This window comes from Vulpes vulpes, chromosome 9 (genome assembly GCF_048418805.1).
Source record: "Vulpes vulpes isolate BD-2025 chromosome 9, VulVul3, whole genome shotgun sequence".
In the NCBI taxonomy this organism is placed as follows: Eukaryota; Metazoa; Chordata; class Mammalia; order Carnivora; family Canidae; genus Vulpes; species Vulpes vulpes.
Genome location: NC_132788.1, coordinates 63356301 through 64509733, shown reverse-complemented (window position 1 = coordinate 64509733; position 1153433 = coordinate 63356301). Strand labels below are relative to the sequence as shown.

At 37.1% G+C, this 1153433-nt stretch overlaps 1 protein-coding gene, 1 long non-coding RNA gene and 5 pseudogenes across 10 annotated transcripts; 3 read left to right on the top strand and 4 right to left on the bottom strand.

Moving 5' to 3' along the window:
- Positions 1–48982: 48982 nt before the first annotated feature.
- Positions 48983–67095, bottom strand: LOC140593906 (uncharacterized). Its single transcript, XR_011994330.1, has 2 exons — positions 66790–67095; positions 48983–50029 (listed from the first exon to the last, which is right to left on the bottom strand). It is a non-coding gene; the product is annotated as an uncharacterized lncRNA (long non-coding RNA).
- A 196251-nt stretch (positions 67096–263346) lies between these two features.
- GRM7 (glutamate metabotropic receptor 7) lies at positions 263347–1086936 on the top strand. 9 transcript variants are annotated; one of them, XR_011994329.1, is made up of 13 exons: positions 263347–264103; positions 525902–526118; positions 674460–674601; positions 680144–680298; positions 765256–765396; positions 815465–815665; positions 825956–826095; positions 930929–931864; positions 1031057–1031303; positions 1036951–1037042; positions 1041576–1041726; positions 1041833–1041954; positions 1044816–1044913. XR_011994329.1 is itself a non-coding variant. In XM_072720355.1 (11 exons), the coding sequence occupies exons 1-10, from the start codon at positions 263585–263587 to the stop codon at positions 1037019–1037021; spliced, it is 2769 nt and encodes a 922-aa protein (XP_072576456.1). In that variant the 5' UTR covers positions 263456–263584; the 3' UTR covers positions 1037022–1037042; positions 1085745–1086936. The 9 variants fall into 9 exon arrangements, 7 of the variants coding, with proteins under 7 accessions (XP_072576456.1, XP_072576458.1, XP_072576457.1 ...); XR_011994328.1 differs by lacking the exon at positions 1044816–1044913 and adding an exon at positions 1085745–1086936 and having other exon boundaries at positions 263456–264103; XM_072720355.1 differs by lacking the exons at positions 1041576–1041726; positions 1041833–1041954; positions 1044816–1044913 and adding an exon at positions 1085745–1086936 and having other exon boundaries at positions 263456–264103.
- LOC112913222 (POU domain, class 5, transcription factor 1 pseudogene) lies at positions 587527–588021 on the bottom strand (annotated as a pseudogene).
- LOC112908824 (small ribosomal subunit protein eS1-like) lies at positions 601122–601912 on the bottom strand (annotated as a pseudogene).
- Positions 654677–656048, bottom strand: LOC140593905 (large ribosomal subunit protein uL4 pseudogene; annotated as a pseudogene).
- Positions 822991–823409, top strand: LOC112933702 (large ribosomal subunit protein eL30 pseudogene; annotated as a pseudogene).
- Positions 1086937–1095008: 8072 nt separating the features above from the next.
- On the top strand, positions 1095009–1096556 carry LOC112933733 (RNA-splicing ligase RtcB homolog pseudogene; annotated as a pseudogene).
- Positions 1096557–1153433: the final 56877 nt, after the last annotated feature.

Below are 1153433 nucleotides of genomic sequence, written 5' to 3'. Positions count from 1 at the left end.
AGCATATAAGAATAAGCAGATTTTTCCTAGCCTTGCCACAGACCCAAATCCTAACAAGTTGGAGTCAATTTGAGGATACTGCTTAGGGACAAAGAATGTACAACACTTGGATTGAGGACCGCCGGGGTGGTTCAGCGATTCAGCACAGGCTTCAGCCCAGGGGCTGACCCTGGAGACCTGGGATCGAGTCCCACGTTGGGCTTCCTGCATGGAGCCTGCTTCTCCCTCTGCCTGTGTCTCTGCCTCTCTCTTTCTGTATCTCTCATGAATAAATAAATAAAATCTTAAAAAAAAAAAACCACTTGGATTGAAAATACAGAGTGTTTTAAAAAATTATTAAAGGGAAGCTTGTTTTGTTTGTTTTTAATTGGGCAGGGTCATTATGAGCCTGGAAAGTCAAATGCATGACATATCTCAGGATTTTGTAGGCAGATTCATGTTAAGATTTGTGATTCAGAAAGACTCATTCATCAACAAAACGTTGGTTGTATTGGAGGGGAACAATAATAGGAGTGGTTAATATTTGATGTGTTTCCATTTAGACAATATCAAAACACTAAGCATCAAAGCTCTATAATACAGATCTCATTTTGTCTAGCATATTATAGTTCATAATGGATCTTTCTGTGCATTTCCTTATTTCATTCTTATAATATTATAAGGTGGGAAAGATAGCTTGCTCTCCTTTAAAGTAAATACTGAGACTTGAAAATAAGAATTGAACTAGTTATTGAACTAGTTAATGGTGGAGACAAATTGCTAAATTGCAAATCTAGCTCCATTTTTCCTATTCTCTGCTTTTATGTCATGCAAAATTAACATTTGTTGTTATATCCATGATAATTACTGCCTCCCCACCTTCCACTGCCTTAAATAAAAATGATTTCTGTGTTTATATAAAATTATAGAATCAGTAATATACACATGTGCACTGTTCAAAATATGTAAAAAACATGCACAGTGGAATGAAAGTCTCTTCCAAGGTCACTTGATTCCCCTCTCACAACAAGTTGCTAATATCTTGCAAATTCCTCCAGAAATATTCTGTGTGTTTACAATCATATTTATGTGTCTTTTCCACACACACAAAGTATCTTGTTTTCACTTAACAGCACTTGGGAGGGCATTCCATAATATTACATCCTTTTAAATGACAGAGTAATTTGCCATAGTACAGATGTAGCATGATTTATGTAGCCAATCCCTTGTAATCACATTTAGAGTTTTGCTGGCCTTTTGCTAATATAATCAATGATGAAATGAATGTTTATTCACACTGCCATTTGTGTACATGAACTAGTCTATCTGCAGGTGAAAATTATTTTTAAAACGCAAGTTCTGCAATCCTTTTTAGTTAATGGCTTTCAGCTAAGTGAGTTAGTAGTTCGTTTTTATGCTGTGTTTTAGTAGCAATAAATACATGGCTGGTAGAACCTTTTTAGCTCAAAATTGCTATTTTTCCTGTCTTCTGTATGAAACCAATAAACTCTTGTGTTCAGTTTGAAGCATAAGACTGACAGCAAGCATCACATAGTTATTATGGCCATCCTAGCCTCCTTATACAACAGGTTGAAAGTATATTACTTCGTGCTTCTCAAACTTCAATGTATAAAGAAATTATTTAGAGATGTTGTTAAAGTGCAGGCAGTGCATCAGTGGAGCTGGTATGGGGCCTGAGTCCCATATTTCTAACAAGCTATAGTGTCGATTAGACCACAGGGTACTGAGCAAAAAGGATCTATGGTGAACTGTGGGTGTTGGAAGGATTTGGTGGGACAGTGGGCCAGAAACAAAAAGCTGGGTTTTATATTTAACTTTCCTACCCATTTGAACTATAGTTTTTCCAACTGGCCAGTGAAGTCTCTACCCATCTGTTAAATCGGTATAAAAATTCCAGTGTGCTCAACATGTATCAGAGAGTTGAATTGAGACTTAACTATGAATACACACACATTTGATTTGTGACGTGCTGGAGAGTTAAACAAACGTGCAGAGACAATAATAGTGATTTTGTATGGCACCTTCTGAAAAAAGATTATATATGTTAAATCTTAACATGAAAAAAATGTAACTGCAAACAAAAGTATGAAAGTAGAGTTCAATCCTATGGATATTATTGCATAGAAAAAAAAAACTAGAGGAAAGGAATTACTATTAGCAATTATCTGTGGGAGAAAGAATTATAGTTACAGATTTTCCTCATATTTATGATAGTTATAGTTTTATGGATTCTATAAATGAGTATTATGACTTTTATAATAAAGAAAATCAATTAAAAGTTAAATAGAAAATGTGATCATTCTTCTTTGGGATTTGAGGTACATTGTTTGGGATTATAGATTTGGGATGCATTGTTGTTGCAAGTCATCATAACAAAAAGCTCATTAATGATGAGCTAATATTTATTGAATTTTAACTATGTACCCAACATTGAGTGTAGACCTTAAGTATGTGAACTCTTTAGTATAGCTCTGTAAGTTAGCCCCATGATAGCATCCCTATACTTCAGAAAGAGGTCTTTTTAATGTGCAAATAAATTCTCATTTCTCCCCTGTGTGAAACACTCCATCATCTCTCACCTTTTCATCTTCTGTAAAGTCTGGTGGAAAGCTAGCCTCAGCCTGTCACCTACCACATTCCTTCTTAACAGTTCTGGTCCAGCTACAGTGTCCTTTGTTTCTGTTCCTAAAATCCCATTACCTTCATTCTCATCTTGGAGCCCTTGAACCAGCTACTGCATCTGCCAGGATACTTTACCTCCCCAGCATGTACAATTTAGATACCTGTTCACTTGTGGCATTGTCAAAAATAGTTTGATGGGGTTCAGAATATGCTATCCCAGAATATGGCTCCTTGGCATATTGAATATTTGAAGCTGAAGGAATCTGAGAAATAGTAGTACCAGTGAGGACTCTCTGGCTTCCCCTTTCTCTCCTGAAGCAGGTCATAAGATCACATGTGAGAGGTGTCTTTCTTATACCTGGAGAAAAGAAGCATTATCTCCAAATACTTGGCACAGTAATGCCAAGGAGAAAAAAAAAAAAAGTAATGCCAAGGAGAATCTGAACTAGGAGGCCTTGCTAAGTTTTCCCCAGTTTACTATCCTTAGCTTATACCCTTTTGCCTTATCACATCTTTGCATGACTTTTCCATTCTTCATGAAACACGGTATAAAAATGCTCAGGTTTAACTGTCTTTTTAGGTCTTCATTTCCTTTTGAAGGCTCTTGTGTCATGCAGAACTCACATTAAATACATCTGTATGCTCATCTCTTGCTAATCTGTTTTTTTTGTTGTTGCCTTATGTGGTTTTTTTTTTTTTTTTTTTTTTTTTTTTTTTTTTTTTTTTGCCAGTCCTGTTTACAAGGTTCCATCCTTGGTTCCCAGAGAACCTTAGAATAGGAAAAAGAATCTCTTCTTTCCTTCATGGCCTTACTTTTGAAGATAACATTCCACTCTCCTTAGTGCTCTTATAGCGTGTGTGTGTGCATGCGTGCGTGCTTATCTAAGTTATAGGAGTTAGAACCATTTAAAATGGAGTGATTTGTTTGCTTTGATATCTTTACACTCCATAAAAATGCGAACTTCTGGAGATCTTTATTTGCCTAATAAAGTCTGGATTTGCTGGACTCAGAACCTGTGCTGGCCTTTGCTTATCATGGCTTCCAGTCAGTGTAGGACCCAGCTTACCATACATGTATGCATTTGGTGCAGTCCTTGGGAAAGCTCAAATGTGCTGTGTTTACAATGGAGGTGTATTGTCAGGATCAAGAAGGTAGGGTAATAGAGAATAACTTACTTGATCGTCTCAAATGTTGTATCTCAACGTTACTGGGGTGTAGAGAAATAAAGGTGGTGGAGAGAAGAGCATATAGTCTGAACATTTGTAATACCTCCTTGCATTCACCTTGCCATGTTGGTGTCAGGAATATATGTGCTCTGCATACTTCTGGATAAAAACAATTTTAAAAATTGCTTATTCTTAACATTTGAAATACTTTCAGGCAGAATTAGTCAGTAAATCCAGTTGCCTTTAAATTTGGAATATCCTCCTCTTACCCTTTGGTGTGTTCTGAGTACTATACAGCATGAAAATGGATAGCTGAATATAATAAAAATTCTACTTAGGTTGTTTGGGGAAAGAGTTGACAAAACTCCAGTGAAAAAACTATCGTAATTGTGACTCTTGTATTCAGAAAACACATTGCTCGTTGGGTTTTCTGGGACCTCTGGGATGCTCTAGAATAGAAATAATTCCTTCTAAACCTTATGGTGTACACACTAGGGATACTGCTGAAATTTTAATATAAAAAGAGCTTTGTAGATGTATTTAGGAGGTGATTCTTATATGTATAGGTCTTGAAGTGAGTTGACCAGGGGAAGAATTTTTTACCTATATTTAAATCTGTGGTTTGTAGTAGAATAGAGAAAAGAAACTTTAAGGTAAAAAAAGGAGAGGAAAATTGATGGCTATAGGACTATTTCCCTGAAACTCAGAAATCTCCAAACAAAAAGTTTCAAGCAGTGGAAGGTACCTTTGCCTTTCTTTTGGTGTCTTCTGCAGTGTGCATCACTTCAAATTTCATTCAAAAATGAGTTTCAACCAGCCTGTTTCCTTTAATTAGCAGCATAAGAAAGATGAAGAGTGCTAACATTAATTTAACAAGAATCGATAGACCAGCTCTCCAAAGTATACCAGATAGTGGACTCCCATATTTCAGAGCTGAATGATAAATTTAGTATCTATCACAATATCAAAGTTTCCCTTGGCTTAGTAAATTGCCTTAAGAATTATGGGTTATTATTTTAAAGATTTTATTTATTTATTCATGAGAGACAGAAACATAGAGGGAGAAGCAGGTTCCCTGCAGGGAGCCTGATGTGTAATTCAATTCCAGGACCTCAGGATCATTGCCTGAGCTGAAGGCAGATGCTCAACCACTGAGCCACCCAGGTGCCTCAGCATTATGGATTTTTTTTTTTTATCATGATGGGATGTATCTTCTAGACAGTTCTTAAAGCCTTCACAATCCATAAGACACAATAAAATTCTCAGGTTTTTTTTTTTCTGCAAATCCTCCATTAAATTCAATAAACCTTTCTCATAGTCTTTAAACATCTAATAAGACATTGGTGGTTGTAATTGCCTTGAAGATAAGTCATTTGTATTAACCCACTTCAATTTGCTGCTGGTACAGTTTCTGTTGAAGAGTATACAAATTAGAATGCAAGATAATCATCTCCTAACCTATTCAGCAAAATAAAGTTTTAAACCTTAATGAAAGTTGTAGATAGACTCAGTCTTTACAGCTTTTTTCAAAACAAGGCTTTTAAAGAATGTATTTACTACATGTGTCAAACAGATAATAATCTTGCCTCCCTATTACTGTTTTTACGACATTAAATGAAATAATAAGTATATAGGTTGGGATTGTCTTCAGTGGCAAGCAATTAGAAAACCAGATAAATTGTGGTTTAAACACATAGAACTTACTTTTTTCATACAACAAGAAGTCTAGTAGGCTGACTGCTGTAGGTGCTCAGTGGTGCCATCAGAGACCCAGCTCTTATCTCTGTCTACTCTGCTGTCCAAAAGACTGTGGCTTTTGAGTTCACATTCTCAACATGGATGCTTCACTTCCTGATGCTGTATGTGTCTTTCAGATAGAAAGAATGGTGAAGAGTGGAGGACAAAAGCAGTGATGCCAGCTGAGTTTATCCCTTTCAAAAATTTTGCTAGATGCTTCACTAGTTGAGTTCCAATAACTTCTCATAGCAAGAAGTATGCTACTTAGTTTTCTCTTGCTGTAAGGTAGTTTTATGTCTCTAAATAGAAAAGTAAAAAGGAGGGGGTTGAAAATGGCTTTCAGATGTCAAATCAGCCTAATGCCCGGCTCAGTTTTCACTAATGTGTCAAATGCCTATTATGACAGGCGTGTTGACAATGATGTTTGTAACTCTACTGTATAATTGATACTAGCAGTGTCTTAATTCAGATCCCATGTCTAATAAAATATAAATGATTTTAAATAAGAATGTAAGTAAACAATATAATAATGTATGCTGAATATTTACTGTGCAATATGCATTTTTTCTAAGTATTTTATATGCATTAACTGAATAAATCTTCACTATAACCTATGATATAGGTAAGGTAATTCCAATATCTCCATTTTGTGGATCAATGGGCTGAGGCTTTCAGAGGATATGACAAGTGCAGAGCTTGGATTTTACATGGAGACAGTCTGGATCTGAAGTCCTTACTCTTAACCACTACACTAAACTGTATTATAAGACCATATCCTGTGACTTAAAAATTCATAGAATTTTTAATAATGTGAGAAATAAATTACTGAAACTTACCATATCAGTGGAAATACTGGGCTCTGAGAAGAAATTGTGGTAGACAGTGTCACTGAGCTTTTTCAATTACACATGGTTTGAATATGTAAGTGTGGGTCCTTAGGTATAGTTAGTTCCCTATCCTTTTTCTCTCCAGTATGCAGCTTCCTCACTTAAACCAGCTTAGCTGTGGATGGTCACACCCATTCCCAGAATGATTAATCACTGTTTCAAGTTTACTTACAACCTAAAAAAGATCTATTTTTATCAAGTGGTAATTATGAGATTATTTCATCAAGCACCTAATTAGAATAATTAAGTCTTTAGGTAAAAGAAAAAAATGTTTGGCAAGATCCTTTCATTTGAGATACATGTGTTTTACATTGTGTCCTACCAAAAGGGCATGAAATCAGGCTGCTTCAGTATTAATGGTGCTAAGTTTGATCATATGAATTAAGGTGGGCCAATATTTTTTTTCTAATTTTTATTTTTTAGAATGCAGGTGCACAGGAGTGGGGAGGGGCAAGGGGAGAGGGAGAGAGAAAATCTTAAGCAGGCTCCAAGCCCAGTGAAGAGCCCAATGGGAGATCATGACCTGAGCTGCAATCAAGAGTCAGATGCTTAAAGGGCTGAGCCACCCAGGCTCAGCCCACACCAGATTTTTCTATTTCAAACTGTATTTTTTTACCTTTGTAATGAATAAGTACCCTGGAAGAGGGTGAGAGATTTCTTTGGTACTGGACTGCTGGCTCTCTAACAACTTTTCATCTAATCTTTTTAGCATCTGTAGGTTGTCTTTTCCTTGATCAGTGATTCCTTGGGCACTGTAGAATGGTGATTTTCTAATTCTTTCTTTCCATCTACAGTTATTGACTGGAAATTCCTATGAAGAAGCACTTTTTCTCATCAACCTGGCATAAAATACAGTTCTTTCTTTAAAAAAACAGGCTGAATGTTTATTTTCCTTTAATTAGAAGTTTTCAAAGTAAAATATTGATGTAATAATCACCTCCAGTGATCTGAAGAGTCTTAGTTTGCTTTTTGCTTTTGCTGTTTTTCCCCTCCTAAGACATTATTATGGGCCTATGCGATTTTATTTATTAAATATGTTCCAATCAATTAAATTTCCAGGAAATACAAGAAAGAATGAACACAATAAAAGACACAGAATGAGACAATTCCAGCTATAGAATGTTCTTCACAACACTGTCTTGGTCTGTCCAGAAAGTCAATATAATAAAAGAAGCAAACAAATATAACAGTTACCATAATAAAAACCAGAGGGACATAAAGAAATTCAGTGCATGAGTTTGAGAGTTGTAATTCAAATGGGTAAAATTTGAATGTGCACTATATATTAGGTATTAGAGAAAATTGTTGCTAATTATTTTTGTGATGTGGTGATGGTATTTTGGTTATGTAAGAGAACAACTTTAAGAGAGGCATGCTAAAGAACTTGAAGATGAAGGAGCCTGTTGCCTTCAGATTAGATAGAATTAATTATGTAAAAGAAAAGTTTATAAACATATAATTGCACTATTAAAAAGCAAATAAGGCAAAATGTTAAATGTTGAATTTATTTGTAGAACATATTGGTCAGCATTATATTATTAGTGCAAACTTTCTGCGTGAGAAACTTTATAAAAAAGTTTTAGGGGGAAAATAAATGGCCATGACTCCTTTGGAAATGTAGAATATCATTTTAATCTTGAATTCTAGAGCAGTGTTTTCCAAAATATTTGTTCTGCCTAGAAGGATTGGCTCAGTATTTAGGCAGAGATCTGGGCCTCTTTTCTTCACTTTAAATAGGGCACTCTATTTCATTCTGGTACATATTTTGGGAGTCTGCCTTAAATTTTATTTGAACAAAGTCTTCAGGTGACCTTCAAAAAATTGTAACATCTTAGGAAAGAGGTCTCAACATCAATCACAAGTTCCTTCATGAAATTTGTCCAAAAGTGCCCAAGATTTTGCAAAATTTGGCAATTTCATTAAAGCAATGTTTTTTATACCTGATTAAAAATCTATTAACAGGATTTGGCAGGGCCAGATGGGAAATATTTTAGTCTCTGTAATTGTACAGTTTTGGTCACAGTTACCCAGCTCTGCCTTCTTTTGGGTGGAACAGCTACAGAAAGTATGTCAATGATGGCTGTGGTTGTGTTCTCATAAAACTTTATTTACAAAAACATTGGGAAGTTCTAATTAAATCTGGAAAAATAGTCTGCATTTCAATCATATCAAATGTATTAGTTCTATTATGAAAAATATAAGGAGGTGTTTTTTGATGTGATATAGTGACCTCTCTCTCCTCAGGACCTATGCACATTATTAAAGTAAAAACAGACTGATAGGAGTTAAAGCAGTAAAAACAGATTGCAACAGGGGAAGAGAGACTTAGGATAGAATTCATCTCTACCTGGGTGGCTCAGGGGTTGGGCGCCTGCCTTTAGCTCAGGTCCTGATCCTGGGTCCGGGATCAAGTGCCGCATCAGGCTCCCCTCGAGGAGCCTGCTTCTCTGTCTACCTGTGTTTCTGCCTCTCTCTCTCAGTCTGTCTCTCATGAATAAATAAAGAAATATTTAAAAAAAAATTCGTCTCAATTCTGAATTTAATGTGGAAAAGTGAGAATTTACAAACATGAAGCAGGTTTGGGATCAGTGGTTGAAAAATTAGTAAGTAGAAATGTGGGAAAGGGAGGATTCTGGAAAAACCATTTTAACAGGATTCTGACTGAAGCCATGTGAGGGTGAGCAGACATTACCTGAAGGATGGTGGATAATGAGGAGTTTTATTAGGTACCAAGGTGGGGTTCTAACTAAACTTAGTTGGATCTTTGTTAAAACTGGGCTCTTGAGGACATACCCAAAGGCTGGTGCTAGTCAGGCTTAGAAGAGCCTATCGAGATTTTAGTCAAGGAGAGTGTTTGTCAGTATACTGTTTTCTTTCTGTGGAAATTTCTCTCCTCCTCCTCCTCCTCCTCTCTTCTTCTTCTTCTTCTTCATTATTATTATTATTATTTTGGAGAGAGAGTGGTTTGAGCACCTGAGCTGGGGGAATGGAGAAAGGGCAGAAGAGGGGACAGAGAATACTAACCAGGCTCCATGCTCAGCACAGAGCCTGACACATATAGGTTGATCTCATGACTCTGAGATTATGATCTGAGCCAAAATCAAGAATTGAACACTTAACTGACTGAGCTACCCAGGTGTCCCTTAATTATTTCTTATTTTTAATTTCTCTCTTTAAGCATTATGTTCTCAGCAAATATTCCTTAAGGTCACATTCTGAACTGCAAGATGCATTTCTTATTTATAATAATTATGTATTTATATGATTAGATTGTTAATTGTTAAAGTTGTTGACTAATGATCATCTTAGGATATGAGTCATTGAGGACAGGAAAAATTTCTGTTTTATTGTGGTGGCATTGATTTGTTTTTGCCTTCTCTCTCACTATTTTATCCCTAATCTAGCAAGGTACCTGATATTTAGTAAGCACTTATGTATTCGTTGAATGGATTAATCAGTTACCATTCAGACTTAGTTGTTATTATAATATCAATATGAAGAATAAGACAAGTTCAAAAAATATGGTTAATGAACACATTAATTTATAAGCTGGGATGTTATTTTTCTTTTCTAATCCATTGCTTTTAAGTGCTGGTAAAACCAGATCATAAGAAATAAGATATAAAGAATATTATTAGCTTCTTAAGCATTTAGCTTTATGTCTTTGGGAATGTTCTAATTTCTCACCATTTTTGAAAGTAGTTTATAAGCACAAGTAGTGAAATAGCCAGATGAATTTTTGTGACTGACATGTAACTTAACTCATTTGAGTCCCCTTTTTTGAGAACTTTTTTGAGAATCTAAATTCTACAGAGCAGTCTATCAGGCCCCCTAATACCTTGTTCCAGTATTTCTAGTTATTAACTGTTTATTTTGTTATTCTACTACTTTTGTGAAAATGATTTATTTTGGATTTTGGATCTCATTTTTGTTTTTTTCTGTTAGTTTCTATATTCTTAATTTTTTAAGGAATTTATTGCCTTAATTACTTTACACTTTCTACATTAATTATACTGTTCCTTTTTACTGTGAATATTTTTCAACCAAAACATAAATTGATTTCATATTATTATTTTATATTTCCCACAGTCTCCCATGTAATATATGCTATGTAGGGAACACTTAATGAAAATATTTTGGATATTGAGATGCTTTGGGAGGGAGATCTAGATGACAAAGAGAATTTTTAATTGCTCCCATCTACAATATGTATAATAAATGTGCCTCACTGATACGGGCCACCCTACAATGAAATCGTAATTTGGTCAGAGGTTTCCATTTAGTTTAACTTACATAAATATCTATCAACTGATTTTTATATTTTTAAATAAAGTTAACTAAGATTTTGTGTTGGTAAATTCTAGGGCAGTGAACATACAAAAAAGTAGCATTCTACAGTTTATCTGCTTAAGATTTGGTGTTCCCAGATGAGGGATGATTAAGATATTTCCTCAGAATAAAGTTTGTATTTGTTTCAAAACAAGATACCTATCAAAATGAAGGAAAAAGGTCAACCTCATTAAACTGAACTCAGTTCAAATGAGCTAAATTTCATTTTCTACCACACTTATTTTTTAGTGAACAGAAAAATGAAAATGTATTTCTTGCTGTATCCTAATGGGGCATGAAAAAGAAAGGGAGACAAAAATCCAGAGCAGTTTATTTTCATATTCCTTCACTGAGATGAGGTGATCCATCTCCGATTTAAGCTACTTTACTGATTGGGGTTGGGTTTGGTGCTAGAGCCAGGGAACAGGGGGAGGGGAGTGTTGGTTGTAGATAGGTGCTTTTGTTGAGTTTTCTGAAATGACTTGATTGAATTCTGGTTTTAGAAGAGCATTTTGTATTTGTTGACTCAGATTCTGTAACTAAGAAAAAAATATGGCAATAATTTGAGGTGATTTTCTGAATAATTCAAGCCAAAGCACCAGCTAGTGAGAATAGTATAGTATTAAGGTAATTGCTAACTCTTCGATCCTTGTTTTTCAAGAGAAACTTTCATAAGGTATGTGTGTGTGTGTGAGAGAGTTCATTACCATAAATCTGTATGTTATTCTGTGGGTTTTAGTTTTCTCTCTTAAAACAGATGTCATTGCGGGTAGCCCGGGTGGCTCAGCGGTTTAGCGCCGCCTTCAGCCCAGGGCATGATCTGGAGACCTGGGATGGAGTCTCACGTCGGGCTCCCGGCATGGAGCCTGCTCTCCCTCTGCCTGTGTCTCTGCCTCTCTCTCTAAAATAAAATAAAATAAAATAAAATAAAATAAAATAAAATAAAATAAAATAATAAAATAAAATAAAATAAAATAAAATAAAATAAAATAAAATAAATAAAATAAAATAAAATAAAATAAAATATAAAATAAAATAAAATAAAATATAAAATAAAATAAAATAAAAAAATAAAATAAATAAAATAAATAAATAAAAAATAAATAAAATAAAATAAATAAAATAAATAAAATAAAATAAATAAAATAAATAAAATAAAATAAAATAAAATATAAAATAAAAATAAAATAAATAAAATAAAATAAAATAAAATAGATGTCATTGCAAATTGCTTTAAGGAATGGTAAACAAAGGCTTGAACTTGGGATTTATAAGGTTTAATTTTAGGATATGGTGATAAAAATGGCCTAGTAAGGGGCACCTGGGTGGCTCATTCAGTTGAATGGTTGAGCATCTACCCTCAGCTTAGGTCATGATCTTGGGGTGCTGGGATTGAGCCCTGGGTCAGGCTCCCTGCTCAGCAGAGTTGGAGGGACCTCAGGGATGGTGTTAGCTTCTCCCTCTGCCCCTCCCCCTGCTCCTGTGTGTGTTCACTCTCTGTCACTTTCTCTCTGAAATAAATAAAATCTTGAAAACAGTGGCCTAGTAAGAGTTTAGTATATGAAATCTGAGGTAGAGGGAGATAAACTTGAACAAATAAAGTAAACTTGTTCAGTTAGAGCTCTCTGACACCAACACAGACCCTAAAGTCAACACGATTCTGTCTCCACTCTTCCAGGTCTCTAGGCAATTCAACCCCAAAACAAACTTTTCCCAAACTCCATGTAATATCATTAGTTATGCTAAATGAGACAATTCCCAACTGCTGTATTTAATCCTTAAGTAAGCTATAAATATGGTTTTATAGTTTCAGATTTTGAGTGGTACTCTTTCTTGACAGAAGTTTCCCTATTTTATCAGTGCCTTCTCTCATTCCTCCTTTGTCCTTTGAATTTTCATCTTAACCATTCCTTTTAATCACTGAACTTCTCAAAAGACTGTTGTGTAGTTGATGCCTTTGTTTTCTTAGAGTTTATTTCCTTCTCTTTTATGGAGTGGAGGGAGCTGCCTAAGTCAATCTAAAAGTTTAATTCTTGATGGTTTGCATTAAAAATCTTCTAAACCAACTTGGATCTACTCTTCACCAACTTTAAAGCTCACTATATCCTTTAGTCAAGCTAAACTAGGCTCATCTTTTCTGTTTTAAGATTCCATACAGACTAGCCTGTTTGTTTTCTACCAGCATTCTTTGTATCTAGAATGCTCTCTACCTGATTTAAATCCAGTCCATCTTATTTACTCCTTTCCTTGAGGCTGCCTCTGACTCCCCAGATCCCAATAACTGTTACTTTCTAAGAAGTAGAACACTGTTGTTTTTTTGTTTTTGTTTTGTTTTGTTTTGGAGCCTCCTATATTCCCATCCTGGGCTATTGGTACTCTCCATTTTTAATTTTTGAAACTGAGGGACAAAGGTGGAATGCTTATTTTTGAACACTCTCTGCTTCTTTCCTTTTTCTTCTTCCATGGAATAAAAATGGTATCAAAACATCAAGGAATAAAATCACATTTTTTAAGAAGGAAAATATATTGGGAGATATTTTTAAAACATTATTCCTGTTATTTAATTTTAGATTTGTGTATTGTTAATGATTTTATGTTCCAAGAAAAGTTTACATTCATTATCTTTGTTGTTTATCACTAGAAACCATAAATAATGATTTGTGCTTCTTCATACTCATCCATGTCACTATGGTACCTTGGATGAAGAAGGAGCTCAGCTAATGTGGGTTGAGATTAGGGTGCTAATAATGATTGTAAAGTAATGACATCTGACTTTTTGGGTCAAAAATCTGAAATATAGTGTCTGTGTAACTATATGCTGTGTGAGGAAATAAAATCCCATTTTCCTTATCTTTATAATGGGAATAACAACTATTCACAAAATTTCATATCAAAGAAATGAAATAAATATATGAAAGTTCTTTTAAGCTACACTTTGACATTCAAAGTATATATAACAATGTAAATGAAATAAAGCAAATATTAAGGAACTACACTAATGAATCATATTAATATTTTTAATGATTTTTATTTGGGCAATCACATAGTGCTTTTCAGTTTACAAAGCAGTTGTTTCAAAGGAAAATGGTGGTTTTATTTTGTATCCACTCCATAATATGGTTTCCATTTGAATTTTGCATTTTTTAGCAGTTTTCAGAAAGCTAAACTGGTATGTTTTGTATTGCCATAGCCTGGGAAAACTGGACCTATGTCGAGTGACCAAAAGGAAAAAGATATTGGGATAAGAATAAAATACCAGTGCCTCCTTTTTTATTTGTTCATTGAAGCTTTTTTTTTTTTTTTTTTTTTAATTCCACAAGCCATTTTTCAGATGTCACGAAAATTTAAACTGCTACTCGGTATAGAGCTTAAGATAATTGGCCTTTGGGAAATTCAGAATAGTGTAGTATACCTTAGATGGATCCAAAAATAGGTTTCAAAACATTGGTTGAAAAATTGACTTTGAATCCAGGGCTGTGGTTGCATGTGTCTTTTAATAGCTTATTTAAAAAATTTCCTTTGAAATAATGTTTCTTAATCTTTCACACTGCAAATGTTCTTGTTGTGGTGTTGGTGATGATGATTATTTTGGTATCTGCCTATGATCCAGATTTGTTAGAATTAATAGATTTGTTAGTTACGGTTCTTCTGAGAAACAGAACCAATGTAGTGTTCACATGACCAAACAGTTAACTCAGTTCTAACACTACTGGGAGAAGTGTCAGATCCCACAGGTTAAGGGCTCAGTTCCACAAAACAGTCCCACTCAGACATAGTTTAGGAATCAATTGCAAGTCTAGGCTGTTACTAGAGCTTCTAATTGACCAGATTTAGGTCTGGGATTCCAGTGACCTCCTCCTTGGTGTCATTTAATTTGCTAGAGCAGTTCACAGAACTCACGGGAACATTTTACCTACTAGGTTGCTGGTTTATTATAAAAGGATATAACTCAGGAGTAGACATAAGGAAAAGATGCATAGAGCAAGAAATGTGGAAAGAGATGTAGAGCTTCCATGCTCTTTGAGTGTGTCCCTCTCCTCAAATTTGCATGAGTAAACCAGACCGGAGGCTCTCCAAACTTCCAGTCTTTGGGGTTTTAATGGAGCTTCATTACATAAGCATGATTGAATAAATCATAGCCATTTGTGATTGATTCAACCTCCAGTCCCTCTCCTTGCCAAGGAGCTCAGGAAGGTGAGACTCAAAGTTCTAGTTTTCCACTCACATGGTTTGTTTCCCTGGCAACCTTAAGTGTTTTCTAAAGTCACCTTATTAACATAAGCTCAGGTGTGATTGAAAGAGGTTTGTTAGTATCAAGACACTTTAATCACTCTTATCATGCAGAAATTCCAAGGGTTTTAGGAGTTTTGTGCCAGAAACTGGGGTAAATATAAAATATATTTCTTATAAATAACAGTATCACAATGGTTATCCTATATGTAAAGAGGCTTATGCTGAGGAATTGGCTCATGTGATTATGGAGGCTGGAAAGTCTAGATTCTTACAGTCTGGGCCAATAGGCTGGAGACCAATGAGTGCTAATGCTTCAGTTCCAAACTGAAAACTGTCAGGTTGGAGGCCTGGGAGAGCTAATATTCCCATTTGAGTCTGTAGACAGGCTGCTGTAGAACCAGTAAGAGCCATGTTGCAGGTGAAGTTTGAAGACAGTCTTCTGAGAATTGTCTCTATCCTAGGGCAAGCAGGTCTTTTTGTTCTTTTCAGGACTTCAGCTGATTGGACAAAGCTCTCCTACATTATGTTGGGTGAGGGGCTTTATTCCATGTTCACCAACTTAAATGTTAACCTCCTCTAAAAGCACCTTCACAGAAATACCCAGAATGATATTGGACAAAATATCTGGGTACCACATAGTCCAGCCAAGTAGACACATAAAATTAACCATCATAGTAACTAATATATGATTTCACAGGTACATGTTACATGTCTGTCAGAAAGCAATGAAATATTTTATTTTCCAGCACCACAATTCATAAGGTCAGTTCCAGATGACACAAAATCATGTTTTGAATGACTGTCTGGTCTTTGGAAGGGTAGATTTGTTTTGAAGAGACAGTGATGGCAATTTTGTCTATATTGCATTTTACAGTTTGCAAGGCATTTTTGCATACATTAGCACTTTTGATCAATCGGCACCATTCTTTTCAGAGCTTTGGCTGCAGATCCTGCCACCAAGTTATTTACAATGTCTAATACAAGCAAAGTGAAGCCAAGGGTCAAATAATTATGCAGTGAATCTGATCAATACTATAAGCCAGTATGAGCAATTTAGCCAAATGCAATCCTGTCTTTAATTGAAACTCCTTTTGTCTGAATTATGTGGACAAATGCTTCATTTTAATGTGCTGTTGTGCTGTTTTGCAGAAGACTGTGATATCCACTTTGTAAGAGCTTCTTATTCACCTTGGAATTTCCAACATCTAGAATCATTACTGGAACATAGTAGTTAAATAAAAGTATTTTTGATGATAGTGAATCAATCCATAATCAAATCAAACTCTCCTTAAATAAGCTCTAGACCTAAAATAATACTAGTTCAAGGTGTGTGGGAGCACCTGTTCTCTTATTAAATTGCTAAGTAGTGAATCCTTTGCCTCCCATTTGATTTCTTTTATAATTTTTTTCCATTTTGGGTTTGAAACATCTACTTTTCTTTTAAAGATTTTATTTATTTTTTCATGAGAGACACAGAAAGAGAGGCAGAAACATAGGCAGGGGAAGTAGCAGACTTCCTGCAGGGAGCCTGATGTAGGACTCAATCCCAGGACCCCAGGATCACGGCCTGAGCCAAAGGCAGACGCTCATCTACTGAACCACACAGGTGCCCCTGAAATAGCTGCTATTTTAGAATGAGCCATGATCTCTCAGTGTCCCCTTAAGTGGCTTCTTTTTATTCAGTGTCTCTCTGACCAACCCACCTCACCTCTCTTCCTGTCTTGTAGCATATGTACTGATATATATATACCTTATGTTTTTGCTTTAGTCCTTCCCAGTAACCTGTCTCTAGCATTCCTGTGTTTGATTCATTCTACACGCTGCTTTCATGAATATCTTTCTGAAGCACAAGAATTATCATTACTTTCCTACTCAAAATACTTAACAGATTAAAAAAATAATAATAGTACTTCATTATGAAGTAGGGACAAATTCGTAGAAATAGAGTAATACTTCTGTTACCAGTAGTGGACACACAGAACACATTTCATAAGATGACCAGGCCCTAAACTTTTGACCTTACTTAGATCAATAAGTTGTATCTGGCTAGAGGTATTCCAGAAACCAAGTTAATACTGATCTAGAAATAAAGGGTTAACTCACCTCTACAATGAAGTGTATAAGAATTATGGGTCAAGAATAAAGAATGGCATCATGTTGTTGTATGAGCAGATACACTAAATGATCTACCATAATACGGTAGTGATGATCCAACATACTAAAGTATACTGTTGATTCAAATGTGAATCTGAAACTGTTTGAGTTTCACCTGCTTTGCCATATCCTAACTGTAGTTTCTTGAGTTAATATAAATCTTAAATGATTTTAATTGAACTTTGGATTATACTTCAGAAATGTAATCAGATATTGTCCAAAACCAAAACTAATTTAATGAAGAATTTAAAGTCACCAAAATCAGTATTACTTCTCAATGGAATTCTTAATTTTGCTCTATTCTCCACCTTTTAATAGAACCATGAAATAAGAATTTCACTTGTATCAGCTACTCTTTATCCTATAGTATTTATCCTTCTAAATTCTTCCTACTTATAGTATTTGCTACCTGTTATGATCACTAAGGAATATTCATTTTAGCTGGAGAATCCCTGTGTTCTCTAAGCCCACTCCTGTCCAGCCTCACTAAAAATTCTCTGTGTCCACTGGGTAAAAAGCCAAGAGCTGATCATTTTGTGCCTTTGCTGCGAGGTGAGAAAATGCAAGTTCAAGAACAGCATTGCCTGGTCTTAAACTACCTATAGCATAAATAAGAGCCTGGAATATCTGCTCAACTCCACTGGAGTCATTCTTACATTAAAACTAGATTTTCACAATTCCAGCTGTCTCACTTAGCTCCGTTGTATAGCAATTAAAAAGTTAACGATCTTATTTGTCACAAAATATAGCATGAAATGTAAATAAGCCAAACACCAGATCAAGGCAGAAATAAGAATATGACATGTCAACCGAAAGAAAAAAAATGTTTTTTTCAAGAGATGCTACAGTTGTCTTCCAAGTTTATTATTGCCATTGATCACACTTATGAAAATAACAGTTATAACACAAGTAAGAAGGTTACAATATAATGTAAAGAATTCTTTCCATATACTATTTGACAACTTTATTTCCACTACAAACTGGTCTTATGGTACACATAAGTTATCCTGCAGCAGGATACCACTGGTGGGTTATGTTACTATATGTTATTTGTTATAAGAATAACAGTAATGTTGCAGACTATTTATTGAAATATCTAAACTTAACTGGAAAAAAATGACTTCTGCTAGGCCAGCTCTATTTTCCATACTCATCTTGACCATTACTTCTTACTATTAGGTTTTTGGGAAGATTATTCTCCAGCTGACAGGATTTCAGAACTGTAATTTGGAGGAATAAAACTAGATGACAAATGACTACATTTAAATGTTGTAGCACATAGTCCATTCTCTTCATTTCACATGGTAAACATTCTCTTTCAATAAAAAGGATTCTTCTGGGCCTGAAATGTTTCTTTGTTCCTGTTATATTAGACCTCTTAAGAGTATAACACTATTTAAAATTTAAAATGTAAATGCTACTTGATGATGCTGAAGACCATTACTGAGTTTTGAGTTTTTGTTACATCTACTTTTGTGTATTTATTTATCTAATTTTCATAACAGCCAGAGGAGCAGAGACTTAGAGACTTACCTATAATCACAGTGAGCAATGTATGAGCATGATGTGTCTAAATTTAGAGATCCTTCATTGAACCCCCGTCCCCCCTCCCTTCTTCTTTCCTTCCTTCCCTCCCTTCCTTTCCCTCCCTTCCTCTTCCTTCCTTCCTTCCTTCCTTCCTTCCTTCCTTCCTTCCTTCCTTCCTTCCTCTTGGTATAATTGGCATGGAACATTATATTAGTTTTAGGAATACAACATAATGATTTTATATTTTATATATATTGAAACATGGTTACTGTAATAAGTCTAGTTAACATCTGTCATTGTACAATTTTTTTTTATCTTGAGATGAGAACTTTTAGGATTTACTCTTTTTGTGACTTTAATATATGCAATACAATGTCAGCAAATATAGTTGCCATGCTCTATGTTACATCCTCATAGCTTATTTGTTTTATAACTGAAAGTTCATACCTCTTGATTCTACCCATTTGGCATAACCTCCACCCTCTGCTTCTGGTAACCATCAATCTATTTATATCTGTGACGTGGTTGTTATTGTTGTTGTTTTGGATCCCACATTTAAGTGAGATTACATGGTATTTTTTTTCTCTTTCTGACTTATTTCATTTTGCATAATCCCCTCAGGATCCACCCATGTAGATGCAAATGGCAAGATTTCATTCATTTATGGATGAATAACATTCCGTTGTGTGTGTATGTGTGTGTGTGCATGTGTGCACACGTGCACATATGTAAACCACATTTCCTTTATCCATTCATTCATCAATGTTTACTTAGGTTGCTCCCATGGTTTGGCTATTGTAAACAATGCGGCAATGAATTTGAGAGTGCATATATTTTTCTTAGTGTTTTTGTTTTCTTCAGATAATACTCAGAAGTGGAACTGCTGGATGATATGGTAATTCTATTTTTAATTTTTTGAGGACCCTACAACTGTTTTCCACGGTGGCTGAATCAATTTATTCTTTGACCAGCAGTGCACAGGGTTTCCTTTTCTTCACAGCTTTGCTAACACTTTCTTTTTTTTTGGTCTGTTTGGTATACTATATAATAGTATATAATAGTATATAATACTATATTAGTAATATAGTATATAATACTGTATTATAGTATATTATATATATTATGTATATTATATAGCTGTACTATAGGTATGGACATAATAGCTCATCATTGTTTTGGTTTGCATTTTGCTGATAATTACTGATGTTGAGCATCTTTTCATGTACCTGTTGGTCATCTGTATATCTTTGGAGAAATATCTGTGCAGATCTGCTTATTTTGAGTTGGATTGTTTGTATTTTGCCATTGAGTTGTAGGAGTTCTTTACGTATTTAGAATATTAACTTCTTGTCAGATCAATGATATTTAAATATTTTCTCCCACTCAGTAGGTTGCCTTTTCATTTTGAGGATGGTTTCCTTTGCTGTGCAGAAGCTTTTTAGTTTGGTGTAGTCCCACTTGTTTCTTTTTGCTTTTATTGCCTTTGGTTTTGGCGTCAAATCCAAAAAATCTTTGCCAAAACAGATGTCAAGGACCTTAGCTTACTGCCTATTTTTTTTTCTAGAAATTTTATGGATTCAAGTCTTACTTTCAAGTGTTTAATCTATTTTGACTTAACGTTTTAAATAATTTCCATTCTTTTTTGGTTTGTCCAAGTGAGTGAGACTATCCTCTGCATAGGTCTATTTATCAGAAGTTGTGAAGCCTACCATTTTGTTATGCACTTGAGAGAGAGGACTTTAAAAGTGGGTTAGCTATAGGTAGCGTTACTTGGAAACTGCTCATTAGCAAATGTAAATTAGTGGTTGTACATCTGGGTGAGTAGAGTAAGCCACCACATGCCACTAAGACTTCTTTCAGTGATGGCATGCCATATAACTGCTTCATGCCATGGTACATTCATATATATAAAGTAACATGATTATGGAAGCCAGTAAGGAGCCAACCAAACCTACACGACATGCATGTAAGAGCAACTGTACATTAACATTTTATGTCAGTCATATTTAAGGACAATTTTACATTTAGTTCTGATCGTCATCTGCCTCTTCTTTCTATGAAAATACAATTTTGATGCTCAGTAACACTTTACTATCTAGTCTGATTTTGTACATTCTCTATTTTCTACATTCAACATACTTGTTTTCTGGATCAGTATCTGCAGCTTACAAAAACATATTGTTACATATAATTAAAGATCACTAATTATGTAAAACAATACTGTATGTGTAATAAAGCTCTGCATGTGTGACAGAAATCTAGAAGCTTAAAGTCTATAAAAGTGCCTTGAGAAAGATGTACTATTACCATTTGCATTTTTAAACTGTAGGTGTCATGCAGATTCTTACTGATATTTTGAGTAGTTTGGAAAAAGCATGTAGAAATGAGGACACACAAAAATAAAATTGAAGCCAAAGAAGAAAAGAAACACATACTGGATAAGAGAAATTCTGTTTCATTTTGATGAAGTGTTTTCGAAGTCCTAGGGAGACTTTTTCTTCTAACCTCCTATGTTATATTTATCTCCTGGGTTTCTGAGGTAACCAAGAAGAAAAAGAAGATAGAGAAGAGAACAGAGAGATGTATTTTCTTTTCTCCTTGAAGTCTGTTTCTTGGTTACATATAAATGCAGCACAATAGCCAAAAGAATCATCACATTTTAAGGGGAAGTAGATTTTAAAAGAAAAGATAGATTCTTTCCCAAGCTCTATTTCTGTCTCATCAATAGTAAAGTAGGTTTCTAAAAGGAGATTTTTTAAAAACATAAGATAGTAATAATAATAACAACAGTTATTAGTAGTAGTAGTAATAGTGGTAGTAGTATTTTTAGAGAGGGAGAGAGAGGTGGTCAGAGGCAGAGAGAGAGAGGGAGAAAGAATCCTAAGGAGGCTCTCCACCCAACATGGAGCCCAACTCCATGCTCAGTCTAACAACACTGAGATTGTGACCTGAGCCAAAATCCTGAATCAGATGCTTGACTGTTGGGGCCGCTGTTGGGGCCACTCAGGCACTCCTAAATAGGAAGTTATTAATACATTGCTTTGGATACTTTTGTGAATGTGTACTATTGTTATATTTTGAGACCTCAATATTTTTTTTGAGACCTCAATATTTAAAGTGTGTCTGTGTTTCATTAGTTCTTTGCTTGAGAACATATAAATTAAAATAACCATTTGACATTATATAATTAAAAGAAGTTCATTTTCATGGCAAAAATGACTTTCATTTTTGTGATTTGAGTTCTCTCACAGGTCATTTCACATTTTAAGTAATGCTTACTTAATGTACTACTGCTGTATTTATGGACCCCTTCACTATTTGTTCATCAGCCATTCAGCAGTCATTTGGTAAATCACTTCCAGGAACCTGACATTTTGTTCAATGCTGGGAATATAATATAATATTTTCCTTCCTCTAAAAACTTCTGGCTTTATAGAAGGTGCTTATTGGAATTAGGAAAGTGAAGATCTTCTCTTTGAATACACCAAGGATTATATATATGTGTGGAGAGTGACTCCTTCCTTTAATAATCAAATCTAGACCCAACTTGGTCTTTCTAAAGCCCGTTCTCCCTGGCTTATTTGGGATTAATGTTAATGCTCTGATTTTTGTGGGCCACAGTAGAGAATATTCAAATCTTATACTCAGGTACTCTCATTTTTTTTTAGTATAAATTTTATCTCAAATTTGATCTCCAACACAATTTATCATCAAGTTGTTGAAATGAGGTTGGCAAAGAAGAAGAAATTCAGCTAGTTTCTCAGTCCTCCATTTTTAATTCCCAGAGTTAAAATTTGGCATAGTTTTATACAAGATTTTAGATTTTTTTCTTTTTGTGTCTCTGTTATTCTGTGTTTCTTGAAATAAATTTTTATTAAAAATTGGAAACTTGGCAAGCCTTCATCAAGAAAGCTTTTATCAAGTTGGAAAATTATTTTTTGGAAAAATAAATGTTACAGGCACACAAAAAAGTTCAGCCAACTAAGCCAACTAAGCTTTGCATTGAAGTGCAAAACACCTGTGTGTATGTGTGTATATGTATGTAAATAAAACTAAAACTCTTTGATAGAGGAGTAAATATAAACTTAGCAGTTTAAGAGAAAGTGTTCTAGTTTATGAGTTTAATGTAGTTGGTTCTGCTATGTTGCCATAACTCCAGTTTGGTGTACTATGGTGGTTTGAAAAATTTAAAGTTCTTAATATTGTTTAAACATCTGCTCTTGAGGAAATATATCCTTTCCTTTTTCAGATATAATACATATAAAATACCCCATCTGGGCTGAATGCCAGGGAGGCACCATGCTTAAGTAATAAGCCCAATTATCTCACTAATAAACAGCAACTAGAAATTGAACTCTTGTTGGCAGATATACAGGATACTTAAACACTAAATGGGATTAATTAAACCCTAAAAGGACTTACATTACAAACAAATATAATAATAAATCATCATATAAATATTAAGTATGGCAATTATCTCATTTTCTCCTCTTTTTTTAGTTAATGGAGTTTATGCTTTTGAACTATCATGAAAAAAGGTTTTAAAAAATAGTAGAGAGGTTACCTTCAAGGATCTGCTGAGATCTAAATTTTCAGTTCCAAACCAATGAAAGATGAATGTGATGATAAATATTTCACTCCCAATGCCAAAGGATATGAATGTAATAATGTGACAAGTAAAGTTTTGGGAGGACATAGTAGAGGCAATTGAGATGGTTGAAGTCAAGCACATACAAAAGTGGATTTATGATCAGTATAACATAGTTTACTTAGAAAAGTATAGTTGACTTTCCTATAATTTCCTTTCTAATCATTTCAGAGCAAATAATTTTTTTAATAAATTAATTTTTTATTGGTGTTCAATTTACCAACATACAGAATAACACCCAGTGCTCATCCCGTCAAGTGCCCCCCTCAGTGCCCGTCACTCATTCACCCCCACCCGCCGCCAACTTCCCCTTCCACCACCCCTAGTTTGTTTCCCAGAGTTAGGAGTCTTTATGTTCTGTCTCCCTTTCTGATATTTCCCACACATTTCTTCTCCCTTCCCTTATATTCCCTTTCACTATTATTTATATTCCCCAAATGAATGAGAACATACACTGTTTGTCCTTCTCCGATTGACTTACTTCACTCAGCATAATACCCTCCAGTTCCATCCATGTTGAAGCAAATGGTGGGTATTTGTTGTTTCTAATGGCTGAGTAATATTCCATTGTATACATAAACCACATCTTCTTTATCCATTCATCTTTCAGTGGACACTGAGGCTCCTTCCACAGTTTGGCTATTGTGGCCATTGCTGCTAGAAACATCGGGGTGCAGGTGTCCCGGCGTTTCATTGCATCTGAATCTTTGAGGTAAATCCCCAGCAGTGCAATTGCTGGGTCGTAGGGCAGGTCTATTTTTAACTCTTTGAGGAACCTCCACACAGTTTTCCAGAGTGGCTGCACCAGTTCACATTCCCACCAACAGTGTAAGAGGGTTCCCTTTTCTCGGCATCCTCTCCAACATTTGTTGTTTCCTGCCTTGTTAATTTTCCCCATTCTCACTGGTGTGAGGTGGTATCTCATTGTGATTTTGATTTGTATTTCCCTGATGGCAAGTGATGCAGAGCATTTTCTCATGTGCATGTTGGCCATGTCTATGTCTTCCTCTGTGAGATTTCTCTTCATGTCTTTTGCCCATTTCATGATTGGATTGTTTGTTTCTTAGGTGTTGAGTTTAAGAAGTTCTTTATAGATCTTGGAAACTAGCCCTTTATCTGATACGTCATTTGCAAATATCTTCTCCCATTCTGTAGGGTGTCTTTTAGTTTTGTTGACTGTATCCTTTGCTGTGCAAAAGCTTCTTATCTTGATGAAATCCCAATAGTTCATTTTTGCTTTTGTTTCTTTTGCCTTCGTGGATGTATCTTGCAAGAAGTTACTGTGGCCGAGTTCAAAAAGGGTGTTGCCTGTGTTCTCCTCTAGGATTTTGATGGAATCTTGTCTCACATTTAGATCTTTCATCCATTTTGAGTTTATCTTTGTGTATGGTGAAAGAGAGTGGTCTAGTTTCATTCTTCTGCATGTGGATGTCCAATTTTCCCAGCACCATTTATTGAAGAGACTGTCTTTCTTCCAATGGATAGTCTTTCCTCCTTTATCGAATATTAGTTGACCATAAAGTTCAGGGTCCACTTCTGGGTTCTCTATTCTGTTCCATTGATCTATGTGTCTGTTTTTGTGCCAGTACCACACTGTCTTGGTGACCACAGCTTTGTAGTACAACCTGAAATCTGGCATTGTGATGCCCCCAGCTATGGTTTTCTTTTTTAAAATTCCCCTGGCTATTCGGGGTCTTTTCTGATTCCACACAAATCTTAAAATAATCTGTTCTAACTCTCTGAAGAAAGTCCTAGGTATTTTAATAGGGATTGCATTAAACGTGTAAATTGCCCTGGGTAACATTGACATTTTCACAATATTAATTCTGCCAATCCATGAGCATGGAATATTTTTCCATCTCTTTGTGTCTTCCTTAATTTCTTTCAGAAGTGTTCTCTAGTTTTTAGGGTAGAGATCCTTTACCTCCTTGGTTAGGTTTATTCCTAGGTATCTTATGCTTTTGGGTGCAATTGTAAATGGGATTGACTCCTTAATTTCTCTTTCTTCAGTCTCATTGTTAGTGAATAGAAATGCCACTGATTTCTGGGCATTGATTTTGTATCCTGCCACGCTACCAAATTGCTGTATGAGTTCTAGCAATCTTGGGGTGGAGGCTTTTGGGTTTTCTATGTAGAGTATCATGTCATCAGCGAAGAGGGAGAGTTTGACTTCTTCTTTGCCAATTTGAATGCCTTTAATGTCTTTTTGTTGTCTGCTGAGGCTAGGACTTCCAGTACTATGTTGAATAGCAGTGGTGAGAGTGGACATCCCTGTCTTGTCCCTGATCTTAGGGGAAAGGCTCCCAGTGCTTCCCCATTGAGAATGATATTTGCTGTGGGCTTTTCGTAGATGGCTTTTAAGATGTTGAGGAATGTTCCCTCTATCCCTACACTCTGAAGAGTTTTGATCAGGAATGGATGCTGTATTTTGTCAAATGCTTTCTCTGCATCTAATGAGAGGATCATATGGTTCTTGGTTTTTCTCTTGCTGATATGATGAATCACATTGATGGTTTTACGAGTGTTGAACCAGCCTTGTGTCCTGGGGATAAATCCTACTTGGTCATGGTGAATAATTTTCTTAATGTACCTTTGGATCCTATTGGCTAGTATCTTGTTGAGAATTTTTGCATCCATGTTCATCAGGGATATTGGTCTGTAATTCTCCTTTTTAGTGGGGTCTTTGTCTGGTTTTGGAATTAAGGTGATGGTGGCCTCATAGAACGAATTTGGAAGTACTCCATCTCTTTCTATCTTTCCAAACAGCTTTAGTAGAATAGGTATGATTTCTTCTTTAAACGTTTGATAGAATTCCCCTGGGAAGCCATCTGGCCCTGGACTCTTGTGTCTTGGGAGGTTTTTGATGACTGCTTCAATTTCCTCCCTGGTTATTGGCCTGTTCAGGTTTTCTATTTCTTCCTGTTCCAGTTTTGGTAGTTTGTGGCTTTCCAGGAATGCGTCCATTTCTTCTAGATTGCCTAATTTATTGGCGTATAGCTGTTCATAATATGTTTTTAAAATCGTTTGTATTTCCTTGGTGTTGGTAGTGATCTCTCCTTTCTCATTCATGATTTTATTAATTTGAGTCTTTCTCTCTTCTTTTTAATAAGGTTGGCTAATGGTTTATCTATCTTATTAATTCTTTCAAAGAACCAACTCCTGGTTCTGTTGATCTGTTCCACAGTTCTTCTGGTCTCGATTTAGTTGAGTTCTGCTCGAATTTTAATTAACTCTCTTCTTCTGTTGGGTGTAGGATCTATCTGCTGTTTTTTCTCTAGCTCCTTTATGTGTAAGTTTAGCTTTTGTATTTGAGTTCTTTCCAGTTTTTGAATGGATGCTTGTATTACGATGTATTTCCCCCTTAGGACTGCTTTTGCTCCATCCCAAAGATTTTGAATGGTTGTATCTTCATTCTCATTAGTTTCCATGAATCTTTTTAATTATTCCTTAATTTCCTGGTTGACCCTTTCATCTTTTAGCAGGATAGTCCTTAACCTCCACGTGTTTGAGGTCCTTCCAAACTTCTTGTTGTGATTTAGTTCTAATTTCAAGGCATTATGGTCTGAGAATATGCAGGGGACAATCCCAATCTTTTGGTTATCGGTTCAGACCCGATTTGTGACCCAGAATGTGGTCTATTCTGGAGAAAGTTCCATGTGCATTTGAGAAGAATGTGTATTCAGTTGAATTTGGATATAAAGTTCTATAGATATCTGTGAAAATCATCTGGTCCAGTGTATCATTTAAAGCTCTCGTTTCTTTGGAGATGTTATGCTTAAAAGACCTATCGAGGGTAGAAAGAGATAGATTGAAGTCACCAAGTATAAGTGTATTATTATCAAAGTATTTCTTCAGTTTGGTTATTAATTGGTTTAAATATTTGGCAGCTCCCACATTCGGGGCATATATATTGAGGATTGTTAAGTCCTCTTGTCGGATAGATCCTTTAAGTATGAGATAGTGTCCCTCTTCATCTCTCAGTACAGTCTTCGGGGTAAATTTTAGTTTATCTGATATAAGGATGGCTACCCCTGCTTTCTTTTGAGGATCATTTGAATGGTAAATGGTTCTCCAAACTTTTATTTTCAGGCTGTAAGTGTCCTTCTGTCTAAAATGAGTCTCTTGTAGATAGCAAATAGATGGGTCCTGCTATTTTATCCAGTCTGAAACCCTGCGCCTTTTGATGGGGTCTTTAAGCCCGTTCACATTCAGAGTTACTATTGACAGATATGAGTTTAGTGTCATCATGATATCTATTGAGTCCTTGTTTTTGTGGATTGTTCCACTGGACTTCTTCTTAAAGGGGAATTTTAAGAGTCCCCCTTAAAATTTCTTGCAGAGCTGGTTTGGAGGTCACATATTCTTCAGTTCCTGCCTGTCTTTCTCTCTCCTTCCATTTTGAATGAGAGCCTTGCTGGATAAAGTATTCTTGGTTGCATGTTCTTCTCATTTAGGACCCTGAATATATCCTGCCAGCCCTTTCTGGCCTGCCAGGTCTCTGTGGAGAGGTCTGCTGTTACCCTAATATTCCTCCCCATAAAAGTCAGGGATTTCTTGTCTTTTGCTGCCTTAAGGATCTTCTCTTTATTTTTGGAATTTGCAAGCTTAACTATTAAATGTTGAGGTGTTGAATGGTTTTTATTGATTTTGGGGGGGGGAATCTCTCTATTTCCTGAATATGAATGCCTGTTTCCCTTCCCAGATTATGAAAGTGTTCAGCTATGATTTGTTCAACAATACATATTCTGGCCCTCTGGCCCTTTCGGCGCCCTCGGGAACCCCAATTAAACGTAGGTTTTTCTTCCTCGGGCTGTCGTTTATTTCCCTTAATCTGTCTTCATGGTCTTTTAATTGTCTGTCTCTTTTTTCCTCAGTTTCCCTTTTTGTCATCAACTTGTCTTCTATGTCACCCACTCGTTCTTCCACCTCGTTAATCCTTGTGATTAGGACTTCTAGTTTGGATTGCATCTCATTCAATTGATTTTTAATTTCTGCCTGATTGGATCCAAATTCTGCAGTCATGAAGTCTCATGAGTCCTTTATGCTTTTTTCTGGAGCCACCAGTAGCTGTATAATAGTGCTTCTGAATTGGCTTTCTGACATTGAATTGTAATCCAGATTTTGTAACTCTGTGGGAGAGAGGACTGTTTCTGATTCTTTCTTTTGAGGTGAGGTTTTCCTTCTAGTCATTTTGCTCAGTGCAGAGTGGCCAAAAACAAGTTGTATTGGGAAAAGGAGAAAGAGAGAAAGAAGGAAAGAAAAGAGAAAAAGAAAAAAGACACAAGGAAGAAAAAAGGAAAAAAGAGAAGAAAAAGAGAAAGAAAAAGAAAGAAAGGGGAAAAAAGGGTGGGGGAAGCAATCAGAAATCAAAACAAAACAAAACAAAACAAAAACAAAACACGGGGGAGTATCTTCCGATTCTGTATACTTTAAGTCCCTTGACTTCCCCTGGAACTGGTCCGTGTTGCTGGTCTTCTGGGGGAGGGGCCTGCTGTGCTGGTTCTCAGGTGTTAGCACTTGGGGGAGCTGCTCTGCCCCTGCCTGGTGCAGGGCTCAGTGGGGGTTGTTCACCCCGTGAGGCCCCAGGAGGAACAACCGCAGTGGCGGGGCCAGCTCTGCAGCCCTGGAGTCAGCTCCCGCAGTAACTCCGGGGTTCTCTGTCTGCAGGGCCTGGAGGCTCCGGGGCGTGGCCGCTGATCTGCTCAGCCCCGGGCAGAAGCGTCCTCGCTGTCCTGGGCCCTCCCGGCCTTGCCTGTCCCGGGGGCGGGGGGAGGCCGGATCCTGGGCTGTGTCCTGGTGCCCTGTGCTCCGGGGCCTGCGCTGTTGGATTTGCGCTCCCGCCCCGCAGCCCCCTCCGCGGAGCCGCCGCCCGAGCCCCTCCGAGCTGCTCCGGGTCCCTCCGTGGGCGCTGCAGCCCTTAGGGAGCTCGGCGCATCTCCTGGGGCGCAGGTGCCTGTTAGTGTCCCAGGGAGCCCGAGGGCATCCCCGCCCTCCTGGGTCCAGCTCCAACTCCCTGCGGGCCCCTTTCCGCGGGGAAGGTTGGTGCAGCTCCTGCTCCTCCGGGACGGGGCTCTCCTGTCCTGGGGACACTCGCCCCGGCCTCAGCCCGGCTCCTCGCGGGGCCCCTCCCCCTTGGAGGCCTTTTGTTTCTTTATTTCTTTTTCTCCGTCTTCCTACCTGATAGAAGCGCGAACTCTTCTCACTGTAGCGTTCCAGCTGTTCTCTCTTTAAATCTCAGGCTGAATTCGTAGATTTTTAGGATGATTTGAAGGTTATCTAGGTAATTTGGTGGGGACAGGTGATTTGGGGACCCTACTCTTCTGCTATCTTGCCCCTCCCCTCCAGAGCAAATAATTACAAAGGTGAAAAGTTGTAATTTTTTAAAAAGATTTTATTTTATTTTTTATTTTTTCATGAGAGACAGAGAGAGGCAGAGACACAGGCAGAGAGAGAAGCAGGCTCCATGCAGGGAGCCGGGTGTGGGACTAGATCCCGGGACTCCAGGATCTCGCCTGGGCTCTGTGAGGTCTCTGTTAAAAACACTAATGCCATTCATGAGAACTCCAACCTCATGATTTAAGCAGTTCCCATATGCCCCACCTCCCAGTACCATCACATTGGGCATTAGGATTTCAACATAAGAATTTTGGGAGGACACAGTCAGACCATAGTAGTGGCCAAGGAAATATAGGAAATTTTCAGGGCAGAATTGTGCTATATTTAGTCATGATACCATATTTTGCATCTTCATTGATGAATTGACAAAATCCTCAAAATTCTAATAACCTTAAATCTAAAGACAAGGAAGTATTGCCCTCCCTCTTATTATATAGAATGTTGGGGGGCTCATATTAACTGATGATGGGGAGGGAAATGTAAACATCAATATCAACAAGTAGATCTGAATATTTCTGAAAAAGTATAAGTTCTTAAACTGGTTACAGCTTTGATGTTGATGATGGTGGGCGGGGGTGGGAGCAACATTCAGTTAGATCAAATGTCAGAGGTTATCTAAGTCATCCGAATATATGAGACAGCTAGTCTTCCCACAAAGAATATCCAAGATGCCAGTGTGGCTCTTATCTCTTCCCTATGCCCTATACACACTACATACTATGGAAGAGTGGAGTGTCTGCAATACTCATCTATTAAATTATAACTCAGAAAAGACAAGTAAGTGCCAGGTAAATTATAAATGTAATAAATTAATCTCCACTGTATCAGAATAGGTATAAACTCTGGACAAAGTTGTACATGTTGGGTAAGAAAAAATGAAATATCATGAAGACTAAGCCAACATGCCAGAGGAGAAGGAGAGTAAAAGCAGAACATAGTATGCAAAGATTTGTAAGGTTTTCAATCTGGAATAAAATATAACTCAAGTACTTAAATAACTTCCATGTGAAAGATTTACACAAGGATATAATTTAAACAGGAAATATTTTCAGTAAAATGACTTTCACAAATGAGGTGACATAGTAACTAACACAGTGGTTATTGTGTTTCTCTTCTAAGCATTCATATGTGTTGACTTTATTCTCATGACAGCCCTACAAGGTAGGCTGTATTCTCATTTTACAGATGAAAAAACTGAGTAACAGGTAGTTTTAGCATGAGGCACAGAGCTTTACAGGGAGTAAGTGGTGGAGCTGGAATTTTAATTTAAACAGTCTGGCTCCAGAGTCTGTGCTCTTAGATATAATGCCCATTAACAAAATTACACAGACAAAAAAGATACATTGAAGATGTCAGAAAATAAAAATGTTGAGTAAGAGGAACTAAGACACAAAGTTGAAACAGCAAGTAGGAGCCAATCACCCTGAAGCTTAAGAATAAAAGGTAGAGACAATTAACGTAACTACAATAGTTTTGGTCATCTCTTCCTACATAATGAACCACCCTGCAAAGCATAATAGTTTAAAGTCATAATCATTTTAAAGCATGCGGTTCTGTTAAAGAGTAGTTCAGAGATGGCTCTGTGATTTTTGGCTTGTCTCAGTTCTGCCTTGGTGTCAGCTGGGAAAGTTCAGTGGGGGATGGAAGATACTGAGTGGCCTTATTTACATGAGTTGGACCTTGATGGCTTCTTCATGACCCCTCTCTCTCTTCATATTGTTTTCCATAACTCAGCAACTAGATACTAACAGAGTGAAGCTTAAAGCTGAGGCAAAGAATTAAATCCTGTCACTTATATTCTGTTGCTCAGAGTTAGCAGGGGGTAAGTCAGATTCAAGAGGAGAAAAAGCAGACACTGCCTCTTGATTGAAGGAGTGGAAAAGTGGCATTGAAAAATTGATGCAGAATGACTGGTATTGTTCATCAGTCTTTGAAATAACTCAGCAGATAGTTAATAGCTAGCACTCAGTAAATGTTAGCTCTTATTTTCCAAACTCTGTGAAACATGGCATTTATGAATTCATTGGATCCTCACTAGAACCTTAACAGGTTGATAATGTAATGTCTATTTCCATTTTGCACTTTTTTTAAAAAAATTATAAGGAACACGAAACTTGTAAGTGATGGTGGAGATGTAAAACCAAAGCCTTCTAACACCAGAGTCTCCACTGTTAATCTGTCCTATTGCTGCACTTCATAAGACATTCTTCCTGAAATATAGAAAGAACTGAATCTATGCATTGAAAAAACACACTAATTCTAGGATAATTCATTAGTACAGTGGCTAGTGAGACATAATCTAGTAAAATGAATTAGCCTAAAAGTTGAAGAGGGAGTTATTTAGTTTTCCAGGCAACAAAAGCAGACCTATAAGGAGAAACATCAGGTTGGCCTAAGGAATTTGCGAAAGAATATCCCATGCCAGCAGACAATGGAATAGGTCAATAATATTTTTTTTAAAGATTTATTTATTTATTTATGACAGACAGAGAGAGAGAGAGAGAGAGGCAGAGACACAAGAGGAGGGAGAAGCAGGCTCCATGCAAGGAGGGACTCGATCCCGGGACTCCAGAATCGCGCCCTGGGCCAAAGGCAGGTGCTAAACCGCTGAGCTACCCAGGGATTCCCTAAGGTCAATAATATTATAGGCAATTCAAAGTGCAATGAAAAAAACCCCCATTATATCAGTTTAAATAAAGTATAAGTGGCCAATTAGCCATGAAAAAATACTTAACATCACTAATCACTAGAGAGATAAAAATCAAAACCACAGTGACATTTTTATCTTACCCCTATTACAATGGCCACTATAAAAGAACAGGCAATAAGTAGTGGTGAGGATGCAGAGAAGTTGGAACCCCTGTGCATTGCTGGTGGGACTGCAAAATGATGCAGGCATTAATTAAGGAAAATAGTAAGAAGTTCCTAAACAAGTTAAAATATAATTATCATATAATCCAACAATCCCACTTCTAGGTATATATGCCAAAGAATTAAAAAAAAAAACAACAACACTCTTGAAGAGATCTTGGCATATCAGTATTACAGCAGCATTATTCATAATAGCCAAAAGGTAGAAACAACCCAAACACCCATTAACAGATGGATAAATAAAGAAAATATATCAGTATCAGAATAATTTTTGCAGCAATTTATGATGGCAAATATTAAAAAGAAAGGATAAGCTATATTAACTAATCTTTTATAGCAACCATTTATATATAGAAATATATATAATAAGCATTACTTTTAGGTGTGAAATATAAGAAGCAGGAGTTGGTACTATAAGAGGAAGTCGTTGTCGTTTGGGGTCACAGGGATCTCTCCGAGCCTATATGCTAATACTGATTTGTTTTGTTTTGTTTTTCAACTGTTGTGACATAGGTTGTCTTATTTCAGGAAAGTTACCTCTTGGGTGTACATAGAGATCCAGAAGTGACTTGTGAAAGAAAAAAACAAGTATTTTTCATTATTTGCCAAATTCTTTAAGTTTTATTTACATTAGTTCATCTACTTTATACAGTAGTCCTCAGGCAAATAATAATATTCCCAGTAATTATGTAATTTGTTAATGGAATATTACACTATTTTCTCAAGTTTTTGTTTTTTAAATGTAAGCTTTTTTTTTATTTTAAAGATCTTATTTATTTACTTGAAAGAGAGAGAGAGAGAGGGCAAGTGGTGAGGAGGGGCAGAGGGAGAAAGCAACAGAAGCAGACTCCCTGCTGAGTAAGGAAGGAGCCTGATGCTGGGCTCAATCCAAAACCTAGAGATCATGGCCTGAGCTGAAGGCACACACTTAACTGACTGAGCCACCCAGGTGCCATGTAAATGTGAACTTTTAAAAATACCAAGAGACAGCTTATATATCTCCCCAAATTTTCCCGTACTTTAAAATTTGTTTTTTTTTTTTTTTTTTTTTTTTTTTTACTTTTCAAACTTTATTTTTTCTGAATTTGATAAGTTTTATGGCATGGGGAAAGAATTGAAATGTTCTTGTGTCTGTATGTGTACATTTTTTTTTTTCCAGAATGGACAACCAATTGTTCTTTATGTATTGAATAACTGTTCTTCCTCACTGGTTGAAAAGTTAACTTACATTTTGTAAGATTAAAATATTTGGATGAATAGATGGATATCTAGATTCAGTGTCTCAATATGCAGCAGATACTTAATAGATATTTAAGCCTTTTTAAAAAACTGAACTTCATGTCTGTGGGTCTACACAATCTCATCCTTAATTATTATAGCTTTATGGGATTTTTTTGGTTACTTTATTGGGGATAATTGCTTTTTGATATTCTTTATTATTCTGGTATGTGCATTTTTGAGATGTCAACTTTAAATTGGCCTTATTTCCCTCAAATAATTCCTTTGGGAGTTTGATCAAAAGATTGTTAAATTCTTAAATATATATGAGGAGAAATTACATTCCTACAGTATTAACACTCCCACTTAGGGATTATGGTATATCTAACAAAAAGGACTTATTCTTTGCTTTATATTAGTTTGAATATTTTGAGGTGAATTTTAATTCTTTGTATTTTGAAGTTCTGTGTACTATTTGGATCATACTTTGTTTCTAATGCATCACTTTGCATTTTTTATTGCTGCTCTCTATAAAAAATACTGCTTTAGTGAATGCTTTTCAAAATATCTTATTAAATTCTTACCAATATTAATGCTTTCTTCAATTATTCTCAGGAATTTAATGGACCTAATCTGAAAATACTTATACGTTCTTACATTATTTACCCAATTTCTTACTCTTTGGCATTATAGTTGCTAGACATGACAAATAATGTTGAATAATAATAATTTGATCTTTGTCTTGTCTACTACCTTTAGTGTAATGTTTTCCCTTTGAACTTTATATATTCTATTGGTTTTGCATTAATAATTTTAATTACAGTTTTACCTAGCCAAACTAGTAATAAATACTAAATTTTATAAATTATTTTACTCTTTTAAAAAAGTCTCAGATTTTTTTTTCTCCTTTAATTTGATTGGCCTTATTGACTTCTTAATGTGAATTTGTCTTCACATTCCTGGAACAAACATTTCTTTTGCATGGCATATTATTCTTTAGTGTTCAATTTATTTACTATATTTATATGTGATTTTTATTCATACTCCTAGATTAAACCAATGCTACTTGGTTATATGATTTCCTTTAGGTATATATGCATTTAGAATTGTTATCTTGTTGATAATTTGACATATCTATCATTACAAAATATCCCTCTTTCTGATAATATTCTTTGTCTTGATATCTATTTTGTTTGATTACACACAGCCCCTTAATTGCATGGTGTATCTTTTGTACAATACAGTTCTCTGTGTTATTAAGATGCCTTTCTTAGAGACAATACACAGTTCTTTCTTCTTCTTTTATCTAGTTGGATACTCTGTCTTTTCTTTGGAACTACTTAAATGTAACCATTGATGTGGTTGGTTTAAAGTCTCACACTATACAATAATAAACTCTGATGGATTGTTGACATAAATTTAAGAGCTAAAAGTAGAAAATTTCTGGTAGTAAACATAGGAGCAAATCTTAGTGACCTTGAATTTGGCAAAGATTTCTTAAGATAGGACATAAATAGTAAGAAGAATAATAGACTATAAATTAGTAAGTTGAGCTTCAATAGAATGAAAAACTTGTTATTCAGGTCATTGTTAAAAAAATGAAAAGGTTGTTGGCAAATTGAACTCCAATTTAAAATAAATAAATAAATAAAAATAAAAATAAAATAAATAAAAAAATGAAAAGGCAAGCCATGGACTGAGAGAAACAAATTATAACAGATATTTTTAAAACAAATATCTGGCAAAGTACTTATATTTAGATTATAGAAAATCTCTTAAACTTCAATACAAGTCAATTAAAAATGGGTGAAACATATGAATACACATTTCATCCAAGATAATATGTGAATGGTACATAAGCAAATGAAAATATGCTCAACATTGTTAAGAAATTACTAATTAAAATCCAATGAGGAACTGCTGTAACCCTCTTAGAATGTCTAGAACTTTAAGAAGCCAACCAAACTAAGTGTTGGGCAAGATATAGGGCAAGTAGAATTCTCTTGGACTGCTGGTGGAGACAGTAAACCTTAAAAACATACTGGAATCAGTTTGACTTTTTTTTTTTCTTTTTAAGAGAGAGAGACAGAGTGAGCAGGGGCAGGTTGGGGAGAGGCAGAGGGAGAGAATTTCAAGTGGGCTGCATGCCCAACACAGAGTCTGATGCAGGCTCAGTGTCATGACTCACATCATAACTGAGCCAAAATCAAGAGTCCATTGCATAACCAACTGAGCTGTCTAGGTACCCCTTAGTTTGACAGTTTTTTAAGTTAAATTTACCTCTGCTTTATGATTTAGCCATTACATTTTTAGATATTTATCTAAGAGTAAAGAAAATATGTATTCATGTAAAAACATTCATGAACACAAGTGTTCATAATAGCTTTATTTATAGTAACACAAATTGGAAACAACCCAAATGTCAATCAATAGACAGATGAATAAACCTATTATGATATATTCATGTAATGAAATACTAATCAGCAATTATAAATCATGGTGAAGTAATGCACACAATAACATAGAAGAGTACATATCATACAACTACATGCTCCAAACTACTAAATTTTAGGGTGTTTTGTTACATAGTAGCTAGATGTCAGTTGCATCTCTGGAAAAAATTTCTTTATGTAAATGGGCATGAGGAAAATTGTACACCTGTATATACTGCTTGATTTTGGATTTTTGTAACAAATGAAGTAACATGAATGTCCTCCAAAAATTATAAGATTGAAAAAATACTTTCTAAATTTATTTTATTTACTTTTTTATTATAAAACCCTACAGGAATACCTGTCAGTAGTGTGGTTAAAACATATTAGAGTTTAGGTTCTGAAATTTGGGAATCACATTTCATCGGGTTTACCTTGAGCCCTTGATATAATGATGCCAGTGATAAGATAAATACAGCAAGCTAGCATAATCAAAGTAATGTTAAATTGTAAATAGAAACAAAACTATTGTGTTACTCTATTTCAGAGATGCTAATGATAATACAGCCAATTAAAGTGCTGTATTAATAGAAGATAATTCAGTAATTAAAACCCTTCTCGGATTAAAAAGTCTAGTATGAAAACTATGCTTGTCATTGGGGGAACTGAACACTGAGAATTTTCATTAAATTTATTTTAAATGAAGCAAGAAACTTGCCTGAAAAAGTTCTTACATGTGAACACATATAAAATAATAGTTTCAATTTTAAAGCACAAATATAGTTTTTCATTTGTTATTCTATATATAAGAAAACCTTATGCAAGCTTCAATCACTGTTTTTCTATATAAATAATGAATACAAGATAGAAGTACAGTCTCTCAGCTTTTGTCCAAAGATAAAAGGTTTATGGGTCCTGGTTCTAAATTAAGCTTGTCAGGATACTTGGGCATCACATAGTATGTAATGCTTACAAATGTATTTTAAGTCATTAAAATCCATTAATTTGCTGTGATATAGTAATAATATAAGTACCTTTTAACAGGGAAAAAAATGAGCTTCAGGCAAATTTACTTTCTCAATGTTATGTAGCAAGTAGGATTTACTCAAAGAAGTAATTTAATTTAGACCCAGGTATATTGATTGCTCCAGAATTCTGTCTTTGCCAGCAAGCTGAGTATGTATTCATTCTTTTTATGCTCATTTTGATCACTTAATCAAAAAAATGTATTAGGTTTTTAATAGAAACAGTATTCATTTTTAGCCTAAATGGTAAATACAGGACAGAATAAGGATCCCGGATGTCAAGAAGACCCACATCTCAATGGAGATAGAGGATACAAACATAAGCAGTCAAATAACATGGTACAGAGTAGAAGAAGATGGCCAGATGTTTGGTAAATCTATCATTTCTTCCTGGATATGGAGCTAAGTGATGTTTCCATAGCCCCTTGCATCCATCTGGGGCTATGTAACCAGTTCAGTGTTAGAATATGATCATGAGTAGCGTGCACCACTTATGCCTAGAGAGTTTAAGAGAAGGCATACATTTACCTCTATTTTTCTTCCTCTTTTTCTCCCTCTCTGCTTCCCATCTGCCAACTGCATGTCATTTCCTAAAAAAAATTGGCAGGTACATGTTGAAGATGATGGAGTTTCTAACATCTCCACTATCTACCTTGGGCTGTTACATGAGCCAGGAATAAAACCATTTTTGCGTTAAGCAATTGAAGTGTGGGGGTGATTTGTTATTTTGGCCTATTCTGACCAATTCTTAAACACATTTACTTCATGCACTTAACAAATATTTACTACATATCTACTAGGTGACAGGGACTATGCTAAAAACCCAGGGGGACAAGTGAAAACAAGACAGAATTCTACATTCACAGAGCATGCATTTTAGTGTCAGAGACACAATTTAAACATGTTTATATAATGGAAATGGTATTGATTATGACTTGAACTATGAAATAAGTAAACTAGATTATGTGACTGAGAGTAAATGAGGGCTATTTCAGGGGGAAGTGGTCAGGACCTACTTATAGAAGGAGGTAGTAATGAAGCTAGACTTAAAGGATTATTTAAAAAAAAACAGTAAGGTAAGGAATCTGGGGAAAAGACTTCTAGTAGAGGAAATGTAGGACACAGACAACTGTGTCTGGAAGAACTTGGCAGGTTCTGAAAATTGAGAAACTTGCATGAATTGAGAATAAGAAGAGAAGGCTTATTGATTTGAGACTGGTGAGGCAGGCACTGGCTTCTTCACGTAGGATACTGTCTTCATGTAGGATTTTGAGGGGGCATTTATTCACTTTTATCTTAATTCTAGGTGCCATTGAAATACATGGAAGAGTTGTACTCAGGAGCATGCATGGGTTAGGGTAATTTACTTGAGTTAACATGGAAAGTGTACAGATATGTTAAATGCTAATACATGTTAGTGATGGTGGTGGTAGCTGTTGTTATCTCTTAAGTTATAACATTGGGTACTATGGAAATACAAATGGAGTATGGAAGTTAAAAGGAAACTAGAGAGACCAGTTAAGTTAGTCTGGTGTCGCAGGTGATGACAGAAGCTTGATGTAAGGTGATGGAAGAGATGGTGGATCGCAGAGACACCATCTGCAAAGAGATGGATTGCAGATAGAGCATGGCAGTGAATGTGGGAGCAAGGGAAAGGGAGAAATGAGGAAATGTTTTCTAGACTTCTGTTGTTATTGTCAAGAGGTGATGCTATCCTTTTTTTGGAGAGGGAGTCATAGATTCTATTTTAGATGTTTTTTAACTTGTGCCAGTGTGACGTCCAAATGGAGAGGTCAGAAAGACAGGGGAATATTTCAGTCTGTAGCTCAGAAGGGCAATCTGGGATGGAGATCTGTATTTGAAAAGTCTTAGTGAAAGCATAAGCTTAAAGCCCTGAGACAAATTGAAATCACTAAGAAAAGACTATGGACAGTAAAGAAATGTAAGCCAAGAACTAGTTCTAAAGGAAGTCACGATTCAGAGGTCTTGAATAAAAGGAAAAGGAAATACTGAAACTCTGTCCTTCAGTTTGTGCCTACACAAGATCTAATTACTGTTAAGTGTCTGAAGCAAGCTAAGCAGCTCCATGGCTTTTGAATATACCATTCCATCTGTCCACGGTTCTTCGCCCATCCATGCCTCTTCCTTCTCAGTCATTCCCTGTGGGTTTACAAATCTCTTTCTCACCTTTCTTTTGTTTCTCAATATCTTCTTCTTTCTTGCTAAGGTTGCCTGTCTGGTATTCTCTGTTCTCCAGACAAGATCCCAGAGGTAACCAGTATATTTATTTAGTCAAGATAATTACCATTATTCTGATTCCCAGGGAGAGCTTTTTGTGGCAGTCCACCTTGTCAGTCACCTAACTAGTGTGTGAACAGTAACTATGTAATAATCAGTTCTTGTTTCTGCATTGAGTAGCCGAGTATTTTCTTTAAAGATTTTATTTATTTATTTGAGTGTGGGGAGGAGCAGAGGGAGAGGCACAAGTAGATTCCATGCTGAGTGCAGAGCCCCTATACAGGCTCAATCCTAGGACCGTGAGATCATGACCTGAACTGAAATCAAGAGCCACATGCTCAACTGACTGAACCCCCAGAGACCCCTCAATATCTTTTGCTTAAACAAATTGATTCTTTAGCTACAGAAACTTTGAAAATGGCATTTATGTGACAAGTCTAGGAAAATAAATATTTAGTGAATTGAAATAAGTTCATCCCACCATTTCATTTGTACCGAGTTATGTCTTTCAGACTTTTCCTCACTTTCTCTTTTCATCTATATCACCATTCTGAGAAGTGATTAGTGATTATTTTCAGAAGATTTGCAGGAATTTAAAAAGAAGTGATAGGTAAAATGTGAGTGTCCAGTATGGGAACTGATTAGAAAAATGTTGAAATTTGGCCATTTTTGCCAAACTTCCCCAGTTCCTCAGATATTTCTGTTGGAAATCCTGGGCTTAGCTAAAATGGTGAAAGGAAGGCAGGAGTGTATAATTTTGTGGTTACAGAGGTAAAATAAATGCGGTCCCATTTGTGAAGTGTGAGAATTTGCCCTCACTTTTATTTTTAACTATATAATTTTCATTTAATTTTGTTTATTTTTATTTTTATTATATTCTTACCACTTTGAACTGCCGTTTGGGGGACTTTCATATGAAATGTTTGGAACAAAAAGATTTTAGTTAGAGATGGTAATGACTTTGTTTTCCTTATCCTGGAGGGATTATTACTTAAAATATTATCTTATATTTGGACCATCATGTTTATAAAGCCAATGACCATTGTTATAGAACTTTGACATTTGGATACAGGTTTTATTTTTAAATGCTATTTTATGGAAAGAATAAGAAACATATTATTGCATTGCTGATTAGAGTTTGTGGTCTTCCTTCTGAAAACTATTTTACTAACTCCTCCTTTGAAAAATCATTTTATAGGACTCCTGGTGGCTCAGCAGTTGAGCATCTGCCTTCAGCTCAGGACTTGATCCCAGAGTTCTGGGATCAAGTCCTGCATCGGGCTCCTGCATGGAGCTTTGCTTCTCCTCCCTTTGCCTATGTCTCTACCTCTCTCTGTGTCTCTCATGAATAAATAAATAAAATCTTAAAAAAAAAAGGAAAATCATCTTACCAGTTAGCTCAAAACCAAGTCTTAGCCTTGTTGCCAATAAGTAATACACTCTATAAGAATTTTTAAAATACTTTTTTAACCTGACGAAAGTGTTATATTAAGTATAAAAAGTTGTTCTAAATCAGTTTTTATCCTTGCGATATTGAGATGAACACTATAGTCCTCCCAGCAAAGAGTATTGCCTGTCTTGGCAAATATGTTCTATTTTTCTGGTAGTGTATGAATATTTATTCATGAATATTTGATAGTTACAGTGTATTTAGAATACTTATTAAATATTCATATATTATCCATTCATCATATGATAAATGTACTACAGGTACATGTTAAAATCAATACAAATTTCAACTGAAATAAACTACCTGCAGGTCTCATCCAGAAGCTTTCGTTTTATAGATTGCCAATTTAAGAGGAAAAATCTCAGACTGCTTGTGGATTCATGAATGTCATAAATTTCACTGTGAAGAACTATTCAAGCCTCTGCCTGTGGAGTTAATGGTTGGCCTACTCCTCAGCTCCTGCAGTGCTAACTCCTCCAGCCCCCAGGCTACTGTGTTCACAGAGTGGGTCTTTATGGAACATGTAAGTAGACCTTGAGCTCTTGCTGTGGGCAGCCTTGTAACACAAAGGCTTTTCCTCAGACCCAACAAAAGACACTGGTATGAGGAAAGGTGTTAAGAGGTAGGAGATCTTGGAGTTGATAGGGTAGTACAGCTCTTTGGATGATGGTCATGGGGTTTTCTTGTTTTTATTGTTTGCCTTTTCTTATATAATAACTGAATTCCTTATTTTCTTTTAGGAACCACTCTTCCACCCATGCATCATGTGGTTTGTTTGGCAGCCCCTGCTCCTATGGCTCATAAGTAGAAATGTGACTCAGGCCTGGCCAATCAGCTCACGAAACTACGATGTCCATGGTGATTAGTCTTGGGTATTCAATCAGAGCAATATCATTGAAAATCTAGAGAATAGTTGTCTTTTTTTTTCTTTCTTTCTTTCTCTTTCTTTCTTTCTTTCTTTCTTTCTTTCTTTCTTTCTTTCTTCTTTCTTTCTTTCTTTTTCTTCTTTCTTTTTTTTTTTTTTTTTTGGCTCTATGCCCACCATGGGGCCCAATGCAGGGCTTGAAATCATGACTCTTGAAATCATGACACTGAGACCAAGATCTGAGCTAAGATCAAGAGTCAGATGCTAACCAACTGAACCACCCAGGTGCCCCTAGTTTGTTTGCTTTTTAAATTTTAATTACAAAAAAAAAATTATTTCTGTATCTCTCCATTCAGTCTTGGCTGTCACAATCAGAAAGTGTGAGGACACTTTTTTCCTTGCTCTCTAGTGAAAACCTTAGCAGCAGACAGTAACTGCTCCTTGTCTGTCAGATGCATTTTAATTTTTATTTTTTTCTAGAATTATTAGGAGACACTCTGAATGTCTTCACGAATATCACTAGCTGTAAGGATCCCTTAAATCTAGGAGGCAGTGGGCACTTTCTTTGTTACTGCAGGGGTTGTAAGTATGTGAAAGGATGAAGATAACACAGAGAAAAACAGATTCAAGAAAGAGACAGAGATGAAGTTCTGTGACATAGTTGGAATCCATAGATCCAAAGTACCTGAAATTGCTCCTGTTCCCTATCATTTCTGTTTTGTGTATGTGCTCTATTACCTGCAATTGAAGCAGAATTGTTTTGTTGCCTCTTCTTGAAACAAGATTAGAAATAGAACAGTGTTTTCTCTTCAGTTTTAGATTATTATTTTACTATTTCAGAACACTTTCAAATTTACAAAATTTGCAATAATAAAAATAGTATGAAGAAAAATCATGCAGTTTACCCAGATACACCTACGTTAATACTAGCTAATTTGCTTTGTCATCTGTTCTCTCTCCCTCTTTCTCTAATATATATGCATGTGTATATATGTAAATAATTCTACATATAACTTTATATGTGTAAATAATTACTTTAGAGCTATTTTAGGGTAACTTACATATATAGTTGTGGTCTTTACCCCTAGATATATCAGTATATATTTCCTAAGAATAGTGATATCCTCTTACCACATCACAGTACAGTTATCAACCTTGCAAATTTGAATGGATATAATTTCTTAAATTACAGTGCATTTTCCAATCTTTAAATTTTTTTAAAAAACTTATTTATGATAGTCACAGAGAGAGAGAGAGAGAGAGGCAGAGACACAGGCAGAGGGAGAAGCAGGCTCCATGCACCGGGAGGCCGACGTGGGATTTGATCCCGGGTCTCCAGGATCGCGCCCTGGGCCAAAGGCAGGTGCTAAACCGCTGCGCCACCTAGGGATCCTGCATTTTCCAATTTTTAAAAAAGATTTTATTCATTTTTTTTTTTTAGAAAGAGTGAGTGGGAGGAAGGGCAAAGGGAGTGGAGGAGAGAATCTCAAGTCAACTCAGCACTGAGTACAGAACTTGGTGCAGGGCTTGATCTCAGAACCCTGAGATCATGATCCGAGCTGAAATCAAGAGTCCAATGCTTAACCAACTGAGCACCCCAGGCACCCCTGTATATTTTTCAATTTTGTCAGTTACTCAGTAGTATCCTTTATGGAATCCACCCCCTACCCTCTCTTGCCAAGAGCCAGTCCAGAATCAGGTATTACATTTCTTTGCCTTGTTTCCTTAGCCTCCCTCAGTCTGAAACATTTCCATGCCCTTTGTTTTTTTTTATAACACTGACATTTTGAACAGCACAGTTCCCTTTCTTCTCTTGTAACAGAACATTTTTTGTTGTTGTTTTTTGTTTGTTTCTCATGGTTAGATTGAGTTTTCATTCTCAGCTGGAATACCACATCAGGGATGCTGTGTCCTTCTCAGGTACACAGTATCCATCTGAGACTCATTTTTGATGATAATTTTGATCACACAGTCATGGTGTTTCCTGGTTTTTCCAATATGTAGTTACTGTTTTTTACCTTGGCTTGCAATTGCAAGTCAGTCTGTGAGGAGACACTTTAAGACAATGAAGCTATCCTGCTCCTCATTAACATTTCCCAGTAAACTTAACATCTTGATCTTTTCCAGATCTAATTTTTATCATGATGAGTGCATACTGACAATTTTGTAATTCTAGGCCTACATTCATGTTTACTAATCAGATTTCTGGAAGTAAATAATTTATTTCACTTAAACTTTTTTTTTTTTTTTGGACATCATTGTAGATTAACATGCAGTTGTAAGAAATAATACAAAGAGAGCCCATATATCCTTTATCCAGGCTCTCCATTGGTAACATCATTCAATATAATATAACAAATAGGATGCTTACATTATACAGTCAAGATACAGAATACTTCCATCACTTCAAGGACCCCTGATGTTGTCTTTGTATAGGCACACCCATTCTGCTCACATTTCCTTACTGTACTTAATTCTTAGAAATCATGAATCTGCTCTCCATTTTTAGAATTTGCTCATTTCTAGAATGTTGTGTAAATAAAATCATGCAGTTTGTAACTTTTTTGGATTGACATAGTCCTTAAACCTAATTTATGTGGTGAAGTAGTATTCCACGGCATGAATGCACCATGGACATTTGGGTTGTTACCAGCATTTTTATTATGAAGAAAGCTACTATGAATATGCATGTACAGGTATCTGTGTGAACATGTCTTTATTTTAATGAGATAAATGCTCAGAAATACAATTATTGGATCATATGGTAGTCGCATGTTTATTTTTCTAATAAATGGCCAAACTCTTTTAAAACATCCCCACCAATGTGTGAGTTCTAGCCTTTGATATAGTCACTATTTTTAGTGAGCTATGCTCACAGGTGTGGAGGGGCAACTCATTATAGTTTTAATTTGCATTTCCTCTATGTACATTTAGAATTATATCAGGCAGAGTTTTAATTTTGCTTCAACCATGAAATGTAACTAGAAACTCAGTAGGAAAAGGAAATTTTTTTTATTTAACCCTTGTTTTTGCTTACGGTGTTCTTTCATCCTTTCTGATGTCCCAAGCTTTCTCCTTTATTTCTTTTCTGTTTGGAGAATTGTTTCTTTTCTGTTTGGGGCTATTTTTGTAGAGTATGTTGGCTGGCAACAAATTCGCTCAATTTTCTTTCATCTGAGAATGTCTTGGTTTCCCCTTCCATCCTGAAGGATATTTTTACTGAGTATAAGATTCTGGATTGAGTGTCCTTTTCTCTTAGCATTTGAAAAATATTGTCCCACTTCCCGCTGGCGTCCATGTTTTCTGATGAGAAATTCAAGTCATTTAAATTTTTTTCCTCCTAGAGTATGATGGTTTTTTTCTAGGTGATTTCAAGTGTTTTTTTCTTTGTCTTTAATTTTCAGAAGTTTAATTATGACGTGTGTTGTGTGTATTTATTAGATTCATCCTCTTTGGGCTTTGCTCAGCTTTTTGAATCTATAGTTTTATGTCTCTTACTAAATTTAGGAATTTCTCAGCCATTATTTCTTAAAATATTTTTTCAATGTCAACCTCTTTTTGTTATCCTTCTGGAACCCTGATGACATGAATATTAGATCTTTTGTTATAGTCTCAATGTCCCTGAGACACTGTTCATTTTTTTTCAATCTACTTTTTTCTCTGTTGTTCAGATTGGGTTGTTTTATCCCCCAGTTTGTTCATCCTTTCTTATCAATGTCTTTTACATTCTGCTCTGAGCCCATTCACTGAGCTTTTCATTTCAGTTATTAAGATATTCTAATATTTTTACTTGTTTTTCCTTAATATCACTTTTTATTTGCTGAGATTTTCTATTTCTTTGCTGTTTTTCTATTTATTTCAGGTGTGTCTGTTGCACATTGAAGCATTTTATCACAGCTACTTTAAATGCACTGTCAGATAATTCTCTGTCATCTTGGTGTTTGCATCTATCAATTTTTTATTTTTTGGCAATGAGCTTTAGATTTTTCTGTTTCTTGGTATGATGAATGACTTTTTTTTAAGCTGGGATATTTTTATATTATGTTATGAGTCTCTGGATCTTATTTACACCTTCTGCTTCCATTGGCTTTTTTGACACAGCTTCACTGAGAGAAAGGGGAGAGGGCACTGTTTCATTACTGTCATGTTGAGGTAGTAGTCTAGGTTTCTAATTTCAGGTTTCTCAGTTTCTGTTGATACATGAAAAGTGTGCTTATTATTACTGCTTAGGTGCAAGTTCGAGTTGGGCAGCCCCTATGGTCTCCACTCACTTTGTGTTGAAGGTCACTCTGTTAGTGCTGGGTGGTTATCAGCATGCAGTAGAGAATTTGCTGATTGGCCTTTGGGTGTGTGTGTGTGTGTGTGTGTGTGTGTATATATATATATATATATATATATATATATATATATATATATATATTCCATTTCATAGAATAAGGAGGGAATAAATGGATAGTAGGGCAGGATTTGTTCAGAGTGCAGTGTTTGCTATTAAGTTCCAAGAGAGCAGAGGAATTTTTGTTTACATTTCTGCTAGGTTTTTACCTCCTAGTGAAGTTCCTAACATACAGTAGAAACTCAGTAAATGTTTTTGGAGAAGTTATTTGTCTTAGAAATATCTAAGGACAGAGACATGCAATTCCTATTTGGTTTTTTTATTTGACCCCCAGTGACCCCCAGCTATCAGTATTGGCTTGTGGACCTCAAATACTTCTAAAATGTTATAAACTTAAATTTGGTTATACTGATATTGCCTCTAAGGGGTAAGTTATATGATTAAATTGATTATTACAATTTAAAATGAAGGATTATTATTGAAACACAAACCTATTTTTTTTTTTTGTTCTAAGGATATTTTAATAGTTCTCTCCAAAAGACATGAAGATACACACTATGTGATGATCTGCACTACTGGGTAACTTAACAGCAGTTTTGGGCAGAACCTTTTTGGCTGTGGGTCTTATTACCTTGTTGCTGGTGCCTTCCTGACTTTACAAAGTAGTGGGAGCAATTGGATATGTATGATAAGACATGCTGTGTTTAAACCAAATTCTAACCTTGGATAAACCACCCTTGGAGACTTTTCATACAATAATATAGGAAGTACTTAAGAAATAGTTAATTTTTTCCCACAGTGAATCTTGCTAGTAATAGTAAGGGAAGTGCTACTAAAAAGAACAGCACACTGAAAAATGATTCAAACAAATGTGCTATTAAAAACGTGCAATTAAAATAAATTAAAGTGGTGAGTAAAGATGTGATGGTTTATTTCTTATAATCCATCTATGAACATCCATACTTTGGAACCCATAAAAAGGATAAATGAGTTTTCTTTCTATTTTATTAAACCTGTAAGTCATTGGAAAATACACAGACCCACACTTTTTTGCTTGTATCCCATTCATCTATGAGAGAGGCTAAAAGTAATGGCTCAAAAATATTTCCATCTTTGTCAGAGTCATATAAGGTTATTTATCGATTGCTTGTTTCTAACAAATGGTGATGAGCCAACAACTCTGAAGCATTCCACGTTCTATCTCCACACCACTCTCCTTTTTATAACTCACAGAAGCAGATCCATTCTACTTTTGTGTTTTCTATCATTAGTTTGTAACCTTAATACCACCCATTTAGCTCTCAACAAGGTATGTAAGGGATTTTTTTTAAGAAAGAAAAGTGAACAGTTTATATTCTGAAATCATGTTTAATAATTTAGAACCACACATGGGTTTCTGTTCTTAGAAACTGCAACCAAATCCCATATCAGTAGATTTGATTATTGAAAGCACAGGATAAAAGTCACATTGCAATGTATAAAAATGCTGATGAAGAGCAACTAAATGCTGTGTGGCACAGCTTTGATTTACACATGAACTTGGGTGGCTTGTTTTTGATCATTACCTGTGAATTATTGATACCCTTAGATCAATGAAATGGTTTCCTTTCAGCTTGTCTCAATTTGCATTTCTTTCAAAGAATGGTATTTTATTGGTTGCACCTTTGTTTGACCTCCCTGAAGCCTAATGGTTCAAAATCCACATGAGAAGTTTCCATTGCATCTTTATATTTTAGATAAATAAAAATACCTCCTTGGAAGGTTAGGCTTTCCCTTCAATGCAGTGGTATTGTCCATTTGTATTAGATTCTTGTAAACACCTGGTTTTTTAAAATAAGAATGTGCCTTTATCCTGTAACTGTCTTTCCTGATTTCCTTGACTATTTGACATTAGGGCTATTCAGGTAAAAGCATTTTTTTCCTTTTTTTCCCCTTCTTCCCTCCCTCCCCCTCTCTCTCCCTCCTTGCTTCCCTTCTTTCCTTCCTTCTCTCTTTCTTTAACTCTTATATGACAGAGTTGTCAAGTGATAATTAAAACCAACATTATTTCACCTAATATCAAAACCTTGGTGTCATTTTTGAGTATACGCTCCCCTTACTCTTCATGTGCAATCAGTTATCAAATTGTGTTGATAGTTTTCCTATGATATTTCATCAACCTGTTTCCCCTATTCTAATTGTTGCTACCATAATTAAACACTTGTAATAATCACCTATTTTCACTGCCTCCAATCTTGACTGTCTATAATCCAAAGCATTCTTTACTTATAAATGTCAGGGGTTCAGCTGCAGAAGTTGAATGTAAAATGGTACAGTTTTCCAGGAAGAAAGTACACGTGTTTTGATCTGATTTTCAGAGGGAATCTATGATTTAAAGAAATGAAGAAAAGTTAAGGATTCCTGTTATAAACTGTCATCTGGAGTATAACTTTAAAATTTTTAATGTTCTATTCAAGTCTGTATGAATGTCCAGAGGGGACAGTTCATTTGTGCAAAAGGATATTTTTTTCCTAGATCAATTACACACTAGTTACCACTCTTGGAGATATTTTAACATTATATCTCAACAGTTGTTTTCTTTAAAATTTTTGTTGTTTGTCTATGCAGAATCTTCAGTGAAACCAAATGCCAATCATTAACGTACTGGTTGAATCCATAATGCTATATCTACAAAATAGAAGACTATGTAACGATATAAAGCAAATCTACTTGGCTTAACATAGTAAAATGGCCAACATGGAATTGTTTAAAAAAAAAAAAAAACTGTGGAAAGGATTTAGAGTAGATACACAGTTTTGTTGAGGAAATAATTATATATATAATGTTAAAAAACAAAATTCCACTTAGTAAATTTTAAAGGTCTTACTGGTTTTATTCAATGATTCAGGAATTGACAGGATCCCATCTAACAGAACAGAGCTTTGAGAAGCTGTACAAAGTGAAGTAGTTTCTTTATCGTGGTTTATGTATACAATGGAATATTACTCAGCCATTAGAAACGACAAATACCCAGCATTTGCTTCAACGTGGATGGAACTGGAGGGTATTATGCTGAGTGAAATAAGTCAATCGGAGAAGGACAAACAGTGTATGTTCTCATTCATTTGGGGAATATAAATAATAGTGAAAGGGAATATAAAGGAAGGGAAAAGAAATGTTGGGAAATATCAGAAAGGGAGACAGAACATAAAGACTCCTAACTCGGGGAAACGAACTAGGGGTGGTGGAGGGGGAGGAGGGCGGGTGTTGGAGGGGAATGGGTGACGGGCACTGAGGTGGACACTTGACGGGATGAGCACTGGGTGTTTTTCTGTATGTTGGTAAATTGAACACCAATAAAAATTAATTAAAAAAAAAAACAAAGTGAAGTAGTTTCATGGGCAAATGGGAACAGGGACAAGGGAGTTACACTGGCAAAAGTGGATTGGTTGGAGCAAGGTAACTTTCCTTTAAGAGACAGCAGGGGTCTATCGGGCAGATTACCTCACCAGTGCTGAGTAGTTACTGATAAACAGGTTTAAGAATTTATTTCTAGAAGACAAAGCTGTAATTAAATCTTAGTTTGGTGACTTGGTCGTAGCATAAGTGGCTCTATTTTGGGCTATTTGTCTTGTTTTTAACAATGTATACATACATATCTTTGAATAGCAAATGCCTGGAAGGCTGTACCTCAAACTTTTAGTTTTCCTTTAGAAGTAAATGTAAAAAACAAACAGAGGTGCCTGGGTGGCTCAATCGATTAAGTGTCTGCTCCTGGCTCCAGTCATGATCTTGGGGTCCTGGGATCAAGCTGGTGTGTTGGTGTTGGGCTCCCAGCTCAGTGGGGAGTCTGCTCCTTCATCTCCCTCTGCCCCTCCTCCCTGCTCCTGTGTGCATTCTCTCTCAAATAAAATCCTGAAAAAAAGAAGTAAATGTAAAAAACAAATCTAAAAAATTATGCATTAATTACTGATTGCAGTCTTCAGTAAGAGTTTAAGAGTATACAACACTTTAACATGCAAAATTGAAATTTGAAAAATGTTATCTATAAGTAAAATATATAAACAAGTCTAAAATTAATATGCAGGCTCCTCACAATTGGCCCCAGCCAATATTTCTACCATTATTGCTCACTTTGTTAGGTTGAGTGTGAGATAAAATGATCTCCAAGGTTATTTGCAACTTGCTTTTATGGCTTACTAGTTCTGTTTTGACCAATGTGCTCTTGCCTTTTCCTGTATGTACTTCATGTGAATATGTGGTGATGTCTCTGAACACCTCTACTTACAAGGGTGAGTCTCAGTTTCCTTTAAACACCAGAATGTGTCCTGTATCTTCCATCATATTTTGCAGGTCCCAACACTTCTACCTATCAATACTGAGTGGAGTTTTTTGACCTTTAGGGATTGTTGTCGCATAGTCACAGTTTTTGCAACCTTTAATATTACATTATTTATTTAGATTGGCCTTTATTTTCATTAATGAGGATAACTTTGTACAATTAGCAGTGAAACCACTGACATGATGAATCAGTTTTGTATTTACTCTAGTGGGCATTAGTAAAAAATAACTTTAAATATTTCACATACTTTTTCTCAAAAAATATAAATATTTCACATACTAAAAGTAATTTTTAAAAAAGATTTTATTTATTCATTTTGAGAAAGAGTGAGAAATTAAGAGAGTACAAACCAGGGGGAAGAGCAGAGACAAAGGGAGAAGCAGTCTCCCCACTGTGGAGGGAGCCTAACACTAACACCAGGCTTGATCCGAGGACTTTGAGAACATGACCAGAGCTGAAAGCAGATGCTTACCCAAACACTTAACAGACTGAGCCACCCAGAAGCCTAACTAGTTGTTTCCTAATCTGATAACATATTAATGATTCTGATACCAATTCAAATGTGTTAATTTTTTCCCAACACCAGGAAATTCTGTGACACTAGCTGGGAGTCCTGTAATTCACCTCAGTTCTGACACTTTGTACTTGAAAATAGCATGGTATCCCAAATGTTAAGGGCTAAGACCTCCCTCCTGCCATTCAGATGCCAAACCCAAGTCCAGGTTGTCACCTATGCTTCTGACCCACTGGCTATATAGATCAGAGGTTTCAATGACAATTTCCTTGTATTCAGTTTGTTAGAGAGGCTCACAGAACTCAAGAAAACATTTCCTTACTGTATCACCAGTTCATTGCAAAAGAATAAAATTGAGAACAACCAGAAGGAAGAAGTACACTGGGTAAGGTATGGGAAGTAGCAGGAGCTTCCATGCTCTCTGGGCATACAATTATCTCTGAATTTTCTTGTGTTCACCAATCCAGAACACTGTTCTAAACCCTGTTCTTCAAGTTTTTATGGAACCTTCATTGCATAGGCACTATTGATTAAATCATTTCTCATTGAGGATTTACTCAACCTCCAGCCCCTCTTGTACTTCATGGAGGCCAAGGTAACCCTCTGACCTTCTAATTGGGTCTCCTGAAAACAGCTCTTACATACTTTCCAAAAGTCATCCTACTACCATAAACTCAGGTGAGGTTGAACAAGAGGCTTGTTATGAGTATCAAGACACCTTTGATGCTCTTATCGCTTAGGAAATACCAAGGGTTCTAGGAGCTCTATGTCAGAAACTGGGACAAAGACCAAATATATATTTCTTATTATAAATCACAGTATCACACATAGCCTTTTGCACAGATGAGCTGTCCACTTTGGACACTCATATAGCCATGTATAAAATAACTTTAACCATCTTTTTAAAAAAATATCCTTTATCCTTTGTTAGTTTCTAAGAGCTGAAGGCCAATGGCATGTTAAAAAAAAATACTTCATATAAGTCTACAGATAACTTTTCAACACTTCATCTTTATATGCCTCGGTTCTTCATCAGGCCATAATAGTATTTCCTACCTGATAAAATTGTTAAGGGATTATATGAGAGAATGGTATTTAAAATGAGCTTAGAATAGTGCTTTGCATATATTAGTGTTATTTGATTTAATCCTCACTGAGTCACTGGGGACTCATCTTGAGAGTTTAGTGAAATCATTTAAATACAGCCCTTAAAGCAGTGCCTAGCACTCGGTAAGTATTCAGATATTATAGAGATGGTGGTGATTATGTGACGATGATGATTACTACTAAATCTAGAAAGGCAGTGTTGAATGTTTGGACAAGGAAGCATGACTCAGAGCTGGAAACCAACCCACTTTAGCTCATCAAACCATAAGCCTTTGGGTAGAGTTGTGCCTCGCCTAAGAAAAAGGAACTAATTTTATTTTTCAATCCATATAGAGCCTCTTGTACTTTTGTCTACCCAAAGAAAACCTTTTCCATTAAATTTATAAGAAATTGGCATCTAAGTTAGCAGTAACCTTAGAAGCACAGTATTTGTAGCCCATGTAAACATGTTTGAAGAATAACTTAGGGAAATATTCCTTTTTTCTTTCTTTTTCCCCCCTCTTTAAATCTTCCCCTGCCACATTTCACAAAAGTATCTAGGCATCTTTTATGCATTTCTGTCTCAGGGACTATAGATTTTCCTACAGAATTTTCCTATAAGAAATTTTCCCCACTGGATTTTGGTTTCTAAAGGCTGAGCATCCTAAGTGTCTGTGTTGAAGACTGGGGTTTTAGACCCTGTCAAAAAGGGACATGAACCTAATAATCTAGAAGGATGGTTTAATATTTAATAATCTGAGCTCCCAGATTCATTATTCATCATATAGCCACTCTGGAGGAAATGTGAATGGATTTTTACTAATCTTCATTCAAGAATGAGATTTAAAAAGTTCTGGAAACAGTATGAGCTCCACTGAGAATAATGCAGAGCAAACACACACTAAATAGTAAACTAGAAGTAATCTGAAAAAGTAAATTGTGCTCATTTTGAAGTGAAAATTCTAAACCTAGTGATGGGCAGTAGAACAACAAATGAAACATCATCTGGTCACTGTAGACTCCCTGATGAAGCATAAACCTTAGCTTTGTTGCAAGGATGAGAGCAAAAATATCCTCCCTTAATGGGAGCAGCAGACCAGTGGTGGTTAATCACCTCTTCCAAGTGTAAAATCACTGGTGATAAAATCACCTCATCATCCTTATGGAGGTGAGGATCATTTACACAAACTTAAAGTTACCCTTGACAAACAGGCTCTTTGTTGATTTCATTAAGTGCCAGACTTTGCTCACCCAGCTTGCCTCTGGATACACACATTTCATTTCCATGAGTATTCTGGGAGTATAGTTCATGTCATTTGCCAACGTCTGGGCCAACATCCACATAATAAAATGCAAACACCATGGAACGTGGACTGACAAACAATCCATCCAGTCTTTAATGAGTAACATTAGCACGCTCTTAAAAACACTAATAACAAGTTTAATTACTGTTCATTTTAGTATGGATGGCAGCTATCCAAAATCCAACTTCTTTATTCATTTTAATAAAAGCATAAAACAATACATTTTTTTTTAAAAATTGCAATTGCAAGTTATTTCCAGAACTTAGACTTATTTTAACATGACATTAACTCAGAAAATAAACGTTTACTTTTTCCCCCCAGATTATAGATTTTTAGAGAACCTTCCTCTCCTACTCTTTCAATATGATATTGTTTTCAAGTTAAATTTCATTGTTTTATTTTAGAAGTGTTTAAGTGTTCTGGACTCAGTTCCAGCATGTGTGTGTTGGATTGGTGTGAGGAATTCCCAAATAGTTCTCAGATACCAGTTAAATTTGACTCAACTCAAATGTTATCTACCTGGAAATAGTATCAGATCCCCTAGGTTAAGAGTTCAATTCTACAAGACTTCCCTCCAGCCCCTAATTAAGACGCCAGTTATAAGCCCATGTTGAATCCTTATTGTCACCTGTGCTTCTGGCCGACCACCTATATATATTGTAGATTTCTAGGACCCCCTTCTTGGATTCAATTAAATTTGTTAGAGTGGCTCAGAGAAATCAGAGAAACATTTTACTTACTAGATCATGAGTTTGTTATAAAAAGATATAATTCAAGAATAGCCAGATGGAAGAGTTGCAGCAGATCCACAGCATGGATAAAGGCAAGGATCTTTAATGCCCTCTCCAAGTATGCCACTGTCCCCAAATTTCCATGTGTTCACTAATCCAGAAGTTCTCCAAACCCTGCCCTTTGGATTTTAATGGAGGCTTCATTACATACCCATGACTGATTAAATCATTGGCCACTGATGATTGATTCAACCTCAAGCCCCTTTCTCCTCCCTAGAGGCTGGGGGTGGGATTGAATATTCCAACCCTTTAATCACTTGGTTGGTTCCACTGCAACTAGGCCTCATCCTTAGGTGCTTTCCCAAAGGTACTTCATTAATATTACAAAAGACACATTTATCACTCTTAACACTTAGGAGATTCCAAGGGTCTAGGAAGCTATGACCCAGCCAGAAAACCAAATATATATGATAAATATATTTTGGTTATCTAAATTATCAAATATATATTCTTCTTAAAAATCACAGTATTGCAGTGATGTTATGCCTTTTAGAGTTTGTTCCCAAAAGATAAAATATAGTTTAAAAAGCATTTTTAACTTTGTAAAAGTTATTGAAATACATAAAAAGTGCCTGATCTATAAAGTGATTGTGCTAAGTTTTAAGCTTTTGCAATAATATTTCAACTGCCTTTCTGTACATTTTACCTTTCCAGCATTTAGAGTAAATTCTCTGCTCCCTGGTTCTGCAGATCACATACACTGTATTATTTGGGACTTGGATTTGGAACTTGAATTGTTTTTCTGGTGCAGATTCTGGCAGAAGTGGCTCAGTTGGTTCTGGAACTAGCAGCTATGGTGAGGTTTCCTGATTTGAGGAGCTGCTTCCTCACCGTTGCAGGGTCAGTCCCTGAGGTGGCAGCCAGGAATGGCCAGAACCTCATTCTAGAATCTATCACTTCGTCTCTCTGTGATTATAAGCTTTTTCTTCTTCAGGTATAAAGGAAAGATTCTATTCTCTACAGGTGAACCTTGAATAAAACTATGTTCATGTCTACTTCATACATTGCAATCATTTTGGTGATTAAATGGAATCATCAATTACAGGAATTAAATGGAATACTTCCATATTAAAAAAAAAGGAATACTTCCATATAGATTGCATAGCCAAATATTTGGCACAAAGTAGGTAATAAATGTTATCTTCTCTTCCCTCCTGCCTGTGATTCTTAGGGAAATTCAGTGCGAACCTGCTTGATAGAGAAATTAAATCACCTCAATATACTTTTTAGTTGTGTGGTGGCTATGTATAGCTCAATACAGAAAGCTGTAGAGACCATGTTTTATAATGGTTGGGGCAAAGAATAGTAAACAATATTTAGAGTCAAATGATCTAGGTTCAGCTCTCAGAACTACGTATAATTTGGCCTTGTGCACAGTTTTCTAGGATTTCTTTTTTTTTTTCATCAATAATGGGAGGTAGACTGGGTCATCTCTAATGGTCCCCAAGTCTTTACAATTCTGAGACTCCTATTCCAGCTTCTTTTGCTTCTAATTTTTCACTAATGATTTGAAACACCAGGAAGATTTTCTTCTTTAGAAGATTCATTGTTTTAGGGGTGTGATATCAAATGATGAAAATATTTTCTTTTTAAAGTCTTGCCTATTGCTTGTAGTCATAAAAGGCGAATGAAGCTATACAAGGAAGAAAAGTGGAGGTGAGTGAGGTTGGTACATTGACTGTGTTTTGAGGGGTAATAGAACAAAGTCCTGTTGGCTTAGTTTGTCAGACTAATGGGGTTTTTCATGGTGGCATCTGGTTATTATTCTAAAATATGAACCTTGAGGCCTATTTAGTTTTGTTTTGGGATCTTTGTTTAGTTTTGTTTTTTACAATTAGTAACCTTGATTATAATGCTACAAGTTACAAAATTTAGAAAAGATACTCTGAGGGACTGAAAATATAGAAGATAATAGAATCCTTTAAATATGTAGGAGATAGATACAATCTTAGAAGAGAAAAGCAGATTTCACTAAAATGCAGTGGAAAAGGATAGTCAAGTGAACTTATTATAAATGCACCTAACTAAAAGGGAAGAAAAATCATTGGAGGAAAGGAAATTATCTCCTGGTCTTACAACTATTTAAGGTCTTGGTGGATGTTAGGAAAGATGTAGAATATTATGTATGATATTCATTCTCTCTCCAAGATGCTTTAAAAATACATAAGAAAATCAAGACTGTCTTTAGATATTAAAATTGAGCTTAAAAAATGACATGAATTCAGATGTAGATTGACATTATTGACTAGATATTTTTTCTTTCAAAACAAATTATAGCAGTATTGGTGTTTGAATCTGGCCCATTGGTTGTAAGAAAAAAGAATTCAGTTGGATTATTTCAGGGAACAAATAATTTTGTTATATGGTTTTGATAATATGGACTTTGATTTGAACTGGACAATTAGGCATAGAGGTCAATATTTTTCTGCCTCTCTCTTTCTCTGTGTTGCACCACTCTATTCCCCATTCCAACCTATGGAACTTGTCTGCTCACTCTAACTTTCTGCATCTTCATTGTCCAGCTTGTCTGCATGCATATTTTACTTCCTCTAGATTATCTTTCCTTTCTAGAGCACCTTCCCCCCACCCAATTTATGTTTTTATATCTCATTTGTTAAAGTGAGAACTCTTGCCTTTTCTTGGGGAAAGGAAAGCACTTTACTCTTCTTTCCTCAGATCAGCTCCTTAACTTGGCAATCATGTGACTAATATGATTTAGGAAATGGAGACCGGGGCTGTGGCGCATTTACCAGTCATAGTCTCATTTTTGTGTTTTATCTACTTCTCTGTAGTTTCAGTTCTGAGGCAAAGAAAGAAATCTTGATTTTCAATTTCAAGTTATATTTGGTTTCACTAGACTGAAAGCATTAATTTTTTCCTTTCCATGTCTGTGTATATTCATCTGGTTCAAGATGCATGGGGCAGTGGTTCTCATCTGGGAGTGATTTTGATGGGGGATGTTTGATGATGTCTTAAACATTTTGGATTATCAGGACTAGAGAAGGAGATCTACTGACTGGCTTCTAGTTGGTAAAGTCCAGGGATGCCACTAAGCATCATATGATGTATAAGATGAAACCCACATTAAACAAAACAAAACAAAACAAAACAAAAACTGGTCCAAAATGTCAGTAGTGCAAGAGGTTAAAAAATCCTATCATAGGGGAAGTGAAAAGTTTGAGGTTAATTACTGCCTTTATGTTTAAACTCTCTTTGATTACCTTTTCTATCTAATCTCTCAGTTACATTCTTCCAGATTACCATGATGAGATATGATCGGCAAAGATTTTTTCATTTGTTTTTTATTATTTAAAAAAAATTAAATTTCAGTATAGTTAACATTTAGTATTATATTAGTTTCAAGTGTACAATATAGTTATTCAACAGTTCTATACATTACTCAGTGCTCAGCATGATAGGTGTACTCTTAATCCCCTTCATCTATTTCACCCATCCTTCCACCCACCTCCCTTCTGGTAACCATAAGTTTGTTCTCTGTAGTTAAGGATCTGTTTTTTAGTTTGTCCCTTTTTTCTTGGTTCATTTGTTTTCTTTATTAATTTCCACATGTGAATGAAATTACATGATATTAGTCCTTCTATAACTAGCTTATTTCACATAGCATTATTCTCTCTAGTTCCACCCATGGCTCAGTAATATTAAATTTTATATGTATACCACATCTTTATCCATTCCTCTGTTGAAGGACAGTTGGGCTGCTTCCATAATTAGGCGATTGTAAATAATGCTGCAGTACACATAGAGGTGAATACATCCTTTCAAATTACTGTTTTCATATTATTTGGGTAAATACCCCATAATGGAATTACTGAATCATATGGTAATGCTATTTTTAATTTTTTGAGGAACCTCCATGCTGTTTTCCACCGTGGTTATATCAGTTTGCATTCCCACCATCAAAGCACAAGGGTTCTTTTTTCTCCATATACTTGCCAACACTTGTTTCTTGTTTTCTTGATTTTAGGCATGCTGACAGATGTGAAGTGATATCTCACTGTGGTTTTGATTTGCATTTCTCTGATGATGAGTGATTTGAGCACCTTTTCATGTGTTTGTTGGTCATCTGTATGTCTGCTTTGGGGAAATGTGTGTTCATGTCATCGGTCCATTTCTTAGATTGTTTGGGTTTTTGGTTTTGAGTTGTATAAATTCTTTGTATATTTTGGATAATGACTCTTTATTGAATGTCTCTTGCAAATATCTAATACCATTCAGTAGGTTGTCTTTTGGTTTTGTTGATTGTTTGCTTTACTGTACAGACATTTTAAAAAAAATTTTGATGTAGTCCCAGTAGTTTGTTTTTGCTTTTGTTTCCCCTGCCTCAGGAGACATTTAAAAAAAATGTTGCTATGTCCAATGTCAGAGAAAGTACTGCCTGTATTCTCTTCTAGGGTTTTTATGGTTTCAGGCCTCACATTTAAATCCTTAATCCATTTTGACTTTATTTTTGTGTATGGTGTAAGACAATGGTCCAGGTTTATTCTTTTGCATGTATTGTCTAGTTTCCCCAACACCATTTGTTGAAGAGACTTTTTCTCATTGCAAAGATTAACTGACCATATAATCCTGGGCTTATTTCTGGGTTCTCTCTTCTCTTCCATTGATCTCTGTGTCCATTTTTGTACCAGTACCATATTGTTTACTGTGGCTTTGTAGTATATCTCAAAATATGTGATCATGATACCTCCAGTATTGCTTTTCTTTTTCAATATTGCTCTGGCTATTCAGACTTTTAAGTGGTTCCATACAAATTGTAGGATTATTTGTTGTAGTTCTTTGAAAAATACTTTGATATTTTAAATCTGTAGATTGCTTTGAGTAGAATGGCCACTTTAACAATATTTGTTCTTCCAGTGCCTGAACATGAATATCTTCCCATTTGTTTGTATTGTCTTCAATTCCTTTCTTTGGTGTATTGTAGTTTTCAGAGTATAGGTCTTTGACTTCCTTGGTTAAGTTTATTCCTAGGTATTTTATTATTTTTGGTGCAGTTGTAAATGAGTTTTCCTAATTTCTTTTTCTGTTACTTCATTATTAGTGTATAGAAATGTACCAGATTCTTTATATTGATTTTGTATCTTGTGACTTTATTGAACTAACTTATCAATTCTAGAATTTTTTTGGAGAAGTCTTTAGGGTTCTGATATATTGTATCATGTCATCTGCAAATATTGAAATTTTTACTTCTTCCTTACCAATTTGGATGCCTTTTATTTATTTTTCTTGTTTGCTCTGTCTACGACCTCTAGTCTTATGTCGAATAAAAGTGGTGAAAGTGGATACCCGTGTCTTGTTCCTGACCTTAGGGGAAAAGCCGTTTTTCCCCATTGAGTTTAAATATTAGCTGTGGGTTTTTCATATATGGCCCTTATTATGTGGAAGTGTATTCCTTCTAAACCCACTTTGTTGAGGGTTTTATCAGGAGTATATGTTGAACTTTGCAAATGTTTTTTCTGCATCTATTGAAATGATTATATGGTTTTTATCTTTTCTCTTGTTCATGTAATTTATCACATTGGCTGATTTCTAGTATTGAAACATCTTTGCATTCCAGGAATGAATCCCACTTGATCATGGTGAGTGATTTTTTAAAATGTATTGTTGGCCTTGGTTTGCTGGTATTTTGTTGAGGATTTTTGCATTTATGTTTTTTAGAGATACTGGCCAGTAGTTCTCTTTTCTTGTAGTGTTTTTATTTGCTTTTGGTATCATGGTAATACTGGCCTCATAGAATGGGTATAGTAGCTTTCTTTCCTCTTTTTCTTAGAATGGTTTGAGAAAAATAAAAGAAAAATAAATATTAACTGGCCATTAAATGCTTGGTATAATTCACTTGCGAAGCCATGTGTCCCTGGACTTTTGTTTGTTGGGAGTTTCTTGAATACTGATTCAGTTTCACTGCTAGTAATGGGTATGTTCACATTTTCTGTTTCTTCCTGATTCTATTTTGGGAGGTTATATGTTTCTGGGAACTTATTCATTTATTCTAGGTTGTCCAATTTGTTGCCATGAAATTTTTCATAATATTCTGTTGTATAATCCTTTGTGTTTCTATGGTGTTGGTTGTTACTTCTCTTTCATTTCTCTCTCTCTCTCTCTCTTTCTCTCTCTCTGAGTTCTTTTTCTTTCTCTATGAGTCTAGCTAAGTTTTATTAATTTTTTTGATTTTTCAAAGAACCAGCTCCTGGTTTCATTGTTCTGTTTTTGTTTTAGTTTCGATTTTGTTTATTTCTGCCCTAAAGTTTATTATTTTCTTCCTTCTACTGGCTTTGGATTTTGTTTGTTCTTTTTTTTTCTAGATTCCTTATATGTAAGTTTAGGCTATTCATTTGAAATTTTTCTTGCTTCTTGAAGTAGGCCTTTATTACTCTAAACTTCCCTCTTAGAACAGTTTTTGCTGCGTCTCAAAGATTTTGGATCATTGTGTTTTCATTTTTTCCATGTATTTCTTAATTTCCTATTTAATTTATTGGTTAGCCCATTCATTTTTCAATAGCATGTTGTATAGCCTCCATGTGTGGCTCTTTCCAGACTTTTTCCTGTGGTTAATTTTTAGTTTCATAGTTTTGTGGTTAGAAAAGATACATTGTGTGACTTTGATCTTTTTGAGTTTGTTGAGACTTGTTTTGTGTCCTAATATGTGATTTATTCTGGAGAATTTTCTGTGTGCACTTGAAAGGAATGAATATTCTACTGTTTTAGGACAGAATATTCTGAATATATATCTGTTAAATCCATCTGGTCCAATATGTCATTCAAAAGCATTGTTTTGTTGTTGTTGTTGTTGATTTTCTCTTTGGATGATTTGTTCATTGATGTAAGTTGGGTGTTAAAGCCTCCTAATATTGTATCACTATCAATTAGTTCCTTTATGTTTGCTATTAGTTGCTTTATGTATTTAGATACATAAACAATTACAATTGTCATATCTCCTTGTTGGATTGTTTCATTTGATTATATACTGTCTTTCTTTGTCTCTTGTTATGTCTTTGTTTTTTTAAGAGAATTTATTTATTTATTTATTTATTTATTTATTTATTTATGAGAGACAGAGATAGTGACAGAGATGGTGAGAGAGCACACATAGGGAGGAGAGATAGTGAGAGAGAGCACAAGGGGGAAGGAGAGAGCCTTGATGCAGAGCTCCATCCCAGGACCCTGTGATCATGACCTGAGATGAAAGTAGACACTTAACCAACTGAGCCACCCAGGTGCCCTAGTCTTTGCTTTATAGTCTGCTTTATCTAGGGGTGCCTGAGTGACTCAGTCAATTAAATGTTTGTCTCTTGATTTCAGGTCAAGTCATGATCTCAGAGTCATGCAATCAAGGCCTGCATCATGCTCTGAGTACAGCAGGGAGTCTGCTTGAGATTCTCCCCTTCTCCATCTGTCCTTCTCCCCATATGCACTCTCTTTCTCTAAAATAAATAAATCAGTCTTTAAAGTATGTTTTGAGAAGTCCATTGAGAGAAGAATGGATAAGGAAGATATGGTATATATATGCAAACACAGTATGGAATATTACTAAGCCATCAAAAAGAAATCTTGCCATTTTCAATGACATGGATAGAACTAGAGGGTATTATGCTAAGCAAAATAAGTCAATCAGAGAAAGATTCATATATATAATTTAAGAAATGAAACAGAAGATCATAGGGGAAGGGAGGGAAAAATAAAATAAGACCAAATCAGATAGGGAGACAAACCATGAGACTCTTAACTCTAGAAATAAAACTGAAGGTTGCTGGAGATGGGTAACTGGGTGATGGGCATTAAGGAGGGCACATGATGTAACGAACACTGGGTGTTATATGCAACTGATGAATCGCTGACCTCTACCTCTGAAACCAATAATATACTGTGTGTTAATTAATTGAATTTAAATAAGATAAAGTTAAGCAAGCAAACCAAACCAAACCAAAAAGTCTGTTTTGTCCAATGTAAGTATTGCTACCCTGGCTTTCTTTTCACTTCGATTTGCATGATGAATGCTTTTCCCTCCTTCACTTTCAATCTACATGTGTCTTTAGGTCTGAAATGAGTCTCTTATATGGGAAGCTCTTTATTTCATCTTCTATTCTGGATGCTAGCCCTACTGGATAAAGTATTCTTGGCCATAGATTTTTTTTGTTTGAGCACTGAATATATCATGCTACTCTCTTCTGGCCTGCAGAGGTTCTGCTAAAAAAGTAATTAATAACCTTATGGGATTTCTTTTGTATTTAGCTATTTTTTTTTTCTCTTGCTACTTCTAAAGTTCTCTCATTACCTCATCTCTGTCATTTTAATTAGTATGTGTCTTGGTTCAGATCTCCTTGGGTTGATTCTGTTGAAGTCTCTGTGTACCTGCTGGATCAGGACCTTTTTTTCCCTTCCCCACATTCAGGAAGTTTTCAGCTATTATTTTTTCACATAAATTTTTTGTCCCCCTTTCTCTCTCTCTTCTCTTTATGGGATCCTTATAATGCAAACGTTATTACTCTCAATGGAGTCACTGAGCGCCCTAAGTCTATGATCATTTTTTATTATGTTTTCTCTCTCCTGTGAACTTGATTGCTTTCTATTACTCTGATGTCCTTCTGCTTCCTCTAGTCTACTACCATCTAGTCCATTTTTAATTTCAGTTAGTGAGTTCTTCATCTCTGGTTGGTTCTTTTAAATGTTTTCTATCTTTTTTTAAGGGTCTCACTGAGGTCCTCCACTCTTTTTGCAAGTCCAAGTGTATCTTTATGATCATTACTTTAAATTGTCGATCAGACATATTACTTACTTGAGTTTCATTTAGGTATCTTGCTCTAATTTTGTCTTGTTCTTTTATTTGGATTATATTCCTCTGTCTCCTATTTTTTTCTGATTTCTGTGTTTGTTTCTGTTTGTTAGGAAAGTCAGCTACATCTCCTGCTGTTAAAAGTAGTGGCCTTGGGACGCCTGGGTGGCTCAGCAGTTGAGCCTTTGCCTTTGGCTCAGGGCATGATCCCGGGGTCTGGGATCAAGTCCCATGTCGGGCTTCCTGCATGGAGCCTGCTTCTTCCTCTGCCTATGTCTCTACCTCTCTCTCTGTCTCTCATGAATAAATAAATAAAATCTTTTTTAAAAAAAGTAATGGCCTTATGAAGAAGATATCCTTTATTGCCTTGCAGTGCCATGTGCCTGTTCACCAGAATCTAGTGTTTCCAGAGTGTCTCCTGTGTGTGTTGCATGCATCTTATTGTGGCTGGGTGACTTTTGCCTTCAACCTTATCATTTGGAATGGCTCTTTTTGCCTGTTATTATCAGGGTTTGGTCCCTGTGTTGTTTAGTGGACCAGTCTGGGGCTACCTTGGTTTTGAGGTGAGTCAGATCAGCTATAGTAGTGCTTAACTACAGGGCACTTACCCTGTATTGTCTTCTGAGAGGCTTTTGTTGGTGGGCAAAGCCTGCAGACCAAATGTCTGACCCCAGTGCACTCCTGGGGCCATAGTCAGAGTGGTATGAGTCGTTATCTTCCCCTCTCTCCAGAATAGGAGTCACTTTGGAATCATGCTGGCTCCTGTTGAGGGTGCTTGCATGCTGCCATTATTCTGGCATTGCTTTGGAGGGGCTCTGAGCAAGGGTATATTGGGGCAGGGGCAGGTTCACAGCAGAATATGGGAGTGGGGCATATAGTGCCAGTAAGGTCTGTATTTGTCTGCTGTGGGAAGGGACCTGCAGCTGCTGGGGACTGAGGCAAGCAGGGATGGAAGGGGCAAATCTGCAGAAGTGCTCAGGAAGGGCACATAGTGTTAACAAAGTTTGCACAGATCTGCTATGACAGGGGACCTGGAGCAGAGGCCTGGCTGGAGAGGGCATGTCCACAGGTGAATGCAGGGGACAGGATCAGCTGTGAGCAAGTTAGGTAGCTAGTGTTGGTGCTGTGCTGGATCCCCCAGCTGTCATGTGTCCATGCAGGGGAGAGAAATGGTGCCTGCCAGACCTTTTGCTTCTGGAGAAGTCTGCCAAGGATCCTTGCCCCTTTACGGCTTGCACTTAGGTTAGTAAACAAATTTCCCTTCCCAGCAGTTTTCAAACTGCTGCTTCTATGCTGTATCTCTGTGAGGTGTTTGTTGTGCTGCCTCCTTAAGAGCAGGGACCCAGTTTCCTTTCACTCTCCTGGGTCTAACAGAGCCCAGCCTCTGATTTTTAAGATTCCAGGTGGTAAGCTCTGTTGATTGCATCAACTCTCGAAATATGACCTCTCTGGTTTTCAAAGCCACATGTTATGGGGATTCGTGTTTCACATGTGGGCTCTCTAGTGTGATGCTATCTTTTTTTTTTTTCCCCTCTGCTCCTGTGGTGTCCCTCTCTCCTGTTGATAGTTATGCACATTGATTTAACTCCCAACTGTCTCCACCCTCTCTACCTTCATCATTGTAGCCTGCATTCATTGTCTCTACATTCAGCTGTGGAGAGACTGTTCTACCAGTCTTCAGGTCTTTTTCTGGGTTGGTTATACTGACGTGGATACTGATATAGATATCTGGTTGTATCTATGGAGCCAGGTGAGCTTAGGGTCCTCCTCCTCTGCCATCTTCCCTGGAAGTCAAGACTATTTTCGAGCGAGGCTCCACAGAGCATAGATATTTGCCAGTCTATGGATTCAAGTTCCTTAGTCCAGCAAGGACTAATAAGTATGACCCAGCAAGGTACCAGCTATGATGTGTAAAACATAGACATGTTAGTATTCATCTCTAAAAAAGGCATAGCAAGTTTTATAAAGGGGTATGGTTAGGCAGGTATCATAAGACATCCTTAGAAAATCAATAAAATATTAACTACCTTAATATTTAATAACTTTTTATTGATGACAAAAACACAAGTGGGTTTTCTGACATATATTTTAAGGCAATGTGATTGAAGAATAATTTTTCAGATAATTAGTTTGCGTATCTATGAAAACTCTTAAATTTCATTAGCTCTGAGAAGAAGGAAAAAAATACATAATAGATTAATTTGTGAGTTTCTACTTCCTTGGGTACCCTAGGTGTCCATGATCCTTATCCTAGGAACTCTTAGTAAGCTTTTTTCTAGAAACAAGTTTCAGAACAGGCATGCAGAAGCAAAGCAGAGCAAACATCTTAGATGCTGATATTCAGTAAAAGAGGAGCAGGGGACCTATTTTCCAGGGAGTGAGAAGGTGTTTCCCACACAAATCCTTTTAAGACTTGAACAGAGCTATTGTGTGTCACTTCCAGACAGCTTGTTGAGTACTTGCCCTTGAGAATATAGTGATTAAAATGGATGATGAGCTAGAATGAAAACACTCTTCTGTTTGTTACTGTGTGTTGGGAAACACTTGCTGGTTCTAGCCCTGGTTTCTCTTATAATATGATTAGACAGAAAGCAGCCACTTTACTGAGGAGTCAGTGGTAGTGATCATCTCACTATAAATACAAAGCTCCTGAAGTATGTGGAAGAGCCCTGAATGTGAATTGGGAAAGAATCACCTTAGAGTTTTTAAAAGAAAATTTCTCACAATTTACTCATCTATTAGGTTTTTATTCAGTGATTCATGAATCAGGCAGCATCTAGTAGATGGAAAGAAGCTCTGAAGATACGTACAAAGTGAAAGATTTTTATAAACCAAAGTGAGCAAGATCAAGGAAGTTATACTGGGCTTTTGCTAATTGGTTAAAGCAGGGCTCCATTTCTTATAAGGAGCAAAGGGAAATCCTAGAGCCATATTAGGGTAGGGAACTTGTGCTCAGCAGGCAAGCACTGATTAGTTAACCTAGGCCTTTCTTTTCTGGGAGAGCCCAGGAGAATAATTTAGTTATGTTTTGATTTCCCGAAGAGTAGCTTAGCATGAGAGACTTCATCTTGGGCCTACTCAGTTTACTTTAAGAGAGAGTCCTTGGTCTCTCATAATAGTCTTGGGCTATGCAAATAGGCCACTCGCTCTGAAGCATTTTGAACCTTAATCTTGCTATCTTCATACTGAAAGCAAACCTGCTTTTCAACATTTTGGCAGGACTTTTAAGACCTTCTGTCACAGCTTCACTGCTTCCAATTACAAAAACTGGTAGCAGTAAAGCTATGAAGGCTATTATGCTGTGAATACTGTTTAGTTCTAGAATATTATTGTGCATCAGTTTTCTCATTTGTAGATTGGAGAAGGTTGTATCTGCCTCACAGAGTTCTTGAGAAGTAAATGAGTTGATGCCTGCAAAGCACTTGTAATAGCATCTTTCATAAATATTATCTATCATTATTAATGCTTTTAGCACAGTGCTTGACACCTGGCAATCATTCAATCAGCGGTACTATTTTTATACAAAGTCAGACATTATTATTGCTAGAAACAAAGAAAAATAAGGATTTATGGCAAAGGAGAACTTTTTTTTTTTTTTTTTTTTTTTTTTTTGCAAAGGAGAACTTAATAAATGAGTGTGAAGTTCTGCTATTGCCTAAGCCAGTATACATTTTGGGATAATGGTTAGGCTGGATAGGGAGCCATCAGTCAAGCAGGAAGAATGAGGCAAAGGAAGAAACCTTTTTAGTAGACATCTGAATGATTTGATGAATCTGATGGTGTTTTGGCTGGAGATGTAATTTGACAATAATTGAGCACTTTCCAAATACCATTTGTAAGGTAAACTTACCTTATTGCTGTTAATTGGCAGCATAAATTTCCTCTCTGTGGATGTTCTGCACATTTGTGGATCTCATTGCAGGATAAAACCAAATCAACAGAATCCTTCCATCTCATTCATTTCTAATGCAGCCTCTATAGAACAAAATAGAAAGCTGATATTTCTCTCTCCGTGTATATTCAGCCTACAGTCAGTGATTCTAGCTCTCATTGCTGGGTATTCTTAATATTATCATGAAACCTAGAGTATTCCCCCAGTAAGGGCTTAAATCTTCCCCCTTTAAAATAAACTGCTTCTGGTCATTCTTGGATTAGATACTGATAGACCCAAAACAATAATTCAAGTTATTCTTCCCTATTTTAGATCTAAAGCTAATTGTACCTGCAGATCTTGGAGTTATTCTTTAAATAAAACTTACCCTCAACATATCTGAATCTGTCTATCATGAATTCTAGATCTTTTAACTCATAGTCTCCAGAAAAATATAGTTTATCTACTTCCCAGGGTGGTGGTGGTGGGGGGGCAGATAGCCTTCATTCATTCAACTAAAATTGACTGATGACCAACAGTATGAAAGTCTTTTCTGTGTGTTTATGTGCAACCATAAACAAAAAGATAAGATCCCTGGTCTTAGGTAATTTGTATATTAAGGCAGAGGAAATAAGTGATAGTTAAGAAATTAAATAATTTTACTTTATTCAACAATAAGTTTCCATAAAAAGAGGATTTAAAATAAAATAAAGAGAATTTCCTAGAGAATTATATCATATTGAATGGGGCAAGAATTCCTCACTGAGGAAGTTGCCTTGGAATGACCAAACAAAACAAAACAAAACAAAACAAAAACAAACTAGATATTTAAAAATCTAGGGCAGGAGAGAGAGGAAAATAAAGGAAATAGCTAGGGTTAAGGTAGGAGCCAAGCTGGTGTGCTCAAAAAATAAAGAGAATTTCAATAAATGTGGACTAAGTGGATCAAGGGGTAAAAGACAAGAATGAAATTAAAGATGTGAGTTGGGGGACAGATTGTATGGGTCCTTATACTGCATAGTTAAGGATTTACATTTTATTCTAAATCTTAATGTTTTAGAATATTGGTTTTATTCATAAAAGGACTTGATCAGAAAAACAGTTTTTAAAATATTAAATTGGCTGCTTTCTGGACAATGGATTGTAGGAAAGCAAGAATAGAGGTTGGAAACTAATAAGTTATCCAATGAACAAAAATGAAACAGAAGAGGTTATACTTTTCACACTGAGGTTGAAATAGTGGACATTGAAATAGATCAATTTGGGGTACCCAGGGGGCTTAGTCAGTTGGGTGACTGACTATTGATTTTGGCTTGGGTCCTGATCTCAGGGTCATGGGATCAGCCCTACATCAGGCTTCGTGCTCAGGAGTCTACTTGGGATTCTCTCCCTCTCTCTCTCTGCTCCTCCCCACCTCATAATCACATGCTCTCTTTTTCTCTCTCTCTCTCTTTTTTTTTTTTTTTAATTTATTTATTTATTTATTTATTTATGATAGTCACAGAGAGAGAGAGAGGCAGAGACACAGGCAGAGGGAGAAGCAGGCTCCATGCACCGGGAGCCCGACGTGGGATTTGATCCCGGGTCTCCAGGATCGCGCCCTGGGCCAAAGGCAGGCGCCAAACCGCTGCGCCACCCAGGGATCCCATTCTCTCTCTCTCTCAAATAAATAAATGAATCTTTAAAAAAAATAGGTCAATTCAGATAAGTTATTTAGCTGCCAGGACTCAATAATGCATTTCTTTATCTTAGAGCTGGGGTTGGTAGTAATTGAAAGAGAAAAAAAATAGATGCTCCATTGTTGGTGGATTTGAGTAGCTGGGTGTTCATTATTGTCCTTACCTGAAATAATGAAGACTCAGGGTGAGAGACGGTCTTGAAGCTGGAGTAAGAAAAGAATGGATATTTCTGTTTTAAAAATTTTTACTTCTAGAATTCATGTTTTAGGTGTGTCCTTAGGAACTTGAGCCTTTATTTTTATTATGTCAGTTTCAGTTGTAGTTTAGCAATGTGTGTAGAAAAAATATATTCATTGGGAAAATATGTATCCTATTTATATTACCCTTCCTAATTTTAGTTTTATTCATTGTCTTTCAGCTATTTTGTAACTCTTTGTAAGTTGTAGGTGGCTGAGAGATTTATACATTCCTCTCTATCCAGTAGTGATATTAACTGATTCCTTCTCTCCTTCAGAAAAAAAAAAACAGTTTTGTCCCCATTTGCAATTCATCTTGACATTGCTTTACTCCATATGAATTTTTGCTCTTTTGACTCAGTCATAACATGTGCTTGGTTTTCTTATATTATGTGAATAAAATAAAATCTTTAACGCATGTTCATTTCTGTATCCCTATGAGAGTCATGGTTTTATGTTTTCCTGAAAATTATGTATTAACACATCTCATCAATGGTGCATACAGCTCTCATGGTCAAATGAACATGCCTTTTTCACATGAACTGCTTTCAGGTTGTGTCTCCCAAATCCTGTGTTTAATAATGTGATCTTTAACACATTTCATTTCATATAACGCTAATTTCTCTGACAAATTCTGGACTTTCATATGCAAAGCTAGAATAATTTTCACTAGTACAATGACAAATTCAAAAGTCAAATGATTTATATTATGCCTCAGCACCAAGAACATTACATCTTCCAGGTGGAAGGGAGAATGGTTTTAGCCGTTCTTTTTTTCTTTTTTTTTTTTTTAAGATTCTATTTATTTACTCATGAGAGACACAGGCAGAGACATAGGCAGAAGGAGAAGTAGGATCCTTGCAGGAAAACTGATGTGGACCTCGATTCCCAGACCCCACTCAACCAAAGACAGGCACTCAACTGCTGAGCCCCCCAGGCATCCCTTTAATCATTCTGATCATCAAACTTTGTCTTTCCACAAGCCTTTTCATAAAATTTCAGATATTGGTGCATAACAGAATTAGTTTGCCAATAATGAAAACTATCACTTGAGTGTTTCCAAGCAAATTCACATGTTGCTTCTGTTCTCAGAAGTATATACTTTAGTGACTAATGTTCTGAGAGATTGTAACTCATTTTTTAGAAGAATTCTACCTTAAGCTATAATCTTAAACTATCTTTTAAAAATGATGAGCTTCTGACTCATAAATTGGAATGGTTCAGTTTTTTCATCTTGTCAAGTAAGAAAAAAACAGACTTCACTGACAAAAAAAATATTGCATTATTGGCACAATAAAGTTTAAATATTTAGAAACATGTGATTCATAACTAAAAAAGGTAAGATCTAATATGATTTTCAGACCAGTATCTGGGCAGTTTTTCCACTTATATAACATTAATTGATTTTATGGTATCCTTTAGTTATTATATTTAAAATATTAAATCATGACCAATAAATAAGAGACACTTAATTTACAAAGACTAAATTAATCAATGATTTATTTTATAATACCTTTTTAAAAATATTATGCCAAGCCTGGCAAATTTTAACAGGTGTTTTAATATCTTATAAATAAATTTTTGAATGTGACTATTTGAGAGGAACTATAGATGAAAACAGAATTTTATTATAAAGTGGAAATCTTAATCATAGATTTAATGATAATATATCTAATGTACTTTTGGCATCTATGAGAACCATATACCAAATATCGTGTGAAATGAATCAGTGGTTGCCAATTTTGTTCTGACCTTGTAAAAGTGCAAACTCAAATATTTCACAAAACTTATTCTTAGCATTAGGATGAATGGTGATTGAAAGAAAGGATTAGATGCTCCCTAGTTTGGGGATTTGAGTAGCTGGATCAGCACTATTGTTCTTACCTGAGATACGAAGGACTCGGGGGAGAGAAAAGGTCTTGGGGCTGGGATAAGAATGACTATTTATTTAATTACTTATTTATTTTTAGAGCTCACATGTTGTTTTAGGTGTGTTCTTAGGTGCATGCACTACAGGGTGACTATAGTCTCTCTTGAACTTGAGCCTTTCTATTTGTCAGGCTCGGGTTGTAGTTGTTTGTTTAGCAACATATGTAGTAAAAAAAAAAAAAGAATCATTCATTGCAAAACTATGCATCTTCCTTAAGTTACCAACTGCAAAATACATACTTTAAAAAATCTTAAATATGATTTTTCAGAATGGGTTGACATTTTTGGCTATATATATTTTAAAGATTTTATTTATTTATTCATGAGAGACACAGAGAGGCAGAGACAGGCAGAATGGAGCAGGCTCCATTCAGGGAGCCCAACACGGGACTTGATCCTGGAACTCCAGGATCATGCCCTGAGCCAAAGACAGATGCTCAACCACTGAGCCACCCAGGCATCCCTCGCTATATTTTAAACAATTACAAAACAAAGGATTTCATTTGTCATTGTGATATTATACACTAGACCTGGGGAGATGTGGAGGCTATCCTGGCAAGGCCTCTCATTTCTTCTTCTTATCTGTAAAAGATAAAGTAATAAGTTTCTGGAAACTTGGAGCTCTCTCTTTCCATTATGTTAGACTATGCTTTGTATTGACTTTATATTTCCTTCAATGAAACACCAATCAATAAATAGGTATTTTTCATACTTCTATAAGCTCTCTACTTGAAGGAGAGATCTCTTATAATATGTTTATTTTGGCTCCAGAACCTACATTGTTCTTATGATTATAGGTAGATACCACAGAAGTGTCTGCCTTAAAGAGGAGTCTTTATATGTCTTATGGATTACAGTTCCAAGCTCAAAGGGAAAGAGGTAGGTCCCCATTCCTAACATTTCTCAAGGTCCCGTGGTGATAAAGAATCATACCTCTCTTAACACATTTTGTATCCTAGGAGGCAGATTTTTCTTTATTCTGCATGAGAAATATTTTAAAAAGAAGCAAGCATCATTTCTAATCACAGAGAGATTTTTCAAAGGAATTCTTCAAAACTTACATGTTCTTTTCCTTTGGGACAGTATATAAGAACTATATTTTGGAAATATGCATCCACATCAAATCATGTAGTTCTTCCTTAAGGAAAAAAAAAGTCATGTTTGGTCAATCCTGTTTTCTTTCCAGAGGAAAAATTAAATCATTACTTGTAATGTCCAGAGAACCTTAGTACCATAATGAGTATTTTATGGAAAATTTCTTATAGTTGAAGATTGAACTAAAGTCTGGTTTATGATTCAATTTCAATAATCTCTAACATATTTATTTTTAACCTGTCCCATAAATGGGGATGATATAAATTGACTGAAATAATATAAGAAAGATTTTATATTTGAAGGATTTGGGAAAAGGGAGGAATATAAAGTTCTGTTTGTAGAAATGATTAAATCTATACCAATCTTGATATAGATCTTTTCTCTTCTACTCAGCAGTCAAATTCCAGGAGAGGCTATAGGTGGGGACAAGGAAGAAAGAGAAAAGCATAGTTTCCCTGGAGGCTACTAGGATTCCTAGAGCCTCTTGCCCCTTTGGAAGTAAAGTAGCTTACATATAGCCTAAACTTTTGAGACTGTATGGAAAGAAACTGGTACAAGATTTCTGCAAAATAAACCGCTTGTTGCTATTGTTGGAACAAAATACATGCCTAATCTGTATTATTATATATCTCTTATCTTCATATGTCTTTTACTAGGAAAGGTATTTAATTTCAGCTTGCCTGGTTCCTAGCAAATGGCTGTGGGTCAATTACTAATCTATTTAATATTTTTAAAACAATATTTTCCATTAAATCAATATTTTCCATTGGCATTATTTAGGGCATAAATGGTTTGAAAATTAGAATTAAAATAATACTTAGTGATGTTTCATAAATGTAAAGAAAAAGTCAGTGATTTTGTCTGTTAAGTAAATTTAGAAAATACTTAATGAGTGTATTCAAAAGTAATTTTAATCTTCACAGAAATGAAGTGACCCAGGGTTGATTTTAGCAATGAGAAAATTAGACAATGAGCTGTACCAATCCAGATGGTATTGAGCAAATGATTGAATACCAGTGTTTTCTTCAAGACTGGTATAGATTTTATCATTTTGTGTTAGCATATGAGACAGAGACCAACAAAATCAAAGAATAATTACCAAAAGTATATATACCTCGTCTTTAAATTTTAGCTGGACTGAGAAAAACTGTTTCCCTTGATAATGAATGCCCAAATAGGAACTCTAGAAGATATTGGAATGATCCATTGTATTATAGGCACAGTTATTTTTCAGAGTAACTTAAATCCATAAATCTTTGCTTATCAAACCCAGATTTTTTGAATCTTATAACCTAATATTTTACTAATTTTTGGAGGAAGGGAACTAGAAAGTTTCTTGTATCAAAATCCTTTCCAGCTTAACTGATTTTAAAACAAAATCATACATTTTCAAAGTATTGTTTTAATCTTTGAAAAAGACTGTCAGTAGCACTTTGCTATTATCTGAAGAAGAAAAAATCAATATGATTTTTGGCATCATTTTCAGTTTTGAATTTTAAAAAACTGACAACATTCTGAAACAAATTATTTTTTCTGTATTTTTTAAAAAATATGTATTTAATAATTAAACATTTTTGGTTGGAAATTGTAATTCTATAAATGGACATCATTTGATCATATTTTTCTATTTGGGTTTAGGAAAATTAACCTCTTCTAAATTTTCATGTCTATGATAGTAGCAGTTAATATTAAAATACTCCTTTAACTGTGCTGGTATATTATAATTCTGAAGTATGAGAGGAAAGTAAAGTTAAATACATATATATATGTTATATATCCTATATAAGTATGTGTATATATATATGCTATATATAAATATATAAACTTATACAAATATATAAAATATATATAATGCCCATTTTTATTGATAGTACATATTTATTTCAAAAGTGATAATAATGATATAATAAGCAATAATACAAAATAGGTTGTCAGACAAAAGTGTGGTAGCCATGAGCAATCTAAAAATGATTTTTTGGTATATAATATTGCTTAAAGTATTAGAAATGGTATGAATTGGAATGTGGAATTTTGTAGGTACTCCCTGGTGATGATAGAACCCTTATAACTTAGTAAGTTTTTTTAAATGATCATTTTAAAATACATATGTGCACCCTAAGTATCAGTTTTCTATTTTATCACTATTTAAGAAAGCCTTTCCACTAGTTTTCCTTTGGGTTGTCATTTTCCAAGGGTAGAAACTGTGACAAATTATCCAATTCAACACAACTGAAGCTATTGCACTGTTCTCTATTCAGTCTCAGGCACAATTCATCTATAAAGTGTTCTCACTGTGTGTTTCATGTAGAGAAAGAAACTTCTGTGTTGGAAACATGCTGCAGTTATTTTCCATTTCTTCTTGTTTCTGCAGCGATAAAAGGAGAAGGAGAGTTAAACATTTATTTACTTGTCAGAGTGGACAAAATTCTTCAAAAAGAAAAATTATATGCTACCTTAACCACTTTAGCAATTTTAGCAATCTAAAAGGAAAAAAAAAAAAGATTGATTTCTGTTTAGCCACTTTAGTTTTGTATTCTGTAGCAGTTTTTTCTTTTTTTTTTTACTTTTGTTTTTTGGTTTGTTTCTTTGTTTTTGTTTTTTCCTAGACATTTCCCTCCCTCAAAATTAAAGGGTTATTTTAAAACCATTTTATAGTGTTTCTTGAAAAACTAAAGTTCTCTAAGAGACAGCCTATTCTGTACTTGAAACACACAACTACTGGCTATGTCTGGAGGTATTGAGGTGATAGATACATTTTATTGAGGTGCTTTTAGTAACTTGATGTTCTTAAGCCTGTAAGATGCTGCTACAAAGAACATGCAAATGGATAATTCACTCAATAAGCTGCAAAGAGGAGAGGTGTATTGTTTTTGGCATTTATAGGTATAATAACATTGTGTTAACTTTTTAAAGATCTGGTAATCATACATTGTTTGGAGAATGATACACTAATTCTAGACGTGGAAAAAAGAAAAGGCACATTGCCTCCCTTTCAAAGTATTCACTTTTCTGTTGTGGAGAATAACTAATTCAAAAAAATCCCCACAAAATTTGTACATGAGGTATGATACCTTCCATAGCTAGCAATAGTGTGAGACTTTCTAGAGAAAGATTCTTCTAGTTCATTGAGGTTCCTAGGACCTATCAAAAAGCATCCTGCAGACAATTTGCATCTTTAGATATTTTCGACATTCTATGGTATGTGGGTTCCTGGTATTATCAAATGTCAGGCCTTATTAATCAGAACGTTTCTTGCAGACTGACATCTGCCAACACAACAGGTCTATAACTGGGTCAGCATTGTTCTGATTAAATTATCCTATTTTCCTTTTCCAGCATGGAATGTGAAGACTCACGTTTATGGGAGTATCTGAATTCTAGATCAATATTACTGAAAATGGCATTTCCAAACTGATTCTGAAATATAATTGGCCATTGGTTTCTTACATAGAATTTCAGATGCAAAAAGATATTAATTATATGTGCCAGTTTTCTTTTTTGAGGCAAAGAATAACAAATCATTTAATGTTCACATAATAATGTTAATCCACTCTGTCAGGAGTAGGCAATCTATGATCTGTGAGCCAAATCAAGACTGCAGCCTATTTTCCTATAACTTGTAAACTCAGAATTATTACAAAAAAAAAAAGAACATGTGGCAGAGATATAATGCACCAAGTATTTATTATCTTGCCATTCAAGAAAAAGTTCAGCAGACCCTTGTTGTACATGAATTTATAAAAAATATATTTTAAAAAGTATATACACAAACATACAAGTGTTCCTCTTTTGTAAATCTCTAATTTTCAGCTCACACATTTTTGCCGTAGGCTTGCATCTTATTACCTCTTTCTTGTTTTTGAGCTCTCCTTTTTGAGTTCATATACATAATCACACTCTTCTAGGGTATAAATTAAGAGGTATTTAAAAGGACATATGGTATGAGCACTAGAGAGGAATGTGTTGTTGGCTTATATGTATGATCACATGAATTTAAGTACAATAATATATTCCCTTTATTTTTTTAGTTCTCTGTGTTTCTTACTGATCTTTGTGATTTATTTCATTTTGTTTAGACAGCAAATATTAATAGACTATGTGTACAGTGAATAAGAGATAGTCTGTGACCTCATATGTTTATAGTTTGTGAAAAAGACAGAAAATGAGATGGGCATTATAGTATAGAATCATTACTACTTCATACTACTGGATAACATAGGTCATAGTAGTGAGACAAAATTAAATGATAAATATTATGGAAGTGCCTTGGGAGACTTGTGCTCTGCATCTTGGAGACCTACTTAAAATTGTCCAAATGTAGGAGAATTTAGAGAGGGGAAGCAGCTTATATAAGATTCCAGGGGTAATAGAGAGATGGTCCATTCTAGAGCAAAAATGATATAATGTATGATTGGAAAGCTGGCCATTGATAACCAAATTTATAGCTTCATGGAGCCCTAAGCAGAGATGCTGTGATTATCATCTCAATATTTTCAAGAAAAATTGAGTAACTTTCTGGTAGTTGTAGCCTGTTACTGCTTGAGAGAGAGAGAGAGAGAGAGAGAGAGAGAGGCAAAACATATATTTTCATGACAGCAAATCTTTAGACCTTTTGAAAAGCCCCTTTAACCAGAAAGCAATTGTTCGATTTGAAAGTAAAAGCTTGCTAGCAGTGTCATTTTGAACTTAAAAGCAATGTCAGTTTTCTTTTCTCAAGCGTGAACGGTCAGTCATGTAGGCCTTATGAGCAGTAACAAGGCACTTCAGACTGCAGTACCTAAGGACCAGAGTGGAATTTTGTTTCTTTCTTTTTTTTTTTTTAGTAGGTATAATTTTATTAACTTGAAAATTAACTCAACACATACTAGCCACAAATGACTAAATTAAATTAAATTGAAAACTCAGCTGCTTCATTTCATCAGCCACATTTCAAATGCTCAATAGCTTTATACATGTGGCTGGTAGCTACTGTAAGACATTTCCATCATCACAGGAAGTTCTATTAGAAGGACTGACAATTAGATTAATCACTGTAAAGTCATAGATATTAAGTTCTCTAAAGGGTAGTTGTCATATACTCATTTTTTTTTTTTTAGTAATTACACTTTTAAGGATAAATCTTTGAACTTGACTCTTCTTGTCTTAGCTACATATTAACTTTTCTGAAGTTTTCTTCAAATGGAATCCCTATCCTGCAAAGCACTTGCAATCCTATTTACTTTTTAATATTTAGATTTTGAATTTTTTTATCACAGTTAACATGAATACAGAAAAGTACATGTAGCTCAGTAAATCATCTTGAAATGAACACACTCATGAACCCTCACCAAAGTCAAGATGTTACAACATCATTTATTGTAATTTAACTTACTGAGTAATTAATGCATTTGAAATAATAGATTTTTAGGAATAGATTTTTCTTTCTATTTTTAGGTGATTAAAAGTTTCGTAGAGAAAATTTTGAGTTCTTTAATAAATAGACAACTTATAAATTATCACTTTACATTTTCTTCTTTTTCTTCTTCATGATATTCATGATTTTGGCCTCTCATTAATTAAATTAACTCTCCCATCTCAGCCATATTTGTAGATATGTCAAATTTGAGGGGGAAATAGCCAAGGGACAAATAATAAAAAATGAAGTAACCATATTTTGCTACTTGATGCTTTGACTGCCATTTTTTTATTGGCATCCCATATTCTGAAAATCTGAACTACACGCCTAAGTGATAAACTAGACGTTTATCATATATACTAGAAACTAGACATTTCTGTATATCCCACACCCAATTTCTTCTATTAACACTTCACATTAGTGTAACACATTTGTCACAATTAATAAGCCAATACTGAAATGTTATTATTACATACTTCATCCAGATTTCTTTAGTTTTTATCTAATGTCCTTCTGTCCCAGGATCCTGTTGAGGATAACATATTACATTAAATTGTCATGTCTCCTTGAGATCCTCTTGGCTGTGGTGAGTTTCAGACTTTCGTAGTCTTTGATGACCTTGACAGTTTTGGAGAGTACTGGTCAGAAATTCTGTAGAATATCCCTCAAATGCAGTTTATATGATATTTTTTATTTATTTTTATTGAGATACAATTGACATATAACATTGTATTAGTTTTAGAACATAACAATTTAACATATATATTTATTCTGAAATGATTACCACAGTAAGTTTAGTTAACATCTATCACCACACATACAGACTTTTTTCTTGTGATGAGAGGTTTTAAGATCTACTTTTTAAAGCAACTTTCAAATACACAAATATTGTTAACTATAGTCACCATGCATCCGACATACTTCTTACACCTGAAAGTTTTTTTTTTTTAATTTTTTTTTTATTTTTTTTTTAATTTATTTAATCCGACATACTTCTTACACCTGAAAGTTTTTTTTTTTAATTTTTTTTTTTAATTTATTTATGATAGTCACAGAGAGAGAGAGAGGCAGAGACACAGGCAGAGGGAGAAGCAGGCTCCATGCACCGGGAGCCTGATGTGGGATTCGATCCTGGGTCTCCAGGATCGCGCCCTGGGCCAAAGGCAGGCGCCAAACCGCTGCGCCACCCAGGGATCCCCCACCTGAAAGTTTGTAAGTTTGACCACCTTCACCCATTTCACCCACCTCCCCACCAATCAATTCTCTGTATCTGTGAGTTCATTTCTTTGTTTTTGTTTTGTTTTGTTTTGTTTTTAGACTCTTTTTTTTGTTTTGGCTATTGCAAATAATGTGAACACAGGGAGTATATATACCTTTCCTTTAATTTTTATAAAAAGATTTTATGGGATCCCTGGGTGGCGCAGTGGTTTGGCGCCTGCCTTTGGCCCAGGGCGCGATCCTGGAGACTCAGGATCGAATCCCACGTCAGGCTCCCGGTGCATGGAGCCTGCTTCTCCCTCTGCCTGTGTCTCTGCCTCTCTCTCTCTCTGTGCCTATCATAAATAAATAAAATAAAATAAAATAAAAGATTTTATTTATTTATTCATGAGAGACACAGAGACAGAGAGAGGCAGAGACACAGGCAGAGGTAGAAGTAGGCTCTATGCAGGGACCCCGATGTGGGACTCGATCCTGGGACTTAAGGATCACGCCCTCAGCCCAGGGCAGATGCTCAACCGCTGAGCCACCCAGGCGTCCCAGATACATTTCTGAGATAGTGATTTTATTTCTTTTAGATAAATACCCAGAAGTAGAATTGCTAGATCATATTGAAGTTCTATTTTAAGTCTTTTAGAAACCTTCATACTGTTTTCCATAGTGCCTGCACCAATATATATACCCAGCAGTACTGCACAAGGCTTCACTTTTCTCCACATCCTCACCTGGATTATTATTATTTTTTCTTTCTTTAATTTCTACATCATTGCTATTTAACAATACATGGTCAACATGGCTTTGAATATATTTTTGAGTTTGGATGTAATAAAATTTATAAATAGATACATTTTGTGTTATCTGTAAAAGTTTTTCATAAAATTGACACACAGGACTCAGAATTTAAAACCTCTCTGTCTGCAGACTCAGGTACATAAGTATTCTATTGCAGATCTTCAGTTAACTAGGCATTAAAGACAGGTCATTGACTAGATGGCCTAGATCTACTCCATTTAGCTTTTTCATGAATCAGTTATGTGTTTTGTTTTGTATCTTATGAAAGGCAAGCTGCTGTGTTCCTTGTGAGGATGTCATAATGAGTGATAATCTTTGTTCGATAAGAAAAAATATACTTTTATTTCTAAGAAACTATATCTGAGTCAGTTTGAGAATTAAGTCAGTTTTCGTTATTAGGTGTTCAAGACCTAATAGGTGTTCAAGAGCAGCACTAGTTTAATAATTTCAAGTCAAAATTAATTACAACTGACTCCTACAGGTATTCATCACAGTTTAACTTAGTGTAGACAAAGGATCTTTAATTGGGTATTCATAGACTCTTAGGATGAGCTTTAAAATATTTAAACTTCCTGAAATAGTATGTAAAACTTTATGGTTGTATATATATTGGGATGGCTTGTATCTTTCATCATGTGGATTAATATTATTATCTTTTCAATTTGCTCATTATATTTGATCTCTGCTACATACTGTCCTTATTTAGGGCCTCAGCATCTTTTATACAAACTATTCTGTTGGGTAATAATTTGTTCCACTAAAGCCATATCATATGACTATTAAGCTCTAGCACCTTTCAAAAATAAAAGATGGAGATGAACAGAAGCATTTTATTTGCTTACCTTGTCAATTCTTTCTAGTAGGTCACATCTGAACTCTTTAGCAGGTGAAAAATGGTTAACTATCATCTGTTCCAGCTGGCAAAATTAATGTCTTGCCTGTCCTTACTTTGAACTCAGAGTCTTCCTGCTCATTGGAATGTTCTTGCTTTTCCCTGTTCACCTAGGTGACTCTATTTATACTATATAATCTAATTAAGGCCATTCTTTTTCCTCCTTTAGGAAACCTTTGCATGTTGCATATATTACTTTTCTTTTTTGCCTAATACCTGGGCATATAATCATTGTAATTATCACAACATAGGTGTGTAACTTCAGTGAATGTGTGTGTGTGTGCCTGTGTGTGATGTTTCACTTGATGGTGATCTTGTCAAAAATAGGGCTTATTTTATCTATTCATAGCATCAAGCACAGAGCCTAGGGCACCAAGAGTCCTCAATAAATACATGGCAAGTAAGTGAATGAATGACTAAAATGAAGAATTTTCAGGTCTGCTTGTTAATTAAAACTGATTTATTTTAATGAGAACTTATCAGCACACACACACATTAAAGACTTGATTATTTTAATTACAATAAGATGAGTTCTAATAATAAAATTAAATAATTTAAAAAAGATATTTAAGTAATAATAACTAGTTCACAGAAAACCTCTTTTATCATTTTGGTAAATTTCCTAGGATACTTGCTCCAGTATTGTTTTTGGTTTTGTTTTTTTTTTTTTTAATTAAAATGGGGAAGAAAAGGAAAGGAAACTGAAGAGGTGGGAAAAAAAGAATTAAAACTACAAAAAATTACAAAAATAGTTGAATATAGTATTTAATGTTTTCTGTTGTACTATTTTCTCTTTTTAAGTGTGGTATGGACTGCATAGTATTCCTTCACATGTATGTATCAAATTTATTTAACAGCATCCCGTTTTTGGACATTAAGAAGTTTCCATTTTTATCCAACTACATGTAATGTGGCCTTGTATCCCCTTCCTGTGTTTGGAGTCATTTCCTTGCTAAGTTGATTTCCAGGAATGGAAGTTTCTTATCACATTCTCAAGGCTCTATTTGCTGTCATCAGCAGCATATTGCCCTCTCTTCCACCACAATTCTAACAATTTATTACATTCTAGAGTAGCCATCTTCTAAGAGTGAAGCTTCAGCACCCTTCCTAGACTACTTGGGCCTTCTTGTCATTGTGAGGAGTTTTCAATAACTTGACCATCTATCGATATACTCCTGAAGGGGATCCAGTTAGCTGGCATTTCTGACATCCAACCAGGAAACAGCTATATTTGAAATGATGAAGCTCATGGCTGAGACAGATGCTCTTTGGAAATGACTCAAGTTCTTTGAGAACTCGAGCAGTGGCAGTCATATATAGTAGACAAGTTTATGTGTAAATTAATATGTGGTTATCTTTCCCATACACTCAAAGTCTTATTTATTTTGACTATGTTATACAGATGCTGCTATCCACAGGGTGCGGAAAGGATGCTATGTAATATGTCAGCCTCGACACCTTAATGGAAATAACTTATTTGTTCCCCATGTTATACATATTGGGCCACATTTCTCCATAATATGAGTTACTTCCTTCCAGAGAATTTCCCACTTGGGAGAATCATTAACTCTTTCAGGGTACCAGCACAGCAAATCACCTCTTTAGTGAACTAAATATCTAAATTCAAAAAGGAAAGTGAAAATTCTGTATTCCATCTCTCCCATCCTTTGTAAGGATTATCTCAGAAGGTGTTATTAAGGGTATGAATTCTAAGGAGGAAATTCCTGAATTCAAATACTTAATCAACAAGGTATAAAACTTTTCTATGACTCAGTTTCTTCATAGGTAAATAGTATGTAATAAATTTTATTGTGAGGATAAAATGAGTTTATACGTATTAGGTACTTAGAACTTAAACTAATAAAATAAGTGTTAGCTATTATATTATTATTATTATTATTGTCATTTTTATTTTGATGAGATTCAGAAGAAATTATATATCTGTCTTCCATGCTTTTGAGTCTTGAGTTCCTCTAAAATCTGCTACTCTCTCAAATAGTAACTAATTCAGTTAATAAATAAGAATTATGGCCATTGTATTTTTTTAAGGTGAAAATGCCATTGAGTACCTAGGAACATAAAGTTTTAGATGTTTCATCTAAAATAGTAAATTGTTTAAGCAAGAAAATAGCTGCCTTGCTCAGGTCCTGATTAGCTTATTGGCATTTGGCTTTGTGAATGCAAATGCTGACCTAAGATTTAGGAAAACTGTATTCAAGATCACCTGTGTCTCTTAGTAGGGTGACTTTGGAATACTTGATGCCTCTATTTTTCAGGTTCTTATCTGTATTATAGGACTCAGGAATCTCTGAGGAGATGCTCATTAGAGTTAATATTCTGTTATTGATTCTGAAAGGAATCATGCCTTAAAAAATGGGGAATGGGTTCTGCTCTCAGCTCCTCAGGTAAACAGAGCATTATGATATAATAAATTGTCAGGAAAATTATTCTAATTGTATTTGCCTTTGAAGAGATATGCCACTGAAGCATTTTGGATGGGGTATGGATTGTCTGGACAATACCTCAAACCCATCACTGGCTAAATTAAGTTCCTGAAGTATATTAAGCTAATAACACAAAATTTTATCAGGAATGATTTAGCCACACAGAGAATTGGCAGATGCAATCAGTATCAGTAAGTTTTGTTTGATAAATAGTGTTTCTAAAGGAATCACCCAGTCAGGGTTGCCTTTGTTCCTGAAAAGTCAGTCTCTCTATAGCTTTGGGAAACTCACTTCTTGGTATAGCCAAACTTTTTTATATTCAGTGTGTCTGCCTTCATTTGAGAAGAGCTTACACCATGACTTCTCATGTCCATTTCTATGACTTTATAATATTTTGCACTTTCTGAGTCTTGGAACAAGTGTTGTGTCAACAAAGCCATTTCTTCATCCAGAAAAAAAAGGAGTTGCCCAGCTATTGCTGGTGAGCAGTGCCTCTGCTTTCAGTTTTTCAGTATCCTGGCATGCCTACATTTACCTTAGGAACTAAGACATGCAGCTTTAATCTCAGAGATCACTCTTAACCTTGCATCTCTTCATTCACTATTGCTTATGAGTGAAGACTAAAAGTTACTTTTTATCTGAACCTCTTGTTTAAAGTAAATAGTATCGTGATGTTCCATTGACACATGGAGTACAAAGGAACCATGTCTGACTCAGCAATTAGGGTTTAGAGTCAGCACTTAGGGTGAAATCCATGTCTAGTAAAAAATTGCTCTTAGGAATCCATTAATCCATTAAGTTAGACATAAAGTGCAGTGTTTTAAATAGATTTGTGTACAGCTCTTTGCATTAAAATATGTATATGGAAAAATGTATATCCGTAAACTAGAATCACACTTTGCACAGACTGTAAGATGGTTGGACTAAGAGAGGTTCCCAGGAGTTGATACCCATTATAGACACAGTTAATTTGTGTCTACCTGTTCATGACTCTTGGTTATATTCAGTACATGGAAGAATAATCAGACTTACTCAAACTCCTTAAATTCTGGTTTCTCTTCTTCTCTCTGTCTCTTCAAATGTATAAATGTAGAATATTATACGCCAAATGCCCAAATGGTGTGGCTTTTCTATAAACTCTGTTTCTGTTAGGTCTGTATTCACAGAGGGGTAAGATAGTTGAAAGATGTTTCAATAATAAGTTGCGGTAGAGAATTAGTTTAAATTACTTTTTGACACATCAGAGAACATTTACTGAATACCTATGTTATGGACTGAATGTATCCTCCCTCCAAATTTATATTTTCAATCAGCCAGTTCTAGCTGTGATTCAAGAAAACTCCCAAATATATGAGCAAAGAAACATTACAGACTTAATTGTGGATACACACACACACACACACACACACACATATATATATATATATATATATATATATATATATATTTTTTTTTTTTTTTACAGGAGAACATCACTGATGGCTTTTAATGTTTTGGTATAAGAAGTTTCTCTCCAAATTATTTGAGGAGGAGGTTCTAGAGACTAGATACCATGGAGAAAAGTGTTTCCACATACAACAGGTATTAGCAAACGCCATAGACATAATTCATTTCCCACATAATTTGGACTAAATTGGATTCTTCCCAAATCAGAGAGCAAAACTCTAAATAACATCTCTCTCCCCACTCACATGGGAGTTATTTATATTTAAAAAAATTAAATACAGTAGATAAGCTTATTAGAAGGTTTTCCTTTTATTCTTTCATTTATATATGTATTTTATTATTCTTTTATTCATTCATTTATTTGGTTTATATAGTCTGCATATTTTATCACTTTGAGACCACAAACATTATATCATGTCTGCTAAATAGAACCAACACTGCTGGTCATCTTTAAATTACAAGAAAAAAAAGCACCTTTTCCAACCCAATATTTTACAAAACCACTAAGCAAGCCATGGGAAATGGTCATAGAGGCTGCACCCTGGAGGTATAGCTGGATGCTGGGACTTGCTGAGGGAAGAGAAAGAAAAAGGTGATTTGATGTAGGAGGAGCTTGATTGTCTTTGTGTCATACTTACATGGTAGAGCCTAATAGCAGAGCTAAAGTGAATTAATCAGAACTACAGGTATCAACTTATAAATTTATTTATTTGTTAAAGATTTTATTTATTTATTCATGAGAGACACACAGAGAGAAAGGCAGAGACACCGGCAAAGGGAGAAGCAGGCTCCATGCAGGGAGCCCAACGTGGGACTGGATCCCTGGACCTGGAGATTACACCCTGAGCTGAAGGCAGATGTTCAACCACTGAGCCACCCAGGCATCTGACATTATAAATTTAAAATGTATTGTCAAAAGAAAAAAAAAAACATGTGGTATGGCAAAACATTTTATTGAGTACTTATTCTATGCTGGGCATATTGTTAAGTTTGGTTTATATAAAGTTTAAAGAAGTAAGCAAAATGTTACTATATATTATTTAGGGAAAATCTTTGTAAAAAAATAAGATACACATGGGAATGATAAGCACAAAATTCAGGAGAGTGGGCACCTGGGGTAAGGATGATGGGGCTAGGGAAGAGTTGTGAGATTGGGCAGTAATTCACAGAAAACTTTAGCTATATCTGTAAAGATCTAGTCATTTAAAAAAAGTTTGAAGCAAAAAATAAAGCTATGATGTATTGAATATATGAATATACATTACTTTTTTTCCCTAGATAACTTTTGATATATTTGGAATATTCCAAATGTTTAGAAATTTAAAAATTGTCATTGCAGTTATTTTTGCAATATATTAACTTAGCAGCTCTATGAAATATATGACAATGACAGAGTAAATTATGCTATACTTAATATCTCAAATGGTAACAATGCATAATTTAAAATTTTCATGCAGAATTTACCTCCATAAACTCTGTAGTAGCCACATAGTTAAGTTCAGGACTTTTATATTGATCAGCATTACTTTGAATGTAATCAAAGATTAATGGTAGAGGAAAAACGCATCTCTGGGAATGCTAAGTAAAAGGACTCAGATCCTGTATGGATTCACTGCTTATTTACATTGTTATATATTTACAGTAAAAAAGAAATTAAGCTACACAATAGAAGCATTAAGAAATATGCTTAAAACTTCCTTTTCAATAAAAAGCACTACAAACAAACTTAGTTAAGTCACACATTGATCTTAAAATCAATAAAGCTGAAGACATTCTCTCCATTTTTTGAATTTAGTTAAGACAAGCCTGCTTCATATGAATTTCCAGATTTAAAATGGAATAAAGGGAATTAATGGAGAATATGTACAAAACATTTAATAGGTATATACAAATTTTATTTTTCTGCTTTTTTTTTGTAGTTACACATAGGTACCATCTTAGGAAAAAAAGAGGCAAATATTTAGAATGGAAAACATATTTTTCAAATGAGAGAACTCACAACTTTATGATCAAATAAGTATTCATTCAAGCAGTAGTTCATTTATGGAACATCTGCAACGTGCCAGGTATAGATCAAAATGCTGAAAAAGGAGCAGTGAACATAATAGAAAAGACCCTGCCCTTATAGAGTTTATATTATAAAGGGAAAGGGAGGAGCTTACTTTCTTATAATCTAGTATCATATAGTAGGATTACCTCCTAAAAGGTAATTATGAATCTTTTTTGGCTTTAGGAAGAAAAGAAGGGTCCATTGAATGGATTCTTTGATAACCTCAATGGAAGTTGAAATTTTTAGAAAGAAAACACTAACTGGCTTTTCATTTTATATAAATAGAAATGTTTATAGTAATTTTACTGGGAACAGCAGCCTCAAATGTTTCTTTTTTTTTAAGTGTTTCAAATGCAGAAGAAAAATAAAGGGGGATCCCTGGGTGGCTCAGCGGTTTAGTGCCTGCCTTTGGCCCAGGGCGTGATCCTGGAGTCCCGGGATAGAGTCCCACATTGGGCTCCCGGCATGGAGCCTGCTTCTCCCTCCTCTTGTGTCTCTGCTTCTCTCTCTCTCTCTCTCTCTCTCTCTCTCTCTCTCTCTATGTCTATCATAAATAAATAAATCTTTAAAAAAAAGAAGAAAAATAAAAGGTGGAGTCTGCTTTTCAGCTTTGCTAAGAGTGACTGTTTAACTGTTTTCTTTGCCAAGTCTTTTGAGCTTATTACTTAATTGATGGTTTTCTTATTTTCTTCTAAAAAAGCAAATTATTAGTATCTTTATTCAGTAAAGAATCCAAATAAAATTTAAAACACTCTTTTGTTTAATGGACTCTTTACTTTTTTATTAAAACGTTCTGTGTCAGGCATGGCCTTGGGATCTGTGTATTCAGAAATACATACCTTCTTCTCTAGAGAGTACAGGATCTCACAGAGTCAACTGCCAATACCAATTGTCATGTAATAGGGTAGGTGTTCTTACAGAATATAAACAGTTCTGAATAGGATTTTTCTACCTATGATTAGAGAAGTTGGAAGATTTTTAAAAATATTTTTGGGGGGCAGAGATGGGAAGGGAAGGCTTAAAAAATAACCAAGTTTTTGCCAAATGATGAAATATGAGGCAGGCATCTCAAGTAGCTATTAACCTAATGATTTCTGTTAATTACCCAATACATTTTTTGTCTTTATGTTAACTTCTGCGTGCCATTCATTCTCTTGGTCACTTGTTTATCCATTGATATGGATCATCAAAATTATTGTATTTATTAAACACCCTGTGTTGGCACTTTGCTAAGCAATGGTAAAAAGAATGAGCAAGACAGATGCCATACTTACCTTCATTTTATATGTCAGCCCCAATGGCTAGAGTTATAGACATGCAACTGTTTCAATCCAGAGGTTATTAAATTGCAGAATAGTTGAGTTATTATAGTTGGATGGGTAACATGATTTGGTTTTGAACAAAAGTACAAGTCCTATTCTAAAGTGATTGGGAGCACTGGGGGTTATACAAGTCATTGGATCACAGTATATATAAAACCGGTTAGGAAAGCAAAGCAGAATTCTTTATGTACTTGTTTCCACATCATCTAAAAAAATTCCCTTTAACTACAATTTTGGAAGAACATAACAACACTATACAGAACACTTTTAGATATGGTATCTTGTTTGATCCTGACAGCATCCCTATGAATCATGAATATAGATTCCATTACCTTCCTAAAATACAGCAGTAGTATTGGCAAAAATTGGTATTCATTCCAGCAACTGTGATAAACCTTAAGAAAGCTCTGGAATTCTTAGATGCTTCCCAGACCCATTTTTATTTTTTATTTATTTATTTTTTATTTATTTATGATAGGCACACAGTGAGAGAGAGAGAGGCAGAGACACAGGCAGAGGGAGAAGCAGGCTCCATGCACCGGGAGCCCGACGTGGGATTCGATCCCGGATCTCCAGGATCGTGCCCTGGGCCAAAGGCAGGCGCCAAACCGCTGCGCCACCCAGGGATCCCCCAGACCCATTTTTAAATAATTGTTTCTCTGATATATGTTTTTATTATTTCAAAACGACCTTTTCTTATTCAGCTTTCCCTTAACTAGAAGGCAAAGGTTTCCTTTCTTTCTTTCTCTTTCTTTCTTTCTTTCTTTCTTTCTTTCTTTTCTTTCTTTCTCTTTCTTTCTTCTTCTTTTTTCCAGTAAAACAGGTAAAACAGTGGGATAATGGTGCTACCAACATAGAAAGGTTTATACTCCCCAAATAAAGTTGATTTAGGATGCCTGGGTGGCTCAGTCTTTTGTGTTCCATTCTTGATTTTGGCTCAGGTTGTGATCTCAGGGTCCTGGGATTGAGTCCTGCATTGGGCTCTGTCTGCACTCAGTGGGGAATCTGCTTGAGGATTCTCTCTCTGCCTCTCCGCCTGCTCATGTGCGCACGTGCATGCTCTCTCAAATAAATTTTAAAAACAGCAAAATAAGGTAGATTTAGGCAATATAAGTGTATTTTTTTTGTCCTGGAAACAGAACTTCAATAAATTAGATGTAGTCACAAATGTAAAATTATATTTCTAAACATTGATATTTCACGTCATTATATGCTGTGAACAAGTGCTAAAAATGAAAACAAATTTGGGATTTCAAAGATACACAAAAATATAATCAATCAGTGGTCTGAATTCATCCTTCTGGTGAATCTCTTCCTTTTTTAGGATATTTGCTTTTTCTAAATGCGTGGACTTAAGGGATGTCAATGCAAAACCTAAGTGAAGAATTTAGAGCAACTTAGTTTCACTAGTGGAATAGATGGGGAGTAGAGATTAAGGAGGCAAGGAGCCTTTGACAAAGTTAGGCAGAGCTGGGGAGGGGCTTAATGTAGCTTAAGGGACATGGACTTTCAAGAGAAGTCTGAAGTCTGATGAGTGGAACAAGAATATTGTAAAGAACTGTGATGAAGGGTTAGCAATTATTTATTAAACCTGTGTTCCTGCAAGACCCATTGCTTGATCTTATGAACTCAGTGGTGTTCTTGTGATTTCTTGAGGTTTGGAAAAACACAATTGCAAAAGAAGGTAAGATGAGCTTAAAAGGAGGTAGAAAAGAGACCCTGAGAGGTGGGTAGAAATTTGAGATTTAGGACTATTATTGTTAGTGCCAGACTGTGGGCAACCTTTTTGAGCAAAAATAAACTTTAGCTTTTTCAGAAAAACTACTATAAATTAAAAAATAACTGATCATAAATTCAGAACCAAGCATAAGTCTTATCAGAACGACCATAAAATGAAGAGAAGGGAGAGCAATGATGCTAATCTTGTTGACTTCAAAATGCCACAGAGCTGGCAAACAGCGATAGTGCTGTGTGTCAGTATTTTAGAAAACCATCTTAATTGTCTTGCCAGCATAATCTCAGGATTTTCACTTTAAGGCAGCGTTCTTTAACAGAAGATCACACAAAGCATTTATTCCTTTGTGAATGAAGAACAGTTTATTTAATTCAAGTAGCTTTTGTTGAGCATGTACTAAGTGAAAAAAACAGTATCTAGTCTGGAAATCCTAGAGTTCTCCACCCCATAACCACTAGAGGCTGCTGATGTTTCAGCACACTGACTGAGGCAATAAATCTTCAGCAGCAAAAGGATTCAGACCAAAATGAATTGGTAAAAGATTTCTGGGACTAAGTTTTTTTGTTGTTGTTGTTGACATATGATTTGTACCCAATGAAATGCACAGTTGAGTACTCTCTTCTCTATGAGTTTTTTTTTTTTTTCCTGAATTCCTTGAGATCATATTACCCCTGGTCTTCCTCCTGCATCTCTGACTGTTCTGTCTCCAGTATGAGTACCTATCACTTCCCTAAATGTTGTTGCTCCTATATCATCTGCCTGATCATTTCTTCTCTTTTCAGGTTACACATTCTCTTTGTATTATGTTGTTTACAGTAAGCATTTGTATGCTCATTTATCACCACATCCATGTCTCTAGACTCTTGTCTCCCATCTGCCTCATTCCTATGTATCCAACAAGCAATGGAACATCTTCACTTAGTGTTTCCATCAGAACTTTGAATTTTTCAGGTATACAACTGAACTTACTGCCTTTCACTGCAAATATGCTATTAATTGTGTTTTCATTATTTGCGCTAGTACGAACTATTCAAAACAATTCAAGCAATTGAGCACCTTTGTGTGACTAGAGATATGCCTAGAGATTGGGTGACCCTGCTTTTGAGGAACTAATAGATTAGCCATTTATTCAAGACAAACCTGAACATCATTCTGGAGTTTTATTTCATCCTCACTGTACCCATCCAAAATCCCCCCAAAAATGCTACACCCCCCCACATCATCAGGAGCCCTTCATTCTTCCTCTGGAACCTCTCAATTCTGTGCCTTTCTTCAACCACTACCTTGGCAAAATCTTTCTACTTTGTTTCCAGGATTCCGGTGCAGAAGGTAGTGTTATAATAGATTCAGACTCTGTACCTCGGGCATACATACAGGTAAGGAAAATATGAAATCTGATTGGCAGATCTTAGACTTTACTCATCAACTACTTATTGCTTTTCTTTAGGCATAAAGTAAATATATTAAAGTAGTAGAACATAAATATAATTAATAAAGTAGATAATTCATTATGAGGAAATCTACTAAATAATGCCTATTTATAATCCATGGATTTTCCTTTTATTAGTTAAGTCTATGCTAATCTTCTCAATAGATTGTTATTTGAATATTCACTTCTGGTTCACCTTGGATTCCACCTCAGGTTTAGACTCTCTTGATACTGTTATTTTCCTGAGTTTAGGCTACTGTGACAGAGATATTCTCTAGGCTGCTTTTTCCAGTTGCTCTCATCTTACCTCTGTGTTTCTCTCATGGTGCCTGCCTGCCCACAGGCCCAAATAGCTGCACTTGAAAATGTTCACTCTACTTAGTTTAAACTAAAGGGATTGCTTGCTTGCTTTATTTATTTATTTATTTATTTATTTATTTTTATTTATTTATTTATTTATTTTTGCTTTTCAAGCTTATTGCATCACAAAAATCTTAGTTAACTGGAAATTTTGAAGACACCTAGTTAAATTTCCCAATCAGTACTGGAAATGCTCTGAGCTCTGAGTTGCTATCTTTCTGCTCACATGGCAAAAGAGGCAAAAATAGCTGAATGATACAGCTGAGAAACATGTGTACATCACCTAGCTATAAAAGGCATTCAAAATAAGCCTTATGCTTTCTCTGGTGTTCTCTTTCCCACTTTGTTCATTTCCACTGTTTCTCATCTCATATCCCTGTGGACAGTGATATGCTTAGAACATCCCTCCATGCATTTTCACGAAGGGATAGGATTTTCACTCTTTCCCTTTGAAGAGAAGGCATTTGTCTGCTCCCTGAATTCTACCCCTTACATTTTTTCCCTCTTGGAAGAGGAATGGATAATACTGGTGAGAAACATTCAGTAGTCTCTCTGAAGACACTTTCATTGGTTTCTTCTATCTCTTCTTGCCTTCCCTTTTCTTGGCACCAAAGTACCTAACAGTAGACTCAGTTCAGCCTCAAGGCCTTTCTTGCTAATAAAGACAGGCCAGAGTCTTCTAGTAGCCTTTAGATCCACTCCTCCACAAAGGAATACCAGGATTCTGGGTTTGAGGGTAAAGAAAAAAGGACCAAGCCAAATTTGGGTCATGCTTCAAGGTACATTCTAAAATACAGCTTTACAGGCAGTGAAGTTCCTGTTTTGGCAATGGGGCACTCCTCCCTATTACTCCTTGTTTCACTTAGGTTGGGATTTCAGGGAAGGCTAAATATTGTTTCTTCCTCCAGATTCTGAACCAATTAGGCCTGTAGGCAGCTAAGCAAATAGGAGAGAGAGACATAGAGAAAGAGAGAAATCAGTCAATCAAGGTTAAGATCCATACATGCAATATTGCATCAAACACATTAACCATTCCTAACTGGGAGCCGTGGATATGACATATCCTCAGTGGTTTATATTTATTTAATATGCATTTAGCTGGGCCATAACTCTATGATAAACACTGTGCTAAGCATCAGAATTTCAACAATGAATACAGGAATACATTCCTAGTTTCATGGGACCTACCTATTTACAATCTAAATGGGAGGATAAAATGAGTAATTTAGAATGAGCTTTATAATCAGCCAGACCTGAAATCAAATTCTGACTGCATAAAGTATTAACTGTGATAAAATACATTTGGTTGGTTATTTTCTTAACTCTTTATTATAATGGGTAGCCCTGGGCATTTTATCATTTCCTATTATGGAGTCAGAATGAATTAGTAGGAAGAAGATTGGATTAGGAGTCAAAAGACTTGAATGCTGGGGCATTTGGCTGGCTCAGTCAGTAGAGCGTGAAATTCTCAATCTTGCGGTAATGGGTTCAGGCCATACTTTGGATATAGAGATTACTTAAAAATAGAATCTTTAAAGAGAAAAAAAAAATTTCAGTGCCAGTTCAGGCCCATGAACTACTTGTCTTTTGCCTCTGCCAAAAGTCATTAATTTTTCTGAAGCTCTCTTTCCTTGTCTGCATTTTGGACAAATTCATAGTGTTTTGGTGAAGATTATAGGAGATCGTGAAATTAAGAACCAAACTTTGGCACATCTTAGCTGTGTAGCGATTGTCAGCTCCAGCCTGTTGCACTGGTTAAGTGTCTCCATTCTTATACAACTAGCCCTAGACTCCTTTGGACTTTTCCAGAGGTGATGATTTGAAGTTTTATATTTTTTGATTTTTTAAATTTTTATGTCTTTATAAGAGTTGCCATTAGGGAAGAAAATAGAGCCCTTCTTCCAGAGGGAAATAGATCTTGTGACATCTTCTACTTATATCCATATGCCTGACAATGTTTTCACATATATAGCTTCTACAGTTGGAAAATAAAAGCTTTCTCTAGACTGTTGAGGTACTTTAACTGTAACTTATATTTAAACTAAATATACCAGGTCTTTACAGAATGTGGGAAGTATAATTTCATAACCAAACTATTTGATATTCTAAATAAAAGAAGATATTTCTAACATGCAAATTGCTGACATTTGCCAATATATTTGCAAAATACCAGTGTAGCCAGAGGGAATTTGTCTATAAATGTTCCACATGATGTTCAAGTAATGAATTCCTTGTATTAAGCCAGTCTAAAACATAGTTACTTCCCAGTTATGATCCCAAGGTTTTGCCTGTTTTAACAAATATTTTTTAATCCCCAATGTGGAAAGAGAAATTATTCATGATACTCACCCAATTTATAATTCAAAAAGCCTATTGAGAAGCCTATACTTTCAGATATAATAGAACTTTATTTTAAGGTATTTCATAGATTAAGTTATAAAGATTTATAGTTGTTCAGATCATCCCTAACACACTTTTAAAATTATAGTTTTTGAAAATATTTTATATTCCAGACCTTGTTGTAGGGTCTGTAACATAATTTAGTTTTTCCTAATCATATGTGTATAAAATTGCAAACTTTTTCTGCTCTCCTTATCATCTAGTTAGGTATGAACAATAATGGACTCCTAAGGTAAGTCAGTCCGAGAGGTCAGTTTAAGTGTAGAATTTCAATTTACCAAAACTATAGATAGTTTATAATAGTCTCTTCTCTCTAATTAACAGTTGCTCATTGATTTATTCTACGAGTTCTCAGTGCCCACTATGTGCGAGGAAGAGAAAGAAAGCATAGACTTGAGACACAGGTACGCAATATTATTTTGATCTTCAGCACTTACCGTTCTTTTTTTCTTTCTTAAGATTTTATTTTTTCATGAGAGACAGAGAGAGAGAGAGAGAGGCAGAGGGAGTAGCAGGTTCCATACAGGGAGCCCAATGTGGGACTCGATCCCAGGACACCAGTATCACACCCTGAGCCAAAGGCAGACGCTTAACCTATGAGCCACTGAGGCATCCCAGCAGCACTTAACCATTCTTGCTCAAACCACTGGATGAACAGATATGTTCCAACAATGAATCACATAGTGTTAGTAAAAATAAAGAGACTCTACCTCTTGCTGTTTTAAATCACATTTTTGTTAATTTTAGAGGGTTACTTTAAGAAAATTTATTTCTTATACTGAGGAATATGTACAGTTCCACTTGTTTCATCCTTTCCTCAACATCTTATTCATCTGTCAGATTCAAGCAAAAGTAAATTTATTCTGAAACTTCAAAGTCTCCTGGAATGACCCCACTTTTATCTGTTTGTACTACCTCTTTTTCAGGCGGTCTTTCTCTCTTTTTCTTTTACCTGTCCACTATGCATTTATCCACTTACCACCTATTTGTACATAAATACTTGCAATATATAAGTAGATTTATTTAGATGTCTCTGACTTAAAATAGTTCAGCTATGATTTTTTGATTTTGTGGTAGTGTGAAAGTAAATACATTTTGTAGAACCTGTACAAATTTGAAATTGGAAATTTGAATTTTTACCTTTTCCCAGGCTAGTGATAAACAATAGGATCCTCTCTTGTGATGCTGGACAGTGGCAGTGAGCAGCAGATTAGTCAGCCCCAGGATCACAAGGATGAACAATGGATGTACTTAAAACTGTTTTATACCCCCCAAAATATTGTTTTCATTTTCACTACAGCATTCAATAAATTATATGAGATACTCAAGATTTTACTATAAAATAGGCTTTATGTTAGATGATGTTGCCCAACCAGAGGCTAATATAAGCATTTTGAGCATGTTTAAGGCAGTATAGACTGAGCTGTAATGTGTGGTAGGTTAGGTGTATTAAATGCATTTTCAGCTTAAGGCATTTCCAACTTAGGATGGGTTTATTGGGATATAACCCTGTTGTAAGTCAAGGGAGATCTGTATTTTTATGTTTGCATAAGCAAGATCTGAAATGATATGAGCAATATTAGTAATTTTTTAAGTAGAGGGATTATTTTACTTTTTTGTATTTTTTACTTTCTTGTATTTTACTTTTTGGAATTTTGTGATTATGGTTTTTTTCCTTATTTTTGCAAAAAATTAAGTTTTTAAAACACTACATTAAAATAAAGTTATATTTAAAAATGTAATGATTCCATACTTCATAAACACTTCAAATGTTAAAAAATCAACTTAAAATAATTATGAAAACTTTTTTGAATTAATGAAATATATATAATGTGCATTACAGATATAAGAAAACATTTCCCAAGACCTGAATGGATTATAAACTACAATTACATATAGGTAGCTTGTGTAAAGTTAGGTAAGTAAATAGAAAAGGTAGAGTGTAACTCACTCCAAGTAATACTATGGTTTTAAAATTTCTGGGTTGAGATACTATATGTTATAATGAGCAAGTATGTACCTAGTAGATCAAAATGAAGTTTTAATAAGTTATCTACTAGGCTAGTACTCTATTAATGAGCAAGGCTTTTGCTTAGGAGAGAAATCCTAAATAATTTCAGAAATCATTTTCCCCACTCAGATAACACTGATTTGTATAAATATCAAAGTAGTTATTATCACGTAGAAAGGAATGTCTGCATATTTGTTCTTAACAATCCCTACCATTTATTGAGCATTTACATTAGGCACAGTGCTTGACATATCATAAGAACTTTCTCATGTAATCTGTTCAGCAACTGTCCCCATTTTAACTGGAAGAAACAAGTTTTAAGAGTTATAAGCAATTGATTCAAGTTTATACAAACTTGAAAATTGAACAAGAGCAGTCCTGAAGGGTGTTTGCCCTCGCTCTAATCTATTCCTATTTCCAAAAAAAATATGATACTCTCCTAAGACTGTGTGTTGGCTAAACTTTATATGTCAACATGGCTAAGCTGTGGGGCCTAGTGGTTTGGTCAAATGAGAGTCTAAATATGTCAAGATGTTTTATAGATGTGATCAGTTGTCTTTAAGTAAACAGATTACCCTTTAGAATGTGAGTGGGCTTCATTCAGTCAAAGACCATGGGAACAAAAACTGAGGTTTCCAGAGAAGGAATTCTGCTTTAAGATTGTAATAAAAATCCTCACTTAATATCCAGCCTGCCAGCCAGCCCTACGAGCTTCAAACTCAACATTATATAGTATCAACCTTTGTATGAGTTTCTAGCCTGCTGGCCTGCCCTATGAATTTTAGACTTGTTATCTCCACCATGTATGAGCCAGTTTCTGTTGGTTCTGTTTCTCTGGAGAACCCTGTTAGAGTATACACAATATCTTTTTATTAAGCTTAGCTTAGCTTAACTTCCTCGAGGTATCATTTTATTAATTGGTCAAAAATAACTAATATGGGGACGTCTGGGTGGTTTAGTGGTTGAGCATCCACCTTCGGCTCAGATTGTGATCCTAGGGTCCTGGGATGGAGTTCTCCATCGGGCTTCCCGTGGGGAGCCTGCTTCTCTCTCTGCCTGTGGGGAGCCTGCTTCTCTCTCTGCCTGTCTCTCTGCCTCTCTCCCTGTGTGTCTCTCATGAATAAATAAATAATCTTTTTAAAAATAACTAATATATTTTCTTTGTGGTTGGCATATTTGTACTAAGTGCTAGGTCTTATTTTTTTTTGTCAAAAGTAGGTATAGTTAACTCTAATGAATGGTTATAAGTGGGAAAGAAGTATAGGAAACATTACTGTCCCTCATTCAAAATATAAATATTTTGCTTATTTTGGGTGTATACCTGAAGCTAGCTTCTGAACAGTTTTTCACATCTATTTTGTTGCTAATTTAATTGTGTTATATATTATTTAAGTTGGAAATTTTTGTGTGCTGGGACCCATAGAAATATTTCTTACCACCCCCATACCTATAGGACACTATACCACACTTTGAGCTATACAGTTGCAGAATACGCTAATCCATTTATAATCTAGTTCAGCATTTTGCAAACTTTACTATTTGAATACTATGTTACTTTTTTGCCATAATTTTTGCCACCTAAGCTCTCATTTACTTAATATTTTAATATTATTTCACATTTTATGCAAATAAACTTATTTAAACAGTAAACTTTAGATCACTATCATAAATGAAAATCTAATATTTTCCTTAAGTAAAATGTAAGGATGAAAAATGAGTATGAACATAACAAAACAATATACAAGTATACCTTGTTTTGTTGTGCTTTCTAGAATATAGTGTTTTTTACAAATTGAAGTTTTGTGACAACACTGTATTGAGCAAGTATATTGGTACCATTTTTTTAACAGCATTTACTCATTCTGTATCTCCATGTCACATTATGGTAATTCTTGCAATATTTCATACTTTTTCATTATTATTATTATATGTTACACTGTTTTGAGTTCAGTGATATGACTCTCTGAAAGCTCATGTGATTAGCATTTTGGCAGTATTTTTAAATTAAGGTATGTACATTGATTTTATTTATTTATTTATGTATTTATTTATTTATTTATTTATTTATTTATTTATTTATTCATTCATTCATTCATTCATGACAGACATAGAGAGAGAGAGAGAGACAGAGACACAGGCAGAGGGAGAAGCAGGCTCCACGCAGGGAGCCTGACGCGGGACTCTATCCCGGGTCTTCAGGATCAGGCCCTGCGCTGAAGGCAATGCTAAACCGCTGAGCCACTGGGGCTGCCCCCGTACATTGATTTTTTTGACATAATGCTATTGCATACTTAATAGACTACCATATAGTGTATACATAACTTTCATATGCATTAGGAAACCAGAATATTTATTTGCCTGACTTTTTTGTAATATTCACTTTATTGCAGTAGTCTAGAACCCAATCTGCAGTAACTCTGAGGTATACCTAGTGGATTATGGTTGTCCCTTAAATACTGAGTCTGAGGCCTGTATTCTTCTGGTTAAAAAGAAGATTATGAAGTGTTAGAATCATACTAACTCTGAGCTGAATTTTTCTCACAATGGAACACAAGAATGAAGAATACCTTTGTTATTTAGTTGAAATTATTTAATGCTACCAACTAAAATTATCTCACACTTTAATAAAAAGAAGCCTAATCCACTTCTCTTCCCCGTTGTTGACTTTCACTTGAATGTACTTGGTAAATGGCTAGTCTGTCTCTGATATCTCCTCAAACAGACTTCATGAGAAATCACATTCTCATTTACTAAATACTTTAGTTGAGAGAACACTTACTCTTCCAGTGAAGTAACATCTATTCCTTTAGCCATTGGTCTTAGATCAGCCATCTCTATCTAGACCATAAAGTCTAATCTCTCATTCATAAAATATTTTTCTCTTCATTATCATCTTCATTTCCTATCTTAGGCTTTGTCATATGTCATGACACTGCTTTTACTGAATTCACATGCACATGTATCACAACATTCACAGTGTTAAGAGGACAAAGAAGAGCAAATTCTTGCAAAGAGAAATTCTTTTAGGAGGAAGAAGTCAAAGAAGTTTTATTTTGTTATTTTCCTGTAGCAGAGATACCATTTTTATTGTTTTTGTAGCATTATTTTCCATATTATTATTTTAAGAAGAAACAAAATAATAAATACAAAAAGGTAAAAAAATGTACTTAAGATAGGAGTAAAGATAACATGGACTAGCAGATGATGTGATTGTTGATATTTGTTAGTAGACATATCTTTGCTATGTTGAATGAATTGGGCAAGATTTAGTGTTCAGTCCTTGCTCCAGTGCCTAGTACAGAAAAGATGCTCAGTAAATTATTGGCGAATTACACATAACCCTAAAACACTCATCAAATGAGTTCGGTTTTATTTAATGAAGAATTTTACAATTTCCCTGTGTGAAATACTCTTAAAGTTATCTGTTAAAAACAAACAGAAAGTCTAAAGTAAATCATATATATTTGTTTACTGTAGAAAACATGGCCACAATGGGACAGGTAATTCACGGATATAAGACAAAAATTCAGTTTGGGATCATTATTGGTTAAGAGTTCTTATAGTCTTCTTGGGAAAAAGGAAAGAAAGAGGGATAGATCTTGATATTAGTGGATGCTAGGAAGTTGATAGAGATGAAGTTGCATGGCTATTTGAAGACAATTTCTGAAACAAATCTCTTAACAATTTGTTTATGGTTTCAAGTGCCCTTGTCAAAATATGTGATTTAAAAAATTAGAGTTGTGATGATTTTTAGGAGGAACACCAAAGGTACAATACTTGAAAGAAATAATTGATGGGCTGGACTTCATTAAAAAACAAAACCACCAAACTTCTGCTCTGCAAAAGACAATGTCAAGGAATAAGAAGCTACATATTGGGAGAAAATATTTCCAAAAGCCACAAATAGAAAGATGTCCTATCATATGTAATCAGGGAAATGTAAATGAAAACAACAATGAGATACTACTGTACACCTATTACAATGGCCATATCCAGAATACTAGACAACACAAAAGGCTGGTGAAGATGTGGAGCAACAGGAATTTTCATTCAGTTTTGGTAGGAATGCAAAATGCTACAGCCACTTTCAAAGACAGTTTGGAAGTTTTTTATAAAACTAAACACACTCTCATCATATGGTCCAGCACTGACACTCCTTGGTATTTACTTAAAAGAGTTAAAAGCTTATGTCCACACAAAAACCTGCACACAGATATTTATAGTAGCTTTACTCATAATTGCCAAAGCTTGAAGGCAACCAAGATGTTCTTCAGTAGGTGAATGAATATGTGAGCTGTAGTACAGGCAGACAATTGAATATTATTCAGTGCTAAAAAGAAACAAACTATCAAGTCATGAAAAAACATGGAAGAACCTAAAACGCATATTACAAAATGAAAAAAGCCGATCTGAAAAATCTACAAATAGTATGATATTCTGGAAAAGGTAAAAGTACAGAGACAGTAAAAAGATCAGTGGTTCCAGGGGTGAGGATGAGGAGAAGGATGAATAACTAGAGCACAGAGAATTTTAGGGCAGTGAAAATACTCTGTATGATCCTGTAATGATGGCACATGTCATTATATATTTCTCCAAACCCATGGAAAGTACACCACCCAAAGTGAACTGTAATGTGGACTTTGGGGTAGACAGTGATGTTCCTTGTAGGTTCACCAGTTCCAACAAATGTACTACCCCAGTAGGGGTTGTTAATAGTGGGGGATGCTGTGCATTTGTGGAGGCAGAATAATCTATGTTCTCAATTTTTCTGTGGACCTAAAACTGCCTAAGATTTATTTTTTCTTTAAAAAAATTAAGAGAGCTTTATAATTTGAGTTACAACCTAATATTTTTGTGTTGGTTTTACTCTAACTATTTCGGTCAAATAAAAACTTGGTTTATTAATCTATTTGCTACCTAGTGAATATAGCAGTACTGACTTGATACAAAGCCTCTTGTCATAGCGTAGAGGATGCTAATCACTTACACTGTGATCCCTTTGAGTCCTAAACAATTGTGATATCAGCATAAGGAGTTTTAGAAAGTACAATTGGTATCTGTGGCTAAAATAAGGTTTCTTATAACTCTTTTTGAGTTTAGGATATTCAGGGCCCCAGAGAACTCTCTGTAAAAATCTATGCAGTCACAGGTAGAGACTAGCTGTGCTTTAAGACACTCCCTAACAGAGACCTCTTTACTTCCCATGGAGTAGAGTGCTCTTCCACTTGGAGAGGAGATCTGCTGTTTTGGTTTTAGTTCATCACAGTTCTTATGTCATGAAACCCCTCTTGCACTACCAATGTGTCTTAGAAGTGCAATACAAAAAAAAAAAAAAAAAAGAAGTGCAATACAAACCCTGATCATAGTAATTTGCATACTATTAATCTGTGATGCAGACATATGGAGGAAAAGTAGTGTTCTTAATAGCAAGACTGGTTTCCATGAAGAATATCGATTTTCAAATCTGATTGATGTCAAAAGATTTTTCTAAAGGATTTCTAATATCTGTGTAACTTTTAAAGAATCTTAGTATGGCTTCACAAGTGGGAGGTCAGCATCAAATTTTGAGGGTTTTGATGTTTCTATGCAAGTAGCATAAGGCAAGTTTTTCAAGGTGGAAAACTAATTAGGAGAGGATAAAGTTCATAATGTAAGAGTTTATCATTGGTAATCATCACAGCCCAAGTTGAGAGTCTTGAAGTGAGTTTGACGAATGAGCTGTTTGCCCATATGAGCAATCTAATGTCCCAATAGGAAATCTGTTTACCCAGGTGAGCAACGTGTTTGTTCACATATATTGCTTTATAGGAATTTATAGAAGCAACCAGGGAAGATACCTATTGGTTTACAATCTTATCTTTCTAGGCAAGATTCCTTCAGAACAAATAGTTATGTTGGTGAAAGTGTTCTCATTTCTCAGTCATATTAGTTAAACTATGTGGATGCAGGTGGCCCCAATTCTCATAACTGTAATTTCGTATCTAACTCTCACTGTTCCTCATTCTGATAAAACATTTCTTGTGTTGGGAGATGACTCTTTCCTTTGTAAAAAGTTTCTTATCTTCTCTTTTGTAGTTACTTACGTGTCAAGCATAGGTACACTTAGATTGTGTCTTCTTAGAGGTTAGGGATAATGATTAATTTTTTTTTTTTGATTTCCACCTTTTAGATCAAAGTATAACCTAATCCATAGAAGATCCTTCAGAATTTTCCTTTTGCATTTAAACTTGGTTATTTGTTTGCTTCTTATCAGTCCCTGATCTTGTGGTTATCTCTTATTCTTTTGTGGTGAGTTCTTCTTTCTAGTCATTTTGCTCAGTGCAGAGTGGCTAAAAACAAGTTATACTTGTTAGAAGCGCAAATTCTTCTCTCTGTAGCATTCCAACTGTTCTCTCTTTAAATTTCAGGCTGAATTTGTAGGTTTTCAGGATGATTTGAAAGTTATCTAGGTAAGTTGGTAGGGACAGGTGACTTGGGGACCCTACTCTTCTGCCATCTTACCCCGCCCCCTCAATTCTTAAGCTAGTCTTCCTTTGATAAAACAAATGCTTCTTGAGCATCTATTTATATCAAATATTAACCTTGAATAACATTTGAAACATGAAAGCTTTAAAAATAAGGTATTAAAAAGGGTTTTTTTTTTACGTTTATTTATTTATTTTAGAGACAAAGAGGGAGAGCATGAGTAGGAGGGTCTGAGGGAGAGAGAATTTCAGGCAGACTCCATGATGAGCACAGAGCCTGATGCTGGGCTTGATCTCAGAATTATGAGATCATGACTTGAGCTGAAAAGAGATGGACACTTAACCAAATGCAGTATCCAGGTGCCCCAAGGAGCTTTAAGAAAAAAAAAAACAAATAAACTGATAGCTAGATCAACTCTCAGGGTTTCTGATTTACTTGATCTGGGGCATGGTCTAGGTTTCAGGATTTAAAAAAAAAAGTTCTCCAGATTACTTTGATTTTTAGCCAAGAGTAAGTACCATGTGATGAAAAACACACATGTGGGTTCAGGAAACTTAATGGAGGGAGACACATAACACAGATATTCATAATTAAAATTGTTGCATAAAATTGTGGTAAGTGAGATAGAAGAAAACTTTGTCATGTTATGAGAGTTTATAGCATAGCTACCTAATCTGTTTAGGAATGTCAGAAGAGGATGCCCTGGGACAGAGACATTTAGGGTAGGCTTGAAGGATGAATTGAAATTAACTGGATGATAAAGGAAGGAACACATGCTTTGAGAATGAAAAGGTCTCAATGAGTTAAAGGAGAGAACACATGTGAGTGAAATGAAGTGGAATAAGGAGATGATCGATGGTAGTATAATGCTTATAGTAAGTAAGCAGGGGCTAACTCATTTGGGGAGTTGTGGGGCAGTGAATGATTTTTGACTATATTTTAAGGGTAATGGGAAACTGAAGGTGGATACTTGATTAGAAATATATTTTATAAAGCTCCCATAATCAGCAGACTATAGACGTGATAAGTTTTGGTGAGGGGTGTTGGACCAGGAGGGGCTGTGGGAGCTAAGATCTAAGGATTGGAAGCTATTATAGAGCAAGTGGGAACTTCCAAATTTTGGCAGGAGTGGTGGAAGTGGTTATGGAGACAAATGGGAAGATCTGAGCTGTTCTTTGGTGATATAATCAGTAGGACTTCTCGATATCTTGGGTATGGCTATCCAGTAATAACTGGACTGATACTGTGAGCACCACTAATTCTAGCACTCTTATTCTATAATTATATCATTTTAGTTCATTCAAAAAATCTTGAGTTGGACATACTAAGGCATGACTTAGGTTCATTTAAAAGTTCTTGAGAATTCCAGATATTCCAGTCACTGGGTCAGTAAGTCAATAGAATTTTTTGGATGTATTCGGGGGGGAAAGGGAGCTTGAGAAGCTAAAACTCTTTATTAATATCTGATATAATTCTGAATTTTTCTTTTTAATGCAAGCCAGTGCCAAGAAAGTTGTCTCTTTTGCTACATTCATATATTCAAAGTGAGCTCACCATTGTGAGCATACTAGGTTGCTTAGATGCCCAAGTGGTCTATCACAAGAGATTTTAGATTAATAAAGATCATTTTGCTACAAATTAATCTCTTTAGTTGAACAATTTTATTTTTTTAAAGAAAGCATAATGAAAAGGTCATTCTCCCATTTGAAATAAATGCAAAATTTAATCTTTACCTTGCTACATTAATGCTCACAGGTTTGTAGTGAACAAAGATAATATTTACTAAAACAAATTAATATCTAGCATAGGAACAGTTTAGATTCACTGTTGACTCCCATGAAAAATTCATTATTTATATGTTTAAGTATGTTTACTTAATATTGGAACATTGTATACATTTCCTGAAGCAGATCTTAAAATAATATTTAGAAATCTAGTGAAGGTAAGTCAAAGCTATACTTTTGGTTAGTACTGACTGTTTTTACACATTTTTATGAATTTCTGCTGAAACATTTCATTAACTCTATTTGGCCCAAGATTTCTGTACCATGTAAAGATGCTCTATCTTCTAAGGCAAATTCTAATCAGATTTGCATTTGCCAACACAAAAATAGAATATATATGCGAGCAATAACTATAATGATGCATATGTGCCATTATATTTGTCAAAATCCACAGAATGTACGATATGAATGAGCTCTCATGTGAACTGTGGACTTTGGGTGATAATGATGTGTCACTGTTGGTTCCTCAGTCATAACAAATGTACCATTCTGGTGGGGGATAGTGGAGGAGGCTGTGAGAGTGGATATATGGAAAATGTCTGTACTCTGTACTTTCTGATTAATTTTGTCATGAACTTAAACTTCTCTAAGAGGTAAAATCTATTAAAAATGCAGGAAATTCAAACTCAAGTGCTCTATTGAAATTTTGCTAATGAGGTAGAAGTCGGAACTAAGAAACACATAATGGAATACAGGTATCCCAATCAAGAAGTTACAGGCCAACCTTGGCATTATGCTATGGTATTGAAGCCTGATATATATCTGTGTGAGAATGATATTCCTAGACTATCTCTAATTGCTTATTTTTGTCTTGGCACTGGATTTTTATTTAAAAATCCATAATTCCATAAAAAGGAATGAAATCTTGCCATTTGCAACATGGATGGAGTTAGAAAGTATAATGCTAAGCAAAATAAGCTTAAGACTTTAAGAGAGACAAATACCATATGATTTCACTTATATGGGGAATTTAAGAAACAAAATAAATGAACAAAGGAATAAGAGAGAGACAAACCAAGAAATAGACTTAACTATAGAGAACAAACTGATGGTTACCATGGGGGACGCAGATGAGGGGATGGCTGAAATAGGTGAAGAGGATTAAGAGTACATTTATTTTAATGAGCACTGAGTAAACATATAGAATTGTTGCATCACTGTATTGTACACCTAAAACTAACACTGTATGTTAGCTCTACTGGAATTAAAATTTAAAAAATAAATGCTCAGCCAAGATAAATCTATAATTCTTTTGACCCCTTCAATGATATACTATGCAATAGAACTATATTATGTTCTTGGAGAGGTTGACATGGTGTGTGTGTATGTGTGTGTGTGTGTGCATGTATGCGTGTGTGTGTGTGTAAGAGAGAGATTTTGTAAAGATTAAAAGAGAATGGACTCAGAATTTAGATAGTTTCATTTTAAATCATAGCTCTGCTATTTTCTGCCTGCTTCCTCAAGCAAAATTAGTTAACTTCACTTAGATGCTTTTCTTATAGATTGTGATAATATCACTACTTCTCAGGGTTGTGTTGAAAATTAAGTGATAACTGATTATATTTGACTTAGCATAGTGGGTGGTACAGAATCAGTGTCATTCACTGAATGACCTTTGATAAGCCCCTTCACTACTTGAGGCTTCCATTTCTTCATCTGAAAAGAAGGTCATTGTATGAAATTATGGTTTGATCCCTTACAGCTGTAAAATGTCATGATTCTTTTCAGTACTAACTGGAACTTCTGGGAAACAGTCCTGTAACCTACTTTCTCATTAATACCATTCAATAGGACTAAATATTCTACTAGGCTGGAAAAATCAAAACATCATTATTTTACAGGTAGGTTTTTGTTCCACTCCTGAGAGTCTGGCAGATATTGGAATACTGGGAATATAGAGAAGGCAATTTTTGTTACATTTCCTGTGGGGTAAGAAAGGGAGAGCTTATTTTACTCTCAGATAATTGTACAAGTGTAGCTTCCCAATTCTCAAATTAAGACATAGTCCAAGATATGGACTTCCAGATAAAATTCAGTAGGCTCAGTTAAATTTGTATTCCAGATAAACAATAAGTAATTTCTTAGTATAAATATTTTCCAAATAGTGTATGGGATATATATTAAAAATTACTACTTGCAGGGCAGCCCAGGTGGCTCAGCAGTTTAGCACCTGCCTTCGGCCCAGGGCCTGATCCTGAAGACCCGAGATCAAGTCCCACATCAGGCTCCCTGTGTGGAGCCTGCTTCTCCCTCTGCCTGTGTCTCTGCCTCACTCTCTCTCTTTCTCTCTGTGTGTCTCTCATGAATAAATAAAATCCTAAAAAAAAAACTTAAAGAAAATTACTATTTGCTTATCTGATACAAAAATATAATGGGGGAGCATCTGAGTGGTCCAGTTGGGTAAGCGTCAGACTCTTGATCTCAGCTCAGGTCTTGATCTCAGGGTCCTGAGTTCAAGCTCTGCATTGGGCTCCACACTGGGTGTAGAGCCTACTTAAAACCAAACCAAAACAAAACAAAACAACCTGGGACTTCTGTATTAGTTTTACTAAATCTGACAGCATTGTAACAACATAATTCACATGACTATTATATTAAATCTTTGCCAGAAGTAAAAAATTCACAACGACCCTCAAATCTGTCTCCTCCTCAGTATCCCTACTACTGCCCCATGGTTAAGACTGTGTTATGGACTGAATGTTTGTGCCCTACCCCCATTCGTATGTTGAAACAGTCCCCACTTTCCACCCCCCTCCCCCACTATCCCACTTCCCCTGCTGATTGTAATGGTATTTGGAGATGGGACCTTTCGGAGATCATTAGGGATAGATCAGGTCGTGAAGCTGGGCTCTTCATGACGAGATTAGTACTTTATAAGAAGAGACCATAGAGCTCTCTCTCTTTCCTGCTTGTGAAACTCCAAGAAAGAAGGTTATCTGCAAGACAGAGGATACTCACCATTAACTGAATCAACTGGTATACTGATCTTAGACTTCCAGCTTTCAAAACTTTGAAAAACAAATACCTGTTGTTGAAACCACATTGTTGTGATATTTTGTTACAGCAACTGAAACAGACTAAAACTCACTGTATCATCTCTGAGACTAAAATCAGTAATAGCTTCCTAGTCTTTTTACTTTCATTTTGTCTTCTGTTTTGTTTGATGGAAGTTTTTAATAAAAAACAGTGTGAGGATGAATATTTCAAACCTTAATAAAATCATATCATTTTACTCCTTTATATCCTTCAGTTCTTCCTCATTGTCTGCCAAATTCATTAACATAGCATAAAGGTGGTAAATGGTTATGGGAGACAGTCACCTTTCAGAGTTTTGTAATAGAGTCTTTGAAATAACAATGTTTTTATCTACGGTCTGCCATTTCCGATCCCTGGGAACTCTTAATTTTTTTGAGCTTCAGTTCCCTTATTTGTAAAATAAAAACAATAGTATTTCCTAACATATATTCCTGTTATCATGGTTGAATAGATGAAACATTATTGGTAGATTGGAAATACTGAATACAGGGCTCGACACCAAGTAAAGAGTTAAAAAATATTAGCGGGGATGTCATTTTCATGGTGCCCCTGCCTCTCCTCCTACCACATCACTGTCCTCTCCAAGTTCATCTGTCATCTTATATCTCTGCTCCTAGAACAGTACACTGCTGCTATGCTTCTCATCCTTTTCATATGCTGTTATTGCTATCTGACATGGCCTTTCTCCTAGAATTGTTTTCCAGACACTAAAATATCATATTTGGGAGATCTTTTCTTGACCTTCCATGAATATTAGTCTCTGTCTAGAAGTGCACTGCCTAAAATGTCTTACCTCTAAAATCATGAGAAAAAAATTATTAACTCTTCTAGAATGCTCATTCTGATAAGTCATCAGCAAGATATAGCATTCTGAGTTCTTAGATGCAGAGCAGAAGCAGATATTTGGGCGCATTATAACCATTGAAGAAGTTCTTTTCAGGAAGTGAGGAGTGAAGGAAGCAGGATAAGTAAGAAGTAAATCCAAGAAATTATGTGGACTCACATAAAGTCTGGACTTAGTCTGATGCCCTGGGAGTAAGGAGGTATTTTGGAACATAATTTGTACCTGAGTTATCTCACCATAAGGCAAGAGGCTCAGTTGTTGGTGCAGCCATCACAAACTGTCTGAATAGGTGAGGACCAGGATATGGGACTTGTGTAACCTCCCAAGGAGTGTCTTCCCTCCTTGGCAAAGGGTGATTTTCCAAAGAAGGTCATGGAATTATTTGCAGGTTATCTGGAGGATGAGTACACCAGCCTCAAAAGAGGATGTGGGCAAGGCACCAGATATCTACTAGAGTCTTTTAACTGGATAAAACTTAAGGCCCTCCAATCTAATAGCTTTATTTTACCACCAAGAAATGAAAATCTAGAATGACTAAATGGTTTGCTCAGCTCCAACTGTATATTAAATCTGAGCTGGGGCTAGAGTTTGGGTCCCCTATTTTTCAAAATCAGAGCTCTTTCCACTACACAAAAGAACATTTACTTCTATGGTGTTTTCTATTAATGAATGCATATCCATTTATGTATTGATGTATTTTTACTCAGACTCTGGGTTCCCAAGGCATACTAGCTGACCTGTTGAAAGGTATAGCTTTTGACCAAGGTAAGGAAACTAAACTACCTGCCTGAAATGAGTTAAGTTCACAATGCTCGTGGAGGATAGTTTCAACTTGTTATTATTCCAAGGTTAATACCAACCAGGTTAATGAGGTCAAAATTGCATTTGTTGGGTCAGAGAATGAAGTGGTGTTTAGATGAAAAGAAAATTGTTAAAACTGACAAAGAGAGCTAATGATAATGAGACGCTTAATGGTGTGATGGAGGAGAGAGACAGCTGTAACACTCTCTTAATGGAAGTTCAAATGATTTTTGCTGAACTTTCTCTTAATTCCTTTGCTCTTGCATAATGTATGATTTATCACAACTAAAACCCTGAGCACAGTGGATAAGCCAGGATTTTGAGATATGCCTTCAGACACTCTTTAATCAGTTTCAAGGTTTTGTTATTCTTGAGCTCCCTTTTCTCTTGAAAGTAAATTTAGGTAGTACTTAACAGCAAGTACTGAGGGAAGTTATATTAGTGGATGATATAGTGGAAAATGACAAATATTCATTGTTAGGCAAATTATTAGATTCACTGAAAAAATATTTTTATAAATTATTGCATTGCTGGAAGGAAATATCAAAAAACAAACAATATAATACTCTTTAAGATTTAATTGATCTGACAGTGTCTCTTTTCTTCATAAAATGGCACAACCTATAACTTATGCCCGTTCACCACCACCTCAATCTCATAAATTTATTCTTCTGACTGTGTCCTTTTCAGGAAACTAACCTCTTTTTTTTAAGATTTTTTATATATTTATTAGAGACAGAGAGAGAGACAGACAGACAGACAGAGACAGAGAGAGAGAGAGGGAGAAGGAGGTTCCATGCAGGGAGCCTGATGCAGGACTCCATCCTGGGTCTCCAGGATCACTCCCTGGGCTGAAGGTGGCGCTAAACCGCTAAGCCACCAAGGCTGCCCAGGAAACCAACCTCTTCATGCATTTAGAACTCCAGAATCAGAGATAGGTTGCTACTTAATAACTGTTTGACCTTGTGTTGCTTACCTTCTCTGACCCTCAATTTCCCTTTTTATACATCTATAGATAATGTGTATATAATCTGCAGCTCAGTATGTAGTAAGGACTTCGTGGGTTGTTTGCATACAATTCTTAGTGCATAGTAAATTTCCATTATTTTGAAAGAAAATAATTGTTAGTTTAGGGTTAAATGTGTAGTATAAAATAATACTAGTATTAGAAAAAAATGGGTAAATTCTGCTATAATCTTGAGGAGGGAAAAACTTTCTTATTATGGCTCAAAATGAAAAACAAGAGACTTTAAGTTACACTTAAAACAAAAACAAAACCTTTGCTTGGCAACAATCAGCATAATGAAAAAACAAACAAATGAAAAACTGTCAAACTTGAAAAAATACCAGTTTTAGTCAGGGAATACCTCTAGCCACATGTTTCATTTCCTTCTTCAGGCTTCGACCTACCACCCACATGCTTCCCTCTTTCTTGTTCCATCTGCCTGGAACAGTCCTGTGCATTGTATCCTTCTCTTTCGAGAAGTGAGTTATATCCACCCCCCTTTCTCCCATCCTAAACCTCATCAGAATATATCCCTCAATCCCAAAGGAAAAAGAAAACTCTAAATGGGAAGGTATGTATTTTATAAATAGCATATGCTTTGTCCTTGGCTCAGGAAATTTCCAAGAATATGGCCAATTTGTGTCAGAGTTATCAGGTGTTATGTGTTTTTCTTCTAATTCTGACCCGTATTTGCAGAGAAATAAAATAGAGGAAAAGGGAGACATGTTTAGTACTTCTCCTGGAAGTCCCAAGAATCTTTCTGTTTCCAGAAATGGAATGTCCTTAGATGAAAGCATGCTCAGAGAGCTCCCCAGATTGGATTCTAACAACCATTTCCTCAATCTGAGTTGTTCATTTGTTGTTGTCTTTCTACCTCAGAGGTAATAAGAATTGGGGACTTAGCTTAAATGCTGGTCAAGAAGCATTTGTAGGGTAGCCCCGGTGGCGCAGCGGTTTAGCGCCGCCTGCAGCCCAGGGTGTGATCCTGGAGACTCTGGATCGAGTCCCACGTCAGGCTCTCTGCATGGAGCCTGCTTCTCCCTCTGCATCTCTATGAACAAATAAATAAAATCTTAAAAAAAAGAAGCATTTGTAAAAAAAAAAAAAGCATTTGTATTACATCTCATTTTAGCTTTCCTTTTTTTAAAAGTCAATCTCCCCATTTAGCACCCACATTTTACATTCATACTCTACCATGATGGTCCCTTGGAGTAATTATGTGCTGACTGTTCCCAAGAAATCAGACTTGCCCTTTACCTGATCATATGGGATTTTGAATGCACAAACACCAAAGATGGCAGAGAATGAAGAATCTAGCTTCTAAAACATAATTAATATCCACCTGTTAAATCGCCATTTAGGTGCTTGGAGATAATAGGGAAAAAATGCTTAATAACCAACTCTATTGGTAAATATTTTTAGGCAAATAAAAATGTTGTTTTAGTATGTAGACAACTTGGTGAGGACATATTTTTTGTCTTATTTTCAGATTAAAAACATTAATTTTTTGATTTTACAAATCAAATAATTTTTTGCTATTATTTAGTTTCTGTTATGTGCTACAGGCACTCTTCTAAATAATGAGAATATGTCAGAGAACCAAACAGATTAAGCTCTCCTATTTCTGCAGAGTTCATAATACAGTGGGGAGAGTTACAGTATCTGTATTATATTAATATCATATAATATGTGAATGTAACATATACTAAGGATAAAAAAAGAGAAAGAAAGAAAGAAAAAAGTTAGAATAGTATGACACAGGGGAGTAGGACCAGATTGCAGTGTCTTTTTAAAAATATTTCTTTATTTATTTATTCATGAGAGAGAGAGAGAGAGGCACAGAGACAGGCAGAGAGAGCAGTAGGCTCCATGCAGGGAGCCTGATGTGGTACCCAATCCCGGGTCTCTAGGATCACGTCCTGGGCCAAAGGCAGCGCTCAACCACTGAGCCACCCGGAATTCCCAGATTGTAGTATTAAATATGGAAGTTGGAGAGATCTTAATAAAAATGAGAGATCTAAGAAAACACTTGAAGAAAGTAGAGGAGCAAGCCCTTTGTTTGTCTGGAGATTAAGCAGAGTCCATTAGGGAAGAATGTGCTAGCACATTTGGGCATGGCTGGAGAAGTGTGGGCAAGGAGGAGGAATTGAGAACAGACTGTAGAGTGAGAGCAAGGACAGTGGTTGTAAATCAGTTAGGTGCATTCTCCATGTCACATGGCAAGAAGGTAACAAAATGGGAATTCAAATCAAAATTTCCCTCTCTAAAGGCAGTTCTTTCTACAAGGTTGAATTGTATGTATAATGTTCTTCTGTGTCAAGGATTTTGCTGAGTCAAGCTTTGTAATATTTGAGATGGAAAAAGGATGGAAATACTCCTCACCAGACTGAACCTACTTCCACATTCCTTTTCTCTTATCTTCCTGCCACCCTCTCCTGTTTCTAGCTTGATTCAAAGACAGGGCTAATGAAATCTCTGGAGTTGCTTCTAAATGGATATAAAATTACACCATAAGTAAGATCTTGAGTTCAATTATCTTAGTCTTTTCAATTTCAATCTGTGCTTCGGATGCCTGTCAGAAACTTCCCCACCTTGCTCTCCGTGATTATATTTTATATTAAAGTATTGAACTTTATATCAATCCAAATGATTTTGTGGAGCCAAATCCATAGATTACTCCCAGTGAGAGAAAAGTAGTCTGGTACCAGGGTCACTTCCTTTGCTGTTATCCTTAGTATTATGAAATAATTTAAAGAAAAATTTAAATGAAGTTTGAAGGAAAGCATGGAACTTCAAGAGAATATCTCTAATTATGGCAGTAATTGTAATGAATCTTTGGCTGGATTCTAATGTAGGTTAGATGTGGGAGTATCCTAATAGGATATATTCAGTAGAGGAATGCCCAGAGCTCACTGGTGCTTAACATAGTATGTAGTTCTTAACTGCCTTTGTAACTCATGGGCCCATGGACCACAAATTAAGAAACAATCCTAGGAGATCAACCCTGGAGAGATCATAAATGTCTTGTGCAGTTTGTTTATTATCTCTTTGAAATTATGTGAAAATTGCATGCATGTGTATATTCATTATTTTGGGGAATAAGGTCTACAGATTTTATTAGTTTATTGACCTCAAATAAAGGAAGAATCACAGACCAAATAGTTTCCTACCACTTAATGCTTTGTAAAAAATAGTATTATAGATTTTTGTGGTAGTTTACAAAACATAGATATATTTATTTACCCCAGTGTTCAAAGATCCTGTTCAGACACCACATGCATAGTGTTTTGGAGTGGGGCAAATTATGAGTAGTATAAGAAAACCATATGACAACATGAATACTTAGAAGTTTTATGGAGACTGTAATGTTTCTATTACTATGATTAGGCTTCCTGAAATAGAAAATCAGACTCAAACTAGTTTAAGAAATAGAATTGGCTTAGATAACTGAAAACTACAGAGATAATATTGCATTTACGTGTAACTTTATCCAGAAGTTTTTTTTGTTATTAGGGCTTCAGCTTAACCACTCTTTCAGCTTTGCCACCTCACTGGGTCAGCTCTGTCTTCAAGTTGGCTTCTGTTTATGGAAGCAAGTGTACATAGCAGGTCTGTACATTGTGTTGTCTCAGCACAGTGAAAAGGAAGAGACCTCTTGATTGCAGCATTCCCTGGATAGCCCCAAGACTCTCACTCTCTTGGGCTAGCTCACTAGTTCACATGCCAACTACTGAACCCACTCATGATGAACAGAGGGCTACACACACACACACACACACACACACACACACATACACACGCACGCACACATGTGCACACTCCTTGGTTTAGGTTGCTCACAGACTATTCTGGAGATGCTGGGAGTAGAATAATTTTCCCTGGGGCCTCCTAGACACCAGAAGGGAATGCTGTGGGGTATGGGAAGGTGCTCACTAACTGAGGCTATGGGCACATGGAGGAGACAAAGCATCAATAGCAAGGACAAGGAAAAAAAAATCTGGTGACATGAGTAGTAGCATGGCTATTTTAAATGAAGAAATGGAAGCCCAGAGAATTAGAATAGTAGCCAGAAAGCATACAGCTGTTAAGTAGAGGACCTGGGGCTCAACCCCTGAACCTCTATCCTCAAATTTATTGCACTCTCTAATATATACTGTTACTTTTACAGTAACCTTCAAAGCATCTTTGGCTATAATCCTGTGAATAAACTGTGGGGTAATGTATGGCATAGACCAATGGCAGCTGCTAATTTTAGTTTCAGTTCCAAATACAGAGAGTTCAGGCAGTGGTGTGGATTTCACTTGCAGGGCACAGTAATACTCTGCACTTCTCGGAGGCTTTTCAGCTGAGACTGTCAAAGGTCTCCATAGAGATGAATCATCTCCTACTCAGTAATTGAGGAGCCAGAGGCAAAGGGTGGTGAATTAGCCAAGCCACCCCTCGAGCTACCCAGATGGCCTTGGTCTCCAATGAACGTTTTACCGTTGTTTTCTACTATAAATAAGTACATGCACTCAGGAGCCTGAGAGTCCAAAGACCAGGGGTGAACCAGGGAAACTGTGATTAACTTTTCTCTGGCTGGAGAGAGAAAATGGAAACATTCAGTAGCAAAGTATATCTTTGCTAACATGAAAGTGCCCATGACTTGAGCAGATTGAGTTCTGCTCCTGGCTCAAGAAGAATCTGACCTTAAGCATATTACTGTTCCCCTCACTTTAAGATGAGGTGTTTGGACTAGACCACCAGAGAGGCCCTTTTTAGCTTTAATAGCTTCTGTTCCTCATTGTGGATCTTTATTCCTATCTTAGCAATTGGAGTTTAGAACAAAATATCATTCAAAGGATAGTTCAGTGGCATTGGATCAGTGCTGTTCATACTTAATGTTGAAAGGGGTCAATCAGAAATCTTGTAAAAATGCAGAGTGCGATTGATTGATCGGGGTTCAGGGGAAGCCCAGGAGTCTGCATTCCTAACCAATTCTGGTTGATACCACTAGGGCCCATTCCTAGCCTATATTGTGCACACTAGGAGTAAGAATGGTTTAGAGTTCAGTATGCTTCCAGCAAATGAATCCAGAGAAAAGAACAGAAGATGAGGATGGGTACAGAAAAAGTGGGACTGTCAACACAAAATTACAGCATTTATGAGTTGAGACCTGTAGATTAAAAAACAAAACCATAGTTTGATAAAAGCATTAATCCAAACCAAAAGACTCTATAGAAATTAAATGAATTATTAATGTCTTCGCAGCTGCTTGTAGTGATAGCTTACAAGGAGAACCACATCTGCTTCTCTCTTTAATTGACACAACACTGTTTGAGAAATATGAGATAGGCTTTAAAGGCTTCCTGCACTGGGCAGATGAGGGCACTCCCCAGTGCAAAGATTTTATTTCTTAAGTGGTCTGGGATTGTACTGCCAGTTAAAGATGTATTAAAACTCCCACCAGGATCCCTAATTCCTGGTTCAGGATGGTTCCTATTATATGGCACTGCCCCACAAACTGAGTCCTCCCCTCTACGACCTACATTATTTTTTTTTGTTTGTGTTAATGGAATTGTTATATCCCTGCAACGAAATGCAAATAATTTTCTTTTAAGTAATAACCATCGTTTTCCTGAAACTATTTGTATGGGCACCCTTCATTTATCTTTCACTATAATTTCAGTAATGAGCATGAAAAGATCTGGAGAAAAATTTGTGTGAAAATACCCAACATAAGATCTAGCAGTGACTCATTTCACAAGCCATCTTTATTTTCTACTATTCTTATTCTCTGGGTCATTGATGATCTCACAATGAAGTTGCAACCTTTGCTTCATATGTTCCCTCTTGCATGTCTCAGTATTAATAATTAGAGCTTAAAATAAATGCATATCCTAGAATGAATGGTCTGTCCTTTATTCATTAGACCAAAGTATGATTCAGGACTCTCAATTTTTTCATCACCATTTTTATTCTGCACATCCTCTTTGTTCTCTGCAATGTTTTATCGACCCCTGTCAGGTTGAAAAGAAACAGATAAGACAGTCAGCCAATCAGGATCTGGGAAGCATGTGCTGTGTGAATGCCACCTGGTTCTGAAGGAGCAGTAAGCTGCAAGCCTGGGCATTGCTTTCTCCCTTGTTTCAGTAGATTGCAGAAGTACATTAAGTTACATATTGACTTAAAATATCACACTCACCCCCTTAATTTGAAAGGACACTGGGAGGAATATCATTTTTTGGCCACTTTCAGGTATCCTCGTTACTAATTCTATGTCAGTTTGATTCCAGGGGAATATTTTCGGTCTTTTAAAACTATTATATTTATGTCATAGGAAGATGGTTGGTAGTTCTCAAATACAACTGAACTCCTTAAGCATACATATAATATTTAGTCCTACCCCTAACAATAGCAGTTGTTATAATAATAGTTGTTAATATAAACGTAGTTGTTAATAATAATAAAATTATAGCAGCTAACATTTATTGAGATTTTATAATATCCAGTTATGTAGTTAAAAGTATTATCTCAGATAGTTTTCTTGATGAAAGTATAAAGCAGTTCATATTATTATTATTACCACCATTATTATTATTACTATCCCTTGTCTGTATATGAAAGATACATAGCCTCAAGGAGATTAACTCATCAAAATTCAGACACTTATTGGTTCTAAAGCCAATATTGAAATTGAGCGCCAGAATTCATGCTCTTAAATCCTATAGTTGGGCTTCCCTAGTTAAAGCCTAGTATTGCTTGTTCTATTAAATATTCTTCCTCATTGTAGGGACCTCCTGAGAGCAGAGGCCCTGACTGTTCTGTTCCTTGTAGTGATTCCAACACTTAGAATTGCACTTACTACATAGCAAGGACTTAATCTCTAAGTGGAGAGAGAGTGAAAGACACACACTCACACACACACACACACTCACACACACACACACACACACACACACACACACGCAGAGGTGGGGGGAGGGGGAAAAGAGAAGGAGGAGAAGAAGAAACCAAACAAGGAAATATATGAAGTATTGAAAGGCAGGTTTCATTGTTTTTTGATTGTATATCCCAGGAAGCCACTAAAGGAAGGGCAGAAAGAGGACATGATAATGATAATACTTGAGGAAAATAAAATCAACCTGGCAAACTAATTGTAATATTAAGTTTAATTCAAAATATTTTATAAAATATTCATTTAAAATCTGTCACCTAAATTGGGAAGATATTTCAGAATGCTTTATATTTTATATATATATATATATATATATTTATATATATACACACATACCAATTATATATATAATATATATATATACAATATATACATATATATAAATATACAATATACATATTATATACTATATATATATATATATATATAAAACCAAGGGATTTTTGATTAGTTGTTATTTTAAAAGGATAGATGAATAAGTTTATATTATTAGTAGTTTAATTTTTCTTTTAAAAATACAATTAAGATGAGAACTAAATAAAGTTATTTTATATGACATAAATGTACTTTTATTATTTTACTTCTGTTACTTTCTCTCTCTCTGTAAATTTGACAATACATATTATATTTCATTAAGGTATAATGACCTCACTTCCTGTTCCTCTTAATAACTAGTCTAGGAATAAAGATTTGGATTTATCCATCACCCAAAGCGAAGTGCAGTGAGACTGTCTGCAATGATCCAGGAGCTTGGAAAAAGGAAAGGAGAGGAAGGATGTATATATATATATATATATATATATATATATATGTATATATATATATATTTATATATATATATATAAGACTCTTCCCTTCTTTATACCATTAAAATGTAATCTTTTATGTTTCTAAATTCACCAGAGAGGATAATATTAGCTTAGCTTCTCTCCATATGGGAATGTGATATCCAGCTGTGTTTTCATGATGAACTTTCATCACAGCAAACATTCCAGATGCCCTAAAGGTTTAGATGTAATGGGATTTGATCTATATCAATTTTTCACAATGTATCCCATATTGAATTTTTAATCCCTCCCTCCTAAAAAACATTGGGATGTACTCCACCCTGTCTGACTCTCTTCTGAGCCACTGTTTTGATACAGTTATAGAAAGAAATTACTCATCATGTTTTCAATAATATAAATCTATCTGTTTTGATTACCATAATCAAGTGAAAGTTGTCAGCAGTAAGCATATAGGTAAATTAAAACCTTTAAAGACCTCCAAAAACTATAAGCATTGTTAATTCTGAGTTATGAGTCACATACAAAGTCAGCTTGAGATAATTTGATATTAAAAAACTAAAGAATTAGATGTAGCTGGAGAGTTTGAGCTCAAAAGATACTTAGTGCTGCTAACTCAGAATGGACAGAGTATAATCTATGTTTTTATTCAATTTAATCTTTCATTGTTCAACAAATATTCATTGTTCTGAGTGCTGGGAACCTAAGAGTGAACAGGAAAAACAAAAAACAACTCCTGCCCCCATAGAGCTTGTGTTAATATTAGACATTGTATAAGAAGAATGTGTGTATACATGTAATCAGTAGAGAAGTGTTTGTGCTCACTCATACACATGCATGCACACACAAGTCCAGTTGATGTAAAAATCTCCTTTGTATCTTCAGAAGATTTTTGAAGTACAATTCTTAGTAGGAATATGGTTTCCAAAACTAACTCTAGAAAATCTATTTTTTCCCTCATTATTTGTCAGCTAGGTCAAAGAGTGATAGGGTTATAAGAAAGGGAATGAAAAGGATATTTTGATGAAGCTGTACAAGTGAACATGATTTAGAGGAAATCTTATTTGGAGGCTTTATTGTTTTATTTTATTATTATTGATGCTCCAACAAATTGCCACAAATGTAGTGGCTTGAAAGAAGATAAATCTATTATCTTAACATTTCTGGAGGTCAGATATTCTAAAATCAAGGTGTTGGCAAGGTTGTGTTCCTTCTAAGGATGCTAGGGAAAATCTATTTGCCTTTCCAGCATATAGAAGCTACCTGCCTTCCTTGGCTTGTGATCCCTCCCTCATACTACACCTGTCCTGCTTCTGTCCTATCTTTTGTGACTCTGACCCTCCAGTATCCCACTTGTGATTACATTGGCCCCACCCAGAGAAGCTAGGCTAATCTCTCTATCTCAGAATCTTTAACATAACCATGTGTGCAAAGTCCCTTTTGCCATGTAAGATAACATACAGATTTGGGGGGTGAGCATGTAGACATCCTTTGGGACCCATTTATTCAACCTGGTACAGAGTCTGATGCATTCTATGAAATATGCAGGTTTTGACTTGAATATTTGTTTGTTAATGTGGTGCAAGTTTCTAGGGTCATGAATGCCACCTCTGAAGCCTCAGGCTCCCTGGAGCTATATATCCTCTTTTAAACAAAACCACCCTTTGTTTGCATTGCTGTAGATGACATGACAATTAGAGAACTTCCTTGTTTCATCATAAGCAAGAATGCCATTACATTCATCAGTTAAAAACAACAGATGCATGTCATCCTTTACATTTGCTATGAGGAATTGTATCCCTATATATACACAAACACATATACACAGATGCACACATTTTTTTTCTTAAATTATTTTTATTTTTCTATATAGTCCTTTCTAGTAATGCTCTCAAATGAAATTTGTTAGGTTGCTTAGCTCTGACCATCTTTTAGACTCAATTAAAATTGCTAGTAATAAAAAAAAATTGCTAGTAATATAGTAATTAATTATATTGTATGTTGTATGTCATATTACCTTATTACACAAATTCATGTTTTCTTCTTTTGTCTGAATTTATTGCCTCACTCATCTGGGAGAATAAAATGCAGAGTTACATAATGACAAAGTTAACTGCTTTTTGTAAAGAACTTTAAGATTCTTCATTGTGAACTTAATTATATAAACGGCCCTTTCTCTTGACAACTCTAAAATATGATGGAAATGAGTGGGAAAAGCTGATGCTATATGGTTTTTCCTATCCAGCTTACATATCATGTTTACAGACATTCAATTTTAAAGACTGAGAACAGTTTTCAGACTGGAAAAAGCAGTTTTCAAAATGTATTATGGACTTACTAAGATCAGGACGAGATGGTATAGAACCATTTCTTCCTGCTTCTCTCCTAATTTAGAGATTTTAGGGACAACTAAATACAATTATAAATCCTGACATAGCTCAAGAAGCAACCTCTGAAAGATGGTAAGAAGGTGAACTAAAATTAGGGACGCTAGGCCTGAAAGATAAACACAGCTACAGAGTATTATTCTGACTCCCCTATTCAGCAAAAGAAGGGAGCTTAGATTCAGCATTTCCTGACCCCAAAACTAGCAACAGAAAGTAGCTCAGGTAGCCCTCTCCCCTATCCAAACTGAACCAGAGCCCCATGGGAAACACAGAACCTGCAGGATTGGAAAGAGGATCAATTTGGAGGTCCACTAAGAATAAGCAACCAGAGAAACACTCCTTCTCACCACACCAGAGACTCTCTCCTTCACAAAGAGATGCTAAAGCTGCAGTTGCTCATTTGCAAGAGAAACATAACAAGCAGACTAATTTGAGGAGCATTCTTGTCAAAATGGGCCTGAGATACCATCTCTTCCAGTGACATCAGGAAAAGTGAGGGGCACATCTCACCACCTAATCCAGGAAGTACTCCCCAGATTCCTGCAGGCAGGACGTCCTGCTATAGCAACCTTCCAACTAGGATGTCCTCTGTAGGCCTAGGAATGCCGACCTGCCCAGGCAGACACCAGTACAGACAGAGAGGAAAGACATAGCTATAGAAGGTGTCCTGACCCACAAGGCCTCTTTTTTTCCTGTAGGCCTGAGACTCTTCTTTTCCACTCAGAGTAGCTGGAGGTGGGGAGCACCAATAGAGCGATCCAACCACAAAGGGGCATCTGGCCAGGGAACATATCCTTTGCTGGAGCTGGTAATCCTCTCCTCTATCAAGGGATACCTAGTGGTCCCACCTGAGTAAACCTCCTAAATTCTCCTCAGGCAGCACCAATAAGAGCCAGTGGGATCCTCAGGACATCAGACGAAAATAACAATAAAACCAAGATAACACCACAATGGCTGTGAAAATTAAACTATTTAGGAACTCCAGTCCACAAAATAGACTAGGATTAGTGTGTTACAGCTAGACAGGGTGACTGCCTACTCAAATGAAAGATTTAAACAGGAGCCAGAGTCTCCTAACCCAGTAGACAACATGTCTAGGATATAACCGAAGATCACCCATCATACTAGGAACCAAGAAAATGGAAACTTGAATGAGAAAAGACAAATGACAGACATCATCATTGAGATGAATCAGATGTTACACAGAAAAAACATTTGACAAAATTCAACACTCTATTCATGTTAAGGAGTCCAGCACGTAAGTGGTAGAGGGGAATTACCTCAACTTTATAAAGAGTTTTACCTTAAAATACCTACAGCTCACATTATATTTAATTGTGAAAGACTGAATGTTTCCCCCTTAAGATTGAGAACAAGGCAAACATTTTCTCTATCATCATTCTTGTTTTTAAAGATTTTATTTATTTAGCCATGAGAGACAGAGAGATAGGGAGAGACACAGACAGAGGGAGAAGTAGGCTCCTTGCTGGGAGCCCAATGTGGGACTTGATCTCAGGACCCAGGATCACAACCTGAGCCAAAGTAGACACTCAACCGCTGAACCATCCGGCGTCCCACTCTATCACCATTCTTATTCAATACACTACTGGAACTTCTAGCCATTATAGTAAGGTATACAGATAGAAAGGAATATATAATAATACCTCTATTTACAGATGACATTATTGTTTTGTGAAAATCCCAAATAACCTACAAAAAAAAAGGAGCCCCTCTATAAATAATAGTTCAGCAAGGTTTCAGGATACAGTGTCAACACAAAAACTAATCATTTTTGTATACTAACAATGAACATGCAGAAACTGGAATTTTTAAAAAGTAATACTATTTACAATCACCCAAAGGTAAGGAAATAGGTATACCCTAAAACAGGTTCAGGTTCTGTATGCCGGTTATTATGAAATATTTCTAAAAGAAATTAAAGAAGACCTAAACAAATAAATGGAGAAACACTAAGGATTGGAAGATTCAACATAGTAAAGATGACAGTTATCCCTCAGTTTAGATACAGGCTTAATACAATCCCAACAAGATTTTGTTGTTGTTTGGTTTTGTTTTTATAGGTATGGAGAAGCTTGTTCTAACATATATATGAGAAGGTATAGATCCCAGAATAGCTTAAATAATCTTAACAAAGAAGAAAATGGTACCTGATATATAGGGCTATTATGTTGTTACAGTAGGCAAAGCAATGTGCTATTGGCAGAGGGATTGATGTATAGATCAATAGAACAGAATAGAGATTCAAGAAATAGTTCCATACAAATTTGCCCAGCTGATTTTTGACACAAGTGCAAAAGCAAATCAATGGAGAATAGATAACCTTTTAAACAAATGATGTTAGTGTAATTAAACATCCATAGAGAAAATAATAAACCTCAACCTAAGTATTACATCTTATACAAAAGTTAACAAAAAATGGATTGCATACTTAAATAGAAAACATAAAATACAGACCTCTTTGGGGAAAAAATATAGGAGAAAATATTCAGGATTTGAGTCCAGGGAAAGACTTCATAGACTTGGTAACAGAATTACAGTCAATCAAAGGAAAAGTTCACACATTTGATCCCATAAAAATTAAAAGCTTTTGCTCTATGAAGGTTCATGTGAAGAGGATGAAAAGCTACAGACAGGAAGGACATATTTGTAAAACACATTTGGCAGAGGACTAGTATCTAGAATATATAAAGAACACTTACAACTCAACATTAAGAAACAACAGAACCACCACAACAAAACAATTCAATTAAAAAAGAAAATATCCAGACATTTCACTGAAGAGTACATGAAGGTAGAAAATAAGAATATGAAAAGATGGCCAACACCACTAGCCATGCAAACTGAAACTACAATGAAATATTACCAACCTAAAAAAATGACTAAATTTAAAGAAAAATGACAACAATAAGTGTTGGCAATAATGCAGAGGAATCATTATATTGCTAGTGGGAAGGCAAAATGGTACAGCCATTTTGGAAAACAGTTTATCAATTTGTTATAAAACCAAACATGTAACCATATAATCCAATAATTGTACTCTTGGTGTTTATCACAGAGAAATAAAAATTCATGTTCACACCAAAGCTTATATACACAGTTTAATTTGTAATAGCCCCAAATTGAAAACAGCTCAGATGTCCTTCAACACATGAGTGGTTTAAAAAAATGTGGTACATACATTCCATGCAATACTACTTAGCAATGAGCAAAAAACAGATATACTGATTTAAGTAACAACTTAGATGATTCTCTAGGGAATTACACTGAATGAAAAAGGCTAATTCCTGAAGGTTACAAGATCATATACTATGATTTTATTTATATTTAAGATTTTTGAAATGACAATTTTTTAAAATGAATTAAAAAGTGAGTTATATTAAAAGAGGGTCAAGAGAGAGGCTGGTGTTATACATGAACAATATTAGGGATCCTTGTGGTGATGAAACTCTTCATTGTCTTGACTTTGATTGTGGACAGACCTAAATTAGTGATAAAATTGTATAGAATTAAACATACATGACTATAAGTAACACTGGAGATCTGAATAAGATTGGTGAATTATATTAATGTGATAGTATACTGTAGTTTTGCAAAATGTATCATTAGGGAACATCAGGTGTAGTAGGCAGACAAATGCCTCCTGCCCTTATCTGTGTCCTAATCCCTGAAACCTGAATATGTCAAGAGGTTGAATGACAAAAGGGACTTTGTTTATGTGATTAAGGATGTAGGACAGGGAGATTTTGTAAATTATTTAAGTAGGCCCAATGTAATTACAGTAGTCCCTATAAGGGAAGGAGGGAGACAGAAGAGTCAGAGAAGGGGATATGAGGATGTAAGCAGAGAGTAGTGATGTAATTACTGTCTAAGAAATGTGGACAGCCTCTAGAAGCTAGAAAATTTAAGGAAGCAGTTTCTCCCCCAGTTTCCAGAAGGAATGCAATCTTACCATCACTTTGGATTTTTAGCCCAGTGAAACCAGTTTTAGACTTCTGACCTCCAGAATTATCAGGTAGTAAATCTGTTCTGCTTTAAGCCGTAAGTATGTGATCATTTGTTACAACAGCAGTAGGAAAATCATATACTGATTAAGTCCATATGTGCCCATGTTAGTTCTCTGTATTATTTCTTATAACTTCATGTAAATCTACAATTACCTGAGTGCAGTTTTCAATTAAAATATTATGAATCTCATCTGTCATATGAGCAATGCCAATTTGAGTTTTCTTGAAGCATGAAACCAAGAAAAAAAGATAATGAAGAGGCAGAAAAGAAATCTCTTCTCTTTAATAAGATTTATAATACCTAAGCGTTTTTTTTTAATCTGTATATTGGCAGTTGAATAGTTACCTTTCTACAATACTTCCTTGTTTCTTCCTTCTAGTATACTAGTATGGCAATAACATAAGGGTCATTGGTTTCAAATGCCTCTGTTCATAGGCCAGCATCACTCAAAGCTTCTGAACTCTTAGACAAATTCTAGGTTTTTCATTGTAAATTGGAAATGATAAGAGTATCTCCTTCAAAGGGAAATTCTAAACAAATATTTCTGGGAATGTGATGGTGGTATCCAGTTCTATGTATTTTTCTAAATTCTTCACCCAGACTCCTCAACTCTTCCCTCTCTAGCTCCTTATCCCCCAAAATGTGTCCACCTCTACTAGAAGGCTCTGAAATGGCTCTCAGTGATCCTATCTCCTGGTATTCATGTTTTTTTTTTTAAATCATCTGCTGCCTTAGAGCATGTGTGAGAGCTATTACATTTTATTGAATGGAATAGCAAAATAATAGGATGTCACTTCAAATGTTAAGTTACAAAACAAAACAAAACTAATGGCTTAAATCATGGGTGCCCTCTTCCTGGATTTTTTTCACCTGCTTGATGTCAAAAGTCTAAGTAAGCATTTATGGTAAGTATGAATATGTGAATAAATTCCTGATAAAACTGCTAGAAGCATTTTTCAAGAAACAGTTTATTAACTCAGATTAATCTATTTTTTGTTGGGTATTTATTCAGAATAACAAAATGAAATGAAATATTTTAGGCAAGGTTGATGATAAGGGTTTAGGAGTAAATAAGACTGCTATGCATTCACACATCTTCCCAGGATAAGTCTCTTTAAACTATATTCCTTCACATTCTCTACTTTTTTAATAAACTAAAGAAACCACAGATTTTTCAAGAGGATAAGTAAATAACTTATCTTTGTGTGTGGTAGTAGTGTCTATACTGGGTGTGGAGTATGGGAATTACCATTGGCTATCTTGTTTGTAAAATGCATGCTGAAGTTGAATATTAGATAAAAATATGCATTCTTTCCTCTTTTTTTGCTGTATAACAAGATTTGTCTCTGAAATACCTGTTCCATTTGTCCTACCTAGGGCCCCACAGATTTAAGTCTGAGAACTTGCACCATTCTAAGTTCATATTCTATTTCTTCCTGGAAAATTTTTTTAAAAAGTAAAATAAGGTTATTCACCCAAGATCCTTCTTTCTTCTTTGTTGTTGTTACTGTAGCACTGATACCACTCAGCAAGGTCTCCTTTGGAAATAATAATGCCTACCAGTGCAGCAAACACCGATGCTCTGACTGCAAATACAGAGATGAAGATTTTGAAATAGGCTTTAATGTTAATAATAATTTCAGTTAGCATTCAAATATGGTTCTATATGCCAATGGCAAGAAATATGCAAGAATTGAAAGACAGCCATTGGTTGGATCTCTTCCCTCATCTGTTTTCAGTGTTTCCCTAGAGCCCGGTCAAGTCTCCAGCCTCTGACCAATTCCATGCTTGGTATAGTGCATTTGTGGCCTTATGTTACTGGATGCCATCATGAAATTTTGTGGTTGAAAGAAGAGTGTCTAAGGGGAGACAGGCAATTTCTTAGTATTTATTACACTATCTAAAGGAGATATTTACAAACTGCTAATTAGCAAACTGAGCAATTGTTAAGTGAATTTAGTAATAAAAGATTTCTGTAAAATACCTCCAATGGCTGAGGATTGTAATTAGCATACTGTCTTTTCTGACCAAGGACCATTGGCCAAGTCAGATCTTAGGCATAGGGCAGTCTGAATCCTGAATCTGGAGAACAGAAGCTAAAACTTACCTTTCCTCCTTATTTGATGGTTGAATTTATAGGAGTGTGAAATATTTACACAACTGTATCAACTATTCACCACTCACTTGCAGGAACCATAAAGAAAGAAAGATAAAATTGACAATACTGGCCAAAATGACATTTGAAATTATCTACGAATTTTATTTACACCTTGTCACAAATAAAGAGAATGCTGCTTCAAACTCCCAAATCTGATAGCTGCCTGAATGTGTAGAGAACATTTTCTAAATTGCCTAATGAATTTACTTTCAGTGCACAGTCTGTATACAGGAAGATCTGAAGCCTTGTTTGAACAGCATTCTTTTTTTTTTTTTTTTTTTTTTTTTTTGAACAGCATTCTTATTAAAGGTGTTATATCACACAAATAAAGTAGTGTGCTAATTATATTATAAAATATACTGCAACTTGGGATGCCTGGGAGGCTCAGTGGTTGAGCATCTGCCTTCGGCCCAGGGTATGGTCCTGGAGTCCTGGGATCGAGTCCCGAATCGGCTCCCTGCATGGAGCCTGCTTTTCCCTCTGCCTATGTCTCTGCCTCTCTCTGTGTCTCTCATGAATGAATGAATGAATGAATGAATGAATGAATGAATACTGCAACGTAAAGTTAGTGAACTTTGTGTAGTCATTTTGTCAATAAAATTAAGCTAATGAAAATGAAAACAGATCAAATGCACGTTAATTGAAAGTTATTTATAAAAATAGTTTAGGTTTCCCCTCATTTAGTGTTACTATTCTCATCATATTTATCTTAATGATGAAACTATACATAAATTGTTTAGATAATTCTGTGAGCTCTTAGTGACATGTGTTATCAAGCTGTAAAAGAGGACACAGTGCTCTGTTACATATCTTATATTAAGTTTTAGTAACAATAATTACTTGCAAAAATCTTTAACAGCTTTATTAAAGGGTAATTGACAAGCAAACTGCATATATCTAGTGTACAATTTGATAATTTTGATCTATGTATAAGTCTGTGAAACCATCATCAAAATTAAGAGAGTGAACATGGTCATCATCCACAATAGTTTCTGCAGTCCTTCACCCTGCTTGGAAATAACTGTGTATCTTCTTTCTGTCCCTACTGTTTATATATTTTAGTGTTTCATCTAGATGAAATTATGAAGTATATTGTCTTCATTGTCTGGCTTCTTGCATTCTGCATAATAATTTTTAGAGTCATCGAGGTTGTTGCTTGTATCAACTCTGGTCCATTCATTTTTATTGTTGAATAATCTTTGTCTGGACATGTGCTTTCATTCATTTTGGGTGAATAAATAATAGTGGAATGGCAAAAAAAAAAAAGAAAATATTTCTCCATATAGACCAATGAACTGGTGAATGATAGCCAATCTTATAGCCTCTACAAAATATTTTATAAATTGATTTTTGTCACCATCTTAATGCCATGTTCGTATGATGTAATTATATTAGTGTCCTAATACCTCATTAGTATATAATATATGAGAGACTTTCTTTCATTATCACAAATCTACAACTTAATCTTAGAACCATCCATTTCTCCTTTTCCAGCCAGCCAGGACACAATTCAAGTCCCATTGAAATGAATGAATGGACAAACCACCATTCTAGGCTATTAGGGCAAGAGAAAAGAGAGGGAAAATTTATCCCAGATCTTTCTCAATTGTCTTCTTCTTCCAGCCTCGTTTTATAAGCTTGAATAAGGATGCCAACACAACATCTGGAGGCCAGAGAATTATGCTGAAATGTGTTATTCCCAGATTGCTTTGTGTTTTCAAAAGCATAGATACCCTATTTCCCATGTGTTTTCTTACATACTCCTCTTTATTTTTTAAAAAAGATTATTTATTTATTCATAGAGACACAGAGAGAGAGAGAGAGGCAGAGACACAGGCAGAGGGAGAAGCAGGCTCCATGCAGAAAGCCTGACATGGGACTTGATCCTGGGTCTCCAGGATCACGCCCTGGGCTACAGGCCGCGCTAAACTGCTGCGCCACCAGGGCTGCCCACATACTCCTCTTTAAACATAAAGCACCATCTTCACCATTTTCAAATGGACAGATTCTGTTTATCTATCATTAAAAGCAAAGCCACCTGCAATCCCCTCCCAAGGTGGTTGTAACTGTTTTCTAAATGTCTGTGTAATTTATGTGTGTGTGCTATATTGGTTAGATTTTATAAAGATAATATTGCATAACAAATTTCTCTAATAGTGAATTAAAACAATAATTATTTATTATTGCTTATGTATTTATGGGCCTATTGGATTTCAGCTGGTGGAGACAGCATTTTATTTTTTTTTTAAAGATTTTATTTATTTATCCATGAGAGACACACAAAGAGAGGCAGAGACATAGGCAGAGGGAGAAGCAGGCTCCCTGCAAGGAGCCCAATGCGGGACTCAATCCCAGACCCCGGGATCACTCCCTGAGCCAAAGGCAGATGCTCAACCACTGAGCCACCTAGGCGTCCTGAGACAGCATTTTTCTTACTGCAAATGTATAGATTAGCACATGTTGTTCTTGTCTTCCTCCTTCTGGGACTATTGGATTAACTATTACGTGTAATCCATGTGATGATAATTACTGAGTAGCCATCCAAGTATGGTTCTAAATGAGGCTCAAGAGGACAAGTAGAAACATTAAAGACCTCCTGAAGCCTATTCTCAGAATTGTCATGCTCTCATGTCTGCCCATACACTTAAGCAGATCACAGGCCAAGTGCAAAGTAAAGAACCCAAAGTTACATGGCTCCAAGGCTATGATGAGGCAATGGCAAGGCATGGATTCAGAAACAAGTGACATTTTGGGGCCATTAATATAACTTAACCACTGGCCTCTCTTAAGCAGTTTGATAATTATGATAGTTATTTGGATACTTATTTTTCTCTATGTTAGTACCTATTTCTATTTCTTATTTTATTTGCATAGTGTCTTCCACATAGTATGCTCTCAACACTAAAGAAATACACAAATCTACTGACTTTATTCTCTTTACACATAAGGTCATATAACCTATTCTTTCTACAAAGACGGAAGACCCTGAAGTTTTTGCAAAGTGTTGCTCTTCAATCTCACTTCTGGGAATCATTGTGTGGAATTCAGGAAAATTAAAATGTAAGTGAGTCTTGTAATAAATATTTATTTTCTGAATTAACGAAGTTACACCACAAAGCTTGTGAATTTTTAATGACTAATTTCTACCTCTTATGTATACTTTAGCTCAATTACTGTATATTAATGAATTTTGGTGGTGGAGAGGGGAGGACAGCTGCCAACATTGAACTCATTTAAAGTTACTGATTCATGGCCATACTCAGGACTTTATTCTCATTAACATTAACTGATCTGTTTCTGTTTATATACCTCTTACTTTTACCTCTCTTTCCCCCTTGATAGGTTGGTCAGAGTTGTATGTCAAAAGTGATATATAATTTTATCAGACTCATAGAGAGGTATCTGGGTGAAATATCCACTGAGAGAAACTTCAACTAATTTTCTGTGTATTCATCCAACAACAGAAGAAAAAAATTTAAAAAATACTTATGGAAGTTGAGGTCAGTATTACTTTTCTTGATTTTTTTCTGAAAGAACTCTACATTATCTTTCCCTGGCCTAATATTTTATTTTTGGCATGCTTATAATTGTTAACAAATTTGAGGAGCTATGCTAATACATTGGAAAGCTTTAGAAACAACAAAAAGAATGCTAAATTTAAGGAGAAAATTTATTCTTTGTATTGGATGGTTTGCAGCAATTGAATAACTTTTTAAATTAATAGGAGGAGATTAAAAATTAACTTCTGTCCATAAAGTATTTGTTAGTCTAATGGCCAAACAATGAGTATTTTATGAAGCTAAATAAAACATTAACAACACAGACTATCCTAAGCTGTGAATTTTGATTCTTTTTTCAATTTTAGTGTCATGGTGGCATATACTAATCAATAAAGACATAGATGTATAAGTGCTGGAAAACTGCATAGTGTATTATTCTTCAAATTCTTTCCTTTTTCACTCCTATAAACCTATTTCCACTAAGTATATTATTTACCCTGCATTACCATAAGATTAGACTCAATATTATTAGGACAAACTGATTACTGAACAAAAGTAAACTTCATAGAAATTACAGATACAGGGGATCCCAGGGTGGCTCAACGGTTTAGCACCTGCCTTCAGCAGTGATCCTGGAGTCCAGGGATCAAGTCCCGCATCAGGCTCCCTGCATGGAATCTGCTTCTCCCTCTGCCTGTGTCTCTGCCTCTCTCTCTGTGTGTCTCTCAAGAATAAATAAATAAAATCTTCTAAAAAAAATTACAGATACAGATCTTCAAATTAAATTCCACTGTCTACAAATACTATACGTGGTGAGTAATATAACCAAAGGGAAATTTCCACCTGATTGTACTGTCTTCCAAATCAAAAATATAAAAGGCTGGCTTGCTGGTTAAAATAATGTTCTCAGATAGAGTTCTGTACTATTTGAACAAATTCATTTCTGTGCCATAATATTCTTGATAAAATAACCAGGTTGGACTTTTGCTACTTGGTCTTCAGTTTCATCATTTTATGCACTCTTGTCTATCTAAAACCGTGGACACTGAAATGGCATGGATTGTGCCTTACTTATCTTTGTATTTCCACACATTCAGGAGCACCTGGCATTTAAGAGAAATCCAGATAATATCTGTATAAAGAATATGTTCTGTGGTCTCTTGTTACTTTCTTTTTTGCCTTTTGTGTATCATTTAAACCTTCTGACTATCTTAGCAGACACTCTTGGTTCTTACCTAAAACCTTGCTTTGCTCCCACCTTATTTTTGAAAGAATACTAGTTTGGTTCAATTCTGCCAGACCGTGTGACCAAGAAAATGGATAATCTTTCTCAAGTTTAAAGTGAATGAGAGGTGAAATCTGTTCTCTTTACCACTGATTGGTTTGGGAATAAACATGGACTACAAGCATGGCCAGTATGAGGTGAAACAGTATGAGGGGAGCAGTTGAACCGTGGGCAGTTGCCAAGAGAGGGTTGTGTGGGGAAGATTTTCTGTGGATAATAAGAGATATAAATGAAACATGCCTCTCTTTCCCCTGAGCATTGTGATGTAGACATGTTACATCTGGAACTGGGGCATCTGAAAGGCACTTACATGCTGAAGTTGGCAGAGTAGAAATTTCACAGAACTTGAATCACTTCCATTTTTAAGTTTTTTTAAGTATAATCAATTACAGAACTGATCTATGTGCAATTTCTATAAAATTCCTCATGACTAAACTAATTTAAGTTGAATTCTGTTTTTTTATAGTCTGATGTATAACCATGCGCCTTTCTGAACTCTTCATTCTTCAAGTTTATATGACATTGAGTTTGCTCCTTGTAATTCTTTAGTTGAAGCTTTTCTCTTTGTGTCTAATATTTTGTTTTTAGGCTTATCCCAAAGTTCCCTTCTTGGTCCCCATCTCTGCTGGATGTTCTTGGTGACTTCATCCCACCATTTTATTTACCAGCTCTATTTTGATAATTACTAAATCTTTTCTAAAGTTTTGACTTCTCAACTTAGCTTCAGAGCTCCAACGTCTTATAAGACAAATTTACTTGAAGTTTTGCAGATATTCTCACATTCCTGAGTTCATTTAAGAACTTCCGGGGATGCCTGGGTAGCTCAGCAGGTTAAATATCTAAATGTTGGTTTCAGCTTAGGTCATGATCTTGCAGTTGGGGGACTGACCACCACGTTGGGCTCTGCATTCGGTGTGAGGCATTTCTTCCTCTCCTTAGGCCCCTCCTCTCTTGCAGGTGCCTCTCTCTCTCTCTCAAATAAATAAATAAAATCTTAAAAAAGTAATAACTCACAATCTTTCCAACCTCATGCTGTTTCTGCTCTTGCCTTAGACAAGAGCTTCCTGAGTATGTTTGCTCAAAACTCGGTGGTCATTTTTGGTGACTTATTATTTCTCTCTTCACTCTCCTTAGGTAATGAGCCACCAAATGCTGATATTTCATCTGAACTGTTTTCTGAATCATTCTATTCATTTTCATTGTTACTATACTACCAAGTAAGTGTTGCAGATTTACACAGTATCTGGGATAGTTGTACAAAGCAATCTAATATGGGTTTAGTTTTCTTGCCTTTGAAATTCAACTCTTATTTTCTCTGATTGTTTTTATGATCTGTGAGGTATTCTGAAGTTTCTCTGTAATACAGAGTCTAGATTTGAATTACTTTTTGTTTTTCATGCTTGGAATGTGTTTTACACCCTGAATCATAAAATACATATCTTCACCTCCATATGATTCCTTAATATTTGCTCATCAGATTCTTCTTACCCTTCATTCTATTATTATCTTTTTGAACAAGATAGCACTTGACATTTTTTTCATTTCTACATACCACTGTATGAGTGTCCTTTTAACATTTTTCTCACAATAATATTTACTTAAGTGAAGTAACTTTATAAAAACCTACCACAAATGGAAATGTAATATCAAAAGCCAAATAAACAATAGCTGTACCAGGTAGTGCTCTAAGTATTTTTATAAGTTAATGCAGTGTATTCTCACAACAGATCTTTGTAACACTATTGTTGTGCCTCCTGTTTTATATTTAAAAAAAGGAAATGTGATACAGAGGGATGAAATGACTTGTCTTTGGTCATACAGCTCATAAGTAGTAGAATCAATATTTGGAAATAGGCTTCAGAATTTACTATTTTTAAGGACTGCATTCAGTGATAACACTTTTCACTATTCCAGTGTGTTCATCCTTCAGGGTTCTAAAATATTTCTTTATGAACTAAATAACTAATTTAGTAACTAGAATTCAGTTTTACTTAATTAAAAAATATAAATTGAATGCATAGCAATGAACTAATGAAGAGACTTGAAGATAAATTGTGTCAGTATAAATAAATAAAAATAAAAATCTGCATCTAAAATGAGGAAAAGAGATACTTCCAGTTAATACATCGTTTTGTCTTTAACAGTGTTTTAGGAAGTTTGTACTATGGTGTCATTAGCACCCAGGCACTCAGGAAAATAAGTATTTCTTGTCCTCCAGCTACATGATACAACTCAGTCAAGCAAGGAATACATTTTAGTATTTTTATATCTAAAATGTAAACATTACTGTGAAGTACAAATGAAGTGTATTTTTAAGCTTATTAAAAGTAATGATCATTACTGAATCTGTTATGTAATGTTAACATGATGCTACATCCTACTTTGAAAGTACAAAATCCTTTCCCTGCTTGGAGAAGGTGCATTTGGAGCCCTGGTTGGCCTTTATGTAATTTTTAGAAGATTGGGCACTTCTGCTTCTTCCATTCATGATAAGAGAGGTAGTAAGCTGACAGAAACAATTTCTTTTTATTTACTGGCCATTATGGTTATAAAATACTGCAGACACAAGCTTAACATAAATCAGTTTCCCTCAGATGAATGTGCCTTCAGAGAGGCTTTCTGCCAAGGTTCCTCACCTCGACCATATCTCTCTGGAGTACTCTTGCTCTGTCTTTGGCAGCCCTTCTGAATTTATTTTGCTTTTAATTCTGAATAATCCTCAATCAGAAGACAAACAGAGGCTTGAAACTTTAGAGTTTAAAGGGACTTTAGAGGTTATATCAGTTAGATCATTTGTCTCAGGACTCTTTCTGCTTCAAACGAGAGAATACATGACTCAAACTCACGTAAGTAAAAAGGGAATTTATGTTATGGTCTCTGGAAATTAATGATCTGAATATAAGGTAAGCATCAGGGAAGGCTTGATATAGTGGCTCAAAAATCTCATCAAGAACTGTATCACTTTCCATTTCTCCACTCTTTGTTTACAGTATGTACTTCATTCTCAAGTTTTTTCATGATTTCCTTCATAAGGAGTTGGAATGCATTGATTTACTTTAGTCAGAGCCCACCCTTTCACTTGGAGTGTAGAGCCAATACTCCCCAAACGATAGGGCTTCTCTACAAATGGAGATTCACAATGCTAAAAGAACTGGGAAAAAAATGGATGTTAGGAAGGAAGTCAAAAGATATATATACTATCAACCCTGTTATTTTATAGATGAGGAAGAGAGGTCTCTGAACCACAAAATGGGAAAAGAAAAACATTTATTAGACAAACTAAATTTCTGTGACCAGAAATAAACATTAATTTTATTAAGCCAGTGAGATGTCAGGGTTAACTCTCGACTGTGGGGAAATACAGATTTTGTCCATTTGGTCATCTTTTCAACATTAATTTTGAGTTTCAGTCATTAAGCTAGGTACTGGGGATGAACATACTCTCCAGGATGTCACTCATCCAGAACACATGCTTTGAATCTTAATCTCTGGTTTTTAGACTTCTGAGTGATCAAGGTTTTTCCCTCAGCAAAATAAGGACAATGAGCAATGTATATAATGATGAAACAAACCATTCACTGGTTAGTTGGATAGCACATGAAGATATAGCTCCAGCGCATTTCCTCCTGTGTTGGGTACATTACTTCTCATGTACTCCTTGAAGTAGTACAAAGAAGCTTGTTTGTTTATTTGTTTTTACAAATGAATAATAGACTGACATGCATTTTCAGATGTTAGGTTACCCTTTCAGGAGATACCTTGTTCAACTAATATCTGAAGCTGTCAGCTCTTTTGTATGGGACTCATTTATTCAATAATATTTATGGAGGGTCTGTTATATGTCAGGCAGTCATCTGGGCAATTGGAGATATATGTGAACAAAATGCAGGTAAATTCTGCCCTTTCTTATATTTACATAACATTATAATGATATGGTACAGAAAGAACATAGATAGGTAAAATATATTTATATCAAATGATATGAGTGCTGTAGAGATAAAGTCGGAAAGAGGGATAAGGTAGGTGGTATGTAATAGATTTTGCTGTGGTTAAGAATCTAACTGACTTAAGTTTTCAGATTACTTCCTGGTTTAGTTCTATGATTCTGTAATTTTGGGACCTAGCCTCCCTTGTTATGGGAATTTAGCACAATGAAATAAGACTTGAAGTGTTAATATGTGTCTAGGTAACCTTGCTTTTTAAGAAGATACCTTCATGACCTCGCTCCCCCTTCAAGTCTTTTTAAGATGTCATTATTTCAAGATGTGTATGGTGACCAGTTCATTTACAGTGGTATTACATTACTTGCCCTCATTCTCCTCAACCCTCTCCCCTGCTCCAATTTTATTCCATAGTGCTTATTACTTTCCAACATACTATATAACTTGTACGTTTATTACATTTCATGGGTATTTTCTCTCTCTCCATATAAGAATTTAAGTTCCACAAGATAGGGACAATAAATTCCTTTTTATTGCTGCATCTCCTATACCTAGAACATAATACGCACTCAATAAATACTTATGAAAGGAAGACCAGGAGAGACAGAGGCAGTGGAGTACAATAGTAGAAGTACATGTTTTGGAGATTCACATTATTGGTTCAGACATGCCCTTAGTTAGTCAATACAACCTCCTTAAGCTTTAGTTTATTGATACAATGTAATTTTTTCCTGAAAAAAATCATTATAGGAATGACACAAAATAAGTATGTAAAGCTTGTAACTTATTTCTTACCCTAAATAAATAATAGATGTGGCTGTTGCTGTTGATCATATTGTGCTAATGCAATTGTTTTATTATTTGACAGATATTTGTTGGATACCTAATAATGTTCTAGGCACAGTGCTAGGCAAATGCTGACATCAGCATATGGTGAGATCCTCTCTTCTAGCCCTATAGTTCTGGAGCTCTCCCTGTTCCAGAGTTCTGTTTCCAGTTGTGTTATCATCTAAAGCAATGAATCTAGGGCATCTGAGTGGCTTAGTCTGTTAAGCAGTCAACTCTTAGTGTTGGCTCAGGTCATGATCTCAGGGTTGTGAGATTGAGCCCAGCATCGGGCTCCAAGTTCAGTGACGAGTCTGTTTAATATTCTCTCTCACTCTCCCCTAGCCCCTCCCCCACATATTCATGTGCATGTGTGCATGTGTACACACACTCTCTCTAAAATAAATATAAAAAAATAAAGCAGCAAATCTTATATCTCGCTATGAATTTCAAGACCTCAGAGGATTTGCTAAATATGTAGATCTGTGAGATGGAGAAGCCCACCTGGTAATTCTAACAGATCAGGTCCAAAATGGAGAAGGGTAAAAGTGTGTTTTCAGCAGTTTAGGGATGGTCTGTTTTCAAACGTAGCTGATCTTTAAAACAAAATTTTAGGAAATCTAAACCTACCCTAAAACATACCTAATGATTGTTTTAAAATTGTTCCAGAAAGTTGTATTTTCAACCTGGCCATGAGCTTCTGGATTTTGATGCTTATTTGAAGCAAGGAATCAATCTTAAAGATTCGTGGAAATAGGGGAAGTCTTTAAGAAGATTTGAAGTAGGGAGAAGCAAGGTATAGAAGACTTTCTAAACCTTTCAAGTAATATTTGATAAAAGATCACCTTCTTCTATCTGGGAGTTAGTTAACTATCCATATCTTTTCCAATTTTAAGGGTTTTTGAACACAGGGGGAAAAAAAGAGAGAGAGGGGCAAACCAAGAAACAGACTCTTAACTATAGAGAACAAACTGATGGTTACCAGAAGGGAGGTGAGTGAGGGGATGGGTCAAATATATGATGGGGATTATGGAGTACCCTTGTGATGAGCACCTGGTGTTGTATGGAAGTACTGAATCACTATATTGTACACCTGAAACTAATATTACATTGTTTGTTAACTGGAGTTTATATAAAAACTTAAAAAAAAGAAAAGAATCTATGATACCTCTGAAAATAATTCTGCAAAGAATTTGAAAAAAAAAAAAAAAAACCTTCCTGTTATGCCAAGTGGGAATCTTTCATGCTTACTTAGGCAATTTGTCTCTAGGGCTGCAGACACTATGGGCCCTCCTGGAAGCTGCTAAGAGCCAGAGAACTGAAGGGTGTTTACTTTTCATATCTTGGACTTGGCACAGTGCAGCCTTGGGGCAAATACATCACAAGTCAACCTAAAAGTTTTGGCTTAACTTTGGTGTCTTCCAAAATTGTATTTCAAGAGACTCTACAAGATATTTCTACTCAATTAAAACTTTTATCAAAGGGGATACTTCTGGGTAGCTCAGTCGGTTAAGCATCTGCCTTCGGCTCAGGTGTGAACCTGGAGTATCAGGATCAAGCACCACATCAGTCTCCCTGCTCAACTGGGAGTATGCTTTGCCCTCTGTTCCCCACCCTAATTGCACTCTCTCTGTCACTGCTCTCTTTCTCTCAAATAAATAAATAAAATCTTTAAAAAAATTTATATCTAGGGAAACTACATGGAAGGAAATGTCAGCTGAGAATTCTTTTTTTAAATTATTTTAAGAATAAGTTCTCTATCATCTGTCTACCTATAGATACAGATATTTAGATGGGTTATTACGTGATGAGAGAAGTTAGTAATTGGGCATTCAGCTTTGTCATAGTAAGAAAAAGGCAATTTTTTGGTGGAGCAAGAACCTATGAGCAGAAAAACAAAATGAATATGGGAATTTTGTCTCCACAGAAGAAATGGGAACTTTATAAAGAAAGAATAAGATGATGCAGGTGATAAGGAAATTAGGGAAACTGACTTGTAATGTAATTACAGAACCAAGAGAAATCCCACTATTGAGAGAAGAATCTATGGAACAAAAATTTGGCTAACATTTAGAAGATTTTTTTTTAAAAATGCCAGAAAGATAAAAATCTAATTATCATCATTGTGTTAGAAGGATTTAATAATGATAAAGAAACTTGATGCCAGTTTGGAAAATGCCACATACTCTGGGACCTTATTACACTGTGGAGCTCCAATTATAATGTTGTGCTGTATATCCAGAGATGAAATTACAGGCCCACCATCTGTTTTACTGGTGATGGGATTCATTTGGAGATTTTAGTTTATGCCAATGCTGCATATTTGCAAGGCAAGAGCTGGTGGCTCCTGTCTGTTTCCATGACCCATGCCAAGTCATTTGCACTATCTGGTTTCACCAATAAGAGATAACGTATCATGTGATAAAGATGGTGGCTTTTTAGGAAGGGCGTAGCAATTGATGATACATGATAAGTCTTAAACCATAAAGGCGTTATATTTGAGAAGCATCTATGTCTAGATAGAAAACTGAAAACACTAACTTTTAGCATTTTATATGCTGTGTGGGTTTCCACCAGTAGTTCTCAACAGGGTACTTTTGTCCCATAGAGGATATTTGGCAATGTATGTAGATATTTTTATTTTTGCAGCTTAGAAGAAAGATATGCTACTGTATTATAGCATGTAGAGTCTATGGGTGCTGCTAAACATCTTACAAAACACAGGTCAGGCCCCACACAGCAAAGAATTATTTGGCCAAAAATACATGTAGTGTCAAGGTCAAGAACCCTAGTTTAGACTAACAGTTTTTCTGAGTCCTCCCCCCTTTCCTTATATGAGGATAGTTTCTTACAGAGTTAATCAAAGAATTAATGAGATGACGCATATACAAATGCCTGAGAAATGGTAGATATTTACTGAATTTTGGATATGAACATTTAAAACTAACTAAAAAGTGATTCTAAAACTTTATGAAGTAGGTTGGAATAGGATTCTGAGTGTAGACAATGGGCATCATGTTGTAAATGACACTGACCTACAGCATTTGGAGCAGAACTGTATGAGGTATTTATTTTATGTATTTTATGTCTCTGTATTATAATTATGTAATTACTTACTATTCTGTACCAGAATTTTTATAAGAACTGTGTAGTTTTTATAAAGAGAGGGCTGCTCCCATTACAGTTCAAAGTGGTTTTTTTAGTCTTATGTTTATGGACAATTTAATATAAATAGAATTATGACATTTTAGGGGTGGATACTTGACACTGTGCATTTCTCAAAACTCACAAAATTTTAGAGCTCAAACTCTGAACTCTACTATATGCAAACTTAAAACACTGATTAAGATATCAGAGTCACAAGATAGGATGCTGACTGTAAACAAAGACTGTGTATAATGAACATATACCCTTACTGAATAAGGTGGTGGGAAAGGTGCTACACTAAGTAACTTTGGAATTGAGAGACTAAGGACTAAAGACAATATAAACTGTACAGAAACACTGCATTCTAGTTGGTAAAGTTAGTTTCTACAGAGGCACAGGTTAATAATACTGAAATTGCTATACGTATATAGTCTGAACCACTAAGTAAATAGATGGGGAATGATTAGAGCCAATTTTTTCATTACTGTAGGGAAGGTTTTAGATAAGGAAGGGGAGAAGGCTGGAATGATCCATGGGGTAAGGAGTTAATGCTGAAGACATCCGCATGAACTCATGTTTAGTTTAGTATAGATATATGCATATTTGTGGGTTAGTAATGCACACATGTAATTTCTAGCTCTGTCCTCTGAGACGTCCTAGAAGCAACACCACCTCAGAAGCAGTGGACACACTGTACTCCCGGTTGTTGATTTCTAATACCATGTGCTCCACTAAAAGGAACCGGAGCTTCTTAGAGAAATAGTTGACTATTATAAAAAACAAAATGACAGGGATGTGTAAAGGGGACAGAGGAACCAAATGAAAGAGCTCTCAATAGCTTATCTTGCAACAATTAGAACAGTAAAGTATCATAATATTGGAGTATAAAGTAAATGTCCATGAGTCTGTACTGATAGAATTAAATAGCTACATGACTAAATGAATAAATACATACATACATAAATAAAAAGGGACAAACTTCCTGAGCAGAAGAATTCAAAATAACTTATGTATATTCCACCTTCCAAAAGGTAGAACATAACTACTTTCTCTGTGTGGGCTGTACATAAGGACTTTCTTCTGAAGAGTGTGGCAACAAAAGTGTAAGAAGTTGTACTTTTATAGCATGAAATCTGATAAACAGTTATTTCACTCAAATGAATCAAGGTCAATGTCAACAGTAATGTCATGTTGATGACATATACTCATGATATGATGAGAATGGCATTTTACTTCTGTGGTTTTTCTCTCTGTAACTTCAGTTCATTCTTGGAAAAAACAAATTAGGCAAATCTCAAAACTGGGACATTCTACAAAATACCTGATCAGTATTCCTCAAAACCGTCAAAATCATCAAAAACAAGGAAAATTTGAGAAAGAGAAACTGTCATAGCCTAAGGAGATATGATGACAAAATGTAATGTGGTTTCCTGGATGGGATCCTGGAACAGGAAAAAGGACATACGGTAAAAATCAGAAAAATCTGATTCAGGTATGGGCTTTAATTAATAGCCATAAATCACTTTTGGTATATTAATTATAAAAATGTATCATGTTAGTGTTAATGTAATATGATAATAGGGAATAGTGGAAATATATCCATTATTATAGATAATAAGAAGAGAAAGTGGGTGTGGGATATAGGGAGATTCTAAATTATCTTTGAAACTTTTGTTTTAGGGATCCCTGGGTGGCGCAGCGGTTTGGCGTCTGCCTTTGGCCCAGGGCGCGATCCTGGAGACCCGGGATCGGATCCCACATCAGGCTCCCGGTGCATGGAGCCTGCTTCTCCCTCTGCCTGTGTCTCTGCCTCTCTCTCTCTCTCTCTCTGTGACTATCATAAATAAATAAATAAATAAATAAATAAATAAATAAATAAATAAATAAAAAAACATGAAACTTTTGTTTTAAAATTATCTTTTGTAAATGTACAACTATTTTAAAGTTAAAAGTTATGTAAAGAAAACAAAACACCTATGTCTTAGGACATCTCTATAGACTCAGATTTAATTTGCTGGGGTGGAGCTTGAGTTTATCTATGTTTTAAAAGAGCCCAGGGTAGATTCTACTAAGCATCAAATGAGGATTAAAATCCATCAATTAAAAAAAATGTATCAAATCAGTACCGTGGCACAAATTTCCTTTCCAATAGATCCTAAAATTTGCCATTTCAGTTCAGAGGTCTGCCCTCTTCCCTAAAGATTCTTTCACAGTGATCAGCATCTCTTTTTTTGAGTCAGAGTTTGAGCATCCAAGCCTGAGCACTCTGAGAAAACTCCAATGATATTTCTAAATTTAGCAGTATGTCCTATGTCACTTAACAACAACAACAAAAAAATGTGGTCTCTAAATTAGAAAAAAACAAGATTTAAAATTTATTAACGGAGGTCATGGTCCAGAAGGATGAGTTAGTACCAGAATTATGGTGCCTCCAAAGTGGCAACTGAAATGACTACTTGTTTTCCTTTGAGTTACATGTGGAAAACTTGTTTTTTTCTGTGCATAAGTTTGGTTCCGAAGTCACAGCAGGTCAGTGTAACAGACATCAGTTAAAGGGATAGGATCATAAACCTTTGAGATTATCTAGTCTAGTGGTTTTCCTCTGGGCCACATATTTCTTGGGAGGCTTGCATGGTGTTTATGTAGGATAAGTTCCAACCGCTCCTCTGTATCAATCAGATCAGCTCTAGTATAACCAACTTTATTTTTTTCTGGTGTCTACACATAGTATTCCATTTTTAAAAAGATTTTTGATGCTAAGGAAAAATTAATCACCAAACTAGTGCAGGCACATGCAGGTAAGTTATCTAAAATCCAAAAGTGTCAAGGTTACATGGTTCTAGTACCCAGTTATGTCTACAATATGTATGTAATGTCTAACCTTGATCTCAATGTGAGTGACAGTGATGGCAGCTAATCCAAACTTTGTAAGGTCTGGTATCTATAGCTTTCTGATAACCAGGTGAGTTCAGTTCATAAGCTCAAAAATATTCAAGCACTGATAACAAATTATGTTATTTATGACAATCTCCCTTCCTTCTCAGGTATCAGATGATGTTTTTGGTCTTCCTTTTAAAGGGCAGGTTCCATTTTGTTTCTTTGGCTGTAGATACCTGTTTCAGTTGGATCTTGAACCCATTTGAAGTGAGAAATACCTTTATGTGACTCCTGCATATCTGACTTTGCTGATTCCCAGTAAAACATGGCTTACCATCTTCCTAGCAGTGCCTGGGAATTGTGAGCAAGTGCTGAGCTCAGGTTATGTTCTCCATAAGGAAGTCTTTTCAGCACCACTTTTTTTAAAGACATTTAGACTAGACTTAAGCCAATTGGCTGCAAAATTGTCAGACTGTATTGCAGGAAACTCCAGGCAAGTGGCATCCTAGAAATATAACGTATTCAGCACAATAAAGTTTGAAGCTAATCAACTCCAACAAGATGATTCAACTACTTTTAAGTGTCACCTTGTCTTAACTTTCAACAAACATACCATTGCACACAGAGCTTTGGCCTGTCTGGCGGGTATACTTCAAAAAGCTTTAATGCTTGAAAAACTCAACTGCACAAACACAGGTATGCTTTTATTATTACCAGTTTCTGAATATGGCCGCAAAAAGAAAATGCCACTGTTATTTTCTTTTAAAAGCCTGTAATAAGATAGAACTAGCAGATAGAGTATGGCCCTGAGGTGACTTAACTGTATAACTCTTTTAAAAGTTCTCAAGACTAAATTACGCTTAGTGTCTGACTCAGCATTTTACAAGCTAATATCAGAACATCTACTTAGACCTTATTAAAAACCCTTGAGAGAAGTGTAACCGTGTTTCTGGAAATTTTTTAAAGAATTTAAAGTGTTTGGAAAGAAAAATACTGGGTTGTGTAAGTACGTTTTGTTGAAAATCTCATTCAATTTTATTTGACATGAATTGTGTTTTAACTTAGAAGTAAAAATTAGTGATCTAGTGGAGAGAAATAGCATTTTATTGATTAGAAAACATGTACCCACATATGTAGGTTTTCTGGCTAACTCAACCTTATGTCCTTATGCATTACCTCTTTTACCTCTTTTTAACACAAATAATTTTGTAAAGACTCTGCATGCTTTCTGGTACAAAAGATATTAATTAATCACAGTTATTCCATTAATATGTTGAACACAGCTATCTGGATGTCTGAATTTGAATTCTAGTTCTGTAACTTGCTAACTCTCTGACTTTTGGTACATTGTTTACCTTCTCTGAGCATTAAAGTCCTCATATAAAAAAGGGGTAATAATTATACACATTTTACAAGTTTGAGAATCAGAATAAAATAATCCATGCAATCCTTACTGACTTGTATATAGTATAAAGGATAAAAGAAACATGTAGTAAATATTAGATATTATTGTTTGCTATTTTTATGGTGATAATTTAATACACAGCCCATTTCTATTTTTACCTGTCTGTCAAACTGTCAACTATTGCTTTTCTTTTATTTTCACCACTTCCCTCCCCACACCTCATATCCTTTCCCCAAATCCTTCTATCCTCTACTTTTAATCTTCTGTGGACTGGAAAACTAGATAAGAAAGTTTATAGAGTATAATAAGCTACCAAAAAGTTAATAGACTATAAAGTAATAGTTATACCTTTGGCTTTAGCATAGGAGTTTGGAGCAAGATTTGGCTCTGAGTCAATTTCAGAATTTGAGGATCTGTTATATGGAAGTAGAAATCTGATAGACATATGTAAATATATAGAAATATATTTCTAAAATAGAAATATAGAAATCTGATACATTGTTAAATATGGTTAAATTATACATATTCAACCTAATTCTATATGCTTTCTCATACACATAGCCTACATGTTTTATTTTAGTAATATAGAATAGCTCATCATTTTCTTTTAATATACAATAATTACTTAATTATTGTTTTAAGGCAACTATTATACATTTATATAACATTACATACACATAAATGTTTAGGAATGAACATTTTAGACTTTTGAGTCATATGACAAATGGAGTTTGTTTTTCATATAAAATCAATATTCCAACAACTTTTAAAATGGTCTGACAAAAGAAGGGGAAGACCTCACTAATTTCAGCATTCAAAGACATGGGTTATTTCCAGTTTTGTGCATTCCCATTTATTTATGTATTTATTTTATTTTTTTAAGAGAGAGTTACTGGGGTGCACAAAGTGGGGGGTTGTGTGGAAGGAGGAGGTGAGGGAGGGACCCACCGAGGGAGAGAGGAAAGAGAGCATCTTAAGCAAGTTCCTTGCTCAGCGTGGAGCCCAACACAGGACATGATCTCATTACCTTGATTTCATGACCCTGAGATCATAACCTAACCTGAAATCAGGAGTTGGTCACTTAACAGACTGAGCCACCTAGGCATCCATGTGTATTCACTTTTAGTTCTTAATTCTAAACACATATACTCTTATATCATTCTGATAAAAGAATAAATTTATAAAGATTAAGAATATCATGCTTCAATTGTTATGTCTGCAAAACTTTAACCTGGGCATAATAGATTTAAAAATAAAGAATTCTTATCAATCATGAACTCAATATTTAACCAGCAAAGAAACCAAGATGTTCCCTTCACAGTAGATGTATTAGTCAATTACAAAGAAAAAAGAAAAAAGAAAAAAAAAGTAAGAGTGGGAAAGATATATATTAATTTATAGAGGATGATGATGACAAGTATTTCAAATGAAAGCATTTTCAGAACTTTTTCCTTTCCAATCATCTCCTCCCTGATTATGCATATTTTAATCACATACTACAACCCATTATCCGATAAAGAACCAGAAAATCATTTTTCTTGAAGGTTATCAGCATCAAGCAGTGTTTAACCAAACTATGAAATAAATTAAGATTCTAGGAAGTGATTATAGTCAGCACATATATACACACATGAACTGCAACCCTAAAATTTTAAATTATTTAAAGATTTTTTTTAACCTAATAGAATTTTTCCATGACCCTTTTTCCCCACAGTAATCATAGTTTATTGTCACTGAGTTGGAAATGGATTTGACTTGAGTAATTGTGTTAATAACATTTTCTCTGGAATACTAAATATTCTAGAAGAATAAGGTCCTGAGCTAAAAATTCTCATATATGCATTAAATGGGAAGAGATTGGGTCATACTGTTGTTTTAGTGTTACAGGCATGTTGTTTATAAGAACAAACAATGGAGGAAGTCTCATTTTTCTTCAGATATTGAGGTTTTCTTAAATATTTTATGGCTATTAAACAAAAATGTATATGATAATTTTATACAAAAACTGTGAATGATTAAGAAGAGTTATTAAGTAAAGTTTGTTTCATATTATTGTTAATAAGCCCTAAATATTTTTACACGTTGTATCATCTATATATTGAATATCATTTATTCTTGATTTAAATGTTTGTACCTTTAACAGTTGATATTTAGATGGCTAATATGGATCATTGATAAGATCCGTAATTCTACAAATTATGAATGTCTTTACTATTAGTGCTAAAGATTTCAGGGTAGGTGCCTTGTCTGCCCTGACTCTTAAGGACCACAGAGAGTTTGGGACTGAGAAGTGCTTGTTTGTATTAGAAGTCTATGAAGCACATTTTTTCCTAGGCCTCTTCTTCCAGGTTCTACTTTGCCCTTTTCCTTCTTGACGTCCATCTGTCTGACTACGGCCAAACTACATTGTCATGACCATCTTGATTCCTAATTGGGTCTTCAGTTAGTAGTTTTACTTCTCTGTTTCTGACTCTGAGTTGTTACCAAGTTACCCACTCATCACTGTTCAAAAAGAAAAAGCTTCAGCTCCTCTCTTTAGCAAATTTCTTCTTTAAGCTATTGGCCATAAATCTGTTTTCTTCTTTGGATAATAAAAGACATAAAATTCACTTGTATCCCTGAAGTTCACATCAATGATTTGCCAGTCCAGCTGAAAACGACTCTCTGGTTCACCATGATAAATCCATTAAGCAGGCATATTTCAGGTCACAAGTTTCTGATAAAGTGAGTTCACAATGAAAATATAATTAGATCTGAATTGTTCAGATTCCTGAGCCGTCCATAAATATAAAGTGGCTGCTTTCCCAGCTCCCAGTCTTCTACCTTTCTATATTGGAATTGACAGCTGCTATACAATCCACAAATGAAATAACCAGGTTTTGGTAACACCTATTCTTTTGAACTTTGTTCTAAAAAAGACGGCATTAAGCATTATCATTGGCTTGGCACTTAAAAAAGCTAATTTGATTCTTTCTTCCAGGTTACTCTGCATCATCTTATCTCAGCCTTGACTTAGGGTTTACTAAAGGGATCACACTACAAGGTTCCTCTCCCCTTACATTTTATTTTAGAAATCATGGTTGTCAGTGGTGTCGTCAGCACACCTATGTCATGATTTCTTTCCATCTTAGGGACTTACTGCAGATTCTACTGGGTTTTACTCTGTTGTCACTATCAAGCCATTAGTTTTATTTTCCATCTAACTTAGCTGCCTACCACTTCGCTGCATTCTTCATGTTAAGGTCATTTTAGAATCATTTATTGTATGTATGGTTGTGCTCATGCCAAGATAGAAGCTTATCCAATGGCAGAAAGGGGAATGCAATACATGACTGAAACTTAGAGGATAATGAAGCTACTATTATTTGATCTTGTTCAATCAGGCTTAGAGACCAAATAGGTAGGTTGTGCCCAGTTGGTAGAAAATGCAAAAGTAAGAAATTATCAGAGGAAAATCTCACATCAAAAAGGTCCAGCATGACCCTAACAAGCAAATCACGGAGGCTGGATTTGGAGGGTAGACTTTTGTATTTGGATTGAGCAATGGCAACTTTGCTGGAGAAACTAGTCTCTCAGAATAAAGTGTCAAGATAGAATCATAGGCATGAAATAAAATAAAGTGTCATGTGGAAATTGATTGAAAAAACTCACCACAGTTGTTTTCTTCCATGTTTGCCCCATCAAGAAGTGGAGTCTATCTCTCTATCTCTTGAAGCTAGTCTAGTTTTGTGGTTTGGAACTTACTTTGGCCAACAGAATATGGCTGAAGTGACTGATGGAGCTGTTTTAAACCGAAGTATCAGGGATCCCTGGGTGGCGCAGCGGTTTGGCGCCTGCCTTTGGCCCAGGGCGCGATCCTGGAGACCCGGGATCGAATCCCACGTCGGGCTCCCGGTGTATGGAGCCTGCTTCTCCCTCCGCCTGTGTCTCTGCCTCTCTCTCTCTCTCTCTGTGACTATCATAAATAAATGAAAAATAAAAAAAAAATATGTATGAAATTAAAAATAAATAAATAAATAAATAAATAAACCAAAGTATCAAAAGGCCTTCCATGTTTCCTCTAAATTTCTTGGATCCCTGCATGCTCAGCTACATAAGTACACTGGAGAGTGAAAGACCATATGGAACAAGGGCAGCTGTGCCTGCTGAAATCATCATAGACCAGCTAGTTTTTAGCTGACCTGTAAGCTGATAACCTGCCCATCGGTGTAAATCTAATGAAAACTAGATGAAGCACCTATTCCAAATTACCAACTTACAAAATCATATGCTTAAAAAATGTTGCCTTTTCATATACTTAACAAATGTCCAGTAAACCACTAAATATGAAGGTGATTTGATACACATAAATAGCCAACCACTATGACTCCATTTACTGAAATGGGTTGTACAGAGTTTGGATTTCATGTTATAAGACAAGATGCATTCAGCCTCAATATAAGACTAAATTAATATTGATCAACAAAGATACTATTCCAGAAGTCCATTTCTTTTTGCATAACATGGGACTTATTATAATTTTGGTATGGGCTTTAGAGCCATAACTCTAGATTCTAACGTGTAGAAAAAAAGAGGTTATTACTGGAAGAAATATTTTGAAAAAATCAAGTCAATTAAACTACTTTCATTTATTAAACACTATGTATTAAAAAGGGAAGACAGCCCAAAAGAAGTGAAATAGAAAATTTTCTCCAAAATTGTTAAAATTAACTAAGGATTTTGCTAATTAAAAATTCTTAGAAAACAAAAGATAGCAAGTTTTAACAATGATGTGGAGAAATTGGGATGCTTTCATAGTGTTGGGAATGTAAAATAGTGCAACCATTATAGAAGACTGTATGGGGAGTCCTCAAAAAATTAAAAATAGAATTGTCATATGATCTAGCAATCCCACTTCTTGGATTATATCCAAAAGATCTGATACCAGGATCTTAAAGAGATATCTGCCCTACCAGTTCATTGCAGTATTATTCATAATAGCCAACATATGGAAACAACCTAAGTGTCTAGTGGCAGAGGAATGGATAAAGAAAATGTGACCTATATATATTGTGGAATATTATTTAGCCTTTAAAAAAGAAGGAAATATTGCCATATGCAATGACATGGATGAACTAGGAGGACATGCTGAATGAAATAAAGCCAGTTACAGAAAGAAAGGATAGCATGATTCCACTTATACTAGGTTTCTAAAATAGTCAAGCTGATAGAAACAGAATGGGATTGTGGTTGTCAGAGATTGAGGAGAAGGGGAAATGTGGAGTTACTATTCAATGGCTGTATAGTTTTATTTATGCAAGAAGAGTAAGTTCTAGAGATCTGCTGTACAATATTATGCCTACAGTTAACAGTACTGCATTGTGCACTTAAAAATTTGTCAGGAGGATAAAGTTATATATTAAGGGTTCTAACCACAATAAAAAAAATTCAAAGGAATATAATACAAACTATAGTATAATTTTCAGTTGAATTTTTTTCCAGATAAATTTAGATAGATGAGATTTAACAGAACTATTTAATCGTTAAATTTCAGAAGAGAAAAGATAGATTATGTAGTGCAGTTTTGTCATTTTTGTAGTTGCTAAAAAGGGTCTTGGATAGGTCCCATAAAAAGTAAGCAGCAGAAATTACTGCACAACATTCATTCATTTCTTCTCATCTGGTGCTTTGCCTATTTAATGAGTTATTTCAAAAGTTATACTAGTAGGGAAAAAAAAACAAAAACAAAACAAAAAAAAGTTATACTAGTAGAAAATATCTATCTTCAGGGCCAATGTAAAAACAGATACAGCTTTAATTTTATAAAAATTGTCTACCTTGAAAATTTTTGCATTTTTCCTTAAGCACCATTATTATTGGTATTCTGATGGCATATTCCATTGCTAAGACATTTTTTCCCCTACAATAAATTTAAGAGCCTGAGGATGTATTGCCTACTAATTGGTAAGAAAGCCACATTTAGATTAATCTTGGAAAGAAAGAACTAGGTAAAAATGTCATCAAACTTTTTATTTTCAACCTAAAGAGAAAGTTGATGGAGAAATTTAATAATGTTCTTACAAATCATAAAGAATTTCTACATTAGCACTGGTGATCAAATTTTGCTCATTTTTTGGTGGACATTAGCACAGTATTAGGCACAAAGAGCCTAAGAAAGGAAAATAAGTATGAGACTTATTTACTGTCCTCTGGTATTTTGTAAGTCAGTTACTGGCAGCATGAAGACAAACACAGGAAAACGTATGCTGCTGTCATCAGCAGTTCAGACTGATACAACAGAATACCATAGACAGCAAACATTTATTTCTTACTGTTTCAGACTCTAAGATGTCAGAGATCAGAGTGCCAGCAGATATGATATCTGGTGAAGGCTTGCCTCCTGGTTTGCAGATGGCTGTCTCTTCCTTGTGTCCTCATGATGAAGAGCAGAGAGAAGGGAAGCAAGCTCTCTTACCATCTTTTTAGGGCAAATCCCATCCATGAAGATTCCACTCTCATTACCTAATCATCTCCCAAAGACCCCACCTCCCAACTAAGGGAGGAGGGTTAGGATCTCAGCATGTGAATTTTGAGGATTCAAACATTCATTCCATAGCAGCTACTATATACAACTTTATGTATGGAACATTTATAGAGACAAAACAGTGCCCCAAGATAACATGGGATTGATATAACCTAGAGTGGCTTGTGAAATCTTTTTTTTTTTAAGATTTTTAATTTATTTATTCATGAGAGACACACAGAGCAGAGACATAGGCAGAGGGAGAAGCAGGCTTCCCTCAGGGAGCCTGATGTGAGACTTGATCCCAGGACCTCAGAATCACAACCTAAGCCAAAGGCAGACACTTCACCACTGAGCCACCCAGGTGCCTGGAAAATCCCGTTTAAAAATGTGAGATTTGAGCTTGAAGGAAGGATGGAGAGGAATACTAATTAAGGAATAAAGACCAGAATGCAATTCCAGGAGAAGGGAAAAATAAATACAAAAGTTTGGTCTGTCCCTGCTGAATATTCAGTGAGGTAATATGGAGATCTGTGTGATTAGAGCAGTATAAGGAGAAATAAAGTCAAATTAGCTAGAATAGACAAGATTAATGGGACTATTTCTATGCTAGCATGAAGAAATTAGAATATTATTCTGTAAGCAAACATGATCCAACCAAATGGGCACTATAAACCAAATTAATCTCGTCATTGGCAGACTACTATCTTCTCATCACCTCTGACATACCCCAAGCTTCACTGATATTTTAGTCTCTAACTGTGAAAGACTATGGCATATGATTTTTTCACTCTCATCAAACCTATTCAGTCTGAATATATTAACTCAATAGGAGGGTCACAGCTCCGAGGATAATTGGCTGAACCATTTCCCATAGTGGACCATGATACTTGCCAAGAAAGAGAGAACCCCTTATTTCTAAAAGGCCCCTGCTGGAATTCCCTTAATTTGGATAAGCTCTTAGCTTTGTCAGCCTAGGAAATCAGGAAACTCACTTTAGACTTTCCAGTATTTCATTGGCACTTCATATATTTCACTGACCTGTCAGTTCTTACTTCTTTAAACTCTAGTTTTGCTCTAAACTGTATCATTGCAGGACACTTGACTGGCTCAGTCCATTAAGCATCTACTTTAGGCTTGGGTCAGGATCCCAGAGTCCCAGGATCAAGCTAGCCCTGCAGAGGGATTCTGCTCCTCCCTATGACTCTTTGCCCCCCTTTCATGCTCACACTCTCTCTCTCTTTCTCAAATAAAAAACACACACACAACCCCCCCCCAAAAAAAACTGTAGCATTGTATTTGGTACAAAGGAGATAGTTACTAACCTCCCCCTATCTCACTATCTCTCCCTCAAATAAAACACACACAAAAAACTCCCAAAAACCTGTAGCATTGTATTTGGTACAAAGGGGATACTAACTGTTAATCAATGAGTAAACGCATGGACTCTTTTGATGGTGCTTTACTAAGAGTAGCTGATAGTAGTAGTAGCTGTGGTCTAATGTAAGCTTTTTGAGGCAGGCATGGTGTATCTACTTTTGCATTTTCCTGGGCACTTAACATACTGCTGCATAGATGGTAGGAACTTACCTGATACTTGTTGAACTGAATTGACTTAGTGACCACAGGATGTTAAATTGGAAAGAAAATAAGGTTCTGACCTTTCCCTTAATGAGCTTTAAGAATAATATGACACACAGGAGCATCATTATATATTTATCTAAGTAAAGTCCTATTATTAGAGAAGTACTGATGAAATTATCTGGTTTATCATGGATGCTTATTTCCTGACCTTCTTTGTCTTAGCTCTTTAAAAACACTCTGCATTAATTCATAAAGCTATAGAAACAACCTATGAGATAAAAATGCAGGTTTTATTGTAAAGACAAAGAAGCCAGTGTTTTTGTTGATCACTGGCTTTCCTCAGTCTCTTCACTGTGCTCTGCATTTCTTATTGCTCTCTCTAGACTCATGATTCAAATGTTCTACGTGATTTAGGCTACCCAGTGACTCTGAGTTTCTGAGACTGCTTAGGGGAAGCTGAGCCATCTTGTCATGTATTAACATTGTATCTCACAAACCATAAGTGCCAGCCAATAAATAACAACACCAAACTAGGTTCACTGGGCACTTGGTAGTTAATACTCACTCTTAATCTCAGAAAAATAGCCAAATTATACAAAGAAAGCCTTCCCTGATACTGCTGTGTGGCTACTGCAGTCGTATATAATTATCACACTACCTGTCTGGTGTCAGACTTTTTAGAAGCCACATTATAAGTATTATCTGATAATGAGGGCAGTATAGTGTCACAGTTAAAAATGGTAGTTCAAGAGTTAGGATCCCAGATGTCATTAAAACTGGACTTCAAAATATATTAGTTATGTGACCTTGAGTAGGTTGTTCAAATTTTCAGTTTTTTCATATCTATCACAGGTACAATAATAATTGTTGTAAAGACTAAATGAAGTGTTTGGTACATATTAAGTATTCAGTAAATTCCAGCTAGTACTGTTTTTATAACTTCAAATAGAATTATATAAATAGAATTATATAACTTAGAAGTCAAAGAAGACTAGGTTGGAATCCTGCTGCTACTTTTGAACCTTATGATCATTTTTGCATTGATGGCAAAGGCAAAGGTGAGCACAGGGCGATTTGTATAATATTACCAACTCTCTTTAGAGAAACATATTACATGGAGTTACCAGTGTGAATATTTTAGCTAGGCTGCCCAATATATGAGTGGTAGATATTTACATTTAGCATCTATTCATTTTGGTTGGTCATTGCCCTTATTGTACTGATTATTTAATAGAATGTACACCAAGACATAAAGTATCAAATTATTTGTTATTGTTGCTGTTTTTATATGGATATAAACAGAGATATTCAAGAAACTTCAGAGGAAGAATAAAGTTACTGTGAGGGTACCTATACATGAAGTTTCAGAAACTGGCAATTCTGTGAATCAGCTATTCTCATTTTTTCTTGGACCATATGTGGATCCTTTCCATGGAGTTCTTCCATCTGTTTTACACACTACCTATGTGTCACAGCTTCCTCAGAGTTTTTCTTTCGTGTGTGTGTGTGTGTGTGTGTGTGTGTGAGTGTGTGTGATAGAGAAAGAGAGAGAGAGAGAGTTTTGGGGGGCATTTTCTGCTCTATCTTCTCATTTTATGCCTTTCTGTTACTATTAATTGTTCCTATTTCTTTGTGTGTCCTAGTTCAAATCCCTGAGGAGATAGATGATCAGATTACCCACCTCATTTCTTCTAGATGCTGACTGATCTACAGAAAGCTCAACTTTTGCTAACTACGCACCTCAATTCTGTAGTTGAGGCACGGAGTGGACTGTGTCACAAGCTATAAAACATGGCTCAGATATGATGAGGGTAGGCATGTGCAGTTCCCCTTAAAATTTGTGTGACTGGAACAAGCATGATGACCCCTGTCAATTGGTGATAATGCCCATAGATGCCATAACTTACTTTTGTTTGACATTTCAGTAGTTTACTTATTGCAGCAGTTCTGAAGACCATGGTTTCTGATTCGTGTTGCAGCAAGGATATTAGAACCTAAAATAAATTAAATCATGTACAGTATAAATGATCAAGTGAGAGGAAACATCTAAGGAGGATTTGGGCCACTTCTTTTAAAACACTGTTATGTGTAATTAAATGAAACAGTCTAAGAATGAGCCTTTTAAGCTACAATGGTGCAGTGACTGTACTGTTTACGGTATGGTGAGTGAAATAGAATGAACATGCAAAAAATTATTAGGATGTGCCATTAGATACTACAGTTTTGACCTGTGTATGTTTATTTACTGATTATTAAAGGATATTTTCAACTGCCCAGAAAGATTTAGCTATAGGTTTTCAGCATCTCTGAAAGATTATTGTTCTTCAATCATAGAAAAGTAACACTGCTATAGTCATATGCTAATGCAGCACAGGATAGTTAAATACTTAGAAGTATTTAATAATGAATACTAATAAAATAAATATTGTTTAAACCATGGAAGAATGAGAATCAATTATTTCATTCCTGTATAGTTCCTTGGGCAAGGCATTTGAGTTTGTTAAGAAATTTACCTCAATCTTTTTTAGCTTTAAATAATCTTTAGTCACCAAAGTGGATTTTGGAGAACCATCACAATACCAGACTTCCCTGTTTGACTTTCTAATATTCAACAAAGCACCAAGCAAGCTCCATGTTTTTAACTTAATAAATGAATAAATAGCTCCATAAGGCAGATGGAAGAAAATAATAGGTTCTGTTCATTGTGTCAATTTATATAGGTCTTGGCCACCACTGATCTTGTTATAAAGATTTTTTTTTGCCTTTTTAGAATTTGATTTTCCCTTATTCTAACTACAATAGTAATTACTTCATAACATCAGTATTTAAGATGAGCTTCTGTGGTGTCAAAGACCGACTTAGGCTGTGTCGGACAGCCTTGGAAAAACAGCAGACTATGAGTAGACTTGCTTTACCCACTAGAGAATAGCTGATTGTAGGTGACACTTGGTTGGTTAGTAGTTTTTGTGCTTCACACACTGACCTACAAAAATAGGGGTTTTCTTACACATATTAATTTTGAGAAAAATTGAAACTAAAAAACAAAACCAAAAGTTTCAAGCTAGTCTTGTTTTTGCATCTTAAAAACAAAGTTTTAGATACTTTTCTTATTTCATCATAAATGACTTGGGTTATTTAATATGCACTTGGCATTTTGCCAATTTAACTTCTTAAAATATTATTTTAATACTGTTTGTGTTACTTAAACAAAAAATAATATGTAAATCATTCTTAACCTTGTAATCTACTCATTGAAATATGAGATATTTAGGTGTTTTCAAATGTTTTAAGCAAAGAAAACATCTGGATTGTGCCAGGAGGATCACATGAAATTGCTGTGCGTTAATAGTAGCAGGGCATAGCACGGATAGGTTTCAGCAGAGTTAAGAAGAGTAGAAGCATAAAATACGACTAAGAAACTTTTCCAGACATGATTTATTTGAGTTTTGAAACAGAGTGAAGACCTATGAATGGGGGAAAAAATGTGGTTTCTAAGTCTTTGTGCAGAAAATTTAGCATTATTTGCTGATGGATAGAGTGACCAAAGGACATATAAAGATTGCAGGTACTTCCAAGATACCAGGTTAAGAGAATCTCAAGCAATACCCATTAAGCATTTAGGGTAAATGTGTCATGTGTGTGTCTGTGCATGTTTGTCTGTGTGTATGTTTTATAAGATACGATAACTGATGAAAAGTATCACTATAGGTAAATGCTTAGTTCTGCCTTATCTGGACTCTGGTGTCTGGCAATCAAAAAGAGAAGGTTATGACCTGAGCTTGACTTTGAAGAAAATAGGATGTGCATACTTTGGGAAATGCTCCATAAGTCACCCCCCAATGAGTCACTCCTGTGTGATCCTATCCCTTGAGTGTGAGCAGACCTGTGACTCACTTGCTTCTAACACACACATACAAATATATTTTTCCACTGAGCAGAATGGAGTGAGATGTGAGGTGAGCATCCTCCCTTGCTGGATCTGAAGAAGTGGGCTATCATGTTGTCAGAGGAACTGTCACTGCCCCCTTGGAACTGAGAGTGGCGCCCAGCACATGGGCAGCAAGGATATGGCCACCTCGGCTCCACAGTTGCAAGGAACTGAATCCCACCACCAACAACATGAGCTTGGAAGAGGATCCAGAAAGAAGTACAGCCTAGCTGACACTGTTGTTGCCTTTTGAAACCCTGAGCAGAAATTGCAGCTCAGCTGTGTTTGGACTTCTAGCCCATGGAAACTGAGATAATGTGTTGCTTTAAACCACTAAATCTGTGAAAATCTGTAAAGTAGCCATAGAAACTAATACAGATGGATAAGAAAAAAAGGTGAATATATTCTAGATGTGTAGGGCCACATGCACTAAGATGCAGAGATCAAAATGAGGTTGATATATTATTTTATTTACTCATACATTGAACAAGTATTTCCTCAGTGCTGAATATGTGCTAGAGCCCTATCAGGGAATAAATAGGGAAACTGAAGTTCAGAGAGTTTCGGTGACTTGCCCAGGGCTACAAGGAGAGAAGTATAAGAATATAAGAATACTATTGGGAAAATAGTATTCATGTAGCGTGTTCATGTAGCATCACGACTAGTAGGGTCTTGAGCCCTTACTTTCCATCTCTGGGTATGCCTTGTTTTATTTCCTTTACGCTATAATTGAAATTTTGTATACAGGCTGCCTGAAAGCACTTGTTTTTCCCTAGTGTCTAGGGAAGCATTAGAATAATTAAAGAATAAATAACTGGGATTATCTCTGTGAAATATTTGGAGTTTTCTAAAACAAAAATACACTGTTTCTCTACTAAGTTTCCTAGAGGATAGAATAGAATATTGAAAATTGAGAAAATAAATAGATCCTGAAGAACAGTAGGAATAGGAGCTAAATCATTGTTTTGATCTTATATCTAAAAAGCTTAAATCCATAAAATATTAAGAACTTTGAACTTTGACTGAATTTGAAGCTGTTAAATTGTTTGCCTTTCTGGGAATTCTTAGAAACCTCTCTAAACTAGAGCTGTTGCTTCTTCAGCTTTGTGGACTTGTAATTTAAAAAAAAAAAAATGTTTTTGGCCTATTGTGCAAGAACAGGAAAAGTCCTTTGTGCAATTCAATATTTTGAACAAATGAAGAAATATTTGTAAGTAAAATAAAATCTAGGGGACCCAGATACCTTCTTAAGTGCTTGCTGAAATAGTAAATTTATCAATGCAGAGTTACCTAAGTAATAGGCATAAAAAAAAAAAGATGATTTAAAATAGGTAGTTGACTTGAATTTTTGTCATTTTTTTAAATTTATTTATGATAGTCACAGAGAGAGAGAGAGAGGCAGAGACACAGGCGGAGGGAGAAGCAGGCTCCATGCACCGGGAGCCTGATGTGGGATTCGATCCCGGGTCTCCAGGATCGCGCCCTGGGCCAAAGGCAGGCGCCAAACCGCTGCGCCACCCAGGGATCCCGAATTTTTGTCATTTTAATAGCATTTTTTTCTGGATAATAAAAGTAGTCACATCAGGTGCTGAGTTAGAAATAAAATGAAGTGAATTAAATTATCCATACTTGGGATGCCTGGCGGGCTCAGTTGGTTAAACATCCTACTCTTGGTTTTGGCTCAGGTCATGATCTCAGGGTCATGAGATGGAGCCCTACATGGGCTCCGTGCTGGGCTTGGAATCTGCTGGGTATTATCTCCCTCTGCTCTTCCCCCTACTCAGTGCTCTCTCAAATAAATAAATAAAATTTTAAAAAGAAATTGTCCATAGCTGTTGTTCATATCTTGGTAAAGGTGAATTTAGAAAAAAATCTGCCTCTTGTGTGTGCAAAGCCCTAGTTTCTCACAAATCCCTCCCTCCCTAACATCCTTGCTTCTTTCTCAAAATATTGTCTCGGTATAAGTGAATGGGGCAGATTATGTATCCTTATTTAAAATGTTGATTATTATAACCAGATTGTCCTACAGCAAGTTGCACTAGCAAATATTCAACCTAACAGTTTAGATATTTAGATATTTTTAGATAGCACTGAGTACATCAGTTTTTATATTTGTAAATAATTAACCAATTCATCTTTAATTTTAATAGTGCTATTTGCCATGTAGGAGTTTAATCCCTTTTCCTAAAAAATTCTGTTTTTTTAATTAAATTGAATTTTAATATTATTTAATTTTATTTGATTCTCTTATCACTTCTGGCTTTTATTTCATTCTTGAAGAAGTATGCTTTCTCCAAATAATATATATTTTTTCTTTCAGTATTTTATTTTATTTATTTATATATTTATTTTGAGAGAGAGAAAGTGCACCTGCTGGTGCGCATGATCCCTGGGGGAAGGGCAGAAGGAGAGGGAGAAAGAGAATCTTTTTAAAAAAGATTTATTTATTTATTTATTTTAGAGAGAGTGAGAGTGAGGGGCAGAAGGAGAGGGAGAGAGAAACTCAAGCTGACTCTCCACTGAGCATGAATCCCAAGGCAGGGCTCAATCTCATGACCCAAGATCACGACCTGAGCCAAAACCAGAGTGGATGCTTAACTGACTGAGCCACCCAGACTTCCCATATTTCAGTATTTTAAATTTTATTTTCCATCATAAATTCATCTGGAATTATATATGTGGAGGAGGGGGATGCAAGGTAGTCATCTAACATTTTTTCCCCACAAGATGACAATCTACTATAGATAATAACTCATACTACTGGATGGTCCATCTTCCACCTACTGATTCAGAATCACATATTTTCATTTAAGAATGTGTATGTATGTGGAAATTCATATATGTGTATGTCTATTCCAGACTCTTCTCTGTTGCCCTGATGTCTCATTTCCACTTCAGCACTGTACTGATGTTGTTGCAACTTTAGGATACATTTGCGAATGCGATAGGACAAAATCTCAGGCATTATTCTCTCACTTCAGAAGTATTATAACTAACTTCCTCCATTTATCTTTCCTTCCTGTTTCTGTTGCTCTATGTACCCCAGACCTCTTGGAGAAATCCATGTTTTCTATCTTGATAATCTGATTCTAAACTCAATATATTTGGAGATGTTTTGTAAGGTCTAGGAAACATGCAAATGTAAACAATGCACAGCTTATGAGTAGTAACATTTCTCAGATAATTCTTTTTTAATTCAGCTATAGAGAGAAAAATGCAACTTTCATGTTGTCTGTAACTATATTTGCCTCCTCCAACTTGATCTGAAAGTTATTAATAAAAATTTATTCAATATGTAAACCAAGGCATTTTGAAATTGTTTAGATTATTTAAACATAATCCCCTACTCTGTCTCAAAGACTGTTCTACTTCAAATATCCCTAGTTCTTTCCTAAAGATGATGTTTGGGTACAGGCGAGGGATTGCTTTTGTTTCGTCTTGCCACTCGCCTCTTGCCCTGGCTTCCAGAGTGATGTTCTTTGTCCATCCTGGAGCTGTCAGTCCTGTTGGCTTTTAGGTCTATAGTCAACATCTTTTCTCTGGTTGTAGATAGGGCCCTGTGATACTTTCTGGCTACCTCAGCAATGTGTGAGCTCTTGCTGGTGCTTACCCATGCCCTGATTGTCTGACTGTGAATCCCGCTTGGTCTCTAGCCTTGGGAGCAGAACCCCTAATGTGAACTCATCTGCTCAGCATCCCAGCCACATGTTCAACTGCTCCACATATACCTTAACCATATCAGATCGAAGGGCCACCCAAGAATAGTTTCTCTGCAGCCCTCTGCTTTTATGTGCCTGTCCTCCACATGGTTGTGAGAACAGCCTACAAATCAGTTTCCTTCCCTATTAATAGGTGGGTGAAAAACCAGAATCCCCATCACCCATAATTTCTTAAACTATTGAATGTGCTTCCCCAACTGGGACACCTGTATCTCCCCCTTTATGAACTCCTCTGCCCTGACTTTCTCTCCTTTTCATCATCTAAGTGGACAGGAGAAATTGTTTTCCTTGTATTTCCTTTCCATCTTCTTGATTCCATCTGTCTGATTCCACCTGACTTTAATGTGAAATAGAAGTATCTCCTTAAATGTTATTCAGATTGTATTCTATATAATGGCATCCTCTGGAGAAAATCTTTGAATATAGTGAGGATAGTACCTTCTTGATCTCTACACAATGGAGGGATTTTTGCAGTGAGTCCAACAAGGTCAGTCATGTGAAGTGAAAACAAGAGAGACAATAATTCAGCAAATCTCTTATGAAGACAGTAACATGTTTTTCAAGGCTGTTATCCTTCTGAATTTTGACTGTCAGTGATAGTGTTTCCTTTTGGCATTTTTTCTGTAGTAAATTGTGTCAGGCAGACTACTTAGAAAAGACTGGCAATAAGATGAAAACCAGGGCATGTGGGTGGCTCAGTCTAAGTGGTGGTCTCTGGCTCAGGTCCTGACCTCAGAGTCCTGAGATCTAGCCCCACATGGGGCTTCCTATTCACAGAGACTGCTTCTCCTTCTCCTCCCCACCTATGTTCTGTCTCTCTGTCTCTCTCTCAGATAGATAGATAAATGAATAAATAAAATCTTTTTTAAAAAGATGAAAACCGGGTATGATAAAAAGTGTAAGAGAAATTAAAACAATTTTTAAACATCACCCTCATTATTCATACAGAATATGTAAGACAGTATCAATATGAGAAGGAAAATATTGATCTCAAAGTCATTGTCACCCAAGCCTCAGGTTTTATATATAGAAGAGAGTATAACATTACCTTTTCTAACTGTTCATTAGATTTTGAGATGAGCCTGCAAAGCACCATGTAAACTATAAAAAGCCTGTAATCGTATTTCTCATCATCTCCCCCTCCCTTTTGCATTTCATCTCAGAGACTGTTTTTTAAACTCAAATTAAAGGCAACAACAGTTCAATTAAAATCAATTCATGTTTGTGCAGCCTCTAGAAGTTACAGTGTAGCAGGAGAAAAAGATAAATTAACAGTTTTTGGAAAGTTAACAGACGTGCTTATATTTTAGCTTAGTTACATTCACAAGACTTATCTCCATTTTACAGATGAGGAAACTGAGGTTCAGGGGAGTCTGGAAGTCGTTCCAGATCACGAACTAGCAAGCAACAAAGAGCTGAAATCCAGCCATGACAAGCTACAAAGGTATTCATTCCTCTTTCCAAGGCACTTTTTACTATCAAGAGAATATGTTTCAAAAAATTAAAAAAAGGTGACTTTGTGCTTGTTAAAGAGCTATGTGAGTAAGTCAGAGGTCTGTGTGGGATAAATGTCATGCTGCTCTGTGATTCGATGTCAGTAGGTTTTTGGCAATTTCAATTCCTTTGGGTTTTGCCCTTATAATTTCAAGGTGAGATGTAAGAGTAGGCCAGTAAGTAAGTCAGACTGTGTTTTACAAGAATAAGTATCTATCGTTCTTTTAGCCCTGTTTTACTGCTGCCAGATGCCCCATCTTATCTCTTTCCTCTCAAATATACACAATGCCAGTGTTTCAATTTAATCATGTCCATGTTCTCACTTTATTTTTCATTTAACCTTGGATTAGATCTAAGTTATTTCCAGAGAAAAGGTGGCCCACATTTTAGGAATACCTAGATAGATTTAGGAATGATATATGGTACACTCAACCATGTTTAATATTCAGCTTTACTTGCCAGTTAATTCCCCTGTCATTTCCAAACACTTTGGGTGACTGGGACTATGCAATTTGTGTGTTCGTTTCACATTTTATATTGATCCTTCTGACCTTCTGTATCATGCTTCATGTTTTTATTTCATCTTATCAGACCCAGTCTTATCATCAGACGTTTCATTTTCCTCTATAACTAAGATTTACTGTGTCCACAGGTTCTCAAATTCTAGAGGCTATTTCATTTTAATTTTGTGTCATTTTTTGAAATTAGCTCCATAATATATATGTAGCTTCAACCTGCCTCAAATTGAAGTTTATTATTAATTTCCTCTTGAAATTGGGGCCAGCTTATCTGATACCAGGTAAATGGTTACTTGAACAGTAAATTGGAATGTCTTATTTGTGTCCTAAAAAGCAAAACCTTTGTTGTAAAAAAAAAAAAAATTGCAGGTACCAAAGGTCATAATGGTATTAGCTGGTGTTGTGGTCCTTATATGCAATAGATATTCTATGTTTACCTGCATTAATTTTTAACAGGTTGTTTTTTTGTTTGTTTTGTATTGTTTTCTGTTTTGTTTTTTAATAGATAAGCCTTCTCATTGACCTCTGAGCTACCCTAAACCAGATCATGGCTGTTCCAACATTTAGGAGTTGCTGAAATGAGACTACTTATAAATTTAATAGATATACTTATAGGTCTATTTTTAAAGTTCTGGTGTAAATAATTTCCAGTGAAGTTTCTGCATTTTAACTAGCTGAAGGAACCCTGAGAGTACCCTGCTTTAAAAACAATGGCAGACTTTAAAAATAGATAAGTCAGGAGGAGAGATAATCATGTTCAGAATGGACCTTTGTTCCTATAACCTCAAAGTCTCATTTCTAGGAATTTAACTGAAAGGAATAATCAGACATACACTTAAGGATTTATTAAGGATATTTCTGTGGTCTTTTTTTTATAGTAGCAAAAGGGTGAAACACAAAATACCCAATAATAAGAAACTAATAAAATATGGATTTTTCATAATAAGCTCCACAGTCTTTAAAAATTATGAGTTTGATGACAAGTAGTGACATGGGAAAAGTTGCACAAAGTGAAGTTAAAAAATAAAAGAACAGTAACATATGAAAAACTATTAAAATTATCTACAGATAGGATACCAGTAAAAATACTATTTTTATACAGAGATAAAGAGATTAAAAGGTTCACCCCAAAATTATAGTAGTGCAGAGGACATGTTGGTAGAATTAGGGCAATTTTTGTTGACTTTTTATAAAATTATGAGAAAAAGAATTTTTAAGTTTTTTTTTAACATGAGAAGCATACTATGCACTTTCCAAAAATAGGATGATTCTATCCTCCAGAATAGTCTTAATTCTTGGTTTAAAATTTTTTTTAAAAAGGCAGAAAACATGGGATCCCCGGGTGGCGCAGTGGTTTGGCGCCTGCCTTTGGCCCAGGGCGCGATCCTGGAGACCCAGGATCAAATCCCACGTCGGGTTCCCTGCATGGAGCCTGCTTCTCTCTCTGCCTGTGTCTCTGCCTCTCTCTCTCTCTGTGACTATCATAAATAAATAAAAATTAAAAAAAAAAAAGGCAGAAAACAAAGGCTAAGAGAACACCAAAAGGTTGTTATATTATACCATTCTTGTCTACTCAAAATAATACTTGTTTCATCTTCTGTGAGATGCCCTTACCACACACACACACACACACACACACACACACACACACATTTTCTCTCTGTCTCACTCTTGTCTCACTCTCTCTCTCTCTCTCAGGTCTGAATCTCTCTTTGCCTAAGTTGAATCCTGTAGTGCTCACCACAAGAGTCATTTGGTGAAAGAAGGGAAAAATTTGAGATTTTAAAAAAATCATTATTTGGGCTCGAGGATAAGTAGTGATGGCATTCAACCATTAGTACATTTAAGATGGCTCCACTAAATGACGCCTGAGTGGCTCAGTAGTTGAATGTCTGCCTTTAGCTTAGGGTGTGGTCCTGGAGTCCCGGGATCAAATCTTGCATCACGCTCCCTGCATGGAACCTGCTTCTCCCTCTGCCTGTGTCTCTGCCTCTGTCTCTCTCTGTGTCTCTCATGAATAAATAAATAAAATCTTTAAAAAATTTTTTTTAAAAAGATGACTCCACTAGGCAGGTCCTCCCCTGTTCCTTGGTAGCATTAATAAACAGTGAAGTGGCATCGTTTGTGAACTCAGAATTCTTCCAGAAACCTTGGATGATTTATTCTTAATTGAATTTGTTGTATAGAGTGAAATTTATATATTTAGGAAAATATGCACCATTCCTGATGCAACTTCCTTGAGAAACTTTGTTAGTTGCCAGTGGTTAATATTGTTCAGATCCAGTCTTCGACCCCTTTGGAGCCCCCTAGTCCTTCCACTGTGCCCACTGGTGCTCACTGTCAATTGTTGATAAACTTGCCTATTTAGTTAGTCACATTTACTCTTACTGAAACCTGATGTCCCTGGGTCTCCCTGCTTTTTCTGTATTCCTCTACAGTGGCCTTCATTTTTCAAAGAACAGGACCTAGGAGTGGGATGGATAGGCTCCTTTCCTCTAATTGCAGCTGGACCGTCTCAAAGCCACTGTTCCTTCTCCCTTTTTGTTTGTTTGGTTGGTTAAGGGCATGTAACCTGTCTACAGTACCTGCTTCACCTGCACAATGTTTCATCAAAGGCTTTAGCAATTGTCCCTCATACTTTTCTTCCCCTTCCCCTTTCCAGTACAGATTTCATGGCCCTCAGAATACACATTTGTTTGCACACACCTGCAATTCCCTTGAACCTTTCTTTCTCTATTGTATTCTCTTAGCAAGATGCCAACCCTCACTGCATCTAGATTTCTACTTATACTGCGTGTACATCTGAGGAGTGAACAACTTGGGTGACTGATACCATTTAAATTTCTATCCATAGACCTCAACTAGGTCCTTAGCTGTCTTGTCATATTTTTTTGGTGATCTGTTCTTTCAGAGGACACACTTATATTTTCTCTTTTTCCGACTCATTTTTATAGAGAAACGGCATTTTATTTCATCTTCTGTGTCACTGCCTCCTCTTCTTCCACACCGTCCCTTTACCAAATCTGGCCCTGCACCTGCCTCCCCTCCCATTATAATGAATGGATTTCTCTATGCTCCAAGTACAGCCAACATTAACACATTGCCCCGGTCCACTGTGCTTGTTCACAGAAAGCTGCAGACTCTCATTCTCTACTCCTTTTTCATTGCCATCAACATGCAATCACAAAAAAACCTCTTATATTTAAAAATAAATCCCATTTAGACCCCACAACTTCTTCCAACTATTATCCCATTTCCCTGTTTTGACTGATAAAAAAACAAAAAAAATCTTGAAAATATTGTCTGTACCTGCTGTCTCTACTCATTTCTCCCCTTCTTTATTTCTCAGTCTCCTCCAGAAATGTTTTGGGATTCCCCATGCTACTGAAACCACTTTTGACAAGGCTAACAAATTTCCTTATTGCTGCAATTACTTCATTTTTAATTTTAGTGCTACTCCATTTTGTAGAAGTTATATATTGCCAAATAGGATGTTTCATTTAAATTTTACCCAGATTAGGGATGCCTGGGTGGCTCAGCAGTTGAGTGTCTGCCTTTGGTCCAGGGTGTGATCCTGGAGTCCTGGGATCAAGTCCCATCTCAGGCTCCCTGCATGAAGCCTGGTTCTCTCTCTGCCTGTGTCTCTGCCTCTCTCTCTCTCTCTCTCTCTCTCTCTCTCTCTCTCTCCTCTCTCTCTCATGAATAAATAAATGGAATCATTAAAAAAAAATTTTACTTTTACTGGTTATGCCATTTGACCTGATGAATCGACACATGGCCCAAGGCAAAGGCCAGAAGAGTTTTTCATATCAGAATAAGCACAGGAAATTTAGTTCTGTTTTGCACAGTGAGTTCTTAATATGGGAGCCTGTAGTTCTTGCCACATGGAGATCATGGGAACAGGAAGTTTGAGAGGCAAAATCCAAGAGTTAGCAAGAAGCAGTGAAAGAAGAGAGCAGTTAGGGGGCAGTGGGATGACAAAATAGAGACAGAAAAGTCTGATGGTGTTTTTTCTCTGAATCTAGTTTCCCTTTGTTCTTTCAGTAGTCTAGTACATTAACCAGTAAATACTCATTTTTATAAAAGCCAGTTCCAGTTGGGTTCATGTTTTTTGTACAAATAGAATACCCTGACTAATGCAAGCTTCTTTATAAGGACCTATATTATAACATTACAACTTTTTATAGTACAACATTAAATATGAAAATCATGATGTAACATCCTATATTGAACACTATTATAAGTGGCCTAGAAGAGACAATTAAAAATGTATACTTATACATAAAAAGAAGGAAACATATCAAACAATGAAAAATAGCTATCTTTGTGTGGTGGGGTTAAAGGGAATAATTTTTTTGAATTTATTTTTTATTTTCTGTCTTGTTTTATATATATATATATGTATATATATATATATATATATGTTTTTTTAAAGATTTTATTTGTCTATTCATGAGAGACACAGAGAGAGAGGCAGAGACAGGCAGAGAGAGAAGCAGGCTCCATGCAGGGAGTCCGATGTGGGACTCGATCCAAGGACCCCAGAACCATGCCCTGAGCCAAAGACAGACACTTAATCACTGAGCCACCCAGGTCCCTTGTTTTATATTTTAAAGACTATTTTAAAATTGAAAAATGAAATCATTAGTAGAAAAAATATGAAACTTTTTAATTTATAGTGTTGCTTTTAATAAAGAGATATCCTACAGCAATGATACAGAAGAGAATTACCTGGAAGTCACAGATCCCTGGGCTCCATCCCTAGCCTGCTCTGTTACAGACCCTGGAAATGGGGCCCGAGGATTCACATTTCTTCCCAGTTTCTAGAATGAGAATATCTGGACCTAGAACAAAGATTGTATAAGGTGAAGGCTGGGAGTATCAAGGTGGACATTTGACAGACCTAGATTTGAACTTTGGTTCTGCCATTAGTAACTAAGAGTAACTTTGAAGAAGTTATTTGTTCCCTCTAAGCCTTGACTTTTTTTATCTCTAAAATGAGGCTAATTATTTTGATTATGAGCATAGATAAATCAATATTTATATGTCATGTAACACAATAATCACTATGTAAGCATTCAAAAAAATAAAGTATTATTTAAAAACAAAAATGAAGGCAGCCCGGGTGGCTCAGTGGTTTAGCGCTGCCTTCAGCCCAGGGCCTGATCCTGGAGACCTGGTTTCGAGTCCCACGTCGGGCTCCCTGCATGGAGCCTGCTTCTCCCTCTACCTGTGTCTCTGCCTCTGTGTGTGCATGTGTGTGTGTGTGTGTGTGTGTCAGGAATAAATAAATAAATAAATAAATAAATAAATAAATAAATAATCTTTAAAAATGAATAAATAATTTTAAAAAACAAAAATGAAATATATAAATAAAAATTTTAAACACAATAAAAAATAATAAGCCCCATTAGCACTATTATTATTATCCTCTTATTAGCCTAGCATGATGATAATGCAAGTCAATAGAAAAAAAATAATTCAATTACCTGAAGTCATTTTATATAAAATTTTCAGGTTCATTCTGGGTGAAAATATTCTGTCATCTACTCTCCAGGGCAGACTCCCAAATGGCATCATTTTCTGTCAAAAATCACCTCCTCATTTAAAAAAAAAATTAGTAGAAAGGGAATTGAATTTCAAGAGTCAGTGCTGATGTACTAGTCTCAGAAACAAAAGCAAACAAACAAAAATCACCTCTGGTGTTCTTTGAAAGTAAAAAAAAAAAAAAAGCAGGAGGACATTACTAAAGTTGAATTATTAGGGACATTTACTTGCATCCCAGAGCTACAAGGACATTTCTAGATGAAGCCAGGTAGTCCAATACACAATCTGAGTTCCAGCCAGCCCTTTAACTGGCAGGAAAATTAAAATAATAGGCAAACAAAGCCAAGTAAAGTCATCTTAAGGAAATCTAGGTTTTTGTATCCTGGAGATTTGACAGCTGACAAATCAAAATGCATTAATATCTGATATGAAAAAATTATTATTCATATTATAGCTATTTGAATATATGATACTTGAATATATTTCTTTTTTTTAAGATTTTATTTTATTTTATTTTTTGACAGAGAAATAGCATGAGCAGAGGGAAGGGGCAAAAGGAGAGTGAGAAGCAGAATCCCCATCCCCACTGATCAGGGAGCTGATGCAAGGCTCAATCCCAGGACCCTGAGATCATGACCTGAGTCTGAAGGCAGACACTTAACCGACTGAGCCACCCAGGCACCCTTTTGTTTCTTTTCTTTTTTTTTTTTTTAAACCCATACATTATTTGCTGTTCATCTCCTACTCTATGATTATTCCCTCTGGAAAAAATAACACAATTTTCAAAATTATTTTAAATATACTTTTAAACGGAGAAATGAGTTGCATGCTAATATATTTCTGACTGTTATTTCAAAGATAGATTTTTGGGAGATTAAATTAGAGTCAGGGATATTAATTAGGAGTCTATTACAGTATTTTAGCTGGACTAGTCTTTGTATGGGTGTGTTTGTAAATTTTCCTTTACTGAAACTATTTTATACAAGCCAAGTAAAATACATGGAGAGCAGAGGGCATCATGTAATTAAATGATTCATTTATGTTAATTAGCCATTCTTAGTTCATAAGGGCAGAGATAAGGGATATGTGTCAGTTTCATTTGGTTTGTTGCTTTGTTTTTTCCTACTGCTCTGCTTTCAGCCACTAAAGAAGTGCCTGGCTTAGAGTGGTATCCAGTAGATGTGTTGGGCATTTTACGTAGGGATATCAATAAGATAATGTATACAGTGACAGACTGAGGATACCTCTGTTTTGTTTTGTTTTAATTTTTATTTATTTATGATAGTCACAGAGAGAGAGAGAGAGAGAGAGAGGCAGAGACATAGGCAGAGGGAGAAGCAGGCTCCATGCACCGGGAGCCTGACATGGGATTCGATCCCGGGTCTCCAGGATCGCGCCCTGGGCCAAAGGCAGGCGCTAAACCGCTGTGCCACCCAGGGATCCCCCTCTGTTTTTTTTTTTTTAATCTGAAACGACTCTGAAAACAAAAGAGACTAAAAAGAACAAACTAACAGATACCTGAACATTTCAAATCACAAAATCATAGGTGATTAGAAAGAAGTGCCATGGGAAGAAAGGATCTGGTGAGATGCCAAAAAGCACTGAAGAAAACCACTCTTTAAAAAAATCATTAATTTATTTGAGAGAGAGAGAGAGCAGAGCGAGGGGTAGGGTCAAGAGAGAGAGAAGCAAACTCCCCACTGATCAGGGAGCTCTACTGATAAAGTGGGGCTCAATCTCAGGACCCTGGGATCATGACCTGAGCAAAAGGCAGATGCTTAACCAGTTGAGCCACCCAGGTACCTCTTGAAGAAAATCACTCTTGCAGCAGAATGCTGCAAAAATTAAGAAGATATCAAATTCCCAAAGCTTGTGCAGACCAAGGGGCCTGAGCAGCAGTAGTTTGTAACAAAAGATCAAAATGCACAGTCTGCTACAAAGACTCATCTAATTAAAAGTAAATAATATTGCAAAAGGAACCAGCATATTTATGTAAAGGTAAAGGACAGAGGTTGGGGGGGCGGGGAGGGGGGAAGTAGGTGGTGGAGAGAAAAGGAGAAATGGATCCAGAAAACCAAAGGCAAAGAGGGAACATACTTCAGAAAAATGTTGCTATGGGGTGGGTAAATATTGCAAGCAAACTTATTGCCATGGACATAAATAATTTAAAGAAAATCCTAAACTTAAAAAAATGATGCATAGATATGATATCTAGTAAGAAATTATAATTATCTTCAACAGAAATAGGGGGAACTAAGTTGACAGAGCTCAGGAAATAAGTGAACAATAAAATTATCACATAAATGAAGACACTATCTGAAAGCAAAACAACATCAAGCGAACAAAACCTTGGGGACTATTTAAAACACAATAAAAATATAGAAGAGAAGACGGATTGAATAAAGTAAACACATAGACTAGAAACTGATAATGGATTTAATAGAGTTACTGAAAACAAGTAAAGGAATATCAATTTACGTTCAGCATCCTTGAATAAAATAACCTCCCACCAACCACCAACATGGAAACTGAAAACATTCTAAATACCATTTAAGAATACATTCTAGAAATTAAAATGTGAAAGCATATCAGGACTAAAGAAAAATCAGTAAGGTAGGTTGAAAATCAAAACACAACCTAGTAAAATTATGTTTTAAAAGTAAGTATATAATTCTTTGAGCATTCCAGCCAGAGGTCAGATAACTTACAAGGGGAAATACCAAGCTATCCTTAAAAATTCCCAACAGTATATATGTCATTAGAAAACAGTACTGGGATAAACGCACAATCATCCAGAAAATAAAATGTTAGCAAAATGTTTTATCTAGACAGGTTGTTGAAGTAGAAAGAGAAGAGTAAGGGACACCTGGGTGGCTCAGTCAGTTAAATGTCTGACTCTTAATCTCAGTTTAGGTCTTGATCTCAGGCTAATGAGTTCAAGCCCCATGTTGAGCACTATGCTGGGTGTGGAGCCTACCTTAAAAAAGGCAGAGGGGCAAGAGCAGGTACTTTTGATTATGCAAGTACTATGAGAATTTATTTCTTATAAATCCACAATGGCAAACAACAACAACAAAACAGAGGTGAACGTAAAATTCAATTAACTTTCAACTAAGGAAAGAACAACTCTTGGAATCACAATTTCAGTACATAATGTGAATAGAATGACAACAAAGAAATAATATAACTGGTTAAAGTTGGGAGGGGAATCAAACAGTTGTCTAAGAATATAAATTATTTCATGTATTATAATCAGAAGTTTAAAAATATCATTTAGCAGGTTCTCTTCCATCGACCACCTGAGTCTCACTGTAAGAAGCAACAAATTATCCTCTTCCTCTCTGCCATCTGCTTGACAACCAAAAAGCAGCACCATGAGTGAATGAATCTCCATACATGTTGGCCAGTCTGGTGTTCACATTAACAATGCCTGCTGGGAGCTCTATTTCCTAGAACACAGCATCCAGCCCGATGGTCAGATGTCAGAAGACAAGACTGTTGGGGAAGATAACTCTTTGAACACCTTCTTCGATAAGATAGGTGCTGGCAAGCATGTGTGCAGGGCAGTGTTTATAGACCTGGAACCACAGTCACTGATGAAGTTCACATTGGTACTTCCTGTCAGCTCTTCTAACCTTAGCAGCTTATCACAGGCAAGGAAGATACTGCCAGTAACTACACTCAGGGGCACTACACCATTGGCAAGGAGGTCATTGGCCTTGTCTTGGACCAAATTCAGAAACTGGCTGACCAGTGCATAGTTCTTCAGGGTTTCTTGGTTTTCCATAGCTTTGTAGGGACAGCTGGTTCCAGATTCACCTCCCTGCTGAGGGAACATCTCTTTGTCTATTATAGTAAGAAGTCCAAGCTGGAGTTCTCCCATTTACCCATTACCCTCTGGTTTCTACAGCTGTAGTTGACCCCTACAACTTCATCCTCAGTACCCATACCACCCTAGAACACTCTAATTGTGTCTCCATGGTAGACAACAAGGCTATCTATGACATCTGTTGTAGAAACTTCGATATTAAACACATAGCCTACATTAACCTGAATAGGTTGATAGTCAGATTGTATTCTCCATAACTGCTTCTGATGGAGTTCTGAATGCTGATCTGACAATTATAGAATTATAGATCTGACAATTATAGAACAACCTGGTGCCCTATTCTCCCATCCACTTCCCTTTGACTACATATGCTCCTGTCATCTCTGCTGAGAAAGCCTACCATGAACAGCTTTCACTGATGCCTGAGCTCACCTGGAACACAAGTTTGACCTGATATATACCAAGTGTGCCTTTGTTTAATAGTATGTGGGTGAGAGTATGGAGGAAGGAGAGTTTTCTGCGGCTGTGAGAATATGGCTTCTCTTGAGAAGGCTTATGAGGAGGTTCATGTGGATTCTGCTGAAAGAGAAGGTGAGGAAGAAGGAGAGAAAGACTAAAGTTAAAATGAATAACAGTGCTGCTTTTACAGGGAAGCTTATTCTGTTGTAAACATTGGAAAACTGTGCTCTGATCATTTAATTTGTGTGTAGCAGTGTATACTCTCATATACAATTACTGACCTGTGATTTAAAACATACTTTGTAACAGACTCAAGCTGTCCATTTCTCTGATGGGTTTGAAGTATTCCCTGTCTTAAAGAAATCATTTATAGCTAATAATTAGAACAGTTGGTGTTTGAGTATAGTTTAAGGTATAGAGTAAGCATTAGGACAACTAATGACTATAGCAATACCTACTAAACTGGTATTGGAGAAAAGGAATTGTAGATACCAGTCCATTATTGTTCCTAGTGTCTACAGAATAGAAGATCAAGTGTACAAAAAATGTTTTAGACATAAAATAAAACATTAAAATGACCCAAAAGAGAAAAGAAAGTTTCCAGAGCATAGTAAGCTACCCAAGTTATGCACAACAAAGTAAAGAAATATACAGAATACAGAAAAAATAAAGCAATAAAAGAGAAAACTTAAAATATGGTACTGGAATGAATATAAATAATATATTTTAATATAAATGGGATACACTTATTGAAAGAAAAGTATCTCAGACTGTATTAGAAAGCACAAGTAAAGTGGTACTGTATGTATGTGATAAATCCAAAGCAGAAAGATTAAAAATAAAAGGACTGTAACAGCATACTGAGCTCACACATAAAAGAAAACAAGACTTATGCTCTTATTATAGACAAATATAAGTAAGGGCAAAATGCATTGAATGTGAATAAAGGTATTGTGGGTTGAATCATGTCCTCCAGGAAGATATGTTAAGTCCTGACCCCTATACCTGTGAATGTGACTTTACTCACTGGAAGTAAGGTGTTTTGGGTGTAATCAAGTTAGGATGATGTCATAATCAATTAGGGTGTGCTCTAATCCAATGATTGGTGTCCCTGGAAGAAAGAATAGAGAGTAGATGAATATGTGAAGATGGAGGGCAGAGATTGGGTGATGCTGCCACAAACCAAGGAACACAAAATTTTGCCAGCGACCACCAGAATTTGGAACTAGGCAAGGATGAACCCTCTCCTAGAGTCTTCAGAGAAAGTGTGACGTTGTTGACACCTTGATTTTGGACTTCTAAACTCCCAAACTGAAAGGCAATATACTTATTTTGTTCTAAATGACCACATTTGTGGTACTTTGTTAGGCACCACAAAAATACACCAGGGAAACAATATTACAATTAATACAATTCATAAACAAAAAGTAGAGTAAATAAAATAAGGCTAAACACATCGGTCATAGGGAAGTCATTTACTCCTCTCAGGCCAGGAAAGATCAAGTATATGAAAGGTACCACAGAAGGCTAAAGGGCAAATTGAAGTAGATGGAGTAGATGTAATGTACCCTGAAAGAGAATGAACATAATTTCCCTGTGCCAATTAAATATTTACTAAAATAATAAATAACAAAATATAGAAATATTACAGACAACTATATCTAATCCCAATGCAACAAAACCAAAAATTAAGATCAAAATTATAAACCATGCCTGACTGACTACTAAAGTAAATGAGAGAGAGCAAAGGAAATAGAGAAGGAAAAAAATATAGCTGGCAAAGATATGATAGATGGAAATGAATGAACAGAAAAAGAGATCAGGTGAGGATGTTACCTGAATGTTGGTTTAGCAAAAAAATCGAAGTAAAAATTTCAGGATATATAAAAAAAGTGATAAAATAATGGAATATATGAGATTCAACTAAACCAGTGCTCAGAGAAAATCTTAAAACATTTACATTGTAAACAGGTGGAATGAAAATCAATGCTTTGAACATGCAATTCAAAGTATAGAATTAGTATATGCAAATGTATCTTCCTCCAAAGTCTATATTTGTCCTAATTGGAAAATATTATAATTTTCCAATGAACTTATGATCAAAAACAAGTATGGTGTCTATTAGAAATATAAATATGTCATTAAAGATTGGAAAGAAGAGGACACAGTATTATTATTTGCAAGGACTACAGTATGCCTTGAGAAGCGTAAGAAAATCAGCTGGGAACTTATACCAAGTGAGAGAATGCAGTAAAATGAGAACAAAATTAATATTAAAAAACTGTCTGTGTCCAAACAACTGTACTTTAAAGTGGCAGAAGAGATTCCATTTCTATTAGACACAAAGATAAAATACTATGGCTAAACTAAAAAATATACATATATTGAAGGCATATTTACTGAAGAAACTGTAAATGTTATTGATACCTAAAAGGAAACATGAATAGAGGGAAAGGCATACTGATTCCAGATAGGTAGACTTCGTGCAAGGAAGATTTCAGTTTGCCCTAAATTGGTCTATACATTTAAAGCAATTCCAATAAAAATACCAAAAAGCTATTTTTCTCTCTGGAATTAGAGAATCAGATTCTAAAGATCACATGGAAAAAATGTCATGAGGTAACAGAAAAGTTCTAAAAATGATGACTAGACATAGGTGAAAATCAACTCTCCAAATCACACTAGAGATATTATCTAACTGATGTAATGTCAAATGCATTATTGAAACAGAACAGAGTCCATATATAGAACCAAACAAATAGGGAATCTTTTATATATAAAAAATGGAGTGAATATTAAGGAAGAAAGGATAAATCAGTTGATAAACACCACGGAGAAAGTTGGATGAAATATAAAAAAGATAAAAATGAAACCATAAAAATACTTGATGAAACCATGGAAGTGCTACTGTTTTGGAGTGAGGTAGACTTTTCTTGGAATGGCTTAAGTCATAAAAACCATACTAAAGAATTGATCCATTCAACTATATAAACATTTTGCCTGGAAAAACACAAAGAAGCCCTATTAGCAGTGTTTAAAAAAAAAGAATACAAACTAAGAAAAAGATATTTCCAACAAATAGCATAAATATAACTAATTTTCATTTTTACTACATAAAGATCTTTGTATGTATCAGAAAATAAACCAATGGGGGAAAAATAGGCATAAGATAAAAAAAAATAGAGAAAAATGAAATATGGCTTTTAAATACTTAAAAACATGCTAAGCTCTACTTATAGAAATGTATATAAAATTATATTGAGATACCATTTTCCATTCATCCATAAGGGGCATAGAAAAAGAAACATTCTTTTTCATTGTTACAACAGTTTCAATTGTAAAGCTTCTGCAGGAGGTCAGCTTGATAATAAATTCAGTAATAGGTACCAAAGTTTAAAAAGTACTTATGTTTTGATTTAACAAATTCTAAGTATTTTTTCTTCAAGCACTCTAAAATTTAATAGGTACTACAGAAAGGCATATGTATGAGAATAGTCACTCAAACATTGGTTGCGACACTTAGAACTATTTTAAGTGTTGAATAATAAGATACAGAATTCAATCTTCTGCTATAGCTTGATTATATCACCATTGTGCACTGGTGTAGGCTTAGATTGTATTTAGAAGAATTCATACAAAAATGATAATAGTGTTTGTATATTGGGAAGGATACACGAAAATAAAGAAGAGGGAAAGATTCTTACTCTCACTGGATGCACATTTGTAACTTTTGATGTATACTGTGTGCATGTTATTAGCCATTCAAAAGAAGTAGAAAAAATAAAATGGGGTGGGTGGGGCAAGATGGCAGAGGAGTAGGGTCCCCAAGGGGTCACCTGTCCCCACCAACTCACCTAGATAACTTTCAAATCATCCTGAAAACCTACTAATTCTACCTGAGATTTAAAGAGAGAACAGCTGGAATGCTACAGAGAGAAGAGCATGTGCTTCTAGCAAGTGCAACTTGTTTTTAGCCACTCTGCACTGAGCAAAATGACTAGAAAGAAGAACTCACCACAGAAGAAAGAATCAGAAACAGCCCTCTCTGCCACAGAGTTACATAATTTGGATTACAATTCGATGTCAGAAAGCCAATTCAGAAGCACAATTATAAAGCTACTGGTGGCTCTGGAAAAAAGCATAAAGGATTCAAGAGACTTCATGACTGCAGAATTTAGATCCAATCAGGCTGAAATAAAAAATCAATTAAATGAGATGCAATCCAAACTGGAGGCCCTAACAATGAGAGCTAATGAGGTAGAAGAAAGAGGGAGTGACATAGAAGACAAATTGATGGCAAGGAAGTAAGCTGAAGAAAAAAAGAGAAAAACAATTAAAAGACCAGGAGGAAAGGTTAAGAGAAATACATGACAGCCTCGGAAGGAAAAATCTACGTTTAATTGGGGTTCCAAGGGACACTGAAAGGGACAGAGGACCAGAAAGCATATTTAAACAAATCATAATTTCCCTAATTTGGGGAGGGATACAGACATTCAGATCCAGGAGATAGAGATCCCCCCCCAAAAAAAAATCAATAAAAAGCATTCAACACCTCAACATTTATTTTTTTTTTTTAAGATTTTACTTGTTTATTCATGAGAGACACAGAGAGAGAGAGAGAGAGAGGCAGAGATACAGGCAGAGGGAGAAGCAGTCTCCATGTAGGGAGCCTGATGTGGGACTCAATCCCAGGTCTCCAGGATTACACCCTGAGGTGGAGGCAGCGCTAAACTGCTGAACCACCTGGACTGTCCCAACACCTTGACATTTAATAGTGAAACTTGCAGATTCCAAAGATAAAGAGAAAATCCTTAAAGCAGTAAGAGACAAGAGATGCCTAACTTATATGGGGAGAAATATTAGATTACCAGCAGACCTCTCTACGGAGACCTGGCAGGCCAGAAAAGGACTGGCAGGATATATTCAGGGTCCTAAATGAGAAGAACATGCAGCCAAGAATACTTTATCCAGCAAGGCTCTCATTCAGAATAGAAGGAGAGAGAAAGAGCTTCCAAGATAGGCAGAAACTGAAAGAATATGTGACCACCAAACCAGCTCTGCAAGAAATATTAAGAGGGACTCTGTAAAAGAAAGAGGATGCCTAAAGAAATAATCTACAAAAACAAGGACTGAGTAGGTATTTGATGACACTAAATTCATATCTTTCAGTAGTAACTCTGAACATGAATGGGCTTAATGATCCCATCAAAAGATGCAGGGTTTCAGACTGGTTAAAAAAGCAAGATCCATCTATTAGCTGTCTATGAGAGACTCATTTTAGACCTAAGGACACCTGAGCCTGAAAATGGAAGGTTGGAGAACCATTTATCAATCAAATGGTCCTCAAAAGAAAGCAGGGGTAGCAATCCTCATATCAGATAAATTAAAGTTTATCCCAAAGACTGTAGTAAGAGATGAAGAGTGACACTATATCATACTAGATCTGTCCAACAAGAAGACCTAACAATCATGAATATTTATGCCCCTAATGTGGGGGCTGCCAAGTATATCAATCAATTAATAACCAAAGTAAAGACATACTTAGATAATAATACACTAATACTGGGAGACTTCAACACGACACTTTCTGCAAATGACAGACATTCTAAGCACAAAATCTCCAAAGAAACAAGAGCTTTAAATGATACACTGGACCAGATAGATTTCACAGATATTTACAGAACTTTACATCCAAACACAACTGAATACACATTCTTCTCAAGTGCACATGGAACTTTCTCCAGAGTAGACCAAATACTGGGTCACAAATCAGGTCTTTTTTTTTTTTTTAATTAATTTTTATTGGTGTTCAATTTACCAACATACAGAAAAACACCCAGTGCTCATCCCGTCAAGTGTCCACCTCAGTGCCCGTCACCCATTCCCCTCCAACACCCGCCCTCCTCCCCTTCCAACACCCCTAGTTCGTTTCCCCGAGTTAGGAGTCTTTATGTTCTGTCTCCCTTCCTGATATTTCCCAACATTTCTTTTCCCTTCCTTTATATTCCCTTTCACTATTATTCATATTCCCCAAATGAATGAGAACATACACTGTTTGTCCCTCTCCGATTGACTTATTTCACTCAGCATAATACCCTCCAGTTCCATCCACGTTGAAGCAAATGGTGGGTATTTGTTGTTTCTAATTGCTGAGTAATATTCCATTGTATACATAAACCACATCTTCTTTATCCATTCATCTTTCAATGGACACCGAGGCTCCTTCCACAGTTTGGCTATTGTGGCCATTGCTGATAGAAACATCGGGGTGCAGGTGTCCCGACGTTTCATTGCATCTGAATCTTTGGGGTAAATCCCCAACAGTGCAATTGCTGGGTCATAGGGCAGGTCTATTTTTAACTCTTTGAGGAACCCCCACACAGTTTTCCAGAGGGGCTGCACCAGTTCACATTCCCACCAATAGTGTAAGAGGGTTCCCTTTTCTCCGCATCCTCTCCAACATTTGTGGTTTCCTGCCTTGTTAATTTTCCCCATTCTCACTGGTGTGAGGTGGTATCTCATTGTGGTTTTGATTTGTATTTCCCTGATGGCAAGTGATGCAGAGCATTTTCTCATGTGCATGTTGGCCATGTCCATGTCTTCCTCTGTGAGATTTCTCTTCATGTCTTTTGCCCATTTCATGATTGGATTGTTTGTTTCTTTGGTGTTGAGTTTAATAAGTTCTTTATAGATTTTGGAAACTAGCCCTTTATCTGATATGTCATTTGCAAATATCTTCTCCCATTCTGTAGGTTGTCTTTTAGTTTTGTTGACTGTATCCTTTGCTGTGCAAAAGCTTCTTATCTTGATGAAGTCCCAATAGTTCATTTTTGCTTTTGTTTCTTTTGCCTTTGTGGATGTATCTTGCAAGAAGTTACTGTGGCCAAGTTCAAAAAGGGTGTTGCCTGTGTTCTCCTCTAGGATTTTGATGGAATCTTGTCTCACATTTAGATCTCTCATCCATTTTGAGTTTATCTTTGTGTATGGTGAAAGAGAGTGGTCCAGTTTCATTCTTCTGCATGTGGATGTCCAATTTTCCCAGCACCATTTATTGAAGAGACTGTCTTTCTTCCAATGGATAGTCTTTCCTCCTTTATCGAATATTAGATGACCGTACATTTCAGGGTCCACTTCTGGGTTCTCTATTCTGTTCCATTGATCTATGTGTCTGTTTTTGTGCCAGTACCACACTGTCTTGATGACCACAGCTTTGTAGTACAACCTGAAATCTGGCATTGTGATGCCCCCAGCTATGGTTTTCTTTTTTAAAATTCCCCTGGCTATTCGGGGTCTTTTCTGATTCCACACAAATCTTAAAATAATTTGTTCTAACTCTCTGAAGAAAGTCCATGGTATTTTGATAGGGATTGCATTAAACGTATAAACCGAAACCAAAGGATTGTGATTGTCCCCTGCATATTTTCAGACCATAATGCTTTGAAACTTGAACTCAATCACAAGAAGAAATTCAAACACATGGAGATTAAATAGCATCCTGCTAAAAGACGAAAGGGTCAACCAGGAAATTAGAGAAGAATTAAAAAGATTCATGGAAACTAATGAGAATGGAGATACAACCATTCAAAATCTCTGGGATACAGCAAAAGCAGTCCTGAGAGGGAAATACATCACAATACAAGCATCCCTCAAAAAATTGGAAAAAAACTCAAAAACACAAGCTAACCTTGCACCAAAAGGAACTGGAGAAAGAACAGCAAATAAAATCTACACCAGGCAGAAGAGAGTTAATAAAGATTTGAGCAGAACTCAATGAAATAGAGACCAGAAGAACTGTAGAACAGATAAACAAAACCAGGAGTTGGTTCTTTGAAAGAATTAATAAGATAGATAAACCATCAGCCAGCCTTATTAAAAACAAAAGAAATGGGATCCCTGGGTGGCTCAGCAGTTTAGCGCCTGCCTTTGGCCCAGGGCATGATCCTAGAGTCCCAGGATCAAGTCCCGCATCAGGCTCCCTGCATGGAGCCTGCTTCTCCCTCTGCCTGTGTCTTTGCCTCTCTCTTTGTGTGTCTCTCATGAATAAATAAAATCTTAAAAATAAATAAATAAATAAATAAATAAATAAATAAATAAATAGCTAATTAATAAAATCACGAATGAAAATGGAGAGATCACCACCAATACCAAGGAAATACAAATGATTTTAAAGACATATTATGAGGAGCTATGCGCCAATAAATTAGGCAATCTAGAAGAAATGGATGCATTTCTGGAAAGCCACAAACTACCAAAAGTGGAACAGGAAGAAATAGAAAACCTGAACAGGCCAATAACCAGCGAGGAAATTGAAGCAGTCATCATAAACCTCCCAAGACACAAAAGTCCAGGGCCAGATGGCTTCCCAGGGGAATTCTATCAAACATTTAAAGAAGAAACAATACCTGTTCTACAAAAGCTGTTCTGAAAGATAGAAAGGGATGAAATACTTCCAAACTCATTCTATGAGCCAGCATCACCTTAATTCCAAAACCAGACAAAGACCCCACCAAAAAGGAGAATTATAGACCAATATCCCTGATGAACACAGATGTAAAAATTCTCAACAAGATACTAGCCAATAGGATCCAACAGTACTTTAAGATTATTCACCATGACCAAGTGGGATTTATCCCCAGGATGCAAGGCTGGTTCAACACTTGTAAAGCAATAAATGTGATAGATCATATCAACAAGAGAAAAAACAAGAACCATATGATCCTCTCAATAGATGCAGAGAAAGTATTTGACAAAATACAGCATCCATTCCTGATCAAAACTCCTCAGAATGTAGGGATAGAAGGAACATTCCTCAGCATCTTAAAAGCCATCTACGAAAAGCCCACAGCAAATATCATTCTCAATGGGGAAGCACTGGGAGCCTTTCCCCTAAGATCGGGAACACGACAGGGATGTCCATTCTCACCATTGCTATTCAACATAGTACTAGAAGTCCTAGCCTCAGCAGTCAGGCAACAAAAAAGAAATAAAAGACATTCAAATTGGCAAAGAAGAAGTCAAACTCTCCCTCTTCGCCGATGACATGATACTCTACATAGAAAACCCAAAAGCCTCCACCCCAAGATTGCTAGAACTCATACAGCAATTTGGTAGCATGGCAGGATACAAAATCAATGCCCAGAAATCAGTGGCATTTCTATAGACTAACAATGAAACTGAAGAAAGAGAAATTAAGGAGTCAATCCCATTTACAATTGCACCCAAAAGCATAAGATACCTAGGAATAAACCTAACCAAAGAGGTAAAAGATCTATACCCTAAACACTAGAGAACACTTCTGAAAGAAATTGAGGAAGACACAAAGAGATGGAAAAATATTCCATGCTCATGGATTGGCAGAATTAATATTGTGAAAATGTCAATGTTACTCAGGGCAATTTACACGTTTAATGCAATCCCTATCAAAATACCATGGACTTTTTTCAGAGTTGGAACAAATCATCTTAAGATTTGTGTGGAATCAGAAAAGACCCCAAATAACCAGGGGAATATTGAAAAAGAAAACCAGAGCTGGGGGCATCACAATGCCAGATTTCAGGTTGTACTACAAAGCTGTGGTCATCAAGACAGTGTGGTACTGGCACAAAAACAGACACATAGATCAATGGAACAGAATAGAGAACCTAGAAATGGGCCCTCAACTCTATGGCCAACTAATATTCGACAAAGCAAGATACATCTATGAAGGCAAGGAAACAAACGCAAAATGAATTATTGGGACTTGATCAAGATAAGAACCTTTTGCACAGCAAAGGATACAGTCAACAAAACTAAACGACAACCTAGAATGGGAGAAGATATTTGCAAATGACATAGCAGATAAAGGGCTAGTATCCAAAATCTATAAAGAACTTCTTAAACTCAACAGCAAAGAAACAAACAATCCAATCATGAAATGGGCAAAAGACATGAACAGAAATTTCTCAGAGAAAGACATAGACACAGCCAACAAGCACATGAGAAAATGCACCGCATCAGGGAAATACAAATCAAAATCACAATGAGATACCACCTCACACCAGTGAGAATGGTGAAAACTAACAAGACAGGAAACAACAAATGTTGGAGAGGATGCGGAGAAAGGGGAACCCTCTTTCACTGTTGGTGGGAATGTGAACTGGTGCAGACACCATGGAAAACTGTGTGGTGATTCCTCAAAGAGTTAACAAAGAGAGCTACCCTATGGCCAGCAATTGCACTGCTGGGGATTTACCCCAAAGATACAGATGCAGTGAGAAGGCAGGACACCCGCACCCCAATGTTTATAGCAGCAATGTCCACAATAGCCAAACTGTGGGAGGATCCTCGGTGTCCATTGACAAATGAATGGATAAAGAAGCTGTGGTCTATGTAAACAATGGAATATTACTCAGCCATTAGAAATGACAAATACCCACCATTTGCTTCGACGTGGATGGAACTGGAGGGTATTATGCTGAATGAAGTCAGTCAATTGGAGGACAAACATATGGTCTCATTCATTTGGAGAATAGAAAAATTGGTGAAAGGGAATAAAGGGGAAAGAAAAGAATATGAGTGGGAAATATCAGTGATGGCGACAGAACATGAGAGACTCCTATCTCTGGGAAACAAACAAGGGGTAGTGGAAGGGAAGGTGGGTGAGGGGTTGGGGTGACTGGGTGACAGGCACCGAGGGGGGCACTTGACGGGATGAGCACTGGGTTTTATGCTATATGTTGGCAAATTGAACTCCAATAAAAAAATACAAAAAAAAATATGTATATAATGGGAGTGAAAGTGTTGTAGGAGGTATTTCATAAGTATTTTTATACTGACTTATACTTGGTGTGAAGTTTTCCTTTAAAACTTTAATATTATACTATTTTGTGTATTAGAATAGTTCTGTTTAATTTTTGGAGGCGAATATACATACTGGATTGTTTGACTACACACAAGCTTCCAAATATTTACACTAAGTTAGAAGTTATCAGTTTTTTCCACCATTGATCTGGTGCCCCATTTATGCTTAGTAAGGTAGGAAAAAATTAGAAATTATTTTTCCCCAAACTAGAGTTATCAAATCACCATTTCCTGCAAGCTTATGTATTTAATATTTGACTTAGAGCTGTTGAATGCTGCCCATTTGCATAGGCCAGTTAATAGGTCCTCCAAATATTTAATTTGTATGTGAGATACATCTAACCCAGAGGCTCTCATCTGTCTTGATTTAATTTGATACTCTATTTCTTTATTTTAGAACAGTCTTAATATTTACTACAAAGATTTTAGTTTCCACTAAAATTCCATCATGGACCTTTTTATTCACTTTACAAATATTTATTTAAGTTGTGAGTGTATAAAATACGAGGGGTGTGTGTATAGAAGATAGTGGAACAGAAAATTACATGTAAACATCATATTCTGAAGTGCCTTAATAAGCCTCTGATATTTTGCTTGTAATGTGAAATATTTATTTACATTTGCATTCAACTTACATTAATTGGATGGCAAGCACCGGAATATAAAAATAAATGAGCCATGGTCACTGATAATCTAGAAGTGTAGAGATATATATGAATGATTAATTATAATACAATGTGGCAGATGAAGTACGGAAAGATATACATGAGCCAAGAGGAAAAACATATACCCCAAGGTGGAGAATGGAAAAGTAGAAATCTTGCTGGATTTGGTGACTCTGAGTCTGAAGCAAACAGTTGCCCTCAACAAGGGAAAATACAGAGAATATTGCCTAATGGGAAGCAGTAGTTTTGAATCCTAGAATCTAAAACATACTAACTGCATGACCACGGGAAAGTTATTTAATCTCTTTAAAATGGTGATCATAATAGTCCATTTCTGTCAGCATTGACTGACAATTAAATGAAATAATTAGAACAGTAGTACCTGGAGTATAGTAAGAATAGTATAGATATAAACTACTACTTTTTTAAATTATTAATTGGAGGAGAAAGGGAGGAGGAAGAAAAGAGCCTTGCAGACAAGAAGGAGAAGGAGAAGAAATAAAAGTGTACTGAGGCAGGGGAAGAAATAAAAGCTCTGTTACAGGATGAAGTTCAAGGGAAGAATGGCAAATGATGTTGCTGGAGGCAAAGGCAGAGACCGGAACACTGTGGCCTTGAATATGATCTTTAGGCACTTGGAAATCATGCTGATGTGAGGATAGATAGTCTTTGTAGGGGAATATTGTGGAGATGTGATCCATGGGTCTCATGGATTCCATCTTGGAACCAGGTTATTGGCAAAGAAGAAAGCATCTGTATAGCAGGGAGATCATAATTTAGGAAGTGAGGCATTATTCACAACCCCTTTTCCCATTTTTTGAAATCCAGAACCTCTCCTTTTAAACAGTTAAACCTTTCAATTTGCTAAAATGTCAGCTCAGTTGAACATTATGGAGAATAAGGAAGTATAAGAGTCTCTCCTGACAAATTATGCCTTTTCTCTGTTGATGTAAATGCTCCCTGAAATCACCCTTAAATTCTCCTCTATTCCTGAGGAACTGGTTGGGAACCGAAGCAGGTTATAATAATTTAATCTCTACATAAATTCATAAAATGGAAGTGACAGGACAAAGTTTCACCCTACTATATTCTGAATGTTCACATCTCATTTCTGGATGCCATTGAATCTTTATCCATTAAAAGAACATCAGATCCTTAAAAGTCTAGTAACTTTCTTCTTATTTGATTCGATGTGGCATTCTGAAGAGATTCAGGACATTTTCCATTTCTGCTTTTACACATTTGAATTCTGTGTAGATGCTTCCAAGGTCTTAGTTGCTGAATCTGCATTGTTGAGATGAAATCATGAGCCTTTTGATTTAATGTAAGAGCTTCATTATTCTCAGCTGTGTCATTTGGTGCCTGTATCTCTGCTGCCTGAAAATGCCATTAGGATTCATCTAAATAAACAAAGCTCTCCTAAAATTTACTTTCCATCTGAGAACAATAGGAAAAGTAGCAGGAAGAGTACAAAGAAGCTTAAAGAGGATGCACAATATAAGTGGGGGATTTGAATGAGAATAAAATATGTACATATTTTTTTGTCTCATGCCAACATTTTGAAAATTTATGATAAATTCAGAGAACAAAACCCCATTTCCTTCCCGTAGAAAAGTTAAGATTAAAGATGTTAGGATATTTTCTCTTTTAGGTCATGGTTATTTTGTATTTCACAAAGCTGAAATGGATGCTTAATCCTATGACATTCATGTTTATATTAATTATGTACTTTCTACAGATAGATTAAATTTAGTGTATCAGAGAAGGTGGAAAAAGTATCCTGTACAACCTTATCTGTGAAATCAGGCTTTGAAATAAACAATTACCTTTTCCAAAGCAAGACCTTACTACTAAAGTGCCAATTAAAGGGAAAAAAATGAGAGGTAGAGCCTGGGAGATCACCTAAGACTTATGTTTTCCAAAGTGGGGGACATATAGCACAGTGATAGGGTAATATAGTTTTGGACATAATACTACAATGGAATTAAATTACATGGAAACAAGTAATAAGGAACATGTTGCTGTTTCAGTTCTCTTTTTGGTGCTTCTGATTACTTCAGGGCTGTGTTGTGTTGAAGCTGAAGTTACCAGAGCTGATGTTTTGCCTCTTCTCTCAGTATGTTCAATAACGTCACCTTAAGACCTTGAAATTATCCATGGCATGAGTATTTACACCACAGAAATCATAAAATACTACAAGTCATCCTCCTTCAGTGGTTAGGCATTGACCAATACCTGTCTGATGAAAGGGATGACTGATCCTTCTTTAAAGACCAGGGCCTGAGGCTCAGAGCCCTCTGCACACACATAGACTCTCTTAACATAATTTTCCTTTCATTGTCTTTGATTTTAGAGTTGCCTTTAATTTATACCAGAATTATGCTGGCTTAAAGTAATGAGGTGTATGAAGTAATGAGGTGTATGAAGATATGAAGTATCTTTCTTTAAATATACTCATTTAAATCAATCCAATAAAAAGTATGAGACAGTTTTTAAAAATGGTAATAATATAGATGATATGTAAAGAAAACCAAATAAGAAAGCGGTACCGGTAAATCTAAATTTGGAGGCACACTGCTCTGGACAATTTTTCATTATTTATTACTGTACATTCAATGGCTTTTAGTTTCCAGTCATAATTTCTACCCTGATAAACTAACCTGGAGGAGTAGGGCCAGGGTATCAAGGAAATATGCTTGCTTTCTCTTTTATCTTTTGTTTTCTCTTTATCTTCACCCAATTCAAGGTTCTGTGAAAGCTAAAAGCTTTAAATGAGGATTTCTCTTTAGCTGAGCCTGGCCCTCTTTTGAACGGTCCTATTTGAATGTTTGAAGTGATTCTGTAGTTTTCTATCTAAAACATAAAAACTCTTGCCTCTTGGTTCTTCTGTTAGGTCTTGGATGTCTTCCCAGGACTTATGTTGTGAATATTGGTGAGGATTAATGGCTGAGGTGGGGGCGGGGAGAGACAAGTAGAAAACTTTGTGGCTTCAGAGACTTTATTTGTGGTTTGTTTTCCTATGTGTTTGAGAAGAAAGGGGAATAGATAATATGGAGGCCGGAAGAGACTGTGGCAAGTATATTATCACTGTAATGTTGACTTTGATGGCCTTCTTTTGGCCATTTTACTGATATCTAAGATATATAAACAAGACCAATTCCTTCCCATAACTCAAACCAACAGCTGATTTATACAGCTCTATATAGTCTCTTGCTGACATGAACATCAGTAGTCAGAAAGAAATGTGCTCTTTAATCCCTTTTCTGACTGTCATTCTCTTCAAAGACAGTATTTCCAGGAAGATATAAAGGTGAAAATGTAAGAAAATGTGGAAAACAGTTTTAAAATTTGTCATTGTTCAATATTTAGAAGTCAGGAATTAGTTATTTCTCCTTGCTAAGGAATTTTTTTTCTTCCGTGTTCAGTCTCCTAGACAAGCCCAGGATGGAGACAAAATATTTTAGAAGATTTTAAATACAGGATAAGATTAAACCATTGTTCAAATGGTTTTTTGAAAGCAATAAGGTTTGCTCAAACATTTGATCTTGATTTCCATTTGCTCCTTATATAAAAATAAATCCAGGTAGATAGAAGCTGAGTCACCACTCAGGCAAAAGACATTTTATGTTGTCTTTCAAATACGAATGCTATTATAGTGACAATTACACATGTAGAAAATGCCTACGTTGCCTTTTGTTCCTGTGTAGCAGACAGCTGTTATGTGCATGCGTGTGAATGTGTGTATATGTGCCTATGTGTATATAGTACAGCATCATAATGTCCATTTGTTTTTCCACTATACCATGTTCTGTGAACCTCTGTCTTTAAACAGAACAACTTCCATTTCAAAATAAATATTTTGTTAGGGATAGCTCTCTGGACTGGAGAGCCTGTGGGGAGTCTCTGGAGAGACCCATGGAGGAGGCTTCCATGGTAAATCCATCCTGTGCCTTTATTTACCAGCAAAATAAGATGCCAGTCTCAGCGAGAGAAACACCTGGGCCTGTAGAAGAAGGTTGATAGGTGGCAGGAGGCAGGCCTAAGCCTGTGGGTGCAAGACAGTAGTTTGGGTATGAGGACAACAGTGGGTAAAAGAGAGAATTGCTGGGAAGAAGACCTCTGCTCCTTATGGGGCAGCCCCTTTGTATACTAACACAAGTAGCATATACATAGATAAAAATGTAATTGAAAGACCTAGAGTTCTGTCAATAGCCAAGCTTCAGGGACTTACAGCTGAATGAATGAATGAATGAATGAAAGAAATATATATTTATATTATATATATATACAATCAAAATATTTTTTAAAGATTTTATTTATTCATGAGAGACAGAGAGAGAAAGAGAGAGAGAGAGGCAGAGACACAGGCAGAGGGAGGAGCAGGCTCCATGCTGGGAGTCTGATGCGGGACTCGATTCCAGGACTCCAGCATCACGCCCTGGGCTGAAGGCAGGCACTAAACCGCTGAGCCACCCAGGGATCCCTACAATCAAAATATTTTATAAATGAATGTAGAGAAGTTATAAGTGGGCATAATTTTCAGACACTCAATGTTTTTTCCTAAAGCATTATCCAAAAATTCATATGCTTGGATGAAAATGTTATTTAGGAAAGGGAGAATGGAAACTGAGCAAGAGGGAAGAAAAGAAGAGGAATTAACTGTTTCTAGGATCATAAAATGTTACATCTGACTTCACAAATAATTACATATTGCTGAAAGAATGCGAAGTCATAGGTTCTTCTTTTTATAGAACAGGACACTGGGACCCAGAGCAGGATTTGAATAAGGCCACACAGTTCTTCTAGGCCCTAGACTAGAATCCAGTTTCCCTGTATCCTCTCCTTGTGGACATTTTGCTATTCCTATATGTAAAAAAATACAATAAAAAAATACAAATTGACCACAACCAACAGCAGTTATATATATTACTTAGTCATCAACAAAATATATTTACCATGAGTATTTATCTGCTAAGGCATAAATTTACTTGATTTTATTTTACAAACCTTTGCACAAATGAATATCATTCAGAATGTATACTAAAATCTGTGTGTACTGACTCTACACATATTTTAGATATATTAAATGTTTCAATGAATTCATACACAAGGGTGGCCTTTCTGCCTTTTACTTCCCAGAGACTGTAGTTAGTGTGGTCTTGAAGGGATGTTTCCAACCTATGCAAATTTGGGCTCATATTCTCCTTCTGTTCATCTTAGAGAAGTGGACAGAAAAACACTAAAGATGAGATGGGTCTAAACAGAATCTTTATACAGCCACACACCACTTCATCATGTAACTACCTCTTTCCTAAGCTCAACTGTAATTTCCATGGGACACCATTTCTGACCAGGTGGATACCTTCAGGCAGGTTAGATGATTAGATGACCCTTCCCCATTCTACAGCATCATGGTCTAAGTCTGTATTGAACTAGACTCCAAATTCCTTGACTATACCCAACTAGCCAGTATAGCTCCAGACACAAGGTGAAACTCAGGTAGTGTTGGTAAAATGATTATATCTAAACAATATCCCCCAATATAAAGTTTCCCCATTCCCTGTCATCTTTTTGTCATCTTTGGAGAGACACTTGCACTTTCTAGCTTGATTTCTCAATATGTAGTCTTTAATTAAATGATATAATGCAAAGCTACTTGAGATCCAAATCTTTAAAATAAGTATTTTGAAATATAGTAACAAATATAAGGCCATGATAGTGCAGACACTTCATGGTTGCTGAAATGATCTGTAGCTGAATCTTTAGTTAAGCAAGACAAGAACTAACATGGTAAAATCCAAGATATATTGTCCCTGTGGAAGGAGGAGGAAAAGTGGCTGAGAAACATATATGAAGGGGGTGGGGTGAGGAGGTGTGCTTGACTAACAGAGTTAGAATTACATCCTTTGCTACTTACCTGGTTTTACTTCAGGGGTATTTTCAACCTAGAATTCCCATTCTAACCTCTGATTCTTCCATTCTCTGCACATTCACGTCCCACTACCTTCTCTTACTAGGTAGAAATCGGCTCCTTTGAGGTTTAGTCTAAGAACCACCTCCTGATTTATCCCTGGGTTTCTGAATTACTGCCTTCCAAATTAATCATTTCTTCTCTGATCCCACAACCCCTTGCTGTACCTCTATTTCAAGGTGTCTTAGTAGGGCATTCTTGATATTTTTGACTAGATAACTCTTTGGTTTTGTTTTTTTTTTTTTTTTTACTCTTTGGTTTTGAAGACCGCTCTTCATTATAGGATGTTGAGCAGCATCTCTGGCCTCTACTCTTTGGATGCAGTAGCACTTCCTTCCCTAGTAGTGGCAATCAAAAATGTCTCCAGACATTGTCAAACATCCCCAAGGTGGCAAAATCACCTTTATTTGAAAGTCATCAGTCTTTTAACTATTGTCACCCAATTTCTGAGAGGAGTCCCATACTTAAGCATATTGTTCCAGTTTTTACTTTGGAAAATATTCTTCTGTAACTCAGTATTTCTTAGATTTTATGAGCATTGTAGTCATCTTAGGGGCTTATTAAAACCCAAGTCACTGGCGTCCTCCTACTCTTCCTCTTGTTTCTGATTCAGGTAGGGTCCTTGTGTTGGGTCCCAAGATACTCCCTTTCTAACACATTTCTTAAAATGATGTGTATGCTCCTTTTCTGGGGACCACACTTTGAGAATCATTGTCAGTACCATTGCTCAGCACTTCTGCTTCAGATTTGCTGGTTAGATTCCCATTAAGCAGGACCATACTTTCTATGTGGTTTCTCTCTGCTCCAACCCTATCCTTTGCACATAGTAAGCCTACATTGAATTGAACAAATAAATCAATGAATCTGAAAGTACTTTGCCAAAGATTAAAAGGATCTAAGATATAAAATGTCATTAGTAAGGTAATGGGATATGCAAGAATTTGGGGTCAGGTGAAGACAGTTCTGTTTCCAGAAGTGTTTTGACAGAGTGCTAAATGAAATGCCTCCAGTGAATTTGAATTCATTGTGAGTCAGACAAAGGATTGCTGTAAATTATTCTGTTGTCATGGCATATCAAGGAAGTTGATGGATAAAGGGACATGCTAATGAGACTCTAAGTGACAATGTGAAATGAAATCAATGGTCTCTGAGAGACTTCTTTTGAACAGGAGTTGGGAAAGCATCTATTCTCATCATTGCCAATTATCAGGATCACTAAGCTTTTTAGGAGGTGCATTAACTTGCAAAGAATCTGTTCTTCTGGACCATATCTGCCCAGATATTAGGAGAAAAGTGATGAGAAACTGTTTTGAGGAGTGTAAAAAGGGAGAAGAGTTATTATGATTCATGATATATTTCACTTCTATGCATTCTATAGCCATGCTTACATTTTCCAAATATATTCACAACTAATACCTTCTGCAATCCCATATAACACCTTGAAGGTAAGTAAGACAAGCATTTTTTTCCAAGTTTAAAACGAGAGGTTGACACATAAACTTTGCTGAAATATAGAAACTCTTCTAGGTGAAAAAGAGAAACTGAGGCATAGGATCTTTAAGGGCAAAAATAAACTTATAAATGAAATACAGTGTTTAAAATAGAGCTGAGAAAATAAGTATCTCGAATCTTAGAAGGGGGTCCTTCAAAAAAGACTATACCATGCACATTGAGTACACCTGCATTTTTTCAGCTAAATCTTTTATTCCTTCTTTCATTTGTTCCTGCTTTCTTTTCCTCGGGAATGCCCTTGTTTAAAGCCTGGAATCCTTTTGTCCAATTGTTACAAGACTACATTTTTATTCTTCAGGTGTTACTCAAATGTTACTTCTTCCAAGAGGCCATTTCTCAGTACTCTCTTTTAAGTTATCCCCAACCCTCTCAGACATAGCACCCTGCTGATTTCATTCATAGAGCTCATCACAATCTGATACTGGCTTGTGAAATTGTTTCTCTATCTCTTATTGGTCTTCTCTCACTGGAATGTAAACTCCTTAAAGGTAGGGGCGTTGTTTGGCTTATCTATCCTTATATTGAAAGCACCTTAACACAGTGCTTCAAAATAACAGACACTTAGTGCATATTTGTTGACTGAATGGATTCATCGTTCTTTGAGTTCCTGTCATGGTCCATGTGCCAATAACAATAATAAACACAGTTTTTGCCTCAAAGAAACTAATACCCGATGCCTTGAGATCATTTGAAGCAGGGCCAATCTCTGTTTTCTCTTGGCTGCACATTATGAGTCTTTTATTACTGTTGCATTAATAGTCTTACAGTAGCTAAAAGATACCAATGATCAATAGATCATTTAATAAGAAGAAATAGAGCATAATTATTAACAGACTAGGTGTTGGAGCCAGATTTCATGGTTCCTTTCCTAAAAGATACCAATGATCAATAGATCATTTAATAAGAAGAAATAGAGCATAATTATTAACAGACTAGGTGTTGGAGCCAGATTTCATGGTTCCTTTCCTAAAAGATACCAATGATCAATAGATCATTTAATAAGAAGAAATAGAGCATAATTATTAACAGACTAGGTGTTGGAGCCAGATTTCATGGTTCCTTTCCTAAAAGATACCAATGATCAATAGATCATTTAATAAGAAGAAATAGAGCATAATTATTAACAGACTAGGTGTTGGACCCAGATTTCATGGTTCCTTTCCTGGTTTTGCCATTTACTGACTGTATGGCTTTGGGAAAGTTACTTAAACTCTCTGAGGTTCAGCTTCCTCATCTGAAATACAGATAAAAATATCACCTTTGTTCTAAGGACTTAGTAAGTTAGTAATGTGTAAAGTGCTTGAAGTAGTGTCTCATCAATACTAGGTATATTATTAATGTAAGTTATAATTATATATAGCCACAGGTGAGAATGCCACTCAAAATCAGATTCCATATAGATCAAGTTAGTGCAGTTCAAGAGATAACCCCCAAAAGCCATGATCACCAGTTGAGAATATTAAGGGACGCAGGGCAAAGTTATCTTAGACATATACATGTTAAGCTAATATATTTTACCTTTACCCTCAAACCCATTTAAATTTCACATGGAGAATATATTTCAATTTCTTTTTTTTTAAAGATTTTCTTTATTTATTCATTCATGAGGCACAGAGAGAGAGAGAGAGAGAGAGAGAGAGAGGGGCAGAGGGAGAAGCAGGCTCCATGCAGGGAGCCCGATGTGGAACTCGATCCGGGGACTCCAGGATCATGCTCTGGGCTGAAGGCAGGCCTAAACCGCTGAGCTACCCAGGGATTCCCCAATATATTTCAATTTCAAGGAAAACAGAATGAACTTAAGAAAATTAATAGCTCTCATAAGATATCATGTGATAAAGCATTAAAGCCACCTATGATAGTCTGTGCTGAAAAGGGTGACATATGGTTCCACACATTCTAAGCATGCTTTCATTTAAAGGGACTTAAAATGTTTCCATACAGATCCAACAGCAAAGGGAGGAATAAGTAAAGAGAAGAGCTACATCTCAAATAGGAGTTATAGGTATATCATAAGTGCTGCCTTAGCAGCAATAGCTTTTGGCTCAAAGGATTACATTAGAATCACTAGAATCACAACTGAACAGAGATGAAATCAAGTTAGAAACTCAATATGTGAGAAGAAAGCAACAAGATTGGTGAGTTTAAAGACTAATAACCCCACACAAGCCAGAAATGATTCCATGTAAACAACTCCCTTTTAAAACAATAGCAAAGATCTTTTTACATTATTTTATTAATGTATCATTTCTGTTGTGTGAAAATGTTTGACATCTCTAAAAATTAAGGATCTTAGGAAAAGGTAACAGCAGTAATAATTTAAGTTATACAATGCAATAACAGTGCACTTGAGATGTGTATGTTCATGTTAACCAGAAAGTAAATTTTCTGAAAACCTTAATTTTGCACATAAAGTATGTGTCTTTGGTTAAATGTCCCCAAAACCTTTTCCAGATTGTTTAAAGAAGTCATCATGCTATCACTTGAGCTATTTAATCTCGTTTATGTTCTCTTTATATAGCAGCCACTAGCTGTTTCCGCTTTCTCATTTCCAGACCTTTCACAATTATTGCCAAAAAGCATATCCATTTGACTGCTCTGTTGTAATTTTGCTAGTTCTTTTATTATACCGCTCAATCTTATTCCTACTCCTGTAGAATTCATACTGTTAATCTGTGTCTTTTAGATAGTCTGTTAACCTACAGATGACATTATTTTTTCAGCTTTATGTATAGACTTCACCATCCTACTTATTGACTCCCAAATGTCATCTTATCTAGCTCACTGAAAAATCCCATGCTGTCACTTCTACAATAATTTAATATATAAGTATCCTAATGAATGACACTTTTATTTTCCTTGTTTATTTATCAAAAACAAAAATATCAAATTATAAGTTCTTGGCATGAAAATATATCAGAGACCTAGTGTTAACAACAGTGACAACAGAAAGGCATTATGAGGAATATGATCCTGTTTTTTATTGAAGTAAAAGATGTATTTTATGCATAGAATAGCACTAAAGGGCTAGATAATCCATTCACTGATTATCTCTTGGGACTGAGGTTTCAGGAAGATTTCAATTTGTATCTATTTTATATCTGTACTTTTTCTTGATGGTCAACATCCACTAGCTTTATTATCAGAAAAAAAAACAATAAAGTCTTGTTTTCCTATTGACAAAACAAAGAAAAATAATCTATTTTACTGAAAGAAAGGAGATAGCTGTGAGATAAGCTTGATGGGTTTAATGGTAATAAATGTTTAGTACCAATTATGTGTAAGTCATAAGAGTAAAAGAATAGAAAAAAGTGAAAGATGAGCCTCAAACCTTAAGGTGCTTCACATTAACCTAGACATTGCAATAAATGATTCAAAAATCATGACACTCTATTTATTTTTTATTAAAAAATATTGAAGCCCTTTTTAATCAGTGTCAGGAATTCTTGCATGGAGATATCTTTAAACTATCAAACCCTTGTATTTTTGTAGCTAACATTTTAGTGGAAGAGACAGGCTACCAGCAAATGAACATCCTGCATGGCAGTAGTAAGTGTGAAGTAATACAATACAGGCTAAGCATAGAGAGAGTGACAGAGCGATGACATTTCAGATAGGGCATTAAGGAGCATCTTCTCTTAGGAAGAAAGATTTTAGCAGAGACAGACATAAGGTGTCTCTCTCAGAGGACAGCAGAGGGAACTACCAGTGCAAAGGCCCTGAGGTAGAACATGTGAACAGCATTTGAAGTAACTCAAGAACCAGAATGGATGAAATCAAGAGGCAATGTGATAGAAAATGAAATCAAAGAGTTGGGGTGAGGTGGGAAAAAAATCAATACAACCTTACAGGTCAGAGTAAAGATTTTTAACAACTTGTAAGAAGCAATTGAAAGGTTGAGGGAAATAAAGTGATATAATCTTATTTATAGTATAAAAGAATAATCTGGCTGTCCTATAAAGAATAGTGTTGGAAATTGAAAGGAAGAAACATGACCTCTTTCTTGAGAGATGATAGTTTAGGCCAGTGGCTGGCAAACTACAACCCATGACCAAATCCATTCCATTAACTGCTTTGTGATTTAGTCTGAGAGCTAATAAAAGTTACTGCATTTCTTAAAGATTTTATTTATTTATTTATTTATTTATTTATTTATTTATTTAAGAGAGAATGAGAGCATGCACAGGGGGAAGGGCAGTGGGAGAGGGAGAAGGACAAGCAGACTCCCCGCTGAGCAGGGAGCCTGGTTCAGGGCTCAGTTCCAGGACCTTAAGATCATGACCTGAGCTGAAGTAGACACCCAACTGACTGAGCCACCCAGGTACCTCTCTGCATTTTTAAGCGGTTATATAAGTACCAACATAAAATCCTTGGTTTTGCCTCTTGACTGCAAAGTTTAGGATATTTACTCTCCAACTTTTTAAGAAAAAAATTGCCCATTTCTGACATCAGTAACAATGTTCAGCCTTAGGCCCATGCAGTATAATCATTTATTATTTCTCCATGCAAATTTTTATTCTGGAAATAAGATGACAGATGGAATGAAGGACAGGCCATAGGGAAGAAATACATAGTTGAATTTGGGAGGTCAAAGTGACAAGATTTGCTTTTGACTCAGATGTACTATGTGAGAGGAGTCAAGATGATTCCAGGAGTTTTGGTTTGAGCAACTAGGTTGGATGATGATGTCCACTTTTGAGCTGGCAATAAATGGGAAGGAAGATGTTGCCAGGTAGAGGGAATTGAGAGTGTTGTTTTAGACATGTTAATTTCAGGGTTCCTATTAGAGGTCCTCATAGAGATGTCTAATGAATGCCAAGAAGGTGATGCAAGCAATATGTGCCATAGAATTTCAGAAGAGGGCTGGGGACATGGGGGCTGCTACATAGTGTATTTGGCATATGAAAAAGACTAGTAATTATAATGAAGATAGTAATAATTATTTTTAATAATAATAAGGCCTTAATCTGTTTGAAGCATTGTGTATAGTACATGGCAGCCATGAACATGAATCTGGCAGACCTCCAACTATGAGGAACATAACTGATCAAGGGCCCCAGCTGGTGAGCTCTGAAATCCATTGCGTGGGAGCACTGAAGCTGCACCTCCCATGAATGACTCCTAGTGAAGGACTGAGCACAGCAGGGATTCTAAAGCAGGTGGGACTCCTTTAATGACTAACTATAACTCCAGGACACCCCCTCAGCCTTGCTGAAACTTTGTGAGACCGTATGGCAGTTAAGGGCACTTCCACCCAACATTCCTTCTAGAGTCAGGCTGGCATCACAGTCCTATAGCTCCAGTTTTTGAGTCTTGTCCCTTTATCTGTCACATGGCCATTTCCCATATCAAATCCACGCAAGTTTAATCTTCTCTGATTTCTGTTTCAGATACCTGAACTAAACCCAGTCGCTGAAATATGCCATTGAACTTTGAGTGATATAGGCATCAGGGACACTGATCCCTGTGCAGTTGAAAATCTACATATAACTTTTGACTTCCACAAAACTAAGTTGTTAATGCCACCTGTTGTCCAGAAGACTCATCAATTATGTAAACAGTTAATGAATATTGTTTGTTATACATACTATATACTGTATTCTTATAATAGAGTAAGCTAAAGAAAAGAAAATGTTATTAAGAAAATCATAAGAGAAAATATATTTATAGAACTGTACTGTATTTATTTTAAAAATCCACATAAAGGTAGAACTGCACAGTTCAAATACATGCTGTTTGAGGATCAAGTATATTATCTCACTTAAATCTCCTCAAGCATTGTTCAAAAACTCTTTAAAATAAAATAAGTTCTTTTATTATTCTCATATTAGAGACCAGGTAAAGAGGTAAAGTGTTTTTTTTATAGTTTTCAGCCATTATGTTCACAAGTTATTTTTGTATGCCTGCTGTTGTCAAAACCCAGGGATGGAGGTGATTTTCCTATTCTAAAGCTTGTGGTTAACCAATATGTTATAGTAGTCTTCTCAGTTGGGAGCAGTTTTTCCGGGAGATATTTAACAGTGTCTGTAGACGTTCACACAAGTGGGTGGGGTGCTGCTTAGCATCTAGTTGGTGAAGGCCAGGAGTGATGCTAACCATCCTGTAATGCACAGGACAGCCGAATCAACAAAGGATTATCCAGCATCAAATAACAATAGTTCTGAGGCTGAGAAACTCTACATGACAACAATCAAAACTGCTACAGATGAAAAAGTAGTCAGATCCCCGAGATTTATATGAGTATTAGGACAAGCAGGGCAGTGAAGGGTAGAAAAGTAAAAATAAATAAATGAATAAGCTCATTCTTCGTATCTAAATAAAGAAGAAGTAGCAAAAATAACTTTAATTAATTAAATTGTAAATGTCTGCTGTGTGAAAAATCTCACACTCTGCATGGCCAAGGAGAACGGGAGCCAGAAAAAAATAATTGGTTTGGGCTAATTTTAAAATAAGTTGACTTTTGCTGAGCAAGTACCATTTGAGCATTGCCTAGAAAAACAAAAACAGTTTATATGTAACATATATATTTGCATACTTAGTTATGGGCCAGGCATTTATGCTAAGCATTTTATTTTATTTTTTTTAATTAATTTTTATTGGTGTTCAATTTACCAACATACAGAAAAACACCCAGTGCTCATCCCGTCAAGTGTTCACCTCAGTGCCCGTCACCCATTCCCCTCCAACACCCGCCCTCCTCCCCTTCCACCACCATTTTATAAGATATATATTATTATTGAGCTGACTTTAAAGATGAGAAAACTGAGACTTTTAAGTAATTGAACTACAGGTGGAACCTAGAGCCTGAACCTGGAACCCTGTGCTCTAAAACTTTTTTCTGAATAAGAGACATGATGTGGTTAATAAGAACACTCTTCAAATTTTAAGAGAGTTGATATTAATAAATCATAAGCAAGCTGTCATTTAACTGATGACTATCCATTAATTTGATTTCTCTTTTTACCACCATTTTCTTTTACTTTTTTTGGTATGTGATCCTTGGTAGCTCTAGTACTTGAATGCAAGGTTTTATTAAAAACAAACAAGCAAACAAAAAAGCAACAAGGAACAAACAACCCCTGTAGGTTTCTTTATTTTGACATGTATATGTGTTGTGTTGTATATACTAAATATGAATAATAATGTGTTGTGGTTTGAGCAGGTGGTGCTAACGTATGGTAAAAGCACATTATGTTGATTACTTTTTTGTATCACGTGGACAATACAGATTGGCAGTTATTCTCATTTGCATTTTGGATATCAGTTGGTTAGCAGCAGCTTCACATTTAATTTATACTTTTGTAGAGATAGGTATTTTATTGATTGGATCCATACTTAAGAGTTTCATAAAACCATCACTTTCTGCAGGAAAGAGTTTCCCTAGAGAATTTTAAAATTCTGCTTTTCAGAACAATAAACAATGGCTTTGTCATTTCTTGTTATAGCATTTATATAGTATTCCATTGTAGAGAGAACTTAATAATCATTAATAGAGATATTTGCTAAGATTTTTCTAGAGAACTGAGCTGCTTGATAAAAATCAATATCAAGTAGCGAGGGAAATATTTTGGTCATTTTTTTCTGGGTACATTTTCCCTATTACATTGGTACTTAATTCTCTTGCATGAGTTTTATTGGATGTTGGAAATATTTCTTGGAAAATACACTGGAAAAAAATATACAAACACACACCTGGAAAATACACTTGGAAAAAATATGTATATATTCATCCTGGAGAAGAAATGAAAGAAATGAAGACTGGCAGTTTGCACAGAGAACAGAAAACATTCTGAAGAAAGTTCTGTTATAGGCTATTTATTTAGAAATAGACTCGACTGATAAGGATACTACTAATCACAGTGGCTAAAATTTATTAAGCATTATCTATGCTAAACATTTCATCTTTAGTAAGTCTTTACATCACACGTCCTGAGAGGTTGCTTCTAAATTTCCCATTTTACAAATAAAGAAAGAAATATATAGTTAGGTTAAGTAACTTGTTCATTTAGTAAGTGGCAGAGCTTACTAACCCAGGTGATCTGCTTCCAGGTAGGAAAATCTTGGCCAAAAGAACTGCAAACAAGGTTGTCCTTGCTGCATCTCTCATTGAACCCCATACAATGACCATTCAGTAAATTAGCATTGAGCAGAATAACCCACTGCACCAACTATATGGAGTTAAGGACCCAGTAGACCGAGTGCTAACTTACAGTATTAAAAGTTTTGGAGAACAATTAAGTCTACCTCTTTGTGTTCATTGTAAAATTTAATGGACCACGTTATATAATCTCTGCCGCCCTTCTTTACAAGCTCAACAAATACTCCAAAGGAAAATGTCGTTAGGTTCAGTATTGTTCATGTCTTTTAGGTGCATTCTGAATGCACAGAACTAAAGCCATTTCTTGAAACAGAAGTATGAAATATGAGATATAAAGATCTTCTTTCATAGATGGGATGCTCTTCTATGCCTTCTATTTAGAAGCACAGAAATAAAAGTAGGTATCCATTCTGTGGGTCTCACATAATTGACCTGATATCAAAAGAATATATTAAATATGAGTTAGTAGGAGCAAGTTCAATAAGTATAATTTATTATACTTATAGTATATACTTATAGTATACTTATAGTATAAACTATTCCTGCATCTTCAGGATTAGTGCCACAGAACATGAATGAGGATGGCCATAGTAGAAGGTCAGGTTTATCATGTGAGAGAATCTTCCACATGCTGGACACCTGAATGTGTCTTATGGTGCATCTACATTTTCCTAAATTGAGCCATACAATAATTTAATATAGTGAGCTAATAAGGACATCAAAATAGTCTTATTATTTATAACATTTGGATAAGGAAAATTCCCCCTCAATGAAAAATAGTTAGAATCTTATCATTCAAAAACTGGTGAGTCAAATACCCTGGAAACTGATTTTACACTCCAAAATGGTGGAGTTGGTTGCACTGGTGAGAAGAAGTACTCATCTCTCTGCCTCACAGTTAGTCTTGATTTTTTGACATTGTCTGGACCACATCCCTCTTACAAAGGTAACACTCTCAGATTTCATCCAATTACAGCATGAGCTCCTGACTTGTTGCCCTGACTTGTTGCCTAGGAATTCTCTTATAAATACAAGGTTATTGTTTCTATCTACCTGATAAAGTACTAATGTAAATCTGTAAATGAAAATGTGTTTGAAATTGTGTATTTGTGCATGAGGTTCATATATGTAGGACTAGAACCCAACACTTGATATAGTCCAAACTGACTGCTTGAAGCTCCTTTTGAGGCTTGCACAAAGAAGCTTAAAGGCTAAAATCTTATAGGTAAAAAGTGAGCTACAGTGTAAGATTATTTTTTTTAAGATTAATGGTGCACACCATATTCAAAATCACATAAAATTGCTAACTAAGAAAGAAATCTTGTAGCAACATTCTTATATAGTTTAATTTATCAGAAACTTTTCTCTGTAGGATGTGTGTTTGTCAAAGTATACATGCTTCTATAAAAACTACATCATCCTTTAAAGGTAGCTAATTAAAAAGAAAGTAGAGCCTTAATTTGTTATTTTTTCCATCTTCAATATTATTGACATAAAGTTAGGATGCTCGTAAAAATTGCTTTCCATGTTTCTTATGACTAAAAACAGTTTTTCAGCAATTGGATTAATCCTCATTCTCTGAAATGTTTTCCAGAATTCTGAGATAAAAGGAAAAACATTCTTGTTATGTACACTTCTTGAGAGAGCAGTAGAGGCAAGATTGGAGTCCAAAATTATTCATTTCTGCTTCATATCTTTCTTGAAACATTTTCCATGACTGTGATGTGCAACAAATAGCTGGAGAATTTTTATCTCCACCCCCTCAAGTAACACAAATCATCTGCTCCCCTTTTTCATACAAATATGAAAGAGGGAAACTGTCCATGATGATTTGTGGAGAGTAGGTGTGTGTGAGATCTGCTATTTCCATGGTTAGTTCTGAAGCTGATGTCACGATTGCTTCCTACACAACAATATGGGAAACCACATTAGCAGCAGGAATCCCAGTTGGCAGAATTGCCAATTGTACCTGTTAAGTAGACAGTTTTTTGGGGGTGGAATCCTCAGGACACCTTACAGAAGTCAGTCATTGTTTTATTTAGAAATTAGAAGCTCCTAAAATGGGATTATATATTTCAAAGTCTTTGAGAAGTGAGTACAGTATGACACAACAGTAAGTGATTACTATTAATATTACAGTGTTTGTTATTACTTTCTTTTTTTAAATGCAATTTTATTTTATTTTTTTATTTTATTTTATTAATTTTTTTTATCCATGAGAGACACACACAGAGAGAGAGAGAGGCAGAGACACAGGCAGAGGGAGAAGCAGGCTCCATGCAGGGAGCCCAACATGGAACTCGATCCCAGGTCCCCAGGATCATGCCCTGGGCTGAAGGCAGCCCTAAAACTGCTGAGCCACCCGAGCTGCCCTTGTTATTACTTTCTTTCTAAAGCCTTTCCTCAGACACAGAAGTTTGTCAGAGAGCAAGAGTTTTGTTAATAACCTCAATGTTAATGAACTTCAGTATTAAAAATTTAACATTTCAGAAGTTGCCTGGAAGAAATTTGGGGTAGGAAATGACAATTTGAAGGTAGATTAGGACATGACGGTCTGGATTCTGAGGGAACCAAGGTAACTGTGAACATTCCTTGCCAGGAGACTATGTTACCAGTAAGGCATTAAGACTAAAATACTCATCTGAAATAGCTGGTACTATGTAGATGAATAATGGGTGTTAGTGTAATAGTAGCAGAGCCTGGCTTTGAAAAACTCCAGGGGCTTGTTCATTCATCTATTCATTTATTCCCCAAAGTACCATGGAATCGAAGATACTGCGAAGAAACAGTAATTTGGAAAGACCATCTTAAGAGATCCTTCATAAAATCAGAGTCCTGGTTTATAAGGTATGCATTGAAATCAGTGTCATTTGGTTCTTGTTCTCATAGCACTTCTGCACTGATGTCTTTTCTCCCTTTTTCTCCTATATCATAATGACATCAAAGTGGATTTTCCAAGGTATCAAGCTTCTCTATTCCTGTGGAGGCAGATTTTCTCTTCTTAGAAAGATGGCAGTTGTTCTTATCCAGTCAGTGTACCTGTTATAACAATAATTTGTTACTAATTTCACTTCCTATCTTATTATTCTAGTGGTTCCTTGGAGGCGTCCCCTGAAACTAAACATGGGCTGAACTTGGGAACTACTCAGGTTCCAAATATAATGGCTTCCAGACTTCACCTTGACTGAACAATTCTTTGCTCAAAGAGGAACTTACAAAGATGCCCAGTAAATGAAGTAAAGAAGAGGAGCTGTTCTTGCTGAGATTGGGAACCTTGTCTGCTCATTGCCTACTGCTTGTTCCACAGTAGCCACTGAGATGATTCCAAGGACCATCTAAGGTTCTGTCCTATCCAATGTGAAAAACACTGCTTGGGAAAATGTATTCCATTGTCTTCACCTCAATTTCTGGAGGACTATCATCATGTTATTTGAAGATATTCTCTTCCCCACTCTAAAAGTAATCTTGGATTCTAACTCAAAATCTATAACAAGCAATACAATATTGATCTCTATCTGTAGAACTGTATATTCCAGGGGTCTTTTGGTTACAAGTGGCAGAAAATCCAACTCACTGTGACCTAATGGGGTTCTGTTAGCCGACATTATTGAGAGGCCTAGGGTTAGGGCTGAGTTTAAGCACAGCTGCCCTCCAGAATGCTGATAAAATACAAATTTCCATCTCATTCTCTGTCTCTTTTCTTATCATTCACCTCATTTTACTGATACTGGCTTTATTTATGTGCAGGCTTTCTTCGTGCAGTAGCCCCCACATAGTCTTTAATGTACTTCTCTTTTCAAGTAATTCTAACACAGTTTTTGGGATTGTGATTCATTGTACCAGTTGTTGTTTTTAATGAATAAACTTTATTTTTTTTTAGAGCAGTTTAGGTTAACAGATAAGTTGAACAGGAAGTACAGAGTTCTCATACTATTTCTCCCTACATGAACAGTTTTCCTATTAACATCTTGCATTGGGGATCCTGGGTGGCTCAGCGGTTTAGCACCTGCCTTCAGCTCAGGGTATGATCCTGGGGTCCCGGGATCGAGTCCCACATGGGGCTCCCTGCATGGAGCCTACTTCTCCCTCTGCCTGTGTCTCTGCCTCTGTGTGTGTGTGTGTGTGTGTGTGTTTGTGTGTCATAAAATAAATAAATAAAATCTTTAAAAAAAACCCATCTTGCATTAATGTGGTAGATTTATTACAATTCATGAGTTAGTTTTGTTATATTATTTTTAAAGTCCATAGTTTGTTTATATTATAATTCGCTTTTTGTGTTATAGGGTTGCATGGGTTTTGACCAATGCACAGTGTCACATATGTGACATTACAGTATCATGTGGACTAGTTTCACTGCCCTAAAAATTCCCTGTGCTCCACTTATTTACCCTTCCTTCCCTCCTGTTAGACCTCTGGCAACCAGTGATAGCTTCACTTTTTACAGAATGCCGTATAGTTGGAATCATAGATTATTTAGTCTGTTCAGACTGGTTTATTTCACATAGCAATGTATATCTAAGGTTCTTCCATGTGTTTTTGTGGCTTGACTGCCCATTTCTTTTTATTGTTAAATTAGTATTCTATTGTATATACCAGTTTGTTTATCCATTCACCTATTGAAGGACATCTTGCCAAGTTTTGGCAGTTTTGAGTAAAGTTATTATAAACATTTGTGTGCAGTTCTGTGTAGACATAAGTTTTCATTTGGATAAATACCAAGGAGTGTAATTGCTAGATCATATTGTAAGACTATGTTTAGCTTTGTAAGGAGCTGCTAGACTATCTTCCCAAGTGGCCATACCTTTTTGCATTCCCACCCTCAATGAATGAGAGTTCCTGTTTATCCATGTACTAGTGAGTATTTGTTGTTTCAGTGTTTGAGATTTTAGCCATCCTAAAAAAAAAAAAAAAAAACCAATGTATAGTGGTATCATTGTTTTTAATTGTCAGTGCCCTAATGAGATTGAATCAATTTGAATTGGTCATCTCTGAACCAGTCTCTGCAGTCAGAGAGAGTCAGAATATGTTGATTATATAGGTTTATGTCCTTGGTCTATCAGTCAAGGGTTGATAGTGATTTGCACTTACCAAAATCACAAAGGAGAGATGATTTGCAGTTATCTAAGAAAGTGAATCAGATTCCACACTAATAATCACATCAGATAGTACACACACATATAAATCTCCTGACAAAAATATAATAATATTAGAAGAAATGTTCATGTTTAAATAATTATCAGATGAAATATACATAGTGAATTTCAAAGGTCAAGGAAAGAGGCGGTGTCCATTTGCAACAGAGATTGGGATAAGTGGTAGTTGGAGTATTGGGCTCAATTTCTACAATTTAAAGCAAAATAGAATAAAATACATGTATTTTCAACATTAATTCTTGGTTGTACATATTGATTCATGAGTATGTATAACTTCTTTCTGTGTGAAACATATCACATAGTGGAGAAGAAATAAACAATCCACCAGAGGTCTTTTATGATTTAAATTAAGCTATTATTCACTGTAATTACTAGTCTGAATGTTTTAAAGTTTCCTAAATAAGAAATATAGAGGTTGTTTACATGACGGTTCATTGAACAATTATGAATAATCAGCAATGACTGTGAGTTGATGATCATAGCCTATGTTTTACTTGAGAACATATTTTTTGGCAATGAATATATAATGGCTATTAATTCAGTCATAGAGCTTTTTACATATGTTGATTCAATAAGCGTTCTTTGAAAATGACTATATTGGCCAAATAACAGGTTTCCAGTCTAAATCCAATTGATGAGATGTAATCTTGCAGTATAGAAGGACTGAGCATGGGTTAAATGTACATAAGTATTGGCACAAGTTAGTGATGTGACTTCAAGAGAAAATAAGGGAGTTAGTGTAAACATTTCATAGTTTTATAATATTTGTCCAATGATTGATTTAATCCTGGGATTGATCATTAGCAAAAATGTGAGCCATATGGCAACTGACGTTTATAAATGTGCTTTTGTCTATTAGTTTTATTCATTGAAGACAACAATTTAATGATTCAACATTCTGTACATTTTTAATGCAGTGTTCTGAAGACTTCATTCAGTAATAAATAATTGTTGGAAAGATTCTACTATGTACTATGTAAGATCTTTGTAGTATCATGGAAAAACGGTGTTAGAAAATAATTTAAGTTGATAGACTGTTTTTATTTCATTCAAAGACTTGTGTTTATTTCATCCAAAGTTCTTGTAACATCAGCAGTTAGTGTTTTCAGGAAACGCATTGGCAAAAAAGAAAAAAAAAGAAAAAAAGAAAACAAAAGAAAAGAAAAGAAAAGAAAAGAATATATTTAAATGGGGAATATAGATTTTTATATACTCCATGAAAAACTATATTCAACTTAAATGGCCAAGAAATGATGAGATCTGCTAAAGAGATAAAAATCTTATGTATTTCTATAAATTTAGTCAATTCTTGTCTTTGGTTTTTGATCTATTGAGGTGATAGGATGTGGAAAAGAAGGTTACTGATATAGCCATTCATTCCACTAAAATCTGTCACTATCGCATAGGCCTATTCAGCCCACCTTTGTATTAGCAAAGAGACTAGCTATTTTTGCCTCTATAACAGCAGGTATAAGACCAAGGGCCATATTTCCTGACTATGAAATGGAGAACTAGGTTCTAAGTTCATTCATTTATTCAAGTGGTTTAAGATTAAATCTAACTGTAATTTATCATTTAACTATCAGCTTCTGATAATGTAGTACTTTACCATAACATTGTATTTCATTATTATTTTCCTGATCACAACTATTATTGTTGTCATTTTCATCATCATCAACATTTAATTTCCATAGCATTTTATAATTGCCAGGTGAGTGGCACACTGCCCAAGATAATCAAATCAAACATGATGCCCTATTTTGGTCACAGTTATTTTTGGTTTTGAATTTACAGGAGAAGAGAGAAAAAGAGAGTCTAGATTGAAATGAATGGATTTAAAGATGAAGTCCATCAAATAGACAAAACTACCAGAATAGTTATTTGTATCACTGTGTTTTACTGTAGGTACAACACTGGATTGAGGATAGGAAGATACGGCTCAATTATTAAGTGATTTTCCAAAACCCACATATTGATTCTGAGCCTTCATTTCCTCAGCTGCAAAACTGAGAGAGGAGAGTAGAACTTGAGGTCAATGCAAATACTTAGTTTGTATAGCCACTGTCTTTCAAAATATTTGGATTGTGTCAGTGGAATGTCACTTCACGTCTTGCTGACACCTTTGTCACTATTTCAGTTGCCAAAGGAGTTGCCATCTCTCTACCCAACTTATTCTGGGTTGTGTAGCAAACTGGCTTTGGTTTTCTGTTCAGAGTAAGATCAAACTTTATTCTTGGGTGCTTTATTTTAGAAGATTTCTCCTGTGGAAAAAGAAATGTAAAAAGACATATCATCAGAACTTTTTTTTTAATGCTTCCAATCTTGAATGTTTCTAGAAAAGAGTGCTCTTAAAACTTGCTGCTCGTATTTGCCCAGATTCATTTATTCAGTTTGGTCCAGAAAGGAGGGAGGTAGCTATTTTAAGAACAAATATAGGACTCAATATTTCATTTATTCAGAAGGGGGCACACTTGTGCTTTTAATAGCAGACATATTTAGATTTGCTAGTATATGAAATTTATACATAAACCTTTAGGAAATGAGAGAACCATTACTGTTACTGTCAGTTTCTTAAATATATATATATATGTATGTATATATGTGTATATATATGTATATATACACACACACCAATTTAACACTTTAAAAATTCTTAAATATGGATAGAATTCAACATGCAGATTTCTTTTGGGAAAAGAACTGGTTTTTAATAAATCTAGAGTCCTATTAAGTTGAAAACTTTGCAATTTGGTCTGATGATTATTCAAAGTAATTAGGTTTGTTTTTCATAAATGCCTCTGTGACCATGGAAATAACATGCTTTTGACAAACTCTGAGAAATTTTAGTTTAGTTTCTGAATTTTGGCAAACATATAGCTCTAAAAATATTTTCCCCACTGGTCTTTATTAATAGTGTGTCATATTTTATATGTGAAGATGACACAAGCTCACTTGGCTGAAGAAGACTTTATGCAATGAGGTATCTTTCTACAGTTGGGCTTGCTTTTTTGGACTCATAATCATCTTTTTTGACACAAGGTGGTCCTTGGGATGGTGTTTGCCTAAGATTAGGAGCTTCCTCTGAGGTTTTTGAAAATCATGTCTAGCACCCAAAACTTTGACCTCATGACTGGTACTCTCTACCTAATTTAAGCATTTGGTCAAGAGTCATAGAGCCCAAACACTTTAAATCATACAGGAATATCTGTGATACATAGAATACCAGAAGATAGGATATAATTAAATTTTGCTTTGAGATTTTGTTAAAAATTATGTTGCTTGTATCTTGATGACAATATATATGACAAAGGAAAGTCTATTTAAAATGTAAAGAGTTTTTACAAATTATAAAGAATATCTAAAATAGTTCACTACAAAAACTGAGCAAGAATAAAAATTGTTGTTAGACAATTTATAGTCAGAAGGATGAATGGGAAATTATTGTTATATATTTAATATCTATAGGAGAATTGAGTTAGTCTATATTGTAATCTAAAAACTACATGCCAAACAATGAGATTGAGTTTTGGAACTGTGTGAATATCTAAGATTATTTTAATATTAATAACCAGTGTTGATTTACATGTGATAAAGAGGTATATGTGTAAATATATAGACTTATACATAATACATATTATAAAGTAAAAATATTTCTCTTTAGTGTATGTCACAATCAAGACTTTTTAATTATGTGACCAAAAAGAGAGAGAGAAAGAAGAATGAGATTGCTTAGCTTTTGGTTCCTAGCTGAGTAGGAGTTGTGCATAAGTAATCTCTCTTTCTCAATTCCCAAGGCTGGTGTTTATTACCCCTCTCCTTCCTTCAACATTTTCTCAATCTTCTGTGTTCACAAATACTTCTCTCTAAGATTGATAATGTAGATTCAGGTGTAAATCGGAACTTACTTCCTAGATGGCAATCTGGCAGTATATATCACCAATTTGAATGAGTAAAACCCTTGACTACCATTCAACATCTCTCTCAAGGAAATAATTGAACATTTTAAAGAGGTAACTGCACACATGTTTATTTCTGTGGTTCTTAAAGTAGTGAACAGTTGGCAACCACATAAGTGCCCATCAAAGTGAATGACCTAAGCAAATTGTGGTGAAATCCTTCAAATAAATATTTTGTAACTATGAACTCCAAAATTATTTTAATAATGATTCCCTTGGTGGGAACATATATTCTTTATAATCTATTTTATAATATCTGATATTTGAAAATCATATTAACTTACATTCAGAAACTCACAAAATTGTTGCTTAAAACACAACTAGTCTTAAACTCAAATTACTTAAAGTTTCATTTAGTGAAAAACAAACCAAAAAAAAAAAAACAAACAAAGAAACAAACCAAAAAAAAAAAAAAACTTTGTAGTGATAGGAGAGATGAAGAGAATAGCAGTAAGACATATGAGGAGAAATGTAAGTAGGTAAGAATTTAAAGACCCTGATTCTAAACCTTTCTCTTCAATTTCCTCTAAACTCCCAAAAAAATGAGAAGGTTGAATTTTAATGATCTCTAGGTTCCCTTCTAAGTTTGACTTCTGATGACTCTACGTATAGAAATTAGTTTAGTTCATGCATATTCAACATCTGTAATGAGGTCTTTTATCTGTAAGGAAAGGAGTAAAGATTCTTTGTGGGTGAGCATTGGTGTCTTCCATAGCCATAAATTATAAGATACATCTCAATCTTTTAAGTTTCCTTCTTAAAGCATAGGCTTAAATATATCTTCTTTTCAGGGTTCTTGGGTGGCTCAATTGGCTAAGTAAGCATCTGCCTGGGGCTCAGGTCATCATTCCAGAGACCTGGGATTGAGTTTCAGGTCAGGTTCCCTGTGTAACAGGCACCCTGCTTCTCCCCCTCCCTCTGCTCCTCCCCCAGCTCGTGCTCTCTTTCTTGCTATCTCTATCACTATCTCTCTCTCTCTCTCAAATAAATAAATAAAATCTTTAAAAAAAAATATTTCCTCTTTTCCTACATAAAGTCATAAGTAACAGCCTCAACTGAGGTTAAGGAGGATTGGGAAAGTATCCATAGGTGGCATGATAGAATCTTCTGATACACCTTTTGAAAGAGTCCATTAATATGAAATATTGAAAGTCTTATGGTCAGCATGGACTAGATCAACAAGATTCTAGATACTGGCCTACTTTATCTTTTCTAACGAGACCACAAGGTCCTTAAAGAGAATGACAGTCCCATATGCAACAGGTTATCTGTCACCCTCACCCTCCAGTACTCAGCAAAGTAATTATTCAGTGAATGTTTATTGAATGAATAAATAAGTGAAAGATTGAATGTGTAAATTAGTGACTGATTCATTGAACCAATGGTCACATGCATAGATAGATGGATAAGGGGATGCTTTAAATTGGTGTGTAACAAACATATCTAATTCTGGTTATGGCATATACTGCTTGTATGTTGCAAATGAAGTCACTTTCTGCTCCTGAACTTCAGCTTCTTCAGATGCAATATAGATTGGTAGGACTACATAATTTCTAAGCTCTTTTTCAATTCTAAGATGGCAAGATTCTATAAATATATGTACACCAGGCAGTTTTTCTGATATATTTTCTCTCATTCCTCACAACTAGTCCATCGATCATTTCTGTTTTGTAAATGGGACCTGAACATTTCCTACTACTGCCACCATCTTGGCCTGCACCATCATCTTTCACCTGAACTCCTGCATTTCACCTGCATGGTTTCTCTGCTTTATTACATTTGCTTCCATAGAGTCTATTCTTTACATACATAGCCAACAGAGTAACAAGTTTTAGAAAATAACTTGGATCATGTTTTTCTCATGTTCAAAACCTTCCAATATTGACCATAGCAATTTTAGTAAAATCTATATCTTGCCCTGGTTTATAAGGTCCTAGATGATCTAGATCCTGTTTAATTCTCTTTTATATCACGCTCTTCTGTTGGTTATCATAGATCTTTCTGACCACTGGACATAGCAAACTAACTCCCACCTTTGGGTTTTATAATTGATCACTCTATTCTTCAAGTCACCTTTCTTAGAACTGTGCATTCCTCCTTCCTTTAATCACTTAGAACAGAACATAAATATTACCTAAATCTTGATCATCCTAGTGTTGTTTCTCTAAGACATCCTCATTTCTTCTGTGTCTCATTAAGCTGTTTTATTGCCTTCATGGTGCCATTTCCCTCTCCTAATGACCTAGTTTATTATTTAGGTGACGTGTGATCTTTCTCCACTTTCACTCACATGTAAGTTTGCTAAGTACAGGAATGTGTTCTCTTTTGTTCATTGCTCTATGCTTCTTGTGTACAGAATGTTGATAACATATAGTAGGTGCTCAAGAAATGTTTATTGCATATTAACGGATAATTTTTCCTCCAAATATAACCAGTCTTAAATGAGAGTTTTTGATGATGCAGTGATTCATATTCACCTCCCTAGGGTATTTGTATAACACCATTATGAAATTCTGGTGAGTGTGTTATCTGCCTCACAGGGATAGAGAATGTAAGAAGGATTAAAAATGAAATGTTTATGAAAGTTACTTTGTTAGAGGAAAAAAAAATAAACAACCTTCTAATAGTATTTATTATTGCTATCCTGATTTCACAGTGAGGAACCTAAAGCCCTAGTTGGTATACAACTACCCACGATCATAGATATGAGCTCTTCTGTTTTCTACAGAACACCACAGAGGCACTTTTACATAGTTTTTTGTTTTTTCTTTCTTCTTTTTATTTCTTTTGGGCTGAACATCCCTTACAAAAAGGTCACAAAGATCACAAAGATGTCTCCTGAAAATTAGGAAGAGCAAAATAAAGCTACTCTTGATGAGGAATGGCATATAAATCAGTAAAAACAGCCAAAGGGAATATAGGAATAAAAGAATCGGCAGAATTTGGCCTAGTGGCCCAGATGATACAGGAATAAACTGCTTGTGATGTTTAATGTGAAGCTATAGAAAAGATAATAGGTTTGTGAACAAATGTCCCAAACTCTCAGTTCAGGGTATTAGTTCCCAATTCAAGAAACTTTTCTACCTTGAGGATAACAATTTTTAACTCCGCTTTTGTGCAAAGCAACTGTCACTATTTCATATTTTCTTTTCCTGTTTCCTTAATAAAAGTGTTCAGTATTACTTGGTGGAATTCTTCCCCGTTGTTTGATATCATGACACTTTCTTCCAGGCAGTAAATGTGTTAGAATCATTGGTGCTAACCAGAAAAGTGTGTGATACCAGGAAGTATACTAGTATATTAAGTTACGTCCTGTATTCTTATATAATTCGCAAACCATGAAATCTGTTTCAGAGCTGTGAGATTTCATTTGTAGCACACTTAAGTCACATTTCATTGTCCATTAAAAACGTGCATTATTTTACGTGCTTTTACATCATACAACTAGTAAGTGAAGGAACTCATTTTCCAGACTGCATTATTCGCATTTTTAAATTATTCAGCATTTATAGTAGGACAAACTTTATTTTGCAGCTATCTCATCAATTTCCATATCCAAATGGATATACCAGCGTATTCTGAAATTGTGCAGCTCTGATTTACCAGTATGTGGCAATGTAACAACACCTTGAATGGGATTTACTGCTCATTGTAATGATGGACAGTCTGATGGAGCTGTCCAGAGCTGAACTTGCCACCAGATGGCCACTGAGGGAAGAAGGAAAAGAACAGGCTCATAGGCTTTGAATACTTGATTTTATGCGTATCCAATCCAAGTTTCTAATTAAAGAGTCATCATGTAGCTTCCTAAGGAACTTGCTCTCTTGATTCCAAGTACAAAAAGGTTCAGAGGGGTCTAGTTCCATTTTAAAAGTCTGCATGAAAAAATAAATGAAGTACCTTGAAATTGCCAGTGAGAGGTCACCCTGAAAACTACAGAATAAAAAGTGTAAGCTTTCCAGGAGGAAAATCTGTTTTCAAATAAGAAAATGGATATTACAACTTCTTAAATTCCATTCATTCAGAGAAGGTGAATCAACAAGGATAAAAGACCTTGAACAAGACTCTTTTTTCATGTCTATTTAAACAAGAATTTTATTCAATTTGTGATACTATTAAATAGCTTAATATTATATGGCATTTCTTGTTTCCACATATGTCAAGATGATTTTTTATATAATGTTTCATGGTTCATGCTGAGGTGGCTCTGAAATTGTGAACACTTTATAATAGTTTTGCCTAAAATATCAGTAAACTTATTCATTCTTAAATATTCAGATATTACATTAAAATAATAACCATACTATAATCCAAAAATCTAGAATGTAAATCTTCAATCTTGATTTTTATTCCAATTAAATAGGAGCTACAAATATGAGATTGTAACACTTTATTTTTTAGATAGTAGTTTTATTTAAGTTATTCACCTGTTGAATCCTTAAGGATTGGCACATTCAATAGATATATATTGGCACCTTCAAAGTTCTGGCCACTTGATTCCAGCCTCCGTTAAACCTACAGTCTACTGGAGGAAAAGTTAAGTAACCAAAGAGTTTAAATGCAGTCTAATAAAGTGCTCTAATGGCATCAGTGCAGCATATTATAATTACATATTGCAGGATCCTCTTATTTGAACTTGGAGCATCAGGGAGAGTTTCCAGGGAAAGTGACATAGAAGGTGATACCTGATATATTAGTAAGAGTCAGCCAAGCAAAGCAATGGAAAAGAATACTTTAGTTGCAGTGAGCATCGTATGTGAAGGTATGAAGGCAAAAGAGGATTGATAATGTTCTTTGAAGAAGCAACAGAGTTTAATGTGACTAGAAGTTATAATTCTTGAACAAATGAAATAAGAACTGGGCATTATAAGTAAGGCTGAAATGATAACTGATGTTGCATCATGGAGGTCCATTATCATTTTAAGCAATTTGACTTTCCTTTTAAGAGCAGTGGGATTCTTAGTAAGATTTTTTTTTTTTTAAAGAAAGCAAACTGGTTCAGATTCACATTGTAGAAACATTATAGTGTGAAGAAAAGATCATGGGCATATGAGCGCAGAGAAACTGGATACTGAAGGTCTTATTTAGAGTCTGCTTTAGAATTCCTGGCAAGAGACACTGTTGGCCTCAACTAGAATACCACTAAGGAAGGATGCAGAGAAGTAGATGGTATCATCAGATTTTTTGGAAGATTAAATTGAAAGGGCTTTGGAGTTGTTTGTAAGTGGAGGAGGGTGAGGGTGAGGGGGCAGGGAACCTAACTTAGATTTCTGGAATCTACAACAGTGGTTACTGGTTCCATTTCCAAAGATAGAAAACACAGGAGAAGCTTACAAGTGAAGGCCATGCGATTGCTTATGGGCATAAAGAGTTTTGTGTTTCTGTAGTATTCCAAATGAGATGGCCAGGAGAAATTTGGGTCTATGGATTTTGAAGCTCAGGAATGAGATCTGAACTTGAGATATAAATTTTAGACTTTTTAGCAAGTAGGTGGTAAGTGAACATATAGAAATAGATAATACTCAGGGAAGATATTTAAAAGGGTGATTCTCACTCAAATTTAATTCACTTCAGGTGAATTACCCAGGAGACCTGATGGAATTCAAGGTACCAACTCCGGAGTGTCTTACTGAGTAGGTTTCGGATGTAGTTTACAAATCTATGTTTCTGACAAGTAGAGTCCCATCCCTTGATTTTGATCAGATGATCCTCTGACCCCACTCTGAAATAAGGCCTTAGTAGGATTAGCACATAAGAGATGGGCAAAATACCAGGAATCCAGAAAGAAGACTGTGAAGAAGTAACCAGAGGCATTGAAGAGAAACCCAGGAGAAACAAATGACACAAATTCTATGGAAAGATAGTGGGTACAAGAGAAGAAATGGTCAACAGGGTCAAAAGTGTTGACAGATTAAGTAAAGATGAAGGCTGAAATACACCCACTAGATGTAACAAAAAGGAGGTCGTAACAAAGTTGGCAAGAACAGCTTCAGTAGAATGTGGGCTGAAGCCAGATTGCAGTGGGTTGAGGGCTGAATATAAGATGAGGATTCAGAGACATGAAGCAGAGACAAAGTCTTTTAAAAGAAGTTAGTCTTAGAAAAGGGAAGGAGGTTGATGCAGCAGAGCACAGGGTGGAGGCTGAATGATTTAGGAAAGAAACAACTTGAGTAAAAGTCTTATCTCACACCTGACATGATCCATTCCTAATTTCTTGGAATTTTTTTAACAGATTCATTGAAGTATAATTTACATTTTATAGAATTGATTTAAAGTATACATTTCATTGGCATTAGTAAAATTACAAGGTTGTGTAATCATTGCCATAATCTAGTATTAAATAATTCCATTGCCCCAAAGATATCCCTCATGCCCATTTAATCCCAAATCCCACATCAAGCTCAAGGCATTCATTAATGTACTTCTTGTCTCTATAGGTTTACATATTTCAGACATTCTGTATGAATTGTACAACATGTAGTCTTTTATGTCTGGTTTCTTTGACTTAGTATGTTGTTAATGATGTTCACTCATATTGTTGCATGCAATTAGTATTTCACTCCTTTTTATTGCTGGATTATATTCCATTTATGGATATACCAACTATTATATATACAATTTATATACATAAATTGATGGACATCTGGATTGTCTCTACATTTTGACCATCATTCTTGAATGGTGCTACTGTAAACTTTCACATGCAAGTCTTTTTTGAAAACCTATGTTTTCATTTCTCTCGGCTACTTATCTAGGAACGAGAATCCTGGATTGTATGTTAAGTTTATGTTGAACTTTCTAAGAAACTGCCAAACACTTTCCTGATGTGCCTCCACCATTTTATATCTCCACATTTCTATAAGCTGATATTTCATTTACATTTGTAACTGGATTCGTTTATTTAGCCTAGAAGGAAAAAGAGCTGTGTTCCTTTAAAATAGTGGGGAGCAAAGTAAGTTGCTGCTTAATGTTTTGTGCATGATGTTAATACTTTATTTAAACTATTGAAATATATCTGAGTATCAGTGGTGGTCTAGATTCCAAGGCACCAGTCTTAGAAATGACTTTTTTTTACTCCTTCCATCACATGCTCTGTCACTCTACCTCTGTCCTTTCCTGCAAACACATGACAGTGGACAGCTGGTTTAACTACACCCAAGCAAAACTAGATGGTATATTCTGGGATCTAGTGGGGCAGGAGGATGAAGTCCCTACATCCTGCCATCACAGCTTAAGCATCACCAGCAAGGGATTTTGGGAATGACACTGAATTTCATTTAAGTTCAATGTTTTCATCTTTACAATGAAGATTATAATAATACCTACCTTATAGGGACACTATAATGGATTAAATGAGGTTGTATACGTAAAGCACCTAACACGGCTCAACCCAGAGTTGGCATTCAAAAAATGCAGGTGTTTGTATTTCATAGTGATAAAAATGATCAAAAAGGTAGTCAAATACTACTATGCAGTTATATTCATGAAATTTATTTGTTTTATATGGTTCTCATTTGCTCATATCTTATGTTTCAAATGGAAATCTTAAATTTAGAACTGGATTGTTTTTACTTGATATGGATAAAAATCATAATAGTAACAACCATAATGCCCTTCATTATTTTAGAGTATTGATATATCAGGACATTTGCTAAAATCTTCCTTATGTAAAATTTAGTGCTGAAACGGTTTTATGAGGTAGGCAAAGATCCCAGATGGTCTGTGTTGGAGAAAAGATTTTCAGCTATATCTTTTCTCAATATATCTTGACTACTTGCTGTGTGCTGGCCCAGCCAGTGGGAATGACCATATCATTATAACTGGTCAATATTGAGAAGTACGAAGACCAGAAAAGTTTGTGAGATGTAGCTCAGGCTCATCTCATGCATGTTTTTTTGCTCTGACAAAGAGGCAAGACCAGAAATCACCTATATCCGATTATTATAATCAGCTATTTGGCAACATAAGATAACTCAATTCTCCTTCTCACCTCAGTTCAACACTTTCTACTTTGCTTTTCACCTTAATAAGCTGAATTATGCCCTAAAATAGCCAAAGTTAACTTTTAACAGTTTGTCTATGTAGACTGAATGCTTATTCTTTTTTTCTCTTAAAATTATTGCAGACTATATTTGTTTAGGACTTATTCTCCAATGGCAGTTACTAAGTTGCTCATTTTACTGGGCTGTTTTATAACTTGAAAGGGAAAGCTCTCCCTTAAGCAAAGAGCATGCCTCTAATATGGAAATCAGGTGTTGGGAGAGAAGAACTATTAATAAAACACTTTGGATAGCCTACCACAGTGTTCAGACACACAGTTCCTATGTGGAAAATATGAAAGCACCTCCCTGGCCAGATGTGATCGGCACTACTGAGGCACATCACATACCTTGGGAGGTGTGGATTGTCTTCAGTATTCAGTTGTCTTGTGAGGGAAATGTGTAAATTAAAGTCACAGCCGTCATGTTGACATGTATGCTAGGCAGCAAAATAGATGGCATTGATACAGATGGTGTCATTAGTTGTTGTTTTCAATGTGGGTCCACATTTGGAAAATAATTTTTCCTTCAGTTCATCAGTTTTAATGTCATCTATTCCATCTAATTTTTAAATCTGTAAATATATTCCAATATTTGAAGAGAAAATCAAAGTGACCCTTAATGATGGCAACTAAAACTAATTTGGAATGCCAGCAAAATTAGTCTTCAGTTTATATGTATCTAAATACTCAACTAGAGGTTCACAAATATACCCACCCATAATTTAGGCTAGAATTTATCAGTTAATAGAAGCCAATGTAAGAATAAATTTGTTTCTCTGATATGATTTTTTAAAAGTCTATGGATACAAATTTAAATATCAGGGGATTCCATATAAATATTTTCACTTGGGCTTTTTTGATAAAGATTTGGAAGTCCTTCTTTAAACCTGAGTAGGACTATGGACAAATGATACACACTTAAACTCTCCTAGTTGTCCAAGTGCCCTTGCATACTTTTGACTTTTAATTAGTATAAATTCATATTTAATCTACTAAAATATTTTAATCCATCTTTTCCCATAGAAATTTGAACCTAAATTTAAAATGCCCTTTCTTTTTTTATGCACTTCAAGCAAAGCTATAATTAATTTAAAGGTAGTTTGGGGACTAATTTAAAAGTGTGTAGATGGCATGGCAAACATTTATTTAATTTTCTGTGCTGCTATAGACATGATAATACCTAAGAAATATTAAATATTGTGTCACTAGCTGTGGTTTACATATATTACCTCATTTAATTCTCGCAACAAGCCCTAAAGTGGATGCTAAATGCTATTATTAGTTTAACAACAGCCTGAACCTTAGAGAAATAATGCACTTTGCCCAAGGTCACAAAGCTTGTAAGGAGTTGAGCTGAGAAAATCTTTTCTCTAAAAACCTTGTTCTTAACCACTCACTCTCTACTTTATCTTACTGTGACATTTATATCCTATACTATTTTCAAAGGTATCTTTAAATTTTTAAATATTTTAAATATAGATACTTAAAAACATGACTATATAAATATTTTTCCTCATACTAAACCACGTGCTCCAGATACTCTGCATCCTATGTCCCCTTTAGGTCACAGGAGGCCCTCTCTTTAGGAATCACTCATCAAAGGGGTCAGGGTTGTGTAGCGTTCTCCCTCAGTATTTTCCTTTTTTCCCCTATTGTAAATGAATTATGTATACACCCTGAAGTAATTAGCAAAGACGCTGTTGTTTAGCTGAATTTTAAACTAATTAATCTGACCTAATTCCTGTCAAAAATAATTAGGATGAAATATGTCCTCCCTAAGCAACTCTTTTAAGCTAAGTTGCTAAAGCACAGTATCTCCTGTGTATTCACTTTGCTAAAATTGAGACGGCTATTTATTCAATGGTTTTAGAGGAAATGCTAAAATGCTACTCATGAAATGCCACCTGAGCATCACCTCCTCAGTTTCTGTATGTAAATAATAAACAAGAAGCTGAACTAACAATGAAGATTGTGCCATGCGCAATATCAGTGACCTCTTAATATGTTATGTTTGCAGTTAAAACTTAAAAACTAATTCCTCCTTTTCCAAAAGCCTTTTGGATGAAGATGTGTGTCCCATTCCTCAGCCCATTCAACTTTCCAAATCTAAAAGCTATTCGATTGTCTTCTAACTCTCCCATTCCTCACCTGTCCATTTTTATTTTTTAACATCCTAAGTGTTCTAATGAAATGGGGAAATGTCTCATGTAGGAAGCAAGTCCTGAGCTGTATGTAGGAAGATAATTTAGGAAAAGTAAATAAGCAAGCTTTACTGACAGATGCAGTTTGTCAACATTTGAGATGATCTCTGGTTACAGTGACTGCAGGTTTGAATGTGATGATGGTGTTTGCTATTTACTGGTTGCCTGGAGCCTTAACTGCTGTCCTGTCATTCTATAGCAGCTTCTTCTGCATGCCCTCTAACCCAGCTCTCTGATACATTGAGGAGCTCTCAGGAGAAGAGAGCACTGTCGAACATATATATCATATCGCCAAGCAGTTCAGAGTTAATAATCTCCTTATTAAACCTATGAACCCTTCATGTTTTGTAGTCTTCCCTCCCCAACCCCCTTCCAAGTTAGTTTCTAGGCAACCAATATGCACTGAATTACATTAAGCTCTTTATTTCAAGGCTGCAGTTCAGGATTTTGCTGCATATTTGTTGGCTCGTTTATGGAGACTGCAGCATAAAATTCATTAATTCTATTTAATCTTCAGTACTTCAGTGATTTGGTTCTAAACCACATTGCCTGTACCTGTTCTTCATGTTTAAATCACCCCATGCTATGATTCTGTTTTATATGTTGGTGATGTCAGAGGTTCTGCAAGTTCTAATTTGGCACCCCAGAAGCAGAATTCCCAAAATTTCCAGTTCTTGGTGGTCATTCATAATTTTAGGTAGCCTAATAGGAATTTAAAATTTTCAAAATCTCCTGTCTTGAATGGCAAAAGTGTCTACTGACTTCTAATAACAAAGAACATACAGTTTAGGAAATGCCTGAAAATGTAGTAAGCTTTTACGAAAGAGAAGGTATTTGTTTTAACTCACTAAGATTTTGATGTGGAACAGAGGTTCTTGGAAATATTCCTTTGTTGGTGTGAATCAAGAAATCAAGGTTATACTTTCAAATTTCACCCAGAACTGTGTGAGAATGAAGATTAATCTCTCAGCATAACTGTTCTGTTTTGGATGTTGAATGTTTTGAGAGTCTCTCAAAAACTCTAAGCAAGGCTTCTGCATGTGTGTGTGTGCGCATGTGCACATGCATGTGCATGCACGTGAGCACATGGGCACCTACATTTACATCCTCACAATTGAGCAAAAATATAAATGCTTGTTTAGTCTGGTTTCTTAAAACACAAAGTAATCATCTGCATTTGTCACCCTAAAGGATGGCTTGAAGAGGAGAAAAGTCAAATTCAAACTCTGATCCAATCCTTTTCCCTTCATCTGCTTAGAGTCTAGCTAGTGGAATAGAAGGCTGGTTGAAAAAAATGAATTGAATAGTTTAACAGTAGGCTCTGCAAGTTGTCCACCTCAAGTTCATGATGAACAAACCTTCCAGAGAATCTTTTTTCCAAGATGGAGCTTTCGAGACAAGATGTACGTTGTCCAGTTCCCTTTGCATGTATAAGGTGCCATGTTACTGGATTTTCCTCAGAAAATGTGAGAAGTGATGTATGCCTTCTCAGGCTTGTGTCCCAAAAATTTCCTCCATAGTCTTCTGTGTATCTTTCTTATCCCCCTCTGCCAACTGGATATCAGTAGCTACTCAACCTGAGGCACAATTAAATATCTTGGCAGACTCTATCATCAGTGACCACATGTGAACACCACCTCTCTAGACCTTGCTAGTAAGGCTGTTACTAATCACTGAGAATCTGGGTGTATCTGTTCCAACAGCTATTATTACTTTAACTTATGAAAGTACCATGAGCCCTGAGATAGTAGGATCTTAGTCAATAGAACCACACTCTTCATTGCCTGTTATGTGCCATATACCACAGATGTCAAGGATGCAACAGTAACCATGTCGAGAATGGCCTGTAACCCCATTCAGTTGTTACTAGCAGACTATTCAAATTATTGCATTAAATCCATTGATTATATGCATGTAGAGAAATCGAATGGCTATAGAGCACATAAGATAGTAGATCTAACTGACTTAGCACTGACAACTTTATTTATTTATTTATTTATTTATTTATTTATTTATTTATTTATTATTTCCGAAGAGTGTGGACAAAGACACATCTAGATTTAATGTTATATTCAGGGAACTGAATCCAGAGTAAAGTAATAGACTTAGTAGTTTAAACTCTTTCTTAAAATAGTTTTTTTTTCTTTCCTCCAAGTTGTAAGGGCACTTAGAAAATATTTCACTTACTCCTTCCTTTCACAAATGAGGAGAAACATCTTTTCCAAACTAATAATACCATTTGCCTAATAAATGGGATATTTACTGTTTGCCATGAACTATGTTATTCTCTTTTTAACAATTTTTTTTAATTCTTAAACACTGTATCCATATAGATGAGTCTGCCTTAAAAGTATAGGTCAGTAATTTACCATAAAAAGGGCTCCCATGTAATGCCACTCAGGCCTTAAATTGACAACTGCCTGCTCCCCAGAATCACTAAACAGCCCACCCTGATGAGGGAGCAGAAGGCAAGCTAAGGGCAAAGCACAAGCTGACACCCCATAACCTACCACCCTCCCAGATGGGATATGTGTAACATTCCTCAGGCACTCCTGGCTGCCCTAAAACTAAGGGAAGGGGAAAAACAAATGGTTAATAGAGATCACAGTCCTGCCAGACAGGAGTCTCTATCATTTTACCAATGTCTTAGTGATTTATAAGGAAAAAGCATTCTCATCAATAGCCTAACTTTAAAAGTCCCATAACTCAATTTTCTGGCACAACATGAGCTTGACAATAGCAAGCCTTCAGGTATCCTGAGAGTCGTCTTTAGCAAGTGAAAGTTCTTTTAGACACCTCCCTTTGTTCTTACCTTCTCCAATTCCCAAGTATGTAATCAGCCACCCCTCACCATCCCAGTGCAGAAGCTCTTTCTGCCCATGAGTCCTGGCCTGTGTTTTAATAAAATCATCTTTTTGCACAAAAGACATCTCAAGAATTCTTTCTTGGCTGTGGGTTCCAGACCTTACCAACATTCCAAAACTACATCAATTCCCATTCCAATTCCAATTCCTTTCCTTCTCACCTCTTTACTACCTTTCCTTGTAAGGTCATGACTATTACTTTGCTTTTCTTTATAGTTTGAGCACAGTCACATGCATCTAGAAATGATGGTTTATTTAGTCTGTTTTTAAGTTCCGGTAACCTGAATCATAATACTGTGTATGCTTTTATGTCTGGTTCCTTTCATGCAACTCTACATTTGTGATATTCATTCATGTTCTTGTTTGTAACATTACTTGGGTCATTTTCATCCTATTGTATAAATATGCCACAATTTATCCTACTGTATAAATATCCTAAAATGTCTCCATTTTAGAAAGAATAGCGTTTGGTTGTTTGTTATGAATAGCACAGTACTCTTGTACCTGTTTTGTGGCACACATGTACATATATTTCCATCTTTTAATTCTCAAACTTTGTTTGGTGTGGTGTTGTATCAGGCAAGCATGCTTCTGTAGAATTTAAAGATACTGTCTTATGAAAAGAGGTGGGAAGGAAAGGCTGAGGTAAAATAATAGAACCAGATATACTGAGTTAGTTCCCTAATGGCAGTCTCACAGATTTTTTATTTCAGTGATGAATGAATTAAGATGAGTTCTACGGTGTTTATTGAAAAATGAATAGAGAAAATAGATGATCATTGTCTTCTTTAGAATGTCATTACTCATTGTCTGGTAACATGGGTGGGATGCGGGGCCAAACTCTTAAATTTGGCTTTTACCATTTTTATTGTATTATTTCTGTCCTTTTATCAAGCCAAATTTTTCACCCCACATCATGACATATGTTGATCCATTGGACTGAAATGTTCTTATTGTAAAATTCTGCATGACTGATTTTTTTGTCTTATTGTGATCATTCCAACTCAACTTAGGAGTCTTCTCAACTCAGAAGTCCCTTGTAACTCTCAGTTACATTACCCTTTATAATTGCTGTTAGAGTTCATCAATGTTGATGGTTATCCTGTTCATGATATCTTTTTCTTCTTCCTCTCTCTCTCTGCCCTCTCTTCCTTTTTCCTTTCCTTTCCTTCCCTACCCTTTCCTTTCTTGTGATGTCCTTTCCTTTCCTTCCCTCCTTTCCTTCCTTCCTTTTTCCCCCTCTCTTCCCTGCCTTTCTGAAATATAAGCACTAGACATCGCATCTCTTTTGCTGAGCAAGCCCAAGTGTCTGGGACAATACCTGATTCATAATAGGTGTTCAATAAATGTCTAATAAATAAATGGAAGGAAGTAAGGAATAGGGAGGGAGGGAGGGAGGCCAAGCAGTAAAGAGACCATGCACATTTATAAAAATTCTGTAATTCTGCATGACAGGTACAAACAAGAGGAGATTTGTGGGCTCAGATGTTATTAGGAGGCTATAAGCAACCTGAAATGTACCAAAAAATGAAGCACTAGAAAGACACAGTGAGCCCAATGCTTCCACACAGTGAGGCGGACTAAATGCAACAAGGGAAACCAAAGACACAGGACAGTGTGTGGCCATCATTCCAATTTTCTGTGTATATCTCTCTGCCAAGTTGTATATGTATGAATTCCTAATGGTCTGACTAATGTTCATCTCAAAGAAAGAATCTGAGTCTAAAGTGACCTTGAGGTTACTAGCCATGGAAACAGAGAAGAGAGAGTGTATCATTAGATGCTGTTGTCAAAGAACAAAAAGGGATAAAATAATAATAATAAAGAAAATAAAGGAAAAAAAGAACTCAGTAAGCAAGGGTTTGGTAGTCTCTCACATTCATTTGGAATAAATTGGCTGATATCCAAAGTTTAATGTGAGTAAGGCAATTGGGTAACCCTGGGAGAAAAAGTCTTGGAAGGCTTCACAAAATTGCTTGTCTTACAGTCTTGTGATAACAGACACAAAAGGTCAATATTTACACAAGTCCATAAGGACTGGCCTCTAAGAAATCACAGAGCAATAAAGCACATAACAGAGGTATAAATTCAAAGAATTTACCAAATTTTTAGCAATAAAGTAAATGTGTATTTGACACCATAAGGAAAAGAGAAGCACATGCTACTGGAAGTAGACTCAGCAAGAATGTAATATAATACTTGTGCTTCTGGACAGGGAAAATGTTTAAATATCTATAGTGTCATAGTGCCATATATTAACCCTTTAATTAAAAAAATGTTTTCTACTCATTTAGGCTATTTTCTTCCCACCCAAAGATGGCAACTGTAATTTTACCATGAGCAAAAGAAATAACTCATTTTACAGACAACTTGACAAGAATATGAAGTAAGAAAAGGAGGGCATATGAACTGTGTCCTATAGATAACAAATTCCTTCTCTAAAGTCATTGCTGAGAAAATAGTAGAATGGAACAACCCAGGAAGCTCAGGGAAATTACATAAGAGAGTAGTCAATAGATTGCAGAGGGGGAGAAATATGAACATTTCTAAGAAAAAAAATGACTTTGATGAGATGGCTATGACACCTAAATGGAGCAGAGAATCTGGGACATAGATCCCTGTCTCTCATTTGAGAGAGCTCAACAGGGGAATTCTATGCTGAGTAATTCTGCTTGGCAATGAACTTAATACAGCCCTATCCTTCCCCCAATTAAAAAAAAATGCAAAATTAGACCAAGTTTAGCCGAGCTAGATCATCTCCCTTCTAAAGCTGACTAAGCATTCCGTAGAATCTATATATCAAATTCCAAGAACTAGAATATAAAAAGTGGAGTTCATTTTGCTACCTTGCAAGAGGAGCTTTGGCTTCCCATTTCTCCTACTTGTGGTTCACATGGTGAGGAGTCCTACGTGGGTTGTTCCTTAGGACCAAAGAGACCCAAAAGAGTGATAATGGCATCCCAACTCTGACCTCTTTCTGCCCTTACTGTAAACTGCCAAGCGCTGTGGGCACTGAGGACTTTTATATTTTCCCACCAATCGCTAAGAACAAAGGTATGACTCACCTAGATGTCTCTCAAGGATCCAGAGTGTATGATCTGTTTCACTAAAGTAGTACAGGAAATCCCCAATGCTAAGAAAAGAAGGCAGTCTCAGTACAATCCTATGAAATTTTATTATTTTCTAGTCTGGGGATAGGTAAAATTGAATGAAAATTCTTGGTTCCAGCTTTACTTAGAGGTGGTTCAGGTCAGAGAATGATACAATTTCAGAGCTGAAAAAGATATTTCTGACCATCAAGATAAACTGCTTATCTTCCCAATGAGGATATTATAGATTAGGGAGGAGAAAGTGACTTATATACTTCATTCTTTCATGTCTTTAGGTAATAATTATTTACTGGGCACCAAGCACACATGTGCCAGGCACTTCATTAGTGGTTACACACATAAAATGGCGACTAAGACTCAATTTTTGCCCTCAGTAACTTGCAATAAACTGGGAAGTTAAGATGAGTAAACTGATGAATAGTAGCCATCACCACTGCTCACCACAGCACAAAAGATGACAAGATATGCAGGCTTTAAGAATGTATGCTGTGGATTGAGGCTATCTGAATTTACATATAACACTATTATTCACATGTTGTATGGACTTGGGCAATGGAGTTCACTTAATTATGCTTCAGTTTCCTTTTCCATGAAACGTTGATGTATTTATCCTATAGGATTGCTTGATGGTTAAATGAGAAAAAATATATATTATATATAATTATTATGTTATATAATTATATATTATATATGATGTTACATAATTATATATAATGCTTAGTAAAATATTTTATAATTAGTAACTGATCAATAAATGTATCAGTAATAATTGTTGAAGTAGCATAGTAGTATCATTATTATTAGAATCCAGACTTGGAAGTTAAAAAGAACTCTTCCCAGCAGTAGGATTTGTCAGTCATGATTACATGAAGGCTTAGGAAGAGTGTTCTGTCAAAAGACATTAAATTATTTTCTGGGGTTCTGGTTCTGGTTTCCTGGACTTTATTCCTGACTTTTTGGGGCTTTTTAAATGCCACATTTCTGCCTGGGCATAACTACACTACACATATAAATTTAGGGGTGCCTCTCATGTTCGTGATGATACTAGATTAGTATCTTGTATGCCCCAGTAAGTAACAGTGAAGTTCATGAAGAAGGAGTAGCTATTTCTAATTCACACAAACTTATTGTTTCAGTTGGAAGTGTGGCTTCCAAGAGTCTAAGTTCTTATCCAATAACCCAAATATGGTACACTATATGGAAACATTATGTATATCATAGAATGTATTATAAATGAAAGTTGGTAACATTTTCTGTCTTCCATTATAGGCTGTAAATGAAGTCTAAGATGTTATCCATTACCTACCTCTGAGTAACAAAGTGCTCCAAAACTCAGCTACTAAAACAAAAATAATTATTAAATCTACTATTTGGTCAGAGTTCAGCCAGGATGACTTGCTCTGCTCCATGAAGCATCGGCTAGGGTGGTTTGATTTGAGGCTGGGGATGCATTTACAAGATGGTTCACTCACTTGTCTGGTGAATTGGTGAGAGCTATTGTAGTGAACTCAACCAAAACTGGAGGCCTCATTTCCTACTGGCTGCTTATTTGGGCTTCCTCACAGTATGGCTGCCTCAGGACAGATTGCTTACCTAGTAGCTAGCGTAAGGCTTCTAAGTGAGTGTCACAAAAAAGAATCCAGGCAGTTAAAAATAAAAATCCAGGCAGAAACTGTAACTTTTTTGGTTTAGCTTCAGGAGTCAAATGACATTAGTTCTGGCACAGTTGCAAGCCCATGCAGATTTTGGGGAAAGAATATAGACCATCATTTCTATATAGGGAGAGTACCAAAATTACATAATGAGAAGGGCATGTGAGTGCAACCACATTGAAAATATACAGTCTTCAAAAAAAAAAAATGCTACTTCTGCTTTCCAGCATAGGGTCTGACACAATATTGGTACTTTAATAAATATTTGCTTATTGAATGAATAAATTCATTGAATGAAAATAAATTAAGAAACCCATGTGATTATCCTAGTTCCTGCTTTTTTCTGACTGACAGAGATTTTTGATATTAGACTTGGCTACCTGCTTGAAATTTATTTTTTTAATCTGGGCATTTACTTTTGTATGGCTTCAGTTGATATTGGAGTCTTAAACTCCTTTGGGGAATAAGGAAATGATTACAAAGAAAGATTGGTAGTGCCTTTGAAGAATAGTCATTTGAGTAAACGAGGTGGAATTTAATTGTAAAGATTTATCAAGTCATAAAAGAATATTATAAGAGAGGAATATAATTTTGAAGGAGGGAAATAATTGATGGTAAACCAATGTGGTTGAGATGAAGGACACAATTTGATGACAAGCTATTGGCAGCTTCTGGGAGAACAGCAGCCAAGAGAAGTATCAGCAGAACTATGTTTAATTAATGAACGGCGGCAGAAGAGGGTGCTCTAAAAAAGATTAGAGATAGCAATTGAGGCTGTGCCTCCTGGGAAATATTGGATGACTGAAGTACTTCTCTGTGTGATGTGATTAAAATAATCAACGAGAATGTTGAACATCGAATCATGAATTTAAAAGATTTAGTGCCCTATCTAAAGCTGTAGGAAACATCAAACAGTAATTTCTGATTAATCTTGGAGTATGGGGAAGACCACCGATACAACGGCTGTTTTCAGAAGATTTAGTGGAAATGTCTTATCCTTTGTCCATAACAACCTGGTATATTATTTGTCCATCAAGATTTTAGTTCTGTGTCCTTATTATGAAACATATTCAGAGCTGAAAATTGCAACTTGAACTCTGTCACTTAGTTTACCTTACAGGATAAGTTATAGGTTGTAGATTCCTCACCTGTATCATCTATAATTATTTCTATTTTTAATGAAAATAAAGCAAATAGTTTGTCCAATCTTCTTAATAAGTGGAAACCCTCAAACTTCGGAATAGGGGAAAAAAATGCTGCTGACCATGTCACTCTTGATTGTTTTGCATCAAGTGTTTCTTGAATTCTCCTATAATGATTGACATTTTACCAACTTTGATTGAAATTAAAGGAAAAGGAATCTGATTTTTTAATTACCATTTTATCATCCTTTTCTAAATTTTGTTATAGGAGAATAACACACACACACAGGGATTTGGATACCAGGTTTCTGAGTATCATGAATTAATATGAGAGCAGTATCATTCCCATATCTTTTGACTGAACCAATCTGCCAGAATCCTATATTGTAGGAATGACTAATAATTACATTGTTATTTTTTACCATTATTTCACTGTACTTCAATAAATACCTGTGTTGCTGAATGTGTTTGATGTAAAATGTGTTTTCAATATGTGACGAAATTTACATTTATTTACATATTAATGAATAGGATTTGGACATCATAAGGTTATCACTGGCTTTAAAAATCCTTAGAATATTCTTGATTTAGCTTCATATTAATGGATAGGATTTGGACATTATAATGTTATCACTGGCTTTTAAAAATCCTTAGAATATTCTTGATTTAGCTTCATTTTAATGAATAGGATTTGGACATCATAATGTTATCACTGGCCTTAAAAAATACTCAGAATATTCCTGATTAATTTCAGATTTGCTATGAGAGATTTAAAATATAGTATTTCTAAATTCAAGGGCTGAGTAAAGACATTATACTGTATATCGTGCTTTCATTGACATTGCTTGCTAAGTAGAAAGTTAATTTATGTTTTGTTGTATGTAAATACATTAGAATTTAAAAGTTAATATATATATTTTCTTTGGCATCATTCAAACTCTCAAATTACGGTATCTTAAGCAGGCTAGTCATGAATCTAGTGATGGAGATTCCAGATACGGTAAACCCTTACAACAGATAAAAAATGTTGCATACAAATACACTGGCTAAATCTTTAAAATGACATCAAATGTCACCACATAGTTTGTGAAGAAGATCTTATATGAGGGAGAAAAACATTCAGATGGGACTATGGCTACACAATGAGACACTGGCCCACCACTCTGAAGTAGTTTATCTTAGTGATTCTCACTAGCTCCTCACTTACCACATCCACCTTTGATTATAGTCCTAGTCATCACTTATAATTAGATTTTTATTTGTGCATTAATATGCTTTAACAGGTGTCTTCCTCACTACTCTGGGATCTTCTTATGGAATACTATGGATAAGTTGTGTTTCCCTTTGGATCCCTGGTTAGTATAGGATACTGCATGTAGTGGGCACTTCCATTAGGTTTTATTGAAAGATTAAAGTTACCATTTTGGGAAAGACATTTCTCATTTAATTTTAAAGAGCAGCACCAAGATCAGTCCCAAGCATAGTTTCAAGGCCTCAACTTAGGCTTAAATATATGTTAAGTCACCTGCATTGCCTTTTGTCTGGCAGCAGAGTCAGAGTTCAATTTAGGATCTGTGTTCATCTTTACATTTTCCCTCTACATGTCCCATAGAGATACTGTTCCTCTGGACAGCCTCAATATATCAAGGCATGCTATAACGTTTTTGATAGGGTCCTGAGGCATCTGGTAGAAAGCTATGACTAAAATCTAGCAATAAAATAAAATAAAATAATAAAATCTAGGAAATAGTTTCATCTTTCTGTTAGTGGCATGGCCCTCCAGGGCAAAGAGTAAACATTTGGCTGGACCAGGTTGTCAGTCAAAAAAAGGAGAATAAATCTCTGTTGATTTATATTTCTCTCGTTGGAGACTTCTGACTAATGTAAGTCTAGCTCCACCATTATTTGATTGTGCATTTCTTTTTTTATCCCCTGTTCATGTTCATAGCATCTGGCACTTAGTCCATGGAAGCCTTTCAACAGTATCCATTGACTTGAATTCAATCACTCTGTTTAGTCATATGGTGGCTGAGGATGGCAGAGGTAGGCTAAAAAACAAAACAAAACAAAACAAAAAACCAACCAAATAAACAAAAAGGAATAAAGGAATTAGAATTTCCCGCCATTCAACCATGAGAATTTAATGCTGACACTAGCACTTTTAGAGCTGTGTAATCTTGGTTTAGTTGCTTGAACTCTCAAAATCTTAGTTTCTTATTGTATTTGATAAAATGGTGCAATTTTTGTGAAGCTATTGGAATAGTACTAGTGTAGTGTGTGAATATACCTTCTCACCAAAAAAGAAAAGAATATTTATTAGCCAATACAAAATAAAACTTAACCCTGCAATATAATCCCCTAAACCTTCACAAACTGCCAAAACCAATAGAGTCATAGTACACTAAACTCCTCTATAACTTCAGCATAAAAAGAAGATCAGATCTGGTTTGAACTAAATCATGGAAGATTTGCCAATGACATAAAGAGAAGGATTCAAATCAGAGCCCTTTGTTTCCTATAATGTAGTCTTACTTATCCTGAACAGCATTATAGAAAGACACTAACATATTTGTACCTCTCAGTACTTATTTAAAGGATGCCTTAAAAATGTCTTTTTTTTTTTTTGCAATAGCCATAACACAAAGAAGGTGAGACTCTCACAAGCTTAACAAGAGAAATAGATCAGAAACTTTTTTTTTTTCTAAATAAAGATCTTATTTTCATGGTGTCTGGTCTCTCTGACCTAAATTGCAGTAATTCAGTATGTGTGAAATTACCTTTTCTAGGACAGGAAGATCACAGCAAAAAAAAAGAAAAAAAGGAAAAATGGTGGGAGAAAAGAGAATATACAATATAGGCAAGAGTTCAGGCTGTCTGACAAAGAGTCTGAGACTAACAAGAAACTAAATAGTTTTAAGAAAAACTCAGAAAATTTAACTACTAATAAGGACTAGCAATTATCTCCATTCCTCAGCCATGTTTAGGGGGGTGAGAAGATCTTTTAAGAACTAAAATGAAATGATGTTCAGGCCAAAGAATGGCATCTAATTGAGTTTTATATTTTTGTGGCTTATTTTATTAAACTTTTTTATCACTTTCAAGTTCATGGTGATGGCATAGCAGATTTATTTCTGTAATTAAATGGATTGTTATTTACCAGGAGAAATAAAGCTGGCATAAAAAGACACATGATCAGTAACATAGTTTAGACTTTATGAATTATTACTTAGGGGTGATGAATGGGATCATTATTTCTTTCTGAACAGGTTAGCGTACTGTGTCCCAGGTCTGAACACTGGAAGCAAATCAGAAAAGCCCAGTAACCAGCAACTCGTGATCAACCATGTTTCTTTATTTCACTGCCTCCTTTGCGTCAGAATAAGTCATGAAAATACCACAAAATAAAATCTTTTCATAATGCTGTGGTCAGCATTTGTTTATTTTTTAATTTTTTTTTATTTTTATTTTTTTTTGTGGTCAGCATTTGAACAACGTGAGTTACAGTCATAATAGTATTGCTGGCAGGTGTTATATTGTGGGTTGGATTTTGTAAACCAGGATTTGATATGTGGGAGCCTCCAATTTGGTGTTGGAGTCCCATATGTTAGGGGTATATGGTATATGAACAGACAGGTTCTAAATGAGTCAGCATGATACAAGCTGGGCAGTTTTACATGCTTGAGGAAACTTCTAGAAGAATATAATGACTTGATAAGTCTAACACTCAAGGACCTGGGGATCATTACATCTAGAAGGATCTCTAATTGGGCTAAAGAACATTATAAAGGTGTAATTCAGTCTTCATGGCCAGAAGCAGGGATAAAAACAGGGGTTCTGGTCCAGGATCTACAATAAATTTCTGAGTTTTTATAAGCCATGCTGGACCTTCGGAGTATATGTTTAAATGATACTACTCATGAAGTCTACCCAAATTGACCAAATTCAGTTTAAGAATGGAGGATAAAAGAATATTCAATTTTCAGTTTGAGAAGTTTACTAAACCTCTGGCAAGCTGTATATATCATAAGATCAAATATCTTTTTTGTAACAGTCATGGACTTGTAGGAGTCAGCCTTTTGAACTTACATACAAAGGAGAGAGAAAACAAGACAAGATTTATGGGTAATACAGTTTGGGCAGGGTGATATCAATCAAGGTGGATATGTTTATGCTGTGTTAACAAACACAGAGGCTCAAAACAGTAGTCTTTCTCAGGTCATATGTCCATCTCAGGTCAGCACGAGCCTCTGCTTTTCACCAGCTCCACTCAAGCTACGCAGGTACCCTGTGGGCCTAACTTCAGGTGCAATCTGACCATACTTCCAGAATGAGACAAAAAACAAGCAAACATGGAAATACTTGGTAAACAGCTATAGTGACTACCACAGCACCCATCTTTCCTTAATTAACATTGTTCCTCTGAAAATATGTATTTTACTATTATGCATTGCCCTCCTTCCCTCCCTTACTGTTTGAAGTTATACCAACAAACATCCCTGGGGTAGATGAAGACTGTAGTTTCAGAAATGCTGAGTTTTGGTGTTAGATATTAAAGAATATATGATTTGTCCTCTTGTTTTGCAGTTAAAATTGATGAAGAAAATATGACCGAGCTTTGTTAAATTACCTACTTAACTTATAAACTAAGTTAATGTCAAAGGTACACTCTGATTCTCAGTTGGCATCTCTTCTGTTACATTATGCAATATCCTTTGGGATACTATAACAATAACTGAAGTTGTTGAATTTCAATTGGGATTTCAATAATATTCTACATAGAAAGGAAAGCATTTTCATTTTTTAAATTATGCACTGCATATGTTTCTCTTCTAGCACCTCATACCTCCTTTGATAGAAGTACACGAGAGTAGAACATTTGTATTTTATTAGCTGTTAGATTACCAGTACCCATAAGGGTATCTGGCACGTGGGAGGTATTGAATTAATATTTGCCATTTTTTAAATCATCTGTTTATCTTTTGCATATCCACCTACCCAGCTATCCAGTGAGTTGAAGAGGAAATATTTCAATTTCATTGGTTTGTGTAGTTTCAGTGCTTAGCAAAATACGTAACGATCAGTAACATATAGTTAAATTTTATGCTGAATGGATAAATAAAATAAATGGTAATGTCATTAATTGTGCTAATTATGAGGACTACAGGGCAAATTTGAATTAGGGGAAGGGCTGAACTGCAATCTATTTTTTGAAAAAATCTGCTTTTAAGTTCACATAAAAGATAAGAGAGCTAACAATATCACTCAGAGGATTCTCTTTCTCAAAGTTATAGCTTACGTGTAGAAATTTACCTGCCCACTTGTGAATTAGAATGAAGATGTCATAGATTTTCCAGTAAATCTGCTTTTTAAAAGTTATTGTCCTTATCTTCATTCTGAAATAACTGCCATGTACCCCATTTTAAATGTTTTTTAAGAGTTTGGAATGTTGCACCAGATTGATCATTGTCTAGCAAATATGGCAAGTGGACTTGATTTGAATTTATCATATTATCCTAGTAATGTCTGTCTTTAAGCTGCTGACTTACACATGCTTAAATGTAGCATTCTTAAGAAGTTACTACAATTCCCTTTTAAAGGAAATTTTATTTTCAAATGATATAAATTGCTCATTTCTTCAGCAAAACATTCAGACCCTAAGTCAAATAGCTCAAGTATTAGGTTGATGCATATACAAAAGATTAAAATATAATTGCAGGTATCAAAGCACACACTCCTTTTGGATGCGTTTCCTCCACCCCACTTCATTTTATTTAAAGTTTTTGGACATCCAGCAGATTTTTTGTGAAAACTCTGATTGTGTTCTCTGACCAGCTGGTCCCTCTATAGGAATATGTTGGTTTAGTATTATGGTGTACTGAGATTTCTGTGTGTGTGGTGGGGTGGAGGGGCCCCAAGGAAGGGTGATTTAGTACTTTTTATTTCCCTATTGAAGAATGTTAAAAATCAAAAGAGCTGATATAAAAGGCACATGAGCTTGGCTTCTGCGGGATTGCCTGGAGCAAATAGCACTGTTAGCATCTATAAGCAGGATGTGACAAGCTCCTCACTCACCACCTTCAGAGAAGCAAAGCTCAGCATTTTGACATATCCTAGGAGCAACCAACTCTACATTTTATTAAAGAGAAATTGGTATTTTTACTGTTTCATGAAGACCCATGAAAAACAGTCTATATCAGACACCGCGTGACCAAACTTTAAGAAAGCATCCAAATTTCCTTCCAATTTCTTATTTTACCTCCCTTTTCTCCCACTCTTTCTCTGAGCCTTTTCAGTCAAGCTGGTTTCCACTTTCATTACCCTCCCATCTCTCTCCCAACACACACACACAAACACACACCTGTGTGCACATACAAATGCAAGCACATATCACACTCTACTTTTTCTTATCTGAAACAAATGATCTCTCTTGGCTTCTTTAGTAAGGATTTTGGTTCTCATTCTATTCAGTAATATAAAAGGTCTCTTTAGGAAGCAAGACTGCCTACAGCAAAGAATTTTTCTCCTGTCTCTCATATGGGAATTAGTCCACTGTTCTGTGTTCAACTTTTTCCTACAGTTGAATCAACATATTCATTCATTTAGTAAACAAATATTTCTTGAGTGACTACAGGTGCCAGACATTTTCCAAAAGACGAACTCAATATTTAATAATGACTCTCATATTCATGGTTTGTTTTACTAAAACCTTCCTGTCATTCTCAGTAAATATTTACTGTGTAGTAATGGTCACAGAGCGTTACTGTAGGTGGTATTTAGAAGAAGAGAGAATGTTTATGATGCTAAGAAAAGGCAGCCAGCTCTTGGACCTGTGCAAATGATAGAAGGAATTTTATTTTATTTATTTATGTATTTATTTATGTATTTATGTATTTATTTATTTTTAAAGATTTCATTTATTCATAGGAAAGAGAGAGAGAAGGAAAGAGAGAGAGAGAAAGCATGAGCGGGGGAGGGGAGGCAGAGGGAGAAGCAGGCTCACTGCTGAGCAGGGAGCCTAATGTGGGGCTTGATGCCAGGACCCTGAGATCATGACCTAAGCCAAAGGCAGATGCTTAACTTGCTGAGCCACCCGGGGGCCCCATAGAAGGAACTTCAGAAAAATGAAAACAAAGCCTAGGAAATGCACATCAAAACACAATGAAGTATATCACCTCACACTTCTCAAAATGGCCATTATCAAAAAGGCAAGGAATAACAAACTTTGGTGAGGATGTAGAGAAAGGAATCCTTCTACACTGTTAATGAGGTACAACCATTGTGGATAACAGTAAGTTACTCAAAAAATGAAAATGAAACTATCATATGAGTCAGTAATTCCACTTCTGGGTACTTACCCAAAGAAAAGAAAAACATTTATCCAAAAAGGATATATGTACCCCTATATTTACTGCAGCATTATTTACAATAGCCAAGATATAGAAGTAACCCAAGTACTCATCCATAGATGAGTGGTTAAAGAAGATGTTTGTGTGTGTGTGTATATATATATATATATATATATATTACTCAGCCATAATGAAGAAAGATATCTTACCATTTGTGACAACATGGGTAGACCTAGAAGGTATAATGCTAAGTGAAATAAATCAGTCATGGAAGGACAGATACATGACTTCACTTATATGTGGAATCTAAAAAACAAAGAAAAGAACAAACAAAATAAGCAGAAAGAGACCCATAAATATAGAGAATAGAGGGAAGGGAGATGGGAGGATAGGCAAAATGGGTGAAGGTGAGTGAGAAGTATGGGCTTCCAGTTATTAATTGAATAAACAATAGCTACAGCATAGAAATCTATTCAATGGCATTGTAATAGCATTGTATGGTGACAAAAGGTAGGTACACCTGTGGTGACTGAGCATAGATAACATACACAATTGTTGAAATTGCTGTGTTGTACATCTAAAACTGATGTAACATTGTGTCAATTATACATCATTTTAAAAGATTTATTTATTTATTTATTTATTTGGAAGAGAGAGAGAGAAGTCAAGGGAGGAGGAGAGGAGGGGAAAGAGAATCCCAAGTAGACTTCCTGTTGAGCACAGAGCCTGATGTGGGACTTGATCTCATGACCCTAAGATCACAACCTGAACTGAAAACAAGAGTTGGACACACAACCAACTGAGTCACCCAAGTACCTCAATTATACTTCAGTTTTTTAAAAAAATCCTAAATGGCCACTTTGCTACTGGATACTTACTTCTGGCTGGAAAGTAAAGTTTTACAGATCCAAGGGTAGATATCAAAGAGTAAGTGAGCTAAAGCATCAGACTAAATAGGAATGACAGGAGGTCAGAGTTGGAATGGAGCTAGAAATATAATGTCCAGTGTCCTTATTTCATGTTGGTGAGAACTAGAGAGTATACAAAGAGAAGACAGTATTCCAAATTTGGTTAGGTCTTTCCAGGTTTAGAACATGCAATCATGGCTTCTCTTTGATTATTTGAAGATCTATTAACAATGTTACCTATCACCCTTCCAGGTTGAGCACAACTATCAACTTGCTTTTTCAGTAAAGCCTTTTGTGATCTTTCCCAACTCTCACAAAACTTTTTGAATACGGTGGAATTTCAGTGATTTTTATTACATTATATTATATATTAGGTATTTATCAGCCTAGAACAAAAACACATCATCCTCCTTGGCTTTATAATTTTAAGCTGCTAAATGTCCAACACTTTATGTATTAAGCATTGTAATGTTGTACTTGTATACACATAACTACTGTTGATGTAAGCATTTACATTTCCATCTTATAAGTGAAAAAGGACTCTCAGAAAAGTTCAGGATCACATAGCAAGTAGAGTAGAGATGTCAGTACTCATACCTAAGTTCTTCTATTGCCAATGTTGGTTTACTTTGTCATAATCTATACTTGTTTATACAATAATGGTGAGATCACTGGGCATTAATCTTTCATATATATGCATTTATACATATATACACAGGCACAAGTATTCACAAGTATTATATACATATAAGTAATTATATACAAACAACTCAGTATTTATATGTAGAAAAATAATTTATTAATGTAAATAACTTGTATTAATTTGTTTCATCTTTCCACATACTCTTCAGTTTTAAACAGGGTATATGGGAGTCTTATCATTCTTTTTGGACATCCAGCATCTCTCCTTCCTTGCTAGATTTAGAGAGACCACCCAGGTGAGGAAGTAGAGCCTCCTTTCTACTGTTTGCAGCTAAAATGTCTAAACACAAGCTTTGCCAGCTTAATTTTCAGCCAGTGGGTGGCAGACTGATTTTAGGTGTCATTTCTAGTGTTACAGTCACTGGCCTGGATTGCCAATGTTCTAGAAGTCCTAGAAGACTCCTAACATTCTCGTAATAAATCATGTTCCATCTAAATTAACCAGAAAGGTTTCTGTGGTATGGACATCAGAACTCCCAGGTGTAGAATATAGTTGAAAGGTTTTGGAATTTTTTTGAGGTCTGAAAGTGACTTTTCTTTCTGAATCTTAGCTTTTAAACTATGGAAATTGGGATAGTAATAATTAGCTCACAAGGTAATAGAATTAAGTCGTGTGATAATTGTCAAGTTTGAAGTGCTATATCTGGTAACAGAAGTAGAGTTGCATATAGTCCTAGGATCTGGTAACAGAAGTAGATTTGCATACAATCTACAACCCAAGGAATTCTTGGCGAAAAAAAAATAGGAAAGTCTTCACAAAATTTCAGAGAAAATAAAAATTAAACACTGACTTTATTTTGTAAGAAATGGATTACAAATCTCTTTCTTACTGACAAAAATCTGCTTTTGGTAAATGATCTTCCTTGGGAGACAATATGCCATTCTTAAAGTAATTTTCTCTACTCCTAAAAGATCATTTTTTAGTGAATAGAATCCTAGAGTAGAAATCAGCATTAAGAAGCATTTATTGTACATAAGTTTGGTTAACAGATATTTTACATGTTATTTTAATCAATCCCTAAAACTAGTATAAACTTGCTGAAAATACCCATTTATGAGATCCAAAGAGGTAAAAATCTACCAGCTGAAGTTTTAAAATCTGACGCACAAGCCTACTGGAAGCCCTATCTTTTAATTTCTTTTTTTTTTAAGTCTTTTTTTTTTTTTAAAGATTTTATTTATTCATAAGACACAGAAAGAGAGAGACAGAGACACAGGCAGAGGGAGAAGCAGGCTCCAAGCAGGGAGCCCCATGCAGGACTCAAACCCAGGAATCCAGGATCATGCCCTGAGCCAAAGGCAGAAGCTCAACCACTGAGCCACCCAGGTATTCCTACCATTCCTTACAATAACAAAATACTCCTTCTTCCTCCCACCTCTTTCCCTGTGTGAGAGGCAAAGACCAAGCTTGCTGAATTCCTGAGAAATTAAAAAAAGAAAAAAGAAAGAAATGGGTGTTATTTCATTGATCTTTGAAATGCAGTGTAGGTTTAGTAGTTTGTTGTTGTTCCTATGTAGTAGTGCAATAAACTCAACATAAGTCAAATGGGAAAGGGGAAATTCATTTCAATTTTAAGTGACCCTCAGGTAGAAATGTTTTTGATACATGTAGTTTTCCTTCTTTACTATAACTTTTTACATTTTCTTGGCACTTCATTAGGCACATGTAAATGCCATTTTATTCCTAATAGTTAAGCAGATCACCTTTTTTTTTTTTTTTTTAAGCAGATCACCTTAAATTTCAACTCATCCAATATCTAGCTTTCTAAGCCTAGGCAAATCATTTAAACTTTCTGTGTGTTGATGTCCTCACCTATAAAATGAGGATTAATGTCAGCACAGACTTCATAGGGCTGTTGTAAGAATTAAATACTAGAAACTTTATATATAATGCAAAATGTCTGTAAAGCATGTAATGCTCAGATCATATTAACTTGTGTTTCTAAAAAGAAAATATTAACTGCTTTCAACAAATATAGTATGAAATATAAATATATTAAGTATGTAATTTGTATGTATATTAAATATATATACATAGTTGGTTAAATATTATATAAGAACATGTCTTATAAAAGGTAATATGTATATAAAGGTAAGATTTATATAAATATATATCTTATAAAAGGTAAGATATATATATATAAAGGTAAGATAAGATATATGTATATATATAAAGGTAAGATATAGATAGATAGAGAAATATACATAGCACCCATGACATCTTTCTAAGGTCTACAATAAATTTGCCTCTGTGAGTCACAAAGTTTGACTTTGGGGTAGGGCTGTCTGTGTGAGTACAGTCTCTTTCCATCACTATCAGATACAATTGACTCTTGTTAAGCCGATTCTAGGCCTCAACCACACGTACCAAATTGGAATTCCTCAAGATAAATCTTGGAATTTGCATTTTTCATAAGAACCAGGTGATTGCTATACACACTTTAGTTTGACATCTCGAGATTTTTTTCTTGTCCTTGCTTTGCCAGTTGCCTTAAGCAAGTCATATAACCAACGCCTCTGTGTCTTAGGATTTGATGGGAAAAAAACTTTGGTCGTGGAGACAGAGACTCAAAGCCAATTCAAAGTTGAATCTGTCAATTTTTCATTATATGCCTTTAAGAGCACTCTGACAAATTTAGTCTCCTTTTTATCATATGTAAAATGTAAATATTAATGCCTGTTCAGCCTCACATGCAGGTGTTATGTAGATAAAATTAGATAATAGGAGTAAAATTTGCAAACTCTAAGAGCTATAGAGATGAGAATGTTTTCCTTTTCTGTAAAATAGAAGATAAAGATTTCACAGATGTGAGGTGAGGGCAAATAAGATTATTCTGAAAGCATTTTGAATTTTTTCAAACTTACGTGTTTTTAAAAGGAGATTATGACTTGGATGAGTTACCTATAATCCTATTAGGTTGTATTATTTTACATTGGACAATGGCAATAATGTAGAAAGTGGCTCAGAATTCTCAAATGAAGAATATTATAAATATCCCTATGTTTCCCTTATAATTATGTTCATAATTACTAACTACATAATAGTATAAATAAATGGTAGTGGGTTTTTTCTTTTTTGGATATAATTGCCTGTTAATGGACTGCAGTTTTTATGTACTGAAATAAAGGACAACCTATATATTATTACAACAAATGATAGCTTGTGCTCATTGAATGATAAATCCCATTTGCACATTATTCTACCCCTATTACTGTCTAAGCTTGGTACAGGACCAGAGGATTATGGGTTCATTTATCAGAATGAGATCCAATCTAGCAACTAATTCTAATGATCTTTTGAACTAAAAAGGATTGTCCCTTCTATTGTTCTGATGATTAAGCCAGATTAGATAAATATTCCTCTAAATCTATTGTTTATACCAGGAACTGGACTCTTGATTCACAAAAATCCATTAGAAAGCACTGAAAATTGGAGGTGTTGTCCTTGCTATATGAATATAATCACCTGGACCTCTAATTCTATACCTTTTTTCTCATTAATAGTTTTTTACATGAAAACATATTGAAATGATATTTCAGATATATTAGGTTATTAAAACTTGTTTTATCTGTTTCTTTTTATTTATTTTTTATTGAAGTATAGGTGACAATACAATATTATATTGGTTTCAGGTGTACAACATCATGATTTGACAATTCTATGCATAATGAAATACCACGTTAAGTGTAGTAACAATCTGTCACCATATAATGTTATTACAATAATATTAACTATATTTCCTGTGCTCTGCTTTTCATCTCGATGACTTTCATTTTATAACAGAAGTTTGTGCATTTTAATCCTCTTTACCAGTTTCACCCATTTTCCACACCCTGACCTAGGACAACCACTAATTTGTCTCTGTATCTATGGGTCTGTTTTTGTGTTTTGTGTTTTTATTTTTTAGATTCCACATGGTATTTGTCTTTCTCTGTCTGATTTCACTTAGCATAATATCTTTTGCTGATTGATGCTAATGGTGAGGAATACCATGGCCACAAGGAAATTCAGGGTAAGGAAATCCCACCTCATTCTCAAAATGCATCTGAGATACTAACTGTGGTTGAGAAACTAAATGGCATTAGGACATGAAAGTTAATAGCATCACACTTGTCACTTATTTCATGCTTAAATTTTGTTTTATTTTGTTTTTCTCTCACTGAATTCTCTTTCTCTTCCCCTCCTCACTCTATTCTTTTTTTCTTTCCATTTCCCTTTTATATTCCACTACCTCCTTTCCATTCTCTATGCTTTCATTCATTAGAAATTAGGAGACAAATTCTTAAATGTGTTCTTAATACAAGCATATATTCCCTTGGCTGAGAAGACATAATGACTTTATATTACTGAATGATTAATAGCAACTCCTTTTCAGAGGGAAGATTTTTTAGGGTATTTAGCAAGTTAAAGGGGCTTTAAAACCAGCTTAGAATTAAGACAACTTCAGAAAAAACACAAACATATTCTTCTAGACACCTTTCTTGCAAACAGGGAATCTTTTTGAAGTTTATCTCTAAGTGACCATGAATGAGGTCTCTACCTCAAATACACTTGGGTTTATATTTTTTGACCCAAATTGTCATTATCTTTGCAGCATCCAAGGCACAAGTTCTAATGATATTGTGTACGTTATTTCATCTTATAAAATTAGAATGGCAGCCCATTTCTGGTGAATAGTGAAATTTTCCAGTTTCTAGTGGAAAACCACCCACAGAAACTGGGCTACTACTCCTTTCAACAAATGGAAGGGAATTTCTTTTTTTTTAAAAAAAAATTATTTATTTATTTATGATAGTCACAGAGAGAGAGAGAGAGAGGCAGAGACACAGGCAGAGGGAGAAGCAGGCTCCATGCACCGGGAGCCGACGTGGGATTCGATCCCGGGTCTCCAGGATCGCGCCCTGGGCCAAAGGCAGGCGCCAAACCGCTGTGCCACCCAGGGATCCCTGGAAGGGAATTTCTTAAACTTTTATCTCATCTCAGGGTTCATGACAGAACTAGGAATCAGAGATCAGAGTTTTGCCCAACACAGCCATCAAATGTTGCTCTACTCTCAGTGTCATATAGCCATGGCACCTAGATCTCTGCTTCTCCTGATTCCAGCCAATAGGAATAGGACTTGCTATAGTCAAGCCTAGGTGTGCAATACGCGTTGACTTCCTATTGGCACCCATACTCCAAGAGAGTTACCAATGCCGACTTTGCTTCTAATGTGGTGGATTTAGGTTTTTAATTTTGTTTTGTTATTAATTCTTGACATGAATATTACTCACCCCTTACGATTTTTGGAATAACAAGAATCCATGATACAATTTATTTGGAACCTTCTTTAGAGATACATATAGATTGTGGAACAGACAAAAGCAACACATGCAAAGGACAGGCATGCTTGCTGGGGCTCAGAATACTATTTGCTCAGTTTTTATTTAATGTATTACTAATTGTAATTTCAAGAATATATTCTTCACTGCATATCTGAAATGAAATTAGCTTGGCTGAACTCATTCTAAGAGTTTGAAAAAGTTTATCTTCTGTTGAATTAAAACTTAAGCAATGTGCTTGAAGGAAAAGGAGGGGAGAGGGCAGGTCTCCCAAAACGAAATGTCTCCATTAGTAAAAGTTTGAGCTACCTCACTCATCCTTTTAGTATGTTGTAATCTGACCTAACAAAAAATAAATAAATAATTTAGTGAAATATTACTAAACTCTCATGATTATTAACTGCAAATATAATTAATGAATACAAAGGTCTTTCGAAGCACATTCTATTTTATAATTATTTATAATTAGAATAAAGATAATAAAAACTTTGGATGGTTGAACTTTTATTAATTGTAAGATTTTATAGGCCTTGCAGTTATTAGATACTGTTTTATTTTTCTCAGAAACAGCTTGATACCTCTCATTTATTTTGTAAAATGCCAAATTTTACAGAAGGTTATGAAATCATCATGATTTGCCCCCCACCAGAATTTTATGTATTTCTCAGAAATGAATTCCACTTAAAACTTTCTGATTAACACAATTACTTCTGAGTGTTCTTGGAAGTAATTTAATAATTTCTGCTTCAGAAAAATGAGATTTGGAAAAATTTTAATAGTTAAAATCATTAAGTGTATGAAATAGGTTTGTTAGTGTACTTCAAAGGGTGTGGGAGATTGAACCACGGACTCAGAGTTTGTAACAGAGGAGGAAAAGAGTAATGGAAACAGGCATTATAACTACAGGTGTACACAGTTGTTAGAACCCATGGCCTGTGGCTATTATGGTCCACAATTAGGATAATAAGAAGGGATCTGGGAGGTAGACCAGGTGTGTGTCCCAAAGTAAATTTGTTCAATGGTATGTGCCCACACTCTTGGACCTCAAAAAATTCTTATTCCTATTGTATAAAACTATTATTGGCTGGAAAAATACATACTCTACAGTGCTTGTACAATTGTCATCTTTGCATTACTAGGAATTGATGGTAGGGACAGAGCAAAGCCAGACAGCTAGGGAAGTGTTTTATGATGGTAAAGATTTCAATAGTTTAGAAAGCAGCTGCCGTCACAGAATTCTTAAATCATCACAAAGAACTCATTACTTTCTGCCCTGTTGGACATTTGATATTTCAAAAATGAACAGTACTTATACTTTTGCAGTGACAACAAGGCCTCCCATGGCTATGATGTCCTGGCTACTGACCAACACTCCAACTTTGTCTAGTGTCACTTTATACCTTGCTTACTGTGTCATAGATACACTGTTTTTATGTTAGATTTTCTATGCTCCATACTCTTTCCAACTCCTAGTCTCACATTTTCCTTCCGAGAGAAGTGTCTTTCCTTCCTTCCTTCCTTCCTTCCTTCCTTCCTTCCTTCCTTCCTTCCTTCTTTTTTCTTCTCTCTTTTCCTGTTTTGTAATTAGTCACTTCTGGCTTTAAGGCTCTGCCTGACTTGTTGCTTATTTAGAGTATGACCTCCCTGCCCACCTCATCTAAATTAGGTTTCTCCATCTCATCTTCAGGTATATCTGCCTCAATGTCCCATTTTCATCAAAGATCTTTTTTTTTTTTTAATTTATTTATTTATGATAGTCACACAGAGAGAGAGAGAGAGGCAGAGACACAGGCAGAGGGAGAAGCAGGCTCCATGCAGGGAGCCCGACGTGGGATTCGATCCCGGATCTCCAGGATCGTGCCCTGGGCCAAAGGCAGGCGCCAAACCTCTGCGCCACCCAGGGATCCCTCAAAGATCTTTTAAAGTAAGAAATTATTATTATTTATTGTATACTTCTTTTTGTCCTTCTCTCCATTTGAATGTAAATTCAATAAGGACCAGAATGGTTCTCATTTCATTCAAGAATGAATTGGCACATAGTAGAATTAGAAAGCCTAACTTTGGGGTGGGTGGGGGGGGTGGTGGGGGCGTTGGTGGTGGTGGAAAAAAAGTTATGATTGGATTTAACAGCTTTAATGAGAAGCAAGTCAATACAACAAAGCTATACTTTTGTGCTATTCTAGTGACCTCACAAGAAACCATGACTACCTGAGAAATGTAATATTGGTGAAAAAGTAAACCTTTATTTTCACATTAGATCAGGGAATAAACTGTGTGTGGGAAGAAAATAAAACTCAACAAGAGAATATTCTATCTACTATTGTCTAGAAAGATTGATAAAAACATAAAAGAGTGAACGAGCAAATCCTTCTAGCAAAATTAACTTTGTTAGAAGAACTTTACTCTCTTTGGATTTTTCTGGAATTAATCTTGGATATTCACTTATGTTTGATAGGGTGGGCAAAATTAGGAATTTTGAGATTCTGTTATTATTGTTGACATAGTCAAGGTATGAAGATAAGTTTTACCCATGGGGGTAAAACAAGTCCACAGCAAAGTCTTGAAACTACACAGTGTCTGTGTTATTCTGGGCTGAATTTGTCCTATTTTTACCTGAGGTGATAAGCTTCATGGTCAAACCTTCATTGTAGAAATGGATACAAAGAAAGTAATCAGTTTAGGAATAAGGAGAAGTAATAGACTTCTCTAGCATACATTGTTTCTGAATTTGTTTCAAATTCACTGCTGCATTTCTCTGATGGCATTGTATGGGAGATTTGTTTTAGAAAACAATGGGCAATTTTAGAAAAAAAAAAAAAAGAAAGTAAAGTTGGAAACTTGAGCATTGAAGTTCCACTACTATCACTCTAGAATAGAATTTGCCATTTTTGCTTTCAGATAGTCAAGAAAAATTTATTTTTGGGGAAAAAATCAAATTGTTTTGTACCATAATGATAGAGCTATTGTCTTGCTAAACATTTGGTTCTTTAAAATGTACTTTAGTGTTCTTGTGAAGACAGACTCTGATTCATTAACAATATGTTATACATTTCATCAAAAACAGAACTTTTCAATAAAATGCCTCCCTGTAATATGGTGTTATTCTTATTAAATTTATTGGTCTGATTCATCAGCCATGAGTTTTAAAAAATGAGAAAACAAGGCTACAATTAATCTCATACATAAAATAATTCTCCACAGCTCTAGGGCTGCCATATGTTTTTAGGCTACTGATATTTACATATATCAGAATAATTAACTCTGGTACATGAATTCTTATGACTGTCTAAAAACATTTTGAGGGTGTATACTAAAGAGTTTCTATTTTCTAAAACTGCCCATGAATCATTTTAATAAGTAAAATAAAGATGAAAACTACACACTTTCATTCATTTCAATTTTCATTAGAATCAATGGAACAAATCTTGCTTTCTCTGCAAAAAGACCAACATGGTTTCTTCTCAGGCAATTTCATGTTCTATTTTTAGATTTGTGTGTACATATGTTTGAGTGTGTATATATGTGTATAAGTTAAAATGCATATATAGACTTCTCCTAGCATACATTATGTTTGGTTTGGATAGAAGTCTTCTATTTACCATGATTGATCTGATTGGTCAATTAATGATGAAAATAACTTAAAGGAGTCATTTAAAAATGCTTAACATGTTTAATGCACTGCTTTAATTGCCATTCGTTTTCCAATACTTTGAAGTAGGGTTACATTTTTGTTGTTTTTTGTTTTGCTTTTTTTTTTTTTTCTTATTTATTTATGATAGTCACAGAGAGAGAGAGAGAGAGAGAGGCAGAGACATAGGCAGATGGAGAAGCAGGCTCCATGCACCGGGAGCCCGACGTGGGATTCGATCCCAGGTCTCTAGGATCACGCCCTGGGCCAAAGGCAGGCGCTAAACCGCTGCGCCACCCAGGGATCCCTGTTTTGCTTTTTGAACATGAGTTTGCTGATTGAAGGACTATCTGTTCCTTATCTTTTATAAACTATAGCTGTAATGCATTGTCTTTAATTTCCTGGTTGTCTTTTTTAAGTGAAATGAGAACTCAAACATATTTGCAAAACAATACGAGACAAAAACCTTATAGATTTTACAATCTCCTTCCCAATCTTTTACATTTGTGTTTTTCTGTACATAATTCAGAGCTTTTCTTTTTTTTTTTTTTAACAACTTGCTTTAAGTATTTTGAAACCATTAAGTATAGTGTTCTAAAGAACTGTTCTCTTCCCATGCTCATATTCCATTAGTTGTATAAATATGAAAGAAGTAACAAAAAGTACACCTGGAAAAAAACAGATTTGGGAAAAAATACAAATTATTCTAAGTAAGCATGAAGCTTATCTGGTAGTAGCAGAATTCAGAGAATATTAGACCATAATTTAGTAGCCTTGAGCAGTGCTTGGGTGATGAGCATAAATTCTGAGTTTTGCAAAGGAAACTGGGATTCTTAGTTAATCCAGTAGGTTAGTTAAGTAGAGGCCAGTCAAAAGGGTTTCTGCATTTACACACTTTTTTTGTATAGTAATATCAATCACGCATATATTATATATTGATTTCCTTTTTTCTCATAGCTTAGTTGAATTCAAGCACTTTCTTGTGGACACATACATATTGGGAATATAAAGATGAATGAGGACTGGACCCTGAACGCAAAAAAAGATCATCCAAAGGAGGATGGAAACGTTCATCCATCTTTTCCACCAAGTGAAAAAACTAATAATGTATGGCTTTACCTATTAGAAATAGGCTCCCATGCAATTTATTTTTATATCAGCTTTTCCCCCAGTATTTTCTGGAATGTTTTACTGTATAATTTAGAGCAAATATTAAAGACATAAGAGCAACTAGATGAAAGGGTGTGCCCTCATCACTAATTGTTAGTCTATATTAGTTACAATTCTTTTAAATATTCTTCATACCACTGTGAGGGGGGTTAAATTTAAATCTTTTTCAATCTCCTGAGATTTCTGAATCATATATGTAGCTCTGAAAAACTGAGCAGGATAGCATCCAGTGCTTTAGCAGATGGCTTTTTACTTATGAACTTCTATATGCCATATGCCCTATTCATAACCTCTTTTAACTGATAATGAGTAGATACCATTATTTGGCCTGCCAGTACTTCTGAGCAATATTTGGCCAATGTTATTTTTTTTTCTGATTTTCCTTCATCTTTTTGAAATTTGTAGTAAACACAAAATGGAATAATTATTTGATAGTTAACATAGTACAATTTTTTAAGTCTTTGCAACTAGATTCAATTTTATTACATTTCAAAATTAGGAAAGTATTTTACCATTACAGATTTTTTTTAAAGATTTTATTTATTTATGTATTTACTAGAGAAAGAGAAAGAGTGTGAGAGGGAGGTGGGAGGAGGGAGAAAGAATCTCAAGCAGAATCCCTGCTGAGTGTAGGGCTCATTCAGGGCTCAACTCTAATCTCATGACCTGAGTGGAAGGCAGACCCTTACCCAACTGAGCCACCCAGGTGCCCCAAGAGAACATAAGACTTTAAAAGGAAATATAAATCACATTCGTTAGCATTCGCATTCTGCTTATACCTAGGATTTTTTATTTATCTTAATAAAATTGTGAGTCCATTGCCTGACATATACTTGGAACTCAGAAAAGTTTGTTACATGAATGTAACTAAAGTTACAATTGCTTATGTAAGATTTCTCTTGGTTTAAGTGGCTTTTTAAATAAGATGTTTTCCATTTTTAAAGAGACATAATAGAGAATTTTAGAAACAAAAAAGCTTTGTGTTTTTTTTTTAAAGATTTTATTTACTTGTTCATGAGAGACACAGAGAGAAAGAGACACAGGCAGAGAGAGAAGCAGGCTGCCCACAGGAGCCCGATAAGGGACCAATCCCTGGACCTGAGGATCATGCCCTGAGCCAAAGGCAGAGACACCCAACTGCTGAGCCACCCAGGCATCTCAGGAACAACAAAGTAATGTTAATAGGAACAGCAGCAATTATATAGTCCATCTTTTCCAATTTTCAGATGAAACTGACAGCCAAAGAAATTAAGTAATTTAACCAATGACAAGTTAAACTGATATCAAATTTTTAGATATATTACTAAGCCACATGGTTTATTTAGTTCAAAGTTTTGTTTCAGTCAAGATGTATGAAGTATGTATAGTGATGAAGGCACTCCATTTAAAGTCCTGAGCCTTAAAACCAAAACAAAAGAAAAAAAAAAAAACCCAAACAAACAAAAAAGGGAGTGAAATACAAAATTCCTACCCACAAAGAGTTTGTAAACTCTGGACTATTTATTTGGGAACTACAGAAATTTAATTCTCAGACTCAGGACTGGAGTCTGGGTTAGAGATATACTGATTTGAGAGTTGCTAACATCCAGTTGTTATAACTGAAGGCATGTGGTATATACAATCACACAAAAAAGGAAATAAAAGAAAAGAAGTAATTGAGCTAAGGGTAGAGTCCTAGTGAAGATTTATTTATAAGCTGATACAGAATCAAGGGAGGGAAAGCCACTTAGGAGGAGGAGAATCAGGAGATAATAATAATTCTTTGAAAATCAAGGGACTCAGAAAATCAAGGAGTGAGGGATGGGTGGTTTATATACATTGCAGGAAAGCTAATCAGGATGGAGACTTAAAGACAACATTGAAATCAGAAATTTGGAGTTCTCGAAGATTCTTGGAGAAGTGCTTCTACTACTGAGGGTATACAATGCAGGCCTGAAGGGCTATAATGCAGATTACAAAGAATTTTTAAAAGAAGAGAGGGAAAGGAAGATACAAGTCAAAGATCAACATTTTCTAGAATTTGTTCTGCTAGCTTTATAGGTTTGTTACTTTTTAAAAATATTTTATTTATTTATTTGAGAGCGAGAGAAAGTGAGAGCACAAGCCAGGGGGGAAGGGCAGAGGGAGAGAGAGAGAAGCAGACTGCCTGCTGAGGAGGGAGCCAGACTCAGGGCTCAATCCCAGGACCCTGGGATTATGACCAGAGCCCAAAGCAAACCCTTAACCAGCTGAGCCCACCTAAGTACCCTGCTTCATAGGTTTTCATAGTTATTACTTGAAAAATATAAAAGAGAAGGTTGGGGCAGAGTTTAGTTGTGAAATATCTTAAGGAAATAATTTAAAAAGTTAATTTTGCTGCAAGACTTTTCAGAAAATTTATTTGGCAGTGGATAATATCCACAAGAGGGTGTATTTGGTTATGTACTTTCTTAAATAAAAAAGAAAAAATAGGGATCCCTGGGTGGCGCAGTGGTTCGGGGCTTGCCTTTGGCCCAGGGCGCGATCCTGGAGACCCGGGATCGAATCCCACATCAGGCTCCCAGTGCATGGAGCCTGCTTCTCCCTCTACCTATGTCTCTGCCTCTCTCTCTCTCTCTGTGACTATCATAAATAAATAAAAAAAATTAAAAAAAAATAAAAAAGAAAAAATAATACTTTTTGATATTAGTATTCTACATTAGTCACTTGGGAAATTTTGTTTTGTTATGAAAAGAAAAAAACAAAATGTTTAACACTAAATGAGAGGGAAGGGAAGGAAAGAGCAGGACTTAGAACAAACTTTTCCTCAGTTTTATTGAGATATAGATGTGCAGCATTTAAGGTATACAGTGTTGATTTGATACATTTATATCTTGCAAAATGATGATCCATAGTGTGAACTAACACTTCCCTCACATCGCATAACTACCATTTCTTTATTGTGGTGAGAATATTCAAGTATGATAAACAGTTTTATTAACTATAATCAGCATGCTGTACATGAGATCCTCAAAATTTTTTTATTTTATTTTGGTTTTAAGATTTTATTTATTTATTTATTTATTTATCTATTTATTTATTTATTCATTCATTCATGACAGACATAGAGAAAGGCAGAGATATAGGCAGAGGGAGAAGCAGGCTCCCTATGGAGAGCCTGATGCAGGACTCGATACCAGGACCCCAGGATCACAACCTAAGCCAAAGGCAGACAGTCAACCACTGAGCCACCCAGGTGCCCGAACTTTTTCATTTTAAAACTGGAAGTTTGTACTCTGGTTATAATCTCCCCTACCCCCTACCTCTGGTAACCACCATTGTAGTCTCCGTTTCTATAAGTTGTTTGTTTGTTAGGTTGCACATATGAATGAGATAATACCATATTTGTCTTTCTGTGTCTGACTTACTGCATTTAGCATTATGTCCTTAAGGTCTATGCATGTTGTCACAAACTCTGGGATGTCCGTCTCTGTCATGACTGATTAATATTTGTATGTATCCACTGCACATCTTCTTTCTCCATTATCTGTGGAAGGACACTAGGCTATTTTATGTCTTGGCTATTTTGAATAATGCTACATTGAACATGAGAGTGTTGACATCTCTTCAAGATCCTGTTTTCATTTCTTTTATGTATATATACTGAGAAGTAGTATTGCTGGATCGTATGGTAGTTCTATTTTTAATTTTTTGAGGAGCTTTCATATATTTTCAATAGCAGCTACACAATTTATGTTCCTGCCAACAGTGCACAAGACTTCCCTTTTCTCCACATCCTCTCCAACACTTGTGATCTCTTGTCTTTTCAATATAAGCATTCTAATGTGCAAGGTGATATCTTGTGGTTTTGATTTGCAGTTTTCTGATGATTAGTGATGTTGAGTACATTTTCATGTGCTGTTGCCCATCTGTGTCTTCTTCAGAAAAATTTAAGATTGAAAACATATAAAGCACCTTTACTGACGATAATAATATAAAACTAGAAATCAATTATAAGGAGAAAACTGGAAAATTTGCAAATATTTGGAGATTAAACAACCTGCTACAGAACAACCAGTGGGTCAAAGAAGATACAAAAGAGAAACAAAGGAAAATCTTCAGATAAATGAAATTACAAAATACCAAAACATGGAATATAGCAAAATGCAACATATTATAACTTACAGTATGCAGTTCTAAGAAAGAAGTTTATGTATTGGGAGATACCCACAATAAGTAAAAGGAAAGATCTCAAATAAAAAACAACTTTACACCTTAAGGAACTAGAAAAAGAAGAGCAAACTATGCTCAAAGTGAAAAGAATAAAAGAAGTAATAAAGATAAAAATAGAAAGAAATGAAGAAGAGACTAAAGAAAGAGTAGAAAAGATCAATGAAACTAATAGCTGGCATTTTGAAAAGAAAAGAAAATACACAAACCTTTAGCTAGTCTTATGAAGAAAAAAAGAGAGAGGATTCAAATAAAGTTATAAATGAAAGAGGAGACATGAGAACTGATACCACACAAATACAAGGGAACGTGAAAAGCTACTGAGAACAATTATACACCAACAAATTGGGATAACTAGAAGAGATGGATAAATTCTTAATAAGTGCCTTTGCTTGTCTTATATCCTTGCTCATTTTCTGGTCCTATAAAAGCTTATTTGGAAATTTTAGTTTAAACATTGTTAGAAAAATCCTGTTATCAGTGAAAATATTGTTTTGTACTTTTTTCCTTTTTTTAAAAAAATCAGAAGTATTTTTTCTGTTTATGAGACATATTTTTTTTTCTATATCAAGTGGTTGCTCTAGGGAGTGACCTTCTATCACTTGTCTTTGTCTCTGGAACATCGTTTGCTCTGTGGCCTATCATTTTAGAGCTGTCCTTTTGAGGCAAGTCTTGAAAAAGCTTTCTTTTCACATTATTTGACAGAAATAAAATGGTACCCTCACCTAAAATGTCACCTGCACTAGATGGGCATTATGCTTGAGATTATAAGTATTAGAATAATTCTCAGAGACCTCTCTGTATTTATCTCTAAAATATTTCTACATGATGGTACCTAAAAGGATAGATGTGGTTATTTTATTAGGTCAAACTTGAATCCCTGATAGAGAGCAAAAAATTATAAAAATGGGGCCTAGGACAGATAAATTTTGCTTTGTCATTCAACATTAGTGCTGGAAAGGAAAATAAAGTTAATTGAATTCTGTGGTGAGTAAAATGAATTTAGAAGAATCCACCTCTGGTACCATTGTGGAGGAAGGAGGTGACCTAAATTAGCAGGGTTCTTGGTTCCTCAATTTTCTTCCCCCATGGCATTTGTTTGAGTATCTTTTTACATTGTGATCTTCTTTATAAGATGAAAAATTTGTTTGAAACCAATGATTTAATCTAAATATTATATACTGAAAAGGTAGAAAATTAGTTTCTAAGGGACTAAATGATTTTCCCAAGTCATAAGTCTAATAAAAGACATAATTGGAACTAGGACCATGGTTTCTTGAGTTTTAGTGCATTGTGCTTTTATTTCATTTTTTTATTAAGGATCTAAGAACCCAATTGGAATGCCATGAAGTATTGGACACGATGCCTTGAAAAAGAAAAAAAGAATAGAAAGAAAAAAGGAAAAGAATTACAAAGAAGATTGACATTCTTTCTCCATCTATTTGAGTATATTATAGATATTGAAAGTGACAAAAAATTTAAATAATAAAATTTTGTCCAAAATCCATAGGCTATTAATCCAGATCAAGTTTTCTCAACCTCAGCACTACTGAAATTTCAGGCTATATCATTTTTTATTTTTTGTTTTCCTGTGCATTGTAGGATGTTTCGTAGCATCCTTGGCCTCAACCAACTAGATACCAGAAGAGATCTCTCAGTTGTGACAATTGAAATTGTCTCTAGACAATGAAAAACATCCACTGGGGGGCAACATCACCTATAGGTGAGAACCACTGATGGAGATTATTTAGATCCAAATTGAGAGACTTAGTTGAAATATGTTACCATATGTTAATTATTGTGTATGGACATTTGTTCCACGATTTTAAACAGTACTGTCCAATATTTTGGAAATTCTAGGGAAAATAATTGGGGCAATAAGAAGTGAGGTAGATGTGGGTGTCAAGGCTAAATGTAAACAGCATGTGAGTTGACTATATGCTTGGTGAGTATGGTGAGTCAACAAAAATATTTAATAGAACTCAGTTACCACTAACATTTGTGTGGCCCCACCTGGCAAGGCAGTCAAACTTGAGAGCATGGTGATGGTGATGGGATTTCCTTAAATTTGCCATTTTGATGCATGGGAGTGTTTCAGAGTGGAAAATGGAAAAAGTCATGAAGAAAGGTCGGTCTTGAGGAATGGACTTTGATATTCTATGTAACTTCTGTCTAGAACTTACTCCTTTACTACCTAAAAACAAGATCTGTAAATTGGATTCCCAGAATTACAGTAAAAAAGGAGTTATATGTTGGTTTCTCTTCTTCTGCCTCCTGTTTGTATTTAGTGAGCAACTGTTATTTCCAGTTTAATTTTGCTTTTCTGTTATCTACATAGTTCTATTGAGTTTTTCAATCACAGCGGCTGATCACTTCCTGCCTGATCTAAAACATGACTCAGTTTTGCTCAACATTATTACTTTCATGATATTTTTTGTATTTGTTTTATGGACATTGGCATAGTGATCTCTCTATTACTTCTGGATTTTGACCTTTAACAATCCTGTAGGGTGGCTGGATCTGTGATTGTCTTATCTGCCAATGCAAGAAGGCTGGCCCCAAAAGGAGAGAATAAAGCCAACAAGCAGAGAGACGAAAAGGCAAACAAACCCTGAAAGATGAACAACCCCAAGACATTTTTAAGTACCTGGATCCAGCCACATCTGAAGCTAGTTTTTCCCTTTGGACATCCAACAATATGGCTTAACAAAATTACCTTTTTTTGCTTCATCTAGTTTGTGTGGTTTCCATCACTTAACAGTTGAAAGAGGTTATTTATTATAGTGAATATTCCCGATTAGCAAATGTGGGCAAGGAATTACAAATACAGAGACAGCAGAGTAGCAGCTGAAAAGATGAAAGATCAACGGCATAACAGCAAAGGGTAGAAAGCCCCCTGAACTTTAATGCAGGAATAATGAACACATAAAGAGTGAATGTGTGAGTTATCTTGCAAGCTTCTTCCTCAAGGACAAGCAAGGCATCAGAGAAAAATGACCTCATAACAGATTGAAATAGAGACGATAATGGAAGAAGAAAATGTCCAGAATCAAACCAGCAACTTTGTCCTTCTATTCACCTATTCTCTGTAAAATCTAGTGGTGGAGGACAAATAATTCAACTCACCTGTGTAAGAACTGTAAAATTTATTTATTCAACCAACATTTCCAAGTCAACAACCAAGACGGAGAGATTCTAACTTGATAAAGATTGAGTCTCTGGGCTACAGTCTTTATCAGAGATTTCCGGCTATGGAGGAAAAGAAGACAATTCAAGAAGTCATGCAAAGTATGATAGCTACTGCAGTATAGGCAAGCACAGAATGTATGGGAAATTCACTCTATGGTTTGTGGCTTCTTCGGTTGTATGTGACAGAAAACAATTCAAATCAGCTTAAGTAGGAAAAAAACTCTTGTGTGGGGGATGCATTCAGGTACAACAGAACTCAGGAGTTCAAACCATGACACTAGAACTCTGTCTCCTCTATGTCTCTCAGTTTTGTTTACTTCTGCATTGGCTTTACCCTCAAGAAATGTCTTTTCATGTTGTGGAAAGGACCATTTGTAGCTCTGGATTGACATCATTAGAAGTCATAAATTCAAATTACCTCAAATTAGAGGTAAAAGTTACCTCTCTTCCTCAAATGACTTTAGGTGACTCTGCTTTAGTCTAAGACCCATTTCTGGACCAATCGCTGTATCTAAGAGAATGTGTGGCAGCCTTGTCCATGTTCTGTTTCTGCAGTTGGGTGCTGGGGCCATGAGACTAAAAGACCCTCCAAGATAAGAAGTGAGAGAGTTATCTAAAGAAAAAGAAGCTGTAGAGTCAATATCATTTATTTTTGTTTTAATGTTACCATGTTAATTATCATCACTATTGTACATGTGCTTCAGTCTTAACACATCTTGGGTGGGACCTAGGAGATATTAGGTGACATCTGACCTAACTATTAAGCAGTATAATATTTATATTGGATTCGGGTGAAAAACAAAAGGACACATTAATGTAGAAGATGCAGTGTAATTAGGTAGGCATGTTTTGGCAAAATTCACTGATGTCTACATACGCACAAATACTATCTACAATTTACTATTGATCATGTGCTAGGAATTAACTAAGTAAGCTCTTTAATTTGATCATCTCATTCAATTCTTCCAAATTTTATTAGGTAAATATTCCTTTCCGTCTCAAATTGCAAATGAAGCTCAGTGAGGTTAAATTTACCCAACCAGTAAGTGGTATAGAATGAATTGAAACATGGGAAGCATGAAATAAGAACTTGAATATTTAATATGACTTTGTACTTAGGGTGACCATATATCTTAGTGCATGCCTCTTCATATAACTATTAATAGCCTCCCCTTCTACTCAAAAAAAAAAAAGTCCAGATTTGGACAGTAAATTATATGATCACCCTAATACTGCCTCCCCTATTGATATGTATGAACTCCCATATATTTTTATATACACATCTATTATTAAAAATGATTTTGGTAAACTTTTATTTTAGGAAAAGAGCTTCAGATTTTCAGAGAAGTTGCAATGATAGTACGGAGAGTTCTAATGGACCCCACATCCAGTTCCCCTATTATAAGCATCTTATGTAATTTTTCACAACTAATGACCAGTATTGACATATTTTTATTAACTAAAGTCCATCATTCATTTTTTCTTAGTTTTCACCTAATGTTTTTTGTTGTTCTTCTTGTTGTTGTTATTACAAGATTCCATCCACGATCCTGCATTATATTGAGTTACCATGTCTCCTTAGGGTCTTCTTAATTTTGACAGTTTCCCAGGATTTCCTTGTTGTTGTTGTTTTAAATATGTATTTATTTGAGAGAGGGGGTGGGCTGGGGAGGGGCAAAGGAGAGAGAATCTCCAGCAGACTCTCCTCTGAGCTGAGCTCAGAGTCTGATGCAGGGCTCTATCTCAGGAACCTGAGATCATGACCTGAGCTAAAATCAAAAGTAAGATGCTTAACCAACTGAGCCATCCAGGTACCCTGGGCTGTTCTTGTTTTTGATGACATTGACAATTTTGACAAGTACTCCTCAGGTATTTTGTAGACTATCTCTTAATTGGGATTTTTTAAAATATATTTTTCACACTATTAGAACGGGACTGTGAGTTTTGGGAAGGAAACCACAGGGGTTAAATGCCAATTTTATTACATCAAATCTAGGGTATCTACAATCCACATGGCTTATCACTATTGATGTTAACCTGGATTACCTGGTTGAGGTGGTGTTGGACATGTTTTTCTACTGTAAAGTTACTCTTTTAAAATTATTATTAAGCTTTTCAAGGTATTTGGAGAAAATGCACACATTTTAAGTGTATGAATCCATTATTTTTGACAGATATATGAACCCATGTAACCACTATCACATTCGAGGTGTGGAACATTTCCATTGACTCTAAAATTATCTTAACTTCGCTTAATTCAAGAATCCTTTCAGTTATAATTGAGCCAGAAATGTTCCAACTGTAGCAGACATATCACACAATTTTGAATTACTCTGGAAACAAATAGCTGGGTTGTTAACTATATTTGATTTTTACCAGGTTACTTTTTATAGACTGGCTATCTCTCCATGTATCTTTTCTGAATGGATAACTAGGACATGCAGATTTACCATTCCATGGTCTTAAAACTTTATTCCATAGTAGAAACATGAGCATGAACACATCTCATAAGAACAGAAGATTTAAAAAAAGGAAAAACCATAAGGAACCAACAGCTTCCTTTATAACTGCTTGAGTGTATGACAAGCTATGAAGTCTGATATGACTTTGACATCTCTAGCATAGAGAAGACTATTTTGGATAAAAATATGGGATACCACTTCCTGAAAAGTGAGGATGTCAGGCAAGAGAATCAGATGATATTTTATACTTAAAAAATTTCTAATGGTAAACAGGTCCACTCCACTCCACAAGTAGAAGTGAGACTGTCAGTGTTGGAAAGATAATTTTCTAAAACACTTTTATCAATGCCTTTTTGAAAGTGTTAGTTATAACATTAACCAGTGTTTAATTTATGGGAAAATAATTTTTTACAAACAACACAAATATAAGTATAAAAATTCATGAGGAAACATTATGCAAGTTTATATTTTACCAATAATTATAAAAATAATGGGATATACTTAGAGCTGAGAGAAATGTTAAAATTCAAAGAGTAAAAAGACTCCTCAGTTTATACATGCTAAGAATAGATAAGAGAAGAGCTGAATCTAGATCATAGTATCTGAATCTGTCCAGATCATAGGATTTTTTAACCTTTTATATAAACTTTATTGAGGTATAATTGAGATAAACAAAAATGCACACATATTTAACATATATGTTGATGAGTTTATGAACATATAGACTAGGTAAAATTTTATATAGGAAGCACCACCACAATCAACATTTCATTCACCCTGGAAATATCCCTTATTCCTCTGTATTCTGAATCTAGTCCCTGTTGCCAGACCGAGGCTGATCTATTACTATACATTGATTTTAACTCTTCTAGAAATCAATATAAAAGGTATATGGAATGCACTCTTTTTTAAAAAATCTTTCTTTTTTTTACTTGGTATAATATTTTTAAGATTTGTTTGTGTAATCTGTTTCAATGGTTTGTTTCTTTTTATAGCCAAATCGTATTCCATTGTATGGAAATTCCATAGTATATCTTTTCTTTTTAAGATTTTATTTATTTATTAATGAGAGACACAGAGGGAGAGGCAGACACAGGCAGAGGGAGAAGCAGGCTCCCCGCAGGGCGCCTGACGTGGGACTCAATTCCGGGTCTCCAGGATCACGCCCTGGGCTGAAGGTGGCGCCAAACCGCTGAGCCACCCGGGCTGCCACATAGTATATCTTTTGATGGTCATTTGGGTTGTTTCCATTTTATAATTTTTTTAGAAAACACCATCACAAATGTAAATTTCTGTGGACATACATTTTTCAGTTCCTTGGGTAGAAGTGGAGATGTGGGACTGCATATTGAACTAAGAAACTGAGAAAGACTTTTCTAAAGTAAGTTACACCATTTTACATCCTGACTAGCAGTGGATGAACCTAGATGAACCTACCTCTGTGTCTTTGCCAACACTCAAACATCCAGTCTTTTTAAATTTTAGCTATTTTAATAGGTAGTAGGATCTCATTATGGTTTTAATTTTGCTTTTCCCTGATAACTGATGCTGTTGAGCATCTTTTTGTATGCCTGCTGCTTTCTGTATATCTTCTTTGGTGAATATTTGTATTTCTTATCCTGTGTGTGCATATAATCTTCTTTGTGTATAAGTTATTTATCAAATACGTGTTTTGTGAAACATTTCTGCTCCCTTCTTTTCTGTTTTCTGAAAAAGTCTGTGTAAGATTGATATTTTTCCTTAAATTATTGGTTAAATTCACTAGGAAAGCCATACAAACCTTGGATTTTCATTGTGTGAAATAATTTTTACATATTATTTTATTAATCTTACACAGAGTTTTCGAGATATATTTTACTTGTAAATTCACTAATTTCAAGTATATAATTTAATCATTCCTGGTAACTATACCATCAACATAATTGTGCAGCCATCAACATAAATCAGTCTTAGAACATTTTCATTTCCCTTATAAGATCCTTCATATACATTTCCAGTTAATCTTCATTCCTACCACCTGCCCCAGGCAATCATGGGAAGGTTTTAATCATTAAGAAAATTTAAAAGACACAAGCTTTTTTAGGTTTGCTCCTTCTTTTTGAGTCAGTTTTGTTGTTTCTTAAAATGCATTTATCCATTAAACTATCAATTATTTTATATAAAATTTTCATGGCATTTCCCTATTCTTTTCATGAGTCTAGGATCTAGAGCAATCTTTTTATTTTTATATTAATCATTTCTTTCTTCTTTTTTTTTTTATCTGCCCACCTAGACACGTAATTTTTCTGATCTTTACAAGGAACAGCTGTGGTATTATTGATTTTTCTCTTTTTGCCCTTTTCTATTTAATTGATTTATGCTCTTTATTCTTTATTTCTTTCTACTTACTGTGGCCTTAATTTATTTTATTTTTCCAGTTTCTAATGCAAAATCTGATGGTTGAATTTAAAATATATATGTATTTTCTAATATAAGTATTTAAGTATTTAAATCTCTCCCAAGGGCCTGCTTTAGCTGCACTCAATAAATTTTGACAGGATGTTTTTGTTATCAGTTGTTTAAAAATATTTTCTAATCCACCTGGATATTTATGTTTTAATTATTATTTGGAAGTGTATGGTTATTTTTCAAATATTAGGGGATTTCAAGATATTTTGTCCGTTATTTTTAAGTTAAGGCTTATTAGAATGAATTCAATACTCTACATGTACTGTGACTTGTTTGTGGAACAATATATGGTCTATCTTGATTGATGCTTTGTGTTTCTTCAAGTCCATCTCTCCTTTCTCATACAGTGTGCACCTGCTGTTACCCACATGCAGTGAAGTTCAGATAATGTATTCTTCAGCTCTAGACATTCCATTCGGCTCATTTTATATTTTTTCTATCTGTCTCCTCATTGCTTTCATGTTTCTCTCAAATTCTTGAACATATTCACACTAGCTGTTCATATTTATTTCTATTGTTGTGTCACAAACTACCACAAATTCAGTGGCTTAAAACAGCACTCATTTATTTCACAGCTCTGTAGATATGGGTGAGCTCAGCTAGCTTCTTTCCTGAGGCTATCACAAATCTGAAGTCAGAGCATCAGTCAGTGGGGCTGGTTAGTCACCTAGAGGCCAGGGGGAAGAACCCACTTCCAGGCTTATTCAGGTTATTAAGAGAAATCAGTTCCTTGCAACTGTAGGGCTAATGTCTCTCTCTTCTTGTTGGTGATCATCTAGTGGCCAGATAGCTGCTAGGGCCACTCTCAAGTCTCTATGTGGCTTCCTCCGTTTCAGCAGCAGAGAACCTTCATCATATGAAGCCCTCTCACACTTACAGTCTCTGTGATTTAATCTTTTACAAGTGATCAGATAAAATTCTCTACCTTTAAAGGACTTGTGTGATTAAATTAGGTTCACCTGGATAATGTTGAAGGGCGCAAAAGTTCATTTAAATGGCTATGTTCGGGGATTGTGAAAATAGAGCTGTCATAAAAAAATAAAACACTCAGTTAATATTTACTGAAATATAGTATACCTTGGTAGATTGGGTTAAAGAGTACACTAATACCATAATAAAAGGGGTACTTGGGAACCAGAAAGGGGGACTCTTTTATAGGTTTTGCACAGAGTTTAAATGAGTCACTGCACATGTACTGCCCATTCTAACGCCTAACATTCTGCTTAATAAAACAGCATAAACCTCACACATTGGTCATAGTTGAGTCAAGAAATCCAGGAGATTCAACTGTAAGGTTCAAATGCACCATTGCTCATAGATAAGCAGTTGGGAATATAAGGATGTGATTCTTCCAAATAAACAAACTCTACTACTTTAGAATTACTACTAGCTATAGATAGGTAAAATAACACACCCTATATGTTCAACACACATGCAAAAACTTGTACTGTTGCTATATATTTTATCATGAGATGAACATTATATTGTTTTTTGAAGATAATTTAAAAACCCATTAGTTATACTCAGCCTTCTTAAATTTTAATTTTACTTTTCATTCAATAGGTCATTGGAAATCACTGTCATTTGGAGTTTGGTATCATATGGTCAAGGTCTGGATTCCCATCAAGAGCTAACTCTAAAATTAATACACTTTCATATGAGAGTTCAAAACTTTCTATAGATTATTCTTATGGGTATTTAAGAATCAGTAACGGTTTTTCTTTTAATTATGTGCTTACCTTTAAGCAGTAATGATTTAAATTAGCATCCTCAATTTTGAGAAACCCAACTAAATTGAATTATTAGCCAAAGCAGAAAATGGGATAAATTGGGTGACTAATCTAGACATTGCTGGATTTAGGGTTCCAAATGATCTCATCATGGTTCTACCTTTTTCCCTACATCTTTAATCTGCTTCCCTGCATGAACTGGTTTATTCTCAGAGAGAGAATTCTTTGTTCATATGCTAGGAAAAACTGAGAATCCCCACTTTCTATCTTCATGGATAAGAAGTTAAGAGGAACAGACTTGACTTCTTTAAATATTATTCATCAAATCTCCGGTTCTTTACCTATCTTTGAGTTCTTTGACCTCATCAGGGGAAGGGAGAGCTCACCTCTGTCAACTCTAGATGTGTGCCCACATCCTAGTTTGAGTAGGTAAGGCATTATGATTGATAGTTCCATCTTGATTCATAGAGGCTGAAAGGGGTTCTTGTCCAAAGAAATGGCTGTGGATGTTACCAAAGGAACAGCAGGAATCTCTCCCCCTACCAACGTAGGGGGTGTACAAAATTAGAATTTCTTAAAGGACGGGATCAGGAAATAGATGCTGGGTGGCATAAGACATCTACTACAAATAAATATGACAGGAAAGTATAACAGATGAAAGAGAAAACTTTCTCTTTCTCTCTCCATTAAAAAGTGTCCTCCACTCAGTAGTGCAATGCAGATGTAAGATTGTATTAAAGAAACAAACAAAGAAAACAACAAAAACAAAAAACACAACTGTGGATGGAAATTTAGATGAAGGATGGAAACTGAGCCAGAATATCTTAGCAGCAGCAGCAGCAGCAGCAGGAATAGCAGCAGGTAAGGGGAACAACTTTGTAAATTACAAATTCGGTTTAAATAGAGAGGGAATTAATTGGAAGTGGAGAAAGTGGAGAGACATTATTTTCTGCAGAAATACAATGGGCAGGGATCCCTGGGTGGCGCAGTGGTTTGGCGCCTGCCTTTGGCTCAGGGCGCGATCCTGGAGACCCGGGATCGAATCCCACGTTGGGCTCCTGGTGCATGGAGCCTGCTTCTCCCTCTGCCTGTGTCTCTGCCTCTCTCTCTCTCTCCCCCTCTCTGTGACTATCGTAAATGAATAATTGGAAAAAAAATTAAAAAAAAAAGAAATACAATGGGCAAAGGAAAATAATAAAGCAAATAAAACTAAGATGATTAAGAAAACACAGTGTTAAAAAGATAAAATTAGGACTGAGCCCTTAACTTGAGTTACACATTTTTTTTTTTTTTTATTAATCCTTGGGTGAGGACAGGTTAAGGACTACAAAAACCAAGCCTGTGAAAACACTTTATAATGTATGATCTTTGGGCCTAAAACTAGATTCTCTTCCCATTAAATATGGCGCTAGAATGATGACTGTTCCGGTTTTAAATCAACTAGTCTTACACAGAGATTTTTGGTTCATATAACCTCAAAAAAGCACATACTGTGTCACGTGTTAGGTTCCAGATCCTGTGCTCTGTAGCTAAAGATATAAAGATGAATTAGATACTGTAAGGCTTGGATGTCTGTAGATTTGGCAAGCTTAGCGTCACTTCCCTGTTTCTCTGGTAACAGATCACTCTTTCCACTCAGTTCAAGTGGTGCTAGTGCCTGGCTTCTGCCCTTCCTCAATCAGCCTATGAGAAGGACCCAAGAATTAACACTTAACTCAGGAAGAACCGATGGAAGCCTCCCTTTATAGTTGATCAAGAGTTTTAAGATTAGAGTATTTCAATCCTAGGCAGTTTTTGTAAGACACAATTATTTCAAAATCTACTAATTATCTTTGAAGTTCTAGAAACTGCACAGTGTGACTAAGAGGGCAGCAACTTATCCGATACTGTTTCTGCTCTGCCCACTTTATGTTTCAGTCATTGTCAAATAAAGGCAGTGGGAAATGGCAAGACCAGTTTTGATTCATTCAACACATGAGTGCTTCCTAGGTACAAAACACCATTCTAAACATTGCCCAGGAGAAAAATATAAATAATACCAGCCCTTACCCTCAAGGATCTTACAACTTGGCAAGGGAAATAAGACATGAACACAGATGACTGCAATAAAAAGAAGACAATGATTGCTGCCAGATGTTTGGGGAGAATGAGCAGAGCAAAGAGAGAGCATAGAGTAAGGCAACATTCCGTAGTCAGCCAAGAAATATTTATTGAGCAATCACAGGATGTGAAATGGACATGGCAAAGTACCACATGGACTAGGACATGGGCAGGTGAAAAATCAGGCGACATTACTTGTTACCCAGCTTTCTAAATATTTTTTTTTTGTCACCAAGTTCCTAATAAATATTCTTAAATTAAAAACTATATAAGGATATAATCTCTGAGATACAGCCTGGGGCACCAATGCCTCCAAACTAGGATTGTAGTACTTGTATTCCCAAGTATGCCTTCCTATTGCTTTGCTTCTCTCTCCCTTTCCAAATTAGCTGATGGTAACTTAAGATACCCATTTCAGGCCTTCCACCCTTTTTGAGCCGGTGTTTTACAACAGGTGAATTAGAAAGGATCCTTTTGGCTTCAAACAACAGAAGGAAAATAGTATAAAACTGAAAAAAATAATCCAGAGGCAATCTTGCTGGCATGTCTGGATCCAAGAGTCCAGATGTTTAAATCAGGCCCCTATCTCTCTCTACCCCCACCCCAATTTCTCCTTTCCCTTTCCCCTCTTATGTCTTTTATGATAGGATTCAAATGTCTCTCTGTTTATGTGGAAGCTCCTGGCACAGCTACACACTTATATCCTTACAGCTCCAGAATGCCAGGAAAGAGTGGGGGCCATAACAGTGTAAGATTGTAGCACAGTCCCATCTAGACTGATTGATACTCACATTGTACATAGATGCAGTATTAGTACATTAATTATAGCATGTTCTCTTGAAAAAGACTGTGCAATGTGTTCTTAGAAAATAAGAATAGTATATTTTCTAAAAGATATACATGAAGTATTTTGAGGAAGAGGTAGGTTTTTTTTTTTTTTTTTGGTTCTAACTCATTCACATATCGTCTGTTGGATAGTGGTAACCTTGTGTCACTGTCCTGCATTACCACAACAAAAGTCCAGGGATTGGTCCTGGATGGCTCTGGCTGGGCTCTATTCCCATCCTTTAACTCATCACTGTAGCCAGTCACCAGCCCTAACTTATAAGAAGTGGGTTCCATTCTCAAATCATAGGTAATGAAACATGGAGGAGGAGCTTATCCAAAAAGAATTTGATGGACTGTACTATCCCTAGAAGGAAGAGGAATAGATGATGGACAGGAAAAAAAAAAAAGAAAAGAAAAGAAAAGAAAAAGAAAAAGTCCTCTGTACTAGAATATGTTTGTAATGTTCTTTGGAGTTTAAAAAAAAAAAAAAGGTCTCTTACACGTAAAGAAATAGAGGATATTGGCCTAAAAGAGAGATCCATGGCCAAAGGGACATGGCTTGTTTTAAGAGGATTTGAGAGTTAACAGATGCCATGGAGAGCACCCAGTTCAATCTCATCATTTTACAGAGGGAAACTAAAATCCAGATAGGAAAACAGAAATGACAAGAGCATACAGGTAGTTGATGGCAGAGACAACCCACTATCTTCTGACTTTGTTTTATGTGAGTGTGTGTGTGTGTGTGTGTGTGGTTTTGTTGTTTGCTTGCTTTTTGTCCAAGGACATTTTTCTTTAGTACATTAACAACAACAACAACAAAAAGCCTTGTTTCTGGTTTTCGTCACTCTCAAATCTGTATAATACAGTTTTGCCGCACTCCAACAGAAAACCTCAGCAAGAGTTAACCAGCCTGAAACCACCCTGGTACCAAGGACAGAGACATTATCCTTCTTTTATATAAGAACTAGGGCCACCTGTTGCTTTAATAGCTCAAGTTTGGTCTCAGCCTGCTGGAGGGGACACCTTTGAAAATCAGCTTCCTAACTGCACTGCATCCTGATTTAGCTACCAAATCTCCAGCCAGAAAAAAAAAAAAAAGATAGAAAGGCATCTGGATCATTGGGGAGACTTCTACCTGCCTCTCTTTCTTCCTCCTACTGTCACCTCTTTCCTGCTGCTTCCTGCCCGCGAAAACCTGTCACCAGCCCAGAAGCATCGCTGGAAATGGGTAGGAGGGAGCCTTGCACCTGTCAGCGCCAGAGACAAAAGTGTGCTCTGCAGAGTTCTCGGGGTTACATCTCTGGCGACGAACGGGAGGAGAGAGAGGAGCCCGAGCTTTCAGCCGCAGGTTTGCTGGAGACCGCGGTCAGCCGGAGCCATCCGCCCTGGCCCCAGGACCCGGCGAGGACCGGGGGTGCGCTTACGTTCCTAGCGTTCTCGGCGTGTTTTCCTAGGAGCCAGTTCAGTGCCTCGCCGCGGACAAGTCTCCGGGTAAAGGCTCTTTAAGTCATGAATCAGGCTCCCGCGTCTACGCGTGCCTTTCTTCAGGAAGCCTGGCACAGACCTCTGAGCAGTAGAGAGCGGGGTCCCCGGGCATCCCTTCCTCACCGCGCCTCCCTCGCGCGCTCCGCTCTGGCAGCCAGGGCTCGCGACGTGAGGGTGGGGAGCAGGAGGCGTCCCGCCCTCCCCACCCGGCGGCCGCCCGGGCCTCCGGGTGCGCGTGGGCGCGGGCCCGGGCGCGCGCGCTGCAGGCTGCCCGCGTGGGAGCGGAGAGGGAGTTCATGCCTGGCCTGCGACCTGCAATCCCTCGATTCCCCGGGGACCGCGAAACTCCCAGTCGGAGGCACTCCCTGCTTAGCCGCCCACCCATTCCCCCCGTCCTCAGCACGCAACCCCTCCCTGCGTGATGATGCAAACCAGTGGGGAGGGCGGGCGCTGGCAAGGGTGGGGAGAGTCGGGGAGCTGGCGAGGGAGGGAGGGAGGGAGTGGGAGGAGGAGGAGAGGGAGCCGAGCGACCATTTAAAGCGATAGCAATCCTTGCCCTCTCCCCAGTGCTGGGCTGTTGGAGAGCGCGAGCGGCAAGCCGGGGAGCGCGAGCGCGGCGCGCCGGCCGGCGAACCCGGGAGCGCACGGAGCCCCGATCGGGCAGGCGCCGCGGGACCCCCGGTCCTCTCCCGCCGCCCCTCCCCGGGGGCCCCCACCCTCCGCGCCTGCAGGAGCCTCTGGGCTTCCCGGGAGGACCTCACCCCGAGGGGCCCGGACCCCGGCGAGCCCGCCACGGTCCCCTCCAGCGCCGCCGCCGCCGCCGCCGCCGCAGCCGCCGGAGCAGCATGGTCCAGCTGGGGAAGCTGCTCCGCGTCCTGACTTTGATGAAGTTCCCCTGCTGCGTGCTGGAGGTGCTCCTGTGCGCGCTGGCGGCGGCGGCGCGCGGCCAGGAGATGTACGCCCCGCACTCCATCCGGATCGAGGGGGACGTCACCCTCGGGGGGCTGTTCCCGGTGCACGCCAAGGGTCCTAGCGGGGTGCCCTGCGGCGACATCAAGAGGGAGAACGGGATCCACAGGCTGGAAGCGATGCTCTACGCCCTGGACCAGATCAACAGCGATCCCAACCTGCTGCCCAACGTGACGCTGGGCGCGCGGATCCTGGACACTTGTTCCAGGGACACTTACGCGCTCGAACAGTCGCTCACTTTCGTCCAGGCGCTCATCCAGAAGGACACCTCCGACGTGCGCTGCACCAACGGCGAGCCTCCGGTTTTCGTCAAGCCGGAGAAAGTAGTTGGAGTGATTGGGGCTTCGGGGAGTTCGGTCTCCATCATGGTAGCCAACATCCTGAGGCTCTTTCAGGTAGGGAGGCGCTCCCCCCCGGGCAGAGCGCGCCTCAGCTCCCCGAGCACTCGATCCTAAAAGCTGGCTGGGACTCCGGGGGTGCGGGGTCAGGTCAGCCTTCGCGCATTTCCACCCCGGAGATCCGGCGAATCCCTCCCACCCCACCCGAGGAGGTGCCTTCCCCGCTTGGTTCATTCCCCTTCCATCTCTCCCCTGTCCGCGCTCCACTCCATCCGGCTTGACATCCTGGATTTATGGCCCCATTTACAAGAAGCAATCTGCGAAAAACAAGGCGATGATTTAAATGGGTTTGCATTAGAGTGAAATATGGTCCAAAAAAAAACAGGCTTGTAAAAGTGCCAGGCTCCTGTGAGAGCCGGCTAGGCTCATGGAATATGAAAGATGAGAAGACGCCTCGAAACTGGGCATTTCTCAACTCCCCAGCTTCCCAGCCCCAAGCCGCCCCGCAAGCCGCAGCTCCCTTGGAAAATTTCGAGAAGAGCTTAGGGAGGCACAGCTTAAACCGAGGGCTAGGTCTTCGCCTTCGTGTGTGGATGTTAATTGCCCGTCTCCCTCGGGTTGGATCCCCCGACCTGTACAGCCTGTCTCCGCGAGGGCGCGGGGCGGAAGGCTCGGGGACGCTCCCCAAGTGGGGAGGTGCCACCCGCAGCCGTGACCCCCGGGGGATTTGCCCTGGGCACTTGTTTGCACCGTCTAAATTGCATTTGCAGTCCGGCCACTGGCAGGAGCTGGGCGATCAGCTTTCCACTCCTGCCACTTCAGAGCCCAGAGATGAGCTCATGCTAACTGCGAAACAAAATCGCTTTCGCTGCCTCCAGCCCCCGCCCATCCTTTCCCACGACCTCCCTAACACGGCCCCCCAGCCCCCAAACGCCGCTCCGCGGACGATTCCCGGAGCCTGGCGAGAAGGCGCCCGGAGGGAGGCACTGGGGTGCGCGGAGCGAAGCCGGCGGCCCCCCGGTTCCGGGCGCCAGAGGGCAACGGCGAAAACGGGAGGAAGGCGGATCCGGGGCGGCCGAGCGGGGGGTTCTACCGCAGTGCTCGCTCTCCGCCTGCTCCTGCGTTCCGTGCCCCGGGGCTCCTCTGCTGCATTGGGTACAAATGGGCGGATTTGGGATTTTAAGAAATTGAGTCACAGGGTCTGTGTGATCGTGGGTTCCCTTGTCCTTATTTCTCCCGTCTTTCTCGTTCTTCCTTGTTTTTCTCTTTTTCTCTCCCTCTCTTTCAATTTCTGCTTCTTTTCTCCCTGTCTCCCCCCACCCTCAAGTTTTCTGTTCATCTGTGTCTTGAGATGGTCTTTTCCTAATGCACAGCTCTCTCCTTTCCTGATCGTGCCCAAACTCGATTAATCCCTTCTTCAGATGTGCTAGCTAACCCTGGTGCCCTGATGCTCCCCACATCTAAAGAACTGGCTCCCTTCTGGTTGCTTTCCCTAAGGGGGTTGGGTTTCTGCAGGGGATTCCTTGCGAGATTCGGGCTGTCACCACCTCAGCCCCCAGGAGTGTGAAGTTTGTGTGTGCACCAAGAGAGGTGTCTGCTCAAGGCTGCAGCCCGGTATGGCCCCTCTGATCTTCTGAGCACCCCTAACCCTTCTTAAGTGTGCCATCCTGGGACTCGCTAGATATTTGCAAACCCGCAGATGCTTTGGGGGCACCCTTAATTCCGAGATGATGCTTTGGGAAGAGGCTGGATTAATGTAAGCAAAACCCAGAAGCGTTTCCTTCTTGTCTGTGCTTAAAGCGAGGCAACTTCAGAGGGCAGTGCTGCAGGAGAAAGTGGGAGCAGAGATGACCTGAGAACCACTGGGGTGACTCACAGCCCTGTGAGCCCTGAGCCCTGGGGGTTGAAGGCACATTTGGTGTTTCACATTTTTTAATTATTTTGGTGTGGGTTTCTCCTTCACTCAGCACACAGGCAGTGCTGCAGATGGGCCTGTTGGAAAAAAGAGTGAAATGCTAAAGTCAGGAGAGGGATCGCAGGCTTGGCTGAAGGACCGAGTTTGCTGGAAAAGATTCCAGGGGGAGCTGATTCTTCCTCTGGTGTGTGAACCTGAGGCTCTTGTGAGAAGAAATGGCTTATGCTTAGTTCCCCCGTTCCCTGGGCTGGGAAGGAAAGGAAGCGAATGCCAGTGTTAGCAGTGTGGGTTGGGACCAAAACCATTCAGAGAAAACACTGTCATTTTCCTCTAATTTGCAAATTGCAGCTATTCATGTTGGATTGAACAGCTGAGGGAAAAAGAGCCCCCAGTTCTCACCTGCATTTATGGAGAAGAGGCTGGTGGCAGGAGGAATGCACCAACTTGTAGCTTGTGCTGTGAGCTGGGTAAAACTGTTGGTGTGGGCATCCTGCTCAACCATTGCCCAGATAGATAGATAGATAGATAGATAGGGATTCCAACAGCCTCAGCCTTTTTTTTTTTTTTGCACGTGATGGTAGGAGCTCCTGGCATGCCAGTCTAATCCCCAGTTTCCAAGCCTCTATAAGCCTGCAAAATGAATAGAGAGAATAGTGGTACACAGACCCATTGTTCAAAGGCACAATCAATTTAGAGAGAAAGCGGGAAAGAACGGTAGGTGACTCTTCTCTGGGATTGCAGGGTTCAGCTCAATTAAGATTGTCCTATATAAAGAAGCTTCTCTAAATGATTGAATTCTGAGCTCTCCAGAGAATTGAGTTTTCTTTTCCCAGGCCCTGTAGGTTGCTGCGGGGACCATGCCAAAGCTATCATTTGAGATAAAAATTTATGGTGAGATAAGCTTCTAGGCTGGGTGAAGGAATACTTGGTGACTTAAATGGGGGAGTGCTCCACACTTTGATGGGGTGGGACAGCAAAGAGTAATGAAACAGTGATAAATGTAGCATATGCTGTTGTTGCCAGCACAAACTGAAATGAAGTTCTTTCCTGAGAATTAGGATCTGGGCAAGAATGACTCCTCAGATGTAAACAGTGTCTATGACTTTGAATTTTCATTTGCCTGCTGGTGTAGAAGACCAAAGCTATGAACTGAGCAAGTCCTCTCCACCACCCCCCCCTTCCTCTGTATCACACTGAATTGATTAGTAAGTGACATGTCAGAGGATAGGAATGATGTCCATTGGGTCTTTCAAATCTAGGAATTTGAGGCTAATGAAATTAGTGTGTGGCCAGGGCTCTGCCAACTAGAATTAAGTCACTGCAACCACCCTGCAATGCATTTTTAGCCTCAAAGAAGCATCAGGGAGAATTTCTGGAGATTTGTTTCTGAGCCTGTACAAAATAATACTCTCCTAATGCTAAGAAAGATTAAATGTAAATTAATTTTGACTATGAGTAACGTATTTAAAAAATAATCACAGAGTGGGGATGGCTTAAAGTGGAGAGCTTATATAATGTGGTGTCCAAAGGATAAATCTCCCCTGACCACTGTTTTATGAGCTATAAGTAAGATATATTAGAGTGGAAAGTAATGGTCATGTTTTTATTCAGGGCTTCTCTGTTACTGACTTGAGAGCAAACACTCTGAGCGTATAAATTACTCTTGCTACATCCTGACTCTGAATGAACAATATTTCATGGCCAGTGACGTGGTGTAAGCTATGGACTTGGAATTGAATGGTGTCTGTTTCAGTTGCTTTGTTTCTTCAAAAACAACTAGATGGAAAAAGTAGCCAACTTGACTCTTGTTGGGGCATATTGCAAATCTACACCTGTGGACCTTGTACCATCAGTGAAATACATTTGTAAATTTCTAAATGTTGTCCTTCTGCTCATTGAAGCTTGAATATAATCTCCAACTTTGGGGGCATTTTAGATATATGGACCTAGTTTTTTTTCCATCTTTCTTTTGCTCCTTCTCTTCTCTCCTTCTATTTTATGTAATTGGATAGAACTGGGCACCTAGAATGGTGTGGTATTACTATAGTGGGGCCTTTTTTAAAAAAACACTCTAACCTACTCTTTTCAAAATTTCATAAATACAGGTGTCAGTGCCATTTGGAATAGGCTCTATAACAATCTCTGCCTCCACATTTACTGTGTTTCAGGAAATTTACCTAACAGATGGTGAGTGGGCAATTTTTAAAGGGGCATTTTTGAAAAGAGCAGAGAGGGAAGGAATAGAGACAGGCACATACTATATTTGAAGATACCTCTACATGTATATTTTATGATACTTACCCATGATATAAAGATGTCTTTAGGGACTTTTCTCTTCAAATATAATAATGGATGCCTTTGCTTCAATTCCATAAGCATTGAGAGGATATTGAATCATAAATGCACCATTTCCTGTATATATGGGTTGTGTCATGGACTTAAAAGCCCATTGCTGAATGACACAAAGTACACGCCAATCTCAATCCTGCCATTAGTTAGCTCTGTTACCCTGCATAAGTCACTTAATTTTTCCAGGTCTCAATTACCTCATCTGATTTTTTTTTTTCTTTAAAAACAAATGTAGGGATCCCTGGGTGGCGCAACGGTTTGGCGCCTGCCTTTGGCCCAGGGCGCGATCCTGGAGACCCGGGATCGAGTCCCACATCAGGCTCCCGGTGCATGGAGCCTGCTTCTCCCTCCGCCTGTGTCTCTGCCTCTCTCTCTCTCTCTGTGACTATCATAAATGAATAAAAAATTAAAAAAATTAAAAAAAAATTAAAACAAATGTAGTTTCTAAGTCTTTAACCTTTTTGGGTCATAATTTGCTTGGAGAAAACCCACTGTTGTCCAAACTCCATTTCCAGCTGCCACTTTGAACTTTGAGTGAGTTTGAGGTACTTTTAAAGAATATTTTCACAGGTATCTTAGTTAATACCAGTGTAGCTGATTTCCCATATTCAGATTTTTTTCCCCTGGTTGTTTTGCCAGTGCGTTCCTTAGTCATGTATATCAAGGCTGGTATAGAGAAAACGACCTCCTGGGTTAGCTTACTACATGGTGATAAGACACCAGGCAGGGAGCTAAAACTGTGGAGTTTATAGTAGCAGACCTTAACTTTCATTATCCAGTGTTCTGTCCCATTTCATCTTGCAAAAACACCAGACCTTCCCTTGGAAAACTGCCAGATAATGACTTTTGCCTCCTCCCTGGCCCCAGGGATGAAATTCCTGACTGAACTCAAGCAAAGCAGGTGATGATTTCAGGTGTACACTTTTGACTTTGACTAGACCTATCAGAATCTTCCCCAGGACTTTTTGTCAGAGGAAAATGGGAAGATTGACTCTTCTCTCTGGAATTTCAAAGCTGGGGTGATATGACTCTGGGACTCCCAGTGGCCATCCAACATAAGACTTTCTGTAGAATAAACTCATACAGAGGCAAGCAAAGTTGAGTGATGGAGACAAAGCCAGAGAGCCCTGATGATATTCTGAAAGTCTCAAATCCAGCTATATCTGAATATAGCTGTGTCCCTGAATTTCCAGTACTTGTTCTTAATATAAAGTAATTAATAAAAATTTCTTCTGCTATTTTGCGTTTTGTTTCAAGCCACGTGCAATTAAAAGCCTCCTAGCAGATCAAGTGATTTCTTCTGTTAATGTAAGATTTGCTGATTGGTATTCATTAAGTAAAAAAATTAAACATGATACTTCTTTTACTTTAAATATAATCCTTCTAGCCTAGGTCTGGGATATTCAGAACTCTGCATTCTTCCCTACTCTTCCCAACATTTGCTGTATTAACTTTAAGCATTCATTATCACAGCCTGATGCGGTTGAGAGATAAGGTGAACACTTCTGACGTAGAGTGCAGCATAGAGGCCTCCTATTTGGAAGCTTTAGAACCATACTTGGTTCCCTTCATTAAAGCAAATCTTTTGTTGATGTCTCCAGGGCAGAGAAGCATTTTCCTGGCATAATGGAGTTCAAAGTACATTAAGCTCCCAGGTCACTCTACAGTAAGCATCAAGCCTAACTACTTATCTCCTTATACTTCAAGTAGGCAAAAAAGAACAGTCGGAGACACATTTTCCCAGCAACTAAATTGCATATGTGATTACTGTTTAGAGGACAGTTATGCAAACTATAGTCACTCTAATTAATTCATGGACCTTTTGCCATTCAGCACAGTAAATATATGTGTTTTATGCACTTAATAAAAGCAAACCCAAATCTTTCTATGGGTAAATATCTGAGAAAAACATTGCACCAGCCCTTACTATGATGGCATTTCTATGTTTGACAAGTAACCTCCTTTCAGTTATCCTTACGGCTACATGTTTGCTGGATCAAGTTATTAGATTATAAGGTCAAAAATAAAATAATATGAAGTTACAATAATACAGGATACATATCTCATTTTGTGAGAACAGAAGTCCTCATTTCTTTTCAATAACAGTAGTGACCACAGTAATAACGTGATCTTTGCTATGAGCCATTATGCCAAACACTATAAATATTTCATCTTATTTACTTCTTAAAGTAGTTCTGTAAAGGGCATGTTATCATCCCCACGTATAACTGAAGAAAGTGATTCTCATAGCCCCAAGTCACATAGCTGGTAAGTGGTAAAGTCTAGATTCATGCAGAGATTTGCCTGAGAGTACCCTGTGTCGTTAACCACTATGCATGCATGCTCAGTTATTGCACAAATGCAGAAATACTTAAAACAATTACAGATTCGCTCACCCTTGAAATTGTAGTTGTTTGAGGACATCAGAGTTGCTGATTCCTTAGCCACATCTATTTCCAGAAAGAAATAATATTTTATTTTAGTTCTGCAATGAGATTAATTCTGTAGGTGTATTGAAACTTGAGCACACAAATCCTCACCTCCAAGTAAAAGATGCTTGTTTTCTGTTATTCAACAGGTAGCCCCAAATGTAGGCAATAAATACATAGTAGGCTTTTCTCTCATATAAATAAGAAAATATGCTTCTTCTTGTCTTGATTCAGTATCCATCATTATGGATTATGATGGCTCTTCTTCCTGAACTTTATTTCATTCACTCCACATTTTCTACAAACCTCAAGTGGGGAAATCCATCATTCAAATATATGTGCAAAGTGAGAGGACTATATTAATACAATTGCCGAAAGTCAAGTTGATAGAGCACAGGAAATACATCCTAATAAATGCAACATTAATGTTTGTGTGGGCCGTGGAGTGAGGGGTAGGAGAATTTTCAGTTTAATGGATTATTTTGCCTCTTGCTATAAAAGTGCTGCAGCTAAATAGTTTTATAATTGGTCATTTACAGAACTCTCCATCTCTGGGTGTTGTGCTCTCTCCATTCTGCGGCTGCCAATTCTTTCTCTTGTTCCAGTTGGAAGATAGCAACGAAGCCACTTCAAAGGCTCAGCCTGCTTTTCTGCATTATTGTTTAGATGAAAATATTTCCATTTGTTAAAGTACTACTTAAACATTTTTGTCATGTTTTAAACTTGACTGTGTTCTGAATGTATTAGCACAGGCAGACAAAATGTGGGATGTTTTCCTGGAGAAAACATACTTTTATCAAAGGAATCATCAGAATTTTCATGTAGGGGTTAAGAATAAGATTCTCGAGTTAGGTCTGAATTTAAATTCATACTTGCCACTTATTGCCAGTCTCACCTTGATCAAACAGGTACCACACCTCTCATCGATTTTGTTATGTTTGAAATGGGAATGATACAAGTGTACTTGTCTGATAAAGTAATTATAAAGATTGCACAAAATATGCATGGAAATATTTTAGCACCGAGTTTAGCATGTGGTGAGTGTTCGATACATTTAAAAGATTTTATTTTATTAGCATTATGCTATTATTAAGTAACACTATTCTTAACGTCACTATTGCTAAATTTACTGTAAAATTACCATAATAATCCGTGCTGAACTTCACTCTTTCTGTTTTTGTTTAAATGGAAAATATTAGGAGCACCTGGGTGGCTCAGTAGGTGGAGCATCGGACTCGATTTCAGCTGGGGTCATGATCTCAGGGTCCTGGCACCTCTGGGTGGTAGGATCCAGCCCCATGTTAGGCTGTCTGCTCAGACTGGAGTCCTCTGGTCCTTCTCCCTCCCTCTCGGCTCCTCCCCCAGGCACTTGAGTTCAGCGTGCTTGAGCTCTCTCTAAAATAAATAAACAAAATCTTGTTGTAAAAAATGGAAACTGTCACACAGATTGAGAGAGAATGCTTTAATGATAGTATTCAGTGAAATGAGAATTTCTATGGCACTGATTAAGGTGAATCAGGAATGCCATGGACTTCGTGACATGAAGATACCAGACAGGCTCAGAGCAGTGGGTTTGAGGTTAGCCAGCCCCAAGTTTGAAGTCCACTGTGACCCTTTTCTAGCTGTAGGACATTGAGGAACTTAAACTTTTTGAACTTGACTACTTGTTTCCTCAGAAATGCTTATTAAATATCCTTCTTCTGCATTATTCTACGTGGTTGGACATATCAGTGATGAAAATAGGCGAAGCTTGCTCTCTCCCTTTCTCTCCCCACTCTGTCCTTCCTCCTCTAGCCTCTTCCCCTCCTCCTATCTTTACTATTCTCTCAGCTTATACTCTCTTGTGGAAACAGAAGGATGGTATTAATGAGTCCTAGAGTATGTTAGAAGTTGAGGAGCCCTATGAGATAAGGAAAAGAATGGGAAGCACGCTGAAGAGTGTTGGTTTGGCAGAGTGTTGGTTTGGGAGTGCTGAGGAGTGTACAGGTGGTTCTATTTTTAACTACAGTAGTCGAGGTGGATTTCATAAGGTGGCATTTGAGCAGAGACTTGAAGTGAGGGAATTGTCAGAATGGATTAGGGGGAGACCACTCCCTGCAAGCGGGAACAACCAGTGCCAGAACTCTAAGGCAGAAATATGCCTGGCAGGTTAGAGAAATATCAAGGATGCTACTATGGCTGAGTAAGTCAGGAAGAGAAAGGGGCGGGGCAGTGGGAGGACTTGAGGTCAGAGATAGGTTGCGGCAGATAGATAAGTCCTTGGAAGCCATCACATGCGTTTTGTCTTACCTTAAGTGTAGGCAGTGTGCTAGGATTCTAGCAGAGGTTGGGCATGATCTGTCTCTTGGTTTAAAAGAATTAAGTTTCAGGGCATCTGGGTGGCTCAGTGGTTGATCCCAGGGTCCTGGGATTGAGTTCTGCATCGGGCTCCCCAAAGGGGAGCCTGCTTTCCCTCTGCCTATGATCTGCCTCTCTCTGTGTGTCTCTCATGAATAAATAAATGAAATCTTTTTAAAAAGAATTAATTTTCTCTGTAGTATTGAGGATGAAGGAAAGAGAGGAATCAGGGATGATCTCAGAGAGTGATTGCAGGTGTCTCTGAGATGGTTGTTGATGGCTTGTGCAGCAGATGCTTCAAGAAGTGATACATTTGGAAGATTGTGACAGTATTTCCAGGTGAATTGAATGGGAGATGTGAAAGGAAGAAAGGAGATAAAGCGAATTCAAGATGTGGGGCCTGAGCAACTGAAAAGATGGGCTTACTATCATTTCAGATGGAAAAGGTTTGGAGTGGAGCACATCTGGGGAATTAAAGATCAGATTTGCAGGTATAGGGTTTGAGAATTTTTTTTGACATGGAGAGATGTTGAGCGCACAGTTGGAAATATAAGTCTGCAGTTATGAAGAAAGGTCTAAAGTAGTGATATATTTTTATAAAATGGAGATATTAAGAATAATTACATGCAAGTGTTCTTTTAAGGTGCAATGAGATAATACAATTAATGTTGTGTATTCCAAAAACATGTACTAACTACTAGCTAAAGACAATTATCTGAAATGAAAGTAAATCCTATAGTTTGTTTTCACAATAAAACTGAACAAAATGATGTCACAGTTATTTTAACAGTATTTGTGACAATTATGTTAAGTCAAGACACCATAACTACAAACATCCTGATACTGTAGTGGTAACTATATTTTGTAAGGTGTAAGTTAGCTGTGATAGAGTATCTCTTTAATTAAAAGTAATTTTGAAGTACCTAGTTCAGTGCAATTTTACATATAATATAAAACTCAGTTGAGAATTTGCATCACTGATACACATTTGTCCCTTGAACAATGTGGGGTTAAAGGCACCGACCCCTGCACAATAGTAAATCCACATATAGCTTTTGAGTTCCCCAAAACTTAACTAATAGTCTACCATTGACCTGAAGACTGATAACGTAGACATTTGGTTAACACATGTTTTATATGTCATATGGATTATATACTATACTCTTACAATAAAGTAAACTAAAGAAAATAAAATATAGTGAAAATCATAAGAAAGAAAAAAGATATTTACAGTACTATGCTGTGTTTACTGACAAACTCCACGTATAAGTGGACCCAGATATTCACACCTGTGTTGTTCAATGGTCAATTATACATGAGAGTTTCAGCAATGGCCCAGGTATTCAAGGAAAAATAATGGGCTTGTCTTATAATGTCCTTTTGGGTACCTACTTTGAACAATGTCACCAGGCATTTCACATCTTCCATTCACTTTGCAATCGAAAACATGGAAGGGAAATTTTTATCTTACAGATTTTGAGCTCCCTGTAGGCTTTTGGCAAATCCTTTAACAGCCTTTGTAACTTAACCAAAATTCTGTTCCTTATTCATTTGACTATCAGATACTGATCTAAGCATGTCCTTTTACTAAAAAATGCATAGCCATGTTGTCTCTACACATCTATAATTGTATTTTTAACACTGTCATTATGTAAGCTATATTTTAATTGTAATTATAACAAATTTTATATAAACACACATCCGTTTCTAGTGTTCAGAGGGAGAGCAGCATGTAGTAAATTTTATCAAAATATAGCATCTGAAGAACAGAACAGAGGGTAATTGTGTAATTCTGTATTCACTATAATTAAGTTCAGTGGAGTTGGCATAATAGAATTAAGATGAAAAAAAAAAAAACAAAACAAAACATTGAGGCACCATGGCTCCCTGTCATAACACACCCTTTTCACATCAGAGAACATACACTAAGCATCTTTCTCTACAGAAATGGAGAGACTAAGAATTTAAGAGATGAATGGGAGACACTAAAAGGGTGGGACTATGAAAAGCAACATGGAAACGACATATTGCTTGTAGATTTGGTAGATGGGGAAAATCTACTAGTGTGTATGTCTACTGAGACCACATTTTCTGGAACAATTAAACCCTATGTCAAATATGCAGTCTTACCTTCCTTGTAAATTGGGATGTACACTCAAATCTTTGTTTCCTGTTTTTTGAATGGTTGAGAAGATCTTCGCAAGAACTGTATCTCATGAGCAAAATACATTGTTTTGAAATGACTGACACTCTGTCAGCTGTCGCATTCCAGGCTTGCTTGCTGGCTCTTTGTCTTTGTCTTACTCAAGTTTGCAGTTTGGAAGTGAGTTATGGGAAAGATCATTGGAATTTTTATATCTTCAGGAGGCTGTATAGCATAATGGTTAAAATTGCAGGCACTGGATATAGTTCACATTCCTGCTTTCCACTTGCTAACTGTATAGACTTGGTCAGTTTACCTGATTACCTGCACCTCAGTATACCCATCTACTGACGGGTGATGTTAATACTCTATCCTCTTAGGACTGTTTCCGAGATTAAATGAAGTTATCCACGCCAAGCACTTAACACAATGCCTAGAGCACAGCAAAGTCTATTTATCACCATCATCATCACCGTCACCACCAGGCCAGGTACTATCTCTTCTATGCATTATTCCATTATCTCCTGATCCCCACCATTTCTGTCATGTTTCTGTACAAGTGTAGGGTTGTGACAGAGCATTTGTTTCCAATGGTATCTGACCCTTAGTCATCAAGGTGGCTGGACTTGGAGATAGCATTCACTGCTGCTCGTTGAAACAATTCCTGTTTTTGAAAAGGAAAGCTGGATGCTGAGGCCAAGAATTTTCTCTTTTCTTCATCCAGGAGACTGAGAGAAATTTTCAGGCCTAGAAGAGGAAACATGGAAAAGGCAAAATGTTTAATTTCACACTTCAGTAATGAATAATAAGTTAAACAGACTGAATTTGAACTCATTTCCCTTATGTACTAACTATGAGAATTTGGTGTTTTTGTAACTCCTGTGAGTTTACAGCTGATAAACATGTGACCTGCTGCATAGAGTTGTTGTAATAAACGAGTAAGGCATGTAAACACATTGTTTGGCATATAGTAATCACTTAATGCATTCTAATTTCCGTGGCTAAGATAGTACTATCACTATTATTACTGTTGAGTGGTTGAGCAAATCTAATGTCTTTCCTTTTCTCAAATTGCATATAATCATTTGAATAATCAGCTCATATTTATTAAGGATTGTTATAAAGCCTAATGATCACAGAGGTCCTTCAACTCTGCTTCTCGTCAGGGCCCACCATGGGAGGGAAGGTGGAATCAATACCACCACTACCGCCACCATTACTGCCATCATTGCCACTTAACTGACTGTAGTGAGCACTTCCTGTGTGCCAGGCACCAAACTTGGCCCTGTATATGCACTATATCATGTTTGCACATTGAGGTGGGGGACCTGATTATCATCCTCAATTTACAGGTAAAGACACTGAGGTGTCGAAAAAATAGGCATCTTTGCCCACAGCAAGAGATTGAGCCAGGATATTTAAACCTCTGTCTCTCTGACCTCAACAGCTCTTAAATATTATTTTACTATATCCTGGTAAGAAAATCTGCTGCCAGCCACATAGGGAAGAAAAGATTCTCAATTTGCATATTCCTGTATTCCCCATGCTCCCCTAGCCTTGGTACTAGTACAGAGAGAAAGAGACTGTATCAAAGACCAGTCAAAGGGAAATTACTCCCTTTTGCCTTTCTTGAATCAATTAACTAGTATTTTGTTTCCTTAAGGATCCCCATATGTTACTTTTGGCACTTACCTTGGCCTTTTAGTATTCTTACATTCAGTACATGACTCATCCACTCTATCACATGTTCATTTATATGAGGTTAAGTTTAGGATCTTATCCTGAAACATGGTTTTAGGCCTGTAGCATCTAACTGTGCTTTTCTTCTTATAGTACATCTGCACACATTTATTTGAGTTTTGTTGAATTGTGTTCATCAGTTGTGCATTAAAAGTTATATAAAGCTTTCTTGTAAAGAAAACCCTCTAAATAATTTCTAGCTGGTTATTTTTATGGGATTATTGTAGAAGTTATAGATCTTCAGGGCTTTGTTTTATTTCATTTTTAGATTAAGTACTTCATATTACCTCATTTTAACATATAACAATATATCTATATTGTCTCTATCAAACCTATGAGTCTTCACTGGCTTGTAACTTAGCTTGTTGCATGTGTGTTGTTGACTTTTCCATTTACAGTGACATTATGTGATCCTGTCAGGGGTAGGGCTGGGTGGGAAGAAACATCTCCAAGCCACAAATTGGTTTTCTAGAGAACTAACATAGAGCTTGAGAGTTCCTTTCATATTTCTGCAGAGCTCAAGAATTTTAAGCATGTTTTCTATAGTCTTAATGGGAAGAAAGTAAGCCGAATGGAAGGTCATTATGACCATTGGGACCAGTGGGATCAGAGTCAGTCACTGAGTTTTGTTTTGTTTTCATCTCTCCTCCATGAGTTTGTGTCTTGATAGCTTACTAGGTGCAAGGTACTTAGCTGACCATTGTAAGTGGGTTGTCATTTAATCCCCTGATAGTCACATAGTAAGGATGTGTATTATTATGTCCCCCCCTCCCCGTAATGCACACATGGAACAGAGCCTCAGAGGTAGTTATTTGCTCATTAAAATATGGTAGAAATAGAACTTTGGATTCAAGTCTGTTTGATTCCCAAATCAGTGGTTTTCACCACTAAATTAAAGTTATATGACCTTGTGAGCATGGACTAGATTGTTTCTAAAATTTTCTCAGCTCTAACTTTATATAATTGTTTGATTGCAAGCTTAATAGGGGATGAGAAGGGGGAGAGAGGAATTCCAACTCATGAATGGAATTTTCCTCATGTAGGTATGGGGTCTGTTTTATGATACCAATTCACTTATTAATTGATTCAACATATATATATCTTTAAAGATTTTATTTATTTATTCATGAGAGACACAGAGAGAGGCAGAAACATAGGTAGAGGGAGAAGCAGGCTCCCTGTGGGGAGCCCAATGCGGAACTCACTCCTCGGACATTGGAATCAAGACCTGAGTCAAAGGCAGACACTCAATCACTGGGCCACCTGGTGTCCCTTATTCAACATATATTGAATGCCTACTATGTACAAAGGTATTTGAGAATATACCTATTATAGTAGAGTGAGCACTCCTTCCATAGACTCTCTCATGACAGAGAAGTCTTGGACAGCTTTGCCTACTCTGGGGTGGTGGTTGGTGCTAGGACCCTAGTTTGCCCCACTGACAAAACCAAGACATGCTTATATTAGTTCACAGGCATCTTGATGTCATGATAGAGCAGGCACATGAATCTTACTATTTTTGCCTGGGATTAATGATATAAGGGCTTTGTATTTGGATATAGAAAGGCTTGTTAGTTATACAAATATATGGGTATCATGTATCATTAGCCTGAGGCTACCTGCCATCCCCTACTACAACTACTTTTTACAAACTCAATAAGTACCTTCTTATCTTTCCTATGGATAAGCTCTTCACAATGGCACTAGGGCCTATCATCCCCCAGTAAGTACTTCATTGGTTAAACCAATGGTTTTTCAAATACACTAACTAAATTACCCTGGAGGTTGGGGCACCTGGGTGGCTCAGTTGGTTAAGCACCTGACTCTTAATTTCAGCTCAGATCATGATCTCAGGGCCATGAGATCGAGTCTTGCGTAGGGCTCTGTGCTGAGCATTGAACCTGTTTGGTATTCTCTCTCTCTGTGTCTCTCTAAATAAATAAAAAATAAATAAATAAACTTTAAATTATCCTTGAAGTAGACTGATATTTTACTACTAAGAGCAGAAAATGTAATGCCTTTAGAATTCATAGGGAAAAGAATAGGACACTAGGTATACTTCCTCAATTTAGAATTATTCATTTATATCCATTTATACACACACACACACACATATACACACACATATAAAATTAGTCATATATGGGGAACAGTTTTAAATTGAGGAAATATATGTTTATATTTAAATTTTGTCTTCTGGGGATCCCTGGGTGGCGCAGCAGTTTGGCGCCTGCCTTTGGCCCAGGGCGCGATCCTGGAGACCCAGGATCGAATCCCATGTCGGGCTCTCGGTGCATGGAGCCTGCTTCTCCCTCTGCCTGTGTCTCTGCCTCTCTCTCTCTCTGTATGACTATCATAAATAAATAATAAAAAAAATTAAACATAAAAAAAATTTGTCTTCTGCTAAACAGTAACAAATGTATTATTAGCAGATACACACACAAAGCAGAGAAAGAGCCAATCGAATTTGATTCAGTAGCTTGCTTTTTTTCTATAGATTTGTGGTTGATTTTCTATCTGCAGATATATTTGTTGAAGAAAATATTTCTACCACTTTTCACTAAATTAAATTCATTTAACAATAATACAGCATGTCTCAAATGTTTTAGTACATTTTTAATCTATAATGCCATCAGACATATGAATTACAAACATATCCCAAATAATTAATTTTATGGTTTATGGCTTACATTTCCCTTATACTTATTTAGTTTTGTGAATTTAAAAATATAAATATTTAATTCTATTTATCTGTTTCTATTTCTCTGATTGAAGGTGGAAAATACTGACAGAAACACAAAAAGTTAAAATTAAAGAATGTATTATCCAAAAGGATGAATACTAAGAAAATGACAAAGAAAGTCAAAGAATTAAATTTCTAAATGATGTTTTTTTGTGAGTGTGTAGTATTTCTTCTTCTGAAGGAATTAATCTTGAAGCTCTACTAAGACTTTTCAGAAACCTGTTTAATGAGCAACTATTTTGTGTCTGAGACTGCACTATGCACTAGAGATTCTAGAATAATAATAATAATAACAATAATAAAAATACAAATCTTCAGACCTTCCTTGCAAGGAAGTCTGACAGTCCACTGGGAAAACATAGCCTCACATTAAAAATGACAGTGATTCTCAAACATTAATAAGTTGAAGAATCATGATAGACCTGCTAACCATGTCAATTCCTGATCCCCTTCTCCAATTGGTCAGGTGTGAGGTCCAGCAAACTCTTTTTGACAAGCACATCCAGGAAAGTCTGAGATGGATGTTTTCAGTTGCCCTTAACCTTTAGTGAGCATCAGATTTGCTGGGCTTTACCCCCAGACTTTTTGGATCAATAAGTTTATATTTCTAATCAGTCCCTAAGTGTTGCTGACATTGCAACAGTTAGAAGAACTACTTTACCACCTGTTCATGGAAAACATCTTCAAAATTCTGCAGTATAGGATCTTGTGTGCCATGGAAGAGACATGCACAGAGACCCATGGAGGCAAGGGGACTCTACCCTAATTGGTCAAAAGTTACAACAATAGCTAGAATTGATTGACTCAGAAAGTGCTGTAAGAATTTTACTTGCTCATATAATCCTTTCAATAAAGTATGTAGGTGCTACTTCAAGTCCCCAGAGGAAGTAATTAATTTGCATAAATCTTAAACCGGTAAGTAGCAGTGTAAGAGTTCAAATCTAGAAAGTCTGATTCTAGAACCCACATTCTTAACCATTCTGAGAGGAGTAAAGGTCATCAGTGGAGGCCTCCTTAGCCTCCACATGTAGATAGAAGGATGGGTGGACACAAATATGTTACTTATTTGGTGTGTGTGTTATGGGAAAGGGAGAGTGTCAGGGCTTCCAGACGAACCAGCCCTCCCCATATTCCTACCCTAAGCACATCTGATAATTCAGAGCGTAAAACAAGAGTATAACTATGGGATGCTGGAAAGTATTCTAGAAACTTGGGCTTAAAATTCTGTATCTTTTAGTAATGACTTTTGCCGAACTAACAGAAAGTAAGAATGACTTAACCTTACTTCTGGCATGTAACAAGAAGTTTGGAGATTGTCCCTCTAGTGTTAATTCTGTTGCTGAGAATGTCAGCAGGGGACTGGGTTCTGCCCATCTTTTAGCTCCCTCTAGGGATCCCCATTGTTGCAAGGTGACTATTGAATTTCTAACAGTGTTCTAACCATTCAGGCAGGAAGAAAGAAGAGGGAAAAAAGGGGGGGAAAAAGAGATAAAGGCAGATAAAAAGAGTGTGTTGTGTGTGTGTTGTGGGAGGGGAGGAGTATCAGGGTGACTGAAAGGCAGTGTCTAAATCAGAGAGCAAATTGTCTCCTACAGATCGTCAGCAGATTTCCATTTAGGTCTCAAGCAGTTACAGCTTTACCCTTAAGAATAATGAGGGCCCCTAAACCAGGGCTCTGATAGTAAGGAATAGGGAGAGCGTGATTACTGATTAGAAAACAAGCGGTCTGGGATCCCTGGGTGGTGCAGCGGTTTGGCGCCTGCCTTTGGCCCGGGGCGCGGTCCTGGAGACCTGGGACCGAATCCCACGTCGGGCTCCCGGTGCATGGAGCCTGCTTCTCCCTCTGCCTGTGTCTCTGCCTCTCTGTCTCTCTCTGTGTGACTATCATAAATTAAAAAAAAAAAAAAAGAAAACAAGCAGTCTGCACAGAGTTCCTCCCCACTATCTCAAACAAATATCCAGCAACTCTATTTTATTTCATATATTTTACTTTAAAGAATGGTGGGAAACTATACTTATCTGTAAATAACTCTTAGAAAGGGTACAGTTATATAATTATGCAACCCTCTAGAGACCTCCCTTCTTCTAAAACTCTTTGAAAATTGTTCAAGGTTGAGGACATTTTGGTCTTAATTTAGTAACTTGCAGTTGATTATCCTGGAATGACATCCTCTCTTTGCAGATGTCTGTCAGTCTTTAGAAAATTCTGGAAGAAGTGGACAGAGAAGTTTTACAGTACATATATAAGTGATACGGATCTCTTCAAAAGAAAATTCATTTAGGATCCAAAAAGCACTTAATGTCTGCTCTTTTTTTTCTTCTTTATATTTTCACAAATTTTCCTTTCCAAAGTGCCTTTGAACAAATCTATTAGATATCATGCATCCATTTCTCCTGATTGAATTCTTCATTACTAAACTTTCTTTGGCCTGCTATCTCTCACTCTTCTTTGTCAAAAGCATTTCTCTGGGTCCTCAATGCTTCTTCTTATCCCATATTTGGACTCACATCTCAAACTAAAGCAACAATCCGTTATGACTTCTCCATAGCATAAAGACCCTGCTTCTCTGAAAAAAAAAAAAAAAGAAAAGAAAAGAAAAGAAAAGAAAAAAAAAGAAAAGAAAAGAAAAGAAAAAAGTAGACATACTGGTTAACTGGGAAGGTAAACAGTATGTGGAATGTTTCTGAGAATTAAAAAGTAAGAAAAATGAAAGCACTGAAAGAAACTGAGAGTTGGTCTTGTTCAAATACTTTATCTTACAAATGAGAAAATTGAGGTCCAAGAGAAAAATGTTATTAAACTCTAAGTGATAAAAAAAAAAACCTCTAAGTGATAAACCATGAATCTCAGTAGTGTGTTTCATCGGAGGTTTATTACCCACTCACTTGGAAATTCAGTATGGACTTTTGTTCTTCCTAAGTCTTTTTTCTGCTCAGTGATTGAGGAAACCACCACATTCATCACATGGATTTACATTTGTCTCAAAAGGGAAAGGGGAGAGGAAGTTGCATGCTCAATTATTAATTCATTATCCTTCAGATGTAACCCCTTCATATAACTTTCGGCCACATTCTTTGGGAAAGAACTAGTAATATGGCCATATACCGTTGCAAGTGGGGGATGGACAATATTGTCCCCATGTTGGTTTTAGTGATGCCTCTATAATCTGGAGGAGCTAATTACAAGTTTCTAGTCTACAGCTGGTTATTTCTGTCACTGTGAGTGATCAGCCTAAGGCAGTGGATTAAGGTGTGTGTGTGTGTATATATATACATACACTTGAGTACGAGCTGACACTTGAGGGCTTGTATCAAAAAAGTACAGATCAAATTGCTTCTTTTTCCTAGTTCAAGATGACTACTCTCTATTTTCTTTGATCCTGCTCTTTCTCCCCCACTTCAGTACCAGATGAAAGCTGTGACCTTCACCCATTCACCCCCACCCCCCCGCCCTCCTCCCCTTCCACCACCCCTAGTTTGTTTCCCAGAGTTAGGAGCACTGGGTGTTATTCTGTATGTTGGCAAATTGAACACCAATAAAAAATAAATTTATTATTTAAAAAAAAAAGCTGTGAAAGAAATTATTCCAAAGTCTCCAATGCTTTAAAAGATAATAGAATCCCCAACCCCTAAAAGTTTTATTTACTCTGCAACTTTTACCAATTTCAAATGATAAATTTGTGGAAGGTAAATTGAGATTGACCAAAAAAAAGGGAGGGGGAGTAGTTTTTCTTTTATACATATACCCTGAGCCATGATGCAAAATGAATGGAAAATTAGAGAACTCTTCTTGTTGAAAATTAAAATAGTTTTGGTTGTTAAAGTAATACTCAGTGCAAAAACTGCAAAAATGAAAAAGATACAAAGAAAAAAAGTTAAAAAAAACCCTCAAATTCCCATTTCTGATAAATCATCTCCATAACATTTTTTTTTTTTATCTCCATAACATTTTTAAAGGTGTCTTTGAGACTTTTTTGTGAGGGAAGGTGCACAGAAACACGATGCTAATGTATTTTTACTTAATACTATATTATGATCTATATGTGATTATGAACTATATTATAATTCCATATCACCTAATACAAACCTGTATCACAATTTTTAATGGTTGAACAGTACTCCATGATTTATCTACCAGTCCTCCACTGCTTAACATTTTGATTATCTCTGTTTTGCTTCTCTAAACAATGAAAGAAGCATCCTTCTTCCCATTTCTTTGAGCAGTTGTACATTTATTTCCTTCGAATGGATTTCTGGAACTTGAATGGTTGATTGTCAACTTTAATGCATACCGACTTACACTACCCTACTTTTCTGCTAGCAGTTTTACATCTTGTGTGGTTTTCACACTCTCACCAATACTACTATTATCGCTATTTTAAGTTTTTGTCATTCTGATAAGTAAAATATGACAATTGTTTTAATTATATTTCTTTAATTGATAATAGTAAAGTTGAACATATGTTCATATTTTAATTGGCTGTCTTTCTTCTTGTGACTTTATGACCTTTACGCATGTTTCTTCATTTGATTTATAAAACCTTTGGATATATTAATGTGTTATTTGTTACATATTATATGATGCAGTTTGATTTCACTTACTAATTTTTATTTTATGTGTATAGAAATGTAATACTGTCAAGACTATTAAAAACCGGGGCAGCCTGGGTGGCTCAGCGGTTTAGCGCTTGCCTTTGGCCCAGGGCATGATCTTGGAGTCCCGGGATCGAGTCCCATGTCAGGCTCCCTACATGGAGCCTGCTTCTCCCTCTGCCTGTGTCTCTGCCTCTTTCTCTCTGGATCTCTCATGAATAAATAAATAAAATATTTTTTAAAAAAGACTATTAAAAACCCCTTTAACCAACACAGACATGTAGAAAATCATCAGTCACCCTCTTGAATCTTTTAATGAATTTATTTCCTTTTGGGCAGTAGAGGACTTATGGTAGGAAAGAATCTACCCCTCTGAAGAATCTTGCCTTACTTATAAAAATGGTATTTGAAGTTGTGTGCTTGCCATCAGATAAAACAGTATTAATTTTTGTTTATTTTATTTTTTTTTAAGATTTTATTTATTTATTTGACAGAGAGATAGAGCCAAAGAGTACAAGCAGGGAAATGGCAGAAGGAGAGGGAGAAGCAGGCTCTCTACTTATCAGGGAGCCCAATGTGAGGCTAGATCCCAGACCCTGAGATCATGACCTGAGACCAAGGCAGATGCTTAACTGACTAAGCCACCCAGGCACCCCAAGCTGTATTAATTTTTAGGGTGAAATGGTGATTATCAAGAACAGACTAAAATAGGGCTAGCATCAAGAAGTGAGGGGTTTTGGGATTGGGGGGCATCCTCTGTTCCCTCCAAAAACAACTAGGGGTTTAAACTCTGGGACTCTTGCTTGGGATGTCTTGGTCCAATCAACTTAGCTATTGTGTGCTGTCAGGTTGAGAAGTTGAAGCACTTATCCATGGCCCTTTCAGGAAATGAGCAGAGAGTATTGTCAAGCAGAGGTGGTCAAACCATGATCAGCAGACTTGGGCCCTCCCCAACCCCATAGTCCTTAAAGTCAGTGTGAGACAAAAATGTCAATATAAATCATATTGATAACATTATCAATGAGGTGACATTTAGTCCTTTAAATGACCTAACATGTTTTTGTAGTATAATATCCATTGGTAAATAGGCAAAGCTATCTGACAGATCTATTTGTTATAATGAATGAATCGGACACTTACATTTTGAAAAACTGAAATTGTATCCATTTGTCAAGAATAGTGGCTACTTGTTCTGTTTTATTCCCCCAGGTGGAACTAGATGACATTGGGAGCAGTAAGATGTTATTGTGTTTCACCCCTAGAGATGTCTAAAAGTTGAAGAAGGTGCCTTATTAGGTAGTTAGCTTTTTTGTCACCAAGAATAGTAAAGTAGATATGTATGATCAGCTAATTAAAGAAACTATAATCTCTAGAACTATCATATTCACTAGGGCATCCAAGCTACTCTAAAGAAATCCTAGCAATGAGTTAGGATAGTTTTGAATATTTGATTAGGTGTACTCTCCTAATGATACGATCCATCACTATTTTGACCATTGAAGCATGCCTTTCTTCTCTTGTAACCCAGTTATGTGGTCTTGGGGAAGTCACTAACCTGCTTGAACACAATTTTGTAATGTGATATATAATATTATATGATTTGAAGGACTAAAGAAAAATAAGCAATACTGTTTGTGAAATGACTAGTATATAGCCAGGCCCATAATATATCCTTGTTTAATTATAAATATTGTTGATTTTATTTTTAATTTTATTTCAAAACATTAATCTTTATATGTGGAATTCTAAAATTTGTTTTGAGAGTAGAGGACCTTGGCAACTCAGAAAGCTATTTGGATTCCTCCAATATTCCACATATATAGCTCACTTCTATTCCTAGAATATTTGTATTAATATTAATTTATTAATAGAATATACGATAACTCCAAGGTGATGAGAAACTAAGGTTTAATATATACCTGGAAGTATGGATGGATTTCCATGCCCGATGCTAATGTGAGAAAGGCATTATTTCCGTATCTTAAGGAGATGGTGTGAAGAACAATCAACCTGAGGAGACTCTAGGGTGGGAAATGAGAGACCTCATGCCCAGCTGTGTTCGCCTCACAGCTGCCCACAAGGGCTTTTAAGTCATACAGCAGGAATTCTCACCTTACAGCCTTGTAGTTAGAAGTAAATTATAACACATAATTGATACCTAATAAGTGTTATAATAAAACCATTTAATGATTCCTTTATGTTAAGCACTTTACAGTCATAACATCTTGAGGGACATATTGTAATGGTTAAGAGTACAGGCTTTTGAGCTAGATAATGCTGGGTTGAAATCTTACCCTCATTACTTCTTCTTTTTTCAGTTTTATTGAGGTATAATTGACAAACAAGAGTATAAGATATTTAAAGTATACATTGTGATGAGTTAGTACAGGTATACATTGTGAAAGGATTTTCTTCACTGAGTTAATTAGTGCATCCAACACCTCATTTATTTACCTTTTCTGTGTAAGAAACACTCATGTTCTACTCTCTTAGCAAATTTCAATTATATAATATAGTATCATCAACTATAATACAATATCTTCAACATCAGCATCAACCACCATGTTATAATACATTAAATTATCAGACTGTATTTATCTTATAGATAAGCGTCTACCCTTTTAGCCACCTCTCCCTATTTCACCAAAATCCCCCAGCCCCAGCAACCACTTTTCTATTCCTCTGTTTCTATGAATTTGACTTTCTTTCTTCCTTTCTTTCTTTCTTTCTTTCTTTCTTTCTTTCTTTCTTTCTTTCTTTCTTTTCTTTCTTTCTTTCTTTCTTTCTCTTTCCTTCTTCCCATTCTTTTCTTTCTTTTTCTCACATTTAAATTATTCTATGCAGTATTTCTCTTTATCTGGCTTATTTCACTTAGCACAATGTCATCCAGGTTTATTTATGTTGTCACGAATGATTTATGTTGTCACAAAAAAAGGATCTCATTTTTTAAAGGTTGAAATATATTCCATTATCTCTTAACTTAGTGACTTTTGATACATTTTTAAATTCTCTAGGCCTTTTTTTCTATAAAAAACCTATACTAAGTTATTTTCTGATATGTGGAATATTTGCTGAACCAGCACATATTTAGTTGAAATGATGAAAGTGACCCTTAGCACTGTATTGACACTTACTATTACTCTCCTTGTTAATTTTATAATAATAATAATAATAGATACTGCCATCCACTATTTTTCCTTCAGAGGAATTTGAAGCTCTGAAAAGATAACTTGCTCCAGATATGAACTCAGGTCTGAATCACTATAAAAATGAGTTCTTAACTACTCTGTGTGTATAATTCCATGTCTGAATTTGTTGGATGTTTTTTTTTAACTTCCAAGTGTTTGATCTGAAATTCCTTTCTTTATTTGGGGAATCTTCCACTTTCTGAGTCTTGGTGAGGAACAGAGCCTCCCACTATACAAGCTGAAAATACCAGATACATTGTTTACTCTCTTAACCACAGTCTCCTTTACAGCTGGAAAACAGTCAAGTGAGCTAGAGTTGGCCAATTACACCCATGTCCTAGATTTTGAGTTAGAAATAAATGATGTGAAGAATCAAGGACACCAGTGCCTGTGTCAGCCTCCTGTATCCTATTCCTGCCGGGTCAGCAAGGCAAGTGGGGACATATAATATTGCTTTGCATGATTATTTCAGTAGTATAGACTTGGCTTCTGATTGCTTAATCTGTTTCTAGTTACTGAGACCTAACCAATAACCTTTCAAAAATTTCCTTTTCTTCTCAAATCAGCCATATCTGGTTCCTGTTGCTTACAAATAAGAACTTTCATGATATGCAACGGTGACCCACTTTTCCAGTTGGTGGTAACATATTCCTGCTGGGGGCACAGGGTAGGAAAGTTCCCTGGACATCTGAAAGTGGGAAAAACAACCTAAGAAGGAAGAATTGAATCCTCTGCTTGTGCTATAATTTATCTGCCACTGCCTTTGTTGCACAGATCACACGCCTAAATACCATGTCCCTCACCTGTCACGCACAGGTGAAGTGAACCCAGTGCTGCCAATTCAGAGGTTCGTGGAGCTGAACCATGTACAGTCTAAGATGAAAAGACTTCACTCAATATCTTTGCCACTTGACACCACATTGGTCCTTTGTTTTGGAAGCAGCTTCTTCTGTGTGTGACAAGAATATGCTTAACCAAACCATAAATGGATAGAGGTAGAAGATGCCAAAACTAGCTACAGGGAAAAAAAAAAAAATCATAGGGACTTATGTTTTTGATATTCGATGATGGAACCAGGACCCAGCATAGAATATGAATCCTTGAAAGGACAGATATGCATTGCCCAGGGAATATTGAATGTCCATGCACAATGTGTCCTTGATTTGCTATGATGATGATGATGATGATGATGATGGCCTCAGTAACACTTATCCATGTTTCCTCGATGACAAGCACATCATTCTAATGACTTTTTACTCCCACTATATCCCTGTGAAGTAGGAGAAATTATTCAAGGTTCTTCAAAGTTCAAAAAAATTAGGAAATATATCCTAGATCACAATCGAGTAGTGGAACAACCAGAATTGAACACTAGCCTGTGACCTCAGCAATTATATGGCCTGAGACAGCATCATTTAGATGTAGCCACAGCAAAGAACCATGTACCAGCTTTTGAGATTCTAACTCAGAAGCTGTGGAATTAAGTGGAGAGCAGTTGAGGATGATTGAACTAAGATGTCTGTAGACAATAGAGAATATAAAGGAAGTTGTTTAAAGTGTATTTGCATATTGCACTGCACTCTCTGTACTGGGATTGCTCACCTTTAGAGTAACTCACTAACACACAGTCCTCTCTTGCATAATATTTGACCAAATTGAGGTAACTGTCTTTGTTCATTCCCATAAACACCAATTGAATGTCTGAAACATGCTCACCATCTTATGAATATATTCCTTTACTTATTCAGGGCTGAAGAAGAGCAAGAGAGAAAAAAGACACACAGGTAAATCTCCCAGCACATAAAATATGTTTTTTTTTTATATCCTTTATATTGTTAATCTCTCTTAGCCTTTACTAACTTTCATTAATTTGTATTTTTTTCATATACAAATCTTATTCACTGCATTTTTACACATGGTTTATTATTTATATTCTGTTTTAATAACACTAATAATTATAGACTATTGAGAAACTCATCAGGCCTTATATTTTCATTCCAAAATCAGAAAATAAGGTAGAAAATAAGGTAGAGAGTGAAAAATCTACATGTATCTTTTCATTGGTGGGATGAGGGACTAATCTAAATATCACTCCTCTAGCATTCCTTTTAAAGTGTGCATTCTTTCCTTGGTACATAATGAATGACTTACAGGACAAATAGCAGTCTTAAGGGCAAACTTTAAGCAAATGGAAAGCTTTTAGGTTATGGCAAAATCAGGCACATTTCTTTTCAGCAATGAAAGAATATTCTTCTTGTAATTTCAACTACCATTAAGTTCCATATTTCTACTTATAAATACAACTTCCCACAAAATTCTGGGACATTTCATTAGTACAGACTCCTGCTAAGTACTCCTATTTCATCTCTCTGCCCTTTTCCTCCATCTAGCTATATTGACTTTAAATCTACAGTAGAATCACATAGTAAGCAGTTTAAGAAATTGATATGGCATTTGATCTAAATCTCCCAAGTAAATTGTAGATGGAGATGCTATGAAAGTCACATGAGGGAAAAAACCTAGGAATATTCTTATGCTATCTAATACACTAAAATAACAGAAGCAAATCTTATTTCTAGCTAGTAAAATATCATCCCGTAAGTGGTGTTATATTATTGTAGAAATGAAATGTATACATCTATCCTCTCTATCCTGAAAATGCTGAGGACAAAGAAACAAAATTAATTGTTTTGGATTCAAGTTGTAGTTTTTAGTGCTACCCCTTTTAGTGAGTTTTTTGAAGCAAATGTAGTTCAGTTACCATCACTAAATATGCTATTATGTAAATTTACCACAAATAGTATATTGTATATTATTTTAAATCATTTCCATAAATCTATCTTTCATTGTTATTATCTCACTAATATATTATACACTATGTTTGTCTTATATGGTTTAAAAAGGGAATGTATGTTCAAGCTCATTCAAATATTTATTCGGTGTCTACTAAGTACCAGGCACTCTGCTAGGCAGTAGAGTTATTGCATTAGAGATGGAAAATGTCCTTGTCCTTCAGAACCGATATTGTTCTAAGAGAAATACTAGGTCAAACTAAGTGAAACAGTCTCTTTATTACAGAGCTTACTAAGAGTCTTGTGAAATATACCTTTCTGAGGAGATGTAGTGGGCAGCCAGTCACAAATTTGTTTGAAATGAACCCTTTCCTTCATGGACTTTCTCATAGGATTTGTGATTCACTGAACACACTTGAAGACATCCTAGTATTCTAGTTTTGATTATTTAATTACTTTCTGTTAAGCAACTCTAAACTGAATCTATAGCATTTCTCTGGATTTTTGGAGGATGCAGTGATGTATAATGATGAACACCGGCATGTAAGAGTCAGGTTTCGTTGGAAGGCACAGCAGTTTTAACTCAACAAAGACACACACACACACACACTCACACACGTATTGATATGTAAGATACATTTTTATATAGTCCATAATGTTTTCTGAAGAAGATAAAATCATTTTCAACTCAGAAGCTCACAAAAGTTGCTGAGCAGAATTTCAGGAAGTTATTTGATTTGAACTATAAGATAAAATCAGGCATTTTCACTGATCAGTTTGACCTTAATGGAACAACATTCCTTCTGGAGGGAATTGTGTGATCAAACATGTAGCTGTGGAGATTGCCAGATTGTAATATTCTAGGGCTTAGAAAGTATCCAAACATCTGCTTTCTCTATGCTCCGGAAAGTCAAATCTCAAGCAAAATGCAAGTGTAACAGAGGCCAGTACTGTTGGTTTTGCATAGTGCTTCGATTCTTTAGTGTGCAACAGTACGGCAAACTGTTTAAGATTATTGTTATCCAAGATGGTTCTTAGCCACAGGAGTGGAAAAGAGAAACTTCTCTTCCTGTGTTTCTGCCCTCTGCCCATGAGGCAGAGAAGCTGCCAACATTGCTGACCTTGTCACAGATATCTACAGGAGAGATGTCAAGGCTCACTCTAGTGAAAGGTAATTAGAAGTCCAAAGAACTGCAAAGATATGCTACAATTTTTTGTACGCCTTCAATACCTGTTACAATAGATATATCATCTCCGAGGTCCCCTTCCCTAGAAATGCCAGAATGGTTTTGTTTTGTTTTGTTTTCCCTCTATGGGGCAGAACTTTCGAGGTAAAACTGAAATAAGATTGGAGAACAGTCTTAAAATTCCAGTGCCTTGAACAGGGTCTAATACACAGCAAATTTTTCAGTAATCTCAACAACCATACTCATAATAATGACTATCAAATTAACTGCTGTTTTGTGCCAAAATACATTACTACATTTATTTTTTGTTTTCAGATTTACAACTTGGGTTCTATAATTTCCATTTTACAGATTAGGAAAGCAAGGCTTTGAGATGCAGTCCCTTGGCCAGTATTACACAGCTAGTAAAAGATAAATTTGCACCCTTTCTGTTGGATCCTATTGTTCTTCAAAGTATACCTAAGAACACCTGAATGAATTAATAAGTAAATCTTCATAGTCACACTGACCAGATCATTAAGGTCAGCAAAGTGGGAAAATGGCATAATAATAGTTGGATAGTTAACACCTGAACTTATTTGCATTGAATTTTCTAAATGATATTTAACTGATGGCTTCTTGAGCACCACCATTTAATAGAAAAGGGTATATTTTGGTGTTTGGGATAAGATTTCACACTGAGTAAAGGTCTGTTTATTTCTAGACCAATATGATATGAATAACAGATGACATTGAGGTGCCATCTAGATGTACTCCTGTGTAGTTCATCATGTCAGCCCAGCCAATAATTTTCAGATGTTCAGAGTTGATAATATATGCAGCCATAAAGCATATTTCTAATCAATGCAAATAATATTTTTCCTATGCTAAACCCAGAGTTAAATTATAACACACAGCATAAGATTAATGGGCCATTTTTTTCATCATCACTTTGTTAAATTACATAGTTTGGAAACCATTCAAAAGGATGTGAATTGGAGCTGTGCTGAGCAGTTGCTATGAGGTTTTGTCTGTAATGAAAGTATTCTCAACTTTGACCCCTACTTTCAGCTTCTCAGGAAAGAATGGAAAATTTCTTCTAGAAAAAGTCACATGCTTAGAAGCTGGCTCTTATAATATATAAAGAAGAGTATTATATCTTCTAAGCAAAGCCTATCTTGGTATATAAAATATTTTTTACCTACTATTTATAAAATGAATACTGCTTCTGAGGTGAGATCTTTTGCTATTTGACCCCTGGATCACTTTTGTGTATATATATTGCTTGAGACTAACTTTGAATCCAGTATATTTCCATAATGCAGTATATCTAACTGATATACATTATCTAAAATGCAAGCTCCTTGAGTGCAAGGACTGTATCTATATCACTGGTATAGTCATGATGCTGAGCTCAGTGTCTAGCGTTTAGGAAATGCCATTTTCAGTAAGTATGTGTACTGAATAATGTGTGGATCTAATAAGCAAAGTTTGGCTTCCCATTTTAGAGAAGCAGAGTATCTGCACTTGTATTCTGTGAACACAGAGTACAAGAATCTTGCAATGTTATTCTTTAGTTCTCTTTATGAGTTTCCTGAAAGGACATATCCTGTCCTTAGAATGCCCATCTCCTCCTGTTTTCCTGGAGGATAATTCTTCTTTTTAAAAGTACTTAGTCCCATTACTGAATATGATGGAATTTATTACCTCCCTATGAAGGAATTTATTTCTCCCTAACTGTACTCCTCCCCTGGTATATATACATACACACACACACGCACACACACACACACACAAACACACGAGCACCTATCATACTCTATTACAATAGTTATCATATTGCATCATACTTATTTACTTACATTTTGCTTGCTCAGAACAAATCCTTAAGTGTGGTGCATTTCTCTTTGCATACATTTATCACCAGCTAATTATCCTAATATGTAAAATGGTGGCTGAATTGTATCACATTGTAATGATAGTATATAGACAATAATCCTTCTTTGTTCTTCTGATTTCTGGCTAGGAATTTAGCTGGATACTGCTCTTAAAATTTCTGTACTTCATACTGTCCAACAGCATCTTAAGTCATTTTGTATGGGAAAGTAGTATTTCCTAGACTAGTGGCTCTCAAAGTATGATACCCAGACTAGCACATCAGCTTGTCTGGGGAATTTGTTAAATGCGAAATTCTTAGGTCTCCTCCAGACCTACAGAATCAGACAGTCTGGTAGTGGGGCCCAAGGTCTGTGTTTTAATAAGCCCTTCAAATGATGTTGATGCATTCTCAAGTTTGGGAACCCCTGGCTTAGATTCAGAACTTATGGTTTAGGCTTTGGACAGATCTGAGTCCTAAGCTCCACTAAGCCAGGGGAGTGACCATGAACTAGTTACTTCTGATACCTTCTTACTATTTTTATTCCTTACTTAGCTTATAGTGATTTAATTAAATTAAACTAATATATGCAATGCATTCAAGAGAGTGAACAAAACATAGTATTTATTCAGTGAATTCTAGCTGTTATCATTTATCATTAATCAGAATTTTTGGACTCATCTTGTAGACACTCTTCTAATAAGTGTAATCATTCAGTTTGAAAAATTAACAGCTTAGTAAAGCATATTAAATTTTTCTGACAAGGTCCCAGCAGGAAAAAAAAAATTATTTGAGCAGAATATAGAGAAGTGAGATAGTGCAACATCTTGGGTTTGGTAAAGGCTTGATGACTTTATCACGCCAAGGAGAGGAAGAGAAAGAGAGGCATTGCTAGAGAGAGAGGACTCCCTACAGAAGTTGTGTACCCTCATAGAAGCTGTACATTAGCTGGCAGTTGTAATCAATGCTCAGGAACTTGGCAGGATGGAAGCTAGAGGAATTAACATCTTGACCTCACTCTCCTCCTTCCCTACAATCTTCTTTGGTGCTTTTCACTGGTAAACTCAAAGAGAGGCTAGAGCAAGGACACTTATGAAGGCAAGTCATGCAAGCCATCCATATCACAGAGTTGGAGAGAAAAAGAATCTAGAAAGGCAAATGGTATATATTTGCCACAGGTGGTGACTAAGCTATAAAATCGCTTGCCATTTTAACATAACTACCATTGTAGAAGCATTGCAGAAAAAATGGTTGGTTCTGAACTGGAAGATCCAGGATACTTCATTGCAGAACTCATATTTGAGTTGGACTGTAAAGGAAGATCTGAACTTTAATGGAGAATGCAGAGTAAGAATTGGTGAAGAACCAAGGGAAAGGGAGAGATTCGTTGCAAGTAGAGAAAAAGCAGTGGTATAAAGACAAGGAAAAGCAAGATATGCTAGAAACAGCAAATACTCTGGAGCAGGGAATGGGTTGGCAATGGCTGGAAATTAAGATGAAGTCAATACTTGAGTAACATGAAAGTTCCTCTTTTAATCTCACTTTGTATCTTTTACTCCCTTCCCTAAGATTGGGGGAATGAAACTTGAGTGGGGGAGGGATCAATGGCAGGATAAAGAAAATAGAGAGGAATAAGAGTAGGAAATTCAGTAATACCTTAGTGCAGTACCTATAGCTTTCTCAAGAGCTGCTGTATCTAATGAGAAATGGAATTAAGAGGTGAGACTAGTAGTGAGTTCTTAGTACATATAAACTAATATGATGATGATGATGATGATGATGATGATGATGATAAGAATTATAGCTACCATCTATTGGACACTTGTTGTGTGCCTGATACTGTACCAATTCATTTACATATCTTTTCTCATGTAGTTTTCTTCTCTCTTAGCTCTCTTTCTATAGACAAGAGACCATTGCTGGCTCAATAATGAGGAAAGTATCAGAGGGAATATATAACAGAAAATTAATTCTTGGGGCACCTGGGTAGCTCAGTGGTTGAGTATCTGCCTTCTGCTTGGGTTCTGATCCCAGGATTCCTGATCCTGGGATCCTGGCATCGAGTTCCATATCAGGCTCCCTGGGAGGAGCCTGCTTCTCCCTCTGCCTAAGTCTCTGCCTCTCTCATGAATGAATGAATGAATAAATGAATAAATAAATAAATAAATAAATAAATAAATAAGATCTTTAAAAAAAAAAAAGAAAATTCTTAATGAACCTGAGAGCTTTACAACACAGAGTATGTAAAATGTCTGACAAAGACCTGTAGTTAAAGAACTCAATTAGAAAATCTTTGATAAAGTATTAACTTAATATATAGCCACAAACAGATTGGGGCTTTTTGGAGAGTATAGTAATTTAGTATTAGTGTGATTTCTTTTGAAAAGTCTATGACCAAGAAGGGGTGAGAAGCTCTGAAAGCTATTGGGGAAGGCAAGTCACTAAGACTGCACAGGGGAAATCAGTATGAGGCCAAGTTATTCATTGGCCTTCTAAGAATGAGTCCGTGGAAATATTTACAATGATCAGGTGCAAGAATAAAGGAAAACATTTGCTTCATAAATGGTGATTTATTTTAAACGTAGGCTAGAGCTAAAAATAATGACAATCTGATGTACTTTTGAGCATATCAGTAACCAAACTGAAACTAAAGAGCATAAACAGCAAGATATTCAGACTTTTAATCAACTCTCTTTGGAGTTGAGCAAAGAGAGCACCTGACACATTAAGGTGCTTTTATGCAGGGTGACACAGTTATCTAGTGGTGCATTCAGGACGTAAATCCATTGCTAAAATTATCGGTCTAGTATTCTTTGAGAAGTCAAATATTTGCTTGTCAAAAATAGCTTGAATTTACTTCCAGGAAAAATGTCTAAGAACAAAATAATTTGGGCAGTACAACATACTGATGTCACAGCTAATTTAAGAATCCAAAAGTAGAAGTAAAAGGTGTGCTCACTTCGGCAGCACATATACCAAAAGTAGAGGTAAAAGGTAAAGCAATTATTAGTTAAAAGAATGCACAAATTCAACTGGAAGAGGATATGGTCAGAGATGGCAGTTTGAAACAGTGAGTCACCAAAAGTAGAAGTTTAAATTATAAGCAGTTTCAGACCCTTCAAGAGAGATTTTATAGATTGAACAACAACAGCAACAAGTTAAGAATACAATATGAGGCTGACATGTGGACTGCAGCCTAGAAAGAAAGCATTACAGAAAAGCCACATCAGTCTAGACTTAATATTTCTGTATATTTGAACTGGTAGGAGAGCAATAAAGCAGTGGTTTTAAAAGCTTATAATTTAATTCAATCAGCTGATGAGTAATATAAGGTATTTTTGTATTTACATTAATTAATGTCCATAAATGCCACTTTAAAAAATGAACAAAATCCATAATCCTGATAGTACTACAAGGAATGGAAAGATAACCTTTACCCTGAGAAGACATGTTAAGGTTGAGGGGAGAGAAATTTCACATTTTTGGAAAAAGTATATTAACATTTATTGCCTGCTACAATTTTGAAATGTGATGATTAAAAAAAGAGAGAGAGAGAGAAGTAGACTATTGATTTGTAAAAGGTAATGTGTTGGCTGAAGAGAAGAGAAACTTGTAGAGACCTAAAATGTTCTTTAAGAGATATATTTCAATGTCATTTCAAAAAATAAACACATTTCCCATAACAGTGCAGTGAGGTTAATGTAATAATGCAGGTGAAAGCTTTTTGGCCCAAAGAAGTACCATCAGAGCAAGGTATTATGTTTAACGTACCACGACCCAGACCTACAAGTGCCAGAACTGTGGCTATTTTTACACGATCTAGTCCAACAGTCATAGTATTTCTGGCATTAGCACGGAAAAAGGATTATTCCACTTGTGTCTTTGTGATTGCCTCCTCCACTGAAACTGGATAATCTGTTCTCTCCTAAACTAGAAAGTAGATTTCTTTATTCAGTAAAACTCGTTATTCTCCAGGATGAGCTTCTCCAACTCTTGGAAGTCTAAAATTAATAATGTGAAGCACACTATATAATTGCTTTCATTTTTATTTAGGAGTGATTTAAGGTTATTTAAATTAATGTAATTAAGTATGAAGTTGCGTGGCAGATGCCTAAACAAATAAATAATCAACAGATTTTCTTTTAAGATCATACATATTATATGACAAAATCCACCTAAGAGCCAGAAATATGGATAAGTATAAAATCCAATTGTTTAAAGGGAATTTGTCTTCCTACCACTTTAGCAGAATACAGTTCATAGGACAGTTCTTGGGGTGGGGGTAGCTTCTGATTTTTGTTTTTTTTTTTACTGTAATTTGTCATATTTATGAGAACTTTTCAGAAGCCTTCAGTAATACAGCAAGATTAATGGGTTTTCAACTTTGTATCAACTGATATTTTTGTTATTTTAAATATTCTCTTTTGGCTCTTAATCTTTACTATATCCATTTTCTTATTCATTTAGAAATAAATTGTTCTCAAGACTGCAATCTCTTAACTTTCTATTTGTTGGACTTTCCCGTAGACTACATCAGCATCTTTGTCTAGTCTATACATTTCTAGCTTTCTAAATACTTTATAGGAACTTTTCCATCTTAAGAACTCTTTATAGGGGTGCCTGGCTGGCTCCCTTGGTAGAGCATGTGACTATTGATTTCAGGGGTTGTGAGTTTGATCCCAAGGTTGGGTGTGGAGATTATTTAATAAGTAAAAGTTTTTTTTTTTAAAAAAGAACTCTTTATGTTTGCCCCTTAGAGATGGAATTATGGGACTTTCCTTGGGTTTAAAGTAGGAAGAAAAAATAATTTTTGGATGAGAAAGTAAAGGCTTTGTTACAAAGTGAGTTAACATTATATCTATGTTTGAAATAACTTATGGACTTCAACCAGACCACGGAGCTCTTAATCTTAGTGTCTACCTCAAAACACTTACTTTTAATACACTGCACTGCTTTGTATCACTGCACGTCCAGGTAAATTGTTTTGTCTTCTAGCAAAAGGCATTAAATTTTGCGCATTTTTTAAATGACAGCTATCTAAAAATCAAGCTGAATATTTGTATGTGAGAACACAAAAGGAAAATTTCTAGGCCGGTCCAACATCTTGGTTACAGCATTTAGTCATTTACAGAGAAAATTTAAATCACAAGGTCAGAAGTTTTTAGGGTTTTTATAGTATATACCTCTAGTATATTTGAGTTGTAGAAAATCCAAGTTAAATTAGCTAAACTCTAGAAATAAATTTTACTGCCTTGAATGCTTGGGCATTATTGTTTTGTAAAATCTTGGTTATTATTATGGTATCCATTCTATTAGTTACAAAACTGAGTTTACTGAACACACACACACACACACACACACACACACACACACACACACCAGCATGTACCTACTCTAGAGCTTGGAATTTTAAGAGTAATAACTTTTTTGTGTGCTTCTGGATTAAATGGACTGTGTATTTAGTTGGCATGCTAATTAGAAACTCTGTAAACAGTTCAAACCAGCTTCTTAAAATTCTATCTTAAGGAAATGTTGTTAAATATTATCCCAAAGCAGTTCTGCTCTGACTTTTCAAATTGATTTTTATCCTTTGGAGGGGTAAGCAGTTGGGATTTTTTTGTTTCTTTGCTTACCTTTCATTGTAAAAAAAAAAAATTCTCTTAAAAGCTGAGTTCCTTTTGCTTCTTTGGCATGAATGCCACAGGAACAATGGTGATATTTCATCAGTCTTTTGTTGTTGTTTAAATTGAAAGGTTATAGGTTTCTACTATGTACTGCAATAATGCTGTTTTGGAATACTTTAGGTCTTGTGATATTTTCTGTTTGTTTTTAAGGCACTTAGACAAAATGGACTGTGTACATCAACTCATGTTACTCTATCATCAATGCATATGGCCCCCTACCTTCTAATATTTTATTATTTTTTTTTAGTCTTGACATTCTTCTACCGGGTTTGATTCCTTTCTTCATCCATACTTAGCACCACTTTGGTCTTTTAGTATGTAATTTCCCAACTTACCTTTCATACTTACATATGTATGTATGTATATGTGTGTATATATATATGAAAAAATACATTGAATTGTTTTGTTTCCTAATTTTTACAAAAGTAGTATTGACTGAAAATCACACTTTATGTTTTAATTTTCCCCATAGAGTTATAGTTTTAAAATTATCTATGTTGCTTTATATAAATTTATTGCTTATTGCTTCTAATACTTAACCATATGTCAGTACCATGTTTTGCTTCTCTATTACCCTTGTGATCCATACTTAGGTTGTTTTCAATATTTTATGTCCACAATAAGGCATTAATAACCTATTTTTACATGTCACCTTGAGGAACAGCTCAGTTTCTCTAGGGATTATACTCAGAAAAACAGAGACCAAGGTAGAAGCCACATATGTATCTTATGTGATAGATAGCTCCCCAGAAGAGCTGCATCATTTACTTCTCACCCGTAGTACTTGAAATTTCTTTCTCACTGTATTTTTGCCACTATGATATATTAATTTGCTTTTTAACTTTTGGAAATCTGACATGTAATTCTGCAGTTTTCTGACATTAATAAGATTGACTCTTCATATACATTCCTGCTATTCATATTTTTATTCTGTGAATTGCCTATTCATGACATTGCCCATTTTTCTGCTGACTGTCCCGTGTCTATCTAGATTTGTAGGAGTCTTTGTGTTTAAATATGAATCCATTATTGATTTTTAGGTGTTGTACATGCCTTCTATTCATCAATTATTTTTAACTCTGACTTTTATGTCCTTTATTGTACATAAACCTCTAATTTTAATTTAGTCAAATTCATCAGTTTTGCTTTGTACAATACACTTTCTTTAAAGACCAATTTTATTCCTTTCTCTGATTTCACAAAAATATTCTCTTATTTGTTTTATTTTATCTAGGTTGTATTTCTCACATTTCAATATTAAATCTTTTCTATTTTAGATTTACACATGGTATGGGATTATACAATATAGCAGTTAATACAGGGAGCTCTAGGACAGACTGTATGGGTTTACCTTCCAGCTCTGCCATGCACTTGTTATGTAGTCACTTTGTCTCTTGTGTTTCAATTCTCTCACCTGTAAAGTGAGGAAAACAGTTTATGCCACATGGGACTATTTGTAAAGATTAAGAGAGCTATGTAAGACTGAGCACAGTAGGTATGATATCATTAGGTTATGATCCAGTTCTCTCTCTTTATATAATGAGCCTGTTTCTCCAAAAGCTATAATTCAGCTTTATCTGCAGACTGATGGCATTTCTTTTGTGTGCCAACTTCCTATCTGTATATGGCTCTCTTTCTAGACAGCTGGTCTGGTTGAGTTTTCTGGTTTGCCACTTCTTGTAATAGCATTGCACTGTTTTCACCATCATGACGTCCCTGTGTATTTTAACATCTGGTAGGGCAAGATCTTCATTTTGGTCTTCTCTTCCAAAACTTCCTTAACTGTATGAAGAACTTTATTCTTCCAGATAAATGTTAGAACCACTTTTTTGTTTTGTCCCTAGAGGAAAGTATTGGATTTTTATTTTATTTTCATTGAATTTTTAGATTAACACAAGGAGATTGTTATTATTATTGTAAGTCATCTCACTGTTCTTTTACTTATGTGTCCTCTAATAGAGAGTTAAAGATTTCACTACGAAGATTTTCTGCATTATTTACTAGATGAAGCTGTATAAACTCTAGTTGCTGTTGCTGTGGCAAATGTATCTTATATGTTATCTGGTTATTAATGCTATTTGGGAATACAATTGACTTAGGCATATTGATTTTTTCCTAGCACTTTGTTGAGCACTTTTCTTAGATTTAATACCTTATTGCAGTTTCCTGTGTTTCCAAATAAATGATCAAAACAATCTATAAATATGACATTTTAATCTATATTCTTCTAGACCTTCTCTTTCTCTTTTTCTTGAGACACGCCTTGTTATTTTGGTCAGTTGTAATAGGTCATGTTAAGTGGAGGTGGTAATGTTAGAAATCTTTATCTCAATTCTCTCCTTAAGGGAAATGCTAACTTTTAAAAAAAAATATTAAGTATGATCATTTTTATTACTGTATACATGTGTCCTGACCTGTATTTTTCATATATACCCTTTATCAAGGAAAGATAGTTCTTATCTGGGTATATTTATATAAAATTTGCTTCACTTAATAGGTTTTGAACTTTATGGGGTACTTTTTAGTCCCTATATCTAATTAAATGATCATATGATTTTCTTTATTTAATTAATACAGTGAATTACATTGATTTTCTGATGTTTAACCATTCTAAATTCTCTAGGATAAAAACCAATTGATCATGTTGTATTTTCATACAAATTAGTTTTTGCTATGTTACTGATTTAGTGGCTTAAAATACCAATCACTTGGCAATTTAGGATTCATCTGGGTGGTTTTTTACTTCTGGTTTCATCTGGGCTCACTCACAGCTTTATTCAGTTGATGAATCAGTTGAGTGAGAGCTGATCAGAGAAAGCCTCATTCACATGTTTGATGGTTGGCTTGAGCAATGGAAGAATATGGTGTACTTATCTTCAAAATCTAGTAGGCTAGTCTGTGGCAGCTGAGAAGTCAGGCTCCTTCACTATTTTCTCACTGTTTAGAGCAAGATAATATGCAAATGCCCAGAGTCCTGTTGAAGTGGGTGATCCAGGGATGAGGCTGCAGGAAGGGGGTTATACCATCATTTTGAAGCATTTTATCACAATATTGGTAAAACATTTTAAAAGTGTGGAATAATATTACATTCAGGTTTTGGTTTTTATTTTATAAAGCAAATCTGACTCTTTTTTTTGTATTGCTTCTCCTTGTAACAATATTCTTATACCTCCAGTGTTATCTTTCTAGCTTGAGGTATTCATATGTGTTGAAGAGAATAGAAATGAATATTATATTTTAAATCACATTATCTTGGACAGGTGGTTCTCTGCATGTTGAGGATATTCAGAAGGCTCTGCTCTCATCATGGATTCTTGAACCTATATTTCACTTGAACCTATATTTCATTTTGAAGGGACATAACCATAGAGTATATCTCATTTGTACCTTACTAGAATTTTCTCCTAAGTTTTTAGCTACTGTAATCAGTACCTATAAAAGTACACTGAAGATGTGCACCCTTCTTGTACTGGGTTCTTTTTCTTTTTTTAATAAAATCCCTGGTGGCGTAGCGGTTTGGCGCCTGCCTTTGGCCCAGGGTGCGGTCCTGTAGACCCGAGATCGAATCCCACGTCGGGCTCCCTGCATGGGGCCTGCTTCTCCCTCTGCCTGTGTCTCTGCCTCTCTCTCTCTTTCTGTGTGACTATCATGAATAAATAAATAAAATTTTTTAAAAAAATAAATAAAACAAAAAGTAATAAATGCTTTGAAAAAAAAACAAAATAAGAAGGAAAAACTCATCATCACCCTAGTCTTCCACCCTCAAAGGAAAACTACTATAAAGTTAAGATACCACTTTAAAAATATTTACAAGATGAAAACAGTTCTCAAATGTACTTATTTCAAAGGGTATATTGAAGAAGCTAAGTAATAGTTTGATCTCTACTCCAAAAGTTACTAGCAAAAAGTAGAAACAGTGCTCTAACAAGATGGTCCAGAGAATTGCGTTTAGATTCAAAGAAGAAGTTTGGGTCATTGGGTCCAGTCTCATAGTTTCCATACAAGGAACCTTGGAAATTAAGAATCATTGAATAATCTATAATTACTTCTAAGTAATTCCAAAACACTATTTTCTATTACAAAGAATGAGAGGGAATAAGACCATTTTGGTTTTAAGAAATCATGGAAAAATGAAGATTTTCATTTCATAAAGTCCTGGTGGATAGAGAACAAGATGACTCATTAAATTAGGAAAATACAGGACATTATCCAGAAAATCATATCAATCTAATTCCAGTGAACCCTCTTCTGGGAAAACATATCTTTAACTTCATTTGTATTACATAGCATTTTATTTTAAAGTTTATTTTTGGGACACCTGGGTGGCACAGTGGTTGAGCGTCTGCCTTTGGCTCAGGGTGTGATCCCGGAGTCCCAGGATCGAGTCCTACATCAGGCTTCCTGCATGGAGCCTGCTTCTCCCTCTGCCTGTGACTGCCTCTCTCTCTCTCTCTCTCTCTCTTTCATGAATTAATAAAATAAAATCTTTAAAAAAAAGATTATTATTTTTTTTATTTTTGAGGGAGTGGAGTGCAGGAGAGCAGAGGGAGAAGGAGAGAGAGAGAATCCCAAGTAGGCTCCATGCCCAGCCAAGAGTTTGACATAAGGCTCAGACTCACAACCCTGAGATCATGACCTGAGTTGAAATCAGGAGATGGACACTTAACTGACTGAGGCAGCAGACACCCCATGTATTACATAGTATTTTAGTTAATGAAGTTGTTTTTGTCTTTTTAGGTCAGTTTCTTTTATCCATATTAGTTTGTTCTCTGTTTCTCCCTCCTTCCGTCTCTTTCTCCCTTTCCCTTTCTTCCTTTCTTTTGGTGAATTTGAAAGAATTTTACCTTATATATGCTGAAATATGCAACAGCAAAATCCCAAAATATATTTTCTAAAGAAAGAAATATATATAACTAAAATATATATAAACATATTTATAAACATATAAACATATATGTGTGTGTGTGTATAATACAACCAAAGAATCTTAGGGAAGTAGAAGGAAATTTTGTGTCCTTTTTTATCTTAAAGTAGGTTTGGAAAATAAATTCCACGTTCTTTTTCTAATGCAGGGATTCAAGATGAGCCTTTAATTTGTTTCTGAAAAACACAGTCAGCTTTCAGAATTCTTTTACAAGGTTATCTTTACCTTTAGACATTCATAATGGTAAAAAGAATATGATGCACTTAGGTGATGTCTTCCTTTTTCTCATGGGCTCAATGTACTTCAGTGTATGGTACTGACCTGTTTAATTCTCCATCAATCCTGAGAGAGAGCAAAAGAGCAGATGTTCTTTCCCTCATTTCACAGATGAGAAAACTGAGGTTCAAAGAGGTTAAATGATTTCACCAAGGTCATTCTTGAGGTGATGCCAGAGCCAGGAATAGCACCCCTGTTCTCTTCTCCTCTCTCATGTGATTCTCTGTCTGCTGGTCCACTCTGACTATAAGAATGCAATGTACCTGTCCTCACAGTCCCTGAGATGTCCTTTTGTTAGGACACTAAGACAATGACAACACTGACCAGACACAAAGAATGCTGTAAAAAAGGTAGTCTTTTTTGTTGACTCCATACCATAAAATTCCACAGCCCCACTGCATAAGAAACATGAGACATCCATTAAGATCAAGTTCCCATTAGTTCTAGCTAGCACTAGATTTTGCAGAAATTAAAGATACATCTTGTGGCCTGACTGCTAAAATGAGTGTCTCGGGAATCAGAGATGCATTGCTGCTCAGGTAAGTCAAGAATGCCCTTTGCTAATTGTTTCTCCTCCATTTCTTAGAGAATTTAAATTTCATAATCAGTATCATCTATTATACTTCAATACTATTCATCATTCATCCTGCACATATTTGCAGAAAAGAAAGTTGCCCAAGTCATTAAATCCTCCCATGATTCAAAATCTTACGACCTCAGGTGGCAGCCCAGCAGGTAGCTTACTAGATGCATTAAATCATCTCTGTTATGGACATTCAAGAACATGACCTTCGACTTATCAAGCTGACTCTTCATGACATGAAAATGGAACTAAGAAATTAAGGAAAACTTTTGAAAGGGTCTGGCTCTTGTAGTCACCTAATGAGGTCTTCATTTCTAGCTGCTAATCCTGCCCCTTGCTTGGTGGTTTCCCAAAAATCAATGGTAATGAAACTGCCCAACTCTTTGGAGATATTTTTCCCTCTGTTTTCTATTTCTCAAGAGTGCAATAAAGGAAACCACTGATTCAGCCCATTATCTTGTGTCAGTTACTATTCAGGCATAACTTAATTCTTCCTCTTTGAGCTTCATCAGGAAAAACCTAGGGCATTATTTTTCACCGCCTTTCAGAAAGGCAGATAGCATTATCCTGAGCTACCTTAAGTTCTCAAAACATTAGTTAAATGCATGGATGGGTTGTCAGTGTCATGCAGCTCACCAACAGCTAAACTAATTTTGTGATTTTACTGTAAATAACAAGGAAATTACTTTGGTCATGGAAATGTATGCCTAGCACATATGCTAATACTTTTCACTCTTATGTTCATTATCATATTTGTTAATCTATCATAAGATTCTTCTTTTTGGGGACACCTGGGTGGCTCAGTGGTTGAGCACTTGCCTTGGTCCCAGGGTGTGATTCTGGAGTCCTGGGATGGAGTCCCACATCAGGCTCTCAGGATGATGGAGCCTGTTTCTCTCTCTGCCTATGTCTCTGCCTCTCTCTATATATATATCTCTCATGAATAAATAAATGCAATCTTTTAAAAAAAAGATTCTTCTTTTTTGGGTCTAGATATGACTTTAGGATCCTTGTACAATATAACTTACCTGTACAATATAAACAATCCTACACTATTTGATTTGAGATGAGACACAAGAAGAATCCTATTTTCTATCAATAACACATACATGGTGAATAATAACTAATTTTTATGTAAAAATATAGATTTGCAGAATAACTGAAAAATAAATTTCAAGAAGTGACCTAGTATAGACTTTGGGGGAAAATATATTTGTACCTGATTATAGAAATATCATTCAGCCATTTAGCTTCCTCCTTCAAAAGTCATACCACTTTCGATTTTAAGTCAACATATGAAGCCAGAGTATATCAAAACAAACCATAAAGCTTGCAGAGCAGAGCCCTTCTAGGTATGATCTCCTTGTGACCTGATCCTCTGTGATTATATCTCTATAGAAGGATAATGCCAGCTTCCCTATGGGGAAGTTGGGATGGAGAAAGAGACAAGGAGGTACAGTGGATAATTCTAGACTGACATAGTCATCAAGAAGTAGTATGAAGAATAATTTTTGGTAGATACAATAAGTAGGCAATAAGAAATGGACATGGTTTGTACTGAATATACTCACCTCTGTTCCACTTGTTATTACCAACCAGTGTACCAATTTAGCAATGAATTAGTCAAGGTGAATAATGCTAGGTATTATAACAAACACTCCTTTAAGTCAAATGTCTTGACTCAGTAAATGTTGATTTGTCATGTCAGAGTCCAGTGTGGATCAGATAGTTCTTTCTTAGCAGATTGCCTTCAAGTAGTAAATCAAGAACCCACACCTTCTCCATCTTGTAATGTCGTTGTCTTAAGTACATGACCTCCTAAATTATAGCAGAGGGGAACAAGGACAGTAATGTATAAGTTTTCTTGACCAGAACTCGGAGTGCTAGACCCATATCATTTTAGCCAGAATGAAAAAACATGACTTCTATCCAGCTATAAGGGAGCTTGGAAAAGGTAATTATTCTTTGTGTGTCCAGGAACAGGAAAATAAAATGCATCTCACTGTTTAAGTCACAGTCGAAGACAAGTAATCTGTGGCAGAGGGCAATGTTTGCAGATGGTGATGCATGAAGGTTGAGGAAGATTGATTTCTTAATCATTGAGGAACCCTATCCCATCTAACTGAGTTCTGAATGGTAATAAATTAAATCATCCACTGAAAACTACCAATTTGGTTTGTGTAATAGATAGCAGAAATTATAGTCTTATCATTTATTTCATAAACCAACAAATATTTGCATCCATCAAGTACTGTATTGGCAACTGCAATCTACCTTTTTAATTTTTTTTTCTGAGCCCCAGATGATTTCTAGTAGTTGGTATCAGGATCTCAGTAATTCACTTGATGTGGACACTAGCCCCCTACAGCCCCCTTGTGAGAGCTTCTAACTATCCTTGACCAAAAAGAAAGATTACTGCTCTTCTTACTAGAAAATTCCTCCTAAATTCTAGCATTTTCCTGGCCACATTCTAATAATTCCTTCTTACTTCATATTTTTCGGCCTACCGAACATGTTTTCAAATTCTCCCTCAGTTTTCTTTTTGCCAAAGTATATACAACCACATTTCTATAGCCTTTTTATGTTATATGATTTTGGAATATCTCTTTAGATATTCTGAAATATAAATAAATAAAACAATTATCCTTAAAAATGATAGTGAAAATTCCTTATGGGATTTTGTGCCCTCATGCAACCAGTTTCAGAACTCTGTTCCCCTTTCTTTTTTTTTTTAAGATATATTTATTTATTCATGAGAGACACATGGAGAGGCAGAGACATAGGCAGAGGGAGAAGCAGGCTCCCTGCAAGGAGCCTGATGCAGGACTCAATCCCAGGACCCAGGATCACAACCTGAGCCAAAGGCAGATGCTCAACCACTGAGCCACCCAGGCATCCCTCTTTTCCCCTTTCTTAATCACTGTAATAATTTCTTATGTGTCCATCAGAAAATTTTTGTGGACACTGGCAAGTGTACATATATGTATATATGTTTCAAAGATTTTTAAGTCAGGCAAGTGTACATATATGTATACATGTTTCAAAGATTTTTAAATCAAAAAGAAGAGATTTTTTCAGAGTTAATGGAAACATCTTCTCTTTTAATTCTTGTTTCCACCTCTAATTCATTTTTTTTTAATTTTTGAAGATTGTCTTTAAGTTGGTTTAGGTTAGTACTAAACCTCCAAGGCAAAGAAAAAAAAAGGCATTTCTTAAAAGAGAGATTAGCTTAGACTTAGATCAATGGCTATGATGTGAGGGAGCATGTGACAATCATATATAAGACTTTTATGAAATGATTTGCATCATGGCAGCTACATGCAAGTACAACAGCTGGAAGCAAAAAAAAAATCTGATTATTAAAACAACTTTGTAGACTGATGACACTGGATTATTAAATAAGATCTCAATTTTAACCCAAAATTCCCCCATCCCCAGCTATGATCCAAAGAACACTAGTTTATAGTCATTCTACTTAGATAGCTATCTGATTGTTTAGTGTCTTCACCCCAAGATTGTTAAGCATTGTGAATATCATTTATGCTTCCATGAGACATTAGTTGCTATAAAGCAGACAAAAAATAAGAAAAAGGATTTTGGAGTAAAATAAATTTGTGAAATGCTGAATTCAATAAAATTAAACATGTTTTTTGACTGGAAGCCTTTTGACATGTAATGAGCTATAATGTGAATTTAATATTCAATTAATTAATATTAATATTAAGCAGGGTTTGGTGTGAAGTGTTTGTTCTTTGTTTTGTTTCTGTTTTTTTAGTATAGTTCACACACATTGTTACATTAGTTTCAGGTGCACAGCATGGTGATATGACAGGTTTATGCATTATGCTAGCCTCACCACAAGGGTAGCTACCATCTGTCTCCCTATATGGCTCTTAGAATACCATTGACTATACTCTTTTGCTGTGCCTTTTATTCCTGTGAGTTATTCATTCCATAACTTGAAGACTGTATCTCCCACTCTCCTTTACCCAGTTTGCCATATGAAGTGTTTTTAAACTTCACTTGGCTACTCAACTCTTTGTCGATGGAACATTTTAAAGGACTCTTGTTTCTAGCAACTTTGGAAAATGCTGTTCTAGTCTCAGTTATGCTGTTGAAATCTTAGCATTTGGAAGGAGGCCCACAGGCAAGCTCATCCAATTTCCAATATAGAAATCTACACTATATCTATGTACAGACTCATTTGGCTGTGGATGCATATTTTGATAACAAAATGCTCACTACCTCAAATCTGATGATTCTATAGTTGGAATGCTCTTCTGTTAGGAAGTTTTAGCTTTTGAAGTGCCTTTTACTATTAGAAAATTCTGACTTTTAATTTTTTTTCTTTTGGACCTGCGTCTGATCTCTGGATTAAAGCAATTTTTACTCAGGTAAAAAATATTTCTTTTTTGTGCATGAAAAAACAAACAAATGCTTACATTTGTCTATGAGTAGTGACCATAGATTAACTGAAAATGCATATAAAAATAATTTTGACTTGAAATTTATGCTGAAAGATATCATTACATAAATAAAATCAGTAAATTTTCTCTTATATTTAATGAAATTTCTGCAAGGTTATAATTATGCACAGTTGCTAGAATGAAAAAAAATACATATAGTTTTGAGCTATTATTTCAAACTGGCTTATAGAACAGTTCCCTGTCCTTCACCATATGTTCAATGTTAGCATCTCAATCGAACAGGATAATTCTGGTGAAAAGTCCTCTAAGGAGTTCATCAGTTTTCCAAAAGCCTTCTTTTAATCATTTGATACTCAAATAAATTTCTTTCTTTTTCTTGTATGGTGTCTCTTTCTCTTTTAAAATTGTTAGCCATATATCTTTGCCAGATCCGCTTTTAGCAATGGCTTTGAATGCTTATTCTAGAAAATCTCTGGAATTATTTACAAAGGCTTTATGGTATTCTATCTTAAAATTTAGGATTTCACTTTGAAGTTGATTTGAATTTTATTTCTTCTACTCTTCTCTATGATATTATGTTTATTTATGTATGTGTCAGTTACTTATTGAAATAAGATGGGTAGGTTACCAACTTAGAAAAGTTGGAAACGGGACACCTGGTTGGCTCAGCAGTTGAGCATCTGCCTTCGGCCCAGGGCGTGGTCCTGGGGTCCTCGGATGGAGTCCCACATCGGGCTTCTTGCGTGGAGCCTGCTTCTCCCTCTTCCTGTGTCTCTGCCTCTCTCTCTCTCTCTTTTATAAATATAAATAAAGTCTTTAAAAAAAAAGAAAGAAACAAAAGCTGGAATCTATGGACAACTTAAAACGTAGGATGTAGATAATGAATACATGAATGAAAAGAAACTCCTCCTATGTGAAAATAAGTAAAATGAATTCCCTAAATCTTAACTTCTCTGTTTCTGTATTTCTCCAATCTTTAGTTCTGGGGGCCATAATTGTCTAGTCAATATTGAATTATTGGCTATTTGCAGGCCACTTCATCATCCTCCCTATTTCTAGTTCCAAGTTTGATGAGCCTTTTGGTTTCATTCCTTGATTTGTGAAGTGGTGTTCCTAGTCAAGCTAAAGTGTTGGTCCATTCAGGATCTAAGAGTTTTGGTAGTATTGGTAGTAAGGGAAAAAATGAGTTGTTCTCAACCAATCACAGTTTTCTCCTCAACCCACCTCCTGATCAACTTTCTGTGATAGAAAAATAGATAACCAGAGTGAATGATTGAGTACCTAACTCTGACTAGCAGTTTACTTCTTAACCCCCAGGCTCTTGGTCATGACATTCTTTTGCTCAAAAATGATATCCAGGTATTCAAGATATTGCATATTTTAATCCCCCAAAACCCACTTCAAGTTTTGCTGTGCACTTTTTTCATACACTGAATATCCATTCACCTGACTGATTTCAGTTATCTGGAATACAAGCTCTTTTCCTTCTCTTGCATTCTAACGTATCCCTGTTTCCTCTGCCTAGAAAGTCCCTTCAGATTCTTTAGAGTCCTAAATTCTACTTGGCCTTTACTCTACTACATTTGCTACTTGGCCTTAAGAAAACAATCCTTTCCAGAATCAGTAAGTCAATCACTCATTAAACTGTTAATAGGTTCATAGTTTGTTTCAATGAAGTCCTCCTCCTCAATCCAAATAAAGTTGATTTTTATTAATAATAGCTATATTGCTCCCATAGAAATGTGTTTGAACTCACTTATTTGACTGTATGCTATCTAAAACAATAGTATCATTTTCTTCATCAGAATGCTTATTTTCACATGGTTTTATGTCCCAATGATGGTATCAGCTCCTTGAAGTCTTGAAGTACACATTATCCTATTTTTAATTCATTAGTATCCTGCCCTGTTTCACACTTAGCATTTAGTAAATTTGACTTTGACAATTTAGAGAATGAAGGGAACTTCCTCCAATTCTGCCCATCTCTATTCACAACAAATGTGAGCCCTCTCTTTCTTTCCACAGCATTACTCGTTTTTAGCAGTTCAGCAGATGTGTTTGACAGAAATGTAAGAAAAAGTCTGCATGTTCCAAGATCTAAGCCAATATGCACAGCCATATGAGGCTCTTATTCATCATCATGAATATTCTTAAACACATACAATGGAGAATTGCACTTTTATGATTTTGTGATGAATCACATGTAAAATAGCCATTAATATTTTACATACTCTTTAGAGTGCAGTTTATAGTTTTATTTTTTTATTCATCTGAATATAACAATCATTTCACAATTAAGAGAAGCCAAAATATTACAGTTGATTTTTCTCGTTCTGTTTTATTCTATATTGTATCTTAGAAATATTAGGGAGATTCCTTATATCCTATAAAGTTATGATCTTATATATAATATATATTTTATATATATCTTATATATCTATATATTTTTCTGTACATATGTGTATAATGTTTTAAGAATCACATGTATAAATATTGGATTTTACTATCACTGCATGACAGATATGAAGAAATGTGATTCATTAAAATATTTCCAATTTCATGATTTAAAAATAGGAAGTACTTTCTCAACGTTCATCACCTCATAAAGTTTCTTACTTTAACAGAAGTTACTTAGTTCTATGCATGCCAATGAACTTGAATGTTAAATTTACAAGTTCATGCTAATATGTTCTCTGCTAAATTTGGAAAATTTCTTTCTGTGTATTCATTGATATTTCATTATTCACCAAGGTAGTGTAAATGCTTGGGTGAGTTTGACCTAAAGGCATCCAAATTCGTGGAAATGGATGTGGAAAATGTACAATAGGAATAAATATCACAACTAATGGGTTCGATACTTCTATTTCATTCTTCACCCAAACATATTAAAAGTAGATTTTTTTTAACCTAAAACTCTGTTCTATATATAGTTCAGCCAGCAGCAGAATTATTCTAAAGCATCCTTTCAAAATATAACTCATCAGTTTCACTCTATATACATAATGACAAAGTCATTGATTGGTTTTTCTTTCTTCTAATTGGTAGTATAGACAGCAAACAGGAACCCAGTTTGAGAAGAGTTCTGGTTGTAGACCCAGAGTAAAATTTTTAATATGGCACTGCTGTTATTTATGTTATGATCAATTGAATTTATTGATTAAGTCATTTATTATTCATTCATTCAACACTTTTCCTGGATACTTATCACGTGTCAAATAGTGAAGCTGCAGTGTTGAGCAAAATAGACATAGCCCATGTAGTTATGGATCTTATATTTTGGAAAGCATGACTGGACTGAAGTTTCCCATAGGAAGAAAGGGTTCAGGCATTAAATAATGACACAGATATATGTGAAGTAAATAATAAGTATGATGCTGTGAAAGCGAGTAAATGGAAAACCAATATTTTCAAGAGGTTTGAGAAAGACTTCTTCCTGTGTCAGTGCCATTAGAACTGAGATTGGAGGCATGAATTAACTAAATGATGTCAGTGATGAGAAGTGTTGGAGAAGAGCAATGCAGAGAGATGAAGCTTTATTAATTAATTAATTTATTCATTCAGAACCTCCTATGTGTCTATACCATTCTCAGCTGTGAGATGTCCAAGGGAAAAAAAACACTTCAGTTTTGGGGGGAAGCAGGGAGGGATGCAAGATGAGGCTGATTCAAGGTAACCACTATAAGTAACCCGTAGGACTTTTCCTAATTCAGACATGGTTGTCCCCTTTTGACTAGGAAAGAGGGGTTTCAGATACTCCTAGTGACTATTCAGAAGAATGCCAGCTATGCCAGTCACTAGCTGTGTGACCTCAGGAAGGTTACTTACCACTTTAGGCCTTGGTTTTCTCATCTGTGAAATGATAAGGTTAATAGCACCAAACTTAAAGGTTTTGGTGAGGATTTCATAAGCCTTTAGGACTATGTCTCTATATAAATTTTAGCTAACATATGATATTTTCACCCATAGTCTGCTGAGGAGCGGGTTAAAGAAAAGAAACATAATTAAATAATGGTGAATTTTGACATTGGATTCAGTCAAAGTCATTGCAAGTGATAAACAGAATTTTCTATATAATGTCAAAATTCAGATAGGGACATGGGGAAAATGTTGAAAGACAAATATGATGTGAACTTATTAAAATATATGCATTATAAAATGACACCTATGAAAATTGGAAATCAATGAAGTTTTGTTAATTGCCATTTTTTGGAAAGGGAAGATGGATGTTTGTAATAAACTTAAATGAAAGATTTTTAAAAATGGTTCCTTGGGAACACGGAGGCACAAACAAATGCTCATGATTTTGTGGCTTGGGCTGAAGGATTTCTCAAATGTCCTTGAAAGTTCCCAAAGACAATCTTTCCACAGGAAAGTATTTCTCCTGTGAGTAAATAATGTTCTTGCCTAGAAATGAAATGCAGTAATATATTATATTGCAATGGAACTGATAGCAAGACTGGCAGCAGAAGTTTAGGGAAAAAAAATGTCACATTGCAATCTAGAGTTTGAGGCTCTGTGTCTAACCTTCCATAGCTTCTGAAGGGATACCTTTCATATTAAATCAAAGTAGACCAGAAAAGAATTTTGACTACTCTTTACTTAACCATCTATTTGAAATTATTATTGTATCAAAATGCCCTGCCTAAAATTTTGTATAGTTCAGCTGTGCAGTTGATAAACTAAGGTTTCTTTTTACCATAAAAAGCTCCTCTTAAAGGGTCCTATAGCAATGACATTTATAATCTCTGCTTGCTTTTGAAGAAAGCTTCATATTTTCCAAAGTGCTTTATATATGCGTCTCTGTGAGGCAGGTAGGACAAGTCCTGTCAACAGGATTTTTCAGAAGAAGAAACAGTTGCTGTAGAGGGAAGCTGCTGGTGCAAGGTCATTCAGTGAATTAAATGAGGGTTTCATCACAGCATTTCTCAAAGTTCATCAAGGAAGCCAGCAGGGGAAGCTTCAGCCTTCAGTCCATTCTTACACAGTATTTTCGTGTGAATGAAAATTTATGCAAGATGAAGTTCATTAAGGTACCTAGAACCCTCTTTATGTTACTTAGAGTCTCGTGAGGGATTTAGACTGGACATATTCTATCCTGATGAAGATAGCTTCAGTTATTCTCACAGCTGATCACATTAGAATTTGGATTCTAGCTCTGTTACTTACACAAAGGAAGTTACCTGATTATTCAGAGCCCGTTTCTCCTTCCATTAAGTGGCAATTTGAATGCGGTCTTATATGTTTATTAATTCATTCAGTTCACAAAGCACCTGCTCCATGTCAAGTACTCCGAATAGCCAAACTTCTCTAGAAGGCCAGAGAGCATCTTTCAGTGGATATCAGAGGTCAGGAGAGGTCAAGACGTGGATCAGGATCAGGTGATGAAGAGCTTCGACAGCAGAGACAACAGAAAGGACCGGTTCAAAGGTTAAAGAGATAAGCCTGAAGACATTTAGAGTGACAATATTGGTGACCCTGGATGCACCGCGCTTCCAGCCTGCTTCCACTCTTGAAAATGGGAATAATGATAAAGCATGTCTCACAGAGCTTATTCGGTAAGGATTAAATGAGGATTAAGTAAGCATGGAAATTGGCACAGGAAGAAAGTGAGAAACCATTATATATGGCAGTGTGTAGAGGTAAATCAATCTCCATGACCTCTTTCCACACCAAGTGGTCACGGCACTCTTTAATTTTCCAGCTGAGTCTGGATATGGGCTTGTAATTTTATTCAGCCAGCACATAAAGCAGCCCTTTTGATTGGTGGGAAATTCTTACCCTTCTGCTGTAAAATAACTTATATTTTAAATTTCGGTTCTAAAGGTATGTGGGTATCGGTAGAGGGAACCTTCAAGAAATATACTTCAGATTTTTTATTCAAAATTTATAAAAAACATTATTTCATTATTTGTCATTTTCCTTCTGGAAGCACTGCTCAGCTACTTTACTTTCTGCATCCAGGCAAAGGAGATTCTGAAGAAAACATTTTAAAACTTTGTTCAGATATATGATAATGGGGAGCCTCTCCCTACTTGATTGAGATTTTTGTTTTAGGGGTATAATATAGAGGAAGTCACTTTTGAGAAGATTCCAAATTATTTCATTCCTGATTTATCAGCGATAGGAAGTTAGAATTTTACTAAAACATCCCTCTTTCCTCTCTTTGCAACCTATCTTGTTCACAGAGGGCTTGTGCTTCTATGCCTTGAGCTTTTTACCTGGATAAGTTGCTAAAATCATAGGTGAAGCTTAGTTTCTGCTGCTTTAGTTGACCCAAATGAAATGGTGCTTAATCAGCAAATGTTTCTGTGCCTTTTTCAAAAAAAGGTTTACAACATACATGATCTTATTTCCTCATGTTGCTTGGAATTTATATATATATATATGTATATAGATACATATATAAATGTTTACATATACATAAATATATATATATATACTTATTTATTTATTTAGGGTAGTTTAGGTTCAGTAAAATTGAGTAGAAGGTATGCAGATTTCCCACATACCCATTGCCCCCACATAGGCACAGCCTCCTCAGTTAACCTCCTCCAGAGTGGTACATTTGTTGCCATCAATAAATCTACACTAATACAACATTAGCACCCAGGATCCACAGTTTACATTAGGGCTCATTGTTTGTGTTGTGTTGTGCATTCTGTAGATTCAGACAAATTTATAATGGCATGTATCCAAGTTCTTACAGAATAGCTTCACCTCCCAATAACTGTTATTTTTTTCTAGTATCTCCATAGTTTTACCTTTCCCATAATGTCATATAGTTGGAATCCTACAACATTTAGCCTTTTCAGATTGGCTTCTTTCATTTAATATTATGCATTTAAGTTCCCTCCAGGCCTTTTCATACCATATACTTTTTATAGAGGGGAGTGCAACATAGTGGTAAAGAGTCAGTTAGACAAAGCTATGTTCTATTCCTTGACTCTACCAATTAATATATAATACATAGAACTAAAAGCTGTAGAGCATGATTAATAAATGCAAGGCATAAGTTTCTTATTTGTTTTACTTTAAATGTATTCATACTTTTCATAATTTAGAAATTTGAGATTGTTTAACTATAATTAACGATATCACAATGATACCTTTTTATCAATCCCCAAATCAAGAAAAATAGACATGGATGAGTTTTCTCACAACTATGGAGGATCATGTGTTTACAGGTATTATGAAACCAGTTTACTATAGCCTCTTATGAGTTGTTGGCTTTATTCAGCAGCTTACTTTTATTGACTCTACTACCCATGATTGCCATCATTTGGGGCTGGGCCTACCTTTCCCTTTAGGTTTCCAGACCCAGTTGAGTTGTTCTTCATGTGCTGCTGATAGGTGAAAGCCCTATTCCTGAGGAGTGGTCTTTACACAAGTTTCTATTTCATTTTGCCTGAGTGATCAGACATGATCTCAGAATCCTACCTTCCCGAGGATACTATCAGTATGTTTCTATCCAAAAGATAAAGTCTGATCTAAAGGTACTTCTTAGCTGATGGCAGCTTTAGAAAAGCCTAAAGAGGCAGATAATTTTTAAATTATGGCTTAATTATGGCTTATAACTTCTAGAGACTGACATTCTCAGGTAAGCCAATGTGAAAATCACTTCCTCAGGTATTCATCACCTTCGCTTTGAGGAGTCTGTTCCTTCAGCAAGGGTATCAGCCCATGCTGTGTCCTTACTTTGGCTTATCTGTGTGGTTCAGTTCTAGCCCCCAGCAGGAACAAAGACTGCCGAGAGGCAGCTTGTTTGGCTTGGGAACCTGCCCAGTGTGAAAAGTTTGCAGGCAGAATCAGAAAGAGCAGCTGCAGGAGGAGAAATGGGGGTAGATGACAGCTAATGATTTAGAAAGCAATTTGCATGAGAGCCTTCTGCTTACCAGGAAGTGACATGTGCCCGGGTGATGGTTTACCATCCACTGCCAACCTGGTTTCTATACCCTGAGCCCTCATTCAGTCAATACCAGTGTCCTGAGGGGATGCCCAGCCAATAGGTTCTACTACTTACCTGAGTTAGCACAACCTGCCATCTAGAATTTCAAAGAGCTTTTCATTTATTAGAACATATGGATCCTTTTAATCCTGAGACTGAGGATGCTCAGTCCCACACAAACTGATTTAACAACAAAAGTTTAAGTATAAATCCAAGGCTATGTAGATAATATTCTTTGTGTGCCAGGCACAGCACTGTACAGTTTATGTACTGTATCTTATTTAATACCAGACCTCTGAAGTGGATGTTTAAGGTTCCTGCCAATGGCTCTGTATATAAGGAATAAGGCAAGAAAAGACCAAAGTTTTATTTATTAATAGTGACCTAGACCCAGGTTACCTCATTTTGGAATTCTAAATTGGGCCCATTCTTTCTCCCTCTTTTTTCTCCCCAAATCATACTAGATCACAGGACAACTCCAAGCTGACATACCTTACTTCCTAAATCATAGGCTGATATCCTGACACATTTGTCACTTTTCAGTGTGATAACTTTACTCATTGCCCAGTTAGCTGTTCTGGTTACTGACCAATAATATTAATAATTCCTATTCCAGGAGTAGGAAGAAAGGAGAAGGCATCAGATCTCCTCTTTCCTCTCAAACCTGTGGAAGGCCTAAGCATGGCAGGAGGATAAGCATATCTCTTTGTCATATGTTTTATTCCCTGTTTTATATAGAAGTTTGGAAAGGCTGAGTAACGTGTCCATGTCATGTAGTCCATGCTTTTTTTTAACCTCTGTTATTCCATATATCCTTCTCACCTATCAATTTGCCTTTTATACTGATGTCCTGAGAATTGGATCAACTCTTCAGGGTAGAAATGAACAATCATAAATAAGATAGAAATGCACTTATATTTTCATTAGCTAAGGTGGTCATTCATTTCCTCTAAGTGAGTTTTTCCATCTTTTTAATGACCTGAGTGACTAATGATGTGCTTCAATTGATTGAATAGACAAGAATTCTCCCAGTGTAATACTCCATAGAAGAATTATAGTCCTTTAAGCCCTATATATGCTCTTAGAATTTAGATTCTAAATCATATAGGTTTCTGTTTTTCATAAAGGAAAAGAACAGAGGATTCACTTATAAATTTAGCAACTTTTTTTCCCCAGTTACAAAGAGTGACTATTGTTGGGTTGTTGGACGTGGTAGATATAGCCATATCCTTCAGAAAATCCATTTTAGAAACTCTAGCATGCATATAGCTCAGAACTGCAGGAGACCAGAGGAAGACTAATATGCTAGAGAGTATATTACAAATCAATATTGAAGTAGAGCTTAGCACATAATTTACCTGGAAAGAAACTCAGAACATGGTTGCCAAGTTATTTAATATTCTGTTCAAAGACAATGGAAACGCTGTTGAAATATGGTATTTTGACTGTCATTGGAATGGTCAGGTTTCAAACAGCAGTGCATTAGTTGTGCTCAAATGGGTAAAGAATGTTGAATAATTAAGTGAAAAGGAAATAGGAGACTTGCATTCTAATCTTGTCTTGGTCACTGACAAAAATAATGTTGACTTTAAGTCCATCATACGTTGATTTACTACCTTAGTTTTTTTGGTTTTTTGTTTTGTTTTGTTTTGACCTGTCAGATGAGGGTGGGACTATAGTTCTTTAACAATCCTTGATGATCTTCAATTGTGTGAGTATAGAAGCATCTTGATTTAATACAGTTTGAGGATTTATGTGCCTAAACTCTGGCAAGAAGACAAATGTTCCTTTACTTCTAAAATGGCCTTGACATTGCATTAACATAGCAACTGAAATCTTTTGAGGGTTGTTCAAAGAATCACCAATTTAGAATTCATCTCCACTGTTGATTTTTATTGTCTGTTTAACTTTTACTAGATCTATAGCAGTTTTATTTTTTTCCTCTGCACCTGGACTGGCAGACTGGGTGATTGGAGAAGTACATAACACTTATTTTAGATACTTTGTTATCAGAGCCAACTCTGTGATCTTTGCTCTGTCTATGAATTATTTATTTAATTTGATGTGTTTGTCCCTGGATTCATAGAATTTCCTTTTGTCCTGATGTTTTTCCCCATTTATGGGGCTGTAAATACAGCTGACTAAACCTTTCTAATGGCTGAACACATACCAGGTCTTTTGTGTGAAGGATGCTAGTGATCTTCCTATTGAGAAGCCTGCTGCATTCTCACTTACTCACTTTTTTCCTGCTCACTCATGACAGTAGTGTCTGTGGAATAAAATAAAATGACATGTAATACTTAAATTGAAGTCAGAAAACCCTTATCTTTTCCTAAACTTTTAAAATTTGCTAACTTTATGGTAATATGTACCTCTCTTACTTTTTCCGAATCTCAGTTCACCTTCTGTGTGGGGATAATTATGCGTACCACACAATGTGGTAAACATAAAAGAAATTCTACCCATCTGCTAACATTTTGGGGAAAAATAATTGGATTGATTTTCACCAGCTTTGGAAGCACATGTTTCCAATGGTCTGTTTGAAAATATTGACTACATGGAATACAGAGGTGCACTCTGAAGGCACCTCAACAACTAAGATAAAGTGAGAAGCATTTTGACTTCTCATCAGAAGAGAGGTCATCTATGATATTAGCTTTAGCTATGATTTAAAATCTTCTAAGGAGCTTTTAAAAATCGTAAAGACCAGGCTGTAACTTACACTAATTAAATATGAATTTCTAGAGAATTGGGCAGATTTATTTCTGGGTGGGTATGTGAGGATGTTTTCAGATAAGTTTAGCATTGGAATTGGTAAATGGAATAGATTGCTCTTCCCAATGCAGGTGGGCCTCATCCAATCTATTGAGGGCCTGAATAGAATAAAAAGGCAGAGAAAGGGAGAATTTACTCTTTCTACCTGACAGCTGGAGCTGGAACATCAGTGCTCTCCCCTCTTCTGGTGACCTACACCATGGGCTATCCAGTTCTCAGGCTTTCTCGGTCTCCAGTTTACATTTAATATGCATTTATATTTAACATTTAATAAAAATGTAATGTTATATGGTAATATACATATGTATCTGTATATGCATGTATATCCCATTGGTATTATTTTTCTGGAGAGCCCCAATAACTCAAGGTGATTCCAATACACAGTGAAGATTAAGAACTACTATATATCTTAAAATACTGTGGCTAATGTATCACAAAAGTGGATGCTCTGTCAGGGTAGCTCTGCTTCTTACATGAGCAACTCTATGAGAATGAGTAGCAATGTGTATTTTTTTTACTCATGGCCAACCAGATATATGGAACTATTTTGGGAGGCTACCAGGCACTAAGTAAAGGAATTTACAGTATGTTAGCATTAAAACCATATTTCTGGGAATATTAGGGATTCCAGGCCTGTGCTATGGAAGTCTCCACACCTGGGTCATTGGGAGAAATGTAAGGAAAACCCCCAAATGATTGCAATTTTCAGCAAACTTTTGTTACCCTTTTGGGGGTCATGATATCAGAACTCATTGGCCCCTGGATCTTATTTCATAATATAAAGAGGGACCCACAATTATATCAAATTGATACCTGAGACTTCTTTTCATCTAGAATTGTAAAGGACAATTACGCTGAAGCCAGAAAAAGAGATATAAGTGGGGCAGACAGTGGAAAGAAAGAGAAAAGCAAAAGCAATCTATTTAGAGAAGACTTGCCCTTGGGGAAAGCCCTGGACATAAAATCATCAAAATTTCCTATTTCAGGATACATTGCGTGCTTTACTATATATAATCATTTCATGATTTGTTTTCGTATTTTAAGTTCCATTAAAGACATTCACTTTTGCTGGAAGTTTGTTCTGTGAGATCCCAGGCACTTAGAGCAGTCCCTCAATAAGTGTCTGTTGAATGAATGAATGAGTCAGTCAGTCAATATGACTTCAAATTCAGTACCCTTCCCAAATCAGTTATTTGCTTTATACAGTGTCTGAGAACACTATACTGTAATATTGTTAGTATCAAAGGGAAATATGATTTGATTTCAGAAGTTGAGATCATTGCTTCTATCACATCACCCAAGGTAGAAATACAGACAGCCAGGTACTGGTCATCCAGCCTTGGGTTGAGCACTTCTAGTGATTTAAATGCTCTATGTGGTGAGCTAAATCATCCTATATATGAACAGTGTAATTCTGATAAAGTACTTCCTTATATTCACCCCCCTGAAGTATCCCACCCTTTGGTCTTGGCTGATCTAATGGACCTACAGAGAAAAGTATTACAGTTTTGAATATCACATTGGCACTTCAGATATTTGTAGTCTATTATCACACCACTGAAGACTTCTCTTTAGGACAAACACTAGTATTTCTTTTTTTTAAATAATCCTGTGAAAGTATGTCTGGGCATTCCATCATCTCGTTTACTAATGTTTACACTTGCTTTTGTTTTCAAAAACTTCTTCAAAAAAGGTAGTGCTCAGAACTGGATCTAGTGTTCCTAATGTGGTCCATCTGACAAATGAGAAAAGTATACACACACATATACACACGAGGAAAACTACTTTTTTTATTTTAAAGATTTTATTAAAAAAAAAGATTTTATTTATTTATTTGAGAGAGAGAGTGGGAAAGAGCACAAGCAGAGGAGAAAAGCAGAGGGAGAGGGAGAAGCAAACTCCCTGCTGATCAGGGTTCCTGACTGAGGGCTCTATCCCAGGACCTTGGGATCATGACCTGAGCTACAGGCAGACACTTAACTGACTGAGTCACCCAAGTGCCCTGGAAAACTATATTTCCATTAAGTATAATTCTCATATCATTAAATATACATGTTTATTTCAAAAGTTAAAATACAGAATAGCATAAAATATGCAATATTGTATATAACAGAAGATAGAGATAGAGTAGTATAAAAAAGAGAACACTGGAATCATTTAAGATAACCCATTGCCCAAAGAAAAACTCTTACAAATTCTTTCAGATCCTTTCATCTATTTGCTTTTTCTCTACATTTCTGTGAACATCATACAAGCATACATACATACATTTTTACCAAAATAAAAATGGTACTTTAAACTCATCCTTTAAAATTTAACATACATATCGGATATTATTATATGGCTGTAGATTTAGTCCTACATCAAAGTTTGCAAATTCTTGGCTGATGGGTTAAATTCAGTCTACAAATATTTCATTTTCTCCCTGAGACTGCACAACATTTGAAAAACCTGGACATTTTGCAGCTTCTCTTGAAAATTGAACAATCTGCTGATACTGGGTGTACAGCTTTATGTGGATGTGATGAAATCTGAGTGGCAGGTGCTTGTTTTTCCCTGGGCAGGCGTTCTCCAGTGGGCATAGCCATCGGCATTGCCTATTTCATAGAAACTGGGACACCCCCTCTAGGATTGAGTTTGTGTTCCCCAAACATCATCTTTTTAATAGCTTTCAAACTATTTACAATGGATATGCCATATTTTGGTAGGCTTTAATGTTGGTTCCATGTTTCTCTCATTATAAATAGTGTTGCAGAACACATCTTTGTACAGTGTGTTTACCCAGTTGCTTGATAATCTTATGATGAACTCCTAGAGTAGATGAGTAATTGTTTCGCCAAAATAGACTTAGAGGTTTTAGAGCTTGTTTTAGTCCTTTAAACATCATCAGAACCACAAAAACAATGCATTTAAAAAAATTTTTTTAGGGTAGCCCTGGTGGCTCAGCGGTTTAGCGATGCGGTCAGCCCAGGGCGTGATCCTGGAGACCCGGGATCGAGTCCCACGTCGGGCTCCCTGCATAGAGCCTGGTTCCCTCTGCTTCTCTCTCTCTCTCTCTCTGTGTGTGTCTCTCATGAATGAATAAATAAATAAAATCTTTAAAAAATTTTTTTTAATTATAGTATAGTTAACAGTGTTATATTAGTTTCAGGTGTACAATATAGTGATTCAACAATTCTATACATCACTCAGTGCTCATTATGATAAGTGTACTCTTAATCCCCATCACCCATCACCCACCTGCCTCCTCTCTCATAACCACCAGTTTTTTCTCTCTTTCTCTATATATATGTATGCAAATATATATATTTTAAGTAGGCTTACAACATGGGCTTTGAACTCACAATCCTGAGGTCAATACCTAACCTGAGATCAGAGTTGGATGTTTAGCCAACTGAGGCATCCAGGGGCCCCTGTTCTCTATATTTAAGAGCCAAATAGCCTGCATTTTTCACTTAGCACTGTGTTAAGCAAAACCTTGATCACTCTATGTAAAAAAAATTTAAGAAATGGAAGTGTTGAAAAATATATAGTAATTACATTAATTTTATAATATATATATAATAAATTAATATTTTATTGTAGAAAAATTGTAAAATAGGGGTGCCTGAGTGGTTCAGTCAGTTAAGTCTCTGCCTTTGGCTCAGATCATGATCTCTAGGTCTTGGGATGTAGCCTTGCTTTGAGCTTCCTGCTCAATAGGGAGTCTGCTTCTCTCTCTCTCTCTCCCTCTGCTCTTCCCACTATTTGTTGTCTCTCTCTCTCACACTCAAATAAATAGATAAAATGATTAAAAAATAAATAAAATATTTCTCCACATATTTGGGACGGCTGGGTGGCTCAGTGGTTGTGTCTGCCTTTGGCTCAGGGCGTGATCCTATGGTCCTGGGATCAAGTCCTACATGAGGCTCCCCACTGGGAGCCTGCTTCTCCCTCTGCCTAGTCTCTGCCTCTCTGTGTGTGTCTCTCATGAATAAATGAAATCTTTGAAAAATTGTAACATATAGAAAAATATAAAGGAAAAAATAAACATACATATAGAACTTTCACATAATAGTTATCATCTTTTTCATTTTTACTTTTTCCACATATATGCATATATTTACATAGTCATATTTTATGCACATATTATTTAATAAAATTAAGATACACTGTTTATATAATTTTTATTTCTGTTATATTTTTACCTAACACTATACCATGATTATTTCCCATCTGATCTAATATTCCTTATTTAAGTAATTTGCAAATTGTTTAATATTTCAACATAAGGGATCACATATTTAAAAAATCCTCTATTGTCGAACGTTTAAATTATTTTCACATCATTCTTTTTATACATAATGTTCCAATTAATGCTATTGTGTACAGATTTCTGTGACTTCTATTTATACCCTCTGAATAAATTTCTATAAATGTAATCATTAGGTCAAAAATCCAACTTGCCCTCATACACGTTTTAAAAGAATCTAAATCAGGCTTTTACATTCACAATTACATCAACTATATTTATTTGTTGCACTTCTTTGTTTTATCCTATTGATAGATAATAGATAGATAGATGATAGATAATTTTAATTTAACACACTCCTCACTGATCTTGTGGCCTCACACCTGTACCACGTCTAGCCACATTTGCACAGTCTAGGTATTAACTAAGCATTTTGGCCAAAAATCAGTTCAATTTTTTTCAAAGATAGTTGCTCAGTATTCAAAGTATTCAAAGATATTCAAAGATGTTGCTCTGCTCAGGTACTGAAAATGCAATTCCAATGATTTGTTAACATTGATACGAGTAATCCCCACACTGTTTCTGGTGAGAGCTTAGTATTTGGGGCTGGATCCACAGGAATATCACAGCATTACTTGTACAGTGGAGTTGTATTGATATTTCATGTATAGCTCATGCATCTGAGGAAGCAACATCTGTGAAAGTATTTATATATGAAAATAATTATGTAAATGATAAATACTATTTATTACTAAGTATAATTAATAGTTGTCAAGCAGATACTTTTCTGCCAAAGTGCCATGTACCTTTCAAAATGAATGCTTGTAATGAATAATATTTAGATAAGGGGAAAAAAGAGTTTTCACAACTTTTTCATCATAGCCCAGATATTGCTAGGCAAACAACTTTATAGAATCAATAGAAGCATAGTTAAGCAGGTGATCATCTCCTCTTGGCCTCCAATTTATCACTAAATGGCTTTTTCATGGATAGCAGTCATTGAAAGGTTGTAATTGTAGCCTTCTGCTCTATTTATCATTAGAAAGTTTCCTTTTAAATGGGGCATACTGTGCTAATAAGTAGTGGATTTGTGAGCACTTGCTTGTCATTCACAATTATTGGGTTCCCCCATATTTGAACTGGCACCTAAAATGCCAGTTATAGTATTTGGAAGTGTTTTTTCTATCTGCTTTGCGGGTTAGAAGCCCTACTCAGGTGTGTCGGTAATGTGTTGCACCACTTGTCCCTGCTAGCAAATGAGAGAGCTGCACGGGATGCCCACAGCCTGCTTGGAAAGCTAAGAAAACATTAGAAAGAGCTGGTGGTATCTATACCACTGTCAATCTGTTCTGTTCTGTTCTGTGTGATATTGTTATTATAGCACATGCTGACTCGTCAATAAAAATCAAAGTAGTCCAGTAGGGAGGTGTGGGGAAAGAGGTCGTTTCAATTTTCTGAAGATGCTACATCTGGTTGGCAAGAGGGCTCATATTCATCTTGAGTAATACACAGAGCTTCCATTCTCTTTCTTGTCCCTATTCCTAATCTGTTTAGGTCTCTGTGCCTTCCTGACCGCCTCCCCCATCTTGCCAGCTGCTCCTCTCTGTACTTGCTTTGAAATATCTGCTGGAGACAGCACTGAGAGCACAGGGCCTGATCTCTGCAAAAATGAATCAGTCTTTTATGAGCTGCACAAAATAAAAAGAGAATCAGGAAATTAGTGAAAGGGTATATGAGCTAATGTTGAATAATTATACCACAGTACCCTGCTTGTAAAGATGATACAGCAGACTCCAAGCTGCTGCATTATCACTCAGCGGGTGTTCGTTTGTTCTTTCTTTCTTTCTTTCTTTTTCTTTCTTTCTTTCTTTCTTTCTTTCTTTCTTTCTTTCTTTCTTTCTCTTTCTTTCTTCTTTCTTTCTTTCTTTCTTTCTTTCTTTCTTTCTTTCTTTCTTCTTTTTTCTCTTTCTTTTTTTCTATCTTTCTTGGAAGAGAGATTGGTTGGATTCATATCTATCTATTCATGCTTAGGACTCACAGTGCATATTGTCCATAATTGTGAAATAAAGCTAAAGGAGAATACAGATGGAGTATTTGGCACCAAAAAGGTGGGTGGAACAAAAAACAGGCTTTACACCTGTCCCTGTTTACAAAGAGAGACTTGTTAAAAGGAACATCTAGAAGAAGATTGAAAAAAAATTATTAGCACCATAAGCAGCCATAAAGAAGGTAAAAGTTGCTGATCACACACATTGTTTAGGTGCTGTCAGTGATTTCAGGGTTGATGGAGGGTATATGAGTCCTAGATCTTTCTAGCATCAGATGGGGACAACTCTATCCCTCACAGCTAACCCACTCTTACCCCTTCTATAAGACAGGCCCCTATAAATGTGGAATATAATTTTCTCTAACCCATGTGTGGCTGTAGAATAAAATAAAGCTAATGTGCAGACAAACAAAGGGTAATGAAAGTCGTTGGAACTCTGCAGTGGGACAGAACTACATTAAAACTCCAATATTACCATTCATTTAGTTGTGTAGATAAACGAGTTCCTTAAATTCTCTGAACTGCACTTACCTGTAGAATGGAAATAGAGTCAGTGTTTGCTGAGTTATTTTACACATTAGAAATAATATATGTAAAATGCACAGTACTGACATGCAATAGACCCTAAAAGCAGCGACTATTACTCTAACCCAAGAAAAGTACTCTACCCAACTAAGACAGTCCAAAAGCAAAATAATATGTAATAAAAACTTACAAGAACTTATAAGTAAGCAAGGGTTAGCTGATTGTGTGACTGGATCCTGTGGCTAGGTCTCAGTACATGAATTTATATCCAAGGAGATTCTCAGCATGGAGTGTAGGCAACATATTTCCAATTCATGTCATCATAAGAACTAAACCTTTGTATTTCTTTGGTTTCTAAACGTTTGATTTTTCATCCTTAATAATGCATTAGAGTACTTCTGAGTTTAGCTCTTACTAAATTATAAATGCTATCATTTTATACCTAACATGCATGGTTTGCTCAGTGCAGGTAGAGAAAAAATAAACATTTTGGTCATACTGACTCTGACTTCCTGGGTTCTGGTCCTGGTATGCAGATGAAGGGGTGGAGTCAGCAAAGCTGAGGAGATGGTCATTTCTAACTGTACTAGGATTAGATCAAGTTGCTAATTTCCAACTGCATATCCTTTCAGATGGTCCCCTTTGTTTTAGTATAAGGATATTTCTTTCTCTGTATTTTTGAGAATACATTAGCTCAGTTGTCCCAAGTTAAAACTATGAAGTCTTTAAAGGACACTTAATGGTTCCTTCCCAGCTGGTCATCTCTCTCATCCTCAGGAGCAGCCTCAGATGCTAACTCCTATCAGTTACTGGGATGCCCCATATTTTGCCAATTTCATTGCCTTCACTACCACTGTTATTATAATCACTCCTAACAATTCAGCATCTATAATGAGCCAGACTTCACATCCATTGACATTGCTCACTGCTTTATATATATTAGCTCGGTTTGCTAGCTCATATCTTCCTCAAAAGGATATCAAATCCTTTATTCTTTAGGTAAAAAAATGATATTAGTGACTTAAATCAAGGCAAAACAGTATCATTCTAAGTATCCATTTTGAATGATCTGTAGTGGCTGCCAAAGCACTGATTTAAGAAAAATTTCAAGGGTGTAGCACTAGTGGGTTAAGAATACCATGAATGGGGGCAGCCCGGTGGCTCAGTGGTTTAGTGCTGCCTTCAGCCCAGGGTGTGATCCTGGAGACCTGGGATGGAGTCCCACGTCAGGCTCCCTGCATGGAGCCTGCTTTTCCCTCTGCCTGCATCTCTGCCTCTCTTTCTCTCTTTCTGTGTGTCTCTCATGAATAAATAAATAAAATCTTAAAAAAAAAAAAAGAATACCATGATTAATTAGCAATGTCTGCCTTGGAGAAAAGAAGAAATAATAGACATAGGATATGTGACACACAGGGCTGAAAGGTTGGTGATTTTCAGGCTCCATTTATTAATATTTATTATTTTCTCCTTTCTACCATACAACTTATATGAATTTGTAATTATTTATTGGAATATTTGTCTGTTTATTGTTTCCCTCACTGAACTCTAAACCCTATGAGCTCAAGAACTAAATCTCTCTCTCTCTTTTTTTTAAAGATTTATTTTGGAGACACAGAGAGTGAGAGAGAGAGTAGGGGGAGGCACAGAGGGAGAGAATCTCAAGCAGACTCCCTGTCAAGCCCAGAGCCTGATGGGGGCTCAATCCCACAACTCATGAGATCATGACCTGAGATGAAACCAAGAGTCATACACTCAACTGACTGAGTACTCAGGCACCCCCTCCAAATCTCTTTTTGACCAGACACCTTGTACCTAGCACACAGCTGGGATAGTAGACATTTAATATGTATTTGTTGAAACAATGAATGCACTAAATTTTGGAGATTCAAACTCATAAAACAGGAATCCTAGCTTCACAGAACTCATATCAAAGGAGAAAGCCAATTAAGTAAATAATTATGGTGTGATGTGATAAAAGAAATATAGATGTAAGGGAATATCACTGCCCCAGGGTCAGGGACACATGTTGGAGAAACATTCCAGAGGTGATGTTGAGATGGATTTTGAAGAGTAAGGAGTAAAAATGGACCTCAATAAATCTGTTAAGAAAAATTGAACACTTTGATTTGTGCTATCTGTTTGAATGATACATTCCACCATTCGAGGTTTTTTTTTTTTAATTAAATGCCAACTATATCAGCAAATACCTATTGTATGGCTCTGAAAGCATTTAAAAATAAAGATAATGAATATTTTACCTTCAGAGGACAAACAGTTATGCTTTTTCCTCAAGGCTATTCTTTTTTTCTTTTCTTAAGATTTTATTTATTTATTCATGAGAGACACAGAGACAGAGAGAGAGGCAGAGACACAGGCAGAGGGAGAAGCAGGTTCCATGCAGGGAGCCTGATATGGGACTCGATCCCAGGACCCCAGGATCATACCCTGGGATGAAGGGGGTGCTAAACCGCTGAGCCACCCAGGCTGCCCCCTCAATGATACCCTTGATATTAACTCTTTATTCTGCTTTTCCTGGCATATCCATGAATTAATATGATCCAGTGACCTTGATAGAAACTTTTGGTCCTTTTGCAAAGGGTCAGTGAGGATTATGTGACCACAAGTCTCGAGCGTCTTCTACAATTAGGGGGCATGGGGTTATAGTGGAATAATTTAGGGGAATGAAATTGAATTTGGATTTTTAAATTTAAATATATGACTTGGGGGTAATAAAGGAAAAATAATGACTAGTACAGCACAGGATATTTAATATAAAAGATGGCTTTAGGTATGCCACTAACTTTCTTACAGCTTCAGTGATAAATTGTTAGGTGTATTGATTGTAGCGAGAGGTAACACATCCCTTTGCTGGTTGAAGCCTTTTTCGAAATAAGCTGGAATTTTCTGACTTGATGATTTGTTTATTTCTTTATTTATTTTTACCTATAAGCAGAGGTGAAAGAAGGGAGGGATAAATTAGGAAAAACATGAAGCAAAACATTTCTTTAAATCACATTTAACATGATATGGAGCTTAACAAAATAGAGGAAGTAAGGCAGAAAGGCAAGAGTCACTTAAAAAAAATGCTTTTTATAATTATATTACAGCACTTAAGAGAGCTGTAGTGCTTTGCATGGGCCTCTAAAATTTCCCCAAAACATGCTCATTCACCTCCAGTCAATCAGGTGCAGAGAAGAGTTTCATTGTTGGGTTGGTAAATCAGGAGCATATCCAGGCTCTAATTGGATCCTAACACTATATGCAGCTCTGTATGAATCCATATGTCATATACAGATAGAAGCAGAAATAGTGTTTAAATCAAATGGATGCTGCTTACTTTAAGATGAAAGCTATCCAATGAATTTTAAATTAAAGTGGAAGAATTTATGCAAAGTCAGTGCTGTATTCAGCCCCTATTTTATTTGGAGTATAGGAGGCAACTGATGTAAAATGCATCTTGCAACTTGCTTCAGATCCAACTAAAATAGGAGCAGGGGGAAACAAAGTAACTGTAAGTCTTGGCTTACAAGATCAAACCAGAAGTGTTAGTCCTCTTCTTAAAATAATAATGATTAATTCTGTGCCTAATACCTATTTTGTAATCAAACAGGCTACACTTTAGCAAATGTGTCATTTCAGAAAAAAAAGTCAATAAACAAAAACATTGTTAGTCATCTCAAAGTCAGGTACAAAACTGCCAAAAAGGTAATATTATTCAGAAAAGATTAAGCCAAAATAGTAACTATTTTATTTATCAGCCAATATAAATGACAGGAAACATAGACTTACAAACCTTTTTTAGCTGAGGAAGTATATATAGAAAAAGCCAATAAGATCAAGGTGCAGAGTTAAATAAGCACAAGGTTGGGGCTAAATGGGTAAAGTAAAGAGTTTTCAGAGGTTAGCCAGTGCCAGTGAGTGGCTGGCAAACTCACTCTGACTATAGGGAGAACCGTTCCTCCTGTCTGCCAGTAGACACCAGGTACATTCTACAAAAGCCAGGATAGGGTTGCCCACCGATTATGTCCTAGCCTGGTTGCAATCTATTATTCATTCACTCGGATGCTAGGTATTAAAAAACTTACAGCATGGAACATAGAACATATTAGGCACTCAATAAATATCTGTTGAGTGAATAAATGAATGAATGAACCATAAGAAAGTCTGTTTACAAAGAGACACACAGTGACATTTGTTCACTCATTTCTTCTTATTTACCATTCAACAATTTTTTTTTTTTTAAATGCCATTTCTGTGTCAGGATCATGCTGAGGAAAGATACAACAGTAAGCAACAATAACAACTGTCTCCTGCCCTCCTGGAATTAAACGATATGGAAAAAGAAAATTACCTAGAGAATGAAGTATTACAATCCAAGTTTAGTTCATGTTAGAGACTGTGATACTTACCCTAAGGTTGATATGAAGAATGTTGAAGGGTTTCAAGGAAGTGTCTGTGAATATTCGTAGGTCTCTGTAGAGGGTATATGACTAATTTTATTTTTGTGTTGTTTGTTTGTTTGCTTGTTTTTGTCTGGTTATATCTTTGGAAGAAATTTGACTGATGGTATTGTGGAGAAGAGAGATGGGGGAGGAATGTGTAGAGGAGGAGATTATTAGGTTATTGCAATGCAGGTGAAAGATGATCTAGTCTAGATGGGGATCGTGGCTAGTCAAAAGTGAGATATACAAGATTCGAGAAATATTTAGGGTATATTAGAGCAATCAGACTTGGTGAAGTTTAATTTAGTGAAGAGTTTTCAAGGAGGACTCCTAGATTTTAGCCTTACACAATGTTTATATTGTGCCCCAAAGAAAAAGGATTATTGAAAGTTGACAAAACTTTTTAGGGTGGAAGAGTTGATATAATTGGTTTTATCTTAGACATGTTGAGTTTGATGTGTGCTTCAGACATTCCAAAGCTTTAAGATACTGAGTAAGTAAATGGGGAGATGATAGATAGATAGATAGATAGATAGATAGATAGATAGATAGATATAGATGAGATTGCTATGAAGACAAAAGCTGAGTCTTTGACATATAGATGGACATTAAAGTTCTGGCCATGAGTAAGACTACTCAAGGACAGAAAGAAAAGGCCTAGAGATGCATTTTAATGAGCTCCAACAGTTAATAACTGGGCTACTGAATTGGGCTCCCCAAGAAAGAACTTTAGAATAATTGGAAAAATAGAAGGAAAGCTGGAAGGAAGATAACTCTGGGGATGGCGTATTTCTTGAAGAAAGAAGATATCAGCAATACCACACACTGTTCTGATCCAGGAATAAGTCTAGAAACCAGATAGAGAAAATGGGAGAGTGAGTGGGAAGTAATTAAAGAGAGTCAATAAATAGAGAGAAGGCATGTTCTTTGTATGAGTTAGGCCTCTTTTGGCTTTACTTTTGATCAAAAGAGAAGCTCAAATATGAGGATACAGATGGTGTTTCAAACCCCAGGGCAAAGATGCATGCACATCTCAGGAACTTACAGAACCCCGGAATAGAAGCCTACTTGGAGACCAGGAAGTCCCCTCTCTCCTCACTAATCTGTCTACATATCTGCTTCATCTCTAGGATGAATTTCTTTTTCTTGTTCATGCACAAGCTAGAAAGTAAAACTGCCATCACTTACAAGTTTATCTCTCCTTTCAAAAGGACAATCAGGCTGCTAGAGGAAACTCTCAGCCTTACTGTCACATACCCCAGGGCTTCTTGTCATTGGCTGAGCTGGATCATCCCTTAAACCCCTGCCATTCTTGCCTCTAAGTAGAGTTACATTGAAAAGGGTTAATAGGCTAACCACCACTTTTCAGATTCTCAAGGCACATCAGCATTTTACATACCTTGAGAAGCTCAGTAATATGTAAGCTTATTCCCTATAGCTTACTGATCATTTCCCAAAAGTATTTCCCCTTGTACCCAGCTTTCCATCACCCACAACACACTAACCAATATACCTAGAACATACGTTAAGCATAGATTATTTGGAGAACTAGAACTTGATCCATATTATTCCTCCTATTAGATGGAGTATTTTAGGTAGGAGAATGGGAGACAAGTTGATAGACAATTCAGTGATCCTTTTTTCTTGATTCCATAAAATGAGTAAGATTGAGTAGTCTGCCCCTAAATACGCAGCTTCCACACTGTACTTTGTACTTATGCTTTATGCTGTGAGTAATTAAGTAAAAAGTCAACATTATTGAATGACGAGTAAGTTCACTGAGTAGCTGAGTTGGTAATTTTACTATTTTTTTGCAAAGGAAATCTATTTATTTACATTTACATTGCAGGAATTTGGCAATGCTCCAAGAAAAATGTGAAATTAACCTATCATCTCACACTCAAAGAGATCCATTGTTAGCAATTTAATATATACTGTTTGTGCCAGTTTTTAAAATTTATTACCTCTCAGTTCTAAATTCACTCTTTTTTATCTGCTCTGTGAAAATAGATGATAGGCCCTTTAAATAGTTTTTCCTTTGCCAACTGACGCGATTTTAGCCTTTACTAATAGATGGCACTGAAGAGACATTGCAGAAAAAGGTTTTGCTTTGTGATGCTGATGTTGTGTTTCCTTGGAAGTCTCCCGGTGGCTTCTCCAGCCTCCCGCATCTACGAGTCATGTCATTTTCCCAGTACCCAGCTCTGCAATGCAAGCAGTTTCCTCTAGCATTCCAGATTTCTCCAGCACCCAGCTCCTACAACACCAACGGCCTCCTGCGTGTTCAGCAACCACAGTGCACGCGACGTCTCCAGTAGCTGACTTCAGCAGTATCTGGCAGCCAGCAGCTTCCTCCAGCACCTCCTAAGGACAAGTTTTGTAGCCGTGTGCTTCTGGTGAGAAATCTCACGATGAATAGCTTTCCCTGGAACTACAGAAAGTGGATTTCCAGCAAGTTACAGAGGGCATATTTCCAGAAGGTTCCTCCATGAGGCCTCATAGCAACTTCACTATTATCCAGTAATCCATGGACATGCTGATGTAGTTTTCGAATATATGTAGGTAAAATTGGTGGGGTCCAGAGCAGATGGCCAAGAAAGAATTGTTGAGACATCTTCAGTGTAGAATGGTGGTTTTATTAAAGCTTGGGCCAGACCAGGGCCTAAAGAGCTGCTGCTCCTCCCTGCTGCTCCTGCTGCCCTAGATTGTGAGGGACAACTGATTACATACTTTGCAGGGATGGAGGAAGTAAAGAGAAGTTCCAAAAGGATTTTCATATGCTAAAGAAGACTCAGTGAATACCAGAGGCCTTGCTATTGTCAAAACCTCCAGCAAGACTTTACATTAAGACCATTAGGAGCTTCCTGGAGTAACATGTTCTACTTGCCTCAAGTATTTATCAATGGGCTGCAGGTTAGATGGCCATTTAATTTTATGTACATTTCCTGCCTTTGTTTCCCACATCAGTGCTGAATCTAACCTAGCCTGGACCTTAGTCCTGTGAGGAGGGAGGAGAGCTTCTTTCTCAGTGGGAGGGTCAGTGGCTATTCCTTCAATCTGCTATCTGTATATATTTGAGAGTTCTCTTTACTCATCACTAGCCATGCCCTTATTATGATAATTCTGTCACAATTAATACTTTATTATTATTATTATTATTATTATTATTATTATTATTATTATTAAACTTTCCCTGCTCAAATTACTATGTGGCTTTTTCTCTCCTGGTTGAACCCAGAATTAATGACTGGGTTACTATAATTTATTATATATATTATAATGAACCCAGAATAAGTTGCCCAATCTAATACTGGTATGCGTAGTATTTTAATTTTTAAAAGAATTGTGAACCTCTGTGTTCACAACATTCTTTGAGTTTCTACATAATGGTTGCATAGAGTAGTCTATATATAGTAGGAAATATTTGTAATTTTTTTCTTTCATCTATTTATTTAATATACACACAGATATATATACCCACACTGTTTTCGTTTTCAAAATTGTAAACAGTCCTCCAGTAAACATCTTTCGACACATCGTTTGCACATATCCATAATGATTTTATTACAATTAACTCTTGGTCATTTGGACATTTTAGTCAGAAGCAAATGATAACTACGTCACATAAAATGCTTTATATATTTCCAGGAGAATACTGAACATATTATTTAGTGCTATAATAAAACATGAGAAAAAAGTGTGGAAGTCATGGTTTTTATTGTCTTCGGCTAAGCATTTGTAGCAAGAATCTGAAAAATCTCTCATGTAGCACAAGAACTGATACTAGATATGAGATTGAGCCATTAAATATCAATTATCACAAATCACTTCTAGCTGCTTCTCTGATTAAATATTTTCCTGTGTTATACAATTGGGGAATGCACCTCATCAAATGATGAAGTAAATGATTCAGAGTATCTTGGTGATTCTTGGAGTGGTTTGAAAAAGCAAAGTGTTAACCTGCATAACCTTAAACAAAATGAACTTGACTGATTTGCAGTGTTTACAGAAAAGAAACCCTATAGCCTCAGCTGGAAACCCCAAATCTCTGGCTCCATTTTTTGTTTCTTTTGACATGACTATGTCCCAGGTATAAATAATTTTGAACACTGAGCTAAACATATCTAAGCTATTGAGGATCTTTCAGGTTAATTTTAATTAAGGGAATGATCATGACTGGCAACCTTTTTAAGTTCCCTCCCACCAGGAAGTATATGGAAGCAATGCCTTCTAGAACCAGACATGTTTCAGAGACTTAATTCAATGCTTGCTTTCAATTTGACACAGATGTTTTCTGAATGAGCAGACAGAAATACTGGTACGTGGTGAGCCATTCAATGGTTTGCAAGTGAGCTTGTACTAATCTCAGAACATGGAAGTGTAACATGTATTTATGTATAATCACAATGTAAACATTAAAATAGATAGACACATGGCATCATTGTTGTCATGGTCAACAAAACAACACAAGCACTGTATAGAGCACCTACTGTGTAGACGATATACCTTCCATCCATGAGTTAGTTTAGGTCATCCTCACGAAGCTCTTCATAAGTAAGTACCAATAATATCCCCATTTTACAGATGAAGATACTGAGGAAGTGAACAGTTAGAAATTTGCCTCTGATCACACAGTTATCCATCCATTCAGCCAGTGCACAAATTAGACTGTCTGACTCCAAGATCAGGTGAGTATGACACAAGCAGTATGCTTTACTGCTTCCCGTGTGTTTAGAGCTAAGAGAAATCAAATAGTAGACTTTAAAGAGAATCTTTTTCCCCTTTTATTCAATTCCTTTCAGCTTTCATTTCAATGGAGTCTCTGTTGGACTTAATGTTCATGTAGAATTATCAAGTTAAATGACTGCATTTTCCTCCTTAATTGACCATTTTAAACTGAATTGCTTGGATTTATCAGATGTTTTATAGTGCAATATGGTCTAGCATAGCTATTACCAACTTCTTTCCCACCATCACCACACCTGACAAATAAAATTCAAGTATGACATTCTATCATGTGCTTATCCAGAATTAATACACAAAGCTGTGTAAGTAAAAGTCTGTGTAGCTTATGCCAGGCCAGCTGCAACTCCATTCCTTTGTCTCCCACTTGTCCTAGAGTCTGTAGTTAAGGACCTATAGTCTAGAGAAATTGAAAGAGATGTGATGGCTTGACAAATATATCTTAAGCACCTATAATGTGTAAAGAGCTAGATCACTGTAGTAGGTTTGTCAAGGACTTAAAAATAATAAGACAGCCAAGGAAAGACAGGTGTTGACACCATGGCCAAAAATCCCTTCAATCACAAGGCACTGAAGAAAGGAGCAAGATGGGGAGAAGAACATGTCAGCAGGGAGTGCTGAGTGTGGTCCATTCATGAGTTTCTTAATTGGAATTCTGCTTTTCAAATGTGAGTTACTTCTGGGAAATTCTGTACCATGAAGGTTTTTCTCAGTGTTTTTTTAAAAAAAAAAGTCTGGCAGAAAAAGGAAGGGACTGGCGATCATAGGAGACAGTGCAGGTAACAAATCAGAAAATTGTGTCTCACAAATAGGGAGAGGTCAATCCAAGCTCTCAATCACAAAATATATTCACATCCCATAATATTATACAATTACTATCAGGACACTTGGTGTTTATTTATTAGTAGGTAACATGGCATAAAATCAAAAGAACTCAGTGTATAAACTAAACTCCCCCAGTCCATGTTTGAATTTATAATGAGAACAAATACTTCTAAGATTCTATACTTTCATTTATTTTTCCACAACAAGTCATACAAGATCACAAAAATCACAGGGTGCTCAAGGAAGCTCAATAAATATTTAACGTAAACCGTCATTCTAGAGATGAGGAAACTCCAGCTCAAATAAAAAAAGTGACTAGATCCATGTATAACCAAAAAAATCTGAAAAAAGAATTTTAATCAGAAATGTTTAGTTGTCCTACCTCCTCATTGTATGATTCATCTACATCACCATCAATCAAGAAATCTGATCCTTCAAATACAGAATACTTTGGCCTGGCTTCATAGAGTAAGTTAAAAAAAAAAAAAGTGGGCAAAGGAACAAATAGCAGCAATAATTAACTCTGGAATTTTTTAAAACCAGAGTTATTTGCATTGTTATTTTCAGCTCAAAGTGATAGATTGATACCACATTTAAATGGAAAACATTATCTATTCCATATTTATAAATCTTAAATTCTGCATGTGTCATGAAAAATGTAAGTTTTATGATACTGAGCTATATGAAATTAGTTTCTATCCTGTGTCAAAAAGCTCCATGGTAAGCAATTAATGCATCAAACACTGGTGATTGCTGCCCTAAGGGCTACATTGCCAGATGAAATTACAGATCTCAAATACCATCATTATCCTAGTATTTATTTTTTTGTTTGTGTCATCTAGGGAATATATAGTCTAAAATTGAGTGTTTACCTAATCAACAGGCTAAAAGTGTCGTCTGATTTCTGCCCTCTTCAAATCTAGAACACAGTGTCTAGTTGTGAATATTAAAACATTGCTCATACACCAGGGTATTAATGCCTACTGTTTCACTTCATGGCACACATAAAATGATAGTTATATGGCCAAACTAGGATAAACTGGAGGGAATCAAAATGGAGTTTGGTAAAAATTATATATCCTTCTTTAAATTAAACAATGGCAATAAAAATAAAATAACTATAATATAAATAAAAATTTAAAAAAATAAACAGCTACAATAGAATGCAAAGTATTTGGGTAGATATTAAATACTTAATTTACATAAAACCTTCAAATGTTTTTTACTAAGAAATTTGTGCTTACTTCCACAAATGTAGGATTTTCCATCAGATTTTACACTTTAAGTGATGACTGTAATTCTAATTAAGATGTTTTAATATTATCTTCCAATTTTTGATAATCACATTCAACAAGAAAATTTTAATCATTTTTACAACTATTCAAAGAAAATTTTTAAGAGTTCATTTTTTTTTTTTTTTTTTTGAAGAATCTAGTTTTTCTCAGAGCACCTGGGTGGCTCGGTTGGTTAAGCATTAGACTCTTGGTTTTTAGCTCAGATCATGATCTCAGGGTCCTGGGATTGGGCTCCACACTCAGTGCAAAGTCCGCTTGTCACTCTCCCTCACTCTCTGCTCCTTGCCCCTGCTCAGCTCTCTCTCAAATAAATACATAAAATCTTAAAAAAAAAATCTATTTTTTTCTATCACGTGCAAAAATTATTGAAATATCATCTTACAGTGTGTATAAGATTGAATTCAATCCAACTTGTTATTGCTTCTATGTCACAATAATTATGGTGAGAGGCCCTGCTGTGCTAAAGCCTTTGCATCTGGGAGGCAGTCATATCATTTTTATGTAAAGGCAGAGATATAGAGCAACTACCTAAAACCATGCTGACAAGTTCTCCCTGAACTTCCACCCTTGACATGATGTACCCATGCCCTGGCACATGAGTTCTTCCAGCAATCCTACACTTTTTTTTCACTATGAGCATTGGCATACTGTGCCACTGTTGCAGAAATTGTTGCCTAGTTGGTTGAATGTTGAACAAAAACTGTGGTGGAACCATAAGTGTGGATAATTCTCATTGTGCCTGCCATCTGTGATCACTCTGACCCTCTTTCAGACTCTGCCTCTCTAGGGACACCTTCTTAAGAGACCCCAGAGAGGCTACTCATGGCTGAATGTGAAGAGTTCCAGGATTTTGAGTAACCCAGGCTTTACCTGGCAGCCCCAAAGGTTAAAGGGATCATTGCCTCATGTCCCACTTACAAGCATTAGATTCACAACTATATACCTGAGCAGAATGGTTGGGCCCTCTGCTTAAGTATGTGACTTTAAATAGCTTTGAAAAACTTTCAAAGTAATACTCCAAATGGCAGATTTCTCTATTTTATCTTTTCTTTATCTAGACTAAACCTATAGCTGAAAAGTAGCTGAAAACAGACTTTTCATACTGAGAACACCCATTTATTCTTTGTCTACCACTTAAGACAATCACCAGGTAGGTAACATACTTTGAACAAAAAGTGGCAATTTGAGTTAGGTTGATGTTTTGCCTCAGCTGGGAAGGTTTATGGAAAGAAAGTGAGGAACGAGCAAAATAAACAAGCTCTTTCTGTTGGATTTAAACTCAAAGCATTTGACTTAACTCTATTATTAATGATTTTGAACCAATTTACACCCACATTTCAATATAACTTCAAAAAGGCTTTCTAAAGTCAATGAAGCCTTTTGTTTTTTAAAATATTTTATTTATTTATTCATGAGAGACACAGGCAGAGGGAGAGGGAGGCTCCCAGCAAGGAGGCCAATGTGGGACTCGATTCCTATCTTGGGATCACACCCTCAGGCTGAAGGCAGCCGCTCAACCACTGAGCTACCCAGGGGTCTCTCAATGGAGTCTTTTAAGTGGTTTTGACATAGATATAATGGCTTCTTACCTCTGTATATTCCATCCTTTTATTTCATTTGTTCATACTTGTATTCATCCATTAATATATTCATTCATATATTCACCAAGTATTTGTTTAGACTTTACCTGGTATTGATCTAGGTGCTGGACGAGAAAGGTAAAAAAACAAAAACAAAAACGCATTCTCATCACCTTGAAGGCTCTCCTAGCCTTGAAGGGAGTTGTAGTGGTTAACTAATAATTTTTATCCAATTGGACAGTACTACTATAGTCTTACGAACAGAATATTGGAAGAGAAAGATTTCATTCAGTTTCATTATATATTTGACTATTTACCTGTCCAAGATGGAAATCTACCGAATAAAGGTTGTGTTTTTATGGGTACTACCCTTGTCTTTTATCTTACCAGCGTTGCATGCGATGATTTGCACACAAGTAAGTATATTCCTATGTTTCTCATGCAAGAAACTGTATTTTTATTGAATATATTTTCAGCTATTTCTTGCAATCACTTCCTATGTTTCCCAGAAGGATGGATCTTGTTTTTGTAGAGTGGCAATACTACCACAATTTTTGCCAGTAAGAAAATGTGAAGATTAAAAGAAATAATGCATTTAAAGGCCTGATATTTAACAGCTTTCTGAAGTATAATTGGCATAAAATAAACATGATTAGAATGCACAATATGGTAAATTTTGATGCAAGTATACATTTGTGAAACCTGTCACCACATTATCCAACACTCATAAAATGTTGTTCATGCATTTTTTTTTGCTAGTATAGATTTGTTTGTATTGTCTAAAATGTTATAAGAATGGACTTATAAAGTCAGTATTTATCTGGCTTCTTTCACTCAGGATAATTGAGATTTATTCATGTTATTGCATGTACCAATAATTTATGTTTTTTAACTGCTAAGTAGTATTCCGTTGTTTGGATATACCATAATTTGTTTATCCATTGACTTATCAATGGGAATTTTTGTTATTTCCTGTTAATTCAGCTTTTAAAAATAAAGCTGCTATGAATATTTATGTACAAATTTTTGTAGGATTGTATATTTTCACTTCTCTAAGGTAGATATATAGCAGTGAAATGGTGGACCATATGGTAAAAGTATGTTTAATTTTTAAAGAAATGGACAAACTGCTTTCCAAAGTGGTTGTACCATGTTACATTTCCACCATCAATGTGAGTTATAATTCTTTTACATTCCCCCATGATTTTGTATAGTCAAATTTCTGCCATTCTAACGTGTGTAGTGATATCTCATTGTTCTGATTTGTATTTCCCTTGTGACTAATGATTTTGAGTAGGTTACTTTTTGTCATCCATACATCTTTGTTTCATAATGTATCTCTTCAGGTCTTTGTTCAATTGTTTTCTTGAGTTTTTGAGAATACTTCATATATCCTAAAGATAAATTCTTTATCAAATATATGCTTTGCAATTTTTTTTTGGGCTGAGGTTTATCTTTTCATTTTCTTAGCAAGACTTTAAAAAAAGCAAAAGTGGGGCAGCCCCGGTGGCACGGCAGTTTAGCACCGCCTGCAGCCCAGGCCGTGATCCTGGAGACCCTGGATCAAGTCCCACGTCGGGCTCTCTGTATGGTACCTGCTTCTCCTTCTGCCTGTGTCTCTGCCTCTCTCTCTCTCTCTCTCTGTGTCTCTATGAATAAATAAATAAATAATCTTTAAAAAAAATAGCAGGAGTGTTTTATTTTAAGTCCAAATTAGTATTTTTTTTCTTTGATGGATCATGTTTTTGGATAGTGTCCAAGAAATCTTTGCCTGACCCAAAGTCCCAAGATTTTCTTCAATGTTTTGATCTAAATGCTTTGTAGTTTTATGACTTGCAGTTACTTCTGCAGCCTATTGTGAGTGATTTTTTTTTTTTTTTTAATTTATGATAGTCGCACAGAGAGAAAGAGAGAAGCAGAGACACAGGCAGAGGGAGAAGCAGGCTCCATGCACCAGGAGCCCGACATGGGATTCGATCCTGGGTCTCCAGGATCTCGCCCTGGGCCAAAGGCAGGCGCTAAACCACTGCGCCACCCAGGGATCCCTGTGAGTGAATTTTTATGTGATGTTAGGTATGGATCAAAGTTCACCATTTTGCATATGGAAATACATTTTTTTCCAGCACAAATTTGAAAAGACTTTCCTTTTTCTGTTAAATTGCATATGTCAAAAAACTGTTGTGAGTTTTACAGAGAATTACAGACTCTGTAAAGTGGTTCATTTGGTTATCTTTATGTCAATACCACACTTCTCAGTTACTTTAGCTTTATAATAAGTATTGAAGTTGCTTTATAACAACCATTTAACTTTGTTCTTTAAGATTATTTTGCCTATCCTGAGTACTATTCATGTCCACTTGAATTTTGGAATCAGTTTGTTAATTTTGACAAGATCACCTGCTGTATTTTGCTTGGGATTGCACTGAATTTCCTGATCCCTTTGGGCCTTCTGTGGGCCAGAACCCTTACTGATTACATAAATAGTTAATACACATTTTATACGTTATATGCATTTATATGGTATTCTTAGAGTCAAGTAAGCTACGGAAAAGAAAATGTAATTAAGAAAATCATAGGGAAGAGAAAATACATTTAGAGTACTATGCTGTATTTATTTAGTGGGGCACCTGGATTGCTCAGTAATTGAGTTTCTGCCTTTGGCTCAGATCATGATCCCAGGGTCCTGGGATTGAGTCCTGACTCAGGCCCCCCCTGGGGAGCCTGCTTCTCCCTCTGCCTCTCTCTCTCTGTGTCTCTCATGAATGAATACACAAAAATCTTTAAAAAAAATCCATGTATAAGTGGACCCATACAGTTCATACCCATGCTGTTCAAGGGTCAGCTATATATGGCTTTTCTTTTTCAGTATTTTAATATATCAAATTCCATTGATTAATTTCCAAATGCTATACCAGCTTGTATTTTTTGAATAAACCTATTTGGCGATGATATATAATGCTTTTTATATATTGTTAGATTTTATTTTATGAAACTTGGCTTAGAATTTTTCATCTGTATTCGTGAGAGATACTGATGTGTAGTTTTATTTTCTTATAGTGCTCTTTTCCCCCCTCATTTTAATATCAGAGTAATGCTGGTTTCACAGAATAGGTTAGGAAGTATTACCTCTTCTTCAATTTCTTGGAATTTATTTAGAATTGGTATTGATTCGGGGATCCCTGGGTGGCGCAGTGGTTTAGTGCCTGCCTTTGGCCCAGGGCGCAATCCTGAAGACCCGGGATCGAATCCCACGTCGGGCTCCCTGCATGGAGCCTGCTTCTCCCTCTGCCTGTGTCTCTGCCTCTCTCTCTCTCTCTCTCTGTGACTATCATAAATAAATACAAATTAAAAAAATAGAATTGGTATTGATTCTGGATAAATACTTGGTAGAATTTGCCAATAAAGTCATCTCCCCTGTAGTTTTTATTGTGAGATTTTTTTTCTCTATTTGATTTCTTTAATAGATACTATCAGATTTTCTTTTTCTTAAGTGAGCTTCGGGAACTTATGTCTTTCTCCTAAGGTTTCAGCTTGCTGGCAAAAATACTTTTCCTAGTATTATTTTATTGCATAGTTAATATGTATAGAATCTGTCATTATGCTACCTCTCTCATTTCTGATCTTGGCAATTTATTTATTGTCTCTTTTTTTTTCCTGATTCATGTGACTAGAACTTTATCAATTTCATTTATTTTAAACAACTTTTGGTCTCATAGGTTTTATGTATTATTTTTTCTGTGTTATTGATTTCAGTCTGGTTTTTATTATTTCTTTCTAAAGCTGATGTTAGGTATAATTTTCTCTTTTCTAGCCTCTTAATGTAGTACTTGAAGTCATTGATTTGAGATTTTTTTTTTTTCCTGATAGAAGTATTTGCTACTATAAATTTCTTAAGTACTGCTTTAGTGGCCTTCCACAAATACTAGTGGGTTGTGTTTTCATTGATATTTAGTTCAGAACAGTTTTTAATTTCCCTTTTGATTTATTCTTTGACCTATGGGTTATTTAGAAGTCTTTAAGTTTATAAATATTTGGAGATTTTTTTCAGAGACCTTTCTCTTATTGATTTCTAATTTGTGGAATTTGTATCTTTTTAACTTTCTTGAGGCTTATTTTTGGCCCAGACTATGGCTTATGTTGATGAATGTTCCAAATGCACTTCAGTGTGAATGTGTCTTCCACTATTGTTGGATGAAGAAGTCTATGAATAAATGTTAATTAGCAAGTTAGTTGACAATGTTGTAAAAGTCTAATACATCCTTACTGATTTTTCCATCTACTTCTTTTTTTGACTATTTTGCTTCATGCATTTTGTAGCTCTGTCTGTTTGCATAGATATTTAGGACTATTATGTCCTTTTGATGAATTACCCCTTTATCATTATGAAATGATTTTTTTTTGTTCCAGTAATATTCCGTGCTCTAAAAATCACTTTGACTGGTCTTAACATAACCCCTCAACTTTCTTTTATAAGCAGTATCGATACCGTTAGGTTTAAGCCTATTATCTTGCTACATCCTTTCAATTATTCTAATCTGTTCTGAATCTTAGGTTTCAAATATTCTAGAGCTTTGTCCTGGGATGGATGAAGTTGTGTTCCATGAGACAGTTTCATTCTTTCTGGTCTTGCTTTTAGGCATCATTAGGAAGGACTGGATTCACATTTAGTGTCTACTTATTCCACACACCAAGGCTAGACTCTTTCAGGTCACCTGTCCAAGATCTCATGGATTATGAGATTATCTAGGCTGGGTAGTAGGAGAATTGGTACTCTTCCATGCCCTGGTGCACCAGGCGCTATTACCTCTAATCTCTTTGAAAAATTCTTTTCCTGCTTTCTGATGGTTTTTTCACATGCATGTACTAATCACTTAAGGAAGACCCTTTGGAGTTCCCTTATATGCAGCTCTCTCCTTTCTGGCAATCTGTTATGTCAACTCTAGTGGCCTTGATTTCTCCAGGCTCTCATTTCTGTGTCCTCAACTCAAGGAGTCAGCCAGGCTCTGCTTTATTTCCCCTCCCTGCCTTGTGGTCTGAAAATTCTCTTAATGCAGTAATCTGGGGCAATCATGGGGTTTGCCCCATTCGTTCTGTCTCTTAGGGATCTTCATTGCCTAATAGATACCTAGTTTGCTAAAAATTTGCTTCATATGTTCTACTTTTTCTTTTTTTTTTTTTTGGCTTTCAGATGGAAGAGTAAATGTCATCCTTGTATTACATCTTAACTGGAAATTGGGAGTTTGTAAGCATACCAAATTGAATTAATGGTACCAAATGACTTTCCTTCCTGTGTTACTCTACTACCAATATCCTCATGGAGAAAATGAAGTTTCACAGTTCCCTGTGGATTTCTCCAATGTAGTCATGATGCAAAATTCCAATGACAATGGATAATTGACTGCACAATACAACATCTGTTCTTAATGAAATAAAAAAGATTCACATTTCTATATTATATTAGTCAGGGTAATATGAGTTAGTACAACAACATATCTCTATTTGTTAGTAACTTGACATAAAAGAAGGTTTATTTCTTGTTCACATAATAATCCAATATGGTGTCTCAGATTTGCTGAGGGCTTTTCTCCATGAAATGAATTAGGGACCCACACTTATTCTGTGTCCTGACTCTGTCATTTCCTGGGGCCTCAAAGACTTTGAAATATAGCTTGAAGACAGAGGAGAAGAGGATATTGAAGGCTCAGTTTTTAATCATCCCAACCCAGAAGTGACATTCATTACCTCAGTCCTCATTTTGTTGGCAAGATCTGGATGCCGGAGATGCTGGGACATGGAATCCTGGCAGGCCAACATTTAGCAACAATTTTATGCAAAGGAATCATCTCTTGATAAACTTAAGAAACTTTGTGGCCTCTTGCCTCCTTTTAAAATGTGTGTTTTATTATTTTTTTTCATCTCCCAAACTCTGATGATGGGCAATAGCTTAACTATTTCTTTATTGTTTTATCTACTCATGCTGTCAAGGGAATCTTCTTTTGCACAACAAGGACAGTACACTGGGTTTCTTTTCATATTACATTTCTCACATTTGGATAAAAAAAAATCATGCATTACATTTATTGACTACTGAATAATTTCAAAACAGTGGTGTGTATATAAAGGAAAAGGCAATTAGTATCCAAGGCATTATGGACCACTATTGTTTTGTTCCCCATAACCAGTTAGGTTAGTACCTGTTGGAGTTTTTTGGGCTTTGTAGACTGCTTCTTTGATTCACATAAATATATCATAGGTTGAATAGGCTTACGTTATTAATTGGGATTAAATGAGATATTTTATATGAAGTGCTAACCATGGTCTAAGACACATACAGAAAGCAATCCATAATTGAGACTCTTATAATTATGAATTAAGGATAAAATGTTAAGCAAAATTTTAAGTGCTCTTGCTGTGGATGGTGGTAATATATAGAAAAATTTAAACTTATATTGTTTTCTGCAACTAATAATAAGGTTCCAGTGTGTGCTTGCTGTCTGATTTCTCAAGAGAATGGATTTTCCCCATCACCTTATCAGATAGATATTACCTGAATAAGGGCTGAATACCTTAAATTGGCTTTTAGAATTTCACCACCCTGTAAAAGGCAGCAAAGTATACTAACAAAGAACTTTGGTTCTAAAGTCAGTTTTTAAACCCTAGTTCCATTGTCTATCAACTGTATGACCTTGAACATCCTATGTTCTGAATTTGTGAATGTTAGCCAGTGGTGCTACCTTCATAGGGACATTACAGTGGGAATAAGATAAAAAAAAAAAAAAATATATATATATATATATATATATATATATATATATATATATATATATATATAAATCAATTAGACAACAAAAGGGCATATAGTTAGTGCCTAATAAATGTTATTATAATTACTATGATGATAAAGAAGGGATAATCTAATCCAGTAGGCATATTGGGTTTAGGGTCGGATAATTTAAATTTACATGCATGCTTTGTTGCTTACTCTTCTCGAACCTTGGTCTCCTGATCTATAAAATACGGCTAATAATATTGCCCTCACAGGGTTGGTAGAGTGATTATAAGGTATAGGAAAGTACATAGAACCCTGTTTAGAACCTGCGCAGTGCTAAATATCTGTGAAAATTCTTTTGTTTACATTATATGTGGCCTTAAGCACATTGATCTTCCTCTCACATAAATTATTCCTTCTTCTTGGCCTGTTATAGTTAGTATAAAAAAAACAAACAAACCTCAAGCAACTGTAAGGAATAGTGCTATTAATATTTATTAACATTATTATTTAAAAATAGAATGGCATCCTTTTCCTGAAGGATTTGGCCACTGGCATTATGGATGAAAACCATCACTGGATTTGTGTGGCAACATTTCTTTCTTTCTTTCTTTCTTTCTTTCTTTCTTTCTTTCTTTCTTTCTTTCTTCTTTCTTTCTTTCAGATTTTATTTATTCATGAGAGACAGAGAGAGAGAGAGAGAGAGAGAGAGAGAGAGAGAGAGAGGCAGAGACACAGGCAGAGGGAGAAGCAGGCTCCATGCAGGGAGCTCAACATGGGACTCGATCCTGGGTCTCCAGGATCATGCCCTGGGCCGAAGGCAGGTGCTAAACTGCTGAGCCACCCAGACTGCCCTTGTGTGGCAGCATTTCTTAAACACCTGGCATGGCGTGGGTTGCTTTCATTACAGAGTAGGGGAATGTTAATATCTATGATTTTATAAGCCCTAACACCCCAGGTTAATTAGTGAAGGCTAATATCATGTAGAAATTTCATCTCCTGCTAGAGGCTCTCTTACTACAAATGTTATAGAAAACATAAAAAATAAATTCAGAAACAGATAACTGTAGCTTGTGCCATTGAATATCATATTCCTAGACAGTTCAACTCTGAGGTCCACAGTCAAAAAAGGGTTTCAATCTATGAGTAATGCCTTCAATGGGCATTGGTGGGAGGAGGTGTGAACATTGCCTGTTCACCCTCCCTCTGTTCTGAGGTGATGCAGGTTAGATAATTAAGTCATTGGGGCACCTCAGTGGCTCAGTGGTTGAGCATTGCCTTTGGCTCAGATCATGATCCCAGGGTTCTGGGATCAAGTCCTGCATCGGGCTACCCTTGGGGTGCCTGCTTCTCCCTCTGCCTGTGTCTGCTTCTCTCTCTGTGTCTGTCATGAATAAATAAATAAAATCTTAAAATTAATGAATTAATTAATTAAAATTTTACAAAGATAATTAAGTCATTGAGGAGAAGCCCTGCTCTTTTGGATACTTTTCTTTGAGACTTGGACAAACTCAAGCACCAGAACATTTTTTAACAAAGAGGAAAATCTGAGAGCTTTCTCTGGTATCTCTCTTTTGCTCTTTATCCTCTTCTGTGTGGATGCCCTTCCTCGATCTGATATCACTTCCCCCAGCTAAGAACCCTTCAAGAGTAACGTCAAAGCCCCTCTCTTCTATGAAAAGTTACCTGTTTAGTACTGCTCATGTAGACCTCTCTTCTCTCTGAAGCCCTAGAAACAGTGTTCATATCTTTCAGTTGAGTAAAATTGTGGAATTTCTTTCATATTATTCAAATATTTTACTATGTCTTGTTCATAGAGCAAATTGGGGCAGGGAATGTTATTTGAAGGGAGGGGCTAATCCTTGAAGGCAGGCATCGATTATGTCTTAAATTACAATTTGCAAGCCAGTGGTACTGAACACACAGGCTAAATAAATATAAATTCAATTAAAATGACATCCAGTGATGGCTTTGCAAAGATGCTGTTGGGAATAACGTCAAGTTTGCATCAAATTGAATATCTAAAAATAGCTGGATGACTACTTAACCTTCCATTTGTAGGCATAGATATAGTACAAGGATTTGCCCACTAGAATTTTATTTTCCATGGTAGGTCATTTCAGATGCCTTAAGTGACCCTACAAGCATCTTTTTAAGATTACCTTAGGACCCTGGTATTTCATCTTAGGACTGCTACCATGTGCATTCCTAAAATTTTTCATAAAGCCCCACTCTTGCTTTCATTTCATGTGCTGTTTCCATTTAGTTAAAATTAATCTCTTGGCTGCAGAAATATCTCCCAGGCCTCAGAGCTTTCCATTCTCGATTAAGGTGTCTAACCTGCCAACTTGCTCAGGGCAGTGAGCTCTGAAGGTAGCTGTATGGCATTGGAACCCCAAAAGTGCTGCATGATATTACTTCATTTCAAAACAGGTGATCCCTGAGGGTTGCATCTAACATCTGGACAGAAGGCTCCCTTTGTACTTGCATTTCCAACACCAGTTGTAAAATGTAAGTATTATTCCTTGGTGTCCCATAAATAGCACATTTTCCAAGGGATTTTTTTTTTTTAAGATTTATTTATTTATTTTAGAGAGAGAGAAAGCACATGTGTTGTGAGTGGGGGAAGGGAAACAGAGAGGGAGAGAGAGGGAGAGAATCACAAGTAGACTCCCCACTAAGCAAGGAAGGAGTCCTACATGGGGCTGGATCCCACAAACCTGTGATCATGACCTGAGTTAGAATCAAGAGTTGGTGCTTAACCAGCTGAGCCACTCAGGCACCCCTCCATGGGATTTTTTTTTTATTCTGTTTTACCTCTGGGTAGGTTTTTGGGTTCCCCCCCCCCTGGTTTCTGTGTATGTCTCAAGTTAAAGCATTGTTTCTGCCCTATGTCATATTCACCATTGTTCACTCTCCATCTCTCACTTGCATACCATATCACAGTAAGTGGACACTTTTCCTCACATTCACCACTGATCCATCTCCTGTTGCCCTGTCCTTAGAGCATCTGATTTAACAGGAAAGGAGACTCATTCCCAGGTAGGTCCCAGCACAAGTGAGACTATCAATGATTCAATAAATAATGAGACTATCTACTTATTTAACATGTCAGGTATGTAGGAAACAGATCAAATAAGAGGGGCATATAATCTACCCACATGCAACTGACAATTTATTGAGGAAGAAAGATATTAAGCAAAGTGAAAGTTGTTAATGGTGGGACATAGAATGGGGAACAAGTGCTCACCCAATTTGGAAGTAAGTGATCAAGGATAACAGATGGACTTCTTAAAAAACTCAATCAAGGTATAATTTGTATCCAATACATTATTCTTATTTAAAGTATACTAAATAGTATGAGATTTGACATATATACACACACAGAAATTATCATCACAATCAAGATACCAAATAAGGGAGTGCCTGTGTGGTTCAGTTGGTTGAAGGTCTGCCTTCAGCTCAGGTCATGATCTTATGGTCCTGGGATCAAGCCCAGTGTTAGGCTCCCCGCTCAGCAGGGAGTCTGCTTCTGCCTCTCCCTCTGCCTCTTGCCCTGCTCCTGCTCTCTCTCTCTCTTTCTCTCTCTCTCAAATAAATAAAATCTTTAAACAAATACAAAATATGTTACCACCCTTCCATGTTTTCTTGTGCTCCTTTGCCATCTCTTCTCTTGTCTATGTATTACTCACTATATATTCGTTTACATTTTCTAGAATTTTATAAAACTGGCGTCATGCTCTTTTTTTCTTTGTTTTTCTTTGGCTGGCTTTGTTTATTGTCTGGTTTGTTTTATTCAGTGTAATGATATTGAGATCCATCCATGCGGTGACATGTATCTCTATTTACTCCTTTATTGCTGAATAGTGTTCCATTATAAGAATATAGCACAATTTGTTTATTTGTCACCTGCTGATGGGCATTTGTGTTCTTTCCAGTCTCATCTGTTATAACTAAAGCTGCTATGAATGCCTGTTTACAAGTCTTGTGTGGACATTGTACTTTCATTTCCTTTGCGTAAATATTTAGAAGTGTAATTGCTGGGTATAATATCAGAACTTTTGCCTGATGCAAGAAAACAGTACAAGAAGTTGGAGGACACATAGAAGTGGATTTTTGAAGGTGGAGAAATGGGACATCTGTTAGTCCCTGTCCAACTGAGTGACTGTATATTTCAAAGATACCTCAAATTTGGCAAATTTTGAAACTCAGTTCTTGATCTTATTTTTCATATGATCTCCTGTCAGTATCCCTTGCTTTAATAAATGATACCACCAACTGTAGAGTAAGGCAACACAGAAAGCCAGCCTTGACTTGACACCTGTTCCTCTTTTACCCCCTTTATTCTATTGGTCTTCAAGTCCTACAGTTTTCTTCATGAAAATCTTTACCATCTGTAGTGCTAGTGCTCTTGTAGGTCAGTGTGATCTGCCTTCTGTACCACTGGGACAACATCTTCACTGGTTCCCCATCCCTTGACTTGTATGCTTCATCCATATCTGCAGCTAAGACAAAATGGCCTTCAAAAATTGTGTACTCAATATAAACCTGAGTATATCACCCCACAGATTAAAACTTTCACTAGCTTGCCATGATTCCTGAGGAAAAGCCCCCAAACTTTTACCGTGATTTACGCAGTCTGCATATCCATGTTCCTGTTTAATGTACACTCTTAACATTATGACTCAGTATTATCTTCCTGTTCCATTTTGTTGTACCTATAATGAGCTTTTTTCAGGTCACATCAAATTTTTCAAATTCTTCCTTACCTCTGAACCTTTGTACTCTCAATGTCTCTGCCTTTCTGTCCATTTATTTGTTTAATTCTTACTTAACCAACTTAAATATTATTTCAACTGAAAAGCTCACATCTAGGCAAAATAACTTTTTTAGCCTGACACTCTATGCCAATCTTAAGCTATTATAATGTCCAAGATTCTGGTCCACCTCCCTAATTAAAGGTAGGGTGTAACTCATTATGATTGCATCCCTAATACTTAATACAGCACTACCTCTGGAATATATAGAGTACTAACACATTCTTTTTTTTTTTTTTTTTTTTTAAGAGAGAGAGAGCCAGCATGTGCAAGCAGGGTTGGGGCAAGGGCAGAGAGAGAAAGAGAGGGAGAGAGAGAATCTTAGACTCCATGCCCAGCGCTGAGCCTGACCTGACATAGGGTGTGATCTCACAACCATGGTATCATGATTTGAGCTGAAATCAAGAGTCAGACGCTTAACTGACTGAGCCACCCAGGCACTCCAAGTCCTCTAATACATCTGATAATTCAATAAATGGCTGTGACATTGATATGGACCTTTATGTAACAGATGCCTGACAAATATTTGAGAAGAAAAGTTGAGATAAATTAAATCCAAGAACTGTTTCCCAGTAACCAATATGGATGTCACCAATTTTATACATTAAAATCCATGATTTTTCTTATAAGAGAGGTTCTCTAGCTCTCATTCAAAATCTATTTTATACCTTATATAGTTATAGTAAATCAGGCATCAAGTTTCTTATATCAGAAGCAGAAAATCCGATGGCAAAGAGAATTAATTCAGATATGGGCACATATTCAGATATGGGCACAGTCTTCAGCAAAGAGTGAAGACTGACATGAGATTATAATTCAAAACCACAGAAGTCTTGGGCCATTTTGTCCAGAGTCCTATGATTTGATGACATCCTCTGACTAAAGTAGAAGCAAATTTTGTTGTTACCAATTAAAATACTGATCTGATGAAACTACTGATAATGATAGGAAACCTTGATTGTGTTTTATATGCCAGAATTGAAGCTAAGCCCTCTATTCATTATCTCATTAAGTTCTCATAATGACCCTATAAAAATAGATATTAATTGATTTTATAAAAGAGGGAAAGAAAGTTGAGAGAGGTTAAATATTTTGACCTTAGTGACATAGCTTTTAACTATGACTTCAGCTTGCTTAGTCTAAGTAATCAAGAAAGGATTAAATGATGTTCTTTTACCCCATTTAAAGAAACGACAAATTTTTTAAAAACTCCATCAAAAACAGAATTTTTTCCTTAAATTTCACATTCTTGAGGAGAGTGTTTAGGTCATCTAAAATAGTACTTATGGTGGAAACATTTATTTCCCAATTATGCCAAATAAATGAAGTTTTTTGTAAATGCTTTCCAATGATTATTTTATACTTCACAATTATCGATGAAACTATGAAAAGACTCTAGTGAACAGGGAATAGTGCTTCCTGAAAAGTTGCAAGAACATGATGCTAATACTAGACATGTATTACCCCATATGGGCTCATTAAGAGCATCGGTTATCATCTTTAATTGCAAAGAGCATATATCCCTCAAATGAGTTTATAGTCTTTTTTAATAAGAGGTACCAGAAGTGTAAATAGAATCTATCACCAGATCCATTTAAAATCCATTTATCTTTATGACTATATGTGTTATGGATCATCAGCCTTTGATCATACAGGCCCCTTCAACGTTCATCTTCCTTATGGTGAGTTTAAAATGCAGTGTCTGTAATAGGAAATTAAGTGATGAGTGATAGACTTCTACATTCCTGAATGCATTTTGCTTGAAGTAATTAATTCTCATGTTGCGTTAGGCAAATATATACTCACCAGACCAGCTCTCTCTTTTAAGGTGAGCTCCAGCTTCAGACTATGACTCAAGGTCAGTGTGTCCTTAGTACATTCCTCTGCTGTCCCCAACCTCTTCATAATGGCCGATTCCCAACCTTCCCTCGTTATGATATCTTGCACTCCTCGCATTCAAGAAGAACCTGAAGAATTGTCTGTGCTTCTGGTATAGACTTTCCTTTCTCCAAGCATGACTTCATTTTGAGCACCTTGGAAGCCCCATGGTGGGTTATACCCACAACCCTTTATATCTCTTAATCTGGCACAGTCTCAAAAAAACTCAAATTGTTTGAAGTACATGCCAACAGTCTGTGCTATTCTGGTTGTCATAATCTTCTATTAAATCTCATTTATATCTCTTCATTTCCTGAATATTTTTGCTTTCAGCCTTCTGTTGCTCTGTCACTATTCTTTCCCTTATTTTTGGAGACTTCAAAAGTCACATGAATAATCTGCCCCAAATCCCAGTTCTTGACCTCTGTGCATTTGTTGATCTTTTCCACCTGACACTAGTTGCTCATTCCTTTGGATGTATCCTAGAACTTATCTATAAGAGTGACATTTCCCAAATCTCAGTTGTTAGCATCTCACATTCTCACAGCTGCCTACTATCTTTCCAAATCACAAAAATAATCTCACTCTTACCATTTGTGTAACCCTTTCAGGTCTCCAGTAGCCCCATGCAAGCCAATTCCTCCTTCCCCAGCTACAGTCCTTGTCATAGTCACTTCCATGCTCATGCTTCAACTCTTGCCTCTTTTCCATCTGTTCCACTTCTGATAATTCCATTCTAACTCTCCACCTATTAGACCCCTGCACCTAAGCAGCAGGATATGGCTCGAGAAAAACGCATAGGTGTTCTAACTGGTCTCATACTAGTTCTCAATGGAAAGGAAAAATAGCTTAAAACCGCAAAGATAAAAACCGAGGAACATGAATATATTACACCTCCTTCAGTAGGAGTGATGCATTTAATGCAAACAAGAAGAGGTTAAATATGACAAGGATCAGTTAACACAAATAATTTGACTAGGGTTATTCAAATGAGTGATAGTATCAGGACAGGGATTCAAGCCCACAACTGAGTGGAATGCTTGCTTTTAACCACTGTGCCACACTGCAGTAAGAATTACATTACCAAGGTGGTAGAGGGGAATAGTTCAGGTTTCATCAAGAAGACTAACAACCCATAGGAGAACAGAGAGGATTTCTTCCAACAAAACAAAACAAAACCAAACAAAGCAAAACAAAACAAAGCAAAACAAAAACCCGGCAAACATCGTGATCATTTTACTTTTTAAATTTAAGCTGCTTACTTGTCTCTAGCTATTATCAATCATGCAGTGATTGTGAGGAAGTATTCTTCAAGGTTAAATGCAGGGGGAAAACTGGCTTCATCTTTGGAAAACCGCCAAAGGACCCATGTTCAGTTTATTCCTCTGTAGTATGTAATTGCAGTTTTTCTAAATAAGATTAAAAAGAGCCTTGATAGTCTATGGGAGCCCTTATTTTCTTCGGGGATGTTTTTCAGGTGGCCAGTGTTCTGTACAGTGGGTATAGCTGCTGCTTCAGCATAAACATAAAGCTTTGCAATTTTTCCAGGAGAGAAGTAAATTATTTGCCAAAATAAGGCCGTGGAGAAAACTCAGAAGTTGAAGGTTCCTAAGAACTTTTATTGACTGATATTCCCACTTTCTTGAGCCCTGCAACTCCAAATACCTACTCTATAATTGAAACAATATCCATGTAATAAACCTGCCGGAATCCAGATGCTTCTGGGGCTATACCATGCATGAGAATGTATGGGTAGACTGAATAAAAAATATACCCTGCTAGTGATTTACAGCAACATAGACTAGAGAATAAAGGTGGTGAACCTAACACTAACGTTGTTTATCTATACACCCATTTTAGCATTTCTGAAATCAGGGTAGAACTTAAAATTGATGTGGGTTGTATTTTAATTAAAAGCTTTTTTTCCTTATGTAAAAAGAATGATGTGGTTTATGTGATGGCATCCAGACTTCAGTGAAATAAACACTAATATTAAGGATATTCTTAGTATTAATTAGAGAATACAGGCTTTTTTTTTTTCATTTCTATCGTGCGTATCAGATTTTGCCAAGCTTAAGTTCTCTTGGAGTTTTCTCAATAAACATTTGTTTTTGACACTTCATTGCCTTTATTTTTGACTTCATTGCCTTTAGGCAACTGCCTTCATTTTACCACTTGGTTCCTTTCCTTACAAGGCCATCTACATTTGCTGCCCCCGTGTTGTCACCACTGATTTCCCAGACCCACCCCCATGTTCTTACATCATACTGAAGTGTACCTGCACTTTTCAAGGTCAGCCACAACATCTTAATAAACAAATTTAAAAGTCTCTTGATAGCTTTTGACACCATTAAGCACCCCCTTCCTTTTCAGACTCTCTTGCTTTCCAGGGTGACTTGCTCTACTTCAACATTTCTGATCCCTTCTTTACCTTCTTTTACATCCCTCCATAACCTAAACATACCTTAAGATTCAGTCTTCAACCCTCTGTTCTTCCCACCAAATTCCCCACCTTTCCGGGTATTCTCTATGTTAATAATCCTTAAAGATTTATTTCTATCACTTCTCTCTCCTAAGCCCAGATCTCTGATGACCATTTTCATGTGGTTTTTTTTTTTTTTTCTGCTGTTATATCATCTGCAAACCAAACTCATTAGAGTTCTTTTATACCAGCTGTCCCTTCAGACTTCTTGGTATCAGACAGCAATATCATCATCATTTTCCTTGTCTACTGTGTTCAGTACCTTGGTGTCAATTTTGATGTTTGCTTTTTCTTTTCTTTTACCCTATGTTGGATTATTCCCTGGATGCTGTGGATGCTATCTTCCAAATGTAGTTTATTTGGGCTTAATTTTCTCCACTAATTGCTGCCACTCTGGTCCAAATCTGTGCATCTGAGCAATTTATCACTGAGGGAAATCTGAGTACTGGAGAAGCAACATGGCACCCCCCACCCTTGACCTTTGCTAGCCAGTTTGTGCATCCATTTGGGCTCCAGCCTAAACTCCATGTTTAGCATATAGGAGTCAGTATGCCATTTGTCTCACTGAATTGAATTGTGTCATGACAACCAAAAAAGAGGCAAGGAAACCTGGACTCGGGGAGGACAGTGGTAGGGCAGACAGATACACCTCCAGAAGTTTGGAGGCTGGGCTGGTGTGAAAGGACCATGATTTTAGGTGCAGGTGAAAGCAGTAAAACAGCTGAAAATGGTCTTCAGACATCAATTTTGAGTCAGAGAAGGATTGGACTCTAAATTCTGCAAGAATTTCACCCCTTTCTTTTGCTTTCTCAATTGTGCTAATATCATTTCCTTTTTAACTTTCTAGATGCCAAACATGATACTTTAAAAATTTCAAGTGTTTCATTTTCAAGCCCTTTCAGGTTTGCAGACAACTTTAAAGAAATTTTAAGACAAATTTATGACAAGAACTCTATATTTGTAGTCAAAGATGTGAGATTTCACTGTCACTCACAAGCTAGATTTTATTTTATTTATATATTTTTTAGTAGGTTTCATGCCCAGCATGAAGCCCAGCATGGGGCCCAAACTTATAACCCCAAGATCAAGACCTGAGATGAAATCAAGAGTTGGACACCCAACCAACTGATCCACTCTGGCACCCCACAAGCTGAATTTTTAATGTTATTTCAGCTGAAACTCATTTAATTTTGCCCCAGCTTTTTTGAGGTATAATTGACAAGAACAAATTTTATGTATTTAGAAGTACAATATGATGTTGTAATATATATATATATATATATATATATATATATATATAGAGAGAGAGAGAGAGAGAGAGAGAGAGATTGCGGAATGATTATTACAACCAAGCTGATTAACATATCCATTACCTCACATAATTACCTTTTTTTTTTTTTTAATGGTGAGAATACTGAAGATGTACTCTCAGAACGTTTCAAGTAAAACGGTGCATTATTATTAGCTTGTGTCACCATGGCACACATTAAGTCTCTAGAATGTATTCATCTTATAAGTAAAAGTTTGTGCCCTTTAACTGACATCTCTCCATTTCTCCCATTTCTCAGCCTCTGGTAACCATTGTTCTATTCTTTCTCTCTCTCTCTCTCTCTCTCTCTCTCTCCTTTTTTATGGGTTTGATTATGTTAGATTTCAAATATAAGTAAAATCATGCAGTATTTGTCTTTTTATTCCTCACTAATTTCGTTAGGCCTAATGTCTTCCAGTTCCAACCTTGTTGTTGCATATAGCAGAACTTCTTTTTTTTAAAGGGTGAATAATGTTCTGTTATATGTATATATACCACATTTTCTCAACCTCCTTTAATTTATCTTAAAATGAAGATTATAAAGTCTATCATGCCTACTTTATAAGGTTTCTGTAAAGCTCTTCTCAGTTAATAAATGTAAAAACATTAATGTGATTTCTAATTTTATCTTTTCTAATTCAGAGCCCTGTCATATGAGAATTGTGAAGCAGAGAAAGTTTATTGTTCATTTCTTTACCTGTTTTTCAAGAACCATATGAAAACACATGATGTTGACATTTTCTTTAAATCAAAATCCTGGGACACCTGGGTGGCTCGGCAGTTAAGCGTCTGCCTTCAGCTCAGGGTGTGATCCTGGAGTCCCAGGATTGAGTCTCACGTCAGGCTCCCTGCATGGAGCCTGCTTCTCCCTCTGCCTATGTCTCTACCTCTCTCTCTCTCTCTCTCTCAATCTCTCTGAGTCTCTCATGAATAAATACATTTTAAAAATAAATAAATAAACCAAAATCCTTCCAATGATTCTAAACACCTCTTCTCCTCTCTCCCCAGAAATATTTCTAATCTCTGTTGGCCTCATAAATGCCCCAACTCAATTTTGAACATTGGTGACATTGCAAGAAGTGAGCTGATATATTAATTCACATTAAATGTCAGTGGATGAAAAAAAAAATGTCAGTAGATGACTGCCGACATGATCTCCCAAGATATATACCCATAAACATTTCTTTTTGTTTAAATGCGATATATTAAACAGTATGATGAATTATATACAATCTAAATGTCATTGGGATGCCTGGGAGGCTCAGCGATTGAGCATCTGCTTTTGGCTCAGGGCATGATCCTGGGTCTGGAGCATGAGTCCTGCATCAGGCTCCCTGTGAGGAGCCTGCTTCTCCCTCTATCTATGTCTCTGCCTCTCTTTCTGTGTATCTCATGAATTTAAAAAAAAAAATCTTAAAAAAAATGTCAAAAATGGGGGTACATTCCTAACTATTGAATAATATTCCATTATATAGAATTAATTCAGTTTTATAAAACTTGATGGTCCAAAAATGGGGACATTTCTAATTGTTGCATAGTATTCCATTGTGTGAAGTTAATTTAATTTTTATAAGACTCAGAGTTATAAAACTTGGAGAGGGAGACTGATCAAATGAATTCTTTATACTGTAATACCACCCAGTCATTAGAAATTATGAGACATAGTGGTGCCTGAGTGGCTCAGTCAGTTAAGCACCCAATTCTATGTTGAGGCTTTGGTCATAATCTCAGGACCATAAGATCAAGTTCCATGCCAGTGTCCTCCCTCAATGCAGAGTCTGCTTGAGATTCTCTCCCTCTTCCCTTTTGCTCTGCCTCTTCCCTTCTGCTCTGCCCTCTACTCACATGCACATGCACACTCTCTCTCTTTCTCAAATAAATAAATAAAACCTAAAAAAAGAAATTATTATGTATATGTATATTGACTTGGAAATATATTTGTGAATATTATTTTTTAAAGATTTATTTATTCATTCATGAGAGACACAGAAAGAGAGAGGCAGAGACATAGGCAGAGGGAGAAGCAGGCTCCTCATGGGGAGCCCAATGTGGGACTCCATTCTGGATTCCAGGATCATGCCCTGAGCTGAAGACACACTCAACCACTGAGCCACCCAGGCGTCCCTGTTTGTGAATATTATTATTAAAATCATAAAAATACTGTAACATTATGTAATATGATTTTGTTTTGTCTATGTAAATGTGCATGTGTTCATCTTAAAAGAATGCACAAACATTAATAATTGTTATTTAAAGTGGTAAAATTACTTTTATTTGTTATTTTTCTTCTCTGGATTTATAAATTTTCATATAGTGTTCATTTAAGGTTATAATATTTAAATAAGTTAAATGCCATATATTATCAGAAAGAAATGCTTCACAAATGAAGAGAGAGATTTCATACATGATGACAAGAGGCCACAGGAAATATTTAGAAGGAGAGATTTTATGTTTTTAAATGAATGAATGAGTTCATTCATTCAGCTGGTAAGTTTATTGAGCATCTGCCATATGCTGGGTCCTGTGCTAGGAACTGAAGCAATGTTGAGCAAATAGACCCTGTTCCTACTTTTGTGCATGCCATTGTTTAATGGAGGAGACCAACATAAATCACATTACTAGGCACAGTACAAACACAAACAGTAAGAGCTATGAGGGAAGTGTGAGAGATCTTCTACTGAGGGCTCTGAAATATGCTAGTGTGTTTTTAAAGAAAGCTCCATTGACAAGTGTCATTTTGGCTGGGATCAGAGGGATATGAGTAGCATTGACTGGTGGAGAGGAAGGACATCCCTAACTGTGGGAACCTCCTGTCCAAAGAGGGAGGACAGGAGGGAGCATGCCACTTGCCACTTGACAGGAAGTGGTCAGAGCCAATGTAGCTGAAGCACACAGAGGACTCGAATAAGTTGCTTAAGAACAACCCAGGTCTCCTTGTCATGATAACCGGGTTGTAGACAGCATCTTCTTACCGAGATAGTTTTGTTAGCTGTACCTTCTACTCTCACTTCCTCTCTGTACCTGATAGCTCACATACGTATTCTGAGGAGATTCCTTTGAAATTTAAAATCCTAGGCTGCTCTTACTCCTCCTCAGCCCAAATTCTGCCTACGTAGGAACAATCACTTTTCAGTGCATTCTGGGGGATAAGTGAGCTCTGTTCTGCTTGCGTCAGTCAAAGGTTCTGCTGATAATAAACAGGCAGGAGAAGGAAGTTTAGCAGCTCTTCAGAATATCCACAAATAGGTCACCCTCAAGTTGAGAAATACTGTCCATACTGAACAGAAATGGTGTTTTGATTATCCATGTTACCACACCCTGTGATTTACAGAGTTATCAGAAAGATTTTCAAACCTGGGAGGAGAATTATTTTATAGGGATGTTTTAAAGGGAATTTAAATATCATTGGTGGTTGTATTAAAAATGCGCTTTAGGTTCTCCCTCAAACCAGGTTCCTGTGATTGTAATAATAATTTACTCTGATTCCACCAGTACTGGTTAGATTCAGGGAATTTTTTGTATTTCTGGAATTTATGTATTTGGGTGGCATCATTTTAATCTCCTTCTCTACCAGACCACATAATTAGAGTAGGCAGGAGGTGAAAGAGTTGTGACAAAATAATCCTCTTTCATAATTGATTGTTTTCTTCTACCGATTAAAATAAAATAACCTTAAAAAGAAGGGAAAAATGTAAAGATGCAAGCTTGAATGAGTAACACAGAGCCCTTCTAAGCTGGGGATTTCCTGAGGTCTCCAGCTATAAATGAAAGGTGTACTATTTTTGAAGTTTACGTTTCTTGCAATGAATACATATTCTTAGAAAGCAGTCTCCCCCCCAAAAGAAAGAAAGCAGAATCAGATTTTGCAGACTAGTGAATGTTCTAAAGACTTCTCATTAGCTTTGAGTTGGGCAAGAGTTTGTACAACCATAGCCCTGTCTTCCTATCCTCACCCTGCAAAGACACTTTTAAAAACTGAACCTTCTGTTTAAGTTCAATAAATGTGATAAATAAGTGCATCTATTAGATAGTTCCAAGCTTTCCCATAATGAAAAAAATGGGTCAGAGTGAAGGGAGATGTTCTTTAAAGTTGGATATGGAAACTGTGGCAGTGGCTGGTCCGTAAAACAAGAGAGCTTCTGTAATTGCTAATAGGTGAAATAGATGGAGCCCAGATGCTCTACTGAGAGAAACAATTTTGGAGCAGAGGTGTGAAGGTGTAAAATTTGGCTTTGCCATTTATAATTTATGTGATCTTTTGCCACGAGGCTTAACCCCTTTTATCTTCAGGTGCTTCATAAGGAGGAATAATAATACTAGTTTACAGAATTACAATGAGGATTAAAGTTGATTAAGTGCTATTGGGCACATGTATGTGAAAGCACAGCAACTGGGGAATTTGACTCTCAGACAATATTATTAACCACAAGTGGCATTACTTTCGGTGGCTAAACTAGAATAAGACCTTACCAAGCTCTCTGTGAGTTCCTGTAATTAAGTGACCTTTTACACACAAAAGTCTTTTCACATCATTTACAGAAGTTGAAATGACTTTATGTTACCATACATTATAAATTATCATCTTGTTCAGTCTTCACGGAGAGGGTAGTAACATTTTGGGAGGAGTATTTTATCTTCATAATCAGTTGGAATGGATACTGTCAGGTACTGATGTAGAACAAATAGAAAAGAGAAACTCTTGTGTCCTATGTGAAATGTGGGATGTCCATGCATTATCTTGAAGCTTGGCTGAGGGGCCATGTGGGTATGGCCTGGAATCTTCATTCTCTCTTCATGCAGTGCTTCTCAAACCTGGCTGCACAACAGAATCCTCTGTTAATATCACATCAGGCCAATTAAATCAGTGTTTGAGTAGGGAAGGAGGGAAAGTAAGAAGATCTGGGCATTGGTATTCACTAAAAAAAAAAAAACAAAACACAAATTCATTGCAGTCAATTTGAGAATTTAATAGGTATTTGAGTTAAGGCCATTTCTTTAATCCTCTGTGAAACTTAGTCATTTGGGGCTGCTATCACAAAGCACTACAAACTGTTCGGGTTAGAATAACAGAAATGTATTGTCTCACATTCTGGAGGCCAGAAATCTGAAACTGAGATGCTGGCAAGCAGGGCCAAACTCCCTCTGAAGGGTCAAAGGACGAAACAGCTTCATGCTTCTCTCCTGGCTTCTGGTAGCCTTAGACATCACTTAGCGTTCAGATGGTCATCATCTGCTCCTTGTCCTTTAATTATCATCCTTCTGTACCTGTCTCTGTGTCTCAGAGTCATTTATTGTGATATTTTGTTTTATTATTATTTACTTTGTCCTCCCTTATTTTTCTTTTCCCTGTTGAAAGAAATAGCCAATACTTTGGGGTTCCTTTGGCTTAGGGGTGGTTTTGATTACAAAGTCAAGAAGTAGAAGCTGACTGAAGAGAGTTCTCCTCTCCTTTTGAGACGTAATAAAAAGTGCCCCATAATAAGAAGCTACACATACTTCACATTCACCAGGAAACAACTGCTGTTAATCTAACAAGATTAACAAGGGCCCAGATCATCTGATTTTCTGGACCACATCAGAAATTCAAATTGTATGTGAAATGTACCAAATATTAAATGTTGGCAACTAACTTGACCTCTGCTCAACTCCAACATCGATGATGTCATGTGGGTAGCTTGAAATTGGCCATGGTGGAAGTATTTACATCACTGAAATCAGCAAATACTATACATCAGAGTTTTTAATTTGTATGTCTCTGGTTTCTAGTGAGCCAATAATTAAAAGTTTTAAGAACACCCCTTTTATTGCTGTGGTTGATTTTCTTCTTTAATTTATTAAAGTTATAGCTTTAAAAGTTGGCCCCATAGGGTGGGGTAGGTAGTTATAATAATGTCAGAAGAATTATATATATCCCTGCCTGACTAAAGAACGTCATTATATATAACTATAGCCCCTTGGCAGTTCATAGAAATATTTGTATGTACATAATCTGTTTTCATTTTCAAAATAACAATAGGAAGTTGTCACCATTATCTCCCTTCTATAGATAAAAGCAGTAACAACTCAGAGAGGTTTATTAAACTTCCTGAGGTCACACAGTTAATGAATGGTTAGTGACCTCATGAATATATACTTGAGCCCTAGACTTCTAGCTCTATACCAGTGTTCTGTCCACTGCGGCTCACTTCATATTTAGGGGAGCAATGGGAATATCGTAGACTGTGAGACCTCTTTTTCTGACCTAACACAGTAGAACATGAATGAATAAATGAATGGCTTGGAGAAAAGCAAATTTATCAGTTCTTAGGAGTTCATGGGAAATCTGTGTAACATCACCATGGTTTCACCCTGAGCACTTGTTCTTTTGGAAAATTGATACTTCTAACCCATACTGAGCTCTTCAGAGATATAGGATAGTGGTGGTTGGTTGAGGGCATGGTAGGTCTTCATCCCCAAATATATTTGACACATTGTATCTTTCTAGGCTACAAGAATATTAGCAGGAAAAGTGAGTACTAGACAGGATTGGAATTGTCAGCTCTTGTTTCCTCAATGCCAACTTTAGAATGTGTAAAGCAGAAATGCAAATATCCTTTCCTACAGAGTCTAAGGAATTTCCTCCTGCCTGAGGTTAGAAGGAACACAACAGATACTCCTCTTACCTCTTCCCAAAACGGAGAAGAGAACTAGGCTGGAAGGTACTTCTTCTGGCAAAAATATAATTCTATATATATCTTTCAAAAGAGAAATTTCCTCTGTTCCACCTGGTTTTTAGCCAACAATGACTCAGGACATCTTTCAGCTCAGAAAGTCAGTGTCCTTTTCTGAAACCAGCTCCAAGACTTTTCCTTTTAATCTACAGGTTGTAACAAATGTCTAAATAAGTGCAGTTTAATTAGGGGATGTTAACTTAGCAAACTAGAGTTAGCTAGGCCTCCCAGCTAAATGACTGCCTTCAAACTGAATATTTTGTCTTCAAAGCTAATTGCTTGTGTTTAAAACAGACATCGAAAATAACAATAAGACACCATGTTAATTGGTCCTAATTTGGATGCATATGTAAAAAACATTTGCTTAAAACCATATGTATTGTCAAAAGAAAAGTAAAAAAATTTGATGGTATTTTAGCCTTTTTTTTTTAAATCATTTTGAAACAATTACAAGCTTACAGAAGTTTACAGGAAGAACTTTTCTTCCTATTCTTTTCAAATAAGCTTGAGGATGAGTTTGCCCACCTCATGCCCATCATCCCTGAGTATTTTAGTCTGCATTTCCTACAAACAAGGACATTTCTTTTACAAAACCTTAATACAACCATCAAAATCAAGAGATTGACAGTGGTACATTACTACTGTTCCCATTCAAATTTCACTGATTGCTTCAGAGGTATGTTTTATGGGGAAAAAATCTAGTTCAGGATCCTGCATTGCAAAATGTTTGGCTTGATACACTTTAGCCAGATGAATACCAGCTTTCATATACATATTTGCAGGTAATATATTTAGCCCCAAATTCTGTTTTTTTTTTCTTGCCACACATTTCAATTCATTCATTTTCTTCATTGAGACAGAGATAATATAGGCTAAGAAACAGCTTAAAGCAATGAGAGAAAAAGTCCCATTGAATAAAATAAAAGCAATAATAATTTTCTACAAGGTTCATCACAGATATTTTACTAAACTAAAAGTACAACTTAGAAATAAACATGACATTTAAAGGACAGTTTTTATTGCATTTTTAAGAGTAGAAATAATAATAATAATAAGTGATGTTTATTGAACATTATACGAATCTCTACAATGTATTATATCATTTAATCCCACACAACCTAACAAGTAGGCCTTATTATTATTACTGTCTCTGTTTTATAGTTGAAGTGTGTGAGTGTCTGTCTGCCATTATCTGTGGCTTATTTGTAAAGGGGAAATTTGTAGTATCAGCACAAACTTCTGAGAGATATGTAAGTTGTATTAGATAGTGTTTCCTCACCTCATGGATATCAGAAGACTCAGGGCCTTTCCCTTTTGAAATGTGTTGGCTTCCTAGGGCAGGAAGGCATTCAATTATAAAAAGGCCCCTGAGATTTTCTCTGAATTAGATTTTGAGTACACAGGTCTGTTTCTTTCTTTCTTTCTTTCTTTCTTTCTTTCTTTCTTTCTTTCTTTCTTTCTTTCTTTTCTTTCTTTCTTTCTTTCTTTCTTTCTTTCTTTCTTTCTTTCTTTCTTTCTTTCTTTCCTTTCTTTCTTTCTTTCTTTCTTTCTCTTTTTTAAAGATTTTATTTATTTATTCATGAGACAGAGAGAGAATGAGGCAGAGGGAGAAGCAGGCTCTATACAGGGAGCCCAATGCGGGACTAGATCTGGGAACTCCAGGACACACTCTGGGCCGAAGGCAGCGCTAAACCTCTTAGCCACCCAGGGATCCCCCACAGGTCTTTTCTTAAACTTCTGCAGTCCTCAGGTTTTTCATATTGAGAGTGTTCTGATTTTCTGTGTTCCTGAGTTTTTGGATAGAAAGTGGAAGATGAAGATGAAGAAGAAAAAAAAATATATCCTTGTTTCATTGTTGGGAGAAATATATGATAAAGTATATCTGGTGAAGTCTCTCACCTTTCCTTGCTTTTGGTCCAGTGCCTTCCCTGGGGTGCCTTGGGTATCATCTGTCCATGTGTGCTGGTTTGGATTTTCTGGCAAGTGGATGCTGAGATAAAGACAGTAGTTTAAACGGTTTATTACAGGGGATCCCTGGGTGGCTCAAGGGTTTAGTGCTGCCTTCCGCCCAGGGCCTGATCCTGGAGTCCCAGGGTCGAGTCCCATATCCGGCTCCCTGCATGGAGCCTGCTTCTCCCTCTACCTGTGCTTCTCTCTATGTGTGCGTGTGTGTTTCTCATGAATAAATAAATAAAATCTTTTAAAAAAAAATAAAGGTTTATACAGAGGAACCTATAAGAAGAAAAGAGAGGAAGCAGGAATGGGCAGAGAGACCCCTTATACTGTGGCTTAGATCTGAGAAAGTCTTTGCCAGGAGTGAGTAGCTCTAAAGCATAGGTGATTGCCTAAAAGCAAATATGTCCAGCAGAAATGGTTAGGACTTTGCATTACCACTTTGTTCAGTGCCTGGCTCCCAAAACTGTTTGACCTCAGATCAGAGGCTGAGGAGGATTCCAATGAAGCCAACAGCAAGGCTGTTAGCAATTCATACTCCTTCTGATTAGGCAGCAAGCCATTCCTTGAGGGGCAATCTCAGTGGCAAGCTTCTGTGTCTGCAGCAAAGAAATATGAAATATAATTAGGAGCCATTTCACGGGAAACCAGAACATGAAGGAGAGCCAGATAATATGGATGTCAGTTTGGGTTTCACTGTGTACTGGCTTTGTCAAGCTGAGCCTACTTTGATCTTCTGTAAAATGGGAACATAATGTATATCAACTATAAAGAGAGATAGGAAGGCAAAAATGAGATAATGCACATGCAGAGGCTATTGTGGGTTATATAAATGCTTTAAATTTGTATGTAGTTATTATTATTACCACAAACAGAATAAATAATTTATTCATTCATTAGTTGAATAGCTCTTAATTGTGGACTTACTATGCAGCATGCTCCTTTTTAGCATTGAGATTATAGTAGTGAAAAAGTCAGACAAAACTGTTCACAAAGAGCTTACATGCCCGCAGGAATAAAAATGGACAATAAAAAATAACAAATATATAATATCTCAGGTGGTAATAACTGCTTAGAAGGAAATAAAGCAAGTTACAGGAGGAGAAATGAGGGTAAGGATAACATACTACATATGATGGTAAAGGCAGACCTCAATGATATGGTGATATCTGAGCCAGATAGAAAGGGAGTGAAAGTGAGTCAGGAGTATTTGGGAAAGGAACCGTTTGGTAGAATAGCAGGTGCAGAGTCCCTGAGGTGGAAACGTGCTTAGAAGTTTCTAGGACAACAAGGCATCACATGTTGTTGGAGTGAGTGAACAAAGGGAATGTAAAAAAGGGAACAAAGTCAGTGAGGTAGACACTGTGGAGACTTATCAATGTCATAAAGACTTTGGTATTGATTGAGGAGACAGTAAGCTACTTTTGAGCAGAGTTGGCATGTATGTTGGGCTGTTGTGTTAAGAATGGAGTGTATGAGAAGTGCTGAATGGGAAGAACAGTTATATGGCCCTACGATAATCCACATGAAAGACGATAGCCAACTCTGTTAAGAGCCATAGCTATGTCAGGAAAGATGGAGACTGAGACCGGCCTATCAGATGTATCACAGTGAAGTTATGCTATAACCATGATGAAGTGTCTTTTGGAAGAGTAGAAGATAGAGGTGGAAACCTGATTGAACATGGTTTCTGGTTTTTGGTTTGTTTTCTTTTCAGAAGAGGGGAGGAAAAGAAATTGGGAATTGTGTAACAGAAGTTATTCAAGGATTTCTTCTGGAAAGGGGAGGTGGGAAAGAGGTCATGGCAGAGGGAGAGGTAGAAAAGATTGTGCTTTGGGGACATAATAGGGGATATAAGTGCATGCTTACATATTAGTGTATTTGATCTGTAGAGACAGATAACCATGATACCCAAGAAAATGGAGACAGTTTTAGTAGAGGAATTATCAAATAAGCAAGGGGGCAGGATTTAATGCACAAAGAATGGTTGCCATTAGGAGCGAAGGCAATTCATTTGCTGGAACACATAGTTGAGGGTATAAATGCCTGTTGATGAGTTGCTGCAATGGAACAATATGTGGAGAATCTCCAGATTTCTTCTGCCTTCTGAGTAAAAATTAATGAGTAGAGAATGGAGTGGTGGAATAAGTACTTGAGGTTTGAGAAGAGAGAGAATAATGGTCAGAATAAAATCTACCAGATGATCTCAGGTCCTTGCCTGAGTGATCTCAAGGCAACAGCTCTGATTATAGTTCCTTTCTGAAGAAAGATTCTGTTAGGTGATTTTAAAGGAGATGCATATGAATTTCAACTTGAGTTCCAATTCTCTCCTTTTCTAGCAGCGTGAGATTTGGAAAATGGCTTCACCTCTTTTGGCCTCTGACTATACCATGTAGGCCTCAGACCAAAAAAATCAGGGCTTTCATGTTTATTTGAACAGAACTCTCTTTATGACATTTTATATCAGACTCACTAAAGACACATGCTGATGTAGACATGTGTACTTACAAAACCAAAGTTTAAAAAAGGATTGTTTAATTCACATGTATGTGGTACTGTCTGATATTTTCTATTCTGTGTTAATCTATTTTGTCCTAATGTGTTGTTTGTGATATACTTTAATTTTCATTGGTTTGTATATTTGTTTTTAAATCTGGCTAATCTGACTGTGATATAGGTTTCATAAGCCACTAATGGATCATGATCCACAGTTTGAAAAGAATAGTTTTAAAAGACACTCCTGTAAGTGCCTCCCAATCTGAAATTATGAAATTCTGTGAACTCTTAAAGAGATCATGAGAGATAAAATCATCTCAGTCACAGCAAGCATATTAAAAACATGTGCTCAGAAAGTAAAACTGGACCCTAGGCTGATTTTATTTAAAAAAAATAGTTATTGAGATTTTTAAATGGGATAATTCTACAGTTTAAATTTCTACATCTAAATTAGAAAACAAACAAAAAATAGAAAAATTCATGTGCCTGTCCTTACTTACTTAGTCACTCCTGGAGTTCTGCAGTCTGTTTTTTCTCTCTCCACTTGAATCAAGTCACTCACTTAGGCCACAACTCTTCAGGCTATAGGCATATGAGTTTGTCACCCCTGCTGGAATTTAAGGACAATACCAACTGAGGCTTTTTCTTGACTACATTTCAAGAATTATAGATGTTTATTAGGCACTGAAAATATGCCTAGCATTTTGCTAGAAGTTATATAGAAAAAGAGGAGTTTTAAGTGAATTCCTTCAGGAAGATGATAATCCACTTTAGATACTTTAATGAGTGCATAAACTTCTCATAGATAAATAGGAAATCAGGTACCCTGTTGACTCTGATGCCAGAGAACAAAAATAAAACCAATACAACTGAGGAGGCCACACGTCATATAAATGAGGAAGCCGTACATCTCACTTTTCTAGGAACACTCTCACTTTGCACCTATTGTTCAAGTGTAATTGTTAGTAATAAGTCTCCTTTCACTCTTAAAAGTCTGGTTTGGATAACAATTTATATGGTCATTGTAATTATAGATTACTATTTTATTTAATTTTTCTAGAGTCAGAGGAGGCTGCCAGTTCTGAAATCAGCAGTCATTGATTTGTTCCCTCTGTTGGACAGAACATAAGAAGTCCCTCATGTTCACCACCAATTCTCCATTTCTGTTCTAATTGCTAAAAATCTGTGGTCCTAAGCTTATTAATTTACCAGTATTTTCTTTTTTTAAAGATTGTATTTATTTATTCATGAGAGACACAGAAAGAGAGAGAGAGAGAGAGAGAGAGAGAGGCAGAGACTCAGGCAGAGGGAGAAGCAGGCTCCATGCAGGGAGCCTGACGTGGGACTCGATCCCTTGTCTCCAGTATCAGGCCCTGGGCTGAAGGCGGTGCTAAACCGCTGAGCCACTCAGGCTGCCCTCTTCTAAGAGTTTTATAGTTTTAGCACTTACACCATTTAAAGCTTTTACTTTTTTTTTCTTTTTTCTTTTTTTAAAGATTTTATTTGTTTATTCATAAGAGACACACAGAAAGAGGCAGAGACACAGGCAGAGGGAGAAACAGGTTCCCTGCAGGGAGCCGGATGTGGGACCTGATCCCAGGACCCCAGGATCATGCACTGAGCCAAAGGTAGACACTCATTCACTGAGCTACGCAGGTGCCTTTTACCAGCATTTTCATCTTCATATCCCATGGATTCACTTTTCCTCCTACAGGAGTTCTGAAATAAAATCTCCTGTGCCCACCAACCTATACACAGTTGAGATTAGTTGCAGTATCATTTAAAAGGATATTGATAATAGCACAAATAAATTCCTTTTGTGGGATCACATAAGACTCTTTGGGATCAGTCCTCTACCTCATACTTCTTCTTTGTCCCTTTCAAAGGCAGATAACCTCACCCCTAGAATACAGCCAAGAGATAATCTAGCTCCGTGCAGAGGCTGAGGCTATGATATGAACTGATTGTGAGCAAATTTATAGTCACTAATTAGGCAGCTGCTACATGGCATGATTCCTGGACATTTATTCATTGATCTATCCAAGCAATGCAATACATTTCCTCCTCCCCTTGGTGGCCAGCCAGGAAGGAGTGGTAAAACCAACTGCTAGCCAAGCAGTAGGCTACAGGGATAGTTGGGGACTAGCTAGCATCATAAGCAAGCAAAGGAGACTAGAAGTTAATTACCAAAGCAAGAGGGCTTTCAGGTTGCAATGTATATTATTTTTTGTGTTGTGTTGAGATACATCTCCCATATCTATAATGGCAGATGCTGAATCGGTGTGTGTTTGTGTATATGTATAGTTTATATGGGATGAATGATCGAAATAGGTCTTTAAGATTATTCTATAATGAAAATTAGAACCCCCTAATTTGTTCTTCTCTTCAATGTCAGGGGTTGCTGAAGGTTGGAAATTAGATCTAGCAATACCAACCCACCATTAAATAGAGGGAATCAAACAAATCCACAAAGAGAAGTAAAAACAAGCAAGCAAACCAACAAATCAGCCATAAATATGTTTAAGATCCAATCCAATATTCATTCCTTATGTCGTAGATGAGTACTTTGGTAGATTTTACTAGCAGGGGCCAAGGTGTAGACTGAAGGAGATATTAAGTGCACTGAAATATATGAGTGTTGCCAAATGCTGGGCTCAAATACAACTTTGGTGAATTAAGGACTTAAAATTCTTGGAAAAGTGCCCTTTAATGTAGTCCTATCTGTATCCTACCAGATAGTATTTGGTAAATCGCTGAGTGATTCCAGGAAGATAAAATACTTTTCTTGAAAAAAGAATTGGGAAAACAAAGTTTTGCTTTCACCCTATGTTAATAAACTTACTAGATTTATTTGAAAAGCTGTAGGTGAGCAAGAATAGTGGGTTGAATGGTAGCTCCTCCCACAATATATTCATGTCATAACCCTCAGAACCCATGAATGCAAGCTTGATGGAAAACAAACAAACAAACAAACAAAAACTTTACAGACATAATTAAAGATCTTAAAATAAAATAACCCTAGATTACCTGGGTGGGCCTAGATCCAATAATGAAAAAGAAGCATCTTCTAAGAAAAATACAGAGATTCAACACAGACAGCAAAAGAGACATACAGAGAAGAGGAGAATCCAAGTGAAAATGGAGAAGAGATGCAGTGATATGTCCACAAGCCAAAGAACTTCTGGAGCCACCCCAAATATACTCAAGGAAAGATTCTCCCATAGAGACTTGGACAGATTACAGTTAAGCCAACATCTTGATTCTGGATTTTTGGTCTTAAGAACGATAAGAGAATAATTTTCTATTGTCTTAAATTAGCGAGTTTTGATTTTTTTTTTAAATAGCTATATCAGTCAGAAACATTTGTTTCAGGAAAGACAGTGAGAATTATCGTTTTCTCTCTTATTAGATCCAGTGATTAACTTGCTGTTGGGCACTGAACTCTATTGTTTTCCAGAATAATTTTCTACAAGCAGAGACTTTAGTCAGATGAGTGCTGGGTGTGATAAAAGTGCAAAATGTGGATGTTGTATCTATTGCTTCCCTTGATGAGGGTGAGTGGGAGTAAGGATAACTTATCTACATTATTTTTCTTAGAGGAGAGCACAGTAGCATGACAGAAAATGAAAAGACCTCTGAGAACAGTTTTCTTAAAAAAAAAAAAAAAGAAGAGTTTTTTCTTTATTAAAAATAATAGGACTTTGTTAACAAGTGGAAATTTAGTAACTCAAAGTTCATGTGTCTGTTAAGCATTTGTTAAGTATTGTTCTCCCAAGTTGGAAGGCAGACATCCAAACACTTCCAGAATAAACATTCATCCTTGATAGTGGCTTAAAATAAAGGAAGACCTAAAAAAAAAAGAGTTCACACATATCTTCTCACCCTGCTCAAGTTCTTTATAGGAAGAGCTGCTGGGAGGGTTTATACATGTTTCAGAGTTGCCTCTCTGCCAAGTATTAAGGAGATAAAACAGATTATTTCAATATAGCCATTGCATTCTTGAAAATGACTAATTGAATAGCAAGTATATATACTAAAATGTTTCCCAGGATAGGCAACCAAAAAGAGCCATCATTTGACTTAAAATTTTTAAATTAATTAATTAATTAATTAATTAAGTAGGTTCCATGCCCAATGAGGCTTAAAGTCATGGCCCTGAGATCAAGAGTCACACACTTTAATGACTGAGCCAACCAAGCATCCCAAAACATTTTAATAGGGAATTTTCTAATGTTTCCTATGAATGATAATAAGGGAATGAATCTAAACTTTAGCAGGGGAGATGTTTCTACAGCAGGGCATGTGAGTAGTCATGATCTTAAGTTACATTATGTTCAATAAGATGTTCAAGGGGAGAAGAACTGTCTGGACTACACTGAGAGCCAAGGTTTTTCTGCCAATGAGTAGAGGAAAACACCTGGTGTCTCTGATATTCACATGAGTCTTAGGCAAACATATCAATATCATGTTCTTCGCAAACTTTCTGATCCAACAGCCATATTTCCTGGTGTTGGGGAGGAAAAGTTTTTTTTTTTACCCTTCAAAATTCTTTTGGGTGCTCTTAAGAATTAATTTGACATAAGAAAGATTAACAGGAGAAAATAAAATTTAGACATGTACATATGGGGAATCTCTATAAACATGAGGGTCCAAAGGCAGTCAGGCAAAATTAGGTATATATGTCATTCTGGACTGAGGAGAAGGGAGTAGGGATCTGGGGCTTTAAAGAGAAGGGAGACAATTCACAGGAGTAATGGAGAGAATCAATGTTGTAAACAAATGTTTGCTGGGTTTTCCAGCAACAATGGGAAACAGAGGAATTTTAATAAAAAGACTTTAAATTCTTCCCTGTTGACCACACCTAGTTAGGAATATATTGTAGTTATCTATGGTAATATAGCTCTCTTTCAGGATCAAGTCCTCTATCTAGATAAATTCTTTTAGGTAGTTGGGGAAGGTCAGATTTTCTTCCTGAACCTGTTTCTTAAATATAATCAGCCTAAAATAATCCACAAGGCAAAGAGACACATTTTCAGGTGGCAAATACTGCTCTCCTACAGAGGACTAATGGTAAGCATGTTGATCCATGCAGATTTATCTACAAGGATGTTCAGCTATTCACTAATAGCTGAAAAGTCTAAACAACTTAACATCTGATAGAGTAACTAAATAATTGCCTGTCCAGATTACAGAATTATTAATCAATTTTTAAGAATTACAATTATTTATTGAAAGGGCAGATTGAAAAGTATTAATTACAGCATCATCTCACTTTTGTTAAAAATATATACATGCATGAAAAATAAACTAGACAGTTTTATACTAGACTAGGTGGGATATTGTGACTTATAATACATATATTTTTGGCCTTTGACCCAGTTCCTGGCACACATTTTTGAAAACTCTCGGAATTTCCTGTGATAAAGACCACGAAGGTATCTTCTGATATGTTAATGAGGGACTTTGGAAAAGCCTTTAGATAAGCTAAGGATGCTGACTGGTTGCTAGGTGAATCAACCACTTGATTAAAGAGTTGAAGTTTTGGGTACCCACCCTTCCCTCCAGGAGCGGACAGGGGCTGGAAGCAGAATCAGTCACCAATGACCATTGATTTAATCAATCATGCTTCTTTAATGAAACCTCCATAAAACCCCAATGGACAGTGTTCAGAGAGCTTTTGGGCTGGTGAGTACACAGGGGTTTAGGAGAATGGTGCACTTGGAGAGGGAATGGAACTCCAGTACTTTTTCCCATACCTTGCTCTATGTACCAGTTCCGTCTGCCTATTCCTGGTTATAGCCTTTTAAAATGAACCAGTTATCTAGTAAGTGAAATGTTTATGTGAGTTCTTTGAGCCTCTCTGGCAAATTAATTGAACTTAACTAGGGAAATCTCTGATTTATAGCCAGTTGGTCAGAAGTACAGGTAAACAATCTGGACTTGTAACTGGTGCTGAAGTGGGACAATCTTGTAGGACTGAGCCCCCAACCTGTGGAAGCTGGTTATCTCTGGGTAGATGGTGTCAGAACTAAGTTAAAAAGAAGGAAATCCAGTTGGTGTCTGGAGAATTGTTGGTATGGGGATACTCTTCCTTCCCTCTATATATATATATATATTGATGTGCATGTGGCTCTGTGAAAAGTAGCAAGTTCCACTTGGTAAAGACATGGGAATGATACATATAATTAATCATTATTATTGAACAACCCTGAATCTCAACATCTTTTATTTACCATCCAGCTTCTGGCATTTTGTAAATAATGCTCTGTAGGACCAAATGTTAAAAAGGAATATATTTTGCTAACCTTAACTTCATTTCATGTTTGTTCCCTTGTTTGTTTATTTAAGTTCTAATGAAGAAGAAACCTTGGGAAGGAAAAGCAAATAAAATCCTTTCCTGAATAATCATGTTATAATATTAATGTTGAATTCATTTATATGCATCACAGACCCATACCTAATCTGATTAAAACTATTCATCTTTTCTCCAGAAAAATGCACATACACAAAACTTCATATCCAATTTTGAGGAGAAGGTGCTATTCATGAACTATTTGAAGCCCATCACAAATCATTCTCCTTAGTTAGGGGTAGAAACTCCTAGACTGAATAATCTTTGGGATCCTTTCTAGTTGTGTCCAAGACTAAGACAAGTGTCAGTCTTTTATCTCTACCTGTTTATGGCACTGATCACCTTTTTATCTTTGCAACAAATCCTTATAATGAAGAAAAAAACTGAATTGCAATTCTTCCTATTTCATACTCTGGGAGCTTGAATATATACTCTACCTCCAGGGGATCAAACTAACTAGCTCATAAAAGAAAGAAATTCTTTATTTTTTTTTAAGATTTTATTTATTTATTTATGAGACACACACACACACACACACACACAGAGAGAGAGAGAGAGAGAGAGAGAGAGAGAGAGGCAGAGACAGTAGAGGGAGAAGCAGGCTCCATGCAGGGAGCCCGACTGGGGAACTTGATCCAGGGTCTCCAGGATCACACCCTGGGCCAAAGGCAGGCCCTAAACCACAGAGCCACCCAGGGATCCCCAAAGAAATTCTTCATATCTGAGAACTTCCACTGTTTGATTATGAAGATATGTATTAAATGAGTCATACATGTCTACATATCTATATCCACCTATCACATGTATATGTGACCACTTTCAGAGTTAATTAAACAAGCATACGTCCAATATACATGTAATGACATGTCTAAAATTCTCTTGGCCAACCATATCTAAATTTCTATTAGAGAGACAAGTTAGAGAAACTTACTCAGGAGGGCACTGGGTGAGCTTCCCTGCTGGAGAAAGAAAAAAGAATTTGCTTACTATCCTACAGAAGGAGTAGGAATACAAGAGGGGAAAAGTGTAAAGATAGAAGGCTGGGAAAGGCTACAGACTGGGGGGAAATGACCCCTGTCCATGATCCAGCTGATGTAAACTGATGAAATTAGTGAAGTTACAAAATGCTAGGTTAGGAGGAAATTCCTTTTCCCTGATACCTAGACTCAAAGGAGCTAACTTTTTATCTTTAGCTTGTCTTAAGACAGGCTAAAGAAGAACTAAATTAGAGAGAATGGGCACAGAGGTGAAAACAGGAAATCCCGGCAAGAATTTACAGAAATTTTTGTAGGGCCTGGAATGGAATTCAAAGTTCCATCAAAACTCCGAAGGGTGTTGAGAACTAACTGATTTCTGGATTGCATATTTTTGATATTTAAATTATAAATGTTTGATTCATTTATAATTCAGATGTGTTCTTTTAAGGGAAAAATATCTTGGCTTTGAGAACTCTAATATAGTTACATGTTCTATCTAAATTTAGGCATATTATGTAATACACCACAACTTCTGGGTTTTCTTTGCTGTGGGTGTTTTTCTCCAGTAGTTGAAGGTGAACAAGGCACTTGGAAGAAGGCAATGGAAGCTCTCCATCCTTGTTCAAAGTTAGTTAAATGAGGCTTCAGGAGTGTCCTTGGTTCTTTTTATAATAATTGTCTCTATTCAGAGGCTATTGTTGGCTAAGGCCTATCCTTCTTGAATGTAAAAATTGTATTGCAGAATAATTACTTATTGTCCATTCCCTTGGCGGGGAGGTGGGGGGTTCATTTCCCTCACAGATGAATTTCTAGCCACTGATCATCCTTACATTGACAACCCCTGATTCTGGGTTTTCTAGCTTGCAGGGAAGGACTGCCTTGGTTTCCACTGAAATCACATTTTGTTTTGTCAGAGGATGCTACAAGGAAGTCAGTGGGGAAAAATAGAATGTATAATATAAAAACAAACTACAAGATACTTATGACTTCTTTCTCTAATTTTACTGTTTAAATTCTCACACAATAAAGCCACCTTTGGTATAAAGTTCACTAAATTTTAACACATGTATAGATCTGTAGAAATATTACCATAATCAGGATACAGAACAGTTCCCTTATCTATCCCTCCCCTGCTCCCCCAAAAGTCCCCATGCTATTTATCCCTTTATGGTTAGATTCTCACCCAGCTGCTAACCAGGCAACCACTGATCTATTTGCCATCAGTGCAGTCTTGCTCGTTGAATATTATACATCTGGAATAATATAATATGAAACTCAGCATTTTTCACCTAACGTGCCTTTGAGATTCAGACAAATTGTTATGTTTATTTATAGCTCATTCTTTATTACTGCTGAGTAGTATTCCATTATAAGGATTTACCACAGTTCATTTATTCATTGACCCAATAAAGGGCATTTGGGTTGTTTCCAGTTAGGGAATATTACAAATAAAACCATTAGAAACACTCATGTCAGGATTTTGTTTTAAAGATTTTATTTATTTATGAATGAGAGACACAGATAGAGGCAGAGACACAAGCGGAGAGAGAAGCAGGCTCAGTGTAGTATTCCATCCAGAGACCCTGAGGTCATGAACTGAGCCAAAGGCAGACGCTCAACCACTGAACCAACAGGTGCCCCCATGTACAGGATTTTGTATGAATGTACATTTTTGTTTTTCTAGAGTAAATAGCCAAGAATGGAATCATTCATCTAAGGCTTTTGTGGAGAAAAAATGTAATGGTTGAAGATATTCACAAATTATCTGTAACAGGTCTCCACTTTTCTTCTAGAAATTCTACTTTTATTGATTTTTTATCTTTGTGCTCAATATGCAAAAATGAAAGATTGCGAAAACAAATGGAGAATTTAGGCACTATCACAAATCACTAAAAAGTCACACATATCTCTGATTATCCAAGAATATTTAGGGGGAGAATTGCCAATTTAATTACTGCAGAGGAGAATCAATAAATCAATGATAATGAATGTTAGATAGTTTATTCTCAAGACAATAGATAAACAGTTTTGTTCATTTTCAAGAAAAAATTAGGTCTGCTATTTCCAGCCTAGAGGAGAGAAGGAACTGTTATAAATCAACTAAAGAAAATTTCTGGGGGCAGCCCTGGTGGCTTAGTGGTTTAGTGCCGCCGTCAGCCCCGGGTGTGATCCTGGAGACCCAGATCGATTCCCATGTCAGGCTCCCTGCATGGAGCCTGCTTCTCCCTCTGCCTGTCTCTCTCTCTCTCTGAATAAATAAATAAAATCTTAAAAAAAAAAAAAAAAAGAAAATTTCTCAGGTTTCTGTGGTTAGGAATTTTTAGAGATTGGATAGAAGAAATGTTTACTCTACGTAAAGGTTTAAAGAAATTGATTTTTTTTCAAGAACAATGAAGGGATACATCAATGATGTGTGAATTGGATGTTTTCTGAGGGTCTTTTTATTGTTTATCATAATTCTCATACATAAAATGAACTCAAGTTTTATTAAAAAGACATAACGTTTCAGGGGCACCTAGATAGCTCAGTAGGTTAAGTGTCAGAATCTTAATTTTAGCTCAGGTCATGATTTCAGGATTGTGAGATCAAACTCCATGTTGGGCTGCATGCTGTGTGTGGAGCCTGCTTAAGATTCTCTCTCTCTCTCCCTCTGTCCCTCCCCCACCTTGAAAAGAAAAGAATAAAAAATAAAAAGACAAAATTTCATGTTTGACCACAGCATGACAAACTTATAAATTATTCTGGGATATTTCTGTTTTCTGGCTTGACATTATACAATGCAATTCATCTGCAAAATAAACATGTTGAAGAACCCAACTTTTACAAAAATTCCTATTTATATACTTATGTGCATTAAACTTTTCCCTGCAATCTTACCTTCCAATGACCTTTTCCTTCTTCCTTCTCTGCTCTTTTCTTCTCTTTCAGTTTTCTGAAAGCCAAAAAAATTGATAGATTTCACTGAAAAGACCATCTTATTTAACCTGTAAGGTAACCAAAATAAGCCTCGCATGCATTGTTTTCTTCTGTCATCATAAAACAAAGGCTTATGTTAGATATAGGACACTGATGAGTCATTTCCATGGAATAACCTGAAGTATAAATCAGAGCTTACCTGCTGAAAACTATTTCTCCTACTACTCTGCCACATTTTAAACATTCTTTGAATGCAGACAGTACCCTTAGTTAATCCCTACTAAAATATATATGAGTTCCCTGGAACATCATCTTAGAGACAGTGGGGCCTCATGGTTAAGAAAGAGAACTGTGACATCACGGGTGAAATGACTATAACTGTATTATTATTATTATCATCCTTATTCTCTCATCAATTAGTACCTATTTCATGACACAAGGCAGAGCACAGAAGAGTTTAAAAGGAACAATACTTCATCAGTGAAGTTAAAGCATCTTGCGTTGATAATCCTGCTAAAATGGATCCCCCAACTCTTTTGCAGGCTGATATATGACAACAGTCCTTAATAAGAAATACCAGATTTCATTCCATCAATGTTTACCGGATTCAGTACTCTCTTTTTTTCATTAATACTTGTTTGCCAGGTATTTCATAGTAATCTAGTAATCACAGTAGAGAGCTCCATATCTATGCAACAGCAGTTTATTTTTTCTTCTGTGAACATTGTAGAAGAATTTGTCATAACATGACTAGTATCTATATGTGTCTTTTGGTGGATCAACTGTTTCTGTGGATATTGCAGTCACACTGAATTCTACCTTAAACATTTATGGAGGGAAATTGTCAGACCACCCTTCTGATACACTGACATATCCCAGTGACTGCTATAAGGTCTGTATTTGCCAGAAAGTGAACTGCAAGGAAAGTAAGGTCATAGACTGTTGAGAAAGTATTCCAAGAGTATAATAATGCCATTTCCTCTTGGGACCTAGAAAGTAGGTTGCAGGCTTAATGCATTTCATTATGATAAGCATTCATGTACCAAAACAAAAGTTTGTATATATGCTTCAAGTGAAGAGGCAATCCATTTCAGTGCCTCTCCTCTTTCTTCAGCTTCAGACAGATTAAAAAGGGGCAGCAGCTGGTGAGGGCACGGCCTCACTGTGTTTCTGTCATTTATCACATTTGCAATGTGTTGTTTCCAAACCATTTTCACAAGCATCACGTTGTTTAACCCCCACAACACAGTTGAAGGTGTAACTTATGAATCCCATGATACAGATGAAGAAATTGAGGCTTGAAGAGCTTAAATGACTTGGCCAATGTAACATGGTTAATATTAGGTAGACCTTGGATGCGAATCTCTGTTTTCCAACTGAATTCTGTTTATCTTTCCACTATTGTACTGCTAGTGCTGAGCTGGTAAGAAAGGGATGCAGATAATGACAGAAGCAGTGTGGTCTCTAAGTAGCAAGGGTGTATTATGAATACTCAAAATCAGCTTGATTACAGAGGCAGTAAATGATAAGGCATATATAGTACCTTAATATTTTTTTCTAAAATAATGTGTAAGAAGATAGCCTGATAATGTTATCAAGACTCAAATTCATCTTTTCGGGAGCTTTCCAAACTCCCAGTAATTTCACTACAAGCAGTAATTTAGTTCCTGAAACTTATTCCTAATTTTTCTAACTTATTATGATCACCCTCTTGAGGTTCATACTTGGCTTCTGCCTTATATCCTAACTTGTTATTTTATGATCTTGGAATGAATCATGATGATTTTCTAAGCTATCTTTGCCTCTTCCCCTCTATGCCCTCTGCTTGTAATAGACTTGCCATTTTTCACTTGGCTAACTTCTGCTTGTTCATGAGAATGCCACTTTTCCAGGAAACCTGCCCTGACTTCACCCATATATGAGAGTAGTGGCTTTTCTTCTGAGTCCCACTGCCATTCTTTGCATATTTCCATCTTAGCATTCAGCAGAATTTAGTATATGCTACATAAGTGAATCAATGAATAAATGAATGATATATTTTTCCAAAATTTGATCTCAGTCTCTGTTATTCAGTTATTTCTTAACCCATTCAACAATAGTTCTGTCTACTGCACTTCTCTCATAAACTTTTTCTTTTCTAGTTCATGTCAAGTGTTTCCTGAACACTTATTTTGTAGCAGGAACAGATAGGAGTTCCAAGAGCAAAATGGAAAAAAGAAAAAAAAAGCAAACAATTTCCCTGCATTTAGGGTACTAACATTCTAGTATTGGAGAGGAGATAAAAAATAAACAAGGAGTAAACTTATTAGTGTAAAAAAAAAAAAAAAAAGAAAGAAAATGTATTTTCTTTTATGGCAAAGTGACTGGCACTATTTTAAATAAGATGGTCAGGGAATACTTCTTTAAGAAAGCGCCATTTATGTTGTGGCTTGGATGATAAGAGGAAACTGTCTTGCCTGGAAGGGGAAAGTGCAAAGGTTCTGAGTCAGAAGTGAGGTTGATGTCTTCAAGGGGCAGAATGAAAGGGAGCAGAACTCTTGAGATGAAGTTCAAGAGCTTTTCTTTATTTTTATTTTTTATTTTTTTTATTTTTTTATTTATTTATGATAGTCACAGAGAGAGAGAGAGAGGCAGAGACACAGGCGGAGGGAGAAGCAGGCTCCATGCACCGGGAGCCCGACGTGGGATTCGATTCCGGGTCTCCAGGATCGCGCCCTGGGCCAAAGGCAGGCGCCAAACCGCTGCGCCACCCAGGGATCCCCTCAAGAGCTTTTCAAAGCCAGATTGTGCTAGTTGCCTCTAGACCACTGTTTTCTGAGTGCAATGGGAAGCCAATAGAGGGATTTTGACGGGAAAGTGGAATGATCAAACTCCCATATTTAAAAAATCACAGTGGGTTCTCTATGAAGAATCAAGTATTGGGTCCCAATACTGGAAGTTTTCTGGAAACAGAGAAAGATCTGACAGTGGTCTGGATCAGTTTGGTAGTGATGGAAGCAGACTCATCTCCTTGACTTGTGCTTATCCCAAAAGAACAACATATCAATAAAGGATAAATGCAGGCCCACAGAGTGAAGCTCTCTCCCTGCATGAATTATCCTGGGAGTCAGTCCAGCATTTAGGGAAACTGTGTCAGCTCCAGCTTTTGCTGGTCATCATGGAATACTCTTTCAGGAATTAACACCTGGACCTCTTGGGTGGCCATCAGAAATTCCAGCAGGCACCAGATGGAACCAATATTCTCCAAGAATGCTGGTCAATCACTGAGGGAATAATCCTTCTAAAAACACTATATTTATTTTCCTACTGACTAAGTCTCATAATGGAAATTCTTACTGTTATTCTTGTAATGATTAACTCTAAAGGCTTAGAGAATCAACACTCAAAACCCTAGCTCAGGTGTACACTGTGAAATATGCTTACTTTTGCTTTTTTATTCCCATGCCAGAACTTCATGGTATTTTATATCATATTTCCCAATTTCACAAGGTAGCACTAGAGATTGAGATCTTAAAATTTAATATTTATTTGCAAATCTTCCAAACAACAGGTACTTCCACTGTGCCAAATTTTTCACTGGACCAAAAGTTCCAAATCATTTCTATTTTCTATTCTTTAATTACAAACCATCATGAAAGTTGGCAGTTTCTTTATTCCATACACACCAAAGGTAGGATTTTCCTTAGGTCCTGTAGGTAAATCTTCCTAAGGCAATGTTTTCTAAAAGCTCAAGTTGATTCTTGACATATTAATGGTATTGTCAGGAAAAACTCCTGCTCCCCTATTTTTTTTAATGATAAGTTAACAAAATCAATTTTCTTTAGGATGGGATTTTGAAAATCCTTCAGGATGCAAATATGCCTTCAGGTTCTCTAACTGAGCAGGAATGAGTAGAATGTACCACAGTTCTCAAATCAAATTGGCAAGAGACTCTTATTATGCAAAGCTTCTAGATATAGTGGTCTGTGAATTACACATCAAGAGATATCACTTGAAGGTGCTTCTATGTTCAAATAGAAACTTGAAAGGTTATTTTTGGTCCAAAAGACATAATATGCTTTAGTGCTTTCATTGATGTCAAATACTTTAATACATTGGCTAATACTATTAGCATTGTATAGGTGAACATAGATTAAAAAATCCATGATATCTGGAATGTTTAAAAGGCTGCTCTCAACTTAGAAACAAGAAAATTCAGATCCATTAGGGTTAGTTGAATTGCCTGTAGCAACATAGCTGGTTAGGAGAGAAATCTGATATTCTGTTTCTTATCCCATATTTTTAACTGTGATGTTCATAGCTACCATTTTTGAGTGGAAAACCTACTCTTTTTTTTTTTTTTACGATAGTCACGCAGAGAGAGAGAGAGAGAGAGAGGCAGAGACAAAGGCAGAGGGAGAAGCAGGCTCCATGCCAGGAGCCTGATGTGGGATTTGATCCCGGGTCTCCAGGATCGCGCCCTGGGCCAAAGGCAGGCGCCAAACCACTGCGCCACCCAGGGATCCCGGAAAACCTACTCTTATCTCAGATTTCCTTTCAACTCTTACAACCCATCTTCCTTTTTTCCAAATTCTCATTCTGGTGCATACAAGGATGAAAAACCATGATGGCAAATACATGAGACATCTGAATCTAGAACCAAAAAGTGTTTTAAGAGAAATTGTCCAAACCTAAGAAGTCAAAAATGGTTGTAGGTGAAGGAAAGTTCCAGCTTTTGGGTTCAAAAAGTTGATAATTCAGATGACCTGAGGGTTTTGCAGGTTAGAAGGAGTTGACCACTCGCTGAACATGAATTTATCAGTGTAACATAGCCATGAAAAGAGCTAATGTTATCTTTGGATGCATGGACAGAAATAGAGTTTCCAAAATAAAAGAGGAAGACCCACATATGCTAATTAGTCTTCTCCTGGAGCATTGGCTAAGCATTCAGAAATGTAGACAATTGCTTCCACTTATTTTCAGACCTTCTCTTCTCTTCCTTAAGTTCTTCAGATCCTGTGACTTTCAAGAGCACATGATGCCAACTGACTCTCCATATCCTCTTTGAGTTACCTTTATCCATTCCTCCATTTCTAAAAGGCCATGTCTAGTAGAGTTGCTTATTGTTCGTGTCAATCCAGGCCTTTCTGTGGACCTTCTGGATGTTAGATATAGGCAGCCTGCTCCAACTTCCCCTTTTATCTTGAACTACTTGAAAAGTGAAGACTAGTGGTAGTATTCTGAATCTGATCATTATTTTGCCAAAATTTCTGAAAGATACTGGTCCTCTGGACATATATTTTAATCCATAGCTTCCTTAACATTTAGAAGTTCCATGAGAAGAAAATAAAAACTTTAGAAGCAAGCAAATAAAACCTAATGGGAAACTTCATGGACTCTTTTGGAGGTTCAGAAAATCTCTTTACTTCTGAAGGTCCATTAATCCTGGATTAGGAATCTGTGATTAGGAATTACATATAAATAGAAAAGAAACCTTTTTTTTTTTCTTCATTTTTCTTACTTAGTGAAACACCAGGCATTCAAGGCATTTAAAAGTTACAACTATTATCCTTGTTAATAAAGTTATTAGTGGGGAACGTAGAAATGTTAATTAACATATGGTTTTCAAAAGAAAAATTGGTTTTCATAATTGTGCCATGTCCTGAGAAACTAGAAGAGGATTCAGAGGTAATAAAGCAGAAAGGTAGAGGTAGAGCCACAGGAAGAAAGACAAGTGAAAAGACAAGTATGGGAGGATAGAGGCACAACCACAGAGTGAGGGATAAAATAGTTTTGAAAATGGGCATTCACTGAGGAAGATTGCTCTTAGTATTATTCTTCTGCTCTATTATGCTGTGTGCACTTTGACATAATTTACTACTATTCCATAGACTCAATTCAACAAGTATTTATTGAGTCTCTACACGTGCCAGACTGGGTATTGATTATCTGGAGTCTGTAACCTGAAACTACTTGCAGTCAAGTGGAAGAGATGATATGCACATACAAATAACAATGCAGAATTGGACATGGGTCACAAAAAAACAGAAACAAATTGTGTTTGGGGGCTCATAAGTGGTAATGTCACCTTTTCATATTAATAAGACTACCAACAGGGACAGAATCTAATTTGAGTGGTTCAGAAACCTTTAATGAAGTACTATGTTCAGAGATGTGGCTAAGTTCCAAGGAACTAACAAGGGTTGTTGAAGTTACAGAGGCTGACAATCATGGGAAACAGTTCCCTTCAGCCCCAAAGAGGCCAGGAGAGGAAAGAGTTTACTGAGCCTGGTAAGGAGTAGAGGCATGAGTGAGAGCTGCCCCACAGGAGTTATAGTCATTGAGAAAAGTGACCACTACCAGAAAATATAGCTTTGAATAAAAAGAGAGTGAGGAAGAAATACCTCCAATTTTCTCTTTCTGAACCTCTTATCTCTTGCCATTGCTTCTTATTGGTCAAGCCAAACTCAAAGTCAACTGATGTGGGAGGCTGAGTAATGCAGTCAATGGGGTCAGCTTTCTGGGACACAGATCAGGAGAGGCAAGATAAAAGACAGAACTGAGGATGAGGAAGCAAATATAGATCCCTTGTTGGAGGTATCAAAAAGGAGCAGGTCACATAATGGTACAAGATTTGGAGCATAAATGATATGATTAATATCAGGGGAGGGCATTCCCAGGAGTGTGAACAGATTGAGAAGAGGCAAGGAAATGGAAAATCAAAGATGATAATTCAGATTGGCTAATAGAGGGCATGTATTAGACACGTGGTCTTGAGAGAGCTATAAAGGGAAGTGGTAGATGCCTAGTGGGATGGTTTGTTCTGTGGTGGGTAGTTGAATGGTTTTGATTTAAAAATTACTTTTAAGCATCTACCATAATGGTAAGCAAAACCATAATGGTTTTGATTTTAAAAGAATAGCATGCTGAAACAATTAACCTATCAGAAAGGATAGGTTGGATGTGATAGAACCTCTATGCAGAGAAACTACTCAGGAGCACATTGTAGTGTTCAAAGTAAGCAAAAATGCTGGCCTGAAAGGATGTTCGCCCTGGAGAGAAAACAGGAAATTCTGGTTCTACAGGGCTTAGCAGTGGAGTAATTATGAAAAGAAATATAAAAATAAAGGCTTTGAATAATCTCTGTCATAGTGGAGCACAATGAAGGAAGTGGGCAAGATATAGAACTGAAGGAGAAACTTGTTTTTAGTTACTTGTACTGGAGGGGGTGTGAAGGTTTGGGAATGGATTATGGGCTCAAGTTGTAGATTTGGGAGTCAACTGCATGAAGATGGTAGTTGCCTAAAAGTGAATAGAGTTACCAAGAACAGAAAATAGGTTTGTTAGTGGATATTTGGTGAATCAGATCTTAGTACATGTGATTCTATAAAGAGGTTAATACAAGATTTATAGAAATAGGGAAAGAAAGGTGGAAAATACTGGAACATTAGAGTCCGTGGAAAGAGGCATTTTTAAGGTAAAATATTTTAAAATATTTCAAATCAGGGCAAAGAAGAGATTGTTGGATCGTTTAATTATGTAAATTACTCTTGCGGACTCTGATGGTCAAGGAACAGAATGAGTGGAGACCATATGCAGGGAGGTGGTTGGGCAGGAATGTGATTTTTTGTTTCTCTAGAGTGAAGACCTGAGCATCTTTGCAAGGAAAGGGGAAACAATTTTCTCATATTTTTTACCTGGTTTTATATAAATGAAACAGTACTTGTCCTTTTTTTTTTTAAACAGTACTTGTCCTTAAACAAAATTTAGTAACAATATGCTAAGAGTCCGCAGGATGGATGAGCTATTCTTTTCTAAGAGTGACCCAATGAGTAATTAAATTGCTATAATGTCCCAATACTTAAAGCAGAAAGATAAAACCCCCTTTTTTTCCTGTTGAAAATCTTTAAAAGGAAAAATTTAAATAACACTACTGGTTCTTTTATCCTGAACTTGCTAATTCTTTAATCTAAAATATATTTTTTTCTTTTTTAAGGACAATTTACTATTTGCTAGTATGATTTCTTACATTTGTAGATTTTAGCCAGTGATAGTAACATAAAATAGTTTTGCTATTTTTTTACTAGTCATATTCCCATACGGTAGATGCTTAAAAGTAATTTTTATTGGTTTTCTGAAGTCTTCCATGGTAGAATTGTATTATCTGAATGCCTGGAGTAAGTTGAATTTTATACATTTATGTTTGGAAGGAGATTTTATTTGAGGATATAGTGTTGCTATTTCTGGTCCTTCCCACCCAGAGCACACTGGTTACACTCCCTGTCTCCTTGACACTTGTTGGGGTCATGTGACTTGTTTAGCTAATAAAAAGTAAGCAGAAGCAATGTTTCTGAGTCATTGTACAGATCTCTCCATGCTCTTTTCTTCCTTTGCTAAATTTATGTTGCATCCTAAAGGGATAGAGATTCATTCTTCTGGAATCCTGTGTGACCCCGATGAGCATAGTCTCCCTCAGCCAACCTACATTCTTCATGCGGTATGAGTGGAAGTAAAATTTATTGCTATAAGCAGAGGTCACCAAACTTTTTCTGAAAAGGAAAGGATAATAAATATTTTTGGCTTTGCAGGTGATATGGTCTCTGTCACAATGACTCACCTCTGCCATTGTAGTGCCAAAGCAGTCATAGATAATAAATGAATAAGTGAGCATGGCTGTGTTCAAATAAAATGTTATTTATAGAAGCAGGAAGCAGCTATAATTTATTGGGCCATAATTTATTGGCATCTCCTTTAAGCCACTGAGTTGTTGAGGTTGTTATGGCAGCATCACCCAGCCTATACTGTCTTATGTAGCTATTACTACACTTTACAAAGAGACTGTGAGAACTGAAGCATCAATGGCATCTCATGCTTCTCTGGGAGAACCTTTGTTAAAATGAGACCATGTAAAATCACTTGGGGTTCAGATCTTTAATCTGAGTTAGTCATATCAGGAATTAAAGAAATAAGGACCTGAAATCTAATTATGACAGCTATTTAAGGAAAAAAAAAAATGGGCCAAACATCTCCACTTTGAACACAGGGATTAAAAAAAAAAAAAAAAAAAGGAAAAAGGAAAAAGAAAAAAAGGCCACTTTGAGAGTCTATAATGGCGGTCTGAGAAATAGGATATCTCAGAAAGGGTCTGTGGGAAGAGGTTTTCTGCTTCCTTCATAGCACTTAACCCTAATACAAATGGAAATTGCATTTAAATTATCATTATCCAGGTTTAAAAAGAGACAAAATTAGACTTTTGAGATACTCATAATTTTCTATTTCTCAAGTTCAGTACTGGTTGCATAGACATGCTCTTTGTGAGGAGCACTTTGCAAAAATGTGTCCTGCTGTACATCTGCAACATGTGGCCTTCTCTCGATATATGTTCTACTTCAATAAAAAGATTTCAAAACTAATTGTTTAAAAAACTAGAGTGAGGGAAATCGGTTTGAAATGCTACATAATAAATGCACAATATGGTTTTAAGGGTGATTTGTAAAGTGTGATTGTTATGTCAGTAAACTTCAGCTTTCTATGAAACAGGAATGGCTCAGGCAATGCTGTCTTCGTGATTTGGCTCCTGATCTCCCTTATTTTCTAAATAATTGCTTCTCTTGGTAAACTTCATAACTATTGGATGTCTCTTTGGTGAGAAAACAGACCAAATTTTCTCCTCCCGTTAGCAGTGAGGGGCCACCTCAGACAAATTTATTACATCCCTCACATTTTCTGTCACAAAGGCAGAGGATATCTTCCTTCCCTTGAGCCTTTATGTCTTATCTCCCGTCATTCATGTGGCTGATTTCCTGTTCTGTGTAAACAGAAACCTGAGCCAAGGATTCCATATGGGAGCTGAGAGGATCTTATTCACCACAATCAAACTCGTGGCAAATAAATCTGGGGAAGAGGAGAGCAGAGAGGCAGTCTGGAAGGAAAAACTATCCACCCAATTCCCTGACCTACAAACACAGATGAAACCCTTCAGAATGAAAAATTACCATGTAGCGGCAACATAGTAAGAAGTTGTGATTAAAAACAAAAACAGATATGTTAATAACTTTAGAATCCTGCTTTTAGTTACTATTATCTGCTTACTGTATATGAGGGTAAAAAATCAAATATGGGTATATTTAATTCTTTACTCTATAGCTCTTGGGTTCTCTTGTTTCTCTTTTTATGGTTTCTCCTTTTAAAGTTGGTTTTATTAGCTAATTGGACATTTATATTTTCTTGGTCAAGTGTCATGACTGGGGTTGCCTTTCTACAGGGATAACTTACTTTATCTGCTTTTAATTGAAACTTTGGCTTAAAAACTTAATAGCTTAAGTGAATATGATTACGGTATTTGAAATAAAAGGTGTATTAATTTTATTTTCAAATTAAACTTCACAACCTAATATGTACTTTCAATAATAAGCAGTATTAAATTAATTATGTGCTATATGTACATAGTAGAGTGCCTTACATAATATTTTTCAAGACTTACCTCTCTTAAGTTCAAGTATTCTGTAACCGTATTTTCATTAACATAAATGCAGCTGCAATGATAATGATACAGGGCCAGACATTTTACAAAGTGTATTCTGAGGTTTCCAGGTATAAAAGGAAAAGCGTGGACTCGAAGTAGAGCCCTTTAGAATGAAGTTTAATTTCCTTCTCTCCACTTGTTTGCTCTGTGATTTGCAACATTTTAATTTCTACGAACCTTGATATCCATATCTCACCTTGCACTATCTGAATTAAATGGGTCAGTAGGCAGTTCATCGGGGGTCATATCTGTTGCCTTTTAAGGATACTCTCATTCAACTAAGATAATATTGAAAGATGATCATTTCAGTCAACAGCTTTAATGAACAGTCCTCAAATCTCCGTGGATTACAACCACAAGCATATGTCAAATGTATCAGCAGCCTTGGACAGACTGCTGATGCAATTCCCTGTTTCTTCTCTTTCTGGGTCTCAAGCTCAAGGGTTGGCCACTATTTAGGACAGTCATTCTCATGAAGTGAGAAAAGCAAGAGAGAGCCAATCTTTTGCTTCAGCATGGCTTTATGTACCCCTGCTCATATGCCATTGGCCAGAACAGGTCACATAATAGAGCATAACAATGGTGTAGGGATATGCACTTTGCCTACAAGAGTCCTTGAAGGCATACTTCAATATGTCTCTGGGGCTGAAATGGGGAAATTGTGATTAGAAATTGTGTAACATGCCTCAGTGCTACTACCAATTGGGGGATACTCTGTGCAGTAATTCTTCAGAAAGTCCTGAAGTCAGATGATGGTGATAACTGGTGATCTAGCTTTCCAACGTAACCCAAAATGAAGTAAAGAACAATAATATCTTTTAAACCAGACTATTGGACAATTTATATTCATGCAAAGCTTTATTAAAGCTATTATTTTTTGCATGTGAATATGCTCTATTTTAGGAGAAGATGCATATTAACTTTATGTATATGTAATTTATAGGTGAACTAGTGAATTATGAACTTATTTGTAGATCTGTTAAGACCAAATGAAAAGCATATCTATTTGTAAACTGGAATAAAGGCTCTTCCCCACATACAAAGAACAGCTTGTTTTAGAGTTTAAAATATAATAAGGTTAACTTTTAAATTGAGTTGAAAAAAAGAGTAAGTTACCGATAAATTGAGTTACTAGAGTGGTTTCACTTTTTAAAACTGAATTAAGGGCTTTGAAATTAATTTATTTTTGAACAAAATGTGCTCAGTGTAAGCTTTATTAATTTGTCTTTGGACTGACTCTTTTGAATGAAAAACAAACTTATTTTAAAATTTTATTTTTCACATTTGTAGCCCTGCATCAAACTTTTCTCTGCAATAAACATGAATTATATACCATTCGCAGGTGGAAGTCCCATCTGTACATTGATTGACATTGCATGGTCTGTGTCTACAGTATGCACTAAGTGCTCCAAACCAATTACCAACCTAAGACATTTAATTCACTTTAATCTTTAACTATATACTTTGTATTAATGGTGGAAATAATCTTAAATTATAGCATCAACATCTCATTTCAATGGAAATATTCCAGACAAATAGAGAGACTTCCTTATATATCTACTGTTTCAACTTAAAAAAAATCAGAAGTATAAAATGACAGATAATTTGATTTGAAGATTGACTCATTAAGAATGATGAAGAGAGGCTAATACCTTGAAAATGCAATGATTAAGAGCAGGGGCCCTGAGTCGGACACATCTGCCTTATTTCTAATCTCATTCCACAACTTCCCTGATGAGTGTTTGGGGAAATTAGATAGTCTTTAGTACACTTTATTTTTCCTCATCTGAAAAATGGGATAATGATAGGGTTGTACTGATTGTGACATTAGCACTAATGTGCCTAGCAGAAAGGGTTTACTTGATAAAGTATAGCTTTCCTATTAGGCACCATTCAAGAGATTACACGATATTCAAACATACAGTCTACTGACAAAGGATCACTCATACACACATGTAAGATGCCTAAGTATATTTTGAATACAAAAATGAAAGGATATTATTGCATATCTACTGTATGCTGAGCACTGTGCTAGCAACTGAGCATACAGAGATGTGCCAGAAAGGAATGGTTCCTAGCTTAGGAGTAAGAGGATAGTGCACTGCAATAAACTTATATGATAGTTGCAGTATAATGATTTAAAATTTTTATATGCTCCTCAAAGGATTATACTGTACAAAACTCATAGATATTGCTGGCGGAACCATGAGTTTTGTTCACTCTAAGACTGATATGTGGAGATGAGTCATTGAGCTAGTAAATGAGTCTAGATCTATGTCAAGCACATGCTCCAATTTTGTTTTATTTTGCAATTTTAGCTAAGTGCTGGGTGATTGCTGCTATAGTAGTAATTAATGCAGTGTAGTGCTATCCTAGTGATATAACTCAATGGTACATGTATCTATTCCGTGTAATAATTTACCCTTTAAATGTAACAGCTTAAAGCAACAATAACCATTTATTGGTTTTGTTATTTATTTATTTATTTTTAGATTAAAAAAAAAAAGTTTATTCATGAGAGACACACAGAGAGGCAGGGGGAGAAGCAGGCTCCCTGCGAGAAGCCCAATGCAGGACTCCATCCCAGGACCCTGGGATCACAACCTGAGCCAAAGGCTGATGTTCAACCACTGACCCACCCAAGGTAGCCCTGTTTTTATTATTACTTCATGTAGTGTCTGTGAGTCAGAAATAATTGGAGCTGCTTAACTGCCTCAGGGTCTGACATGGGATTTTAGTGAAGGTGTCAACTAGAGCTGAAGGTTCAACTAGAATTGGAGGATCCGCTTCCTAGATGGTGCATTCAAGCAGCTGGCAATTTAGCTTCAGCTGTAGGAGAGAGGACCCAGTTCGTTGCACATGGGCCACCACATAGGGAAGCTTGAGTGTCTTCACATGGTGGCAGCTGGCTTCCCCCAGAGTAAGTGATCCCAAGCAGCTTAAGGCAGAAGCCGCATAGACTTTTGTGATTTAATCTTAGAAGTCACACTCCATCATTTATGCAATATCTCATGGTAATATATGTTACCTCTATGCCATGAAGGAGGTGATTAAGTAGGTGAGTGAATAAAAGGATGTGAGAATAATTGGGGCACATCTTAGAAACTGACTACAAGAGTTAAATTAAAAACAGGAGTTACATGTTTATAGTGAACTGAGATAAACTGGAAGAATTTGAAGGTGTACAAATGAGGTTTGGTGAAAATATTTATTTTTATATATATTAGACAATTTTGGTTAGATTTATAAAAGTAATGGAACAGATATGAAATATTGAATTGCGTAAAATGTTTAAATAAAATCTATTTAAGTTATTAATGAGAATCTTGAAATTTCTTTGAGGACAAAATTGTTTGAGAACTAGTTTTATGCTTGAAATGGTTACATGCAATTTCTGATCGAGCCTTTTTTCTATAATGATCTCTTCAAATTTTTGATTGGCATCTTTAACAAGAAACTTCATTCATATAAGTAGATACTAAAAGAATTAAAACCATTTTATACCCATTTGAAATTTATATAAAATTATATTTGAGATTGTAACAGGTCTTTCTTTTTAATTTATTGTGATAATGTGAATGGATTTCAAATCTAATCAAAATTTTTCCATGTCAAGTGTTTCAAAGTAATGATGAAACCCTAATTTATGAAATGCACTGTGTTATTGGATTAGGAATCCGACAACAAGCTTGGATGCTTGTTAAAAAAGAAAAAAAAAAGACAAATACCTCGAAAAAAACATGTTGGCAACAGACAAAATCCAAGAGGGCTTAGATTTTAGGCGGCTGCCTGGAGTTGTGTACATCAGGAGTCCTGCTTGCCATCCCCATGCACAGTCCCCTCTATAGATGATCTTTGTCTATACAGCAGGATTTGTAAAAAGCTTGATAGTGTATTTTGTCCACATGGAAAGGCTCATTTTCAGTAGCCAGCCAGCTGATGAGATCGAAGCCCAGGTGGTACTTCATGTCCCTGACCAAGCATATCGTGGAGGGTGTTATATTGTTCACCATTTTCACTGCCAGTTAGAACCATGATGGGCTTTATGCTCTTACTCAGGGCTACCTTCTACAGATGCTTAGACTATCCTCACAGGTGGAAAGTGACCATCCCAGTGGCTCTGTCCAATTGGACATTGGTTGGCTCTAATTCCACCCCCAAGTACACAGGATCCCTATCTCTTGCCAAAACTATAACTCATTCATAGCACAGGGGTAATATATTTTAAGAGTCTGATAAATCATTTTAGATTACATATAAGATTACAGAATTCTGTAATCTAATCTTGGCATCTTTAAAGTTGAGAAAGCATCTCAAGCTTTTCAGTAATACTTACTGCATTTTATGAATGAATTTATATTTGTTAATAATGTACACCGATTTGAGTATGTGCAGATATACTAAGATGTGCATCTTGAAAACACTCCATGCACTGTTTATCTAACTTGGTTGATCATGAGACTCACCTGGGAAGGTTTGTTTGTATGATTTAAAAATAATGATGATTCGGCATTGTTGGTTATTACCCTTGCAATAGCAAGCATCAGTAATTGAATTAAATGTAAACATCCAGGATTATTTCAGCACCCAAATCCAGGAACACCAAAAATGGCATCAGAATATTCCTTGGCACTCAGTTTCTCTTTGCTGGCTCTATGTATGGGTAGCAGCAGGCTTACTTCCTATCTTCACGCTATGCTTAGCGTATAAAAGTTGCCTCTTTCCTAACAGCTCTCACAAAGGGTTTAGTATTGAGTCTCCTTTCCCTCTTGCTAAGCCAAGCAGTATGGTCAGCGGAGAGGACTGCTCTAACTGGCCAGAATTGTGTCACATGCCTACTTATGTAATGAAGGGTATAGAGCCAACTGCATTCAAACCACATTGCTGCGATATAGGAGAGGCCCAACTTCTCAAAAGAAAACTGAGATGCTATAATCAGAAGGAGAAATAGATCCTTGGCAGCACTTTTGCTCTCTCCACTCCCAAATACATTTCATCTGCTAACCTGAATTTCAAAAGAGTAGGGCTTTGAATTTTTATTTTGAAAGAGTTCCCTAGGAATTTAGGAACTACTGGTTTGTTGTGTGCCACAGCTTTTTTTCTAAATAGGATAACAGGAAACTAATTGGATCATTAATCCTTACTGAAATTCAGTAGATACCCTCAGCTTCAGAGTCATACCAATTAGATCACCAGGAAGTGTGTGAAGAATATCTCTATTTGTGAAGAACTGTAGTCTGAGAAATCCATAGTGTCATTCAGTGTGAATGGCCATGGATAAATTCCTGTTAATATCAATTCTTGATGAGTTCATGTGCTTCTTTCCATCAGATCATAGAGATTGCTTATCCAATTATCTTTATCTTTTTACTCTGGATGCAAGGAAGCTCAAAGGAAAAGGTATTGTTTTGCCATAGTCAGAATAGTAGTTTTGGTGGCTATTACATATTTTCTCCTTCCCTCATGACTATTTTCCAATGCTTGATTTTACAATAATAATATGAGCCATACTAAATCATATTGGGAGGAGAAGCTAGAAAAAAATCTTTAATTTTCATAATTAGAAAAATATTTTATGAAGTTATAATATTACATGTAACTGTGTGTGTGAATATATGTATATGTATGTGTGCTTGTATATATAGATCTGAAAGAGCGTAAGAGATACCGATTTTAATTTACAAACTGGAAGTTTTTTTAATGAATTAAGTTAAATAAGCACTACCGAGCACCTCCTGTGTGTTAGGATCTGAAGGAAATTAAAGATAAAAAAAGAGGTGACTCTCTTTCAAAGACTTGACAAATAATACTGTTAAGAATTTGAATAACTTCAAACAGCTCGAATAACTCTAATATCTCTAATATAAGGTCTGTTTGTTAAGAGTAACAAACTTTGACAGGCAACTTGACTGAGCTAATTCGACTATTATTTCTGGATAGACTGAATATACTGGTCAGAGGTACTTCTACTTGTGTCTCCAGCTTAAAGTAAATTTCTCAAATAATTAGTGACAGTGAGGCTTATGAAGATAAAGCACAGGTGACCTTCTCTCAACTTCTTGTTCTGCAATTTAACAGCTGCTGTGTGTCCCTCATCAACTTACTTTGGCACTTTATATTTCTGTTTCCCCATCAATCAAATGGAAATGAAGGCTGCATCTAACCTAGGTAGTGGTTACAAAGATTAAATGGCACAGTTTATATAAAGCAATAGAAACACCAATACAAATATTAGCTCTTGATATTAATGGTCTTGGAAATCTTCTCTGCAATCTTAACTTTCCTGTAGCAGATACTATATCCCCCCAAATAGAGATAATATCTGTCATATTGTCAACTAACAATGATTCGAGTGAGTCTATGAACAAGTATGTCTCAATACTGGAATAGTTCAAGATCTCTAAGCACAGATTATCTCATGCTCTCATTACTTTCCCAATTCCGAGTAGCACCTATGCCTAGATGTGGCCTCATGGCCTAAAATGAGAAGTTTTGAATTATCAACTTCTGTCTGAGTTTTCTCTGCCCTGAAAAATTTGGCTTGTATTTTCCTCTTACGAGAAATTTTGATATAATTATAAATTATTTTAAGTTATCTAATGCTCCACAAAAAGTTCAGATTCATTCATAGGTTATTTCTTTTTTGAAACAGAAAACACTAAATGTTTTTATGTATGGTAGTTGGCAATGGCTTCAAATTAAATCCAAACTGAAATTGCACATAGGTTTGACAGATTTTAATATTGGGATATAGGCTTTTACCCATTAACTGACTATTGACGTCAAGGACATTTGGTCCTTTGCTCAACTGTTCCTGCAGAACTAGAAATACAAGTGTTGTCCAGAACACTCTTCTCTTTCTGTCCCACATTGAAATGAAGGTAAGTCATAATTTTTTCCAAGGGAAAAGTCCAACATGTCACAAGGAAATGAAAGATGGTACAGACTTGCTTGCAAGATGGTACAATGTTCATCTGGATGATGTCTATAAATAACAATTAGAAGGCAATTTTTAAAAAGTAAATATAAAGTGCTCATCTATAGTTATTCCTTGGCCTTTTTATTGAGGTCACTTTCAATGGATGGATTCTCTCCTTGAGATGAGATGGATCTTTGATATGGAGGTATAAAGCTGATTGACTCTGAAACATCTGTGAAATATCTGGTGCATCTGTGGGAGTTGTCTTTCCCCTTGTCTGTTGTCTATATTGTTGAAGATTCAAGCTCATCCTTTATTTAAGGCCTCGTCATTAAGGAAATTATGTGGTTGATTTGGTCCCAAGCAAACACTCATAACTAATGGGGATTCTGGTGACGACTCACATCATCTTGGGAGCCCTGGGAACACTTACTACCCTATTAACAATTACTATATGGAGGATTTTGTTTCTCTCAAATACAAGTTAATATCTAAAATTTTAAATGAAGTACTTAGTTGTTTTTACATCGTTTTAGGGCTAGAGGTATACTTCAATGCTTGAGTAGGCTTACCTAAAATCTCCTCGATGGCCCAGTCTTCCCTTCCTCCTCTTCTCCCTCCTTCCCTCTCCACCCTCCTTCTTTCCTTCTTTCTTGCTTGCAGTGAGCTTAGAACCAAGGAATTATATTCAAATTGTGTTTGCACTGAATATTAATAGCATGAATTTAAGTAAAACACTTCACTTATCTGAAACTCAGCTTTTCTTATCTGAAAAATGCAGGTGATAATAATTACTATCTCAGAAAATTTGTGTGAGAATTGGATGAAATGATGAATGTGAAAGATCTGCAAAATTGTCTTTATTATTAGGATCTAGCAACTTTTTTAAAGAAATAATTTTAATTTTTTTTTTAATTCTTGTGTCATGAAGCCCTTTGTTTATCTCAAGGCAAATAGATTCTGCTTTATTCAGTTAAACCAGTTTCCTAATATTCTGTGCTCAGAAATAAACAACTGGTGCCTAAACCCCTCCTCATCCTTACTTCTGTTTTTTAAGTTTTATTATGTCATAGTGATAATGGTACCTATATCACTGTATATAATCACCATTTTGATAACATGTACTGAGCATTTACTGTGTGTTAAACATCAAACCACATTACATAATTAATTCTCCACAACCATGACACAGGAAATATAAACAAACTCACTTTAAAAATGAGGAAATTGGAGTTTGTAGAATTATCCAAGGTCATATAGGTGATAAGTGACAGAGAAGTTTCCATGTCCAGGTCTGTTTGCCTGACCTGTGCACACTGCCTGCGTTTAGTGGTTAGAAATGATTGTCATCTTTTTTGACACTCTGTGTTGAGTAGTCATAAGAGAAGGAGTTCTTAACCAATGATCCATGGCCATCTCCTAGATGGACTTTGGGAGCCTGAGGAAATCTCTGAAATTTAATGCAACATGTAGTTGGCAAACAATTTACAGATTCTCAGATTGGATTCCAAAATGCCAGTGCACAAGAAGGCACTCTAAATTACATCCAGCAACTTTGATTTTCCTCAAAGGGACCCTTTCTCTAGACTCAGCATTTAAAACAATTTGCTTTCCAGCTATACCTACAATCCCAGCTTGAGTCGAAGAGCAGAAATTTATTGGGAAAGACTGTGGATATTTGAGACCATAGAACTTCCAGAAAATGCAAAAGCACTTTCTGTGACATTGAACATTCAAGAAAATGGTTATAGAAGCAAAGTAGGGGAAGAAGCATCTCCCAGATCCTTCAAATTATATTATTGATACCTAGTTTAAGGAAAATGTGCAATGGGTAAGGCCAGGACTGTCAGCGTGCTTAGAAAGTCAAGTCAGATTTCTTAGCTTGGTATCCTGTTTCCCTTTGGGTTAACTCTACAGTTTGTAAGGCTTTAGCCTCCATAGACTTCATTCTCTTATGTGGGAAAGATGCTAGGCAAGAGTGGGTAATCACTATAATTAATTTGTAGGATTGTTATGTGAATTAAAGGAGATGATCTACAGACACGGCTAGAATGGTGCCTGGCACATATATTAACGTTATCAAGGAGAATAATAATTAAGAATACTATTAACATAGACATAATTGAAACCCTATACATAAAAGAGCTATTAATAAATGGAAGAAAATAGGGACACCTGGGTGGCTCAGGGGTTGAGCGCCTGCCTTCAGCCCAGGACATGATCCTGGGATCCTGGATAGAGTCCTGCATCGGACTCCCTGCATGGAGCCTCCTTCTCCCTCTGCCTGTGTCTCTGCCTCATTCTCTCTCTCTCTCTCTCTCTCTCTTTTGCTGTGTCTCTCATGAATAAATAAATAAATCTTTAAAAAAATTAAAAATGAAGAAAATAACCTTTATTACCGTTAGTTTATTGATAAGCCTTTGATGTTCTTAGTGCCAAGTTTTCTCTTTAAACGCATTTATAAGTTGTTTCATTAAATGCCTTAATTTTAAAATGAGTGTTTTATATTTCTTTGGTGGCATGTGACCACCATGTGGTGCTTTTTAGGGCCATTTTTAGTTTTTGTATGTTCCACCTCTCACCTCCCACCCCTAGTTTAATGTAGAGAACAAAGCCAGAGTAATTATCTCCTATTTTTCATTTACATAGTTATCACTCAATGCCAGTGGTTTTAGCAGGGCAAAATCTGCTTAATCTAAAATGGAATCCATTTAATAACACCAAGAACTTATTCCTATAATTGACTAACAAGTGAAAGCAAACCTAGAAACAGAAAAAAAGGCAGTTACCTCTGAGAGCCGTGTGTGTGATAATGGGAGTCTCTTTTCTTCATTCTTGAAGGATTAAAAAGAGATTTTAAAATGTTAAGTGAATTTGTAATAGAAACAGTAGGAAAGGTATCATTTTACATGTGAGCTTCTACAAAAGCCTTAGGAAATAGCATATCAGCCATTTTGGTGTACAAGGCTCATTTTTATTCTGTCCTTTGTCTTGCAAATGAAGATTCCTAGAAGAGAGCTTTCCTCTAAGATAAAGCTTTTGAATTAACCTTAGAAGGAGGTTAAACTGCTGAATCAGATTAACCCTGCCTCTGAGTTCTGTTGCTTGAGCTGCATTTTCTTTGCCTTCCACTAGAGCACCGAAGCACACTTGCTTTCCAACCTGGTGCTGCAGAGAAGCCTAGTTTCCCAAGAGGTCAAAAGCGCTGAGTGCACAGGAGAACACTGTACATGGATGAAGCTGGTCAAATAAAGATGATAGGAAGTAGAGTGGGTCATGGTCAGGGTAAGGTAAGCATGGCTTCTCTAGGGAGGAGGTGCCCCTCTCAGTGCTCAGTAACAATTCCTTGTTGCCTGATACCTGGATATTTTAAGATTATTTGAAAACCTGGGATTTTATCTGAAATCCCCTAATTAAAAAAAAAAAATCATTATCTATCAGATACAAATAAAGGCAGAAATAGTTTTGTTTTGTTTTTTAAGATTTTATTTATTTATTCAGGAGAGACACACACAGAGAGAGGCAGAGACACAGGCACAGGAAGAAGCAGACTCCATGCAGGGAGCCCGATGTGGGACTTGATCCCGGGGTCTCCAGGATCAAGTCCTGGGCTGAAGGCGGCGCTAAACCGCTGAGCCACCCGGGCCGCCCAGAAAATAGTTTTTAACAAAATTCCAAATACTGAGCTTCCAAATTGATCAATTCATGGTCATTCTTGTCCCTCTCGTCCCCTCTGCTTTGATTGTTTGAAGCATATTATTTCATCCAAAATAATTTCAGTGGATTTCTTTAAATGTCCTGGACTTAAAAAAATATGTAATCAAAACATCATAATCCCTAACGATCAGTGAATATATAGTCAGTGTTTAAGTTCTGATATTTTCATAATTTCTTGAATATTTTAAGTGCTTATCTATTTTTGTTTCTTCATCTCATGTAAAAGTTTTCCATTGAGAGCTAACTAAAAGTAATGCATTAGAATTGATCCCTGAGCCTTTTAAGTATTTTATTTGTTCATCTATTAATATGTCAGTTATTTATTTATGTATTTAATTTATTTTTGTTGTAAAGAATTTGTAGAAGAAACTTACTTGTTTCTTCTGTGTAGTTTTCCACAACTTGGATTTTGTTCTTTGTGGTGTTAACATGTATGTCCTTTCCTTGAATTCTCGGTATATTTATAAGTATATTTAAAAGTTTTAACAAATTCTGGTAGTTTGTTTTAAGAGTATGTACACATACTCTTTGTGTGCTTTTGAGTACTTTCCTTTGGATGTTATGATTTCTGGATGCCTGTCTTTTAGTAATGTTGCATCTCTTGGTAATCAATGCTTACATCTATTAATCAATCTACTAAGGGATTAAAATAAACAAAAACTAGATACTATCCTCACCAGTTTATGATGCTGCTCTAGAATTTCTTGCTTGTCTTGAACTTGGGGAGTATGTAGTTTGACTCAGTGTGATTAAATTTGCAAGATTAGCATATCTTTAAAACATTTAACATTAACTAAGGTTTTATTTACTATATTCTACCTCAAGTTATTTATCCTATATTTAGTGAATATTAATCTCTCTTCTTGCCTTAATTATAAACTCCTGAAGGAAAGGATCTGTACCGTGTTCAACCATTGTATCCCCAACATCCAGAAGTGATACTTGATAAATATTTGTGGGTAAATGGATGGTTATGATAGTGAATGAGTGATTCAATGAATAAATGGATTAATACATGCTGTTCCAGGCACTGCGCTTTCAATCTATTATAGAACATAGATAAGTAAATAATGTACCTATCATCTCTTTAATTGTTGTTGCATAATAAATTAACACAAAAACTTGGCATCTTAAAATGAAAAAAATTATTATCTCATGGTTTCTACGGGTAAGGGATTCAGGAGAAACTTAGCTGGCTTCTGGTTAGAATGTATCAGAGGCTGCAGTTCAGCTGTTGTTTGGGGCTGCATTCATCTGGAGGTTGGATGCGAGCCAGAGGATATGTTTCCAACATGGCTTCCTCATGGAGTAATTGGCAGATATTATCATTTCCCTGCAGCTGTTGGTTGGAAGGAGCCCTCTGTTCCTTGACATGTGGGCTTTTCCATTATAGCTGCTTGGGTGTCCTCCCAACATGGCAGCTGACTTCTCCCAGAATGAGTGATCTAAGAGAGAGCAAGAAGGAGGCCACAGTGCCTTTTATGCCTTAATCTCAGAAGTTATTCATTGTTACCTTTGCCTTTTTCTATTCATTAAAAACAAGTCACAAATTCCAGCCCTCACTCAATGATTAGGGTATACCTTTTGAAGAAAGTGCCAAAGGAGGGGCATCTGGGTGGCTCAGTGGTTGAGTGTCTGTCTTCAGCTTAGGTCATGATCCAGGGATCTTGAGATCAAGTCCTACATCAGGCTCCCTGCAGGGAGCCTCCTTCTCCCTCTGCCTATGTCTCTGCCTCTCTTTCTGTGTCTCTCATGAATAAATAAATAAATAAATAAATTAATTAATTAATTAATCTTTTAAAAAAGTACCAAAGGATGTTTGGACATTTTTAAGCCACCACAATTAAAGAGTACCATGATGTATAGGAAAGCTATAGCAGAGAGGTGTCCAAAGTGATCTAGAAGCATTGGGAGGCCACTGCAGGGGAATAAGCATAAAGTAAGGGTTTGGAAATCTGAGTTGAAATCCTGGCTAGCTTTATTACAAGATAAACAGGTAACTTTGAGCAAATTATTATTATTATTATTTTCCTTTGGGTCAACTTTTGATAACTGAAAAAAAGTTGGGAATTGAACTTCATTATTATTATAACAACAGTGAAATGAAGTAACATTTATGAGGTACATACTATAGCACTGAAATTCCAAGTGCTATACATGAAGGACTACCTCTTTCAGTCATCATGGTAACCATTACAGTTCTGTTTTAGAGATGAGGAAATGCAGCCTGGGGAGATTGAGTAACTTGGCCTATATCACCCACTGGTAGAGACAATTCAGACTGCAGTTTTGATTTCAGTTTATACCCTGGACTTTAACCTGCCTCTTAATTTATTGTTTGTAGCTCTGTAGCATCAGCATCATTTAGAAGCTTATTGGAAAAGCAAAATCTCAGGCCATATTCCAGACCTATTGAAGCAGTATCTGCATTTCTAACAAGAGCCCCAACTGATTCAGATGCAAGTTAAAATTTGAGACTCATTTTTTAAAAGGACTATGCTATTGATATCTCTAAGGAAACTTAAAGCCATAAAAATAACTTTAAATTCTATACATCTAATAACCACGTGGAAGATATCTACATAAAAGAAAATGAAACTTTTGACTTGATACTATATTGAGATTTCTGGTATTACCACATCACTCCTTTCCTGACAGTTTTCAATGAAATTAAGAACCATTCAGGGGCACCCGAGTGGCATAGTTGGTGAAGTATCTGATTTTTGGTTTTGGGTCAGGTCTGATCTCAGGGTTGTGAGTTGGGCTCCATGCTCAGTGGGGAGTCTGCCTGAGATTCTCTATCTCTTTCTCCCTCTGCCCCTTCCCACAATACACATGCACTCTCCCACTCTCTAAAATAAATAAATCTTAAAAAAAAAAAAGAACCATTCCGAGTTTATAAAGAGGGAGCAATTTGATACTGTACTTTTAATAATTATAATGATTAATAATACAGGGACTTGGGAAAATTTTCTCCATATCCAAGAGAGAATGAAATTTATTGAATCCATGGAGTATCAACTCCTATAAGCACCAAGTCTATTTTGCTAATCAATATTGAATGGAATCCATCATACAGGAATTGAGGAAAATTTCATCTCCTTTAGTGCTCAAAAGTAACTATCTGGAAGGTAATGATACTCTCACAGTCTGTCAGTAATAGTCATTTTCCCCCTAATCTGAAGTAGATGAGATGTGCTGTCTAGACAGGCTTTTCTAGTGATTCGCCACCTGCTACACATTATAACCACACAGGAAGTTCCTGAAACAATATTGATGCCTGGGCCTCTTCCCTAGTGATCCTGGCTTACTCAGTCTTCCATGAGGCTCCGTTATTAGAAGTTTTTAAAAAGCTGCCCACATAGATCTAATTTGAAATCTGATTTGAGAACCATTGACCTAGAGAATTCCTGTGAGCTCTAATCTGTCTTTGTACTTCTAGATTGTTCGGTTAGTGCTAGTAGAATGAGCATAAGTGGAGATAGAATGAAAAGTTACATAATAACATTTTATCTATTGTCCTACTAGAGTTACTGGTTAGGTCCTTAGGTTCCAATCACATATAAGTTTAATAAAAGTGAAGGGGAGTTTTCTGGAAGGATGTGAGTAAGTCCACCAAGGTGATGATGGTGCTGCTGTCCAACACAAATGTGAGCCACATACCTGATTTTATATTTTGAGCAGAATTTTTTATAAGTAGACACATAATACGGCAAGATTTTAATTTCAATAATATATTTAACAGATGAAAGGAAAAAAGAACACCTCCACTTTTTCCATATTTTTACTCCCTTCTCAGTACATTGGATATCAGATGTGTGCGGGTTTTTCACACGGTAAGTAATTTTCTAACACATTAAGTACCGGGAATTTAAAGTGTAGACCCCACAGGTTAAAGACCCCGTCCCACAAGACTGCTTCGCCCATGTACACACACTGAGGTGCCATTCAGAATCCACATTGTTGTCTATGCTTCTGATCTCTAGCTATATATCAGAGGCTACCAAACCCCCTCCTCAGGTTTGATAGTTTGTCAGAGTAGCTCACCAAACTCTGGGAAAAAATTTACTTATTAGATTACCAGTTGATTAAACAATGCTATAACTCAGGAACAGCTAGATGGAAAGGATGCATAGGGCAAGGTATGGGGAAAGAGTGTGGGACTTCCATGTCCTCTTCAGGCGTGCTACCTTCCCAACCTCCATGTGTTCGCTTGCTAACCTAGCAACTCTCTAAACCCTGTAGCTCAGGGATTTTTATGGAGGCTTCATTACATAGGCATGATTGATAAAAATCACGAGCCATTGGTGATTGAACCCAATCTGGAGCCCATCCCTCTGCCCAGGAGAGTGGGGAAAAGGGGAGGAAGGCTGAAATTTCCAACTCTCTAATTAGGTGGTTGGTTCCCCTGGCAACCAGCTCCCTTTGGAAGCTCTCCAGGGTCATGTTATTAACATAAACTCCATTGTAGTTAGCAGAGGCTTGTTATGAATAACAAAAGACACACCTTTCACTTTTATCATTCTTATTACTTAGAGGATACCAAGGTTTTTAGGAGCTCTAGGTCCGGAATGGGGATGAAGACCAGATACATGTTTCTTGTATCAATCAGAATATCACAACTGAATATATTCAAAATTTTATTTTCATATGTAATCAACATAATTAAGAAGATATTTGGTTTTTTTTAATACAAAGGCTATGAAATCAAGCATATATTTTATAGTTACAGTACAACTAAATTCAGACTAATAACCATTTCATGTTAGTTTATTTGGGAAATAATACCAGAGAGTTGGAATAAGGGAAAGAGTAGACATACAAAGAAGACAGCAAAGATGTGTTTCGATGTTGGCCACCCCTACAGGTGTCTGGTGTTTAACACTTTCTGAGGAGTCTTATTAAATCTATTTGAGAATTGTTCATCTGGGATGAAAGAAGAAAGTTTGATCCATCACTCTTTGGAGAAGGGTGGCCCCACAGCACTAAATGCCTCTCGTTTCTGTGTTGTCAATGCCTGTGGGCCACGCAGGTTCTAATGTAGGAAATGTTGGGGTCTGAAGGCCAAGAAAGAATTCTTGAGACATCTTTGGTGCAAAAATGTGGTTTTATTAAAGCACAGAGACAGGATCCGAGGGTAGAAAGAGCTGCACTGGGGTCATGAGGAGTGGCCCATTATATACTTTTAAGTTGAGAGGGGGTTAGGGATGGCACAAGCCTCCAAGGTATTTGGAAGCAAGGTTTCCAGCACCTTGAGGGGCTAGCTGTTGTTAGGAAAAGGTCATTTATTACTGTTTAGTAAAAACTCAGTCCTGAGACCCTTAGATGTATGTCAGTGGGTCACATGCTTGGGGGATGATTGCCAACATATATCCTGAGGGGGTAAAGATAAAGGAAGTTTCCAAAGCAATATTTATATATTAAAGTAGACTCACAGGATCCAGAAAGTCGGACAAAGATGGTCTTTTGCCCTTAGGAAAGTATTAGCATAGAGGCAGTTGAGTTCCTATAAGAATGTGATGATGCCTATTTCACAGATTTGTCAATGGGCTTTAAGTAGTAAGGAAATTTATTTTGTGTATTTATTTTTGCCTTTTTTTCCCACATTAGGTTCCATCAAGTTCTTGCTGTCAGGGCACTCCTGAGGTAGGTAGAGCCAAGAATACTCACTCTATCAGGGGCTGGAGTGGCGGTGGGGCTGAGAGGCTCTGAGTGGCACAAGAGATGTCCTTATACACTGATAATACCAGTTCCCCCAGGAAGTTCATAGTATTGCTTAAAAATAAATTTTTGTGAATTTAAAATTGTGGCAGTGTTGTATGATTTGCCACAACTTCTAATATATTATATTCCCATGTATCGTGATATTTTCTTTTTTTTAAAGATTTTATTTATTTATTTGAGAGAGAGAGAGAGGGTGGGGAGAGCATGAGTGGGGTAAAGGATAGAGGGAGAAGCAGACTCCCCACTGAACAGGAAGTCCAAGGTGGGGCTCCATCCCAGGACCCTGAGATCAAGACCTGAGCTGAATAGCAGATGCTTACCAGACTGAGCCACCCAGGCACCCCTACTGGGTTATTTTCAAGAGCATGCTGTAGCATGTATCATTGGGAATGTTTGTTTGTAGCCAAACCAAAGTGAGTTCGCTTTGCTTCATGGTGAGTCAGAAATTGCACAGGGTTGATTTGTCCCAGAAAAAAACCTAATTGTAGTAAATAAGGAGATAATGGGGAATGGCTTCCAAAGCCACCTGAGAGAGGGTGAATGGATTCCTTTTGTTTAGGTTTAGGATGAATATTTAGATCAGGAAGCCTTTGTCGGTATAGGTAGAGGAGGGCATTAGGTCACACATGTGCCTTTAGGAAATATGTCTATACATACATAGTATGTTATGTGAATGAGGCTGAGGCCCTTCCTTGGGCAGAGATTTTAGTATTATAAAGAGGTAAAGGTGATTGTAGGTCATTCTAGAGGGCAATCCACAGTCTATCTGCAGGGGTGTGAGTTAAGTTTAGCTCAAAGAGTCTGGGTGGTTTGAGCCAACAGGTGGTCTTGTGAGGGCAGTTGCCATCACCTGAGGTGTGGTTTCAGGCTTCGTTTACCTGGGTTAAGAGGAAAGCCAGAAAGAAAAGCTGAGGGAAAAAAATGTAAGAGAAAGGTTAGTGAGTACTAGCAGGTGAGTAGTAAAGGCCAGGTCTTGGGGTCTAGCTGTTGACACAAGGAACACTTTTAGTGAGGTCTATCTTATGAGTGCATCATATATCACATTTTACAGAGATGCTGTACATCTTTGCTACTCAAGGTGTGTTTTGTGGACCAGCAGCCTCCACATGCATTCATATACATTGCCTAACTGCCGCTGGAAACATAAGGGAGATAGAGAAGTCATCATCCGAAGGGCCATAACTGGAGGTTTTTAGAATGCAGAGTCCCAGGCCCACCTCAGAATCACTGAGAGTCTGTGTTTTAACAAGGTATTCAGCAATTCATCAGCACACTAGTTTTAAGAATAATGCATTGCACTAGGATATACTCAATTCTGTTTAAGACATGTGATTATTTCTCTGTATAAAATAGGAATATTTCTAAATAGTGAATTATGACCTTCAGTCAAATGCATCACAGGAGATCTCACTGTTGAGAACAGTGTTTCTCAAATTGTTTATCAAAGATTGGGCTTCATTGTTCAAGTAGTGGCACACCTCATACCTACTACAATTTCAATATCTGAAAGTAGGATCAGGACCCTGAATTTTAAAGAAGCTACCTATACAACAAGCATACCCATTAAGCTTGAAAACCACAGTTCAGAGGGGTGTGACTATAAAATCTGGTTATATAAATCTCTCTTTTATAGGTTGAATGGAAAACTATAAAAATCATCCCAATGATCTTGCGTATAAATATGGAATTTTAGTTTATTCATGCTTCATTTATGCACTGGTTTATTTATCTAATCATTTTTGAGCATCTACTATGTATGTGCAAGACTGTTTAGATGCTAGGAAATTTATAATAAAATAAGATACTATCTCTTGTCTAAAAATGTTCAGTGTGGTTGACAGAACATAGACTATCATTCAGCTTGATGAATGTCAAGTCACATAATGGGAAACATGTTCTGAGAGTCCAGAAGTGGACATCCTCAGCTATGATAGGGCCTTTTAGGAAGGAAGGAGACCAGATCTGTTTTTAAAATGCTGCATGTGAGGTATTTAGAGCAAATAATTTTAATAAACTGCAAGATTGTGTGTTTCCTAGACACAATTTTTTAAAGATTCATTGATAATATGAATATGAAAATAATGACCAAATCATTATTTTAAAGCTATCAACTAAATACATTTTCCCTTTCTTCCCAAATAACTCTATTGGCCTTAAGCTGATGCAATCTCTATTTCCCCTATATGTTCACAGGGGCATTAGGGCAATATATATAAATGCATGCATTATCCAACTGACTCAAGAATAAATTCCTATAAAATGCACTAGAGCAACTTCATCTTAATTGAGGAGAAGCCATTAATTTAACCTGACTTTTCCCCCGTGGGGTGGGAATAGGTGTAACCTGCTCATAATTGTCCACTTAGTGCATCAAAAAGAACACTAAGTGAATGAACTTTAAGTTATCCTAGACCTCTGAGTGATGGAAGTGCCTCCCTTACCTAGGAAAGGTCACTTATGTGATAATTGCTAGCGGATCAAGAACCTGAACATCCAGAAGCACTATGGGACACCACCCTCATGTGCCCCTCCCCCACAGCTGCACAGTTCCTTGGGAGGAAGAACATATCTGATGAATGAACTAAAGAGGTGAACCCTTGTTTTAAGACAAAGTATGTTTGAATTTCTGAAGTTTTCTTTTTCTTTTTCTTTTGTTTTTTTGTTTTTTGCTTGTTAACATGGTGGACAAATATTTGTGGAATGGCTACAATTCACCATAGATTGTTTCTGTAGCAATTAGCACCGCTTGGCATTTGGTATGACCTCGGCGTTGCCAGATGCATTACAATACGGGGGGTTTTCATAAGGGAATAAATGATATACAATGCTAACTACATAATTAGCCAAATGTAATATGACCTAAGAGAAAACTATAAAATTATATATGTATATACATACATACATACACAAGATGTCTGTGTGGAGATATATTTCTCCTTGCACTGTCCCATCTCAGTGAGCTTCTGTCTTTTCAGGTGTAGCAGAGTCCACATACTTCTAGGGACCCAATAAAATGTTTTAATTTATTTTAAAATCAGAAGAAAAAAACTAAACTTTTCAGTTATAGAAAATGTTTGAATATATATTAATACATTAATGTACATATCAATGCAGTTGTAAAATATAATTTTATATAATATAATAAAGAGATTTTAATTTAATTAATTAATTATTTTTTTAATGCAGGAAGAGACCCATGAAAGCAAAAGTGCCTTGAGCCCATGAATGTCATAATGCAACCATAGCAGCAGAAATGGGGGGTTTTCCCATCCTTACCCTACTAGGTGTCCTGGGGCTTCCTTTTCTTTTTTTGGCTTGTAAGCTTCCTTCTGAAGGATTGTGTGTTAGTTTCTTAGGACTACTGGACAAAGTATGCAACCATGGGTGGCTCAAAACAACAGAAACTTGTTCTCTCACTGTTCTGGTGGCTGGAAGTCCAAAATCAATGTGTGGGTAGTTGGTTCCTTCTGAGGGAGAACCTATTTCATGCCTCTCTCCCAGCTTCTTGTGACAACCAGTGATTCCTGCTGTCCCTTGGCTTGCATCTGCTTTGTTTCAATCCTCTGTCATCACATGGCATTCTCCCTATATGTCTTTGTCCAGATTTCCCTCTTAGAGGACCAGTCATGTTGGATTAAGACCCACTTTAATGACGCCATCTTAACCTGATTACATCTACAAAGATCCTATTTGCACATCAGGCCATATTCACGGGTTGTGGGGATTAGGAGTTCAACACATCTTTTTGGGGGACACAATTCAACCATAACAGATTGTTTACATGAGAGTATCAGAAGGGGACCAAACAAAATTTGGTGGTATCCCTCCTGAGGGCAGATGAGATGCTGAGTAAAGTCTTCATAGGTGCTGTTGATGATGGAGTCCCAACCTGTTCTCTGCTGGCAAGCTGTGTTAATTTAGCAAAGGGAACCCAAATTATGCTTTTATCCCATGGCTGTGGGCCCACTTCCTTGCTACACAAATTGCTTTAATAATCTTTTCTTTTCTTTTCTTTTTAAGATTTTATTTATTTATTCATGAGAGACACAGAGAGAAAGAGAGGCAGAGACATAAGCAGAGCGAGAGGCAGGCTCCAGGCAGGGAGCCCAACATGGGACTGGATTCCGGATCTCCAGGATAACGCCCTGGGCTGAAGGTGGTGCTAGACTGCTGAGCCACCTGGGCTGCCCAAATAACTTCTTTCAGTATCCTTTTAATTCTTTAATTATGGAGAAATCATATCACCTTCTTTGGTTTCTGTTAAGGGATGATTTCTCCTTAGATTTTCCTTTTGTCTTACTTGCAACAGGCCTATTTAATTCCAAGTCTAAAACTTTAGTAATGGAAAAACTAGTTTCCTCTCATTTAGGTCAAGAAGGTTTAAACATTAGACCCAAGAGGGAAGGGGACTATATCCTCCTCTGTGGCAAAGAAGCCAACTCCATCCCACTAAACCAAATGCAACCTCTGTGGTTCCAAGGTAAGGCAATCTGGCCATGTATATCCTGACATCAGCATCACACCACAGAGGAGAGAAAAATTAATATTTCTTAAGAGAGAAGATGGTGAACATGGAAAGCCTCAAAGAAGAAGTGGTGTTGGGACTAGGGCTTAACGGACAAATAGAAGATCACTGGATACAGAGAGATAGCCTTTGCGATAAGTGGGTGGGGCGAGCATTCCAGGTAGAGACCACAGCATGAACAGAGACCCCAACTGTGACAATAGGTGACATGTTCACAAAATAACTGTCCAGTGTGGCTACCGGCCTAAAGAGTGTGTGGTGGCAGAACAAGATTGAGCCTACAAAGAGCTGTTGGTTCGACATCATTTTACTGGGACTTTGTGTGGGGAGTTATTGAAAAGCTACCACTGCCTCTGCCCCAGAAATCTCACCACATGAAGGTGGCATTCTAGTGCAGGTGCTCCTGGGTAGAAGTAGGAATTGTTAGTTTTCCATGACAGCTAAAAGCAATTACCACAAACTTATGTGCTTTAGAACAGAATATATTTATTATCTTATGGTCTGCACATCAGAAGTTGAAATGAATCTTAGTGGGCTAAATCAAGGTATTGGCTGTTTGTTTGTTTGTTTGTTTGTTTCCAGGAGGCTCTAGGAAAAAGTCTGTTTTCTTACCTTTTCCAACTTCTAGAGGCTGGTCCATGGCTCTCCCTTTCCATCATCAAAGCCAGCAATGACCAATCCAGTCTTTCTCATGTTCCATTACTCTGACACTCTCTTCTGTCTTGCATTTCCACTTATGATGACCATTGTGATTACATTGTACCCACTAGGATCATCCAGGATAATCATCTCCCTTCCTCAAGATCAGCTGATTAATAATCTTAATTCCATTTACAATCTTTTCCCCTTGCCTTATAATAGATATATCTAGGTTCCAGAGGTTAGGGTATGGACACCTTTGGGAGAGGGTCCTACCACTAGGAGATGCTAAAATACAGACTTTGGTCCTGCTATGTGAAGAAGTTAAAGGGTAGTTAGTTCATTTTAGGATTTAATATATAGCAGAGTGGATGTCAGCATTTCTGTTTATATAGGGCTAGGGGTTAGATCTTAAGAAACGTCTTATGATATGACATTTCAGTATCTCCAGAACTCTCCTCTCAATCATCTCTGTAAAGCCTGGCATGCCAACTCCCCGAGTCATGCCCCTGGGCACATGACTTTGTTTCAAGAACAGAATTACTGGAACATTCCCCTGCCCTATTTTTCTCTTTCTTGTGTCTTTGCTGGTTTTTCTGTTTATGGCCTTCCTACATGTAGATTTTGCTCTGCCTGCCTCTTGTTCTAACACTGACCTCCTGTGCTCTTTTGGAAGCCTCATTGCCCAAAAATGTAGTTAAAGGGGATTAGCAAATGACCATGATGGAAGGAATGACATTTGTAGCATCTGCATTTAAAAGGCAGAACCTATTCTGGATGAGATCTATCATTTGGTTATAAGTCGTAGGAGTCTCCAGCAGCAGAATTATTGTACCAATGTATTTATATCCATTATATCTCATGACACATACCTTGCAAAGCCTTACATGGCTAAGAGAATGTAACTAGGTGACTACCTGTGACTATTTATCATCCCCCCACCCCCTGACAATGACTAAATTGTAGCTTCTCCACGCTGATCACTTGCTTTATACATTAAGCAAAAGGGGGCGAAGGTGGAGGGAGTGGATCCTGGCAGCGTCCTATCAGTCATATCAGAGAACATGATGGGCCCTGCCATAACCCGGTGAGTTTGGGAACATGACTCATGCAACCTCACCAGGACGAGCTGGATTGCACTGCAGGCAGCGGCCAAGGTTGTTATTTATCAGGACCACCTCCAAGTTGTCAGGAATTCTGTGGCCAGTAGGACCGGGAACAACAACTCAGTGCCGGACAGATCTATGCTGTTTAGCAGAAATACAATCATATGAATTGCTTTAGTCATTGCATTCAGAGGAGGATGACTGAATCCTGAATAGAATGTCTGTTTTAGGACCCTATTTTTTATTTCTGCTTATAGGAGACTCATGACATTGAAAGTTCAAGGGCTTCTTTCACATTGGGAGTTTTCTCTGCTGTTTTTGAAAATGAGGTTAAATTTACCTTTACTGAAGCACTTTGGAATATTTATCACCATGACACCTATATAAAAGAGAAATATCCTCCTGGCACTCAGGAGAAGGTGGGGGGAATGCTCATTTATGATAATGCGTGCCCAGAAATTATGCCCATGTAAGAATAATCGCTGATGATACCAACTCAATTTTTCTCTAGTCAGTTCTCTCTTGCCCTTTATTTAACTTGTTTTAACACCCAATGTACTAGTTGCTAAAGCACAATTGTTGAGTCATTACTCCCTAACTGTAGTTCTTTAGAAAATGTGGGATTTATTGTGACATTTTGGGATTGAATTCCAAAGCTTCCCAAATTAATGTATTTGACCCCAATCTACCTTTACAGCTGGATTTACTTTGGCACCGTTACCAAACTCTGGTGCTGGTCAGTTGACTCACCTTCCCCTGGACACCTATTATGCTCTTCAAAACTCATTGCCTTAGTTCATACCACAGGTTCTCTCAAAAATGCCTCCACCTTTCTCATGAAGCCATTCCTGACCTCCATCATCTATCTTGTGGTGAGCCCTTTATGTGAAGAAATCACAAAACTTAATATTCAGTCTTTCTCTTCCTGGGTATTGACATCCTGCCTTTAAACTTTTGTATTATCAGTTGATAACAAGGACCGAAAACTTGTTCCTCTGTAACCATTTATCTCGCAGACATTTTGAGGCATTCTATACAGTTATGAGAATATCTTAAACTTTTGGATGTCTGGACTCTTGAAAAATTACAATGGCTGGCAATACTGGGTCTGTATTTAAAGTGGCAACAATCAAATAGAATTGAGTGGTAGCCATTCTCCGTGCATACAGATATTTATTTCAGTTTGCTAGACACTATTCCCTTTTGATTTTATCTAGCCAACTTTATTCATTTTTGTCATTTCATTATTATTTCTCCCAGGACCATGACATAGCACACGCATTGACCTTTACCCTTTTTTTCCCCCCTCATATTTGTTTTGCCTCAGACTGCTCACTCTCTATGTGGGAGCTGGAATGATCTTTTAAAAAGGAAGATAAAACAAAACAAAAAGTACATAAGTGATTGTTCTCTTTCCATTAACCTACCTCCCCCAATTATTTTCCAGTGAATTTAGATAAATTGCATATTCCTATGATACTGTCCCTCACCTAAGACCCCTATCCCAGTTACTCATTATTCATCAACCACATTGCCCTTTTTTCTCTTCCTCGAATGAATATGTCAAGTTGGTCAGTCTGTATACATTTGTTTTTCTTCCAAATCTTTTTCCTACTTTTATTGAAATATAATTGACACACAGCACTGCATACATTTAAGGTGTGCAGTGTAATGACTTGACTAACATGTGTAATGTAATGATCACCACAATAGTTAACATCTGTCATCTCATATAGACACAAACAAAAACCATGTTTTTTTTCCTTGTGATGAGAACTTATAGGATTTAGTCTCTTTCATATTTCATATATACCATCCAGCCATGTTAACTATAGTCATCATGTTGTTGTACATTATATCCCTAGTACTTACTTATCTTGTAACTGGAAGTTTGTACCTTTGACCATCTTCATCGACCAACCCCACAGTCCCACCTTCTTCCTCTAGTAATCATTTATTTAATCTCCTTTTTCTGTGAGTTTTTATTTGTTTGTTTTTTAGATTTCACATATAAATGAGGTCATGCAGTATTTGTCTTTGGCTTATTTCACTTAACATTATACCCTCAAGGGCCATCTATATTGTAGCAAATGGCAGGATTTCCTTGTATTTTATGGCCGAATACTATTGCATTGTGTGTGTGCATGTGTATGTTTCTTTATCCATTCATCTTTTGATGGGCACAGGTTATTTCCATGTCTTGGCTATTGTAAATAAATCTACAGTAAATATAGGGGTCCAGATAACTCCTTGGGAAAGTAGTTTTGTTTCCTTTGGGTATATACCCAGAAGTAGAATTGCTAGGTTATATGGTAGTTTTTTATTGTTGATTTTTTGGGAACCTACATACTGCTTTCTACGGTTTCTGTGCCAGTTCATATTCCCACCAACAGTACACAAGAGTTCCTTTTTCTCCACATCCTCACCAATGCATATTATTCACTCTCATCCTATTGGTGATAGCCATTCTAAAAGGTGTGAGGTAATATCTCATGGTGGCTTTGATTGGCATTTCTGTAATGATAAGTAATGTTGAGGGTTTTCTTCCAAATCTTTAAATGGCTGGCTTCTTCTCATTATTTAGGTCCTAGGAATTATTTGATCACCCATATGAAGTCACCCTCAGTCTTCCTCCCACATCATATTTACCCTCTTATCCTATCTTATTTTCTTTGATTACTTATCTAACATAATCCTATTTCTGTATTTCAATTCTTATTTTCTCTACTTCCTAACGATAGAATATAAGCTCCAGGACATCAGAAATCGTGTCTACCTTTTTCATTACAGTTTTCCCAGTGCTTACCACAGTGTTGAGCAATTATAGGTGGACGCTTACTGAATATTTGTGCCTACCTGACCCCTGGTTTATGTCATAAGATAGATATTTGTGCTTTTATTGCCAAATGAGTTTTGTAAGCATCTTATAAGTGGACATCTGTCTGCTAATTTCTTGAAAAGTACAACGTAGTTAGCTCTTTACAGTTGTTTAGTAGACATTTGACAATATGTTAATTGATTGATTCAAGAACAGATTTAAAGGGCCAGGGTGCAAAAATGTGCTAATTATGTTAGTTTTAAAGTTTTCAGATAATAACAACTGTGCCTCAAAAATGGTCTATCTAGACTTCCACCTATGGTCAAGATTGAAGTAACAGGTACCATATTTATCCTCTTTTTCGAAACAACAATTTTTAAACAAAAACAAACTGAAACACTTAGGAAATAATGTCTTTTTTTCTTTTTTATTGAAGTATGATTACATACAGTGTTATATTAGTTTCAGGTGTGGTATATAATGATTCAACAATTCTCTACATTACACAGTGCTCATTACAAGTGTGTTCTTAATCCCCTTCAGGTATTTCACTGATCCCCTGATGATGGACCACCCTTCTGGCAACCACTAGTTTGTTCCATTTAAGAGAGTTTTAGAGTGCCTATTTAGACTATTAAGCATCCAACTCTTGATTTTGGCTCAGGTCATGATCTTAGGATTCTGGGATGGAATCCTGAGTTGGGCTCTGTGTTCTGTGGAGAGTCTGCTTGAGGATTTTCTCTTCCTCTATTCTGTCCCTCCCTCCAAATATGGTATTTGTCTTTTGTTGACTGACTTATTTCACTTACCATTATACTATCTGGGTCTATCCATGTGGGAATGTCTCATTCTCTTTATGGCTGAGTAATATATATAGTATATCACAGCTTCTCTATCCATTCCTCTACAGATGGATATCAATTGTGGTGCTTCCATAATTTGGCTATTGCAGATAATGCTGCAATAAACCTAGGGGTACATATATCTTTTCAGATTAGTGTTTTTGTTTTCTTTGGTTAAATACTGAGTAGTAGAATTACTGGATTGTAAGATATTTCTATTTTTAATTTTTTGAGGAACCTCAATACTGTTTTCCACAGTGACCACACCAGCTTGCATTGCCACCAGCAGTGCACAGAGTTTCCTTTTTCTCTACATTCTTGGAAATAGTATTTTTCACGGTTTTTATTTTAGCCATCTTGATGGATAGGGTGATATCTCTGTGGTTTTGATTTGCATTTCCATGATGATTAGTGATCTTGAGTATCTTTTCATGTTTCTGTTGGCCATCTGAATGTCTTTTTTTAAAGATTTTTTATTTTAGAGAAATAGAGAGAGAACATAAGTGGGGGAGGGGTAGAGGGAGAGAATCTCAAGCAGATTCCCTGCTGAGCATGGAGCCCAACTTGGAGCTCAATCCCATGACCCATGAGATCATGACCTGAGCCAAAACCAAGAGTCCAATGCTTAACTGACTGAGCCACCCAGGTGCCCCCTATATGTCTTTTTAAGACAGTGAAAATCAAGCAACTAAGGACAAAGATTCCTGAGGGATGGGAAACAAGTAAGGTGTGACACCTATGTTTATGTCAGTTTATTGCACAAATAAATGCATGGAAAGGTGCTCAACAGAATTAGCCATTTAGAGAACTGCAAATTAAAACCACCATAAAAATACCACTACACAATGATTAGAATCATTAAAATGAAAACAAAAATCTAACCATACCATGTATTTGCATTGATACAGAGAAACTGGAAGTGCCAGTGAGAATGTAAAATAATGTAATCATTTACAAAACAATTTGGCAGTTTCTTTAAAAATTGGACAGTCAGAAGAAATTGGAACTCTTGTACATTGCTTGCAGGAATGTAAAAATGGTACAGCCTCTGTGGAAAACAATATAGTTCTTCTTCAAAAATTGGAACATAGAATTACCATATAATCCATCAATTCCACTTCTGGGCATATACGCTGAAGAGCTGACAGCCAGGACTTGAACAGGTATTTGTATACCAATGTCAATAGCAGCAGTATTCAGAATAGTTTTTCATGATATGGGAAACATCCCAAATATCTACTGACAGATGAATGGGTGAACAAAATGTGGCATGTGAAATTCTGACATTTGCAGTTACAGCATGGATGAAACTTGAAACATTATGTTAAGTGAAATAAATGTGACACAAAAGGACAAATATTTTATTATTCTAGTTGTAGAATGAGGTACCTAGAATAGTCAAATTCATAGAGAAAGAAAGTAGAATGGTGGTTGCCCAGGGCTTGGGAATGGGGAAATAGTTTTAATGGGTACAGAATTTTAGTTGAGAAGATGAAAATGTTGGTAATGGATGATTGTGATAGTTGTAAAACAATATGAATGTGCTCAATGCCACTGAAATTAGAAGTAAATTTGATCTTATTTATATATTGCCAGAATAAAAAAAAAAAGTCAGAAATTTCCTTATAATGTGATCTGGCCATTCTACTCCTAGGTTCTTACCTAAGAAAAAAGCAAAACAAGCATCTATACAAAGACTTGTATGTGAATGTTCATAGCAGTTTTCTCATAATAGCCAAATACCAAGGACATTCTAAACATCCATTAGCAGGTAAGTGAATAAACAAATTGTGGTACATCTACACAACAAAATAATGATCAGTAATTAAAAAAAATGAACTAATAAGGCACACATCAAGTTTGATGAATATCAAAATAATTATGTGGAGTGAAGGAGGACAGGTGTACACTCTATGATGCCATTTATAGAAAACATTAGAAAATGCAATCTAATCTATAGTGACAGAAAGAAGAGTGGTGATGGCCTGCAGATCTGTGTGTGGGTGGGGGAAAGCAAGGGTGACAGCAAGACAAGGTGAGGTGGAGGCGTTTCAAAGAGCCACTAGAAGTTTTGGAGGAGGATATGTTCATTAACTTGATTGTAGTGACATTCTAATAAATATATACTTATGTTAAAACTCACAAAATTTAACACTTTAAATATGTGACGTTTGCTGAAGTTTGCTGTATTTTAATTATACCCAAATAAAAGGTGTTAAATTATCATAATATCTACATGCATAGGCTGACCCTCTGATCCAAAAGCTATTGTTATTTATGAAGGGCAGAAGCCAAGACCTGGCTCATATTCACAATAATTTAATCAGATGGATCCTGGAAACCATTGACTTTAAGAGATGGAATGCATTTGTTGTCTATGCATCTTAATGAAAATTAATGATAATGATTTAGAATTTAATGGATTCCTTGCAGGCTTATTGAAATGTAATAGAAAATGATATAGTATAATTTGAAATCAATTTAAATTATCCAAATGAATAATTAATATGTCTGTCATAAAATTGTCTAGCATCTATTATTTAGAAGCAAATGATTCAGAATCAAGTTCACCAAAAGCTTGAGGTCTTTTGAAGTGTAATGTTAAACTTCCTCCTTAACTGGCCTCTTTGGACAATTTTTGAAACAGATGAAAGAATATATTCTATGGTGTACTTATTGAAAAATATGTAGTAAGACGGACCTTATTTTGTATGACACTTGTATAAGGCATATTCATGAACACTATCACTTCTTTCTTAGGTAGAAAAAAATATGTAGTAAATTCCACTGTCCTTATTTTAGAGATTTTAAAATTTTATTATCTGCAAAATAAACTCAGGATAAAAAATGCAACCACTTCATCCCATGCCCCTGTCCTCCTTGTATACTCCAGTATGCTAGCTTTCTTTAGAAAATTCTACATAAATTTACCAAATTAACTCTCATAGCATTCTTTGAAATGCTAAATTCCTTCCCACCTAATACTCCTAGGATACTTTTCCCTTGTTTGGATGTTACTTTCATGTCTTCAGAGTGACTGTCTTTGAATTCCACTGAAATTTGTACCCTCTTTTATAATGTTACCCTGGATACTTTTTCTGTATAGACATTGCTGATATCTTGTGTTAATTACTGTGTTGATTTGTGAATATTAACACTTTAATATCTGACTTGCTTCATTTCCATCTCTCTATTGGACCAAATGCTCTGTTTCCATTGCATTCAGTAATTTATCCCTAGAATATAGAACAAGACCTAGCACACATAGGCTTCTAGTAACTCCATAGTGAAAATAAAGCAACTAATCAAACTGAAACATGAACTGGTGGTGCCCTGGCTAAGGAAACAGCTAAGTATACTACCATGATCTGCTAACCGGTGCCCTCTCCATTAACTCTCCCAGTCTCTAGCATTTGAAGGAAATGATAATCAATGCCTCTATGTCTAAGAGAAGGAATTGCAGATGAATATTACATTTGAAGCATCTGATCTCCTAAAATATGTAAAAGACATCTCACATAGCTGTCAGCCACTCTGGGAGTTAATTTGGTAAGCCAGCTTGTGAAACAATATGTTCTTATACTTTAAGTGATGATTTTGCTCTTAGAAATGTATGTAGGCCTTCTGCTGGAGAGGAATGTAGAATCTATACTTCATCCCCAAATGTATGACTGATTCAGGAGCTGTGGGAAAATGTGGCTTTTAGCCCAAACTGTGCTTATATGCTCTGGAATTTATCCTGTGAGTTATTCGGTTAGATGTGAACAGCATAGGTAGGCATTTCTATCATACTTTATTTCAATTTCATAAGGTTCTATAAGAGTTTCAGGGGATAATAGTTACAAATACTGTCATTCAATATTATGCATATATTATTATTATTATTCTCATGCTTCATAGTGTTTCCCCATAATTTTTCAAATCCATTTCCCAGGGGCATTTTTTAGAACAGGGGCTGGTAGATCTTTGGGGTTTCAAATTGTTTGCTCAGAGATACTGTTGAATGAGTTATGAGTAGGAAGTGACTTGTAAACCCATGTACAAATGATATAATGATGATACAACACAAATGATAAAAAAGATTCACTACACTCAGATCACAGATTTTTGGGGGTTTGGGGGGAGCACTTTGAAAGTCATCTAATTTTCATCCATTCTTTCATTTTGCAAAAGACAAAATTAGAGTCCAGTGATGTGTTCAAAGTAACAAAGTGAATCAGAGACAATCCTGAGACTAGAACCTAGACTCTGTTCTCGTTCCAGGGGAGTACCCTTTAATATACTCACTTCTTCAGTGGATTCCTTCTCAAGGGCTACCATAACAGATCACCACTAATTGGGTGGAAATTTATCCTCACAATTCCAGAGGCTAGAAGCCTGATATTAAGGTGTTAGCAGAGGCTGTTCCTTCTGGAGGGTCTGAGGGATGATCTGTTCCATGGCTTTCTCCTAGCATCTAGCAGTTGCTGGCAACCTTTGGCATTCATTGCCTTGTAGAAACCTCACTCCAGTCTCTGTCTGTGTCATCACATGGTCTTCTCTCACTGTGTTTCTGTATGTCTGTGTTTCTCCTAAAGACACCAGCCACTGGAGATAGGGTCCATTCTAATCCGCTAGGAACTTAACTAATCATATCTGCAAAGACTATATTTCCAAAAGGGTCCCATTCTGAGGTTCCATGTGCACATGGATTCTGGAGTATGCTATTCAACTCACAAAATACAGAAAGTAATCATGAATTGTTAAAAAAATTAAATGAATTTAAAATTTTCTCTGTTTATAGTGTTACTTAGTGATAAACATTAAAAAGCAATCATATTTATGAAAACGACTTTCAAAATATAGATGTAAAACTATAGTTCTTATCATCCTAAACATATATATTTTCAGATTTATTCTTTTTTGAAATGTACTTCTTTCATAGGCCAGTCATATATAAAAAGTTTCTGAAAGGCACTAGCCCCTAAAGCTGCAGGTGGGCTTCTCAGTGTCCCCCTTACCTTTTCCTTCTTCCTCAGGTCTCTTAGTGTTCTTTCTTAATGCCTAAGAAACCATGAGCACAGGAGGGGGACCAGCCATTCCAATTTTCCCAGAATGTCCTGGGTTTAACATTGATAGTCCCGCATCCTGGGGAACCCCTTTCTCCCCAGCAAACTGGGACAATTGGTCACCCTGGCAGGGATGTCTTGTGGGCAGATGACCTGAGGGAGTTAAAGTGATGAAGAGGACTAAATAGTATTCATTAGTGAATTTATTATATTTTTTAGAGTGCATTCTTCTGGGAATTGCTTTAGTTTACTTGTATGATAGAATAATGATTAAAATATTCAGGTGTGATTATCTGCAACCATGCCTCAGCATCATTATAGGACATGAGGTTTGAATCTGTTATCTAGCAGTCGCCTTCAATTTGATTAATACTTTGTTCCCCCTTAAGCTGAAGAGACATACAGCATGATACAAGAGCTAGCCAAGGGTAGGCTCAGGGGAGGATTTTCCTCTGGATTAGACCAAGTTTCTTGAGTGGTGTCATTCCATCATTGCTAGTTTGTTCCAAATTTGGGCTCATTACCCAAAGCACTTAGGGGTTATTTTGGAAAAAAAAAATCTTTCTGGTCCAATTGCCAGAGAAGTTTAATAGGTCTCTGGTGGGGCTTAGGAATTTGTTTTTTTTTTTGGGGGGGGGTTGGTGGGGGGGGGGGGGCTTAGGAATTTGTACTTAAGAACAGCCATTCCAGGTGATTCTGATAATGAACCAAGTTCAGGAAGAACAGTTAAATACTGAAATATTTGGCTTAGATTTGAATTATCAATAAAAGAACCAGCACCAAACCATTGACTGGACAAATAACTCTCACCACTAGAAGCATCACAGCATTGCTACTTGATTTGTAGCTACTCTAGAATAAAGCATAAAAATAATAATAAAACTCAAATCTTGTAACTTCCTTCTAGATTTTATTAGTCATGTAATTTGAGAACTCTCAGTCCATCACAAATATTGCTCTGTTCTAAGCATTGGCAAATATAAACCAGTAGCCAGGGACAGATGTTTGTGATGAAGAGCAATAAAAAGTCAAATGATCTGTGTACAGTAGCTGGGACCTCAAACAATTAGACGGTGCTTGTCTGAGTCCATTTCAGCCTGACAGTTGAAGTCTGTGTTGATTTCCCTAGCTCATGAAGGAAGGTGTTGGGATGGTGGCTAGGGGACAGTATGGCAGTATAGAGGGAGATCTCTTAGACATTCATAAAGGATAACAGCAGATAAAATAAAAGAAGCTAGAGATTACAGGTCTAAATGAGTCACCTGTACAGAGCACATGGCTTCATAGGTGGTTGATCTTTGCTAGGTTCTGAGGAGGTCTGTGGATATGGGGTTGGCCAGGACTAAAAGAGCAAGTGGAAGTATGAGTGTTAACATTGGTCAACCTTTTTGGGACTGAGCAGATGTACCCTCTGAGGGACTGTGGGTGTACCCTCAGGAGGTGGAAGGTTACTTGTTGAAAGAAGATTCTTCTTTGACCCGGGAGACATGTAGTGACTGAGACTCCAGAGTCCTGGACTACTGAAATGGCTGCAGAAAAAAATGGAAGCCAAAGGGCCTTGTTAGGGTTTCTTGCTTCTTATTAGGGACGAAGATGTTTCAGATACTTTAGCCAGTAACTTAGAAAGAATCCCACTGGAATAAAATGTAGTCACATTAAGGGTGGGGAAAGCATGAATGCCACAGAGGAAAAGACACAATAGAGAATGCTGTTTCAAAGCCCATACAGAGTTGCATAAAGATGGTGCCACTTATAAGAAACAACCTGAATGTCACATATCCTCTTAGAAATCATTTAAAAGAAGATATCAGGGGCCCCTGGATGGCTCAGTTGGTTAAGTGTCTGCCTTTGGCTCAGGTCATGATGGTAGGGCTTCCTGCTCAGCAGGGAACCTGCTTGTCTTTTTACCCCTCCCCCTACTCATGCTCTCTCTCTCTCTCTCTCTCTCTCTCTCTCTCTCTCTCACACACACACACACACACACACTCTCTCTCTCTCTCTGTCAAATAAATAAATAAAATCAGTAAAAAAAGAAAAAAGAGATTCCACATCATAAAAATGATCTGGCCTCCCATGAGCCTATAGAAATGTGAAAGTGAGAAAACATCAAGGATGTGGGGACATTCCAGAGACTAGTCTCAGAACCACCTTCACAGCCCTCTTGCCTTGAAGATATTCGTGGGTTGTTTTTGCCTAGGTAAAACACACGTGGCTTAAGCTTGCGTCAGTATTCTATGTTCGCTAACATTTTATTGAGCATGTACAATGTACCAGGCTCTGTTGCTATAGTTATGACTTTGTGGGGGAAGAAAAAGAATTTTTCCTCTGTCCTTCTAAGCTTTTAGCTGAAGCTTCTGTAATAAAAGATGTATTAATGAAAAAACACAGAGATGTTGTTAACACGCATCCTTCATGTGTACATGGGCCATCCACGAAAAGTAAGTGACTCTCAGAGAGGCAGCTTTAGAATTCAGGATTAAATACTATAATAGGGGGATCCCTGGGTGGCGCAGTGGTTTGGCGCCTGCCTTTGGCCCAGGGCGCGATCCTGGAGACCTGGGATCGAGTCCCATGTCAGGCTCCCTGCATGGAGCCTGCTTCTCCCTCTGCCTGTGTCACTGCCTCTCTCTCTCTCTCTCTCTCTGTGACTATCATAAATAAATAAAAATTAAAAAAAAAAGATTTAAAAAATACTATAATAGGGAAAAGGCAGGCCGTGGTGTAGGCCCCTCAGGGGAGAGAAAATGATTTTTAGGAAAGCTTGAATGAGCCCTTAAAAGAATAGGTGGAAAATTTGATAGTTTGTGACAAAGTTTGTCTGGGTGTGTGTTGTATGCATTTCTAGTCTCCTCTACTGTGATGAGTTGACCCTCTCTGGTTGATAAAATTTCTGGAGGGAGAATTTATGGCGATTGATTTTCTTTTGGAGGATTTGTCTTTTTAGGTAGGTAAGAGGAGTTCAGAGAATGCCTTTTCCCACATATGTTGTTTTTGTAGTGCCTAGAGCTTAAAATAATCAGTATACCAAAGTGGCATATGTGGGGGTGGTATGTTCTGAATTTCTACATTCATATATTGGGGTGGGATGTTCTGCTCCCTTAAGTGTGCATCATTTTGTTTATCCTTGACAACAAATATAGTATTTTTATTACTCCCATTTTACAGATAAGGAGACAGAGAGGTGAATTAAATTGTCTAAGGTCAGGGATCCAGAGGACAGAACTGGGACACGAATCCAGGTCTATCAAACTTCAATTGTGTAACCCACGCTTTTTTTTTTTACTAACAGAGGTTAGTATACTATGATTGTATAATAAATATTCCTGGAAAGGGCAGATAAAGAAGAGGCCGAGAACTGAGTTGTGGCCATTGGTTTGGAGTAAGGTTGAGAAGAAGAGGGAAGAGTAAGATGCATACTACAGCGTTATGACATTGCAGTGCAATTTCCATAGCTAATTTTATTTATGGGAGCGAATTTACTTTATTTGCTTTGTGGGGTGAGAATACCTTGTGTTGCTTGACCACTGCCTGAATGATAGTTTTGAACATCGGAAGAGCCCTGGAAATTATAATCTTCAGAATAATATCCAGATAACCAAGCTCAAAGATGATTATGGAATCTCTAACTTGTACATCTAATTGATCAAAAATATCATCTGGGAGACGGAAGAATGTGGAGTATAATCCAATTAGTGTTCAATGAAGAGCTAATTGAACTATAAAATAGACATTTTATTTGGTTGACTTTTTTTTCTTTAAAATCTTATATACTTTAATTTCACTGAATGACTAGAAAGGGTTCCCTATTTAATACAGAAATTACATTAAACTCCAATTTCTTTGTTATTGCCCCACAGTTTTTTTTTTTTTTTGGCAGTTTAAATCACTGTTCTTCTAAAGATCTAAGACCATCTTTATTGCTTTTGAGTATGCTCGATAGCAGTTAAAAAAAAAACTCAGTCACAAGTTTTGAGTAAGATTCAGACAAATCATGAACTGTCCTGTGTTTCAAATCGCTCCATCCACAGATGGTCTGGCCAAAATATTTCTCCAAATTTGTGAAATGAAGAGGGTGTGGCAAAATGAGTGATCCGTGGATGGGCAGCGTGTCTTGATTCTCAGGGGTCTCTATCCATGAAACAGTGTAACCATTATAACCTCTCTTACCTGTAATGCAGATGGCATGGTGGCGTGGGTAATCAGTAGAAGCGTGTCTTAGGTGTTGAAATGTTTATTGATGCTTCTAACGATGTTGCACTAAGTACCAAAGAAAACCTTTGGCCTTGGGTAAATACCTAGAAATATTGAAACAGCTGTTTGAGGTTTTTCCCAAAGCAGGAGGAAAGACAGCAGTGTTTTACGTGCAGTTTGCTAGCTGACTCAATGGACGGGATGCTAGTGGGCTTTCCATTACCTTCATTTAGAACAAAATTATCCTTATCAAGTGGGAAGAAATACACTCTATACAATACTAAGTTATGAAGGAATCTGGATACCATACTGTGTGGGTTTTAGAAACTGGGTTTGCCACTTAATAGCAGTGCATCTTTGGACAAATTATTTAACCTGCTCTTGTCTCATGTTTCCTCATCTTAAAAACAAGAATAATGAAACTATGTCCTAGGCTTGTTTTAGGGATTAAGTAGACTTGTTTTAAGGATTAAGTACGTTCATGTACAGAAAGGTTTAGAATAGTGCCTGGCACACAGAAAGTGCTACATAAGCACTGCTATTACTTTTCTCACCTTAGTTGGAGCTGAGGTGTCTTTCTGCAGAGACATGCAATATTTTCCCACACTTCTTGAGGAACTGAAAAGAACTTTAAATATACCATGTCTGACTGAATGAAGGAACCAACAAGAATGTGATATATTTAATATTGTGCTAAATGCCTTTAGGAACAGGGAAAATACAGTTGGTACAAATTTTTTAATTTCTTCAAGAAATAGAACCTGTTACTGAAGCAACAGCTGTACATTTAACTACAATGAGTTCATAAAATAAAAGGGAGAGTAGTCATAGAAACCACAAAGGGGAAATTAGACTCTAAGCAGATTTCCAAGACTCTAGTTATTATATAAGAAACTGAGACCTCATAAGCATGGAAATGTATTCTAAACATAAAGTATTCAAGCTCTGCTATATTAATTTAACCAAAGTCTAATTGCTTTCCATATTAAACAGATAGCCACTATTTTATTTTCACCTTGCCACTTTTTTCTTCTGCTGATGAATTATAATAAATAGTATAATTTCAGTCAATAAAAAAGACATTTAAACTAAGAAAAGTTTTCTTTTCATATATATAAACTCCTCTGTTGACTGAAGATGGGTTTATCCAAAGTGACTTCATCACAGCACCATCCTTGAATAGGAACGAGGTTGTCCCTGCCTAGTGCCCCCATAACATGGGGCACATATTACTATTTTTTTTTTAAATCTTAAACTCTTTTGGATCATATTTAGTTAAGATCTTTGCTTGGCACTTACACTCAACAACCACCCAAGAGGGAAGCTCTAATGTATTCATTAGCACATAGTCTTACAGACTGGTCTTAAGAATCTCTACCTCTGGGACACCTGGGTGGCTCAGTGGTCAAGTGTCTTCCTTCAGCTCAGTGTGTGATCCGAGGGTCCCAGGATCAAGTCCCATATCAGACTCCCTGCATGGAGCCTGCTTCTCCTCCCTCTGTGTATGTCTCTGCCTCTCTCTATCTCTCATGAATAAATAAATACAATCTTTAAAGAAAAAAAAAAGAATCTCTACCCCCAAATCCTTGCTACTCTGTAAACTATTGACAGACTTGCTCAATTCTCCTTTACGTAGCTTTTGGCACTAAACTTAAGCAGATTTTATCAACAGGTAAGAGAAAGCAGAAACAAAGCTCACTTAGCTGATGCCCAAGAAAATCCTTCACTTTGAGGGTCAGAAGGGAAAAGCTTTATAGAGTGAAGAGATAGGAAATACTCACCTATTACGAGACTGAAAGCACTCTCCCCAAAAGGCTGCCTACCTCTATTATTCACTGCAATTAATGATGGTGAGTTGACTAACTTGCTAATGCCTGGAGCCTGCCATCCAATCATAGGTTTGTTACAGGCATTATTCTATATAATTCTCTTATCTGTAAAAGGACACTGATTCAATTATTATTTTTATTTTATTGATAAAAAAGCCGAGACTTAGAGAATTTTAATAAGTTGTTCAAGGGTGCTGTAGACAGATCATAAGGTAACTAATAAAGACTCAACCCCCTTTTATGATACCAACCCCCATGTTCTTAACCTTTCTGCCAGTGATTCTTGAAATGCTGCCAGAAGGCAGCAACAGGATGTCTTGGGAATTAGTAATGCAAAATCTCAGGCTCTATCCCAGAGGTACTGAGAGTTAGAAACCCAGGATTGGCACAGCCCTCCCATCTTTGCCTCCACAGTACTCCCAGGAATTCTGATGCACGTTCCAGTTTGAGGACCACTGCTTTGTGCTGTTCTCCCCCATGTTCCAAAAAAGAAGTCTCTTAGTTAAATGTCCGAAAATGACCTCATAGACCCGGCTAATCTTGCTGGGTTTTTAATAAACCTGAGATTGTGGAATTTGTGTGGTTCCTTTGAAGAAAGAGTAAGTTGTCAAGAAAAATTTAGAAAAAACACAAACCTTCCAAATTTTTCAAATTACTGTCACCCTGTAGCATAATACTTATGATCCTAACTATGTAGGAAGGCAGATGACGTGGAGAAAATTGGCTTAGTCTTAAATGAGAAAGAGTTTTTTATGTTTTGTGACAGGTATTATATGGATTAAGAAATTACATTTATGTCTTTATTTCTCTAATGAAGTGCACTGAAGTAAAAAGTAACCTCCTTTATCCTGAACATTTGTGACAGTTTATTCCCTTTCAAGGGATTAGAGCAATGCATATGCTAATCAATCTATACTGGCATCATTTGCTTGCAAAGATGACAATATAGCAAATGCTTGTTACATGTATAATACTGAAGGTGCCATGATAGGAGAAAGCCATAATTTCCACCCAGGAAACGTCAATCAATACAAAGTTGAAATTCAGTTCAGGGAAAGTGTCATTCTTGTAACACTCCGGCAGAATAACTGAGAAAAAATTCTTTGCGAATTCCTAGATAAACTAGAATCTGTTCCACTGACAGTGGATTTGATTGGCTATTGCTACTCTGTCTTTCCTAAGTGTCTCTTGTGAATGTGTAAACTGATTCTTGCCTATTTTACTCAATGTTTTGGAATGTTTACGAGTAGGAAAGCATATCTGGCTTCTCTGGTCCTATCCGTGTCATTTTTAAAACAATGGTTTTGCCAAGTTCGGGAATGCCAGTCTTGCTTATCCACTGTATCCTCTGTATGAGGCACAGAGCAAGAGCTTAATAAATATCTGTTGGAGAGGTGGACAGTGCTGCCCCCACTAAGGTAATTCCTCAGCCCCACTGTCCTTGTGTTATTTTCATGAAGCCAGTATATCCTGTCTATGGCCATATTCCAAGATGGCCAGTTTATGAAATGTACTTACTTGAAGTTCAAGCTTGTGAATCATCTTATTTTAGCATTGGAAGGAAGCTCAGAAATGTCCTGATTCCAGCCTCTCTACAACATGGATGAATGCTGATGACTTTCAACACTTCTAACAAACCTCACTGCTCTGTGGTGGGAAATGTTTCATAACTTGACCTTCTATTCTCCTTCCCTAAAATCTTAACCTAATTTCTTAGTTCTGTTGTTTGAGGTCTCAAGTAAGACCCTGGTCCCTTGCTACTTAGAAGATTGCCCTGGGATCAGCAGTGTGGCCCTCACTGGGCAGGATGTGAACTATGCTTTCAGGCACATGTCAAACCTTTTAAAAATCTTGAAATTCATAAAATTTTCTCTACCAATCTCTAACCTGCTCTTAATCCTATCCAGAGTATTTTTCAAATTAGATATTAAAGTTTTCATCTCTAGAATATCTATTTGAATTTTCTTTGATCTTCCAGTCTCCACTTAGCATGTAATGTATTCTTCTGGCTACTTGAACATGTAGAATACATGTATAATACTTGTTTTAATGTACTTGTCTATTAATTTTATCATTTCTGCCATTCTTGTGTTGATTTTATTGGACTGATATTTCCCCTCACTAGGTCATATTTTCCTTCTTTTTGCATGTCTGATAATTTTTGTCCCATTTATTTTTGTTTTCACTGTTGGTATCAGGTTTGAAAAATCATTGCCAAGTTTGATGTCAAGAAACTTACCCCCTTTGTTTTCTCCTAGGACTTTTGTGATTTCAGTCTTAAGTTCAAGTCTTTAATCCATTTTGAGTTGATTCTTATGTATGATACATGATAGTGATACAGTTTCATTCTTTTGCATGTTTTCCCAATGTTACTTATTGAAAAATATGTTCTTTCCTTTCCCTATTGTGTATTCTTGGCTCCTTTTGGTAAAGTAATTAAATATATATATATTCATATATATACATAGGAATATACCATATATGTAAATATATATATTTGGTTTCTCTGGCCTCTGAACTATATTCTATAGATCTTTTTGTCTGATTTTATGCTGATATTATACTGTTTTGATTACAATGGCTTTAGAAGAGAGTTTGAAATCAGGAAGTATCATGCCTCCTACTTTATTCTTCTTTCTCAAGGTTGTTTTGGCTATTCAGGGTCTTTTTTTTTTTAAGTATTTATTCCACACAAATTTTAGGACGGTTGTTCTATTTATCTGAAAAATGCCTTTGGACTTTTGGTAGGAATTACATCCATAGATTGCTTTGGGTATTGTGGACATGCTAACAATACTAATTCTTCCAATCCTTGAGCACAGAATATCTTTCCATTTTATTTGTATCTTGCTCAATTTCTTTCATAAATTCTTATAGTTTTCAGTGTATAGGCCTTTTTCCTCTTTGGTTAAATATCTTGCTAGATATTTTATTCATTCATTCATTCATTCATTCATTCATGGATGCAGTTATAAATTGAGTTGTTCTCTCAATTTCTTTTCTGATAGTTTATTAATGTATACAAACACAACTAATTTTTATATATTGATTTTATACCTTGCAGCTTTATTGAATTCATTTATTAGTTTTATCAAATTAGAGATAGAGTCTTTAAGGTTTTCTGTTTATAATATAATGTCATCTGCAAAAAGAGACAGTTTTACTTCCTCCTTCTCAATTTGCATGCCTTTTTTTCCCCCTAGTTCTGGCTAGGAATTCCAGTATGATGTTGAATAAAAGTGGCAAGAATGGGCATCTTTGTCTTGTCTTGATCTTAGCTTTCAGCTTTACACCATTGAGCTTGATGTTAACTGTGGTTTGTCATCTATGACCTTTACCTGGTAGTTTTTTATTGGTTGTCAAAAATTGTGAATTTATTTGCTGAATACTGGATATTTTTATATTTTTACAAGTATTCTTATGCTTTGTTCTAGGATGCATTTCAGTTACTTGAAGCCAGTTTGATCTTTTCGCATTTTTCTTTTAAGCTTTGACATATGGGACCAGATTGGTGTTAAGTAAAGAGCTAATTTTTGCTTCACTGCTGGGGAAAACACACTTCTTAGTACTCTATCTGATGCCCATGAGTTGTGAGATTTTCCAATTTGGATAGTGGGAATGAAACTAGTTTTAGCTTTGCGAGACCTGCTATTATTCTCTCAAATACTTTCAAGTGGTTCTTCTTTTGGCTTCAGAAAATGACCTCATATTAATGAGATGAGTAGTCCTTAGCTATGTACTGCAGTTGGGAAGTGCTCTGAAGATCTTCAGAATTCTCTCTCTGGGTTTTCTCTTTTCTCTATGATACTCTGACCTGGGAACCCTAAGAGTCTTTGTCCCCCTACACTCTTAGCTTTGTCTCTTCACTTGATGAAGTCTCCTGGGCTCTGTCTACATTTCTCCCCTGTATCACAGCTTGGAAACTCTTTCCATCCAGTAAGCTGGGGCAATTGTTGGACTTAAACTCATGTTTTTCCTGTCTTTAAAAGTTCACTTTCATTACCAGACATCCAAATTCTTGGGGGAAAAAATAGTCCATGTAAATAAATACTCCAAAGACAAATATAAAAATGAATAAACAAACAAAAAACAAAGATTGCCTCTCATCTCACTGCCAGGAAAAAAACTACAACTAGCACTTTCCTTAAATCCGTATTTTGATATATTAAAAATACAAAATATTTCTGATGTCATTTAGGTTTTTGGTAAAAACTCAAGATACCTCTTGACATTTAATTGTCTCCTGGCAGTAAGATGGATCTTATCTGGTAAAGATCACCCACACTCATGAAGATCCTGATTCTTTCCATCTTTTCACTGAACTTTCATTGACATTTATTTTACTCAGCCCAATTTGCAGGTCATTTAAAAAATTATTATTATTATTATTATTATTACTATTACTTTTATTACTTCTTGTTAAACTTTTTGTGGTGGAATCAGTGGAAGCATTTCATTTCCATTCTGTTGATATTTATCATTGAAACATCATCACAAAGGCCTATTTTTCTTTTTCTTTCTTGTTTTTAATATAGAAACTCAATTGCATACAAATAGATGAAGTTTTCTAAAAGCTATTCTCAGATGTGAGTGTGACTACTGAAACAACGTGTTAGTGTGAGGAAAGGTGGTATGCTTCTGGTGTGTAGCCTCCCTTGTTCATAACTGTGAAGTGTTAGGAGTTTGAATAGCACAAGTTGTTGTGTTAGGTCTGTTAGCAGTGTCTGTAATAAACTGTACAAAATCTTCATAGTGTAGCATCAAAGAACATACAGTCTAATCAGATGTTTGGCAGTCAGGCTTCCACACAAAGTTCCTTCCATCCCATCCAACTTAGGACCTATTTCTGAATCTTCTGCTTGTCAGGACAATAGGCAAAGAGAATGGAAGAAGCATCAAATTTCAAGGTCCCACATTGCATGAAAGAGAGGCTGTGACTTCTCACTTTAACGCTATGAGGGAGAAAAAGGAATCAGTGAGCAGCTAGCCAGATTCAGCTACCTGGAGAGGGCCTTCTTGCACACCTTCTAGCCCACAGCTAAGAGTTTCTAACATGTTTATATTCTTTGGTCATAATTGTATGACTCCATCTTTTGTTCATCTCTCCACTTCATCCTGACACTACCATCAGAAGTCACTAGTACTTCTGATGCAGGTAGGCACAGACCTCTTGGGCTTCCCCTCAACTGTCTGGCACTGTTCTCTTCCAGTTTGGTAGCTGGACAAACCAGTGTGTTACCCTCCTATTCAGATTCTAAGGCTACTGTGAACCAGGAATGCTGAATTTCACCTCATGCTGTGAAAATGCTATAACATCAACACACACACACACACACACACACACACACACTGCATTTGTGCATATTGCTACTAGCAGGGTGACCATGCTTTGCTCATGGTTTTTGATCATTTTGTTCACAATTTTTCATAAACTTGCTTCTTGATGGGAAGATAGCTGGGAAAGCATTCTCTTCTCTAATGAGCCTCATATGTGTTTCTTAGGATAAAATCCTTATAACTGAAACAAATTAATCTAAGTGTTTGATGAAAAACTCCCTAAAAAAATTGAGTAAATTCCCTCTTTCTTCTTTTCCTTTCTGTTGCCCCTTATGAGTGATAGCACTGCAGGGTTATTTTGTTCTTGAGATACTAGAATTTGGGAGTACTGCCTTTGGCACTGTTAGTAGACATTTCTTAATCAGACTGTAAGGTGAGTTTAAATGAGTGAGGGTGAGCTGTTGGCAGTATTGGGGATCTTGGTGAGCTGGAGCTAGGCTCATTCCGAAGAACTTAACTAACACAGTGTCTATGCCTTCTGTACAAATATCAACGTGTCTTCAACATGGTAAACCACACAAAGTTGTTTGCAATTTGTTTGCCATTCGCAGTTGATATGGTAGGAAGGAGACTACCTTTTTTAGAATTTGTCCTTGCTTACTATCTTTTTCAGAATCCAGCAACAATCACATTGTTGCATTTCTGGTTCACAATTTTATCATTTTCAGGTTGTTTACACAAGGCACTCCTGTCCGAGGGACATAGACAGTGTATGTGGGTAACTAGGTGTTTTCCCTGAGGGGTTAATTTGGAGAGATAGAGTCAGGTAAATAACAGAAACTAGAAGCAGTCAGACAATAACGAGAGGGACAAAGGATACCTTCACAAGGGTCCTTTAAAAACTGTTATTTTGATTGATAAAACTTTAGTTTTTGGAAAGGAGAATCTGGTGTAAAGTCATTGCCAGAAGGTACTGCATTTTTGCCATGAACTGTGTTCAAAGTTCTGGGAAGTAGCAACTGTAGGGATAATTAAGTAGTTCTTATAAAGAAAGAGGAAGGCAGAAGGATAAGAAGAATGGAATTATTCATTAAATCAGTCCAAACCATTTGGGCAGGTCTAGGGAAAGAATTAAAAAGGTTTTTTTAATCTTAATTCCATAGTTGCAATTGCTGTGATATATACCAGGGGCTGGCAAAATTTAGTCTATGGAACAAATCTGGCCCACTACCCATTTTTGTAAATAAAGTTTTTTGGAAAACAATTCTTTTAAGTATTCCTTATGGTACTTTTGCTGTACATTGGCAGAATTGAGTAGTTGCAACACAGAGATTGTATGGCCTAAAAAAGTGACCATATTTATTTACTATCTAGCCCTTTACAGATAAATTTTGTCAATACCTGGTATACATAGTAAATGCATAAGCACTAGACAATTGTTTTTACCAAATCCCATGTGAATGGCTACAGATACCTTGGCACTGGGAAATCATGTCTGACTTTAAAGTTGAGCTTGAGGGCTCATTAAAATCATCCAGTTTAACACCTACTTCTCCTGCCAGTAGAAAACCAAGACCAAGAAAGGTGGAAGGTGAAGTGGCTTGCTCTTACTTGCACAGCAAGTAAGAAGCAGGGTCAAAATAAACCACCAGGCTGCTGTAATTCCAGCCAATACAATTTCTAGAAATTGATAAAGAAGGCTTACATTATAAATATTAATAGATAAGTGATCCCTTTTGATTAGTGTTTGACACAAATCACTCACAGTTTGAGAAGCTCCTGCATAGTGGAATGTATGTTCAGGTCTCCTGGATATTACCTAAAGACAATTCAATCCTTAGTAATAACAGAAAGACTTTACTATAATATAGACTTGTTTAATGAAGATCCTAGGAGAAACTTTTGGGTCAGAATTATCATAAAGCATGAGTGATCCTTCAAAGATTATTTTTATTGATTCAAAGATGATTTTGTTCTCAAAAATCTCTATATTTTGAAAATTTCTATGAAACCTCAAATTCCCAGTTCTATTAATGTCATTCAGACCAGGGTGCTTAATTATCTTTCTTTTCAGCTGCACTTTCTTGATGAGAAGTATTGGCAATGTGAAGATTTTGATGTTAAATAACTTCCTCCAACATGAACATAATTAATGATCTTTATTCGGAGTTCAACACTGCGGTGAAATGGAACACAGCCAAATTTATGCATTAAATTCTTGGATTATTAAAGTCCTCCATGAAAGTTTGATTTCCTATATTTTTAATTATCTCTGACTTACATTGTCAAGCATATGAGATAAGCAAAGTAACAGATTACATTCAAAGTTTTCTCTTCCTGATCCAAGCATAACTGAGTTATTGTCTTTTTATATGCCAGAGCACATAACTCAGAGTTTGGTTAGCATCTGATGTGAGAGAACTGAATAGATTTTTCATTCTTGTTTGTTGTGATTTTGTCTGCACTGAGGTGTACACGTACAATCAATACTTTGTCATTAAAATCAGTGTCTGAAGTTTCATTTTAAATAATAGTTAATTGAATTTTATGCTAAACTGATGTATGTATTTTTGTTTTGCTGACCAAAGGAAGTACAGGTTATCATGTTTAAAGAAAAAGAAAGGAAAAAAAAACATTGGGGAGAATACACTTAATTAGAATTAAATGAGGCTCATAGGTTTAGGAAGACAATCCTTACTCTCTCCATGTTTTATACAATATCTTTCTTTCCCTTAATGATTCTGTTCCTCAACTAGATTAAAGGAATATGCATCTATGGAATTTAAAGAGTGAATTGTCATAATGTTATTACTCAGGGATTAAATAAACTTTAAAATCTTAAAGCTTCTTATTCATCCATGCCCATTTGTTCTTCTCATCCTTGTTCATTAAACCAGTGTTTATTGACAGTTCACTATGCTCCCCTCTTTTAGGCACTTGAAATAACTGGTGAACCAAACTACCCACTTGTCTTGTTCTCCTGAGGTATATAGTATTATATAGTGAGAGAGGCAGCTATTAATAAAATAATCCCACAAAAGTAATGTAGAGTGGCTCTTTGATAAAAATGTTATGGAGAAAAAGATAATACTTCTATGGTTCTATGAAAAACTATACAAAGGAAACTGGTTATAAACTTGGGATCCAGGGTCCCTTCTTATTTTCAGAGTTTATTTGAGCTAAAAGCTGATAGGTAAATCTTAATTCAGGTGGGTGGAGGACAGAGGGATGATGCTCCAAGCAAAGCGAGCTGCCTGTACAAAGGTTGTGTGTGTTATGGAAGAGGAAGGATGACAGCTTGTTTACAAAATGAAGAACACCAACCTAATTCAGTATAAGAGGAAATGGACGTGGGAAGTAAAGATCACACCATACTGAAGAGTTTGGCTTCACCATAGGAACATAAGTGAAGAGTTCACCAGGGAGATTATGTGGCTGTCTTTGAGAATTGAAAATATCACTCCTGTTGCTAGGCTGGTAATGAATTGGAGCAGGGGTAAGAAGGAAAAATGCAAGGCTGTGCAGAGGTCCGTATTAAGTGACTTGTGTGATGGGATGTCTCTTCATGCTCCACACTTTCCTAACTATGGAATTTTCCAAGGAATCCACTGTTATAACCTTGCGTGAGATAGAAAATTTCTTTGTTAATGAAGGAGGAGGAATTTTTTTTTTAAGATTTTATTTATTTACTCATGAAAGACACAGAAACAGGCAGAGGGAGATGCAGGCTCCCCATAGGGAGCTCGATGCAGGACTCTATCCCAGGACCCTGGGACTATGCCCTGAGCCAAAGGCAGATACTCAACCACTGAGCCACCCACGTGCCTGAAGGAGGAGGAATATTAATATGCAAGTCTGCTCTGAATCAAAAGCCTTACGTACACCAAACTGTTCAACATCAACTTCACAAATATAAGAGAATCTTATTCTATACATGCAGAAATGAAGCTTTACAAAGTTCGAGTGACTCTTAAAGTCACCATAGCTTCTAAGCATCAGAACAAAATTTAAATCCATGATAGTTTCACCACTAAACCCATGTTTTATCCATATGATCACCTCATAATCCTCTTTTAATGTAAATATTTCAATAGGGATCAATGCCCAAGCAGATAATTTAATAAAATGTAATGAAGTGAAACTTCAGAAAGTAAATCCATGTTTCTTTTCAGAGGTAGAGCTGAGAACCTAAACACTAAATTAAATCCTGAACTATGCCAATGCAGGGGATAAATCCCAAACATTCATTTCAGTTGACTATCCAGGTGTGTAGAAAAATGTTTTTGTTTTGAATATTGCTTATGTAATATGGTCATCTACTAGGATTTGGAATTGTGTGTATTGAGAAACACCCATAATCTCTTATTGTGACAGTAGGATTCAAATTACAAATTCTCCTCCTTTCCATATAGTGTTTGATTGACCATGAATTAGATGCCAGTTGGAAGAAAATTTAGCCGATCTGAATTAGAATTCTGTTTCTTTTATATTTGATTAAATGTGTTCACATGTGAAAACTTTTCAGAAAAGTGTGGTACAAAGTATTAGAACTTTATTTTCCCCAATCAAAAAAATTCTCACGTATATGTACACACACACACACACACACACACACACACACACACCATGTGCGCGCATAGACATACACACATTTTTTTGGAGTTTGGAGATCGGTGCTTTAACTTAAGGTAAAAATCTGACATGTATTTGCAAATGAGGAAACATGGGTTTACACTGTAAGGTCCAGAATCAGAAGCTTTGTCTTGTACAGGAAAGCTTATAAAGGCTTCTTACAACTTCAAAAAAAAAAAAAAGAATTCTCAAACTCTTTTCTCATATAATCTTCCCTCTAACCCTATGAGATGGATTAGTTAATTGAAAACATGAACTTGAGATAGTTCATGTACTGTGACTGCAAGAATATAAATTTCTGCTCAGCAAGATGAGATTGTGGAGTTCCTAATGAATCGTAAGGGCAAATAATTGTGAAACTGAACCCAAGTGGCTGTGTGGCTTTCTATCTCTTGGGTATCCTTTCTCCACTCTGAAGAGCGTCTAGCTGCAGAACATATAAGCATTGAGTCTTGGGCAAGTTTTTTTGTTTTAACTGAAATAAGTTTTTCCTTTTAACATTTCCTTTGAAGTGTTTGAAAAAGTTCATCCAATCCCACTTAACTAAAAAGCGTCCAAAGGTATTAGGTAAATAAGAAGCTCTCTCCTTTTTGCTGTCCCTGTGCCTGTTATTTAAAAGATTGGTTTCAGTATCTTAGAGATTTAAATTAAGTCAGCAATTTAAAATGCCTTTTAAGGTGCAAGTGCATTTCTTGTATTCTGCAATAGCTTCTATTGATTTCAACCAGAACAATATTTTTAGAAGGATTCAGCGTAGATAATGAAAACAGGAAGAGAGGCTGACCTGTCAGATCAACTATAATCTCTACATCAATGGACAACTTTATTTAATAGTTTAGGAACTAAATAAATCTGATCTAATTAACTTGCTTAGCTGTAAAAGATATTTATGTAAATTAATTTTTAATTATTTGTGCCAGAAGGCAAGATAATACCAGCCTTCCCTTTCTTTATATAAGTACAGTCAGTTTTAACCTATAAATTAATAAATCATGTGAGCCAAGTCATCTCATTGCTTTAGAAATTCTCTTTTTTCTCATACTTTGCTCCAGGGGTCTACTTTTAGAGCTTCCAGATTACAAAGAAATAGCATGGGGATCCCTGGGTGGCGCAGCGGTTTGGCGCCTGCCTTTGGCCCAGGGCGCGATCCTGGAGACCCAGGATCGAATCCCACGTCAGGCTCCCGGTGCATGGAGCCTGCTTCTCCCTCTGCCTGTGTCTCTGCCTCTCTCTCTCTCTCTCTCTCTCTCTGTGACTATCATAAATAAATAAAAAAAAAATAGCATGATATTTGGGCCAAAAAATGTATTTATGAATTAATGATTGTCTTTGAGTTTCATTATCTTGATTTTTAATCTGGGAACTTCATTACCTAAGAGATACCACACCGGTCTAAACTGTTTATCCATCCTGCTCAGTTTTATGGTAACAATAATATCAAAAAAAGTTTTCCTGTACCTGTTTATTGGACTCTTTGAGAATTATCCAAATATAAGCATTTAAGAAAAATTGACTTGTAAATTTTTTCTATTTTTATTAGTTTAACTGAAATATAATTTAGATACAAAGTCACCAACATGCATGTACGATTCTGTAAGTTTTGAAAACTGAAATCACCACCACCAAAATCAAAATATTGAACTTTTCTACCATCCCCCAAATTTCTTTATGTTGTACTCCCTTTGAATTCAGGCTTCTTCCCCATCCACAGACCCTAGTAACCACTAGTTTGCTTTCTATTGCCTTCCAGCAAATTGTAGGTAATATTTCGTGTCCAGTTTCTTTCCTTCAGTTTAAAGCTTTGGACGTTCATTCTTGTTATTGCAAATATCAGAAGATTGTTTCTTCATATCACTGAATAGCTTAGATATACCACCATTTGTGCATTCCCTAGTTGATGGGTATTTGGGTTCTTTCTAGTTTGGGGCTATTAAGAATAAAGCTGTTATAAACACTTTTGAACACATCTTTCTGTGGACATATGTCTTGATTTCTCTTGGGTAAATACCTAGTTGTGTTTTGCTGGATTTTATATTAAGTGTATGTTTAATTTTATAAGAAACTGCTAAACTACTTTTCCAAGTGTTTATTTAAGAGTATCAACTATTCTATATCCTCAATGACACTTGCTTTTTCTCTTTTTAATTTTAGTCATTCTATTTGGCATGTGATGGTATTTCATTGTGATTTTAATTTGCATTTTCCTGAGGTTTCATATTAAGAATCTTCTCATGTGCTTTTTTCCATTCATATGTTTTTTTACTCTCTCCATAGTTTTATCTTTTCCAGAATGTCATATAGTGGGAATTACACAGCATGTAGCCTTTTAAGATTTGCTTCTTTCATTTAGTAATATGCATTTAAAGTTTCTCCATATCTTATCATGGCCTGAGAGCTCATTTTGTTTTAGAGTTGAATAATATTCTATTGTTTAAATGTACCACAATTTATTTATCCATTCACCTATTGAGGGGCATCTTGGCTGCTTCCAAATTTGGGCAATTATGAATAAAACTGCTATAAACACCCTTGTGCAGGATTTTATGTGGAAGTAAATTTTCAACTTTTTTTTTGTGTAAATACCAAGAAATGTAATTGCTGGATTCTATGGTAAAAAGTATGTTTTTTTTCTTTTCTTTTTCTTTCTTTCTTGAAGTATATATAGTTAACATACAAGTGTTACATCAGTTTCAGGAATACAATATAATGATTCCACAATTCTATATATTACTCATTGCTCACCAGCCTTAAGTCACTTGGCAGAGTTCACTTTTCTAAGAAACCACCAAACCATCTTCCAAAATATTCCTAGCATTTTGCATGTCCAGCAGTAATGAATAAAAGTTCCTGTTATTCCTCATCTTACCAGCATTAAGTGCCATCAGTGTTCCAGATTTTGGATCCCTACTAATAGGTGTGCAATGATACTCATTTTGTATTAATTTGTCTGAGGACATATGATGTGCAACATCTTTTCATATGCTAGTTTGCCATCTATATATCTTCTCTGGTGGGATATGTGCTAAGTAAGGTCTTTGGTTCATTTTAAAATCAGGTTTATTTTATTTTTATGATTTCAACTTTACTGAGGTCTGATTGACAAATAGAATCGTAAAATATTTAAAGTGTACATCCGGGTGATTTGATATATGTATACACGGTGAATAGATTTCCCCCTTCTATTTAACACATATATTATCTCTTATATTTACCTTTGGGGGTGGGGATGTGTGGGGGAACATTTAAGTTTTACTCTCCCAGCAAATTTTTTTTAATATACATATATTTTAAGATTTCATTTATTTACTTGAGAAAGAGAGAATGAGAGGGAGGGAGGGAGGGAGAGGGAGAGGGAGAGGGAGAGGGAGAGAGAGTGAGAGAGAGAGAGAGAAAGCTGACTCCCTGAGGAGCAAGGAGCCCAACTCAGGGTTCAATCCTAGGATGCTGAGCTGAAGGCAGACACTTAACCAGCTGAGCCAACCAGATGCCCCTCTCCCAGTAAATTTCAACAACAAAATACAATGTTATTAACTGTTGTCACCATGTTTTACATAATATCCTCTGACCTTACTCATTTTTTAACTGAAAGTTTATATCCCTTTATCAACCTCTCCCTAAATCCCCCACCCCCCAGGCCGTATTAACCCCTTTTCTACTTTCTGTTCCTTTGAGCTTGAGGTGTTGTGTTTTGTCTTTCAGATTCCACATAAAAGTGATACCCTGAATGAAACCACCCAGTGTTTGTCTTTCTCCATCCAGCTGATTTCACTTAGCATAATGCCCTCAAATTCCATTCATAGTGTAGCAAATGGCAGGATCCATTTCTTTCTAGTGACTAGATTAGATCTCCTTATTTTAGTGAGCCTCCACCTCCGGACTGTGAGTTTAAGAATTCTCATGGTTTTGTTGGTTTGTTTGCTTGTTTGTTTTTGTTTTTCCTTTTTTCTTCTCTCTGCTTTAGGTGGAATGGGGTAGCTAGAATGGGCTGGGTTTTTTTTCCCTTCTCCCAGGTGAGTTGGGTTCTAATCACACCCCAACCCGTCTGTCTCTCTCTGGTTAATCAGTTTTCTCTTGAGTCCAGGCCTTGTTAAGGAACCAGTGCCCTGTTAGATTTCCGAGTGGCTCCTTTCCTCCTCTCCTGCTGGGATCACTAGGGGATTTTTTTTTTTCTTTTGATATTTATTGTGATGCTATTTACTGATATTTAACCTAATGAAGCTCCAGAGGTAAATCTCACCATATTGTGGGCTTTCTCTTCCTCATCCCTGGGTTCCCTAGAGCTTCTGTTCCTGAGTTGTTTACCTTGATATTCCAGCACTTCTTTCGCTACAGCGTAGGTTTCCCTACCTTGGCACTAGTTCCCCCCGCAGTTCCATTTTAGGATCCTCTGCTCTGGTAAGTCATGACTATCTGTGTTGTCTGTCTCTCTAATCTTGGGGGGCTGGAGGCTTGTCTGTGTTCTTCCTTCTCTTAAGGATCCGAGAAGAATTGCTGACTTGTCAGCCTGTTCAGATGTTCTGCTTTGTGAGGCCAGAATGGTGACTTCCAGGTTCCTTACATGTGGAACTGGAAACTGGCTGAGGGTAGGTTTCTTTTCTTTCTTTCTTTCTTTCTTTTTTTTGGAGTAGAGATATTCAGATGGTTTACTTCTTGAGTGAGTTTTGTTAGTTTGGAGTCTTTAAGGAATGTGTCCATTTAATCTAAGTTTTCTGAGCTATTGTCATAAAGTTTTTACTGTTTCCTTCTTAGACTTATTTTAATGAAATTTAGTTCATAAAGGATAAAACTCTTAAAGTTCAGTGGATTTTGTGTATATCTCACTGCTCTTTTAAGGTCTGTAGAATCTGTACTGACTGTCATCTGATTCCTAATATTGGTAATTTTTTATCCCGACCCTGTTCAGTTTGGCTAAGGGTTTATCCATTTTATCTTTTCAGTGAACAAATATTATTATTCATTAATTTTCTCTATTTAAATTTATTGATTTCATATCTTATTATTGTCTTCCTATTTTTTGAGAGGGAAGGGCTAATTTGTTCTTTTTTTCTTTTTTTAGTTTCTTCTGATTAAAACGTAAATGCCATATTTGATACTTTTCGTCTTTTCTAAATTAAGTGTTTAATGCCATAAAATTTCCCTCTGGGCATTCATTTATTTGCATGTATCCTGCAAATTATAAATACTATAGTTTTACTTTCATTTGATTGAAGGAATTTTAAATTCTCCTTATGATACCTTGGTTGGCCTTAGTATCTTTTTATAATGTGTTGTTTAATTTCTAAATATTTATATTTTTTCATTTATCTCTTTGATTTTTGTTCCAATTTCTTATATATTCACAGTACATGTTTTGTATTACTTTGATCTTTTCAAATATATCAAGAGTTGTCATTTTACATTAACCATACAATTACAATTTTTAAAGAAGCTTAAACTATGAAAAGCCCAGAAGGACAATTCACTCAGCTAATGACATTGCCCAAAACCTTACAGTGACAAATAAATCATATTATGCACCCTCCTGGAAAAAACAGAGATGTGGAAGAAACTTTATTACAAGTTGCTCATGATCCTGACTGTGGAGAAGTGATGAGACTAGGGCTTTCAGCGATTGTGAGACCTTCTAGTATGAAACAGAGCACCAAAGGCATTTTCACTGCTGGCATGAAGAAATCAGTGGTTTATAGTTCACTGAAACTACACAAAATGTGGAAAGGATGGCTGAGGAAAACATCCTGATTGTGCTTGCTTTTATATGTGTTATGTATAGATTAATAAAGTGATCCTTTTTGAAAGAAAAAATATATATGTATTTTCATATATATATATGTGAATACACACATATATACACACACACATATATGAGATACACACACACACACACATATATATATATAAATTTATATATATATAAAACTTAAAGAGCACATTTTCTGGTGCTTTTTATTATTTAGTGTATATACAGAGTTCCATTTGGTCTCATTTTTCTTCTGGCTGGGTTCTTGACCTTAACCGTTTTTGAAGTTTAGATATGGGAAATTAAATCTCAAGTTTAGTGTGTTTGAAAAAGTCTTTGTTTCACTGTTAGTTTTGAGATATTTTTTCTGGGTGTAAAATCTCTGCTCTCTCCCCTCAACACATGCTTATGTGCTTTAAAGATTTCACTCACTGACCATCTGATTACACTGTAAAGAGAAGTCTATTGTCATTCTTATTTTTTTCTGTACATAATATATATTTTTTTCTATTGCTGCTCTAAAATTTATTGATCAGTAGTTTTCAACATTTTGCTGATGACATACCTCTCTTTTCTTTTTGTATGTTCTGCTTTGGAGTTTTTTAAATTTCCATTTTATAGCTTTTATCAAATTTAAACAAATTTAATCATTTTTATCAATTTTTTTTTTTTAATGAACTGGGTCTCCTCCTGAAGGAGGTAAAACATCACTCAAAACCTATAGATTTGTATTTGGTCCAAGCAAAAAACAAACAAACGAAAAAAAAACAGAAAAAGACAAAAAAAATAATACAAAATCAATAAATAAACTTTGACTTTGGGGTCATGCTGGGATAAGAAAGGCCAGATTTATAGTTTATATAGTCACTTTAAATAAAGGAAAAGGGGATCCCTGGGTAGTGCAGCAATTGGGCCCCTGCCTTTGGCTCAGGACATGATCCTGGAGTCCTGAGATCAAGTCCCACATTAGACTTCCTGCTTGGAGCCTGATTCTCCCTCTGCCTGTGTCTCTGCCTCTCTTTCTGTGTGTCTCTCATGAATAAATAAATAAAATCTTTAAAAAAAAGGAAAAGTAGAATATGTATACAATTCTTATGAATATATGAAAATGTACACATATAAGACATATGTGTACACATGTTTAATATGAATGTGTACATATATATATTTTTTCAGACATTAAATAGAGGCAGAAAGAGGACAGTGATCCCTGAGAGATGGAAAACAAATTAGATAAACCCTATAGTCATCCCAGCTAGTTGTCTAGACAACAATTCTAGGATATAGCATATGGAAGAGTAATGTAAACAGAGCCTGGCGGGTTTTCTGAGTTGAAGAGTCAGACTTTGGGCTTCAGGGATCCCAAAATGGCTAGAAATTTAAGAACAGATGAAAGGAGTTGGCACAAAGAGGAGGGATATGTACAGAGAGGCAAGTTGTTGACAAAGGAGTCCCCTTGAGTCTGGCCAAATAATGATGTGTCCATGAATGTGTGGCAACTAGCAAGATTGTGGAAAGTACCACGGGGAAAGAGTAGATGGGAAAGTATTCCAAGTTTACAATAGGACTCAGGTTATTTGTGTTCCCATCTGCACAGGGTATCAAGTAGCATCCTCAGACAAGTATTACTTTAGTAGTGGGGTCAAATTAGACCTAGTCTGAAGGCTACACAGGATCTGGCCTAATAAAGCTTAAAAGCAAAGCTTAAGAGAATAAAACTCCTTTTCAAGTAACTTAACTGTGCATCAGAACAAAATCAGATCAGAACAAAATCCTACCATAATGAAAAGGATACAACAAATCTAGCAACCAACAAAAGTAAAATGTACAATGTCTAGCATCCAATCAAAATTGGGGAAAAAAAATAAGGAAAGCTTACCCAAAACTAGGAGGAAAAACCTTAACAGAAACAAATTGAGAAATTATGGATCTAGAAGACAGGGAGGGGCTTGTTATACAGACAAGGACTTATCTATTACAAATATTCTCCACATATTCAAGAAGATAGAGGAAAGAATGAATGCCCTTATCTTGGGTTCTAGTTAAAAATCAAACAATACATTAGGGTTGTCTTTCTTTCTTTCTGTCAGCTGGTGAGGGTTATTACTTGTTATTAGCTATTTCTCAGAACTGTTTTTAAAACCAGTAACTAGGGGTGCCTGGGTGGTTCAGTGGTTAGGCATCTACCTTTGGCTCAGGGTGTGATACTAGGGTCCTGGGATCCAGTCCCTTATCAGGCTATCTGCAGGGAGCCTGCTTATCCCTCTGCTAATGTCTGACTCTCTTTCTCTCATTAATTTAAATAAATAAATAAATAAATAAATAAATAAAAAAAAAAAAAAAAAAAAAAAAAAAAAAAAACAGTAGCCAGTCTTAGGTTGCCAAACAAACTAGGTGCATCTTTATTCAAATCATTTACTTTATAGGTAGTGAACCACTTTGTTGAATATATGCTAATGATCTTATCTCTTATGCATTTAAATAAAAAACTTAAACATGGTCCATTCACTATTATCTGGAGAATCATTAGACTTTGTTAAGTAAATCCCCACTGATACTCACCTCAGAATAAGTGTGTCCAGCTATTCAAGTGAGAAGCAGCTCTGGAGTTTATCAGTTTTTGAAGCTCTATGGAAGATAACAGCTTCTTTCTTTGAGGTCTGTTTATTACCCCAACATAATCATAATGAGGTCCTCAAAGGAAACTGTGTGTGTATAATATTACCTATATTTATTAGATATGCAATCCAAATTTACTTAAAATTTTGTATCTATTTTCAGAGTGGGACAACAAAGAGACAAAAATCTTAAAGATTTTCCTCCCAAAATTAGTATTATATTTCATCACATCATTAATGTGAATTTGAATTGTTATATTACATTAATATTATAATTTAGTGCTTGATTTTACTGTAGACCTCATAGATGTCCTTATTAGTTGTAGGTTTTAAAAATGGTATTTTCGTTTTCTTATGTGATTAAATTTTCTAAGTCATTCTGCAGTACAATTAAACTTATTAATTTGGAATTTGTAGGGACAGCCTGTATAAATGTGATGTGAATTAATGAAAATATTAAAAGAAATTCAATTAAGTTCATTTCAAGACCATTTGGTGGGAAAAGCTAGGCTGACAAAGCAAGTGTTGTCAGAGATAGATCCCTAGGAAACTTGTTTGAGTTGGTAGATTGGAATGATTTTAAATTAACATATGGGTTGTTTCTATGCAAATAAGGGTTTCTCAGGCACTTAAAGGAATGTTGGAGAAATTCATTTAATTAACAATAGATATGAGTATTACCTCTGAAATCTGTTTACCCCTGTATTTATACATATCTTTTGTTTGTAGATGATCCCTTATTTCAAGTAGCCTATTCTAAATTAGTATAGTACAAAAATCATGCAGTGGTTATCACTAGGTGTTAGGAATATGGGTCATTTACTATTTTTAAATTATATTTAATAACCTTTTCCCTAAAAACAATTAATTCAGATCCACCTTACAGATAAAAATATCCAAGAACTTCCTTTCTAATTGAACATTTTCTTTTTCATAATTGAATTGTGATAAGTCATTGCATTTTATAAAGAAAAAATAGTATAACCTACAGCAAGCATATCTGCTTTAGAATGCTAGAATGTTTGAGTCAGATGAACTGGTCTCTAAAATCTTTTCCAATTTGAATTTTCCAGATGGAGAAATTGAGGCTCAACAAGATTTCAGGTTGGGCAGTGTGTAGTTTGCAGTTTAATGGTTCACTATATCATGAGTTAGGGTCACTTCACCTCTACTGCATACTTCATTGGTTAATATCTTGTTAGACAATTGACCTGCATAGGTAAATGAATGACACATAGTAAGGCCGTGGATTCATCAAGTTTCTAGATAGGATATGTTTTATGTAGTATGTGACTTTTAGTTCCTAGACATTCCATTAGTATCTGGTCAGTCCTCCCTCTGTGACCTAATTAAATTTCCTGGGGATATTATGATAGCCTCATTTGAACTGTGTGTGAATCACTCTGACTTTAACTTCTATGAGAATAAACAAGTGAAGCATTCTACATTTTGTAAATTCAGATGCCCTTTTATTGAAAATCAGAAGTTGAGATTTTTGGCCTTTATGAGTTGATCATATCAAATTTTCTTTCTTTAGGCTACCTGTAGTGCTAGGTAACTAGCTCTATGGAAGCCCATAAACTAATTCTAAACAGTGTGAATGAAATTATTTTCTATTTGCATATAGAGGTTTTTATGCATTTTATAATTGAAAAGTGTTCAATGCAAACATTACATTAAAGCTTTCTCTTCCATGTTAATTGGTTAATTTGGAATATCACATAAATTACTATTAAATGTGTAGATTTGGAAAGAATTGGCTCAATTTTGTTTCACTGGCTTTTTTCTGTTTTTTCATGTGCTTATGATTCCAGGTGCCAGTTGCACTGAAATTTTGATTGTTGGTAATAATGTCATTTATTTGGTTAGATTTTTATCTTTAATTATTACTGTTTCAGTAATATCTATTTTAAGTAAAACAAAGTGAATCTATACAGGACTGAGAGATTTTTATTTTTTTAATGTTCCAAAGCAAAAGTTTTCATACAAATGGCCTAGACCTAAAGAGCCAGTATATAATTCCTCTCTTTACACTGTTTCTTCTTCATTCCCTGCCATTGTTTAATTCACAGATTATTATGACTTGGAAAGGTCTTTGGAAAAGTTCCTACTCAATTTTATCTTTTTATAAGAGAAGAAAAAGAACATCTCCAAAGACTAAAGGATTTGTCTCTATTAGCTCTGTTGATCATTACTAGTCCTAAATTTTCCCCAGAAGATTGTTAGATTCTTGAAAGGAAACTTAAACCTTCCAAAAATAGTATATTTTTCATTCTTAGAACGGGAGAGAAAGTATATATGTTTAGAGAAATTCAGACTCAGTTCCCTCCCTGTATCCTGTAATTGTTTGAGAAAGGAGGAGGAGGAAAGGGAACTTTTAAGAAGTTGGATGAAGCTTTTTAGGGGTTCCTTCCCATTGACCTTTATTTCTGTCTTTTAGAGTGAAGGCCTTAAGATGATTGTCAAGGCCCTTAGGTTCATAATTTCAAGTATCTCCTTCAGTTTATCTATCTGATGTGATTGTGGTAGAGAGACCAGTGTTTACCAAGATTTAGGCTCTCTTTGCTGTGGTTTGGTATGAAGCTGCTGGAAATGACTATCCAGGAAGGTACTGACTTTACATCTATCACCACAACCACCATCACAGCAACCCTGCCTTCGAGTGGGACTGTATGACTAGTTTTTGTGAACTGACAAGAGCAGAAAGGATATATCATGGTCAGGGCAAGATGTGCCTTTTCTTCCTTCCCTTTTTCTCTTTATTGACTGACGCACAGAAGAATCTGTGGCTGTAGGAGTCATCAGTGCACGGAATAGAAGGAATCACTTTGGGGAAGAAAGCTGCCTACGAATGAGGAACATCCTTAATAAGCTGTTACAGGGATGATAAATGAACCTTTGTTATGTTAAGCCACTCCAGTTTTGGTGTTTATTTGATACAGCCACCAACATTACAGTGACTCAAATGGCTTTCTGGATTAATCATGTCAAATAAAAATAATATGCTTATTCCTTTTACTGCCTAGATGTTTCCCTGTGTCTATAAAAGAAGAAATAGCCTTATTTTTATTGTGAAAAGTAGGAAAGAAAAAAATGTTATGAGGAAAGATAAAGGCAGTGTCTTTGAAGCATATGTTTATATTTATAAGGCATATCATTGTTTATCTCTCAAGCAATTTTCCCATCTCACATGAGATGTATCATCCCCTTTCACATGCCTACTGTCATACTGGGTGACTGATTTATAGAACACATTGCCATTGAATCTGTAAGCCTTTTCCCAAGCTATTTCTGTGAATGTAATATAATGCCCTTTAAGCTTTATTTAGAATTCACTGTCGTGTTAGTACAGGCATTTCGTGACATGCTTTCATAAAAATATTAAGATTTATATGCAGGGAAGACTCCTGAAAAGCGCATCCCTCATGCTAGGATTTGGGGTAAGATAAATCACATAAGGCTGTGCATGAAAATTCCACATAATGTGAATGCGTCACTTTTATATTGCTTGAATTGCTCTTAGGTACTTGCTGAACGATTTTGGTTATAAAATATGGCAATATGCTATTAGTAATAGTAACAATAATAGTAGCCTGCATTTTTTGAGGCTTTATTATATATTATATATTACTCAAAGTTTATAACATATATTAATTCATTTAATCTTCATGGAAAATGGGTGAGGTATGTTACTAACATTATCCTCATTTACTGATGAATAAAAAAAAGATGTTAGCTAACTTGTCTAAGTTTCCACAGAGAGTAAGCTGGAATTCACACTTGAAGCTGATCTTGGTTAGCCACTAACAGGAACCCTTAGAGAAATTAACATAGTGAGAATCAGGTATCTTGAGTTGTTCAGAGTATGAGGATCTTAGCCTTAGCAAATAAGGGAGAAAGGCATGGGAATAAGGAGATGGGCTGGTTAATGGATGGGGGAAAACATTGTACTGAAGAGTTTATGTTCAGTGGACATGAAAGAGATGCAGTAGCATTTTAGGCAGAGAGTATGGCTGTGGATTAAATATTTGAGCACCCATCCACAAATAAAGGAAGGAATGAAGAGTCAAGAAAAAAGAGGGAATTTCATTCTAAGAGGAGAATCAAAACAAATTAAGAAATAGACTACCTATGGTGGGCCTGGATGGTAGAGTCAGTTAAGTATCTGACTCTTGGTTTTGATTCAAGTCATGATCTTTGGGTCATGAGATCAAGCACCAGGCCAGGCTGGTCAATGCAGAGTCTGCTTGAGATTCTCCTTCTCCCTCTGCCCCACCCACTTGCACTTGCTCTCTCTTTCTCTCTCTCATAATAAATAAACAAATCTTTTTAAAAAAGAAACAGAGTACCTATTATATGTACAACATTAAGCTAAATTATTTATTTATTTATTAAAAATATTTATTTATTCATGAGAGACACTGAGAGGCAGAGACATAGGCAGAGGGAGAAGTAGGTTCCTTGTAGGATGCCCAATGTGGGACTTAATTGCGGATCCTGGGATCATGCCCTGAGCCCAAGGCATATGCTCAACCACTGTGCCACCCAGGCATCACTAAGCTAAATTTTAGAATCAATATGAAGCAATATAAAATAGTTTCTGTAATTCAGTACTTTTAATTATGCCAGTCAATCCAGGATGTTTGACATTTTGAACAAATGTGCCCTAGGTAATGGGTCAGCCCATCATTTGGTAATGATAATGAGCAATGGAAATTTCCAAGTAAACAGTTGACTTTTAGCATAGTTGTCTAATCTTTTCTTTTCACATCTAAATTCAATTAAATTACAGATTTATAAAAATTGTATCAACAGTAGATGTTTGTCATCAACAAACTAAAAAATCTGGGTAATTTCTGTCAAACATGGTGTCTAAGAGATTAAATTTCAACAAGTATTTATTTTATCTGTGCCTCTTCCTAGATAGATCTAAACAGAAATAGTTCTAGAAGAAAGATAGTTCATGATTGGCAATATGACTAGAACTATCCTAAAAGTCATAATTGAAAGTAGTAACAATTGTCTGAGAGATCATCTGTTTCCTACTGGTATTTTGGAGAGGCATGATAAACACCAGAAAGTCATGAGAAGAGTACTTGGAAACATTTGATTCCTGCCTCCCCTCACAAAATAACACAGATAGTTACTTCATCTGGCCACCATTTTGTTCTGAACATGTTTGCTGTTATCTTTCTTAAACAGAAAGATACTGTTTAAGAAACAGTATCTCCCTGATGCATGACTATGGATCTTGTAGCCCAGCCCTCTTTGGTCATGACTAATCAATCTAGACAGTAACACATTACTAATCTAAGGACAATTAAGACATAAGTAAGATATAGTTTGAAAGATTCACTGAATGAGTGTTTATTTTAGTTTATCAGCTCCATCCATATTCATTAGTTTGCCTTCTGTCAAGAATTTGAACTCAGAGACTGTTGAGTCATGTTGGTAAATGCTGGGTTGGTGACCATGTTGAGCCATGAACCTAATGAGTAAGCAGGTAGAGTGCCTGGTTGAAGAAAGAGCAGAAACCCAATACTAGCTACACCTCAGAGGCAGTAGGTTCCTCAGTTTCTGACATATCTTAACTTCTCTGCACAAACTTCATTCGCCATGAATTCAATAAGACTTTATACCTTAAAATCATCTTTGTGAAACAGTTTTGATTGGTATATAATCCTTACTACCAAAAGCATCTTAAAACGTATCAACTGAAAAGAGAAACTGCTTGGTGTATAGGTGAAACTTGCTGCTAGAACAGCCCCCAGATTGTTCCTTATGCACTTTAGTGCTGGATTACATGCAAAGTAACCCAAAAATTTAAAAAAAAAAAGCAACTCTTTCTTCCCCCATCTCTCTGGTTTTTTGAATAAGAACCTAGATGATGTCCAACAGAAGCTCCACATGTTAGCTAAAACACAAGCTGCTGTTACAGATGAATCTGGAAGTCCCTGTGACTTAACACAATGAATTTGTTTCTTTTCCATGTAGAGTGGTGGATGTGTAGAGTGGAAGCCTCTGATATACCCAGTCATTCAGGGGCCTAAACTGGTAGAGGGACTGCCATTTTTAGTGCATGACTCCAAAGAATACTCTGGTGACTGGTAAATAGTCAAGAGACAAGAGGAAGAGAGAAGCAGGAGACCAGAAGGGAGCTCCATGGTTAGGTTTGGAAAGATAATATATTAGTCATGCCTAAAGTCCGTTGTCCAGAATTTAATGATAAGGCCACACCTGATTGCAAATAAAGTTGGGGAGCATAGTTTAGTTGTGTGTGTAGAAGGAGAGGAAATAAGTTTGGTGAATAACCAGCCAGTTTTTGCCACAATATCTCAACTTTCAGTGTTTTATTGCCTGAAAAATACCTGCTCTGTCAAACTGCAATATAATGCTGATCATATAAATACTGAGTAATTAACCCACATCCAGCTTATTCAGACTGCCACCCTATGATGTGGGTATTGAAAATATAGAACATTTTAGATATGTTTTAATTTATAGTGTATAAAGATATTGAATCTAGATACTGAAAGAAGTCTTCATAACAAATCATCTGAGACTTGGAAATTGCACGGAGATGGAAAATGGATTTAGATGTGTTTTTAGAAAACTTAGAGATAATTACCAATAAAACAAATGCAACATGTGCATCTTTCTAAATCGCCAGTAGAACAACTGAGCAAAGGAAAAAATATAGTTGTATAGGCCTATTGTCTATTCTGGGATGATGCATGCTTCTGTAGTGTGAATCAACCCATTTGTTATTTGTTTTGTTTTTTTTTTTAAGATTATTTATTTATTTATTCATGAGAGACCGAGAGAGAGAAAGAGAGGAGAAAGAGAGAGAGGCAGAGGGAGAAGCAGGCTCCATGCAGGGAGCCCGATGCGGGACCTGATCCTGGGACTTCAGGATCAAGCCCCAGGCCAAAGGCAGGTGCCAAACCGCTGAGTGACCCAGGGATACCCCCCCCCACACACACACCCAATTTGTTATTTGTAAATAGGATAATGATATCAGCATAATATGGAAGTCACACTGATTTCTATACTTTTTCCCCCCAGCCCATTAACGGTTTTTGTTACCAAGTAATAGTAGTTAAACACCAAGTATGTTAATACAGCTGATTGCGGTAAACTGTAGAGCAATATTCTGCTGTCCAAGATACCCATGTACTTCACCATCTTCTGCAAGGACTGTTTTTGACCATGTACTCTATTTTCTGTGTTGTGCAACATTCTTTACTATGGCTGATTTTACTGGAAATGTAGGATGAAATAACAAAGTGTATTTTTATTAGGATTGTTTGAGCTAGTGAGTGAGATACAGACTTGCAGTTGTGGAATTTTTGAAAGCTCTCTCAAACCTGCTTTTCTCTGTAAATTGTATTATTTTTACTGATGTTGCAGAATGTGAAGTTCTCAGCACTGCATATACTCACCTGCAGAAAGTACACTTGTCTTTTCAGTTGCAAATGTCAAAGACCAAGTCAAAACTACCTCCAAGGAAACAGAGATGTATTAATTCATGTAACTGGAATGCTCAGGGGTTTTGCTGGCTTTAAACCTTTAGCTATGACTTACAATAGAACAAAACAAAACAAAAATGAAACAGGTTTTTAGATATTCATCTCTTTTTCTTTATCTCTTAGCTGGACTTCTCTCAATGGACTTTAATTTGAATGCAGGCTTTCTCTATAAGGCAGATCAAGGGGGCTTACGCAGACTAAGGCTCACTCGTGGTGTGTGTGTGTGTGTGTGTGTGTGTGTGTGTGTATATCAGTCTTAGCAAGAAAAAATACCATAGTCAAAGGGATGATCAAAGTGAATTTAATATGAAAGCTATTTGCAAGTTTCAGGGAGGTCTAGAGAGAGGCTACAAGGGATGGTGGAATGCTGGGCTGACATGCAGGAGAATGTTTGCACTCCTAGGCTGAAGAAATAAATGGAAGGATGAGTTAGTTATCAGAAACAATGATTGCTGTAGTTGTAAGGGAGGGCCACCCAGTGGGAGCTCTGGCCTTTAGTAGAAAAACTATAGCTAATGCCAAACTGCAGCCCAGAGAGAATGAACTAGAGAGAATAGTAAATATATCAAGCTTTCTCTCCTCTCTCTCCCTCTCTCCCTCTCTCCCTCTCTTTCTTGTCGTTACATACCTCCCATGAGCCAAACCTATCTAAATGTAAGAGAAGCCCGTTGTTGCAGTCCATAGAGGTTAGCTTCCAAGGGTACAGAGCAAGGTGGGCATTTAGTATTCAAAGGAGAATGGGGAGCATCTAACATGCCCAATTTAGCCCCTCTAGTAAATAGATAGGGTTTCTTCCTGTGGCTAGATGTAAATTTTAAGGAAAATTCTCATTGGCCCTGCATGGACCATACATCCACACATGTAGCCAAGGAAATTTGGTGTTCTGGTTATACAGTTTTGTGAGTACAATATGATTAACAGCTGGACCAATAATTCATATACAGGGAGGGGTTTTCAAACAAAGCACTTCATTTAGGTGCAAGAAGCTAACAAAATATGACAGCAGCATAGAGGGCCCTGTGTCTGGTTTAGAGACCCTCATTTTTTCCTAAAGATAAGATAGCCCAGTAGATCCCAACTACTTTGTACTTTACAACCATTTAAAAAATGAACTTTTTTACAGAAAAGAAGGAAGAAGAAATACTGAGAGTGAAACAATGTTTCTCAACCATAGTATTTTCCTTTGGGATGATGAACTCAAGTTATTTTTAGGGAAATATATGGAAGAAGGAAGGAGATAGTAATTCCTCATACTTCAAAATATATTTATATTCTCAAAGTGTAACCCATCACTTGAGACTGACTAGTCAATAAATGTTTTATAAAATGGCTAATTGTTAGAACAACAGTTTCTAAACTATATTATGTTTGCAATCCCCCAGGTAGCTGAGGAAAATGAGTTACCTTGCTGTTGACCACGTAGGATCCAAATCCACACTCCAAATGCTGAACACTTTTTTCCTTATGGAATGAAGATTCACATTTATTCCAAATTAATGCTCAACACAGAAATAGTGTTCTGCTAATATGTTTAATAGTTAACAGCACAGAAAAATGCAGTCATTTGTAAATCCTCTTGCAGTATAAGGACTTAAACTGTTTTTCAAGTGGGATTGCTCCTTTGGTTTGGTGAAAATAGCCAGCCATATAACAAAACAAAAAAGAAAGAAAACAAAGCAACCAAACAGTCACTGTGAGAATATAATGGACATCAGGCTGGTTTCTCTCCCTGTCCATTCTCTTTTATCACAGTAATTTGTACCTTGAGAGCTTTTGACTAGATATAGTCAATTGCTCATAAGTTCTTTTTAGTATTGTGAGAATGCAAGTTTAAATGATCGATTAAGTGGAAAAACTAAGAAAGACAAGCAGGGCTAATGAAAATTATGTATATCCAGTAGATAAAAGCCTATGATTTATATATGTATATTCAAAGAGTCCTACTGAAAGAACCGGTTCCTGAATGGTCATCTGGTTCAACCTCATTGAAATGACCTTTTATTCTTTACTTTGCTTTTTAAAAATTGTTGTCCAAGACTTCCATTTCGAGAGTGCTGGGCATTTTCCATTTGAGACCCTCTGGTGAGATACACTGTTTATTTTCCATACAAGAAAGTAGTGACTGTGTGTTCATTTGAAAAACTCAGCCTCCCATTGTGAGGGGCACAAAACTCACAGACCCCACTTGAGTGAAGCTTAGCAAGGGATGGTTGGCTTTGTTCTGTTTGACTCTGCCTACACCAGTTTGTCTGTGCATGGATATTCGTTTTTATGGTGCTTTCCACTTTAGACTATCTCAGTCATAAAAAGAGTCTAGAAAGAGTTGATAGAAATGAAATAGGTGCCATTTTTAAAGTCGCTGTTAGAATAATTTTTCACCTCTTTCAAAGAACCATTTAAGACTAAGATACCCAACTAGTTTCATTTGCATGAAACTTTCAGATTCTGTCCCTGTTATTAAGGAAGAGCATACTTTAAACATTCCAGAGACGAGGACATAATTTCCTCTACTTTCTAGACATTTTTTACTCAGCTTCTTTGTTTTCTCCTCAGTTATTGGCATACTCTAGTGACTTATTGTCTTTGCATTAGACTGATCGATGTCCAAGAAATAAATGAAAAACTACTGTTCCCCACACTGAGGAGAGAAAGACGTGTCATAAAACGAACCACAGAACAAAAATAGAAAGGCCCTTTTAGTGAGGCTAGGTGTTTGCAATAAGTTTGTAAAATACTTAAAAATTCAAAGTCACCCGGTATTTACTTTCTTGACAATTATTTTATCATTTTTTGTACCAATTAGTGACTAAAGAAAACTCCTCTACGATCAGCTGATTTGTCAAGTTAGTGTCAAAATCATGTGGGGATGAACTCCATTTGGTCATGTTAAAACCACAATAACATTACCACTGATTTGTCATAACATTTAATATTTACTACATATTTCTTAATCTCAGAGAACTGTCTAACCAAAAAGAATGCTTGAGTAAAATGTTAAATTTGGTCCCACTGTTACCATGACAACTGCAAGGAAAGGAAGAAGTCTGTCTTCCCCTTTCATGGATGAATTCACATTATGTCTCAGTATTTGTCCCCCTAGTAGTCCTGGATAACTCCAGGTGACAGTTTCTATTGAGGAGAGATTTCTGTGTAGGAATAACCTGTAGCATCCCTTGTAGGAGACTGTGGCATAGGTGTATAATCCCTTCCCCCCAGGCAATAGCTGCTTCAAACTCTCACAACAGAGTTGGAAAGGACATTTGTCATAGATGGGTTTCTGTGAGCTCATGAATCCTGAAATATTTTTAAGGTATTGTCTCTATATTTATTTATCTGCCAAATTATAACATATCTAAAGTTGTTACCTCAAGTTAACTGAAGTTGTAAAATTTTCCCTGTGTGTCTAGAAATTCTGTGAAAGAATATTGATGCTTTTAGGATTTTAAAATATGTTTCTTTGTATGAAGGATTGTATTTTCCTGAATCATACTATCTTGACTAAAGTCTGACTAAATTTAGTTGGTGATATTGAACACTCCTCAATGTAAATGCTGTCATATTGCTTTTGTGCAGGACCTATAAGAAGGATTTGAGGGTTCAAAAGTGGCGATTGGTGGTCCCTCTGTTAAGTAATCTTTATGGTAGTTAACTTAAAGGAGAGGTATATTTTCATATGATACCAAGGACTACAGATTTTTTTTATATTATATGTTTATTTCCATATAAGAAATGGTCAAGTGCTACTAGTTTTTATTCTAATGGCAAACTTACAAAAAGCACGACCAATGTGGTAAGCCCTTTCAGACTGATATGGTGATAAAATAGTTAAATAGGTTTAAGATATGGAAAAAGCACTCAGAATACTTTGTCTCATACACAAAATAATTCCTCTTTGCGCCACACTTCATGCCTTGTCAAAATGGATGCTGATTAGCTAATGGCAATGCAGTTTGAAAATAATGGTTCAGGTACTCCATGAAATTTTTGGAGTTGAAAGGAATTCATAAAAAAAAGTCTGATTAATCCCCTTGTTTCCAGACAACGCTTGTATCTTAGTATTACTGACAAGTAGACCATCTTCTTTTTTTATTTGAAGGTAAAAACAATTGTAATCTTCCACTAATAGCTGACTGTCAGGTCAATTTTCGAGACCTCTTTGAGTCCCTGGTGACTGTTGCATAAGCTAATAGTTCATCGGAGACAAAGAAACAGGCTGTGTTCATCTAATGTAAAAACAATTGTTGCTATGGATGAGTTTTGTCAAGCTTACATGATAGTCATTGTAGATAGTTTATGTTACAACTTCCAGGTTTGACTGGTTATTGGGACTTGAGTTCAGTAAGTATTTATTGAGCTCTAAGTTCAGGGTATATTAGGTTCTTCTGAGGAAGGTGAAGACATCATGGTTTCCTTGCCCTTTTCGACAAAGGACTGGAGCAATAAATAATGTGTATGTGCTTCCTTAGACACCAAAGTGCCCTGAGGGAGATGGAAAGGAAATGTCATTGAGATGAAACATTCCATAGATATTTTCTCATTGTGAGATTTCTAGAAAAAAACCTCACAGATAGGCTTAAGGACACAAAGTGTGGGGACTGAAAGAGATCACCAGATAGTGTTGACATGTTAAACAGCACCTACGCAGGCTGTACAAGTGGCAAGAAAGGAAGGATGGAGACAAAGGTTATGTTTATTATTAAGAGTAGCAACAACACATGTCTGAGTGTTTCCACTGAACTTAAAATATATCCTAAGCACTTTACATGCATTGACTCAGTCCCCAAAGTAGCACTATGGAGTTGGTTCTATCATTGTTCCAATTTTGTAGCCAAAGGAAGGTGAGACTGAACAGTTCAAGCACTTGACTAAGGTCACACAATTGGTGAGTGGGAGAGCTCACCTTCAGATCCAATAAATCCTCTGAACGTCAGCCCACAATCAAATCTATTTTGCCTAAATCACAGGATACAGAGAGGTTACCCATAGGAGCTAAGGGTGGAAACATTCTTTGTGGAGTTGTGTGTAAAACACTGTTCTCATGTCTGTGTGATGTAGAGGGCACAGGTGTGGTCAGTGGATTTCTGCCAGTTGTAGTTGTTACTGTGATATGGCAATATACAAAATTGAAGAATCACTATTTCAAAACTCTTTGACAGTAATTTTATATGTATTGAATCTAATAATAATAAATCAAGCTTGCATCTTATACTTTTTAATTTCATATTTCTAGGACTTTATTTTTAGTGGATTCTATAAGTAACAATCAACAACAGATTGGGAATTTTAAAATAAGAACAAGACAAACTGGTATTTTGTTGTATGTAGTTTGAGAACCTCCACTGTGGAATAAGGGCCATCCTAGTTTCTATTCATTTCTATTATTCTTTCAGTGGGTTCAGTACCTGCCTAGTAAGACTGCTGCCAAATTTAAAAGCAGGAACATAGTAGCTAGCATCTTGCAGTGTGTTTAGCACATGGTAGATGTTCAGTCACAGCCAGCTAAGCATGTTACCGTGAGAATAAAAACCAAGAGTTGCTTTACAGCTTTTTCACTGCATCTCGCTCGAATGAACATTTTGGTCAGAGGAGGAGTCTTGAAGCAGAGCCTCCTTTTCCAGCAGAGCCTCCTGAGCTGGTCTCTTTCTGTGATTCCATCCTAGGGGAGAGGGGCAGATGAGAAGAAAAAGGTCTGTGTGAGGGATTTATGCAAACAAAAGAATTTGTGAAGAATTTAGAATCTGGTTGGACTCCGATCAATCCTCTGCAGTTTGCAGTGAGAATGGATCCTTTAGAATGATGACTCGGGCACTCGGGCACTCAACTGTTCAAGGGAAGTCCCTGGTGCCCCATTGTCCAGACTCTTCCCACCAGAGGCAAATAGGAAGATTTGGAGCAGCAAGGAGGCAGCATTAGTGAACCTCTGCCTTCAGGGATTTCAGCCTGAGATGCTGTTTTGTCAGGTTCACCTTAAAGGGCCCTTCTCTGTAATTTCTGTGCCTCCAAGACCTGCCTCTCCCCTCTCTCAAGTCCACAGGGATGGTGTCCTCTTAATCTCTTGCCCCTCTACCAAACTTCCTTCTTCTTAAGACTTGAATTTCCACATATCTTTCATAGAATACTGTAGAGTCTTTCATAGAATCTTTGGGTCCAAATGCCAGCCTATGTGAGCAGTCTTTTGTGCCACATGCCTGGAAGATTGAAGATTTTTTCCCATGCTTCAATAATGAGTTTTGTTTTCTGGCTATTGCCCTCTGTCCCAGATTTTGAAACTATATAAAAGTAATCACATCCAGGATTTTAAAGTAAAAACAAAAAACAAAAAACAAAAACGAAAAAAACTAAATAAATGAGTACTTTGTAAAGACCTACTGTGTGCCTGCTATGTATGGGGCACTCTCTTGGACATGAAGAGAGTACAAATAGGTCACTGAGTCTTTCAGTATCTACTGGGAATATCATTATAATATGCATTAGGAAGAATTCTAAAACATACACAAAAGCAGACTAAGACAAAATAAATATGAATAGAAGTTCTACTGTTTTCTTCTTGTACCCCAGTGGGTCATCTGGAATACTCCTCAGGCAAGTGTACTACTATAAAAACCACTGTTCAAAGGCGAGATCATACAGGTATTATGTACATACATCCCAAAGTAGAAAATAATGTATTATAAGAGTTATAAATGTAATGATAATAATAATAATAATAAATGTAGTGATAGATTAGCGCTATTACTGCAAACTAAGTGGATTCTAAGCATTTATTTCACAGTTCTCTCTATGCACCCAGTTCTGATAATTTTTTTTTCATGTATGTGACAACATAGTAAAATGAGTAAAAGCAGAGCTCAGCATACTTTCTCTTAAAAAAGGCCTGAAAGCAAATACTTGAGGCTTGCAGAGCTGATTGTCTTGGTCACAACCAGCTCAACTTTGCCATCGATAGTTTTCTTTTTCTTTTTTTTAAGATTTTGTTTATTTATTCATGAGAGACACACACACACAGAGAGAGGCAGAGATACAGGCAGAGGGAGGAGCAGGCTCCATGCAGGAGCCTGATGCGGGACTCGATCCCAGGACTCCAGGTTCATGCCCTGAGCCAAAGGCAGACACTAAACTGCTAAGCCACTCAGGGATCCCCTGCCATCAGTAGTTTGAAGGAATTCAGCCACAAGTGGCAGTAAAACCACTTAGCCTGGCTGTGTCCCAGTGCTGCCTGCAGCCTGTCACTTGCTGAACCCAGATGAAGAGCACAGGCTTTGGAATCACACCAAGAGAAGAATTCTGGTATGAGTGCCAGGTGTGTAGTGTTGTGCTGGTTCCACCAACTCTCTGAGCCTTGGCTTCCTCGGTGAGATCCCAGTAGGTGTCACTTGGGAGCGAGGCAAAAATGCAGAATCACAGGTCTTGCGCAAGGAGTGTGGACTAGGAATCTGCTTTTTAACAAGCTCCTCAGAGTACTTTATTTTTGCATCTTACAGTTGGAGAAGCACTGTGGTAGAGGATGCTGATGGTATAACACCTGCTACATAGGGTTGTTTGGGGTGTATGATTAATTGAGATGATACTCTTGAAGTACTTACCATAAGGCTAGAACTAATATAATCACTCCCTCAATTTTATACTCACTTATAGCTCTGCTACGATTTCTCAGAGAGCTCGGAATCTAGAGGAGTTTAGAAAGGTATTACGTGAAATTGCCCTTGAATGATAAGTGGGATTTAGTCATGGGGTGGTAGAGGCTATAGCATATTAGTGCCACTGTTTAATCATTAAGTTATGACTGTATTCTCAGTAATGAATTAGTAAGTTATTTTGGGGAAATCAATTAGTGGGAGGAAGATAGGTGCTTGCCTCCTGTAGGCATTTTCTTGGCCCTCTTGGAATCCTGATATATTTTTTCCCCATTACTTGGCTGTGGTAATTAAGATTCATAGATGTCATCAGAATGAGGTAACTGTCATCTTTGAAGTGAAAAAGGTAGTAGAGATATATTATTATGTTTGAGAAACTTTGCTTTAAAGACTTAAGCCAAACTATTGTTAATCGGAATTTAAGTAAACATGAACACTGCATTGTTTTAATTTTGTTATATGATGTATAGGAGTAATAATAAAGTGACTTAGGCTTTACATATGAATTTAACGTTGTGGTTTATGTTACAGTAATGATCCAGATCATAGCTTGAATGCCTTTTTTTTCCTGAAAAGCATACATTCTATAAAGACCTTTACATGGTTAGTTCACTGCTAAGTCAGCGTGTGAGGGAACACAGTCAAACAGTCCTTACACCTGCTCAGCGGCTTTGTCAGCCTTTAAATGAGAATAATGCCTTCCACAGATATGGTTGAGGACAGATGATAAAGGTCACTATGCCCTCTGAAAGAACAGCATTATATAAATCCAACATAACATTAAAATTGAAATATCCGATTTCAACCTTTTAAGCAGGCAGCGATGACTGTTAGAAGCAAAAATGGGAACTTGTCTAAATGGGAGTCTGAAACAGTTCACATTTTTTTCTTTAAAAAATTAATACAGAGTGACAGGGGAGAATTTTCCCATCAGAGTCAGGTGATTAAACATTCACCTGGTGGGCATTTAGTCAGTGATTGAGTGTGAGTACCAAGGAAAAGGCCGTGAGGGGACAGGAGAAGAATGTAACTGGTGGTGGATTAGGATAAAACCAGCCTGTGATTGTGGAGTTGATGGAGTAGGAGTTTGGAGATACATGTTAAATAGATGCTCTGGAAAGTAATTTTTTCAAGAGTCACCACAATTAAGTTATGTAATGGTTTTGATAAAAGTGTCCGTGTTGGTGAGGGGTTGTGAAAATCCCAGGTAGTCATGAACAAGCGAGAAGCTTCACATAATTCCTGATAGGGAACAAGTGTTCAAAGGTGTTTATTCATTTGTTCTTACAGTTGGAAAGTCTGATACTAGGATTCATCGAATGAGTGGCATTTGTGTGAAACAAAGAGGCATGGGTTTCCTTAGGAGAGCCATTTTAATTCTTTCTGCTTATTCCAGTGAAGTTTCAGAAGACCTGTCCAGCACATCCCTCAGCTCTCCCTCTATCACCTGTTTTGTGGTGTCTCTATTCTTCCCCTCCCATTCACTCTGCAAACTTCTCCAGACTGCCTTCTTCTCCACAAAACTCCAAAAAGTGGGATCAGCAATGATTTGGTGCTTTGAGGTCAAAAGACATTTTTTTGAAGTCTAATCATATCAAGTCACCCAGTATTTTTGACACTGTTAAGTGTTCCCTTCTTCACGGAACACTTTTTCCCATGGACCCTGTAATATCAGAGTCTCCCTTGGTCATGTTTGGTCTCCTGCCCCCTCACTGTGTACGCTTTGCCTGGGTAATAGCATTCATAGTCATGAAGTTACTGACCAGCTATCCTTCAACAAGTCCAAAATGTGGACCTCACTTAGATTTTCATCCTGAGCTTCACACTGATGGGCAGTACTACTTACTTGGCAACTTTTCTCTTTTCTCAGCTGTTTCCTAGGCAACTGAAATATAACAAGTCCAGTCTAAATTCTTGAATATAACAGGATGCTCTTTGTTATAAACTGGACTTTCCTAGGACTCTAAATTCCATTTTAGCTTCATCTCCTCTTATAACTAGACATTAAAATATATGGTGATTATATTATGTTTCCCCTTCTCCAGACTATAAAACAGAGACTTCTTTGCAGCCACTGCCCTTTCCTTCCTTCCTTCCTTCCTTCATCTTAAACTATCCTGACAAACCCTATACCTAGATAAAAGACTAGCATGTAATTGCAATCAAAATATTTAGCAAATTAATTAAGCTAGTTCAATTACAAAAGCGTAGGCTAAGCTAGAGTCACAAAAACTTGAGTTGGATTCCTAGACATTCACTCATACATTTAATATCTAGTTTTGTATCTTCTCTGAACCCCTTCTTTTCACCTTACTACTGTGTATAAAAAACTCCTCTTGTCATCTTCCTGTATATAAAAACAGCTATAGTACAGAATCTTTATAAGGCTATAAATGATGCTGTATAGCACCTGATACAAAAGCTTGGTATATAATCTTGTGTTAATCTATCACTCCTTTTCTAGGCTTATATTCATTTTTTTTCACTTATTGATCCAATATTGTGTAAGCCATCACTGTGTGTATGGTACTATTCCAGAAGCTGAGAATCCAGTGATGAACAAAATATGCTCTTGTGATTACTTATATTTTCACAGTGGGAGATAGATACAAAATAAGTAAATACATTTACTAAACTTTAACTATATTCTCTGTGAGTGCTAAGAGGAAATAAAAAGCAGCTCAGTTAAGGTGCCATTTGAACATGTTGAAGGAATATATCATGCCACAATGTGGAGGGTGAGTAGTGCATGCAGGCAGCATCCACAGCAACCTAAACAGCATTGAGGTAGGAATGCATTTGGATGTTCTTGGTGCATCCCCAGTACAACTGGAGAAGAGTTAGTGATTTTCTAGAGGTTAAAGGGAATATCAATGTTATAAGTTCTTTCAGGTCAATTATAGAGACACTAGATTCTCTCAAGGGTGTTTTCTGGAGCAACATGAACATTACCTAGGTCCCATCCCAGACTTTCTAAATTAGAGACTTTAGAAGTAGGTGGATTCCAGAAACCTGTGTTGTAACAAGCTTCTCAGCAAAAAGTGATGCTCATCAACATTTGAGAACTACCCATCTTGGGTATTAATAGCTTCGGAAGTAATAAGTGGTCCTATTCCTGACATGTGTTGAAGCTAGAGCTAACTGGATTGACTGATGATTATATGTGAGGTATGTGTGAGAAATGGATAATTGTGAGGTTTTTCGACTAAGGAACTGGTGAAATCAAGTTACCATATTCTGAGAGAAATCCTGAGAGGACCTTTGGAATGGGGATCACTTTCATTTGGATATATTCTTTTCAATGTGTCCATCAGGCATCCAAGTGAAGTTATGAATAGGCAGTTGGGTATTAATGTTTGGAATCTTATTTCTCTTTAATAAGTCTATTTCAGTTATAAGGAAAAATTAATTGCTATTCTGAATTTTTTTGTTATTGTTCAAGAAGTAAAACTAGATGAGGTCCTATAGAGATTAAAGAACTATGTAGGGCAGCATTTTAAAAATTAGCTCCAAAAGAAAAGTGAATTCTTAAATTTTTCCTGAGACTAATTCCTTTAACCTGTCACATGCTGGGGATCCACTAATAGAATCTCTTAAATGACTATGTATTTTTTTTTAACAAACCCAGAAATTAAAATTGTTCAGTTTTTACTTCAAAAGACAAAAGTGTCATGAGCATTTCATATCCTCAGGTAGTACTCTGTATCTGATTGAACAGCTTGCTCAAGGGCTGAGTTGCTTTAGAAGTTCATAGAGTCACATTTTTGTGGGGATACAACTAAAGATCCTGATTGTCTGTAAAATCTGTTTTACATCAGATATTTTCAGGATCTGCTAGGCCTAACTTGCACCAATCAATTTAATTTTGAACAGCATAGGCTCAAAGTTGTATCGACTGCTGATACATAATTTATTAGTTTGTAAAATTTGGATGTCTGAATTATGTATCATGTTATCCAATCTCCCCCTTAGAAGTATAACACATTTTTTTTCTACTTAAAGAATCAAATGTTTGCTATTTTTCAACTAACAATATACCTGAATTATAATGGGATAATTCGTTATATTTAGAACTGTTACAGAATTAAGAATCTGAAGTAATAGCAGTATTCTCTACCTAATTGTAAACAACAGTGGTTGCATAGCTCTGTGCTCAATTATGGTTTTGATATATTTTGATGCTTTAGAATTTCAGTGTGGCAAACTTAGAAGAAAGTGTTGGAAAATAGAGTAAACTTTCAAGCTAATTATTCAAAGCGTCTTAAAGATTGAACACAGATTTGTTCAGTTCATCTAGTATTTTTTTCTGAGTACCCAAGTAAGAGTTGAATGGTTGGCATAATAGATGGAAACTATTAAGTTAAAAATCCTGGAACGACTTCCAAGGCCCCTTTAAGCCTCATACTAAGAAGACAGATAGCTGGACAAAATATCTACCTTCTCATCTAGATGTGGAACTTACCCAGTCCACTGAAATATGGCTCTTATTCAGTTGTTTAAAGTCATTAAAGGCTATTCAAATCCAATAGAAATGTCAGCATATTTTACTGATGCAAATTTATGAATCAGGCATAAAAACAATGTGTGTTATGCATAATTAAATAAAATAAAGCCTACAATAAAAACTGTTCTGACAAACTTTGAGCTGTAATGACTTAACTTTGAGTTGGTCAGGATAAAGTTGCCTCCTGGGTGGAAAACCCGCAAAAATTACTTCTTTGAAGAGAGATCCATTGAACCTAGTATGTCTAATAATTGGCAGGGGTGTGTGTTCATGGGTGTTCACAGATCCTGGTTATCCTCATGTGTTCTGCAGTTGTGTTCCACAGTGTCCTATTATATTACCATTCAGGTCCAGCTTAGCTCAGAGTTTCTCCAACTTGACATTAGCTGCTTGGACATGTAGCTGGCATTCTGGTTCATGTGGTGCAGAAATGATTGCTGCTGATCTGGCTCTGTTAGATGACTCTGTCTTGTCATTCAGTGTGCAGTGAGACTCAGAAGTGATGTTTGTGGAAAATGCTTCAGGTGATGGATATGCCTTCCATACCTCTTCCACGCTCTCTACTTCTGTGGACATGCAAAGGCTCAGTTTTAAGTTCGGTTGGAAATGTGAACAAGGGCTATCACAGGAGTGTTTTATTTTAGAAGGGACATGTCAAGATATTAACTTCCACTGTTTTGGATGTGGTCTAGCACACACAAGGGACCATGGAAATTTTTTTTGCTGTTTTATAAACATCATAACGTTCACATGTCAGAAGAAGTTTTAAAATAATAACAGTACTAATAGTAAGTCGGCCAAAAAGATAAGTATCCTATTTTAGATTTCTTACAAATCCCCATAGTGTAAAGCTCTCTTTATTTATTTGAAGGAACAAAGCACTGCTTAACGAATACACCATAGCCTGAAATTACCCAAATCAATGCTTATTTTGGATGCTTGAGGATGTTGTATAACAAGAACAAAAAAAATTAGAAAAATTAAGATAGATTTGACATGTACACATGAAAATATTGCCTCAGAATTAGAGGTATTTGGTGTCATTCAAAGAATGTCTTTAAATTCACTTTACAAAGTAGTAAGTAGTTATCCTATAGAAATCATGGTTATGTGCTTCTGGGGTGGATACAAAAAATGATATATTCTAATATCATGGAATTCCATGTTTTAGTTTGGGATACAATTTTTTAGGAATAGTATTATACTCAAATTGAATAAAAATTGTATTTCAAAACACGAAAAAAAGAAAATTTACTTCAGAAAAATGTATTATGACACATTGCTCTGGTGAAGATAAAGAGGCTAATGTTAAGGCACAAATATATATTTAAAATAAAATAAGATCATTTCATGAATCTCAAAGTATTAAGTATATATATATATAAATAAATCTACATATAGATCTATAATAAAAATGTGTATTATATACTTTTATATATGTTTTAAATATGCAGCCTTACATAAATAAGTACAAACAAGTATATATATATATGTAGCATATATTGTGTGTGTGTTTATGGTATATATAGCTGAGGTGGCTAAGCATATTTTTTTTATTTTATTAAATTTGAACTCTTAAGGAAAAGAGATCAGTTTGAATTTTGGGTGATTTTTTTTTTTGTCACAGATGGTGCTCCCTTACTGCTTTCCACATTTTATCTATCAGTATGTATAGTTTACACTGCTGTGTTCCTTTTTAAAAATACATGTGTCCCTTGGGAGGACAAGCATAGAAGAGGTTATCCTTAAAAGCAATGTGTTTTCTTTCTAACATTCGGTCGAACAGTGAATATGTTAGTTTTTGCTGGGCAAAGCAGTAAGGGGGTACACGATATTTTTGGAGAAACATAAGGGATTAGAACTGAATATTAGCTTGACCACTATAGACTTTGAACCTTTCAATATTACTATTGAACTCTTTCTTAAAATGCTAAATAGGAATGAAAATCCTTGTTCTCATTTGCCTTAGTTGTTAGAAAAATCCAAATTAATACACAATTCCAGAATCCTAGAACAGGATTGTAAGAAACCCTACAAGATTATCTCCACCAATCCTCTCCCAATACCTTCAACACTCCTGATAAGTAGTTGGTAAGACTACTTCTTTACTGTTTTCAATGTTGGGGAAATCTTTCCCCTAAGCATCTTATTTACTACATTTATATTTTGCAACTACTTGGATTTTGAATTTGCCTAGAATGATCCTTCAAGCGACACTTTATCAGGATAAATAAAAAATATGGGTGTGAGGGACTGTGTGTGTGTATGTAAATCTAATGTGTTTATAAATACATGTCTTAAAATTTAAAAAGCCCTTTAGGGACACAAGTTCTCTTGTATTCTCTTGTATACATGTATTCTCTTTTTGACTATAGCTCAGTCAAATTAGGTTACCTTTGAGCATTCAGAAGTTTGGTTAAAGTAGATGAATACAAGAGAGCATGGGGTTTTTAGAAAGCAGAAGTGAGGGATATGAAGGAAAGAAAATATTTCCAAAGAAATATTTCACATACTTCGTGATAGTTGCCTAATACCTTGGTGACTTCTATGCAGATATCTGTTGATATGAAGGCCTAGGGGTTGGCAACTAGATATTATTCTCTTGTCCAGCAATTTGTTTATTTTTTAAAAGGAGAAGTGGCCAAGGAACCTGGCCACTAGGCCTTCACAAGTGTCAGTGAATGAAGGACATAAAGAAGTAGTCTCATTTTTGTCCTTTCTTGTTGCATTTGTGTAAGAAAAAGATAAAAGAGTGGGAAGAGGAAAGATCCAGGCTCAAGAACTCAGGAGTGGAAATTTTGCTTCACCTAGAGGTGACTCTCTGGCTGCTGGCGATGGTCAGAAGACAGAACCCATGCTACTATTTCTGAGGCTAATGAGGATTTCAGTCTCTGTAACTGCCATTCTGGTGCTTCTTTCCAAAAGTAAATAAGAACATGAAACAGACACATTTCCTGGATGAGGCAATGAGTGCTAAATAAAGGAAGACATTTCAGGAGGCCAAAAAGAAAGCAAATATAAGAAAGTAAAAAGCTCTCACTTTGAAGTTTAGGGACCATTTTTAAAATGCCCTCAAACATCTGATTGATAGCCATGCTGTTTCTTCTTATGATTAAGAGATCTATTTATTCTGGTGAAGTCCCAATAGTTTATTTTTTGTTTCTGTGTCCCTTCCCTCAGGAGACATACCTAGTAAAGTGGGTCATCGAGGGGAGGTGGGTGGGTTAACCAGGTGATGGGGATTAAGGATGACACTTGGGATGAGCACCAGGTGTTGTATGTGTTAAATAACCAAACTGTACACCTGAAACGAATATAACACTGTATATTACCTACCTAGAGTTTAAATACAAACTTAAAAAATAAGAGATCTATTTAATTATCAAAATATTTAGTTTATTAAGAGAGTTATTCTAAGTATGCTAGATGCATTAACCTTCCTGGGAGCTTAAACATTGTAGAACACATCCTTCCCTTTCTACAAGTTAATTATTATCTTAATTTCATTAAGTTTTTGGGCACAGTTGATGGTTGTATCTGATGTGTGCCAAATTCTCTGCTTAGTGATTGTATATCTTTTAGTTTGGAGTAGACTCATTTTTTTCTACCCTGACTAAACAATTATTTATAGTTATTATGACCTTTTTCTAATTGATGGACAAAAACAAGCTTATTTATAGCTGAGAAAAAGAAAACTTAAAGGGTATATGGACTTGAGAGGGACAGCTGAGGGATGAGCAAGAAATAGACTTTTCAATATCTGTATTTTCTGATTGTGCTGATTCAAATAATCAAAATTTTAAATGCTATTATGAGTCAGGTCTCTGTTCTAAAATCTTGAATATACATATGAAAGAGATTAAGTAAGTGAATGAATGATCTCAGAGCTGAAAAGCTCCCCAGAGATAGTGTTTTGTAGCTGTGGTACAAGGACAATATAACATAGAGTTTATAAAATTAATTTCTCTAACAAACAAATGATACCTTGCCCACCTACTTCAAAGGTTGTGTGGATTAAATAATATATAAATGTGAAATGAGGGGTGCCTGGGTGGCTCAGTCAGTTAAGCGTCTGCCTTTGGCTGAGGTCATGACCCCAGTGTCCTGGGATCCAGCCTGTGTTGGGCTCCCTGCTCAGTGGGGACACTGCTTTCCTTTTCTCTCTGTACCTCCCCCTGCTTGTGTGCTTGCTCTCTTACTCTATCTCAAGTAAATAAAATGTTAAAAAAATAAATGTGAAATAACTTTATTAGTATTGATATGAAAACATTCTACTAGTTGGCCAACACTGGCTAATACTTATACAAGAGATAATATGGCATAGTGGACAAAACAATGGCATAAACCGTAAGTTTTGAGTTCAGACAGTAGTAGGTTTAACATCTCTGATCCTCAATTTTCCTATCTATTAAAATAATAGTGACAACCCCTAGTTAACAGTCATACTGGGAAAATTAATGTGGAGACTCTAACAATAAACCTGTTCTTGATCCATGAAAAGTAGCTATTATTGTCATTCATTACTCAGTTCAGTTTCCAAGGGTTCAGCATCCTTTCCCCACTCTTCGGGCATAGACCTGGGTTGCCCCACAGAGGGGACTCATATTGGAAGAAAAAATCAGCTCTCCCTTTCTTGATGGTTGCCAAAATCTGGGACATGTGTAGAACTACTAGCCAAGAGAGATGTTGACTCAAATATATCTTGAAGATGAAGTTGAGAGAGTCTTCAAAGCATCTGTAAAATAAAGTCATTAATTTAAGATTTACATGGAATCAAAAAATGGCAAAAATAACACATAGATTATAAATAGGTGTTTAGCTAGAATAAGTGTTTTTGTTCATTTGTTTTTTAATAGCTATGATATACCAATGAGGATGGGGGTCAGTGATCATCTAAATGGCCTCAGAAAATTCTTGATTATAACTTCCACATTGAAAAACTAAATGTGGGTTGTTGAATGATCATTTGGTTCATTTTTTCCCTTAAAAGTCACCCAAAGCCTTGGTGGATCCCAGAAGTTTACTGATTTCTCATTCTATAGGAGGACCAATGTGCTAAGCAAGAATGCTATAAAGCAGACGGTTCCAGTGACAACCCCTTTCATGACCCTATCCTTTTGAGTCCAAAATTGAAGGATTGGAAACTACTTTTAGAGCAGCGTGTAGAATATGGAACAAGATTTTTTCAAAATAACTTTTTTCAGACTTCTCAAAACTCTGAACTTATTATTTGGTGAAGGTGATATCCTGAGGAGATGTATTTCAGTGTCCATGTACAGCCATTCTTTTAAAAGCAGGATCCTATACCATTGCCAGTTTGTTATTGGCCTCTCTCAGAAAGAAGGAGCCAGCTTTCCCCAACTAAAATCAAATGTTAGTGACAAAAATCATATGTGAACTTTTCATTACTTCCAGTTTAACCTCCCAGTTCTCTCATGGTCTTGGCAAAAAAGTGTATCTTTTGAGAAATTCCAGTTTCACTTGGTGCAGTTACTTTATCTCAAAGTATTTACCCAGGGTCTCACAGAATTCAGCAGTACCAGGGATAGCATAAAATCTATAAGAGAGACAGTAGGATAAGGGAATATTATAAATAAAACATCAAGTCAGAAAATCAATGAGAAAGGTATATAAGGTTATGATAATATGCAGCTTTCTTGCAGCAGCAGTGGATTCCACATAGGAGTGTTTTGTATATTCAGTTATTTTTATGGCTGTTTGTTTATTTTTCCATCATAATTCTCCAAACATATATTTCTCCTCATTTAATAGTATAGAGCCCACCAGAATGCTGACTGTGGGCTGTGAGAGAATCAGAAGTATTGTGTATATTATGTCTGTTCCTTAAGTACTATTTTTTTTAGGAGGAGGGGTTGGTTTATGTATAGGAAAATTAAAACCAAAGGCAATAAATAATAAAAGCCCTGAATCATATAGACATTCAGGAAGGAGGTTGTCAATATGTATTGACTTATAAACTTTGTTCAAGAGTTTGGAACCTAAGCTACATCTTTGAAGACCTTTGTTTCAGTTGTTAGGAAAAGAGGAAGACACCAATAAAGAAGTAGTTATTAGAAAATAACTACATTTCAAGGGATGCTGGGATGTGGGCATGACCAGAGTAATGATGGAAAACATAGCTAAATATAATACTGAAATAAAAAGAGATGGATTGCAAGGTATGTAGAGTTTGGGGATTTTTTTTATGGATAAGTAGAATTTGAGAATGATAATGTTGTAATGAGGATTTGCGATGGTGTGTGTGTGTGTGTGTGTGTGTGTGTTCAGATGGTTATGTGTGAACAATGGGCAGCCACTGAGGAAGATTATTCTGGAAAATGCAACTGTGGACTGAAGACAGATCAGTCTGGAAATGCAGACCAGTGAAGAGCTTGTATGAGTGTAATATTGGCTTGAGTGAAGTGGCATTAGGAATGGGGCAGAGAGTGGATATATGAAATAAGGAATGGTTTCCAGAATATGATGTTCATTCAAAATGCAAGAATGTTCACAACAGTGATGCTCTACTTTCTTCTTTCCAAATTGAAGATTTGATCAATTGTCACTTTACTCTGATAACTGCCTAATTCATTGATAATGCCTATTTGTTCTTATAATGTCAACAGGCAATTAAAACTTCTGATTAGTATGGCCACATATAGTCAATAGTATTCCAAACCAAATATAAACAATTAGATTTAATTACCTTGTATGCAGAGAACTCTTGTGTCTGCTAGTTATTATTATTATTATTTTTTTATTTTAAAGATTTTATTTATTTATTCATGAGAAACACACACACACACACACACACACAGAGAGAGAGAGAGAGAGAGAGGCAGAGACACAGGCAGAGGGAGAAGCAGGCTCCATGCAGGGAGCCCAATATGGGACTCCATCCCGGGACTCCAGGATCATGCCCTGGGCCAAAGGCATGGTGCTAAACCCCTGAGCCACCCAGGGATCCCCTGCTAGTTATTATTTTTAAGGAACTCAGGCTAGGAACCAGTGATAGGTAATAAGTTAAAAAGAGAGAGAGAGAGAGAGAGATATCAAGAAACCTCTAAGACTGAGAAAGTGATTTCTTGCTTCGCCTGAGTGAGTAGCTAACTCAAGGTCAGCAATGAGTCTTTGAAGTTCTTAAGAAGATGCATTTGCTTCTTAAAGAATCTTAAACTATCATGAGATCCCATTACAGAGCTTTTTCAAACAACGACTTAAGAAAATTACATGGGGTTTAAAAAATAGAATAGTAAAGACATAGTGAGCTGAACAGTAAGAATTTGACTCTAAATGATTAGCATATTAAACGTACCTGTAATTATTTATTTGTCCCAAGACACTGACCTTGTATGTTTCCTATTTGAGAACATCCTTTGGAATGTGTGTGATGTACAAATTAATTGATGCAAATTCTCCAGCTCTGCAGAGGGTACAGAAATTTTACAGGTTAATGGGTATCAGAAGGATTTGTGTGTGGGTCCAGCAGTGACCTGTCAAAACGACCTACGATGGAACAGCCCGTGCATTTGTTAAATGTTGAGGATTCACAGCACTCTCTTGGGGCTGAAACATCTTCTAGGTTTCCCCAGCCATATAAAAAAATACTACAGCAGGGAGCAGAAACACACAGCATCATTTCCACCTTTGGATATAAGATGTTTATTATTTTCATCAGACACAACACCTAAAATACCTTATAAATGGCTGCAGAGCACACTGTGCAGTACCTCCTGGTGCGTTTATGTTTACACTCGTCCATTTTGAACATTTTCCTTTGCCACAGGCATCAAAAAATGACCTTTTTGGCAGCGTCTGTTCCCTTTTGGATTTGCGCTCTCATCTAGAGTCCCATTATCTCATTAAGTCATTTATGTGCAGGAGGGGAGATGCAGTAATGAATAGCAAAATCTCACAATTTGTTTTTGATATGTTCTGCCTTTTTGACAAACACATTTGGTATAAAACCTACATAAATAACTTAATTAAAGCCAACTATTTAAAGTCAGTAATGAATATTTTTGACAGGATGATGCAGACTGAGTTTAAAATTCAGAATAATTTTAGAGGCTGAAGTGATACAGTAGCTACTTTATGCTGTCTTATACTTGTGAAGTTTTTGCCTTAGCACAATGTAGGAAAGCTCTTTCTTGATCAGTATTGCAGTTACCTAATTCAAAGCAGTCACGTGGTGTCACTTTGCTACCTGGACCTTCAATTTCCTTATTTGTAAGGTGGAAGAATGTATTGAATAAAATAAAAGTTCTTTTAAGCCATAAAACAAAGGAAGCAATGATACAGTGATATAGCAAACCGGAATCTAGTTAGGAGTCCCTGAATTTATTTTTTTCCCGCTGTTAATTAGACACCTTCAGGACAGAGATTCTTAACAGAATTAATGACTTATTTGATCTTAACTTAGGTACATTTGTTGATCTATCTACAATGGTAACAGCAGAGATTTTAGTTATAATTTCTTGGTTTAAGCTGGAATCCACTACTTCCTAGTTTCAAGCTTTCGGATAATTGATAATTATTTTGTACCTCTGTTTTTCTGTAAAATGGCATATTGAAGGTTTACATAAGATAATTTACATTAGGGGCAGCACCGATGGCGCAGCGGTTTAGTGCCGCCTGCAGCCCAGGATGTGATCCTGGAGACCGGGGATCCAGTCCCACATCGGGCTCCTTGCATGGAGCCTGCTTCTTCCTCTGCCTGTGTCTCTGCCTCTCTCTCTCTCTCTCTCTCTCTCTCTCTCTCTCTCTCCCTCTGTGTTTCTCATGAATAAATAAATAAATAAATCTTTTTTAAAAAAAGATAATTTACATTAGATGATTGAAGCTTACTGACACCTTATGAACAATCAAATATTAAGTCCTGTTGCTTCTTTGTGTTGTTTTCAGTTGCAATAATATTCCTTGAATGTGGGGATCTGTTATGTCATTAATTACTTGGGGTCCTGAAGTAGCTTTGTAGGTTCTGATGATTAGTACAACTGGGTGAGAAGAACTGGTAACGTTTGTGATAAAGGTGGCTGTTGTGTTGATAAAAGCCCCCTAGAATATATAAGGCTGGCCAGAAAGGTGGACCTTCTCCTACCATCAATATTAAACTTCAAAGAAATTTACTGAAGTTTTAAACTATGACTTAGGGGTGACACAGAGAACATTGGTAATCACTGTCCTTTGCTTGGAGACTTGAGGCAGTTAAAATATTTTTAATTTTCCAGTGAAGCAACTAAGATTACATTTGGTTAATTGGTTGTCCAAAGTCACACAGACAGACAGTTACAGAGAAGGTAAGTATTACTGAGTGGATAGAATAGGTGTGTGTGTGTGTGTGTGTGTGTGTGTTAGAGGAAAAGAGGGAATTCTTTTGTATCTATATATATAAAAGAGTATGGACTAATTAGCTTATGTCACCATCTTTACATTTTGTCATTGAATTTTTGGCCATTTTATTTTATTCATTTTTTTCTGGGAGTCTGGGCCCATCCCTGTTGTTTAATTTCTTGTCCATCCCCTGTAATATGTTCTTGGGTTGCAATAGTAGAATCTCTTGGTCTTTAGTATTGATTTATAGTTATGCCCAACCTAGTAAATGTAAGGAAGAGACTTGCTAAAAATAAAGGGGAGTTTTCACCTCCAAACTACTTTAAGAAATTAATTAACTGTTCCTAAATCTCTCAAAATTAAATAAGTTTAATTATTTGACAGTTGGATAAATACAAGCAATGAGTACTCAGATTCTGTTCTTTTGCTAAGATTACTAAATGGCTTGACCTGGTCTATAAACTCATTAATTTGATACTTTGTACTTTCTATTTTTAAGGAATTCCTTAATGATAAAAATTAATCACCAAATTGATGCCTCTTTAAGAAATTTTCAAGCTTGGGCTTGGATTTAGCCCTGCCTTCTGCCCAAGGTGTGATCCTGGAATCCCAGGATTGAGTCCCACATCGGGCTCCTTGCATGGAGCCTGCTTCTCCCTCTGCCAATGTCTCTGCCTCTCTCTCTCTCTGTCTCTGTCTCTGTCTCTTAGGAATAAATAAATAAAATCTTAAAAAAAAGAAAATTTCAAGCTTAGTGTATGTCATTGCTTTGAATCTTTTTCTTTCTTTCTTTCTTTCTTTCTTTCTTTCTTTCTTTCTTTCTTTCTTTCTTTCTTTCTTTCTTCCTTTTTTCTTTTTTCTTTCTTTCTTTCTTTCTTTCTTTCTTTCTTTCTTTCTTTCTTTCTTTCCTTCCTTCCTTCCTTCCTTCCTTCCTTCCTTCCTTCCTTCCTTCTTTTTTAGTAGAACTAATTCACATTGAGTGCATTCTGGAGAACTTGGGACTTTGGGAGATGTAAAGCAACATTCTTTTTTCTCTGGTTGCCTGAAGAATAAGTCCATGTTTCTAATTTATGTGATATGGACATTTTTCATATTTCATTTGGAATGTGTTCTATATTATCTTCAGTATGGAATACTGAGGTGAGATAAAATGCAAAATATCATAAAAATGGGGTCAGCAATTTGGTTTCAGAGGAAGTTATTACTTCTTTATTCATTTATCCATATTTCTTTTTTGCTAAGAGTTGAATTTCTTCACTTCTCTTTGATCCTTTAAGATGCTCAATTTCTCAAGGAAAAATCGCAGACTTACTAAAGAAGTCTTGTGAAAGAAGACTTACCTAAAAATAATAAATAGCATGTAATTCTTTTTATACAAAATTCTAGAGTAGGTAAAACTAATGTATGCTGGATGAAAATCAGAATAGTTGTTACTTCTGGGACTTTGAAGAGAGAATTAGGACGTTGGTGTGATTGTAAGATTATGTATTTTTTGGATCATGCAGGTGTGCTCATTTGTCAAAACTTAACTGTCACTTAAGATTTCTGTCTTCTGGTGTATATGACCCCTACATAAATTTTGAAATTATTGAACATTAGTTAATTATATGCACTTTGAAATATTTAGAGAAAAATGTACAGATGTTTATAGGTTACGTTGAAATGCATTAAAAATACTTTAGACTGAGGGACACCGGAGTGGCATAGTCAGTTGAGCATCAGGCTTTTCGTTTTGGCTCAGGTTGTGATCTCGGGGTTTTGGAATCAAGCCCTGCATTGGGGATTGAGCCCTGCGTTTGGCATGGAGTCTGCTTGAGATTCTCTCTCCTTCTCCCTCTGCCCCTCATGCTTATGCTTTCTCATTCTAAATAAATACATGAATCTTAAAAAAAAAAAAACAAACTTTAGAATGAGGGATAGGTCTGTAATAAGCAGTATAATAAAATGCCAATAGTAGAATCTAGATAGTAGCTATATGAGTATTCACTGTGAAATTTCTTCTACTTTGCTATGTGTTTAAAAACATCCATAATAAAATATTGGTTGTTTGTGAAGTAAGCTGAAGAATGAGGGATTTACAAGGGTTGGATTTCAAGAGGACTTAGGATTCAGAAGCTATCTACTCCAACCGTTTTATTTAACTTAAAAAATTGCTTGATAACTGAAATACAGATTTGCAAATTTTTGATTGCTTAGCAAAGAAATACTCATTATGTATAGGAAATTCTAAGCCACATGAATCTTGCTGGAAGGCAAAGCCTAACTTACAATAAAGAAGCTAAAAGAGCTTTCCTGCAGTTTGGTTGAAGACTCTTGCAGTTTCAAAATAAGAATTCAAGTCTCAACCAATCAGACTCATCCAATCTTAGGCTTTGAATTTCAAGCTCAAAAATCAAAAATACACTACCGAGAACTCACTTTTAGCAGGAACAACCAGTTTTCAAAGACAATGTGGTCATAGTGATAGACAGCTGTGTCTTATGATGGTCATCACACTGGTGTAAGATATTATTTGCAGATGTTGGTATCTTTCCTCATGAAATAGATCTATAAAATAATTTTGACATGATTTTGGCTGTCCATTTTCTAAGTCTTGCTCTCTGACTTTCCTGGCATTCCTGGAACTACTTAATATCCTATGCCCTTTGAGAATAGATGTGTGTGCATGTATGAGTACATGTGCATGTGTGCATATGTATATGAATATCGTATGTATGTGTATAGAGTTATGTGCATTTACATAGGGATGTGTGAATATATATGCATATTTTATACACACATATACATGTTATACATAGTAAAATATAGTAATATATATACTATATATACTTTTCACATATATAAGATATTTGTGCATACAATTGCATACTTGTTTCTGTTGCTTGAAACTAAGAATCTTGAAAACACTATATAAACTTTATTGTGGGAATTAGTTATTTTGGGGGATCTCTTTCAAGTGTCTTCCCTATAAACTTCTGTCATGCCTGAAAAAATATTCTGGTCTTCCCTATCCTAATGGTACTTCAAGCCAGCTGGCTCCTTAAGGTTCTATTCTGTACTACCCCACTGGCCAACATCACCTGGGTGTATAGCAATGCAATTATGATGCCAACTACCTGGACAAACCCCATAAGCTAAGGGCCTGGTGTTCCACAAGACTGCTCTTACTTCACATGCCAGCAGCACTTGGATGGCCTCCATGCCACCCATATTTCCCATGTATTGGCTATAAATTTGTGGATAACCTAACTCTGTTAGGTTCAATAATTTGTGAAGATGACTCATGGAACTCAACGCAGTGCTATATTTAAGAGTACAGTTTTATGTTAACTAATTTTTTTAAATATTTTTTTTTATTTATTCATGAGAGACAGAGAGAGAGAGAGAGGCAGAGACACAGGCAGAGAGAGTACACCCGGGCTGCCCAAGAGTACAGTTTTATTATAGAGGGTACACATAGGGTAGAATCAGGAAAAGAGAGGATCCCTAGGTGGCTCAGCAGTTTGGCGCCTGCCTTCGACCCAGGGCATGATCCTGGAGTCCCGGGATTGAGTCCCACATTGGGTTCCCTGATGGAGCCTGCTTCTCCCTCTGCCTGTGTCTCTGCTTCTGTTTCTCTCTCTGTGTCTCTCATGAATAAAAAAAAAAAAAAAAAGAATCAGGAAAGGAGCACAAAACTTTCATGCTATTTTCCATGAAGTCAGAGTGTATCATCCTCCAGGCATATCAACATGTTCATTAACCAGGAGTTCCACTGAACCTTGATGTCCAATAATTTTATTGGGGTTTCATTGCTTAGGTATAATTGAGTAAATCACTGACCACAAGATTGAGCTCAGTCTTTAGCCCCCATAGTTTTCCCAGGAGGTTGGGATGGTCCAGAGTTTCAATGTATTAATCACATTGTTAGTCTTTCTGTTGACCAACCTTTATTCTGAAGCTGTCCAGGAGCCTACCATGAGTCATCTCATTAGCATAACAGAGACACTACTATCCTTCAGGAAATGCCAAGAAGTTTTAATACTATTGCTAGGAACCAGGGACAAATACCAGATATAAAGAAGTATTATATGGAGAACTATAAATAGTCCTTAAAATATTTCTTTCTCCTATGGAGTAGTGACCAAGTTCCCTCTACTCAATGAAACCTGGATATAGGACTGAACTCATCTACTAAGAATTATCAGTAGAGTGGTATGAAATATAAAAGATTTAGGATTATTAAAATGATTAATGGAATAAGGAATCTTCCACTCACTTTACGAGTTATAGATAAGTAGAATCCTCTCCTTTGCTTCCTTTTGTTCATCGTGTTGCCGGAGCTTGTTCTCTATACTCTTGACACTCAATACTCGAGTTCTGTGAGGGGTCTATAGTACTTCCAGTTGGCAGATTCCATGGTCTGGTCACACACTCCAAAATCCTTCACTCCTCTGATTTATTTAACATTTGCAACCACCCTCATTGTATGGAAGGTTTTTCTCTTGTAATTATTACCTAGCACTGAATTTGCCAAGCCTATGACTTATAGAAATCAATAGGGAACCTTTGAATCTCTTTAAAGAGATGGGTAACTGATGAAAATCCAATATATTGTATATTCTCAGCTGTTATATCCTGATGACAAACATTAAAGCAGCAAAAGGACAAAAGCAAAATAAAGCCTGAAGTGTATAGATTTTGTGTTTTCAAAGCAGCTGTTAATTTCCAAAATTGAAACCGATTACCCAGAATAATTTTTAAATCCTTTATAGAGTTCCCTTATTTCCCCAGTAACAGCTGTTTCTGTCTTCTAGTGATTCAACTTTGTGTGTCATGAATGTTGAAATGGTATGCCAGAAAATGGAATCCATGGCGCTTTGAATGGATTGATAAATGAGTTAACAATTTGACAAAGATCTAGTATATTTGTTGGGTCTTTTTCATGTTAAAATAACAACAGTAAAAGCTACATTTGTAAATCCAGAAGGATGCGTTAGACTACCTTGAAAAGCTAATTCACCGTTTGTATTATGTAACATAATTCCTTGGATCAACTAGTGGTTTCTAGGGTCATTTTGGGCTATCTAACAAATAAAGATGAGATCATTAAAAAATGTCTACCAACTCTAAAATTTAGATCAGATATGACTTTTTTTTCTCATCTGTGAATTAATTTCATACATTATATTTCCCACATATTTATGCAGTCAACTAGATAGCAAGGATTACATTAGCTAAAGAAGAGCTTCAAGGGAAAAATACATGTCCTTAATTTTTGGTTTTATTGTTAGTAAGACTACAATTATAGCTCCAGTGGAGAAAGCTTTAGGAAATATTTTTAGGTGCCATTAAAAAAAGAAAAAAAAAACCACAAAGACGTTTAAGATGGATAATACCTTCATTGGACTTCATTTGTTAGTACTGTAAGATGTCACCATCTGGGCTCCTTAGGTATGGGCTATGTTTATGATGAATTTTTCCATATAAGGAAGAAATGACACTTGCTGAACATACATGTTAGATGAATAATGCCTTCTTTCTCTCATTGAGACATAGTACACATGCACAGATGTATTTAAATAGCTGTGAAAAATGTCCCTGATGCTCATGGGCCTTTCTTTATTCCAGCATTCATTATGCAGTTTTAACATTATCTGTTTAATTATCCTTCATTTCTGTGATACTATGAGTTTCTTAAGGCCTGGACCTGTATATTATTTGCCCTTGAACTTGTCTCAGACCTAATATTCTTTTATAGAAATAGTTTAGTAATTGTTATGATTGATAGAATGAATGGACGAATGCATGCATGTATGAACAAAGAATGGAGAAAGACATTGGGCCTAGAAAAGTTCACAGATTTAATTGTAAAAGAAAAAATTCTTTGTCCACAGAAAGCCATAGGCACTGACTCACTTAAATCTTCAATGTAGTTATAAAAATGCAATAGAAAAATGGGACAGAGTTAAAAACCTAAACTTTTACAGAGTTAAAAACCTAAACTTTTATGACATATTGGGTTCATGAACTTTTAGGTTTTGTGTACCTATTGTTTCCTTTAGACGACTGTTGAAATATCAGCTTTGGGAAATGATACGGTGTTTCATGGACTCTGTACTCAGTAATATAGGAATATCTCTCTGGGATTTAAGTTCAGATACTTCCTGAGACTGTGTTAATTGGCACCCCTGCAGTTTTAGAGTTTGATGCAGCCTCCCAAGGGGATCAATTGTTTGTTTGTTTGTTTTTTTCTCCCACAGAAAGAAAATTGTACAAAAGGAAGATGTTGCTATTAGAAAAACAAAAATAGGATAGTTTTCATAAGCCAAAAATACCAACCGAAATCATAGTCTAAAATCCCCGACACAGTTTAATGTTAATGAGTGCAGTGTGGAATAGTGAAAAAAAAAAACATGAGACTTGTATTTAGATGAGCTCTACAATTCCAGTTCTGTTATTATTTGGAAATGTGAATTTTCTCATTGAAAAAAAATTGTATGCAGTGAAATTCTCAAATCTTAAAAGTACAGTTATATGAGTTTTGATAAATATGTATACCCACAGAACCATTTCTTCTATCAAGATAGAGAACCACTACCCCCTTCCCCAAGATAAAGAACTCATCTTTCTAGTGCAAAAAGCTTTGTGTCCTTTTCTGACCAATTTCCACCCCAAAGACAAATCATGTTCTCATTTTTAGCAGAATAGATTTATTTTATTTGTTCTTGAAATTTACATAAAGGTAATAATGCATTATGTACTCTTTTCTGTCTTATTTGGTTTAACCTATTTTTTTAAACATATGTTTTTGAGATTCATTTATATTTTTGCTTATTGGTAATTTGTTTTCAGTGCTGAGTTGTATTCCATCTTCTAAGTAGACCTCAATTTGTTAGTTCATTATGTAATTGATGGACTTTTAAGTTGTTTCCATATTTTGGTTATGGTGAAAAAAGCCATTACAAATGTTCCTTTTTTAAAGTTTTATTTATTTATTTTGAGAGAGAGAGAGAAAGTGAACATGAGTTGGGGGGGGGTAGCAATGGGAGAGAATCTTTCAAGGAGACATCCCCCACTCCTGACTGAGTGAGGAGCCCGACGCAGGGCTCAATCTCACAGCCTACCAGATTATGACCTGAGCCAAAATCAAGAGGTGGACGCCTAACTGACTGAGCCACCCAGGCATCCCATGAATGTTCCTGATATGTCTTTTTGTAGATAGTTGTTAATTTATTTGGGGGTAAATACTTAGGAGTAGAATTGCTAGGCCATAGGGCAGCTTTATGTTTAAATATATATATATATATAACTTTAGATATATAAATATATATATGAGTGTGTATATATATATATATATATAAAGGGTATATGTATATATAAAGCAGCTTTATGTTTAACTTTATATATATAAATATATATGTGTGTGTGTATATATATATATATATATATATAAAGTGTATATGTATAATATACCCTCCCAAACTATTACCTGAAGTCATTATTCCATTTTTCATTCCAACAAGCAATGCATAAGAGTTCCAATTGCTCCATAACTTCTCAACTTTTATGTTGCCAGTCTTTACAATTTTAGCTTTTCTGAATAGTGTATATTTGTATCTCATTTTGGTTTTAATTTGCATTCCTCTGAGAACTTGTCAGATATTAATATAGCCTACCAGCTTTTATATGCTTAAGGTTTGCCTGATTTATCTTTTTCCTTTTCTTACTGTGTCTTTAAATTGCAGGCCCTGTAGACAACAAACAATTGTGTCTTTATTTTGTACTCAGTTCATTTGAGTGTTAAGGATAGTTACATGTAGTATAATCACTGATAAGTTTGATTTTACTGTTCTTTTATGAATCTGTGCAATGTTTTCTTTTTTATTTAATTTCATTTTCCTCTTTCAGTACCTTTTCTTGGGTTAATGAAATATATTTTTAGATTGTTGGGATTTAGGTAAACTATTTTCATGGCTTTTGCCTATAACTTTTTGTATGTGTTTCAATGATTGTTTTTTTCTAGAAATAGGCATATGTATCCTTAATTTATCACAGTCCATTTAGAGATAGTATTGTACCACTTCACATAAAATGTGAGAGACTTGCAAAATTATAAATTTATTTAACCTGCTCCCATCCTTTGTGATGTTTTTGTCAACTACTTAATAACTACATATATTATATATCCCATAATACGTTATGAACATTTTTGCATTAAACATTCAGTTCTCATTTGCAGCAACTAAAAAAAAAAAATCTTTATCCACTTATTTACAATTTCTGTTTCTATTCAATCCTTGTTGCTTTCAGCCTGAGAAATTTTTATTTTAGCATTTACTGAATGCAGTTCTGCTACTAACCAACTGTTTTGATTTTTATTTGTCTGGTAAAGTTTTATTTCGGTCATTGTTGCTGGTTTTATGTATTTTTTTTTACTTCTTATAAATATATTTTTTTCCCTGGATGTATAATTTTAGTTAAAAGTTTATCTTTTCTGCACTTTAAAAATGCTGATCCATTGTACTCTGGCTGCCATTGTTTCTGAAGAAAAGTAAGGTTTGTTTATTTGTTTTTTTTTTCCAAATCAGTGTTCATTTGTGTATAGTGTGATATTTTTCTCTAGCTGCTTTTCAGGATTTCCTTTTTATCATTGATTTTCGCACTTTTGACTATGATGTGTGTAGGTCTAGTTCACTTTATATTCTTCCTCCTTGGAATTTGTTGAGCTTCCTGGATCTGCAAGTAAGAGCATCTTCCTTGAATTGGGGAATATTTAGAAAGTATTTCTTCAAATATATTTTTCCTAGACAATTCTCTCCCTCCTTTATTTTTGAGACTAATTATACATGTGCTTGGCTGTTTTGGATTATCTCATGGCTGATAAGGGTTTAATCATTTTGTTTTTTCCATGTTTTAGTCTCTCCCATATTTACATTGTAGAAAGTCTATTTATCTGTTTTCCAGTTCAGTGATTTTTTTTTTAACCTGGATGCAGTGTTCTGTTAAGCCAATCCAGTAAGTAAAAATTTATTTCACATACTGTGTGTGTCTGTGTGGGTGTGTATGTTAATTCTAGAATAGTTCTAGCTATTTCATATAGCTTCCTTTTTTTTTGCCTGACTTTTCTTTTTTCCTTCATTTGACCATCTTTTCCCTTAAGTTTCAAGTAGATTTATAATAACTTCTCTAAAACTTTACTTGGTAATTACACAACTGAGTAATTTGGGGGCCTATTTCTATTGATTTTTTTTCTTTTGACTTTAGATCACATTTCATATTTTTTTGCATATTTTTTTATAATTCTAAACAGAAATAAAGAAGAGTATGTTGTAGGAATTTAGGATTTTATTATCCTTCTTTTAAGAATGTTGTGGGTTTTTCTTATATGTAGTTAAAAATCCTGGGCAATTAATTTGAATTTAAATAGGCTTTAGTTCATTATTTCATTTTTGTCTTTCAGTCTGCTGATGAGCCCTTAACCTTGTGCCTGAGGTATAATCCTGAAGCTTTTATCAAGCTTTTTGTATTTGGTAGGATTCAAACTCTAAATTTTGCCTGCCCTATAATAGGTTGAAACTGAAATCTCTCTTCAGCTGTTTTAAATGGCCAGCTATTGCTTTCTGTTGTGATCTTTAAGGATTACTCCACATTATGCTTAGCCCAGGGTTCAGTAAGGATTTGGGTTTCCAAAATAGGATGATTGTGGCCAATGTTCCCAACACACCTGGACCATTCTGGTTTCGTTACTGCTGGCTTTTGTGCTTCAACATTGGGTTCTTATGTTTGTCTAGTTTCTCTTTATTTTTTCTTATCTTCACTTTTATGATCTCGTTTCTTTCTCCTTTCCATGTTTATAAACCTATATGGACATAGGGGCTTCCTAAATGGTTATTCAGTCCCTCCTTTGCAAGAATCTTCCTCTCCATTCATTTTTCAGCCATTCTATGACCCTTGACTTCTATTTTCTGACCCTCTAGCTGTTATTCAGTGCAGACTGGGGAGTATCCTCACGTGATAAACCATGTCAAATGGTCTTTACCAGTAAAGTTTTCTTCTTTCAGTGGTTTAATACTCTCTAGTTTCTGTCTGGTTTTGGTCACTCCAGTATGGCCAAATAGTTTTTTTGCTTAATATTTTGTCCAGACTTTTTTTTAAAGAGGGAGAGAACGAGTATATGCATGTGGGGGAAGGAGGGGCAGTGGGGGAGGGAGAGAGAATCTTAAGCCAGCTCCATGCCAGCACCAAGCCCATCATGGGGCCTAAGTCTCAGGCCCCTGAGATTGTGACCTGAGCAGAAATCAAGAGTAGGACACTTAACTGACTGAGCCACCCCTTATAATTTTGATCTGTGGAGAATGTAGTCCAACATAAGCTACTCTGCCCTTACTGGGATAGTATTTTTGAAAAAGCAAAGCTTCAGCTTTGTCATCTGACAAATCCTTAACAACTGGTAAGGATTAAATTATATAATTCTATTTTAATTAATGTTATTACGCAGGTCTTTCCTGAGATGACCTATTTACTTAGAGACTGAACTTTTCAATGTGTGATACATCCCTAACTAACCTCATTCTAATTCTAGCTTTTTGAGATTTTTTTAAGGCATTTTTTTCTTCAAGTCCCTCCCATTATCGTGGATACTTCAAACATTGTGTGCATGTAGTTTTAAACGAAGGAAATGAATTTTGCTCATATAATTGCAACTGAACCAGCCTTATGAGGGTCATTATAACTTAGTTCTTTTAGAGATTAGTTGCTGACTAATCTAATTACTAACATGCACAATACAATTAGCCTGTTAGCCTGTATCTTTTTCTTCTTAACATTTTTAAAGTTCTCTTGTGGGGGATATAGTTAAACTCAGAGCACAGTCCTATAGTTGATGCCTGCCAGCTCAAGCTTCATTCAGCTTTGTGCTTAAACAAGTAAAATAATCCAATATTCATTTGTCCTTTAAAAGAAAATCAAAGTATTTGTTGAGAATGAAAAGAACTCAGCCAGGGAGGAAAAAAAAAGATGTTAATAAATCAAAAGGAGATCAAGACCAAGTTTAAGAAATTAAACACTCATACACACACACACACACACACACACACACACACACACACACACAAAACAGAGTAGAGAGGCAAAGTTTCAAACAGAGGCAAGCCCATTATTTCCTAAGGGCATTCAGGGGCTTGGAGTACCAATAGCCTATCCTTCTTGAGTATGATAAACAGTTCTGTATCAAGGCACTCCTGTAGGGAACAGGGATAATTCCGTGCCTCTTCAATCAAATATATACTAACATTTAATTGCCTGGTGTTTTCACACCATGTCTGTATAAGACTTAGACTTCGGTCTTTTTTTTTTCCTTATTTTTTTTAAGATTTATTTATTTATTGATGATAGAGAGAGAGAGAGAGAGAGAGAGGCAGAGACACAGAGGAGGGAGAAGCAGGCTCCATGCTGGGAGCCCGATGGGGGACTCGATCCCGGGACTCCAGGATCGCGCCCTGGGCCAAAGGCAGGCGCTAAACCACTAAGCCACCCAGGGATCCCGATTTCCTGAGAGGTGACTATCATGATAATTAGGTCTAAGAATCCAGAACCCACCAAATTAAAATTGTTTATGGCCGGTGTTTTTAATATACTTGGTTATTGTATCATTGTGATTTGTTGCTCTGGGTTTTTTGATTTCTAACATTGAGTTCTTAACCTTTGTTTAACTTCACAGATTCTATGTCCACGCAATGCACTGAATTCATATGTTGAGGTCCTAAATCCAATAGGATGGTATTGAATATGGGGCCCTTTGGGAAATAATTAGGTTTAGATGGGGTCATGAGAGTGGGTTCTTTATGATGGAGTAAGTACCCTTATAAGAAGGGACAGCAGAGAGCTAGCTCGTTCTCTCACTCTTTTTCTCTGCTATGTGAGGATACAGCGAGACAGTGCTTGGCTACAACCCAGAATGATAGTTTTCATCAGAACCCAAACATGCTGGCACCCTGATTTCAGACTTCTAGACTCCAGAACTGAGAGAAAAGAAATTTCTGTTGTTTAAGCCATCCAGTGTATAGTATTTTGTTTTAGCTAGAGTTGACTACTAATCACTTCCATAATGTTTGCTTATCAATTTCTTTTTTCTGTTTATAAAAGTGTTACTCTAGCAGGTTCCATTGACCTACCTGTACTGCCAAAATTAATATCAAATCTTGGTGACTTCACAAAGCTACATGATTTACTTCTTGTCCATTCAATGCACACAAATGAGATCAAATCTTTTCTAAAAGGAAAGAGTAAAGAAACAATATTTTGCCATTCTTTGATTTCTAGTTTTTATTTAATTCTGTATTTCCATCTAATAATGTATGGTTTCATAGTGTATTATCTGAACATAAAGACAGTATTCTCCTTAAGTAGTAGACACAAATGATTCTCTATAAATAAATACTTATGTACTTAATTTTACTCAGGCCCATATTATTGAAATATCCAGATTTCAGAACATATTATTTAATTCAGGCTTAATATTAATCATAATGTCATAATGACAATAAGAAGCTTAACATATACAGAAAGTGAAGACTTTTCCTAGTTTAGGATGGCTAGAAAATTAGCTGTTGGCTTAGAATTTGTGGGCAAATTTATCTCAGGGCTCTGGTTATCCAAAATGAATGAAGAACACTGATATCTTTCATCTGTCACCATCTTTCCAGAGATCTAGCTACAAAGTCGAAAATCCTGGTAGCAGCTTTGCCTACTTTGGGTTTACCCACTGGCTCTTACTTCTTTCCCACATTTTGCAGTACAATTGGTTGCAACATGCCCCAAGTTAATATTTTAGTAAGCCCTCCATAGTTCTCAGGGGTTTGCCCTGACTGATTTAATTGACTAAATTGACCTAACGTTTCGAGTTGTAGGAACTAATAAGCTCCTCTTAAATCTTTCTAAGATTTCTTTTAGAGAAACTATTCCCTCTCTTAATTATTTAAAAATTTTAAAAAAATCTTAGAAATATTGATTTTTTTTTTCTTGCAAGCACAGGAGGGTTTACTAACAAGCTCAAGCTTGGGTCCAAGTATACCTGACACAGTGGAGCAGGGACTTGGACCCCGAGGTGTGTTGCAGCTGGGTTTTTATGGACTGATCTAGGGACCTCCAGAAGGGATGGAGGAATTTCTTAAGCTCTGTTCTCATTCTGATATGGGGCTTTCAAGGGTGTTATCCAGAAGGGGTGGTTTGTGTCTGCCCCATTATGTCCCCAGTCCACACCAAGATACAGACAAATATGACGATTGACAAGAACACAGTAACACAGACAAACATTCTGGTGTGGCAACGGAGACAAAACAAAAGTAAACCGAAGGGCTGGCAGTTGGCCCTCCTTACAGATGAGGACCCCATCCTCCTGGTGGGGGCGAGGGACGTCTCCTTAAGACCCCCCGTTGATGCTCCGCCAGTGCATCCACCTAAGCCAATGTTGACCCAATACAGATTGGAATTCCTACAGGTAAAAGTACAGTTTAGAGCTCTCAGAGAATATGCGGGCAAAAGGTAGAAAAAGTTGACTGCACTTTCCATGCGTGAAACCCTCTGGATGGGGTCCTGGGGGTCTCTTGGATCCCGGACGAGCCCCCAAATATTGTGCCCAAGATTGCAAATCTGAGAAACCATTGAGGAGTCGACACTGTACATGAGGGTTTATTCACAAGCTTGAGCTTGGGTTCAAGTATACTCAACACAGCAGAGCAGGGACTTGGACCAGAAATGTTGATAATTCTCATTCACTGATTCCATCATCTACTACATCTATTTTACCTTCATTTTCTTTGTTACCTTTGAATTCCATCAAGTATTTTGCAAAAAAAGTGGAATTATAAAGTTAGGACAAATTAAACTTAAATTATTTTCTATTTATAGTATTTGGGATTTTTTTAAATAGAAGGTTTTGGTTACTGTTAAATATGCACTAATACTATTTAAAGGACATTATTATAAATGTTTTTCTACTCAATAATAATATTGGTATATGTTAAATTTGCTTTCAAAGGCACCCATTTGGAATTTATGGTGGTATTTATTGGTGCTTTTCTCACAATTCAAATTATATAGTACAATCCTGCCTGGAATATCATTAACTTCTCAAAAACTCTATTTGGAAAATGTTTATAGCCTTTATGTTTCCCACTCAACTAATTCCTACTTAATTCAGTTCATTTGCTTCTTTGTCCATTCATTTATCCAACTAACGTTCACTTCCAACTAATGCTTTTAAATTAAAAATCACAATGTATATCTAAATAAAAGTATTAGGTATTTTTTTTTCAAAATTCAATTTTCTGAGAAAATTAAATTAGAAGAGAAGTTGGAGAAGGTCAGTAACAGCTTTAATAAAGTAATTAAGATTTTTTTCTTCTTTTGTCCTTTTTTTGGCACCATTCTGCTTCCTTATTGACCCCATTGGTGGTCTAATTCTTTTTTCATCAAATGTCTGAGTTTTCAAACTTCTTAGACATTGCTATGTTAGGCAGTTACCAAAAAAAAAAAAATTCAAATGTAGATGATAATTTTCAATAAAACAAAGCTCCAAATGAATGGGATGCCTATGTATTTCCAAGAATGGGGCAGCAATCAACAAATGAATAATGGCAACAGCTGAGTTGGAACAAATGCAGGATGATCCAGCTGAAGCAGAGGCTACAATTGGATTAATTTGGCACTACATCCATTTTTGTTCTGGCATTTGGACATTTGATTTCTGCTAGTGACCTAATTCCACCTGCATTTGTCACTGTTGCTTTCAGACACTTGACAAACTATTTGTGTGCTGAAGTTGGAATGGTGAACTGGACTAAAGCAAACCCATACTGTGTTTTTTTTTTTTCCCATTTACTGAATGGCTACAAGCAGACAGATTCCATATGTCTGAGAGGGGAGGAAGTCTTATCCACTATTGCAACCCCAAGACCCTATCCAACAAATGGAAGAGAAAGTTACTCCATTCACTGAACAAATGATTGAATGTCAAGTCTAATCTCAGGTGGTACACTAGGTATATAATGATGACCAAAACAAACCATTGTCAATGTACTGAACTTGAAAAGAATAACCCTTTCAAACTCACCTAAGACCCATGGGACGTGAGGCTTGAGGTTGGCGTGAGTTGAGACCGGTAGAACATGAAAGGCTCAGATCATACATTTGCTTTCTTTCATTTAACAGACTATTACTGGGCATTGAACAAATAGTGGAGAGTATAACTCACAAACATGGTTCCTATTAATTCCTGGAGTCTACATTCTAGTTCTTTCACCAGTTAGATAGGTGCCCAGTGCCTAGCAGGAGCTTGGTAAATGTTTGCTGAATGAATATTCATGTAATATATTCTATAGTAAAGTCTGTACCAATTTTCTCAGGTGGTCATGTCCCATAAACCTATAATATGGAAGAATATTCTTGTAAGGGGAGCTTCTCAAGGATAATATACATGACAGTTGCCATGTACTTGGCCATAGATGATGTAAGGAAGGTATGTACCAGGCAGGATATTTGCCAAAGCAGGGGCCCAGGAAAAACATCATGTGGACTAGTACTAATCACACATGCATATTATGAAATAGGTGCTGGACTCAAAGTTCCAGCAAAGCCAGTGAGTTTAAAGTTTTAAATTTTAAGAAGATACGCCAGTAAAATCAGTTGTCAGTGTAATTTTAGTTCATGATACACTTACTTGCAAATAGATTGGCAAGAAAGGTTTGCAAGAAGATAACTATTCTTTGGAGAGTTTAAAGGAAAGGATAGTCATTTTTACCATGCTACCTAAAGGTCAGTCAAGATGGGAGCTGAAGAGATAAAAATTAGGTTTGAGAAATTAGGAGTTACTTGGCCTTTTACTATGCCATGTAAGTGTCAGGATATTGCCAAAAATTCAATATCAGAAAATTAGAATAAAAGACACAGACGAAATAGGACAGGTGCTGCATATTCATAAAATGCTTGCTAATGAAAGCAAGGTGGGCAGAGAGAACAATTTATGTGCAGGTAGAAAAGGGACGAATACATGCAAGCCTTTAAGAGATAGTAATTTTCTAATTGCTATTCACTGTACCAAGCAATAGGGTTGTTTGCTTGGATAGTGTGCCATTTTAGTGGAAATGATGTTTGTGCTATGATTGGGGCTTGTTTAACTTTATTTAGTAAGTGCTGCTTGATACAGTGTTCAGCAAACATACAGTCTTCTACAATCTGTATTTTAGAAATAAAATGGATTGTCAGCAGCCATGTAAGGGGCCTGGTTAGCTCTGTCTGATTGTAAGAAGAAGCAATATGGTCACGTGGCCTTAGGTGATGGAAGTTATCAAAGACTATGGGCAAATATATGGCCAGGTTCTGTGGAGAACTGACAAATCATTGATTTGTTATTGAGTATAGACCCACTTATGTGACTCTGAAGACCCAATGATTTTGAATTTCATTAGAAGCAGGCGTGATTCTACTGTGATTTTGCTTAGCCATTATTGTGTTTTTCTTTGTTTCCTGTCTTCTTGACATCCCTACAATCTCTATGATTGTACTGTTGTTGTTTTTTTCTCTGTATTTTAAGTTCAAGATAATTCAGGAGAAAATATTGGTGTAGTCAGTGTCCATCCCTTATGGACTAGTTCTTTTTGATTTCTTTTACAGGGCCAGATTAGAGGCTTTTGCATTTTGATAGCTATTTTGGGCAAGGGAGTAACTTACTGGCCCAATTCATTATGGCCAAAATGATCAAATCACATGCTGTACAGAAAAGCCCACTTCTGCAGAAGGGATATCCAAGGTTGCTTTTCTCACAAGAAGGTAGCAGTCCTGTCAGGGACTTGGTTTCAATGCAGACAAGGTTCCAAGTTTCTACAGAGTGATAAGATTCAATGTAATAATAGAACTCATAAGCAAATTTGTTTCAGAAGTAGCATGTAATTGGGGATTTCATAATGTATTCTTTTACCACGGAGTAATTTTGTTATTCATTTTTTTAATTTATGAAATTCTCTCAGAGATTGGATAAGCGATAAAGGTCTGAGTTGACAAAACCCTCAGCAAGTGTGTTCAGCAAGCATTGAACACAAGAGAGGCTGATATGCAATGGAAAGAGAGCTATACAAATGTTGCGATTGATTTTACTAAATTTTGTGCCAAATCTGATGAATATTTTGTGCCTCTCCCTCCATTTTACCCAACTGTGGTCCACAATATAGGTTTAAACTAAATCTCACAAGTTTTTATGCGTAGCTATTTTTTTTTTCTGAGACATGTGATCATCTATAGGAAAAGTAATCTTTGCCAGTAGGCTTATTGTCCAGGAATTGTCTAACAGTGGCCCAGATATGCTACTGCTTGGCCTGGGGTTCTCTAGCATTTTCCTCTGCCGTTCCAGTTCATTATGGAGGACGTTGGGCTCTTTTCCATTTCTTCTGCTTTATTCAACTTTACATGCTAAAAATAAAGGCTTAATATACAAATGAAACAATTCATTTGCCAGTAAAAGGAAGCTTCCATATGTATCTTTCTTTGATTATTTTTGAAATAGTATGCAGGTAATTTCAATTTAGAGAAAAGCAATACCATTGCAAGCAATTATTACAATTTCCCCATTCTACCCACCATTGTGAAGAGCATGTCTGTGATTCTATTATAAATGTAATCTTCTCATCTAGAATTGATTTTTCTTTTTTTATGTTTTTATCTCCCACTTTTAAATTAAACCTGTTTAGCTTCCCTTAAATTAGATGAACAAAAATCAAAGCCAAACTGTTCTAGCTACAAATGTACTTCAATCCTTCTCTGACTGTAAATAACAATATTTAAAAAAAATTACATGGAATGTGAGGTTCTTCCACCCTGGAGACTAAGTCTCATTTATTTTAAACATTGAAGCTATGAAACTGGAATCCATTGACTGTGTAAAATTATTTACTGACCAAGTAATTTAGCACACTACCTAAATCTAAATCAATAGGTTTTGATTGGGGTGAAAACTTTTCAAAGACTTTAATAACAGATGTTTACCCACTTCATGTTACATGAGTATTGATTATGTATTATTCCTTATAGGAACTATAATGTAAAATGTGATGCTAATTATTAGAAATGAATAAGAAGCATGCCAAAAATCTCACAAATACACAAAGTGAAGTTAATTATATTAGCTTATTTAGCCTCAGGTTAGTTGCTACAATTTGATTCTTGCTAATTGTGCCCTCCCATTTCAATGAGTCCTTTGGCATTTATTTCAGCTCATAAAATATTAGTGGATTGCCTACTAAGTGCCAGATGTTAGGTTAAGAGTGCCAGAATGAGTAAGATGTGTAGAAATATCCCTGGAAAGATTCTTCCAGAAATTAAGTCTGAGATACAAATGGAAGTAGCAGTAGGAAGCCTGGAGAAGAAATCTGAAGTGGAGAAGAGGCAGGCAGAAGAGCTGCAATGAAGGAAGGAACTGTAGCAGCATAGGAAGTAGCAAGGAGTCAAGAAATGTTCTGATATAGGGGAACCACGTGTCAGGAGTTTGAGTGCAAGGCAGGGAGTGATGTTCACATAGGCTGTAGGGATTGGTCAAGGCCCCTTTTAAAAGGCCTTATACTTCATATTCAGGTATTCAGGTGCTGATCCTGTCTTGTGGATGGGGCACTGAACTAAGCTTTTACTCAGGAAGACACATGGCCTGACATGTACCCCATGATACATGGTGACAAAGTAGACTGACAATAGGCAAGACCAGAAGCCAGAGTTGCTCTAAATGTTATTATATTGCAGAGGCCCAGGCAGTGAGTTATGAGGGCCTGATACTAGGAAAAGATAGATATAAGGACACTGAGTCAAGACGCCTGTACAAAGTGAAATCTGTATGACTTAGCCATTGATCAAAGATCTGGTAGTGGGGGGAGAATGGAAGAAAGGAACAGGAACCCATTTTTAATACGGGTGGCTAAAAAATGGTCCTGCCTGTAATCGACAGATTTGGAGAAGTAGAAGTTCCACTTAAAGAATCAATGTAGTGGGATCCCTGGGTGGCGCAGTGGTTTGGCGCCTGCCTTTGGCCCAGGGCGCGATCTTGGAGACCCGGGATCGAATCCCACGTCGGGCTCCCGGTGCATGGAGCCTGCGTCTCCCTCTGCCTGTGTCTCTGCCTCTCTCTCTCTCTCTCTCACTGTGTGCCTATCATAAGTAAAAAAAAAAAAAAAAAAAAAAAGAATCAATGTAATTGCGACTATATTTATGATTAGTACAGGCATAGCTTGTTTTATTGCGCTTCACTTTATATATTTTATAGTTATTGTGTGTTTTTGTTTTTGTTTTACAAATTAAAAGTTTTATGGCAATCCTGATTAAACAAGCCTATAGGCACCATTTTTACAACAGTATTTACTCACCTTGTGTCTCTGTGTCATATTTTGGCAATTCTAGCCAAATTTCAAACTTTCTCTCATTATTATTATGTGTTATGATCTGTGATCAGTGAACTTTGATGTTACTATTGTAATTTTTTTGTGGCACCACAAACTATACCTATATGATAGTAAACTTGATCAATAAATGTTGTGCGTGTGTGTGTGTACTCATTAGTCATATCTCTCCTTGTCTCTCTCCCTCTCATTAGACTCCCCAGACCCTGAGACACAGAAATATTTAAATTAGCCCAGTTAATAACTCTCTGGTGGTGTTTAATTGTTAAAGTGAAGGAGTCCTATATCTCTCATTTTAAAACAAAAGCTAAAAATGATTAAACTTAATGAAGAAGGCATGTCTGAAGACAAGACAAACTGGGAGTTAGGCCTCTTGCACCAATCAGCCAAAGAAAAGGTTTTCAAGAAAACAAAAAGTGCTACCCCAGTGAACTCTTAAATGATAAGAAAGTAAAGCAGTCTTATTGCTGATATGAAGAAAGTTTTAGTGGTCTAGAGAGAAGGTAACACCAGCCACAACATTCCCTTATGGCAAAGCTTAATGGAGAGCAGGGCCCGAACTCTCTTCAGTTCTGTGAAGGCTGAAAGAGGTGAGCAAGCTGCAGAAGAGAGGTCTGAAGCTAGCAGAGGTGGGTCATGAAGCATAAGGAAAGAAACTGTCTCCATTACATAAAAGAGCAAGGTGAATCAACAATGCTGATACAGAAGCTACAGCAAGTCATCCAGGAGATCCAGCTGAGATCATTAATGAAGGTGGGTGGTTACACTACACAACAGATTTTGAGTGTAGATGAAACAGCCTTCTATTGGAAGATGCCATCTAGGACTTTCATAGCTAGAGAGAAGAAGTTCATATTTGGCTTCAAAGGACAGGCTGACTCTCTTAGGGGGAATATAGTTTACTTAATATATTAAACCCACTGTTGAGGGCTGCAGCTTGGGAAAAAGAAAAAAAAATCCCTTTCAAAATATTATTGCTCACTGGCAATGCACATGGTCACCCAAGAGCTCTGATGGAGATGTATAATGAGATTAATCCTGTTTTCATGCCTGCTAACAGAATATCCATTCTGCAGCCCATGGATCAAGGGGTACTTTTGACTTTCAAGTCTTATTATTTAAAAATGCATTTTGTGGGGTGCCTGGCTGGCTCAGTCAAAAGAGTATGCAACTCTTGATCTTAGAGTTGTGAGTTCAAGTCCCACGTTATGTGTAAAGGTTATTTAAAATAAAGCAAACAAACTTAAAAAATGATTTTGTAGGGCTATAGCTGCCATGGATAGTGATTCCTTTGATGGATCTGGGCAAAGTCAATTGAAAACCTTCTGGAAAGGATTCGCCATTCTAGATGCCATTAAGAACAGTCATGATTTTTGGAAAGAATTAAAAGTAGCAACGTGAATAAGAATTTGGAAGAAATTGATTCCCACCCTCATGGATGACTTTGAGGAGTTCAAAACTTCAGGGGAGGAAGTAACTACAGTTGTGGTGGAAATAGCAAGAGAACTCAAATCAGAAGTGGAGACTGAGACGTGACTGAATTTCTGCAATCTCATGATCAAACTTGAACAGATGAGGAATTCCTTCTTATGGATGAGCAAAGAAAGTGATTTCTTGAGATGGAATCTAGTCCTGGTGGAGATGATGTGAAGATTGTTGAAATAACAACAAAGTATCTACAATATGACATAAACTTAGTTGATGAAGAAGCAGCAGGGTTTGAGGGGATTAATTCCAGTTTTGAAAGAAGCTCTGCTGTGGGTAAAATGCTATCAAACAGCATTGCAGGCTACATAGAAATCATTTGTGAAAGGAAGAGTCCATCATACATCAGACTTCATTGTTGCTGTATTTTAAGAAATTGCCACCACCACCCAGCCTTTAGCAACCACCACCCTGATGAGTCAGCAGCCATCAACATCAAAATGGGACTCTCTCCCAGCAAAAATATTATGACTCAGATGAGAATTCAGATAATAGTGAGCCTTTTTTAGCAATACTTTTAAAAATTAAGGTATGAACATTGATTTTTTAAAATATAATGCTGTTGTATACTTAATACACTATAGTATGAACATAATTTTTATGTGTACTGGGAAACTGAAAAATTAATTTGACTTGCTTTATTGCAATATTTGCTTTATTGTGGTGGTCTGAAATAAGACCTGCAGCATCTCTAGATGTATTGCTTGTAATAGGGTAATAAAATAAACTTATTATTGAATTTTTGCTATATTTTCACCTGTATTTTTCTTCAGAATATTTCAAGGTCTTTTTGTTTATATTTGTTTTATTTTTTATCTTTTAAGTGAATTATACTATGCGTGCAGAAAAGTGCACATGTCATAGCTACCTAGTTGTTTTTACTTTGCAAACAACCACTGTGCTATAAACTTAAGATTATACACAGCCTCAGTTCTTATCCAAAATGAACACACCTATATAAACAGCACCTCAGATCAAAAAGAATATATCACTAGTTCCCTAGAAAGCCCCAATTCAGGGCCCTTTAAATTTAAGCCTGAGATTGACTTTCCATAAAAGTTGTATTTCTCAGGCTGCAGGGTAAGGGATAAAAATTGATGAAGTTGAAATTTAAGTTGGCAAGGGTTCAAAAGGCAGGGGATTCATCAGAGCTGTGAATACTATATATGGCAAGATCAGCACTCAAAAAAGGAAGGGTTATGCTGTTAGTCTAGGAATTGATAACAGTAGGGACCTGGATAGCCATTTTTATGGAAGTAGGTATATTTCTCTCTAATAGTTTGCCAACCAAAATCCCATATTTTATCATTTTTAAAATGTGTTTTTTTTCCACATTATTATATCTTGGACACTGAGCTAAACACTACAGTTGGTCCTGAATTATAGCCACCATCAACTTTGTATGTGGCAACTCCCACCCAGTTGCCCTTGTACTGGTCTGAGCTATGGGTGTCATCACGTCAGTGGAGTTATGTGTATTGCCACTGCTACATGTGTTGGTGCCATACACTAAGCAGGACCACCAGAGGCAGGAGAAATTAACCTATCCCTCATACTAGAAGATAGAATTGCCAAAGTCACAAGTGATTGGGGTGACTGATTCAGCAGGACTGTTGTTAACACATCATACAATGGGAATAAAACTTCCTGTTGACTTTGAATTGAAGCTCCTTTGCTTCCAGTGGCCTGCAACTCAATAGAGGAAGAAGAGACCAGACCAAGTCTGATCAGGTAGGGGAGTGCTAGCCTTGACATGGGCAAGATGTGCTTGGAAGAACATTCTGCAGAAAATAATGGGGAAGAGATATCAATGGATCCTGGATGGAAGAGTGATTGAGAAGTTAGATCCTGAATGGGATGAAGTTTTTAGGAATACCTTAACCACTTCTTTGGTTTGGTTTTGATTACATTATCAAGCACAGACAAAAAATTATGTGATTAAAATGTTTGTTTTGATATATGTAAATGAGTTCTTTATATAAATGCAAAGCAATTCTACATAATAGGAATACATTGTATCATAGTTGCACTGTTTTATTTTGTTGTTTTATAGTTATGATTGTTCCTAGTGGTATATTAAGTACAATGAATGGTGTTAGATGTGATGAAACACAGTATGTCTCCCCACCCTCAACTCATGAGCCATCTCTGGAATTCTGTGCAGTCTTCAACAGATGAAGGCTAAAGGGAATATTAATAGCAGTTGACATTTGAGTACTTATTAGTCATCTAGTATTCTGATAAGTGATTTATGTGTATTATTTTGTAATGTTAATATGTCTATAAATTGTTTTCTGATCTTCATTTTATAGACTAAGTCACTTTCGAAAGATTTGATAGAACCCTAGTGCCCAAGTTGGATTTTTAACCCTCATCTGTCTTATTCCATGTGCCTGAATTTAACTAGTATGTCTGAATTTAACTGCTATGCTTGTTGCCTCTTAGACGGTAGATGCCAGAATCTTTTTTAAAAATTTTATTTATTATTTATTTATTTATTTATTTATTTATTTATTTATTTATTTTACATTATTTTTAAAATTTAAGTTCAATTTGCCAACGTATAGCAAAAAACTGAAGAGGGCACTTGATGGGATGAGCACTGGGTGTTATACTATATGTTGCCAGAATCTTTTCTAATCAGTTATGTCATATTAAGTCTAAGACTCCCACCTAATGGAGAGAAAGCTTAAGACTTTGGGAAAGCATTCCAAAATCTGAGGCCTTTCATAATGCCCTGGTTACTCTAGCTCAGATGCGAACATTAGCACATGTTCACTAGAAGTGGTACTCAGTGTCTGGCAGCTAAACCCTTAATAGTTTGATGAAGAACAGGGTCATCACAGAAGTGCAGTCCATTCTGATGATGCCCAGTTCCTTCACATAGCTTACTTCAAAGCCTACTCTGTTAGTAACAATAACAACAACAGCAACAGTAATAATACTATCAGTATTGTACTAAAACCTATTCTCCAGTGTGTGGCTAGAGTTCTTAAACTCTGGTTTATACATTAATATCTGGCTGCCCCTTGATAAATTGGGAGCCTTGTCCCAAAGTGCAGCAGAATAAAGTTATTATGTAAAATTTTATATAAATAAATGTACTAATTTATTTTTATTACTAAAATTTATTTATATAAATAAAATGTGCACACCTAGAAGATGCAGTCTTCTTCTACAAAGGAGAAGAAAGATTTCTCCTCTTTTTTCTAAGGCCAACAAGGAGATCAGTCAATTAATCTGTCATTTTGGTCTAAACAGGAAGGACCAATTGATAAAACTACCCTCCTCTCCCCATCTGACCTGATTCTGTTGGAATTGCCACAGAACTTATATCCTTGCAATGTCTAACCTCTGTACTTTAGGGAAACTCAGAGTGAACCACTAATTAAATCACTTGTGAGGATAAGACCAAGGGTCTGGAGGGAAAGAATCAGGTTTGGATCAAGTTTTATGTTTCTAAAGATTGCATCAGAGTGATTTCTTTCTTGCTGATCTCAGGCTTGATTGGAGATCATTACGGCCCCAATCCATGCTTTGTCCTCACCTGGTGGCAGCATGCTGTATGTGGAGGTTCATGAGAAGGAAGTTGGATGAGATCATGAAAACCACCATTTGATGAGTACTTGCTGCATGCCAAGCACTGAAGGAAGGTGATGTGTATGCATCATCTTTGTTATTCTGTGATTTAGTCTATTGTCCTAATTTACAGATGTGGATTCAAAGTCAGAGAGAGGCTGTGCCTTTTATCCAGGATCACATAGCCAGGACATGGCCCAGGGGTGACCTGACTTCAACTCTTTCAGACTTCAAAGCATGTGATTTTTTGTTGTTGTTGTTAAGATTTTATTTATTCATCTGATAGCAAGCACAAGCAGGGGAAGCAGCAGAGGGAGAGGGAGAAATAGGCTCCAACTGAGCAGGGATCCTGACGTGGGGCTTGATCCCAGGACCTTGGGATCATGACCTGAGCTGAAGGCAGACACTTACCTGAATACCCAGTTGCCCCGAAAGCATGTGATCTTAACCACTATGTTATATTTTTAAAAGCTTGGACTTTAGAATAGGGAAGTCTTGGTTTATAGTCTGCTTTAGCTTCTTACTATGCTTCTTTGTACAAGCTGCTTAACTGTTCTGTGCTACAACTTCCTTATCTGAAAAACTAGCAATAATAGATTTGCTGACCTTTTGTAAGGAACTTTCTTTTTTTAAATTTTTATTTATTTATTTATGATAGTCACAGAGAGAGAGAGAGAGGCAGAGACATAGGCAGAGGGAGAAGCAGGCTCCATGCACCGGGAGCCTGATGTGGGATTCAATCCCGGGTCTTCCAGGATCGCGCCCTGGGCCAAAGGCAGGCGCCAAACCACTGCGCCACCCAGGGATCCCCTGTAAGGAACTTTCAAGACAACATACACCAAGCAACCAAACAAGTGCCTAAGAAGTCCTAGATTCTCAGGCCATGTTTGCTTCTTTCCCAACTCTCTTTTCTCCTGTGGTTCTGAGAGAAACTTACCCCTCAAGCCAGCAATGAACTTTTGTAGATAGATGCTAAAAAATATTTCTGAGATTTTTTTCCTCATGGTAGAGCCAATAAAAGGCCAGTAGATGATAACCTCATGCCTGTTTTCCAACCCTAGGAAAGGGCTGATCTATTACAAATTTTAGTCTACCTGGAGACTGTATGGGAAGTTGTTCAGGAAAGGTAGCTATAACAGAGTTATTCAGATCATCTCATTAAATGGTGTCTGCCCCAACTACTCATGGAGAGAGCCCAGAAGAGAATGCAATACATTCATCCTACTCCAGAAAAATTCCTAATAATCTGAAAAAGTGGAAGGGTTGATAAGAGAACTTGAATCAGTGGCTATAGGTATGTCAGAGGGTTGAATAAATTTTTCAATCTCCAGAACCACCTAGCTATGGCAAATTAATAACCTGGTTTTGGTTTGCTTAAGTTGAAAACAGGGACCAGAAAATTACTTTTTTTATGCATTGCCTTTTAAATGTCATGGCCATTCCTAATACTTAGATTATTCCAGAGGACGATTACACAAGGCTCCTGGCAGTAAAATGCAGACTTTACAAGTAAGGATTTAAAGATGTTGTAAGTCATGAGGTGTGTTCTCTGGATTTGTTATTGTCATCTTCTGAGGGGGTGTGTTTGTTGTGTTTGATAGGGTTACTCAAAGACTGTGCCAACATAGTGTGGTGCTGGTGGTCAGATGTCCTATTTCTTGTAGAGTTGGTCACTGTTCTCCTGATGTCCATTAAAACAATTGCCCACTCAATTGTTACTCTTGAGGGGCTGCTGGTTTTCCCATAAGCTAAAAATCCTGAGTCACAACAACAAGGGCGATGCCGCTGAAATTGATGTAAGGCCATTTTATGAGCCAGGCACTATTCTAGAAACATAGCTTGTATCTGCTCTTTGACTACATATAACAACCTGCCATCGTGCCCTTATGCAGATGAGGGAACTGAGGCACAGGGAGATGCGGGAAGCTACAAATTTGAATCTAGGTGCTCTTCCTCTGGAGCGTTAGGTGCTTTACCATGATCCCTTTCTATTTCTGTTTATATACCCTTTTTAAAAAAGTGGACCACCATTGCATTTGTTAAGAAGCGATATGGTTCCTTTCCTAATATAAGAAAGCAATACCTTTTGGAGCAAATAGAAAAGAGATGACTTGGAATGGTGCCAAGAAAAAATAATTCTACCACAGGTTATTGTACTTTGCAGACTTTGGTCATTGGGAGCAAAATCCAAATCTTCTCTTTTCAGATAAGCTCTATTTTATTTCCTCCCTTAAAAAATGTCAAGGTTTATTTTGCTGTAAAATAACATCATCAACACAGCATAATACTCCTACCTTGGGTACCTTTTGAAAAAGGAATTGGGCCATAAATGGGTTCTTCCTAAGTGTTTAAAATTTCAATTGCTTGTGATTGTGGAAATGGATAATTTGCCTTACCCAGCAACATTTGACCACTTTATAAGTTCAAGGCTTCAACCCATATTGGGGAATAAAGCTTTGGCTCAAGCAATTTGATTCTTTACACGTAAAGGGAAATCTGTAAGAAGGGATTAGGAGTAGGTAGGATAGTAATGGGGGACGGACACTTTTATTTTCACATGCCAGGCAGCCTGATCAGCTCTGGGAATACAGGGAGAGATAAGCCCCTGTCCTGAAAGACCTTGAAATCCAGTAGGGAATGGGGAAGAACACCACAATGATAGCCTCGCAAGGAAAAGAATCACGTGTTTCGAGATGATGCTGTAGTGGACACTTCCCCTGAGATCTTCACCATCACATAGCTCAGATGTGGAAGGAACAAGTTCAAGTCAAAGTGCCCGATCTTTTCCCCTTCCCTGTCTTTTCTAACAGTATCTGGAAAGAGCAAATAACATCACAATTCTTGGCCTGTGAATCACTGGTCTCAGTAAAATTCTGAACCAAGACTTTGATCTTCTGTTCCTCAGAACCAAGTGATAACCCACTTGCATCTCTGCATCCATGGACCACATAAGAAAACATCCTTTTCTTGTAGCACTTGCTCTAGGTGGAAGGTGGTATCTGATTCCTTCATCAGGGTGGCCTAAGCCAGACTCTAATGCTACAGGCTTTCCAGGCATCCAAGGACTTGATACCGAGTCCAGCACCACTACCAGTTGTCCTCATCTTCCCTTAGGCAGTTATTTCACCATTTCAGAGCCAAAAGAGGAAAGACAAGGGTACCTGGGTGGCTCAGTTGGTTGAGCATCTGCCTTTGGATCAGGTCATGACCCCAGGGTCCTGGAATCGAGCTGCGCATCATCCTTCCTGCTCAGTAGGGAATCTGCTTCTCCCTCTACCGCTGCTACTTCTCCTGCTTGTGCTCTCTCTCTCTCTCTCTTTGTCAAATAAATAAAATCATAAAAAAGAGGAAAGACAATAGTTCATATAAGAAATCCTAGTTTCACCCTTACAGCTGTTGTGAAGTTGGACATATCCTTGGTTACTCCGGACCTCAGTGATGAAATGTTAAACTAAAGCCTTGTCGTTACTTACATGTTTGTGCTAGAAAGAAAATGAGTTTCTCAAATGCCAGACTCATAGAAATTACCCAGGAATAACGTCTTTCTTTCCTAAAGCTAAAACTTCAGTTTCTTGTCATCTGCAGAGATGTAGGATGGTTCTGAATCTCCCTCAGTCAGATCCCAGAAAATCCTGGTCCTCATAATAACCATCCAGTATAGGAAAGAAACTTAACTATCACCATGGATTGCAAACAAGAGGAAATGTTTCTGTCAAAGGGAAAAAGTATTTTCCTTATGCATAATTATCTATAAAAAAAACTTTTTGAGATAAGGAATAAATTTTAATCTCCCATAAAATATAAACTACAGAGAACAATAGTTTGCTTTTGATATAGCATTAAGTGACATTCTATATAATTTTGATATCGGACCAGTTGAATCCTTACAATTCCTATTTAAAAAATAAATGAAAACAAGAGAATGAAGAAAAGCTGATTCTTCTCTTCTAAAACTCCCATTTTCCCAAGTGGTTTCTGTGCTACCCTACCTGAAGGTAATGAGCCAGTTCCTTTGGAACTTCCTAGAGGTAGTTTTTGGCTTTTTTGATTTTAAAACACAATTAAAAAGTAAATGAGGTGGGTTGTTTGTTTGTTTGTTTGATTTAAATCACAAGAATATTATCCACATGCCTCACTCCCCAAATCTGTGCACATGTACATTGCATCCTACCTAGGAATTTATACTCATATCTTGGAAGTATCAAATTTATGATAATATTTAATCTCTTCTCTTTTCTCCCCAAATAACAATTAACATTGCAATTTCTCAGCTTTAAAACCTAGAAGCAACTTTCCTACTAAATTCTCATTAAAAAATGTTAAATTTTCCACTTTTTCCTTAGTGTTTATCTGTAACTAGAAACCATGTGTGTGCATGTGTGTGTGCACTTGACCGAATAGATTATTCTGGCAGTCCAGAGCCATGTATAAGTTTGCATAACATCCTCTCACATGTTCTTACAAATCCCCAAATCATTTTTCCATATGATGTATTCTCATTTTTAGGGATGGATTTTCTCCATAATTTCTTTTTATCTCCCTAAAACGTTTCAAAACTGGCCTCTTGAAAGACATCACATGATGATTTTCCTAAACATGTTTGACTTGAAATTGTGTACTTACTGGGTAATAGTAGCTCTTCTTGCCTGGATGACTGCAGTCAGTGGTATTTCACGTACGTGACGACACTGGTGGCAACTTTAAAACCTCACAAAGTGCTCTATCAAAACAAAAAACTATTAGTTGTCAAATATATACTTTGCAGTGTTCCCCATTATTAGATACTTGAGCTACAAAGCGAATATTTTGGATCAGTTGAAATATGCCCTAACATCTATAATCCAGGATTGGATACTTCCTTGTAGTCACACATCTTATGCCAAATCCTGTATATTAAAGGATTAGCCTAATTGTTTGTTTGAGCTTTTCCTCTATTTCAGAATCAGGAATTAGGTAACTATACACAAACACAGTTTCATTATTTTGTAGATTAATTCAGATTAGATTTATTCCAAGTAGAGCACAATCAGGTCAGTATCCGAGAAGGTGACCAGCTCACATTTCAAAATTATGGGTGCACCTGATTTACATTGCTCATTTCCTTCCATTATAAAATGTGTTTATATGACATTTGTCTTCTTTTCATTTAGCATGTTTTTTTTCCTTGTAAGTTTATCTAGAGAGGACAGTCTTTAATTAAGGTAGTGAATGATGACTTTTATTATCCTCCCCACCCCCAGTTTTGTAAATAAATCCCAGGCACATAAGATATGAAATAAACAAGCACAAAAAATCTGTGATAATGTTTAAGAACACTGAAGACCTCTGAGTTACTTAGCACTGGAAGAAAATAGGAAGAAAGGGGGGAAGCAAACCATGAGAGCTGCAGAAAGCTGATACACGCAGTGACTGAAATATTCATGTGCCAGAGAAACTGTAACAAAAACAAAAACCTCTGAGTGAAATGTTGAAAAATTGAGATTTTCATACAGACTTGAGTTCTGCATTTCTAAGATCTTAAGCTCCCACATCTTGCATTGGAATATAGTTGTCCAACTCTATCTTAATTGGTAGAGCATGTTTAGGGAGTAAAAAGCTGGAAAGATTTTGGTACTCATTCTTCATCACAATGATAGTCAATATTAATTTTAATGTTTCCTAGATGATTGCACAATATACATATCTTGCTATAGAAGTGACTAATACCCTTTGATACTAAACATTTTCTAGGGGATCCCTGGGTGGCTCAGAGGTTAAGCGCCTGCCTTCTGGCCCAGGACGTGATCCTGGAGTCCCGGGATCGAGTCCCACGTCCGGCTTTTCTGCATGGAGCCTGCTTCTCTCTCTGCCATTCTCTCTCTCTCTCTCTGTGTTTCTCATGAATAAATAAAATCTTAAAAAAAACCATTTTCTATTACGCATTTGTAGTATTGTGGAAACATAAGATCTATGCAACAATCAACTCCATGGGCAAATTTACAAGATTATATCAGGATTCCACTGTATGTATTTAGATGTATTGCAAAAAAAAAAAAAAAAGTTACATTAAATATATGAACAATTTCAACAACATATGTGGACTAAAGGCTATTTCCCATTGCTAAAACCAACCAAAATCTCAAATCCATAAACTTTTTGGAACAAAACTATTTATTTGATCCATGACATTGAAATTCTGGTAGGGGCATTTGGGTGACTTAGTTGGTTACACACCTGACTCCTGATTTTGGCTCCAGTCATGATCTCAGGGTTGTGGGATTGAGCTCCACATTAGGCTCCCTGCTGACTGTGGGACCTGTTTAATATTCTTTCCATTCTTTCTTTCTCCTCCTCCCTCTGCCCCCACTCCTTGCCCTTCACTATCTACCTTCTCAAAAAAAAAGAAAGAAAGAAAGAAAGAAAGAAAGAAAGAAAGAAAGAAAGAAAGAAATTAAGAAAGAAAGAAAGAAAGAAAAAACACTTATAACACCCTGCATTTCTAGAGCTAGTTTTACCCATAGGCCACAGTAAGACTACCTATATAACTTTCTAGAATATATTTTTTATTTGTTGAAACAGTTGGAATTATAAAACTTAAATAGAAGAAAATCTTACATTGTTGTCAAGCTGTGTCACAGCTTATGTACTCTTTACTCTGCCTCCATTGACATCCTGCCCTTTGCTGAATCACAACACTTATCATGCTTTTTTATTGTGACTTTTTTGTCTCTCCAAAGCTACATATTAAGCCCCTTAGCCATCACATGCTCCAAGCCCTACAGGGTTCCTGACACATACAGATCTCAAAAAGTATTTCCTGAGTTAAGCCATAAGTAGAGAGTATTATCATCAGGTCTTTCTGCTACTGCCATAATACTTATTTGGGCTCAGCCCAAAAATTCATTGTACACTATGGCAGATTTCACTAAAAGGAAGTGACTAAATGACCATGTGTCCTAGCTGGACATATAGAAGGAAGAACCATTTGACCTTTGCTATAGTTTTAGATTATCTGTGTGGTTTTCCATCCATCCATCCATCCATCCATCCATCCATCCATCCATCCATTTTATAGAATTATATTTATCATACTGTAACACAGTCGATTTATTAACGAATTTGTGAATACCTTCTTGAGGTCACTTAAATACACTCTTTAAAAAACCTATGACCCATTCTTGTGTATCTAAGTACTGTCTTAGTCTATTTGGGCTCCTATAACAATACCATAGACTAGGCAGCTTACAAATAAAAATATTTCCCACCATATTGGAGACTGAAAAATTCAAGATCAAGGTGCTATCAGGTTTGAGGGCCTACTTCCTTGTTCTAGATAGCTGTGCTGTGTCACCACATGGAAGAGGGGGCACGGAAGCTCTCTAGAGTCTCCTTAACAAGAGCACGAGTCTCATTCATGAGAGCCCTGCCATCATGATCTAATTATCTCGCAAAGGCCCCAAACCCTAATACTATGTTGTTGGGGGTCAGGATTTCAACATATGACTTTTGGGAAGAACACAAGCATTCAGTCTGTAGAAACTACCAAATTTAGATATGGGTTGAGCTTCCCAGAGACTCTTACCACAAACACTTCAACACAATTCACTTTTCCTCCTGTTTCTGATTCTTTCTTATCTCCTACCAAGTCTCAGTGAAAGGACAATCTATCGCAAAGAGCTACTGAACATGCATTGCATATCTATGAACATAAGGCTGCATGAATCTATCATAGCATAGAGATCATAAAGACTGATGAGGGAGCAGAGATAGAATTTATGGGTGATGCTGAAAACAGTACCAATACGGTTACTTACCCATATTGGTTAACCTGAGTGTGATAAGAAATGGGTCCTAAATAGATATGGGTATACATGGCTGGGAAATGAGGTGTAGCAAACTTTTTGCAGACATTTTGGCAGGTATTTCTGCAATATGATGTTATATTTACTGCCTTTTGCCCAAAACTTAAAGTTCTTTATCCTGACTAAAAAAGTAAAAAGACATAAACAGAAATTACATAAATTTTGAAGGCTAACTAATGACTTAAAGTGTGCTGAATACTGTATATAGTAAACTTATAAGTTGTCAAAACACAGATTTTAAAAAAAAGAAATATTTTTTTCCTGAAAGATAAAATGACTGTTAAGACACATATTAAGAATTAATCAAAATATTATCTTTATTTTAATGTAATTAGCTCTTTGAATTATGTAAACTGATTTTGTAAAACTAAATATTTTACCAATATGACTTTTATAGAAAATGGTAGTAAAATGCCTTGAAAACCATTGCTGACTTGCCTATACAATAATTATTTAACTTTTATTCTACATTGAAAGTGCTCGTGAGCAAAAGATATTTTGGTGCTAAGATTTTAAATCATTGAAAATAGTAAGAGAACATTTTATGCAACTAGCACATGTTATTTAGCAAACATCTGCCGGGGTAGATACCTGCCATTAGGTACACATTACTTTTCAAAAATAATAGTTAGCTTTTAAGTCTAAGTAAATCAAATACTGAAAGCAACTAATAAGCTCTTAGCAAGGATTTTATCGTGAGGAGGGGCATCTGTTTAACCTTGAATATCAGCAGTAGAAACAACTTAGTAGCTATAAAAAAAAAGCATCCCTGGGAATCTTTGAAAAGGTTCCATTTTCCCTGTTGGGACACATATGGAAATTATGCACCGTGGCTCAAAGTGAATTGGTAAATCAGAATCACTATAATCAGAAACATCTCATCTTTGAATATGTCAGTGGTGAATGCACGATTCGCACAAATGATTTGCCCATCTTGTGTTCTTTTCATTTCTTTCCTCTTCCACCTCCATTAAAATGAGTACTGAGTAATGTATAGAGTTATTCAATCATTGTACACCTGAAACTAAAAATAATAATAGTTAATTTTTTTCTTCTGTTTATCATTATAGTAATGTTTGCCAGGAATGCTTATACAGATTTTTCTGTTCTTTCTTCTAGCTGCTTAGATGAGGACGACCAATGACTTAGGGGAGTTGGCATATTTGAAGAGTGGTGTGCCAATTACCGTAACTGAATGACTGTCATACACTCTTCTTAAGGAAGTAAGATGCTTCATTGTAGAATGCACAACAGTAGGGATTATCTTTCTGATTCATCCACTGCCCACTGCTATGGGACTTTTCAGTAATTCATCATCGACTTTGGGGATCAGTGCTTCCTGGATCTCCCTGTGCCTCTAAAACAATAGAAATGCCTTTGTACTGAAGCCTCCTTTGCTCCCTTGATAAAATCTATCTATCTTGGCCACTTAAATCTTATTTGCTGGTCCTTTGACCTAGTCACCAATTCTTGCAGATCAATGTGTTATCCTTGCCCCACTGGCCCCAAGTTTGGGGGTCTCCATTTCACTCAGTTCTACTTTGAGTATATTCACGGTCCATTCAGAATGGATTGTATCCTGGGCCCAGTCTTCTCCCTAGTGCCCTGCCCTTATCTTGACCTATTGCCTGTTCCAATCCAGCAAGTTTTGTCACTTTTTCCCTTTCCCCATACCCCAATTCTGCTACAGCTCATCCCATTGTAGTACATAATCACTTGCGACGGAGCTGCCATGGATACTATTGTTTTTATGGCGTTTTAAGGGTTTAATTGAAGAAAAAGATACTATTAAATCAGGAGTTATAAACTAACCAGTAACAGTATTCTCTGATTCTGACAACTTCATGATTGACAAAACATTCCAACTTCAGGAAAGTTAAAATGTAAGGTATAGAAGCCTTAGATTTGAAGAAATGTGGTAGGTAGTGCATAGCCTTTTGCTCTATAGAGGAGAGCTATAGTAATCTAGACTTAAATGGATAAACCCAGACTGGGATGGGAAGTGATGGGTACCAGATTTGGAACCTGGTAAACCCAGAAAAATTTTGTTTAAAATTATCTAGTAATTAATAAGCTATTGATTACTTTGCCACAGAAGACACTAGCAATATTAAGCTTCTCCAATTACTCAATGACACTAACTATACTTTCCCTTAATAACAGGGAAGTGGTGCAGTCATTTGTTAGTAGCCCCACTTCTCTTCAGGGCTCTTTCCCCTCAGAATGAAAAACTTTTGTGAAGAGAAAGCAAAATGGGTCCAAGAGAAAGATAATATTTTAAGATAATAATAAGATATACCCATGTTTCAGTCCCATAGAGTAACAATGGCTTTTGTATCTGAGACTTATCATGCAAGCCTAAGGTTAATGTCCTTTTTTTACTTCTAATATTTCCTTCATTTTTGGTCTCATCCTACCCTTGGCATATGTGTTTCACTTTCTGGGTTGATTTTCGTGGAGCATGTGTAAAATGAAGATAGCCTGTTGTAGGAAAAATTAATCTGAGATTTAAAAAAAAATCCATTTGGCTAACAGATTTTTAGAGCTTGCATCCACGTGATTAAAGATAAGGTTATAACATCTCCTTAATCCATTCTGAGCTAAAATCTCACATGAGGCTGGGTTGAATAAATATTCCCACCGCAAGCTACACATTTGCTTATTTTCTGCCTTTTGAACACTTGCACTCATTTATCTCTGAGTGCTCTGCTGGGCTGCATTCAACATGCTGATAGGAGAGCTTTTAGTTAGCCTTCTAAGGGGTGCTTTGCAACATGGCTGTTTCGCGTCACTCCATAGCACTTTATGAAACTTGTTGGCAGTGAAAATATTTATAGTGAGAGGGTACTTTTTTTTGTTCACATCTCTGTTGTTGTAGTTGCTGTCATCTTTGTGATTGCTTCCTTCTCAGGGCAGTGAACCATCTAACAGCAGCATCCCCTAAGTATCTATTTTGAGGGTGAGAGGCTTGCCTTCTTTGTGTCGTTAGAAATGGGATTTATCCATGAAAATTGACATCTGAATTGTCACCTTCCCCTCAGGTGGTTTCCTAATTATAATTTGTTCTGTGCAGTGTCAGGAAATAGGAGAAGGGAAAAACAGAATCTCTTTTACTGCCGCCAAGCAGACAGGATCAGGACAGCCTGGGAGCCGAGGAAAGAGTCACGCTGGAAATAGCTCAAAGGTGCTGGCCGGTGGTGAAGATGTGCTATTTGGGAAGGTTACGCAGGTGCTTCAAATTGCCTCTAGCCTTAAGTGAACTTGACTAATGATGGGTTCGATGATTTCTATCCCAGAATAGGCTGGTGCTCTGGTACTTTGTTAAGATTTGAAATTACCTTTCTGAAAGCGCCATCTATTACTGTAACTCTGCACTCAAACTCCCATTTTTAAGTAGCCAGTGGAGGTCAAAAGTGTGACACTCAGATGGAGAGCAATGAATTAAAATTGCCCTGATGTTTTAATTACCATGCTCTAGACAGCATAGCTTATTTTAAATTGCTGTGGGAAACCACTAGTCACATATGAAACCCTGGTAGTTAGTCAACTTTGATGGGTGTGTGGTTTGGTGGTCGAAAAATGATCAGGCTTAGACATGCCTGGCCATCTGGCTTGTCAGTGTTTTGTTTCACACATAACCTTCCACTTTTTCCAGGATTATGTGGAGTTTGGAGGGAAACTGAGGTAATTACTGTTTGCATCATGGGAAACTTCGAAGAGTCCTTAATTCACAAAAAGTTCAACATTCCAAGATAAAAGGTGCTGTCTGTTTAAAACAAATTTTGAGCTACTGCCTCCTCTGTCTCTCCCCCTCCTCTACCTCTCTTTTCTTCTGTCTTGTTTATTATCTGTCAATCTCTTCATTTCCCACCATCAGCATATCTCTTTCTGTCTCTCACCTCTGCAACTTTCTTTCATTTTTTCTCATGGTCAGGCTACTTGTACTTTGTCTAAAAAAAAAAAAAAAAAAAAAAAAAAAAAAAAAAGACCTGGGCACCTGCGTGGCTCATTGGGTTAGGTACCAGACTCTTGGCTTCGACTCAAGTCATGATCTCCTTGGTATTGAGATCAAGCCCCTCCTTGGGTTCCACGCTCAGCAGAGAGTCTGGCTGAAATTCTTTCTTTCTGTCCCTGCCCCCACTCATTTTCTCTCTCTCGTTCTTTCCCTCCCTCCCACTCTCTCTCCCTCCCTAAAATAAATAAAAATCTTTTAAATAATGCACCGGGACACTGTTTCTCAGATACTGGGAGCAAGATGCACACCATTCTCTTTTAATAATTAAGTAAACCTCAATTATCTAAACGTGCTACTTCAAAGAAGCTATGTGAAGGTGGACAGTGGTCAGCAGCCACAAGCTATGCTGAATTGGCTTCATACTAATCTTAGAAGGAGTTATCACTTCATTGGGAAAAAAAAGCGATGTCACTTGGGAAATTACCCAAAACTGGCATTTTACTGAGTAGGTGGAAGGTGATATTTGGGAAAGATACTCTTTTATTTGCATTTCTAGAGAGCACTCCTTTACTGTATATTTATAAGGTCACAGTTGTCTCCCCACTAAATGCCTAAAGAGAGATTATATCTCTTTGCGTGCCTGACATCTTCCACAGGATGGCTCCGGTGAAGTGTTAGGTGAACACAACCGATCAAGAAACCATCACTACAAAGAAAATAGATCAGAGCATCTAGCTCTAGTAACAGTGTGGCATCTCCTCAGACAAATTAGAGTCACCGCTGCATTCTACTCCGGTGTTAGTGGTCTTTGGAAAAGCCTCTAGTTAGAATATTCCCTTGGATAGATGCAGGTTTTTAGTTTTAATTTTCTTAATACTAACTAGAACGATGTATTCTTAAATCATAGGTGATATGTAGTATTTGTAATTAGTAATATCTACAGAGTAATGATAGTAAACATTATTTATACTATACATACGTGGGCACATACATAAATGGGAAATATACAAGTAATTTATTCTAAAACCTAAGAGAAACTATCTTGCAATTTTCTCACATTTTTGGTGCTTCCTATATCATTTGCCTAATCCAAATGACCAATTTTCAAATCTGTAAAGTTTTCTACCAGAGGTGGGGAAGCCAGAGCTCCTTAATATGCTTATTGATTTTGCTGTGGAGATAGATTAGATCAGAATGAAAACAGAACTTTTTCTTTGAGGTATAATAATGCCAGCCTGGGTAAAGAGGATTCTTTTAAGTAGGAGCACACACAATGTAATTTTAGAGAGATAAAGGTGAAAGATGGCTAGGGGGAGACTAGAAGAAGTCAAAATTAAATACATGTATGGGATTCTTTGCTTTCAACAAATCTGGCAGACGTAAAACAAAATGATCACTATCGGATAGAAAGTAGAAGAAATTCTCTACTTGGCATAGTAGTTCTTCAACTTTCAAAAAAATGACTTACTTGAGTTTCATTTAAAATTTGATTGCGACTTTTAAAAAAAGTATATTTATTCACTATAAGAAATGAAATGCATCTTCATAGCTTTGCTTGAAGTTTGAAGCTTTACTTTCAGCTGGGAAATTATCTTTTTTATTAATTTTATTTTGCTTTCTATGTATGAATATAAACATGTGTCTGACTGCTGAAAACCTGACACCTAATATCTGTAACTCATTGCTCCAAGATGCACGGGCTGAAAATGATGACACTGAATCTCATGGTTTCTTCATTTGGGATGATGGTTTACAGCTATAGCTGTTTTCCTGCCCTTGGTAGCATAGAAATCAAGAATTATAACTTATTAATTACTCAAAGCACAATAGGTTAAAGGAGCTATCTTTGCAATCCATGGAGGATCATTATGGCAAAAAAGAGCCCATAAATAAGCACAAAGTTGCCTTTAAGCTGAAGAGAAAACAAAATGAAATTTTTCTTCGAATGAATGTTACACTTGCTTATATTAAAAACATTTAAAAAGAGTCTTGGGTAGGAGAAGATTGGAAATTTTCGGTGAACTTTCATGGATGTTTCTAGCAGGAAAATTGGGAAATTATAAAGGCCATGCCATTAAAACACATCAATTTAGTGTCTGGAATGTTTTCATGGAAATAGGAATACTATTTGGAGGTCATTGTAGGATAATGTTAGTAGAAATGTACTCCCAACATTTTTTAATAACCTCTGGTCCATATATGGTTAATTAATTTTGACTACGACTTAGGCTTGTCCACAACTGTTTTGGAGATCAATTTAATCAATTTAATCAATTTAATTTGACCTAAATTGTCAAATGTATCTACTTACCAGTCCTCTGGCCTAGAAATGCAGATGGCTGACTCATCCATCCTTCAAGATTCAAGAATATAGACTCTGTCTATATTCCTTCTTCTTCCTTAGTAATAAACCTCAGTATTATTTGAGATGACAATGTACATGGCTGAAAGACTACATTAAAAGAATATTTTCTTGCAACTAGATGTGACCATGAGACTATTTTGGACAAAAACATATAAGTGGAGATGTTATGTGCAAGACTGGGAAGGTGCCTTAGAAGGACTTCATCCCCCTGGAAAATGTGCCCCTTTGTCTTTTTCCAGATCTCCCATATTGTTGTCTCAAGTGAGTCTATCCTTGCTAGAGCTGTGATAGCATTTGAAATCATAGGTGATGTTGAAGATAGAATTGACATGCTATATGGTAGACCTCGTGACAACGGGACTGTCATTCCAGCTCTGGGCTGTTTACCTAGCAACTTATTGTATATGAGAGAGAAATAAACATGTTTTTGAGTAACTATTATTTTGAGTTTTCCATTTTTGGAACAAACCAATTCATAACTGGCATTGCATAAAAGCCAAAATGAGTTGTTCTATTTTGAAATGTAACATACAGAGGGACTGAACACTTAAAACAGTATGGATTTTTGAAACATCACTTGTAGGACCTAGTCAAAAGATGTGATTCTAATAATTTCTCATAACCCTGTGACAGGGTGACTTTTCATAAATTACATTGCTGGAATAGCATTTTTTTTTTTAAGTAGAGATCTGATTCCATTAGTTCTAGCATCATATCCTTGGCCATTTGGAACCTGGCATCTGAAGAACAAGATCGGGAAGAGGATATGATGCCCACATGCAGCCAAGACTTGCCTCTAATAAGAATCCATGCATTATGGAGGGATGTCAAATCTTTCCTGAAGCAACCTTGTTAAAATCCACCTGTGGTGCTGCCATTGGTGATATTCTCTTTCTTCCTCAATCTCCACAGGAAGCAGTCAACCTAAAATATAATTACATGTAAGAATATATGTAATCATGGTAATTGGATGATGATATGGTGGCAGGTGATGTGATAGCAGAAGTTCCAGGGAAGGAATATTAAAAATGGTAAATTCTGGAACAAATCAATATTTCCAACAATGTGCAGTGAAGAGAACTTACCAGGCTATTTCAGCCTGTAAAATATTTTGGAAATTTTGCAGAAGGTATTTTATCACACATGCTTAACCAAGAAATAGGCTCCTGGTTCCAGGTCCCCAAAACTGAAGATAACATAAAGATGGATGCGGTAATTTTCTTTCCAGAGGGAGATGTCTGGGTCAAAGAAAGATATTAGTGCAGAAACCAGTACAAGCTCCACTTATTTATAGCTTACAGTCCTGTTCAATATAAATTCAAATATTTAAAAATTATATTGAGACCTATTAACCCTGGATGAACTTCACCAACATTTTGGACCTCTGGCTGAACTTTACCCTTTCAGAATCTTTACCATTTGTTTTCCCTTTTCTATTCTTCCATGTCGATCCAGGAACCAGGAGGAAGGACTAGAAAGAAAAAAATAGACAAATGCTTACCTTGGCTGCTTCTACCAACCTTTGAGATCTATAGCTGGGAGAGATACCTATTAACAAAGTGACCAAATTCCTCATTTCTCTCAACAACAGAGAATAGGTGTTAGGTGAAATCATGAAAAATTCTTGTCACAGAGACCTTGTTGAAAAATCAATGACACTTTCTCTATCTGACTCATTGTTGATTAAAGGAACATCTCAGTTACTACATTGCAGGTACCTGAGACTTGGTAACGCTGGATTTCTCCTTTTGTATTACCCTATTCTTCCAAGAGTGCAATAATAGTTGTTAGAAAGATTCTGTATATTTTATTAGTGTGTAAGAGTTATTGTTAGAAGAAACAAGATAAATTTAGATAGGTATTCATTTTATCTCATCCTTATGCCCTATCTTTTCTCCAGCTGTAAAGCAAGTGGAATTATGAATTCTGCCCTCAAGCCATACAAATTCCTTTGCTTTCTTATAAAAAAACAAAAACATGTCTTACTCTATGCATTGTTTTCACCATTCTTTTTCCCAGGAAACCCTTTCTTTTGCTCCATTGCTGGGGGATATCTGCCTTTTGTCCTCCAATTAGTTTAAACAACAGGTCTTGGTCATATCTTCTCCAAATTTCCAATTTAAATAGATGTGTTCTCCTCAGTGACCTTTCAGTATTTCATTTAGACCAGTTTCCCCCACCAAAGTGGTTTCAAGTGTATTTACATAATAAATAATCATACCTTTAAAGCTGGTCTATCTCATTAATCCTTTTTTCTACAGTTCCTAAATTTACAAATTAAAAAAAAAAAAAAAGATCTGGTCACATAGTACCAGTATAGTATCATATTACCTGAATTAAATGATATTTATTTATCTCACAGGAATCTTATGAATCACCCTATTTGTATTAATAAATTCTTGTTTACTCAAAATATGAAAGCTAAAATAAACAGCAAAACAGCATAGCTTTTCCTCCCTTGTAGAAGAGAAAAAAAGTAAATAAGGAATTTTTGTCAAGTAAGCCTCTTTCAGGGAATCAAAGTATCAGCACAGATTTAACTTCACCTTCTGGAACATCTACATCTGTAGTATTATACAATGAGAATTAATATACCTACAGCACTGCCAGAGCCTGAAAGTGGCTTCTGAATCATTAAGCAAAGATTGTATCTTGTTCAGTAGCATTTCTGTTTAGTGCACTTCATTGTGCCCTAACTTTTTGAAAACTGAAATTCATATAGACCGTGGCACATAGTGTGCTATAATATTTAATTAACCGTGATACTCTATTTTCAATACTCTATTTTGTTGAACTATATAATAATTATAAAGATAGCAATGGTTCTCAGAGAGAAAATAAGTTTGGTTTTTGTCTTACTTTCTTCTTCACATTTTTTAAAAAAGATTTTATTTATTTATTTGACAGAGAGAGAGAGAGAAAGAGACTGAGAGAGAGCCTGCACACACAAGCAAGGGGAGTGGCAGGCACAGGAGAGGGAGAAGAGGGTTTTCCACAGAGGAGTGAGACCAGCGTGGGACTTAATCTCAGGACTATGGGATCATGACTTGAACTCAAGGCAGATGCTTAACTGACTGAGCCTCCAGGTGCCCCTCTTCTTCACTTTAAGAAGTTCCTGACTGTGTCCATGTGAAGGACTGAGCATTTCAGTAGCTTGTCTCTGTGCATTCTATTAAGAGACCAGATAACTGACGGTGACAGGGAAATGCACAGAGCTTTGATAATTGGGAAAGCTTGGCAAGTAAGAAGGGAAAATACGTAAAGCTGAGTTTACAAGACATTAAAAGTATCTCTTCATTTTTATTGTGTGACCATAGTGCTATAACTGCAGTTGTCCTTTTCCACAGACAAACCTCAACTGGTTCAACTGAAGCAATTTTGCACCCCCTGTACCCCCTCCCCCGTACTCACCAGCACACACACACACACAGGCTGGGATATTTTGTGTTGTCTGCAGTCATTTTTGACTGTGACAAATGCAGGTTGTGCTACTGGCACTTAGTGACAGAGGTTAGAGATGTTACTAACCATTTTACACTGCACAGGACATTCCCTCCCCCTACCACACCACAGGATTATCTGATCCCAGAAGTCAATAGCAGCAAGGTCAAGGAACCCTGTCTTACAGAGATTTGACATTTATATTGCTAGCGGAATACCTCAAAAGTCGGCCTCTGGTGTTTGGTAAACCAAACTGTAGGCATAAGACTGGCTCTCATGGCCTGAAAGAGATCTAGGATCATATCTAATAAACATGAAAAATGTTAAAGTAACACTTAACTTTGGTTACCTTTTTTTTTAAGATTTTATTTATTTATTTATGAGAGACACAGAGAGAGAGAGAGAGAGAGAGAGAGAGGCAGAAACACAGGCAGAGGGAGAAGCAGGCTCCATGCAAGGAGCCCAACGTGGGACTTGATCCTGGGACTCCAGGATCGCACCCTGGGCTAAAGATGGTACTAAACCGCTGAGCCACCCAGGGAGCCCCACCTTTTTTTTTTTTTTTAATTCATGAGAGACACATAGAGAGGCAGAGACATAGGCAGAGAGGGAGAAGCAGGCTTGCTGTGGGGAGCCCAGTGTGGGACCAGATCTTGGGACCCTGGGGTCATGCCCTGAGGCAGATGCTTAATCACTGAGCCTCCCACGCATCCTTGTTTTTTCTTAATATATGGTTGTTTGCAGGAATATTGGCCAGAGGTAACTCATAGACATGTAGAATCAGGAAGAACCCTGAAAGGTTATAAAAATCACTCCCCGCGCCCCCATTTTCTTCTGTTTCTCTAGTAAAGTATGCTGATGATTTCTATGGTGCCAGGTCAGGGATAGCAGGGAGGTCTCCATTGTACTTTGTCATTGTCTGCTATGGAGATATGGGTGGAGATGTTTCTCTGATCTGCAGGCATCCTCAGAGAGCCTATTTGTATGTTACCTACACATACATCTCCAGACACACTTGTAAGTAAGATGCTTCTTTAAGCAAATACCAGCAGACAAAACAGCATTGTATGCCAAGTATGACACATAAAATTTTTGTTTTGTAAATAATTTCACCTTTACCTTGTGATGTAACTTGGGCTCATTTGATTAACCCTATTTTATGGATACAAGAATAACCATGGAGAGCTTATCTAGCTTGATGGGAATTACATGTATTATTGCTATTTTGGTTGCTATTAACTGTCTAAAACTCCCAGTTTACTCTTGATTTCTTAAAAAGATTTATTTATTTATTTTAGCCGTGTGGAAGGGCAGAGGGAGATGGACTGAGAGAATCTCAGGCAGACTCCCCACTGAGCTTGGAGTCTGATATGGGGCTCCATCTCAGGACCCTGAGATCATGACCTGAGCTAAAATGAAATGCTGGTTGCTTAGTCGACTGAGCCACCAGGTGCCCCACTCTTGAATTTTTATGGTTCATAAGAAATGTGGATAGACTTGTTTTGTTTCCCTCCTGCCCCGGCACTTTATACACCCATTTTTGAATCAGGATGTTAAGGATGTGACTTGGACAAAATTATGATGGTCTCAGGACCCCTAAGAAAACATCATCGCCTTGTTGCATTTGTGTACATCCATGGTAGTGCAGTGAAGGCAGTGAATATAGAAAATAGGTAGAAAAATAAGGAGAGGCTCCAATGTAAATCCTATTCCTCCCCTACTTTGATGCTTTCATGTGTATATAAAATAGGGTTCCCACTCAGAACATGGCTGGGAAGGTGGTTGGATGACTTGAAGATCAGAGTGGAGAAGACTCAGGAATTGCTAAATCAATAAACATTTTCTAGATTTAGATGATTTTAAAATGAAAGTCCATCATAGAACCAAACACTGAGTCCTACGAAAATGTAGACCAGCTTGGTCCAGAGTTACTTAAAACTTCAAGGCATTATCTGAAGGAAAAAGAGCATGAACTGCCTTACAAAAATCTTGAATGTTGGAGGAACTTGTGTCAAGATAGAGTTTGAAGATTATTCGAACACTTGAATTTAAAATGCAGTGGAAAAGCATGTTCTAAATGACATAGAAAAGTTTCAAGGGCATCTCATAACCACTGCTAACATCTGCCAACTATGAGAGGTGTAAAATATTAGGTCGCCCCATTTTGCCTTGATATTGCATCTCACTTATTTACATTGGTCTAGACTGGATCATGTTGTTCCCCTTCAGTCAACTTTGTGGCTATAAGAATCCTATATTCTGTTTGGTCACATGTGTCAACATCTGGATTCTGAAATACAGTCATTTTTACATCAACTTTAGAAAGTTAGAGATAAGAAGGCAAAACAATGTTTATGATGGTAATATTTTACGTATTAAAGGTTGCTGCAAAAATTCATGAGGTTATATACGTAAAGTATCACACATCTAAAAGCCCAGTATATAAAGAGATTCAATAAAGCAATAGTAATAAAATCAATAACAGATACATTTTTTGTAACATATATTATACAAATTTGACTTGCAACCCACACATTGAACTCCACAGTTCTCAAGATGGTTATTACCACTCACAGAATGTTGAAGGTGTTTGGTTTTATGCAATTAAAGAAATGAAAGATGAAGGAAAAAAGAGCTGCAATACTTGATGATAATCTCTGTCATGAGTAATTTAAAGTTGAGTGAAACTCCAGATTTTAGACAAATTGAAAGTTTTTAATCATTATTCAGTACTTTGAAATAAATAAATACTATTAAAAATCAGTATTGAAGTCCAGCCATCCTAATTCAAGCTGAGATATTATCAAGGGAAGAAATAAGTATAAATTGAAGAGAATGATGCTTCAAAGAATGAACCTGAAAGGGTTATTCTTTCCTTTTCCCTTTTTTGGGGATCCATATCAATAAAGCTTAATAAGAACTAAGAGTGAAATTACTGCTAACTGTGAACTTAATAATGCCCCACTGGGAGTTCATTAATATCTCAACAGGTACACTGAAGCATTACCTTAATTGCACATGATACTTTCAAAAACTGCATTTTACAAGTTTTGTGGAAACTGCCCTCTGGAACAAGCATTAGTACATTTTGAATTTCCTTTCCTAGCTGTGCAGATTCCCAGGAACATGGAGCCATACACTTCATTCACTTTTACAAAAATAAGAAGTTCCCAGTCAGAGGCATTTTCCTTCTAATATAAAGACGAAGGAATTCAAAATGCATTAAACCAAGTTCAGGGCTTCCATTTTTTTCTAAATAAGTGAAATGGTTCTTCTATTTTTGTAAATATTGAATAGGAATAAGAATAGGAATTTATTTTGAAGAGAATCAAGTTTGTGTTGGAGTAGTGGTAACAATTTGGATTTAAAAATTATTTATATTAATGTAATCTAGTCCAAATCTGGACTTGGGTCTTCAGTTATTTTGGCAGATACAGACACTAAAGTGATGCTTAAAGGGGTGTTGATTCTAAGCCCAAGAGATCCCTTTGCCTAGAAGTATTTGACTTTGTAGTAATTATGGAATGAAATTAAATGTGGAGTTCAATCTTGTCAACACTTGAAAAGTGAAAGTGCATCACACACTCATTTGATTTTCTATTAAACATGACATAGAATTATTTTTTGTAGACTTGTTTAATGTATTCCTTCTTTTTCCCTCTATTTTAATTTGATAATGGCAATGTTAACATAAAGCAAAGGCATTTAACTAGAACCAAGGACCTGGGATGCCAAACACTAATTGCTTCTTGCATCTGACATCCAAGCCTGGTTGTGGAAAGGAGAGAAGCTAAGGAGACAGCAGGGCAGAATGACCCTATTTAAAATGATAAATTTAAGTGTATTTTGCAGAGTTAGACTGAACTCTGGGCACTGCCAGAGGTGCCCAGAGTTATCAAATCTTGGGCCTAAGAGAAAAAAAAAAAAAACAGAATGAACAGTTCTAAATGATTCCTTAGGTCCCTTTACCTTTGAACCCCCAACCAATGTCAGCTTGTCCTACATTCCAGTGATGAGGAAGGAAATCTTAGAGAATAGTGTGCCAAGGGAGGAAAAAAAAAGTGCAAAAGAAAGCATTTGCTTCCATGCCTAAAACTGCCAGTCATGGGTCCCCAAGGGAGGGATGATTTCCAATTCCTATGGGTCCCTCGGACCATACCAACAGAGAAGATAAGGGTTTCTGTTTTCTTGGGATTATTCTATTTCATTCATTTGCTGGCTTACTCATTCACAGTGCTATCCAGTGGGGATAAAATGAGGAACAAGGTCCTTGCTCTCCATGGGGTTAAGTTCTCCTTGAGAAAGGAGAGAAGGGATAAACAGAATGATGGGTTTATTGCTGTTTTTATTCTGTTTGCTTTGTAATATTTAAAAAAGGTCAAGAAAGTTAGCTTCTACATAGCTTTCCAATGACAATTTTCAGGTGTGAACTGCTCAAAAACTTGATTACTTGAAACTAGTTGCTATCTTGTGATTATTGTCACCTGATTCATACCTTGGGTGAAATAATTGGAGAAACTGAGATTTTCTTTGAAAAAGACCCTTGGTGGAGGGATCCCTGGGTGGCGCAGCAGTTTGGCGCCTGCCTTTGGCCCAGGGCGCGATCCTGGAGACCCGGGATCGAATCCCACATCAGGCTCCCGGTGCATGGAGCCTGCTTCTCCCTCTGCCTCTCTCTCTCTCTCTCTCTGTGACTATCATAAAAAAAAAAAAAAAAAAAAAGACCCTTGGTGGAAGGTCTTTTTCAACTCTTTGAAGACAGAATACTATTAGTTCTAGCTAAAGACTGTTTTCTTTCTTTTTTTTTTTTTGCAAAATAAGATTTTAACTGATAGTCTGAATTCTTCATTTGACTATACATTTTTCAAGATAAGAAATAAGAATAAGTACTAGTTGACTTTAAATGCTCACTGTTGAGAAATGTGAAAAAGGAAAGCTATTTTCGCCACTATCATTTTTGTTTTCCTGGATATTCTAGCTGATGTAATTAGAAAATAAAACTAAATTAATTTTTATAATATGACTTCCTTACCTGAAAATCCCAAGGAAATAAACTGAAAGCTATTAAAACTAATAAGAATTTTAACAGGGGTGTAAGTCACAAAGTAAATATACAAAATTAATAGATTCTCATATACCAGCAATAAATAGAAAACAAAATGAAAATGTTATATCATTCATAATGCAATAAAAATAACAATTATCTAGAAATAAAGTTAATACCAATTATCTAGAAATAAAGTTAACAGTGTGCAAGGCCTACATGGACGCAATCATAAAATTTTACTAAGAGAAAAGAATGAACAATAGAATGGATGAAGATAATTATTTTCCCACAGGGGAAAATAAAATATTGTAAATGTATCAATTCTTCCCAAATTAATTTATAAATATAATTCTCATCAAAACCTTAATGGAACTTTATTAGAAACTTGAAAAAATTATGCTAAAATTTCAGCTAGAAAATTAAACATGTGTGATTGCCTGTGGCCATTTTTAAAAGAAAAACTATGAAGAGAGGATACATTCCAACTAATACAGCCCTAAATACTCTACACTTATAAGAAATAAAATAGTAACTCTCCCTAGACTTGGAAGAAAGAAAGTGAGATAGTAGAGAATACACCCCAAAGATCCAAGGATATTTAAAAATTTAATATGTGACAAGAGATGGTCTTTCCCATCAGTAAAGAATGATTAATTATTTAATATATGGTGCTGGGGCAAGTAGTTAACCATTTGAGAGAAGTCACTGTAGATTGTTGGTCTACCTTCATAATAATCCCAACTAATTTCCATGTAGGGAAATATTTAAATGTAAACCTCAAATATTCCTGTCACATTGGTGGGGATAGAGGCTTGAACAAAATTTTAAGAAAATACTCGGACATCTACACAGAATTAACTTTGAAGATTCTTCTTTTTTTTTTTTCTAGTGGCAAAAACTTGAAAAATGTTTAAACATTTAACAATGAACATTAGGTTTAGGTTAGGTTTAGCTAGGCATATTATGCAATATGAGAGAGAGAGAAAGTGAAATGAAAGGACAGGGAAGGGTGGGAGGAGAAGAAACTGAGATTCACAATTGCATAGTTTTTAATATATATGTGCATACCCACATGCACACACAAAAATGATAAAGAGAAAAAAATGTTAACAGGGATGAAGGCATTAAAGTTATTTTCTTCTTTTTGTTTCTCTATTTTTCACAAAGAAATATACATTTCTAAGGAAAAATACAGACTCATTCTAAACAATTACAATGGATTATAAATGTCTTTAATCCTATTTGAGACTCATCATTAACAAAAACCATGTTTATGTGATAGGCAAATTTTTATGAATAGTAGAGAGTAATAAAAAGATGAAAATTAAGTCCTCTGATAAAGATTAAAAATGCTCAGGGTGCCTGGATGGCTCAGTCGATTAAACCTCTGCTTTTGGCTTAGGTCGTGATCTCGGGGTCCTGGGATCTAGCCCAAAGTCCTGGCTCCCTGCTCAGTGGGGAACCTGCTTGTCCCTTTTTCCTCTGCTCCTCACCCACCCCGTCCTTATTATTTATCTAAATAAATAAATAGAGTTTTTTTTTTAAAAAGATTGTATTTATTTATTTTGGAGAGAGTGAATGAGAGATAGCATAGACACAGAAGCCAGGGGAAAGATAGAGGGAGAGGGAGAAGCAGACTCCCCACTGAGCAGGGAGCCTGAAGTGGGGCTTGATCCCAGGACCCGGGGACCATGACCTGAGCCCAAGGCAGATGCTTAACCAACTGAGTCACCCAGGTGCCCTAATAAATAAAATTTTTAAAAATGCCTATTATTATTATTTTTTAATCAGAGAAGGGAATTCTCAAAGAGAGACGAAATATCTACTATTCTACAGCCAAAGTATTACTACACTAAATTTTCTTCATCAAAGGATCAATTCTGCATTTCCATCGAAGACTGGCAAGAAGAGAGGATTTCAGTAGCAGGAAGAGAAAGTATTGTTAGGCTATCAAGCAGAATGTGGAGGCTAATTGCTGAAGATGACTAATAATAATTTTGCCAGTTGTAGGTACCAGGCATAACACACACTTCAAAATAATTACGTGGTGTGCTTAAACACTGTTTTAAAAACAAGTAACTAAATATGTAATGTGATACTTAAATAAGTAGCATCATATTTCATAGGTTACATAAATTCCTGCAGTCTTTCATCTCTTACTGCAAGGAGGCATGTCCTTATGCAGCTATATTTTTATCACAGAAATGAAATCCATTTGTTCTTTCGTTCCTTATTCTAACATATGCATAATGTAGAAATAACTACACTGTATATAAGATATGTGCTTGATCCTAAAGATACATATGAGTCTTAAACCAGGAGATATGTCTTATTTATAATGAAAAGACAGACCACAGATAGTGACCACTTTTAAAGGATGCATGGTAGTGAGGGAAGAAATCTATTTTACCAAGATTTTCATCACTGAATTTGGAGCACAGTATAGAAAATCCACTTGCTTTGGGAGGGCTTCACAATTCTGATATTTTATCTCAGCTATGTAAATGCAAATTCAAGTAGAGGGCTGGAAGTATCTTCATTAGCACAGTTTCAAAGGTAGAAAGGGATTTTGGCAGCAAAGGCATCTGTGCAACAGCATGCAGCTTTTACACTTCCACAAGTTGAAATTGATGGAAATGTATTGACATGCTTGGCTTCTTTCCTTTTTATTTCTTATGTGAAAAAGTCTCTCTCTCTCCCCACTCCTCACCTCTCTCTCTCTTCATTCCTCCCTTAATCCCTTCCTTTTTTTTCTGCCTGAAGTCTTTATTCAGTTGAAGTTTTCCTTACCTAAAATTTATAACCTTGGAACTATAAATGAAACATAGGGAGCTCATTCTGTTAAGATATTTGTATAAGCTTCAACAAGGCATTTACATACAATGTTTGAATAACAGTCTAGGAATGATCACTAAAAAAACTTTTAGTGGCTCTGTAGTCAATTTTGTGGGACTCCAGTAATCTACTTTCCTTCCTTGTTTTATTCTTATTAAAATGTTTTACCAGCAGTTCAGCAAAGTGTCATAGGTAAGAGTTCAGAAGTTCGCACTGGGCAGTTTCAGGTGTGAGTACTGCTCTCTGTCTTACAACTTTGGATTTGAGGCACGGTCATATCCTACTTTCAAGTATCAATTTCCTCTTATGTAAAATGAGATAGTAATAGTTTAATATAATAAAGAATATTTACTGATGGTTAGATAAATTCCTGCATATGAAACTTTTAGAACATAACTGGCAGCAAGAAAAAGTTGGATAAATAATAGGGATTATGCCTAAAGCAATGATGACAGAAATACATAGAAATATGTTCTTCCCTTAGGACAGTAAAGGGAATGTTTGCAATGATGTGTCTTGGGAACTCAAATATGAGGAATGGGTAAACTTTGTAAGGAAACACACACTGTTCTGTTTTGATTATCATTACCTCCATGTGTGAATCAAGCAGTCTGTCCCAGCATTATGCTAAGCAAAGTGTAATCATTATTCTTATCCCTCAAAACAAACTTTTATTAATGATATTTCATTGAGGCAAAATAACTTCACCAAAGTAAACATTCATGAAGAGAAGCATCAGGCTTTGATTCCAGATCTTGTCAATACTAAATCCCGTTTTATCTCCACTACACCTCATGACCCCTATCACAAAGAGTTTCTCCTGATAGGGAGACTGAGGCTTTCTCACACTGGTTTTGGGCTTTGAATCAGTGACAGTGCCCCCAGGGTCATGGAAGAAAGTGCATCAAGGATGGGCTTCATGGTAGGTAATCAATCTACTCTCAGGGCCCTCTGACTTAGAGTAATGTTGACAAGAAAAGTTGATAGAGAAATGAGCTTTACAGAGGTGGTAACCAGCTTTAAACAACAGTAAATAGGTTTATCTTGGCAAACTGCACTGGAAGGAAAGGAATAGGTAAACATTGAGTAGGATTTTTCAGGGCTCAAAGAATCAACGTGAGTGGAACTTTGGCATCTTTGGAGCAGAGTTGACAGGCTTGGCTTGAGCAAAGATCAAAACTGGCTTTTAGACACTTGAGAAATCTGTATGATAAAGCAAGTGTAAAGCCTGGGAGAGTGCGCAAGCAGAGTTTTGTGAAATTGCTCATTCTTACAGCTGATTAATGGTACCAATCATAGTCTGTTACATGCTAGTGTTAGGAGAACTATGGTAATAGTAACTGTGTAGAGGTCTTGAGGTTAGGGCCTAAGGCAGTATCCTAACTAGTGGCTACTTTGGGGCTTCCTCTTGGGTATTTGGAATCCCAAGCAAACATTTTTTATGGAGGCTCTTTAGGTATACATAATTTGATTGAGCTAAAATCAGCATGTCAGGCCTCTTTAGGTAAGCCTAATCTCATATAGTCTTAAGAAACAAGTACTATACTAGGTAAAGGGAGCAATCTACATGTTAGACTACTCTCCTGGAATCAAGGCCCTGCTATTGGGCCCTAGGATGATCCTCACAGGCATAAGTTCTAGAACTCCTTGGGACATCTGCTGAATCCCATGAAGGGTAGAGGACAGCCCTGCATCTCTCAGCACCCAAAAAGGGGCTTAGGAAATTTTGAGAAAGACCCTCCAAACTGCAGGGACTGCTGAAGTGAAGGCTTTATGGCAAGAAACCCCCTGGCCTGGTTCTAAAGTGTTATTTCATAATATTCTTGTGAAGAATATATGAAATGATGGATGCAGCTTGTTTAGACATTTCCTCACAGATGATTAGTACTCAAACAATGTTAGATGACTAATGATATCCACCAATATTCATGAGCCATGTCAGCCAATCTCTATACAAACTCCAGCTAGGTAATTGTTTTTGTTGTGGTTTCTAATTGCTTTTGAGAAATAAAGCATGGGGGTACCGGGTTGGCTCAGTTTGTTAAGTGTCTGCCTATGGCTCATGGTCATGATCCCAGGGTCCTGGGCTGCCCACTCAGCAGGGAGCCTGCTTTTCCCTTTCCTTCTGCTCTTCCCTCCTATTTGTGCTCACTCGCTCTCTCAAATAAATAAATAAATAAATAAATAAATAAATAAATAAATTCTTAAAAAAAAAAAAAGTAAAACATGATTCTGTTTATCAGAATGTTTACAAATTCTTTTCTCCTAACCACCATGACTCATGTGATTCCCTACCATCTTCATTACTTCTGAAGAGGAAATGAGAGGCCAAGGCACAAAAGCACATCTTTCTGTGCTATCTGAAAGTAGTTGGTTGCATTTAGGTAGGTTAGAGTTGCAGTGGGTTGTTTACTAAAACGTGCATCCTCTTTGGAGCTCGAGCCCTGTATTGTGAGTGAATTATCATCAGTATAAGTGAATCTCTTACATCCTGGTGGTGTGCTCTCTCATGTGGTGTTTTCTTTTCTTTCCAGATCCCCCAGATCAGTTATGCATCAACGGCACCTGAGTTAAGCGATGACCGGCGCTATGACTTCTTCTCCCGTGTGGTCCCACCTGACTCCTTCCAAGCTCAGGCTATGGTGGATATTGTAAAGGCCCTAGGCTGGAATTATGTGTCTACCCTCGCATCTGAAGGGAGTTACGGAGAGAAAGGTGTGGAATCCTTCACCCAGATTTCCAAAGAGGCAGGTAGGAAGAGATTGCAATGGTCAAGATGACCTTCTTCGCATGTCTGTGGCTTGTAGTGTTCTTTCCAATCTTCATTAAACCAACACTGTAGATAATCACTATATCCCTACTCTCATATCCCCTACTGCCTGTAAAGTAAATCTGTAAAGCCTTCATTTACAACACTTTGCCAGTTTTGAAGAGAATATTTTCAAAAGTGTGAAACAGCAGTCCTCTAAAGTATTAGTAGCAGAAAGGGAAATAAGAGAATATGTACTAAATTTGATATCTTACTTCTGTGTAGTGAGTAATGGTGTGGATTGCAGCCTGCACACAGAAACCTGAGACAGTATTGATAAATGTGCCTCTCCACACATGCCCTTCTTCTCTGCCCCTCTCCAAAATGAGCAAATTGTTTAGAATCATGAGACCCTAATCATGGTGGCTCTTTGCTTTGAAAAGGAATGACAGTGACACTCTGACTGAATGATCTAAAACCAAGTTAAATAAATTATCTAGACAGTAGACTGTATTTAGTCAAATAATCTTTGGAACTTTATTTTGAGAAAGATAGTTCAATTAAGTAGCACTTGTAATAGATTATTTTATAAGTTTCTTTAGCTCGAAATGGAATTAATGAGTTCAAATGCTTGGCCAGCTGGTTTTCATTGGACAGACTTTGAGAAATGAGATTAAAATCTTCACACTTAGGAATTCTGGCAATAAATATTTAGGCTTCCCCATATGGAAATATTGGATACAGTAAACATACATTTAAAAAATGCATGCTTGGATATTCCTGTAAAGTTCTTAATACTGAAGTTAGGTTCTCAGTTTGGTTTGTAAGAATTTCATCTAATCTGAATGGTTATTGACTGGAATAGTTAGCTGACCATAAAGGTAAATACACAAGCAAGGTAATAGAAACAGAGGTCCTTTTCGTGAGGAAACATGTCATAAAGCCTGAAGACATGGTTTTGAATATTTGACTGTCATTCTAGAGATACACCTAGACATGTAATGCATTAGGGTATAGATGGTATATCTGCAAATGGCTACTAAAAGAAGGGAGCCAGGGCTTATATATATATCCCATGATTTTAACTCAGAGAGCTGGGTCATTTTTATACTTTTCCATCTGACTGAAATATTCTTACTCTTCATCCCTTTGACTAGATAACTCTTGATCGTTGACAGGTCTCATCCTAAATGCCATTTTTAAATGTATAAATGTACTTCAAACTTTCTTCGGTCTATTTGCTTGGCCTTGTATTTTTAGTATCTCCTCCCATGGCACTTGTCACATACTGGTATAATTTTTGTTGTTGATGTTTTCTGTCTTGTCCCCTAGACTCTAAGAGGAGATTGTGTCTGTCTGATTCACTACTATAGTCCCAGAATCTGTGTTTCCAAGGGAAATATACTTAGTATAATTCAGTTAGAAATTTTCTGATTAGAAAGAAACCTTAACTCTGGGCTTGTGTCAGACGTACTAAAATATAAGAGTCATTAATAATGGACTTTGTGAATCTTCAATGAAATACCTTATAAGTTTTGAGAACTACATTTTTATTTATTTCTTTGTTTCTTTGACTCCTGCTTTGACCCAAATACTAGAAGCCAATTTAGAGCAATAACTAAAATATGAGCATAACAGCCAATAGATAAGATAAAGAGAAAATATGGGTAAAATAGAAGATAAAATTCAGAGATACAGTTCAGATACCATCTTATTCTATGTAATTGCTGCAAGTGGGTCTCAAATTTAATACTGGACAAAGCAAAGATCACTACCCATTTCATTACAAAATTTACAGTGTCCATAAGGTCAAAATCATGTTGATTATTCAGTAAAGGACAGGGAAAAGACAAATGTTTGCTTTGGAACTTTTATAACACTATATTTTATAGACAGGTCAGCGGTGAGTTTCATATGGTTATGTATTCCTGGTGCTACTTGGTGAAAACTTAAGATATAATATCAGAGTCTGCTGTATAATGACACTGCAGAAAGGAAAAGCCCTTGCAATATGGTATTAAACTCCTAGCTCATAATTTTAGCTAAACATATGTTGAAATGGCCCAGTGCAGAAATAAAGATTTTATCATTGGCAGCCATTTCAGATGAGGTTCTTTAGTCTGAGAGCCTTTGAATTTGAGGAGAAGAGTAACTAAAAAGCCAGTTGCAGAATTGCAGGAAAACATTGAGGGTTCAGGCAATGCCTCGCAGATTAGTTTTTTTCCTGTAGGTATTATGATATTCATCATGTACTTATAATAAATTTCATATGAGCATCTTGCTACCCCAAGCCTGACTTCAGTAGACAGAGATACATATTCATATGCCACAATCTCTAAAATAATCCCACTATTTTCTGATATTCATTCAAAAAACAGCAATATGTTCTAGTTAAGAAACATGAAAAAGGAGAAGAAAAAATTGCTTTATTGGAATTTCTTGGCAGTATACATGCTTAAGGAAATTTTAAGGATAATTTTAAATGTCTGCTTTTTTCTCTTGCCTGATGACTGTAGACTCCGGTCCTCAAAGAAAGATACAAGTCCACATGCATTTGTAGAAGGGATGGAGGTGCACAGAGATAAGCACTAGGGTGCCAGGAGGAGGTGGATTTGAGGAACAGGCACTATTCTTTTCATGTTGTAAAACTTTGGATACATGACTTAACTTTTCAGGTCTCAGGTTCCTCATGTAGAGAATGAGATTAATACCTGCTTTGTCAGGTTAGTAATGTAAGTAATATCATATGTTGGGAATCACCTAACACTCAACAATACCAAGTTATTATTAGTGTATCACACCAGTTGAGTTCTCCATAGAGGAGTGTTGCAAGGTTGCAGAGTTTTTGTCTCACAGAATTGAAGAATGAATCTCTTGGACAATAGGGTGAAGTGAAGTGAAAGTTTGTTAAGAGAAGGTGAGAAGAAAAAAGAAAAAGAAAAAGGTCTCTAGAGTGAGAAGGGTCCCAAATGCATTGCCCCTGAGCCCTTTTATGGTCTTTTATAGAAAACTGACCAGGGAACTTGGTAAATATATTTTCTATAATATTTATGACAAACATGGTAGACTTGTAAATATTATGAAAATATCTCACCTGTATTTAGAACAAACAAGGTGGATTTGTTATGTTCCCTTCTCTCTGGTTAATATCTTGTCTGTAACATTTTTCCACATCTGGGATTTCTGTGAGCCTGGTTGGGTAGCCCCTTACCTGTCTCTCCCTACCTAGCCTCACCTATCCCTTACTCATTAGTAGAGTTATTGTTTGAGTTTTAAAAATTTGAAAATAATGCAAGTGATGGATGACACTTGCCTTTAGGTATAACTACAAGGTTTTATATATTATATGTAGTTATATAATATAAATTATGTATTATAGGTATATAATAGCTGAGTTGGTATTTTTGCTAATATGCTTTCATTATATTAGAAGCATCAGAAGAAGAAGAGGTTAGCTATTCATATTTTCCTATGTATGTACTGAGAGAGAGAGAGAGAGAGAGAGAGAGAGAGAATGAGAGTGAGAGAGCATAAGGTCATTGATGTTTCTATGTACTGCTAGCAGGCTTGAAGGAGTTACTTCCATGCTTTCTGAACAGTTTGACTGAAGATTATGATTCCTATCTTTATTAATATCTTTAAGACTTTCCAGTGCCAGGGTAACTCAGTCAGTTAAGCCCTGAACTTTGGCTCAGATCATGATCTCAGGGTCATGGGATGGAGCTGGGCATTCTTGGCTCTGTGCTCAGCAGGGAGTCTGCTTGAGATTCTCTCTCTCCCTTTTCCTCTGCACCCCCCCCCCACAGTCTCACCCCCCCTAGAATAAATAATAAATACATCTTTAAAAAAAAAGTTGTACCCTTTAAGATTACTTTAGTTCTAAAATTTACTTTAGACCTTTAGACTTAAGTCCTGAAGCAGAGGCTGCTTAAGAACTAGAGCATGAGGTGTATCCACCATGCACATAGTCAAGAACATGAGTGAGCTCTCCTTTATCATGCTCTGGTAGAAGAAATCAAGACAATGATGTCTGAGGAAAGAAGCCATGCTTCATCAGGAGACCATATAATTTTTTTGGAACATGGAAACATAGGCACACTTTCTCTAAGCTTTCAAAGAAAACCTCAGTAATCATGGGAGATTTAAATATGCATGGATGCTGCTCCTTGTTGAAGAGTCCTTCAAAGAGGACTGTAACATTATTTTTTCAAATGATGAGATTTTTGTAAAACAGTTCTATTTGCATAAATTGCCCTGTTTATTTGAATGAATGCACATGCAGTATCAACAAAAACAATTTATTGCTTAATATCACAAGGAATAAGAGATTATTCACTCCCAATGTGCTCAAGTCAACATAGTAACCTAACTAGCCTAAATTAGACATATAGACTCCTCTTTCTAAAGTGAAGGTGAAAAGTAAATGCTTATGATAGTATATACAACCTTAATATATTTCAGACTTTTGAATCAAATTTGGTTCAAGGATTGTGGGAGTAAGGGCGTATGACTTTTGAGTTTGCCAGACAATTTTCAGGAGAATCCCATGACCAATGTTTCACAATATAACACAAATAGTAATGATTTGCTACTGCGTATGGTATCATGACAGATGTCCACTTTTCAAAACCTGAAATAACAGTTGAATTATCTTTTTGGTATTTTGTGCCAGTTACTTAGTACAGATATTTTAATTGGTCTTATAAAGCAATTATCATTATTAGATAAACTATAGAACTTAATTTTATTTAATACTTTGTCTTAATCTAGAATATTCTTTCCTAGAATAATTAGGTGAGACTTAATCTATTAATAACTTTTTTGCAAACCTCAGTCTCTTTTAGATCTCAAGAACTAGTTAGATTTGCTTATTATGGGATTCTGTTTTCTTTATTGGATTCTGTGCTTCTCCCTGTTTCAGAGATGCAATGTTTACTTTCATTGTGTGGGAATCATCAGTCTTCCCCACCGTACTTTAACCTCTATGAGGTCAAGGACTTTGCCTTATGACCCCATCATCTACCATAGTATTTGACATATAGAAGGCATTCAATAAGTATTTAAAAGAAGATGAGAAGAGAGGAGGAGTTGCATGTCTTCCTTTGCCTTTTAGAAAAAGCCTGTAGATGAAACATTTGTGATATATAATTTTATGATATGTAATTTTGTGACTTGTTCACAAAAAATTATATCCTACACCTGTTTGCTGTGGTTTAATACAGCTGCCCTTACTCTGACTCTACTGTCTTCTTCTCTCTTATGATCCCCTCATAAAACTTAAAGCAGTGTGATGTAGTAACATGTCTTTAATTCTATCTAGGTTGAATTGCAGAGTCTTCTTTTCCTTTTATTTTTTTTGTTTCTGCCTGTGTCATGGTGAATATAGAAAACTCAGAGGCATTTTCGAGCCTAACTGCAGTGTTTCCCAAATGAAGTGTTCAGTGGTCCTAGTTTAAATACAGGTATTAAACATTCAAAGGCTAACTTTCAAAACGTAAAATCACAAGAACTCCCATGATATCATTTATCTTCAGTTGTTCTTAAAACTAAACTGTAAATTCCCAAGAAGAGGAATTATGTTTTGTATTTTATTTTTTGGATTCTCAGTGGTTAGCACAGCGTTTTATATTTTTACCCTGACTCCATTTACCAGCACACCTTGAGGGTGACCCCTTACCCACAACATCATTGCCATTTACTTCTGGGCAATGAGCTCCATTCATAGCTATATCTGTTCATGTCTCCAGATTAGCCCCTCTGATGTAGTATTCATTCAGTTATGATGATAATCTTTCTTAAATAGAAAGAAGTCTATTTCATTATTTATCTCTGGTCTCCCTTTCCCCAGAGGAATAAGTAAAAGATATCTAGCATGGCATATAAGTCCTTTCTGATCTAGTGTTTGCTTCAGTCATGAGTCTCATTCCCATACTATCCCTATCCTCTTTTATTCTCACCTCAGGCCCCCATACACTCTTTTTACCCTACCAATTCAACCTTCTGTAAGTATCAGGATACTCTGTTCCTTTGTCAACACTATGCTTCTGCCTGGACCACCAGCTAACTCTAGTTTATTTTTTTCAAAATATGACACCTTGGGAAAAGCCATCCTTGACTTAATCGTCCTTTGTGATCCTATTTTGGGTTGCTGTGTATACATTTGTTTATTTTAACAGCACTCCATTTTAAGTCTACATCCCGGAATAAATTCATGGAGAATGACCAATGACACAAATCTTGAGGAGAAAACAAGACTGCATATCACTATAGAGCTAAAATGGCCAGATGTTCATGTTCCCAGCCTTCCTTGAAGCTAAGGTACAACCATGTAACCCAGTCTTGGCTAATCAGACATACCCATCATAGGTGATCCAAGAGCTGGGGGTACAGAGAAGCAGGAACAACAGAGAACCCATATTGTTGATGGTAGCTGCAGTGATATCCATGTTCTAGGGCTAGAGATGGCAATCAGCATGAGCTGGCAGCAGTAGTACAATCTCCAACTTCTATTCCAAGAGTAGCAGCAACAGTGCCCCAGTTAACTTGGTTCTGTGGCACATGTTTTGGCTTTGATACCGATAGCTTAGTCATCCTTTGTTTTGGTTCATTTTCTGACTTTGGTTCCCAGGCTTCCCCAGTGATTCTGTGGATTGTCCAGCATAATTTAAATAATAATTTAAAGGGGGTGCCTCGGTGGCTCAGTTGGTTGAGGGTCTGACTCTTGATTTCAGCTCAGGTCGTGAGATAGAGACCTGCATCAGGCTCTCCACCGGGAGTGAAGCCTGCTTAAGATTCTCTCCCTGCCTCTGCTCTGTCTGCCTGCTTGCATGCACACACATGAACTCAATCTCTCTCTCTCTCTCTCTAAAAAATAAATAAATAAAAAACAAAAACAAAATCCCCCAAAATGACACACACTATAAAACAAAACACTTTAAAGTAGTAATTTAAATTTATAATTTATTTTCTACTTAATCTAGACAGGCTTTAGTTGTTTGGCTTCTACTTTCATTAATATAATCGAGAATGTCTCTTCTGTAAGTTCCATAACACTTTTTATATAACTCTGTTGTAGAATTGATAGCATGTTATTGTAATCTGTCTAATTATCCTCTCCCATTAATGTAAGCCTATCGGGATGAGGCATTATGTTGTATTTGTCTTTCAACACTCTATATCCAGGATAATGTCCAACATAGATTAAGCTCAACAAATGCACATTTAATTTAAAAATAGTCTTTTAATAATGGAAGAGGTGATGATTTCATGGCTGTAGTCGGCACAATAAAACTGCTAGAGGTTTTTCCAATTTGGCTTTCTAAACTTATCATTAATCTGTTATAGTAAGCTGACTTTATAGAAGGAAAAAGATGGCATAAAATATCTGCTGATATGCCTTACATTCATATAGTGCATGTCTGAGTACTTTCTTTGTGTCAGATGCAATTCCAGAATAATAGTCATAAATAATGATTATAGTAGTAACAACCACAAGACAAAAATAATAATTATCTTTGCTTTAAAACAATTTTTTTAAGATTTTATTTATTTGAGAGAGCTCTCTCTCAAAGATAGCAACCAGGAGAGCATGAGGGAAAGGGAGAAGCAGGCTCCATGCTGAGCGGGATGCCTGACATGGGGCTCGATCTCAGGACCCTGAGATCATGACCTGAGCCAAAGGTAGATACTTAATCGACTGAGCCACCCAGGCATCCCTAATCTTTGCTTTCTAAAGGTAGAAACACATAAGTAGACCCATGAAAACAGCCTCATTGGGGGCATGCTGTAAGGGAGAACTAAGGAAGAAAATAGATGCCTAGCAAGCCTCAAAGGAGTTCACAAACAAGGTTGACCTATCTGGGGTAGTGAATGACATTTTAGGAAGAGAGGGTCATAGTAAAAACCCAAAAGAAAACTATTTAATGATATTTTAATTTGTAAATGGTATAGGAAATAGCATCACTTTGAAAAAAAATTATGCACGTTGAATTACTATGATGTAAAATGTTCTTCCACACAACATGGAAACTACTGCAGAAAATGCTCTGGCTTTCGAGCCAAGAACTTCTAATTCTGGCCCTAAGTCCTATAGTAAGTGACTGGGAGTCAGCCTACTGCTCCTTTGCATTGTAAAGTCATCACATACTTACTGAGAAAAACTAGTCTTTCCTGGTTCTGATGACTCTCAGATGCATATCACCCTGATTGCAAAGGATGGGCTTTTTCCAGGCAATAATAGACTGTCATTGTGGATGTGAGACTGGAAATAGATGATGACAGAGTGGTTTTGCTGCATGAAGGAATAGGCACTAGAAAAGACATCTCAGCAATTCCTCTTCACCCCTTCTACCTACCTTCATTGCAGTTGAGCATCATGAAGGAATATGAAAGGACCTGAAGATAAGGTGAACTCCTCCTTTTCTCACCTTCTTGCTATCATTACCATATGTTGCACATGCTTAGGAGAGGAAGGACATGGGATTGTGGCCCTGAGGTTAAAGATGTAGTGAAAAGGAACATAGCTCAACTTTAAATATAGAAAGAGAGACTCAAACTTCGAGGATTCCATTGAGCAATAGAATTTCTTGGTCAGTTGGGTAGGGGAGAAGAACATTGCTTTTATGGCATAGTTTACACTGGAAAATGTAAACCATGCTTTTATAATATACCCACTAAATTTCAGAGGCAGAAGGTTTGATTAATTCTCCGATTTTGTAACACTGCCTTCAGCTTTTAGCTGAGGCTTTCTTTTCTCAGTCTTTACAAAAGTGTTTATTGGAAGAGACTCAGTTTGAATAGGTTTTGATGGATGTCAGCAAGAGAGAGAAATTGCAGTAGAAAAAAAATATAGAACAACAGCTTATAGAACTAGAAGGAAACATATCAAGTTCAAGTGTTTCTTGGGCGTGTGTACGTTTTGGTTGTGGCAAAGTAGGAACCTAGTGTGTGAGTCCCACTAAGGTCATGCACAGCGAGGAAGAGACATTTCTCAATGTAATTTCAGTGCTCCAGCCAAAAACTGGAAGTGGTCACAATCCAAAATGTGTCCTCTTTTTGGTTGCCTTTGCCAGAGGCTTCCCTGAGTTTCATTCCACTGGAATAGGCAAGTAAAGGGGGAGGGGAAGCTTGAACAGAATCCACACAGAAAAGTGCAATATTCATCACAATAGTGCGGAGGGGTGGGCATAGAATTAGTCAAATGGATCATCCTAAAAAATAGATACTCTAGTACAAGAAACCTTAAATTAATAATTAATTGGCTGCTTGCGAAATATCTATTTACTGGACTCCAGCTCCTTCCTAAATAATTTTGTATTTGGAAGAACTTGATGTGTGTAAATGTAGCCTCTTTGAGACCTGCACAGAGGGATCTGTTTTCCTTTTATTTGGCAAATGGATCCCTGCTGTTAAATCTTTCAAGAGATTATAGGAAATTCTACAAAGCCTTACATCAGTTGCATTAGCACTCTCAGGCGAACTGAAGGATCAGTAGCCAACCTGAACACATACTCCATTAAGACTTTGAAATACTTTGACGTTGGGTAGCTCCAAATTTGCCTATTCCTAATGCTTCACATTTTGTGTTACTCTTTTGGCGGGGTATCTTAAATAAGAAGCACTTTCAACATACTGCCAATAATCATTACGTTGTATTATTCTATTACATTAATATTTTAGAGTTGAGATTAACTGCCGAGCTAACTCCTTTTTGGATAGGTATCAATGGGTTGTCATCATTTTTAACAAGCCATACTGTTTGGGTGACCCTTTGAGAAACTAGTATAGAGTTACAATGTAGATATTTACATACAAGGGAATATATTAAAAGTAAAGTCATCATGATAATGATCCAGGTCTTAAGAGAAAACTTTGAAGTATATATTAGATGCGCCTAAGTAAAAAGGTGCTTACTAAAAGTATCCACTTATGAAAAAGGTTTATTTTTCTTAGGCTGTTGTTAGTGATCCTTTTGATTTAAATTAAAAAAAAATTAAGCAGTCAATATTACAAATATAAACCTGGTATATTTTTTATCAAAAAAGATATGTTTCCTTGGAAATGCGAAGTTGTAGGATTATGACTACAGAAATTTCGACGAGTGATGACTAATTATATAGAAGTTTGTTGTTTTCAAACTCAATACTGGAGAGTAGAGAAATTACATATTCTCCTGGTCAAAGTTTTTTGGCACTAATGTTGTTAATACTTAGTTTTATATCAGGATGATGAGTGTTATTTTCTAAAATCGTGGTATATGGTAATGCACTTAGTACACATTCCACTCTCCACACTTTTGAGTAATTAATGTAAATTTTGTTATCAGTCTGTTCTTATGGGTATTTTGTTCAACAGTAACCAGTGAGTAATTAAGATAGGAAGTAGAAACTGGGGTTGCTTGCATTAGACTCAGATTGAATTCTTCTCGAGAGTTTGCCTCATTTATTTATGGGGCTCCCACTATATTTTTCTCAGCTTTATTAAGATATCACCTACAATACCGGGAAAGTTTAAGGCATACAATGTGATGATTTGATATACTTATATATTGCAAAGTAATTACCACAATAGGGTTAGTTACCACCTATTACCTCACATGATTACTGTTTCATTTTGTGATTAGAACATTTAAAATTTACTCTCTTAGCAACGTTTAAGTATGTAAGACGGTGTTGTTAATTATAATCACTATGTAGTACCTTAGATTCTAGCACTTACTCATCTTCTAACTGTAAATTTGTGCCATTTGACTGACATCTCCTGGTTACCTATACTTCCTATAAGCTCTGGCAACTACAATTCTACTCTCTGTTGCTATGATTTATAGATTCCACATATAAGTAATATCATACAGTATTTGTCTTTCTTTGTCTGACTTATTTCACTTAGTATGGTGTCTCCAAGGTCCATCCATGGCAGCATTTCCTTCATTTTAATGATTGAATAATAGTTCAGTGTGTGTATATATAGATATATGTGTATGTGTATGTTATAATTTATATATATGTAAATTATATGTATTATAATTATATTAATATATATATATAATTTTCTTTATCCATTTATCCATTGACACTTAGGTTGTTTCCTTATCTTGACTATTGTGAATAATGCTACAAGGAGCAGGGGAGTGTAGACATCTCTTTGCAATCCTGATTTTATTTCATTTGGATATATATCCAGAAGTCTATTTGCTGGATCATTTGGTAGTTGTAGTTTTAAGTTTTTGAGGATCCTCCATACTATTTCCTTTGGTGGCTGTACCAATTTACATTCCCACCAGCAGTGAATAGGATTCCCTTTGCACCACATTCTCACCATGTGTCTTTTGTCTTTTTGATCATGCCATTACAATAGATATGAGGTGATATCTCACTGCAGTTTTGATTTGCTTTCCTCCAATATTAGTATCTTTTCACATACTTGTTGGCCATCTATTGTAAGTAATTTGTTTTAGGTAAGGACTAATGCCATTGTTTTCTGGCTGTTTTATAGTTTCTCTTGTTCCTTTCTCCCTCTCACGATGCCTCCCTTTGTGAATTGATGGTTTTCCATAGTGATATGCTTTGATTCCCTTTTGGTTATCTTTTGTGTATCTACTATGCTTTGTGACTACAATGAGGCTTACATAAAACATCTTACAGATATAACAGTCTGTTTAAAGCTGATAACAGCTTAACTTTGCACACACAAACTCTACTCTTTTATTCCCCCTCACTCTTTTATGTTTTTGATGTCACAATTTACCTCTTTTTGTATTGTATATTCATTAGCCTACTATTGTAAGTGTAGTTTTTAAAATACTTTTCTTAAAGCCTTTACACTAGAGTCAAGTGGCTAACACACCACATTACACTGTTGGAATATTCTGACTTTGATGCATCCTTACTTTTACCAGTGTGTTGTATATTTTCATGCATTCTGTTACTAATCAGCTGTTGTTCATTTTCAGTTGAACTTTCAGAATTTCTTGTAAAGAAAGTCTAATGATGATGAACTCCCTCAGCTTTTGGTTTTCTGGCAGTCTTTATCTCTTTCTTTATTTCTGAAGGGCAACTTTGCTGGATAGAACTTTCTTGCTTGACTTTTTAATTATTTTATCTCATCACTTTGAGTGTATTATCTCACTATCTCCTGGCCTTTAAAATTTCTACTGAGAAATTTGCTTATTGTTTTATGAGAGCTCCTTTGATTTTCATAATGGATCTTAGAGAAGATCGCTTTAAGTTGAGTTTGGTGACCTATGAGCTTTACGAACCTGGATACCTAAATCTCTTCCTAGATTTGGGAAGTTCTCAGGCATTAATTTTTTTAAACAAGCTTTCTGGCCTCTTCTCCATCTCTTCCCCCTTTGATTCTCCCATAATGCAGAAATTGCTACTTTTGATGGTATCTGATAGATCACATAGGCTTTCTTCACTTTCTTCATTCTTTTTCATTTCCCTCAGACTAGATACTTTCTTCTTCTTTTTATTTAATTTTGATTAGCCATTAGTTTCAGACTTCAATTAGCTGTTAGTTCAGGTGTAGTGTTCAACAATTTATTAGTTGTGTATAACATCCAGTACCTATCGCATCACGTGCCTTCCTTTATGCCTATCACCTAATTATCCCATCCTAACACCCATCTCCCCTCCAGGAATCCTCAGTTTGTTTCATATAGTTAAGAGTCTCTCATGGTTTCTTCTCCCTCTCTGATGACTTCTCATTCAGTTTTCCCTCCCTTCCCCAATGATCCTCTGTGCTATTTCTTATTTTCCACATATGAGTGAAACTATATGATAATTGTCTTTCTCTTATTGACTTATTTTGCTCAGCATAATTATATATATATATATATATATATATATATATATATATATATATAAGCCCCTTCTTATTTATCCATTCATCTGTCAATGGACATTTGGGGTCCATTCATCTGTCGATGGACACTTGGGCTCTTTCCACAGTTTGGCTCTTTTGGACATTGTTGCTATAAACACTGAGGTGCAGCTGCCCCTTCAGATCACTATGTTTGTATCTTTTGGATGGATACCTAGTAGTGCCATTGCTGGGTCATAGGGTAGGTTTATTTTTAACTTCTTGGGGAACCTTCACACTGTTTTCCAGAGTGTCTATACCAGCTTGCATTCCCACCAATAGTGTAAGAGGGTTCCCCTTTCTCTGTATCCTTGCCAACATTTGTTAGTTCCTGTCTTGTTAATTTTAGCCATTCTGACCAGTGTGACCAGTGTATCTCATTGTGGTTTTGATTTTTATTTCCCTGATACCAAGTGAGATGAAGCATTTTTCATGTCAGACTGGATAATTTCAAAGTTCCTATCTTTTAATTTATAGATTCTTTCTTCTGCTTGATCCATTCTGATATTAATACTCTCCATTTCATTTCTTGATTCTTTCATTGTATTCTTTAGCTCCAGAATTTCTATTTGGCTCTTTCTTATGATTTCTGTCTCTTTGTTAAACTTGTCATTTTGTTTGTGTGTTGTTTTTCTGATTTCATTAAATTATCTTTGTGTTTTCTTGTAACTCATTGAGTTTCCTCAAAACACGCATTTTGACTTCTTTGTTGGGTAAGTTGTAGATCTCCATATCTTTTGGATTATTATGGAAAGATTATTGTGATTCTTTAGTGGTGTCTTGTTTCCTTGATTTTCCATGTGCTTTGAAGTATTGTGTTGCTATCTTTGAATTTGCAGTAGCAGTCACATTTCTAGTCATTACTGAGAGACACATAGAGAGAGGCAGAGACATAGGCAGAGGGAGAAGCAGGCTCCTCGTGGGGAGCCCTATGCGAACTCCATTCCGGGATACCAGAATCCTGCCCTGAGCTGACGGCAGACGCTCAACTGTTGAGCCACCCAGGCATCCCTATTTCCATTACTCCTGATAGGGAGTCTGAGGCTTTCTTAGTCTTTCTATGGATGTGTCTGCTTTATGTTTCTTGCTTCCTCTGTGGCAGGATTCTTAAGCTTGTATGTCATTTCTTGATCTTTCAATGCACCATGTCCGGTGGTCATAGCTTGCCTTTTGCTTTCCCTGGGGGTGGAGCTAAATCTCAAGTTTGTGGTCTTTTCCTAGCCCACAGATTCATGATGGCTTTCTGTGCATTTTCACTAAATGTCTGCCAAAGCTGACGCTTGCCATCTTTCAGAGCATGCATAGAGAACCAATCACAGGTTAGGAGAGTATATGGGTGAAGTGTACATAGCACTGGGGGTGCTTGTGGGCCATATGAGGGGATATGTGGGCAAGGTGTCTCCAGAAGTACACAGTTGTGTTTTTTGATGGAGTCCATGATGCAGTTAGTAGGATCTACATCTCTTTAATATCTTCTGAGAGTCCTATCTGCCTCTCTCAGAGTCTCCCCCCACCCCGCCCCACCCCATGAATCATGACTCCATACTCTGGATGGGGTGAGATTGGACTGAGCCTCTTTAGTAATGTCCAACATAGTGAAGACAAATATTCACTCCCATGCTCTCATTTAACCCTTGGGAGAAATCGTGTGCTGAGAAGATCTTATCTGACACTGAATTGTGCCTACTTGGAGGAGAAGTGATGCAAGTAAATTAAAACTCTTCTTCTTAACCCTCTCAATACATCCAAACCCATAATTTTTTTTTGATTCCTATTATATGCTGGGACTTCTCCACTGGAAACCTGAACTACCACAATAGCTCACTTGTCTGTGGGTGATTGCCTAAGAGAGTATTCTCCAACGACTTGTGAATCATGGCCAAGAGGATCAAGTTCACAGGCCACTGCAGGCACCACATTCAAGGTCTGTATGCCTGTTGCCTAATATATGGCAATATATTGGTGTATGGTATTCAATCCTATAGATCCTACAAAGGCACTTTTGTCTGTGAATGGATTCCAGTTATATACTGAAGGGAGATAAAACAAGGGATGTCTTTCTTATTCAACCATGTTGCTGTTGTCACTCCATCCAGTGTATTTTTAAAAGACAGAATATGAGTTATACTTGGGCATACAAAATCTAAATTGGAAAGGAAAAAGATAGAACAAGCATATTTTGTAATGAAAATATATGTGTTAACTAAGTAATTGCCTTTTTAAAGAACTGGACTGGATCAAATTTAATATATTTTACTATTATTCTATATGTTTTGTTCTAAATCAGTCTAAGGCAGTCAACCAAATGATAATACTAAATTGCAAACATTTACAAATTTCTAAATAAACTCTCTTGTTGAGAAGACAAAAAAGCTGACAGAAGATGTTGTTTGGAGGCCAAGCATTAGTGGTGAAGATTGTTGGAGTAGTGTCAAGTTCACAGGATGCTCAGAATGAAGTTATGGGACAGAGAATAATAAGGAGATGAGGGTCTCTGAATATAAACTCCTTTACAAGTTTTCTTTGGGTTACAGTTTCCCAGGGTGCTCCCTTAATGTTACTGAGCAAAGGAAAGTTTCCACTTTCTTATAGTGTGAATTTTAGTTTAACAGTGGCTTATTTTCTCTGAACAAATTCACTCAGCCTTAGATTACTGCATCTATATTAGAGTAATGGCTTTGGTGGCAAACTGCATCGATAACACAGCAACACTTCTGCAGAGGTGTCTGATTCCTAGTTTGACTAGCTTTTGGCTGATAATGATTATTTGTTACCTTGCTTGTATCCATTCCTTTTAAAGGGGGAAGTCATCCTCATATCTATTATGTGAAAGCATAAAAACTTGTTTACAATTGAGTGTGTATAAAAAACAACTTCAGCCTTAGAGTCAGCCTTCTATGTACAATATGACTGGTTTAGTTCACAGAAAAATGAGTATATACATTTTTATATCCTGACCTTGTCTTATCCTCCAGAAGGGCAGAACTAGTACCATGAGACATGACAGTAGACTTTCTAGTTACTTTAAAAGTTCTTTTGTTGGTGTTTTTATTTGTTTAATCTTATTAGATATGTAAATCATTTGGTCAAAAGTTTTGACAATTACTGTAAAAGAAGGAAAAAAGCATGCAAGCAACATAAATTAACTATGGGTGGTTAAGGAAAAAAAAAAGATTGTTTGGAAAGTTTATGAGATCTCAAGGAAATAGACGAAAAACCAAAGAACTAAGCTTGAAACAGGCAGGAAAAAAATGCTACTTGAAAAAGTCAGGTAGCAGGAGATAAAGAACTGTCTTCAGGAGACCACCAACAGCATGCATCAGTTCCAATACCATTTAACCTTCAGGTTTGTGCTCCAAACTCAGAGTCTAGTAGGAAGCATCGCAATACTCTGCCATATGCCCATCCTTTGGCAATTGATTAACAATTATACCAGCTAGGTTTTGGAATTACTGTAGACATCTAAGATAAAAATCAGATCCTAATATCCAAACAGGTGCTGGTGACAAATGTGTACTACCAGATGTGATATAATAGATTTTCTTCTCAGTCCCTGTAATGTCTTTCCTTGGACATTTGAAAGAAAAAGAAGAATTCATAGCAATGTAAAATGTTCTAGTTGAAGCAGTTCTGTTGAATTTCTAAAATAAAAGTAGTCTTCTTTTTTCCTTTAAAGAGATTCTCAAAAGAAACCATTATGACTTTAAATACCTGCAGAACATTCCCCAAACCACTGGCTTTCTAAAAAGATAGGGAATACAATTTTCCAAGCTTTACACCTGTGACAGGATTCATTAAGAACCAGATTTAAATCGTCAGGTGATCCAATTAGTTTTACCTTACCCCATGACTTGAGATAAAAAGAATGAGAGTAGGGGGGAGATTTATCACCATCACTAGAAAATTTCACACATTCTGAGCACTCATTCTGATGATAGAAGGTCAAGAGGAGCATTTTTACATGATAAGAATGGCTTTTGCTCATTTGTATTGAGCAGTTTAGAAAAAGAAATGTGATTTCATTTTTGTACATCCCAGAATTCCAGCCAACCTCTGTGGCTGTGAGTTTTTGATAATGGGAGTAAACAAACCTCCTTTGAAATGTAGAAGTGACAGTAGACAGGCCTTGTTCCTGAGTTCTTCCCTGCAGGGGCATGAGTATAATAAGGTGACTGAACATCCTGTGTTGAAGCCCAGGAGAAACAAAACTTGTTGAGAAGGAAAATGATGGGGGCCCATTGCATGCTGGGATAGGGATGAGAAGCTTCTGGCTGTGTTTGCCATAGAGCCCAAGAAAAACGCTTTTCAGACACCATGTGGGAGACTGAAACATTTCCAGTAAAGCTAGCTTTAGAGAGCCTGCAGTTAATTGTTTGGGAAAATTCTGTGTGAAAGAAGAGTATTTAACACCTATATCCACTTTTCAAGATATGAATAATTATAACCATGTATAGAACTGAGATGCAAATAATATGTAGGTTATTACTCTGTTATGAAGCAAAGTCCAATGCATAGACTAATAGAAAGAGGATTAAGGACCCTTCATTCTGCTTTCAATCTATTTTCCTTTCTCTCAGTTTCTGTTTGACCCCTTGGTTAGTTTCCACTTTCTGGTTTTTTTTTCCTTTGGCAAACTAGACTCCAAATACCAAAAATTGCATCTCTCCAGGCTTTCATTTAACTAGTTTCCTCTGCCTGGTATCACCTCCCAAGCTCAGGTGATCGGTATTTATCTCCTTCAGGAAAGTTAGAGTATGTTCTTTTCTCCTCATCTCTACCCCTGTCTACTGTTCCTTGCATTTCTACATCTCTCTGTGGTGATATTTATTTTGTTTTGTCACTGTTATGACATGAAAGATTATGAACTCCATAAGGGCAGCTACAGATATTAAAAATGGTGAGGAGGTATTGAAAATTCTTGGACACCTCCCCCAGTTCAGATGCTGGCCAGAACTTATAAATGCTCCTATGGAAATATGAAATACTAAATAAACATTTGTTTATGTAGTGAAATGCTGGCATCTAAAATCCATAAATCTACTTGCACTTTTCATTCAAATCCTTCTGTAAATCTCACCTCTCCAGAGAGCCTTTCATCCCACCTTGTGTAGTACTGGTGACAAGCTGCTATGGCAAATCTGGTAAAGAAACCTGTATTCCCCAATTTTCTTTTTTTTTTTTTTAATTTTAAAAATTATTTATGATAGTCACAGAGAGAGAGAGAGAGAGAGAGGCAGAGACACAGGCAGAGGGAGAAGCAGGCTCCATGCACCGAGAGCCTGATGTGGGATTCGATCCTGGGTCTCCAGGATCGCGCCCTGGGCCAAAGGCAGGCGCTAAACCACTGCGCCACCCAGGGATCCCTATTCCCCAAATTTCTAAGGTTGGTTTAGTTGCAGGTTTATGATGGATTAGGAAACTTACACAATGTTAACACTACTAGTGCACTATTAGTGCTTTTCTTTTTGTCAGTGCCATTGAGTTTAACTAAGACCTAATCACATTCTTAAATCTTAAATTCATTCTGCACATAGATTAAAGGGTTTATTTTATGCATTTGACACATGAAGTGGTTTTTCTTAGATGTGTGTGTGTGTGCATGAGAAAGATTAAAATTAAAATAGAGACAACTGATAAATACTGGGAACCAGAAATTAAAGGCAAGTTGGTTTTGTTGAATTGGGAGATGAAAAAAAAAAAAAAGAATGAGGTTTTTTTTTTTTCTAAATTAAAAAGAGCTATATGTAAAATAAACAAATAATAAACCACTAAATTTCAGAAGAAATATATTTCCTATAGTGCAGGACTACTACCTGGTTCAAAATAAACTTGCTATAGTTTTTGTAGCAATCAAGGTCTGAGTACATTTATTACAGAAGAAAATAAAAGATTATACTGACTTCCTTTTTCATATTTCCCTCCCATTTAAATGGGGTCAGTCTGAAAGATCAAGCTTCCTTCTAGTTCTTTTTGAAGGAAGACGAGGAAGACAGAGATTACCACCAGGAAGTGGGCAAATCCTCAATACTGGACACTCAGGCTTCCTTCCTTCTCTCTCTTTTTTCTTCTTTCCATTTTTCAACCTTTCCCCAAACATCCACAGAACATTTGAATATCCCTGTTTAATGATGATTAAGAGGATGTTTGGAAGTTAGTAGTACCTAGATTTAATATTTAGCTCTGCTCACTATAGAAATGTGTGGTCGCTTATCCTCCCAAAGTTTCCATGTCCTTATATATAAAACAGAAATAATACTAGATCCTTCTTTAAAAGAATTTTGTGCAAAATAAATGAACTAATCCAATGCATAAGACTACTTAGCATGGTGCCCATCACAGACTAAATACTTTATAAACATTAACTGTTGTAATGATTTTTACCTTAATGATAGGTACTACTACAATTTCTAATGATAATCCTTCCTTTCTTATTACTTCTATTGTTTTCATTTACTCTACAAATATCTATTGAGGGTCTACTGGTTTTTCAGCACAATTCTGGATGCCAGGGATGAACAAAATAGATCTAGACCTTTCCTGTATATTCTAAAGAGATAAGGAGATAGTAAACAATCAGATAGTGTTGAGAATGTATCAGTGAAAAAGAAAGTATTTTTTAAAAATTAAATTATTATTTTTTTGCTTAAGTTTTTATTTCAATTTCAGTTAGTTAACATACAGTGTTGTATTAGTTTCAGGTGTACAGTATAGTGATTCCACAGTTCCATACATTACTCTATACTCATCGCAATAAGTGCGTTCCTTAATCCTGTTATTTATATCATCCATCTTACCACCTACCTATCCTCTGATAATCATCAGTTTTTTATATAGTCAAGAGTATGTTTCCTAGCTTGTCTCTCTCTCTCTTTTAGTAAAACAAAGTCTTTTCATTTTTCTTATGCATCTTTGTTTTCATAAATGTCTAACTGAAATTCAGAATTTCACTGGATTATACATGTAGAACATGAACCATAGTAATAAGAACAGTTCTGGTAACTTTGTAAATGATAAAAGTCACAAATAATTTCATATCACAATGCAGTTATTGCACATACTAAAATATATCATGTATATTGGCATTACTACTTTGAAATACTGAGTTATTTTATACAAAAATGAATTTTGTTAAATTCCTTTTATTTTGGATGCTTACATTATAGTGGGGACTTACATAGATTGAAACAGGGTGAAGGGGAGTGAAGGTTGACAAACGCTTAGTTATATATATGAGGTGGAGCCAATACTGAGGAGGAGTTTGAGGAGTAGAGTGGAAATCAAGATCCCTATTTTGTCCTTGCGATGTTTGAAATGCATACAGTATACTCAAGTGGAAGGGTTGACCTGGCAGTTGAGAGGTCCACAACAGAGATCTAATTCTGAAGATTCATGAACATATAGATGGTAGGTAATGCTTTGAGATGGGATGTAATCAGTTTAGCAGAGAACGCATGGGAGGGCTGACCCAACAGAATATTTAGAAGCTCAGAATTGGAAATGGTTCCAGCAAGATTAATTAAGAAGTGCCTGAAAAAGTAGAAAGAAAACCAGTATTGTGTCCAGACACCAAGTGAAAAAAGTGTAAAGTGTTTCATCATCAGGGATGATGAATGGAAAATCAAGTGAGTTGAGACCTAAGAATTGACCACTGGATTTTGTTACATGGAGGTCATTCATGGCTTTGAAAGAGATATTTAGTGGGAAGGTGAAGCCAAAACCTGAACAGAGGAAATTGAAGAATGGGGATAGAGAACAAAGTGAGTGGGGAACGTAATAGGGGAGAATCATAATAGAGATAAGAGAAATGGCTGTCAGAGTTGGGAAGGGTCAAGGACAGCATTTTTGGGAGTCTGTTTTTCACACTCACTTCACTTCCTGTTGCTCCAATTTTTCTTTTTTTTTCTTTTGCTCCCATTTTTCTTCTTTCAACTTTTCTACTTCCTCCACTCCTTTTACTTCTGTTCTTCCTCTTTTTTTTTTTTTTCTCATCTTCTTCCTTCTCCGTATGTTTGCTGCTCTAGACTATAGTGGGCTAAGGATGCAAATATGAGACTACCTAGGCCTGTCTCTTGGAAAGTTCATTGTGTAGGTCCTGGCCAGATAAGTGGTATAGCAGGTACACTGTTCTAGGATAGGCTCAGGGTGTCAGCAGAGGTGCCTAGACCTCTTACTAGATCTTTTAGGTCTCCCAAATTTGCAGCCAAGGTGTCGGAATCACTATTGAAGAACACTTGCTTTCTGATCCAGAGTTATATGGAAATGTATAAGAATTGTGCTCAGAAATTATAACCAGCAGCTCTTCCTTTCTCCTGAAGTAACAAGTGCAGAACTCAAAAAGGAGAGAGAGATTTTCATTTTATTTATTCATTCACCAAATGTTTAATGAGTGTATATTCTGTGCTCACACTGTTAGAGTGTTTGAGTAATCAATGGTAAATAGTTCTTGCCCTGAAATGGAGTTTATACCAGTGAGTGAAGACAACAATAAGCAAATAAAGCAGAGTAATGGGAGAGAGTGAAAGGGTGTGTTGCATGTTATTTTACATAGATGGTTGGGAAAGCCTCTCTGAGGATTTGATACTTGAACAGTAAGATGAATGAAATGAGGTATTGAATCATTTGAAGATTTTGGAGGGATTATTCTAGACAAAAGGAAGAGCAGTGTTCAAAGAGCTTAAGGTAGGAATGTCAGATTACCTTCAAAGAAAGAATGCCATTATATGGAATGTCTTAGTGGAGATCATGCCTATATTGTACTTCATACTTTAAATAAAGTTCCTTTATTCCCTTTTGTTTATAGAATTTTTGAAAAAGAGACTAAATCCTGGGGTGCTAGTACAACCTCCCTTTTAACTCAGAAATCATTTTAACAGCTTCCCTGTCAGATGACTTCCTTATAGCCCTGTGGTAAACATTAAAATGGCCACCCCTCATATCATCTTACTTTGCTGTTTATCAGAAAATAAAATCTCAACCTAGACTCCAATTAGTCTCCTTAGACCTCTGGACACTTGTAGAAGTAAGCAACAAAGAATGTCGAGACTTTTTCTCAAAGCTGCATTTCTATAATTAGTTATCACCTGTGCCCCAAGCCATGTGTCACATGACATCCCTAATTCTGTCTCCAGCATCATCATTAACAGAGTCACATTTTCACCTCTCCCTTTCAAGTCCCATTAGTTGCTAGACCATATCCTGTTCCACTGATGTTGCCATAGAAATCAGACAGAATTTTTAGGTTGCAAGCAGCAAAACCAAACTATCACTAATTTAGCTGTAAAGAAAGGTGTTAGAATCAACAGGAGGGAAGTAGCTTGTAAGAACCTAATGCAGGGGGCGTCTGGGTGGCTCAATGGGTTAAGCGTCTGCCTTGGGCTTGGGTCATGAATCTGGGGTCCTGGGATCCAGCCCTGGTTAGGCTCTCTGCTCAGTGGAGAGTCTGCTTCTCCCTCTCCCTCTGCACTTCCCCCTGCTTGTGTGCTCTCTCTCTCAAATAGATAAAGTCTTAAAAAAAAAAAGAACCAAACATATTAGTAAGAGTCACCCACCTATTACTGGCCTTGCTATTGCAATGAATAAATTCAAAGATATCTTCAGTCCTTTTAACACTTGACCCCAAGACAAAATCTGGAAGAGAGGGTCCAGTTGGGCCCACTGGGTTCCTTGACCATCACAAGATGATAACAGTGTGATATGAGGACAAGCTAAAAAAGAAAATAAAGAACAAAGTCATATTGTTCCCATAGCGAGAAGAGAGATGTCTATATTTATTGCCCCACCAACACCATACATTTTCCCATGGATGTATCAGGATGTTACGCTGTTAGAGATGGGGAATGTATGCAGGAGCAAACATAACTAATATCCACTGTAGGCTCTTGTCATCTCTCCCATGAGATACTAAGGTAGCATTTTCCACATTTCATTTTTTTAAAAGATTTTATTTATTTATGAGAGACATAGGCAGAGGGAGAAGCAGACTCCCCACAAGGAGCCTGGTGTGAGACTCCATCCCAGGACTCCAGGATGATGACCTGAGCCAAAGGCAGACACTCAACCACTGAGCCACCCCGGTGCCCCATTTTCCACATTTCTGTGTTTCTATTCTTCCTACTTTCCTTACCACCCTAACTCTGCTGTCTGATGAGCCACCCCATGGCACATCCTAGCAACTACATTTCTTTATTAGATACCTTCAGTGATTCCATCAGTGAGGATACTATACATCCTCATAAGCCATCATGAGCTAGATTTGGACATAAAAGGCCAGTGTCTGGCTCCCTGGTGGTACTATGTATGATAAAGAAGAAAATAGAAAAGGTTTTTTCTATTTAGTAATTTAGAATCAAATGTTTTGTTTTCTATGGTCCATTCACTCTACTGTTTGAGTATATAAATGTATTTTAATGTTTGTTTTTAGTTGGACCATAAGTGGTTTACATTTTGGTTCAAAATTCCATATTATTTTCTGTAATAATGGACTCAGTAGACATCAAAAAAGAAGAAAATCTTTTGCTAATACAAAATCACATTAGAATTGCAGTATATACTGAATAATTTTAATACAGTATACTTAGTAAATTCAGTATCTTACAGCTTGTCAAAATACAAGGACTTAAATACTTGTGATCATGATATTAGGGGAAAAATACTGGTTACCACAAGTCCCTTCAGGAAGCTTTGCTTAAAAACATTTACTTAAAAATATATATTAATGGTAAACTCTTCAAAGTTCTATTTAAATATTTAAAACTTCAATTGAGCCATCTGGCTTTCCAAAATTACATGCTAATACCAACATTTGTATCATATATTTGGCATTGCCAATTAATTTTTTATTCTCAATGAATTTTTTAGTAATTGCAAATTTAGTTTTGCTTTTAAAGTAGTTTTAAATTTCCAAATACTTTGAAATATATTCTCAATCTAATGTCAAAGAGGAAAAGTTGATTTTCATCAATGTGAATGTTAACTTTTCTTTATCTTACTGTTATTTATAGTATGTTATCTGGAAAGTTTGTTGAGTTGGCTAAGGGTATCAGTGCCAATTTTAGAATTAGAGAAACTGAGAGAGCTCTTGCATAATTTTGTACTTAGTAGTCTCTCTACATGGAAGGCGAAATACTGGAGCTGGTATTTAAATTCTGAACTTTGTTCTTTTGAAGAAAGGAGTTTTCACTGAGTTTAAAGATTTTATTTATTTGTTCGTTTGTTTAGAGGGTGCATAACACTTGAGCAGGGTGAGGGGCAGAAGGAGAGGGAGTGAGGGTGAGAGAGAATCTCAAACAGATTCTGCAAACTAGGTGTGGAAACTGACATGGGGCTTGATCCCATAATAACCCTGAGATCATGACCTAAGCCAAAATCAAGAGTTGGATGCTTAACCAACTGAGCCACCCAGGTGCCCCTTCACTGGGTTTAAATAGGGAAATATATTTGTTTTAATTTCTAGTAGTGGCATAGGTGAATTATTCTTTCTATTCTTATGTCTGTAATATTGTAATGTTTTTTTCATGACAGAGGAATTATGTATCCACCTGGCCAATAGCCTAAATGAGCATTTTGGATAATAGCCATTGGTGTATTTCATATTAGAACTGTCCCCCACATTGGCTGATGAATGAATTAACTGATAGTTAATAAAGGATGTTTTCTCTCAGACGACAAATTGGTATGAACCCTCCCTTACCCCTCCCCAACCACTGCCTCCACCCAAATTAGGAGATTGTTTTAGTGCCATATAGATTGAATTTCATTCCAAGGCAGCCTGAAGTGACAGTAACAGAGCTGGGATTGTCGCCCAGAAATGTGCACTCTCAGCCTGCTGTTCTAACCACTAGACCATGTACACTGAATCCCAGCATTCTCTAAGCCAATTCCAGGGCAGCTGCTTATTAACAAACAGATGTCACTCTATGGCATTGACATCCATCAGAGAAAATGATTCTGCTTGAATCAGTCGCTGGGCAGTGCAAAAGTCACCATTGTAAGCATTGCCCCAGGATTTTTGCTTACTGCTTTATCCATAATAAACACCCATGTTGCGTAGGATTTAGGAAATGAATAAAATTTGACTATTTGTGTTTAAATGAAATGTCTTGCAAATCACGGAAACCTTTGTGTTTTATTATTTTTCAGTTATTATGAAATAAGGTAAGCTTTGCCTAGCTAATGGGATACTGCAAATGAAGTGATAAAAGATAGGAATGGGATTTTAATAATGCAGATATTATGGCTTTTTGCATTTTAATATTCACTATTTTATTAGTAATGGAACCTTAAGAAAGTGATTTTGTTTTCAATCAAATATTTCCTCATTAGCACTCAAAGCAAAAATACTATAGCAGTTTTTCTTTGTTTAAATTATTGCCCCAATAGAAACACCAAACCTAATAAGTATAATTCACATTAGCCATACACGCAAGCATTCAGTTTTTTTTTTTTTTTTTTTTTAAGCATTCAGTTTTGAGACATTAGTTGCTTATGCAGCCTGTGACACACTATTTCTAATCATTATATTGTAACGATAAGTTCACTCTCCTTACCCCTATTTAGATTGAGGATCAATAGTTTTTCACACACCCCTACATGTGCTTTTGCAGAGGGTTAGCTAAAAGTCTTTTGGTTGCAAATAATAGAGATTTATTCTTATAAGCTTAAGGAAAATGATGAATTTACTGAAAGGATATTTGCCTATGTCATGGCATTCAAGGCAGACTAGAATAAGCAGCCTCTGAAAAGATCGGAACAGATCATACCCTGTCATGGTGGTTCCTCACGAATCTTCTTTGTAGAAATTGCCATATCAACTACAGTGACTCCAAAAGTCTCCATATCTTATTTAAAGTAGTAATAATAATAATAATGATAATAATCCAAATTCCTGGGATAATCTGGCCCAAATTATAACTAATATTCATTCTTAGATTGGGATCACAACATGGCAGCTCTGAGAGAGGGGGGATCATTGTGAGAGCAAAGTAATCTGCCTGGGAATGCCTCCTATACTCTGCCTCTTTAGTTTCTCAGAATATACAAACATTCCCTTTTATAGAAAAATACTTAGCTCAGTGCCTGATACTTTATAAATGTGTAGTTGTTTCCATTATTATTTTGGTGATTGTTATATAATTGTTTCATTGTTGTTAATTATTTGAACCATTCAAATATATTCCTCTGAGCATGATCCAAATATCTGATACAGCACTAAACATTTATTTGACTTTCTCCAGTGTGAGAAAATACATGGTTATACCCGGAGGGTGCATTCAGAAGTGATGTTATAGAGTAACATTCCCTAGGGGGAATGACTAGCCTCTCTTTGGTGGAATTTTATCTTGTCCTGATAATTAGCATGTAGTAGACAAGTTTCCCATCTTATTACTGTAAGACATTTTTAGTAACTTTTCAAATATTACAAATAGAGGTATATATGCGGAAATGTTTTTCAAACTTTAGGCTGCATCAGAATCACTTAAAGAACATGTTAAAACATATTGCTTGGCCCCATGCCTTCAATGGATCTGGGACAGAGATGGAGAATTTGTGTTTCCCATTCCCAGGTGTTCCTGGTCTAAGGACCAAGCTTTAGGAATCAATGACATAGGAACCTGTGAAGGCATGATTAATGACTGCTCTCTCCACCCCTGGGGGTTAGTAGAGCACCAAATCAGTTATTAGCATTCTTAGCTATAAAAAACAGATTTTAGCTATTTAAGTAAAAACATTATATTAAAAATAGATATTAAGCAGTTTAAGTGGAATCACCTCGGAGGCCAATTTTCCGGAAGCGATGACTCAAACAACACCAAGCAAATGGCTTAAAGACTAAGTGGCCTGTAAGACCTGAACAAGTTTCAGAACTTCCAGGAACTGCACTTTCCTGTAGTTGTGGTTTTGCCAGCATCGGTGGTACTTCTGAAAACTACTATCATCTCCAGAGTGTCATATATGTTTTCCCTACTCTTGGATTCTTTGTGGAGCCTTCTTCCTCAACTTGTTTGATTTTGTTGCATATTGTCATGAGCTCAAATCTGATTGGTGGTTGCCTGTCACATAGGAATGCTTTAGATGTGAAGGAAGCCAGGGGAGTGACACTAACAAGCCTTGTCATATCTTCATACACAGCAAGATTATTCACAAGGGACTGAGCATGGAGAAAACAGGCACATACACTGCAGGGAAATTTTACAGATATTTGGCTGCTTCCACTCAGAAGAAAAGGATAAAGGTGGACTGTCTTTTTATCTGGGAGAAGATGTGAGAAAAAGAAAGAATATCTGTAATGACACATACATGGCCCTTTGCGATCAGGCTTCAACATCCATTTGCAGCCTCATCTTGTCTTTCACTTCCTCCTGGTTATTCATCTCCATGTATGTCAGTGGTCTTTCAGTCTCATGTGTGCTGAAGTGTGTCTTGTGTCATGCTGTCCCCTTCACCTGGACTGCTTCAATAATTTATTTTTGCTTGGTTCACACCTAGCTTTCAGCTCAACTGTCTCCCTCTTTTGTGACCCTCCACAACCTCCTCCACTCCCATGACAAAAGACCAAAGACTGAGTGGCTTAAACAACAAAAATGTATTATCTCACAGTTCTGGGGGCGTGAAGTCTGAAATTGAGATGCTGGCAGGGTTCCTTCTGAGGCTGTGAGAAAAGGATCTGTTCTGGGCCCCTGTCCATCGTTTGCAGACATGAGGCTTTTCCCCGTCTGTGTGTATCATTGTCCCTATATGTGTGTCTGTCTCTGTGTCCCAAATTCTCCTTTCTATAAGGACACCAGTTAGATTAGATTAGGGTTCACCCTAATCGCCTCTTGTTAACTTGATGCCCCCTATAAAGATCCTATCTCCAAATAATGTCACATTTTGAGGAACTAGGAGTTAGGACTTCACCATGAATTTATTTGGGGAACTCAATTCAACCCATAACAATAGGTTTCATAGCACCATGGATTTCTAATTTTAGAATAGATCGTAGTTATCATGTTACTATTATTTATGCAATAATACGATTGTCTATCCCCTTAGATCATATTTCCTAAGGAGGCAAGTTCAGGATCTTAGAGTTGCCAGCATGTATGTGCTGAATACATAAAAAGTAAGAGCCCTAAATACACATCTAAGTTGTTTGGTCTTTCTCATGTGGGCCATGAAATACAAGGCATGACTTGTTGAGAATTCGGATTTAGAAAATGAGAACACCACCTCCTTCCTAAACACCAGCACCAAGTAAATACCAAGTGCATCACATGTTTCCAGGCGAGGGTTATGGGACATCAGGAAAACTTCACAGTTTAAAACATTCTCTCAACAACTTCCCCTAGGAAAATAATACATCAGCAATGAAGTGAAAACAGCATACAAGGCTCCCAATGCACTTATTCCCTGGCTGCAGAAGTAGCTTTAGAATACATTCTTACTAGAAATAAGTATGTCTTTCAGCACTTCTGTGGGATAAGGACTTCCATGCTGACATTTGAAATTGTCAGTGTGTTCCATTTCCACATGCATTCTTTTAGCATAGGATTTTCAAAATAATGCAATATTGGTATGACATAAATTGCTACACATCCAGAGGATTTGCCAGAGAAACATATGAGATGCTCTCTGGGCTTGAAATGATAGAGCTCTGCTTTTTTTTTTTTTTTTTAAGTAACAAAATTGAGAGCTAAATCTAGGGGTAGAATTAGAAAGAATTAGAAGAGTGATGTAGTGGACACTCAAAATTCTTAAATAAAATAGCTATTCTGATCCCCCCTATCACTTAAGTATTAGCTGTAGTACTTTTGAAGAGAAAGAAATGAACTAGATGATTTTTCCAGGCATGTTTGTATAAGATTGTGGTCTTAATTCAGACAATAGCAATTTCAGTAATCTGTACCCATTTTCAATAGTTGACCTGGTCTGTTTCTCCTTGCTAAAAGCTTCAAAAATAATGCTCACATCTTTCACAGCTCACAATCCCCAGGACTCCCGTGAAAGTCAAGACATACTCTTCTACACACAGTATATAATATAATGTTGCATATTAATCCTCAGATTACATCTTTTACATCTTTGGGCCTGTGTCAGTGGCTATAAACATAATTTCTGATGTTTTATTTTGGGAAAGAACAACAAGTTCTGAGCATTTGGTAGCATGATAGTAAACATTTGGAGTTCTACTTGAAAACTGATACTTCTTTTGAAGAATTACACCCAGTGGTACTATTATACTGAATTTAAACAAAAATGATATATATGTATTAAACTATGGATCTTTGACAGACACGTATTGATTCTCTAATAGGTGCGGGTACTATGCTGTGTGTCAGCCCCACCTTTAAAAAATAGCTGTTTATTAGAGGAGGATAAATCATCTCTAATAACAATAATAAAACCCCAGCAATAAATACACACACACACACACACACATATAATGTTATCCTCATAACTGTTTTTCTAGATGAGTCTACTGAGGTAAAGTCACTTTCCAGAGCTAGGAAGTGACAGAGCCACTTTTTGAACACTATTAGTTAGTTTGGCTTCCTAGCTCCTGTCTTATGCTTCCCAAAAGAAAGACTAAGCACTTGAAGAATATAGCCAACTACATTAAGGATCAAATTCTCTTGCCTTTATTACTCATGGTCTTCTTGGATTCAGCCACTTCTTTCCATTTCCACTGCTACTACCCTGGTCCAGATCAATGTAATGTCTCACATTACACTGGGCCATGACAATGGATGACAGCTACTTTTCCCACCTCCTCTCTTACTTCAATTCATTCTCCATATGGTGGCCATAATGATCTTATACAATGCATTGCATATATACTTCCTTCCTAAACTTGCCCAGTGGTGTACCATTTCTTACTGGGTGAGGACCAGAATTCTCAACATGTTCTCAAGGTTTTAAATCATCTGACTCCTATATGGCGCAACATGGTGTCTTGTGCCCCTCTCTTTTTTGCTTATTTTTTTGTCCTAGTCATACTGGCCCTTTCTATTCCTTAAACATGCCATGATGCTGTAAACACATCTTGTCTTCTCTGCCTACATACTCTCCTCAGATTACTTCAACACTATCACCCATGCATTTTAGTTCAAATTTCACCACCCATGGTAGTCTGGCTTCTCCCCTCAGAGGGAAACAGATCTCTTTTTAATAACTTGACTTGAAAACTTGTATCTCTTTGTTAGTCTTCCTCCCAGTTGCTATTCAACCATTTATTTATTTTGTCTTTGATTGTCTCTCTCCTCTAAAATGTGAATTCATGAAAGTAGGATGTATTGTTTTGCTTTTGTTTTTGTTTTTTTCTATTGTTTCCTGGTGTAACCCTTATGCCCAGTACAAAATCTTGTGTGGTTGAATTTCTGTTGAATGACCAGAGGGGAGAAATATTTTTGTTGAGGCAGGCAGAGAAAGCAGCATTGAGAAGATGGCATTTAATCTCCATTTTAAAGGATGACAAGAATATAGATTACACTAGGTCTGGGAGTAGGGGAAAATTACTTACAGGTAGCAGAAATCTTGTGAAAACCTTAGTAATGGAAAAGCATAGTGTAAAAAGGTGGTGAATAATGTAGATTTATTCAAATACAGAATAAGAAAAGGGGATTATCAGAAAATGATTTTGAAAAAATTAGTCTCAGATAAAATTGAGTAGCCAAGAGTCAGACATTTATTCTTCACATAATGAAAAGGACTCAAAATATTAGGGATTAGGATGAAAAAACAGTGACTTAGGAAGAATTATTTGATATGAATGTACTTAAAATCCAGTGCTTGAAAGTCAGACATGTTGGGTTTTAATCCCAGCTGGTATCCTTACTTACTGTTTGACCTTGGAAATTATATTTAAGCCCTGTATTAGTTAGGGCAATGCTTTTTACATCAAACAAATTCTGAAGTTTCAGTAGCTCAATACAGTAAGTTTATGTCTAGCTATTGTTCCATATGGGAATACTTGGTCAGTAAGGAATAAAGTCCTTGGTCTTTATTCCTATATACAGTGGTTCTGTAGTTCCCTGTAAGCCTCAGCGTTTGCTATGTTCAGATGGCAAATAGGATATGAGGTCTACTTGCTTCTTTAAAGTTCTAGCTCCATCTTCCTGGGTGAAAACTATCAGATGATCACACCTCAATGTAAGGGGTATGGTGAACTATACTTGCTGACTGGGTAGCTGCCTCCCAGGACTACTTTACACTATGGAAAGAGGAATTTGAAATTTTGGCAGGCATCCCACCAATTCTGTTGCACAGTCTAAGCCACAACTTATTTTTCAGTAAAGCAATGATGGCATTAATAGCTAACATACAGATTTTTAAAGAGGAATAGTGACATGTAAAATGTCCCAGCATAGTGTCAAAAACATAAGTGACCCATTCCTTTGGATTAAAGAGAAAGATTAGGAAGGAAACTGCACTGAGGGCAGAGAAAAAGGAAAGGAATAAGAGAAACCAAGAAAAGTGTGTGTTAAACTTGGTTCTAAATTGATGTTTTCAGTTTTGCTTTTGAAACATGTATTTAAACTCTTGAGAACATGAATGAAAATGATAACTTTCCCATATTCAGCTAGAGACAACTGTGTAATGCAGCCAACAGCTGCTCCTAGCAGTCCTATTCTATGCAAATATCATAGTCCTTCATCTTGCAAGTTAGCAGAGTATTCAAAGATTGCCACGATTTTATAATCTTCAGCAATTTTAAATCCTGAGTTATTTTTTTAAGGTTGACTTTGTTGTAGTGTCTCAATGAAACAAACATTGGGCTTTACTTGTGTGGAAAAATTAATCGAGTACTTAACACATTGTACTGAACAAATATAAAAACAATTTAATGATGAAGAACAACTTGAATCAACTTGAAATCATGCATTTTACCAATAAACATCATCAAAAGGAAAACAAATATGCTGCCAGAGAAATCAGCACAAAACCATCAAAAGTAGAAGTGGTGTCTTCATTGTCTGCCTGTCTGTATCTATCCATCCGTCCGTCCATCCTTGCATCCATATATATACATTTGAAAGAGGTTATACTTGCCTTACTAGGTAAAACATTTTTAGCATAATTTATAATTTTGACTTTGACTTAACTAGGATGATAGTTTCATGTGCCATGAAAAACTTAGAGATGGATCTGCATTTGTAAATTAGATTAAAAAATCAAATAAATCCATAAAACCTGACACTTCATGTTACAATTGTGCAAGCTTATCCTTTCATCATTATTTTTTCAAAGAAAACAAATGCAATTGACCTATTAAACTGTTCAAAAATTAAATAATATGTCTCTCTTTTCTAAAGATACTAAATATTATGTAGTTTTTAATGACTCCTAGAAAAATAAGGTAAAGAATTAAAAATTACCCTACCAGGAGCTCAAACTGGAAACCTTGTAATATTTCTCCACTTGTGTCTCTTCCTTGTTTCTTTGAGCTATTTTATTGGTTGCAGCTTTGACCAATTATTATATTGGTCAAATATTTCATTATATTTCAGTCACACCCTATTCTTCTGGCCTCAAACTCTGTCTTCTTACCTCAACTATTATAAAATAGCCAATTAACCTAACTAGTCTTTCATTTCATTAGTCTTCCTCTGATTTAATGAATCATCTTCATTCATGTCACTCAAAGTTCTGTAACTATTACCTACAGAAGAACAGAAGCTATATTTGTGATTAAGCATTACTCTTATCCTTAACTTTTCAGCTAGTGCCATTCAGTGAGATCAAAGTTCAAGCAAGAGTAAGTTTGTCATTCTTTTCTACCCAGACCCCAAATTTTCCTGAATTGCTCTCTTTGCTTAGTCTGTTCTCTTCTCTCTTAACTTCTAAACTCTACAAATCACAATTCAACCAATTCTTCAAGAGTATGTATTCTTAAGATAAAGTCCCAGAGTTATAATTCCAGTATTGTTTTTGGTTTTCAGCAGAACATTGAACAGGCCATTTAAACTTCTGGGGCCTTGGCTTTCTCATTGTTAAAATATGCCCCCAAATGTATAGCCTCTAGAGCTTTTTGACGTTGAAATATCAACATGAGAGTAAAAATCTCTTCCCTCTTCCTACTTTTTCTGTTTTTCTATAATGACAGGTAACACTTTACTTATGTTATGTACTGGTGTTATTTCTACTACCTGAATATGAGATGTTGGAATATATAGTAATTAGGTTTAAGTCATCTTGGTATGTCTTTTGCCCCCACATTTTTTTAAAAGATTTTTATTGATTTATTCATGAGAGGCACGAGAGAGAGAGAGACAGGGACACAGGCAGAGGGAGAAGTGGGTTCCATGCAGGGAGCCTGATGTGGGACTCGATCCCGGGACTCTGGGATCACGCCCTGAACCAAAGGCAGACACTCCACCACTGAGCCACCCAGGTGTCCCTGTTCCCACATTTAATGATGGAAAGGCAGTGTCTGATTCATCTAGGTATCCAGTTGGTATCTTGTTTTTATTAACATAAATGGAAGGAAAGACGAATGAAAGGAAGGAAAAAATATGATTTTTGTTTTTAACCTTGAGACTGTGGACATATACTATGTTTTTAATACTACTGCTTACTAAACCCTTTGTCTTCGTGTATGCTCTTAGGACTCAAGAGTGACATTTTTTCTTTGTTACCTATAATTCACTATTACTTAGTCCTCAAGTTTCATTAAATCCTATCACAAATGAGAGTACTTTTAAAACAGAAATTTTTCATCCCAATAGTAATGTCCTTTGCCTCCCAGAATAACTCTTTTTAATCTTGTTCAAAATATATAGTCCCATGTTAAATGTTCAAGTAGCTTGCTTTTTTACTTAATTTCTTTCTTGCTTTTGCTCAGGTTGCTGATTAATTGCCTTCATTATTAACAGATGACTCTTTAATGAATTTAACATTTTGGTTGAGCATATCTTTCAGCTAATATGAAAGCAAGATTTCTTAGAGAATGTTTTTTCTGTGTTTTTATTGAAGCCAGAGTCATATCATGGCATCAGAAAGTCTAGACAGAATGTCTAAGGACATTTAGTAGTTAATTGAAATTACTCTAAAGGCAACACCTCTGATGTATTGGGCATTAAGACCAAGATAAAAATTGATTTAGAAATCTTCTTTTTACTCTTCTTCACTGCCTTAGTTGTGCCATTCTCTTCCTAACTTACTATGTATTATTTGTTTTATACTATGTAATTAGATTTTACCTTCTTTTCTGCCCTTTGATTTTTAAATGGCCCAATGATCTTGCTCTTCTGTTAGGTACATCACATTCATGTAGATCTCCATCTACATGGAAGCTGTATAATGAGAAGAGCTCAGTGAGCCCCTGTGCACACTGCAGCCCCCACTCTGATTCTTCTCTTCTAAGCCTTTAGGTTTGTACATGCATATAAAATGAGTTTAATGGTTAGGTTCAAGAGTTAGCCCATAATGCAGGAATTGCATATTGCTGAATTTATCCTTGAGAATCCCATACAAAAGGTACAGATGAACATATCTTTCAACTGGTCTGACACAGTGGGTTTTTTTTCCTTAACTTTGAAACCGATATCCAAATCTTCAGCTGAATACCAAATAAATGTGTTGTGCTTTGTTTCAGGGATATTATATTTTAAACAACAGCAAGAACAACAACACAGCATACTTCTTTTTTTTTTAAAATTGAAGTATAGTTGACATACACCATTCCTCAAAAAACATAATATTCCTCAACAGCATAGCATCCTTCTTTTTTTTTAATTGAAGTATAGTTGACATGCACCATTCCTTAAAAAACTCTAGAATTAATAGTGCATGCAGTTTAAACTTCTCTATACAAAGAACTTCATATCTAAAGTCAGTGGAAGGAATGCCATATTCATGTCTCCAACCCTCAATCCACACCAACATTCATGAAAACATTTACCACAGGGCATAAGAAAGTAGAAATATCTGTAATATTTAATTAAATTAATTGTTATTACAAACCCAAAACATAGACAAGCTGTGACTATCCAAATAGAAAACCGGGATCTAGTCTTTATTTTTCGGATATAATAGAGTTGCTTGGGGGTTGTAATATATCTAGTGCTGAATAAGAAATGTAGGGTTCATGTTAAACTTTTTACAGGACCCTACCTGTGTCATATTTAAGGGAGAATACACCTAGCTAGGGATTAAGTTCACTTTGTGCAGAAATAACCAAGTAACAATGTGAAAAACATCATTTACCTCTGCTTTTTTTTTTTCACTCACACAAAATGAAAGTTTGGGCAATTTTTCATACCTTATTCTCTATTCAGAGATTCACTACATGTTAGCATATTAGTAGCTCTGTGAAGTCCTGAGTAGAAACCCTTTAACTTGGATAACAAGGCAATTTCCAAACTTAATTGACTTTGGAATTCCTTTTCTCCTTTGTTTTGTTTTGTTTTGTTTTGCCCTGTACATGTTAAAAATCTCTTGACACTTAACAGAAAGTGGTTTTTAAAATGGTAGTCTACAAACACTAAAAAAAAAAATCAATGTTTCAAATTTTTATTGTGGCAAGAAAACCTTACCATCTTAATTATTTCTAAGTGTACATTTCAGTACTGTTAAGTATAACTACAGTGTTGTACAATCTTCATAACTTTTTCATCTTGCAATATTGAAACTGGTTATTCACAAAACACAAACTCCTCATTTCCCCTTCTTCTCTCACTTGGCATCCAACATCCTACTTTCTATTTCTATGAATTTGCTTACTATAGGTATTTCATATGAGTGGAATCATATAGTATTTGTCTTTTTGCAACCAGCTTATTTCACTTAGCACAGTGTCCTTGAGGTTCAACCGTGTTGTACCCTATGTCAGAATTCTCTTCTTTTTCAAGACTAATATTCCATTGTATGTACAAACCACATTTTGATTGTCCATTTATTCTTTGACGGGTGCTTGAGTTGCCTCTGCCTCTTGGCTATTGTGAATAGTGCTGCTATGACATCATGAACAAATGTCTCTTCAAGATCCTGCTCTCAGTTCTTTTGGAAATATACCTAGAAGTAGAATTGCAGGATCATATGATAGTTACATTTTTAATTTTTTTGAGGAACCACCATACTGATCACTGTAGTGCCTTCACCATTTTACATCCTCACCAGCAGTGTCCGAGCATTGCAATTCTGCGCATCCTTGCTAATCCTTGTTACTTTTTCTTTTCTTTTTTTCTTTTTATTCTTTTTCCTTCCTTCCTTCCTTCCTTCCTTCCTTCCTTCCTTCCTTCCTTCCTTCCTTTCTTCTTTCTTTCTTTTTCTTTCTTTCTTTCTTTCTTTCTTTCTTTCTTTCTTTCTTTTTCTTTTTTCTTTCTTCTTTCTTTCTTTCTTTCTTTCTTCTTTCTTTCTTTCTTTCTTTCTTTCTTTCTTTCTTTCTTATAGCTAGCCTAATGTGTATAAATAGATTTCTCACTGTGGTTTTGAATTACACTTCTTTAATAATTAGTGATGTTGAGCATCTTTCCATATGCTTCTTGTCCATTTGTATATCATCTTTGGAGAAGTATCTACTCAAGCCCTTTGCCCATTTAAAAAATTGAGTTATTTTGTTCTTGTTGAATTGTGGGAGTTCTTTATATATTCTGGATATTAACCTCTTAGCAGTTGTATGATTCTCAAATATATACTCCTATTCTGTAGGTTGCCTTTACACTCTGTTAACTGTGATCTTTGATGCACAGATTTGTCTCTTTTACTTTTGTCTGCTCTTTGGTATCCTATCTCAGAATTCCTGGCCAAACCCAGTGCTACATAGTTTTCCCCAGATTTTCTTCTCAGTGTTTTATAGTTTTAGGTCTTGGGTTCAGGTCTTTGTTACTTTGGGAGTTAGTTTTATACATATTATAAAATAAAGATTCAATTTCATTCAAAAGCATGTAGATATTTCATTTTTCCATATTTCTATTTTCAAAACACCATTTTTTGGGAGATAATCAATTGATCTTAAAACACATTATCAGAGAAATTAGTTTGGAACAACTAGCTGATATTAAAGAAGACTAGAATCTGGTTGCAACCACTTTATTTTCAAAATATTTACAAATCATTTTGTTTATTTGTACTAGAGTCTTGCCTGCAATTATCAGTAAACAGATTCCATGTCACTATCTGCAAAGTAAATGATGGAATCTGTGTGCATTGTGCTCTTATGTGCAGGAAGCTTGTACATCTTAATATCTTTTACTGATCATTTTTAAAAAGACTTTATTTATTTATTCATGAGAGACACAGGGAGAGAGAGAGGTAGAAACATAGGCAGAGGGAGGAGAAGCAGGCTCCATGCAGGGAGCCCAATGTGGGACTTGATCTTGGGACTCTGGGATCACGCCCTGAGCCAAAGGCAGATGCTCAACCACTGAGCCACCCAGGCATCTCTCTTTTACTGCTTATAATAGCATAGTGAATCTCAAACAGTAGTCTGTGGACCTGCACTGACTGGCTACATATGAGTATAAGCCAGGTTGGCATTCAGGGTGATCTCTTTTAATGTACCCCAGCAGTTGAAATGCAGTTCAGACACATGACCCAGTCACCTCTGGCAGGTGTAACTCAGTCACATCATAGCTTCTAATTTGAAGAACTGGAGTTCAAAACCAGAGCCCAAAGTTCTGACCCTGAAGTTCACACTCTTTTCCTAAGAGAGGATTAGGATTTACTAGATAGTTCTTTCTAGCAAGGAAGCACATTAGAAGATGGTTGGCAAACTTACATCTTCCATTACTCTTAAGTCTGGTTTCTGTTCCAATTACAGAGTAACAGCATATTCCATTTGACTTGGACTCTGTATCTAACACATTTTGGCTCCTATTATTTTTATTGAACTTTGATATCATATTTACTACCCTGTCGTTTTTTAAATTTTAAGCCAGTCCATTTTATCCTTAATGCATCCACTAGTTGACCTTCATTTCTAACAAGTCATTTTTATTTGAACTGAGCAAAACATCCCATGATAATTTTTTTTAAAAAAGTAAGTCCCATGTGGCAAAGTATTGATGATTGCTGAGATTATTTTCCTCTCTTGTGTCGTTCTCCACTTATTACTGATGTTTTGAGCATGGATATACAATTACAGAACATCTCCAATGTTATTTCACATTTCTTCTCAATCTTCCAGTATAAATTACCGTAAAGATCTTAAATTAGTACCCTTTTCCTGTTGCCATACTTCATGGCCTCCATAATGATTGGGTATGTGGCATTCTGCTTTTATCATGCTGTATTTGTCCCCAAGCCTTTTCTCCAGGTTTAATTTAGAGACTCTTCAATTGGATTTGTCTCTTTTCAGTGTAGATCCATTTTCCCCAGTCTTTTCCTATATTAGAACCCATCACTTTTGAGCCTTAGCCAAGGTTTGGAAATCTAGACTCTGTTTATTGACCCTAAATGCCTGTACAATTAGTAATTTCCTATATTCTCATGTTTCTTAAAAACCCCTGAAAGTAGCTTTATAAAAGTAAAAGCCTGCACTTTATAGGCTATGCTCTGCCATTTCTTATAAGGGAAATACCTTTTCCTCCAACTTTTAAATAATATTAAATTACACAAAACTTAAGAGATGTAAGAATTTAGCTATATATATATATATATATATATATATATATATATATATATATAATTAGCAATGGCCTTGATACAATGTCAATCTGTTATTTTCTTTTCCAAGCTCATGGCAGCAGAATAGCACAGGCCAAAAATAGTCTTGTTCCACTTATACCTGTTTTCTACTTTTGTACTTTTGACATCTTTTTTTTTTCTTCCATTGTTCTTGTTCTTATATACCTTCAACATTCAAATTCATTGAATTATACAGGTAATAAAAACCTTCTCTCAGAATTTCCTGATAATGCAAATAAAACCTCTACTTAAATAAAAGAGAATCCTAATATATTTTAACCTTTAGATAGCCTCAAGCTTTTCACCTTTTAATGTGCCATTATCCAAGTATTGTATAAAACTGAGCTGTAATCAGCTATTTTGTGTAGTTTGCAGATTTTCCTCCCTTTGCATCTTTTCTTATATCTTTTAAACATTATTGCTTCAGTAAAAATCTTTTGGAAGGGATTGCTTTTGTTTTGTGTATTGTATTTTTTTTTTTTTTACCTTTTGTTCCCCAATAAAGGAAGAAAGACCTCAGGGGAGAAAAAAAAAGTTACAACATGGTAAATCTAGCAGTTTATGTTCTGTTCTTAGTTCTTGCTATAAAGATCAAGTTCTGAGAGTTGGCATCAACTCCATCAAAGGGTCTTTGCATGTTTTATTTCTTTCCCCAAAATTCTCATGTAGAAAGGTTCAATTAATTGGAACAAGCATTTCTTCTGAAGAAAAACTTTCCTTAATCTCACCAATAGTAAAAAGCTGTGTCAGGGTGCTTGGATGGCTCAGCTGGTTGTGTTGGATTCTTGATTTTGGCTCAGGTCATGATCTCAGAGTCCTGGGATCAAGCCCCATGTCAGGCTCTGAGCTCGGCAGGGAGTCTGCTTAAGGATCATCTCTCTCTTCTTCCCTTCCTCCTGTGTACACATGTGCTTTCTTGTGTTCTTTCTCTCTCTTTCTAAAATAAATAAATGAACCTTAAAAAAAAAAAAAAAGTCCTGTCCAGGGTAAAGGAATTTTCACTGAAATCAATAGGAATCCTTTCATTGATAACATCTTCCATTCCTGAAGCCCATAGGAAAACAAAATTATTTTATGCAAACATATATGATTTTATTAGGTTTTTGTGACCCTCATATGTGCCAGGTATTAGGTATGGGATGAAGGGGGAAATGGTAAAAAAATTTTAAACAAAGACAATGATCTTGAATTTTCAAACAAAATACAGGGCAACTCATCACATCATGATGAGGATAGCAGTATTCTGCACAGCAGGGTTAAGTTTTGAATAGCTTGGATGTCAAAGTGAATTATAAATCTTTTTGAAAAATATATTTTGTTGGGGCGCTTAGGTGGCTCAGTCAATTGAGTGTTGGATTCTTGATTTTGGCTCAGATCACGATATCAGAGTTCTGAGGTTGAGCCCCATGTTGGGCTTTTTGCTCCATGGAGAGTCTGCTGTAGGTTCTCTCCTTCTCTCTCTGCCTCTCCCCTTACTTTTGAATACTCTCTCTCTCCCTCTAAAAAATAAATAAATCTTTAACATTATATATATATATATGGATGGGAGGGATGAATAAGTGGAATAGAGAGAATTTTTAGGACAGTGAAAATACTTTGTATGTTACCATAAGGATGGATATACGTTGTTATATATTTGTCCAAACCCATAGGATATACAACATCAGCAGTGAACTCTCTTGTAAGCCTATGGCCTTTGGGTGATTATGATGTGTCAATGTGAGTCCATCAGTTGTAACAGATGTACCACTGTATTAGTGAATATTGATAATGGTTGTGCATGTGTGAGGATTGGATGTATATGAGAAATCTCTCCCTCTACCCCTGAATTTGGTTATAAGCCTAAAATGCCTTTTAAAAGGTAAAATCTTAATACCAAATAAAAATAAAAATAAAAATGCTAGGGTTAGTTCAATGGGGAAAGTATAAGTGATACAAATCATCTGATTCTTGATAAATTCTAATTAGTCAAATAGAGCTTTTAAAATGTTTCAATAACTACACACACACACACACACACACACACACACATATTCTTGCCCTTGCCTTATTTTAAGAGATGCTGGTTCTGCAGTTATAGGTTATACCTGAGCATCCGTATTTCTGAAAGTTCTTTCCGTAAACCCAGTGAGCTTTCAAGGATAGTTATCAATGTTATGGTCATTAATGTTAAAGACTCCAAGTTAAGAAAAAAAAATTAAGTTCTATCTATTACACTTCCCATTTGTGCACCAGGGAGAAAAATACTTTTCTTTTAACATGTGGAAACTTATATTGTAATGGGGAACTGAAAATGTGATTTTTGGAAAGCTCTTGTCATAGGCTTGGCATTAAGTAAGTACTCACTAAATATTAATTTCTATTTGTACAATTGTATTCATTGTGGTTGCTGTTGATGTTATTAGCAAAGCAGACTAACCCAAATGTTACACCAAATGTATGCACACAAATACATATACAGTTGTAAAAACTCAAAAACAAAACAATTCAGGGTGGAGAAATTAAGGAAATCTTAAGAAGATAAATTTAAGAGATTGCATGAAGAGTCGATTAGCAGTCTTTCAAAAGAAACCTTGACACCTTCACGGCGAGTTTGGAGAGTTTGGTTATATGTCACAATGACACTATCCATAGGGATTTGAAAAATGATTTTTTGGGCCTCCCCTGTATTATTTATTATGTCCAAGAGTTCATCTGAGCCTCCTAACTAATTAAAAACTTCAGAGAAAACATGAAGACAATTTATCCCCAAAAGAAAATAATCATTTGGCCAATTTTCCTCAATTTTCAGATGGTCTCCTACTATGTAACTCGATTTGGGCATTTTAATTAGTTTTCTGTGGCTGTTTTGCAGCTAACCAGTAGGAGTGAGCCCATTTAAAAGGCATACTGTTTAATATGAGATGCTAGATATGGCCTTCTCTCTCAACAAAGATACAAGTCAAGATCTTTAAGGTTCCTAACAAAATGCCAACATTGCCATGGGCATGTCTGGCTGCTGTAGTAGAGATGCGTATGAAACTGCATTCTCTGCAGTTCCACAATGACCTTTAGCCTGTTTTTCTGGAATAATTGCAGTCTCTCTTGTACTACATTACTTTTCCATTTTTATTTTTATTTTAATGATCCTGATATTAGTCTTCTATGGTTAGTAATTTCAAAACTTTCCTAAAACTAGCATAATTACAAATGATGTTTTATTTTCTTCTAGTATACCCGAGAATATGAGATGCTTTTCTGCCCTTCATATAAGTATGCCAAAATTAATAATTGATTTGATCTGAATTCTTGTATCTCCATCAACTGAATGCTCTTCTGAAATATGCTCACCACTCAGCAAAAGGGAAGAACACACGCACACACACATACACATACATACACACATGTGCACATATACACAATCTTTTCTTGAGCTAGCAACAGGATGTGCCTTTGAAACAAAATAAAAAAGGCATAAGGCAAACTATTCACTATGTACTTTTCATAATGCTCTCTGATTCCAATTGGTAGCACTTACAACCTTGTATTGTCATCGTTTGCTGGTCTGTTTAGTCCTCCATAAATTTCTAAAGGGCAAGGGCTATGACATATATATTATTGCAGTCTTAGTGCCTAGGATGATACTGGTGCATAGTTAATTCTCAAGAATATGATTAAGTGCCAGATAGTATAGCACAGGATTCCTCTTTCAGGAGCTCAGAAGAAAAAGAAAACCAGAAGGACTGGACTTTACTAGTGAAAATTTATGGAGGAGGAAAGATGTGGAGTGGACATTGTTGACTGGTCTTATACCTGGCATTGATTTTTGGGCAAGAGCATGGATAAGTGCTGTACAAGGCTGGTCTACACATGTGACAGGGCTGTGTGTAAGTGGGGAATGAGGAGATGGATTTGTTTTGGAGAGTAGTTTGGAAGATGGGAAGTCAGCATAACCAGCCTGAGAAAGAGTCTAGAATCAAGGGGGAAAACTTCATAGCTGATAAAATAGGAAGCATAGATCCAAAGAACTTTGCTAGTGGGTATGTGATATAATATAGTTTGTAATTAAAATTTTAGCCTGACAAAATCTTCCTAAGTCAGGGATTGGTAAACTATGGCCCACATGCCACATCCATCTCACAGCCTGTTTCTATATAGCCCTCAAGTAAGGACCTAAATTTTTTTAAATTTTATTTATTTTCAGAGAGCTGAGGGAGCAGTTAAGGGAGAGAGAGAGAAAGAGAGTATCCCAAGCAGGGTTCATGCCCAGCATGAGGGCTCTATCTCACAACCCTGAGACCATGACCTGAGCTGAAGTCCAGTAAGATATATAACTGACTGAGCCATCCAGGCATGCCAAGACTTTTTTAAAAAACATTTTTAGGGAAACCTGGGTGGCTCAGTGGTTGAGCATCTGCCTTTGGCTCAGAGTGTGATCCTGGAGTTCCGGGATCGAGTCCCACTTTGGGCTCCCTGCATGGAGCCTGCTTCTCCCTCTGCCTGTGTCTCTGCCTCTCTCTGTGTGTCTCTCATGAATAAATAAATAAAATCTTAAAAAAAAATTTTTAAGAGTCATTAAAAAATAAAGTAATATATGCCACAGTGACCTTTTGTGGTCCTGCAGGTGAAAGTGATAGGAAATAATGAGTAAAGATATTGGAATAAAGGATTGTCTTGAATGTGTAGGGAAGGAAAGACAGTGGTTACAAGTAGATCTCTCCAAAGAAAATGCAGCCAAGAATACTTTATCCAGCAAGGCTCTCATTCAGAATAGAAGGAGAGATAAAGAGCTTCCAAGATAGGCAGGAACTGAAAGAATATGTGACCACCAAACCAGCTCTGCAAGTAATTTTAAGGGGGACTCTTAAAATTCCTCTTTAAGAGGAAGGCCAATGGAACAATCCACAAAAACAGGGACTGAATAGGTATCATGTTGGCACTAAACTCATATCTTTCAATAGTAACTCTGAATGTGAATGGGCTTAATGACCCCATCAAAAGGCTCAGGGTTTCAGACTGGATAAAAAAGCAGGACCCATCTATTTGCTGTCTACAAGAGACTCATTTTAGACAGAAGGACACCTACAGCCTGAAAATAAAAGGTTGGAGAACCATTTACCATTCAAATGATCCTCAAAAGAAAGCAGGGGTAGCCATCCTTATATCAGATAAACTAAAGTTTATCCTGAAGACTGTAGTGAGAGAGGAAGAGGGACACTATATCATAGTTAAAGGATCTATCCAAGAAGAGGACTTAGCAATCATCAATATATATGCCCCGAATATGGGAGCTGCCAAATATATCAATCAATTAATAACCAAAGTTAAGACATACTTAGATAATAATACACTTATACTTGGTGACTGCAATGTAGCGCTTTCTACAATTGATTGGTATTCTAAGCACAACATCTCCAAAGAAACAAGAGCTTTAAATGATACACTGGACCAGATGATTTCACGGATATCAACAGAAGTTTACGTCCAAATACAACTGAATACAAATTCTTCTCAAGTGCACATGGGACTTTCTCCAGATTAGACCACATACTGGGTCACAAATCAGGTCTTAACCGATACCAAAAGATTGGGATCATCCCCTGCGTATTCTCAGACCATAATGCCTTGAAATTAGAACTAAATCACAAGAAAAGTTTGGAAGGATTTCAAACATGTGGAGGTTAAGGACCATCCTGCTAAAAGACGAAAGGGTCAACCAGGAAATTAAGGAAGAATTAAAAAGATTCATGGAAACTAATGAGAATGAAGATACAACCATTCAAAATCTTTGAGATACAGCAAAAGCAGTCCTGAGGGGGAAATACATCGCAATACGAGCAGCCATCCAAAAACTGGAAAGAACTGAAATACAAAAGCCAACCTTACACCTAAAGGAGCGAGAGGAAAAACAGCAAATAGATCCTACACCCAGCAGAAGAAGAGAGTTAATAAAGATTTGAGCAGAACTCAACAAAATCGAGACCAGAAGAACTGTGGAACAGATCAACAAAACCAGGACTTGGTTCTTTGAAAGAATTAATAAGATAGATAAACCATTAGCCAGCCTTATTAAAAAGAAGAGAGAGAAGACTCAAATTAATAAAATCATGAATGAGAAAGGAGATATCACTACCAACACCAAGGAAATACAAACGATTTTAAAAACATATTATGAACAGCTGTACACCAATAAATTAGGAAATCTAGAAGAAATGGACCCATTCCTGGAAAGCCACAAACTACCAAAACTGGAACAGAAAGAAATAGAAAACCTGAACAGGCCAATAACCAGGGAGGAAATTGAAGCAGTCATCAAAAACCTCCCAAGACACAAAAGTCCAGGGCCAGATGGCTTCCCTGAGGAATTCTATCAAACATTTAAAGAAGAAACCATACCTATTCTACTAAAGCTGTTCAGAAAGATAGAAAGAGATGGAATATTTCCAAACTCATTCTATGAGACCAGCATCACCTTAATCCCAAAATCAGACAAAGACCCCACCAAAAAGGAGAATTATAGACCAATATCCCTGATGAACATGGATGCAAAAATTCTCAACAAGATACTAGCCAATAGGATCCAACAATACATTAAGAAAATTATTCACCATGACCAAGTAGGATTTATCCCCGGATTGCAAGGCTGGTTCAACACTCGTAAAACAATCAATATGATTTATCATATCAGCAAGAGAAAAACCAAGAACCGTATGATCCTCTCAATAGATGCAGAGAAAGCATTTGACAAAATACAGCATCCATTCCTGATCAAAACTCTTCAGAGTGTAGGGATAGAGGGAACATTCCTCAACATCTTAAAATCCATCTACAAAAAGCCCACAGCAAATATCATTCTCAAGGGGAAGCACTGGGAGCCTTTCCCCTAAGATCAGGAACAAGACAGGGATGTCCACTCTCACCACTGCTATTCAACATAGTACTGGAAGTCCTAGCCTCAGCAATCAGACAACAAAAAGAAATAAAAGGCATTCAAATTGGCAAAGAAGAATTCAAACTCTCCCTCTTTGCCGATGATATGATACTCTACATAGAAAACCCAAAGGACTCCACCCCAAGATTGCTAGAACTCATACAGCAATTTGGCAGTGTGGCAGGATACAAAATCAATGCCCAGAAGTCAGTGGCATTTCTATACACTAACAATGAGACTGAAAAAAGAGAAATTAAGGAGTCAATCCCATTTACAATTGCACCCAAAAGCATAAGATACCTAGGAATAAACCTAACCAAAGAGGTAAAGGATCTCTACCCTAAAAACTACAGAACACTTCTGAAAGAAATTGAGGAAGACACAAAGAGATGGAAAAATATTCCATGCTCTTGGATTGGCAGAATTAATATTGTGAAAATGTCAGTGTTACCCAGGGCAATTTACACGTTCAATGAAATCCCTATCAAAATACCATGGACTTTCTTCAGAGAGTTGGAACAAATTATTTTAAGATTTGTGTGGAATCAGAAAAGACCCCGAATAGCCAGGGGAATATTAAAAAAGAAAACCATAGCTGGGGGCATCACAATGCCAGATTTCAGGTTGTACTACAAAGCTGTGATCATCAAGACTGTGTGGTACTGACACAAAAACAGACACATAGATCAATGGAACAGAATAGAGAATCCAGAAGTGGATCCTCAAGTTTATGGTCAACTAATATTCGACAAAGGAGGAAAGACTATCCACTGGAAAAGAGACAGTCTCTTCAATAAGTGGTGCTGGGAAAATTGGACATCCACATGTAGAAGAATGAAACTAGACCACTCTCTTTCACCATACAGAAAGATAAACTCAAAATGGATGAAAGATCTAAATGTGAGACAAGATTCCATCAAAATCCTAGAGGAGAACACAGGCAACACCCTTTTTGAACTTGGCCACAGTAACTTCTTGCAAGATACATCCATGAAGGCAAGAGAACCAAAACAAAAATGAACTATTGGGACTTCATCAAGATAAGAAGCTTTTGCACAGTAAAGGATGCAGGCAACAAAACTAAAAGACAACCTACAGAATGGGAGAAGATATTTGCAAATGACATATCAGATAAAGGGCTAGTATCCAAGATCTATAAAGAACTTATTAAACTCAACAGCAAAGAAACAAACAATCCAATCATGAAATGGGCAAAAGACCTGAACAGAAATCTCACAGAGGAAGACATGGACATGGCCAACAAGCACATGAGAAAATGCTCTGCATCACTTGCCATTAGGGAAATACAAATCAAAACCACAATGAGATACCACCTCACACCAGTGAGAATGGGGAAAATTAACAAGGCAGGAAACCACAAATGTTGGAGAGGATGTGGAGAAAGGGGAGCCCTCCTGCACTGTTGGTGGGAATGTGAACTGGTGCAGCCACTCTGGAAAACTGTGTGGAGGTTCCTCAAAGAGTTAAAAATAGACCTGCCCTACGACCCAACAATCACACTGCTGGGGATTTACCCCAAAGATACAGATGCAGTGAAACGCCGGGACACCTGTACCCCAATGTTTATAGCAGCAATGTCCACAATAGCCAAACTGTGGAAGGGGCCTCAGTGTCCACTGAAAGATGAATGGATAAAGAAGATGTGGTCTATGTATACAATGAAATATTACTCAGCCGTTAGAAACGACAAATATCCACCATTTGCTTCGACATGGATGGAATTGAGGGTATTATGCTGTGTGAAATAAGTCAATCAGAGAAGGACAAACATTATATGGTCTCATTCATTTGGGGAATATAAAAAATAGTAAAAGGAAATAAAGGGGAAAGGAGAAAAAATGAGTGGAAAATCTCAGAAAGGGAGACAAGAACATGAGAGTCTCCTAACTCTGGGAAACGTACTAGGGGTGGTGGAAGGGGAGGTGGGCAGGGGGTGGGGGTGACTGGGTGACGGGCACTGAGGTGGGCACTTGATGGGATGAGCACTGGGTGTTATTCTATATGTTGGCAAATTGAACACCAATAAAAAATAAATTTATAAAAAAACTAAGTAGATATCTCCATTTGAGCAGCTAAACACAGTTTATTTCTCACTTGAACAAAAAAAAAACAGTTTATTGTTTTTGTTGTTGGTGGTGATGGTGGTATATAGCTTTCTCCTGTGTGGTGATTTTGAAACTCAGGCTCTTATCATCCCAAGTCCCTTACATTCCATACGATCCCATCATTACTGCATCCAAATAGTGAAAAAAGAAATAGAATGACAGACATACCTCCTTCTTAAAAACCTTGGTTTTTAAGTGATTCCCATCCCTTCCATTTACTTTCTATTGACAATAACTCTTTATGTGGTCTCATCTAAAATTAGAAAATTTTTGGAAGTTGGACTTCCTGGCTGAGTGGCCCCTTTCCGGGTGTAGATCTGTGGTATGGCCACTAGCTCCATGTTAACCATTTCTGCCAGAGTGATAATGAACTCAGCTGCCAGGTATTTGTTTTTCCATAACAGTGAAACCAGAAACCATATAGTGATACACAGAGCTTACATATATAGATATACATGATGCATATGTATTCATGTGTATATACTCACTTATCAGCATCCATATCTCCAATACACACGCATGCGTATGAGGAGGCTGTGAATCAAGGGGGGTTGGAGATAAAGACTGATCTTTGCTACTTGCTACTTTCTAGATTTTTCAACTTTCTCTGACAACTACTGGCTCTCTTTTGTTCCAGGTATGATTTTAGACAAGGTGTTATCCTTTCCAATGTACTTTTATTTTCTCATCTGTCAAATGAGGATTAGCTTTGTAGAGAGCGTTAGTGCTATGAAGTCTTTAGGTCCTTGTCTGACGTATTCTAAATGCTCAATAAAAGATGTCTGCTATTGCTGTTGCTATCACTTAGGATATTTCTAGAGAATAACAACACTAAGAAATGTTTATAGAGCTTAGCAACAGCTGACTCTGGATAGATGGAAGAGAGGCATGACACACGATAACCTCAAACTTTTGTCTTCTGTAATGAGACAAAGCATACAGGGAAGATGCAAAGAGCTGGTTTGCAGGGTAAATTTAAAATATGTGTTCATCAACAAATGAAACCAGTGATAAAAATAATTCCTGCACCTATATGCTCCTCAGGGACTCAGGAATTTAATGGTTGTAAATCAAACATAAAGTATCACAGAAAAACATTGCAGAATGAGGAATAAATAGTGATTCCTCCAGCAGCATATTAGAATGACTAAACATTGTCTCTTTTGCTGAGACTGTCGCAGTGCATGCTTTATACACAGACATACACATGTACTTGTGGACATGCACACACACACAGGTGCACGCATTGTCCTCAAACAACTTTCATGATAAGCAAATTGTTCTTTTATGAGAGGTTGTTGAACAATGATAGAGTCCTCACGTAAGTATCGTTTCTGACTCATGTCCTAAACCAGGAGCTATGGTCATTACTATGATTATCCTATAGTCAAGTACCATGTCCTTGATGCTTTTTGTAAATATCCTCTCTCGGTGCTTTCTTGATTGTTTTGTTTAATATGCAGTTTTAGAAATATGTTGATCAGAGGAAAACAGGCATTTGACCTTCATTTCATATAAGTAAGCCAGGATATTCCTTGACCAATTTAAGGCTGTCAATTAGTTACCTTCCACATACAGTGTCTCTTCTGGTAATGTTCCTTAAATGGATATTGTATTAGTCAATAATAAAGATTCAGAAGTGGATTTCAAAACATATGATTACTGGTTTTATACAAATGGCCTTCCTGGGCCTATTTTTAAAACCAAGGAAGACTACAAGTCTCTTCTTTGCTTATTTTGGAAGCAAGATCGGATATCCCTTGATCCTTTCCTACTTACTTCCTGGACAACTTTCCTTTCTTCTATAAACTTTTTCATAAAGAGTTCAATTCATACTAATGTGATGCTTTCTTTTTGCCAGTTCTGATTTCTGGCCAAGGTTCTAGAGACCATCATTTTACAAGCTTGTTAGTATGCTGTGGCTGCCTCTCCTTCAAGTAGTTTACTCTTGAGTGTTTTTCACTGCGGGGTCTCCTGTGTAGAGCATCTAGATACAGCTGAACCCTCAGTTAACACATGCCATTGAGTGGAGTATTCTGCTAGACTCGGAAGACAAGTATAGCCACTGGACTACCTCAGCCAGAGGTAATGCAGGCATCCTACAAAAGCTGTACCAGTATATGGGAATCTATTCCCCATCATCCACAAACAGTGATTTCACAATATAAACAATTATTAAAATGCATCTAGTCTCACTTCCTACAGTACTAACAACTTGTACTTTTACCCACCCACCTCTTCTGAAATAGTCATGCTCTCTGGCCCCCAGCATACATATGTATGCACGACTCATCTTTCTTTACCAAGCATTCAGTGATTGCATACTACATGCTAATCTTTTGATATAGTGGTGGGGAAAAATCAATGAAAGTTGTTTTGTTGTTTTTGTTTTGTTTTGTTTTTTTACTTGCTTTAGATTTGTTATAGCTTTCAAGCCCACAGGGTTCTATAATATTAGCTACAGCAATGAGAGGAGAGAGTGGGCCTTCCATCTTCATAACAGTCTTGAGGTTGCATATGTTGCTGTTCAACCCACAGTCATTGCTTCCCCCCATGAGTCCTTGCCCCTTACCCCATAGTTCATCCCTTTGAATAACAATGTGTATGTCTATTTCTTCTACTTCATGTTGAAAGTCATTCTGCATCTTATTCAACATTGTGATAATTCTTCTACACCTAGACTGTTAAAACTTTAATTTAATATAATTGCTTGATAACTATTTGTTAATGAATTAAGATTTCATTTTGTAGTAATCTTATTCCTGGATCTTTACACTAAAAAAAATGAAGGCTTATGTCAATGCAAAAATTTGTACACAATCTTCACTACAGAATTTTTCATAATTATAAAAACTGAAAACAACCCGAATGTCTTTTAATGGGTACATGTATAAATAAGTTGTAGTACACCTGTATATTGGAATACTATTCAGCTATAAAAAGGAACAAAATTTTAATAAAAGGAACAATTTGGATGAATCTCAGGGCATTATGCTGAATGAAACCAAGTCAGTCTCAAAAGGTTACACACTTTATGGTAATATATGACAGTGTTGAAAGGACAAGACTGATGGAAAATAGGTCATTTTTTTTTGCCAGTGACTAGGGGAGAATTTGACTGTAATACATAAGCAAGTTTTTTGTTTGATTCAATGTTTTGATTGTGGTGATGATTACACAAATGTATAAATGTGCTAAAATTTTTACAACTGGACACAAATATGTTAAATTTACTTTTAAAAATCACAAATCATCTTTTGTGAAGTCATGCACCATTATTTCTTAATTTTTTAAAAGATTTTTATTTATTTATTTAAGAGAGAGAGCATGAGTGGGGAGAGAGGCAGAGGGAGAGAGAGAAACAGACTCCCCACTGAGCAGGGAGCCTGACATGGGGCTCAGTCTCAGGAATCCAGGATCATGACTTGAGCTGGAGGCAGATGCTTAACCGACTGAGCCACCCAGGCACTCCCATACATCATTATTAATACTCCTTACCAACTTCCATCACATGTGAACTTTCAGATCAGTGTTCTTAAACTTGACTGGTTCTCAAAAACATCCAGCCTTCTCATTAACAATTCAGACACCCAGAACTTTCTGCAGAGAATATTGATTCAATAGATATGATCAAAGTCTAAGAATCTGTTCAAGAGCTTAAGTGATTTTGGGGACTGAAAAAGTTTAAGAAACTGTCCAGATCAGTGGTTACACTTCAGCGAGCACTAAAATCAATTGAGAAGATGTAGAAGGGTCTGGAATGGAATCACAAATTGGCATTATTAGCAGAGACCTCAGGAAAATCTAATTCAGGTGGTCTATGGGACAGACTTTAAGAAATGCCACTGTAGCTCAATGCTATGAAGTGAATGTCAAACTCAGATGACTCTTTTGTGTCCACTCAATATTTCTAAATATCCTTTCTTTCCCTTCTCCAGAATAGGTATTTCATCCAACACTGGCCTCCTCAAATTCTCTATCTCACTCTCCTAGTAGTTAGTTCAACCTTGCTTTTGTCACCTAGAAAAGCAACATTTTTAGATGTGCTCTCCTTCAACTTCCTCTTATACTTTGAAAATATAGAATTGCATCTAATTTCATCTTTTTTTTAGTGCCTGAGGAAGAGGTGTGTCTTACCTTCAAAGGTTACATATCTCCTCTTCTGTGCTCTTGATCTGAGTGCCTCTTGACCCTTTGTTCTCTCCTGCATTTCCAACTTTTCTTTCTGCCCTGGTTCCTTCCACACAGCCTGTGAATGGACTTGTCACCTCCATTTTATACTAGAAATTCTCCTTAGACTTAGAATATCCTTTTATTGCTCACCCTTTCTGTTTTTCTTCACAGCCAGTCTCAAGTAGATAATCTCCAATTACAGTTTCCACTCAAGGCCTATCTTTCACTTGTCAATTCAGAGTAATAAGGCTTTTACCTCCAACCTTGCACTAAGATGTCACAGTGAAAATCTGCCAGTAACCTCCTAGATACCTATGCCTCTGGGCTAATCTCGTCTTTATCTGATTTGATTTTGTCAACCATCGTTTTCTCTTCTCCTAATTTTCTGACCATTTCATCTAGGTTCCTTCCTAACTCATAATTATTTGGCTCCACTGTCTGCTTTATCCAGGTGGAGGGGTCTGTCCCTGGCCCTCATTTTTTTTTTCACTGATTTTTCCCCCTCTGGGAAATCTCTTCCATGCCCATGACTTTAGTCATCACATGTAGGCTCGTGATTCCTATAACTGTACCTCTGGTTAAGATCCTAGGCCTGTAATTAATAGGTGCTCATTAATGTTTATTGAGAGGATAAATGTGTGACTGCTACGATGAATAACTGAATTAATATCTGTGAACTAGAGAAACACCACAGTTGAAGTGACAGTTGAAGGTCACTGATTTCTGATTGTGTAGATTGGTTTATAAGCAGAGACAGACTCTAAGTTGTTTATTTGCTTTCACTACTCCTTTTTTCATCACTTGGGAATGATCAGAATATGAAATTGTGTTTAGCTTACAAGTTCCATGATGGAACATGAAATCTTATTGACCACTGGGCCACTTTGGGAAGGCCAAGGATTCAGTGAACCTTTTACTTCCTCTACTTCCAGGGACCTGACTTCTGTTGTGCAAATTAATAACAAACATACAAAGTTTGAATTATGCTAAGGTAATGAATGGCAGTATGTGGGCACCACTTCTTTGAAGTATCTATGACAGCTAAGATGTTTTTCGACATGCCCATTTCTATTTATCTCTTTATCTCTCTCTCTCTCTGATTCTTGCTTTCATTCTTGTTTTCTCTCTCTCTTATTCTTTATTGCTCTGTCTTTCATTTACTCACATACACTCACATACACTCACATACACTCACATAACTTAAGATGTTGTAGTACTTCATTAAATTAACAGGTAATAAGAGATTTGTTTAAAATATGAGATCCAGCTACAACAAAGTACAGAAATTTTGGCACATAAATATACAATTAGAGACCAGACTTCTGACTTCATGGCATCACGCACTAGTGAGGTAGTGTACATCCAAACTTAGTACCTTGAGCTGCTGGTATTAAGCGATCTTGATTACTTCAAGTTTAAAAGTTGTAATTCACAGGCTCCAGAAAGCACTGAATACAGTGGCTAATATGTAACTGATAATCAATAAATATCAGTTCTGTTATCCTCCATTTCTTTTCAAAAAGAGGTGTTTTCTCTGCTTGAGACATCCTCTCTTGTAAGCCACATAGTTCATTTCCATTAATGAATAGAAAAATAAACTCTGTGCATAAAATATATTGTCTATTCACTGAAGTCACTCTTCTTTCCTCTTTCAGTTTGTGGTTTCCAATTTACTTTCCTTTACGATCACCAAAATTGTTCCTAGGCTTTGTACGATCACTAAATGTTTCACTCCTGGTCTCTTGCAGACTCAAGGCAAGCTGTCTATTATCTCTGAATTCCTGTTTTCCTCATTGAAATGGGGATGCATAGTTCTACCTTATAGGAACATCAGGAGGACTAACAGGGATGGAACTGGTAGTTAGTACACTTAATACAATTTGACAACTAAAGAATATCCCCAAAATGTTAGATGCTACTGTTGTCTTATTTTAGATGTCATATTTCTACTTATGGTTTAAGTCATTTGAGTCCTAGAATGTTTTGAGTCCTTGGGTTTTGGGGTTCTGGAAGGTTTTGAATCCTTAATTATTCTCAGAGCTACATCAATCCTCGGGGAAGCCTTTTCTGACTATTTCTTCTAAGTGTACCCCAGTGCCTTTTTATCATAGCCACCTGCCTATCATGGAAATCAGAGACCCAGAGTTAGTTTCAGCCAAATTCATTAACCTCCTGATGACTACAGGTCCTAATCTGTTAAACAGATAAAAGCAGCACTTGTCTCATAGAGTTGTTGTGAGGGTAAAATTAGTTCATGTGAGTAAAATGCTTAGTGCAGATTCTGGCAAAAAATATATGTTAAGTGTTTGTTCTTTTTATGATTATAGTCATAGCACTTATTGGATTCTGAAATTATCTTGCTTAATTATCATTTTATAGTCTATTTCACCCCTCCAGAATAAAAAAAAAGGATTCAATAGAAGAGGGAAGATTCATGCTTCATGTTTCCTTGTTTACTGCTGCATCTGCAGAGGCTTGAACAGGGGTTGGCGTTCATCATGTTTTTGTTGAATGGAGAGTGTGTGCTACCAGTCATCCAATTCCTAATACCTGACATAGTGCATAGTAGGTTATAAAATATATATTTGATGATGAAATCCCAAATATCATTTATGATCTTTTTTTAAAGTCATGCAGGCATTGCTTAGTGAGAAAATTGAGAGCTATAATTGCTGTCTGAATAGTGTGAACTCTTCAAGAAGAATTCTGCTACCCCTCCATGCTTTAGTGAGTCAGTAACTTGATTTAGTTTGATGACTTCCCTTGGATGGAAGCTATGAAAATAAATTATAAGAAGACCTCCTTACTCTGTACCCCAATTCAAAAGAAGTTCTTAACAGATTTACTTCTAGAAAGGAAAATTAATTGTCACTTGTTTTAACTTGGAGATCTGGGCTGAATTTTTTTGCCATTCATTGGTATACACTCTGCATGCAAATTCTAGAGAAAGAATATTGGGATTTTGGAACTATATATAGTTGATATGCTGGGAGCAATGGAGTTAAATTGGTTTCAAAGCTGCTTTATTTCACTGATTTCCCCAGTAAAATCTGAGAAAATAAAATAAAACAGAGAGTTGCAGAATTTTTGAGATTGGACTTTATGAAATAATGGGGGGATAAAGGAAAGATATAAAATGCATGGGAGAAAATATTAAAGAGATAAAGGGGCTAAGGGGAGACTATGAATCTGGTTAGCCCTTTTGAGAAGTCTATATATTGAGCTACTAGGACAAAAATATATCTACAAAAATTAAATATGTGATGACCAATATTTGCTAAAGCTGCTTCTCAGCAGTGGCTTCCCATTCTAATGTTTGCCAAAATAAAATATGCATTATAAGTTTTCCAACATTTGTTGTATTAGTCAGGGTTCTCCAGAGAAACAGACACAAGAGGAGATATGTGTATATATGAAAGTCTGGCAAGCCACAGATTTGAAGGGTGAGCCAGCAGACTGGAAACTCAGGGAGGGAAAGTATTGCAGTTTAAGTCATAAAGCTGTCTTCTCAAAGAATTCCCTCTTGTTTGATGAGGTCATTCTTTTGCTCTGTTTAGGCCTTCAAATAGTTGGATGAGGCTCACCCACATTATGAAGGGTAATCTGCATTATATATAGTCCACCTACTTAAATGTTAATCTCATTCAAATCACCAACATAGTAACATCCAGGATAATGTGTTTTTTTTTTTTTTTTTAAGATTTTTATTCATGAGAAACACAGAGGGGCAGAGATACAGGCAGAGGGAGAAGCAGGCTCCAAGCAAGGAGCCCAATGTGGGACTCAATCCTGGGACTCCAGGATCACACCCTGGGCCAGAGGCAGGCACTAAACCACTGAGCCACCCAGGGATAATGTTTGACCACATATCTGAGAACTATGGTTCAGACAAGTTGACACATAAAATTAGTCAACACACTGAGTATGATCTAGCCCTTGTCTAACTATCAACTTCATCGTGGACCATATGTCTGCTTCAAACACACAGGTCTTCTTTCAGTTCCTCACAAACACAAATTCCTTCCTTCCACTTCCAGGTCTTCATAGGTGCTATTCCCTCTGCCTGGAATACCCTTCTACTTGTTCATGGCCTGAAAAATCACATCCTTTAGCTTCAGCCTAAATGCCCTTTTTGTTAGTGGGGGTGTTTCTGACCTCCAGTCTGAATCAGGCTTCCTTATTAGCATCTATGCATCAAGCCATAGTTTCTCTTATTATACTCATCACAGTTATATGGCTTGACATATTAATAATTATAAATTTGTTTTCTGTATCTGTTAGTTTCATGTCTTTTTTCCCATTCAATTTAGATACTCAGTGAATTGAGGGACCTGACTGGTTGTGTTAACTCCATGTCAGTATACATGGTAGTAGCTACCCAATGAATATAGAATAAATAAGTCAATAGATGGAACTTCAGGTAATGAAAAAAAAAAGTTTTCCATATTAAGCTTAGAAATCCAAAGAATCCTTTGAATCAAGAACAATTTGAAACACTCTTCTTGTACCTTTTGCTATCAAAGGCAAATATTTCTTGAGATAAAGGAGTTGTTAAAGCTTGATAGGCACTTACTTAAAAATACATGTTCTTAGACACTATGGCCTATGTGATTCAATAGGTTAGGAAGTAGGACGAGCAGACTTTGCCTTGTAAAAAGTGCTCCAATGACTCTTCTGTTTCTAGTTTATATACCAACAACTGGGACTACCTACATTAGACCAAACTTTAACCTAAGTCAGGGCTCCCACCTCTAATGATGGGAGCTATTGTGTGCTGATGTTTTTATGCCATATTGACACACACAGATGAGACACAATTCTAGACTAAATGGAAGCACAAATAATGTTCTTTCAAATAATTAAGAACATCTTTCATCTCTACTATCACTTCGTGTTCAAAAAAATTACAATTCTGTCAGGTCAGTGATAATTACTTTTTCCTAGACTCTTAGCCTTCTCTGATGCCTTTAATTCTTTAGTAGATGGCCCCTCCAAAGCTATGTTTATTAAAATCAACCAGTACCCTTTCTCTTAACATATTTGTAGTTTAGAGGATGATAAGTTCTTCAAGATAATGTGGTTCTATTTATATAAATCTCTGTTGATTTATTTCTCTGAACCTCTTCTATTTTATGTATGGTCCTGATCATGTTATTTTTTGAAATATAAGTCAAATTTTATACTTTGAGAATTTCTGCTTCTAATTGAGGTGATATCTCAAAGAAGAAATACTTTCTACCTCAAGGTTTTTCCAGGTCAGAAATAATCTCAATTTTCTTATGTTATTAGATCTCAACTAACCAGTTACTGGAGTGTATAGTTACTCCAGTGCTTAAAACTCAAAATTGAAAGCCCTGCCAACTCAAGTGAGTAAGGAAAAAACAAAAATGACAGAACCCTGAGAGAAGGTCCATTTCTCCATCTGGACCCTAGTAAAAGGCTGAGTGAAAACATGATGGACAGGGATCCCTGAATGGCTCAGGGGTTTAGCACCTGCCTTCAGGCCCCCCCCCCCCCCCCCGTGATTGTGGAGTCCTGGGATCGAGTCCCACGTCGGGCTCCCTGAATGGAGCCTGCTTCTCCCTCTGCCTGTGTCTCTGCCTCTCACGCTCTCTGTGTCTCTTATGAGTAAATAAATAAAATCTTAAAAAAAAAAGAAAGAAAACATGATGGACATCAAAGATTCAGTGGAATCCAGGGTATTCTGGTTAGTAAGCAACGTAAGATTTGAAAAATAGATTGACAGGAGATTGAGAATGCTAAGCATTTAGATTTTATTTCAAAGTAGTAGAGATCCAGAGTTTGATGTGAGTTTTTATAGAAGAGCTATAGAATCACCTTTTAAAAAATATTAATGCAGCTGAGGAATATAGGGTGAAAGGGAAGATAAGAGATGGAGGGTAAATATACCACTCCAGAGGAGGTAATAAGGGTCAGGCTTTCCATACAATAACACAAATGAATCTTCCAAGTACGATATTGAGCAAAATAAGCCAAACACAAAAGGATGATATTCTATAACTCCATTTGTATGAAACTGAAAAGTAGGCAAAACTAATTCACAGTGATTGAATTCAGTGGTTACTTTTGGAAGGAGGTAATGACTGGGAAGCTCTGGGGGTGCTGATAACCTATATCGTGGTGCAGAATATAAAAACTCATCTAGCTCTACAATTTAGTTATGTATACTTTACAGTATGTAATAATTCAAGAAGTCTATTTCCCAAAATGGGAATGAGGTTGGAACGAAGGCAATGGAATTGGAAAGGCGAAAGAAATCCTTTCTACAATGTATCTTTTAGGAGAAAAATAAAAGTCTAATGGAGTGTACAGACATAGTATGAAAAGATGCTCAGCATCACTCATCATCAGGGAAATGCAAATCAAAACCACAATGAGGTATCACCTCATACCTGTCAGAATGGCTACAGTCAAAAACTCAGGAAATAAATGTTGGTAAGGATGTGGAGAAATCATGCACTGTTGATGGGAATGCAAACTAGTGCAGCCACTGTGGAAGACATTATGGAGGTTCCTCAAAAAATTAAAAAATAGAGGTACCCTATGATCCAATAATCAGACTATTGGGTGTTTATAAAAAATGCAAAAACACTAGTTCAAAGGGGTACATGCACCCCTATGTTTACTGCAGCGTTATTTATAATAGCCAAATTATGAAAGCAGACCAAATGTCAATCAATAGATGAAATAAAGAAGACACACACACACACACACACACACACACACACACACACACTGAATTATTATCCAGGCATCAAAAAGAATGAAATCTTGCCATTTGCAACAACATGGATGGGTCTAGAGAGTATAATGCTAAGTGAAAGAAGTCAGTCAGAGAAAGGCAAATACTTTATGATTTCACTCATATGTGGAATTTAAGAAACAGAACAAATTAACCAAGGATCCTGTAAGTTCATAGGGTCCCTGTGCCTCCACTAGGATCTGGGCTGCCTTTGAGATTCACTTTGATCCATAAAATATGGAAAAAATGACACTGTGACAATTATTTGCCTAACCATTAGGAGGCCTAGAAGCATTTGCTTTCTCTCTTGGGAATCTGTCCACCATGTTTAAAAGAGCCTTGGGTTGGGCTGCCAAATGCTGAGCCATCATGTGGACAAAGAAAGCTCTAAATGACAGATATTAGGTATTTGTAGATCATCCAGTTCAGCTGCTAATAGAAGGCAACCAAGGGAGTATCAGGGGATGATGGCACATGAAGCAGAAGAACCACTCAGCCCTGAATTCTTGGGTTTTGAGAAAAACCATATGGTTATTGTTTTCAAGCTCCTAAGCTTCAGAGTAGTATATTATAAAATAATAGATAACAGTTGCCTTCTAGAGTGGTGGCTCTCAATGGAGAATGGGGGGATCCCCCCCAACCCCCAGGGGACATTTACCAAGGTTTGGAGATTTTCTTTTTTTTTTGTCATGAGTGGAGAGACTGCTACTGACATCTAGTGGGGAGAGGCCAAGGACATTGTCGAACAACCTACACTGCACAGAACAGCCCTTACCACAAAGAATTATCTGGCCTGTAATGTTTATAATGCCAAAATTGAGAAATCTAATATAGAGGAGTGACTCATAACTTAGGTAGTCCCTAGCAATTTATCTCCAAAGCCATATTTCCTAAACTTTGTTGATAATATTAATTACCTAGGATTCATGTTATTACATATAAAACCTTAAAATCATTCCAGACCCTCAAAGTCAGAATCTCCAGGGAAGCAGCTTAGGAAGTTATGTTTTCACTTTCACAGAAGTTTGAAAAACACTGGCTTAGCCCAACATTTCTCAGATTTTAATGTGCATAGAAATAATCTGGCCATCTTTTTAAAATTTAAAATCAGAGTTACTTGGACAAGGGTGAAGCCTCACATAGCTAAAGCCATCTTGGGAAAAAACAAATCTGATGGTATTGCAATTTCTGATTTCTAACAAGCTCCCAGGTGATGCCTAAGCATTGCTTCTTGGACTGCACTTTATATAGCAAGACTCTAAAGCAGTAGTTCTCAAACTTTTGTATGCATCAGAATCACTTAGAAGGCACATGCTCAGGTTTGATTCCGCAGGTCTGTGGTGGAGCCTGAGATTCTGTATATCCGACAAATTCCTAGGTGATGCTAATGCTACTAGTCTGAATCACACTTTGAGAACCAACGCCCTAGATTATTATTTTGCACATCTAAGTGTACATAAAAATTTACCTCCGGCGACTGCAAAAATGGAAGGTTCTCAGAACCTCTCCCCACTCACCACTACATTTCTTCCCTCAGTCTGGGCTGGGAACCAAATAATTTGCATTTTAATAAATCACCTTGCCTGGGGTGACTCTAATATTGGTGGTATAGGACCATGGTTTATGAAACTCTGTCCTAGGGGAATGTGTTAGAATATCTAGTGTTTGTGGGAGGGGCATGGGCAAATCATAGAAAAACAGATTTAATATAATAATTGATTTGTGTCTAATTCTCATTTTTAATTTATTTTGAAATTTCAGGTAGCATTGAAAAAGTAGAGAAAATTTTTCAGACAGTCATGGGTTGGATACTAGAAGCAGAAGTATTGTATTAGAAAGGGTATTTTCTTCCTGTGTCAATTACTCAGTTCTTCTTGAGTCCTGCACTTACCTTCACTGCAGCAGCTACAAGTTATGCTGCTGCTAATTTAGAGAGAAGATGTTAATAGCAATGGCCACAGTTTAACTTTTTTGGATTTTTGCCATGTACCAGGCATTATGTAAATACTTTGCAAAGGCTATCTAGTATACACGCTAGATAATCTCTTCATAAGCAGGTACTATTCTCTCTAATGCATAAATTGGGAAATTAAGGCATACCAAGATTAAAATATTTGCCCAAGATCATATAACTTATTAATATCAAAGCCAAAGTTTTTACATTGTCTCATAGGATAACTGATAGATGAATAAGAGGCAGGATATGGGCATCTGTGTTTAAATATAATTTTTTAAAAAGAACAATTCTTATGTAAAGCAATAGTTAAAATGGAATGACCTCTCTGTATAACATGTAAAGGAATTTTGGGACAAAATTTAACATATTGCCTCAACAGCATGTGGCAATAGCTTAAGTTTGTACAATTTTCTACTATTAATTACATTACCAGGTATTTTTAAAAACCCTATCGGAACTTTAATGTATGCTTCTCAACTTTCTACTAGGATCTGATGGTTTTGGAGCTATATAATCCCTAGTAGTACCTGCTGGCTTGGTTTTTTTTTGTTTGTTTGTTTGTTTGTTTGTTTGTTTGTATTTTTTTGTTGGCTTGGTTAATGAAGAAAGTCTGTAGTCATCTTGTCTCAAATCATATGTATTTCTAAGAGTTGTCTTGTTCACTCTTCTGGGATACATGTGGGAGATAAGTGTGTTCCCCATTATGTTATCTTCTTTCATTAAATACCTGCATTCGGGTAAAGTTTCAAGTAGCCTTTTGCTGTTGCCATTACTCAGTTTCCCACTCCTGAGTCAAATATACATTTTTCCCCCACCTGCTGTGTCCCAGGCTTCTTTATTTATGAACAAAGTGATGAGTGATGTAGGATTAAAAACAGGAACATCCTTGAACTTCACCTTCCCTCCAACCAATTCCCCCAAACTCTTTGCCCCTACAGCCTTTGTGCTCCAAAATCCTTTCTTAGAGAATGAAGAACTTTATCCCAAAGTCCTGGTACAAACCCCAGGTTCTCTTTCCTTACCTACCCACCCCCTCCGCCCCACATTTGGAAAGCGTGGGAGGGCCCAGAGTGGCGACAGACACAGAGGGAAAGGGTTCACCATCTGGGAATGGGACTGAGGAGTAGGGCCTAGTGAGGTGAGGGCCTCCATCGCTGGGAGTACCAAAGTGGGGCCCTGGGGCCAGAAGAAAGTTTCCTGGTGCCCCTGAAAGAGGAGACCCAGTGGCTTCAAAATCCTCTCCTTGCCCTGCTGGCAGAGACTGCAGACCCACCCTTGGGCCACATCCTTCTGACACCCAAGCTGCTGGGCCGTGTGGCTGATCTGCTGCAGGGTGGGTTTCGGGCCCTGCAGGGACACGTTCTCCAGGTTGCCTTTCACTGGTTCTCCATGCTTGTTCGCTTTCTCTTCCGGGCCTGCCCAGGGAAGGGTCTTTGCTTTGCACATCTGTAGATTTTCATTGTTGTCAGCTTCCTCCAACCCCCTTCTGCAGCAGGGGCCCCAGCTTATACATGTTCTCGAAACCGAGCTGCAAAGCCTCAAAAGGGCAGATGGTCATTGGACTGAACACCTTCCCAAAGAGAACCCTCAGCGGATGCCCCACTGTGACCTGAGTATATTCCAGGGTGACCCTCTTCTGCTTCAGGAGCTTGTTCCAGATTGTTCAGGCAGTTTGTTCCAGGTCTTTCTGCAGAACTTTGATGTTCCGGGACTCCCCTGGGATTTACTCCAGCTTCTCCTTGATGACTTCACAGCCCCTGGTGGCAACGCAGACCTGCAGGGAGGACCCCTCAGAATTGCTCTCTGTCTCTGCTCCCAGCTCGCCTTTTAGCTGAGAGATCTAAAGGCCGCCTTGGGGCACTAGCCGCATTCCAACCTGAGATCCACAGTATGAAATCCCCCCAACTGAACTCAAACTGCGGGGGCATGAAGGAATCCCTACATGCCTCAGCACCTGCCCCAAGCCCACCCCCCCATCCTTCCCCCACACACACTGGCCTGATCCTGATCTGCCAGGAGGGCCTTGGAAAGCCAGCAAGGCTCCAGCCTTCCTGGCCTATCACCTTCACCCCGAGTGGGAGCAAGAAGGCCAGGTCTGGAGGCAGTTCTCTCACCATGGGTAACAGAGACTCCCCAAGCTAGGGGCATTGAAAAGTATACAAAATGTTTTTTAAAACAACAGCAAGCACGCAAAGTTTCTTTCTTTCTTTTTTATTTATCTTTTTATTTAAATTCAATTTTCCAACATAGAGTATAACATCCAGTGCTCATCCCATCAGGTGCCCTCCTCAGTGCTCATCACCCAGTTACCCCATCCCCCCACACACCTCCCCTTCTGCAACCCTTTTGTTTGTTTCCTGGAGTTAAGAGTCTCACAAACTTTCTTTTACTACTTTTAAAAATACCATTCCTGATTCTCAACTCTGTCAAAGATATACTTGCCTATCTTAAATACGTCCCAGACCTTCTGAGTTTGAAATCTCCAGTTTAAGAGACTGCTTTTTTTTTTTTTTTAACCTTTCTGGTAATGTAAGCATCTGCATTTACCTCTATTTTCATAATCTAGACATTGAGCCACTGGTATTTTAGAAACTGATTCTTATTGGAGGCTTCTATCATAAGGTGTGTTTTGTTGTTGTTGTTGTTGTTGTTGAGTCCAGACTATTTTTTAAATTGTGAAACTTCTGAGTATATTAGGCATGATGTAGTATACAAACATATTTTGTCCTGGGACACCTGGGTGGCTTAGTGGTTGAGCATCTGCCTTTGGCTCAGGGCAAGTCCCACATCAGGTTCATTGTAGGGAGCCTGCTTCTCCCTCTGCCTATGTCTCTGCCTCTCTCTTTCTCTGTGTCTCAAATAAATAAATAAAATCTTTTTAAAAAGCATATTTTGTCCTGAGATGTACAGAAAATACTCATTTATGTTCATAACTATACCCCGTGCTGCCCTCCCACCCCCAGTAAATTTAGATATTTGAAATTAGATTGATTTCAGATAAAGCAGGAAACACTTGCTGGAAAAAATGAATTTATGCTGTTAGAAGAACAGAAATAGGTAGTTGTGAGTTGACAGGCCTGTTAATGTGTGGAGGAAGCTAGGATATAATACTTGAGGAAGTATTATGATTATGACTGAAGAATCTGTCAAAGTGTTTTTGGTTATAGGGAACCACTATTCTGCAGACTTCTACAAACATGGATGAGTTTGTCTGTTTTTGAACTTAATATAAATGTAATTATAGGAAATGGACTCCATTGTATTTGGCCTCTTTAAATCAAGGTCTGTGAGATTTATACCCATTGTTTCATGTTGCAATACTTTGTTCTCTTTCATTGCCAGAGAGCATTCCATCATTTGAATTTTACAGTTTACCCATTCTACAATTTGTGAACATTTGGGTTGTTTTTCACTCTTTGTGTATTAGGAAGAGTCCTGTAAAAAACATTTTTGTGGCCACCTGGGTGACTCAGTGATTAGCATCTACCTTTGACTCAGGTCTTGATGCCAGAGTCCTGGGATTGAGTCCCACGTGGGGCCTCCCCCAGGGAGCCTGCTCCTCCCTTTGCCTATGTTTCTGCCTTTCTCTGTGTGTCTCATGAATGAATGAATGAATGAATGAATCAATCAATCAATCAATCAATCAATCAATTAATTTTAGCAAAAAAATTCTTGGACAGGTCAAAAAAAAAAAGGGTTTTGGGTCATATATAATAGGAAGGAAGAAAATTCAAATTAACAAAATATGTAATCTTATTATTCACTTAAAGGAAAAAGTTCAGATGTGGGACAGGAGTCAGAGCTTGTTTGCTCAGGTCTCCTGCCCTGTTCCCTGAATCAGTCACTACTCTGTGCTGTGGCAGTTTCACCCTTAGACAGGAGGGCATGGCTGTGGTATTTTTAAGCCTCATGCCACTATTTGAAGTTCAGAAAAGGAGAGATGATCTCTTCTAGTGGTTCTCTATTAAAAGCAAAGGTATCTCTTTTTCAGTGCCCTGATCAATAATTAATTATGTTTTACTGGCCAGTAATGGGTTACCTGCCAACTGTTTAATGAATCCCTTTAGTCAAGAACATTTCATGAAAGTGATTGACTTAGCCCTGCATTATTGAGTTCATCAGTGACAAAGAGAAAAAGGGTCCACTTAATCTAATCAGGCCTGGAGGTTATATCAGCTCCCCCTGAAGCACATGGGCTACCTCATAGTGAAGGGTGAACACACACATGAAAACACTGGGAAATGGGTAGGGTGTGCAAAGAACCACTACAGAGACAGAAAGAGGGTCTTGTCCTAGTGTTAGAAGTGTTCTTGACTGCACCAAATGTCATAGCCTCACTTCTCCGTTGTGAGTGCTGGGCAGTCTGTTGCTTTTTAACAGAAATGGAAAAATACTGGACCAAACACTACATTAATTGTAGAGCAGTGTTTTTTCCCTCCATTTGGAAATGAACACATTAATAATTGCTCATATTAAAAATAGCTTTGTAAGAGGAAAAAGATGTGCAATTTATGTTCTAGGTCAATATGTTGGGAATTTCTGAGCTGTTTTTCATTTGTAAATAAGTAATTTAGTGAAAACTAAAAATGTTTGGCTCCAAATAAGTAAATAATTAATAATCATCTTGCTTTCTGGGTGATTTATTGAAGTACTACCTCTAAAAATAAATAAGGAAAAAGGCTAGCAGTGTGGCAGAGTGACTATGTTTTTACATTTAAATTGAATCATATTCTTATGAGGACTAGGGTTTTAGACTCCCAGATATGTCATTTATCATTTATTTATTTATTTATTTATTTATTTATTTATTTATTTATTTAACAGTGTAAGACAGCTTTCTCCAAACATCATGTTATACCTTTATAAATTAACATCAATGTTCTTCTGAATTGGGTGATTTGGTTTTGGTTTTTAGTAACACATTTTTAAAATAACAATAACAATTTCAAAAAAGCTGAAGATCTGGGGACTCTTGCATTATGGATGTACGTTAGATTTAGTGATACCCTTTTCTTATAACTTTGAATTAATAATTTGGAAAGATCTTTAGGTATGACCATAAAATTGTTCCCTTCATTGTTTTTTTGAAGATTTATTTATTTATTCATGAGAGACACAGAGAGACAGAGGGAGAAGCAGGCTCCCTGTGGGGAGCCCAATGTGGGACTCCATCCCAGGACCCCGGGATCAAGGCCTGAGCTAGAAGGCAAGCTCAACCGCTCAACCGCTGAAACACCCAGGCATCTCAAGTTATTCCCTTCAACTCCATAGCTCCATCAACTGAGTAACACATATTCCTTGTGTACCAGGAAATGGAAAGTCTGCCTTTCAAAGCTGTCCTTAGTTCAGAGGCAAGTAATCCACCCAGAATCATACACAAAGCAAGATTTTCAAGCTATTTTTATTTAATAGTCTTACATCATGTTTCCTTTTGGAATTACTTTCCAATATCAAGACTCATTGACTTTAATATTCTCAGAGATAGTAAGTCTTTATTTGAAGATGGATTCAATATTTGGAAATACAACAAAACCATTCAGAATAGTGGCAGGTTAAGGTTATGTGAGTACGGTGACCCATCATGTGCAGGTAGGGAAGGCAAAAGCAAGATATGACTATGGAGTTGACAGTAGTAATTTTTACATGCTGCTGATAAACTGGACAAAAAGATGATTTTTAAAAATATAAATGTATGTCGATCATCTGCTCATTTCTACCACATGGAAGAAAGATTCATTTGAACAGCCTTAACTTTGATATTTATTCAACACCCTGGCTAAATAAAATTGGAATGAATAGAATTGTGTTGTGTCTTTAAATCATTCTTGAATTTCCCCAAGGTACTCAGTGTACTGGACATGATTGTCTTTGTTTGTGACATTGTATTAGCACTCTAGTTCTCAGACATATGACGAAGTCTTATAATAAAGAGAGGAGATTCTTAAATAGTGAGTAGGGAAGGAAATGCACTTAGGTCTATATTTCTTAGTCCTTTTGCTTTTACTTTCTCTCTTTTTCACTGCCTCCTCCTGGCCAGTTCTTTGCTCATTAGATCTCTCATTAGAAGGCAGATAGGGAAATCAAAAGGTAATGAAACTTAAATCTGCTAATTTTGCAACTTGTTAGCAGCTCCTCTTAAATGTTCAGTGGTGGAAGAAGCTATCATTTTTAGCTAAAAGGAAGCTTAGGGATAATCTATGGAATTTATTTATCTGTTACTAATTCATTAATAATTGATCATTAAATTAAGCCAGCCAATTTATTGCACAACTAAATTATAGCAAATGTGCTTTTTCTTTGCCCACAGTTAAACATTTTTACTGGAAAAGAAATCAAGTCTTATATATTTAATAAAATTCAAATTTAATAAAGCAAGAGCCATGACTTCACAAAGCCAACCTCCTTTATTCTCTAGGATGTATAACAGCACTAATAATGGCTATATTGAATCATCTTGGACAAAGCAAAAATAACCCTGTTGTTTCTGAGGTGCAAGACAAGAGAGTCTATCTATATATCTGCTAAACCTTGGCAAGAAAAGCAAAAGGAGAGATAGCATCTGAGAATATTCAGAGGTGTTGGTAGCTCTTGGGGCCCATCTTGTGATAGTGTGACTATAATTGGTTTAAAGAACAAGGTGATGTAAAGGAAATTTGAAGCCATTTCAGCCTTCTTTTATTATTCGAAGTGCTCTAGTGCATGCTATGGCTTCCAAACAGCTGGCTTTGTGATAGAATCTGATCCCCAGGTGCTGAGAGTGCTCAAGTGAGGGAGTGCCAAGGAAGGTTTTGGGTTAAAAATATGGACAAGATGTATACATGTAAAATGAAGTAGGGGTTTTGGTTAAAAATAATTTGCACATGGACTCTTTGGATGGAGAGAAGGTAACGTGGAGAAAGAAAGCTAGCATGGGAAATTAAATGTATCCTGAAAGAGCAATAGAAGAAAATACAAAGGAACAAAAGGCTTGCTGGGGAGCCCATAGAGGATGGAGGAATACAGTTGACCTTGTTCAGATGGGTGGCTGTGACCTCCGCTTCTGAACAGCTGTGTCTGCACTAGAGACACTGGAACAGTGTTTCTCAAGCTTGGTTGGACTTTGGAATTACCTTGGGAGTTTGAAACTGTGCTGATGCCTGTGTCCCACTCCTGGAGATTCTGATTGAATTGGTCTAGGACAGGGCTTATACATCTGGTGATTCTAATGTAGTCCACTTAGCCAACTACTGCTCTGGAATATGAAGATATCATTTAATGCCATCTTCTCTCATGGCTCTTTCCTTCCCATCTGCAGGCTCACTTTTCATATCCTGCCCATCACCCTCTCCCCTCTGCATACAGAGTCTCAGCCATGACAGAAATCTGTATAAACTGATAAAATAACCTAACACTCAAGCTGTAGAAGTGAATTCTTTATAGCAGTGTCTCTTTAAATGAAGGTTTCTCTTTCAAGCTGAGGATCTCCTCTCCTTGTCTTCGGCTTTGGACACTAAATTGGTAAGATGTTAAAATCTGTAATAGGAAACAGTAGAATTACAGTAGATACTTAACATTTTTAAGATACTCCTAGCATGCATTTCAGAACATGTTGCTATCTTTTGCAAATCATGCTGGCTGCTATATCTGTTCAAAAATGTGATGAAAATGGCACATTTTATCTTTCAGATGCCTCTGCAATTATAACCATGAAAACGATTTATTTACTAAAAAATAAATTTCTGTTTTTCTTTTTTAAATAAATGTGTGAAGCACCAAAGAGAAACGTCATTAAATAGGTCAGTTAGAGATCTTGGGTCTTCTATATTTAGTTCTGCTGCCTTAAACCCAACTGTGGCGAGAGAAATCCAGAAAGCATTTTGGAAAGGCAGTGGTACTTTTGACAACAGCATATTCAGCCACAGTTACTCCTCACAATCAGAGAAAATAAACATTTCACCCCCTCCCCATTTGATCTCTCTTTCTAAAGATTCATTCATTCACTCATTCTTTTTTTTTTTTAATTTTTTTTCAGATGTCAGTGATACTGGAAGAGAGCAAAGTAGACATGGCCCTAGCCCTTGCTGCGTTTAGCCTTCCTAAATTATGAGTTGACACAAACAGTATGCATTCAATGTGATAGTCTGGGACTGCTGGGTGTCTGTCCAGAGCTGCAGCTCTCACATTGGCATTGTTGGCTTGTACCTGCTAGTGTATGACCTTGGGCAAGTTACTGAGCTGCTTTCAACCTCAGTTTTTTCATCTGTGGGATACTCATTTATTTGCCAGATCTACCTTAGCAGCTTCTGTGTGTTGGGCATGGTGCCAGGTGATGGAGGTGCAAAAGGGCATGAGACAGGACAGAGCTTCGTCAACCAGGTTTGTTTTTTACATAGCACCCACTACAATAAACACTAGTGGTCATTGTTTTATTATTACAGGACTGTATTGGGCTCTATAGGGGATTCAGAATGAGGATGATTATTAATACATCTGATTTATAAAACATGTTTTCATTTCATTTTGCTTGACCAAATTTGTGGCATCACTTCCTACAGCTCTGCAATTTGTCTTTGTTAGCAGCCTCTAGGAATCTGGGTGTAAAAGCAAAGATGATAAATATTTAACACGATCCTGGACAGAATTTTCCAGGAGGATGTGATAGATAAGAGATGAAGTGATTCAGGGTTCAGCAAGAGCATGGTTGGATGTAACTTCCACAAGGTCAGGTATCTTGTCTTTGCTATTTACTGCTATATTCTCAGGGATGAGTAATGCAAACACCAGGAAATCAAGAATTAGTTGAATGAATAAATGAAGGATCTAAGTTGGCAAGATAAAGGAATAAGGACATGAGAGGAGGGGCCCTGTGGAGGGAGAGAAAATAGGGAGGTGAAACATCCAGAAACAGAGTGCTCTGAGTGAGGGAGTGTGAGAGTTAGAATAACAGGAGGTCATTGCCAGAGGGCCAGGCATTTGATTTAAAGCTTTAAAAGATGGCACAATTCAGAAAAGTGTCAAGAGCCAGGTAGAGACTGCCCTGTGGCACGTAGAGCTAATGTGGAATATACAGGGAAAACAAAGGGACCTGAGGAACTGTTTGTTGACTATGGAGTTCAAAGGCCTGTAGAAATCATCCAGGAGCCAGAGGGTACGATGAAAGAAAAGAGTCACCCAGAAGCAAGGTGTTGAGTGAGTGTAGAGATGACGTGGGCCTTAGCTGACAGCCCTGTACTATGGGGCAGGAGGTGAGATGGTAAAAGTAGAGGAAGGTGTAGCCAGCCAGTATATGCCTGGAAGGATAATTTTTCTGTTTATTTTTTACAGGAGGGTAGGGGAGTAATGATTTGAACTCAGCAGGTGAGATTCCTATCTTACCTCTCAGGAACAAAGGGCAGAGGAGTGAAGAAGGGAAGTGAAAAGACCGAGGCAGTAAAACTTTTAAGCCAGATGGACGCACAACTCGTACTAACTCATTATCATCCTTGCAGAGAGGATACTTTAAGCATGATAATTAAGTGTTTCCTTTCGGTCTACTTAGGAGCCTAATCTTCATCAGCTGCTCACAGTCTGATCACATAAAATACCTCTTTGCATTCAACTATTGCCACATTCTTCAAGGTAATTGGAAGTGGCTTGGGTGCTGAGTCAAGGAATCCTTGCTAAGGAACTTCACACACAGCTTTTGCTGTACAGATCTAGCAGAAGTATTATCAGCTTAAACAAATGGAGGATTTATTCAGTTCTCATCTATTAGCTGCAGTGGCTTCACAGCCATTAGAAATACACGGAAGAAGTGAAGAAGCGCCCCCACCACTTCCTTATAAAACCTTAGCATGCCATTCAGCATATGAATGAGGCTTGGGTATCTTTGGAGGATTTGTTATCCTGAAAGTAGAGACTTATTATTTTTTTAACTGATAAGCTCTAAGGAGTGCAGGGATGTGGAAGTATAGGACCAGGTGTTACGGAAGGAATGTTTTTAAGACTCAAGTCAAGAACAGAAATGCTAGAAGCACTACAGATGGGATTTTAATGGAAGTTTCCTTCTAATTTAAGATCTTGGCTGTATCCAAAATAAAGGTAATATTCAAGAAAGGTTGTATAAAGGAAATATCTGAATATCTCAGTGTCCAAGTGGAAACTGAAGACGGGGGATGCCTGGGTGGCTCAGCGGTTGAGCGTGTGCCTTCGGCCCAGGGAGTGATCCTGGAGTCCTGGAATCAAGTCCCACTTTGGGCTCCCACATTGGGAGCCTGCTTCTCCATCTGTCTGTGTCTCTGCCTCCCTCTCTCTCTGTGTCTCTCACGAATAAATAAAATCTATATAAAAAAAAAAGAAACTGAGGACAGTGTTCATCATGAAAGACTTCAATGACCACTCTGCCCTCTGCTCACACACTCTAGGTATACAGTGTGAAAACACAAAATTACACAGCAGTAGGGATAATTATGCACATGTTGTGTAGCAGGTTTTTGAGGAATTACAGTGTCCTGTTTGTGCCTTATAAAATTTAAAATGATGTTACTTCCGGAGGAGGGATTGGTATGATGAATAACTGTATAAATAATAAATAAGGAGGTTGCACAATATTAGAAATGGGAACCACTTTATTATTAAATCGAGAAGTTTCTGCTTCCTGGTGGTACTAAATCATGTGATGTAATATCTACTAGTTTTAATCCCAAGTGAAAAAGCAACTGCACAGATAAAAAAAAAAATAAGCCACAAGGTTTTTATTATTGTGTTTATTACTGAGGTTGTCAGACTCTGACATGATGGTATTTATCCTAAGTAAGAAAAAAAGTAGACATTTCTACTTCACCTTAGATTAAAGCATTGTACCTTTGTTTAAAATATATGTATAATTTGATCACATTTTCTAAAAGACAAATGCACAAAGATGAATTCTGCATAAACTCCAATGTAGTTTTGCAAACTGTGGTATGCATCCAGAATTCCTCAGTTGCTCGTTACATTTGTAGAAGCTCCTTTTTGGACTTCCAAATCAGATGCCTTACAGATAAGGCTAAGTACCTCTGGGATCTGATTCAGGTAGGAAGAGAAACAGACATTGAGAGAAACTGGATTGGGGTCATGGTTATCTCAGGGTCCTGAGTGAGAGCTCTGTAGCCTTGAAAATCTAAGTGGCAAAGCCTTGCTCTAGTTCTTGCTGGGTAGGATGAGGTAAACCCATCGTCTATTAAGTATCAGCAGATGAGATCTATTTTGGGGATTTAATTTTATGTAAACCTATAAAAGGAGCCAATAAATTCCCAGTATTCCTTCTGTACATCCAGAAAAAAAAATGGCATCCCAAATGGGAAACACCTTCATTGTGCATGTCAACTAGGAATACCTGTCAAAGACAAGTATAAGCAGAAATTCATCTGTACTTCAGAGTTTATGTTGGATTTAATAGCACAAATTATTAATGAGGACTGTAAGGGAGCCAGCTCTCTTCCCTGAACCCTTTGCTACATTTGACGTGACCAATGGTGGTTGCTTTTATTATTAAAACTTTCCCAGGTCCCACTCTTGACTTCTCTGACTTAGAATTTTTTAGTCCTACTGCTGGCTCTGTGACCACTTTTTGGCTGGCTTCTTCTTCTTGTCTTTTTTTTTTTTTTTTTTTTTGGGCTGACACTTCTTTCCCAATTAACAAATGTTATGTTATTCCCTCAGGCTCAACATCTTCCTTAAATAGGATCAGCTGTTAACAGGACTGCACAGCCCCTCCTAAACTACTTTCTCAGTCTTGACTTCACCAGAAGTCAACATTCTATACAATTTCTAGTCAAAATATCTTGTTCATATGTCAAACCATGGAATTCCTTAATGAAGCATAGTTTCCCCAACTTCTCTACAGCTTCTGTCATTCCCTTGGATCTTTGTTTTTGTTTTGGGGGGTCTTTTTGCACTGAGATTTAGATCTTCCCCTACTTTTTCATTTCCATTAAATGGTAGGAAAACAAATATCTACATGTTTTCTGTGATTCCCCTATCTCTTTCTCTTTCCTTTAAGTTTCTGTCTCTCTCTCCTTTCCTATTCATTTACTAAATATCTACCTATCCACTCATTCATCCATCCATCCACCTATACAAATATGTATTAAGTGTCATCTATGTGTCAAGCATTGTGCTGATTTTCAGAGATACAATAAAGGAGGGAAAGAGAATCAGTCTAGCATATATGGAGCATTAATGATTAAAGATTAATGAAGTAATCACACAAATATATAATTACAAACATTAATCAACATTGGGAAGGAAATGTTTAGATTCTCTCTGGAGAACCTGATCTCATGAATGGGCAGGAAGGGATGGGGGAGGTTATTTCTGAGAAAGATAATTTCCTCCTAAAAGATAGGAGAGGACATATGTGGCTAAAGCTGGGTGAGAGCCAGAAAAGAACATTCTTAAGGTTTATTTATTTTTTTATGCTTCATTCGTTCCTTCATCTTCCAGCTAATAATATTTGAGTGAATATTTGGTGCCTGGTCCTGACCTCAAAACAAGAGATTGCTGGTAAACAATACCTTTAACAATTCAACAGATTTTGATCACATATCTTTTAGGTGCAGCCACTTACAAGATACTGTGTATTGAGTTTCCATTCCTCAAGCATGCCTGTGTGTCCCTGCAAAGACACATACCTTCTCTCTGATGGAGATCTTATAGAGTCTTCCTTGTATAACTAATCCAAACTTTCTGAAAGAGGTTTTTTGGGCTACACCAATCATACCATGTTTGATTACCTATTTGTAAGTAAAGTGAATCAGTTTATGATCCTTCATGACACACATTAAGTCAGTCTTTGTACAAGTCTTTGATACATACTTGTTTCTTGGTGTGTTTCCTTGCCTTGGAGACTTCTCCCTCTAGGACACAGCAACCCAGAGTGAAAGAACAAAAGCTCTGGTGACAGAATCAACTTAAAACCTAGCTCAGGCAGTGACTAGTCATGGAATCCTGTGCTGGTGGCTTCACCTCTCTGACCTCTGACTCCATTTTTATCACCAGCAAGAAAGGAGAAGATAATATATGTGCCAAGGAATAGTTCATGTGAAGTAGAACTAAGTATAATGTCTGGCATGCAGCATATGTCCAGGGAATGATGGTTGGGAGGACATAGGTACAGGTTGAGGAGGCTGCTGGAAGCATTATAGTAACAATGACTTTTATTACATCACAAAACTTGGTACAAAACTATTTGGAAGCCTCAGAGTTTCACCATCCAGATTCTGCTCCATTTGCATGTTTACTTCCCCATGTTGCCATTGAACTGCAAGTAAGATACTTACTAGCTAGTTCTATCAATCCCTGCTCAAGGCATCAAAGACTCTTTTAGATACCAACTCAACAAGTCAGGAACAAAATTCTTAGACTGTTCTTTCCCAGAGGAGAAAAAATAAAGTATTGTTGTGTCATTTTGATATGAAAATTTGTTTTGAATAGTATTATCTGAATTCTGCTCTAAAACATTGATAATAATTATGCGTTTCTTTTTCCCCCAACATCTATACAATTTACCACTTATTTATCTCATAGTAGTATCACTGGATAGTAGAAGCATATAACTTTTCAGGTAGGCAGGATGGCCCTTGAAACTCACTGGGTTCAGTATATTAGTGTTGCAGATAGATTAAAAATGAAGCCCAGGAATGTTAAGGGAGTTGATCATAGTAATGCAAATGCTGTACATACTGTAATAATAAGGTATCTGAAGATGAGTTATCTGGAATATAGGTCGTGAAAGATGTGTGAGCAGGTTTACTGGGGAGAACTCTTGGGAACACCTGTGAGGGAGTAGAGGGATGAGGAGGAAAGAAGAAGGCATTGAATTTCCATGCAGTCACAATAAAGGCCTCAAATGATCCCACAGTGGACTCTAGGCTGGGATGACCAGTTAGAGTTGTCCTGCCTGAAGGCACATAAATACGTTTTTGAATATGGGCTACCCCCCTGGGGAGGGTCTATGACTTTGGACAAGGGCAATTCTAGGAAAGCCATCACCTTCCAACACTCCCAGCACCTGATGGAATGAAGGCCTTGTTCCCAATGGGGATCTGAGCAGCTCACAACAGCAACCATCACATAGGATGAAGATGATCTCATAAAAATATCTCCCAAGTAAAGATAGACAAAGAGCTTTATATTTCATTCCTTACTAGGTTTCTCATTCCTGGGTGATGTCTCAATTCCTTATTTTATATAAAAAGTACTATTTGGAGAAGTTACATTCACCTGAAAAACCTCATTCAAAGTTAATTTCAGATGTCCATAAAGTTCATCTGAGCTAATTGTCAGAAGAGGAGGATGTACCCAGTGATGATTCTTGGAGACAAAACCTTACAATTAAAAGCATCAGATACTGTTTATTTTTTTAAATTTCCTTTTATTAACCATTTATAACACTTCCATCCAGATCACTACAGCTTGAAATAGATCACTACTGTTTTGCAGCTATTTAGTAGCCAAGAGCAATGGATAAGATCCATACAACAGTTCTGAAAAGTTCACACTGTCAGTTCAGAACATCTGCTTCACCAAGCCTAGCTATTTAAAAAGAATGATAAGAAATTAAGCATCACAAATAAGATATTTTTTTATTTGTCACCATTAAATGTCTGAATTTTAAACAGATTCTTAGACTGGTGCTTCATATCCATCAGCTTGTTCAACTTTAGCACCCGTCTCATCCCCGGTAGCTTTTCCAAAACTACTACCTTCACCATGAAGTTCCATGAGTTTTCCCAATTCAAACTTGGGCTGCTTCAGCATTTTTACTTTTCTAATGAAGACATCATGGAGTGGACAAATATACTGACAAGCTTTTTCTATATCTTTTCCAATGCTGTCTGGAATCCATTTATTGACCACTTCTTTCAAGTCATCTGTCTCCGCCTCTCAGGTCATGATTTCCATCATCTTTTTCTAGATTTGGCGGACCTGTTGGTGCTGAACATAAGAGGTCTTCCGAATCTGATTATTGCATTTTTTAGTAAAACCAACACAAAATAGATGAAGCAAATAATCATCAGTCATCTTTACATCAACATGAGCTTCAATCATGGTCTGTCATATTTTGACCATGGAGCACATTTTGTCATGAGTAAGATCCATGCCATGGAAATTAGGCAGTTTTTGCCCTGCACATCCTCAGTAATTAGCTTGAATTTTCTAAATACAACTTCATCATTCTACAGATCAGCAAGGCTAACTTCAAAAATGTGACCCTTGAGATCATCAGATGCATTTTTGGTTCCTTGAGTTCTTGTGACTAGTGTTTTTCTGATATTTCTTATATTGAACATAGCTGGGGCTTTCACATCATAACAATCTTCCTTAGAAAATGGATCAACCACTTTCTTCTTGGCTCTTTTTTTGCTGCCTTTGGTAAGGCGCTTGTTCTTGCCGACCGCCATGGCACTGCTCTGGGAGTCAAAAGGGTGGAAGTGCATCGGATACTGTTTAAACCAAGATTTTTAAGGTCATTTATGGTGCAGTATAATAAATATGGAGGTCATAAATATGCACCTACAGAAAAGTAAGAAAATAAATTTTAGTAACTGCCTGATAATTGGATTAAAAAATATTATTTTTCAAATTCCTAATTCAGCAGATATTTCTTGTGCCCCTGTCTGTCCCAGATGATATTTTAGGCCCTGGAGATTGAGAAGCAAATGTGTCTTATAAACCTGAAAAGCTAGACAAATGTCTCTGTGAATGAAGTTTTAAAGAACTAGACATTATACCTTTTTCTGAGTCACTACCCTTAACACAGCTTTTGGAAAATTAGACCAAACTCAGCTTTCCCACCAAGAGAATGCTTGGTGTCTCCATGGCAATCCAGTCCAATTGTTTCACTTTGTTTTTTTGTTTCTTTAAAGATTTATTTATTCATTAGAAACACAGAGAGAGGCGGAGGAGACACAGTCAGAGGGAGAAGCAGGTTCCTCACAGGGAGCCTGATGTGGAACTCGATCCCAGATCCTGGGATCAGGCCCTGAGCCGAAGGCAGATGCTCAATCGCTGAGCCACCCAGGCATCCCAATTGTCTCTCTTTGAAAACCCTCTTGGCAAAGATATGCCATGTCAAAGGACAGGAATATGAATTGTCAAATATTCACCATTTAAAAAGACATTTAGCCCTAGCTCTACAAAAATGTTTTTTTAATTTTCTAATATTTTTAAAATAATAAGGTGAATGTTTTCCCAGGTCTGATTCTGCTTTTATTTCCAAAAGGTTTTAGAAATGCCTTGGGAAGTTGCCTCTCTCTGCTAGTCCTTTCACTTCAAAAGAGCATACCTGGCTATATGCCTATACTTTTATAATTTGGAAGCTGAGGAAAGCAAAAGTGTGAATTTTCTATAGAAAACATGTCTTTGCTTTATTATCCTATGTTAATGTAATCATAAGCAACAACAATACTTGATTATGAATTGATAGGAAACAATTATGTGTGTGTGCATTTGGGTACATATAATGTCTGTGATAGGCTTTGAGTGTAGCATTTGTAATGTATTTTGTAATTTCTATTCCCTTAGAATAATAAAAATACATGCTAAAATTGATGACAGGGTATTTTAATACTATCTTTGCCAACCCTGTGAAATGATGAGATTGTCTCAGTTCTACAAAATACAGAAGGATTTGAGATTGCTTTAGATGCTTATTTGCAATTGGAAAATAACAAATCTTTTGTGCCCACATCCTTATATGTGCACATTACTAATATCACTGCTCTTGAAGTCCCTAAAAATACCTGAAAATCCAACTCTTGATTTCAGCTCAGATTATGATTTCAGAGTCCTGAGATCCAGCCCTGCATCTCTCAGCATGGAGTCTGCTTAAGACTTTCTCTCCTTCTCCCTTTGCCTCCCTCTCCCCCTCAAGTCAATCAATCTAAAAAAATTACTTGAAATACTCTGTTCTCTATTACTGCAGAAATTTACTAGCAAATATTTTTATTACTCAGATTGAAAGGGCACATCTGAAGAATGTTTAGGATTTTGTTTTGTTTCATTTTGTGTGTGTATGTATTGTCCTCTCTGCTGGCTTATTTTTATTTGAGACACAAGTGACCCAACTTGACAGCTTTATAGGGGGTGTTGAATATGCCAATATTAAACTCTGCTGTATCAACCAATTTTCAGGTAGTCGTGTAAGTGCAAACCTCTGTCTTTAATATGTGATTCAGGCATCTCTGTAACCAGCCAAATGGAAAGATTTCTAGTAATTTATGTAATCACATCATTGGTTTTTGCATCTTGAGGAAGCGGTTCCTTTTTTTTAGGCAAGCTGGTGTGTCTCTGAGGTCATTTATCTGCTTAACTGTTGCTGAAATTGAAAGAAGGGGAAAAATAAACAAAATGACAAGATATCTTTCTTAACAGAAGGGAGCTAATTTGAGAGAGGAATGAGGGATTATGATGGCCAGATTGAGGAAGGATGTGATGAAGTACAAGTGAATTACAAATGGGCCACCAGTGACCCCGATGATGGGATTCAAGTAAATTATAATTTTGCTCCAATGGTCGACTTAAGTGTGTGCTGACTGACCTAATTCCCACTCAACTGGAAGAGTGTGGAGCTGTTATTGTTTCCCTGTGGCTTCCTAGCTGTCCTCTTCAGCTTTATTACCTACAATTGATTTTTCCACTCTGGTTCAGATTCTTACTATAGACTTTTTAAATGGTAATGATTATCCAGTCCTAAAATCTGAAGAAAAAATATTACAAATTACCAAGGCTGTCTTACTTTTTATTTCATTTAAAAGACATTTCAATAATAATAAAGAAAAATTAGAGGAAAACAATAACCCATGGTCCTTTGTTCATGTTTTTTGAGTTTTTCTCATCTACACACACATATACACTAATTGAAAAAGTAGTATGTGCACGTTTTGAAACCCTTAAAATTTCTACAAGAAATTATCTATAAGATACAAATATTTTGTAGCAAAGATTATATGTAGTATTTTAACTATTTAAAAATTCCTAAACACAGAAATAATCATTGTTCATATATAATAGGGATATGAACAACAGCTGTGAGCATGTAACAATGGGGGTGTGACTAACACTGTAGCAGTTTTACAGCTAAACCTCCAGAAATCCCAGATTATTTCCTTAGTCTGAATTACTAGCAGTTCAGTTGTTGATTAAAAAGTATGTATGTGGGGTGCCTGGGTGGCTCAGACATTTAAGCATCTGCCTTTGGTTCCGGTCCTGATCTTAGGGTCCTGGGACCAAACCCATGTGGAACTCCCTACCCAGCAGGGAGTTAGCTTCTCCCTCTGCCACCTACCCCCTCCTCACTCATGCTATCCCCCTCTCTCTCAAATAAATAAATAAATTCTTTAAAAAAATTAAAAAAAAGTATGTGTATGTTGAAATATTTGATAGATATTTTCAAATTCCTGCAGAAAGCTCTTATTGACTTCAAATCTAAATAGTACAGGATTATCAATATTTTTATCACTGAAAATTCCTTAGGTGATGCAAGATACTGCCTTAATTAATAATACTTTGATTTCTAGTAAAATTAAAAATGTCTCATTGTTTATTTTCAATTTGCATTTTTTCTTTGAATTGCCTATTCCTACGTGGTATTCCTATTTCTGTTTTTTTTTAATAAAAATACTTTTGCTTGTCTGATTATGTAAATAACGCATATTTGTTGTGGGGGAGGATCAAACAATATGTACAAGTTTAAGAGAAAAAATATCAGTATTTCAGTTTCTATCCATTCATTGGCACCCAGGGACATGTAATTTTTAATGCGTTTTCCTGATTACTTGGGAAGGTAGAGAATCTTTTCAGATATGTTCGACCATTTGAATTTGCTCTTCTGCTAATCGCCTATTTATACTCTGTATCTACATTTCTTTTGTGTTGTTTGTGTTTTCATGTCAATCTTAAGCTTTTTTTTGAATATTATTGTTATTGATTTGTCATGTACATTACTAACTACAAAATTGTTTTTCAAAGTACCTTTTGTCTATTGACATTGTACTTGCAATTTTTGCCATTAAAGTAAATTAATGATGTTTATGCTATTGATTACATGGTATTTTTGGCATTAGTGCTATGAATTAGGTTGTATTTTGATCATTAAACAAACATATATGGTCACAATAGGTTTTCTTTTCCCACTGAAAAGTGTTTAATCCTCCTGAGGTCAATTATTACATACAGATTGAGGAGAAACTGTATTTTTTTTCCCTAGCTCTTGAATTTCCTTCTTTAGTTAAAAAGGTCTCTCTATATATAGGTTTTTCAGATAATGTCTAATGATTTTTTCTTCAGTTTCTGTTATTCATCTTTTATTTGCTCATCCATTTGTTCATTAATTTATTGAAACCTATCACTTGGGGAACTTTCCCAATCAGACAGTATAGCACTTATATAAAATCTACAGGTGGAATAAGTTTATTTAATTGATTACCTATTTATGGTTTAGTTATTTTCATATCTTGACTTACAAACTTGCTAGAGTGAGTGTATTTATACATGTCACATTGCAGCTGTATGAGTTGGTCTGCATAATTGAAAGTGTTGGATATGTGTCTTTAAAAGACATTGTCTTAACTGATGGGATAGGTTACAGTAAATAATAGGAAGGGGTTATATTGATTTCTGTGGTTATGGATTAGAGATGGAGGCATCAGTATGAGTTCATGTTTAGTTTGCTATAGGTATGCATGGTTAGATATAGAAATATTGATAGATATTTGTATTTACATGGATTAGTGTATACAAATATACAACAAGTACACTTGGCACCTAGGTTTTCTGTTCCCATTCCTAGTAAATGGAACCAGGGCTTCTTAGAGAAATGGTTGCTTTTATGATTGCGAGAAGAAATATGCAAAATGAGCCTGGAACATCTTATAGCTCTAGAAAATAAAGAAGTACTCAAAGAAAAAAGAAAGCCATGATGATGAAAATAACTCAAAGGTACACAAATACCAACTGAAAGAGTTCTCAATAGCCAAAGCTAAAAAATTTTTTTGATCAACAAAATAATGTGTTATCAGATTATACCCTAAAGTATAAAATAAATATCCATGAGTCCATACTGATATAAATAAGTGACTAAATAAATAAATAAATAAATAGGAGAGACTAGACAAAGCTCCCATAGGAGAGAGTTGCAAATAATTTCTGTAGATATTCCCTCTTCAAGAGGATAGAGAATCTTTTGCCATTCCTTAAATACAGGCTATGTAGAGTGATTTCCTTTTAAAGGGTATACTATGAAAGGAGGAAGGTAACTTTCCAGTGGAGAAACCTGGCAAACACTACCTTAACCAGGTGATCAAGGCAAACATCAATAGTAGTAAGTTATGTTGATAGTACGTACCCTTGATATGATTTGGGGAGACTGGCAATTTACTTTTGTGGCCTTCCTTTCAAAAATACAGACTGAACCTAATCATGAGAAAAATATCAGACAAATCTTAACTGAAGGATGCTCTATAAAATATCTGGCTGTCCTCTTCAAACCTTCCGAAGTCATAAAAAACAAGGAAAATTTAAAAATGCAATAGCCAGGAGGAGCCTAAGGAGGCTTGATGACTAAATGTAAAGTTGTTACCTCGATGCATTCTGGAACAGATAAAGGACATTAGGGGAAAAAAACCTTAATAATGTATGGATTTTAATAATATATCAACATTGGTTCATTAATTGTGACAAATGTACCATACTAAGGCTAGATGCTAATAACAGGGAAAATTAGGTGTGAGGTCTCAGCAGTTGTCTTCGCAATTCTTGTCAGTCTAAAACTCTAAAATAAAGTTTCTTTAAAAAGGGATATATTACCCAATTATATTTGCTACAAATATTACTCAATATAATTATTGAGGCTATATCCGTCTAAACTTCTACTAGCATTTTGAGAGATGTTTCCTTTGCAAAATATTTACCAGAGATTCTGTATGTTGCTACTCTGAATAAAGGTAGAATCTCAGTGTTCTTTTTCTTCTTAAAATGTATTATTCATGTATAGTTAACACACAAACAATATTATATTAGTTTCAGGTATACAACCCAGTGATTCAACAGTTCTGTACATTACTGCTCACTATGATAAATGTAGTCATCATCTGTCAGTGTATTAATTTTAATTTTTCTTGTGATAAAGTTGAACAGCTGTTCAGATGTTCAAAAATATTTGTATGTTTTTTTGTCAACTTTCAATCATAATTTCTGCTTATTTTTCCATTGGGTTGTTCTCTTTCTTTGATTTTAGAAACCATGCAACCAATAGTCTTCTACTTTTTTATTTAATTGTCTTTTGATTTGTTGCTTGATGGTATGTGGAAATATCTGTTCTTTATTTAATTGGCATAGCCAATCTCTTCTTCCATGGATTCCACATCTTATAAACATAAGGGTTTCTCCCTCTCAGGTTGTATAAATAATCTTCCACATTTTCATCTAATACTTTCTGGTTTTTTTTTTTTTTTTTTGCATTTATTTTCACCTTTTATCTTTACTAATGTAATTATTAATTTTATTTCTTTTTAATATTTTATTTTACTTGTTTCCTTCCTTCTACTTTCCTTTGCTTTATATATTTTACTACATAAGTTTTCTTTTCTCTTTTCTCTTGAGTGACTTGGAGGAGATACATCCTACCTATTTTTATGTTTCCTAATAATTACATTTCAGTTTTAAAATAATCATATTTGAAGTTGTATTTATGAGTCATCACCAACAATATGACAGTGTTTCTGAATGCTTCCTTTGCTAAGTAAGTATGGTAGGCAGATTTTCAAGTTATCCTCCCTAGGCCCCCTGCTGAAGGTTCATATCTCCTGGTTACTTAATCAAACAATAATCTATGTAATGCTATAAAGAGATTTTGCAGATGTCATAAAATATTAAAATATATTATCCTAGATTATCTGAGTAGGCCCCTTGTAATCATAGGAGCCCTTAGAAGTGGAGGAATAAGGTAGAAGAATTAGAGAGACAAGAGGAAGAAGGAGAGGAGATGAGGCAAGAGGGAATGTCACAGATTTCAAGTGCGGGGGACACATCCCATGATAACTGGTTTTGAAAATGGAGGAAGGGATCCATAAGGTAAGTAATGCAAAAGGTACCAGAAGCTGAGAAAGACTCCTATCTGACAGCAAGGAAACAGGACCTTGGTCTTACAACTCCATAGAACTGAATCCTGCCAAGAGCCTGATTGAGTTTGAAGTGGAATCACTCCCAGAGACCCCAGAAAGGAATACAGCCATGCTGACACATTGATGTGAGCCTGTGAGACTCAAGCAGAGAAGCACTAATCCCACCAGGCTTCTAACATGCAGAGCTGTGAGATAATAAATGCATATTTTTAAAGTCACTACATTTGTGATAGTTTGTCATGGTGGCAACAGCAAACTAATACAGCAGGCAGTGAAATTAGCTCAATCTCAGTTTTTCTTTACACACCATCCTATCATAGATTTATTGGTGTGATCTTGAGATTTGCATTACATTTCACAAATGTTAATTAGAATTAATTTTATCTTTAAATTATTTTTTTTTGTTCAATCCAGTCTGTCAGTAATTTTATCCAGTTTGTTTTCTTAGCACTTGAATATGTAAGAGTATTTATCTTTGCCATCAACATAAATGACAGCATATCTGGAAAGTGAATTTTGGAATCACACATTCTTTTTCTCATAATTTTATTCACATTACTAAACTAATGTTGGAGAGGAAACAGAATGTTTTCCCCCTTTTCCCATGCTGTTTTCCTATCTAGATAATTGTTCTTGTAATTTGTATAATTGTTCTTGTAATTTGTATATTGACTGAACTATGTATATATATGTGCGTGTGTGTGTGACTATGTGACATATATATACATGTGACATATATATGTAACATATATATGTGACTATATATATGTTATTAATTTTGTCAATTAATTGGTAAAGTCTTCACATCGGTGCTCAGGAATTTTTCATGTATTTATTTGACTTTAAGCATTGATTGGTTTCCTTGTATTCTGGTCTTTGAGGATTCTAATTTTCTCAATTCATTTTATTGTAGTGATATCCTATAAACTATTTTTAGGAGAGATTCTGAATTTCTGAAACCCAAACACTGGTTTGTGGATGGATCTGGAATATCAACCTCATCTGATAATTCACTTATGATGATGATTTATCTATCTATGAAAATTAAAAGTAAGTTGTGAGAAATTTAGGTTTATATCATATCCTCAGATCTTCATGTTTTTTGGAAATACATAGTACCAGTGTCTTTTATTGGTAAGACAGTAGTCCCAGTTCTGGCTTTAAAAAAATGACTTTCACATCTATAGTCAACACATATTTACTATGTACTTAGTATATGACAGGTCCTGAGGTTCATCAAAAATAGAGAAAAACATGAATTTCAAAGCAGAAAGTATATTGATTTTTCTATTACTGTTTCACAAATTGCCACAAACTTAGCAACCTAAAACAGTACTCATTTATTATGTCATAGTTATTATAGGTCAGAAGTCAGGGCTATGGTACAAGTCAGCAATTACTGTATCAGCCTGAGCTGCAGTGTCATCTGAAGCTTGACTGGAGAAAATCGACTTTCAAGCTCATTCAATTTCTTACTAGAATTCATTTGCTTATGGCCTATAACTGAGTGTCCCAGCTTTTTACTGTGGGGCTAAAGGCCACCCTAGGTCCTGGAGGCCTCCCATGGTTCCCTGCCATGTTGCTCACTGTATGGCTGTTGCTTTTTCAGGGTCAGCAAAAACATTTCTCACTCCAGTTGGCTAAGATAGGGGTCCTACATAACATAACAGGAGCAATATTCCATTAGCTTTGTCATATTCTATCATTTAGAAGCAAGTCACAGGATTCACCTGCACTCAGGGGAAAGGAATTATACAAGGGTATGGATCATTCAAGGTGTGTCTACTGAAGAAAGTAATCTGAAAAGTGAATTTCCTATTTGAAATTGTACAAAACAAGCTTTCTGCCCTGTTCTTCATTATGTTCAATTGATTCTCTCGTTTATCTACTTTGTAATTGTGAATTTCCTCATGTTGTATGATACTCTATAGTCAGCTCCTAGGGAATTTGCATGATAATAAAACTCTATTTTAAGGGGTTTTATTATTTCATCACAAACATTTGTTTCAGGATCAAATCAGACAAAGCTTAAAAGTGGCATTACTTTAATTTGCTTCCATAAATAAACTTCACTTACCATTAAGCATATTCAGAAAGCACTCTCAAGGGCATTCTGATTTAGCTAAGACTTGATAGAGGTTAAAGAGTCACCTAGAGATTAGAAGAAAATAGATTTCAACTGAAATATGTGATATAATTTTTATTTAAATTATTTTAATATTAATTAAGGTATTTCTTCAGTATTCTGTCTATTTAACTGTAGAAGTCTTACTCGGTCATATATTAATCATTTTTTATATTAGATATAATCTCTTTTTGGATTGCCTCTTGCCATTTGTAATTTTACCATTTTTATGAATCCATGAGAAATCACAAAGATTCAATTCACATTGAACGAATGTTTACAGTTTAGACATTTAGAAAATAAGGGGCAATCATTTATTTGAGAATAATTGGGCAACTCTGTACAATATGGTTTTTAGAGTTCTAGCAGATAATAGAATAACTATTGCCTCTGCAATACTTATACTACTGTGTTTGACATCTTTTTCTTTTTTTTTTTAAGATTTTATTTATTTATTCATGAGAGGCACACACACACACACACACACACAGAGAGAGAGAGAGAGAGAGAGAGGCAGAGACACAGGCAGAGGGAGAAGCAGGTTCCATGCAGGGAGCCCCATGTGGGACTCGATCCCAGGTCTCCAGGATCACACCCTGGGCTGAAGGTGGCGCTGGGCCACCAGGGCTGCCCTGACATCTCTTTTTCAATAAATGTACTATATTGTCCCAAAGAATGTAGCACATTGACTTCTCAGAAACCTATAATAGTGTCCTTTGCCTACCTTCCAGCATGACTTTGGATAAAGTACTAAACCATTTTCTCCTTTGATTTTCCCATCTGCCAAATGGGAACAATACCACTCACCTTCCTTGTATGGCTCTTACTGTTAAAATGAAATGGCAAACATTAAATATTTATCAAATGAAAAAAAAACCCACCCATAATAAGAAATCAACAAGTAGAAGGTTTTATAAAATTATAGTTAGTTCTAAAAAGCATGAAGGGGCAGTATTACTACCATGTGTTGGTTAGCACCAGAACAAAATTGTGAGAGGAATTTTTGCTGGTTGTCATTTTGGATGACACCTTTAATTGCAACTGACAGAAATACAATTCCTACAAACAGAGAGATAACCAACATAGTGGCTTAGATGATTTAAAAGTCCAGGACGGTTCTTAGCTTTAGGGATAGTTGGGCCTTTGGGCTCAAAAACTTTGAGAATTAGGTTTCCTTCACTATCTGCTGCCTACTTTAGTATGAAAATCTTCACTGAGTCACTGATTCTCTCAAAGCAACCTGGAAGGTATTCTTTCATAATTTGTTTCACAGAAATACCTGTGGTTAGTTCTGATGTTATGAATTTGTGTCATGAATCTGTCACTGAGCCTGTAATTGTGATGAGGTGAATTTAATGATAGGGTTGCCCAATCTCAGCACCTGTAGGTAAGGCCAACCTAAACTGAGGCACATGTGCTATGAATTGCCAAGGGGGATTATTGCTATCATAAGGCGAGAAGGGTCAGTGCTAGCTATTATATCAAAAAATTAAAAAGGAGATGTCAATATGGCTAGTTTAAGGTGAATGCCTATATTTGTATAAGTTAAAACATTTTGGTAGTGAGAATTAGATCTTGATCCTGGGAAACAGTAACAGAACACATCTATTAGAAGGATAGAGGATCAGAAATAAAACCTAAGAAAATAGGTGGGAAAAGAGGATTCAGGAATTTCAGGACACAGCATCTTTAGGAATTCAATTTCAGGCTGTTGCTTAAGGAAACTTTGAGAACTTGCTCCAAATTTTTTTCAAAAGAATCAAATTCTAGAACAAGAATGAATTATTCTCTTAGCTTGGTTCATGTCTTCATCCTTTTAGTTGGATTAGGGGAATTATGGAAGTATATTGTACAGCAGCCCTATTAGTAATGTGTCCAGTGGGAGAAGGACAACTTCCCAAATAAAAATCTGAGAAGCTGTTACTGACAGACATGGAAATAGATGTTTGGCACACGAGAATAACAGAGGGCTCTACAGCTATATTCTTCATTCTCATGGTAAAGTCCCTTCTGATAGAGGTTTATGGAACTTGGAATCAAATGTACTAGGTTTTAACCATGGCTCTACTCCCATGTGTGTGATATTAGGTACATTACTTACCATTTCCATTCCATGGCTTTCTCAGTGTGGATAGTGTTGATACCTGCATTTTAGATGTCTAGAATGGGAAAGGATAGAAACTTTAATAGTAATGTCATGAAGATATGATCAACTACCTATTGATTAGCTAATGTATTAATAGTTTTTTAAAATAATATGACAAATGTTGACATAGTAATGAATATTTTTACACAAAAGGAAAAAAAAATCAGGCTTTTTCTTTAAAGACCTCATGGTGTCATGCAATGGAAAGAATCACTGCGTTAGAAAAAGTAGACTTGAGTACTTTTCACTGATGTCCACTGTGATTGATTAGAGAACCATTTAAAAGTGACTTAATCTTTCTGGCTGTAGCTGAAAGATGGTGTGGAGGAGAACTCATGGATCTTATATTTACCTTTCAGTATCAACACTCATGACAATAGAACAGAAAAAAAAGAGAGAAGGACAAAATGGTTACTCTCACAGAAACATTTTTATCGTTAGATAACTTTTTGAGCATTGATTATAGAACAGGTACCAATTTAAGCACTTCTTTGTATTAACTCATCTACTCACAGCAACCTTATAAGGTAGGCTTTTTAAATTATTTCCTTCTTATAGCTGAAGGAACTGAGGTACAGAGAACTAAGAAACTTGTCCAGTGTCTAATACTGACAAGTGCTGGAACTAGGATTGAAACCAACTACTGTATGCATATATTTTTTAAATTTTTATTTATGATAGTCACAGAGAGAGAGAGAGAGAGAGAGGCAGAGACACAGGCAGAGGGAGAAGCAGGCTCCATGCACCGGGAGCCCGACGTGGGATTCGATCCTGGGTCTCCGGGATCGCGCCCTGGGCCAAAGGCAGGTGCCAAACCGTTGCGCCACCCAGGGATCCCTGCATATTTTGTTACACGGCTTCTCACTGCACATGAAGATATTACTCATTTATCCATTATCCTGTTTAGTAGACTGTAGGTGTTTGAAAATTTTTGAGACAGTTTGAATATTGTATGAAAAAAATTGAAAAGTAGATGGATTTTAATGTGAAATATTCTCTGGAGAGTGCAAAAAAAAAAAAAACACAAAAAAAAAAAACCAGCAAAACCAAAAAACCCAACAATGTGAAAGAAAACAAATGAGCTTCTTCCTTTCCCTAATTCAGCTCACCCTAGACACATTTTTTTTTTGTTGTCAGATTTTTTTTTTTAGATTTACACATTTATTTTAGAGAGGGGGAGGGGCAGAGGGAGAGAGAGAGAAAGACAGAGAGTCTCAAGCAAACTCTTCACTGAGCATGGAGCCCAACATGGGGGCTCTATCTCTCCACCTTGAGATCATGACCTGAGCTGAAACCAAGAGTTGGATGCTTAATAGACTGTACCACTCAGGTGCCCGTTGTTGCCAGATGTTTAATGCTTCTTTACATTTATAGACTTTGTGGATTTGCAATTCCCCATCTTCTGCTTGAACCCTTGTGTAGGAAAAAAAAATTATCTACTCTAATTGATTAATTAATAGTGGAATAAATATATGTTTACAAATGTTTTGCAATAGAAACTAATAAAATTTTATACCCAGCATTTGGAGGAATTAAAAGCTAAAATAGAAAAGGCACCATGGAGATGCTTATCATTTTGAAGGATTATGTATCTTTTTTTTTAAAAGATTTTATTTATTTATTCATGAAAGACACACAGAGAGAGAGAGAGACAGAGACAGAGACAGAGACAGAGACATAGGCAGAGGGAGAAGCCGGCTCCCTGCAGGGAGCCTGATGCAGGACTCGATCCCAGGCCCCCAAGACCACGCCCTGGGCTGAAGGCCACGCTAAACCTCTCAGCCACCCGAGCTGCCCGGATTGTGTATCTTAAGAGTAAATAGGATCACATGGTATTAGACTTTCATACAATCTGTTATGGGTCAACTGTTGCTATTATGTGTAAGTGACTTGAATTCTAGTCAGATGAATTCAATCAGATGAATTCTAGTCATCTGATTAAGTATGTACCAGCAACTGTTTCTTAGTGTTCAGTTCTGAGTAAAGGTTCATTTTTTAGTAAGAGAGTCATTTGGTGTAACTTTGATTCTTCTCTTGGAAATGTCCAAGATTCATCTGAATTCAGTGAGAACAGTGTGAAAGGTAAGGAGAAACTTGGACATAGATTACAAGTTGGATGTAGGCCAGTAATTTAAAGAAAGCTTTCGAAGAGATTTTATTTGTGTAAGAACAGATTTTTTTTTTTTTTCTGAACAGCATTTGTGAATGGAGAATGACATAAGCTTAAAATCTATGTGTTAAGGATTTTTTTTCAAACAGTATTAAGTGTGCTGCAGGGAAGAAATAATGGAGCAAACCAGAGTCGTTCATGTCAGAGCACTTCTGGGAATTAGCTGTTGCATAAGACCCTGTTATGTATTTATGAATTTTGTAGTGGTGGAATAGTGATATAGGTCATTACTGCCTCAACTGGACCACCAGCCTACCCATCCATTGACTTGCTCACAGAAGCATTGAAAGACTACCCACTCAATAGGCTTAAACTCTCAAACCTGGAGCTATTACAAAAAGTGTATATATGAGTTTGTATATGTGTGTGTGTGTTATGGAGAAGATAGAAAGACAGCTAGAGGAGAAGAGGAGGGCTCTGTGCACCAGCTCTGTCTGGTCCAGATGTCACTTTCCCTTGAAAGGCTCTGTGAGTGAGCCCCGAACACTGAATTAGGCACTAACTGAAGCAGGATATGAGTTGGTGATTCCTAGACACCAGTCGATTTCTTGTTACATATAATCCATTTTACGAACATGTGCCTTACAAAGATGACCTGAATACGCTTGGTGCTCAATCAAAAGGTGTCTAATACCACAATGTCAAACACTTAAATATGTTACTTTAGGATTTCATCCAATTGGTCATCTCTAACAAATGAACAGATGGCATTCTATAATATTTTTATTTGAAATATATTTTTAATTGGGAGCATATAATTTTTTTTCTCAGAAATACTATTCATATTGATAAAGTTCCAAGGCTAACCAATAAAATCATGTTTGCTGGGAGGATGATGTGACAAGTCTATGGACAAATCACTATAACAACAATAACAGTGAAAATCATCACAATACCTAGCATCTACAGAATACTTAACTCTGTAGTACATACTGATGTGAGGAATTTCCACGCACTGATTTTTTTAATCTTCACAACATCTCTATGAAATATATGATTATAGATGAGGAAACTAAAGCATTTAATGTTTGAATAATTGCCCAAGGACCCCCGATTAGGAAGAGGTAGATCTGGATTCAAGCAGGTAGTCCAGCTCTAATCTGTCCCCTTAACTACTGACCTCCAGTGGGGCTTTAGTTCAACATGTATCAAGACTTAGTTCATACTGGGGACTGAAGGAGGTGCTGATGATGCACAAGGAGTCCCAGCCATGGGAGCTGCTAAGAGAGCAGGATGTGAACAAATAATTATGTACAGAACAGTGAACATAAGTGTGTCAAGGATAACAAATAGGAGAGAGAAATAAGTGATTAATTTTGAAGAATCAAGAAAGAAAGTATTCCATGTTTATGACAACGTCTGAGATACCCTTTGATGCATGAGTAGCAGTTTTGACAAATGAATGAAAGGGATGTAACAGGGGAAGTAGCACATGTTCACAGTATAGAGTCATGAGACAGCTTTATTCTGTACATGGGAAGACTCTTCTCCAACATCTTTTCTTACTCAAATCTTGTAAAAAAGAAAAAAAAGTCCAATTCACAGTTGGATTGACTCAAAACATAGATCAGTTTTTTTTCCAAAATGTAGGTCAACTTTTTAAAGTCAGACTGAGCTTTTTAAAATTCTTATAATGCTTTATTTAAGACTTTGTTAGAACAGTTTAAGGAGTGTACAGAGATTGAAAGGAAAATCCAGAGATTTCCCATATATTCCCCCCTCCCACACATGCCTAGCCTCCCCAGTGATTAAACCTCCCCACTAGAATGGTACCATTCTTAATAATCACCACCCAGAGTCCATAGTTGATGTTAAGGTTCAGCCTTAGTGTTATGCAGTCTATGGGTTTGGACAAATATATAATGACATGTATCTGTCATTACAGACTGAGTTGGGTCAGAGATATGATAAAAAAAAACAAAACAGGGGGATAGACTCTGAGCCTTCATTTTCCCTTATGTCCATCATAGACTCCCATCTAGACCAGTCCAGGTAACAAAAAGCTGCATGGAAGTGGGGGAAAATGGACTGAAATATCATCTGAGAGGTGGAGAAATGTAAAACAAGGAAAAGTTTTCTTGGGATTGATTCGTAAGACAGGATATAACTCAATCCACATCTTTTTGAACTTCTTATAATTCCTTAGGGATAGATGAAGGGCATTTACAGTATATAGTGAGAGACTATTTAAGATTTTGGGCCATATTTTCCATGTGCCAAGCACTGTGCTGAATGCTTTGCAAGCTTGAATTTAAGTGATCTACTCAACAACCTGACTACAGTAGCTGCTTTTCTTTGAAATATTTGGCAGATGCAGATAATGCACTTGCTAAGAAGCAGAGCTAAGATTCCAACTCAGGTCTGATAGACTCAGTTACAAGTTGCTAAAGAAAGATGTACTTGAAAGTCTCCTGACATAGCCTTCTCATGACCCTTTCTAGATGGCTTTTTTCTGTGGATCTTCAGGTGGTAGTGAAGGATGGATATTTATGGATACTTATAAGTGCCCTATTGGGAATGTTTGGTACATTGAGAGCCCATCTGAAAACAGACTCTGTTTTATTTGTACAACCATAGAGAGAGTGATATTAAAATAGTTCTTTGTGTTGAATGAACTTAAAGCTGTTAACAAGTTTTGATTTGGACTTTTTTATTTTTCTTCAAAGGATTTTTTTTTTTCTTTTGCTTCAAAGACTGATTATATGTTCTTGAAATAGAGAATGGAATATATATGTCCTGGTTTAGAATTCTGAAAAACTTTGTAAGTAATTGAAGTTACAGAATTACATTTTGAATTGAAAAAGCCCAATTTATTTAATCTGCTTACTGCAGCTTTCCAAGATAAGATCTGTCAGAAGCTAAAAAGTCTTCCTGACCACTGGCAAGTTCTTCTAAATGGGTACTTTGATTAATTATGATCCTTTCACTGATTAAACATCAGTGACTAATCCTCTAATATAGTGGGAAATAACCACTGCCATAATTGTTAGGAAATACAGGAAAAAGGATGCAGAGAATAACATAAAGTTCTGATTATGATATCCGATTGCACCAGCTATTGTAACTGATGTTTCTGAAAGTCTTGCAGTTTATTTAATCTGAGCCGTGAGAATACATGTCTATAAGAGCTATTGTGAAAAACCATATAGTCTTTATAATTGTACCAACCCTAAGCAATATAGCAATAAGCATTTATGGAATACCTACTCCACGTGGGACACGCTGCTGGGGGAAAGAAAGTGTCAGATGACTGGAGCTGCTCTATTTAGTTCATTTAGTGTTCATATAGACCATGACTTTTGAACAGGTCAGAACTTTTTTTTTTTTTTTAAACAAAATGACTCCAAATGGCAGTGAGTAAACCCAATTACTGGATTCTCTAGGTTGGAAGAGAGACCATCTAATCCTCCCTTCCATAACTGTTGTTAATACCCTTCACCTGCAGCATTCCTTCTGCATGACTACCTGGTTTTGAGTACTCCCTGCTGTGAGTGTTAATATCCTGAAGCAGCTCAGAGCATTTTCAAGTACTTTGGAACATTCAATTTTCTTCCTGCAACTTCTACCCATTTATCCTAATTTTAGTTGTTCCCTACTCTACTATCTTTAACACAGTTTTAGATGTTTAAAATATAACCTGTATGGTAGTCAAAGAAAAGGGATTCTTAAGCAAATTGAATGGGATTGAAGAACACGAAATTATGCCCAGCATTTATGCAGAAACAATGCTTTGATAAAATACTAAAATATAAGGTAACTTTCAGAAATGGAAACCAAATTTGACATTTTGACTTGGATTCTGAGGTTTTTTAGAAAATGTGTACCCACCTCTTCACTGTTAATTATTACTTCATTTGGGGAAAGGAAGATAGTAGTTAATATGGATTCCAACTGCATGGTTTGGATTCCCATATCTACCACTTAGTAATCATACCACTTGTGACAAGTTGCTTACCTCTGTGGGCCTCGGTTTCCAAACCAATAGTAATAGTCCCTACATCATAAGATAGTTGTATGGTTATGATACGACAATGTTTATAAAATAGTTAGTGATGGGCCTGCTCCATAAAAACACACTGGATAAAATCGTCATTCAAAAAATATCCATTGATGACACATAGATCAAGTATCTTATCTAAGGAGTGATTTTTTTCCCCAAGTTTTTATTTAAACTCTAGCTAGTTAACATACAATGCAATATTTGCTTCAAGTGTAGAATTTAATGATTCATCACTTACATACATCACCTGGTGCTCATCATCACCATTTGCACTCCTTAATCCCTATCATCTATTTCACCCACTTCCCCTCCAGCAGTCATCAGTTTGTTCTCTGTAGTTAACAGTCTGTTTCCTGGTTTGCCTCTCTTTCTTTTTTTTTTTTTCCCCTTTGCTCGTTTGTTTTATTTCTTAAATTCCACATATGAATGAAACCATATGGCATCTGTCCTTCTCTGACTTATTTTGCTTAGCAGAATACTCTCTAGCCCCATCCACATCACTGCAAATGGCAAGATTTCATTTTTTTAAGATTTCATTTTTAATGGCCAAGTAATATTCCATTGTATATGTACGCCACATCTTCTGTATCCATTTATAAGTTGATGAACATTTGGGCTTTTTCCATAATTTGGCTATTGTTGATAATGCTGCTGTAAACATTGGGATGCGAGTATCCCTTTGAATCAGCATTTTTGTATCCTTTGGATAAATAGCTAGTAGTGCAATTGCTGGATCATTGGTTAGTTCTATTTTTAACTTCATGAGGAACTCCATCCTGTTTTAAGGAGTGATTCTAAAGATAACACTGTGTGATAAAACTCTCAGAAAATATTTTTTAAAACTTGCATTTTTCCACATATTTTTCTAGCAAGTTTTTTTATGTTTTAGAATAAAGGTCATTAGTTTACAAATCACTATTTCATTGCAAAATACTCTTATTGAGAGAGAATTTGTTAACTAACGGAAAGATTTGTGATTTTTTTTTGTAAAATATACTCTCCAGTAGACATGCTGTTTTGCTTTTACTATTTAGTATTCTTGATAGGTGCCAGATTAAAGATTCCTTCATTATACTCATTAAAGTTTTTTTTTTTCCTTTTGAACTATATTAGGACTCTGTAATATGACATTCATCTATCTTTTTGTTGGCTTTTGTGAGTCTTTATAATATTTATTTATATGACCCTTCTGTAGACTCATTTGGTATCTAATTATTATCTAAGCACTTCCCACCTTAGAATCTTTATAATATTTATTTATATCACCCTTCTGTAGACTCATTTGGTATCTAATTATTATCTAAGCACTTCCCACCTTAGAATAAAGATTCCAGGCTTAAAGTTAGAAAACTAGTTTTAACGCTTTTTGACTTAAACATGCATTACCTTGCTTGTTATCCCTAATTCATTAGATAATAAACAACAGAAATGGTCAGTGCCTCCTATCCTTTCTATTTGCATTTTCTGTGTCCTGGTATTTGTATATAGTCCTTCATGCATTGTGCCTCTGCAATTTTCTGCTCCTGTAAATAGCATTTTTCAGCTCTCAGTATGTAAGTCAAGTTATTCATTGTATTTGGTACAGCGATTTTTGTGCATGGGTAAGTACAGTCCTTTGCTTCTTAACCTTTTCTGAAGAGATCTGTTTATCCTTATAACTTGACCACCATTTGTGTAAAATTCTACAGTACTGAGAAATACTCCTAGGTTCTCCATTATGCTCTAATATTGACCAGCCTTTATCTCCAACCTTCAAGGACTATGTTCATGCAGAGTTACAGCAACACCTCCATGCATTTGGCCTAGGCCACTGAGCAGATCCTCCATAGCAGGTGATAGCACAACCCTTACTTGGCATTTATATCTCACTTCTTTATTTAACACATCCCAGAAAAGATGCAAATGCATTCAATGCACAACGGAAACACATCCTATTTTTGAGCTGCCTACACATATAATATTTTTCATTTCTAAACTAGATGTAAAGAATATAATGTACATGTAATTTGTTTTTCATCCACAATTAAGTCTATTTGGAGTTTACTTTTTCTTTGAAAGAAAAACACAAGCTGTGGATAAAATGTTTGATTGAATTATGGTGCATAAAGTAGATTGACACAGCAAAAGCTGTATCAGGTGCCTAGGATGGGACATCGTTCTAGGTCTTTTAAATACTTTGTCTCATTTTATCTTTACCACAAACATGGGCAAACATTGTTTTCTCTCTCTTTCTCTCTCTCTCTCTCTCTCTCTCTGTTTTTTGGAACAAGGAGATGTGGTAGATTGGTTGTGATCTTAGTTTTTTAATGCCTTCCTATATCCATGCTCTATGCAGTACTATTAGATAGCAACCTTTTTAAAAATTTAAATCCAACTAATTAACATATAGTGTATTATTAGTTTCATAGGTAGAGTTCAGTGATTCAGCAGTTGCATATAACACCCAGTGCTCATTACATCACGTGCCTTCCTTAATGCCTGTCATCCAATTACCCGATCCCTCCACCCATGTCCACTCTAGCACCCTTAGTTGTTTCCTATGACTAGGAGTCTCTTATCGTTTGCCTCCCTCTCTGCTTTCATCTTGTTTTATTTTTCCCTCCCTTCACCAGTGCTCCTCTGTTTTGTTTCTTAAATTCCACATAAGAGTGAAATCATATAATTGTCTTTCTCTCATTGACTTATTTTGCTTAGGATAAAATCCTCTAGTTCCATCCATGTCATTGCAAATGGCAAGATTTTATTTTTTTGATGTTTGTGTAATATCCACTGTATACGTATACCACATCTTCTTTATCCATTCATCTGTTGATGGACATCTGGGCTCTTTCCATAGTTTGGCTCTTGTGGACGTTGCTGCTATAAACATTAGGGTGCAGGTGCCCCTTTGAATCACTGCATTTGTATATTTTGGGACAAATACCTAGTAGGGCAATTGCTGTGTCGTAGGGTAGCTCTATTTTTAACTTCTTGAGAAACCTCCATACTGTTTTCCAGGGTGGCTGCACCAGCTTGCATTCCCACTAACAGTGTAAGAGGGTTCCTCTTTCTGGCCAACATCTTTGACAGCAACTCTTAACAAGAAACAGAGTTTTCTCCTACTGCTTGAATAGGGACTATACTTATGACTTGCTTTGACCATTAGAATGTGCCAGAAATTGGCCTGCCTCCTTTTGTTTTCTGTTTTTATGCCCACATGCCATGGCATAAGCCCAGGCTAGCCTGATGAGTGATAAGAGATCCAGGACACAGTTTCTATCCTTGCCATAGCCAAGAGCCAGCCAGCTAACCCCTAGACACTCAAGTGATATCTTTCCTAGAACCCCTGGCCTCCGACCCAGCTGACCAGAGTCATAAGATCCAGCTATTAAAGGTCAACCAATTCTGGCCCAGACAGGCAGAACAACTCATACATTCTGAGCAACAATAAATTCATACTCTTTCCAACCACTGTGCCTTGGGGCAGTTTGTCCTACAACAATAGCTACCTGATATAGCAGGCCTTCTTCCTTTTATTACTCTTTCTTCAGTGACCCAGTACACTGATGCTGCTAATGAAAAAAAGGGAATAAAATTATTATTAGATGCTTCTTGATGTGCCACTCTGTGAGAACAAAAGTAAACTCATTTGATCTTCAGCAAATTTCTTGTCTCCAGAAGTATCTTATTTCCATTCACAGATGGAGTTGTTCAGAAGAGGTGCCTTGCACCAAGTCAGTTGGCCATTAAGTGGCAGTGCCAGCATTTGAGCACAAGACTGTTCTTTTTCTTTTGGCCTTTCTCTTGCCCCCATCCCTTTTTTTGATGATGATGTTTGCCTTAAGAAAGCCTCAACTCCAAGTAGTCACTCTTAGGTGCTCTGGGAAGCCTACAGAATATCTTGTAGATAATTATTATGTTTTTGTACCTCTCACATATGGGCCTAGCCCAGGTAGTAAAAGCGGTAAGTGGTCTGTGGGTCATGGTTTGTTGAACGGCTGATCTAGAGTTCAATATGTTGCTGACTGTTGTGTATTAGTTCTTCCTTTCTTCTGGCTTCTTACTGCTTTGGCTGGATTTCTAAATACTGAAGAGCTCAACCAGAGGTGTCTTCCTGAGATTTCCCCTTGCAATTCAATTCAGGCAGGCTTTCTTCCCTTTCTGCCCCTTGCAGTTCCTGCAGAGACCCTTGTGACTGTCCCTAAATCGCCACTACCATCTCTTAAGAACATAATTTTAGTGGCTGGCCATGATGGATAGTGTGAGATATTTTTGGCCTGGAAAATTTTCCTAAAGACTCTCAAAAAATCTGCTTGTTTAACTGGTTTCCTGAAAGCAGAGTTCTGGGAGCAAGAGATGTAGGGGTTAAGGCTTTGTGTTCCTTCTTCCAGCATCAGGGTTTTCTCACAAGGCTTTAATTCACAAGTTAGTTCTGCCCTTCTTCTAAAATCGGAGCATCACACACTGTACCAAATGGTCTGGCTGTAACTTTTGATCACAGTTTCAATTACTTTTGGCTGCAAGCAATCCTTCAGATTTTAACAAGCATTCTAAGAGTAATGGCACTCTATCATTTTATCAATTAATTTTCCATACCTGAGCAGAGATAATGCCCAACAATAACAGATATCCACTTTCCTCAGTTATTTCCCATCAAAAATCCATGAGTTAGGAGTGGCAGCAATTTTTTAGCATGTGTAGGTTTTGGCTTGGGTTTTGTTTTTTTCTCATGGTTAAATTTTCATTTTAGTTTGACAATCTGCAGAGGCAGATCCAGGTGGTATGGGACTGAAGCTTACTGAAACTTAGAAGGTACCTAAATGTGTAAAATTAAGTACGGGGCAGTTGTAAGGATTTGTGCAAGTGAGGGGCCCCTGAGCTCATTAACTTTGCAAGACACTGAGACTGTCTAGAAGTATATTAGAAATCAATGGATATAGAGTGCCTGAAAGGACTGACCAAGTCATATAAAGCAGTGAAGTGAGGTAAGTGATTGCTCACTCATCCTGGAGTGTATAGTGGGACCCTGACACCTTGAGTAAGACAAACCTTTTTGTCAAAGAAAGCAGCTGCTATTCCTCTTTAGCTGATCATGGTCCTGCAGGAATGAAGGTCCCACACTGCAACAGCCTGCACTTGTTTAAAGCATCTAGGCATATGGTATATATTTTAAACCTGAAAGCTCCCAATTTTAAAATGCTCCAAATAAACATGTCTGTTGTGAGTAAATTCAGCCCACTAACTTAGAATTTGTGACCTATAAAATAGTTTATTTATTTATTTATGTTAGCAAGAAGACACTGAAAGTCATTTGAAATATGAATGAGGGAATTATGTAACTACTAATATATGGTTAGATGTTAGCATAATTGGAAGATCTAGTTGATAAGAAGAGCCACATATCCCACTCAGCCCTCAGCCCTGGAAGATCCATCAGCTACCTAAGTCTCCCATTTGTAACATTGATATGGGAATAAAAAGTCTGGTTTTTACATTGCTTTTCAGGAAAATTTTGGTCCTGCTTCTAACAGCTTAGTCCTTCGCTCACTCTCTCACACAAGATTCTTCACACAACGCCTGGCACATAAATGAGCATCCAGTATGTGGTTATTAAATTAATTAAGTAAAATATAATTTAGCCAAAACTTACTTCAATGTTGATGTTCTTTGCTTGATCTCAAATTTGGGAGAGCCTTAATCAATGAACAAAATGGCACGTGAGTTCATTTGCTCAAAAATTTTGGCTTTTGGTTTCTATGGGGCTTGTGAATAAAGGTGTCTATATGGATTACAAGCATCTAAGTGGTTACAATATTATTACTACTAGTGATAGTATTAACAACAATAACAACAACAAAGATAACAACAGTTAATGTTTATATATGTGCCATGCACTGTGTTGAGTGCTTTACACATACCAGTTCACTTCATACTCATAGCTGGCGTTATTTACTATCTGTAGAGGAACTTACTTTTTAAAGTCTAAATTAGGAACTTAAAAACAATTGTAAAATAACTGAATAAAACCCCATAAACCTGAGGTCAAGAGAAGAAAAGGATAGGGCACCTGGGTAGCTGTCAGTTAAGTGTCTGGCCTTTGCTTGCAGCTCAGGTCAGGATCTCAGAGTCCTGAGATCTAGCCACTTTCAGTGAGTGGAGTGCCTGCTTGAGATTCTCTCCCTCTGCCCATCTCCCAACTTCCCTGCCCCCCCACCCTCCTGCCGTGCACATGCACACATGTCTTCTCTCCCTCTTTCTTTTCTCTATAAATAAATAAATGTATCTTTTTTAAAAAAGAAAGAGAAAGGAAAACTTAAAAGAAAAGATTATTTACTTTTCTGTTAAACATATTCAATCAAGATATATTGGTTATCCACTCTGAGCTAAATGCTTGGCTAAATGCCAGGCTGCAGGCTTGGGTGAGCTAGCAAGTGAAGGCATGAACACTGATTCTGAATTTGCAAAACCATTCCAATCTTGTATCAGCATGGAAAATAGGGGACTTAGGAAGCTGATGGTACTTCAGGTTTGCCAACTGAGTAAGTCACATGGTTCCTCTAACCAGCTTTCCAGGGCACCCCTCCAGATTTCTATTTATGCACAGATGCATGTATTGGTTGTTAGAACATTCCAGAGATGTGCCAGCTTTCGAAGGTCCCAGCTTCGTCATCATGCCCCAGGAGTAAGTTTCTCAGCAATGCTAGCCCATAGTGACAATAACTACACCTGTTTTTCCTGTGTCCCCTGCTGAAATTCTTGGTTTCCACCCATGGAACTTTTATACAGCTTCAATGACATGGAATGGAGGCAGCATCTTTATCTCTGAGAAAGCACAAGAGCAAGTACCACCAACTGAGCCATTAACTTATAATCCTTTCTGTGCTAGATAGTTTTATCTGATTCCCTGCAGGATATATCTTAGCATCAGGAGAAGCTTAAACAAAAATGTCAACTTAAATAATGATTCTCTGACTGGCAAGAGCTAAATGGTCCAGAGGGATAGCACATGCTGTTTACTTAGCAGGAAAGGAACCCCATGGGTTCATAATATGGGATCTCTTACAGGGTGCACACCTCAAATTAGATGACCATGGTTGAATGCAACGTGGCAGGAGAACCTACTTGGTTTATCAGAAAAGATCAGATTGGGCATAGTTTTTCTCATCTTTAAAATGATGCAGTTGTCCTAGAGGATGAGTGAGATCTCTTCCAGCATAATGCGTGCATCTTTCTTTGAGAAACTTGATGTGTGCATGTTCAACCTATGTCTTGTTTTCTGCTATAGACTGTTAGAATGCCATTGCTTTTTTGTTTGCAAATCCAGGCAGTTTTGTTGCGCACGTGAATGCAATTATTGAATATTGAGTAGTAGTCAAATGATGGAAACTTTAATGTTAATAGGGCCTTTAGACTCAACTATCTGTTTCTATTTTGACATGTTTGCAGTTTTATTTGTTTATTTTTTTAAAAAATTATTTATTCATTCATGGGAGAGAGAGAGAAGGAGAGAGAGAAAGAGGCTGAGACATAGGCAGAGAGAGAAGCAGGTTCCACTCAGGGAACCTGATGTGGGACTCAATCCCTGGACCCGGGATCACACCCTGAGCCAAAGGCGGATGCTCACCCGCTGGGCCACCCAGGTATCCTGATCCTGACATGTTTGCAGTTTTAGATGTAGGATTCACTTAAAACTGGGTGCTGCCATAAACCATCTATGTTAAAGATGAAATGATCTGATCTGTTTTACTACTCTATTTTACTTTTATGCACACTCATCTCTAATGACCCTATATATCCCAGGTTTGTGCATTAAGTATCTCTCCATTTGTTAGTTATGCCTTTCCTTTTGTTTATTTCAGTTTTAGCATAACCCATTTCCATCATGATTGTACAATATGGCTTTGGACTTGGCAACTGGAATTTTGCAGCCAAAATTGACAATGTGGATTTATAAAATGGTATAGATTAAAAATCCCTTAAGTAGCCTTTTACAGCTTTCTTATTTTCCATATGGCAAAAAATGAAGTTTAGAAATATTAAATAGTTTGCTTAAGGCAATTCTTTCCAGACATTTTCATAGCATTGCACAGATGGAAGATAATGATATGGCCATGACAAGCTGGGATAACCTTTTGAGGTTATTAGTGGATATGTTGACCATCCCAATGGCTCCAGTGGCTACAGACCTTTCTGCCTTCCTAAAGACTGAAAAATTAAGATTTTGCATATTTTGTACTCATTTATAGCACAATGCATAATTCACCATTTTCAAAGCTCTGGCCTAAATTCAGCTGGTATTAGAGTTATCCAGTCTCTATCCATTTAAGGTAAAATGCCATGGTTTCTCATGCAATATAGGCAAAATTGAAGCTTGATGTACTAGATAAGACTTCACCTGAAACATCTTCAATTCTTTAGCTCAAGTTGTCTCCGGTCTCATTGTATGTTGACCCCATCTTCAGGAGGTTGATCATCTTATGATGTCAAAATGGTTTCAGCAGTTCTGGACTCTTTTCAGAGTCCTGGGATAAAATCCTACAAGAATGAGAAGTTCTTCCCCAGGATTCCTGTAGAAATCCTTCTGATATCTCATCAGTTATGAATGAAACATGAACCTATATCTAAACCAATGAGTTTGCTCAGGAGACTGTAAATCACTGATTGCATTAAAGCAAAGGTCATGCACTTTACTATTGAGTCAGTGTGAGTGTACATAAAATCCACACCCCTTAAAGTACAAGTAGTTACCCAAAAAAGGGAGAATGGATGGCTAATAAAATAATAGATGTACTTTGTATTCTGAAATCTACATTTTCTGGTTTCTATATCACTATGATTTTTTATTACATTATATTCAAGAGAATTGTAAAAATACTTTAAAAATGACCAAATGGTGATCCAGAACTGAAAAATACAGTAAAGTCACGTATTTATTACATGAGAGTAACAGCTTATTGAAAATAATGGATTATTTGATCAATCAGCTTAAAGAAAGGTAAATAGCAATCATCTAACTGAAGCTTAGATTGACTGAAAAAACAAAACCTCAATTACCTGTGGCATAACATCCAATGGCATACACACACACATATATATATACACATACATGCAAACACACATATGTATATGTACATATATATTTATATTCCCAATAAGAGGATGAGATATAAAAAGGGACAAAAAATTTATTAGAATAAATAATGGCAAAAATACCTTAAAATGATAAAAAACAATAACTTCTAAATCATGGCATCATATTGAACCTCAGGCAGGATAATAAAAAGAAAACCATATATAGGCACACCATAGTCACATTGCTGAAAACCAAAGAAAATGAAATTTATTGAAAGTGGGCAAGGAGAAGAGAAACATTAGAAAAATAAAAAAGAAGAATAAACAATGTCTTACTTCTTTTGAGAAACAATGAAAAACTCCTTAAAATGCTGAATTAGGGAAGAAAAGAAAGAAAAGAGATAAGAAAAGCCATAAATCTAGAGTTCTCTATCCAGGGAAAATATCTGTGATGAATAATTTTATGTGTCAACTTGACTGGGCTAAAGGATGCCCAGATAGCTGGTAAAGCATGATTTCGGGGTACATCAGTGAGGGTGTAGATAGAAGAGATTTAGCTTTTGAATCAGCAGACTGAGTAGAATACTGCCCTCACCAATGGGGGTTGGAACTGTACAGTCCATTGAGAACCTAAATTGAACAAAAAGATGGAGAAGGGAAAATTTGTTCTCTTCTTGAGCTGAGATAATCATATTCTCCTACCCTTAAAACATTGATGCTCCTGGTTCTCTGGCCTTTGGCCTTGAACTAGGACTTATACCATTGGCTCCCCTGGTTGTTAGGCCTTCAGGTTTAGAAGAAAGATAATTGTAAAAGTTAAGGCTATCAAGCTTTCAGGAAAAACAAAAATGTGTAAGAGTATATAATTAAGCCTTGAACAACATGGGCTTGAACTGTGTGAGTTCACTTATATACGGATTTTTCTTCTAATAAGTACTACATGGTACTGTAATTGTCTTTCCTCTTCCCCAAGATTTTTAAATAATATTTTCTTTTCTATAGCTTACTTTATTATGATAATGCAGTACATAATATATAACATACAAAATAAGTATTAATTGACTGTTTATATTATTGGTAAGGCTTCTAGTCAACAGTAGGCCAGGAGCAGAAGGCATATGCAGATTTTCAACTTTGTAGGGAGTCAGAACTCCAAATCCGGGTGTTGTTCAAAGGTCAGCTGTATATATGCATCATCTTAGTGTAAGAAAAGATTTCATATGGCATAAAAAGCACTAATTAGAAAGGGAAGAAATGGGTAAGTTAAACTTTGTCAAAACTAAAAGTTCTGCTCAACCGAAAGGTAAACTACAAACTAGAAGGAAAAAAATATAATACATATACCTTGTATATTTGTTGTTTTAATATATAAAGAATGTCTACACACCTGCAAATCAATATTAAAAAGACAAAGAATCCAGTGAGAAAAGGTCAAAGACATAGTAAAAACTTCATAAAAAGGAAATAAGCATTTGAAAAAGTACTCAATGCCATTATCATTGAGGGAATGCTAAATAAAACTGCAATAAGATACTACCATGCAGCCACTAGAATGACTAAAACTAAAACTAAAAACAAAAACAAAAACAAAAATAATACTGACAGTATCAATGTAGTCCACAAGCTAGCTCTTGGGAACACAAAATGGCAGTCATTTTAGAAATACATTTTAGAAATACATTTGGTAGTTTCTAATACATTTAAATTCATACCTGGACTGTAACCTAGCAATCTCACTCCTGGTTTTTATTTAAAAAAAAAAGAAAGAAAGAAAGCATAAGTACACTTAAGTACTTGTGCATAGATACTCACTGCAGCTTTATTCATTATGGCCCAGACTAGAAGTTACTCAGCTGTTCCCGAAGAGCAAAAAGGATATTACAAATTGTGCTGTATTCATATGAAGGAATACTATTCAGCAGTAGAAAGGAATGAATGGCCAATACACACGGCAGTATAGATGGATCTTAAAAACTTGTCCAGTAAAGAAGGGCAGACACAAAAAAAGAACATAGTGAATAATTTCATTTCTATGACATTCTTGAAAAGTCAAAGCTGATATGTGGTGCTGAAAATCAGAACAGCGGGATCCCTGGGTGGCGCAGCGGTTTGGCGCCTGCCTTTGGCCCAGGGCGCGATCCTGGAGACCCAGGATGGAATCCCACGTCGGGCTCCCGGTGCATGGAGCCTGCTTCTTCCTCCGCCTGTGTCTCTGCCTCTCTCGCTCTCTCTCTCTGTGACTATCATAAATTAAAAAAAAAAAAAAAAAAAAAAAAGAAAATCAGAACAGCGCTTATATTTGGAGGAAGTGGGTTAACTGAAAAAGGAATTTGAGAAGTAATAGAAAGCCTCCTTTATGATTATGTTGGTGGTTACGTATATGTCAAAGCTTGTTGAAACTCTAAAATCTGTGCATTTTATGACATGTAAATTATTCTTTGACTTTAAAAAGTTGATTGGGAATGAAATTAATCTGTATTGGTTGGTCATATCCAGCATAATAAGGTGGTTTTGAGTTCTGGCTTCATATAAACAGTTTTAGCGTCAGATAATAGCTCTGCCACTTTCTATGGGAGGCCTTTGACCAGTGATACAAACATTCAGTGTTCCAGATATGCCATCTAGAGTAAATCACCTATGTAAGAGACTTATTTTGAAGATTAAATGATAGAAAAAGTGCTTAGTTCTTGAGGCATGGGAGATAATCAATACAAGCTCCTCTTCTTGTTTTCGTTATCCACTTTATCATTATTTCTAAGTAGAGATCACAGCAGTTTATTAAACACTAAATCTATTAAAAATCCGGGATGTAAGGGATAGATAGATAGACATAGATACAAATACAGATATGGGTATGGGTAGATGGGTATCAGTCTTATGTCTAGGATTTTACTCTGGAATTCATATATAGTTTTCTTTCTTTTTTTTTTTAATTTTATTTATTTATGATAGTCATACAGAGAGAAAGAGAGAGAGGCAGAGACACCCGCAGAGGGAGAAGCAGGCTCCATGCGCCGGGAGCCTGATGTGGGATTCGATCCCGGGTCTCCAGGATCGCGCCCTGGGCCAAAGGCAGGCGCCAAACCGCTGCGCCACCCAGGGATCCCCATATATAGTTTTCTAGAAGTCTTTGAAGTGACTTTACTGAATTATGTGTTAAATATTCATGTATATTTATATGTATGTTGCTTGGGATAACTTTCTTGAGATTCTCAAAGCTACTTTGTGACCTCCCCCAAAAGATTAATTACACCTATTCATGGAATTATCTTTCCTGACATGCTCTTATTTCAGGCAGTTACCTAGCTTATGAAAGTAAAAGCAAAAGGGCCCTAGAGTATACATGTGAATGTGAGTGTGCCATCTGTAGATCTCTTTGCATTTTTTCCCTTGGGCTTTGTTTAGCTTTTACAGTTCCCCATCATTTCTTAGAGTGAAGGTAAATGAGGAGGGAAAGGAAAATAATTCTTAGTATTATTTTGGACAGAATAATTTTGTGTGCTACCAGCCATATACTGAGAGACAATTAGAAAATGTGGGTAGGAAGCATTTTGAATGCTTATTTTCAAAACCATTGTGTTATACAATTTTAAAAATTAAATATGGGTCAATAATGTAGAAACTGACTCTGACAAGGGAAATGAAATTATATTTAGAGGTAAAAAAAGAACATGACTAAACAAATCACTTTTTAATCACCAAAATGAAACATATTGGCATAGACAAATCACCACATTAGAATGAAGTTGCTTCCTGAATTTGCCATGTGAAAAATCTGTGGGAATATACAAAGATTTTGTGTTTCTGTATTTGTTATAATAGAGCTATGGCTGTATGCGAGAGACAGCAAAAATAACACAATCAACACAAGAGAGAAGCATATCTCTGTTTCACTAATGTGACTCTATCTGCAAGTCATCAGGTGCCCAAATTAATTCTGTCTTCTCTACCATGCCCGGGCATTTCCCATACCTGCAAGAATCAAAATGTCACACCACTATGTCTGCACAGAGAGAAGGAAGGAAGAAATGGGAAGACGAGGAAATGCTCTTTCCCTTTAAGCCATGGGCAGAGGTTGTTGGCACTCTTGTGCTCATAGCTTTTGGTAAGATATTAGTCATAGTATTCTTTTAGGCCAAATGCCTCACTAAATATTTTGCAGTAAAAGAAGAGAGTAGATATTGATGGAAAAATATATCTGAAACTAGGTATCCCTAAAGAATCAGCTACAAAGAGGGAAAAATACCTGAAGATTCCTTTTCCTTTATGCAGTTTTTTTCCAAAAGATTGTATCATACCTTGTAATTGGTAGCGAACATTATGGGGAACCAGAAGATATCATCTTTTTCTCTTCTATTTTGGCAAGAAGTACTTAGAAGTGGGGCAGCCCGGGTGGCTCAGCGGTTTAGCACCGCCTTTGGCCCACGTCCTAATCCTGGAGACCCCGGATTGAGTCCCATGTCGGGCTCCCTACATGGAGCCTTCTTCTCCCTCTGCCTGTGTCTCTGCCTCTTTCTCTGTGTGTGTGTGTGTGTGTGTCTCATGAATAAATAAATAAAATCTTTAAAAAAATATATAACAAACCCTTTCTTTGTTTAAAAAAAGTACTTAGAAGTAGATATAAGAATGAACTTATTTTATAATATTATTTAACTGTAGAAATAACTCGAGCTAATAAGTAAGGATCTTTGTAAAAACTAAACATTCACTAATATTTAAAAACTTAAAAATAATTGGCAGCTAGAAAATATCTTTAAAACTTGCATGGTAGGCACTCAGAAAGTTGGGAGTAAGTCTAGTTCATTTATGAATGCATTAGATAATGTACTTGATTATGAGTGAGAGAAACCAATTAAGGAAACTTAAGAAAAAGAAAGATGGAGAGAAGATTAATTTGGCTAACACGGAAATACAGAGTAAAGGTGGAAGATTATAATGGCGGAGAGGTTGACTCGGGTTAGATTGTGAAATGCCTTCTAAAGCTTGGTAAGGAGTTTGAATATTATTGTGTAGGCAATTGGGAGACATAAGGTGAATGTTATGTTATTAAGTCTTCACTAATGATATACTGAAAGAAATGTAGCCATAGTTGATGTAGTTCAACAAGGGCTGCTAAAAGTATGAACAACCAGGAAGAATGTTAATGCTTTGAAAGCAAGAAAAAGGGAGTGGTTCATTTCCTGAGAAAAGTATACTTGGCTAGAAGTCAAGAGAATTAAGTTATTCTCTCAAATGCCTGACCTTACAGTATCAGCATTACTGGGAGGCTATCTTTTTCACAGAGATAGCATAGGAGTATAATGAAAATATATGAAAAAATACTAAATGCTGTTCAAGTCCCATTTACTTAAATAATTTGAACCATTGCTCTGAATCACTATAATACAGCAAACAATAGAGGATAATATTAAAGTTTTGCATTGGGCTATTACGATCCTTGTATTTTAATACTTGTTATAAGACAGGTACCATTATAGGTGGCTGTTTGGTTCAGGTGGTAGCAGTACAAAAATATCCAAAGCACGTTGGTCACCATGCAGTTTAGTTCCAAAACATTCAGTCCTTCCAGTGAACTCAATCTGTGTACCCAATCACTGTAAAACAAATTATAAATATAGTGATTCCCTCAAAATATTCCCTGGCAACTAAGATTTGTATGCAAAATATTCCCTAGCAACTATGACTTCTATGCATTAAAAGTCATACAGATAACCTGCAGTCAAATGCAAATTATCAAAGTTATTACTATTCCATTTCTGCTGCTTGAGTGAGAGGCCCAGAATGGATGAGTAAACTCCATTAGCCAGAGGACAAAGGCCCCCTCTTGCTTTTTTTTTTTTTTTTTAAGCTACCAGAAATAATATGGTTAAATTGTTGGGAACATGGAGAATCCATTCTACGTGTAGCCTCCTATGCTAAGATCCATGGGAAATGGAAGATATCTGACTTCCATTCACATTAAATTATAACTCTTCCCTGGGTTGACTTTTGATAGTGAAAGAGGGAAGAGAGATCCTAGATAGGAAACCAGACAGGGAGACTAGAATTCACTCTAAAAGGCAGGTGCATGAACTCCAAACGCCCTGTGTGGTGAGGATAATTGGAGATGGTTCTGGTGTTGGCAGGAGAAATGGCTGCCTCAAAGAGGGTAAGTTTTATTTTCCTGTTCACTTCTTTCCCTTGCCATTGAGTCCTTTTGGACACACAGCTATACAACTTCTCAGAAGATCTTCCTAAACAGAATGGTCTGCTCTGGGCTAAGATATGGGGATGGTCTGTTGATTCTCTAGAATGGGAATTCTTATCCTTCGGGGGAGGCTCACACTTCTGTGAGAATCTGATGAATGCTGCAGAGCTAAGTGTGCAAAACATTTGACTGGAGGATGATCTTAGGTGTTGTTCAAGCTACTCAGTCATTGTCAACACTGAAAATTTGTGAGATTTCTTGTAAATATTCAAATTTCTGTTTGTTTTTCTTCCTTGGGGAAAAAAAAAAAAGAGAGTCAACTGCACTGGAATGGTGCTGGCAGCAACTGGCTCAACCTGAGTGGTAGATGGCTCTTCTGATAGGCATGCATTCCTCATTTCAAATGTTGCCCAACACTGTTTTAAAATACCAACTTCATTCATTTACATTAATCCCTTGTTAACACTTGCTTGCCTAGGTAGATATTTTAATGTGTGATTTCTTGCTTATAGCTCCACAAAGGAAATAATAATAATAATAATTAATAATAATAATAATAATCAAACTTATATAGTATTCAACATTGCTAGATGTTGTTCTTAGTATTTTATACATTTTGACTAATTTCATCTGCACAGCATTCCATTTCTATTCTTACTCAGGAAACTGAGTCACAGAGAAGTTAGGGAACGTATCCCAGGTTACAGTGCGTAGATGTGATGGAATAAGGATTCAGGTGTAGGCATTCAGAATCTGAAGGTGGGGACTTTATACTATCCCTATCCTGAATGACCTCCTGAACATATATTCATGGATTCACCCACCATTACAGACTACATTGATGAACTGTACCTCTTTAAGGAACCCCACAAAGATTTCTTGGACGCTGGCTTACAGCCTTCTCAAAGACTGCTTTATAAATGCTCACTTCAAGTTCATCACGAAATAGGTATTTATGGAAACTAAAAAGTGAGTTGTTTCATAATCCTATTGTATGATGTGTGATTAAATCAGAAAGTGAAACCTGAAATTGTTTGGCATTTATGCAATCTAACAAATGCTTGATGCATAAGTATTGCTTGAAAGGAGGATGAACAGTAAGTTTGTGCTAAGTATAAGGAACACAGCTTTGTGTACTGTTAACCCCTGTGGGATGTGACCCATTTAGATAACTACACAGCCCTCCCCACCATCCCCGGAGGTCAACTAGGTGCAAGAAGTAGTACAGTGTTCCTTCCTTATGCATCAAGATTATTTTGTCAGGCTCTCTTGGGCACAACTATATCATAGCCCACGCCAGCAAGCCTATTTAAGGAACAGGGCTAGCTTCATGGGCACGTGACCTGTACACTCCCACAAGACCCCATACCTAGAAAAGGCTCTTTACTTGGTGTGATGCTCTGCTATTGCCATCCAGAAAGAAGTATTATTGTTGTTATTATTATTATTATTTTAATTAAGGTTCCCCATTTTTATTTTTCATTGATCCCCAGCCTATGTTAGGGTAGAGCTGCAGAAGGGCAAAGATCTTCATCTGTTCTCTTTACTGGACCTTCAAAATACCCAGAGCAGTGCCCCTGACATTGTAAGCACTCAGTAAACATTCTTGAAGATGTTAAGAGTACAGGATCTAGGTCAGTATACGTTTTGAGAGCCAGATAGTAGATATTTTTGGCTTTGCTAACTGTATGATCCCTGCTGTAGTTACTTAACTATGCCACTATTGCATGGAAATAGCGATGGCAATAGAAGGGAAAATGAGTGTGGTTGTATTCCGATACAATTTTATCTGTATTTGGGCCTCTGGGTGGCTCAGTTGGTTAAGCATGGGACTCTTGATTTTAGCTCAGGTGGTTGATCTCAGAATCATGAGATGGAGCCCCACCTTGGGCTCTGTGCTCAGTGGATTTTCTGTTGGGGATTCTCTCTTCCTCTCCCTTTACCCCTCCCTGCACTCATACTCGCTCTTTTTCTCAAATAAATTTTAGAAAAAAAAAACAAAAAACCTTTGTATAGTTAAGTAATGGGCTTGATTTGACCAAAAGGGTATAGTTCACTGATCCTTGCTTATAGTCAGATTGCTCAGATTCAGACCCTGACTATTTACTCTGTGACTTTGGACAAGATGCTTAATATCTCTGAACTTCAGTTTATTTTTCTGTAAAACTGAGATAATACAAGTGCTTTGTTCATGGGGTGACTGTGAGTACTAAATGAGTCAATGCGTATAAGACACCTAGCATGGTTCAACATGTGATAACTCTCTGAACTACTACATATACTATTTTTATAATCATTGCTTTGGCTGCTTGTCTCTCAGAGCTCTATGCATTCCACAGATAATAAACACAAAAGAGACAATTTCATCAAATCCTTTGTGGGATAAATCTTGAGAAAAGAGCAGATATTCCCTTAAATATCTCAAATAAACAATCTTTCTCTGCCTTTCTTTGCAAGTCTTCATGGTAAGGAAGTAACAATTTGGTCTTCATTAGAGGATCCATGTTCACTGGAACTAATCCTCTAAGAGGCAAAGGCCCAGTTTATTCTTTCAAGGGAACTATCATCTTCAAACCTCTGTTTCTCATCTACAGAATGAAGGAGCTGCTCTGGAATCACACCCAATACCCTTTTTAAACTGGAACAGTTCTGCTATGTAGGTAATCAGCGCTTAAACTCTGAGACTGCATTTGGCTTTAACTCCTGTCTCCATTGGTCTCCAGCTTATGATATTCATTTGAGACTCAGAGGGGCCACTGTTTTTCCAGGTCCCAGAGTAAATGGTCAACCCACTTCCTTCTTAGTTGCTGGGTTCTTCATGCATAAAATAAGGAATCAACATACTTACTTTTCAATCTAATCTGACTCTGAATTAAAGCTGATGCATTATAAAAGCACACTCAAAAATGTTCCCATTTTATTTACGTGCTTTAGCAATACCATATATTTGCTTCAATTTTTTTATATAAGAATAAAACCCAAAGTGGCCTAAAAACAATCATTCTACTGATTCAAGATGTTTAAACCATCTTTTTTTTTTTTTTTTTTTTAATAAAAGAGATGGTGCAGAGGTTGTTGGGTGAAAGTCTAAACCATAATATTTTGCCTTCTCCCTTCAAGACACTGTTGGTGACAACTGTGTGATTTTCTTATAATTAACAGAGATTCTATCTGGGTTCCACACACACAGCACACCAACCAGCAATGAAATGTCATCCCCAAGTGGATTACCACAATAGCCTCCCAAGGGGTCCTGTGTTTCCACTCTTGCTCCCCTGCCATCTGTTTCCCCACAAAGCTGCACAAGTCATCTTTTAAACCTAGAAACCGGGCAGCCCTGGTGGCGCAACGGTTTAGCGCCGCCTGCAGTCCGGGGCGTGATCTGGAGACCCTGGATCGAGTCCCATGTCAGGCTCTCTACATGGAGACAGCTTCTCCCTCTGGCCTCTCTGTGTTGTGTCTCTGCCTCTCTCTCTCTCTCTCTCTCTCTCTCTCTCTCTCTCTCTGCATCTCTATGAAAAAAAAAAAACAAAAACAAACCTAGAAACCAAACTCTGCTACTCCCCACCTCAAATTACTCCATTAGTACTTGGAGAAAATGCACATCTCTCAACAGGTCGCAGGCCTGATACAGATGTTCCTGCCTTGTACACTCTGCCCCTCATTCACAATGCTGGCCATTTCTCTATTTCGCCAATGTACCATGCTTAATTCACATTGAGACCCCCTGCTTGGCCATTTCCTTCATCTAGAACAACACTCTTCCAGAATTTTGCTTGCTTGTCTGCTTGTTATTCTTCAGGGAACAGCTCAAACATCAAATAACACTTGACCAATAGGCTATAGTTCTATTATTAGGAAATTATTTGTTTTATTCATTAGTTTATTGTTTCCCCTGCCAGAAGGAAATCACTTTGAAATAGAGGATTGTCATGTTTTGTCCAGTCCCTAGACTCCTGCTGATGCTGTTAGATGTTCAGTAAATAAGTATTTTTTTAATAAGTATTTATTGAATGAATAAATGAATGGATGAATAAGAATGATTTTTGTGTGTAGTTTGTTTGAAAGAACATATTTCAATAAGCAGAACAGCTTTCCTGCTCACCATTTTAGTGTCATAGAAAATGCTGGATGGTTATTGGTGTGTCTCCATGCATTTCTGTTGTTACACTCACAGAGTTTTTATAATTAGGTGATCCCTTTGAAGTAGCATGCTGGCTAATTTATCTGTGAAACTATAGACTCCCTCTGCCACACAAAATGTAAGTAATGGCAAATCCCTAAAGGAAGGTGCTCAGGTTCCATTAACTGAGCACCTACTATATCCCAAGGAATATTCTAGGCACTGGAAATGAAAAAAAATGATATAATTATGGCACTTACCCTTGAGGAGTTTTTTTTGTCTAGCAGAGGATAAAGATAGTTCAATAAATGTTTTAGTAGAAATTCTTAAAAATTGCTGAGAAGACTTAAGATAGAGTGATGACATTTCTAATAGGTATATGAGAAGCCTTGACTAGGTAGCTAGGTCTCCAAAGGGAATAGAATTTGCCAAGCTGGGAAGACAATGTCATTTCAGCTGAGGGATCTGCTTAAGCAAAGATATGAAGGTGAGGTGGACGGGGAATTTTCTTTTCCATACTGAATGGTTGCCCACTCTGATTCTGCCTTTTTTTGGATGTCCTAAACAAGGGAGGCTTTGAAGTAGGCTCATGTTTTGTGAGAGACCTTGTAAAGTGTACTGTGGACGGCAACTCTACCAGTAAGTAATGGACTCGAGAAAGCCATACCTCCCCCCCACTTTTTAAAAATCATTGTTTCCATGTTGGCCATTATATCCCCCCTTGCGACCAACAAAGGCATTCTCTGGGGTTATCTTGATCACTTAAGATCAAAAGAGTCTTTTTGATAAAGAACAACTTAGCATTTTAAGTAGCAGAGCGAATCTCTCTGAATGGCCCTTAAAATCTGCTTACCCCATGCCAATTGACTAAGGAAGCTCAGTGCCTCAGGGATGGAGGTGTCTAGAGAGCTCTGATTTAGCTTTAACTCATTTCTCTTTCTCCCACAAACATATCATAAAGATTGAGCCAGGAGTATAGCTTGCTCATATCTATTATATGTGTTTATTTATTCTGTCCAGATGATCTTGGTCCTAGCAATGACAAGCAAATTTATTTCTCACCCATGCTTAACTAAGATAATGATTGCTTTTGCAAAATCATTCCTGTCAGTAATGTTTAGGCTTTCAGCACCTCACATGTCCACCTCTTCCATAAATCCCATCACAGTCTTGGAAACTTTTACTTAAGTTTCATTCATTGGCCCTCATAAGAGATTCCCATAGTGAATGGTTAATGTCTGTAACATGTTCATGATCTGTTTCCCTTTCTTTTCCTAATTTGCTGACTGACTGGCCATAAGGAATTATGGGGACTATTTTCCAGTTACTTCTCATGCATACTTAGGAGTTTCCAGTGACTAAACCATCCATGTGTTGAGCACTGTACTAAGCATTTCATTTGATCTTTATACTCCAATCCTAAAAATAAGGTAATATTTGCAACATGTTTTTTTGTTTGTTTTTCCTATTGAGAGTACTCAGACCCAGAGAAGTACAATAGTTCACAAATTACATCCAATAGATGACAATACCCTGATTCAAATTTTATTGTTTAACCACTATGTTATAGTGTGCAGTATCCTTCTCTAAGCTTAAACCTTATTCTCCCTCTGCTTTCTTATCACCCTGTTTCTTGGCTAGCTTTTTTTTCTCCTCATTCCACTTGTACCCCTGTCTTCAAGGGTCATTGGAGGTTGGAGAGAGCACACTTAAATCTAGATCACAGGGGACTGAGGAATGGGTGATTGGGTTGAGAAAGTAGGCATTATGTCAAGATTCAAAACCCTGAAGGCTTAGGTTCTAAGTACGTAACATAATCAAAAAAGCAGACAAGATATGAAAGCAGTAAGAGGTAGTATGATCAAAGGCGACAGAAGAGTACACATCCTTGTGAAAAAGGAAGCTGTTATTTAGCCCTGGACACATGGATCCATTGTGGCTAAATCCTCTGATTCTCCAAGGAAAGCCAGAAATACAGATCCTAATAAGAAAATTCAAGTTTTTAAATGGTGGCTACTAGCTTAAATCTTTTAAAACAACATGTAAACAAAAGATTCCTTCAGTCTGTGTTTGGACCAGGAGCCACAACTTTATTCTCTTGGTTCAAACTATAGGCCTATGAATGTTTGCCACAATCCATCATATCCTTCTGATTTATTTCAAGGACATCTGTGCTATAAATTCTCAGTACACTGTTGCCATCCCAGTAGCTTGTGAAGAATCAGAAGGAAAAGAAAATGACAAAAGGGTAGTTGGGGGAAGGTGGTAGGCTTGAGCACACACATGGGTACTGAAGGAACAGAAAGGAAAGGATATCTAGATGTGGCAATCTAAAGTGAGTACGGAAAAGTCCAAGAGTTTGATAAAACTACTTTACCAGAGTCACTTAAGGTATGTGTGCAAAATGTGTGCACCCTGCAGGACGTTCCAAATGAATGCATTGGCTTTGGTCTATTGCTAGCTTGGAGCCAGATGGAGCAGTCAAAGCTGACAGTGTAAATGATCCGTTTGTGGTCACAGCTTTTCATACACTCATGTGAAATCTCTTTCCTATCTCTTTTCTGCTATACACCATTTGGCAAGCAAGCCAACACTGATTAATTAGAATTCTAAAGCCCATATTGGCTGCTTGATAAATTTTGAAAATTTTAAAGAATGTTGCTTAATATGTAAAGTAGAGGTCTTGAAAACACTCAAGCCACATAGAAGAGCCCTATGCCTCATAAAATGATTATAAATAAAGTGGATATCATGGAAACATGTGGGCCAGGAATCTGTAGGGAAGTTGGTGGTGGAGGTATTCAACAGCACTGCTCACTGCTTCACTGTTTTACTCAGGAAAGGTTCTGGTCAGAGATTTTGATTTCCAGCAGTTACAGAACATTAGTCCCACAAAAGCCCCTTGAGGTCCTTGGTGCGTTAATCTCATTTTGCTGATGAAGGGCTGAGACTCCAAGAGATTAACTGAGTTGCTGTGAGCAAAGGCTGAATCTGTTTCTTTGCATTCCTAGGGCAGTGGTTAAGTGCATGCTCTGGTTATAATTACCATAATCATTGGAGTCTCCAGGACTAAAATGCAGACTCTACCAGTTATTAGTTAAGTGACTTCTTGGAGTTAAAGAGTACACTGTTCTGTAAACTAAGGATTGCTGTGAAGACTAAGTGTGTGAATAAGCAAAAAGCACTTTTAACCTCAGGGATGTGTCAAAAACATAATAAGCTCACTCTTCTGGAGTCAGTTTCCTCACCTTTGAAATGAAGATGGACCAAATAAGCAATGGTATTTAAAGCGGTTTGCATTAAAGTTGCCATTGAATTGAGAATCAATGAATAATTAATTGATTTTTAGTTAACTTTTAATAAGTTTATTTTCATTGGATCTCTATGCACCTTGCTCCATGAGGATCTATGGTTAGTGGTTAGTGGAAACACAAATATTTATATTTAACTTTCAAATCACAGGTACACTTCTTAATGGATACCTTTTCTGGTTGAGTGAGCAGCGGGATATTTATGAATTCCTTCCCAGGGACTGGGGCTGCATTCAAATTTAGCCTATGCTAGGAGAATATCAGAAATGATACAGCCCAGCTCCCTCTCTACTAGCATCTAACATTCTATCTCTGAGCATATTTTGGGTAGAAATTTTTTCAGCTTAGAATCTTGATCCATTAAACTTTAAATTAAGGGCAGACATTTGGAGAAAATATCTATGTAATTTAGTTATTTAAAAAATAGGTATAGAGCTTACCAGGTGCCATATTCTTTTTCTGTGAGCTTTACAGATTATAACTCATAGCAATCCTATGAGATGATGAGATAATATTCTTCTTCACATTTTACCATTAGCATTAGTAGCAAAAAAAGATTAAGTAACGTGTGGTGTGTGTGTGTGTGTGTGTGTGTGTGTGTGTGTGTGTGTGTGTGTGTTGGAGCAAAGCAGTTTTGTGACCTTGAGAGAGAGTTATAGACGAAGGTCACAATTCTCCTCTCTAGAGGTGTTTGATCCAAAGACAAAGGGGTGATATGTAATTTAAAGTTATATCCACAAGAACGCAAAGGCACTGGAGAGAGATAACACTTCAAGTGCAGATTTCACCAATTTGGGTACTGTACAAAATGTTTTCTGGAAATGGGGAGGAAAACGGGCAGAGCTTAAGGAGGGCGAGGGGACCTTCTCTTCTTGTTTCCTGAAGTCCTGTTAGAACTGTGCTTTGTTTTCTGTCTGCCTCAGTACAAAGCATACCAGGCTATCTCTCCTTTCTTAGCTGCCTGAATTTTCTTTTTTCATTTTCTAAAGATGACCTGATGAGAAGGTACAAGTCTTATGATGGTGTTATCTCCTTAATCCTCCTAAGTGCTCTGGAAGGCCAGGTATGGCTGTAGAGAAGGGTATATGGCCATCTGATGCTTCTTTAGGACTGTTCAGCAAGTGGTCTTGCTGGGCATCTAGCAGTGTCTTCATCCTAACTCCAGGGGAGCTAGGTGAACCCCAGAGCTCCTTGGTCCCCCAACAGTGTTGAACGAAATGGCTTTAAAAAGAGAAAGAGATTTCATTTCAGCATTTTACCATGATGAAAGGAACCAAATGAAGGTATCATAAATATAATAATATACCAGAAGAAAAAAAAAATCCTAGTCAATTGTATTAGAAAGGAAAAAAGAAATCAAAATATAGGTTAAAGCAGGTACTCAGTGTTTCTGGCTAGAAATGAAAAGATTCAGTATATCAGAGTGTTACTTTTCAAAAGAAAGCATTTAGCTTTAATACATATGCTTGACAATCACCTAAATTACTGCATGAAATGATAAGAAATGGTCTTGGAAAGTAAAATCATGTCATGCAATCTGGAGCTTCTTCTTGTAGGTAGAGATTGCTGGAGATTGCTTCTTGTAAGGTAGCCCAAGTGACATCAGAAAGGATTGTTTCTGTGTGGCCAGAGTTGTACACAGAAACTATATGCAAACAACAAATATCTGTGTGTTAGCAGTGCTTAAACTCGGATGCTTACTCACCCTTAAAAACCTCAAGTAGAAAAAAAAAAAAAAACCTCAAGTAGAAAAATAAATAAATATAAATAAATAAATAAATAAACTTCACATAGAGAAAACATTGTGCCTACTTGTGTTTTTTTTTTTTTTTCATTTTAACCAAATGGAATTATTTTTATTTTATTTTTCAACCTAGCAAAAACATCTAGCTTGGGATTTTTGGTATAAATCCAATATAACCCAGAAAAAAATGTATTTATTTTATGACAATCTATATAGAAACTGTGTGTTGTATCACATTTCAAGTTGCTGAATGTACTTGAACCTACAATCATAAAATCACATTCACTTTTTAAACTTGGATAACTTATTTATTTTTCAACAGAGATAGCTAACCATGTATTCTAAAATAAGTTTTATTCTGTATTTAGATGTGACTTTAACTTATTTTATGTCCACTCAACTGGCCCTTGACTTTGCAGTTGCTTGGAGGCCCTGTTAAGGTTTTCATTGGCCATTTATTTGATTTTGTAACAGCATTTGGTAGTTTTCTATAAAGAGGGGGGATATTTGCTGATACGAATCTCTGGCACTGTTGTCTGTTGTTTTGGAGAAACTCTCTGTAAGTATTTTTGCACATTTGGAATTGTGGTTGATGGTCTTCATTTTTTATTAATTACTTATTTGTTTAGTAAGAAAAAAATAATTTTCTTACTAAACAATTTTCCTTCTTTGGGGAAAATTGAAATGCACTGATTGATACTGATTATAGAAACTCAAAAGCCCCAAGTTGAAGGTGTTATATATTTTGGCAACTATTGATTAGGCCCAAACTCATTCTCTCTGGTTGGCAAAGAGAAAAGAACGCTGAGGTTTTGGGGTTGATTTTTCTTTTTGTTTTTTGTTTTGTTTTATTTTTCTCTGCTCTATTAGTGAAAAGATGTTCAATAAGAGGAAGAGTATTCTATGTTCTTAATGAAAGCATGCTGTTACCATAAGACTTTCTTGAAATGCTATTGATTTAATTTACTGGAATAGGTTGAGAAAAATTGTATCATTTGATATTCTAATGAGAAGTTGGGAGGCAGGGTGTTAGAACTGTACTTTTGTGATAGTTTAATTTTGCAGACCCAGGGAAAGAATGGAGTAAATGCCCAGTTAGTGACTATTATAAATACCCCTTGCTGCTTTTCATTAGCCCTAATAGAGAAACCCTATCATACTTCCACATTTCTCAAGTGTCTTCAGCACTAATTCAGAGTCAAGGTTGTGTCAAAATATAATTCTTCAAGAGAGGTAAAATTATGACTCTCATACAGATATAAAATGAACTCATTAAAATTTTTATTTAACTAATTGTTAATGGAGGAACCAAGGAGATATTATCACCAGTTCAGAGGAAAATCCAAAGAACAGACACATTTGTAGGTCAGGAATATTGAAATGTATTGTAAATGGATGCAAAATTGGCTCAGGGGAAGGGTAGGCAGTTGAACCTCCATCAGAATATATTTGCATGTCTTCAGCCAAGAATTCTTTCCCATTGCTATCAGTTATCTACAACTTATGGAGGTGTTATATAGCTCAGAGGTAATGAAAGGACAGGATCCCCACAAAATCAGATATCCTAGAAGGAAGAGTGTTCTTTAAATAAGGCATAGTTTTTCATGGAAGCACAGAATTCATATTACCATATGTGGTGAGATCCATAATTCATTCTGCTCATGAAAATGAATCTATAGTTTAACAGAAAACCTTTCTAGTGTGAACACAAGGGGTTTGAACTAGTAAACCAAGAGGGTCATTCCTAACCTCTTTCCTTTTTTTTTTTTTTTTTTTAAGATTTATTTCTTTATTTATGAGAGACACAGAGAGAGAGGCAGAGACATAGGCAGAGGGAGAAACAGGCTCTTCACAGGAGCCGGATAGGGGACTTGATCCCAGATCCTGGGATCACGACCTGAGCCACCCAAGTGTCCCTCCTATGATCTTTCCTGCCTTAAGTATCATTGGAAAAAATCTACCAGAACCAATATTTTGCTGACCTTTTTTTTTTTTTTCCTCAAAGAGAGTAGTGCTCAATCAACTCTTGCTGTATGTTAGAACAGCCTGGGGAACTTTAAAAATCTGATGCCTGGACCTATCCCCAGACATCCAGTTTAATTGTTCTGGGTTTACCACCTGCATCTTATATTGTTAGAGCTCCTTGGGTAATTCTAATAGGTAGCCATGCTAAGAACGACTGCACTAAAGAGCTGGGTATGACTTTCTCAACTACTTTTCCTGTGATGATTTAGCCAAGGTTGCAAAACTTAAGGCCTTTGGAGGCCAGGCTAATGGTGAAAATGCAGGAAGATCCTGCTCCTCTTACTTATTCAAATTAAACTTGTTTTTATCTGCTAGGTAAGGGAAGATAAGACTGTGAACAAATTCATTCTCTGGGCTGCCATTTCATGACCCACCACCTCTTGCTGTTTCTCAAACTAAGAACACCTCCTCACTCTCTCATTATTAACCTCATTACCCTCAATCTTCTGCGTGGTAACTTCAACACTTCCTTTAGATGACTGTTTCTCAAACTTTAGTATGCATTCAGATTGCATGGAGGACTTGTTAATGCACCCAGTGGTGGGTCCCACCCCTAGACCTTTTGGGTCTAGTAGACATGGGAAAGGCCAGAGAATTTACATTTCTGACAGGTTCTCATGTGATGCGGGTGTTGCTAACCATAAAAGTGGCCCACACTTTGAGAACCACTGCTTTAAATCTTAGCTTGCTATCCTTTCTTCTCCGGTGGTTTTAAATACTGATTAGCTCTCCACCAGGCTCTAGGTAGGCTGCACTTCACAGAGGGCAAATCTGTGTGTGCAATTAAGTATTGAATGGTGGGTAAACTTTTTATTGTTAAACATTCAGCTTAAAATGTATTTTTTTTCTCAGTACTCCCCCTTTTGAGTTTTTTTCCCCAATTTCTAATGTATTAAGACCAGGCACTCGGAGGTCTTCCCTGTGACACCTCAGCTTGGCTTAAGAATGGATCCTTCTCCAAGTTGCATATTCTTTATCTTCAAAACATGATTTGGGAACCAGCAGCATCAGCATCACTCAGAGCTTAAGAAATTCAGAATCTCAGGCCCCTCCCTTTGACTCACTGAATCAGAAACACATTTTAACAAGGTCCCTAGCTGATTCCTCTGCACATTAAAGTTCAATAACCACTGTTCTCTTCATCAGCCTAAGTGCATCCTCAGTCTGTCCCATCTTTTGTTTTGTTTTATTTATTTATTTATTTATTTATTGTTTTATTTATTGTTTTATTTTTTAAAAAAACACCTGCCAGTTGAGATAGCTGCTTCCTGTTTTCTCAGGGCCTTCTTAGCTGAGTGCCTGTCGAATCTTGTCAACACATTTGTGTTGTACTCTTGGCAGCTGGTAACTGCTTCATGTACCCTTCCTCAGAGATCAACAATTCTGTTTTAACAAGGTCTTTCCGTCCCATCTAAAAGGATGAAGGAAACAGAAATCATAAATATTGTGACAGATTGTGGAGGAGAAAGACCTATGAGGGAACTTTAAATCATATACACATTTCATGGGAGAAATCCATTTCCATGTAGTTAGGATACTATCACTTATTCTCACGTCCAGTCTTCATATTATTTCTCCGTTGTCATATTTTTGATGGCTCATCCTCATCTATTCCCTTTTTTCCTTCAATGACCCTTTCTCTTCCTCCACTCATATTGTTAGACATTTGTATAGCATCATTTTATAATGTAAACTATCTCATTTGGAGTCTCAACTTCCATATAATGCAGGCCAAAGGACATGCACTCTCATTTTCCTCATGAGTAACAGAGGATAGAATCATGCAGGCCTCTGATGCCCAATCCAGTGATCTTTCCTCTATAAATAGTTTGACCTAACATAATCTCTCCTGAGCATGTGTCCCTGTGAAATAGGACTGCATGGGGGAATATGTTGTAGGTGATAGCAGAAGTTTACACACCACCACACTGTGTATGAAATGTTTCTCATTATAACTGCTACTTCTATAATGAAATATATGTGTGAAATTATTTCTTTATTGTGAAAACATTGCCTCAATCTAAGAGAAAATGAAAAATCTCTAAATTTTAGTGCTTTTCTTCCAAAATCATGACTTCCATCCCTAACCCAGTTGATAGCAAAAGTATAATTTGTTTAATATTCTTATAATAACCTGTTAAGTTACACACTGGTTGCTTAAAGAGGCATTGCATGGCATTCTCTTCTAGGCAAGAGAGAATAAAGGAACAAACTGGATTTATTCCTTAGAGTTTTTCCCATTCTTCATCTAGCCCGGTACTTAGTATTATTACATGCTCCATAACTATCTTAGATAAAAATTATTGCAGGTTCAATGACTAATATAGAGGACTAGAATATACCCTTAGAATTCTAACTGAGGTCTTCATGGGTAATTTTTCAGACTATTCCAAGCCATGCATGATGCCAGGTGATTACTAATTCATCTATTTGGTCCAATGAATTATATACCCCTAGCCCTTGGAATCAGTAACACCTAAATTTCCTTTGCCATTTGTTTTTTTGTTTGTTTGTTTGTTTGTTTGCTTATTGTACAGTGAGAACCATGTGTGCAATATCATGTATATAGGAAAATGCTTTGTTAGTACAGTAATATATTAGTTATTATTGTTGTCATTATATGTTCAGTGACGATTGGTATATTGTGAAAGTTCAGTTACTTTCCAACTTTGTTAAGTTTGTTTTAAGAGTTGTTTATTTTCAGCTTGAAATAATGAAAAGCAATGCTATAATTGGTAATTAGTCCAGTCAAGGAAAGGGCACTTAATCTATCACATGACCACACTTGTCACTGATGGTTTGTTATCCATTTTACCCTTGTGTTAGTCAGGGTTTCCACTGAAATAGAGTGAATTCAAAAGCAATTGGCTCATGAAATTATGGAGGGCATGAGAAGGCCCAAGATCTACCCTCTGAAAGCTGGAGGTTTAGAAAAGCTTGTGGCATAGTTCTAGCCTAAGGCCAAAGGCCTGAGAACCTGAAAACATAAGGAACTGATAATGTAAATTCTAGTCCGAGTGTAATGGTATGAGAGAAACAATGTCCCAGCCCTATTGTCAAGCAGAGAGAATGAATTCTCTGTTTCTCTGCCTTTTTGTTTTATTCAAGCCCTCAGTGGATTGGATGAACCCTATCCACATGGGATGCTTTGGGGAGGGGTATCTGCTTTCCTTAGTCTATTGATTCAAACGTTAATCTCATCCAGAGACACCCTCAGGAAGAATGTTTAATCTGGCCCAATCAAGTTGATGCATAAATGTAACTATCACAATCCTAGGGCCAGTTTTAACCTTATATTTTCTCCCTCCTAAAGACATTGTCCCTCCACACTGAACTAGATAGGTGATTTCTATAATGTTGGATTTCATAGACCAGTTTTTGAGTTTTCTAAGAAAACAACAAACTATGGGCATAAGATTACCAATACTTTATTTTCACATTATTTTATAAAATATGAATGTCTCATATTGGCTACACTTGATCACCATTACCATTCTGAACCAATCACTAGTGGTCTAGGGTACAGGTACATATGGTACTAATCTAGGTGTGCTGACCTACATTAAGAAGAAATACTTGTTCCTATACATTTGCAAAATTTTCATTGTGTTGTCTATACTCATAGTTTTGTGGGTTTTTTTTTTTTTTTTTTTGCCTATAGCATGTTAAAAAGGAAGAGCATTATAGAAAATAAGATGAAGGCAAAAGAAAATGGACAAGAAAGTGTACTATTGGGATATATTACATTTTTCATAGTTATTAGCTAAGAAAGATGGTTGTGGTACCTATATGTATTATATTTGAATCTATTTCTTCCTTAGGCCACTATGAAACTAAGTAATAATTGATGATTTTTCCAGATGTTAAAAATTCTAAGTCATATTTTATTGCTAAGAACAAATACTTCTAGCTTTGATATCTTATCTTTTCAATATTTGCCTTTCAATTGCTTTATCATTTTGATTTTTAAATTAAGTTTACAGTAGCATTTCTATATCATAGGGAGTTTAATCTAGTTAATATGATAAAGTATTCCTAGCAGTGATGAAATGTGTGAAAACCATATTTAAGATACACTCAAAACTATAAGACCATGTTTCATAGAAGGTACATTAAAAGCAATTTCTGGTTACAAAAATCTTAATTTATTAAGGATTAGTATTGGGCTCTCAGTTTTATTTTGTCTTTGACTTTAATTTTATTAGGGCTTAACTAAATCTAAGGTAAAAATAAAAATTTGATAAGGCTGGAACTCTGTGATTTGTCTTGTTTAAGCAAATCAATACTCAGGTAAGTGTAAACATGTATTTAATTAACAACTGCATAGTATGTCCATATTTTAAAGAAGTGATGTCATTGTTTTAATTCACTTGTTAAGCTTTCTAAGAGAAAAGAATATCTGGTTCCCTTTCTTCTACTCTTCTTTCTTCTTAACTTATTCACTGATAACTTAATGTATACATTTTTGATGTATTTATTTATTGATTTGACAATGTTTATTGAGCACCTATGTTATATAGGTATTTATTTGGTATTAAGGATAATAATGATAAGATGTGATTCCTGGTATCAACCACTCACTATGTAGTTGTAGTTGGTAAAATAAGTACATAAGCAAGCTTAGAAAGTATGACAAAGTATAGGATTGAATCTGCTAGAGGATTAAGATAGAAGGACTGAGATATAATCAGAATGCAGAAACTTCTTAGGTCCTTGCTGAATGTTAGGTACAGACTAAATCTTTTCAAAGCAAATAAGAAATATCAAACACAATTATCATTTAGCTTTTTCATAGGCCTAAGATTAGAAATTTCAATATTTTTGAAACCTCACTGTGAAAATAATATCACGCCCAATATAGATAATTTCTATAGTTCCTTTTCAAACCTGACAACTTATAATTCTAATATCTACTTTGATGCAAACATTAAATATTGCATGGTAATGTTTTAGTTTTTCAACATAGATAAGAAAACATTACAGATTTACTCACAACTGAGTTGATATAATGGATTTGTTGAGTTTCATCAAATATTAGAGTGATTTGTTAAATCATTTTATCTAAAAGCCTTTTATTATAAGCAAAACTCCATTTATTCTAAATGACAAAGGTGAGGCCGTACCCGAATTGGTTTTTTTTCTGTTTTGTTTTGTTTTTTAAACATCAATTTTTTTAAATTTTTATTTATTTATGATAGTCACAGAGAGAGAGAGAGAGAGAGGCAGAGACACAGGCAGAGGGAGAAGCAGGCTCCATGCACCGGAAGCCCGACGTGGGATTCGATCCCGGGTCTCCAGGATCGCGCCCTGGGCCAAAGGCAGGCGCCAAACCGCTGCGCCACCCAGGGATCCCCAGCGAATTGGTTTTAACATGATGGGAGTAGGCAAATTTTGGCTTGACCACACGGCCAATATTTCTTTCAACTTCAACCATTGTCCCAACTGGAGGAAACTTGAAAAGCTGTACACATATGCGAACTATGTATTTATATATGTATGTATATAATATATATAGTATGTTGCAAGAAATCCTCCTTTCCCTCTCTGCACAAACTGATTTGGACATTTGACCAAACCATATGGTGCAGTACTAAGAGATGGAGCCAATTAGTTTTGGTGTTGGCTCTAAGCACTCCAGCCACCAGTGGATGTGTTCAGGCTAATGATGTGAAGGGGTAGAAACCATGTGGAAGCAGAAGTTCTCTGTGGGAAGTAGGGTACAACAGATGAATGGAAGTAAGAAGATAAGAAATCAAGAAACTGTAAAAAGAAAGAGTAGATGAGGAATAGCTGAGACCTTCATGCCTTTCAGCTCTACTACCATAAGACCCGGCTGAACAGTTTCCATGGTGTACGTGCTTCTCTGGGAGCCCATAATAGTGCGTGTCTGTGTTTGTTCATCTGTGTCTGTCTGTGTTAGAGACAAAGAAAACTTGGGTTGGTTTGTAGTCCTTGAAATCAAAATAACTGCTATTCTAAAGTGCAAGTCATGTTGTGATTATGATTTTTCCTACTGGGAGACAGTTTTGCCAAGTATATGGTCATATTTGGACTATTTCTTTTGCTTCTGAGAACAGTGTCCCATGCCCTTCCTTATAAAATTTCACTGTAGGCTGGATGTCAGGAAGGGAGGCTAGTGACCACAAAGGAAACTTACCAGCCTGAGTTTTTTTCTAAGGCCTGTGACATATTTCCATCAGAAATGGGTGTTCTTGCTTTGTTAAAATAAAAGATAAATTATTGTTTAATTTGAAAGCCAGAAATATTTAACATTTTATATCCTCATTAATCATAAAAAGGTTTACCTATCCATTATTCTTATGGGCAAAATTGAATCTACACTACCAAAACTTATTGAAAGGTAGCACTTTGAGCCAGTATATCAGGACAAGTTGGAAAGTACTTCATCTCTGAAAGCAGTGCTGCCTTCAAATATGACTTTGCATACTTTCTGTGTGATCTTTGGCATATCATGCTCCCTAGGTGTTGGTTTTATCACTTGGTAAGTGCAATTTTCTATTTCTTGGAATTGTGATAGTTATGTCCTATAATTATTAAATGAGTGTGCTCTGGGGCCAGTCTCCTAGATTCAAATCCTGACCTCTCTACTGATTAGCTTTGTGACCATAGGCAACATATGTGATGTATTGGAAGATGTGTGCTGCAGCTCATGCATCTGCAAATTGAAATAGCAGTACCTATTTATAGGCTGTTGTGAGAGGTAAATACAATAAAACATATAAAGCACTGATAAAAGCCTGGTAGTACCCAGCACATACTAAGAGCTCAGAAAACTGTTTATAATATGTGTTTACGATTACAAAATGCTTTATAAATTCTGCAGTACTGTACGTCATGTGATGATATTTAAAGAAAGGTTTCTTGAGGTACAAAATGATGTATTTTGGATTAATCTTCAACTGGCCACTTGCTAATAGGTTAGTCTGTAATTTCTGTCTCCTGTATAAAGACCAGCTAAGTAGAAATGGTCTAGAAATGAGCTCTTCTGCAGGACTGAGCAGGTATATGAAAATGCTTTTATCATCATCGCCAGACTTGCAGGTACGGAGAATGCATTTGTTTCTAGGGACTTTAACTTGGCACCTTTCATTAACACTAAATTTACTCTGAAAAGAAAAAAGAAAAAGCATCTGTTCTTTTTGTGCTGGCAGAGCTAGTGGAGAATGGTTCTCTTTGGCACCCTCAAATTTACTTAAGCTCTTTTTTCCTCCCCCCAAGCAGGTAACAGGTAAGATAATTGATGATGCTTCCTGGTTCCATGCACTCAGATGCTTCTAGAACAAGTATGAAACATTGGAAATAAAATTTGTTTTAGAATATAGTTTTTAAAAGAGAACAAGTCAGAACTCTCCAGATTTTTTTAATTTATCATTTTATTCTATAAATATAGTTCTTTTTATAATGCTAAACCAGGTACTTTATATGACTTTGCTGTCACATCAGGAATGTTTTATAAAACCTCCTATTGGCCTTTTACTTCTTCTGTCTTATTAGGGAGGCAGGTTGTTTCTAAAATGTCAGAGAAGGGAGACCTCAATGAATTGTGTGTGACTTTTCTCCTCTATCCCCCTTTCCTTAGAAATTTTTCTTTGTCATAAATACTGATGGATGGGGAAATACTTACAAACCTATTTCCATGATCATTTTTAACGATTTTATTTATTTGAGAGAAAGAGAGAGCAAGAAAAAGACACACACACACAGAGAGAGGGAGAGAGAGAGACAGAGACAGAGAGACAGAGAGAGAGCAAGAGTGGGAGGAAGTAGAGAGGCACAGGGAGAAGGAGACTCCTCACTGAGCACAGAGCCTGATGCAGGTCTTAATCCCAGGACCTTGAGATCATGACCTGAGCTGAATTCAGACACTTAAGCCACTGAGCCATCCAGGCACCTCTATTTCCATGATCATTTATTTGCAGCCAGACATTTTCTTTGTGAAATTTCATGGGATTCCTTTAACCAAAGTTTTCCTAAGAAGCCTAGAGACTTTTTTTTTTTTTCAGGCATTCTTTAAACGTTACTACTCTAAATGTGAACATCTGACTAGTATCAGCAGCAGGATCACCTTGGAAGTTGTTGGAAAAACAGAATTTGGGGCTCCACCCAAGATGTACTGAATCAGAATCTGCATTTTATAAATGTACCTACACAATTGCTACTCATATTAAAATTTGAGAAGTACTACATTAAAACCATCATGATTTCATGACCCCTAAGCTTTCAAGATGTGTCTCTCTTCAAGCCATTTAGAAAATGTCTTTCCTGTAGGACTTCTCAAGATCTTTAATATATTAAGGTCACATTAGGAAGCCCTGAGAATGAGATATATTATGTAATAATCCCCAATGTATTAGGCCACATTGCTATTTTACTGACATCTCCTAGAAGAGGGAACTTTGGGAAATATGGATTAGAGGAAAGTATATCCTTTCTATTCTTTCCAAGGCTTGTCCTACACATTACAGAGCCCTGAGCTTGGAGATTTGGAGCTAGGTTTTCCTTATTGGACCTAATCTCAAATTACTTTTAATTGTAGGCAGATTACTCTTCTATTTCAATTCTGATTGGTTTAGTGGGAAATTTACATTCATATTTTGGACCAACCACTTATTCTTTATGTGGCCTTGATTTTAATCTCTCTAATTCCAAGTTCTGAGTTTTGGGTAAAGTTAATAATATGGATCCTAGAGTCAGACTGTGGGGGTTAGACTGCTGATTCTATAACCATGTAACCCAGAAAAAAGGTATTTGACCTCTTTGTGCTTTAGCTTTCACATATGTTAGGCTAGAGTGAACCTCATAAAATTGTGAATTTAAATGAGGCACTGCACTTAAGATACTTGACACAAAGCCTAGCACACACTGAGTACCCAGTAAAAATTTTGATCAGGGTTTTATTTTTTAGTTATTACTATCATCATCATTATTATTATCAATAGAAAATAAATATAAACACTAATGTCCTATGCAAATAAATAAATACTATTTATTTAGTATAAGAAGGATAAGTCCTGTTCTTCATGGGGATATTGGTTTAATGGGTATGAAAGAGTACTTTAGACTCTAAAAAAAAAAAATTCAGGGAAATTCTAAGATTTACTTTTTTTTTTTTTTTTTGTCTTTGATCAGGTCTTTATTTAAAATTAGCTGTCCAAAATGATTTGAGTTTTATGGAATAAACAAATAGAAGTTTTTAGGCAGCAGGCTTCTTCTCTTCTGTGGTAGGTTTCTTTTCTGCAGGTTTCTTGTCAGCTGCTGGTTTCTTGGTAGCTGCAGCCTTTTTTCCCACCACAGGTTTCTTCGGCTTTTTCACACCAATAGTTTTCTTTCCTTTCTTCCCTACCGTGGGCTTCTTGCCTGGAACCCCCTTCTCCTCCGATTTGGCTTCTAAGGCTGCTGCCGCCTTATCCATCCGGAGTTTGTGATTCTTGGCCTGGTGAAGAATGGTGTTCCGGCGCATGGTCTTTGCATACGGGTTTAGCTTCAACATGATTCTTAGGTTCTTCAGTGGATTCTTCTTCAGGACTCTACGATGAATCTTCTTGCGTGGTGCTCGGAGGGCTCTTTGGATCTCTGGGCTTTTCAAGATTCTGCTGAGGTCTGTATTAAGCATCTTATGCATGGCAAGGTTGTAGTTACTCTTGAGGCAGGCAGCCTTACGCCAAGTGCCATACAGATTGTCTAACTTGCGGAAAGCACTTTCAGTCCAAATGCAGAAACGTCCCACATGCCCACCAGGAGCAAGTTTCAGAATGTTTAGTTTGCTTACATTAAGTAAAATAATTCCAGGGATGTTTCTGAAGGCCTTGATGATACCATTGTCTTCATTGTAGATGATGCAGGGTCCCCTGCGCTGGATACGACGACGGTTTCTCATTTTGCCCTTGTCAGCTCTCATTCGCTGAGAGGCATAGACCTTTTTGATATCATTCCAGCCTTTAAGTTTCTTAAGAAGCAAAACCGCCTCCTTGGTCTTCTTGTAGCCTTCAACTTTATCTTCAACCACCAAAGGAAGTTCAGGAACTTCTTCAACATGATGACCTTTAGACATGACCAGTGCTGGTAAGGCTGAAGCAGCCAGGGCACAGCAGATGGCATATTGCTTTTGTGTTGTGTTCACTCTGCGGTGCCAACGGCGCCAGGTTTTGGTTGGTGCAAACATGCGGCCTCCACGACACATATTTCCAAATGCACCCTGGCCAGAACAGTGAGTCCCACCCCTCGAACTCTGGGAATTCGAGCCACGGCTCTGCCAGTACCCCAAGACTCAGCACTGGTTTGATGACCTGCTAATTCACTGACAGCATATGGCTGTCTGTTGTTTTTGCGCAAGTTGGTGTGAACAAAGTTCACGATATCGGGTCGAATGGGAGCCTTAAACACAGCAGGCAAAGTAATATTTTTGCCAGATGATTCCCCCTTTTCGGAGTACACAGACATCAATGGACGAGCACACGCCATCGCGGGGAGAGGAGAAGACCACGCTCCTCTCAACCCGGCGGCTCCTACAGGAAAAAAAGACTAAGATTTACTTTTAAGTGCAAACCAGAGAAAAGAGTTTAGAGGCCATTTGGTTGAATAAATAAGATTTAGGTTTAAAGGCTTTGGTACATTATATGGCAGAAATATTTTTACCATATTTTATCAGTTAATAATCTACACAAATGTAGCCTAACTTGAGCCAAATCACTGAAATATTGTTTCAAGTTCTACACATGGATTTGTAAAAACTTCACAAAGAAGAATTATCGACACACATAAAATACTTCAGCAGGTTTCTTTAAAAAAATAAATGGGGTTCCTGACCTGGTATTTTATTTTAAAATTCTAACAAAATCCATTTATATGAAAGCTGATTCCAGCAGCATATTAATCAAACCAATTCAGAAGATTAGGTCTTGTAATTAAAAGTGTTATCTATACCTTTCTAAAGTGACAGTTCAAATATAACTGGAACTACGGTGTCAATATCTTCCCTGAGAGAGAAAAACATAATCGGGAATCTTAATTTGTCTCTATTGCAGCCTAATAACTCAATTAGATTGTGATAGAAAAATGAGCTTTGAAGGAAATTGAGAGAAACACACTGATTTCCCCAGGTTTAATTAGCTAAGTTGAAATCACAATACTTGCAATCACATATACACATAGTTACAAAACGCTGATTACCAAAGTACCAGAGTGGTTAGCTTCAGGAGTGGGGAGTGTGTGGTGTATGATGTGTGTGGTATATGGTGTGTGTGTGTGGTGTATTTGTGGTGTGTGCTGTGTGTCCTCTTTGTGCATGTGTGAAGTAAATGTGTGTGTGATGTATGTATATGGTGTATGTATGTCTGTGTGTGTACATTTTCTCTCAGATCTTCATGCTAGTTCAGAGAACCAATACTAACTGTCAATATGGATATGTTAACAGATATATTAACAGATATAATAACAAATATAAGATATATTACCAAAATATCAGCCCTACCTCACATAATTAATAGATGGAATAAATCATCTCTTTGAATAGGGAGATCTAGTTTGGAAGAGGTTGGAGCAGGTGAATTTAAAAGCTTTGACCCCTTCTGCCTCTTTATTACAATCTAGTTGTAATCAGCTCTCAGTCAAGCACTGATTTAGAATTCTAGGGTAACTTTTCATCTTCTAAGTCGGGTTTATTCTAAGCCATAGTCATTGTTATATGTTGTTTATAATGAGGTAATGGGATAATTTTGTTATGTAATGAAGCCTAGTTTTGAAATACATAAAGCCCAAAACATAAAGCCTTTACCTCCTGGCTGGTCTTGGACAAATCACTTTCTCACCTTTTCTTCCATTTATGAAACAAAACTACTGTTTACCAGGGGACTCCTATTTGAGTCTCAAAGTAAGTAATTTTTTAAGGAACTTCTTTCTCTGCATGGCAAAGTTATTTTCTAATAATCATGAAATGAAAAATAATAATACCAATAAGGAGAAAAATGCAAATGGTAGAAATTTTATTGCATTTCATATGTATGTTCATGATGGTAATAAGATTATACATAAATAAATATATAAAAAATTTCAGGATAGGAAAATAGGAAGAGATACATTTTAAATAGATGATCTTTTTTAAAAAGGAAAAAAATTATACCTCCAATTAGTTGTCCTGTTGCAATGACAAGTAATACCACAGTTTTTGTTTGTAGGATTTGACTTTTGTAAATTTGTCAACTACTTTGTAGAAATTGATCTTTGCATATTGCATGTTCAGTGGAAAACTTAGCCAGATTTGTCAATTTATATTTGTTCAGAGATGATCAAAGAACATTTTTTATTAATTTTATTTCAGTGGTGCCTGGATGGCTTAGTTGGTTAAGCGGCTGGCTTTAGCTAAGGTCATGATCCCAAGGTCCTGGGATTGAGTCCTGCATCAGGTTCCCTGCTTTGGGAGGAGCCTGCTTCTATTTCTCCCACTGCAGGCCACTCTTCCTGCTTGTGCTTTCTCTTTCTCTATCTGTCAAATAAATAAAATCTTTTGAAAGAATTTATTTCAAAAAGATTATTTTTTATAAGAAGCAATAGCAATACACAACTTGGAAAATTCTTGAAGATAGGTATAAGTTTGGCCAAAATTCAGGAAATTCCTATTTCATTATAAATTTTGGGAATTGTCATAGCATCTATGCCTTTATTTCTTTGGAAATGATTTTGCAAATGTCTCCATATTGGGAAAAATTTCTCCTTTGTCAGTAATTTCATCTTATATGCCTATTATATTTTGTAACATAAATGCCGATTATTCACATTAATTCACGGCTTTAATGCAACAGAATCAAAGTATTCGGTATTGTTTCTTCATCTTTGCAATCATTGTGCTATCCTTGATTACTGCAAATGCACTGCTTAAATGCAAGCATATGCAATACTGTAGGAGATGGAGGGATGAACTATGCCTGACGTGAGCATGAATGACTTCTAGGCATTATGAACTTACTCTTGAAATGAGAGTGTGTACTGAATCTGCACGTGTCAGAGGCCAACTGCATAATTTGGGTCTCTGAGTTCACTTACATGTTGAGTACAATGCTCGTTAAAGGATAAGTCATACAAATGGTGGTAATTTAGAACATACACATACACACGTATCTACATGTATATAAAACTAAAAGTCAATAGTAACTATAGCCTTTGTTTAGAATTTGGACCAGGATTCAGGAAACTTTGACCTTCAGGCCAGATTTGTCCAGCTGCCTGTTTTTATAGATATATATTTTTTTAACTTTTTTTTTTAATTCATGAGAGAGAAAGAGAGAGAGATTCAACCTATAGTGTTTTTGTGTCATCTTACTGAATAAAGATTATACATGAGTACAAAATAGAGTCTAATATACCATAAACCTGCCATGATTTTCAGTGTGCTTTCCTTTCAAGAGCACAACACGATAACTTATAAGGGTTGGGGTGGTGGTCCAAAAACGTTCAGGTAGTAGAACTGAGGATAAAATGTCATATGGCACAATGTGTATATACTGGCAACATCTATATAAACTCCTATTCCCAGAGGGCCAAACTGGATTGAGTGTAATTCCAGGGCCTGCTGAAATTCTAGATGCCTCTAGTTTCTAGATAGTGCTTTACCTTTTTAAATTGTAGTGTGATATCAATCTCTTCTTGGTAAGATAGTACTAACTTTGGACTGAGAGGAAAGAGCTATTGATTCTTTATATATGACTACCTTTCTAGTTAGCATCTTGCCTTATAGATTTTTCTTCTTTCCTCTTACCTGTTAGAGTAATTCCTGAAGCCCAAGAGTGATTTTAGTGGGATACAGCTTTTGGAACCTAAGTCCGTTATGATGTTTTTTGGGGGTAACATTGGTTGAATCCACACCATGCGTAAATATACCATATCCTCTAGATGTGTTTTCCTTTGGCTCCTTTAAGTCACAACACTGTCAAAAAGGTAGCAACCTAGATCTGATCCTAACCTCTAATTAAATAAGGTATTTGAATGAGACAAAATATGTACCTTCCCCTCTAGGGAAGATAATTTGCCAGAGCTAGCTTAATGCTCAGAGCTCATAAAATCACAAAGGTGATTGCTTGATTCAACCTAAATTAAGACCCATATTCACTGTTGCAAGATTACATGTGTTTTCTTAATATTTTACTCTAAATATTTAATATTCAGTTTATTAGACTATATTTTGTGTAATAATATTTCAAGATCTAATTTGGCATTTGTCAGACCAGTTGATAATGCTGAGGGTCATGTCATTGCAGACTTCTCAATCATGTGATGTCTATAAATATTCATTCTATACCACCTTTCCTATGGGCATTGCTCTGATACCAGCCTGAAACTCAGTTTACCAGAAACAATTAATTTACAGGCCCAGCTTCTTCAGAAGCATTGGTTCTATTTTTGTGCGTAGAACATAACCTGCTTATTAATTTTTATTTATTTTATTCACTCTCAATAACCCTTTAAGAATATACATTGACAAAGGTGAAAATGATACATTTTTTTTGTGTGTGACCCAAAACATAAAGCCTTAAAAAATGGTCATGTTTTATTTAATTATTCCTGTCTCCTTTTAGGATTTGAGGATCTGCGTACATGCCTTCTTTTCTTTCAAGACTTGCAAATGGTTGAGCAAATTTATATTGAGGTCATTAAAGGTGTAATTTTTAAATTTATTTATCTTTTGAATATACTCTGTGTCTGAGAATGAAAAATTTTTCGTTGCTAATATCAAATCACAATAAATATGACTATGTCACAAAAGACAAATATATTTGCAAATACAGTAAGAAAAAAAAAAACATGTCATTTTGGTTTGAGAGTAATAGAACCTTCTCGGAATAGCACCTTTTAGATGAATCACGTGGAAGATGATTGTAGAGAAATCTGTTGTCTGATTTCTAGATAGAGGGCTTATACCCCTTCTAGAGCCAGCATGGTTGATGCTGTAGAAGGAGTTGAGTAAGGTCGATTTCCAGAAAAATCCTATCAGTAAAGTCTTATTTGCAAATGATACACAAACATTTCTGGAGGATAAATTCCTCAAACTCTTAAGTGATCTAAGAATTCAGAAAGTACTGAATTTTCAAACTTGATGAATTATTTTGTGGTATAACCTCTTGTGGGAATTCTCTAAAGAAAACATAACACAAGGGAATAAGACTTCTCCAAAGGCAGACCAATTGAAAGATGAGAGAATCTACAAATGTGTTGTTCTATCCAAGTCCCTTGGAAAACTCAATGAACTCATTGCTCCTTACTGTCAATGACTCACTTGATCTCCTGGGCCTTGGGAAGCATTTATATATCCAGCTACCTGCTTTGGTCACATAGATGAAGACTGTGCTGTTAACCAGCATCTTCATTTACTTCTTGTGATTAAAGAAGTGTCAGCTGGCATAAATCTTTAACTACTACACTTCTTAGAAAGGAGGGGAAATAATTTTTTTCTGAGGTTTGTGAAAAATAGTGAGGGTGGCACATTTCTAAAATCATTAAATGTCAGATTGTGTTTCCACTTCTTTGCTTTGGACATAAATATTAATAAATAGCAAGAATTATTTAACAGCGATAGATGCTCAGATTCTTTAGAAATGTATTTTGTTGATATGTGTACTCTTCCAAGCCTTAAAAGAATAGCAGTTTGCTGCAGTACTGATCTATCTTAGCAGAGACACTAAGGGGCAGAGGGAAGAGAGCTGCAGAAAAAGATGAGAAAAATAGCACAATTCTTAAAGTTTAATTTGTCTTTCAGCATGCAGAGGTCACTATTTCAATGACAGCTAATCATATCATATAATTGTAATTTTGTCATCCAGTGTGGCAAACTGTTATCCAAATTGATAGTGTTACTCATATCAAAGTAATGCTTTCTTTATATTTCTTTACCAAGTTGAATTATGTGTATTTAAACATTTCATCGACCATGAAGAACAAGCCTAGAGATTGGAGTACAAATTATTCTTTACCTATTGACAGGATGAAGGCTCAATCATTTTTTTATCCTCTAAGGATATAGAAAAAGAGATATATTGGTTTGTTTGAAGATGTTGAGTTAAAATATCTGCCACTAAGTCATTAAATGAAGAGACACTACTATAAAAAGAGTTAACAAAAATGTTTAATATTCAGGAGAGTTTGATAGGCTAAAAGGTCACAGGAGCTATAAGCATTCCATTTCTTCTATTTGATTGATTCATTGAGAGAAATGTAATAGAGGAGAGAGTAAAGGACCAGAGGTGGAAGAAATCTCATCAGAATTCCCGAGAACAGGTAGGGAAATAGTTCTGGATTAAGGGTCAGGAATTCTCATTTTTACCCCCAGTACTGTATTTAGCTATATAGTATGCAAATCAGCTTCATTTCCAAGTTCCTGTCCCCTCATCTATACAAGGGACCGGTACTCCTACTTCTCCCTATGTCTTGTAGTACTTGGTGGTATTCAAATAAGAATGGATGAATTAAAAAAGCTTTGGACCAAAGGATCATTCCAGGGTAAGACCATAACCAGTTAGTGAAATAACCAATGAAGAATAACAGAAATCACTTATTAATTTATTCATGGAACACAATAGTATGGAAATGATTCTTTTTACATTACTATAGTGTACTGCAAGAAATGCACACACAGATGACTGAAAAATTCACAAAGCTAAGAGTATATCTTTAGAACCACTGCCCTGAGAACATAATGAAATAGTCTGTATCTGTGTGTATGTGTGTGTGTCTATACCTGCTCTAAATCTCCACTAAATTTGAATTCTCTGGATGGGTTCCCACACAGACATGATATCCTATTACCTCCTTATTTTCAAGATTTAAAATGAATCGTAAAATCGGCCTGCTCCATTTTGAACACTCACATCCAAGTGAGAACTGAATAAATGCAAACAGTAGTTTAGAAATATCAGTCATGTTTTAGACTCATGAGTTGACCTCCTTTTTTATTGTCTGGGGATGCATAGTGGGACATCCTTACAGAGTTGCTGCTTGGAGACAAGTGACAATTGATTCTGACTGCTGAGGCTGCTCAAGCCACAGGGAAAAGCAGTCACTGTAAAAAATCAGCCAATTTCTTAGTTCTTGTTCAGGGAAAGGAACAGCTTGCCTTCTAAAAGCTTCCTGAATCAGAGCACTTTCTTGATTAACCCACTCACGACCTGCCAAGACACCAGCTGTTGAGAAAAACTTGATGTTCCGTATTGGGATTTTGGTTGTAAGCTAAACCCAGAGCATTCTCAGAGGCCAGCACAGTTCTGAAAGAGAATTAGAATGAAAAGTTGTCTTATTAGCATGTATCCCCATGGAGCGAGTAGGATATTAGTCTTTTGTTTTTATTCTGTATCGCCAGCAACTGAAAGAGTACTTGAGACACGGCAGATGCTTAGTAAATTTTTTTTTTTAATAGAGTGAATGAATACATGGCTGTGAAAAAGGCAAAGAAAGCAACTCACAGAGTGGCATCACCAGCCAGAAGAGTATCAAATCAGGAATCAAAAGACTTAATTGCAGAGCATCAGGTTTGGTGCTAAGTTGGTCTGTCATTTCCTGTTTCTACACTATTTTCACCGTCTTTACAAAGGGAGGGTTGTTCTAAGATCAAGTCAGCTAGAATATACATGGTTCCGATCAAGATTGCTTCCATCTCCACTTATCCCAATATAAGATGCAAATTCTTCTCAGACAAAATGTAGACGTTGAAATTCCTGTGCATATTTAACTAAGTAAGACTTGCTGTCCGACATTGCTTGGCTGAAAGATGTGATGGAAAATACACTCGAATTAGTGTGTGTAGATAGTGCATGAGTCCTGCTCTCTCCTCACTGACAGGCAGGCATAAGCAGAACATTTCTTGCCCAGCCTCTACTTTCTGTTATAAAGTCTTTGGCATATAACTCCAGCCCCACCAGTTTACTGCATTTTATTGTATTTTACTTCAGGCAAGTTCATCTCTCCATGCTCCCCAAAACGTTATTTATACTCTGGTAGCTGAGCATTTTTCTTGAGGTGTTCATCTGTCCTTGCTTCCTGCCTTTGTCCTTTCCTCCCTCTCCCTTCTCAATCTTGAAAAAGGACAGGGATATCTAAAATATTAAATACAGGAAAAAAGATTAAATAGAGAATAGATGAGTAAGAAAAACAAGAACCCTGAAGTCCTAACTCTCAGGCTTCCACAAGATACGCTTCCATCACCAAAATCCTTGCTAAGCCCTCCCCCAGTCCTGGGTACCATTTCCAATTTCCACGTGACTTCTCACTCTTTCACTTTGTCTCCCTCTCCTACTCAAATATTTTGTCTGCAAATCCATGCAGGTGCTTAGCAGTCCCTTTTCCCCAGCTTCTCTGCTGCAGTGGTGATCCTTGGTCTCTCTTCTCCTTTATATGTTTCCTTGAAATTCTTTCACTCTCAGGAATTTTCTCCCCTTTCTATATTGGGATGAGAATTCTTGGAAGGCAAGGATAAAGTAAGAATGTATTCAATTGCAAATAACATAAAACTGCTGGTAATTCCAATAAAAAGTGGTTTGTTGTCTCACATATCAGGGAGTCCTTAAGTAAGTGATTACTTACACTCACATGACTTCAGGGACTCTGGTTCTAGCTTTCTGTTTTACCATTTTTAGTGTATTTTTAGTTTTCATCATTTTTTTGTGTGTCCCAATGATGCCAGAAGGACAATAAATGCTCTAGACCTGACATCCAAAATGCTGGAGGAAGCACAGGGTCCCTCTCTCTCTCACCTCCTACAGCCGCCTACAGCCTGCGGTGTGATCCTGGGGACCTGGGATTGAGTCCCACATCAGGCTTCCTACATGAAGCCTGCTTCTCCCTCTCCCTCTGCCTGTGTCTCTGCCTCTCTCTCTGTCTATGAATAAATAAATAAAATCTTTAAAAAAAAAAAAGAAGTCGGGCAGCCCGGGTGGCTTAGTGGTTTAGCGCCGCCTTCAGCCCAGGGCCTGATCCTGGAGACCCGGGATCGAGTCCCACATCGGGTTCCCTGTGTGGAGCCTGCTTCTCCCTCTGCCTCTCTCTCTCTCTCTCTCTCTGTGTGTAAAAAAATAAAATAAAATAAAAAAAATGGGGGTATCCCCATAGCCCCCCCAATTATAGTTTTTCAGAACTATCCCCAGAAAAGTTATGACTGTTTCATGAGTAACAAGGTCATTCCTATTTGGAAAAGAGGCTGGAGATTTCAAAACAGAATTGGTCCCTTTGATGGTGATCAATGATGAGTGTTGCTTGGGAATGGCCAGCTGACCTCCCTTAACACCAGGTATCTGTCAGGAAAGAAAGACAGGGTAATGGAGAGTCCAACAGTTTTATCCAAAATAACCTTACCAGTCGGTCTCTCTCTTTCATTACATATTCTTCCACTGATGCCCACCACCCCCAGATGTGAAACAATCCATGTGAGATTAAAGTTCTCCCATAAAGCCTTTGCTGATTCCTCTAACAAGATAATAACATTTGTCCTCCTCTTCTCTCTATTTGAAAAAGAGTGTTGCATTATCAATAAGCATGAAGGTTAGGAATATAAAAATCCTAGTACTTCTCTGCCATTAAATATATGATCTGGGGTGAGTTACTGAACTTCAGAGCACCTCCATTTCCTCCGGTCTAAATGGGGATGTTAGCACATGTACCTCATAGGGTTGTATGACCATGGACCCCATCAGTGATGTAAAGCTCTTGGAATGGTATCTGACATATAGAATCCAGCGATTGCCAACTCTTCTACTATGATTAATATTATCATTGTTAAACCCTCTGGACTTTAGTTCCCCCCCCTCATATTGGGGAATTAGATGAGGTTATTTCTCAGGCGCCTTCTGCTTTCATATATCATTCCTTTTAAAAAACCTAGAGAGCCTTTCACATAAGAGTCTCAATAAATATTTCCTAAATTGAATTGGCAGTTCTAAATAATAGAGCAAATCATCAATAGAACTGTATCATGTATAACCCCGACAGGATTGAGCTGCAAATGCTAAATGGTTTCCTATTGCTTTTGCTTATTAGATGGAAAAGTATCCACTCTCATTTGAGAGAGAAAAGTATTTTTAATGGAAACAATTTGTGATCTAACTCCTGACATTCTTCTTGCTGTTACAGATTACTAGCTACCATGGGCAGACAGAGAACTGACCAGTTTTCAGCTTCAAATTGAGAAGCAGATTGATTTCTGGGACTCTGAAATTCTTTCCATTACTTCCATAGCTTGTACCTCCCCCCTCAAGCCACTGAGAATGGGCTTTCTTAGATACAGCTGACATGTCATGAATGGCGTTACCCTGTCTGTGACATGCCTCTTCATTTGGAACATTTATGATGATACTGTTCAGTTTTTTCTATATATTACACCCCACAGAAGTGAAAATTAATTTGGCAGTTGCAATGCCAACCTGCACCATAAAACTCCAGTTAGTTTCCATGTGCAAATGAAATGCCCTCAAAAGTGATATGCTTAAGCTCTTGACATTGAACAGGTTATTTTTCTTGATATAGGTTGCTTGTATACAGGGGTGACCAAATTGCATCAGAGATGTAACAGCAGGCAGGCTGAATCCATTGTGAGGGTCTAAGCTGAAACACAAACCATAGAGAGAAAGTTAGTGTTCAATAGGGCAGCGGTTTAGGATGAAAAGATGGCTACAGGTCAGAGGAGACTGTAGTGTGCGGAGTCACCGCCATTGTTGAAAAATAAGCTAACTGCTATCAGGACACCTCAACTGTGTGGGCGTGTTTGTGCATCTGTGTGGACCATTCCATACCTTGCTGGAATAGAAATAACACTTGCATTATTTTCTCGCACAGACACATTTCTACTGTGATACACTTTGGGTTGAATGCTTGAGGCAAAGTCATCTATGTACAACATATGTAAATTTTTCAACCTACCACTTTCTCTTAGACCTGAAGCAAATGAAATGACCATTTTTCCGGGAGACACCACTCAAGACTTCCAAGAGCAGAAGATCAAAGCAGTTTGTTTATCTCTTATCCTTTGTTTTCCAATCTTCTCTCTCTCTCTCTTTTTTTTTAAGATTTTAGCTTTATGAAGATGTTCATTCCCATTAACATGTTAATAGCCAGTTTCTCTCTTCTGTTGAGCTGTTTGATTTTGCACACCTGTGGACTGTTCTCTGTGAGAGGGGGCGAGCAACTCATTTCTGCAATCATAAAAGTCCATGCATGGATTCCTCCAGTGTGCACTGGGTGGGTCCTAAATCTGTGAGTGCAGACCGCCCCTCCACTAATCACATCACCAAATGGAGTTTGCTCTAATTTGCTTAATCACTCAGCTGTAATTGAATCCTGATGGGAAGCTGGGTTTCCATCCACAATTATTCCCCGTCTCCTGCCGAGAAGGTGGTAAAGTAGCCATTTCTTCTCCCCAGCAGTCCCAGGACAGTTTGCAGATGGTTTCATTCCTCCATACTCCATGTTGTTTTCCTAGAGTTGGAGGAGTTATGTCATGGAGGCTGTAGTCCCTATTCCCAGGGATATTTCTCCTGTTGTTGTCTATTTGTATCATCGTAAACCTTATAACAAAGCATAGTGATCCATCTCTTCCTTCCTTCTCCCTATCTCACCCTCCTAAGAGCTCTTTTAAAAAGTTTAACTGGAATGTGTGTACAAGTGTGCTACTTCTGAATGAGCTGGCTACAACCAATTTGGAGTGCCCAGGCAAATGCTTCTCAAAATCTGCTCCCCTAGCCACATGCAGCCATATCACCTAGAACAGTGGTCTTGGAGTGTGGTGCCCAGACCAGCAGTACCAGAATCACTTGGGAAGTTGTTTGAAATGCAAATTCACAAACCTTACCAAACCCACTGAACGAGAATCTCTTGAAGTGGGGCCAGAAATGGGTGTTCTAACAAGTCCTCTAGGTAAACTAATGCCTAAGAATCACTGACCTCGAGATCTTGCTAAAAACTCAGATTCCTGGGCCTGCTCCACTACTTACTAAATAAGTGTTCATGAGAGGTAAGACCTGGGCAGGGATGTGGGGAGTTAGGTAGAGTGCATAAATAGATGATAGACAGTTAGATAACTATATATATATATATATATATATATATATATATATATACACACACACAGACATATAGACATTTTTTAAAAATCTAGATGTATAAAGGAGTTGCAAAGATAGAATTCCCTTATACCCAAGTTAGCTTAAATGTTAATATCTAAAATAGCCAGTGTACAATGTCTCAATGTGTACATGTCTCAATGGAAAAATACTACTACCTCAGTACAGATTTTATTCAGATGCTGCTAGCTTTTACACAAATGTCTTTCTGTCCCAGGCTCCAATCTAGTTTTCAGTTCTCAGTCTTTTATTTCATGATCTTCACAATTTTGAAGAGCACAGGTCAGGTGTTTTGCAGTGTCCTTCAGTTTGGATTTTTATGATATTTTATCATGATTAGATGATGGTTAGAGATTTGGGGGAAGAATAAAACACAAATGGAGTGCCCTTATCATCACATCATATCAGGCAGGACATGAAACCAACGTGACTTAATAGTAGTGATATTAACTTAGTGACCCAGTTACAGCAGTGTCTGCCAGGTGTCTCTACACCTAAGTTACTCTTTTTCCTTTTATATATTCTTTAGAAGCAAATCACCACGCATGGATTTTACTTAAAGGTAGAGAACTTAATCTCAACCTCTTTGAAGGAAGAGTATCAAAGAAGTTTTAGGCATATGTTAAAACCACCAAAGTAATTAATAAATATTTTGGGAGAAATAACTTTTAAGCCATATAAATGTTCAGTGTCTCCTGAAGCTATATAAATGTCACTGTTTCCCACACTAATGTTAACATGGATCAGTGGCTCTTATGAGCAGCAATTATTACTATCATGTCCTAATGGTGATATTTCATTTTTCTCTTTCCTTCTACATTTATTATTTGGAGTTCTGTACAGAAAATTAATTACTTCTCTCATTTATTAATTTAGTCTTTTGTTTCAGTATGGGTTCATAAGTATGTATAGTGTTCTTTGGATAATCATTTAATACCATCATTATTTATTTTGTTGTTCATATTGTTCTAGCTTTATTCACTGGACACACATTTAGGTGGCTTCTGTATCCTGTTGACATGCCCCTTCGTGTACTTCTGACTTCCTGACACTGCAGGCTTGTCTTGTATATGCCTGGCCTCAGCCATAGAACCAGCCATTTCTTCAAAGAGAACCGATTCTTTTTTGTTGAAAGATGGTATTTTGAAACTAACACCTGGGTAGTAGGAGTCCTGGTTGCTCTGGAGTATCATTGTTTTTAGGATCCCTCAGTGGATAGTGTGTAGTAACCCATGCATACAAGCATCCTTCTAAAACGTGACTCTATACTGATATTTCTGACCCTTTCTGGTACCACATGATTCATTCTAGCCTTATTTTTCCGCTTACTCATAAATTATTTGAAGGTGAGAATCTTGGTTCCCATTATCTACAATTTATTTGCTGTTTTGTTCAACTCAAGTATGGAAAGCAGTTCCAGAATTGCTAACTCACATTACTTTGAAAAATATACAAATCAGAGTACCATTTTATGTTCAGTTCTTTTAGTCTCTAACTTTAGAGTTTCCAGGCAAAACACAATTTTTAAAAATTACTTAGGTTAACTTATTTTCTACTCATCTCCATCAGTAAAATTTACTCATACATTAGTAATACAGTTAGATTCATTTGTCACAGTCTGCATTATATTCTAGGATCCCCTGACAATCTGGTTGATTTTTTTAAGTTTTGCTTACAGTAAGTCCAGGGTGGCATGTTGTTCTTAAGGTTTTGACAAGCGTGTGGAGTCATGTTTCTACTACCAGAGCACCATACAGAACATTTCCATCACTTCCAAATTTCCCTGTGGAGTCCTTTTGTACTCAACCCCTCCTCTGAATCCCTAGCATCCATGGATCTATTTTCCACCCCTGAAGTCCTGCTTTCTCTAGAATGTTGTATGAACAGAATTATACAATATATAGTCTTTTTGGTTGGGCTTCTTTGACTTAGCAAAATGCTTTTAAAATTTATTCATGCTCATCCACAAATCAGCAGCTCCTTTTGGTTGCTGAGTAGGATTCAGCTATATGCATGTACAGTTTGTTTATCTATTCACCTGTTGACAGATGTCTTAGTTGTTTCCAGTTTTAGTGATTATGAATAAAGTTGCTCTAAACATTTGTGTGCACATTTGTGTGAGCACAAGCTTTCAGTTCATCTGGATAAATACCTAGGATTGGAACTGACTGGCTGCTTGTTATGTTTTCTCTATATTTAACTTTGAGCGCCAGACTGGTTTCCAAAGTGACTGTATTGTTCTACATTCCTCCCAGCAATGAGCAGAGATTCCTAATGCTCCACATCTTCTCTAGATTTTGATATTACTGGTTTTTGAAAAGCTGTTTTAATAGCTATTGTAGTGATATAACTTTGTGGTTTTTTTTTTAACTTTGTGGTTTTAATTAACATTTCCCTAATGACTGATGTTGAGCAATTTTTCCTGTGCTTATTTGACATCTGTTTTTCTCTGTCTATTCAGATGTTTTGCCCATTTCTTTTCTTTTTTTATTGCTGAGTTTTGAATCTTTATATATTGTAGGTACAAGTCTTCTATTAGACATATGATTATCCCCAGTCCTTGGCTTGTGCTTTTATTTTCTTAATGCTATCTTTCATAGAACGAAAGTTTTAATTTGCATAAAATTTGATTTATTAATTTTTTCTTTATGTTTTGACTTTTTTTTTAGAGATTTTATTTATTCATGTGAGACATAGAGAGACAGGCAGAGACATAGACAGAGGGAGAAGCAGGCTCCATGCAGGAGCCCTGATGTAGAACTCCGTCGCTGAACCCTGGGATCACGCCCTGAGCCCAAGGCAGACCACTGAGCCACCCAGGTGTTCTTGTTTTGGGCTTTTGATCTTATATCCAAAAACTCTCTGCAAAACCTAAAGCCAGTAAGATTTCCCTTTGTCTCCATCTAAATGTTTTTTAGTTTCTTATTTTAGACTTAGGTCTATTGATCCATTTGAAGTTAATTTTTACATGCAGTATGAGGTATATGTCAAGATTCATTATTTCTATGTATAAATATCCATTTGTTTAGCATCGTTTGTTGAAAACTCTAGCCTGTCTCCGCTTATTGCCTTTGCACCTTTGCCAACAATCAGTTGGCTGTATTTGTATTGGCCTATTTCTGGACCTCTTTTCTGTTCCAATGATCTAAGTGTCTATTCTTTTTCCAATCCCACACTGTCTTGACTACTGCAGTTTGGGGTTGATAGTAAGTCTTGAATTTAGGTAGTTCAAGTTCACCAATGTTGTTTCTCTTACTCAATTATTTTGACTAGTCTGACTAGTCTATTTGTTCTTTTGACTTTTGGTACAAGTATTAGAATTAGCTAGTGATACAGATTTCAAAAGGCTTTCTGAGATTTTGATTGAAATTGCACGGAATCTATATATGAAATTGGGGAGAGTTTATTTATTTTGGGGGGTATTTACATGATTAAAAAATTCTTTCAGCCATGTTTTATAATTTTTAGAATATAACTCCTATACATATTTTGTGAGATTTATAAATAAGGAACACATTTTTGGTGAAATTATTGCTGGCATTATTTTAATTTAAAATTCCAGTTCATTGTGACTTGTAGATATATGATTGACCTTTGTGTTTTGAGTTTATATCCCACAATTTTTCTTAACTCTCCTTTTAGTTCTAGAATATTCTATATAGACAATCACATCATCTGCAAATAGAGACTTTTTTTTTTTCTTTTGCCAACTGTTGGCCTTTTGTTTCTTTTCTTTTCTTTTTTTTCTCCTTATTCCTCTGACAAGGACATCCAGTACAATGTTGAATTGGAGTTTTAAGAGAGGACAAAATTGCCTTGTCATTTCTTACTATTAAGTGTGATGCTTATTGTAGGCTTTTTTGTAGATGCCTGTTATTAGGCTTAGAAAGGTCTTATCTAATCCTACTTTATAGTGTTTATCATGAATGTTTATTGAATTTTGTTTAGTGCCTTTTTCCACATGTATAAAGATGATCACATGACTTTCTTTTTTAATTTGATCATATATAAATTATAATGATTGATTTTCAAATAATAAATAAGCTTTGCTTTCCTTACATGAAATCCACTTGATTAAAATGTATTACTATTTCTTATATATTGCTAAATTTATTTTATTAGTATTTTTTAGGAGTTTTGCAAGGATGTTCATAAATGATACTGGTCTTTTTAAAAATAATATCTTCATCTGATTTGGGCATTAGGTTAATATTAACCTTTTGAAATGAATTATTTTCTCTCCTTTTCTATTTTCAGTGAAAGATTATATATAGATCATATTTTATTTCTTCCTTAACTGTTTGGTAGAATTTATCAGTGAAACCTCGATCTTTCTTTTTTGGAAGTGTGTGTGTGTGTGTGTGTGTGTGTGTGTGTGTGTATGAATTTGATATCTTTGATATATAAAACTATTCAGATTATCTACTCTGCCCTCAGTTTGGATAGTTTGTGTCTTTCAAGGGATTCACTCATTTCATTTAAGTTGCTGAGTTTATTGGCATAAAATTGTTTATAATATTTCCTTACTACCTTTTGCTATCTGTGGGGTCCATCAGTATGATTAGCCCCTCTTAATTCTGATATGATCATTTGTGATTTCTTTCTTTTTGGTCAGCTTTGCCTAGAGATTTATCAATTTTATTAATCTTTTCAAAGAAGCAACTTTTGATATTATTGATTTTTTCTCATATTTTCTGATTTGAGGTTCATTGATTTTGCCCTTTTATTATGTCTCTCTACTTTTTTGCAAGGATGGTTAGTTAGCTCTTTTCTACCTTCTTTCTTAAATAGTGGCTTAGGTTGCCATTTTGGCTATTCCCTCTTTTCTAACATAAGTATTTGATGATTACATATTTCTTGCCAAATACCACTTTAGAGGATGCCTGGGTGGCTCAGTGGTTGAGCATCTGCCTTTGGCTCAGGTCTTTATCCTGGGGTCCTGGGATCAAGTCCTGCATCAGGCTCCCCACAGGAAGTCTGCTTCTTCCTCTGCGTATGTCTTGGCCTCTCGTGGATAAATAAAATCTTTAAAAAAATAATAAATATCACTTTAGTCATAATCTATACATTTTGATGGGTTCCACTTTCATTTTCATTTAGTTTAAAGTATTTTAAAATTTCCCTTGACGCTTCCTCTTTGACCCATAGATTATTTAGAAATATGTTTTTAAATTTCTAAGGGTTATTGATTTCTAGTTTGATTCTGTTAGGCATGATAATGTACTTTATACAGTTTCTATGCACTTAAATTTGTTATTTTTTTAATTGCCAAGAATATGAACTGCTTAGTGAATGTTCCATTTACACTTGAAGAGAATGTGTACTGTTCTATTGTCCTGTGGATTGTTCTATAAATGTCAATTAGGTCAAGTTGGTGATAATGTGATTGAAACTCTACATTTTGAAAAAGGATCATCAGTGATTTTATGTACACTGAAAATTAAGAGTCACTTATAGAGAGATTACACTGGTTGGGATAAAAGTGTAATGGAGCTCAACTTTGGAATAAAGTTGATATTTTTCTGTTTGTGGAAGCCTTGTACCCTTCACCCAATTGTCCAGGCTCAAGGTATAAGCTTGATAATAGCTGTTTCCCAAACACATTACAAGAACAAGCTTATCCTTTTTTCTTGGCCTCTATGTCTTCTGCCCATTGGATGGCCTTTGTTGCCTTTCCTATAAATGTTCTCTCTACCCCTTTCACCTACACCAGCCTTTCTTAAAGTGTGTTATATAAAATACCAGATCTAGAGGCTACTATGAAGCAAGAGGTAGGATAGTGAGGAGTGTATCAGTTGCTTAATAAACTACTGCACATTTTCCTGTCTTGAAATGCATAATGAGAATTAATATCATCACAGCTCTGACAAGTCTGGAGTCACAAATCTATTTTTCTATTTAATCCCCATCCCTTGAGACAGAACATAAAGACTCCTAACTCTGGGAAACAAACTAGGGGTGGTGGAAGGGGAGGAGGGCGGGGGGTGAAGGGGAATGGGTGACGGGCACTGAGGCGGACACTTGACGGGATGAGCACTGGGTGTTTTTCTGTATGTTGGTAAATTGAACACCAATAAAAATTAATTTAAAAAAATAAATAAATAAAATCTTTTAAAAATTAGAAAACAAACAAACAAACAAACAAAAAAAAACAAAACAAAATCCCCATCCCTTCTAGCAAAAAAAAAAAAATGTGTATTACTAACTATCTTTTAAAGTTTTTAAGATGGGATAACATACATAAAACATATTTGAGAGTTGGGCACGAGTATGAGGTTATTGCTGTGATTTACGGTAGTTGGTGTTCTTGCTGTTGTTTTGTTTTCAGATTTATTCCATTGGTTCTGACCTTTAAAAGTTGGGATGGATATGAAGTTGAAAAGAATCCTGGGAATGCAAACACCAGAAAAGCCACAGAAATTAACCTGAGCTTTATGTGCTTTAATATGTTTTACTGTAGATTATTGATTGCAGTTTTCTTCTTATTATTATTATATTATTATTGATTGCATTCATTTTAAAGACCTTATCCCACCCAATTTGTCAACCTAAGTCTACCTCCCCAGGATCAGTATCATTGGTGTTCTGGGCATCATTAGCCATTTACAAGTGCAATGCGAAGAAAATCAGGTTGTGCAATGTCATGGAAGATGCACCAAGTATGAACACCAGCTTAGGACTTAGCATAATGTCTTAAGCCTTTCTCATTCAGGGATATCACCAAGGAAATGCTGTGCACTCAGAATTCAAAATTCCATCCTCTCTAGCTACTCACCCTGGTTCCTTTGGTATCTCAGAGGGAACTTTATTGACACTCTTCTTTCTTTTTTAAACAGGTGGGCTCTGCATTGCGCAGTCTGTGAGAATCCCCCAAGAGCGCAAAGACAGAACCATTGACTTTGATAGAATTATCAAACAGCTCCTGGACACCCCGAACTCCAGGGCCGTCGTGATTTTTGCCAACGATGAGGATATAAAGTAAGGATAACTGGTAAAATTCATTAATATGCATGCTGCAACTCTAGGAGACCAGAAAGATCAGGATACCTGCAGAGAGGGGAAAAGATAGCACAGAAGCAAATCTATAATTACATAGTGGCAAAGTCTGTACATGCTTTCTCCCCTACATGACTAGTTATAGCGAACCGTGGAAGCAGCGCTGTGTTGCTGTCATGTCTTCCCCTTCTATTAGCAAAATAAATGTATTCAATTACTTGTAAAAAGAGAAAACCACTAGACCTTTTAAAGGTTCTTTTATTAAAAATATATCCAAGTGTAACAGACTTTTATCCAAAGAATGGTTCCTCCTAATGTAAAAGAAAAAAAAAATTCATACAATTCTGGCTGTATTGCTACCGCTTTAGTCTCAGTATATTCCAAACCAAGCTTGTCTACCCATATGCCTCTAATCCATTTCTTCTCCTCCTGTCTTACCTTGATCCTCCTTGGAGTAAAAAATCCAGTCGGAATCTTAACTTCTTATTTTTCCTCATTCCTTGCATTCTTGGCCAAACCATATAGAGTTAACCTTTGTTTCTAGAACATAATATGCCCAAAATGAGTTTCTAAGACACAAATGTGTCCTGATTTCTTCTCTGACCACTACCACTTTGCTCCAGAATAATTATTTATTTAGAATATATGGTAATTATACCTGCTTAAAAAAACTATTTAAAATATCTAGGTTTATAAAAAAAAAGTTCCATTCATCCTGACCTTAGCTAACAAGTTCTCCTCTTCAGATGCAATGGCTAATGACCAGTTTCTTATATACTCTTCTAGAGACAGTCTGCGTACTTTTATACAATGGTGGCATACTGTGTGTACAGCTTGTTCCATTCCCTGTGGCCTTTGCTTACCATTTTATCATGGATGTCTATGAATGTCAGTACCTATCTCTTCAGTCTTTTTAATAACTGTGCAGAATTTTATATCTGTGCTGTCATTTATCTAAATGCTCCCTTATTGATTGACATCTGATTACACACTTTTGCAGTTATAAATAACACTGCAATAAACTTCCTTTTCCACAAATCTGTGCACACAAATATATAGAAATATAAATATTAATATAAACATGCAACAGGTGGATACATATTAATATAGCACAAATATATAATAATATGCAATTATATTATTTTATAAATTTACCTTTCAAGTGTTTTTAACATAAATTCCTGGAAAAGAAGTTTCCAGGATGAGATATGTCCCAATATGATTATTGTTTTCCAAATAGATTGTGCTTGTTAACATCTCTATTGATGTGAAAGAGCTGTATGGGGTTTTTTAGTCCTTGTCTTAGATAAAATATATCATTTAATTTGAAGGTGAGTCTCCTTTATTAAGAAAAAGTTTAAGGGCCTGGGCCATTATTACACCCTGCTTGGAATACTGTGCAGTCATCATCATGAGCCTCCCAGTTTTGTCTCTCCCCTCCACCTGCACTCTGAATGCTGCCTCTGAGTCCATCCATCATTTTCCCAATAGTAAACTCTGATCACGGTGGCAGGACTATTAAACAGAAAGCATATGAAACCTGACATTGAGATACCTGAAGTGTTTCCCTAATGACTATTCTGTCACCTTGGGAAGTTGCCCCACTGTTGCCCCCTTTCTGCTTCCCAACTCCCAGGCCTTGGTCCTCCCATCAATAAAATGAAAATCCTTCTTGAGCTCTTTTTGTGGTTATCCAGCCTCGTCCTTCCTTTCTAGTCTTATTTCATTCTCTGCTCCTTTATGTTTTGTTTCCTCACTCCCTGGTCTTTGTGTGTTCTTCTCATGTGCCTGAAATGCTTTTCCTTCCTTGCTTTTTCATTCCCATGCCATCTTTAGTGTGGTCTTCTGAGGGAAGATATCTCTAAACACTGCAGCATTGGCAAATTCTTCTTCATAGTTGAGGTCAATGATGTTATTATACATTGCTTAATGATTTGATTAGTCCACATTCTCCACTAATCTATCAGCATCCCCGGGGCGGAGGTGATGCCTCATTTGACTTCCTTCTGTATCCTCCATACCTATTGCAGTATTTTGTATAGAGGAAATGCTCAAGGAACAGTGCCGAATAAATGAATGATTAAAATCACTATGCCAATTCACACTATTTAATAATTCAAATATAAGCTTCTCTGTCTGGGGCAGCCCTGGTAGTTTAGCGGTTTAGCGCCGCCTTCAGCCCAGGGTGTGATCCTGGAGATCCTGGATTGAGTCCCACGTGGGGCTCCTTGCATGGAGCCTGCTTCTCCCTCTGCCTGTGTCTCTGCCTCTCTCTCTCTCTTTCTCTCTCTCTGTATCTCTCATGAATAAATATATAAAAATCTATAAAAAAAATAAACTTCTCTGTCTGGACTTCAGAATGCTTTCAAGTGTGTTCCTAATTTAACATGTAGACCTCACCTCCCCTTACCCCTTCTATATGCAAAATGCATGGCTCTGGTCCTCCAGCACTCCTGGTTGCTCCTCCTAATGGCCTTTATTCATAGTGTCTTTTTCTCTCCTTCTCTATTTGGTGAAATTATCTGTTTTTCAAAGTTTATCTCAAACATGCCCTTCTTGATGAAACTTTCTGGTCACCCCTTAAATGTATTATTTTTCCTTAAAAATTCTTGAGTATTGCTCTTAAGGCATGTTTCTTCTACACTTTGTGTTGTAGTTATTTTAAAAATTGTGTTTTAATACTATTACTCTTGGTGGGTTTTTTTTTTTTTTGGCTTATCTCTTATTCATCTTTGTTGATATCTTTCCTAATTTTCCCATAAATGTTTTTATACATATTTTCCAAATACATAATACATTGATAAAATGTGGCTTTGGGTTTATTTCTAAATACATTGTACATGTCACATACAACATTACTGCAAATAGCCATGGTGACTAATTCATTATAGTACTCCTGCTTGTAGGTAATGTGAGGTTTTAATTTGAGATGTAAAAATACATACAGTTTGCTCAATAACTAGGCTCATTCTTTTTGCTTTGGGGTTTGTTTGTGTGCTGAATATTATTGTATACTGTGATTCATAGCAGTGATAGCAGGAGTAGTTCTTTAGCATAATAATAAAATTTAGGTGCATATAGAAGTTTCTTCCAAAACATGATCTTAAATACACTGATATCTGAAGAGTACTCTTAACTCACAATATGATGTTATTTCTTTTTTCAGAAGATTTACACTGTAAATGGGAAATTTTGAGATTTCTTAGAACATTAACTTCAAATACTTTGTCAGAGAATAGCAATGAGAAAACAGTAACACCTAGATTTTAAAGCTAAAATAAATGAAAAGTAAGTCATGGGTACCAATAATTTGGATTTTAGACAAGAGTGGATCCTTTTTCTGGAACACTTTATTCTGATTTATAAAAATAATACATGACTAATAAAAGTCCACTGGAAAAGGTGGAAAAGTTTTTTGTGGTTGTTACTCTTTATTGAAGGAAGTCCTTAAGTTTTCTTTGTCCCTTGATTATCTAGAAAAAATAAAGGTTTGAGAGACTTGTCTAGAAAAAAAAAAAAGGTTAAATAATTTCTTATAAAAATTGCAATTCCAAAACTTAGACGTAGCCTAAAATTCTGGTTTAATGTTTGCCAGCACTTTTTTTCCAAACGTACATAGGTTTTCCTCAAAAGAATCTCCTGGTTTTTATCTCCTGCTTTTTGTAATTCACATGTCACTTTGGATGCCATAAGTTTTTTTTAAATGGTTTACTCTTGTTTATCATAGTTAATAAGCCCACACTTTTACATTTATATTAAAGTGAACATCTACTTTTTGCATTTATGTAGTTTTGTCTTGTTCCCCTTGTTTTACTTGGCTTCTGCCCACCTTTGCAACCTCTTCAACCTCAGTAGTATCTTCTCAATGAATTATTAGGTTAACAATACATGGTGTATTACCCTTATCTTGCTGTGCTTTCAGATGGCCCTATACTTCTAACTGTGTGTAAATACACATGCCCAAGCAATGTTTAGCCAACTTTTCTCATATATGAGTTGAACAGTCTTTTGCAGTTCTTTTAATTGATTTTTCTTTTAACAAGTGCTTGTGGAAATCTAAGTATATTCTGAATTGCTTTCTAATCCATCCTCTAGATGCACTGTCATTTGTTCAGACAGTTCCCTATTGTTCTGCATATAGGTTATCTGAAGTCATGAATGTATGTTTTTGGCAGTGTATTTGATCATTTCCTTTGCACAGATGATTAGAAATAGTATCTCTAGGCCAAGAGTATAAGTAATTGATTGTTTATTTTTATTAAAATAATAAATGCACATGTTAAAAAATTAAAGTATGACAGAAAACCTTTGATGCAAGCAGTGGTGTCCTATCCCTTCAGACTTCAGGATCTTGGTGGACATGCCAGATATCCAAGTTGCCATTCCATTAGAGGATCTCTCTATGTAGGTATATAGAATCATTTTCCTAAGGTGGTCCAGATTTTTCCAGGAAAGCTATTTTCTGCCTAGGGTGACACTCCCTTAGTTTCTAGCATTCTGTAAGCAGAAGTGTAAGTTTCCTAGAGGGCATTACCATTTAAATACTTATTGGTAAATTTAGCTTATCTTCCTCTCCCTCATTTTTAACTCACCATCGCTCACTCATAACTCTCTGTTATTTGGATGTTTATGATATGCAGAACCTAGTCCTTAAAATTTTATTAGAAAATTACCATTCCATTTTCTGCATGAAAGAAAAAGAAAGAAACCTGAGTTTTTGCGATTTTATATACAACCTTTCAACCACTTCTCCTTTAATTTTCCAAGTACCTATGTGATACTTGGTACCTCCAAGTCTTGAGAAACAAACAAATCACTTTTCCTATGGTATAACCCACCAAAGGAGTTATAGTTGTAGCTTTCTCTCTTCTACAAGTCCAGTTACCTCTTATCTACTTCTTCTTTCAAAAATATACTTAATAACTTTACTATGAATAATTAGTTTTCCTTTTGTTTTATTTGCCTTGTTACCCTCGTTATTTATATGCTATTTTTATTTATGAGCATGGGCTGTAAAATTTTCAAGTATAACATACTTGTTCATTTTAATAAATAACTTAAGACACTTAATTTAGATTGACATATTGCTTCCCAGGAATTATACATACCACCAGCAGTGAATGTGAGCACTCATTTTTCCAGCCGCACACCCAAACTCACAAAAGAAATCTTTTGGCCAACATGAGAAGCAAATGTGATATCTTCCCCTAATTGACATTTTCAATCCTTTTAGTCTGTATGAATATGCATCTCTAGTTTGCTGGTTATTTATATTTCTCCTTTTCTCTTTTGACTTTTAATGTTTCTTGCCTATTTTCCTCAAGCTGCTTTGATAATTTTTCTTAGTGATTTATAAAATCTCTTTATATATGCAGGATATAAATCCTTTGACATACTTTTTTTTGGCATTGATAACTTACTTTTTGAGAACTGGTAGCTTGCTTTCCTTCTGCTTCATTCCTAATATATATGTTCAGCAGCTGCTCCTTATCACTAATATAACTTTTCATGTTCTTTTTCACAGGCAGATCCTTGCAGCAGCCAAAAGAGCTGACCAAGTGGGCCATTTTCTTTGGGTCGGCTCAGACAGCTGGGGATCCAAAATCAACCCACTGCACCAGCATGAAGACATTGCAGAAGGAGCCATTACCATTCAGCCCAAGCGAGCAACTGTGGAAGGTATGGGTTTTATCCGTTGTAAAATAGGCTAAGGGAGTGGTTTGTGCCATGTGGGATGACTAAATCATGTGTCCCAGTGAGGGCTCAGTGTTTTTACATAATTTCTGCAGTATCATTTCAAACATGTAGCTGTGAAATGCAAATTAGGCCATATACCTGCCCTCTTCTCTTAGTTGATATTCCTCTTTTGAAGAGATCATGTATTTTCATAATAATTAGCATATTTTTTTTCATTATGGTACCAGAGCTCTCTGCAAGAAGAGCATTATCATTAATAAGTGAAATAGTAACACGATCCAAGTGTGCTTAAGTGAACTGTGTTTTCTGAGAGAGAGTTTTCCCTTTGCAATTTATCCATTACTTCTACAGCAGGATAACTACAGAGATCCTTTCCCTCATTACCTTGTGGGGTTTCTTCCAGCCCCCACGATGGCACAGCACACCACTTCTCCCAGGCACCAACATCGCTTTGCCTTTGCTAGCCTCTTTTGTTCTTGCTCTCTTTCTCTGTCTCTTGCCTTCCTAAATTACTGCCTCCTTTCTTTTCCTTTGCCTTCCTTGCTGCTACGAAGATACTTTAAGAGGAAGAAGGAGGAGAGGGCGTTTATTGGCATGCTTCTGATCTAACAAAAGTTGCTGATTACAATTTACGTTCTCTTTTATTTTGAAAAGAAAAGTTATTTCTAAAAGAAGATACTGTAAAGAAAAGGAACTCCTCCGCTGGTATCCTACTTTGTCTTTCTTTTCTGATGGGCCAGGTCTCCAGATTCCCTAAAACATGCTTGCTTTGCACATTAAAAAAGCCTCTTTCCTCTCACTCAAAAGGGGATCAAATATTTGCATTTCTTTCCATTCTGTCTCCACTCCAATATAATTAGTTATTCTCCCCAGAAGGCTGCATGGTCTATGGAGACCTTTTTAAACATGCCAGGTTGTGGTTCTGTCACTGTTGCCTTTCTATGTTATCTGGGGGAGATAAAGATCCCATGAGTCACCCATGTGTTCCTTGGGAGTCTTTGAATTCATTTCATTCCCCAGTATGTGTCCTGAGAAGATCGCTTATCTTACAACACAGACCAATGCATTTGCAGATGGGTTGCAGAAATAAAAGACAAGGTTTTAACTATTTCCACTCCTTTTTACTTAAAATTTTGAGTACCCACTGTGTATCTTGCTCTAAGAGTAGAGAAAAATAAGATAAGGACAAAATCCTTACCTACAAAGCATGCAGAGCTGAGAGGTGTCAAAAATAGCCAACGACTATGAAACATCAGAAACTGTTTAAGTGCAGTATGAAATAGATACCCCAGGTCACAAAGGAAACACTGTGGATGTTTCTTTTGGATGGTGAGGGTGTGTTTGGAGGATACATCAGAGAGGGTAAAGTAATAACTTAAAGTTCATCAGGCAGCCGATGAGAAGACCATCTTATACTCTCAACTCAGAGGATGGGAAGAGAAGAGTGAAGGGCACATGGGGGTAACAGTAAATAATTCATTCTGCATAATAGCCCTGCATTATGATTCTGAAATTCTTACAGTTCTTTGAAAATGTTCCCATTTATAGCATGTTGGGAGAACTCTTTTCTCTCCTGGAGTTCCAGTCACTACACCATTGGCCCAACTGACTCCTGTCTGCTCTTTAGGTCTCTGCTTAGATACTAATTTTCCTTGGAAGCTATATGTGACCATTCAACCCCAGCCCAGTTTGCATTAGAAGCCCTTTCTATTGCTTCTGCAGTGTCCTACATGACCTCTACCATAGTAGCACCTCTTTACTTATGTCTGTCTGAAAACATATCTGTTATGAACCCCCTGCATGTATCCTTAGCACCTAGAACTTGGCCTACACGTGTCTGGTCCTCAAACAGATTGTTAAGTGGTTGGATGCTAGGATGGATAGAGGAGTCACAGACTACCTGAGGTCCTGGCACAAAATACGGCAGCAAAATGGGCCTGGGTTGGATTCTGAAGGGTCTTGAAATTACACTAAGGAACATGTTCTTTATTCTGAAAGTTTGAGCAGCAGCTGAAAAGTGGAATGCGATCAAAGTGGGTTAGAAAGTTCACTCAGGTGACTTTATGGAGAGGTGAAATGTTAGATTTGGGTGAGAGCCAAAGAAAGCAAGAAAAGACTGGGGTCCTTTTTCCTTAGCTGTAGATGCCACATAGACATAGATGCCCATACTCCATGGGTACTAGCTCCAGTTTGGTGATATTTAAGAAAATATACTAAGTATCTTGAAGTTTTTATAAATTCTTGAAAAAAAATTCCTGCTATACATTTATGTATTTAAGGATACACAAAGTTCTTTTTTTTTTTTTTGAATGTACAAAGTTCTTAAATCAGACACAAAACAGGCTCCCTGCATGGAGCCTGCTTCCCCCTCTGCCTGTGTCTCTGCCTCTCTCTCTCTCTCTCTCTGTGTGTCTCTCTTGTATAAATAAATAAAATCTTAAAAAAAAAAAAAAACAACTCTCCATCCCTAACCAGATAGAAATGAGGATATTTTGGTGGCTGGTGTGTGTGGCTTCTGTCTAACCATACTGTCTATGTGCTTTGCTACAAAGAACAGCCTAGATTTGTCCATGCAGTAGATGAAACATCAAGATTGTGGCTATGCATTTACAGTGACACACTCCTGAAGAAGGGAAAAAAGAAATGCATTCACTTGCACTAAGTTTTCTGAACCAAGCTATGAAATATCACAAATGAAACTAATAATTGAGCATATCCTGCATTGGCAAATAAGTTTTCCTCTGCTGTCTAATTTTTTTTTTCTTGCTGATGAATGTTCCATATTGATTTCTACTGCCGTAGAATATCCTCCAAATATTTATAATACTGCTATATCCCTGTATCTTTGTGTTTTATAATGCTGTATGTACAAATATAAACAGGAAAAAGCCAAGCAATAATCAACCTGTTTCATTTCTTTAGATTTATATTTTGAACATGTTCAGCAAAGATCTAAATTTTTGGCTGGTTTTTTCTCTATCTGCATGAATAATTAACAATAAATTGCTTTAGGCCAGATTGCTAGCAAGCACATGGCCTCTGTGAAAGTAGTGCTCATCTTCTTTTATCTTTTATCTGTATCTATTCTCCATTTGTAGAATAAAGGGCCTCCATGTTTGCTAGCCAAGTGTGTTGTTCTTCCCCCTTTCAATTTGGTGATGATAGGAACTGTGCCCGAGAAAGGTCAGCCATGGCCCCGATGGCTGCCCGACATTCACAGGATATCTGGAGAATGTCTCCACAACTTGGCAGCTCTCCTCCAGCTCCTGAGCCAAAATACTTCTGTAATTTTCAGTTTCTCTGAATTGTCTGATGAGCCAAGGGATCCCTGGCATTTTCCTCTCTTCTGTTGTCCCATTAACTAGGATTCTCTGTCATCCTCTCTAGGCCCCAACAAGTCCTTGGAGCGAAAAATGCCCACATTGCCTTCAACTCTTTGCCCTACAAAGTGCTCTGCTTCTCTGAGAATAGGCTGTCCAAGACATCCTCTAATTATAGTCAACAGGGATCGTGGACCAGCATCTTTTCATCTGCTATAATCATTAACATTAGGGAGCTAGTGTAATGAAGGGTGGATTTTCAAAGCTACCTATAATGGCTTTGACTATTGGTGATGTTTTCAAATGGGTCTGTAGAGCAGCTTGGTTCTTGAATTAAATCTGTGTTTATGTAGGAGAGGCAAAAAGTGCTCTGGACCTGGCATTAAAAAGTTGGTTATTTCATGCCTTATTAATTCAAGATTGAAATGAATTCTTTATTTTTCCTAAAACCAGAGATCAAAAGCTATGAAGAGCCGAACTAAAATATTTCTGGCTCCTATTTAGATGTGTCCTACTTTAGCCTTCCTTGAGTACCTGGAAGTTTCACACATATCATAAGGTTTTGTTAGGAGAATGGGAGAAAAACGACAAGGAAGAAAGCATTTCCTTAAACCACAGTGCAATTTCTGAGCAATGCACCTACTTTTTAGAAAGAGCTATGACCTGTGTAATAAGAGAGCAGTGCAAGTATTGTCTGTTCAGTGTCATGACAATTTCGTTATTGAAGCTTTTACAAATGTTTATAAACTCTAGTAGGGTATAGGGCACCAACCTGTTTAGTGAGAGATAGCAAGTGGCAGACTAGACTAGGTCCCTGCTTTCATGGAATTGCCTACTTAATTTAGAGGTGACAGGTGATGAAGAAAAATATAAACAAGAAAATATCATATTAGAATAATTTCCATATTTTTTCCTGTAAAGACCAGCTTGTAAATTATGGAGATTCAAAGAAAGGACACAGTATAGGCCAAAACAAAGATTGGGCGGATGTGGGTACAGACCAGTGGCTCAAGCCTTTCTAGCCTACGCTAGATTCCTGGCTCACATTCATATCAGATTCTTTCATTGCTTAAAATCCACCAGGGTTTCCCATTTCCCTATTTCTTACTGATCTGGAAACTAATTTTTTCTTCAATATAGATCAAATCATTAATCTTTTCAAAAGACTGCCTGCTTTTCCCAGACAGAGTTAGTCTACCCTGCAGAAAGAAGCTCATTGCTCCCCAAGTCCAAAATGTGCTACATATCTCCTGTACAGCAAGCCCCAAACACACCAAGCTCGCCTGTGGCATTTAGAACTAGAATCCGAACCTTAAGGGCAGTGCCTACCACCCCTGGGTTCCCTGAGATTAGCCATCTTTGCTTCTATTCCCTTAGCGTTTACTGGAGGACCTAACTCTATTACTATTTAATAGTAAATTTTTAAAAGTTAAATTTGTATTTTTATCTCTTACATCTGAAACTATCTATAACACCTGAATATGCAAACAACTGCATTTTGGTATGAATGTGGAGTTCTCTTGGGATGGGGAAGATTTAATCCAAAATGGTTTCTCTCTGAGTTTTTATTCTAAGACAGTTAGTAGAAAGGCCACAATCAAGAACTCCCACGGTTCTCATTCAGGATCGCTCCAGGAATTTCAGTGTGGTTTTACACACTTTTCCTTTTGCTTGCTTTTGAAGCACCTCTTGCCTTCTTTGTCATCTTCCCTTTCTTTTCTGGGAGAGTCTCTGGAGAAACTTTCTGGGCAGGACTGGCACCATGGCTCAATCAGGTGACTTGGTTCAATGTTCTAAATACACAAGGGAAGCCTCGGCTCTGACTCCGCAGAAAGGAGGAAGCACAGATAAGGCTGTATCTGTTCGTCTTAGACATTCCAGTGGGAACTTCCTTTTGGACCCTCCTGTTTCTACTAATAGAACAGACTGACAGAGGGTGAGCAGGTCACAGGGGTGAGAATAGATATGTGAAGAGAAATACTATCTTATTTTTCATCTTGTATTGCTTAAACTAGAGATTATTGACCTTGAGCAAGTGGTTAGATATGTAAACAGAGGAATCTGTAACTGAAGTAACTAAGGAGAGCTGAAAACAATTCACTTTATGTGTATAAAGGCCAGGTATTGAGTCATGCTGTCTCTTGTCTCATAGGATAGATGCTTTCCTAACAGACTCTATTTAACTAGCCACCCATCATTTCCTACCTATCAAATATGTAAATCAACAAGAAAATATCCACTTGTTTGCACAATATGCTATCTGATGCCCCCAACACCCTGTACACTCATAGTTAATAGTTAGATCTCTAGTATGTCCCACTGGGTTGAATTTTCGGCTGGAAGAACTAACTACTTTTGATTATAAATGTATTTACTGCAGTGATATGTGTTGCCATAATTGTTTCACGTAATTAAAATTGTATAAACCAATGAAGTGCAGAGAGAGTGAAAGAGAGAGAGATGCTGTTTCAAAGAAGATAATTTGAATTCTTTGGAAAGATTTCTTAAGCTTGTCACTGTTAGTTGTGGGATAAATTTGGTGGGGATTTTGGAGGGAAATAATAAATACTAGAAACATACTACACTTAATTACAGTGTAATTACCTTTAAGATTTTATTTCATTTTAAAGACCATGATACTGGGCAGCCCGGGTAGCTCAGCGGTTTAGCGCCGCCTTCAGCCCAGGGCGTGATCCTGGAGACCTGGGATCAAGTCCCATGTCAGGCCCGTTGCATGGAGCCTGCTTCTCCCTCTGCCTGTGTCTCTGCCTCTCTCTCTCTGTGTCTCTCATGAATAAAAAAAAAAAAAAAAGACCATGATACTGAAATTTATTATAGTTGATACTTTTTCAAGATTATGTCTGGGATGCCCAACCGTGTGATGCATATTCACAACAAATATCTTGATCCTACATCAGAAGATTGACAAGTGAGTGTGTGTATGTGCGTGTGTGTGCATATGGTTGGATGGATTTTTGAGTTAAGACATTTAATATATGTATGTATTTTCAGTGATTCATTGTCAAGATCAAGATTTTTGATTAATTGACCAATCTTGTATCCAAATTATATTTAATTCCAAAGTTTCTAGTGTACTTTAATTTGAGCTTTCCCTCTCTAGGACTAAAGTTTTTCACTTGTAGATGAAATTATATCACCCCAAAGTTTTCTTCTAAGAGGAGTATTGTGGGAGTGGTTATTTATTTTTTCTGCCTACCCCACATCCATTTTCTCTTCTCATTTCGCTCCCCTCATTCTCACTTGGGGACTCCCAAACTCTACTGTCAGCACATGTGACTCAAGTGACACTGATTGAAACCCTTGACTCTGAGATAGGGCACAGAGGTCATATTACACTGCTGGTTCCAAGTCTGGATCAGGACTTCCATCTTTATCAACTACAGATTCCTGTAATTTGTATAAGATCCTTCAAAATGGGTTTCTGTAACTTACAACTCAAATGACTTAACAAATATGATTGCATATTAGGACAGCCTTCTGCTAGGCCTTACATTAAATCTTGTGTCTGCTCTGAGTTATATCCTTTCCAAGTGCTATTTACCTCATCTGGATGTCCCTGTCTGCCTTTTCTCCCCTTCTTTATTTCCCTCCTGTGAAATCTGTACATTCTTTTCTATGAGACCATTTGTCTCATCAACCCCATGGTGTTTTCCTTCCTTTGTCACCTCAGCCTTATTCCTACTCTCATACTCTCAGATATGTAGTGGTTTTTCTGCTTGTGAAGCATCTTAGCACATTATCAGTTATTCTATGTATGTATCAGGATAATGCTAACTGGAATCTAAGTGTGGCTTCAGATATTCCTGGGAAATACAGATGAACTATTAGATCACTTTCCAAAAATATAACTGTTACGGAATTCAGGAGACCCTTGAGAGAGAATCCTTTCTAAAGGAAGAATGACAAAATGAGTCTGACCCAGTAAGAAATCTTAATTGTCAGAAGAAAGAGACATATTTCCTCTTCCTAGGCCAGAACTCGGTGAGTTCATACGCAATTTCCACAGGGGATAAGCAGGCTATACAAAAAAATAGCTCTCATTTGGATAGACGAAGCCATGCTATGGTAACAAATAAACTCTCAATGACTAGAACAACAAACAATTACTGCTCACCTATGTGAAATCTGCTCTGACTCTAAGAGACATTCCAGGGTAGTTGGCCTCAGTATATTTGTTTAGCCTTCTAGACTGTTTCTATCTTATGGCACATCCATATCAACATAATTTGTGCAGCACCACTAAACAGAAAGAGAGTGACACACTCACAAGCTATTCTTAAATGTTTTTATTTGGAAGGGATGCACATTATTTCTCCCTTAGTTTCATTGGCCAAAGCAAGTTTTCTCTTCAAGGGAAATTCTGCATGGAACTAAAAGAAAGCTGAATATTACTGAAACTAATTTGTGTCTATCTCAAGTTCCATTTGACTAAAAACTATGTCAGCTATTAGGACACTCATAACAATATGTTAGTATGTCCTAACAACAGTGCAACATGTGAAGAGAATAGCATTTTCTGCTACTTTGCCCTAGACCTCTGTATAACTTTGACATCACAAGCATTGCCTTGGCAGCAGTACAAAGCAGGGGGTCCTGGTGTCAGTGGAAAACATGGTGCTTGGCAGAGCCCTGGAAGTTCCACTGAACCCAATAGATACCCAGAGGAAATAGTAAGATACTTGGCATATTTGTTCATGAGAATGTATGTGACACTCTTGAACAGATATTGTGCATGAACCCCATAGGAAAATGTTGGTGGGACTTGTGAGGGCATAGATAATGTGACTCCATTTATTCCTACAGGCTGTGAGGCTTGGGGAAATCCTAGTTACCTCTGGGAATGCAAATCTGTCATGGATGACTGATGCTCTTGACTGTTTACCCAGCAGTCATTTTTTCACCCATCTTTTTTGGCCAGTGGAAGCCTCCTCAGGCTATGAAATTTTAAAATGCCAAATACCCACTGACCCAACTTCCCCTGCAGTTAGGGGATGAACAGGTGACCTAATACTACCATTGGGACCCATGAAAACATTTTCTGAAGGAACCACTCAGAAATATTTTTCTGTCTTGAAAAAAAAAAAAAGAAAAAAGCATGTTATACAGCAACTATCCAACTTATTATCCAATCCAGGACAAATTAGAAGGAAAAGAAGGCATAAAATGTGATTGTCCTAGGCAAAGCAAAGTATGTGATCACCCTCTCACAAGGAGAAAAACCCCTGCCTTCTTCTCTTCTTGTGTTTGTCATGTTATCTTGTGAGGACAGGATACTTAGAATGATGGCAGTCATCTTAATGAGGGGAGCACATGACAACAAAGGAAAGCACAGAAGACATATGGAGAAACCACCGTTGAGGTAGATATTCTGTTACATGTATCCTAAGGTACCCTTAATCATGCATCTGTCTTACTCACTCTGTATACCCAGCACTTGAAAAAGTCCTGTAAAATAATCAACTCTCATTAAATATTTGTTGAATGAATGGATTTTACAAATTAATTCTTTTTGCAAAGACTTTATGTTGTTAGAGCAGTTTTAGGTTTACACCAAAATCGAGAAAGAGTTGAGGGATTTCCCAGTTTCCCCTGTCCCCACACATGTGTAGCCTTCCCCATTATCAATATCACTTACCAAAGTGGTACATTTTTTCCTAGTGATGAGCCTACATTGACTCAGAATAGCTACCCGAAGTCCATCATTTACCTTAGGCTTCACCTTTGGTGTCATATATTCTTTGGGTCTGGAAAAATGTATAATGAAATAATTTATCATTATAATATCAAACAGAATATTTTCACTGCCCTTAATATACTCTGGGCTCTGTCTGTTAACCCTCCTAACACACACACAAGCAACCACAGATCTTTTATTGTCTCCATAGTTTTGCCTTTTTTAGAATGTCTTATCACTGGAATCATAGTACTAAGTACCCTTTAGTACTAAGTGCCCTTCTTTATATTACTTAGTAATATGTATTTAAGGTTCCTCCATCCCTTTCATATCTTGATAGCTCATTTCTCATTATCTGACTAATATTTCGTTCTCTGGATGTATCAGTTTATGTATCCATTTAACTACTGAAGAACTTCTTGATTGCTTCTAAGTTTTGGCAATTATGAACAAAGCTGCTATAAATATCCATGTGCAGGATTCTGTGTGGACATGTTTCCAACCACTTTGGGTAAATACCAAAAAGCACAATTGTTGGAATATATGGTAAGACTAGATTGTTTTATAAAAAACTGTTGAACTATCTCTCAAAGTGCCTATACCATTTTACATGCCCTCCACCCATGAATGAGTGTTCTATTGTTCTACATCCCTCCCAGCATTTGGTGTTGTCTGTCCAGGAGTTGGCTAGTCTAACTGTGGTGTCCCATTGTTGTTTTAATTTTCATTTCCCTGATGACATGTGATATGGAGCATATTTTCATGCACTTATTTACCCTCTGTGTATATTATTTGGTGAGGTGTCTACTTAGGTTTTTGGCCCATTTTTAAAATCAGGGTTTTTTTTGTTAATTGTTGAGTTTTAACTGTTCCTTGTAAACTCTTGGTAAGAGCCTTGTATCAGATGTATCTTTTGCAAATATTTTCTCCTCATCTGTGGCTAATCTTCTAATTCTCTTGATATTGTCTTTTGTAGAGATGAAGATTTTCATTTTAATGAAGCTTAATGAAGTCCACTTATCAGTTTTCTCTTTCATGTATTATTACCTTCATGTTTTATCTTAAAAGCCACCAACATACCCAAGTGCATCTAGATTTTCTCCCTATGTTATCTTCTAAGAGTTTTATAATTTTGTGTTTTACATTTAAGCCTATTATCCATTTTTGAGTTAATTTTTGTGAAGGGTATAAATTTGTACCTTGATGTGATTTTTTTTTTTTTGCACATAGATGTCCAATTGTTCTAGTACCATTTATTGAAGAAACTATCTTTGCTTCCTTGTGTTGCCTTTGCTCTTATGCAAAGATTAGTTGATTATATTTATGAGGGACTATTTCTGGGCTCCCTATTCTGTTCCACTGATCTTTTTGTGTATTATTTTATAGATACCAGATTATCTCAATTACTATAGGTTAGTAGGGAGTCTTGAGGTTGGGTAAAGTCAATCCTCCAACTTTGTTCTTCTCCTTCAATATTGTGTCAGCTTCTCTGTGTCTTTTGCCTCCCTGTGTCAATTTTAGAATTGGTTTGTCAGTATCCATAAAATAAATTGCTCAGATTTTTATTGAGATTGAGTTTCATTGGGATTACATATCTGTAAAGTCGTAAAGAATTGGTATCTTGCTAATATTAAATCTTCCTAACTATAAACATGGAATATATCTCCATTTTTGTAGATTTTTTATTTCATTTTTCAGAGTTTTATAGTTTTCTTCATATAGAACTTATACTTATTTAATAGATTTATACCTAACTATTTCTTTTTGGGGGGAGCTAATATAAATGTTACTGTTTTTAATTTCAAATTTCACTTTTTCCTTGAAGGAAAAATGTAAGCTAGGGAATGATCTTATAATTGTGAAATCAGTACACCTTCTGGTCATTGACAGCAAAATTGTAGAATGGGGGGAAGAAGGTAGAATTAGTATTGCAAACACCCTTCCATGTTGAAATTATAAATATATAAATATTGATAGCCTAATTTTAATTTTGATTGGAAAAGCAGAATGTGAACCCATACTAATAAATACTTTTTCAGGTCAACCAAATATGACACTGATGATATTTGGGGGTTTCATTGAATTAGTACCTACTACACGTTAGAGAGTATTTCCTTAAAATAAATCATGACTGGTACATAATCTTTGCCTGGCTGAGAACTTACTATTATGTATTCTCAGGGCTACAGACAATTTATCCAACTATATAACTACCAGGTTTCCTCCCTAAGTTATCATATGTAGGAACTTTCACTTTATAAATGTACCTCTTTTTTTTTTTCATATCCACTCCAAAATTGTTATCTCTGTCATCACATAATCACTAATGTTTCTTTATCACAAAACTATAGTTGTATGTGGAAAAGACCATTAATTGTCAGTTAATAAATCATGGCTCTCTATTATCCTCCAGGTACAGATTAGTTAGGTGCTGGTAACCAGAAAAAAATGACCCTTGCCCTCATGGATTGTGCACTAGCAGAGGGAAACAGATAATATTAAATAAAAAAAATACCTTTCATGGTAAATTAGTTTGTTAGGGCTCTGATAGCAAAGTGCTACCAAACAGGTGGCTTAAGCAACAATAATTTATTATCTCACAGTTCTGGAGGCTGGAAGTCCAAGATCCAGGTGTTGGCAGGTTGTTTCTTTTCAGAGGTATGAAATAAAATCTGTTTCATGCCCCCTTGTGTAGTTTCTGATAATTTGCTGAGAATGTTTGGCATTTCTTGGCTTGCCTTCATTTTTCACATAATGTTCTCCATGTCTCTCTCTATCCCATTTTTTTTCTTTGTGTAAGGATATGTGTCATATTGGATTATGGCTCACCCTAAGTACCTCATCTTGACTAATTATATCTGCAATGGCCCTATTTTCAAATACATTCGCATTTGAGATGCTGATTAGGACCTCAAGAGAACCCAAATAGGATGTATTACCCAGTCTTTATGGATTGACTCTATCCTGATGCACTCCTTCATGGCTTGACCAGGCCATGTACCGTTCTGCCTTAGCCTTTACTTCCTGCCCACATTGATCTTAGAAATTAGCCAAGGATGAGAGATTAAGGTCTCAGGTCTTTCCTGAACACCCATCCTGTCCTGGGTTTTTATGTGGTTTTCTAAATTCCCCAGTGTAGATATTTGTGAAGGTCCTAATTTCCCAAAGGGACTATATTTTCAGATTTTTCTCCCAGGATTTAGGCTGCCTATTACGTTTTTCAATCGTACTCTTTTGCTCCAGATGGGTATGGGTTTTCCATTGACCTTATATTGTTTATAAACAACATTTACCTCTTTTCCACCCTGCATAATTTCCAAGTTAGGCAAAACAGAGATGAGTATGTTTTAATCCTTCCAGAAAAGTTAAAATAAAGAAACACAATACTTTTCTAATAAGATCTGCACTGCTTTCTCCCCAGAACCAAGTTTGAGAGTATCACTCTAGGAATGCAGGCTGTGGTCTTCAGGTTTTCTTTTCTTTTTTTTTTTTTAAGATTTTATTTATTTATTCATAGAGATGCAGAGAGAGAAAGAGAGGCAGAGACACAGGCAGAGGGAGAGGTCTTCAGGTTTTCAAGACTGCCTTTGAGACAGGGAGTGGGTGGGATGAAAGCAAATAAAAAAGTCACAAAGCTTTTCTTACATTTTCAAGTTACTTTTTTCTTAATTTAGCATTAACTTCGTAGCTGTAAACCTTTTAGCATCTTCAAATTTCTGACAAAGTTGGTTTTGATATTTTTTGCTTGTTTTTGATATTTTTTTCGAGGGACAAGAGTTTATAGCTGCCTACAGAAAACAGTGCACTTGTCCTGGGGGAGGAGCATGCCTTGTGTATGTGAGGAATAAGGAATCTGATGAGCCTGGAACAGGGTGAGAAAGAAGGAGATGAAGTAAAGAGATAATGGGAAGGTCCGATCATATAGGATCTTGCAAGCTATTGTAAAGATTTTGCTATTTATTCTAAGTAGAAGAGCTTTGAAGGTCTTGAGCCCAGGAATAGAATGATATTTCCTGCACATTAAAGGATATTGCTCTTCAATTGAATATAGAATGTAGAGAAAAAAGGATAAAGTTTAAAAGTCTGATTATGATGCTCTTATAGATTAAGTGAGAGATAATAGTAGGGTGAGCCAGTGGGTGACAGTGAAGGTAAGAAGTGTTCTGATTTAAAATATAATTTGAGAGTGAAAGCCAATAGGATTTTGGGCAGAAAAAAAAAGTCAAGAATGATTTGTTCTTTACTTGAGCAGCAAGAGAGATGGAATTGTCATCAGCTGAGATGGGAAGAACTATAAATAGAGCAGGTTTTAGGGAAACAAACAACAATATCAATTTTGGATGTGTTGAATTAGAGGTACTTAGACATCCAGGTAGAGATATGAAATGAAAAATTCATTATAAGAGTCTGAATTTTAAGTGAGACTTCTGGAAACTTCTTAATTTCTTGGACTCAGTAAAATATAGATGACACTTAAAGAAGTATTTTAGAGAATAATAAGGTACCGAATAGTGATTGCTGGAACATTCTAGCATTAAGAGGCTGGAAAGAGAAGAAATTAGATTGACCAATGAGGAAGGATACAAATAACATGGATATGGTTTATTTGGAAACCAGGTCAAGAAAATATTTTAGAATAGAGGAATGTCATTAGCTTCATCAAAATAGGACTCTTTAGTCAGGTTTGACCATTCAGTTTGGCAAAGTGGAGTTCATTGGTGATTTCTGAAAAATTGTTACATGTGAGTGGTGTTTACAAAAACCTGGATGAAACAGGTTCAGGACAGTATTGTAGGAGTGTGTCTATAGTTAATTAATACCATCCTGTAGAATCCCCAGCAACTTCTCCCCAAATGTATTGCCACAAACCTAAATGAAGGAGAGTATGGTCACCTAGACATTTGGAGTATCTTCAAAGGATATGCCATTATAAATGGCAAAAGGGCATCCATGTTTAAGATAAGCAATAATCCTGCCACCAGGATATCAAGCTAATTTTGTATCTGAGACCATGTCATAACCTGCAGATAGAACAAAAACCTTTGAGGAACTTAACAAGGTAGGTATTTATTATCTTAACAACATGATGCATTTACTTGTAGGTATCTTATAGTTATATTTTGACAAACAGAATATTGTGTATGTGTGTGTGCATGTGCATATACATGATATAATCACCACTGCCTGTATTGCTAAATGCATACACAATGGGTTTGAGTACAGAACTAATCAACATCAGTTCCTGTGTTGTGCCATCAACTAGTTAGGTGCTGAGTAAGCACAGCAAAATTTTTTTTTTCACCACTTTAGTGTTCTCATATAGAAAATCAGAGGATAGGATTAAGTGATTATTGAGAACTGCTAAAGCCCTACTGTTCTCTGATTATCCACTGCAAAAAAATAAAAAGTAAATGTGTGTGAGTGTGTGTGTGTGTGTGTGTGTGTGTGTGTATAATGTAGACAGAAAGAATTGGGACTCCTGCTATGAATAAGCACCCGTGGGAGACAATAAAGAGATGAAATCACAAGTATAGCAAAGTTTTTGAACAGTTGTAAATTGTAAAATAGGTTGAAAACATTTGTTTAAAAATACCCATCTTGATTTTACTCATGTAGAAGATAGAAAACAATGAAATTATTAGAGGAGACACTGAAGAAAAATAGCAAGAAAGGGAATCTGAGAGAAATGAAGTCTAATATCAGAAATTGAAAGGAAGGAAGAAATGTATATATTGATTCAGGAGAGGAAAAATCACAAATATTGTAATTCTTTGAAAATCCCTTTCTTCGAAATTGAGGTGTCCAAAACTGACTTTTCTTCTCCTTCCAGAACCATACCTATTTAGTTCCTTAACAGAAGGAAAGGGAAACAGTTTGTCTGTTTTCACCATGTAGGAGAGAATTGACTTGGTGCACTGCCTAGAAGACAGTTAAATCAAGACTGAGACTAAGGCTTCCCTTCTTTTCTGGCAGTGGGTCATCACAGGAGCCCACAGATTCCACTAACAGCTCTGAAGAGCTGCACCTACTGGAGTTAAAAAGTGTCGTGCATTTGGATTGCGTGTGAGTGGAAACACTTGAAACTATTAAACTCAGAGCTGACTATGAAAGCAAAGCAGTAGTAAGAATTTAAAGGGTCATTAAGTTAGCCAAATGGATGGCAGGAAGAAAAATCATTTACAAAAATTGAGAAGTTTAAGGGGTTTCTTTAATGTTCTTAACAAGAATTAGATATTTGTTAATCTCTCCTCATTTGGAGAAGAATCAGATAAGGGCTTTTTCAGGCTCAGTATGTATGACATTAGGTGTGTGCTATTAGGTTAATTGGAATTTTCAAGTTAAAATGACCTTCTTCTAACTTTAAATAGAAACTTTTTTTTTTCTCAGTCAGGTGTTAAAGGGGATGCTTTGCAGTTTCCTAAGCACTAAGTCTACTGTCCTATTTGTAATTTGACTTGGAAAATTATCTCCCTAACCTCTAATGCTTAAACCTTTTTAATATTGCTAAAATTGCTGACTACTTTCTCTTAGAATTCACAACTCAGAAAAAATACCACTTTGTCTTGTTGAATTTTAGGAAGTTTCAGCAAGAGACATGGGTGGGTAGGGACACCCTGTGAGATATTTTGAAGTCCCCTCATTAAACTTATCTTCAACAGCCCAGAAATTCTGATAGGCTTCAGGGATAAGAGCTAGGATGCTGTCCCTAGAATATACTCATAGTGTATTTGAGGAATCAGCCAAAAGATATCTGACTATCATCATAGCAGAGGATGAACTGTGCTTGTGAGATAAGCCTGGAGTGTGTGTGAACACCACCTGGTAGTGGGCATAAGCTGACAAAAGTAGGTGTCAAAAGGCAATCATTAAAGAACAAGAACTTTCTTGAAGACCTGCAACAAAATAGACCAATCTGAACCTTTGAGATTTTGGTTCCAGAATCTGATGTCAACATAGAGCTCAGACTGATCTTTCTTAAATTTCTTACAGACACCAAAATTTATCCCTGGGGAACCAGAATGCCCATGGTGGAGCAAATTTTGGTCCACATCTCACTAGCTATTGGGTATTTAGTTTCAGCCTGCCTGAAGCTACTAGTGAACTTTTTTTTTAAAAGATTTTATTTATTTATTCATGAAAGACACAGAAAGAGAGAGGCAGAGACATAGGCAGAAAGAGAAGCAAGCTCCAAGCAGGGAACCCGATGTGGGACTCGATCCGGGTCTCCAGGACCATGCCCTGGGCTGAAGGCAGGCACTAAACCACTGAGCCATCCAGGGATCCCCACTACTAGTGAACTTTACACAAAAATCAACAAGCTTCTTTAACTTATTATGACTAATGAAAAAACTGACCTATAATACAGCATTCTTGTTTTCTCACTATTCTTTTAGATGCATTTCCTGTTCCAAACCTGATTTACTTTTGTATTCTATTGCTTTTTTTAAAAAAAATTATTTCAAAATATTTTTATCGGAGTATAGTTTGCATTGGCTTGAATATGTAAATCTTAAATGTACCATTCAGTGACTTTTTACCCATGTATACACCAAGGTGACCACCATACAAATCAAGGCATAGAATATTCTCATCACCCCAGATGAATTCCCTTGGTTCCATTTCCTGTCACTAATTCTCCCGTCTTCGAAAGGATTAATGTTGTCTTCTCTTTCACTTCCTATAAATAGATTTTTTTTTTATCTCACAGATCAGTTTTGCCTCTGTGCATTTCATAGAATCTTACATGTAAGAATGGAATCATACTGTGTGTATGTTTGTGGGTGTCTGATTTCTTCGTTCAATATAGTGTTTTAGGGATGGAACCCTATTGTTACATATAACATTGTTATTTTTATTGTTATGTAATATTCTATTGTACAAAACACTGCAATGTATTTATCTACTGATCCATCATAAACATTTGTTTTATGGTGCTCTGCCAGTGTAATTTCTGATCCTTCCAATTTCAAGCTGAAAGACTGTATTAAAATTCAAATATCCCTGTTATCTTTTATTACTTTTTGAAGAAAAATTTTCTGGGTAAATTCATATTCCTGCACATTTTTTAGCTAATGTGCCATTTTAACAAAGTATCTTAGTGCTTTTTTCCATCGTCTGTTTCACTGTCATTGAACCCCCTTGATGAGCTTTTGATGCATTCATAAAGTCCCAAAGAAAAACAATATATATTGATGGAAGGGAAAGTCAGAGAATGCAGAAATATATGGCTTATAATGTGGGAAGTATTAGGGTTATTTATGATCTAGGCCTCAGTTGTCATACAAATATTACAGAGTTCATGAGGTTCTGAGATTAATATTGATACTAACATGTTTTAAATTTAAATGAGATTTCTATTTGCAGTTCTACTTTTAGACTCAAGTGCTTCATGGCCTGTGTATATTCATACCAATATGTAGGTAGAGAGTTCAATTCTTCAGTGAATTTGATGAATATAGAAACCAACCTCTGACTAGTCCTAAAAAAGTAGAATGATTAATCACATAATTTTGTTTATTAGGAAACAGATATTATGTTAGCTTTTTATGATATCTCTGCTATATTTTATTATCTGTTTTTAGACAACAACTCATGGTGGAGCAAAATTCTTTTTTTTCTTATTCACATTTTACATAGTTTAACACTCTTGGGTTTGTGTCAGTTTTTTGTTTTTGTTTTTGTTTTTGTTTTTTTTTTTAAATCAAATACCAGTTTGCCAAAAGCCAATCACTCTGACACTGACATTTGGAACACTAATTTATTCTAACCTCAGGGAATTTACTTTTTAGGAATAAATTGAGCATTAAAAATTTCTGTCTGATGTTTTTAAAAAGGTTTTATTTCTTATACATAAGCCAAGTGAAGCACAGCATGTTGGCACATACCCAATACTTTTGGGTACCATGGGATTCCAAAAAAATGTTCTTGCCTTGAATTGATTATTTCAACTCTCAACATCATTCATGCAGATGTCAGTGACTTATGCTGTGCTTAGATTATATCTGGCCTCCATATGTCAATGTCAGTGTGAGTGGCCTCTAGTAAATTAGTATTTGAGTCCATGAAAGAACCCAAGAATATTAAAAGCATAATCAAGAGTGAAATAAAAACAGGATTTCCTTGAAATTTGCCATATAATTAGAGAAAAAAAGAGAGGCACATGGAAGTTTTGTTTTCTTTTTCTCTGTAGATAGTGTGAATATATATAATTATATGGAGATATTTACCATAACAATGATGATGAGGTGTTGGTGTTGACAGGAATGACATTAGTAATGAACTTCTGTTAAACACTTATAATATGCAGGAATTATGAAATACAATCTTGAAAGTAAGAACTATTTTTTCCCACATCTTATAGATGAAGAAATGGATGTTTGGATTAGATAACTTGCTGAGAGTTACACAAGATAACATCTGCAGAAACTGGGATTTTACAACAGCAGCTATTCGATTCCTAACACTTTTTTCTTAGCTACTATTTTATATTCTATTTATTGAAGGATAGATTGACCAGTTGGTGTATAAAATTTATTATTATTTTCAAATGGAGCTTGGGAAAATATTGAAAGTGTCCTTTGGATGTTAGAAATGTGCCCATTTTTTTAAAGCTCCCCCCCCCCCCAAAAAAAATGTGCCCATTTTAATGGCATCAGTGTCTTAGGTTAAATTCCTTAGAATCAGAGTCTGAGTCAGGGATCCTGATGCATATGTTTTATTGTGGGAATGCTCATGGGAGAAAGGGAATGAAGAAAGCAAGGCAGGGCAGAGGAAGGACATGACAGCCACTGGAGCATAGCTTCAGCCTGATTCCAAAGAGATCTCCAAAGTATGAATTTATCCAGAGAATCAGTCCCACTATAAGGCAAGAGGAAGGGACATTTGTATTCCCAGGTTAGTTATTCATTAGCTGCAGGCTGCCCCTAGGATTTGATATAAATAACTTCATAGAATCAGTCCCTGGTTAGCCAAAGAAGAAGGAAATAAGCTGTGCAGCTTATCATGTGTCTTAGTCCATCTGGGATGCTGTAACAAAATACATTATATTAGGAATTATAAATGACATAAATTTATTTTTTGTAGCTCTAAATGCTGGGAAATCCAAGATCAAGGCATTGGAGGGATTCAGTGTCTGGCGAGAACCTACTTTCTGGTTCGTAGTCAGCCATTTTCTTACTGTGTTCTCGTGTGAAGGAAGGGAAGAAGAAGCTCCCTGGGGTCTCTAATCATAAAGACACTAATCCAATCCATAAGGGCTTTGCCCTCATGACCTGATCACATCCCAAAGTCCCATCTCCAAATATAATCACAATGGGCATTTGGATTTAACATATGAAATTGGGAAGGGGAGGCCACAAATAGTCATATATCATGAATCATTTTCAGGAGTAAGATGAATTAAGGCACAGACTTTTTTCTTACTTTGAGGGGTTAGTCTCAACATGTCCCAAACTAGTAAGCCCCTCCAAAATTTTACTGACATAACATAATCCTAAATCTTCATAATATGCATTCCCTACCATCTGGTGCACATCTGTCTTACTAAGACATCTGCAGAACTTGCTAGTTATTGCCCAACATGTCTGATGAACATGATATTAGTATTGTGGGCACATTTTATTTTCTACAGAATGTCTATAATATTGAAATAAACTGTAGTAGGGTAAGAAGCTTCTAATCCTGCAGCAGTGTTAATGTATACTATTTGTTTCTCTCATTTGAAAGCAAACTGCTTCTGACCTTCTTGCTTTTTAGGTATTGGTAGCAACTTCTGTTAGAAAGATTGGGGTATCTAACTTTTGTTAGATCAATAGCCATGACCACATATCACTTTTTGCTGTGGCACTTTGGTATATCTACTTCTAAGAGCCATTCCAATACTGTAAGGATGGAACCCATAGGATCTTTGTCAAGAGGCCAAATAGGTGTCCTCTATAAATAAGTCCTCTTATGTACCTTCATATTCTGGCCGCTTCTCCTTTGACCTAACACCCTGAGGTCCTATTTCCAAATACACTCTTCTAGTTCCTAACAGTATATACTAGCCGAGTCCTGCAGCTTTTCCAACATATAATTTCTCCCATCACTTAGCAGGCCAGCACTTCTCTGGCCAGGCTATGCTGAGGTTGCTTCTGGTTATTTTCTCAATGAACAGGAAGGGAGGGGAGGTAGAACATGAGGCCAAGCATTGTCTTATAAGGCACCTGCCTCAGTTTATGCTTTTTCAGAATCTTCAAACAAGAATCCTGCACTGTCCTCTAAAAAGGAGTGGGCCAGAGCATTCAGGGGAATCTTGGTATTGAAGGTGCTTAAATATACCTACCGAGATACCATCATGTCAGGTTCCTTGATGGGAGGAAAGAGGTGATTACTTCTTTTGATAGGCCTTGTTGTTGTTGTTGTTTTTTTTTAAGATTTTATTTATTTTTTCATGAGAGAGAGAGAGAGAAAGACAGAGGCAGAGACACAGGCAGAGGGAGAAGCAGGCTCCATGCAGAGAGCCTGACATGGGACTTCATCCCAGGACCCCGGGATCACACCCTGGGCCGAAGGCAGGGCTAAACTGCTGAGCCACCGGGCTGCCCAGGCCTTATTTTGACCTAAAGGTAATTTTCTGGAGCAGTGTTTCTCATACTTTAAGTGTTTATCAGAATTACCTAGAAGGCTTATTAAAATACAGATGTCTAGGTCTCAACCTGAGTTTCTGATCTGCCAGGCAGGTCTGAGGTAGTGTTGAAGTTTTTGCAAATCAAGTTCCCAAGTGATGCAGATACCCTGGTCCAGGGTCACATTTTGAGAAGCACTGCTATGGGGAAAGGGTCAGCTCTGAACCATGATCAGCCAATTGATGGATAGATAAACCAGCCTGCTAAAGGGAAACTGGGGGGTGCCAAATCATCCAGGACACCTGACGCTACATGAATCTAAATAGTGTTGAACCCACCATTATAATCAGATGTGACTTCAGAGCAGAATTTCTATAAGAATCTCTAAATATCGAGTCATTAAAATATTTGTAGTGTTAAAAACTAATATACTTACTTTTATTCTTCTAAATGATGCAGCAGTGTAAACTTTGGTGGATTCTGGGCTTTCTTCCCACTTAATTAATTCATAATGTTTCTCTCTCTCTCTCTCTCTCTCTCTCTCTCTCTCAGCAATGAAGGCGTATTTTCCTAAACCCATTTTTAGGTAAGAAACAGCACAAAAACCATGCTTCAGCATGTGTTTCATCCTAATGAGCCATTGCTTAAAGGAACATCATAGTAAAATGAAATCCAACTCTCTAAAGAAAGTAAATGAGCCCTTCTATCCTCCCAAAAGCATGAGTACCACCTCATTCTTAGCAAAGAGAAAAGAGCTTTGAAATTAGATTTAAGTGACAACCATAGTAATTAAGAGTGCCAACATCTGTTGAACAAGAGTAGGAAAAAAATTACTTTTTTTTGAGGGGAAAACAACAACCTAATCATTTGGTTTCATACAAGAAGACCTACTTAAAAGTTCACATAATTACTGGATAGCAGTTTGCTTTCTGTCACTGTTGAGCTAATTCTGTCTTGAGAACTCATTAGATGCAACTGCAGGTGAGTTACTATGATCTTCTTTAGAACTGTAGATGACGATGCATCTTAGTGACTCTAGCATTTCTCCTGTAGAGAGCTCAACATTAAAGAGCATTTCCAGGCAATATTTTTGTCAGTTAGTGGTCATACCACTAGGTAATGAAGTTGAATTAAGCACTCTCTGTGTCAAGGAGAAAGGAAGACACACTGGGGAGAAGTAGAGGACATTTAGAGGGAGAGATTGGAACTGATGTCAGGGAGGCAGAATGGGGAGTTGAGAGAGCAGGGTGAGGTCCTGGAGGTGTGGGGCTGTGGAGGCAGCTCCCAAGGGGAATATGGAAAGATAGAGGGGGAGAGGAGGATGAGAAAAGAAAGAAGGAGAGTGATGCATGGAGTAATAGAGAGAGAGACAGAGAAAGAAAAGAAAGAGACATAGAGACAGATGGAAAAAGGTAGTGTGGGGTGGAGATAGAGGAAGAAACGTGTGTGTCTGTGTATGTATATGTGCTTTGAAAGATTGAGGAACTTTTCTAGATGAAATATACATTATGAACCCAGTTGCAGAGCAACATAATCATCACATGCAAACCACCCTTGTGGAGAAAGAATAACATTTATTTTTATCTTTACATGTTGGACTGAGTCTTTCCTGGTTAGCATGAAACTACCCTTGGGAGGCTGAGACCTTATGAACCTCTCCTCTCTAGTAGTTGCCTTACCTTACAAGACAACCATGCAGCTTGGTCCTGCTGCTTCACAGTGGCCTCCAAAGATGGCAGTGTCATTCTGCAGCCAAGAGGGGCCCAGTCCTCATTTACGCAGAGAAATGGTTTCCTCTAGGCAGCTTTATAGAAACATTACTGTGATCAGCTCTATTTGGGGGATAGAGGGGCCCTGGGAAGTAATAGGTTAGTAGTTTGTTGTTGTTTTTTACCTGTCTGTAGTAGTAACCTGCTTGTTGTAGCTTATCAGCTTAATATGCTCACAGCTTATACATGTAAAGTGTGCAGGAAAAGTGCCTCGCACATAGTAAATACTCGAACGTTATTTTTATTGGTGCAGCTACCACCATTATCACTGTTATAACTGCATCATTTTATTTCTGCAACTACTCACCCACACACCTGTGCATCCATCGAGTTTTTCATCATTCTTCATCTCTCTGGAGGTTTGCACAGCACTCTCAATATCCTTCTTTTGTCTCTGTCTTCTTTGTCTCTCGCTGGTGTTTGAGCACATATCTTTCTATGCATACATAACAATTAGTATTTGAAATAAACTTTACACATTTACTGTTGTGAAATCTTTACCAGTTCTTTTGCTTTCTGAAAAGGACACATTTTTTTTTCCTTCCTTTCTATAATTTTTATGGCATTTGATTTGGGACATGAAAGTCACTGAGAAGAGAGTTGTCAGAATTTGACTCCTCTCCTGAGGCCAAAGGAGCCTTGCAGTGTTTGACCTGCCTCCCCTCTGCCCCAAATATGGCCCTTTTAGTTATTGAGCTCCACATACATTGGCCTTCCCTGGAGTTTGTAAGTTTCTCTCTGGTTCCAAGATGGTACACCTTCATATTTACTCATTTACATTTTAGCATTGGTCTATATTGTTCCCGTAGCCTTCAGGGTTTCTCCTACCATTTTTTGCCCATCCCTCCTTGTTATGATTTATCAAAGGGACTTACGTTTTTTCCTCAATACAATTATTACATTTAAATATCTGTTTGCACAAACATTTGTAGAATGTCTGTCTGTGTCCCTAGAGTTTAAGCTCCCTGAGAACACATAGTGTGTCTCTCTAGTTTATTCCTAACATGGTGCCAGGAATATAATAGATATTGAAGAAATGTCAGAAAAATTGATTGGTTAATTAAAGTACTTTGCTATACCAGCCAATATTTCAGAATATAAAACTAATCCTGAGAATACTTGTGAACTCATTGTTAATTGTTCAAATTACCTTTTATCTAATAAGGATAAACTTATTGGGAGGAAATATCTTATTGTGAGTATTTTAAAAATGGGCTTGGAGTTAATAAATTTATTCCTTCAGTGCCAGTTCTTAGGGATTCATCTCCTCATTATTATTTACCATTCAAAAATACTGATAACTCCCCTCTGCCTATTACAAGAAGGAGAGAGAATGAGAGATAGGGAGGGAGAGAGAGAAAGAGGAAAAGAAGAAAGAAAGAAGGAAGGAAGGAAGGAAGGAAGGAAGGAAGGAAGGAAAGAAGGAAGGAGGGAAGGAAGGAAGGAAGTGGTATTCTAGGTTATTTTTCCTCAGATTGAATATCATTCAGTGATACAGAATTCAGTTGGGGCATACGAGGGAAAAATGATTATAAATCTCAAGATGACATATACATCTTTATATTTACTTATATATTTAAATTTAAATTTAAATTTTTGACCTTAATATTATCTAAGTGCAAAAGTATTTTTTTTCTATTTAGCCTCAAAAAGTCATCTTGATATTCTCCTGTAGAAAACATTCTTACAATAGAAAAGCAGTTGGACCTCTTTGATTTTTCACACCAAACTTTGTGCTTGAACCTCCAATGAAGCCTATTAAAAAATAAAGATTCCTGATTGCTATCACCTGAAATTTGGATTGACCAAGTCTAAAATGTCATCATAATAACTTTTTAAGAACTCTCTCAGGTTGGGGATCCCTGGGTGGTGCAGTGGTTTAGCGCCTACCTTTGGCCCAGGGTGTGATCGTGGAGACCCGGGATCGAGTCTCACATCGGGCTCCCTGCATGGAGCCTGCTTCTCCCTCAGCCTGTGTCTCTGCCTCTCTCTCTCTATGTCTTTCATGAATAAATAAATAAAATCTTAAAAAAAAAAAAAAGAAAGAAATCTCTCAGGTAGCCCTGATGTGTAATTCAACCTGATGTTAAAAGCAGAATTCCAGAGGCAACTATTTATTGATCTGTTTGGAGACAGACACTATTCCAAATAATATACGAAAATATTATAACTCCTACAAGAAACCTATGGAAAGGTGGTATTTTGTAGACGGGGAAAGCAAGGCTTTGAGAGGGTGTGATTAGGGTCAGGGCTATTAGCTAACAAATGCCAAGACAGGATTAGAACCCAGGGCTCTCCAGTGCTGAAAACCCTCTTTTGCTATCACATCATAGAGCTATCTACTAAGACGCAGTCTTTGTGGCTCATCTACACTCTAGGGTTCACAAAGATTTGCCTCTGAATAGCCTTATACATTGTTGATTTACTGAGGATGACAGATTGGGAAAAATTTGCTAACTCCCTTGTCAAGATTGTTGTATCCTGTGCTACTCAATAAAAAAAAAAAAAAAAAAAAAAACAATTACTAATACTGGGCACACCCTGATCACATGGCCTAGTTCAGAATTCCCTGAAGAAAGATTTGGTGTAACAGAAACTTGATTTGTATGCCCCTGAATCATTTCTAATCCCTTACTGGTAGGCTACCTTTTACTTAACAGTTTAGCTTCTCTGCTGAGAAAGGGTGGCCAGGTGGCTGGGCTTTGGTCCTTAAAATACAAGCAAGAGCACAGCCCTTTGCACCTTGACCACTCTCTGTGCCCTACATGCAGATGTGGTTCTTGGAGCCACCATCTTTCATCTTTGAGTCAAATAAGCCAGCTTCGTAAAGACAGCACAGTGGTCATTTAAAATAGACCTGAGTCTTGGATGACATTGTTGAGCTTTGACACTGACCCTAGACTTCAGCTTTCAGAGTACTTGTTAGGAAACAAAATTGCACCCTGTTTATGGTCCTTCAAGACATTAATGCTATTACTTTATGCTAAATGCATTCCTTTCTTGACATGAATTGTGCTAGATACAGAAAACTACATGGTAAACTCCTCACAGATTAGGTTTATTACTTATAAACCTATGGTGCCTAGAATTGAGTTTTTCATATGGGAGAAACATGGGGAAGTTTATGTGGGGATGGGTATGTGTGAGGTCTGTTTTTAAGTTTCAGGATATCTACCTCCTGTGGTACAGACCCTCTTGGTCTTTTTGCAGATGTTCTTCCTCCTGAACATAAATTAAAGTTCTGTAAGAGTTAGCTTTGATAAAGAACCTAAAATAAAACCAGATCCCAGGCCCTCTGATTTTTATAACCTGGCCTGTATTAAGAACGTTAGCTCTATGACATTAGTATTAATCATAACTTGCCTTCTGCTGCAAAAGACATCATCAAAGTATTCAAACCAGGGCCACAAGTCACCAGAGGAACATTCTGATGACAAATTCTCTCCTAAACTTTGTTACTTTGCTATGATTTCCACGAGGAGAAAGACAGGTTCCCAAGAGGCCCATTCTAAGAGAGATAGCTATACTGAAAACTGCTCTATCCATCATTCAGCAAGCAGGTCCCTTCAACCATGCTTCACCAGAAGTTACTTTACCTTGCCATTCACTCACATTGGACCTTGGAGAAGCTACTTGACCCATGATGGACTAGACTGTGTTGCCAGTAATTGAGAAGTTGCAGCTTGATTTATCCTCTGACTGGGTACTTGTAGCCAACTGCCAATTAGCTACTCTTCTCCTTGCCCCATTTTGAGGAGTTGAAACTCAGGATATTCAGAATAAAGCCAAGTGGCTTGATTAGACTATAGTTTCTAAAAGAATGATATGTACAGCATCAATGAAATGATTTGGGGTATATATAAATGAACATTTAAATTTTGTTTAATAATCATGCATTTTAATGTAATTTAAAATCATATTTAGCCTATCACATCCATGATTTCATGGATACTCAGTATGTTATGTGTGCATATATGAGTATGTGTTATTTTCTCTTTAACATATGTTTATCTGTGTGTATTCATGTATGTATATACAAATAGATATATACTTCTCTTTAAAATAGGCTTATTTAATTTATTCAAAGTATTTTGTTTTAGAGAAATATATTAATTATTCAGTGGTACAGATGGTACATAGATTTAGCAAAAAATCTGAAGGTGCATGAATGACTAGTGTTTTGTAAACACTGGGTAGTACTAATTACTAAACTCTAAGAATACCACTGGGAAAAAGAAGATGTAATTTTGCAACACAGAGGATAATGTTAGTCAGTTGAGAGTCTGTGACATGGAGTATCGACTTCAGATAAATGGAATCCTCCCTAAATGAACTCGAAACATCTCAGTTGCACTTCATAGCCTGTCAAATATATGCTGAATTCCTGCTATTTGTAAGATATTGTCTTAGTCCTGCTAAAGGCACAGAAATGTCTAAGAAATGATGGATGGTTTCAGTGATTCTCTACTGATATATGGAGGAGCCTCACTTGAAACCCTCCACCAACTTCTGTCCCAGTTGAAGGAAAACCCAACTTTCTGTGCTGGCTTAGGAGGATTACAAGCTGACCTCCATCCTCATTTTCTAGACTTCTGCTCTTTGCCACTTTGTACCTGTCATTGCCGGGTTCACTTCCTTTCCTCCAGTGTTCTATGTTCATTCCCACTCCAGGACCTGGAGACAGGGTGGTTCTTCTACTTGGTATCTTGTTTCTTCCGTTTCCATAGGTCTGATTTCTCCCAGTCATTCAGCTCTGACCTGAATTGTCACCTCTTCAGAGATGTCTCTCTTTGTTGAGCCCCTGTAAAAACTTACTCCCTGTCTTGCTTACTTTCTGTATAACACTTACTACTGTCAGAAAATCACCTCTATATTCACTTGCTTATTACCTGTCTCCCCCCGTAGAACACAAACTCCACAAGATTAGGAACTATGTCTCTCTTAGTTAGCACTATCTTCCCTCTGAGCTGAAATTTGAAATATTAGCTCTAAACACATTAGGTGTTCAATAAACATTTTAAAATAAATGCATACAAAACAGTTATGATGGCCCAACTACAAAAATACATAGTGGAGTAAGCACGTCTGTTGAGGCAACCAAGAAGAATTTAATGATGGACTTGACAGAATTTTGACAGGCAGAGTTGGAAAAATGGAGAATTTTCTTGAAGAGGTGGATCATAGTATCAAAAGACTAGGAGAAGGAATAGGACAAATTGGGGAAGATTCTGAAAATGTAGCAGAAGCAGGGAGTGTGTCTACTTAAGCTAATGGGTTAGGAAAAACATCATACTCAAAGTATCATACATTTCTCTTCCTGTAAATACTTAACCAGGCTCTGTGAGACTGTGGCATGGACTCTATAGCTGAAAGTCCCAGAAGCCCTGCAGCTTGAGTCATAGATGTATGGTCCTCATCACTCCCCAGTCTTCTAGGGGCTTTTCCCTGCACAGAACAAGGTCCTCCTGTTGTGGTCCTGTCTAGTGCCTCATAATTATTGTATGACATAAAAAGAAGTCTCTTGTCTTAATGAGCCTCAGTTTCCCCAACTGTAAAAAAGTCAGAAGTAGCTCTCTAAGGTCTTCACCAATTCTGCCATTCAAAAATTAGGTAAGAATCTTGAGCACTCGGGTGACTCTTTGGGTTCAGCATCTAGCTCCTGATTTCAGCTCAGGTCATCATCTCAGGGTTGTGGGACTGAGCCCTGTGTCAGGCTCCCCACTCAGTGTAGAGTCTGCTTTGGATTCTCTTCCTCTTTCTTTCCCTCTTCCTCTCCCTCTTTCCCTTCCCCTCCTTGGCATGGGCTTGCACACACACACACACTCTCTCTCTCTCTCAAATAAATAAATAAAAATCTTTTTAAAAAAGAATTAGGTAAGAATCATGGTATTAAATTTCAAGAATATTTTGTGAAGCTTTCTATGTAATACCACACTGACAAGTGGACTGACCCAAAGCAATCCCATTGGGTATGCCTGGAAAAGGATGTTAAAACTTAAAGGACGTAAGAGATGATGGTGACTCAGACTAGGTTGGTAGCAGAGGTAATGGTGAAAAGTCATCAGATTATATTTTGAACGTGTAGCCAACAGGAATTTCCCTTTTGTCTAAATCCTGGTAGCATAAATTCAATGACACCATGACATGATAAAAGTGAAAATCAACCCAACATTTCACTAATTACTGCTGTACTGAGTTTGTATAATGTTTGGAACTTACATAACTCTTTCCTATTTGTTATCAAATGTCGTCTGCCCAACAACTCTGTGTGGGGAGAGGAGATGGAGAGAGTTTATATAGTTCCTCTAATTTAAAGGAAAATAAATAAAACTAAGTATACTTAGAGTCAATAGTGAGAATAGGGGTACCTGGATGGCTCAGTTGGTTAAAGCACCCAACTCTTGATTTCAATTCAGGTCATGATCTTGGGATCATGGGATCGAACCCCACATCAGGCTCCGTGCTCAGCACAAAGTTTGCAAGAGATTATCTTTGTCTCCCCTTGCCCCCTTCCTAGCCATGTAAGTAAGTAAGTAAGTAAGTAAATAAATAAATAAATAAATAAATAATTCTTTTTTTAAAAATAGAGTCAGACTAGAACTGAAGCCTCCTGTTCCATACAGTCTCTTGGGACCAAAGGAGGTAAGCTATGCTCAAAGAAAATCCATATTGAGACAGGCAATAAACTACCTTCACTGTATCAAATAGTCTTTCTAAGTCTTTCTTTTTAAGTAAACTTTAAAATCAGGTATTTATGTCTTTGTCCAATTCCCCTTTGGGTCATATATGAATCTACAACACAATCAATAATAACCAAGTCTTCAAAGATCTCTTCCTTCAATTAAGAACACATTTCCCTCACATGAATCTTTAAATGCATTAAGAACCTATAGCTGGTATTTAGGGAATCTGAATAGCATTTCATGACTACATGGAGAATATTTGCCTTTTGAATTTCAGTATCATGAATGCTGTGTGAAAATGTCTATATTGCTTCAAATCACTGGACCATGGGCATTAAAACTAGTAAACTATCTTCATTTGATATCATGATTGTAGAAATAACAGTTGATCATTGTCCCTGAATAAGCTCAGTACTGAAACCAGCAAATTATCTCTTTGATTTTATCATTGTAGAAATAAATTATGGCCTATAGTGTAGCTTGGCATTCTATTGTACCTGTCATAACTTCATAAAAAAAGACTCCTGTCTAGGTCAGAAAAGCTCCTGATATCAACTGTCCATAATATTATCTTTTCACATCTACTTAGTTCAGAAGAACATCAGAATTTATAAAATAATGTATTATTTATTTATTTTTAAAAAGATTTTATTTATTCATTTTTGTGAGAGAGTGCAAGAGCATGAGCAGAGGAGGGGCAGAGGAAAAGAGAGAGAAGCAAACTCCTTGCTGAGCACAGAGCCTGATGTGGGGCTCAATCCCATGACCCTGAGACCTTGACCTGTGCTGAAACCAAGAGTCGGATGCTTAATCCACTGAGCCACCCAGGCATCCCTCAAAATGATATTTTAAAAATCAAAAATCTTCAAGCCACAGAAAATTGTATTTAGCAATAATTTGATAATATAAATTGGATCATAAGAGTCATATCTCAAAGATGTGCTAGGCAGGGATACAGTTAAATATTTGGAATCTCTCTGAAGAAAAGCTCTGGAAAAATCCATTCATCTTTTGTAAACTGCCAAAGTGACTGTTCCAAGGCCACTTGGATTGGCATATACTATAACAGATTGGACAGCAATCAAAAGAACAAAGATTAAAGCAGTTAGTGGGTGCCAACTCCTACACTCCATTTCTAGCTTGCTAACTTTTCCTTTTATCAAGTAGGTTCAACTCATATGAGGAATACGTTTTTTCTGTAATCACAGTAATTGGCCACAGGGTATAACCTTTAGCTGACCTGGCATTTTATGTGAATACAATACTTTAGATTTGCTGGTCTCTGATAGATTCTATAACACCCCCTGTTGAGTTAGGAGATTGTTAGTTTCCCTATGGCACTGTCAGAATTTCACAATGGCCTCCTAGAGCCTTTGAACTCCAGCATCTTTGCCTTTTAGAGTCAGCTGAAACAATAGTTATCCAGACAGCACCTAGAAGATGAGTGTGCTTGCTGTGCAGTTTTCTTGTTTTAAGGGAATTGACTTAAAGGAGAAACAGGTTACTTTGTGGCAAGAAGCAAAGTGAGTCTTACCTCATTAAGGATGGGAGGAATGAATTAAAGAGCTTTGCCGAGTACTCCCTAGGTGTTTGGAAGGACAAGCTATGGGACTATTTTTCCTAAATAACTGGCTAGTTGAGTTTATTCTACTATGTCAAAGAACACTTTCTACCAAATATGAAATGCTGAAGTGACTGTCCCAAGGCCAAATGGGTATAGTCAGTGACTGCTGACTATACCCATTTGGAAAGCAGGAGAGGAAAAATATTAGCCAGGGAACAATACATGTTTTGGCTCTAAAGATCATTATCTAGAAGTCCAGATCTTTGTGAAACTGAGAAATAACTTTCCTAAAGATAATTTTAAATATTTAGGGATAATGTAATATTGTCTTCTAACACTCAAACATTTAAGATACATTACATGTTGGGATGCCTGGGTGGCTCAGCAGTTGAGTGTCTGCCTTCAGGGAGTGATTCTGCAGTCCCGGGATTGAGTCCCACATCAGGCTCCCTGCATAGAGCCTGCTTCTCCCTTTGCTTATGTCTCTGCCTTCTCTCTGTGTCTCTCATGAATAAATAAATAAAATCTTTTAAAAAAGACACATTATATGTTGAATAAATCGTCTCACATTACAGTCGCTGGGATAGTTTTTGATCTTCTTTCTCTACAATAATCTTCTTCTGAGCAAGAATGGTATCACATCTTTTTTTTTTTTTTTTGCATGCTTTACAGTGTCCAGGGTCAGACTTCCATGAAAGTACAACATTCTCCATCAACTTCTCATATTTCTTTCTCATATTTCTTCCTGGTGAGAAGGAAGGCATCCCAGAAGTGAGAGCTCTTGCCTTCAACCATGGTATTATCTCAGTATTAGATCAATCATGTATGCTATTTTATTCTGGAGAAGTAAAAACAACAACAAAAAAAAAACACACAAAAAAAACCAAATAAATATCCATAATGAGCAATAGAATTAGTAACTGCCAATTTCTGACCAAGAGGCTTAAGTAAAATAAAGGATTTTCATGAAAGATTTTTTTCATAAATCTCAGTTGTGTTTACAGTGAACTCAGACAGCTCAAGGATGAGAGCTGTGTGGTTGCATTAAGCTTCGCATAGGGCCGAGGGCCAATACTGTCTCAGCAGAGGCAGTCTGAAGCTCCCACAGCTTTCTGCAACAAGAAAAAAAAAGAAAAAAAAAAAAACATAAACACAACCAAATGCTAGAAATAAACTCACACTGATGGATGATTCTCTTTATTCTTCAGCATTGTTAATTTTGGCAAAACTTTTAGCTAGAGAAGAATCACTTACCAAAAGATATCCAATATCTCTATGAAAGCCAAAGGCAAAGAACATTTCCTCAGATTTGAGAGCATTTCTAGAGATCACGTTAGGGTAAAAATTCAATTGATTTAACTTCATGCATCAATAGGAGAATATAATTTAAAGGAGTTTGTGGTTTTGTACAGGGGCTATAGAGATATTACCGCATATAAAGGTAAAATTCAAAGCATGTTTTCCTTGTTTAGTTAACATTTATTCAGCATTTACTATGAGTTAGACCATTGCACAAACTGAAAAAATGTTGTCTGTCTTTTATAGGAGCTTATAATCTAGCAGATAGAAATAAACTTTAGTAAATAATAGACTCTGTACATTGATTAGATTAGCAAAACTACCTTGGGCAGAAGATTTTGTCTTTTCATTCTAAGAGCACATGGCAGGATATTTGATTTGTCTGTCCCAGCAATGAACTCATTGTCCCAGCAATGAACTCATTGTCTAATTTTAGAGGGCTAATATTTATTGAGTGTTTACTATGTATTTTGCATGTGTTTAACTTTGGATAAAACCTTATGGATAGGACTTCATATTTCCTCAAACTGAAGCTTGGAACTAACTAAAATTAGAGATAACTTAAGGGATTATAGGGGAAAGGAGAGAAAATTAGTGGGAAACATCAGAGAGGGTGACAAACCATGAGAGACTCCTAACTCTGGGAAATGAACAAGGGATAGTGGAAGGGGAGGTGGGTGGGGGGTTGGTGTGACTGGGTGACGGGCCCTGAGGGGGGTACTTGTTGGGATGGGCACTGGGTGTTATATGTTGGCAAATCGAACTCCAATAAAAATATACATATAAAAAAAGAACTAATTAAACTTAGAACTAACTAAAGCTTAGAAGTTTAAAACCTTGTTCAAGTTTTATAACAAGCTAAAAAGAAGAGCTAGGATTTAAACTCAGGCTGTCTGAATTCAGAGCCAGTACTCTGAACTATTAATTTATTGCCTCTGTCCTTGAGGAGACAAGGCTATACTCACGAATATGAAGGTGAGAGTGAAAATCATTTGGATATGAGGATCATTTAGGAGAGGTAGATGATACTAGGCACCAAGCTTTCCTAAATAATAAATCTGTGAGAATATGAGACATAAGAGAAACAGCATTACTTTATTTATTGTACCCTTTTTCTCTTTAATTCACAGTCCTCTAAATAAAGTAGGGCAGGATCTGTGCCCTACCTCCCTGTGGAACACTGAAATCAATTGTTTGCTTTAAGTGACATAGCGATGAAAAAAAAAGTGACATAGCGATGACTTGGGGAGCCAGAGATGGTATTTTCCCTGACTCCCTTGCATGGTGATTTATAAGACAAACTCTAGGTTTATTCACTCTGCCTTCAGTTGCTTTTCATAGATGGACCCTCAGTCCAGACCTCTAAAGTTACCAACAAATATCAAAAGTGTCTACACATTCCTTACTGATGCTACAGAGTGGAAAGGATGCAGTCTGCATACTACTCATCCATCCTCCCATGTCCAAGTCTAGGATACCATCATTTTTGTTATTGGCATAAGAAATGTAATTTTATTTTCTACCTCAAGAGTTTATTGAGAGCATAATGTGCTGTGCTCAAGTCTGATCACCCTCTATACTAGTCATTTTCAGCCTTTCACCTGACTGCAAATTACCTGCTGAATGTTATTACAGCAGATTCTGGGGCTCAACCCCAGAGCACTCAACTCCTTATGTTTGCACTGGGACCAAAGAATTTCTGTTTCTAACAAGTTATCAGGTGATGCTGATGCTGCTGGGCCAAGTGCTACACTTTAAGAAGCACTGCTGTTTAATTAGTAGCATGATTGGAATCATGGGCTCTTGAGCCAGTTTGCTTGCTTAAATGGCCAGCCCTACCACTTACAAGGTCTGTAGCTTTGAACAGATTATTAAAGTTCAAGGTGCCTATAATCCCTCATATGTAAAATGTAGTAATAGCAATACCCCCATGGGGTTTTTGGCAAAGATTAAGTGAGTTTAAACATGTTAAGTGCTTTAAAGGGTACTGGAACTTAGTGGGTTCATCAAAATGTGTTAGCCAGTATTATTTATTCATTGTATTTACTTGTTTAGAGCTCTGTACATTTCAGGTACTCAAATGCTCAGTTTATTGGCATTCAACATCCAGATCTATCTGACATGGGATTGCTGTAAGCATCAAGAGGCACTAGATGTAAGAGGTTACAGCAGTTCACAGCTCTTATTGGAGACCATTTTCAGTTGGAATACTTATTCATAGACTATGTCACCCATGGATTGAGTTTTTTGATTATCAAATTGATGAACAAACAGGCCGATTTTTGCACAGATTGATCCTCAGAACAAAAGCAAACTACTTGTTATAGAAAAGAAAGACTAAATCACTGAAACGTCCTAAGTACTGCCTCTTGGTAAAGGTAGAACAGGACACCTCTTTCCTGAAACTCCAAGAGCTCGGAAATAATTGTGTTGTCACCAGGCCATGGCCTGGTTTTATGACTGTCATTTCCTATAATGATGATTGAAATCTGTCATCTGAATTACATTGCTCTTTTTTAGCAGTCCTTCATATGTCTACAGTCATTCATTGCCATGAAATTCCTTCATAGCCTCTCAGCTACATACAGCAGCTGGAGGCTACAGCTAAAGGGTTGACTGAGTCTAAAATCAGAACACTCATATTAGCAAAGCCTTCTGTCCCCTGACTTATCAGGTTATCTATATATCTATATGAAGTTATATATACCTATATAACTTTAGTTGTATATTTATCAAATTGTGTTTAATGAAAATAAAATGCATAAAATGGGGAGTGATGAAAAATCTAGAATAAGTGATTGTTATAGAGATATACTGATCTACTATTGAAGTGGCATTTGAATTTTCCATTATAAATATTCAAGTCTGAACTTGATCTGAACTCATATCACATGCGGTTGCCTATCAAATAATGATTTCCACTTGTGACTATGTTCAGGTCTTCATGATTGCTCTTTCTGATGACCAGCAGGACTTTTTGCAGCCTATTTTAGATGCAGTGTCTAGAATATAATAAGCACTTGAATAAATGTCAACTATTATAGTATATGGTTAGTCACTATAATGGGTGAAGATCAACCCAGATTTCAGATGCTTCCCATTTTTCATTTTTATAGCTATTGGGAGAAATTGAGACTTGCAGGAGGCTGAAATAAGATGTATTTATGCACAGAGAGTTGCAAAAACTGAATCAAGTTCAATTGGGAAGATGTTTATCAACCCTAAGAATGCTGATGTATTAACTCAAGGTACAGTTGCAGCTTTTAAGCAGAGTATACAGATGTTATGATCAGCAATACCATTATAGAGAAGTAATTATACACTATGAATCAAACCATACCCCTTTACCTCAAATATATTGACCACATATTGTGATAGCTACAAATTAATAGCCACCAAACTTGCCATTTATGCACCTAGCATACATGTGACAAAGACTCTCATGTTTCATTTGAATTGGATGACAGTTACCATAGGTGGGTGAGGACCTGCTTATAATGTGGTTTTTATCATCTATGCTCTGTGTGCCTGTGGGATTTCAATAATGTGAAACCACAGATTTCAGATTTTAACAACATATTTGTCTGCAAATGGTACATACCATATCAACTCTGATATTTTCCAGAATTAACTGTAGCAATTCTAATAGCCCACTTCAATTTTCTGAATGCTGCATTTGGTGAATTTCAGGAGCCAGCTGAAGGTCTCCATGTTTTCAGTCTGGAGAATAGATGACATGACTTCTTTAGAACTAGGCAATAATTGAAATACTAATAAAAGTTCCATGAATTTCATTGGGATTGCTTGTTTGATTACTCCAGTGAATCATTTCCTTGTGAGAAAAACCATATTCTGTGGGGATGCTAAGAGAACAGTTACTCCCAGGAATGTCTAGATGCAAGTGTGGCAGTGTGGGAGAAAAAGAGAGAAATGTTGTTTCATTTATTTTTCCTCTGGAAGTGAATAATTATGATTCATATTTCCCTTACTCTCCTTACTCTCATTCTATTATCAAGTGAATATTAAAAGCACCCACTGGTACATGCATCCCTGTGAACTAAGGGCACATACTATTATTACTCTTTATAAAATATCTTTCCCAATTATTTGTGATTTCATCATGTAAGTCATATCCATTATATCTAATCTGATACTTTCTAGTAATATAGGAATTCTAGGTGAGCTCTGGCACCAAGAAAGGCCATAGGTCTAAAACATGAAATCTTAAACATGTATGACAGCCCCTATTATCTGCTTTGGAATTTTTGACTTAGGTCAGGACTAGTGAGATCTCATGCTATGCCTAAACTTTCTGAAAGAAACCAGACACATAAAATGGTCAGACAGATGGGTTAGGAAGGGAAAATACTATAATGAAAATAAACAGGACAACCACCAGGGAAAAATGCCCTTGAGGAACTTTTAGTATTTTAAGCTTCCCTGAGTTTTCAATCAATCCAGGTTACTTAGCAAAATCGATAAAATGTCATCGCAGTTCCAAAAAAAGCCTTCAACTATGTTTAGAGAGAAGAATGGCTCTGAAATTTAAATGTAGTGTTATTGCTGGAGTGCTATCACAACATGCTTAAAAATATTTCAAGGCTGATCCTTACAATGCCTTTGAGTCTAAGACAACATGCCGACACCTTTGACATACCTTCCCTTTCCTTGCGTAAATGGATTATTTGAAGCTTACTGGACATCAATAGATGACTCCCCAAGTGGACCCTTCCACCTTCTGAACTCTTCTTGGGTCACCTGCAATATTTGCAGGTATACCAACAAGATATTTTTGGGAATGAATCATTTAACTTGGAAAAATCTTCTCTCCAGTGCTGCAAATGCAATTTGAAGTAAATCTTTCAATCACAGAACCATCCAGATTGTCATTCAATGAGCTCTTTCAAGTAAGTAGGCCAACCATGCCATATTTTGTCCATATAGTTGTTTGGATATCTGCAGTATTCAAACATCGCAACAGTCTATTTTTTTCAAGGGCTTCCACAAATCTGCTTTTGACCGAACATGAATCAGATATAAAGGAGTAAAATCAAAAACAAAAAGATACAACACTTCATTGTCTTGTATCTGCCTCTCTTCAGTGTTTTTCTCTATCCCACTCTTTAAGGGTGTCCTAGGTTGGAAATAATTGAGTCCTATCCATCCCTTCTTCAACACATGGTAATTGGTTACAAAGTCCTCAAAGTGTTTCTTTGATATTTTCCTTTGGGTTTATTATTTCCTTTCATTTATTTCATCTTAATTCTGGCCTTATAGTTCATAGTTATTGTGGGTTTACAGCAAAGCGTTGTACTTTCCACGCACACGTGCATGTACTCCTTATAATAACCCTGAATGCCATCATTCTGTTTCACAGAGGCTTTGATTGATCAAGTGATGTCATTATAAGGTCACTCTGCTAGTAAATTTGTATGATTTTGAGGGATGGTAATAGGCTTCTACATTGCCCCCTGAGCTCCACGTCCTCAGCCCTTTAATCTAAACTTCAGGCAATCATTCTTTTGTAAGCTGTGACATTGACAGCCTGGTTAATCTATTTGCTTAGGAACTTCCTTTTGTTCTCTCCTTTTTACTTAAATTTTCTACTCAGTCTAGTATTCTAGGCCATATTACCAGGGACTCTATTTTATATTTTGAGAGTTAGATCCCCATTTTTTGTTAATGTAAATTCTTTACTCCAACTAAGTCATTTTCCTTATTGATATGCCCTGACCACACAAGGATCTCCACACTCAACTTTATTTCACTCCTACCCCCCCATACTAGTTCCTATAACGTTCTTTATTCATTTACTCCCAAGCCAATAGACTGCCAAATATATAAAGTTGCAAATATAATAGAATAATATATTGATTATCAGCAAGTGGCTCTTGTTCACATAGCGATTCAAAGCCTCAGACACCTCTCATCACATGGCTCCTCCCTCCCTCACAGACTGGTCCTCCTGCCAGGAACATCACCATCACCTGAGAGTTAATCAGAGATGCAATTTATAAGGCACTCTGGTGCCATTCCCAGAGGCCCTAAATTAGCAACCAAAGGGAAAGGGATGAGAAATATAGTTACACAAGACCACCAGGTGATTCCAATGCACGCCAGGCCTGAGAATCACTATTCCACAGCCTCACAGTCATATGCATCCATTCTGTGGAAATTCAGAGACTGTGGACTAGATAAACCTGCTCCTTAAAGCAGTATCATAGAAGAGTGCACATCACTGCCATCCACGTCTTATTGGTAAGTGCTAATTAAGCAGCTATGCCTCCTTGCACGGGCGGGTATGACCTGTGGTCTCTTCAGCCCTCTTCCCAGTAATGTATTGCATAGACAAATGTGAGCATGGTTCTTTTAAGAAATTATCTTCTGTCCCTGGTTTCCATATAGCATGCTTTAGAATGTAGCCTGACAGGTTCTTAAAGTCTGTTTCAATGGCTCTGTCAATTTAGTTCCTCACAATGAACATTTTTATTCCTTTCCCCTCTTTATTGTACTTTGATTTTCTTCATCATTTTGCTTGGCTACAGCCTGACATACGTTTCTTTCTCTATTCATTAAGAGACTGGCCATTGCAAACTTGCAGTTGCAGGTTGCTATAACATGTCAGATTATTTCCTATTAGCATAGAGTGGCCCAGCTGACGGACTTGTCATGCAGAACTTAGAACGTAATGCCTAGCTGTTCTTCAAGCACAGTATGAGCATTTCTACTTTTGAGTTTGTCTTCTCCACATGTATTAGCACTGATATTCATTGGCACTCAAGTCCTGAGGTTTTCCCTGAACAGGAGTTGTGTTTTTTTGTTTGTTTGTTTGTTTTAAACTCTTGGAATCAAAGTAGGTGAACTGAAACTTCTCTGTCTGCCTCAGCCCTGTGCAACTTAAGAAGCCAAGATCATTACCATGACTGGGCTCAGTCCCTGGGAACATTCAATAGAATAGGGAACGACCAAATCAATATGGAACCAGATATATTATCTATTCCCTAATTTAAAGCAACTTTCCATTTTCCTTATAACAAGATTCAAGAAGTTTATTTTTGACCAATTGTATGTGTAACTGCTAAGGACATAGATGAAATAATCAAGTATCTATTTATGCACTATTTATAAATAATCAAATATCCATGTACTTTATGCACTTCAAATAATCAAATATCTCTTAGTCTACTAATTTTATATGCACATTTTTCATTCACATGAGAATGACATAGTTAATTTAGAATTATTCTTTTTTTTCACAAAATAATTATGCTCAAATGTTTCATAAGCATGTTTCAGTCCAATTCCTTTATCATCTCTAGAGCTACTTTTTGAGTCATCTTATAGTTTTTCAGAGCATATCATCTTGACTCTCTCTTATGTTTTTGGAAATACAGTCATTGTTCCATGTAGGCATGAAGCCATAGATGAAGTTGTTGGTTCTAGTCCTATAAGTGTTTAATCACAAAACATAAGAACAATGTTTTGGATCATTTAAAGTTTACTTCACTCTTTAAGCATTCGGGGTGTACTTCTACAATATAGTCATGTATTGTACTGCTTTCTAAAATGACTTAGAAAAGCTTATTTTTTGGGTTGCTAATCCCATTTAGCTCATACCACCTAAAGTAATTCATAGCTATGTGCTACATTTATTTGCCTTTTTTTTCTTTTAGTGGAACTTAGTAATGCCCTAAACTAGCATTGATTGAGATCATTACAGGTTAGTCTTTTCTGATGCTATCCTGACATTCCAAAGACAGTAAGCCAGAGCATGCTCAGTTACATGGACGATTTTATGTGAATTCAATTATAAGCAAATTCCCTTTGGTATAAGACATAGAAGTAAAAGACAATAGATGATCAAATGATAAAATTTGGGGGATCCCTGGGTGGCTCGGCGGTTTGGCGCCTGTATGTCATGAGGATGCAGAAACTCTTGAGATTTAAGTGATTTTCACAGAGTTCCCAGTTAGTAAAGGATGAAGCCAGGATTAAAATCCAGGTTGATCTCGCTGTATAGCCCATGACACTTAATCCCTTCTTCAGCCCATGATACTTAATCCCTTCTTCTCACAAAAGAGATCTTAATGCAAGGAGGCTCCTTTCCATCGGAGGAAAGTGATTTCCCTCTGATTGCCGTTGGATATCTGATGGAAAACGTTCACCTTGTGTCCCAGAAAACTAAAAAACATAACTGGGATTTCATGCTATCCTCTCACCACCTTCAGGTCCTTTTTCTCCAACATCCCGTTGGCTGCCTTATAAGCTAAACCAGCCACCTTTCCATCTTTGTAAGAATAGCACCTTTAGGGCAGCCCGGGTGGCTCAGCAGTTTAGCACTGCCTTCAGCCCAGCATGTGATCCTGGAGACCCGGGATCGAGTCCTACGTCGGGCTCCCTGTATGGAGCCTGCTTCTCCCTCTGCCTGTGTCTCTGCCTCTCTCTCTCTCTCTTTCTGTGTCTCTCATGAATAAATAAATAAAATCTCTTTTTTTTTAAAAGAATAGCACCTTTATATTCTTGCAACCAACGTGATACTGTGGTTCAGTGCTGCTGAACTGTCCAAATAGGCAAAAATAAACAAGGAATTTTACTTTTGTACATGTGCCCTTAAGTTCACGAAGCCCTGTGGCATTACTCTCCCTCCATTTTTGCCACTTTTCTTTTGACAAAGGCTCTTCAGAACTGAATTACAACAACTTTATCAGGATCATCCTTGCCATAAGATTTTCATTTCTCCTCTCACCTTCTTCACCTGAATTCTCCAGGTTGCGGTCCCTGCAAACATGTTTTCTTTTGCAGGGTGCTATACAAAGATTGAGACAATATTTCAAAACCAGAGATTTCCCATAACATCTCTATATTTGGCATCTTTTAAAATAAAATCAGGATGTTGTGCTACACTGCCTCTTTTCTCAGCAGGTGATAGTCACAGCTGAATAGCTATCTGCAGCAGAGAATACCATCTTTTGTCAGGATATACATCGTCTCATCTACCTCATGCATCAGTGTCCTTATCCTTGTGGTCTTTCTGATGCTCAACCTGACTGGTTACACATATCCTAGCTTTTACACCTTTGTTCTACCTCATAATGAGGGGGTCTTTCTTTGTGTTCATCTCTTTATAAAAAAAAAAAAAGGGACATCAAAAGGCTAACCAAGAGGATTGCAGTTAATAAGAAAATTAGTTATTCGTGGCTATGAAAAATACTGCTTTCAACCCAATAAGCCAATACTCAGACTGCTTAACTCATGTCAGCTACCTATCTGGCCCCTGTAGGCACATGAACTTATGACCTCAGTATAAATCTATGTAATGTTGTGGTACATCCCTCCCCCCTCCCTTTCTTTTCCTCTTTTGCCCTAATCCTCCCCCAACCTCTTCTGAGATTTCACATTACAAACAACTCTCCTGAGAGGTTTGGAAGTTGAAAATCAGATTCATAATTTAGGGATGATATTTGGAGACCTAGGGGAAGGAGACAGATCTATAAAGATCCCCCCTACACACACATCAAGAGTAAAAAGAAGAGATATTTCATATGTGGGGATTATTACTCTGGAGTCCAAGTGATGGTCAGGCAAGAAAAGACAGACATCAGCTTATTATCAGAAATCTAGTTAATTAAGTCCACAAACAGGAATACATTAATCAAGTCCCAGGAGGTCACCTCCCAGTCTTTCAACTAACAACATTCTTAAAAGTTAAAGGAATGTGAGGTACCTGGGTGGCTTAGTTGATTAGGTGTCCACCTCTTGGTTTCAGCTTAGATCATGATCTTGGGGTCCTGAGATAGAGCCCCAAGTGGAGCCACACTGGGCTCTGTGTTCAGAGTACAATCTCTTGTCCCTCTCACTCTGCTCCTTTGCTCCCTCCATCCCCTGGAATGAATAAATAAAGACTTAAAAAAAAGTTGAAGAAATACAATAATTGTATGGACCAGAATTTGTGAAGTATCCTTCATAGAACACTATTCTTGAAAAGCTCTGGACTGAAAGGATCCTGTGGACAAACATATTGGAAAATGTATTTTATATTTGTTTTTTTCTGGAAGATTAAAGGTATATTTTAATACTATAAAGGCTCTGATAAGTTCTGCAATAAAGAGAAAACAATTTAACTTGAACCTAATGCTTCCAAAATTTATTTCTCCATGGCACTCTTCTTGCAAATAATAATTTTTAACTTCTTGTGGAATTAAAGTTCCACCTAATGCCTTTTGTGATAAGCTTCTTTATTGAATACAGATTATTTTTATAGGTGATTGCCTTTTTTATCATTTCTTTTTTTTTTAAGATTTTATTTATTTATTCATGAAAGACACACACAGAGAGAGGCAGAGACACAGGCAGAGGGAGAAGCAGGCTCCATTCCATGCAGGGAGCCTGATATGGGACTCGATCCCAGGATCCAGGAGCATACCCTGGGCTGAAGGTGGTGCTAAACCACTGAGCTACCAGGGCTGCCCTATCATTTATTTTTATTTATGAGCCTGTTCTTCACTCTACTGTATAAGTACTTTATAAACTTGAACTTAGAGAATTTCTTTAGATCTATTTTATTTCAAAGTGACTTTGCCTTTATCATTTAACAGGATGTGTGTGTGTTGCAGTTTTATAGTCAAAGTTTCCTTTTTATTAGACACTAAAAAATAACAAGCATATCCCTTTGAATGTCTCCATCTAAGAATTATATTTTCTATTCTCCGACTTTCTTTTTGTAACCCAATTTCTTTTAGTTGACTTGTATCTTTATAAATGAGCTTGGCACGTGGCATATGATAGCTGTGAAGAAAATATTTGTGGAATTCTACTGAACTGAATATAAACTTCATGCTAAGTGAGGCACTTACTCTGTAATTCTTGTTATTTACCCAATATTTATCATTTTCCCCCTTTTTTTAGAATTCAATCTCAAACAGGGATTCTCCTCGAGGTTTCTTCTTATCTCTGATAAGTGAGTTAGTCAGCTAGACAAGTAAGGTCTTTATCAGTTACTGAGTTTTTTTAGCAGACATAAATTGCCAGCAAAAATCTGGCTGTTGATAGAGAACTATTTCACAATGATTGTTATTCTTCTTTGATGTTGGGGAAAACTTGTTTTTATCCTGAAATTTCAATTATGTAATGTTGGCAAGCATGAAGATGACTTTATATTTGTGTGTGTGTGCACACGCATGTGCTCACTTGTAAAAGGAGAATAAATGAATGAATGAATATATCTTTGGATCAGCCTGCATGTGTTTATTCATAAGCCATTTTTATCTGAGAAGAAGGTGACATCAGCAATATTCAAAAAATAAAGCTTAGAGTTTACATTTAAAAATCTGTATGCATTTAGATTATTCATAACAAAAGGCAATTAAAATTAATTAAAAGTTATAAAAATATGCAAGTACACTCTTTGGGGAAATAAAACATGACAAAGTATGAACTTTTTAAATTACACTTTAATACATCAGATAAGAAGCATTTGGGATTACCATAAAAATTCTAGTTATGTAAATGGTTCCAAAGTTTTACAGAGCTGTATTTTTTGGTCATATATACTAAATATTTTCCTAACATTACTTATCACCATATCTCTATTATTCACTTCTTTTGCTTAGTTCAACTACAGGAATTCCAGTCCATCTGTGACAAATATTGTAGCCAAACAAATAGGGTTTGCTAAACTATTTGTCTGCATAAATGAGTGCATGCTGTTTTACCAATCTGTGAAGTTTCCTGGTGGGCCAAAATGTCATGTGGATGTCATGATGATTAGCACGGCTAGAAGTATGTAGGCTGATTAAGGGTAAATAATCATCAAAATGTAATAGAGAGAATTCATGCATAGCATGCTGGATTGAACTAATATCACTAGTCTCCAAAGATTTTCTTTACTTTTCTTTTTAAATTTTCATTTCTCAGAAGTTCCTATATTTTGAAACATCAGACATTCTCTACAGTTATGTAGAAAGACAATTCTGTCCTGAGCATGCTTTTTGAGGAGTTCTTGGATTATGTCTGACATGTGGTCTTTGTCAGGGCTTTTAATGCCAAAATTCTATTCTAAAAAAATCTCCTTTGATGATTTCAGTAATTAGTTAGAATGCCCAAGTACCGTGATATAACTAGTGTTACTGGCTATTTATTTAAGTGTTTTATTATCCACTTGTTTTATTTGTTATCTATCCTCTGACCCAAGCAGAAATTTGGTATTCTAAATAGCCACTTCAGACTTATAAATAATAAGTGTATACTTTTTCCATTAAAATTTTTTTGAAAATAACTTTTAGAATTCATCAAGCCACCTCTACCCTATGCATTTTTGTTATCCTGAATTCTGAACACCAACCAGCTAAAAACTCCAAGCCTAGATCCAAAGTCACTCAAGGTCATCCTTGCTTTATTTGCTAGCCATATGTGATTACAGGCTAGTTTCTCTTGACCTCAATTCTTTGGCTGCCTCCTGTGCATGATTTCATCCCTATTCTTTGCAATTGACAAGACTATTTGGTCATTTGAAATTGATACTGATTTCCTTTTTCTTATTGGTTAATTTTTCCTTTCATAACTTCTTTACTATTGTTAAGGATTTTCTTAAATGTTGTTTTGTTTCATATATGAGGGTCTCTCAATTTTAGTTGATACATTTCTCAGGGTTTTTTAGTTATTAAAATAGGGCTGCCTGGGTGGCTCAGTCATTTAAGCATCTGCCTTTGGCTCAGGTCATGACCCCAGGGTCCAGGTCTTGAGCCCTTACTGAGCAGGGAGCCTGATTCTCCTTCTCCCTGCTCATGTTCTTTCTCTCTCTCCCTCTCTCTCTCTCTCTCTCTCTCTCTCAAATAAATTTTAAAAATCCTTTTTAAAAAAGTTTAAGATAAATTTCTTATAAGCAGCAGCTATCTAGATTTCTAAAAATGCATTTGAGAATAGTAGTAACTTTACTTGTGTTCTCTTTATTATGATTACTTGATTTATTTCTACTTTCTTTTGTGTTTTCTACATTCTAGAATCTTTATTTGCCGTTTAATCCATTTTTCCTCCTAGTATATTTAACTTTTTCATTCATTTTTCTTCCTTATGTTAGGAAACTATGCATTTTATTTTTCTAAAATTATAACATTCACTTTGACAAAATGAAGTGTGTCTTTTCTCCACTCAATCAATACTAGGTTTTTTTGAAGGACTTAATTATGCTCATCTAGTTCCATATTCCATTGGTATATCCACTTCTATTAAATTTCAGGGCTTATAGATTACTTAATCCTTTGACTTACCATGGCTAATGTTGTTTATAGCTGAAATTTTATTTAGATTAACTCACATGATAACATATTTCCTTACTCATCATTTCTTTTTGCATCCTACTTGTTTTTCTCTGAAGAATAGCTTTTAGTGTTTATTTTGATAAAGGTGCATGAGTAGTAATCTTTGTCTAAAATTGCCCTTACTGGGGATCCCTGGGTGGTGCAGTGGTTTGGCGCCTGCCTTTGGCCCAGGGCGCGATCCTGGAGACCCGGGATCGAGTCCCACGTCGGGCTCCTGGTGCATGGAGCCTGCTTCTCCCTCTGCCTGTGTCTCTGCCTCTCTCTCTCTCACTGTGTGCCTATCATAAATAAATTAAAAAAAAAAAAACGTTAAAAAAAATAAAATAAAATAAAATTGCCCTTACTTTGCCTATATTCTTGATGGACAGTTTAGTTAGGTATAGAAATATGAATTAACAGTTGACAGTTTTTGCCTCTCAGCACCTTTGAAGATACTATTTCACAATTCTGGATCTTCTATTGCTAGTATCTTTATATTTTAATGTGATTTACTATTCTTTCTGATTATTTTTAAAAAAGATTTTATTTATTTATTCATGATAGACATAGAGAGAGAGAGGCAGAGACACAGGCAGAGGGAGAAGTAGGCTCCATGCAGGGAGCCCAAAGTGGGACTCTATCCCAGGTCTCTAGGATTACATCCCGGGCCGAAGGTGGCACTAAACTGCTGAACCACTCAGGGATCCCCTCTTTCTGATTATTTTTAAAGCAGCTGCACTCCCCACCCCCTCCTTTTTTTTCCTGGTCTGTTATTTCTCCATGATAAACAACTAGGTAATTTATATGTATGAATAAGTATGCTTTTTAAACTGAAAGTGATTGGTAAATCCAAGAAAAATACCAGCCATTTTCTCTTTGAATGTTGACTTCTCTCTAATTTCTTCTTCTGGAAGTCCTTCAAAAGTTCTCCTCTCTATGCTATTTTCCTTTTCTCCTCTATTCATCTCTTTATGCTGAAGTCTGTGAAATTTTCTCAATTTTCTCTTTATCTCTTTGTCTCTATGTCTTTGATAAAAAATTATCTCTGTATCTAATCTAATATTTAACTCTTTGTTATGAGCTGCTTTGTAAGTATATTTGATTTTCTATATTTGTCATTTCAGATGATCTTATTTTCCCCTTAATATCTCTTTCTTCATCCCCACAGATTTTATTATTGTACCAATACTTTAATTAATCTCCTTAATCATCTAGGTCCACTATATTACTCCCTCCTTTACATGGATTTATTACCCATTTCACTGCAGGTTAGTTTTCTCTGTTTGATCTACCCATTATCTCTCAATCTCACTTAGATGTTGATAATTTTTGTTTTCAAATTTCCCTTTTGTAGGGACTGCTCTTTGTGTATAGGGTTGAGATGACTTGCTTTGTGGAAATGTGACTACAGAAGTCTAGGACCATTTTTTTTTTTTTAAATTAAGTCTTCAGTGTAAGACTCTTACACTACACTAGTAGAGTGAATTGTGACCACAAAACAGTATGGACTACAAGCTGGAGATGTTTTCCTTTGTTTCTTTTCTGGACTGGAAGGGCCATTTCATTTTGTGTTACTGTAATAGAGGGAACTGTCTATCCTGAGTTCTAGTCTATACAGTGGTCCCATTGACTCCCATGGACCTAAAGTTGTATCTTTCATTCCCAAAAGGACTTCAACAGTTCTGGCCAATGTCTGGATAATAGTACATTTTCTAACTCTCCCTACTGGCCTCTGTGGATTTATAGGTCTTTCTTTAATTTTCATTGGTAATTTTGACCCTCTCTTTACACTCTCAAATTATCTATATGTCTAAAAATGTTAAGTTTTATGCCATCCACATTTTCTAAGTGTCTTTTTTAAAAAAAAATAAACTATCAGAAAGTTTGCATATTCTCAGTCCACCATGTTGCTAGAAATAGAAGTATAGTTCTTTTCAATGTTTTTTTGAGTAAAGAACATGCTTAATTAAGTAATGTTTAATTGATGAATTTGGGAAATGATACTTTCTTACTCATTTTTTATGTTAACTCCGATCGGAAATTATCTAAAATTGCTCTCTATATTTTTCTCTAAGTGCATACCACTTAATAACCCTAATCTTTCTTTAGTGTGAAGATTCTTACAGTGTCTCAAAGATGCCATTTACAACATCATCTCTCACTGTATAAAAAGAAGATTGAGTGAGCTATTTGAGAGCTGGCTGCATGAATTCTGAATCACAGTAACTAGAATTTTCTATATAATACATAGCATCACCCAACTCTTATCATTTTTTGAGTCTTTCCTCTAAAATAGAGAGATGTGTTAGCAAAACCCATGGGCAATTGAGATTTCTATTAACCAAAATAAATTTTAATAGGAATTGATTGGATAAGTTACACTGGTTGCTTATGACATACTTATTAATGTTTTTTAATTAATGTTAATATTAAGTTGGAAGTATATTTTCTTACTTTTGTTATGAATCTCCCTAAGGATACTTATAGGAACATAATCAAATTATATCCTAAGTGGCTTACAGGTCATCTCTGCAATTCCTGGAGTTGGTCCATCTATTTTTATATCATATGGCTCTATCCTTACTCCACGAGTGCTGACACTTTTTTTCTATATGTTTTTTCAATAAAAATTCTAAAATTTTGTGGGAGAAGGATCAGAAATATATTATATTGCTTTTTCCCCTTCCTATTGCTCTGTTTTTGTTTTTAACTCTTTTGTCTGCATGTATATAGCATCATTGCTATATATCCAATATTTGTTGCCCATAGTTCATCTTGAAAATGGATTTTTATATCACTCGATTTTTTGGAGCTTTTTGTTATTGTTGTTGCTGTTGTTTTGTTTTGTTTTGCTTTGCTTTGTAAGCATTGTAATGGTCTAAAATCTAAATACAACAATAATCAATTGTCTATATACAAATTCCATTGTTAAAATATGTTAGGGATTACTGACAATATACTAGAAAGGATGCTTTTAGGTTTTTAGTAGAATACGAATATTATTTATCCTACTCTATCTTTCCCTTTTCCCTTCAGGAAGAAGGCCCTGAACAATAATCACATCTGACCAAAAAGCAACCAAATAAACAAACAAGCAAAAAACAAAAGCCCTGCAGTCCAAGCGTATCTTAAAAATATTGTGTGGAATACCACAGAGACTAAAAGGGAAAAAAAAATTAGTACTCACAGTTGTAAAGAGTCTAGGTAATAAAATCTTCTTGTGATCTTTCTGTCATCCATCTAGATGAGGCCCTGTAGACAGTTCATCCAAACATTTCTCCAAAGCTTCACATTCTACATTGCTCCCTTTGCAGTGATTACTCCCCAAACCTGACCATTAAGGGGAACGGAACATAAATCCTTAGAAAAAAAGAAATAAGCAATAAATAAAATAAGAATTCTAACAGGGCTTAAGAGAATCCAAGAAATAATGTCTATTTGGAAAAAATAAAACAAGTGTAAGAAGTGCACATAATATACAAGACCATCATCTTAGAATTTGTGCATTAACAACAGGTAAAAATGAGACTCAAATGGTTTTATTGGTAGTAATGGATAATTTACTTTGCATACTTTTCCATTCAAAATGTAACTCAGACCTTTGGATTGCATCAGAATTTACTTTGAAAATAGAAATGATATATTTCCTACTTTATTTTCTGGTATTCCACAGGGAGTTGCATGATCTAGTTGAGAAAGTATGGGCTGTAACAATAAAAAAAAAAAAGCTAGATTTGGATCACATTATCTAAAAATCCTCTGAGCTTCCTCTTTCCCATCAGTAAGTGTATGATGATTATGATGATGATGATAAACATCACAGTTTGCCTGTAGTGGGGATCATATGGACAATACATAGGACAGAACTGCTTTTGGTATAGCTTTATGGTGTCAGAGACTATGTTTCTTCTTTATTTTCATTATATTTGTTACATAAACATAGTGCTTGGCACAAAATAGTCTGGTAAAAAAAAATGTGTGTTGAATAAGAAAATGAATAATAGTAATCAGTGTTTTCCATGCTTACTCTGAATCCACCAACGTGTTCCCATTGCTTTTAAAATTTTGACTAAGTTCCAGCCATGTTTAATTCTCACTTATTTTGACTTATCTTTCCTAGTGTTCCCTCTCCATATTGCACAGTACAACCAGAGGGATCTTTCTAGATAACAGTATTAAACATATTATACATTAATCTCAATAAAAAGTTCAAATTTCTTGCCTAGCTTCCTGACCCAAGATGGCACATTTATACTCCAATTTTCTCTTTAGCCACAAGCTTCTGCATACTCTGTTATCTTTCACACTGAATGTACCCAGAACCCAGTCAGGTGCCCACACTAAACTGTATTAGTTAAGGTATATGTAAGCTGCTGTAACAAAGAGACTCCAGAATGAAGTAGCTTAAACAGTATAAGCATTCATTTCTGTTATGGAGCTGAATGGAAGTAAGTGGTCAGGTCTGGTGGATGACTCAATGTCGTCAACATGTATCTTCTGTGTCTGGACAGTGGTTATGTTGAGTCAGGAGAAGGGAGTTAAAAGATGTCCAGGAAAGGGGAACACACATGGATTCCTTCCCAGAATGGCAGTCTTTACTTCTCTTAGTAAATATTCTTGGCCAGAATTTTGATCCATGGCCAACAACCAATTACAGGGAAGCTGAGCTCCCATACTGATAGCTAAAATATGATTATTTTATTACTAAAGGTGGGGGCATAGATGTCAGGATATGATTAGAAGTCATTCCCATGTGAATGTTCATAATTCCCTCTTGCATTGCTATTTTCCCTGAATAGTAATTGTCATTTCATTTTGCTCTGTTTTTCCCACTGTTGTCTAGAGCTCTTGAAGATAGGAAATGCATTTTATCCACAATTTTGACATTGATGCTGATCATAATCCCTGAGATATAATATATGCTCAGTTAATATTTGTTAAATAGGTGAACAACCCCCAAACCAAGACAAAATTCTTGGAAATACATGGTAAAAATTTTTGGTTTTCTATTCATTTATTTGTTTTGATAACATCATTATGCTCTGATTTATAATATTTTTTCTTGTATTTTCCTTATCTTTATTCTGAACTAATTGAGGATCCTAAAGATAAAGGAAATACCTGAAAAGATATAAGCATCCTGTACAGGAAATTTCTCTGGGAAAAACAACAGCAAGACAAACTTTGATCATAATCACTCTGCTGGGCATAGGCTATGGGGTTGCTGCATAATGAATGAAATGATTTCTGTCAAGAGCTCCTACTTTTCTGGGTGAAAAATAAAAATTTCAAGTTATCTCTCTAAAAGAATAAAAAGATTTCCTGGTATCTGCAGCCAAGACTTAGTAGTTCATAATGGAGGAGTTTTTTTCTTCAAATTAGTCAATTAAAAGTGCTTTAATAAGTTTCCCATAGTCTATCAGTATCAAATGTAGATATAACAGCTCTCTAGATCCATTCCTTATGTCCACATAGCTTGAAGGTTGGTTGATCTGAATTCAGGTTAGAGGAAGGGAAAGGGCTAAGAATGTCTTCAGAAAGATCCAAAAAACTGAAAGGCAGATGGTAGAATGTCTGCAAATATGACCAGAAATGCCCCACCTCCCCTTATGCTGTGCCTTCCTACCTACCTTTCCTTGTGGAAGAAATCATGAGCATCAGCCTTACGGTTGACATTTCAGCTGATGTGTTTAGTGTTAGAAAAATTAGAATCAGAGCTCACATCTCCCCTTCCATTCTTTAGCCATTGGTGCAATAGTGTGCTTTACCCATGGTAGAAGAGGTTTTAAAATTAATTTTTTTAAGTTTGAAATTCAGACCTCAATAAGTTAGTCTATTTTGAATCTCAACTATTGAATTTTATTTCAGAACCTGATTCATGGGAGATCCATATATGCTGCTAACTTGAACAAGAGCAGAAGTCCCAAGTAAAACATCATTTTGAATATTTTTTTTCTTCATTCAGAGCATGTTAAATCTCCAGTGAGCATCTACTATAGTCATTTCATGAACTATACAGTCTAGGACAGTGTAACTCAAAATCTTTAGCAAAGAACTATTTATTTAAAAAAAATTAACAGATTACAGACCAAAACGTCTTTAAAATAGAATTAAAATGTTGTTGCCGTGGCATATTGCTAAAAAAAATTCCTAGAAGCTGACTCAGGTTCTGGAGCCATTTTGCTGTGAATCTCAGTAGCAAGCAGTTTGCAGAGAGACCACACTTAGAAAGCACTGATCTAGGAGATGTAAAAAAAAAATGTTTTTTATGTTCTTAAGTAGCTAAGAACTTAGGAAACTTAAGCATAATTAATTCACAACTAAAATAGGTAATAATTGCAGTAAATGTTTTATAACACTTGACCTGAAGATGAGAGAAGCCACCAAAATGGAGTTTGGTTAAGCTAGATGTTTTTAATACCAGTAGCTAATAATTCTTCATTGCTCCTGCTGAACTAGGAGGTATACTAAATGCTTTGTACATGTACCAGATTATTTACTTATTAACTCTGCACAAGGTGGTAGATATTATTGAATTGGTAAATGAGTACTATAGAGGAGAGATAGACATGTCTCTGTCTCTCTATGTCCCTATCTCTTTCTGTCTCTGTCTCCTCCTGTATCTTCTGCACCACCACACACCCCCCACACACACACACACACACAGACACACATACACTAGTAAAAGGTAGATCTAGGATTTGTACCGAGGCAAGTTTGTCTGACTCAAGCAAACAGCCCACAGGCCCAACCTCTTTGGTATAATGCTTAGAAGGAAGAATTGAATTTTGAAAAGGGAAGAGGTTTAGGTTATAGGAATAGCAAACAATGAGTAAAAGTATGAATCAGGGAGTTAGTGAGCTTGGTGAATGTAGACTGGAGTTCTAGAACGGAAGACACTGAAGATATAGTTGGAGATAATTCTCAAGAAATAGAAGATGCTCAGGAATGAGAAGCAGTGGATTCTCCTAGGAAGGCAGATATAGGGAGGTGTAAGAGTCTGAAAGAAGAGATATCCAGTCAGATATTCTGTAGCTGTAGGTAAGGGCCTCACCTAATACTACAGAAGCTATAGAAGTAGGATGGAAAGGTGGGCAGGAGCATGGGCACTGTGATAGGAAGCTGCTGGCACTAACTGAAGTAAGGGATGGCTAGGTAAAGAGCAGTGGTGTGGAGGCAGGGGATAGTGTACAGGTTAGGAATTGGTGGGTTTGAAGTGTTGGCAAGGCAATCACGTGGAGATATATACACGGGTTTGCTCAAGCTCCTCATATGCATCAAACATTCTTGGATGCTAGAAGTATTTATCTTGTGTTCTCAGGTTGCATACAACCTAATAATGTTCAGCAAACATTGAGAAATTCAGGGGAAGAGTCTAAAGTGAGTCTTATCTTTAAGGCTAACTGGTCCTTAGCAATCAGAATTGTAGAGGGTGTTCTGCATGCATAGGATTTGCTCCCAGTTAGCCCTGGGCCTATAAGCATAGAGAATACTACGTAACCCCTAACTGTATGCCATTCACTTTGGTCACAGCTTAGATTCTTTAATATTTCAGCGACTAATCATCCTTCCCACATGTAGCAGGATGACTCAGAATAAAAGCTCCCAAGAGGTAGCAGGTATTTTTGAATCCTGCACTTTGGTACAAAACAGGTAACTGCTAATACTTAAAATCTTCATCAAGGACAGTGAAGATTCCATCATTTATTTTAAGCTACATTGTATCTTACACAGCAATTTTTGCCTGCATCAAATTTTATGTTTTGTGTGTATGAGAGGAGTGTGTTAAGGAGGGCGGGGGATAGAGGAGAAAAAAAACAGCAGAAAGGCTTTAAAAAAATTACAAGAAAATGTGTCCTTGGCAATGAAGGACTTGTATGAGATATGTTCTCTTTTTATTTTATTTATTTATTTTTAAAGAAAAGCCTTATATAATGTACCACTAAGGCAACACAATTCAAATTGCCATTTGGAAAGCATAATTTGAGCAGTATATTTGAAATCTTCCTGGATTTTGGAATTATGATCCAGCCATTTAAGAAATCTAAAGGCACTCAAGCTGCTTTATTCTCTCTCAAGGACACTCACATAAGGACTCATAGTTCAAAGGAAAGCTACCACTGTCTGCTTAATACCTTAATTATTTGTGGTACCTTGTCTTTGTTACCACTGATATCCTGCCTTCTAAATCCTGTTTGCCAAGTCTGTCTTTCAGAACCACAAACTGCTTTTATACTCGGTACCCAAGAAGTTGGGTCATCCATTTTTTTTCGGAGCTGCCCAGTTTGGTTAACTCAAGTTTATTTGTGGTATCATCCCAAATGATGCTAGTTTGGCCTATTTTATTTTCTGTACACATGGGAATAGAAATAAATCATATTATGAGGCTGCTTAAACTGAGCTCTAATCCCCCATATCGCGTCTATTAGGTAGACCTTACTTATCAGCCTCCTTTAGTTAATCTGGAGTTTCCATTAAATTGAATTAAGAAACATAGCACCAAGAAGCCAGTCCTTTACAAGAGACACTTAGAGCATCAAAAACCAAAGCTCTTCTTTATTACTCACGTCATGCTTTCTTCTTGTTTATGGTGGAACTCTTGTGTCCACAATGGGTCTCTGCTACTGAGGGATGAAGAGAAAATAAATAAAATGGAAGCCATTCCCCTTGTCCCTGGATTTGTGACATCAAATGCCTGCTCTGAGTTTTCTACTTGGACAGTTTTGAAAGGTGGCATACACCTTTGGGATTTTGTGTTCTAAAGTAGCCCCACTATTTAATAGAGCTTCCCACCATGATGAAAGGCACTCCCTGTGCTGTGTAATATGGTAGCCACTAGTCACATGTGGTTATAGAACACTCGAAATTTGTGTGACTGAGGAACTACATTTTTAATTTTATTTATATTAAGTAATTTATTTATTTATTTTAAAGATTTTATTTATTTATTCATGAGAAGCAGAGAGAGAGAGAGAGGCAGAGACACAGGCAGAGGGAGAAGCAGGCTCCATGTAAGGAGCCCAATGTGGGACTCCATCCTGGGTCTCCAGGATCACGCCCTGGGCTGAAGGTAGCGCTAAACCACTGGGCCACTGGGGCTGCCCTATATTAAGCAATTTAAATTGAAATACCCCAAGTGACTAGTGGCCTATGTCAAGGAAGTACAGTTCTGAAGAGTGGTCACCTCAGTGCCACCTTCTTTAGGAGACATAACACAGTGTAGTGGAAATCCAGCCTCTTTTGTTAATCTCTCTGGGCCCTTAAGCATACTGAAATGTTACTTCTGTCCCTGAACCTCAGTTTCCCCACTAGAAAAAATTCAAAGCAAAAACTCTCTCTTGCATTAGGCATTAATAAGATATAGCATGGATGAAACAGATGTTCTTTTTTTTTTTTTAAATAGAATTCTTTTTTTTTTTTTTAATTTTTATTTATTTATGATAGTCACAGAGAGAGAGAGAGAGAGGCAGAGACACAGGCGGAGGGAGAAGCAGGCTCCATGCACCGGGAGCCTGATGTGGGATTCGATCCTGGGTCTCCAGGATCGCGCCCTGGGCCAAAGGCAGGCACCAAACCGCTGCGCCACCCAGGGATCCCCCAGATGTTCTTTTTAAAAAGATTTTATTTATTTATTCTGAGAGACACACAGAGAGAGGCAGAGACATAGACAGAGTCCCCACCAGAAACCTGATGCAGGACATGATCCTGGGACCTGGGGATCACACCCTGAGCTGAAGGTAGGCTGAAGGTAGATGTTTATCCACTGAGCCACCCAGGAGTCCCATGAAACAGGCTTTCTTGAGGTGTAGCACATGTAGACACTTTTTAAATATTTTAAAAAGTACAAAACAGAGAGCATGAGATAGAGGGCTTGGATGAAACCTGATCATCCATATCTGAAACAGTGAACCAATAACTTAAGATTCCTGATTTGTCAAAGGAAATAATTCTTGCTCTGCCTATTTGAGGAGACTTTGAAGTTCTGAAACTCTTACCCCCTCATGTTTCTTGAGTCCATTTCCTTTCCTCCTTACTCAGTCATAACCTAATCTCTTGTGTGGATGACACAGCAGCCTCCTACCGGGTCTCATTCCCTCCACTCTCCTCAAATATGGACTTTGTATCAGGACTTGAGTTTTGAAATTCTCCATCACCTAAAGGATCAAGTCCATACCCCTCCTTGACAACCAAGGACAAACTATGAACCGGCTCTCACCTATTTACTCTTTACTTGTTTTCTTATCCAAATAATAAATTATTATTAATTATAATTTATTAATAATAAATATATAATGTATTAATAAATATAATTTATTATTATATTATATTATATTATATTATATTATATTATATTATATTATATTATATTCCAGATATAATTCCCCAGAGGGGAAATCCTCTGGCTTCCCCCAAACTCTCTGCCATGCCCCTGTGACATGCTCTCTGCCCTGCTGTGTTTTACCTCTGTGACTTTGCTTTCTGTGTCTGCAGTGTCCTCTTCCCCTCCATCTCATTTCAGTCCATCCCTGGATTGACTAACTCTTCATACACTCCTTCCCTTTTTACCTCCCTCCTCATCCCAATATCTAGCTTGACTTCTCTTTATTTTAGCACTCAATTCAAGCAAGACAACCTGAAAAAACCTCCCTGACCACATCTACCCTTAGCTTTACCTCAAAGCCAGGCTGGGTCACCATCCTCTTCCAGATGAAGATCTCTTTCCTTTAAAGACATGATGGTGTTCTGTGTCTCCTCCTGTCTTTGTTTCCCTTTATTACACTAAGATCTTGAAAGAAAAAGCTCAAATCTCACTTGCCTCTGTAACCCAAATACCTGTTATTTATGCCTTAGAAAGGCTTACTAAGGAGATGAGACTGTCCCAGGGAGCCCATGAACTAACACAGGTGAAAGCATTTTCAAAATGGCAAAGCACTCCAAAGATATAAGGCGATACTGTTTTAATTAAACTTTCCTGCTGACTTGGTGTCTGTATCATGCTGACCAGCTTTATGACAGGCGAACTGCTCACATCCCATGGTTCTAGCTGTCTGGATGTTTCTCACCATGTGAGCCAGACAACTCTATTTCAAATAGGATGCTTCCTCTCCCTTCTGATTCTCACTTGTTAGTTCATGGCCCATTGCTACCAGCACTCTGCTGTTGGTCTCTTCTAAATGCTATAATCTTCAGACCGGGTTGTTTTCCTAATAAATGCCATGTGCATATTTTCCCCCTTCTTTTGCAAAATGTCTTTAAGTTCTTTAATGAGAACATAATGGGGGATTTCAAACAAGCTAGAATTCCTTGATACCCTGAGACAGGATGATTACTTACATTAAAATAGAGTATTCCTCAGAATATCATCATAGAGCCTTCAGCTACCTTTGGGCTGAGGTAGGCAGTTCTAGGTCCAGTTCTAGGTAGGCAGTTCTAGTCCAAGGTTTAGCAAATGTATGTCCCTCAGGAGAAACCTCACTGCCTTGTATATCTGCATATGTTAATAAAGTTTTATTGGAACACAGCCTTGCCCATTTGCTTAAGGATTTTCTATGTTTGCTTTTCCACTACAACAGCAGAGTTGCTAGTTGCATCAGAGACCATATGGCTTGCAAGGCCTAGAATATTTACTATATTGCCCTTTACGGAAAAACTTTTTTCTAACTTCTGTTCTAAAGCAAGGTTTCTTAACCTCAGAATTATTGCATTTGAGGAAGGATAAGTGATGTGGGGGCAGGGAAGTCCTCTACAATGTGGGATATTTAACAGCATCTTTGGCCTCTACCCACTAGATGCTAGTGTGATATCTTCCCCATTTGTAACAAGCAAAGATGTCTCTAACTATTGCCAAATGTCCCCTATGGGTCAAAATCACTCACAGTTGAGAACTTCTCTTTACACACAGTAGACACAAATACATTTTAGAAGAAAGCAAGAGCAAATCAGATAATGACAAATGTAAAGAAGTCCAATGTAACACCTACTTTCTTTCTTCTGGCAAACTTGTTACACAAGCTTCACTGACCTAAAAACAATACAGCTCTATCTGTGTGGTTAGGAGGGGGAAAATATTAAGATTCTTCTAGCCACACTCCTATTATCTTTCCACCAGAAGTTCAAGTCAATTAGTATATGTGGATTGGCAGTATGACCATAGGGTATTGAGCACATCCTGTGGCATCTGGGAGAAGTGAGTTTAAATCTGAGCCTTGTCAACATACAAACTCTACAAATTTGGGCAACCATATTTTTTTCTCTGATTCTGAATATCCTCATTTGTAAAATGTGGTTAGGATTAATATGAAATCATGTTTTTATAAAGTATTTAAGAGAGTGCCTGACACCTAGTGAGCACTCAGGGGTGACAGTGATGGGAATGGTGGTGGTAGAAATGGGAGGGAAGGAGGAGAGAGAGTGGAAGGGAGAGGGAAAGGAGGGAGAAACTGATATGTGCAAAGCACATAGTAATAAAGTAATAAAGTAGAAGTAATAAAAAGAAATATTAATACCATAATATGTCAAGGTTGATGCAGCATTAAAGGGACATAGAAATCGCTGCCATACTTATGTGTTTGAAGACAATGCTTGCATCCCCTAAAGATGTGACTAGGTCTTTTGATGAAAGACACAGTGCAGTTCTTCAAGCAGCTTCTCTATGAGACCAAATAGAAATACTTACATAACAAGAAATTATATAAGAAGAGACAAAAATACTGGATACTAGTTGTGTTAATAGAACATGAAAATCTTGCATATAGAGTCTCAAAGACATCGGAAGTTGCTGCTTAGTGCTAAAATTTCTTTGCAAAAAAAAATCTCTGGTTTTCTGTGTGTGTGTGTGTGTGTGTGTGTGTGTGTGTGTGTGGAGAACAAAATGGTGGTTCTCAGTTTTATGGAATCATTGTTGCTTTCATTTCTCAGAATCTTGTCATCTACTTTTATCTTCTTCTAGAAGCCTCCCATCCCATCCGAATCCATGTTGTTTTAATTTCAATTCTAGGTTAAAAGCACCTGATATCAAGCCTAAGCATTCTACACAGCCTCCTGGTACCTGGGTATGGAATATCAGCACAACCTAGGTAGAGCCAATACACTCATGAATTTCTAGATAAAGAGACTCTCCCTAGTATCTTCTTGTCCTGAAACTTGAGAAGTTATGGAGGTTGGAGTCATTCCCACCATCTTGCTACCATAGATGTCTGAATCCAAGAATCCAGAATAAAAGGCAGAGAGGAGAAATAGAGAGAAATTGATCCTGTATGATATTTTGTGTCCTGACTCCAGCAAGCCGAAAGGTAATTGGAACACGTGGACACGTGGACATGTAAATTTACATGAAGTAAAAATTTTCTATTGGCTTAAGCCAGACCAGGCTGGATTGTCTACCCCTCAAAAGAAAAAAGTTTTGAGTTTTATATCAGATACTGGAATTAAGGGGTCTTCTCCCTTTAGATGGATCAACTGCTCGGATGAATCTTTCATCTCCTGTACTTCTCTTTATAGAAAATGTCATGTTAGAATACATGCTACATTAGAATCCTATTTGTGACAAGAGGGACAGTTAAGATTTTAGAGGCACTTAAAAGCTAGTTATATATTTGATAATATCATATTAGCTAATATTAACTAAATATTAATGTAATAAAATACTGCAATATAACACAATATAATATATTAACTAATAATGATTAAACTTATTTTTGCTATGAAAAGTTACACCAAGTCAAAGTAGATAAAATAATGCAATGAATTCCCACATTTAAATTACCTACTTTTAACAATTACAGGATTTTGCCATATATGATTCATCTCTCTGTGTTTTTATGCCTTACTTAAGCATGTCAAAGAAAATCTGAGCCATCACACATTTTCTCCCTTAACTGTTTCAATATGCTTCTCTAAAGATCAGGAATATTCTATTACATAAATGCAATGCTATTCTCACATCTAACAGAAATAATATATAGTCCACTATCAAATCAAATATCAAATTTCCTGATTGGCTAAAAGATATCTTTATAACACAGCTTTTGGATAAATTATACTTATTAAACACATATTATGCCTCAGACATCTGGGCATTTTATATGCATTGTCATTGCAACCTCTACAGATTAGAGATGTTCCATGACTTGCCTTCACACTGTCAAACTCAATATCCTGAGCCCTATGCAGCTAACAGTACCACCTCCTTTGTTTTCCTAAACTTTTATTAGCATCTTTTTTTTTCTTTTTTAATTTCTTAAAAATTACAAAAGAGTGGGTTATTCTGTTTCTCTCAGATATTTTTACTCCTCTTTTTGGTGTGAAATTGACCAAATGTTTTATAAATCTGTAAAAAAATGCAAGTATGTTAATTTTCAGGAGGAAATGTATCCTTGGTGGAGATTTAAAATTTAAAGCAAACCCTTTTTGGGAATCTATTTTACATATGTTCCTTCCGTACCTAGGAATATGAGGTCGCCCTACATTCTTGTTCGGCATCTCCCAGCTGGCTCCTTCTTGCTCTCTAAATCTTTATTGCACCGAGGGCACAATTTCCAGAGAGACTAAAGCTGATTTTTCCCCCTTACCTGTTTCCTAAGTACAACCTCCAACACTGTAGCCTTCTCTTTGGTCCTCTCCCCAGGTCTCCAACTCTGTCAACCTTCTTCTCACCCTGCTTTCTTTTTCACTGAGAGATGACCCTGTACAACAGCAGCTTATACCTAATTTGTGTCTACTTTAGCTCTAAATAGTATTTCAAATCTAATCAAAGCAACTTGAGAGACAAGCAGGGAAGGCTGGTGTGACTTGAAATGTGGGAGTCCATATTCACTTATAACAAATGAATGCTGGTAACACTTCAAGAGAAACAAAGAATTGTTCAGAGATGTCTTATGTGTCCCATGTGAATGCAGTCAGTGGTCTGAATGACCTAGTTTGGACACAGCCTTAAGAAGTTTTAATATTCCACTGTGGAAGATCTGTGCTATCGAGGCTAGGAGTTTAGTTTAGAACAAGAGGAAAAGAATGAATCTGTACCCTGCATATTATATTCTGTTCAGAACACATGTTCAGAAGATATTTTGTGTCCATGAGAGTTGAAATATTGGATGGATGAAAGTCCTGATCGGGAATGAATTAGAGCATCATCAGATTGGTTCTGTACACATACATTCTCTCTCAACCTCTCTGTTCCTTTTTTTCTGTCTTGAGATGTAAGCACATGTTGACAGTATAAACATGTGCTTTATACATCAGTGGATCATTAACTATTTGGCTCTGAAGATGTTGCATCAGAGTTAGAAGGAGGTGTTGAGGACCCTAGGCCCCTTCTAACCTAGAGGGGTCGTGAAATTCAATCTTTCAAAGCTTGCTCAACTTTGAACATACTAACTTACCTGGAGGTAGCAGAGTTTAGCATATCTCTGCACAGTTCCAGCTTAGGAAGATTCAGCATCAGAAGTCAGGATTTCACCATGCCCACTGGACCTGTTCAGCCAGATCCATTTCTGTTCCCCCTGTTTACATTATTCTTTCCAGGATACAACCCTGGGGAAACTGGTGTTTTTCCATTGTATTATCCAGGGGCTCTGTGAAAATTTTGTATTAAGGTGAAGAATATGAAAGCAAGGCTGTGTGTTTTGAGGTCATAAGACAAGGTGTACAAAAATGGCAGATTATAATGCAGGAGGTATAAGGTGATGGAAAAACTCAAATTTGGAAGTAGAAGTAATTCATCATTTTTTGTTTCTTAGCTCTGGGCCAGAGGAAAGCTCAGAGCCAATTTTACTTTCCCCACATACATATCTGTGGTCCAGCTGTATCTACTTTCCTTGCTTCATTCTATTATTTAGTATATTTCTTTGTGATGCTCAAATTCATTACTCTTAAAATATGTTTTTTATTTTTTAAATATGTTTTAACACTTCATTTACAATGTATAGCACTCTGGGATTGTGCAGATCTGGACAGGACTTCAGGCTTTCCTACTCAAAATCTATGCGAATTTGGACAGGTTCATTCTTCATTCATTCATTCATTCATTCATTCATTTTTTTAACCTACTCATTAATTTATTCTGCCAATATTTGTTGAGTGAAAACTAAGTCCTAGATAATGTTACAGTGGTGAACAAAACTAATAAAGGTTTCTATTCTTGGAGTTTATGGTCCCATGGGGGAATTAAGCATTAATCAAATAATCATACAGAGGGGTATATAAATATAAATGGAGATAAGTTCTCTAGAAAAAGGAAAAACCAGTGATAAATCAGTTAGTGTTTTGAGAAGCTAGGTCCGAAGAGCCTGACCACATTGAAGTGTGCTATTCTTCATCCATAAGGTAGAAATAGTAATAGTGACTACAGCACAGATACATTGTAAGGATTAAATGTTACATTGCAGATTATGTGCTTAATACACTGCCTAGAAAGAGTAGGATCTCATTAATTCAAATATTCATTGCTGTTGTGATTTTTGTTGTATTCTAATAATATTGTCTTAGAACAATAATGAGATAAACAATAATTTTAGAGTTGGTGGGGCATTTGAGATTACACAGTTGAGAATAAGTGCACATCAGAGGCTGGTCAAACACTCAAACACATTTTCCATTGGTACATTCATTTCCAGGATTATAAACCACAGGCTATATTTAAAAAATTAAGTCTGTGTCTCAAAATAAGTTAAGATTACTAACCATCAAACCCTTCACCAGACAGATGAAACAAAATGGGTGTAAAGCAGGAGGATGTTGTCTCCTACTTTCTAATCCATATGTCTGTTTCTTTTTCTTCTTTTGTTATGTTAGGGAAGTTCCCCATTATAGTACAGGAGAGGGCAGTGGTGGTACTTATCTTTGCCTTATTCTAAAACTTTACTGGGAATCCTCCGTTAACCATCAGAATTTTACTACCACAAGCAACAGAATCTACTGGCATCCTTTAGGAATGTGAACTCTACAGAGCAGAAATTTTCACCTGTTCTGTTCACTAAAGTCTGAGTTTTGAACGATAACTAGCTTATAAAAGACACTCGAGTTTGTTGAATAAAAAACAAAAAGCAAGAGCAGAGATTGATATCTAAAAATAAGTTAGTCTGAGTGTTTGTTTATAGTTTAGAGGTGAGTAACCTAAAATGACATTTGATGAATGTTGGCAGACTAACAGACCACTTGCTCAGTTACATTAAGGAAGCAGACCTTAAACATGGCTGGATTTCACAAGTCCAAGTAACCATACTACAATGCACCATTTCAACTCAGGGACTTTGGAGCAGATCATTTAATCTTCACTTCACATATATTCATTCCATCATAACACAGAGATACCCTGACTTTACCACTCACAGACTATGACTTTAAAGAAAGGAATTTGCCTTTGGTTTTTAATCAAGGCAAATCAATACTGTTTGCATTGATCTTATGCTATTCATAAATGGTCTTCAATATCAGCACAAACCAGATTCAATGTCAAGACCTTCCTGTCCAAATTTCAGATGGAAGCCATTGGTTACCAAAGCATTGATCCTCAACGAGATATCATATCCTCTTTTTTTTTTTTCCCCTATGGGTTTCCATGGAAAATGGTTTAAAGTGTTTCATTTAGATATATTAAAAACTGCTGGGTGTGTTTTATCCATCTGGATCCTTGTTTGGTTTGTGGAACTGCAGTAGTTGAAGGGACATAGTGCAAATAGAAATGGGTGTAAAAATGGTTTATGGAGAAGTGGAAACTATAAACTTTGTGATCCAAAAAGATAAGGAGGAAAATGAACTTTTATTTTATTTTTTAGGATTTTTTATTTGTTTATTCATGAGAGACACAGAGAAAGAGAAGCAGAGACACAGGCAGAGGAAGAAGCAGGCTCCATGCAGGAAGCCCAATGCGGGATTCAATCCTGGGGCCCCAGGATGATGCCCTGAGCCAAAGTCAGACACTCAACCACTGAGTGACCCAGGCATCCTGGAAAATGAACTTTTAGACCATTCTCATGGTATTAGGAAATAACTCTCATGCATGTAACCGTGCAAAAAAGGATATACACATTTAGTTACTGCTTGCATACATACTTAACTATTGAATTATTACAGTGTAGTATTTACGTGTTAAATAAGATGCTCTGAAGATGAACAGATTTTGGTAGATAGTTTTAAGACCCGCTATCAAGAAACAGGTCACTGTGAAATATAGACTCCCCCAGAGACTTCTTAAACTAATCTTTTGGCTTTGTCTACTACATTGGAAGATAAAGATACACAAACAGAAACACATCTGCTTTTAAGTCATCCAAATATTAACCCAATGAAATATACATAAGTGTACCCCTGGCACAGTGGGAATAGAGGAAGTCTACTTCAAGATTTATTTTAATTAGCATTAATGTTTACCTTTTTAAGTAGAACTATAATTTCCCTAGTGTCTCTCGTGACGTTTAATTTTTACAACTAATTATATTAATAATTCTCACTAGGAATAAACTAGCCACCTAGTGGCTACTCTACATGTAAAAGTGAACTTTTTATGACATTATAGACCAAAAAAATTACATGCATATCCGTTTGAGGAGTATCATGAAATAAATTCATGAATCTGAAAAAATCTATGAACTTTTGGAATATTTTATTTTGTTAAGGATCAATACCGGTGCTGTCCAATAAATATATAATGCAAACATATTTATTTTAAATTTTCTAATATTAACGAAAGTAAAAAGAAATAGGTGAAATTAATATAATATATTTTATTTAACCCAATATATTCAAAATAGTATCATCTCCACATATAATGAATATAAAAATTGTGAATGAGACCTTTTACATAATTTTTTCTTGTATCAAGTCTTCATAATCCTAGATGTATTTTCAATTTAGAGAATATCTAAGTTGCCCTAGCCACATTTTAATTGCTCAATAGCTGCATCTGGCTGGTGGCTACCAACCTGGACAGTATGAGTGTATATAATCACAAAATAGCTAAACTCTAACCACCCTGTAGAGTATCAGGGGATATTTAGGAAGGTATGATCTTTGCGTGTTTCAAATTTTTGATTGTCCATTCCTTCCCTTCTCTGTTTTCTCTAGTAAGTGTCAGAAACTTGAGGAATGTACCATGAAGATCAAATGTCTTACCAATAGATTATATACAATATATATGACTGATAATTTAAAAAATAATAATATATTTCCTTCCTTTGTAAACTGCCTTTAAATAGAGAATATTTCATCTGTAAAACTTCTAAACAATATTCAGAGCTCACCACCTTAGGGATAAAGAAAGAAATTAAAACCTCCCTTTAAAAAATGCATACGGTATCTTAAAAATACTTTCTCATCAAGATAAAGGAAAATGTATTTCTAAGAAATCTAATCAAGTTCTATTTGACCATATTGAATGTGACTTTTATTTATTTTAATAATTTTATGTTTTTCTGAAAGGAATACGTTAAACATATTGATATAAAAAGCACTTTTTTGTGGTCAAGATATATCTCTGAACCTTAATTCATAGAAACTATGTTCAACTATTATTATAACTTTTCTCAAATGTTGTTTCTACATATATTTTTATGTGCAGAAGTGTCAAAAGAAGAGACTTAAGTTACATTAATTAAATTGTACATGTTTAGTAATGGAAAATAGAAAAATAAATAGTAACTTTAATATAATTTCATGAATACTTTTCTATGTGCACACAAATGTACTCAAGACATGAACAAAAATATTCATAGCATGCTTTTGCCAAAAGCCAACCATTGGAGGCAACTTAATTATCCATCAATGATAGAAAGGATAAGATACTGTGATATATTCATATCCTGGAAACTATACAACAATGAAAATGAATGCATCAATAGGAATGACTGTTCATATTGAAACAAAATGTTGAACAAAAGATGTAAAGCACAAAGCATATGCAACATGAATTCATTTATGTTAAGTTCAAAATAGTATTCTGTACTCTTTAGCTGGGTATATAATGTGCTAACACTAAAAAGAAAAAAATATAGAACTGATTCTAATAAAAACCAAGATAATCAACTCATGAGAGGCAGGGGATATGATAGTAAAGGGGAGAGCTTCTGGGTGCTAACAGCTTTCTGTTTCTTAACTTGGTTGTTGGTTGCATGGTTACTTGCTTTATAATTATTCATTTTATGAGTGGGAAATATCAGAAAGGGAGACAGAACATGAAAGACTCCTAACTCTGGGAAATGAACTAGGGGTGGTGGAAGGAGAGGTGGGCAGGGGATGGGGGTGACTGGGTGCCGGGCACTGAGGGGGGCACTTGATGGGATGAGCACTGGGTGTTATTCTATATGTTGGCAAATTGAACACCAATAAAAAATAAATTTATAATAATTATTCATTTTACCATGCAACTAAGTTTTATGTAATTTTATTTATGTGAATTATAACTCACAATTAAAATGATTTTGTATATATGCACATTTGCTTCACTAAATTCCATTTCATCTATTACAGACTATTGTGTGTCTCCTGTCACACTATTAACTTTCTTCTACATTTCAAGCTGAGTAGGAATGTGGTATTTATAATGACTGTCTCCATTGAGCAAAGTGTTGATTAAAACCATAAAAAGTTCAGCAGTAAGAAGAGTCCCTGTAAGCACACTACTTAGATACCTCCCATTAGATTATCATAATAGTGGTGGTGGTAGTAATATTGGTAGTTATAACAATAATCAGACAGTAACATTTTTTCAGCTTAGGCACTCTGCATATCTTTTACATATATCATTTTATATAATGTTACACAGCATTATTATTTTAAATCCTTTCTAAGTCATTATTGATATCCTCCCATCTTAGAGCTAAATGAACCATGATTAGAAAATTTGAATAGCATGCCCGAGGGTGTACAGCTATAAGGAAATAGAACCTAAATGTGAACCCCAATATATCTGATTTGAAAATTGTACTTCTTTCTCTCTCTCGTCTTGCCTTCTTTCTGTCTTAAGTCATTGTTCAACAATATTATTTCAGTCAACTATAAATCTACTGGACTCACATTTCTCCAAATGATGAAACAGCATTTTTTCTTTGTTCATAGGATTTGTAAAAGATGACAATTAAATAAACCTGCCCAATAAGGACATGTAAAGTTTTCTAGATTCTTTGTTCATGTAGCCTGGTCACTGAAAGAGAGACTTGATGTCACCTTGTTTTTGTCAAGACACATTAGCAATCTCTCAATGATCATTGAATTCATTCCTTGTATTTGCTATCTCTTGTTATATAAGTACATGGAAATCTTCCAGAGAGTGGCTTCAATGTTTATCATTAATCATTTCCCTTTGTCCTCCCCTTCTTAAGATGGGGAAAACATGAGACCTGATAGCACTTTCATTTTTATAATTTTCATTGATTTCTGACTGTCTTCCTTTAGTCTTGCAAGAATCTTCATAGTAGAGTTGGTTGGACCTGAACTGAACCCATTAAGAATGACAAGATGCTCTCTTTCTCTATCTATCCTAATTTGTTTGAATATTTTGTTCCCATTTTATGATTTTTTTCTTCTTCTTTCACTTTATGTATATTCTCCTTTGAACAAAAATAGTCAAAATAGATCTTAAACAGCCTGATTTATTTTTCTGCCATCCATGTGAGTTACATCACATTCACCAAATAGGGTACATATTAGTTCTCATAATAAATTAAAATAAATTCTCTTGCTTACCGTTTCTTCTCTTTCCAGTCTTGTATAGACTTTAATTTCAGATATCATCCCTTCTCTACATTTTCCACCCAATGAAAATAAAAATTAAGCTCCAAATATTACAGTTCCTTTTTATCTATGATTCTCATCTCTGGATCCATCTTGGCCAAAATTATTTAAGTCATCAGTGAGACACAAGTAAGCTCTAGAGGAATTGGGGGATAAAATGAAAAATTTCCCAGTAATAGCTTTTTATAAAATCCTTATAACCAGACATTGGATTTAATACATTTATTTGTGGTCCAATAACACTTTTTGGGGGGCTTTGTAAGTTTTTATTTTAATTCTAATAACATACAATGTTGTATTAGCTTTAGATGTACAATATAGTGATTCGACACTTTCATACAATACCCAGTGCTCATCAGGATAAGTGCCCTCCTTAATCTCTGTCACCCATTTAATCCATCCCTTAGCCCCTCCACTCTGGTAACCATCAGTTTGTTCTCTATAGTTAAGAGTCTGTTTCTTGCTTTCTCTCTCTCTCTCTCTCTCTCTCTCTCTCGTTTCCCTTTCTCAGTGAAAATTTTTCACACGCACACATGTGCACACCTGTGTTTCTTGAATTCCACATATGAAATCGTATGGTACTGTCTTTCTTTGACCAACTTACTTCACTTAGCATTATACCCTCTAGCTCCATCCATGTCATTGCAAATGGCAAGATTTCATTCTTTTTCTGGCTGAATAATATTCCATTTGATATATATATATATAAAGATATATTTAAATCCTCACCACTTAACCTGGCATTATTTTTTTAATTCTCATCTTTTGCATTATGAATGAGCATATTGGAGATTTTCTGATTATCTGTATTTGTTAAAATTAATTGTTATTATTTTGGTATGAATGCCTATGTCATGTTTTGGGAAATGCAAGAGTAATGTTCCAGACTCTATCTATCTACAAGTGTATCTATATCTATTTATATCATCAAGATAAAAGTTAAGAGTTATTAAAGAAATATATTTTAGATGCATGGGTATGTGAATGTATAAAAGGAATTCAATCAGGGGCCTATTTCTCAAGAAATTCTCAAGCCCCCCCCCTTGTGCATGGCATCTGATGCCAATGGCACCATTTTTCTTTTCCTTAGGAGCAACTGTGTTTAGGTGTGGCTAATTCTTCATTCTAAAGTACTATCCCTGACTTATTGTATCAGCCTGTTTTTCCTGTGTGTTTATAAAATAGCTTTGAGTCATAAAGTAGAACTTTATGGACTCTATTATTATTATTCCCATTTCCTATAAACTCTAGGATATGGGTTCTTGGGAAACAAAGTAGGGAATGTCTGTCTTATGAATTTTCCTTATATGTGTCTATACCTACAGGCTCCATTTCCTTACTACCCACATGTTCCTTATTTGATTTCAAAAGGAAAACACTATTGTCTCTGATTATAAAAAAGCATTCATTCTAATTGTTAGCAATTTAAAGAGTGTGCAAAGTGAAGAGGTAATTAAACCACAAAAAAAAAAAATATAAAGAAGAAACTAAGGTCCATTCTCTAGGGAAGTTTACCATAATGAAATTTTCATTACTCTCTTTTTAAGCATCATAATATTAATAAACAACATAAATAGGGGCACCTGGGTGGCTCAGTTGGCTGAGCATCTAATTCTTGGTTTTGGCTCTGGTCATGATCTCAGAGTTGTGGAACAGAGCCCTGCAATGGACTCTGCTGGGTATGAAGCCAGCTTAAATTCTTTCTCTCTTTTCCTGTGCCCCTCCAACCTCTGTACCCCACCCAACCCTACCCCTGCTTATGCACATGTGCGCTCTCTCTCTCCCTCTCAATAAATAAATAAATAAATAAATAAATAAATAAATAACTGTGCCATATACTACACACTAATCTTACATTCATTTTTCAATGTCATTAAAAGAAAACCCTGTAATTTGCTGAAACAAATAACATGCACCCAGTTAGAGCCGTCGTGTAGTTACTATACTTTAAATCAGTGATTTTCACAGGAGTGTGATTTTCCCCCTCCGTAAACATTTAACAATGTCTAGAGACATTGGTTTGTCACAATATGGAGTGGAGACGATTATAGTGGCAAGTGGGTAAAAATCAGATGCTGCTAAATATTTAACAATGCACAGGATAGTCCCACAACAAAGAATTACCTGGCCTATTGTGTTAATAGGGCCAATGTTGAGAAACCCTGCTTTAAAGTGACCTACAACATCTGCAAAATTGGACATATTCCACGTTACAGTTGACCCAAGTGATGAAGAAACTTGCCTAAATTTTGGGAAGGTTGAAAGAGAGAAGATTCTGTGTGAATATGAACATTGCTTTCTAAAGTTTTCCCAAATTACCATCTGGGAATTAATTTAAATTTTAAATTACATATTCAGAAATCTTAAATCGGGTGGCTTGGCCCATAAGTACATTTTAATATCTTTTCTGAAAGTGAACTACCACCTAGGATATATGATTCCGAACCACTGTAATTCATTAGTAGTTACTGAGTGCCTACCATGTGCTAACCACATTCTTGGCAATTGACAGTAGGCTTCTAGTGTATTCTTACTCAAGTACTTCTGTTACTCGGCATTCTTAACCGACTCTCAAAGACTTCACAATGCCCATGAAATAATATGGAAACTTCTTATACTTGAGACATTCTGCAGTTCCATCATACCTTTCCATAAGATTCTTCTGTGCATAAAGCATCCCATCTAGTCAACACCCAGAAACACATGATATGATCATGTCACTCCTTTATTCTTGCTGTCATCTTCTACTCTGTTTAGTTCTTCCTGTCTGTATGAACTCTGCATTTTCAAGGCTAAATTCAGATCATAGCTCTGCCATGGAATAAATGCATGTAACTACAGACTGCCATTCCCTTTCATCCCCTGAATTCCTGTAACATTTAGAGTACCTTTGAAATTTTTATATGGCTTTGTTCTCTTATTTCTTTTCACATTGTGGTTAAAAGCTTACCCTTTGGAATCAGGCAAACTTTGTTCAGGTTCCACCAATTAGGAATGAGCCTTTGGGCAAGTTATATATACTGCATAAGTTTCAGTTCATTCAGTCACCGAATGGAAATAATAATGATGGCTAACTCACAGGATGTTTGTGAAAATTGTATTAATACATTTAACACCCTTACCCCAGTATAATAATTTAAATTTTTTCAATAAACATTAGTCAATTTTACTGTTGTTATTTATATTTTCTCATCTACCCTTAAAAACTGACAGTGCTTTGGAGATAGTGATTGTGTATTATATTTTCATAATCTCACTACCATGAGGCCTTTTGCTTTAGTTAATTTAATTAATTTTGCTGTGATTAATTGCTCTGTCATGTTTTTTTTTTCTTTTTGTCATTATTCTTGTTTTTTGTTTTTTGTTTTTTGTTTTTAATTTCATCCAAGACACTTGAAATTTGGGTGACAAAGAAGCAATCCCTGGTGAATGAAATGGGACTCTATTTCTTTAGATAATCCAGTGACCTAGGCAGCAAGCACAGGCTCTGCTAGTTACTACCACAAGATTCTCCTCTGGTACTCTGTACTGCCTGCTGTAAAAGACAATGTTATCAGTAAGGCTGTGGTACAAACAATGCTAACTATCTTTTGTTGTTGGAAATAGCACGTCCAGGACAAAACCATATTTATTATGCTGCTGTATGGTTTTAATAGCAAGTCCATCCCAATGCTTATGCTAAAATACACAGAGCATGAAGTCCCCCTATGAGGTATTCCACATTGACAGGAAAAAAAAGGACTTCTGTGTCTGAACCAAATGGCATAAAATTGAATGTGTACTCCTGTAACATCAATTACCTACAAAAAATATTGTTGGTCATCATTCTAGACCTTTTCAAATGCATTGAATATCATTGCTCTGAAAAACTTTTTTGTCTGATCCACCTTCAGAGCCAATAAAGTTTGCTTTTTCTTTAGAAAAGATTTATTTGTCATCTCTATAACATCTAAAACTCTCCCCTTTAAAAAATATCTTTGTATATTCTACTTTTGAGCAATTTCCTTGAGAACAAGATCCATATCTGACATGACCCCACATCAATATTAGTTACAACCCTTATAGTTACCAATTAATAGCAGACACCCATTGGGATTTGCCTAGGCACAAAGGAGGGGGATAACTTATTAGAAATTAAAGAAATTTCTTATAAAGTCCAAAGGCAAGGAATATAACCAAATCTTAGAAAAAGACTGGAACTTGATTCCTGTAGGAAATGCAAGACATTTCTTTTTTTCCCCCTCCATGTCTCTTCTCTCTTGGCCTGATTAACTCATTCTTTGCTCTCAATGCAAACTGACCTTTTCTACCTCCCAGTCTACATGACAGCCGCCAACAATTCCTAAGGTTTCTACTCTTAAAGTGAGAAGTTTCAGTTGATTCAGGAATTTCATTAGTTCCAATTTCAGGTTCCCAAGAACAGGAATTTGATTGACACAGATGGAGTTAGGTGCTTACCCCTAACTTAATCAGTCATACTTGGTACAACCATATAAATGTGTAAGTGGATTCCTAGAGGATAGGATATAGTTGCCCAAAAGTGAAAGATAGAAGAGTTCAGAGCAAATCATCATTCCTATGACAGCACCTAATGCAATATTCTCAATTCCAAAAATAGCTTGGTAACGTGGGTGGTAAAATAATTAAATAATCTGAATTTGCTTCTTGAACTTGGTCTTTGTATGAAGACATTGGGGGCATTTATTTCAGCTTGGTTTTACATTTCTGAAATGTAAATGTAAATGTATGATGTCTTCATTAATATGTCAAATAATACACAGAGAAATAATATACATCAAAATAACATGCTTTAGGAATTGCTGGAATAGGGATAAAAAATCCAGGTTGTTAGTTCTAGTCAAATCTGAAAATACCCTAAGAAGAAATATTTGTTATGCCATTGTTAGGTGCTATTTTAAAAGTCTATTTAAGATTTTCAGAGTCTCTAAATTTTTTTTTCTTGATTTGTATTTCCTTGAAATTGAAATAGTACATGGCCAAACATTTGGGATACTGGTATTATTTTTTAAGGTTTTTTTGTTTGTCCCTTATTCTTTTCTTCTTCCTCTCAGATCTGAATAAGAAAAGTCCTTCCTTCAAAATTTTATTTTATTTTATTTTTTTATCCAATCTTTAGGCAGTCGCTGAATCTGTGATTAGGAAGAAAATGAAATATCATTTTGGTAAAATTCCTTCTGGGTTGTTATAGATGTTTGATTATATAAGTTTAGGTATTGAGCTCACTGAAAACTTCTGGCTGCTGAGACATTTTTAGATCAGGGTACAAAATGAAGATGGTAACCAGGCAACGTGGTTTTGTACTGTTATTAAAAATAAAACGTGAAGCTTCCACAATGCAGAATAATTCTCTGACAAGCTTGTCTGGTTTTCACTCTGTTGGTGGCTGGAAACACGGTTAAGTTCCAGTAGTTAAAGTTCAATACCTACTATTATGAGTTAAATTCTTTACTTTGTAATGTTATGGTTGGAAAATTATAGGCACACATGAATGTAATCATAATATGATCTTAAAAATTCTTAAACATTTCTACATAAAAATCATATATTACAAGTGTTCACAATATTTACTATGGAAGCATAAATCTGACCCTGCATTAATTAGGATGATATCAAGCTTGAATGAATATATGTACACTCTCTATATGACAGAGTTTATTAATTAAAATTTTGATAAGTTTTCATATAATATATAACAATTTTAAAAGAATGGCACTGAGATGCAATCAATTATGACAACACACTCAATCTTTATTTGATGTTTCGAAAGACATTTGAGCAAATGATATTATCAGAGTAATCATGATATATATATCAAGAATAGATATCTTCAAGGTAAGAGGCCTGGTCTTCTGTGTTTCTGGTGTTCTTGGACAACTCTTCTAGGACGATGTGTAAAATGTACATGTGAGTGATAAAATCACATAATATTCTAGAGCAATATTCTAGACTACACAGCAGAATATAACCTGAGAAGTTAAAATGCTAATGCCTAGGCCCACCAACAGAAACTCTGATTTAGCTATTCTGGCCTGGAGTCCAGGCATAGGGGTATGTGTCTGCATCTGTGTGTGTGTGTGTGTGTATGTGTGTGTGTGTGTATTTATTAATGTTTCATACATGATTCTGGTATATAGCCAGGGATATGAATGACTGTTGCAGAGATAGATATTCTGCAAATACCTCATGTAGAATAGAGCCTGGGATTCCTGGAAAGAGGAACTGTACACATGAGTATTTGTGGGCCATTAGAGCATAGTCCTTAGGGAGATGCATCAGGTCTTGGCAAGTGTTCCTCTTCTTATCTAAAGGCTGTCTCTTATGAAAGGCAGATCTCAGCTGGGGAATTTCCTGGCAGATCCTCAGTGATTGTTTTGGATTTAACATGACCTTCTCCAGCTAGGTAATTGGGCCAACAGCCTGTCTGGAAACTTACTATCATGTTCCTTCCTGGATGTTGAGAAAGTAATAGAAGCTAAGATGGGTCTTGGAGTTCAGGAGACAGAGAAGAGTTCCTCTTCTCTGATGGATTCTCAAAGGCATGATTATTTTAAAAATAAAGGAACTTCCCTGGAATCTACTGATCATAAGGTAGGTTTTCAACCCTGATGGCAGCAGAAAGGTAATACCAGGATGTGTGTTCTATGGAATATAGGATATGCTCCCTTTCATCCTTGCTTTTCTCTCCCATGAGGAAGCCTCTTGGTGGCCTAGTATAAAGTCATAGAGAATTCTAAACTCTTTTGAGTCCTACAGAAAAAAAGAAAAAAGTCTTTGTAATACAAACACCAATATTAAGCCACAGACACTGACCAATCAATAAACAATGTTTGCAGCACACCCTACTATTCTTGTTTTCTATAAAGACAATCCCTAACATATACCATATTTCCTTTTATGAAAATGTGAACAAAAATACCATATGTTTTTCCATGTTTTAACTATTTCTTCTAAACTTTTATGGTGAATGGACATTTCAGATGAAATCCCAGACATAAGGATTTCTCACCTAAAATTTTCAGAATGTATTTCTAACTGGAAAAAACCTATTTACATATCATGCCATTATCACATCTGATAAAATTAATGATTTCTTAATACCGTCTAGTACTTCATCCTTTCTAAAAAATGCATATACTTATTTCATTAGGTAGGTATCATGAAGTAAAATCACTACATCAAAGAATGTGTACTTTTTAAATGACTTTTGACACAAAGTGCTGATATGTGTTGCAGTCAAGATTGCACAAATTTACCACCACAATTCTTAGGTTCATTGTTACTGGAGAGGAAAGAAAAACACGGAAATAAGAGATATCTTAAAAATAACATAGTATGGAAGGATGAAGGGAAAGATGAGAGAGGCAGGAGGGGAGGAAGGCAAGAAATGATAGGACTGAGAATAAAAATCCAAGGCCAAGTTAATGCTGTAACCTACCTGAGCGATTGGTGAGTCAGGCTCTTGACCAATGCTCTGTATAGAACATTTAACCAGCTAACACGAGGGTTTAAGCTGAACATCGTTATGAAAGTGGGGTAGAAGAAAGAAGAGCAATAACCTTCTACCCCACCTTGTGGCCTCCAGGAAGTTGGCTTTAAATCTCACCTCCTAAACCCTCACTTGAGGGATGGCCTTCTATCTTTCTTCTCTACTGACCTTATACATCCTGAGCTGCCACAAAGCAACATCTATTCCAGCTGTTAAGTTCACAGATAATGCACATGGCATAAGAAATCAAGGAGGGGCTTTCTCAGAGAGAAGGCAGTTGATTATTTTATACTGTCTGGAGCTGCTACTATAATTGCTTATATTAACGAGAGAAAGGAACCTCCAGGTACTGAGCAACTTTAAGATATTAGCTGGGGTAGCCTTCATATTTTAAATCTTTCCATCCATCTCTAAGGTAGGTACAAGCACTCATTTAATAGATAAAACATAGACATATCTTTAAATTTCTTCTGGAATAAATGAGAAAATGAATGCATGCATGTGTATAAATGAATAGAGAAGCGAATGAATGAATATCCAGTTCAACAACAAAACATAAACAGTAAGTAATCCACTTAGCAAAAGAGAAGTTAAATGAAATAGGTGGTGGTTGGCAAAGTCAGGATTCAAACTCATGTCTCTCTGACTCCAATACTGGGACCTTCATAGATGACTATTTTATTTTTTTCATAGATGACTATTTTATCAAGACTTTCTGGTGTTCAATTTCAAAGTTTTCCAAATTTCCTTTTCTTGTATTCTCTTTCTTGTTTTTTCTCACTTTACATGTGTGTCTGTGTTCACTTTCTTTTAATTCAGTTAACATCTATACTCTTATTATGTGCCATGCATATTCTCAACACTGCATATATTCTCACATGGAAGCTTCTTAACAATCTTATGGAGTAGGTATTATCATCATCCTCATTTTATAGACTGAGAAATTTAGCCTGGTTAGGTCATTTGTTCAAGGTCATCTAGCTAGCAAGTGACTAGAATTGAACCCTAGAATTCTAGTTTAGGAGTCTGCTTTTTAACCATTCTAATGCTAAAACTATCAATTTAATATGTATTGTTTATACCCATATTTGTTCCCATGTAAGTGTACCCAGATTACATAAAATGCCCTTCTGCGTCCCAGACAGTTTAAGAGAGTGAAAAATGGCAGGCATTCTAGCATTATATAATATACAACAGCCCTTTGGAGGCATTTTGTGGAATAATATTGCAAACATTATTCCTTCTACCTCATCCATAAACACTTCCCATGGGATTTTTGTTCTTTGTGGGATAATTTCCATTGCAGTAATTCTTATTTTTTTTCTCAAAAAGAGTGGCAGATTTCCAGCACTCTCATCAATAGATACAGCCAGCAAATTTGGGGGTGCATCCAAGAGCCTAACTTATCCCACTGTATCAGTAATGATTTTCTTGCCAAACTGATTTATATGTCTCCAATTTCAATTTACTTCAATAAATGTTTACAGGCACTTGGGCAGTCTTTGCCCACTAGGACCTCAGAGTCTTGAGAGAGAGAGAGGCAGACAAGGACATGATCTCCCACAGCACTGGGCAAATGCAGTCAGGGCCACATGCTCAGGGTATGGGGAGTAAGCCACATGCCATGGATCCTACAATGGATGTCCTTCAGCAGTGCTATCACACCAAGGGTGGAGAATCTCCAGTTCCTGCAATTGTATAAAATCCATTCTCTTACAGAGATGGGAAACCTGGGGTTTCACTTACTATTGTTAAATCCACGCAGTGCTTCCCATATTTTTTTGTGGGTTAATGCAATGTTAGTTTCTGAATTGGGATGCAATTTGATCATTATCCAATTATCCAATGAGTTGGTGTTTATTAATATGATTATTAAAAGGTTAACATGACTCTAGTGATTTGAAACACTATCTTTATTCTCTATTATGTCAAATTTACACGTGCAGTTAAGTCTTACTGGACTTGCTATTGTATTCCAACTGCCCACTGATCACTTTATTCTTGTATCAGGACTCTTGAATTAATCATAGAGAATTTATAATCTGTTGTTACAATATCTTACCTGATAGAGTTTGCCCTCCTCATCTTCACCTTCAGTCCTCAGCACCACCAAACACTCATGCTTCATTGTTCTTCTTTTTCAGAAGTTTCCGCATTCTGATACTTTTTCCATATGAACTTTGAAGGTAACTTGTCTAGCTTTAGGGTGGAAAGATGTTAACATTTTTATTAAAATAATGTAGAATGTAAAACTTAGCTTCAAGAGAATTGACATAAGGAGAACTTTAAAAAAATAATTAAAAAAAAAACTCCTGAAGGACAAAAGTCAGCTTGATTACATAGAAGGGTATAGCTGTTCTTTAATAGGTAGTCTTTGTTGTTGTTATTCTTTTAATTCTGGTCTTCTCTTCTGCTACATCTTTTAAGTGATTATTGTTTGTGTATATGACAATATATTTCTCTGCATTAATCTTTTTATAGAGTGCGGGGCAGAGGGAGAGGAGGAGAATCTTAAGCAGTCTCCATGCCCCACACAAAGCTTGAGGTGGGGCTCCAACTCACAGTCCTGAGAACATGACCTGAGCCAAAATCAAGAGTTGGATGCTTAACTGACTGAGCCACTCAGGCACACTCTGTGTTAATTTTAAATCCTGCTTCTTTCCTAACTTCCCTCTGTTCTTAGTAGCTTTTTCATGTATACATTCTTAAGGGCCTGAGATACTCAAGAGATTATATATGTTGCAGCAAAGGTGTATTGAAGTAAGGGGAAATGCATTTCCTGGGGGTAGAAACTTCAGTGTCAACCATGACGACATGCATCTTACAAATGCAAAAGAGGCCCAGTTGAAGCTATCAGAGGTGGTGGGGAAATACTGAGCTGGAGAATGCAGGCTACCTGAAGGGAATAGCCATTCTTCAGTATGCTATTGTGCCATGTGAGAATGGGGTCTGTGTTAAAGGATCTTCTGACTTTACAAGTGAAGCCAAAAATTTGAACTTACAAGTGAAATCTTCTGATTTTTAAATTAGTTTTAAAATACTCTTGGGAAAAAAAATAAAATGAAATACTCTTAGGAGAAATAGAAAGGACAAGTCCATAGGTTAAATGTGTTCTACAAGACATGAGTTTGCAACATCTGAGAACCAAATATTGTCATTCAGGTCAGAGAGAAGCCGTAGAAAGGTATCAACCAATAATACTTTTTACTTATCATGAGTGCGTTAGTTTATCAAAGGTTCCATAAAATTGACCACAAATTTAGTGGCTTAAAAACAATAGAACTTGATAATCTTACAATTCTGGAGTCCAGGTGTCTAAAGTGAAGATGTCAGCAGGAAGCTGCTTCTGAAAGCTCTTGGGAAGGATGTTTCCTGCCTCTTCCTTCTTCAGGTGGTTCCAGGTGTTCCTTGGCTTGTGGCTCTGTTACTCTAGTCTGTGTCTGCATCTACTCAGGTCCTCCCCCATGGCTCCTGCTCCCTTTGTCTCTTATAAGGATACTTGTCATTGGATTTAGGGCCCATACAGACAATACAGGGTGATCTCGTTCAGAATTTAATTTAATTCCATTTGCTATATAATTTCTTGTTATGTATTATCAAAATCTTTTTCAAATAAGGCCAAGTTCAGGGGGTTGGGATATGGACATATCTTTTTGAGGACCATAATTTAACCCACTGTGAGTTACATCATAGACATAGAAAAAGGGGGTAAAACAAATAAACAAATAAAATTTTGTGCTCAAAATTTTTTCAGATTTACCCTCTTGGTAGCAGACAATGTGAGTTCCCCTGGTTCTTACTCTATTCTGTTCTTGCCTCTCCTCTGCTTATACCTAGTCCCCTCTCCTCTCCTCTCCTCTCCTCTCCTCTCCTCTCCTCTCCTCTCCTCTCCTCTCCTCTCCTCTCCTCTCCTCCCCTCCCCTCCCCTCTTCTCTTCTCTTCTCTTCTCTTCTCTTCTCTTCTCTTCTCTTCTTCTCTCCCCCTCCTCTCCTTCTCACTGTCATTCTTTCTCATTTTCTGTCTTTTTATTCATTGATTCATATATTTATTCTGTTAGCATCACATCTCTATGATGTGCCAGGGCCTCTGTGCTTCTAAATCATTAACCCATCCTTCCTTAGTGGAATGTAGAATGTAGGTGGCTCAGGAGGAGCTAAGAGCCTCTCCATTAGGGCTGGTAGAAGGAGGCCTTCGGTGCTCCCTGCCATTTAGGCTGACAGTGATCTTCTAACCCGCAATGCATGACTTGTGTGGTTAAAGCAGCAATCAGGGCTACTTACTGGTCACTCTCTTATGCTGCATGAAGCCACATTAGTATCTGTCAGCATCCCTTCACCCTGGCTGAACAGGCAGCTGTGTCCTCTAACCCCCTCTTGACACTCTGATAGCTTTCCTCTCATGCCACACACTTGTGAGAGCTTCTTCCTCCTCAGCTGGAAAGGTCACCTCCCAAACATCCTGCCCTGGATGAATTATGTGTCTATTGATTTGCACACTCTTGTCTCCGCCACATACTTCAGGGGGCATTTGAGGGCAGCACCCCAGTTAAAGAAGGAAGAACCGTATAAATGTGGTTGTAATGCCAGCTAAAACCCTGCTTATTATTTCCATGTTGTTTTAAGTTTACTTCCAAGGTTATGTGAATTTTGTTCAACATGTACCCAGTGAGACATTTGCCATACAATCACCTGTAGATTAATTTCTGAAATTAAAATAATCTGTTCAACAAAAGGAATAATTTAATACTAAGAATTTCATCAGCTCTACATACAAGAATGACCTTTCTCTTTTAACATAATTCTTATTCTGTTTTCTGTCAGATGAAATCTTGGTCTTGGTGCCTTTGGGTTAAATTTTAAAACTCTGATAATTTAACCAATATAAAGGCATGTGTGTCCAGATCACTTTTTTCTGAACTCCTATAAGAATAGGAATAAAGTCTCAATTCACTGAAATACACCTATACATGCCTGTATACATATATTATTAGATGCGAATTATTCTACATTCTGCTTTTACCCTTGATCCTGTTGTACCTTGGTGATTAATTGCACATCTTGTATTAAATACCTTATTCCTTAAAACAACAACAACAACCAGTTAGGGCTCCTGGGTGGCTCAGTCGATTGTGCATCTAACTTTTGATCTAGACTCAGGTCTTGATTTCAGGGTTGTGAGTTCAGGCCCCATGTTGGGATCCACACTGGGTGTGGAGCCTACTTAAAAAAAAAAAAAAAAGGTAAAATCACTAGGCTACAGAAACTTTAATGACAGATAAAGAGTGTCAGGTTAGTGCCTGCAGCTAGATGGAAAGTTTTGGACCACCCCATAGCAGAAACTCCTTATCTATTAATAAAGCAGAGGTATGGGGCACCTGAGTGGCTCAGTGGTTGAGTGTCTGCCTTTGGCTCAGGTCATGATCCCAGGATCCTGGGATTGAGTCCCATATGAGACTCCCTGCAGGAACCTGCTTCTCCCTCTGCTTATGTCTCTGCCTCTCTCTCTGTGTCTCTCATGAATAAATAAATAGAATCTTTAAAAAAAATTTGTTTTACTCTTCCACCTATTGAAGTGTCCAGTTGCCTAGTGAAATTGATGTTTGATGTACTAGTTTGGTGATAGAACATTTGTTAGAGAGAAGAGGTGGGGTAATAAGCGGACCACAGCAATGCACTATAGTCAAGGTTCTCAACCTTTGGAATATGAGAATCTCCTGGGAAACTTAAGGGGAAAACAATAGGGCTAATCTGCCTCCATGATCTGTTTTCTTCATCAGCTCTCTAATGACTGTGATTCCCACCACAGTGTGTGAATCACTGCTCGATGTATGGGCCTGAAAACCAGGGTCTCAAAGCAGGCTGATTTGGGTCCAAATTTCTTTCTCAGCCTTAGTTTTTAACTCAAAAGTGTTGGTATGATTAGTACCTACTTCTTAGGATTTATGTGACACTCATTGAGAAAATGGATCTGTTATCTTTGTAATTGTAACTATTAGTGCATTTTTTTTGTATGACCAAATGGAAATCTCACAAAGATTTTGACATCTGCTCACAAGAATATCTTATTTATACATTTATTCATTCATTAACATTACCATTTATGCCATTGGTTTATTAGAATGCTAGGAGAAAGTATAGATTATGTATACATAGGAGATGCTCAGTGACTTCAATATTCTTAAGACAAAGCACATGCTATTCCATCTGAATAAATGCCCGGTGTCTTTACTTCCCCCACTTCCAGTTAAAACCTGTTTTTTCCTTTTCTCATCTGTCTTTACTCCCTCCGGGAAGCCCTCTCTGGCACTCTAAGACAGTTCTTTCTCTTTGTGTGCTCCCTAAACATTAGGTATCCTTTCTCCATAGAAACCATTACAGGTAGGCGATCCCCCGGGTGGTGCAGTGGTTTGGCACCTGCCTTTGGCCCAGGGCGTGATCCTGGAGACCTGGGATCGAATCCCACATCGGGCTCCAGTCCATGGAGCCTGCTTCTCCCTGTGCCTATGTCTCTGCCTCTCTCTCTCTCTCTGTGACTATCATTAAATAAATAAATAAATAAATAAATAAATAAATAAATAAATAAATAAGTAAATAAATAAATAAATAAATAAATAAATAAATAAAAGAAACCATTACAGGTATAATTTTATATTTATTTAAATGATACTTGCCAAAATCTATCTTCTTCACCAGGCTACCTATCAATCTGATGAGGGGCCATCTGTTTTAACCCAAGATTAGTGAGTATAGAGAATAGTGCCTGTCACAGGGTAAGTGCTCAAGAAATATTTAATAGATGAATGTGGTTATTTTACAACTAACAGTATTTTACTTCATCAGATACAATGATGAGTACTTACAAATAATGGCTCATTTAATCCTTCTAACAACATTAAGGTAGATATCAATATTAATCCTCTTTTACAGATGAGGAAACTGAGACACAAAATAGCTGAGTAATCTGCTCAAAGTTATATAGAAAATGCGAATGTTGGAGTCAGCCCCAGACAATGTCTGATGTCTGTGTTCACCAGTACACTATGTGGCTTCCTTACTGACAGGAAGGAAGTACAGCTCTCAACAAACTGTTGAGGTGTTCAGGAAACCACTCAAAAGCAAATATATGCTGCATTACTACTTGACTAAGAGTTTTGAGTTTTCCCCTCAGGGTCCGTGGACCTTCAGTGGAGGAAGTGAAGACACAGGGCTATTTCAGGTTACCTTCTCAGCAACATTAATAAAACACAGCAACTAGATTAAAATACCAGGCTGGAGAGCCCAGAGTGATTACAGGGCATACAGGTGAGAAACAGCTTTGGAGGCTGCAAAGAGGCCCAGAGCAGCAATGCTCAGGAGTACACAGACAAGCAAGCACATCAGGAAAATTCACTGGCAAGTTCTGCAGCACGTTCTATCTTCCCGGGCCATCTACAGGCAATAGGATGGGAAGGCAAAGCTCCTGCCATACTGAGCCAGGTACCAAGTAAATGTCTCAACTATAGAAGCAAAGCAAAGGTCCTCTCATCTGAACCAAGGCATAAATTTGAGGCTGAGAGGGTGATAATACTGAGATCTTACAAATCGGGCTGAAATTGCTCAAGTCCCACCTATTGAAATTTAGAATTTGTTCTAGAATCCTGCTTCTCAGGTATGGACAGTAGAGTATCACGTGTTAAAATGCGAGATTCACCCTGGAGCCCTGCTTCTTAAAGTAGAAGCAGCATGATCATCACCTGGGGTTTGTTAAAAAAATGTGGCATATTTGGCCCTACCCCAGACCTCAGAATCTGCCTCTTAGGAGATACTCAGGAAATTCATATATATATATATATATATAATATATATATATATATATATATATATGCACTTGGGAAGCAAGAGCCATTCCGGCTTATAGGTGAAGGTAGCCACCAGGCCCACAGGGAGGAGGATGAGGAGGCCACTAAGCACCAGCTATATATATGAGTGAAAAGGACAGGGTGGTGGTTCACAGATCCTGCTCCTTTTCTGCTTTTTGCTGTAGTGCATACAGCCTTCCCAGTGCCTGCTTACTTTCTCAAAATCTGTTTGTTCTCATTTAGAATGGAAGAAAATTCTGACTGCGGCTTTCCTTGTTTTCTTCTCTTTTAAATGTTCCACGGTCACCTACCTACATGCTAGCACAAACTAATCCTTCCTTCCTCACCAGGCTTTTGCATTTCCAGCAGATACAGGATGGAGAGAAGTGTTTTGAAGTGATAGACATTTTTCAATAATGAGATTTTCTTTAAAGATATTTTCTTCTGAGCTGGGGCATGTATATATCCTTGCTACAATTTGAGCCATTTTGGTAGTTCCTATTCTGAGGAGGTTTGGAATTCAGACCTGTGGCATGTGGCAGAAGAGTTTACTTCTGAAACTTCGACTGTTCTGTTGAGGGCACTTCTTCCTGAAGGGTATGTTGTTTGGGGTGTTGGGCAGAGAGAGGCTCAAGGTGCTGTGATAAAGGAGTGTTTCAGTTGTCTGGCCACTTTAAAAATTACCTCAAATGTTACTGGCTTCATAAACAACCACCGCTGAGTGACTCAAGCTGGTCTCCGCTAAGTGGTTCACCTGCAGTCTGCTGGAAGGCTGCAGTGTCCAAAGAAATTTTGCAGAAACTGACTGGGCTTTTTCCACATGATCTGCCATCCTCCTGTCAGTCATCTGAGAGCATGGCAGCTGGATTACAAGAAAGAGAATTCCACAAAAACAAGCCACAGTGAGCCCAGCGCTTCTCAGCCTCTGCATGTATCACTGCTGTCAATACCCCACGGAGAAGGGCACGGTTCATAAAGCGGGATATGGGTATAAAGCCCTGTAAGCATGGTCTAATCAGGGACCATTGTCACAATCTATCACTGTTGATTAATTTGTGTTTTGGGGGGGCCAGATGGGAGGGGAGAACATGAGGCAAAATGGTGAAGAGAGAAAGCTCATCACCAGTCACCATGTTTGGGTGTACGTATATACATAACTGAATGCATACATTTAGTGTTCATGGAAACATGGGGGACTCATCCATATTTCCCCCCCAGAAGGTTCCTTTGCTTAGGAATATTATGTTATGCATACTCGAGCCAGATTACTTTCAAATCCATTAAGGTAGTCATATAAAAGGACAATTGGCCCACATGTAGTGACAAAAGCCTGGAAAATCACCTAAAAGATGCCAAATACTTCTATTTTCCCTAAAACATTGTGTAATGCCTTGTGCTTTATGTTTCTTTTTCTTTTTACTCTATCTCATTTACTTATTTCATATTTTCCATTTATAGTAGGTTTAATATATGTCGGGCCATGAATTTAGTATTGGCCACTTAGTGATGAATAGAGCTAACCTGATATGGCCTTCTCATGAAATTTAGAGTCTGCAGCTATTTTTTATGGCCTTAAAATGAGGGGAAAACTGGGTAATTTAAATAATGTGAAACCAAGTCCATCTCCTATTGTGGTTAACCCTGAACTCTGTAAGTTTCCAGCATCTTTTCACACCCTCAAGGTGCTGTGAGGGAAGGGGAAGGAGGTAGTGCTGACTTCATTTCTGCAGAAAGATGAAAGGAAGATGAGGGAAATGTGCACTTGCTCATGTTCCCCTGACTTAGGGAGATGAGTGAAGCTAGGCCTCAGGCCCAGCCTCATGTTACTGACTCCTGTCTGATTCTCCTAAGACCTTGTCACTCCATTGGAACCTTGAAGCCTGCACTTCTGAATACATAGCAAGGGATTTCCTGGAGACTTGGCCTCTTGAGTTTCTCATCCATGCACTCAGGGAGCAGCAGTGAGCTTTATGTTAGACTCTGATTTACTTGTGGCTGTTTCAGAAACTTCCATTTTGATTAGAATATCAATTACAAAATAGGATGTCCTAAATGAAAGGGAGGTGTTAAAATGATATTCACAGGTCAGTAGCTCGCATAGAAATACAGAATCGGCCTAAGGGTTGACTTTGAGCATGCTTCTATTTCATTGAGCCTCTATTTCCTCAATGGCACAGTAGGAATGATAGAGGTTGCTGTATAGGTTGTTGAGATGAATAAAAGAATCTGCATGAAGCACAGAATCTTATCCATAGTAAGCACCAAAATGATCAATTATTATCTTGAGGAGGAGAAGGAAGACACTTTGTCCCTGGTCTAGCATCACTAGAGATGCAAGACATGTTGTGATCATCATGTCATCTCTAAGGTCATTGTGACTATGTCATTTATAGGTCACATCTTTGCCTGACAGATTGAAATAGGGATTTAGCTATAGGATAGCACTAGAATATTTTTTTCTTTCTTTCTTTTTCTTTTTCTTTTCTTTTTTTTTTTTTTTTTTTTTTTTTTTTTTTTTGATGCCACAAAAGAGCATCTAGTCTACTAAAATAAAGAAAACCCAGTCACTGGTATTTTTATTTCTAAACATTCCAGCAATGCCCCACAAGCAATGACCTTTTCATTTAACTCTGTTTAGGGTTTGATGCCTATTTTACATCCCGCACACTTGAAAACAACAGAAGAAATGTATGGTTTGCCGAATACTGGGAGGAAAACTTCAACTGCAAGTTGACGATTAGTGGGTCAAAGAAGGAAGACACAGATCGCAAATGCACAGGTAATTTCGTTCTAGTTGTCCTTCTCCTGTTACTCTACGTGGCCAGCATTGAAATGTCTGCATAGCTGACAGAAGGAAGCTTGGCTGGAGACAAATTGAAAAAGTAAATTGAATTTTACTAGATTGTTCAGAAAATGGAACAGGAGCATAAGTCTTACAGGACAAGAGAGGAACGGACAAAATTGTATTCTTTTCTGCCTGTCCATCTATCAGTAATTGACATTTTCATTGATTCTTGGAATTCAAAAGGGTCATGTTGCTTTGAATGCTCTCAGTGATAAATATTAGTTCATGTTTTAGCTAGGAGTATGAATTCATTTTCACATAGACAAAAATCTGGCAAATCCCCTATCAGCACCAGATTTGACTGTTTTCATGGACCATACCATCTATTTGATTAAAGAAACAAAATACTTGGGTTTAGAGTAATGAGAATTCCAGTGGATTTCCATAACATGCAAGTTAATGAGTCATCTGCTATTTAAAATATGCTTAAAAATACTTAAGGGGCACTTGGCTGGCTCAGTCATTAGAGCATGTGACTCTTGATATCAGGGTCATGAGTTGGAGTTAGAGTTTACTTAAAAAAATATGTAGGCAGCCATGTAGGTAAACTTGCATAATTATTACAAATTAAAAGACATGTGTAAGCCAATGCATATATATGTGCATATATGAAGTAGTCAGAAGACAAAATTAAACATTCACTGGTGTATTTACAAATATTTATTGAGCAACTCCTTCCTTTTCAGAACAATTCTAGGTACCATGATCTGATGGTAAGCAAGCCAGGTCAAAACCCAGCTTTCATGCGGCTCAGTGGGGGAAAATTGACATTATTTTTGTGATCTCTCGATGAATACATAATTATAAACTGTTATAAGTGTCCTGAGGGATATATACATATATAACCAAGAAATTTCACTTATATTGGAGGCAGAACTGTCTCAAAAGACCTCCATGAGGAGCAAGTAGGCATTGGCTAGTTTGTAAGGGAGAGAAGGACAGACAGCAGAATTTCTCATGGAAGAATAACATGGCAAAGGGCTTATAGCAGGAGCAATTATGGTACCTCTGAGGATATAAAAAACAAAACTACCTGACTGAAGTACAGTGGCTAGGATGAATGTGTGAGCTGAGGCTACTAGTGTAGAGATGTGGACAGGGAATAAGCTGTATGGGTACATATGTGGAATTTGGTCTTTACCCTAAGCATACTGGAACCAGGACTGGGGGTGGTGGTGGTGATGGTGGTAGTTCTAGAAGCATGTGATGTGTTCTACTATCATATTACCTAGCCCTAGATTATATAGCAGTACCCAACTTCATACTACAGTAGTCTTTATCATTTGTAGTGATGACCTTGAAATACCACAGAACCCTAAAATATTATTCTGAATGATCCAGAAGAGGCACTCATGTCAGATATACTGATACATAGTATATCTTTGCAGTGTGGATCTTTAAATATTGGTCATCCAGATACACTAGATTGACCCATTCGACAAACACTTATTACTGAGTAATACATGCAAACCATGGTCCTAAAAACATCACAAATGGTATAAAGATGCTTAAGTTTAAGGCTTTTTCTCAAGGTGTTTTTGTGAATGAGAAATAAGCTAGGAACAGAGCTATGAGTAAAAGTAATGATACAAAATTGATGTTACATGATTAGGTAAATAACTCAGTACATTACAATACCAGAGAACTCTATTCTCTATGACATGGTATATAGCAGCAGTGTTTTCAAGGATGTGATGTTTATAATATTGAAAGGAGGGATGAAAAAAAGTTATTTCAATGTTGACTAGGCCTGGGTGAAACAAAGTTCTCAAGAGGAAACTGAAAAAAATTAGTTTGACAGCTGGATAATTTGTCTATATGACAAGGAACATCCAGGTATACTAGAAGTATCTATATGATTGATGACAACAGTTTTTTGGTTCCTTCTGACATTTTGTGTTTTGTAGAGTCTAGAAGCTGGAATGGGTTGTCTTGTGGCCATTAGGATTGTCCTAAGACAAAGCCCCACCCTTTTAACATTTTAACACCTTGGTTTTATCTGTAGTTGCATTTTCATGCTGATCATCATGAATTGGGGTTCATAAAAAATCAAGTTCATTATCCAAATCATTATCTTTCAAAAATATACAAAGGGTTTTTTTTTCATATCCCACTCCTTCCATGTGAAAAATCTGTAATCATATTTACTAAATTATCTGTGACCCAAAATCATTTAAACATTGCCTCTTCCCTCTTTCCTTCCTTAACACTTTCACAGTTGTAAGATGTGCCATACTGAGTGGAGATAAATAATATTACTATGATTGTGTCTCTTATTCCTGTTACTGGGTTTGAGTACATGAACGGTCATATATTTGTTTCTTGTATTGCCATTTCCCAAATCCAATTAAACGTATATTCTGATGTGGAAGTATTCACAAAATGCTATTTTAAAGACTGTGACCCTTAAGAACAGTTGACCTCTGAACAACATGGATTGGAATTGGTCCACTTAGATCAATTGTTTTTGATAAATTTAGCACTATAAATGTATTATCTCATGATTTTCTTAAGATTTTTCTTTAGCTTACTTTATTAGAATACAGTGAATAATACCTATAACATATAAAATATGTTAATTGTGTTATTGGTAAGACCCCCTTTCAACAGTAGACAGTAAAATTATGGGGAGTCAAAAGTTACAGGTGGATTTTTGACTATGAGGAGATTGGCAACCCTGACCCCTCCCCCACCACATTGTTCAAGAGTCAACTATGTGCTTCAACTTGGAAGTGGAATAATCAGAGAAAAAGCATGCTGAGATTTGGTAGATTAGAGTGAAGGAAAAGATAGAAGTTACAGAATGAATTGTATTGATAAGAATTCTTGAAACCATGGTGAGAAATTAAGTTTTAATAATGGAAAAGAATGGATGGGAAGAGGAAAGTGTTGATGGGCTTAAGGATATAGATGATAAACAGGAAAGATGCTTTGGTAACCGGGTTTATTTTTAAGATTTTATTTATTTATTCATGAGACACAGAGAGGCAAATATGTAGGCAGAGGGAGAAGCAGGCTCCATGCAGGGAGCCCGATGTGGGACTCAATCCCGGGACTGTGAGATCACACCCTGAGCCAAAGACAGAAGCTTAACCGCTGAGCCAACCAGGCATCCCAAGTAACCAGGTATTGAAACATAAAAAAAACGGTCGCATTGGAAAGAAATTTCCAGATGAGGAATCAGGCTAAGTCTGGCATTACAAACAGCAAGTCTGGCTCTAGACAGCATAGATAGTGGATATTCTGAAGACTGCAGAGAGCCTCCCACCTTACAAATCTCTCTCTGACTGGGCTTTGCTAAAGAAATAAGAAAGTCTTAAAACTCCTAGGATTTGGGCATAAAATAAAATGCCAACTTGTTTTTCTATATTTTTTACATAACCTTTTTAGCCATAATGAGGTATTTATTATATATTAGCTCCAAGTAGACGACTGATAAGTCAATCACCTGGCCAGACAGGTGCTTTGAAGATGAGGTGTGGGTCCCATACTATTTAGAGAGAGCAAATTTCTGCAGTTAGGGAATAGCAGTGAGTTCTGAGAAGCTAAGGTAGTAAAAGGTCATAGAAGGAAGAATAACTGATGAAAAACATGATATATTATTAAACTATGTATACTTCATAATTTAGCTTGGAGCTTGATCTGCCTGAATTCTTATAGAAACTTACCTGAACAACCAGGCAATTCTTATTCATATAAATTACCCATAGCATTTAAACGCATGTGTTCATCTCCTTCTAAACAAGGAAAGCTGCCATAGCCTTTAGCATTTTTTTAAATTTATTTATGATAGTCACAGAGAGAGAGAGAGAGAGGCAGGCAGAGACATAGGCAGAGGGAGAAGCAGGCTCCATGCACCGGGAGCCTGACGTGGGATTCGATCCCAGGTCTCCAGGATCGCGCCCTGGGCCAAAGGCAGGCGCTAAACCGCTGCACCACCCAGGGATCCCCAGTCTTTAGCATTTTAAGAACATCCAACTTTGCTTGATACCCAATTCCTAGTTCTTTTAACCTTTAGAGCTAGTCATTCTTTATCCTACCTTCCCTGGTGTTTCACCAATTTTCACTGATACAGCCTAAGACTTGCCGTTGACTCATCCTGTTCATGGGTTATCTTGACTGCCATCCCCCAAGAGGACATGTAGTTAAGTTCTTTGGTGGTTTAAGTTTTTTTTTTCTTTTTTTTTTTAAAAGATTTTATTTATTATTCATGAGAGACACAGAGAGAGGGTCAGAGACACAGGAAGAGGGAGAAGCAGGCTCCATGCAGAGAGCCCGAGGTGGAACTCGATCCTGGGACTCCAGCATCAGGCCCTGGGCCAAAGGCGGTGCTAAACTGCTGAGCCACCCAGGGATCCCCTGTTTAAGTTTTCATAGAAAACACAAACTCTGACAGATACTATACTGTATCATAATAGACCTACATTTTGTCAGGGACATAGTGGTACTTATATACACAATAAAGTAAGTTCTTCTAGATACTTCCAGAATAAAGTAAATTCTAGATACATTACAAAATAAAGTAAGTTCCTCTTGATACTTCTAAAAGTATACTTCCAGACTATTTGTTGTTTGGGGGCAGAAAGATCAGAAGTGATTTTCTTTTTTGTGCTTCCCTGCTCCCATCCCACTGGCTAAATATGTTTAGTTTATTCCTAATGTTTACTAGTATATTGTTGACACAAGGACCAGTTGCGAATATGATCTTTTTGGGAATGACACATTTTTAGGGCAGTACCAAGGTTAAGGAAAGAAGGAAAAGTACACAGGTGGTGATATCCCTGAAAAAGGCATTTGAGGCCATCTTGGAGTCCAGAAAATCACTCTACCAAAATGTTTAAGAAACCAGTTTTTGGCATGAAAGAGGCCTGGGTTTGTGTTTTAGAGCTATCCCTGAATGCTCCTGTGAGAGACCGGACTTTATTTAACATTTCAAAGCCTTTTCTCATCTTTGAAATGGGAGTAATAAGTCTTTCCACTTTAAGTTTTTGTTGGGATTGTATTAGATAACTTACAGAGGATCTAAAATGACACTGGCGCATTAAAGCTCAGTAATGGTGGGATGCCTGGGTGGCTCGGTTGGTTAAGTGCCTGCCTTCTCCCTTTGGTGTGCTCTCTCTCAAACAAATAAATAAAATCTTTAAAATAATAAATAGTAATGGAGCAATCACCTGCTGTTTGGAGCTGAATGCAGTTGCCCGTGAGGGTTTCATGAAGATCCTATTGTCACATGTTTGTGCTATAGAAAATCAGGGTATATATCAAATTCTAACAGGAAAATAAAGCTATGAAATTGAGTAGGCATAAAGTATGGACAGGAGCTTTTCATTGGAGTATACATTGCACAGTGATAATGAGGCATCAAAAATTATAGACAGCATGCAACTTCATGCTATGATGGAATATGAAACTCAAGGCTTAAAGAATTTCAGTGCCAAGATGTAGAGTATGTATCCAAGCACCCATGAGCCTTGGACTTGACTGACATCTCATGTGCCAACTCTTGTACAATTTATCTCTGACATGCTGTATCTTTATGTGGTTGGTAGCATCCCTAAGGTCTTTGCTCTCAAACCCATCTTTTAAACTTCGAAGGATGTTCTGAAAATCTAAATGTGCTTGCCTCTTGCAGCTCATAAAAATTACCACTCTGTCATATCTTACGACTTACACAGAACATTTGTCTAACTAACATTACTCTTCCGCCAAATGCCATTTTGTGGATACTGATTCATCAGAGTTACCTCTTCACTGAACAGAAGGAACTCAGTATTTAGAAATCTATCATCCCATGAAGGGACAATTTGACTTTCAAAGATATGTTTTCCTTTTGAGATGACAGAGGATGAATAAATTGATGACTTTTTTAAAAATAAAAACAAAATAAAACATTGTTTTCTGTTGCTAGTGCTTGCAAGTCACACAATAAGCAAATTTGATTTTTATTTGAGTCCTTAATCAATCAGTGTGTACTGTGGAAAGAAATCAGAGGCTTAAGAGCATACTCTGGTAAATGTTCACATTTTGGGGGAATCCTTAAACTGTCTTTTTCTTTTCGCCTCACTTCTCAAAGCTAATAGTTTAAGTAAAGGTCACTTTAGGGTGGAGCCGAAAAAGTCTTTTAAGAAACGCTGTTAATGAATAAACCAAAAAATAGTAAAATATAAAATAAAATAAAATAAAATAAATAAAATAAAATAAAATAAAAATAAAAAAAATTAAAAAAAATGAATAAACCATGTATTTCTCAAGTTTTCATTCATTTCACATAGAACCCAGGCCCAGGCCCATTGGAGCCTATATAATTTAACAAGTCTATCAAAACAAAGGAAGAACACTTAAGTCAAGTGCTTTGAGAATATATGTGCAAAAAGCATTTATGACTGTACTAATTAATTTTCCTGCCATTTTACTTTATTCTGAATTGACATTTAATTGTTATATAGATATTCTGTTGCAGCACCTAATTTACTCAGCATGATTGAGGAATCCACATCAAAATGTTACAGATAATGTCTGACCCTTTGGTACTCTGACTTTTTGAAGTCCTTTTGATGAGAAGCAATGTAAAATACCATTTTCATACCTTTGTGCTTTTTTAAATACAAATTCAAGGCTGATTCATTGTGATTTAGCCTGCATGTAGCAACCACTATGGAATTCTGTGTTAATATGTTCTTTGTTAAAATTTTTATTCTGACTTACCTCTAGAAATCAAAATATCGGTTTGTGGTTTCTCTTGCTACCATCACCCTTATGTCTGCCCCTACCTCCTTTCTAAATGGCTGGTTTCTGTCTATATGGGAAGTGGAACCATATCAGTTAAAACAATATTTTTTAATTCATTAAAAAATAATAGTAAGTAAGTATTAAATTTCTCAGAATCATCACAGAAAGGCTAGGGTATTACTGTTTTTGCCCTGGTTGTGAATGGACAAGTCCTTGTGTTTTTTTATTTTTTGGAAGACCTTCTGCAGCAATCATCAGGAAACCTTGAAAAAGGTTTATTACTTACAAGACCTTGAGATTACACACCTGGGGCCACCTAGCGGGGTGGTGGGTAAAAAAAGAAAACATGCTCATAGCCTTGTGGTTCTATTTTAATTGAGAGCCAAGGTGGGGCTCTGGTTTCACCTGCTTATTCTTGGTGAGATTGAAAACACAGTAGTGGGAATTTAAAAGTGCAGAAAGAGAAAAGGGAAGTGGCCCAAATTGTCCATTATTGACATCTATCAAGATCTAAAATAAAGGGCTCTCACTGGGGAAAGGTCCACAGAACTCTTTATGTGTTCCTATGGCTGGCAATATGTTAAAAGATAGCCCTCTCCATAAAGGATGCCTCTGCAATCAAAGCTTAAGGTAGGTACTTGCATTACAAAAACAAAAACAAAAAACTATTAGGGCTTATACTACAATCTACCCTATGATGCCAAGGGATCAAAGTCAATGAAAAGGAAATTAACTTCCTGAGTAGCTGATAAGCTGAAAGTCAGGGATAGAGTACATTGTAACCCAGAGGGGTACACACTCAAGTAGGATTATTGTAGCAAAACCTTCAATAATTACAGAGCAAGAGTCTGAAATCCAATATGTAACCATTGTCCTCAAACAGGAAAGGTCAGCCATGAAAATAGGTCCATGATCTCAGGGGCCCACCCTGATAGTTTGAAGGATTTGAGTAATACTGGGAAATGTTTTATCACCTTGGGCCACCTGGTATAAGTAGGTTTGAACCTGTCCTGAGTTAGTAGATGTTTCTATAAATCAACACATGAGTTTCTTAGTCCTAAAAATAGGTCAATTCAATTAAAGGAGGGAACAATGCAGTTGGGTTACCCACATCAAGCATATATGATTTAATAAGCAGCATTTCTATGAAAACAAAAGAAAAAAGTGACAGTTAAGAATTGGGTATACCAGAACTCTAGTTTTTGAGTTCTGAATGCACTTAGTTGAGAAAATTTCATAGATGTCAGGCTCAAAGCAACTTTAGATGGAGTGAGGGCACACAGTGGCAGTCTGATAGATTTTGCCAATTTGTGGTTTGTATGTCTCCACTGATTTTTCTAAGTGGCTCATGTGATACCATGTGTGAAGACTGTTCATATATGAGCTATTGTGATTGCTCTGAAGCTGGTTATCAGATTGTTCCACTTCAGTTTTAGTTCTCAACGATTCCAAGTCAGAAGGTTTGGCAAAAATTGGAAACCTTAGTTTGGAAAATTGTGATTAGACATTGGAGGAAATGACAAGAGTTTGGTATTATGGTCCAGGATACAGGTAAAAAACAAAAACCTCAGGGATAATTAAAAGAACCAGAATCTAATATCCACAGGTGTATATTATAGTTCCTACTGACCTATCTTTCCACCTACAATTATCCCAGTATCTATCAAAGGTAAGCATAATAAGACTAATTTGTTTGCAAATTAAGTCCAGTTTCATTCAGTAAACTTGGCTTGATGATGTAAGTGCATGTAAGAATAATGATTGACCACGTAAGGCTTTTATTTATTTATTTATTTTTATAAAGATACTTATTTATTTCTTTTTAAATTTTATTTTTAATTTCTATTTATTTATGATAGTCACACACACACAGAGAGAGAGAGAGAGAGAGGCAGAGAGAGAAGCAGGCTCTATGCAGGGAGCCCGACGTTGGATTCGATTCTGGGTTTCCAGGATCGCGCCCTGGGCTAAAGGCAGGCGCCAAACCGCTGCACCACCCAGGGATCCCGATGTAAGGCTTCTAAAAGCTTGCCTTATTGGAATCTATTATAGTGAATTTCAGACTGAACTTTTAACAGCCTCTTTACAGAATACCTATAGATGTGAGTGGATTACTATCTTTTTGAGGTCCCCAAATATCCTGAGGTTCCTGGGTCTGTCAGGAAGTGGCCTGCCTTTCTCACCTGGTAAGGCTGCGGGGAATCATGAAAGCAAGGTACCAGCCTATTTTTCCAAGGGGCCTTATTGGCTTCTTCATGTCAACTTTAGTTCCTTAGAGCTATCTGGTCATACCTGAATCTCTGCAGGTCTCTCTCAAATAAGATTTTCTGATCAAAGGCTTGGTAATACAACCAGTGTTTCCAATGTGTCCTATTACAAGGAGAGCAGATTCTTTTTTTTTTTTTTTTAATTTTTATTTACTCATGATAGTCACAGAGAGAGAGAGAGACTGGCAGAGACACAGGCAGAGGGAGAAGCAGGCTCCATGCACCGGGAGCCCGACGTGGGACTCGATCCCGGGTCTCCAGGATCGCGCCCTGGGCCAAAGGCAGGCGCCAAACCGCTGCGCCACCCAGGGATCCCAGGAGAGCAGATTCTTATTGAACTAATGCAAATAACTATATTACCATGAAAATAAGAATACTCACTGAGAGTTCCCAAATTCTGGAGGGATCAGGGGAGAGAAGGACATCAGTGTTTCATCTTCACTCACAAAGATGTGTTCTAAATCACTGTAAGTTATAAATAGCTTAGGAGGAAAGGTCTCTTTCCTCCTAATTAAGTAAGGTTAATTGTTGAGCTATCTTTTTATATCTGGAAAACAAAAGATTAAAGAACCAGCAATATTTCATACAAAAATATTTTCATGAAAGTTATAATCATCCTTAGTTCATTCAGTCCCATATAATTCTTGTTGCTCTTTTGTTAACAGTTATGAATGTAGTTGTTTCCTTAGAATTTTGTAAATTCTTCCCTAATTCTACTGGTATGATCCACAAGTAATAAGAAATTTACACTCTAGGGTACATGTCGAATTCTTTCCATGAACTTTTCTTAAGAGGAAACGAAAGCTTTTGACAAAGCATCACACTGTAACAATGATGGTAAATGATGAAGTCTTAAAAATGGCCATGGTTAATGAGGAGAGTTCATTAACAAGGAAATAAGGCTATTTCTGGGACACAAACATTTAAAGGTGATAACTAGAATTATAAGTGATAAAAATATACGAGGAGATGTCAGATTTTTAGGAATTTTGTATGATTTCTGGGATACTTACATTAATATTAATAACATTTGCTCATATAATACAACTTAAGGTTTATCATCCTTTATTTGACAACTTCCCATATAATTTAACATATCAAATAAGCCTAATTAGTGTAACATTCATCTCTGTCTTTCTCTCTCTTTCAATTCTGATAAGGAGAAGACATTGTGACACATTCCAGGGGTTCTCTGGAAAACCCCAAATTCATTTGAAGGTCAAAATGATTTAAGTTAGAATTTTATTTGAGTGACGTTTGTCAAAAACATCAAAAGGTTTGGACACTTGGTCAAACAGGATCATAGATCACTCTGAGACAACACTTAGTTATCCATTTAACCAAAGTGACAATAGAAGGCTTTGCAGGCAAATACAGAAAGTTACATCGTTGTGTGTGTGTGTGTGTGTGTGTGTGTGTGTGTGTTTGTGTGTGTGTGTGTTTTAAAACAACATAGTTCTTCTGATAAAAAGGGCCAGCCTTCTTAAATAATCAAAGACCTGTTAAGAAACACAGGAAAGTTAAAAAAAAAAAAAAAAGAAAAGAAAAAAGAAACACAGGAAAGTATTTTGACAAGATAAAAATCTTTGTTTTACAGGCAGGTACTTCGAAGGTAAAGAAAAACCTTCCTCGCACAATATCTTATCAAGAGCAGATCAGTAGTCTAAGAAAACTTGTCCTTTTAGCAGAAGAAAATTTTACATGAATATATTTGGTATTAAAGCTTAACTTTATTTTTTTAAGATTTTATTTATTTCTTCATGAGAGATACAGAGAAAGAGAGACAGAGATATAGGCAGAGGGAGAAGCAGGTTCCTTACAGGGAGCCTGATGTGGGACTGGATCCCAGGATCCTGGGATCAAACCCTGAGCCAAAGGCAGGCGCTCAAGGGCTGAGCCAACCAAGCGTCCCGAAGACCTTCATAATAACAATATAGTTTTTAGCCAATTTGACCACACAAGGTGAGTTTTTTTCTTCCTAACTTTCTATTCCATTTTGTCCTTTGTTTCCCTATTTCCCATTGTAAAATAATGTTTTCTTTTAGGACAAATTTACTTTTCTTTCCTCATAACAAAAATGTACCTTCATATCTTTTCTTTTTTTCCTTTTTTTTTCTACACCTGTTCTCAGCGAAAAATATATCCTACTTTCCTTGCGTACAGCTGTTTCCCTTATTTCCAGTAGCTTTAATGACATATTGGAATATTTAACACTCAAAAATCCTTTATTTCTAATGAAAACTAATTGTGTTGTGAACTGCCTATTAAACCAACATTCTCTGGATTGACGAATATATGAATACACTCATAAGTTCTAAAGACTTACAACATGAACTTGAAAAACATTTGGGTTAGTTTCTCTTATATAACTGGGATTTAGAAAGATTTAATCCATGAGCACTTATTTTTAAGCCATTAAATAGAGCTCTTTTACAAATTTGGGAAATACTTCCCAGAGGTAGGAAAATACCATATGTGTAACATACATACATGGATCTACAGAAGCAGACAGACACCGATCTCTTGCTTTCATTCCAAAATTGTAGCCATGAAGTAGGCATTACCCAAAACTCACCAGTTTCTAAGAAATTGTGTCTCTGGCAGACTGAAGGAGTTAAAGTTATCTGCTTAAAAGCTTTTGTTAATGTTCGTGGAGAAGACTTTTAAGTTTTTAATTTATCCTTGACAAGTAATCTTGAGGAAACTGTGATCAAGAGCCATTCTATCAATTTGCATTTTTAAAACTTTTATTTAAATTCAAGTTATTTAGCAGAGAGAGTACAATATTGGTTTCAGGAAAATTCAGTGATTCATCACTTATATTCAACACCCAGTGCTCATCTGGGCAAGTGCCCTCCTTAATACCATAACTCCTCTAGGCCATTGCCCACCCACCTCCCTCCATCAACCCTCAGTTTGTTCTCTCTGACTGAGTCTCTTAGGGCTGTTTCCTTCTCTCTTTTCTTTCCTTCTTCTCATATGTTCATCTATTTCGTTTCTTAAATTCCACATTTGAGTGAACTCATATGCCATTTGTCTTTCTCTGATTTATTATCAGTTTGTACTTTTATTTTTTTAATAATAAATTTATTTTTTATTGGTGTTCAATTCACCAACATACAGAATAACACCCAGTGCTCATCCCGTCAAGTGCCCCCCTCAGTGCCTGTCACCCATTCACCCCCCAACCCCCCCCTCCTCCACTTCCACCACCCCTAGTTTGTTTCCCAGAGTTAAGAGTCTTTATGTTCTCAGTTTCTACTTTTAAAAGGCCTCTTTGTTTCTGTTTCTTTTTCAAACCCCAACAAGCTTTAGTTGCCTCCTGGGGTGTTAACATTCCAAAGACAAGGTAAGATTTTTATCTTCAAGAACCAGAGAAAGGAAGTGTAAGTTTTCTTCTAGGAGTTTGAGTGACTTTTGAATAGTTTTGGAAGTCCCAATTGAAAGGCAGTAGCTGGGTGATCCCTGGATGGCTCAGCGGTTTGGCGCCTGCCTTTGGCCCAGCGCAGGATCCTGGAGTCCTAGGATCAAGTCCCACATAGGGCTCCCGGCATGGAGTGTGCTTCTCCCTCCTCCTGTGTCTCTGCCTCTCTGTCTCGCTTTCTCTCTCTCTCTATCATGAATAATAAATAAAAAATATTTTTTTAAAAAAAAAGAAAGAAAGGTAGTAGCCTTGTAATTAGGAGGAGTACACTATAGAGAATAACTCTCTGGATTGAGGGTCAGGTGGGACCTCTTCAGGGTGGGAAACAATAAGGGGTTCTTTTGGATCACTCTAGTCATGAAAATGATAAATCTCTTGGACCACAACAGTTCTGCACAGCAGGACATAGCCACTTTATTAATGTTTTTCATTCACTGTAAGCCATACCAGTGATCCCTCTTTTGGAAGGATTGACAAGAGGCCAGACAGTAAATATCCCAGTGAAGAGAGGGAGGGCCCTGCTATCACTATCAGTGGCCCCAGACACCTTTGTGTTCCATTTCCCTTCTTCCTCTCTAGAGGCGTCCCTAACCTGGTCAGATTTTCCTTTGGTAGCAGGAATGATTCATGAGGTGTGTTTCTTAGTTCTGCCTTGATCAGGGGAAAGCCAAGGGGATTCAGAATGTGCTGTATCTTGGTGGAAATGAGCAGTTAATCCTGGTGGATCTTTAAGAAAGTTACAGGGGTGCCTGAGTTGCTCAGTTCGTTAAGGATTTGATTTGATTTTGGCTCAGGTCATGATCTCAGGGATGTGAGGTCAAGCCTTGCATGGAACTCCATGCTAAGCAGGGGGTCTGCTTGAGATTCTCTCTCTCGGGCAGCCTGGGTTTCTCAGCGGTTTAGTGCCAACTTCAGCCCAGGATGTGATCCTGGGGACCTGGGATGGAGTCCCACATCGGGCTCCCTGCATGGAGCCTGCTTCTCCCTCTGCCTGTGTCTCTGCCTCTCTCTCTCTCTCTATGTCTCTCATGAATAAATAAAATTTAAAAATCTTTAAAAAAAAAAGATTCTCTCTCTCTCCCCCTTCTTCACTCATGCACTCTCTAAATAAATAAATACATACATACATAAATACATAAATAAATACATAAATAATAAAATCTAAAAAAAAATTATTCTAAAAAACAAAAAAGTTACAGATTTTAGGGTCTTAGGAGATACTAGTCAGTTGATACATTTTGGCAGTCATACCATTCAGAGCCTATTCCAAACAAATAAGAAAAACTGAACACCAAATTAGTTCCCCTCTCTTCTTGTTGCCAAAAATCTTTAAGAGAAATTTGAATTTTGCTTCAGATACAGTTTGTGTATGTGGGGTTTTTTATTTCTTATTTTCTACTTCTTGACTTTTCTCCTATCTTAATCTTACATGTTATTCCTGGATCATTTTAGATAATGTCAATGTGAGAGCTTTCTGTAGGCAGCTGCTTTCTTTCCCAGGGTGTCCTGAGAGACTTCTCTGGGACTGAGATTTTCTTCACTACTGTAATATGCACAGGGTCTTTGGGAAAAGCCCCCAGGACCTCTGGAGCATAAACCAGGGTCCCAGCATGTTTGTATGCATGGCATTGAGTGACACCCAGGAAGTGTCCCTTGGGTTTTGCATTTCTCAAAGAACTGGTGTACCTCCTGGTGGTTCTTAGAAGCCACTGGCACAGATGTTCAGGATGTTTATATTTGACTATTAGGTTTTTTGGATTGTCATGCCCTGGGTGGATTAAGACTCTGTCATCTGGTCAGAGGACAAAGAGCAATAAATAGTAGTTAGTAAAGCAGTGACACAGAGACCATGAGGCCTTTGTTAGGTTTTCCCTTCTGTGGTGCCATTGCATCCTGGATGGCCATTTCACACTTCTGGATAGGATACATAGTTTGGGCATGAACCACAGTCAGTGGTTGCAGGTGGAGGTCTCCTGTCCTCCATCTAGGGGAATCTTTTCCTCATGCCTTTAGCCCAGCGCCTCTCTCTGGGTGGTGACAAAACCCTTGCAATCCAATCTATCCTCCTTACCTCTCCTTGGCCTTCAGACTTCGATGACCTCTACACACATTAATAGTCAATTAAGTCCTTCTAATTAGTAGTATAACAGTCTCATTAGACCATATGGCCTTGATCACAGTGCTCTGCGGAGATCATTGGATTTCTATGACAGCTATAACCTCTTGGGTTGGATATTGCAGGTAACACATGACATAGGCAATATGCAAGAGCACACAGCAGCAAAACAGACCCCAAGCAAATGGTGCTCCTTTCCCAGATGGCATTAACCACCTGAGTTAGGTGGTTAGTAAGCAAGTTGCAGGTACAGGGCATTTCCCTCCATCAACTACAAGAGCAATCATGCAATCCTGCCAATTATACCAACTGTTTTTGTGCTGCTATCAGACTGCCAATAAGCAATGTTATGATTGGACTGGACTTTGGGGTTCTTACTATAATTTCAATACACCCTTCATCAACAACCATCAGGAAACTTTGAATAGATACGTGTTTATTACTTAAAAGACTGGAGATTATACAATATATCTGAAGCTACACAGCAAGGTTTCAGGAAGAGAGCAAGAGAAAGAACATGCATACATCAGCCCAAAGTTCTGCTTTTATTAAGGCTGAGGGTGGGGGCCTAAGGTTTTATAGGTTCACTCTTTATTGTTGAGTTTAAAACATAAGAGTGATCATTTAAAGCATGAAAAAAGACAAGTGGCCTAAATGGTCCCTTCCCTAATCCACCGAGATCTCTAAAACAAAGCAGCCTCATTATAGGTGGCCAGGATCTTTATTTAGTTGTGTGGCTGGCAGTGTGTTTATTGGAGATAGTGGCTGTCGAAGTGGGTGCCTCTGCAGACCTTATATCAGGAAGCTTCTGTTTTGAATTACAAAACAAAAAACCAAAATGTCAAGACTTATACTGTAGGTATATAACTTTGTATGGCATTTTATAGCATCTATTTGAGTGAATTTACTAAAAGAATTTAGCTAGTTGAAACAATAATTAATATAGAATTCCCCAAATTAGAATTATCTGCATGTTACATCTGAAGTCCTCACTATTCTTGGAAAACTTCTTTTAATTCTTTCTGGAACAGGAGTATTGGATAAAAATACGTGTCCGTAAAAGATGATTATATTTCTAGACATTTGGTTCCCATAATGTAATAGTAAAAAAAAAAGGGGGGGTTAGTGGGTGGGGGGGAAGGCTTTAGTGTAACACTAAATGCCATGTTAGTTCTATGGCTTTGCCTTTAATGTGCTTAGATGTGAAACTTTATTTTCTTATATTAAAATCAATAGTTACCTTTTAAAGGAATTTAAGAACAAAAATGTGGTTTCTTTTTGATGAGCAGTATCTCACTAACTATGTCAATTATTTCACCAGGTAAATTTGAGAGAAGATGAGCAAGATGGTGGCAGTGCTTGATTCTGAGCAATTAGTGTAGCCTTTCCTATGGTTATCGTTTTTTTTTTTTTTCCTAAGGTTTTATTTATTTGAAAAAGAGAGAGAGAGAACAAAGCAGAGGGAGCAACAAATAGAGGAAGAGGGAGAAGCAGGCTCTCTGCTTAGCAGGAAGTGGGGCTCCATCCCAGGACCCTAGGATCATGACCTGAGCTGAAGGTAGATGCTTAGCTGACTGAGCCACCCAGGTACCCCCTATGGTTATCTGTTAAAGTAGGTACAACTCTCAGGCCACAAAACTGGTAGTATAGAAATACTGTAACTTCTGATTGTTTTCTATAGTTTCACTTAGTTTTCAAGACTCTATTCTAATAGTTTATCAAATTTAATCCATATTTTTAGAGGCCCTCATTCTACCCAATCACTAAGGTTAAGCCCTAGTTACAGAGGGCTTTTCAAAGCCAGAACATAGGAGTTGCTTGCAAGGTCCTTTTACTCTGTGCCTTTGACATCTCTCCATGACTTCTTACTGTGCGTGAACCCACGTCCAGGAATGTACCTTGCCTGTGCTGGCCCATAACAGAGGAGATGTCAGCTGACTACAGCTGATTCTTGATCCTGGCCTCAGCACCCTAGGTTCAGTTCTGGGTTTAATTACTTCTGTAACCCTCCTGTGACCAGGATAGAAGAGATTACAAGCTTGGGACCCTTTCCAGGTGCATGGCCCAGCGTTCAACTCTGTGCTTCCCTTTAGTCTCTTCCTTCTCCTCTTCTATTTCTGAGTGTCTTTGTTAGAGGTTGGGGGAGGAGGCTACCTTAGATCCAGTCTAATTGCTCCAATCCTCTTGTATATCATGTACACAGTATATCCTGAATCCTTCAGGACTTCAACTTTTAAAGCAGAGCCTAGTACCACATGATATTGGCTTCTAAAACCCAAAAGTCAGTCTTTTTTTTTTCCTGTTCTCCTGTGTTATATTATGAAGTGACTAAAAATAGTGAATAAGAGCTATAGCTTCCAGGGCAGAGAGATAGTCACAAGAAAAGCAGGAAGGAAAAAAAGAAGGAAGAAGGAAAGAAGGAAAAAAGAAAGGAAAAAATGAAAAGCACATTAAAAATAGCATTAACATAGAAGAATATTATCATACAACACTAGATTAGCACAACCCAAGTAGAAGAGGTACGGATGGCAGGCCCGGTCCTTGTCTCCACTAAACAGTGTAAATGTAGCACTAAACTCCTAAAGCTCATTTTCCTAAATCTTTATCAGACATGCAAGGTGTGGGGGCTGGCTATCCTCAGCCTTCTGAAGTAGATGTTTATAGGACCCTGTGGTAAATGAATTCTTCTTTTTTGCCACATGCCCTTCAAAGCATACAAAAGGGTCTCCACCACATACCATTTTTACTTCAAGCCATGTTCCCTCAAAGTCCTCTTGCCAGACAGCACACCAAAGCCTCTCTGGGAATTGTGCTTAGTTCTGTGCAGAATGAAGCCAGGCAGTGGAACACCAAATTGAAAGCCCAGGGGTATGCAGGAAAAATGGGTCCCATAAATGTTAGAAACCACAATTATTTGAGCTGTGTGTCATTTCTTTCTCATTAGCTCTGATAGGCAATGGCTTTAAAAATGGTAGTTATGGCCTTTCCAGATTCAGAAAGTCTGTCAGGCTAAGCAGTTAATGAGAAGGAGTTCCTGAACTAGGGGAATTGATGTGTACGTGTCTTCTCAGCATCAGTCCTTGTAAACAAAGTGCCTCTTCTGAGCAATAAAAGTATTATAAATTGGATGCTTAGGGTTATTTTAGTAGGTATGAGAAAGGGCTGTTGAATGACTTATCAAGTATCATCAAGCAACTTAGAATGGAATATAGCTATCTTTAGGAAGAGTTTCTAATAATACAGGTTTTCTTCTTTTTTCTTTTTTTCCTCTTTTCCTTCTTCCAAAGAGAAATATGGATACTAAAAGCATTTTTATAGCATGTGCAGCATCATATTCATTTTTTTTCAAGAATAAAAATGTGTTCCCCGGATAAATCCCTACCATATATATAAACCCAGATAAAAACTTGGAAGAGCAACTTCTAACTTTGTCTCACTATTTCCAGTAACAGTAGATCAGATATGTGGATGAACACATGGGGAGGCTTCCCATTTCTTCATCCTCAAATAGTATTTATTTTTCCCCTTCCTGGGCACAGGTAGCTTTATGCTAACTGGAAGGATAGTGACTATTAGGTAGAAACATGCTAGTCAGGCTGCCTGCTGAAGTCCTACAAGATGACTCATTGTGTCACCATGGGCTGGTGACTCAAACATCCTGAGCCTCTCCTTTCCTCACGTGTAAAATCAGGGTAAAAATAGTCCCTACTACACAGGATGATGTATAAGGTTAAGCAGAATGGTGCCATCTCAATTTGCATGCTCAGTGGGTTGAGCTTCCATTGTTGTGCTGGTTGGTGGTGATGACAGATGCTATCTTTGGCAGAAAGAAAGAAAGAAAGAAAGAAAGAAAGAAAGAAAGAAAGAAAGAAAGAAAGAAAGAAAGAAAGAAAGAAAATCCTCCATGAGTTACAATTGCCTGTCCTTTCTTTATTTTTATACCCAGACTTTGTTCTTCCTTTACATGTCCTTTGCCTTATATATCATTATACACAAATTAAAACACTTTTATGTGCTTTTATCATCCAATATGATCCCCGTATTGATCTTGTAAAATAGACAATGTATGTATGTATCATCCCCTTTTTACAGATGGTAAAACAAAACAAAACTGAAGGTTGGAGAAATCCTGTGATGTCCGAGTGAGCATGATTGCTAGTAAGAAAAATCTAATAATTCCAGCAGCGTACATTGATTTTCTCATGAATTCAATCACTCCTTCACTTAGCAAACGTGTATGGAGTAGCTGCACGGGGCCAGGCCTGTGCTGGAGGTGAGGACACAGGCTTTGCTTTCAGGGGCATCTATTCTGGTACAGGAGGCAGACAGAAAGCCAAAAGAAAATGAATAAAATGATTATAGATTGTGACTAATACTGTGAAAGAAACAAATAGGTAGCCAAACCAGAAGCTCACAGTAAAGAGTTATTGCAGGAAAGTGGGGTTGGCAAAGATCACCGCAACGGCGCTGGCTGTCCTTGAAGGATTATTATGCCCATTTCACAGGTGAAGACATTGTGTCTCACTTGGAGCAACTAAGCAATGGAGGCAGCTGATTTCTCCCAGTGCCCTTTGTCCTAAGACCTACTTTACTTCCAGGCCTCCTGGAAAACATAAGTGTGAAATAGGCACTTGCTCATTTGGGGTAACTTCATGGTTTTGTTTATAGATCAATTTCCTTGCATTGAGATACCCAGCCACATAAGGACTCTTAGTAAAACTTATTTGAAAACGATCCTGGATTGATCTGCTTGTCCTCCCTTATAAACAGTACAATGCAGTGGAGAAGCAAGTTGACCTCATTTCTTTTCTCCTCTCCTGAACTCAAAATAGGGCAATATTTTCCAGTTTATGTTCAGACTTTGTTATATTGATGAACAAGCTAGTGCAGAGAAAAAAGACACAGGATTCAAACTTCTTGTCCCGTAATTATACAACAGGGAATTGCAGCCACAACCATAAAATTCTCTCCAAATATATCTCACCCCTGTGGGATTCCCTGTCATTCTAGGGTGGGACAAAGGGACCTGCAGCCTTATCAGAGCAGATGGTAGAGACTGAAGGTGAGAAATGGAGTAAGTATAAAATAATATCTTGAAGAGGATGCGTACCAGGATTGGAGAAGCAGTTACAAATTGAACTACCAAAGTTGTCCCATACTCTGACAGAAGCAGGCAATTTGCTATGGAAGGAAAATGTTGAATTACAATATGATATTGCTTTTTCATTTGAGAAAAATGCAACTGTCATGAGCAAGTTTCAGGCAAGTTTGTAACAAATGGCTACATTTTAGAACCAAATTTAAAAAAAAAAGAGAGAGAAAAAGAAAAATATGCCAAGAGCCAATCCGGAGCAGTTCTCCTGGGGATACAAGTGTACACAAATCATTAGGACACATAGTTATTGGACTTGTAATGTCTGACAGCCAGGCTGTTAACATGACTACATAAATCATGCTTCCACCACAGACTATATTTTAAGAGATTCTCTCTTTCCTTGGATAAGTTTTGAGGTTGCAGAGAAAGTGTTAACTGAATTTTAAGAAGTGCTCACAACCTAAATTGGTGCTATTTTTAGCATTTAGTAATCACTTTACATCAATATCTATGACATTTCAATGTCCATATATTTTTCATTGAAAGAAGACTAAAGCTCTAAGCCTGGTCTTCAGGGCACCCTCTAGCAGGGTTCCATCTCCTATTTCTGCAGCTCCGAACTTCTTATAGTTCTGTGAAGGCACCGGGATTTTCTGTACCACAGGGCCTTTGTATGTACTGTTGCATCTGCCTGGAATTCTCTTTCTTCAGTACAATGGACTAGTTTGACTAGTTAACCCTCATTCATGCTTCATATCTCAGAGTGTCACTTCTGTGAGAAGCTTCCACTGATTCTCCTACCACAATGCCTGTCAGGTTCTTCATCTTCTCCCCCATTTGTTTCCTTTGAACTGTATTGTATACGTTTGTGATGGTGTCCACCTTAGGTGGAGTATGTGGTGAATGTCTCTGTCTTGTACTCAGCAGCAAGCTCAGTGAAATCAGGCCCTCACTTCTCTGGTGATGACTTCCTTTACACTGCCAGCTCTAGTTCACTCCGGGATGGAGTAGGAGTTGTCAAAGAATTAACTTTGCTTCCCATCCTTAAAACAAAAATCTGCTTTGTATAAAACATGTCCATGCAGTTGATCAAATAGGGAGGGGGTAGGGTCAGGTGGCATGTGCCTGTGTGGCCCTAAAAGTGCCCAGCTTTTTGCACTTAAGAGAACTGAAGCACAATCTCTGATTTGTGGAGTCAGCTTGGGCAAATGGATTGAATCAAGGGCTTTGTAGGATTTATTGGCCTGCACGTTTTAAATGTTTTATAAACCTATTATGTTGTTTTTTACAAGACACAAAAAGGAAATAGCAAGATCTGCATTTATCTGAGTTGACAAGTGTTCCATTTTAAGTAAAAATGTGAAAACTCCAAAATCCAATAAACTGTAATATATAAACCATTACTTCCTTAAAAAAAAAGAATCGCAGGAGCAGAGGAATAGGAACACATCAGCCTCTCAGCTTTGATCATGTCCTTCCCTCTATTGATTATTGCTATTCTCATAACTGAAGAATTGCTGCATTTTTATATGCTAGGAGGAAGAAATTAGATTCAACTCTAAAACCATAGTAATAAAAAGAATAAAATAGCCAATTCTTCTTAGATATTTATATGACAATCTCTCATCCTGCGAAACTCATCAGTGAATACATAATGAAATGTACAAACTCTTTAGCTTTTAGCAAGTTTTACACTTAAGATCTTAATTTTGAGCATATTTTTAAAAATAATAAGCAGAAATACTATTTATTGTGTACATGCCACGTAAAGCTCAAGCACTTTTCACAGACATATTGAGCATATTTTTTTAAATAATAAGCAAAAATACTATTTATTGTGTACGTGCCACGTAAAGCTCAAGCAATTTTCATAGACAATGGTAATCCTCAAAATGAGCATTGCATTTTTGTCCTCAGTTTTTGGTTGAGGCAAATGAAACCAATATTAACTCTTTTTATCCCCAGGACAACCCTCTGAGATAGTTATTTCACTGTTTTGTGAAGGAAAGGATGGAAGCACAAGAAGCCACAGTGACTTGCCCAAGCTCACAAGGCACAGGATGGCAGCTAAGCCTTCAGAGAGCTTCATTACGCCACATTCTCATGGTCATTCAGTTCGAAGGTGGCAGAGACAGAATCCAAAGCCAGGTCTGGCCACCACCACAGGCTTATGTCACTATTTGTTTTTGTTTTTGTTTTGTTTTGTTTTGTATTCTGTACCAAGCTCTCCTTCTGAATAGAGACACTTCCTAGTAAAAATGCTGTAATGCCAAGACATTCAGGATCTAGCAGTAGCCACTACTATGACTAAAGAGAAATGGAGTGCCATGTGTGACCACATGCTTCTGGGTCTTTTGAACAAGTGCTTTAAACTTGGGTGTCCAACAGGAGCTCTGTACTTTGGGCTTGTCTACTATTGAGTTGGCCCACCAAAGGAGTATGTGTCTATCTTTTAATAATTGAGTTCCTTTTCTATCCAGGGGTAGAGAAAGGACATGCACAAAGGAAAAGCAATTGTCCTTGAAAGGAGTTTCGCTTCTCTAATGGAGAAGATTGTAACATAATAAACTCCAGGCAAGTGTTCCATGAAGACTATTTCCCTTCTTCTGGGACAGCCTCTTGGAATGTTCATCTGTATCTAATTTTCTTCTGATTTTAACACCAGAATGTGTGTTCTTTCCTTTAAATAGTATATTACATCTCATTGGTTCTTTCCTGTTGACTAGAGCTCATGGAAACACAGAATTCCTAATGATGTCACTGGGATTTGTGACTCTGGTCTTGTCGTAGAAAGGAGACCATTTTGTGCTACTTTATAGTTCTTGAGAAAAGTTACAATGCTAGTGTGGGCAGGCCAAAAATTCTGGCAATCCAATAATCCTAATACGGTGACAAGAAATCAAGATTAAAATTCATTTTGTTTTAAAAATTTCTAGATCATAAATACTGTACTTATGGCTTTCTTGATTATTTTAAGTGTTCTGTGATAGTTCTATGAAATGACTTGATATGCCATCACTTGCTGAATCTCTATGTACATTGCTCCCAACATTTGCGGGTATATACAAATACATTAGAAAATATATTTAGACCTTGCTTTTCCTTCTTTTGGACTACTTTCTTAAGATGAATTTCTAGAAGTTGTCTCATGGAATAGTAATGAACAAAGACTTTGAAGCCAAATCACCTAAAATCACTTTCCATCCCTGCTCCATAATTGCATGAAGCGTAGCCTAAATGATGTTGCATTTCTGTGCACATTTGCTACTTTGCAGAATGTAGATGATAACAAAACCTGATAGAGTTTGGTTTTGTTTTATGTTTTAAGCAGAAACACTAAGTTAACATGAATAAAGTTGTGAAGTGCTTGGTACAATGCGCAACACATAGAAAGCATTTGGTAAACAGTAAAATAGTAAAATACACATTACTTTTTTATCATAACAGACTCAAAGTATAAATATTTTTGGACACTTGAAATATATTGCCAAAGTGGTTTCTTTTTTTTTTTTTCTTTTTTAGTTATTTATGATAGTCACACAGAGAGAGAGAGAGAGAGGGGCAGAGACACAGGCAGAGGGAGAAGCAGGCTCCATGCACTGGAGCCCGACGTGGGATTCAATCCATGGTCTCCAGGATCGCGCCCTGGGCCAAAGGCAGGCGCCAAACTGCTGCGCCACCCAGGGATCCCGCCAAAGTGTTTTCTGAAAGGATTTATGCTAACTTTTTCAGCCACTGGAATGACTACTAAAAAGTTACTTACCTCTGTTTTTGTACTTCTTGGAAAACTTGCAAGATTGAATATTTTTTCCATATGTTTGGCTCCTGATTTATCTTTTTATATGAAAGCACTTTAGAGTCTTTAAGTTGTTTTAATATCCCCTGTGTCATATGATAATCCCTGCAACTCAGCACAGTTGGCAGACCTGATGATATATATTTACAGTATACAGAAGAGAAGGATAAAAGCTAAGTTCCTAGAGATTTATTAAGAGGCTAGTCCAGTCACTTGGCTAGCATCTGGCAAAGCTGTGATTTGAACCAAAGCATTTTGCTTTACTCAAGTAAACAATGACTCATGGAAATGGCACCTCCTGGCATGAAAGGGTTAATGCCACATTGAGAAAAAACAGCAACAATAAACAATGCCTAACTTTTCCCAATTAAAAGCTTATTTAAGCTTATAGGGGAATATGATTTAGACATCTGATAGCTGCTACCGGTAGCTTACTAGAAAACCAGCAAAGAGACTTTATGTCCTGACCTTGAAAAATGTACTAAATGACAAAGGATTAGCTACAAATTACAACTCAGAGGTAGTTATCTTATGAAGTATTATTTGGTCGCTGCAGCCAAGACGATAGTTTTAAGATAAATATAATTCAACCATAATCCAGATATTAAACTTGTGGTCTCTTGGACTGTTGAACTAGTCTATTAGAGAATTTGCACAGTGTGGGATGCTGAGCTGCTCAGATGCTTGGCAAAAGAGGCTATGAGATCTGATACAAATGGCCATTAGGCATGTGAAAAAGAAGCACCTAATAATAGTTCACCCATAAAATGCAAATTGTAACCACGGTGAGAGTACACATGGATAACATGAAGAGATAGATAAAATCAAGTGTTGAAGAAGGTAGGGAGAAGCCTGCACTTTATACATGCTGTTAGAATATAAAAAGATGGGATTACCTGGGTGGCACAGTCAGCTGAGCATCCAACTCTTGGTTTTGGCTCAGGTTTGATCTCAAGGTTTTGAAACTGGGCTCTGCAATCAGTGGAGTCTGCTTGAGATTTTTTTTCCCTTTCCCTCTGCCCCTCCCACATGTGTGTACTCTCGTGTGTTCTCTCTTTCCTTTTTTCTCCCTCCCTCCCTCCCTGCCTCCCTCCCTCTTGCCCTCTCTTTTTTCTCTCTCCCTCCTTTCTTCCCTTTCTCCCCTCCCTCTCAAATAAATAAATGAATCTTTAAAAGAGATGTAAAATGGTATAACTGCTTTGGAGCCGGGTAACTTCTCTAAAAGTTAAACATTCATGAGCCTATGAACTATTTACCCAAGAGGAAGAAAAACACATATCCACAAAACATTTATGAAGAAATGCTCATAGTAGCTTTATTCATGATTGTCCTATTGAGGGACAGTCCTCTGTGGGTCTGTTATATTTCTGTTTATCTTGAGAACAGAGGCACTGGTATCTTTTCAAGATCATTAGCACTGTGATGGAGAAACAACACTACACATAGACTACTTTTTGCAAGAACCTATCTCCTCTTCTGGGTTACCATCCCCACCTAACAATGTGTTGCCCACCAGCTAGTGTGGTAACTGGGTCTTTAATAAGGTAATATGACACTTTATTAGACCACCACTTCTAGTGTAAGGGTATGTGGTAAGATAAGTGAATCCCGTCCTGTTGTCATATTATGTTGCTGTCAGGAGTTTTTTAGTGAAAGTAATGTGAGTGATAGTATGAAAGTGAATGACATTTAAGTCCAAGGATGATCCAAGTGTGTTTTCAAGTATCTTCCTAAGGTTTACAACAAATAGTATTATTATTTTTTTATAATTTTTTAAATTGAAGTTCAATTTGCCAACACCCAGTGCTCATCCCATCAGGTGCCCTCCTCAGTGCCTGTCACCCATTTACCCCATCCCCCCGCCTGCCTTCCCTTCTGCAACCCTTTGTTTGTTTCCCAGAGTTAGGAGTCTCTCATGGTTTGTCTCCCGCTCTGGTTTTTCCCACTCAGTTCCCCTCCTTTCCCTTATAATCTCTTTCACTATTTTTTATATTCCCCGTATGACTGCAACCATATGATGTTTGTCCTTATCCAATTAACTTACCTCACTCAGCATAATACCCTCCAGTTCCATCCACGTCAAAGCAAATGGTGGGTATTTGTCTCTTCTGATGGCTGAGCAATATTCCATCATATATATAGACCACAGCTTCTTTATCCATTCATCTGTCAAAGGACATCATGGCTCCTTCCACAGTTTGGCTATTGTGGACATTGCTGCTATAAACATCGGGGTGCAGGTGTCCCGGCGTTTCACTGCATCTGTATCTTTGGGGTAAATCCCCAGCAGTGCAATTGCTGGGTCAAAGGGTAGCTCTATTTTTAACTCTTTGAGGAACCTCCACACAGTTTTCCAGAGGGGCTGCACCAATTCATATTCCCACCAACAGTGCAAGAGGGTTCCCCTTTCTCCGCATCCTCTCCAACATTTATTATTTCCTGTCTTGTTAATTTTCACCATTCTCACTGGTATGAGGTGGTATATAATTGTGATTTTGATTTGTATTTCCCTGATGGCCGTTGATGCAAAGCACTTTCTCATGTGCTTGTTGGCCATGTCTATGTCTTCTTTGGCGAAATTTCTGTTCGTGTCTTTTGCCCATTTCATGATTGGATTGTTTCTTGAGTGTTGAGTCTAATTAAGTTCTTTATAGATCTTGGATACTAGTCCTTTATCTGATATGTCATTTGCAAATACCTTCTCCCATTCTGTAGGTTGTCCTTTAGTTTTGTTGACTGTTTCTTTTGCTGTGCAGAAGCTTTTTATATTGATTAAGTCCTAATAGTTCATTTTTGGTTTTGTTTCCCTTGACTTCATAGATGTATCTTGCAAGACATTGCTGTGGCCAAGTTCAAAAAGGGTGTTGCCTGTGTTCTCCTCTAGGATTTTGATGGATTCTTGTCTCACATTTAGATCTTTTACCCATTTTGAGTTTATCTTTATGTATGGTGTAAGAGAATGGTCTAGTTTCCTTCTTCTGCACGTGGCTGTCCAATTTTCCCAGCAGCATTTATTGAAGAGACCGCCCTTTTGCCAGTGGATATTCTTTTCTGTTTTGTTGAATATTAGTTGGCTATAGAGTTGAGGGTCTATTTCTGGATTCTCTATTCTGTTCCATTGATCCATGTGTCTGTTTTTGTGCCAGTACCACACTGTCTTGATGACCACAGCTTTGTAGTACAACCTGAAATCTGGCATTGTGATGCCCCTGGCTCTGGTTTTCTTTTTCAATATTCCCCTGGCTATTCAGGGTCTTTTCTTATTCCACACAAATCTTATTATTTGTTCCAACTCTCTGAAGAAAGTCCATGGTATTTTGATAGGGATTGAATTGAACGTGTACATTGTCCTGGGCAGCATTGACATGTTCACAATATTAATTCTTCCAATCCATGAGTATGGAATATTTTTCCATCTCTTTGTGTCTTCCTCAATTTCTTTCAGACGTGTTCTATAGTTTTTAGGGTGTAGATCCTTTACCTCTTTGGTTAGGTTTATTCCTAGGTACTTTATGGTTTAGGGTGCAATTGTAAATGGGATTGACTCCTTAATTTTTCTTTCTTCAGTCTCATTGTTAGTGTATAGAAATGCCACTGATTTCTGGGCATTGATTTTGTATCCTGCCACACTGCCAAATTGTTGTATGAGTTCTAGCAATCTTGGGGTGGAGTTTTTTGGGTTTTCTATGTACAGTATCATGTCATCAGCGAAGAGGGAGAGTTTGACTTCTTCTTTGCCAATTTGAATGCCTTTTATTTCTTTTAGTTGCCTGATTGCTGAGGCTAGGACTTCTAGTACTATATTGAATAGCAGTGGTGAGAGACAACCCTGTCATGTTCCTGATCTTAGGGGAAAGGCTCTCAGTGTTTCCCCATTGAGAATGATATTTGCTGTGGGCTTTTCGTAGATGGCTTTTAAGATGCTGAGGAATGTTCCCTCTATCCCTACACTCTGAAGAGTTTTGATCAGGAATGGATGCTGTATTTTGTCAAATACTTTCTCTGCATCTGTTGAGAGGATCATATGGTTCCTGTTTTTTCTCTTGTTGATATGATCCTTTATATTGATTGTTTTATGAGTGTTGAACCAACCTTGCATCCCAGGGATAAATCCCATTTGGTCATGGTGAATAATCTTCTTAGTGTACTGTTGGATCCTATTGGCTAGTATCTTGTTAGAATTTTTACATCTGAGTTTATCAGGGATATTGGTCTATAATTCCCCTTTTTGGTGGGGTCTTTGTCTGGTTTTGGAATCAAGGTGGCCTCATAAAATGAGTTTGGAAGTATTCCATCCCTTTTTATCCCGTGGAACAACTTTAGTAGAACAGGTATTATATCTTCTTTAAACGTTTGATAGAATTCCCCTGAGAAGCCATCTGGCCCTGGACGTTTGTGTCTTGGGACATTTTTGATGACTGCTTTAATTTCCTCCCTGGTTATTGGTCTGTTCAGGTTTTCTATTTCTTCCTGTTCCAGTTTTGGTAATTTGTGGTTTTCCAGAAATGCATCCATTTCTTCTAGATTGCCTAATTTGTTGGTGTATAGCTGCTCATAATATGTTTTTAAGATCATTTGTATTTCATTGGTATTGGTGGTGATCTCTCCTCTTTCATTCTGATTTTATTAATTTGAGTCTTTTTCTTTTTAATAAGGCTGGCTAGTGGTTTATCTATCTTATTAATTCTTTCAAAGAACCAACTCCTGGTTTTGTTCATCTGTTCTACGGTTCTTCTGGTCTCTATTTCATTGAGTTCTGCTCTAATCTTTATTATCTCCCTTCCTCTGCCTGGTGTAGATTTTATTTGCTGTTCTGTCTCCAATTCCTTTAGCTACAAGGTCAGCTTCTGTATTTGAGTTTTTCCAATTTTTTGAGGGAGGCTTGTATTGCTATATATTTCTGTCTTAGGACCACTTTTGCTGTATCCCAAAGATTTTGAAAGATTCTATCTTCATTTTCATTAGTTTCCATGAATCTTTTTAATTCTTCTCTAATTTCCTGGTTGACCCATTCATTTTAGTAGGATGCTCTTTAACCTCTATGTGTTTGAGTTTCTTCCAAATTTCTTCTTGTGATTGAGTTCTAGTTTCAAAGCATTGTGGTCTGAAAATATGCAGGGGACAATCCCAATCTCTGGATATTGGTTGAGACCTGATTTGTGACCCGGTATGTGGTCTATTCTGGAGAAAGTTCCATGTGCACTTGAGAAGAATGTGTATTTAGCTGTGTTCAGATGGAAAGTTCTGCATATATCTATGAAATCCATCTGATCCAGTGTCTCATGTAAGGCCCTTGTTTCTTTGGTGATGTTCTGCTTAGAAGATCTGTTATTTGCAAAAAGTGCCGTGTTAAAATCTCCTACTATTAGTGTATTATTATCTAAGTGTCTCTTTACTTTGACTATTAATTGATTGATATACTTGGCAGATACCACACTAGGGGCATAAATATTCATGATTGTTAGGTCTTCTTGGCGATAGATGATATAGTGTCCCTCTTTGTCTCTTACTACAGTCCTTGGTATAAACTTTAATTTATCTGATATGAGGATTACTACCCCAGCTTTCCTTTGAGGAGCATTTGAATGATAAATGGTTCTCTCCCCTTTCATTTTTAGGCTGGAAGTGTCATTAGTTCTCTTGTAGGGACACCTGGGTGGCTCAGTGGTTGAGTTTCTGCCTTTGGCCCGGGGTGTGATCCTGGGATCCAGGACTGAGTCCCACATCAGGATCCTTGCAGAGACCTGCTTCTCTCTTAGCCAGTGTCTCTGCCTCTCTCTTTCTGTGGCTCTCATTAATAAATAAATAAAAATCTTTAAAAAATAAAAATAAATAAAATGTGCTTCTTGTAGACAGCATATAGATGGATCTTGCTTTTTTATCCAGTCTGATACCCTGTGTCTTTTGATGGGATCATTTATCCCATTCACGTTCAGAGTTACTATCGAAAGATATGAATTTAGTGTCATCATAATACCTATTCAGTCCCTGTTTTTGTGGATTATTTCGTTGGGCTTCCTCTTTCATTTACAAGGTCCCCCTTAATATTTCTTGCAGAGCTGATTTGGTGGTCACATATTCTTTCAGTTTCTGCCTATCCTGGAAGCTCTTTATCTCTCCTTCTATTCTGAATGAGAGCCTTGCTGGATATAGTATTCTTGGTTGCATGTTCTTCTCATTTAGGACACGGAGTTTCTTCCAAATTTCTTCTTGTGCTTGAGTTCTAGTTTCAAAGCATTGTGGTCTGAAAATATGCAGGGGACAATTCCAATCTTTTGGTATTAGTTGAGACCTGATTTGTGACCCAGTATGTGGTCTATTCTGGAGAAAGTTCAGGACACTGAATATATCCTGCCAGCCCTTTCTGGCCTGCCAGGTCTCTGTGGAGAGGTCTGCTGTTAATCTGATATTTCTCCCCATATAAGTTAAGAATCTCTTGTCTCTCACTGCTTTAAGGATTTTCTCTTTATCTTTGGAATTTGCAAGTTTCGCTTCTAAATGTTGAGATGTTGAATGGCTTTTATTGATTTTTTGAGGGGGTTCTCTCTATCTTCTGGACCTTAATGCCTGTTTCCCTCCCCAAATTAGGGATGTTCTCAGCTATGATTTGTTCAAATATACTTTGTGGCCCTCTCTTCCTCTTGGCGTCTTCTGGGACACCAATTATACATAGATTTTTCCTTCTCAGGCTATCATTTATCTCCCTTAACCTTTCTTCAGGGTCTCTTAATTGTTTTTCTTTTTTCCTCAGATTCCGTTCTTATCATCAACTTGTCTTCTATGTCAATCACTCTCCTACCTCATTAACCCTAGCAGTTAGGACATCCAGTTTGGATTGCATCATCTCATTTAATTTATTTTTAATTTTGGCGTGATTAGATCTAAATTCAGCAGTAACAAAGTCCCTAGTGTCCTTATGCTTTTTTCCAGAGCCACCAGTCGCTTTATAATTGTGCTTCTGAATTGGCTTTCTGACATTGAATTGTAATCCAAATTCTGTAACTCTGTGGCAGAGAGTACTCTTTCTGATTCTTTCTTTTGTGGTGAGTTCTTTTTTCTAGTCATTTTGCTCAGTGCAGAGTGGCTGTATGAGCAGGCTGAGTCAAGAATATCAACCAATCAACCACGACCTAAGTAAATTTCACCCTAGATGATTCTGATGAGGTCAGAGACCAGAAATTGAAAACAAAGATCAGAACAAAATAAAACAAATGGACCACTAAAGTGAAAAACAAATTTTAAAACAAAGTAGTAAAAAATAAAAGACCAAGAATCCCAAAGAAGAAGGGAAAGAAAAAAGAAAAAAAGGAGAAGAAAAAAGGGGAGACTGGGAGTGATGGTGGTGACAAAGCTGTAGTGGAGGAAGAATGTAGTCTACCTGAGAGGTTTTAGAGGGTGATCCTCTTGGCTCTAAGTATATTAAGTTCTGTATGTTAGAAGATGCTCAGTCCCAAATTTATATAAACCAGCAATGTTTATAGAAAGCCCCAACATTGACCATCAAAACATATACAATATAAAAGAAGAGGGCAGAATGGAAATGAAGAGAGAATATAATCACACAGAATGAACAAGCATGGTATTCCACTTGGTTCTGGGTGCATGCTGGTCATGTTTTTGAAAGTATGCTTCCACCACTGTGGAACAAAATGAGGCAGAGAAAACAAAAAACACAAAACAAAAACCCATTTCTTATATATCTCTCCAAATTAAATTGAATATGTTGAATGGAATCCAGAAGTGAAAAATATATCTAAGACATGTAATTGTAGAAATATGAAAGTCAAAAGGAAAAATCTTAAAAATTAAGAGCTGATATAATATTGTAGTTAAATTGGGAAAAGAGAAAAAATATTGGAAATTTTTAGTATGGTATAAAAAAGAGTGGTAATAGAAAAAAGAAAAAAAATTAAACAGGGACACTATAGTTCTATATACTATATTCCCTCAATTTTCCCTTGGTCCTGGAGCTTTGCAGTGCTGCTTGGTCAAGAACTTGCTCTTCCCCTGTTCTTCCAGCTGGTCTTCTGGGAGAGGAGTCTTCTGTGCTGATTCTCAGGCATTTGTGCTTGGGTGGAATTGTCCCACCCCTTGCTTGGTGCGGGGCTCAGTGGGAGCTATTTATCCTGTGAGGCCTCTGTTCCCTGGCAGCCCCACCTCTCCCAGGCACAAGGTGAAACGAGGAGGAAAAACAACAATGCAGCGGCCAGATCTCCAGCTCTGCAGTCAGCTCCCCACGAGTAACTAATGCAGTCTCCCAGTCTGCACTTGCCTACATGCCTCCTGGGGGCTGGTGTGGGTGCGCTGATCTGCACAGCTTGCGGGGTGCCCAGCGGTAGGAGAGTACTCACTGTCCTGTGCCCTCCCCGGTTCCACCTGTCCCAGGGGGAATGCAGGATTGTGGGCTTTGTTGTTGCTTGGGTTCCCTGGGATCGAGGGCCCTGTGCTGCTGGAACTGCACTCCTGGGGGTGCTGCCTCTCCCTCAGGGAAAGGGGCATAGACACCTCCATCTGGAGCCGGCCCACCTAACTGACTGGCTTCTCCCAAATGCCCCTGAGGGCTGCGGCCGTCCAGCCCTTTACCGAGATCGGCCTGTGGTTTGTAGTGAGTTTTCCCCCCATGCTCCCCTCCTCTAATAGTGACTCCAGGAATCTCGAGTCTTCACTGTCCCTCCTAGGATTTTGCCCGATTTCCCTGCTAAGCACTTTTCCATCTGGGAAAAATCTGACATGGATTTTTAAACTTCCTGCTTCTCCAGGGCTGGGCTTTCCTGTACTGGAGGTTCTTGCCACTCTGCTTTAGCTCTGCTAGTCTCTGTTTCCCTCCCACACTTTATTCTTTTTTATTTACTTATTTTTTTTTCTGCCTTCCTACCTTGTTAGAAGTAAAAACTTTCTCTCTGTAGTGTTCCAGCTGTTCTCTTTTTAATTCTCAGGTCAAATTCATGGTGTTCAGGTGTTCAGGATGTTTTTGAAAGTTATCTAGGTAAGTTGGTGGGACCAAGTGAGTTGAGGACTTCTACTCTTCTGCCATCTTGCCCCCCATCCAAGAAATAGTATTAAAAATAGAATTTTGTTATATAGTGATGAAACTGCTCTCATCCTGTCACATCTGTTGTTTTGGGTACACCTTCAAATGAGACCAGCAACAGGGATTCATTGCAATTACACTGATTCCGTACATCAATTTGACTGGACATTTTAATAATATTGAGTCTTTTCATCCACCAATATCCTATGCTTCTCTATTTAACTGTTTTCTTTCTGTATTTTGTATATATGTTTGTTTAACCTTGAGATTTCATATTTTTATGCTACTGAAAAATAATAACTTCATACTTTTTTCCAATTTTTAGTGCTACCATTCTGAAATAAAGTTGACTTCTGTATACAGACTTGAATACTGCAAATTTGCTGCTTCCTTACTAGGTATAGTAGCTCCTTTGTAGATTTTTTTTAGGATTTCCTATGTAGATGATTATGTCATCTGTAACATGATACTTTCTGATCTCAGGGAATTTTGTTAGTCTTATTGTAGTGCACTGATTAGAACTTCCAATACAATTTTGAGTAGAAGTAATAATGAAAGTATCTTACCTTGTTCCCAGTCTTATGGTAAAGCAGCCTTACATGAGTGAATATGATCATAGCTCTAGGGCTTTTTGCCAATGTTTGTAGACCTACTTGAAAAGGTTGAATAAGTCCCCTTCATTCTAGTTTTCTGAGTTTTATTATCACTAATAAATTCTTCAAATGCTATTTTTGCATCTATTGAGACAATGTAATGCTATTTTATAAAGTTATCATGAATTATATTGACTTTTAAATTATTAAATCAAGCTTGCAATCCTAGGATAAACATGCTTAATCATGATGTATTTTTTAATGTACTGATGCACTAAATTTGCTGATATTTTGTTAAAGAGTTTTATATTTCTTGTCATCATGGATTTTGGTTTGTAGTTTGCTTCTCTTGTAGTGTCTTTTTATGGTAGAGATACCAGAGTAATGTTGGTCTTACAAAATCAGTTGGGAAATGTATTCACTTCTACTCTCTAGAGGACCACACCATCCTCCTGCCCTCCATTCTCCTGCTTGTGATCCCCATTTGCAAAATCAACTGGATCTCAAGAGGCAAGAGAGCTCTTTGATTCTGTCTGTCAAAGTGAGCTTTTCAGAGTATAGAGAATGGTGGTGATTGAATCTTGGGAGAAAAACAATATATTCCAGTGTAGGAATTCTCATGTATTTAGGTGGGAAACATCTGGAAGGTGGGAAAGGCAAGAGTTTATTTCATTTTGAACATGTTGAGTTCAGTACAGCAATAAGGCATCCAACTAGAAAGGGTAGGAAGGCAATTCAGTGCATATGTGTAGAACTCAAAAGTCTGTGCTAGAGGTACACAGCATGGATTTGTCACTAGATGATAATTAATGTCACTTGAATGAATATTACTTCCCAGGAAAGAGTGAGGGTGAGGAGAAAGGAAATGTGAGTCTCAAACCCAGAGACTGATAGTATGATGAGAAGAGCGAATATGGTCAGGAAGAGATTCTCTCTGGGTTTCTCCTGTTTCTGCACATTGTACAAGCAGAGGTACTAAGTGCCTTTATTCCAGACTACTTTTTGAAAGGATGTTTATTTAACAAACCATCTTGGAAGGTGGAGGTAGCAACTGAATTCTGACAAAAGTTGGGCATGTTTTATGGCCTGGTATAAAAGACCAGGTTCCTTTCCTGTAACACAGCCCAATGTGTCACTTGCCCTCTTTCTGTCATCCTGTGTGTGTGAATCTGAGGTTGGAGAACCAGAGCCAGCAAATGCTGATGCTCCAATTACTACTCTTGCAATGAATAATGAAGACCTTTGTCACTGACCCACGAGTGTCCTGCCAACATCTGTGTAACTTGTAGGCTTGCAGGTATTGTAAAATCTCAGACCCTTCCCAGTTCTTGACAAATAAATCAAGACATATAGGGGGTAAGACTCAAAGTAGCAGGAGGTTTTTTGTTTGTTTTTACAAAAGGAGAAATGTTAGAGGATGCAAGTGGTATTGGAGAGCAAGAAAGACCACAGGATACATGGGTTATGTAAGAGGAAAAAGCTGATCTCCACTTAATAGAGCCACAGGGGCAGCAGTGTTCTCAGGAAACAGGCAGATTTTAGTTAAGGGAGTATTTGAAAACTTGCATAAGATTACATAGAGGAGTGATCAATATGGATTAAAAAATCCAGAGAGCACAGTCAAAGATGTGAAGATGGAAGGAGCTGGTCACTGAAGAAGGGACAGGGACAGGACATCACATGAGGGTGAATAAAGGATCAAGGGCAGGTAAAGCCATCAGAGTGGCTTGTCCCATGGGCAGTGCCCAGTAAACCTTAGATGAACACATGAAAAATTTAATTCTGAAAATATTCTGGAGGAGGGGGATCATTTGACCCTATGAAGACTCAGGTGAACTTTGGAACCATCAGTCCCAATTAGGGTTAAGGTAAATCGTGATCTCTATTTTGGTAGCTTATTTCTGGCTGCAAGCTTGGAGGTCTTGGAAGTGATACAAGATTTCTCACATTATCAAGTCACATGGAGAATGTAACCAGTTTTTCTTTCATAATGACTACCTTTTTATAGACTATGAAACAAGCTTGAAGAGGTTATATAACTTCACTTTAGTCACAACTATAATACATAGAGAGGAAGAACTTCAACCCAGGTTTGTCTGATGCCAACCTACCTAACTCTTGTGCAGTTGTTGGGCTGGTTGGAGGAAAGATGGAAATGCCATCACATACTGGTTTCAAAATGTCAGTGTTTTGTCTTTGCTGCAAGTAAGTTAAACTGGCAACATGTGTGTTTCAAACTAAGTATGGACTTGGATATTTTGCATCAAGAACTTTGTTGTACTACTCTGTGAAGAGGTCCACTCCATTACCACTGACTGACTTTCCTTCTACAGGTAGCAATGGATGTGGCTAGTTGCTCCTCAGGCAAATTACCCAGTGTGTCTGGACTGGCAAACTGTCAGTACCAGCCTTCTGGTTAGAAGTAGGTTAAGATGTTTTCTTTGTCAGGTTAGTTGTTTGATTTTTCTTAACACAGATGCAATGTGGCATTGCTAAGCAGAGCAGTGTCTTCAGAACATCTAAGTTCGGAATCCTACGACTATTTCTCATCACTTAGAAATATTGTTAAGGCTCAGCTTGAAGAAACCAGTCTTATTTATGACAGGTTAAAAGTTTGTGTGAAGAAGTATATGTAAACATATATTTTTTTTTTTTGCTTAGTGTAAAATTAATCTTCAAGAAAAAAAAAAGCTAGCAGTATTTTTTTAATTAACTTTACTTAAATAATTGAAACCAGTGAAAGCAATAAGTGAAAGCAATAATATCTTTGGCCACATAAAAACCCAGTTTAAGAAAAGATCCCAAATATCAGGGATCTACTAGCAATGCTACTTTCTTACCCTTTTCATCTTTAATCCTCTTGCAACGAATTAAACTCTCCATCTCCACCATCAGCTGCCCAGAGTGAAGGATCATTACCTTCCTTTTCTACTCTTTTACAGAAGGTACTTGCTCATTATTTTATTTCCCTTTCCAACATATTCATTCATTGTTTCATCCTTTATTCAACACACATGTAGTGGCTATCCACTCTATCCAGGCCCTGTTTTGGTTCTAGGCATATAGCAATGTTTAGGTCCCTAGCCTTGCTTCTGAGGAATTGAGACTATATGTAGGTATATTTGTCCATTTTGTTTAGAGTCACTTAGTACTGGATGAGGAGTACAAATCTAGTTAAACAATAGCTTTTTTTTTTATATAAGCTTTCATTGGACTGATGACTTTGAGAAGTTTTCTTAAACCCTACAGTGAGACGAATTCCCTTAGGACTTATCTCTGTGTCCACAAAGTGGAGGGTCAAGGTGCCATTGAGGTTGAACCACTCCATCTCATCCCCGCAACATGGCCTTTGTTCTTCCAGGAAGAAACTTTAGACAGGGGTAATCAGGTAACCTTGCTCAGATGCTTGAGCATCTGTGGTGTGCTCCTGAACAAACACCTGGGAAGCAGAATCATTCTGTAAGACCTGAGATGAGAGGGACTCCTGCATGGCTCAGCAGCTAAGCGCCTGCCTTCAGCCCAGGGCATGATCCTGGAGTTCTGGGATCGAGTACCACATCAGGCTCCCTGCATGGAGCCTGCTTATCCCTCTGCCTCTGCTCTGCCTCTCTCTCTCTTCATGAATAAATAAATAAAATATTTACAAAAAAAGACCTGAGATGAGAGATGGAGACTCTGCCTTTCAGCAGGAGCATTTGAGTGGAGCTGTGAAAAGTACCAGCAGGAAAGGGTTATTTCTGTATTTATATCTATATCCCTTGTCTCCGGTAGGCTGTGTAGCATGCAGTAGGTGCCTCTTAAATGCAACTAATCTGCCTTCCTGCCTAGCCCCATTTTTCTTCATCCCAATATTCTTTTCATTCTTTTTCCTCTTTTTCCTATCCTTCCTCCACCCCCTCACCTGCCCCTGCCACCACTGCTATTCTTCTTCTTCCTTCATACTCTTTCTCTTCTCCTTTTATATTTATTTTCATTAGCATGTGATCATTCAGACAAATGCAAAAGCAGAGAGAATAGTATAACGAATCCCTGTAGCATCCATCTCTGCACCTCAATAGTAGTCCATGTGTACCAGTGTATTTTATTTTCATATACTCCACACATGCCTTTTCTCCCACCACTGGCCAATTTAAAGTAAACTCAGGCATTTAATTTATTTTAAATACTCAAGTGCACATCTCTGAAAAAAAAGGTCTTAAAAATATGTAATAAACGCATGTTCACAAGTAAAAAAACACTAGTTCCTTATCAAATAGCCTCCTCCTTCTCTCATGAATGTCTTTATGCTATTGATTCAGTCACCTGGGTCTCTAAACAAAGTCCATATGCTCCACTTTATAAATCTAAAAATGTTCCTCTCCATGGGCACCTGGGTATCTCAGTCAGTTAAGCATCCAACTCTTGATTTCAGCACAGGTCATGATTTCAGAGTCCTGGGATGCAGCCCCTCATTGAGCTCTGTGCTGAATGTTGGAATCTGCTTGGGATTCTCTGTCTCTCTCTCCCTCTTCCCCTACCTCCACTCACACTCTCTCTTTATCTCCGTAAAATAAACAAATAAAATCTTTTTTAAAAAAAGTTCCTCTCCATTATTTTACTTCTTGCCATTTACCTGTTGAATAAAACTACTCAATTACTATTTCTTTAAAAGTTCTCACATTTGGATCTTGCTCTTTGCCACTCTGCAATGTCAATGTCACCTGTTTCTCTATTTTCTGTATTTTCCCTAAATTAGTCAGTAGATCAGATTCAGATCTTTCCCTCTTTCTCTGCTCTTCTGTTTCCCTCTTACTCTTTTTCTTTCTTTCTCTATGCAGCAGCCTTTTCATATATTTGACTAAATGTTTACCAAGCAGTACATTTATTATTGCATCATTCAGAGGACATGTAATATGTTTTTTTAATTATTATTAATGTATATGATGTTAAGATGAGAGGTGAGAGTGGAAAAATAGAAATTTTGGAAAGGGGACAGAGGAGATAAGTTGACATTTTTTACCCTAAAATTTTTTTTCTGTGAAGTTTTTAGTTTTACATGTCCAATCTCTTCTCACACATACATATACAATGCCACTTTCTAAATTAAAACAATAGATTGTGAAAGTCTAAAGCCAAAAAGAATAAGGAGGAGGAGGTTGGGAAGGAAGAGAAAGGAAAAGATTAAGCAGTGTACCATTGTCACCAGATTTATTCATTATAAAATTCTCATCAGGCTTTCAACTCACCTTTTCAGCAGCTTTCGAGGATTGTTGCAGATTGCATCTGGTACCTAAATGTATTTTTAATAAATTGGTTAATTAATATTCTAAAGGTTCAACTAGAGTACAGTTCTTGGAATGACAAACAAAATTTCAGAGGGGCTGAACCCCATTACTGCAGCAGCCCTGCCTAAAGAAGGGGTTAAGAAGATAGGAGCATATATTTTGTTGATCTTTAAGTCCATTCTGGAAAGGAAACATCAACAGTGTTTTTACAGTGTACATGAAGAAACAGTGAAAAGTGTATAAACAGAAATTCAGCTTAAGAAATCAGAGGAGAGGAAACCTGCGTGAGGAACTGAAACTGGATCCATGCTCATCTTTAAGAAACTACATCTTATTCTTGTTTGCTATAGCAAGTTGCCCAGTGTGAGTTTCAGAAACAGTGTTCTTAACTTTGCTGAATAGGCTCACATTATGTACAACAGGCTGCTCTTGGCAGTGAGGAAAGTCCTTGATTGAATCCTCTTGGAACACCACTCACACATTTGGGTGAAGGGACTGAAACACCCCTCCCTTTTAATCCTGTGCCCCAGTGCATCATATGAAAACTCTCCCCCACCCGGCACTGCCCTGTCCCCTGCGCACATTTATTCACTGCATGTATCCTTATTTGCACTTACCTGGAAACTGGAAATGAAATTGCAGAAGAAAACTCAGTTTTAATTGTCAATTAAATAGCCCTCCAGGAAGCATCCTACTCGGAAAATGATTAGAAATGAGGATTTGTGGCTAGACATTGTGTATCTCCCTTGCTGGAGCTCTTTATGAATCTATAAGAAAGTACTCTGTGTGTATCCACTGCAGGACATTAAGATGTTAATGGTTCATTTGTAATCAAATTTTGGTCATCTAAGGAATCAGTTGCTAAGTTGTGTGCCATTTCTTCTTCGTTTTCTTTGTTCCTTTGCCAGCATGTTGGCCATTTCTCTGAATGCTAACTTTTTCCACTCAAGGAGGTATCAGGGAAGGATAGGATGGTGTTTTCAAAATCAGCCATTTCTTCCTTGCAGGAAACTTCTATAGCGAAATATTCAGTGGGAATAAGAGGATGTAAAGTCACGGGTAGCAGAAACTTGGAGATTATTTGTGATTCTAAAGTTAAAAATGAAAAGAAATAAAGAAAAATTCTGATTCCTTACTTGACATGTGCATGTATGGAAGGAACCAGGTAACTAATTATCCATAATATTTAGTAAAGTCACAGAGGGGCAGGAAGTGGATGGTAAATGGGAAAGATAATAGTACCTACCACAGAAAGTGTATGGGAGTTAAAAACTAAGCTATGGAAATGCTCAGACTAGAGCCCGATGTATAGGAAGTGTACATGATGCCTGTAGGACTATGAACCCCCATTCCTATCAGGAGTTGCTTCTCCCATTCTGTTGTCATTCAGCCTCACCTACAAATGGAAGCACAACCACAATGAAGGCATTTTGATTCAAATTAAACCTTCTGACTTTCCTTCTACTAATCTGTCTTGTAGGCTACGGGTTTTCACTTCTGAGCTTCTGTAAACGTGATCACTCAAAAAGATGGCAACAAAGTAAATCTCAAACACAGAATCTTATTTTGCCATTAGCATTCATCATATAAGGAGAAATGTATACCCATAAGGGGGAAAATATCCAGTAAGTCAAGTTCTTTATTTAATTCTAAATTATGGAAGCAATGGCAGACTCGTTTTAATAAGGCTTGCTGGGGAACTGTAGCATTTTTCAGAATGCTGTAACATTTTCTATCATTCCAGGAAACCCACCCTGGTGCCCCTGCATCCTCTTTAACAATCTAGCAGCTTTGTTATAAACAAAATCCGCCCTGACTCTGTTTTGAGTTCCTGTGACAAGCTCTTTTCCTGTTGATTAGGGTATTTGTCATTTGCAATAAATCCAAGCATTAGTATTATAGTTAATTATGTAGCATATTACTCAGGACTTCAGCCTCAAGAAATACTTAAGTTTGAGGCTCTGTATTCAATAAAATAAATTTGTGTAATGCATGGTTTAAAAGCATGGTCAGCACAAGCATGCATTACTTAGGTCTTTTCAAAGCAAATAACTTCAATCAATATTTGAAATCAAAATAAAGATGACAATTTTTCGCTCTTTTAGAAACATATGGTAAACATTAGACCAGTTGTTCAAAGCTGCTGAAATTTTCTCATAAATTTTCAGACTACATTTATAAACATTTTCTGTGTCCTATCTTCTCCCCTCCTCATCTTGTGTATTTCTTTTGGTTTCCCCATTGAAATTGGATTGTTTATATTACATAATTTCAAATATATAATTTCTTGCATTTTCAGTTGCTTTCTCCTAATTTGTTTATGCATATTAACTAAGACATACATTCTGAGAGAGAAGTATGCTTAAATGGGTAATTTAAGCAGGTCTTTCAAAGAAATGACTTCACCAGCAGAATGAGCACTAGAAATTTTAATAGTGGAAGAGTTTACGGATTATTTTTGTGTAGAGCAGCTGAGGATTCATTCAATGGAAGGTTAAAAGATGTGCATTTTGAAGATAAATACTGGACTCTTAGGGGAAAATACCAATATCAGTAGACTTTATTATTTTCATTTAAGCATTTTTAATATAGTTGACACACAATGTTACATTAGTCTCAGTTGCACAACATAGTGATTCCACAAGTTTATATGTTATGTATGTTCATCATAGCTACTGTGTCACTATACCTCACTATTAGGATATCATTGACTGCATTCCCTATGCTCTATCTTTTATTCCCATGACTGATTCAGTCCATAACTGGAAGCCTGTAACTCCCACTCCCCTTCACCCATTTTGTCCAACCCCCTCCTCCCCTCTTCTCTAGCAACCACTAGTTTGTTTTCTATGTTTATAAGTTTGATTCTGCTTTTTGTTCATTTCTTATTTTAGAATGTACATATGAGTGAAATCATATGGCATTTTTTCTCAGTCTGATTTATTTCATTTGCCATAATGTTCTCTAGGCTCTTCCATGTTGTCACAAATGGCACAGTCTCATCCTTTTTTGTCTCCTCATTCATCCTATGGCTCTATAATATTCCTCTGTGTGTGTGTGTGTGTGTGTGTGTGTGTGTATGTGTATGTACACACTATGCATCCTTATCCATTTATCTGTTGAAGGAGACTTCAATTACTTATATAATTTGGCTATTATAAATAATGCCACAGTAAACATAGGGGTGCATATATCTTTTCAAATTACTGTTTTCAGTATTGGGGGAGCAGTAAATACCCAGTAGTGGAATTATTGGATCATATGGTATTTATATTATTAATTTTTTGAGGAATTTCCATACTGTTTTTCACAGTGGCTCTACCCTTTACCATTCCTACCAATAGTGCACATCCTCACCAACACTTATTTCTTGTCTTTTTTATTTTAGCCATTCTGACAGGTATAAGGTGCTATCTCATTGTGGTTTTGATTTGCACTTCCTACTAATTAGAGATGTTAAATATCTTTTCATGTGTCAGCCATCTGCGAGTCATTTTTAGAAAAATGTCTATCCGGGTTCTCTATCCATATTTTTTAAATCGAATTGTTTTGTTGGTGTTGTTGTATACATCCCTTACATATTTTCAATATTAGCCTGATATACATATTTGGATATATTACTGATAAGTCCCATATATCACTTACAAATAGCTTCTCTCATTCAATAGGTTGCATCTCTTTGTTGATGATTTCTTTTGCTTTGCAAATGCTTGTCATTTTCATATAGTCCCAATAGTTTATTTTTGCTCTTCTTTTCCTTGCCTTAGGAGACCTATCTAGGAAAATGTTGTTATGGCTGATGTCAGAGAAATTACTGCCTGAGTTTTCTTCTAGAATGTTTATGATTTTAGGTCTCATATTTAGGTGTTTAATGCATTTAAAATTCCTTTTGTATATGGTGTAAGAAAGTGGTTTAGTTTCATTCTTTTGCATGTAGCTGTCCGGTATTCCCAGCACAGTGTATTGAAGAGATTGTCTTTTCCTCATTGTATATTCTTGTCTCTTGTCACAGGTTATTGACTGTATAAACAAGCATTTATTTCTGGGCTTTCTGTTGTGTTGTATTGATCCTGTGTGCCTCTTTTTTTGTGCCAGTACCATACTGTTCTGATTGATACAGCTTTGTAGTATATCTTGAAATCTAGGATTTTGATACCTCCAACTTTGTTGTTCTTTCTCAAGATTGCTTTGGCTATTAGAGGTCTTTTGTGGTTGCATACAAATTTAGTATTACTACTTCTAGTTTTTTGAAAAGTTCTGTTGGTATTCTGATAGGGATTGCATTAAATCTGTAGATTGCTAAGGGCATTGTCACAATATCCATCCAATTCATCAGCATGGAATATCTTTCCAATGGTTTATGTCATCTTGAATTTCTTTCATCAGTGGTTTCAGAGTATAGGTCTTTTACCTCTGTGGCTAAGTTTATTACAAAGTATTTTATTCTTTTTGGTGCAATTGTAAATGGAATTATCAAGCTCTCTTTTTGCTACTTCATTATTAGTGGATAGAAGTGCTACCAATTTCTCAGTGTTAATTCAGTATCCTGCACTTTTACTTAATTCATTTGTTACCTCTAGTAGTTTTTGGATGGAGTCTTTTGGATTTTCTCTATATGATATCATGTCATCTGCAAATAACAAGTTAGCATCTCTTTTTTTAATTTTTTTTAATTTTTTTTATTTATTTATGATAGTCAGAGAGAGAGAGAGAGAGAGAGAGAGAGAGAGGCAGAGACACAGGCAGAGGGAGAAGCAGGCTCCATGCACCGGGAGCCCGACGTGGGATTCGATCCCGGGTCTCCAGGATCACGCCCTGGGCCAAAGGCAGGCGCCAAACCGCTGCGCCACCCAGGGATCCCAGTTAGCATCTCTTAACCTATATGTATACTTTTTATTCTTTTTCTTCTCTAATTGCTATGGCTAGGACTTCTAGTACCATATTGAATAAAATGATGAAAGTGATATCTTTGCTTTGTTTCTGATAGTAGAGGAAAATCTGTCAGTTTTTCACCATTGAGTATGATCTTAGCTGTGGTTTGTTTGTTTTTGGTGGGTTTTTCACATATGGCCTTTATTACACTGAGGTATGTTCCATCTAAGCCCACTTTGTGGAGAGTTTTTAATATAAACAGATGTTGAATTTTGTCAAATGCTTTTTCTGTATATAATGAGATGATCATGTGATTTTTATCCTTCATTTTTTGGTGAGGTGTGTCACATTGATTGGTTTGTGAATATTGAAACATTTTTACATCTCCAAAATTAATACTACTTGAGTATGGTGAAAAATCCTTTTAATATTGTTGAATATAGTTTGCTAATATTTTGTCAAGGACATTTTTACCTATGTTCATCAAAGACATTGGCCTGTAGTTTATTTTATTTTTTTAAAGATTTTATTTATTTATTCATGAGAGACCCAGAGAGAGAGAGAGAGAGAGAGGCAGGGACACAGATAGAGGGAGAAGCAGGCTCCATGCAGGGAACCCGACGTGAGACTCGATTCTCGGTCTCCAGGATCAGGCCCTGGGCCAAAGGTGACGCTAAACCACTGAGCCACCTGGGCTCCCTAGTTTCATTTATCATTTTGTTGCTGTTGTCCCCTTGTCTTGTTTTGTTATCAGAATAGTGCTGGCCTCCTGGGATGTATTTGGAATCTTCCTCTTCAGTTTTTTTGGAAGAGTTTGAGAAAAGTAATTAACTTTAATATTGACTATTCTTTAAATCTTTGGTAGAATTCACTGGACTTTATTTTTTGATAGTTTTAAAACTAGCAATTTAATTTCATTACTGGTAATTAATCTGCTCAGATTTTCTATTTCATTCTGATTCCATTGTGGAAGATTCCACTGGTAGGAAATTGTCCATTTCCAGAAAAATCACAAGACTTTAAAAGATAAGCTTCTTTGCATGCTGGAGAAATAAAAGATAGTACTTCAGAGTTTTCTTCATTTAGCTAAACCAGAGGCCCTTTTCTGGGAACATGTTGAGAAGGATAAACTCCATCCGAGAAAAGAGTATGACAACATCTCAGCTCATCAGAAAGATGGGAGGGATGAGCTGTTAACTAACAATTAACTGAAAATGTTCTTATTTTCAGGACACCTAGGTGGCTTAGTTGATGTTTGACTCTTGGTTTCGGCTCAGGTCTTGATTTCATAGGTTGTGGGATCAAGACTCAAGTTGGGCTCTGTGTTTGGCAGGGAGTCTGCTTAAAGATCTCCCCCAACCCCCTCACTGGAAAATGTGCACTCAAGCTTGCTCTCTCTCTCTCTCTAAAATAAATAAATCTTTAAAAAGCTGCATTTCATGGTGGTTTGGGGGGAGGATGCTTAATGCTAGGATATTATAAAGTGCTATATGAATAATAAATGTAGCATTCATATGAACATGAAAAATATTGAGTATTAAGCTTCAGTTAAGTGGACAAACTACTTAATATGTCACATGGAGAAAACATAGGGTGACTTCAGGCTTGACTAACTCAAAACTGATTTATATTTTCATATATCTACCACATTTTTATGCTGTTATTTGTTTGCTGTGTAATTTCCTTAGGACCACAAAATGACCAGAGTAAATACAGGGTATGTATTCGGGCTTGCTTTTGATGAAATTGAGTACATCTCTTTCTAAGAGCAAATAAACTTTCTCAAGACTTCCCGATCAAATTCCTCTTATATCTCACTGGCTAGAATTATGCACCATGCCTGTTCTAAATCAGTCCTTGCAGAGGAAATTCTGCTTGGCTTAGGTAAATCAGAACCAATTCAAAAAGGCTCAGAGAATGTCCAGAATACATGTCTCTCTTTTTCTCTCCCTTTTTTTCTCCCTCTCCTTCTCTTTATCCCTGTCTCTCTCCTTCCCTCCATTCCCCCTCCTCCCACACACATGTTACTGGTGTCAATATCTGAAGAGAAGAGATTTCACTTAAAGAAGGAGAGGAGATAGTTGGCAAATACTTGTGTCTGTGACATTAGAGAAAATAAATTTTTTAATGAACTTTACATTTCTGATACTCTTGATTTATGGTTATATTTTTCAAGTCCCGGTAGCCTGAAAGAAAAACTTATCTCTTAAATCTTCTTAGAGCCTTGAATAAGCTAATGCGCCTGGTGTCTCTCCAAGAAAGACATAAAGCCTACAGTGTTCCACAAATAATATTATTTAAAATACTGCTATTATTTTTCAAGATATTCTTTCTGGGACAAATGTCTCTATGAATGCAATATTGAAATGATCTCCTGAATTATTAGTCTGAAACAGTTCCATAATACACATTTTATAGTGGTCATAAGGCTTTCATGACTGCCTTTTTTAAGTACTATAAAAAATAACAAATTTGTGAAGTAGCAGGTTATAAAGTTAATATGAGAAAATGAATTGCATTGTAAAATAAGTATTGTAAAATATGAATGTAAGAACCTAGTTGGTGGGTTCACTGTAAAGTTCTTTCAACTTTGCACTATGTTTAAAATTTTTCATGATAGAAAGTTGAAAAGTAATAAAACCACAACAAATCAAAGAATAGCTTTTACATATACAACCAAAAACCAATGAGAAATACACAGCACAGAAAACTGTATTTAGAATAGCAAAAATAAGTGAAATATCTAGGTTAACTTTTCAAGAAACACTCAAAACTTTTGAGAAATAGTTAAACACTGAAGGAAGCAAAGTAGACTTGACCAAGAGGAAAAAGAAAGGTAGAGACTCACCTTCAAAAGATTTCTGTTCTAGTTTATTTATAAATACAGCATAAATGCAATACATATACCATCAAAGTTTTCTTTTTTCTCAAGTTATGTAAGTGATTAATAAGCTCATTTCAGTAAATAAAAACTACTGGGAAATTTGGGGTAATTATGTGTAGAAATATCTAACTCTACCAGTTATTCAAATATTATCCTTTATAATTGGTGCATGAATAAACAAACCAAGCAATGAAATAGATTTTTAAAATCTAGAGATAGAACTAATTACATATGGAAATTTAGTGTAGAATGAAGGCACCACCTCAAATCTATGACAGAAGATAAGCTGTTGTATGTTGAATGATATAACAAGTGAAAGGCTATACTGAAAAAGATAAAATTTTGACTTATTCCTCACTCCGTACACCAGAATACATTCAAAATGGGTCAAATATCTCTTTATTTTTTTAAGGGAAAGAGAGAAAGAGCATGCATTTGAGCAGAGGTGGGGGAGAAAGGGCAGAGGGAAAGGGAGAGAGAAAATCTTAAGCAGGCTTCACACTCAGCAGAGAGCCCAACATGGGGCTCAATTTCACAACCCTGAGATTATGGCTTGAGCCAAAATCAAGAGTCAAATGCTTAACCAATTGAGCCAACTAGGCACCCCTCAAATATCTAACTTTTAAGAGCAAAGTTATATAAGTACTAGAAGAAGACATGGGTGGAATCTTATTTACTCTGAGAGCAGGATATTTATGTTTAGAAGAAAATTTTACATCTACAAAATTTCATTTGGAAAATAAGTATGTAAAGAAAGTAAATGAAAAATGACCAACTGGGAATAAGATTTGAAACTTAATCTCAAGGAGTTCAAATCTCTAATTAATAAAAAGCTTTTAAAAATAGACAAGAAGAATGCCTGGATGGCTCAGTGGTTGAAGTTCTGTCTTTGGCTCAGTTCCCACATTGGGCTCCCTGCAGGGCACCTGCTTCTCCCTCTGCCCCTCTCTCTCTCTGTGTGTGTCTCTCATGAATGAATAAATAAATAATCTTAAAAAAATGGAAATGACCAACGTATTATAAAAGTTGGCTGGATAATAAACAGTTTACAGAAAAAAGAAATACAATGGCTCTTAATCATATGCACAGATATTCAACCTCCCCTATAGTAAGAAAAATGCAAATGAAAATACACTATAGAGGTATTTCTCGCATATCTAGCTGATTGACAAAATCAACTTTCATAATACACTTTGGTTGAGGTCCTTAGGGAATGAACACTCTTACCCTTTGTTGGTAGGAGAGCAAATTAGTGCAGTCTCACTCTAGCAGAGAATGTGTTAATATTTAGAAAAAAAAATACATATATCATTTAACAAAATCCCTCTTCTCTGATTCTACCACCAAAATAGGCAAAAAATTGAAAAACAATTTTCAAAAGTCTATTCATATACTTCTTAGACTGTTAGGCAAGATATTCTAAGAATGTTATCGGTATTATGGAACATAAGGCAAATGAATCATTAGAATAGTATCATTAAGAACCAGGAATTTGGGATCCCTGGGTGGCGCAGTGGTTTGGCGCCTGCCTTTGGCCCGGGGCGCGATCCTGGAGATGTGGGATCGAATCCCACGTCGGGCTCCCGGTGCATGGAGCCTGCTTCTCCCTCTGCCTGTGTCTCTGCCTCTCTGTCTCTCTCTGTGTGACTATCATGAATAAATAAATAAAAATTAAAAAAAAGAACTAGGAATTTCCTCATAAAAGAAAGGAGATAGGAGTGAAAGTGTGCCAACTTTAATAAAAAAAATTATAGTCCTGAATTTCAATTGGAAGTAGCAATATGAATTTTTAATGAATTTTGTCTTACTCAAAGAATGGAAATCCTGTACACACACTGAAAAGACCTAGATCCAATGATAGACAGTAAGCATATATAAAACAGAAGTATCTGCCCTGTGAGATACTAATGTGTTCTCCAAAAAGGAAAAATACAAATTGAAGCAAATTTGGAAAATTGTGAATTTTTTTCTTATAGATTATAATTTTTTCCATAACATTAAATGCTTTGGAAAAGTCTCTCAGTAAAGAAATCTAAAAATATTTAGTGCAGTGTCTATAAGGAACCTTGTATTTTGCAGGGGAAAGGTTTGGGGTTGTATAATTCCTCTTTTTTTTTTTTTTTTCACTATAGAAATGTACCATAGAAAACAATTTGAGAAATACAGCTATGAAAGTGAAATGCGATTTGTGGATAATTATTCCTCCTAAAGGATCAAGAGGTCTAAAGAGAGTTCTTGGTGTTATGTACTTAATGAATGCATAAGTTAATACGAATATTGTTTAGAATCTACTAAACACTAAATGCTGTGTTTGCTGTTGGGGATATAAGGGGGAAGAAATAAAAGAAAAAAATCTGGTAAACTGGTAGAGCATTAAAATATAGTGCTACTATTTTATAATACTTGAATTTTTTCATGAAAATCCTTAAATGGGACTGAGGGACTGGAGTGAAGGCAACCATTGCATTAAGCCATGAAGAAAGAATGAGATTGTGATGAGTGACAGCAAGGAGGCAGGATGTTTCTGGCAAAGTCAAGAGCATGAATAAATATAACTTAACGTTAGAGTTAATGGTGTATTCAGAAAAAAAAAAAACCCACACACCATATCTGTCTGAAACAACAACAAAATATAGGGAATGCTTTGTGTAGGGCCAATGTAGTAAGAATGTGAGCTTTGGACTTGGACAAACCTGAGCTACCATCATCAGTCTACTTGTAAATGGTCTTGGGAAGTAATTTAATCTCTATTAAGGCTGACCTTTCCTATGTGTATAGTGAGGATAAATAATATTTAACTCACAAAGTAAGAATGAAATAAAAATAATATATGCAAAGTTTCTAACACAATGAAGGGCACTTAATGTCAGTTTTTATTATTAGGCAGATGTGGGCAAAGTGATACATACTCTCATTTGTCAGGGGAAGGAATTTGATTTTTATTTTATAGGTAAAGGAGAACCATGGAAGAATTCTGAGCATGCGGGTGAGGTGATAAGCTCTGTTACTTGGAAATATGAATATGGAAGAATGAATAGATGAAGTGGGGCATCTAGCATTGCATCCCGATGGAAGATGAGAAGGGCATAAATGGGGCATTGATAGTGTGGCTGCAACTGTTCAGTGTTTACAGAGCTAGAATTGATAGAACTTGGCTCCTCATTAGATAAATGTGAGGGTGGGGAATAAGAAAGGAAGGAAGAAAAAGATGACAAAATTTCTAGCCTGAAAACCTAAGTTGCCAATAATACCAGCCATTGAGCCAGACAAAAGATGGAGTAGGTATATAGAAGTGTATTGAAATCAGGTGTAGAATTCAGTTTGTTTTCTATCATTTTCCTTTTGGTCTATCACCTCTTTAGAGTGAGTAAGCTCTGAAAATTCGAATATTACACTCCAGCCTCTAATCCCAGCAACCCTTTTATTCCATGGAACCACTATATTTGAACAGTATATTTATTGGCTTTACACAAGACATCATTGTGATCTTTTTTTTTTTTAATTTTATTTATTTATGTATGATAGTCACAGAGAGAGAGAGAGAGAGAGAGAGGCAGAGACACAGGCAGAGGGAGAAGCAGGCTCCATGCGCTGGGAGCCCGATGTGGGATTCGATCCCCGGTCTCCAGGATTGAGCCCTGGGCCAAAGGCAGGCGCTAAGCCGCTGCGCCACCCAGGGATCCCTCATTGTGATCTTTTGGAGTGTCATTCTGAAGTTTGTCTAATACATAAGACAGGTTAGTCCTACCAAGTCAAACATGAAACACTATTAAAACAACTTAATATGGTAGCCAAATGTAGATATGTAGTTTGCACTCTTGTATTCCCCCAGAACATTGTTTGCTTTAAGCATAGTTGAAAGTTAGTGCAAATTTAGATGTTTACTCAACACCAGTCTTTGTGTGTGTGTGTTTCTTGTTTTAATGTGCAGGACAGGAGAGAATTGGAAAAGATTCCAACTATGAACAGGAAGGTAAAGTTCAGTTTGTGATTGACGCAGTCTATGCGATGGCTCATGCCCTCCATCACATGAACAAAGATCTTTGTGCTGACTACCGAGGCGTCTGTCCAGAGATGGAACAAGCTGGGGGCAAGAAGTTGTTGAAGTATATCCGCAATGTTAATTTCAATGGTGAGTCTCCAAATATACATGATTTTGGAATTCTAAGTGTTGATATTCTGGGTGTCTTAAGTAGTTAAATTATTGATTGCAAGGACCTGGTCATTTTTATGATTTCAAATGGTTGAATCAACATATGAATGATGAGTTAATGAATGTATGAGTAAATGAATATTGAAAAGTTATGGTTTGTCTTCCTTTTCCCAAAATAGAGAGATACTTGCAGAAAGCCAGATTCTTCCTCAGTGAATATTAGGAGTGAGAGGGGAAAGAGGAAAGAGAAGGGACAGTTTCTCCAGGTGTCTAAGTCAATTGAAGTAATGAATATAAGTTGCTACAACAACCACATCCTAGATTATGCAAATTTCTGTTAGAAATTAATTGTTTACCTAAAAAAGGTAGTTAAAGATGGGTGGGGAAAATGGGCAAATAGAGTAAAAGGCATGAAGGAGAAATACTACTTCTCTTATAATACCTTTCATACAGTGTTGACTCTTACAAACCTTTGAACATTTCACGTATCAAAAGCTAAAGAAATATTTAAAATAAAGCTGAATGTGGGTTGAATTAGTCAGTTTTCCAGAGAGACAGAACCAATTGGATATATATGGATATACAGAAGATATTAATTTATAGGAATTGGCTCACACCTTTATGGAGAGAGAGAAGTCCCTCTGTCTTCAGTCTACAACCTGGAGAACCAGGGAAGTTGGTATTGTAACTCAGTCCGAGTGTAAATACCTAAGAATTGGAAGGCTTCTGCTACAAGTCCTGATCTGAGTCCAAAAGCCAGACAACTGAGAGCACTAGTATCTGAGGGCCAGAGAAGGGCACCCCTCTGTCAAGTAGAGACAGTGAATTGGCCCTTCCCCTGCATTTTCACTCTAGTCATGCCCTCAAGAGACTGAATGATTGCCCCCCCCCCCCACCTTGAGGACCACCTGCTTTATTCAGTTTACCAATTTGAATACTAGTCTTTTTCAGATACAGCCTCACAGACACACCCAGAAGTAGTATTTTACAGGATATCTGGGCATCCCTAGTCAAGACAACACGGAAAATTCACCATCACATAGGTATAACACAAAATTCAATTCTATTCAGACAGTAATAAATAAACTTCACTGTGTTACAAATAAGCAATGTAACCACCCTGAGGGGTTTGAGGAACAGAAAATGAGCTCAGGTAGGTTTGAAAGATGGTATTTGACTATAAGCCATATAAGACTAAAGACAAAAATAACTATACACAATTATTGTACAATAGCTAGTAAACTTGTGGGTTCACAATTAGGAAAATAATTTATGTGAGAGGACTCAGAGAATAATGAAGTATATTATGGATAATTAGAGCCAGGTTTTTACTGCCAGAGAAAGAAGTTACTGGTAAGAATAAGAGAGAACTAGAAGAAACCTTGTGTTGTGTTTTGGTAGGAGATACCTGCATGAACTCATAGCTGCCTTTTTTAAAATATTTATTTATTTAGAGAAAGAGAGAGTGCTTGAATAAGGGGAAATGGGAAATGGGGGATGGGCAGAGGGAGAGAATTCTCAAGCAGACTTTCCACTGAGCTCAGAGCCTGATGCAGGGCTCTATCCTAGGACCCTGAGATCATGAACTAAAATCAAGTTAGATACTCAACTGACTGAGCCACCCAGGTGCATCAGAACTCATAGCTTTTAATATGCATGCAGATAGGTAGATACAGGAATAGATATGTGTATGTTATATATGTGTACATACCTATGTTGCCTAGTTCTCTCCACTGAAAGGGCTAGGAGCAATGACACCTTGATAGAAAAGATGATACCTAGTATCCACATCTTATTTATATATATACATTTTCCAGTAAAAAAAATAATAATACCTCTTTAGAGTAACTTGATTTAAGGACCAGGGCAGCAAAAGTACAAGATGAGTTTGAAGCATCATGTTGTGCCAGAAAGTAAGAAAGTGCTCAAAAACTGATGGGATCATGTTGAAAGAGCACTGGAACGAACTTGAGGGAGACCACACTTGCCAATTTGAGGGCAATAATGGATTAAACTTACAGAATGAAGCAAACATCAGTGAGTCTATACTGATATAAATAAGTGATTGAATTGAATACGTAAATGCAGAATAAGAAATATAATGTCATGACAGGCAGCAGTACAATGTTACCATTAATATGGACCTCCGTATTAATTGTTCCAAGCAGGAATCATCAATGGATACTAAAATTATTAAAGATAAATTATGATAAGAAACAAGATATCTGCATGCTCTCAAAGATCTTCCATCAAGAAACATTAATTACAAAGGGAAAAAGAATAACTCAAGAGTGGAGAAACTTGGAAGACAGCACGTTAACCAAGTAATCACAGTTAACATCGCAAAAAAAATCCCACAAAGTTAATATCAGCAATAATGAAATTTAGTGACATCACTTACCTTTGATACCCTACGGAGGTTACAACATCATTTCTAAGGTCTTATTGCCAAAAATACATAGCCTCAGTCTATTCACCAGGGAGCATCAGACAAATCCAAATTGAAGGATGTTTTCCAGAATAAATGGCTGGTACTCTTTAAAACTGTCCAAGTCATGACAAAGTCAGAAGGAAACTAATGAAATATTACTATTAATGTAATGTGGGAACACTGATAGATCCTATACCAAAGGACACTAATGAGACAATGAAGAATTTTTAATATCATTTTATTTTATTATTTTAATCATGATAGGTGTACTCTTTAATTCCCATCACGTATTTAACCCATTCCCCTTGTCACCTTCTTTCTGGTAGCCATCACTTGGTTTGTGTCTCTTTTTTTCTTCCTCTGCTCATTTATTTTGTTTCTTACATTCCACATGAGTGAAATCATGTCAGAGAAAATTGCAAATAGCAAGATTTCATTCTTTTTTATGGCTGAAAAATATTCCATTGTATATACATACCACATCTTTTTTAACCATTCATTTATCAATGAGCACTTGGGCTGTTTCCATAATTTGGCTATTGTAAATAATGCTGCTATAAGCATCGGGGTGCATTATCTCTTTAAATTAGTATTTTTGTATTTTGGAATAAATACCTAATATTGCTGGATCATAGACTGTTTCTATTTTTAATTTTTTTGCTGGGCCTCCATAATGTTTTCCACAGTGCCTGCACCAATTTGCATTCCTATCAACAGTGCAAGTGTTCCCTTTTTTCCACACCCTCACCAATACATGTTATTTCTTGAGGTTTTTGGTTTTAGCTTTGTTTTGTTGTTGTTGTTTTTAAGGCCATTCTGACAGGTGTGAGAAGTTTTGATTTGCATTTCCCTGATGATGAGTGATGTTGAGCATCTTTTCCTGTGTCTTTTAGTCACCTGTATGTCTTATTTGGAGGAATGTCTAGAGTTCATGTCTTCTGCTCATTTTTTAATTGGAATATTTTTGTGGTCTTGAGTTTTAGTGGTTCTTTATATATTTTGGTTCTAATCCTTTATCAAATGTGTTATTTGCAACTATCTTCTCCCATTCCATAGGTTACCTTTTAGTTTTGTCGATTGTGAGAATTTTTTAAATTGCATATATTTCAAATAGTATTTAATCAATGTTAATTTCCTGAGTTATATCATTACATTTTGATTTGAAAAATCATCTTCTCTTCTTGTAAATAATAATCCATTTAAACCCACATTACTGCATCAGTCATTTAAGAGTTACCTCATAGCTAGATGGAGGGAAATCATAGCCAATTTTGAAACTAATAGTTTCTTAGTTAATATGGAGACAAAAATGACTATATATAAAACCAGAAAAACAGTTTAACTACAAATAATCTTTTTTAATACTTTCTTCTGATTCTACAGAATCTCCTAGAATCCATAATTAAATTCCCCAGAACTAAATGCATATAAATTTTATGATTTATCAAGCAGTACTGTTTATCATATGTGTAATGGTCAGTTTGGGCTTTGTATTCTGGTCTGTGGTTTTGCATAGCCATTCTTGCCCTAGTAAAAAAAAAATGATTTTGAAAATGTCTTTGGTGACTTTACCCTGACTCTTCTTCCAGATAATGTCTGTGGACTCATTTGGCCAAGATGATCTTTCCCACTGATGAGCCAGAGTTGCTGAGCTTATGACTGAATGCAGGGTTCATTTTTATCAAATGATTTTTTATCAAATGATTACTATGTGTCAGAACCTCTGCTAAGTACTTCACTTGCGTTGGCTTCCTTAACATTCAAAACTCCAAATTGTTTAGGTTCTCTTATTTTCCCTAATTTTTTTAAAAGATTTTTATTTATTTATAGAGACAGAGAGAGAGAGGCAGAGACACAGGCGGAGGGAGAAGCAGGCTCCACGCAGGGAGCCTGATGTGGGACTCGATCCAGGGTCTCCAGGATCCGCCCTGGGCTGCAGGCGGCAGTAAACTGCTGCGCCACTGGGGCTGCCCTAATTTTTTTTTTTTTTTTATAGATAAGGAAGTGATTCATAGGGAAATCAAGAACCATGATGTTTTAAGGCACATAGGTAGTGATGATGCTACATACTTGGTACCTGGGGTACCTAATTCCATAACTTGCTCCCTAGACTACTGTTTAAGTATCTGAGAAGAAGGGTTTAGTGCATCATTCCTGCTGACATCTTAGAATGGAGACTTTTTCTGCATGTTTTAGGGAGGATTTTGATTTTTCTTTGTCTCAATAAGTTTAATTGTCCTCTTATATTATTTTAGTTCAAAGTTTTTTGTACCCCTGAGAGTTTTGTTCCAGACCAGTAGAGTACAATTTAATAACTCTGAAATTCACATTTACCGAAGCATCATTTAGGAAATAAGAAAATGCCCTAAAAGTATTGTTATAGGTTCATCAGGTACTTAACCTCCTTTTATGCACCAAGAGAAAAGGTGGCTAATTTTGTCTTCATCACTTACAGCCATTTTTTCCTGCATCCCAATGAGTGCAATGACCTGAGCCTAAATTTGATTTCGTTATCTCTGTGTTGGCCCATCCAACTAGATGTCACTACTTGCTGATGTATATTTAACAAATTTGTAATTTCACATATCTAATCTTAGAGAATTGCTACATAGTGAAGTAGTTAAGTGTATCTGTATCAAGATTGGTTAGTTTTCAGAGAACAAATTGGAGTGGGGTATGTTTTGTAAGGAAGACACATCTCATGTGTTATTCTTGAAAAATGAAGTTAGCTTTCCTGTGTTGAGAGGTGAGATCTAGGTCCCCTCCCCCTTAATTGTGTGTAAGCCTGTGATTAATGCCAAAGTGACATTACGTGACTTATAAGGCATGAAAGTAATAGGGCCTCTGCCTGGTACTCTGGGGACATTAGTATTATGGAAACAGCTACCATGTTGGGAGGAAGCCAAGAACTGAAACAGGCCATGTGAGGGTATTCCAGCCATAGCCCCAGCTGAGATCCCAGCTGACAGCCAGCATCAATTATCAGGCATGTGAGCTTCAGGCTGCCCCCACTGACGTGAATGGACCAGAGAGGTGATGTCCCTGCCGAGCCCAGCTCAAATTTCAAAATACAGGTCGTCATTATTTTGAGCACTAATTTTGAGGGTGGTTTGTTGAGCAGCAATAGATGATTAAACACAAATCAATGCTGTGTTTCTGGACTCTGTTTATGGAGTGGTAAAATGAGAGAAAAATACTTCTAAATACCTTGATGCAAAGGACTCTTTCGTCATCTGGGCAGTCTAGATCCCAAATCCTTCTCTGCCCTGGAAAAAAGGAATTTCATTCAGATACTCTAATTCAGTAGAGTATATTGAAGACAAATGCCTTCTGGCATCTGGCTTCCTCTCAGCACCCCAGGTTGGTAGGTGGTTATATTTCCTTCACGATGATACCTGTGGAAATTTCTGCAGGGAATCACTTCTCTCTCTCTTTTTTTTTTTTAAGATTTATTTATTTATTTATTTATTTATTTATTTATTTATTTATGAGAGATACAGAGAGAGAGAGAGAGAGAGGCAGAGACACAGGCAGAGGGAGAAACTGGCTCCATGCAGGGAGCCCGACGTGGAACTCGATCTCAGGTCTCCAGGATCAGGCCCTGGGCTGAAGGCAGCGCTAAACCGCTGAGCCACCTGGGCTGCCCTAACTTCTCTTTTGATAACTTTTTTTCTCTTCTCTGGACTTCTTTGATTTTTTCTTTTAATATAGTCTTCAAGTCTTTGTTGAACATAATCCCCTTTATTCTCTTTCAAGAAGTTCAGGGATGCTGTTAAATAGGAGCTATGGCAAAAAAAAAAAAAAAAAAAAAAAAACCATGGAAATAATAAGCCAGTTGCATTATAGAATTTATCAAAAAGGTCAAAGCCACACAATATGCTATTACAAGCCATCACTTAGATAAAGTATTCAGCTCTTCTGCCTTAATTTTTTTTTAAGCATGAACTTTAATGAGAATGGAAAGGGCATGACAAGAATCATTTCTCCTAACAAAGATTGTAAGAAGAGAGAAAGATTAGGCAGTGTGTCCCATTTTGATGAATATTTAGCTGGTAAGCTAGAGATCCTTTGGAGCCTCAGGCCTCCAATACTCTTGCTCTCTCCTCTCAAAGACTAAGAAAAGCTCAAGTCATATTATTTAATGAATAGAAGCTGTAGAATTACAGCAAAGCATAACATGAATCCTAGTATCCAATGTGAAAGAAAAGAAAGGTGAGCATATGAATATTAATATCTTCCTGCAAAATGATAGGATTCTCATTTTCTTGCTAATAACCTGTGGAATCCAGATTTCGTTTCTTCTCCTTATACAGAGAAGGCTCATTGAAAACAGAAAGCCAGTATTAAAAAGCTGTTTTTGTTATTGATGTTGTATGTGGTTGACTTTTTTTTTCTTTCTCCCTCTCTATACTGGAAAAGCTTGTGTTGATTAGCACACAGAGAGGGCTTAAGAGCTTTCTGTTGTGATAAAATTGGGTACCTTTCTGGGCTCTGGGGATAGGGTTCAGGTAAGACGTAGAAGGAACAAATAGAAATGGTGCCCTTGGCCACACAAAGATGCACCCACTCACTCAAATTAGTGGGACCACAGCAATGTTCTTCATTGATCAGTGCTTATCCTCAAAATGGGCTCTAGGCTGCTCTTTAGAAAATACAAAAAAAAAAAATTACACTGATGGAGAAATTCAAGATACCAGTTAGGAGAGACAACTTTGGTGAATTAAAAGACAGTCTGAATATCTGAAGGCAGATGTTCTGGTCTTGAGATATCAGCAAATAAAACAATGATAAAAAGGAAAGTCTTTCCTTTTTCACTCTCAGCCATCTTGGCATCTGCTCTTGGTTGGGGCCGCCTCTAATCTAATGCAGAAAGATGGTGGCTACGAAGAAGATGAAAAGGTCACTGGAGTCGATCAACCTAGGCTTGAATTTGTTATGAAAAGTGGAAAGTGCATGCTGGAGTACAAGCAGACTCTGAAAATGATCAGACATGGCAAAACAAAACTAACCATCCTCACCAACAACTGCCAGTCTCTGAGGAAATCTGAAAGGAAGTACTATGCCCTGTTGGCCAAAACTGGTGTCTATCATCACTACAGCAGTAATAACTTTGAGGTGGGCACAGCATGTGGGAAATACTCCAGACTATACACACTGGTTATCATTAATGCAGGTGATTCTCGTATCATTAGAAGCATGCCAGGACAGACTGGTGAAAAGAAAATGACACAAAAATTCTCTTTAATAAAACTGGTCAGAGCTTGTTTTAAAAACAAAAACATTAAAAAATAATCATTACTATCTATTGAGCATTTGTTACATAAAACCCATGGAACTCTGCGGTTTATATACTGTATTACTATTACATTTAATCCTCCCTAACCTTATTAGAAATGTGTCCTTGGGGACAGTCAGAAGCTGAAGGAGAGGGACACCGAGGTGGCTCAGTGGTTGAGCATTTGCCTTTGGGTCAGGTCATGATCCCAGGGTCCTGGGATTGAGTCCCACATCAGGCTCCCCATAGAAGGCCTGTTTCTCCCTCTGTCTATATCTCTGCCTCTCTGTGTGTGTGTCTCATGAATAAATAATTAAAATCTTAAAAAAAAAAAGCTGAAGGAGAATGAATAATGTGATAAAGATCACACATAAAAGGCAGTTCCTGGAATTTAAACCCTTCTTGGGGATTCCAAAGCCAGTTACTAAGCACTACTCTAGTTAGCTGAGTCACTCAGGCAAGGAACTTCCCCTTTTGAACCTCAGTATACTTTGTCACCTGTAAAATTAGGAAGTTTGATGTTCTATGTCCTCCAGCTCTTTATTAGATTCATATTGCTACCTTTAAAAATGCCATAAATTTAGTGGTTTAAATGAAATAAATTTATGATCTTAAAATTCTCTGGTTTGAGAACCACAGGTCTCACTGGGCTTTATTAAGGTGGAGACAGGGCTAGTTCCTTCTGTAGATTCTGGGAAAGAATCTGTTTCCTTGTTCTTTCTAGCTCAAGAGGGTCACTTGTCCTCCTGGGGTCATGAACCCTTCCTCACATCACTCTAACATCTGTTTTGACCATCACAACTCCTTCATTCTTTGATTCCTGTTCCCTCTTTCCTATAGGGACCATTGTGATTGTACTGGGCTCACCCAGATAACCCAAGATAACTCTTCCCCCATCTCATGATCCCTAGTCACATCTACAAAAATCTTTCATTCTGTAAGGTAACGTTCACAGGTTTTGAGGATTAGGACATGGAAATATTTGGGGAGCTGTTATTGAGCCTACCATGAGCTCCATTTTTTTTTTCATTTTCAATACCAAAGAGTCATAAAATCTTATGCTCAATTATTGTAGGATAGTATGGAGTTCTTTAGCTGTTCCTGTATCCTGCCAATATGTTGGACTCCCTTTTCCACTAGAGGTAACTATACCTCTAGTTTGTAATTTTGTATGTCTCGGATGACCTAATATATTGTCACTCTGTCGGGACCCATTTCCAACTTTGTTCTTGTGTTGAGTGTGTGGCCATTCAGCATCACACCTGCTTCCTTAAGTATAGGTGCCTTTTTTTTTTTAAATACTGTTTTTAGCATATTTTCTCTCTTTTAGTTAACATGCCTTTTTTTTTTCTATCCATGTTATTAATGTAAATAGCATGTTGGCCCAGCCTTTACAGAAGCTAATGACTTTGCTAACCAAATGCAAAATTTTGCCATCATTAGGATCTTAAATTTATAATGAGGATTCTCAACAGGGCTTCATGCTCATTACCTGACTTTACCCTACCCTCTCCAACAAAAAACAGCAAAATGAACTTCTGTTCTTAGTGATTCTGTTTCAGCTTATAAATGATCCTTAACTTCCTTGTGAAAGATGGGAAATAGATCATTGTTTTCTCTGGAAAATATCAATCCAGTATTAACTTAGAGAGCAGATACCAGTCACATACCCTGAGGTCAGGTATTTGACCTATTTCCAAGGGATCAGGAGAGAAACAGCACTCAGCTTGCCAACTTTTGATGAATCCTTTGTCACTGTTGCTGAAAGTAACCCAAACCCACATCTTTCATTCTCTGTGTACAATCTGTCCGTTCTTCCATTTGGCCAATAGTAAGGAGCTTCTCACACACATCTTTCAAAGGATTCTCTCTCTCTCTCTCTCCCAATAAATGTATTAGTCCTTTAAGTTGACTTCAATGTCCAATTCTGCCAAAATAATGGGTTTCATCTAAGACCCTCATTTTAAAGAAGACCCACATAGCAGATTAAGAAAAAAAAGTAATATCTACTAAATACTTTCCAGGTAAGTTGCTATGCATTTTGGACTAGTTAACATATACATGAGAAATAATCAACAACAAATATGTTTAAATGCAATCAATAGCCAAGTACATATTTAAGTAAACTTTTTCCTTTGGTTGTTTTTTAATTCTCTTAGATTTCCTTTTTAAAATGTATTATCTTTGAAATGGTTCTTTACTAACCACAATTGATAATTAGGTGGAGACTAAAATAATAACACAACTTAGGATGGCCTCATTTAACGCATTTAATGTTCTTCACAAGGAGAAAAGATTAGCATAAAATACTACAAAATATTGAGAAATAGAACTGTTCAAAGCAGGGAGCAGCTCACCTTTCAACCTTCCCTAGGAAGCATCCACTGGCCATAGTGATGACTTGCCCATGAGTTACACATTGCCAATTTAGGGGGAACCTATTAAATAATGGGGTATCTACTAGGTACCTTGCTCATCAGCAGGTCTCCAGACCATCACCCACGGCATAAGAGGTAGAAGGAATCTCTATTATAGAAGCTGGCATTTTTTTTGTCTTCCTCAGGGAGTGCAGGCACCCCAGTAATGTTTAACAAAAATGGGGATGCACCTGGGCGTTATGACATCTTTCAGTACCAGACCACAAACACCACCAATCCTGGTTACCGTCTGATCGGACAGTGGACAGATGAACTTCAGCTCAATGTGAGTATTACTTGTTCCTCTTCCTTTGCTGACGTGATGAGTGAACAGGCTTCTAATATGCTCAATTAGCCAAATGTTCTTGTTTTTATGGTTTGTGTGGATATACAAGTGCATATGCATCCTGTTACAATCATGTGTAGGGCTTGATAATCCATAATAATAAAAGGATGATAGTGATGATGATTGTGATGATAAAAACGTACTTTGAATTTGTGCTGGGCATTATACTCAGCATTTAGATGAATGGTCTCATTTGACCTGAGGCTTGAATTGTGTAACAAACAAGTTACCTGCTAGTACTTTAAAATATCTTTCTCTTTAATGTCTGCAACCACCCCCTCTTCCTGTCAAATGTGACCTTGAGTAAGCAGCCACTTCCTTGTGCAAAGTTAGATAAAAGTGCACCAGCCAGAGATCATCAGGAGCTCTTCTGTAGTCAGACACAGGTTTTACACTCACTCTCTCTCTCTCTCCCTCTTTCTCTCTCAATAAATGTATTCATCCTTTTAAGTTGACTTAAAAGTGTCCAATTTTGCCAAAATAATGGGTTTCATCTAAGACCCTCATTTTAAAGATTGTCATTTATTTTATGTTGGGGGCTGAGGTGGGTGATTTTACGGAGGTTTAGGGAAATGAGAGCTACTTTTGGTTTTGGGTCCTCTTAGGAAATAGACACAAGTTGATAGTAGTATGTCTTGATGATTTTTGCATAGGGGATGAGTCACTTAAAACAGAAATAATGGGCACTTTAGAGAACTGAAGAAAGGAGATGCTATTTTTGTGGTTGCCAAGTATCTTTGTTTCTGTCTAATTTCAGACCCAGTTGTGGATTGACCTTGCTTTTGTCTCATTCCACCATATTTAGTCATTGAATGGCTTTGTCTGATTATCATTTATATTCTGCTGAAGTTGTTTATGTTCTGTTTGGAATGTGTCTGCTTCCATGTTAGCTAATAGCCTCTGGCCATTTAAAAAATGTTTTAGTTTCTTAATATTTCAGGTTCAAAATTTAACGGTGTGCTTCTCGTAATATTTGCGCCCTACTTGAAATCATTATTAATTTAAATAAATACATTAATCTTCACAGAGAGTAAAGAACATGAGCTATGGCATCTCCACCCTTGCTGAGCCAGACATAGCTGGGGCTCAGTACACTATGCATCCCATGATTTTCCTCTCCTGAAAGGGATCTGAAATAGGTCAGGCCCCAGCCTGGTGGTTGGGGTCCTGGACCCTAGAGCAGCAGAAGTCAGAGAAGGAAGGGTGTTGCAGGACCTCTGTGCTGAGGTGTACATGATAGGGTTACACTTCCAGAGGTTCTGCATCAGGTCCCTTCCTGCTGCGGCATCATGGCTGATTATACTGGGCAAGGCTTATAAATGAGTAGAACATCCCAGCTTCATAAATATTATAGTATATACAGACACATGATTTTCTTTTGTCCAGAAGGTTCCTGAGTTACTCTGGGTTCTTCAGAGAAATGGGACCAATAGGATAGATGATAGATAGATAGACTATAAGGAAATGGCTTCTTTAGTTACAAAGGAGGAGAAATCCCAAGATGTATAATTGGCAAGCCAGAGACCCAGGAGAGCCAGTTCTGTAAGTTCCAGTCTGAGTATGAAGTTGGAAGACTGATGTCCCAATGGGAAGATAGGCAGAGAAGATTCTTTCTGACTCAGCCCTTTGGTTGTATTTCAGCTTTCATAGTTGTTGAGGTTGTTGCCTACTTACACGGAGGAGGGCAATCTGTTTTAATCACTGTACCAGCTTAAATATTCATCTCATTCAGAAACACCCTCACAGACACACCTAGAATACTGCTTAACCAATGGTTAGGTACCCAATGCACATAAAGTGAACCATCCCAGGCCCTATCCCAGGAAATTCCTTCTAATACCTCTTACAAAGCTGAGAATTAGGCTGTTAGCTTTTATCAGTGTATATCTTTAGAAGGCACTTTGGAAATTATTGAGAGCAGGGCTTCTTGAGAGTGTAATACAGAATTAATGTCATAGTGGTAGGGAGTTTGGGCCATGGTTTCTCAGAGAGCATTGTTAATAAGTGGGGGATGAAGAGAGGGTTGTTGAGGCCACGGCAGGCCGGCTACCTCATTTGCACATTGCTCTGGCCTAGTAATATTTATACCTGTCCAGTTCTCCCTCTCCTGAGATCTCCCATCCAAGTGAGCTCACATAATGATTAGGTCCAAATGATTGTGATCTGGCATCCAAGAATGGATGGGACAGACAGCAAGTACCAGCCATGGCTGGGATGAATGCTGAGTACTAGAGGCAAAGAAAAAGCTAAAATTATCCTGAGCTTAAAGCATACCAAACTTGTGAGCAAAAAGAGGAAATGAAAGCAAAACAAGCAAACAAAATTCAACAGGTAATCTCAAGGGGGTAGTAATCAAGGGGGTATTAATCAAAAGCAGAATCAAAATAGCAGAGCCCAGCTTACATACCCAGAGTGTGTTTTGAATGGGTGTTGCCTGTGGGTTACAAAGATGGATCAACCAGAACTAAAGAGAATCAAGGTCTGTCATATACATGTGAACTGCTCAAGGCTAATTGTAAGACACACAAGATTATATAGGTGTGCTAATCTTTGCTAGCCTAACCCCCTGCACCAGTGTTAAAATCCTGGCATGTGTGATTTGTCCACGTGCAAAAGAATCCCAACCAGGCTTCACCAACTTCAGATATTACCTGGGAATTCTTAAGCCCAGTTTTTAAGAACCAACATCAACACCAATTTTATTTTTCTTTACTTGGTTTGCATTTTATCCTTCATAAGAATTGCATTTGATTAGTCATTTAGCAGGTTTTTGTCTCTTTGTATGTATGTATGTATGTATGTATGTATGTATTTATTTATTTATTTATTTATTTAAGGTTTTATTTATTCATTAGAGACACACAGAGAGAGGCAGAGACATCGAGGGAGAAGAAGGCTCCATGCAGAGAGCCCCATGCAGGACTTGTCCCAGGATCCCAGGATCACACCCTGAGCTGAAGTCAGAGGCTTAACTTTAGCCTCTGAGCCACCCAGGCGTCCCTCATCTCTTTGTTTTTAATGCATCTCTGATGCGATAAGCATTTTAAGTGGCAGTGGGTACACAGAGGGGGGAAGAAAACAAATGTGGTCCCTGTTCTCACAAAATTGATGATCTAGGATTGGAAGTGCACGATACGCAAGTAAACAGATGTGTATACGGAAATTTGAAAGTGTGAGAAGAGGCATGGAGCAAGGAGTATAATAGGGGTTGGAGAGAAACCTCCCGGATGAGAAGCCAGCCTTGTGGAGTGATCCACCAAGCAGGTCAGGAGGCTGCAATGGCAAAGGCATGACTAAGGGAGAGGAGGAGGTGTGGTAGGAGAGGTCAGAGTCATTGATAAGACACAGAGTATGAAGTCCCTTGCAGGCTCTGCTCAAACATTTTTCAATTTCATTCAGAGTGCATTTAAAAGCCATTGAGAAGTATTAAACAAAGGAATGACTGAATCAAATTTAGGAATAAAAAATTATTTTGTCTGCTAGGAAGGTGATGAATCGGGAGGGGCAAGACTGGCAGAAGAGAACCAAGTGAATTGATTTCAGCTGGCCAGTAAAATATGGGGACTACTAAGGCATTCTTAAACTGCAGCAAATACCAGGATCATCTGGAGCCTTTGTGAATACACAATTTCTGGGCCCCACAGTCAGGGTTTCTGGTTCATGTGATGTCTTTCTCCATCGAATGGGGGCAGCGATGGAGAGGAAGCCGGTGCTGCCTGCTGGGGGAAAGGATTCCCCAGAGACAAAACAAAGGAGATAGAAATTTATTGCATACACCACAAGGGAGTGGTGGTTAGGCCAGCAAAGGAGAGCTTGTCTGCAACCAGGCAGTGGGTAGGTGGGAGTTGTTTTTAAAGGGGAAAGGTGAGGAGGGATGGGGACATATGGAACCATGCCTGGTTGTTAAGTAACCCATTGATCAGGTAGGGCCTATGGATATCTTGAGGTGGGTCCCCTGATAGGCCTGTCTCTATTCCCCCAGGGACTTGTTGGGGGCTCTTTTGCCTTGATGGAGTTTCGATTGTTCTGAAAAGCATCCTCTACTCAGAAGGTCTCCGAGTGGGAGGAGGCTCACATACTTGCTTTTCTAAGAGTCCCTGTGTGATGCTGATGGCACTTTGGGATCCACTGGCTTAGAGTATGGTAATGGCAGTGCTATGAAATGAGTAGAAACATGTGAGGGTTGCACATATAATGTATGTGTGTATATATTTACATAGACGTATCTTAGAAGAAGAATAATGTAGTGTCATGATGCATTTTGGTGTTGGGATTGAAGGAAAAATAAGAATCAAAAGTGAACCCCATGCTTACAGCTGAAGTGGCTGTGTAGATGGTAGCCACATAAGATTAGGAAGGCTGCCCAGAGTGGGCGGGAGAAGGGGATAAAATTGAGAAGCCTAAATTAGTGTTCTTAAGTGTATGATAGCTAAAATGAGCTGGATATAAGTCTGAAGCTCAGAAAAGAGTTCTCCTTTACAGTTAATTAAAAAAAAAAAAAACCCAACCAGTTGTTAACCTATAAATAACATTTAAATCCATTAAAGAAAGAGAAAAGAGAATAGCCAAGAACCTAAGGTCTTGAAAGCCTCATAGGAAATGGTACAGTTCCATTCCAACTACTCATTCAAATGTTACCCAACTTAAAATACTATTTCATTAGCCCAGAAAGTTAGAGCAAACATACACTTTGGCTTTTGTTTTTGTTCATGGAAGCTAGATATAGCATTAGGGGGGAACGTTTTTTTATTCTACTTTTTCATGCAGAAAGCGCTGTGTTCTGAAGAGCAGACGAGACACCTGAATTCTCACATGGATCCAGTAGTGTATGCTTGATCCTATATGCAATTGAAGGTATAGATGACTAAGCCAGGAACCTGGCGGTTTTCAGAATGAGAGCCTGGGTTAATTTAATTTAGGATGGCTGCTAAGATAACTAACTGGCCTTGACAGGCAATTGAATACCCTCTTAATGCCTTTTATGGGATCCTTAGGATATCAGTAAGTTGAATTTACATCACAAAGGAAAGACAGAAGAGAAGTACCCAGAGGGCACTCCTACACCCTATCCCGGACAGCTGGACAGCCAGAGCCTTGGCCCAGGCAGCCTAGGCAATGCTTGGTGTCTTACCCAACATCACCCTGTCCATAAAGTTCCTTTTGTTATAATCATTCTGACTCAGTTAAAAATTCTATTAAGAGTGTAATTCAGGCAAACTTAGTTTTGTAGGTTTGCTTTCTTCCAGTCAACAGAACAAAACAAAGCATTTCAAGTGACAAGTGTACTTCTCCTCATTTACAAAGACTCAGGGGTACTCTTTCAATCCCCAGTTAGATCATCTCTAGCAAATGAAATTTTCACAAGCACTTTCTCTGTGGTCAGTAATTGCAAATGATTTCTGAGCCAAGAAATCAGAGTTTTAAGAAACCAGCCTATCGACCAGACTGCTCTGCTGTTCTGTATCCAATCCTCCAGAGTTAGGTGCCTAAGACTGTGCGGTCTGTTAGAGAATGCCATCGTGCACCCTCCAGCCTGCCAGACTATAGCCCCAGGGTCTGTCTCCTCTGTGGGCTAAGAGATGACGGCACAGGCACAGTTTGCTACTAGGATATTTCTACATGAACAAGAATTCATTGGAAGGAATTCATAAAGAGCAGAGCCATTTACTCTCCCCATTGTGACCTCCACTGAAATAATCCACTTATTTTCTCAGGTTTGTACTCTACCACACTAGAGATTCTGTGAAACATTATGCCCGGTGGAAAAGCAGGAAAAGGGATAATGCAACAAATAGACATCTGCAGTGTGTCAGAAAGGATGAGAGCTAATGGATATGCTAAGATAAGGGAGGGGCAGGCCCTGCAGCTGGTGTTCCCTGAGTAGGATAAAGGGTCCCTAATGAATATATTGCATTTAAAGGGCTTAAATATTATATAATTTAATTTTTATATTTATGTTTGATTTATATTTGAATTGGACTTTGAAAGATAAATCGTGTTCCCAGGATGAAGAAGAAAACAAAATGCTTTAAAATGCATAATGCATCACCATTTAAAAATTGGCATATTGGGGGACACCTAGGTGGCTCAGTGGTTGAGTGTCTGCCTTCCGCTCAGGTCTCGATCCCAGGCTCCTGGGATCGAGTCCTGCATCAGGCTCCCTGCATGGAGCCTGCTTCTCCCTCTGCCTGTGTCTCTGCTTCTCTCTCACTGTGTCTCCCATGAATAAATAAATAAAATCCTTTAAAAAAATTGGCATAGGGGAATATGTCAGGAACAAGGCAAAAATAAAAATAGGTGCTTTTACAAATTCTAAATGTATGATATGAGGTAAACTCTACATTTGTTATGTGTATTGGAAATAAAGGTAACTTTTGTCATCTTTCATTTATTTGCAATAAGTAGGGAATTACATGTGCCCAAAATATTAAATTTTCAAGTAACTGAAATGATTTCAAATCCCAAAATGTTAGAGTCTAAAAACAACAAGCATTCTTAGTAGGCATCTTCCTACAGGCAATTGCACTCCTTTTACATAAAAGGCTCTGAATGGATATACTTAAACTTTTCTGGATCCACAGTCATCTACCATTCTGTAAAGTAGTCCAGTTTGGTGATCTTGTGAGGTATGTGAGACTTGTGAGCTTTTTAAGTGATTTATTCCCTGTTGAACTTATTTTCCACCTAGAGACTAAAAGCTCCTGGAAGGTAGAATCCAAAATTTAGTCATTGTTTTACATATCTCCTTGCAAAGTACCTGCCACATGGTAGGCATTTGGGGTCTTTGTTGATAAATAAAACCATGTCAAATGAGTATGAACTCTTTTTAATGATGGACATTACCTATAGCAACCAGCAACTTCCTCCTTATGGGAGGAGCACCCAAGTTTCCTTTTAGCCATGTGGTTTGTCCTGGAGAGTTCCCAACACCAGGGGTGGGATCTGATTCTGTTTAAGCCAATTGCCAGGGCCATCATAATGGGACGGGTGCCAAACTAAGCCTGTCCAATAGAATGAACCACTAGACATCTGCTGGCTAATCTGGAATACCAAGAAGCTCGTGTCTATGTGGGTGTGACCCTCCAAAGCCACTGGGAGCCATTTGGAGGCCACAGTGCAGGAGCTCTAGGGAAAGAATCAAAACTTGGACAGAAAACAAAACAAAACAAAACAAAACAAAACAAAAAAAACCTTGGACAGAAAAACTAGGTCTAGCTCACAACATTTGAGCCCTAGGAAACCATTTAAAATGTTCTCTGAATTGTTTCATTATCAAGACGTTAAGGGAATTTAAGTATGATACTTTTTACTTGCAATCTCATTCAGTGTAGCCATAAAAAATTTTTAAAATACTTTTTTTATAAATATGCCCAGATCAGAAAAGAAAAAGGGCCTATCCTCAATAAGCAGAATTTTTTCACATTTCATTAAATTGAGGTGATCAAAATGTAATTTTAAATGTTGAGCTTTTGTTAAATATTGACTCTTCCATAGCGCTTAGAATTTTGGCTCTCAGAGGCATCTGAAGACATGAAAAGTACGGTTGATTACAGAAATTATTGTTTAATCAAATTATATACGCTACAATCAATACTTACTTACACCTGCCTATAAAAGTACTAATCACACTATTGTTTCATAATTGCAACAGTAAAAATGTTTTAAAAATCTAATCACACTGATAATTTAGAGTATTGCATGAGCTGTGAGGTAATGGATAACCATAATCAAAGCAATGTTAACAAGGAAAATATATATATATATATATAAGTTGTCAAAACTTAGAACTTCTTCAGCTTCAGTTTACAGTCTTCTTTTATAAAATCACCTTATTGCTCATCATAATTAATAGCACTCATCTTACAATTTTTAGTTTCCCTGTTAGGACTATAGGTTTCGAAGCAGACCTGATTAAATGGATCTGAGTGTCTGTTCCACTACTTACTAGCTATAAAGCAGGGTTATAGTAGCATGAATTTCATAAGGTTATTGTTAGAATTAAATGTGTGATATATGTAACATACTTAAAACAGTGCCTGGCACTTAGTAAATATTCAGCAAATGTTAGCCACAGCAGCAACAATAATTTAATATCCTTAGTTTATGACATCATCTGTAACTGCTCAAAATGTCAGTTTCTAGTGCATAGCTACATTATTTTTTATAGCCCAGCAGCCAACATAATGCTTGACATATAAAAATGGCTTGTTCTATATTAACTAGATGAGGAGATGAACAGACCATTGAATTACACTATAAAGTACCTAAGAATGAGGATTATCATTTTAAATGTAGAATTCCCAGTGTCTGTTGGATGAATGGGTAAGAGGATTTATCCAAAGTTCTACCCTAGTCAGCAATGCTATATGATTTAGGGGTCCATCCAAGAACTTGATTTACCAGACAGGTTCCAGGTTCCATTTTATAAGTGGTATGTAGGCTTGTTCAAATTGCAAAGATAGACTATTTTCCTCTCTTTGGAGAAAGGGAGATAGAAGATCGTTTTAGATTTATTTCAGTTGATCTTTAGTTTTGAAACCTACCAGTGGCTATTGAGAACATGGGGTGACATTACTATCCTGAGGTATGAGGTGGGAGAGTCACCAACTACTTTTGTATTGCTGAAAGTAACTTAAAAGTCAAGCCGTTGATGCTGGTCCCATCTGCCACCTGCTTCTCTACCCTTTAATGCTACCTTAGTGAAGGAGCCATAACAGCAAAGGATTTGGGATCAGAGGATCTAGTTTATAATCATACTCTTTGCAGTTACTAGATCTGTGACCAGGACACAGAAGGCTTCCCCGAAAAGGTGACCTTTAACCTGAGACCAGGGTGTTGAGGGTTCTTTGCATTTGTGAGCATCTCTGAATCTTACAATAAACTATAGTTCTCAGCTAGCTTAAGACAAGAAACCCCAAACTGAGTACAGATAGCATATATGTTTAAAAAATTTATCACTTGGCAATATTTTAGAAATCAAGAAATGTCATAAGAACTATATTTGGGGCTGTTCTTTTAAAAATCCGAAAGTCTGGCAATACATGCCCTTATCCCATGCTGTAACAGGTGTCTGGACCAAAGCAGCAGCTGCCCACTTCAGACAAGGAATATAGTCCCCCAGGTTCCCACAGAGCCCACCACTACCTTACTGCCATTGGCATTGTGCTTCATTCACCTAATCTAGATTTAGAGTAGATTCTGAGTTATTTCCACTAATTGGGTTTGAGCATATGCTTGCCTTTTTTCTCTGAAAATTGTTTTTTTTTTTAAATCAACAATGATATGTCAATAGTATCAATGACCCAAAACACCTGTAAGTATGTAAAAACACCTTATATAAAGGGTCAGGAAATGCAGCTTTCAAGAGAAGGTGTCTCAGGAAAGACAGAGCTTCTGTTTGGAAATGTGTATTTGTATATATTCTGAAACATATTGAAAATTAAAGAAACAGTTCATCGTTTTGTCAGCATTTTTCTAGTAATCGATGGTGTATAACTGTGTTCAGTCTATGAACGTCTGGAAGATTAATAGTATTTATAATTATCAATATGGCTCCACAAACATGTAAATAGAGAACTCTAAACCCCTATTTTTTTTTTCATTTGGCATTGTAGGCATTCATGCAAATGACTTCATGTTTCTGGATATACAACTCTGTTCTATAGGGAAATTGTGGAATTTCATTAGTATATGCATTTTGAACTCAGGCATTATACATAGGCAAGAAGTAATCAGGAGAAGTGAAGATGGTTCAACTGTTATAACGGGGATGGGGTGCGGGGGGCGGGGACTCTCAGAAATTGCTATCAATCCAAAAGTACAAAAAGGAAAGAGCTGAGTTTATATATGGTCTGCCCAGCTTTGCACCCTATGAAGCCAAAAATTCTAGAATGACCTGATTATGTTAAAATAAAAATATAGGAATTAGATTTGAAATGTTTTCCAACAAATGGGAGATAGTCTTATAAAGGGAGGCAGTGTCAGAGGGCCTGAGCTAGAGTCCTGCCTTTGCCACTTATTGCTTAAGCAAATCATTTAACATCTCTGAACCACAGTTCCCTTATGTATTTAAAATAAAGTGAAGTCAAGCAAAACAGCTACTTCACAAGAACACTTTGAGAATAAATTGCAATAATTTCCCTGATATAAGAAAGCCTGTGACATTTGTGGTTGTGCTTCTTTTATTAGTTTTTTTTTTTATCAGTGCCATTAATAATAACCAGAAATTTAGTGGCTGAAAACAACACAAAAGAATCCTCTTGGAGGTCAGAAGTCAACATGGGTCTCACTGGGCTAAAATCAACATGTCACCAGGGCTGTGTTTCCTTCTGGAAGCTCTAGGTGATAACATGTTTCTTGCTCATTCATATTGTTGGCATTTAATCAGTTCTTTGTGTTATGGGACTGAGGTCTCTTTCTTCACCAGCAGCTGGGGGTTGATCCCACCTTCTAGAGGGTGTCTTGATGCATTGGTGTGTGGCCCTCTCCTTCCTCAAAGCCCACTAGGGCAGCTCGAGCCTCCCTCCCTCGTGCTTCCAGTCTTTCCTGCCTTCTCTATCAGAGTTCTATGTCTCTCACTGATCCTTGTGCCTTCCTCTTCCACTTTGAAGGGCCAATGTGGGGCCCATCCAGATAATCCAGAATAATCTATTTTGAAGGTCTGGAATCCTATTTCATCTATAAGAGCCCCTTTTGTCAGGTAAGGTAACATATTCATAGACTTAAGAAATTAGGTTGTAGAAACCTTTGGGTTAGGGTGGGGCAGATAATTTGCCTAACCACAGTTCTTTAACTGCATAACTCTTTCTATGAAGTCTATAACATCCATATTAAATTCCCATTATTCATAAATAGGGAGTTAATGTAGTTGTGTACAGGAGTTTTATGGATAGGAGTTTTATGCAGTTCTGTATACTTCAGCACCTTTGGTTTCTAATTGAGCTTATCTGTTTGATTGATAATTTTTCTCATCATAATTCTGGAAAAGTCTGGGAAAGAACCCTGAATTAAGAACCCTGAATTAATGGGTAGAAGACCGAATCATCCTCAAGTGAGGAGGTAAAATCAAAGATTAACAGGAAGGGTGAGTAATGGGAGCACAACAAGAGACTTAGCTCAGCTCCAAGAGGGAATTCTGTGACCTCTAACTTTTTCTTAAGCAGATGACATGGCCCAACCTGCTGAAATTAAGTGGAACTCCCAAAAGGGTAATGAGAGAGGAGGCTTCATCTTACATCAACCCACTTTCTTTTTACATTTGTCGGGAGGTAATAATTTGACAATACTGATGTTTCCTGGCCATCCTACCCCCAATTAATTCATCTTTTAGTTCTCAGTGTTAACCTAGAAGATTAATCCTTTTAACCTTTTATTCTTATTTTAGCTCCTAAATTCCTGGGCATTTTGTTTTGATTGCATTAGTTATCTTTAAGTGGTAGAGCAGAAATGCAGAGAAATAATAGATGGGCAGTTCTTTATGATGCTAAACATAAAGTTGCCATATGAACTAGCAATTCCACTCCTAGGTATATATCTCTGATTTTCTCCGGCCCATGAAAGACCATGAGGCAGTAGATATACAGTAGTAGCCTGGAATGTGGGGTACTAATTGCCAGCTCCCTCACAGAGTTACCAACATAGCCTGTTGATACAACAAGGTCACATTTACCATTTACTGCAATAAGGAGGCCACCACATTTCTAGAGTCTTTGTAGCCTCTCAAGAGAGAAAGGGCAAGGGCAGATCCTTCTATAATTTGGGTGTCTGAATCAAAGTACTTCTTTCAGAATTGAGCAAAGTGTGTGATATTATAGCTTCGTGTTGGTGGACACAGCGAGGAGGGTTGGGGAGTGTGTCTCTTTGAGTAAACAGTCGTTTAATGGGAGGATTTGAGCCCATAGAGTGATATGTGATCCCCAAATAGGACAACTTCCCCTATGGCAATTTATTTTCCTGGTAATAGGATGATCAATCTTATGTTCACATAGATGGATTTTTAGGAAGTTCCTGAAATAGACTACAAAAATATCTGCAATTTTATCTTCCTGATCAAGATTTTCTGGAATTACAGAACCATTATTAGTGTAGACAGTTGGAGTGTCCTTGATCCTTGCATGCAAGATGTTCTAAAGAGGTGGACTAAGTTAAGATGTTTTCATCTGCAATAAGCCAGCTGTGTGCAGTTATCCTCAGTGGAGTTCGGTGACACCTAGCAAGGGGCTGTTTGATGGCATCACTTCTGCCCACGTGTAGGGATAATTCTTGCTCAAATGTCATAGGCCATGCTAGAAAGTCTGCCTTTCCCATTCTCTCCCAGTCTTCAGAACCAGAATAGCACAGACACTAAGCTATGTCATCCCAACCTACTCCACTTGCTTAAGGAAACCACCTCCATAACTGATGCTATTAAAGTCATCCTCTGTTTAAATTAGTGTCTGTGTCCTACAGAAGGGCTGTAGTCTGAAAGAGTTCACTTTCCTGGTTACTGCCCTGGAAGCCCCCACCCCCAGTGTGCTCAGGTAAGCACTGCCATCCACAGGGATGCGTTGCTAAAGCCATCTTTCTTTCTAGCACTTTTTGTGGCAGCATGTCTACAAATAGCTTCTGCAAAAATCCTACAGTTGAGAGTCACAAACCCTCCCCACACAAAATGTGAATGAGCAAAGACCCTCCCAAGCCCTCAGTAATTTTGTGCATATTTACAAATGTGTTTCCCATGCCTGGGAACAGATTCTAGTTAGTCTTTCCATGGCTGCACAGATTATTTCCCATTGTTAAGAATGAAGTGGCTTCGGTGGGTTTTTGACCGCAGAGCTTACCCTCTTTCATTCGATTCATTGCGGAGCTCGTGAGAAATCTCTGTTCTTCTTGGAAAATGAGGTGTGGAGAGCCTGGAAGTGGTGGTCTTCCAGCTGCACCCTTTGTCCTCTTTCTTCAGAGTTATCTTGCCTGCCACTCAGACACAGTTCTCTAGCCAATAGGTGTTCATTCTTTCCAACCTCTTCAACAAACACTCAACTATTCAGATGTGGGTGGTGTTTTCAATTGCCCTACTTAATAATCCTCCCCAATATGACAGTGAGAAAGAAGTAACAAGCTCAGAACAAGGAGGGCAGAAAAGATGCGGGAGGAAAATACAAAGAACTCTAAACTTCTCATAAATAACAAATGCATTCTTGATTTATTGTGTGGTGATACTGTAACAGAGCCTTCACAATGACTGAATAGGACATGAGGGCCTTTATCTTAGCAGGGAACATGATGCCTGCCATTTGAAATCACGCTCTGAAAGCCGACTTTAACACATTGATGGATATGCGTTGGAAAGGTAAGTGGCTCTTTGAAATTGCCCTGAAATCATTTATGCTTCAATAAGAAGCTAGCAGCGAAGTTGGTAAATAGTCGGTTACATGATTTGTGCGCGTATTTCCCAATAGTTAATTTTTGCCATTAAAGGTATAGATCACTTTGGCTATAAATGCCAGTTTACAGGATTCAATCAAGAGTGGCAGATTAGACTGTCAGGAGTCTGGCAAGAAGGGGTGGAACCAATAGCTCTTCTTTCTCATCACTGTTATTGTTACACAAATGAGTGTCACCGCCACTTGAGGTGACTGCCTATAATGAAAAGAAGCTCCAGAGGAAGACTAACTGATTTGCCTTATACCCATTAACTTGCAGCATTGTTGGAAAACTGTTGAAGATTTCCTGGATGCCTTGCAAATGTCACTGTCAAGCATCTTATTAGGCATATCCAGTATTGTGAGTGTTTTTTTATAAAGGAGTAGTCAAGATTTAGGGACTCCTGCTGAAATCAGCCTACTTTCACTGGTCTCTGCTCTGTTTAATTTTCTTAAAAAAAACACCTGGAGCTAAAGTGACTGATAGGATTATTTTTAAATGGAATATACAAGTGATGCCTCTGGGTGACCTTTCCTGAAACAGATTTGCGTTACCTGCCTTAATTTTCCCTGCTGAAAAATGGAGAGGAGTAGGTCAACATGAATGGGAATGCTAGCAAGGATCATTTATGAAGAGGCAATTTGGCATAGTGTTAACAAGCATGGGCCATGGAGGACTGTAGGTTGAAACCTGAGCTTCCCCCCTCCCTAGCACTACTTGCATCATCTCACTTGACTTGCTCACTCTATCTATAAACTGGGACTGATAAGGGGGATCCACTGCTGAGGATTGTTGGGAGGATTGCCTACATGAAAAGTGCTTATGATGGTGGCTGGTACGTTCAATATTTGCTAGGACTACTGTTGTCATTGCAGCTTTTCTTTTCTTTTTAAGATTGTTTATTTATTTATTGATGAGAGACACAGAGAGAGAGGCAGAGACATAGGCAGAGGGAGAAGCAGGCTCCCTGTGGAAAGCTTGATGCAGGACTTGATCCCAGGGCCCTGGGATTACAATCTGAGCCAAAGGCAGACTCTCAACCACTGAGCCACCCAGGTGACCCTGCAGCTTTTCTGAAAACCCCATTTGACCTTGTCATTCCTCTGTCCCAGACCTTTACCCTATCCTCTCCTTCACCTGGGATTAGGTTAGGCACTTCCCTCAGCTTCTACCTTCTCCTTGGTAACCTGGGTTCTAGCTCTGGCCTGTCCTGTCACCTAGACTTCCCTGACATGTCCTGAATCTGCCACATTCTCTCTGACATTTCTGTGTCTTACAAAGTCACTTGAAATGCCATAGTCCACCATGGAACTGAAACACTGGCCCCTGAACGTATTCCAACTTCTTTGGGAAGACCCTGCATCAAGCATTTTCTCTTTCTTCCCCCCCTCCCCAATCCCCTGCAGGTGGGACTCTCCCTCTCCCCATGGCAGCTTCCTTTCTCTAACCAAATCCACGAAGTCCTCAGTGGCACTGGACCTTCTGGGGCCCCGCACAGTGTTAGGAACCAAACTGCTACTTAAGAATGAAACTATTGGGCAACCCAGCGGCTCAGCGGTTTAGTGCCGCCTTCAGCCCAGGGAGTGATCCCAGGGTGTAATCCTGGAGGCCTGGGATAGAGTCCTGCATCGGGCTCCCTGCATGAAGCCTGCTTCTCCCTCTGCCTGTGTCTCTGACTCTCTCTCTGTGTCTCTCATGAATAAATAAACCAAATCTTAAAAAAAAAAGTTTGATCATAAAAAAAACGAATGAAACTATTAACAGTAAAATATGGAAAATTTGAATCTTTTCTCTGCTACCAGCTTCCTTTTTGTTGGAGAGCTCTGCAGTTGCGGTATAGATGGAAGGGTCATTATTGAAGCTGGCAAAGACACCTCTGGCCAGAGTTCATAGAATGCACTCAACAGAGCAGGATGCCCAGGTGCCGAGTGTAGTGTATCACCCAGACCCTCGGAGTTCAGCCTCACCCCAAGAGAAGTCTTCTGTAGACAGAGACTAAGGAAGCATTAGCTGCTCCTCTACCACCCTTCCTAACTCTGGTGGATACTTCAAACATCCTACCTTTTTTAACTCCCAAATACCAGCTGGCTTTCAGAATGAATAGATGGAGACCAATTACTGTCCAAGATGGTTATTTTCAAAAAGGCATCCATGGGTACGTGGCCAGAGATAACAGATTGAGCTGTGTTAGGTAACTCCTTTAAGAAAGAACCCTTCAAGGACATGGAATTGGGGCTATTATTAGCTTGCCCCTCATTTTGGTTGTTTCATTCTGAGATGTGGATCTTTATTACTTTTGTTTTCTTCCTCTTTGCTGTGATCACGACAAAGAAAAATCATCATATATTCCCTTTTAAAATAAGCCTTTTGAAATCTAATTTGAATGTTTTTGAATCCCTTCTTCCAGCCATCTCTCATGGGATTGCTAATTTTCTCCCTCTCCTGCAAACTCTGTATCCTCCAATTAAAAAGTAAAATTACATACAAATATATTCAAAACCTTAGTGCATATCAATTTCTAATCTAGAGCATGGTACAAAAGGGCATCTCATGCCCATTTGTTAAGTTGTAAAATCTTTGTCTTTAATCATGACCCTTTGTTCCTTCCCCTTGGAAGATGGAGTTCAGAGTGTCAGAAGAAATGACTTCATTCGTGAGAAGTCAGCTTTCCAACTTGAAACATGGCCTTGGCAGTCCTTTGTCTGTTGTTCTTGTTCTCTTGTAGTTATTTTCCTTTCCTCAGCTCACCGAACCTCACACTGACAGCATTCTTTGGTAACCATTAATATGCAAGTTTAGTCTTCCCAAGCCAACTGGAGGGAAGTCTGGGGAATTACTGGCCTGTTCAAAGACCATATGTTTCTGACATCATAAGTGGAAGTCTTCACAGTTAAGCTCTGGGCTCTGTTTCATCAGCTTATGTGCTTGGGGAAGGTACTGACTGGGTAATTTCTCATGGCATTAAAATTTTATGTTGTCCAACGTATCAAGTAGACATTTATTTTTAAGCTGTGAGATGAATGGGGCACTTGGAAAGGAAGAGGGGAGAAGGAACATTGGATTTGAAAAGTAAATATCTTTGCTAGTGTTCTTCCTTCTGCCAAGTGTGTTTATTACAAATATTTAATAACCAATAAGATCTGAGACCAACTAGTCAGTACAGTCACCAGCCCTTGCTAGACTAGAGTCCTGGAAACCCCCTACTGCATTATTCCATAAGTTTCTGGATCATGGGAAGTAATCCCAGGGTCTCTCATGGGAAGTCTTTCCCTTTCATGGGAAAGCTGTATGAAAGCTTCACCAGCTTTCACCAAGCTGTATAAAAGCCTTTTAGTATTTTAACAACTGACAAGATTATTCCTGTATAGTAATACTGTCTTAACTGCCTGTTAAGACATCTTTGACCACCTCCCCCAGGCATGCAATTGCCAACTCAGCTTTGTAGGTAGTTCAAATGTCACTTTCTCTGCAGAACCTTCCCTAGTTTCCAACTGATTCCAAATGAGTGTCCCCAGAGCACTGTTAACCATGACTTTAGGCAACTTGAAGTCCTATGCTAAGGACTGGAAGACAATTACATCATAGAAGAGAAAAGAGGTTGGTCTCTGGAGTGCAATAAACTTCTCTGGCTTCAATGTATCCGTGTGTAAAGTGAGGACATTTGTATTGTCCTAGTCTACTACATTCCTCCAAAGGCAGCTTATGACACAAGGATTTGGATGCAGGCATTTGGGAGATGATCCCAGCAAACATGTAAGGAAGTAAGGGAATGAGGCAAGAAGGGGCCAGTACAGAGTGTGTTGACAGGCAGGTTATCACTGAGAGCATCTGGAGCTAAGTCCCACTAGAGACTCCAAGTGAGTGTCCAGAATAGCCTCAGAATCATGGCAAGGAAGCTGGGGGGTTTATCTACAACTGTATGGCTCATAGGTTGAGGGCTGTCCCTTGGGCGTTATCTCCCCAGTGCTTCAACCTAAAAATGACCAGAAGTCACTCTCAGACAGGGCAGCAAAGAATGTCATGTTAGCATGTTGGGAAATAATCAGCATGTACTGAAACTATCCACAAGGGAGCCTCTGAAGTGGGCCAAGTTGGTATGAGTAGAGCACAGACAACACCTGCTACAGATACCTCCTTCACAGAGTTTTTGTGATAAAATATACAGAGGAACTAGCTCCTTGTCTACCCCACAGGGCTGTCACAATAAAGATTTGATTAATAATAATAATTAGGTAACATTTTTGATCACCTATAGTGACTATATGCCAGTCACTATATACATGCAAACTCATTTAACTCTCATAGTTAACTAATGAGGATATTTTCATTCCCACTCTGCAGATGAAAACCCAAGGTTCCCAACATTTGTCAGGGTTCCATAGGTACTAAGTGGTAGTGATAAACAAACCCAGGCAATCTGGCTTCACGGTTCCCACTGCTAACCACTATGTGTTACTCCTCTCTCTGAGTAAAAGAAACAAAAAAATAGCTGAAAACATCTTTAGAGTCACAGAAATGTTAACTAATTCTAACCCTTACTTTACTTTGTCACTCAGGCAATTTATATGACCCCAGAAACAGACCTTTGGGATAAAAGGACTTGACACTTTGCTTAATTTAGACCAGGCCCATTCATTTGCTGCACACAATGGATGCTGTGCTTGTCAGACACAGATGCCATCATTAGTCAAGAGCATTTACAGAAGGTTTCTCATGTGCAGAGCTTTGTTCTCAGAGCTGTTGGGAGTTGGAGAGGAAGTAGGGGAGACAGTCTCATCCATCACTGAATCTAGCCAGGTAGTACAGATGCCCAGAATGCCCTGCCTAAGAGGCAGAAATGAAAACTAAGCATGCAAAACTCTGCCAGGCCCCTTAAGTTAGCAGAGACAGCTTCTTCTTCCTCCTCTGTAATATGTTCTCCAGATACCAGCTGGTAAAAATGCAGATTTAGAGCAACATAATAAGAAAAAAGTCACAAGGGGGAGGGACCAACCTCTTCACTTATGGTAGGGAAAGTGGGTAATATATAAACATACCTCAAAGCAATTCAGACCAAACTGGGCTTTGGGTTTGGAGCCGTGTTAACAATGACTTACGCATTCTAAGATTGAACTTCAAAGTATGAAGTAGGCCCCATAATATCCACTTCACCAGTGTGTTGCAAGGTTAACTAAAAAGCAAACTAGCAAAATGATGCTCCATAAGTGTTATTTTTTTTTCTTTGCTTGCACTTTGGGAACAGTAATTCATTGTGAGTATTGCAGGCTTACAACTAGTAAGGAATAGGGAATGTGAAACGTACAGTTTAGAGCTGTGAGTTTCAAACTTTGCCATACATTCCCATTACTGGCATGAATGTTGAAATGGAGATTACTATAGGCCGCCACCACCTCTGAAATTCTGATTCCACTAAAACAACATTGTTTAATGTTAGAGGTAATTCTGGTATACTTGGGGAATAGAACACATATCAGAAAGACTGGCCCATTAGCCATATTTAATGAGGGATCCAAGATTAAGCTGCATAAAATTTAATAAAATGATCAATTAATTGCTTACCCATGTAATTACAAAGTACATTTAAAAAAGGAGATATTTTTTAAAAGATGAGATTATGTTACAGTCCAGAATAGTTATTTAGATGGTAGCAGTGCAAAAGTGTGTAAGTGGGTGGGCCTGAGTGAAGGTGTCAGACTACAGGATGCATTGGTCTTCATATTTTTCAAGGCCAGTTGAAACTCATTCTTTAATTCAATGCAAATGTAGGCAGCTAGTAAGAAAAATACGGAGTTGAATCTCAGGTATGTGAAATAATGGCTATAAGGCTTTGAGCAACTTATATGGCTTCAATTTCCACAGTAGAGAATGGGGGAATAATAATTGCCAGCTAGCTGAGTTGTTTCAAGGAAAAATGGTAATTGTTATCACTATGTGTGACATACCCTCAATATATGTTATAATGACTTGGTAGAAAGAACTTGTCTCAGGGAGGCAAAAGGACTTATTCATGTGGATATTGAATCTGCACAGTGCCTCCCCAAGGTTCTTAGAGAATATGGAGGAAGTATTCTCAATGTTGTTGATCTGAGCATCTGGCTGCAACCATGCAGAAGCCCTGCCGTGAGCTACAGAAAGCAATGAAGGTGTGAATGCACTTCAGAGGTCAAAGCATTTTGCTAATTAGAAATTAGTATCTCACACCGTGGCAGGCAAGTTGCATCCTATAAACCCGATGATTTTGATTAAACGTGTCTCAATCCCATAGACAGTGCTCTAGACAAAAAAAAAAAAAAAAAAAAAAATCTGTCACTTGATTGATTCCAAGTAAACTCACAAGTCCTGAAGAAAAGTAGCCACCTCATTTAACTGCAGATAGGAAGAGTAATGGATATATAGGTACCTAGTTTCTATTAATGTGCCAGCAATTTAACTCTGCCTGAGAGAACTGGGGAAGGTCAATGGTAAGTCAGTCCATAAGGTCCTGAAGGGAGACGTAGCTAGGATGGAACGTGTCCTTCAGTCATGAAATGAGAGGCTGGAATGATACAAAGGTGATGCCATACACAAGCCAACTTTTAGGTCCAGTTGTAAAAGACTCTCTCTACCAAGTTAGGGTAGCTGGATTCTTTTTTGGAAGAAAGTAGATCATAGAGGTTTTTGTAGAAGTTTAAGGAGAGAATGTGGGAGAATGAGCAGTCTTTACTAATGAGAGGTTAAGAAAAGAGCTTTCAGAAGTATTCTAGGAAAAGGTTGAAGATGTGGTTCCTCTGATTCTGAGGATTCATGCGCTCTGTTGTGTCATGTGATGATTTTTTAAAAATAAGTGACATTAAGAGAATTATATGGTTTTGAAAAGAGAGAAGGAGAAGTACAAACATTTATTTTATGCCTCTTGTGTCATCCTTATTACTGAAAATTTACTTTTTTCATCTATAATGTTCCTAACAAACTTAAGAAGTGTGTAATTCTTGAATTGCCCTTTTTCAAAAAGGAAATGAGCAAGAACATGAGTAACACGACTGTCTTCCTAGCTTATTCATTGATTCATCCAGTACATAGGCACTGAGTGGCTATTGTGTACCAAATGCTTTTCTAAATACTGAGGATTCAGCCTTGGGCAAGAGGAAGTAGGTTTATGCTTATACGGAGCATGATGTTCAAGTGCAGGAGATGGCAATAAACTAGTAAATAAAGAGATAGCAAGAGGTGCTATGTAAGAATAAAATAAGGTGATGTGACACACGGGGATACTTTAAACTGGAAGGCAAAGCCCCTTTGAGGAAGTAGCAGTCAAGTTGACATGAGACTGACAAGCAACCAGGGATACTAATCTGGAGACAGAATGGATTTGATAGATAGAACAGAGAGGAGCCTTATAGATCCTTATCTATAAGCCTTATAGATCCTTATCTATTCCTTATAGATCCCTCAGGAAGAGAGGACACTAGTGTATCCTGGAAACTTAAGAAGTCATTGGGATTGTAGAAGGTAAATAAGAGTTAGGGTGACAGGGACTGAGGTCAGTGGTAGGCATGGGCCAGTGGATCTTGGATCTTGGGAAGAGCTTGGGTTTTCTTCAGAGTACCAGAAGTCATTTGAGGATTTTACTTAGGGAAATGATATGATCTGAGTTATATCTGAAGTTTGGGGACTGAAATTTGTAGGGGACAGGAGCAGTGGGAAGCTAATTAGGCTGATTGGTTTTACTATTCCAGTTGAGCGGGCCCATTTATAAAGTCCTTCAAATGGAAATTCCAAAGAGTAAAAATAAATTTCAGCATTCCCAATCTCTCTTTCTGTACATAAATAGATACAAATATATGCTTATATCTATATGTACATATAGTTATGGATATATAAAAAATATAAGTATTACAATGGGCCAAATATGGACTACTGTACTGTTTAGGAGTATTATAAAACATAAAAGAGACATTAAAATCTACTAAAGAGAAAAAATCTGCTACAGAGGAAAGAAACTTTAAAAATAATTTATTGTATTAAAAGTAAAAAAAGTTAAAAATTGCTCTCACTAAATGTTATTATTAAAAACACAATTAATATTTTAGTGAAAGTAATATAATTAAATATAATTTATTACTTTTTTAAATGTGGTTTAGCAAATGCTGACACTAAGATTCAAAGATCTGGCTCTAAAATCAGTTTATTTCCTGAATTGTTTTAAATAGTTGTCACAACTGAGAAAGCACCTCACAAGGGAACAAAATGTAAATATAAAATAAAGACATGGTAAGGTATGTTCTTAACAAGAGTGGAGCAATCTTTATTTCTAGTTGTCTTTCTGACGTAGTTCATTGTATGTGTGGACTTTGTCAGACCTAATTGGATCAGAACATTTTACATTCTTTAATTGCACTGTAGGACAAGAGAAGTGAGAGCTCTGCCATTTTCTTAATGTTCACTGGCACCAGTGAACATTATTATTTTCATCAATTCAAGGTTCTGTTAAATCCGTTTGTCCATATTGTGAGGGTTGCTTTACACTGGATGATATCAATATACTGTAAGTGGCAGTCCCCGTGATGTGTGAAAATAATGTCTCCTTCGGTGTCCAGAGCTGGAAGGATCATAGAGTGGAGATTACACACTCCAAACCTCTGATTGTGAAGATGTATAAATGGAGGCCCAGGCAGGGGGGATGACTCGTGCATCCTCCGCATCTGACTTCATTCAGCCGTGTGCCAGGTACTGGTCTCAGAACTGGAATGCAATTGGAACAAAACAAACAAAAACTATTAGTATTAGTATGTTTGTATGATTTCCTTATAATTCTACTTTTCTGATTTGTCTTATTTTGAAAGATTTATTCATTTACCTTGAGAGAGAGAGTGGGGGAGGGGCAGATGGAGAGAATCTCAAGCCAACTTCCTACTGAGCACAGAGCCCAACGCAAGGCTGGATCCCATGACCCATGAAATCAGGACCTGAGCTGAAACCAAGAGTCAGAAGCTGACTAAGCAACTGACTGAGCCACGCAAACACCCCTACTTTTCTGATTTTTAATGTTGGGAAATATATGATTAAATAGAACCTTTTAATTTCTTGTGATACAATCTCTAAAATGGCCCCAAGTGCTCCTCAGCTCTTGCTTTCATACTCTTGTGACCCTCTTCTGTGTGTGTGTGTCATCCAAAGCTAGAGATTCAACCTGTAACAGATAAAATAAGCAAACGTGGTGAGGTGTTAATAGCTTAGAAGGGGATAGTCCCTCTTTTGAGCCTTGAAATTAGACTCTGTCCCAGTTGGCACCTTGGTTATAGCAGTATGAGAGATGGTGAGCCACAGGACCCAATTAAGTTGTATCTAGATTTCTAATCCACAGAATAAACAAGAAAATAAATGTTTATTTTTCTCAATCTTTTTCTTCTTCTTCTTCTTCTTCTTCTTCTTCTTCTTCTTCTTCTTCTTCTTCTTCTTCCTCTTCCTCCTCCTCCTCCTCCTCTTCCTCCTCCTCCTCCTCCTCTTCATCCTCCTCCTCCTCCTCTTCCTCTTCCTCTTCCTCTTCTTTTTTTTCAAATGTGTTCATTCTCCAGGGAATTAGAACTTACAGTGAAATGTTCCTTAATGAGCTTCTCAGCACACCTACTGAGACTGGTCGAACACATCACTTAGAACCATCTAGTTAGGGGATCCCTGGGTGGTGCAGCAGTTTGGCGCCTGCCTTTGGCCCAGGGCACGATCCTGGAGACCCTGTATCGAGTCCCACATCGGGCTCCTGGTGCATGGAGCCTGCTTCTCCCTCTGCCTGTGTCTCTGCCTCTCTCTCTCTCTCTGTGACTATCATAAATAAATAAATAAATAAATAAATAAATAAATAAATAAATAAGAACCACCTAGTTAGGAAAGTGTTCAGTATATCACCTGAGTTCTAAGATGATTATTTCCCAAGTTTCTGGGATATAAATCTGTTCATAATAGTGTCACATGTCTTTAGTTTGTACTTAACTTTTCCTGTTTGAATGGTTGAAAAAATTTTTTCAAGAAATGTAAACACAAAAGATTTTAAATTTGAACTGTAGGATAAACATTAAATCCTCTCAACGTATCAGAAAGTATTAAGAAAGTTTAGGAATTGCTGATTCTTTAACCAGTGTGACAACAGTCCTTATTTTCCCAGAAAGCCTCTTTGCTGTCTTAATTTTTGCTTTTTCAAAGATTTCAAAAAAGTATTTATTTAAGTAGTCACTTCCTACTCTTTGTCTCTTGTCACATCACCAAGAAAATTGCTGGTGCCACTGTATAGGAAGGTAAGGGTACAGATTATTAATCTGTGTTTACAAACTGTGCCCACATGTACAAATGAAAGTGAAAACTGGAAGAACTTAAGTGTTTGTTTTTCTCCAGCAATCCATGAGTAGATAATATAGAAACAGTAACTTGAGGCACCTTTAACAGGTAAAGACCTAAGTGAATGCATAAGTTAAGTGTATACATATAGAAACAGATATGTTATATGGGATTATATCCTCCAGAAATAAGCACCAAATCTCACAGAACTTGAGGGTATAGCTTTGAAGTATGAGTCCAGGGATTAGGAAAAATGCAGACCTCAAATGCTGCCTCTTGTACTGACTCTGATCTAGGAATATGTTTCACTTTGCTCTAAGGAGGTACACGTAAAATATCCTAAGATTTTCCATAAATTTGCATTTGTGTGATTAACTTTTTTCTGGGATTTTTTTTCTGTTTTATTTGTTAAGTATTTAAATGTTTGTGGTTTTAAGGGATGGTGGTGGTGGTAATAATGATAAAATGTAGGAAGATTTTGTTGTTGTTCTTACGTCCTTGACAAAATTAGAAGTTGTCTTATTTTAAACTTCTCTCCACTGTTTGCTTTTGTTCCATGTTCTAGAAACTAGTGATGTAGAATGGTTTTCCTATGCTCTTCTAGCAGAAGGCATGGCATGTAGACAAAAAGTTAAAGTACATATCAAATTACACTCTTAACATGGATGGAGACAGAGTGACCAGATTACTGATACCAATTTTAACTATAGCAACTAGTTATATTTGCTAACACTTACCGGTTGTTTACTTTGTGTAAGTGTTGCTTCAAGTAGTTTGTCTGCTTAAACTCATTAAATAACAACCCTATGAGGGGATCCCTGGGTGGCTCAGGGGTTGAGTGTCCACCTTTGGCCCAGAGTGTGATCCTGGAGTCCCACATCGGGCTCCTTGCATGGAGCCTGTTTCTTCCAGTGCCTATGTCTCTGCCTCTCTCTGTCTCTGTGTCTCTCATGAATAAATAAAATCTTAAAAAAAAAAACACATTTCATATGATAACACATACACACACACACACACACACACACACACACAAACACACCAAAAGAAAAATATTTGAATTCTTTTTCCTTTTTTTTATTTTTTTGAAAGATTTTGGTTTTAAACTCATAAATGCTGTGCCCTTCCTCCTCTTCCTTCTCTTCCTCCTTTACCATGACCACCATTGGTTGAACATCTTTATACAATGGAATTTACTTTACATAATATAATTTAGTAATCACAACAGCCATTTTTAGATGCATGTGCTGTTTCTTTTGCAAATGTAGCTCAGAAAATTAAATCTTAAATTAATACTTAAAACCTAATAGAAAGCAGAGTCAGGATTTGAACCCAGATATGTTGCTTTCAAAACACAAGCTCTCCCCATACTATATTATAAAGCCATGGCAAACATGATATCCATTTATCAAGGTTGATTTTTTGGGTGACGGTGTAGACTGCTATTGGTTCATAGCCCCCTCAAGAACTTCCCCAGATATAATCTGAAATTGGCCTTCATACATGGATTGTAGGGAAAGACTGAAGAAAGAGGTAGGGTATTCCAGATACGTAGGTGGGAGGTTTAGTGAGGAAGAGAGCTGACATATGACCCCTGTCTTAGGCAGCCACAAGAAGAGTTGATCTCTTCACCTGCCCACGAAATATTAAAAGCTTGTATAGAAGCCTTAACTGGGTTCCATCATGTATACTGTCCAGATGTTCTCAACATCACAACACTATCTCAAGGTGCTGTCCTTGCAGCAGTTTCTGGGAACAAGGAAGGCAAGCACAATACACATTCCAAGAACAGGGGAGGGGTGTAGACCTTCTGATTGTTGCGGTCTAGCTCACGGAGCAGCCTGCAGCAATGTCCTTTTAGTGACCTCCCATCAATAACTACTATGCATTGTTCCTGTGATTTAGCCAGCTTCTTTAGGTTTAATGCACTATAGCACCAGAATCCTCTGATTGTGTGTGTGTTTGTGTGTATGTATATATGTATGTAATTATCATTAGCAGTAAAATGTATAACATATATTATTCTCTATAATATAAATTATATACATAAATGCACACATAATATTATGTTCCCTATATTACGAAAAATATGCTGGAATCAATCCAAATCACAGGTTCTTAAATGATTGTAACAGAAAGATACTAAATGAACAATAAAAACAAATTTGTATAAACAGCCGTCTGAAAATCAATACAAAAATAAAATACAATGAAAATCTATTCATTCTTTTTTCTCTTTTTCTGAACCATTTTCTTTCTGAATATTTTTTTTTTCTTGGAATCACATAGTTACTTTACACTTAAACTTGAAACATATGGAAGTAGAGTAAGTGCTGAATGAACTCAACTCAAAATACTTTTCCTCAGGGCACCTGGGTGTCTCATTTGGTTGAGTGGCCCATTCTTGATTTTGGCTCAGGTCAAGAGCTCAGGATAAGGAAATCCTGCCTCATGGCTTCTTCAAGTGCCCTGCTCAGCAGGGAGTCGTTATCTCCCTCTGCCCCTCCCCTACTCCTGCCAGCTCTTTGTCTCTCTCTCTCTTTCTCTCTCTCTCTCTCTCTCACTCGCTCACTCAAATAAATAAATAAATCTTAAAAAAAATTTTCCTTCTCTAAACCTTCCCCTTGTCATAAATATGCAAAGCTACATTTTGGGTTCACCCAGATGTAGCATGCAATTCAAATTTTCTCTATGTGATATTCTCTAACTAGAAACTGACTTATTGAGGAAATGTTTGGATTCATCTTACCCTGAAACTATAACTTGAAATATCACTTGTAGCAATTTATGTAGGGGATGTTGGGTGAAAAAAAATAACTCCCTCCCAACCCCACTCCAATAAAAGAAATACTTCCAAAAAATGGTATGTAATTGTTGAAATGAGTATCTAAAAAGTCTCATTAAAAATGTTTTTAAGAATCTCAGTACCTAGGGGCACCTGGGTGCCTCAGTTGGTTAAGTGTCCAACTCTTGGTTTTTGGCTCAGGTCCTGATCTCAAGCGTTGTGAGATCGAACCCCATATCAGGCTCCATGCTCAGAGCTTAACACTTTCTCTCCCTCTCCCTCTGCCCCTCCCCACCATGCTCACTTGTACTTTCTCTCAAATAAATAAACACTTTTTTTAACTCAATACTTAAGTTTGCTACATATATGATAAAACTCAATGTATCTTCCTGATAGTTTGTAAAGTATAGACAGCTGTTTTAGAAATAAACTTGGAAATACATTTGAACACCATAAAGATATGCATATTCTTGCAGCCCCACAGTCCCACTTTATGAAGTCTAAGGAAAAGAAATAATGTAAAGCAAAAGGAAAACAAACAAAAAACTGTATTATTACCTAAAATAGTAAACATTGAGAAACAGTTAAAATATTCTACATTTAAAATAAGCAAATTGTATTTCACCTAAATAGAATATGTTTTGATAGCTCAGAATAAAATTATATGGACATGTAAGAACATCACTTTGATAAAATAATAAAAATGGATTCATCACTAAATGTCATGAGGATGGAAAGACTTCTTTTGCTTTTCATTACATCCCCAAAGTCCAGCAAATTTCTTAACTGATATGAGGTGCCTAATTAAAAGTATGAAATGACTGGGAAAAATTGTATAAATATGACATTGACATATAAACAGGGACTGGAGAGAAATATGCAAAAATGACTTTTTAAAAAGGTAGTTTTTAGAGATTCGTGTGTTGTACTCCAAGTGAATTATTTTACATGTTTTGGCTTCTTTTGTTTTTATAGTTATGTGTGAAATAAAATATTAAAGAAAATTATTGAGATAATATGTGCAGTCTGTAGAAAAGTTAGAGTTCCTCTAGTTTATAATTTGTATGAAATATTTGTTTACTGTGTGCATATGATGTTGCCTTGGGATCCCAGGAAGGAAACCCTGAGACTCTCCCTCCACTTCTCATTGATAAGGTGAGGAAGTTGGACCTGTTTCTAGGCGCTACCTACTTTGCTTCCAATTTTTAAAATGACCAGATTTTGTGATAGCCTTCTTCTAGTCACCAGTGGAAGGTATAATGAACATAAGTGTTGGATTTAGACATAAGCTCTTCTATAAAATAGCTGAAGGACCCTAGGCAAATCCTTTTTGTCTCTTTGAATCTGCTTTCTCATTTGAAAAGTGAAGACAATAAGGATTATATAATATAAAATATGGAGACACTAGATAAAAAGCTCATACCTGGTAGATGTTCAATAAGCACCTAAATTACAAAGAAACTTTCATAAAGACTCTAGTGTTAAAAGGATATGCCCCTTTTCCAGAGAACCTCTTGAGTAGCCCTGGTCAATCTGGCCAGGACTCTGGCACTAGGACAAAGGCAGTGGGGAACACAGACATAAGATCGTGTCATCTTTATTCTTCAGCTTGTTGATATGGTGGATTACTCTGATTTATTTTCTAATGTTGGACCAGTCTTACATACCTAGAATAAATCCCGCTTAGTTATGATGTATAATTCTTTCTATACATTGTTAAATTTTATTTCTAATAATTTGTTGAGGACTTGCATTTGACTGAGTGAAAGATACTGGTCTGTTTTGTATTTTGGGTTTTTTTTTATGTGCTGTTTTTTCTAGGTTTTGGTATCATAGCAATATTGGCTTCATAAGATGAGTTGAGAAGTATTTCCTTCTCTTCTGTTTTTTAGAAGACATTGGATAAAATTGGTGCTAGTTCTTATTTAATGGAGCCTGACATAGGACTCGATCCCGGGACTCCAGGATTGTGCCCTGGGCCAAAGGCAGGTGCCAAACTGCTGAGCCACCCAGAGATCCCCTTTCAGGAGATTTTAAATTATAGATTTGATTTACTTGATTATTACAGAACTATTTATATTGTCTATTTCATCTTTTTATTGTTAAAGATTTATTTATTTTAGAAAGAGAGCACATGCTGTGCTGGTGGGGAAAGGAGTAGGGTGAGAGAATCTTCAGGCACATTTCTTGCTGAACTGAGAGTCACCAGACCCTCAGTATTTTCTCACTACCATGAGATCATGACCTGAGCTGAAACCAAGGGTCAAACACTTAACTGATTGAGCCACCTAGGGACCTCTAGATTTTTAAAAACATTTTAAAAAACATTTTTAATGAGACTTTCAAAACATAAAAAAAAAATTAGAGAGATAGGCACCTGTCTATTTCATCTTTAATTGAGGCTAGGAAGTTTTTAGTTTTCAGGGAATTGGTTTATTTCTTTTACATACCTGAATCCAGGAATATAAAGTTGTTAGGAATATAAAATACTCACCATTTTAATGATGGCAGGAATCCTAGTAATAAATCTTATTTTATTCCATGTTGGTGGCTTATGACTTCTCTCTTAATTTTCATCAGTCTTACTAGAAGTTTATAAATTTTATTGATTTTTTAATTGATTCTTTTTTGCATTGATTTTTTCCCCTCCTATCCACTCCCTGTTTTCAATTTCAATGGTTTCTCCTTTTATTATTTCCTTTGTTCTACTTGCTTTAGGTTTATTTTGTTCTTTTTCCAATTTTTGAGGTAAAAATTTAAGTTATCAATTTGAGAACTTTCCTCACTCCTAAAGTAAGCATTTAGTAAGCAATTTCCCTCTTGAAAGTGTTTTAGCTGAGTCCCACAAGTGTTGATATGAAAGTCTTATGTCCATTCACTTTTATAACTATGATTTCTTTTGAGATTTCCTCATTAGCCCGTGAATTATTTAGAAATGAATTGTTTAAATTTTATATATGTAGAGATTTTCCTGTTGTCTCTTTGTTACTGATTTCTAATTTGATTCCTTTGGTATTCTAAAACACTTTGAGTGATTTCAATTCTTTTAAATTTGTTCCAGTTTGCTTTATATAGCCCACTAAATGATCTAAATTGGCAAATGTTTGGGTGCACTTCAAAAAAAGTGTATGTTTTTCTCTTGTTGGTTTGAGTGTTCTATTTATGCCAATTAGATCCTGGTTGATTGTTCATATCTCAGTACCCTTGCTGATTTTCTGTCTAGTTGTTTATCCAGTTGCTGAGAAGGGAGTGTTGAAGCCCCCAGCTGTAACTGTGGATCTGTCCACAATGGGTTTCAACTGTATCAGGTTTTGCTTCATTTATCTTGAGGATCTGTTTTTTGGTGATTATATATGTCAGATCATTATATCTTCCTGGTAAATTGATCCTTTTATCATTATTGTAACATTTTGCTTCATCTCTAGTAATTGTCTCTACTCTGAAGTCTACTTTATGAGATAATAAATAGCCATTCCTGCTTTTTAAAAATAATTAATATTTGCATGGTACATCTTTTTCTATCTTTTTTATTTTCAACCTAGCTATGTAGCTAAATTTGAAATGAATTTCTTGTAAGCAGCATATATTTTGGTAATTTTTAAAATCTATTCTGTGAATCTCTGTCTTTTCTTATTAATTAATTAATTAAAGAGCACGAGAAAATGAGTATGAGTGGGGGGTACAGGCAGAGGGAGAAGGAGAAATAGATTCTCTGCTGAGCAGGGAGCCTGATGCAGGGCTCCATCCCAAGACCCTGGGATCATGACCTGAGTTGAAGGCAGACACTTAACTGACTGAGCCATCCAGTCATCCCCCAGTCCTTGTCTTTTCATTAGCACAGTTAGACCACTTACATTTAGGGTAATTACTGATATATTAATTCTTCAATCTGACATTTTATTAATTTTTTCTCTAGTTCTGTTTTTCTTTTCTTGTCTTTCTTTGGATTACTTAAACATTTCTGATGATTCCAACTCAATTTAGTTAGTATTCATGAGTGTATCTCTTTGTATATTTTTCGTAGTGGTTGTTCGGGGGGTTAAAATATATATACATGACTTGTAACAATTTACTGGAAACAAGAATTTACCACTTTGAGTGAATTATTGAATCCTCACTTTCATTTAGGTCCCTTTACCTTTCCCCAGTTTTAAAAATCATTATCTTGGGTAACAGACAGTGTTCAAATTTTTGTTTTAATCATCAATGATGTTTATGAAGCTTATGAATTATTGCATATACTAATATTTCTACTCCATCTGTTCTTTTTTTAAAAAAAAGATTTTATTTATTCATAAGAGACACACACACACACAGAGAGAGAGAGAGAGAGAGGCAGAGACACAGGCAGAGGGAGAAGCAATATCCATGCAGGGAGCTGACATGGGACTCGATCCCAGGTCTCCAGGATCACACCCTGGGCTGAAGGTGGTGCTAAACCACTGAGCCACCTGGGCTGCCCTACTCCATCTGTTATTAATCAATTACTGATGTTCTAAGTTTCCTTCTTCCATCATTTCTGTATGAAGAACTTCTTTTCAGGGTAGCTCTTCTAGCAAAGAACCTTTTTTTTCTTCATCTGAGAAATTTATATTTCGCCCTTATAAGTATAATTTCACTGGGTAAAGAATTCACAGTTGACAGTTCTTTCCTTTTCACACTGGTAAAGTATGTCCTTCTGGCCTTCATCATTTCCATAAGAAAGTTCCTGTCATTCAAACTGATATCGTCCTACAGATAATGCTCCTTTTAGGAATTTTTTTCTTCATCTTTAGTTTTCAGAAATTTAATTACAATGTGTCTTGGCATGTGTTTCTCTTGGGTTATCCTGTTTGAGATCAGTTCATTTTCTAGATCTGTAGGTTTGTGTCTTTTTTTTTAAAGATTTATTTATTTATTTATTCAGAGAGAGAGAGAGAGAGAGAGAGAGAGGCAGAGACACAGACAGAGGGAGAAGCAGGCTCCATGCAGGGAGCCTGACGTGGGACTGGATCCCAGGTCTCCAGGATCACGCCCTGGGCTGCAGGTGGCACTAAACCGCTTCGCCACCGGGGCTGCCCAGTTTGTGTCTTTCATCCAAACTGGGAAGCTTTCAGCCATGATTTATTTTAATGTTCTTTAATCTCATTCTCCTTCTCCCCTCCACTGGGACTCCGAAATACAAACATTGTATCCTTTATTATTATCCTACAGGTGACTGAGGCTCTCTTCATTGTTTTCCAGTCTATTGTCTTTTGTTCAAATAGGGTGAACTGTATAAATACATCCTCAAAGTTACTGATTGTGTATTCTCTATCATCTCCATTCTTTTCCTGAGCTAACCCAATGAGTATTTTTTATTATTATAAATTTAAGTTCTATCATTTCCTTTTTTATTTTTTAATAGCTAATTATTTCCCTTGATGAAGCTTTAATTTTTTTCGTTTGTTTCAGGAGAATCTATTAGTAATCACTGAATAATTTTTATAATGACAGCTTTAAAATCTTTGTCAGATAATTCCAACATCTGATTGACTCAGTGTTAGCATCATTTGGTTATGATTGTCTTGTTTCTTGGCATGACGGGTAATTTTGACTTCTATCCTGCATATACTATTTATTGTATTAGTAGACTATGGGACCTACTTGAATCTTTTTTTTTTTTTCTTTTCCTTTTTCTTTTTTTTTTTTTTTTTTTTGGACCTACTTGAATCTTTAATTTTGGCAGGCAGTCATTGTATTAAACTTTAGCAAGTGAGTCTTGGCCTACTTCTGTGAACTGTGGTTTCAATGATTGCTTAATTTTTGTTGTCTTTGAAGTATTCTTTTGATCTGCTTGGTTTATCAGGTGTTACTTCAACTCCCACTGCTCCCTGATAGTGCTTCCTGAATGAGTAGAACAGGTTTCCAGAGGCCAGGTTGTGGGTGTCTTGGTGGAAGAGAGCTATGGTGAGCTCCTTCTACTGCTCCCCACTCCTCTTGATTTTTCTGTGTAGGGGAAGAAGGAGGAAAGTAATGAGTCTGCAGGAACAAAGAGGTTCCTTGGATCAGGATGCTTGCTATAGCTGGGTCCCTCCATTCCCCAATTCTGTGTGTCTGGATGGGAGGAAATAGTCTCAGGCCTATAAGGGCAAACTTGCTTCCTGGTTACAAATCCTTGTTGGTTTGATCTGTTCTGACCACCTTAGTATCTCTCTAGCAAAAGGAGAATCTCAGGCTTAGTAAGGAAAGAAAGGATTTCACCTCATTGCTAGTTTCTAATGTGAGTCCTAATAGATCTCCCTTGTCAGTGATGTCAGAGACACTCCTGTTTTCTTGAGAGGAATAAAGCTACTTGGAAATTTATTACTAGATCATTATAGGGCAACAATGGGTCTGGATTGACTTCAATTGCACAGGGGATTGCAGATCACCTTTTTCTGAACACTTTCAAAGCTCTCTCTTAATTATCACTTAAGCTACTTCCAGGGTTGATAGTTATGATTAGTGGGAAAGAGCAAGGAAAAATGGGCCTATGTCAGCTCATTTGGAGAGGAAGTATAAAATATGTTTTTTTATTGCTACCCTTTCTTATATCAAGCAATGCCCAAATGTTTGTTCTGACAATCATTTGCACCCTTCTTATCAGTAGAGGGATGTGGAAATTTGGGGGCAGAAATTTATAGGCAGCTGGGGGGTCTGACCCTTAATCATGGACTCAAAAGAGAGTACTACCAAAGTGTTTCCCCCACAGATCACTTATTCATGGCAAGAAAGACAACATCTATCCAGGGGAGAAACCCAGTATCTTGACTGAGTGATCATTAATATCATTAATAAATGCAGATGGACACCATGACTCTTTGGATACAATACAGTGAGAAAAGATATATCATTTGTCTGTATTCTGGTTAGAAATGCCTAGCCAGAGTTTTATCATGAGGACACATCAGAAACACTGAAAATGTGGGACATCTATTAAAAAAGAAAAAGAAAAAAAACTGGCCCTTATTCTTCAAAAATGACAGACATGAAAGACATTGGTGTTGAATTTCCAGATTTGGTAACTTACCTGTAGTTATGTAGGATAATGTCCTCATGCTTAGGAAATAGACACTGACATATAAAGAGATACACGTAATACACAAACATACCTCTATGCATGTGTACACATAAAGGAGAGAGAGGATGAGATAAAGATGTAACAAAACGTTAAAATTGTGAGAATGTCTGAAGTTTTTTGTACTGTTCCTGGAACTTTTCCATAAGTTTGATAGTGTGGTGTGAGCTGATTTCAGTCATGTGTGGAATGTATGTCACCTCATTAGATAAACCCTGCAGTGCTTCAGAGGTGTCCAAGACACAGCAAATCATGGCCATACCATGACATGAAGCTATAAATGGTAAATATGACAGAGTGTCTCACAGAGTGTTGCCAACCACATATAGGTCTCTCATGCAGCATAATCCCACCTGTTGAGATCTGTTTATGCCTCATGAATCCTTCTTTCTTACCAATTGGTTTTGATCCTAGATTTCTTTCCATATAGCCACTGCTCAAACAATGTATAGATTTCAGCGTTTGTCTGGATTTATCTTTTATGTCTCAGAGTCATGTTTTCTTGAAGATTACATGATAGTGCTTTCCAGTTTACAGAACATGTCCACATAATCCATTTCATGTAATTTTTTTCTTGTATCCTTTTAAAGAAGAGATAGAGAGTCAGGTGTTTGATATAGCTATTTATCCACATATATAGATACATATAAGTCAGGTGTTTGATATATCTATATTTATACATATATATGTATATGTATCATATATATATAAGAGTCAAGTGTGTGTGTGTCTGTGTCTTTGTGTGTGTGATATCTATATGTAGAGATAGAGCTATATCAAACACCTGACTTTTCAATCTTTTACATATATATATATATACATAGATATAGATATAGATATAGATATAGATATAGATATAGATAGGCCTTCTGTGTATAATTAAAGGGAGATAATTTCACCCCCAAGACCGCTTATGTCTCTAAGGAAATAGCATAGATCAAGGTTAGTCATTGAATCTCAGATTTAAATTCTGTCTTTTCCATTTATTAGTTAGTTCTATGGCCCAGGCAAGTGTTAAACCCATCTGATCTTCATTTCCTTATAAGCACAATGCAAATACTAATGATAAGATGATTGTAATAACTACATATAATATTTTTAAGTTATTATATGTTGGGGACTTAATAAATAGTGTTAACTATAAATCATATTGTTAATGACTATTCTTCTGGTAAGGATGATCCTTTGGAGAGATTCAATTAAGAAATATAGATCTTCATTTGAGGACCTCTTCTAATTCTGTTAATGTCAGATTTCCTCAGGCTGTTCTTCATATGAATTCCTCTACCACTCATTGTCTCTGCCCATACACATGAAACAGCCCTTTTGGGTTCTATACCTTGCTTGGAAAAAAAAATTTTTTTCATGGCATTTCCACCAATAAACTTCACCTCTCTTCTCTTATTTCTGAGTCCTCATAGATCACTGCTTGTCCACTGGAGAAATTAATGTATGTAGATAACTTAATAAATTATTTCTCCCAAGTGGCAAAGCCTTTACCCAAAAGAATGTGTAGTTGGGGTCAATGATTTGGATTGGCAATATTTTAGAAGCTGATTGTGCCATGTAGCAGACACTCAACTTACAAGTACATGGGGCCCTCATTCACAACTTTCCTTAAGAAGCATGAGGACTGTTCCTTGTTAAACAATATAGCTCAACTTAGTACTTGTGATCTAATTGGAAGTATAGGCCCTGAGATTAGAATGCCTGGGTTCACATTCTGCCTGTGCTGTTTCACAGCTGTTTGACCTTGGGCTGGTGAGCTTGATGAGCATTTAATGACTGATTGCATATAAAGCACTTGCACAGTATATGTCACTAATAGTACATATGCAAACATTGTTATTATTTAATATGAACTTATTTGAAACTGTGGATCTAGAAGATATTTGAGATAGTATCTAGTTCCATGGTTTTCAAACTCTTTTCTTTTACCAGTAAAAGTCTCTTTTTCCTTTAAAATTAAAAAAGAAAAAAAAACATATATTTATATATCTAGTATGTAAAGGAGAGTTATTCTAATTGACATAGAAAGGGTGAGCCATGGAAAACTCAAAAAAAAAAAAAAAAGAAAGAAAGAAAGAAAGAAAAGAAAGGGTGAGCCAGAGCCCCACTTTCTCTGGCATATGGAGATGAGGCTGAAATTTTTCTTTTTTTTTTTTTAAAGATTTTATTTATTTATTCATGGTAGACAGAGAGAGAGAGAGAGAGAGAGAGAGAGAGAGAGAGAAGCAGAGACACAGGCAGAGGGAGAAGCAGGCTCCATGCAGGAGACCTGATGTGGGACTCGATCCCATGACTCCAGCATCACGCCCTGAGCTAAAGGCAGATGCTCAACCACTGAGCCACCCAGGCGTCCCTGAAATTTTTCTCATCCCAAGGTTTTTTCAGCTAGACTAAGAATTAAATTGACATGAGACAGCTGAATAGAAAAAAAAGACAGTTTTATTATGTGTGCATGGAGGCCCAATAACGAAATTGATACCTGAAGAAATGACCATGGCAGGCAGTTTTTTATACTTCTTAGACAAAGCCATGGTAAATCTAAGAGGACAAAGCAAACTTCACTTTGGGAACTTCATTTAGTAAGGAATTCTAAGCAGAATTTGGGCTAGGTCAAGAAATTATAAAAAGTAACAAGAGCTGTTTATATGATGTTTTCAGCTCTAAATGTCCCATTCCTGGTGATAAGGATGTCTCTTTACCTCCTCGTACAGGGAGGGTACCCTTCCCATTGGATATGTATTTCCTGATTTCAGGGAGGAGGGAGGAAGTTCTGAGAATCCTTCTTGCACAGGTTGTCTCTTAAGGAATGTTTTATTGAAAATAAGCAATATATCAAAGTGGCACATTTTGGGCGCACCCTTCCCTGAGTCTCTTCACATTATTGGTTCTCTCCTTCCACTGGGGCACTGCAGGATTACTATAATCTGGGTATCTACTGACACATGAAAACTCATGGGAAAGTAGTGACCGAAAAAAGTAATAGTCTCTGATTTTGCCCCTGACTCTGAGATCGACGAGGCCCAGTGAGGCAGTTGTCACTCAGATTCCACCATGCAATTGCAGTCACTTGGTGGTGGCTGGGGCTGGGAGATCTTGAAGGCTTCTCTGGCTGGGTCTGGGTGGACAAGCTGAAGCACCCCAGGCATTTCTCATTCTCCATGGGGTCTTGGGGTATGGTCTTGCCAAATGGCAGCCTCAAGATGACTAGACTTGTTAAATGGCACCTGAAGGCTCCCAGATAGAAGGTCCCAGGAGCAGAAGCAGCAGGCCTTGTTCTAACCTAGCCTCAGGAGTCACCTGGAGTTTCTGCAATGTTGTTTCTCCAAGTCATAAAGACAGGCTCAATTTCAAAGAAGGATGGCACAGAAAATGCATCTTGATAGTCAATGAATTTGCACTCCTCTTAGAAACTCTAGCATTCTGTAACATAGTGATATTGTTTTGAAGGTCCTTGGTAGAATAAATTCATATATACTCTCATTATGTATATAATGATGAAAATGCTACTTATATCTGTAAAAGCTAATATTTGGCAAGTGATTACTCTCCAGCATTTACAAATGCCCACAAAAGTAGAAACTTATTTTCAAATGAGGAAACCACTTCAGAGAGAGAGTGACCAAGATTGCACAGGTAGTAAGGTTAGGAATTAAAGTTCAGCTCTTGACCACTCTCGAGATAAAACTGCTCAGGCTAAGAAAACATGGTTTCAACCATCACAGCACAGATGAATTGTAGAGGTGGGTCTGGATACCATGCTTTCTCACTTCACTACACCATACACCTTTCAATTCTAATTCCCACATTATTCCTTATGAGCTATTTTTACAAGCCTATTTTGACAAACTAGGGTAAGATGTCCCTTTAAATTCACTATGAAGCTCATATGAGCTCTTGTCTCTGGTTTTAAGCCTCCTTTCGGTCCACCGTTATATGAAGTAGTCTATTGCATCAAATGCATAGCATTCATATATCAGCTGTCATCTGATTTGGAAAGAACTCGTATTTCTTTTGAGATAGATTGAAGGTGTCATCCCCTCTGATGGTAATAAGAGTTCAGAGTTGGTGTATGCTTCACTATGCAGTGCCTTGAGCTCTAGCTTTTCTTATTTGGAATTCCAAATGCTGCCTTACTGCCAGAGGGCCAGTTTTCTTCAACTGAGTCTGCAGGAAAGGATCATGGGATAAAATTAACCTGATCTTATCCAGTCACCTACATCCTTAGGTGTGGGTGTCCAGAGGCCAGAGGCCAGGAGGGAAGTTTATTTGATAATCAATGATCCTGATTAAATTGGTCTAACTCATGAATATTTGGAATTTAACTGTGATGGATTTGATTATTATTTATCAAATTTTCTTTTCTGTCCTTCAATTTTTGGGGCAGATACACTTCCCTTCCCTTCCTCACTAACTTGGGCTAGGTCATGTGACTTGCTTTGGTCAGGGAAGTATTAACAAGCATGATTGCAGCAGAGGCATGGTTTGGCTTATGCCTATACCCCTGACATTCAAATGAATACAACGTGCCCTGGGGATCCACTATTACAAGGAGGTGAGAAAAAACATTGATCAGTTTCAGACTCAACCTCAGCCTGCATCCACATCCAGCTATCCCATTTGATGAAACAGAGTTGCCCAGCTCTGCCCAACCTACTTCAGCCAAGTCAGTCAACCCTACAAATTTGTGAGAATGAGAAATACTTGGCCTTGCAAGCCACTGAATTTAGGCTTTTGTTTCACAGCATTAATGAAACAAAACATAACAAAGGTAACAGCTAACATTTATTAACTACATAACTGTGATATTGTGATTTATAATAACAAATTTATATTTGGTCTTTATCCTGTTTCTGGCACAGAACTTCTAAAACCTTTGAAATTTCCTAAGTGATTAGAGCCATAAAGGTATCTTTTGGTATATTAATGAGGTGGTTTTAGGATGGGGGGGGGGGGGAGGTTGCCAGTGCAGCCAGTCCAATCCTAAGATTAGAGGGTTGGAATTTTTAGTATGACCTCCATCCTCCTGAGAGAGGAGAGAAGCAGAGACTGAGTTTAATCACCAGTGACCAATGAACTAATCAATCATGTTTATGTAAATAAGCCTCCATAAAAACTCAAAAAGACATGGTTTGGAGAGCTTCTGGATTGGTGCATATGTGGAGGTGTTAAGAGAGTGTTCCACTCAGAGAGCATGGCAGCTCTATCCCATATTCACAAACCTTGTGCTGTGTATCTCTTCCATTGGGCTATTTCTGAGTTCTATCCATTATAAAGAACAAGTAAAATAGTAAGCAAAATGTCTCACCGAGTCCTGTGAAGCTAACAAATTAATTGAATCTAAGGAGAAGGTCATGGGAACCTCTGATCCATCGCAGTTTGGTCTGAAGCACAGGAGGCTACCTGGACCTGGCCTCTTCAGGTTAGGGGAGCAGTTTTATAGAACTAAGTCCTTGATCTGTGCTGATCCCATGCTATCTTCTACTAGATAGTGTCACAATCAAATTGAACGGTAGGCGCTGGCTGGTGTTGGAGAATTGCTCAGTGGTTTGGGGGAAGAAAAAACCCACACCTTTGAATTGGTATGTCAGAATCGTAATCGTGTTGATTGTTTTAAAATTATTAAGTATCTGATCTGTGGTATCAGGCACCGTCTAAGCATATTTCATGCATTAACTTTTCATTCTAAAACAAGCCTAGGAAATATATAATATTATCTCTATTTTTGAGTCTTAGAAAGGCCTTTAACTTTGATGAAAATGATTAGAATAATTCATCAAACTTACCCCTTTGAACAAGGCACCAAAGTAGATTTTGAAAATCCTTATTAAGATCAGAAAAGCAGATGCTTCTGAAATTCTCGGGGAACACTGACAACTTCTGCTTTTTAAGAACAGGTCTTGGCAAAATCATGCTGGAAACCACTGTCACACGCGTAGTTAGTAACAGCGATGATCAAGGGTGTCATTTATTGACTACTGTGTCAGACTCTATGCTTTGATCATATCACTTAGTGCGCAATAGCCATGTGAGGTTGCTGTTTGTTTTATCTTCCTATATTATAGATGAACAACTAAAGTTGAGAGAGGTTAGGTAAAGTACTTAAAGTCACCCAGCTTGTAGGTGACTAAACTGGAATTCAGATGCAGCACCTGACTTCTAATCTACTACACTAAGCCACCTTCTATTCAGAATGCAGACTTTCTTTGCTGCATATTTTACTACTTTGTTCACAAGCATTTTCTTTGTAGAGAAATATTTGATATTTGATTGATTCACCATTTTTTGCAATTGTTCCTCTAACTAGTATTGCTTAAGAATATATGTGCCAAACACACTGCAATGAAATGGAAGTGAATAAAGGAAAGAGCTTGGGACTGGGTATCAGAAAACATCGTTTCTGTTGCATATAATCATAGAACCTAAGGGTAGATTGGGATCCACATGCAACTTCCATTGAGACTTTTGTCCTCTGGAACTTGTTGCCTGATTTGATGGACAATGAAGCATGGCATAGCGGTAAAGACCACTTGGTTTTGGGGGCTCTTGGGTGACTCAGTGGTTTGAACATCCATCCAACTTTTGATTTCCACTCAGGTCATGATATCAGAGTCCTGGGGTCCAGCCTGCATCAGGCTCTGGGCTCAGTGGGGAGTCTGCTTCTCCCCCTCTTTCTTTCCCTGTATTCCTTCCCCTGCTTGTTAGCTCTCAAATAAATAAATCTTTTTTTAAACAAGAGCACTTGGTTTTGGAGTCAAATAAAATTGGACATAAATTCTGGCTCTGCTGCCTGCTACCTAAGAGCTTGGCTAAGCTATGTCAGTCACCTCACTAAGCCTCACTATCTTTATCTATACAATTGTAAGTGTAGAGTTTGCCTTACATTATTGTATAGAGTCAAGAATGAACATGTATTAAAGCCCTTGATTCAATGACTACCCCCAATAAACAATTAATAAATAATAAAATAATAGTCACTCTTGTCTTATAAGGAATTGGCCTTGTTCACTCACCATCTGGATCATTCTAATTTGCATATATTCTCATTTGAAGACATTAACTTAACTCTTTAAAACATCACAGAATTGAACACCTTCCTCTAGTTGACTTTCAACACTAATTGGGTAGATATGAGAAACTAAATAAGTCTCTTCCTCTGTCTGGGCCTCAATTCCTTAATATTAAAATAAGTTGGATTAGATCAATTTTTGTTCCTTCCAGATATAAAACAAAACAAAACCAACTAGTAAACTGAAGTGCATGATTCAAGAGTAAATAATCTGAATAAATATTAGTAAATATGAGTTTTGTGTATATGTATATATATGGCTGAATGCTCAATTGGCTATATTGAATAGGCCCACGGTTACCTGTCCCATGGAATGTTGTATGTCCTAAGAAGCTCCAAGAAAATGTATGATATGCTGGTATTTATCCAGAAAAATCATTCTCTTCTAGTCAATAAATAGTTATTGCTATCCAAGTAGGTGAGGATATTGGTTGTAATAAACCACAGACAGAATGTAAGGTCATTATATTTACTGTAGTGGTAAGTGAATATTCATCAATATTCATTTTGATTCCAATGCAGTTCTTGATGTGTGATAAATCCCATTTTCAGATGAAACTCTGAGAGTTCACATAACCAGATACAGTCCATTCAGTGTTACAGTAAATTATGATTTGTGATACTCAGTTTAAATTTCTGCCCCACTTCTGTGCCCATACAAAAGTAATAACTAATATATGTAATTTGTTCTATGGAGGATATTACTATGCTTAAAACAATGCTGTGTCTAATTAGCATCAGAGGGAGTGTCTAGAAAGCAGGGCAGGATAAAACCATTCAGGGCTACCAGTTGCCCTTTAGGGACAAGTAAGTCTCCCATATCGTTATTTTTTTTATTCTTTCTAAATATTTTTATTTATTTATTTAGAGAGTGCGGAGGGTGAGAGGAGGGATAGAAGGAGAGAGAGATAGAATCTCAAGCAGACTATGCACTGAACCTGGAGCCTAGGTGGGGCTCAGTCTCATGACCCTGACATTGTGACTTGACTCTAAATCAAGAGTCCTATGCTTAACTGACTGTGCCACCCAGGCGTCCCTCCCATATCATTATTTTGGACAAAATCAAACAGCCTAAAGAATTCTAAAATTCATTAGCAAATGAAGACTTCCTACTGAAAGACAAAGATGAGATAAAGTTCATCTTCCTTATTTGCCTCTATCATCTCCCCACTATGTAGCTTCTCATTGCCATGGGAACAAATGGAAAGTACAGCAACTTGTTAGATGACAAAGGCCTCCCCACCAAGAACAAAAAAATAATTATTTCCTCCAATTTTCCTGAAACATCTCTGCACATCAACATCAAATGTAATATATTTCAGTTCTTTCCACTTCCAGAAACATTCCAGACAAATCACTTACTCACCATTTGGCACATCTCTGGTAATTATTCCCTTTTTTTTTTTTTAACCAATTATGCTGGAAACATTATCTTTTAATCATCCACTACAGAGTGGATCCTCCACTTGGTAGTATACCGCATATACTCTCTGTATATGGTGTTAATACAGTGTATTAAAGATGATTATTTTTGTGTGTTACCAGGGATTGGAAATGTCCGCATGTTTGTCATTGTTTGCTAAATCCTCTAAGTCAATTGCTAATTATAAGAGCTTGTAACTTTAGGGACTTAGCTGATGAATCCAATTGAACTGTCAGCTTTTTCAGGCTAGACTGGATATATGAAGAATCTCTATCCTAATTGCTTTAATTAATGAATGCTGAAATAAGGCAGCCCATAGAGAGAATGCTGCAAGATCTTTACAGCATGATTGCCACACATGGTAACAGACTAACAATAATCTGCTCTTGATGAGCACTTGGAATGTCAATTGCTGCACTTTTATGGGATACCTATCATTCCATAATGCATGGGGATAAAAAGAAAGTGCCTGACATGTCCCCAATTCTGGAAGGGCTTATAATTTTATGGAGAAACAAGCCTCAAATGTATGAAACAAGTTGCGAATAAATAGAATTTTATGGTAAAATAATTTTAGTGAAAAGAGATATCATTTTCAGAGTAGGGTTGCTTCATAAGCATTTTATAGCCACAGGGGCTTGGGAGGGCATTTAAGGAGAGACCAGGGCCCTTTTACCTGAATCAGATGGTTCACCCTGTTCTTGGTAGTTTTACATAAGCACCTTTGCCACAAACATTTTTGCCTCATAACTAACTGGTTATAAGGCAATTTTGCTGTAAAATATAAAATAACACAAAAAAAGAGCATTGATTAAAAAGGGCATAGTGAAACATAAAATGTGAATAGTTTATGGCAAAATACAAAATACTTGAATACATTTATAATGTATAGTATAGTTTCATGGCACTTCTGCACAAATAACCGATTTTATTTTATGGATTATACCTAAGTGCTCATCTTCACAATTGTTTGTTCATAGTAGTATACTTTTTTTTTTTTTTTTTAGCAATTGATTTGTCTCCTTATTCAGCATTGTACTTTTTGTTTTTCCACTAAAATTTCTTCCCTTGTTAAGAGAGTTACCAGTGTCCAGATACTAGGATGTGTACTTGTCACTGGGCTTTATACTGTATCATGAAAGCCTTATTCACTGTGGTTTTTTCCTTGGCGTATTGTCACATGTCCACTGATGGACATTGCAACATTCTATGGGAAATGTGGATTCAAACCTGTGCACCACAGTGAAGATCATTATGGGAGCTAGGATAAATATAACATTAAAAAGTGGAGAAATGAAAACAAACTCAACCAGTTATTTTTTTTTCTCTTTTATGGCAAAATTACCATACAGCCTGTTAATCATGCAACAAAAGTATTTGTGATGAAAATGCTTGCGGCAAAGATGTCTATGGGAAAGATGCTTGTGATGAAAATACCCAACAGAGGTTCAGCCACTCTGCTTAAAACTGCCAAGTTCTTGGATATGAAGATGATCCAGCAGTGACATGTCACCTCATTGATTGCCAAGGTTGATTTGAGTGATCTGACTGGCTAGACAGGTGTCCTCTTCCTCCCTCACTTCTCCAAGTGTGTCCCTCCCAAAGCTGCAGGTTCAGGCAAAGAGGACAACCATCACCAAAAGAGGAGGACTATTCTTCAGTCAAGGGAATGTGAGTAGCTGTGCTCCCCTGCTAGAACCTCCAAACAAGCTCTCAAGGAAGGTCCATTTGTAGAACACAAGGTAGTCAAGCTTCCAAGACTCCAGACACATCCAAGTGAGGCACTGCATGAGGCAGTCTGCCTTTCTTTAAAACAAAACAAACCAAAACTGCCAAGTTCTTTCCTCCATCGTTGTACTTATCCCTCCCTATGTGAGGAATGTTCTTTCCCTAGATCTTCAAACATCTGCCTTCTTCTCTCCACTTTAGATCTGAGCTCTAAAATTAGGCTCAGAAAGTCATCTCTCTATCAGCGTATCTAAAGGGACACACCATCCCTCTCACACATTGTACGTTTTTCATTGCTATTCTTCGAAACCCCCCTTCTATGGTGTGAGCTTCTATGAGCAGAGACTTGTTTTTACCCATCATTGAAGCACAAGAGCCTGACAGATCATGGGCATTTTAAAAACATCAGTTGAATAAATGATGTGTCAGATAAGGATATTTTACTGGTAGCAGCAGGAATTGACTCTGGTTAATTTAACCAAAGGGGAGTTACATGAAGTTTTCTTTTGTAAGGTTGGAGAACCAGGCTGGGGAGCAGGCAGGAAACAGTCTAGTCTAGAGACCTTGGAGATGAGAACTGCAGCAGAGAGCTCATGGCAAGAGCATCTGGTCAAGACACAGCTGTGGGGTCAGTTAACACAAACTGCATATGGTCCTTGAACACTTAGGGGACCTTTATTTCCATAAAGAAATATGAGCAGATAGGAATCAAACAAAATTCTGACAGAGAAAGCAGATACAATACCATGTGTTTGTATTATGGGGGAAGCAGCTTCTGGGAAAACATGCACCATTCTCCAAAGATTGGTCACCTGAAGGACAGCCATGGTTCTGATAAGGCGTGTATACTAATTGAAGCCAATGAACCTATCAACAGATAAAGGCTGAGGCCAAGTTCCCTTATAAGGCATAATGCAATTGGAGAACTGGTGTAGTTCCACTAACTTTAGATACTCAGGACAGATGAAGCAAACCTGCATTGACTATTACCATATAGTTAATTACGATTGAGAAAGCACTATGTTATTGCAGTTGTTTTGATTCTTTTTTTAAAAAAAATACTTATTTTCAGTCTTCTGTGTATTTTGTTTTCTTAAAGAACTCATAGTGTACAAGGTAGGGTTCAGTTTTCTTTCAAACAAGTAGTAATTTCTAATATACTTATGCCTCAAGTTGGTCAGGAAAGATATACAATTTCTGGTTAACATTTGCTTGCTCAATACTTATTTCCATTCTTCTAGTGACAGCTCTTTGATTTTTCCTTTGGGGAAATCACTCCTCTTCCCATATCCTCATCCACGAATAGATTTTAGTATCTGAGAACAGAAACAGACCATATGTATTATTTTCTTACATACAGTATTCAAAACTAAGGCACTATTTTGAGAGACTAGGGGCTGAAAGCTCTGGCTTGCATTTTTTTCCCTCTCAGATACTTGTTAAGCAATTAATCCTGGCCAATCTGGTGGTAGAGGTGGGGAAGCCTCTAGCTGTAGTGAGACCTTCAAAACCAGAATATGTGGGCTAGCCTTTCAGTGATAAAATAGCATTAGAAGTGGAGATCACATTTACAATTAGCCCTGTGGGAAAAATATAAAGAAAGTGAGGCTTAAACCTGGAAATCATCAATAACAATTGAGATATTGGGGAGAAGGCGGTGATCTGTGCCATGAAGTTATATTTCTTTAAATATTCAAGTGATGCCTTATATTTAAATGTGAACACAAAGAACTTATGTTCAACAAATATTTCTACACTAAAGAATATTAGTATATAATTTTACATGCATATATATATATATATATTTACACATACACAGAGAATTATAAAAAGGGGTTAATTTGTTATATACTACTCTAAATACTTATAAATGAATTCCTTACAGTTGTTTACTCTTGATAATGAGCAATATGATGGTGAGGCTGGAATGTATTTCTAAGGGTATTCTTAGGCATCTATGTTTGGCCAGTTTTCATTTTCATGGATTGAAAAGTTGTTTTTGGAAAAGTGGCATTTCCCTTGAGAGAATTAGGAAAATGAAACAAATTCAGAATTTACAAAATCTTGGGAAGGCAGCAGTAACGTCATATTAAAGTCAGCTCAGAATATTTCTGTGAATTTGCAATGCATTTATTGAGCTCTTGCTACATGCCCCGTTCCACCTCCACTTGACAGTATATCTGCATTGGCATGCCAAGTCTGAAAGAGGCACTACATTGGACTTCTCTCTTCCATATTAGGCAGATTGAACCTGTGCTCTGATAAACCATTTCATAATGGGCTTGGACTATAATCTCTTCTCCCTTTGGAGAGAAGAATATTTACCCAAATTAATTAAGCCCAGGAAATGATGGTCTTAAGACCAACCTAACAAAATCTTAGTAGCACTTCAGAAAACCTTAACTGAGAAGGCAACCACAGTTCACTTCTGATTATATGACAAGTAGGGCCAGGCATACATGTTCAACTGCAGAGATTTTCCTTAATATTAAGAGAGACCTCCTGAACTTGCTTATCAGGGGATAAGAACAAGATGAGGTGAGAGGAAAGCATATGGAATCATGGAGGATTTGAAAAGCCAAAACCCCAGTTGGGCTCATGGATTACAAACCATCTTGGAAGAAGAGAGCTAGACTAGATTCCTTTTTTGTGTGATTCCATCCATACTGGACAAATTATGAAAGAATGCCAGTGTCATCTCTACTATTTATTGTTTCCTTTTTTAGCCACAATAAATCCACAATAAAAAAATGTGTTAAATATATCTTGCTTACATTGATTTTCTGAGACTTTCTTTGATTGCTTATTCTTCTTCCGTCTCTCTAAATGAGAGCTATAAATTCTTTTGATGACCTTAACTTGTTTTCCCCTCCAAGAATCATTTCAGAGTTCAGTCATCCTGACCTTCTCTCTCTTACCATCTTGGATTTTGAAATCCTTTCTCCCCGCAGCCCTCCCCACCTTCCTATCCCCTGAATATGCCTTTTGAACATCCAGGCTCGCCAGGGACTATCCTGTGCAGCCAATGGTGATTCTTTTAAATCCCCACCTTTATTTCTCATCAGGGTTGTCCATACCATTTACACAGGAAAGCTCCCTCAGGAAGGCAAAATGGTGTTGGCCTAAATTATAGCTGTATTCTCAGTGCCTGTTACATTCCCTGCAGCATAAAAGGTGCTCAACGCAGATTGAATTCGTGAATGAGCAAATAAGTAACTGAATAGTGTTGGCTGGGGAACCTTGTAGCCAGTGTCTCTTGGATACAAATGAATTCAGTGGGCATTGTGGTCAGTCTTCTTCCCTTGCAGACAACAGAAACTGACTCAGGTTAGATTAGGTAAAATAAAGGAAGTTATAGGGAGGAGATGGGTTGTCAGGGATAGTTAGGGGACAGGTCAGTTTGGTTCTGCTGCATGTTTTTGTACAGCTCATGCACTAAGAATTTTTACATTTAAAAATAGTTGAAAAAATCAAAAGAACAGTATTTCATGACATGGGAAAACTATGAAATTCAAGTTTCAGTGTTCCTAAATAAAGTTTTATTGAACACAGCCATGCCCATTTGTTTATGTATTTCCTATGGCTGTATTTGCATCACAACCGCACAATGGAGGAGTTGTGACTGACACATTAGCCAGCAAAGCTTAAAAAATTCACTACCTGGCCCTTTACAGGAAAAAGTTTGCCAGTTCCTAACTTAGCTCATGATATCCAAGCTGGGCAACCAGAGCTTAGAAAATTCAGAAACCAGGGAACTATTGGGGATCCAGATAGCAGAAAGAAAGAGACTGGCATTTAGGGTGCCACCATCAGACTAAATCTGTTCCCCCTCATCATGATTTCATTGAGCTCTATTTTCAAATTCTAGAAAACGTGAGCCTGAAGGGCCTTGCTTAGGTTACATGCCCACTCGTTGACTGTAGGGATGGGAATGGAGGAAACCTTGATTAATGTCTCCATCATATAGAAACTTAGCAAAAAGAGCAGATGTTCACTACAGTACTTGAACAGTGATGCCAAGATAAAATCATAGCTGAACCTGTTCCCATATCCTTCCAAAGATAAACAAGCTGTTTGCTACCTGGTCACATTCAGAGGCTGCTGAGCAGTGGTAGGCACACACATGACACTGTGACCTCTTGTCATTAAGATTGAGTGGCCTCCTCATTACCTAGTGTGTTCTCATTCATCATAAGTGTCAGCTTTCATCCCTTCAACTGCATTTTGCCTAAGATGATCATACCTACTGATGCACCATCTCATGCCAAAGTAGCAGAGCACCAAAGGAAGCACGGGTACTAAAAAAAAAAAAAAAAAAAAAAAAGATTTACTTTTATTTTTCCAATCAAGTTTTAGAACTGCTATAAATCACATTTTAATGAAGCTAAACTGGAGATGTCTAAATAAGGCTTCAAAGGAATAAGTGCCTGTCTGCAGAGGTGAAAGAAAGTGGCCCTGGGGAGAATGAGGCTTATCAGCATCATGTCTTCAGTGTGTGTCCAGCTTCCACCCTCACGAGTTATTGCCATGAAATTAAGAGCACCAATCAGTGACCACAGAAAGGCCTATGAACAGCAGTTTCCAGCACAAAAACCATTTTACTCTTGTTCTTGTGAGAAGCTCATGTTAGGCAAAGTTAGAAGATGTAGGCAGTGCCCAAACCTGAAGAATGTGAAATTCAATTTTACTAAAAAAGTTAATGTAATAAAAAGTTAGGAGGTTGGTAAATTACCTTTCAGTGTGAGGGTCAGTTTCTCCCCCCATTCCTCCCAAAAAGATACAACTTCTCTAAAGCTCATATGCAATAGTTGGAGAGAATGAGTCTGCATGTATATGTGTGAGCAAGCACATGTGTGTCTTGTACATAATGATGTAAAACATGTGGCATTTGGTGTGAATGTACTAGAACTCAACCTTTGTTTTCTTTGTTTCTGAATTCCTGAAGAAGAGAAACACTTTCAGTATCTTTTTATGGGAGGAAGTGAATATACATCTGTATGAGGGGGTATCTTTTTGTCTTGGATTTTCTTGTTTGTTGATTTATTTGTTGTTGTTTTCATTTGGATGTTTTTGAACAGAGGAGCATCTTTTGAAAATTCGAGGGATTGATGCAAGAGTGTTTTTAGGTATCATTCTGTCAAATCAAGGATATGAAAGGAAGTATAAAGCTCTTTCAAAGCTAGCAGTTGAGACTGAGGGAAATATTTTTACCCAGCTTAGAGCACACTTGGAAGAGGCTTCAGCAGCTACTACTCTGAAGAGAAGCCAAGTTAGACATTCCAGAAAAGGTTGGGAGACAAGAAGGGAGCCTCTGAGTCTGGACTCAGAGGATGTCCTTCCCCTCCCAGACACTAGAAGGAGTCGCTGTGTTTAAAAAACTCATCAATGTGACAAAGGTAGGAATACTAATTAAGTGTTTTTAGCATAATAGAAAATCAATTTTAATTGTCCCAAATGGAACTATTGTTTACAGTTACAGATGGCTGCCAGGCAGTACCTGGAGAAAATAAATGAGTCTAGGGAGTAGGGAATTGCTTTTAATTCCTAGGAGCATTTCAGGGAAGGCGTTAGAGAATTCAACTTGAGGGTTGTACAGAAAACAGATTACCTATAAAGTCTGCAAAGTGGTGTTTTTCATTAGGACAATGAAGCCAGGGGCGTCATCTGTTTCCACATTCTCTTCTCCCTCCTGGTGTTTCCCCAGGATGAGTGCATACTCAGAAGAGTTGTTACCACATGGATCAAAAGCAAAACCAGGAACAACCACCACAAGCTTCCCCAATAGCCACCAAGTTAAAATTCCTTGTACATACCCAGGGCTTTCTGACCTCTAAGCCAACTTTTACTTTGTCCTGGGCTATATCTTCCTTGAGAATAATGAAATAGAGGCACCTGGGTGGCTCAGTCAGTTAAGCATCTGCCTTTGGCTTGGGTCATGATCCCAGGATCATGGGATCGAGCCCTGCATTGGGTTCCCTGCTGGGGTCGGGGGAGTCTGCTTCACCCTCTTCCTCTGATTGCTGCTCCCTCTCCTTGTGCTCTCTCTCTCTGTCTCTCTCTCTCTCTTTCTGTCAAATAAAATAAAGTCTTAAAAAAAAAAAAAGAATAACGAAGTGGATGCCCAGCTATCTTGCACCTACCTTTGCAAATTAACATTGCCTTCTTTTAGTGAGCCTGTGAAGACCACACTCAGTCCTCAAGGCATACCTCAAAGAGTACCTCTGTCCTGATCCCTTCCTTCACTGGATATTCTTTTGATTCTCTGAATTTCCAGAGCATAGTGGGTCTGTAGTAAAAGAAAGCTTTTACTGGTCTTCATCCTTCCTATCTATAGTTGTATGCATATTTATCTCTCAACTAGTCTAGAAATTTCTCAAAAACAGTACTTCATTTTAGTAATGAGCTAAGCCCAGCTCTTCACTCCTTATTGTGTGCCTTGAGTGACTGACTTAGTTTCCTCAGCAATAGCATGGGGTTAGTGAGAGTGTCTGGGGTGAGTATTAATAAGTAACTCTAAATGAAGCTTCTAGCAAAAGCTTTCGTGTGTACTTTGAACTCAAGGCAGTTGCTAATACTATTTTATATTGGATTATAATTGACATATAAATTACTTTCAGGTATATAAGAGAGTGATTCATTATATTTATATATTATGAAATGTAAAAATAGATCTAATTAACCTGTATCACCACTGAAAGTTATTTCATTATCATTGACTATATTCCCTCTGCTATACACTACATCCTAGTGAGTTGTTTATTTTATAACTGGAACTTTGTACCTTTTAATCCCCTTCACTTGTTTTGCTTATCCCCCCACCAACCTCCCCTACCTCCTTTCTGGCAACCGCTAGTTTCTTCTCTGTATCTAGGAGCTGGTTTTTGTTCTATTTGTTTGTTTTGTGTTAAAGATTCCACCTGTAAGTGTAACCTATCAGCATTTGTCTTTCTCTGACTTAATCTCACTTAGCATAATAACCTGTAGGCACATCCATTTGCCAAAAATGGCAAGGTTTCATTCTTTTTGTCTTGCTATAGAATATTCCCTGTGTGTGTGTGTGTGTGTGTGTGTGTGTGTCCCCTTCTTGCCTCTTTTCCACCTTCTTCAAGAATGTCTATCTTAGCTTCTCCTCCTCAAAACACACACATACCACATCTTATTTTTAGACTCATCTATTGATAAGCCCTTAGCTTGCTTCCATATCTTAGCTTAGCTATTGTGAATAATGCTGCAGTGAACATAGTGGTACATAAATCTTTTCAAATTAGTGTTTCCATTTTCTTAGGGTATATACCCAATATTAGAATTAAAGGATCATATGGTAGGTTTTTTTTTTTTTTTGAGGAACCTTCATATTGTTTTTCCACATTTTCTCCTAACTAAGGGTTTCTCAACTTAAGGACTATTGAGTCAGCTCATTCTTGGGGAGGGTGGGGATGGGGAGACCAAGATTTGTTCTCTGTATTGTGGGAGGTTTAGCAGTATCCCTAACCTCTACCCAGTAGATGCCAGTAGTGCCCTTTCCCCTGGTTGTGACAATAAAAATGTCTCCGGATGTTTCCTGGGAAGCAGAAATCACTAAGAAGTTCTGTCTTAGCTCTTTGTCGTGATTTTAAGACATTAAAGGATAAAATAAGACTAAGAAATAAATACTTGCTAATACTTTATCAAACTAGCATCAAAATGGACACTAAAATATTATCTAGTCATAATGGTTATCTGTTTTGATAATTCTTCAGAATTATGAAGAAGTCTCATAGTGCTATTAGGGACTAGCAAGGGAAGCTGGCACATCACCTGAAGAAGTCACATGCAATGGATAATTTAGCTACATGAAAGGATTAGATTCTCAGGCTTGAAAGACCATATGCTCTCAGGCTTACTTATCTTCTAGATCTTACTGAACTAGGGCCAGATGTTCCCTGTTGCATAAACTGGGAGGCAGTGACTCTTTCATGAGACAGATATAAAATTAGATGGTTAGTTCATTCATTTGTAGAGAGAAATAAAATCATCAATGCCACCTTCATTCAAATTGGTGTGACTAGTACAGTTGATCCTTAAAACAATAGTAGGGGAGGCCAGATTTCTGAAGTTATCTGGTGAGTATGCAATGAGAACAAAAGGCATGCACTGCAGAACTGGAGCATTGGATGACATCAAGCCACCTGATCCCCATGTATGAACCCAACAGTAGGGATGTGAGGGGTGTGTACTAGAGAGGCACTTGTGAGTTCTTTGATGGGTATTGCCAACATTTGTCTCAGCAATCTCTTTTGTTTCTATTGATGACTAAGCCTCCTTTATAGTGACACGGCATTTTAACATTTTTCCATTCAGATTTAACCTGGTCATATTTAACTTAGAGCTTTGGTATTTGCATTGAGATGCCTTAGTGAATTTCCTGTTTTATAAGAGAACCTTAATTTCAGGTTACTGCAAGGCACCTCTCTGCAGACCCCATGCCCTACCCACCACCTCTATGTGACCAGCCTCACTGGAGTATACCGATTCTGCCCAAAATTTCTTTCCCAGGCACAGCTATGGAAACTTTCTCACTCTGTGATTCTCTTGGCAACATGGTCACAAGGCATAAGACATGAGACAGTGGACATGTCAGGGCTGCATAAATCACACTGAGACTCCAACTGTCCTGTTTCCTTTACTTTTGGTAAAACTGAGGCAGAGCCTACAAGAGTTTTGTTGTCATTTTATGTTTGTTTTAATTTCACAGAAGTTGCTTTGCACTTGCTTTACATGTAGTTAGTAAACATTAATAAACATATATAGAATGGAGAACAAATTGTATAAATAAATTAATGCTTTGTTTTGTTACAACAGTAGTTATTATTTATTGATACTAGTGCTGCCTATTTTTAGGGCTTTTATGGGTCAGGAATTAGCATTTTGCATGAATTATTCTAATTCATCTTAACAGTGGTTCAATAATTCAGAATTTCTTTTATCTTCAGATTTTAAGTTAAGTAGCTGTCCCAAGCTTACCTAGCTGACATGTGACAAAGGTGGGGTCTGAACAGGTGCCCAAATGCAAATTCAAGATGATTCAGGACCTTTGCGGCTAAGCCCCAAGAGAAGAACAGCTTGGTGTGATCCTTTCTTCAGAAAGAGGTCTCACAGTCTTCCCCTGGGAGAGCCTTTGCAGCATTTCCAAGGAGTGAGGGAATCCTTACTATGCCAGTGGAAGTTATACAAAATCAAACCCTGGGTGGAGATAACTCTAAGTTAATATGGATCCATATATTATATGAATATGATATATAAGTGGATAGTTCCATTTGATAGCACCTGTGTAAAGTGCATCAGAAAGCATCATGAAAAGGCTTTCTCATTCTTTCTGGAATGGCCGGGGTGCTCCCTGTAACCTTATGTAATTCAGGCATGGTAGGCTTTAAGCAAGAACATAAAGGTGCCAGCCACAGTGTTCTTTCCTGTCTCCCTAGGAAAAGACTGCACATCTAAGATTCCTCTTTCTGACTTTACCCTGCTCCTGTCATGAAGCCATTAACTCATTGACATTAAAATGCTAAGAAAAATACCTCAGAAAAGTCCAACCTCAGAACCAGTTGGACTTTTCAAACGTCAAAATTATAATATTGCAGCTGCCAGCTCTGGTTTCCTATAGCTTATGTTTTGGCTAAAAGACCCACATCAGCCAATAAAACTCTGAGAAGCCAGGAGAATTCAAAATTATAGCTGCCCAAGTATAAATTAGTAAGATGATTTTCAGTATATGGAAAATAAGTTTCATGTAATACCTCTGAATGTAAGTTAATGAAATAGTTTTTAATTTTCCCTAGTGAAAAATGGACCTCTGATTAATGTTAAGATTTAGATGACTATTTTTAACATTAGTCCTTTTTTAAAAAAATCATTAAAAAACTGCCATTCATGACTCTCATTCATGTAATAATTTTGAGCACTTTCCCTCTATTAACCCACTTAATTGAATCTTCACAGAACTTTGCTAAGGAGACATTATTCTCAGCCCAGTTTTTCACTTAAGGAAACTAAGGTCTGAAGAAATTAAGTGCCTCCCTCAGCTAAAAAATGACAATCTGAATACTTCAACCCAGTTTTTTTTCTTGCTATAGATGTGCTACTCTTCATGAAACCAAGCTACTTCCCAGAGTGTAAAAGTGTTTAATAATGAAACTGATATTTCGCCATTATATTTCCCTTCCTTTTGAAAATTGATATACTTATTTGTAACCTGGGCTGAGTCTAGAACCTTTGTTGTTACATAAAAAGTTTAATATTACTTTAATATCCAACTCAAATAACAGCATTCATTTACTCTGGGTTACCTGGGATAGGGATCAGAGAGGCCATAGATAACTCCAATTACCAGTGAAGCAAAATTAGGATCATTTCTTGATGGCCCAGGAATCATTCGATTATTTTGTGCTTGAGTAATATTAGGCATTTGTATTTGTTGGCATGTGCTGCCATAACAAAATTTCACAGAACATATGCTTCACACAACAGGAATTTATTTCTCATAGTTTAGGAAAGTGAGAAGTACAAGATAAAGGTGCTGGCCCACTTTCTCCTGGTGAGAGTCTTCTTCCTGGCTTGCACATGGCTACCTTCATGCAGTATCCTCACATGGCAGAGAGAGAGCATGCTGGTGTCATTTCCTCTTCTTATAAGGACACTGATCCTATTATGAGGCTTTACCCTCATAATCTCCTCTAGTCCTAATTATCTACAAAAGGCCCACCTCTAAATGCTTTCACACTGAGTGTTAGGACTTAAACATATGAATTGGTAGAGGTGTGTGTGTCTGTGTGTGTGGGGCAAATTCCAATCTATAGTTGCACTTGAGACATATTCATCAGTAACAATTACCTATAAGCAGTATACAACCTACTCTGCAACTTAATGGCTCAAAACAAGCTACATTTATTATGCCCATGAATCTGTAATTTAGGCAAGATTAGGGGCAGAAAGCTCAACTCTGCTTTACTTTTGTTATCAGCTGGAGCAGCTCAATGACTGAACCCTGGAATCATCTGAAGCCTCATTCATTGATTTAGCTGGTAGTCTTCTGGCTAGAGACCAAAGTTCTACTCCATGTGAGCATATCTATATCCCTACCTGTGGGCTAGGTTGTGCTTCCTCAAAGTATGGCTGCTGGCTGCTAAGGGGCAAGCATCCTAAGAGTAAAACTGAGAGACAAGTGGAAATGATTTTGGGCCTAAGGCTAAGCTTGAGGAAAAAGCATAGCATCATTTCCACCAAACTCTGTTGGCTGTGGCAATCCTAATCCCCACCCAGATCCAAGAAGAGGCCTTATGTCTCATAAGGGATATACGTCTTATGTCTCATAAGAGGAGTACATGACATGGATCATCTTTGGAACATATCATCTTCCCATAAGAGCTTGGTAATCTGATTATTCGTTGTTGCTAGAACCCTGAAGGAAAGGTAAGAACACAAAAAGGAGGCAGGCAAATACCTGTTGAACTAATAGGTTTAAGAGCCACGTTTGTGGTTAGCCATGCATGTGTCTGGTTTAGGCACAGAAGAGTTCCATTTTACTTTACTAATCCACTTAATTTCTGATCTTCCTCGCATCCCTTAGTTCTAAATTCTGTCTTCTTTATGTCCCATATTCAAATGACTCTCTGGATGTAATAAAACACCACCATGGGACTCTTAACATTTGTCCATTCAGATAAAATGCATGTAAAGCCCAGAATCAACTGAGACTGACCCCAATGCAAATTCACGTTCTATGGATTATTTCCCAGGGTGGATGAGGGTGTGAAAAACATGTTTCCTGGGCCCAATTCATAGCTTGCCCTTGTCTGAGGCTTATGCTGTTACATAGACAATTGAGCTATAATTGTAGCATTCAGATTTCCATTTTAAATAGATTTCATTCCCTGGGGGAAATCATCCCAATGACCTACTTTCCAGAGTGGGACATCAGAAATGTTCCTGTCAGCACATAATATTGCACTTGATTGTAAAGGCAACTTGAGTTTCCACATCTTTGCTTCTCATCTCTCCAATATATTTAAAACTTGGGGATTTCCCTTCCTAACATATTCCAGATTCTGTTTTCCTCTCACCCCTGTGCCCCTCCAAATTCTGAGTAGTAGATGGGTTCTGACCCTGGTTTCATTTTTCCTGAAGAAGACAGGAGGAGGTGGGAGGGTTACATTGATAAAAGGATGATTATCCAGCTGTAGTGGGTGGAAGGAAGTATCCGGCCAAAAATTCAGGTGTGCAAAAAATTATTTTTGAATTAATAAACGTATATACTCCTAGTTTGGGCCCCATTTCACTGGGTGATAGAACCTGATGTCAAGCAGGCCAAAGTCTCTCTGCTTCCCATTTTTTCCTAGATTTCCAGTGACATATGGACAATGACCTCAGAGCAGTGGTGGTGGTTGGGTGTGGCCTCAGTCCTTGATCATCATCCCTATACAGAGGATACTCTTCCCATCTGTGGGTTCATGCCTGAGGAACCTTACCATGAGATATACTTAGGCCTACCCTCCTTTAGATACTGCTATTTTGGGGGATCCCTGGGTGGCTCAGTGGTTCAGTGCCTGCCTTCAGCCCAAGGCGTGATCCTGGAGACCCAGGATCGAGTCCCACATCGGGCTCCCAGCATGGAGCCTGCTTCTCCCTCTGCCTGTGTCTCTGCCTCTCTCTCTATCTCTCTATGTCTATCATGAATAAATAAATAAAATCTTTGAAAAAAAGATACTGCTATTTCCCCTTAGAGATAAAAGAAGCACTGAGCTGCCCTTGAGCCATTTGAAATACCTAGGAACTCAATGGGGATAACGCTATTCATCACTTTCCTGAATAAAAGTAATTTAAGGCTACCGAATTCTCAATGAATCAGTGGAGCTGGATGAAGCCCTCCAGAGTCCCACCGGCTTCCATAGGTGACATGGACTTTTATGTTCTCTGATTCCTTCTTCACACTGGAGTGTGGAACCCTCTGTCTCACCCTTGGACTTTATTCAGGGAAGCCGTTTATATGGGGTTATTACTGTCTTTCCCCTCTAGATCATCTTGGAGGTCCATAAACCTATTCAGGTTTGACTTGGACTATAGCTTCTGGAATCTTCATCTAGCCTAGTGATAAATAGAAGAGGGTGGGATAGACTGGCCCTTTCTGATAAAATTCATTTTTACATGACTTGTCCTTAGCTTTTAAAACCCAGAAAATTTAAATCTCCTGTAATGTTGTACCCTTCCTTCCTTATGTACGAATAAAATCTAAGGTTTGGAAACAGAAACAGGCCAAAAAACAGCAGTTACAATTTCTTGTGCTACTTTCTCCACTTAACCCATCCTCCCAGGATCCTGAAGTGTCCTTGGCCTTGTATTCCCATGTATAGCATCTTATCTGCTCCTCTGTCTCTATCTGGAGACCCAAAGCTACTGGCCCTCAGTGCTATAAAACCTATCCTCCTCTCCATCTCCTTTGGATCATTTTACTGACTCCCCACCAACAACTATATACACATGCATGTACTTGGCAGTCAGAAATTTCCTTTTCAAACATTTCTGGGCTATGGTCACATTCAGTACTTGTAAAATGTTTTTACTTCTCAATTTCCATTCTTTGGATTTATAGAAAATGACTCCGAGAGTTCTTGTAATGTGTCAAGTTTACAAGCCAATAAATGAGAGGATGGCCTCTGAAGTTCATTGCTATAGACTGAACTGTATCCCTCTAAAATTCATATCTCAAAGTCCCAGATGCCGAGTATTTGAAGATGGAGCCTTTGGGTGGTAATTAGGGTTAGATGAGGTCGTGAAGTTGTGGTTCTCAAGATGAGATTAGTGCCCTTGTAAGAAGAGAAAGAGAGACCGGTCCTCTCTTCCTGCCATGTGAGGACACAGCACAAAGGCAGATGTCTGTAAGCCAGGAAGAAGACTCTCACCAGAAGTGAATGGGCCAGAACCTTGATCTTAGATTTCTCAGGCTCCCTAAGTGTGAGAAAATACATTTCTGTTGTTTAAGCCACAGTCATTGACACTTTGTTATGGCAGATGGAGCTGACTAATATCCAAATTCTTCTCTGCTGAATGCTCTGGAATCTTAATTCAAATGCAGTGAGAATCCTGTATAGCAAAGGAGAGATTCTGAGTGGGAAGGGACTCTCATCCTTTTGCATTAGTATAGAGTATACCTTTTAGTAAATGTTAAGGCTCGTAATGCCTACATTTGTGTATTCTCCAGGTAAAGATTACATATAGAGTTATTAATGATAGTTATTACAAATAAATTTTTAAAAATAGGAAAAATGTTTCTATGTTCCCATGGTTTTTTGTTTTGTTTTGTTTTCCCACTTATCACAGTTTCTTCCCATATTTTCTCATGAGAGAGCTATTTGTCATCAATTATTTCCTGGAGTGCTTTTAAACAAAGAGGTAGACCAGAGAAGGGAAAGGAGTAGTTGACATATAGAAGGTGTTTTTTTTCCAATATGAAACTGTCCCATTCTCTCTCCTCCCCTATATCCTAATTAAACCTTGAAACCACCTGAGCAATTTCTTTAGTTACCTGTAATATGTAGAGCCTAAGAGAACCTGAAGTGTTTTTCTGGTCTTGTGTACTCCATTCTGCTGTACTGGACTTTATAAGAACAATGTGGTGAACAAAGCATTTTTGAGCTGGTAGCAGGGTGCACTCCTGCTGTATTCTCTTGTGTGCATGAAAAACCAGAAGCTAATAGCACTTAAATAATAAATGTGCCATTTGACAGTGTTTGTCATTGAAATTTGAGGGAAATAAGCAAATCTGAAAAAACTGCAGGGGGACTCCTTTCCTGACCATGGAACCATTGGAAAAAAGTATTGGGGGAAAGGGAGGAATTTTTTTAAGATCCCCAAAGGGACTGTATTAGAAAGGTATGTTATGTAATTCTGGCCTTTGTGGCTGTCATAATCACATTGTCACATTAGCAGGTGATTGGATTGGGGAGATACTGGGGAATAAAGGACTTAGTCATGGAAATTCAACGATGGGGAGACAGAGGTTTCTAGGATTTTTTCTGGCTTTAAGAACAATAAAGGATAGCTAGGGGTGATTATCTTAGCACAGTGTTCTGGGTTCTACTGCCAATGCTTTTCCAGGGCAGTAAACTCTAGGTGTCTCTCTTCCATCCTGCTCTCATGGAGGTCAATGAAATGCCAGTTAGATGGAGGCTAGATGGAGTTTAGTTTGGATCTTAAGTGAATGCAGGAGATGCTTTGAAGCACTGCTCACTGTTTCTCAGAAGTAATCATGAGCTGTGGGTTACTAAGTCTTTTGGTGTTACTCAAAATGCAGCTTCATAATCCCAGCCAAAGTGGATTGAATCAGAATCTTTAGGAATGGAGTCTGGGAAACTGAATTTTTAGGGAGAGTTGGAAAATTGCTATGTACTAAGATTGAAAAAACCCTTTATCCTGGGCATTTCAATGTCTAGTACAGTGCCTATTTCCTAGTAGTCACAAAAATAATTAGTGCAGTGAATTAACACATCCGATTATGTAGCATAGTTTGTTACTCAGGATAGTATTAAATTAATCTTGTTAAGTAAATCTTTAAGAGAGCTTCTGGTCCGTAAGAGGTGCTTCCGAATGAAAGAATCTATCTATCCACTCCAATAGCTAGCCGTCTATCTACACACATTCATTCAACTTCTAGGATTTGGTAAGGCAGCAAACCACTGGAAGGAGAGTCAGTAATATGAATTAGAGCTGAAAGACAAAGACCTGAGTTATAAGAAAAGGGATGCAGGACAAAGGTGGCAGCAGAGAAATGAGGTAGAAACTAGACTTGCCTTACGGCCCTCCATGTGCCCTGCATGAATAGCCAGAGCAGTCACGTAATCAGCAATAGCAGAGAGGATATTGCTGGAGCCATTGGGGCTGAGTTGGAGTGACACTGAAGTACAAATGTGAACATGAGCCAGATATGGTCATCCAGAGTATTCATGGCAGGAATAGTAGTAGATTGGGCTGAATGAGCAGTAGAAGTAAGTCCTATAATTAGACTCGCTCTCTTCTATCAAAGCTTCTGACCATTGCCCCTCATCCAGATCTCCAAGAGTTTTAGGAGTATACTTACAGCACTATTTGAAATTTAGGGAATACAGGAGAGAAAGCAAGACAATGACAACAAAGATGATAAAGAAAATCTGCAATGTTGTTGAGTACTTCTTTACCTCATGCTCTCGCGCCAATCTGGAGGTAGAAGAAGACCCAAGACCTTGGGATGCCTGAGTGGCTCAGTAGTTGAGCATCTGCCTTTGGCTCAGGTCGTGATCCCAGGTCCCAGGATTGAGTCTCACATCAGGCTCCCTGCAGGGAGCCTGCTTCTCCCTCTACCTATGTGTCTTCCTCTCTCTGTGTCTCTCATGAATAAATAGATAAAATCTTAAAAAAAAAAATTCCAAGACCTCTTCTGATCCCAAGAGTGGAGTTTAAAGAGGCTTTACCTTGGAATCTTATTGCTAAAAATCAAGTAAAAGCTTTCTCAGCACATTTTTGCCATTTTAATTGTAATCCATGCTTATTCTGGGAAATTTAAAAAAGTAAACAAAAAGAAACTTTTAAAATAATGCCTGACTCTACCTCAGTGTGCATTTTGGCATTTTTTTTCTTTGGTCTGCTTGCTGTATACATCCTAGATGGCTATTGCCATTGTGTATGCATGCTTTCCCATTTCACCATTTTGTTTTATCTAACTTTGCACAGTAATCTGTTACTGCATGGTTTTGATAAACAGTACAGCAGAGGTTTAGAGCATGAACTCTCTCTTGGTATGAGTCACATGTCCACAGCTCAACCCAATAAATCTAAGGATTATTTCTTTAGGACAGAGCAGAATTACTCTGAGTGGATTCCATTCTAGAGCAGAATCACTGTCAAGGTCATTAACATTATAGAGACTCTCAGTATATACATATTGCCCAATTTTCTTGCTCTATGACTTTTTGCAGACTTTCCTCGAGTTCTCATACCTTGGTTAGCCCACTGTCAGCGTGATGCTCTGGACTTCAAACACCTCTGCCTGATGCTGAGGATTGATCTTCCTGCCTTCATGTGTGCTCCCACCCTCCTTTGTATGTTTCTAATCAGACTCTGGATCCTGATACTTCTGCTCAGTGCTATCCTTAGGATGTCAAATTCTGGCATGACAAGAATAATTATGGTTATTCTCAAAACCTTAATCTAGGGAATAAATAGACTGATTTTTACAATTAGGATCGGTAGGAATTAGGTTCTTGAGAGCAATGAGAATGGTTGATTTACCTCTACCACGTAAACCATACAGCCTCACAAAAGCTCTCAAAATCTAGAGGGAGTCCCAATCCTGAAGGAAGAACAAAGTTTCCTGATATTTATCGAGTGTCTGTTTAGTGATTGACTGCCATATTCTACTCTACCTGTTTGGAATCAATAGGAGACTTAATGAAGTGAAAATGAAATCAATATTTAATTCCCCCAGGGAAGAGATACTTCCATGGCCTAAGTCACCTGCCAACTTCCCCCAATTCCAAAGGGTAATAAGAGCTGGGCCATCTCAGTCTCACAAGGAAGACTTAAACCTATAATTTCTTCCCTAGTGATTTCCTGCATTCCTACTATGCATCAGGTGCTGTGAGTAGTACATTTTATCACATTCACACAATAATCCCAACAAGTGATTTAATCACTAAATGTTAAACGTGGGGCATATAGAGTGCTAAATAAGTTAAATATACTATATTGTTTAAGCCTCATTGCCACACTTTGAGATATGTCACTGATTCTACAGATCAAGGAACAAAAGCACACAGATATGAAGAAACTTGCCTGTTCCAATATTACAGAGGTAGGATTTGAACCCATATCTGGCTAATTCCACAGCTTAGGTGTTTTACCACTGTTTATTATCATCTCCCATTTCACAGATGTGGAAACGGAGGCTCAGAAATAACATGACAGGCCACACACAACTGGTCAATGGCCCCTTGTACTTTCTTTCACCTTCAAAAGTTCCTTTGACGTATGAGGTAGAATTTCAACTGTCTCATTTGTCCTATTTATTAAGGAGCTACAGTGAATAAGGCACCATAGTCAGTCTCTAGGGATTCTATACTTGAAGACACAATCCTCATCCTTACAGAATGTATGACCTAGTTAATGGAAGTATGACAAGGGCACACACAGCATAACATGTGGGAATCCAGACATAGCTTATGTGGTGAAACCCCTGAGCTACCTTTGGCTAATAGGAACAGAAATCCAAGATTCAGATTGACAGAAACCATAGGAAATGTATTTCCTTACATATTGTGAAGACTGCAGACAGGGTGGTTTGGGGGCTGGTTCATTCAGCATCTCAACATCCGCATAAGGATGCAGATGTAGATCATTCTTTCCCTGTTTCCACTCTTCCACTTCTGTCTTTCTAAGAGTGAGAAACATTTCCCAGATGTTCCCCCACAGATCCCTGAGCATCTTTGGCCAGAATTGCATAATATCCATCCCCCGGATTATTTATGTCTAGTAAATGGAGCAAACATAACTGATTTAGAGTATTCCTGGGACAGGCATGCAGGAGCTGGAGGAGGATGGATATCTATTATTAAATCTATTATTAAATATATATAGTGCTTTACTAATGAATCAGACCCTCAAAGTAGTTCTAGGGGCCAGCTCACATGACCACTGTTGGATGTGGGAATGCCTTGGAAGCCACAGGAGGCACATAGGAAGCTGAGGAACACGAGAACAAAAAGCACTTATATAACTATCTCTTTTGGGACTCACCTGGACTCTCCTAGAACAGTTCAAATGACGCCTCTGCTATTTCTCCCTGTGTGCTCTTGGGAAAATTGCTTAACCTCCATGCACTCTATTTCTTTGATTGCATAGTAAGATTCTTTATCACACATTAAAGATTTGAACTTTCTACTCTCCATGTCCAAGGAGCCCAACAATAAATATTCCTCTAAGCATCAAATAGAACAGAAGACATCCATTCGGAAATTTTTCTCAATAAAGATATTGTGTAAGATTATCCAAACTGCAGAGGGTCAAAGGGAGTTTAAATCCAGTCAGGTTTCACTCACCCAGCTGTGCATCTTGGCAGATGCTTGTACCATCCCAAGAAAGGCATCATCCCACAGGGATGTCATCACTTGCCATGTGAAAAGTCTAGGCATCAGCATCTGCACAGGGAGAGTAATATCTTTTAAAAATTGGCACCAGGTGCCATGTGGCTTAGCAGCAGCCCAGCAAATCAAGATGCTCACAGTGAGAACTGGTGCTTCTCTGCTGGGCCTTCATGGGAGACAACGTGCAGAAATGGTAGGCACATGATTTTAATCCTTCTTTGTAGCCCAGAACCTAGTACCAAGAAGGTATGACAGCTATGAGCATGGACTGGGGAAATTTAATGTTGGGGCTTTCCCCCCAAGTTGGCTTCTTTGTTATTGTTTTAGTTTGTGCTTCTGAGCCGAGGGTTTGAGGGCAGGTAGCTTTTTGGTAGATGATCCTGGGAAGCATGGTAAGGTGATAGGGAACAGAAGAAAGATGATACTGATTATCACTGTTGGCAACTTGGCCTTCATTCTACCAGGGATCATATGAAGGACTTTGCAGGAAACAACTTAGAATTGTCTCACTAAGGAACGAAAACTCGGGTATTTAATCTAATGACTCCTACTTCCCATAGATGATGGTTGATCTGGGGAACGTGGTAGTCAACTAGAAAACCTCCTAGTTATTATCCCTGCATTCTAGCATTTGTGTCCTTGTGTGGTCTCTTCTCACGGTGTGTCAGGATCAGTCTGTGTGACCAGTAGAATATGGCTGAATGATGGCTTGCTACTTCTGAGGGTAGATTATTAAAGACATTATGTCTTTTGTTTTGTTTTCTCTCTTGCGTCACTCACTTGGGGAAAGCCAGATGTCACTCAGGAAGCCAGGTGCAGAGGCTCATGTGGTTCCTGTTGGCTTCCTGCCCAGAGCCATGTGAGTCAGTAATCTTGGAAGTGGATCCTCCAGCCCAAGTCAAACCTCCAGATGACTGTAATCCTGGCCAACACCTTGATGCAGTCTCATGAAAGAATCTGAGACCATATCAATAAGCTTTTCCCAGGTTCCTGACTCTCAGAAATTGTGTGAGATAATAGAGTACCTAAGTTCAGGGTAATTTGCTATGTAACAGTAGTAACCCATACATGGCATCAACTACCTAACACTTCTGAGCTGTTTCTTACGTGGGCCAGGCAAGCTCCTGTGGCCTGAAAAAGTCATCAGGAAGAGGGGCACATGTGACTGAGGAAGGAAGTTTATAGCATGTACTGCAACTGTCCATGGAAGCTGCAGGTGACCTCTATAGAGGATGTGTCAGGACAGGTCACAGCCATGCCAGCTGTGCAAATGAGCAGGATAATTCATGCCTGAGCTTCAGTTTTCTCTCCTCTTTCTGCCCACTCCTCTTCTCCACTTTCCCATTTTTTCTCCTTTCTTCCTATTCCCTGATGGACTGATCTTTGAAGACATCTATCTTCTTGTTTAAAACCAGGGTTCTGGGGCACCTGGGTGGCTCAGTAGAGTAAGTATCTGACTTTGGCTCTGGGCGTGATCTCAGCGTCTTGGGATGGAGCCAGTGTCAGGCTCTTGCTTAGTGGGCCGTTTGCTTCTCCCTCTCCTTCTGCTCCTCCCTCACCCCCCTCCTTCATGTGCATGCATGTAGTCTCTTTCCATCAAATAAATAAATAAAATCTTTAAAAATAAATAAAACCAGGGTTTTTACCTAATCTGTCCCACCTTTGTTACTTTCTTCTTTTTGTCCATTCATTTCCAGTTATATTGACCCTCTGCTGTTCCAAGCACACACAAGATATGTTTTTCACTCAGCTCTTAGTACTAATTGTTGTCTTGCTTGGAACATTTCCCACCTGTAACTCCCTCACATTCTTCAAGTCTTTGTTCAAATATATTGTTCAAATATAGTCTCAGTAAGGTGTATCCTGATCACCCTTTTTTGCAGAGAATCTATGCTTCACTTTGCTACTGAAATGGAAGATACCATAAGTTCAGTAGAATTTTTAGAAAAGCCAGATATTCCGTTTTTTTTTTTAACATAATTGAATTCCCTGTTAGTCACCACAAAGGGATATTTAATATTTAATTGTATTTATAAATCTGAAGTTCAGGAAAAGTTAATCAGAACATACACATTTTGGAGTAGTATGTTTGAAGGATATTTGAATCATTGGGATCATGATGTTACTGAGGGACAAGGGTGTGGGACTGGGGGGAATTAACAAACATAGAGAAGAAGACCACGAACTGAACACTGAGGTAAGCCAATTTCAAGAAGCTAGGAAGAAGAGAGAGAAGTCAACAAAGAAACTGAGAAGAATAAAACTAATGGGCAGGAGAAAAACCAAACTCTCATGTTGACCTGGAAACCAGTGTACTAAAATGCATGAAGAAGAGAGTGACAAGCTGTGGAAGATCCTGCTTAAAGTTAGTGGGAATATATGATTTATTATCAAAACTAAGACACTTGGAAAAATAAACATAAGTCCCAGCTTGGGAAGCAGTTTTAAAACAGAACTATGTTGGGAAGCCATGGCCATGTGGTCATAAGTTAAGTAAGATGATGAATGAGAATTGACAGATTTAGCAATGTGAAGGCTGGTGTGGAAATGCAGATAGTGCAGGGTAGGGAGTTGGGAGAGTGGAGTGAATTGGATAGTGTCCCCCCAAATTCATGTCCGCTGGAACATGAGAATGGAACCTCATTTGGAAATAAAGTCTTGGCAAATATATTAAGTGAAGGAATGAGGTGAAATCAGACTGGATTGGAGTGGGGCTTAAATCTAATAAGAAGAGAGGATGCAGAAAAAGGCACTCATGTGAAGACAAAGATGTCTTGATGTGAAGATGATCACATGAAGACAAAGGCAGAGATGGGAGTTAGGCTGCTCCAAGCCAAGTACTGCCTGGGACGGCAAGAAGCTGTCAAGGAAGTCAAGGAAGGATTCTCCTCCAGAGCCTACAGAGAGAACCTGGCCCTACCAATATCTTAATATTACACTTTTGGTCTCAAGAACTGTGAGTGAACAACATTCTGTTGTTTTAGGTTGCGTTGTGTTTTGAGACAGTGTTTTGCAGCTCTGGAGATTTTTTTTTTTTTTTTTTTTTTTTTTAAATTTTTTATTTATTTATGATAGTCACAGAGAGAGAGAGAGAGAGGCAGAGACACAGGCAGAGGGAGAAGCAGGCTCCATGCACCGGGAGCCTGATGTGGGATTCGATCCCGGGTCTCCAGGATCGCGCCCTGGGCCAAAGGCAGGCGCCAAACCGCTGCGCCACCCAGGGATCCCAGCTCTGGAGATTAATAGAGGAGGTAAAAAGCAAACTGCAAATGAGTTTAAGAAAGAATAGGAGGTGAGAAATTGGAGGTAGATGGTATGGAAGATTGCTCCTAAACTGTCTTATGAACTGATTACCTATGTTGAAGGGCAAGTGTTTTTTTTTTTTTTTTATCTATTGCATAATGTTATTTCTATAAAATGGAAATAGACAAATTACTCTAAAAATGAAATAAAGAACCCAAAACATGCAACAACAAAAAAATGAAAAATTTAAAAAAAGGATAATAAAACCAGAGTTCTTGACAGTCAGCCCAGGTGAACCCTGAAGGACTGATGAATCTTTGGTTTTTATAAGAAGCTGTTTTCAGAATTGAGTGTTGAATTCTCTGGCTTGAGGTGAACAACAGGGTCAATCACAGTAGATTCATGAGACTTGGGAGAGTAACTCAAAATAATGAAATAAATGAAATGAATAAAATAATAAAATAAAATAAAAAATAGTAAATAAATACATGGAAAGGCAAATGGGTTGGTTCAGTTTAAACCCTAGTCTCGGGATCCCTGGGTGGTGCAGCAGTTTGGCGCCTGCCTTTGGCCCAGGGCACTATCCTGGAGACCCGGGATCGAATCCCACATCGGGCTCCCGGTGCATGGAGCCTGCTTCTCCCTCTGCCTGTGTCTCTGCCTCTCTCTCTCTCTCTCCGTGACTATCATAAAAAAAAAAAAAAAAAAAAAAAAAAAAAAAAAAAAAAAAAAAAAAAATTTAAACCCTAGTCTCAATGCAAGAGGCCCCAGGCCCCAGGCTTTTCATGTTGAGTAGCGCACCCCCCCAATAGCTTCAGACTTGAGGTCAGTTGCAGGAAATGCATTGGAGGTCTGATTATGCAGGCCCTGTGCTATCAGAGGTTATTCCTCAAAGAATTCCTCAAAGAATGCTTATTCCTCAAAAGGTTATTCCTCAAAGAATGCTTAAGCTCCCTTTCCTCTAGAACTCAGGCAGGAGGGGAAAGTGGCCCAGGGAGGGATCATTTTCCTGTAAATGCTTCAACCAAGTGTGCAGATGTCCATTGTTAGAGGAGAAAGTCTGTTGCTTTTGACAGATTCTTTGAGGCCCCCCCAAGTGTGAGAACTACTGATCAAGGCTGGTATGCTATGCAATTTGTATCAACAGGGCAGAAAATAGAGCTTTAGCTAATGGGTTTTTTTTCCCCAAAACTAGTCTTGGCAAGATGAAAATAGTATTTGGAAGGAATATGCTTGGAGGCAGTGTCCAAAATTTAACTGCATTTAAGCTTATCTTCTTGATCCTACTGGTTCCATGACATTAACAGGAGTTTCTGCCCATGTCATTAATGCATTTTGATACCTGGGCTTCTCTGTGGCCCTCCTTGGCTGTTACTGCCCCTGAGCCAGAGCGCCCTGCCCCCTCCCTGGCTGGAGAAAGTATATTAGTAAATGTACAGGCTGAAAAATGCCAAGGTTTAATTTAATAAGCTCTGTTGGTTGATGAAAGTGTAAGCATATTAGCAGTTTTTGTAGTATTGGCAAAATTATATTCAATTCAGTAAATATTACTGAGTACCAGCTAGATGTCAGATTCAGGGCTTATAAAGCATTGCAATGCTCCAAAGCAACCAAAAAAAAGAATTTAATGTGATGAAAAAATGTACGATTAAATACAGCTTAATCATGTTTTGAGGATTCAGAAGGAATATCAGCTGTTCTTAGGAGCATTATTTATCATGGATCTTGTTTTCCTTCTTCTTGTTTTTTTTTTGTTGTTGTTGTTGTTCTTTTTCTAACAAAATCAAGTAAATAGATGCTAGGTAAACCTGGGTTACTAAGCAGCTTATCAGAAGAGGGACTTGGCAAATAGGATGTGATTTTATGCTTGACTGCAGCTAATAAAAGAAAAAGTGAATTTTTGCTCCACTGTGCCTTTGTATTTCAGAGAGGAACTCACAGCAGCCTCCACCCCCAAACTAACTGTCCATTTGCCAAATGATGCAAAATCTGGTTCCTCTTCATGGACCTCTAAAATTAACTTTCAGATGGTTGATTCTTATAGATGAGAACTGGGATTCTAAATACTCAAAGGCCATAGAACATGTCTGTTGAGGTGATTTATTGTGTCCAGATCAACAGGAAACTGGGGGTGCACGGTAGCTGGGTAGACCACACCACTCTTCCCCAAGCCTTTTACCCTAACATTTATTTCTCTGGTCTCTGGCAAAGTTTTATGCAAGTTGTGACCAAAAAAAGTCCCTACTACAATCAGCACGTGTCACGCCCTAAAAAAGAAAATTTGCTTTTTGCCTTCAAATCAGGAAGTTCTTTTAAATGTCTTGATGAAATTTTTCTTGCTTTCTTTAAAGCCAGTCTCTCATCTGTCACTGACAGCCTGGTCAAGGCAAACCACTGGAATGCAAGAGACATTCAATGTTTCCAACTCTAGGGTTTTTTCCACGTTGAGAGTTCATTAGAATTGCAAATGGAATTGGCACTGAGTTGAATTTCAAAGATGGCTTGTCTGACTTAGTCATTAAAATAAAATATCTTGTGTGTCTCTGTGGCACACTAAAGAAGTACTATCTGTAGCTCTTTATTTTCCTTCATTCCATCAGGTTATAGGGACACCTAGCAATTTAAATAGCATTCGCATACCTAATATCATATTTGTTTCTCTTAATAGCTTTGCAAATGGGTTTTTGTATTATATCCCTATTTTTAAAATGAGTAATTATCTGTAATCAAAAGGCAAATGATAATAGATATTAGCATCTCTATGGAAAAAAATGGAACCCTCTTCATTGCTCATGGGGATATGAACTGGAGTGGCTGCTGTGGAAAACAGTTTAGCATTTCTCAAAAGGTTAAAAATAGGGTTATGTCATGACCTAGCACCTTGGCTTCTATGTGTGTACTGAGGGGAATTAAAAATGTATGGCCACACGGAAACTTGTACATGACTGTTCATGGTAGCATTGTTCATAATAGCGGCACAACCTAATTGTCAGCTGATGCGTGAGTAAACACAATGTGGTATATCCACCCAGCGGGATATTATTTCACAAAAAGATGAAGTCCTGATTCATATTACAATAGTGACGGAACTTGAAAACATTATGCTGAGTGAAAGATGCTACATGCACACACACACTCTGCATGATTCCATTCATGTGAAATGTCCAGAAATAGCAAATCCACGGAGTCAGAAAGTAGAAGAGTAATGACCAGAAATGGAGTAAAAGCTGCATGAGAAGTGACTGCTAATGGGTATGAGGCTTGCTCTGGGATGATGAAAATCTTCTAGAACTAGTCTGTGGAACAAGTTGGTGAATATATTTAATACATTAAAATATATTTAAAGCCACTGAATGTTAAACTTTAAAATGGCAGATTTTATGACATGCAGATTATATCTCCATTACAAAAAATGTATGAGAAAAGAAAATTAGGAAACAAGATTACCGAAAAGTGATTTAATTTATCCAGCAAGTGATGCCCATTGGTGGAAGAATGGATTATTTAAAACATTTGCAGCATATTCAGCATAGAATATTACATAGCACTGAATGAAGCAACTATAACTAGGCTAGGACATGGATAGACCTTAAGAACATATGCAGGTGGGAAGAAAAAGCAAGTTGAGGAAAATTACAGATTGTTCAATATGTTTATAAGGCTTAAAAACACATACATTCACTGTGTTAAATAAGAATTTCAACCAAATAAATCTGAAGATCTAATTGGCTTTATTTAATGATTCATGAATCAGCCAGCCAGCATCCCATCTAGAAAATAGAAAGGAGTTCTGCTGAGCTGCAATCTGGGAAAGGTTTTTAGAGGCAAAGAAAGAATGGGAAAGGGAAATTATTAGCAAATTATGTAATCTTTTAGGCAAGGTGGCCCTTCTAAAAGGAACAGAGGGACTCTATCAATAAATTCACTACTGTTGCCCAGGAAATTCCATGTTGTCTGATTAAAGGTTATGTTCCTGGTGGGAGGGGAAAGTAGGGACTTCAGTTGTTAGGTATTAAGTCTTGGTTTGCTGACATAAGGCCTTCACATACATGCCTCCATTTCGAGCTTGTGGTTCTCATTTTAATGGTTGATATATTTATAAGAGAAAAAAAATATATTTAGAATTAAACCAAATGATAGTCATCATAGTGATACAGGTTCAGAGAAAGACAAGAGTCTATCAATATTCTGGTTCTTGAATGACAATATGCTAGAAGTCAACACTTATTACATTATTATGTAGTGTAAATCTTCTTTTGTGTATGAATATGATATTTGGTTAGACCATCAGAAATTGAAATTTTTCTTGGTCAAAAACAGTGAAATACCAGAAATTTCCTATTCAAATATTTTTTTTAAAAAAACTAAGTAGAAGAATGGAGATTTGGACACAAATTTTCTGACACTAAATTTAATATGGTACACACTTTTGGGGCCAGGTTTTGTACCAGCCTTGTTTCTGATATAGTAATATTAACAGTAGCAGTAGTGGCCAGCTCTGATTAGATGTCTATTATGGGCTGGGCACTGTGTAAATCTTCACAGCAAGTCAATGATTCATACTTTACAGAATAAATAATGCATTTGTTTTAAGAACTTACCCCTGAGTGACTTAAGACACTTTCTGTGTCTTTTCTACAGTCCTGCATAAAAATACTAGCTTCAATATCAAAACACAGCTAGCCCTTCGTCTTCATTTTTATCATGACAATCTTAGTCCACACAACCACCAATTTTTCTCTTGGCTACTGCAAGTCTCCAGCGTTACCCAGCTGCCTGTTTGTTCTGCTTTTGGTCACTTGGAATGAAGTCTGGAGTCCTTACTGGCATCTACAAGGTTGTATTAGTTCCCCAGTCTTGCTGTAACAAAGTATCACCTACCTGGGAGCTTGAAACAAAAACAGAAATTTGAACAAAATAGTTCTGGAGGTTTGAAGTCCTAAACCAAGCCATCAGCAAGGCCATGCTCCTTCTGAGTCTCTGGGTAGAATCTTTCTTTGCTTCTTTTTAGCTTCCAGTGGTAGCTGGAAACCCTTCGCTGTGCCTTTTTTTTTTTTTCCTGCCTTACAACTGCATCATTCTAATCTCTTGCCTCTGTCATCACTTGGCATTCTTCCCATGTGTGCCTCTATTTTCTTTTTCTTACAGGATTGTATTGGAACAGGACTCACCCTAATTGAGTATGACCTTCTAAATTGATTGCATTTGCAAAAACCTTATTTCTAAATAAGATCACATTGGAAAATACTGGTGGTTAGGACTTCTACATATCTTTAGGGGTGATATAATTCAACCCATAATAAAGGTCTTTCAAGACCTGCCAGCTGTCTATTATCCATTGCCTGTCTCCCACTATGATTCTATGCATCCTACTTAGTTTCTACCACAGACTCTTTGCATATACTGCTCTCTGCCTAGAATATACTCTTACAAATTGCTCTGCCTAGAATCTACTCTCCTGATTTTTCTACAGCTTTCTCCATCTCTGTTTTTAGGTCTTAGTTTTAAATAATAGCTCCTCTAAGATGTATTGCCTCTCCCAACCTCTCTTAAACAAGACCTTATCCCTCTATTGTTCTCTTTTTTCTTTGATAGTTTCCTTCATAGCAATTTGTAGATAGTTATAATTAAGTTATAAATAAAAACAATCTGTGAATATATAACTACTGACTTTCTTGGTCTTTGCTCCTTGTCCCACTCTCCCTAAATAATACTCTGTGAGGGCAGGCATCTTGACTGGTCCTGAATTGTGGCACACTGCTTGATACACAGAACTTAGTATCCTAAGTTTTTGTTCAAATGAATAATTGAATGAACAAATGAGTGAATGAATAAACCAGAAGCAATTACGGAAACACACATCTCTGTCGAGAAGTCAGTCTTACATAAAAGGTTCAGAGCAGAGAGGTTAATGGGAGATAGACCTTTCAGTTTTACCACTTATCATATGACCTTTGAACTTGACGTCTCTAAGTCTCTGTTATGTAGTCTGGAAAACAGGGGTGACTACTCTACCCACTTGTCTCAATCAATGAGAAGGAGACAAAATACACAGGCATAGGTGTTAGTAAAGGCAACAATGGAAGGAGAATTTGGGAGTTTATCAAAAAGCAGTGATATAAGTTGGGACCAGCCAGGAAGTTCCCAAGGAACCAATCTTGTCTCACTCAGCCAGTGGTCCAGCTCCAAGAAAACACAGAGGACAGTACTATCGTGAGGCCACTTTGTGTATGCTTTTTTTTTTTTTGCATTAAGCTAATTGCTTTGGCAGCAATTTTGCCACTAGGCTACAGCCCTGGGAAACTGCCCATTATGCTTAATGGTTCAAATCCTTGAAGTAAGATGGCAGTGCAGGAATTTGGAAATTTGGAATCTCCATACTTGTGACTTTATGGAGGAAGATTTTAGTAAGAAGCTGTGAAGAGAGAATTGGCTAGAATAAAATAGAAAAAGAAAATCCTATGAATATATTTTTAGGAAGCCATAAATCAACACCAACTCTGCAGCCACGGTGAGCACTTGCTGCAAGGGACAGCAGACAAAATACAGATCTGGGAATGGCACTGCACTTGAGTTAGCTTTAAATGAGAGGCACAGATTCATCCCTGGGCTTATGCTGACCCAGTGAAAGCTGAAGCTTGCTGCTCTTTGGGCAAAGACATTACATTTTCTTTAAATCAGAGGTTTTCACTATTAAAAGCCAGTTGTATGGATTCCACAGTTGCATTAAGAAGAAATCTAGACATGAAGCTCTTAGTTGATTACAGTTAGAAGGCAGCAAGTTCACAGCTTGATGTCCAGAATAGACAGACCTAATATAGAATCTCAGTTCTGTCATTTATAGGACCAGAAAGCATATGTGTACTTGGCTTGGAATCAGGTGGAAAGGGCCCTGGATCTGAAATCACCTCTGCCTCTCAGTTACAAGGTGGGATATCTCAGATAGCTGTCAACCTACCTAAACCCCATATCTCATTTGTAAATTCAAGATTGCAGTTGTTCTAAGAATCCCTTCAGGTAGTACCCTGAGGTTACTTCCAAGTCATCACCAGCAAGAACTCATAGCTCCCTGTTCTCAAAGATCCCTGTATTTCTATACTTCTACTACTCATGATCTATTATGCTGTAGTTCTTCCCTCTAGACAAGCACGTCTTATATGTGTTTCCTTACTGTCCCTTCAGGATTATTTTTGACATTTTTCCCCTTCTAATTGTACTCTCCTCTCCCCATTGTATTTTAATATCACAGATATTCTATCAGTAAGTGTACTGTGGTCCCTTAGAGGGCCATAAAACATTGTCACACTTAATATTTTTTGCCCCCGTCCCACAAGAAATTCTTGGCCTGTTGGGGGCATTGTGGCCCTCTGTTGAGAATGTGTGCCCCAGACTATAATAAGTTATAGGCTAGCAAAAAGTATGTGTCTTATTTACAAAAGTATCCTTAGTACATAGCACATAAGAAATGCACAATATTTATTGGATGGGGGTGGTGGTGAATGGTTGAAGATTAACTGAGAACAATGTAAAGAAATTGCTTAGTCTTATGCCTGCTACACAACAAGTAGGAAACATATCTGTTCCCACTTAGGAAAATCAGTCCAAACCTTCCAACAGCACTGTTTGAAATCACTTCAGATCTTTGTTTTCATCTCTAACCTAATTGTTGACACATTGAGGACACATGTCAATTTACTATTGCTCTGTGTCACTAACCACGTGTTAACTTTTTAATGAACAAACATATGAAAAGAGGAATTAAAATATAGCTTTCAACTCATCCTGGGTTGAAATAATTCCAAGACTGTAGAGAACTCTCCACTAGTGAAGGAGTGAAACATGATACCTTTGCTCATAACCACCATTTCTGTCTCACTGAAGTGATTTGTTTCTGCACCCTGGAAGCCCTCTGGAGGCAGAGGACAAAGAAAACCTTGCACTTTAGAGCATGTTCAGCTCACTTTTAAACCAGAAATCTTTGGGATGAGAATGCTATTACTTGCAAAAAGAGAACTTTGCCCTGAGAATTTGGACACACCAAGAAAAAGGACAAGCAAATTGAATCTAGGGCATTAGAAGTTAGGAGAGGGGGTAATTTGAGGCCTAGGGGCACTGATGGGGAGGGAGAAAGAGGGAGTTTTGAGGGCTCTGGGACCTTCTGTTTCCTAATCTGGGTGCTAATTACATGGATATGTTCAAGTGGTGATAATTCACAGCTTGACACTTATGATTTGTGTATTTCTATGGATGTGCATTATAATTCAACCAAAAGACAGAATAATAAAACCAAAGAATGAGGTAGGTCTGAGCCTTCTAAAGGTTACTTGCTTAGGCAGGTAACTTTTCTTCCCTGAGCTTTGAGTTCCTTTTTCGCAAACCAAAATAATACTAGCATCTACCTCAAGGGTTTGATAGTAGGATTGAATGAAATAGAGTATACAAATGGCTTAGCACAGTGTCTGGTTCATTGATTATTAATAATTATGAATTAGTTGTTATTGTTTAACATTATTCATTTGGCTCAAATTTACTGAGATAGAGTTAGAAGTGTCCATCACTGTCAACTCAAGAGCAATAGGGGTCCAAGTATAGGAAAGTAAGATGTAGACTCCCCCTGACCCTAAATTTCATCATAAAAATTTTCAAACACACAGAAAAATGGAAAGAACTGTACAGTGAATTATTTTAGGCCTAACCTCCTGCATTCTACACTCAACATTTTGGTAGATTTGCTGTATAGTGGATTCATTCCTCAGATCCTGGTTAGATCTTTTGTTAAAAGAGACCTGAAAATGGCCCTGGGTTGAAGCTGGTTAGGGAAACTTAGTAAGGAAAGCAATAGACCAGTATCAGAAAGATATCTCAGGTGAATTCACCTGAATGGTGCTGTCTCATGTTGAATAATTCAGGTCTTTGTATTTATACCTCTCAGCAGTCCATAAACAAAAGAGCTTGCTGTGGGAAATGGAGGTAATATAGCTTCAAGGCTGCTGTGTCCTATGCAAAAGCAAATGAAAAACAAAGCCTTTGGGTGACCTTGGCTTGGCCAAAGGCATATGCAGCAGAAGATGTAAATTCTTCCCAAGAGCTTGTGAATTCATGAATTAACACTGACCTTGAATTAGTCATATTTTCCACTGGATGGATACTGAAAAGCCTAGAGATATTTTTCTCTTACATACATGCTGAGTTTTTATATTCTAAATTTTCTATAATGACTATGGATCATTTGTACAATAAGAGCATTTGTTTTGGTTCCTGCTTTAATAAATCATGATTCTGCTTTAATGAACAAAAACAAATAATTTATAATTTGTCCATTAATTATTTGCATGTAAATGCGTCTGTTAGAGTAACTTAATAAGCCATTGAAAAACATTCTCTACTGCCAGCTGAGTTACACTCTGTTTAGTAAGCATCTCTTTTGGGGGAGAGGTTGTTTTGTTTTATTTTGTTTGAAAGCAAGGAGGTGCTGGGAAACGAAATCAGATTGCATCTCATGAATTTGAAATATCTTGAATCCACTAGGCCTAAGGTAGAAAGAGAGGGCTCATTGAAAATTTAGTTAATTGAATTGTTAATTAATGGACATGTCCTATACCAGATTGAAGAGAAAGCCCTTTGGGAGAGTGGCCTTTCTCAGCACAGCCACCCAGAGGGTGAATTTTGAATAGCTAGTGTTTGCCAAATTGTGCTGCACATAGGAATCAAAAAGCCACTTCAAAAAATCCCAATGCCCAGGCCCCACCCCTTACCAGTTAAGACATTCCAAGATGGGACCCTGATGTCAGTATTTTTTTTAAGATCCCCAGATGGTTCCAATGTGTAGCAAGTTTGGCAAACACCAGCCTAAGAAAGATCCTCCTACCCTATCCACAGCTACTTGTACCCGGGGAGGGGGAGGGGACTGAACAAGAAGACAAAAACAAATAAACAAATATAGGATCTAAACTGCTCCTTAGCCACATATATACTATAAGAAGTGTCATTCCTTTGGCTTTTGAAAATGCAGTTGAGGGGCGCCTGGGTGGCTCAGTTGGCTAAGTGTCTGCCTTCAGCTCAGGACATGTTCCCAGGGTCCTGGGATTGGTCCCTAGTTGGGCTCCCTGCTTAGTGGGGAGTCTGTTAATCCCTCTCCCTCCCCCCTCTCCACTTACTTGAACTTTCTGTCTCCCTCAAATAAATAAAATCTTTTAAAAAAGAAAAAAGAGATACAGTTGACTTGAAGTCAGGTGAGTCATTTGGCTAACAACATCATTTCCTTAGGAGCTAGTTGGAAAAGAGAATGGTTAGACTGTAGATCCCAAAAGGAAGCCCAAGGAAGGCAGAGTGTTGGAGATGCATAGAAGAAAGATGAAGGGATGGGTGGCAAGGACAAGGAAGAAAAGCAGAATTAAAGGTATATCAAGTTTGGATTCCAAGAATTTCCAGAGCATGAGGTGAGAAAAATAAATGCTGTGGGAGAAATCCAGACTACATTTAAATGGAAAACCTAATGAAAAAAAAAATCTTCAAAAATAGGAACAATGTGTTTGCTTGGAGGGTGGGAGGCAGAGCCACTTATTACTCAGTCTAAATATCTCTTCAGTTCTTGAAACCTTGACCACTAGGTTCATTTGTCCAACTCAGTTTAAATCCTCTCTTGAGGCTGTTTCCAAGGAGTGGAGTATGTCTTCAAGAACAGGCATGGGTCCGTCTGGCTTGGTTGCAGTGCTAGGCATGCCTCCTTTCTAAAATCCTCTTTCTCCATTTCTTAATGGGAAATGATATTTGAAACTTTGTAAAGTTAAGGTGAAGATGAGGTAGAATCATGATTGAAAGCATTTCCCATAGTATCTGGAACTTTGTAGGGCTCAATATTTTACAGCGATTGTCAGTAGCCCATCGACCAGCATGGGTTGTCTTATTCAATTTCCCCAGAGTTTGCTTCATAAGCACAGTGTGGAAAGAGTACATATCCTTGAAGAGAGCTTTGGGGTATGGCAGTGGCATGCCAGACCTGGTTCTCACCATTGTGTTGGCTCACAAGAGCTGACTTAAATTTTTAAGAAATGCGTGAGGTAGTTTTTAAACAAACATTAAAATTAAGTGTCATAAACTGACAACTCAATAAACTAAAAACAAAAGTAATAAATACTTGAAACTTATACTTCCTAATTATTTTATTGCATTTTACTGTTATCCCCATGCTTGAGGTCATGTAACATCTATTGAATCTCTGTAGTGGAAATGCTCTATAATTGTGTGTGGTGCTGCTCCATGACATCCTATTGCTGACTTGATATCAGCCACTGTGAGTATTCATAGCATGGAAATCATCAACTGATAAAAATTAAGGCTTTTTTCCCCCCTCATCTACCTAATTGTGAACCTTTCCCTGCATACTTCTGGGGTAGAGTGAGTGTTAGGGGAGAAGGAATGGGTGCAGCTGAAGCACCTCGATTATTATAATGAAGGACAATAATGGGTAGAATCTGGAACCTTATTCCCAAAAGGTCTTAGGAAACTGGGTGGGGAGAAAGAGCTTTCAGTATCTTATACAAACCAGGCAGGATACTGAGAAAAGACATCCAGGAACTAGCAATAGAATCCATGCTCTGCTTTCTGATGGTGAAATCAATCCTGCTTTCACAAGTGACAATGATGCCAGCAGCTTATGAAACTGCCTGGTGAAATCCAAGAAGACCAACTTTCCCAATCCTGATCTTGAAGAAGAGCTAATCCTTGATCATAAATTTGTAGTGTTTGCATTTTAACTGAGTTTTTAAAGTATAGTGAAGTGGTCCAAACAACCAGAAGGTATAGAAACTCATGAAGTGAACATAACACCATCTTTCTAACACCTCACACCTTCTGTACCCCTACTGCTCTTTTTACATACACTTTGTTTCTTTCTTTACATCCCAGTAAATAGACATTTTTTTTACCACCATTCTCCCCTTCATTGCACAAAATGTGACATAATATACTCACTTGCTTTTTCTTTCTTTTTTTTTAAACCATTAATGATAGATTTCAGTTACCTTCCCATATGAGTGCATAAAGATCTCCTTCATTTTTTTTTGTTTTTTAGATAATAGATGAAGAGTGTTCCATTATATGAATGGACTCTAAGTTATTTAATCAGTCACTTCCTTGACCCCTTGATTGTAGCCAATTCTTTTTGCTATCACATAATGCCGGAACGAGTAACTCTTTGTAATAGTAGCAACATAGGGAGTGGCTGCTTCATGGCAGCCTAGCACACTGAAGGAGTGGTCAGAGTGTTGGATTTTGCCAGACTGACAGCTGAGCAATGGTGTCTCCGTGAGATTTTAGTTTGTGTTTAATTTATTCACCTACACTCCCAGGATGAATACATCTCCCATGACTGGTGAGATGTATTTGTTGTTGCCATGTCACACTAAGCTTTCAGGTAGCTGGGGCAAACATAATGTGATATGGTGCAGCAGGTGAGCTCATTTGAAAAGGAGAGGTAGGTCTGTCCCCAAAATATCTGCCTATCAAACACAGCACCCACAACCTTCATTTGAATTACTTGGCTGCCCAGAACCTACACAATGTAAAGTAGAAACCAACCTTCAAACTCAAGTCCAATCATACCTTCTTAACTCCTTTTTCTTTCTCTCCCCCTCCCCCTTCCTCTATCCCTTTTTCTCTTCTCTCTTCCTCACCTCTCTCTTTTTATTCCTCCCTCTCCCTTACCCTCCCTCTCTCTACCTCCTCTCTCTCTCTCTCTCTCTCTCTCCCTTAACCATGATGAGGCCACCCCACCTCACCTGAGTAAGCTGTGCTTCCCTTTCTCTTCACACCTTTCCTTGCTTTGTTCGTTTTGCCTGGATTGCCCTGAGTCCCCAGCAAACTCATGTGTGCTGGTGTCTGTTTGGTCAGTAGCTATGGGGTAGTGGAAAGACTACTGGATATTGTCCACTCAAATCCCAGATTCCTCACCTCCTTCAGCATTAAGGGATTTAATCCTTAATTCTCTAAACCCTGGTCTCCTGCTTAAGAAAATCTGGTGGTAATGTTGCATAGTAGCTAGGAATGTGGTTTTTAGAGTTAGAAGAGAGTTGGAATCCTTGCTTATCTTCTTCCCAGTTATGTTAGTTAATTGAGGAAATTACTCTAAGACTCTAGACCTGTTACCGTATTCATAAAATGGCAAGCAAATCTCCATGGATCTGTCACATTTCTGCAGGTTTTGTGAACAAATGAATTCAGCTTTTCTATACTGTTTTTTTTTTCAAAGATATTTATATAGTGCACACTGTGGAAGATATAAATTTCTCCTTATAGAGGAGAGGGCAGATTTGTTTTCTATCCAGGAAAATAAAAATAATGTCTGTCTGTGTCAGAGCTTAGAACATGTATGTGCAGGCCCTGTGAGTTGCTAGAATTTCTTAAACTCAAGGTCCTTCACTTGTAATGCAAATTACGGTGTTTATGGAATCTATCTGGCCCCTTTTCACATCAGTCTGTGGAAATTGGGACTCTAGAAACCAGTACAAATAATGTGACTCTGGGTATAGGTATTACTGTGAACAGTAATTGGTCCTTTGTCACTGATCCAGACCTTACATATCTCTGACCCAGGCCAGCATCCACAAGACCATGACAAGCTAACTTGCTGGTCTGAAAGTAGGGTAAATATCAGAACTTTGACATTACTTCCATATACTTCATAGATTTGTAGCAATTATTTTTTTTTTGTTTTTTTTTTGATTTGTAGCAATTATTAAATGTAATAATGGGGCACCTGGGTGGCTCAGTGGGTTAAGCATCCAACTCTTGGTTTTGGCTCAGGTAGTGATCTCAGGGTGATGAGATTGAGCCCCATGTCAGGCGCCAGGCTCAGAGAGTCTGCTTGAATTTCTCTTCCTCTGCCTGCTTGCAGAGTGCTCTCTCTCTGTCTCTCAAATAAATAAATAAATAATCTTAAAAACATAAAAATAATGAAATGTAATTAAGTCTAAGGCACATATGACATTGCTATGCCTAGTCCATGATAGTTTGAAAGTGATAGAAGCTAGAATTATTATTATTATCATTATGGTTTATTTCATTGCTTGCTCTAGAGGATTGATGTAGGATTAGGCAAATCATGTTAGTGCCTGGTGCATGGTGGGCTCTCAGGCAAATTTTGTTTTCCATTCATTTAGTGTATCATCCTGGGGAGGCTGGATAGCATGGAAGGACCACAGACCCTCCTCAAAGGTATATTAAGTTCCCAATTTGTTTTCCCCTCTCAATCTATAAGTCAGCTAAGCGGGGGGGTGGGGGGTGGGGCTCATGCCTCAGTGCAGGTTTCTAGGTGCTACATTCTAATTTTATACTAATACCTCTCTTGGGGAAGAATATATACAATCTTTGAATCTAAAGCTTACATTTAAGAATATGCTTAAAGATACTAGCACAGTTCCCATATCACTGGCAGTGGGAGCAGTTTGTGACCATGTGCCCCTGATCACTTAGTTGCATTCATTTCCCACTCTTCCAGGACTCCTTTAACAAATATTACCATATTTGTTATGGTAATATTGATGTGATGGCTGCAGGCTGGGCATTTGCTACTAGCTATGGTGGTGAATGAAACAGACTTGGTTGCTGCTCTCAGGGAGTTTACCATCCAGCAAAGAAGACAGAAGTAAATGAATAACACACAAATAAAATTGTAACTGTGATCAGTGGAGGACACCAACAGTGTTGAATTAGTTAGGGTAAGTCAGCCACTCCCAAACTTCAAATGCTTAGCGTAATAATAGTTTCTTTCCTCTCTTTGTCACAGGTCAGTGTGGCTGGACAGTGGGGACTAGGGCTGGTGCAGTGATGGAAAGACCTAGGCTCCATTCAGTCTTTTAAGTGCCCAGACTCTCCATTCATCTTTGTGGCCATTTCTAGCACCTTCTCCCTTATTCATCAGGCAGACAACACACAGGCAGTTTTGGAGTTCTTACACTGCTCTGCTTACAGCATAAATACAAGGGAGACTAAGCATGGAGTAGCTAGGTATCTGTAAGAATCTTCCATTGTTTTCTGCCTCAAGGGAGAAGTAGAGAAACAGGGTGGTCAGGTACAGTGTCATCCAATAAATGACTTTGGTTAGAAACTCTGGCTCTGGAGTCAGCCTGCCCAGGTCTCCTCCTGCTTCTGCCACTGGCCAGCTTGGCAAGTGATCCAGGCTTTCCACACCTCACTCTTCTCAAATCTAAAACATGGATGACATAACACAGCACTGTCTTGTGAACAGCGAAATGAAATAGCTGATGCACTCTATAAATAACATTTAGTACAGGGTCTGATTAGTTTATTCCAGGCATATCATTATAGTGAAATTATTGGGATTGTCATTAGTGATGGTAAGACCAGACAGACAAGACCTGAAGGAACTAGAATTTTATTATTTATTTATTTATTTATTTATTTATGATAGTCACAGAGAGAGAGAGAGAGAGGCAGAGACACAGGCAGAGGGAGAAGCAGGCTCCATGCACCGGGAGCCCGATGTGGGACTCGATCCCGGGTCTCCAGGATCGCGCCCTGGGCCAAAGGCAGGCGCCAAACCGCTGCGCCACCCAGGGATCCCACGGAACTAGAATTTTAAGTCAGAGAGGCAGAAAACACTACACTACCTTTGTTGCCATATGTCCACACCCATGTCAGTGTGAAATTTCACCTGGTCCTTGGCTAATAAGCACTGGAGTAGCACCTCATCTCCTACCATCCCTTTATATCACGCTCCTCGTGCCTGCCTCCTAACCAGAAGTCTAACAGGAGAGATGCATAGTTTTCATTTTTACTCAGATTTTGCAAATAGCTATTGTGGCTTTTCTCTCTTATAAAATGATAGTTACAACTAGCTTTTCTCCAAGGTTTCTCTTAGTCCTAACAATCTGTATAGTTTTAATGGAAAAATAAAACATTAATATGACTGCCTGAATCCCAGCTCTTCTGTTTGGCAGGAAGAATCTAGAATTGGCAAGTATTTGCACTTATTGGTACTCATGTCCAAGGCAGACAGCTGCAGTGAAGGAGCAGAATCCTTGCTCAACACAGTGAAAGAACTAGCAGCCCCTCACTCTATCAGTATGAAATGTTTAAAGGGGAATCAACATTTGAGATAATTAACATAGAGTAAGCTGTATGTTTGAGTTATCTTTACCTCTTTAAAGTAGGGTTCAAGAGGTATAATACTTGTTATAAAAATCTATTATGATCCAGTCAAAGTGCCTGGCACATAGTAAGCACTGAGTTATTCCTACCTGCGGTTATATATAGTGATAGTTTACATACTGATTTGATGGATATGTATTGCTTGTCTGTGTTATGCCAGGCCTTGTGCTGACTGATAAGGACACAGTGGTGAACCAATACACTGCCCTTACTCTCACTGAATGTGCTACTTGGTAGGGGGGACAGATGATGATCAAATGCTCACTCATATACCATATTAAACTACATTTGTGGCAATGCATATTGCTCTAAGTCCATTAAAAGGAAATTTCACCAAAAGGGAAGATGAGGAATGGGTTCCTTGAAGAAGTGATCTGGGAGCTGAGGGCTGGAGGGTGGAGCAGAAGTTAGCCTAGGCGAGAGGAATCTATCAGAGGGAGCCAAATGTGCTTGAAGAACTCAGATATGCATAAGCCTTTGAAGAAAGCTAAGGGGATCATGTGGGATGAGGCCGACAAAGCATGTCTTGAAGGCCACAGTTAGAATTAGGGTCTTTTGCTTAAGAGCATTGAAAGCACACCCTTTTATGAGTTTTAAGCAGAGAAGAGTGGGATTGCTGTGACTATATTAGACTTGCCTTTTGAAACATCTCTCTGTATCTGGTGGGTAGAGTTGAGCGTATGTGTACCAACCAACACAGGGTTCCTTCTAAGAATCTAGGGTTTCATGAGAAATGAAGAGAGCTTACTCTCGGGGGATAAAGATGGAGAGTGAGAAATGTAAGTGGCTAGAATGGGCATTTAGAAGTTAAAATCAACAGGATTTGGAGATAGGTTAGATAACGGAAGGATAATACGGAGGGTGGCTCCCCAAGGATTCTTGTTTCCTCAACTGCATGGATAGCCATACCATTCAGGGAGACACAGGTGAATCCAGACAGATCCTAAATTAGTTTTGAAGGTTGAGGATGTATTCTATAATTAATTTATAATATAAATTAGAATGGCAATATTTTTCAACTCAAAAGAAAAATAACATGTATTGGAAGAGGAGGAAAAAAGGAAATAAATTACCATGTATTCATCACCTTTTATATTTTTCGCACCTTTAATTTATCTTCATTCCTCTTTCTAGAAACTTCTATCGGAGACACTTTCTTCACTGATTGAATCAGATAAAGATTCTGAAAGACCTGGTGACTTGCCTAAGAATACAAAATTAAAGATAAGGAAAATATGTGTTGGGTCTCAGATTTATATGATACCAAAATATACTGCAAGCTTTCTACCACAAAATATTTCCTCTGTACCTACTTTATGTTGGATTCCAGGCCTAGGAGAATTTATAGGAAGATAAAAATGAAAATCTCAGGGAGATAATGGTAATTCCACAGTGGAGGGTTAAGCAACACATCCTGTGTCCATAGAGGAGAAGTTCTGAGATTTCTCTGCCTTCTGGCAAAGAGAGGCCCTGAGCTGGGTCAGAGAAAGAGATGTACTTCGGCCAGGGTCAAGGATGCACAGGAGGGTAGATGTGGCTGGCCTCTATACAATGGAGAGATTCGTAAATGGAGAGAAAGAAGAAAGAGGGCGTGGAAAGACATGTTAGAGCTATCAGAACTCTTGGACATCTTTATAGACCCAAGTTTGCTCATGAAAACAGTAACCAAAGATCACATTAAACACTTGATAACAGTAAAGGACTTACGTTCATTAACCATCTTCAAATAATTTATTATTACTATTACTAAAAATAATTTTGAATGGGGCGTGAAAATGCAAAGTTCCTTTCGGTTCCCTTAAGCTAGCCATTTACAAATAAGGCAGCTGTCTTTATAACTGAGCATAACCTCAGCCATAGAGTCCAGTGAGGAAGGAGCAATGCTTAGAAATAAGCAGGATCAATAATTAATGATTGGTGTTTTGAACCCGTTGGAGCTTTTCTTTCTTTCTTTCTTTCTTTCTTTCTTTCTTTCTTTCTTTCTTTCTTTCTTTCTTTCTTTCTTTCTCTTTTCTTTCTTTCTTCTTTCTTTCTTTCTTTCTTTCTTTCTTTCTTTTCTTTTCTTTTCTTTTCTTTTCTTTTCTTTTCTTTTCTTTTTTCTTTCTTTTCTTTCTTTTCTCCTGAGGGGGTGTGGGAAACACATGACAATTAACATAGGCACTGCAATTAGTGAAGATATTTTTACAGATTCCCTGAAACATGTGCAAGAAACTGGTAAGCGTGATTGCCTCTGGGAAGTTGGCTGCAAGAATAGAAAGGAAACCATCCTTTAATAGAATGTGATTATGGGGGATTCCCGGGTGGCTCAGTGGTTCAGCATCTGCCTTCAGCCCAGGGCCTGATCCTGGAGACCCGGGATCGAGTCCCACATCAGGCTCCCTGCATGGAGCCTGCTTCTCCTTCTGCCTGTATCTCTGCCCCTCTCTCTCTCTCTCTGTCTCTCACGAATAAATAAATAAATAAATAAATAAATAAATAAATAAATAAATAAAATTAGTATGTGATTATGTACCTCTTGAATTTTTAAAAGATTTGTAACTAAATACATTTTTGCATCCTGAAAGCTACCAGGGTATAAATAGAAACATTGTAGACTGGGACCCTTAACACCTGAGCCCCAGTTTCCTCATTCACCAAGTCTAGGCACTAATTCTTAGCTTGAATGGTTTATAATGAGGATTAGAGACAGTGTATACTTAATGCCTAGCATTCAGTGGATGTTCAACACCAATAATTATATTATTGAAGAGTAGAAAAGCCTTTATGATAGGTCATACATAGCTAAATAAATTTTTTTCTGGCTAAGTTTTAGGTCTGAGGAGGTTTTGTAAGTAAAAATATTGACCTGGTATTTAAAAAAGCAAAAGAAAAGATGTGAAGGCCTCCAGGACTGATAGAGTACTCGTGGGACATAGGAGAATTCCACAATTCTAGCACCACTCCTAATGGGATGGAATAGAATAGTAATCAGCAACAACAACAGCAGCAGCAATGAATTTATTATTATTATGCTCAGGTCCAAGCTAACTTCATCTTCATCTCATATATTTCTTAAGAGAATTTAAAGTTTGTCTATTTCAGGGGATTACATTGCCTAAATGTTACTGACATAGTCTGGGCACTAAACTATTATCATTTTCAGATTCTGGATTAAGAAACTAATTACAAGGCTTTAATAGTTAAATCCTAGCTGCCAAGTTTTATGAATATTACAGTGCTATCTATAAGGCTGAATAAGTGTTTGATCTGTCGACATGGTAACTGTTTTGTAAAAGCAATCTGTAAGGTTTTTTCAATCTTCTGAGCAGTCCTTAAGAACTGTGTTCAGATATGGCCATTGAAATCTGGGAAGCTTGTTGTTAAAAGCATGACCAACAAAGTAGTTAATTTTCCTCGGAGAAGATGTCAATTAACCCTAATAGAATTATTTTGGTACTGATTTTGTTTAATCAAACATCACAAAATAATTGAGCTCTGGACAAATGGCTTATTATAGAAATGTGCAGGTTGGCAAGAAAGATTGGAGAGTGCATTTCAATAATGCATATATATTAACAGTTACTTTTTTCATTAAAATGGGCAATTACTAAGGGGCCTGATGTTCCAGGCATTGATAGGATGTGTGGCCCTTACAGAACTGCTTGGCTTCTCATCCCATAGAAAATCAGGTGCTCTGACAGAGGGGAGCAGTTAGAGGTTTGAGAGGAAGGGAAACTGTGCTGTTTTGTTTTTTTTTTTTTTACCTATCAGGTCTGAGGAGGACAAAATCCAAGGTTTTTGACCCACATTTATTTATAGATATCTTACATACAATCCCTATGTCCAGGATCTCCAGAAACATCTTTAAAAATATAATTTAAGCCACTCTTTCAAACCTTTGGCTGCATAGAAGAATCATATGGGGAGCTTTTAAAACCTACTGATGTATAGGCCCTGAACAATTCAATCAGAACCCTTCTGGCTAGGGCCTTGACATGAGTATGTTTCAAAAGCTCCCAACATATCCTGAGCAGAGTACGACTGCTTTGAGCCATCATTCTATCTACAGGGTTATTTTGCAACTTTTGAGTGCAACAGAAAGGATTAGATTGTCAAACTGGATTTGCACACATCAGTGATTTTACCCATTGTATTAGTAGGCTCAGGCTGCCGCAAGAAAACACCACACTTTGGGTGGCTTTGACCTCAGAAATGTCTTACCTCACAGTTCTGGAGGCTAAAAGCCCAAGATTAAGGTGCCAGCAGGCTTGGTGTCTGGTGAATCCTCTCTTTCTGGCTTGTAGACCCCACTTCCTTGCTGTGTCCTTACATGGCCTTTTCTGTGTACCTGCATACACTCCTGGTGACTCTTCACTTCTTACAAGGACACTGATACTGTCAGATTAGGACCTGTATTTATGACTTTATCCAACCTTAATAATCTCTTTTAGGGCCCGTCTCAAAATAGAAGAGTCATTTGGCAGTGAGGTTAGGGCTTTAACTTATGAACTTGAGGGAGAACATTATTCAGTCCGTAAAACCCACTAACAGGCTTTTTACTCAGAATCCCAGAGTCACTAATAATTATGAGACACAGGTAAAGTAGGGAGAGATCTGGAAGTCCCAATGCCATTCCCTGGGTCCTTTCTTACCTTCAGGTCATACTTTTGACTCAGGGCAATAAATTAAGTTCGTAAATAATTTATGTGGCTACATAGAGAAAAGCCGTTTTGGACATGAGATATCATTATTTTGAACCTAGATAGGTACGGAGCTTACAAGATGTTTTCTAGGAAATCATACCATATAAGTCAATAGATGCCAGCAGGTTTGTTTAATATAAGTAATGTCACACAGGCTAGGTACATCCTGCTACAAACATTCCATAGATAATAATCTTAAACTACATTGGTTTGTTTGCAAGGGATTATGTTGTTAGAAAAAAAGGAAATTTGGGATCCCTGGGTGGCTCAGCGGTTTGGCGCCTGCCTTTGGCCCAGGGCGCGATCCTGGAGACCCGGGATCGAATCCCACGTCGGGCTTCCGGTGCATGGAGTCTGCTTCTCCCTCTGCCTATGTCTCTACCTCTCTCTCTTTCTCTCTCTGTGACTATCATAAATAAATAAATAAATAAATAAATAAATAAATAAATAAATAAAAGGAAATTTGACTCAGTAATTTTTCTTTTCTTTTTTCTTTTTTTCCTGGAAGATGCCCCCACATTCACCCTCCCCCACCACTCTCTTACAGGAGAGAAAAAATTGTAGTCCTGCTGGTAACCATAGCCTTCCCAATGGGACCTGTGACAGACCTGAGCGGACCTCTTTCTTCCTCTCCACTCTTATGGACAGTGTTAATCTCACCACGAAGCTTTGAGCACAGTCTTGACTTCAGTTTCTTAACATTTTGTTTCCCCAGACCAGCACTGTCACCTAGGTGCTTGTTAAAAATGCAAAATCTCAGGCCCACTCCATGAAGACTGAATCAAAATTTGCCTTGTAATAAGATTCCCAGGGGATTTGTTGGCACATTCAAGTTTGAGGGCCACCGCCGTAACATGCCAGTCTTGTCAGCCTCAGGATCTTTGCAGTTGCCCTGTTATTTCCCATGCTTGTGTCCTCACCTTTCAGGTCATAGCTTAAAAATCACCTTTTCTGTTTCGTCTGTTGAGAGGAGCTGCCCCCATGTTATTCTTGCATTGGCATACTATTTATTTCTTGCTTAACACTTATAATATATATTTTAATTGTTGTATTATTGCTTTGTCTGTCTTCCTAACTTAAGCTCCTTGAGGTAAAGAATCTTACCTGACTTGATCATCAGCCATATCCTACCGAACATCACTCTGTGCATCCTGGGTCGCCAGTAAATAGTTGTTGAATCACTTAGCAGCAAACTGATTTTCCATGATCTGATGCCTGCCTGTGTCTATCTCTAACATTATCTCTTCTCTTCTTTCCTTGCACTCTAGATTTCAGCTCAACTTAAACTACATATAGCCCTTCATCCTCATCACCGACCCTGAATCAAATGTTTGCATGTTTTCTTGCATTTCCTCGAGCTGTTCACTCTTCCTGAATGCTTTCTCCCCATCTTGTCCCACTAAAGAGCACATATTCATCCAAAGACTCTGCTCCAATATTCTAGAAAAGGCACCTAAAGAACCACTTGGGCTACAGTTGTATCTTGAGTTACACTGGATTTTAGTGACACTTAGGTCCAATTTTCCAGCATGACACCAAAATCCAACTGAGAAAAAGGAAATAGATGTTTCTCATATCTGTATAGTCATTGCTTAATGCAGTGCATGAGCACAGGAACATCTCAGTGAATGGCCTTGGAGTTATGAGACAGGAGGAATACGGGATGATGTCTGGAAGAGGATTTAAAGACCACTCATGTCTACATCAAAATGTTTCTATGAAAGATCCTTCCCAGACATCATAGTTTCTTTAGTCCTGTATTTGCTTCTCATGATGAAAAAGTACTTTTCATATCCCTTTATTTTGTGGTCTAGCAGTCCTGGAAAGATAAGCTGAATCATATAAACACTTCATTTGTTGCACTTTCTGAAGATAACCTAACTTCTCAATGTAAAAATAAACAAATATGCTGTCTTCGTCCGTGCAGGCTATTATAACCAAATATCATTCACTGGGTAGCTTGTAAACAACAGAAATTGATTTCTCACAGTTCTGGAGGCTGGTAAGTCCAAACTCAAAGCATCAGCAGATTCGTGCCTGGTGACAGCCTGCTTTCTGGTTCAGGGATCTCTGTCTTCTCACTGTGTCCTCATAGGGCTGAAGGGATGAGAGAACACTCTGGGATCTCTTATATAAGGATGCTAATTCCATCCATGATGGCTCAGTTTAAGGACATAATTACCTCCCAGAGCCCACTTCCTAATATCATCCCATTAGGATTGGGCTTCAATGTAGGAATTTAGGAGAGAACAACATATCCTATTTGGTTTAGAGGCCACTTGTCTCTCAGCTTTGTGGACTTGACTTTTGTGACATCACACACTCCATTTCTCAAATAGTCTGACATCTCAACAGCCTTCTGCAAAACTCCTTATGGGACAGAATTCAGTAGCAATAGGTGGCTACTTACTTAGATGTACTACAAAGTATACCAAAAGGCTTTTTTTACCCAGTTATGTCACTTGCATATCTTCTGAGCTGCCAACTGGGCCTGTAATTCCAATTATTTGAGTTGTTGCCTTGGTTTATTGTGGGGGTGTCTGTTAAAGAGATAAATTTCCAATTCATCATTGGAAAGTATATGCTTTAAAAGCAATATCAGGGATCCCTGGGTGGCGCAGCGGTTTGGCGCCTGCCTTTGACCCAGGGCGCGATCCTGGAAACCCGGGATCGAATCCCACGTCGGGCTCCCGGTGCATGGAGCCTGTTTCTCCCTCTGCCTGTGTCTCTGCCTCTCTCTCTCTCTCTCTCTGTGACTATCATAAATAATAAAATAAAAAATAAAAAATAAATAAAAAAAATAAATAAATAAAAGCAATACTAACTGAAGCTCAGTTTGTAGGGAACTGTAACTCATTTCCTTATAATAGGGAGGCTAACTTTTTAGTTTGGCTTGCCTGGTGTTCACCAGGAATTCATATTTGTCTCAGTCTTGCTAACCTGCATAGGGAAGAGGACATGCCAGTTAGCAGGGCTATGTGGTCAAAGGTGTGAAGGCATTGAGAAAGAGAAAACTAAAGACTGCATGAAATAGTAGCTTATTCTCTTTCTAATGAAAAAAAAATTAGAAGAAATAAAATTACTTACCTTAATTCAATATTAAGTCTTTTAAAACACTCTCCTGTGTACAGTCTTACTTGATTCTCCAGCAACTAACTCCATTTTACTGGTGAGGAAATGAAGCTTCACAGAAGCCAAAGATGATCTAGCTAACATCCTTACAGTTGATAATCCAGTTCATGTTCTCTGACTTGCCATGACCAAGAAGGGGAAAAGATGTGAAAAGTGATGCTAGAATCCCAAAGTATTAGCCAGGAAAACGGTATCGCTGTCTTCCATAGTGTTATGGACACTGTGTGTTATTGGACAGATACAGATTCTGCAGGATGTTGAGATAATCAGTGTTACAGAGGAGTAAAGAATGTTTGTTCTGTACTCAAACGAATTAGAAGCCATCGGCTTAAATCAAAACATAGTCTCTCTGTAATAGCAAAACTTCTCAGGGTCCTTAATAAACTGTACTATGACTCCTCCTGACATGTCAGTGTTTAATGAGAGGCAGTGGGGGTGGGGGACCGGTGTTCCTATGTTCAAAAGAATATATTACAAGGCTAGTATTCATCAGAGTGAAATGTGGGATAACTATCCTTAAAAATCTGTTTAAAAAGTTTCTTTCCTCTCCTTTAGAAAAGGGAAGCAAGAGATTCAGAGGCTAACAAAAATAGAAAGGAGAGAAAAGGAAAGAAAAAAAAAGGAAAATCAAAAGCCCCTTTTGTGTCAGATGGTAAACTGACTGATCAGCATCCTTCCTCACTTACCTGGCAGAGAGCATGACTCACTCCAGGTGAGTGGGTGAAAAGCAATTTGCAAGCTGTCTGGTTAGAAAAGAAGATTTAGTAGCAGTGATATGAGGACTTCTATTGTTCTTGCTTGTATACTTTGTCATATTTAAGCAAGTCAGAGCTGGGAGGCTCAAACAGAAAGGAAGAACACAGAGCGTTCAAGGGCATAACAAGAAGCCATGTCCCTCCTTCCCCCAAGGACTCATCTCTTTACATCCTAATCCTGGGAATTCTTTCTTGGGACAGAATTTACTCTGGTTCTGATCCACCCTTTAGGCTCTGGAGGGTTTAAAAAAAAGATGTGGTGGCTCCGGTTTTCAAAGTGTAAGAGGTAGAAGAACAGTACAGGTCAAAATGCTAAGCTATGAGATGTCAACAAAGGGAGAGGGTATTTATAGCGCAGAGGCATCAGGGAATATTTGGGGTATTTAAGCCAGTTGTTGAAGAATTAGGAGAAAGCATGACAGCTAAAGGACAAGTGTGAACTGGATAATGCAAATAGGGAATCAAAGGGTATTCAAGGGAAGCATAAGCAAGGCCCTTTGCTAGAAGAGGAATTTAGAAAAACAATATTTAAAAAAAGAAGAGGAATTTAGGATGTTGGGGTGGTGAATGCTGATGAGGCTGGAGAGGGGAAGGTCAGGGGTCTGCTTGGGAGGGACTCGATGGCCAAAATGGGGTGTTTGCACTGTCTTCAATGGGCAGTGGATTTGGATCCACTGTGCCTAGTCCCACACTCACCTTCCAAGAAGGCACTCTGGCCCTGACATGACAAATAGTCTCTTTGAGCCACCCTTCTAGGTACAAGGCAAGCATAAGGAAACAACTCAGAAGTACTCTCTTTGAGCAGAAGGAGACAGAGAAGTAAATACCTAGTTGTTTCACTGCAGATTGTAACTGCTATAAAGAGAAATACCAGTGTAAAAGAATAAGAAATGAAAGGGATGGCCTAAAATCAGAGAGAGCAGTTAGGAGAACACAGTAACGGTAATTTTAGTGGATCCTTGTCATTGAGGACAAAGACAAAAAGGGGTTCACAGATGACTGAAACAAGCTTTGCAACTGTTATTTTTTGAGGGATGCAAGGTGGAGAGGGGTATCAAAAATGAAGACTATTGTTAATCATAATGATTTGAATGGATATAACTCATTTAGCTTTACCATGTGTATTAATAATGTGTATTCACATGTATTAATTTTCTCAGTAAGTCTAGGAGGTACTCGTACTGTCTATATTTCAAAGATTAAGAAAAATAAAGTTTGGAGAATACAAATGACTTGGCCAAGATTCCTCTTAGTATTTGAGCACATGTCCCTCTGAGTCCAACACTCACATTAACTACTCTGGTATACCAAGACAAGCCAGAGGGTGTGGGTGACATCGAAAAAGGGAAGGAAAATGATGTGTTCGGGTTTTGATGCTGAGTCTGAAATGGTCCAGTGGCATTAATCACTGGTGATACTCCATTGGAAGAATCAGTGCTCAAGAGTGTAGGGAGAATTGGGAATGGCCATCCTCGGGTTGTTTACGTGGATTAAGTGGCTCATTGAAGGCATAGAATATTCTAATGACAATTATTCAGGCAGCTATGATGTGTCAGGCACCATGCTAATTCCTTAGACATGTTATCTCAATTAGTCTTCAGAACAGATAAGCTTGGCAGGCGTTTGGATTGCCTATTTGCTTTTGCCTTTGGGTACAATGTCTGGAGGTGATGAGGTCTGTCTTTGAACCCAGGAAAGTCTGACTTCCCAGATCATGCCCTTTCTATTTTGAGCTGTAGGTAAGCTAACTAATGCAGAAAGTGGTATTCAGAGAAAATCTATTATCTGAAACTGGGTTTGACTCTTGGGAGATGTCGAGGCAAAGAATAGGAAAAGGTAGGGTTTTTACCTGCAAGAAAAAGGAGCACCCTGGGGATCTTTCCCAAAGCAGTGTCTTCCTGAACAATAGAATTGGGGAGGTTTTAAACTAACGGTGCTTGCACGATAGGCAGTTCAGCATAGAATTGGGGTAAAAGTCATCTTAAGGTGACAAAGTCCAAGTCAAGGTCACAGGATCCAGGAAGGGTCAACATCATCAATTCTCTGGCTTTAGTTGGTTTGGTATTTGAGTGCTCAAAAGGGTTTAAATCTTACAAAGATAAAAAAATGAATCTTACAAAGACAATTCAAGAATGTACATCAGGTCAATCTTTACTTTTGAACCAAACTAGGACTTTTACCACTGATTTATTGTCCCTGATATGATTAGGTTATCTCCTAGCCCGATAGAGGCTGTTCTAACATTCTGTTCTTCCCTTAAAATCATTATCTACTGGGGTCTATCATTCCACAATTTCAATGTATCCCAGGAAGTTCTGCAAGAAATGTGCTTTGGGCAAATAGTACTGATCAGGGATAGATCACAAGATGGCTGGGAGTCTAAAATGATTTTTTTTTTTTTTTTTTTGAGAGGGAGAGAGCGAGCATATATGGGAGCAGAGGGAGAAAGAGAATCTTAAGCCAGCTCCACACTCAGTGCAGAGCCTGATGAGGGCCTCGATCTCATGATCTTGAGCTGGCTCAGGAGCCCAACTCAAGAGATGGATACTTAACTGACTGAGTCACCCAGGCACCCCCTAAAATGGCTTTTCTTATGTCAAGAAACCTATGCCTTGTCTTCACTTTCCCAGGGACCCCTAACTCTTTCTGTTTATAGAGTCAAGTGCAAATGAAACAGGAGTTTTCTCCTTGGTTGTGAGTCAGAAACTGCACTAGGTTAAGTTGTCCCACAAAAATAACTTTCATCTGCAGTAAATAAGGAGGTCACAGGGAATAGCTTCCAAAGTGATAGCTTCCTGAGAGACGATGAATAAGTTCCTTTTGTTTAGTGTTAGGATGAATATTTAGATCAGGAAGCCCTGTCATCCTATGTAGAGGTGGACATAAGGTCACACAGGTGCCTCAAGGAAACATGCCTGTGTATATACAGTATGTTATGTGACTGAGGCTGAGGCTCTTCCCTGGGCAGAGATTTTAGTATTATAATGAGGTAAAGGGAATTATAGGTCATTCTAGAGGTCACTAGGTGGTCCATCTGTGCAGGCATGGGTCAGGTTTAGGTCAGAAAGTCTAGGTGGTCTGGATCCAAGGTAGGTCTCGTCAGGGCAGTTGCCATCACCTGGGGGTGGTTTTGAGTTTCACTGGTCTGAGTTACGGTGAAAGCCTGAAAGAAGAGCTTAGGGAAAATGTTAAGATAAAGGTTAGTGATTACAAACAGGTGCAGTCAAGGCCATGTCTTGGGGTCTAACTGGTGATACAGGGATCTATTCAATTCAAGTTCTGTCCTTGGCTTCTGATCATACATGACTTATTTTTCTGCCTTTCTGTGATGTGTTTGTTGTGTTCATTTCCCCTCTACCCAGGAGTTCAGTGCTCCATATTTAACTCCCTTTCTTCCCTGAAGAAAATGCCAAGGACTTTTCCACTGTAAATTTTCACTCTATAGATATGTAGTAAATGACCGGAAAATAAATGAGACTCATATAAGTAGTTAGGGATCCTTTCTTTTTTCTTTTTTCTTTTTTTAAAGGTTTTATTTCTTTATTTGAGAGAGAGAGAGAGAGTCGAAGTAGGAAGTGGAGGGGGGAGGGGCAGAGAGAAAGGGAGAAGTGGACTCCCTGCTGAGCAGGGAGCCTAACTCAGGGCTCCATCCCAGAATCCTGAGATCATGACCTGAGCAAAAGGCAGACACTTAATTGACTAAGCCACCACCCAGGCACACCCCAATTAGGGATCTCTCATTCCTAGTTACAATTAAACTCAAATTTTGGCTAAGGAAAATCACTTCTAGAGGATTGGTCAGTCTTTTCTGTCCTTCACACTGTCGTTCACCCATTCAATCTAACAATGCTATGGAGCCTCCTCCCAGATTTTGAGTTTCCAACAAATGAATAAAGTGGACAGAAGCTCTGATCTCAAGGAGCTAACATAGAAACTGGAAATTGAGACCTTAATGAAGTAATATATTTGCATAATGACAAATTGGGTTAAGTTCTTTAAAGGGAGATCTTTAGAGTTTATTTATTTATTTATTTATTTTTAATTTTTTTTTTTTATGATAGTCACAGAGAGAGAGAGAGAGAGAGAGAGAGAGAGAGAGAGAGGCAGAGACACAGGCAGAGGGAGAAGCAGGCCCCATGCACCAGGAGCCCGATGTGGGATTCGATCCCAGGTCTCCAGGATCGTGCCCTGGGCCAAAGGCAGGCGCCAAACCGCTGTGCCACCCAGGGATCCCATCTTTAGAGTTTATTAAAGGAGGATCCATTCTGGTTGGGTAGGGAACTCCTGAGCAAGAATTCAGTGAACTGAAGAATGGTAGAGCAGCATATTGCAGCCCCATACTCACTGAGGGTAGTGAGTAGGAACCTAGCTAAAGCCAATTGATGTGTGTCCCTGCTGGATTATGCAGGATCATCTAGGATGTTTTGTGGCAAGATGTCACTGAGACTGAGGTGCTTAAGCATAAAGGTGACATGATCAAGTCTGCATGCTAAAGGATCCTTCTGGCTTTAGTATAGCGAGTGGGATTGGGAAGTGGCCAGGAGGAAAGAGAGGTGGGGAAATTCCACAGGAAGATTTCACAGAAGAGCTGTGATAGCAAAGATGAGAAAAGAAGATTCATTTTTCTAAGGCACTTTTTTTTTCTGTTTTGTTCCCAACAACTAAAAACTATTGGTGTAGCACCCAATAAGTTAGCAAGTGTACCTCAGAGATAGTGCGGGTTCAGTTCCAGACCACCACAATAAATCAAATATCACAATTAAGAATGTCAGGTGAACTTTTTGGTTTCCCAGTGCATATAAAAGCTATGTTTACACTGTGCCATAGTCTGTTAAGCATGCAGTATAGCACTATGTCTTTAAAAAATGGTACATACCTTAATTAAAAAGTACTTTATTGCTAGAAAATATTAAGCATCAGCAATGTCCACAGTAGCCAAAGTATGGAAAGGGCTCAGATGTCTATCTACCGATGAATGGATAAAGACAGTATATATACACAATGGAATATTACTTAGCCATCTAAAAGAATGAAATCTTGTCATTTGCAACAACATGGATGGAACTAGAGGGTATTATGATAAGCAGAATAAGACAGAGACAAACACCATATGATTTCACTTATACGTGGAATTTAAGAAACAGATGAACATAGGGAAAAGGAAGGAAAAAATAGAATAAGATAAAAACAGAGGGAGACAAGCCATAAGAGACTCTTAACTATAGGGAACAAATGGAGAATTGCTGGAGGGGAGATGGGTGGAGGGATGGGGTAATTGGGTGATGGGCATTAGGGAGGGCGCTTGATATAATGAGCACTGGGTGTTATATATAATTGCTGAATCACTGAATTCTACCCCTGGAACTTGTAATACACTATGTTGTATTATACAGTGTGCTATATAGTGTATAATATGCACTTACAAAAAACAGTAGTATTATATAGTGTGTTATAAACACTAAATTGAATTGAAATACAATTTAAAAAAATGTTAAATGTTAACGTGTTGAGTTGTATTTTTTTTTTTTTTTTTCTGCTGATGGGGAGGGTCTTGCCTTACAGTGGCTGCTGACTCATCAGGGTAGTGGTTGCTGAAGGCTAGGTGACTGGCAATTTCTTAAAATAAGACAACAATGAAGTTTGCCACATTAATCTTCCTTTCACTCGAACACTTAGAGGCTATCAGAGAGTAATTACCTAATTTCAGTGTTCTTGTATCTCAGGAAATAGGGAGGCCTGAGGAGAGGGAGAAACATGGGGAAACGGCTGATGTGACTGTCAGAACACACACAAGATTTATTTATCAATTATAATTTATAAGTAAATTATCAATTAAATAAAGCCATTTGCCATTTTGTATGGCACCGGTTGATGGTACCCCCAGAACAATTACAATAGTAGGATCAAAGATCATGGATCACAGATAATAACAGATATAATAATGTGGAAAAATGTAAAGTGTTGTGAGAATTACCAAAATATGATACAGAGACATGAAGTGAAAAATGCTCTTGGGAAAATGGTACCCACAGCCTTGCTCGGTGTATGGTTGCCACAGACTTTCAATTTGTAAAAATGCAATACCTGCAAAGGGCCATAAAATAAAGAACAATAAATCAAGGTATGCTTGTATTTAATATGTAGTTTGCCATATGAAATAATTAATTTCAACCTCATTTCAAGAGGTAAAACCTACATGAGTTGTTGGTAGAGGGGCCAAAGGAAAGAAAGTCCAAGGACGCAGAAGGTGTGACAGATGACAAAACTTGTGGTTTATGGGCAGATAAGGTTGCCATGCAGGAGGGCTTTGTCCTTTTGTTTTCTTTGGATCTGAGTCAGTCAATATTTTCTATCTTTGACCAGATAGTATATAGTTTAGGCTTTGTGGTACATGCATCCACAGCTACTCAACTTTGGCCATTTTAACATAAAATGGGCCATAGACGAAAAGTAAATGAACAAGTGCCAAGATGTTCTGATCCAGCCGCTATTTGCAAAACAGTCAGTGGGCAGGATTCAGCCCATGGGCAGTAGTTTGTCAATCCCTGAGCAGATCATGACTTCAGTTTTAAACAAGTGTAATTGGTGGTAGTTTTTGAGACATCCATATGAATGTGTTTACATTATTAATTATTGTTAAATATGGGTGTTAAAAAATATTCCAAATGTATTTAGTAATTAGGGATGCCTGGGTGGCTCAGCAGTTGACCATCTGCCTTTGGCCCAGGGCATGATCTTGGAGTCCCGGGATCGAGTCCCACATCAGGCTCCCTGCATGGAGCCTGCCTCTCTCTGCCTGTGTCTCTGCCTCTCTCTCTCTCTCCATGTCTCTCATGAATAAATAAATAAAATCTTTAAAAAAACCCCACAAATACATTTAGTAATTAGAACAAGATGAAAATTATAACCTTTGATTGGTAAGCATCTTCTAGTGAATTGTGTTCCAGAGGGCGATTAGATGAGTGGTCATTTGCAGTTAACATATACATTTTAAGGAGATGGCTCCTCTTGTGATGATATTGTTTCAGAAAGTGACAGCTAGCTACTGTCAGCAGATGTGCATTGTTTGGTCCTCAGAAAATACAGGATATCTTTTGAAAGGCATCAACTTTAAAAAAAATCAGAGGGTTCCACATAAGGCTGGTGGGGGGGTGGGGGAAGGAAGTGCTGAGACCAAGTATAGTTATCCCTTTTACTTAGAGGTATAGTAGAGTTTCATAAAGAATAAGAAACCTAGATTGACCTTAGGAGCAAACTGTTCATTTAATCTTGGAGGTTTTAATTATATACATTTAAAAACAAGCACCCACCCCACTGTTAGTATTTGAGGGAAATGCAGGCATTGAAACAGTGAATGCAGATCATTTAGGCAGAACTATTATGAAATCTGTTCTTGATGTATAATTTAACACATATTTATAAGTATGCATAATTGTACTGTGTTCCTTTAAACTTGGTTGTTTTGGGAGCAGAAATGTCTTACTCTCACCCACGTCATTTGTTTACTTTATATGTTCTGCTGTCATAGGTATTTTAAGTTGTTTGGGCAATAGCATTATAAGACATAGTCTAGAGACTTTACTGGCTGTGCAAATATGTAATACATGTAATTTCACTACAACTCCATACTTTCCCATGAAATCATAATAGAGTATCACTGAACATTTCTGTCACTCATTCAGACTCATCAGAGATACTACATCATCAGGTTGAGAATAGTAGTCCAGGTAAGCAATTCTCTGTGGTCAATAGCTTCCGTGAACAACACAAAGATTTTTTTCCAAACCTCAGCCCTTCAGAAAGTACAGTTCAATAGTCCCCCAATCTGTCTACATTTCACCTGAGGAGCTCTAAAACACACTGATGCCTATTTGAAAATTTTAGAGGATCCCCAAGTGATTCATATCTACAGGCAAGTCTGGCAACCACTGGCCTAAGTCAAAGTAAAGTCTAAAAACAGCATAAATGTATCTACATCCGGACTTTATGGTGAGATGAAGCCCTGGGTCCTTCCATGGATGCCCAGGGTTGGCCATAGTAAAAAAAGCCATTCCTAACAATATTGGGGAGCCACTTTCTTCCTAGGGTACATTTAAAAAGTGATTCTTACAAAGTTTGAATAGATAGAATCTGAATTAGTAAGTGGATTTTTTTTAGAGATTTTATTTATATGACACAGAGAGAGAGAGTGCATAAGTACATAGAACGGGAGAAGGAGAGGGAAAAGCAGGCTTCCCGCTGAGCAGGGAGCCCGATCCAGAGCTGGATCCCAGGACTCTGGGATCACAACCTGAGCTGAAGGCAGACGCTTAACTGACTGTGTCATCCAGGCACCCCTTAATAAGTGTTTTTATTGTAATATAGCAGCCCTGAAATTCTGTTTCATAATCTAGTCAGGCTGCCTAAGGTTTAAAAATAGAGGCTCAGTCTTAAGGGGAAAAAAAGAAAAGGAAAGGAAAGGAAAGGAAAGGAAAGGAAAGGAAAGGAAAGGAAAGGAAAGGAAAGGAAAGGAAAAAAGAAAGAAAAGAGAAAAGAAAAGAAAGAAAGAAAAGAAAAGAAAAGAAAAGAAAAGAAAAGAGAAAGCCTGAGCAGCACTGAGTGCTGCTACAGAATTCCTTGTGAAGCTCTTGGTAACCCCTCCACCTTGCCCACTCCACCTCCCTCCTACAACTGAAACCTGGCTCTTCTGTAGTATCAAAAACTCAACATTTCTGTGCATTTTTTCTAAAACCCCTTTTTCATAAATTAAGACAAATGTATTTTAATGAACAAATGGTGTTTTAATAAGAAAGTTCTTTTTAAAATTAGCTCATTCTATTAGGGTTTTAATAAGTTAAAAAATAATAACAATACTGTAGAGAATTATGCAATAAAAGCACCAGCCAGCTTGATCTGCAGAGTAAGCTTTGGAAGCATGCAAATGGATTTTCACTAAAGAAAATATCCCTGGAGTGACAAAATTTTCTTTTAGATAGAAAATGTCTGTGTGGGGAAAAGAACAGATCTCTTCTAGATAAAAATGATGCACCAAACCATGTTTATAAAAAATTTATCTCTGTTTGAGTTCTGCATTTGGCAGTAAGACAGCAACTAGTCTGGTTTTATTTTAAAATTCCAGTGATTATAAGGTCTGCACATTCCCTGTGGAGTAGCTAACTCTCTACTAGAGCCAGACCCCAATTTTTCTTTGCCAATCACATGTGCTAGAGAACTTTAGCTGACAGGTGCTTTTCCATTGTTTCTCTCTGAGCCAGAAGCAACGGAGTCACAGTTGATGTTTGGAGTCTAGGGCTTTACTTCTCTCTTTTAGGAGCATCCCCAGGAGACAAAATAAGTGCTTCCGATCACCCGTGTTTCAAAAGTCCCTTTTCTTTCTGGAGCTACCTACTTTCCCTGTTGGAATTTGAATTATTGGCTAAGTGTCTAATAGTCTCAGAAGATCTTCACATACCAGATGCAGAATTAAGAAAAAGTGTATTTGTTAGAATGTTTCATTGCAAGTAGTAGACCGTCCAGGAAATATTGGTCACCCACTAAGGAAAGTTCATCATTTCATGTTCGAAATTCAGGAATAGAGTGGTACATGTGATGGTTAATTTGCTGACATCATTATGTCACTGTTAAAGAATGGTTAATGACAATTTCGATGCTACAAACTAACTTATAGCACTTCATGAACTAGACAGTCTTCTCTCAGAGAACCACAGAATGGGGTGGAAGGCAGAGAGCTTTTTATAGGATGAAGAATTAAACAACAAGGAAAAGATAAACAGAAAATACCTGATTGGCAGGAGCCATATAATCAATCTTGTTTGAGGTGAGAAGGCTTAGAGTTGGCTTAGCATTTGGGGGACTGGCTGACTGAATACAGTCTGTGTCTGGTCAAGTGGAGCCTGTTTATAGGGACACCTATCCAAGTATGGTTTGCTGACATGGCACCTTGGGAAGGAAAGGCTCCATCTTGGGCCTAGAAGTTATTTCAACATCATCAACGACACAAATTTTTTTTATATCTTTTTTCTATCCTCAGTATATTGGCTTTTTCCAATTTCTTGTCTCTTCATGGTTAAAGATTGGCTGCTGCAGCTCCATATATTACATTTGCACACATCAAAGTTCAAAGGCTAAATATAGTGTATCTCTTTTTTGTGTCTCTTTTAAGAATGGAGAATATTTTGCTAGTACTCTACATCAGGCTTACTTTTGCTTTCATTGGCTAGAACTATATATTATCTCTTTCCTAAACCATTGATCTACCTATCAACATAATCTATGTGCCACACATGGTGTTAATTGACAGTACCATCGATACAGTTCTCTTGCTAACAGCTAGGATTTCAACATATCTTCCCCATGAGCCAGCTACTGAGCAGATCCAGTATCTAGTACCCATAAACATTGGTGTCCGGGTAGGAAATTCATCCTTATCAGATAATTTAGAATTGTATCTTCTAAAGAAGATTATAGTAAACATCCTAGCCCTTTTTTCTAATCTTTCTGCATCTTAACTTTGGCTTTCCACCTAACTGAAACACGGTTTTGTTGCAGGATTCAAAAGAAAATTGAAATTTACATTCCTACTAGCCTCTAGCAAAGAAAATTGACATTATACTTGAGTTTTCATAACCCTAAATGATTATTCTCCCTTCAATAAGTACCCATGGGTGTTTGTAGCTGACTATTTCTTATGAAACAAGTCACTGAGTTTGTGTGGATGGGTATAAGATTAATCAAATGTATCATTTAAAAAAATTCTCACTAGAACTTTTAAAGTTTATTTATTTTTTTTAGAACTTTTAAAGTTTAGTTGGCATCTTTATTCAACAGTGTATTTTCAATAATGATTTTTGTTGAAAAACAAGTAAATTAGACATTTGTTCATTTTTTGCAAGATGCAACTTTGTTGCTGTAATATATACAATTAAACTGAGTTGAGATGTACTTTAAATGAAAATTGAAAACAAATTAAGTAATCAATCAATGTAATGTTTGTGGTTACAGCTCTTATATATATTTGGATAAGTTAAGGAGGGGAGGGGAAAGCTATTCAGCATTGCTGGCTATTTTATTTTATTCCTAGGATAGAAAAATAGTGAGCTGACAACACTTAAAATAGGCTATAAAATGTTAGATAATGATAATTTCTTTTTATATTTGTATGAGCCCACATCTATTCCCATAGATCAAGTTTAATCATATGGTATATTACTATCTACTAGTGTTGGAATCAGGCAGTTTCAAGTTTTAGCTAATGAAATTTATTTATAGGGGTTTTTTTTTGTTAATCTTTCTTATTAACCATGAGTAGGACCTTTTAATTTGACATTTGGAAACATTTGTATTAATAATAGCATTTTTTAAGGTTCCAACTTCTCGCAATTTGACATTTGTAAAGCTAATGCATATCTTTTTCTCTCTTATTACAAATTATTTCCTTAATTTTATGACTTTGGGATGGCTGCCAGTGACTTACTGCCTCAAAAATGATGATGTTGAGAAAGAGATGATTATGTTTTATATTTAGTAAGATTTATTAGTGCTGACTTGGGCTTTGTGTTCAGGCAAATGAGTTTACACGAGTCATCTGAAGATTCTTGGGTCTCTGCTTAGAGTTTAAATTCAACAATTAGAAGGTTATATTTTATGAAGCTTAATCCCTGAGCCATTTCCCCCAACAGTTTTACCTACATTTGATTTAGGTTTTGAATATAGTTTTCACTGAAGTTTTGATGCAAGTATCACACCCTGCTATACATTGCATCACGTTTTAATATGGTGCTAAACTTCCAAGAGCAATAAATTCATTTTCCTTTCCCTTTATCTCTTAAAATTATACATTTTTTAAAAGCCTCAGATTTTCCAGTATTTTTCTAACCAGTTTTTGGTCCAATTGTATTAAAAAGGTATTGGGAATGTCACTTAAATGTGTTCATTGGAATTTATTATGTAAGTTAATTTGCTGACTTAAGTACACCTTTTACAACTTGTAGATGCTGCAATTATTTATTTAGTAAATATGTTTTTCAAGACTGTTGATTGCAAGTAATAGAAATGCCACTGAAAGTGTGTCAGCATAGCAGAATTTCCTGTCTTGCTTAAGGGAGAGGTCTAGGGAATCATGCTTCAGGCATGCCTATATCAAGTAGCTCATGCAGTTTCCTCAGTAATCATTCTCTTCTCCTTCTCTTTTTCAGTAACCTTTTCCTCTGTGTTGACTTCTCTCTCTTACAAACCCCTTCCTTCTTATAGCCATGAGCACTGACATCCTTACATCCTAGAAACTGCCAGGCAAAAAAAAAAAAAAAAAAAAAAAAAAAAGATGTTTATTGAATGTAATCTTAGTAAAAGTAAACTTAAATTTCTTTCCATTCCATAATTATTCCATCCCTGACCTATATTCTGTGCCTAGGAGTTTGGAATGTATCTGTTTATGATAAAGTATGGTCCCTAGAGAACCACCAGCAACATCACCTACAATTTTGTTAGAACTACATACTCTCAGATCCCGTCCCAACCCAAACAATCAAGAGATCCTACTGTCAGGCCCAGCATACGGGGTGATAAGGAATCCTCCTAGTGATCCTGATGAGTGCTCAAGCTTGAGTAATGGTGCAATACACAATAATTGGCCGAGACTGGGTCATATAACAAACCTCTCCTCCACCGCTCCCCAGTAACTTACGCATCTTACAGCAAACACATAGGAAATAGATCTGAGGAGCTGATGTCAGGAAGGAGGAAGAGTAGATGCTGTGCTGGCAAATGAGAGATCTCCACTACACTGCAATTTCAGCCCAATAGTACCTTTTCTTTGTTTCTAGTGATATTATTTCTCAGAACACGGTTGACTATGAATTGCCCTCCCCAAACCAGTATTTTCATTAAGCAAATCCACATTCATCCTCCTCTAGGATATAGTATTTTATTTTTAAATTTCATCTCCAAATAGGTACATGGCCAATATTGAAATGTTTCCAGACCATATTATTTTCTTTTTTTATCAAATGCTTCCTAATCACTTAGAGTTGACTACCATTATAGCCTTCAATAATGAACTTTGTCATTTCTAAATGATAAATAATAGACTAGACTGAATTTGCTTCAAAAATTCTCTTTGACCATGGGAGTGATGCCTACAGAATTTTAGAGAAGATGGTCAGCATTGTAATATCATCCAAAATAATTTTAAAACAATTTTTTCAAAGCTAATAAGGGAGATGCATGAAACTTTTCACATTACTTAAGATTTTTATTTCTATTTATCTAATCATAAGACTCCTCTGGGCATTTGTTAAAGATCCAAAGGTCTTTTTACTAATTTTTATTTTAATTATTATTTTTTAAGTTATTTTAAAAAATATTTATTTATTTATTCATGAGAGACACAGAGAGAGAGAGAGAAAGCGAGAGGCAGAAACACAGGCAGAGGGAGAAGCAGGCTCCATGCAGGGAGCCTGACATGGGACTTGATCCCAGGTTTCCAGGATCATGCCCTGGGCTGAAGGGGGCACTAAACCACTGAGCCACCCGGGCTGCCCCTACTTTTTATTTTTTATCATACTCTTATTTGGCAGGTCTAAGGTAGGAATGGGAATTTGTATTTTTAATAGTTGCCACGGGAATTCTTAGAACCAGGCAGGTTTGGCACATTCCATAGTGGTGAGAAGTAAGGATGCTAGGATGGAATGGTTGGGGTCAAATCTTAGTTATAGTTCATACTGACTGGGGGATGGAAGAGGTGGATAGTTCCTTAATTGTCAAGTCTTAAATGCCGCTATCACTGTTATTCTATTCTTTCCTTTTTCTCTGAACTAACCTGCCAGTTATACCTTCTCATTTCTCATGCTGCAGATAGAGGACATGCAGTGGGGTAAAGGAGTCCGGGAGATTCCCCCCTCAGTGTGTACGCTGCCTTGTAAGCCTGGACAAAGAAAGAAGACACAGAAGGGAACTCCATGCTGCTGGACCTGTGAACCTTGCGACGGCTACCAGTACCAGTTTGATGAGATGACATGTCAACATTGCCCCTACGACCAGAGGCCCAATGAAAACCGAACTGGCTGCCAGGATATCCCCATCATCAAACTAGAGTGGCATTCCCCCTGGGCCGTCATCCCTGTCTTCCTAGCAATGTTGGGGATCATTGCCACCATATTTGTCATGGCCACTTTCATCCGCTACAATGACACGCCCATTGTCCGGGCATCTGGGCGGGAACTGAGCTACGTTCTGTTGACTGGCATCTTTCTTTGCTACATTATCACTTTCCTGATGATAGCCAAACCAGATGTGGCAGTGTGTTCTTTCCGGAGAGTTTTCTTGGGCTTGGGTATGTGCATCAGTTATGCAGCCCTCTTGACAAAAACCAATCGGATTTATCGCATATTTGAGCAAGGCAAGAAATCAGTGACAGCTCCCAGACTCATAAGCCCAACATCACAGCTGGCAATCACTTCCAGTTTGATATCAGTTCAGCTTCTAGGTGTTTTCATTTGGTTTGGCGTTGATCCACCCAACATCATCATAGACTATGATGAACATAAGACAATGAACCCTGAGCAGGCCAGGGGAGTTCTCAAATGTGACATTACAGATCTCCAAATCATTTGCTCCTTGGGATATAGCATTCTTCTCATGGTCACATGTACTGTGTATGCCATCAAGACTCGGGGTGTCCCAGAGAATTTTAACGAAGCCAAACCCATTGGATTCACTATGTACACGACATGTATAGTGTGGCTTGCCTTCATTCCCATTTTTTTTGGCACTGCTCAGTCAGCGGAAAAGGTAAGTGAAAATGCACACCACAACATGCATTTCAATAATATGTTTGTTTTTGTAAATACTGAAACCAAATTGATTGTATAGAGAGAGAAGGTTTATTTTCTGAATTATTAGATAACAATGCTACAGAAATCTAAAACCTGCAGGGAACTGTTCTATGTTCATTTCACTGGAAACCAACCAGAGGTAGCTTTTTCAAGTTAATTTATGATAGAATTATTCAATATAGCAAGAGATTGGGATGCCTGGGTGGCCCAGCGGTTAGGCGGCTGCCTTCAGATCAGGTCGTGATTCTGGGATTGAGTCTCGCATCAGGCTCCTGCGAGGAGCCTGCTTCTCCCTCTTCCTATGTCTCTGCCTCTCTCTATATATATCTCTCTCATGAATAAATAAATAAATCTTTAAAAAATATAGAGAAAGATATTATCCAGTAAAAAATTGTGTAGTCTATCCAAATTAGACTTTCCTGTACATTCATTACCCACCCTCTCTTCTTACACATATGTTTCCTTGGGATAGGAAGAAAAGGCCACAGTCCTTCATTAGGATGAGGATGGTCATTACTAACTTTCTCTTACCTTTCTTAGTGACAGTCTTGGCTATCACTATGGATTGGATCTACATGTGAGTGACACAACATATTAGAGTTTCCCGTTTGCATATTTTATTTGTTTGTTTGTTTATTTATTTATTTATAATGGATAAATATAGGAGGGTTTTGGTTATCATTCCACCCTAGGCTTCCTAAAGCTAGATGTACCTTAATCACATCAAGTGATTCAGAGTGATACCAGAAATTCAACTTTCTAGCAGTGGGAGGGACAGTATGCAGTCGAGCAAGTGTCATCAAACTATGGAAATTCAAGATTAGTGGGCCTTAACATGTTATCCTAGATATGGTTAGTATACATGCTCCACTCATAGTTATGCATTTTTACAAATCTGTAAATTAGGCAGCCCTAATGTGTTGCTTTGTGTGCCACTTAGGTGACACTAAAACATTGATAAAAGATGAAATTTATATACATCTGACTTTTATATTCACTTGGATATGGTTTGTATATATGCAAATTAGGCAGTTCTAATATATTGATCTTAATAAGCTGTGTTGTCCTTCATGCGGTGAAGTCAGCTTGGGCAGGATGGTACAGCTAAAGCCAGAACTGAGACCTAGAGCCCTAACTGGCATGCTGTATAGGAGAGAGTGGTGTTATGGCTTGATTAGAATTTAGAACACAGGGAGTCCAACCTGATTCCATGTTACTTTGAACAAGTCTCTAAAACATTCAAGGACTTAGTGCCATAAATGAGGAAAACAAAGATTAAGGTAGGAATCTCTACAAATTCATAAGTCTGTGCCTCTAAGAATTAGTCAAATCTGAATTTTTCATTGTTACTTTTATTTTCATATAATCATATAAATACTTAATGACATTTGACTGGTGTTTTGAGAAGATGCCTTTCACCTAAATTGTTTGATTCAGAAGCTATTAGTTTAGACTGTGTGGGTTTGGGGGCTTTTTTGTTTGTTTCTTTTTTCTTTTCTTAAATGAGTATTTCATAAGACCATGGAGAATTCTGAAACCAAGGACAGTGAGTGGTTCCAGATATGGTTTTAGTAATAAAATGTCTTAGAGGAAGTTCTAAAATACATGCTCAACAAGCATAGTATGTTTCCAACAGTATGTTTCAAATTCATAATGCATGTTTACTGTCTGTGAAACCAACTTGAATTGCATTTTATTGCTTCTATCTATCCCTGGTCCAGGGGAATAGTAAAATATGAGTTAGGGTAGTGAAATGCAATAGAGAGAAAAAGAAAAAGAATTTCCCAAATGTATGCTGGTAAGTTGATAACCATTGAACTTTTTATGGGAAATGATGTGTATCATCAAAGCCTATGAAGATAATAATTATTTTTTTTATTAAAACACAATTCCCTTTGTAACAGGTTAAAAACATTAAATCCTTTTCTTGTAAATTTAATCTTGGGGAATGTAGTATTAGAGAACAGCCTGCAATTGTTTTATAGATGGGCCTTGTTGTAATGGTGTTTGATAATATAAGTGTCTTCCATTTCATTTGTCATTTCCAGCCATTTCTAGTCATGATTATGAATCTTTTCAGTAAGGTCAATAGTATAATTGATTCACTGAAAAACCTGAAAATGAGGGGCACCTGGATAGCTTAGTGGTTGAGCACCTGCCTTTGATTCAGGCTGTGATCCCAGGGTTGAGTCCTGCATTGGGCTCACTGCAGGGAGCCTGCTTCTCCCTCTGCCTATGTCTCTGCCTCTCTCTGCATGTCTATCATGAATAAATAAATAAAATCTTAAAAAAAAAAAACCCTGAAAATGGTACAGGGTTTCAAGAATTGAATTCACTGATTCCAGTTGTTCTAGAAGACTTTGAGCTGATAGAACTGTACTACAGGAAAAATTAAGCTGTTTTCAAGCAGTGTGGTTTGTATCCTAGAGTTTAGAAGACATGTATTTTTTCTTTGTATACTCTCAATGAGTTGTGATGTTTTACATGCTTGATTGGCACAATTAAAGGTACTAGATTGCCAAACGGGAATAGTGAATTTTATATGGAAATTCACATACCTTAAAGATAGGCATATGGTTAGAGAAGCATGAGTGATAAATTAAAAATAGCTTTTGTACATGAAGCCATGGAATTTAAATTGTGGAAGGAGGCAAATGCAAATGCAACAGAAATCACAGAAAAAGGCATCACTGCCAAGCTAGCAATATTCAGAATCACAGCCTTCTACTTTTGTTTAGATCAAACAATTTAAGTATTTTAAGTGGAAGAATTCCATTGTAACAGGAAAAAAAAAAAGATCTGGCAGTGAGTTCAGTAATAACTATTTACTGTCTTAGGAAATTGAATTCATTCTGATTATGCTAGGGATATCTTTGTGAAATTTCTTATCACTTGAGTTCGTTAGCACAGAATAAAGGGTGAGAAATGTTTATTTTCTTGTGAAACATCAGCCCTCATATATTTTTGCTTTTGTGAAGAAGGATGCAGGAAATTACGGTTATCTTGTTTTATCATTGTTAATCCTGTGATTATTGGAATGAGAATCATGCACCATGGTCAAGGATGGAAGAAGTCAACTTGAGCTGTAAGAGAACAATCCCTGGTTTTAGGAATTCGATTTAGATGGCTGAAATGATTCAAGGAAACACTGCAAATAGTAGAGTAGTATCACAGTAGGAGTTAGCTTGTCTAGTGAAGTGTGTTAATGTCTCATTGCTATATACTGGCAATAGCTATCAGAGGACTAGATTGTTTTCCACAAAAACAAAGGCTTGGCCTGTGGCTTATCTATCTTTTTTGCATGCAACCATGAAAAGAGCATGCATCAGGTAGGGAGGTTATAATCTACCCTGCCAAAATCTGAGAAACACTGTAGATCCTTTACTTATCCAGATCTTTTTAGCCAGTTGTTGTCAGGAGAACTTTCTAGGTAAGCCAGTATATAATTTTGTTGTTGTTGTTTTTATGCATTGATGAGGAGACAAGCTTTACACCACTTGGCTCTCTGCAAAGGCAAAGTAGACTTTGATATAAAAAGTAGGGTCAGAGGGTCTCATAGGTCTTCCTCTCTGTGTATATGTATGTATTTTGGTAGGAGGTTGGTGAGAAGAAGAGAAAGAAAAGAATTGAAGCATTTTCTTTGGAAAAAATGCTGGAAAAAGAGTAGTGGCTTAGAGAAAGGCATATGTCTTCTATAATGCTACCCATAGGCCATTCCTCTGCACATATACAAATAGAACAGCATGAATTACAATACTTAAATAATAGGATTCTTTGGTTTTCATTGAAGAATTACTCCACTATATGACAGAAGTAGAGCTACTACTAGCAATCTCTGAACCATGGTCCTTAACTCTTCTCAAAATTATGTACAGGATAATCCCAATTGGAACTTGTTTTTTAAAATATTGCATATCTGTCCCTCCCAGCTGCTTCAATAGGACACTAGAATGGGCATAGAACTTTAGACATTGTAATGAGCATGCTGGAAGTATGTCAGTGCAAACCAAGCATACTTCTTAAAACTACCTGAGCATTTTTTTCCTAATCCACAGAACATGTAAAAATATTTCCTGATCTATAATTTTAGATTCTTTAGGAGTAAAATAATTCTCATCTCAAGCAAATAGGAGTTCCACAGATTGAGAAACCAGGCAATCAGAAACACATTATTCACAATCAAAGACAAAGTCTAGATTCAGAAGGTCTGAATGAAGTTTCAACTCCAAAGTTATGAACAGAGATCTCATGGCAGGACCAAAGCATTGACCCTGCAGCCAGAGGTAACAAGAGGACAGACAGAAAGGAAGGCTTCTCGGGAGTATTTCTAGAAGGGTTTGGACTATAAGTCAACATTTTGATCTTCCACATGTAGCAGATAGCTCTCCAATATCTGAACACAAAGCAAACTAATCTAGGCCTGATATTAGGGATCAGAAATATTTGGCAGGTGGGTAAACATTTCCTAATCCATGCCCTAGGCAGATCTTGGTAATCCATTACAGCGAGCTTCCCCTGAACCCAGGTGTGGTCTTAAAATCCTTACCAACACAGTCTTTAGGCAGACACTACCAATGAGTCAGAACTGGAAGGAATTTGAAATACGGATGTCCTTTCTGATTAATTCTGGGCACTGACAGATGACCTTTGATCTCTCTTCCCATTCCCCTATTTGTTGTCCTTGTGCAAGAGCCACTGGGTGGCTTTCACTGAAATTAATCTGCTTAAATATAAAGAATAGTCATGGAAATGGGAGTGTGCTTGAATTAGTCTGTGTTTTGTTTCTGATTACACATCTCTCCTTTTAAATTTTCAAATGCCATGCAGAAAAGAGCAGTCCTGGCTTTCTTTGGGAATAATATATTAGTTTATGCCTCTGCACTACTTGATTTGATTAACATTTTCTCATGGTCTTTCAGCGTTTTAACAATTGTGAAAACCTATTATGTCTCTAGTATTCTCTGAAGGACTGGGGTGAAGGAGAGGTGAAGAAGGCATCATTTTTGTCCATCAGGAATTCATAAGCTAGTGGTCAATGCAGGCTTTCAAACCAACTTTGAATAGTGTGAGGCATGTTAAGTTGTCACACAAGGAAAGTAGGACAGGCACCCAGAGACAGGAACTCCACTTCCACTTCATGGAAAAGTGATAAGCGGACTGAAGTTACCAGGCAGAGGAAGCACTATGACAACCAGTGAGAAATTACACCCCATGCCCAAAAGTAGAGGGTGGCATTTTCAACACATGGTATGGAGAGTGAAGAGACAGATTGCAATTAATGCAACTTTGACTCTTGCAAATATGGAGGTGTAAGAATAAAATTTAATAAAACTGCATTTTATGGGGAAACTTTAAAACAACATGAGCCCCATCATGTCATCCCCAAATTAAACTTTTGGCAAGAATCCCATTTTTTCAAAGTGATGGGCCACATTAATTTTAAATACTATAGCTTGTAAGCCAAAAATACCTGTTTTCCTTTCCCGGGATGATATTCTCCCTTGGGCATATGTTGAATTATGCAAGGTCTTCCCTCTGATGCAATCCCCCCTCTCTGATTTTGGGGGCCTGGGCCCTGTGACAGATATAACAATGTAGTGAAGAGCAGCAAATCCAAATTATGGGGGACTGTGTTTGGACTTTATTCCTGTAAGCTGTAGAGAGCCAGCAAAAGTTTATATAGGTGGGAGGAATATCAACACAGGATATTTTAGAATGTGAATTCCAGGAACAGTACTTGAGGATAAGCAAAGGTGAAGCAGCCAGAGTTAAGAAAACTTCATTAAGTAGCTCTTGTAATAGATGGAGAAAAGATAGCCCTGGTTTAAAGAAGGCCTGAGGAACCAGAAAAGATAAAGGAGGTTTGAAAGCTGCTTTGAACATTAAAAGAATATGTGAATGTAATATGCCTTATCTTCCCTTTTGTGTTCTGCTGCTTTGTTACTGAAATAGAGATATGCTTATAGATACTTTTTTCTTTTTTGAATTTTGCAAGTAGCATTGCCCACTATTTAACATGCCCACTAAGTGAGGCAGGAGGAAGGACTCCCTCCCGTCCTCAGTATACAGTCATTGCCAATAGGCTGATGACTCTGTTTCTAGATACATAAATACACACATATTCATACACAAATGCAAATGTCTTTTCAGACAAAAATCCTTACTTTCTTTGCTGGGATGCTTAGTAGAACCTCCACTTTGCTTTTAAACACAATTGAGAGAAGTGTGCCAGGGCATAGCTTAGGCTGAGGCCATTTGTGCCCCGACGCTGTGATGGGCAAGCATACTGGTGTTTGAGGTCTTGCTTCTGTTGTTTAGTTTTGTCTGTTCAAATTTATATCAGAAGCATATGAAACCATCTCCTTTCTGCTTCCTGCTGTGACCTTGATGATAACTGAGCTTCTCTCCAAACAGCGCTCTGAAACCAGCTGTTTGCACATCTGGTGTTAGTCTGTGGCTTGGTATAGTGCCGTCCTGTACTCCCCTCATGATGTATCAGCTAATTTCAGGTGCAGTCACCTAGAATAATTGGAGTCTTCACCATCTTAGTCCCTTCCTTTGGCCAGAATAGCTAGTTCAGCAGGTAAAATCCAAGAGCCTGTGTAAAACTGAACTGAGTGAGCACTAATAAGGAAATAGCTTACTATATTAAGACAAGAGTCCCCACCATTAAAGATTTGAACAGAGAGGTTTTTCAACAAAAAGAAATTGCTGCCAAAGGGAAAAACTCAGCAAGTCTTGCACTAGTCCCTTATAGGGTATCCCCAAGAGTCCCACCTTTCCCATGAAGTGCCTTTCACTTTGAGATCTCAGCCTCTGAAGGACACAGTCACAAGGACCCAGGCCTCACCTTCATAACTAGCACCAGGATATTCAGACAAATCTGTTCTTTGGCATTTCTGAGAGCAGCACAGGCCACTTATCATTTTCAGAAACAACTCTTCTCAAAGCACAGGAAATTATAACAGGATACAGTTGGCCAACAAGCAGCCAGAGGGCTGCCAAATCCAGGTTTGGGGTCCTGAGATACCCACAGTACAGACCATAATACAGGTCTACTTAGTATTTTGCCAGATGCCTTGTGGTCCTAGAACACCATTCCTCCATACCCCATCGTGCTGTGCTGCTCTGAATCTCATCATTGTGCATCATGGATATGTGTCATTTAACCTTTTTGGTCCTACGTTCTTCCATCTGCACAATGGGTATAATCTTTCCAACTTCTAGGTTTGCGTAAGAGAAAATTAGATCTTTGCATTGCTTAGTACACAGCTTCTTTATCCATTCATCTTTTGGTGGACACCGAGGCTCCTTCCACAGTTTGGCTATTGTGGACATTGCTGCTATAAACATTGGGGTGCAGGTATCCCGGCGTTTCACTGTATCTGTATCTTTGGGGTAAATCCCCAGCAGTGCAATTGCTGGGTCGTAGGGTAGCTCTATTTTTGACTCCTTGAGGAACCTCCACACAGTTTTGCAGAGGGGCTGTACCAGTTCACAGTCCCACCAATAGTGCAAGACAGTTCCCCTTTCTCCACATTCTCTCCAGAAGCTGTGGTCTATGTATACGATGGAATATTCCTCAGCCATCAGAAGAGACGAATACCTACCATTTGCTTCGATGTGGATGGAACTGGAGGGTATTATGCTGAGTGAAGTAAGTCAATCAGAGAAGGACAATCATTATATGGTTTCACTCATACGAGGAATGTAAAAAATAGTGAAAGGGATTATAGGGGAAAGGAGAGAAAATGAGTAGGAAAAATCAGAGAGGGTGACAAAACATGAGACTCCTAACTCTGTGAAACAAACAAGGGGTAGTGGAAGGGGAGGTGCGTGGGGGGTTGGGTGACTAGGTGACAGGCACTGACGGGGGCACTTGATGGGATGAGCACTGGGTGTTTTACTATATGTTGGCAAATCGAACTCCAATAAAAAATATAAATATAAAAAATAAATTGCTTAGTATAGTTTTTATAAAACGATTTCAGGTGCTGGTAAGGGTGTGGAACAACTGGAACTCTCACATAATGCTAGTGGGAATGTAAAAGTTAATCAGCCACTTGGGTAAATGGTTTGGCAGGTTCTTGAAATGTTAAGCATCTACCTTATATTCTGCTCTAGTCATTCCTCCTATCTCTTTACCCACGCAAAATGAAAGAATATGTCCACATACAACTGCACATAATTTTTTTGGTAGATTCATTTTTAATAGTCCGAAACTGAAAACAACCCAAATGCCCATCAATAGCTGAGTAGATAAACAAGGTGTAGTGTAGCCATAGAATGGAATACTACCCTGCAGTAAAAAGCATTGGATTATTGATATATCCAACGACCTGGTTAAATCCCAGATAATGCGGCTCACTGGAAGAATACAGGCAGGGAATGTACCGTATAATTCCACTTTGACCAAAATATTTTTAAGATTGAAATTACTCTCTAGGGAGAGAAAGCAGATCATTTGTTCACTGGAGATGGGTGGGAGGCTAAGAATTACAAAGAAGCACAAGGAAATTTGGAAGGTGATGTATGTGTTCACTCTCTTGATTGTAGTGGTGGCTTCACAGATGCATGCATATGTCAGAGCCGATCAGATTTCATACTTCAAATATGTGCAGTTTATCATACGTCAGTTATATATTGAGAAAGCCATTAAAATCTCTCTGCCAGAAACTCTTCCTTCTCTGCTCTTCTATTTTCTTGAAACTTAATCATAAGTGTTCTTACACCTGCAGGCCTACGTGCCCAGTACTGAAACTATAAATTGTATCAGTAATGAAACTAGAATTACGTAAATGAGTTAACAGTATAAGAGGGTTTCAAATACTCTATAGCACATGGTAAATGCTCAGTAAAGTGAACTGCATCCTTCCACCCTCAGTTCCCCTTAGCAAAAATTGCTTTCTAGGTCAAGCAACAGAGTCTACAGAAAGTAAAATAGTCCTATATCTGAGGACACTGAAAGCAGAAGAGTTAGTATAGATTAGGGGGATGACAGAAACTATCTCTGAAGAGGCAGGTAGAGGTGAAATCTTGGAGGACCCTGTATGCTTGATTTTATTTTTTGGCAAGCAGGGGGAAATGTTCTGCAATGAATTTTAGGGCAGGGATGTGTGGGACATTGTTGGATTTATGCTCTCAAAAGATTCTTCTTTGCTTATGAGTAATGGTTTGCGTGATAGTTGTGATATTGTGATTTATAGTAAAATATGTTTGGGCTTTGTCCCATTTCTGGTAGTGAGTTCCTAGAACCCCTGGAATTTCTGAAGAGATGAAAGCCAGAAACGTATCTTTTGTTATGTTAATGAGGTGACTCTGGGACCCTACTGAAGGATGGGGCATGGTCACTAGGAGATCCAACCATGTAATTAGAGAGTTGGAACTTTCAATCTCACTCCCTGACCTCTGGGAAGGAGCTGGAGGTTGAATGGATTGTCACTGACCAGCAATTTAATCAATAATGCCTAAAAAATAAAACAAAATGAAATCAGAGAGGGAGACAAACCCTAAGAGACTCTGAATCTTAGGAAACAAATTGAGGGTCACTAGAGGGGAGTGGGGGGATGGGATAACAGGATGAAAAGCATTAAGGAGGGCATGTGATGTAATGAGCACTGGGTATTATATAAGACTGATGGATCACTGACCTCTACCTCTGAAACCAATAATACATTATATGTTAATTAATTGAATTTAAATAAAATAAAAAAGTAATTCCTATAATGAAGCCTCCATGAAAACTTAAGAGGACAGGATTTGGAGAGCCAGAAAAGGTTGATGAATACTCTGAGGTTGATGAATACTTTGAGATTTGGAGAGAATGGCATGATCTGAGGGGAGGGAATCTCTGTGCCCTTTCCGCATACCTATGCACTATGCATCTCTTCCATCAGGCTATTCTAAGTTATATCCTTAAAAACAAAACAAAAACAAGGATCCCATGGGTGGCTCAGTTGGTTAAGTATCTGACTTTTGGTTTCAGCTCAAGTCAAGATCTCAGGGGTTATGGGATCAAGCCCTGTGTCAATCAGGCTCCCCACTCAGCAAGGAGTCAGCTTAAAGATTCTCACCTCTGCCCCTCCCCACACTTGTGAGCATGTGCATGCTCTCTCTCTCAAATAGATGTCTTAAAAACAAACAAACAAACAAACAAAAAACAAAAAAAAAAAACGGGATCCCTGGGTGGTGCAGCGGTTTGGCGCCTGCCTTTGACCCAGGGTGCAATCCTGGAGACCCGAGATGGAATCCCACGTCGGGCTTCCAGTGCATGGAGCCTGCTTCTCCCTCTGCCTGTGTCTCTGCCTCTCTCTCTCCCTGTGTGACTATCATAAATAAATAAAAATTTACCAAAAAAAAAAAAAAAAACAGAAAGAAAACAAACCAAAAAACTCAGTAATGTAGTAAGTAAAATGTTTCTCAGTTCTATTAACCACTCTAGCAAATTAATCAAACCTAAGGAAGATGTTAGAACCTCTAATCTATAGCCTATAGGTCAGAAGCACAGGTGACAACCTGGGCTTGAGATAGCATCTAAAGTGGGGGTGGAACGGTGAAGTCTTACAGGACCGAGCCCTTAACCTGTGGAGTCAGTTGCAGTCTCCTCCAAGTAGAAAATGTCAGAGTTGAGTTGAATTGTAGGATACCCAGCAGGTCTCAAAGCCTTGCTTGGTGATGGGTGTGGGGGTGGAAATCCACATATCAGAATTGAGTGCAGAACCTTTTATAATTAATATGTGAAATTTTATCCTGGAGTGACAGACAGTGGTTACCAGTGATGATTTAATTTTCCTGTATTTAGACTTTTAGATCCATGATGTTATATATAACCCAAAGGATGAAGAAGACAGAGACCAGTCTCTTGGAGAAAAACATTGAATCAGACCTGGTATCCAGCTATCCCCACTCCCCTTTACTTCCCTTTCAGTAAAGGAGCCAAACAAATCTCCCATACCAGGAAGTGTTAGCTGGGATCTGAGAATTGGGATCCTGCTCCCTTCCCTGTTCCATAGGATGGTTGGTGAGGTGGAGACCTGGGAACACTGCCTCCAATCTACACCCTCTGTCTCCGGGTAGGGAGAAACCTACAGGAGAGACTACAACACAGTAGCTGTTGATTTTTATTATGGGTATTGGTAAGAATGGCTTTGAAGGGTATATACTACAAATATTGTCTGTACAAAATTTCCCTGGTTTTGCGTATCCTTGGTGTGTTGCTGCCCCTTTGGTTTCTTCCAAGGATAATAATGGGTTTCTGGCTTTTGAATTGTAAGCATTTCCCACTGAATAAAGCTGTCCTCAGCTGACTGGCTCTTGGATCTTAGAATCAGGGTGTATGCCATCTGCTGTGGAATTGTGCAATCTCAGATAGCCAAGTTTGTTCACCTGTGCCTTTGGTAGCTTTCTACCCTAATTTAGTACCACATTTAGCTCTCTAGGTATGGCTGAGTTTGACCATAAAGTTGTTAGGAAGTCAGTGCATCAAGAAGTGAGAAACCTGGGGTACCTGGCTCAGTGGATGAGCATCTGGCTTTGGCTCAGGTGGTGGTCCCAGGGTCCTGGGATCAGTCCCACATCAGGCTTCCCACAGGGAGCCTGCTTCTCCCTCTCCTTATGTTTTGCCTCTCTCTATCATGAATAAATAAATAAAATTGAAAAAAAAAAGAAGTGAGCAACCTCAAAAAAATAAATAAAGGAAAAAGATCTAATTACAGACTTTAAAGAGGGATCATGTGGAATTTCTCAACTCTGAACAAAAGTCACACTGTTGTGTGACTCATGCACATGGGATGGTAAGGAAGAGAAGGATATACAGCAGACAACAAAGAAATTACAGGGCAAAACTGAGAGTACACCACAGCAAGGAATGTAAAGGACAAATCAGTACCACTAAATTAACAATTCCTTGAGATTCTCAAATATCCCTATGCACTTGAAGGAGGAACCTCAGTCAGGCATAGTGGGTTACCAGTAAAAATCTGTTGATGGCCAACTGAATGACTGAAACAGGAAGTCCTATTTTCCTTCTTATACTGCAGGCTCTCCAATTTCACATTAGATTTTAATGTGAAAAAAAAAAGATTTTAATGTGATAACACTTTTCTGATTTATCACTTTCAGGAAGCTAATTTGTTTTCAATGAGGCTTGATTTATATATAATAAGTCAGTTGTTCACACCTGGAATATTCTGGCCAACCTCCCCAAAGCCCCAGATCAGCTTGTAGTGATTGAGTTTTCACATCAAAGACTAGATATTTAAACTGGCTAACTCTTCCAATTCGATCAAGTCCATTGTGTTTCTCTGGTAACCTTCCCAGTGTCCTGTCAAAGTGACTAGGTTGGGCCACCACAGCCAAATTGCATTGTTGTTGAGCAAGGGCCACTGTCTGATGCTGGACCAAATGCCAGCTGAATGGCGTGCTTAGTTTTAACCCAGAAATTAAGATAATTAATTATCTCTTTGTTTAATGTTCCAGATCTTGAGTTATAAAAGTATCCTGTGCTTTTTTTTTTTTTTTTTTTTTGGAAATTTAACCAAGAGGCAAGGAACCACATAGATAATTCCAATTTGCATAGTGAATTTCAATCTAATTCTTCATTTCTTTTTCCCAGAATCCTTGCTGGGTACACAGGAGTAGGAATAAGTGTTTTATCTGAATTTGGCACTTGTGTGTTAATTTCAAAATTGGGACATTACCCAGTTAGATTGTAGTGGGGAACAGGCTCAGAATCTTCAGATTTTCCACTGTTGAAAATATGGCACAAAAGCTAACAAACAATAAGCAGAGGCAAACAGCTGACAGGAAATGAACCAGATACTGTAGGAATGCTTATGGCAGAGGAAACCCACCATCTGATTCTAGGGTTAGAGCTGTGTGGATGATTGGTAAGTGAGATCGTTAAATTTTAGATACTAATAAAGAGCTTTGGGAAATGGAAGGGGCTATTGTTTCATTTTGTCGTAGAAATCCAGTTTCCCACTACAGCTGTTAGGAAAGGAAAATGTGAGGGAATGATTCCTTAACAGTGATGCTGGCAATCAGTTGGCCTGACACAAAAGCACTGGTTTCTGTAATGGGTCCTCAGGTGCCTACAATTGAAAATTGTCTCTCTAACATGTCTGTGTACTCCCATTCAGCTTTATGTTCCAACTGATTGCTTGGCTTATAATCAACTGTCAATTTTTTGATCCAATGCTTCCCATTGCACAGGTCTAAAAATACCAGGTTAGTAGATGTACCTACACAGCAAATGTGAAAGATTTTTGTCCCCCATAACAACACTATCTTTTTTCTTGCAATGCCTACCACCCCTGAGCTAGATATTCTCAGAAAGAACGTTTTTATATAGTTTCTTAATCTTTTAGAGTGACCCTTGTTACTTAGGATTTGATTTTTAAGTGCCTGTAATATGTCAGGCCCTGAGACCCCAACAACTGGGAATCATATGCCTCTCTCTTTTTTTTTTTTTAAAGGAATTCTCCAGTGGCTTTCCATTGACATTAGTAGTAGTAGTATTAGTATGAATATTAGTATTGTCTCTCTGTCACCATCTAAATTATAGCATTTAAACTCTTCCTTAGAGTCTATGAGATCTAGAACAAGGGTCACAAACTACGGCTGGTGGGCCAAATCCAACCAGCTGCTTGTTTTCATAAATAAAGTTTTATTGGAACACAGCCATGTTCATTCATTTACATGCTGCCAATGGCTGCTTTCATGCTACAAGGACAGAGCTGAGCAGTTGTGGCAGAGCTTGTATGGCCTGCAAGGCAGAAAATACTTACAATCTGTACTTTTACCAAAAAGTGTGTTGTTCCTGCCTTAGATGATGGGGTGCCTTCTCATCTTTCTGACTCATTTCCTATGTTTCTCATGCTTGCTGATTTCTCTTCATCTTGCTGATATTAACTCATGCCCCTGAATATACTGTGACCATTTTCTTCCCAGGACCTTTATACAGGATGTGCCATGTGTCAAGGATGCTATCACTGAAAACTTTTCTTTCTCATCATTCAGATTTCAACTTCTAGACTCATCTTGGAGGGGTTCCATTTCAGCTTCTCTCTGAGCTCAGGTTCTCTCCAACTTAGTTACATCCTATTTCTTCCTGCCTTCCATCAATAACTAGTGTCAGTAATTGTTTTGTTTACATACTTTTTGCCTGTGTCTCTTCATAAACATAAGTACCTTAAATGTAAGAACTTGTTTTTTCTGCTTCTACTCTGGATTCCTGAGGCCCCAAATAGTGACTGGCATTTGTAAATACCCAGTAAATTTCAATGTGTGGGATAAATTAATTAATCTATTTTGGAGTAAGATGCAACCCCTGCCTTCAATAAAAACCATCAGAAAGTAGCTCTATTGCAAAAAATGAGGGAGATTGGTCTTGCTAGAGCAGTATGTTCATGAAGACTGCACAGACAAGGCAAATTTTCAGAGATGATAAGCACTCTCAGAGAGGCTTTCTAAACTGCAGGAACTGATTGTGGAAGCTATTTATGGAAATTAATTACCAATTCATATATAAAAATATCCAACCTCAAACCATTTTTTTAGTCTTCAGGATACTAGAGATGAAAAAAATCCAATAATATACATAGTGGTGAAGGAAAGTGGACATTATTATTAACTATCATTAATGGATGATTAAATCTGTTTTTCTTTTTTCTAATTGAAATGTATTTGACTTATAACATTGTGTAAAGTTAAGATACACCACATGTTAATTTGATATACTATATGTTATGATTGCAATTTTAGCAATATTTAAGACCTCTATAACATCACTAAACTGATCAAGTCATAAGGAGGGCCTGTTTAACGCTATGCACCAAGAGCTTTTATAATATAAATGACTTTTGACCTAGTAGTTCCATTTCTAAGGAGTTTAGGATAAGGAAGAAATTGGAAACATTCTCAAAGATGGAGGTAACAGAATGTTCATCAGAATCTAAACGTCTGGCTATCAGGAAGTTGTTAAATGCATTGTAGATCTTCCATGCAATGTACTTCTTGGGAGTGTTAAAAATTATGATGCAAATTAAGTCTAGAATACCAAAGGTTGAGCATTCTCTATGCATCAATTTCTAGACTGAACACTTTGTATATATTTTCCCATTAAGACTCCATACCAAACCCTAAATAGATGTCAACATCCACCCATTTACAAATGAGAAAACGGAGGCTTATAGAGGGTAAGTGACTCTGGTCCCAGAGATGGGAAAGGACAAAGAAATTTATTGATCAAGGCCTGTCTCACATAACCACCATATTCAGGAGTGTGGACACTGACAGCAGATTATAGTCATTTCTGATATCCTGGACAAATTACTTAATTTTTTCGCTCCTCAGTTTCCTTTGTTGTAAAATGAGAATGACTAACATTTATCTCAAAAGGTTACCATGAGGATTGAATGAGTTAAATAATCACATATGTGCACATGTGTCAGGCACTATTGTATATGCTGAGGAGGCAGCAGGAAATGGAGGAGATGTATTTCCCAGTCTATACTCCAGTAATGCAGTGGAGGGAGGAAAGACTTTAAATAGACGAAAAAGAAAAAGAATGTTAGACTATGGCAAATAAGATGAAGAAAGCAAAGGGAAATGGAAGTGCCAGGATGGGGGACATGGTGTTTGCAATTTTGAATTGGTGTTCAGAGAAGTCTCCATTGAGAAGATAACCTTTGGGCAGAAATGTAAAGAAGCAGACCATGAGGTGCTCTAGAAGAGCATTCTAAGTAAAGGGAACAGCAAGTGCAAAGATCCTAAGGCAGAAATATCTCAGGAATAGCTGAGAAATAATAAGGAGGACAATATAAATAAGGAGGGACATAGTAGTTGATGGGGATACAAGAATAGAAAACAAGTCACCAGTTCATGTAGAATCAGATTGCATAAAGTAGGAAGGCTCTAGAGAGTTATGTATGGAGGCAAAATGATCTGACATCAGTTTTGAAAGGTTCAGCATAACATACGTTTATTTCATATAAAATACTCAGAACAGTGCCTGGTACATGTTAAATGTTCAATAAAGAGTAGATATTTCTATTTGTGTTATTAGCATTATCATCTATCTACTAGTTTCAATATGTTTTCCAAAATCTCTTTAGGACTACTACATGTTGTAAAAGAATCAGAAAAACTTCATCTTCACATATCCCCTTATCTACCTGTGTACATGCCATTTCCTCATTGCTCAAGAGAAGGTAGTTAGTGCTAGATATTACAAGGAAACCAAAGTCTTGTACCAACCCTGTCCTGATTGGTGCCTAGGAACATGTAAACTTGAATAGACCTCACCAGGCTGGTAACTTCATTCCTGGGACCAGCCATTATGGTTGCCATATGTAATTATGCAACAATGCAAATATAGGATCTAGGAAGACCACAGAAAAACTTTTAAAATGGCTATATCTTCCAGATCTGATTCAACAACAACGATTTCGCATTCAAAATACAATTTTGATGAGATCCTTGTTTGTGGCAACTGCCCCACAAGATTCCTCCTTTGGAATTTATAAAGTACAACTTAATCAAGTGGCAGCTCATGAAAGAATGGTTCCATATTTATAGACTTCTTTTCTCCTGACTTTCTGTCTTTGTCCAGTTTGCTGTTTCTGACAGTTTCCAATTTCAAACATTCATTGTTTGGATGTTCATTCATCCATCCACAAATATTTATTGAATGTCTAACAAATGTCAGATACTTTTCTAGATGTCAGGGATGGAACAGTAAGAATAAGACAATTCTGTGACCTCAGGGCAATTCTACTCTGATGGAAAAGTGAGACAGTATTCAGATAAATACATAACAACAGGAAGAAATGGAGGAAATAAAAGCATGCCCAGAATAGACCTTGCAGGGGCTCTTGTTTAAGATAGGAATAGTCAGTGAGGACTTCTTGGAGGAGGCACTATTCAAGCAGAAATCTGCATGAAATGAGATTAGCAGAGGCCAAGTTGCCAAGGAACAGCATGGGCAAAGTTGCTCAGAGTATGATTGGCTGGAGAAATAGAAGCTGGAGTGTGGAGAATGGAAGTAGGAAGTGGGGTCAGGGAGGGAGACGAGGATGTTCAGGCAGGGCTGTAGAATCCATTCAGAGCAAAATGGAAAACAACAGGAGACTTGAGAGTCTGAATGATGTTTTAGAAAGACCACTTGGGCTGCTTGTAATGAAAAAAACTGTAGAGGGATATAGAAGCAGGGTCAGAGAGGCAGATAGCAGTTTGAGAAGCACATGTACATTTGATAGAACTTTTGCAACTATGTTCTTGACATAATCCATGGAATAAAAAATCGAAATGAAAGTGGTTTATAGCATAAGTGTCTCCCTTTCCTCCCTTTGGGGAACCCACTTTATCAGATCAGTTCAGTAGGCAAGGTTCTGTAACTTCCCTGAAGTAGGCAAATTCTATAGGTAATGACCCAAGGTTAAGAACCTTAATTCCTAATCTTTTTCTTCTGAAAAGAGGTGAGTTTTTAGGCCCCACACACCTGCCCAGTGGCCATCTGAGATAGTTTCTGACAGCAAATGAGCCTCCCATGTATGTCCTCCTCCCCCATTCATTCATATTTTACAGAGAACCTTGATGTTCCACATGCCACGTATCAGGGTCACAATATTGGGTCATGCACAGTGCCAGGGCTCTGCTATTTGTACAGACTATGATGGAAATGTCACTCCATGGAGTTGTACAGTGTGTAGCCTGCACAGCTGTACCTTGTAGCTTGCCACTGTGCTAGCCATTGGAAATAGAAATGACCAAGAGGTAATCTTTTCGGTTTACTGAGAGCCTATGTTATAGTGATTATCCTTGGCTTTCTAATGAGTCCATTTGCTTATTAGCACCTTTTCTGTAAAGACAAAATTGGCTATACTGACAGCAGGGTGCATTTTCAAAAGGCAAAACCTCTAAGCCTGTCTCTTAGACAGGCCTCCAGCAGTATTCATTCTGAAAACCCATCAGAAACATTTCAGATCAAAGCAGGTAACAGAGTTGAGTTGCAGCCAGGGCTGATCTGAGATTCTAGACGCATCCCTGAGCACCATCTGGGCCTCTGCTGAAACATCTGCAGGCTCTTCTCAAAGCTCAGGGCCCTCACACCATGAGTAAGATGAGATACACAATCTAGGAGAAACCAGCAGATGGTGAGTTGCCTGACCTCTCACGGGGCTAAAAGTGTCAACACAACATCATTGTAGAAGGAAAGGTAGAGTCATTTTCTATACCCTGACCTTTCTTTCTCTCCCTTTATCTTTCTCTCTCTGTGTTTCTGTTGCTGTCCACATTTTCTTATTTTATGTTCTGTGGTGTCTTCTGCAAAGGAATGATTTATTTCGTCATTTGGCTTATTGATTGATTCATTCATTCAATATATATTTAGGACTATCAACACTATGGCTGGCATTATCTAGGCCTTGAAGGGGGAACAAAATTGACAAGATTAGAGCTTTCATTTTAGTGAGAAAAATACAGTTGACAGATAATTTCAGATAGTCATATGTGCTCTGAAGAAACTAAAACAGGCGAATGAGAATTAAGAGTGGCTGGGGAAAGCAGTTCTCCTTCAGGTTGGTAGTCATAGAAGGCTTCAGTAAGGAGGTGACAGTTGCACTGACTTAGCGATGAGAAAAATCCAGACAGCAAACATAATCTGTTAAACTCATTCACACTGAGGTGCCCAGATACATCCTCTCCTTTCTGCCTATTCCTCCCCGCTCTGCCTTTTTTTGGTCAAATACTTGCTGAGCATCCACTTTAGGAAATAAAAAAACTAAAGAATCGAATTTTCTCTTTTTATGGCACTTTCATGCTGGTGCAGAGGCCGATATTTCATTAGCAAATGAACAAGTAATATCAATTGCTTAAATGTTGTAACATGATGGGTTGGGGAGAGAGCAGGTGATCAGGGAAGGCTTCTGTGGGGAGTGTCATTTGTGCAGAGAACAAGAAGAGAGCAAGAAACTATGAATACATTTGGGAGTGGGGGTGGACAGTGGGGAGGAGGGCTCCAGACAAAGGGATAACCAAATGCAAGGGCAGGCGCTGAGGCAGAGGAATGATTGGCAAGAGAAAGAGCCAGGAGGCTCATGTGTCTACTGTGCAGCAGGCAGGAGGGGATCATAGAGGGGCAGGAACCTGATAATTTAGCCCTGGGCCATAGTGAGGAATTCCAATTTTATTCTACATTTTATGGGGAGTTATTGGAATGTTTTGAGCAAGAGAATGACATGATCTGATCCATGGTTTACAAAGACTACCTGCCTGTTATGAGTAGAACAGACTCTAGGTGTAAAAGTAGAAGCAGAGAGGTGAGTCAGCAACAATGACTGCAATCCAGACATGAGTTGATGATCTCCTGGGCTGGACAAATACAGGTTGAGGTGTTGAATGTGGCTTGACTGGAGACGAGAAGATGGCCTGGACAGAATTTGTTGACTGCCTTTATAGGGGATATAAACAAGAGAGAAATCCAAATGAGTCCCATGGTTGTGTTGTGAACAGCTAGGTGGGTGGCAATGTCATTTCCTATAAAGGAAGAGACTATGGAAGAGGCAGATTTGGTACAGGGATGGTTTGATTTTGGACATGTTAACTTTAAGATGGCTGTGAAACATGGTGAATATGTCAGTTAGGAGTTGAATTTCCAATTCTGGAATTCAGGAGAGATGCTGGGAGTTAGCAGGTTACAAATGATACATTAAGCCTGAAGACTCAGTGAGGTCCTTTAGGCATGATGGTAGGCAGGGAAGGCAGAGGAATGATCCTGAGGATGATCCCATATTTAGAACTAGGGAAGGAGGGAGAAGTGGCAAAAAGCCGCAGGAGAACCTGCAGGTAGAGAGGAGGAGAACCATTTCCCAGATACCCAGAAAAGAAAGGGTTGGGAGGAGGAGGGAATCACTGAATGCTACTGAAAAGTTGAGAAAGATGCACACTGAGAGGTGAACATGGGCTTTGGGCAATGAGATCATCACAGAAAGCCTTGGAGCAGGGTTGGCTGGAGTGGCAGGTGTGAAAGCTTGGTTAGAGTAGATGTGAGACAGGATGGGAGGGGAGAAAGTTGTGTCAGCGAGTATAGTAATGGCTTTCAAGGGGTTGACTATAATGATTCTATAAACAACCCAAAAGTAGCTGCAAAGACCCGAGTGGTAGGTAGTGGTTAGAAGCTTAAGGGAAAGTATTTTCAAATGTTTGGATGGTAAAGACAAATGATCTTGCAGAGAGAAAACTTAACCCTTAGTAGAGTGGTATGTATTCATTTGCTTACTTGTTTTATACAATCTTTCAAAAACGTAAAGACCATTCTTAGCTTGTGAGCAATACAAAAATATGCAGATATGGCCCACAGGCCATAGTTTGCTGAGCCCTGCAATCTAGCTGACTGCTAGGCTATCTCCCTTGACTGGATTGGATATGCTGCTATCAGCACATCAATTCCTGGGACTGTTGTGTATGTGGAGGTAGGATGCCTCCAGCCATTAGGTGGGATATATTGTGGGGCTTCTGATCTAGGATCCCTTTGTGTCATGGTGGAGCTCAGTTTTTTTGTTGTTGTTGTTGCTTATTTCCACGAGGATGAGATTTTTAAAAATGTGTTGTCTACTTCGGACCACGGATAGTGTGAGAAGTTAGAACTGCAACTGTCATCGAACAGATCCAATAGTGCTTGCAGATACTAGGAAAGGAGGAAAGCTGGCGCAGGAAGCAGCATAATCTCCAGTCAATCAGGACACATCACAGGTGAGCAATGAGGCAGTCTGGGGATAGAAAACACTCTGAGACAGCAAGGCTCTCCCTTCTGTTTCTACTTCCTACTCCCCTGAACAGACAGAGTGAGGGGGAGTTCACTTTCAGGAAGTCTAGAGGACAAATTCCCCTGAACTGTGGGATGCATGTGTTTGAAGTTTGAACCTTGTTCAGCCATGAAATTTGCCTGCAAATCGGAACCTTCTCTGAATCTCACAAGGCTGTTCTTTAGTTCTAGGTATTTAACGTATCACAGATAAAGAACACAAAGCTGGGGGATTGAGGGAGGATCAGTGACCACAAAACGCTTGGCTAAATGTCAGTGTTGACTTGTATTAGTTGGTATAGGCTGGGATATGATGCAGTAAATGATGAATCGCCATATTCTAGTGGCTGTTGACGAGGTAAGGTGTGAAGAAAGGTTGGGGAGCCCTTTTCTATCTTCCAGGGCTGCTATCTGTAACCTACAATTTCTGAGATTGCAATAGCATGGGAGAGGCGAGAGAATATCTGAGAGATGTGATGTCACCAATAATGTGTCCTTTGGTAACACAGGCACACTCCACTTACAAGCTCCACCCATTTATCTAGCATTCTCCCTTACAAAGACACAATGTTCCCAACCCCTACAGTAGAGGAAATAAACTTTCTTTAAATCATTTTTATCAGTTACGTAGATGGGGTCTCATGTTCGTGAGCTTTGATCACAAGGGTTTTGAAGTTGTCCTTCATATGATATTAAATCAAATAGGGCTTTTTAATCCTTGAAACAATTGTAAAATTAATCTTAAAAGTTGTGACCTTTACTCAAGCTTCTGAAAATCCTATTGGCAATTCTGCATTTAATGAGTCACACTTCAAAGTGGGCTAGACACAGATAATTTTTGACAGAGCAGAAGAGTTTCTCCATGATGAAAAAATAATCATTTGCGTCAGTAGTGAAATAATCAATAATTGACTTTGGTGGATTAAATATGGAGCAGTGACGACTTGAAACATGAATTTGTCTTTTCAGAAGGATTCCAAGATTGGATATAATAAAGATATCTAGAGTTAATCAGAGCAAAGGGCAAGGGGGCAGGGACTTAATTTTTTTTCCTTAAATTTTATGTATAAGCCTCTTAGAAGAGACCTCCCCACTCACAAGATATTTGACCTGGAGGAACTGTAGATAGATCTGATTCAGCTCTTTTATTCTACAGAGCTGAGAATAGAGGCTCAGATTTGAAGGGCCTGCCTAGGGGCCCATCATCAGTGGCAGCATTGATTTCATCTAATGGGACACATGCAAATTATGTTTCTCACAATGCACTGAGATATGCCACAATGCCACAATATCTTTTCATATGGGCTTTTTCTTTACTCTGAGATGTCCTTCTTGACGTTTTTATTATAAAATTAATGTTTGCCATACAAAATTAAACACTGAGAATTTTTATTCTTTTGTGCTTTCTTCTTTTTTTAAACCATGAAACTAAAATACATTTACTTCCTACTGGTTATTGTACATACCCAGAGAGGTTCAGAGCATCACTTAATGATATATTATGGACATCTTTTGAAACTTTAGTTCCTGTATTCTGAGTGATGAGACATCCTGGTCCTCAAAACATTAGCTTCAGTTTTTGCACTGACATCTGGTGTGCCAAGTTTTAGTACAGGGAGTCTGTGCTCTTATATCCAGAGGTGGACACACAGACATGTATGCTTACTTAAGTATCAAAAGAAATACACCCTCAATGGCTAGCAAAGCACTGCATTGAGAAGCAGTCTTTGTGTAACTCTGAAAGCATTTTACAGGTTCTTTATGGAGGAGGGGTTGTCAGAAGTTGAGATGAGAATAACCAACAAAGGATCTTGGTCTCCCAATGTTCAAGGGATTAGTGACAACCTCAGCTCACGTAGCCCTAGGTATCTGCTATTGTTTCGGGAACACACTATGGGTTCTGGGTTTTGAGACCCTGAAATACATGGTTGGAGGGTTTCTAGTGAGGACATAAAAGTTGTTGAGACACATTTTAAAGTCATTCTCTTTTACTGAGTGATAAGAGTGCTATATTCCATTAACTGTCTTATCACCTTGGCAACATGTCAAGCCAACAGGTCATTTAGCATCATTCATGCAAATATATCTTAAAGACTGAAGTTTTTACCAAATCTCCTGAACTGCCCTGAAATGTTGCCATCATAGAGATAGAATGGCTGTCTCCAGGAAAGGAATCCATTTTCATAGCTAAATTGTTGAAAAGGCATACAATGGCACCATGGTTTTTATGCTTCTTATTGTTATTTTTTTTCCAGTGGATACTTAAAAATCAATTTATTTTTATTCTGGTGTGTACCAGGGGTATAGTGTTTGTTAGGATGAAAAAGCAATTTTAATTTAATGGGAAATGGATTTTCTTTATCACAGAGAAATGTTGACTAGATGAGAGACACATCAAATAAAATTCTCATTCTCGATCCCAGGGGTTGAGGTGGGGAGATGGGGCTGGCAGGAGGACAAGTTTAGATTTTGATAATTCTGTTTGAATTTCTCCTTAGAGGTCTTAGTTGTCAATAAAAGCTCTTGGTAAGCAACACAAATGACCTCGTTATGCCTGTTGTGTTGAACTGGGGTGTTCCAAGGCAACAGAGTAACATGAATTTGAGTGAAAGGACCAGAGCTTGCATCCAGCTCTGCCACTGTCCACCCATGTAACCTCGAGTGTGTGTCACTTTGTCCACTCTGGGCATCAATTTCCCTATCCACAAAATGGATTTTAAAGTCACCTCAAGTCTGTGATTCTTAACTGTAGAAATGTCTTATAATTTGCCCATATCCTCTCAATGAAGGTGTTCTTTTCATTATAATTGACTACAGATTATAGTATCTCTGGGAAAATTCACGTTTCACTGAATTGATGAATGGGCCCATTCATTTCAAAAGCTACATCTGCAGGTCCTTTTTATAGTTACTCCATTGCCATTTTGTGTGCTATTTCAGCCAATTCATGTGCTATTTCCTTACTATACTTGGGTGTGTGAGTGCATGCACGTGTGTGTGTACAAGAGACAGGAAAAGAGAGAGAAAAGGAGAGACAGAAAAGCAACCCATCTTCAACTAAGCGAACTTATTTATATCATTTTTTTGCTAACTCTCTCAATGTGACCCAGTCACACTGTCCTGAATCCCCCATAGTTAGCATACTTTGTCCTGCCATAGGGTCTTTGCACACATTAAAAATCACACACATAATCAAATCACATTATAGTTGTATCTATCTTAAAATATCCTTTATGCTCATCATTACTTTTAAATTAAGCTGGCTGTTAGACCCTGCTGCCTTGACCTTGTTATTTAAAGCATCAATAGAGAAGCATGTGTGTGCGAGTATGTCACAATTTTTAAAAGCATTTTGATAACTGTATATATACATATGTGGCTTCCTTTGTAATGTGATTTTTTTTTTTTTTGGTCCTGTGCACCTAAAGGCAAAATGCTGAGAAGGGGTCCAAGGTTTCACTGGACTATCAAGAGGTCTTAGGCCTCTAAGAGCTTAAGATAATCTACATTAGTTGATAAATTAAGAGCAGGGGCTATCGCTGGATTGGTATATTCAAGTTTTTGGCAGACTGCAGATGTTAAATGTATGCTGAGTGAATAAGTGAAAAAATAGAAGGCTGGAGAAGATAACCCTTCAGGGATCTAGCTACTTGATATAGACTGCTCAAGTTTAATTCTTAGGAAAAAGATGCATAAAAAGTTCAATCTTTTAAAAATGATTTGGGCTGCAAAGAACAGAAACCTGACTCAAGGCAGTTTGAATACCAAGGAGATGTGTGCTTTTGAAGTCCAAAGGTGGTCAGTTGTAGGGTACAATGTGGTCAGTGTCCCCGAAACCTGGAAAACGGAGGCTCTTTCTACACTTCTATTCTTCTGGCTGCAGTGAAGCTTACAGGACGCTGCTAGTAGCAACTGGGGCCATATGCTGGAGCTCTGTGTAATAAAAAGGAAGAGACCCTTACCCTCAACCACTGGAGATGTATTCTTCCCTTCAATTTCAGTGGGCCAAATTAGAATGAATACCATTCCCTAGACCAAGAATAGATGCCAGCATAATATCATGTATTGATGGGGTAAGACTGACCAGCATCCTTGTCAGCAGATGAAAGGGACTGATTGAAAAATAAACAAACAGGAAGCCACGCCACAAATAAGAGGGAAGAAATGCAGTGTGGGACCAACAGAGTCAACCACACACATCTCTTCAGGGAGGCTCATCAAAGGTCACATCTTAGAAAAAAAAATGTTCATTCTATGTTTGTTAAACACTTATCCTCAGTAAAAAAAAATGGTATGAGAGCAAGTCTATGAAGCCATGATGTTCATAAACAGCCCACTTTTTTCTGATGCCTTCAGAGTAGAATTTCATACAAGAATATGCAGGGGAAATAGAAGCATCTCACTCTTGGTAATAATCAAACCCCCTTCCCCACAAATCAGGTGGCATATTGTGAATCAGGCTTTACACACTGTGAAAGAAAGGATACAAAATGAACATCAAAATTTAACACAGTTCTTTTCTGTTGTCATATTTTATACTCATATTCATTCAGTATCTGTCTCTCTGATTACCATCTACAGAAGAGATTAAAAAAGAAAGAACGGAAAGTCTCTTCTCCCTGTAATTATGTACAGATTCATATGCCTACCACCAGAAGGAGAGATACTATCTCAGAGAGGTAACAATTCACGTCTCTCCAGTCCTGTCCCTTGTGTCTCCGCTTTCAGCATCAGGGACTACTCATGCATAATTAGCTCTCCATTGATTTCCTGAAATGTTAGCTCTTGGAATGGAAATCTTTATGAAGATGCAATTGCGGTTAATTTGCCTGCTACTGTTTCATAATAAAGAAAGTTATTTCAGAAGAAATTACTTTTTTATAAGTTATATTCTCTAAGGTAGGCTGATAGTCAATGTGGAATTCTATGAAGACTTGCAAGTTTGGTCTTTGATGTTCTTGTAGAAAATCAAGGTAGTCTACAATCACTACCACCTATGAGTAAGTATTCTAGACACTTGTACTATTTCCAGAGGATGGTATATTGAGTATGAGTTAGTAAGTTCAGTTTTTCAGTGTTGTTGGTTATGACTGGTAAGCAAAGCATCTACTGTCAAAAATGGGGGCAATCTCATGAACTCATTGTATTAGGGAATCAGACATAAAATTGTCACCATCTGATTTCCTACAAATCTGTGATGTAGACTGTACCTCATAAAGTCTGTCTAGCTCAAGCTGCTATTGAATATTGCACTAATGCGTAGTTACGTGCCTTTCAGTCAAACTTGTCTATTTTCAGTTGGTACAACAGAGCTTATATTTCTTTCCCAAAGACCTGACATACATGGTCAAGTGCAAATCTTATTTAATGGAAACAAAAATCAATCTCTCTGTCAAATCAGCACTCTAATTCACATGCTTGAGGCGGCCTTTTGTAAACTAGGGGAAAGAAGGTGGTGACTGGTTAATACAGCGTGTCACTTATTCAAAGCTGTTATTTTTTTTTTCTAAGTGCCCCCAGCCCAAAAACTTCTGCTTTTTGATTGTATATGTCACAAAAGTCAAGACCCCAATATGCCAAAAATGGCACTAGAATCCAAAGATTTATCGTTCTAGGTTTTGTTAACTCCTAGAGAAAAACTGTACCACTGAGTTAAATATCCAGAATAATAGCTCATACCAATGGTGTCTTGTATTTTTTTCATAACACTGTCACTTTCAAATGTACTAATTTATGGACTCATTTTATTTGTTGCTATCCCCTTTTGGTACTCATTTTGTATCCATTCTTTCAGAGTGTCAGGTCTAGTATGATAGGATTTTTGTCTGTTTTATCTTTATTATTATATTTATCATAGGTTTCAGCTATGGGGGGAGGAGGGATGCAAGGTATTTTGATACTATTTTTAAAAATCCTGCTTTGCAAGTAATTTTGAAAAGATGTTAATAAATACATGTTTAAGATTTTTTGAATAACTAATAGCAGTTATTAATGAGGACGTCAAGTAGATATAACAGCTAATTCATAGGAGAAATTAAACAAGGACAAATTTATATGGAATAAAGAAAAGCTGAAATGAATGTTTAAGTAGACACAAAATTGGCTTTTGCTACTAGGTTGGGACAGAGAAATTAGTTTGACTCCTAGACATACTGAACAAAATTGATATCTAAGACAAGAATTATTTAGCATTACTATGAATTAACTACAAATTATAGAGTACAAAAGAGCTCAAAGTCAATGAAAGTTCAAATCAAATATTCTAAAAGGGCTTGCTCTAAAAAAATGCCTAGTTTTCCAATAGAGACACTTATTAATTATGCACTTATTCCCAATTTTCTTAAAATCCTACCTCCTTTTGACCACAAGTAATCTCAAAAATAAGATCATTCTTGATTGTAAAATAAGACTGGTCTCATGAGGCTTGGCCTAGTTATTTATATAGGTGCAGCAAGTGTTAATTTGTTATCTAGGACAGCCTAACTTTGCTTTGCTGGAAATTTTCATAAGAAATCTCATATCGGACTTTTGAAGGCTCTCTATCATTTGTCATTCAGAGGCTAGGATGTCAAGCCCAAGAAACTCTCCCAGATTTCCCCTGCAGTATCTAGATATTTGGTTAAGTTTTTCTCTTCTCAGATTTTTCAAATTACTTCAATATTCTTGGATTCCCAGGGTATGGCATTCCTTACCACCTGTTACCTAAGACCCCATAAATCCAGGTGCCAGAAGAGTTTTCTATAAAAGTCATTCTCAAATGTGGTTTGCTATACCTGATTAGATGAATATCATCCTCAAATATGATACACCAGGCAAGTCTTCTGTTACATAACCAATATTTCCTATTCTGGTTTAAAAAAATGGGGGGATGGACTCTTATTGAATCTATGCAAATAACTACACAGTCATATTAAGTAAGGAGATTCAAAAGAGTTTCTGAGTGGGGGAGGGTGGGGAGGGGGGCAGAAGAGTCAGTAAAAAAAAATGAAGAGGATAGCATTTGCAAATATTTCATTTCAGTTTAAAAAAGCAGAACCTACCAAATAGTTATGAGTTACAGATAGGTTAGAAGGAGAAGAGTCTCCTTATCTATTCATACTAGGATATTAAGCCACATTCACAGTATTGCTAACAAACAAATAAAATTGCCCTCATTAGTTCATTGAGCCCTACATAATTAATTCTTGTTCCATTTGGACTCTTGGGAGCAGTTTCATGAAGCTGCCTTTTTTTTGACTAAAAAGAGTCTGGGAAATCCTGGTATGGTCTAAAAGTTGTCCAAACCATACCATCTAAGTTGGCTACAATCCTTTATGTTAGGGCTCTGAGAGGGTCTGTATCTGATTGCAAAGCCTTGAGGGAAGAGACAGAGTAAAATTATGAGTAAAATTAAAATTATGGTGGCTGTGTTTAATTTATTACTGGCCATTTTCAAATGTGAAATGTCTGATGAGAGTTCACATCAAGTATAATTCAATGACAAGGAAATTTGGTTGTTTCTGTGGCATGCAAAACCAGATAACAAAGACAATCCAAAAAAATGTTTTAGACAAAGTGTCTTTAAGAATAATGATTAACACTTCTTTCAAAGGTAGGGGATGTTATATAAAATTTATAGAACTTCATGACCAACAGCTTTTACATACAAGTGAAATCTTAGTGAATAACATATAATAATCTAGAGGCATAGCATATATAGTATACCAATAGCATACCAAGAATATGGCAAAAATGTCTTAAGTCATTGTATAGCCTCTAGATATCTGCATCTTTATAAAACTGCATAGGTAAGGCTGATGTGTATGTACCCCTGGTTGAAATCCACTGTCCTAGAAAATGGTAGATTTAAGTAAAAGGAGTGGTTTTGGCCAAGTACATTTTACATTTTAATAATTTAAAATTATGGCTAATGCTCTACCAGGCTTCAGCAAACTTATTTTGTAAAAGGCCAATTGGTACATCTTTTTGGCTGATAGGAAGTAAGGTCTCTGCCACAACTACTCAACTCTGCTATTACAGTGTAAAACAACCATAGACAATACATAAACAAATGGGCCTGTCTGTGTTCCAATAAAGCTTTATTTATAGAAACAGGTAGTGGGCCATATTGGGCTGGTGTGCTGACCATATGGCTGCACTATACTATTATTGTCTGCTATCATCAGAGCAAGCATAACCAGGAGTCTGAGAAACAGAAACACACCATGCACAGTGAGGACACTGACAAATTTCTAGGAATTTTCCATATAGCATATAATTTCTTAATATTTATAACATCTACCATATAAAAATTTAATCTAGGGAAGGCTCAGCACCTCTTCTATTTTGACTTTTCCCATGCAACCCCATAAATAGAAACATAGCAAATGAAACTAATCACTTCTACTTTCTCTCTTTCTGTAAGGTCTAAGAACAAATCTATGATTCCAGGGGTCCTCTCTGTGAAATCTTAAAGAGAGTTTTAGAGATAAAAGATATCCTGAATGTTTTCTTTTTTTTTAAGATTTTATTATTTATTCATGATAGACACAGTGAATAGAGAGAGAGAGGCAGAGACACAGGCAGAGGGAGAAGCAGGCTCCATGCAGGGAGCCCAATGTGGGACTCGATCCGGGGTCTCCAAGATCACACCCTGGGCTGAAGGCAGTGCCAAACCGCAGAGCCACCCAGGCTGCCCCTGAATGTTTTATTATTTCTTATTAATTAAGAATCTCCTTTGAGAAAGGCAAAAAAAAAAAAAATCAGAGGTGATTTAGACTCTTAAGATGTGACAGTAGGACATAAGAATAAGCATAAGAAGTAATACAGTTGTAAAGAACTTTGGCCTTTTAATAAGTGAAGAATCATTGTTCTTCTTAAGGGCATAATAACATCAAACCGAAGTTTATCTGGTAAAGCAATACCTTTGTTACCTAAACAGATTACACAGGAAAATTTAATTCTTCATATTGCAGCTGAGGTAATTAATTAGTAAATTAATATAATAAGTCCATCAATATGGAAGCTTGGCTGATACTTGCTCACATTTTACAGTTTCTCAGATTCAGGTATTCTAACCAAGACAAGTAAATTTCATTCTCAGAGTTGTGTCTGTCATGTTCTTTGATGTTCTGGAACAAATTGACTATTTTAGAACAGATCTCAGGGGTCTACAAGGTCAGAATTAACTTTATACTCTTACTAAAATGTTTTAACGTACAATGTGTTCATTTTTGTCATCTTCATATGAATCATTACATAAGCATTGTAAAACTAGTTCCCTTTACATTTCCACTATGGTAAATACTGATCATTACAACTTACAAATAAACTCTCCTTGGAGTCCTTAATAGGTTCTAAGAATGTAGGAATGTAAGGTGTGTAAAGAGCAGAAAGGAGGCAAATACAAGAGGAACAAAAGAAACCTAATTGCCCACTGCTTTGGTATAAAATATTCTTTTCCTTGAAAAAACACAGAAGCATACACATGGTTTTATTTCCCTGAAACTACTGGTCCTGAGCATAATCTCAAACACTTATATTATAATTTTTAATGGAAATAAGTAGCCAGTATTTCATGGAGAAAACTGGGGCGTAGGTAATTGAGGGCTGACAGCATTTCAACAAGCTCACAGAAATTATTAGCAAACTTTTAACTCTCTACCACCCCATCCACCCCTCATACAAGTTCTCAAAGTGGCAAAAATGAATACGTATATTTACATGGTCCAAAGATAGAGCTTCTAAGTAAGAAACAAATGTATATGTCAAAAGTACACTATTCTGTTTTAATTAGAAATGATCTAGATATCTGAAACTATGGAGAAGCTAGGAAACAACGTTTTAGTTAGATCGGTAAACGAAATTGAATGTTGGGTGAAACAATACCACACATGCATATAGATGAAGATCTAGTAAACAGGGAGACAGGGAGAAACTGATGACGCGTGGTGGGGGGCCAGAGATTGCCGGAATCATTTTCTTGAGTAGAGGAGAGTAGATGAACTCTAGAGAGCCAGTGGAAAAGGGGACTGAACTGAGGACTGATGTTTCATCTGTATCACCAGGAGGAGGCAGAGCGCATGACAAAGTTGTGGGCAGGTGGGTGAATGTGGCCTGGGAGTTGGTGGAAACTTCTTGTCTTCTTGTCTATTAAACAGAAAGCAAGGGCATCTTCTTGGCTTCTTGTCTACTAAACAGAAAGCAAGGGCATCGAATGAGTATTGGGAGTAGAGATCTTGAGAATTTAAGGAGAGGGGACAGTGTATGACACTGTCATCTAGAGAGTTGGAATAGGTAGGACTAGCAATACAGTCTGATATTTAGGTGACATCAGAAAGCCACTTGAAGTTAGTAGCAGTGAATTTAAGGTGAAACCAGCCAACCTGAAAAACCCACTTGAAGAACCTTAACCAAGAAAACTAAAACAAATGATACCAGGAAGAAATTGGTTCTAAATGTAGCTGTCCCACTTATACCTGGGTATTCGTGTCAAATAGATTCCTAGTCCTTTAACTCTTTCTTGGTTGACTTGGTTTTACTTAAAACAGACTCAACTATTGCTGTCCTATGCTTGATGTTTATGTTTTAATTTTTTGGAAAGAGGGGTGGTATGAGTAAACATCTACCTTGCCAAATATAAGGCACTTACAAGATTTCTTAGCTAACTGTGTTACGCTAAAAGTTTCTTGGATTTTAAGTCTCAATTCTTATAGGATTTTAGTCCCTAGTGGTGGTAGTTATCTCCAGGGATCATCTCTTTAAAAATGTGTAAAGCCGTTCATGAATTGTCTACTGAATAAAGAATTAGCTGTAATAGAGATGCTTTTCAAAGTAATTTGAACCACCACCCCCGCCTCCAACACACACACCAATTGACATGACAGTCCATTACAAGAATTTCCAATAGCCTGCTGACAGTGGTTTCAGTCCAGTCAAATGAAGCAATTACCCTGCAGATGAAACAACCAGATAGGATTTTTTTAATTTCTGCAATGTCATAGGACATTTTCATTTATGTTCTCATTTCTATTAAAACACTGGGCTATGGCCATGAAACTACTACTTAGGATTAAATGACCTGCAATATATTTGGGGGGAAATTTTCAGAGTTCAGTGGGTAATTGGCCTAACAAAAAGAAGTACACCAGAAAAATACAAGTCAGCTATTGCAAAGGTGGCAAAATTAATTAGGTATAAGATATGTCCAAAAGAACCATCTTGGGATTTTGTTTCTTATTTTCATGACTCAGGTCATTACATCTGGCCTATTCTATGGTTCCTATAGCAGTTGAGATTGTAATCTTTCACAGCCTCCAGATAATCCCAAAGGCCACATTTTCCTTAGAGGCTAAAGATAGTTTTGTTTTTGTATTTTGGGTTCTCCTGTAGTTATCACACTATGCATTGGAGTGGAAGATTATAAGCAAAGGAATATGATTAGCTCAGACTTTACATGGATCATCTTTGGTCCACTAAGAAACAAACATCAATAAGAAGATATTTAATATATAGTAGTAGTTTTTTGTTCACTAGATACAGTTGAGCTCATGGAGTGTATTATCAAGCCTCAAATATCTATACGCAAAGCAGTCTTAGAGAATATGTAGAATTGACTTATACATTCCCTCAAAAGTCATTATCAATTTAATTCTACAAACGTATATGAACATACCGAGCCTTGCACACACTAAAGTTTGCTGAGCCTCATATTTCTCATTTATGAAGTAGAGATGCTAATACTACTTATCTTAGATTGTTTTGAGGATTAAATGAAACACATCACGTCCTGGGAACAGTACTTGACCAATAGTGATCAGTAATTATTATTAAAATACTGTTGCCTTATTGTATATATCAGGATCCCTGACATTTGGTAGAGAATGGTAGGAATGAGAACAGTGAGCTATGATACATTGATGAATGAGTTACTGGTGGTGAGGAGGAAACATGGAATTTAGGAAGGAAACATGAGGATGAAAAAAAATCCCAATAGGAAGAGGAAATGGCCTCCTCCAAAGTATGTTTGTAATCCCTCTTTCCTTCTGGTCTCCATTGCTAGCATCTCCATCCTTCCTTGCCATTATGACTGTCTCTAGACTGTTTTTTTTTTTAACTTCTGTTCTTTTTTAATGTGAAGGATTATGTTTTTACCCAATTCAAACTTTCAACAGTTTGCATCCACTACTCTGTATAGGAACCTTAAAATGTAAAAGAACCACATGGTATCGTCCTTGCCTCTATTCTGACCAAGCTCATCTAAGGTATTGTCTTTCTTTCCAAGCTTCTTCTTTCTATTCTTAGAACACATGATACTCAACCCCTATTGTACTTTACTTCTGTATGACCTCCTGAACAGTACAGAATCCTCTTTCTTCACCTCTCAGACCTCTGGCCTGAGCACAAAAGCCACCTCCTCAGAGAAGCCCTCCATGACTATGCTACAGAGAATGGCTCTCCTTCCAGGTCATTGCCTCCCAGGTCCCTGTAGATACATTGTTATGGTTAGTCAGTTGCATAGGATTCATCAGTGGATGAAATTGTGTTTGGTTATGTGGACTCTGGCCATCGGATTCAATTACCACCTATATAATAGGTCCACTTGAATTATCCAAGCTCAGGAGACTGATGTACAGCAAATGAAATAGCAGACTATTAGTTCGCAATGTCAAACAGAACTGCCATTGGAGCCAGCATATCTAGTTCAGCATAGCTAAAAAGTCCTCTCTCCTATGGTCAGCTAAATAATGGTGGGAGTCAGATGGATAAGTGGCTAAGAGCTTTAGGCAAATTAATTTAGTAACTCTCTCCTCAGGATGCTCTTGCCAGAAGAACCAGATATATCAGCATCGGGCAATTAGAAGGTACTTTGCCTAAGTGCTTTGCCTGACAGACCAAACCTCTTTCTCATTCTTACTTTGGTCTTGTAAGACTTCTTGAACTTTAATTTTCTGGGAAAGGGCCACTCTATTTAAAGGTGCCTTTGCATCTTCTGATCCCCTATTATTGACTTGCAGATGAAAGAGAAGCACCTTTTTTAGGTATAGTAATGAGAGAGGGCTCTATATCCCCCCAGATAATGATAATATTTGGATAATGGAAAATGCTAATAACCTATAAGAAGAGGTTTTTGAGAAGGCAAGTGATGTGATTGAATGTGTAACATATTTGAGAGTGGTGGTGGTGAAGCAGAGGAATAGAAAGAAAGGTCTGTTGATTGCCACACCAGGGCAGTGTAAACAACAACTAACCTCTTCCCCCACTCCAGCACTCCTTGTAACCACTCTGTAGGTAAAGGGGTTGTAGGCATTTTGCAGATGAGGAAACTGAGCCTTAGGGAGGAGTTCCAAGGTTCCAAAGCCAGGATTTGGAGAAACAGGTCTGTTGAGAACAGTTTTTCAACCTAACCTACATACTGTAATCACAGCTAATAAGCTGGCAAGTCAGCCAAGAGGATAGAGAAATTAGGAAAGAGGCCAGAGAGAAATAAAAGTTGCTATATACTTAATGGAGTTGGAAGGGGTCTTTGTGATTATCAAAGCCAAGCTTTCCAATGACTGGAAATGGAAATCGAATCTCAAAGGACTAGAACAGTTGCGTTCTTGCTTGTAAATTCACAGCCATGTACTGAAAACACTGGCATCATGTGGGAGCACTGCAGAAATATAGAATCTCAGACCTATTGAATCAGAATCTGCATTCTTTTTTTTTTTTTTTTTTTTTATTTATGATAGTCACAGAGAGAGAGAGAGAGGCAGAGACACAGGCAGAGGGAGAAGCAGGCTCCATGCACTGGGAGCCCGATGTGGGATTCGATCCTGGGTCTCCAGGATCGCACCCTGGGCCAAAGGCAGGCGCCAAACCGCTGCGCCACCCAGGGATCCCTAGAATCTGCATTCTAACAAGATACGCAGGGGATATGCATATAACCATTAAAGGTAGAAGACTATAGCTCTGTGAGGCTACTCTTGCAAAGAGAAGTCTGGAGATGTGGAACATTGAAGTTAATTCAAAGTTTGATGGTGCATATCATAAATTAGTAAAAACAACAACAAAAAAAAACACTATGGACAATTTTTTTAATAGAAATTCACAGTGCTCATGAGGAATATTGTGGAAAGAACTTTGGACTGAAAAGTAATAGTCTGGAATTTTAGCACTAATTTTGTCGTCTTAAAGTCCCTTGCCCTATTTTGGATGCACTCCTTTTTCTGTGTGGCTTTTCTAGATCTCATCATAGATCCTTCTGAAAATCTTGAATTGTAGTTCTATATTGATGGCATTAATAATACAGCATGGTAAAATGGTTAAAGACTAGCATTACAGAGCCTGGACTCCAGAGCCAGAATTCACAGGCCCTTGCTAACTCAACACCTTTGGGTTATATACCCTTAGTTAGGTTTCTTTAACCTCTTCTCAGTTTCTTCATCTCTAAAATAGGCATAAAAACAACAGTAGCTACTTTCTTGAGTTTATTTTCAGAATTAAATTGAGATAATATTTGTAAAGTGTTTAAAACCACTGAACAATATGCATTTCATATGTCAGGCCCTGGGCTAAGATATGCAGCAAAGAAGAATCCCAGCTTTTGAGTTTTTTTTTTTTTAATTTATTTATTTATGATAGTTACAGAGAGAAAGAGAGGCAGAGACACAGGCAGAAGGAGAAGCAGGCTCCATGTACCGGGAGCCTGATGTGGGACTCGATCCCGGGTCCCCAGGATCGCGCCCTGGGCCAAAGGCAGACGCCAAACCACTGCACCACCCAGGGATCCCCGAATCCCAGCTTTTGAGGAGAGAAATGTGGGTTGAAACTGCTGGCAACTGTTGGAATCAGGGTGGGTCTGGATTTAAGTGAGTGGCCAAGTTCAAAAGGATCATAGAAAAACTAAGCTCTAATTCAGGGAGGAAATGGGATATATTTAACTTGGAGAAAATAAGACAGCTACATTGGACATAACAGCCATCTTAAAATATACAGTGGGGCTGTCATGGAGTAAAGGTTCAGATGTCTCCATGTGGCATCAAAAGGCAAAATTAAGAGGGAGGATAAAAGAGATTTTGGATAGATGACTACTAAAGATTGGGGAAATAGCCATTTGTATTTGCTGATACCTGGAAAGGCTTGGGTTTAGAGGAGAGATTAATTTATTGGGTAGCAAGAAAGAATTCTTAAAGACAACTTCTGTAAAACTGCATGAATTTGAATTAGTTTGTGGAGAGGCCCAATTAGATTCAGTAGAAGATCCATTGCTTATCTTTAAGGAGACAGATTTCATTTCTTTCAAATATGCACAGTAACTTGAACCAATTACTCTTTCAGAGTAAATTAATGAGCTGCTTTAATGAACAGATAATATGAACATATAATTATCAGCAACGTGAATATATAATTAGTGTTTCCAAGTCTTTAACATATTTATGTGATGTAAAGACCTTAAAAACAATCTCCCAGTGTATTTACCCTCTCAGTTTGCCTGGGAAATACTCTTCATCTGCTGAGTTAAATTCTTCCGGTTTCACTTAATCTGAACAAATGGGGATTTGGAATCTGTAACTACCAGATTAATGAGATCTCGCTTAGATAGTAAAGGTAGAGATAGTGAAGTGTTGTGTTGACCAATAAAAGATTTGTTTCCACTGTTGCCCTATAACTGCTGGATAAGGCTCAGTCTATGCATTCAGCATTCCAACCATAACATACATATGTCCAGCATATTTCAACAAGATTCAATTATAGCTGACAAAACATTTGTAAAAGTGGCTAAATTTCAGCCCAGATGGTGATGGGCATTTGAGGAAAACTCTAAATATGTGGCATTATTCATCCTTGACACTCAGAATATAAACATGAGGCAACCACCTCTCAGGGCAGAGACGTGGAGAAGGAAATGTCCACATCTTCTGAATGTACAAACAGAGTGGCTGTTTTTCCCTGGAAGTTGAAGAATATTTACAATTTAACAAGAGATAACATCTTTCAGCATTCCCCCAAACACATAGGGCATATGTTTGGGAAAAAGGTGATCTGGGCCCTGGTTTGCTTTCTATAACCACTTCTAAATGAGCTATCATGCGATAGCATGATCTAAGCTAATTCAAAAGACAGTGATAGTAGGTCTCAACTTCTGACATCAGGGCCTCATGTTTGGTATTTTTACTGATATTCCTAGTGTGCATAACTAAGTCCTGGAAGAGGGAAAGCTGGGGGAAACTTATTATTATATTAGAAGTTCTGGTAATACTGCTATTCAACTTGTGGAAACATGAATTAAATCAACTAGTTGATGAATTAATTTAAATAAAGTACCTGAATAATACAAGGATATCTCAGTGAATTTTTCCCCATTCTCACTTTCAGTTTATACTGAGACTCAAGTTTAAATAACTAAAATGTCTCAGTGAATCTCTTATTTTATTTTTAATTTTCTCTTTTTGGTTATTTTCTTCTGACACATCTTCTAATCTTTTGAGCTCTGCCCTAATCTGCCATTAAATCTATGCATTAAATTCTGAGTTACTTTTTTTTAACCATCATTTTCAATCTTGTTACCTTGAATACCTAATAATGAATACCTGCTGACTATTATATAGGAGAAACTGAACAGATAATTTGATGTAATAGAAAAGATTGACTTTTGCTTCTAAGCAAGTCTAAGCCAATCTCTGTGAGGACTGGTATATTTCTAGATAGTTCTTATTCCTAGCTTATGACCCTTTGAGGTCTCAAACCAAAGCCTGGATGAATATGAAGTTTTCTAGAATAAGCAGGTGGCTTTGGAGAAATACAAAATAAAAAAGAAGGCAAAACAAAACAAAACAAAACAAAACAAAATCCTTACAAAGTACAAGGATTACTTTTTATCTTCTTTCTTAGGATCTTCTTCCTACAATTCTTCAAGGTCTTCTTCTAAGACCTTGAAATAGATTAGAGAGAGAGAGAGAGAGAGAGAGATTTTCAATTTTCCTCAGTTTTTCCAGGTGTTCTTATTGGGAAGTTGATCTGAAATACCTACTATGCCATTAACAGAAGTGTCTTGAAATCCAATTTTTAATGATATTTTATTCAGATACTACTTTACTTAAAAGTCAAACACAAAATATTTATTATGATAAAATGCAATGTCTTATGCTAACAGACTTTGGCAACATTTTGCACAATATTTGAAGCTTCTAAAATGAGAAGCATTGGGCTCTTTCAATGCTAGCTGCACCCCTTCACCACCAAAATAAAATGTATGCTGCATCTGCTTTAAGCACAGTACGATAATATCACTACTGAGCAAAACTTTCAATAGGTGTATCAGGAACCAGCTAATGTCCCCATCCTCTATGCAGATACCCTTCATGACTCCAGATATACTGAATTTTCCTGCTATCATACTCCAGTGCTCATTATCTTCTAAGCTATGTGTTTATTTTCTGTATGACATGCTTTCCTTACCACATGTGGAGAGTTGGTTTCTCCTATGTATTTATAATAAGCTTCTTAAGCAAGGACCCCAAAATCTGTGGATTCTAACAATGGAAAACCCTGAAGTTACTGAAGAAAAGCACCGATTAATTTAGAAGCCCTGCCATAGGCAATAGGTTTACTTCTGTTTTAATTGTTGTAATTAATGACTTCAGAAAGAAAAACTTAAAGGATGCCTTAATGAATTGAGAGATAGGCTTTGGAGAGGAAGAAGATTATCAGTCCCAAATTAATGTATGTAATTCTGGTAGGATTGTTTAAACCAATTCTAAAGGTAATACAGGAGAAAAATAAATAATAAAGACAAGTTTGGAAAAGTAGTATTGGTGGCTTACCCTAGCACATGGCAAGATATCTATCAAGGCTAACATAATTAAAGTATTGTGGTATTGTTATAAGGGTGGATAAATAACTCAGTAGAACATAATAAAGAGTACAGAAACAAACTCCTGTATATGGGAATTTGCTTTATAATACAACTGTCATTGCAAATCATGAACTTAAGATGTTCTGCTCAATGCATAATGTGAAATAAGCTAGATATTCTTCACGAAAGGAAAAAATATTTCAACCTATGTTTCACATCTTGCACAAAAAGGAAACCGTAGATAAAGAAAATAGCTAAAATTAAAAAGAAAAACATCTATAAATATAAATTCAAAAAATATTAGAATTGGAAGAGCTTTCTAAGAATGGTAACCCAGAAACAATAAAGCAAAAGAATGATAGAATGGATGAAAACTTTATTAGCAAACAAAAGAAGCAAGAAAATATAAAGGATTCCTGCAAGTAAGGAAAACAAAATAAGTCAAGGAGAAAGAAAAAAGTAAATCAGAAAAACAATGTCTATGACTTAGACAGGGCTGATAAAGTCATGTGAAGAAATGACAGAGGAAAAACAACAAGACACTATATTACCAGAGATAGGAAAACGTTTAGAAGAGATTTTGGGGAGTCTCCATGGCAAGCAATTCCAGATGTTCACCCTTGATTAGAGAATAAGGATTTGTTTTTCAGTAAATCAAACTACTTCAATCCAGTGATAAATACCTTAGGACAACATGTTGGATGCAGGGGGATAGAGGGTTCCAAATGCCTGTCCTGTGTTGTTGTCCCTGGATATAACTCCTGGGCAAATCATTTAACCCATCTTGTACCTTAGTATTCTTACATGCAAAGTGAGGGTGGCAGGGTAGGAATGCCCATAGCACAGAATTGTTAAAGAGAAGAATAGATAATGCCTCGCTCAGTGGCAGGCACACAGCAAATGCATAATAACTATTGCCTGATACAGTTTTTACTTTCATTCCTTCATTTTGAGTCAGGAATCAAAACCCATATCAAGGAGCTGGAGGTGATCTTGGGTAATTCACTAACCTTTCTGGCCTCAGTTTCCTCATTTGTAAATTGGAGAAATAATAGTGCTTACATGGTAGGGTTGGTATGGCTATTCAGTGAATTAATACGTAGAATGCACATTTGCCTTTGGACTTGTGTGGTATACATTAAATGCCATTTAAGTGTTTGTTAAAAGGGTACTACTGGGTCTACCTCGCCAAAAATACCTTTGGCAATCAACACTGTTCTTAAATGTCAGAAGGAACATTTGGGAAATGTGACCACTTTTAAAGTGATCTGAAAATAATGTGGGCAAGGGGAGCGAGGTGTTTTTTGTTTCCTCTTCCTTTAGTTCACGTAAGCCTAAATAGTTAATTTTCTCTTGCCAACTGTGACTTAATTTTTTTTTAGTTTTAAATATTTTATTTATTTATTCATGAAAGACATAGAGAGATAAAGGTAGAGACATAGGCAGAGGGAGAAGCAGGCTCCAGGCAGGGAGCCTGATGTGGGACTCGATCCTGAGACCGCGGGATCACACCTGAACCAGGGGCAGGTGCTTAACTGCTGAGCTACCCAGGTGTCCCGCCAACTATGACTTTAAAGAACCCAGTTAAATATCACACATAGAGTAAGAGCAGACTCTATTGAATTGTGTTTGGATGAACATGGCTTCAAAAAGCCTATTTTGACTGTATGTAAATCAGAATCCCCTGCATAACTAACCAGCACAAAGACATATCTCTTTCACAGAGGCTGTCAGGCAACTGATCAACCCACTTACTCGTTTAAGAAAACACACCTTGAAGGGTACTAATTACAGAGGGCTGGACATGTCAGCAATGGCTTCCTAATAATAATGCAGAAAAGCCATTTGAAGATCCAGTTCTCTTGGCCATAGGTATCCATCTGCAAGCAGAAATTGTCCACTTCCACTCCCTCAGGAAAATGCAAATCTGTAGTGAGTATTGCTTTATCAAAGTCTTTATCAGCTGAGGTCCAGGGATCAAAAAAAAAAAAAAGGGATAATTTTTAGAAGACAGCCATATCTTTGTCTTGAGAGTATGTGGGCAATTTTGCCTTTGACCATAATGCTAGAGAGGACAATAACTAGACACAGATGAGAGAGGTGGAAAAAACCCTGGGATGTTCAGGAAATGAGATGCACCAGGCTTATTTTAGTCTGCCCACTTTGCAAATATGTGTCACTGAATGCTATCATCCTTAATGAAGGTAATTAAATGTAATTTGAAGGCAAGTTTCTCCTCACTAGTGGTGGCACAGCTTCTGCTAATAATTTAGGTTATCAAGGTAATGTGAAGACTAAATTGGCCCTAAATGATGAAATTGAGGAATTGGGATATTACTCAAATGTCAGGTGTCAATAAAAGTCTACACTGGAGAATATAATGGCTCTAAGTCATTGTGTGGGCACCTATGTGAGAAAAATGCATGGATCTCAGGAAAATACTGGCCTTTGCGTAGAAAGATCTGCCTCATCTCAGTAGGTTGAGTGAAGCCCAAAAGCAAAACATGAAGGATCTATTTACTAAACAGTATGACTTGAGTTAGTTCAGTTTTGGAACCAAATAAAAGTTTCAGAGATGCTTTCAAAAGTTGCTGAGAGGGGGATCCCTGGGTGGCTCAGCAGTTTAGTGTCTGCCTTCGGCCCATGGTGTGGTCCTGGAGGCCCGGGATCGAGTCCCACGTCGGGCTCCGTACATGGAGCCTGCTTCTGCCTCTCTCTCTCTCTCTCTCTCCTTCATGGATAAATAAATAAAATCTTTTTTTAAAAAAAGTTGCTGAGAAAGGGTCCTCAAGGATCATTGTCATCTGCTGTGTTGTCCATATGTCCTCTGAGAAGTACAGTAAAACATGGAAATTATCCAGGAAGTTCTTTTTTTTTTTTTTTTTTCAGGAAGTTCTTTTTAAGGAAGCATAACTAACCATGGAACATGTGTCTACATATGGCAGGATTGAGTATGTGGAGGGATTACTCAAGCTAGATTTAAAGAGTACAACTTCTAATCAGAAAGTTCTCCCTCAGAACAGGTGGCCTGGAGTCCTAGGCTAATGCTGTGTTTTGTAAACAGTCTCATGACATTTTATGTCTTCTGTTCTAAAAGTTCACCTTGCTCAGCATTCATCACTTCTGGCTTCTGGTAGTCCATGATGAGTGAGACAGCCACTGGCAAAATGTCTCAGCCATCCAATGCCATTTATTTTTAATTATGCCTTTACCCTCTTCTAGAAATGGCAACCAACTGAATATAAACCACAAAGACCTCCTACTGTAGAGGCTTTCTTCTAATCTCATTGCCCACTCCCCTTACTTGCCTGGCCTCTGCAGGGAGCTGAGTATTTATCACTAGAAGGAAGAAATGCAAAAGGAGAGAGACTTTTGACATCATTAAGAGAGTTTAGGACTGAAAAAAAAAAATCACAAGCCTATTGCTTCTAGAGTTGCCAGGTTTAGCAAATAAAAATACATGACACCCAGTTAAATATGAATAATAGTTAAATTGAATCATTTTTGGTATAAAATATGTATTATTTGGGAACACTCATATTAAAAATGCCTCTGTTGTTATCTGGAATTTAAATCTAAGTAGGTGTCTTCTATTTTTTATCTGGCAACTCTGTTTGCCCAGCTAAATACAACACCTTTGGAGGAAAGAAGGTGATGTTCAGGATTTCAGACACATGAGGTATTAAGTGACTGTCTCAATGAACTATTACGACTTAAAACTACAGTTTGTTTTCAGAAACAGAACTGCAGGAAATGAATAGAATGGCAAATACTCTTGGTTTATATTTACAGCATACCAGGCAGTACAGTGGCATTTAGGCCCAGTGCTCATATTACATATATATACTACACATAAATATATATATATATATATATGTGGTTTTATTTCAAAAACAACTTTGATATGCTGGTGGAGGAATGTAGCATGTTACCCTTCTCTTCATTTTTATAGCCAGTTACAGAGTACAGAAATTGCTTTAAAATGACCCAAATTGCAACTTACCATTTAGCAACTCCTATTCGGGAATAGCAGAGTCCATGTCCTTGCCTGTTAGGTTCTGGCAGCCTTGTCCAGAATTTCAATGGTGTACTTCTGTTTTTTTCCCAGGAGCGGATCAGATCCTAGTAGCAAAATTACAGAAAGTAATATTCTGACACAAGGGGGTGGGGAGAAAGCCCATATTAAAAGAGGAGGTGAACAATTAATTTCAAGACTGTCACAGTTTTAGCCCAACACACAATTTTTATCTCCCCCTTCTTATATTGTAGAAAAAGAGACATGTTTCCCCACCCCCACAGTGAATTCGTATCTATTTTTATGGACTGCAATAACTCCCTAATTGAACATAAATATGAGGGATCTGGGAATGATTGGAACTTGGCAAACATTAAGTGAAATGACAGACTTCTTATAATGACATTAGTTTGGAACGAGGAGCTCCACATTGCATTCTGGAGTGACCACATCCCCATTTAGCAATAATCATAAATGTATACTGCAGAGAGCTGTGAATTTGATGGGCTCAAAAGTAAAGCTATCCTTGTTTTAGGAATTATGACAAAGCCATTGGTTTCCATGGCTACTATTTGTTCTAATTGTGATACATTAGAAACAACAAGAATTGGATGGTTCAAGTCATTTAGTTAATTAAACAGAAACTTGGACTCTGCCAAAAGAATTATGGATGAAATTAGCATCCACTGGAATGCACCTGTAAAATGTGTATTGCTTGAGTTTCATCAGCTTAGGGTGAGAGGGAACGGAAGTGCTTGTGTATTTTAAATATGTCTTTCTTGGCCTTATCCCATTACAAGACTCATAATTTATTTTTAAAATATGTTCTCAAATGAAATACAACAGCATTGATCAATGAAACGTGTTTTTTGTTGCTGTTCATATCAGGAAAATATGTGAGATGTCACATGGAGGGAGGCAGTAGCTCACAGCAATTACAGAAAATGATGAAACCACAGAGTCTCCACTAACACACTGAGCTCCTGAAAATAAGAGTCTGTAATGGAAAAAGCTGACATAAGAGTAACTGTGGCATCCCAGCTATGTTTTGATATCACTGAAAGCCTGGCAGGCTCTTCGCAAAGAGAAGCAAGAACATGATAGATTGGACTGAGATAAAGTAGGATGGGGTTGTTAAATTCTGCTTATGAATCTGGGGAAATGCTAGAACAACAGCTCTCTCCTCATCAGACATCGTAAATATTTGTCTGTATCGCTCTTACTATTCTGTCCTGGAAAGAAGGTGATATGATCTCCATTTTTCAGTTAGAATTAACGCTTGGAGAGGTAAAATGATTTTCCCCAAATCACTAAGCCAGGGCCATTCTTGTCCTAAAGACTGTAGAACAGAGCTTCATAAATAGCTCAGGGATGGATTTTTAGTGTGTCAGTTTGTTAAGTCATTCAGCAAACATAATTATTAAGCACCCACTCTGTGGTAGGCATGTGGGATAAAAAAGTGAGTAAAATCTTGCCATGAAACTTCCCTTCCCATATCATCCTACCTATGCCATGTTGCCCTTTCTTTCAAAATGCATCAGACCACCTTGACTTTATTTTTTATTTTTTTTTACCACCTTGACTTTAAATTTTTTTTTCATTTTTTTTTTATTTATTTATGATAGAGAGAGAGAGATAGAGAGAGAGAGAGAGGCAGAGACACAGACAGAGGGAGAAGCAGGCTCCATGCACCGGGAGCCTGATGTGGGATTCGATCCCGGGTCTCCAGGATCGTGCCCTGGGCCAAAGGCAGGCGCCAAACCGCTGCACCACCCAGGGATCCCTACCACCTTGACTTTAAACAAACGTGTTCACTGCCTGTACATTGCAGAGATATCAGTTGAATGGATATACATAGTGCAAAAGATATGCCAATGAATGAAATAGACATGGCCCTTGTTTTTAAAACTGTGGTCTGGTGAGGGAGACAGCCATTCCTTTTTTTTTTTTTTTTTTTTTAAGATTTATTTATTTTAGAAATAGAGACTGGGGAAAGAACAGAGGGAGAGAATCCTCAAGCAGACTCCCCACTGAGCATGGAGATTGATGGGGAGCTCGATCACAGTACCCTGAGATCAAGACCTGAGCTGAAATCAAGAGTCGGACACTTGACTGAGCTACCCAGATGCACCAGGAGGCAGCCATTCTTTAAGTAATCCCACAAATAAGTAGGAAATTGCAACAATGATTAGTGCTTTGGGAAAGGATATTGTGCTACGGGGCACAGACTAGGGTGAAAATGCTCCTGTTTCAAGCAAGGATGGAGCTGATATTTGAATAAGACTTGGCTGGGGTTCAGTATGACAGGCAGTATTACAACTACTACAGGTATTGTGGGAGCCTGCAGCACAGAGTCTATAAGACTATCATCCTGGTGTTTGATGCTAGAACTTGGAGCCCACAGAGCAGGAACTTGAAGAGGGAAGAAGGATGTAAAATGGGAGAGAACAAGGACAAGCTAGAGCCTTTAAAGGCCAACTGAAACCTGTGTCAGTGTGTGCTGTCTCTGACCTGATGCTGCATCATCCGAGCTAAAAATACAAACACACCTGCCCATGGGTCAAAGAAGCTAAAGAAGGATCCAGGAAAAAAGTCGGGTGGGTGTAGGTTCAGAAGATAATTTTGGACAGTTAGGAATGGTGTCGTTTCACTTCTGTCTGCCAGCGTTTGGCAGACAGAAGTGAATCAGGCTCCCACATAGAAAGTTGATCAATTTCAATCAAGACTGGTTTGGCTAGAATTTGACTTTGTCAGACTGTCTTAGGGGACAGTGGAAGGAGCATCCATGGGCCCAGTTTATCAGATTGCGGTTAGAATCTTGGCACAAGTCACTACCACCCTTTGGGCTTCAGTCCTTTATAATATAGAGGTGATGTTAGTAGCCGGAGAGTCTGAGTTGTTTGAATGGAGGCCTGTCTTGGATTCCCCACATATTTACATGAGTATTCAAACACAAAGCGTTTCATCAAGAATGGTACACTCTCAAGGTAGGAGAGCGGGCAGGCCCAGAGGTGGCAACTGCATTGGGGTTAGGGGTGTTTTTTTCTTTTTATGTTTGCATAGGCTATGGGTTATAGCTAGGGCTGACTCGAATGGAGGTTGTTTCCAGTAATTTAAGGGACTCCTCCCAACAGTTGGGAAGCCGAGTTTTGGGACTTAGGAGGTTCTTTCAGACCTGTCTTGGCCATCTTCCCACATGGGGGTGTGCACTGGGGGTTGAAAGTGCAGTGTAAATCTGATATAATGAACTTATAGGTTATTGCAGGACACAGGCTGGAGAGTGTATGCTTGGCACCTGTTGTTCTGGGTCTGATAGCCCCAGGAGATGAAAAACCACAAAACCACTGTTGGCCACCACCCTTGCCTCCAGCTCATATATCTAGCTAACCACCTGCTCTATCACTACTACTCTCTACTTGACGAAGTTGTTTTGGTGACAGGTATAATAATGATCTAAACAAAGTAACTAGTCTTAGAGGTTACACCCGAACTAAGATATAGAAAGTAAACTATTGATGATTGGTAAGAGGAGAAATAAAGCAAAGTGAAGGATCAGAGTAAAGTTGTTGGTGTCTCATATATGGGATGAAGAAGACCTCTCCCAGAAGAAGCTATCTTAGTGGGAGAGATACCATGTGGGCTTAAGGAATTGAGGATTATGACTCTCCATAGGAAATCATAATTGTATGAATTTAATACACTCAGGAACTGCAAAACTACAGATTACTTACATTTGGCTTTGTAATAACTATACAGTTACATTTGGATATTAGCACTGTAGCATCTAGCATCTGGTAACACACACATTTCTAATGACATTTTTAAAAAGATTTTTATTTATTTGAGAGAGAGAGAGAGAGAGAGAGAGAATGAGAATGGGCAGGGAGAAGGACAGAGGAAGTAGACTCTCCATTGATCATGGAGCCTGATGCAGAGCTTGCTCTATTCCAGGACCCTGAGTTCATAACCCAAGCTGAACTCAGATGCCTGACTGAGGTATCCAAGTGCCCCTCTAATGACACTTCTTAATGAAACCTCTACACTGAGTTCATCTATAATGTTTCTCAAAACTATAGAATCTTAATGTATGGAAAGTTCTAAAACAGATTGTGAACGTTGATACTAAAACTGTCAATTATTTTACCAGCAAGAGTGGGTTCATTCAAAAATAACAGAATTGTAATTGAGCCATATGCAAGGTCTGGCAAAACCATTGATGAATCCAGCAAACAAAGGAGAGGAACATTATTTTATGGAGAAGGATCAAGTTGGAAGAGGTTGTTTTGAATGAAAGTCTACTGGAGAACACAAGAGTTCATGGTGGTGATACCATCACCATTCTCACTGGCTGAGTTGTGGGGGTAGTCAATTTCTTGTAGGAGATGCAATGTACATCTTCTTCCTGCTGGGACCTATAATTATGTAATGATTTTTCCCTCTTTTGTTCTGTTGGGTCTGTAATTGATGGTTCTTCCTATAATTGACATTGGGTGGTAAGCATTCCCACTCTGTGTTAGTGAGGTTTCCCTTGACTAATTTTCACAGTGGGTTCTGTGAATTTAGCTATTAACAATTATCTCTACTAACTGTGATATAATCTATTGTTTCTGAATCCTTATAAAAATTTAATGAGAAAATGTACACAAAATACCTAACTCAGGTTCTAAAGAGTTTTAGAGCCTCAGTAAACATTAATTTGCCTTAGAAATTTCCCTATAGATGAGATTAGTGACAATCTTTTGGTGGCTCCACTTTGTCTTTCCTAAGTTTGAACTACACTTGGTTAGCCACCTTGGGAGGATTTGAGCAGAAAAGGAAAGCAAAGCTTTAGGAAGGCCGGTTTATAGACAACATTGAATACAGTGGGCAATGGGAACAGGTTTCCAGAACAGAGAAACTCTTTAGAGGCCTCTTGCAGCTGTCAGACTGTGATAAGGACCAGCTCTGACATGGTGCATTTAGAATGTTGAATCAGATGCCTGCAAAAGACCTAGCAAAGAAATAACAAACAAGATTTGTTGGAGAAAGCAGGAATGAAAAGAATCCAAAGTCTATAGTCTGGAGAAGAAGAAAATGTAATGGAACTCTAACAAAAAGCATGGCAAGTAGTACAGGAGCTAGATTTTTTTTTTAAATCTCTGAATTTTATACCTAAACAAGCACTTATACATCATTTGCTTCTTTTGTGGACGGGAAAATTTAGGCTCAGAAATGGTTAAGTGTTATAAAAATCATGTGGTAAAGAAATAAGAACAGGAAGATACCCTCCCCCCATCTGCTCGTGTTGTATACAGGCTGCCCTTATAGGTTCAGATTGAAATAATGACTGGACATCCAAATGGAAATGTGCTATAGATATTTCAAATATTAGGACTGTCAAAGAGAGGTCAGGTCTGGACAGAGGCATTTTATTGACAATATTCACAAAGGGAGAAAGTAGAGAAAAAGATTACCAAAGACACAGAGTTAAAAGAGAACAAGGAATGGCCTAAGAAGGGAGAAGACATGCAGGTTTCAACAACATGGAAAGTATGTTATTAAGCATCATGGAGCTATTTTTTTAAGGAGAAAAAGAGCGTTTTAAGGAAATGGAAGGTCCAGAGGTTAGAGCACAAGAAGTAAGGGGGGGGTCCATATCAAGAGCTGGTGTCCCAGGCAGCCAACTTTGAATAAGGCTCCTCTATGGGGGATCCCTGGGCTCAGCGGTTTAGCACCTACCTTTGGTCCATGGCATGATCTTGGAGTCCTGGGACCGAGTCCCACATCGGGCTCCCTGCATGGAGCCTGCTTCTCCCTCTGTCTGTGTCTGTGTCTCTGTCTCTCTCTGTCTCTCATGAATAAATAAATAAATCTTAAAAAAAAAAAAAAAAAAGAATAAGGCTCCTCTAGTCTGAGCCCTGGTCTGTTCCTCCCAGGGTCTTTCTTTGACAGCATAGCTGACAAATTGGTGGTTAGTAGAAGCTAACCATTCTACTTGGTAGGAAATAACAGCTTTATGGTATAAATGGATAAATTGGATCCTTGAGGATAATATGTCCAGAAGGCCACTGGAGTTCCTGGGCCAGACACTGGCAGATCCTCTCCTGGCTCAAAAAAACATCACATTAGAAGTGTTGGTAACAGGACTGTATTAGTTTGCTGGGGCAGCTATAACAAAGGACAGAAAATTTTTAACAACAGAAATCTATTATCTCACATTTCTAGAGGCTAGAAGTCTGAAATCCATGTGTCATCAGGGTTGGTTCCTTTTGAAGCCTGTGAGGAAATAAAGGTATTTTCCATACCTTTCCAAAGCTTCTGGTGGTTTGCTGATAATCTTAGGCATTCCTTTTTGTAACATTATTCCGACCTTTTCCTTCATCTTCTTCACATGGCATTTCCTCTGTATCCAAATTTCCCCTCCTTATAAGGACACTAGTAACATTGGATTGAGGCCCACCCTGCTCCATCCAGTTAAGACTTCATTTTAGCTAATTATTAGATTTACAATGACCTTATTTACAAATAACATTACTTTCTGAAGTAGTGGGGGTTAGGACGTCAATATATGAATTTGTGGTGAGGGAGACACAATTCAGAAGTACCAAAGTCTTTCTCATGTCAGAATCTGCCATTATCATGGTCTTAGTTACAACAGCTCAGGTCTAGAAGCCTACACAAATACCTCCTTTCATTTTTACTTTTTAGAAATTCTGAAATAACAACTATGTTCCCTTTGGCTGCCTCAAAAGTGTCAGTAGTTGGGTAGGGGGGAAGGATCCTTGGACTGCAGTCCTGCCTCAACTGTTACGAGGCTATGTTCAGCTTGGTGTAAGTCAGTGAGCCTTGGCTTGCTTGTCCACAAATTAGAAATTCATCCTTCCAAGCCAGGATACTGCAGTTCAAATTAAATAAAATACAAAAAGAGATTAGAGAAGCTGTAAAGCACACTCAACATTATTTTTATCATTCCAAGTTTATAAATACAAAACCAAGAAGAAACCTAGTCATTTTTATTTTTCCTCTTATTGATCAACAAATCGTTGAAATCAAGCACATGGCCTTAGGTGGCAAATTAGTCTCAAAAACCGTACCTGGAGTACAAATTAGCACTCCAGCTTTCTGTGGATGTAGAACAGAGATCATGTCCCTGTTTCAGATGTTCTTGTTAGCTTATTAAGGTTCAATATCTCAGAAATAATTATTCTCCGTTGGAAGAGTAGCATCTCATATTCATAAAGACAATAAAAATTTTTCCTTTATAGGTGTAGAAAGGTCAGCATGACAGGTATTTGCATAGCATTAGAACTACAAAATCTCAACTAGTTAGAGTTCAAAGCTTGTCACTGTAACTTGCTGGAAAATCCTTGTATTTCAAGGTATGTATTTTCTACTCTAGGACTTTGTTCAGTTGCCACAAAGTAAATACCACAGACTGGGGGGGTTTAAACAACAGAAATGTATTGTTTCGCCAAGTATGGAGGCTAGAAGTCCAAGACCAAGGTATCGAAGGGCTGACTTGATTTCTTTTAAGAAATCCCTCCTTGGCCTACAGACAGTCATCTTCTTCTTTTGTCTTTACATGGTCTTCCCTCTGTGCAGACACATATCATGCCCAAATTTCCATCTCTTATAAAGATACCAGTCATCTGGATGAAGGCTCACACTAATGACCTCATTTCAACTTAATGAACTCTTCAGAGACCTTATCTCCAAATACAGTCACACATTCTAAGGCACTGAGGGTTGAGACTTGAATATATGAATTTGGGGGCACACAATTCAGCCCGTAACATTCTGCATATTGATCACTCCAGATTCACACCTTCCTCACAAGCAAAATATATCTACCATTTTACTTTAGAACTCCAAAGCATAGCTCCCAAGATTTTTGCTAAAATTGTGGCAATTTTTTCTAGAAATTGTAAGATATTAGGGCCATCTTTCCTTCCTCTTACAATAGGTGGTGTATACTTCAGTTATGTTATAGATATCAGCTCATTCACTTATCACCCTTCTCCTGAAGGCCTACTGTGTGCCAGGCATGGGAATATATATTGTGCACCTTCATCTATCCTGTACCTAAAGCTTACAATAATCTAGGAAAAGCAAGATGATCCTAGTGGGCCAGTGGATATTATTTGTAAAGGCTCTGTTAGGGAAGCAAGTGACCTCTCACAGTTCAAAATACATGGACTTTGGGATAGCTCTTTTCATTACTTAATACTGGGTTCACCAGTTAGATGTAATTACACAAGAAATGGCTCTCCTTGTGAGACTTTACAGTAACACAAAGTACTGGATGACCAAAGCAGAGAATTAGGTAGAATTGTATAGAAGCTAGCAGGTTGGATTTTGGTGTAGTCTCTCTCTCTCTCTTCTTAGTTTGCTTATGCCCTCTCATGGTGTCCTCATGTGGTCTTAAGGCTGAATGTGCATAGAAAGAAAGAATTGCTCAGTCTCTCTCTCTTCTTTTTAAACAAACAGTTCCATCTGATTAGAGCCCATCCTGATGACTTCACTTAGCCTTAATTACCTCCTCGAAGGCCCTATTTGCAAATACAATCACAGTGGGGGTTAAGGCGGCAGCATGTGATTTTGGGGGTACCGAATTCAATCTTCAACAAGTTGCCACAGAGCTTTAAGTACTTCCTTTTGCTAAGCATCATATGGACCAACCAACCAGAGCTTGTCATCTGAACTCTAAAATAGTACCTCAAAAGCCAGCACAATTCTGAAAAGATAACCAAGTTTAATTCTGTCGCAAAGATAAGATTATTCTACATTCCATTTTTTTTTTTCTCTCAGCCCAGCACATTTTAAAATAGATTTGAAACCCAGGAAATTAACACCTTCAATTTATTCCCAGAACAGATAGCTAATAAGTAGGGAAAATTAAAAATTTTCAGCCAGTTTGCATCGTGTTTTATAACACATACCACTTTGGCTGTGGAGTAGTTTAATTTGAATTAATCATTAGATTCTCTTCAGAGTTAGAAATGAGGTGGTATTTAAAGTAAGTTACATTGTTAGTACAATCTGACAGCTAAAATTTAGCCTGAGGTGCAATCAGTTGTATGTATGCTTGATACTTTGTACTTTTTTGTCCTCAAATCTTTAATAACAAGGATGATTTCCAATATAAAGATTAAATGATTTGAGGGTAAGGGAAGATCCATGAAAGAAAGTTCCTTTAGGAACACAGATTACAGGGTAGGGGGATAAGAATTTTCACCTGCTCTAACAGACTACATAATCTTCCCTGAGATGTTTGATCAGACACAAACAACTATGACAATAGAATCACTGAGCTACCTCAATATTTTTAACACATGGCCAATGTTGTGCAAATTTACAAAAGACTGTTGATTGCCAAATCAGATTTCACTGGTGACCTGCACCTCTATTGAGCTCACTCGCCACACTGACAGCATTGCCAGATGTACTTCCTCCTGACCAGAGGGAGGAAAGACAATGAGGGGACAGGAATGGATGGTTACTATCCAAAAATGTATTATATCACTTTATTTTTTTTATCTCACTTTTAGAAATAACTTGGAACTAAGAAGACCAGGTTTGGCTGGTCCCTTACAGTTCATTCATATCCTCACCCTACCTCTGTGCTCTGATTAGCTGATGACCTCTGTTTCCAGTGACAACATTTGACATTAGCAGTGAAGTCAAACAATTCCTTTATAGGAGAAAACCATAACACTTTGCCAAGAACAGTTATGCTTATGTCATATTTCTCAATTTCATAGACATATGAATTTGGGATGAAACTCTTGACCCTCAGGGAGTAGCTGCATATTTGACATTATTTGGCGTTCAGGGCCATTTGATGTATGTTACATGCTTTTAACTTTTTGTCTTATTATCTATGGAACCACCAAGTGTTTAGTCCAATAGGTGAAGGAGGAATTCTTATTTGTGACTTTTCCAGAAATGCCAAATATGATCATCACTGCAACACTTAGATGTTATAAAAGGGGAAGTTACTGTGAAGCTCTCATTTTAGTCCCCTGTGGATCTGTAGTCTGTTTCATGGCCGACTGCTTGCTGTACAGTTAGACCTCTGGGTCAGAGGCCATCCATTTTTTTTAACTCTGGGGACCAGACAACAGGAATACAATTGGCCCCTCCTGTGACCCATGTAGTGTAGAAGGTGGGTGATGCTCTGCTGCACCAGACCGCCAGTGGACAATCAGCTGGCTAGGACCCATTGTGCTTTCTCTTTGTGCCCTGTGATCCCCTTTGGGGAAGTCTGTCTCTATTACAAATCTCTGGCTTTATACATGACAAAGATTCTAACGGAGGGATACTTGTGCCTCAGGTAGAAGTAACCTGCAATGATGAGTGTTGAAGAATACAGCTGAGGATACTTATTTCAATGGAATCATCACAATGGAATGGGATTCCTGGTGGAATCTGAGATCTCTGCATTGGAGAGCTTCTGGGTATTAGGAATTTGACTCACTTTTCTTCCCTTCTAATCCATCCAGTAGGATGATTTGCTAGGTTGTGCGACCACAGTGATGAACAAGCCAGAGTAGGGATAGCTTTCATGAAGATTTCAGTATAATGGGGGAACTAGACCTGGGTTTTTCAACTTCAGTATTACTGACATTTCATGCTGGATAGTTCTTCTGGGAGGTGGGGAAGAGTAAAACTATCATATACATTATAGGATGTTTAGCAAGATCCCTGGCCTCTACACCCTAGATGGCAGGAGCAACCTGCTTACTTGATTGGAACAATACTTGGTCTCTAGACGTGGCCAAATATCTCCTGGGTAAGAGGAAAGACAAAATTGCCCTTGGTTGATGTAGGCTAACATATAAGGAAACTAAGAAATAAAAAAAATATATATGTTTAAGTTATAAGTATCACAAAGGAGACAAATATGGCACTAGTTAAGAGAAATTCATAGAATGGGATTTAATTTAGGTTAAAGGGCTAGAGACAGTATCTTTAAGGGGGTGGTATTTAAGATCAGACCTAAAGAAAGATCATAGTGAATTCAGGAGTCTTCCAGACAGAGTAAAGAGCAATCCCTAGGCCCTGCTTGAAGTGGATGTTGATCTATTCATGGAACTGAAGCAGGCCACTGTCAGTGGAGGGACTAGAGAGGGCAAAAGTCGCATCATAGAGGACCTTGGGGGCTGTGAGAGGAATATGGATTTTATTATAAGTGTGGTAGAAAGACTTTGGAGAATTTCAGGCATGGAAGATACATTACTTGACTTACATTTTAGGAGAAACAGATTTCCCCTTATGGTATAGAAAATGTATTTGGTAGGGGTAAAGTAGAGTAGAGGGTAAGTCAGCATTATTAATCATACTCTTGTGGGAAGGCCCTCTGAATGTTCGACTTGTGCTTATAAGGGATAGAAAGTTAAGGGACAGAGTCCTATGGACAATCTGGCAAGAACCTCATCAATATGGCAAAATTAATTTACAGCCATACCTGATCTTAGATTCTATTTTATTTACAAAGAAATGATGATGGTATAAAATCAAAATGGCTAAGTGATAAGATGTGTGTGAAATGTATTGAAGACTATTTTCCAATCTGTAAGATGGGGATCAAAATAGAATGTATTAAATACCTATTAATTAAGATTAGATAGTTAACTAAAGCCTTATTCTATATGAACATAATTATTTTAATTACTGTTATCAAAAGCAATAACATTTACTTCATTAAAAATAAAATTCAACTGAGTAAATTTTAAAGGTCTTTTTGGCTTTATTCAATGATTCATGGGTTGAGAAGCATACCATATTGCAGATGGAAAGGTGTTCCAAGGAGCTGTACATAAGCAGAAGGGGATAAAGAAGTTATACTAGCAAAAAGTGTATTAGTTATAGTATAGTCACTTTCCTTTAGGGGATGTCAGGGTTCTATCATACTGATTAACTGGGAGAGCTGAAACTGCAACTGAATCTCAGTTTGGTGACATGGAGATCAGCAGAAGTCACTCCAATTTGGGCCTACTGTCTTGTTTTTAACAACTTCTTCCATGTTAAATATTGTGTCTTATATACTATGCATATCTCAAATTCATCTGCTCTTCCTGACCACTGTCAGTCTATAATCTATTGCCCAGCCTGAACTTAGTTAGAAAAGTTTGCATTTAACTTGTGTTAAACTTATGTTTTAAAAAAGATCTTAGTGAATCTGTTTTTAAATAATGATAGAGCAAGAAAAGTCTGCAGTGGAACAATTTTATTCCTTAATGTCATATATAGTGTTGAATAGCCAAGTGAGTTTTACAGAATAACCCTAAGAACCATAAATAGAAAATAAGATGATTATGCTTTGATAGAAAGAGAAACAAAGTGGGGGCACATGGGTGGTGTAGTCGATTAAAGTGGCTGACTCTTGGTTTCAGCTCAGGTCATGAGCTCAGGGTCATGAAATTGAGCCCCGAGTTGGGATTCAGGCTCAGTGTGGAGTCTGCCTAAGACTTTCTCTCCCTTTCCCTCTGCCCCTCCTGCCTGCGTGCTCTCTCTCTAAAATAAATAAACAAATCTTTAAAAGAGAGAGAGAGAAGAAAAGCATACTCGAATTCTGATTTATCACCCAGAGATGGTGGATTCAAGCAATCATTCATCCATAAATCTGGATTGAGCCTACTATGAAGAAGGAACATACTAGGTGCTGGGATACAAAAATCTAGAATGGTCCCAGCCAATGCAAGAATAGAGGACACATGCCTTCTTATAATGATCATGTGACTAAAATGTGGATTTGGGGATAAGAGCCCTCAAGCTTTCCTGAAGACAGCACATTTCTGTCAGCACATGCATTTCTTATGTGCCAGGAACTATTCATGATTATTCGGATATTCATTTATTACTTTCATCAACTTGATATAGTAGGTATTAATAGCCTCATTTTGTAGACGAGGAAACAGAGGACTTAGGATTAGTAACTAAGCCAAAAATACTTGGCTAACAAGTGTTGGAGCCACCTTCATTCCAGAGTCTATGTCTTAATCAATAAAATATATTGCCATAAATTAGGAAAACTGGCATGCAGAGCTGGGTGCATATGAATAAGGATGAGGTGGTTAGGAGGAAAGAGGAATAAAATAGGAATTACTGTAGTCCTCAATACTGAAGCCTTTTGTGATTCTCCACTATTCCTGGCAGCTTCTACAAACCACACTAGTTTCATATTTTTGTGGTATGCATAATAGCCTACTAGATGGTGCAACCAAAAATTCCCAAATGGTCATTGATGTTCTTTCCCTGCAAGGCATTCCCATTATTTTATTTTTTTGTATATACCCTACAATTTATCAACAAGACCCTTTCAAGCTGACCTTTTCCTTTTAATTATTTTTTTTTGCATCTTTTGTTATAGCTCATTCTTGTCAACTTAATTACATTCCAATAAATAGGGCAATTTCTTAATTAGCGATGTCCTACTCCTTGATCTTGGGAGGTATGTATGACAATAGACATTACCAGCAGCCTAAGAGAAAATATCCCAATTTGTCCTATGCTTTATGCTTTCTTTTTGTTCACAAAGCTGCTGCTATTAATTTAGTATTCAAAAAGCATGGTAAATCTCATTCCATGGATATGTGGAAACTCCAACATTGTGCTTAGCACATGGTATCATACCAAATGGCCACTTCCTGTTTCCCTTCCTTCTATGTATAGAGGGACATTTAGATGACTTGGCTGATAATTTAATAGTAATCTGAAAGAAGCGTAGGTTTCAGCTCAAAACTGTATAACTAATTTTATTCTATACTAAGGTTACCAGTTTACCAAACTTCTGATCTGTTCACCACTACCAACTGGTCATAATCAAGTAATTTGTTACATATTGTCTTGCTCTATCCTGGGTCAATTAGGAAACTATTTCCTAAGCAAACAGCAACAAAAATATCTACATATCTTTTTCCCATTGCAGACTGAAAGAATATGCTATTAAACACATTGTCAAATTTTGATTAAAGGTGGGAATGGTTGGTTTGGATTTTGTGCTTAAAAAATATAAAACAATTGTAGATCTTTCAAGGTTAATAATAAATGGTCCAGATTTTGGATATCCTATTCACAAAAAATAATAGTTTGTAAGAAGTACAAAAGATTTCTTGAAGAGTATTACCGAATACTCTTACAATATGGCTAAGTGGGATTAATCGTGGGTATTCATTGATCAACACTGCCCAATAGAATTTTCTGTGATGATGGAAATGTACTATATGAGCATTGCTGAGGATAATAGTCAGAATCTCAGGTGGCTATTAAATACTTGAAATGTAATTGGTATAACTGAGGAATGAAAAGTATTTCATTATTTAATGAATTTTATTTTTTCATTTATTACTTAATTATTTTTAATTAAATTTAAGTAGCACATCTGACTCCTAGCTACTATGTAGCATAACACAAATATAGTTTCCTGGAATAAAAGTGAGAGGAAGAAGCCAGAAATTTGTAACTCCTAAAACAACTGTCAGTGAGTAGATGGGACTCAAAAATTCTGAAAAGTGGATACAGCAGATGTACATGGCTTAAATCTCCAGTGACCAGAGGAAAAAGAAGACTTTGGCTGAAGTCAAGCAGAACTTGAGGGATGTTAAACACCATATCTGTTTCATCAAGAACTTTGAGGCATGGGGCTGTCACACCAGCCTAATTCTTTAATGAAATGGCATCTTTAATTAACTTTTCTAGATGATATCGTCACTAGTGTTTAAGATGAAATTCATTATTTTTCAACTGAAAGCTATAGACTGCCCTGCTGCGTGTGCATGTAGCATCTTCAGTAGATAATTACTTCAAACCTTGTTGGGAGTTAACTGATCCAAGGACCAGAGTCCTCTGTGTAACACTATCATGGTCCAAAGCCAAATTTGCTGCAAACCTGTACAAGCTAATTTACCCTGCCACAAAAAGTACATCTGACATATTCATCACTCTAAATATATGCTATGTTATCACAAGCCCCAAATTTTAGAAAGGGAATTTCTTCAAAATCTGTTTAGGGCAAATTTTAATTATACATGTTTTATCCTCCTGTGTGCTTAACTGTTGGCAGAAATACCCTTTTTTATCTTGTCTACTTGGGTAACTCCTATTCATCCTTCAAGATTTAACTTGAGCCTCACTTCCTTTATAATGTCTTTTTCTTTTCCACTTCCCAGGTCCTACACTTTGTGTCAATCATATTAACAGAGGATGTGGGAGTGAGTGTTCTTGCCTTTCTCTAACACTGGACTTCAACCAAATGAAGACAGACTCAGTCCTAGTCATCTTTATTTTTCTGAATATCTGATGGGGCCTGGGCATAGTAAAGACAATGCAAATGTTTAGTAAGTTAATGCATATTCATTATCAAAGTTATGAGAACACGTCCATGAAGTAATGGTAGGACATCCAAGGGTCAGGTCTCAGTGAGGTTAATAAGCAGAGATCTGCTTATCTATATCAGGACAGCAACTGGAGACATAGACTATACTGATTCTTATAAAAATTCATTGCTAAAATGGTATCTGTGATTGCATCTGGACCTATGTATCTTAAATGCCAGGGATCTAATGTACATAAAGAATATTTCCACACATAGTAGGTTTGTGTAGATGCAGAGAGAAGCCCAGATTCATGGTGATATGAGTGCCAGTTAATCACTTCACTCATGTACAAACTGATGGGATCGTGTACAAACATCCAAGTGCCTGAGGCTCACCATGGTACTAGGGCAAAGTGCCAAACCCCTACCCCAAGTTGCAAAGCCTGTCAGAGTTTCTGCCAAATCATGAACACACTAAGCATTCTATCTACTAAATGCAATGGTTTCTCAAAGAGAGATAATAATTTCCTCAAAGACCATACTCCAAAATGATTTTTTCCCTTGATTGGAAATAACCCTTAACCTAGGGTCATGGTATGACAATTTTCCAGATTGAGATATCCCAAAGTGTAGGACTTTAGGTCCATGTTTTGTTTTGTTTTCAAATGGCTTCAAAAGAATCTTTAGCAGAAGTGCATGTATGGAGGCAGGGAGGATGCAGAGCATAGAAAGAGGAATAGTTGCAGACATGCCCTCTCCAAACAAGAGGATCTTAACTTCTAGAAGATATGTATTAGGTTTGTTTATCAGGATATGTTCCTTTGCAAAAGACTCGATCACATTCAGCCAACCATTTAAGTAAAAAACAAAAACAAAAAACATGGTTTTCCTTTATTGTTACTGTGTACATGTCCCTGAGAATGGCAATTCTGACATTCCAGGTGCCATCCCCAATTAAAGAATCAGCCAGACACAAGTTGCTTTGCAGAAATTCTCTCTGCTAGCACTAAGGCAGAAGCATGCCACCTATTGGGTACAAAGGAGGCACACTAGGATTTGAAATAGAGCTTGAAGTCATTTGACACAAAGGCACCTAACTGAGGCAGCCCTCATAACAGACCACTCTCTGTGGTGACAGGGTTGGTCAACCTGAACAGTGGTGTTGTTCTGTCACTACAGCATGTAAACCTGATGCAACAGTGACAGTGACAGCTCATGCAAAGTCAGCAGTGAGACTTAGAGGCACATACTGACAGGCTGTGGTGCTGCACATCCTCTCCCATGGGAGCCTTTGCAGCACTCTTCTATCACCAGCCACTGTCACAGAACCTGCTCTGACAATTCTGACATAGGTCTCTGAAGATTCCAAAATCTGTGTTTGCCCACCATCAGCACTGCAGTGTCCAGGGACTGAATGTCCCTTTGAGCAAACTGGATAACTTCTCTCTGGCATATCTGAGAGAATTGAAACACAGGATAAGAAAACAAGAAAAATAAAATTGCCCTGAAAGTGTATTTGGTTTTGAGTTCCACACTTCCTCACTCTAACAGACGCATACCCTTTTGGCAGGGTAAAAGGTCAAGTTATAAAATCACAAATTCATTTTTACAAAGACTAATCTGCCTTCAAAGTATCCTAGGAATGCATACAATGATGGAGAGAGTAGAAGCTCCACAAAATATAGGGACTTCACCATTATGAAATGGAATGACGGCTACTCAATTTTCTTCAATGATTTGCAGTTTATAATGCATTTTGACACCAATTAATTGGGTTGATACTCAAAATAACTCCCTAAGGCAGACATCATTATCATTTTCAGAAGAGGAAGCTAAAGCTCAGATTAAAAGATTGCCTCAGGATCACAACTTGAAGATAATAGAGGTGGGATTTCCACCAATTCTTCGGATACTGTCCCACACAACCCATGCCAAATGCAGGGAGGCCTCCCAGAGAAATAACCCCATTTTCTTTCTGAGTAGAAAGTGGATACAGTGTTTGGATATCTCAATTCTTCTGATATTCTGGTACAGCACTATTTTTTAATTTTACACACACACACACACACAAACACACACACATATAACTGTTCAATAACAAAGTGAAATTCACAGGTCTTATGTTTATTTGGGATGAATTCTGACAAATACGGACCCTTTTATAACCATCATTCACATCAAGATAAAGATTTCTAGGAACACCTGGGTGGCTCACTGGGCGAGCATTTGGCTTTGGCACAGCGCGTGATCCCGGGGTCCTGGGATCGAGTCCAGGGAGCCCGCTTCTCTCTCTGCCTATGTCTCTACCTCTCTCTGTCTCTCATGAATAAATAAGCAAATAATCTAAAAAAAAAAAAAAGATTTGCATTACCTAGAAAGTGCTCTGTCTCTTTCCAATTGGTACTAACTGGAAAGAACCATGATTCTGACTCAGTTATCATAAAGTATGTCTGCCTGTTCTTGAACATCATATGGATGAATTTATATAATATGTACTCTTTTGTGTCTAGATTGTTTTACTCAAAACTTTCCTTAAGACTCAGTCTTGTCTGTATACACTTCTGAACTCCTGGAGCACTTTGTTGCCACATCTTATAAAAAATCCTTGCCTTTATCAATTTTTTTGCCCCACTCCTAACAAGTCATCTCTTATAGGCTCTATGCCAATTTATCTCTTGTCTCCCACAATATTCTACAAGAGGTTTGAAGTATATTTGATACAGGATACATATTTGTTGAATTAAGTGAAGCAAATGATCAATTCTTTCCTTGAGTCATTAGATGGCTTCAGTAAAAAAGGTCAGATGTAAGCAGGATAGCATGTCCTGTATGAAACCATAGGCCATCGGGACAGGTATTTTATAGAGGTGATGGTTTTACTGGGCATGATGGAAAGCAGAAGGTAGAGCAATACTTATGGCACCTTATTATATTTTGTGAGAACTGATCAAATATGTAATGTCTTGGGAAGTAAAATTCTGCATTTTGACATGACCATATGCCTGGGACAGGTTACCATGCCCTGGATTCTGTGGACTCTATGACCACAAATTTCAAATGAAAATGTCAAAAATTTTGCTTGTTCTCAAATAATGGAATGTGATGAAGTCGAAAATGTCAAAAATTCCACTTGTTCTCAAATAATAAAATGTGATGAAGTTGAAGAATTCAAAGTCTGAATGCCAGTCAAGCAAATATTTTGAGGGAATATGTATTCTGCTTGCCCTTTTAATTTATGTACAAAGTGAGTGTAAAGAGAGACAGAGATATTATTTATAGCAATGACAAAAGCCTGGTACTCCAAGCTTCTAAAGTCTTAGGACTGAGTGCCGATTTAATGGGGCAGAGAAAAAAAATATGGAACAAGGGGAAAATTATGTGGAGGCTGTAAAGCCTTCTGCAGTGATGTCAGCTGGCTTTTATGCAGAAAAGACATATTATTTTGTCTCCAAGCTGAAGTGAGGACTATCCAATGCAATGTTAAGACCTTTGACTTTTCAACTAAGCCACAAAAATGACTATCATAAGATGTGTCTGCCTCTGACAGCCACTTTGTCCATTCAAAAACCACCTTAGGCTCAGTAGAGGAATCCTATTTGTAGATCAACTGTTCAAGAGTATAATTTTAGAGTCTCTGGAATGACAGAGAAGGAATCACGGCTGGGCCTTTCTGGTGATTATTGACAAGACTGTGGTTGAGATTTTCTCAATCATTAACCAGTTTAGTCAGTGAAGAACTAACTTTCCATTAGTGTATTCACAAATGAAGCAATAAACCAAATTCCTTTCTCCTTCTTCCTAAAACTCTCCGGGACCAGAACTTTCTTGGACATATTATTTCTTTGATGTTACTTGCTCACCCTTTACTACTGCAGTAATAAGTCCTCTCCAGTTTGATTTTGAGGCCAATTATATGTTGGAATGGAAAGGAAAAAAAAATAAGAGGAATTAGATACAGAAAAGAGAACTGAGAGTATTGAAAGAGTGAGAATATGTCCTGGGTTGGCCCCAAATCATACTATATAACTAACTGAAGAGAGAAATAAGTAAAGAATAAAAAGTACTCACGGGTGAATGTTATCTGATCTTGCTATACGGAAGGACTTGTAGGCAATAGTTCTCAACCCTGACTGCACAATAGAAGCACCAGGGGAGCTTTTGAAAATCTTGATGCCCATCAAATCAAGACATCAGGGGTAAAGGGGAGAATACAAATTACAGTAGTTTTCAAAGCTTCCCAGGTGATTCCACTATGCAACCATGGTTGAAATCCATGTTTCTCAACATAATAATAAATAATGAAATAACGTCCACTTATTTGAATACATAAAACAAAGAGTTTGATAAACATTATAAATATCAGCAACATGTATAAAACATATAGTATTAATGCCCTCAATGCATAAGGAATACAAAATTATAAGGAAGTATTTTTCTGCATTGTCCTTTAATTTTCCTTGTGCCCACACTCTCTCAAAAATGTTAATTTGATATCAGAATGATAAAAAAAATGTCCTTAAAAACATGAACCTTTTCTAGAAAGGGCAGTGTGTAGTTACCCCATAAGACTTTCTACTTCTTATTGCCTAGCTTTCTGTATCTAAAAAGGCATTATATAAATGCACATACCAAAATATCTACATCTTGAGAACTGTATTTTTTGTTTCATTCTTCCAGCTTTGGAAGATATAATTCTGAGATATAACTGACCTATAACATTGTGTAATATTAAGGTGAATAATGTGATGATTTGATATATGTATATGTCTTAATATATATATATCAAATACGTTATGCATAAATAATATATAAAGCATATGATTTGATATATGTATAAATGAAATGATTACCACAATGAGGTTAATTGGAAAAGCTAACAAGGAATGTAACTCAGCACTTACCAGACTTTAATGTACATAGAAGTAATCCAGGGATCTTATTAAATGTAAATTTAGGCCTAAGAAACTGCATTTGGATCAAAATCCCAGTAGGTACTAATACAGTGAATTCTGGAACCACATTTTCAGTAGCAAGTACTTAGTCAACTTTCAGAATTTTAGAGAGGGCTAGAGCTTATATTCATCTTTAGTTTCTCTAACGATCTCAAAAAAATGGCCAGGGGTGTGTAAAATATAACTTAGGTATGCACATCTATATATTCTCCTAGACAAGAGCAAATATTACAGCTATTCTCAATCTCATGCAAACAGTTGAAATATTTACAGTTAAAACTTGGCATTTGAGCAATTGCCTACCTTTTTTAATGCATTGTCTGGATAATGAAATCCTGGAGTTGCTTTTGAAAAAGAAGACTTTTAGTTCAGTGAATCTGAATATTTGAGGGCCACTACAAAAGGATTGGGGTCATAGAAATGTATTAACCATGTGAGTTCAATGTGGACTTGGATAAAGATTATGCCTACCAACATGAGTTAAATACTGAATTACCTTCTGTATAACACACATACAGAGCTCAGCCTCACTTGGGTTTAACAATTGGAAAGCTCAACTAAATAACCACTTCTAAACTGTGATGTTGGATCCCCACAGCCGAGCACAGTTCATATAACAAGGAAGGCATTCAATAAATAGTTGATGAATGGGTAAGTATTGAAAATATCAATACCCAAATGGCAGAGAGAAGGCAAATATTATCAACCCATTTTATAAGTAATTAGTGAAGCTAAGGTCCTAAAAGAATGACATCATCCAGAGCCAGAGAACACAGTGCTCTGTGGGTGTCCAAAGATTTAATGATTCAATGACAGGCAGATTAGTCAGAGGACCAAGGAGATCCCCAGGTCTTCAGATTCCTAAGGAATCTGAAGTTGCTTCCTAAGGAAGTTGCTTCTTGCATTCAGTCACATCACATCCCAGATGCTTATTCAAAATTCAGATTCTTGGGCCCCATACCTGGGATTCCAAAATCTAAATCAGGTCATTATGTTTGAGACGAACTCCATAGAAATGGAAGCCAAGATAGACTTAGTATGAAAACTCTGATTTCAGTTTTCACTTCTACCATTTGATCTTAAACACATTTCTTAGCCTTCTGGAGAACTGGTTGCCAACTATAGTATCTACAGGGATGGGGTATGGAGCCTACTGAAAAAACAAGGCAGTCATAGGCGACAGGGCACTGTGGGGACAGGATGGTCATTCCTACCAAATTCTATTTAAAAAGTGGCCAGATCTTGAGATTTTAAAAGAGAAATTGGAAATCTAGTGTTTTATATGAAAATCTGTGACTTTTAAATGTGATTCTTTCATGAGTTTTAAACATGCTGTGCATACTGCCACATAGGTCAGGAGCTGTCCAGTGGCTGCCAGGTTATGGACTCTGTCTTAAAGCTTTGTCTTTAAAAAAAAAAAACAAAACTGTCAAATGAAGCTAATAACACCATGCAGTATTGTGTGGCAGGGGTCAGAGATAATATAAGTAAAAAGCACTTTATAAATCATAAAGCATAATAGAGGTTATTAATATCATTATCATCACCATAAGCATTGTACCCCAGTGCCTAAGTGTTTTTCATGTCGATGAGGAGAGAGAGTAGGCTATTTCTTTTTAAAGTCCATTTACCCATTGATAGTAGATGCAGTACATCCATCCTTCCTATATGAGAAGTGACTGGATGGTCATCTAAGGGGCAGGGCCACTCTATGGGTCTGGTCTTTCTATATTGTGGCCTTGAAGAGAAATGTGGCCGATTTTAAATATGCCAATTATGACCTTTATTATGAGGGCTCAAATACTAATAGAACACAAGAAAGAAGACATATGAAACTGTAGATGTACTTGAACATGTTTCTGTGACTACAGATCTTCCGATAATTTGCAGAAATGGCTAGTTTTAATAGCACAGAACTAATCCCTCAGTTAGTTATCTCTTGGCCACCATTTGATACACATTATATCAGAAAGTAACATGAGTTTTCTTTATTCATTTTTGTCAAGTTACCTAAATAATTCAATTGCCTTCTATACAAGTTCCCAGAATATTAAAAGTTATGGAAACTGAGGAGCAGTTCTTTATTCTTAAGCCTTTATTCCTCACCATGCTAAATACTGCAACATGGTATCTCATTTAAGAGTCTTTGAAACAGTATTCCTGGGAATGCCAGCTGGGGAAAATGACAGCATGAACCCTTTATCCTGATAATTTACCACAGAAACTTAATTGGTGTCAGTTATCTGGATTTTTCCAGGTAGTTTTAGATCTGTATGATCTGGAAAATTGCTCCCACCAGTTCTCCATTCTATATGCAGTCTACACAGTTTTGTTGGTTTACAAGGACAATGATTTCTTTATCCCAAAGGAATTCACTTGGGCTTCACTCTCCCTTCTGGGTCAGGTCTAGAGGGTAGAAGTCTCTTCTTGGTCCTTGCTCACTTTCTTACTGATCCACGTCCTGCCTGGATTTCCATTCCTCTAGTACTATCTTCAGCCTCATTTTCACCAGATGTACCTTTCTGCAGAAGCCCTGTTCAACTATAGATTCAGCCAGGAAGAGAAGGATGAAAAAGAGCAAGGTTCCATGTCCCTAAAGTTGCATCTTCCCCAAGGCTGGCTCTCCCTGCCAAGTTTCACCCAAATGAGTCCTGTAAATAGCATTAGATGAGAAGAATAACTCATACCTTGCCTCAAGAACTAGTGACTACTTCTGAACTGAGATAGATGGATCAAAGAAGTCTACAGAACTTTGCTTCCAACCCCTAAAATTATAAAAATAATAATTAGGAAGTCTATATTTTCTTTCTTCTAGACCCATGAAAACCAACTGACCAGCCAGTCTCTACAAGGCTTCAAGTCTTAAGACATGCAATCTTAACTTGGCTCCTATTAAGTGTAATGCTGGAAAAAGCAGCCATGGCTCTGGGTGCTGCTGGGAAGGAGAATTGAAAATGAGCCCTGTGGCCCCATTTATGACAGAGCTATCAGACTTTGCATTTAGCCTCTGCAGGTGGTAATCTTCCCCAGTCTGACCCCAATTTTCCTTTCAGTGTCCAAAACCTCCTGCTATTTAGGAGTACGTTGAAACAATTTATCACACCCAGTCCCTGCATAAATAAGCTGTTTTATTTTATTATCATCTTGGGAGCATCTGGTTGGTTGATTTAAATCAGAAGGTCGTTTGGCTAAGGTCTTATAAACACATTTAAAAATCTATCAGAACATTATATCTCTTTCTCTTTCTCTCTTGGTTTTGGACTTAAATCTAATGAGCAGTTTCCCAATCTAATGAAAAAGAAAAATCTTTGTGTCAATGCAGGGTCCATGTTCCACAGCTATCATCACAGTGGTTGCTTTTTCCCTTCTTCCAATGTATGTGGTTGGGTGGGTCACAGTCTCTTTTTAAGCTATCAGAAGGCACTTTGTCCTGTCAGATGCAATATTCAACTTTTTGAAGGGTCTTGTTAGTGTCACATAGTATACATCGGGCCAAAGACATGCTTGTAATTTGTTTTCATGAACAACCTTTGCCTGGTTCCACATGCCCAACAAAAACAGCTGCACATCTCTCTCTGCTTCATAATTGTGTGTGTGTGTGTGTGTGTGTGTGTGTGTGTGTGAGGGGGTTGGATATGTTTCTATGTGTCCATATAAGGGGGAGGGTGGGCTTAGAATCTCTGATGAAAGTAAATGGTTTGAGATTGAACCCCCCCCCCTTTTAGTAGTCAAAAAAGACCCTTTCCTAGGCTACAGAAGTTTCAGTCTACAGCTCTTTAATCAGGGAGTCATGGGAAGTCTGTATTTTTGAGTTTATTTTCAAGGGCTGAGACAGGGAAAGGGCCTATGTCTTGGTGCTACATCACCAGCATATGCTTTAAGATAAGCTAGGTCCAGCCAGAGTGCTGCCTATTTGCATTCTTCTTTGGTCCTAATGTTTCCTTGGCTTTTCTTTCTGTCTAACCATAGTTAGTGCCCCATGAAAAGTTTGCTAAATGGAGAGAAGTGTGATTACATAAATGGAGTAGAAGAAAACCCCCAAGTAGGTATGATGAGGTGGATATGGATACCTGTCTTCTAAGAATCAGCCTAGAAAACCTCTTTATATTCTCCCACTCTTGCTTCCAAATCAGAATGTCTCTGCCTGACTCTAGCCTCCTACTTGATCACCTTTGAACCACCTCTTTTCTTGCTCTTAGGAAAAACAAGTGCATAATCTTCTCTTATCTTTCTCTTCCCCATGTCTCAAAAACAGTTTTTTCATAACACACCCATCTGAACCTCCTTGACCAACTCATTCAACCAGAGGAGAGATGGAATTTTTAGGGAAACTGCAAGGAACCTAGGGCCAGATTGTGCAGAAGCAGTGTAGACTATGTTGCAGAGTCTGGAATTTATTGCAGTTATAAGAGAAAGCCAATTGAAGTTTTTAAGCATGAGAGTTACATAAATTAATTTAAAGTAAAAAAAAAAAGTCCTCTTTGCATTATATAGTGGGAGCAAGAGTGCAAATGACGACCACTTAGGAATCTTCTAGGTGAGAAATGATGGTGGCTATCAAGATAGAGTTAATAGACAGACATAGGTTTGGAATCAACAGACATGATATGCTACAGGCTGAAGGTGAGAAGGGGAGGAAGGGAGGGTAGAAAGACCATCACTGGCTTAAGCAAATGACCTTGCTATTGAAGGAAATGGGGTAGATCAAGGAAGAAATGGATTTGTGAGATAGCAGAAAAGAGGACAAATTCAAAGTACTCAAGTCTACTTGAAATTATTATTATATTTGTTGCTTTTTGTTTATTTAGCTCTACAAAAAGAGAATTTCAGCGCAAGGGGAGTTATTTGGCTCTTGAAGCTCACTAGGCATAACTGTCATTTCATAATGATGCCCCAGTAGCTCACTAACCAACCTAGAAATAAACTGGGACAAAGCTTAATTGTATGGCAGGATCTCCAAAGCAATAAATCATCTTTCTCTATCCTTTGAGTGTGTTTTTGGACTCACAAAGGAGGTTTTGAGAAAGAAAGAAAGAAAGAAATGAGAGAATCCTTTAACTTCCTTTTTAAATGTGGCTATGATTTTAAATTATTAACTGTGTCTAGTTTATTTTTGATGTTTGTAATAGGAAAATAGTTGGGGGGTTTTGTGGGGAAGGGGGTAGAAAAGAAGGAAAATGCTTAATAGAGAAAATAAATATGTAGAGATCTGGAACACAATGAGGATCAAGAAGAAGCTGATTTCCCTTAACAGCCAAAGCACAGAAGTTTCATGCTGCAAAGGTAACAAAAGTTCTTCAGATTTGGTTAAATTAAGCTTCATAAAAAAGTGTGCTTTCCTGCAAGGTGACAAGTTTAGCAACATTAGAAAAAATAGGTCTTCTGGGAGTTTGTGAGAATCAGAGTGTGGTGTTCATAGGGTTTTTGCTTAGCCTCATGCCAGAGTCCCCTACAATTCAAAGTCAGAGAGGCCTGCTCTTTGGTTAATGGAACAAACCAGAAGTGGCACTTATTCTCCTCAGCCCAGCCATGGGGCACTGTGTATTCAGTTGATTAGGCCAAGCTCACTTGTCAAGGAAAGGGACTGCTGGTGAAAGTTTCATTTGGCCCAGGGGGGTAAAACCAATCTTTTAGATACAGTTTTTCACAAAGGACAAATTCCCTGCTTCCTGGTTGAGAGGCAGGTGTTTCTTCTGTTTTGCTAAGTGGTTCAAGGTAGCAGAGATACATGAACAAAGTGGGTGAATGGGCAGTGCAGTATCACCACCACCCCTCACACCCCCAACCCCCACCTGTCTTGCTTGCATGAGACGATTTTTACACCATCCCATTTTTTAGCAGATTTATGTGCCTTTCTTTTGGGAAGATGAGCAGCATTGACATTTAGGTGAAAAATGATTGCTGAGTGAATCCAACTGTTTACCATCCTCCTTCCCAAAACTCTTCCTCATTATATAATATGGCCTATATAATTTTCCACACAAATTTATTTCTACTACAGTCAAAAAAATGGGGAATGGGGGGCACTACTTTAACAAGGAGAGATGTTCCCAAGCCAATATGAATTCTGTAATAATTGGTAATTTCATAGTGGTAATAATAGATTGTTATTTTTATAATAATTACACCACATCATTATCTAGGCTTCAAATGGAAAATTTGAGGACTTAATTAGAGGGTGAATTATTTGTTTTTATGTTCTTTCCTGCATTATTTTTATTTGAATGCTTACGTCTGCCAATCCAGTTTATTCAGTAAAGGGAAGGAACCGTTTATTCTACATAAGAAAAAGAAGGCAATTTGAAAAATGATTTAATGATATTTTGAAGTCTGTGACATTAAGTAACATTAGTGTTTCTTAAGGCCTTGTGTGCTATAAATACATGAGCTATGGAGTGAAGACACTCCCAGGTATGGATTCTGGTTCTGCCATTCCCTGGCTATGTGACTTTGAATAAGGATAGGAGTTCTCTGAGCCTTCCTTTCTTACTGGACATCTGGTGGTATTGATGGTACCCATCTGCCCAGCACCTATGGTGTTCAGGGACTAAGTGAGACATTGCATATAAAGCACTGAGCAGAGAGCCTACCATTGGTTATTATACGAAAAAGATGACAGTTCTTCACATCGGTCCCTATGGAAATTTCTGAATAATTCTTTCTGCTGGTAAAGAAAGTATCCCTTTCACCTTGCAGAAGGCATCCTGCTTGTCACCTATGAAGGCTCCGGCCCTAACTTGGCTTCAGATGTGTAAAATTATTAATTACTGTAGCACTGAGTGTGAAGTATGGCATTCATTTCTGTCTTACTGAGAGGAAGCAGAGGTCATTTTCTTAGAAGGGAATGAGAAAACTCCAAGTCCATAGTAATTTCTCCTCATCAAAAAGACAGAGTCAGAGGGTCCTTAAAACATTATAGCAAGGGTGCTAATGAAAATTCATGAAAACAGTCTCCTGATCACACCCCAGCCGCCAAATCTGGCTTTAGATCCTGGTGTTTGAAAGAAAACTGAAGGGAACCAAAAACACCTTCTTTATCATTCAACACATGCAACTTCATAGCACAGGGCGCTCACGTCTGCTCCTGATAAATGACAGGGTCCCCTAGTTCAGGGACCCAAAGGGTTTCTTTCTTCTTCCTAAAGTTTAGCTTCAGCATATGAAATGGAGATGCTAGCCATGGACCTTATGCTGGGGAAGGATTTAAAGCCACACACTGAAGCAGGATGGGCAGAGGGAAGGGGGTTGCCTTTTGTTCCTCAAAACAAAAACAAACAAACAAAAATACCCAACCTGCTGCTTGCTTCCAAATACATCACGCAAGCCTTAACCCCCTCAATATTCATTTGCATTGTCTATGAACTGCCAATTTATTTGTTTGCAGCACCAGCCTCTCTGCTATTGCAGAGATGTGGGAATAAGATGATTATTTATAGGCTTCTTAATGCCTGTTTTGCTGGACCGGAGAGGTGAATTTCTAGAAGTCGGGTGAATTGGCAAAGCTCCGGTTCTGTAATTGAGGAGGCTGGTGGCAGGGAGAGCTATTTACATACATCTCATTAGACCTTCTGGGGAATGAATCCCCAGTCCTAGCTCTGTGCATGCATAGAATCAGTGTTTGGTTCCATGGGGAGGGGGAGGGAATTTCAACCAAGGACATTTGGTCCAAGGATGTGCTCATTCTGTGTGGTTTCAAATACAGATATGCTGGGCGGTGGCGTTTAGAGATAACAGAGTCCAACTCTTTATTTTACAGAAGCAGCAGCAACTCAGAGATAGGAAGAAGCTTATGTTAAGTTCATGGCGGAAGCAAAGCTCCAGCCAGCAGAACTAAGAGCAGAGGTAGGGAGAGGAATTTCATTTCTTTGCCCAAGCAAACCTACATGGCATACGGTCCAACCCATGGGCCCCTGCCTACAACGGTAAATAGTTTGTGCATGGCATCTGCCTCCTCCTGCCTCATCCCTTTGGAACTGGATCAGATCTTAATAGGATATGTTGACCATTTGAGCAAAAGAATATAAAATCATGGAGGGCAGTGCATTTACCTGGGGCAGTGGAGGTCTAGGTCAGAGTACCAAATCAGTGCATGACAGCTGACTTACTCTGAATATATATATAAGTAGACAAAAGCTGCATCTAAAAGGTAGGGTCAGGGCTATACAAGAAGTGTGGCTTCCAGGTACTCTTAGCCCTGAGAGTGCTCCCCAACCACCTTCCTTAAATCATCCTGATGTGACATTGCTTCTGTCTGCCTTCATTCCCTGCCAGGAAACTCAGAATCATGCTCTGAAAGCTGATGAGTAGGAGCTGTTATCTCTTAGATCCCTCTTCAAACCATCTCTTCCCTTCCTCTAAGTTTGCTGTTCTCTGATTTTTTTTCTCTGACCTCACCTAGTTTTATGGCAAGTCCCTTAAAAATGTCTGTGAAAAAAGCCTTTGGGGAAGTATAAGGGACACATAAATAAGTTGCAAGGTAACTGCTACTGTGAGAATGCCCCAGAACCTGCACTTCAGTACGTCCTTTGCACGAATCTGCCCACTTAACAAAATAAAGGGAGATGGAATGAGCTTCATCTATCACTCCCACATGTGTTGGGTGACATCTTTAGCCTTTGTGTGATCACTACAATTAAAGCATCACCAACTCAAATCAAGATTTCTATTTTACTCTTTCGCTTATGACTCAAAGACCCCAGAAACTTTTTTTTTCTTCTTAATATGGTATTTAATACAACCAGAAGCTGCCTTTCCTGGATTAGTTACTGGAGTGGCACTGCTTAATAAAGAACACCCACATTTTATTACTTAGGCTTGCTCTCAGGTCAGTGAAGAGGTTGAGACCTCGGTTTCAATCGCACTCTTCCATAGACAACAGTGTGAGATCACCTCTATGGGCCTCATCTGAGGAAATAGGGATTACCTGAAATGAGTGTGAATGAGCTAATGTATAAATCACATTACACAGAGCACAGTGCTGGGCTTATAGTAAATGCTCTAACATGGTAGCCATGAGTTATTTGTTGTTCCTATGAAGAACTGTCAATTACTTGACTACTAACTCTGTGTCAGAAAACAATCCCACAGGGTTGCCCACATATACGTTCTATTTATGGTCATCGCTATTATGTATAGAAGACTAGAAATTTGCCTCATTTACCCACCTTTGTCTCTCTCTCTCTTCTTACAGTGAAGTATGATGTCAATGAACATGCATAGGGAAACCTCTTACCAGCTGCCTCAATTGTCCTGAGTTCCAGATCTGTGCATTGACCCATTTAAACAAAATAGCAGGTAGACTGATGTTAGATTATTGTCCTAAAAAATATAGTAGCTTTGCTTTGCCTAAGTTTGACACAGAGGAGCAGGAAGCTTAATGTAAAATCCTTAAAGCTGAGAAAAGCAGGTCTATTCTTTAAGCTTCTCAAATAAATCACCCTCATGTTAGCTGAAAGTTTGTTTCCAAAGCCTCCAAGGAGTAAGTCTCAGAGCCCCAAGTCTATGGCATCACAGTTCAACCCTAGCTGTGTTATCTTCCTCCCCTTCTGTATCCTCAAAGCCTTTGGCCCTCAACAGACTAAATTGGGTCATCTCCTTTGTCTGTTTCTAATCCTTGCAGGAGGGCATGAGGGGAAGTGCAGAAGTCAGCTTTTACAGCTCAGAAGAGAGAGAAACTATCATTTTGTCTGAATAATAGTAACCAAAACAACAATACCTATTATGTATTGACCATTTTCTAAATGCCAAATGCTATATTCAGCCTTCTATCTGTATTATTTAAATTATTTCACAACCAACAATCCTTGAGGGTTCTCCCCACAGCCATTTACAATGAGGAAACAGACTCAGAGAAATAAAGCACTTGGCCACAGCCCAACAGCAAGAAAGTGGTAGAGCAGGGTAAAAGATAGCAGGTGGAAATCAGAGAGCTCACTGAAAGGAAATGGTAACCTTTCTTTTCTGGACACTTGGGAATGGCTGCTCCAAACTACAGGAAGCAATAATTTAATTACTAAAACTGATTTCTCATCACTGATTTCTATCTGCCTTGATTTATCAAGCACTTACTGTTTACAAAGTATTTTTCATAACCTTGAGGAAAGGCCTGAGTAACAGATCAGATTTATCTCCTGTTCTGCATAAGATTTCAAAGTTAGAAGAAACCTGGGAGCATCTAAGCAAGCTTCTTTCAAAATTCAGTTAAAGAGCTACCAGTCTAGAAATTAGACATTTAAAAGTACAAAATTCCAGGTCTTGTTCCAGACCTGCTAAACTAAAGAGAGGCTAGGAGTAGATCTTCTTTTTTTACTTTAGTTCCTGAGTGACTTGTATGCATGCAGATTTAATTGTGAACCACAATTTTCATGTTCAGGACACTAAGAACACTAAGGCATATTACCTGGTATCCCCTATTCATGAGAATCAAAAGCATACATTAAGGTTGACTTGAACAAATATGAAAAAAAAAAACTGCTCACAAGATGTCTATGTGGACAAGCACTAATAAGCACAAGGACCTTGGATGGATGATTGGTACGTCCATTTTCTTACGCTGTGTTGGTCCAAAGGTCCCAAGTTATCAACTCTTAATCTAAGAATGAAATGAAGCATGCAGCTCTCTCTGGTCTTTGAGATAACTGAAGGAAGAAGCTGTGCAGGATTAGAAATATAAAATCAGTCCCAGAAATGGAAATTAAGATCATAATGAGATACTATTACACACCCACCAGAATGGCCAAAGTTAAAAACAATGATAATCCCAATGTTGGCAGGAACATGGAGCAACTAATACATTCGTGCATTACTAATGGGTATGCACTTAATTAAAGAGTTTGGTGGTTTCTTATAAAAATTAAATACTACATGACAGCTATTCCACCCCTAGGTATTTATTCATGAGAAATTAAAGCATATGTCCTCACAAAGTTGTACATGGGTATCCGTGGCAGCTTTATGTATAATACCACAAACTGTAAACAACCCAACTGTACAGTGGATAAACAGATGGTAGTATATCCATACATTGGAATGCTAATCTACAATCAAAGGAAGAAACTATTGTCTACATACAAGAACATGGATGAATCTCAAAAGCATCATGTTAAATAAGGAGTAAGACGCTAAAAACATACTGCATGATTCCATTTATATGTAATTGTAGAAAAGGCAAAACTGTAGTGATTAAAATAAGCAAATCAGTGTTGGCCACAATGTAGGGAGAAAGACCTGACTGCAAAGGGGCATCGAGGAACTTTGTAGGATGACGGAAATACTCTGTACTATGATTGTAGTGGCAACTATGGGACTGCAAGCATTTAAAATTGCTGATTTCTGTGGTTTATCATTCTACCTAGAAGAGGAGGAGAGCAATGATGGGCTATGGACTAAATGTTTAGACTCTCCTCCCAAATTCACATGTTGAAGCTGTAACCCTCAATGTGCTGGTATTTGAAGATGAGGCCTTTGGGAGGTGATAAGGGCTAAATGAGGTTACCAAGGTAGGGCTATACTGATGGGATTAGTGTCCTATAAGAAGATGCACAGAGAGCTTGTTGTTTCTCCCTGCATGCAAAGAATAGTTCATGTAAATACACAGTGAGAGGGAGGCCACACTATGCCACCTTGATCTTAGAGTTCCCAGACTATGAAAAGGAAATTTCTGTTGTTTGAGCCACTAAAGCTATGGTATTTTGTGATGATATCCCCATACCTGACAAAGAAGGAAAAGGGAAGAGGGATAAGAAGGAGGAAGATAAAACTGGTTTCCACTAGCCCCCAGACTGGCTGTATTACTTTCCAAGGGCTGCCAAATTATCAGAAACTTGGTGGCTTCAAACAACAGGAATGTATTCTCTCACAGTTCTGGAAGCCATAAATTCTGAATGCAGGCATTGGCAGGGTTAGCTTCTTGTAGAGGCTCTGGGAAGGGCTATTTTAAGACTCTCCCCAAAGTTCTAGTGGCTGCCAGCAATCCTTGGCTTCTGTGGCTAGTAAACATATCACTCCATTCTCGGCTGTCTCGGTCACAGCACCTTCTCTACTCTTCGCTTCTCATTAGATGTGAGGCACCCTAATCCAAGGTATTCTCAACTCAAGTTCCTTAATGTTAACCTCTGCAAAGATGTTTATTCCAAAGAAGGTCACTTTCACAAGCTCCAGACAGACATTTTATGTATGCGTATGTGTGTATATGTGTGTGTTTTGTGTCTATATATGTATACACACACATATTTAATTCACAATTCCTTCTTGACTTCTTGGTGGTTTTAAAATGTACCTTTGTGTCTTGGAGTCTCATTAAAAAAGGGCAATAGCCACTGAATGGGATTTAGGGGTGAGACTTGCCCCTTATTATCACCTCAGTTTAGGTTTGCTAGTTTTCATGGCTATTAGATACTGAAGATTTCAGAACAAGAAAGAGACTAGGAATGAACTTCTGCTTTCCCATTGCAGCATATGGATTCTAAGAGTGGGAACAACTTCTCACCCTGAATAGAAATCTGCTCATCCTTGCCCTCTTCAAAAATTTTGGACATGTGGAAAAATCCAAAAATAAATGCATCTGTTTTCAGGGTTTCTTTATAAAGGAACCATATGTAAGAAAGATCTGGGTTCCACCACTTACGTGCTATGTGACCATATTTATGTTACATAAAGTACTTGGCTTATAGTCTATAATATGGGAATAACATAAAAGCTCCTAGCACCATGCTTGGCATATGACAGCAACTTAAAGAGATCATTTGGTGGTTCACCAGTGATGGGTACATGTTTTTACTTTTCTGGATAGGATAAAATGCATGCCTGATTGTGCATTTCCTAGAACATAAAAAATTATATAAACTGAGTGTGTGGCGATAGAGAAGCAGCAAGATACCCTGTGACAGCCAGGTTAAACTCCATCTCTCTGAGCATCAGTAATCATTCATACTTGAGTCAGGCTCTTTGATGCCTACACTTAAAAGTGTAAATTATACCCTACCTCAGAAATGTCATTTGAAAAATAAAGCATCCAAAAAGAAAAAAAAGAAAGAAAAACCCAAATGGTCAAGAAGAGATCCGAGAAAAACAAATGAAATAATTGGGGCTTTCAGACTTTGCCTTAAAATATCAGGACATCCCTATCAACTGAAGTATTAGGTCACCTAAAATGGGCATTCCCTACCAATTGAGCTGGTGAGTGAATTCACATTACCTAATGCCACTTGAACATTTAGGCTACTGAACACGTAATAAGTGTTTACTTTGGGTAAAGTACTAAGACCTTTTGAAATCAGCAGGTGAAAATCTTCAGTGTTTTTATAAGAACTAATGAAGCTAACCAGGTAATGAGTGCCAAAGGAATGGCACATTTGTGCTCCGGAAAGTAAAGCCTGTTTTCTACACTTCCTGCATATGTCAACAGAAACAATGACCAGAATATGTGGTTATAGAGTTCATAATTCCCTAGTAGGAACAGTGCTATTCTGAAGTCCGCCATATAAGAAAAATGTTAAAGTTGGAAAAAATAACAAGAATTAGGGGATAAATAGGTTTTTCAAAGGATAGTAATTACTTGAGCCATACCTTTTGGTGTCAGAACGTTTGGGGTAGAAACTAACAGAAATGATAAATCTTTTATCAGATATAAACATCTAGGCAGGGCTTATTTGTGATGGGCTTGTGTTGTTGTGTACCCAGTCCACGGAATAAGAAAAGTACTAAAGCAGCTAGAACATGCCTCCGAAGAGGAGAACAGGTGTCATTTGATGTTCGTTTCCATCAAGGCAGAGTTTGTGAAATATCAAGACAAAGAAAGAGGTCATAAGAATTTCATTCCCTCTCCTTCCCCAATTATACATTTAGTGAGTGTCCATCACTTTGAAAATCCATTCCCTCTTATGGATGGCTAGCAGAGTAAATGATATATACTTCAGAAAACTCCAAAGTCCAGTGTGGTAGTGTCTGGGATGGGGGAGACAGATACATAAGCTATTAATTATACTAATTATAGTAGAAGGAACACCTTACTCTGCCAGGGAAAGTTAGGAAATCTTGAGGGACACACTTGCCCAGGGAGAGCAGGAGCACTGGTCACAATATACAGAGCAGGCTAGAAGTTACAGCAAACATAAATGAATGTTTATCCAGAGAGCTCTCCAACTAAACAACTAAGTGAGGCCTGGGGAAAACATTTTGCTCCCAGGTACATGTCTCTGCTAGGTCATTAAGGACTTTAACCAAAAAATAATGATGGAGCCAGAGTTGTTAAGGATGAAAAACATTTACATTTCTCTAAAATACCCAGGTTCATGTGCATCCAAAAGCATCCCTTATGAATGCTTGAAGGAAGAATGAATATGTGTGTACCTATCCATATAATCACACCCTAAGATATAAACTAATCTTGGAGGTGTTAAATCTTGCCAGGTGTCATGGTGAATTTTATAAACCTAGTTCAATAAATTTCTAATGAATTTAGAGAGCACAGTAGCAAAAGCCCCAAGAAACACTCTCTATGTATCATTTCAATAGGGACTATACCAAAAAGTAGGGGAGGAAAGCCATTTGCGTGAAACTTGAACTGTTTGGTTTGGGGAAATGCAGACTAGTTCTATTGTCATTATTTTGTAGCCTTTTGTCTAGACAGAAGTTGCATGTCGTGCCGACTCATTCTCAGTCTATGACATTCAATAAAAGCTATCCACAATAAGAGGTCTCAGCAAAAAAAATGTCTGAAATCCAGTGCAACTGACCCATGGTCAATTTTTAGAGAGCTGCCTGGTGTAGAGCAAGTTACTGATGCCCTTTGTGATAAATGCTGTATAAACAGTTTAAAAAGAATATTTTTGGGGGGTGGGAGAGTATCCTGTTAACAGTAATGACATGTCTTAGAATTATCCCTATCATTGTTTATAATATAGTTCACAGAATAGCAAATCCCAACTAAATGAAATCAGCAAAGTTATTTAAAAGGAGTCTTTCAATTCTAACAATCTCCCATCCGTTTTTGTTGTTGTTGTTGTTGTTTGCTTGTTTATAGGCATTTCAGCTTTTTTCCTTTTGCTACATTTTTTTTTAATTTATGAAAATATAATACTGGATGAAGGTTTTAAAAGACCTAACATTCATATTTTAAATAAATACAGTGTTGGGGGTATTCCATGTCAAACGTGTCTTTGCATTTTAGGCATAGATATAAAAACCCTGGTTTGCAGAAATTTTAAAATAGTAAAAGTAATTACTATTTTCCAACCCAATAACTGAATGCTCTTTTGTCTGAGTTGCTCATATTTCTGTCTAGCCATCTCCCTTCAAGACCTACTCTGATCCAAGCCAAATGAGGTGAACATTAACTGTAACTTGCTGAATCTTGGCAATTTTCCCCATGAGCAAAAATAAATATTGCTGCTTGCCCATAAATCTCAGTACACCTGTTTACTCAGGTTTTCATGGATGCAAAGGAATGAGGAAACATCACATAGTACAGTATACTGTGTATTTTAGAGAAATATATTTTCCAGCTAGGGGAAATGATGTCTTTTAAGGAAGAAAGAGAGATGCATTGGATTTAAGCAAAGAGTCCAATGTCCATTTAAAGGTAATATCCCTTTCTGTGACTCCAATAATGGTTCGCTTGTGACTATTTTAAAGCAATCACACATGTAATGTCCCATAGCACCAAGCCTGATGTAAAGTAGAATATCAGTACACAGGAATTCTCCTCACAGAATATAAAATATACCCTGCCTGAAAGAAAGCGATCGCCTACTGGAATCCCCATCTGTTTACATGTAAAGCACACCATTATGGCAAGACACCTGTTTTTGTTTAATGTTGATTGAGAGTCTATATAATTGATTTAGAGCTTATGAACCTACAGAATTGATCAAAACCCGGCTGGCTTCCATAGTGACAAGATCTCACTGAGATAGGACCTGAACTTGTATTGTCAACACTTTGAGAAAGATTTTCTTTTGCCATATCCTCTTGTCTTAAGGGCTCATCTCTGATTTCATACAGACTAACCTCACCCATCAGTCATTGGGGTTAGGCAAACCTTTCCTAGTAACCCATTATTTCTAGTAGTAAATTATTTTAGAATGAGGATAGGGTAAGTATTAGCATCTCCTTTCTAATACCTTTCCTAGAGAGAAAATTGGAATTTGGCTCACCGAAAAGGAATATTAGATAAAAACTATCACATATCAGGAGTGACCAGGTAGCTCAGTTGGTTAAGTGTCTGCCTTTGACTTAGGTCATGATCTCAGGGTACTGGGATCAAGTCCTGAGTCAGACTTCCCTGCTCAGTGGGGAGTCTGCTTCTCCCTCTCCTTCTCTCACATAAAAACATAAATAAATAAAATCTTTAAAAAACAAAACAAAACTATCAAGTCAGAGTAGAAGTATTAAATAAAACTCATATTTTAACTTTTTAAAATGATTTTATTCCCGTGTACTTCTCCTAAATGATTTTCCAAAAACAAAGGTAAATTGTACCTTTATAATGGTGAGATCTGGTGGTCGCTACCTTAACCACATGATCAAACAGCATCACAGTAGTAGAACACCCTAACATTATGACTCCAATTGAATCATGAGAAAATACACAAATCAGAATGTGGGACATTTTATAAGATGTTGGCGTGGGCCTGGGATCTTCTAAAAAGTCAATGTCTTCAAAAATAACAAAATTTGACAGACATGTCTATTGAAAACTATACAATATTGCTGAGAGAAATTAAAGTACACCTAAAACATGGAGTGATATATAGTGTTGATGTGATGGAAGACTCAATATTGTTAAGATGTCAGTTCTCCACAAATTATTCTATAAATTCAACCCAATGTCAATCAAAATTCTAAAAAGCTTTTTATAGAAATTGACAAATTGATTCTAAAATTCATATGGAAATACAAAGAACCTGTAACTGCTAAAATAACTCTGAAAAAGGAACAAAATTGGAGGGGTGGCACCATCTGATATTAAGAGTTATGATAAAGCTATAATATGATATTAGTGTAAAGAAAGGCAAATAGATCAATGATACCGAATAGAGTCCATTAAAAAGAAAACGCACATGTATAGACAACTAATTGTTGACACAGGTACAAGGGTAATGCAGGAGAGAAAGGATAGCCTTTTATTTTTTTTTTTTATTTTTTTTTTTTTTTAAGGATAGCCTTTTAAACAAATTGTGCTAGAAGGATATTCATATCCCCCCAAAATGAACTTAGATCTATACCTAGTACCATATTTTAAAATTAACGCAAAATATATTATAGATCTAAATATAAAACCCCAAACTCTAAAACTTCTAGAATGGAGAGGAGAGAGTCTCTGTGGCCTTGGATTAGGCTAAGATTTCTTAGATATCACATCAAAAGCACAATCTATAAAAGAACAAATTAAAAAATTATACTTTACCCAAAATAAAAACTTCTACTTTTCAAAATACAGTATAAGATAATGAAAAAGACAAGCCATGGACTAGGAGAAAAATCTTTGCAAAGCACATATCTGGTAAAGGTCCTACATCTAGAATCCAAAACTCTCAGATTTTAGCAGTAGGGAAAAAACCCAATAACAAACAAACAGCCAAAAGATTTGAACAAAGCATGTCACCAAAGAAGATGCACAAATAACAAATGATCCTATGAAATCTGCTGAATATTACTAGCTACTAGGAAATTGCAAATTAAATTGACAATGAGATTTTACTAAACCCCTATTAGAATGGCTATAATTGAAAAAGACTGACCATACCAGATGTTGGAGAGGATTTTGAGGAACTGCAACTCTCATACACTGCTGGCAAGAACATAAAATGGTACTATCTTTTCAGAAAGTAGTTTGGCAATTTTTTAAAAAGTTAATCATATACTTACTCTATGGTCCAGACATTCCTCTCTTGGTTGTATACCCCCAAATAAAGTGGAAAAATATATTTACACAAAATCTTTGGTATGATGTTCCTAACAGCCTTATTATAATAGCCAAAACTGGAAATACCCAGTTGTCCATTCACAGATGAATGATTAAATAAAAGTGATGTAAAAAAAAAAAAAGTGATGCAACCATACAGTGGAATACTGCTTAGCAATACAAACAAGTGAACTATTGAAACATTCAACAATTTGGTTGAATCTCACAATAAGTATGCTGAATTTAAAAAGCCTGACAGAAGACAGTACACACTATATGATCCTATTTATATAAAACTATAAAATGCAAATTAATTTACAATGACAAAAAGCAAATCAGTGGTTGCCTGGAGATGGAAGGGTGGGGATGGAGGGGTATGGAGGCGTGAAGGAGAAAGATTAGGGGGAGGAGGACACTTTTGGAGCTGATGCATATGTTTACTACCTTGATTGTAGTAATGATTTCACTGGTGTACATGTGTCAAAACATCAAATTTTACTCTTTAAATATGTCAGTTTATTGTTTATATCAACAAAACAATTTTAAAAACAAAGACAAAAAGGCTACTCTAATTTATAAGAATCTAGAGAAACGTACTCAAATGCACTGCATGAAGCTTGACTGAATTTTGGACTAGGGAAAAAGCTTAGGAGACTTTTTCATGAAGAATGGGGGAACTTGGCTTTGTTATCATGTATTACATGATACAGTGTATTTGCTAAATATATTAGATGTGATAACACTATTGTGGTTATGTAGCAAACACCCATTTCCTTAGGTGATACATATGGAAATAAGTGTCTGGCAGAAAGAGAAAACAATGCAGTGGAGTATCAACAAGTGGTAGACCTCAATGAGAACTGTACAGATATCCTTTGTCCTCTGTCAAAGTTTCTGAAAATTTCGAAGTTTTTAAAATAAAATTTGGGTGGGGGGGGAACATATGTAGTCTATGTACTTACATGTATCTGGATGTGAAAAGTGAGAGAGGGCAACGTTTCTGTTCATAGATACACAACAGAAGTGGAGGAACAAGTTCTGGGGAGGAGCTACATTTTGTCTGAGATCTGCTGGTTTTGCTTAGTGCATGCTATAAATGTTGTAGGTAAATGCTGCAAAACAGGCTGTAGAATAAATTGTTTTGAGAAAATTCTTAATTGTGATTGTAACTGAGATGCCCAGAATTCCAACTGATATGCCAATCCTCAGGTTGGCTTCCTTGGGAGCCCAAGTGCAGGCTTATTTTGGAGTGCCCCTAGTATCAACAACAATAGGTAGAAGGAAGAGAAACGGGTCTAGGATAAAGGGAAAACTTGGGCCATGATGCAGAATCAAGGTCTCAGCTGATGCCTCTTGAGAAGCTCTGAAGCTGCCCCTTCAGAGGGACGGTTCGTCCCTTCCTGGGCCAAGATGGATAAGCTTTTATACCCCGGCATGTCCCAGTGATGCAGGACAGAACCTTAGGCAACAGGAGCCTCTTCCACCCCCAGCATCTTGGGAAATAAGTCCCTCACTCCTGATGGGGAATTCTGTTGGGTGGTGTGACACGGCATCCACAATACCCTGCTTTGTGTGGTTCTTTGAAAAGTTCTTCATAGTTTCTCATGCATGACTGTTTATAATGCTTCTAAAGTAACTGGTATATTGTCATTTATCACTTTTATAAATTGTGAGTATAGAAATGATTTCAAAATTCTAATTTTAGTCAAAGGATGGCTTAGCTTTCCCAAGTCATGGCATGATATGGAGACTATGCGTTTCGTATTGTTTTGTTTTAAATGTAGTTAGCTTAAGAGAACAGACACTTTTCTGAGGCTAAAGGTGACGATGACAATACACTGTCACAAATATATTTACAAATGGCTTTTTCCAAATCCTGTAACTATTAGGTGGCAGAGCAGAATCCAGGTCTGCTGACACCTGAAGTCCAATGACTTCATCCCTACACCTGTAATAACCTAGTTGCTCTAAGTCTTAACACAAAGAGTAACACTTTTCTGACCACAAGGGCAAGACACTTATCCCAAAACATCTCCAACATATGTAAGACTCACACTTACAGCTTCACCATAGTAGAAGGAATAGGTGGGATAGTTCATTTTTAAACACCATATATTCAGCCAATCAAATATCCCAGAGTCCAGAGAGATGTACATATAGTCCATACCTTAAGGTTACAGCCGTATTTCCTTTCCCAGCCCAAGGAAAGTCTCCTCTCTCCTAGTCAGCTTCTTGACATGGTGAGGTCTTTCCTTTGGAGGTCACCCCTGACACTGCCTCTTTATTGTAGTCATCGGGGAATAAATCCCCTTTAGTGCCCTTCCTAATTCCTTGGCTCATTTTTACCGAGGTGCCACTTCCTGGTTCGTATCTTTAGGTATGGGTACTCCATGTTTCAGATCCATCCCATATGTTCATAAAGGGATCAGACCTATCCCACTGCAGGGCCCTTTAAGCATTAGCTCTTTATGTGTTTTTATTCACAGAATCTCTTCCTGGAGGGAAATTGCTAACTGCCCTTTATTTATTCCATCTTATGTATATGCGAAATAGTTAGAAAGTGAAAGGAGGGAGAAGGAGTCCTGTCCCATCACTAAAGGAAAAAACAAAGATATTGCTTGAAAATCAAAGAATGCGGGGTCTTGGGCGGCTCAGTCAGATAAGCATCTGCCTTCCCTGGGTTATGATCCCAGGGTCCTGGGATTTAGCCCCTTGTCTGGCTCCCTGCTCAGAGGGGAGTCTGCTTCTCCCTCTGCCCCTTCCCCCTGGCCCCACTCATGCTGTCTCTCTGTCTGAAATAAATAAATAAATACAACTTTAAAAAAAAGAAAAAGAAAAAGAATTCCAGTTTACCTTCCTGATAATTCCCTTCCTCTCATCCCTGCAGTTTCCTTGGTCTACTCTAGCCCTTCTCAAATCAGCCAGTCATCACATAATAAACACATGTCAGCAGAACCATTAGACATTGCAACCTGTTCATGCTTCAGATAATATTTACATGACATTTGCATATTACTTATTTTTCATTTCTTTTATTCCTGCCTGCTCAAGCACACCTTTTATAATTTGGGCCATCTCCCTGAGTGTAAGCATCTGCACAATTGAGGGGAAGACAGTAATGCTGCATCCTCTTGACAAGAAGCTGGATTTGGCATGGAAATTGGACATAGTTTCAATCACATTCAGATGATATTCACACATTATTCTTAGTAGGGAATATGGACTTAAATATAAAACACACTTATACAAATACGGAATCTATGGTAAAGAATGGGAAATTTGTCAGTTCCTTTAGAAATACTTAGAGCTGTTTGTTTTTCTATGCATTGGCAATTAAAGCCTTGGAGAATAAAAAACTAAACAGTTCTATGATTCATTCTTTTATTAAATAAGCTTTTTAGTTGAATGTGAATATAGTAGAGTGAACTTTGGTGAGGCCAAAAGACCTCAACTTACATCTTAGCTTTGCTCCTCATCACTGTGATACCCTGAACATAAATATAAGACCTTTCTGGAAACTTGGGATTTTGACTTAATGTCTTCTGACTATATTCACTCTAAGAACAAACATCTACCCAAAATATATTTGTAGCACCACTAGGTTTTACTCATTGGGATGTTTATATTTGCACCTTACTTTAGAATTACATTTTTTTAACTGCTATCCTTCTTCACTAATTAAAAAATATATATACTTGTGAAGTCTTTTTTTTTGTGACAGGTGTATTCCTGCCACTATAAAGCTTAAATTCTAGTAGGAGATGAAGAATTGGGATAAATGAATCCATAATTATGTTGACCATTACTGATTATAATATGTACAATGAATAAAAAGAATAGACTGCAGTGAGAGAACATCATGGAAGGAGAAAACTCAAGTTCGTAGAGCAGCAGGTAATCACAGAAAGTGTCAGAGATAAATGCATGGAAGTTGAACCTAACAGATGAGTTAAGAGTTATCTGGGTGAAGAACTCAGGAAAAAAAAATTCTGGGCAGGGAGAATGGTGTGTGCTCAGTCCCTTTGCTGGAAATGAGCTCAGGGCATTCAAGAATGCCAATGTAGATTAATCATATTCAAGAGAGACTAGTTAACAAGTTGGAAATGTAGCCAGGCCAGGTACCAAAAAGCAATGGAAAGTCTTTGAAAGATGTTTTACTGGGGACTGTGTGATCTGATTTGCAGTCTTTATAAAGACATTCTGGTTACTCTGTACAGAGTTGGTCAAAGGGAGCCAAAAAATGAGTGTAGTAAAACCAGTTGGGATGGTACTATAGCACCCCAGGAACAATGTGAAAGTGCATCATCATATCCTCATTACCATCATCATTGTTGCTAAATTTGAGAACTTACAAATGGCAACCACTGTTCTCTGTACTTAGATGTGTTAATTGATTAAACATTTAAGATGGGGTAGGGGGTCCAGGGGGAAGAGAAAGGAAAAGATTCTAGAAATATTTTATAGATAATATTAGCCAACTAGCTAATGGCCTTAATATAAAGGGTACAAAGTGAGGGAACTGCAAGTATTCAAGAATAACCTAATTTATGCAACCAGGTAGATGGAAGTAACACTTCCCTGAGATGAGGAAAATTAGGGCAGAAACAGGTTTGGCAGAGAAAGCTCTGCTTTCAATGTTACGTGAGATGTCTGTTTAATTGTGTCAGCAGCCCCATGAGGATGGCAAAGGTGATGATCCCTACATTAAAGATAATAAACATCTAGTGGCATATAAATGAGAATAACCTTCTCAGAGCCCTCTGCTGCAGGGTACTCTGACATGTGGGCCCGAAATCTCTGTAGACATCAATGAATAAGCTATGGAGGAGACCTTTCATGTCTTACTTCCTTCCCATAGCATATGGTGATTCCATAAGCTAAGACCGAAGAGAGAATTTCCTTTAAAAGTATGTTTTAAGATTTCATTCATCCATCTTTCTTAGAATTATAATCAAACTGTGACACAGTTTCAAGACTCAGATGAAACAGTAGACCTTTAAGATTTTTTTTCTTAAATTATTATACATGAACCTAGATATTTTGGAGGGTGTGGAGAGATAGGAATCCACTCAGATGCTTGTTGCTTAACCATTTTATGGAACTCTTTTGTGGTTTCTAAAGAAGAAAAAATGTTTTAAGGAGTGATTTAGGAATTCCAAGTAGGAATAAATGCAGGCTAGAGGCTTGGAGAGGAAATCTTAACCACAAAAATAAATGAGGGTGAAGGACTGGCTTTTGTGTGGTCAGCTAGATTTAAATCAGAGCTCATTGGCATTGAGAGAGATGAAGCTAGTATATATAAATGCCTGTGTCCTACCACTCCCAAAGGGGTCCTGAGATCTAAACAAGCTAATATCACTTCAAATCTCTTAGAAAAATTTTTAGCCAGTCTACCTTTTTTTTTTTTTTTTTTTTTAAGATACTTCAAACTCACTCTAGGGTTTATGCATTTTTTGATGTTATTTAGAGTGGTACTCTCCTGGGGTTTTCTTAAAATGAGGTAAAATGTAAAAAATGATCCCTTAGTTCCTCATTCCTCTTATTTCCTCCCACCCAACCCATCCCATGTCCTTTCATTTCTCCTTACTAAAATTATCTCTCACCTGTCCTTTTTTTGTCTTGTTCATTGCTATTACACTTTCTAAAGAAGGTGGATTCATTAAGTGATCTTTAGTGATACTTCTGAAAAATCCCAGGAAAGATCAAAATTGCAAAACTAAAATGCACATATGGTCTGAGTTAAGTCAAAGTCATCAGGTTTTGTCAAATAAAAACAAAAACAAAATGCATGCTTCACTGCGTTGTCATAGCAACCATTTCTTTTTTCTTTTTTCATTAGAAAGAGACAATTAGATGTTAGCTTCCTGTTAGGGCAGCCCCGGTGGCTCAGCGGTTTAGTGCCGCCTTTAGCCCAGTGCATGATTCTGGAGACCCAGGATTGAGTCCCAGGTCAGGCTCCCAGCATGGAGCCTGCTTCTCCCTCTGCCTGTCTCTGCCTCTCTCTGTGTCTCTCATGAATAAATAAACAAAATCTTAAAAAAAAATAACCTGGTGTTAGTGCAAGCTTTTTATTTTTTTATTTTTTTTTTATTTATTTTTAAACATTTATTTATTTATTTATGATAGACATAGAGAGAGAGATAGAGGCAGATACACAGGTAGAAGAACAAGCAGGCTCCATGCACCGGGAGCCCGATGTGGGATTCGATCCCGGGTCTCCAGGATCGCGCCCTGGGCCAAAGGCAGGCGCCAAACCGCTGCGCCACCCAGGGATCCCTAGTGCAAGCTTTTTAAAAGAAAAAATCTTTCAAAAGGGATGGTGTTGCTGATTTTCATTGCTACTTCTGGCTCCAATGGAGTAATTATTGGCAATTATTTTACTTACTCACTTATTTATTGGTGAACACATGAAAAAGGGTTTAAGAAATGTAGGTGGCAACCTCCAGGACAACATAGTCATTTCCTCCCTTGGGCCAATTTGGAAAGTACATTTTATAGACAGTGTAAGTCCATGAGAATGTCACATTTGCTCCTTCCTGCCAGGTACCCTCTTGACTCTCTGCTCTATGGAAGAAGGACAAGGGATGGAGCCAAAGACTGCAAATACAATGTCTACTTCCTTATCACTAAGACATACTTTCCTAACAATATCATTATCAACTAAGTCATTTGTATTGCCCGCCCATTCCCCCCACACACACACCACAGTGCCAGGCAAGGATAAAATATAAACAGGCATGCTTCTTGGTGGAGGAGACAGTTATTTATCACACACACACACACACACACACACACACACAAATATGAATCTTATGGTTGCTTTGAGAGTTTATAACATGATGCTATTACCTAGTTCTGATTAGAAAAAACTTGGCTGAAGAAGTGATACTTGCATGAATCTTTAAAAAATAAATAAAACTAGGTAGGTGGGGGTGGGGAAACATTCCAGGGAAAGGAGAAAGCATATACAAAGTCCCTGTGGCAGACTAGAGCATGGCATCTTAGGAATATGAAAGTGGCTAGGAGGCAGAGAGAGATGATGAGCTGTGAAATAAAGATGAATAAATTCCTTTGAATTTGGCTTCAGTTTGTCAAATGAATGAAGACCATCTCATTCATCAAACATATATTGAACCTGTTCCTTATGCCAGGCATGATGGTGCAAAGATAAATGAACCATGGTCCCTGCCTTTGATTTGCTCACTTCTGACTATTCTTTTTCCTCCTTGATTTCCACAAAATATTCTGGTTCTCTCCCTATTATATGAGACAATATATCTCTATGTTTTACCTCCTCTATTTATTAGCTCTGAAATGCCATGTCTAGGCCAGAGGAGTACCCCAGGTCCAGGGCTAGAGAAAGAAGTGAAACCACTGAAATTGCTAGAGGAAAAAGTATTTGAAAAAATGGAAAGCAATTATGATTGTTCAGAGACAAAGAGCCTCTGGACATGGTTACATTATCCCGTGCTACACAGACATAAATTTTATCAGCACAACACTCCGACTGGAGCTTTAGCGTTGAAGAAGTATGACCACTTACAAGTCATTTCTTCCTTGTTATAGCTGGGGTAGATGCCATTACTCACCTCATATTGTAAATAGCAATATTTAAGCTTAGAAAGGCTAAGGGAGGTGGTCAAGATCTCCCTGGTATTAGTAAGCAGCAAAGCCTGCATCCAAATCCAGAATTCCTGACTGTAATTCCAGTGCACTAGTCACACATTTTACTGCTCTTGGCTGCACAGTATCTATCTCCTGCCCTGTATTTATTCATTTGTTCAGCTGTTATGAACTGGACACTTACTATGTTCCAGGACCTATAGACCTATTGAAGGGTATGGTTCATGCCTTCATTGCAGGGGGGAGGGGGGATGGTTGGGGTGGGTGGAGGGAGGATAGTCTAGTGACAGGATACCTATGAAATAAATACTTGAATGAATAACCACAAATTGTGATTAATGTAATGAAGGGGCATGATACGTTCTATGAGCAAGCAAGAGAAGAAGGTCACCATTTACATCTGAGAGTCAGAGGAGGAAGACTGAGACCTGAAAGGCAGGTAGGAGGCAGTCAGGTAAAGATGAGTGGGAATAGCATCTGAGGCAGACGGAATAGCATGTTCAAAAGCTTTGAGGATGGACAGAGCATTGCACATTTGAAGGATTTCCTACTTGCCGATTTCCTTGGACCATGTTGAGGATTTTATCTTTATTCCAAGTATGATGGGAAATTAAGCAAATGTAGCAGGATAGCTGAAGCCACTAAAAGTACTGTCCTCAGCATTGAGTTGTAAAAAGAAATGACACCTGGGAAAAAACCTCTCATGTCTGACAAGGAGCCTAAGAAGGTTAAGAGGACAAACTTGGAGCAGGTGATTATAGAGGCCAGACTATAAGCTCTAAGAGTGAGTAGAAAATAGCAGTTTTGAGGTCTCTGACACAAGACTTTGCAAGTAGAGGCAAAGCAAAAGGGATCTTGTGAAGTCAGGATTAAAATCATGAACCATCCAGTTCATACTCCTTAGCCAGGCTCACTCCCTTTCACTATATTTCTCTTGACAGAATGATTATTATTTCCCTGCCCAATTTCTGAGCCTTCATTGTTCCAGTTAGGGCCATAGGGTGAGCAAATATTTGTTGACAATTTTGAGTAAAGTTTCATTGCAGTTATTTGGCTCCTTTGGGGCATAAACCATGACACAGCTAAGGGCCCTGATGAGGAATTCAGAGCATAAGATACCCTTGGATGGGCCATTCAGCTGGCCTAAGTTCCAGCTATTGAAGTGTTTTGTCCATCAGCCAAGGGCAACACTTGGCACATACTCTAATGGGTGCCACAGCATGCTACACAGCATGGCACTGGTTTGGAGGCCTGCATTCACCCACATGCCCATCACCACACTGGTGCTGTGCAAAAGCAGGGAGCTAAAGATGGTACATGTTAAACTATGAGTGAATGGAAGGGGAAATGAATTTCAAAAGCAGAAAGAAAGGTTCCACAGCCCAGTCCAAAAGGAACAGAGGAAGAGCAACAAAAATAACAGCCAGCACTAGAAAGAGAAAAGAGAAAGCTGTATGATTAAGATAATCAAAACTTGTCAAAGTTCAACAGAAAGCCATTGTCAATGGCTTTGAAAACTGAGATAAGAATGCATTTTATTTTAGTTAAGAGCCTGACTTTGTCTTCTTGTCAATGACATTCTTGGGTCCAGTTTCAACAAACACTTCACAAATCCAACTTAAAACACATTGACTATACCAAAGTAATGCAAAGATTATATCTTTCTTTTAGTTATTAATTTGACATCAGTTTTTTTTTCATTTGATTTCTATCTCATGTTCATTAGAACTATAAAGATGACTTTGAAAGTTGGCAAGATGAGACAGCTTTGCGCTCACAGAAATGGGAGTATTCCAAATGACAACATTAGAAACAGAATACTTTAGGGGCACCTGGGTGACTCAGTCAATTGAGCATCTAACTCTTGATTTCACCTTAAGTCATAACCTCAGGGTCATGAGATCAAGTCCCTCATCCGGACCTGTGCTCAGCAGGCAGTCTACTTTAGATTCTCCTCTCCCTCTTCCTCTGCCCCTCATTCCCTCACAAAATGGAATAAATCTTTTTTTTTTTTTATTTAATAAAGCAACAGAATAGTTTAAATACAACTTTTTAAAAGTCTACTTGGGGATCCCTGGGTGGCGCAGCGGTTTGGCGCCTGCCTTTGGCCCAGGGCGCCATCCTGGAGACCCGGGATTGAATCCCACGTCGGGCTCCCGGTGCATGGAGCCTGCTTCTCCCTCTGCCTATGTCTCTGCCTCTCTCTCTCTCTCTCTCTCTCTCTCTCTCTGTGACTATCATAAAAAAAAAAAACTTCTAAAAAAATAAATAAATAAAAGTCTACTTGGTTTATTTGCAAAGTAATATAGAACATCATCATATTTTACCTAATGTATTCCCCAGCAAGGTGCAAACATTTTCACATTGTAAGAAAGAATTTGAGGTTGCCTCCTACAGAAAGGCTGTTAGGTTTACTCTTGATGAATGTGGCCAAGGGTTCAAGGGAGCCAATGGAATTTGGCAGAAGTGTGTCTCTCCAGGCTGACTGTGGAGAAAACACTTTGCCTTTGTATGTTAAATCACTGCAAGGTAGTGACCTAACAATTGTAGGGCTCTCATCCCAGCAGGAATGGTAAATATCCTTCTAGATAACACAACAGGGTGAACAACGTCAGTATTGGCTTTATATAAAAGAGCAAATCTTCTGCCTTGTAGTTATAGGGGGAAAATATCTTGAAATCAAAATTGAGGAGTCAGATGGCCGGTGGAGGAAAAAAATTCATATGCCCAGCAAAATCATAAGTGACTGCCTGGAAGAACTGGCTATTGAGGTGGCCTGGACCTCTTGAGGATGTTATAGGGAGCAAAGCAGTGAACTTCCCAAGCATGTGGTCAGTTTTATTAACAGCATCTCACTGGAATAGACACAGCACCAGGCTTCTCCTCAAAAGAGCAAAGAACTGAGATGTAGGTGATTTCAAGCATGATATCATATTTTATACTCTAGAAACTGATTCACATTCACCTGGAGTGCATGTCTTATGTCTATCCAAATAAAGAATGTAATTGTGTATAGATATAATACCAAGTCTGCCTATAAATACTAAATGACAAAAAATACAATAAAACTAGGTCTTGTCTAATAATCACCTGGTTGCCTTCATTATTTATAATTCTATGCCAGACATCTATCTACTAAATGTGGCCTATACTATTTGGTGTGTATATCTCTTTAGATATATCCCACTTCCCTCTATCCTTCCTTCCCTCTCTTCCTCCCTCTTTATTAGTTAATTACAGATATGAGGTCTAAATAGAAGAGCATGAAAATTATCTACAGATGAGGGGGCCATCTACTTTAAAAAATACACTTATATTTCCTGAGCACCCACCATATGCTAGGCACTGTGCACTACTTTTCACACACAATACCCTTTAAACTTCAAATGGTGAGATGATCTCCATAGTAGTGGTAGAGTGAAGTGGGTTTATATATCAGAGACTCTGGTAACAAACTGCTAGGGTCTGAATTTTAAATCTGTCACTTGCCAGAGGTGAAGTAGCTTGCCCAACATCACCAACCAACCATCAGAGACCAAGATTTGAAATCAATTCTAATAACAACATTTTTCTAGAAGATTCAGCTCTCTCTACCCCCAAAAAACAATATTTTTCCCTCATAATTATAATGAATCCTTTTGTCATCATGCATTACTTGATAACTAAGCCAAGAGTCCTCAATGTCTCGACCCTCCAGATGTCTGAGAAGTCCTAATTGCAAACATTCTGTCCCATTCCCAAATATATGCCATTATTTTTTTCCATCAAAAACATGGTTACTCTAATTAGAAAGCAAGGGGTACAGGTGGTAAAGATAGAAATATTGGTCTTACCTGCCAGGAACTTTCATTTCAATTCAGTCATATGAATGTTGCAAGCATCTGTCAGGTAATAATGTACCCTTCCTCTTTTCTGGGACTCATCAGATATACTTTTCATTTTTATTACCCAGACTTTGGGATGTCGTGAGGATTATGAAACGTTCCCTCCCCACCTGAAGATTCCATAAAGGCCTTCTTGTCCCAATTCTCAACTGTCACTTGGGGATGCACAAAATTTATTATTTCTCATAAAAGAGTCAATGACATATAAAATGGGAGTTTTAGAATCCTTTCAAACAAAAGAGAAGCAAATTTAATGAAATGCCTCTTCTTCAAAAGGGCTATGATTCAGATTTCATAAGAAAGATCATCATTTTGAAATGTACTATGATAATATGAAGGAAAATGGCATAGAACATTATTTTATGTTATAGCCAATTAATAAATCAGTGGTACTAATACACTTGATCGAGTAGTTGCTACATGCTATACACCCTTCTGTGTCTTTCACAATGGTCAACCCATTTGGTCCCAAAAACCTGCTAAGAGAGGTACTATTATTATCTCTACTCTAGAAATAAGGAAATAGGGGCACACAAATAATCACAAAAATAATGGTGATAATACAGACTACAAATAATAGCTTTTCTCAAAATAGTGTTGAATTCCAAGGGTATTTATGGTACCTAATACTTGCTTCAAGTGCAGAACTTTTTATTCAACCAGAATTTAGTAAGTGTACAATTTGTAGCAGATACTATGTTTATTATACAGTTGATTCTGCTATAATGTGACATAAGCGTTCTCAAAAATCACCATGCTATACAAAATTGTGCAATAAAAACACAAAATTTATGGAAAAATTGAGTTATGGACAAAACACTCAAAAACATCACCAGTGATATTTTTTTAAAATCTAATAAAAATGGTGGAATGGTTTTCCACACGTTAAATGGCTAAGCAGTGCATAAATGTTACAATAAATATGGCATTTTACCTTAAGAAAAAGGAGGTAAAGTTTGCTTGTGGAAACAGGTGCCAGAAGTATTGCTCCTTGTGATTTATTGTGAAATTGTACAAGGAGAACAAAGGCAGATGTTTGGGGGTGGGATGCATGCATTTTGTGTGTTCCCACATGGCTTGGAACAGCCAGATGTAGTTTACTGTGCTCATCTTGGGGAAGAAATCACACATGTGCAAACATGAACTTTGGGTTGGACTTAAATTGTTCCCTAACATATCATTCTGCTAGGGATGCATTGCATTTTCAAAGCAAGTGTTAAAGCACAAATAACTGGTGTACTCTTCCAAGCAGACCAAGTGAAATGCTCTTTGGAGCTGTACCTATGAGAAGGGCCAATAAGAAAACTGCCCTGACAGGAGACATAGGGAATGCTTTATGTAGAAGGGACCTCTAGATTAAGCATCAAATATAAACAAGGTGTCAGAGGTAAAACAGGTCAGCAAAGGAAATGACAAGAGGAGGAGAAAACATGGGCCAATATACATTGTGTGAAAAAGGACATGGTGAGCAGTTGATGCATGAAGAATTAGTTAGTCCTTGATTGCCACTAGAATCTGGCTCCCTGAGGGAGGGAAAATGCCTCTCATCTTCACAATGGTGTACTTAGTGTTTGGGCCAATGCAGGCATTTGGTAGTATCTCCATAAAAATGGAGAACCAATATGTGGATGAATGCACTAACAGTGGAAAAGTAAGTCTTTCACATAGCCTATCTGGAAAATACAACAGTAAATTCACAGCATGTGGTCATGAGTGGGTCTGACACTATTAGATAGTCCCAGGATTCTTCTTCTTTTTTTTTTTAGATTTTGTTTGTTTGTTTGTTTGTTTATTCATTTACTTATTTATTTATTAAAGAATGAATGAGCAGAGGGAACAGCAAGCAGAGGGAGAGGGAGAAGCAGGTTCCCACTGAACAGGGAGTCCTGTGCATGGCTCTATCCCATGACCCCGGGATTATGACCCAAACCAAAGGCAGCCACTTAACTGACTGAGCCACCCAGGTGTCTCCCCAGGACTCTTCTGATACAGTATTTTTACAGATAAAGATGGTAATTCATTAGTATAAATACATTATTAGGTCACTTGTGTACTTCTAAGGACATCAGTGGTGATGTTGAGAGTATTTTGATGAACTCAAAAATCTGAAATTAAGCTTTTCTTGATCCATTTTTGTATCTGCCTCTATGCCGTATAACTTTTTTTCCTTACTTCTTTTTCTCATAATTCTTTGGACAGTATCTCAAATACCATGATGTTCAAAGCCTGAAGCCTGTCACTATTACAACTATTAACAGCTTGCCTTGAAATCTTTCAAAATAGTGTTTAATTACACTGATTCTGAAATTTATGCAGAAGAGTTGACAAATTTCAAAGTTTCTCAAGAGCACTATCTAACCACTTTTCCAATTTCTAACTACCTTAGCAGTAAAAAGTTAGACAAGGAGAGCTCAAGTAACCGTAGTTGCTACACCATCTTACAGAACAATAATGGCATCTCACAATATGGGTTAGCATTTTACCCGATAATAAACTTAGACCAAGATGAGGAAGATTCAGGTAGGCATCTCACAATATGGGTTAGCATTTTACCCGATAATAAACTTAGACCAAGATGAGGAAGATTCAGGTAGGCTTTGTCTTGCATTAAATTAAGCATATACTTGTATATTCAACAATTGCTTGCTGGTACATTTCAGTCAGACCAGAGGTGAATAGGCCTGGTGTTTTAATGGCATCTCACAATATGGGTTAGCATTTTACCCGATAATAAACTTAGACCAAGAACAATAATGGCATCTCACAATATGGGTTAGCATTTTACCCGATAATAAACTTAGACCAAGATGAGGAAGATTCAGGTAGGCTTTGTCTTGCATTAAATTAAGCATATACTTGTATATTCAACAATTGCTTGCTGGTACATTTCAGTCAGACCAGAGGTGAATAGGCCTGGTGTTTTAGACACTACAACCTAATTAGTCAATAAGACATGAAAATGTTTAAAATATATGAAAATGGTTACAGAGGAAGTCTCATCTTGAGATGTACCCCCCCAACAACCTAATCTAAATAAATATTAAGCAGAGTATAAATAGTTATAATAATAAGTAGTTAACATTTCATGGGTACATATTTCCTAGGCATTATGCTAAGCATTTTCCATATATTAATCAGATCTTAAAAACAACTATATGAGGTAGGAATCATTATTGTCTTCATTTTATAGGTGAGGAAACCGAGGGGCAGAAAGAAGAGCTATAGCCTTAAATTCTATGGATTAGAATTTAAAATAACCACTGTTCTATAATATATGCAAAGCTCTTTGTTGGCTTGTCTGTGAATTCCTTGCCTGAATGCTTTTTGGCTGTATAAGCTGAATTATATATGATGGGTGTTAGAAAAGCCACATTCAGTCAAGGAACAGAAACTAGATTCTGGAAATTCACTTAGGATGATGATGAAGTTAAGGCTTAATTTATCAAAACACATGGAAATTCCAAGGTAATCTGCATCCTTCGCATAGGCCTGAGTCATTGAGGATTGGCCTAGGTGGGGAGACTTAACTCCACTGGGGATGGTCCTCAGAGAGCCAGAATAGAATGAGGGTTAGTTGAATGCCAGCCCTGGGGAGAGCTTGATCTCAGTAAAACTATGTATCAAGGGCCTCTATCTCTTGATGGAAAGGGACCAACAAGGATAACCAATTCTTTGACATTGCTAAAGAAATTATAAAGAAGATAAAATATTTTCAAATACCCACGGTTAAATACACAGGGTAATGTATTTTACAATAAGCATCAGGTAAAACAGAAACAGCTTCAACACTAAAATAAATACATTATAATTTGTTAAAAGAATGTACTATAAGTTGATGGTGGAATAAACACAGTCAAAAGGTGAGCCTCCCACCAAAAGTCAGAGAGACAGTGACTTAAATCCTCTCCTAGGTTTTGGTGGCATCAAATCCTTGTGGACCAATACCTGTGTGATCCCTATAGACGAAAGCCTTCATATCTTCATACCTATATACTTATTCCAAAATACTTTTATTGTATTGCTGGGTCTGATCCTAAGTACTTTACCAACCCTTACTCATTTAATTGTCAAAGCAACATTATAAGTAGCTACTGTTATTATCATTCCCATTTATAGATGCAAAAGCTGAGGCATAGATACCCAGATTATTTGCCCTAGGTCACAGAACTAGCAAATGGAAATTGAACTCAGGCTAGCTTCAGAACACTCATTTTTAAACACTATGGAGTATAAAGAGGAAATGTGGGAGTAGGAATTTGGTCAGTGGCATTCATGTTGGTTTTCACATACTTCTGAAGTGTCACTAGAGACTGCAAAAACTTTCAAAACAAAATATCAAGTCTCTATGGGCTCTAGTTTGAGAATAATGGAATCAAACACTCCATAAAATGAACATCATAGCTTTTGAGGTCTTAAGTTGCTAAGTAGTCTTGTTAAGAAAAAGTGTATACACACACATACATAAGCATATGTACATACATAATTTACAGTTATGTTTAAATAATAAACAAACTATGGATTATTTATTCAACTGCAAAATTTGCTCATGAGCAGAGAAACAAAACGGAAGGTCACATAAGTCAAATTATATTATTTTCTTTTTTGGACTGCTAAACCATGGTTTGCAAAGTCCTCATTAGTAGGATGACAGCAGGGATCATGAAGGAAGGAAGGAACAGTGCCTAGCTCCATAAAGCCATGTGACCATGATAAGCCTTTCTTAAATACCATAGGTTAGCATAGTGGAATGGAGCTCAAAGTCTAAAAGTATTCCAATAGGAAAAGATGAGCTTTTAAAATATGGTCTGATTCACAACTGAAAGGATCATTAATTCAATATTGTTTTGTCTTTCTATTTTACATTCATTATGTATTATACAGTTAGCCGCTGGCAGCTCCTTAAAACCATTCAAAGACATGCACATTCAAATTAATGTTTGTTGGAAAACTGTATTCCTTCCACACAAGATGGCAAAGTCTCTTTTAATTTCTTTACCAGAGCCTCAGCTTGAAAAATAATACAGCAATATCCAGGCAGCTAAGAGGTCTGATAGAAATTCTTGTATGTTTAGAGAAAGAATGTATAACCACTGAGTCACAGGTAGGAAAAAGGCACCCATTATACAAACAAATGAGCTCATCTATCATGTTTATTTAAGTCCTACTGTTTGTCAATACTGTAGGCACAACCATGCACCACAAACACTTATTCCTGCTTTCATGATCAGAGAGAGATGGGTAGTCAAATGATTAGGGCAAAGCATATAAAATTACAAGTGGAGACCAATGATATAGAGAAAACAGTTCTTTGAGTGTATAAGTAAAGAAGCTGGCCTAGACTGGGGGCTATTGGTGAGGGAAGCCTAGGATGGATGTTCTAAGAAGTGGAGAAAAATCATTCCATACAGAAGAAAGCAAAAATAAAGAAATATCACATGTATGAAAGGTTCTATGGTTGAATGAATACATCTTTAAGACGTAAAGGAGTGCCCATATGGATGGTGGCCTGGGGAGAAGAGTAGGAGGGAAAAGTGGTGGCAAATTAGTCTGAAAAAATTGCCAGGGGACAGACCACATGGGGCCTTGTAGACTCCATCAAGGATGGGGATTTTATCCTCTGATCAGTGAGAAGGCATAGTTATGGAATACCATGATTGAATAAATGTATCATCAGCTTTCCACTGACACAAAAGGCCACGGTATCTATTCATTCTTTAATGTAATAGAAGTTCTATTAATGAATGAATGTATCCATTTATTTATTGCATTACTAGGGTATGATTAACAAAAACTATATATGTTTAGGTTCATACAACATGATCCTTTTTAAAGCATACAATGTGATGTTTTAATGTTTGTATAGTTGAGAAATGACTACCACATCAAGTTAATTAACACATCCATCACCTCACATTTAATCTAGCCTTTAGAAATCATGTAAAAGGCCCTACATAAATATATAGAGGTGGGGCTCCAGATCACAAAAGAAGGCACTTCATAAACACAACTGGACCAGGCAAGTTGTCTATAGCTTTCACCTTACTGATCTTACAACTCCTCATACCCCTCAACCAACATCTTTTGAAGTTTATAACCAAGGTAGTGATTTAACACACTGCACAGTAAGTGAATTGTTGTTTACTGATTTTTTAAGGGAGCAAAAGGAGACAAGGACAGTTATGGAGACACCATCCAAACCACAAATAACACAGTGTCAGGAGAGTTGTGCACCCTATTGGCAATTTGTCAACCTAAAGAGACTGGACAAGCCAGCATCACCAGATCTTGGGCCCTTGCTATCAGTGTTTTGTAAATGAGAACTGAGCAAGAAGGGCTTACTTTTTCAGGGAAACCTAACTCACTATTCTGTAGGTATGGTGAAGGTAAACAGTTAAAAAAATACAAGAAGGGATATATACTAACAAATTTTCAAAGGTCCCAGAGTGTGTAGCAAGAAATCACGTGGTGCTAATTCTTTTATGTATATACGGAGGATAAAAAATAAGCAGCCTTACTTAAGATTACACACTTCTGTGATTTTCATGTCTTTATATTCATCTGCCATTCTGATTGAAAATACTTCAAGTCTGCTTACTACTATGAACTTCTATGTAAGAGACTTCTCCAGGGCAAGCATGTACACAGATTCACCCAAAGGCATTCAATCAATTAATACATGTAAACACTCTCAGATAAATCTGCCCAGTCGTTCTGATTTCCTTTAATGAGAAGGCCCTAGAAAGGGCTATGATTTCTCTCCTAGCCAAAGTCATTCTTGATGTCACGTTAAGTATTCAGACTTCTTTTGCAGTCATTTTATTTGTAATAGTGTCTTGTGTGTTGTGTCTCCTAGCTCTACATACAAACTACCACACTTACAATCTCCATGAACCTAAGTGCATCAGTGGCTCTGGGGATGCTATACATGCCGAAAGTGTACATCATCATTTTCCACCCTGAACTCAATGTCCAGAAGCGGAAGCGAAGCTTCAAGGCGGTAGTCACAGCAGCCACCATGTCATCGCGGCTGTCACACAAACCCAGTGACAGACCCAACGGTGAGGCAAAGACAGAACTCTGTGAAAACGTAGACCCAAACAGTAAGTAACTTTCCTTTCCTTTCAAATTGCCCTCCTACATCAGGAAACTCTAGGAACTGTGGTATGAGCTTGCCTTTCTTTGAAGAAATATGGCGTCCATTCTTGTCTTTATGGAGTGGGTTCCTGGGTGAATGCTAACTTTTGCTCTTAAGAGTTTGTCTTATTCTTGCCCCCATTTCATTTTTGCTCCCTTTTAGGAAAAAAAAAAAAAAAAACCTTTCAGAGGCTCTGCTTCTAAAGTATGAAATCTCCCTCTTCCCTTCCTTCTTGTTCATTGGTACCAAACTGTCCACTTGGCATAAACATACCTGTCAGGTTGTGAACAACCTTTCTTGCTCTCTTCATGTCAGGGGAACAACTTCCCAGTAGGGAAACTTTAACACCTGATTGAACTGTAGCAGTGGGAATAAAACTAGAATATTTAATAACTTAGAAAGTAAAACTTCTTTTTACTGGAACATGAATGTGGAGAAAAATTATGATTCTATCCTAAGCAAGCTTTCTAGAAACAAGAAAAGCCCCAAGTATATAGATTGTAACAACCCCACATGGGAAAAACCTCTACAGCAGAATTTCATGGCATGAAAGACAAAATATTAGGGAGGGGATTAAGGGTGAAATGTTACATATAATATGCTATATCGCAGTATGTTGCATATCTGCAACCCCAGAGTAGCCTCTCGTCACCCCTGAAAATGACTCCAAAAAGATACAGATACCACTTTGTAAGAAATCAAGACAGTTTAACTAGAGGTTAAACACAGAGAATTCTCACTTGCCAATTTTACTAACAATAAGGCAATAGGACTGCATTTTAAATTAATAATACTACTTTCAGGATTTGTTTTCAAGGAACAAGTTGACCAGTTCCAAATAGAATGGCAGATTCAAGTGTTCATAATACTTTCTGTTTTAGAAAGTAGAGGAGGATTCAGGTTGTCCATCAAATCCTGTAAGACATTTTTCAGTTGTTATGAACTGATTTTGTCACAGCAAAAGCTTCTCGCCAAGCAGAAAGGAATCCCTACTCTAAATACTCTGAGGTAATCTTTTATGCTCTGCAAGTAAGAGAGAGATCTTTGAAGAGCAAGAGGTAACAGAGTTTGTTCCCAACAAACACTGTGCAAAGATCCATGATCTTGACTCATCTCCATTTCTAAACAGTTGGCTGAGTGACTATTGTGAAACTCTTTGAGAATATGTAGACAGGGGCACAAAGGCTTGTTGACAATATTGTGGGCTTCACTTTGAACTTTTAATAGAAGAAATTCTGGGACAAGGCAAGAGGAAGGACAAAGACTATACAAGACAAAGGAGAAGCAGAATGAATGTGTAAGGTCTCTTCCTGTGTTTTCAAAGAAAATGGTCAATTGAGAGGAAGGAAAGTGGATGGTGAATCCAGTGATATTTGATGTGACGTCAGAAGAGGCTTTGGGTTAAGACAGACCTGGGTTCAAATCCCAACCACTCCACTTCCCAGCTGTGTGGCTTTGAGAATCATTGAGCTATCCTAAAGCTCAGCATCTTCATGTTTAAAATAGAGATACTAATATTTATGTCATAAGTGTGTCATAACATTATGCATCTAGAAAATAATACATCAACCGTTATTTCCATTTTATTCTTTAAAAGGTAGAAATTTACATTTTAAGGTGATTGATTACGTAGATGTGATGGTACATTTAGAAGCTGTATGGAGGTAGATGGAACTGATGCCCAAAAAGAAATATTTCCATGATTATTTTATGCATAAGCATCTATTTTTATGCATACTTCTGTTGATAAATATACCTGCACTTTTATACTTCTCTAATGTTTTATCCTAGGGCCCCTTACCATACTTGCATTTTATAGAACCTTTATCCTAGAGACATTCCTTTAAGTGTTTTACATTTATATCTGAACACACACACACACACACACACACACATACACAGTTTAGCTAGATATGCCTAAGAATCAATAAGCAGAAAATACAGTCAAAAGTCGGTATGTATTGCAAAGAATGACCAAGTTAGAAGTTTTTGCTACTTAAAAATAGTTTTCAAACAACATTTCTACTATTATTAACTTTTAATGATTAGGTCCTATCCTTGTTGAGGCTGTTTTGGATATAATAATGGTTGTAAAATGCTAATACTGACACTAGTACTAATAGTAACACCAAATCTACTAATAATACTTGCATAAGCTATTCTGAAATAGGCATTATCCAAAATGCTTTGTGTGAACGATCTCTTACCACTCACGGTACCTCTTAGAAGGAGAACAGAAACCCAGGTTAAGTGCGATTGAGTGTCATTACCAAAGTCACACATCTACTTAGCAGCAAAGGTTGGACTGAATGAAACCCAGGTCTGACTCCCAAATCCGTACCTGCTTCTCTTTGCTGTTCTGTTCCTTAGAATGTGTCATGTCATAATTCCAAAGCAGAAATTACACTTTTGGCTTCCTCCACTGGTGATTCAGGTTGCGTATGAAGAATATAATGATATGTGTGGTAGACTCTTTAATTAAATGTGTTGGGAAATGTATTATTGCTGCTGTGTTGTCTACAAGATAGGAGAAACTTGAGCTCAAAGAAGGCTGCCCAGGTAGAGGCCTCATCTTACTCCGAAATTTAAATAACTTATTGTCTGTGTGAATCATGACAATTACTCCATTTGGAATTCATTTGGTGCCTTTCATGAAAAAATTTTGTTGGGTTTTGTCAATGATGTTTTGGTGTCTACACAGAGCAAAAATAAACATTTCAGGGGAAAAAAATGAAATCAAACAGAGTCCCTATCTTATAAGCAGTCCAAAATAATTTAAAAATTGTTTTGGTTCTTTTGATTTTGTGTAGACACTCCCTAAAACACCATAAGTAATTTGAATAGATATTTGCCTAACCATAGGAGGAGATTCATGTACCTCCAAACATTGGTGTTTCTGATCATCCAGCTCCCAAAGGTCCCCTCCAAAAAAATTAAAAGACTTTATCCACACAAAATCTGTCCAATAGAACCTTCTACAGTGGTAGAAATGTTCTAATCACATGTGGCCAATCAGCACCTGAAATATGGCTACTTAACTGGGGATAAAATGTTCTTTATTTTAAATAATTTATATTTAAATATCCATCTGTGTTTGTGGCTACTATACTAGAGAGCTCATCTCTAGAAATTGATATGTCTTAATAGGCAAGGATTTTATCTAGGACACATATTGGAAATGTCTCCCAAAGTTTTAGTAGTGATGTTTACCTGGGATAAAGTCAACTTAAAGGGATGAAATATTTGAGATGAGACAAAAATGCAACCAATTAGTTATTTTAAATGATCCAAAAGGAGCCATTAATCTGGAAATAGTGGTATCATAGTTAGTAATTATATTCAGAAAACCAGTCCTGAGCAATCCAAAAATGTATGTATGTAGGGAAAGAACAGTTATGAAAAATTTAACTCATGAAAATAAACAGTAAGATTATGTGATGTGAGAGAATATTACTATATTCTATTTAATACCAAACATAGCTCAAATATTTTCATATTTCTGAGCTTTGGTAGCAGAGACAAAGGAATTATTTGCTGAAATTAAGCTGTCTAGTTAAAAAGAAACAAAAGTGCAGACCATGTACTTGAAAAAGGAACACATCTTTCTAAAGGGGAAATTCTGTACACTATTTTCAGAGGGAGGGTATCAGAGAGGAAGTCGGGTTTATAGTATGAGCTATAAAATAAATAATGAAACAGAAATGTCCCCTTATTCATTGTTGCTCTAAACACTTAGTCTCAATGTATTTCAATCTTGAGTGTTTTCATTCTTAACAGCCCTGCTCCATCATTGCAGCTTGCCATCTGGTGCATGCACGCTTCTACTCATCCAACTGCACACTGCAACTACATGTCTACATAAATATGAATTTGCTTCTTGGCTTACTATAAGCAGAAATTAAAACTGCCCCACAACTGCCTGAGTTTTCCCCGGGAAGCTCAGTTTTCCTCTTAGGTTGCTCCTTCAGTTAAAATTTTCTTGTTTAAAAGAAAAACTTCTGTGTGGAATGCACAAAAAGTAAATCTTCTTAAAATTTTAATGTATCTATACACTACTGGCATTAGATATTCAGAGTTGGGCAAGCACTAGTTGGCTTCTGCATGGGATTGAAAAGCAGTAGGGGGTAGAGGGGATATAGCTCAGCTACTTGTTGAATTATTATTTATACAAACAAGATTTCTGTTGCTAGAGGATCAGAAGAGCTATACTTCGGATAGCTTTAGGTCTGGCCAAGATGATGCCTTCTCAACATTTCTTTCTGAGAAGAAGGGCACCTCAAGCTCTGGTTCTCACATCTGCAGTCTGAATTCAGCATGTTTCCCTGTACTTTCTATTGCTGACTTGGCAGATGTTTGTTCATGGCAAATGTGTAGATGCCAAATTAACAAGAGGACCTGCTTGTACTTGGGACATGGCTTATCGATGGCCACTAGGACTCTTTTCCAGTTGGATGAATAATATTAACTGAGGTAGCATGGCTTTATTAGGATGGGTGAATAAGAACTGCTGCCTTCCTTACCTGGACTGGTTAGAACCAGAAGATGCTCTGCAAATTATCTTCTGGTCAGATGCTCTCTTTGTAAAGGATTGCAGTACACAGTGATAAACAGCCCTAAGCTACCTTTGTCCTAAACTACCATCCATTTTCTAAGCCAATGTCCCCAGGTAGTGCAGGGAAAGTACCTGCATGGATTAAAGATAGTTTAGATTCCAGAAGGTCGGTAGAAACGTTATCAGTCAGGTGGACAGCTACTCCCCCTTCTTGGATGTGGGAATGTATGACTGATTAACTGACTGACATAGAGGCTAGACATATACTAGACCAATGAGTACATTGTCTGATGAAGCATATTTTAGAAAAATAAAAATTTGTACCTAAAATAGAAAATCTAAAATAAGATATTTTAAATATAAGTTTGTATTCTGATGCTGGTTTTTTTTTAATTTTTTTACTACCATTTTTGCACCTACTATAAGGAAAACACATACATGAAATCTTGTGCTGTTCTCAAAGAAGGTGATTATTACATAAAATAAGCTGTCAATATAATGAGGCGTTTGATTAAGAAAAGAAAACTGCTCGAAAATGGATGTGGGCACCAAACCCTACATAAGTAATGATACCTAGACAATTCTGGAACATGCTCCTGCGCTGTGTTAATTTGTTATGGTTTTTGTTTTGTTTTGCTTCTTCATTTGTTTGGATCTCTAACATTCTCAACATTATGTTATTTGTTTCATCCTGCTGGACTAACCATACAGGCTGGTCAGCATGGCTGCACTAGGCTGAGAAAAATAAAAGGGATGATAAAAGGAAGAAAAGAAATCTCTGACCAGATAGATAACTTATCTGGGAGCTGGTTCCCTCAACTGCAACACCTCAAGCAACTAAAACCCGACTGCCTTAAATCAAGAGGCACCAGCACTCCCATGTTCAGAGGTACCTGAATTGTGAACTGGTCTACCAAAGGCTATTGAATCCACTGAAAGAGTGGGCATAATGTCTATGGTCTCTATCGCAGCCTCTTCTCCAAAAGGGGAAAAAAAAAATAAAAGGAATATTGTGTGCACATTTATTTTATACATACCTATATATTTACTTTTCCTGTAGACTGTATACCACCAGTAAGAAAGAGTGTACAAAAGTCTGTTACTTGGTACACTATCCCACCAACAGTATAGCTTTTGCCTGCTTTCTAAAAGGTAAGAAACAATCTAATTTTTACTTGTTTGTATGTTCTTGTCTCTACTGAGAAAAGAAGTGTTTCCATGAAAACTGTGCATGATTACCTGTAAAGCTGTTTATATGATGAAACATGTTTTCAAAGATGATCTGTTTGCTAAGCATAGTGCAGACAGCGGCTGTGGGTCACATGCTTGGTTTCTTTTCTGGAGAACATGTGTGTGGGTGTGTGTACAGTGCCTTTCCTAAGCAAGTAAACAATGGTGCTGGTCACTCTGTATATGGCCTACTTTAAAATTACCGATGGTGAGAGATTATTTTTAAATGTGTATTGTCATGCTCTGGTTTTAGAATGTAATGTGGAAACTTACAGTGAAGAAAGGGAGATATTTTACAAGCCTAGCAAAAATGTTTGTTCTGGTTTATTTTTAGTAAATTTGTTCCCAGAAATGTATTCATTCAAAAAACAATGAATGGCCTTACCATCTCAAACCCAAAATAGTTTTGGTTCCTTCTTTACAGCAAAGGAAGAGAAAAGGCTTTGCTAGATGAGCTTGATAGTGTGTTGAAGATGATCTGTGGCTCATAGTTCTGCCTTAGAGAAACACCGAACCAACTTCAGTCATGTCACTGAGCAAAGAACGCATCAATAAAAGACCTCAAGAATCTATAATGAGTTTAACATTAGTCAAACCCAGGAATTGCCAATAAACACCAAAGGTATTCAAACTAATAGCTTAGGTGAAATGGTGAATGATGTGATATGTGAACTAGATACGGGAATGAGCACACATAAGAATAATGATTGATTCTTTACTGATGTTTAGTATTTGGGGCTCTCAGTAAAAGATATATGCTATGTGTGAATGTATTATTATTGTTATTCATTATTATTTCACTACCTCCCTCCTTTAGCCTACACAATAGTATAACGTAATGGAAAAGAACCCCTCTATCGACAAGCATCCTTATCCAGCTGAAAGTCAAAGTATTCCCAACTGTGGGAAAACAGACAGTGGGAAACATGGTGTAGAGTTATTAAAATCATGTGGTGGAGGGCAGCCCTGGTGGCTCAACAGTTTAGCGCCGCCTTCAGCCCAGGGCACGACCCTGGAGACCCAGGATCTAGTCCCACGTCCGGCTCCCTGCATGGAGCCTGCTTCTCCCTCTCTCTCTCTCTCTCTCTCTCTCGCTCTCTCTCTCTCTCTCTCTCTCTCTCTGTGTGTCTCTCATGAATAAATAAATAAAATCTTAAAAAAAAATCATGTGGTGGCAGTGAATAAAGGGTTGCCTTTAGATTTCCCTTAAACTTGCTACTATGCTTACAAAATAGAGAAACCTATCTGTAGAAAGATTCCAAGAGAGAGCAGACAGGTCCTGTCACGGGAGGGAGAAATATTGCTTCGTAGTGTGGGCTAGTCTTCTTGTTTTCTATGTTGCTAAAGTGGAACTTAGATCAGATCATTGCTAGGTGCCTAATCCACTTAGCACTGTAAGACAGGACAAGAGTACTTTCAGAGTAATTATATTTTTTGTTGATTTTAGATAGGCCTACAACAAAGTCTTTAATTTGGGATACATTGTTCATACATTTATTTCCCTTTTCCATATCAACATGATCTGTCCTAGTTTTTTAAATAGGGCATTCTTTTCTCCCAGTGAATATATAATGGTATTCCAGTGAGATTTTTTTAAGTTTTTATACTCCAAGGGCTTGTCAAAACACTGCAGCTCATCACTTGAATCGTCCTTTTACATGAGACTCTCTGAGAATAAAAGAGAAGGAATTTTCCCTGGGTAAAGATGATAGATTTAATCTCAATGCATTAAAAATTCTCTTTAGTTCCATTCTAAGTTGATTCCTTTTGGGTTAAAGAATGCAAGATGAAAATGTTCTAAGTCAATTTTTCAGTTAAAAAAAATACTTTCAGGGTGTGCTGTTTCAAAATATACTTTTGGTTAGGATTTTCTTGTTTCAAAGATTTTGATTGTTTCATGCTCTCCTTTTCTGCCAATGTGAAGGTGGCTTTACAAATTAATTATAATGATCTTAAACTGCTGCTTAAAAAATAATTGGGAAGTTGACCTAAGTTACATTTATTCTAAGAGGGTAGGGATTTACCTCGTTCAGGTTACAATAAGACAAGAAAGCTTGGTAGAACAGTGAAGTATGGTACGTAAAGTTGGGTGTTCAAATCCCTTTGTATATTGTTTTTAGGCAGACAAAATAGTAACAGAAAATTTGTAGATTTGACTAAACTTTTGTGCTTCTGGGCTAGTACGACTTCAGTTTCATCCACCACACCCCAACAAAGGTGGAATGTACAAAGGATATCAAGTACCCACTTGTAAGGGGCTGAAGGAAGCAGGTTCAAATTCAGACAGACCAGAACCTAACTTGCTTTAAAAATGCATTCCATCTCCTGCCTCTGTTGAACAGCATTCTCTGACAGACACCAAAGGCCAGACATGAGCTGAATCAGCACTGCCTGCCATCTCTTGTCTGAATGTTTGTAGATTTTACAACTCTGCAGAGGGTTATCAATCTAATGACATTTGTTTTAAAGTGCAATTAAGCAACAAAAACACAATCAATCTGGCATCATTACCATCATTCTTGGGCAGGAAATAGGCTGTTTTGTTACGAGGTAAATTTTCATACCACAGGATGGTGTTCTCATTTTTTAAAACTTGAACAGTTTAATTCAGCCTTGCAAGTCATAGTCCTGAGTCTTGTTTTTACAAGGTATGTTCTTCTTACAAGCACATTGGTTATAATATTATTGACATTTCACTAATTTATTAAATGGTATTGTAAAAAAAATCAATAATCTCTTGTCTTTTATAATTACTATAGTGGGGTTATCTTATATTTTAAAGCTTTGCATAACTGTGTAAGCCAAGTTTTCGTATCATGTTGAGACTCTCTCTCCTCTTTAACATTCAATGTGATATGTCTAACTGGAGACTCTGTCAATTTAAAATCCATCTTGAAAAACTCTGTAAGTATAGCATAGCACAGAATATATGTTATGTGACCTTTGACATAGAATCACCTTAGAAATAAATGCAGCTGTAAATCTTGTTGGCCTATTTCTTTCCACCTAAGAGCTCTGTGAAACACCATTATTTCTCTCATCAGGGTTTGATATCTCAGCATCTTCAGAAAACAGTATTTGCTACCTCGGTTCAACAACTTCAGTTCCACTTACAGAAAGAGATGAAAGTTCACATGTCTGGAATTTATAATCTTTTTTAGCATAAAAGAAACATATACATCATGCCCCAAAGCCATCATCATTACGTCAAGTTTTACATTTTATCATGACACCACTGCATCTGGCCAGGATTTATGAACTCTAAGCGTATTCTTAAATTGTATCCATCAGAGACATGTTTGTCAAGCACCACTCTTCTGGGCCAGCCCTGAAATGACTAGGAAATGGGGACAGAAGTGAGCAATACCCATAGAGAGCCCCGACCCTATGGAAGACTCAAAGGGAAGCCATTATAATTCAAGGTGACAGGAATAGGTCTTAGGAGAGGTCTTTACCAAGTGCTAGCAAGCTACAGGTGGACAGCATCACCCAGCAGGTTTTGGGCTGGTCTTAAAAGATGAAGGACTCCAGGCAACCATAAAGGAAAGACACTCAAGGAAGAAAACAAGTATGCACAAAGAACCAGAAGTACAAAAGAATATGGTATATGCTGAGATTAGAAAGGAGTTCTATGAGGCTGAAGTATTGTGTTTTGAGGCATAGTTACAGAGGATGACATGCAGGAAAGCAGCCTGTGTGTAGAGGGACTGAATCACCTTTATTTTTGTGCCCTTAGCACAGGGCGTGGCAAATACTAGGTTCTCAGAAAACCTGCATGGAATGATTGGAGTATATATAATACCTCACATACCAAAGCCCCCAACCTTCCCTAGAACATACTATGTACACATTAAATAATAAGTATTTATTAGTAATAACAAAATACTGCATCTACAGACTGGGCAAGTAGAGTTGCATTCTTCCAGATAAAACCTCTGAAAACTACAGACAGCTTTGAAAAGGCAATTTTTTGACCATGGTATCACAAGCTTCAAACTATGTTGTGGTTATTACATAAGACTCTTAAAACGGATGGTTAATGCTACATCTGGACATAGGCAATTAACCAAGATCTCTCTTGGTGAGCTACCCTGTGTAAAAACCAACAAAGTTTTATGCCTATTTCTTCCCTTCTGTGGCCCTTAGATATCTGCTCTATTTTTCTTTCAGAGGGCATGTGAACTTCAAAATTACCACTGGAAATGGATCCACTTGATCTAAATGGTTAGAGCTTCTAATTTGATAAAAACAAAAACATAATCTATTTGGTAGTTTACTGGTTGTTAAGTACTTTTTTTTTTCTTTTTAAGAAACTGATATTTAGAACAGATTTTGTCTTTTAGGCCCCATGTATCATTTTCATTTAAAAGGAAAACAGTGTGTATCCTAAACCAAAGTCAGTTAATCTCTACAATCTTTCTTCTTCCCAATTACTATGAATGAGCATCCTCTCAGGACGCAAGTGATGGTGACTCTTATTTCTGCCTCCTAAAGACATGTCTCAGCTTCGCAGAGTTTTTTGGTTTTTTGTTTTTTTTTCTTTTCTTTTTTGGCTGTACAATGGAACTTGGATGCATTTTAAATTAACTTTCTCTAGGAATCAAAGGTAATCATTATTTCTCTTTATGATCCACATGAATATTCTCATTATTTTTTTCTTTTCAAGTTTAAGATTAGTTTTGAATTCCCTTTATATCTCTGCCTTCTTTCAGAATAACCTCCAAGGACGTGAGCTCGCACTAAGAGGATTGAGGAAATGTGTCCACAGCCTGTTCTTGCTGAGCTGACCCAAACACTCAGAAGAACACGATATGAATCAGCAGCCTCGCTTTCCGTAAGTGTTGGTCCAAGTATTAGTTAATGACCTTGTGTGTGCTCTTTCTTTTCTCTGGCCAAGAATAAGGAAAACTGCACTAAGGTCCTAATGCTGGCTCTGATATTTGAGGTAGCATAAACTTTATCACCTTACGGACCTCTAGGAGCCTGGATAAGTCATATCCTATGTGATCTTCAGTCTCCCTTGTATAGATGGGAGCATGCTTTTCTCCATGGGATACCACAAAAATGGTATGGAATCATGTAAATAAAAGCCTTCCTTTGCAAAGGCTGTGCATATATGAGGTAGCATTGTTAGCCCCTGCTCATCTCTCTGTCAGATTTTAATTGGCTTTGCTTTCTCCTCCTTTTCATGGTTACATTTTTTTATTTCCATAAACCATCAAAGTTTGAAGGAATGACATCTAGATTGCCAATGAAGTCAGGCAACCTTTTCTCTAGGTACAACAAACTCTGTTTCCAAGATGGGTCACTTTGGTCTTTTGATGGTCAGTAATAGTCTTTCAGCTTGGTGAAATTGATAGAGAAGGCTATCAGTCACTCAGCAAGGATGCTGTGGGACAGATAGGCTCATACTGCCTGATACATGAACCACTCCATATGATTAACTTCGACAGGTAGTTCCACGCTGGCCGGCAAGCTGAAGAGCATTTTAAGTACAAATAATCGTTCTAGAGTATGTCTTGAGTGACAGAATAATGAATGAGTGGAACAGAGTCCCTTAATCTTTGCTTGTGAAAACACATTTTGCTTCCTTTCAAGGCCAGGATACGACCACAAAATCAATTAACAAAACCCCTCAGAGATCTTTGTTGATGCTTTGAAGTTTGGTATTTATCAAGCTTATATCAAATACAGAACTTCCTTGAAGGGCTGAGCTCATTTATCTCAGTCTTCAAAGGGCCTCACTTGGTGCTTTATAGCAATATAATTAATAATAATAATAATAATATTTATGATGAGGATAATAATTGGACCATATTATCGCTATTGCTAAAGACTTACAAAGTGCTCAACCATCCATTGAGATAGGACTCACTGTCCCCACATACCATATGGAGAAACTGAGGCTCAGAGCAGTGCAGCAACTTCCCAGTGACCCACAGAACTGCCCAGTGGCACAATGCATGTCTGAACACAGGCTTCTGACCAGAGTCCTATTTAATTGACTTTTCTGAAATTAAATAGGATGGGACACAACATTTCAGTCTACATAATCTATTTCATCACATTTATTGCTCTCATTGGTTGATTGTAGAGGTCCTCAAAGGCTTCAAGGCAGAAAGCATAATCTGAGTTCAGGGACGTTTTGAAATGAGATGGGCCCTCTTTGTTTTTGTTCCTTCCTGGATGGTACTGCAAATGACAAGACTATTTGGTGTTCTTTCACCTATTTTTTGGATTCTTTTGGTGGTCTGAAAAATTAAAGAATGTAATTGTTTCCTCTAAGAACATGGTCTTCCAGAGTTGAAAATGTTTAACTCTTGAGAACTCATTGAAATCCACTGAATAGCACACTCAAGGCCTACTGGTCATCCTGAGCTCTGGGCAACCTGTTCAGAGTTGAAATCCCAAGTCATCAGATATCGATGGCTGCAAGCAGACTCTGCCTCTATATTCGGTGGCATGAGAACCTCAGCAAATGAAATTAAGCTCAGAAAAGGATTTGCTCATATTAAAAACTGGCACTTCCCTGTAACAAAAATGTGGAAAGCTAATTCCTACCAGTTTCATCACCTCTTCCTTCTCTCTCTCTCTGCTTTTGCCAGAGTGAAGCTCTATAAAGAAACTGGCCACCAGAGTCATTATCATCTGTGTTAGCTAAAAATTTGATTAAGCTGGCCTCCCAGGGTTAGCATGAAAAATTCTAGATTTTTGTTTTAGGAACTTAATTTCCCTTTTCCTCATTTTGGTCATGTTTGCAAATTTCATTTGCATTTTAATTTGCGGTGGTTTGCCAAAGTCCAGACTGAGACTTTAGCTGTTGTTTCTATTCAGGTGAAAAGTGCAACCACAACTGGCCATCTGCACTGGCATACAGTCAGGCAATTGTCCAAGGCAAGTATCATTTTGCATTCTTCTGAGTATCCTAAGGAAGCTTTGCTACCCAGCCCACCAAGGAATGTGATGAAGAGACCCTGTCCAATTTCTAGGACAAGATTAGCCCTAGGTGGTCCTCCACATACCAGCAATGTCCTCTTAATATTCCAAAATCAGGAAAAATTACACTAAAGAGTCTTTAGACTTTAGCGCATTAGAACCTTTTCTGGGGGTCTTATTTAGGAAAGACATTAATACTAGCAAATGGGGAAAGAGATCTCTACTGTGATCTACTTTGATATGACTCTTTCAAAGCCAGCCTCTCCATGAGTATTGGGCTCTCAGTCCATCCTGGAAAAAGTGGGAGGTATAGTAGCGTTGGTGGGGACTCCTACTTGACTCCTTTACAAAGTAAAAGAAAGTGAAATAGGATCAGCCTGTGAGATCCTGCTGTTTGTGCCAGGTGGGCAAAATGCTGACACTTTACTTTAGAAAAGGTCATCTCTCTGTGCCTCAGTTTCTTCATTTGTAAAATATAACCTCATAGTTTTCATAGTTGTGAAAACTACATAAAAGTAAAGCACTTAGAAAAGAGTTTGGGGGCATCCAGGTGCCTCAGTCAGTGAAGCGTTCAACTCTTGATCTCAGCTTAGTTCATCTCAGGGTTGTGAATTCAAGCCCCTACTAAAAAACAAAACAAAACAAACAAACAAACAAAAACAGAAGAGTTTGGGACAGTAGTTATTCAAATGTTAGCCATCAGTGTTGTTATTAGGTCACCTAATATTAACTGAATTTTTCTATTTGTGTTTCCTCTAGGAAAGAATTTGGAGATTCCAATCTGATCCTTTTCCATGTGATCTTTTGTACCCATTCTATTTCTGTACCACACATAATAAAGTTTGAGTGTCAAGTAATCCATCTGTATCTGATTTTTGTCTGGAAAGGCTTGAAGGATTTTCAGATTGAAATATCAATACATCTCCCATCTTGTCTTTCACTTGTTTAGTATTGATCATTTCTGGTGCAACGGTGTCTTAAAGCCAAAAGTTCACTGCACTATCAAGAGAGAGACCTGGGAAACCACATTTAAACACACTTTGCTTCCATTTAATTTCATAACACAGCACATATTTTCTTTCCATAAATACATTCAACACGGTCACCACCATGGCAATGTTACATTAAAATATTACTGTTTGTACTCAGATATTTAAGGAAACACCAAGATCAGTTTTAAAATTCTATTTATGGCAGAAAATCTGCCAAGGAGAAATCTTTTGAAATGCATTTCAGTTTATACTTCGTCTAATTTACATCTTTTGTTTTCTACCCTGATGCTCATCAAAATGTCACGGAGTTCCTCAGGGTTCTGATACACATCCAGGTTTAAGATCTTTCTTTTTATTTTTTCCCTTTAAAACCTTCCTGATAATCGACACAGACAATATGATTTTGATGTGATGGTGATCATTTATACAGCGGGATGTTTTCCAGGATATTAAAATGACTGATTTAAAAAAATTATTCAGGTTTATCATACACATAGCATCGACCATATTCCCAGGAACTCATCTCTAGCTGTCTGCTAGCAATGTGAGAGCTATTTCAAGGTCTCCTCTCAAGAGAGTCTTCCAGACTGGTGTTGCAAACTAAATAAAGATGAAGCTAATTGCTGAGCTCTATTACTGGAGTCAGAAAACATAGCGCCATCTTTGTTTTAGGCTGAATCTCCATGACAACCCCAGAGAAGAAGCTGGGTTAGTGTTGTTCCTGCACAGGGCCACAGGTCATGGCCTTTTGTAGGCACAGTGATGCCCACGTGGCTTCTGTAGGCACGTCTTTATGCAATGATTCTAAGCTACTCAGTAGGTCACCTCTAAATTTAATTAGTCCAGAAGTCTATAAAGAGATGAAATATTTTTTTAAATTTTAATTGATGTTTCTTCTGCCCAACCTGGTAACAAAAAAGGTCAGGATAACCATTGTTTCAATTACCATTGCTGTTAATGAATTCAATGTGATCTTAGAGTGAGGCAACCTGGTGTACAGGTTAAGGCTGAGGGTGTCCAAACACTTATTCCTGGATGCTAAATCCAGCTTTGCTCTGCACTAGATTGCAATGTGGGTGACTTGCTTACTCTCTGTGCATTGATTTCTCATCTACAGAAAGGGTATAATATTAGTAACTACCTCATCAGGTTGTGATTAGGATTAATGTACATAATATGCTTAACACAATACTTTGTATATAATATAATGCTCCATAATTACTTGTTATTCTTTTTATGAATATCACCAGCTAAGCTGTAGCTGCTCAGTTCATATGGTAACCACTAACCACACAGAACTATTTACACTAAATAGAATTAAATAATATTATTTTGTTCTTCAGTTGTACTAGCCACTTTCCAAGTGCTCAGTGGGCATACCATATTGGACAGCAAAGATACAAAACACTGCCATCATCACTAAAAGTTCTGCTGGATAGTGCTCTGAGCCATAGCCTAGAGAAAGTAAAAAGGAGGTTTGGAACATCCTTTGAAGAAGTGATATCATTTGTTCTTAGTACTCTTTGTTGACTGTGAAAATAGTCTAAAGATTCTCTGAAAGCATTGGAATCCATTTCTTTTGTAGCATCTAGTAAAGAGTGGCTTACACTGTGGAATATACAATAAATACTGCGAATAACAACAACAACAAAATTTCCATAAAAGTTTTTTTCTCATTTGGGAAAGTTCCCCATTCTTTTCTTATACTATTTACAATGTTCTATATTTATTGATTCTCTAGTTACACATAATTCTTGAAAATCAAGCAAAGTGGCAACTCTGTAGTAATCACATGTCTTACAGTAGAACCCTGTCGTTAGTGGAGAGGATGATTTTCTTAATCACCACCCAAATGGAAGCAACGTACATATTCATTTGCCACACCAGTGTTGCTCAACAGCGGAAAAGCCTACTTAAATATTCAAGGATGTGAGCACAAGCCTTCACCTGATCCCAAACAGCACATTTCCAGACACTTGTGATTACTCAACTTTGCAATTCTGGTGTTGGCTGAAAAATGATTGGTCTTCCCCATCAGAGTCAAATTGATATGGCCTACGATTGATTTGTCCCATGCACTGATAATTGATTTGTCATATGCATTGGGTAGTCCTTGGAAACAGTGTCTGACAGGTGCTTTTTAAATGTTGGAGAGTAAAAGGAAAAAAAAATACAAGCAAAAAACAAAAGATGTCTATCATTTTCAACAAGCAGAAATGTTATATGAATGAGGAATAGGGATGTGATGCATTATATAAGGGAGTCTGCTATCAATTTATATTCTACAGAACTTTTACTGCAAAACTAGCATATAAATCTAAGAACAAGAGCCCATGTAATACACTAAATCCCAGAGCAGCTCTACCAACTGGTTTAGTATATATACTACAGCTGAAGAGAGACCTCTCCTAGCTTCTAGGATGCTCATTCCAAAACTCAGGATGTCAAATGGCTGCATAAGGGAGACTGCCTCTTTCTGTTTTTGAATTTTCCAGACAATCTATATATTTTCCAATGGAAAAATATCACAATTGATTATATTGATTGCTAAATATTTGCTGCAGAACAATATCGATGAGTCAATGTTCCAGAAGTGCAGAAAAAGTTAAAAAGAAAATCCACAGAATTTTTTTAAAAACTGCATCATCATCAATTAACTGTCACAATCAACTGCCCCTTATATAATATTTTATAGTTTTGTTTTGTCGGGTGCTTGCATGTACAGCATCTCATTTCATACTCAGGCCATCACACTGAGGTAGGTGGCATCATCTTCATCTATAGATGTACAACAGTACATGAGCCGTAGCTCATGGTCGTTAAGAACATCATCTTTGCTATTAGTGGCAAGGTAGCTTTAAAAGCCACTCTGACCCCATTTTACACACACCTGTGTGTCTCTTTAAAGAGCGAAAATATCTTTAGACTAACAAGTTTATTTTTAAGCTGGGAGTCAGGGAGGAGCAAAAATCCCTCATTATGGAAGATTCAGATTTACAGCACAGTCTGGACAAGACAAACAACAACCAAACTTCTTTTCCCTTCTACCTGTAGATGATCATCAGCAATGAGTAGCCACTGGTCACCTTATTTAGGGAAAAGTAAACAGCTCAAGCCATAATGGGAAATAAAGATAGACAGCTACAGAGGAAGTAATGAATTATTAATAACAGATAATGACTTATGCTGCATATCTCCCCAAGGCCAGGAGGCTGGCATGGCTGGAGATGAGTGTGTTGTGTCTGATGGGAGGGAAGAGGATTCTGTGTTACATTTCATTTAGGTTCTATTAAGTGAGTTATAAAGAGGAATATGCCATATTTAAATCCAGACTTATTTGTAAGCTTGCAAAGCTTACTAAAGAGGTTAAACCAAGTCTGTAAAGAAAGATAAGTTTACTGTTTCTTTTGTCTACTAGTCTTCTTGTCAACAGAGCCTGACCTCAAACCAGCCAACATGATTTATGGAGTATTTACTAAATAGTATTTACTATTTTAGGGCCTGGACATATAACGCTGAGATAGAACAAGCTACAGCTCTTCCAGGAGGTTACAACTCAGAGAAGAAGGAAAAACAACTCTTTGTCAGGCATGATTCGTTGATGCATTACTAGAATTATAAGATTAGGACTGAAAGTAGCCATTTGCTCTCATGGGTGGCAAGGGGACATTCTAAATGTATCTTAACAATGAACCAACATGGAAGAGGGACCATCCTAAGTAAAATTCAAGTACATGAAGTGGTGGCAACATTATTGACAGTGCTGGGTAGCCAGTATTGATTACCTCCCATGCACAAGCCACTATTCCAAGTACTTAATATTTAATTATTATTTAAGCATAATCATCTTATGTATATTATATAATATGTCCATATTACAGATGAGGAAAGTGAGGCACAGAGATTTTAAGTAACTTTCCCAGAGGCAACAGCTGACAAGCAGAGGAACTTGCATATATGCTCAGTCATCTGGGCTCAGACGTCCTGTTCTGACCACTGTAATACCTTTCAGTGATAGGTATACTGAGGAAGATTCATTTTCCAGCACAGCTAGACCACAAGATTTCTCAACAATGGCATTAGTGAATAAATCTTTGTTGCAGGGGACTGTCCTATGCACTGTAGAATGTTGAGCAGCATCCCTGACCTCTACCCAGTAGCACCTCCATCCTACAGTTGTGCACATCTACCAGAAATATCTCTAGACATTACCAAGTGTTCTCTGAGGCCACAATTTTCCCAGGTGGAAACCACTGGACAATCATATGATGTGTGAAAATGAAGAAAGGCAATAAAATATATTAGAACTGTGAATATTGTCAAATTCTATTCTGAAGGCTGTGGGAATGTACCTTTAGAAAGGAAGATGCCATTTGGGGTTTATAAATTGAGGAGCAGCAGAAGAAATAACTTGCAGAAGCATTACAGCAGTAGGTTCTGTGAGCTACAATATACACTGAGTTCTCAGTTTAGGAACAGAATGTAGTCTCTGATTTTATGAACTGTATGTTAAATCATCTTGAAGTTAAAGATACCAAAGGATAATCTATAAGAACAACCCAAAAATTGAGGCAATCATTTCACCTGGTGAAATGGAATGCAACCAATCCCTGATCTGAAAACTCAAAACTCAGTTTTATTTCAGGTAAGAAAACTCCTGGATTTGGGGGGAAAAAAAAACTGACCACTCAGCTTTCTTAAGAAGCTCCAATGTCAGATTCCATGTCATTGCGTTAAGTGTGAACATAGTTATGTCAACTTCAGAGAGGACTTTTCCACAACAAGATTTACTGGACACTTGGCAACAATGGAAAAAAAAAGGAAGTATTCTCCTTGCAAGTCTCTATATGGACAAAATTTCAAACCAACAGGTTATGTGTTCAGAGCAGCTCTTTTATTAGCAGGAAGAAAGATCTACACATTTTCTAAGTATCTACAATAAACATATTATCAAACAAAAGATGGTTTTCAAATGGTCAAATTCAGAATTGTGCCTCAGGCAGTGAATAAACATTGGCCTAATTGTACAATTTCATCTATTCTTCAAACATCAGCTTACTTTTCTATTCCCTGTTTTGACTCTCAGTGCATTACGTCACTGGGAAGGATTAGAAAGGAATATTTCCTGAGCTTTCTTTATAAGACTACCATGGCCATCTTGAATCTAGTACAACTTCAAGTTTCTAACAAACTTCATAGTATCAAAGATGGATTTCTCTTAAGAAGAATAACTTGATTGCCTGTGAGAGGTTATCTAATCCCAGAGGAAGCAAACAATGCATCTATGACAGAAAAAGGCAGCCTTCTGGTCAGAGTCAAGACTTTGGAATTAGACATAGTGTTACTTTGACAAAAGCATCTTCCCACCCCAGCTGTCATGTCTGGCAATAGGAGGATTTGAGTGCTGTCATTAATGAGGCTCTTTTGAGGTTGGGTAAGATGACACAAGCTAAGGCCCCAGGCTATGGTTTGATCTATCTATGACAGAGGTTCAGTAATTAATATTCCTCTGCATCCAGAATTTAAGACAATCATTTAGGACTTTGGCAAGATCAGACCTTCTTTGGAACCTCCTGGAGATTCTTCTGTTCACATGGGGGAATGACCTGGCTTCTGCAAGAGCACATCCCAGCCACTTTGTGAATCTCCCTCAACTCAAGGCAGGAAGCTGCCCCCACAACCCATCTCACTGTGGTCTTGATGCTAGCTGGGAAAGGCAGGAGGCTGGAAACTGGAACCCCAGCCTCTCTGTATCAGCAGTTCCCTTGGGAATAACACCAGGCCCTCAGCTTGCATTATAGTGGGGAAAAGGCGTAATAGTGTTGTCTTCAACAGCTTTGTTTTAAAAGTGGTACCCAAATAGTATGTTCAAGTCTAGATAGGCATTCAACTAATGATCTGAAATTTTAAGCAGCTGTAGTTTCTTCAAGCTTTACCATTTGTATTTGAAGGAGACTGCTAAGCTTTTAGATTCTTCATAAATAGTAAATAAAGTTAGACATAAATATCCTGTAATATGTGCTTTGTTCCTTTTATTCGGAGGCAAGTTACAATTTCTCATTAAACACGATAAATCATTACACAGCAGCCCTTACGTGGGAAGAACAGCCAACAAGAAGTACAGTTTCTGTACTGATGAAAGGCATGTGAAGACATCAAACCCAAAACATCTGCCAGCCATTGTTGGGAAAATAGAACACTGAGCAATGCCTTGTGGCATTTTAAAGACGGCAAACATCTGGCATGAATGTAAGTAGCTTTAAGATCGTGGGAAGAAATTCAGATCACAGGATTAGGTGATCAGCCCTCATCTCACAGGTGACTCCTTCCTTCCCTTCAGAAGTCAAAAAAGCATTCTTCTCCAAGAAAGATGTTAACAACAGAAGGCAAGCAGCCAGAAAGTGCAATTGATAAAATCCCAAGAGAGCAGGGAAAATGAAGCATTTTCCCCCCTCTTTCCTCTAGAAAGCAGGAGCATGAAATGATTTAGAGTGTTTGGGGACCACTGATAGAGGGTGCAGGGTGGGTGCTGACAGCAGCCCAAGACGTTTTCAGGACTGCAATAATGAGAGGCACTGGCAGAGTGACAGATGGGACCCTTGCTAGTGTGCTGCCCAGCCTCTCTTAGATGATTTTTTTCACAATGCCATTGATTCTCCGTGACCACGAGAGGCCTGGGTCTGGAAGCTCATATGCGCAGTTGCCTTTACGTCAAGCCATCCCTTCTGGCTTTTGTATGAGTTGTAGAAGGAGTCTAATTAAACTGGTGGTAGGTGCCTTACTGAGAAAATGCCCTCTCAGCCTAAAGAGTGGATGGTCAGTTAACAGGGACTCCTAACAGAGAGAGTCTTCATTAAAACTATTTGGAAACCAAACACTGAATTGAAGAGAACACAGTCATGTATTATTCATGTAATAAGACCTGCTAATTGTATCTCTAACTGGACAGTTTCAGACACTAAGTAAGGTCTGTTAAGATGGGAGCTGATTTTTCCCTCCTTGCCATAGTAGCTTCAGTAGCTAGCATGGTTCCTGGTGCATGCTAAATGGGCACTACACTTTTTGATTTAATGTATAAAATACAATGAAAGTTGCAATACATTTATTTTCAGGTAGTATTAATTCAATTGCATAGATTCTATAGAAAAAAAAAAAAGGTAGGAGGAGAGGAGGAAGAGAAGAAAAGAATAATTGCTCTCCTTGCTTTTCTTGTGCAGTCTAGAGGCAGGCGTCCCCTCCCAGGGAAAAGTGAAGCCTCAGCAAAAATGCAAAGAGAATCCAAATAAGTAATTCTGGACTTTTCAGCTTCTGCAGTCCCAGGCCTTAGTGATTAATGAATAATTTAAGGCAGTGCTCCTCAAATTTTAATGTCCATGTGATCATCCAAGGATCTTGTTAAAATGCTGGTGTGGACTCTAAAGGTTGCTTAGACTCTGTGTTTCTAACAAGCTCCTGGGTGATACCCATGCTGACAGACATTGGTCCACACTCTGGGTAACATGGATTCAAGGAACTAGGCAGGAAAATTTTGGCTATGCCAATCTTTTACTTGGCATGCTGACTTTAAAACCTAACTCCTGTAAACTACGTGAGTCAACTAGTTGCAAACATTTTAAGCTAACCTCACACAGTCACTATATCATCAGTGAGTGTGAAAACCTGACCTGATTCAATTGACTATTGCTATTTAAAGGTGTTTCATCTCTCTGAGCAGAAAACATAAAAATATGGTGAGTTATCATCTCACTTGTGAGTCATTTTAGGTTATTCTTGCAAGTACAATGGTTGAAAGCACCTCAAGTAATAAAAAGATAAATAGTAAAATATTCAAATCCAGTTTGCACTGTCATATATATTGATCTTAATTACAGACTGTAGATTTTCATCTAATTGCTAACAGTTGAGTTGGCTGTTGAATAATTAGGAGGAAGGGGTGTGACTTATGGTTGAGAACAGCCTCAGAGTACAAAACATTTGTTTTTCAAATGCCACTATGACATTTCAAAAAAATTCAAAAGAGAGATAGTAATAACAAAAAGTGCAAATACTAACCCAACATGGAAGTCTAGTGAAAGGGGCCTTGTGATTACCCGCTGAAATACAGTCTGACTCTATGCTTCTTGGTGCTGACTGCCCTTTGGAGTTAGCTGGAGTGCCTGTGCCTAGGCCTCACCATCGAGCACTCTATCAAATTACATCGGCTGGGGTCTAGGCAGCTGTGCTCCAAATATCTCCCCAGGTGAGTCTAATGGCAGCCAGGGCTGAGAACCCTTGCTCTATCTACTACAGAGATTCTCAACTCTGATCCCAGGACCAGAAGGAATAGCATCACATGAGAATTTATTAAAAATACAGATTCTCACCCCTGTCCTCTGACATGTTGAATCAGAAACTCTGGATAGGAGTCTATCACCATATGCTTTAACAAGCCCTCTAGGTAGACTCATGCACGCTACTGGAAGTTCTTTCCTGAGAAGAATGAGGCTCCTTGTCAATGTTCTTTCTCAAGAGATCCTTATGAGGTACCATTGCAAGAACTCACGTTAGGACTTCTCTGTTGGATAGCCTACAACCTGGGCTATAGTGTTAATTCTGGAGTTGGTTCTGGTATTTCCAGTCTGTGAGTCTCAGCAATGGAAGGAAACTTGATGTCATTTAATTAAAGATCTAATTGTCACTATGCCATTTAAAGAATGTGTATAATATGCTCTAATACCTCTAGTAATATGAATTCACTGCAGCATGGCCCAATCCTTTCCATCTTCAGATGCTTACTAGGTAAATATTCTAAGTATTTTAAAAGATGATTCATTTATTTATTTATGTGTGTCAGTGACCCCTGGGATGGGTGCTATAATCTGCATTTGACCCCTGCACAACTGAGGCTTATAGAAGTTTCACAGTTGGCCAAGGTCACGCAGTTTCTTACAAAATTTATGCCAAGTTCTTTGTCTTGAGGCCCTATAGAGAATTCATTTTCAGAAATGATAATCAATAATCTGTTGTTAAGAAAACTGAACTGTTGCTTTACATTCTCTTATCTCTAAAATAAATATTCCTTGTTCTTCACAGCCAATATCTAGCCCCTTCATCATCCCTGCTGGGTCCTATTGATCAGCACACTAAATAGCAAGGCTATTAATAGACTGTTTATGCATTCCATCTATCCATTAGAACAGTGTTTTTTCATGTCTTGGCAAATGTAAAAAATGATAAGACTGGTAAGTTGGTAAGTCATACTTGATAAACTGGATAGGATTTTGGGGGAAATCTATGTAAGACTTGATGGAAAAAATGTGCATGTTATTTATAAGGATATTACCAAATAATTAAAAGTTTCAGAGAAGAGACTGAATATTTATCTAACTTCAAAACCTAGTATTTTCCTTTTTTTAATAATAATTTGGACTTAATTCCATGAACAGATATTTCATATTCACTTATATGCATGAAATGAATACAAACATCCCTGGTCAAGACTATTTGATGATGATCTCTTCAAATTCTTGATAGAAAACGTAAGTGAAAAACTTTGTATAAGTAGGTGATAAAAAGTTTGAAAGCTTTTTTACAATAATTCAAAACTGTATAGAATTTGAATTTATATTTAGAGTCCAGTAGCTTCTCCTTTATTGATAAAAGTAGTATTAAAATGTCTTCTGATAATGTGAATGGATTTTGAATCCAAAGCAAGCTTTTTCTCTCAAGGGTTTGCATAATGATAATGATTTAATTTGCTGACGCGCATGTGCTGTTAGAGCAGTTATCATGCAGATAGACAGGTTGCCACCAACAGGGTACTTCAATCAGAAATGGATAAAAGTATCCACTTTATGTGAATGCAAATAAATGGAGTCACCAGTTGGATGTGGACCTGCCAGGAGGCCCACCCAGCCATCTTGTCCTGCTATCCTCAACTCTCTGGTTTTCTAAGCACATGAGTGAAGTCTTCTTAAAACTCGTGGGGCTCTTTGTCCATCATGGCAGTGGAACACACTATATTGAACCTTATATCCAGACTTCCAAATTCACCGTGGAAGAATGCCAAGAGCTGGATCTCATTCATTGTGCCCTTCACCTACAGAAATAGACAAGTCACCAGTTTCTTCTCTGTTTAAGAAGATTTCAAGGGAGTCCTAAACCCCCCAACAGTGTTCCTGATGGCTGGACATGGTTGTCCCAAGCTTTAAATAGCTGCCCCAAGGTCTAAAGGGATCAGTATCTTATAACACTCTACATTACTGGACACCAAGATGGCAACAAGTTGGCCAACTATCATACCCATGCATATTTGGACATCAAAGGCATTTTCTGAAAAGAGGAAAAATTCACTAGGGAAAAACATCTGCAAGCACCTCCTAGAGGCAAATGATGATCTTGAGTGCCTATATTTTTTCTACAGTCATTCATTCCAACCAACATTCAGTCCCAAAAGGACAACTGCCAGCATCCTGTCAGATAATTGTTATCTGAACAAAGTTCAGTCTGAAACCCAACTACCCCAAAATGATCTGGGGCTCTTGGGAAAAGTACAATACCATGGATCTCCCCAAATTCAAGGAACTCAGTCTACTAGAGATAGAGATTATAAAATAATAGCTAACAGAAATGAAACTGCAATTGTAAAAACACTCTGTGAACAAGAAGTACAGGGAACATGAAATTTATCTATGGAGACCTAGAATTACTTTCTTAAGAAAGATTTACTTGTGTGTGTGGACATTAACAGACAGAAAGTGGTAGGCAAACCACCTAGGCAAGGACATGTACAAAGGCCCTGTTATATGCATGGAAAACAAGAAAGGTTGAGCAAAGGCCAGTGTGACCAGAGGGAAGAGAATCAGGGGGAAGTGCTGTTCAAGAGAGCCTGGGAAATAAATCAGTGTCAAGTCCCACAGATACTTGTAGAACAAATGAGACATTTTGCCCTTGTTCTAAAAGCAGCAGGAAGCCATTGAAGAGCTTTAAGCAAAGGAGGTGAAAAATAAGGAGCAACACGATCTGATTTACGTTTTTAAAAGAAATCACTAACTGTATAGAGGAATGAAATATGTAAACATCTAGAATTCATTTTGGAGATATTTCATTAGTTGAGGTGATAACATTGGCTTTGGCTATATAGCGGGTAGCAGAGGCAGAGAAAAGTGGAAGTAATAAACTGTGTTAGAAGTGAGAGCAACAAGATCTGGTGATGAGTTGGTTTTCCACTCTGAAGAAAATTCTAGTGACTTGGACTGCAGTGCTTGCCTAAGTACCCACTGACTTCTGTGTCCCCAGACATAGCAATACAAAGTAGTTTGGTTCATCTTAACAGAGGTGTTTTATTTAAATTCTGTTGTTTTATTCCAGATCATTTATCTGTACTATGAAGTAAAGGGCAATTTCTCCAATGCAAAAAGCCAATTAACTTTGAGATCTTTATGAAGAGATCTCTGTGTCCATATATATTTTATTCATGACTCTATGCAGGAAGTCAAAAGTAGTTTATATGTGTGATGAGTTTAGGTCAGCTACAAAGTTAAGAGGGAGCAGTCCTCAAGATTGTCCCAGTTCTGACACCATCTACAAGCTTATAAGGTTCCCCAAACTACCCTTGGATTCAACAATTTGCTAGAAAGACTCACTGAAAGCATTTATACTGAAAGTACAGTTTATCAAAGGGAAAGGGTACAAATAAAAGCCAAGAGAAGAGGTGCATAAGACAGAGTCTAGGAGAAAGACCCAGACGTGGAGATTTCACTATCCTTTCCCCCAAGGAGCCAAGATGCATTACTTTTCTGGCACTGATATGTGAGAATACACACAGAGTATAGTCAACTAAGGAAGCTCACTCAAGCCTTAGTGTTCAGAGATTTACTGGGGCTCCGTTATATCCGCAAGATCGAGTGATTGTGCATGTGAATGTACTCAGTCTCTAGGTCAACCAAACATACCAAAGCCCCCTCCCTAAATCACAATGTTACTTTAGCTGGAAGCATCAAGACAAACAAATATTACATCCCAGGGGCAAGAGCAAAAGGTCACACTTCTTTTTGGACAAGGTTAAAGTTATTACAGCATAATATGCCAATGACATCAAAAATTGTTGATTGGGACACCTGGGTGGCTAAGTGGTTAAGCGCCTGCCTTTGGCCCAGGGCTCCCCAAGGGGATCCTGCTTCTTCCTCTGCCTATGTCTCCTCCTCTCTGTCTCTCATAAATAAATAAATAAATAAATAAATAAATAAATAAATAAATAAACAAACAAATAAAATATTTTTAAAAAATTGATAATTTATGTCAAGAGCAGTAGAAATGGAGTTAAAGTCAATATTGTGTTGAAGTAGAATATGGGCTTGTAGAAACAGGTAATTTTTCTCAGAAGCAGCAGATTAAATGAACTAAGGGTAGATTCTATCTTGCCCAAAACTAGTTTTATATTTGTTAGTTAGAAAGCTTATTTTACAGACTTCTCTATCTGTTCCTCCTTACTGTGCTCACAATCCTACTCCCCTATGGTCGACTGGGGGGAAAATGCATGTTTTGACATTGCCTAAAAAGGAAGTTGGTTCCCATTTCAACATTTTAGTCTTTCTCCAAGTCCTGAGTTTCTTGGTTGAATCATTTCTGGCTGAGTCAGTTAATGGGCCAGATCCTAAGATCTTCGCCTCATCTACCTGAGGAAAATCCACAAGAAACTGAAGAGGCAGGACAGTTTCCTGTCCAGCATACTGTATAAACTTTGCCATTCAATAAAATTGAGCAGTTTCCATGGAGGTGATACTTGAAATAATGTATAAATATGAGTATGATTATCAAGAGCACTATGTTAAGCTAGCTCTACGTCAAGTTGGCATCATCGCTGACATGCCATATAATTAATAATAATTATAATTAATTGCCATTTAATTCAAGACATCTATTTTATTTTTTTATTTTTTAAAGATTTTATTTATTTGAGAGAGAGAGGAAGAGAGCACAAGCAGAGGGAGTGGCAGAGGGATAAGGAGAAACAGGCTGCCCACTGAGCAACCCGATGTGGGGCTCAATCCTATGACTCTGGGACCATGACCTGAGGTGAAGGCAGCTGCTTAACCAACTGAGCCACCCAGGTGCCCCTGAAGCCATCTATTTTAAAGGAAGATGAAAATATTACTTACAAGACACCAGCAGATGGTAGAGCCATTATGGTCAGCAGAAATTTCTAAAATCACTTAGGCCAGATGCCTCCAAAGCATTCCCAGGAACTAATTTGACATTTGCTATCTCTGTTGCAGAAATTCTGAGTCCCTTTATCTTTTCCATTCCCATGGGCTCTCTCTCCAAGATAGAGCCATTTTAAGTGGCCTCTGACAGTGGGCTCCTGTGCAGTCTGTTCCTGGTTTGGCCCTCTTGCCATTTAACTTTATTCTTGGCAGAATCTGGTCTTTATAGCACTGCAATAGAACATCATCACTATAAAGGTTTTAATTTTCCTGATTTTCCATGCTCTGTAAAGCAAGCTTGTTATTGACTTCCAAATTCAGGAAATGGAAGTTTGGGGGATATATAAAATTGGGAATCTCATGGAGCACTTGTCTGGGCTAATTCCACATAATTAGAGGATTCTACAGGACATTAACAAGTCTCTTCTGTCATTTTATTTCCCTCACCAAATCCCTTTCTTTTATGTTTACTTCTAAACACATATATCTAAAAAACATATATCTAGTTTTTATTTCAGTGATTTTTGGTTTCTTTGCTTTTCAATGTTTTCATGTATACTGTTATCTAGAATGAGGCCTAGTTTTTTTAAAGTGAATTGATATAATATTGATGTACAGAAAGCAATGAACAAATACTACAGCTACTAAGCAAATATGGCAAAAAATGAAAAAGGTGGAAGAATGGCTGACTGTGCGGAAAATACAGAGTGCTATAGGGGCAGAGAGAAGAAATCTAATTGTGCCTGGAGAAATCAGGGAAAGCTTCCTGGGGGAAGCGACAGCAATTCAAGTCTCAAAGGTTGATGAGGTATAAACAGGGTAGAGTGCACAAGTGCTCAGTCTATTGGATAAGATGGAAGGAAGGAGCTAAGTACAGTACATTTTTGTTTATAGATATAGGAACAGGTACTTTTAGAGTATGGAGACCTAGCCCAAACTTTCAGTCATAGGAAGAAAGGCATTTATCAGGAAGAAGGATGATTGGGATGGAAGTTATGATGTCAGTAACAGAGGCTAGAAACCATTCATTTTCAATAGTATGATGCCTGACAGCCTGTGGTTAGATATATCTCCCATCTCACTCAGCAACCTGTTATGGATCCAAAAAATTGCCTGAGGCCGGGTGTGAATTAGTTTGGGCTCAGGTGTGAGTTAGGTTGGACTTATTTTCTCATAAAAACACATATAGTTGATATATAAATGTAAAATATAAGTATTATACATATATAAAAATTGTATCTAACTTGAAATCATATGTGTATGTATGTGTATCCAGTTTACAAACCATGCTCTAAAAATGGTCCAGGGACACCAGGAGGTGGCCCAGAGATTAAAGGTGTGGGAGTGACTGTGTGGACCCAAGCAAAGTAACCTCTCCATGACCTGGTATCTACTTGGACTTCCCAAGCAGAATTCATTTAAGTTAGGGTCCCAAACAAGTTTTAAAAACTAGTTTCAACAAACAGCTCAGTGTTTCTCCAATTCCCTGCATCTGGAAAAACTTAGGTTAAGGATGTCTGCCCATGATTTCTGGAACCCCTTTTCTCCAGAACAGGGAGCCAGCATCCACAAAGGGCAGTAAATGTGTTGATGCAGATGGGCCATTGGACTGTCCTGGGTCCTACTCTCATTCCCCATATTCCAGCCTTAGGAGGCACATTGGCTGTTTCTCCATATCCACCTGTCCTAAGCTCCCTTTTTCCCCGTGACCTATAGATGTTCTAAGAACTCAGACAGGCCCTGGGATGGGATCCGTGGAATCTAATTTCTGACCCATTCCACTGAAGTATAAGGATTTATACTATTGCATTCATTCTAACTTGGATTTACATTTTTAAAAGAGGTTTGGAAAAAAAATAAATAAAAGAGGTTTGGTGTATCTCCTCATATAGTATATTAAATATCCATAATCAGCCTCATTATCTGGGTAATGTGACGCTAAAGTTCTGAAGCTATTTTCATTTTGGGAAAAAAAAAAAAGCAACTCTCCAACTTGAAAACCCCACAGGACCCATTTTTCCTGCAGCAAAAGGTTTTGCAGAAAGTGCAACCCTGTCACTCATACACACAGTAATCGCTGGAGATTACCAGTCATTTTCATTATAGGTAATTTCAGGGTGCCTTTTTTTTTTTTTGCCTTGTCACTCACATTCCTGGGACCTTGCCAGAAGGTGCCACAAGGAGTAAATTAGGAAGGTAACCAGGGCTGTAGCCCCACAAGATAAACCCAAGGCTTAACTGAATTTTCCAGGCCAGAAGGCATCTACATAAGTAAAGATAAGGTAGGGGAATGGTGGGACATTGGTCCTGCCTAGATAAGCAACACACAGGAGATCCTCAGCTCTTGTCTTTACATATTTCAGGCTTCTGTCACACTGTGTAGGATCTGTTTGTCCAGACTCATCAGCATGGGGAAACAAAGCTCCTGAAAGATCTTGCCCTAGTCTCATCTCTCCCAAACCCCAATGTCATAATCTATCCCACATTCATGCTGAACAACATTTAGTTCCTCAGATGCCCTGCTCTCTACGAAAAACTTTTCCCCCTCTTCCCTTATCTCTATATCAACCTTCTCTTGGCTCCAGTACTCTACTGATCCTCACCTTTCCTGAGAATTTCTCTAAGACTGGAATGACCCTCTTGTGTACCCCATAGCCCTGTACTGGACTCTCTCACACTTTTATGTGGTTGCCCAGTTTCATTCACTCACAAACCCATCCTGGTGAATGATTCCTAAGTTTCAAGCACTACGGTATCCATGATAATTCCTTATCCATGCAGAGTTTACATTTCAGTGGAAAAGAAAGGCAGAAACAAAAACAAAAACAAAACGGTTATGTTTAAAGAAAATCATCATGGCACTTTAATAAGATGGAGGATTGCTATTTTAGATAAAATATCCCTACTAGAGGTGACACTGAGATAGGAATGTATGATGAGAAGTCATAGGCCATGCAAAGATCTCTGGGAAGGTATTCAAGACAGAAAGTCAGAAATGGCACAGCGAGTGTAGCAACTGTAAAGGCCCTGAGGTAGGTACAGATTTGGCATGCACCAGAATGGCAAGAAGGGTAGTGTAATAACTGAGCGGGAGAGTGGAGGGAATAAAGTCAGAGTTGCAGGTAGCAACAGAGCATGTGGCAGTCTCTAAGGATATCATCAGCCATGTGATATGACCTCAAGTACCTCTGACTCTGCATTCAGAATAAGATTTATCCAAAAGAAGATGCCTCAAAGACACAGAAGGCATTCAGGAAGCATTCTGCTCATTTGCTAAAGGGACAACACTTCCCTTCCTGGATTCTCTTGACACCTCATCTGTGTGTCACATATCTGAGGCCATTATCACCCTCACAGGTGACTATGAAATCACATTGCTTTCCAAAAATCAACTCCATCTAAATAGCTATGACTGTGAAAAGCATAAACTGACAAGCCATTCTCAGACTTTTAAATATTTTATTAAAACAGTGAGAACAAAAACCGTCTATGTACTTCCTGCTCTTTCTGCACCTACTTAAGTTACATAACTAAACATTGAACAGGCGCATGAGAATATTTCAAGCCTTTGACAGCCACTTTCCTAAAATGAGCATTTCTGTATGCTGACATATGATCAAGCCCCAGGAGACTGCACTGTACCCATAGCTCCTCTGCCTCCAACTTGTGGGCTCTCCAGGAGAGCCTCAGTCTCCCCAAATAGTGCAGGCCTTCTTGGCCATCATGCTATAGACAGGAGATGGGACCAGACAGATGGGACTCTGGGCTCCACCTTTTATGACCAGGGTGACTTTTGGTAAATTAATCTCCTTAGACCTTAACTTTTACATTTATAAAATGAAAACAATGGAAGTTATTTTTCTTATAGATTCTCTGTGTGTGTACATATATGTGTGTGTGTGTTATCTGAAATAGTACTTATGCAGTATTTAGACTTGACACCATTTATTTATTTATTGGATACATTATGCTGGTGCTCCAAGTAGGTGACCCCTTGGGCTGAACTCTGCATGAAGGTCTATTTTGTTAGGACAACACAGTCTCCCTCTCCCCCTTTCTCCCTCATCATTTCTTTGTTCCTCCCTCACCAAGACCCTATTTCCATAAGGTCACATTTACAGGTACTGGGATTAAAGGCTTCAATATATCTTTTGGTGAGGGACACAATTTAACTATAACATGTCCCTTATGAAACCCCAAGTGGTTACAAGATTAAGAGTTAAAAGCTCTGGAGCATTTAAAAGTGTGATTTCTAAATAATACCAATAGTAATAATAATAACATTACAATTTTAAAAAGTGTGAGTTCCAGTTCTACTTCTGATTACTACTGTGACTTTGAATAAATTATCTTGTTATTTTCTCATATGTATAATAGGAAAATAATACCTGGATCAGAGAATAGTTTAGGCATTAGTACCAAGTAAAGTTCTTAGAATAATGCATGTTAAGGGATATTGATCATTAAAACTGTTAAAGAAAGCTGTCAACACGGAGTTTGTCCCTGGGCTGTGGGGGTAGCACCAGCCATGGATGCTGTTTCCCTGGCAGTGATGTGAGTTAGCCTTCTACCAGCCTGACCCAATGCCTAATTTCTGCAAAGCAAGCTGAGAACTTGGTAAAGAAGCCTATCTGGACAAATAGAAGGGCATTTCTAAAAACCATTCCCAATGTCTCTATTTTTTTTTCTGGAATTAAGCAGAGGGGGATCCTGTTGTCAATACTGTGATATAGAATTTGAAGTCAGAAAAAAAAAGAATTTGAAGTCAGGAAAACCAATCTCAGCTAAGCATGCAGATCTTTGTTTCTGAATCTCATTTCCATGAGTATGTGTTGCCAACCTTATTTAGTGAATGAAGCCAGAATACAAAACAAAACACACAACTGATCTGTACCATCCAGAAAGCTTAGAATTATTTTGAATGCCTTATTAAACAAGCCAGACTTGGTGAGAAGATGTTTGCATAGGCCATCTTTAAATATATGCAGTTTAGAACAGAAAACTGAGACAACCATTTCAGTATCTCAAACTGAAAAACAAATCCAACTCAGGTCTATTTCAGTTATCTCAACTTTTACAACTTGAATAGTCTTGTAGAAAGTGCCAGTATTCCTTTTAATTGTGTGTGCCAAGAAGTCCAGGAGTGATAAACAGAACATGACAGGGATGTAAATTTCTAGAACTGCTCCCAATGCCTTGCTCAACTCAGTGTTTGGTGTGTGAGCCAGCAACAGCAGCATCACCTGGGGCTTATCAGAAATGCATCAATTTAGGCTCCATCCCACATTAACGGACTCAGACTCTACATTATAACAGGATCTCCAGGTGATTCATAGGCACATTACAGTTTGAAAAGGGCTCTTTGGCAACAGTCTGCTCTCCTAGTCTATCTCATGCTGATTCACGTGTGCACATATCTACTCAGCAGCCTGGTTGTACCAGCCAAGGACCACCAACACATAATTCCCTCTGCGAAACTCCTCTACTAAAGAACTGGTTGGATCTTGAGAGACTATACCTAAGTCCATCTATTCCTAAATCCAAAGAGACACCATCACAAGCCACAGCTAACCTCACTCATTGGTGGCAGTGATGTTGAAGAGCATCTGAACTAAAGTATGGCTTTGTTCCCACCTATGAAGATTTGCAGGTGTAAAATGCTAAATCAGTCTTGTTCCCAGGCCAGTGGCAAATCAACAGCCACCCAGCTGGTGGCTTCTCTTCTCAGCCAAACAGCAGCTGAACCTAGGCTTCTCCCTGCCAAAAACATGGCATTCAAGGCTTCCAGAGGACAATGAACATGGCTTTTGATTTCAGAGAGAAATAGCCCATTTCTCTTACCTTCTGCCTCTGTGGGTTTTAAAAGGATTCTCACTGCAGGGCCAACAGGGAATTTCGCAACCTCAGCTGCCAATATCTAAGTCAAGTTTGAACTGGTTGCTCAAGGGTCAAAATGCTTCCCATCCACTCCATTGAGACTGGACACTTTTTTCATTGAACAGGTTGACACTATGTTGTAGAACTTTAAATAAACGTGTCTACAAATACAGATAAACTAAGAATTAAAGGCAGTCTGATTTCCAACATGTTGGTCCCTTGCTCCATTCCACTGGTGAGGGAGGGGGTGAAGGGGAGGAGGTCTTGCTCTAATCACAAATGATTTATGGTAACTAAATGGATGTCAAATATTGCCCCTCCCCAAATGCAGTATTTTGAACTTCCTAAGGACTGTATCAGTTGAACATGTACGTTCTGTATTTAAACCCTGACATCTAGCTGAGACATTTATCTTTGATCATAATTCATACTATCCATGTATTACTGACTGTGCCTTCAAGCACTGGATGTGCTTTTTATTCATTTATTTTGTTGTCTATCCTGCAGTTTTGATCTTCTATTTTTCTTACTGAGCTATGCAATCTTTTGGAAAAAAACAATTAGCAAATCAAAACGTGTTTATAAGAAGATTGTTTCTTTTAAAAAAGTCCCTTGCAAACTAAAAGGAACAGTGCATTGCAATAAATTTCCATGTAAAGGGGTTAGCAAAATAGTGCATATCTTTTTTGGGGAATATCTAAGGAATTTTGGGGGGAGTATCTAAGGAATTCTGAATATAAATAAAGTGCTTCAGCTGTAAGTGTTACTTGTGACCTAATTGCTCTGTATGGCGGTAAATAGTTCCTTAGGTGTAAGAGTCTCAAGGAGAGCCATTATATAATTTACTAAAGTAGGTAAGCAGCTATATCTGCAGAGTGATTACAGCCCATTAAATATGATCAATATTCATTTCCAAGGAGGCATCTTAAGGGTCTCAGGACCTGATATACCACCTATTCAATGTCAGTTCTACTTGTACTCAGAGATGGTATTGTGTGCTATGCAACTTTAGGGACTGTAACAAGGAAATATTATTTGCTCTGTAGGGATAAAGACCTAGTTGACCGTGACTGCCAGACCATAACATCTTTTAGAGCAAGGAGAATATTTTGTCTCAGAATTAAAATGAGGTAATGGCTAGTGAGAGAGATGAAGGCATCATGATGATCATCTGGACTCCCTGCAAGGTCCCTAAGGGAAATGTGTTTGTATAGATTACCAAAACAGCAGGAAAACAGAATTATTTACTCTTAGCTGGATCTTTATCACCAACCCATATGTTAGGATTGAGTAAAAGCACATGAAATGTTTCTTTTGTCAAAGCTAGAGGTGAGAAACACACAATGATACGAGGTATTTCTTCTTAGACCTATGATAGAACTAGCTCTCTTGTCCTTCCTGGGCAGCAGCCCTTGGTCTACCTTTTCTGGATGACATGAAGGAAGAGTAAGAAAAGCCAAAGGCAGAAGAAGAGGGCTATGGGCTCTTGGGAAGAGAAAAATCGGAAATGCCACATTCCTAGAGCATGATGATCTTTCTGACAACCTTTGGAAGCTCCACCTCTTGGGTTTGTGATTCTGGGGGATGTAGAAAAATAATACAAATCTTTATTGGGAAGTGGCAGACGTTAAGATGGGGTGGAGAGGAGCCTTAGGATATATTCACAGAGTATCAAAACCAAAAGCTAGATGCTCAACAAATGTTTCCTGTTGAATCTGAGTAGCTCTAGCAACACACAGCCCGCAAGCACCTGCTTCTGTAGGGAAGATGCTTAAGAGGCCCTCTTCAGCTGCCTAGGCAGAAAAGCCAATACCACATTGTGGCATAATTTACAAAATGAAACACCGCACATGCCAAAGTCAGGAATACAAGAACAACATCCCAGACCTAAACGGTCCAGTCCCTTAATAAGCAGACCTGGATTCTGGAATCCCTTATGACTCCAAAAGAAATTTATAGAGGATTTTATCACACAATTCCGATTAAATGGGTGGCTAATCTCTTATAATTAAAATAGTGTATTTCTATACCATGTCTGCAACTGTTACTCTGACAAAGATAAAGCAATAGAAGAGACAGAAGGGAACCAAGAAATGCTCAGCAGACCTGGTGACATGATAGCAAGTACATATTCAATGTTTAGTAAGTACTTTACTGACACAATCTTTGGAACCACACAATGAGTAGGTTGTATCATCATTCTTAATAAAGAGTTAAGGAAATTGATGTACAGAGAGTATCATCAGCCTGCCCAAGGTCACACAGTAAGTGTCAGAACAGGGATTCAGATTCCCACAGTCTGGCTCCAGAGACTCATTCATACTCTACTCATCCATATTCTGCATATACACAGAGAAATAAGAGAACTTAAAGGTCACAAATTCAGCCTTGTTCATTTTTAAAAGACATTTGTTTCTCTCTTATTCCTTCTTCATCTCCTTCCTTATTCCTTATTCCTATCCTTATCTCCTCTCTTTATTCCTTCTTCATCTACATTGTGTGTGAGTGTGTCTCCTGTCTTCCTTTGCTTGTTTCCACCTCCTCCTGTAAAAAGATTACATGAACTCAGCAGCCCTTCCCTAGATCCCATCCAGAGTAGCCTTTCTCTTCTCTGATCCCTGATAATATCCTCTCTGGTACCACCAGGCAGTCCCCTTCCAGGGGACCCATAACATGCCCTGGAAGCAGGAGCATCTGAGAAAACCCAGGTCTATCTAATTCAAAGGTCTGGAGATTTGACCAATATAGAGCTTTTCAATACACTGTGAGGGGTGTTTTCTGAGTTCAGAGACACATGAGATGGACAGATAAATGTACATTTGCATCCCACTCCTGGCACACAAGCTGTCTCCTTCTTGGGATACATTCTGAAATGACTACTCCTTTGGCCAGCAATTCCCCCATGCTCATTGCATAACTACCCAAGGGCTGGGATGCATTTATTGCCCTCATGATCATTTCTTTTGCCTACAGAGAAAATAATAGTTTTCAGAATACAGATTAGAGTCTGTAAATTGACCATTAACCAATTCCATTTCCAGCAAAAATGATACCAATGTTTACCACTTTACATGTCAACATCTCAAAGCCTAGGGCATATATTAAGAAGAGGAAAACATCTGTAGGCTTTTATGAAAAAGGAAATATATGGTGTGGACAGAGCAGTGATTGCCTGAGTTTGCTCACAGAGTGCCATGGAGGACACAGAAATGGAATGACATTAATGGCCCCAGTCCAACTTGAATACATAATATGGTTCATTTGAACATCCTAATCCTGCGGCTTAAATAATGCTGCTGATTGATTTTATTTTTGTGGTTGGCTTTATTACAGAAACTGATATTTGGGCTGTATTTACAGGATATCAAAACAGCCAGTTGAAAAGTAAGTGGATCCATTCAAACTGATTCCAGTAACACTGATTAGGTAGTGAGCAAGGGAAATCGGATGCTTGAGGTTTATTGAATTTTCTGGTTGACTTGGGGTTACCTGATAACCTCTCTTTGTTTCATCCTTACAGTTGAAATTCTTATTTTCAAAACATAGCACTCCACTGTTTATTTGGTGAAGTATGTTGAGATTATTTCATCTTTTCTTGCTCAGGTAGGAGTTCTGAGATGGCCGTGAGTTCATATTTCTGATTGTTGGCATTAACTATAGAAAGACTTGCAAATGTGAAGGTCTAGAATGCTGAACATCTTCCTGGGATTGTCTTACTTTCCTAAATACAGGTTGTTCTTTTCCATTCCTCTTCAAAATGGTGATGGGTGACCTGATTTCTTCTCCCTCGTATAAAAATGGATGAATTATAGATGGGTCAATTTGAGTGTTTATTTTGAGATCATCAAAAAATGGATAGAAAATACTCTAAAACTTTGATCTTAAAAAATATCAAAATCAAACTAATTTCTTTGCCAGTAGACAGAGGCAAAGCATAGCCCACTAGCATGACTGTAGTCTTGAAAAGGTGAACGCATGTTGACTGGAAAATTATATAAGTAGTTATAGAAAGTCTGGAAACTACTGGTGCTTTTTTTTTCTCCCTCAGAGACCAAGAAGAGTTAGGCATTCAGCCATAGGACTTTCTTACAATGTATGTTTCAATCCATCACCTGCTTTGGTCTTTAAAGAGCAATGGATATATTGTCCAAAGGCAGAAATGATAGCAAGTTAAATGCAAATGTAGATTCAAGCACAAGAGCCCAAGATAAATCATTTCTGTCCTATCAAAAATGGATACATCTTTGTTTCTGGATACCTGTTAGCAATCTGCAGCTCATCAGGTATAATGGCCCATCAGCAACAGGAGGGGAAGGGCTTAAGTGCTAGACAGAAATGAGATTCTATTTCCAGGTATGAGCTTTTTCAGAAACAAGAAGGAAAGAGAAGATTACTCACGACAGCAAATTCTACCCAAGATGCTTACGATGGGTGTAACTGCTCTCGCTTTTCACAATCCACTACTACATTTTATTAGTCTTCTGCATGGCCCCCGAGTATGCAAGAGCATGCCGGCAGAATGGACCTACATGTTGTCGCACCCTCCTCATTCACTTTCTCCACTCTCCTGATTTGCAGTAATTCCATTTTCTAAGATGAAGTAGATGAGCAAGAGCAAAGTTTCCCATTTAAAGAAGAGGTTCATAGTGGGTCACACATGAGTTTCCAGATCAAGCGACCTGGCTCTCTTAGCTCAATGGTCTTGGGAGTTAGGCGTAACCTCTTCTCTTTAATCAGCATTTCAAATTATTCCCTTACTTTGAATTTTCTAACAGCTTTTGAGACATGCTCACCCTCTACCTCTCTCCTCTGTACATTTTTCTTACAATAGACAAAAGAGCCATTGAACATCATAAGAGGGTGGAAGGTAACCAAAGAGAAGGCCTTAGAACAAGGGGACACCAAAAAGAGTAGAGAACAATTATCCCCAACCTCCAGAAGAACTCAGACCTGAGAAGATGGCGTTAATGGAAGGTAGCTAACACAGAAAATGATGAACTTAGATACCAGTTGGAAAGTGAAGCAGTTCATCAGTAGCACACCAAGAGTATGACTGGAAATGGAAATGCAAAAAGCCAGACATCTGCCCACACAGAAGACCTAGGGAGGATACCTGCCATTGGTCAATAGTCCAGACTACCTACTTAGGAGAGTGGCATGAACATCTGTTCCAGAAAACAATTCCCTGGGGACAAGGTCATGTAAAACTGACCGATGGGAAATGACTGACTTTAGAGTAGTAGTCTTTGGTGACAGCTCTCTGAAAGTTGGCAAACTTGGTGTGCATATGAGTAATGTAGGTTTTCTGCCAAGTTGGAAGTTCTTTGAGGGTTAAGGGTGATATCTTATATGTTTGTATACCCATCACAGCCCTAGAATGTGGGATGGAAGATGGTTCATGTTAGGGACTTGGTAAGTATTTACTGACTGTTCTATCCCCTCTCAATGAGACAGGTAGTTGTGATGGATGGAATGGTGTGAGCATTATGACAGCCTGAGGCAAGATATCCCTGGGGACTGTAACTACCTTAGAGAATAATAATTGTTTGGAAACATTCATCAGAACAAAAGAGTGCTATTCTCCATAGCAACACAATAACCCAGATTTTCAAGACAGCTCTGATATTAAGAATTTCCTTAAATTAAATTTATTTAAGATATTTAAATATTTTTTAAGCAAAATTATTTCTTTAGCCAAACTCTATTGGCTAAATTAAAATTGAAGTATTTCTTTAGCCAAACTCTATTATCTAGAGACCACTCTTATTTTCTGAAGTGATACAAAAATCTACCTTTTAATTATGCACCCATGTTTTCTTTGCAAAAAATATAATCTCCTTACACACTATACATAGACTGGGAAAGCTCCTCACCAAGGGCCTAACAGATTGCACTGAAGAAAGAATTGAGAGTTGAACACTCTCCAGTATATAATAGTAAAACTGGTAGTTTCAAGTCTCACGTCCACTTTTTGTTTAAATCACATCCGGGCAGCCCGGGTGGCTCAGTGGTTTAGTGCCACCTTTAGCCCAGGGCATGATCCTGGAGACCCAGGATCGAGTCCCATGTCAGGCTCCCTGCATGGAGCCTGCTTCTCCCTCTGCCTGTGCCTCAGCCTCTCTGTGCGTGTCTCTCATGAATAAAAAAATTAAAATCTTAAAAAAATAAAAATATAAATAAATCACATCCTATGAGACATATTCATCCTGTGAAATGAGTCACCAGCTAGGTTTAGATATGACCGTTCTTCCGAATTCCACTGACTTGGATAGACGACTAGTTTTCAGTGATGATAATTATGATGGTCAGGCAGTGAAAGAGATGGAGGTGATTGTGGTGGGGGAAGGGTGGGGGTCAGGGGGGATGGTGATGATAGCAGTTTCTTCGTAGGTGTCCTGTACTGGGTGTGCATCACATACATCATTACGTGGGATCCTCCCCACATCCCTATTATCATCCTGATTTCACCAACAATTTAAAGGTGAGGAAGCTGAGGCTTAGAGGTATCTCACAATATCCTGGTTTATAGAGCAAACCTCAGATTTAAATCCCTCAAGTATGACATGAGAGACCTCTCCTTAACCACAAATTCACATGTCCCCCACATCACTCACTTAGATGATACCACCTTTCTCTTCTTTTGGGGAGGCAAAGTCTGAACATTTGTCAACTTTTTTTTTCCTTCTAGTGGCAGCCTTTTCTCTGAATTTAAAATGGACTGGAATCGCATTGTCCATTTTGGATCTACTCTTCAAGTCTCTACAAACACTGCATTTCTTTCTCAAAGTATTTATTCTGCACTGGTTCCCTGGGGAGAAGGAAGGTGACTCTGAACAAAGGAATATTTATTGCCTGCCAAGTTTTGCTGTTAGGGCATATCACTGTCTATAAGAGTGCTTCTCAGTCTCCTGAAACCTAAGCATCCATGGTGCCAATTCAGTCACTCAGACTTTGAAGCACTTCATGGGATTCAATGCCTCCTACAATTAGCTGGACATTCATGGGGAATGGGGAATGGGATTCTGGGGAAGCAACCAAGGCAGGACAGATGCTAAACATAAAATGGAGTGAGCAACAGAGATGTCTGGACTTACTGAAGCTGGCTATCCAGCCCTGCCTGGGACATGGTAGATACTTGGAAAATGTCTGTTGAATAAGAAATATCTGTGGCCTCTGACATTAATCTCACCTCTCTTACTCCTTTCATGCTTTATCAAAACCCATAGTTAGGAAAAGGTGGGGATATCTGATATGACATTGGATGTGTTTGCTAATCCATCTAATCCTCAAATGTCCTTTGGTAAAGTAGGAATGATACTGGTATCAGTCTCACAGGGCTTGCTGGATGTATTAAAAGGGTTTGTAAATACCAAATGCTCAGCAGAGTTCCAGAACACTTTTAAGTGTCCAACAAATACTACTACTGTCAGAGTACAACGGCTGTACTTTTTGATGCCTCATCCAGGATCCATATGTTTCTTAACTTCAGGGAAAGAAGAACTATCGAGAATTTTTAAAAATTTAGTGTTTCATCATCTCAGCAATGTTAACTGAGATTAAAGATTCACCCTACACAGTTTATGATCAAGTTGTATGACTACCCTTTGAGATGCAACAGGTGGTTTTGAGTATGGAGTACATGAATGCTCTCTGGGAAACATGGAATTTTGAGTGGTCACAGCTAAGTCTATTTGCTAACCCACCTGGATCATATGGACCCAGTGTGCCTATATATTCATGTATCATAGACATGCAGAGATAGCTTCAGCCTCAATCTTTTGGATAGAATTGATTTGGCAGTTGCCCCAGTCTTCAATTTGCTTTATCAGTGTAGACAAAGCTCGATTCTTGACTGCAAAGTTGAGGAGTGAATAAATAGAGAATAACTCATCAGCTCATCTAACTGACATTCATATGGCTCTCATCAGTAGATATCCAATTACTAAATCAAAATAGATAAAAGCACTACATAAGTAAATGCACATTTACAGGCTCTACTAGTTGATTTTGCCAATAATATAATGGTACTACAGTAAAGGTTCCTGGAATCGATGAGTAGCAGTTCTATATTGCACAAAAATGACAGGGACTATATGTAGGAGTAGAAACAGCTATTGATTATGTGTACAAGTCTGTCCATACAGTAAGAAAACTGTCATTTTTGCCATAATAGAACCTGCCAAACTCCTGCCTCCCCCCTTGGCTCCAGTGATAACACAATCTCTCAAAGTACAAGAGTTCAGTGTTACACTTTTACAGAGATGAAGCAGTGGCTAATGATGGCAGTATGGCTGGATGGAAGTGGAAACATGCTGACAGTAACTTGACAGATTTCCTTTTCCAATGAATGGATGAAATGCACTAGGTGCTCTGACAACGCCTTAAGCCTCCTCAAGGAAATTTGTTGGCACCCTAAGAGTATCCAAAAACCAAACAACTAATTTGGTTTTATTTTACAGGCAGCCTAATTGCTGTGGAAGGATCCTTTTCTTCCACAGGAAAGGCAATACACACACAATGAGTCAGTGGTGTGTGTGTGTGTGTGTGTGTGTGTGTGTGTGTGTGACATTCTCCAAGTACATCCAGTTAAAAGCCTGATCACAGCTAAAATACACGGATTAAAATCATACCAAATCCCATTCTAAGTGTGTTTCATGCATTAATACCTTTAATCCCCATAACACCATTGGTACTACTGTTATGTCCATTTTTCAGGTAGGAGACAGAGGCACAGCAAGATAAAGTAACTCACTCACGGTCATACAGCTGAGTGGTGGCTATCCTTCTGTGTCTGCCAGTCCATCCTCTCCACTGCTCTACTTTTTATTCTGGTGACTGTTTTGATAATCACTCTTGAAGGAGTTCATTGGGGTTCTACACCCGGCCGCAGAAACAACTGCAATTTGTTTTCTTCTCTTCTCTGAGATATAAAACTGTCTTGAGGGCACTGCTTCCTGATGGCAAATGGTATGAGACAAAGGCAGGGCTAGCTCTCAGCAAAGTTGTGAAGCATAAATTTTGTTTTGGAGATGACGAGTCTCATGCTTTTTAATCATAAACTTCTCAAACATTCAGAAAAGTAGAAGGAAGAGTAGCATAATCCACCACTGAGGCTAAACGACTAATATTTTCCCCTACTTGCTTCATCTGTACCTATGTATTTTTGCCTTGAACCACTTTAAAGTTAATTATAGATACCATGATTATATATTCTGAAATATTTCAGCTCATCATAAAATGTAGACATTCTCCAACCTTACCATCATATCATTATCCTATCTAACCAAGGTCACAGTAATTCTCCAATGGCACCCAGTCTCTGGTCTCCTATCTTCAGAGTCTCTCAGTCTTTCCGGATAGAAGGCATTCTTCTGCTTCCTCCATCCAGTCTCTCCAAACCCAATCCCTTGAATCCAGCTAAGTACTCATTTCCACAAGACCTTGCTGAAATCTAGGGATGGGAATTCCAGTCTCCTGTCTGAACCCCTGAAGTTGCATAACAAGTGGTCTGACCTTGAGTACCAAAAGGAACAGGTAGTGTGGACAGGTCCATTAGGCGTTAGTGTGGCAAAGAAAATATGTTTAAGTGAAGACTGTAAACCATCAATTTAAAATTAGGAATTACATAGGTATCTCTCAGGATTGTTAAACCATCTTAAAGTCCTTGAGCCTAATCTATATGCTGAAGGGCCATTATCAATCCACCCATTCAAAGTAACAAATTGGTGATGTGTGAGACAAAAGAAGAGAAGAGAAACACTTCTAGACAGAACACTGAATGTGGAAAGTATGGAACTATGAGGCGCCTGCTGTGGTTGAGAACAGGCTGTGTTGCTTGGCCATAAGGCCCAGAGTTTTAAGGCTAAGTTTGCTAATATTTGTCCTAAGCCATAACCAATTTCCAGTGTACTCCTCCAGTGTCTCTAATAGAAGCTATTATCACTACTGATGCATGGTGTGATTAGGGGTTTATTCCATGCATCTTTTATCTGAATACAAATTCTCTTGTCTGTTCCCTCAACTAATAATGTGAGGACTCTGTCCTACATAATCTTAATAGCATTTCATGTGCAATAACTTTAGTATTGATGCAATGTTACCACTTACTATAAAGGCAAAATTCAAATGTTCCCACTTTCCCCAATACAGCTACTATTTTTGGATTTTGTTTGTTTTTAATTCACGGTCCAGTCAAGGATCGAGCATTGCATTTAGTGTTTTTGTCTCTCTAGACTCCTCTAATCTGACAGTCCTACACCTTATTTTTGTCCATTCCAATATTGACATATTTGAAAAGTTAACCAGCCTTCTTTTAGCTTTTAATAATTTGATACATTTCTTTCCAACTTTCCAGTACACAGTTTTAATTATAGAGCACTCACAATTCTGTAACCTATTCTTTGTACTAAAGATTATTAATGCTATGGCATAAGCATTTCCCAAATTGCTCCATCATCTTAATAACCATTACCTTTGATAGATTTAAATGTCCTGCATTAAAGAATGCTTTAGAATTTATTTAACCTCTGTCTAGTTTTAGAGATTTAGATTCTTCAAACCTTCAAATAATAGTATACCTCTTCATGAACATCTTTATGCATATAACTTGGTCCTTTTTATTTTCTTTCAATATTAGTAATACATTTTTTGTCTGAATCCGTATTGTTTACCTAATACTAATTCATAGGATTTACTATTTTACTTTTTTAAACGTTTGTTATCTTGAAAACAAAAAAAAAAGGGGACACCTGGGTGGCTCAGTAGTTGAGCATCTGCCTTTGGCTCAGGTTGTGATCCCGGGGTCCTGGGATTGAGTCCCACATTGTGCTTCCTGCATGGAGAAGTCCCTGCTTCTCCTTCTGCCTATGTCTCTGTCTATTTTAAAATATTTAAAAACAAAAACAAAAACAAAAAACAAAGATAAAGTGCCTTGAAATTCAGTATTGTTTATTATTAGTGTCTTTGGTCATAAAAAAGTTACTATTGTTAAATAAAGGAGCAAATTAATATGCAAACTTTATAATAATGAAAAAGGAACTTTCCATCATCACAAAGTTCTGATGTTGAAACTGACATAATAGATTCAGATCTGAGTGTGAGCTGGTCAGTTTCATACATAGTGGAAGCTGATGTAGAAAACCTATTATATACTCAATCAAGCTTTACAATCAATACCCAATTTAGCCACAAGGGAATCTGGTTCTATTAGACTGAGACCTCTTTGAGGTCCCCAGCAACCAGTGTTTTACACTTGGCAGACATCTGCTTTACATTTGCTTCAAACTGAAGTTTGGGCTAACTTCTGTTACCTGTGGTGGATTTCAATCCTTCCATCTTACAAAGCCAGTATCCCAAAAATGCAGCCTATGGGATACTGCATCTTTATTCCTGGACAGAGCTTCAGTTCTCAGGCTCTGTCTTTTTCTTGCCAGGTTAAGATGAGTTGGATTCCAAGAAGGGAAGGAAAGCTAAGTTTTCCTTCATCTCTTTTCTTTGCCTTGGCAAAGTCTTCTCTGGTTTCCTCTCCTTGAGCCTCTTGGATTCTCTAAGATCTAGAGTTACATTAGAAAGCACCTAACTGAACTTAGTAACACTTAATTGCCATGTCACATACACCCCCCCCCCCAAATTAAATATCAATCAGTCAATCAAACAAACAACACAGCTCTGGTTTCAAGACACTTCCCTATGACAATGGCCCCAAAGGCTCTTTCCCATGTTCTCATGCCTAAGAGAACAAAATGTTAGCATGGGCATTGCTGGTACTATGGAATGCTTCCTCATCCAGAACCCCACTGCAGTACTGTTTTGGAATTCCACTTACCACAGTCACAATCACAATCTTAATCACTTCATGCTGATCTCTCTGCCTGCACTTACTACCCACCTCTCCTCCATTTCCAGTTCATCCTTCAAGTTGCTGTTGGAACATTCTCTCCTTTCAAATATTGATGATTTTTTCAGTTCTTCTTCATAACCAGAACCCTATACATAACATAAAATGTCCTTGCCAATCTGAGATTACTCTCCCTAACCATCTTCTCCAGGATTCTTTATTCTCTTCATGAACCCTGTCCTCCTTAAACACTCCACACTTTTTGCCCTTCTCTTGTCCAAACCCTCAGCTTTTTCACAAAATATGCCTTTGCCAATATCATGTCCTTCACGTGGAATCTTCCTCAATACCTGTACCCTTGACTCCTGGGTCCCCTGGCAAAGAAATGTCCACAATTTACTGCTCAAGATACACTTCCATACTCCTTCCACTTTAAAACCTTCCCTGAGTTTATTATGACACATTTAGCCACTCTGGAATTCATGCATACCACAATTTCTGCTCACTCTCTTTATTCCATCCATCCTGGCTTTTCAGATGCCAACCTCAGGGCTTTACACCTGCTGTTCACTCTATGATCCAAGAATTTTCATAGTTTTTCTCTCATCTTCTAGAAACCTCTGCTCAAATGGCCTCCTCTCTGAACCTTAACTGTCACCTTTCCTAGGACAGCAACCTCAGCCTAATCCCTGTCTAGCCCCTTAGTTAACTTTTTTTCATAGTGTTTTGGATTGCCTGACATCAGCTTAGAGTTGAATCTCATTATTCATGGTTTCCCTATTTACAAACTCCTTTACTTGCTGAAATTGGTGTGTAACTCCAAAACTGTTACTTGTACTTTTGTAGTCATTTGCAGATAGATGCATATGCAGAATAGGGAAATATTTGAGTCATTCGATACACACAATCTCAGCTAAGGCTGAACAAGGTGATGCTCTGCCTTGTTTGAGTTTGAGTTTGAAGGGTGAATTTACAATCTGTTTAATATCTAAATTTTTCATTTTTGCGTTTTTGTCAGTGATTTTGCTTTTTAAAACAGTCCCCAAACTTAGTGCTGAAGTGATGCCTAGTGTTCTTGAGTTCAGAATGTATGTATTTTTAAACTTTGTTCATGCATGTGTTATAATTCTGTTGGCCATGAGTTCAATTATAACCAATCAACAATATATGTTAAATAAGGCATCTTCAAACAGAAACAAACATAAATCAAGGTTATGCCTTGATTGGTTGATAAAATGTTGTGCTCAGAGTCTTTAGGAACCTAACCCTGTATTTTCCCTAGGAACAATGGTTCAGTATTTACTAACTCAGTGTTTATGGCAACTTTATAGAATATAACAATGAATAAGGAGAATTGGCTGATTTTACCTTTTAAAAAAGTGACCTTTATCCCCAACAGGATGTAAGCACCATACAATCAGGGGCTATAATACTCTGTAATATGGCTAAATTTCCCTGCCTATAATAGTGATTGACACATAGTAGGTGGTCAATAAATATGTGTTGAATTGCACCAAGCCAGGAGTTGTTCAAAGAGACTATTTTTCCCTACCTCTGTACCACTGATTTTTAACTAAACTACTATTAGCACCCTGTAAGCTCTTAGTGATAGTGGAATAAAGAAAATAGAAATGAATGAATGGACGGTGAATTTCCTACCTCAAAATAGCAAGGCCCAGATTTTATCTAGAGCTCTTCATCCAGGAATACTAAGTACTACTCTGCTACTATTTTGTCACTACTGCCTTATTTGTAACATTATCCTTAAGACAGGATTTCATGCACAGCTTCATTCTTGGATGCACCATTGCACCGCATCTATAATATGCTCCAGAATGCTCGCATCTGTAATAGGTTGAAATTGCAAAATACACAAAAGCTTTTCAATACCCAGGCAAAGTGCATAACAAGAAAACATAGAAATCTTTGATGCAGTAATTTAGTGCATCCTTTTTGTTTCTAGGGCAAAACATATACAGCCTCAATCAAAGCACCCAGATTTTAAGTTGGCCAAGCTTAAAGATGTTTCCTCACAGAGACTTAGTCTATTTGCTTCCAATATATCTTCTAAGAACCATATAAACCTCTGCTTGATGCTTTACATCTTAAAAACAAATTAGATTTTTTAAAGAAATACTAGAATGTTCATTGACTATTTTCATGGCAGAATTGGAAATTGATTTCTCAATTTTAGCCAGGCTGTTTTGGGCCTCTGTGGAAGCTAAAAGGGGAAAAAAGAATGTTGTGATTTAAAAGTTACAAATGAAATCTAAGGAGTTACAGAAATTGTTAGCTTTGTGTACAATAGCACCAAGTGGACACTGAGGGGGGAAAAAAAGGTTGGCAAAGCCAGTGAAATTCCCCTATATTTGGGGGCGGGGCTGGGGGCTTTCCTTCTCTCCTACAACACTCCAGGATCTGACAATGACTTCAGAGAGCAGAAGCCCCTCTACTGTGATTCATTCAGTAAATATTGAGAACTGACTTTATATTACACGCTAAGCACTAGGAAAAGCAAGGGTCTCTTCCATTCTTACACCTGCACCCCTAATATCTGAGCAATATGTGATCCACCCTGGCTGTGCTAAGTATGCCAAAGGAAAAGTAGAGAAGCCATGAGAGAATAGAGCAGGGACACCTAACTAGTCTGGAGGAGGTCAGGAAAGGCTCCCTGAATCAAGTGACTTTGAAAACTATAAAGAGAACAAGGAGTAGGAGGTAACAAGTCTAGGAAAAAGCTAATTAACATTGTAGAGTGGGAACTATAAGTTGAAGATTCTACTTCAAAATCACTGATGGCCTCTCCATGGCTTCTCAACTACCATTGCCTTACCTTGGCATTCAAGGCCTTTGACAAGAGACTCCATTAGGAAGCTAAATAACCCTAGGGACTATGTATTGTTCATTCATATTTCAATTATGTTGAATTTAGTATGGGAGCATGCATATTTATTTAATTATCTGGACCCTTCTACTCTGTCAGCCTTCAGTTCCAGAACTTTCTGATTCCCCTCTCCATGTATCTCAATAGGAACGTGGTACACTTCTAGATTACCTGCATCCTTCCTATATTCTCACATTCATCATCCAGATGAAGTGCCCATTTCACTGAGAAACATTCTTGGGCTTAGTACAAAACACCCCCATCTAAGACAGAATTAATTAGCTTTTGTCAAATACCTTCAAGCACTTATCACAGGCACTGGAATCATTTCCCCAACCATAAAACAATTCCTTAACAAAAGGGACTATACCTGAATCATCTTTGTCCCTGATGAAAATGGGGCAAATACTTTGCACATTTTTTCTAAGGATTTCTAGGATTCTGCTTTTCTGTTTTCTTGAACTGGGTTACTATTGCCTGCAAATAGGGTAGACTGGTTCCAGCAGCTTCAATGCCCCATCATCCATTGAAAGGCTTCCCTCATTCCTTCACATTGGTGAAGGTGCCAATTTGCTGTGGGGATTCCTCCCAGTGTGAGTCTGACCTATGATATCCTGCCTTATACCAATCATGTTACAGAGGGAAAAAAAAAATAGGAAATTCCTAGCCCTTCTGATGGCACATGGAAGCCCTCTCTAAATAATCAAATTGTCAAATAATCCAAATTTACAATGAATGAGAACAAACAGCTTGCAAACTTCCAAGCCCTGTTTGCAAGATTACCACACATTAAAGTGACTATTATTTAACAGGTGCTAATAATATTTTGTTAGATGGATGTTTGGCTACATGGACAGAAATTCATATTTTTGGATCTTTGGTGACTAGATTAGAATTACTGGTGATGTGGAACCCTGACGTATTTAGCTGATTGTACTTTGACCCCCACCAAGCCCTTTGTGTCAAGAAGTCCTGCTAACTAACATAAAGACAAATACTTCAACATACTTCTGGTAAATTGTTGCAACAGAACTGGGGGTGGGACAGAAAAGATGTATAAAAGTCTCATATTTTCTTAGATCAGAGTTCAACTTGCACAACTGACAATGCCTCATTTTTCTTTTCTTTTTTTGGCAATCATATTCTCCATTCTTAGGTTTTCCATCTTTTTGGATGAGTAATGTACTACTTATAGATGACAATCAATTAAAAAAAAGATTTAGGGAAAATCATTAGAAAATGATTTTCAATAAAGTATAGTAAGTTTGCTAGCTTCTTTGAAATTCTGAGTGGAAATTAACAATTGAAGGTAACATATACTCATTTGCTATTAAGTGATGGGACTAAGGCCATTTACTGATGAAACCAACAGGCAGGAAATCAAGCCGATGACCACAGAACTAATTACTAAAAGTATTTTCTTTTAGTAACAGTGAACTATAATATGAAGAATCACTCCCATTTAAAGTATTTTTAACTAAACAACTGTGAATTGTGGTTGACAGGGAAGCAAATGGCAGGGAAGGCACAGATAACATTTAGAATAGGTTCATAGAAAAGTCAATTTGTGCCATGTTTCATCAGACAATAAACCAGTATTCCAGAGTTTGTAAGCTTTACAAGGGATAGAAGTAATAGGCAGGACCAACATTTAAGAAATAACCGAAAGTATTTCCAAAAGTATGTTCTTGTATAGTGCAAAGAACCACTAAAAGGTATGGGGAGAGGGCTAGGCAATCAAATAAATTTCAAAAAGAGTATAGATAGCATCACAGAGTCACAAAGTGGCTGCCCAGAGACTCAATCTATCCCCTAGTTACTTTCCTTTGACTTCCTCAAGGTTTTAATATGATTTTGAACTTGGTACTAAAAAACAGGCATTTATAATGCCTGGAATAGAGTCCAAGACATAATCTGTGCTCAATAAATTAAAAATGAATTTTGAAAGAGATTTCAAATGAATAAAAAGTGAAATTTTACCTAACAACACAGAAGTACAGGTCCTCTTTTAAAAATGAAATATATGGGGGATCCCTGGTGGCTCAGCAGTTTGGCGCCTGCCTTTGGCCCAGGGTGCGATCCTGGGTCCTGGGATCCAGTCCCACGTCGGGATCCCAGGATGGAGCCTGCTTCTCCCTCCTCCTGTGTCTCTGCCTCTCTCTCTCTCTCTCTGTCTATCATGAATAGATAAATAAATAAATCTTTAAAAATAAACAAACAAATAAATAAATAAATAAATAAATATAAAAAATGAACTATATGACTAAATTAAGCTAACACCCTACAGATAATTATGCTCTCACATGGAGCAAGTGTTCATATTGTTCCTTAATATCTTACACTTGACCCACTTTTCTCATTTGTTTTATATGCTCAGCCCCTGAGAATTCTCTCTTAAAGAATCACAAAACACAACATTATATTAATGGCTTTAAGAAGCCCCACACATATCCAGGTGCACATGTGAAAACGTGAATCAGATATATATGTAGAAATAAAATTCCTGAGTTAATGCTGTGTATATCCTCTGCTTTTCTAGGTACTTCCAGATGATTGTCTCATGCAATTATACCAATTTCCATTCTTACCAGACTAGTCTAAGAATCCTCACTTCTTCACACCCTTACTAGTTTTTGGTATCAGTGCAAATAACCTCTTTTTGTAATGACTGGGCATGAAATGCCATATTATTATTTTAATTTGTATTTTTCTAAGTGAGAAAGTTGAGCAGTTTTCATGTGTTTTTTTGTCTACAAATTACTTTTTGATATCTTTAATTCATTTTTAAAAAAATAGATCTTATTAATTTGTATATGTTAAAAAATTTGTATAACAATCTATCAGTTACATACACTACAAATAAATTATCCTAGTTTATAGACTTTTTCTCATTTAACTTTATAAATGGTATTGTTTTTCAGATCCTATTTATTCCAGCATTGTTTGCTATTGGTAATAATTATAAAGTAAGTAGAGTCCATGAGTTAAAAAGAATTAGAAATTCTTGCTATATCCATACAGGAAACTATATAGTAACTATGATTACCAAATCGACATAAATATTAAAACCACAATGTTATATGAAAAACAGGTTGCAAATGGATACGAACAGAATGATATATTTGTACAATTTAAAAGACACAAAGCAAAACTCTTTATATTTTATGGGCAGCTACACATGCTGTAGCAGCATGAACCTCTTTGGGAAAAATGCATCTCCATCCACATCAGACTAATAGTTTTGGTTGAGAAGAAGAAAAGCACTGGCAGTGGGGTTGGGGAGGTAGGGAAGACTTTGACCGTGTTTTATTTCTTATGAGTAGATGGAGGGGCACCTAAAGCAAAGAGGTAAATATATTAATGCTCTATTTTCAAGGCTGAGATATTGTCTATACTTTCTCTGGATATTTGAATCACTTCATACATACACTGATATGTATATATATCTACATACACATTCTTATTAAAAACAAGAGCTCACAGAAATATATAGAATATTGTCAATGAGCTACACGATTCCTTACTATTTAAAAAACAAATATGGAATAGAGAAAAGAGCCCTATTTAATGTTATTCATTCAAAATTTTATATTTATTTATGTTTCCCATAATTCAGTGTTCCTTATACTATCTATGAGACTCTTTCTTCTTTATCATTTTTTTCTTTCTTTCTTCACTTCTATAGTCTAGGTTATATGTGTTCCATGGAACACACTTGAGAAATGAAACTTTCATGAAACAAAAAGGCTCATGAGAAATTAAAGAAAAACAAGTAGTTCATTGAAGTTAATGCCAAATCTAGTTTGATTTTGACAAAACACCAAGAGTAAGATGGAATGTCTTAACATTTTCAAATAGCAAAGTAATTCATTCCAAAAACCAGGATCCATTATACTGCCTCATTATAAACATCAACTCTACAAGATACTTTGCTTTGAAAACTACTGATGTAGGTAGGTAACTTTTAAAAATTCTATAGGGACCATGGCATATACCCCAAATGTTACTTAAAACTTGTAGCTTTAAAGAGAAGAAATTCTATTTTAAAATACAATAAGTTTATTTCCTTAAAAAGTATTTCACTGCACAACTATTTTGAGCTAAGCAATTTTCTTTTCTAGGCCATAAACTACATTGCTATTCAAATAAATGGAATTATCAGACACCACTGGTACTTATCTTATTTACTCATAAGGCTAGAATATTTTAAAAATAAACATTTTAATACATTTGGCATTGCTCTGAAAAGCATATAAATCACCATTCTAGGACCTGCACAACTCCATTACCATTTTTCTGCAATGTTCCCCAGATATTCTGTCAAGAAAGCATGGATTGAGGCTAATCATTTGTATAGAACTTTTAATTTAAAAATACCTTTATGCATTACGTTATCAGATGAGAAACTGGAATAGTTCATACATTTATGCCATCAACAGGCCACAGAGTGACAATTATTCTACCAATTTTACAAAGGCTCAGAGAAGTTCAATGTCATTGGACTGGTCTAGGTCACACCTCAAGTAAGTGATAGAGCTGGATCAGAACCTGGGCAGGTGAATCCAAAGCAACATGGTCTTCCTACTGTGGTATGGAGAATGAACTGTGTAGATTCAAACGTTAGCTTCATTTTGGAATGTTGGTCCCTCTGATACTCAGACCCCTCCTATGTAAGGTGGAGGTTATGAACAGCATTCATCTCAAAGCTTACAAACACAAGAAGGTAATCCATGCCAAGCATTAGTTAATTTCTTTTTTTAATATTTTATTTATTTATTCATGAGAAACACAGAGAGAGAGAGAGAGGTAGAGACACAGGCAGAGAGAGAAGTAAGCTCCATGAAGGGAGCCCGACGTGGGACTCCATCCTGGGGCCCCAGGATCACTCCCTGAGCAAAGGCAGACACTCAACCACTGAGCCACTAGGGCATCCCCATTAGTTAATTTCTATTACTATTATCATTTTGAATATTTTACAACATAACCTCATGTTAATGATTGTTTAATACAAACCAACACTCGGCTTTACAATATATGGACAATATTTTCTAACTTACTTATTCTTTGGGTGAAGGCTCTTCCAGAGAAATTGGTGTTTTCAAGTAACCTGTTTGGGGAATTTCAAATATGTTTTGCTTTTTTTTCCCCACTAGACAGCTATGCTTATATGGAAAACAGTCACATAATAATCACACAATAGAGATAAACTCAGATATTTTTGTCATTATAAACCTCTGGGTTGTTTCTTTGATTCTGCCCCGCCTCTTTGTCCTGAGAATAATTAACACATTGGCATTTGACAAGGCAGGTTATGATTATTTCTTGCAACTATCTCCTGGAGTTTTCTAGCTATGACACTATAAATAGGCTTCAGAGTAAAGAAAACATTTCTAGAATATTTTTCTCTTTATACTCAAACCAAACATATCAGTGGAGGCTATGTTAACAATGGGAACCTTCTTAGAAGTCTGGGGCATTATTGACACCATGTATTTATCAAGGAGGATGCAGCATGACCCAGCTCATGACCGGATTTTCCAGAGGACCCTTAATGTCATATAACTATATTTTCTCCTCTAATTTCAGTTAATAAATGCAATGTGATTTAATAAAGAAATGAGTCTGAGTCTTCAAATCAGAATTGCCAGAAGGAGTGTCTGAATTTTTAATCCAGAAAATGAAATCTGCTTTTTTATATACTATACATGAATATGTGTGTGTGTGTGTGTGTGTGTGTGTGTGTGTGTGTGTAATATACTGGCTGCATTACATACTCAAAGTTCAAATACAAACTCTCTCTCAGTATTATTGTAGCTTTTCCATTCCTCTAAATTCCCATATGAATCCCTACTCAAAAGTCTAGAAGAATTCTTGTTATTTGTGTATGTTAATTGAACAATACTACTTAGCATAAAAAACCGTGAGTAAAATAAGCCGTCAGTAAATGCTATGCGACAATTACTTTGTGTCCAACAGAAGCTGATGCAAAACTACTAAGGTTTAATGAATAAAGAACATGTCACATCACAGCAATTGTATTACTTGGTATTGAGAACTAGAGTATAATACAAATCAGTCATACTTCAGGATCTTGGTGTCCTTGTTTCCATCATGAGGACAAGAAGGGGTCTGATCTGCTCATTGGCTGCTCATCAGTGCCTAGCCCCGTGTCTGGCATGTGATAGGCAACTGACACATATTTGCTAAATGAATGAATGAATGAATGAATGAATGAATGAGTAGAGCTGGGCTCTAGAATCACCGTACCAAATAGAAAAGTAATTTATTCTATCTTTAAAGAAAACAAATATAGGGTATGTATGTAAGATTTAAGTGAGCCTCAAACTTTGATGGAAATAGTTCCACAAATTACCAATTACAACTTACTGATCACAATGCCATGCAAGTCAATCACTAGTAATTTGATGGTGTGAATCCTAACTGAAGAAGGCGCTCTGGTTGACCTACTCTGTAGTCAAACTGAAATTAATCACAATGAACCAGGACAGACCCGTCCCGAGCAACAGCCCATTTATTATGAGAAGGTCTCAGAGATCACACAAGAAAATATACTGCAGCATGGGGGGGCCCTTTAAGCTTAGGGTCGGCTACTTACAAAGCATGGCATCCACTAATTAATTTGCTTAACCATTGCAAACCATAAAGGGGGAGGTTGGAGACATCTCAGAATAGAGAGTACAGATGGTTTGAGAATTGCTGGGCACTGCAGATATTAGTAGACAAAACCTTAGAAAGGATCCTAGGAATCTGAAGTGATTTGTGTGTTCCTCAGTGGTGTGCTGTTCCCTCTTGACATCATGATTTGCCCCCAAATCATCCCAGATCTGATTCCGTTTCTACCTTTACCAATAAGGTCACTGCTACAATAGACTCTTTTGCTTTTTTTTTTTTCAGGCCCTGCTGCAAAAAAGAAGTATGTCAGTTATAATAACCTGGTTATCTAACCTGTTTCATTCCATGGAACCAAGGAGGAGGAAGACCCTCAGTTATTTTGTCACCCAACCTGGCATAGGACTCTTTTGGTCCTGCCCGCTGCCCATCACTGGAGGAGCATCCCCGGCCAGGAGACCAACGTTAGAGGATCCAAGTGTCCTACACAGCTGCTTTATGAAATATTCTTACTTTATCTTGGCTTAATAAGTCACTGGCATCAGCACTGCCAACTTGGCTGCAATTTCGGACCTTCCCTAACACAGGGAATGTTGAGACTCAAGTCCCACCCAGGCTCTTTAGGATGAACCATCGAGAGCCACAGTGAACGTTTTGGGGCTGACTTGTCTTTCTACGTATGTACTTCCAGACTGCAAGGTTTTGAAATTTTCTGTACAGTTTGTGAGGACTTTTGCACTTTGCCATCTGATGTTGTACCTCGGTTCACTGTTTTCGAATGCCTTGTTTCCATAGAGCCCTATTCTCTCAGACAGCAGAATATGTGGAAAAAAATTTGAAACAATTCAAATGTTAAAAAGATCTTGGCAGACTAAAAAAAAAAAAAAGGAAATTAAAACCACATATGTAATGACTGTATAATTATGATTATTGTACCACTGCAAATCATGTTATTTTTTTTAAGACAAAAAAGATAATTAAAGACCAAAAACTGTGCTGAGAAAGTATGCCCTGCCTATCTTTGGTATAAGGATAGGTCCCATGAAAGGAAAGTATTGGCTGAACTGAATAGAGGTCTTGATCTTTGGAATGCATGCCAGTAATGTATTTTACAGTACATGTTAATAATTTATGTTCAATATTTGTATTTGTGTTCTCTTTTGTTATTTTAATTAAGGTATATGGATATTTTGCAATAATTTTAATAATGATTAAGCTATTTGAAGAAAAGAATATGGATTTTTCATGTCTTGAGGTTTTGTTCATGCCCCCTATGACTGACCAGTGTGATAAGGACTTTAAAAAAAAAAGCATGTATGTTTTTTACTGTTTGTAATAAGTACTTTCGTTAATCTTGCTGCTTATGTGCCAATTTAGTGGAAAAACACCCTTGCTGAAAAATTCCCCCTTTCCATTCTTTCAATTCTGTGATATTGTCCAAGAATGTACCAATAAAATACTTTGGTTAACTTTTTTATTTCCTGAAATAAATATTTTTAGTTGTTTATCCCCTTTTAGTTACAGCTTATTTTATAAAATCTTAAGTTAGGGAACAATGAAAACAACTCAGCTTGTTAAAAGAAACAAGTCTTAGCTCACAAGTAAAGCTCTATCTGAAATGCAAATGATAAACCCAGAGGTACTAAATGCTCTCAGAAACAAAAGAGTATCCCAAAACCCATGCAGTTAGTTTCCTTAAAATCAGAGGCCTGACAACCCTCAGACATTGACTCAGTAAGTTACTCATCAAAAATAGTCAGTGTTGGAAGAGAAAATAAAGAAATATTAGTTTCAATGAACAATCTGGGCGCAAGTGAGTACAAAGACAAATGTCTCTGTGAAACTTAACCTAAGCACCTAAGTAAAGATTACTAAAATAGTACATTTATCTATACTTTCAAACAAATATGGTGGCTATGTTGACAGCAACATTAAGACTTGGGATTCCCCAAACACTCAAATATAGGAAATACCCTCATGGATAAACTCACACTAAGTTGGGTGTCAGGAGCACAAAAGAATGTCTGTTTACAGAGGGTGACACTGGTGTTTAGCACTCAGGGAAGGACCCCAAAATCCATTTAAGTGGATTTAAATGGCCCATTGTAGATCTACTTGTGACTAATTTTCTACTATCTCTAGAATCCACCAACGTCTTGCCCAGAAAATGTGTGTACAAAGACTAGAAATCTCTTTTCAGTATCACACTGAGGAAAATTAAAATATCTCCCACCTTTCTTATCCCTTAAACATCCTTCAAACAATAGACCAATGAGATAAAGAGCTAATCACAGCACATGTGAGTGCTCTCACATTTTCAAGTGGTAGAGCCAGACAACTGAATGTGAGACCTGGCTCCCCTCCTCCTAGCTATCCTGGGGGAAGTTACAGAAACATTCTGAATACTCCATTTCCTCCACTGGAAAACAAACTAATACTACTACATATCACATAGAGTTAGGAGGATTAGTAGAAAAAAATCCACGTAAAGGGCTCAGAACACTGCTTGGCGCTTGGTTAACTCGCCACATGTGTCAGCTACCATCAGCACCACCATGGATGTTAATCTTGCCTTAAAAATAAAATGAAGTGCACAGTGCTTTCTCATTCCGGACATGCAAACACAATCTGTAAAATAGCACACGGACAAGCCAGGCTGACTTCCGGCCATGTAGGAGAAACAATTTGTTTCACAAAGAAATCATGTAAGAGCCTTTCCCGATGATTCCAATGTACAAACAAGAGTGCAAGAGAAATAGCAAAAGCAATTTCATTTAAGATTGGAAAGAGATACTGCCAAGGAATTTTGCTCTGCTCCTGGATCCTCACGGTAGGATTGAGATAACATTGATTAAGATAATGACAAGGATAAAAATTAAAGCTTCTATAGCCCTATATAAGGAACTATTTACATATATTATCTATACATTATGTAGATTATATATACATATATAGACTATATATGCATATATACATTTAATATATATTGTATACTTTACATGTATTATCCCTATGCTCCTGGGACCCTTCATGTCTTCATCTTACAACATCAATAGGACATGGATTCAGGTCTTTTCATCCATCAGGCGACTCTATATGAACTTGCTCCAAATATTAACTTTGTGATCAAAATGTGCTACCCACGTCTAAACACAATAACCTACAACACTGCTCCGGTGGAGTGGCTGGGGTCCAAGTAGGGAAGAAGTACCACTTCTTTGCTGTCAGAATGATTAATGCCTAAGGTATCCAGCAGCACTTTTGGCCACCACTTCACACAAATAAAAACAATTAGGCTCCAATGGACTAAAATCCCTCAATCCCTCCTCCTCTAGTTGCTGCTGCTATATTATTTCCCATTTGACATTTTTCTTCTATAAATTATCCTTTTGTAAAATTTGCTTTATCATGCCCTCAATTGAATGTCTGTTTAGATGCTGATATTTGTATCTGTTCTCTATCCTTCCAACTGTCATGGTAGTGATAAATCTGCTTTACTAACTCTCAGTGAAGGTAGTGCTAATATTCTGGAAAATTATAAAGCCTAGAGCAGGGCCTTGGAGGCTTCTACCAGAGACCCATGACGAGGCTGACTTTGGTGCATTAATCAGCATTAGGTAGCTATAGGTATGGCTATTGCTCTAATGAGAAAGCCACCAAAACAGCAGGAACAATCACCCTGTGTTATTTTCTTGTGCCTAATAAAAAATAATAAGAAATGAACCAAAGCAAAGGACATTTGTCATGTCTTAGGAAAATCAACATAACTACGTTCACACTGTTTCTCTATCACAAAACCTAAGACAGACCAATAATCCTATTACTTCATGAACCATGAATGGCTTCTAAGGCTGTCTTTTTTCCTCAGTATTAAGAAATAAGACACTGGCTTGATCATCTTCCCTGCAATCCTACCACAGAATCAAATCAAGTTCTTAAGTTATTCCTAAGGTCTTCCTCATTTGAAGTTCTGGCCATGTTGCACCACCTCCAGACTTTGGTCACACTCCCGTTCCCCAGAAGTCCTCCAGGTGAGAGGGGAGGACAGGGCACACCTTGGAACCTATGGAATAATTCTGATATCTTTACACTCCCAAACTCATCACCACACCCTGGGATTACACAATGGTTGCCAACCGGATTTTGCCAACTTATTTTGTTGGGCTATTTTGCCGGCTAATGAATAAACCAAGTATTGTTTTTTGTTGTTGTTGTTGTTGTTGTTTTATTCATGAGAGACACAGAGAGAGAGGCAGAGACACAGGCAGAGGGAGAAGCAAGCTCCATGCAGGGAACCTGATGTGGGACTCCATCTCAAAACTCCTGGACCACACCCTGAGCCAAAGGCAGATGCTCAATCACTGAGCCACCCAGGTGTCCCCACCCAAGTATGGTTGAAAGTGGTATATGGGCAATTCAAGCACTCAAGGCTTACAGAATACCTGTTTCTCTCTCACAAGGTCTTCCTGGTGTCTTTCTCTGACCCCAAACCTTTACTAAGCATCATGTCTCATGTGTCAATGTGTTTATCCTTTTTTTGTCTTTTTTTTTTTTTTTTTACCTCTTTAAAAGAAATTAGTAAATCAATAAAGTGGAGGCAAGGTACAAATTCTGATTTCTTTCCTTTGTCTTATATAAATGCTTCCCCAACATTAATGTGCCTATCAATCACCTGGGGATCTTTTTAAAACTGTAGATTCTCATTCAGCAGGAGGGCCTAGGGCTCTGCATTTCTAATAAACTCCTTGGGGATATGATGGTATCTGGTATCTGAACTGGAGTTTGGTTCTCAACTCTGATTGTACATTCACTTCACCAAGAGGCTTTAAAATATATCCATGGCCAGAGACCACCACAGAGAGGCCATTTTAATTGGTCTAGGGTAAAGCTTGGTCATTATTTTTTCTCCACAAGCTTCCCATGTATAGAGTGGAGGATTAATGTTCTAGTCTAGTGTGTCTTGAGATTTAGTGAGCATCAGAATTCCCTGGTGGCTTTACTGAAACACACAATGCTGAGCCATTCCCTCACCCCTGCCCAAGTTTTAACTCTGTAGTCCAGGGTGGGAGCCGGTAATTTATATTTGTAACACTTTCCCAGGTGATGCTGGTGCTGGTGGTCCAAAGAACATACTTTGAGAACCACTGGTCAAATCTAAGTGATGATGCTACTATTCCCATGTTCTGGTTTTGCACAAACAGAAGGTTAAAACAAAGCAAAAGATACTTTTATTGGCTCTAATTCATTTTGCACATCACTCATTCTGGACTTTAGGCTTCAAACACTACTCTTATAGGTTACCGTTTTGTGGTAGTTTGCATTTGCTCATTTGCTCACTTTCCACCTTTTGCATAAATTTGTTGCAAACCAACTCAATGGAAAGTTTTCTGTACACCCACATTTGTCTCTTTAAATCATTTTTCTCTCCTTTCCTGAGATCATGACCAGAGATTCAGAATTCTAAGTGTCTTCTCCTGCTCTTGGGTCTGCCCATCCTATTTCTGATCTTGGGCTCATTACCATATTCTGACATTTTGAAGTCTATTTCTCCCAAGACTCATCTGCTCATTTGGCTATGGGCAGGCTGCTATCCCCTGGCTCAGGAACTCAGATGATATTAACACTTTCCCCTGTCTTCTTCACCAGGCCTTCCTTCCTTGCTGATCTGAATTTGGTTCAGAAAAGCAATTCTTTTCTCTTCATTGTCTCTTATGAGTTATAATAGGCAGTGCTAGAACATTTAATCAAAAAATAATTTGAGCACCTGTTGTATACTGGGCACTGCTCTAAATTCCTAGCGACATAGTGGTAAGAAGCCAAATCTTCTGTCCTCAAGAAGTTTGCATTCTAGATAAGGTGCTAAGCATTTTGCAGATGCTGCACTTCTATCCAGAGATGACCTCTTCAGGATGTGCAACCAGATATACTGTAGAACACTCCAACCCGAATCTACACTTCTCTCACTGCATTTCTTCTTTTCCTCCACTGCCCCCTTCTACTTAGAAAATTTGGACATGCTGACTCTTTATTTTGCTTGCCGTTACTTTATGTTTTATGTTCCTGTGGGCTCCAAGAGGATATGGACATCCAGGCAGGCAGATCCCCAGCTGTGTACACGCCTGGTTCCATAGCTGAGAAATTGCATTTGCCTCACACATGCAGAGACCTATTCACTACAATAAAAGGAAATCCGAGGGAGACATTATTCTTTTTTTTTTTTTATGATAGTCACAGAGAGAGAGAGAGAGAGAGGCAGAGACAAAGACAGAGGGAGAAGCAGGCTCCATGCACCGGGAGCCCGATGTGGGATTCGATCTCGGGTCTCCAGGATCGCGCCCTGGGCCAAAGGCAGGCACCAAACCACTGTGCCACCCAGGGATCCCAGGGAGAAATTATTCTAACTTTGAGTCAGCTAGCCATCTAGCAGCATCCATTGTTAGAGTAACTGGCATTTTTTTTTTTTTTACCTTCTCCTTTGAACATGGCTTTCCAGCCAGCTCTGCACCTGGTTATTGAGCTGGACAATGACAAAGACTATCTTGGTGACTGTCATCCTCCCAGTTGGCATTTACTACCAGAGAGATTAGGTCAGGCAAATCACACTGGTTCTTGAGCCAAGGGGGCAGGGCTTCCCCTGCTACTACTCAGACATTGTTTGCATAGAGCTAGCACAAAGTTCATGAGGCACTTAGGCTCACACCATGTTAAGCAATTCGTATTCACCTCATTTAATCTTAAAAACAGCTCTATGTGGGAGGGGTTGATATCCTCATGTTAATGTGTAGTAAAAGGAAAGAGATAGTAGTAGAATAATTTCCCTAAAATCATGCAACTGGTAAATGACAAAACTGAGATTTGAACCCAAATCTCACTGACTCTGGAACCAGTACTATTAAACACTAAATTTCAATGCCTAAAGTATGCTTTCTTTTCACCCCAACATAATAATTACAATCACCATAACAAAATAAATCCCTAACCAGAATGAAATAATATTTTTACAGGATAAATGTATGAACAATTCATAATAATTACAATAAGAGAGACTATTAAGCAGTTTTAAAAGTGATTCAGAAGAATGTTGTAGAAAAACACTCTTAAGGGCACCTGCATGGTTCAGAGGTTGACTGTCTGCCTTTGGCTCAGGTCGTGATCCCAGGGTCCTGGGATCCTCATGGGGAGTCTGCTCCTCCCTCTGCCTATATTTCTGCCTCTGTGTGGCTCAACCACTGAGCCACCAGGGTACCTAATACTGATTTATTTTTAACTCCCTCCCTCCACAGTATAGTTTTTATTTTTTTCAGATTATTTATTATTTATTTATTTATTTATTTATTTATTTATTTATTTATTTACTTATTCATGAGAAGCACAGAGAGAGTCAGAGACATAGGCAGAGGGAGAAGCAGGCAACTTGCAGAGAGCCCGATCCGGGACTGGATCCCGGAACCCGGGATCACGCACTGAGCAGAAGACAGATGCTCAACTGCTGAGCCACCCAGGTGTCTTTCCCTGACAGTATAGTTTTGACAGAAACACAGATGCCAGGGATTAGGACTTGCCGGGATCCTAGGAATTAGGAATGATGAACCATCCCACCTACCACAGCACCAGCCTCCCACTTGTCCCCAGCACACACTACCAAACTGAGAGACCATACTCCCAAATGCGCTGAATGAGAGCCTAGAAATGAAGTTATATACGTGGGTCTTTTCCAAAAAGATGAAAAAATCATTGTCTATGGAATAAAACTGAAACATTTGTTCATATTATACACAACACAATCAATTCCAGATGGATTAAGGATAAAAATGTCAGAAGTAAAAAAGGCCTTTATGAGAAAATACAGGGAAATATCTTTCTAATCTTGAATGTAAGGAACAGTTTCTTAAGAACAGAGGCCTAAGGACGCCTGGGTAGCTCAGTGGTTGAGTGTCTGCCTTTGTCTCAGGTCATGATCCTGGGGTCTTGGGATGGAGTCCCACATCAGGCTCCCGGAGAGTAGCCTGCTTCTCCCTCTGCCTATGTCGCTGCCTCTGTCTCTGTCTCTCATGAATAAATAAATAAAATCTTTAAAAGAACAGAGGCCTAACCATAAAGAAACAATTGATGTTTTTTGATTATATTAAAATTAAGACTACTGTTAACCAAAAGATTCTTGAAAGAAAATGGAGGCAAAACTATAATCTGTAAGAAGATATTTACAATGCATACCCCAACAAAGGATTCATGTTAGAAATAGGAATAAATGTACACATGCATATTTTTGAAATACACATAAATATAAATAAAATGACACGTATATCCTGTAAGTAAGATAAAGAAAAACAACTCACTATTGGAAAGAACAGACATTGCACAGGAGAGGAAATCACATGACTAATAAACAGGAAGAGATGTTCAATTTCATTAATAATCAGAAAAAAGCAAATTGAGATCACAGTGAGAGAGCATTTTATACCCCACACTATTCAACTAGCAATGCCAGAAAAAATGTGAGTAAAAGAGATCTCATAAATGCTGATTTGAATGTTAATTGTACAACCACATGGACAAACAATTTCCATTTGATAAAGCTGAATATCTATGTTCCTTATCACCCGGCAGCTCTACTACCCCATAATGACTCAAAAAGCATTTTTCTGCAGGTGCCCCAGGAGACACGTAGAGGATGTTTATAGGAGTTCTGTTCGCAATTACAAAAACCTGGAAATACTACAGTGTCCGCTGGCAGAAAAAAGGACAAACAAACCACAGCATAGTTGTACAATGGAATATTAAGCAGCAATAAAATCCACAAAATTACTTTGATAGATATTAATAACATAATATTGAGTGAAAAAATTAAGTTCTAGAAGACAATTTACAAAATTCAGGATCATAATTACCTCTAGGGGAAAACAGGGGAACAAGATAAGGAAGAAGGCCACAGGAGAAGTGAATTATTGGTAATGGTGAATTCTTAGGTGACATATAGGTTAGCAAGTGCTCATTATATTATTAAACATAAAGAACGGTGTGCACGGATGAATGATGATGGTGCTTCATGTATCAAGGATGACAAGTACCTTTATGGCTACATACAAAATATGCACACTATAATCTCAACTAAGATCCTAATCTTCCTACTATATGTCTAGAAATGACCTGATTAGTGTGCTGCTTAGCCTTTGTGATGAGCCACACTCCTCTAATAACACCAGAGTTAGCAAAACTCCATTGTATAATCATTTTCTCAGATCAGCAACTTTGTTAGATAGGTGGCTCTACTCCCATTTCAGGAGGACAAAACTAAGGAGTAATAGAGCTAATTAAGTCAATTGCACTAGTCTTATTTCCATCCTCATGGATCAAGAATCCATGAAGAGTCAAAGCTACAGCTTTTCTTCATGGAAGAGATACCACTTTGCTCCTTCATAAGATTCAGAACTTGGTTTCATTAGCCTAATGTTCTGCTAAGTCCCCACTTAGAAACATGAATCTTGTGCTTCTATCTGGTAATGACAAAAAGTTAAGGTCAGGGGAGCTTTCATCACCGTTGTCGCTGCCATGAGTCGCAGCTATAATGATGAACTACAGTTCTTGGAAAAGATCAATAAAAACTGCTGAAGAATCAAGAAGGGCTTCATGCCCAACATGCAGGTGGAAGGTTTTCTATGTGAGTGATGCTCTGGAAAAATTAATGTTTGAGGAATTAAGAAATGCCTGTCAAGGTGGTGGTGTCGGTGGCTTCCTACCAGCCATGAAACAAATTGGCAATGTGGCAGCCCTGCCTGGGATTGTTCATAGAGATGTTGGGCTTCCTGATGTTCATTCAGATTATGGGTTTGCTATTGGGAATATGGCAGCCTTTGATATGAAAGACCCCGATGCGGTGGTATCCCCAGGTGGGGTCAGATTTGACATCAACTGTGGTGTCCGCTTGCTAAGAACCTATTTAGATGAAAGCGATGTCCAGCCTGTGAAGGAGCAGCTTGCCCAAGCTATGTATGACTATATTCCCATCGGAGTGAGTTCAAAAGGTGTCATCCCCATGAGTGCCAAAGACTTGGATGAGGCCTTGGAGATGGGTGTGGATTGGTCCCTGAGGGAAGGCTATGCCTGGGCTGTGAACAAGGAGCACTATGAGGAATACAGCAGGATGTTGCAGGCCAACCCCAATAAGGTCTCTGCAAAGGCTAAGAAAAGAGGCCTTCCTCAGTTAGGGACCCTGGGAGCAGGCAACCACTATGCAGAAATCCAAGTTGTGGATGAGATTTTCAATGATTATGCTGCTAAGAAAATGGGCATCGACCATAAGGGACAAGTATATGTGATGATCCACATTGGAAACAGAGGCTTGGGCCACCAAGTAGCCACACTGGTAGCTATGGAAAAAGCCATGAAAAGAGACAGGATTATAGTCAACAACCATCAGTTGGCTTATGCTTGGATTGCTTCCCCAGAGGGTCAGGACTATCTGAAGGGGATGGCAGCTGCTGGGAACCATGCCTGGGTCAACCACTCTTCCATGACTTTCCTAATCCATCAGGCTTTTGCCAAGGTCTTCAAAACAACCCCTGATGACTTGGACCTACATGTGATCTACAACATTTCTCACAATATTGCCAAAGTAGAACAGCATGTTGTGGAAGGAAAGGAACGGACAGTGTTGGTACACAGGAAGGGATCCACTTGGGCTTTCTCTCCTCACCATCCCCTCATTGCTGTGGATTACCAACTCATTGGTGGCACCATGGGCACCTGCAGTTGCATTCTTACTGGCACCGAGCAGGGCATGACAGAGACCTTTGGGACGACTTGCCATGGATTAGGCCATGCATTGTCCTGAGCAAAATCTCATTGTAATTTAGATTTCCAGGATATCTTGGACAAACTGGCAGATATGGAAATCACAATCCAAGTTGCCTCACCCAAACTGGTTATGGAAGAGGGTCCTGAGTCCTATAAGAATGTGACGGATGTGGTGAACACCTGCTATGATGCTGGAATCAGCAAGAGGGCCAATAACTGAGACCAATCGCTGTGATCAAAGGATAGAATGCTGACTGCAGCCACCAAACTCCAATGCCCCTCATGGGATGGAGGTGGACTGAAACTCCTCAGACATCAAACTCAAGACCTGACAGGTTCCAAAGTGCACAGCTGTAACTGCCCATTCCAAAGTGGCTGGCAGGCAGCTGCTGCCTTCAGGAGCCAGTGGTGTAACATTATTTTTTGGGAAGAGTAACATTGCCCTCATTTGGAAAGGGATGTATGTACTTCCTCTCTGTCCCACGTGTTTTAGGAAAATCTGTTAGGGGGTGAGGATAGATCAAGATACTGCCTAACTCCTTATAGAAGTCTTAGTCATCACAGTGATATTCTTTACACCAAGCTCTGTTTATATTCTGAGAGGTATCTGGAGAGCTTTCTATTAAATAAGAAGGTTTTGAAATGTTTTCTTTCCCTCCTCTTTTTGTCAGTTTGTCCATTCATCCATCCATCCACCCTCATCCCCTGAACCCAGCAAAACCCTAAACACCACTCTCACTTGGAAAGTAGCCACAAAGTCCTATCCATACACTAGAGGAAAGGATAATGGGACACGTTGAGGAGGGAATGTGTATGGAGGTGTAGAAATAGGGGCCCAAAAGAGAGCAGTTTTTCATAGACTTGCTAATTTCTCATCCTGAAATATGAGGCAGAGTTTTGACCTACCTGCACAGCAGCACCTGTTGGTACCTGTCATTAATTAGGCCTCGTCTGATAAACTGATTTGTTTTTGGATGATGTCTTGCACAGCAGGAACAGAGAACCTGCACATGATACTGAATATTTTTATGTTTATGATTGAATTATAAAAACATGCAATGACCACAGCTGTGATGTTAACAGTTGCACAGGCTGACTGCTCTTGTGCCATCTAATCACATTCTGTGTTCTGTACTATGACACCTGAAGATGTTAAAGTTACAGGTTTCCTAAGGCCTTTGTTGAGTCCAAACAGCCAGTAAAATAGAAAAATCTAATAAAGTTGCAATATGTTGTTTAAAAAAAAAAAAGTTAAGGTCAGCTATCTTGGCTTCTGGGAACCTCATGTTCAGAGTAAGAACCCATTATAGAGAAATAGAAGATTTTAGAAACCACCCATTTTTATACAGTTTTCTCATTTGACAGTGACTGGCCATTCCAATTTTTCCTGGGATTTTGCTGGTTTTAGCACATAAAATCCAGCTTCTTGGAAAACCCTCCAATCTCAGGAAAATTGAAATTGTTGGTCCCACTAACCTGACTTACTGAATCATCTCATTCTGATATCATTGGCTTTCTGCTCATTCTCTCTTAAATGGAAGAAATTTAGAATAGGTCAAAACAAAGTATAAGGATTTCCTATCTGGATGAATCCATATCTATCTCTCCAAAGGGAACTTGGCAAAGTTGTGTATGAATCTTTCTCAAAGATTCCTTAATACTTCCCATGTTCCCATTTTCCAACTGAAGACTCTGATTCCACATTAAGAATGACTTGTATGACCCACTGGGGTATATGTGCACTTATTTTGAACAAAAGATTCCAGACTAAAGCTTCTGACATTATAAGGATTGGAATATAAATATTATTGAATCCTACAATTACACACAGATCATTTCCTCATTCTTCTTGGGGAGAAACTTGAAAGTAAAAAACAAAGACAGGTCAGCAAGAATTCCCCTCAATTGTCATGACAGGAGAGAAGTGTCACATCTATCCTCAGTTCTTCAACAATGGAGGCAGTTTAAATATTAATTTGTTCATCTGTTGCTTTACATTTTATCAGATCAATTATACTAATGAAGGTAATCAATATCCACAAAGACCTGACAGTCGAGGTGAACTTGATCTACAACAGATCCACTGGCCCTGGTAAGATTGTACACATTTACCCATATTATGGTTAAAAATTTCCCCATGTGATGGTGTTTTTAGGAAAAAAAAAGGGGGGGGGAGGTGGTATATCTCAAAGAAGATGAACTATAAGAAGGAATGTGTAATAACAAGCCCTCAACCACCACCACCTAACATTGTATAGCTGATTTCTGGAAAATACTAGTTCTCAAACTTTAATGACAAAGCTTGTTTCTAGCAACTCTCATTTAGAAGCCCTGAAACAGAACCAAAGAATCTGTATTTCCAGCCATGTCTTATTCCTGATCCTGCCCAGGACAGGCCATACTTAAAAAACTGTGCAAAAAACAAAAACAAAAACAAAAACAAAACAAAACAAAAAACCTGTGCGTAGAAGGCCCCTGAACCAAAGGTAAATTGAGAATATAGGGAAGTAATGTTCTTCCCTAAGCTTAGCAGTCTCACATCTAGACATCTCCAAGTCTGTATCTCTGGAGGGAAATTGGCAGAGCTGCACATAATTCTTTCTCAAAGATTCCTTAATAGTTATAAACACAGAATTTTACCTAATTATTAGAAATCACAAATAAATGATCTCAGATCCCAGGGTTAACAAACAGAGTTATGTGATGAAGTAAATACAACAAAATGAAAACTGCTGAATTTATGTAATGTATAGGAGCTCACTATATAATTCTTCCACATGTGTATGCATGAAAATTTTATACTGAAATTTTTAAAAATCTAATTTCTAATTTTTCAGTCATATTAGGGATTATATGGGAACTCCTTAATTTTAAATGCATTGTAATTTCCCCCAGTATTTTAAGTGGTTACATATAACAAATCAAATAGGTCTGACACACAAAAATGTTTTAAATTTTTAAATTTTCAAATTAAAATTAAATTAAATTAAAATTTTAATTAGGGTATTCATCAGTGGGTTCAAGTGGAGGCAGGATGTGTTAGGGAGAAGTGGATGAGGCCCTATGTCACTGAAGGGTATCCACATGAGAAAAGAAGAATCTGGGGGGAAAAATTAAAAATTCAACAAACAGAAAACTACCATTAGGGATTTCTTTTTTAAAATTTTTTTATATTTTTAAAGATTTTGTTTATTATTAATTTATTCATGAGAGAGAGAGAGAGAGAGAGAAGCAGAGACACAGGCAGAGGGAGAAGCAGGCTCCATGCAGGGAGCCCAACATGGGATTCGATCCTGGGTCTCCAGGATCAGGCCCTGAGCTGAAGGTGGCGCTAAACCGCTGAGCCACCCGGGCTGCCCAGGATTTATTTTTCTTAAGAAACAAAGTCTGTAGGCAGACAGTTGTGGCCTATTATAGCTGATCAAGGATGATATGAAGAACTTGAGTTGTCTTCTCCTACATTGCCTCCCAACCTTGATGTATGATATTCATCCTCACATTAACAAAATGGCTGCCATATCTCCAGGCTTTACATCTGCACTTTAAGCAGTAAAAATAAAAAAGCTACAGATCTCCTCCTGAAGCTTTGTCTTTTTATTGCGGAATAGAAACCCTTCTCCAAGAGTCCTGATAGTTTTTTGGCCAGAAACTTGTCATTTGGCCCCCTCTGAAAAGTAGCCTCTTCAACAAAGAGTAGAGAATAGGAGTAATATACTGGGAAGGTATCCTGGCTGAGAAAGCAGAATCTCTCAAACTAGTGTTTCAGGAGATGTCATATAAACTCTTTCTACTTCTAGCACCTTCTTTCATATAAACTCTTTCTACTTCTAGCACCTTCTTTCAACTGTTGAGGACATAAAATCACTACTACCAACAAGACAAAACCAGGAGACCTTCCAATAACATTAAATTCTGGAAAATCTGTCCCAAATGTTCAAAGTAAGGGTAAAGAGAGACCCGTGTCCTGATTCTGGGGGAAATCACCTGGCTTACCATTCCAAACAACTGTCTCTGGAAGGCTACATAAATGTGTACCATCATGAAGGTTGCTTAACTAAAACTCACCATAGCAAACATCAAGGCTGGCAAGGGCCACTTCAATCCATTTTACATAGATCATTAGGTTGTTGCAGAAGCCTGTTTGCTCTCTGGGTAGCAGCAACTGTCCCCACTTTCACTCCCATTCTGGATTGTATTTTAAGGCAAATTATCTATTCAGCCTCTGTATGCTAGCACATGAGGAATCATAATGAGACATTCCATTTCAGGCTGTAATTTCTGTGCCAAACTGACTTGGAATAGACCCAAACCTGTATCTAATTCTGCCCCTCCTTGCTTTATTACATTCTCATTTGCTTTATACCCAAACTAAAAGTACGTGTAATTCCAAATTGTAGGGATATGTTTCTCGCCACAATGCAGGCAGAACTAATCAGAGACGCAATAAAAAAAAGTATTTTCTCTACACCTTTCATCAGCCTTTGCCGATAGCACCTACTGATTGAAATTTTTTTCAGATTTCTTTTACTGATTCTCATTCTCTATTCCCATTTATTAATCATCTTATTAGATTTATGACAGCCCTTCAAAATCAAGACAGAAGCCATGAAATCATTTCTTCAGTTTAGCCCACTCAGCAAACTACTAAAATATTATGAAAATATAAAGGTATCATGATGTTTATGTTTATGGCCAGGTTCAATTGCCGTGTTTATATTCATCTACCCATTCCCTCCAAGCTCCATGTTTGTTCTGGAAAGCCTATGAACACATAGAGTGATTCATGCTGTATAATGAAGATAAAGAAAAGTGGGGAAAGTATCACAGCTGTGTTAACTCACTATGTGTGCTAGACACTGGAGTTTCTCTCTCAAAGACCTCGCATGCTTCTTCTGAACAGAAGAGTAGAAGAGCTGAAAGATACATTTCCCAGATGCCTTTGCAACTAAAATTCTGGGTGCAATTTTTTTGTGCTATTTAAAAGCACATGCATGAGATTAGCAAGGAAATCCAACAGATAATAAATATTTTGTCCATCCAGAATGTAAGAAAGAAGAGGGAAAAAAAGAGTAGGACAAATAGAAGACAACTAGAAAGATGGTTGTTTGAAACCTAAATAAATCAGCATTTTTGTTAAATGTAAACAAGCATGCAAATTAAAAGATGGAGAGTGTCAGATACTTTTAAATGAATTGTTTAAAAGAGACATACTTTAAATACAAGGCACAGAAAGGTTACAAGTAAAAGAATAGTGGAGTGGACTGAATGGTGGCCTCAAAGAGAACAAGTCCTGATCTCTGGAATCTATAAATGTTACCTTATTTGGAAAAAAAAAAATAGTCTTTACAAATGTAAATTAAGGATTTTGAGATAAGGAATACATGGGTAGCCAGAAAGTGCCACTATAGGCCTCCTTATAAAAGGAAGGCTAATGGAAAGGGGGCAGGGGGGCTTGGGTGGCTCAGTCAGTTAAGTGTCTGACTCTTAATGTCAGCTAAGATCATGATCTCAAGGTCATGAGATCAAACCCTGCATTGGGCTCCATGCCCTGCATTGGGCTCTACACTCAGCATGGAGTCTGCTTAAGATTTTCTCTCTCTCTCTCTCTCTCTCTCTCTCAAATAAATAAAACGTTAGGGATGCCTGGGTGGCTCAACAGTTGAGCATCTGCCTTTGGCCCAGGGAGTGATCCCAGGATCTGGGATCGAGTCCCACACCAGACTCCTTGCAGGGAGCCTACTTCTCCCTCAGCCTATGTCTCTGCCTCTCTTTAGTGCTTTGTCTCCCATAAAGTAAGTAAGTAAGTAAGTAAGTAAATAAATAAATAAATAAATAAATAAATAAATAAATAAATATCTTTTTAAAATAATAAAAATAAAAATAAAATCTCAAAAGGAATGCTAAGGGACATTTGATACACAGTAGGAGAAATCCATGTGATCAAGGAGATATGGGGGTGATGCAGCCAAGAGCCAAGGAATGCTGGTGACCATCAGGAGCTGGAAGAGGGAAAGAAAGGATTCTCCCCCAAGAGTCTCTGAAAGGAGAGCAGCCCTACAGATACCTTGATTTCAGCCTGGTGATTTCAGATTGCTGGACTCAAGAACTGTGAGACAATGAACTCCATTGGTTCAACCCATCCAATTTGTGATGACTTGTTATAGTTGCTTAGGAAATGAATACACATGATATGCCTTATAAAACTAACACAAAGAAAGCTGATGTACCTATACTAATACCACTAGTACTGCTTCTTGCCATAAAGGGGAACATTTCATAGAGGCAAAATGAAAAGAAAATGAAGCTATCTTTCTGCTCTATTTGCCTTTTATCCTGGAAAGTAAGGTTATAGAATCACAAAGTTTTCTATAAATGACTTTTCAGTGGCTGTTCTTATTCCTGGGTGCCAAGAGCCTCTACTGTTCACGGTGGTAGAGGCCACTTCACAATTCTGGCTAGTTCATTCTTGCTTTGTGATCTTTGTGACTGTGGAAGAAAGATCTTAAGCTCCCAACTCCAGTAGTGGCTCCATAGGTAGGAGCAAGATTACTGGTCCTTATTGTCCTGGGACAGGGACCAATCCATGCTTTGCTTGGCTGATGCCTACTTTTAATATAAAAAGGGCCCTTTAAGAAAAAGAATACACATTTTCAATATGAAATTGCTGGAGCTCCTTCCAGAGCCTAGGTCATGGAAGTGAAGGGCCCCATACCTATTGTAACTCACAGTGAGGGAGCCATTCCTGGGGCACAGTCTAGAACCACAACTTCAACCCCAGCCAATGAGTTTGTGCCCCCAGAGTAAGTTTTTTTTTCTACCAAAACACAGGGATTTCAATACCAAAGCCTAAATGATACAGCTTTAAAATCCTCTTCCCTTCCCCAGGTCTCAGCCTCTTTCCACCAAAGAACACTGCCATTTTAAACATTCTAAGAAGACCACCACTTAAAAAAAAAATCCATCCAGACAGCTCATCTTTGGGTTCTTGGGTGCCCCTAGCTGTGTTTTTTCTTGTCTTGGCTCCCACTAGCTCCTGCTATTGGAGGCTGTGGAATTCCCCAAAAGAGTCATTCATATCACAAATTCATATTTCAGGGGTGCCTAGGTGGCTCAGTCAGTTAAGTGTCTGCCTTCAGCTCAGGTTATGATCCTGGGGTCATGAGATCAAGCCCCATGTTGGGCTCTCTGCTCAGCAGGGAGCCTGCTTTTCCCTCTCCCTCTGCCTGCTGCTCCCCCTGCTTGTATTCTTTCTCTGTGTCAAATAAATAAAAACTTAAAAAAAAAAAAGGAAAAGAAGAAACACAGCTGGATAGCTTTACATGGGAGAGAGGTAAGAGAAAAGGGGAATAGGGAAGAAAAGAACGTTAAGTAATCGGGTGGAGAACTGAATCCTATGGTAGAAATGACTTAGGAATGGTTAAAAATAGGAATATCTAAAACTGAACTTTAAATATTTTTAAAATGCTGTGGTTTAAATATTTTCATCTTTCTAAACCTTTAGTCAAGTCTTTATGAACATAAAAGCCTTGTAAGTATACAGTCTGGGACCATCCAAAAGGGATCACACAAATTTGGGGAGAACATTATGTTTTGACAGGCAGGGGAACAAGTTTCTAATAACCTGAATTGGCAGGAAAATCTTAGTTCATATAGGGCCACATTTAAATGGTGTATTCTATGGGGCACCTGGGGGACTCACTCAGTTAAGTATCTGCCTCCAGCTCAGGTCATGATTGAGCCCCACATTGGGCTCTCTGCTCAGTGAGGAGTCTACTTATCCCTCTCCCTCTGCCATTGCTCCTGCTTATGCTCTCTCTTCGTCTCTATCTAAAATAAATAAATAAAATCTAAAAAAAACACACACAAATAACCAACAACAAAAAAAATCCTGTTTTCTAAACTAAAACCTGCCTTATTACATTATCTGCTATGGATCCTAGTTCTTCTGTACAGATCCACACAAAAACAAACTGACCTATGGCCATTGTTCTCTGACCTATGGCCATTCATCAGACAGTCTTCTCGTTTCCAGGCCAAGCTGCCCTTTCTCAGAAGACCAATTTTTCTCTGCCATTCAGCATGCTCCCCAGTAAACATGCTCCAGTTTTTCAATTGTTTCTCATAAGGAATAAGAAAGAAAACTGAACAAAATACTCTAGAAACCACTCATCAGTTCTGGAAACACCAAGGATGTCTCAGATAATATTTACATTTCTGCTGCCATCACACTGATGAATCAACACTGGTAGACCAACAGCAAATTGGAACCCCCCTGTCATTGTCCAATGGGCTGCTTCTAAATGATGCCCTCATCCTTATCTGGGTTTGGTATTTAGAGTATTTTGGGGGTCTGTCTCATGAAATTATACTCATCCTTTTAAATTTAACCTTCCTAGATTAGGCTTATTATTCCGGCTAGCTGAAATTATTTACAACCTAATTCTAATATCTAATATTTTTGTATTTCCTTCAAAATTGATGGCATTCATTAATTTATGATTCATGAAGTCTATAATATTACTCAAGACCCTGTGACCCAAGCCTAAAGCAGGTCCCTTCAAGTTAAAAAGTAAATGCTACACACTACAGTGCACCTGACCTCAATATTTGCTTCCTATTCTCATTTTGCTCTGAGCTGGCTCTGAGCGCTGGGACCCTCAGAAGATTCTGGAATACCTACTGTGCATTCAATCCCTGGACTTGACAGTTGCTACATCAGTGTATCAAGTATCCGAGCTTCCCCAGTGATTAGAACCATGCCTTGTAAGGAGAAAATGCTCAAACAACCACCAGATTAATGCTACATACTTGCCTCTGTTTTCAGCCTCCGGAAAATTAGCAGGACTGATATATGAATCAAGCTTAATATTATCTCCACCCCAAAATAATTCACTATCATATGTGAGGAGACAACATAAGTCTAACAATTCCCAACATGTCCTTTACTAACCCAAAAAGCTTTTGGATTTTGCCCAATTTGTTTCTTGCAATGCAGAACTGATACTTATGGTCTTGCCATTGTCAGAATGAACCTTTATGAGTTTGATATGCAGAATCTGAAGAATCAAAAGCAAGTAGCAAACTGAAAGGCTGGGAAAAGAGGACAGGAGGCATTAGGCAAACTCCTGGAGAGAATGAAATTATGGAATTTGGAAGATAAGGAACAGGGAGCTAGGTCATGAAGGAAATGAATGGAAAATGAAAGAAAATTCTAAGAATTAATACAATGAACTATTTCCCTCCATCATGGTAATTTAGAAAATACTCAGGTGAAAAGTTTAAACTATTTGGGCATCATTTTTTGATTATTGGACTATGTTTCCTTGACAATGGTAGTACCCTTAAGCTGTATCACATGAGTCCCTAGCTTGTAAATACCTCCCCCTTCCGGAATGCCCATGTAAACATTTCATAATGTGGTAAAAGAAACTCATCCCCAACTTTGCTTTTCATCTTTTTAATTTTGCCAAGAAAATTACTAAAGAAGAGAAATGGGCTTGCAGTCCAATACATACGGTGCCTTAAATTAATTAAATTGAAGAGAAGACCAAATAGGCAATGGCCTTCCTGATATAATTACATTTTAACGGGATACAAAAGGCTCTGTGCCCAAAATCCGTTTCCACAATGGCCGGCCACTTTGCTTCTAATTTATATCTTTTGAATATATGTTTTGGATTTATGAATTATCTCCTAAAATCATCTTATTGGGAAAATGAGAAATTCCTGGGGTCTACTACATGCCAGGTGTAGCATATTTATTACTCCATTTCTTTCTCATGACAACCCTGCAAGCATTCATTTCAACACTGTAATGATTACAGGCTGACGTCCTAACCTTCAGTACCTTAGAATGAGATCTTATTTGGAAATAGGGTAATTGCAAATGTAATTAATTAAGATGAGATCCCACATAGAGCAGGGTATAGGAGTAGGATGGGCCCTTAATCCAATAGGCCTGGTGTCCTTATAATAAAAGGGCTCTTTGGACAGAGATGCAGAAACAGCTGACAGACTGTAACAACATTAGAAGACACGTATATGGAGTGATACATCTGTAATGCAAGGAACACCAAGGATTGCCAGCACACACCAGAGGCTGGAAAAGCAAGGCAGGATTATCCCTACAGGTTTAAGGAGGAGCATGGCCCTGCTGACATCTTGATTTTGGATGTCTAGCCCTCAGAAGGGAGAGAGGATAAATTTTTTCTAAGCTACCCAGTTTGTGGTTCTTTCCTATACCAGCCATCAGAAATTAAAACAATAAGAGGTCGGGTGGTAAAACCCAGCAGAGCTGGGTTTCAATCTTAGCTTTTCCATCATTTGAATAACTTTGTAAAAATTGTCTCAAGCTTAGTACACCTCACATTTCCTCATTTGTAACATGCAGGTAATGCTGTCCACTGCCACACAGATTTTTCTAAGAAAGTAATTAAATGGTTACCTCTGTCCTCTGCTTACCCTAAATCCTTGCATTAGGTAGGCATTTTAAAAACAGCATTTTGTGCTAGGATCATCCTAACAATCAGCCTTTCTTCCTCTTTGTGAATGAAGAAACCAAGAAATGGGTAAAAAAATATGCCAAATGGCAGAGCTGCAGTTCAAAATGAGGTCTGCCTGCCTCCAAAGAGGATGTCAGATTCCAAAAGAGCCCTTAGGAAAGAGATTATGTTTGCTCAAGAGTCTGTGGTGTGTGCTGAGGAGCTGGACAGTGAGAAGTAAGCCCTTGAACATGAGGGAAGAAGAAAGACAGAATACAGCACACAGGGTGATGTCTGGGGTGTGGCGGGGGGGGGGGGCGGATCTCTCTAAGGTAGTTGGGGAAATCAGGAATGTGAACATCACTACTACATCCTCCCAGCTCCAGCCAGCACTATGTCTTACACTGTCCCTCACTGCCCAAGTTCATATTACAACTGCCATTTCTTACATGAAACAATGTTTCATCCTTTCAGCATAGCCTAGCTCCTTGGAGGTTTCCAAATTCACAAGACTATCCCCGTTACTTGGGAAGACCAGAGGACTGGCTTCTTTTCATTCATGTGTATGCAGTTCCTGTCTAGGCAGTACAAAAGGAGGCTCTCAGGGCAACAATAGTCTGCAAACCCAACCACATGTGGCCACTTCTGCTTTACCTGCAAAAGCAGTCTTTATCTCCAAGCCAAGAGTACAGCAATGCTAGATATGATCTAATAAATATTTATTTATTTATTTATTTATTTATTTATTTATTTATTTTAAGATTCTATTTATTTATTCATGAGAGACAGAGGGGGGGTGGGGAGAGACACAGGCAGAGGGAGAAGCAGGCTCCATGCAGAGAGCCCGATGTGGGACTCGATCCTGGGTCTCCAGGATCACACCCTGGGCTGAAGGTGGCAATAAACCACTGAGCCACCTGGACTGCCCAGAAATCTTATTTTTTTTTTTTAAGTAATCTCTACACCCAATGTGGGGCTCAAACTCACGATCGTGAGATCAAGAGTCATGTGCTCTACCAACTGAGCTAACCAGGTACATATAAAAAAAAAATATAGGTGACTGAGCTTCATGACTATTATTGCACAGATTCTCATGAAGTAAGGATGAGTTAAAAAGAAAAAAAAAGAAGAGATTAAAGACAGACAAACAAAAGCTACATTAAGAAATCAAAACCCCTGTCTAGTTCAACGCCCACATTACAGAATTTTCTATGTAAGAAAAATGAGTCTGAGACAGAATCTGGTTCTGGCTCTGTCACTATTAAGTTGTGTGTGCCTGAGCCCAGAGCATGCACAACTAGTTAATGACAAACCACGTGTAAGAATCAGTCTCCCGCCTGTCCCTTCAGCATATGCCCATTCTTCCATAGCAGAAGATGGCACATAAAAATGAACATATGCTGTGAAAAAGAAAACAATTTTGAAATTGCATCAGTAAACATAAAAAATGTATAGACTTCTGCTCTTTGTTCTTTCCTTAATTCCAGTTTAGTCAATGGGATCTTGTGCTTACCTAAGAGGAGGTCTTACTCTCGTGAATATTGCATCCTTTTAGGTGCACTCCTTGCAAAGCAATACCATAGTTTTTTAAAAAATAGAACAATTTAATCTCTCCCTTTTATGCCATAAATTCCAGTTAATGAAATTTCTGAGGCAAATTTTAAATACTGAGCTGCATATTCTTTGACACGGGAAATACCAATAGGCTTTGAGTAAGCAACACTGCATTGACACATCTCCATCTCCAAACGGGGTACACAGAGTGCCCTGCACATCCTACTATGCCATGAAAAATAGAACAAGCTGTGTAGATGATGACTAAATTTGCACGTAAATTCAAGGACAGTTGAAGTAAATTAAAAGAAAAATATCTTTTAAAACTCTGATTTCTTATATTTAAAAAATAGAAAAAATGTTCTCAAAGTTGCCTATTATAGAGGAGATTTAGAATTTAAATGCAAATAAATCTTTTATGACAGACCCAAGGCAAAGTTCTCTCTCTAGACTCAAACAGGAGGAGCTTGCTGCCTGATATGTTAAGGCAAAATTTGTTCCCTAGTCTACTTTTGTTCTTTTCTTTATTCCCCTCTCTCTTGGACATTTCTTTTCTGTATTCACAATGCTCCAGGTCATATACAGGGCTTCTCTAAGGAGAGCTAGGAGGCTCGTGCCTAGACTATATACCCACCTCTCACTTCTGGCTAAGTCTGCTCTAACATCCAAAAATTCTCATGTGTCTCACAGAACCTGATCTGAAACAGTGAGGTGTGGAGACCATGAAGAACCAGATATATCTGAAAGTCTCTGCTGGGATGGAGGTGACAGCCCCTGGGTCAGTGGATCCAGGATCCAGGAGGCACAGCAGGGTTAGAGACAGAGGAAGCTATCTTTGAACTTCACAGTTGCATGACATAGTGACAAAGATGACAGGAGGCACTTCAGTGGGGTTTCTGTGGAGGCAAAGAAAATAATATGAAAATAATACAAGTTGAAGCAACATGGATAGAAGAGCCCTAGACCTAGAAATCTAGGGCTTCAATTAAAAGTGTCTCTCTCTCCATTTAGGGCCCTTCAGAAAGGGACCTATTACATGAGGTTTTTGGAAAAATCAAATATTTCAAATGAGAAGATAGGCACAGCTTACTCAACAGATGTTTGCAGATCTAGATTCTCTATCACTTGAATTACAGGGGCTGTGGGATGGTATTAAATATTGGACTGAATAAAATCTGAGATGAAAATGTAACACTGTTTCATTTCTTTTTGAGCATGGACAAAGTCATTTTCTTACTCCAAGGTCATTTGTAGTTGTGGGAAGGAAGGAGAAGGAAAAGACAGAGAAAGGTGGGAAAATGAAAAGGTGAGAGCACAATGAAATGAGATATTCTAGAATATGGTTGGACCCTATATGTTCAGTCAGAGGAACTGAGCATTCACTGCATATTCTAGGCTTAAACTCATCAATGGGGGGACATAGCTGAATAAGTCATCATTTCTATCTTCAAAACCTCTCTAGCCTTGTGGTAGAGGCAAATGCACTGACAGTAATACAAGGTTAAAACTAAAAGTTATGGTCAAAGGCTTGAGGAAAGACTGAAAGGGTGTAATTGATTCTTCCTGGAGATGGGAACATCAGTTCAGTGTGCAGAGGGAAGTGACATTTAGCTGGAGTTTGAAGGTTAACCAAGAGCACACCAGAGGAGAAAGAGGAGGATGGGCACATTGTTTAGGCAGAAAAACACCTACTCCCCAGATGTGCGTGTCCTAATCCTCATAGACTACAATTGTGTTACTTTACTTGGAAAAAGGACTTTTTAATTAAGGCTGCAAACCTTAAACATGAAGAGATTATCTTGTGTTGCCTAGATGGGCTCAGTCTAACCACAATAGCCCTTAAAATCAGAGAATTTTTCTCTGGCTAAACTCCAAAAGAGGAAAGATAAGAGGAAGTTGAACCGATGTGAAGCTTTAATAAGACTCAATGCTGCCAATGCTGGAAGGGAGCCAGAGTGAAGCATGAGAAGAAATGTGGGGGCCTCTAGGAGGAAAGACTGATCAAAATGGAGATCTTGGTCCTACGTCTGCAAAAAAATGAATTTCCCCAACAATGTGAATTAGCCTGGAAGTGATTCACTCTCAGAGTTTGAAGAATGGAAACATCCTTTCTAAAACTTTGATTTCAGCCTATAAGATCCAAAGCAGAGGACCAGATGTGGCATGTTGTATCTAGGCTTCTGACCTACAGAACCGTGAAACAACAAATTTGTGTTGTTTTAAGTCCCCAAATTTCTGATAATTTGTTATAGCAGCAATACAAAACTAACATGTATGCCTTGCAAAAGACCTAGAATAACTGCACGGGGTCATGAGAGAACACAGTATGACTCCACCCACAAAGGGTATTTGGACAACAACTAGGATTAATGCAAGAACATAAGCAACAACTTGGTAACAGTTTTATAAAAGGTAGCCAGGGCAGCCCGAGTGGCCCAGAGGTTTAGCGCTGCCTTCAGCCCAAGGCGTGATCCTGGAGACCCGGGGTCAAGTCCCATGTTGGGCTCCCTGCATGGAGCCTGCTTCTGCCTCTGCCTCTGCCTGTGTCTCTGCCTGTGTCTCTGCATCTCTGATGAACGAATAAAATCTTTAAAGAATAAAATAAAATAAAAGGTAGCCATACTGAAAGCAGAAGGGAGTCTTAGGAAACTTTTGGGCAGAGGAATGGCAAGTGTGATTTGAGAAGGGTAGGTAGAAAATTAATAAATTCCTAAATTCATTAGAATTTACAAATAACAAAAATCCTCTTACTGCAAAAATAATTATCACAATAGTTTGCATTTTGATCTAAATGAAATTGCCAAGGTCTGAATATCCAGGAAATTTCTCTTTGAGACTTTAGAACCAATTTTGGAACTCTAGTAGTTTTCATATGTTTTACAAACATAAAAATTTGGGATTTTTCATTCACCTCCCAGGATAATCTCATTCAGTTTATCAAAGGCTTCCATAAAAATATAAGGGCTCTGACTGGCTTGTCTATCATCAGTACTTACCAGTCCTTTATTTTCTAAGTACTCTTTTTCCCTTAGTTTCTATAATACAGTAACCTCTTGGATTTCTTCCTACCCTTCTTGTTGATCATTCTGATTTCTTCCTATACATTCATTTTCCACTATCCAGCTGATAAATATGAGATTTCATCAAAGCCTGACCTAAAGGTCTTTGATCTCCTCACTTTTATATACTATATCTCCAAATTATCCATTGTCACCTATTTGCAAATAATTTATAAATTTGTCTCTAATCAAGATCTTTCCTCAAAAGTTCAGAACAAACATATCTAAAATATGCATGTGACTTTTCTTCTTGGATCTCTCAAAGACACCTCAAATGCAAAATGTCCAAAACCAAACTCATCAATATCATGCCTGATTTGGTCTTTCATTGCTCTCTCTCCCTGTGAATGATCCCACCAATCACAAGCTAGAACCCCAGCATTATTCTTGGGGTCTTCTGCTTCCTCATTCCCCAGATCCAATTCTACATGTTCTCTTCTGCCTGGAATCCCACCAAGAACAAACCATAAACCTTCCTTGCATGCCAGCAAAAGAAGAGCAAACATCACATAGGACAGATGATGAATGAATGAGAAGTCACAAGTCATTTTGGCTAATAGCCTTCCAGTAGTATAAATAATAGAAAGCCTGATCCATAGAAACTAGGGGATTCAGAGGGAAGGACTGTGGGCATAAAATACATTTGTCACCTCTATCATTAATCCTGAGGTTTACTTGTTTGAGTGTACTCAGATGCCTGACCCCAGAAGACTCTACAGGAATGGCAGGATATTTGGGGATCTCAGTAAGAATCGTGACTTTGCTTTTGTTTATGCACACGTAATTAAAAAAAAAAAAAAAGATCTTAAGTAATCTCTACACCCAACATGGGGCTCGAACTCACAACCCCGAGGTCAAGAGTTGTGTGATCTATGGACTGAGCCAGCCAGATGCCCTACACATCTTTTTAATGAAAAGTAATAAAACTTTTAGTTTTATGGCATGTGCTGAAATTGCCATTTTTAGCTTCTAATCATCTCTGAGGGACCAGGCAGATGTTAGGACAAGGTCTGTGCTTTTGTATAAAGACACCTTTTAGAATCACCAAATAAAAACAATCACTTAAATAAAGCCTCATCTTTATAACAAAAATCCCTACTAACCACCTTACTAATTAGACTTAACTCTAAACATCATTTGATTATTTCTAATAACTGATTCATCCCCATAAGACTCATAATTTCCAAATGGCTAGAACTAATTAGAGGCTTGCTAGAAAAGACAGTTGAATACCTGGTGCCCTAACAACCAAGAGAGGTGCAGCCCAATGCAGATTTCAGCAGAATTTCACACTTCAGTATCATTTTACAGACCCCTGTATTGGTTTTGTATATTCCAATTAATTCATGGAGTCTCACTTTAAGGGAAATTAAATATAGAGAGGTCTATAGAGAGAGATACAATGAAAATGACTCATAAGCAGATAACCAGGCAGGATTCATGAGCAGATTACCTGAAAAAACAGCTGAAAAATAAAGTTAATGTCTTTTCTCAAAAGCAGAAGATTAAAGGAAATGTAGCTGAAAGGTGGATCTGGTGTGAGTCTCTCTTTTTGTGGGGCCTGTAGAATGTAGTAGAATTAGGATGGATGAACTGAAGCTATGGGAAACCAGAGGAAGGATTGCTGACTGGGATAAAGGGAAATGGAGAGAAGAGTGCCCTGGAAGGGAACAATGGCTCATTTATTAGTTATGTTCGAGTTTGTTGGAAGGACACTTGATTAATTCAAATAGATACTAAGAAAATATTTACTTTTTTGCATATTATATAAGAGCACATCTGAGAGATGGTTGAAGCTATGAGATGGATATTTGGGCTAGAAGATCCCCAAGGTTCCTCCTGAAACTGAGTTTCTGTAATTCCATGTCCCTATTATTAGGTTCAAATACCAAAATGGAAGTTAAAATTCTTTAATTTTGTCCAATAGTAGACATGTGGTCTCTTTAAAAGATGTTTGTTGTACCTCCTCCTATCACCATGTGTATCTTACAAACAAAAGAGATTAAGAGGGAAAGGAAATGCTGTACAAACTCTAAGTTTGAGCCTTCTTAGTATTGGAAAGGTAGTATCCCACATGCCAACTACAGGGTACCAGAAAGATCCAGGAGATTATAAAGGTGGAGGGTCTGATCCTGAGAAGGAAACTATCTGCAAAGCTACTCCAAAGCGGTGATTCCACAAAGTTTCTAGCTTCATAATGAGCTATATTGGGGGATATATTAGTTCCACCAGTGCAAATTCTTGGATTTCTTCTAAAGGTTGGTATCCTAGTCATGCCATCTTTTCATGGGACCTCTCCATTTAATTTCTTTGGATTCTGGGATCTCTGCTAAGACACTGGACCCTTAGATGAAATTTTTCACTGAGCATGTCTTGGTTTAATTTCCCTCAGCAGAAGATCCTGAGAAAATAATAAAAGGACTAGTTATTTACTTGGGAGAAAATTCACTAGTGGATGGAAAAGAGAAATAGAAAAGCAGGTGGACAACAGAGGCATGTCATCAAGAAAGTTACCTCTGGAAGTAATTAGAACATTATTTCACTAGGAAACTCTTAACACCAATATAGAATTGAGTCCCATAATTATCCCAGCAGAGAGGCAACAGTGTCTCTCTTACTCATTTGTGGGGATTTATCTTGTAAAGCCTTTCCTTTCTGGTACTTCTGTCTGCCATGTACAAAAACAGAATGGACCCTATCACTAGGAAAAACTCCTTACACAGAGAAACAGATGCAGATGGCTAAAGTCAGCCAGAGTTGCCGCAATGGCAGGGCCCAGAGAATTTTGGCAGAGCACCAATATCTTCTGCTATAGGTGCTGTGTTTAGAGCTAGCACTTTTTTCTGGCATCTTCTTAGCTGATTTACAGATGTGAATATGTGCTTTGCCACTATTAGAAATAACTTCCTGCTTTATAATACCAACATTCAGCAATCCATATAGATAAATTATTGTGTAACAATGATAGAAACTGAAGGCAATAAAACAGTTATAGACAGTTAAATAAAAAATAGAAAATGGGAGAGAGAGCTTCAAAGATTGAGATTATTCTTTTAAATCTATCCTTTTTCTGGTACCTTTTCATGGTACTCTTTTAGGTATAAAATATTAAATTGCTTATTTTTTCAACTGGATATGGATAATTTGGACAGATTTTTGTAAGGTAAGTTAAGAGGATGAGAGCTATTTCACTGATCATCTTACTTTGGATTTGTAGATACAAAACAAAAATACATGTGGAGACAAGCAGGATCCAATAAACTATCCCAGGTTCCTTCTCTAGGTTGCTCGGCAACAAGCTATCTGGGTCATTTGCTCTCCCATCTGACCTGGAGGGACCATTGCCAAACTCAACTTTCCACAGTATTGTGAGCCATCAAGCAGCCATATTACTTTAATGGGCCTCCCTGCTGTAGGATATTTTGGCCTAGGTTTCCAGGGGCTAAGCAGCTGGTATCCCATGGGACTTGCTTAAATATCTGGTGCGTAAGTCCCTGCTGCCTAAAGTCCAAGCAAAAGGGAAGAGCCGCAAGGAATGGGATCCTTCTGCTTTTGCATCCAGATGCACTCTAGCCCAACCACTCCTCTCTGAAGGGTGTGGAAGGACCAGAAGCCACATATAGACTATTAGCCTTCTGCCCACCAAACCAGGTTGTACAAAGCTATTCTCACTGGTGTCCACTCTAAGTCATCAAATGACAATGAAAACCAAAATATTATAAATAAAATCTCAGCTGAGTTCACAGTAAACTACATTTGAAAAATGACTTAGCATCTCAAAATTAATTAGCAGGGAGGACAATAACCTCTAAATGAAACCATATCTCAATCTGTTGGTTTAATATACAGCGAGTAGGTGGGAGAAACACAGCAAGCAATAATAAATCAAAATGAAGATTCTTAAATTTGATATCTGCAAGCAATGTGAGTACATTAAGTCTTCTATGTTCCCTTTGTTTTAAGAAAGACACTGAGTCAATTTGGGGAAAAACTGGGCCTGGATCTAGGTTTGTCCTTGGCTGTCCACCAAGAAAAAGTAACTTAGAGCACAAATGGACTTATATATAGTCACCACCAATGGAGATGGACAAATGACCATACTTAACATGGTGTTTCCTGCACATTATAATGTCACAAAACTAAAGGAAGCCTTTTGCAGCTTTTTTTTTCATTTAAGTATTTTTTCACAGGTGACTAGTTGCCCTCACCAAAAAACTGTAACTAGTCAAAGTAAATGAGAAGACTAGAAAGAACTACACATATGACACTTACCTACCAAGCACCTGGTCTTTGCCAGGAACTGTGAATACGATGGTATCAGAGGCACAGTGCCTACATAAGACCACTCAGGGTGTGCTGGAGAAGTTCGAGAAGGGGAAAACAATCATCCATACAAGGAGAGTGAAAACAAAGATTTACAGTGAGATTTTTTTTTATTAGCACATGCCAGATGCCTACATATACTCCAACTCGTTTAGTCTTTACAATAAGCCTGTAGGGAGGCAGGGTATTTCCATTTCATAGATGAAAACAAACAAAAAACTGGGGCTTAGCAAAACAAAGCTCATCTCTGGAAAATAAACTGTAACCAATGTGGTAAGAACTTTAACAGAGGTATACATGTCAAGACAATATCCCTCTGGGGAATCTGAAAAACATATCAAAGGAGATCAATTAGGAGTTGGAGATGGTGTGGTGAGAAGACATACGTTACATGGAAAAGCAAGGATGTGCATTCAAGGAAGAGGGAATAGCATATGCAAAGTCACAATATATAAGAAGACATGATGTGTTCTGGAAAAAAATCAGTGACATTAAATTTCAAGCAGCAGATGGGGAAATAAGCTAGGGCTAGATTGTGGAAGGGCATATGGGCACAGCTAAAGAAATGAGGTGTTCTGCAGACAGTGGGTGTATTAAAGACTTGCAATAATGAGTGTGAAAAGTTAAAGCAAGCCATCAGGGTATCTGGCTGCTGACACGGTACTTGAGCAGCAGAATTGTCAACAACAGGGAGAAAATGTCAACCATTCAGGAGTGAAGGAATAATGCCCTCCTGAATTTGAAATGAACATCCACAAGATACTATCACTGAGCATCTGTTATGTCCTGGGTTCTGGTGCATATGTAAAGATACTTTCTTTTTTTTTTTTTTTCCCCTCTTGATGTGATCTTACAACTCCCTAAAGAGATTTTGCTACAACTAAGATAGCAGAGGTTTAGCTGTTTGAAATCTCCACTCTTAGACAGTAGTAGAGGCTGTAAGATATAGTTGGAGATAGGAGATTAAGTTGCTTAGAGGTTTGGGCTGCTATCTTGTCTCAGCAGGTGTGTATCAAATCTGACAAAGTCCTCTGCATATAATATTTGATAAAAATAATTGTATCACTAGGTTAAACCTTACTAAAATACACCATTTGCAGTATGGTGTGTAATTTAATAAAAAATACCAAATTGTGAAAATGCGATTACATTCCCAAAGTCAGATTTTCTCAAAGTGAGCATCTTGAGATGTCAGTCCTGGAGACTGTCTACAAAATGATGTTGGCAATGATGAAGAGGAGCACGAGATTATTCCAAACATCTATTGCTATATAATAATTACCTCCAGAGGCTTAGTAGCTTAAAATATCAAAAATGTTTCTTATCTCATGATCATATGGATCTATTCAGTGCTCAACTGGCCAATTATTCTGCTCCACAGGGCATCAACAAGTGTCACTTGTTGATAATCCACTGAACTCTGACCTTGTCTGTTGAGTTAAGCTGGTTTCACTCTCACCTTTTACCTTGATGGGATGGCTGAAAGACTGGCCTCAGTAAAGCCACTCACTCTCTCTCTCTTCAAGGAGTCTTATGAGCTATCAATGTCATCTCTCTACCAGGGTAGTTGAATTTTTTACATGGTGCCTCAGGATTACAAGAGACTAAGGAACTGCAGTTTCTTAATAGGTCTAAAACTGCCATCATATCACTGGTGTCATATTCTATTGAACAAAGAACTCTCAGGCCAGTCTAGATTCAAGGAGTGGGAGAACAGACACCACATATGATGTTTATTTGCCTGCATGTATAAGAGGGGAAGGAACTGATGATGGCCATCTTGGACATAAGTGACCATGATGGTGGCAGTGATGGGGGCATTGCTGTTTTTTGTTTGTTTGTTTGTTTGTTTTGTTTTTTTGTGTGTTTTTTTTTAGGCTTTGTAAGCCATACAGTCTGTGGCATATTCATTTTCTTTGTTTTTTTAAAACTCATTAAAAATGTAAGAAACATTTTTAGCTTACAGGGTAAACAAAAATAAGTCACAACTGGCTTTGGCTTCTGGACTATTGTGTGCCAATCCCTATTCTAGGGAGTTCCATGGCCAAATAAACTTTATAAGGCTGTATGCTTTATCTTTTCAGAGCTTCATAGCACATATTAACATATGGAAGGCTCTAAAAAGTTTTAAGTAAAAAGAAACTCTAATGCCACATTTTACAAAGGTTTAATAATTATTTTCTACCTAATACTTATTTTAAGTAATCTTTCAGAAAACATAGCTCTATACCATGTGAAAATTAGACTGTGACCAAGAAGTAGACTCAGGAACTAAAGATTTTGTTGACTTAATAGATTTAACAAACTGATTCCTATAAAATGTTTGATGGATAGAGGCAATGACTTCTCCAAAGTGCCCAAAAATATTCTGTCCTTCTTTGTAACTTAATCTTCCTATTTATAGTGATTTTTAAGCTTGTATGCATTTAAACAATGCCTCTTGTCCTAAATTATAATATTCTATTCCAGCATATGTCTAGAATCTCACAGACTGAAGTTAGAAAAACACAAATTAGTAAGTCAGTGATATCATGTCAGCATAGCATTGTCAACAGAGTGTGGAACTTGGCCTTGGACCTTTGGATTATGTCAAAATGCTGTCATTTCTTAGCTCTGGAATTTAAAATAAATGACTGAATTTCTCCAACCTCTGATTCCCAGTACATTGGAAAATGGAGGCGATTTACCTATCAAGATTACTGTGAGGACTGCAGTGAATGAGAATGCACATGTGGAAATGGTTCACAAATTCCTGAGTATGATGTAAAAGTATGTTTCCAGTGTTCTACAGAAATGGTATTATCAGTAAAAGTGATCTCTTATGTTAAGTGACTTCTAACTTACTACATTTTGTATCTGTTATGGTCAGTCAGAGCTAGAAGTGGATGTTGTATTGATCAGGCTGCATAGGTTTGAATCCTGGCTTACTGTCTATGCAAACTTGGGAAAGGTTCTAAACTTCTCTGATACTTTATTGTCCTCACCTGTAAAAGGATAATAAGCTACCTACCGCACGGGTTTGTAACAAGCAATAGTGTTTAGCAATAAAAAGTGTTTTAGCACCTAGTCTGCTACAAGGTAAGTGGTCATTAAGCCCAAGTATTATTATTACTAAAATTAATAATTATTAATGACCCTACTATAAGAATTTGATAACCAACCTTAGATTCTAAAATGGATTTTCTATTTTGCTCAAAATTATGTGACTAACATGCAAGACAGGAGTTATTCTACCTCAATGATGCACAGAAATGCAAAGTGATTTGCCTTAGGCCACACAGATGGTTAGTATTGAACTCCTATGCCAATTCTGGAAATCAGCTTCCAAAGTGAAGATGCTCAACCACTATAGTGTATCACTTCTGGAAGAAGAAAGATTGAGAAGAAAATATAACAGGCAGCCCAAAGAAGAGACACACTGTTGGGAACATTCAGCCGGTAGAAAAGAACACAACCAGAACATAGCATTTAATGTTCTTCCCTAAGACAAACCATACGATGGGATTTCCTTCTCAATGCATAAAACGCAAATAACATTAACTATGGACAGAGTTTCACAGACAATAAATTCTTTGGAAAATATGAAGCCCTGTTTAAGATACTTAATGTCTTTAAAGTATCTCCCCAACTTCCCAAGTTTAAAGAGCAGCCAATGCAGTGGACAGAACTTGAGACTTAAACAAAATGTGACATGACCCAGGTGGGACATCAGGCATATGGGTACACTGCAGTTATCATGACAGGTTCTGTGCACCCAAGGCAGCTTATTTAATCTCCCAAGCCAGCATCTTCCAGCAACTCATCATAAACACTAGCCACATCCTACTAGCTCCCATTACAGACTTCCTGAGAGCAAATTTTACCACTCTCTAATAATAAGTCTTAGGAAAATAGGACTAGGAAACTACATCTCTAAGGGATGAAATGTATTTGTTGATTCAATAAATATTTGTTGAGTGTCTATCAGCCAGACACTGCCCTGAACACTGGAGATTCATCAGCAGACAAAACAAAAGGAAACTCTAATCTCAATGTATTTACATTCTTATAGAGTTAAGCAAAACCCAGTTAATTTCAGATAATGAGAAGGAAACAGAAGACTATATACAAAATGGTGAGGTAATAAAGGCAAGGCCTTTTGAAAAAAATAGTTTTATCAGTTAGCTATTGCTGTGTAACAAAGCACAACATACACTAATTTAAAATAGCAAGTATTTCTCTTAATATAGTAGTTTAAATAGCAAATATTATTTCCCATAAATTGAGGGGTAAGGTAAGCAGTTCTGCTGAGCTGAACCCAGTATGACTAATCCAGGTTGGGTTCACTTATGAATTTGCAGTCAGGTGATAGATCACCTTGTGCCTGGTTATTATCAAATGGCTTCAACTCTTAAAGTCTACACATTAGCTGTCAGGATGATGAAATGACTGGACCACGTGTCTCAGGTCAACTAGGAGGCTAGACTGGTCTTGCTTATATGGTGGGGGCAGGAGTCAAAAGAACAAGAAAAGTATGCAAGGGCTCTTAAGTCCCATAACTAGTACAATGGAATTTTGGTTGCATACTCTTGGTCAAATTATGCTTATATGGTCAGCCGAGATTCAAATGGAGGGAAAGTAGACTCCACTTCTTGATGAAAGAAGCTGCAAAATCATAGTGCAAAAGACATGGATACAAAGAGGAGTGAAGACTAGGGAAATGTTTGTCATAAATCTACCATGATACTCAAGATAAGTCCTCCTGAAAGAGGAACTTTTGAGCTGACACTTAAATGATAAGAAGAATCAAATATACAAAGAGCTTATTCTAGGCAGAGGGATGTCAGTACAAATGTATGCATGAACTTGTATTTGGTCACATGAAATATACTTGTAGGTACATGCATGTGTAAATTAACATGTATGTGCAGGTACATATGATAAACATCAGTGGAACATTCTGTCAGCTGAACATGTCTGTGTACCTTTTTCCCCTACTTCCGGTCTTTCAACGTAGGAACATTCACACATCAACAGAAACAATATGACTCAATATATTCCTTTCTCACAAATTAAGTTGCATAAGAACCACCTTCACAGATTCTCTGGGACTTATCCCTACAAGTTCTGACTCAGTAGATCTGGGGTAGGACCTAGTAAATTTGAAGCAGCGGATTTGTATCTAATAAATTAAGAAACAACATTTAATTTTTCTCGAGCTTTGGATAATCCACACTTTTCTCCCTCTCCAGATAACTGATGCCTAAATGGGTATAATTTATATCACCTTAACCTATACTATCTGAAACTTTCTCCTTAAGATAATAGAGGGAATGTGGACCAGCTGATAAGGAAGAAAAAAAAAAAGAAATGGATACACAGAATGGGCATTGAAAATGCAAAATCATATGCGATTTACTTGTTCCTCATCCAAGTGAAAAATTTTTAATTTTGCCTGCTTCCAAGAATACCATAATTCAAGGGTGTATGCCTTCAAATATCAAGTCCCTGGCAAAGCATTCTTTACAGAGTCTATCAATGCTGCCTCCACCCCAGAATAATATTTTTTTAAAAAAATTAAATGAGCTATTAATTAAGAGTAGTGCTGGACTTAGATATTTCATTTTTCAGGGCTCCCATATGATTGTAATATACAGTAAAGATCAAGATCCATTGAGTTAATGGATCAAATTGGAAATTTTAAAGGCAACACAAAATACCTACTTGAGTGAAATATTTGGGGTAACAAGCACCTCAAGCAAACAAACACACACAGGTATGCTTCAGGGGAGTCCAAACTCAATGCCCAAATTCCCACTGGGCAGACAATTCTCTCACTGCCTACCAGTCAAGTCTCAGGTGTCCTGCAAAAAGCATGAGCTAATAAAATCCACTTAGCTGGTAGTATAATCATTTCATTAACTTAGCAATTGCCATAAAACATAATTTACTTTTAAAAGTAAATATGCCATTGTGATGTGATTATCCTTTAGGGGACCAGTTCTCCACTTTAAAATGTCACTTTATTTTGTTCAAGGGAGGAAAAAAATGTCACCATATTAAAGTCCACTACATTACTTTAATTAGGTATGAGCCATAGACTTAGCTCAATTAATCAGAGATAATACAAAGTGTGAATAACAAAAATTTAGGAGGCTAATAGACCTTAATTTGGATTCCATCTCAATGGTTTGTATGACTTGGGGGCATGCTTCTCTCTGAACCCCTATTTCTTCAACAATAAAAGGTCACCATAATGCTAACTCTACAGGCTGATGCCAGGAACAGAAGAACAGGAACCAGAGAAGAAATCAGAAAACTTCTTCTGTAAAGGCCTCAATAGTAAATATTCTAGGCTGTGGAAGTCAGTTTCTATCACAACTACTAGCTCTGCTGTTGTAATCTCCAAACAGCCAAAGAAACATAAGAGCATGCCATGTTCCAGTGAAACTTCGTTTACCAACATGGGACACAGGTCATATTTGCCAACCCTTGAGTTAGAGAAATATAGTTAAGCATTTAACACCATTGTGGACAAACTATGAGCTCAATAACTGGTAACCAGCAATATGGCTAATGAAGATGGTGACAATGGTGATAAAGATAATATTGCTAGTATTGTTACCACCATCGTTGTCAGAAGTGAATGAAGAGACATGGAAACCTATTCTACTTCTGGCACTAACTTTCTTTTCTTTCTTTTTTTTTTGATCTTGTCATGTATTTACAATATTTTTTAAATTTTTTATTGGTGTTCAATTTGCCAACATATAGAATAACACCCAGTGCTCATCCCATCAAGTGCTCCCCTCAGTGCCCATCACCCAGTCACCCCAACACCCCGCCCACCTCCCTTTCTACCACCCCTTGTTCGCTTCCCGGAGTTAAGAGTCTCTCATGTTCTGTCTTGGCACTAACTTTCTATAATTTTTAGTCAAGTTATTTCTCCCTTAGGAACATTACCTTCAAAAGATGCCATCACCAGAATACATCCAGCATTTCTTCCCTGGCTATAGATATCTTTTATAAATCAATCAATTAGAAATTTATTAACACCTGCAGCACTTTCAACTTCATTACCTGTGTTCTGCCTTCCACTGAGGAATAGCAAAGAATCTGGTTGATAGAAGGCATACTTGTCAAAGCTAAGATGGAGGAATATCTTTTCTCCTGAAGAGAGAAGTCCTGCCTCTCAATCCCGTTGTTATTCAGAATTTGATTGCAGCTGTCAAAATAGATGAACTATAAACACACCATTGGATTTGATATTGCAAGGGCAATATCAAATATCGTGGGTTTCAACACAGACATGACAATTAGGTTCAGACACAGGTACTCTCCCAAGAAGGTATATTTAAAGACAATTTAAAAGATGCCCAATGTCATGGCCACTATTACTCACAAGTTAAAGAAAACGTTAAGAGCTCTTGAGTTATAACAAGAAAAGTAACAATTTCAAGTTTTTCAGAAAAGTATTGATGCATTATTACTAGGGAAAAAAATTACTACAATCTACAAAAAGAACACCATTTATATAGGACAGTGAGTCTCAAACTCTGAGTCCCAGACATTAGCATTCACCTTAAGAATTTGCTAGAAAAGCCAAATCACAGGTCCTCAGCCCAGGGCTACTGCATTCAGAAACTAGATAAGGAGCCCAGCAATCTGTGTTGTAATAAGGCCTCTGATATATGCTGAGGTTTGTAAACTGATTTAAGTTATAAAAGGCCCCTATGAGTCCACTCAGAGTTTTACAACAGTGGGTCATCTTCTTCCTTCCTTTGGGTCATACCATGCTTTTCCTTTGAATAGCTATTCATTCCCCATTGCCTATGGCCTTGAAGAGTCTGTCCATTAGAGTCCCTGTTCTCCTGCAACCAAAAGGTGACCCACACTGGGCCAGAGTTTCTTCTCTTGGGAACATGAGTTTTGAGTGAAGGTATAGGGCACAAGAGGGTTGGAGTGGCCTCATCAATAGCTGGACTCCCAAGAGCACACCCACTCATTCCTGCCTATTAGCCCAAGAGCTGCAAGGATCCTGTCCTTTCCAATTTCTGACAATTCAGCATTTCCCTTCATTTTATAAGCTACTATGTATCCTTTAATAAAAAATTCCTTTTTCCAAACTATGTCAGGCCTAATTGCTATTCTTTATAGCCATAGGATAAATTAATACAGATATTTTAATTGCACAAAAGGACCAAGTTCCTGAACAATGAAGGTTGTTGATAAGCTGCTCAACAAGACCAATATACAGGGAAACATCCAAACATAGACCAGAACCCTGGGATCCATGATATAGGGGAAGGAGGCCAGCAGTAACTCTCAGCAGTAGAATGGGATGGAGGCTAAAGTGGACAGTATGAGAGCTGAGCCTAGGAAAATCACAATGAAGATGGCTGCAAGTGGAGAAGCTACCATAAATTCCTTTGCTAATTGGTGACTGAGGGATATGATTCCCCAAACTCTCCTCACTTAAGGAAACTGACAAGTAACTATATCAGGACAAGTCACTGAAGACCCATTACATTGCCTGAACCTGGTTCCTAGTTCAAAGTGACTTAAATGACAAAGGAAGTTATCTGTTTATACAACCACAGAGCCCTGAGGGTGGGCAGGATTCAAGTCAACCCTATGATTTTGATGGGTTAGGAATCTGGCTCCAATTCTCTAAAATTATTTCAAGGTTTCCCTCCATTTTTCAGTCTTGATTACCTCAACAGCTCCTGGTTTAAACATGTCCACATTCATATGCAAGAGAAGAAAGTTAAATTCCTCTACCTTCCTCAAACACTGAACTCTAATGGCTTTGAAAGTAGTAAAAGTGGCAAAGGCCTGGGGTCAATTTCATTCAAATAGGGATTGGATGGGTAAAAGCTGAGGAACAGCTTCTTGCTCCTCAAAAACAGGTTGGAAGATTAAACCTGCATGGCACACTAAGATCATTCGTAACAAAGAATGTGTTGAGGAAAAATGAACAGATGGATACTGGGGTGTTGGTGGTAGTTTGGAAGGACTGTTGAAGATTCTCTGAGTCACATACTGGTGTAGACAATGATGAAATGAGGAAGGGTCAGTAAATATTTTCTGCTAAGGGCCAGATGGTAAATATTGTAAATTTTGTGGCCCATATGGTCTCTATTGCATCTAATCAGCTTTGCTATTATAGCACAAAAGGATAATATAAAAACGAATATGTGGAGCTGTGTTGTAGTGATACTTAATTTACCAAAATGGAGGGTGTATTGGATTTGGCCTACTGGCTGTAGTTTGTCAATTCCTGAAAAAGAGAACCAAACTTTGTGTTTTGCTACAATAATTAACAGCAGGTGAGAAGCAGCGCCATAAACCAGCAATCCTGCCTATCTTTCATCAGCATCCAGAGTTCTTTGGCATTTGCCTTAACATTTCTTCACTGAAGACCTCCATTATAAATAACAACCTCTGTTTTTACTCACTTGAACATGTGCCATCCTGGAAATGTTCAGAAGCCTGATAATAAAGGTTCATCTTTGTTTAGCTTGGTGAGTCTTTCCTACTTAAATCTGGTATCCTAGGCCAACATTAAAGATGAAGAGCAACATGTGCAGTTTACCTAGGCACAGCCTCACTTGCCTTGACTGCTGCACTGAGGACATCTTTTGGCTACCACTCCGTACCTCCTCTTTCCTGTCACTATCTTGAAGGGGTAATTCCATTTGTCTCACCCACCACCACCTCTATCTAAACATGTCCCAATTCCAGCTGCATCTTTCTACCCGAACCTATTCCCTATCCTACCATGCTTTCAGCCCTGTTTCTACCTTTATTCTATGTATGTCCTCTTTCTGTTAGCCTCCTTATTCTCCATGGCTCTCTACTTTCAATCAGCCATCTGCCCTGTTGATTTGTCCCTCATAACCTAACTTGGGATGTCCCCTGCCCCCCTTCCCTATAGTCCCACTGCTATCACTCTAAATCTGGCTTGCAATTACCCTATACCTTTGCTATTGCAATCAGCCTCCCCACAGTTCTCTTCCCTTTCCTAATTATCCTCCCTCCATTCCACTGGGCACCTTAATCCTTAAAAAGCTTGGCTAATTGGGCACTTTCACTATGTTGCACCCCCTTCTTGATTTTAGGGGAAGTTACAGGATCAGGATTATCCCTGGGCACAGTTCAAGTCTCCTAAAACACTTGTGTTGGCTTCTGGCTGTTCAGAATCTTCTGATTCTGGAGTTGGCTGGTCACAGGTAGATATTTCTAGTTTTCTCATTGATGAATCAAGCTCCACTATCAACTTTAGAGTCATTTTAACCACACATTTCTCCTCCTATCTCTGGTACTGGGGACTCAGAAACTCCTCTCCTGCATTCTAATTCCTATCAATTATTAGGTGGTGCCAGTTATATAATTTAAAACTTCACATATTCATCCCCCCATCTCCCTTTTGAAAGACACCATTATAACCACTCTCCTGGATGAGTGCAATACCTTCCTATATATTTCTTTGTTCTCCATTTTCATTCATTTTCTCACTAGAGCCAGAGGGATTTTTAAAACAAAAATCTGATCAAGTTATATCCCTGGTTAAAACTTTAGGTGACTTTCCATTGCCTTTCTACATTGGTTCTCAACCCTGGATCAATATTGCATGACCTGGGGTTTTAAAACAAATATGATGCCAGGGTAAGAAAATCTGAACTGTAATTTATGGATTGCTGGATGCTCAGTGTAGATAATTTTGATCATTGATAACCTCAGGGAGACCCAGTCATTTGAGCCCATACAATATTTTAAAATTTACTTTTGAGATCTTGACCAGGTTCCCACAGTAAATATGGGAGAGAAAAAAACCTTCCCAGGCTTCAGGCAAGAGAAGAAAAGGAACCATTTTAAAACACACCAGGGCACTCTGCTTTCTTAAGGTTTGCCCTATGAGGAACTAATTAACCACAGCCTAGTTAGGGCTATTATAAGAGTATAATTTACCTGGGAGAAGGGAAATAACCAAATCCAACCCACTCTAGCCATCCTGCTCCACCTAAGAGGACAGAAAAAACTGAGAAATTCTTGCAAGTTCACAGTTCAGAGGCACAGGCTTACAAAATGTCTGAGACCTAAGTGTTCTTATTTCTGGGGCACCTGAGTGACTCAACTGGTTGAGTGTCTGACTCTTGATTTCAGCTCAGGTCATGATCTTAGGGTAGTGAGATAAAGCCCTGCATTGGGCTCCACACTCAGTAGGTAGTCTGGGATTCTCTCTCTCCCTCTCCTGTCATGCTCCCTCCCTGTCTCTTTCTAAAATAAATAAATAAAATATTTTTAAAAAATAATATAGAACATTTCTTTTCCTCACACACATCACCATCACATTATTAAGGCCTATTTACAGCAGTTTCTTTTACCTGCTAAAGCATGTCTGGCTACCAAGAAAATATTATAAGGCATACCAGAAGGCAAAACACAATTTGAAGAGACTGAGCAAGCATCAGAAAAAAACACGGCAGGAATGTTGGAATTATCAGACCAGGAATTTAAAACAATTATGATGAGTATGTTAAGGGTTCTAAAGGATAAAATAGCATGGAAGAACAGATGGACAATGTAAGCAGAGAGATGGAAATCCTTAAAAAGAATCAAGAAGAAATACTAGAGATAAAAAATTAAAACAAACAGAACCCAAAATACTGTAACAGAAATGAAGAATGCCTTTATGTCTCTGATGGGCTTATTAATAGACTGGACACAGCTGAGCACAGAACCTGAGTTAGAAGACCAATAAAATCCTTGATAACCAAAGAGAACAAAACCTGAAAAAAATACAGAATAGCATATCCACAATCTATGGGATAATTGTAAAATGTGTAAAATACACATCATGGGATCACAAGAAGAAAGAGAGAAATGGAAATATTTGAAACAATAATGACCGAAAATTTCCCCAAATCATGTCAGGCACCAACTGCAGATCCTAGAATCTCAGAGAACATTCAACAGGATAAATGGAAAAACAAAAATAGAAATAGGAACTACATTTAGTCATATTATCTTCAAACTACAGAAAATCAAAGATAAAAAAAAAAATTCTGAAAGGAGCCAGAGAGGAAAAAAGACTTACCTATAGAACAAAGACAGAAATTATATCTGCCTGGTCTTCAGAAACAATGCAGGCAAGAAAAGCGTATAGAGTGGGGGATCCCTGGGTGGCGCAGCGGTTTGGCGCCTGCCTTTGGCCCAGGGCGCGATCCTGGAGACCCGGGATCGAATCCCACGTCAGGCTCCCGGTGCATGGAGCCTGCTTCTCCCTCTGCCTGTGTCTCTGCCTCTCTCTCTCTCTCTGTGACTATCATAAATAAAAAAATTTAAAAAAAAGAAAAGGGTAGAGTGAAACATTTAAAGTGTTACAAGCAAAAACAAAAACAAAAGAAAAAAAAACCCTAATCTAGAATTGTGTACCTTGTGAAATTATCCTTCAAAAGGGGAGAATTAATAAAGACTTTCTCAGACAAAAACTGAGAGGATCTGTTGCCCATAGATCGTCTTGCAAGAAATATTAAAATTCTTTGAACAAGAAAAAAATAATATAGGTCAAAAATTCATATGTAAACGAAAAAAAAGGAAGAGTATCTAAGAAAGACAAGTTAAAGTAAAATATTTTTTTATTTTTTGTATTCTTAATTAAGCTAATAGGTAAGTTTGTTCAAAATAATACCAACAATGTATTTAATTATATAAGTGTATGTTTGCATCTTAAGTATGTGTATATATATGTTTATTTATGTTTATATGTAAATAAAATGAATTGCAGCAATGAAACAAGGGCTAGGAAGGAGGAATTAGTATTATTTTAGGTACTAGAAAGTATATTACTTTTGAAGCAGTACAGAGTTATTTGAAAGCAGATTTGGATTAGTTGTAAAAGAACAATGCAAACTGTAGGGCAACCACTAAAAAAAAGTTTAAAAATGAAGAATAACTGATATGCTAAGAAAGGAGAGAAAATGAAATTATATAAAATGCTCAATTAAAATCACAAAAGGCAAAAAAAAATAGTCAAAGACAAAAAGAGCAACACAGCACATGAAAAGAAAATAGTAATGAAGTGGTAGATATTATTCTAAATGTATCAAGAATGACTGAATGCCAATGGTCTAAATGCACCAATTAAAAGAGAGACTGTCCGAATAGGTCAAAATACACAACTCAATTTTGCTATCTACAAGAAACCACCTTAAGTATAAAGACATATATAAATTAAAAGTAAATGATAGGAGAAAACCTTGGTAACAACCAAAGAAAGCAGTTAGTTATATTAATTACAGACAGAGCAGACTTCAATGTAAGAAAAGTAAGGACAGTTATCAGGTACAAAGAAGGGTATTACATAATGATAAAGCAGTCAATTCCCCCACAAAACCATAATAATTGTTAATGCACAAGCACCTAGTAATAGGGGATTAGACTATGTGAGACAAAAACTGATAGAACTACAAGGAGAAATAGTCAAATCCATTATCCTAGTTAGAGACTTCAACACCTTCTCTCAGAAATGGATAGATCCACCAGGCAGAAAAATCAATGAGCACATAGTTGAACTTAACAACCATTAATCAACTGAGTATGATTGATATCTATAGACTACTTCACTCAACAACAGGAGAATACACATTTTCCTCAAGTTTACATGGAACATTGACCAAGACACACCACATTATAGGCTATAAAGCCCACCTGAATGAGTTGAAAAAAATAGAAATCATACAATGTCTACTGTCTGGACACAACACAATTAAATTAGAAATGAATAACAAGAAGATAACTGGAAAATCCCCAAATATGGAGATTTAACAACACATTTCTAATTGATGTGGGTCAAAGAAGAAAGAAATTTCAGAAAAAAAATTAAAATATTTTGAACTAAACGAAAATGAAACATAATCATCAAAATTTGTTGGATGCAGCAAAAAAGCAGTGTTTAGAGGGACAATTATAGCATTGAATGCATGTATCAGAAAATAATAATATCAATAATCCAAGTTTCTATCTTGGGAAATTGAAAAAGATGAGCAAATTAAGTTCAAAGGAAGCATAATAGAAATAATAAAAAGAAGAGCAGAAATCAATGAAATTAAAAACATGAAATCAATAAAGAAAAATCAGCAAAACCAAAGCTGTTTTTTTAAAAAGATCTATAAAATTGATAAGCCAGGCTAAGAAAAAAAAAAAAAAAAGAGAGAGAGAGAGAGGACAAATTACTAACATCAGAAATGAAATGGGGGGAGTCAATACACATCTGAAAATTAAAAGGATAATAAAATAGTATTATAAACAATTCTACCCATAAATTTGATCACCTAGATGAAGTGGTCCAATTCCTTAAAAGACACAATCTACCAAAACTTACACATAGAAATAGATTATCTGAGCAGGCCTATATTTCTTGAAGAAATTGAGTCAATAGTTAATAAACTTCAAAGAAGAAAGCACCAGGTACAATGGATTCCCTGCAAACTTTCAAGGAAGAAATTATAAAAACTCTCTACAATCACTTTCAGAAAATAGCAGCAGAGGGAATATTCCCTAACATTCCATTAGTTCTAGTAGTGCTCACTGAGTATCAAAACCAAGAAAAGACATAAAAGAAAACTACAAAATAGTATCTCTCATAAACATAGTTGCAAATATTCTCAACACAGTACTAGTAAATTGAATCCAAAACTGGATAAAAGGAAATATACAAAATAACCAAGTGGGATTTATTCCAGGTATGCAAGAATAGTCCAACATTTAAAAATTAATCAATTTAATCCAGACCTCAACAGACTAAATTTATGTGATCATATCAATTGATGTAGAAAGAGCATTTGACAAAACCCATGATTCATGATAAAAACTCTCAGTAAACTAGTAATACAGAGGAACTTTCTCAACAGGAAAAATACTATCTACAAAAACAAAACAAAACAAAAAACAAAAAAACCCTCCACAGTTACTTAATGGTGAGAAACTGAAAATTTTCCCACTAAGATCAGGTACAAAGTAAGGATATCCCCTCTCACCACTCCTTTGCAACATAATACTGCAAGTCCTTGTTAATTCACTAAAAAAAGGAAACAAAATGTATACACATTGGGAAGGAAGACATAAAACTATCAATCATAAAGTTGTCTGCAGGTAAAGAAAAATCCAAGATAATTAACAAAAAACTCCTGGAACTAATAAGCAATTATAGCAAGGGTGTAGGATATAAGGTTAATATACAAAATTGCTTTGCTGTATACTAAAAATAAACACGTAGAATTTGAAATAACACATGATTTACATTAGTACCCCCAAATTAATATTTAAGTATAAATCTAACAAAATTTGTACAAAATCTATAGAAATAATGCTAAAAAATCTGATTAATGAAATCAAAGAAGGACTAAATAAATGGAATCAAAGAACAACTAAATAAATCCACCCTCGTTGTTCATGGATAGAAGACTCAAAATTGTCAAAATGTCAGTTCTTTCCAACTTAATTTATAGATTCAATGCAATCCCAATAAAAATCCCAGTAAGTTATTTTATGGGTATCAACAAAGTGATTCTAAAGCTTATTTGAAGAGGCAAAATACCCAGAATAGCTAACATAATATTAAGTAACAGAGCTGAAGAACTGAGACTACTTTAAGACTTCCTGTTAATCTACAGTAATCAAGGAAGTGTGGTATTGTTAAAAATACAGAAAAGGAACTTAATACAACAAGAATGGAGAGCCCTTTAATATAGTCAAATGAGCAAAATTTTTTGACAAATGAGAAAAAGCAACGCAGTAGAGTAAAGATGGTCTAACAAATGGTGTTGGAACAACTAGACATCCACGTGCAAAAATATCTAGACAAACTTACACCCTTCACAAAAATTAACTCAAAGTGAGTCATACACTTAAATTTAAATGTAACAATGCAAATCTATAACATTTCTAGAAGGTATACGAGGAGAAAATTTAAGTGACCTATGGTTTGGAGATGCCTGTTTAGATACAAAATTTTAAGTCAAAATCCATGAAAGAAATAATTGGTAAGATAGATGTCACTAAAATTAAGAACTTCTGCTCTGCAAAGGACATTATCAAGAGAATTAGAAGATAAGCCAAAGACTGGAAGAAAATATTTGGAAAAGAAACATCTAATAAAGGACAGTTTGTCAAATAAACATTTGATAAAGTATCCAAAATACTCAAAAAAGACCTCCTAAAATTCAACAATAAGAAAACAAACAACTGGATTCAAAAATGGGCCAAAGACAGCTCATGAAAGAAGATATACAAATGGTAAGCAAGCATATGAAAAAATGCCCCACATCATATGTTATCAGGGTAATGAAAACTAAAACAATGAAACACCACTACACACCTAGTAATGACCAAACTCCACAGCACTGACACCAAATGATGGAAAAGATGTGGAAGAAGGGGAACTCCCATTCACTGCTGGTGGGGATGCCAAAAGTTACAGCAATTTTGGAAGATAGTTTGGTACATTGGCTCAGTGGTTTAGTGCCGCCTTCAGCCCAGGGCATGATCCTGGAGTCCCAGGATCAAGTCCCACATCAGGCTCCCTGCATGGAGGCTGCTTCTCCCTCTGCCTGTGTCTCTGCCTCTGTCTCTTTCTCTCTGTGTCTCTCATGAATAAATCAATAAAATCTAAGAAAAAAAAACACTAAACATTCTTATACTATACAATCTATCAGTCACATTCCTTGATATTTATCTAAAGGAGTTGAAACTTTCTGTCTACACAAACACCTGTACATGGATGTTTACAGTGGTTTCATTCATAATTGCTAAACTTGGAAGTATCTAAAGTGTTCTTCATTATGTGAATGGTTAAATAAACTGTGGTATATAGAATATTATTCAGGGCTAAAAAGGAATGCACTACCAAGCCATGAAAAGACATGAAAGAATCTTAAATGCGTATTACTAGGAGCAATAAGCCAATCTGAAAAGACTACATACTACATAATTTCAACTATATGACCTTCTGGAAAAGGCAAAACTATGGAGAAAGCACAAATATCAGTCATTTATAGGGGTTGGGAGTGAGGGATTGATGAACAAGTAGACTACAAAGGATTTTAGGGCAGTGAAAATATCCCATACATTATCATGATGAATTTGTCATGCATTTGTCCAAACCCATAGAATGTATAACACTAAGAGTAAAAACTAAGCTATGGACTTTGGATAATTATGATGTGTTAATGTAGGTTCATTTCTGGAGAAAAAAGAAAAGAAAAGAAACAAAAAAAAAAACAAAACAACCAGCTCTTCTGGTTATGATATTAATAGGACTGTTGTTAATGGGAAACGCTATGCATGTATGGGGACAGGGATATAGGGGAAATCATAGGACCTCATTCTCGATTTTGTAAACCAAAAACTGCTCAGAGATACAGTTCTTTAAAAAAAAAAAGAAAGAAAGAAAGAAAGAAAGAAAGAAAGAAAGAAAGAAAGAAAGAAAGAAAGAAAGAAAAAAAGATGCTTTGGCTCTACCCCACCCAACTGATTGAGAATCTCCAGGGTGAGGCTGATATTGCCACCTAAGTGTTTATCAGACTCCTAAATATACTACTACCTATTCCTCCAACCTAATCTCCAGTAATAATGGCTTCTCCTGTATCTTAAATCTTCCAAGTTCTTGTCCTTGAGCCCTCACAGGTATTATTTTTCTGTTCTCCTGCCTGGGTTGCTTTCTTCTGCCCCACACTCGTCAGTAACCACCTACCTCCATGGCTCTCATACTTTGTTGAGAGGCAGAAGGCCCTGAAAAGCCAGCAAAGCACACAGAGACCCAACATCACTAGAATAGGAAAAGCCAAGATCTGTGCATTTTGGGGGGAATTTTTTAATTGAGATCATTATAAATTCATAGGCTATTATAAAAAATAATACAGAAATCTTTTGTATACTTAGCCCAATTTCATCCAGTGGAAACATGTATAATCTATGGTAATAACTGATATAATATGTCATCCCCAGGATACTAACAGCCACCTTATTTAGATTTCTCCAGTTTTGCTGGTCTTTGAATGTGTGTATTCCATTCCATACTATTTTATCCCTTTGTAGGTTTGTTTACCCACCGTCATAGTTAAGATACTGATCAGTTGTAACACCACAATGATTCGGTTGGTCTTTTAGATTAGTGGTTTCCAGAGGTTAGGCAATGAGGGTGGGGATACAGGAGAGAATCAGACTTTGGTATTGCTTACCACTACTCTAGCAGAGTCTGATACTCTCCAATAACGGAGAGCCACTGACCCAACTAATTCTCACCCATCCTCTAATATTTCATTTTCTCGGGTTCAGATCACTTCCACTGATTGCCCACTATGCAATCTCATAGCAACCTCACTTTTTAAAAACACTTTGTACACTTGTAACTCTTTATCTAGCCTCTGTCTTTCCTAAATAAGCGATTTTCAAGTAGGATCCCTAGTACTTAGGCTGACCAGCCCCAAATACTTTTTAGGGAAGAAGACAACCCCAGATTGTCTGAATCTAAAGCATGTGTTATCCACTACAGTTCCCACGCTGTGGACAGCCAGTGGCAATCTCCCCAAAGTCTTCCCCCATTCACATTTTAGTTTTCTATATGGATTTCATTAGCACTTTTCATTCCATACCCTGAAACTTTTTCGGCTTGGGGAGTTTACATCAACTGCCCATAATTCCTATGGTATATTCCACAGCCTTTTCCCACATACACACATTTATGCACACCATATGTATATGAATATGTGTGTGTGCACTTAACCAGGGAAATGAATATACTAAAACTAAGGACTATGGAGTAGACAGTTCCATATCACTTTTCCAAGGTGAGTAATAAAATATTACTCATCTTGTAAAAACACCTTTCCATGGCTCACATCCTTTACAGCATAAATAGTCTTTCCTATTCTAACCAGAGTCACACTCCTTCTCCCATCCTTCTTTAGTGCACATAGCAGAAAAGATAAGAGTCTTCATACAGATTCTGCATAGGCTGATTTAACTGGTCTGTCAAGATTTAAATAGTGGATGTGAGACCCAAACAAATTAAAGTGCTACCACATCAGCACAACTTTCCCTGAATCGGGTTCGAAACTAGGTTTAAAAGAAGGGTCTGTCTCTCATGCAACTCTGTATTTCTATAGACTGATAGCTGAGTTGAACTTTGATGTTATGATTTCTGTTTTGTTCTATTTGTATTCCATAGGTTCTCTCTACTAAAATGGATTCTCTCCATGGAATGGGAGAAGGAAAGGACAAAGACATCCAATCCAGGGGTTCTCAAACTTGACCATGCATCGGCAGCACCTAGATGGCTGGTTGAAACATAAATACTGGACCTATCCCCAGAGGGCCTGATTCAGTAAGTCTGGGCCTGAGTGAGAAATTGCATTTCTAATGGATAATATTGACACTGATGGCCCATCTACCATACTTTGAAAACCACAGATCTAATCTAAACAGCAACCAATCAGAAAACACTAATATTTCTAACTTGATTCCAAACACACCGGTTGCAAAGTATCAATCTAACATGAATTCCCAGGAATCTATGTATTGTTTCAAAAAAAGTTTGAGACAACATTGAATTAGGAAATGTCACAGTGTAACTCAACCTTCCAACTTCCTTTTTTTAAGAAAGAAAAAAGAAATACATCTGGCCACAGGGTCCTTCCTCCATGGTTTCAGTGGGATAGAGCTGATCAGCATGCCTTTTCTCTAGCTATGCTTCTTCATCTTAGGTTCACATTTGAATAACCTGGGAAGCTGTTAAAAACTGCAAATCCTAGGCTGCAGCCCAGCCCAATAATATTAGAATGTCTGGGGTGGTACATACTTCCTGTATCAAATGGTAGGTGTAGAACTCTACCTCATAAAGTATCATGAGGAACAAATGAAATAGTAAAAGCAACATATATTACTACATTATTTATTAAGCATTTAAAGTGTGTCAGGCACTGTATTAAGTGATTTACAAACATTAGTCCGTTTAAGGCTCATTTAGAAAATAGTACAGAATAGGCATCAAAAATCAAAGGAGAAATTTATACAGTGAATCTCTTGTATAGAAAGAAGAGAATATATTAAGATTACATAGTAAAAAAAAATAAGTTGAATTAATTTAAAACTTGGCTCTATCACTGACCAGCTGTGTTATCATGGGCAAAGACACAGTCTATTTACATAGGGTTTTAGTTTCCTCAGTTGTAAGATTGAGATAATAATATCACTGACTCTTTGGGTTGGAGGATTAACTCCTCTAATTTAACACATGTGGGCTTCCAAGGGTTAGCTGTGGCATGATTAGAGCTTGTTAGTCATCACTCCCAGACTTACAATAAGAGAAAGCTAGATGCATTAACTATAAATGGCTTTTTTTGGACCCATCAGAGAATGGAGGTTACAGGGCAAACTGCCATCCTGAAATCTGGAGAGTCAGATGCATATCCAGGGTCACAGTTAAGATCTATCCACCCAAGTAGAAATGTTGAGGAATTTCTGGAGGCCAAGCTTTTCACAATATACCGGCATCATAATAACAGTTGGGAAGTGTTTCCTTCCCTCTCGCTCTTTTTTTTTTTTTTTTTTTTCTTAAAAGAGTTTCTGTATTTTCTTGCTAGTATTCCTTTTTCAAATGTGTGATAGAATTTGTCAGTGAATCCCTCTGGGCCTAGACATTTATTTGTGACTTTTCAAATTCCTTATGGAAGGCACACTTTCTGGGCTCTATTTCCTGGAACCTATAGCTTCTCAACTGAAGATCCAAGAAAGCTTCTTTCCTGGCTCTACAACAAAGCGGGGGAAGAATAATCATTGTGAGGTCCATAAAAAAGACTTACTCTTGAGGAGAAATGATTTTAGGAAACTTAGCTTAGAAAAAGACATTTCTCCCATTCAAGTACCCTCTAGCTATGCTGCTTACCTACAGGGGCAAAAATACTTAGTAAATGTGGATCACAGATTGAAGGGAATGGTATAGAACTATCAGAGAAGGAAGTAAGGGTAGGGTGGGAATAAAACAGCTATTCCACTGAATGAACACTTGAGAAAGTCACAGCCCAGGGACAGGGCTCACTAAAAGACTAGACTTAATTGGAAGATTAAATAATGCTGCCCTTCCCCACACCTCAATACTATGACAATAGAGCTCTAATTTAACTTAGTGTATTATGGATGAAAGAGCTGCAAGATGCACAGTCTAAGTGGCTGGATTTAGGGAAGATCAAGACCAAAACATGGACACTAGGGGAACTTCAATCCTGAAGAAGTACGAAGCACAGCCCTACAACTAGTCAGATTAACATAACATATCACATTAGAAATCTATTGCCTTCAATTTCTAGTGCTCAATAAAATGTGTCTGGATTTCAAAAAATTATAAGGCATGCCAACAGATAAGAAAAAATGAAACAAACATCAGGATCAGTCTCAGATGTAATACAGATGTTAGAATTATCAGAGAATTTTAAATATTGATGAGTATGACAAGGGCTCTAATAGAAAAAGTAGACAATATGTGAGAACAGATGGAGAATGAGAATAGAGAGATGAAAACATTTGGAAAGAATCTAAAGGAAATGCTAGCAATCAGAACCATAGTAATAGAAATGATTTAATATACTGGAAATTTATGATGTTCAAAATATTACCTGGAACATAGTAAGAGGAAGATGATTGTTGACTATATAAGGTAAAGCTGATAAACCCTTTTGAGGAATAACAAGGCAAGGAGAAGCGCTCAAGGGTTCTTTTGATCACAGAAGTAGGAGAGACAAACAGAATAGAGGTTTTATCAGAAAAGGTACATCTTCAGTACTATGGACTGAATTGTTCATATGCCCCCAAATTCATATATTGAAGCCTAATCCCTGATGTGATTGTATTTAGAAATAGGGCCTTTAGGGAGTATTTAAGGCTAACTGAGGTCATAAAATAGGGATCCTGATTCAAGAAGACTAGGCTCCTTAATACGAAGAAGAAAGATCAGGGATGCAAGAAAGCTATATAAGAACACAATGAAAAGGCAGCATCTGCAAGCCAAGGATAGAAGCCTCAGGAGACACGAACTCTACCAACACTTTGATGTTGGACTTTCAGCCTCCAGAACTGTGAGAAAGTAAGTCTCTGTGGTTTAAGCCATTCATTCCATGGCACTTTGTCATGGCACCCCTAGCAGAGTAATACATTCAAGAAAGGTTTAAATATCATCCATAGTTGCCCTGGGTCCCTTCCTTAGGATGATGATTTACAAGTGATAAAGAACATGCAAACAAAGTAAAGAGACATCAGAATTTGGTCCATATTCAGTCTAACTCCATTTGAAGGGATATTTGGGGAGAAGTGTGACTGATGTTTGTGCTGAAAAAAATATAAAGATAGAATGAGCTGAAAAGTTAAATAGTGAAATTGATCCTGAAGAAGAACAAAAATACAAACAATGGGACAAAATGAATATTTAAAACAATAATATAATAAATTTGCCCAGAAATACAGGATTTTAATCTACATATCCAAAGGCCCCAAGAGGGTATCTGTTAAATTTAACCAAACCTAATCAACTCTAAGACATATCCTAATCAGAAATAATCTGATGGGATTTTGATATTGACTGCATTGAATCCATAGATAAATTTGAGAATTGCCATGTTAACACTACTGAGTATTTCAATCCATAAACACTGTATGTCTCTATTTATTTAGATCTTCCTTAATTTCTTTCTGCAATTTTTTGAAGTTTTTAGTCTACACATCTTATATTTAGTTAATCTCATTCCTATTTATTTTGTTCGTTTTGATATAATAGTGAATTGAATTATTGAGTTCATTTTCAGATTGGATTTTTTTACTGGTATATGGAGACACAGTACTTTTGTGCACACATCTGGAATCCTGCTATCTTACTAGGCTTGCTTATTATAGTCATTGGTAGATTCCTTAAGAAGTTTCTTCCACACTGTATGGCTTTAATTAATTTTTCTTGCCTTTGGCACTGACTAGATCCTCCAGTACACTGTTTAGCAGAAAGGTCAGGGTGGACAGCCTTATTTGTTTCTGAACTTAAGGGGAAGAATTTCATTTTTTATCATTAAAAAATGTGTTAGCTTTTCATAGACATCCTTTATCACTTTGAAGAACTTGCTTAAAAGTTTGTTGAGTTCTTTTCTTCCCTCTCACCATGAATAGGTTTTGGATTTTTTTTCAGGTGCTCTTTGTGTATTGAGATCATCATGTGTTTTTGTTCTTCATCAGTATACTTTTAATACATTAACTTTCAAGTGTTCAATCAACTTCATATTCTTTATGTAAATTCATTTAGCCATAGTAAACCTTTTTATCTATTATGGGCTTTGATTTGCTAATTTTGTTAAGAATTTTCATCTATGTTCATGAGTAATATTGGTCTGTAGTTCTCTTTTCTTATGATGCTTTAGTTTTGCCTCCTCAGTGAGTTAAGAAGTGCTCCCTCCTCTTTTTCCTGAAAAAGTTTGTGCAGGATTAAGATTCTTCCATAAGAAACGGGGGGGGGGAATGATAGATTTCAACAGGAAAGCCATCTGGGCCAAGACTTCTTTTGTGAAAAGGATTCCCATCCTCCCCATCCCCCACCCCGACTTCAGTGTCTTTATTTGATATGAGTCAATTCAGATTTTCTATTTTTTCTTGAGAGATTTTTGGTAAGTTGTGTCTTTCTAGGAAATTCTCTATTTTGTCTTAATTGCCTAATTTGTTATCACAATTTTTCAGAGGATTTTTCTCATCATTCTATTAATATCTGTAGGATTGAAAGTAATGTCCTAATTTTATTCCTATTTTTTGGTGATTTGGGCTTCTTTTCTTTTTCCTAAGAAGAGAAGGGATCTAGATAAGAAAAGGAGTGATCCTAAAGTCAGCCAATGGAGAAGAAATAGACACAGGCATACAGATAAGAGAAAGACTTAGGGATAGTAATAGTCAGCAGTTGTGAGGAATCACATGAAGAATGGAGAGAGAGGAAAAGTCAATGGTATTTCCCAAATTATTGCATTGGCTTTCTGGGCAGATGGTAATGCTATTTGACAATCTCTGGATCCCAAAAGAGAAAGTCAATTTGAGAGCAAAGACCGGTTGATTTTGCCTTCAAATTGCAAGATCTTAATAGAGAGAGGTAACAATTTAACATAAAATTACAGATTATGCCACTTTTTTTTTTTTTTAACGGGGAGTAAGTGATGATAACATTTTAATAGTTTAGTCTAAAGGATATTTTGGAAGGGGAGTAAACTTGAAGGACATCTGTAGGAATCAGGATGCTTGACTCCCCAGTAGCTTTTCCCACATTTCTATTCCTGGCATCCACATTTGTGGCATTTTGCTCTTCTCTATTGTTGACAGTTTATTAAATCCCTCATAAAAGGTCATGAACACATTTTGTTCACCTGAGACCAAGTCACACCTAGGGAAATAGCACCATGAAGAACACCATTGTATTAACCATGTTCTTTTATTTTCTGTATTCTGCTTTGATATCTGGGGCCTTGCTGACCCTCTCAAGGTAGCAATTTCCTAAGAAAGCAAAGAAAGTGGTAAGCTCCTTTTTCATATGCAAACCAACCAATCCAGAGCCTGCACCCACCCTACACACCTCCTTTATCAGGCTATCAGATCCAGGCCATTAGCCACCTGCCATAATTACCTCAGGGCAGGAGTGGAACAACTAGGGAGAGGCTGTACACTCCAGAGCCCACTGAAGTGACTCAAACTAGCCAGTTTAAATCTTGCTTATTGTGCCTTATTTCTTCCTTCCCACAAAAACCTTAATAAAGGCTCTAACACACAGTTTCTCCTGCTCCCTCTGCCTTCTGATCTATCCTCCCTCCCAGTCCTTTCCTGTATGGACCCTCAGGGCATGGTGTGCTCCCTCCTCTTGAGATCTTTGAAAAACTATCTCTTCAAAGGAGTCATCTCCTAATCTACTGGACTTTGCTATACCTAAATAAACACAAAACCTGTATTTTAAAACAATCAGTGAGCAATCTCACATACCACAAGAATAAATTAGGTCTATGTGTGCCTGAGGCACAGAGGAATATGCCTGTACATATTCAAGGCAATTTTTCCTCTATTACTAACTCTCCACCATGGTTATATCTGGGAAATTTGAAATAAAATGGTTCCCACAACAGCAGAGTGTAAATGACTTTCAGAAAAGTATTTGGGACCTAATTATTTCTGTCAAATCCCATGAGTGTTAAGAGATTGATTACAGAAAAGCTACCCTATTGCCTTATTTGCTGGATTCGATCTCATCTTGTTCTCCTGTGGCACAAGACTAAGGAGGTAGGAGCTAATTTTCCTCCATCACTGTGTGAATACCTTCTCCATCCAAGCATTATTTAACATATTTGATGAGGTCATATGACAAAGCATTCCAAGTACAAGTGTGTGTGTTGGGGTGCAAGAAAGATGAAGGGAGACAGGTGACTCCTTCTGATCAGGTCAACAGAATAAATGTCACACTAGGAGGATGAGATGAGAGGTTATCTGCTATATCTACACTGTCAGTTACATTTCCTGTATGCCTCTCCCTAGAGAAACAGGTATATGTCACATGCTAGGTAAGATATGTTTGTAAATTACAGTGTATATTTATTGTACAAAGGGTCCATCACTTGTACCTGTTAATCAAACAAAGAAGTATTGATTAGGTATAATGTAGCAGGAAAAAAAATTGCCTGAGTGAGCTTACATTGGATAGCAAATTATGGGCAATTTAAAAAATCAAGGGTGATTTTGACTATCCTGGATGTTCACCTTTCAACTGACTTTAGTACCTAAGATTCAAGCAAGACTAGACTTTGCTCTACATGGCACTCACTGTGGACCAAAGACTAATATTACAGAATACAAAGAAGTATGCAGGCTACAGGCCCTCTAAGCTCATTTATGCACTCTTGCAGAAACATGAATGAATAAAGAAAATAGCTAAAATCTAGAGTGAATATCAAATGAAAAGACTATCCAGTATATGTCAATTGAATCTTGATAAACAGAGTCCACAAGAGAGAAGAATAAAGGAAATCCTACATCTGTAAAATGTAAGGGAGAAGAGAAAAAAACATCTGAGAAATGTCTCTCTGCTCACTCTATTGAGGCATGTAAGCTAGTAAAAGGATAGGGAGATGTTGCAACTTCCATGAGCACTCAGAGCATGTAGATATGATGACCCTGCAATATCACTTCTGGACACACAAGAGAAATACTTGTACAGGTACATGAAATACTATATTCATTTTCTCTGTAGCTTTGCAAAAATGTGAAAATTATAGCAATGAATCTGAACTACTTGGAATAACATAGCTAGATATCCAACAATTATGATTAAGGGAGAAAAGAAAACTATGAAATAATACACACCATATGATGCTATTTATGTAACTAAACAAATGTAGAAAAATTCCATATATTATTAAATCAACATTATGCAATGAAACCAAAAGTTACTTCTGGAGAAGCTGAGAGAGAAACAGGATTGATTAACTGATTAATCACTTGTGTAATTTTTTTTTAAAGAAATATAACAACAGTAATTATACATAGACATCTTTAGTAACTGGAAGCTATATGACAGCTACCAAGAAGGATTAATTACAAAGAGGAGAACTATGAATGCTATCTTTGGTTTTGTACTTTTCAGATTTCTTCTCCATCAATCAAAACTTTAACTTTCCCTAACCAAAAAAAAAAAAAAAAAGTAATTAAATTTTGAAAGCGCAAAGCATAGCTGGGGGTCAATAGGGAGGACATTTGGATTGAAATACCATAAAGAAGATACTAGAAGATGGACTCAAAAAGACAAATTGGTGCTGGGCTCCAGAAACCTTTAAATGCAAGGTTAAGAAGTTTGGACTACATCCTCCACCCACTGGGAAGCATTACTTGTTTCTGTGTGGGAGAATGTCATGGAGCAAAAGGATAAATCCATATCCATTCTTCACCCCTACCTCTCAAAGGGTATCTTTTCACTATCATCTCTGACTTGATAGAACTCTGAAAGGTTTAAGAGGCTGGGTAGGAACTTTAAAGACATGTTATCTCCTCTCCAAGGGGGTGACTCTTTAAAGAAGGATTTCAACTCTTAAGACTTTAAAAAGCACATTAAGAATTGCCTCCTACCTCTCCTGGCTCACCTTTATTCCATAGCATGAACGCTCCTAAAAGGCACTTGAAGATGATGATGCTTTTTCAACTGTAAGTAGCAAGCATGTTCAGCTGTCAGCAGGGAAAAGTGTGATCATGTTTCTTTCATCTCTGTGGCCTCTTAGGTCCTGTCTTTCAAAGCAAAAGTGAGCAGTAAACCCTTGGTGAAAGGAAGAAAACAATCATGAATACGATAACTGGAAGAAAAAAAAACAGTTAACATCCTTTCTGAAAGCCTGGCATGTTGCTGAGTTAAACTACACTGAATGGTGAAAAGCTAGGGGACAGATCCAGTTAGATTTCTAGGATTCATCAGGTACCATGTTCCTATGGCTTAGCACCAAAGCACATGATAATGAGTGAATAAATAAATTAATGATCCACAGAAAAGGGTTAAACATAATATGTCATCAAACAGAAAGGAGGAATGCCTTGCCTCTCCTCTACTCCTCTTCTAAATTTTGGCTCAGAATGGCCAAAGAAAGCATCACAAGAAAACAGCCCAGAGAAATAAACCTATAAAGATAAAACAAAGAGTAAGTAAGCCAAAGGAGGAGAGGCACCATCAGGTAGTTAAGCCTGAAGACAACTAGCAATTTCTGTAACTGATGGGTTTCAATCTGCACACTTTACTGTCCATCCCTTCTTCCACCATGTGTAGTAAAGTGCCTCCTACGTGCCCGGCACTGCTCTGTGCCCTGGGGATTGGTAGTGAAGCCAACAAAACTCCTACCCTCATGGAGCTTACATTCTGGTAGGGGTAACAGAGAAGCAAATACATACCATCCTGTTAAACTCATTTCAGGGGTGAGGATACCATATCCTGAGTGTAAGCGACTTGCCTAGATTCCTGGGCTCTTGATGATCTCTCTTGTCATCTGGAAGGTACCTCACTAGCCCACAATAAAGACACTTTACAGAGGTCATTGTTGCCTATGCCTTTAGTAGTCATACACAAAATTTGCCTTATAAACAGCAAATTGTTTTATGTAGGAGCCAGTCAATAGCTTGTTTTCTGAATTTGAGTGAAATACAAAATACTGTCACTAGAGGGCAAGTTGACATATACCTTTAGAAAGGAAGAAAGAAAGAAAGAAAGAAAGAAAGAAAGAAAGAAAGAAAGAAAGAGAAGGAAAGAAAGAAAGAAAGAAAGAGGAAAGAAAGAAGAAAGAAAGAAGAAAAAAAGAAAAAAAAGAAAAGACAACACTACAACACTGGAAACAGAAAGCCTTGAATCAGCCTCTATTTACTACAACCATCTCATTTTTATTAAAATTAAACGCAGAATTGTGACTAGCAAGTGGTGTCCTAACATACTTCTTACCAAACATTATACAAAGTTTAGTTGTCAAATTACAGCAGATAACCACCTCTTTCCGTCAAGACTACAGACACACTGGTTCTTCACATTTAATTTTAATAATAAGGATTATAATATATTAGGCTTAACAGAAATCGGATTTTGGTCATTCTCTCTTTTGTCTACCTGAGGAATGCCCACTCTTCTTCCAAGGATGAGCTCACTCTGCTTTTCACAGACTTTTCGTCTCCTCTTTCCTGAGAGTCTGTGTTCCTCCACTCTTTCACCTGGTGTACACTGTGGGCAGCTGCCACTTACCATCACCCTGTAAGGAGGAAATGACTTCCCCATTAGACGCATGGAGTACACTGAAGCCCAGAGTGGTTGGGAGGCTACAGTTCTGCCACCAAGAAACCAGTATGGTCATTAACAGATGCTTTGTTAACAGATGCTTTCACTAGACTTTATGTAACTTGAGGGCAAGGATCATCAACACATCCCTGGAGGTCCTAGGATTTTGACTAAAATAGGTTTCATGCTCCATAAAGAGCAAATACTCTATGACCTCTCAAAATATCTCCTTTGCAGGTCTGTGGTGAGGGTGGGATGACATGATGTATGAGAAATATCCAGTTGCACACCTGGCACAGAGCCAATACCTAAGAAATTCTGATTATTATTATTATTATTGGCATATTGTTGGCCTTATGATATGATGTCAGTCAGCTGTTATTGTAAGTTAAAATTCAAATTTCCCTCCATGGCTCGGCAAGATCTGTCCTCTGCCTGAATCTCCAACTTGGGCTTTTGCCTTATCCCCAAGTCCCAGGCCACACTGCTCACTCTCTGATCCTTAAATGTGCCAAGCTGGTCCCCACCTCAGGCCCTTAGTGCATGCTCTTCCTTTAGCCAGGACCACTGTTGTCCGACTTTGCATGGACATCACTTCTGTTCTTTCAGGCTCATTTCAACTGTAACCCCCTCCAGGAAACCATCCTGGACTAGCCTGCAGTATCATTCTCTTCTCCTCTTGCCCTGCCTCAACCATTATCTCCCTCCTTCCTAAAACTAAGCATGGTTTGAGATTCTTTTATCCATTTGTTTTTGTGTCTCTTTCAGATTTATGTATCAGTGATTACATGCACCGTTACAGTCTCAGTGCTTTTACACACTGGAAGCCATCACTAGCAATTTTTTGTTTGTTTGTTTGTTTAGAAGGATGAATACATAGAGAAAAGAACAAATAATTACCAAATGTGAAAACCTGAGGCCTGGACAATGAAAAGGAACCAGAGAAAAGAATAGGTGCTGTTACAGGTTAAATTCTATTCCCCAAAATGGTATGTTGAAGTTCTAACCCCAGGTAACTGTGAATGTGACCTTATTTGGCAATAAGGTCTTTGTTGATGTGATCAAATTAACATGAAGTCATTAGAATGGGTCCTCTGATATGATTATAGTCCTTATAAGGAGAGGGACATCTGGATACAGACACACACACGTACACATGGAAGAAAGCCATGTGAAGACACAGACAGAAAAAAGACAGTAATATAAAGAAAGGGGCAGAGATTGAGGTGTGCTGTCACAAACCAAGGAACATATGGGGTTACCAGAAGTCTGATTCTCCCCAAGAGCCCTCAGAGAGAGCATGGTCCTGTTTCTAGCTTCCACCAATGGGAGAACATTTTTCTGTTTGTTTGCTTGCTTGTTCTTCAGCCAGCCTACATGTGGTATTTTGCTATGGCAGCCCTAGGAAACTGATCAAGTGGACAAAATGTTGGAAGGGAGATACACACAGGCTTGGAATCACACACACCAGATTTGAACCCCAGCTGTGATAATACAAGATGTTTGCTGCTAATGTCTTTACAGACTAACACACACTTTTAGAAAAAGAAATTCTTATATTTGTTTCCCTGTCCCAAAACTCCCATGAAACAAGCAACAGAGCTCTAAAAGCCAAGATACTAGTGGGCTTTCCTTCTACCACCAGGGTGACCTCTGTTGATCTCTATCCTTGGGTCTGGGTGAAATGGGGACTCAGGTAACTCCCCACTCCAATCTATGTAAACTGGAAGTGGCTCTATATGCTTCCCAGTCCTCTGACCAACTCTGCTGAAGCCCTGTGAGTTCCTCTCACAGCTTTACTGCCACACCAACCCTTGGCAGTTCCTGGGCTGGGAGGATTTCTGGAACTCCAATTCAACATTTAAAAGGATAAGCACCCAAACCTGCTCTTTCACCAAAGCTCTGGTCCTACTACCAGAAGCTAAGCCTGAGGTAGAGTCGGTTCCTGGATTTTTGTCTTATTCTTTATTCCTTATTAGCCACACTTATAATTTATATGGAATCTACTGTACTACTCTGAGCAGAAAGCAGGAAAACTTAGAGAGTCATACACTAAAGTTAGACATGACCCTCACTTCGTAGAATTGCTGTAAGCAACTGGTGTATGGCTCAACACCAAGACCTGACACTGGCATTCTGTTGTGCTCTTGCCACTCCTCCTAAGGGCACTGAAACCTCAGCCTGAGAGCTCAGAAATATTTATTTTCAGTTTCCATTTAAATAGACACCAAGTGCTAATGATTGGGCATTAGCATAGCTCAGAGTTGGCTGAATATGGTAAACCAAGTACTCATTCAACATGCAAGATGAAAGGAGAGTCAGAGGGGAATATCTACTCAAGCACCACTCAACTTTCCCAGATTCAAATAGGATACCTACTCCCTGCAAACCAGCTTGATCCCCAAAGTGGAAAACAAACAAACAAACTGTCAAATCTGAAAATTTGAAAATATATGTCACACTTCACAATGCATCAACTTTGGCAAAGGATACACATGGGTTTGGAGGCAAAGGATCTAGACACCACTTTTGGACCTTGTATGCAACAGCTGAACACCAAGCAATAGTAACAACAAAGGCAGCATTTACTGAGCCAGTCCCTGTTCTTAGCACCTGCTACAAATTAGTTCTTTTACTCCTTATAACACCTCCATGAGATTGGCATTATTTGTCCTCACTGTGTAGATGAGAACATTGAGGCACAATCCACATGATACCTGAGTCCTTGGTCTTAGTCAACCACCACCAACACTGCCTCTCTAAGACCAGTTATAGGTTTGTGAGCATCTACCTATACTACACAATGTGCTTTCACAGCTTATCTCCCTGAGGTAAACTATAAAAAGGTATCACTAATCTGTCTGACAAGTTTGAGGTGATGCTCAAAAGTAAATATTTGTAAACATTTTGTAAGCCATCAAGATTTTTACAAATATTATTTCTCTAAGGACATTTGGAATTAGCAAAAAGATTACTGGACTTTCTAATAAAAAGCACTGCAGTGTTTTGAGCATACTCTTCTGAGTTATCTGCTTTTAGCCTTTCATTGCCCTTGAACTCCACTACAGCTCTGTAAGTTAGATATAACTGGTAGCATTGCAAAACGAGACCTATGGCCGGGCAAATATATTGTTTGGTAGAGGTCCAGTTAACTTCACTCTTTTCCCATGGTGTCCATTTGCACCCTCATTTCAATCTTTTCCTACTTCACATAAATTTGTACCTCGTAGACTTTTCCTGGGAACCTGTTATAAAAAATGTCTGATTCATCCTCTAATAATAAGCTAAGAAAAATATTTAATGTGCTCATATGTACTTTTTTGTATTTGAAAATTATTCTTTAATACTATTTATTATTACTAAGAAAGACTTTAAAACTATTTTGGCCTACTAATTATGTATGTACATGAGTCATCAATGCTTCATAAACACACTTACTTCCCTTTGCATTATATTTAATAGTGGATGGAAACTGGTAGAGTGCATACCTTGATTTACTTTCACATACAGTTAGCATGCATGTATAATACTGTAGAGTTGCTGCATCCTGGGTTAAAAAAAAAATTGGTCAGTCTGCGAAGAGGTGGAGATTTTTTTTAATTTTATTCATTTTTAAAAAAATTTTATTCATTTATTCATGAGAGACACAAAGAGATAGGCAGAGGCACAGACACAGAGAGAAGCAGGCTCCCCGCAAGGAGCCCCCCTGCAGGACTCTATCCCATCCCTGGGATCATGCCCTGAGCCGAAGGCAGACACTCAACTGCTGAGCCCCTCAGGTGTCCTGAGGTGGAGATTTCTATGAGAATGCAGAAACATATTAACTGTCAAAAGATTTTGTCCTACAAATCTAAACAACAACAAAAAAATCCCCTCAGTGTAAATGTCAGGGCAGATGACACAGGAACAGGTTTCAGAGCTAGCATCTAAGCAAATCTGTACTGACTAGCTGGAGAAAAAAAATCTAAGACAACAAAGCCGCCACTCAATACACAAGATGGCCAGATGAGATACTGAAAAGAAATCATCTAATAAAACACAGCTTGAACTAGAAGAATGAGGTAAGAGAAATGGGTGAATCCATGCTATCAGCAGATAGCTGATAAACCCAGAAAGAGAAGGGCAAAATTCTGAAGAGATGTTCCACAGGAAAAAAAAAAAAAATCAACTTAGAAATGAAAAATAGAAAAAAAAAAAAAGAAATGAAAAATAGCACTGAAAGCCAGAGTGGTAACAATCTAGCTGAGAAAGACAAGAAAAATAGGTGGCTGAGAGATGTACTTGGTCTAAAAAAATAAAACAGAAATGGTTGTGATATTATCTATTTTACTTGCAAGGAATATGCAAGCTCAAAGCTATTTTCAGAAGGCTTTAGAAAAGACATATAATTTATCCCTTTCATTTCTTTGAAATGGGAATACCAATAAAGCTGCAAAAAGTGGGCGCCCAATCAAATACACACTGTAGGCCCTTCTACAAAATACCTAGCAAGGGGTGCCTGGGTGGCTCAGATGGTTAAGCATCTACCTTCAGCTCAGGTAGAGCATCAGGTCATGATCTTAGTCTTCGGTTGGAGCCCCACATTGGGCTCCCTGCTCAGCTGGAAGTCTGCTTCTCCCTCTCCTCTCCCTCTGGTCATGCTCAATCTCTCTCTCAAATAAATAATAAAAAAAAATCTACCAAGACAACCCAATGCCCTTAAATAAAATACAGTTCACAGTGAACAGAAACTAAAGCAGAGGTCTTGGCTGCACAGCAGATACACCTGAGGAGCTTCAGAAATACTGATGCCTGAGTTTCACACCCAGAAGTTCTAAATGACTTTGCGTCTTCTTCAAAGATTCCTAGGTGATCCTATTATACAGCCAAGACTGAGAGTCAAGACTGTACACTAAAGCAGTGGTTTTCAAACCTTAGTGTGCTTCAGGATCGCCACCATAGATGCTTGATCTCATCTCCAGAATTTTGGATTTAGTAGATCTAGGGTGAGCTTGGAGAACTGGCATTTCTAACAAGTTCCCAGATGACCTGAGTGCTGGAGGTCCAAGGGATGACATTTTGAGAACACTGGACTGAAAGAGGTAACAATCAAACACAATGTGTGAAATTGGATCAGATTCTGATTTTAAAACAAACAGCAAAAGATGTTACATGGACAACTGGGGAATATTGAAGGTAAATTAGAAATCAAGTATTATGATGGGATTTTTCACTCTTATAGGTTTCATAAGTCGTTTTGGATCATGGATAAGTAAGCCCTTATTCTGAATACTGAAAGAAGGTAACCAATGTTTCCTGAATTTTTGACCATAGGACTAATTTCTAACTATTTTACACAACTCAATTGCTGTAACATTACTTTGAGATATAATTTAACTCTTCTATTATGTAATTTAGGAGCGTTCGTTTTATACTCCCTCTAAAAAACAGTCCATTTTTTAAGTTTGAGATATGTCCATTGAGTTCTTTTTTTTTTTTTTTTTTTTAAGTAGTTTCCATGCTGGGCTCAAACTCAGGACCCTGAGAACAAGACCTGAGCTGAGACCAAGGATTAACTGACTGAGCCACCTCGCTGCCCCCTGTTGAGCTCACTTTTTAATCATAAACACCTACTACCGATATGTAATACTTACTGATTGTTCTTGAATATACCTTATCACAACCAGAGGCCCCTGAGCAGAAGAGAAACTCAATTGTAAGTAGCATACAATTTTTTAACTCTAAAAACTGCAATACAGAAAACAAATCTGTTCATATTTCAGTAAAAAGAACACTTAATTGAAATGAGATTTTTTCCCCCTGAAGTCTGGAATCTCATATAGAATTTTTCCAGTTTTGCATCATTAATAGGAACATAAAATTGTCTGGGCTTTCATAAATCCTGAGGGACATCAGTAACAAAAGCTGTCATATCCAGAAAAAAAAAAAACCAAACAGACTAAAAAACTAATCCTCCCAAAATGTGTCCATGAAAAGTCATGCTTTATTTTATTACTTGACGACCCAAAACCCATCCAATATTGATGTCAACTCTGCATATTTTATCTATCCTGGTCAAGTCCTATCATTTCTGCTCCTGCTTTTGAATTCCCAACCTTCTGCCATAGTCTAAGCATTTATCAGCTTCCATTGAAACTTATTCCACTTACTGGGCTACCTGTCTCTAATCTCCCATCCATCTTTCCAATCCAACTACACACTATTGCCAGAATGATATTTCTAAATCAGGAATTGGCAAACTATTACCTTCGGGCCAAAACTGAATTTTGTCTTTTTTTAAATAAATTTTTATTAGAACACAGACATAATCATTCATTTATGTATTATTCATAACTGCTCTCATGCTAGAATAGTAGAGTGAAGCAACAAAAAGGTGATGCACAAACTTGATAATATTTGCTCTTCTGGCCTTTATAAAAAAAAATTTGCAGATCCCTGATTTAAATCCTTGGTACAAAAAGTGCATATCCGTTGCACATATATAGACAAGGATTATTTTGCATTACTGTTGTTATAATCGCTTCTCGGCATTTTGGCTAAGATCAAATGTACTGTTAGTTATAATTCACTGAGTTGCAAACTTTCACCTGTAAGGTGATATGCATAGTTTTCCATTGTAGTCATCTAGGATTCTTTTCTGCTTATTCCAAATTTCCTTTCCTGGTGAGACTTGTTCACCTCCCCAAGAGCAATATTAGGAAGCAAGTCATAAGTTTCCACTGTTCACAAGCTCTGAAGACCCCTGCTCTCTCTTTCCTCTGGAGGCATCTCTCCTTTTAGCTTGGCAACATCTCCCTTTGCTAATGCATCATCTTTATAATGACTTGGCCTTAGGGGAAATAAAAGCCCAAAGGAAAAAGGGAAAAGGAAAGTAAACATATGCCATTGTTCACTAACATAACCTCTCTTCAAGCAAAAAAGAATTAAACAAAAGGTCTGCAAAGAGTGTGGTCTGCAGGGAAAAAAAAACACAAAGTAATACACGGATAAATGATCTCAGCATGCTGAGAAGTCTGTAGAAGAGAAGCAACTAGAAGCAAGTTCTGACAAGAATCCACCTAATAGCTTTACCCCTAGGTCCCCTGAATTCCTGTTGGCCAGAGAGAGATTTAGGAGACCTAGTTCATAGTTCATGATAATTTATTCATTCTGACCTGACTGCACAGGATAACTGAGCTTCTGCCATTTTCAAAAACACAAGTCTCACCTGGAACCTTAACTTTAATAATGAGTTCCAGCTCTTTGCTTCCCACATATGCCCTACAAATTCTTTCAACGATTAAATGTCATTACTGAGTAGGAGTCGAGGGGTGCTTATCTTCCTCTGGCTAGAATTCCTCCCCAAATGAAGTGCATTCTCCTAATGGAGTTCTGAGTCTTGTTGTAGTCTTACCTGTTATTTTTCTCCCACTGAACCTGAGCTATCCACCCACCGCTGGCACCCAGTGGTTTCAAACTTACTCCCTCTTTGTGGCGCTCCACTTTGCATACATGCTAGACTTCCCTTTGCCAGCCACATGTTGTACCTGCCATCCATGTCTTTCATGATGTAGTGTTCTCTCTTGAATTCCCTGTGGGACCCCTGACACTCACTCCCTTCCCTTTCCCTTAGCTCCATCTACCTGTGCCACAGGGGCTAATTCCTCAGGGTCAGCTCTTAGTCAGTCCTTCTATTCTCAGCAACACTGTTGAGATGGGCATAAGCCCATCTGTACACAATTCTGAGGTCTTTTTTTTGCTGGCTGGCACTACCACTGGAAGATATAGGGTGGTTGTCAGCTACCTACCTATAACCTCATTATCAATTTACAACAAAAACGAGTCTCAGATCAAATTTTTCCTTATTCACACATTTTTAAACAAAAATTTATTAGCAAATGGGAAAAACTAGTTCATACAGCTGTTCTGTACATTGCTACAGCCCCAGTTCACTATTCTTTTAGAGGTTCTATTCTAACCACTAGGTTGTCATAAAAGGTTTACTAAAAGTAGATATGACAATATCCCAGAGGTATTATGAGTGAGCCTCAAGTCAGCATTAGCAACCAGAAATGTCCTGGGTCTGTGCCCAGGATCATCTTCACACCTTCCCTAAGGATTCAGATTGGAGGTCCCACTAGAGTATTTTTCCCCCACTAGACTATTTTTTAATGCAGATTTTAACACACATATAAATGCAGGAAAATAATCCCTATATGCCCATTGCCAACAACTATTTGTATTTTACCAATTTTGTATCATCTATCTTCCTAGGTGATTTGTCTTGTCTTTTTATTTTTGTCTTTTTTTTTTTTTTTTTGTCTTTGGTAGATGTGGCTGGAATTTATAAATGCAAGTCCCAGATTCAAGATATGTCATTTGATCTGTAAGCACTTACATGGGTATCTCTACTAGGTAAGGGCTTAAAGGAAAATTAACCACAATACCATTGTTGCTCCTAGCAATTAATATTTTACTATCATGTATGCCCAGTTTATATTCAGATTACCTCAAATACCTTAAAGATAAATTTTTATAGTTTATGTCTTTGAATGAGGACCCAAACAAGCCTCACTGAGATTCTTATGCTCTGGCTTTGCAAGAGGAAAGACTGTATGTATACACATAGACACACACACACACACACACACACACACACATAACATATATATGTAGTGTGCCTTGGCTGAAATATCACAATATGAGATGGATAATAGATATCATACATATGATATTTTAGTCAAGCCACACAATTTGAATTCTGTTAATTTCATAGAGGAGAACTCCTTTCTATCAACATTCTGCTGATTAACAAGCAAACTTTCACCAGTAAACTTATTTATTAGGCAAATTGCAAAAAAAATGGGTTACTCAGAGCTAAGTGTAGCTGACGACCTTGTAGTAGGCATCCTTAGAGTAGAGCTTTTTCCAGTAATGATACTACCTGACCACC

Excerpts from the sequence above, each read along its gene's own strand:
- GRM7 (XM_072720355.1), top strand. The coding sequence starts at position 263,585 with ATGGTCCAGCTGGGGAAGCTGCTCCGCGTCCTGACTTTGATGAAGTTC. Across the intron at positions 264,104-525,901 it reads ACATCCTGAGGCTCTTTCAG|ATCCCCCAGATCAGTTATGC; the intron begins GTAGGGAGGCGC and ends TTTTCTTTCCAG. Across the intron at positions 815,666-825,955 it reads CCGCAATGTTAATTTCAATG|GGAGTGCAGGCACCCCAGTA; the intron begins GTGAGTCTCCAA and ends TGTCTTCCTCAG.